The sequence below is a fragment of the Heterocephalus glaber genome, unplaced genomic scaffold (genome assembly GCF_053883595.1).
Source record: "Heterocephalus glaber isolate CG9 unplaced genomic scaffold, H.glaber_assembly_v1.0 deba00001481, whole genome shotgun sequence".
NCBI lineage: Eukaryota > Metazoa > Chordata > Mammalia > Rodentia > Bathyergidae > Heterocephalus > Heterocephalus glaber.
Window position 1 is genome coordinate 28523319 of NW_028258317.1, and position 1153433 is coordinate 29676751.

The following is a 1153433-nucleotide window of genomic DNA, read 5'->3' on the forward strand; positions in this document are numbered from 1 at the left end:
GTTTTAGTTACGAAAAGTAAATGAGTTCTGGATTTCACATATACTATATTGTGACTACAGCTAGAAATATTGCTTTGTATACTTGAAATTCATTAAGACAGTAGATCTAAAGTGTTTCCATCAATCAATCAATCAATCAAAATACAAAAAAATGGTAACTGTGTAAGGTGATGAATATGGTAGTTAACTTGGTTGCAGTGATTTCATCACATATCAAAGCATGGAAGTTATATATCCTCCCTCCCCCCCAGGCAGGTCCTTTATTTCATTCCCTTTCTCCTCCCTTTCCGCCAGTCCTGTGAATGGCTCAAGCTTCACCTGGTCCTAATTCCATGCTGAGGGCCACCTGGGGCAGGTCCCAGTCACAGACTGGCAAACTCCAGGTGGCCTCCCTGGGACTCCACGGCCTCACTGTGAGCCAGGGGCACTGAGGAAATGGATTGTTTCTAGCCACTACCTCAAAGATCAGACCTGCCTGGTTCACAGGTCAAGGAAATGTTCTCAAGTACATGGAAAGTGTTTACCATTTTCCTACAGTTCTTCAGGGCGTGGCGGTTTTTTTCACCACCTGTAAAACTCCTTTCTTGTTCACATTATCTTTCTTGATTGTTAATTATTGTAAAAATGAAAAACAAAGATGTGGGTCGATCATGTACATTAGCCAAGTTTGTACATAAAAACATGCTGGAGTTTCTTCTGCAATCCACAGTAACCGCTCAAAGGACCAAGTTAGAAGAGGGGAGTATGGAACACTAGACTTGCTCCCAGACAGCCTACTGGGACGATACGATACCACTTTCCTGTCTCAGAATTTTCCCCTGCCCACTGTTTAACAATGGCAAATAGAAGAATTCTGATAGTTATCATACATAGCATACTCAGTCTGCTGTGGCTCCCAACCCACCCAACTTCTGAGTAACCGGGTTTTTCCGAGTTTTATTTTCCTTTCATGTAAATTTAGTAGGGAAAAAAAACCTTAAAAACTCAGGTTGTAGCCAGGGACCCCATAAAGAATGGCAATTTGCCAGGACTATAATGTGTTTTCAGTCCTACTGGCCATTTTCCAGTAAATGCTGACTGAAAAATATCCTCTACCCCGATCTGCAGCATAACCTCGCTCTTTTGGGGACGCACTGTTGTAAATTAGACCTTGGCGACAGCCGCCCCGAGGAAAAGGCCAGCGGCGGCTCCTACAGCTCGTCGTCGTGACTCTTGGTGAGATCCTAGCAGTAGCTGGGTGGCCTGGCTCCTCACAAACATGTTCCAGTTGTCCAAGATTTCTTCCTTGGTGATCTTCTCATCCTCGTTCCTGTCTGACTCATACACCAGGTGCCGGGCCTTAGCCTGCGTGTGGTCGTAGTCCTGCGGGAAGATCCAGTGCTCAATCTCTTCCCGGTCCAGCTTCCCATCCTTGTGCAGGTCTCAGAAGTCACTGAACTGCTCTCGCTCGACAAGACCCAGTCTGGCTCGGGCCCGCCGTCCTTGTGGGAAAACATGTCCGCAATGTACTACTCATCCTAGTCCACAAAGCCGTGTCTGTCCTTATCGACGTCCTCCAGCGTTTCCAAAACCACGATCTCCTTCATGTGTTCGAACTCCTCTCGGGTAGCGGCCTTGAACCCTCTCTTTGTCCGGGGAGGCATCCTTTTGAAGGTAAGAAGATCGGCGCTGTCCTGGAACTCTGCGGGGTTCCCCAGGTAGTAGCCTTAGGTGGCTTGTTTGTACTCCTCCCAGGAGATCCTGTTGTCTTTGTCTCTGTCGTAGTCCTTCCAGACCTTGGCAACATTATCATAGATGTATCTTTTCTGCACCCGTTTGATCCAAACTTTGAGCTCCTCGGTGGTGACGAAGTCATCCCCATCACTGTCCATTCGGTCCACGGTCTTCCCCAGCCAGCCGGGTCCTGCTCTCCTCCAGGCTGAGCTGGTCTAAGCCGCGCACATCCTCGCGGTCCAGGAAGGCCTCGTGGTCGTACTGGAAACTGCCGTTGCCCCGGCACCCAGCTCTGAGTGGGGGCACAGCGCCAGAGCCAGCCGGAGTCCCGCGTGCCCACTGGCCAGGAAGTTATATATCTTAGGCATACACAATTTCTATTTTTCAATTATACCTTAATAAAAATGTTTAAAAGGTATGAAATTTGGGTATATGAATATGCATACATATATAATTTATACATATGCATTAATGAAGCATTAATAGACCCAAATACATTTGGAAATAGAACAAATGATAAAGCATTAAAAATAAACAAGAAAAAGGTTTCTTTATTCAGTAAATAGTGTGGAAATTAAAAACTGGTAAATACAACTGTGAATCTTTGTTGAATACTTCCTACTGAAATGAATTCCAAATGGGATCAAAAATGTGAAAAAAGAGGAGCTATGAAAGATCTGAGTGGGAAAAGTATGACTTTTAAAAATAGATACATAGAAATATGTACATTAACTACATAAATTCAAATTTTGTACTAACAATAAATAGCAGAGACCGCATCAAAAAGAAGCAAATTCAGGAAAAATATTTATTTACTAGTAATATTACAGACAATTAATTGACTTCTTTAATATATAAATATTCCTATTATTAGGGCTGGGGATTTAGCTCAGTGGTTTTGCTGCCTGCCACGCAAGCGCAAGGACCTGAGTTCAATCCCCGGTACCAAAAGAAAAAAAAAATTACCATTATTTATTTTTTAAAAAAATAAAGAAATAGACACTTCAAAAATATGCAGACACTTCACAAAAAAGGAAAACCAAATGATCTTTAAATTAAGGAACTATTTTACTCTTATAATAAATGCAAATTATAATGACAATTTTTTTTATTTATCAGGAAATTTGATTACCTATTTTATTGCATTGTCCTACATAACAGAAAATAGGCATTCTCATCATTTTTGGTAGGAGTGTAAATTTATATATGCTATCACAATGTTGAAAGTAAATCATTTTATCCAGGAATTCCATTTCTAGGCATTTTTCCCACAAATATTCTTGAACAAATGAAAAATGACACATGTAGAAGGAAATATGGAATTGTTTATAATAGCAAAATATGGAAAAAAAATCTTAAGTGTCTATCAATAAGCAATCAACTAAATAAATATTACAGGATTTAAAATTAAGATTTCCACCAAGACATATGTGAAGTTCCAAAGGCAAATGATGTATGTGGAATTTAAAAAACGTATTGTAGAAATCACTATATCTAACTTAAAACTGTAATACATCAAAGAACATAATTAGCAGAGTGAAAAAGCATCCTACAGGATGGGAGAAAGTATTTGAAAACCATGTATCAGATAAGGGGTCAATCTCTAGAATATATATATATAATTCCTACAACAGAAAAGCAAATAATCTCATTTAAAAATGAGCAAAGAACTTGAATAGATCATTTTTAACTAGATAGATCACTTGTAACAAAACCAATTAGTTTATTTCTAGAATCTGTGCTTCAAAATGCTGACCTACACTACTTCCTCATTACCTACTGAGAGCCAATTTGAGGATGAATGGATGTTTTAGCTCGATCAACTATAAAAACAACTCAGAGTATGGAAGGAGCAGGAGATTTTTCTAAACCAATTTCCTTGGAGAGAAATGCTACGCTGATGAGAAGCAAGAAGAATAATGTTCCTTCTTTTGGTCTAAGGAAGAAGCATAGGAAAATGTAAAACTTAAGGGGGCTATCTTTGACTACTGTGAATAACCTACTTACATTTGTGAAGGCAATTTTGTATGAACTTGTTTTCATTTCTCTTAGATATATTAATAGCAGTAGAAAATGGATTAGTAGTTGTGTAGGGCCAAGGGCTGGGGTGAGAGAAAGGGATGTGATTGCTAATGTGTATTTTTATCAAGTGATTAAAATATTCTAAAATTCTGTTAGCCAACATTCTCAGAATACATTAAAAGCCATTCAATTATATAATTTCAGTAGATGAATTCTATGATATATGAATTATATCCCATTGAGGCAGTTATTAAAAATTTTAAGATCTCCCAAACATACTAATTAAGGTAAACAATAGTTTAATGCAGGATTATGAAAATAAAAAACAACCCATGTTGAGAAACAACCGATGTTGAGCAAAAAACCAAAAATATAAATAAAGACAGCTATTGTTGTTTGTTTGCCTTATGGCCTTTCCTTATTGTGCCATGGAAGAATCATTTCGATATAGCCTGGTTTTGTGTGTTGTTCCTACCGGGCATGTGTATTGAAGGTGACAAAGACATATGAACAGATTAGACAGCAGTGTAGCTTTACATACAGTCATTTAGTATGTGTATGTTTTGGAGTGAGGAGAGTTTTCAACTTTTTTCCACTTGGTTCAAAATGTGGAAGAATATTTTGATAAGTGCATGTAGGAGTGAGCAGTTTTCCTTTTGCCTCACTGAGATGCAAATTGGTTGAGCAAGGTACTGGGAAAGAGCTTTTGTTGGGACCAAAAGAGAGCTTCAGATTTGTTCTCGGCAGAGGACCAGCTACCTAAGAGCTGAGAAGTTCAGAGGGCAGAAAGAGGCTAACAAACCACTTGATAGTGAAGCCAAAAGAGTTCTGTGGTGAGAGTGGCTCATAGTTCATACTGTCCATGTGTGTGTTTGGGGGGGTGGGGGGAGAGAGAGAGAGAGAGAGAGAGAGAGAGAGAGAGAGAGAATACCTCCCAAAACTATTTACTACTATTATTACCACCAAGGAGGGGATCTATGTGGATGGTAGACAGAAATGTTACTTTTCACCGTAGACATATTTGTATCTTTTGGGTTTTATACTGTGTATTGTCCATTCAAAAATAATACAGTAAGTTAATTTTTCAAAATGAGCTCAGATTTACATACAAAAATGACTCAAAAATCACATATACAGGGCTGAGGATTTAGCTCAGTGGTTCTGCTGCCTGCCTCATAAGTGCAAGGACCCAAGTTTGATCCCTGGTACCAAAAAAAAATCAAATATACAAGGAAAGGAACACAGATCAAGGTTGTCTAGGAATCTAGAGATGGCAGGATGAATTTCCCAACATCATCAACTTTCAACTCAACTCCCATCCAAGCTTTACTGTTGGTGTCTTTGAATCAGTTTTCTTGACCTGATTGGGTGCTGAAGGAAAAGGGGGAAATAAAAAGAAAAATATAAGGTACATGGATGTAGGAGACATAAATATTATATTTATAATGTTAAGAGGGTAAGCTGGTAACAACTCAGAGTAAAATCAAAATTGGCTCCCAATTAAAACCCAGATTAGACAGACTCACCTACAGGTCAGAGACAATATCATCATGAGAGAAGCCACTCTGCCTCCTGGGGCACTAAGAGAGTTAAGGAATCAAGTATTAGTGGATCTCTTTCAATGATGTAATAGGGTTCCCCAAAGAATATATTGTTTCTTTTTGTTCATTTGTTTGTTTGTTTGGTTTGGTTTAGGATTTTTTAGGAATCAATCTAAGCACTTATGGAGACTGAGAAGTACTATGATCTCCCATCGGTAAGCTAACTACCAGAGAAAGCCAAGGGTATATCTCGATTTGAGTCCAAAGGCCTGAGAACCAGAAAAGCCAATGGTCCCAATCCAAGGGCAGGAAAAAACCAACATTCCAACCTAAACAGGCAGAGAGTGAAATTCCCTTCCTCTCCCTTTCAGTTGTACTCAGACTTTAATGGATTGGATGATGCCCACTCACAAGGAGGAGAGTAATTTGCCTTAATCAGTCTATTGATTCAATTTTTTTCTTTTTTTCCTTTTTTTTTAGTGTGTGTGTGTATATGTGTCTGTGTGACACAAGGGACTGAATCCGGGACCTTCATACTGAGCCAGCTCTTTATTATTTTTTATTTTGAGATAAGGTCTTGCTAAGTCACTAAATTGCCCAGACTGGGCTTGAATTTGCAATCCTCCTGCCTCAGAGTTCTTCGATTATGGGACTGTGCCACCATGCCTCGCAAGTCTATTGATTGAGATGCTAATCTTATCTATAAACATTTTCACAGGGACACTCAAAAATAATTTTCAGTCAAATATCTGGGTATTCTGTGAGCCAGTCAAGTTGACACATGAAATTAACCATCATATGTAGGAAAGGTATCATCAAGAGTGGGAAACTTTGCCTTTTCTTTCTTCTGACCAATGTGTAATGGAAATGGTCACCAAGGAGAAGGAAGTGAAACAAAGAAAGTAAAAAACCATGTGGGTTCTTTCTTTGAGGGAAAATGAGGTCTATACTCAGTACTAAAAGACCCACTCTAATTCCAAGTATATCCTCAGTGGAAGTGAGCTGTAATACCACTGTCCAGATAGGTATTCCGAACTCTGATTAAAAAATAAAAAACATAACAAAGCAAAACGCTTTGACAGAATGGGCAGAGTGATAGCAAAGCCCAAATGATCATACGATTTTGTACATTCTTTTTTCCCCCACTTTACCTTCATGGTCCAGGAAAATAAAGTTAAAACACCTAATTCCCAACCCTCAAACTCTAGTTGGAGGAATCAAAGTGTTTAAGATGACAGGGTGTCAAAATATTTCTTTCTTTTCAAGAAAATAAATGCAGGTCTTAGCAGATCCTCAAGCATAAGCAAGACAGAAAGAAATAACATGACAACTAAGCAAACAAATTAGGAAGGAAAAATATTGAAAAAAAAAAAGCTTTGAACCAATCTTAGAAAAAACACACTATAAAAAATACTACAACAAACTGAATTTCTCTGCAAGTGTTTTAATTTTTAACTTAATAAAACAATAAATTTTAACTTAATAAAACAAGAATTCACAGATGAGTTAAAACATTGAAGAATAGGAACAGGAGATGTGGGTTCAATTTCTGGCACTGCCAAAACAAAAACAAAACAAACGAAACCTGAGAGAATGGAGAAAAAAGGGATTATAAGCCCAAGGAAATAAGAATGGACAGAATACAGTGTCATTAGAGAACTGATGATAAACGTCAGATGCAAGAAAGATCTGAGATAATCAGAGCAAATGCAAGTGAAAAAATAAGAAATTACACAACCAAAAATTCAGGGAACTTGTGAACTGACAAATTTAGTGCAATATAGCAATGTCTCTTAGGTAGATAACACACAGAAACACAGCAATGTATGCAAATATGTATATATATTTTGAAATAAAAAATTTTCTCTGAAATTAATTGAAAGTTTAATCTGCAGATTGAAAAGTAACATATATTCCAAAGTAATTTTATTACAGTCTCTATGCTCTGACATAAACCCTTTGTTAATCTATTTTGCAGTAATGGAGGTTACTGAAAATGAGATATATTGAAGGAAAAGAAATAAAATCCAACATTGTAAACCTCCAAAATATACAAAGTATTCTTGTATATAAGGTATACAATTACAATAATAGACGACGTAGATATCTTCAATCATGAAAGAAGCCTGAAAAATACACACCTGTGCACTCTTCTTCACTAAAACCAAATCAGACTAAAAGAGACAGACATTACATACTTGAAAATAAAAGTCAGCCACTTAAGACATGACTGAAGAAGAAAGAGAGGGGAATGCATGAAATATCTTAAGTGAATAGTAAATCAATTTTAAATATGTCTATTAATTAAGAAACAATATAAATGTATAAACTTTAGCAATATAAAAATAATACCATAAGTAACAAAATCAAGAGATGGGAGAATGGAAAAGGAGGAGGCTTATGTTGATCATTCAGAGCAGAGAAACAATTGAGGTCATCTACAATTGAATTACATGGATCCTAAAATGATTTTAAGTTTTTAGTAATATTTTCTTAATTTTAGAGAGGTCTATTAAGAAATAATATTTCCTGCTCTGAATATAATACTTATTTGAAGTTTAGCAATCCATTCAAAATCATTTCAGCTTCGTTTGGCTTCTTACTTCAATACTTATTTATAAAAAGAACATATATGTTAATAATGGTAAAAAGGGACTCAGGGTGATTGTTTTTTAAAACATCTTTTTACTTTTCTGCATGACTTGAACTCATAATGAGCAAGTGTTATATTTGTAAAATCAATAAAGTAATTTTTCTTTCAAAAATGAACAGGAAAGATAAAAACAGGGAGACATTTAATTTTTTGACAAACTGATTTTGAGCTTAATAAATGCTGTGTTGTAATTTAATTATTTCTCAGACTTAAAATTTTCTCTGCACTTGGATAGATCTCATCTCCAAATTTCAGATAAGCACTTCCATTTGAAAATCCTTTGATTCTGTAAACAGAATTTAGCATGCAGAATAAGTCCTAGTATTTAAATTACTTACTTGGCTGCTAAATCAACAGCATAGATGAGATCCAAGATTGGAGCCAGAGGAAATGGATGAAGGTTTAAGACTGAGAATTACTACATTATTATAAGAATACAAAAAGAAAAAATCCTACTTTTACTTTTATAAAGCCATTGTTCATTCTGCTTCTCTAATTATATCTTCACCCATTTCATTTCAGTTGATGCCCATTTTTTTGTGGGGGCTAAGGAGGCTGATTTTTCATAAATGTTTTCTTCATACACACAGGTGTGATGCTTCCAGGTGAAAACCAATACTTAGAGAACATGAACTATAGAACCACGTGTGCTTTTTAAAAATACATTCATACAGGCTATTGAATAGCACTTCTCTCTTCAATCTTGGAATTTTCAGCACATTACATGGATTCCCTAAGGGTAAAGATCCTGGCATATTTAAGTTCATATTTTGTCTTTAAGAATCTTAAGAAAAAAAAGAATCTTATGGAAGAAATGTCTTTATAGCTATCCACTTACCATGTGACTTTGTTTCCTTGCTATGTAGATGTGGTAGATAGAATAATGCCCCATGCAAAAATGTTCACATCTGAATCCCCAGAATCTGTAAATATGAGGTGTGATCAAAAAATACCTCTGGGTGTGGTGGTACATGCCTGTAATCCCAGCACTTGGGAGTCTGAGGCAGGAAGATTGCTGTGAGTTTGAGGGCCTTGGAGGTAGTCAACCATGGACTGAATTCTTTGAAACCATGAGCCAAAGTAAGTTTCCTGTCATTTAAGTTGTGGATGTTAATTACTTTGTCCTATCAATGAAAAGTGAGTTATATAATGCAAATCATTGTATACTTATTATTTATTTGTTTTATTTATTTATTTTGGGTACTGGGAATCAAACTCAGAACCTTGTACTTGCAAGGCAGGCACAGTGCCACTAAGCTAAATCCCCAGCCCATATACTTTTTTTTTTTTGGTACTGGGAATCGAACTCAGGTCCTTGCCCTTGCAGGGCAAGCATCAGAACCACTGAGCTAAATCCCCAGCCCCCATATACTTTTTATTGTTGAAACATACTTCTGAGTCCCATACTCACTACAGCCTTTATTTATTGGGTTATACTGGATGAGAATAAAACTGAACCAGACAAACTCATTGAGGCAGTATAACACAGTGTGGTAGTATTTCTTAATCTTTATTGTTGCTGCCATAAACCCATCAGTAACAGTAGTTTTCTATACCAAGTGTTCTCATTTGGAAACTTGTGGAAAGGATGTGTCACACCATGAAGAAATGATTTTTAAAAAGCCCTTTAGGATGATTCTGTTATATACTGCCTCCTGCCAATACTGCACCACCAGATGAAATCCACTTGGTTGAAAATCACTGGTAGTTTCACCAGGGAGTCAGAAAACTAGGATTTGAGACCTGGATCCATGACTAATTTTATTTAGGCTTTCTGGGATAATTCATGACGCATGTGCAGCAGAATCACCTATTATGTATTTTTATAAATGAAAATTCTGCTACCCAGGTCAAAATGCTCTGAAGTTGTTCTTCAGGGTCTCTGTTTTTGCAATCAAAGGTGAGTATTTGGCACTATAAAGATTGAAAACAGGGCCGGAAGTTTAGCTCAGTGGTGCCAGTGTCTGCCTGGCAAGCGCAAGGTCCTAAGTTCGATCCCAGGTTCCGCCCACCCCCCTGCAAAAAAGATGGAAAACTTTATGTTGTAAATGGCTTTAGCCAAGTTGTCATATTTCTTTGGTTCCTTTACATAAATATAAGAGGTTGTGCTGGAAGGTATTTAGAGACCTTCCAGTTTCTGCTGCATGGCAAAGTGGAAAGATAGGGACTTTAGAACCAAAAAGATATAGGTTACATTATGAACTCCAGCTCTTACTATGTGGCATGGAGTGAATAACTCAACTTCTATTATTCTCAAATTCTTCATCTGTAAGTGGAAATAAAACTTTAAAAATAGCAGTGGTGTATACAGATTGCTTGATAGTTTTTAAAAATGATCTTTTAAAATTTGTCATAACAAATATTATTACCTTGCAAGTAATGGGATGACATAATATTATTAAAGTGTTGTTAGGCTTTTGTTTTTTGGTTAGGCTTTTTAAAAATTGTTTTTAAGTTTTTAATTTTATTATTTATTTTATTTATATATTAATTGGTACATTTTAGGTATACAATACATTTACATTTATCATTGGGTGTTTCTACCTGAACATGATGTATCTTAGTTCTTATTTTTTCCCCCATTACCTGTGTGCCCTTCACCCCCTCCACCCTTCCCTATTTACACAGACTTAGATTCCATTTTTTTTTTCTTTCTCATAATTTTTTTCCTTTGTAGGTGATTTGTTTCTTTTCTCTAACTGCCTGTAGAATTTTGTTCTTCTGTTGAATATCTGGGATCTTGACTATTATATATCTAGGTGTAGATTTTTTTTTTATCATGGCTGGGTGGAGTTCTATATGCCTCACTTATCTGTGTGTCCAATTCTCCACCTCTGTCTGGGAAGTTTTCTACTATTACTTCTGTGAACAGTTTTTTTTATGTCTATTGTACTTTCTGTTTTTTGCGTGGACTCCTATCAGTCTTATGTTATTCTTCTTTGCATCATCTAGCAGCTGTTGGATTGATTTCTCATGGTCCCTTACTATCTTTAAGAAATCTCTGTTTTCATGGTCCTTAACCGTGATCCTGTCTTCTATATATGATATTCTGTCTTCAGATTCTCTTAGTCTGCTGTGCATGCTTTCAATGGAGTTTTTAATCTCCTGAATATCTGTTTGAATCTGTTTCATGGATTCCATTTATTTCTTATGTTGGGCGATCATGGTTTCCATTTCTTTCTTATGCTGGGCATTCCTGGCTTCCAGCATGTTTCTGATCTCATCTATTTTCTTATCTGTTTCTGCTCTAGAACCTCTAATCATGTCTTTCACTCTACTCACCATCTTTGTATTTATCTGGGAGATTATTTCTGCTTTGAATTTTTCTAGAGCCTCATGCATCTGCTTTGTTACTTCCTGTGCCATCAGTTCAGGGTGTCCAGGTGGTTGATTATCAGACTTTTCCATCTCATTTTCCCCAGAATTTCCTTTTTGTGGCATGGAACCTTGTGTTTGTGCCTTGCTTAAATGTCTTCTCATTTTTGTTTTTGGTACTGTCCTTGGTTTAATTCCTGGGTTGATATTTCAAAATTGCTTAATGCAGGCATCTTTGTTGCTTGTGTTTAAAACCCTTGTGGAATGATTCCTTTTCAGAAGTGTCTTCCAGATATGGCTTGTGTTTAGGTTTTGAGGCTCTAATGACTCTGAGGCTATTTTATTTTCCTAATACTAGGAAGGAAAACTGATTAGATCAATCACAACATGTTAGGCCAAATGATACAATCAGCAATACCATAGCACGAAGCGCAGCTTTGAAAATGACAATTTGTGGTAGTTATTAATCTATGACATTTAACTATGTGAAGTATAATCCCCTGTGCCTCTGTAGTGTGGGACCAGGTAGCAGAAGAGCTGGAAGGCTGGGGGGGGGGGGTGGAACTGGGCCTTAAACGGAGCGCTGGATGGAGGCGGGGCTCCAAGCCACTCCTGGAACCTCACCGTGGCATGGCCAGGAACCTGGACACAGCCGAGGAGCTTCACACTGCTTGGCTGACCCGCAGAGAGGAGCACCTAGGCTTTTTTTATTCATTAAGTTTATTGGTACATTTTAGGTATACAATATGATGACATTTATCATTGGGATATATCATTTACGTGATATATCTTGGTTCTTATTTTTTTCCCCATTCCCCTGCCTTCCCTTCATCCCCTCTACCCCTCCCTTTTTACAAAGACTTTGTTTCTGTGTTTTCCTTTTCTCATATTTATTCCTTTCCCTTCTTTTCTTTCCCCTACCCCTCCCACTTACCCTCCCCTTTGGACCTTTTCTTCCTATTTAACATTATCTACTACACATTTTGATTCTTATTTACACTTTCAGTTTCTTACACCAGAGAAACTATTCAGTATTTACACATTTGTGTCCTATTTATTTCACTTGAGAGTATGGCCTCAATGTGCATCCATTTAGCTATAAATGTCTCTAGTTTCTTGTTCTTTATGGTGGAGTAGTACTACATTTTATAAAAAAAAAAACCCCAAAAAACAAAAAACACATCTTCTTTATCCAGTCTCCAACTGGTGGACAATTGGGCTGTTTCCAAGTGTAGCTATTACAAACTGTGCCTCTATGAACATGGGGGCACATATATCACTGTGGTATGATTCTTTTAATTCTTTTAGAAAGATTCATAGCAGGGGAATAGCTGGGTCAAATGGGACCTCTAATTCTAGTTCTTTGAGGTATCTCCATACTGATTTCCACAGTGCTTGCACCAGTCTACCCTCCCACCAACAGAGGAGAAGAGTTCCTTTTTCCCCACATCCCCACCAGCATTTGTTTTTGGTTGATTTCTTGATAGCAGCTACTCTTATAACTGTAACCATTGTAAAGGTTCTTGAACATTGGAATATCTATCTATTCTACACATTGGGGTAGGGCATATTAATCATAAAATCTGAATAATAAACCACACTAAACTCAATGGCTTAAATCAGTAAGCACTTGCAATTGCTCATGGAACTACGGGTCAGCGCAGCAAGTTCTGCTTCTGGCTGGCCTTATGGGTGCGTTAGCAGTAGGGCCCCTGGAAGGCTCTCATGATCTTAGCTACACTCTTTCTTGTCAATGAATGGGCTGGCTGTGAGCTGGTTGGCATGCCTCAGCTGGAACCTGTGGACTCTCCTACACCCAATCTCTCATGTTTTACTCAGCTACTCTAGGACCATTTGCGTTGTTGTTTGTGATTTTTTTTGGTACCAGAGATCAAACTCGGTACCTTGCTCTTTCGAGGCAGGCGCCAGAACCACTGAGATAAATTCCTGGGCCTAGGACCATTTGCATAGTGGCACCAGTGTACTAAGGGAGAAGAAAGGCATAGGACTCAATGTTTGGAACAGGCATGTTGTTACTACTGCCACATTCTGCTAGTCAAAGCCTTTTACAAGACAAGCACAGATTTCGAGAGTGGGAATGGAGACTCTTTCTCTTGATAAGAGAAAAAGCAAAGAAAGGACATACTCCTTTGCTTAAATTTAGAGAACTGTTTTTCAAATTCTTGCAGGCATCACAGTTTCCTAGAAAGTTTCTTAAAGCATAAGATGTTGGGTCAACCTGAATGTCTAATTTAGTAAGTCTAGGTTAAGGCCCAATAATTTGCATTTTTAACAATTTCCCAGGTCATAATAGTACTGACTTTGCATCACACTTTGAAAACCATTGGTCTACAATGGAGCCTTCTTTATGTAAGAAAAAATAAAATAGGGCCGGGGATTTAGCTCAGTGGTTTTGCCACCTGCTGCACAAGCGCAAGGACCCAAGTTTGATCCCTGGTACCAGAAACAAATAAATAAATAAAAATAAAAAATAAAATAAAATTTAATGTATATGTGTAATCTTACTTTCAAGTAAACTCTATTTCTTGCATAGTATAATATATATTGTTCATGATATATTAATTTATCTCCTAAAAATATGAAATTTTAAAAATATAAATACTTTTTAGAATACTTTGACTTTCCTGAAAAAATGTCTTTTTTGATCCTATCTTTAAACACATACTAAACTCTAATCCATCAAAAACCATTGAAAGATTTTATCTCATCTCTTCCTTTGTGTGGCCCTTCTACATTCTATTCCACTCCATATGAAATACAATTAGGTCAATGAGAACACTTTTACATTTTGTTAAAATTAACAACAAACAATCAAATAATTGAAAAGATACATTCCTATTCCACTTATTGTATAAATAAAGTGAGAGACTCAGAGGAGATGTATAACTTGCATGCAACCTCCAATTTTTATTTAATCACTTTTGTTTGATATGTTATGAACATATATGATTTAAATCAATAGTCATCTACTTTATACTTTCATCTCCAAGTAATAAAATACCTCTGGAGATCTTTTGTAAACTCCAAGTTAATTGTGATTTCCTGATTCTTAGAAAAATGCATCCAGTTTTCTATTCTTTTTTTTTTTTTTTTTTTTTGGTACCTGGGATTGAAATTGAACTCGGGTCCTTGCACAGTTTTCTATTCTTTATTAATAGGGAAGACAGAAGTAATTACTAAGTTCTTGCCTATTTTTTTAGAAGGTCTCCCTGGAAAGATAGCCATTAGTTACATTATACTGTGGAAAATGAGTCTTAGGCTAAGAAATTTACCTGTAATCACACACTGGATCCAGGACTGGTTTGTCCAGGACCAAATTTCTTTCTTGTACATCAAACAAAATAAATATCCAAGTCAATTCATGTTAATGAACCACAATTATCTCATAATTAGCTGGATTATTTTTAGAGTTGCAGTTCTTGGTGGTAATGCTTATAAACAGTAAAATATTCTTTATATTTTAAGTATTTCTCTTTTTTTTTCAAGCAAATGCTCTTTTTTTGTTAAATTCTTTTATCGGCACATTTTAGGTATACAACACAATTACATTTCTCATTGGGAATTGTACCTTTACATAATGCATCTTGGTTCTTATTATTTTAAGTATTTCAAAGATCTTACTATCAGGCTATCCTGGTAATATTGTAAATAATCTTGTTGATTACCTAGTATATGCAAAACATATACAAAAACCCCTTATTTATCATCCTATTTAATATTCATAACAATTCTAAGACATGTACTATTTTTGTCTTCACAGATTTTAAAAAAACAGGCTCACATGATTAAATAACCACTCAAGTTACACAGCTAGTAAGTAGTAAGGTTGGAGCTCAAATGAAATTCTGTTTGATTTAAAATCTTACCATCTTATCTGTGGCACTTCCTGTCTTGCTACTTGTACTTTTTAAAAATCAACTATTGCAATGTGATAGTACTACAAAAATGGCTTTGAATCAAACACTGAGCCTATTTCAGAATAAGAAATTTATGCCAGAATGTAAGGGGAAAGGTGAAAAGGAAACATCTGGTTAACTCAAATTTTAACAGAAAAGTAACTATGAGACTGACGTGTTTAGCTAACACGTGTGACCAAGTGTGTGGGCCACCAAAACAGTCACCTTTAGAAGACATATGCTTATCTGAAAAATGCCATCAATGTTGTAACACATTTTCAGATTAGTCATAAGTCTGATTATTCTGAATACATATATAATTGGGGTTGCCGGTTTTTTGGTTTTTTCTTTTTAGTGGAAGAAACTTACCCTTAAAGAAAACTTACCCTATGTTATCTATGTTATCTAGTTTTTAAATGAAAATCTTAGATTTGTCTTTGAACAGGTTTTTAGATATTTATATTTTCTAAATCAAATCCAATTTTCAGAGAATACATTTATTAACCTTGCTATATTGCTGCCATTCCTTGTAGCTGTGATTCAAATTGTGAACATAATTCTCCCCACCCCGTGAAGTGCTGGGGATAAACTCAGGGCCTGGCACGTGCTGGTCCAGTGCTCTACCATGAGCTACTCCTCCAGCCCCCTGAATGTAATTCCTAAAAGGGATAGCAGTTAAAATTGTTTGGAGTTATGGCAGGGTCATCAACTAAATAAATATTTGTAGTCTTCCAAGGTGTTATGGTTTCTAGCTAGCTGTCCTTCCAAAGCCTCATACACTCAGAGGTGGGACTTTTGGAAGGTAATTGAATTATGGGGGGTTATAGCTGACTTGCTATTAAGAGATGGGATATGGTCAGAAGAAGTGGGTCACTGGAAGGGGGTGACCAGAGCCTGTCTGTCTCTGTCTGTCTCTGTCTGTCTCTCTCTCTCTCTCTGCTTCCCTCCACCATGCCAGGAGCTATTCTTCCTCTGCCATCCCAGCCTCTGTTGGAGCCAGCTGACTATGCACTGAAACCTCCACAAAGTGTGAGCCAAATAAACATATCCTTTAAGTTGTGGGTGTTGGCTGTTGTGTCTCTGGGTTGAGAAAGTAACTAAGACACAGGATGAATATTCATCCCACTATATTTATTTGAAAATGAAGGCAAAAAGAAATTTTATAATGAAAGGAAAGGGGAAAGATATTTGGACTCCAATATTAGGATTTTTTTTTGGACTATTATGGGATTTATTTTAAAAACTCAATTATGGGACTTCCTTTAAGAAAAAAAGTGATAAAATTCAGTATTGTTTAGGGCTGGAATCTCAAAAACTTTTACCTGGAATCAGCTACCATTCAGAGTCATATAAATAATCAAGGAAGATGTCATTTACAAGCAGAAAAACTGTAATAGTAGCAGATATGTCAATTAAGAAAGCTTCAAACTACAGAATATTTAGTTAAATATTAAGTAAAGACAGCTTTTCATATACAACAAGAAGTCTAAGGGTATTTAGTCCCAGGCTAATAGAATGGCTCAAAAATACCATCAGGAACTTAGATTCTTCCTATCTTTCCTTACCTTCTTTTGGAGATTGACCTTCAATTTTTACAAATTGCTTCATGATTGCAAGACAGTTGCTCTGCTTCTAGACATCACATAACATTCCAGGTAGGAGGAAGGAAGTAGGTCAAAAGGGCAAGAGGTGGTAGCAGCTGTGTCTAGTCCTCTTTCATCAGAAAAACAAAAGTATTTCCAGAAGACTCAGCAAATACATATTTGCCAGAACTGTGTCTAACAGCCACTAGTAGCCGGGTGGGGAGGCGGGGTATACACACCTTGGGGGATTAAATGTTCAGTTTTTTAGTCTCTAAATCAAAGTAAGTCAAGGAGGAAGGAGGTTGAGAATTCATGTTGAGTGAGCCAAATTACAATGTCTATCTCAATAGCATCGACATTTTACTAAGCAATGTGTTTTCACACTTTGTATCATTAAATCATCACAACTGTGGAAACTGTTCTTTGTTTTAATTTTACTAACAAGGTAAGTATAATCTAGAGTGGTTAAGAAAATTGTCTAAGTGGCCAAGTTTATAAGCATTGGAACCAATTTCTATATGGCTCTAGAAATGCTGCTAACATGGGTAAAGAACTTGTAAACTAGGCATGATGGCACATCCCTGTAATCCCAGCATTGAGGGAGGCTGGGGTAGGAGAATGACAAATTGAGTCCTGCCTGGGCAATGTACAAGACCCTGTCTCAAAATAAAAAAATTAAATGGTGTGAGGATATAGTTAAGTTCAGTGCTGGCGCTCCCCTGAGTTTGATCTCCAGTACCCCTCTTCAAGTAAGAAATCACAACAGTATGCAAACAGCTTTCCCAAAGACTGAGTATTCAACTTGCTCTTAAAAGGCAGTATACAGGGGAATCTTTAAAACTCTTATTGAATTCTTATATACTCTTTTTCTTATAAGCAGTAGATTTTGTTGAGAAATTTCTCAAAGGAGAAACAAGGTCTCTTGGGATTAACCATTGTCTTCCATTAGTCACTGAAGGGCTCACATGACTCCCAATATTCACCCACTAGTGGAAGATTTATACATGATGAATTATTTAATACATACCTAGTGTATATGTTGTCCAGACTTGGTTTGCTTTTATCAATTATAATGTAGTCCTCAATGTATGCCAAAGAAACTGTTTTGCCCTCTCTTTTCCCCTATCATACATACACCAGGACCTGAATCAGGTCTATAATCATGTTAACAAAAAACAGAAAATAAAACAAATTCCCTTGTTGAAGTAGTAAATGTCCTCTTTTGAAAGTTGTACTATCATATAAGTTTTTATGGAATGAGGTACAAACTTTTGGTAGGATTTTTGCAGGGTAGAAGTTTGTTGTTGTTTTTTTTTAATCTATAGTTTTTCTTTGGACTCAAAATAGCTTTACCTCCTAGAAATTTTTCAATTTACATTTAAGTGTATGATTCTTGCAAATTCAGTGCAAGTGTGCTCACACTAGGCTCAAGTTCTCCTTATTAATGCCGAGTGAGTTGATATGGCTTAATAATCTCCAACTGTGTTATGTTCCCCTATATTTCACAAGGTTAATACACTTAATGTGTATACTTACTGGAACTGTTTTTATCACATCTTAAAAATTTTTGTTTGTTAAAAGACCTGATTTCTAAATTCACTGTTCATTTCTTTAGTCTGTTTTTCCAAGTGTCAAGGAAAATGCCTTTCTTCCATTACTTAGCATTCCCCATCCTTCCATTTTTTCCTCTCCTAATAATCAAAGTTCTAGGTTGAAGGAGTAGAAAGGTATATCAGACAAAAATAAAGTTAGTAAAATATTTGCCAAGATGTCATCAAAATCATTGAAAAGTCAATTGCAAAATGAACAAACTAAACACTTGCCAAGGTAGCAATGAACTATTTTTTCCAAAAAAAAAGTCCTTGTAATTTTGTGTCAGGAGAATGTGTTCAGAGAAAAATATTTAGTACTTTGTCCAATTAGGTCTTGAATAATATGGCCTTCTCTAATAACAAAACTTTATTGTTTATTATTATGCTTACAATTAATAACATACTACAAAATCCATCCCCTAGCTCCACTCCCAACTATTCACTACTGTGAATTATCAGTAAAATAATATGAGGAAAACTTTGGAAAGAAGTTTTCCAAGGCCTTAAAAATAGCAATTTACATAGGAACAATTATTTTTCCTAATTATGTATAATTCTTATTCATTAAAGTATATCTCTAAGGATTTCTAGGAAAGATTTATTAAATTGGTGTTACTGTTAATCAATAAATTAGTTGATTAATTTACATCTCTGAATAATTTCAACTCATCTCCTGTTCCCCTCCTGCACTCTTGCCTTTATACTCAATTCTAGGAAAAGAAGTCTAGCACTACCTTCAAAGCAAAGAATTGGGAAAAGTGAAAAGTAATTGGTTGTGGAGTCTTCAAGGCTTAGGACCTGAAGGAACCACAAAAGGTTAAAACCATATTCTTCCTTCCCTTTGCTGAAAGTCTTGGCCAAATTCTTTCCTTTCCGTCTATTAAAAGTGGTTGTTTATTAGAACCAGTGAAGGGCTGCTGATTCTTTTACCTTCCTGGTGGACCAGAGGCTCTCTGAGGAGTGGCATAAAATCTTTAGTGCTTTCCCAAGGCCTAGAATAGGCTGCACAACTGATATACACAAAATTTAAATGATTAATAAATAGCTGACATAAAAAGGGAGAGATGCCTCATTAGACATAAATGCCCTGCTTTTTTCTCTCTGCTTCTTGCTTTCTCTCAGCTGTTATAAGGTATCAGTGATAAAAAAAAAAATAGAAGCCAGTTACATAGTGTCAAGAGAAATGGTGCTCCTTAAACTCTTATAAAAATAAATAAATATCTAAATGGAAGGAAGTGGGAGGGGTAGGGGAAAGGAAAGAAGGGAATGGAATTAATATGAGAAAATGGAAAAATAGGAACAAAATCTTTGTAAATAGGGAGGAATGAAGGGGTTGAAGGGCTGGGCAAGGGTGAAAAATGAGAACCAAGAGAGACTATGTAAAGGTGCAAATTTCCAATGATGAATGTCATTATATGTATACCTAAAATGTACCATTGATTAGAATGAATAATTGATAATGCAAAATAGGAAGAAAAGGTCCAAAGGGGTAGGGGTAGTGGGAGGGGCAGGGGAAAGGAAAGAAGGGAAAGGAGAAATGATGAGAAAGGGAAAAAATGGAAATAAAGTCTTTGTAAATAGGGAAGGGTGGAGGGGGTGAAGGGAGGGCTAGGAATGGGGACAAAATAAGAACCAAGATGCATCATGTAAAGGTACAAGTTCCCAATGAGAAATGTAATTGTGTTGTAAACCTAAAATGTACCAATAAAAGAATTTAAGAAAAAAAATATCTAAACGGTTCTGGAGAAATTGCTCGGGATGTTTGGAAGGTGCTGTGTAGCCACACCAAGGCGTACAACAACATTTAAGTTGGAAAGTTGAGTGTAAAATAACTGGCTGTCCACGTAGGGGAATAAAGTCTCCTGTAGGGGTTCGCTGTAAATGACAAACCGGTGTCTCGGAACTGGGTTCTTAGGACCATTAACAAGACTGAAGCGGGTGGTGGGTGAGGGCGTGGCTAGAATGTTTTCTAGGAGTGAGGAAGTGGGGAAGCAGCAAAGCAAAGGTCCAAGACGCCTCATAAAGGAGGCGAGGCAAGAGACCTTTTAAATGTTTTCTGCCTTCCGGTGGCAGACAGGCTAGTCTGGGCGAGATTCAGAGCGGAGGGATTCCGGGAGCTGGTGCCAGGAGCGGCGCGGGACGGGGGCGCACAGCGAAAGCAGTCTGGCAAGTAGCGTCTTCCGGGCGTACCTGGAGGGGCGGTGCGGGGCTCTGAAGCCAGTCCGGCCGTCGGTCGGAGAGGAGGAGATAGCTCTCGTCTGGTCTGACCGTATCGCGTTGGAGGAGGCACCTCGCTCCCGAATCCTGCCAGCCCTGTTGGGCAGGGCTGACTTTCAGTCTGGGTGCAGGCTTCCTAGCCGCAGGCTGCGTGCGGTCAGGGTCCAGGGCACCGTCCTGCAGTTTCCGCCCGAGCTGTTTTAGCCCCCTCCGACCGTCCTGGTGCCCTTCCAGCAGGGTCCGGGCCCTCCGCCGAGCGCCGCGCGCGCAGGCAAGCGCTGCCTGAGCCGCCCGGGCGCGCAGAGTTGGAGGTGCGCATTAGGGACGATTGCAAACTCCTGGCCAGTGACCGTCCCGCTCACCCTTCTCTCACACGCACCCCGCTTTCCTCGTCCCGCCGACCCCACTCTTCAATTTTAGATTCTTCTTTTTTAAGAGTTTGGATAAATCTGCTGTCCGTAATCTGTTCCGTTGGAAATGATCCGATGGTTTTTCTACTTATTTGGAAGCTGACTGCAGAGAATGCCAGTGGGGGGTGGGGGAAGAGGGAGGAGTGTGTGTGTGTAAGGGGGGAGGGGGCTTCCCTCTCCTGGAGGACAGACCCAATGATACATACTGTCATTAACTGTTTTGACCCACCCAGACCCCACCCTTTGGTTGCATCCATCACAGTCATTACAAAGGGGCAGCGCTGTCACACTGCGTGCCCTGTTCCGGGGCTCCCGGGCTGGCTTAATGAGGTGCACCCAGCCGGGGCTATTGTGCGGCGCGAAGGAGGCAGGGACGAGACTGCCGCGGTCGCAGCAGCGATTCGCACAGTCCGGGCTGCTGCAGCCCCGCAGCAGCCGCTAAGCCCAAACCTCCAGTGGATGGGTGCCTCTGCAAGTGTCTTCCTGGAGGAGCCCACGGGCAGAGGAAGACTGTGGCAGGGCTGTGAACTTAGATGGGCTTTCTTCTCCGGCAGCTGAGCTGGCTGGAGGCAGTGCAGTCACTCCGGTAAAACGCGGGGGTGCTGGGGGCGGGGGCGGCAGTGGTGCTTTAAAGCCCTTCCACGGTCAGAAGGCGGCTTGGATCAATTTCCCCTCCAACCACTCAACTCTCGCTTTTACCTTTTGTTTTGTTCGCTTGGCTTTTTCCTCCCCCTCCCCCTCCCTGGTTTGGTGTGAACCTTGCCGCTCGCTTTGGGGTTTGTGCATTTAAATGTAATTCTGATTGGTGAATGTTCTCTCCTTTTTGTTGTGATTACTAGAGACACTTTAGTCCTGCCTTCCCAGTTCTGCGCCCTGCACAAGCAGTTTTGAAAAATTAAGTGTAAAAAGCATGACAAAGCAATATGAGGTTGCAGTGGTAAGTGAACTTTTAAACCACAAATTACCATTTCTTCTCATATGCTCGGTCTGTGGGTGGGTTAAGGGGATTCTTCACACTAAAAGGTTGGAGGCTGGGCGGAGGGGACGATTACACGAACAGTTCTTCTGATTTTGTTTTTCTCTCTACTGTCGTGCTTAGGCAAGTTCTGTGCTTATCTATGTGATATTATTGGGATGGTAATGGGCTTGATGCATTTAAAGTGGGTGAGACCTGGCAGTTCGCAGGAGAGAGGTGTAGGGGAGGGAGTCCAGATAACTAGGTTATTGTCTGGTTTCCAAAGAACAGTGCAGCTCGGACTTCTGAACTTGGAACAGTAGCTGGGTCGTTCCTGAGCAAAGGAACAATGGGGTCACCCTCAGCCAGTACAGCCATTTCTGTGCCCTCACCTGCACTGTTAACCTGCCACCTTCTGCTTCATACTTCAAGTAGCAACTTCAGAAGCCTTTCATTCTTACACAAATGTTAAATGCTGATTTATGACCAAATAATACATTTGGAAGATTATAGTCCTAAAGGGTTTGAAGAATTGCATATTATCCTCATTACCACTATTTTCTCTCCTCCATCCTTTTTTAAAGTGTATAGATTCGTTTAAGAGTCTTCCTTCAGCAGCCTTTTGAACTTCCTTTTATTTGTTTTGCTTAAAAATTTATTTTTTATTTTTTATTTTTTATTTTTTTGGTACCGGGGATCAAACTTCCATCCTTTTATTTGTTTTAAAATAGGAGATATATTTCTGGGAAGGATTACTGAGTTTTGCTCCTTTACCCCATTCATTTCCTAAAGACAGCTATCCAGTATAGTATTTCTTGCAAAGTTACGGGATTCAAAGTTTAGTGAAAGACTTAACTTTTGCTCTGGACTTTCCTGAATTGTTTGGCTAAATTTATACTTTTAAAAAAACCCAAAAAACTAGTGGTATTCAGTAGTCCTAAAACTTTTTTTCTTTTTGTGACTCTGGTTGCTTTTTAACTCATCCAGAGCTGTTGCTATGGAGATGACTGAGATGCCCTATATTGTTATGGACCTGCACATTCTTTGATGAAAAGAGCACATCTAAGTTTTCAAATTTGAATGATGGGAAGGAAACAGAAATGCCCCCTGAAAGGAGTTTGTTCTTGTTTTGTTGAGCCCATTCTTACAATGTCTATGCATGTAGATATGACTGCATGTGCCTACATTTCTAAAGACCTATTCTGGAATATTTTTGAGCAATTATAAACTTCCTATGGTCAGAGGAAACACAAAAAAATTAGACTGTACAGTATTGCAATAAAGATTAATGTATTTTATTTGGCATCTATTTTAATATCTGATTTTAGTTGACTTTTTGTCTATTTTACATGAAGTTATTGCCACTCAAGAAATATCATAGCAACTAATCACAGGAAAGTGATACCTTAAAAAGTCAGCTTCCCAAGTCATCGGTATTGCTCTTAGTCTAGCTATTTGCAGTTATCATCCTTAACAATGTTTTCAGTTTCAGAGCTTCAAAAACAAATGAACAACTAAATTATTAATCTGTTGGTACAAAAGGAATCAGTTCAGCAAAATTTGTGGAAAAAAAAATCTCAGAAAATTTTGGATTAGAATATAATATTGTATATATTTTTAGTAGTAAGTTTCACTAGGGTGGTTTTCTTAGGTGCTGATATTAGATCACAGATAGTCAACAATGATCTTAATTGTATAATTCACTTTGGACCGTACTACCAAACAATCATAGCTATTCAATTTTATAATTAATCTTGAACTACATTAGCACTATCTGGAGGCTTTAAATAAAAATCTTAAACTATGTTTATATGCATAGCATTAAAGGAAGAACTTATTTATACTGCCGGTATAGATAATTAAAAGTAAATACATGCTTTATATATGTAAAATTAGATTACTTCAACATTTTGAGAAAAATCTTTACTCAGAGTTAAGTCATACTCAATATCAAATAAGCACTCAACTTTACTATAGTTTCCACCTACACATTATAAATACTGTTTCAATTGAAGGCACTCATAAAAAGTTGTTATTTAAAATAAGTTGGGTAATTGAAAATTATCTCCTAAATAATAATAATGTATGTAGTTTAATTTCTTTTATATTCCTGATGCTTTCCCTTACTAATATTATAATTATTTGCCAATTTTCAGGTTACTAAATCTATTCTTTTCTGGAAAATATAAATATTTTGAATTTATCTTTTCATGCAGAAAATATATCTATTTGTGTCTTATTGGCACATTAGAAATACTGTGACCATGTCCTGACGTGTTCACTGACTCTCAGCCCATTAGAATAAACATTACAAATAGCAGCAAGATTGTAATGTTCATAAGAACAAAATTCTAAGTGTTCAACAAGATTCTAAGTTTTCGATAAAGTGGTATTCTCACAGAAATATTTATTGCTTCCTATAATACTGACTTGCTTTTAGTGAATAGACAGTCGTACATAAAGGAGAAAAGTAGGTGAGATGTCCTTATTAGGGCTGGGGTGCAGTCACAGTATCTAATATTACACTGTAGGCTTGACCACATCTAGGGCATAAGATGTACCCAACAGCAAAGAAGCAAAAAGGAATGGCTGCAGTAATACTGTGATTTAAAAAATGTAAAAATAACCTTCATTTATTACTTTAATTAAAGTAACTTTCATTTATTACTCATTATTAAATAACTTTCATTTATTACTTTAGTGTTAAATTTCATGTGTATACATCATCTAAAATAGCTAAGAAGTTAACTTTAGTAGATAACATTTGTTGTCTACCTGACAAGCTCTAGTCATGTAGGTAGTGCTGTATTTATGTTATCCCAGTTAATCTTCAAAACACTGTAGGCAGCAGGTTTATTTTGCCTACAAACTAAGTAGCTAAGGTTGCATAGCTCATAAACCATTAAGAGAGGATTTGAGTCAAAGTCTGACTACAAAGTTGGATCTTAAACACATTGAGAATCAAATAATAGAAAAATGAGAATTTACTAGATTTTTTAAAACTTCCCACATAAAACCCACATAATTTCCACAAATTCTAATTACTTATTAATGATACAACATTCTTAAAAGGAAAAAAACCTCACTGAAATATTCCTAACTACAGCCTCAAATTGAGTTTGGGTTCTTTACCTAGGTTGGCTGATGGTTTTTCTTTTAGGACATTTACTTATGGAGAAGTGTGTTTCTTTATTACCCCTGGAAAAAAGAAAAAAAAAAAGGAGTGCAAGATTAACTCAATTGTAATGATAAAAGTATTTCTAAATACCAAGAATGCCTACTTAATAAAAGGAAATCTAAAATTTAAAGACAAACTCAGGTTTCCTTAAAATTGACTTAAACTCAAATAAGCAAATTGATTTTATTTTACCAGTTTAATGGGATTTAATTTTCATTTTAAAAACTTCAAAATGTTGATTATGCTAAAATTTCCTAATAATTGTATGATTATATAAGTAGTAATCATTTCATATTTTTGCCATAATACTTATTTTCTAAGTTAGAGTTTACTTTGATATAACCAATTAGCCTCTACTCTGATCATTCAGTGATTAAGGGGTCTCTCCATTTTTTAAACGCCCTCATTTGGTAAACTAAAAGAAACATAAAGATAAAAAGTGATTGAGAAAAAGTTTCAATGCAGCCCCGTTATATAATTCCTTTTTAAACATTAAAAATGATAGACTTTAAATACTAGACTGTTCCTTTACAATGCTCTACTGCTTTTTTTTTTTTTTTTCTTTAGTAAAACCTAACCTGACCTGACAGATTGGGATAATCTGTACTTGCTCCCGTTTGTTTTATTTATTAGTTTAGATTCAAAAAAGTGGAGATGTTAAGATTTTATCAAGATAGTTCAGTCAAGTTCCCTCAAGTACCAAAGAAAAAAAATGTTTAAGGGCATCATTTACATTCCAGAGAAAACTGCTCAATATTTCACTGTGACCTGAGGAAAAATGAAAGCACTCAGAATAACTCTACCTGCACTTTATGCAATAAATGGTCTCCTAAATTATTTTGTGTAAATTTTTAAAATTTGAGTTACTTTTTTAAAAAAATGCAGAAAGCTTATGTATTAAAGGAGCATTTGAATTAATAATCTTATATGAAGAATTTTTTTAAATTGGTTCATCCATTTTGTTTTAGATTTTTATAAAATGAAATCACCCAGAGCTACCGTATTAAAGCCACATTACTGTGAGAGTGCTAATAGATTCTTTTATAATAAAATATTTTATTTCAATAATTTAAAATGTACGTTTACATTATTGTTTACCCATCACTATCATTCATTGCCAGAACTTTTTTATCTTCCCAGCACAAAGTGTTAAAATGTCTAAGGTAAAGACTCAAATCTACCCATGCTCATCTATATGCTGAGACCCCCACCAGGCAAGGTGGGGCCTCTTTCATGACATTCAAATGTGCTCAAAATTCCCGTCCCCTTTAACTAGAAAGACAGTTCGGACAAGAAAGGAAAACTTCCTTCAAGGTCAAAAAATATTGCTAATTTGAAATGAAGATATATTAAAGATTGTAAACACCGATAATTCCATTGTAAATATTTATAGGGTACAAATTGGGGAGTCCAGTAAAGAAAAGCAGGGGTTTTTCCCCTAAAATCTCTGATTGTGCATAGTTTTAGTACTAATGTTTCAGTAATTGACCTTATTTACTGTATGCTTGATATAATTACATTTATAGCCAATGATGAAAATAGAAAAAATTTTTTGGAGATTTTGGTAACATCTTGGAGCTATTTGTATGCTACAGATATAATAGATTCTTTTAATGTCAGGTAATTTGGAACTTTTATAAGCCATGATATAAAGGGGAATATAGTGAAGCTTGCGTGTTAAGTCCCACAGTGACTCACATACAACTCAATTTCACTTTGACCTTGGAACCCATTCCTTGAAAGACACCAAAAGTTTCACTTCCAAGAGAATAATTTTAAGCCAGGCATGGTGGCACATGCCTGTAATCTCAGCACTCAGGAGGCTGAGGCATTGTGGTAGCTGAAGACCAGCCTCTACTACACAGTGAGAACCTGTCTCAACCATCTCTCCCAAAAAGAAAGAGACTAATTTTAGTTGCTGGCTCATTATAAATAAAATTCAGGCTCAATTTTTGATCATAGTTGATGGAATGTTTATATAATTTTCTGTTTTATCTTTATTTGGATATTTATGCTATATGACTATGTACTAAAATCAAATGACTATCCAGATAATTTTTCTAATTCAAATTTATTAAAAAATGCACAAATTTGTCTATATAGATAATAAATACATATTTATTATTGATATACCAATTACACCAATATGAAACAAAGGAGGAAGGTTATTAAAGCAGTTTTTCTTAAACTTTTAAGAATATGTCGGGTGTGGTGGTGTATGCCTGTATTCCTAGCACTTGGGAGGCTGAGGCAGGAGGATCACCAAGAGTTCAAGGCCAGCCTGAACTACATAGTGAGACCCTGTCTCAAAAAACAAAACAAAAATTTATGGAATAATTAATGCACAAAATTGAACTGTAGCTAGTAAGAATTTTAACTACATTTATTATTATTTAAAAATACAGGTATGTTTTAAGATAGGTCAGTGCAGTCTATTTTCTACTTTCCCATTATTTTCTTATAACTTCATACAAAATTATCATATCACTTGAAAAATTAATAGGAAAAATATGGACTATGTTTAAAGTAGGGGAAAAAATCCCCACAAAAATGACCTTAAGAAAGTCCTACTTAGGTTCTGAAATCCTTCAAGCTATGTACCTCAATTTTCCCTATAAATGCTTTTAAATATGTAATCATTTTGTGTTCAGAGTAAAGTTATATGTTATGGACTTTCAAAATATAGGGCCAGGGATTTAGCTCAGAGGTTCTGGTGCCTGCCTCGCAAGCTCAGTGACCTGAGTTTGATCCCTCCTGGTACCCCCCCCAAATATATATATAATATAAATAATATAAATATATATAAAATATAAATATATAAATATAAATATATTTTATAATATAAATAATATAAATATATATATAATTACCACTATTTTTTGTTAACTATAACGAGAGCTAAGAAACCCAGACTTGAATTTCTAATGTTTCAGGGCTTAATCTATCACCATTGCAACTGATAGTATAGCAGAGATAGTATTGAATGTATGTTTGATTTTTACCATGGATACCATAACATTTTGATGTGCCTTGGAATATAAATGACTGATATACTTCACTCTGCAAACATTATTGTGTACTTCTCAGGTTAGGTACAGTGGTATAAACCTGGGAATGCTCTGCTGGAAAAGAAACGGTCTGTGTATGAGATAGACGTGTATATGCAGTAAGGCCATTGGTATCAGAAGTATGCACAAAGTGCTGTAATGAACACAAAGTGAGCTATCACCAGTATGCCTGCAGTTGGCATTAGTATGGTATGACATTTGGGAAGGCCTCTTAGTGGAGGCGAGGTTTTGTTTGCATGCTGACTTTTTGTCGTTGTTGTTGCTTGTTTGTTTTCCACTTTGAAAAATATAGTAGTGGATCTTCAAACAACATACAGAAAAAAATATGAAGTATATGTTTACCTCATCTTTACATATTGGTATGTACTTATGATGAGAGGGAACAAGATTTCCACATAGGATGCTAAGTTTTCAAAGATTCATTAATGGAATTTTTCAGATATACTGCTTTTAACAAATGTGCACAGCTGGGAAAGCCTTTAATGTATTGATCATTTTAGTGTTTTGTTGCTTGTAACATAATGGATAAAAGGAAAGGCTCCATTTTAATTCTTCTATGCTCAAAAAAATACCTTGCAAACTGTGCAAGGCACACAAAAGAAAAGGTAATTAAATAACGTAAATGGCTGAGAAAGATTGCCTGTGAACCTAGCTAAAATGAGGAAGGGGTTGTAATAAAGAAGTTGAGAAGTAATGATATGAAAATATTTTAAAATAGGAAAGAGTTCTGCTTACAACAGAGTATCAGCTTAAGCTATCTAACTTTCCTCTGTATTGCTTTCACGTTTGCAAAGGAGAAAGGATGTACTGTTGATCTGAATTCCTTATTTATCATTAATTTTCAACATTGATCAAACTAAAACCACCACGTTTTTCTTCTTAAGCTCCCAAATGTACATAGTTTCACTTTGAAAACCCTTCACTTCAAAGTGATCAGAACTTTGTGTGAACTGCATTATGCGTTTCACTCTCTGATAGCTTGGCAATACAGTTTAGCTGGTTCCCACTGGGATTCTCTCCTGGCAACAATTTTTCATTTCCCTGTGCTCATTTTTAGGAAAATCCTCTCAGTATTGTTCTATGTATTATTTTATAGGAAGGAAATATGTAAAATACTCTTGAACTCATTTTACTTGTGAGTTTGAATAGCATTCAGATTAGAATGATTTCCCCAGAATTTTGTAGGCTTGCCCAATCCAGCTGTATATTTTATATGCTAATGTAAATTCTATTTTTGTTCCCCTTGGGGGTTTAAGTGATTATAATTGTTGCTCTTCAAAAGCCAAACAGATGATGATTGCTGCTTCAGGAGTATACCAAAAGAAACTGGCTTTCATTAAACCTGCTCATCCACTTCATAATTATCTCCATTTTATCTAGCTAAGAAGCAGGAAAAAATGGCAAAGTACAGTTCATTGAAGCCAGTTCAGTTATTTAAACATAGCTTTATTGGACTAGCAGGAGGTGTTAAAGTAGGGGGAATGTTTTCAGTCTAACTTTGATATGTAGCCAGTGGCCCAACTCAAGAGTTAGTTGAGCATCAAATGTCAGGCCACAGGGAATAGAGAAGAGAGCTATTTTGTGCTATTCTGAGAGGAAGTCCTCTAGTGGATTCAATAAATAGTAATGCAGTGACAACTATTCTGAAATATTCTTTTTGCTTGTTCTTCTTCATATAAGTTCAAAATTGAGTTATCTATTTACTATCCACTAAGAAAGACTCAGAAATGCACTCTAAATGAAAAGGAAATTACCTATAGAATATGTAAAAAGGGATATTGATAAATTCTAAAAGGATGCCAAATCCTGAGCCTAACATCAGGAGTCCTTCAAGGGATCCCTATGATCATATGAGCCTTGCGATCTCACTATGTGTCAGAAAGCGGGTTATCAGGGTAGTTGGTTTTCAAGAGGGAGAGAATCTCCCCTATTTGAGTAACATAGTGGGTATTAAGTTATCTGTTCCCCAGTCCTAGGATGGGTTGCACTGGAATATGTTTCTGACCACATATATTGCTGGCTATCCTCTCACCCAGGGTAACAGAAAAGTGTCAGTCAACAGCTGTTCAAGCTTCCAGCTGTGAGAAAATAATTCTCTGCTAGTTAAATAAAAACTCTGAAAGGGCTCTCTCCTCCCTAAAGTTTCAAAGAACCGTGTTTTAGAAACCAACTGTATAAAGCTAGGCTTAGATAAAACATTATATTCACAAACAAATAGAAAAAAAAGGTTTCATTTTTACTGTAGATTTTTATTTTCATGTTTCATGGTAGTCTGGCAAGTTTCAGACAACTTCACTTGAGTTTTAACATAGGGTTATCTTATGAATGGATTTAAAAACTTTTGGAGAAACGTATTGAAAAAAGGCTTATGCAACTAAAAAGTTGTATACACTAAAACAAAAAAATCCTTTCAATTCTTATGCTACCAAAATAAAAATATTTCCACTGTTCATAGGTGAACTTTTAGTTTAGCTTTACGATGGCTCCATGATGAAAAGCAAATGCTATCATTCATTTTGTATACAGAAATATATAAATTAAAAAGCAGTTTGAAAACTAGAATCTAGGCGTATTATCAACCTCTTTCATCAATATCTTGACCTACCAACAGCTTGCTAATACATGATGTTGAATTATATCTAGTCTGCAGTCATTTCTAAACCTGGAAGGTAAAATGTCCCCAGGGAATAATTACTTTCCCCCTGAGGTAATCTTTACAATTTGCACTCTTTTAGGTAATCTATGTGTTTGCATTCTTAAATCCAGGAGGAGGGTGTGACCTAGTCTCTAGAAACTCTAAATTAAAAATTAAAAGTTCTGTCTGGTGGTATGCATCAGAATTCCTTTGTACAGTTGTTCCAGAGTGTACATCACTCTGATTTCCCACTGACAGATCCTATAAAAGCCAGAAGTCTGAGAATATACCAGCTACACCTAGACCTGCTGAAAATTATTTGATTCATTTTCTTACTTCCTGATCACCTTTTCTTTATACGTCTAGAACCTTTCTTTTATTCACCTGAACCTGCACCACCCCCCTTACTGACATTACCAAAACCTAAGGTCTACTAGGAGACACTTCTTTCCCAGAAAGACAGGTTGTTAATTTAATAAATACATTTCTACTAATGGAAAATATTAAGAAGAATCTGCTTATAGTTAATTATAAGTGCCTAGGGAAAATATCCATAACTTGTAGGGTGGTCATTTCAGGCCAATATATATATTTCTGGTAGTTGCTTTTCTTTTTTTTCTTTTTTTGGTACCAGGGATCAAACCCCAGTCCTTGCGCTTGCACAGCAGGTGGTAAAACCACTGAGCTAAATCCCCGGCCCTTTGGCAGTTGCTTTTCTCAACTGGGTGGTACCCCTGATCTCTATCATTGAGAAGACTCCTTAGTTATCTTGAAGTAGGACAATTCAAAATTAACTCAAAAAAATAGAACTCAGAAAAAAAATTGATTTGATAGCATTGGCTTATCTGCCATGTTATTAAATAGAAGTAAAAGACACAAATGTAGCAAACACTAAAATACATCTTTGCCAGTAGAATGACTGTAATTTCCCAGGGTTATCTCACATATTCATTCTTTCATTTTACTAACAAGAAATGGTGGAAAATCATGCTTATTCTATGACCTCACAGACCTAGAAATGTAAATAAAATCTTAAGATGGTCCAGTTAAAATTCAACCTCACACAAAGTATAAATTTTTACAAATTTTTAAAGTACAAATTTGGGAATTACTCAAATTAATATGCTCAACAGACTGCAAAGCCAAAATAGTTCAAGCCAATTTAACTCCACATTAACTGAGCAACTGAAAAAACCTGTACTGTTATTGAAAAATCCTTACTGTTTTTTGCTCTAAAACAGTGTTTCTTCAGAATCATCTATGGAGCTTTTTATAAAAACATGTGCTTAGATTTCACCTCAGAATTAATGAGTGGAGTCTCCCAGGGGAGAGACCAGGCACCTGTACTTAAAAAGAAAAAAAACTTTCACAGGTAGGTAGAGGCATTAACACACGGCCAATGTGTGAGAACCACTGAACTTTACCCAGTTCTGTCATTCATCGAAGATTTACTCTGTGGCTGGCATTCTCCTAAGCACTTAAAAAAATATATATATTTGCTTAATGCTCATAGTATCACTAAAAGGTAGTTATTTTTCTTAATACTTATTTACCAGTGAGAAAGCTGAGGCTTAGAAAGTTTGCACAAATGCCTGAAGTCATTTTCCAAAGACATGGGAGAGGCAGAACCAGAATTCAGGACTGTTGCAATACTTTTAACTGTGACAACCCTGAACTTGAGAAACCTTTTTAATGTACAAATTGAAAATGTATAGCTGTATTTTATAGCTGTAATTTCCTACCTAGAAGCTTCAATTTCGCTCCTTTGATTACCCTAAGAATATCCAGCGCGTGCAGGAATTGTTTCATTTTATAGCCTTAAAAGAGAGCCAATGTATTCATGCGAAAGGAGACATGGTCTAATAGGTAAAAGATACTTTAATATTATAAGCAAAATATTTTCCTTTCTTTGTGTAAAGGTCACTTTCTACCTCAGTTCTTAATTCACAAACTCAAGAATCAACAGCAACTTTATTGCAAAAATTATTCAGATTTGAAACTGTTGAAAGTGCATGATTTTCTTTTCAGGTCAGTTTCTTATAAAAATATTAACAATTGTCTTAAATCATTGCTGATAAATGCAGTTTCCAGAGTGGATTATACAATTTCAGAATTTGTTCTTTCTGATTTAGAGCTGACACCAATATTTAGAATAGTGATGACTCACGTCTAGAACTGGAATTTGTTTTTCATGGATTTATACATTTTTCCCCTTGAATTGCACCAAAAATGGTTTTTTAATTGGCTTTAACTCATGCCCAATAAATTGGAAGGAAATTGATGACTGCAGTCAGGTTTGGTTTAAAATTATTCAAGACTGCACCATGAGTCAAATGAATGCGTAAGTGAAGGCAGCAACATTTTATGTTCTCTGTTCATGACAAATAAGGTTCTTTTCAAAATGTTCATAATTTATATCTTAAAAATAACATACGTGTTCTTCATAAAGCTTAAAAGTAGTAACGGCATGTAAAAACATGCCATATTTTTAAAGTTTCTCTTAACTTGCTATTGTTTCTTAGTACCTTCTTTTCCCGTGCTACAATACCACAAATTTAATCATATTATTTCTTTATGATAAATAATTCCTGTATATAGCTCTTGTTAAACCCCTGGTTGTGAGATTAACAATATTTCTAAAAAGTAAAATAAAGTAAGTGAGAATGTTCAGAGACTGTACTATCCTATGGAGTTGAGTGAGCCAGTATCCCGTTCTCTGAAGAGGGACTTTAAAGACAAAAGTTAAGCAATATAAAAATTGAATCAAGTCATGTGTCTGTTTAGAGCAGTGATATAGCAATTCACTAAATGGTACCTGTCAGGAAGCCAGCTTTTGTTCAATCTCATTGTAATTATTTACTATATTATGATTTCATTTTTATATGCCATAGAAATATAAGCAAATCACGTAAGGACTGCTTGTTGGGAAGGAAGGTTCATTTTATGAGCTTCTTAAGCAACCCTGTGAAAGAATAACAGGAAAAGAAATGATTAATTAAATGAAAAAAAGAACATCCTTTAGTCATAATGTAGATAGGCAGTAAATGAAGAAAATGGTTGATATTCTTGTATACCATAAATGTTAGGCAATTGTAATTGGACAGGATAATTATATCTGATGTTGTAGTCTAAGAAACAGGTAGAGCAATTTCTGAGATTTTTATCATAGTGCTTTCCCATGATTATTTTTCATATGTATTAAATCTCAAGGTTCATTTTTGAAAGTAAATATTATTTTGTTTATAAACTATGAAGCTGCAGGGTAGTTTGTGTGGCCTCTCTCTGAATCTAAGTAATCTTTTAGGAGGTCACTGGTCCTTAGCACCCAGGATCTAGCAATTGCTCCTACCTGGTGGCTGTAAGGGCCTGAAGCTTGAGCAGCAGATGTTTTTCTTGTCAAAACACAAAACAGTTTTTCAGATTTATATGAAAAAGAGTGCATGTTAAGAATTTTTATAGACTCAATCATGCAGAAAATGTGGAGAAAAAATGTAAATCTAACACCTATTACCTAAAAATAGTCACTGTTTAATGTTCTAGTGAACATCCTTTTTATGAAGTTTAATAATCAATAATATTTCATGAAAATTTTTAAATTTTTAGTGGATATTTATACAATAAATATATACTATTCTTTTTCTTTCTTTGTTTCTATTTTGGTACTGGGGATCAAACTCAGGACCTTGTGCTTGCAAGGCAGGCAGCAGAACCACTGAGCTAAATCCCCGGCCCTGCACTATTCTTTTTAATGGCATTATAACTGTTTATCCTATGGTTATGGAGCAGACCTCTTAAAATATATAAAAACGAATTAAATTTTCTCAAACCCCCAAACAGTATTACCTGGATGTTACAACATCTTAGGAATCTTATATTTCTAAAAATCCTAGTGCATTTGATCTGAATCACATTAAAGAAGCAGCTGTCAGTCTTATATCTCTTTCACTTGTCAGTGTTAGCATGGCAAAACACAAGAATATGGATTATTTCTGACAAAAAGTTGTATCTGTTCACATTAATTGTAATACCTATTTTCCTTATGTTTTTCTCTTTCAAGTGTCATGACATCTGTAATTTCTGCTGTTTATCTTTAAAGTTATTGATACATATAAAGAAATACTTAGCAGTATCTAATAAACAGTAGTTAAGGACTTAGGCCCTAGAAACAGACTACTTAGAGTCAAATCCCAGATGTTAATTTCTAGCTCTGTGATTGTGAACAAATTACTTAACTTCCTCAGTTTCTTCATCTGTAAAATGATGAGTGTTGTTAAAATCGAATGCATATTATCACTATTACTATGAATCCAGTGTTCTCCTGGGAATTATGAGACTTAGAGTGACTTGCTGAAGGGAATCAGCTAAGTAGTAGGAGAAATCATTATTGTCTAAGCCTAGGAATCTGCTTAATGCCATCATTTGTCCTTTCACAGCAGTGTTTTTAAAGTTCTCCTTAGGCACAAAGTTGGCTTAGAGGCATCCAGAACTAAGCCTGGCACAAGCCTGATGGAGTCTGGTCCCCCATTTCTCTCCTTCTCAACCCTCTTGGGCTTGTTGGTGCAAGGGTACTATTTGTTCAGAATTTTCTTTCTCAGTTTCTGGTAAATATATTTTCACCATCAAAACACTTTCATTATTATTAGTGTCTTGAACCTCCCTCTATACCTGTCAGTCTTTCCCTGATCTCAGTTATTCTCAGCCCCTGCTACCTCATTCCAAGGGCTCTTGCATTTTAAAGTCTAAAACTGCACATCCAATCTACAGCCTGTAGGCTATTTACTTCCTTTTTTAATGTTATAATAAACATTAAGAAATTAAAAAGTTTTGCTACATATATATATAAACTATATTATATATTTTATATTTGACCCAAGACAATTTCTATTCCTATACTTCTGAGTCTCTTCCTGCATGGCACTTCAGGAAGTCAGAGTTCTCAATGGGTATAACATAGCTGGTAGTTTCATGTCTGTACTTCTCTCTGCTGACTTTCAAAACCAGCATGATATAACTCAGCCATACTCAACCAACCTCCTCCACAGCAGTTACCCTGGTCTTTTCCACCAAAGTCCTGCAATTTTTAGCTCTAACCTGCCCTTCTTTCCTTCTGAACATATTTCCTCCTCTCCCGTGGATGAGATTTGTATAAATATTCTTTAAATTGAGGACTGAACACTGTAATATACATTAATAATTTTTTTAATAGAGACTTTAAAGAAAGCTCAAATTTTCATGTATCCTAATATGAAGACATGCCTCTTTTAGTATTTATTTTACTTCTAGGATATATCAGTATTCTAGAAAACATTAGTGCTCCATGAGTTAAATAATGAGCACTGACATGAAAGAAAGACTTTTCTTTTTATTGTCTACACAAGGAATCTAGAAATATCAGCAAGAGAAAAAAATTTCACAGTAAATTGTGTCAAAATAATTAAAGGAAATGTCTGTTACTCAAACAGCTTAAACAGTCTGTAACACCATTCATTTATGTTGCAACTTCCAACTCATGTTTACAAAAACTGACATTTCAAACATCCATATTCTCCAATTTCTTATGCCAGAATGACAGTGACCAAAGGAATACAATAACATTTTAGTATCCTCAGCCTCAAAATGTACATACATATGCTTGAACAGATAGATTTTCCAGTTAGTCATACCACTATGAAGAGTTAAGAGGAATTGCTGTGAAATGGCAATAAGCTAGAGCACTGGATATTCTGTGTGTATAAATATGTGTTTCTATGTGGTGCTAATTACACTTTGTCATATAACTCTGGCAGTCACATGACTGGGCTTGACCTTGAGTGCATAAATCTGATCAAATTATAAATCATTTCAGGATACAGACAGATGCCTATCGAAGCTTTAAAAAAATTGTCTCTTTTCCATTGTAACAACGAAGTAAAACCTGAAAATGTTTGATTCTTTTTTTAAAATTTTTATTTTATTGATACATTTTAGGTATACAATATAATGACATTCATCATTAGAAATTTGCACCTTTACATAATCTCTCTTGGTTCTTATTTTTTCCCCCTTCCCCTTCCCTCCCTTCAACCCCTCCATCCCTCCCTATTTACATAGAGTTTGTTTCCATTTTTTCATTTTCTCATATTAATTAAGATTCATTTTTTTAATCAGGCTATTAAATTTTGTTTTCTTTTATTTCACTTATTCACTGAAAATATACATCTGTAGCTGCATGTATAGCAATCCATAGCAAAGAAAGCCCACAGGGAAACTGCAAAACTATAAACCATAAGCAAATTTTAGTATTCTTTTTATATGCTATGTTTTACAGTATCAAGTGGACATTGGTGCTCCATTTTGTTTTATTCTAAACTAACAGAAAACTATTATGAAAGCCCTTTGTGTAGTCTATCTTTATATTCCTTTGGGTGTTTACTTTGATAGATTTTTCAAGCATAGACAACCTAAGAAACAGAAAACTAGAGCAGAAAGTTCTGGTAGCCTATGGAAATGGAATAAATATAAAAGTCTATAAAAATATATGTGGAAAGAGGAATGAGTCTAGGGAGAGGTGAGAGACAAGAACATTGGAACTGATTTCTTTCAGTGCTATAAAGGACAAATAAATTTTAAAACCTTGATTTAGAATTAACACAGAATGGCAAATAAGAATAGATAATGTATATATAAATATATATATAACTGAATATATATATTGAATAAGTGTCTCAACATGAAATAAAAATACTTTAATTTGATTAGACTGCAATGGTATATACTTGATTAAACTTGATTTCATCAAATAATTAACTGAATTATAAGCTACACTTAATGCCAAACACTAAAATTTAAGCCTAACTAAAGTAACAATAGCCGTAATTAATGCCAAAGAGAGTAACATTGCAGAAAGACTGACATTCAGGAAACCTATTTCTTTTAACCTTAGAAATGTTACCTAAATTCCAAATGCCTCTGCTATACCCCTAAAAATAAGAAATAATTTATGTCCTTCCTTACCTCCTGGGGTTACAATGATAAATATGTAAAAGTGCATTGAGCTTTTTGTGATAAAAAGCACTATAAAAATCTAAGGTGTTTTTATTATATCAGTCAAGTGGGATCTCAGACTCAGTTCCTTTTTGAAGACCCACAACTTTTTATGGGTGAATCATGAAATTGTATTGGGAAATATATTGAAGTCACATAACAGGGCAGGCAGACAGAAGATTTTATGCCTTCTGGGGCCTTTTAAACTTGGTTACAATTAGGAATATGGGAAGATATTTATAATAGAATATATCCACTAGGAGATTAATGAGAGCAAATGAAAATATTTAAGAGACAGTATGCAAAGGCAGAAATTTGAGTGTTGGCTTCATCAAATAAATGTGCTAAGTTACCATTTTTGTCTCCATAACTGTAGTCATCATGAATTGACTACTTCCTCTATACTAGGAAGTTTGATTATTTTATATTGATGATTACATTTAACCTCCTAGTGGTCTTAAATTGATCGTCATTATTTTATGTATCAGGAACTAAGGCTTAAAAAAGAATAACTTGTCTAAGGCGTCACTTTGGTGAAAGGAAGGTCCAAATGCTGAAGTCAAGGCCTGACCTCTTAACAGGCTGCAAAGCTCCTAGAATGATGACTTTACCATTTTTATTTAAAGGTGTAATTACTTGACAAGGTATACTTAAAAATCTTTTTAAAGAGATAGTGTAGAAAATTTTAGGATAAATTCTAACAACCACAAAATCCAGACACTTTGTGAAGATGTTTTATGTAACATTCACTGAGCTATTTAAATATCCTAAATTTTCCTTTTATTAAGACTTTCTAAAATGTAATGTGATTTCTATTAAACATTTATTGCCCCTAATCTAATTCTGTTATTTTGGCACATGGTAGGCACTCAAAAGACATTGAATCAAAATGGAGCTTTTTATTAATGATCAGGAATAAATATTTAGAGATGGGAACTGATTATCACTCATTTGCTCCTTATCTGATGATAAATGTTGTATCTGGACAGACACAATTAATTGTATCATATTTTTGGTGAGTGAATTATGATCAGTTATAAACAAAATATTACAGCTTTTGAATATTTCAAAAGCATCCAATAGTTTTGCCTTTATATATCACAGAAACTCTTTGCTTTAAGTGTATACTGTCCCATTTCCTACAAGAATTAATAATAGAAAATCTTTAAAAAACTTTTAATATTTTGGATACTTTATTATTTTTCATCATTTATAATGAATTGCCGTACCTTTAGAAACCATATATAGCATTTATTTGTGACAAATATTAGGTGATTTTTTTATTTTCCCAAATGATAGATATTTTATTGACTTTTTTCATGTGATCAAAATATGAGAGGATATTTCCATATACGCTTTTCTTTTTCTTTTAAAGTTTTTATTTTTATTTTTTAATTTTTTTGGTACTGGGGATTGAACTCGGTCCTTGCACATGCTCAGCAGGTAGTGAAACCACTGAGCTAAATCCCCGGCCCTAAAGTTTTGATTAATATACATTTGCAGTACATGATGTTTACATTCATCTTAGGGAATACGTACATGTTTTAATTCTTTTTAATTACCCCTCTCCTCCCCTCCCTCATCCCTCTCTCAGGGGTGGTTTTTATTTTAATTTCATGCTAAACCATTTTTCTATTCAATAATTTAAAAAACAAAGTTATCTTTTAGTTTTGCAATACTGTAACAATTTAAATCTATGGAATATTTCTTCTAATTTTTTCAAAATTAGAGGCATTTTTTAGTTTTTATGCAAATTCACATCTTTAAGTCATACCTACATAAACAAAAAATAATTTCAGCTCTCCATTGTATAATTATTTTCAATTTGATTAAGAAAAAACCAGAGCTTTAGAGATCATTAAAGCTGGTAATTCAAATTTGTTTGAGTCCTTGTAACAAGCAGAAAAATATCTTGTTTATCTGAATGTCAAAGACAATGTAATAGTGCCTAAAAGGCTGGAATTTATTAAAGGAATATTTCTTAAAATGCCTTTATAGTAACCATTATTTAAACAAATATGACATTATGGAAAATGATAGTTTGGAAAGGAAAAGTTAGCTTAAAAAGCCATAAATTAAAGGATACACATAATACTTATTCATACATACACACCTGAATTTAAAAGAGAAACAAAACACCTGTCCTTTATGTTATATGCTATAAAGCATTTTCACATGTGCTTCAACAGAAATGTGAGATTCCACAACTTATAACATGCTTATTTGCTTACCATTCTATGAGTAACAGGATAACCTCAAAGTTTAGAAGAGTTTTTTAAAAATTAATTTTATTGGTACATTTTAGGTATACAATATAATGACATTCATCATTGCAAATTTGTACCTTTACATAATCACTCTTGGTTCTTATTTTTTTCCCATTCCCCTGCCCTCCCTCAACCCCTCCATTCCTATTTACAAAGACTTTGTTTCCATTTTTTCCTTTTCTCATGTTAATTCCATTTCCTTCTTTCCTTTCTCCTATCCCTCCCACTTCCCCTCCCCCTTCCCCTTTGCCCCTTTTAGAAGAGTTATTTTTATTTGTTTGTTTGTTTGTTTTTTTGTACCGGAGATCGAACTCGGGACCTTGAGCTTGTGAGGCAGGCAGTGGAACCACTGAGCTAAATCCCCAGCTAGAAGAGTTATTTTTAATGTATCAGAATAGTTAATAATTACTGAAACAATTCAAAATTTTTTCCCAAAACTTTTCATAACAAATATGTTTAATTGCTCTTTATCCCAAAATGATCTTTTCAGCACTTTTTCCCACAAATGTATGTTTAATTTTTCTCACTCCAAAGTGAGTTAAGCAGCTTTTATATTGTTAATTATGTGTACTCTGACAGTGATGTAAGTTTGGGTTTACACAAAGTAAAAATTGATTTTCTAAAGCTGTATTAACTATGTATTGTCAGCTAAATTGTCTTTTTATAAATGTTCCTAAGACAAAAGATAAATGCCATTGTGGAAAATGTAATGCATCCTCTCATACTTATATATATTGCAAATGGACACCAATGTACTTGGAATCAATCCACTTAAGACACAAAGAACAAAGTACAATAGTAGGTCTTTTGGGAATCAAGACAACAAGATCTGTGGCTATATGGTGATCATTATACATATTACATTTGGAGAGTAAAATTCAAAAGATGTAATATTTCAGACCTCATATTTATTAAAGTAGTCAGAGGAGTGTAGACATAAAATGTGTTATATAAACCAGGTGATATCAAAATACATACCTGGAACTTTTTGAGTTTCCTAGATTACCCTGTTGTGCTGACCTGGGTAAAGAGGGGGAGGAGTTGAAATAATTTTATTCCTGGAAGTAGATAAGAAGATTCTTTTCTGTAATTGATGACTTTTTAGGCAATTCTAAAAATTATTATGAATCTCTGCTGAGGCCCCATCATTTCAACAAAAAAGCCAGCTTAACTCAAGGTTTTACTAACCCCTGTATCGTGCTGATCTGCTTTTCTTACAAGGAAAGGAGAACATTAGTCCATTTGGGATCCACTTTCTCTGCCCTTTCTGTTATAAAGGTAGAATTCTCTTATGTTTGATTGGTTTAAATTGTCCCTTAATCTCTGTCACATTTAACTTCACTCAACTTTATACTTTTGAAATTGTTTATAGGCGCTATGGACGGGAATAGTGACCAAACACTGTGTTCCTTTCCCACTCCTCACAGTTCCTCTCTCCGAATAATTTTTAAGCCAGTGGGCCTTCTCACTGCCTCCTACCCCCATAGAAACAACAACAAACAACAACAAAAACCAATATCCCATTCCAGGCGCCCCCTCTCTGCCTGCCGAAGGCATTTTAATGACAGTTTACTTTAGCGGTCTATCAGCAGGCTGCTGCTTCTGCCACCTGAATTTCAATTTCTTAATTTACAGCCTAGATAAAACAGAATGGAGCAGGATCTGGGCTGCTCTCTACATTGGGTTGGCCTTATCAAGCGTGAAGTTTGGCGCATTGCAAACCTATTCAAGTGATTATCTGTTGAGGACCTCTCGAGTCATCTCCATCTCTGCAGCGGGCTGATAAGACAGCTGTTTCTCTAGCCGCTGCGTCTCCCTGGGCCTCAGTCTTCTTCTGATACAAACTCTGCCTTTGTCACCGTGCCCTGGTGCCGCCACTTGCTCTGTGGGGCAAGGGTTTGATCTGAACACACGTAGGGGGAAAGTGTGAGTGTACGAGAGCCCAGAGGAGGGAGGACAGAAGAGGAGAGGGCCGGGAGAACAAGGGGGTGGGGAGAGAGAGTTAGAGACCAGGGCGTGGGGGGCAGGGCGTCGTGCTGAGTGCAGTTGATAGCTCTGATTGACTGGGTGCTCAGCCCGGCTTTATTATTTCAAATTAGACGTGCATCGCACACGAGTGGAAACATAAATCTTCAATATAGGAAAGAGCCTCCGAGCATCGGAAGCAGAAAAACCGTTTCTTCCCAGGACCCGGTAAAGGGGCCAGTGAAAAGACTGATTGCTACCAGCTGAGACAGATGGTTTCCTTTAACTTTGGAAACTGCTATTTTTAATTACTTGTATTAATTTTGCATGAGGTGTATCGGCTGCAGGAGGAAGCTTAGAGAAGGCTGTTAGCATCCCTGAGAAAAACGAACACAAGGCTCCCATTTGCCCTTTCTCACCTCCAGTTTTTGTTAGCTCCCCTGGTTGCCTGGAAGCCCCTTTGCAGGATAGCAGAGACGTGAATTTATCCCCCCCAAAGTTGCTACTGAGTAAAAGAGGAGGAAAATCTGTGGACATTTGTGGGACCGTTTAGGTAAACGATCGTTGATCTAAAGCTGCAAATGTTTTTTGAGACATCTTGAGGGCACGTGCAAGAGATTTTGGTCTGAATATGAGCAGGAAATCATCTGCAGGAGAATGAGTCTCATACAAATATTGCCTAGAATTTTAAAAGAGAGGGTGTATGTGTATCTGTAGGGGTGGGGACAAGGTAGGCTGGTTTCCTAAAATTTATTGCGATACAAATTACATTTATTTAGTTTTAAAACAATGAAATAATTCACATGTCTTTCAGTGCGGACAGTAACGTCAGCATTTAAGAGGATTTCTCCTTGAATGTGCCTTTTAACTTTACAGTGTTTCCTGTGGAACAGGAGCTTAAAAATACAATGTAAAAAGAAAGTAAGGGATGTTTGTGATCCTGCTCCTTGCCGCCCCTGGCATTGTTCTTAATGGAAGTGTTTGCAGTATAAACGGTCTTTGCAAAATAGTCAGGGAAGTTACTCACCTTCGGATAAAAGACTTTGCCCCTTTGCCAGGAGAGAAAGGAGCCCAGAGAAGAATTAGAGGGAGAGAGTACGGGTGAGCGGCTAGGTGTTTTTGCAGCCATTCTCACTGGGGATTTTAAGGATGATACACTCTGGAATAGGTTTACCAGAGTTTTCTGAGATTTCCTGGATTTGTAATTATTTTATGGACACTTTGATGAAAGGCGTGCTCATATAGGCAAGGGAAGTATGTGCAAAGGAGAAGAACAGTAGAATGTGCCCTGTGAATTCGGGGCTCTAACTCTCCTGGCGCTTTGTCACAGTGGGCAAGTCCTAACAAAAGAGAATACAATTCAAAATAAACGTCTTTCTATGGAGTAGGACAGTCTCTTCCTCAAAGTCCGTGGAATGAAACGTTCCTAAGAAGGGCAGTTTCCGTGTCTCTCAGAGAGGGACAGAAAACCCTGCACTAGGGTTTGCAAATCTTCTCTTCTGAGTTTGCTGTTCTCTGTCCATGGTGCTAAATCCTGCTCATTCTCATGCCCTGTTATCTAAACACATATTGGTGTCAATTTTCTCCAGAATTTTTTGTTTTGTTAAACTGTGGAAGAAAAATTGATACTACCTTTAGAAGAATAAACAGAAGAGTAACTATCAGGTTATGTAATATCTGTATTTCTCATAGAGACTTTATTACATTTTCGACATTATCAAAACAATCCCTCTTCCCCAACAAAGTAACACAAAACAGCATTTTAATTTATCTGAGAAGGTATATTGCTTGGGATTTTCACCCTAAGCCAAACATTGTAAACTCATTCACATAGCTTAAATGTTTTGCTTACTTTTAAAAAAGTTACAAGTAGTTTATAGAGCCCCTTATTATAAAATACTAACATCACTCTCTCTCCAACCCTAGGGATGACTAGTGTAAGGAGGGGTTATTTATCCTAAACACCACTGTCCACAATAACTTTAAGTGTTCTGGTGAGTGGCTGTTTTGTTTTTTTTAAATAAAAATCTTCCTTAAAATAATCAACTAAATTCATTATCTTTTCAACTTTGAGAACCATTCTTTTTGCAATTTTATTCACATTTGGACACCAAACTTTATCTCCAAGCTTTTAGCAGCTCTCTCATTCTCTCACCTTTCTGCTGCAACTGAATATGCTGAGGACTTTGAGAATATGTCAGAGCTAATATGACTTAATTAGGACTCAAAAATCTTTTAAATGCTTTTCTAATACAAGGTCAGATGCTATGGATAATTCTTTTACCTAACTATGAATAATACATTTTTGCTTAATATAGAGTGATATCTTTGCACAGAGCCTTCATTAATTGCAAGAAGTACAGTATATGTGAATGTTTTAGACTATGACACATGAACTTCAAAGTGAAATCAACATCCAGCTACCATTTGTGTTAAAGTGATTGTAGCCAACTTTTATTTTTAAAAGTTGGAAAAGTACATGTTGCTAATGGTACACTTATACACTTAAAAGTTTTAAAAACATGTTTTATTTAGGAAGTAAACTAGTATTTTAGGAATTTCAATTTCTTAAAGAATATAAATCCATTTACCTACAGAGAAAGTACAATATGTTAAAGATGAAAATATTTTGGAAAATATTTGCTGCTCTGCCCAAACTGAAAAAGAGGATATATATGAAATAGATAGAATTTATTATTTTGTACTTGAATGAACAAGTTTGTCATTTTCCATGTAATATCCTAATATGACAAACATGTTAAGATTTTCATTACTGCATACCATCTCCAGCTTTCTACAATTCCTGTCCTTTTGGAAAATATACCATTGTAATCTACACATCTTTATTATGGATATTATTATATGCATCAGAAAGTAAAACAAAGTATTTGTTAGAAGGCACTTATATAATAGTAAAGATTTTCTTCTGAGTGGTGAGAAAATTACACGAACACACACAGCTAATGCAGTATCAACTTAAGAGTGTGATAACAGGGAAAAAAGACAATTTATTTTATAGATAAGTCTGATTAAACCAAAAAGTATTGTATTTTAACCTAAATCGTATTTATTTAAGAGGGTATTTTTTTTTTTGTACTGAGCTGAGGGGTAAAGGTAGGGTTTGAAGGTTGACAACAAATCCAGTCTTCTGTTATTCATGTGTCTGTTGTATATAGAATGCAGTCTTTTTCCTCCCCCAGTCTCTTAACACTATTTCTTCATTTTCTTTTCTTTTTGCCCTGAATTTCATCTAAGTCTAGGGAATAGAGTTAAGATGAAATTAAGATCCTAGGGGCTGTTGTTATTAAAAAAAAAAAGTGGGGGTGGGTGCTAAGGAATGATAATTGTAAATGCTAATTATAAGATAATGTATAGATTCGGGCCTTCTTTCCCAACCCCTTGATATTGTCATGCAAAGTAATAGAACTCAGACATTGTTATACAGGCTATAAAAGAGATAAACAGTTTCTCTGTTCTTTACCATTATTCAAGTATCCACACTCAAGGACAGAGTCAAGGAACACTGAGTAACTTGACTCTTCACTTCCAAGTCATTTTACTCTTGGACTATCTTTTTCCTTCCCCTCTCTATAACACCTACACCTTCCTGCAATCTTTACTTGCTACCTGAGCCTTCTTTCTCAAATATTCTCAAAGGCAGCAACCAATAGTAAATAAACAGGTAAAGGATTTTTTTCCCCCCAGAAAAGCATGTGGCTCTAGAGAAGACATAGTACACTGTATAAGAAATGTTAACTACTGTGTAGGAAGTTGGTGCTATTTTTCAAGATGGGAAAAAGAAATTCTGGCTGGAGAAGAACATAACATCAAGTGAATATTGTCTCTATGTAAACATCAAGAAAATTCCAAGGACTTCACTTGCACTTAGAGGAAGAAATAAATATGAGAAAAACTGTATGACAGCCTCCTGAATATTAATAAAATATGGGGTTGTAATTAAGTAATCTTCATTTGTAAAGCAGAAACATTGATAGCACTTGGTCTTTTGGTTAAACTTTTTATATTCTAAGAAAAATCCCTGGTAAAGGTTAAACTATGTTTACTGTCAGCAATACATGTGTGGTTCAAGAACTGTACTGCCAGCAAATGCAAGAGTGGCTTGTTCTGATTTTATATACAGTTGCTCTATTTTTGAGAGTCATCATCTCACCCCTCCAAGTGAAGGACCTTCTCTCTTACTCCAGTACCTGTCCAGGACAGGATGTTTCTCCTATCCTTTTCTATTCTGACATGAAGTGAAAGCTAATTTAAACCGTGCAGCTTTATTTGAAAACATTTCTGACTTCATCCTTACTCTAAAAAGATGTTTAATAAAAAACAACAACAAAAAAATATTTTTTAAAAACCCCAAGAGATCTGCAATATGCATATATTAAAAGAGACAATTGCCTAATATACAGAATACTGGAACACAACTCGAAAAAGGCATGCGGGCAAGTAATGGACGTACATTCATCCTTTTCACTCAGATCAAAGAGAGGGAAGTTCTCAATGATTCATACATACCGGACAGAGTTTAATGTTATAAAGAAACAAGCCAAAGAAGCAGCAGTAATGGAAATGAATCTTTCGGAAGCAGAAAGATTTGAGAGGATAGCATATCATGCCATATCACAAACTCTGATAGTACAGTGCCAACCCTCCTCCCACGTTGCTCTCTCCCCATCTCTTTTTGCTTCTTGCATTTCCTTTCGCCGCCTGTGTTGTGTGTACCTCCCCGCACAACTTACCTTGAAAAGGGACTCCATTGAGCCCTCGAGAGTGACACAAGTTCCTAGCCAATCGTATCACAAAGCCTCTCCTGGGCGATGTCAATGGAAGCGTCTAGACCAATCAGCAACCTGGAGCAATGAGCAAGTTGCGTTGTGGCAAGACTCAGCGTATACTTCCGCGCGTGCTGGCCAGGATAGGAGCTTGGCAGAGCAGCTGCACACACGGCAGTGCGGAGGCAGAGAAGGGGTTGGTGATACGGTGCTATAAATCTGTGGTCCAGTCCACCTCCCTTTTAAGACGTCTTCCCCCCCCCCCCATTTCTGTTCTCACTTAGAGATGCAGCAGCTTACTCCTGTAGCGACCTACTAAAAAGCAACAAGGAGAAAGACGTCGTCTTTTTGAAAAAAACGTTCTTTCTTCTCTTTCTTTGTTCCTTGGTTTGTTTTCCTTGCCCCTTTTTGTTTAGTTGAACGGCAATAGGAGGGTAATCTCTCCGTCTTTTTAAACTCTCTTTTTTTAAGTTTCCCCTCCCCTTTCATTTTTTTTCCCAAAGATTTCTTTTAGCGTTGGACTTTGGGGTCGAAAGCATTTCTTTTTATTTGCTTCTTTTAAGCCGAGCACAGTTTAGGTTTCGTGCTGTCTTAAGAGAACTATCCAGCAGCTTCTTGCTCATCCTTATTGGGAGAACTGCACCGTTACTTTAAAAACACACATACACAAAAACCTTAAGGGAGAAAGGTAAGTTTCGGTTTGGTTTCTTTAATCATTAGTTGCAGCGATGTGCTGGCAAACCCAGAAAACCTGTAATTGAGCGGAATACAGAATATGAGTTAATTGCACATGTTTGCCTCATTTCAAACCTACTGCTCTGTTTTTTCTTCTTTTTCTTCTAGACAGCTAGACTAAAAGACGCATGCTTAACGTACTGAATATTCGAAAATGTCAGTGGTGGAAACTTAAGTGATAAATGTGGCCAGGGTAGAGCAGGGGTACAACGGGAGGCTAGATGTTGAATGAGCTTCAGGAATGAGGTTGGAAGTTCATTTCGTGGGAAGAGAGGGGTAACTTGGGTGTTGGGGGGATGCATGCCTCTACTTTCGTAAAGGAACCAGAGGACCGGAGAGGCTTTAGTATCATTAAGGGGAATCAGAAGCCTGGGCTTGCAGATTAGACCAACAAAACCTCCCGGCTTAATTGCATTAACCAGATAGCATGTGCTGGGGAGATGGGATTGCCAGATGGAATTTAGATGCTGCACCAGGCAGCGAGTTGTAGTTGACGGAAAAAAGTACTTGCCGTCTGAGAGCTGGGGCTGGGCTGGGGCTGGGGTGGTTAGAAGCTGTCAAAACTCATCCTTGCCAGGTATGCGGGCTCTAATTCACGGACACCAGTTACCGCAATTCAGTTTTAAAAGAAGATAGCCAATTTGGGGCCGAACCCTTAAGCCTGTACCGGATATGAGATTCCCTTTGTTCAGAAAAGCGTAAATAAGCTCGTTGGAGCTGTGTCTGTGAAGTGGCAGCTGCCTGGGAGCCTCGCAACGCTGGGCGCTGGGCGCTGGGACGTGGATTCCAAGCCCTGTCCTTGGTCCTACACGGCTGAGTTCGCCTTCGGGGAGTGGGGAACCCCCTCGCAGCTGCGAGGCTGCTCCGGCACTCCGGGAGCCAAGCCGGCCGCGCCGCCCTCGCCCGCCCCCCTTACCGCTCCCCTTCCTCGAATAGCTATTGTTAAATAGACGCTGGGAGCCAGATGGTTGGGGACGAGAAGCTGGGCAGACAGGCACACGCTTCATTTTAACTTTTGTGATTTCTCAGGGTTTGGGAGAAACTAGCTGGCTTTCTACTGCAAAAGAGCGAATCCAGGGTAGACTTGGGGAAGGAGCAGGGTGTTCACAGAATGGAGAGGGCAGGAGTGGTGATGGTGGAACGAGGTGTTGGCTTTGCCTGAGAGAAGTTTTAATTATTGGCACGAAGGGGTGTGGGTGAGTGTGTGCGCGAGAGCGCCCGGGTGGTGCTTGAGAGGCAGAGGTTGGGGAGAAGGTACAAAGCCGGCTGCAGTGGTTAATTTCTCGGCTCATCACCCCACCCATCGTATGGGTTCGAAAAGCCAGCGCACTGCCAGTCTGTCTCGGACTCTGTCAAGGGCGACGGGGGCCAGGGATGGCAAGGTGGCAGTGCCCACCATGGGCGCTCCGCGGCGGGCGGACAGGACCTCGCGTGGCCATTGTTGCTTAATTTATGCCCAGCGCGTTGCTACGTACCCACCTATTTCACGTCTGTAAAGAATTAATCGGAGAGCTATAGAACTGTGGCAAATTGGGGGTTGGAGGATACGTTCCCCATTTTCCATTTTCAAGTACCGTTTAACAACTGATGTGGAGACTGGGTATTTTCTCTCGTAATTACCAGCTGCAGGTCTGGTTGTATTGTGGCGAGGGTGAGAGGATATAGTCAACCATTTAGTATTTCTTTAACACTGCTGGACGGGGTGGATGTCTCTGTACTTCGTCCCCGAAATGCACAGATTCTCTCCCCTCCCCCGCTCATGTACCAACAGTCCCGTTGGTTAAGATTCTAAACCCTCAGCCCTTCTCCACACCCCTATCTATACCCATCCTCAGGGTGGTGTGGATGGGAGACGAATGTATTTTATATCCTAGGCCTACACTACTAACTGCAACCTATACGAAGTAGGTTTGAAATATATTTAAAGAAGTACAAAATACACAATAGTAATTGGAAGAAATAATTTTCCTAATTGAAAATCAGTTCTGAAAGGTCAGGAAAAGGTGCTTGTGTTTTGGGGAACAGAAGGACAGGAAATCTATTTGAGCCTGTTAGTCTTCCTTGTAAAATGGCTTCTTAAGTGGGACATCGAAGAAATTTGTTAGAATTTGAGCAAGTGCTCAAAAAAGAAAAAATTTGTTTCAAAGTCGCCTTTTAGGAGATTACATTAAAAAAAACCACTGCCCTTAGTTATTCCTGTCATTGTGTAAACGTATCACAGCAGCAGGTCTTATGTCTTCCCCTTTCCCTTTTTAAACAAGTGCACAGGCATCTAGCTTTATAAATCTAACCAGTTCTGGAGTTCTTCACGCAATGCAAGATCGTAGACAGAAGAGGTTTAGTTGACTTGGGGAACTCACCCTCCCCTAACTTCTAGAAGACAGCTTCAGGAAGTAAGTAGGATGTAGAACATTCTAAGAGTTTTAGGTTTGGAGTGGCAAATTAGATAGGCCTATATTTTCGCCTGACATTTGGAAACTGGCATTCCTTGCAGTCTCACCTGCCTGGGATGGGAATATTATAATTAACTCTTTAGAAGGAGGTCAAAAAGGTGCAGGCGCTTCCAGTGGTTTTCTCAGGAACCCGTACAATGTCAATTAAGGTCATTTAATTGTAAATCTGATTTGGGATGGCACAGAAATGCTGGCATAAAACCAGTTAGCTACTTCTGGTGTTCCCAGTGTGGTCCTCAAAATTGAGGGATGGCCTGTCTTCATTTCGACCATGGTTGAGTCCTCTACTTTAGTATGCCTGGTTTGACTTCGCTCTAGAGGGTAAATTTGCCTCCCCCACTTCCGCCCTAGGTTAGAGGAGTCCTCCTCCCTTCTCCCATGAATGCCCCGCCCGTCGCATGGGGGCGGGGAGCGCTGGGCGCCCTTAGCGGACCTTGCTGCATCAAACCCGCAGCATGCCCTTGAAGCTGTAACCTCGGTCACGTTCTTGTGGCGACTCAGTCGACCACTGCTCAGTTCCGTTCTCTTACCTCCTCCAATTTCAGGTAGGTATGACAGGTGATATTTTATGTGTAGTTTTTAGGGGGAAAGGTTAAAACGGAAGCCTTTGCAATGAAAAAAAAACCAAACTCAATATGACAGGTGCTCTCGCAATTAAGTGGCCAAGCAGGTGTAAAAACGTGCTCTCTCCGCGTGGCTCGGGGGGTCGGTTTTGACTCTGTTACGGGTCTGGGTCGAGGACGGGCACAGGTTTTTCTAAGGAAAAGGGATTGAGCTGGGCGAGGGGGCAGGCCGAGGCTGGGCAGCCGTGGGACGTCCCCTCGGTGAAGAGTTGGCCTTTTCGGGGCTTGCGTGGGGGGCACTGGAAGGAAGGATGCGGCTAGCGGCAGGCGCTTGCACAGTCCAGCGCAGAACTACCTACTTTGCCTTTGAAGCAGGGTATAGCACCCGGCACAGGTACTCCAGGCTTATTTAAGAGTTAGATTCTATCTAGAGAGAAGCAGGGAGGGGCAGTGGGGTACTAAGTCTAGTTTTCCGTGTAGTGACAGGACCTGTTTTGGTTGTGAAGGGGAAAAAAAGACCTTTTCAAGTCTACTTGCAATATATATGTATAAATGTGTGTGCATATACCGATGATACACATACGTATATCAAAATAACCCCTGTGCGAGCTGCTCTGACTCCCCTTGAGCGCCAGAAGCCCTTGGGTTTGCAAACTTGCACCTGGAATCCTCCGCCACAGGGCGCATGACTCTCTCCCTAGGGTCCAAGGAAACCTGGGAGAGGAGTCTGGTGGGAATCGGAAGCCGGAGGGACGGAGCCCAACAGCCGCAGCCCGTGTCTCCCGCAGGTCAAGGGAGACCAGCCCGTGGGCCGGCCGGTCAGGGCACGCGCCGGCGGCGGCCACAGCGCAGTGAACTCGCCGCCGGCCCCGCCTCCTGGCGCTCTTCCAGGCAAGCCCCTCCTCCTCGCCCGGCTACAAACGGCGGACCGTGGTGCCCGGCGTCACTGAGGTAGGGGCCGGCTGGTCGAGGCGGGCGGTCTGAGGCGCGGCGCGGGTGGGGCGGGGTTCCGCCGGGTTCCAGGGTGCCTTCCCGCCACCGCCTCTCCGTGGAGCCCGCCCGCCGGGAGCGACTCCAACTCCTCCGCGGCTGTGCTGTCCGCCCGCGGCACGAGCCCTAAGCTGCAGCTCCGAGTCGCAGCAGGCAAGTGCAGGGGGCGTGGGGGGGTGGGCGGGTCGGCAGCCTCGCCCTGCCCTGGTTCTCTGGGCGCTGAGGGTAGGAGCTGTGCACACCACCGCCGCCAAGCCTGGCAGGGCACGGCCGGAGGCAAAAACCGTGGTCCACGCTTAGGGCGCGGATGCTGGTGGGGGCGTAGGAGGTTGTGCCTGTGAAGTTCCTGGAGCGCGGCCCCTGGCGGCGGGGGTGCAGGGAATTGGGCGCTTGGGGGGGTGGCACCGCCCCTCCCGTGAGTACAGGCCGGTCGCGGGTGGCGAGAGCGGAGCCGCCGGCGGCGCCAGGCAGCGTGCACGGGCGTAGACGTGCCCGGTGCCCCGCGTGTAGTACGAGGAGGAAACTGCGCCGAGACGCAGGTGAGTGTGTTGGAGGGGCTGTGGGGGAGGGGGCTGTGCGAGCGAAAGGGCAGATTCCTGTGGAGGACTGGAGCCCGCCTCGTGGGAGGACCGTGCCCTGCGTCCCCGACGTCCTCCTGCCGCACGCGCCGAGCTGTGGTAGCTGGTGTGTGCCACTTGGTACGGCGGCGCCTCGCCCGGCGTGGGGAGCTCCAGGGGCGTCTGGAAACGTACGGCGGCCGCAGGCTGTGGAGGCGGCGTGAGGCCGTGGGCGCGAGGCAGGAGCAATGGTGACTCCCCTTGCGTGGATTAGGTGAGGTCGGGCGCAGCCGTGGGAGGTCGCTTCCTGGTCCACACAGGAGCCAGCGAGCGCTGCGCGGGAAGCGCTGAAGCTGCCCGACTGGGCGGTCTCTGGGATTTAGGTCGCTCGAAGTGGTTGCTGCGTGCGGTTCCTTCTCTAGCTCGGTGGAGAGGGCCGGCCAGCTGCAGCCGGTGCGTAACTAACATTTGTGCGTGCACGGGTGAGATTGAAGAGCCGGTTGCACCAGCTATCCTCAGTTCACCGGCGGGGCGCCCCTCCAGCGGCCGTGACAGTGACCAGTAATCGGTCTTCACACGGAAAAGTCTACTTGATATCCTTGAGGGCTAGAGCACCATGACTTTAGGTGTGAGCTGCCGCAAGTCTGGAGTTGTAACTGTCCAGATGGTCATTTAAAATTGTGTGTATATTCAAAGACCATTTTTATGATAATTTCATCTTCTGCCTTCTCTGTACATTTTCTGAAAATGTGGGAAAAGGAGGAATTGCTACTAGTGATTTACTGTTCTTTATTTCTTTACCCAAAGAATGGTGCTTAGTAATGAATGCCAAGATGCAATAGTGTACCTCCCGCAAGGAAAAAAGCTTTGTAAAACTTAATATTCTTGTGATTCTGCCTACCTTTTAATAACTTTGTCTTAATAAACACGTAGCTCGGCCTCAAAACTTAGAGCAAATAAGTTTATTTAAACTCCCTCAAATACTAGTGGGGGTGGATGGATAATTTCCTCTTCCCCCTGAGCAATATTGAAATACTGTTTAGGTGCCATTGAAAACAGTTCTCTCAAGAATCAGTTTTCCAGACTCTTTGGAGTTTCACATTTGTGCTGGGTTGGCTTCTGGCGGAAGCTGGCTCAGAGTCTCCATTTTGGTGAGCAAGTGGAAAAGCCCTCCGAATCTCCTGTCTCCTCTGGCCCACTGGGTATGGAAAATGGTGACTGTTTTGCTGGGTGGACCGGAATGTTGCTGCATTTATTTTCAGACTATTTATAGGAGCGTTGTAGTAATGTTAATTTTACATTGCTCAGGTCGAGTGGAGGGTACATTTTCAGGCTAAATTCTCTTAGAAATGGGAGAAAGTGAGAGAAGAAAACACGTGGAAGATAATGCTGGAGCGGGGTAGAAAAATTAGATTATGAAAAAACACAGTACATCCAAGAAAAGTATTTGTGTTTGTATGATTAAAACAGACCCCTTCTTGCCTATCTGGGTAACTTTGTGCGTCCACCTTTTTGGGGATAAGGTTTTTTACCCTTCTGAGAGTTTTTCTTTTACTCTTTGAGCCTTTTCTTCTCCCTATCTCTCTAGGTGTTTACTCCACCATGTAGCTGTGGTTTTAGGAAGTCAAGTCAGCTACTTCAGCTGTATACACTCTTTTCCTACCATTCAAGAGATTGGTGGTTTTAGGATACGATCTTTGTGTGGAACATGTACCTAGAGCCAGTCAGTGTTTGCCAGCCTACCTCTTAATTCATCACATTGTTTTTCTAGGCCCAAGGTGTGTTAGTTAATTGAAGTTCTTTTTGGTTTTGGATTTTTGGTGGTTGGTTGTAGTTAATGCTTCTTTAACAGAGAAACAAGATCTTGTCCTTGTTTTTCTGCTTTTAGTTAAGACCCAACTCCCTAGTAAGTGAAGGAAGAACAGTGCTGTAAGTGGTTTTTCTGCTGTCCAATTCCTTGAACCACCCTTTTGGTTCTTTGTACACAGACAGATGTTCCTGGATGAATCCTTGTAACCACCTACCTTCAGCTATTCCAGCCTTTGGAACTTTTCTTGTGACCATGAATATAATTTTTAAAAAACGTTTTCTCTTCTAGAAGCAAGTCTCAACTTCTACAGGACAGGACAGAGCCATCCAGAATACCCTGACTTCTAAGCCAGGATCAACTCTTTTCTTTGCTGAAAAAATTATTTTTTAATGTGTGATGCTTTTCAGGTATTAGTATGACACAGTTACCACAGTAGTAAATTATTCTTTATGTTTTTTTCTCCCAACATAACTGAATATTCCAGAATACCCCATTTGTCTTTTTGAGCTCTTGTCTGCATGGGTAGGGCCAGTTCTTTTCTCTTATTTGAAGTCTTACTCATTACCTTATTGCTGCCTTTATCATCCACTGTGTTTGAAAGTGAGAGAGTCTAGAGAGCTTTGGTACTTAACATGGTCAGGTTATTTTTTGGCAGCTTTATGGGGAGGTATAAGTGCGATGTGATTGGGCCTGGACGGTGTGCCACCCTGTGGAAAACCTGTCCATAGCAGTTCTTCCCAGCTCTTTGTTTCCTTGGCTACTCAACTGGACAGGCCCAATATCATAGTAAACTATCACATTTCAGTCTTTTTTTTCTAAAAGTAATTTTAGTGTGAGTACTTGGTTAGAGGAAGGGGTGCTTTATCGGCTTGTGAGCTGTACAGTTGTATCCCTCAGCCCTACCAGTTTAATTCTTAAGAATTTGCATTTTTATTTTCCACAGGGACCCAAGATTATGCAGTGTATCCTGGTTAGGTGCTTTGTTGATATAATATAGAAATGTTTGTAGGCTTTGTGCCCTGGTGATGCCACACCCAGCTCTATGGAGGACATAAAATACATGGAATGTTCACTTGCTTTGGCTGGTTTTCTTTTACCGTTGTGGAAGTTTTCACTGGTCTGGTTACTTGCAGAACACACATATTGCAGTTTAATGCCAGATCAGCCATATCTTGTGTTTCTAATTTAGGAAGAACATTTATCATGTATTTATTTTGTTTGCAGTACTAGCAGGTTTACAGTACTAATTTATTATTCTGTTTGGATTTCAAGTAATTTAAATCTATACTACAGACAGTATATTTGCTTTAAGACTTTTGTGTATTAAAAATACATGTTTTATCTTAGTTGAAGTGGTAACTTTTGGAGTCTGAACCTAAAGTAGAAATTAGTATAGTAACATCTTAGGATTTAAGGGGTATTTAGAAAAAATTTCGTTAACAAGAAATTAAGAGATTTGACTTTTAGCTTTTATCATGTAAATTATAAATTTCATTTTACCAAGGTAACTAGGAGAATTTTATGGGAAGATGATTTCCTGTGTCTCCAGCCTTGTATTCAGCGGTATAAAACAAAAGGTGACTATTGTGTGAGCAATACTGAACTAGGTATATTCTTGTATGCATCCTCCCCTTCAATACTAGTGTTAGTTTTTGGAGATTGATCTTTATTAAAATGTCTATTTTTGGAAAGGGTATTGTTTTCTCTTGGATATGAATTAGTCTTTGAATACATCAATTTTTTTCATATGCTTATCCACATGTTTCCTTCTGAATATTGCTGAAGAGTTTTATGAGATGACATGCTGTTTTATCTTGTAAGAAATCTTCATGCAAAGAAGGATAGGGCTTTGGAAATAGCAAAGGTAAAACAACCAAGGAAATCATAAGAATAGGTGATGTGGGGTTAAAAAACTAAATTGTTTTTTAGGTTGTCTTATTAGGAAGTTGTGTGTTTTTTTTTTTAAAAAAAACTTGCTGTTTCTTATTATACATCTATATTACTGATTTCTATTATGTCACTTTGCAGCTGAAAATAAAAACATAAGATTTCACACACCCACTTTCCCACTTTTAACAATTTCTTTTAAATGTCATTCTTTTCTCACTAGATTTATTTGTGGTGAAACGTCTTTTTTTTTTTTTTTCCACATTGCAGGTTTTGTTTTAGTACCAGGTACATTTTGTTAAGGTACTTATATATTACTTTTCCCTTGCATATTTGTAATAGATTAATACTAGGCTGTTTTCTTTGATCTAAAAAGTTTGTGTTATAAGAAGGAAATTTATATTCTGAATGATTAGCTTTTCTTCAGAATTTTGTTGTTTTGGCCTGTTCGTTATTTCAGCAATTTTAAATACTACCTTAGTGGAATGTGACAAAAGTTTTATTTTCATAAATATCAAATGAGTAAACCATTCAAGTGGGATTTAACTTTATTTCATTTTGCTTTTTGTTAGTAGTAGTCAAACTTATTCAACTACTTCACTTCAGTGGATACTTTCTTGACTAATTTTACCTCTTGAGTAGACTAGAGGGTGAGAACTGTTTTGGAATTCTTAGCTTTCCTTTATCACCTTATTGTGAAGTCACTGTAAACTGAAATTTGTCAATATTGAGAGATCTGAGTATCTTTGAGTATTTGAAGAAAGCTGTAGGCCTTTTCTCCCTAGAGAAGTACACATTTACAGAAATTTCCACAGATTTGTATTGCCTTATCTGGAGTAAAGATTCAATTGAGGTTCTACTCTATTTGTACAGGACTTTAGGAATCAGGAGTCCTCCTATACTGTTGGGAGCCAAGCACAGACATTGATGGGTTCTTGTCTGCTATTGAGTTAGCACTGTGGGCCTTCAGTTTTATTAGAAGGATGACTCTGAGCTTGCCTCTCTGCACTTTGTTTTAGAATCCATCCTGTTTTTTGTAAGCAAATATTACACGTGTAAGGTCTTCTTTTTTTTTTTTTTTTTTGGTACTGGGGATCAAACTCAGGTCCTTGTACTTGTGAGGCAGGTGGCGATACCACTGAGCTAAATTCCCGGCCCAAAACAATTCTATTTTCTTTTTTTTTTTTTTTTTTTTTTTTTTTTTGGTACTGGGGATCGAACTCATGACCTTGCACTTTCAAGGCAGGCACGGTGCCACTGAGCTAAATCCCCGGCCTGTAAGGTCTTCTTATGAGCACAGTGCTGCCAGTTTATCTGCTGAGTTGTCTTGCCTCAATAGATTTTGTCATTTAAGTTGAAATCCTTAATTTAGCAGAGACAGGTGGAAAATATTAGGCTGGAAATCTCAAGTTTCTCTTGTCTGGTTTTGGCTCAGTTAACTCCATTCTTGATTTCTTTTTTTTTTTGTATTAAGATCTCACTTTCTCCATTTCACAGACCAAACTAAAGATTAGCATGTGGAAGTACAGGACTTTTGGACAGTGTTTACTGAATTGGAAAGATAGTAATAAGTGATTCTTGTAGATTAGGTTTATACATTTTTGGCTTTCAACGTATTATTAGAAACTTTTTTTTTTTTTTTTTTTGGTGCTGCAGATAGAGTGTATACACTGCCACCAAGCTATAACTGCAGCCCTATAATATACCATCATATGTTTATTTTTGCCATATGTTGATTTCTTGTTTAAGGAAAAACTACAGGAGATTTTGAGAGTTGTGACTTTGAACATTTCAGTATAGAAATAGATATTTATATTTCTGATGGAAATTGGAAAGTTTAAAATGTATTTTCTTTGAAAATATAAATAATGCTAGAAGATAAGATGTGAATGTGAGATTGTGAGAATTTAGCCAGCTAACATCCAGAAATATGAATTTCTTAATTTAAATTTTTCATATTTTTTCAGTGAGAAATCACATTGTAAAATTTAGGCATTTACATATATAAAATAATCATTTCATATTTTCTTGATTTGAATTTTATTTCATTTCTTATCATGGGTCTATTCTTAAATGTAACAAGTTGGAGTTTTCATAGAAATACATTTTCCCTCTGCTTGTTTCATTTCCTTCTTACCACCCCAAGTAAAAAGTCATTGGTAGATGCCCTGCCGAGTAAGTTATTGGAAATTGGTCACTTGTTCAGTTTTTAAAGGAAAATAACATCTTTTTATTCCTTAGGCATCATTTGTGTATATCAGAAGTACGAGAGATATTTCTCAAAGCAAATAAATCACAGTGTCTTTGGAATTAAATTCAGTGAATTGGGTAAGATGGGAAAAATATTCCTGGAGTTGATCGCACTTGATCTTGCTTCCTCTGAGCTGTTTTTCAAAATAGAAAAAGTGAGATTTTTTAATTTTGCTGCTGCTGCTGCTTTACAGGTATTGCCTCTGGTGAAATGGGGGGGGGTGGTCACCTACCTTTATTGCACAGCTATTCAGAATGTGTTAAATATATAATGTTTGTTACAGAGTGAACAAGCTTTTATAACCTGTTCCCAGGTAAGGTCTGTTTCTGTATGAGTTTATTCAACACCTTTTTCTCCTGCCTAGGTGCTGCTTACTGATTGCAGACTTACTTGGTTTAAACCCTTTGGGATAGGTTTTGGCCTGTGACTGTGAATGACTCACAGACTTTTCCCAAGCACCTGGTCATCAGTGCTTTTTTTTTTTTCATTTGCTAATGCAAGGAGCTTGAATGCCCCACATCCTTTCTCTCCGTCGTGTGACTCCTCTGTACTAGCCTCTGTCCCTATTTATGCTTCTGAGCCCTAGTCTTGGTAATTCCTGATCAGGTACAACTTACTCCCTTTCTTTTCTTTTCCTGCCAAAACTTTTGCACTGTCTCTGATGCATTTTGCTACATTTTACTCACTGAAAAAGAATATCTTTTGTGACAAAGTAAGGCCCTGCTATTGGAGAAATGAGTACCAATGGACAAGTCATTTGTGCTACAGGTACCAAGTGGTGGCTCAGGGGTGGCATATAACCTGGAGCTATTTTTGTTTTTCTGGTACTGGGGTTCGAACTCAAGACCTTGCCCTTGCAAGGGAGGTGCAGTGCCACTGAGCTAAATCCCCAGCCCTGGAGCTATTTAATTTGGCCTGAATTGTATTTTAAAAAGTTGTGAATTACCAGTTTAGGGTTGGGAGATATAAAAATTCAGAGCCATATTTTTTGCCTCTTGAAAAATTGTAGGGAATGAGCAATGGTGAGCCCATGTTCATCAGATACCCTGTTAAGAGGAGATGCGTTTAAATCACTACCTGGTCTTCGTAAATGTTTGAATTTGTGACTCTGCTGCTACAGTTTTTAAAGCAGTAGTTCTAAAGATTTTATATTTTGATTTTTCTTTGTGTTTGCAAATAATGTTTGAATTTAGATTGTTCATTCTGAATTTAGATCTTATAGTCTCCTCTATTTCGATGAGGGAAGACTTGTCTTGGACCTCTCCTTTAACCTGATTGCAAAATAGTTTTTCTTTTATCAGACGTGCTTCTCTTACCCTTTTCCTCCTTCCTCCTGGGATTTCAGACCTGTCCCTGTTGAGAGTGGAGATTTCTCCCTGCCAGTTGCCTGCTTCTGTTTGTTCACATGTTTTGGGGTCATCAGAAGCTTCTTGGTTTTGTGAAAACTAATACGATGTTATGAGCTGTTTAATAGAGGCTTGAAGTCCACCTGCCAACCTCATTACTGATGGGTCAGCTTAGAAAATAATTCTTTCCTCAGATGGCTGTAAAAAAAGAGCTGCTAGGACAGCATACCAGATGTGAGGTTTGTGTGTGTGTTCCTCTCCATTTGTCCTTTATTCTTTTTAGTCTTCAGCCTTTTCTGCCCCTCTCTAGAAATAGCAGGGCAGCTTTGCAAAGCTTTCTCCCATGTGTGCAGTAGAGCAAGCTGATGTGCCAGCAGAAGTATAAAGGGGTTCCACATGTCTTGTTTGGACCAATGCTGTAATTTTATTTTACAATAAGGAAGGTGGATATTATTAATCTACTCCTGAGCATAATAGCATGATTTGAATAGCAGAGAGCAACTTTGGTGTGTGTTAATGTCTAGTGAGCTGAATACAGATGAATGCTAAGTAGGTAGAAAATGTCAGTGTAGAGCCTTCCTTTTGGTGACTTTAAGCACTTACATTTCTAGTTAACTTTTTGTTCCGCCTGGCAAACAGATATGAAGATCTTTTTTTATCAACCCAGCATTAATGTAGCTTCTGAGAACGAACAATGCCCGTAAAGCCTTGCTCTCCTGGCAGCCACTTGAGTTAGGCCAGTTATAATGATGAATCAGAATGTGTCCCTGTATTGAACATCTTAGCAAAACCCTCCAGAATAATAGGAGCTTAATGCTGGCAGTTTTAAAAATTGGCAGTCTATAGAACAACTACTTTTTCATTTTGAGGGTGAGTAGAAGTATATGTTTACTTTAAGAATCAGTTTTGAGTTAGGCGTGGTAGTGCATGCCTGTAATCCCAGCACTTAGGGAGGCTGAGGCAGGAGAATGTTTGAGCCCCAGTATGGACAATTTAGTGAGGCACTGTCTCAAAATAAAAAAATAAAAAAGGGCTTTGAAGTAGCTCAGTGTGAAGGCTCTGGGTTCAATCCCAGGACTTAAGGAAAACTAGTTTTGAAAACTTTTTAAAATTGGTGTACATAAAAACATTCTGAACTTGTTTTTTTTTTGTTTATGGTACCGAGGATGGAACTCAGGACCTTGTGCTTGCCAGGCAGGCGTGGTTCCACTGAGCTAAATCCCTGGCCCTCTGAACTTGTTTTTGAGCAGCACTTAAAAATTCTTGGTACTAAGCATCTTCTGTAATTACCTGATTCTTTTAGATGAATATATTGCTTATTTTTGATGCTCTTTGTGGCATGTTGGTTAAGAAGCCTCCAGGGCGTATTAATTATTAGGTATAGGTGGGGAATTGACTGTTGGTTAAAAAAATCAAGCCTGTTTTATCTCCCTAAAGATTGGGGACCAATCTTATGAAGCTTTTACTGTGCAATAAAAATGACTGATGTCTTTCATTTGGTTTTTAACTTTGGAGTTTAGACCATTTCCAAATTCATTTAAAGAAAAACTTCATGTTTTTGTGTTGTCATTATGTCTAGAAACCAGGAAGTTTGTGTAATCATTATTGTTTCATCACACTTTAATAAATACTTGATACTGAGAAAGGTTTGGAGAAGTTGATAGGGTGTCCTCTTCAGATGGTATTCCTTGCTGTCTGCTTAAGGTGAGGAGGGAGAAAATGGTAATTAAAAAAATCATAATCCAGACCCCCCTAGAATTAAATAGCAGAAACTGAGTGCTTGAGGAATTGAGAGAAGGGTCATATCTTTGTATTCTGGCTATCAGGAAATAGGTTAGGTTGTTGCATACTGACTTTTTTGGTTAGTGTTTTCTATGTATTCATTTGCTTTGTTTTTGTGTCCCATTTTTTCCTCTTCTTCTATGTTATTTTTGCTCCTTTTGAGTCTGTTTTGCGGTATGAATAGCTGTTTTCTGGTTTGTCAAGAACCCTGTCACAGGTAAAAAATATTCATGGAAAACCTGCCAAGTTTTAAGTTGTGCAGGAGAGAAATGATTCTGTGACTGTCTTAATTCTGCCATTGTGCCAGAGGAACACACCCAAGCCGTGTGTTTGTGTGTGTGTGTGTGTGTGTGTGTGTGTGAAACTACGTGAAGCCCAGCCTTGCCTGCAAAGTATTATTCTCTCAACAATATTATGTGCCAGCAACTTCCTCTGGGGATGACATTTACTTTTCAAAACACCTAAGAAGTCATAATGGTTGTACTTCTTTGACTGTTTTCCCCATAGAAGTGTGGTTGCAGGAGCAAGAGTGAAGTAACGGATCAGAAGCTGGGCTTTTCAGGGGATGGAGACACACTTCCTTCAGTCTTTCTCACATCTTTAGGCCATCTCCTTCAGGAGCAGGTGTTCTTAGGGCAGCTGTCTAGCTTTTTCATGTCAGTTTTTGGTGGTCTGTTTATCTGTCTCTGTGTGTGTGTGTGTTTGTGTGTGAGTGTGTCTGTCTTTCTCTCTCTCTCGCTCTCTTTCTTTCTCTGTTTTGGAAGTGGTTGAAAAGCTTGTGTGGTTTGCTTTGTCTTGTTTGCTGGAGAGGCTTCTTGCCTCAGTTGGAACTGGCTGACTGCAAAGTAATTTGTATTCTTCTTAATTTTCTTTGCACTCCTTAGTTTGGGTAATCTTTAAACATTGTTTTGTGTCCAGTGCGGGGGAAAGTGTTTGATTTCATAATGAATAATAATTTATGATCTAAACAAGAAGAGTGAAGAGCTCTCTTCTGGTTTTCCTTTTATACAATGTCTATCGTAACTTCTGAATTACTGCCTTGTAAGACTATGCAGAGTAAGAAATCGTATTGGTCAGTCAAGTTGGTTGTGTGTTGGAATGGGGCAGCAGAGAGCCTTCTGTTTTTAGTTGCTGAATGACTTGACTATTAGGAAGACAGAAGAACATTACATGGAATCAGCAGTAGAAAGTGGTGAGCCACTCAAAACCATGCATCCAGGAGATGGCGCATTTCCTCTATTACAGTACTGTCACAGTGATGTGGAGCCCTCTACAGCAGCCTGGCATAATCTTTTTATAGCTGAGGAGAATGAGGCTCAGAGGTCAGGTGGTTTACCTAAGAATATAACCACTTAGTAGGGAGACAGGACTCAAGTCTGACTCCCAGTTTTGTACCTTTTCCCGTGGACTCCAAAGAGATCTTTATCCTTCTGGCAGTTCTAATGACTGAGGTTTAAGGTTGCTCAGACCAGAGAGGAAAGTCCAGGAGGCAGCTCAGCTTTGTTTAGAGAATGTCTTTCTTCTGTTAGAGGTGCTTGGTGATAAAATAGGTGATCTCAGCAACAACTGTGTCTCATCTTCATCTTGTTTGGCTCCTCAGTGATAAGGCTGTTGTGCCAGGTTATTTATTTATGTTTTTAAAGGGCTTCAGTCTGATTACTGCATCATTTCTTGGAGAATGACTACCACTTGTTCTCAGGACCAGAATTCTATACATGGATTATTTTAGGGCTGTGACTAGGTGACTTCTGGAAGCAATTCCATCCAGGCTGGTATCTTCCTGATGCCAGCTGGCAGCTTTGACTTGCAGGATTACTTTTTGGAACCATATGAAGTATGGATTGGTTATTTTCTGTAAGTGAGGGAATGTCTTTAGACGTTTTTTTTAGAACACTGTTAAAATCAAGAAAAAAGATTGAAATACTCTGTGTTCTATTCCTGCAAGTGACATTCAGATAACCCTAGTTCATTGTAGTAGAAAATCTTATGTTAAGGGCTATTCTTTTAAACTTGTTAGGTGTTTGAAACAGATGTGATCCAAATCTGATGGGCTTTTAGAAGTGTCACTGTTGCTGTTGTGAGGGAAAAAAGAAAACCAAGTTAGGTGTTCAGTAGGCTATACAGTGTTCAAACTTGTACAACAAAATACACATTAGAGACTGCTTTTGATTCACCTTTGTTTAATTATCAGATTCAACCTTATAACAGTGAAATCAACTTTGTCAGAAAAATTGGTGGTAAATAGGAAATAATATGGATTCAAGATGATCTCTTTTTTCTTCCTTAGAAAGGCACAGCTGCTTTTTTCATTACATTTATCTTTTATGCTTATTATGGTTGTAGTAGAAATTCAAAAAATACTTATTTAATTCACATGAACTGAGTTTGGAATACAGATAGTATTATGGAGAAAGAGATAATATAGTACTAGAGAGTCATATTGATAGTTTTATTTGCATCTGTTAAGCAAACCATGAATAATAACATGATCTTATTAAACTTTCATTCACTACAGGTTCCATGAAACTGCTTAAGGAGACTGAAATAAAATAAGACAGCACTCAAAACTTAATAAGTCCTTGGATCTCTTTTATTTTTCTGAATTGTTTAGTGCTTTAACTAATACTTTATTTCCTCATGTTTTGGATATGCAATTTTCACATTTTTGAATCTTATAAGTATATCCACTTAATGTGGTTTTATGTCTCCCAAAACTGTGAGGTTGGCCATATACTTTTCAATCCATGATGTCTTAAAATTGAGAAACTGAAGTAGTTGGATGTCAACAGTCTTTGATTTATAATCTCCTCTCTTTTATTATTTATTAACTCCTTCTAGAGTATAAATGCTATCCTAGTGCTTTGTGAAGCTGATGTAAACCTAGGAAACTAAGGTCATCAGATTTTCTTTACATATTTCAAGCACGTGCCCTTGGTATAAAATTGGCTCAACAGGTTATATATTAATAGCAGAATAGACTGGCAGGTGGGATCCTGCCAAGGGTGTTCCACACTGTTTAGTTATAACTCAGGACATCATAAGGTGAAGCAGAAGGTAGTTGTTGAGAACTTAAAGTAGAAGAGCATTTTACATCATTCCATTTTATAAGATATTACAGTTTTAAACTTTGACCTAAGGAATATGTACCATTTTCTTTAATTTCTCAGTGCGGGTTTTTAAAAATGAAACTTACACTACTGTAATGGTCGAGATCTAAAATGTTCTCCAAAAGGCTCATTGTGTTGAAGGGTTGGTTGCCAGTTAATGGGCTTTTGGGAAGTGATTGATCATGAGGGCACTAACATCATCAGTGGGTAATCCATTGATGAGTTCATAGCTGAATGGGCTGTTAGGAGGTGGGGCCTACTTGAAGGAAGTGGGTTATGGCGTTGAGTGTCCTTGGGGACAGTATCTTTTTTTGGGCTGCAGTATCTTGTCCCAGGCCCCTTTCTCCCTCACTCTCCCACTCACTCTCCCGCTCTTTGGAACCAACCTACCATGGACTGCCTCTGAAGCCATGATCCAAAATAAATTATTCTTCTTTCAAATTGTTTTGTCACAGTTATGGAAAGCTAGCACAACTACCAAAGATTTTTCTGAGTAAAATGTTTCCTTGTTCCCTAAACAGTTTACACACACAAAGAAATCTAAGGACTTCTTATTAAATTTTGAGTGTTGTCTTGTTTTTACTTCAGTCCCCTTAAACAGTTTCATGGAACTTTGTCCATAAAGAATTTTTCTTTATGGTTGGACTATTAGTCTACTCCATCACCACAACAAAATATCTGACAACATTAATTTATAAAGGGAAACGTTTTATTTTGGCTTGTGTGTTTGGAAGTTGCATTTCATAACTAAGTTGTTTTTAGGCCTCTGATGAGGCAGCACATCATGGTGTGAAGTGTGTGGAGAAACGAACTACTTAACCCCATTACTGAAAAGCAAAGAGGAAGAGAGCAAGGTCCTCCTAAAGGTTCCAGGGCCTCCCACTAGTGCCAGCCTGGGAACCAAATGTTTCACACGTGGACCTTTGGAGGACACTTATCCAAACTATGGCAGCTCTCTGTCTCCCCCATTACCTGGGCTCATTTCCTGTTTGTCTTGTTTCAAGGAAAGGCAAATTTGCTGACATTTTATTAAATAGCTTATGAATATTTGAAAATGTTCATGATGCCTTTTTGGCAAATCTACACATTCTGTTGGTAGAATCTTTAAACTTTTAATCTTTTCTCTAGACCTCTATCTTCCTAGAGTTAAAATTTTATGATTTTTATTATGTCCTACTTCCTTACCTTAAAGATATTTTGCTTTCCTTTTGATTGTTCAGTCATTCATGTTTTTAATCATTGATCCAATCTTTTTTATTCTGCAGTAGTTTAAAAACAATTATTTTCCCACATTATATATATAGATTTCTCAGTTTTTTTGTGCAAAAGTTTATTTACTTGTAAATATTTACGTTTATACTGTATGCCATACATATTGAAGAGATTAGTGAATGCAATATAGTTAGTATCTTCTGACATGAAATTTAGAATTTATTGGAAAAGACACATGTTAAAGTTCTACAAATTATTATAAATTTTAAGATTTGTGCTTTGAAGGTAAAGAGCCTGTGGGACTTCTAACCTGGTGGGGGAGATGGTTATGGAAGGTCATTTGTTGACCTTATCTTTCCCCCCAGCTTCCCTTACTCTTTTATATAAAGGCATACTTTAATTTTTTTTTTTTTTGTATCGAGGATCGAACTCCAGTCCTTGCGCTTGCGAGGCAGGCGGCGGAACCACTGAGCTAAATCCCTGGCCCAGCATACTTTAATTTTATAGGTTTGGGATATTAGTATACACAGAACTGCTGTTCTTGATAGATTCATGGTTAACTCTGATAGTCTGTGCCACCTAGATTTTTAATCCACCATCAGTCTGGACTTTCTTTTTAATAGCTGCAAAATAAATTTTAATGTTCTTTTAAGGACAACATAATAAGGCAGGTTTTACTTTAGAAACTATATAGTGAATGCCAAGTCGAGCAGTAAGATCTGTGTTGCCTGCATTTTGTATTCTCATTACTGATGGCTTTGAAATTGTGCTATGTCTGATTTTAAAATAAAATTTATCAATAGGTTTTTTTAATAATACTTTTTCAGTGTGTGTTGATCAAGTCAGTAAGAATGTAAGAATATCTATTGGGCTCTTTGCTTAAAGAACTTCACCAGTGCATCCAAAGTTGTATTTTTATCATTATTAAATTATTTGTTTAGTTTACAAGTAACTTTTTATATAACCATTCTTTTTGCCAGATCTTGGCAACCCATACCATTCCTTTATAATACCCTGTTCCTTCTAGTATTCATTTAAAGTAAAAGAGCATACCATAATAATTTAGAATTGAAACATTTGTTGGTGTGGAACAGGCATAGGCAGTTTTCTTTATAGAAACCTTGAAAGGCATTAAGAGTATAGAAGAGTACTTTTTCTTTCCTTTTTCAGTGCCAAGGATTGAACCCGTGCCTCACACGTCTTACCACTGAACTATACTCTCAGCCCTACTTTTTTTCTTAAGATGACCTGAAAGGCTTTTGTGTAGTTCTAAACCCTAAAGATTTCATATGTTTGTAAGATTGGTGATGGGTGCCTGGGATTTAGCTCAGTGGCGCCATGCCTGCCTCCCAAGCACAAGGTCCTGAGTTCGATCCCTGGTGAGGGGTGGGGTGGGGGAGAAGAAAGAAAAAATAAAAAAGATGGGTAGAGTGTGGGAAATTAATCAGAAAAGGCAAGGGAGTACCTCATAGATCATCAGAACTAAATAGTTTGTGAAGGTATACCATGATATTTTAAAGTAGTATTTTTCTGACTTGCCTTGTTATCATTAACCTTCCTTATATAGAGTCTTAGTTTCCTCAAAGGAGTGGACTCTGGTGCCTAAAATGGTTTTCTTTTTTTTTAAAGGTTTTCTTTTGTTTTTACTACTATGCGGTGTTTTTGAAGTAACCAATATTTTGAGTCCTTTTTTGTTTATACTGACTATTTGAATATAAATTTTTTTTCCAGTTGGGTCTTATTTCATCACTGTTTTTAGATTCCAGGCTTTTTTTTTTCTTTTTTTCTCAGGTGTGCAGAAAGGCATATTTGATGGAATTTGGAGAGAAGTAAAGGCAGTTTTAGTTCAGGAGCTGACTTCTCATGTTAGTTCTGCCATGGATACAGAGATGACAGGGAACTGGCAAGAGAAGAGGGTGCTTGAGTTCTAGGTTCTCATCACCTTGGGTGAGTGTGTTCTTAATCACCCTTTAAAATTTTTTTTTTAATCTACATTGGAAGTCCCTTGATGGAGTCATTCTGTCTTGCAGATTTGTGTCTTGAACACAGTAGATCCTATTTCTTTATTAGGTTCTGTTTCTTAAAGATTAAAGTTATAGGGGTCGGGGATTTAGCTCAGTGGTTCCGCTGCCTGCCTCGCAAGTGCAAGGACTGGAGTTTGATCCCCCGTACCAAAAAAAAAAAAAAAAAAAAAAAAGATTAAAGTTATAAAATCAGATACACTGAAGGTGGTAAATAATGTATGCAGTATTTTTAAACTGGCATATTTAGCTTTGTATTTTGGTTATTATGAAGTTGGCATTATAACCTACATATTTGAGCAATTATTAGTGTTAATAAAAATTCTTAATATTTCAACTTACTAAGCATTTCTGTGTTTTTATGGATATCATTTATTACTATGTAATAGCAACTAAGTGCTGGATGCTTAGGTAAGTTAGTATTTTAAGGTGATTTTTGTATTAATAGCAATGTTTCTTTCCGTCCATTCCTAGGAATAATTGACTTTATATATTTGTAGTATCCTTGCTGGTTACCAGTTTGACTAGGCTGAAACTATGCTTTTACATGTATTTATGACCCATTTATGTAGCTTCAAAAAATACCAGCTGCTTCAGGGTTGGATTGATGTGGCTGTGTTTGCCAGGAATAAGGAAGTAGGCTCCCGGGGTGACCACAGGGCCAGTCATTTAGTAGCCTTGTTAAACTTCCTCCGGCCATTAGAAGAATGGCTAATTTCTGCCCAGCATTGCACCTGTTTGGAAGCAGAGAGAGAAGTCCAGGTCTAAGGTAAATGCTCTGATCATGGACTGCTAACCTTGAGGGTTATTGGGGTGAGTATCTTTGTGGTGTATACTTTGGCACTTGCACATGTGTGCTCACACTCACAATCCAGGGAGTAGCAACAGCAGCTCCATCTGGTATGTTGTAGGCCTGCCTTGACATAGAACTGTTGGTTCTAAAGCTTATTCTAAAGCTGCAATATGTTAAATGGGCAGCCCTTTATTGAATGCCTTTGGATGTTGGCAGTTTATCAGCAGCAGGGTTGTGATCCTGTCACTTCTTGTTAATAAGACTTTTATTTAGCTTAACAAATCATATCTTCTGTTTACATCCACTCTCTCAAATGGTAAACTTGAAAGGGATGTGTGCGACTTTTTATTAATTAGTAGCTATCAGGGTGCTTTGGACCTTGCTTGATATAGCCATTTAGCTACTTGTATATATCTTCTTCTCAGATGTTATCTTAAACTAGGACAACCCCCAAATGATTATAGTCCTTTTTTTCTCCCCAGTTGTGAAAATTTATTTATATTTTTGGTCCCGGGGATTGAACCCACCCAGTGTCTTCACACTAAGCTACATCAACAGCCTTTAAATCAAAAAAAGTATTTTTTTGATAAGGTCTTGCTAAATTGCTAAGTGGTCTAGGCTGGGCTTGAGCTTGTGATCCTTCTGCCTTGGCCTCTCAGTGCTGAAATTAAAGGCATGTGCTACCATGCTTGGCTTTGAAATGGTTTTTTATCTTTCCTATTAGGTGGTCATTTTCTCCAGGCTCAGTTTCGTTTCTATTTTCAAATTCCTAGCAGGGGTTTTATCAGAACATTTACTGTCCCATCGCAGCAATTTGACTTTCCCAGCATTTGTTTCTGAAAATAGCACACAAGCATGAGCACTTCATCTTCATATTTAAAGTACATTTTCCTTTCCTTTTCTTGTCTTTTTTCTTTTTTTAAAAAAGACGAGTCCTCATTATACTGCCTGGGCTGGCCTTACAAGTAATTGGAATTACAGATGGGTACAATCCTGCCTGGCTGCATTTCTCTTCTGTGCTCTTCTGTTAGGTCTTTCTATGTAGTCCAGACTGGCTTTAAACTTACTATGTATCCCAGGCTGACCCTGCAACTCACAGTGATCCTCCTGCTTCAGCACTCCTGCATGCTGGTATTTCAGGTGTACACCACCATGCTCGGCTAGGTTTTTTACATATAGCAAATTCACGGATATCAGAGAATGTTAGAGCTGGAAGGACCCTTAGCTCAGTATTGACCAACACTCATATTTTACACATTCAGAGCTGATGCTAAAGATGTTTTGTTGTTTAATAAATTTGGAATAGTGATGGTGATTGGTGACTGTAGTAGACCCATGGCTGATTCCTGACTTGTTCCTTCTCTTAACTTCCTTTTCATAAACTGCTGTACTTCCTTTTTAAAAATACAAGTGATGCTCTGGTGGGATTATAAATTGATAGTCTTTAAAGAGTTTTGTTTTTTAATAGCAGCTAGCATAATTAAAAATGTATCAGAATTGACTGAATAGCAATTTCTGTCTTTAAATTTATATTTTTACTTTTCAGTATGAAATATATATTGTGGTTTTTGAAATAACAAAAACCTGAATGTTAATCAGTAGAAGATTGGTTGAATTAATTAGGGTATGTCTCTGTTATATAGTCATCTATAAAGAAAGACTTCTGTTTGTACTGATATTAAAATGTAAAAAGCAAGAGGCAAAAATCATTGAAAAGATTCAGCTCTATAAGTATTAAAGCATTTACTTTTCTTTACCCGTGTGAATATTTGCATCAAATATGTTTTTTTTAATTTGCAAAAATACTATTAAAATGGAATGAGTACTTGAAAAGATGATCTTCCTTGTATTTTTCAGAGCATTTAAATAGATTTTTTGATATTTCCTATGTGAACTGTTCATTAGCATTCAGAGCCTGTGTTGAGTTGAACATTGCTCCAGGTCTGTGGGAGTTCAGAAGTGACAGGATGTGGATGCTACTACCCTCAAGTGGGTTAAGGCCTGTAAACAGCACATAGGCAGGAAAAGCGAGGAGTGATTATGGAGAGGGTTTGGTGAAAGGGGCTACAATAGTTAGGGAAACATTTTGTAAATGAGGTAGATGTGAGGTTTTATGTAAGTGAGGGAGACCTTTTTCTAAGAGCAGAGGATTAACTGATGTACTTTGAAAGGCGTTTAAAATTTTTTATTTTAGTGTTTCAAGAAAGTAAATGGGGCTGTTGTCAACTTTAAATTATCCTTGAATGAGAAGGAAGGGGCTGAGGTGGATCAGTTTCCAAAGGTCACTTTGGCTGTTTCAGCAAGCCTCTTTGTTCATGCCAGTGAGTAGAGCTGTTCTTGGGGTCTGCCATCTCCCGATGTGAAGCGGGGAGGGAAGTGCTTAGGCCCCTCGGTGAGTCTACAGCCTGGTTACAGTACCTACTAGTGTTAAGCTGGGAGTGAGGATAGGAGCTCTTCTATTATAGAACTTGATAGTTGGCTGCCTGGGGTTAAGAATTCTTGAGTTCTTATTCCATTCCTCTTGGCTAATAATAGTCACCCTTCTACTTTCTTGTCATCCTTTTTAGTTTTCACTTATTAGAGAGAACATACAATGTTTGTCTTTCTGAGTCTGGCTTATTTTGCTCAATATGAGGGCTTCAGATCCATCCTTTTTTGTGGCAAGTGACAAAATTTTGTTCTTTCTTGCTAGAATAAGGGGAGGGGTGTAAGGGCAGTTAATATGAATATAAATATGAACAAAATAATATTTTATACACTGAAGCATCTCCCACCCTTCACCCCTGCCCAGTGTGTAACTAGGAGGGAGGTCAGGGCAGAGTGTGTGTGTGTAAATGTGTGTGTGTGTATAAATGTGTGTGTATAAATGATCAAAATATGTTACATGTACAAATCTCCCAAAATGAAACCCATTAATCTGTATAACTAATAAAAAGGAAAAAAATTGAGTCTTTACTCATATTATTCAGCCTCTCCAAGCTCTGAATGGTCTGATCTACCAAATGGGAAAAATGATGATACCTAATCTGTGAAAGATTGGGGTGGATGCTTTATAGCGAAGCTCTCAAAAGCAGTACCTACTTTTCCTCAATCCTGAATTGGAAATCTTTGAAAGAATGACGATAAATTGTATAAATGAAATTATTTTAGGAAAAATTATTGGACTTTAAAGGCTTTGTTTCTGTAATATGTAGAACCTTTCAAACATCACCTAATGAAACTTTCAGTCTCTGTACATACAGAGTCCTTGGATAACTTGAGTTTTTTTTTTTTTTTTTTTTTTTGTAGTTGGGGGGCTTGAACTTGGGACCTTGCGCTTGCGAGGCAGGCAACTTGAGTTTTTAAAAGTGAGGACTTGGTTTAGATTTGCTGGGGAGACCTCTCCAGCTTTGAGGAGAGGAAGAAAAGAATGAAGAAACTAAAGGGTTTAGATTTCTCTTTTCAGTGATAAATAGAGCACTTTCAGGGTTTCTAATTCTTAATAGATCTTTTGCCCAACTGTGTCTCTCTCTTGGTGTATTAGGCCTGTAAAGAATCTTAGTCTAGCCGGAAGGGACTTGGGTGTGGTAAGGCAATTAGATGCTCTCAATAGAAGATACACTAATTAGTGATCTGCATCTCTTTCAAACAAGGGTGTTGGCTGCTGGGAGTAGCAGGAGTTACTATTGAGGATCAGTGACTAAGAATTAATCTTATTTAGCTGCAAATGGAGATAGATATTGTAATTAGATGTGAGAGAGACAGCTTCACTTAAAAATGTAGGCTGTGAAAATTATGCCACTTTTTCCCACCCATAATGTGGGGTGGTGTTTGAGTACAAAACCTTGTTTTGTACAGAATGACGCTTCAATTTTAGCCCTAGTTTGACTCAGTGTGTTAGGAGAGTATTGTTCTCAGGTTCTCTTTTTTTCTCTTGTAAAATGTGGTGGGAAACTAGATAATGTATAGGGTCACTTTAAAGATCTGATTTGCTGATGTTAGAGCCAGAGGAAGGGTTGGTGCTGCTACTCATGTCTTTATTTTCTTGTTTAGAAGTTGTAGGTCAAAAATCCCACGTTGTGTTTTGTTTTTTGGTAGGTAATTATTTGGAGATGGAGGTGAAAAATAAAATTTAAAAAAAGTGCTGTGAGAGCACATTGGGTTTTGTTAGGCTCTTCATCTCTGATTATGCTTGTCATAATTGGGTAATAATTAGTATTTAGGAAAGCCATTATGATAAGGGATTTAATAGTCTTCCTGCCTTCATTTTACATGACCACCTCCTGGGAGGAAATTTTGTGCACCTATCAAGGAAGAAAATGATCAAGATTTGGATTTAAGAACCTAATTGTTAAATCTTGATTAAATGATGTCTATTAGGTTGTAATTATATCTATCTATAAAAAATGTGTGATAGCAGATTTGATTGCCTGGCTTCCTAAAGCAGTCTTTTACAGTAATGAATTTTAATTATATGTGTGCCTGGGAGCTATTTTAAGCCATTAAGAGAGGAAAAATGGACAAGGCTTATTGCAAAAAGTGTTCATCTAAGTATATGACTTTTAGCCTGTGGGTTTGGAAGGATTAGGAACAAAACAGTATGACTGCCCCTTTCCCCCCTTTCCCACACAAGTATTCCCATACAAAAATTCCTGAATCAACATTCCTTAGTTTTCTATGAAATACCATAGTAACATATCATGTGTCAAAGGTTGTGGTGCATAGATGTGGTTGTGTCAGAATTATTTGAACCTTTTTGCTTGTGCAGACACTGCCCTAAGCATGCTACGTGCATTTACTCATTTTAGTTCTCATAGAACTTGAGATGTAGGTGGAATCTTTTTCCCCATTAAGTGGCCCAAAGACAGAGCTAGAATTAAAACTCCCGAAGGCTGTGCATCTAAAGTGCGTGACTTTGATGATGATTCTAGAATTTTCTGTCAAGATAATAGACATAGATCATGAATCTGTTAGAGTACTGTTTTTGGTGTTGTAACTTTTTTAGCATTGCCTTTATGAACTGTCTCTTCACATAAGAAAAATTGCAGGATTTGTCGAATTTGAGTTAGAATCTTGTAAGAAACACAAAAAAGGCAACTTTGGCTCTTGTCACCCCTGTCTGAAACCTTCAATGGCTTTTTGTTGCCTGTAGAACAAATATTTCAAGCACTCTCAGGCGTTCAAAGTTCCCCATTTTTTGCCAAATGCATTATTTATTTTATGAAGTAGCCAAGTAAATGATCATTTAATATGCCCAGTGAATTCTTATGCCGTGCCTTTTATTCACACATGTATATGGCTGTCTACACACGATGCCTCTGCATTTTATTAGTTTTGTTATTTTCAAACCCTCTGACATTGACCTCCTGCACTGTCATTTTCAGTTTTAAGTTTCTAATACTTGGCATCCAAGGATCGTTTAAGTGTGTGTTTTATATGATTTACCATATAAAATGAAGATGACTTAGACATTTCCTCACTTAGTTTGTGCTTACATATACACTGCTCCTGTGATCTGTTAAGGACTTACTCTGTGAGTTTGCGTTTATTTCAGGGTTGCTTATGTTTTGGGAGTTTTAGAGAATAGTTTTCCCATGGTAGTGCTTGAAGTTGGCAGTTTTTGGAAAAGGTTTGGATTTTGAGCTTATGTAAAAGGTAGATTTCATTCTGGATTTCGGTTAATTTTTGTCTCTAAATCCTATTGTTAGAAGCTAGCTGGGCAAATGGTACAGATCAGGAAGCATAAAGGTCAGGTTAATTTAGCTTGTGTCTTCTTAGCTAAATTGACCATCAAGTAATGCTTGTGAGTTGGACTCTACATCAACTGGCTTTGTACTCCATTGTGCCTGGCCTCATTTTTTATAATTAACTCAAATTCACCCATACTATTTGCCATGAGGAAAATGGACATGAAGTGAGTGGGTAAACAAGCCCAAATTCATTTTCTTTATTATATTACACAATAACAATTTTGGGTTAGTAGGGTAACCTATACAAAGGACATAGAGAAGTGCAATTGTTCCCAGAATAACTTTTGTATGGAATGTGTATTTGGTAATACTAGTGTCTGAGCTTCCTATAAGGTTGGTAACTTTGGATATTTTAAAGTCATTGTCCTAGTGAGACAAATCACACATCTTTGGACCACAGTGACTAAGTAGCAGAATTATAATCTGGCAATTTTGAGGGTTTACCATTAGAGTGTGAAGCTGTTTTTGCCTTTTGGCAGTATTTTGCTTTCATCAAGATGATCTCAGCTTTCATTAAGTTTTCATCTAATTGAAAAGATTGATTTTTGAGTAGGTGAGAATCCTTTTATGTAATGTCTCAAAGGACAGAGTATGGGTCAAATTACTCTTCAAATGGATGGTAATTGTGAGCAAGAGGCTTTTAAAATGGAGATAGCACCTTACCCAGAGCTTATTGGAACTAAGAGCTTTTATATGTAATAAGCTCCCACGTTTGTAAATAAAAAGAACTGTAATAGCTCAATGAAAGCCCAGAGACCAGAATTGACCCATAGTTTTGCTTTAACATCCATCATCATTCTAACACTTAATATTTTACGGTAGACCTATAAAGTTCATCATTTGATATTTAGCTTTTGGGTTAATCCTTCCATGGATCACTGAAGTATTGTACTCTAAATTTTTGTCTTATAAAGTTAAGACTCAATAGAAAGTCCAGGAACTAAAATAGGTACATGGTCTTTGTATATTCCAAAGTCTGGTGGGGGAGAAATATTGAGATCAAAAAAGTAATTTAGGGGTCCACTTAAACATTTTTTTCCAGTTTATAAGGAGGTGGTAGTGTCATAGAGTAGGCTGTAAAGAGGAGTCAATATTAAAAATGATCATTAAGCTCTTGGACATATTTTTCTAGTAACACTAAACAGAAGTAAATCAGCTTTCTGGGAGAAAATACCTTGCCCTTAAATGTCTTGTTTTTAATCTCAGCTTTGTAATGAATAAAGGGATATTGTTTCTTAAATATGTGGAGTCCTGAGATGTTAAAATTTCAACCTCTACTCCCCCCAGTACTGGGAGTTGAGCCTGAGCTTTTATACTGAGCTACATCTCCAGTCTGTGTTTTAAATTTTAAGACAGGGTCTTGCTAAGTTGCCCAGGGTGGTTTCAAACTTCCAGTCCTTCTGCCTCAGCCTCCCAGAGTGTTGGGTTATAGGAATGAGCCGCCGTCCTGGCTGAGTCTCACTTACTTAAGGGTCATTTTATTTTATTTTATTATTATTTTTTTGGTACCGGGGGTTGAACTCAAGGACCTTGCACTTTCAGGGCAGGTGGCAGCACCGCTAAGCTAACTCCCTGGCCCTAAGGGTCATTTTATATATTGATGAGTGTAGGCATATTATTTTTCAAGACTTAAAATGCTGTCTTCGCAGTTTCTTTTTAGTCGCTGGTAAAATCTTGGACTCTTAGAGACTCTTTATGTAAAGTATGAACACACTACTCATTTAATCATGATGAGCCTATAACTTTTATGGTCTTTGAAGGTAGGGCTTGTTTTCAAAAGTTGTCATCTTTGGAAATATTAGTTTTCTGTTAAAATTTAAAGAACATTAATTTTGTTTTGCTCTTGTAGTTTCTTTTGATACTTAATTTTTAGGGCACATATGTAGGTGTTTTCTTTGTATGTTTAAGATAAAATGAGGAAAATTCAGGCCAGGAGAAGTGTTATTTTTTTTTACCTTTTGTTGAATTTTATTTTTCTAGGAGCTATGTGTATATCACATATATAGCCTTCTGGTCATTGAAATGATAGAGGATGAAAATGTTAATGTCTACTTTGACATGTTTTATCTGCATTACATTCGTCAGAAAATTTTCCCAGGCTTTAGAGGGCAAGTGGTTGGTGTAGTGGCTCTGGAAAAATTAGGTTACATTTAACCACATGAATTTTCAAATTATTTTCTTAAGCACTAGGGATTGCTTATATAAGCTTTGTGGGATTTTAATAATTAGTTTGTTTGACTAATGTGGTTATTTGTAGTGAAAATGGTTGATATTTTAGAATTCTGAAACTTTAGGGATTTAAAAAACTGAAACATACCTTAAATAGCCTTGAATTTGAGTTAAGGGATTATTTATCCAGTATGGATTAGAATAAATCTTTTTTACCCCTTTAAAAAATTGTCCTCAGAAGCTTTTAAGAACTTTGGCAGGATAACTTGCCTTTGCTCCTGCAAGAGGCTTGCTGTACATGTGTTAACAGTCAGTCTGTCAGATGAAGTGGGTGGTTCTTTTCTTTTCTTGATGGGAAGCTAATGGCCCAGCCCTCTTGGGCACTCCGTGTTCCAGGAAACAGTCACTGAATGTTATGCTATTATTTTGCACCTGCTTCTGGGATCTGATTGTAGGTCTGCTTGGTATTATTTCCCTGCCCTGTCACACCTGAGAAGGAGAAAGAGAACCTCCTTAGGCATCTTGAGTCTTCTTGGGTGCTAGTGACTGACCTTGGAGATCTCTGGGAACAATTAATTGCAGTGATGTAGATCATTTTGATTTGGTTAGAGTGATAGAAGAGCTAAGGCTCTTCTAGAATTTAAATTTCTGCCTTGGTTGGGTCTCTACAACCAAGGTGTAGTATTGGTGGGGTCTTAACAGGTGTCTGTTTTATACAGTCCATGCTAAGTCACCTGGGAAAGAGCTTCTGGAGGACTATTTTTAAAAATTTTTAATTATTATTTTATTTTATGAGTACATGTGTATAGTACATAATATTTACATTCCTTGTGGGAAGTTGGTAATGTACATATCTCAATTCTTTTTTTAATCCCCTTTCCATCTCCTCCCTCTACCCATCCCTTAATCCCCCGCCCCCTTTGTACATGTTTGCAGTACATAATGTTTATATTCCTTGTGTGGAGTTGGTACATGTACGTAACACATCCCAATTCCTTTTTTTCATCCCTTATGCCTTCCCTCCTTTTCTCCTTCCTCTTCATCTCTTGATCTCCTTCCCCACTGAGAACAGTCTATCTCCCTACTTCATATTATCTCCCTACTTCATATTGTTCTTTGTTTTCACTCTGGGTTTCTCATAGAAACAGCATGATATTTAAGGTTGTGTGTCTGATTTATTTAATTTAACATTGAGTTGAAGACCTCATATTACAAAGATACATGAAGGACTGTTTTTAAAGGGCTAAGCAAAGTTTATTACCATGGAAAGCATAGGTATGAATTGGAACTAGTATGTAGAAGATACCAAGTAGAGAAAATAGCAGTTATAAAAGTATAGAAGTGGAAGTCTAATGAATGGGACAGAGGCTCTTTGGGGCATATAAAATCAAGAGCTAGTTATTCAGTTTGTTGGAAATCTTGATATATTTCAGGGTTATGCCATCCACATGATGGAAATCAGTAAGGATCCACTGCAGATTATAAAACTCAGTTATATTCTCATAGTGTTGAAGAGGGTTGTATGATGATGTTTGGAGAATTGATAGGGGAAGGGACATTTGAAAATGGGGAAAATCTGAGAGACTCCTTAGGAGGTTTGGTTGCTAGGATTTTAAATGTGGTGACTTTGGAAAGACAGATAGGGTTTGAGAACAAAACTGGTTAAACTTGGAGATCAAATCTCAAGGATACCCCTCATAGCCCCTAAACTTTATGTGGTACTTAGGATGAGATTCAGGGGATGATCGAGAGCCTCTGAAAACCTTTTGAATTTCATTTGTGTCGCATCTCCCCCATATCCTGTTCATATAGAGCTGAAATTTTCCTGTGTTGTGAAAATTAAACACCCTTGGCTCTGTTTTCACATGCCTATTTTCAAAGACCAGCCAAAGTCTCATGAGTTTTCTCTTCCCTCCTTTCATCCATAGTCTGGACACGTTTCACAGTTCATAGGCATATTATAAAATTTGTGATTTTTCTAAATCCTAAAATATTACTTGTATCATTTCTCTCAGTAGATGGTACCATCTTTGAGATCTTGTGTTAGCACCTGACAGGATATTTGGTCGTCCCAGAAGCCTATTTGTGTGGCAGAGCAGCATGTTAGGAATCTTATGTCACAGCTATTTGTGATTGTGTAATGCTCTCCAGTAACTTCTCTCTTTTACAGTACCATTTAGAAAGAGTAGGTAATCACAGAGGATTTTCTAAATTAGTGCTACAGTAAGAATAAAAGGAAGGGAATAGGAAAATGCAGAAGATACTTGTAGAATGGCTATGGATCATTTGACCTGGGCAGGGTTTTTTGCATGAGAAGTTGGGAGGAAAAAATGTTAGGACAAGGAGGTTAGAAAATTGAAAAGGCTCTTGAATGCAGGTCTCTGTGTGTACTCTGAGTGGGCTTTAAGCAGGTGATGGCATGACATGTTCTGGGAGAAGTTGAAGCTAGTTAATATGTAAAGACTGGCATGAAAGAGTAGGTGGTGGGCAAACAGATTTGAAGCAGTGTACGTTGTGATAAGGGTCTGCCTGGTGTCTTGCGAGTTGGAGGATGAGGGGTCGATATTGGTAGCAGTGGAAGGATTAACAGTTGTGGATACCTAACAGTTGGATTCCAAAGCAAGGAGGTATGGTTCTGTGGGTATTACCCTTTTCAGATCCCAAACATCTTCAAAGATTGGGAGGGATCAGTAGGAAGAAAAAAAGCAACTGAGAAAAGAATTGCCTTGGGGGTTGTATTAGTCAACTTGGGCTGTCATAGTAGAATACCAAAGGCTGGGTAGCTTAAAAAACTAAAAATTCACTTTCTCTTAGTTCTGAAGGTTGGAAGTCCAAGATAAGATGCTGCAGGGTTGTTTTCTAGGGAGAGCTCTCTTTTTGGCTCAGAGTGCTGCCTTCTCACTGTTTCTTCGTATGGCCTTTTCTGTGTATGTGTGTGTGTTTGTGGGTGGGTGGTTGGGTGCGTGTGTAGAAAGACAAATCTCCATTCTCTCTTATATGGACACTAGTCCTTTTGGATGAGGGCCTTGTCTTATCATCTCATTTAATCGTAATTATTTCCTTAAAGTCCTTATCTCCAGTATATAGTCTCATTGAGGATTAGGGTTTCAGCACACGAATTTTGGAGGTATAATTCAGTCCATAACAGTAGTAAAGGTATTTAATTTCTCTGGAGATGAGCAGAAATGAGTCTCTTTTCCTACAATTTCTAATCTACAGTTTTTCTTTTTCAGTATAGAAGGGAAATGCTTTCTGATCTTTCCAATTAGTCGAGGCTTCCTGTCCCACCCTGGTGATTCCATTTCCAACTTGCACATTTTTCCCTTTCACCCTATATAGCAGTTTCTGCCCAACTCTGCCATTTAGATTTGGATTTTGATGGTTGATACATAATTGATTTCTTCTCTAACCTCTTCAATTTTATAGTCTGACCTCATGTTACAAAGCGCTTTTAAAGGCACTGTGTTTAAGCTTTAAAAGCCACTTAAATAGGACACAGAGTTAAAAAGCCCAGAGAGTCTTAGCAGTGTTTTCACTGAATATCTGCTGACATTGTAGCTCTTCTGAGACCTTTAGGTCCCTATTATCCGAGAACATTAGGAGGTCAAGTGTTCATCATGGAACTTGTGTTGGAAATGCTAAGAAATATGAGACTTGGGGTGTTTTGTTTATTTGTGTATTTGTTTTGTGTACTTACCCAAGCATACACACAGCAAATCACAGCTTCTTAAATGAGGTTCTAGTTTTCAGACCACAGTAAAGGTAAAATTAGCAGCCGAACTCTCATATGTAAAACATAAAACCAAAGCTCTGGGAAGAATGGATAATACCCAGTTCCATTAGCTAGTCAGTTTATAGTTACTGGCTTCAACTTAGTTAACTCTTGTTTTTCTATCTCTTTAGGTTTATAGGTATTTTTGAGATGAGATGAAAGATTCCAGTTCCTTCAGTGAGGTTTTTAGTGTGGGCTCACTTTGTTTGAAAATGAATTCCCAGAGCAGCCAGTGTGCCTGTGATTAATCTTAAGTAGAAAACCGAGTCCAAAGCCAAAAACATATTTTTATTTTACCTGCGCAGATACAGAATGGGAATAAAGGATGTGTGGGTCTCTGAGAATGTGGATTCAAATGGTTTGGTGAAAATATCCACTGTCTTTTTATTTAGTCAGGTGTTTCAGTATATTTTTGTGCCCTCACATTTTTTCAGCCACAAACGTTTATTTCAAGAATCCCTCTCTGACCTCTCGCTGGTATTCATTATACCTGTTAGATCTATTTTGTTTCCAGTACAAAACAAGTGAGCAGCAATAGGGTCTATCACTTTTTTAGAGCATTTTTTTCCAGCCAAAAAATGGTTGAGGAGAAAATTTCTTGCCTGCTGCAAAGCTTTTTAAAATTCTTAACAGCAGCTGCTATTTTGTGTGTGTCATAATGGATCATCCACGAATTATAGCTGGTTTCCCTTTGAAAACTTTGGTTTCAGGTATTAGAAATGAATTGATTACTCTAGAAACATAGATCCTCTGACCTTTAAGTGTAGAGTCTATACATTCAAAAGATGGTTAAAGAAACTCGATGTTCAAATATCTTTTTTAAAAATTTATAAGTGATATTTAGTAAAGGCTTTAATGATTTAAGAAGTTAACACTTTTTACAATGAGAGTCTATCCCTCCTCCCTCTTTCAGAATGTTTTATTTCCTTTTTTGAGAGGAATGAGAGAGAGCTATAATAGTCAACAGTTCACGTTTCCATTGTAATGATTACAGTGACAGGGAATAGATATAACAAATTATTTAGGAAGCAGTTTCTTACCATTTAGATTGTGGATCTCAAAATCACTTAGCTAAGGGATTACCTGTTGAGTGTATGAAAGTCATCTTAAGACAGAATAAGATTTGTGAAAATGAAAGTTGAATAGAAAATTCTGTAGGTTACCAAGCTTTATCATTTGATAGGTGTCAGGTTTTAAGTTTAGAGGATTGGGCTGGGGATTTAGCTCAGTAGTTTCGCCGCCTGCTGTGTAAGCGCAAGGACCCGAGTTTGATCCCCGGTACCAAAAAAAAAAAAAAAAAAAAATTTAGAGGGTTACTTTGAATAATAATTGAAAGTTTAACCAAATCCTAGTACCAAATTTAACTGTCTCCTAAATACTTGCCTCCAAGAATTCAGTTGAGGATATGCAATCATTTATTGTCTATGAATTATATAAGTGTTAATATACCACTTAATATATAAAGTAACTATTAAAAGCTGGATGGCTTTCCCTAGTCTCCGATTATTGGACACTTGTCTGTTCTTGCCAGCAGACCATGTACTTGCCTTATTGAAGGTCTTTTACAGTGGCTCTCAGTCTTGGCTGTACATTAGAATCAAAACAAAAAAAAAACCTATTAGGAAAAGAAGCTTCCGAAGGTAACTATAGCATCAAAACTTTGAATAGCGGGGCCAGGGATTTAGCTCAGTGGTTTTGCCGCCTGCTGTGCAAGCACAAGGACCCAAGTTCGATCCCCGGTATCAAAAAAAACAAAAAAACCCCTTTGAATAGCAAATAAACTGGGTCATGTGTGTATCCTTTTGAAATTTCAGTGGCGTAGATTTTTAAAAGGCCTTATTTTCTTCTCACTAAAGTCTCAGTGACTAAAACAACTGAGCTTTTTGCTAATACGTTTATTTGCACATATATGTCTGATAGGCTTCTAATCTTATTTTCTCTTCCTTGGTAAAATTAGAGTGAGTTACATTTTTACCTTGAAGTTTAATTTTTTTTTCCTCCAAGCTGCTTATAGCTTCAGGGTGACTTTCTGAGTGATACATTCTACTTCCAGTGATAAAGTATAGATTAATACCAGTTGAACTGTGTACCTGTCTTTGTATTTTTAAAAAGTGAATTTTGAGCCAGGGATTTAGCTCAGCGGTGCTGCTCCCTGCCTCAAAAGCACAAGGTCCTGAGTTCAATCCCCAGGACCAAAAAAAAAAAAAAAAGACTAAAAAGTGTGAGTTTTTATTGAACTAAAATTTTTAGGAGTAAAAGATTCTTTCCCTCTAAACTCTCATTGTTATTCTTCTGATAGGTCAGTAATCACCTTTAGGTTTTCAGCTCTGCAACTCAGAGTCTGCGTGTATTCCTAAATATGTCTTATGAATCTCAGTGTGAAGTAAGTATCCATCTGAATTTCTTTACTGTAAGTTTTCTAATAGTTTGAACTATACAATATGTCTCAGCATAAATTAGATTTTTACTGCTTGCATTATTTTGATAAAATGAGGTATGAATATTTTAATTTTCTTGTAGTTATTCTTGACTTTCTTGGTATATAATTTTGATTTTGAACTATTTTTTCTGTTACTTTTTTAAAACAATGCACATAATTTGGGCTTTCATGGCAGCTCTTTTGGAAGGTGACTTTTCTTCAGTAACAGAGATGAATGCTCCCGTACAGACACAAATGTTTCTGATGTCCTTGGAAAGATTTAGAAATCTCTCAAGTTCAGCCAGATTGAGACAATCAGTGTCCAAAATAGAGTGTAGCATCAGTGAAGACCAGCCGAGCTGTTTTTCCAGTAGATCAGTCAGCATTCTGGGTAATCCCATCTCTTCAAGGGTGACCTCATCTGGTGACTGCCAAGGACATAAAAGTGTAGAATTTCTACGTATGTCACCATCTCTTCTTTGGTACTATAAATTAAGTGAGAACATTGAGATAAATCTCCTTGGAGTGAGATCCAGTGTATCTCCTTCTGGAAGAATTTCATAAATAGATCAACTATTTTCTCTAGTTTTGATCTGTTATACTGCTCAGGCTGGAGCTGGTCACACACTTCTGAAAGATTGACTCAGACTGTGGGTAGCTGGTAATTAATTGGCAGAATAGGTCCAATTTTCTGTTTTGCAGCTGATTAATACATGGAGTGGGGGTTTGGATTAATGGAATGTGATGCAATAAAGGTTGAGTTATACAGTGGCTCCTGGTTGAAGGGGGCTTTCCCCTTGTCTGCTCCCTCCCCGCCCCCATTGTCCTTTAAAAAATATAATGCAAGGTTTGGAAAATAGAGGATTAAAAAATAATGTTTAATTTTAATGATACTTGATTTTTAAGGGTGGCTGTAATAATTAAAAATCTGTAAGTTCTTTTTTTATGTCCCAGGACACAAAACTCATGAAAAATTTCAACTGACGGTATACTTTGGTCTGTGCCTAGATCCATTTATTTCATGGCTGTTCAGTTATATGAACACAACTACATAACTTCTGCCCTCAGTGTCTTCCTTGATAAACACTTATTTTCATTTTCTTAGTTTGATGAACAGTGCTCTTATGAACTCCCTGTGAGTGGCTCTCCACACTTCCCCTATTCCTCTAACAGTTCCTGGATGTTTGTATCAAGCTAAGTGCAGTAGGAAATAAAAGTGTGTGGCCAATGGTGGTGAGGGGCTAATGGGTTTGCTAGCTTGGGGTTTTGGCAAGGAAGGGTGTTTAAAATAATTTGGCACATTTTCTATTATCACAGTCATTTCTTAGATGGTTACAAATCCACAGTGGGATGTATATAATTTCAAAAGAGAAATTGAAAACATTTCACTTTATGAAAAACTTACTAGAGTTCTGTTTATCCTGAACTGGCAGTATTTTTTTTCTACAAAGTCCAATGAAGTGCACTTAACTATGCTCATTTTACCTGTAGATAATGTTTCTTGTACACTGCCGATTCACTGAGTTGTCATTTTTTCCAAGTGAATTTCTTGATTAAAAAACTATTTGGCAGTGTGATATAATGGGACTTACAGACTGGGGATCCACCTTTGCCCCCTTCTGGATGAGTGGCACTGGGCCAGTATCTGGGCTTCATTTCCTTCATTTGAAAAAAAGCAGTGGTTGATAATGGAAGGTATTCAGGATCTCTGGCTTCTAAAGTTTTCATAGTTGTAAAATTCTGCCTATGGAGCTTCCATGCCACTGCATGTGGCTGTGTCCCTAGGAAGAGATTCCTCAGGACTCCGGCTATGTCATAGCTTTTCCTCCTACCCACCCAATAGCTAGCATGTGGTGTGGCACCATCTTCTGGCCTCTAAAGACCAAATGCATTCAGATACATTTCTTAGCATTAGTTCTCTGCAAACGTCACTCTTCTAGAAAGGTTTGCTTTGATCACTCTTTCCTTTTTATTCCCGTAGCATCCTATTTTTCTTTATGGCATATGGAATGCAGTGTTAGACATTAGTCTTTTCCTTTGTCTTATTTAATATCTGTCCCTCCCAGTAAGTTCTCTGCATGTTTTTTGTTTGTGCTGTGTACTCTACCCAGCAGTGTCGGATACATAGTAGCCATTTATTAAATGTTTGAGTCCCTGTGTGCCTTAATCCCTTATTGAAATTGGACAACAGATAGCCTAATACACATGCCCTTTGTTTGTTCTGAGCCTTCCTTTTCCTCTTTTGACATCCAGATATTATAATCCCTCTTTCTCACACATACCAGATTGTGTTCTGTGTTGTGGTTCTGCATGTGTTCTGTTCTTTCCTAGACAGTAAGTGGGAACTGCTTATCTGAGTCATCCAGAGTATCCAGTGCTGTGCCCCGCATATTATGGGAGTTACATGAGGATGAATGCAGGTGTCTTTGTCTTTCAAGTGTGTTGATATTTGAGGCAAATCTGTTTTTTTCCTGTTATGACTAAAGCCTTATTTGGAAGTTCTATCTCTAAGGATCCTTGGCTTGTTTATTCAGTAGCAAACCTTGTTTTCAGGTTAATACAGTATTTGGCCCTTCTGTAGTTGTCCAGAGCTGTTCTGGCTTTTCATACTTTCTGAAGTTAGGTGTTTCTTCAGTGTAACATCTTTGGTCTTGCTTTCAGTTATTCCATTTAAGTGGTTCCCAGATTGTGAGCTGAGATCTTGCTGTTTTCCATTTTTGGCACTTGTTTACAGGCTAGTTTCTCGTTGGCTATTTCTATTTTGGGAACTGACGTGTAAGAGATGAGGCAAGGATAATTTTGCCCAACAAGTCATCTGGAAGTTGAACAACTTTACCACTCCAGAGAGTAACAGGTGATTGATTACTTTTTTACAAGTATTGCAGTAAATTCTTGGTATTTCCTGCCCTTTTAAGGTGTGTGTTGGATGCCTAGAAAATAAGTTAGGTAATCTCTGTAGCCAAATATTTATAATTTAGTATCTTGGGATATCTGGGGACAGCTGAGCTGTCTAATGGGAGAGGGGATTGTCTAGGAAGAGTGAGAAAAAACTATATAAATGAGGGAAATTATTAAGATTAAAAATTGGTCAGTGGTCACTGAGCTACTAAGAAATGGTTGAGGACTGGCAGCCATTGTCTTTGGATTTCATGAAAGCTTGTGTTTCTTTCTGGCCCATTTCCATGTCTTTGTTAGTTATCTGGTAATATGGGACCTAAGAGGGGCTGGGGATCTAGCTCAGTGGTTCCACCACCTGCCTCTCAAGCGGAAGGACCCAAGTTCGATCCCCGGTACCAAAAAAATAAATAAAAATATGGGACCTAAGAAAGAGATATAGTATTCAGTTCTCTGAGGCCACTTCAAAGCCTGACAGTGATGTGAAAGCTCAAGCTCCAGATTTCCCACATGCTATATATATTGAGGCTTATCCATTCTTGGCTTTTATTTATTTGAAAATCTTAACTTTTTTGAAGAAACAGTCTGTGTTTTATTTTATTTTTTGTTTATATTTGTGCTGGGGATTGGAGCTAAGGCCTTGCACATGCTAAGTGCTCCCATTGAGCTATACATCCTCAGCCCAAACCTTGCATTTAATAGAAATTGATGCAATTAGTTCTAATGTTTAAATACAGAAAATAGTAGCTGTAGGGAGCTCTAGTTTAGTATACATAATTTTCATTTGAGTTTAGACTGATTCATTGCAGTTAATTCTGTAAACCGTGGCACTTAATGATATCCATAGTTGTGGATGTGAGCTAACAGCTGTATCATATCTGTTGTTCACATAGTCTAGATTTAACTCTTACAAGGGCACACAGTAAACTGATCAGACATATCATGGGGAAATGAATATACAAAGACTCATAGGGGGTTAATACTTAAAATATTTTCTAATTGGAGGTATTTGATACATGAAAAGTCAAAAGTTTATTAGTAGAAATTTGTCTTCAAGGGATGATGGCAGTCAGCTGTTAAGGGAGAGCTACAGCACTTACTAGTGTCTAAATTTAAGTAAAATTTGAGAACTTCAAAATCTGTTCTCTACTGTGTAACTAAATTGTTTTAAAATCATACACTAGATTAGTAAACAAGTGTAAGACGACTTTTGCAGTGTACTGTTCAGTTCCAGATACTGGTCTCTTCTCAGTTCATATTTTGTAATATGGCTCTGAAAGTCTTGGTTAAGTGTGGAGTTTTGCAAAATAGGTTATATGCTTTGCACATTTAGGAGCCATGCTTTACCTCATGACAGAAATTGGACTGGAATTTCAAGAGACTTTATTGGGAGGAGGGAAGAAATTACCACAGATCCTGAGGGGGGAAAGAGGCAATAGCATTAAAATAATACTCTGCAATCTTAAAAATTTGCAGTTGATAGAGAATAATTTAATGTGCCCTATAAAATCTTCAATTTTGGAGTTCAAGTTTTTTATTTTTTGCCGTGGCTTTTTAGTTAAGGAAAAGAGACAAAAAGTAGTTTTATCTTGGTTTTTGCCTGAAATTACTTAAATTTTTAACCCTAAAAGTTCAAGGGATTCTTGGAGGACTGTCATTATTCACTGTGTGGTGGTTTCTTCTCTTCATTCCTACCTCTTGTAGAAAACTCCAATTTCTAGAGAATAGGAAGGAATGGAGAGTCACCTGAGGATTTTAACCAAGTTGTAATTGCTCTGATTTTGCCATGGACTTAGAGATAGTCTAATAGTAGTACTTTGAAAAATTAATACAGGTAATAAAATAGCAGTTTTGGGGGTATGGAAGAATGCATAAGATTGTGTTTCTAAGGAAACCAGCTCCTTTTAGTGTGTTGTCTTTCCCCCTCCGCTCCCCAAACTGTCCATTTACCTTTTTACAGTATAAAGCAGCCAGTCTTTAGTGGGGCTTTGCTTTCTACCTCTCCTGCCTTCAAAGAATTTCTGCAAGTCCTGGAACCTTGTTTTAGTTCCACCACCTACCTGCCCCCTTTGCTGGTTTGAGACCGACCAGTTTTCACGGGAATCTATCTAGGTACATTGAAGGCACCAGAGCAAGTATGAAGTAAGATGTCTTTACACCTCTGTTCTCTCCTTGCTTACCGTAACTCAGCTCCCCTCCAGAATATAATTTGTGGTAGCTTTTATCTTAATGTGGAAGTTTGTTTAATGTTAATTCAAGGGCTTCTGATGTGTGCAAGGTGATTTTTGTCTTTGTGTGTGTGTGCTGCTTTCTCTCTTCCCCCATCCTGGGGACAGAGCACTTAATGTGTCCTTTCTTCTCTTTCTGGTATTAAAGTATCTAAGTCTGAATTAACTTTTTCTTCAGCTCCCAGAAGGGACAGGATATACTTAATTTTTTATTTATTTTATTTTATTTTGGGGGGGGACAAGATGACTTTCTGCTTTAAATCCAGGGAAATGCAATATAGACATACCAAAATGGATCCTATTTTAGAGTTATTTGAATGTTATATTAGTAACATAGCCTTGATTTTTTTTGACCTTATTTGTTGTTATGTTTATTTAGTAACATTTTCATAGAACACTAGGTCTAAAATTAAAGATCCTCAATTTACAAGACCAGAATTGTCTGAATGTTCTGGTGCAGTGAAAGTTTTCTTTAATCTCAATTTACCACTTTGCTTCTACCTCAGTAATTTCCTTCCCCCTTACCTTTCTTCCTCTTCTTGCAGTGGAGAATGAAGAATTTTTGTGTCTTGAATTCCAAGGTCTCCAGTCCCTAGGTTTTAGTATGAATCCTGGGTGCCAGCTTGATAAAAGATGGCTTTAAAAAGCATGTGTGGGTGGGGGCAGAGAGTATAGACGATATTTCTACACCATTGTCTTTCCCCAGTAGTGATTCTCAATCAGAGGTTAGCAATCAAAATCAAGTTAAGGAACTCTTTTTAAAATATCTAAGACTGAGTACACTTGAGTGGATCTCCACACCCTTTACAGAAAAAGAGTGAAAAGTTTGGGTTTGGGGGCATAGGTCCCTTTAGAAAATTGGTTTGAAGGTCCTTTGTCCAAATCACCTGAGATTAAAGTAGTAGATGATGGTGAATTTTTTTCCTTTTAGGCTGATCTGCCAGAGATTACAGTCATAATGGGTCTAAACTAGGTAGTGGGTACTTTCTGAAAGTCTTGTCAGTGGCAAAAGACTTCATTTACTGCCAAGTAGTTTGTATGTTAAATCTTAGAAACTTGCACTTTCCATAGGTAAAATTGTAGCAGGAAATGGGTATTCAGAAACTTTAAACCAGAAAAACTTTAGCCTGCACTTAGTAATTTCAGACTTTTGTAGTGAGGCATCTAGTTTAATGTTAAATGTATTGTGAGTACTATGCATAATCTGTTATTCTCTAGCATTTTAAACATTGGGAAGCAAAATGCTTTATTTATTATTTTTACTCCCATACTTCTCCAAACTCAGATACTTAAGTTAAGGTGGTAGTTTCCATAGCAGCAGTGACTTTCCCCCTTTATCTTTCTCTTTGATAGTGTGAAATATTTAGCATAGGTCTGCCAGAGAGATTATTATTCCTGGTTACAGATTCTTCAAGGTTTCCATGCATGCCTTTGACTTCTTGGAGCAAGGTTGTTCAGGACAGGCTCCATGAAAGGTAGAATGTGTTTTGTATACCTTTGTTTTCTCACCGGTTAGCGTAGTGGCTTGGCATGTCCAGTGAATTAGGGAGGTTACTTTCTGACCTTGGGTAGTTTCTTCCCTACTCTTCTTCTCAATGATAGTTTGCACAGTAGATCTTGTCTGGGCTGGAGAAGATGAATGTTAACTTCAGTTGTGGTACTGGTTTCATATATTGTTAATGAGATTTGCCTAAACTAATGTGATGAGAATAGACTGTGCCTGTCCGTTTGCCATTTGTTACTAAGGCTTACTTTGTTTTAAGAAAGGCTTGTCTGTAGAATTTTTAAAAAATGCTTACTCAGTTTAAAGCTTGTTTAAAGCTTGAGTTTATACTCTAAGAATTAGTAACTGTATCTGGACAGGGTGTATGTATATGTTACTAGTGGATCATGAATGCCTGCTATAATCAGTGTTCTTCTTTATATACAACCTGAGATGACTTTGACTCCTTCAGGCACATAAGGCTATAATGAAGTCTCTCCAAAAGTCTGCCTGGAAGCCAGGTGTGGTGGTGCATGCCTATAATCCTAGCCTTTGGGAGCCTGTGGCAGGAGGATTGCTGCAAGTTTGAGCCAGCCTGAACTACAGAGTGAGACCCTGACTCCAGAAAAATAAGTCTGCTTGGGAAGGAATGTAAGCGAGAAGTTTTTCACTTGCCATCTTGAATTGTGTGTAAGGGCCATCATCTTCTTTCTTTTTGCCTCTGTATATTTATTACCAAGGAGACAAAGGTAAGTAAGACTCTTGAGGTAGGAGTGGGATTATAGCAGCACAGAGGAGTTGTATGGCTAAGCTCACAGGAGGCTTGCTAGAGGCACTGTGCCCTACCCTTTTCCTGTGCTGAGGATGTTTCTTTTAGTTGGGGGAGGAAAGGTAGTGAGGCTTTTGCAGATTGAGAAAAGAGAGAAAAAGAGGTTGAGTAACAGTGGGAAGCAGCCCGGGGGTGGGAGGAACTATAGGAGTTTGTTAGATCTTATTGTGTGCCAGGGGAGCAGTGGGCATGTGGATGGAGAGATAAGTAGGAACGAGGTCAAGTTAGATGTCTCACAAGGGAGCTGAGATGTCGCTTTGTAGGCAGTGTGGAGTCAGCAAAAGCCTTACAAAGAGAGATGGTTGTGGGTTGCTGATTGTTTTTGGGTAGATCACAGTGCCATGAATGGAAGGTAGACTGGAGAAAGGGCAAGCCTCGAGGCAGAGAGAATAGCTAGAAGTCTCTGGATGGAAGCCCTGCAATGCCCATGTACTGAAATCCACATTTGTAAATTGAAGATAATGTGAAAAGCTCATAGTGTGCACAAGAGGATTAAATGAGATTTTATTTGTAAAATCTCTAGCTTGAGGCCTGGCATAGAATAAGGAATCCATAAATGCTAGTTTATTTTTCTTTTCCTACCTTCTTTTAGTCACAGGAATCATTGCATTCTATTGCAGAAGGTAGTCTCGTTGTCTGAACTTCATTTTTGTAGCAAAAAAAAAATACTCAAATCTGTGGAGAATTTCAGACAACATCTTACTATTCTTTTGATTAACCATAATCTTCAAACCATGGTCACTGCAGGCTTAGAAAAGTAATGTTTAAATTCAGGTTGTTTTGAAAATCACAATGGCAGAAAGATGGTAGAAGACCATGTATGTACTATATTTAGATCACTGCCTTGATCCATGAATTATAAACACTAGGATACCATGTAATAGATCTCATAATGTGCATGTTATCAATCTAGATACTAGACTATAATCATGGATGAGACCCCTATATCACCTCTTTGTATTGTAAATAATCCAAATGTAAGTTGAAGATACTTGGATCACCTCAGAGTTCTAATTAGCATTTACATGTTAAAATTCCAAGAGGTTGAGCAGCTGAGGATGAGAAGACAGAGCTGGGGAGGATGGAAAGCACCAGTACTTTTTTGAGGGGAGGGTCATGTAAGTTTAAAAGTAAGATACATTAAAATAGACAGGCCTGTAATTCAAATGTGAAACACTTAAAACTATTGGCACCCTGCATATTTAAATATGGTCTTTGGTGGGCTGAGGTTAAACATTGTAGCAATTTCAGTAAAAATTCCTATCTTTCCTGGTCAGCATTTGTGACTGGGTGTTAAATATAGTTTAATGCAGCATCTGCTTCAGAGGCCCAGGACAGGAGACGATAGTCATGGTGAGGAGAAGTCTGCATATTGTACTTTCTGTTCAGTGTTCCTTTTTCATATTAAGAAGCTCCCAGCAGAATCCTGCAACCTTGTTGCGCATTTAGACGTTGGGGAATGGGAAAGGGACTCAAACCTTGACCTCTGAAAGACAGATGAACATGTTTTCTATGGTAGCATTTCAAAGAGGCATCTTCCTTTGTTTAATAATGATAATAGTGCCTAATATTCACTTAGCACTTTAGAGCTATATAGTGCTTTGATGTATTATCTGTCAAAATGTATGTATATACCGAAAGCTTTGAAAGAGAGCCTAACCCCTTTATCCTTTCTCCCCCTTCCCAGAGTTAAAATAATTCAAAGGCCAAATGTGTTTGCAGCTTGAATTGTAAGAAAAATTTCTAAGTAAAAATGTGGCCTCTGATTATATCTGTACCCCTTCCCCTCTTCATCCTGTGGGAGTTGGGTACTACTTCTCAGCAACACTTGGAAATATGCATGTCCATACTTTTGCTGCATAATTCACCTCTAACTCTTAGGAACGTTTCTTCACTTCAGTGATATTAAGATAACATGTGAAGTAGGAAGTCTGAAATAGAAGTAAGTTGAGGTGCTTTGCTGTGTTAGGTGGTCAGGATTCATTGACTAGGAACCTAAGCATTTCGATCCATGTTCCTTTTACAGAAAGATCTGGGGACTAGGGTGGGAATATGTGCCTGCATGAATGTAGGAAGTGGACAAGACCTGAGGCTTCTTAGGGGGCTTTGCTTATTTTTTAGTTAATAGCACTAACTTCTTTTTTAAGCATTATCTCTTTTACATTCTGAGGCAGCAGATTAACCAAAAATTTCCGTGTGATACTCTCATTCAACAGTCTCCTCCCCTTTTTGGAACCACTATAAGTAAAACAACACTTCAATTGAATGCAAATTCTTGTCTCTTTTCCTTGAAATACAGTAAATAACCAGAAGTTTAATTAACATAAAAAGTTACTTACATATACAGGCATTTTTCCTAGCTAGAATATAGTTTTTAAAGAAATCTCTTTTGGGGAAGAAGAGCTGGACCCAAACTAAAGGAAATAAAGTTGCTTTCTTGGTGTGAATCTTTTTTTTTTTTTTTAAAGATGCCCCAGCTTTCCTTACCAAATAATTCCTGGTCATGTGCCTAAATCTAACATATACATCTCTTGCATCTAGGAATTTATACACATCAACTCAAAATGAAAATATTTCATGGGCAAATACAAGTAAGATGATCCACATTTCCAAGAAGAAGGAAGCTGGCATTCTATATTGATTAAGGATTACAGTGGATGGAGGGAGAGTACATTGATGTCTTTGTGCTCCACCTTGCATTTTTCCTGGGGGTAACTTTTCAGTTCTTCAAAGTCCTAAGAAATATTTGTAACTATCTTTCTTTTTTTTTTTTTTTTTTTTTTTGTACCGGGGATTGAACACGGGTCCTTGTACTTTAAACTATCATTCATTATTCTTTTTTTTGGTACCAGGGATCAAACTTGGGACCTTGGGCTTGCAAGACAGGCACCAGAACTTGGCCCTTGTATCTTTCATTCAGGGTTTATGAAGGAACTACATATACCTTGTTGACATTTTAGATGCTTTTATTTTGTTACAGGCTGCTTGGGGTTAAACACTAAGTATAGCATTTGATTTTCTTTATAACTCACGCTAAATGACAGCAAAGAAAACTTTAGTCTAAGTTCCCAGATGGAGGATTATGGCCCTTTGTAACATTTTTTGACTTAACAAATGGTATTTGTGTCCATAAACCTTCTTTGTCTTTTATATTCCCTTTAAAATGAGGCATTCTTGTGTTGGAGCTTAAATATGACAGTATTTTAGTGTCTCTATTCTACAGTGGGAATGTGTTTTCAATCCACCTAGTGAAAACACTCAGGTACTGGGATTAATTTAAGGATTTCCAATCAGCCTTTTACAACTTGTACTACATTGAGGGTGTTCTGATAGCAGTGACTTTTGTAGATGAATGTGAAGTTAATCCACTTTCTATATTTATTACTATGTTAACTATCATAATTTTACAGTCTATATTTATCTGCCTATAGTAAGCAAAAACTCAGATACAAAAACTGAAGGAGGGGAAGAAGTAGTTGATTTTATTCTTATTGTGCTCATATCCCTTTCTACATTTTATAGCCAAATCATGGCATGAAAATTAATTAGGCCCACGGAGGTTAGAATGATTGATCACCAGAAGGTAACAGTTTAGGATATTTTTACCTATAACCAAGACTGTGTTAACCCGTGGCTTAACCTGTATTACTCCAGAAGTGTATAAATGACCCTGTTGAAAAGTACAGATTTAAGTCTGGGTGTGGTGGTGCATGCGTATAACCCCAGCACTCGGGAGGCTGAGGTAGGAAGATCACGACAAGTTTGAGTCCTGCCTGGGCTCCATAGTGAGTTCAAGGCCAGCCTGAACTACGTAGTGAGACCCTGTCTCAAGAAAAAAAGAAAGAAAGAAAGGTATTGATTTGAAAGTTAACTTCACAAAATGTAATTTATTTTTATTTCCTTTGTCCACTTAATTTTTAGACTTTGGAGGGGAAGGTTTGAAAAATTTCCTTATTTTGAATTCTGAGTGGTTTAAGGGAGCTGTCATGAATCAATTTCTGACATACTGTGTTTAGTAGTTGCACCTTTTAAGTTACTGATTTTTTTTTTGGTACCAGGGATTGAACTCAGGACCTTGTGCATGCAAGGCAGGCGTGATGCTGCTGAAGTTGCTGATTTTTTATTTTACATTTGCTGTTAAATGAATTGGCTGCTGAATCCTTTTGTAAAGAATCCATGCATACAGTGAATAATTTGATATGCTATTTATAAACTGAGGTTTTTGTACATTGAGTTTCCTTAGAGAGTATTTTCCACTTCTTTTAAGACAGATCTCTATAGAAGTTCTTCCTTTCCTTTTGATCTTTTATCCTTAGTTCCTAGCATATAATAAGTGTTTTCGTGGCTTGCTTGAATGTAAGCAGTTGGACTCTAAACCAGTCTCTTGATGATGGATTTAAACAGTTTACTGATATAATTAAAGCACAGTAAATCACTAATGTATTTCCTTCTGAGCATATCCAGAATCTGACAATTTTTCCCCTGACATCACCTTAGGGCAAACTCACTGTCATTCTACCTCTGGATTACTGCAGTTGCTGCTTGACTAGTCCAGCTTCTTCCAAACTTACTGAGTCCTCCTGCACACCCATGCACAACTTATTTTCATGGTAGCTGCATGCTACTCTTTTGCTCAAAATCTTTCTATGATTTCCTTTCTTCTTTTGGTAGCCTTCAAGGACCTATGTGGTTTGACCTCATTCCTCTTTGACTCGTCTTCTCCTACTCTCCTGTACCTCCATGCCATTCTACACAGCTGACCAGCTTTTCCTTGGCTGGTCTCTCTGCCTGGAGTGTTCCTTTTCTATATATCCCCATAAAGCTGTATTCATATCCTATTATACCTGTAATTAATTACTGTAAACTTAGTGGCGTAACACAAATTTTTTATCTTAGAGTTGTGAAGGTCAGGATTCTATCCAAAGTGGGTCTCAGTGGACTAAGATGAAGATGTTGGTTGGCAGAGCTGCATTCCTTCTGAAGGCTCTAGGGAAGAATGTTTCCTTGCCTTTTCTGGCAGTTAGAGTCTGCCTCTCTTCCTTGGCTGGTGGCCCCTTTCAAAGTCTTTCCATGCTGCATTACTCTGATGTTGACTTTCCTGTCTCTGTGTTTACTCATAAGGACCCATGTAGAACCTTGGTATTATCCAGGATGCTCTTCTTTTTTCAAGATCAGCTGAGTAGCAGTCTTAAGTTCACTTTCAACCTTAATTCCCTCTTGCCATGTAGCATAACATATTCACAGACTTTGCTGAGTAGTATATGAACATGGAGTGGGTGGAAGGTGGACATTCAACCTTTCACAACAACCAGCTCACATCTCTTTTAGACCTTGGCTCAAAGCTTACCTTCTCAGTAAGTTATTTTTAATACCTGAAATTACCTATTCCCCATCTCTGCATTCTCAGCTTCCTTTCTTCTTCTCTACATTTTCATTTATTCTGCAGCACACTTATTTTTGGCTAGTATATTATTTCCTTATGTATGTTCATGCTTGGTCTGCAACACACATCTTTGATTTCAGATGTACATTCTGGGGTGCTTTCTTCTTCATTGCCATGCCTAAGACTCTTCAAGCACCTAAGATTGTTTAGCTGATGAGAGTTGCATGGCTGTCTTAGTTACTCTTCTCATTGATGAGACAAAATACCCAACAACCAAAGTTAAAGGAAGAAAAATTTATTTGGCTTAAAGTTTGTAGAGTTCATAATTGGCTAGCTCCAAGGCAGGGTGGCTTGGCAGAGGAGAAGCAGTTTATGGTGGCCAGACAGTAGCAAAGCAAATAAGGGAACCTTAATAGCGTCTTTCTGCCCCTTTTATTTATCCAGACTGTTGGGATTAGGGTGGTGCCAAACCAATCAGTGTACTGGTTTAGTAACCACACACCCTTAATCCCAGTATCACACACTTTAGATTCAGTCACCTCTGAAAAAGCCACCTATGACCACATGAGACTTTGGGGAAACGTCTAGACCCAAACCATAACACATGCCAATAATTGTGGAATGAGTGAGCAAGCTATGAAGCATAGGCCACTTTTTTTCCCACCAAATCTTTACTTTCTCATTGCTCAACATGGGTGACTGTAATAGACCTATAGTAAAAGGAAGGACTTGGGACCCTGGACTCATCATCTTAACTCTGTGGCCTCAAAGCTTTTAATCTTGGCAGCTCTGGAACTACAAACCCTCAGAAAGCCTGGTGTCAGAGAGATTATGTACTTTGTAGGAGCCATAAAGGCCAAGAAACAGTGCTTACTGCCAAAGAACGTTTTTCCTGTGTTCTCCAGCTGCTGAGCTGTTCAGTGTGCTGCTGTTCAGTGTGCTGTCTCTGGCAGCTCTTGGATTCTTGTTAGCCCTATGGCCAAAAATCTGAGTTTTAAGTTGAATCCATTGAGCAGATGAGACAATTAAAATGGTGTGAGTAGGCTGGGAATGTAGGCTGGGATTGAGGGATTGTAGTATTGAGAAAAATCTCATGAAGTTTAAAGCCACAAATTATTTTAGGAATCACAAAGCAAAGAGGTTTAAAGAAAGCAAACTAATGGCTCAGCCTTGCAGCCGACACATTAGCCCTATAATTGCAGTGCTTGGTTGATGGTTTTCTTCCCTGATTCAGTAAAGCCATAGATGTATTATGAATATACCATTTTAGTGATTAGAATGGAAAAGGTATATTTGCTGTAGGAACTGTGCCTCCTAAACAGAGGACACTGTTTGCTGCTTACCCAGCTCTCATATATAAAGTATGTTACACATTCCAGTTGTTACTCAGTGTGCCTTAGTTCCCTACCTTGAGTTCCTCAAAGGAAGATGTTTCTTACTGAAGATGTGGGTGGTTTGGTTTCTGCTAGGTTTAGCTTTTTCTGTTGTTTTGTGTTTTGAGACAGGGTCTTGCTATGTAATTCAGGCTAGCCTTGAACTAACTATGTAGCCCAGGGAGGCCTGGAACTTGAGGCAGTCCTGCTTCAATCAGACTCCTGAGTGCTGAGATTACATGTGTGCACCACCATGCCCAGCCTAGGCTTAGCTTTTAAATTTTAGAGACACATGTATTCTCTTTACCTCGTAACTTGGCCTTTTGAGAGAGACTAATGTAGTCAGAATGTGCTAGACTCATTCTGCCCTGGTGCTGTGCTACTTTGAGGTATTTAATTAAGAACCTTCTAATTGCAGGTAAATCTGGAGGCCAAGGTAATTTTATCCAAATTGGACCATTCTAGTCTGAGAGAAATCCTTGTCCTTGCCTCTAGTCATTCTTTTCACTGACATTATTTGTTTGCCTTGATTTTTCTTTCTTTCTTTTTTTTTTTTTTGGTACCAGGGATTGAACTTGGGTCCTTCTGCTTGCAAGGCAGGCGGTGGAACCACTGAGCTAAATCCCCGGCCCTATTGCCTTGATTTTTCTAATCAGTATTCAACTATGTGTGAGATCCATAATTTAAGCATGATGGGCTTCTAAAACACCTTTGTGTCAAAATTTAGTTTTTGCATTTACCTTTACTTCTGTCATTTCCTAAAGTCATACCCAGTCTCACAGATCATACATCCATAACCTTGCTGGCCAGTGGCTTGGGACAGACTTATGCCATGTTTTTGGGTTTGTCTTGGTTTCCATATTTTCATAGTTGGCAAGTTGATGTGAGAGATTTTTGAAATAAAAGTACATGCCTGGTCACTTGAAAGATAAGGGGTTTCTTTTGTGGTACCATATAACAGAAATTTGGCTTTCAATGGGAGAGGGTGGCTGACGCAGTGTGCCAAAAATGGAAAATATGCTTTGGTATCTTTAGTCTGAAATACTTGAGTTTGGATAGAAAAGCTACCTTTAGGGAGGTGGTTTGCTCTTTCATTCTGCAGTTATTGAAGAAGTGTTCTTGTTCTTAGCTTATACAAATCTATGAAATAAGGAAGGGGGGTGGGTCTGGGTATGGATTTTGTGTGCAGGTGGAATTGTAAGAACAAAGTGTAAGGCACTGGACTATGTGTGGGATAAGGAGATGCTCAGACTTTTGGGGGGCACCTCACAGGCCTGGTAAAAAGCATTTGTGGAAGATCTCAAATGTTTACACTGTTTATACTGAGTGGTTTGCACTTAATTTGATGGGCAATAGGAAGCTGTGGATGAATGATTTAGGAAAGTCTTTCTGCAAATACAGTTTGTTAGTGTGGATTAGGTTGAGGAGGGACTTTTAGGAAACAGTAATTTGGTGGACAGGGCAAGGGAAGAACCCAGATCAGGACAGTAACCATAGGAGTAGAGTGGTGGGGTTGACTGAATCAGCCTCACCAGGGGCTGTGAAGTGGCCATTGCAGCAGTCTTGCTGTGTTTTTTTGGCGGTGGGGGGGGGGGTACCGGGATCTAACTTGGGCCCTTGAGCTTTCGCAGCAGGTGGCAAAACCACTGAGCTAAATCCCCAGCCCTATATTAGAGTTTCCAGTTCTGCTGAGAGAAAGTTTTGATAACCAGAACTTGGGACCACGTACAGTAACAGCCAACTTTTTTTTTTTTGGTATTGGGGATCGAACTTAGGACCTTATGTTTGCAAGGCAGGTGGTGGCACCACTGGGCTAAATCCCCAGCCCTCAGCAGTCTTGCTGTGACTTCAACCCATGAGGTCTGATTCCCCAAATCAGGAGATTTCTAGGTTGTAGAAACATTTTTTCCTAAAGACATTAAATTAATTTAATGAGAATTCTTGGAATATATTTAAGATGTTTTTGATTAGCAGTCTGTCTTGTAGATGGCTGTCTGTAAGAGATTTGACAAAAGTGAAGAGCTAATTATTGTAGTTTGTAGAATTTTTTTTCTTAACTAGGAAGATGGGAAAAGAGACTTTTTATGTTCTCTTATATGAGTAAGAAACTGTTGGACCATTTTGACTTCTTAAATGTTCCTAGATATGAGAAATAAATAGCTTGGTTATATAATTCCACCATTGTGAGAAATGATTGATATTAAAGTATGAAGAGGGTCATTTAAATTAATAAAATTCAATTTAAAAATCCTTTATGGCCTTTTGGAGGTAAACTTTGTGACTGTGAAAAGATAGAGGCCACCTTCCTCTCCTCTTGTAATTAAAATCCATGCTCCTCCCCACTCAACTAACATCTCTTTATTATCTCTTGGAGCCCAGTAAAGATGTGGAATATTCTAGATTGATCTATGCTAAAGTGCCTTATTACGTGGCAAATGAACAAGAGGAAAAGCAGTCTGAGTTGGCACAATTGATGTCTAAATTAAGAGAGAATATTATATTGATACATTATTTTTTGAGCCTTAAAATTAATGGCTCTGGTTCCCTTGAATATGGCTTTTTTTTTCCTTCCAGAGAGTTTTAGAGCCAGTGGAATCTATAAATAGTGCACAGCCTGGTTGTCTGTGGTAGATTGAGTAGAGCAGAATCACCTGTCCTTAAGTGAAGGGGAAGTAGCTCTACATTTTTAGTAACTGAATTGTTGGCCAGCATAAAGGTAAGGGCTATGTGAGCAACTTATTTATAACTTCCCATTAAAGGTATGTGTCTGCCTCAAGCAGAAGAGACTGTCTGGGGTGCCTGAAATGTAAAAGTGCAGTAGCATCATTTTCCATACACAGCCTTCCCAGCTGGTTGGTTCAGTAAAGTGATTGTTCACTTCCCTGGGGCTTTCAGAAAGAGAGTGTCAGTAGATTAGCTCATTAGTGTCCACTTCCTATAGAATAGAAGGCACTGAGGCCATTACAGTATATTTGAATCTATGGTTTTATATAATAAGGAATGTTTAGATATTAACTCCTGAGAGTATTCTGGGCATAAATTTAAGCATGGTTTAAGCCTGTTGGGTGTGGCCCTCCTGTCCTACTCATGTAGTCTACCCACAAGTGGGTCTTGTTAAAACATTTCCTGGAAGCTGGGCATGGGGGCCAATGCCTGTAATTCTAGAACTTGGGAGGCTGAGGCAGGAGAATTGCTAAGACTTTGAAGCCAACCTGGGCTACATAGTAAGTTGAAAGCCAACCTAAAGTACATAGTGAGATCCTATCCCAAAAACAACAATAACAAAATTTTTTTTGTGGATATAAAGCATTTTCCCTTTTCACAGGTTCAGTTTACCTGTAAATAGTTTATCTGAAAAGTGAAGAACATAGGGTCAGGCTGAATTCTTTGGCTACAGTGGGAGAAGGGAAGAAGAGTAAAACATTTTCATGGCATCCTATAAAGAGTATGTTAGACCCTTTTGGTAGATGCCAGAAAATGGAATCTGTTGTTCATGTCATTAGTATCATCCCAAGTGTCCTGAGTAAACCACTTAGCTAGGTTTAACTTTAAGGATGAAATTTTTAAATTCCAAAGTGTAGGAGAGATTTTAGGCCCTCTTTTGTTACTCATAGTTTACAGAGGCCACGTTTTCTGATTATTATGTTGACCATTTAAAGCATCTGCATATATGGCTAGAAAATAAACTTTGGCTTTTGTGCCAATATCATGGCTCTGTTTAGTAGTTGGGCAAGTTGTAATAAGTGGTAAATGGCCCATTAACCATATTGGAGGCCTCATAGCAACACTAATTTCAAATCGTGCTGGGTTTACAATTTACATATTAAAAATGCTCACTTGATTTTGTTCACTGACAAAGCTGATATCCTATACAAGCATTACTCCAAACAATGCTATTTATTGGTCCAGTTATTTCAATTGAAAAATGCTGGTTTACTGCCTCTTAGTATATGTGAACAGCTCTCGGTGAAACTGTTAGCAAATACTTTGACTATAGTGGCAGAATAACCTCACAGGGTTTTGATTCACTTTTAATTTTAAGTCCCAGGATTAAGGATCATTTGTAGTATAATGTAACAGTGTGGGCAAATACAGCTTCTCTTAATGCCCTTTTGATATTTTGGGGAAAGAGTGCTTTTATGCAAAGCAGTCGCTTAGGAATTGCATGACCGCTTTTTCTCACTATGAAATTTCATTCACATTTTCTCCCTTCTCCTACATTCTTAAGAGAAAGGGCAGCATGTGGTATTTTGCTTCGTTTTATTTTATTTTCAAGATGTGGTTCAAGGTAGTTCTTCAGGATAGATGCCATGATAACTAGTTAGTATTCTTTTAAAATCAGGCTCTTAATTAAAAATGCTTAAACATTTGTGCAGGAAAACTACATGTTAAAATGAATTTGGAAAGATTAGATTGGAATTGCCTCAAATTCAATTAAGCCACACTGCATGGACGTGCTGGGAATATCAATACAATCACTGTAAATTTTGTACGAACTGATTTGTTGCATTATCTTGCTCATCTAACGTACGGTACTTTTTGTGTCCATATTGCAGACGGCAACTCCAAACTAACATGGCAGTCAGACTGTGTGATGTGGCTTCTCTGCTTAGAAGTGGTTCGTGGGCAGCAGAGCCTTGGACCGGGGTCTGTGGGATTTTTCTTAAATTCTGTAGGCTACTTTTTTTTAGCATGTCGCAGGGGTGCGGAGGCCATACCAAACACTTGAACCTTTCATTTGGCATACTAAGTATTCTTATATTTAACCTATTACGGTATGGCCATCATTAGGACTTAAAAGCACATTGCAATTTCAACTAGTGGTATTCGTAGATTAGAACCATGCTGTTGTATGTAATGTTTTATAATCTAAATCAGGATTTAGTGCAGACTCAAAAGATGAGCTTATTTAAAAAACAAAACAAAAAAAGTTTTGGTATGGTCTGAATACTAAGTTACCGTAATTCTTTACATTCTGTTTACTATGTATTTTTTTGGTTACTATATTTTGAAGTTATTTACAATTCCTGATGCTTAAAAAAAAAGTTGAAATTGTAAATCTGGCTGAAAATTATTTGCCCAGTAACTGTTGAAAGACTTTGCATTCTGTGAACAGTTGTGTTGAGCCTATCAATGGAATATGCATTATTTGTAAAATATAGCACATTAGTATCATTTTATTCTGAGCAGATGGTCCTATAGCTGAGAGAGATGCTGTAATTTTCAGCGCACACAGCCTACTGCAGCTGTTCACTTGAATGTTGGCTTAGGAGCTCATTCTTGCCACCTGAACACGGAAATAAATGTGCAATTAAGTGAGAAGTGTTTGTTGTCCTTGGTAAATCCTGCTAATTTCAGTCAATGAACACTTTATATTTCAAATGCCATCCAGTGAGCTTTAGTCCGAATCTCACACTTGGGGTTTTCCTAGTTTCCACACATACCCTAACTCTTGAGTAGTGATTTGTTTTAATTGGCCTTGGGCTCTTTTCATATTATAGCTCATTGTTTTCATAACTGCTGGGCAAAGGTTAACCCCATACAAATTTTGCTATGGAAAAAGCAATCCACAACTAACTTTCTACAGACTGAAAAAGTTATGCTTTGTTAGGAAATCTGAAACCTCCCTTTTCAATTTCAGATCGATTTTGTTAATCATAATAAAACCCATATCTTGAATTATTTGATTTTTTAAATACAGATTTTCCAGAGATTTATTTCCTTTTACCTGGAATGTATTCCCTGAGAATACTTACCTGGGAAAAGTAGTTTGCAGTTTGGGAAATAAATACCTATTTCTTTGAAAAGAAATAAAGTCATAGACGGGTTCCAGGTTGGTCAGTATTTCCAAGCTACTGTGGATTAGTCTGTTTTTGTTTTTCTTTTTGTTTTTTAAATCCTGATAGCACTCGTTCTTGTCCATTCCAACAGTGGACAAGTCTTAGTCCTTTGCTGCCGCCTTTTTATGAACATTGCTTGGCAGTAGGGATTTCTTATCTGCTGATGTCCCTTTTTATTTTTCTTAGGCAATTTTTTAAAGGCATTTTTCTCTCTTTCCTTATAACATCTTTCCCTGTACTTTGCTTTTTTTTTCCCTTTGCCTCCAATTCTTTGCCTTTTCTATGTTAAACTTCCCTAAAACTAGCATTCCATCAATTTAGAGTTGTCAGTTTTGAGCAGTAATTCTTTGTGGAAATGAGAGGTGTATTGGATGAAATATGAAGGATAATTCTTTCAATCATGCTTGGATTTTTGGATTCCCCCACAGTCTTGGGAAAAAATAGCTAGCTATTGGAAAATGCTTTTGAAAAATTTGGGGCTGTGGTTTGTGACTCTTTTGTTCAAAGAGCATAAGATTGGTTTTTAGGAAACTATCCAAAATTGCTTACTAAGTGATTTTTATAGAGTAGCTTGAACAATTTGAGGCCATTTTTCCTCAACTCTGCTATTTATCTGGTATTTGGAGTTTGTAGGCACCTTACTACTTGCATTTCCAACAGGCTAATGTGCTCAAATGAAAATTCCTTGGGCTGGTCTGTTTGCAAAAGTTGATATATTTACATTATTGTTTTGGTGGACTGAATATGTTTTTTTCCCCTTAAAATCAGAGCCAGGGAAAAATATACTGAATTGTTTGGGAATTTCATTTTGATGCTGTAGATCTTTTGTCTTGTTGTAATCTTTACTGCCAAGGTTGACAAGAATGGCCTATCAGATTCTACAAGGTAGACAAAGTCTTCATAGTTTCACTCCCAAGTTATCCTACAAATCTTTTCACTTCATAACATATAACATCTATTTTTCTTACTTCTTACCAATGGTGGATGTATAAGATATAGTCAACCAAAAACATTTTCAATATGTAACCAAAACAGTACATGTTGACAAATTTATATTTTTTAAAGTACTCTTGCTTCTTGATTTTAAGTTAATGGATGCCTGTCAGTTTTAGAATATTGAATCTCTTAGGCTAAATGAAAATTCTCTTCAGAGTTGGTAGGTGACTTTTTGGTTTGTTTTGGCAGCATGTTAAGCATTTTTATTTTCTAATATGATTTTTAGTCAGGCCTTAAGTATTTGCTCTTTGGTACTAAATTTCCTTGTCTGTGGACCCTGCAGGTGAGTGAGGATATGTGAGTAGACCCAGAAAATGATTTGAGAAAAATGTTTTAGGGTTTAAATTGTGTTTGTGCATGCATAGAATATGTATGTGAAAGTATAATAGTAATTTAAAGTTGAATAGTTTAATAAAAATTTGCATAGGTGTTGCGCTTCTTTTTGAAGCTTTGTTATAATTTCAGCAGAATGACATATTTAGTGACAAGTGTTTAAACTCTTGGATGGACTCTAATAGGTTGTGAAATATGAATTCTGACATTTCTTATTTTCTCTGTTTTTAGCAGGTAATTGCTGCCATGGAAACACAACTGTCTAATGGACCAACTTGCAATAACACAGCCAATGGTCCAACCACCATAAACAACAATTGCTCCTCACCAGTTGACTCTGGGAATACAGAGGACAGCAAGACCAACCTAATAGTCAACTACCTTCCTCAGAACATGACACAGGAGGAACTAAAGAGTCTTTTTGGGAGCATTGGTGAGATAGAGTCCTGTAAACTTGTAAGAGACAAGATTACAGGTATGTAGTTTTATGTAGATGACTCATATTTAAAGATATGGTTATATTTTCATATAAGATGATGTTTTAAGTATGAGAAAATAGTTTACTACTTGTAAAGCATTCATTGCTGCAGTTTCATACATCTAAATTTTTTGTTACTATTATTAGCAGAATATAACTCAGTTTTGAGAGTCTTAAGTTTTCCTTTGAAAGCATAAAATATTTGGGGACTATATATTGTAAGTACACTTCACTCTGAGCTGGATAACATCTTTGGAGAATGAGTATCTGAGGTAGCAAGTGTCGTGATAACCTTTCATGTTTAGTTCTTGTGAGCTTGCATAATTGTACATTTGAGTAGTGAACTATAAGGAGAATATTGTATTTGGGAGGCAGGTACCCTTTTAAAGGCTCTTTCCCTCAAATCACTAGTCTTTCTTTTTATACATAATAAAGAGAATGAGTATCCCTCTTATAAAAATAAGAATGAAATGATGATCAGTTTGCCCTTGGTGATCATATAATTTGAATATTTGGTAGTTGAAAATCTCCTTAATAGTTTTTAAAAATTTGACTAAATTTTTAGAGTAAGTCAAAATCTAATTGAGGATCATATTCTTAGGATAGAAGGGTTAACATTTCCTACAAGAATTTTTAAAGTAAAATGTGTAAAGCTAAATGTACACAGATCCCATGGATATTTCATTTCATTGTTAATTTTGAGAGGTGGTTTATAGTCAGTTGCTTTCCTTAGATTATTAACCAGAAATACTAAATATTTGAAATGAGTTAAAGATCCTTAAAAAACAATGTGAATAGCTGGGGATTTAGCTCAATGGTTCCAGTGCCTGCCTCACAAGTGCAAGGTCCCGAGTTCGATCCCCGGTACCAAAAAAAAAAAAAAAAAAAAACAACGTGAAGAATGGGACCAGGAGCCTGAACTCTTTAACTAGCATGTGACTGTTGAACTAGTCAGCTCTTGGCTTCTGGTTTCCCTTAGTAAAATGAGGTACGATGCAAAAGAGAGCATCATTTTGGAGATCAGTCATACTGGGGATCAATTCTAAGGTCGAGTTGGATTTCTCCTGAGATACTTCTAGCTGTTTTTATAATCAAGGCCCCAGGGCTCATTCTCTCCAAGCTCTCCAAGTAAGTTCATAGAGCCAGCACCTTGGGCTTGGCCTGTCTTATTTCCATAAACTACAGATTTTAATCACTGAGAGAATTCTTTGAAATCAAATAAAAACTCACTGTCATGTATCCATACTGATAATTATATTTTAGGTAATTATGTTGTTTTAGTGTTCACCATGATAGCAGGAAGGTACTTATGTTGAACACTGAATCAGACGAATGAGATTTTTCATTTTCTTTTCTAAAATGAAGGTGAGCAGCATTTGTGAAATTTGTAAAGAAACAGCCTTTGAAGATTTGGAAAAGGTAGAGAACAAAAGGCACTTATGTCTCCATCCTGATACTGGATTTTATCTTTTAATTTTTTTTTTAGCAGAACATGTGAATTTTGTACCCTCTTTTTATAAATGATAAAGCATGATGGCATGAAGGCTGTGACATAAATGATGTGATTTCTGGTTTGATTGCTTAATAGTCATCCCATTAAAGGATAAAGATACTCGAATAGCACATAAAAATCACATTCCTTTTTTTATGATATTGGGAATGGTAAATGAAAATATTAAATTGTGCATGTTTGGGCAGTTGCCATGGTAAATCCCTCATAGATTTACAACTCGTACCTGTGGCCAGACTTGTATTATCTTTCTCTTCTATAAACCTTTTACTGGTACTTATGTGGAATGATGGGATACATTTGAGTTCTGCGTCTTCACACCCTTTGTTTTTCTGGCTTTTGTGTGGTAATACTAGTATGTAATAGAAACAAATAGGTCTCCTGAGATGAACATATGCTGGAAAAACTGCATTAGTATTTGTCCGTTTTTTCCACACACACACACACACACCGCCCCCATCTCCACCTCATGTTTTTCAGTCAGGGGGCTGTAATGAAGATTTACACTATGATACAGTTTATGTTAAAATATCCAGTAAGCAAGTAGAATATCCAGGAAATTCCACGATGGGCATCAGAGTTAAAAGATGTTTTCTGAGCTTTGTGAAATCGTCATGATCATTCCTTATAATAGGTGCCCCATTGACAGATAAGTTTGAGAAATGCTACATTCTATAGTTCTCTATTTAAGATTCACACACCAGATCATCTATCTGCATATTAAGAACTATGAAAAATTCTGCAGTAAAGCAAACTTAATTAACAGTTTCCCAGTCTTTTTTGATCATAGAATCCCTTTGGAGGCATATCTCCCTGACACTGGATCACTACTGTGAACTGATAAAAACTCTTGAAATCAGTTTGATCCCCAGTACCAAAAAAAAAAAGCTCTTGAAATCACTTACCTGGTTGTCAGTGTAATTTGAAATTGTTCCTTAACCTGATCAGATCAATAAAATATGAGCATGTTCATAAAAAGAATGTCATGATAAATATAAATTAAAAGATGAATAGGCAAATCTGAATACTGTGCTCCTCTGCTTATAAACTGGTTTTGATTTGGACCATGGAAATCATATTTGTAATAAGTTAAAATGGCTTTCAGAAGCATCTAACTCATTTAGCCACAAGCATAAATTGCCTTAAGACATTTTAAATTGTGATTGTCTTAGTAAATATTTTAATTGAACAGACTGAGTCCTAAGTGGTTGTACTTTGTAAAGTAGGCATATCTCTTTAAGATATATTAACCCAGCTCTAGACAGGATTTGGACTATGACCCATAGAGTTCAACGAAAGCCATATTGTGCATTTTCTCAGTCCATAATTTAGAGGTAGGTCAGAATTTTTTGTCCCCGTCTAATTATCTGATTCGGGAGTGATTGGGCCAGAATTTTGTGGTCTGATTTTGTAGGAACATGGGCAGTAATTGGGTTTTAGAGAAACTGGAGTAAATCTTCAGGAAGATTTGAAATCCTTCCTGTTTACTTTTCTTAAATTTTATTGATTAAGTAGAAAATGATATCTCAAGTACAAACATATCTACTTGGGACACGACGTGCCTCTTTCCTAAGTCCTAGAAGAGAGCATAGATAATTTTTAGACTGTTAGTGTTAGCACATTAATGTCACTATTCTTGGTTGCTTTTTATATTTTTTTTTATTTTGGTACTGGGGATCGAACTCAGGACCTTGCACATGTAAAGCAGGCTGTGGAACCACTGAGCCAAATCCCTGGATCCAATGTCACTATTTTGATAGAATGAGGAGTGGAGAGGTATGTTAGGAAATGCCTTTAGAAGCATATACAGTAACCTTTTTTTCTAGCCTACATTCTATTTGTTGTTTTTCTCTTTGGGCTTGTGCTCAGCTTTATGCTTTAGGCTATTTTCTGTCTTTAAGCATCCATCATGTGAAGCCACTGCTGTTTGCACAGTGTAGCTGACATTGGTCCATCTCTTTGAGTTCTCAAATGCACTTCAGAGTTGTTGACCCTACTGCTGCATTCTAGAATAGTGATATCGATTTTTTGATATAAGGAATGAATAGTAGAACATTAGAGCCAGAAAAGCCCTAGAGGTAACCTTATCCAAACCCTTCCCCTTCTAACAAACAAGTGATTGGAGGGCCAGGCTTGTGAAATGACTAGTCCAAAGCCACACAGCTCTTAAGTATGGAACAGTGACCAGAATTCTGATTTTCTGATTCTTTGGGTTTTTTTTGGTACCGGGGATTGAACTCTGGACCTTGTGCTTGTGAGGCAGGCGCTGGACCCACTGAGCTAAATCCCCAGCCCTGGTTTTCTGATTCTTTACCTGGATGTTTGCTCTTTACTTCTTGTTGGTGGCAAGACCTCACTCTGAACATTGAGCTCAAAACAGGAATTTATAGTCAGACATAGAAGTACTTCAGGGCTGCCATGGGGACATCTTTTGGTGAGTGTCTTTGTTTGAAGGGGAGCGGATGATTTTTGAGGTCAAGGACTGGAGGATACATAAAATGAATACAAGCATCCATGCTTCTCTAGAAACATAATCTGTGCTTGTGAACTTGGTTATTTTAGCCCAGTGATTTGCAAATCTGGCAGCACATCTTTACCTAAGGTAGTTAAAAAGCAAACAAACCCCCCAAAACAGATCCTAGACACCTTGAGAAGAATCTGTTAGCTCCACAGATGACTTTGAAGCCCCTGCAGTTTTTCTGAATCACTCTTGAAGTGTGGCCACAAGGGTACCTAAGTTGGAATCACTTATAAAGATGGTTGCCAGAAATGGGCCTGTCCAGACCTACTAAATGAGAATCTTTGTGAGTTTCAGTGTTCTAGATTCCTGGGAGTAGCCCATACCTTTTTTTTTTTGTAGTACCCAGGATCGAACCCAGGACCTTGTGCTTGCGAGGCAGGCACAGAGCCAGTGAGCTAAATCCCCGGCCTTACCCATACTTTTTTGGAATGATTTTGAGGGAGATGAAGCCCGAGACTTCCAGGTGTAGATGTTTTGATTTTGGGTGGATGGGAGAGGTGCTGTAGCTGCAGTGTCTTATGTCTGTAGCAAGCCTGAGTTTCAAGATCTGTCTCCTCCTAAGCATTGGTCCCTGATAAGTTAATTTCTGGGGATCAAGACCAGAAATGTTGAGTTTAAAAGTCAACTAGTCTGTGTCTTTACTGACCTCCTGACCTGTCCCTGAGAGGATGTGTGTCTGTGTAATTAGTTTATCAAAACTGCAGGATAGATTTTTCTGTCATGACTGTTTTTCCTTTCTTCTAAAAGAAAGACTAGAGAATTATTTAATGACCTTGGGCAATGAGTGTTACTTGTTTTATCTTGGTGTGAGGTTTCACTCTTACTCTCTGAATTGTTTGAGGTGAGTCCTGTGTTGACCTTGTTAGCTATCAGCTAGAAGCTTTCATACGAAAGGAAAAACAAAAACCAAAGCAGACTAAATATACAAAATATAAACTCCAGGGTCCCTGAGGAGGCTTCACAGATATTGATTCCCTGTGAGCAAGGTAGTGCTTTGCATGGTAACCAAGGCTTCCTTGTTTTTTGCTCTTCAGGGGTAGTGTAGTGAAAATCTTTCTTTATATGAAGGGGGTTAGCTTCCTGGGAATTTTAAGCTAGTTTTGATCCTTATTGATTCTGTTTGAATATTATGAATTGTAAACATTTTAATGGTTCAAGATTCTCCCCTCTTTTTTTTTTTTTGGTACCCGGGATCGAACACAGGACCTTGTGCTTTCGAGGCGGGCGGTGGAACCACTGAGCTAAATCCCCGGCCCTCTCCCCTCTTTTTTAAACAAATAACAGTTTTAACTCCTTAGGATTGAAGTACATAAATGGTATTTTATTAGTCTAATGGATGCCTTCAAATTTAATAGTATTCATTTGTTGTGATGAAGTCAGTCATAGTGAACACAGGCTGTTTTGATGAACATTAATTTTAAAATACTCTTCTGTATGTCAGTCACAATCTGAAGCCAACCTGTTAGGCATCCATAGTATCAAGAGATCAAGAATTCTGAGTCTTGCAGACAAGTAGTTGAAAACAGCAGGGTGGTTGGGTGAGTGGGCAAATGGATGGGTGGTAACTTAATAAACCCTTTACTTTGCAGACTCTGTGTGCTATCTAATCAGAAAGATGGTAGAAAGCTGTGTATGTTCAGAAGTTTGTAGGAAATATAAATTGGCTGCTCAGAGTTAAATGCTTTGGTCCTCTCTTGAGTAAGATAGGTTTGAATTTATATTTAGATTTTAGTGGCTAAAGTGAAATTTGTGTGGAGTTTATGGAACCCCTAATGCAAGTTTGAAATATCTATGAGAGATATGAAGTGCCAGAGAAACTTTGTGTTATCAGTATATCTTTGGCTAATTATTTTTCCATTGCACCATTTTCTAAAGGTCATAGTTAATCATTTAAAAATTTGATGCTACCACCTGTAGAAGCTTTTCATAAAATTGTGTAAAAAGACTTGAATTCTTCTAGGTTCTTTTTTAAAAATTTGAACTGAATATTTTAATAGAACAATTTCAGTGTCAGTGTCAATTAGTTTAGATAGAATATTCCAGGATAATTAAACTAGAAATTTATAAAATTTAAGAAATCAAATATAGTTTTTTACCATTTTCAAAGAGGGAAAACTTCCTCTATTCTGTTAGGTGTTAAGTATCTAAGGACCTGAAAATTAAACAAAAGGCCAATTAGTTGGAGAAAAGCACAATATTTATTAATATGTCACATGCTGTGGAGTTCACAGAAATGAAACTCACAGAAGTAAAATTGAGAGCTTATATAACATTTTAACAAAGGAAAATTTTGGACTTTGAAGAACAAGTTAAGGGAAGTGCTCAGGAAATATATGGAGAAAACTAATGAAAGAGATATTTTAGCAAGGTTTATTTATGCAGATTCATAGTCTGTACCTTATCTCTAATGATAAGTCATTCTCCCCTTATTGGTCAGGAAGGGGAGACCCCTTCACATGAGGAATTTATGCTCTCTTTTTGGACAAAAAAAGGGAAAGCAGAGAACTTTTCTTGTATCTCATCATTCTCATTTGACTTCAGTTTAAAATAATATACCAAAGTGAAATGTATGAAAGGAGCATATTCTGGACCACTTCGCCAAGAAATTAACTCCCAATTAGCTAATTTACACAGAGCAGCCACACTTTTATTGATGATAATGAAACTTTAGGGCTAGTTCTTAGGAGTAGAATACATTTATTGTGAGGATACAGAAAAGTTTGAAATACAGCCATTCTTGATTAATTGGTAGATCATCTGACTTTAATTTTCTTCATTTCTTAATGTTCATATTTCTGTTTATATAATTTATTCCTTTGAAAGAAAGTATAAAATGAAATATGTGCAACTTCCAGGACCAGGCTATGGAGCTTTCCAAGAACTTTTAGGGAGTATTATTTATTGAGAAAATGAGATTGAGTTCATGAAGTAACTGAGGATTGACAGTTTTGACTTTGTGTTTTCTTGGCTGTTATCTTCTAGAGTAAGACTTCTAGAATGATAGTTGTCTTATTAATAGTTTAGGAATATAATCTTTAGTTTAACTTTATTACTTTGTAATTTGATAGAAAGCACAAATTTTATTAATGTGTTTTAACTTACAAAAAATAAAAACAGTTGTCTTGCAAGGATTTTTAAGTAGGGCATGAGTGCATATGTTTCCTATTAAAGACCTTTGGAGTTTGTTTTTGGTGTGGGGAGTAGTCTTTGCTTACTTTTGCTTCAGAAGACTGAGTGGAGAATTAAACTCATTCTCAGTTTTTTAAGTGGATGTCAAAGTAATGATGGAAAATGTAGATGAGAAAGATTTGAACTGAAATGAGAAAAAATAAAAGAACAGCTAAATTTTAATACGGAACTCCTAAATTATTTTTTTGTAATCTGTGGAATGTTAGTCCTTATTTTTCCTCAGGTATGAAATTGAGTTATCCTCATTCCCCCACTTTCATAATGTGCGCTACAAAATCAAACAGTTTTATTCTTTAGCTACTTTATTTTTTCACTGTCTTAGCACTAGTCTTTTTAAAAAAATTTTCTGTGTAGATTCTGAATAAAGTGAACCATTTTTGTTTAGTACCTGTTGGAACAAAGCTGTGCTTTAGGATTTGGCAGATTCTTTTGGACTTGTTTTAAGCCAATTGACTTTCATTTGAGTACACTGCTGCTACTGAATTTTGAGAGCTGTGGAAACCCTCAAAGCATACCTTTCCAACTAAAAAGATCAACTTTTTACTTGTAAGCATCATTTGATTTGTCAGGTATACACAGTGGTTTAATTGGCATGTTTTACTCTTTAAAGTTTTAAAATGTCACTATTTCGATACCATTGAACACCCTTTTTATTGGGAATTGTATCTATAATCAGATATTTTTTGAAAGACTCTAAGCAGCAGAATAGCATTTGGTAGCTCTATCAAGCATCATGTAGAAACAGATCCTCAGACTGACTTTTTTTTCTCAAATTTCTTATGCATCATCTTTTGTTACCAATTAAGGGGTGATAATTCGGTATCATTCCAACTTAAAACAAGATTCCCAGGATGCTTATGCATCCTTTAAGGAAAGAAAAATATAATGTGGCAGTATTTAATTTAAGCTGTATTTGAGTTCTTTATTGTCACAAGAATGGTCATGATGGAGTGCTATTATTTATCTACTATTATCACCCTTCTGTATGCTAGGGTTGTTTCTAGTGAGATTAACATTGAAACAAAATGTCTAGTGCCTGATGAGTACTAGTTTTAGCATAGGAAAAGTAATTATTATACTTGGGTCAAAATCCGGCATTGCCACTTACTGGTACTTGTTTTGTGGTCTTTGTTCAAACTGTTTGACTCTGGACTTCACTTTCTTCCATGAAGTACTGAATACACAGTGTTGACTCCTCTCCTAGTCTATTCTTTACTAGTTAATATTTGTGAAGTCTTGTGACAGTTACAGCTTTTTCTTTTCCTTAGGTAAATCAGCATTTGGTGAAACATCTCCAAGTAAATATATTGTCTAGAATTCTTATTTTCTCATGTGATGAGGGGAGAATGTAAAGCTAATCTTCTGTCCTTTACTAGGCGATTTGACCACCATGGTTGGTTTTGTAGGGGTGGGACAAAGCAAAAATAGGAAGTAAAAGTCAAAACTTGGGAGTCCAGAAAGATAATTGAGGGTGTTACACTAGCCTGTGTGAACTTTTTGGTCTATGTGATATTGTGTACGTGTTTTTCAGAATGAATTTGCTTGACTTAAAACATGAAGGCATTCTTAGCTGAGCTTCCCCCGTGGGGTATTATTGGCCTTGGAAGTTCAGCAAGTTGTTAAATTTAGCTGTGAAGTATTGACTAGATAAAACACTAACTGTGGTTTATGTGTGCTTTTATTGACATCTTCGTTAAAATGAATATCCCTTTAATATAAATTGAAAATACTGTTGCTAAATATTCCAGTTCATCAATTAAGATGTTCAAGTAGAAGAATACAGAGAATGCTGTGTGTGGATGTTAAGGAGCCCATTATTCTGCAGTGTTAGCAGATCAGAGGACTTAGGAAAAACTGTTCTTTTTTTCCTTTTGATATACTCATTGAAAACATTTAAAGCACTGCTTCATTTAGTAATCACAGATTTTACAGATTTCAGTTTATGTGGGGGTGGGGGGCCATTTCCATGAGGGCATGGTTAACTTAGCAGATGCAGTTTTACATCTTGTTTTCCTTTTTTGTTAAATCCTTATGCATATTGTGAATTAGGATTTATTTTTAGCTCTTAATGAGTTCTTTTCTCAGCATTGTGCTTTTTGTTGGAACTCTGTTTTCTACATAATGCTTTGCTTTTGAAGAGTGTATATAGCTTACAAGTCCTGTATCCACTCTCTACCTTCAGTTCAACTAAAATTTACATTTCTTGATGTGAGTGATAGACTTGATTATTTATTACCTTGAATAGATAGATGGCAGTGATGCCCTTGATCCTTTATGCTCTCTTTGGTCATGAACTTTATCCCGAGAAAGTCAAATCCTCCTTTTAAATTAAAATTTAAGGGAGTTCTAGATGCATGTAAATAGGTAATCCAAAATTGTTGCTTTATTTTCATGGCCATTGGAGCCTGAGGGAACTGCTTTATTTTCTCACATTTTGATACTTTAAATCTAGTCTTATGGAGTTGGTCATTGACACTGTAGTCTCCAGGGTACTGTCTTCTGAATCATTTTTTCTGTGATACTAGTTCATGAAAGCTTTTTTTACATCGCTAAAATGAATTGTAGTTTCCTCTTAGTTCACTTTAAAAGACACCTAAATAGGCTGATTACGGTGTTTCAGATTAGTTGACATCTCTTCATACATTAAAAAAGGAATGCTCATACATGATGTCTCACATCTCTAAAATTCTGTAACTTTTCTTTGGTGAACCTAAGTACTAGCTTAGTTCTCCTTAAGCACAGTGCCAGGTGATTCTGCCCTCTATGGCACAGACAGCAAATACCTTCTTGGGCAGAATGACTTGGAATCAAGTATCTTTTTTTTTTTTTTTTTTTTTGGTACTGGGGATCAAACTCGGGTCCTTGTACTTGCTGGGCAGGCGGCGGCACCACTGAGCTAAATCCCTGTCCCGGAATCAAACATTTTAACTTGTTGCCCACAGCTTGAACCTCCGATGGTACGCATACACAACTGTCCTATTGAGAGGCTTGTACCACTGGTGGTAGAAATGAATCTAATCATCGTTATCAGTCTCTTTACTAGTAAAACTAATAAAAAATTATAAATGGATGAAATCTAGTTAGGCACTTGAATTACTGCCTGAATATAAATATTAATTCTATTCATACCAATTAAAAAGCATTACAATAATATATACATTTGTTTATTTCATTAAAAGAAATTTTTATATTCATGAATAGCTTATCAGTAATTCTCTAAATTTTAACATGGATATCTTACAAGTAACCCATTGCTGGTATACATACTATGCATTTAGAACTACTGTATCACACAAATGGGCTGTATTACAATTTTTTTTTTTACCATTTTAATGTTTTCCTTAAGGAACTGTAATATGATGTCTGGTCTGCTAAATCAATGCCTTTCCTTGCATTATTGTACTCAAAGACCCCCTGAGAAGTGGCACAAGCTGCCCGATAGGACAGTCATACACGGTACACTGGTGGTTCAGGCCAGTGGGAACGTTTGAATTCAAAACAGGGACCACCCACCAGTCAGACAGGAATTATAGCCCCATCATGAATGTGTTAAAATCTCAAGATATTAACTAGGCTTTTTCTTACTCTCTTGTGTTCTTAGTATTTCTAGGCCTTTATTTCAAGGGTAAGTCCCTTCATTCATGTTATAATAACATTAAAATATAAAATTAGCAATATCGATTTGTGTTTTATATCAGTTCATTTCTTTTAAGTGCTGGAAATCAGATACCTTGGCAAAAAAGGCATTGTAATATTGAAAGTACTATATGCCCCAATTTAATATTGTAGAACACTGAAAGTTGGAGTTGATGTGCTGTTTAAAAGCAGATATTTGATATTTTAGTTCTCTGAATGTTTATGGAAAACTCTGTTTGGACATAGCTGTCAGTCTAAGGGGTATGTCTAATGTTCCTTCCTGGCTTCTAGAACCAGAACATTCTAATGAGTATCTCATTTTCTTTATTGAGGAGTAAGATACTAAGGAGAATCTAAGTTTTGGGCATACAACTCCTAGGTAGTTTTAGATACTCACTGGTGTAGGCATCAAAAAAATAGAAGTGAGGCTTAGTTACGCTCCAGGTTGTATCAAAGCAGGTGTCAGGCCAAGTTCTGTCACACACACAGACACTTAGCAAGCTGGCCCCAAGCTATCCATAAACAGCTGTTTTGCAAGCTTGATAAAGTCCCAGTTATCTGTTCTTTTTTAGGTGCTTATCCCAGTTATCTGTTCTTTTTAAGGTACCTTAGATATTCACCTGAGGCTGACAACATCCTAAAGTTGGGATTGTATGTCCTGTGTTTGTATCATGCAAAAAAGAAATTGCTTTAAATAAAGGCTGGAACCTACTTCTATTTAATATTTAGGGATTCTAATCCATAAGGATAGAACTTTTTTGAATTAAACCATCTCAGATTCTTGTGCCCTATGTATACAAGGATGAGTAGTATCTGTAATTTAGCCCATCTACATGTCTTGAATATATTTAGTTTTACCAATAAGACCCCATTTCTGACACTGATTATACTAATTAACAGAACAAAACTCATTTTGACATCAAACTTAGAATCATGGAATAGTTAATTTCATGTCAAAATTAGCAGAGAATTGGTCGTTGATTTAGATGTGGATAGTAGATAGGCTTTTCCTAGTCACTTTTAGGTTTCAGTCCTTGTTTTATACTAGTAACAATGAGTGATCAAAATACACAGTGAATGCTTCAGTTGTTTATTACAGTAACATTATTTATTACATTGGTATTAATTCCCCTCAAAGTATTGCCCCTCAATTTAAACACACTTATCCCATTGTTTTTTGCCATTAAGAAACATTTCTAGAAGTCTTCTTTTATGTCTTTATGAGGTAAGATTAAAAATACATTGAATGTGGTTGCTACTAAGTGCCATCCAGTGGAGGGTCAGGCTCTTGAAAACATTATGGTATGTCTTCATCCACCTTATTCACCGAATCTGGCACTCACTGTTCAATTTCTTGATCTTCCTGAAGTCAAAATGACTGTGATAGGTAAATGTTTTAAATCCACTGAGAACATTGAGGCTGCCATAATTATCCAACTAAAGATGTTCATGAAAGAAGACTTTCAGAACTGCTTCAGAAAGTGGCAAGAATGGTGGGATAAGTGTGTTCAAAGTGAGGGAGAGTATTTTGAAGGAGAGTAATGGCAATGTGCCTTTTTGTAATATATTTTAAAAAATTTAAGCATTCACCATATTTGTTTTAGTTACAACCTGTATCTGCTCCTGGATTGTGCATTAATGATAGTGTGGTAGATGATCAGCCCTAGAATTAAGGCTTATATACTATGGGCTTTAAACCAAGGTCTACACCCATACCAAATTAAGGCTTATATAACATTACACTGAGTCATAACAAATTCTTAAATTTTTTATTGTGATAAAGTACACATAACATTAGATTTATCATCTAGAACACACAGTTCGGTGGCAGCAAGTACATTTACATTTGTGCAGCCATCACCATTACTGGTTTTCAGACCCTTTCATCATTTCAGACTCTACCTGTTAAACAATAATGCCCTACTTCCTACACCCCTCCTTTGGGCAACCTTTCTACTTTCTATAAATGTACTTTTTCTAGGTATCTCATAAAAGTGAATTCCTACAACATTTGGCATACTAAAGTATTTTAAAAATAAACTATAGTGATTGTTTCAAAATGTATTAAAATTTTCCTTTGAGCTGTAGCATCTTCTGTGTATTTTATTTTCCTTCATCTCCACATGACTATAGGAACCAACCCTTCCCATGGAATAAATAGCTTCTTTGTCTTCAAACTTAGTTATTGCTACTTTGCCCATAGAACATACCTCGTTAAAATACCAAGTTTGTGTGATATTATATTAGATTGCTGACTACTTGCCAGGGACTCTGTCTTGCCACTCTGCAGTTCTTCAGCAGTTTCAGGCTTATTTAATTCTTTTGGAAGTTGCCCCCAGTCTCTCACCAGTTGACCCTAATGGCAGCTTACCTGGAGGAAGAGGCAGTGGCTTGCACACACGAGATTCAGGAGAACCCAAGTAGTTTTGCTTGCCAAGAGTCTCTCCTGCCTTCATTTTTTTTTTTTTTCTACTTCCGTTTTTTGGAGTGTTAGAGCATTCGGGAGTGTATGGAGTCTCAGGACACTGCAATATCCCCCAGACTTCCTTCTCTTTATGTTGCTTGAGCCCTATCTCTGCTGAGAACTTGATAAAAAATCCTAGCAGAAAGTCATTCCTCAGGAGGAGGAGCTAAAGAGGGAAAGGTAGGAATTCCTTCCTGTAGTTTCAGTTCTCATTTTACCCTGTTTTTCTATTTTGCTTCCACTCATTTCTCAAAAAAAAAAAAAAAAAAAATCCCACGAAAATAGCAGTCAATCAACCGAACCAACCCACAGAGTGGAGCCATTTCTTTTTATACACCACAGGAATAATTACTGTAGTTAAAGAAAAATTAAGTGTTTTCCTCAAGTAACTTTGGAAGGCAAATGCTGATATATGTTGAATTTAGATACAGGTGGTCTGCAGCCTGTTTCTGCCTTTACATCACTTCATATTGAGTTACTGAACAGAGCAGTCTTCATTTTAAATTTTAGGTCTTATATCTTGGCTTTCTGCCTTCTCTGTGGCATCAGCTAAATGCCTGGTGCCTGTAGGTGCATCTTTGCACTCTTAGTGACTATTATTTTCAAATGTTGGCTGTTGACACCTGTAAAGCAGTTGCATGTGTTGGGGCTTAACACAAAGCCTCCCCTGGATTGTATGAACTTAAAAACAATATAAAAGGGTACTGCTCCTCATGATCTTTTAAGAAATTAATTGTTTCAGTGTTGAGGGTTGAACTCAGGGCATTTCATGTGCTGAACATATGCTAAGCAATGCTCTACCATGTTGCTACACTCCTATGGTTAAGTTCTTAATTCAAGTTTATTATTGTAGACTTATTTTTTTTCCCACTGCTTACTTTCCCTTGTATCTATGAGAAGCCTCTTTCTTTATTTTGGTACCGGGAAATCGAACTTGGGACCTTATGCTTGCAAGGCAGGTGCCGGAACCACTGAGCTAAATCCCCGGCCGAGTAGCCTCTTAATGGGATGAGGAAGAGGATCTGCCCGTGAAACTCTAAGGTCTTGTCTGGTAACAGTAGTAAAGATGACTCGAGCTTACTCTGTTGCTTGGCAGCCTGTGTCTTAAGATTTTTGGGTGTGCTGGAGCCTATCAGCCACTGTTTCATTCCTGATGTCAAGTGGCTGAGACCATCAACAACAGTGATGTCCTGAGACAGAGCAAGTGTTTTTGAATGTTTCACCTCTATCTTTCAGTCTTCGTACAGAAACATTTGGTGATTTCCATTGCGTGTTGTGATGAAAGCCACTTTATCTGGTAGAAAAACAGGCTTACCCGTGAATGACCGCTACATTTATTGCTTCTGCCTAGTCATCATTTTATTAGTCCTTTGATGCCTAGCCACATGGGGACTAGGAGGTATTAAATTTGTGTTTCATATATTCAGTGGTATATATCATTATCCATTTTTCAAGTCTTCACTTCTCTTTGAAGAGATTTAAGTAAGTTGTGTTCTGTTTTTATTTACAGTATATTTATTCCTAACAAGTCAGTGATACCAAATCATAAGTGTGATTTTTTTTTTTTTTGTGCAAATGAATACAGTCAGCTGTACGTTCTTACCTTGCAAGCTGTGAAGATATTTGTATAAGTTTAAAGGAGTAGAATGAGATATCTATTTGGGTAGCTATAAGTGAAAATATGGTCGCTGGTAGGATAAGGGACAATATCACCAGGGTTTAGAAGACGATGCCGAAAATCTTTGCAGAAAATCTTAATTAGGTAATAGATTTTTATATTCACAAAACAAACTTCTTTTGGAAAATGTAAAAATGTTCCATAGCTCCTGGTCATTTAATTTGTGGTTTTAAAGAAATTTTTCATTTTCTTGTTTCCTTTCCTTTCTTTCTCTCTTTCTTTTTTTTTTCTTTAGTACCAGTGATCAAATTCAGGATTTTGCACTTGCAAGGCAGGCACGGTGCTACTGAGCTAAATCCCTGGCCAACTTTCTTCTTCTTTATGCTAGATGAAAGTGACAATGCAAATGAAGGAACAAGTTAGCTATGGTAGGGACCAATGGGATCAAGAGTCCTGGTAGATCCGTCAAGACTAGGAAGCCATTATGTCTTAGTGGTAAGATTTAAAATTTGACTAAGGGCAAGTAATTTGATAAAATTTGATATTTGAACTAGTTATATTGTAATTAACTTTTAGGGTTCCCTTCCATATATTCAGCCCAAAGTCTCGAGAAATGCCAAGAAAGAGAAGTTGTTCTGGGTTAATTTCCATTTTGTAATAGTATAAGGAATGACATTAAAATCATTTAGTAGCATGGAACAGTTAATTGAATCTAATATTTTTAATATAATTTTTCATATTATGGAGACTAGAGAAAAAAATTTTCCTTCTCCCTTTCAAAACAGTGCTGTTGATAGGCAGTCAATCTTTGAATCTTCACAGATCTTGGAGGTATCTAAAGTTTTAAAAATTTAATTAAATTAATTAATGTAGTTTTGGTATTGGGGGTTGAACCCAGGACCTTGCCCTTGCGAGGCAGGTGGTGGCACTATTGAGCTAAATCCTTGGCCCTTAAAGTTTTTTTTAATACATGTGTTAATCACAGTTATAGATGTAAGAGCATCTAAGCTCTGCTTCTTTTTTAGTATTGGATGTAACTTGGGGGGTGGGTATAGAGACTATAGGATAAAAAAAACCCTCCGGTATAATACATTGGGCTTTTGTGTTAAGATCCATTTCAGTGTTGTTAAGATTTGGGTCTAGATGTCCCCCCAAAGCCTCATGTAGTCATAGGCTTGATCTAGAGTGTATGAAGCTGGAATTGATTCATGATGCAATGCTAGGCTCAAGGGCACTAGGATTAAGGGTGTGAGTGCTACCTGGCCTGAGTAGTTTGAATAAGATGAAAGGGGCAGGGAGACACTGTTAACTCTCTTGTTACCTTTGGTGCCTTGTGTGTGACATGTTGTTTCTGCCCTGCCCTGCCTGTTTGTTGTCCCTGCCTTGAAATTGGCTGATTATGGACTGAAATCTCTACGAACTGTATGTAAGCCAAGTAAAACCCTTCCCCTTTAACTTCGGGTGTCTAGTATTTTGTCTCAGCAATGAGAGAAAAGTAACTAACACAAGTGAGTGTGATATATTTATTGTCTTACTAGAAAATATCTTGCTTGAAGAAAATAAGTTTAGTACAGTAATCTAAATATAAATGCATATTTTAATAGTGTCAGTGAGGGGAATATAGAATAAATACTTTCTAGGTTGTATTATATTTGGGAATAGGACTTGACTAGTAAGGAATCTGGTGGCATACCTAAGATATTTCAAGTTTTTCCCCATATAAGGAAAATCATTTTACAATATGTATTTGGTTCTCTTTTCCTTTATAAATAGCAAGGAAGAAATTGTCAGCAGCAAAATAGGAAACCTCTTGACACGAAAGGCTGTTGAATACAGGAATGAACTGAAAGACCAGTATTTAAGAAAGAAAACTTCATTTCTCTGAGTAGTATACTTGTAATTGAGTACCTAGCATTCTGTATAACATTGTAGAGTGTAGAAAGCTCTGTAACAAGACTGACTGTAACATAGGTCTGAATTTATGTATGAAACTTGGTAAGGGTAAGGCTGATGATCATAGAATCAAAGGGACAAGTATTAGAGAGCACCTTTAGCCTAGCTTTTTTATTCCCCCTTACAGATGAGATGTGATTTAACAGACCTGTTAACAGGTCTGAAGATCATAAGGCTATTCATTTAGCAGGAAACCTTAAACTTCTAGCTCTGTTTTCTTTTATGGGAGTACTCTCTGGTAGCAGAATGTACTCTTCTGATTCACCTGTCTTTGCCCTAATCTTGAAATGTGTTTGCAGAGTTGCCATGTAATGTAGCTCAAGTAGCTGAGAAGCTAGCTCTGTGTATAGAAGTTGCATCCCATGTCAGATAATTCTTAATATTATTTAATGTGGTGCCAGAAAAGCACAGCACCTTCCCCAAGAGAATAAACACTGTAAATAACTTGAGTAGCACCAAATGGAAGAAAGCATTTTTTCATTAAATATTTCATGTTTTCTGATGAATTAAAATTGAGTTGTTTGTGGATAAGACCTTTTTTATCCTCCACCATATCATAGATTCCTGGGTACATGTGGGAGGATGAAATGGTAGTAAGTTAAAATGATTATTTTTCTGTTTAGGTTCTTCCTGTTTCATGAAAAAGATGTATCCAGAAGTAAGTAGCAGCAGTGCTTGGGTGCACTAAGTTTCTAGGCATGGGATTTAAATACTTCACTGTTAATGTATTTTTTTTGAAGCAAAACATTTGATACATTTTAGATATACATAATGACAACATTCATCATAAGGAATTTGTACCTATACATGATATAGCTTGCTGCTGCTTTTTTTCCCATTTCCCTCCCCTCCCTTTGACCTCTTTTTCCCTCCTTATTTACAGAAGCTTTATTTCCATTGTTTGCTTCTATTCTCTTTTTTTGTCCCTTCTTTCCTTCCCCCCTACCCACTTCCTTGTTCTCCTTCTCATCTGAACATTTTCTTCCCATTTCCCAATATCTGTTATACAGTTTGGTTCTTATCTCCACTTTGAGTTTCTCACACCAGAGAAACAATGTAGTTTTTAAACGTGTGTCCCCAATTTATCTCACTTAAGAATATAGTCTCAAGGTGCATCCATTTAGCTAGAAATGTCTCAAGCTTATACTTCTTTATGGCAGAGTAGTACTCTATTGTATATATAAAAAAAACTCCTACATTTTCTTTATCCATTCATTGGTTAATGGGCCTTTGGGCTGTTTCCAAGATTTGGCTATTACAAACTGTACTGCCATAAACATGGGTGTGCATATATTACTGTGGTATGATGCTTTTAATTCTTTGAAGAAGATACTAAGAAGAATAGCTGGGTTAAATGGAACCTCTAATTTTAGTTTTTTGAGGAATGTCCACACGGAATTCAACAGTGCTTGCACCAGTTTGCACTCCCAACAACAGTGGAGCAGGGTTTCTTTTTCCCCACAGCCCCTCCCAACGTTTGTTACTGGTCAATTTCTTGGTAACAGCCATTCTTTCTGGAGTGAGATGAAGTCTCAGTGTTGTATTAATTTGCATTTCTCGAATGACCAGTGATGTTGAACATTTTTTCATATATTTATTTGCCATTTCTTCTGTTTCATCTGAGAAGTGTCTATTCATTACAGATTCCCATTTTTGGATTGAGTCTTTAAATTTGGGGGGGGGTCTGATTTTTTTGGGAGTCTTCATATTATTCTAGATATTATCCTGTGAGGAATAGCTGGTAAAGATTTTTTTTCAACTGTGGGTTGTCTCTTCACTTTGTAGTGTATTTTGCTGTGTAAAAGCTTTTTAATAAGATGATCCCATAGTTGATTCTTAGTGATATTTCCTGTTTGATCAGGATTTTGTTCATGAAGTGTTTGCCTACACCAGTGTCTTCAAGAGTTCAGCCTATTCTAACTTCTAGCAGATTTTGTTGTTTCTGTTTTAATATTTAGATCTTTGATCCATTTCCATTTTAGTTTAGTGCATGGTGAAAAATATGGGTCTAGTTTAATCTTTGGCATATAGAAAGCCAGTTTTTTCAGCACCATTTATTAAAGTGCCTATCTTTCTTCCAGTGAAGATATTTGGCTCTTTTGTCAAAGATAAGGTGGCTGAGTGTGTTTTGAGTTGTTTTTACATCTTCTAATCTGTTTCATTGATCCTTGGGTCTGTCTTTTTGCCAGTACTATGCTGTTTTTATCACAATAGCTTTGTAGTATAAATGCAAGTCAGGGATTGTAATGCCCCCTGCCTTACCTTTGTTGCCCAGAATTGCTTTTGCTATTCTAGGTATTTTCTGGTTCCAGATGAATTTTAGGATGGTTTTCTTTAATTCTGTGAGATATGCTATTGGTATTTTCATTGGAATTGCATTAAATCTGTGTAACAGATTTGGACATATGGCAATTGACACTATATTCATTCTTCCTACCCAAGAAAAAGGGATATTTTTTTCCATTTTCTGATGTCCTCTTCAGTCTCCTTTTTCAGAGTACCGTAGTTTTCCACGTAAAGATTTTTCCTTTCCTTGGTTATATTGATTCCTAGGTATTTCATTTTTTTGGATGCCATTGTGAAAGGAGTTGTTTACCTCATTTCTCTCTCAGTGAGTTTGTTATTTGTGTACAGGAATGCTATTGATTTTTGAGTGTTGATTTTGTATCCATCTATGCTACTGAATTTGGTTATTAAATCTAGAAGTCTTTTGGTGGAGTTTTTGGGGTCTTCTATATAGAGTATCATGTCATCTGCAAATAATGATAATTTAACTTCTTCCTTTCTTATCCTTATTCCTTTTATTTCTTTTTCTTGTCTAATTGCTTTGGCTAATGTTTCCAGAACTGTTCTGAATAAGAGTGGTGACAATAGACCTTTTTGTCTTATTCCCGATTTTAGAGAGAAAGCTTTCAGTTTTTGACCATTTAGTATGATGTTGGGTGTTGGTTTGCCATAGATGGCTTTTATCAGATTGAGATAAAGTCCTTCTATACCAAATTTCTGTAAGGTTTTTTTTTTTTTTTTTCAATCATGAATGGGTATTGAACCTTGTCAAATGTTTTTTCTGCATCTATGGTGAGGATCATATATTTTTTGTCCTTGGCTCTGTTAATATAGTGTATTACATTTATTGATTTGCATATGTTGAACCATCCCTGTATCTCTGGGATGAATCCAACTTGGTCATGGTGTATAACCTTCTTGATGATCTTCTGCATTCTGTTTGCAGGTATCTTACTGAGGATTTTTGCATCTTTGTTCATTGGGGAGATTGGCCAGTAGTTCTCCTTTTTGGTTGGGTCTTTCTCTGGTTTTGGAATCAGGGTAATACTTGCTTCCAGGAATGATTTTAGGATTATTGCTCCCTTTTAAGTTTCATTGAAGAGTTTGAAGAGTAGATCTTCTCTAAATTTGTTGTAGAATTCAGTAGTGAATCCATCAGGGCTTGGGCTTTTTTTTCTTAGTAGGTTTTTAAATTATATCTCCAGTTTCACTGACTGATTGGTATATTTAGAATTTTTATATCTTTTTGATTCAGCTTTGGTAATTCATACATATCTAGAAATCTATCCACTTCTGTGTTTTCCATCTTATTAGAATACAGATTGTCAAGGCAGATATTGATGATCTTCTGGATTTCTGCAGAATCTGTTGTGATTTCACCCTTTTCATTCCTAATTGCATGGATTTGAGTCTTTTCTTTCCTTTTTTTGATAAGGTTGCCTAAGGATTTGTCACTTTATTTAATCTTTCAAAGAACCAACTCTTTGATTCATTGATTCTTTGTATTATTTTCTTAGAGTCTATTGCATTAATTTCTGCTCTGATCTTTTCCTCCCTTGTTTGAGCTTTGCCTTGACTTCCTCTTCTTATTCTAGAAGCTTGAGGTTCAACATTAGATTGTTTATTTGAGCTTGCTCTGTTTTTGTGACATGGAAATTCACCACTATAAATTTCCCTTGTGGCACTACTTTCATTGCATCCCATAGTTCTGGTATGTTGTATTGGTGTTATCATTTAATTGTAGAAACTTTCTAATTTCTTTAATTTCATCTGTGACCCATTGGTTGTTCAGGAGAGTATTACTTAATTTTTATGTGTCTATGAAGTTCTTGTGGTTTCTTTTGCCATTGATTTCCAATTTCATTGCATTATAAGATGTAATATTATTATTTGATAATATGCATGGGATAATTTCAATTCTTTTACATGTTCTTAACCATGTTTTATGAGCTAGTATGTCATCTGTTTTGTAGAACGTCACACATGCAGCTGCGAAGAATGTGTATTCTCATATTGTTGGGTGAAACACTCTGTAGACATCTGAGTTTGTTCAAAAGTTTGGTTCAGTTCTGATATTTGTTGATTTTTTTGTGTAGTTGATAATGTCTATTTGTCACAGTGGGGTATTGAGTCCCCCATTACAATTGCATTAGTGGTTATCTGAGTTTTCATGTCCATTAATATTTGTTTTATAAAGTTGAGTGTACTGATATTTGGTGCCTATACCTTTGTCTCTTTTAATCTTGGCTTGAAATCCACTTTTTCTGCAAAGAGAATAGCTATCCCTGCTTTTTTCTGGGTTCCTGTAGCGTGGAGTATGTTTTCCATCCTTTGACTTTCAGTCTGTCAGTTTCTTTTTGAATTAAATGTGTATGTAGCATATTGTTGGAACTTGCTTCTTGATCCATTCTGGCAGTTTCTTTTAATTGGTGAATTGAGACCATTTGCATTGATGGTTATAATGGGTGTGTATTGACTTAATCCTTGTCAAGTTATTTTCCTGTTGTTATTCATCCCCCCCACCCCTCGCCGTTTAATTGCTTGCCTTGCCTTATGGATTTGTTCTGTTTGGGTTCATGGTGTTTCAGTCCTTGTTACGTTTTTCTAGAATGTCCTTCAGAATATTTTTGAATGATGGTTTTGTGGTCATGAATTTCTTTAGGTGCTCTTTGTCATGAAGTGTCTTATTTCTGCATTAATTTTAGAAAGATAGTTTTGCAAGGTATATTAATCTGGGTTGGCGGTTGTTTTCTTCTTTTTCTTGTACCGGGGATTGAACTCGGGTCCTTCTGCTTGTGAGGCAGGTGCCGGAACCACTGAGCTACATCCCCGGCAGAGGTTGTTTTCTTTTATGGGCTGAAATACTTCACTTTAAGCTCTTCATGACTTCAGGGTTTGTGTTGAGAAGTCTGCTATGATTCTGATGGGCTTTCTTTTATAAGTGATTTGTTTCTTTTCTCTAGCAGCTTTTAATATTTTGTTCCTGCATTGAATTTCTGGAATTTTGACTATTACATGCTTTGGTGTAGATTGTTTTGATTATGGCTAATTGGAGTTCTATATGCCTCTCACTTATCTATATGTCAAATTCTTTTTCCCTGGTTTGGAAGTTTTCTGCCATTATGTCTGTAAGTAGGTTTTTTATGTCATTTGTACCATCTCCTGCCTTTTTTTTTTTTTTTTTGGTACCGGGGATCAAACTCGGGTCCTTGCGCTTGCGAAGCAGGCGGTGGAACCACTGAGCCAGATCCCCGGCCCTGAAGGTCTAAATTGTCTTTATTTATTTATTTATTTTTGGTGCTCCTGCTTTTTCATTGAATCTGATCAATCTTATGTTTTTCTTTGTACCGTCTACCAGCTGTTGGATTGATTTTTTTCCTGGTCCCTCATTATTCTTAATAAATTTTTCTTTTCATAATTGCTAACTGCAATCCTATGTTCTGTATCTGATATTCTGTCCTCACATTGGATTATTCTGCTGCATATATTTTGAATGGAATTTTTAATCTCCTGGATGTCTGTTTGAATCTGATTCATGGATTTCATTTCTTTCCTATGTTGGGCATTCATGGTTTCCGTATTTCCTAATCTCTATTTCTTTTTTAATCTGTATCTGCTCTAGAGTCCCTAATAATGCCTTTCATTATGGTCACCATCTCTGTAGTTAACTGAGAAATTATTTCTTATTTGAATTTTTTCTAGAGACTTATTCATCTTTGTTACTTCCAGTTTTACCAGTTCAGAGAGTCCACGTGGGTGGGTTTCAGATTGTTCCACCTCATTGCTCCCTGGGTTTGACTTTTTGACTGGAAGTTTGGGAATGCATCTTCCATAAGTGTCTTCTTATTTTCTATATATTTTTTTCAGTTTAATTCCTAGGTTCTTGCTTGTAAACTGCAGAAGGCAAGTAGCTTTATTGCTAGTTTTTAGAACACTTAGGAAATTACTATTTCTCAGAGATGTCTTTCATGTGTAGCTGGCTTTTGGGTTTTGAGTTTGTTGCAATATTCTACCTCTTTAGGGCCGGGGATTTAGCTCAGTGGTTCTGGCACCTGCCGCTCAAATGCAGGGTCCCAAGTTTGATCCTCGGTACCAAAAAAAAAAAAAACCACCAAAAAACGATTCTACCTCTTCAATTTATTGGGAATAAGAAGTTACTGCTAATAGCCCCTGCTTCTTTGGCACTGCCCCATGGTACTTTTCATGACCCTGAGACAATCTCAGTCTTGGCATACCACGAAGAACAACTGATTAGAACAGTTATGTTACCTTAGCTAAAGTAGTACCATCAGCAATAACAGTAACCTCGAACATGGCCCAGAAAATGTCAAACTGTGATAACTATTAATTTGCCCCTTTTACCCATATGAACTATATTTTTGGTCATGTAACAAAATCTAAAACAAACCAGAAAATTATATACAGTAAATATAGCCTCAATATGGCGATTTTACTCTCAAAGGAGAAAAAATAAGAGAAATAGAAAAAGAAGAAGACATTAGAAGCAAGGCTGAAGGACACAGGAAGATTACACAAACTTTGGGAAACTGTTGAAGACCAAAGAGAAAGAGAGGAAGAAATAAAAACAGCAAAACAACAAAAAAGCAGAAACAGTATAAAAACATATAAAAACAAGAACAAACAATTGAGAAAAAAGAAAACAAAACAGGAAGAGGGAACAACAGAAGAAAATTTTTTTAAATGTGTACTTCAAAGAGTGTTTCTGTTGTCACTGATAGACAGATTGGGCACACAGAGAGCCCAGATCTATGTTGATTACTACCAACAAGCCAGCTGCAGATTTATGTTAGGGTAGTGGATAATCCCAGCAAGCCCGCACCTTTTGTTTGGAAGCTCAGTCTGGTTTCTGGCTTTGAAGCCGAACCTGATTTGTTCAGCCTGCAACACTCTGTGTGCTTCCTGTCAGCTTGAACTTGGCTCCTTGACCTCCTGCTGACTTGAATTGGACTATGCCTTACCCTGATGGTGTCAGCCTGCAGCTGCTCTGAGTTCCGAGCTCAGTCGGCCCCTCTCCAAGATGGCTACTAGCTAATCTCCCTCTCCTGGGGGATACCTGAACCCAAATAACTCACCAGCCACTGCAGTCTGCTGTGTTCACTATTCTGTTCCACTGCTGTGTTTCTCTGTGGAGACCTCTGGGGACATCGGTAGTCACTGTTGTCTGCAGCTTCGAGCCTCCCTTCAGGGCTGAGGGAGAAAGTGCCGCTTGCCACCTCTTTCTTCTTTGTTGAAGTCTCTTCCTTGCTCTTCCTGTGGGCTTTAGTTCTCACTTCAGATCCTTGCTGGGTCCCAGGGACCCACTTCCATCCTTCTCTTCCTTATGTTGCTATATTCCATTGTTTGAAATAAAGCAAACCTGGGAGAGGCTGTTCCTCTGCTGTTCACCACTCGGCCGTCTTTCCAGAAGTCTCCTAGTGTATTTCTTGGTTAGTGGTAAAAAACAAATCTGTGTGCTTCTCTAGGTCAGTGTTGATGGTGAACTTACTGCAATGCTGATGTTGACCATGCTATATTACTTCAGTGTTCTAATGAATCATTGTGCAAGCAAAGTCTTTTCTGAGCATTTGTTTCTTCATCAAAATGTCTATGTGAATGTTACATTTGGAGTATTACAATAGCTCATCTTTCCAACTTTTAAGCCAGGTGAGTTTGGAAAAGATGCTTATGTGTGATATGGATGTGGCAGTCGTAGGAGCTGCAGCATTTTGTATTTCTGTGTAGAAGCCATCTGTTGACCAGTGGACAAATTGCCCCACGGTCTCAGAGTGGTTTTCTGTAACATGATCTGGCCCTTGGCAAAAATAAAATGGATGCTTATTTCCATCATGGTATCTCATTGACTTAATTTGTAGCCATAGTTCCCATTGGACCCATAGCCCTTACAACTTGTACCATGAACAAGTTGTGTTCCATTGGGATTCTGTCAGTTGTGTTCCATTGAGATTCTTTCTGCCTGTTGCTCCAGAGAGAGAGATTGTGATCTTTTAATCTATGTTTGAAGTATTTAAATAGGTTTTCTTTATAGTTAGCATTTTACTTCAGCCTACCCAAACACAATCGATCTTTTTAGGGGTTTCTCCTAGGTATATAAAAATCAATGCTTTGTGTGGCTATTTTAAATTTAGGGGAAAGAAAAAATTGTTTCTCATACCCTCTTGAAAAATGAAAACTGTCTTTTTTCATTAAATTTACACTAAGCAAAATGTCCTATATAATGGGAAAGAAAATCAGTTATTTATACCTAAATCTTTGTGTCAAATGGGAACAGTGGATGTCCTTTGGAAATTTACTTCCTTTATCTTTGCTAAAAATACCATTAACTTAATTCTGCTCTTTTTGAAATAAAAGAAACTAAAGTTGACACTTGTCCCCAGATAGAAGCCTTGTATCCACTTTGTAGCAGTTACTTTAAGGTGAAATGATATGTTTTTACTTAATGGAAACTTCTGATCATGTGACACTATGCACCTTTCCCTCTGTAATTACTCAGCATCCTTCCCTTTCTTAGTTTTTTTGCTTTAACTTGATGTCATCATATTGTACATGATGGACTTAAGTATGTCTGAGCATTTAGAAATCTTGTATAATCTTGTGATGTCCACACAAAAAATCAAAATAAAGCTTATCACACATAGTAGTTTACTGCCCATTTACACATTAATAACACTTCCTGTCCACTTGATAGAACCTTGATGGTGGATGAGGGCAGGGAGCATTCAGGTCCATATGCTTTTACAGTTAAATAAAGCAGATCTCAGAAAATTATAAGCCTTCCCTGGGTCTTTTATCTTCAGCTTTACTTTTTAGAGGTGTGTGGGTGGTTATCTGTACCTGTTAGGTGTATAATTAATGAATATGCGTAAGGCTGGAGTACTGTCTCTGGATATTAACTGTAGTTCAAAAGTATCTTACCTTCTTTTTACTCTTACAAACATAAGAAGTTATCATGCCAGTGAAGTACAGATCCTCCTGAGGACAAGGAGTTCCCTTAGATTTTGATCCTGGTCCTTATTCTGGGAAGTCCATTGAAGGAAAAAATACTTGGTCCAGAAGTTCAGTTTTGGAGGATGTGGGGGCTTGTGTTATTTGAGCCAGTTTTGCTCATTATGAGCTTGGTGTGTATTTGACAGAGAACTGTAGCTTGAGCATGTGCTGTGGAGTGAAAGACCTGGGCTGGAATTTTCTGGAAGAGAGCTTGGCCCCTTTAGATTAGGGCAATGTGTAGAGATTTCTGAAAGAGATTGTAGGTTTTTATCCTCTAATCTTTTTTTTTTTCTTAGTTCCCTTTGATTTTAGATCTGCACCTCTTTAGTGATTGATCTAGGTCACCAGAATTAGTGTCCTTAGGGTCTTTCTTTTGTCTCTCTCTTTTCTCACTCCCTTACTGCTTGGTGCATTCTATAGGCTGACCACTATAAACCTTCAGATGTGTGGCTCTGCTCTCAGAATGGGGTGTGTTACGGTTTAGAATACCCTAAGGGAATATTCTAGATCTGGTCAAGGGCAGAACTTTTGGAAGGTGATTGGATTATGAAGGCACTCGGACTCTTCATGGATTCATCCACTAATGAGTACAGTAGCTGAGTATGCTGTTAGGAGGTAGGGACTAGTTAGTTGCAGGTCACATGATCTTGGAAGAGTTTATCTCTCTCTGTTGCTTCTCTTTTCAGTCCCTGTTGCTCCTCTTTTCACTCTCTGCTTTTTGGCTGCCGTGATGTGAGCAGCTTTTCTCCTCTAGACTTTTCTACCATGCTGTTTCTGCCTTGGGGCTGGCTAACCATCAAGGATTGAGACCTCTGAAACTGTGAGCCAAAATAAACCTCTCCTCCTTTAAGTTGTGAGTGTTGGATGTTGTGTCCCAGTGCTGAAGAAAGTGACTAAAACAGAAGTCAGCTTGCTTTCTTCACCAAAGATTGCTTATTGTTCAGTGTGCCATTGGTCTGTCCGTCTCCTTTGATACTGCTCCACAAATTTCCTTCTTCTCTCCTGTCCATTTCCTCAACTTCTCTGTGAAGAAAAGCCTGAATTTCATCTCCTTTGTTGTGACACACTAAAGACTTGTGTTTTAATTTGATTATGCTTAAGTATAAAACTTCAGTGATTAACTTTACTTTGTTTCAAGTTCAGTAGGTGCCTTGTTTACCTTGTGCCTTGTCTACCTTGTTTACTGTGGGGCTTTACATTTTGCTCCTCTTAGAGGGCAGAGGCCATGGAGTATTGATCTCACTTCCTTTTCTACAGCTAGGAAGCCTCACTGTGTATATGAAAGCACTTTAATGCAATCTGCTGAGGAGAGAAGTGTTTTGTGTGGGCGACAGTTTTGGCAGTAGCAAACATGTTTGGCTTTAGCCATAAGAATTGCTTTCAGAGTCTCTGGAAAAGGAGTATGTAAATCAAGGGCCATTTTAAATGAATCTAGTTATAATGCAGATAGCACTCATCTATCTGTTTTGTAATGATGGATTTGTTTTGAAGGTTTAGTGGTTTGTGCACCTGCAGGATGCTATTTTCTGGGTTTTTTTTTATACTTGGTCTTTTGGATGGATTAAGAAAGAAATGTGAAGTTTCAGTCAGTTGAGTGCATAACTAAGAACAAAAAATAAAATGCAGGTATAGTTGGAGATAAGTATTCTAGTTGGAAAGTTTTTATCTTTGGATGCACAGGATTCTGCCTCAAATAATTTACAAGCTTGGCCAAAGATAATGAAGCATACATCTGAAAGACGAAGTTTGGAGAGGTTAGTTCTGAGTTTGAAACTTTAGTGCCATTTGTTAGGTAGATGTGTGCCTTCCAGCAAGTTCATTGGCACCTCAGAACCTCCAGATTTATATCTGTAAAATGGGTACAGATGGAGCTTTCTTGGGAGAATTAAATATGATGAAGCAAACAGTATATAATGATCTTAATTTGCTTGATAGCAGTCTTAGATAGTATAATTATTTGCTTCTAGGCAGGTAGAGAGTAGCATTTATAGGACTTTGACAATGGGCTTTTCTCCACAAACTTTATGTTCTTTTCACATTGTAAAATTGGAGCTGGAGAACCTTTAACTTTTGGATGAGAAAGAGGTATTAACAAAAGGTAAGTGTTAAAGATGAAAATTATCTCTAACAGTAATATTTTATCATGTGACTCTAGTGGGGTTTGTATAATCTAATGTTTCCATTCTTTGGGATAAGATAGACCTCTTATAGGGTTTGCAAGATTCTTTGACATAAACTTTTTTCTTACAATATCTCAATAAAAAATTATCTCTTGCAGAGAAAAAGAAAAACATTAAGAACACTATACTGCTTCTTGATGGACTGTTTACTGGTGTGTGTGTGCGTGCGCGTGTGTGTACATGTGTGGACTCATTTGAAGATTGACACCAGCTGGTAGTGCAAGCAACAGCAGATGCCCTTTTGAACTACCACAGTTAATTGGTTTTCCTTCTTAATCACAATACTGTTTTGAGGAACACAGTCCTTTGCTTTCGTCCTAAATGATATTTACTAAAGTAAAGCAGATAACAAAAGCCCCTGTGTGTTTGTGTGTGTGTGTGGATCTGCAATGAGTTAATTCTAGTTAACAAAGAAATGAGAATATTGTAGTGGATTCAAATCTTTAACTGAAATTAGATTGTGCATTAGCTCAGAATTGTTAATGCCCTTTCTTTGAACTGTAGGGTCTGTCTTTCTGGCTACCTTCCAGCTTTTTGGCTTTTGCTCACATCAGTGTGGCAGCCCCAACTGTTTGAAGTTGTAGAACTGCTGATCTGTCTTTATGAACAACTGCCTAAATCAATAAGTAATGAGAACTGCCTTCCGTTTTCATTATAGTGCTGAGATGCTATGCCCTATCACTCTGTTTCAAGGTATAGAATCTGTTCCAAATTAGGGTCTGATCCTAAGATGTGTGTTCTAGAGGAATTGGCTTACTTCTCACTTCAGATAGAGGTAATTTTTCTTTATCTCCTTGGTCTTAGGTGTAAGACATCCTAGTACCCAGTACAGTACTTTGAGAATTCAGAGAATTTAATATGCTCTTTCTCGTCTCTGTAGTCTAAAACTGAATTGTGTAGGAGTTCTTAATGTTGTCTGGAAATGTGATGTATTAAGAACTCACATTTTCGCCAAGTTAAGCAAGGTCATGTTGCATTGCCAGCAAGTTCATAATTCCTGGGAGTAGAACTATAGGAAAACAGAGCTTTACCAGTTGCATAATCAGGGAGCAGATATGGCCATTAAAATTAACTTGAAAGGAAATGCCCTGGTGTGGAGGACATTAACTGTTCCCTTCAGAAATAGGTTGCTTAGGTAATATTTACCAAGTGATCATTATTTACAACCTTGATTTCAGCAGAAAAGTTGCAATTTAAATTTCTCTGTATTATCTCCATATATCTGGAGTTCTGAAAACTTTAAAAGTATTAGGTTCTTTTAATCTTAGGCTAGCTTTATTAACATTTGTGTGGAAGGACGAATCTTTGTATGAACCATCTGTTTTCTGTATTACATGAGCATCTAGGTTGAATTCTTTATCCTTGTGATAATCCTTGGTAATTACCTTTGGGGAGTTGGTCAGAAATGCTCTGAGCTTTCAGAGAACCTGGCTTGGACAATAGTAATAGGATCTCATCAGTTCTCTACCTCACCATTTGAACTTACTCATTGGAGGGCATCAAGGAGGAACTGTTTATTGTGACCTGAGTTGAGTGTTTACATGGAAGGACCTGCTGCATCTGGCATGGTGCATTTGAGAGGGCTTGGGTAAATCAAGAATTAAAATTTGGAGAGAAGCATGATTACAGAGGATTGCATTCCTCCGTTCTTCTGAGATGCTCTCAGATCTTTCCCCTGCTGTGCTATATCCATATGGTTTTGCTGTATTAGATCTTAGATACTGTATTAAGAAAGCTCCTTGGTGAAGCCTGGAGCACACTGCTCTGGCACCAGAGTTCCAGTGCACAGCCTGTCTGAACAGACATACAGAATGGGTGCCCAAGAACAGAAAGTCCATCTGAAGAAGACAACACATTTGCAACTTTATTGTGTGTTTGGGGAAGGAGAGTAGGGTGTTACAATGAAGAAAATGGATCTTTATTAAAAACAAAAATTTTTGATCCTTAGAAATAAAAACTTAGTTCACTAAATCAAATTATTTGATGCTCCCTCCCTTTTTTGTTAATGTATTCAGTGTTACACAGGGGCTGTGTTTGGAGACAGCAAATCTTTTCATTTTTTTTTTCCAAGTGTTACATCATTGGACTTCAGATTGCAAGAATCTTGCTTGAGAGGAGGACCATAGGTGACCTGCTTCTGTTAACTGTGAGGTTTAAAAAGGATTCATGCTGCTCTTATTTTTTATTTCATAAAACATTACTACTGCTCTAAATGAAATAATAGATACACATCAATCAGTGTAGTCACCTTTTATTGTTGATTCACCTACCAGGTTTTTACAGAATTCACTCTGTATTTTATTTGACTTTTACATGAATAGTCTCGGCAGACTTAATTATATTAGTGAAAAAGCACTTTCAACAAAATTATATGCTGACATTCCATAATTCATACTTACAGATTTGTGAAAGAGATTTATGTAAATCTATCAAATTACTCTAGATGACATTTTTAAAATTGAGATTTCATTTTAATGATATTTATAGAAAAATTTTATATGAAAATTTTTACATGAATAATTTTTTTAAAAAGCTCATATCACTCTGTTAGACTCAGACAGAATATTGTAATAATTGAGCATCTTGTCTCCACATGTTCTATAATCTATCTGGTATAATGTAGAGACATGGGGAGCATGTTCATAAGGGCAACTCTTTCCTGAACTGGAAGCTCCTAGAAGGCGGATGTTACTCTTTCTTCCTTTGTTCGTCATTTGTTCGTTCGATCACTGGACATTTACTTAAAATATGTTCTGGACCTTTCTTGTCAGAAACTAAAATCATCTTAGTGGGATGGGGGTCATCCAGATTGACTGCCTACATATAGAAGGATAAAGATATAATATAAAGGGCTGTGGGAGGACTAGCAAGGAGCTTTAAACAGTGTGCATTGGGAGTGGAGGAAGCCTAGAGGACATGTGTGAGTTGGCCAGTTCTGAACATATGTTCCAGGGACTGGGAAATGAAGGTGCATTGGAGGGTATACGTGTAGAAGTAGTGGAAACTGAGCTAGAATGGAATTAAGCAAGAAGCTAGCGTTGACCTTGGAAACCAGAGCATGGACAGATTACTCCCATAGCACTGTAGGAGGAGACTGGTTTTGGAGTTACCAGGTGTCCAGGGAAGGGGTGATTGATTGGTTTGGTTAGAATAGTGTATCAGTAATCCAAGTGAGAGTAATACATGAGAATTGATGCTAATGGCAGAGGAGAGGCAGATTAAACTGATTGAACTCGCAGAATTAGTACCTGTCTAGTAGAACTTGAGCTGAAATCTACTTGCATGTCTTAATGGTTAGTCTATGAGCTACTCCTTCAAGTGTTGGAGTAAATGTTACATTGGGATGAAGGCCACTCTGACCATTATATTTAAACAGCTACTCTGTACTTCCCTCTACTCCCACTGTCATCCCCTGCTTCTTACTTCTCCTTAGTCCTTATTTTCTTGTGTTACACTACAGGATTTGTTGATTGTCTCCCTCTCTCAGAATATAAGCTTTATGAAGAGGAACTTATTTTGTCTTTTTTTTTTTGCACCCCGAGGGCCTAGCAAATAGTTGCCTTTCCATAATCATGCTTATTATAGGTGAGAAATATGTAGGATGACTCTTTTTTAGCCATTACTTCACATTGCGAGGTTCTCATTTAATATAGGTTGGATAAAATTAAATTAATGTGCCAGGTTTATAATAAAAAATTATGGCAGTTTGTTGCCTTTAGTGTTAGACCTGAGGGAGTAATTTGATATTCTGAACATTGGTAGTGATTTGAAATAGAAAAGACTAAATAAAGTGACCTTCGAATGAAACAGGTCCAGGAGATTGTGTATTTTTAATTAAAATATGCAATTAAATTTTTAATTAAAGTATGCTATTAAAAGCAATGTAGGTGGCAAGGGAATGGCTGATGCTTTGAATTTCGCACAGTTTGGGATTAATTGGCATTTACTGTGTTTCCCACAGTAGCACTTTTTCACTAAACGGGTTCTCCTCCTGCTTTTGCTTTTCTTGCTCTGACCCCTATGCAGCTCTCAATGGTCCTTGGTCCCATTCAGAGCCTATGGAATGTTTCAGCTCTGTGGTATACATCACTTGACCATGGTTCTAAGTAGCTTTTTTATAACTATACTCCTTGTCCCAGGGACATTTTATAAAGTATTTTTCTGTCTGATGTGAAAAAGGGCTCCTTCTTTGTGGCAGATATGTTAGATTAAATAGAAGAATGCAAAACAAAAGGCATCTACACATAATATATACAGAATATGTGTGCTGAAGTATAGTATTAACCTGAAGACACTGGTACCAGTGTGAAAGTAAGAGGTTGTATAACTGTTCAGATAGCTTCCTCCTTAAAGAAATTCCAGAGTCCCTGCCATAACTGTTAATCCCAAGACTTAATGATTCCAAATACTTAAAAGCATGTGCCTACAGTTAGTTTGTGAGGATAGCTGGAGACAAGTGGTATGGATTCTGTTCTTTGATACTCAGTTACCAGGGATAATTTTCTGACTTCTAATGATAAGATTTATTTTTCTGAATGGCTTTTTTATTGAAGAGCCTTAGATTTGTCATTTTGGTCAGTATTTTCTTTTAATCATTTGGTGTCCATAATGATTATACTTGGAATTTAAATGTAGAGCTTTATAAAATTTTTAAAGAAGTGATTCTTGATTTGGGGATTATCAATTTGCTCATTCTAAATTCACAGTGGCTTGAAACATAGATTTGGATGATATGGATAAATGATGCTTGGTTTCCAAGCCTTCCCTGGTGACTCATGATGGTGAATAACTGATGAATTAGAAGAGTGTGAAAAATGGATCCTGGCTAAGCATTTTTTTTTTGGTATTTGACTTGCAGCTGCTTTTATTTTAAAAAAATATGCACTCATTTATAACCACAAATATGTGCCATATAAAGTGCAATTTATTTTGCTGAAAGAATGAATAACAACATAGAAATTCATAGTGCAACTGATACTTCCAGAAAATGTATAGAAACTTGAAATAGTGGGCAACCAAGAAATACTTTTTGTGATAAAACTGTCAGAAAAGACCTGTTGACATTACATATTTCAGGCATATTGAAAATAATTAGAGAAGAGCACAGCATTCAGAGTCTAGGATTCAAGGCCTGATTTCACTACTTCATAACTTTGTTTTTGGTTTATAGAAGCTGATTGGTGTGATCAAGCTTCAGGTATTCATTTCTACCTTTAGGAGAAGAATCTGATTGTCAAACATGATTAATGTGAGGTTACAACTAAATAGTAAATTACTGTGAAGCTGAAAGGTGAGAAAGGGGAGGGTACTGTCTTATTTCTCACCTTGCACTTGCGAGGCAGGCGGCAGCACCACTGCGCTAAATCCCTGGCCCAATAAACCTCTTCTTAAAGTTGTAGGTGTCAGGCATTTTGTCCTAGCAATGAGAAAATGATTTGGACAGATTTTGGCACTAGGAGTGAGGCTATTGCTGTGACACCTGACCATGTGGTTAAGATGCCTTTAGGGTTGGTTTGGAGGAGTTTGAAAACCTTTAGTGATGCTGGCTAGAGGAGCCTTACAATACTGTCAGCAGAGCAAGTAGAGATTGGTGGGAGATCCTGGTTGATGCTCAGAACACCATAATGCTAATAGGAATGTAGACAGTAAAGTCCAAGCTTAGGTTTCAGCTGGGAGCAAAGACTACATTAACAGCTAGACTAATGGGCATGTGTTTTACATCCTGTCAAAAAATTTGTCTTCAGTTTGCCTATCCTCTAAGACTTTGTGGGAGGCTAAGCTGAAAGGCAGTGGACTAACCCAGCAGAGGAAATTTCATAACAGCCCAACCCTCAGGCTTTGGTATGGATACAGTAGGCTTCTTTTATCCAGATCTACAGTGACAACCAGGAACAAAAAGATGTGAAAAATTTGCAATTTCAGCCTGCAAAGTTGGGGCCATGAAGAGTGTGGCTGCTGAAAAGATAGGCACTAAAAAGAAGCCAAGTACTTTGCATCATCATTACAAAAGATGACTTCTTAGCATAAGCAAGACCTCACCCTTTATAGGCTCCAGGGTTTAAAACTGTAAAGCTTTAATATGAGTAGAGTCCCTGGTTCCCCTTCTGAAGAAGGGCCAGAGAAGGACCACCTAGGGAATTGGTTCCTCATGATTCTTTTCACAGTAATCAGCCATTCAGGAACTCAGAGGCCTCTACAGACATGATCCAAGAAGCCCTGGCTACTGCTTGAGCTAGCATCAGACCTTGGTATTCTACAAGTGGTGTTGGTTTTAGAAACATGAAGAATGCACAGTTATAGAGTCATACAAACTTCCTCCCAGATTTCAGAAAAAGGCCTAGGAGGCCAGGCAGTGTGCCTCTGAGAGGGTGATGCATGAAGCTGTGAGAGTGAAGAACTCAGGAACTTGGAGATGCCAGGAATCTGGATTGTCTGCTGAGGAAATAGATCAATTCACTGATGAGTATAGCACCCCCATAATCTAATCACCTTCCAAACAAATGCAACTTTAGGGGGACATTTTAGATATAAACCATAATAATATTCCATCCCAGCCCCTAAAAGTTTCATGTCCATTTCATCTCACTGTACAAAAGTAAGAGTCACCAAAATCTTAATGATTCCCTCATTGCTGAAGAGTCCAACTCCAAAGTCTCCTTTGAGACTCAGACAGAGAGAAGAGCCAGCCCAAAAGAGAGACCATATTGGCTGCATCCAGCAAGGCTGTAGGAGTTGGGACACTAAAGCCTTTAAGAGTGTTAATATCTTGCCAAAACTTTTCCCATGTGCTAGACATGGAACTACAAGATTTAATGTTTGCCTTTCTGAGGTTCAGTCTTGCTTCAGTCCCATTCCTTTCTGTCCCCCCTATTTTTTCCTTTTTGGATGAGAATGTTTACTCAGTGCCATTGTATGCTAGCAGTATTTAGCATCCCTTTTGGTTTCTGCAGTGGCTCACAGCTAAAAGTTTGCTTTGAGTCTCAAAGGAGACTTTGGAGTTGGACTCTTCGGCGGTGTAGGAACCATTAAGATTTTGGTGACTCTTGTATAGCGAGATGAAATGAACATGAAACTTTCAGGGGCTGGGGTGGAATATTATGGCTTATATCTAAAATGTCCCCCTAAAGTTGCATTTGTTTGGAAGGTGATTGGATTATGGGGGTGAGTTCAATAGCTGAATGTGCTATTAGGTGGTGGGGCCTGGTTAGAGGAGGGTTCTTGGGGGTGTGACCTGGAGGCGTGTGTCTTGTCCCCAGCTCTTCTGTGTGCTTCCAAGCTTCCTCCACTAGGCTTTGTTGAGCTATTCCTCTATGGACTGAATCCTTGGAAAAAGCTCTAGCCAAAATTAACCTTTCCTCCTTTAAGTTGAGGGTGTCAAGGGTTTTGTTCCAGTGATGGGAAAGTGACTAAGACAGTGTTCACCTGATTTAATTTTAAATGAATACACTGAAACTCCTTGACATGTATTAGACATTTTTCTTCATGTTATCTTTTGATTAGTGTGATCCTCTTCCATCAATAATGAGTGTTGTTACTGACCCAGCAACCTTGCTAGGTAGCAATTACTATCCTTATTTTAGAGTTGAGGAAGCTGTGGTTCAAAAAGTTTAAGTTATTTCTTCAGAGTGACATAATTGTTAAGTGCCAGACCCAGGACTGGAACTCATGTATGCTTTGTCTCCAAAGCCCGTTTCTTTCTATCATATGCTGGTTCCTTGAATAGACTTTGTTAGGTTCTGCCAATTTGAATTTTGCTCATTGACAGTTGAACTTCAACACATTTCATAAAAGGGCATTCTGTGTACAGTAGACACATGATAAAAGTTTGTTGAATTGGTAAAAAGCTGAATGGTTGAAAACAATGGTTTGACACACAACGTTTTTATAGAACTGTGAATAAAATAAAGCCTCTGAATTTTCATGTGGGGACAACAAAATGAGCTCAATTAATTTGTAGCTCTCTTTCCACAGTCTTTTGTTATGTGTGCTTGTGTGCCTGTGTGTGAACCCAGGGTCTTGCACCTTCTAGGCAATCTCTCTACCACTGAGATATACTCAGCTTTCCTTAGTCTTTTTAGAAAAATAAAAAAATAGGTTTTGATAAGAGGGCATATGTTAGCAATCATTATCTCAAATCCTGATCAAGGTTCTCAAAGTATTACTATTTATCATGCTTATTAGGTACTATATTTAGCCTTCATTTGAGTGCTATCAAGGAGCCATGCATGAAGATAACCAGAGTGGCTGTCCTAAGTATTCAGAATCACTTGGACCAAAGCTCCCCCATCAAGGACAAAACCCTCACTTCCTATAAACCTGGTATAAATATGTTATTTATATACCATTTGCATTTTTCAGGATATTGTCAATTCTCTAACCTTTTCTTATGCCAATTGTTATCTGTATAATGTTTTTTGTCTTTTCACACTGAGAAACTTAGTTTACAAGTTCAGATCTTTGGTAGTAGTTATTTTACTTATGAGTGTTTGATTGATTGCAGGTGCCTGATAACATCTCATTTTCTGGGAGTGGGGACATCATTGAGCCAGAAGCTCAGATGATGGGGAAAACAAAAATAAAGATTTGTTTTGAAGTAATTCTTTCTCAAAACATTCATGTCACCTCTGCCTCTCTCCCTCTTCTTTTTCCCTTCCCTCTTCCCCCTCCCTCTCTCCCCTTTTCCTGTTCTTTCCCCCTTCCCTTTTTTGTACTGGGGGTTGAACTAAGGCCTTCACACTGGTCTATATTTGCCTGCCTTCTGTCCTTTCTCTGTCTCTCTCTCTCTCTCTCTCTCTCTCTCTCTCTCTCTCTCTCTCTCTCTCTCTCTGTCTGTCTCTGTCCCTTAAGCCATCTCAGCAGCTGAGCAGAGATTTGCACATTGTTCTTGAAGCCGGATGTGGCTTTACTGCTGACATACTGTGACTCAGGCAGGCCATGTGTGGTAGAACACTTCGAGGATGTATGTTTTCGTAAACAGCACTGCTTACTGAGTTCTAATGGATGCTTAAATTTGCAAATGTAGTAGAAAGGAGATGAAAAAGAGACTATTGTGTATTTCTGGAAGAATTAATGAATTTCTATTGAGAGAAAATGTGCTGATGTTATTGACAATCCTCTATGCCAAAATGAAAGTCTATCTCTGTCAGTTGTATAGAACCTAATGTATGCCTTTTTCCCCTTCCCTTTCATAGGGCAGAGCTTGGGATATGGCTTTGTGAACTACATTGACCCCAAGGATGCAGAGAAAGCTATCAACACACTGAATGGATTGAGACTTCAAACCAAAACAATAAAAGTATGTTCAAAGATTTTAAAACATCTGTTTGTAGAACAAAAGTTTAAAAAATTAAGATTTATTTATAGTTTTTTCTTTCTTCATCTGGGTCCATATAAATACTCCTATGAAGATTCAGTGCAATGTTTTTGTATTTGTTGCACAATGGGGGAAAATTATTCATGATTACTGTGTGTAGTCTTGTATTAACAAAGTGACAGAACAGCAATGTCTTAGACAAGTACTTTATGAAGCCTTTGAGTTAACATCTCCTTACCTTATAGAGAATTATTTGCTGTATAATTTTAGGGATCCTTAGACTTGTCCTGAGCACAGAGATTGTGGACTTGTTCTAAAAAGGGAAAAATAGCAAATATATGATTTTTTGCAAGCTAGTGTAGTCTCTGTTACAATTTCTCGTCTCTGCCCTCACAGTGTGAAAGTGAATGTAGCAACTACATAAATGAATGTATGTTAGTGTGAGCTAATAAAACTATTTATGGATGCTAAAATATGAATTTTGTATAATATTTGTGTTTTTAAAATTTTATGAAAACTTTCTGCTTTTTTGTATTCTTGAAATTCTTATGTGGCTTCTCTCTGGATAAGAAATTGATCCAGATCACAGCATAGATTTCTTTTCCTTTAGAAAATAAGAGGGATGTTGCCTTAAGCAAACTGTTAGTACCTGTACCATCATTTTACTCTCTCTTGCTCAGTGCAGACATTTGCTAATCAATCATTGTACTCTTTCTCATTGAGTCTAGATGTGGCTCCGAAATATTTTTCAAGACAGTGTTCCAGACAACTTCTATCAATTGACTTAACTTGGAACCTGTTTTCTGCCGGTGATTTAAGAAACTAGCTTAGAGTATAGCCTGTAGTGGTGAGGGGAAGTTAGTTAAGGCCAACTGTGGTGTCCATCTTGCTTAGAGACTTGTCTAGAAGATTTCTGCTCATTTTTTCATGTATCTGGAAATGCAGTGTCATCTTTGTGTTTAAAAATTACTTCTCTTGGAATTGTCAGTTAAGGTGATTTGTTGCCCTGGGTAGTTTTGACATCTTATTCTTTATATTTATTGGCCCATAAGAAACATTCCTGTCAGGTCTAATTCATCTAGAGGAAACTGTCTGTGGTGGCTCCCGAATGTACTTTGATATAAGATGTCCAGGATCTGTGGATGTTTATCAATCAAGAAAATGTCCAATGAAAAGACAGATCTTTCAATCCAAAAATGAATTGGTTACTATGTTATCAGAATGAGGAAAAATTAGATTCTAATTCAGTCTAAAATGATAAAGATAAGTTTGTTTTGACCATTTTTTCAATTTGAATTACTTTTTTCTCATGGTACACACATCTCTCCATACTTTGTGTTGAGATTAATCTTTTTACAGTATTGTTAATAACAGTTAAACAGCCTTAGGAAAAACATCCAATGTCCAGTTACCTTTCGGCTGTTTTATATGTTCTTTGTCCTACCAGATAGTTGTAGCAACCCCCCCCCCCCCCGCCCCCGGCCAATTTAAATTAGCAGCAATCCTGGAAATCTCAGCTGTATCTTAGTTCTGACATCCTGAGTTATGGTTAAGAAGAAAATGGTTGAGATGGCTTATCCCAGGAAATACACTTATCTCTGTTCTAGAATTAATCCTCATCTTACTTTGTTCTTAGTGAATCAGTTCTTTTTCTGTGTATCTTGTCTGTTCTAAGATTAAAAAAAAAAAAAAATAGAAGTGCAGAGGAAACAACAGATCAGCACTGGAGGAATGTCCATAGCCTTCAAGGAGACCATTGATGATAACTGTTTTCTTATTCTCCATGATCCAGCCTGCTCTGTTCAGGGCTGAGCTTCTTGGGGTGAATACATGGAAGAAAAGGACAGTAGTACTTTGTGGTTTTCATACTGTGACATTTGCTACTTCTCCTCTGATTGTCTGAAGTGTGAATGGGGGTGATGGGTAAGCAGCAGGCTTTTTCCCCCGCCCCCATTTGGTTCCTTCAAAAATATCAGATAACAGCTGGTATCCTCAGTTTGGCCCAGATGTCTTTGAAAGGAATTTTTCAAAAGTGTATTGAACCATTTTTGCCTGCTTTTTCTGTGTTTTTATTTTCAGTTAGACAGGTTTCCTGTTCTTAATGCAAGGTCCTCAGCCAGGTTTTTCTAGTGTTCATTGCTTTTAAATACCGTTGGAATCTGTGTTTAAATCTTTCTATTCCTTAGAATGCTTGGTCTCCTTTTTCTTCTTCCAGTTCATCCTGATGTTGACCGTCAGGCTAATCTTAGAAGACACTCCTTTCCTCTTGTTACTTCTCACTCAGAATTTTATCGTTTTACCATATCATTTGGCTCAGCTTTGGAGGCTTAACACCAGTGCTATTGCTGTTCTCCACTGTAGTCAGTCTGGTTCTTCACTTGGGAGCAGATCTTGTTCCAGTTCTCTGTGCATATATATGCTTTCGTGACTCACACTTTTTGGTGCACACTTTTCCACTCAGTTTAATTGTAACCATTTCATCTTTTGGAGCTCATACCTTGAGCAGCTGGCTTGCTGGTTATTCCAGCTCGTGTTGGATTCTCTTTTATTTAAAGTCTCTGTTCTTTACCCTTGAAGATCCACAGAAGTATTTGGGTCAATGGGACCCAGACATAATTTAGCCTTAAGTACTATTCTCTGTCCCCAAAGATGGAGCTGGTGGGGTCATACCTGGTAGTCATTCCTTATCTTCTTACACCTATACAAAACTCTTGCTATGAAACCATGCTTAACTTTAGAAAGCTACAGACTTGTTAGTATGTACTTTATATACAAGTATACAAATGTTTATGTCTTCCCAAACCACCTAAAGTCAGACCAATAAAAACCCTATTATTGGAATATTGTAACAGTGAATCACATGCTGTGATTTATTTAGCAGTTTCTCTTCAGGTTTCCTAATTAACGTTAGACCAATAGGACATTTTTTGTAATGGTATGTTGAATAAATGATACATATTTGGTATTTTTTGCAGACCGTGAGGCAGAAATCCTTCAGGGAGTGTGAGATTCTAAAGCAATTGTCCCAGACTTAGTTCTTAGTTGCATCATAATCACAAAGGGAATAAGTTAGAAATACACATTCTAGGGCTCACTTCATGTCCATTAGATCAGTGTGTCCAGGTAAGATTCAGAAATCTGAATCTAATAACCTTCCCAGATGGTTTGTGACAAGTCTAAGACTTAGCACTTAGAAGCCACTAAAATATACCTTTTTGGGTGGGTGGGTTCTTACTTGATAATTTGTACATAGAGCTCAGTTTGTCTTCTAGCCTTTACCTTGATAAATTTATTCTGTTAGCTGAAACATGGTTCTTTCTTTTTTGGATGATAGATTAGCATTTGGTGTTTAATGTGATTCAGAAGTATAGTTTACAAATTAGAAAAATGTGTGACGTTCACTTCATGTTAGGATAGTACTACTTATACCATTTATTTACTGTATTTTGAGAGTACCACTCATAGATTAAAACTTTAACATAGTTACTGTTGTTTCCTAAGGGTCATTTCTTTTCTGTTGGGAGATGTTCAACATCTTTTCTTGTTAGTGACATCACAGCCAGGCTTTATCTGCATGGGAGGCAGCTCTGTGAGTCAAATCTTGCTCACATTGTCCCTGCACTGACATGGCCAAAACAAAAAAAAAAGGAAAAGAAAGGAAGAGAAAAGAAAAAAGTATTAATTTAGGGAGGGTAATGAAAAGGTGTAATATGTACAGTTCAGTCACCCAGAGCATCCCACTCCCCCAAAAAAGTTCTCTAGCAGTATCAAAAATTGTATGCTGGTGGTGGAGGGTGTGTCTTATCAGTGGTTATACTATTGTTAGTCTTCATACTCTTTCTCTACTCATTTTGTTTTTAGGGACCCTTGGATATTGATAATATCTAAACAGTATGTAAAACATTTATGGTTTAAAACAGCGCTTTTGTCTTTTTGTCTCGGTTAATGGTGTCAAATTTAAATTTGTGGTTAGAAGTAAAGCATTGCTTTTACAATAAAATCATTCATTTCCAAAAGTATGTGTAAACTTTCCCTCCATCAGTACTCTAGATGGGTGATTATAACTTAGAAGTGAAATGGATGCCTGACTCTTGCCCTCTCTCAACTTCTCCCTCTTCTAGAACTTGCCTGGGAAGCTTTATTTTTCCTGAATATGAAGCTGTTTTATGAGGAAAATAGCTTTTATTTCACAGAATAGAAGTTTTGGGGGCTGGGAGTATAGCAGCAGAGCAGTTGGCTAGCACTGATGAGACTCTAGGTTTGATCATACTACAAAAACCAAAACCAAACAAAAACTCTTCAAGGAATAAAACTTTACTGAACCTAGAAATCAGACTGTTCTGCTTGTCAAAAGAAAACCCTGTATGGAAGTACTAATAGAAAAACTGCTTAAGTTTGATTTTTTTTTTTTAAGAGTAGGAAAAATTTATTGAGAAAAAGCAACCTTCGATCTAAGAGACAGAAGGGGGACTGGAAAGTGGGTTTCCCGCCCAACCCACTTTTCAAAGATGTTTTATACACCAAAGCCATGTGGTGAGGTGGGTACAAAGTGGGACAAAACTATAAGACCCAATGGAAATTTACAAGGTGGGCATGAGGTGGGGCAAAAGCATGACCAATAAGATTACAAGTACAGTCACCCGGGTAAAATTGATAAAATGAGGGTCAAATGGGGGAGCAAGTTACATAGCAAGCATACAAAGATTTTCAGTAAGGGTGAGTCAGGGATATTTCCTGGAGAGCCTGGGTTAAGACCTTGGCCTTGGATAAGACCCAAGTGATTTATACCTGTTTAGAATATCAATCACTGCTATTCATCCTACATGGATGTGCTAATTTCTCTCCTTTTACAATCCTGGCCTTGAGTGAATGTGTCTTCACTCTCCTCCATGTTGGCTCCTTGTGTGCTGGCCCTGTCTAACTGCCTACAAGATACCTAATTAACTTACCTATCTGCAATATTCCCCCCGCTGAAGAAGTACCCCTAACTGCTATGAGGGGGCAAAGGGCGAAGACCATTCTGGCTACTTCCAGCTGAAAAGGGTCCTAGTTGTGTTCAGCAGTCAGTTACTCTACAGAGTCTATCTAAAGGCCTTCCATAGGTGGCAGGCATTGTCATCTTGGTAGTTGTGTAGCTTTGAGTCTGGAAGAGACAAAGCAAACGAAACAGTTAAGAATACATGGGGCAAATTATAAGGTCAGCAGGATTGCTATGAATATAGCCAACAAGGATTTCCACTGGGAGGAACTAGTAATAACTTCCCACAGAGGTTAAGGAGAAGGTCCAGGGGACTTCAGAATCCAAATAGAAGTAATTTAGCAGTTATGAGCTGTTTACAAGGTCGATGTGGTGGATCCCAGTAAAAGAATTCTAGCACATTTGTCATTGGTTCCATTTGTAGGACTGCTTGGAGTTTGGCAGTCTTTAGGCAAGAATAAACAAAACTCTTTAAGAAATTACAGCATGAAAAATCTAAGCATGATTACACTAGAATGGAAGGGTAGGTTGGGGAGAAAGTCACACTTAGAAATAAATTGAAATAGTGATTGTAACCTGCCGGCTCTTAGATTCCTTCATTGATAGAGGTTATCCATAAGTCTCATACTTTAAGAGACAGTTTGAAGAATAAATCTCGCTTAAGAAATTTAAAACTAGCTGAGCTCCTACAGATTTTATCATAGTTTTCTCCTAATGATCCATAACTGTGGTCAGCTACTGGTGTAGCTAGAAACTGCCAGAAGGGATCAGCAATTGGAGCCCCCCCCCCTTTAAAATTAATTTTATCTGTACATTTTAGGTATACAATACAATGACATTCATCAGTGGAAATTTGCACCTTAACATAATCTCTCTTGGTTCTTATTTTTTCCCCATTCCCCTGCCCTCCCTTCAACCCCTCCATCCCTCCCTACTTACAAAGACTTTGTTTCCATTTTTTCATTTTCTCATATTAATTCCATCCCCTTCTTTCCTTTCCCCTACCCCTCCAACTTCCCCTTCCCCTTTGTCCCTTTTCTTCCCATTTCACATTATCTGTTATACCTTTTAGTCCTTATTTACACTTTCAGTTTCTCACAATAGAGAAACTATTTGATACTTACACATGTGTATCCTATTTCACTTAAGAGTATCGATTGCCTCAATGTGCATCCATTTAGCTATAAATGTCTCTAATTTCTCAGTTTTTATGGCTGAGTAGTACTCCATTTTGTCAAAAAATCACATTTTCTTTATCCAGTCTCCAGTTGATGGGCAATTGAGCTGCTTCCAAGTTTTAGCTATTACATTGTGCTATTGTGAACATCGCTACACATATATAACTGTGGTATGATTCTCTTAATTCTTTGGGGAAGATCCCCAGCAGGGGAATAGCTGGGTCAAATGGGACTTCCAGTCCTAGTTCTTTGAGGTATCTCCATACTGATTTCCACAGTGGTTGCACCAGGCTATGCTTCCACCAGCATTGGAGCAGTGTTCCTCTTTCCCCACAGGCCCGCCACCATTTATTTTTTGGTTGATTTCACGATAGCAGCCATTCTATTTTTTTTTGGTACCAGGGATCGAACTCAGGACCTTGTGCTTGTGAGGCAGGCGATGGAACCACTGAGCTAAATCCCCGGCCCTAGCAACCATTCTTTATGGGGTGAGGTGGAATCTCAGCTTTGTTTTTATTTGCATCTTTGGAATGACCAGTGATGTTGAACAGTTTTTCATATGTTTATTTGCTATTTCTATTTCTACTTCTTTGTCTGAGAAATGTCTGTTCATTTCAGATGCCCATTTTTGGATTGGGTCTTTAAATGTGGAAGGTCTGATTTTTTAAAGTTCTTTAAAGACGCTAGATAGTAGACCTTTGTCTGAGGAACAGCAGGTGAAAATTTTTTCCTACATTGTGGGTTGTCTTTTCACACTGTTCATGGTTTCTCTTGCTGTGCAGAAGCTCTTTAATAAGAAGAGATCCCACTTGTTGATTGTTTGTGCTAGTTCACTGGCACCTGAGGTTTTGTTCATAAAATCTTTTCCTACACCAGTGTCTTAAAGAGTTGTACCTAACCTCTGTTCCAGCTGGTTCAGAGTTTCTGTTTTAATATTTAATCTTTAATCCATTTCTAGTTTAGTTTAGTTCATGGTGAGAGATACAGGTGTATTTTAATCTTTGGCAAATTGAAATCCAATTTTTCCAGTACCATTTATTAAAGAGGCTATCTGTCCTCCAGTGAGGGTACTTGGCTCCTTTGTCAGAGATGAGGTGGCTGAATGTGTCTTGAGTTGTTTCTGCATCTTGTAATCTGTTCCACTGGTCCGCAGGTCTGTTTCTTCGCCAGTACCATGCTGTTTTTATCACAGTATCTTTATAGTATAGTTTCAAGTTGAGGATTGTGATGCCCCCTGCCATGTCTCTGTTGCCTAGGATTGCCTTTGCTATTCTAGGTCTCTTCTTGTTCCAAATGAATTTTTGGAATGTTTTTTCAAGGTCTGTGAAGTATGCTGCTGGGATTTCAATTGGGATTGCATTGAATCTATATAGCAGTTTTGGAAGTATGGCCATTTTCACTATGTTGATTCTTCTTACCCAGAAGCAAGGGATGTCTTTCCATTCTCTGATATCATCTTCAATCACTCTTTTCAGAGTGCTGTAGTTTTTAGAGGAGAGATACTTGATTTCTTTTGTTAGGTTGATTCCTAGGTTTTTAAGTTTTTTTGGATGCTGTTGTGAAGGGAATTGTTTGCCCTATATCAGTCTGTTGTTTCTGTAGAGGAAAGCTATTGATTTTTGTGTGTTGACCTTGTATCCAGCTACTTTACTGAATTTGGTTGTTAAGTCTAGAAGACTTTTGGTGGAGTTCTTGGAGTCTTCTATATAGCGTATCATATCATCTGCAAATAATGACAATTTGACTTCTTCATTTCTTATCTTTATTCCTTTTATTTCTTTCACTTGTCTTATTGCTGTGGCTAATGTTTCCAGGACTATATTGAACAGGAGTGGTGATAGTGGACATCCTTGTCTTGTTCCTGATTTTAGTGTGAAGCATTTCAGTTTTTGACTACTTAGTATGGTATTGGCTATTGGTTTTTCATATATGGCTTTTTTCAGATTGAGGTAGAGACTGTCTATTCCAATTTTTTTGTAGGGTTTTGATCATAAATGCATGTTGGATTTTGTCAAATGCTTTTTCTGCATCTGTTGAGATGATCATATGGTTTTTGTCCTTGGCTCTATTGATACAGTGTATTACATTGATTGATTTGCATACGTTGAACTATCCCTGCATCCCTGGGATGAATCCCACTTGGTCAGGGTTATGATCTTCTTGATGATCTTCTGCATTCTATTTGCCAGTATCTTATTAATGATTTTTGCATCTATGTTCATTAGTGAGAGTGGCCTATATTCTCTTTTTCGTTGGATCTTTCTCTGCTTTGGGGATCTAGGTGATGCTTGGTTCCATGAATGAATTCAGGAGTATTGCTTCCCTTTCAATTTCATTGAAGAGTTTAAACAGTAGTGGCAGTAGTTCCTCTCTAAATGTCTTGTAGATTTCAGCGGTGAAGCCATCAGGACCCGGACTTTTCTTGGTCAATTTTTAATTATGTTTTCAACTTCATTGATTGATTTTGGGTTGTTTAGAATTTTTAGGTCTTCTTCATTCAACTTTGGTAATTCACATGTATCTAGGAATCTGTCCATTTCTTCTGTGTTTTCCATCTTATTGGCGTATAGGTTCTTGAAGTAGGTATTGCCGATCCTGTGGAGTTCTGCTGAGTCCATTGTTATTTCATCCTTTTCATTCCTAATTGCATGGATTTGGGCCTTTTCTTTCCTTTTTCTGATAAGGTTGGCTAAGGGTTTGTCAATTTTGTTTATCCTTTTGAGGAACCAACTCTTGGCTTCATTGATTTTTTTTGTATTGTTCTCTTAGTCTCCATTGCATTGATTTCTCCTCTGATCTTTATAAATTCCTCCCTTGTCTGAGCTTTAGGTTTGTCCTGCTATTCTCTTTCTAGAAGCTTGAGGTTTAGTATCAGGTTGTTTAATTGGGCTCGCTCTGTTTTCCTAATATGAGTATTCACTGCTATGAATTTCCCTCATAAGACTGTTTTCATTGTGTCCCATAGATTCCGATATGTTGTATTTTCATTGTCATTTAATTGTAGGAGTGTCAGATTTCTTCTTTAATTTCTTCCTTGACCCATTGGTTATTCAGAAATGTGTTGTTCCATTCCCATGCTTATGAAATTCTTGTGATTTCTTTTGCTATTGATCTCCAATTTCATCTCACTGTGGTCTGATAATATATAGGGGATAAGTTCAATTCCTTTGCACTTAAACATGTTCTGTGAGTATGTGGTCTGTTTTGGAGAATGACCCATGGGCAACTGAAAAGAATGTGTATTCTGATTTTGTGGTGTGGAACACTGTGTATCTGTTAAGTTCATTTGTTCAAGTGTTTGATTGAGTTAGCTTTTTTTTTTTTGCTTGTTTTTTTCTAATTGATCTATTTGTGACAGTGGGGTATTGAGGTCCCCCACTACTATTGTATTAGTGCTTATTTGATTTTTCATGTCCATTAGTATTTGTTTTATGTAGTCGGGTGGACTACTGTTTGGTGCATATATGTTTATGATTGTCTTCTCCTCCTGGTGGATTGTTACCTTTACAAGGTTGTAGTGTCTTTCTTTGTGTCTGTTAATCAATGTTGCTTTGAAATCCACTTAATCTACAAAGAGCATAGCTATTCCTGCTGTTTTTCAGGTTCCTATTCCATGGAGTATTGTTTTCCACTCTTTAACTTGCAGTGTATGAGTTTCTTTTTGAGTTAAGTGTGTTTCTTTTATGCAGCATATTGTTGGATCTTGCTTTTTTTTTTTTTTGGTACCAGGGATTGAACTCGGGACCTTGTGCTTGTGAGGCAGGTGGCAAAAATCACTGAGCTAAATCCCCAGCCCTGGATCTTGCTCCTTGACCCATTCTGCCAGTCTGTTTCTTTTGATTGGTGAATTGAGACCATCAACATTGATGGTTATAACTGATATGTATTGACTTCTCATTGTCATGACTTTTTCTTTCTGGTGGATTCTCCCCCTTTGCATTTAATCTCTTGTTGTGACAGATGGATTCATTCTGCTGGGCTTCAGTTGTGATCCTCATTGTGTATTCCTAGGATATTGTCTAAAATTTTTTAGAGTGTCAGTTTTGTATTCATGAATTTCCTAAGGTGCTCTTTGTCATGAAAGTATCTTATTTCTTCATCAATTTTGAAAGATAGTTTTGCAGGGTACATCAGTCTGGGTTCGAGGCTGTTTTCTTTTAGGGCTTGAATTATGACACTCCAAGCTCTTATTTTTTTTTTCTTAAATTCTTTTATTAGTATATTTTAGCTAAACAATACATTTACCTTTATCATTGGGTGTCTGTACCTGTACATGATGCTTTTCTTGCCTTGAGGATTTGCAACGAGAAGTCTGCTGTGATTCTGATGGGCTTTCCTTTGTATGTGATTTGTTTCTTTTCTCTCACTGCTTGTGGAAGTTTGTCCTGTGGAGTTTCTGGAATCTTAACTATTATATGCTTATGTGTAGATTTTTTTTGATCAAGGCTAGTTGGAGCCCTATGTGCCTCACTTATCTTTATGTCAAGTTCTTTTCCCCTGCTTGGCAAGTGTTCTGCCCTCACTTCTGTGAATAGTTTTTTTTGTGTCATGTGCACTCTTTGCTGTTTCTTCATTGACTCAGATCAGTCTCATTTTATTCCTCTTTGCATAGTTTAGCAGCTGCTGCATTGATTTCTTGTGGTCCCTTAGTATTTTAAAAAAATTTTCTTGGTCACTAATTGCAATCTTATCTTCTGTATCTGAAATTCTGTCCTCATATTTTCTCATTCTACTGCAGAAACTTTCAATGGAATTTTTAATCTCCTGGAAATCTGTTTGCATGTGTTGTATGGATTCCATGTGTTTCCTATGTCGGGATTCCATCATGTTCCTAAGCTCCTCTATTTTTTTTATCTTTTTCCCCTCTAGACTTATTAATTGTATCTTGCACTATGGGCACACTCTCTGCTGTTATCTGAGAAATTATTTCTGATTTCATTTTTTCCAGATCCTCTTTTGTTGCCAGTTCTAGGAGTCCAGGTGGTTGAGTAGCAGATTATTCCATGTCATTTCACTGTGGCGTTGCTATAGGTGATCTAGGGGTCTGGTTTTGAGACTTATGTGTCTTCTCATTTCATTGGGGGGAGGGATGTGTGCTGCTGGCACCTGCGTAGCTCACCTCTTCTGCTCACAGGGGGTGGTATGGTGCCCTGGATGTTCACCTCCTCTGTGCTGGGGGCAGCTCTGCTCCTAGGCCCTGGGGGCAGTCAGAGCCCTTTTTTATATATAGCTTATTACTATGGTATTATTTTATAACTCTTTTGGTTTTTCTTTTTTGCTGGGTGTTTAAGACCAAATTACAGTGAGATTTGTGTCAATCATTATGAACGTCTTGCTAGGTATTAGGGTCAATTAAGTCTCTTCAGGCATTATTTTGGAACCATGCATAGAGCCTCTGCACTCGTCTGTCAGTGTCAGCCATCAGCATGGGTCATGGCCTTGCTTGATCATGTTGCTTTCAGTGAAAGCAGGGGAGTTTTTTTCTTCTTTGTGACCCTCCTTTGGCATAGGGTACGTTTGTCCTCTGGTGCCCTGCAATATCCCTGCTCAGTAGGTTGAGTGACTTACCAAAGATGTAGAATACTGTAGGAAAGGTTCCTTTGCGTCCTGGATCTTTGTTGACCTTGAGGGGCCAGAGCCAAAATATTGGCTGTCGTCATAGCCCAGTTACCTTTCTAGTTTTGGTCTCCAAACTTTAGTTGTTGAACGCTCAGAAGAGTGGATCAGTGACATAAGTATCTCACTAGGAGCAGTGAGCTTAACTATTATAATAGTTAAGACATCAAGCACTTTTGAAGCATAAAGCACAGTTAGAGGGCTGTTATTTTTTACCAACCATGCAGTAGTCAAATCCTTGCAGAATGTTAACAGACAACAGTTATATATTATAGAGAAACTTAAGATCTAGAGCTGCACATAGTATTTTAGCATGACAATCTTAATGACATTTTTGGGGTAATATTTACATGTCCATTTTAGTATGGAATAGTCTTAGACACCTCCGTCTGATCACAAGACATTAGATGACATAAAGAAAACTCTTAAAGTTGTTATCTTTTAGTAGGATGCCATCTAAAGAGAGCATACATATTGGCCTATAAATGTACCTTAGGAGTTCAAAATGTCTAGCCTCTAATTTTAGTGTGACATTGTTTAGACTGTTTGGTGACTGAGTATCCCTAAGTGTGGTGACACATATAACATACATCACGTAAGTTTTTAAAACTATTATTTGACTGGTTATCTCAAGTTGGCTTGACATGTACCTCTTATCACAAGTAGCTGGAGTGCAAGAGAAAGGCAGATACCTGAGACAAAAAAGACCATTACCATAAACAATATCCTACATTTGTATTCCCAGAAAGCATGAATGTATATACCATGAAATAGCAATGAGTATCAGTTACTTGAAACCCTTTATCTCTTAATTTTGTTTCCCCTACCAAGAGCATTTAACAAAACCTTATTGTTTTCCCACAGAAAACTTAGCCATTTGACCATGACCAATGTATACATATCATAATATGTTTAGCAGTGTATTTTCCATGAGGCTATGGAAATTATTGGGGTTCCCTTTGTGAACAAAGGCTGGAATAAAATTTTTTTCCAAGCAGCTGCTCCTTTATTTACCAAGGGGAATCTTGTCCAGTAGTTTTTCTAAGCCCAAGAATCTGTGTTATTTTAAGAAGTCTTTAGATGACCTGTGAGACCCAGATCATAACAATTAGCACATTATTATGACCAATGAAAGATTCCCAAGTTATACATAGACAGCAATATGTACTGTATTTGTAAAACCAGTTGACATTATTTGGATAATCTGGCAACCTGAGGGAAGCATGTCTTTAGTGACATTTATCTATAGTTACAGGCAAACATCTTAAATAATCCAAAATACCAAAAGAAAAAAGTTCAACCAAAACAGCTGTACGTGTTTTAACAAATTGAACAGATAGACACACACATAAGACAACTTGTTTATAAACAAGAGTGAACTCAGATGTATTTGGCCAAGTTGAATTATAATAACCCTTTTATAATTTTAGGTTTGTAACTATAAAAAGACTAGTTAGAACTTTGTAGTTCAATTAACAGAGATCTCTTGTAATAAGAATCAAAAGGAATAAAAATCTTCTACACCTGTGAAAGCCAAAACAGTTTTATGATGGGTCCTAAGCTGACAGTTTTTCTGACTGGAATACCCAGCTACACAGGCTTCTCATGGTTGCTTTGATAGCCACAGTTGTTTGACAGCCACATGTAATTGTTCATCTAAAGGGACAGACCATCAAAGGTAATTTTAATTATCTCCAGTGGAGGTCTGCTCAGGCCAGATTTGCACGTAGAAGAGACTAGGTGACACTCTTTGGAGCTAAGTATGAATTTCAAACAGTGAGGGAAGAAGGCCTGCCAAGGCTCCAACCTGCTGTGCTGCAGATGTCTACCTATGACAGTTTTTCCCATTTTGAAAAAAAAAAAAAAAGGAAAAGAAGGCATCCCCGTCTATCCCCTTGTTCTGTGCCCAATCTAAGGTGTCCCTTAGACTTTATCTTATCCAGTGCCAGTGGTAGCAGACTAGAGGTGCGAGGAAGTGGCCAGAGCCAGGTTAGCTCTTCTTACCATTCTCTAATTTTGCCCAAGGGCTGAAAGACAGATAAATGTGAACTAAACCTTTTACATTTATCTTTTGAGAGTTTCAGGATTAAACCTAGACCAGTTTTCTATGTGGCACAGAGATAAATGAAGGTCAGCTGTACTGTGGAAGGATTCCAAGGAGGGGAAACTCACCATTCTGGAAGGTTTGTCTTAAAATCCAGCAGCCACAGAAGAGGGGAAGTGCCTTGAATCAAACTGCATTATTTCTCAGAGGCAGGGCAGTGGAGAAGGGACAGAAGAGTGCCTTTAAGTATGGCACAAGAACTTAATCTTAACCATCTCAGGTGTAGAAGGACAATTAAGATCAGGAGCTTTTCCAGAATGGATCTGCAATCCTTAGCAAAACATGTCTCTAGAGACAAAAACCATGATTGATTCCAACTGAATTGCCAAGCAGAAAATGAAACCAATAATCAAAGAACCTGAATGGTTGCTTTTTGCCTCTTGAAAGAGAATGAAAGTGTTCTGACTATATTGTTTAGGGCTTACCCTTGTAATGAATTACTCTGAATCTATAATATCTAATTTATGATTTAAATACCCTGCAGGCTGTTGAGCAGGTCCCTGATCTTGTTGAAGCACTCCCAAAGCAATGTCTCACCTTTTATTAACACACAAAGTGAAATGGTGTCCTGTGGCAGGCACTTAGGGTGCTTGTTTGAGCTTCTGGAATGCAGTCTGGGAATAACGTTCCCAGGTGTCTGTCTCTTGGGTTTTTCTATATGCTAATAGTGTGGTCACACAATCTCACTATATCCTGCCTGTAATTTCAAGGAATGTCCTTAGCTGATTTAGAGGCTTGGGCTATGGAAAGGAAAGAATTGGTTTAATTCTTTCTTCCTGCAGTCTTTGGGTTCCCTTAGATATACTAAGGCCTAAATAATTTACTTCAAGGCTGAAAAGTTGTGCCTTAGATCTAGAAACATTATAACCCCTGTCTGTTAGAAAATTCAGCAGAGCAGATGTCTTGGCTAGAAAGCTCTTCTGAGGGTGCACATAATAGCATACCATTTATACATTGCAAGACTGACTTGGAAAAAACTGTAGTATTTCCTTCTATCAAATCAGGATACAGGGATGTTCTCAGCTTTTTCCTGGTAAAATAGTTGACACTTTAAAATAATTTGAAGAACTTCCTTCCTTCCTTCCTTCCTTCCTTCCTTCCTTCCTTCCTTCCTTTCTTTCTTTCTTTCTTTCTTTCTTTCTTTCTTTCTTTCTTTCTTTCCTTTCTTCTTTCTTTCGTTTTTGGACTTAGTTCTTATTAGATCTTCAAGAACACATACCTGAAAATGCCCTCTATTTTCATCTCCTATCTGATTGGCAGGCCAGTGGGGACCTTGTATAGGAACTGCTTGTGTTCAAGTAGGAACCAATTATTCCCGTGAGTGTCTTTTGAGCTTCCAAAATTAAGATAATATTTGTCTGTATGTGTAGTAGTGGCTTGTAATACTACTTGTCTCTCATTAGAAATCAGTGTTTGAGGGCCAGGGATTTAGCTCAGTGGTTTCGCTGCCTACTGCGCAAGTGCAAGGACCCATGTTCAATCCCCAGTACCAAAAAAACCCCAACAACAACATAATACTTTCCTCTGTGTACTTGGCACACCATGCGCATAGAGAAATACTAAATTGCTCCTTAATACATTCCAAAGGAGTACCAAATTCAGATATGGAGCTCCTAATCTGAAACAAGAGAAACAAATATGGCGTCCCATAAGTCTCTGCTTGATTTCTGTGCCCCCTAGGGTGTCCCCAGGGCTTCCTTCAAGGTTTATACCACTCCAGGGTAGGTAGCTACCACCTGGAGAGAGAACCAGAAAATACAACCAGACTGGACTATCTACCCTTTCCCAGCTTCCTCAGGTACCTCATATCCTTACTCCAGCAGGGACTCCCAAAGCGTAAGTTACAGTGGACTTCAGCCATAACAATCATGTTTAGAGAAGGAGGTATTGGTAGCAAACCAAGAGATTTAAATTACTGCTTTTTAGTTCCTTGAAAGAGAGGAAAATAGGTGAACCATCAAATTAGGACACTTTCCTTGCAAAAGAGATAATCTCCAGAGATGGTAAGTCAGAGATTCTGCCCTGGGCTCTAGAGCAGAGAAAGCTCTGAGAAATTTCTGTTGACTATCCAGTCATTTGGGCAACTTTTATTAGCAAGACAAGGCTACTGCTTTAAGGTTCATTTAAAATTCACTAAGTATTTGAAACTCATAGCGCCCCCCCCCAGTCCTCAATCTACATAGTAAAGGCACTCTTATCAACTTCCTGTGAGCCCCTGAAGGAAGAGAAAGGATGACCAAAATAGTCCCATATTCTAGTTAGCAAGTAAAAACACAAATGCAAGCTACTGATTGTTATTTTCCCTAGTACAAGACAAAACAGTGGTTGCTAGTTGCCTCAGTCTGACTTTTTGGAAGGAGTGGTCTGACTAGAAGGGGATTCTCAAATGAACTCCCAACAAGTTGGAGAAAAGTTTAAGGGAAGTTTCTAACTCACTAGCAGAGAGAAAAAGTCCAAATAAAGCTCACACAGGTTAAACATCCAAAAATCATCATATAGCGTTTTATAAGTCCACAGTCAATGTTCCAAAGTCCATAACCTATCAGAAAAGGCATTTTTCTCCCATACACACATAAATGATGAAGACCATGCCTAGCAGGGAGAAAAGGTTCAGGTAGTTTTTACTCTATCATAGGTTTGGTTTTTTTTATTTGTCTAGAGGTCTGTCTTACTTAGTAGTAGAGAAAGCAGTCCAAACCTGTAGCTCAGCTCTTAAGGGAGGCTTAAGAAAGGGCTCTGATAGCATCCTTTCAGATCACTCTGAGACAGAGGATATCTGATGATCATTGGCAAGAGTTTTCCTTTCACCTCACTGAGGAGTCCAGATAGGGACAAGGTGTGGAGATTTTCCACTGATTACCTGGACACTCTGTCGGGAACTAGTTTCTTCTGAGGGACCTTTGGGTGTCTGCCAGAGAGTAGTCCTGGCCGTGACTCCTCAGTTGTCACCTGTTTCCCGTAGTTCCACCCAATCAGAGATCTGTCTCCGAAAGGAACCCAATTGCCTATCTGGTCAGTGTGCCACCCATTGGCATCAGTGGAAATGGGGATTCACCAGAGGGCAACTGGAGAAACCTGTCCTCTGCTTTGAGAGTGGCAGCTGCCCTAAAGGGAATTACTAGCTGCCAGAGTAACCACTGTTTGGCATTTTATAAGGGACAGATAAAAGCCTGAACTTTCTTTATCTGAGGAGATTTTATAAGAGACCCATTTTACAACATTTTTAAGGACATAAGTCCAAATGCAACATATACAAAACAAGAATAAAATGTAATTTTAACAAAAGACAATATATAAGAAAAACAAGAAATTTGCAGACATTTAAAACACAATTTAAAATTAAGACACTTTTGAAACAAAAGCCAAAACAAAGGTCAGAATTTATGAAACAGAAACCAGAGTCTATGAAACAAATAGCCAGAGCCTGTGAAACAAAAGTTACAATCTATGAAGCAAAAAGACCAAAGTTAGAACCTTTGAAAGAAAACTCTTACCCCTGACCAGTAATCTTGGTGGAAAACCTCCAAAATGATATCGGGGGAAGATATGTAAATTCCAAACCTACTAGGTATCCGAAATGCGAGTTTGTGTTCTCTAAAATCGAAGAATGAATTCTAGGAACAACAGCGATTAAGAGTAGAACAAATTTATTGAGAGAAAGAAAGCTTCTTTGTGTGTGCAGTACACACAGTTTACCATCATCTTTTTTTTTTTGGTTCCGGGGATCGAACTTGGGTCCTTGTGCTTGTGTAGCAGGTGGGAAACCACTGAGCTAAATCCCCCGCCCTAAGAGCAACAGAAGGGGGACTGGAAAGTGGGTTGCCCCAGTTTGATTTTGATTAAATAGATTTAAAAAAAAAAATCATTCAGGTATAGACCAGGCTAAAAATTACCTAGAAATTACTATTATTATTATACCATAATATGAAATTCCTTTATTAAAATAATTAAACTACCACTTAAGCACATAGGGAAAATTGCATTACAAAAATTGGAATATTAAAAATTAAGTTATACGTGTTCCTTTAAAGTGTTCAGTTTTAAAGCAGTTAAGTAAAGCTAATAAACCATTTTTTATTAAATTTATACCTTTATACTTTTTTTTTTTTTTTTGCATTTTTCTTTGTTTTTTCAAGACAGGGTCTCTCTATGTAGTTCGGGTTAGCCTTGAATTCACTGTGTAGCCCAGCCTGGCCTTGAACTTGCAGTGGTCTCTGCCTCAGCCTCACCTTTATACTGTTTTCTATCTTCCCTACCCTCTTCTCAATTAATTAATATCACACTCTTCTGCTTAGCTTGAAGTAGGCCCTTAATAATACAGAACTGCATTTCTTGAAATCTTACTCTCCCAAAGTTACCTCATGTGATTTAACTGGCTGTGTGATCTTGGACAAAAATATCAACCATTTAACTTATCATTTGTATCTGTAAAACAAATTACAGGTTGAGTATCCCTCATCAGATCATCAGAAACCTAAAGTTCTACAATATCTGAAATTTTTGAATTGCCATGATTCCACAAATGGAAGATTTCACATCATAAAACTTTGTGCACAAATTATTAGAAATATTGTTTTAAGATCACCTTTAGGCTATGTGTACAGTTAAAACATAAATGAATTTTGTATTTAGAATTGGGTTTTATACCCAAGATATCTCATTATGTGTACAGAAATAATTCCACAATCTGGAAAATATTTGAGAACCAAAGCACACCTAGACACAAATATTTTGGGTACTACATAGTTAACCTGTAATTAATGTACTCAAATTATTTATACTAATAATTTATACTCATAATGTTTATAATCTGCATCTGTGGAGGGTTTTATCATGGTCTGTGCCAAACTGCATATTAAGAAAAGATGTAACTTTTTTTTTTAAAGACCTAGTATTTATCTTGACCTGTTTAGTGTGAAATGAAGCATCTTATCCTGAGGAGGTGATAGTTTTAACTTTCCCCTGCCATCACTGTTGAAAGTATACTAGCTGTCATAATATTTGTGCTGGGAAACTTTTCTAGCTCAACCTCCTTTTGTTATAGGATTATTAAGTTGGGATTTGATTTCATTTATCATTGCAAATTGTTCTATGAAACTTAATTGTATTAGGAAGTACTAGACATTGTGTAAATCAGTTCCCACTGTGGGGAAGGAGAGGTTTGTGGAAGCTGGTGTGTATGTAAAATGGTGCTAAAGTTTGCCTCCTGGAAAGCACTCTGCTAAAATATCTGCGATGCCATTCTGAGAGCTTTGAGACAGTTGCCATGATGTTGAGAGTTAGTATGTGTAGGACATGGATATCTGAAAACAGTTGCTAGGGGAACTGCATAGAGTTTGCTAAAGTAGAAAGAATGAGAGGTCCATGTGGAAATGAGCCTGAGAACAAGGAGAATGAAGAGTTAGTGTGCCATGCAAAGACTTGATTTTATTCTTTAGGTGGATGAGATCCTCTAGATCTTTGGGCAGAGCAGTGACAGAATTGGACTGAATATTCATTAAGAAAGGAAATCGTTTCAAAACTTGTCTATAGACCATCATTTACCTTTACATTGAGTAGATCTGGGAAATTTGAAATAGTTTGAAGGACAGCTTTCAAATTTACGAACCATTTAGGAGATACTAGTCTAGTGTTAGCCTAATTGGCCAGTTCTCTGTGGAGGGATGAAAGGGGAGGGGAGAGAACATAAATGAAAAGATAAATACCAGAAGTAGGGTTAAGAATGGGCACATTGAATAAAATCATTGCTTTGGGTTTTAAAAAATATATAGACTAGGTGCATATTTTCCTAACTTCATTTTTAACCCATGGTCTGCAATATTCTACACTTGATCTTAGTCAAAAGGCCGAGAAGTAATGGTCTGCAGTATTCTTTTTTTGGTACCGGGGATCGAACTCGGGTCCTTGCCCTTGCACAGCAGGCGACAAAACCACTGAGCTAAATCCCTGACCCTGGTCTGCGGTATTCTAGAGCCATGTTTTGTGTTTCAACAGACAAGGGGCAATCAAAAAATGCAGTCTTTAAATTTTAAAAGTTTATTACAGTAAAAAACACATTGCCATTAATCCCCCTCAACATAACCCCACTTTCATCAAACGTCCCATTATTCTTGCCACTTTGTGAAGCAGTTCTGGAAGTCTTCTTCCAAGAGTATCTTTATGAAGAATGATGAAAAATAAAAATACCATGAAAGCCGCTGCAGAGTGCCATCCAGCAGAAAGGCAGGCTTGTAAAAACAGTAGTGTATCCTCATCCACCCTATTCACTGTATCTGGCACTGTGTTACATCTGGCTCTTCCTAAAGTCAAAATGACCGTGAAAGGTAAAGTTTTGAATTAATTGAGAACATGCAGGCAGTCATGTCTGAACAATTAAAAGCACTCAAGAGAGAAGGCTTCCAGAACTGCTAATGAGAAAGTGGCAAAATGGTGGGATAAATGTGTTATAAGTAGGGGGTGGGTATTTTTGAGAGGGATTAATAACATGTCTATTACTGTAATAATTTTAAAAAAATTTAATCACTCAGTATTTTATTATACTTTGTGTATTGGTAAATTTAGTTATCAGAAACTCTTCAGAAATTTTATAGAGTCCAGTTTATATAATTCTTTTTTTTTTTTTTTTTGGTTCCGGGGATCGAACTCGGGTCCTTGCGCTTGCAAGGCAGGCTGCAGAACCACTGAGCTAAATCCCCGGCCCCTAGTTTATATAATTCTTATTTGAGGTGAAAAATAACAGATGACTTTCAGATTGACATATTTATGTAACGCTCTTTATGTGTGTCATAGAACTGTTAATTACCAACTTTGATTGTTTTCATACACAAATCCCAGAGATTTCTTCCTGACCTAGTGTGGTATAGGTATAGTCTGGGGCCAGGGGTGTTCAGACTTGTTTGTCCTAACTTCAGACTTGTTATATTCTTTCCCAATACTTCCAGCATGAGAGTTAGACAGGTATTTGGGAATGTCCAAAGATAATAGCTTGTCATTCTTTGAACAGATATTGCTTGACATATCTTTCCACAGTTGCTAGAGCAAAGGCCAAGGCCACAAAGACGGTTTAAAATTTGCTGCTTTTATTTGGGGAGGGGGATGTCTTTGAAACTTAAATCATTTATAAATTACCAGAATTTTGAGTCATTTTACCATGACCTTTATAAACAGCTTAAAAGGAGAAAACTACTTGTAAGCCTTGAATGTTAGGTATAAAATTAGTTTTCTAATAATAATGAGGATAAAAAAGAGACATGACCACAACATATGTTTGTGTCTTGGTAGAAGACACTAAAAGTAGTAGAACCATGTGTTCAGATCCATTTGGGTTTGGGTTCCAAGCTAGGAATGAGAGAGAGTAAATTGAAACTCATGGCCAGAAAACCTTTCTACCCGGACAGTACCCTTCCTCCACCTATCATATATGTCCTATAAATGTACATCTACAGAGCTGTTTTTTTGGTACTGGGGATTGAACTCAGGTCCTTGTGCTTGCGGGGCAGGTGGCGCAACCACTGAGCTAAATCCTCAGCCCTACAGAGCTGTTCTTTGTAAGGGACTGCTAGGAGTTGTTTGCTTTACTTTTCTACTGCTGCACGGGGGGGGGGGGAGGTGGGGGTAGGGTTTTTGTTTCATTTTTGACCCAGAAAGTTGATGTTTCGTTAATTTGCCTTCAGTCTCTGTTATTGTAGCTGGCTTGAGAGAGGTAAGATGAATGTTCTGACTTCCCAAGAAGGAGGCTTTAGTTCCTTATTGTAACTACTTTCACAGTAGTGCCATAGGGCTTTTATCTTTTTGTTTGTTTAGACTCATGCACTAGCCAACAGTAGTGTCATATAGGCAAATACTTTGACTAATGAGATGAAGTGCAGGTTAAGGGACTTGTTCAAAACGATGTGGCTAATAGCACTTCTGGCTCTGTGATGGCTAGCACTCTGATGCTGTGGTGCTTTTGTTTTTTTCTCACTTCCTGTTATTGATTTTATATATATATGGTGCCTAGAACTAGGCTGTACATTCCACTGTATATAAACTGAGTGTTCTCTTGTGGGCTTTAATTTACACCTTTTTAGTGTCTTGAAACTCTGAACCAGAACTGTTAGGGACAAGGAAGTGGAAGTGTCTGTATTAAGGTGGAAGTGTATTAAGTATATTTTAGGTTGAGCACTTGAGACAGCCAGACTTTCAGTTTGAGAAGAAAACTGGTATCTGGAGGCCAGGTTTAGGTGATAGGTGGGTTAAATATTAATTAAATCATTTCAATTGGAATAGAACACTGAAAGAATTATTATAGCAACTTCCTAAATTTATTTTATAGACAACTCATTCTTTAAGAATACCTTTCTTGAGAGTCTTTAATGCTAGTTTAAAACTGACAGAAAAGTTCATTAACATTGGCTAAATTTGTAGTGAGTCTTTAGAAGGTGGTTTGTTTTCTTTTACTCTCAACTCTGCCAGATTTTCCTAACATTGCCATTAGCCTTAATTGTCAGCCACAAGTACTACATCAGAATTATTTGTGGAGGTTTTATTTCCAGAAGTTTCTTGGCATGCTGCTTTTAGTCAAGCAGAGAGGGCTGTATTTGGGAACAAGGCAGGAAATCTAGAACTGACCTGCCTCCTTCCCATTCTGTGAAGGGCTGCTTTGAATGTGTCCAACAGTGTTCAGAGTTCTGGATTTGTCTTCTGTTCTTGCCTTCTCATGTATTGAATATTGGAGATACCAGTGTACACATTTAATTTGAATGTGTCCAACAGTGTTCAGAGTTCTGGATTTGTCTTCTGTTCTTGCCTTCTCATGTATTGAATATTTGGAGATACCAGTGTACACATTTAATTTGAATGTGTTTTGCTTTCACTTGTTACTCTTGACATTCAGAGGCAGAAAACTTACAAGTGTTGGCTTATTATTTATGGAAGGCAAAGATCAGAAATATTTAGTTGTTTCTGGGCCTTGTGTTTCTGTGTTAAAGTTGTACTTTAGAAATGTAGTTGGGGAGGAATTAATAAAAAGCTAACAGTCACAATAAAGAAATCAGTTATAATGTTCACTTCTTTAATTTTATTGGGTATTTTAACATTTTGTCTTATGGAGAAGTGGATTTTGGAGTAAATTTTTTTTGGCCTTACTAATTTGCTCTGTTTTTTTGGTCATTAGTGTAAGGAAGGCTGCTTCCCCAACAGGAATGAGAAGTCTAATCCTTCCTGCTTAGATAATGGGGTTGCTAGGAATGGTCCTTACGTGAGCCACAGGAAGGAAAAGGAAAAACAACATTCTCATCATCCTGGATCTGATAATGGAGAAAAAAAATTTAGTTTCTGCTGCTTATTTTAGCCAGATGACCCCATTCAGCTTCATAGATTCCTAGAAAGAGTTGAGATGGCTTCATCTGTATAGAATCAGCCTTTTTATAGAGCACTGGTCAGGATAATGGACTCTCCAGTCTAGAGGCACTAGAGTCAAGCAGTCTGAGTTTTTGAAAATAAGTTTCATGGCCTTTGTTTTTTTTCTATGTTTTTGCATTTGTTGGTGATTTATATTTCTCTAAAAATGCTTTCAAGCAATAAGGGAATTTGTCTAATTCAGAAACATTTGATGGCAAAGAGGAAGGCTTGGTGATTTTTATGAGTTCTCCAGACAACTCTAACAAACCCCACAGCTTGAACATTACCTATTTTAAATCTTACATGAGGGACTCCCAGAACTTTTAAGTTCATCAGATTCTCTGGGTGCAGTGGTTGATAATGCATACGTCTAGGTCCCACCCAAGACTTAAAAAGCTGATCATCTGAAGAGTGAGGCCAACTAAGTTGTATTTTAACAGCTACCATATCTAATTCTTAAACAAGTGGTAACTTGACTTGAGAACTACTCTTTAGTGTACCTTAATGATTTGCACTTGGCTAAACTCTGGTGCTAAATTTTAAAAAAAGCTATATGTAACAATTTTCATTTGTGGGTTGCAACAAAATGTCTTGAATGATTAAGAAAAATGTATTTTAAATGAATATAATGCTGGATTTACCTAAGAAATAATATATTTTTTCCCATTTTACAAACAGCTTGCTCATTTTCAGAGCATTCATAGATCATTAAGTACAATTACATTAACACAATTTGTTTGCACATTATTTGGGGAATTTGCAGTATAGTTGTTTAGGATCCACCCATTTAAAATGGGTGTTTCATAGTATAGAGATTGGGAAATGAGTTATGTGGTCCAAGATGTTTGTGATTCTTTAGATTATAAAAGTTGCTTTTATAATTCAGTAAAAAAGTTTTCTTGTTTATAGGCTTCCATACCACACCTGTCTCTCACCCTAGGTTAGTATCTGGATATTTGAGCTTTCTAGCCAGAGCATGGATAAATGGGATTTGCTATTTATTACCATAAGAACCCACGGCATACTATAATTATTTTTTAAGAATACATTTGCTGTATATAGCCTAAATTTAGAAACCTTTTGACCTGTGCACTGAATTTTGCAACATGAAACAGTGCATACCCTTACCAAAACGCTTTTTTCCTGCTCAGATTTGAAAAGTGGATTAATGTGAAACTGTCATAATCGAGGATTTATTGTAGTTATGTGGTGTTTTGTTTGTTTTGTTTTTGTATTCTCCATTAACTGATGTCTTGGGAGAATTGTGAAATGCATTGTCTGCAAACTCCTCTGACCCACAATCAAGTAGACTGAAGGTAAGGGGTAAAAACACCCCTCTCACCAATGTTCTGTGTTCTTCGAGTATTAAAGCACATTCATCCACCAAGTGTTAAAGGGGATACTATTTTTAGGTTTTGTTACAGCCAGTGAGTGTTATTGCTGCTATCAGACTCAAGGAAAGGGCCTGGTGCCAGATCATTCAGTGTAATTAAATACTACTACAGTTCAGATTCTCAAGGTAAAGTGAGTTCTGCAGATCTGAAGCAGGAGATCACTTTATCTTGGAACAAAGACAAAGGTGGTTGTCTCCTTCATCACTGTCCTACTTTAGATTTCTGTGGGAGTTCTGTAAATGCCAATGATATGGTCTCTTTTTTGTGTACTGTAAAGATAGTCACGTTTTTCTTAAAAACCCTCTTTAAATTCTTCACAAGTGTCACACAAAGGGTTGTAGGAATACAGTAATTATTTTTTTGCTAAAGCTGTTTGGGGGAATATATAGCTCAGGTGTCTAATAGATACTTGGAGAATGAAGGATTGTCTTTGAATGAAACTATTAGTCTTGCAAATCACTTTATTTAAAAAAAGTCTTCCCTGTGGTTATTCTCTAACATCTAATCATGCTGAGAGAGAAATATCTTGGTAGATTTAAATTCATAAAACACTCAGTAATGTTTCAGGGCTTATCCCCTATTGAATAAATTTTTTATAGTTGTATAATTTATGTTGTGTACAAAATACGTGTAGGTAGAACTTCCTTTGGAACTGTGGAGAAGACTTACAATATTTCTGTTATCTCTTCCCCCTTTTACCGTATATGTAGGTAGATATGTACAGCACACACATTTCCCTCTTGGTCCAAAGGGAGAGAGCTAAATGACATAGGAAATTCAAAATGTTTCCTATTGCAGCCTTCCCTTTTAAACTGGGATATATTTCCTATTGATTGAGGCTTACTAAAGACCAGCTACCCTTGAAATGATTAGTTGATTTCCATTTATGTATGTGGATATGTGTGCATATATGTATATATTAGATCCCTGACAACTGAGTCAAACCAGGCCCCAAACATGAAGTTTTGCGTATTATATCATTGACTTGTAATATAGATGTGAATTGCAGATTTTTAAATGTAAAACATATTTGAAGGGCAATAAATTCTTCCTTCATTTAAAAGAGGAAGATTATTTGTTAGAAAGTTTTCTTTAGATGTTTGCAGAATAATTTTTTAAGGAACATTGAAGGGTTGGTAAAAGTGAATTCATATTCAAAAGTCCATCTCCTTAATGCTTTATTATATGGAACCATAAGAAGACTGATAGTTTCCAAGTTCCTAGGGAAGGTTGCTAACTTTAAAAGTTATTCATGTCCATCATACATGTACCATTTTTCTCTCCTTCCCATCTCCCTCACCCTGCAAAGGGCAAGGATAAACAAATGTAAAATTACAAAAGAGAAAGGTATTTAACTGCAAGTCATTTTTTTTTGAGTACATAATTACGGCTATGCAGTCTTGGACAGGGAATATCTGTGCATTGTTTAATAAAAGCTTAATTCTCCCAAGTATTTGAGTGCCTAGTGTGTAGCAGTCAGCTTTGCTTAATGTAGGAACAAACTGTGAAGAAGACTCAGTAGTCTTGTCCTTGATGTCATTGTGCAGTAAGGAATTATTCACAGTAAGATAGGTGTGTACAAAGTACAGTAAAAATGGGTGTGTCACTGGCTGTCTGGAGGCTCTTGTGATAATTTGAGTTGATAGGGTTTTATAAAACATTTTATCAGGCAAAGAAAGGAAACTATTACAAATGGAGGAATGTCTCATCCAAATACATACAATTTTATTTATTTATTTATTTATTTTTTGGTTCTGGGGATCGAACTCGGGTCCTTGTGCTTGCAAGGCAGGCAGCGGAACCGCTGAGCTAAATCCCTGGCCCCAATACATACAGATCTTTATGTGATGTACCTTTTGGAAGAAAATTACATCTGAAAACTATACATATTCCATAAAATAATAACCTTCTACGAAAATTATCAGTGAAAAATTTGATTAAACCTAAGATGGACCCCCTTGTTCTTACATTTATCCCCTGGTAGGGAAGATCTAATTTATTGAGGAATTGCAAGAATAGATCTTGCGCAGATTAATTCATTTCCTCATAAAAAATACTTGCTTTGTTCTGCAAAGCAGAACCATGGTGACCTCTGGGACTCATTTTAGCTATTTACAAATGGTACCAAGATGAAGTTTCCCTGTGCAGTATTTATTGCACACACAGAGCGGATCATTATATTTTCATTAGTGTATATGTAAGTAGGTCAGAGAAGACTTGGCTATCTGAACTAATGTTGTGGTGAAGCAGTTTTTCTTCTGTTGTAGAACAAAAGGAAACTTACTATAGATGGTATTTCACTGAGCTTTTTACTGCTACACTGATTTTGACCATTCTCCTCACCTAGGTTATGATGGGCAAAGTGTTGATATGCTCTTCTTTCTTACATGTCTGTCAGAAGACTCCTCCTTGCCTTTTGACTGTCATTCCTCTGACATCTAAGGATTCTATAATCTGCCTCCAACTCACCATTCTAGTATTGACAGTGTCCTATAGAAATCTTTACTCGGCTCAGTTGGACTCTTCATCTTTCAATACACAGGTCTAATTCCTACCTACATGTCCTGCATCATTCTCTGCCTACACTGCCCTGCATGTACCCTGTAATTCTTTATGAGGTTTTATTTGGCCATAAAAACACTGATTCTTCACTGCACATTACCTTTCTCTCCTTTTTAGTGGTATGATGTCTGAGGGAAAAAGAATCCCTGTCTCCAGAGTACCCTACAGAATGCTTATGTTTTTATTTTTAACTAAGACATGAGGCGCTTTCTATATATCGCTTAACAATTGGAGACTTGCTGTATGTGCTCAAAGATAGAAAAAGTCACAACTTAAAGTACAATTAAAAGTGAAACTTTCTGGAGATTTTTGTTTTGTTTTTAATCATCTTTAACTTTATTTTTAACATTTTTCCCCATTAAGTTTATTGGTATATTTTAGGGATAAAATACAGTTACACACATCATTGGGATCTTGTACCATTACGTGAGTATCTTGGTTCTTATTTTTTTCCCCTTCCCCTTCCTCTGCCCTCCCTTCACCCCCTCCACCCTTCCCTATTTGCAAAGACTTTGTTTCCAGTTTTTTCCTTTTCTCATATTTTTTCTTTTCCCTTCTTTCCTTTCCCATACCCCTCCCACTTCCCCTGCTCCTTTAGACCTTTACTTCCTATTACACAATAATAATTATACATTTTTAAAATTACAATATCAAGATCTAGAATTTAAAAGGATATAGAAAGCATACTACAAAAATCTGTTTTGAAATAAATTTGAAGAAATAAAAAGAAGTACCTTGGAAGACAAATTAATGAAACTAACTCTGGAGGAATATAAAATTTGAATAAACACCTATTAGAGAAAGTGTATTCCTAGTTTGAAAACCTACCTATATGACAACAACAGGCTCATATACATTTTAACTGATAAATTATATCAAACATTTAAAGCAGAAAAAAAAGGGAACACTTCTCCCCTCATTTTAGGAACTCAACATTGTGCTAATCCTAAAACCGGATAAAGATAATAGAAGAAAAAAGTATGAATATAGATAGAAATTTGTTTAACAAAACAAACTATTGGAAGTCCGATCTGGCAGTATGTAGAAAGTGGTTTTATTATAGGGATGGCAGTGTTGGTTCAGCAATGGAAGAACCACCCCCAGAAGTCATCATTTTAACAGAGGAAAGGAAAAAGCCATATGATCCTGTCACTAGTTGGAGAAAAAGTATTGGACTAAATTCTACAGCTGTTCATCGTAAAAGCTATCAGAAGACTAGAAGCAGAACAGAAGGTTCTCAACACATTAAAGACATGTACTCCATACTTCAGGTCTATGTATACTTGCTATAAGTGAAGAATTGGATATTGAAATTTAAAAGTTATATAGGAGTACAAAGGACCTAGAAAAGTAAAAAGAAAAAGAAAAAAGAACAGTGTTGGATGACTTTAGTACCTAATTTTAAGACTTCCTCTAAAGCTACAGTAATCAAGGCAGTGTTGGTGTAAGGAAAGGCATATAGATCATTGGAATAAAACAGAGAATCTACAAATAGAACCATACATATATGGTCCACTGAACTTTGAAAGATTATTTAACGTTAACATTTTATAGAGTATAAACTCAATTCAAGAGCCGAGGAAAAGAGTGTTTTCAGCAAATGGCACTAGAACACCTGGTATCTGTATATAAAAAATTAACCTCAACCCTGTATTTCCATACACAAAAATAACTTGAGAGGATCTATGAACCTAAGTATGAAAGACTAAAACTATGAAACTTTAAAAAGAAATTATAAGGGAAAATGTTTATGAATTTAGGGTAGGCAAGAACTTCCTAGGTTACAAAAAACATGATGTTTAAAAGAAAAAAATTGATAAATGAGATTCCATCAAAATTTAGAACTTTAAATGACATCGTTAAAATGAAAAGTTGTTCTTAAACAGACCATATTTCCAATGCATATAACCTATGACCAGAATATATAAAGAACTCTTAGAGCTCATTAATAGACAACCCAATTAAAAAGTAGACACAAGAAGATGATAAATAGCCAGTACAGCACCAGGAAAGGTGTGCAACACTAGAATCAGAAAAATACTAATCAGTACAACAACAAGAATGAATTATATACTCATTAGGGAGATGAAGTTAAAAGTTTTAAAAGCCTTGTCATGACTTTTTCTTTTTGATGGATTCTCTCCCTTTGGGTTTAATTTGTCACACCCAGTGGATTCATTCTGCTTCCTGGGGTTGTGATCCTCATTGTCTTTTCCTAGTATACAGTCTAAAATTTTTTGGAGTGCTGGTTTGGTATCCATGAAGTTCCTGAGGTTCTCTTTATCATGAAAGTATCTTATTTCTCCATCAATTTTGAAAGATAGTTTTGCAGGGTTCATCAATCTGGGTTGGAGGCTGTTTTCCTTTAGGGCTTGAAATACATCACTCCAAGCTCTTCTTGTCTTGAAGGTTTGCATTGAGAAGTCTGCTGTGATTCTGATGGGCTTTCCTTTGTATGTGATTTGTTTCTTTTCTCTCACTGCTTGTAGAATTTTGTTCTTCTGTTGGGTTTCTGGAATCTTAACAATTATATGCCTATGTGTAGATTTTTTTTTTGATCAAGGCTGGTTGGAGTCCTATATGCCTCATTTTTCTGTTTGTCAAGTTCTTTTCCCCTGCTTGGGAAGTTTTCTGCCATCACTTCTCTGAACAGTTTTTTTATGTCCTTTGCACTCTCTCCTGTTTCTTCACTGACTCCAATCAGTCTTATATTATTCTTCTTTGCATCGTCTAGCAGCTGCTGGATTGTGTTCTCGTGGTCCCTTACAGTTTTAAAGCAATTTTTCTTTTCCTGGTCACTAATTGCAATCTTATTTTCTATATCTGAAATTCTGTCCTCACATGCAATCATTCTCCTGTGTAGACTTTCAGTGGAGTTTTTCATGTCCTGGAAATGTGTCTGCTTTATGGATTCCATTTGTTTCCTATTTTGGGATTCCATCATGTTCCTCAGATCCTCTATTTTTTTATCTGTGTCCTCTCTAGATTTCTTAATCATGTCTTGCACTATGGGCAAACTCTTTGCTGTTATCTGAGAAATTATTTCTGATTTCATTTTTTCCAGATCCTCTTTTGTTGCCAGTTCAGGGAGTCCAGGTGTTTGAGTATCAGATTGTTCTATCTCGTTTCCCTTTGGGGTTGCTGTAGGTGATGTGGAAGTCTGTTTTTGAGGCTTGTTTACATATCTTCTCATTTCCATGGGTGTGGGGTTGTGCTGCTGGCACCCCTGCAGCTCACCTCCTCTGCACTAGCAGTGGTGGAATGGCAGTGGGGAGCCTCCTCCTGAGTGCTGGGATTGTCTCACCTCCTCTGGCCTAGGAGTGGTGGGATGGTGGTGGGGAGCCTCCTCCTGGGCACTGGGATTGGCTCACCTCCTCTGCCTTAGGAGTAGCCATCTTTAACTTTGGATGGATGGTTCAAATGCCACTTCCTGGTAGGCATTTCTGTACTTTGAAGATAGGGTCAAATGAAGAATGTATAAAAGATATATCTTTTTTTCCTTTTCTACAAAAGATGACTTAACTAAAGCTAAGTTTTTTTCTTTCTAAACCAAAACCTCAGTATTCAGTTTTAATTGCACTGTTGGCACTTTCTGATAAGTGAGTAGGTTTTGGGTTGTAGTTTGGGCACTCGTCCGTAAAAGATTCACCATCACTGCCCTAGGATGTTCTGTTCACCAGAACTGGCTTGATGAGAACCATTCTCTTTTTGCACACATTACCAACTGGTACTAGTTGACTGTTATTTTTAAACAGCTCTTTATTTATTTAAATAAATATTTAAACAGCTGTTTATTTTATAAACAGTATTTATTTATACTAGCCAGTGTGTTCTTTGACTATCTCAGCATTTTATTCTATTGACAATAGCTTAGACATATCAGATATTCAGATACTACACAAATTATATCAAGTAATTTTTGGAAATTACATTGCAACAGTGATCTTGATAGTTTGGCTTCTGTTGGAGGTATGCTCTGGTCAAGTTTCAGGATCACAGAAGAACCCTTAAGAACCCATTACTGGAAAATGGCTCTCCAAGAATAGGATGAGTACATTTCTTTTTCTATGAAACAGCAAAACCGGTACTGTTTCCAAGGAAGCATAAAAAACCAAGTTGTTTGGGCAGATATCACAACTTGTAATCATCTTGACTGATAGGTACTTCAGAAATAACTCCTGCACAAGGGCAGAAAATATATCCACTTACCAAGTGTTGAAGTACCTATTTGGTGGGTGAGACTATAAATAGGCATACATTTAAGAATTAGTTTCTACTGTCTAGAAGCTTAAAACCTAAGATTGTTCTTTACGTCTCTTCATAGTATATTCACTGAAAGCATCTAAAGTGAAATTATACACTATTACCTGCCAGGGAAGCCAACCCACTCTTATTTTTGTCTATTGGAAAATCATACTGAATCATTAGGTAGCTGGTTATGGGCCTTGTAACCCATCCTATGTGCAGTAAAATACACATCATTCTAATAGGGAAATGATCATTATTCCATGAAGTCTGTTATTTCTGGAGAAATTAAGTTAGGCTTTTCTGTTAGCCCACTTAAACATGTTGCATATTGACTTTGCTTAACATAAGACAGACTCTGTCCTTATTCCCAAACCAAGCTCTTCCACACACTCACCTGCCATCACCTTACAAAATGCCCAAATATTCAAGAATTGATTTCAATAATAATTGGTATGGACATGGAAGATGCCTATTTGTGTTCTCTCCAAGTTGCATTTAAAGAATATATTTCCATATCCTCCCCCATTTGTTTTTGCCAAAATGAGACATCCTTGTTAAGCCAACTGCCTACTACTGCCAAGGACAAACAAGTACAAAAGGGCAGAAATGTTTTACCAGCTATTATACTTTCATAAAAATAAAGATATCTTTCAGGAAAGCTTATTTGAGTCCTCATTTAACTGATACACATGGATGAAATGTTTGGGTAGCATATAAACCCTGCTCAGTGTAGTTTTTTAGAGGCTGAGTTTAAGACATGCAAAAGGAAATCTCTTGTCACATCTGCATGTTTTGATTATTGTTTAATATAAATCTTAAACCAATGTACTTTTGTTTTTCCGTGGCTAGTCAGTAATTTTAGTATTTAAATGTCATATAATCAGTTGTTATTGGGACATTACTTATCTTACCTTCATCCTTAAATTGAAGCTGAGATCATTTTGAATGGCCTGGACTTTACTTAATGGTGTTGCACTGAAACTTAAAAATGATGTGAATTTGAGACATCTCCCTAGTGTAAATAACCAGTTGCTATCTTTCTCTCTCTCTCTTTTTTTTTTTTTTTAAAAGATATGTAACTTTTTTAAAAGGCAGAAACACTCAATATAAAAAATTATAACTATTACAGGTACATTTTAATTGATGTAAAACACTAGTAAGATTTTTAGTTTCTCTCTCTAGTTATTCTGCTTGCTAACTTCCCAATATTGGATTTTTCTCAAACATTTCTCCAGTAAATCCAACATTATTGATAGAAGACACATGAACTGTTTTAACTGAATCACTCATTTTAATATACTTCTGTTTCCTTATTCATAATATAAGAAAATGTTTCATTTAGCAAAGCTACGCTTTGTACCTTCTTGCAGTGTGTCTTCCAGCATCTCCTTAGAAATATCTGCTCATTCTCCCAGTAACTCATTTTGCTTGTTAATGGTTATTTCAAAGGTTGTGTTTCAGTGACTGGTATAATAGAGAATATGTTGACAAGAGTCCATACTCCTGACTCCTACACCCAGCTCTTTTTCTCTGTCTCTGGACAAGTCACTTTGCCTTTTCGTGCCTCTGTATTCCTCTTTTAAAAATATGTATAAAGAAATTGAATGAAGACCTTCCCTACTCAGCTGTGTATTATTCCTTTTTTTACCTGCTGAAGTACCTGGAATTGAACCCAGGGCTCTCTGCATGCTAGGCAAGTGCTCTACCATTGAGCTGCATCCACAGCCCTTTTTATTTTTAGACAAGGTCTCACAAAGCTGCCTGAGCTGGCCTCCAACTTGTTAGCCTCCTACCTCAGCCTCCTGAGAATTTGTGATTACTGGTGTTCAACACCATACCTAGATAACAGCACATTATCTTATTGAAGATTGTGTTTACTCTAGGGACTTGAGTCCCCAATTTGATAGATGAAACTTCATATTTAAAATGTTCAATAGAATTTTCAGTTTATTTTGAGCACAAAGTGGAATCACCTATAATTTTTGTATTATGTAGCAGATTGTGGCTTCTCTTCACTTTCAACCAAGAGAACTCTTTGTGACTGTATATCATCTTTATTTACAGTAAGTATGTGGCGGGAACCAACTTGTACAAAGTACATTGATAACAAAATTTATTTCAAGGAGTTAAGCCAGTCATACACAGGATAAGAAGAACACAACCTGGGTTAGTCAGTACTTCAGAAAACAATGCATATAATGTAGTGTGGATACAGAGAAAAGGTACTTAAGTCAGACTGCAGTGGACGGGAGTGGTGAGTATGGACTTTAGGGTCTAGGTGATGTCCACGTAAAGTCTAAAATAACTGAAATTTATGAGTAGAAGTAGAACCTTATATAACATGGGGAAGTGAGAGAACATGAAGCCTTGGGAAAACTACTGAAGGTTATATGTTCTCACATGGAAAAGGTAGACAGTGCCTTGAGCATAAATGACTCAGAAATTTAATCTTAAATCATTGGGGAGTCCTTGAGGGATTTTGAGTGGAGAGTAACACTATAAAATGTCTCTGAACTTCTCGTTTGAGTTAAAGCAATCATAATTTAGTCTTAAAACATACCACAAATCCAGTCTGAGTAAAACTTTCGTGATTCCATATGTACTTTCCATTGATAGAGCATTTCAAATTCTGTATCTTAGAATATCAGAGATAACTGCACTAATCTGTAATGTGATTTATAAGCCTTCCTTTTAGATGTGGTTATGTCTTTTACCTCTAACACCTTTGCTGAAGGTAAACTTTAATTTCTTAACTTGCTCTCAGGCCTAGTAAGTTCACTTGTAACCATTGTGAAAAATGCACCTCATTATTGCAAACTTAATCTTGGACTGTGGCATACATATGCCCTGAAGTGTGTTTGAGATCTGTTCTTGATAGGATTTTGCATTTAGAAGCAGCTCAAAGTGCATTTCTTCCTTTCAGATGAATTTTAATGTCTGTGACCCAGATTGTGCTTTACTAGTGAGTTCTTCTGGAAGGTCCAGTGCAGTTAGCTGTCTGTGTAGTTGTGATGCTGTCCCAAGAACTTTGCTACTCCCTACTGGAGCTACAGCTAACTTTTATTTAGTAATAATATCATATTTAGTTAGCCTCATCAAGACTCCATGTTTTATATGAACAGCAGTTAACTTGGCATTTAAATGGCACAACTATGACCTTGTTCACTTAGCTGGAGAGATTGAAGCTTTTCAAAAAAGTCTAAAGTGAGTAGTAAATTTTCAAATTTAATATTTATCATCCTGGGTAATTGATAAGTGATAAAAGTTTTCAATGGTGATCTTGTCAGTGGGTGACCTTTCAAAAGTTCGTTTAAAAAAGAGGAAATTGCTTTATTCTTTCATGAATCTCATCATTTTAATCTGTTAATGTCCACTGTCACTGATCTTTCCTTTGATGAATCAGAGAAATGAAAATAGTTGTGTTTTTGGACAAAAGCGTTTATGATGGACTTCTGTGGAAAGTAATGTGTTGGAGTATTAAACTTTACATTTAATAAAGTACTAGTTCTTATTCATAGGTGTTTTCATTCTTTTTAATTCTGTGTTTTGATTAACTTTTGTTTTGATAGCCCACTCTTAGTATATGTGTTATTCATCTTTGCATGTTTAATATATGTAATTCGTTTTAGCTGCTGCTGAAGAAATGAATTTTTAATTACAAGGAATATAGTGTGTTTCAAACTCTTCCATTTTTGAGACCCCATTACTTTGACAAATATATTTTTATCTCTATTTTGTCCAGTCTAATATCATTTGTGAAGAACAATTTGAGGAGCTGTTGGCTAGAGTATTTATTTGCCTGTTATTTCTAACTGCTTCCCATTCTCTTCCTTCTAACTAATATCAGTATTACTTGTCTTAATTTATTAGATCATTCATAGGGTTATGAGAACTTCCAGAGTAAACCTGAGTTTTAAATTGCTATCTTTGGAGTAGAGTGGTGTTCAGTTTTGTACTCTCTGTATCATCTTTAAATACTTAAATTATAGACTCCCTGGCTGCCTCTTAAATTAGATCTTTCACTTAGTAGTTTTGACATTTCATAACTTTGCTCCTAAGGCATTAAATATTCACCTGTTTAAATGGCATTGAAAATTTAAAATGCAAACCCATGTATTAATTCAGTGAATACAGATTGAAGAACAACTTGCACTTGGTGAAGGAAGACACTACTTTGACCCCATGAGGATGCTGAAAGTTGATTGTCTTGAATGAAGTATTTCTAATACTTCATAAGAGCAAACTCTCTCTTTGGTCTTTTCCAAGGGAATTTAGTCCTGGGAACCACAAAAGTAATAATCACTTTGAAACTGAACATATCCCCTAGGTGGTTCTCTAAGTGGGTATTAAAACAAGGCACCCGTACAAACTCCAAATCCATAGAAAAATCAGAACAGGGAAAGGTTGCTGATTTATTAGATGCAAAATTTGTCCTGATAATTGATTTACATCTCCAAAGTTTAAATCTTTATCCCATTGCAAATATTTTTCTTACTTTGGTCTAAAAAACCTTTTCTATTTATAATCCTTTGAGATAGAAAAAGAAATGTTCTCCTTTTCCTGGAAGAGAGGATGTTGATCACAGGGATGTCCTTGAAAGAGCAGAGGAGTGGAAGCTGCATGAATTCTAAGAAACAAAGGTATGGGCTGGGGATTTAGCTCAGTGGTTCTGGTGCCTGCCTCGCAAGCGCAAGCGCAAGGACTCGAGTTTGATCCCTGGTACCAAAAAATATCCCCCAAACAAATTAGCATACATACTAAGAAACAAAGGTGTAGGTGTGGGACCTGGCAGACTAGTCTGGGAGGAGGGGCAGGGTTGGTGCCCTTCCTTACACCTCCTTGGAGTGGTTAGGGAGTGAGATTGCTTATTTCTAAGAATTAGTCCATAATAAAACTGATTTTAATTAGGATATGCAATTTCTGCAGTTAGTTTCAGTTAGTGCCTACTCTTCTGATGAAAAGTTATTATCAGAAATGCTAGTGGAAAGTGAAATAAAATAAATTCAGACTTTAGTTTTCAGTGATATCCATTTTCTACTTTCTACAATCAGTTTCTGTGTGTGTGTGTGTGTGTATATTTTCCATACTTAGAAGTGAACTGATAAGGTAGTTAACATAGTGTGGTACTGTGGAAAGAAAACTGAACCTAGGAGACAATGGATATAGAGCCAGGAAGATCACAGCTTGAATCCAGAATTCAGCTCTACTTGTGTATAACCATAGGGATGTGATTTACCTTATCTTTGCCTATTTTCCTAGCCATAAATTATTTCATGTAAATCCTACCCACTGCACAAGGTTGTTGTAAAGCATAGATAGATATTGTTATTTGTCAATTCTTTGTCAATGTTAAAGCCTCCATTCGGTATTACATAGTTTTGTTAACCATCATGAGTTTATACATGAGTTTATGTACAGTCTGGCCATCTCCATCATGCCTGTGTAATGGAAATCAGATCTTTGAAAAGTTACTGAGAAATGCCATGTGGAGGTTTGTCTTGGAGCCTTTTTAATCTTGCTGGGATTTAAGCATTGTGAAATGAGAACTGGATATTGGTTGGGTGGGGCATAACTGATCCAAGTATATTTGCAAAGCTTTTATGTAATCACTAAATACAAACTTTTTCCTAAATATGTTTTGGCATAACTTTTAATACAGTCTACCCACAGTAATCTGAAATGCACAAAGCAGTGAATGTCACTACATGAGTAAATTATTCTGGAACACTGCAGTGGACTCAGGTTACTCTAAGCTATTAATTAATGGTTTTCTACCATTTTTTTTGTAGGAAAAAATTTTTAGCAGCTGTACCTCAGACAAAGGGCTACTATCTAGAATATATAAAGAACTGAAAAAAATCAGACCCCCCCAAATTTAAAGACCCAATTCAAAAATGGGTATCTGAAATGAACAGACATTTCTCAAAGAAGTAAAAGCAAATAAACATGAAAAAATGTTCAACATCACTGGTCATTCGAGAGATGCAGATAAAAACAACACTGAAATTCCACCTCACCCCAGAAAGAATGGCTGCTATCAAGAAATCAACCAATAACAAGTGCTGGTGGGGGTGTGGAGAGAAAGGAACCCTTCTCCATTGTTGGTGGGAGTGCAGACTGGTGCAACCGCTGTGGAAATCAGTATGGAGATACCTCAGAGAACTAGGACTTAGAGGTCCCATTTGACTCAGCTATTCCCTTGCTGGGTATCTTCCCCAAAGAATTAAAAGAATCATACCACAGCGATATATGTGCACCCATGTTTATAGCAGCACAGTTCGTAATAGCTAAAGCTTAGAAACAGCCCAAGTGCCCATCAACTGGAGACTGGATAAAGAAGATGTGGTTTTTAAAAAATAAAATGGAGTACTACTCAGCCATAAAGAATGACAAACAGAGACATCTATAGCTAAATGGATGCATATTGAGGCCATCCTCTTAAGTGAAATAAATAGGACCCACACGTGTAAATACCAAATAGTTTCTCTAGTTCGAGAAACTGAAAGTGTAAATAAGGATTAAAATGATTAAAATGAATAATTGATAATTTGAAAGAGGAAGAAAAGATCCAAAGGGGTAGGGGAAGTGGGAGGGGAAGGGGAAAGGAAAGAAGGGAAAGGAAAAATTATGAGAAAAGAAAAAAAATGGAAATAAAGTCTTTGTAAATAGGGAAGGGTGGAGGGGCGAAGGGAGGACGGGGAATGGGGAAAACATAAGAACTAAGATTCATCATGTACAGGTACAAGTACCCAAGGATAAATTTAAACGTATTGTATACCTAAAATGTACCAACAAAAGAATTTAAGCAAAAAAATAATAAAGGTATTACTGGTTTGGTATTTACCTACACATTCAGAAGCATGTAGAGATAAATAATGTTTATAATGCTGTTTCCTAAATTTTTAGACTCTGTGTTAAGCATTTCATGTGTGTTATGATTTATATCTAGATGTCTGTCAGGAGCCTCATTTCTTATAGGTGGGGATTTGGGGAGATGATTGGATTGTAGGGGTTTATAGCTGACTTGCTGTTAGGATGTAGGGTTTGGTCAAAAGTGGTAGGTCACTGGGGCATGGCCTGGAAGGGTTTATCTCCCCCCGCTGGTGCCTCCTTTGACATTATCTCTAGTTCCTAGATACCATGATGTGAATAGCCATGCCCCTCTGCCGTGCCCGACTACCTCGGAGCCACCAGACTATGGACTGAAACCTCTACAAACTGAGCCAAAATCTTTCTTCCTTTAAGTTGTGGGTGTTGGATATTGTGTCTTAATAATGAGGAAAGTGACTAAGACAATATGGATTAGATATTATTTTATAATTCCTAAAAACCATATAAAGAAGATACTATTATGTGGCATAATAGGCTTAAGCAACTTTTGTCCCAAGTTCACAGAGCCCGTAAGAATTGAAGCTACTTTTGAGCTCAGGCCCTCTGACTGGAAAGCCACCATCTAAACCACTGTTACATGGCCTCATGCTATGCTTGAGCATGGGGTAGTAGAGTCTGCCTTCCAGCCTCTGCTACCTGCTTTACCAGTCACTGGAAGTTAGCCTCCTTTGAGAATGTATCGATGTTGTCCAGTAGCCTTCTTTCTGTAGCCACAGAAAGTGATTCTTCACACTGGGGATACTTGAATCACATGATCTGGAGCAGCGGGACAGCTGGCTCACCGAGATTGACCTGCTAAAAAAGGAAAGCCATGGAGTTTCAGATACAGAAGTGAGTCCCAAATGGTGGGGGTTTTAGCTTCCTTAAATAATTGAGAATTGTAGATTAGAAAAGAAATTGAGTATTCATTTATTCAGATCATTGAATCCCTATATAATTCAGTGGCTCTGTGGTTTAACTGGTTGTAGCAGTCTCAAAATTCAATCCCATTTAAATTATTTTGGTCATGTGAGAGTTTTCTTTATTTCTTCTTTTGCACCTGTATTTCCCAGTCAGCATTATTCTTCAGTGCCTATGGGTAGAGAAAAACAGAATTGTATAAGAATAGTTATTTATCTTCTCCACTCTTCCAAATTTCTTCTTTCTGTAAGACAGGGCAGTGCCAATGTGAATTTGTAGCAACAGTTGCATTTTCACTTTCTTTTTTTTTTTTTTGGTACCGGGGATGGAACTCGGTCCTTGTGCTTGTGCAGCAGGCGGCAAAACCACTGAGCTAAATCCCCAGCACTAATTTTCACTTTCTAATAAACTAGTTGAATACCAGGTAGGAGGATTGAATGTAAACACTGGTGAGGCAGGAGTGAAAGATAATAAGAACTCTATATAGTAGTACAAAACCTGGCTTTTTTGAGAGAGTTAAAATAATGCAGGAACAGAGTTGTGGGCAGAAGAATTTAGACCAAGGAAAAAATACTTAGTGTTCCATGTTAAAAGTTTGCTCTGTGGGGCCGGGGGATTTAGCTTGGTGGTTCCAGCGCCTGCCATGCAAGCACAGGGTCCGGAGTTCAATCCCCGGTACCCCCCCCCAAAATGTTTCCTCTATGTTAGTGTTGGTTGGAAAAGATAGTTTCTTGGCTAATAAACTAGATTAAAGGTGAATACTAGTGGATAAACAGCAGTCAGAAGTAATCACATCACAGTACCCTAGCAAATCAGTTCTAGACTTAGACTCATTAGCCTTCTTATGAATGATGGGGGAAATGGACTGTATTGTAGAATTTCTTTTCTTTCAGCTGGCTAGTCCAGAAGAGCTCATAGTTTTAAAAAATACTGTAGTCAGGAATAGCTCATGAGATTCACAGCTGTCTAAATATTGGCTGAGATAGATTATGGGCAAAGGAGGTATTGATTACAATTTGGTCTAGAGATCTAGATAACCTGTTGAATTGTTCTTTAAGTACTGTGGTCCAGTAAGCTGTTATGGACCTTCAGGATCAACAAGGTATTGGGTAGGCTTTACTGATGAAGTACTTTAGCATCTGTCACTTGCTGGGCTTTGACTAGATGTTTGGGAAACATGAATACTGCTTGTTATAACAAATACAGACTCACTGTCTGCAATCTTTATAGAATTTTGGATACTACAGTTCAAAGATAGGAAATTTTTGAGATTTGTAGAGAAGAAGAAAATGGATAAAGGAGAATGGGGGTATACTCATATATATAAACTTAAGGAAATTTATGAGAGAAAGTTATTTTGCCATAAAGTAAAAGGGCATACTTAACTGATAAAGGGTGAATAGTTAGAAATATGGCACCAGTATTGCTGGAGATGGGAAAGGCTGGAAAACAAGGCGTAAAAATGTGTCCAGTGAATTTAGCTTAAGCTTGGAATGATTGTTCCCCAGGGTTGGCTGCATTAAGGACAGCCTATCACTCTGAGTGGTACTGTGCTGTATGCACAGCTGGTCTGTTTGAGAATTTATAAACCCTCCAGGATCGAATGCCCCTTTCCTCTCCACCCAGAAGAATGGCATTTCACATTCATCTAGAACTTCCCGAGAAATGAGTAAAGCATTTAATACCAGACTACACTGGTATCAGTGTTTGTTAAAGTCTCCTTATGAAAAAGTTACTGAGATAGTCTTTCAGTTTCTGAGAGGACGTGATTTGAGTGTGCATGTGTACTTAATTGTATTCCCCTTTTCCAGGTTTCCTATGCTCGCCCAAGTTCAGCTTCTATCAGAGATGCAAACTTATATGTCAGTGGGCTTCCAAAGACAATGACCCAGAAGGAGTTGGAACAGCTGTTTTCACAATATGGACGCATTATTACTTCTCGTATTCTTGTTGACCAGGTTACTGGTAAGTAGGCAATGGTTCTGGACAGTGCTCATTTTGACTGGCAGATTGTGAAATATTCTGTCTTCCCATACTGCAGTCTTGCCTCTGTAACACATCAAAGTATATGTTGGCCAGAAAATGGGATTTTCTGCTGAAATTGTTTATAAATTTGCATAGACAAAAGTAAATTGTGGAGTGTAGTGAGCAAACTTGAGTCATTTCCAACCTGAAGGTGCAGGTTTGAAGCCTGTTTCATGGCTTATAATAAATTTATAGGTGCAGTAATCTTCATTTTCAAGTCTTTGTGTGAAAAAAACCCATCTTCTTTATAAAGTACTAATAAACAATCTTATTTTTGTAAAAAGCAAAATTTAATGCATCAGTATACAACTAGTTCTTCAAGGGAGGATTACACTATATCCACACTGGTACTTGCTGCTGAAGTTGTTTTCCAGGTCCATGCTGTGCTGTTTAGGCATATGTAAAAGTACAAAATTTTTTAAATGTTAAAAATTTATTTTAGGGCCAGGGATTTAGCTCAGTGGTTCTGCCGCCTGCCTTGTAAGCGCAAGGACCCGAGTTCGATCCCCAGTACCAAAAAAACCCAATTATTTTATGTCTAACATAACTTTTAACCAAATTAACAGAAAGAATACAATATTTATTAAAATATTTTTTGTGTGTGGGAGCACTTCCGCCAAAGCTTTCAGTTAAAGGAAAACTGGCAATATAGATTTGACAATGGATTTTAAAAACACGGTACAGATACATTTTTATGTTGTAAAAGTGATACTCTTTTAGAAACATTTTAAAAATAGAAAAACATGGTAAGGAGGTAGAAAAATCACCTGTAGTGTCATATTCCCAAGCAGCCACATTGAGATCATATAGATTGCACTATGTGAATTTTTTTAAAAAAGAAAACAGATTAACCCTAGAATAACATTAGACCAAGTTTTTAATTTTCAGATGTAGATTAATTTAGTTGATCTGAATTTGATCAGAGTTTTCCTCTGTGTGTTATTGATTAACTTCATAGAAAGTACCACCCTTCGAGTTCTAGGAAGAGAGGTATCTGCCACTATATACGTGCCTGGAAGAGTGGCCTATAGATTTTGCTGTCATGAGAAAAGTTAGTTAAATAAGAGTACATAAAATATGGTTTTAGCTACATTATTTCATAATCTTCCTTGTACATCTATTACACTTTGTTAGATGACAGAGGCTAACAGGATTAAATAGAAACCCAAGGGTAACAATCTAGACAAAATTTGTTCAAATCAACAGAAATGCTTTTATTTTATTGATATCATTCAACTTTTAAATCTGTGTATTCTTAGAACTTGGTGAATTGAGAGTAGACTTCATCTGTGTTACAGAAAGGCCATCTCTTCTCTTAACTGGCAGTTTGTCCTGAGCGTGTGGGATCACAGGTGGACTTAGCTCACCACCTTGTGGTTTAGTCAGTGATTCTCAAGTATGGTCCTGCACCTGCAGTGTGAGCATCCGTTTGGAACCTTGCTAGACTTGCATATTCTTGGAGCCCACCCAAAACCTGCACAATAAATTTCTGAGAGGGGCCATTTTTTACTTTCAGGTTATTCTGATGCACACTCAAGTTTTAGGATTACTCTTTTGGGTGACTCAGCCTGTGTAGAGGCCATTTCATCACAAATCTAATGCTTCCCTAGTGGAACAGCTAAGTCTTAGGCATTATAAGTTTTTAATGGGAGCTAATAGATAAATGAGTGGATATACTTACTATCATTTCATCTTAATACTTTTGGCTTTCAAGGAAAGCTTACTCCTTTACCTGAAATGAAAATATGAAACCCTGCAATATTGTTTATTCATCCATCATGTGGTAATGTGCAGTGGATTTAGCGTAAATACGAAAGGTAAAGTAACAGGGACTATCTGAGATTAAGCACATATGGAAAATGCTTTATCTACTTCAGAAAAATCTGAGCCATTGACCTTATATAGTATCAATTATAAGGCAAATAGACCTTTCGTTTTAAAGTTCGTCTAAATCATGATTATCTAGTGCCTTTTCTCAGTAATTCCTCCTTTTCTTCATTGAAATACTCTAAATCATCTATACTGTTCTACCTACTGGTCTCACATTGGTGCTTTTAATATCTGTTTGCTTGGCGAGGAAGCATTTCCTTGCAACTGTGTATCTTATGGTGACCAGCTATGGCCATACTACACTTAGCCTGTTCATGCTAATTAAATAGAATGAACTGTGTTTTCTATTGCTTTTTCTCATAAGTAGAAAGGTTTTTGTCCATCCCTATGCTTTGCTATTCTTGTCTTTTAAAGTGGGGAGAATATAGACATGGAATGACCTTCTGTACTTTTTTTTTTTTTTTTGGTACCAGGGATCGAACTTGAGTCCTTGCCCTTGTGCAGCAGGCGGCTAAGCCACTGAGCTAAATCCCTGGCTCCTATGGCCTTCTATACTTATGAGCAATGCTGCAGAGGCCAGAAAGCTTTGATGCTGTATTTTTTTACTTATTTCTGAAATCTAGGTCTTTTACCTCTTTATCTTCATATAATATTCTCTAATATAAAGTATAGTTTGTTAGAAGCATGGGGGAGCTGCAGAGATCCAGAAAAGACGCTTCAGGCATTCTTTCTTAAAAGACCTATACTGTATATTATTAAGCTGTATATATTATTTAAAATTTTTGCTGAAATATATCTTTCTACCACAGTGCATATATTTTAGCATCTTTTAAAAAGCTTTTTAAGCAAATCTCTGTTTCTGTTCTTATTATAAGGAGAGGAGCTACTGTGCCCCTCTTTTCTAGGATGCTTGTCCAACAGCACAATTTAAAAAATGGAATTCAGGTGTGCTGTTGTTATTGTTAGAGAGTGTATGGGAGGGAGAGAGAAAGGAAATATGGAAAAAACATGGACATAAAAAGTTGTACTTTCTTGGCTTTTTGGAAGGCATGTGGTAATGAGTGGCCAGATTGTATAGGTGATTTCATGCATTTAAAAATGCAAAATTCTGATTCTAGGCTGAATTGGTAAGGTAAAACTTTCCTCCTAATATGATTTTTGTGGCAAATGCTGTATGTGGGTAAAAAGATGTTCCTGAGAAGGAAAAATTAATTTATCCTTTCTTCTCTCCTTCCCCTCCCTTTCCACTCCCTTTCCCAAATCTTTACTCAAACCTACCATAGGCATATCAAGGGGTGTAGGGTTTATTCGATTTGACAAGCGGATTGAGGCAGAAGAAGCTATCAAAGGCTTAAATGGCCAGAAACCTCCTGGTGCCACAGAGCCAATCACTGTAAAGTTTGCTAATAATCCAAGCCAAAAAACCAATCAGGCCATCCTTTCCCAGCTGTACCAGTCTCCAAACAGAAGGTATCCAGGACCGCTAGCTCAGCAGGCACAGCGTTTTAGGTAAGTCTGGTCCAGTTCTTGTGCCCAACTACTAAACTGAAAGAGAATGCTGAGGTTTACTGTCCAGTACTTTTATCAAAAGGATCTCTGGCTTGCTTTTGGCATTATTGTTGTTTTCTTTCTTTTTTATGGGCACAGAGAAAAAAATCTTTATATATATATATATTTATCTCCATTAAAGATATATAACCTTTGTGAATACAATAATTTTCTACAAATAGATTCCTCCCTCCCTTTGTTGTTTCTTATAGTTTAGCAGTTGGCAAACATTCTCCGTAAAGGATCATACAGTAATAAATATTTTAGGCTTTATGGGTAATGGTGTGTGCATCTGGGTCCTTTTTAACAAGTCTTTAAAAATATAAAAGCCATTTTTAGCTCTTGGGTCATACAGCAGCTGGTGGCAGTGTTGATTTGGCCTGTATGTGGTAATTTACTGTCCTCTGCATAGTCTGTAGAATGACTGTGAGATTAGCACAAAGAACACACTCTATATTATTTTTTTAAAATTTGGTGTAATCTTTATTTCCATAAGCAATTGCACATATGAATCATCTCCCTTTACAGTAACATCAGTGACCCCAGCTCCTAGAAATAAGCATTAACATTTACCAGACACTGTATTACCCCTACTTTCTGAATATATATTAACTAGTGAAAGAGTGAATATCCATTCAGATACATAAATAAATGCCTAAGTAGATAATTGATAGAAAAAATAATTTTATAAAAATAATCCTTCATGTTATTTTATAATTAAAAGTATTACACTTGCTTTAAGACAGATCAAGAAATACTGAATTTCAATTGTTTTTATAACAAAGACATTAATATAAATTCCTTCTACATAAATTTTTAAAAATTTTTGAAAAGCATGAGGAAAGTTGGAGTCATTTTAAAATGATTTGTTTTAACTTTAGAGATTTTTATCATTTATACCCTATTGTATTATTGACAGGTATACAGATTACAACTTTTTAAGTTTTAGTCTAATCTTGGAGTAACAACCAAATCAGGAGTCATAGAAAACACCCCTAACCTGCATGTGAGAATATTGACTTTAAGAAGTTAAACAGAACTCCAAAAGTTTTTGGTTTCGTAAACAAGTCATTCAGTTTTTTTTTCAAGACACTTAAAAATGTCCTTTTTTTGACATTATACTGCCACTATAATGTTATCTAACCCCTACACTCATTTTTCTTTTTATTACAAGTGTGTATCAACTTTATTTCTTTCCTTCCTGAGATAGAACAATTACTGAAATAATAATCATGAATTTAACCTAAAAAGATGGAAGAATTCTGTTTTCTAGATTAAATCATGCGCATTTTTTCATTGGGTTATTAAGATGCTAAAGAGAGTGGCGATAAATCATTCAGAATGTCTCCTGTTGTGCTCGCTTCGGCAGCACATGTACAGAATGTCTCCTGTAAAAACTACTCAAGTGTTCTACTTCAGATATGAGAAAGAAACTTGTCATAAACACCATGTTGAATTTCTACTTAAGTTGCCTTTTGCCCTAAGAAAAGAGATGCTACCTTTGAACAGGGTAACTGTGTCACCAGTTGATTGAGATTTGCTGCTGTAACTTTGTGGAAAAAACACCTTAGTAAAATAGAAATGTGTGTTACCATCGACTTTGGTGGATAGTAGTGGCAGTTGGACCAGAGGAGAGATGCATGGGTCTGCTTGATGCTTGCCATTGTGGAGAAAGAAACCTTATGTTGCTTCTACCCTAGCCTGTAGGTTTCCCCTGTGGTATCTTTCATATATATCTACACACACACACACACACACACACACACACACACACTCCACCAAAAATGTGTGCACACTTCAGGAAAAGAAAAACTTGTATAAATATTTTAATACAAAATTTATTGAGATATCATAAGAGATTAATACAAGTTACCTTTGACCTCTACAGTTACATGAGGTACTCAAAGTAGTGGCCATTATCTTCCAGACATTTATTAGTATGGTGAACCTCTGCTTGGGTAATCTTGGTCTTTGAGATTGCTGCACATGCATCTTCAATCTCTCCTCTAAGGTCCACCAGTGTAGTGGGTTTTCTGTGATATATGACATCCTCTAGGGTCCCCCATATGAAAGTAATACCATCTGTTGGAAAAACTCATACTATTTTTCTTTTCTTGAAATATATATATATGTATATATATATATATATATATATGTATGTATGTATTTGGTGAACTCTATATATAGGACAGACAGGCTCAAGGTAATTTTATAGGTGTTTTCTAAGCAGCCTATCTAGTTAACTCAGTTTTCTGTTACTAGAAAATTATTAGTTTAAATTCTTAGTAAGTTTTTGTTTTTCCAAGTTAGGCTGCGTTTTTATCTTATGGTAGTTATTATGTAAAGCAGCATTTGGTAGAATCAGGATTGAATTTTGACGAAGATCAAGCTAGAGGGCTCCAAAGACAGAATTCAGGCAAATGCCTGATTATTAAAATGTCAGGGCCTGTAGGTGACTCCTGCAGGTTTGGTGATGACTGCAGTTATCATCTCAGTCCATTAGCTCCTCTTCTCAGAGGCCCTGCAGTTTTTATTTCTGATGGGATAAAGCCTTCAAAGGCGATTCTGCCCATTGTGAGTTTTTAACTACTAAAAGTTTTATCAATAAGAAGAAACTTAGAAATTTTTCTGTGACTTTTAAAGAAATTTTGAAAGATGAAAATAAGTGGTATCAGTTGTAAGGGAAATCTAGATATAGAGAATGGGGATGATGATTGTTCTCCCTTCAGGTTGCTGACTGTTTTCAGCTTTGCCCAAGTTCTGTTCTTCCCTTAGGCTCTATCCAGATAGCTACATATGAACTAGTCAGTGTGCTCAGTGGAGGTGTTTGATATAGATTGGGTGTTGGAAAACTGATTTCTTTATTCCTAGAGTTCACCTTTAATCTGATGTATGATTGGTGCTTTTCTTTAAATTTTTTTTTTTTTTTTGGGGTACCAGGGATTGAACTTGGGTCCTTGCACTTGCGAGGCAGGTGGCGGAAGCACCAAGCTAAATCCTTGGCCCTCTTTAAATATTTTTTAACTTGGCTGTCATTACCTGGAATAAAGATGGAACCACCTTTCAATTTACAAAGACCCTCGAATTAAGGAGGAGTGTTTTGTTATTTTGCTCTTTTTCTGTAGTTCAGGTCTATTTCCCTGCACAAATATTTCATTCCTAGTATTTGTGTTTTATTTAATTTTCTTTAAAATTAAAAAAAAATTTTTTTCCTGGTACTGGGGATTGAACTCAGGACCTTACGGTTGCAAGGCAGGTGTGGTGCCACTGAGCTAAATCCCTGGCCCCTAGTATTTGTGCTGTATTTAATGCTCTTAGTTTTGAGTTTGTCACCTTCCAGCACGCATTTAGAAAATTCCTGTGTATTTTTATGTTGTTATAATACCTTGGGAGTTCAGATCAGAGAATCCAAGTTTAAGTATTGGAATAATAGTCAATTTTAATATTTATGAAGTATCTTCATATCTTTTAAAGTTAAAAAATAAAATTCATATAATAAGAATTATATTTAAAAGTGAACTTGTAAGATTTATGGTTCACTCAGCTTGTATTAGTAATCAGATAATTATTTTAACATGAGCACTGTTGATCTGATAGTTCTTAATTGACTCCGGTTTTCAAAGTAAGAATCTTTTTTGTTATTTGGGTGGATAGTGTAATTCAGGGCCATTTAGTGTATTCTTGGGATATGATATCTGGATTAAACTTTAGGCCATAAATTTTCATATTCTTTTGGAGCAGGTTTAATTTTACTGAATGTTATCTAGTCGAATGGCCTGTGTGCCTGCTTTTAGGAACCTTTATGCATTTTTAAAGGGCTGTTTAAATCAGCAGTTGTTTCATTTAAGGCGTATTGATGGTTGTGTTATCACAGTTTTCTTTTGGAATAAACCGATATCAGGCTTTTTGAATAATTTTCCTCATTCTTAGAAGACAGATGATACTGTTTAATTGGTTAAGGAGGAAGTTGATCTTGTTTAACTTCAAAGCAAGTGTTGGTCAGTGACTTGGAGAGGTTTTGGTAATTATTTGTAGGAGTCAGTTTTATTCTTTCTCATTAGTAGACTTTCCATGTATTTTTATTTCTGACTTTAATTTCTCATTTCCCCTGTACTTGAATGTGCCCCACCATAGTCAGTTAAACTTTTTGAAAATTAGGCAAGTACCTTGTTTTTATTCTTTATAGACACATAGCTTTCGAACAGGGATGATTACCTAATGTAGGGTTTTGTGCAAAATATTGCCTGGTAAATCATGTGAAGTGTATTCCTGTTAATAGAAATACATTTGTACAATACCTCCAGTGTGTATTTTTATAACTTATGCATACATATGGGCTAAAGTCTGTATAATAATCAAGCATAGAAAATGAGATTGAATAAAGATACACAATATATCAGATGTATTCCTAATTATCATACCAACTGTCTTTAGATTTCATTTATCTAATATTTTAGTAAATAATATACCTTTAAAGCAAGATGAGTAATATGTTGATAATTTTGAATTTCCTGATTTCACATGAGACATTCTGCGTTATCTTGTGCTTGACCTCGTATAGTGGCTTGTACCTAGGAGGAGGAGAAATGATTAGCTCTCTTGAGTTTTCTTTACTGTCATCCTCAACTTGATGTTCCCCTCACTGGAATCCTTTTAAAGCTACTTTTTTTTAAACATGAAGATTATTTTAGTTAGAGCTAGTTTGTCCAGTTTAATCCTGCAAATCCCCTTAACTTGTTACATGTGAAGTGGATTGTGTCCAGGCTAAAGAACAGGTGAGAGTGCTCTTTATCACCTCTGAGGATTGCTCAGTCTTTCTTTGGGAAGCATGTGATGCATAGAGACTGATTGCAGAGCCGAGATCCCCGGGGCCTGAAGCTCAGCATAGTAACAAACTATCTCTGCTAGGTGGTTATTTTTAAATAGTGTATGTATGTGTGTTATATATATATATATATATATATATATATATTTTTTTTTTTTTTTATGCACTGTTTAATACTTAGCATAGTATAGTCGATCATCATACACTTCCACTCCCAGGCACTCCCCCTCCCTGGTCATTCTGGAGGCTAATACTTTGGTCTTCACTTAAAAATTGACTTGCGGGCCGGGATTTAACTCAGTGGTTCCGCCGCCTGCCTCACAAGCGGAAAGAACCAAGTTCGATCCCTGGTACAAAAAAAAAAAATTGACTTGCATTTTAAAATGACCATATATAAAAGATGTCCTTGAGCTATGGACAGATCCAGCAAGGACATACAATTGCAGTGGTCCTTATGTCCAAGGTATTATAACTTTTTCTCTTATAACTGCCTAGTTTATAGTTTTCTGACTGCTAATAGACTTGGTCTGCACAATACCCATGCACGTGAAGACCCACCGCTTTCTTTGAGCTCCCTGGGTAAATGTGGATATGCAGCACTGAGAGAGCAAAGGAAACTTGGCTCAGCTCCAAGTAGACAAGAGTTTGAGCATTGTGGCCCATGTGTTCTGGATCCTGTATTCCTTCTTACTCTTCCTGGTGATAGGGGCAGAAGGACAGAAGAGGGTAGATGACTTGCTTTAAATTCCAGAGGACTTAAAAGGGAGGCAAGTGAAGAATTCAATGAATTCACTGAAGATGATAGTATCGTACAGAATTTCAAAGGTAGGGAAAATATGAGACCCTTTGGGAGGGTCCTCAGAGAGCCTAGTGTAAATATCTCAAAATCTATCCTGCAGCTTTCAAGGATGAGTTGGAGCTGGGGAATTGAGACATCTGTCCCTCAGTTCTGGGGCACGTTTGGTTTCTACTCTGCTATAAAAAATATTGATATCTTTGTTAATGAAATTTTTTCACTGGATTTTTGGTTGTATTCCTAAAGTATTTGGTTGGAAAGCACAAGAGTCTACCTGGACACAGTTGATGTAGGTAGTGTAACTTTATTTTGAGTGAATTGATAAGTGCCTCTGAATTCTGGTCTTTCAGCACTTTGGACAGAGATAGTAATATGCTGTTTTGTTCTACATTTATCATATGCCAAATGATCCATTCTGTATTGATCATTTCAGCAATTTGATGAAATTTTCTGTTTCAGATAACTTACTGATTAGTGATACTAATTTGTGTTCATCTTTTGGGGTTATTTGTGACTTTTATTCTTGAAGGTAAAGGGATAACACCTCTTGTCACCTCTGCACAACATGAAACCCTCCCACATACGTACTCTTCACACATGTGCCACTGTATCACTTGCATGTGTGAACAGGCTTGCCTACTTCTCCTAGTAGTTTTCATTATATAATTAAATAGTTGATGATATCTTGATAAACTCTTACCTTTATTCAGTCACAAGATATTTGTTATAAAACTGTAATGACTCAAGTCTGTGCTCTGTGCTTAGTGGTACATGAAAGGCAGACAGACAGACACACACACACGGAGCCTTTGTCACTTTGTCACTGTGATTTGTTGTTTCCTTTCACTTTGCATTCAGTACTTTATTTTTCATTTTTATAATTTCCCAGTGCAGACTGGGGGTAGGGATGCGCAAAGAACATTCTTCCAATTTTGAAAGACCAGAAGAGATGTTTGGCTTTTATAAAACTAGAAGAAATTACTTTTCATGTGTGTTCCAAGTTGTGCCACAGGTTAGACAACAAGGTTGGTAGTTTTTTCAGACTTACCTTTAACGGGTGTTAAAAGGACCCTTCTGCCCACCCTGGCTACATTTGGAGAGTACTGAGTATTGTGACAGATGAGGGTGTGGTTCTATGATTATGTATTAGAACACATCTGCCTTCTATAATTAGAAGAAATATAATCTATTGATAAACTCTAGAAACATGGGATCTCTTAGGTATCTTTTTGAAACTAATAAAACAGAATCGAATGCTATAAAACCAATCTCATTTATGTAATTGGGAAAGGATGGACTTAGCCCAGTCACCTTCTATTAAAATTTTTAAGGAACATTCAAGTTGATATATTTCTTGCCTAATTTCTTGAAACTGAGTAGGGCTACACGTCCCATAACAGTGTAAATACAGCAGCAGCCTCAGAATCTGAGGTCCCAGCATTGTTACAGTGGGTCTTTTTTCTTACCTTTTCTGGACCTTAGTATATCCGAGAAAGGAGAGGGTTAGCCAAGTTGTCTATAAGATTCTACCTTAGTATATCCGAGAAAGGAGAGGGTTAGCCAAGTTGTCTATAAGATTCTTTGTCTATACAGTAACTCTGATTCCTTGATAATTGGGAAATAATGGGAAATGTAAAAAATTCAGTAAGCTGCAGCCTGAATATTAATGCCATCATTTTTACTAGCCCTGTGTGCCTTGGACCCACTAGAGTTTTAAAAATTAAAAATTGTAATTTTATAATAGTATAAAGTACCTCTCAGTACAGGTGGAGCGCTTAGAATTTGCCTGGCGAGAACCAATGTTAATAATTCCAGAACCCCCATGTTTCCTGTCTGAGTAGTTTCCTCAGATAATCACTACCACTGTTTCCCCTGCACTGGCTTTGTGGAGGGGAACACACACTTTATCTAGTGGGATAGCTAGTGTCTTATGGCAGTGGGTACCCATTCTCTCAGGAATGTGAAAAGACTGTTTTGAGATTTCACATATAAATACTGTGCAAATATCCCCTCAGAAGGTGGCAGTAATGAGCCCAGCTTTCTTGAACATCAAGGGGAAAAATTAAAAACTGAAGCTTGCTAAATGTGTGTTTTGCAGGTTGGACAATCTGCTCAATATGGCTTATGGAGTAAAGAGGTAATGATAGAGGTTCATGATACTCATAATTCCTTCCCACGAACGATTAGTTTCTTTGATTTGGGGAGTGATATTTCCACCCTCATAAGTTTGTGTTGGGTTTTATTTTGCATGTACAACCTAATGAAAAGTTGTCTGTTGAAGCACGGATGGTTTATGGGATATTTTTATACTACTGGATGCCACCTGGTTGTTTAAAAACCCATGATTATTATTTTTTCATATTGCATTGCGACGTTATAGCATGATTTTATGTATGTGTTGGTTTTTCTACACCCAGTCCTGCTTAATTCATGAAGCCAGTTTTAAGTATATATGCCATTGTAGCTAATATTATTCAGTGCAGCAAATAATGACCATTTAATAACTTACTAATACCTTAGTAGTATAGCATGTTACTGCAAGCCACACATAGACCTTGGTTGAAACATCAAATAGTTGTATCTGTTGAGGGAGACAAATTGCTGAAATTCTTGGGAATGCAAAGGGGAAAAGAAGTAAGTCCATTGCTGTAACCAACTTCTGTTTCTGTTTTGTGTATGTGTGTGTGTGTGTGTGTGTGTGTTTCCTATTTTGTTTAGTAGGTTTTCTCCAATGACCATTGATGGAATGACCAGTTTGGCTGGAATTAATATCCCTGGGCACCCTGGAACAGGGTGGTGCATATTTGTGTACAACCTGGCTCCTGATGCTGATGAAAGTATCCTGTGGCAAATGTTTGGGCCTTTTGGAGCTGTCACCAACGTGAAGGTCATCCGTGACTTTAACACCAATAAGTGCAAAGGTTTTGGATTTGTGACTATGACAAACTATGATGAGGCTGCCATGGCAATAGCTAGCCTCAATGGATACCGTCTAGGAGACAGAGTACTGCAGGTCTCCTTTAAGACAAATAAAACGCACAAAGCCTAATGAGCTCTTGTCCTCAGTCCATTTATATATGAAAACTATACAACAAAGGCAAGTTAAGAGAAACTTTATACATTAGTAAATGTCTTTGTAAGTCAGTGTTGAGATGGGGATAAAATGACTACTTAGCATCCTAAGAAATATGTGAGATTTTTTATTGCTAGTATTTGAATTAAAACTTCTTAAATATCTTTTATGTTTGAATATGGACAAGAGGTACAGGGTTTTTACCTGTCACATTGCATTCTATTGCCTTCTTTGAAGAAGGTGGAACTTTTAAAGTGTTTCAGCTAAGGGAAGACATTTCTTTTCTTTTTACATAACTGCCTTGAACCTGTGAGTAAATATTGAGGCTTTGTGTTGTATTTCTTCAGTTGGTTGTGTCTTTTTTCCCCCCTTTTTTTCCTTTTTTCTGGTTAGCTTTGTGTTTGGTTTACATTTAAAGCATTGCTGTTATGTCTAAGAAAAGTATTTTGGAAGTTTACATTTTTATTTATGAAGTTAAAAACAGTATTTATTTTGTAATTATGATTTGGGTTGGGGAAGGGGGGGCTACATTATAAACGCTTATTGTAAGAATACTGGAGAACTTTTCGTAAAGCAGTACCTTGCCAAAGAGATAAGAGCCTCTTTGATGTGGGTTTAAAAAAAGCATCTATTTTTATAAAAAAGAAAATTTGGAGAAACTTTTTACTGGTCCTGGAACAAATATTTTGACTTGAATACTTTGAGAAATCTCTTCATATGACACCTAGTGAGCTTTTAAAATTTACCAGGAAATTTGCAGTGGTTGGAAAATTTAGAAGGATTTATGATGTAGAAAATACTTTTGAGATCTTTGTATGAAAGGAATTGAATCAATGAGAGAAACACTGCTGGTTTCGTTTTTGTAATCACCAGTGGAGTGTGTGATCATCCTGGTTATTATGTGATAGGTGGCTCACATTGATTTGTGATTTTGAAACAAATAAAAAAATTTACAAAAGAAAATATAAGAGCAGGCAAGAAATTTAAATTACCAAGAGATGGGGGAAAAATCTGTTCTTCCTAAAGAAATCCCTTCAGATAGAGCTCATGGTGTTTAGTGATGTACTTGCAGTATTGTTTGAAGACTTGTTTTGTCTTGAAAAAAAAAAGATGTTGCACATGATTTGTACTGCAGCAAATCAGCAAAAGTGATCTGAGTTTGGATATATTTGAAGGTATTTTGAAAGTTATGTTTAAGGCTAACACCTGAGCTTTGTGTAATGTAAATAAGACCTTGTGTTTATGAACCTTTCAGCTAATTTGATTTTTTTTCCCTTACATGCCAAGTGATGTTCAGGTTTTGAATGTTTTTGTATCAGTTTTTTCCTTTGTAAATGGCATTAACATTGTTACTTGAGGTCTTGCTTAATCACTTTTGTTGTCCTGAGGACTTGAATTTACAGTGCATCAGATTCGTTGCTAATTTTGTCTGTAGATAGTCTAGCTTCAGCTGTTTATGGTGATGCTACATTTTCATTTATAAATATGTTTGTGGTAAAAAAGAAAATGAGTATAACCATAGGTTTTGAACAAATTTCCTTACATTTTTCATACAAAAATCATAAATATCTGTATGCTATTGAAATTTAACTTTGTATGATGCTTAAACCACTATTTGGGGAAATAATAAAATAAGTCTTTACCATGTATGAAAGAAATTTTAAAAATACAAAATATTTTCTGATTAGCATCTAGCTTATAATAAATTTTCAAAAAAGCTGAAGGTAAAAATTGCCTTCACCAGGATGCACTGAGAACTATATAGTTACGTCCTGCTTTTTGTATAAACTGAGATGCTCACATGCTTCCCCTTAGAACAGGCAATGTGCTATGCATAACATAGTTGTACATTATCTTTGCAGTTGCTTTGAGTTTTATTTTTTATTATTTAAAATTGTAGTTAAAAATTTTCAGTATAGTACAGTACATATACTGTGAGGCGCGTGCTAAAGTGAATAAGCGAGTTTTCATGCTGACCCACTCAATGCTATTCAGAAATCAATTGGCTTAGCACTTTCTCATATCCTTAGGTGCATTTAGATTGTCAGAGTTAATCTTCTGCGTTTCAAGAAAAATAAAAAATAAAATACATGTATATACTTAAAAAAAAAATAAGGTTTCCCTCACGGGAAAACAGCAGCTACATGCTTCTTTCCTATACTACTGTAGCAAACCGAGGCATTGATGAGAGGGCATGCAAATTGTGCTTCACTTTGCAGTGTTTATCAGAGCACTTAATAAAATGTAAGGCTGGTATTTATTTGAAGTTGTACAGTATGACTTAATTCACATCTGTTGGAATAGAAAATATATTCTGTTGAGTATTTAAGAGGCTGTACATGTTTTCTTTTGTGTTTGGATTCTTTGTACTTTTTCATGTTCAGTACATCAATAAACAAAGTTGAAGGGAAAGAACAGTGTGGTGAGTAGGTCTTTATACACATTTGGGGGGGGCCGGTTCTTATGCTCAGTGCAATGAACAAACTTACTCCCTTGAGTTAAAAGTGGTTCCCTCAGAGCTTTAGTTGAAAGCAGTGTTGTCTAAAGAATTCCAAAAGGCAAGTTAATTGAAGTAGAATGTGGAAAAAAAATTCTTGACTGAATGACACCTTCTGATTAGTTAGCTTTCAAATTTTATTAGGTGAATAATTCTTACAGGAGCATGTACTTTAATCTGCACATTGTAAAGTCTGGAAAATCAGATGCTGATAGCATTCTGTAGCTCTCATTTAACCTTTAGCCTTTTGTACTATGGAACTTGACCTCACTGATGTACTTGAACTAACAAAAAACAACAGAAGGAGGATGACTTACTCTGCTTCTACGGGTGAGATTTAATTCACCCATGGGATTAAGTGTTAGTGTGTGAAATTTATTTTTGTTGCACAGTGCTATATTGTCCAGAAATTCTTCTCTCAAATCAGAAATTTGGTTTCTTTTAGGTTAGGGGTGATGTGTATAGCATGTATGTACAAATCATGAACAGTGCCAGAACATACATGTTCAGTTTTTGCAACCCACCCTCAACAGATCTGTGGGTGGAAAAAAAAAGATTTCTTGGTATTCTTTTATGTAAGAATTTCACTTCTTTAAAACTTAAGACAATTGAATATAATAAGTACTTTTAAAAAATATACTAAATGGCTTCTTTTAATTTGATTATGTCTACTTTTTTTGTAAAAGCCATTCTAAAAATAATTGTCCTGAATTCACAACTTAGTAGTTAGGAATGTGTCTGAGTGACAAGACACTTCCTTTTCATTCAACATGCAATTAATCTCAAATCTCCATACTCCCCTTTTTATTACATGAATTTAATACTCTAATTTTGTGATGTTGGAACATCCTCCCCTCACCTCTCTCCTCTTGCCTACTCTGTCAGTATTTTGACTGGTTAGAGTGCCAGTAGTTCTTTTATATTTCAGCATGTAGTGGAAAAATTCTTAGTAAATGAAGTTTGTTAAACTTCTACTGGTACAGAGGTACCTCAGTTCATGAACTCAATTCTCTCCACAATTCTGATTGCAAACCAAACTGGACAAGAATCAAATCAATTTTCCCTGTAAGGTCAACAGTGAACCTAATCGTTGAATTTGATTTGATTCTTGTCCAATTTGGTTTGCAGCCAAAGTTGTGGAAAGAATCAAGTTCTTGAACCCCAAGGTATCACTGTGTATTTGAGTAGAAATTACATTATTCCCTCTTTGGAATCTTGTCTCATGCATGATTGCAAATCATCTGAATGGTATTGCACTTCACTGCTAGAGTGACTCACATAAATTATTAATCTTAATATCCTTTTACATTATTTTAATCTGATTTGAAGAATGTTAGCAATTTAATCTTCCCTTTTTGAAAGAATAGATTGCAATATTTTTACCATTTTTTAAGGCATGAAAAATTATGGTGGAAACTTGGAACTACTGCTCATGGAGTTACTCAGAAAAAAGAAAGTACACATACTTTAACGATAAATATGTCGAAATTTTAATATTTGGGTCTTTTAATGTAATTCCAGAGCAATGTGCATATACCTTTTATTGAGTAGAAAGAAAAAAAGAAAGAAGCAGTAGTTTTGCTCCTGTACGCCTTTATTTCCATATTGGAATCTTGAACAGTGGGAGATAAGAGAAATACTGATAAAATCATAAGTTTATTTGGATGATCAGCATTTATACTCTGTCATGGCAGAGAATGGCTAAGCTTTTTCTACCTGTATTGTGCTTTACATTGGTCCTCTAAAAATTCTCAGATAGGTTTATTTCCCTTTATATTAGAAGGATTAAGCATCTACAGCACTAACATAGGCAGTCTGTCAACATAGGATGAATTTTACAGAAATTAACCTCTCCAGAATTCTCGTTTATAGAAATCAGCAGGAATTTTTGGTTGGTCAACAAAGGATTATTGGTTATCTGCCTACTTTTCTGTATCTGAGGCTATAAAAATGAGCAGATGTCACTCCTAGCTTTTGGAAATCATCAGTTAGAAGGGAAAGGACAGATGAACCATCAGGCCATAGCTGCAATGTCATCAATGCTGTGAGAGCCCAGAAGCAGTCATCAAGGTGATTGCTATAATTTTGCTGAACCAGTGACATCTCATAGACATAAAAGTCTTTTGCCCTTACAGAGTCTTCTTTTCTTGGATTAATTATGAACTAATTTGTGAAATTCCTAATATATTATTGCTGTTTAGTTAATCCTCAGGTACTCTCATATTTAAGATATCCAAAGTTTTTTCTGAAATAAAATAAAAGTTATTAATACGTAATAACTGTATCTGAATAGTTGAGTCAACTAAGGCATTTGGCTGGATCTTCTTGCTGTATCTAAGTGTGTCATATGAGGATTGACCATTTGGAAAGGTAATTGGTAAAATATCCTGACTTTTAAAAGGATGCTTGACTGTTTTTACTCAACTTTGAATTAAGAGACACTACAGTTTAGGGCCTCAAATTCAGTGTTAACATTACTTTTGGTTTAAAAATGTAGGTTAGAACTAAATTGACACTAACTCTCAGAAACATTCATGGCTGTTACTTTTTCAAATAAATACAACAACCTTCTAGGCATAAATGCAAGAAAATATTTTATGGTCATAAATGTGTAGAAGACATGTCTATACTGTCATGGACCCTGTCATTTCCAATACAGAAGATTACTTACTCTACATTTGCAAATAACTACATTAGAAGGAAAGATGGATGTTTTGAACAGAATACATATTGATTTTCAAAAAAAGGAAGAAAAATTTGGCTCTTAATGTGTGTGGCGGGAATTTGGGAGTGAGGGTGAGAATGCCAAGCCACACAGAAGTGGTGGTAATTGAGCTGGTTATTAAGAGTAGATGGGATTTTAAAGAAATTAGAGGTGAAGATACAAGATCAGTTTCCAGTGATCAAAGAGAGGTAAGCCTATTTTGGGGCAATTCATAAATTTTTAAGTCATGTTCAATGTAGACCAATATATTCCATAAACATTTTTGGGAACATGACTAGTTAAAACTTAGAGTAGACATTTTAGTCTGTAATAAAATACAAAGTACATAAACATCAGAACTTTGTTCTCTTCCCCATTTCTACTGTAACACAAAGTATTTGGCATGATAAAGATTGTATGATTTGGGCCGGGAATTTAGCTCAGTGGTGTCGCCACCTGTCTCGCAAGCGCAAGGACCCGAGTTTGATCCCAGGTACCAAAAAAAAAAAAAAAAAAAAAAAAAAGATTGTATGATTTGGGGAGTTGAATAGAGCTCAGTAGCAAAAATGTTGCCTTCAAAAAAAATGTTGCTGCCTTTTAAAAAGACATTTATTTGGAACATAATGCAAAAAGTCCATGCAAAAAGACCAGACAAAACAAAAATCTTCTTGATAATGCAACATTGCACTGGTCTGTTACTCAAATTATATACTAGTGATGATGAACCTTTTAGAGTTTTCAGTGATAACAAATAGCACCCTGTGGCACTCATGCCATAGATTTGCCACCACCACTATATACCTTTCAAACTGAGTTAAGTTAATGAAGTGCTCCTCTCTTACTCAACACTTTTACTATCTCCGTATTACCTGGTACATTCTTCTCTTGGATATACTGTATACGCTATATTTTTTCTTACCCATATCACTCAAGCATCACTTTCGTCAAAGGTGAGGGGAAAATTATAAAATCTAAATATTTCTCAGCTATATCTCCAAGATAAGGTTTTTGTTTGACAAGTTTTTTAAAAAATTCTTTTTGTTATTTGGAAGTTTGTGTAATAGCCATACCTTCCCTCTCAATAAAGAACCACATAAAATAAAGACTTTTTGAATAGCTCTTCAGTAGGAAGAGCTTGCTCATTTATTTTGTAGGGCCCTTGGACCTACAGGTTGTTGGCATCTACAGGCTATCTTTAATACTGATTTGCCTGGTATATTCCTCTTGACAGTCATTTTTGCAGCGTTGCCTATGTGTTTCAGGAGCAACCAGCCCATCTGTTGACCTCCTTGCAGGTGAGATGAAACCAGCAGCTACCTTCAAGGTGACTCAGCTTTTGGAGTGAAGCACAATTGACAAGGTAGCTTTGTTATTTGTATCACAGGCTTTTCATTGCCAGGGTGGTAAGGATGAAGCAACTGGCTGTGTGAGTGGGGAAGGAAGGTCATGATCCATAAATGTAGGTGCTCAGGCATCTGACAGGTACAGAGATTTATTTCTTGGATCCTGCAGTAAAACACCATGGGGCAGACTGTTGGAAGTTTACCCTCACACTTTTTCATGTATGTTTTAGATCTTCTCCAGTCGCAGAAATTAGGTTTTGCAAACTTGTCGGTAGTAATAATTATAAGACATACTGCAGATGTTCACACCAAAAATTCTTTAGTTATTATCAGAAAGGGTAACGTTTTGTACTTCCCATTTTTTTTACATTATGGTCTCCTGTCTTGACAGGAACTGTATCTTGACTCACCTATGCCCAGCCCCAGCAGCTGTCTATAAAACACAGGGTGAGAAGTTCTGTTTTAAATACATTCTTTATTATTTACTTTATTCAGAATTCCGATTCTTTCATTAAGTGTATATTAAGTACCTTCTCTCTACCAGTCACTGTGCTGTTTTCTATGCTGAAGACTTAATTTCTGTCTGTTTTTCTTTTGGTACCAGGGATCGACCTCAGGACCTGCGAGGCAGGCGGCAGAACCACTAAGCTAAATCCCTGGCCCTCATTCTTTTTTTCTTGAGATGGAAGATACTTCACAGTTCTTATTCAGCACTTTATTTTACAGCTGTATAAGCCAGGCCCAGGAATGTTAAGATTCTCCATCATTCTTTTGCTAACGTGAGACCTGGCACTTGAACCTAGCTCTCTTCACTGTTGGAACCCTGCCCTTTATTATTACTGAAGTACTAAAACATATGCTGAATTAACCTTCATAAGCTGTTTCCTTTCATGGAGTCTAATTTCTGAAATCCTGTGGGAGTTATGTATGTGATCTAGAAGTTGAATTTAGGCAAATGCACATAGTTTATTTTATTGTGGTGCAATTAATATCATGTATGTTCTTGTGAATAATTTCAGTCAATATAGTGTAGTCACTAGAAATTATAGAAAATACAAGTCAGTCTTCTGAAGAAGAGATTTTTGAATATATTTTGCCTTTGTCACTTTTTAAAGTTGGAATTCTGTGTGTAGTCTCTTCTATATACAATGCTGGGAACTGAACCTAGGGCCTTGTGCATTCTCGGCAAGCACTCTACTACTCAGCTATATCCATACCCTTTTTATAAACAATCAGATTCAGTATTTTGGTCTTTTATTTCCTTGATATGGGTATTTTTCCCATTTTTGATTTTGTGGAAAAAATTTTAAAGTCATAAAATAATACATTCTGAATTTCAGCTTAAGGCATGTCAGATAAAAGCTGTTTAGTTTTTATTGTGTTGATTATTGCTCACATTCTGTCAGGAAGGAATAAAAATCAGGAGTTCTGCATGGTTTCCTAATACAGCTTCATTCCTTGTGGGTTTATTTAAAGACTGCAGAAAAATTACAAGTCCAGAATCTGGAATGATCTCTCTAAACTTCTGTTTGGGATGGTGATGCTTGAATGACTGCTTTCCACTCTCCTAAGTAGGCAGTTTGATTGCAAGTTTCATCTGTACAGCAGAACCTTGGATGGGACAGAGGATATACAAAGCTACTTTTTCTCCTTTTGGACAGAGGACATGTAGATGTCCTACAGCACAAGTAAGTTAACTGCTTCTTTCTTTTCTTAGCAAATGAAAATACTCCCTTCCTTAGTGGGGATGATGAGAAGGAAAGGACAATGCTGAACCCAATTGTGGGTGAGTAATTTTTCCTCCTCCTTCCTTGGGTCTCTGATTGCAGTGATCTTTCTGCCAAGGCTCTGGGTAAATACTGGTTCCTTATTGCATGTGCTCAGAGAAGTAGCTAATAGTAGAAGAACACTTTTAAAAGGATTGAGGAGAATGAAAGACACTTGTTAGAATGCACCTGGATCCTGCCATGACATCACAAGCAGACCATAAATGGCTCTCCAGAAAGCATGACAGCCTTTTTTTTTACCTCTTTCTTAACAATGAGACGTAGATTGGGCTTGTTCTCTATTCAGGCATCCTTATGAGTAAATGTCTATTTTTGTGATAGAGCTGCACTTTAAAAATAGCTCCAATCAGTGCAACTCTTTCCCCCCATATGTTAAAAAGTTATACATGAGTTAAAATATCTCAGATTGCTTAAATTCTTCCAGAGGCAAGGCACATTCCTTTTTCCTTTGGTGAGGGGTTAGGTGGGTGGAGGGGTAGATTAAATAAAAAAATAAAAGCTTACTTTTGAGCCTCCTCTACCCTATGCTTGTTCTTTGAAACTTTTACCAGTAGCAAGGCTTTTAAACAAAGATTTGAAATTTCTGACTGTTAAAAAAATTCATTAATATTTGGCAGGTATAGTCATCTTCCTGGAGTGATTGTTTATTTTTGTTGCTGAGAGCAATTAGCTAGAACAGTCACAGTTGCAGCTGTTAGATACTATAAGCTCTGATGGAGATCACAAAAGGCCTTATGCACATTCAGGCCTTATGGATTGTTTTGAATGGGTGGTTCTTCTGCAGTCTACTGTGTTAGCAAATTGGATTGGACCATCCTGAGCCAAATCAAGTGTACAATGGGGTCATCAGCACGCTGTGTTGATCAGAGTCACTTAAACACCTTGCTGCTTTGTGGAAGCCAGGATGGCTGAGGCTGTTGTGTGCAGAAAGAATATGTACCATTCCTTTCTGTCTGAATCCTCCCCATGCAAACCTGGATGTGATTCATCCCGAAACAGTATGCTGTTTTCTCAGAAATTTTTCCTTTTGTGTTTACTTCTTGTTTGCTGCTCTTGACTTGTTGGGGCTTTTGTGAGATAATCTGCATGTACAAGTATGAGAAAGAGAATCATAGATACAATCTGGTGCCCATTGATTTATGCCTTTTTCTAGAGTAGCTTCTTAGATAATCTTGGCTCCAGTTTAATGCCTGATACTTCAGAAACAGCAGCTCAAATGAAGGGATTGTTTCACTATTTTATAACATCTGTACTTTTGTTTTTGAGAAACGAGTGTGTATCACCCTGTACCTGTGTAATAATCATTCTGCTTTAGAATTCACAGTATGCTTTTACATACATTTCTCATTTGACACTGATAGTAAAGTGGGAGGCAAGGAATTGAGTGTGTAGTCCCCATTTCATGGAAGAGTAGACAGACTCAGAGTTGGTGACTAGCCAGCCACCTGCTTACTTTTCTGTACCATATCCATTTACTTTGTGCAAATAAGAAAATGCATAATTTATGTATTTTACTGCAAGCTGAAGTAGGTTGATAAACTTTAAAGGCTGTAGAGGTTGCTCTCAGGTGCAAGACTAGTTTATATCAGCTTATTGGTAGACTAGAATCAGAGTATGTTGCCTCTTTTGGCAGGGGACTAATTTAATAATCTTGAAGGGTTTTGGTAATTGTATTACAAGTGGTAATCCAAGGTGTACCTTGGAAGTTTTTTCCTGGTAGCCAGCAGAAATTGATTAGAAATAATTACATTTTGATGAGATTTTAGGCACTTCTATGAAGATATTTTTGGAGCAGCCTTTCAAATTGCAATTGATTGACCAGCTGGCAATCTCTTTGATCAGCCAACTTGGATCTATTAGTAAGTGGAATAGTTCTTCCTTAATCACAACCCGTCCAGTAATACAATGGGGAAAGTATGAAGACTAGCAAATGAAAAATTTGTCTAGTAGTTTTAATGAAGTTTTTCTGTAAATATTTTCTCTTTGGATCAATGCATTTTTAAATGATGTTGTAGTGCCCTGTGGTATTCATGTTTTGAATTGACCCCATAAAAGTTTCAGCAAGGGCTAGGCATGTAGCTTAGTGGTAGAATACATACCTGGCATGTGTAAGGCTCTGGGTTTAGTTGCTAGCATCCCACCCACCCCAAAGTTTAAACAAAATGCAATGTTTTCTTTCCTTCTGAAGAGGATTAAATGATTGTAATAGGAACTGTTAGTGGATTTCTTATTTCTTCAAACTCTTTGAGACAAGTTCTTATGTTTTAATTGCTTTAAAACCAACATTTACTAGGCCACTAAAGACATTAGACGTCAAGTATGTCTGTTAGACAAAGATTTTTTAAGGCTCAGACTTGATTATACATGCATTTGAGAGCAGTATGATAACATCATTTTGGATAAATTAGTTAAGAGCTGAACAGAAATGTGGATAAGTAAGATGAGAAGAATGAGGAACCATGGGCAGGGATGAATTGGTGGTCCAGCTGTCTGAATGAGAGGGTAAGGGAACCTCTGGGTGGTGCTGAGTCAGGAGGAACTCTGGGAGAAAGATTTCTGAATGGAATTTTTAGGCAATGGTTTAAGTTTTAGAGACTAGATAGCTATATAACAGACCCTCCTCTTTGTGTATGCTTTCCAAGACCCTTATTGGGTACCTGAAACCACAGATAATAATAAACTTCTCAACTTGGAATGGGGTTATGTCCTAACAGACCCATTGTGAGTTGAAAATATTGTTAAGTTTAAAAAATGCATTAAATACATTTTACTCATGGAGCATCATAGCTTCACAACAAAATACACTGTACTATTGAGTGCCAATTTTTGCCCTCATGAGTTTGTGCTTGACTGCGAGCTGTGGCTCACTGCTGCTACCCAGCATTGCTGGAGAGTATCATATCGCATATTGCTAGTCCAGGAAAAAAATCAAATTTTAAAGTTCTATTTCTAATGCAATATATTACATTCGCATCATTGTTAAGTCATAAAATCATAAATGAAACCATTAAATCAGAAGCTGTATTCTGGCTTTTTCTGTATATGCATAACTGATTAGGCTTATAAATTAGTCACAGTTTAAAGATTAACAAAAACAATGACATAGAACAATTAAAACAACATACTGAATAAAAATTATATGAATTTGATCTGTCTCAAAAAACTTGTACTCATCCTTCTTGTTGATCAAGCTGACTGAAACCATAGAAAGCAAAACCCCAGATAAGTGGGCAGCACTGTATCAGGACTCAGCTGAACCATCTCTAAAACAAACATTGAAATACTTATAAAACAGTTCGTCACCCACAGTGGTTTTCAAACTTAGGTATGATGGTACTCACTTTGGAGCTTATTAATGACATGCTTCAGACTCACCTGTGGATTCCGATTCATTGCTCTACAGTGAAGCCAGGCTTCATTATAGAGGGGGCTTTTTAGCTCAAGCAGACACACTGATTTAGTAGCTAGACCTAGCTGAAGAGGGTATAGGAAATCTGAGGGGTCTTTACCCTGCTGGTTCCTTTTCTTTTTTGGTTGTGTTCTCCTCAGGTTTCCTCAGGTTTCCTGTGTTCTCCTCAGGTGGTTGCTTTTTCCTACCCCAGTCTTCACCTAGAAAGCTCACATTTCTCAGAATGTTTTGGGTCTGGCACAGTGCTAAGCATTTTGTATGTAGTGTCTCATTTAACATTATGGGAGAGGTACTCTATAAAAACCTCTGTTTCATAGAGGAAAAATGAGACTGTAAGAGGTTAAAAAACTTCTCCAGGACACACACGCACACACACACACACACACACATCACACACACACAGATATATGGCTTATAAATTGGTCCAACTAGAGCTGCGACTCATTGTATGACTTCAGAGCCTGCAGTGTAACCAACACAGTATATGGCAATGGTTAATAGTGGGCAGCCATGATAGAAATCTAAGACTTTTACCCTTAAATGAAGTAGTCTGGTTTTACTGCTGAAAATACATCTTTTGGAAGAGACTAGCTGAGATTTTTTTTTTCTTTTTTGGTGGGAAGAGGGTGTGTCTGTAATACACAGATATGTTCATGTTTTAGCTTTCTAGACTGGGAAATTTCTTTGAGTAGGCTTTTAGCAATTCATCTTGGTGTTTCTTCTGTATCTCCTACAGTGCCTGTGTGTTGTGAGTGCCCAGAATAGTTAGGTATTTTTACAAAGGAGGGATGATGTCTGAGGAGCTACTACTCGCTCAAAATTAGGGTGTGAGGCTTGGCACATCCTAGAATTTATTTTCTGTATCAGAAAGCTGGTGCTGATCATATTCTTATGTATTAATACATTTTCTATTACTAATAGCACAACACCATAGACTGGTTAAGTAATAAAAAAAGAGGTTTATTTTGGTTCACAGTTGTACTCCAAGATCCAGGGGCCACTTCTGGTGATGGCCTTCTTGCTGGCAGAGTCCTAAGGAAGAGGCTCAGGATATCATGTAGCAAGAGAAGGGGACTCTCTCTGTGTGTGTGTGTGTGTGTGTGTGTGTGTGTGTGTGTGAGAGAGAGAGAGAGAGAGAGAGAAAGAGAAAAGAGAGAGACCTCTGTCCCTCTTCTTATAAAGCAACCAAAATGAGTCATGGGATTCTATCTTAATGACTTTATCTAATCCTAATCATCTTCTAAAGATCCCTGTTTCCACCCTCTTATACATCACAATATGTTAATACAAGTGTAATTTTAACCCACAATACCTTTTAGAACACAAAGCCATATCTAAACTCTTGGATTGTGTTTCTTTGACATTTCAGGTTTCTTACTTATTTTGAGTGTGTCTTAAATTATAAGACAGTGCTTCTAGGAGCAGTGTGGAAAGGGAACTACTGGGTTCCAGGAGAAAGTGCATGTCTTCATGCCTGTTGAATTTCACTACACTTTTTGCTTTTATAACAGTGTTCTAGCATGAATATTTCTCAGTTTCAGGGATATGGGCAGTTATAATTTCTTTTCTCTTGGACTTAAACTTATCCTGTGTCTGAAGTGTGTGTGTGTTTGTGTGTCTGTGGTATATGTATATCAGTGAGAATGAAATAGAAATGTGTTTGATTCTATTTCTCAGGGGTCCCAAGTAAGTGGTATTTGGTATACATTTGTAAGTGTTAGACTTTACAGCTCTTCGTTTTTTGACACAAATATTATGGTAATAGGCAGAAAGTAATCCTGCCTGAGTTTTCTTCTTGGTAACTCAGAATTTATAGCTTGGCTTGGGCCATTTCTTGGACAAACTCAAGTCCTAAGAACAAAGGATGTTAATTGTTCTGTACAGTTCTAGGTTGTATTTGGGCAGAAAATAGTGATTCACTGTTTTCATCATTTAAAACTATATTGTCTTGGCTTTCTTTTGTTGGATTTCAACCATGATAGTATCACTAGGCTGGGCATTTCGCCTCTGTTATTGCTAATTTTCATGGTTATTTTGAAAGGGACATGTTAAACCTATTTTACAGATAAGAAAACCTCAGGTTTAGGAAACAAAGCAATTGCTGATGGAATGTAAATATTTTAATTTCTTTCATCTTCGGTAATTAAGATGGAAAGAAGAGTTCTTTGTTTCCAGGAGGGTGAATGATAAATGCTACATTTGGAAACTGAAGCATTGTCAGGGGACCAAATCCCAAGTAATTCCCATATTTTGTGCTTGTACCTCCAAGACATCAGAAAACTTGTAGCCTTCACTGGAATAGAATTCAGATTAAAGTCTTCATTTCACTGTCTTTAGAAACAAGAAAGCATTTGTTCTTTTGGTGGCCAAGCTTTCTGTGTAGAAAGTTCTTATTTTAATAGTACTTGTAGTGGTTTCTGTTTCCTGTCGATTATGCATATTATTGTAGTCATAGGAGTATATAAGCCTGTGGGTTTGTTGGTACAAATGCCTGCCTTTGGCAAATGAGAAATTCAGATGAAGGAGAAGCAGTTGACTTGCTGTGTGATTAGATCTCCAGATATCAGGCTATGATTTTAGAAACTGAGCAGTGCCATGTGAAATGATGTCTAGAAGTATTCAAATACTTCCTAGTAGCACTCACTTTCTAAATTGATTGCATAAACATGAAATGTGTAAGCTTTTTTAAAGAAAATGCACAGTATTTCTGGTAGTGGGCTGATTACTTATCCTCATTGTCAAAGGGGCTTTAACATCACATAATGTTGGTTCCCAAATTGGATTGCTAGTACACAGTGTAAGAGGTCTGGACACTGTTCTCTAAGATCCTGTCAAGTATGGTCTATGGGACCAGCTGTATATCACCTAGGGGTTTGTTAGAAATGCAAATTGATTTTTACCTTTATTCTCAACCTCCTGAACTATAATATACATTTCAGCAGAATTCCAAGGTGACCCATATCCACATTAAAGTTTGAGAATAAGTGCTCTAAGGCAGTGTTGCTCAAACTTGAGTGTGCTTAAGACTGACCCCAAGTCTTGTTAAAATGAAGGCTTCTGTGCCAGGAAATTGATTGAGTAAGCCTAGAGGACATGCAGAGTTATACTTTTCCTGGACATCTTGCAGCATTGGTTGGATGGCCCCTTGGGGCTATGATATTTTAGATAATATTTGGATGGTTGCCTCCAGGAGGTTAAGATCCTATACACTCAATTCTGGGTATTATTACCCAAGACTGAAGGTGGACTTCACAGTAATTCCACATTTATTTATTGAAAAGTTACCCCACAGAGTGCTAAGGTTGATAGAGAACTCTTTTGTAGTCAGTAGAAGTGAAGATATATATATATATATATATATATATATATATATATATATGTATATCTATATGTATATCTATATATATCTATATAAAGGTAAATAGAACAGGGGAATCATATCCAAACATTTTCCAGTAAACCATTGAATGGATTGGCAGATGCTTTGCCCTCTTCATCCATTAAAAAAGAAAACAATTGCACATCTCAGCTTTTCTAAGACTCCACTTCCTTTGAAGAACTCTGATTAAGTTCTTATTCCTTTTGTTGCCAAGTAGTATGCAGCAAACACATACCAGAACTCAGTAGCTGAAATAGCCATCCGGTTTTTCCCTTTTTAAGTGGATTTAGAGCAATTCTTGGGCAGCCCAGGCTTGGCTGCCTACTACTTTGCCTTCAGGCACTTTTTATGTGCTTATCCATAGCAAGCATAGGTGCCCTTGAGGCTCGAAAACAGTCTGTTGATCAATGTGGTCAGGAAGAACAGACTGCTACCCTTAGAAGACTGCTAAATCCGTGAGGATGTGAGTATTGGATGGGTTTTAATAGGTATGTTTGTATTCTTGTCAAAACGAAAACTCTTTGAGTTGAAATGTATTAATGTTTTGTGTCATGAAATTTTTAAACAGCAGTGGCACTGGAAAATTCACACATACTGCAAAGGTAAATTTCTTCTGCAGGATTTTCCCCCATAACATTTAACTATTATTTATCTTCTATGTTGGAATTAAGTGTTTAGTCTTAAAGAAAATAAGGAAAGATTCTTCACTACTTGTAGTGGATGGGATATTTAGCAAACTCTGTTTTTTTGTTTGCAGGTAAAGTTTGAGTATGTGAGATTTTTGCTCATTTGCTCTTAATTTTCAGCTAACTCCTTTAGTGATAAAAAGTAACTCATAGGTATAGAAACTTCTGTAACAGGTGTTAGGATTTTAAAACCTTTACTCATTATAAATTTATTTTGTTTCAGCTTATGCAGCTGTGCTTTTAGAGTAAGAGTTGAAAAAATTGCAAGGATATTTTCTGAAAAATGTGTCCTAAGAAAATCTGGGTTTTATGTTCCTTTTAGGGGTGGCATGTATATGTGAGTACTGTATTATGTAACAATACTATTCCAAAAAGCTGTAAGATAATTCTGGAGGTTTTATTTGAAGACCATGTAATTCAAAGAAAACCCATGTTTCACTGAGCATCCACTGCTAGGCTCGTCAGGTGTGGCAGCTGGCAGTTTCAGAAAATGAGTTATATTCTGTTTTCTTAGTTGAGGAAATAGAGGTACTAATTCTCAAGATTTATTTGCACAACTGAGATTTAAATTTGGGATTTGAACATAGGCTCTGTAACTCATTCTCAACATTCATTCTGTTCCTTGAAAGCTGGATGAAATAGATTTGAGTCTATGGGGGTGTTTAAGATGGAAATACTCAGGGTTTTCAAGTTTGGAATACATATTTTAATTTGATGGTTAGAATCTTGTGAAATAGGCAGGGTAGGTGCTAATACAGTCATTTATAGATGAGATGGAGCTTGAGCAAGTAAGAAACTGAAACTCAGAGGTTGAAGAATTTGCTGGCTACAACCAGGCCAAAGAGTCTGGGGTCACACTGGCTCCTCTTGGTCCTCTTCACTGCAGGCCTGATGTACTTTTTTTTGCCTAACTTACTGATTTGTTAAAAGTGCATTTAAGAGAGACTGAAGAGGTTGTGAAGCAGAGTATCTCAGGGTTATAACATTTCATAAAAAGACTTAACAAAGAATACCTTTATTTCCATACCTGTCTGATCACCCCTCCCCCCAATCCTTTGTCTTGGTTCTGATTTTTTCCCAATTTCCCTGCCCACCCTTCAACCCCTCCATCCCTCCCTATTTACAAAGACTTTGTTTCCATTTTTTCATTTTCTCATACTAATTCCATTCCTCTCTTTCCTTTCCCCTACCCTTCCCACTTCCGCTTTCCCTTTGCCCTTTTTTTTTTCCTATTTCACATTATCTATTATAACTTTTAATCTTTATTTACACTTTCAGTTTCTCACACTACAGGAACTTTTTGGTATTTACACGTGTGTCCTATTATTTCACTTAAGAGTATGGCCTCAATGTGCATCCAATTAGCTATAAATGTCTCTAATTTCTCATTTTTTATGGCTGAGTAGTACTCCGTTAAACAAAAACATTTTCTTTATCCAGTCTCCAATTGATGAGCAATTGGGCTGCTTCCAAGTTTTAGCTATTACAAATTGTGCTGCTATGAACATGGGTGCACATTTATCACTGTGGTATGATTCTTTTAATTCTTTGGGGAAGATCCCCAGCAGGGGAATAGATGGGTCAAATGGGACTTCCAGCCCTAGTTCTTTGAGTTATCTCCATACTGATTTCCACAGTGCTTGCACCAGTCTACTTTCCCACCAGTAGTGGAGCAGTGTTCCTCTTTCCCCACAGCCCCGCCAGCATTTGTTATTGGTTGATTTCATGACAGCAGCCATTCTTTCTGGAGTGAGGTGGAATCTCAGCTTTGTTTTCATTTGCATGGCTGGAATGACCAATGATGCTGAACAGTTTTTCATGTTTATTTGCTATTCCTACTTCTTTGTCTGAGAAATGTTTGTTCATTTCAGATGCCCATGTTTGGATTGGGTCTTTAAATGTGGGAGGTCTGATTTTTTTAAGTTCTTTAAAGATGCTAGATAGTAGACCTTTGTCTGAGGAACAGCAGGTGAAAATTTTTTCCGATATTGTGGGTTATCTCTTCACACTGCTGGTGGTTTCTCTTGCTGTGCAGAAGCTTTTTAATAGGAAGAGATCCCTCTTGTTGATTGATTGTGCTAGTTCAGGGGCAGCTGAGGTTGTTTTCATAAAATCTTTTCCTACACCAGTGTCTTAAAGAGTTCTACCTAACCTCTGTTCCAGCCAGTTCAACATTTCTGTTTTAATATTTAGATCTTTAATCCATTTTGATTTTAGTTTAATGCATGGTGAGAGATATAGGTCTATTTTAATCTTTGGCAAGTTGAAACCTAATTTTTGCAGCACCATTTATTAAAGAGGCTATCTTTCCTCCAGTGAGGGTATTTGGCTCCTTTGTCGAAGATGAGGTTGCTGAGTGTGTCTGGCATTGTTTCTGCATCTTGTAATCTGTTCCACTGGTGCTCAGGTCTGTTTCTTTGCCAGTACCATGCTGTTTTTATCACAGTAGCTTTGTAGTAGAGTTTCAAGTTGGGGATTGTGATACCCCCTGCCATGTCTCTGTTGCCTAGAATTGCTTTTGCTATTCTAGCTTTCTTCTTGTTCCAAATGAATATTTGGATTGTTTTCTCAAGGTCCGTGAAGTATGGTGCTGGGATTTCAATTGGGATTGCATTGAATCTATATAGCAGTTTTGGAAGTATGGCCATTTTCACTGTGTTGATTCTTCTTACCCAGGAGCAAGGGATGTCTTTCCATCTTCTGATAGCCTCTTCAGTCTCTCTTTTCAGGGTGCTATAGTTATCACAGAAGAGGTCTTTGATTTCTTTTGTTAGGTTGATTCCTAGGTATTTGAGTTTTTTTGGATGCTATTGTGAAAGGAATTATTTGCCCTATTTTTCTCTCAGTGAGTCTGTTGTTCGTGTGGAGGAAAGCTGTTGATTTTTGTGTGTTGACCTTGTAACCAGCTACTTTTCTGAATTTGGTTAAGTCTAGAAGACTTTTGGTGGAGTTCTTGGTCTTCTATATAGAGTAACATTTCATCTGAAAATAATGATAATTCGACTTCTTCATTTCCTATGTTTATTCCTTTTATATCCTTCTCTTGTCTAATTGCTGTGGCCAATGTTTCCAAAAGTATACTGAACAGGAGTGGTGGTAGTGGACATCCTTGTCTTGTTCCTGATTTTAGTGTGAAGGATTTTGGCTTTTGACCATTTAGTATGGTATTGGCTGTTGGTTTTTCATAGATGGCTTTTATCAGATTGAGGTAGAGACTGTCTATTCCAATTTTTTTGCAGAGTTTTTATCATAAATGCATGTTGGATTTTGTTAAATGCTTTTGCTGCACCTATTGAGGTGATCATATGGTTTTTGTCCTTGGCTCTATTGATATAATGTATTCCATTTTTTGATTTGCATATGTTGAACCATCCCTGCGTCCCTGGGATGAATCCCACTTGGTCAGGGTGTATGATCTTCTTGATGATCTTCTGCATTCTATTTGCCAGTATCTTATTAAGGAATTTTGCATCTATGTTCATTAGTGAGATTGCCTATAGTTCTCTCTTTCGGTTGGGTCTTTGTCTGCTTTGGGGATCAAGGTGATGCTTGCTTGAAGGAATGAATTTGGGAGTATTGCTTCCCTTTCAATTTCGTTGAAGAGTTTAAGCAGTAGTGGCAGTAGTTCCTCTATAAATGTCTTGTAGAATTTGGCAGTGAAGCCATCAGGACCTGGGCTTTTCTTAGTTGATAAATTTTTAATTACATTTTAAATTTCATTGATTGATATTGGGTATTTTACAATTTTTGGATCTTCTTTGTTCAACTTTGGTAATTCATAGTTATCTAGAAGTCTGTCCATTTCTTCTGTGTTTTCCATCTTACTGGGATATAGGTTCTCGAAGTAGGTATTGCTGATCCTCTGGATTTCTGCTGGGTCCAGTGTAATTTCATCCTTTTCATTCCTAATTGCATGGATCTGGGCCTTTTCTTTCCTTTTTCTGATAAGTTTGGCTAAGGGTTTGTCAATTTTGTTGATTCTTTCGAAGAACCAACTCTTGGCTTCATTGATTTTTTGTATTGTTCTCTTAGTCTCCATTGCATTAATTTCTGCTCTGATTTTTATAATTTCCTCCCTTGTATGAGCTTTGGGTTTTTCTTGCTCTTCTTTTTCTAGAAGCTTCAGGTTCAGCATCAGGTTGTTTAATTGAGCTCACTGTTTTCCTAATAAGAGTATTCACTGCTATGGATTTCCCTCATAACACTCCTTTCATTGTGTCCCATAGATTCTTATATGTTGTATTGTCATTGTCATTTAATTGAAGGAACTGTCTGATTTCTTTTTTAATTTCCTTTGTGACTCATTGGTTATTCAGAAGTATGTTGTTCAATTTCCATGTTTATGAAATTCTTGTGATTTCTTTTGCTATTGATCTCCAATTTCATCACACTGTGGTCTGATAATATACAGGGAATAACTTCAGTTCCTTTGCACTTACTTAAACATGTTCTATGAGGGAGTATGTGCTCTGTTTTGGAGAATGACCCATGTGCATCTGAAAAGAATGTGTCTTCTGATTTTGTGGGGTGGAACACTCTGTAACATCTGTTAAGTTCATTGTTCAAGAGTTTGATTGAGTTCTAGTATTTTGTTGCTTATGTTTTGTCTAGTTAATCTATTTGTGACAGTGGGGTATTGAGTTCCCCTACTACTGTCATATTAGTGCTTATTTGATTTTTTATGTCCGTTAGTATTTGTTTTATGTAGTTGGGCACACTAATGGTTGGTGCATATGTGTTTATGATTGTCATCTCTTCCTCTTGGATTGTTCCCTTTACAAGGATGTAGTGTCCTTCTTTGTCTCTCTTAATCATTGTTGGTTTGAAATTAATTTGATGTGCAAAGAGGTTAGCTACTCCTGCATTTTTGCGGGTTCCTGTCACATGGAGTATTGTTTCCTACCCTTTAACTTTCAGTGTATGAGTTTCTTTTTGAGTTAAGTGTGTTTCTTGTATGAAGCATATTGTTGGATCTTCTTTTTTTCTCTTTTGTTACTGAGGATCAAACTTGGGATCTTGTACTTGGAAGGCATGTGGCAGAACCACTGAGCTGAAGCCCCAGCCCTGGATCTTGCTTCTTGACACATTCTACCAGTCCATTTCTTTTGATTGGTGAATTGAGACTGTTAACATTGATGGTTATAACTGATATGTATTGACTTATCATTGTCATGACTTTTTTCTTTTTGTTGGATACTCCCCCTTTGCATTTAATTTCTTGTTGTGCCCATTGGATTCATTCTGCAGGGCTTCCTGGGGTTGTGATCCTCGTTTTCTTTTCCTAGGATATTGTCTAAAATTTTTTGGAGTGCTGGTTTGGTATTCATGAAGTTCCTAAGGTTCTCTTTGTCATGAAAGTATCTTATTTCTCTATCAATTTTGAAAGATAGTTTTGCAGGGTATATCAATCTGGCTTGGCGGCTGTTTTCCTTTAGAGCTTGAAATATGACACTCCAAGCTCTTCTTGCCTTGAGGGTTTGTGATGAGAAGTCTGCTGTGATTCTGATGGGCTTCCCTGTGTGTGTGAGTTGTTTCTTTTCTCTAATTGCTTGTAGAATTTTGTTCTTTTGTCAGGTTTTTGGAATCTTAAGTATTATATGCCTATGTGTAGATTTTTTTTGATCAAGGCTATTTGGAGTCCTATATGCCTCACTTAGCTGTATGTGAAGTTCTTTTCCCTGCTTGGAAAGTTTTCTGCCATCACTTCTGTGGACAGTTTTGTTTTATTTTATGTCATTTGAACTCTCTCACATTTTTTCATCGACTCTGATCAGTCTTATGTTACTCTTTTATGCATCATCTAGCAACTTCTGGATCGATTTCTCATGGTCTCTTACTATTTTAAAGAAATTTTTCTTTTCCTGGTCCCTAATTGCAATCCTATCTTCTAGATCTGAAATTCTGTCCTCACATTGGCTTCTTCTGCTGCGTAAGCTTTCAATGGAGTTTTTAATCTCCTGGAAATCTGTTTGTATCTGTTTTATGGATTCCATTTGTTTCCTATATTGGGATTCCATCATGTTCCTCAGCTTCTCTAGTTTTTTATCTGTGTCCTCTCTAGACTTAGTAATCATGTCTTGCACTATGGGCACAGCCTCTCTTGTTATCCAAAAAATTATTTCTGATTTCATTTTTTCCAGATCCTCTTTTGTTGACAGTTCAGGGAGTCCAGGTAGTTGAGTATCAGATTGTTCCATGTTGTTTCCCTTTGGGGTTGCTTTAGGTGATCTGGGAGTCTAGTTTTGAGACTTGTTTATGTGTCTTCTCATTTCAGTAGCTGGAGGGGAGGAGGTGATGTGTGCTGCTGGCACCTGTGTGGCTCACCTCCTCAGCACTGGGGGTGGCGGTATGGCATCCAAGAATGCCCCTCCCCAGCACTGAATGTGGCTCTGCTCCTCAGCACTAGGGGCAGTGGTATGGCGGCCTGGAAGGCTGTTGCTCAGTGCTGGGGACGGCACTGCTTCTTGGTGCTCGGGGTGGTTGTATGGCGGCTTGAAAGACTCCTCTGTCCCTAATCTTTTGTAAACTGACCAGGAGAAGCTGTATGATTCTGAGAACTGCATGGAGGAAATGTGTTAATGTTGGGTTCTAATCCAGTAATATTCTGTATTCATGACTTCAAAGTTTAATTTTCTTAGAAAAAAATTTTTTTCAATGCACTGCTCTTTAAAAAATTATGTATAGTATTTGTTCCAGTGAGTGGATCGTGCCCACTGTAAACGTTTGTTGATCTTTTGGCTTATGTTGTAGCTTAATATTTACATCATTAAGTTTTGTCTGCATTAATAGGTTTTGCTTACCACAAGAACATTTCTAGCCTCTTTGCCCTAAATATCTTTGACATTTGAAGGTTGTGTCACTGTGGACACTTGCGGTTTGATTATGATTCTTGCAGGGTGGGTTCCTTCTCCAGGGTGACTTTCATTTTGTTGTGACCTATCATACCTTCATATCTGGCTCTGTTTAGTCATGTGTGTGTATCTGTTCCACCCATGCATGGGAAGTGACTTGTCAGCCCTGTCCTGAGAGGCTGCTTGAGAGGGTTGGCAGTCTGACTTGGTCCTGCTGTGAATCTCTCAGGCTAGTGAGGGGCAACAGATGGTTGGGCTAAACTCAGTAAGCCCTTTATGTGGAGATGAAAAATGACCCTGGCTTCTGGTAAGTGGAAATAAGCTCCTGTGCACCTTTTAATCTGGTAAACAGGACTTTGAAACAAACACAGAATAGAGGAGGAGGAAACCCTTTCCTAAGGCAGTAGTCTGTCATTATTAGTATTTTTTGCAATTTTTAGTAAAAAAGGTCTTCCATTTGTGTTCATCTTTGTAGTCACTACACAGAGACTGCTGAGACTGAGAAATAATCCTGTGTACCGTTTGGGATGAAAATAATCTCTGTAAATGCCAGCAGTGCAAGGCAGGGCACCATTAAGATGCAGAATTTCCCTCAATCTTGCAAGAGCACCATGGAGCCCATGTAGTGAAAGCCCCTTTTACCTTGTCTGCCTCTCCTATAAGTCCTGCTGAAGTCTGGGCTTTCTGAAGTCCTTGTGCCCAGGCTATTGTATCTGGCCTGCGCTAATTGGAGCATTGGTATTGATTCAAGGACAGCCAGTGTGTAGGCTATCCAGTGGGTGACTTGGCCAGTTATAGAGAGTGGGAGCAAGTTATTGAAAGGCAAAGTAAATAAGCAGAATAGCTGTGTCTTGGTAATTGTGGCATACAACAACTAAGATCCATGAATCTGTGCTACCTGAAATCTAGTTGTTTTGCCCTATATGTTGTCTCCTGAAGCATTTTTTTTGGCTTGCAAAATCCATGTTTTTCATGTCAATCATTATAAGTGCAGTTAGTCTCCAGAGTAACCAGTTTGATTTTAGTACCAGCTCTACCTGTTCCTAGCTGAGGAGTTGTTTGATAAGGTCCTTAATCTTTATAAGCACTTATTTCATTCACTTATGAAATGAGACAAGTACTCTTCTAAGAATGTAGAAAGTTTTATAAATAACAGGTGAAACCTTTATCATAATGCCTGGCACATGGTACCTGCTCAAAAGATGTTAACTGTTACTGTTTCTATTGTTGCCAATATTACTCAGAGCATACTAATGAACAGACTTCTGTTTGTTGAGAGAACATAAAATCCAAGGACTATCATTGTCCAGTCCTAACCACTGGCATGATTATAGTGACACCTTTAAACAGTGATATTAAGTGATACAAAACTTTCCTTTACTTTTCCCACCCTTGGAACTCTGACGGACTACAGACCTGAGGCTGATTTCATCTACTCTTTCCACAAAAGGAACCTCCAAATCCTGTAGGCAATTACTAATATTTGCCATACCAGTATAAAATCATACAGTATGTTCCCTAAGTTCATGGACACTTTAAATGTCTTTTTGTCAGTTATTTATATAAACAAAAAAGGAGTTTAATGACATCCCTATGAAGTTTCTCAAATGGCTGTGGTTGTTCACTGAAATACACAAGTCTTTTTAGTGTACCTTTTTTTCTTTGATGACTGAGATTGTCAGGGTTCTCTCCTGTAGAGAACAGGACCAGGAGAAGGCAAACAGAGATGGTCTTTTATCTCTGGACTGCTCACCTTGGCTCAGTGCCCTACTGCTTGTGTACAAGGAAGAGAAGTAAGAAGTAATTATTAAAGAGAACTTCCCTACTGTCTGTGCTGTGAGCTCCTTCACAGCCAACTTTTTAAACAAGTGTCTTAATATTTCAGCAGATGGTGCTAAGGTTTGATAAAGCAGCCTACAGTATTCCCAGTTCATTCCCATATTTCTGAGTTCCTTGTAATTAGCTCACCAACATGGGTAAAACTAAGCTCTTATGTAACCTAAACTCACAGATCTTGGAAAAGGAGAAACATCTGGTGAGAGAAAAGTGCATAGCTTTGTTTTGCTTTCAGGGAGCCACCCCAGAGGTGAGTTTTATGAGATTAACAGCAGCTAGAAGTCATTGCAGTGGTGTTTTGTCACCTACCCAGTTGCTTCCAGATACAGTTGAGGTATTAGTTTTCATTTATAAAGCCCTTTGTCATTTTTGCCCTGAGTCTGGTTTCTCATGAAAATCAACTATTTGTCCTTGATTTATGATTTGTTCATTATCCTTTTTCCTGTATTGTACATATGTCTAGGAATCTCATGTAGAAAGTGTTACACTTTTAGAAACATAGTTAGACCTTGTAAGCAAATAAATAGTACATTCTTAAAAAGTGGCTGCAGACAGGCAGGTCTGTGCACGCCCTACCGAGGTCCTGAGTCACATGGAAGACACCTAATCACCCCGCTGCAGACAGGCAGGTCTGCCCATGCCCTACCTAGGGCCTGAGTTGCACAGAACACGCCGAATCAGCCTGCTGCAGACAGGCAGGTCTGTGCACACCCTACCGAAGTGCTGGGTCGCTTGGAAGACTACAAATCACCCCTCTACAGACAGGCAGGTCTGCCCACACCCTACCGAGGTCCTGAGTTGCATGGAAGACACCGAATCACCCCGTTGCAGACAGGCAGCCACCTCATTCCACACAACAAAGACGCAGAGGACACCAGACCACCAGACCAAGGTACTGAGTCCCAGTGTTCCCGGTCCAGAGGTAGGGGCTTCTGAGCTGTCGTCCCACTGATCCTGGTCCAGAGGAAGGGGCTTCCCAGTCACCATCCCTTCTGCTGCTCCCAGCCTAGAGGAAAGGGCTTTTGGGCCACCTTCTTTCCCACTGCTCCTGGCCCAGAGGAAGGGGCTTCCAGGCCACCATCCCTCCCAACACTCCCGGCCCAGAGGGAGGGGCTTCTGAGCCACCATCCCACTGCTCCTGGTCCAGAAGAAGGGGTTTCCTGGCCACCATCCCTACCGCTGCTCCTGACCCCTGTCCCACCTCACCCAGCTCAGAGGAGGTAATCTGTGCAGGTGCTAACAGCCCCCCGCCCCAGTCGAAATGAGAAAACATGTAAATAAGTCTCAAAACCAGACTTCCAGATCACCTACAGCAACCCCAAAGGGAAATGAGATGGAACACTCTGATACTCAACCACCTGGACCCACTGAACTGCTAACAAAAGGGGATCTGGAAAAAATGAAATCAGAAATAATTTCTCAGATAACAGGAGAAATTGTGCCCCTAGTGCAAGACATGATTAATAAATCTAGAGAGGAGCTCAGGAACATGATGGAATCCCAACATAAGAAACAAATGGAATCCCTAAAACAGATGCAAATAGATTTCCAGGACGTGAAAAACTCCACTGAAAGTCTACACAGCAGAATGAGCCAATGTGAGGACAGAATTTCAGATCTAGAAGATAAGATTGCAATTAGTGACCAGGAAAAGAAAAATTGCTTCAGAATTATAAGGGAACATGAGAAATCAATACAGCAGCTGCTAGATAATGCAAAAAAGAATAAGATAAGACTGATTGGGCTCAATGAAGAAACAGGAGAGAGTGCAGATGACATAAAAAATCTCTTCACAGAAATAATGGCAGAAAACTTCCCAAGCAGGGGAAAAGAGCTTGACATATAGATAAGTGAGGCATATAGGACTCCAAATAGCCTTGATCAAAAAAAATCTACACATAGGCATATAATTGTTAAGATTCCAGAAACACAACAGAAGAACAAATTTCTACAAGCAGTCAGAGAAAAGAAACAAATCACATACAAAGGAAAGCCTATCAGAATCACAGCAGACTTCTCAACACAAACCATCAAGGCAAGAAGAGCTTGGAGTGACATATTCCAAGCCCTAAAAGAAAACAGCCTCCGACCCAGATTGATGTACCCTGCAAAACTATCTTTCAAAATTGATGGAGAAATAAGATACTTTCATGACAAAGAGCACCTTAGGAACTTCGTGAATACCAAACCAGCACTCCAAAGAATTTGACACAATATCCTAGGAACAGACATTGAGGATCACAACCCCAGGAAGCAAAGCAGAATGAACCCATCTGGCATGACAAGAAATTAAATGTAAAGGGGGAGAACGCAACAAAAAGAAAAAGTCATGGCAATGACAAGTCAATACATTTCAGTTATAACCATCATTGTTTATGGTCTCAATTCACCAATCAAAAGAAATAGACTGGCAGAATGGGTCAAGAAACAAAATCCAACAATATGCTGCATACACGAAACACACTTAATTCAAAAGGAAACTCATAGACTGAAAGTTAAAGGGTGGAAAACAATACTCCATGCGACAGGAACCCGAAAAAAAGCAGCAGTAGCTATCCTCTTGGCCGATCAAGTAGATTTCAAACCAACACTGATTAAGAGAGACGAAGAAGGACACTACATCCTTGTAAAGGGAACAATCCAAGAGGAAGAGATGACAATCATAAATATCTATGCACCAAACAGTAGTGCGCCCAACTATATCAAACAAATACTAACAGACATGAAAAGTCATATATGCACTAATACAGTTGTAGTGGGGGACCTCAACACCCCACTGTCACAAATAGATAGATCAACTAGACTAAAAATAAGTAATGAAATACTAGAACTCAATTGAACTCTTGAACAAATGAACTTCACAGATATTTACAGAGTCTTCCACCCCACAAAATCAGAATACACATTCTTCTCAGCTGCACATGGGACATTCTCAAAAATAGACCACATACTCACACATAGAACATGTTTAAGTAAGTGCAAAGGGATTGAAGTTATCCCCTGTATATTATCAGACCATAGTGCGGTGAAAGTGGAGATCCATAGCAAAAGAAACTCAAAAAATTTCATAAACACGTGGAAATTGAACAACACACTTCTGAATAACCGATGGATCACAGAGGATATTAAAGAAGAAATCAGACAGTTCCTTCAATTAAATGACAATGACAATACAACATTTCGGAATCTATGGGACACAATGAAAGCAGTCTTTTGAGGGAAATTCATAGCAGTGAGTACGCATATTAGGAAAACAGAACGAGCCCAATTAAACAACCTCATGCTGAACCTGAAGCTTCTAGAAAAAGAAGAGCAGGACAACCCCAAAGCTCATACAAGGGAGGAAATTATAAAGATCAGAGGAGAAATCAATGCAATGGAGACTAAGAGAATGTTAAAAAAAAAATCAATGACGCCAAGAGTTGCTACTTCGAAAGAATCAACAAAATTGACAAACCTTTAGCCAAACTTATCAGAAAAAGGAAAGAAAAGGCCCAAATCCATTCAATTAGGAATGAAAAGGGTGAAATGACAACAGACCCAGCAGAAATCCAGAGGATCATCAATACCTACTTCCAGAACCTATACGCCACTAAGATGGACAACACAGAAGAAATGGACAGATTCCTAGATACATATGAATTACCAAAGTTGAACGAAGAAGACCTAAAAATTCTGAACAACCCAACATCAACCAATGAAATTGAAAAGGTAATTAAAAACTTATCAACTAAGAAAAGCCCGGGCCCTGATGGCTTCACTGCTGAATTCTACAAGACATTTAGAGAGGAACTGCTGCCACTACTGTTTAAACTCTTCAATAAAATTGAAAGGGAAGCAATACTCCCAAATTCATTCCTGGAAGCAAGCATCACCTTGATCCCCAAAGCAGAGAAAGACCCAACTGAAAAAGAGAACTATAGGCCAATCTCACTAATGAACATAGATGCAAAAATCCTTCATAAGATACTGGCAAATAGAATGCAGAAGATCATCAAGAAGATCATACACCCTGATCAAGTGGGATTCATCCCAGGGATGCAGGGATGGTTCAATATACGAAAATCAATTAATGTAATACACTGTATCAATAGAGCCAAGGACAAAAACCATATGATTATCTCCATAGACACAGAAAAAGCATTTGACAAAATCCAACATGCATTTATGATAAAAATCCTACAAAAAATTGGAATAAATGGTCTCTTCCTCAAACTGATAAAAGCCATCTATGAAAAACCAACAGCCAATACCATACTAAATGGTCAAAAACTGAAATCCTTCACACTCAAATCAGGAACAAGACAAGGATGTCCACTATCACCACTCTTGTTCAATATAGTTCTGGAAACATTAGCCACGGCAATTAGACAAGAGAAAGAAGTAAAAGGAATAAAGATAGAAACTGAAGAAGTCAAATTGTCATTATTTGCAGATGACATGATATTCTATGTAGAAGACCCCAAGAACTCCACCAAAAGTCTTTTAGCCTTAATAACCCAATTCAGTCAAGTATCTGGTTACAAGGTCAACACACAAAAATCAATAGCTTTCCTCTACACCAATGACAGACTCACTGAGAGAGAAATAGGGCAAATAATTCCTTTCACAGTAGGATCCAAAAAACTGAAATACCTAGGAATCATCCTAACGAAAGAAATCAAAGACCTCTTCTCTGAAAACTATGGCACTCTGAAAAGAGAGATTGAAGATGATATCAGACAATGGACAGACATCCCCTGCTCCTGGGTAGGAAGGATTAATATAGTGAAAATGGCCATACTTCCAAAACTGCTATATAGATTTAATGCAATTGCAATTGAGATCCCAGCAGCATACTTCATAGACCTTGAGAAAACAATCCAAAAATTCATTTGGAACAAGAAGAGACCCAGAATAGCACAAGCAATTCTAGGTAACAGAGATATGGCAGGGGGTATCACAATCCCCAACTTGAAACTCTACTACAAAGCTACTGTGATAAAAACAGCATGGTACTGGCAAGAAACAGACTTGAGGACCAGTGGAACAGATGAGAAGATGCAGAAACAACGCCAGACACACTCAGCCATCTCATCTTCGACAAAGGAGCCAAACACCCTCACTGGAGGAAAGATAGCCTCTTTAATAAATGGTGCTGGAAAAATTGGTCTTCAACTTGCCAAAGATTAAAACTAGACCTGTATCTCTCACCATGCACTAAACTAAAATCAAAATGGATTAAAGATCTAAATATTAAAATAGAAACTCTGAACCAGTTGGAACAGAGGTTAGGTAGAACCCTTGAAGACATCGGTGTAGGAAAAGATTTTATGAACAAAACCTCAGTTGCCCGTGAAGTAGCACAAACAATCAACAAGTGGCATCTCTTCTTATTAAAAGGCTTCTAAACAGCAAGAGAAACCACCAGCAGTTTGAAGCGACAACCCACAGTGTTGGAAAACATCTTCACCTGCTCTTCCTCAGACAAAGGTCTAGTATCTCGAATCTATAAAGAACTTAAAAAGATCAGACCTCCCAAATTTAAAGACCCGATCCAAAACTGGGCAACTGAAATGAACAGACATTTCTGAGACAAAGAAGTAGAAATAGCAAATAAATACATGAAAAAATGTTCAACATCACTGGTCATTCGAGAGATGCAAAGGAAAACAATGCTGAGATTCCACTTCACTTCAGAAAGAATGTCTGCTATCATGAAATCAACCAATAACAAATGCTGGTGGGGCTGTGTGGAAAGAGGAACCCTGTTCCACTGCTGGTGGGAGTGTAGACTGGTGCAAGCACTGTGGAAATCAGTATGGAGATACCTCAAAGAACTAGGACTGGAAGTCCCATTTGACCCTGCTATTCCACTGCTGGGGATCTTCCCCAAAGAATTAAAAGAATCCACAGTGATATATGTGCAGCCATGTTCATAGCAGCGCCATTTGTAATAGCTAAAACTTGGAAACAGCCCAAATGCCCATCAACTGGAGACTGGATAAAGAAAATGTGGTTTGTTTTTTTTTATAAAATGGAGTACTACTCAGCCATAAAAAATGAGAAATTAGAGACCTTTATAGCTAAGTGGATGCACATTGAGGAGATACTCTTAAGTGAAATAAATAGGACGCACATGAATAAATACCGAATAGTTTCTCTGGTGTGAGAAACTGAAAGTGTAAATAAGAACTAAATGTATAATAGGTAATGTGAAATAGGAAGAAAAGTGGCAAAGGGGAAGGAAGTGGGAGGGCTAGGGGAAAGGATAGAAGGGAATGGGATTAATATGAGAAAATGGAAAAATAGGAACAAAATCTTTGTAAATAGGGAGGACTGGAGGGGTTGAAGGGAGGGCTGGGCAAGGGTGAAAAATAAGAACCAAGAGAGACTATGTAAAGGTGCAGATTTCCAATGATAAATGTCATTATATTGTATACCTAAAATGCACCAATGATTAGAATGAATAATGGATAATGTAAAATAGGAAGAAAAGGTCCAAAGGGGTAGGGGTAGTGGAAGGGGCAGGGGCAAGGAAAGAAGGGAAAGGAAAAATGATGAGAAATGGAAAAAATGGAAACAAAGCCTTTGTAAATAGGGAAGGTTGGAGGGTGTGAAGGGAGGGCTAGGAATGGGGAAAAAATAAGAACCAAGATGCATTATGTAAAGGTACAATTCCCAATGAGAAATGTAATTGTGTTGTATACCTGCAATGTACCAATAAAAGAATTTAATACAAAAAAAAAGTTATAAGGTGAAATTTAAACTAAGTGCTTTACCACGTTAGGATCAGTGATACTATGTTCCTAACATTGTGGCTTTTTATACTTTCTTTGTATAAGGAATTCTTTCTTCCGTGGCTCACTGAATAATCCTGGGTGTATAACTGTCTCCTGATTGATGTGTGTGACATAGCATCATTTGCAGAGATTTTTAGTTTTTTAAGGTGACCTTTTCTTCAACCTTGATGTTGAAAATGGTTTAAGTACTATTGATGGCCTTTTTAGGCTCACAAGAGACCCCATGCAAGGTTTTGGGAACAAAAACAATTATTAGGTGGGAATTGTAGTATCATTAATGATAGGAAGAGTGCCTGTAGACTGTGCACCATGTTTTCTGATGAGAATTTTCCTTTGGATCCAAATATATGACTCAGAGAAAGTAAGGAAAATTTTTTCCCCAGTGATTTTTTTTCTCCCTAATTCACCATTGTGTCTGCTTCTAATAGCAAATATTTTCTTAGCAGACTTTTGTTCAGTTATTTTTTTTATGTATATATTTTAAGACTTTCTGTAAATCAGGAAACTTGTTATATGACTTGTATATAGTTCTATTCAATCCCCACAATGATACAAGTAGCCAAGTTACTATTTTGTTTAATAGACAAGGGCCCTGAGATTACACAGGGAGTAATGGTAGAACTGGGATTTAACCCCAAATTTCTCAGATTCAGAAGGCTGTTTGCTGAAATTAAATGAAAACAATCTGTCAGCAATTGTTTCCCTTAACATCTCTGCTTCCAGTTACCTAACTTTCCCTCTTGTCTCATCTTAATTTTATCCCTTTCCTACTTACGAACCAACATTCTGTGCAATGGAGTATTAGGAATAGAATAGGGAAAAACATCAGATTTGAGTTCTAATTAACTTTGCTAATTTATCAATGATTGCCAGAGAAGTACCCTTTAGAATTAACAAGGTCAGGGGATAAAAAATGAGTTAGTGTGGTTAATGAGGAGGAGAAGTGCTGCTGTTAGCAGATCAAGAAGTAAATACTACACCTCCTACTTTGTGTATGTGAAAGACTATCAGAGTTTTACTTCCTTCATCTCAGGGAATATTTACTGTCAGGAGAGTGAACATATTTTTTGAAATCAGGTCCCTATATGAGGAGTTGTCCTTGTCTTTATCCTTATAATCATATGCTAGCCTTATAATCATTGGAGACTTTCTCTTTCATGGGCAGAGTTGGGATGCTTTCTTGACATTTTGACAAAGATTAGATACTTGAGGTTCTAGGTTTGGAACCTAACATTTCCTTCCTGAATGTTAAACAAATTCAAATAGCAAAGGTACTTACTCCTAAGGAATCCTCTTTGGCCAGATGGATCAGGGATATATTTCCAAAATTAGTGCTGCACAGAAAATTCTTTCTGATGGACTAATTCTTCCTCTCTCTGAGGACCATCTGTCTCATGGGCAGAAGAAAAATGGGCATCTGTTCAGATTTGCAGGGTTGCCACCTGGACTTGTTCCTATAGTGTTTCCAAGCAGAGGATTGGGATGTCTGTTGGCCAACCCAAAGACATAAGTGCTGGGGTCCTCAACGAGGAATTTTAGAATCGAGAGAAAAATAATTTTTACCCAGAACCCGCTTTTGTATAGCCATGCAAATTCACCATTCTAGTTGAGGGGTTGATAAACTATATCTGTAAAGAGGTAATACTTAGGCTTTCTGGCTGTATGATTGCTACCACAATTATTCATCTCTTCCATGTAGCACAGAAGCAGCCACAGATAGTGTAAACTAGTGATTGTGGCTATATTGCATTCAGACTTTATTTACAAAATGGTGGCCACAAGGATTTGGTCTTCAGGTTGTAGTTTGCAGACCTTTCTTCTAGACCATAAGAATTCAGTATATTTGGGAGATTTCCTCATTTAAGGACCTATATTTGTGCAGCGTAATTGGCAACAGTGATGTTGTGAAATTTGTATCTTTTGGTTTTGTAGATTTGGTTTAAAGTAGTTTTGTCTTCTTCTGCAGTGTTCACTGTTACTCCCAGATCTGGTTATTTGGAAGTAATCTTTTCATCAACACAAGAGCACATGGAAAAACTGTCATGCTTATGTTGGGCTCCCAGTGGAACACCAGGTGCCTTTGAGTGTCAGAACATGTCCATTTAGTTGAGCTGCTTTAAAACTGCATGCGTCTAGCTTGGTGCTAGGACTTCGTTAGTATACTGAATAAAGTTAATCATGTTGAATAGACTATTCTTTTACTTCTAGGCTTTGCGTCTGTGTGGGTTGGAGTTCTTCCTCATGAAACTAACAATTTCCTTGTGATACTGTGGGTGGTTCAGCACATTACAATCAGTGATGGATTCAGGCCCAGTACCTTTGTTCCCTTCTCCATTCTGGCTCTGAAAGGATACATTGAGGAGATAAAGCTGCAGATGTGAGCCACCAAAATAAACACATTTATGACAGAACTGATGCTTCCTGTTTCTTGGTTGGGCTTAAATTCTTTACATCCAGACTGATGGTTAAAAATCTAGGCAAGTGAATTAGAAATTGTATACAAGCTGGAATGTGAATACCAGTCAGATGTTTCTGTATTATTTTGCATCATTTCCTGTCCCTTTATTTTCCATGGGAAGGGGGTGGTAATTGTGCCCATCTGAAAGTTCTGCTTTTACTGCCCAATTTAAAGAATCAGTGCCTTGTTAAACTTTTCCAGTATTTGCCTTTTTATTTTTAATCAGGAATATGCTGCAGGGAGACACACTAACCTTTTTTACTAGGCTATTGAAGGACAATATTAGCACTTCTGCATTGGCTTTGAGGCATAATTTTTTGATCAGTGTGTCAAACATTAGGCAACTACTTGTGCTTCACTTAAGTAGCTCAGTGTTGGAGATATATGGTAACTTCAAATCCCAGCAGTGCCTTATGCACTTGAGAACTTGTTTGGATAGGAGAATTCAATGTTAGACAACAGAGAAGAATGAAGAATAGAGAAAGAACTGTGGTGAGATAAACAGGTGTGAATACTGACTTGTTTTCCATCTTATTCCTACTCTGGTGATCTGTAAGCCTCTGGAATTTATGTGGTAGTATCATGAAAAATACTAGGTGAAGTAATTGCCTGTAATCATCTAATTTGTATATTATATTGACTCACTGTCTTTTCATATTGATAGATATTTGTGAAGTCCTTGAAAGGACGAGTAGCAAAGGTTGCTAAGAGCAGAGGAAGTAAAAGGAAGAGAGTAGAGATAATTATGGGAATATACAGGTTTATTTTAATATTTTTCAGAATTGGAAGAACCTTTCTCATAATTTTCAGAATTGCAGGAAACATTATGAAAAATGAGTAAATAATTACATATACGAGTAAATACAGTAGTATTGGGTTAATAAATTAGTTCATTTTTTCATATATTGCAAGGATTTAATAATGAGATCATCAACTTCCTTAAGAGAATGAGCAAGAAAGATAAGCAGAAAGGAGTTTGCAGTATGGGATGGTAGGACACATGTATTAGGGAGCTGTGAATGAACAAAGAAAGGAGAAGCACCTAGCTTAGATCTGAGGAGAGAGACCAGTCTTCTGCCAGAAGTAACATAGAAAGTGAAACTCAGAAAGATGAGAGAAGAGATATAGCTGTGTACAGTTGAGAAGCAGGAGAGGCATGGCATCTGCAGAGTGGAGCTATGCAAAAGTCAGGAAGTAAGAAAGAAACTTTCCAGTAGTTCCTTTTAAATAGAATATATGGACAAGAGAGAGAAGAGTGAGAGACAAGGCTTACATATATGAACAGAGGGCTAGATCTTGATAGGCCTTGTACACCAAGTTAAAAAGATGAGATTTTCTCTCCCTACCCCCTTTCTAGGGACAGTGGAAGAGTTTTAAGCCAGAGAGTAGTATGGTTAATTTGAATATTTTGGAGGGGGATTAGATTACAGATTGGGGAAAAAGATCTAGAAGATCAGTTAAATGATTGCTGTTAAGCAAATGGGAAATGATGGTGTCCCATTCTAACATTTGTCCAATTAGCAACCAGTGGCTGTGGAATCTTAAAAAGCCTTATTTGAAATCAGCAAGGAAAGGAGACAAGTTTGAGATGGTGGTGAAATTTCTGACCTGGTTTCATTACATGTTTAGTTGCGTTTTTTTTTTTTTTAATTGCAACTATTTTATTTTACAAATACCTTACAAATGATTTTTTATTATAAATTATTTTTGATATATTTAAGTAATAATGTACTTATATATAAAAACTTATCATCACACATTCTAATTGGCTATGGGCCACTTTGTTGGCTTAGCATATAATCCCCTTCTTCCTACTGCTGAAATCTGGGTTACAAGAATCTGCCTATCTTGCTGCTGTCCAAGAGACACATTTTGGTAATCCCAAATTTGTTGGCTTTTTTGGTTTTGTTTTGAGAAGGGTCTCATTTTGTAGTTCAGGCTGGGCTTGAACTCACTAGGTAGCTCAGGCTATCCTTGAACTTGCAGAGATCCTCCTGCCTCAGCCTCCCAAGTGCTAGGATTACAGGCATGCACCACCATGCCTGGCTGTCTGCTTTCTTTGGTCTCTCAGTACCCTACCTTTGGTGGCTGGTTCTCACACACGGGGTCTTCTCAAAACAGTTTTTTTGGGGGGGTTGGTTTTAAGGGAATAAATGTACTTTGATTCCTTTTTAGTGATTTTCTTAAGAATATGCTTTGATGACAGTAGAAAATAAATATTTCAAACAAGCAAAATAAAAACTTAATGCCAACTTCAAAGTTGAAGGAACCTGGACAACTTTAACTATTGAACAAGATTAGGGAGTTAGGTAAGGGTAGGGGCACTTGGGGATTTCTCAAGCTCTGTGTAACCAGACAGAAAATGGAAGCTCTCAGCTACAGATTGCGTGATGGCAAACACTCTCATGTTTATGCTATAAGCACTGCACATGGGCATGTCACACACACAATGTCACAGTGTCACGACTCTTCTGTGCCAACACATGGTGAGCTCCCAATAGCCGTCACGATTTATCGGAGCATAGCTATTCCTGTCTTATGTTTTAGGCAAATAACTGTGGTACAGCAATATAAATATTGATTTTCTAGATTTTGTAACTGCTAAAGTTTTCAGGACTACATTAGATGCTAATGATAAGCCTATACAGGCCAATTTTAAAGTGCGTATTAGAGGATAATAAATCCTGCAGAAGCTTCAGTCTCTTTAACATCATACAGCTTCACAAATTTATAAACATTAAATTAATAGGAAACAATATTAAAAAATTCTCTAAGAAGCATTTAGTTTCTTATAGGCTTCTTCAATGAACACTGACATGTTCTTTATCTGGGATGAATTATGAAGAACATCCAAGTCTTTTAGAAGAACATTCTGGTTTCGAATTAGCATCAAAACTTCTTTCTGCAGTGTGGGTGCTTTCAGACTGTGCCGAGAAAGCTCTGGGAGAGAAAGTATGTTACATCTATCCAGCTAAAGCATCTCTTTTGCCTTTTCCTCCTCTTCCTCTATCTCATGTGTCAGAATTTCAATTTTGTTTTTTAGACTCTGACTATTCCCAGTCACTGACTCCGTAGCCTGTACCATTTTATCTATTTCTTCCTACAATAATGCCAGACCTTCTTCATTATCTCTGTCTTGTGCTCTTTTCATTTTCAGTCGACTTGTCACATTAGTTAAATATTTCAGCTTTGGGGGAGGGGCTTTCAGGATTTCCCACAGTTGTAGCAACCTTTTCTTCAGGCAGTTGAGATGATACTGAATTTGTTCTTTTTCTTTAATTTTATTACTCAAAATTGCTATTATTACTGTTTCCATCATAGTTTGCAAATGCTCCCTCACACTCTTTGAAAGAGGTTGCCAGGTTTTTCTCTTGTTAGATGCTATCTTTATCTGCTTTAGATTAATATGATTTGTTTGTCCTGCAGAAGACATGTGCTTTGGATTTTTACTTCTTTTTATCGTGCTTCTTCTAACCTCTTTCTCTGACAACTCCACTTCATCATCAATGTTTCTTTTTGAATTTTTTTTTAATTGTTGAGACTTTTTCTTGGAAGCATGTGCTTTACCAGGCATCTTGATCTAAATAGTCCAATTATGACGCTTTAAAGAGAAAAACTCGACTGATTCTTCTTTTTTTTTTTTTGGTACCGGGGATCGAACTCAGGTCCTTGAGCTTGCGCAGCAGGCGGCGAAACCACTGGGCTAAATCCCCAGCCCTCGACTGATTCTTCTTGAATGTGTCTGAAAACCACACTAAGGATCTCGCACCCAAACAACCAAAACGCCACAGGGACCAGAAGTAGGCGGGAAGAAAGCGGAAACCCTTCTAGTTGCATGTTTTTTTGAGATGTGTAATACTGAGAGAGACGAGGTTGGGGCAGATGAATTGATGGTATATCATCAGAACCATTTTAGCTGTTTGGGAAGAGGACCAAGTTGAATTCATCTAAGGTGGGATGTACATAAAGAGGTAGAGCAAGTGATGATATTTGGGGTCAAGTTTGCAGATAAGAAACTGTGAAATAGTTTGATCAGTATTTGAAGAATTCAAGAGAGATGGAAGAGGACTAAGTGACTTCTTCCAATAGAGCAAAAGAAAAGAAGAGAAAATACTTTGTGGAAATGGAAGGGTGAGGCTTATAAGAAAACAAGGGTATATTTTGGTATTTGGTAGTGATAGGGAAAAGTTGAATATAATTTCAAAGCATTTCTCCCGTGCACACATGGCCCCATCCTTCTTAGACTTAACTTTTATACGTGTTTACACATAGCCAACCTGAACAGTGTGTAGTTTTACTCAGCTCTCACTTGAGTTTCATTTTTTGTGTTTTTACTCCACATTTTTCCTTTATCTTAAATGCCCTTTTTCACTTAACCAAATCCTTGAAGAGAGAGTAGGATTTCACTAAGAAAAGGGAACCTTTTCATCTACCCAAGCTTCCCTTCAAATGCTGCCTTTTGCTTCTGTCACTGTAGGTCTAAAATCTGTGCAAGACCTGCACCACAGTGAGCAGTTCACACATCTGGCTCCACTGAGCTAAACTCATTGACAGTGTATGTCTTGATTAATTCCTGTCTGTTTGCCTCCACTCTCCCTAGTAGTTTCTCAGCAAAACTGCACAGATTGGAGCCAGCCTCAGATTGATTGGATCTGTACCACATTACCTATTGGTTTTATTAACTAGAACAACTTAGTTTATGTCCTTGAGCCTCAACTTTCTCATTTGTAAAATAAGCATAAAACTTACCTTAATGGTTTGTTATGAGTGGTAAGTTAAATCATGCAGCACATATTCAGTACTTAGTGTGACAGCTGACATTATGGAGAGCTAAAGCAGTGTAAATATTTGGTCATGAGAAGCCCTTCACATAATGATTTCTTATAAATTAGAGAGGACTCCTATACCAATGACTATCCCAGAGTGTATGATTGAGAGGTTGTTCAAAGGATAGATTCTAAAGCATTTTCTCTACTTTTGAGCCACCAGATAACCTGAAACTTAACAACAGGAGCCTTATGGAAAAGTGGACCACTCTAAATCCACCCATGTTTGACTTGGTGTTAGTTAAGACGTGTAAAAAACCTTTTTCCTCCCTTTTTAATCTCCTAAGTTTTAGACTGACTCTTGTCCCTAGATCTCAGAAAACCATCTGGTTGCCTATCACAGAGCACCTTGATTTCACCCATCTCACTTAGTGTCTGAGAGGGAGAGGTGCCCTAGATAAGTAATACGCCAAAAGTATCAAATGTGATGACAACAGAGTTTGTCTGTATTTGTTTCTTTTTATAAACCATTTATTATTACTTATATTCATACAAAGCTATGCTGACTCCTATGGTTTCTTAAATTTTTGTGTTTTTTAAAGTTTTTCTTTAGACAAGATTATTGTCATTCTGTAGACTTTTATGTTTCTCCTATGTATTTCACTAGAAAAGGTAGATTTTCCCCTACTTGAGTAGCTAATAGACTAGCCATTTTAGAGTCCACGTTATATTACCCCCCTTCCTTTTGCCCACCCATTACATAGGGCCATTTCATTGATGACCTGAATCTATGGTCCTTGTTTTCCTCTGTATTTCCCTCCCTCCATCTTCTCCTTCTCTTCCCTCCCTCCCTTTCTTCTGTCAGGATTGAATCCATGGAATCATGCACATTAGGCACTGAGCTACATTCCCAGGGATTTTTATTTTCTATTTTGGAAAGATCTTGCTAAATTTCCCAGGCTGGCCTTAAACTTGGAATCCTCTTGTGACAGCCTCTCTAGTAGCTGGGATTACAGGTGTGTCCCACCTCACCTAGATCCCTATGGATTTTTTTCCTTAAATGTGGCTCATTCTGTAGATAGTTGAAAGTTTTGCATTTAACACAATCATCTTGAAGTAAAATCTGTTTGTGATTTTAATCCTCACAGGCAGTTTTCCCATTACAATAGAGCTTTCACAGTTGAATACCACTGATCTCTTGTATGCTTGAAAATGGTGATTAAAATCACCCCTTTTTTAAGCAGTACCCACTGCTGCTCGTCACAGAGAATAATAAAGTACCATACATAGAAATATTAAGATACCACTTAGAGTATTAGAATTTTAACTACTTCATGTGGCTGAGGCACAGGGGCCTTTTCAGCTCCAGTGCTAGTTATCTCAAAATTGGTAATGCAGCCCAGTTTAACTCTGTGCTCTCCTGGGGCCTAGGCTGCCTCCTACAGTACAGTGTGAAACTTAACTGTAATTTGTTGTGACTGATCCCTTACACAAGTGTTAACAGTGGCTACTTGCCATGGGTAGAAGAGTGAGAGTAAGTGTTGTTTATCCAGACGAGAAGTGATACCAAAATGAGACCGGAGGTGTGATTCTAATTTGCACCTCCGTTTCATTTGCCCGGGGAAACTGCATTTCTTTGTCATTATTTCTGAATATATATATGGTGACAGGGGAAGGTTTACCAGATCCACTGCTAACAGATGTGGCAGTCACACTTCTCTGTAGCCGCTTGTTTTGTTCATTCATGCTTTCATCAAATCACCTTGTGCTTTGAAGGAAAGGTCTTTACCAGAATTGCCTGAGATGGTGGCCAAATAGGAAATATGAGTGATAATGCCAAAGAGCATTTTGAAACGTGTTCATTGTCCTATATCTTCTCTTTTGTAATGACTGCACTTTACATTGCACTGTATAAAAATATCTTTATGATAGAAAGGTAGGAAGATGTGTATTTTTGTGTGGATAGAGGAGGGAGAGACAAGAAAGATGATGAATTATTTTTGATAATTTGTTTGGCCTATTTCAGGAATTCTAAAATTTTATTCTGTGAAACAATTGTCCTACAAAATGTTACACTTTGTGAAAAAAGAATTCAATAGGAAAAAGCTTTAAGAGATTCACAATACATATCAAAATATTAAAGGTGCAGAGAAATTCTGCAGAAAAACAACCCATTTAACTTTTGTTGAACTCTTATTTCCTGTACTTATTTGCTCCTAGAAAACTTTTCTCTTCTACTTAATGTATTTCACTTTCAGAAATACCAACCTTTTCTGATTGTTGGGATAGGCATTTCTAGTTGCATCCATCATCCTTTGGGGTCCTACATTCTTGGAAAGACTGAGTCTATTCATGTGCCTAGGCGAGCAAGGTATGACAGTTTTCAGTAAGAATAACATAACGGGCCAGGGATTTAGCTCAGTGGTTCGAGCATCTGCCTCGCAAGCACAAGATCCCAAGTTCGATCCCCGGTACCCAAAAAAGAAAAAAAGAGAAGAATACACATAAGGTGGCTAGTATTTTTACTGTTGCAATTGACTTTAAACAGCTCTGTCCTTAAAAAAAAAGTGTAAGTTCAGAGAAGAAAATATAGTTGGAATCAAACTGAGACCATTGTGTTTTTCAGGCATGCAATTGAGAAAGGGAAGTCCTACTAGAAACCTTATCTTAGCAGCTGTGGGAGTCTTCACTAGTCAAATGCTAAGGAATGCTTTTACCCCAATAGCCTTACTTATTAGTAAGCTATGTTGGAGGTTTGCAGGCAAATTGAGACATTTCTTCATTTCTAGCACTTACTATGTGTTGTAGAAATAAAGCTTTAGGAATTGGATGATCGATGGATGCCCTCTTTCCTTCTGTGACTTTAAGCCGTATCTCACAAATGAGTACTTTGAGTCAAATACAGAAATATTGTATAAAAACTACAGTGCAAAACACAGGAGTGGAAATGTATTTGTAATGAATCAAAGGTTGCACCAGCTTTGCCAGCCAGCTCTTGGTCACTGTAAAGCATGACCCATGTAATTGATTGTCCTTTTGCTATAAGACAGACCTGTCACCCCAGTGCTGTGTCAGGTTGCTGAAAAATAGCCTGCTTAGTGACATCTGGAGCTAGGAAAGAATGCCTGCATTTTCACTCTGGTTGTAGTTTTGAAGTTTACACCTCAAGGTGCTGCTTTATGAAGAGCCTTATATTCAAAGGAAAAAATGTCCAGATGTAAGTCAGTTTTAAATCAAGGATCTTTTTCAAGTGATCTTACGAAAGCATCACCACTGATCTTCTTCCTGTTTGCCCCTATGAATAAAAAGTTAGGTATCTCTATAAATAAATGTCTTTTGTTTTCCCAAAATTTACTCCCTTGCATCATGAAATTCATGGTGGCGATTCATACTGCAGAAGTGACAGGAATAAGCCTGTCTTAGTAGAGCATGAACAAAGAGTCTTCTGATTTGGCTAGAAAAATTGTTGCATGAGAAATAAGCACAATTCACACTTGAATCTCATTTGGTGTATTTAAGAACTAGATAAGCAGAATACTATCCTATAGCCTAGAAATGGTTTTAGAGCCTGTGATTTTCTCTTGAGACAAATCAGTTGAAGCTAAGGAAGATTTCCCAGAACCCAGTTCCCCAACTTGCTCTCAGGTTTCAGATAAGCTGTGCCTGGCCTCATTTGGGGACTTTGAGGTATAGGGAGACAAACTCACATAAGTAGTGTTGACAGGTTATTTTATCTTCAATTAAATTGTAGCATGTACTGAGACAAGATCGCTCTACCTAAATTAAAGATGTTGTTCTTATTGCAGTTTGTAAAGCAAGAGAGAGGTTCAGAGAATGAGTTAAACCACAACAGTGAGAAGCTCATCCATTTTACTGCAGAAAAATCGTTGAATCCTATCCATCCTACTTTCACTTTGCCTCTTGTGCTGCATGGAAGTTTAAGCCCTCTTCATAGGCAAGTGTAAGGAATACAAAGCAGGGAGTATCTGTGCACTCTGCCAAAGGCAGCCATAAATAATAGAGAAAAACTGATTTTTACACTGAAAAGGGACATTAAGCTGGTAAGCTCTCAAATCCTACTTTTCTAAGCAAAGACTCATTAATTTCATCCCACCACTGATCCACCATTATTACTAGGATCTTTCTGGTTTAGGAGAAGCCACTGAATTAATGAAGTGGTAGAATGTACATGTAGATAAATTCCAAAAACAATTAAGCACCTATCATGTGCCTGGGAATTGGAGGTACCCAGAACTCTGAGGTATAAATCAGCTGGTAGAGGAAGAGGGTCCCTACCATGAATTATTTGGTGTAGTGACTGAACTCTAGTCTGAATCACCAGTGTGAACCCAGTTATGTAGGGTGATGTAACCCTTGCAAGAATGTTCCTGCATTTCAATAATGGGTTGAGAGAGTAAGAACAAAATGAAGAAGGCAGAGGACTTCACACATAGTGAGTGGAACAGGGGAATAAGCATCACCTTGGGGGGATGTTTATCACCACTAGGATCAAATTCATATAGAGAGCATTTTCTAAGAAAGCATTATGGAACACACAAGGAAGAGGGCAGAGAATATAAACTCTGAGCCATCCACTTATTCCATTGTTTTAAAGGTATATGTAGAGACAGACTCTGTGTTAGAACTCAGGATCATAAAGAGTAGCATGTATGTGGTGGCTACCCTAATGAAGCTTTCTTCCCATTGGGAAAGACGGGCATGAATACAAAAATAGAATAATTATAGATTTGATAAGTGTTCTGAAGATAACAACACAAGGGCAGAGGTGAGAGGAAGCCATTTCTAAAAGAATATTAGGAAAGGAGAGATTTAAGCTGACTCTTGATTGAGAAGGTAAAGAGTAGTATGCATGAAAAAGAAAACATGCTAAAGCCCTAATATAAAAGAGTGTACTGTGTTAGCACAAGTGAGTGAAAACCAGTGTGACAGTTCATGCTTGTATAAATCAGGGTTCTCCAGAGAAACAAAACCCATAGGGGATGTGTGTGTGTGTGTGTGTGTGTGTGTGTGTGTGTGTGTGTGTGTGTGTGTGTGTAAGCAGATCTGCTGTAAGGAATGGGTTCCTGGTTACGGAAGCATGAAAGTCCCAAGATTTGCAAGGTGAGTCAACAAGCTGGAGACCCAGGAGAGCCGATGGTATAAGTGAGAGCTGTTAGTCTAGTTCCTGTCCAAAGGCCACAGGCTTAAGTCTTAGGAAAAATTTATGTTTCTGTTTGAGTCTGAAGGCAGGAAAAGTTGAAGCTCAGAGGCAGTTAGGCAGGAGTAGTCCCTCCTTAGTGAAGGGTAAGTCTTGATGTTCTATTCAGGGCTGCAGCTGATCAAATGAGGCCCATACATATAAGGGAGGGTGTGATGATTAGTTTTATGTATCAGTTTGACTGGCCCATTGGATGATGCCACATTATGTGTTTAAATATTAATCACTGGGCATATCTGTGAGAGTGTTTGTGGAAAAGATGAACATCTTGAGTGGTGAACTAAGAAAGCAGAGTGCCCTTTCCAGTGTGGCTAGGCATTATCTGACCTGTTAATTGCCTGAATAAAATAAAATGGCAGAAGATTTCAGTTCCTCTTCCTCTGCCTGACCACTTGAGCTAAGACATCAGTCTTTTCCTGCCCTTGGAGTGGGATTTGTCTCATAGATGCTCTTGGTTGTCAGGCCTTCAGACTCAGATTGTGGTATACCACCAACTTTTGTGGATCTCCCTGCTTGTGGACAGGTAGTTGTGGGACTTGTCAGCCTGTGTAGACATATGAGCCAATTCCTTCTAAAAAAAATCTCAGTATGGATAGAGATAAATTTCCATCATTATGTTTCTGTTTCTTTGGGGAATTCTGACTCACATACAGGATAGTACTTCCTTTACTCAGTCTACCAATTCAAATGTTAATCTCATCCAGAGTAATCCTCACAGACTGAAAATAATGTTTGGCTAGAATAATATGAGCATCCTTTAGACCCATCAGGTTGACACACAAAATGAGCCATCATCCAAAGTCAAAGACAAGGAGAGGAGCACAATTAAATTAGAGAGAGAGAGAAAGAACGTTGCAAGTCATAGTGAGAGACCTGGAGTTTAAGTATGTTGGGGGTGACTGAATGAGTTTAAACAAGGAGGTACTTGACCACACTTCTTCTGAAGCTCATCATTTTTTGTACTGGATGGAGACTGCTTTGAAAAGGAGAGTTATACAAGATGAAGTGGAGGCTGTGGGGGAGAAGATGAGAGCAGAGACAAAGAAAGTGGAAACAAGTGGATCCATGGGAATATTTTGGAAATTGGGTGGGTTTGGGATGGGAACAGAGTAAGTAAAGTAGGACCAATCTTATGAAGAAAGGCTCTACTCTGCATTTTCCATGGTAGGGTGCTGAATTTGGCAGTTATCTCACTTGGTCAGGAATTGGCAAACCATATCCTGCTTGCTTTTGTAGGGCCTGTGATCTAAGAATCATTTTATGTTTTTGAATGATTGATAAAAAAATCATAAAAATAAATTTTAAGTCCTGGAAGGAAGCTCTCCCGCCGCCATCCCAGGCTCCTAGGGCAGAGAAGCTGAGCCGGTCCCAGCACCCGGAAGGAAGCTCCCTGCTGCCGTCCCAGGCTCCTAGGGCAGAGAAGGTGAGCCGTGTGGGCACCAGAGGCACCCCCCCCGACACCGTGGAAATAAGACACATAAACAAGCTTCAAAAACAGACTTCCAGATCACCTACAGCAACCCCAAAGGGAAATGAGATGGAACAATCTGATACTCAACCACCTGAACTCTCTGAACTGGCAACAAAAGAGGATCTCGGAAAAATGAAATCAGAAATAATTACTCAGATAACAGCAAAGATTTTGCTCATGGTGCAAGACATGATTAATAAATCTAGAGAGGACACAGATAAAAAAATAGAGGATCTGAGGAACATGATGGAATCCCAAAATAGGAAACAAGTGGAATCCATAAAACAGATGCAAACAGATTTCCAGGACATTAAAAATTCCATTGAAAGTCTACGCAGCAGAATGATTGCATGTGAGGATAGAATTTCAGATCTAGAAGATAAGATTGCAATTAGTGACCAGGAAAAGAAAAATTGTTTTAAAACTGTAAGGGACCACAAGAAAGCAATCCAGTAGCTGCTAGATGATGCAAAGAAGAATAACATAAAACTGATTGGAGTCAGTGAAGAAACAGGAGACAATGCAGATGACATAAAAAAACTGTTCAGAGAAGTGATGGCAGAAAACTGCCCAAGGAGGGGAAAAGAACTTGACTTACAGATAAGTGAGGCATATAGGACTCCAGCTAGCCTTAATCAAAAAAAAAAATCTACACATAGGCATATAACAGTTAGAATTCCAGAAATCTAACAGGAGAACAAAATTCTACAAGCAGTGAGAGAGAAAAAATCACATACAAAGGAAAGCCCATCAGAATCACAGCAGACTTCTCAATGCAAACCCTCAAGGCAAGAAGAGCTTGGAGTGATGTATTTCAAGCCCTAAAGGAAAACAGCCTCCAACCCAGATTGATATACCCTGCAAAACTATCTTTCAAAATTGATGGAGAAATAAGATACTTTCATGATAAAGAGCACCTCAGGAACTTCATGAATACCAAACCAGCACTCCAAAAAATTTTAGACAATACCCTAGGAAAAGACAATGAGGATCACAACCCCAGGAAACCCAGCAGAATGAATCCATTGGGCATGACAAACTAAACGCAAAGGGGGAGAGTGCAACAAAAAGAAAAAGTCATGATAAGGCTTTTAAAACTTTTAACTTCATCTCCCTAATGAGTGTATAATTCAGTCTTATTATTGTACTGATTAGTAGTTTTCTGATTCTAGAGTTGCACACCATTCCTTGTGCTATACTGGCTATTTATCATCTGCTTATGTCTACATTTTAATTGAGTTGTCTATTAATGAGCTCTAAGAATTCTTTATATATTCTGGTCATAGGTTATATGCATTGGAAATATGGTCTGTTTAAGGACTACTTTTCATTTAAAGTTCTAAATTTTGATGGAATCTCATTTATCAAATTTTTTCTTTTATACATCATGTCTTGTATACACTGGGTAGTTCTTGCCTACCCTGAATTCATAAATATTTTCCCTTATAATTTCTTCTTAAAGTTTTCTACTTTTAGGCTTTCTTATTTAGGTTCATAGATCCCTTCAAGTTATTTTCATGTATGGAAAAAAAGGGTTGAGGTTAATTTTTTATATACGGATACCAGGTGTTCTAGTGCCATTTGCTGAAAACACTGTCTCTTCTTCGGCTCTTGAATTGAGTTTATATTCTATAAAATGCTAATGTTAAATAATCTTTCAAAACTCAGTGTACCATATATGTGTGGTTCTATTTCTAGATTCTCTGTTTTATTCAAATGACCTATATGTCTTTCCTTACACCAACACTGCCTTGATTACTGTAGCTTTAGAAAAAGTCTTAAAATTAGGTACTAAACGTCTTTCAACACTGTTTTTGTTTTTGTTTTTAACTTTTCTAGGTCCTTTGTACTCCTTCATAACTTATAAATTTCAATATCCAATTCTTCATTTATAGCAAGTATACACAGACCTGAATTTTTGTATATACCTTGTGTTTTCTAATCCTGCTAAATTCAAGTAGAAGTTCTAGGGGCTCCTAGAGATTTCTTAGTATTTTCTCTGTAGATGATCATTTCATCTACATAAAAAGATTTTGCTTCTGCCATGCCAATCCTATCCTAGTTGTGTCATTTTATTGCCAGACTATTTTGGGGGGGCCTAGGTTTCAAAGTTTAATGGACAGATAAAGAGTAAGCATATCTGCCCTTGTTCCCCACCTTAAGGAGAAAGCATTGTATCTTCTCCATTCATCTAAGGCATTCTCACTGGAAGTATGGAGTACATGTCTTTAATCTGTTGAGAAGGTTCTGTTCTACTTCTAGTCTCCTGATAGCTTTTACCATGAACAGCTGTAGGATTTAGTCCAATACTTTTTCTCCAACTAGTGACAGGATCATATGGCTTTTTCCTTTCCTCTGTTAAAATGATGACTTTTGGGGGTGGATCTTCCAATGCTGAACCAACACTGCCATCCCTATAACAAAACCACTTTCTACATCCTGCCAGATCTGATTTCTAATAGTTTGTTTTGTTAAACAAATTTCTATCTATGTTCTTACTTTTTTCTTCTATTATCTTTATCCAGTTTTAGGATTAGCACAATGTTGAGTTCCTAAAATGAGGGGAGAAGTGTTCCTTCTTTTTTCTGCTTTAATTGTTTGATATAATTTATCAGTTAAAATGTTTATAAGCCTGTTGTTGTCATATGGGTAGATTTTCAAGCTAGGAATATACTTTCTTTAATAGGTGCTATTCAAATTTTACATTTCCTCCAGAGTTACTTTCATTAATTTGTCTTCCAAGTTATTTCTTAGAAGTTGTCAAATTTATTTCAAAAAAGATTTTTGTAATATGTTTTCTATATCCTTTTAAATTCTGTAAAATCTGTGGTAATGACTCCTAGATCTTAATATTGTAATTTTAAAAATGTATAACTGATATTGTGTAACAGGAAGAAAAGGTCTAAAAGAGCAGGGGAATTGGGAGGGGTAGGGGAAAGGAAAAAAGGGAAAAGAAAAAATATGAGAAAAGGAAAAAAATGGAAACAAAGTGTTTGCAAATAGGGAAGGGTGGAGGGAGTGAATGGAGGTCAGGGGAAGGGAAAAAAAATAAGAACCAAGATACTCACGTAATGGTACAAGATCCCAATGATGAATGTAACTATTTTATACCTAAAATGTACCAATAAACTTAATGGGGTAATAAATAAATAAATTTTTAAAAAGAGGAATGCTTTGTGACCCACAAAAATTATATGAAATTCAAATTTCAGTGTTCTGAAATAGTTTTATGGGAACACAGCCACAGTCGTTCGTTTATATATTTTCTATAACTGTGTTTTCCCTAGAATGACAGAGTTGAGTAGTTGCAACAGAAACCATATGGCTCACAAAAACCTAAAATACCTACTATCCAGCTCTTTACAGAAAAGGTTTGCTAGCCCCTGTGCTAGTTTATTCAGCAGACTCTGGAAAAACATGTTAATGTTTATATGTCCTGCTTCTCTAACCCCTAGTACCTTTTGGCAGGGGCATTGTCAAATAGTTGTGAATTTCTCTGTCTTTTCTGTCTGTAGACAGAAAGGTGCCCCCATTTTAAAGTAGCATTTTATTCACCAGCATTAGAATCATGACCTATTCCAACAGCCAGTTAAGGCACTTTATGGATTTGAAGAGATCTTGGAGGTGATTAGTGATGATCATGAGCAAATCATCCACTATGCTGTGGTTTTGTCATGTTCCTCGTGTCCTGGAAGGGGCCAGCTTGGCAGCATTGGAGGGGTACCAGACTAGACAGCTTTGGTTTCATGAGGGGGAAGAGCAAACCGTCAGAGAGAAAAAAAGATGTGCTGTTAGTACCTCAGAGCCAGACCTTTTCTTCTCCACATTTAGAATCTCCAGGGATTGTGTCAGCGAGATTCAGCTCTTCTGGCCCTGAGAAGTGAAGATCTGTGCCAGGTTTCAGGCTTTGGGCTTCCTTGCAGGGCTGGAGGTCATTTTCTTGATCACCTCTTGAAGTAACCAGGTTGTTTTTTTTTTTTTCTTTACAAATATAAGCTCAACAGGGCCAGGGCCAGGGATTTAGCTCAGTGGTTCCTCCACCTGCCTCGAAAGTGCAAGGTCCTGAGTTCAATCCCCAGTACCAATATATATATATATATGCTTAACAGCAGGGATAGGAGCAGAGTTGCTCAGCCTGCTTTCCAGATGCAAACAGAGCCACTCCTAAGTCCTTTGAGTCACTGCACCTGTGTAGTAAATATTCTCTAATAAGTGTATATTTGGCACTTTTTTCATTGGGGGAAATATACCTGCATGTTTTTGGTTGAGTCATAATTTCCTAAAATTTACATTGTTTGGAATCCACTTTACTAGAATATATTTATACAAACATGAACATTACCTCATAATCTAAATCACAGAAAGATAGGATGGCTGTAGGGCTGGGAGTTCACTACCTCCCACCTTTTTTTTTTTTTTTTTCCCGGTATTAGGTTTGGAACTCAGGGCCTCCACACTGAGCTATGTACCCAGCCCTTTCTTAATTTCTTATTTTGAGACAAAGTCTTGCTAAATTGCCCAGACTGAGTTGAAACTTGGAATCCTCCTGCCTTTGCTTCCCAAAGTGCTGGAATTACAGGTGTGCACCACCTCACCCAGCTTATTTTTACTAAAATTTGGAAAGGATAAGGGGCATGTGCAGGACTACACCATGGTTGGTGAGGAGGTAAAATTGAGGCACAAAGTCGTTCCTGGAAACCACCCACTGCTGTCAGAAGCTACATGTACCTGACTACTTGCACACAGTCATCTATGAGTGCTTTCCCAGGCTTTGTGCTACTACACCTTTCCTGTTTCACCTTGAGTTACGTGAGAGGATTCTTGCTATCAGAGGACTGGTGTTACAGCTTTTGATGGATGAGTGGGTGTAAGGAAGACCCAGGCTTAACATGTGCAGCCAGAAATAGGAGGTTTCCCAGGGCAGCTCTCAGCCTTGTTGCACACACATTCTCTCTTGGGCTTGGGAAGTTTCTAGGGCAGCAGCACATTTGCAGTAAAGAGTATTTAATGTTCAGTTCTCATCTTTATTTACTTCTTGTTTCCATTTTCTTGACCTGATGTTCCATTTTGCTTTTGCTTGTATCTCATAGAGAAACCTGAATAGAATACTGAGCAGGAAGCATTCTTTAAAAATGAAGGAAAAAATTCTACTGTTCCAGCATTATTTTTTCATGCTATGCTAATCATTTCTGAATACATTGTACAGATGGTAGGTTGTATTTTTGTGAAGGTTTTTTTTCAAGTCAAGTTCATAGACATGATCTTGAATTTGTAATGCTGTATTCCTAAGTGTCTTTTTGGCTGTCAAAATAGTACCATCTTTTAAAAGTACAATGTAGACACTGTGGGTTAGGCTGATTATTTCTGCTTGCTTTCTTTATTAAAAAATTACAAAAGTGTACAAAAGTAATATTCCAAAAGTATTACAAAAGTAATATTTTGTTATAGAAAACTGGAAGAAAGAAAAGTAAGAGAGATCCTCAAAAACAACCTTTTCTTATTCTGACCCTCTCCCTTTAGCCATGACAGTAAGCAGCATGATATAAATTCATTTGGTTTCATCTTAAACTGTCTATATGTCAGATGTGTATGAGGCAAAATATCTGTCTTGGAGAAAATTAATAGAGGGCTTACTGGTGTGGAATATGCTTATAGAGTAAAGGATCATGCATCTTGGAAATACTCAGTTCTGGGTTTTAATTCCAGAATTAAGTTATAGTATTTTGGAAAGTTACTTGCCTGTGTTTTCACTGTAAGTAGGAGAGTGGTTTCCTTCAGAGGTTACATAAAGAGCCTCAGGTAGGTCCTGGCTGGGAGCTAGGTCCCTTGTGATGGCAGATGCCAATGATGGGTTTTATATCCTGAACGCCTTTGTGTAGAGTCCAGGCTCAGTGACAGACTTGTGAAAGGCCACATAGTAAATGTTTTGGGGTTTATGGAGCAAGAGTCAAAATTAAGGTTAAGATAGGTACTTACATAATCACTTAAAATGTGGCCCTTTAAGAATGTGAAAAGAAAACATTCTTATGGCACAGGTGATACAAAACAGGTAGTGAACCAGATTTGGGCAACTTGTATTGTAAGATACCTTCATATATTATTGGTAATCCTCACAACCTCATGAGGTAGTCACTCTTCTAATAAATGATGGGCCCCAGATCCAAACTGAGGAAGCCAGAGCCTAAAGCTCCTGCAGTCCACACCTGCAGTCTGCGTCACTCCACTCTCCTGTGTGAAAGTTGGTCTGAATTTTCTCTCATTCTGCACTGTGATTTCTCCCTCTACAGCTGCTCCCTGCCCTTTATCTCTGCCTTACACTGAACCAGCAAGCCCTCTTCTTTCTCATTTGCTCATATCTCTTTGTTGAATGCCCTTCCCTTGGTTGCTTGGCTGACTCCTTATCCTTAAGCTTTCTGTCCAAATTTTACCTTGTTGTCCTTCTCCTAGAGGTGTCCTGTATTATTACTCTATTTTCCACATTCTTCCTCTCCTTCCTTCCCTTCCCTTTGAAGAATTTGTTACATCTCATAGTGGTACTGTGTCATCTCTTTGTTTATATGTTTATCTCCTGCCGCCCAGTGAAATATATACTCCTCAAGGGTGAGATCAAGACCTTGTCCTTTTTATTAAGGCATTCCCAAGTCTAGAAAAGTATGTGGAACATAATGAGTGCCTGTGAAATATTTGATAAATATCTTAATATTCTTGCTTGTCTCTTATTTTTCAGAGATCAGCTTAATTTGTCAGTATGGACTTGCCTGATCCCAAATCTAAGTAGGTCTCTTATAGCACTCTATTTCTTTCCTGTGGCTGTAAGAGCCTGCTATTATTTGGAAAGCACAGCACCTGAGGAAGAGAGTTAGTGTCTCACCTGTGGAGAGAGGTTTGAGTCATGAGCCTCAGGAACTCAAAGCAGCTGGGATTCCTCATCTACAGTGAGAAATGGAATGTCACGTAGGGATAGACATGCCTAACAAAGTCATTATGTCACTCCAGTTATTTTAGGAGCTGAGGGTTGTGCTTCTCAAACCTATGTGCTTAAGCGACCTCTGGGATCTTGTGTTATTGTGATTAAATAATCTGAGGGCAACACCAACATTCTGAATTTTTGACCTACTTTTAGGCGCTACTAAAAGCCACTGATCAACAGACCAACTGCACTTTTAATAACAGTGGTCCAGGTCAGCATTTCTCAACTGTGGCATGTTGACCTTGTAGGCTGAATTATTCTTTGTTGTCTGGGGTTGTCATGGGCTTTATAGGGTGTCTAGCACTATCCCTGGCTGTTACCTACTTGATCCCACTAGCACTCTCAAAGTCATTACAACTAGAACTGTCTTTAGACATCACCACGTGTCCCTTGGGGAGGCAGGGGTGAACATAATCTCCACTTAAGAGCCCTTGGCCTAGCTGCTTCTCTGCCCTTAGTTTCCTTTTCAGCCCTTTGCAATCTTTGAGCCAATATATATCCCCTTTGTCTTATAGTTGGATATTTGTGAACTTAAGTCCTACAGCTCACATGTATGTAAGCATATAGATATTTGTGCGCTTTTATATATGTTGCTTGTGTACGTCACTGCGCTCTGTAAATGTACCTTCTGTATATTTATTTTAGTGCTGTGTTTTAGTACTTACTCTTAGTCCTGTCTGTGGGAGGTAGTAGATAAATGCTGGCTGAATGAGTTCTATATAGGCTTTTTCTTTCCCTTTTGAGCTCTGTTTTATTTTTTAAAACATGTTTTGTTGAAGTGTAATATATATAGTCCCAAAGGCACACATAAGAGTAGAACTTGATGAATTTTTACACTTTGGACATTCCTATTATAGGACCCCAGATCAGTCTTTTCAATAATGAAAAGGAATCCATGTTCACTGGTGAAAATTTAAAAGTACAGAGAAACAAAAGAAAAAAAATACCCTTTTTTAATGCATACATTTATTAACATTTTGACACATATATTTTCATTCTTTTCCATGCCTATATTTGGACATTAATTTATTTTTAAAACTGAAACATGAGATTCATTGTGTTGTGACTAGCTTTTCTCACTCACTACCACACTGTTAACATATTTCCCTGTGACTACTCGGACACCTAATTCAGTATTCTAAGGACAATATGCCATCCACACTATGAGTATGTATGTACCATAATTTATACAAGTCATCATTTTTCTTGATCATTTCTTAGAAAATTGATATGATTTATATTTTTTACTCTTACACTCAGCATTTAATGTTTTAATGATTTTTTATCATTGTAATTACTGAATTACATAAAAGCAAACTAATACTAAAAAAAAAAAAAGCAAACTAATACTACCTCCAGTGGTTGCTAGAATCATCTTCTAATCTTTTAAAAATAAAGTGGAGCTACATAATATTTGATATGGCACTTTTAATAATAAAAAGTAAAACCCTCAGCTTTTGCTGATGTACAGAATTCTCCACAATTATTCAGGTGTTCTAGGGTATTTGCACTCAATAAAGAAAGAAAATTTAGTTTGAACTTCAGGCAAGTAGGGAATCTTACTACGCAACAGAGCAAAGTATCTCTCTTCCACCACTGTGCAGATGTTGGCAGCCTGGACAGGAAACCAGAACAGAGAGTGGGCAGAGCCCCTGCACTGTAACTTAACAGAGACAGGGATAGATAGGGAGAAAGGGAGTTAACATGTCCTCTTGATAAAAGAGTATGAACCAAAAGATTGAAGAGTACACGTCCCTTAACCAAACCTCACAGTACCTCTCCTCAAAGTATGTGCCAATAACACTTTCTTGGATGTATAAGAATATTGACATTAGTTGACAGGGCCTTTAAAGCAAAGATAGTAGGTGTGTTCTTATAACGTGAGTTTCCTCAAAACAAGAAAAGCACTTGTTGGATGACTAAATCATGTATTCTACATTAGGAGTCAACAAATTTTTTCTATGTGGAAAGGGCCTGATAGGCTTTTACAAGCAGGTAGTCTCTGTTGCAACTGCTCAGCTCTGTTGCAGTGCTAAAACTGATGTGGATAATACATAAACAAATGGTCATGTTCCCAGAAAAAGTCATTTACCATAGCAGCAGTATCTGGACTGTACACCCTTGTATACTGAGGCCTACTGCATTATTAATTAAAACGTCTTATATTTAAAAATGTGAATATGCATGATCATTACATAGTTCAAAGAATACAATGTGATAACGCTTAGCTGTTCCTCCCCAGTGATCTGGTGTGGATGTATCAATCTCATAGCTGGGGTAGTCTCCCCTTGGCCAGTCTGGTTGTTCTTTGGTTCTCTGTTGATGGTCCTGTGTGTTCTGCGTTGCTTCTCTTCTTTCCTGCAAGTCTGTTCTGGAATCACTTTTACTACATGGGTTTCTCAACCTCTTCTAATGAAATCAATCAAAACTTTAATTACAAAGTTTTTTGCATTGCTCACCAGTGGTTTGAATCTAGTTTGTTATTCAGAATATGGTATGTGACTACATGATTGTTGGCCAGCTGCTGTCTCTGTTAAGTTACACTGCAGGGACTCTGCCCACTCTCTGTTCTGTTTTCCTGTCCAGGCTGCCAACATCTGCACAGTGGTGGAAGAGAGATACTTTGCTCTGTTGTGTAGTAAGATTCCCTACTTGCCTGAAGTTCAAACTAAATTTTCTTTCTTTATTGAGTGCAAATACTCTAGAACACCTGAATAATTGTGGAGAATTCTGTACATCAGCAAAAGCTGAAGGTTTTACTTTTTATTATTAAAAGTGCCATATCAAATATTATGTAGCTCCACTTAGAGGTGGGTTTTTTTTCCTTCTTTTTTGGTGCTTATTTGTTCAGTTTTTGAAGGATTCAGAGATCAAAAGTAGTTTTCTATAAGGTTGTCAGAAGTATTCCTGGACCAGGGTTCTGCAGCTAGGATCAGCTAGATTTATATGGCAATAATAACACTTTCCAGATCTTTTTGCCTTAAAATAGCCAAACTTTATTTCTTTCTCATTCATCTGGCTCAGTTGAGGGCTCTGCCTACATTGTCTTCATACTATGATCTGTCTAACTGAATAGTCTAGGGTGCTGTCTAGGGTGCTTCTAGGCACTTCTTTCCTTAAATTAATGAATTACCAATGAATGTTCTTATGGTCTTTTTTCCTCCTTTCTAATTAACAATTTAAAAATCACTAGCTGACTTCAAGACTTACTGTAAGGCTCCAGTAATTAAATGTATTATTGGTGAAAGACTTAGATCAGTAGAACAGAATAGAGAGCCCAGAAGTGGACTCACACAAATACTGTCAACTGGTCTTTAACAAAAGGGCAAATGCAGTCCAATGGAGAAACCATAGTCTTCTTAAAAAATGGTTCTGGAACACCTGGATAATATACTATGTGCAAAAAACATGAATTTAAACATAGACTTTATATCTTTCACAAAAATTAGTTCAAGACAAATCATGGTTTTAAATGTAAATGGTAAACTGTAAAACTCCTGGAAAGTAACCAAGGGAAATATCTAAGTAACCTTGGTTTGATTATGACTTTTTAGATACAATGCCAAAAACATGATCCATGAAAGGAGCCAACCTTAAAGAAAAACTTTAGCTATGCAAAGGTACTATTAGAGAGTGAAAAGACAAGTCACAGTCTAAGAGAAAGTCTTTGCATAATGAACTATTGTCCAAGATATACAAGAACTCAATAAATTTAGCAATATGAAAACAACCAGTTAACAAATAAACAAAAAGCTAAATAGACACTTCACCTAGGAATGTATATGGATGGGAAATAAGCATATGAAAAGATGCTCAACTTCAAATGTCATTAAGAAATTGGAAACTAAAACCACAGTGAGATACCGAAACACATGTATTAGAATTGCTAATACCCCCCAAAAATTGATAGTATTAAATGCTGATGAGAGATTGTGGAACAGCAGAAACTCATTTATTGATGGTGGGAATGCAAAATGATATAGCCAATGTGGAAGGCAATGTAGCAGTTTTTACAAAAATCACCATGGTTATACCATATAATCCAGCAGTCAGGTTTTTAGTTATGTATTTATAGTACTTTATGCATAATTGGCAAACATTAGAAGCAGTCAAGATCCTGTTCAGTAGTCAAATGGATAAGCAAACTGTTTACATTCATACAGTGGGATATTATTCAGTGATAAAAGGAATAAGCCACCTAGGCATGAAAGGACATAGAGGAATTTGAGTGCATATTACCAAGTGAAAGACGCTGAAAAGGCTGCACCATGTATATGCTAGGAAAGGCAAAACTATAGAGGTAGTGTAAAGATCAGTGGTTGTCAGATGTTCAGAAGGAGAATGATACAGAGGATAAGCTAGTGGGGCATGGGGTTTATGGACTGAAATTATTTGGTGATACTATAAGGGTGAACACTTGACATTATACATTTGTCAAAACCTACGGCACATACAACTCAGAGTGATTCCTAATGTCAACTGTTGACTTTAGTTAACAATGGTGGTTCTGAAATCTGGCAAACATACCACATTCATGTAAAATGTTAATAATAGGGGAAATTATATGTAGAGCAGGAAAAAAGGAAGGTATATGGGAACCTTTTGCACTTTTTTTCTGTGACCTAAAAATGCTCTAAAGTCTATTAATTTTTTAAAAATTAGATGTTTACCTTTTCTGTATAATTTTACTTCCATACAATTTAAGTTTTCAAGGTAAGCTTTTGAGAGACATTCCTATGAGAAAAGTGCTGTGCCTTTAGAATAGTAGCCAGTATGACATCTTTCTTTGCCTCTTAGACTTTTCACTTTTGAGAAGGTTCACATGGGTATGATTGTTTGATAGACAAAGCTCTAGATAGATGGAATGTTACTTTGTATTTATTTTCTCTCCCCTCCCCCGTGTGTGTGGCACATATGTGTGTGCATGTGTGTACTCTATCCTTTAATATGAATGTAGAAGGAGATGTGGAAATTCTCTGTCATAAGTGTACAATAGAAAATATATAAAAATAATAGAACTTTTAGATTTATAAAGGAGTCATTTGCCTAAATGAATATATGCCTTTAGGAAAATATTTCCTTGGGTACATTTTCAAAAGTCACTTGTAGAACCTTTGATTGGTGATGCAAGAATTCCAGTAGCTGGTAAGCCTGATTTATTTCCTTCCATAAGTACCCCATCCCCTGGAGGAAAAAACCTGTCTTCTAACTAAGGTGTGGATGCTTTCCCCAAATCACAGTTTTGACTCTGGACCTGCCATTAAAACCTCCAGTGACTTTTCACTGTCTTACAGTGAAGTCCAGTGTCCTCAGCAATGTTATCCACATGATTAGGCACTAGTGCTGATATATGACTGCATCACAGAGAATCCTGAGCCTGTGGTTACCACCTCCTTCCTGTATTTGTGGTCTCATCACTTTCTTGCTTGTTCCCATCCCTGCAAGGCCCACATTCTCTGGCATCATACAGTTTTTTTGCCCACGGTCTGTCTGCTGTTTGAGAATGCTGCCATTCCCACAGCATCACTTGTTGTTACTGTTTCCACAAAAACTTCGAGACCCTGCACACATTTCATTCATAATATGGGGCCATGCATCATTAGGTCTTTGTCTCCTTGTCCTGTTTCCTTAGCTTGATGAGTTTACTTTGTTTTCAGTTTTGTCCTTGACTTCTGGCACATGTGTTTTTGTTTCCACTGAATTAACTATAAGCAAATAAAGCTTGACTATTGCATTAGTAAAGCTTGTGTTTGTTATTGCAAGAAATAAATGCCAGTAGTTTATTAGTATCTTTCTAGACTCCTTGCCTTTTGTGAGCCCACCAGCCTTCTTTAACACTTGGCCCCCAAGGATGGTGCTGAGGGGAAGGAAGTGTGGAAGTTTGTTTTGGGGAGTCTGATGGCCAGGCCTGAGAGCAATGTGCACCATTATACCTTCTTTTGATTGGCCAGGTCTCAGTTTTACTTTCAACTGTAACTGTAGATGAGGTTGGGAAATCCAGTCCAGCTGTATTCCCATGAAGGATATGAAATGAGTTGTGCAACAGCTGTCAAGTCTATGCTGTAATCTACTTTCAGATTTAAATTTGCGTTACTTTCCTTTGAGGTTGTAACCCACTTTATGTGGAGTGTGGTGTGGAAGTGAAGTGGTAGGAAAAGGGGAGTAAGTCCCTCTGAAGAAAAGTGAGTTGTTTAGATTCTGTCTGTGCTCTAGTGTGCTCTAGTGTCTGTGCTCTAGTGTTCATATATACATACATGTAATTCTTTTCATATTTGTTGCACATTTTCAGCACTGTATCATTTTGTAAAGCGAGATTTTCTAAAATTTTCTACCTGAAAAACTATACCATGCCTAATAGTACTTCTTGTACAAAGAACTTCTACTTTTATCACCGTGATAGTAACAATGTCTTATTCAACTAACTGATACATAAATTACTTTTTTTCTTTTGAGGACTAAGTCATTCTTGTAAATGTGGCATGTGTCTTACTATCACTAATGTTAAAAGGAAATGGTTTTCTAGAATTCAGTATAGGAAGAGAATTAGAATTCAATGTGATAAATCATTGAACTTGCTGTTGAAGGGCCTAAATATAAATTAAACCTTTAAAAGCAATAACCTCTTTTCAATTTTGGTACTCCCAGGAGATAATGGAACTTAGAAGTGGAATGAATTTGATTTACAAGTACAGCAATTCTTCAGTCGCTGATGTTTTCCACATACATGTTTTGTTCTTCCAAAGTTTAATCAATAACTAAGGTAAGTGAACTGTCTCTCATTTGTTTCCCATTGAAAACATTCTCTGGTTTCTAGATTTGTAGTGCTTTTTGTTTGACATAGGCACTGTAGGTATATAAATAATACAATTCTTTCAGGTATGTTTAAATAATTTCCTGACCAAAGAGTTAATTTTAAACATAAACTAAAAATCTTAGGAAACATGTATTTAATAACAAATAGACCTTACCTAAGTTTTCCCATGACTGAGCTCATGCCTTTGAGTTAAGAGTTAACACTGTCCAATAGCGTGTGACCCAAGGGCACTACACCCAGAGCTTGTACGCCAGTGCCCTGCTCATCCTTGCACCAGGGCCAAGGGACAGTCGCCAAAGGTGGGATTGTCTTCAGGAACTGGTAAGCTGGGTCTGTCTCGTGGATTATTGAGGCTACTTCATGCCTTGCTCTAGGATATTGCATTAGTTTTCATTCTGCTTTTGCAAAGAACCACAAATTTGGTGGCTTAAAAACAACCAAAAAAATTACTTTTATAGTTATAAAGGCCAGAATTCTGAAATCTGTTCCATGGAAATATAACCAAAGTATGAACAGAGCCCTTCTCCCCTCTGGAACCTCTAAGGGAGTATTCATTCCCTGCTTCTTCAGTTGTCCTGGCTCCTGACATTCCTTGGCTGTGACCATGTCCTGCAATCTGCCTCTGTGATCTTCACCAGTGTCACATCTCCTTTATTCTGTCTTGTAAGAATGTGGGGTTGAATTTAAAGTCCTCACAGATGATCTGAGATAATCTCAAGATCTCGAAATTGATCTTATCTGCAAAATCTCACTGTACCATGAAAAGTAACAATATTCACAGGGTATAGTGATTAGGATGTGCTATCTTGTGTGTTTGTGGTGGGCATTATTCCCCTTAGTCATTAGAAGCCATTCCAGAAGTAATTTCTCTGTTATAGAAGTATTATAGAAGTAACTGTAATATATTATATTATAGGAGTAACTATAATGCTATTTATTTTCCTAGTTGAGTTCTAGTTAGCCAAAATATAGATGTCTGGTGCTTTGCAGCATATCTCTTGTGAAAGTGTACATTTCCCTTTCTTAAGAAAGAAAATTTGTAAACTATGACAGAGACAACAAAGGCAAGTTTAACACTTTTGCCCATTTTCTAAGTTTTTGTTTTAATATTTGATTAGGTTTTCTATATTCTCCTTTGGGTTATGAAGATGAAATGATGATGCTATATTTACATTATAAAAGGTCCCCTGAAAAGAAAGAACATTAAACTGCCTTTTAAAAGAATATTTATATTTACTTTCTGATTAGAAAAATATAGTACTTTTTAGGAAATTTATAAAAACCAGAACAGCATGAAGAAGAAAAAAATCCTTTGTAAGCTGAAAATCTATAAATAACTTCAATTGATATTTTAGTTTCTTTTGTTATATTACATTAGTTTTCTCCCTAGAGTATTTGGCAGTTGTTATAACATTTGTCCACACTATTATTAAGGAAATGGATGTTTTATAATGTTGGAAAAACTAAAGAAACAGAGCTATTTCTAAGGCTTACACTCTGCTTTTTTTCCCTCAGTTAAAAACTCAGCCTTACTGACTTGAATTTGATTCGGGTACAAAAAGAGACTTAATATTTACAAGCATCCACTTAAACAGAAGTCCATCAGTTGTTAGTGTCCATTCTCCCTGAGTACATCTTTAAGCCATTTTCTAGCATGTTTAGATAGAACACCAATCCTAAGAGATGTTCTGAGGAGAAACAAAAGTCAATCATGAGCAAATAAGTTTGGAATTAGTGAGTACTTTATGCTCATGTGCATGCATGAACACATTTTAACAGTCACAGTGTATATATTAGCATTTTAAAATATCAGACTTAGAGCTTGGTAAACCCAGAGCTCCCCTCATCTGATTAACTTTTTTCTTAACACCTATTACAGAGAACTTTGCGGAGCATAATTTGCAAACACAGTAGTAATGAACTTAGAAAAAAGATGTTACAAATATTTTTGGTGTATCAGTTTGGTAAAAAAAGATACGTATATGTATATGTGTATGTATATGATTATATGTATATGTGTGTATCTATATCTATATAGTTACTATTGTCTCCTTTGCCAAAATGAGTTTTTCAAAAGAGGATCATTTGATCCTAGTATCGCAAAAGCCTTATTAAAGATTTCCTGCATTCTCTTATATTAAATGGCTTTTCTCTACCCTTTGGGGAATTAGGAATTAAAATCTAAGAATAGTATCAAGCAGAGTGAAAGTTCAAGGGAAGAGTGAAAGGGATGTGTATTTTATTTTTTTAAATGTAGTGTGAAAGCCTCCCAACCTCTCCCACCAAGTGTCATTTTGGCCCAGAGCTGAATTAGTTCTCATCTGATTAAATCAGAACCAAATTCTGCTGTTTCCTAACTGCTGTGAAATGCAGATTTTTAAAAATGTGTCAAAAAAGCAAGAATGTAATCCTAGTAGGAAACATCTCTTTTAAAAGAGAATAATTAGCATTTCATTTATATCATTATTTTACAACTTTTCAACATAATGAAATTATTCATTGTGTTTATATGACATCTAACTATTAAATGCCTGGTCAGAATAGTGGCATAATTTTGAAATTCAGATTTCTACATTTATATTTATGGAGATGGGAGAAAGACTAAGGTTGGATGGAGAACCATAGTAACTTCTAGTGTTTGTCTCTGTCAGATGAGGATGGTGATCTCAGGACCATAAATTAAACTTTTGATTTTTATATTTAGGGCATTGAGAAGGGGCCTAGGTAACATAAACAAATGGCTAATTCAGAAATTGCTGATTTGAATTTAAGAAGCAACCATTCTGCATATTCACTTCATACAAGCACATTCTCAGATATTTAGATGACAAAAATCTGGTTTCTCTGCTTGATTAAAAATGTAAAGGCCTGTAAAAGAGAGTAGAAGAGGCCATTATAATTGAAAATTCTTTGCTACTTCTCTTAGCTAATTTATCTGCAGCACTACCGTATTGAGCAGTGGCTCTTAGAGGAATTCCAGGACGTCAGCATCACCCTATGTGATGGTTTACTTTAGGTGTCAAATTGGCACGGTTGTGGTGCCCAGATGTTTGTCAAACACCAGTCTAGACCTTGCTGTGAAGGTGCTTTTTAGAGTAACAGTTAAATCAGTAGACTTTGAGTAAAGCAGTTTATTCTCTATTTTCTGGGGGCTTCATCTAATCAGTTGAAAGCTGTAGGAAAAAAAATTGATTGAGGTCTCAGAAAAAGAGAGGATTTCTGTTCCACACTACTTGCAGATGCAAGACTACAACACTGACTCCTGCTAGAATGTCTTGCCTGCTGGCCTGCCCTACACACTGTAGATGCGCCAGGCCTACAGTCACGGGAGTCAGTTCCTTAGAATTAGTCAAGGTCAATCTTAATCTCCCTCTCTCCTTTCATTTCCCTCGCTCCTTCCTTTTTTCCACCTTCTCCTTTTTTCTTCTCTCCCCTTTTCTGTCTATACACATGACATCGATTCTGTTTTTGGAGAACCCTGTCCTGGGTGCTTGTTAGAAATGCACATTCTTGGCCCCGACTCCAGACCTGTTGAGGGTGGAACCTAGTGATCTGCTTTTAACAAGCCCTCCAGTGATGCTCAGGACCCCCTGGCTTGAGAGCTACTGCAGGTAAATGGAAGAAGGAAGTTAAAAGAAATTGAAGTTCAGAAAGATTAACATGACCAAAATGATCCAGTCTGTTGGTTCAATCTTTTTTTTTTTTTTTTTGGACCAGGGATCGAACTCAGGACCTTGTGCTTTCGAGGCAGGTGACAGAACCACTGAGCTAAATCCCCAGCCCAGTTGGTTCAATCTTGATGCTTTCAAAAAGATAGAGTAATATTCATGAGTATCTTGGTAATCATTGATTCTGCTTTTGTACCTCACTGTTGTGATGCCTCCTTTTCTTAAGGGAAAAAAAACCATGAAAGGAATAAACTGTGTGTGTGTGTATATATATGTTTGTGTTTTAGTACTGGAGATTGAACCCAGGTCCTTTGCCCTAAGCTGTCTGTATCCCCAGACCTATTTACAGTAGTTCCTTAGTTTACAAACTTAATTTGTTGCACAATTCTGGAAGAGATGGCCATGTTCATGCAGGAAAGATGGCCTGCAGTTGTGTTTGTGATCCCATGCAGAGTTCACAAAAACAAAATTTTGCCAAGCGCTTCTGTTTGTGAATCAAACTGTTCAAAAACAAAAGTGTTCGCCATCCAAGTTACCACTGTATTTTAAAATTTTGAGACAGGCTGGGCTTGAACTTGGGATCCTCCTACCTCAGTCTCCCAGAGTTCTGAAATTATAATATGAGCATGTGCCACCATGCCCAGCTTAGTTCCAAATTTTTGTACTACCAGGTTTCTTTTTCATGTTATCTAATGAAAGGTTTTATTGACTTATTTCAAACTAATAGTTATCTTGCCAAAATTGTAGCTCAATGCTCCTGATTGTCATGGCATTGCTAGTGTTTCTGGGCTGGGATAATGTATCCTAGGCCAAAGTGGAGACTCTTGATGTTTTGGGGTTTTTTTATTAAATTATTTTATTGGTACATTGTAGGTATACAACACAATTACATTTCTCATTGGGAATTGTACCTTCACATAATGCATCTTGGTTCTTATTTTTTCCCCATTCCTAGCTCTCCCTTCACCCCCTCCACCCTTCCCTATTTACAAAGACTTTATTTCCATTTTTTCCATTTCTCATCATTTTTCCTTTCCCTTCTTTCCTTTCTCCTGCCCCTCCCACTACCCCTACCCCTTTGAACCTTTTCTTCCTATTTTACATTATCGATTATTCATCCTAATCAATGGTACATTTTAGGTATACATATAATGACATTCATCATTGGAAATTTGCACCTTTGCATAGTCTCTCTTGGTTCTTATTTTTCACCCTTGCCCAGCCCTCCCTTCAACCCCTCCATTCCTCCCTATTTACAAAGATTTTGTTCCTATTTTTCCATTTTCTCATATTAATCCCATTCCCTTGTATCCTTTCCCCTAGCCCTCCCACTTCCTTCCCCTTTGCCCCTTTTCTTCCTATTTCACATTACCTATTATACATTGAGTCCTTATTTACACTTTCAGTTTCTCACACCAGAGAAACTATTCGGTATTTATTCATGTGTGTCCTATTTATTTCACTTAAGAGTATCACCTCAATGTGCATCCACTTAGCTATAAATGTCTCTAATTTCTCATTTTTTATGGCTGAGTAGTACTCCATTTTATAAAAAAACCCCACATTTTCTTTATCCAGTCTCCATTTGATGGACATTTGGGCTGTTTCCAAGTTTTAGCTATTACAAACTGTGCTGCTATGAACATGGGCACACACATATCACTGTGGTATGATTCTTTTAATTCTTTGGGGAAGATCCCCAGCAGTGGAATAGCAGGGTCAAATGGGACTTCCAGTCCTAGTTCTTTGAGGTATCTCCATACTGATTTCCACGGTGCTTGCACCAGTCTACACTCCCACCAGCAGTGGAGCAGGGTTCCTCTTTCCCCACAGCCCCGCCAGCATTTGTTATTGGTTGATTTCATGATAGCAGCCATTCTTTCTGGAGTGAAGTGGCATCTCAGTGTTGTTTTCATTTGCATCTCTCGAATGACCAGTGATGTTGAACATTTTTTCATGTATTTATTTGCTATTTCTACTTCTTTGTCTGAGAAATGTCTGTTCATTTCAGATGCCCATTTTTGGACTGGGTCTTTAAATGTGGGAGGACGGATCTTTTTAAGTTCTTTATAGATTTGAGATAGTAGACCTTTGTCTGAGGAAGAGCAGGTGAAGATTTTTCCCCACATTGTGGGTTGTCTCTTCACACTGCTGGTGGTTTCTCTTGCTGTTTAGAAGCCTTTTAATAAGAAGAGATGCCACTTGTTGATTGTTTGTGCTACTTCACGGGCAACTGAGGTTTTGTTCATAAAATCTTTTCCTACACCGATGTCTTCAAGGGTTCTACCTAACCTCTGTTCCAACTGGTTCAGAATTTCTATTTTAATATTTAGATCTTTAATCCATTTTGATTTTAGTTTAGTGCATGGTGAGAGATACAGGTCTAGTTTTAATCTTTGGCAAGTTGAAGACCAATTTTTCCAGCACCATTTATTAAAGAGGCTATCTTTCCTCCAGTGAGGGTGTTTGGCTCCTTTGTCGAAGATGAGATGGCTGAGTGTGTCTGGCGTTGTTTCTGCATCTTCTCATCTGTTCCACTGGTCCTCAAGTCTGTTTCTTTGCCAGTACCATGCTGTTTTTATCACAGTAGCTTTGTAGTAGAGTTTCAAGTTGGGGATTGTGATACCCCCTGCCATATCTCTGTTACCTAGAATTGCTTTTGCTATTCTGGGTCTCTTCTTGTTCCAAATGAATTTTTGGATTGTTTTCTCAAGGTCTGTGAAGTGTGCTGCTGGGATCTCAATTGGAATTGCATTGAATCTATATAGCAGTTTTGGAAGTATGGCCATTTTCACTCTATTAATCCTTCCTACCCAGGAGCAGGGGATGTCTGTCCATTTTCTGATATCATCTTCAATCTCTCTTTTCAGAGTGCCATAGTTTTCAGAGAAGAGGTCTTTGATTTCTTTTGTTAGGACGATTCCGAGGTATTTCCATTTTTTGGATGGTATTGTGAAAAGAATTATTTGCCCTATTTCTCTCTCAGTGAGTCTGTCATTTGTGTAGAGGAAAGCTATTGATTTTTGTGTGTTGGCCTTGTAACCAGCTACTTGACTGAATTGGGTTATTAAGTCTAGAAGACTTTTGATGGAGTTCTTGGGGTCTTCCATATAGAGTATCAATGTCATCTGCAAATAATGACAATTTGACTTCTTCATTTCCTATCTTTATTCCTTTTATTTCTTTCTCTTGTCTAATTGCCGTGGCTAATGTTTCCTGAACTATATTGAACAAGAGTGGTGATAGTGGACATCCTTGTCTTGTTCCTGATTTTAATATGAAGGATTTCAGTTTTTGACCATTTAGTATGATATTGGCTGTTGGTTTTTCATAGATGGCTTCTATCAGTTTGAGGTAGACACCATCTATTCCAAGTTTTTATAGGGTTTTAATCATAAATGCATGTTGGATTTTGTCAAATGCTTTTTCTGTGTCTTTGGAGATAATGATACGGTTTTTGTCCATGGCTCTATTGATATAGTGTATTACATTGATTGATTTGCATATGTTGAACCATTCCTGCATCCCTGGGATGAATCCCACTTGATCAGGGTGTATGATCTTCTTGATGATCTTCTGCATTCTGTTTGCCAGTATCTTATGAAGGATTTTTGCATCTATGTTCATTAGTGAGATTGGCCTATAGTTCCCTTTTTCAGTTGGGTCTTTCTCTGCTTTGGGGATCAAGGTGATGCTTGCTTCCAGGAATGAATTTGGGAGTATTGCTTCCCTTTCAATTTCATTGAAGAGTTGAAACAGTAGTGGCAGCAGTTCCTCTCTAAATGTCTTGTAGAATTCAGCAGTGAAGCCATCATGGCCTGGGCTTTTCTTAGTTGATAAGTTTTTAATTACCTTTTCAATTTCATTGGTTGATATTGGGTTGTTCAGAATTTTTAAGTCTTCTTCGTTCAACTTTGGTAATTCATCTGTATCTAGGAATCTGTCCATTTCTTCTGTGTTGTCCATCTTAGTGGCATATAGGTTCTGGAAGTAGGTATTGATAATCCTCTGGATTTCTGCTGGGTCTCTTGTAATTTCACCCTTTTCATTCCTAATTGCATAGATTTGGGCCTTTTCCTTCCTTTTTCTGACAAGGTTGGCTAAAGATTTGTCAATTTTGTTGATTCTTTCGAAGAACCAACGCTGGGCCTCATTGATTTTTTGTATCATTCTCTTAGTCTCCATTGAATTCATTTCTCCTCCCATCTTTGTAATTTCCTCCCTTGTGTGAGCTTTGAGGTTGTCCTGTTCTTCCTTTTCTAGAAGCTTGAGGTTGAGCATGAGTTTGTTTAATTGGACTTGTTCTGTTTTCCTAATATGCGTATTCACTGCTATGAATTTCCCTCGAAAGACTGCTTTCATTGTGTCCCATAGATTCAGATATGTTGTACTGGCATTGTCATTTAATTGAAGGAACTGTCTGATTTCTTCTTTAATTTCCTCTGTGACCCATTGGTTATTCAGAAGTGTGTTGTTCAATTTCCATGTGTTTATGAAATTTTTCCAGTTTCTTTTGCTATTGATCTCCAATTTCATTGCCCTATGGTCTGATAATATACAGGGGATAACTTGAATTCCTTTGCACTTACTTAAACATGTTCTATGTGTGAGTATGTGGTCTATTTTTGAGAATGTCCCATGTGCAGCTGAGAAGAATGTGTATTCTGATTTTGTGGGGTGGAAGACTGTAAATACCTGTGAAGTTCATTTGTTCAAGAGTTCAATTGAGTTCTAGTATTTTGTTACTTATTTTTAGTCTAGTTGATCTATCTATTTGTGACAGTGGGGTGTTGAGGTCCCCCACTACAACTGTATTAGTGCATATATGACTTTTCATGTCTGTTAGTATTTGTTTGATATAGTTGGGTGCACTAGTGTTTGGTGCATAGATATTTATCATTGTCATCTCTTCCTCTTGGATTGTTCCCTTTACAAGGATGTAGTGTCCTTCTTCGTCTGTCTTAATCAGTGTTGGTTTGAAATCTACTTAATCTGCCAAGAGGATAGCTACTCCTGCTTTTTTTCGGGTTCCTGTCACATGGAGTATTGTTTTCTACCCTTTAACTTTCAGTCTATGAGTTTCCTTTTGAATTAAGTGTGTTTCTTGTATGCAGCATATTGTTGGATTTTGCTTCTTGACCCATTCTGCCAGTCTATTTCTTTTGATTGGTGAATTGAGACCATTAACATTGATGGTTATAACTGAAATGTATTGATTTGTCATTGCCATGACTTTTTCTTTTTGTTGGGTTCTCCCCTTTTACATTTAATTTCTTGTCATGCCAGATGGGTTCATTCTGCTTTGCTTCCTGGGGTTGTGATCCTCAATGTCTGTTCCTAGGATATTGTGTCAAATTCTTTGGAGTGCTGGTTTGGTATTCACGAAGTTTCGAAGGTGCTCTTTGTCATGAAAGTATCTTATTTCTCCATCCATTTTGAAAGATAGTTTTGCAGGTACATCAATCTGGGTTGGAGGCTGTTTTCTTTTAGGGCTTGGAATATGTCACTCCAAGCGCTTCTTGCCTTGATAGTTTGTGTTGAGAAGTCTGCTGTGATTCTGATGGGCTTTCCTTTTTATGTGATTTGTTTCTTTTCTCTGACTGCTTGGAGAACTTTGTTCTTCTGTTGTGTTTCTGGAATCTTAACAATTATATGCCTATGTGTAGATTTTTTTTGATCAAGGCTATTTGGAGTCCTATATCCCTCACTTATCTATATGTCAAGCTCTTTTCCCCTGTTTTGGGAAGTTTTCAGCCATTATTTCTGTGAAGAGATTTTTTATGTCATCTGCACTCTCTCCTGTTTCTTCATTGAGCCCAGTCAGTCTTATGTTATTCTTCTTTGCATCATCTAGCAGCTGCTGGATTTATTTCTCATGTTCTCTTATAATTTTGAAGCAATTTTTCTTTTCCTGGTCACTAATTGCAATCTTATCTTCTAGATCTGAAATTCTGTCCTCAAGTTGGCTCATTCTGCTGTGTAGACTTTCAGTGGAGTTTTTCATGTCCTGGAAATCTATTTGCATCTGTTTTATGGATTCCATTTGTTTCTTATGTTGGGATTCCATCATGTTCCTGAGCTCCTCTCTAGATTTATTAATCATGTCTTGCACTAGGGGCACAATTTCTCCTGTTATCTGAGAAATGATTTCTGCTTTCATTTTTTCCAGATCCCCTTTTGTCGCCAGTTCAGTGGGTCCACGTGGTTGAGTATCAGAGTGTTCCATCTCATTTCCCTTTGGGGTTACTGTAGGTGATCTGGAAGTCTGGTTTTGAGACTTATTTATGTGTTTTCTCATTTCGACTGGGGTAGGGGGCTGTTAGCGCCTGCACGGATTACCTCCTCTGAGCTGGGAGAGGTGGGACAGGGGAGAGGTGGGACAGGGGCTAGGTGCAGCGGTAGGGATGGTGACCCAAAAGCCCTTTCCTGTGGGCTGGGAGCAGGGTGAGGGATCGTGGCCGGGAAGCCCCTTCCTCTGGACCAGGAGCAGTGGGATGGTGGCTCAGAAGCCCCTCCCTCTGCGCCGAGAGCGGTGGGAGGGATGGTGACCAGGAAGCCCCTTCCTCTGGACCAGGAACAGTGGGACAGTGGCTCAGAAGCCCCTACCTCTGGGCTGGGAGCAGCGGGACTCAGTACCTTGGTCTGGTGGTCTGGTGTCCTCTGTGTCTTTGTAGTGTGGAACCAGGTGGCTGCCTGTCTGCAGCGTGGTGATGTGGGGTGATTCGGCATGTTCTGTGCAACTCTCTTGATGTTTTGATTAGCCTGTAAGCCTGATGTAGATATCCATTAAACATTTTGAATAGTGAAAATAGCTAAGCACTTTAACTCTGCATTACAGTTTTCCAAAGCATCTGGAGACCCTTTGTTAGATATCTTTGTACTGAAGGACGTTTTCAAGTATAGCTGTTAAGTGTTTCAACTAGGATGTGTTGAAAAGGTGTAAGACAGTTGCCACAAAGACATGCCTAGATCTCAGTAGTGCATCTGGGATTCTGATTCATTTTAGTCACTAAAACGGATGTTCTGATTTGAGTGGGTCACTTCTCCAAGTAATGAATTAGAGATCAGGGTCTGGCCTTCCTGGGACCCTTGTCACTGTGACCTCTAAGGTTGTCATGAAAGAGGAAGGCACTGGGGCTTTTTTAATGGCCAGACTGAGAAATGTACTTAGCATTTCCATCCGCATTCTGTTGGCTAGAAGTCACTGAGCCACACCTAACTGCAAGGGACCTTAGGCTGTCATTATGTGCCCACAAAGGAGAAGAAATGAGTTTGATGATTTGCTAGTGGACTTGGAGCTCATGTGCCCCAGTGGTTTAGACTGTGCTTCTGCCCATGATGGATTGATGGCCTCTCCTGATAACCAGAGTGTGGGGTCGAAAGAGATGTGTTCATTATTGAGACCACCTGACTTTCTGAATCCTTACTACGGATAGAACCACAGATGGGAACAGATAGAGCCACAGAAATGACGAATTGTGCTAGCTCTTGCTCACAGCTTCAGCAAGGATCTTATGTTACACGTAGGTTGTAAAGTAGTTCTGCCTTATTTACATCCTATTAGTAGTACTCATTGCACAGTATCTGCCATCATTTTCTTCTCCCACATCATGTGCAACTATACCTTTTCTTCCCTTTTTAAATTTACTACCTATTTAGTTGCCTATGGGCAGCCTAGTCCTGCCATCATGCCAAGAATACTGTCCCTCAGGCTTTCTGGAGGGGCTGGAGTGATACTATATTCTGGGCACCAGTAAGGAGAATACCTGTTGTCTTGGGTATCTGTTGCTATGGAACAGATTTTTCCATAAAATCACAGTTTATTTTTTCCACAAGTCTTTGGGTTGATTGGACTCATCTGGGCAGTTATTTTATCCCATGTACTATTGGCTGGATCATGCAGGTGGCTGATTTGGCTGGAAACTGGGCTGGAGCAGTTAAGTGTCACATGGCCACTTATCTCCCAGGGCCTTTCTCTCCGTGTGGCCTCTTATCCTACAGTAGACTATCCTGGACTTCCCTGGCTCTTAGGGGTGGAAGCTGATAAAGCAGCAGCTTGCCAGGTCTCATATAGTCTTGGTAGTCCCAGAACAGTACTTCCGTTGCATGTGCATTGGTTAGAGCAAATCACAAAGCCAGCCCAGATTCTAAGAGAAAGGAAATAGCTCTTTTGTGCTCAGGGATGGAAGTAGTTTTTGGTGGCCATATTTGGAGATTATTAGCATCTCTTCTCACTCAGTCACCTGAATCTTTATGTTTGTCATTTGGTCACCTGAGGCACCGTGGAATGTTTCCTTCATTCCACCAACGCTATAATCTTCCTCTGGGAATCTATGAGGGATGCACAGGGAATTCTGAACAAGGTAGTATGGCTGGTGCTGAGGGTTTCTTTTAGGAAGGCAGTGAGTTTGAAGAATTAAGCAGTAACCTTAATTCTAGGCTAAAAGACCAGGGAGCCTTGAACCATTGGAGGTAAATAGCAAAGCAGTCCTTAAGGAAGACAAGTCTCACAATGGTGTAAAAAGAGGATTGATTGGTGACTATAATGAATAATACTGTGCATTTCTTACTTACTGAAAGAGTGGGTTTTAAATATTTTCACCACAAAGAAAAATAAGTATGTGAGGTGATAGTTCTATTAATTGGCTTGATCTAATCATTTTCAGAATGCTAAACATATATTAAAACATTATTTTATAGCCCATGTAATATAATACAAATAATAGCTATACATATAAAATAAAGAATTGTCAAAAATAAAATTTATATTTGAAGGGTAGTATCATTGGCTATGACCAGCCTAGACAGACATGAAATGAACAAACCTGGATTACAGGGAAGGATGGTTGGGGCTACAAAACAGAGAGGCACAGTACTTAGAAGGTGAGGGGCAAGAAAGGAGGAAGGGAAGACTAGTACCATGAACTAGAGGAGGTTTATAATATGTTAGCACACAGATTTGAGCTAATCTTGAAACTGTAGAAACAGATGCAGGTGGGGCCAGGGATTTAGCTCAGTGGTTTGGCCACCTGCTGTGCAAGCGCAAGGACCGGAGTTCAATCCCCAGTACCAAAAAAAAAAAAAAAAAAAGAAATAGATCCAGGTAATTGAAGGGCTGTCACATTTATACTTTTTTGGGGGGGAGGTAAGTTTGCCACATCAGTTAGCTAGCATATGTAATGCTATGGAAGCAAACAGCCCCCAAATGTCAGTGGCTTCTGACAACCCAAGATTGATTACAGGTCAGCTCAGATCTTCATATCTTCTCCCTTTTTCTATCTAGGGTGACGTTGCCAATCCTATTTATAACATATCTGTCTCAGTGGGGAGAAAAAGAAAAATTGATAGAAGCACAGGTTAGCTCTCAAAAGTTTCTTCTGGGAATCACACCTTCCACTCACATTTTATTTTTATTAGTCAGAGGACATCACCCAGTTAAGCCTGATGTCTGTGGCTGGAGGAGGGCAAGTATTGCACCCTTCCCATAGGATGAGTCAGCAGGAGAGGCTCTATAGAAATGGGCAGCAGATAGTTTTGAATAAATAATAGTCAGCCACACTTGCATTTTTCTCTATTTTTATTATGCAGATAATGACACAACGTCATAGAAAATACTGAAAAGCATATGGCAAACATCTCTAATCACTGCAAAATTTCTCTCCCTAGAAATAACTGCTGCTGGTAGTATTTTGTTATAAATATCCTCAGAAATTTTTCTCTAGGAAATTTTTATAATGGAAGCAAATCAAGTACTGTTTTGTAATTAGGTACTAACTTAGTGATACACATGAATATGCATGCATGTCACTGAATATATATCCACATCCTAACTTATAAATGGCCCTCTAGAATTCTACCATATGCATACACCATTTAATTGAACAGTTGGGTATGTTCAGTTTGACTCTTTAATAAAGTGTCATCTTAATCTTACATCTATTTTGCACACTTATCAGTCTATTTCTCTGGATAAATTTCTACCAATTAAAAGGAATACTTTTTTTAGAGTCCTTTTGGATTCATCATTGACAAACTTTATAGCTTATTTTTAAGGCCTACTCTTTCTTTTCCCTCTCCTAAAATGGAGTAGTGTTACCATAGCAATAGAAAAAAAAATCAGTACTTTCATGGAAGTGCCTAATTTGTCTTTGTCTTCATTTTAACTCAGAAAGTTACACTTGGTGCCAAGGTTGGCACATAAATACTGTGTGGAGTGTCTCTTGAGTTAGGAGGTCGGTGTACTCTGACAGGTGACCTCCACCATCCCTGGTTACCCTGTTTCACAAATTGGCTCCCCTGTTGTTTGCTGGGAAATGCTTTGTCAGGCACAGTCAGTCCAGGAAGTCACACTGTATAAGAAGAGTCAGCACCTGTTAGGCCTTTGATTTGGAAAATAATCCTTCATAAGCAAGGCAGCTTAAGGATCATTTAAAAAATTATGGTGGATTTATTTGTGATCTCACATAACTCTCAAGGTGGTTAGAAAGTATGGTACAAGTTGTCATCTGCATTTTCTTGAGAAGGAAACTTAAGGCATGAAGATATGGCTCATTTAGCATTTCCTCTTTAGCCCACATTCTGGGGAAGGTCTACTATTTTGAAAACTAAATCTTAAATCTGAATAAGAAACTGGTAGTAAATTAAAACATAATTAAAGACACCTTGAAGGTGTCTGTATGAGAAACTCGTGGGTAAAGACAGAACACTGTTCTAGGGGAGTGGGAGGCAGAGATGAGCAGCAGAAAAGCATTTTTGTCATCCAGCTGCAGAGATCAGGCTGGGGAACCCTGCTGCTTCACTTCTCTGAGTCTTAATGGTGATACCCAAAGTGCCAAGTTGCCGATTCTGTATGGCAGAATTACATTCATGATGTAAAGGGCTGTTTCACATGGTACCTGGAGCAAGAGCCATTATGTAGCATTCTTGCTTGCTTTTCTTCTTAAAGAAGGCAGGGGAGCAAATAGATAAGAAGAGTTGGGCTTCAATTGTGGTTGTGCTGCTTTCTAGCAGTGTGGCTTAAGCTTTTACTGCTAAAGCTTTCTTATTTGCTAAATGAAGTATAATAGTAATATCTACCTTATAAGATATTTATAAGATTAAAATACATAGAACACATAGCATGATCCCTGCTTAGCACATAAGGAGAGATTAATAAACAGTGGCTATTTTTATAATATGTAATAAAATTAGGTTATGATTTTTTTTTCAAAAACCAGTAGTATAAGAGGTAGGATTTATGTCTATGGTTAAGGACAGTTCTACAGCCTTCATTATTATGCACATGGAAATGGCTTTCACCTTAAATGTTTCTGGTCTTTTTGCTTTGTGTACTTTAAAGAGTCAAACTCCACAGTATTTTAGTGTCTAAGTATAGTAAAATTTATTTCTTCACTTATCAGTTAAATGTGGATGTTGCCAGACAGAGTATAATACTGTATTTCAGAGTCCAAGCTTTTTCTGTTTTATGGCTCCACCACCTCTTAAGACCCCAAATTTTATTGCTGCTTGCTGTGAAGGGAAAAGCATAAAGGAGCATTATGAAAGAGTTTTCTGTGGGCCTGGCCTAGAAGTGCCGCTTATCCTTCCTGCTAGTCTTATTCCGTAGATGAGAACTGATTTATTACCACACCTGGCTGTGTGTAATAGACATGAAAATAGAACTTGTGGCTGAGCAGTCACTTCCCAGAAACACATATATATTCTGGAAAGAGGGCTTGGATTTTGGAGAATAGCTGAAACAACTCTGTAATTGTTTCTAGTTCCAAGGCATAGTCAAGAGGTTTGGATGTTGTCTGTCACTATCATTGTTAAAGGGTAGTGATGAGATTCAGTTACCGAGGAGACAGAATGTGAGTGAAGAATGATTTGAGGATTTTAACCAGTGAATCTAAGGAGGCTGACAATAATGCCATTATGGGAAATTGGGCCGTCGGGCAGGACCCATATGTTTTAGAAAACGAGCAATAAAGAATGTTTGGGGCAGAAGGAATTAGAACAACTATTAGAAATACCATGAAAATCTTCCTCAGATACTTAGAAGAACAGACCTAGCACTTCAGGGCTATCTCCCAAGGAGGATAGTTTTATCTATGTTTGAATTTGACTGTGTATATTCTAGGCATTTTGCTCAACCCAAACTGGGGGAAGAAGTAAGTTTTTTTTGGCGGGGGACATATTTTTTAGCATGTGCATTTTCAAGAAGAGTATGGCTAGCATACCTTGAGCCTGGGGATACCATCATGTAATTGATGACGTGTGCTGTTGCTGCCCAGGGAGAGCAAGACACTCTTGAATACAAAAAAGCTTAAAGAATGCAGATAAACTCTGGGCAGATGAGCCATCAAGTTGTCCATGTCACAACATCATAGATCTGGTATTTGCACACTTTTTATGTTTTGCTTTAATTTTGCTCCATATAGAACAGGATGACTGACTGCTTTTACATAAACACAGAGTTTATCAACTCTATGCCTCAGGAGGAATTTTTTAAAAATCCTTCAATTATGTAAATAAACGTTTATTATCCCCAGTGTCCTTCATAGTTTCCTATGCCGATACCTCATTTAATAATTCAGCTAGAGGGAGGGAGATGTCCTCTAATCTAATTTTTCCTCCTTGCTACTCTCTGAATTTAATTCAGTATGTTTTTGGTTCTAAGTGTCTTGAGTTTCCTGTCCTCAAAAATTTTCGTCAGTGTAAACCCAGGCCATCTTCACCTTCACAAAATTCTTTATACATGTAGTAATCACTCACCTTAATAATTCAGTAGGTTTTACGCTGTACAAAAACTTACTCAGTGGAAACCAAGGAATTTTCCAGATTTTAGGTGGAAGAAAGAAGGTACAGATTGATCTACACTATTGCACTCCTTTCCTGTCATGATAACATTACAGCCATTTATTCATTCATTTGTTAAACTTACACGGCACATTTATTTGCCAGGCAGTGAACTTGGTGTGAGGGATGCAGAGATTTTGTAAACATGGCCCAATACCCTCTGGGAGCTTGTGGTGTATAATAAAAGGAGAGAGCAGTCAACCTTCCAATATGCATAGCCAAGTGGTAAGGAGCTGTGACAGGAATTAGTGTAGGGTACAGGGGTCCCCACAATAGGATTGGTTCATTCTGCCTGAAGAGTTGGAGAAGGGATCAGAAAAAAATCTTTCCATCAGAAAAGCTTGTGAGCAGACAGTATATTGGTGTTCAGCAGTCAGGCATATTTCAACTGAAGAATTACTGTCAGAAGTTCATGTAGCTCTGAAATTATTTGGTAGATGTTGGAAGGCAAGCAGTTCGAGTAGCTAGAGCATGGGGTAAGTGGGGGCTTAGAGATGCAGCTGGATGTGTAAGGAGAACCCCTTCTCCACACTGAGAAGTTTGGGCAACGGGAACTGCTGGTGGGTATTAAGCTAGTGAATGAAATGCTGAGGGTTGCATTTTAGAAAGATCACTGGCAGAGGACAGAGAATGAACTTAGAAATTCATGTTATGTTTTACTTTTGGACTGCAGAGGTTGGAACATTTATTTTCATGAGTTTGAAGTTTTATCAAACATCTTTTGAGGATCACTTTGACTTAAATCTAGAAGTGCATTTATGAGAAAGTACAGAGCAGACATGAATTCCTTTGCTCAGCAGCTCTGCGTTAAACATTGACCTAAAGGAAATTGAGATCACCGGCCGTTTTCATCCCTGGGCACTTACACCCACCTGTGAAAGGTCATTGGCAAAACTGCACTGAAAATGGCCCTCAGGTTTTTCTTTGACCTTATACTGTCAAGTGATGGATCGTAAATGAGAAAATATAGTGCTGGCCCAAGAAAGGAGTTTGGCTTTTTATTTTCAGAGAAACTTGAGCAAGGTGTTTAATCTTTCTGAGTTGTTTCCTCATCTGTAAAGGTGGAATGATGCTGCCTGGCCTACAGGGTTATAATCAGTTCTGCTGTAATGATTATTTTGAAATCACAAATTTCTTCCAATATTATTGACATATTAGGGAAAAGCATGATCATCACATGAATGTTACATTTACTTATGTGAGATTTTAGTCCCCAAGATACATTAGGTGAAATACAGTACACTGCATCCAGCTAAACAGCACTGCATATGAATACACAAAACACATACCGACCTAAAAAAATCTGCCAGCTACCTCGGTTCTCAACATGTCATGAGCCACACAGCCCCACATCTAGTATTACAACTGTCCTTCCAGTTTTGGGTGACCTTCCTTCCATCATTTCACAGTAAGTAACTCACAGTCTAACTGGTCTGACATTTGCTTTCACAAGCAAAGCGCAGGACTTTGTCAAGATAAAGTTCTATACATATTTACCGAAGGGTTTATGTGTTTCTTAATCATTTAATAGTGTGACATTGTGCTGCTATGCTTCGAAGTTTGCTCTTTGTCACTGACAGAAGTCAGAGCTATATCCCTAGCCCAAATTTTCCCATAAACGCTGTGGCTTTTTTGTGGGATTTTGGATAGCACAGTGATTGGTATGAATGTCTATGTTTCATGATAGCAGAAATGACTGTTCTTTAAAAGTTAGGATGCATGTGGTTAAGTCCTTAGGGCAGGATTCATTATAGACATTAATACAGCCTGATTTTCTTCATTTGTGAAGCTGTTCAATAGGGACCAGATCAAATGCGGAAAGTCTTCAATTGATATGGTTATGGGTCAGCCTTCCTCTTCAGGCAAAGGGACAGATGATGAGTGAAGAGCTCCTGCACCTGCCCTTCTGCTGCATTTACCATTGTGCTCAGATGTGCTGTCTGCTAGTTAGTACTTAAGCTTTGCCTTCAACTTCAAAAGCCCCCTTCTCCACTCAGCTTTTATGTTTGGTCTGGGAGTCCTTGAATCTGGTTGCCAATTAGAGTCTACCTAGGTGGGCACAAGAGGGAGACCAGGAGGCTGAAGATGGAAGAAGAGCTTGCTCCCTCCTATGTGTTTGCTGTTCCTTTTTTACCCTGATAGTGGTAGTTAGTTAGTTTCCATCTCCTGCTTTGTTCGTTTGTCTGTCTGTTTTTATTTGTTTTGGCACACACAGTACAGTCTGGGTAGGACTCACTCAGCTGAGCAGAGTGCCTCTCTAGGCATCTGTATTCTAATTACTTCATTTCTTCCTTGGGCATATTGTTGGTTCCTTTGATTTTTGTTTTCTGCATTGCTTCAGTGTCCCCTATTTATTTTTTCAGTTCTACAGCACCTATGTGATTTCTCATGTCAGATTCTCTCTGGTAAAGTATGTGGTGTGGTTTGTGTTTTCCCTCATAATCAAGACTGATACAAGATGAAAGATTTACTAATTACAGTGTAACTGATGGAGGTAGCATAAGAACAGTGTCAATACATCTCAGATTTGATAGACCCGACAAAAGCAAAAGCTCAGAGGTGCCCTGACTAGGATGAAGGAAGAGTGCCATTGAGGTGAAGACCTTGGGTCTTAAGAGTCAGCTTTGCTGTTTACTGGTTTCTTCAACAGTATATTCAACCTCTAAACCTGAATTTCTTCACCTGGAAAAGCAAGATAAGTTAGGGGTCAGGACTAAATGAGGCAATGCTTATAAAGAGTTTAGCAACGACCAACACATGGATACACTGAGTTAAGAATTTTCCATTTTGATGCTGATGCTGATGCATGTGGAGTCACCTTAGGGAATATCTTTTAGGATATAACTGTGGCTACAGTTACTCAAAGCTTTTTGTTTTGAAAGGCATCAAAACAAGCATTTCTTAGCTCATATTTTCACATTCCCTGTCTTTCTACCCATAGGAATCTTGGTGATTGAAAAAGAGTGACTCACCTTTTTAAAGTTCATTTCAAGCAGAAAACTTTCTTTGATGACTTAGATTTAGAATGGCCTATCGCTTTGCAGGGGAGTTGTAGGTCATCTGTTGAGGAGGCTGGTGACTGTGTCCCAGAGCTTTCCTTGAAGGCATGATGCAGGAGTGTTGAAGATGTCATGAATTCTCATTCCAAAGAAATTTCTCACTTCCACCTCCCCACACTCAAAAAGGAAAACCCTCCAAAGTCAGTGTGGGCCCTCCGTTTGAATGATGAGTAGGAATTTTGTTCTATAACATTCTGATGCATGAATGTCACACTTGACCATTATTCGAAACTGAAATTAAATGTGAATCTAAGCCCCTACTAGCCAAAGCGGAGAGTTGCCCAACACGATCTTACTATCTAGCATTTTACAGGAGGCTCAGAGGCCTTACGTAATTTTGATATTTGCAAATATGTTCTTTGTTCATATATACACTGGTTGCCATTGAAAGACTGATTATTTAAATAATGTCAATATAGTCCCTTTACTAGCCAAGTAGAGGACAGCAATCATTCATCAAGACTCTAATCTGGAGGAGTCAGTTTACCCTTTCCAGGTACCTTGGAGTCTTATTTGAAAAACTCATTTGGGCACACTGTTTGCTTTCTCATTTTGGAGGAAGGCTAACCCTCCTTCCCCAAGTCAAGCTGTTTGTTTTCTTTCAACACTATCCTGGGTAGGAGTAAGAACACAGGAACCCCACCCTCTTCCATTGTTCCCTACTGCCTCTTTCAACCCCCCAAGTAAGGCCCCAGATCTCAGATGAGAAAGAATAGAAAAAATACTGTTCATGATTTTGGTTCTTACAGCTGTAAGTAGAATACAAATTATCTCAATAGGTATGCTAGAAACCATGATCAAGTCTTTGCATTCATCAACTCTAAACCTTGGCAATTCTGCATGGCATTGGGCCTGCTTAAGAGATGTGGAAACTGAGGTTCCAAGAACATGCAGGACATGTCTCAGGACATGAGCTGGTAAATTACAGAGCTCAGATTAGAGGATCATGTTGAATGTGTGTGGCTTTACTCCATGTTTCTTTATAGGACACTGGAAAGATATTGATTGACTCAAAATGAGAGAGAAAAGGCACTTGGTTATCCATTTGATAAAGAACTTTGTATCGCAGAGTTATATTTGAGAGTGTTGATAAGAAAGTGTTCAGCTTAACTATTTTTGCATTTTGTCTTTAAAGAGAAGAATAAGGTGAACATAAATATAGATGATGGCCAAATACATATTATGAAGTGAGAAGAGGTCACTTACAGGAAGTCTGCTCCTTGCATTAATGTGAAAACAGCAAGCTTTTAATTTATGGTCTAGCTTTGTGTGTTTGCAAGTATTTTGATACACTGGTACTTTCAATTGTTGGCCTAGGGCTATTTAATCTAAGATCATTTGTTTTAAGGATGTGAGAGGCATTACTCTGGCCCCTTTTTCCTGTGCACACATTCCCACATGGTGGTTTAAGGACTATTTATTTATTTATTTATTTATTTTATTTACTTTGTTCCTTGCTTCAAGAGCAGCTGGCAGAGAAACATGATCTTACAGTTAGGAAGTAAATGTACATTTTTTTTAATTAAATTCTTTTATTGGTACATTGTAGGTATACAACACAATTACATCTCTCATTGGGAATTGTACCTTTACATAATGCATCTTGGTTCTTATTTTTTCCCCATTCCTAGCTCTCCCTTCACCCCCTCCACCTTTCCCTATTTACAAAGACTTTATTTCCATTTTTTCCATTTCTCATCATTTTTCCTTTCCCTTCTTTCCTTTCCCCTGCCCCTCCCACTACCCCTACCCCTTTGGACCTTTTCTTCCTATTTTGCATTATCGATTATTCATCCTAATCAATGGTACATTTTAGGTATACAATATAATGACATTCATCATTGGAAATTTGCACCTTTACATAGTCTCTCTTGGTTCTTATTTTTCACCCTTGCCCAGCCCTCCCTTCAACCCCTCCATTCCTCCCTATTTACAAAGATTTTGTTCCTATTTTTCCATTTTCTCATATTAATCCCATTCCCTTGTATCCTTTCCCCTAGCCCTCCCACTTCCTTCCCCTTTGCCCCTTTTCTTCCTATTTCACATTACCTATTATACATTTAGTCCTTATTTATACTTTCAAAATGTACATTTTTTTAAATGAAATAAAAGTTGACATTACCAAAACATCCCAGGCCTGTCATTCTGTTACTTTAATGAGTTGTCTTGATCCATTTTAAGTTCATCCAGACAGCACATTTATTGAAAGCTTACCATGTATGAGACACTATTCTAAATGTTCCAAATGTATCACTGAATATAACAAAGATTTCTGCCTTTATGGATCTTATAGTCTCTGGAGGGAAATCAGACCATGAACTTTAGATATAATATATACAGCCATGCATCATTTAACAATGGGGATACATTTTGAGAAATTCATTGTTAAGCAGTTTCATCATTGTGTAATCAGCATAGTGTACTTAGACAAAATAGATAAGCAGTATCTTCAAAAGTATGTTCTTCTCCAAACAGTACTTCCCCCATTTCACTGGAGAAGGCATCTTGTAAGAAGAGCTAGATCATTCATGATTTCCTGTAGTACACTGGAAGGATGCTTATTAATACATTTGAAAGCCCTGGGGTTCTTACTATGCCAAATCACAAAGGATTTCTCAGTTTTCAGCCTCCAAGCAAGAATGTTATCTTGTCCTTAGAAGCCTTGCAATTTGCCATCATTTGGCCTCCTTATGAAGATTTGCTTTGGTAACTAGTTTCCTTCATAATCAGCTTATCTAAAGTTTCCAAAAATTCTTCAGCTGCCTTCATGTCAGACCCCATAGACTTACTGCTCACTCTCATATGTAATAAAGGCAAATTATTAAATTGTTGAAGGCACAAGAACTAGCACTAAATTCAGCATCGTAGTCAGTGATAGTCTTTTCTTTCAGCATTGCAAACAAACTTTTTGCTTTGGCCATAACCATGGTGTAGAGAAGGCTACACTTCAATCCAGGTCAGTAGAAGTTTCAATTCAGGGTCATTTGAAGTTTCTTCAGACCTGATATAGGTCCTTCCCAATTTTTGCAAGTCTCACTGGCTTCAGTGAAGCAGATCCTTAATCAAGTGCTGTTACTTTCTTCTTCAGTATTGTAACCATGCCTGACTGGTGAGCAAATACACTCACTGATTTTCTGCCTTCGTGGTCCTTAATCACTTTTAATTTTGATTCCAAGTCATTCATTCAAACATGACTTCTTAATGGCAATATTAGCAGTAAGTTTTGATTGTTTAAGGGCCACAATGAACAAAACAACATGAGGTTAGATCAGGCACAGGATGCAATGATGCAATCAAGACATACAGTAAATATGAAATGTCCAAGGCTGCTGCTGTCCTACTGTGGCATATGATTTTAGTAAATTTTTTTACAAGTAGAAGGCAAATATATTCTAAAATAGCATAGTAAATACATAAAATAGTAACATAGTTGCTTGTTATCATTATTGTGCACTGCATATAATTGTATGTGCTATTTTTTTTTCCTGTGGTGCTAGGGCTTGAACCTAGGGCTGGCACATGTAGACATGTACTCTGACCCTGAGCCATACCCCCAGGCTGTCTGTTAAACTTTTATATGAGGGGCAACTCCACAAGCTCAAGTAATGCATTGGGCTATATTATAACAAAATCTACCAAGATACTGGGAAAAAAATTCTTCTGCTCCATCATAATTTTATGGGATTATCATCACATGCACAGGATGTCACTGACCAAGAGGTTATTATCAGTGCATATATATTTATACATATGGAGAAGTAAAAAGTTCTGTAGAAGAAAAAAAGAGCATAAGGGACATCAGGAATTGGGATAATGAATGTCATATTAAATACAGTAACTAAAGGGGTTAAATTTACATGCACTTATATTTGATATTGCTGAAAGTTTGAATAGAACTCAATAAACAGTTTCCAGATTGTATTTAAGGCCAGGCATAGTTGGTTGGAGGCAAATCTGATCTTAAATTCTATATTGGATAAGGAAAGCTGATTTGGCAATGGAGTGGTAGTTTCATTGTTTTAAGTTGAAGATATGGCTGTCATCTGTCTGTGATGCTGCATGGAGATTAACTGGTGTGGTTTCTTCACAGATAAGTCTAGGAATATATATTAATTTTTGTAATATATTGTGATTTATTCAGCTTCTGATTTAATATATTCAATTAATTCAAAAGAATTGGAATAAATTTGCTGATATGCTGGCTATATGATATGCAGCACATCTACAAGTTAATTGTTCTTCATAAATTATTGGCTGTTTATTTTTATTATTTCTCAGATTTTCTAAAGGCAGTTTTTCAAGAGACTGTCACATACTCTGTTTTTTTAAGAGTTACTGGAAAAAATCTATTAAATTAATTTTTGGCCGGTTTTAGGTAAGCACCTGTGGGATTATGTTTGCAAATTTAATTTGAAATCAATTTCTTTACTTTCCCCTCACCTGCATTGCTAAAGGGACCCATTTTCAACAACCTTTGAAAAATCTGCCAATCAGTATTCAACTAGTGTTAGAATTCATTCATCAAATATATGTTTGGAGCATTTTATTCATTTCACCAGAGATTATTTTTGCACTGGAAAATTGTATTCAACTGTTTGGCAGTCATCAACAGATACAAATCAAAGTAAAGTCCCATTATAGCAATACCATTTCAAAGAAGGAAAGAAACACAACTGTTTAACACAACTGCTAATTTTTTCATATTTTAAAAAATGGAAACGGGAAGTATTTGTTTTGACTGTGAAAAAATCTCTCAAATAATATAGTCCATGAAATACCTTAGAAAGTTGATATCTAATTTTTCATTCATGTATAAATTTTAACTGTATATATGGAAAGGAAGACAAGAAGTAACTCTGATCTGTGCTCCATACTTTGGCTCAAAACGAACCCTCTATCTCCCTCAGACCCAGTATATCTTCAGCAGCATACCACACTTGTACAAAAGACTCCTGCTGTGGGACACAGTTTATGTTCACAGCCACTGTGCAGTCACTAAAAGGGGATGGAGAAGAAGGAGCTGAGTAAGGGACGAGAAACTGTTGTAGTGCTGGGTACTGATGGCAGCAATGATATGGTTGACATGGAGTTGACTCTTCTTCCAGCTGCATGTAAAGCACATTGTGGCACCGCCATGAGTAATCCACATTGAATTCTTTGAGGTGAGTAGCTAATGCTATCTTCATTTTACGGGTACGGATACTGAGAGACAGGAAGTCTAATTGCCCAGAGAATACTAGTTTTATCTAGTTTGGCTGGGTTTCGAAGTGGTACATTTCTTTTTTCACAGGATGAAGTCAGTTCAAGTGAATTCAAGAGTATAGATTGTGTGTCTTTCTCCTTGCTTTGTCCAGGAAATGCTCACTGTGACCTTAGGGGGAATTTTTTTAAAACACCCTTATTCTGTCACTCTTCTTTTGTGTGATACTTGACATTGTCTGACATTATGTGTCTGTCTATGTGTTTGTTTAGAATTTCTTTAATGGTGGCAGAAATTTTAATTTGCTGTGATCCCCAGCACCTCATGCAGTACCTGGTCTGCAGTGAGCATTAAATACTTGCGAAATGAGTACATGAATTCACACTAATCCACTCCCAGTCTGTGTAAGCCTCTTCAGTGGTGGAGGATCTGAGCATGCAGGGGCAGCTGCCCTGCCTGACCAGGATGGAGCGCTGTCCATCCATTGCCCATTGACCGCCTACTTTAGAGAAAGGGGCCTTGCGACTGGGAAGCCCTTGTGATTCTTATATGATTTCTTTTTCCTAACTCCTTTTGACCACTATGAAATTCAGCTGGGATGTCCTTGTGTAATGAAATTGTTCTTACAGTCCCTGAAATGCTGAGGAAAGTTAGGTTAAAGAATCTCATTTTATCTATAAAATTTACCAGGAGAGTCAGATTTCTCAGTCCTAATAGTTGTGAAGAAAGTGATCTGAGAATCAAAGCAAATTTATTTCAATAAAAGACATCAAATATATTTTAATAAATAAGACTGACCATAGGGATCCAATGCAAACTATTTGGTAGTGCCACACACCTTATAAATCCTTTAAAAGAAAACCAAAATAATAAAGTAAAGTCCCTTGTTTTCTCTCTTTGTTGCCTATTTTGAACCTAGTTTTAAGTTTGCTTTGAGAGAAGAGGAGAAAGCAGAAAATATTTGTATCCTAGACTACCAATGGTATGCCTTTTACGGCCCTTTTGGATTAAAAAGTAGCATAGTTCAGGTACTTTAGGTTTAGTGTTGTCTCTACTTTATCATACTTTCTGCTACTGAGATGATCTTTAAACTTTTGCCTTAAATTTTTGATCAGATGATAGAAACCAGTGGTCTCTTAGCTGCAACTGGTTCCCAGGTATATTTTGTTTGACCTAGATGAGTTTTACATTCATTGCCAACATCTCAAAATTGGAGCGTTTCACATTAAAATATATATTTCCACTATTTGTGAAATATTTGGCCACACCAGACCTGTGTCCTGGCTGGAGCTGAATTGTGGTTGCAGTTGAGGTAGGGCTGGGACTCTCCAGTTTGTCCCCATCCTGTTTTCTAGCAGTGTTGCCTTGCTTTCTTTAAACACCCGTCTGGCACCTACAGAACAGAGACAATAATGAGTCAAGAGAAGGCTTAGAGAAAGTGAAATCTTGATCTTCATCTCATGCCTTTGCTGTGCTATAACTTTCTTTGGGTCTATGTTTTTGTTTATTTTTGTAAATAAAAATGCCCAGGTTTCACCAGAGCAGCCAGATTGATCTGATGCTCTCCAGAAAGGCTCAAAGAACCAATTTGGGAGGATTGGCCTATTTCTATACTACTTCTACTGAGATAGGAATATTTGATTCAGTGTCTGTGAGATCAAAGAAGATAGACTATTGCCTTCTCCTCCTTCCCGAGCTTTTCCCAACAGGACGAGACTCAGTGGCAACTCTTAGTAGACCTTCATCATGCTGCGCTAATAACTAGAGCCAGCACCAGCTATCATGGCTGTACAGAGGGGTAAGCACCTAGAAAGTCCTCTTTCTGCCCTCTCACTCTTTTTGATTTTCAGCACGCAGAAGCCTCTTGCAGCCCATTTTAGTTGGATTTTTATGTGACCCAGTGGATAGAAACCTTAATGTCAGTGCCATTAAATCTGTACCTATAAAAAAACCCTGGAAATGCTAAGTCCTGGTAGGAAGCATGCTTCAATACTGATAAAGAGTACAGTGAGCTAAAAACAAAAGTGACTTCAGAAAGGAGGAAGAATGAGAGCACTGCTGCTCTGGCTCACTTGTAATATGCAGGGAGTCTCAACAATTAATCTTCCATGTTAAGTGTGTTCATAACTATCTTTATAAGATAGTTTCTCTTTTTAAAAAGTAGTTCACTGGTTGAAAGAGACATGACTGTTCCTTTGCAAAGATCAAAGAAAAAGATGCTCGGATGATTAGTAATTGTGAATGTGAAAAAAGCACATGAGAAAGGGGTAGGAGGTAATTGCTTTCTTCTAAAAATATTTGTTTGTAATGCCATAGAGATCATGCTGTATATCCACCCTGCCACAGAATTTGTAGAACCTGGGTAAGGAAAAACTTATGTCAATTTCTCATGGGCTCTACAGAGATAATTTTGTTGGCTATGTTCAGATCAGATCTGAGCCTTCCAAGGGAATTGTAGACTTGGAAAACTTTTACGTATTAGAAATGTGTTTTGTTAACTATTAACTTGAAAATATGATTCTCCTTTGTATCCAACCATCTCTTACTTCTCTTTAAAACTTATTCAAGAAACTGTTAGTGCTCTCATCTGTTCCCTTATCTGAGCCAGGTATGCCTTCTTTTTGCTCCTGTCTTATGATCAGTATCCTGTTTCTGTCAGATTCCAGGCAGTGTCTCTTTGAAAGAAGTGTCTGTTTCACCTTTTCATCTTTAGTACCTAGCATGTAATAGGAGCTCAGTGTATGATATTGAATGAGTAAATGATGATTGGATGAAGAGATAAATAAATGGGTTTTTAGTGATTGCTGACTTAGCATCATTTCTGGATTTTATATATGATCAGACTAAAATGTATCTCCTGTAGTTTCTTGTTATTTTCCTTTCATTTTGTGGATTTCCATATCCTGACTTCAGGATCTAGTATACAGTATGTTTTAGTTTAACACAAATATGAAGCATTTGTTTCTAATTGCTAATTGGAATGTTATGAAAAATTTGCAGTGTTGAGAGAAGGGACCTGAACCTGAGCAGTGAGGGTAAAGTGGTAACATTTACTAAGGTATTGACAAGTTTGGCTACCACAGCACTGAAGATCCTGATAGATTTTACTTCCTGGCCACTTTTGTAAGACAATGCATGGTAATTTGCCAGCTTCTGTATGCATCAGCAATATTAAGGTGGAGGGCACTAAAACACCTCCAACTCTAGATCCTTCAGTTTAATCTTACCTTATGGACATCTTTTTTTTTTTTTTTCTGCATTGCTTAAATTCCAATTTGAATGACTTTGGAAGAGGCGTCCACTTTCCAGAGCTGCACTGTTACAGGAGATACCCAATCCCTGGAATCATTACTCCTTCCATTTTCACTGTCTCCTTTACATTGTACCCTCACTTGCTCTGCCACCCTAGTTCAAGGATGTACCCAAGGTCACTGAAATTCAAGCCTCTGACCTTTCAGTTCACTACAACCCCATAATTTTTTTCAGCACTGTGGTGATTCCTATCTTGCAGTAAAGACATTTTTCAAAAACATAATATAAAACAAGAGCTTTGGAATGAAAAAGTCTGAAAAGCAAAAAGATTATCGTAAGGCAAACATTTATTGAACTGAAACTTTAAAAGAAAGCATGTTGCTTTTGTTGATGCCCTCACAAATCAGAGTTTTGTTTTCTGTGTTACTCTAAAAACGAGGCAATGAGAACCAAGCCTTAAATGTGTTCAATGCAGGAGCCCTGACTCAGGGTGCTCCACAGATGAAATAATTTCAAAATGCATTCATTGTATCTCCAAAAATACTCCAGAAGGTAAAACCATGTTAGAGGTTTGCCTTTGGCTTTTAGCACAAAGAGGACAAAGAGTAAAATAGTAATAACTTCTTCCTTTTAAATTTATGCCTCAACAAGAAATCTAAACTCAGCAGAATCAAAATTGGTAGATAAAATGTAGCTCTAAAAAGTAAAATATCATGGCATAGAATCATTTCTACTTAGTAAATATTTGTGGCATAAAGTATATGGATGGGAGAACTATTGAAGCTAATTGAAAACCACATAATCCACTGTGAAATATGGCCATTAATTCATTCACAGAATGTGGTTCTTCCTCTTGCTGTTTAGTAGTCCTTAATTACCCCAGACAAGAGGACCACTGGAAGTCATGATTTCCAAACAAGTTGTTTCTATATTATATTCAGTAGCTCACCCAAAAAACCCATCAATCAAAAGAACAAAAACCCCAGAACTTCTTAAAAGTTCTTATCTTGAAAGTACATTATGTCTTCAGTAAAGATAGAGGTTGAAATTATCTTTCATCGCATAAAATCCCTTTAGCTACTTGGACAACCCATCATGAAAATTTTCTTCATGTTCAAAGCTGAACAAAACTATTAACCCTGTAGGTCAGTTTTTCACTATATCCTACCTCTGACATGCATTTTAAAGAAAATTAGGACAGGCTACAAAAATGTTTTTAAAGAGCATTAATTTTCATTGAATTGCTTTTATTCTTATGAGCTCTCTGTATTAGTTATTTTGAAGACCAGAACTCTGAACCAAGTTTCTGAAATTTACTCTGCAATATGTTGTCTTGGTAAGCTGTATTTTCAGGGTCATATTAAGAAAGGATCTTGAAGATTCATCTAGTCCCTGTTTTTTTTTAAATTTGATATGTTTGTGAATATCAGAGAAATACAAAATCGTGGACATCAAAGATCAGAGGGTTTATGTTTTTATGGAGAAGCTCTATAACTTTTACCAAATTCTTTAAAGTATTGATGATTCCTAAAAAGAAAAATCACTAAATAGAACATTCCTCCTGTGGTTTTGAGTTTTTCTGAAATCTGTACAGTAAGAGCCTTTGGATTTCCAATCTCACAGTATGTGTATCTCACAGATGGCCAAGGCAGATTCCTACCAGGAGCAGATTAGCAGAGATAACCTGGAGAATCTTTCCACATGGAACTGTCAGGAGGACTGTCTTGGACATCATGAGCAAATATCAAGAGATCTGAAGTATCAAGAGACTATTTGGGTAATACTGTTTTAATGTCCATAGGAGTGGTTGGGGTAGAAGTAGGAAACTCAGGAAAAAAGCAGTATTCTGCTATTGTACTGGTGGTCTAGATTTAAAAGGAGATACTTATATATCTTTAGAGCCAAAGAAATCCATCACTCAATCAAGTGGTATAACCTCTCAAGTGGCAATGATAGACACTATTCTAATTCTTAAAATACTTTATAAATTTGGTAATGATGTGAATAAAATCTCAGGAACTGGTTTATGTGACCACCTACTTTACTGTGAAGTCCTTCATATAAACTATAAATAGAGCTCAGGATCTTCCAGTAGTTTTACTAACAAAAATCTAACAAGTATCCTAGTCAGAATCAACAGTGTTGTTAGCTGAAAAAGTGATAATCTTCTCTTTTAACAAGGAAAGTATTGAAGAAGTATAGAAGAGAATTAAAACTAACACAAAATGCTTTTGTGTTAAAAAGGCATCTGTTTATCTGGTAAAGTTTTTGTAATGTTTAAGAGAATTTGATCTGCTAAACATATCAGTCTCATGATTCCAGTGTAAAATGCATAATTGACTAATTGATTTAAACTTGTGCTTTTAGGTTGAAATATTACTAAATTGATTTACAATGTTAGAATATTTAAAATAATTTGATTCATCATATTTATAAATTTAATTCATTTGATTTGAGATTTATTGAATTACTCAGGAAGGCTTTAAGTCAGACAATTGAACCACTTAAAGGAAATCAAATATATTAAATTTATAAATGAATTTTAAAATGTTTGAAGAGGTGTAATTAACTGTTTATAAATGGAGCTAAATATTTCTCTAAGTACCCTTAAAAGCAATTCCTAAAATTGACTGGATTATAAACAGAATTGAATTCATAAGCTGAAATTCTGATTTCCTAAGCTTCTGATGCTTAGGAAAAACCAGGCTTTAAAATTTTTAACCTGAAGAAGTCAAATATTAATATTTAAAACCAAAATACTATCCGACTGATCTTTTCTGAGTACAGAGGTCACCCTCAAGGACTCAGGAAGCCTCATATGTAACACACACTTTTTGTTTTAAACATGATTGTTCTTCACCTCTCCACAGAGTGTGTTCCTTCTTAATACCCTGAGAACCGGCAGCAGTACTCAGCAGTACTCTAACTGAAACAACTTGCCTTTGTCCATTTTTCATAGACATATTTTTGCTACAAAAGGAAAATTCAGTGCAGGTGTGATGTTTGGGGAACAATAAACAGTGCTCAGGATTTTGGCAACCTAAATAATGCATACTGTTACTAGGTGGTTATCCTAGTACATAAAAATCCATGATTTTTTTTTTCCCCACAGATGTCAGAGTTTAATGTGAAATCTCATGAAAAATATGGGCCAGGAGGTGTGTCAGATCCATATCTGAGACTGAATTTGACTTCAGGTCACTTGTTTTACAACTCTAGTAAGTAAGAAAGTGCTCTCAGAACTGGTACAGCCCAGATGTCCTGTTCCCTTTTCAACCTTTGTCCCAGAGAGATATAGAACTTGTCAACTTTTCGTTCCCCTAAAAATCACCTCATATTAGATCATTAGTGGACAATGTATTTTTCACTAAAGATTTTGAAGAATAGAGGAAGAAAATGGTTATGTATATGTTCATCCCTCATTAAAAAAGAAAGTATATTTAAAATTCTCGATTATATTTTTCTTTTCTCTAGTCTTCTCTACACGGCTACTCTGGAGATGGAAGCATGCTTCATACCATGTCAGAGCTCCTAAGCTTCCCTCCCCGATTCTCTTAGTGTACTTCAGATTCCACTTCCCTTTAAGCTGAACAATCCAGCTTCATTTCACAGCTAAACATTCTGGGTGTTGTGTGGTGGTGCTGATGCTGCTGAGGGTGTGTAAGTAACTCTTGAGTTATGTTTAAAACTGGGTATAAATGCCAGTATCTAAATGTTGGACACTTAAAGTCCATGCTTTTTAGTTCACTGTTAAATCCACCTGGAGATGCTGGCACTTAAGTCCTTTTTGACCTTGTAGCAGCAGCTGCCATTTCTGCCATGCCTGTAATCCCTAGCCTAGATCTTTGCCATTTGAGTCCTTGCTGGACCTGACTTCCAGAGGACCAATGTAGGCTTCTTTTTTCAAAGTGCTTTGCTGGAGCCACCCAGCCCATAGCCCACAGTCACTACCCCGCCCAGGCCCACAGCAGATTGGCAGCGCTGGACATTTAAGGCCCTTCTTCCATCCCAGTAACCCACAGAGGGTGCCAATATTTGCCTATACCAGCCTCTTCTGTCTCGGCTGGAGTAAGTTTGAGATGTGTTTCTGTGCTGCTTCCAAAAATTCCTCAGTGAATTTAAGCTGCAGTTGCCCATCATGGTAATTTGATAATGAACATTTTTTTCTCTTTCCCTATCTCATGTTTTTACTGAAATTGCCCCAAAACACCTCCCACTTGCATTCTAATATCTATCTTTAAATATATTTCTGGGGAAACCTAAAGTATAAAACATTTTTCAAACCAAATGCCATTTTAATGAAATTAATTAGGCATAGAATTTAGTTAGCCCTCAGCAATCTTAAGGGAAAGCAAGCATTTCCTACATAACCCTATTCAATCTGGGACTCCGGCACAGCACTTCTCTTACTCACCTGAAGAAAAATGTGCTTTCACGGTAGACTCTGGACTTAGTAATGATTGCCTAGGCTTTTAGACCAGGACATTCTTCCGTGAAATTTTGATTCAACAATTAGAATTTTAAGAAATCATACTGACCTCTAACTGTTTTCTGACAAAACCATATCCCAGGTATGCCATTCCAGCTTAAGGTAGAAAATAATGATGAAGTGGTTGAGGAAAGGGTTTTCTCTTTAGGCTGTTCCCCAGTTAGCTTTATACAGTCCAAACTGTGGCTACGCTAATGGTTTCTGCTCGACTCTGTTGGGAAGCCAAGTACACTCTTGGGCCTAATGGATGCATACAAAGTAGTTCATTATTTCTCCTCTAAAGGTTTTCTGTCTGCCTCTAAATCACCTTATTTGGTGACTCAACATCCTCAGGAAGTTTGCTTCTGGGAAGACATTTAAAATTTCTAACCACTGACCTGACCAGGGAGTGGCTTACTCACCCAAAGGATGCAATCTATTCATGCTGACATAGGCTTTCTAATGCAAACATTATAAAGTATTCATAAGCCTCCCCTTTGCCTTAAAATAGAACCCATTGCTCCATTTGGGGAAGGTATTAGAGCTTTAAATGCCTCCGAAATGAATCTGCTCACTTCTAGGATCTAATTGTTCTCTCTCTTCCTTTGAGGGTGACTCTGGGTTGCTCTGCTTTTCTTAGCCATCTGTCCTTTTGCATTTGCTCTTGCCTCATCTCACTGTCTCACTTTTCCTTCAGCCTTGTTTACAGTTCTTTTTCTGGAGGGGTGGTTGTGGAATTGACTTCCCAGGAAAAAGAATTAAATATTCATGAGAAAGATAGTGTGGGCTTGTGGGATCTGGAAGAAGGCAAACTGAATATATAGTAAATGAAAAAATTTAAACATGTTAATTTTAATGCTTTAACAAGCACTGGCATGTCTGTAGCCTCTCACAAGATGTAGTCTTCTTAAAGCTGGATAGCCTGGGTTATACTTATTTTAGGCATGCATGATTTTTCTCCATCATTAAATTAGAATATGATTACCTCCCACAGACAAAATAGCACCTTTGAGTACTAAGTAATATAATTTATTTCATAAATAGGATCAAAACACTTTTATTAGATGCTAGTGACTAGGGGAGAAACGGTATTTTATTAATATTTTAGTATTGACTCTATTTTATTACATTTAATCAGAATGGGATTTTGACAGCAGCCCAGAGATGTACTCTAAACTTTTATCTGTGCTTCAGGTATGTTGTTCGAAAAATGCTTTTTTTTGTTTTTCTTTTAACCTAGAAACTGGAGTATTTGCAACGGATTATTTCAAAAGCCACTGGGGCTGCATATTTAGTTTGCGTGGGATCTGGGCTCCTAGTGGTTTCTTTCTCTAGAACGGCTTAAATGAAGAAACCCATGAAGGTCCTACTGTACAAAGTCCAGGACAAGGATACTTGAAGACACAAACATGCTTCCTCTTTCTCTTCTTTTTTTTCTCTTTCTGATTTTAACAAATACTTATTTAATACTTGGGAATATAGCAATCAGTAAAACAAAATGCTTCCTCTTGTGGATCTGGAGGTTAGGAAGAGATAGGCAAGAAAACTAAAAGCACAGGTTCTGTATCAGGGCCTGAGACCCTCATCTAGCACAAGATTTCAGATGGCTGTTCTGGGCAGGTGCTGTGTTGTGACCACCTGCACTTGGAGCCTCTATGGAGCTGGACAGTCATGCTCAGATGTTTTTGAATTTTTTTCTGGAAATGATAAAAAGAGGATAATAATTCATTTCTAGCTGAGACATAAAAAGAATTGCTGTGAGATTTAGAAGAGACATTAAAAGTTATTTAAAGAGCTGCCTCTGCCGCTTACTGGCAAGGTGAATTGGGTCAGATTATTTGGTGTCTGTGTCTCAATGTGTTCTACTGTAAAATAGCAATAGCACCTGCCCTGTCAAGTTACTGTAAGGATTAAATGAGTTAATATTTACAAACACAAAGACTGCTCCTGCAATGCAGTGACCTGTAGATGTTAGTAATTTGGTCAGCTATCCTACCCAAGCTTGACGTTTTCGCCCCTGTTGGATTGGTTGGCTAGCTGCTGCTTAAACGACTTTATGTGATGGGAACCCTTTACCTTTTGAAGGGCTCTTTTGAACTTTGACTCTTGCTTTCCATGCTCTGCCCTTTGTCAGATGGAGCTGAAATCTCACTCTCTTGTGGGCTTCTACCCTGAGTATGGTCTTTCACTTTGGGATCATTTCAGAGCAATGCTGGTCCTTCTTCCGCATGATACTTCCAGATATTTGAAAAAGTAACATGTACCACTGGAGAGAACTTTTCACTAGACTAAATATCCCAGGCCCTACCGTTTTCTCTCAAAAGACATGGTTTCCATGTTAGCTCTAGTCTCATCCTAGGTTATTAAAAGGATCCCACATCAGCTCCTCCTTCATGTAATGTGGCACAGAGTCTCCCAAACTTCCCCAGTGCCCCCTTTTGATCCATTTTCTCCATATGTACTGCAGGATGAAATACCTAAGATGTGAATAAATAGCCTACTGGGTATTAGCCTTGGAATATACAACTAACAAGACAGAGAAGATCCCGGTCTTGTGGAACTTACATGCTAGTGGTGAAGATAAACCATCCTTAAATGAAGGAATATAATGATTTCGGATTATACTCTCAGAGTATGTGTGCAGAGGTCTCTTGGAGGTGATAACTGAGATGAGATCTCAAGTTTGAAAAGGAACCAACTCTGCATATCTGGGAAGGAGTGTTCCAGCTTGAGGGAAGATCATGTGCAAATAGCTTAAAGTTAGAGCACGTTTAGCTGTGAGATCAAATAGCAGAAGGAAAGCTCATGTTGCATGAGCAGAGAGAGTAGGGAGAGTGGTCTAAGATGAGGGTGTGGGTGCCTGCTCATATAGTACCCTAGTAATAGCTCTCCTCTCTTGTCTTTGGAAAGGTCAGAGATTTGCAGGAATAAAAGGGACAAACATTCCAGTCTTCTTTCTTGAAATTACCCATACTCAACCCACATGCTTAAAAAAATATCCCAAAGGTAGCTATTGCAAAAAATTTTTTCTACCTGGATTGTTTTCTCAGACTGTATTTTCTTGTACCTCTGTTCCAAATGTATAGTATTTTCTCCATCTGGAGTTCTCTCTTCCATCTTGTGAATTGCTATGTGTATTTACAAAATGCAACTTCAGGTCATCAACACCTCTGAGAGGCCTTCCTTGCCCTTTGGTCCCAGACCTCAGTAGGTAGCGGAGCTCTCTGCTCTACCAGCACCTGTTCACATTTCTAGATTAAGCACTTATCACTTTCTTGAAACTGATTATTTAGTTTCCTTTCCTCCTCAGTTATCCTTGTGCTGCTTATGAAAAGAAAGTTCATCTCGTGCAACTTTCTAACTCTAAAGTTAAGCGATGTACTTGAAACTTACCCCCCAGAAAACTTTTGCTCAATGATTGAATAATGAACTTTGACTGAAAGATTCCATCCAGGATTTATCTCATTTACTATTTCCCAAAGGGCTTTTTATTGTTAATTTGATGGGTAATTTATCATGTTGAGATATCCATTGCATTGCACTGCATTGCTTAGCATCCCCGTGTCCCTACTAAATCCTTGGATTTATTTCCAGATACCTCCTAGGAGTTGTAGTGTTTCCAGTCAAGAGCAACTACTGGGCCATTCACTCATCTATTGTTGTGAAAATGTTTAGTTGTTATGATGTGCCAAGTCCCGTAACTAATCCACGTATTGTGTAACACTGGAGCAGGGATTCACTACTTCTTAGTATTGGCCATAGCATCTTGGGTCATCTTTGTAGGACAGTTCTTCGTTATATCAAAATATGTCTGTATAACATCTAAACATTGATTTTGCTGGTATTGTTTAGTGCCAGATAGAAGATACCCAATCTTTTTCTTTTGTGATAGCTTTCCAACTACTTGAAGACAGTTTTATTGCCCTCTTTGCACCTACAATTTTTTCTTTCTCTATGTGAAACGTTGCTGTTTTTTTTTTTTTAACACTGTTTCTTGTTATGTGAATTTGACTGATCTCAGCTCTTTATTGTGGGGAAGGATATATCATAATGCATTCACTTTGACTGTCACATTACAATATTTTTACTCTACTTTTGTGTTTGGCATTTTCCCCATTGTTTACAACTTAAGCAGCAATAAAAGTTGCAAGGATATATGTGGATAAATGCATCAGTTTACATAGATGTTTAGCTGTAATAAAGTCATATTTATGAAATGATTGCCTCTTTCTAGGCTTCTATCATGTAGCAAAATGTTTAATACCCATTGTATATGTAATGTTTTATTGAAAAACACAGGTAGGTAAAGAGAAGTATGAAACATCTTTATGGTCAAAGAGCTAATGAACCTAGCGAAACAGTTTGAAATGTAAAAAAGTTCAAGTCAGTTGTGTACTAGTAAAAATGCTAACAACTGGCTCTCCGGAATGAGGGCAAATCTTGATTTGCAGCATTTGCTGATTTCTATGGTACAAACTCTTCTATCATGATTGCCAACCCTAACATGATGTTACTAAACACCAGGTTAAAAGAAATGCTCATTATTGCTGTATTTTATAGTATTTGTTCTGTATACATAGCAGATATAAATAACCTCAGGGGCATAGGTAATAGTAAAGTGTCATACAAATAACTAGATGTATTGTGTTTTGAGTATTACCCTTCTTTTAAAAATACTTAAATAATTTTATGTAATAATATTATTTATAAGTATATTTATTAATTTATAATAATTCCACTTCTCAAAATTCTTGAAAATTTAATAATTGACTCTGAGAAACTGATATGAACTTGCTCTAGCTTAACTGGAAACACAATCATGACAAAATATAATACAGTTATTGGACAGGTGTTCATAGTGTATTGTTTGGAAATCCAAAGAAGAGACAAATCATTATGTACTGAGGTAATCAAGGAAGATTTTCTTGGATAAGGTGATAGGACTTGGAGAATGTTCAAGATTTGAATTCAGGAAGAGAAGAACCATTCTGGCTCCGTAGTAGAGATGAAATTAAAAACAACTTATTAGTGGCAGTAATACAACAAATATTTCTTGAGTGCTTCCTCTGTTCTAGGCATTGTACTAAGGACTTTATAGTTTAATTAAATGTCCTAAAAACCCAAGAAGTAGATGCTATTATTAGCCTCCCTTTAAAGCTGAGGAATCCAAGACTTCAGTTGAGCAAATTGAGCAAAGCCAATTAATAAATATTTTGGAGTTTTTTTATCCTCATCTTTTAAAAGATTATCCTCAGATAAATTTAGTAAAGCATCTAGGTTATCAAATTCTGTATTAATACAACAACATTCATAATTATAGAAATCAACTAATAGGTTTCAAACACTTTTAGCACTTAAACATTTCCATCAGTATTACAATGATGGACAAGCTACCAAATAATGCTTTCCCATGGATATTACCAGGTCTTTTTGGAATGGAGAAAGGAAATAATAGCAAATGAAAAAGAAACATGATGATTGGCTTAATGAAAATTGGAATTTTTTGGTCACAAAATTGAAAATTTAGAGATAGGTTTACCTTCAGGAACATCTGAACTTGAGGCTCAGTATATTGTGTCATGTCTCTTCTGTGTTGGCCCATTTGGGACAGGCTTTCATATGGTAGAAGCCAGATGTCTGTCTATCATTCCTTGCTTACATTCTCACCACTTTTGGAGTCAGGCGCTTTTTCAATAGCCTGGGGAAAAGTTCTAGCCCAAGACATCTAGGTCAAATCTGTTGGCCCAGGATGAGCTAGACTTAAACCCTCACTCCAGCTAGAAGGATCCCTTTTCTAGTCGACTCACGTGACCTTCCTGCCACCGAGCCACCCCTCCCCACCCAGTGCAGGAGCTGGTGGAGTGAAGTCGTGGAAATGTGGGTATATCATGTATATGCAGGAAGTGAAATAAAGGACAGAGGAAGGGCCTTTCACAAAGGAAAAGATGGCAGAGTGAACATAGAAATCAAAGAAAGAGAAACTACCATAAAGACTAATGTAGAACATAAAAGAAAAGTTTTATCTGAATCTGTTTTAATTATATCACTTACAGAATATACCTGTGATATTGATAGATAGACTCTTCCTGTGTGAATTCACATATTCAACTGTTTAACACCTACTGTCTTCTAGGCACTGTGAAAGTTCACGTTCACATTCTCATTTTTTGTCTTTATATTTAAGGCACAATTTAATTACAGTAAACCACATATTTACAGTGCGTAATTCAGATTTAAAATATGTATTTTCCTGTGAAATACTATATCTAGAAAAAACATTTTCATCACCCGTCAGAAGATTTATAGTGCCTGTTTGTAATCTATTCTTCCCTCCACTCCTCCCAGGCAACCTCTCTGATCTGCTTTCTGGCCATATAAATTATCGCTTTGCATTTCCTAGAATTTTATATAAATGGAAGCATACGGTATGTACTTTTTTGATGTACCTTCTTCCATCTAGTGTAGTGATTTTGAGATTCATCTGTGTTGCATTTGCCAGATACCTTTTTGTGGCCATAAGGTATTCCATTGAAAGGATATTTTGCAGTTTATTCTTCCTTCATTTTACTGTGATTTGGGTTGCTTCTAGTTTAGCTATTCAATATTTTTCTGCCTTTAGCTTTCCTGTAGAATTCTTTGCAGAAACATGATGTAGGTGTTTTTGTGTAAACGTGTATTTGTTGCTCTTCTCTAATACCTAGGAATAGAACACAAGTTATACGGCAAATGTATATTTAACTTTGTCACAAACTGCCAAATTGTTTACCCAAGTGGCTGTACCATTTTACATTCCTAATCTAGTTTCTTCACATACTTGCCAATACTCGATAGGATCCAATTTTTCCTTCTATCATCTTAATGTGTGTGTATAGTAGTATCTTAGGTTTAACTTGGCCTCCCTGATGACTACTAACACATTTTTATTGTGACATTATTTCTCACTTGGAGATGGTTTCATTTTTTTTTTGGATAAAATATACTTATATATAACTATAGATTAAACTTCCTATAATTCCTACCCAAAAGGTGCTCTGGGATAATGACGATTTAGTCATGCAGTGTCTCTCTTGACTGATTATATCAGTTGAATTTTCTGTAATGACTCTTTTACCTCTCAAAATTATTTACTTTGTGAAATCACATTGCTTGAAACCAATGTAGTTTAAAATAATATAATTTATCTTGTAACTGTCCAGTATTTTTTTAATGTGACTAAAACTTTACACATAAAAATTTTCAGGACATCTTTAGAAGTAGTTAAGACAAAAATCTTGAATGTCTTCTTTCTGAAAAATTCTAGACTTAGCTGGAAATAAAGTAACATAAGGGAGAGAAAATTTGCATTACTGTCAAATTGTGCAATTATTCTTTCTAGAATTTCTCATATCCATGCATCAGTAATATTAAGTATTGTTACAAGGTTGGATTTTTTTTAGAAATAACCACTTGTTTACTGCTTCAGTTCTGATGCTGCATTTCATTTTCTGGTACATATACATACATACAAAGCTTTAATTTGAAGGAGGAAATAGGAATAACCTTTTTTTTTTTCTGGCTCCTACATTCCTGGCATGCAGGTCAGTGACCTGCCCTTTTAAATGGGGTCCTTAGATTTTTGAGGAAATTATCACACAGCATTTTATCCTGAAATCTATCTGCTAACCTTGAAAATCAGTCCTAGTTCTGTTGTAGCTGTCCAAATTGTAGAATGGAAGAGGAAGAGAAGGGTAAGTAGAGGAAACCTTTCAAAAAGACTTAAGGGCAATACTGGCAGCACATTTTAAAGAACTCTATCCAAGTTACAATACTCACTTCTAACACATATTAAGTGTTTGATGTGTGGCAAATATGGCGCTCAGTTATGTACTGCCATCTTCTGACATAATGAAGGTAAGTGCCAATATCCCCACATTTGAGGATATAAAAACTGAGGTTTGGTGAATTTAAATAATTTGCTGATGTTCATTGTGTATGAGTTGGCAGAGGCTGCATTTGGAAGTGGTCTTGTGTGTTCTAGAACATTGCTTTTAATCAAGACACTGTACTGACTTGACTAGGACAGAAAATTTATTAACTTATCAAAAAAGATGGAAGAAGAACAATTTTTATAGCTTTGGAAACTTTTTGCCATTCATGCCTCTAAAAAGCTTGTTTTATGCTAGATGAATGACAAGGATTTAACTATAAAAATGTGCAAAGTACTTGTGTCATACCTGGGTTGTTCAACTAATGATGAAAACAGACTGGCTACCCTGAAATATTCCTAGAAAGAAACATCATCTTATAACAGAATTAGGCAAGCATACGCCTTAACAAATTCTCTAATACTTTTTCTTCTTTTTCAACTCCTATCTTCCCTCCTGATGAAACTGATAGATCTAAGTTTTGGCAACAACCTTAAATGTCATTCTATCAAGACTTGACGTGGTTAATCTTATGTGTTGATTAGGCCATAGGGTGCCCAGATAGTTGATCAAACATTATTCTAGGTGTATCAGTCACCTTTCCATTACTATAACAAAATATCTAAGATAATCAATGTTTGAGGAGGAAAGGTTTGATTTGGCTCTTGGTTTCAGAGATTTTATTCTATAGTTGCTGGGCCCCACTGCTTTTGGGCCTGGGGTAAGCATGTCTTGACTGAGAGCATGTGATAAAACAAAGCAGCTCACCTCAAGGTGGCTAAGAAGTAGGAAAAAGAAACAGCAAGAGGCTAGAGCCCCAAAATCCCCTTTCAGTGCATACCCCCATAACCTAAAATGTTCCACCTATGAAAGACTTCCGTGGCACCAAGCTGAGGACCAACCCTCACACGTAAGTCTTTGGGGGACATTCCAGATCTAAACTATATCCCTGGGTGTGCCTATGAAGGTGTTTCTGGGTGAGATTAATGCTTGAATCATCAGACTGAACAAAGCAGACTGCCTTCCCTCTGTGGGTGGCCTAAATAGAACAAGGGTCTTAACCCTCCCCCAAACAATAGAACATTCCTCCTACCTGACTGTCTTAGAATGAGGACATTGCTTTTTGCTCTGCCTTGAGGGTCAAACTGAAACATCAGTTCTTCCTGGGTCTCGAGCCTGCTAGCTCTCAGGCTACAGCTTCACCATCAGCCTTCCTCATCCTTAGGCCCCTGAACTTAGAGGAACATGAGGTTGGTGCTGGTCTACCAAGAGCAATGCTTCAGCCTTCCTTTGGTCACCAGTTTCAGGCTTCTATCCCCTTTCATCCTTTAATCTCTGAGGTTTAAAGAGTCTGGAACATGAGTGAGTTTTCCTCATGAGGTGAGTGTTCTTGGGGCTGAGCAATGTCTCTGGGCCTACCTAGGCTTCTCTCCTCCTGGGTGGTCATCAGATATGCTGGCTGCTGTCCATTTCACTAAAGTGGGCAGCAGGCATCACTCTGAGGCACAGGCTGTGTATAGACCTTGTTCCAGAGGTACGTGGACCATCTTCAGAGTTGAACTTGGTTCCTGCCTAAAGGGTTCTGTTATCCTGGGCTTCACAAACTCTGAGTTCAAAAGGGCTATATGTGAATCTAGACTCTGCCGCAAAGCAGGATTGGGTTTCCTAGTGTGGTGGCTGATTTTTTCCTCATCCCTTTTCATCACCTGTATAGTCTAGGCTCTAGAATCCCAAATGCAAAAAATTCGCTCTGCTTTTCCATTTTTCTCTGCTTTCTGCTTGTCCCTGAGGCAATGAACACAGGAATCTTGACTGCTGCCATGGAAAAAGGGGCTAAGGGAAAGACAATCTTGGAGGTGGGCAGAGGCAGTCAATTTATTATTTCAAAAATAGTATCATTACATTTGCGTGAAGATTTCCAGAAATAGAGAAATAACTGGCTCCTTTTCCTCTTCCTAACCCAGGGAAGACCTCTTCAATTTTTGGACAGTGCTGTTACCATGAACTCAGTTTCTGCAGATTAAAAATCTCATTTATTCTTCTATTATTCATCTATTCATTATGTTCTAGCATTCATTTAAGTCTTTCTTGGCTCCATCTTTGGATGTGCTCTTTTGAAGTGTGTGGCTGAGTCTGGCCACTTGTGATCTGACCCAGGGCACTTGCATATTTCAAATGGTCTGTGTTTTAGTGATTAAAAAAAACCTTCAACTCTTGGCATGCAAGTGTGCATGCTACACATGCATACACACATACACATGCACATACACACAGATCCTTTCTGTAAGTTTCAGGTTTAGTCAAGGAGATAGAAATGTAGCAGAAACCATATGGCTACCCAGAGCAAAAGCAGATACAGAAAATCCTCCTGCAGTTTCCGTGAGCCCCCAGAGCCTCTGACGGGTGAAGTGGGGGGAAGCATAGAGCTAACAGTAACATCTATTTATGGTAAGATCTTACAGGAGCCAAGAAGGATAGAATAGTTCTGGGCCAAAATTGAGTCTTTTGGTGCCATCCTGAATTTCTATACATACTCAATAAAACTTCTGTGCTTGAATCTGCCCTTTAAAAGGACATTTGCAAAATGTAGGCTCTGCTGATTGTTGAATCAAGCTCACGTTGAGCATTCCATCCTCACCTGGGAAAAAGCCAGGCATTTCTGAGCTCTCACAACCCTCAACTCTCCAGCATCCCAGAAAGCCCATTCATTCACAGCACTATCACGTACACTATTGCTCTTTAATGGTGGCTTCACATGGCTATGGAGAGGTTTGCTGTATGCAGTGTGTAGTGTCTTAGTAGACCTGGCTTGGCCAGACTGTGCAGCATTTGAAGCTTCTGTTATATTTTCCCTGCCCTCTTATCCCTTAATGCTCAGGGTTTAAGACTATAAAAATTCTGATTAAAATTTTTCCAGGGGATCGTAGACCTGGGCATATCACCTGAAAGAAAGAAAAGTAGATCCATCCAATTTGAAATAGATTCATGAGAGCCTGAACTTACAAAAGGACAAATAGAACTCTCACTCACAACTTCCATAGCTGCCAGCTTAGGAAGCTACATCGAAGCCTCTGCAGCATCGGCCTCTGTTCTGAGGATTCGGTCAGTGACTGCCTGCTCCCTTAATTTTTACCCCCTCTTGCAACTTAAGATCAAACAGAGAAAGGCAAAAGAATTTCTTAGACCACTCTCTTAAGATTCTGTGCTTCACCTTAAACCTATCTGTGGCTTCCCCATGCCAATTACCTCCAATCAAAGTATATCTGAAACCCTCCCTTTCTTTATTATAAAGTTTTCTCTTTATCTGGCTTGGGATTTCTGAAAAATGCAAGTGATAGTGATAGATTCCTTGTTATAGTGAACTGCAAATAAAAAACATGTCTCTTCTCATTCAGGCAGTCGGCCTTTACTTACATTCCATCATTTAATCCTCATAACTTTAGTATGAGTAAAACACTATGATTATTATCGCTTCTCGGCCTTTTGGCTAAGATCAAGTGTAACACTATGATTATCTTCATTGTTCTGATGAAGCATAGAAGAGACAAGGTATCTGTAGAGAATTATACCCTTGCTAAGTGATAGGCCAGAATTTGAATCTAGTTTTATTGGCCTCATGTACTCATGCCTTTAAACTGGTGCATCCTGCTGTCCCACTGAAAGCCATGCACTCATGTTCACTGTAGGACTGATGGGAGCTGAAATTTGATAGAAAATCATGTTTTTAAAAATACACATCGTCTTTAGGTTCTCAGACCAGAGATCGTTAGCCTTCCAGAGAGTGCCAGAGATGGGCACTCCCGTTCCATGATATAGACATGTAAAAGTGTCGGTCAACTGGCTTCATATTTCACAAGGCTCTTGTACGTAGGTGAGGCCATCTGACTGTTTCTGGCTGATGGTATATGAGCCTAAGTGATATGTTACTTTGGAAGAAGTGGCTAAATTTTTGGTATGCCAGTCCCACATTCTTTTATCCTTCAATGAAAATAGTGAAATGTCATGTTGCAGATATAAGCAACAAAAGTTGGAAAGAACCTGCATCCCTGGGTTTGTACCTAAATGAGAGCCATGTAGGAGAGGAGCCAGACCAGGAATATTCTCATTGAATTTGGCATAAATGAGAAAGAAGTAAATGTTTATTATGTTAAATCATTGAGGTTTGGAGGTTATTTTGGCAGGTAGCCTACCCTAATGTACTTGCCTTATAGGATACTTTGAGGGGGAGGATAAGACTCCCCAAATCATTTTTTAGTAACAATTATATTTCATCTGGGCAGCTAGTATATACATGCTGATGTTTCCTTAATAATGCTTGTAGCATTTTTAGCATGTAGAGCTAAAATGCAGGAACAGTAGACTATTGTACCAGGAGTTGACATTGAATGCAATTGATTGTAGCCACACTGGGAATAGGACAGACAAGGTAAATAAATTATGAATTCCAGGAGAAAAGAGCTTGCAGTAGCTGCTGTTTCATTTCCCTCTTAACCCCCTGTGACTGTAAACATGCTTACAGATATATTTTATTAATCATGGTTTTGATGTATTTGGATTTTGCAAGCGGCTATTGTAGCAAAGGGATTTCTGGACACCCCTCAAGCTAATCAGATTAGGGACATGAATGCTGCAGTGAAAAACTAGTGTATGTATGAAAAGACAAATGGAAAAGCTCTCCCTTACCAGCACTTATAACTAGCTGTTTGTTTAAAATAACAGCTTTAGACCTCTTTCCAACTGTGCCGTCTTCACTTCTGTCTACAAATGATGGACTTTAGACTGAAAATTACCTGAGAGACACTTAACAAATGGATATCTTTCAAGGGACATCATCAGAATAAAACACTTCAAAAAACACTTTATACTACTTAAAGAAAGAGTATTGATATGATATACTGAAAGAGCCACAACTACCAGAACTTGAAAAGACCTGTTCATTTTATGAAGAAGGCAAAGCATGCGTATCATTAACATTTCATCATTTTCAGTCTCCAGAGGTAAAGATAGGCTTTGTGCGAATGCCGAAGTTACCCACAACAAAATGGTGTGTGCACACACACATGCAGCTTATTTCTATCTTACTTGATTGGATGGTGGTAACTCAGTCTCAAACCTCAATTCAAGGACAACTTGTAGTGATGTTTGACTCATTTGTGTGTTACCCTAGACTCCAGGATATTTAATGAGATCACTAGTCATTCTGTTAGTCTACCCCTAGACAGTAACTCTGCTATCTAAATACATTTTATTTTTGTAACTACTTTTTGCCCTGTATTCTTTATCACTGGTATGTTTTATTTATCACACTGTCTGGCACATAGAACACATTATTTGTAGAATATACATAAATGTTAGCAAGGTGACTGGACATAGCAAGATTGGAGTACTCCTAAGAAGGGACTTGGTATAAATTGTGAAGATTGGTGTTGTAGCTGAGCTTGATTGTGTCACCTTGAGTAGCTTGGGAGCCATTAGGGGAACTGGTGGAGCACACTTCTTAGGGTATTTGGTGGATCATGGAGACATGACTGTGGGTACTCATCTCTTATCCTTTTCTCTCTAGCACTATCTACCCCAACTCCTGCTTCCCAGTCTCCATGAGCCAAGTAGCTTTGTTTTACCATGTCCTTCTACCATGATGTTTTTGCCTTAGAGCCAGCCTACCATGGAATGAATCTTCTGAAAATATGAGTCAAATGAAACTTTTCCTCCTTTAAGTTGTGGCAAGTTTTGTGTCACAGCGATAGAAAAGCTGACGAATACTATAAGTTCGAATATGCAAAAAAAAAAAAAAAGTTTTCCAGATGGAGAATGGAACACAGCATGAACTAAAAGCAGGTATGAGGAATGAATTTAGTGTGTTTTTGAAGACAGTAGTCAGGGAACAATGTAGAAATATGATAGTTGGGTTTCATGGCTTTAGAATATCAAGTATAAATACAACTAGGGGAAATTCTTCATTGAAAGGATAGCCTTTAATAAGGCAAACTCAAAAGTTGTGGGAAAATACCTTTTATAGGCTAACTTTTTAAAGCTACATGTTTTGGTTCCTATTGTCCTGTATGATTCATCTGTTTCAAGCTCTCTTTAAGATTATATAAAACAAGTATATAACAGCATTTATTTGTTTCTTGGCCTGCTAGGGACTGAATGTTTGTATCCCCTCAAAATTCATAGTTCAAGCTTAAATTATCCAGGTGGTACTATTTGGAAGTGGGACCTAAGGGAGGTAATTAGGTCATGAAGGCAGAAACTTCATGAATGGGATTAATGTCCTTAAAAGGGAAGGAGGCCAGGTTGCATGGATACACACTTGGATATTCTTCACACACACATGCACACACACACGTGTGCACGCACCATGTGAAGAAACAGAAAGAGGCCATCTGTAAACCAGGAAGAAGACCCTTACCAAGAACCTGAACATGCTGGTACCTTGATCTAGGACTTCTAGAGTCCTATTAGAAGTAAATTTATTATTTAGGCCGCCTGGTATATAGTATTCTGTCATAGCAGCCAAACTGACTAGTTATTGGCTAAAACCAAAAGACAGAGGTTCGTTTGTCACTCAGCCATTGCACTGTCCTGTTTCTGGTCCCAGGATGGAAGACATTTATGTTCAAGAAATACTTCCTGGGGTGGATGTGGTTATGGCAGACATAGTGTTAGTGTTTCATTGTGTACCAAAGATCATTTCTTAGATTCCTGTGTGTCCCATTTTGGGTTGGATATCATTCTGATGGGGCAGCTATAAAGCCAGCTACAGAACTCCAATCTGTTTGGGAACTCAGATAAGATTTTGTATGGTCCAATCTGCTTGCCTTCCACCAATTCCTGATAGTTAAAAAAGAACAAGCTTCTGATTGGTTACTCTCCTGTGTAACTCTTACATGTGAATTAGGAGTCTTATCTTTCTACTCTGTTTTCTCCTTATATATAAAACAAGAGGAGTAGGTGGGCTAACTACCTTTAAATCAATTACCTTGGCTTACTTAGGGAGACTGAACAAATCAGAACATTCTTGTCCCTCAGATTTATTTTTCAGTAACAATAATAACAATGATTACTAATGTATATTTAGTCATTACTAAGGGCTTAGAGCCACACTGAATGTTTTGCCTATTAGTAGTTCTCTAGAGAAATGGAATCTGCAGCCTTGTTCATTGTGTCTCTTTATCTATTTATGAGAAAATTTGCTATAGAAGTGAGTCTTGATATGGTTCACATGATGATGGAGGCCAAGAATTCCCAGTCTTCCTTCTATAGGCTGAATAACTAGGAAAGCCAGTGGTGTAATTCTCCAGGCCAAAGACCTGAGAACATGGAGTGCTAGTGTCCTCAGGCAGGAGAAGACACATATTCCAGCTCAGAGAAAGAAGTGTCTCTTTTCATCTACCTTTTCTGTTTAGGCCCTCAATAGATTGGATGATGCTTACCCATACTGGGTAGGGTAGGTACTTTTAACTAAGTCCACACATGCAAATGCTAATCTCTTCTAGAAACACCCTCAGAGACAAATTCTGAAAAAAAAAATTTACAGCCATTTGGGCATCTCTTTCCTACTCAAGCTGACACATAAAATTAATCATCACACTTATTTAATTTACTCTCCAAGAACTAAGTATTCTAATAACCCCCATTCTTCTTAATAGGAGATGGTGCATTGACAATTTAAGGTACTTCTCCAATGGCATATGGTAACAGTTATCTGAGAACTCATGATATGTTTTGGTCCTATTTTGGTCCAAAATATAGTCAGTATAGAATGTTAGCCTTTGTCTTTATTTTTAAAGGAAATGGTTTCCATACTTAGGCTGACATCTTAATGTTTCTTTGTTGGATCTCCAGGTTTTGACAATCACAAACGTAACTCCCTAAGTGATCCTTTACAATGATTATTCAGGTAGACTTAGGAACACTACAAGAATGCAGTGATCTCAGTACTTCTTGGATGGCCTGGGCTCAAATCCTAGTGTACTGTTTACTAATGATGTGACTTAAATCTGTTTTCTGATCTGTAGAAGTTGGGCTAATACTTACTTCCCAAGGGGTGTGAGGTTTAATTAAGATCCTACATGTAAGCTACATAGTACATAGCACCTAGTACACAAAAGAGCTCTGTAGATGCTATTAGTAATTTCTTCCAAAGTATACAGTGCTTGGATTCATAATGGTAAAACAATAGTCTTAGTTCAAGAATACATTGGTATGGGTGTTAATCATGATATGACAACTTGACAAAATTAAATGCCTGGGGGATTAGTAACACTTTTGTTTGGGTGGGTCATGGAGGTGTGCCCTTGCGATCTATATCTGGTCTCTTGAACCTTTCTTTTGCACTGTTTCCATGCCTGTTTCTCAGCCACCATGAGCTGAGCAGATTTACTCTGCCATACCCTCCACCATGATGTTCTTAACTTGGAGCAGCTGATCATGGACTGAAACCTCTGAAACTGTGAGCCAAATAAACCATTTTGTCCTTTAAATTGTCATATGTTTGGCCCCCAAAATGGGATAGCTGACCAATACAATGCCTCACCATTTTTTTCTTTACAGAGCATGGTAGAACATTTGATAAGGCGCAAGAACTCCATTGAGGGGGTTAGCATATCTAGCTCAGCACTGCCCAGTTGAACTTTCTGTGATGATAGAAGTGTTTTTTGTATCCCTTCTGTCCAACCAGAAATCACTGTTCACTTCTGGCTCTTGAGCATTTGAAGTGTGACTAGAGTGACAGAGGGACGGAATTTGTAATATTTTGTAACTTTAGTTTAGATTTAAATAGCCACACATGACTCATGGCTGCCATTTTGGATAAAGCATCTCTAGATTAGTGGTCTCCCACCTCCTGAAAGGAAGTAGCCGTGCCCTCACTGGGATTTCAGCACTCTGATACCTGCGTCAGACTTGCAGCTTGTAGAACTTTAAGATAATACATTTGTTGTGAGGCACTAAGTTTGTGGTAACTTGTTATGGCAGAAGTAAAAAAAAAGTAATACAGTTGTGAACCTCAAATGGCATCCTTAAAGGCACTTCTGGCAAACATTTCAGGCTAAATGTTACCAACAGATACTATTTTTTGTTTTGAAAATTTATCAGTTTTCTGATTATCCAAGGAGTGAATGCAATTATACAAAATTTAGAGAAAGCGCAGTACACTGTAAAGAGGGGAAAAAGCTCTTTCTAAAGGCAGATAATAATATTTGGATATATTCTCTTCTAATTTTGTACTCATATTTTCATAAGGAGATGATGAGGTAGGAATTATTGAGTGATTGTTATGTTCCCAGCCTTGTTCTAAGCACTTTACAAGTAGTACTCATTTAATTCTTACAATCTATGAGTTGACAACTTTTGACTTCACAGAAAAAGAAATTAAGGCAAAAATATATATCATGTGCTTATCTGATTAGACATGGCAGAGCAAGTCATCATCCCAGTTACATTTCAGAGCAAAATTTAATCCAGTGCTATACTGCCTAATTCTGAATCTTGATTATTTTCAGTCATTCCTTTAAAATTTTCTCATGTTCTTAATAACTCCTAATTGCTGTTTCCAGATTGCATAGGTGGAATAAATATCACCTTTTAGAGGGGCCAAATCTATGCCAAAATATTTAATCTCCTCTGTCGTCAAAAAGAAATATGCTGGAAATGAAAATCCTTTAGCTTAAAGATGAAATTACACAATGCTATTTTATTAATAGAGATAGGGCAGGTGGAATAAATCAAAAAAGTTTGTAATGCTATTTATTTGGAAGTTAAAATTTTCCTATAAGGTAATATAATGTATCACATTATATATTATTGGGATTTCACTAGCCTCTACCTTCTCACATATCTATCTTTCCTATAATATAATGGAACTACTAAATGCTATTAGTGTGTTGAAGTTAATCCCAAGAGCTTACGTATAATGGAAAGAAAATGTCTCACAGAGAGTAAAACTTTAAAATTAATGTAAGATTTATCAGAGCAGAAATATGCAGTTACCTTTAAGACACAATATAAGTTCTGAGCCTATAAGATGTTACATAAAGAGAGTAGCCAGAAAATCCTTAACCGTAGAACTGAGAAATGAGCCCTTCCTTAGACACCCCTTGCCAGGGTGCAGTATGACACTGCATGGTAGAGGAGCTTTATCCAGTGACCTCTGAGGGTCTGCTTTCTTTGGAGGACTGACTTATCAGGTCACTTTAGGTGATGTAGCTAATGTCATTTAACACTTATTTTATTTACATACTCACTTAACAACTTCTGGTCAGAATTTGGCTTCTTACATGGTTCTACCTATAGGGAAATATATTTCTGGTTATGCTACCACAAGTATTATAGCTCGGTCACAATTTATTTATTATGTAAATTAAAAGACAGGTGTTAGATTTCTGTAGGCAACTCCTGAATTTGAGTAATTCAAACTTGTCCCTGAGAGATGAGCCCATTCTTGGGAAGCTGACAGAATCAGATCTCAGGAAGAGCCTGTGAGGCCAGGTGGCCTGGGTCTTCTCTTTGCTCTGTGTCCTCCAGCTTATCATCTGCCAGGCTTAGCCTTTTATCTTATTTAGGCAATTTCAGTATATATTTTTAATAGAGGAATAGAGTTGCAACCATAGTAATTACTAAAAAGGGGATGGTAAGGTCAGAAAAGAACAGTTTAATTAGAGAAAGATGTAAATGCTGCTGCTCATAATGATGAATAATATTAATTGGGGACTTAAAAATGTATCAAGCATTGTGTTAAATATTAACATCATCATTATGAGCAGTTACCTAACTTACCAGTTAGGAAATTGAGGGATCTAAAGGTCACGTAACTTACCCATGGTCAGACATTGGTAAATACAGAGCCAAGATTACAGTTTAGATAGCAAAAATCTTCATCCCGTTGACTACAGCATTCCAATGAAGGCTGGAAGAACTCTGAGAGACACATTCTGGGGGATGTACATTTCAGTTTCAGGAGCTGATTTCTCTAGTTCATGATTAATTTTCTTCTATTTGATCCAGGTGTATCATTATCTCTTCCTACTGACTAGTCAGGATTAGTTTCCAGTCTTGACTTACTACCCAAGTAGGAGGGCAGAATCTTAAGAAAGGTAACAGGTATTGGATGGGGCTTTGGCAGAATGATGAGAAAGAGGTCAGAGATAATATGTCTGTATGGAAAACTGGCCAGATTTAAAAAATGAAATAAGATATGAATGCTGACTGAAGGAAAGAAGGAAGGCAGACTTGATGCCTAACCATAACATTTTTGAGAGAGAGAAAGAGTGGATCACATACTGATGACTATAAGGACCTTCATTTTTGTCTGGAAAGTGCCAGAGGCAGTAGAAGCTTGCTAAGCTGGATGTCAGTCTGTGTGTTCTTAGTTTGTCACAGGAAGTCCTTGCTATTGACTTTGAGCTCTGGAAATGTTTTATTGCTTTTAAAAACTACCAGCTATCTTCTTTTAAGGGGAAAATAACAGATGGTCATGATGGAATTGAGCTTTTTATCCGAATCTTCAAAACCTTTTTGTGTACAATTTATGAGGTTCACTTCTTTGCAAATTCAGTGCTTTCTTGTAGCTTTTCCTTTTGAGATGAGCCTCAAGAGTCTCATTTTAGTTGGGCATTGCCTATTAGTGGCAAAACTCGTTTCTTATTTAATCAGTTTCTCCAAAGGAATAAGGCTGGGTCCAGATAGGTCCTATTTATGAGCAGGAAAAGATTTTGGCAGTCTAAAAATAACACGTGAAATCTGCCAGTCTGCCAGCTGGGTCTCCCTTTTGTATTCATCTCATATTTTTATGCATTTTGCTCATGGAGTTCAATATAATAGGTCAGTTCCTATAAACATGGAAGAAATTTGACTGGGCCGAGTGTTTATAGCTATAGTGCCAAGACTGCTACAAAGTTGTGGAGAGGCTGACTCGGACTTGGCCATGTGGATTGAGGGAAAGGCTGAGGAGACCCCAATTGCTGACCTTGTTGAGATCAGAATGTATACTGGATTGTTGTACACACTCTGTTGAATGGAAAAAGGAAAAACTACAGTAGTCCACAATTCTACTTTTTATGGCTTTAGTTATCTGTTATCAACTGTGATCCAAAAATACTAAATGGCAACCTGGGGATGTAGCTCAGTGGTAAAGCACTTGCCTAGGATGTGTTTGGCCCTTCATTTTGTCCCCCATATTGAACAACAACAACAATAGCAACAACAAAGGTAAGTCCAAAATATAAATGGTAAACTTCAGAAGTAAGCAATGGATAAGTTTTAAATTTCATACCATTCTGAGTATCATGATGAACTCTAACATTGTTCTGTCTTTCCTGGGATGTGAATCATCCCTTTGTTGACCATTCTGTATACACTACCTGCCTGTTAATCACTTGGTACCTTTCTTGTTATCAGACTCTCTCAGTATTACAGTGCTTATGTTCACCTAACCCTTACATAGTAGCCTAACTTCATCACAAGGCCCATATCATTCACTTCCTTTCATTTCACCATGTGGGCATTATATCACCTCACATCATCACAAAAAGAAGGGTACCATAAGATATTTTGAGAATGAGAGAAAGGGAGAGGTGAAAAGACACACACAAGATACCACATTTACAAATGTTTACTATAATATTTTGTTATAATTGATCTATTTTATTATTATTGCTATTCTTATTATGCCTAATTAGTAAACTGAACTTTTTCATAGGTATGAATGTATAGATTAAAAAAAACAGTATATACAGAGCTTGGTACTTTGCATGGTTTCAAGCCTCACTCGGGGTGTTGGACTATATCTTCTGTGGATAATGAGAGGCTGCTGTATGAATAGAATAGTACTGCCTGTAAGAAAACCCAGTGGTGGGTTTTTCATAATTACCAAAAACCTGCAAATGGTTGGATGCAAACTCGGATCTGAAAAAAATCAAACCCAAATTGACTTTGCATACTTAGGCATATTCATAGCTTATTTAGTTTTATATGCTTGTTTCCCCAAGTTATTTCTTTTTTTAATAAATTTAATTTTATTACATTCCCCCCTCCCCTTACATCCTTCCTCTCCCTATGTACAAAAGCTTTGTTTCCATTTCTTCCTTCTATTTTCACTTTTTTTGTTCCCTTCCTTTCTTTCCCCAAGTTATTTTGTATCATACTATTCTCATTTATTATTCAAATTCCCGGCTCTACCAGAGATACTCTTAGCTAGCTTTTGTGCAGTCTCTGAATTTTACCTAGACTTCAGGATGGCAGCCATAGTTTAGTGGCTAAAAAAATACAGGAGTTAAGAGTCTTTAAGTCTGCCTCTCATAAGCTGCTTGACATTGGAATAGTTTCTTTAAGACCTTCAGTTTCTTCAACTGAAAAAGGATATAATAATTATGGGGGGGTGGTGGCAGAACAGTGAGTGCCACCATCAGGGTTTTCCCAGGATAAAGTGCCTGATACGTGGAAATCATCAACCTGAAGCCCCCCCCAAAAAAGGGTGCAGAGAGCACTCAAGAACATCAAGGGAACACACAGAGGAGAAGAAGAAAATAGGACCCATTACTACAAAAGAATTAGATTAATCATGCAGAATAAAGACACTCCAGCAAATTGGCAGTATACCTGCCCCGGCAGAGATCTTAGAAAACAACTCGGCCGCTCACTGAGAAACAGTCCCGGACCTGAAACAGGAGAGGCCTGTATAGCCAGAGGCAGCAGTGAAAATATCAGACAGTGTTCCCCCACAAAGGTCCACCCCAGAGGAAAAGGAAATTGGTAAATGAAGTTCCCACCATCAGCAATCAGGTCGGGGTCACCATTTGGGGCAGCGGCGCAAACTTGAACTCTCATAGCCCAAAGGTGCTGCATACCTCCAGGGGCACTCTGAGGCCCAGAGAGAAAAAGTCCCAGACACAGTGGACTGGGACTATTGGCAGCTGGTCAGTAGACTGAGGGAATTTAAGTGGAAAAGTAGAAACCCTGTACAGCCTAAGTGACATCCAGGTCACACCCGCAATTTGGGCAGAGGTGCCCCCCCCTTCCCTTCTCTCAGGGCAGCAGCCACAATGGACTGCTGACAGCTGGTCAACAGATCAGGGAAATTTATGTTGTGAAGTAGAGAACAGGTCCAGCCAAACTCTGTTCCCAGGTTCACCCAAGGCCTTGACTGCAAAAGGCTGGAGACACCCACTCTGCTCTGAGACCAGATACGGGGGATGGACTAGGGGCCTTGGCTGGCGACGGGAAAGGAACACACACACACACACACACACACACACACACACACACACTGGAACAGTGGACACATGCAAAAGGCAGCACAGTGGCAGAGAGAGCTGTGCAGACAGGATCACAGAGGGGAGACTAGGGCAAGAGACATAGGGAAGACTGCTGACAGAGGAAGGGCCCCATATCACAACCCCAGAAGTGAGAAAGTTGAAGCCCATGGGAAGAGCTAAGAGAGATATGCAGTGAAGACACAGCGAACTACAGCAGTCGGTGAGTTGGTGGGATCAACACCTCCTACTGGAACCTGGACTTGGGGAATGGCGGCTGGAACCTGCTGTAGAACTGTGAAGAGTTCAAACCAACAGGAGACCAGAGAGGTCTTGCAGCCAGAAACCAGCTTGAATCTCAGTGGACTGCAGCAAGCTCGCTGAGATTATCTGACCTGGATCTGTGGGCTGCTGCCTACGTAGTGTACCAGTGACAGTAAAGACACATTTTAAAGAGGACCCCCCCTTTTTTTCTTCCTTTCTCTTTTTCCTTCTCTCTTCATTTTTCTCCTTTCTTGTTCCTGTTACTGTCTTATTTTTTCTCTTCTTTATTCTTCTTTTTCTCTTTCTCTCGACTGTTCTTATTCTTACAGGAGAGTGAATACAGTTTCTAGTTTTTCTGTTGCTGTTAGTTTGTTCTGTTTTGTATTTGTTCCTTCCATCTCATTTTTCCTCCTGTCTTTATGTTTCCCAAGGTTTGCGTGATCTTCCTGTGTGCTCTAGCCCTATTTCTAATCTCTCCCTCTCCTTTTATCTCTCTGTCCACACCAACTCCTTCTTCTTTTTTTTTTTTTTTTTTTTTTTTTTGGCTTATTCAAAACACTCATTTACTTAACTGGGAGTGGTCAGAGCAGGAAAGGCAGTAATTGCACTATGTTTGAAATACATGTGGTCTTCTACCCATGAGCTCCATTACATCAAAAGAATGAAGTGGGCTTAACATTTCACTTAAGATAATTCAGCATTAACAGTTTTTACAGAAACAAATACCTTAGAACCAAATCAAACTCCCTTAATAAATTACAATCATGCTAATGAAAACTGCTTCTTGGAGGGTTATGGCCAAAATCCAAACTGTAGGACAATCTTCCGAAAAACTGGAATGTAGAATGTTGGGTTCAATTTAGATATCATCAATGTCTTCATCATCATCCCCGATGTCATCAAACTGAATTTCATCATCATCTCCAGGACCAAATGTATCAGTTTCATTGATCTTAGCATGCTCAGGAAGCTTGCCATATGCTTTTAGACTTCTTGCTTCATCTCCATTGTATTTTAGAATCACATCAGCTTTGTTATCCAGGTAGTCTCAGAGACCAACCAATATGATGTCTTATCCAAACCTTTTTTCTCAACTTCCCTCTGATGTGACATAATCTCTTCACACCATCAAAACACATAGCTTCTAATCGTCCATTATCTTGATTACCTGGGGATATTCTGGCCCATCCTCTTTGAACACCAGTTCTCTTTTTTCAGATTCATTCTCATTCTTACCTGTGTCTGTTTTTACCTCCTTTGCCTTTATTCTTGGGCATGGCGGTTACTACGGCCGCGCGTCTTCTCTGACTTCTTCCCGGGTGGCTCTGCGTCCGCGACTCCTCTGAGGGAGGGGACGGGGGCTGAGAAGAAGCGCATGGGACTAAGCGTGCACTGGAGGCCTAGTAGCGAGTAGCGTGCGCGGCACAGTCTCGCGGCCTGGCTCTACCGAGAACCGCCTGCGCCCACGCTCAGCAGCAGCAAATCCCCCCCCCCCCCCGCCCAAGTCTTCCTGGAGGATGAGGCCACTATATTGAAGGGCTTGTTTACTGTAAACATATTTCTAGTTGGTCCATAATTTCGATATGTGGCCACAGGTCTAGCGGTTAAAGGTGTTAAAATAGTGGCTGCCACAATTTGTCATTTTCTGGGCTGTATTTGATGCTGTTGTTGGTGCTGATTGTATTATTTTGGCCGAGGTGATATGCTTGTTCTGGTCAAGTGTCTTTCCTGATGTGCCAGGACTGAGATTGTTTTGGAATCACAACAGACTCAAGGCCCAAGGGCCAACTATACCTGGAGGACAATCCAGGAAGTAGCCATTCCCTAATTGTTCTAAATACTAGCAAGAAAGATATTTGCAATAAGCATTCTACAGGCAGCAACCCAGGAATTAAAAACATCAACAACGGCAACAAAATGGAAATGAGAAGATACCTAAACAAGATGCAAACCCAGATTCCAGATCACCATAGAGAAACCTAGGGGGAAATGAGATGGGACAATGCAAAACTCAACCATGTGGACTCCTTGAACTGGCAATGAAAGAGGATCTGGAAAAAATGAAATCAGAAATAATTTCTCAGTTAACAACAGAGATGGTGACCATAGTGAAAAACATGATTAATAACTCTGGAAGAGACACAGATTTAAAAAGAGAGGAGCTCAGGAACATGATGGAATACATGAAGGCCCAGCATAAGAAAGAAATGGAATCCATAAAACAGATTCAAACAGACATCCAGGAGATTAAAAACTCAATTGAAAGTATACAGAAATTATAAAACTTCTCCACAGCAAGAGAAAGCACCAATAGAGTGAAGAGACAACCCATAATGTGGGAAAAAGTTTTCACCAGCTGTTCTTTAGACAAAGGACTACTGTCTAGAAAATATAAAGATCTTTAGAAAATCCTCCAGATTTAAAGACCCAATCCAAAATGGGCATCTGAAATGAACAAACACTTCTCAGACAAAGAAGTAGAATCAGCAAATAAACATGAAAAAATGTTCACCATTACTGGTCATTCGAGAGATGCAGATGAAAACAATGCTGAGATTTCACCTCACCCCAGAAAGAATGGCTGCTATCAAGAAATCAGCCAATACCAAATGCTGGCGGAGGTGTGGGGAGAAAAGAACCCTCCTTCACTTGTGGTGAGAGGGTAGATTGGTGCAACCACTGTGGAAATCAATGTGGAGATTCCTCAAAGAACTAAGATTAGAGGGCCCATTTGACCTAGCTATTCCCCTGCTGGGTATCTTCCAAAAAGATTTAAAAGCATCATACCACAGTGATATATATGTACCCATGTTTATAGTGGCACAGTTTGTAAGAGCTAAATCATGGAAGCAGCCCAGCCCATCAACTGGATAAAGAGGACTTTTAAAACTAAAATGGCATAATTCTCAGCCCTGAAGAATGAGAAACTAGAGACATTTATAGCTAAATGGATGCACATTGAGACGATACTCTTCAGTGAAGTAAAGAGGACACACATATGTAAATACCAAATAGTTTCTCTGGTTTGAAAAACTGCAAGTGTAAATAAGGACCAAAATGTATAATAGATAATGTAAAATAGGAAGAAATGTCCAAAAGGGAAAGGGAAGTAGGGAGAGGGGTGGGAGAAAGGAAAGAAAGGAAGGAAAATATATGAGAAAAGAAGGAAAAAATGGAAACAGTTTTTATAAATGGGGGGGATGGAAGGGAAAGAAGTGGAATGGGGAGAAATCAAGAACCAAGACACATCTTGTACAGGTGCAAATTCCCAATGATGAATATGATCATAATGTATACCTAAAATGTACCAATAAACTTAATGGAATAAAAAAAGTTAAACATAAATTTGCCATACATTCTAGCAAACCATACCTTCGTATCTGCTGAGGATAAATGAAAGAATATATCCATGATAAAAACTGCACACAGATACTCATTTTATTATTACTCATAATAGCTCAGAAGTGCATGATTATATTTTTATAAATGTTAAGCAAATGCAAATCTGTAGACCCATTACTGGTTGCTTGAGGCATGAGGCATGAGATGGCGCCAGGGATTAACAGCTAATAGGCATAAAAGTATTATTTAAGGGATAAAGATGTTCTAAAATTAGGTTATAATACTGGTTGTACAACTTAATAAAATCACTAAAAGTCAAAATAATTACAGGGTTGTTATGGGGATGAAATTATGTAAGATTAAACACAAATATAACATTGTATTATATATGTATAAAATGCAAGTATATAACATATATGCACAATAAACAGTAGTTGTATCATTGTTCAGTTGTAAGCTTTGCTCCTATGTTTTCTTTGTGAATGAAGAAATGCTGGCCCTAATGATGAGTATGACCTGCAAGGTCCCAAAATAAAGAAGCCTATTAAAAGTCTTACATGCTGAATATTCTTGAGCTTATTTGATCACCAATTTTTTTTTCACTAATACCTGTTTACATATTATGAGTCCCCTACTCTGCAAACATTCCTGCTGATCATGTAGATATAGTCATGATCTTTAATTTAGTAATGTGTATTTTAGTCCTTGTTCTACACTTACTGGCTCCATGACTGGGACTTAGTGCTGAATCTGGTTATCTGCTAGTATTAGTTAAAACACGGGTCAGATATAATCATTTCCAAGACCATCAATCTACAGAAAGAGTAAGAAACTTTTCCGCTATGTCCTAATAATCAGTGCCACACAGAGCTATGCTGGAGCCTGAAGTAAAAGAAAGTCTGTTATCCTGGTGTTATCTTCATTTCAAATGAAGTTTTTCACTTGCTTCATCCTAATCCTGACTCTGCTCATAATTCTGAGCATGTAACTCTGATAGTATGGTAATATATTTATGTCTCCACAGATAAACCAGGAGCTTCTGGTAGGTCAACACCAGGCCTTATTAATCTTTCTGTGTGTGATACATAGCTCAGTATGGGCACAAAGTTGGTTTTAGCAAGTGTATGTCCAATGGGAGTGCTGTTTTCTCATATAGCCACTCTTCCACCTCACATTCCTGCTTATCCATCATCACAGAAGCTTGTTCTGTAGAGGCTTCCCCTGAACACCATCTGGTATTTATCCCTTATGCTTAATTTTTTTCCTAGCATTTACCAGAGTCTGACATACTTGATGTTTTTTGTACCATGTTTACCTTCACTTAAACCTTGATGGAACGTGTTCTTGACCTGATTTTTTTTTTCATTTCTGCATTCCCAGGGTCTAGTACAGTGCCTAGATACTCAATAAATATTGATTGAATAAATAAATTATTGGATGAAGGAAAAATGGATGTATGGGCAGCTTTTTCCTTCATGATTTCATCTGACAAATGAGAATAATGCCATTTACCTTATGTGCTGTTGGACTTAAGAATGTTTATGTGGAAGTACTTAGAATAATGCTTTGCCTATTGATAATATTCAATAAAGGTATGTCAGATAAACCTGATTCTAGCTGAATATGAGTAAAAGATTATAATTTTATGAGTTTTGGGCGGAATAATAGTAACTTCTGTGTCAGACATTCCTAACACTGTGAAGAGAATGCTAGACACCATGGTTTCAAGTATTGAGTGATATTTTTATATTAATGAAGTAACAGGCACGCTCCTTTTTTATAGAGTATATATTTAATCAGAAAAAAGTTAATGTTTTTTAACCTTAAATGTAGTAGTACAGTATCAAGGGAAGATTATGGGTATTATATCTTAGTGTCCAGGCTTGAATTCTGGCTTTTCCTTTATTAATTTTGAATTTTAGCTATGACTCTTTTTAACCCTTTGCTTCTGAAGAACATTGTAAATATCTATATCTCAGATTCAATATAAGAATTTCATGAGATCATTTTATAAAATATAAAAATGCTAATTGCTTTTTTCTTTTTTCTATCACTGTTACTACTACCACTACCTCCACTGCTACCAACATGTGACATGTCCTACAAGTTTCTAAGCCAAGCTGTAAGGAAAAAATGATACCCAGTATTTATTTCTCTCATAAACTTGTAGCAGATCTTGAAATCCAAAGGGAAGCTGGAACCAGGACAAATTGAATTAACTGATCATATCCACTGGCAGAATCCAGATGCTGCTCTTCTTACCAGTAAACTGTCATTTGAATCCTGTACTTCTGATCTCCATGTCCCCTTAGGATTCTCCTGCTATCTAAGGGAGGCTCCAACACAGTCTGACAAATCTTTAAGATAGCATCCCTTAGCTAACAAGCATGTGGTTGTCTTGCATGTGAAGAATTACAAATGACCCACATGTCTGATCTGTTGATGCTCCATTTTTCTTTTTCCTGTCAGTTTGTCTTTCAGAAGCTAAGCAAGCAGCTTCACATACATCTTTCCTACTGAGCTGAAACTATGTCAAGAAAGGGTCTGGAGATGTGACCTCAGTCTCCTTCAAAGTGGGAAGTCAGTAAGACTATGAGATCTTTGACAGTCCTGGGAGCTGTTCTTAAAAGGGAGTCATGAATCTGAGGTTATTTAAAGATTACACTGCTAAAAAGGTGTATTTGTTTATGCTGTTTTCCTGAGGACTTAAAAAGAGCTAGCAGCTTCCCTAGGGTACTCTTTATCAATCACTTCCATTCCCTTCCTTTTACTACTTCTCCATTTCTTTTTTGAGAGATCACAGCAAAATGTGTGTGTGTGTGTGTGTGTGTGAAACACTAAAAAGAAAATAGTCCCTTTAAGATAGAAAGGAAATACCTTCTTAAAAGAAGCTGAGATAGCAGATTTCATTAGAGCTGTGCTGTAATGGAATTGAAGGGAACTTTATCATTAAGATATGTTTGCAAAAGGTAAGAAGAAAGTGATTTTAATTATTGGATATTTCTAAATATAACCACCTACTCCACTCCTCCCCAACCAAGTAATGCAGATCTGTAGTTTCAGGAAAAATCATATAATATAGAAGGGGGATGAGAGATATCCACACTGACCATGACTTCATAAAACACTCTTAAATTAAGGAAGAGACAGACCTAGAATTTTCTACTTGTGTAGTGAAATACTATTTTCAAATATGATAAATATGCTTCTTTACACTATGTTTTCTGCTAAGTTTATAACAATTCCCTTTGGGGAAGTATGTAGTGAAATTTTTATTTTTCTTTGCTTGTGTTATAACTTATACATTGAAAGACAGAATAGACAATGTTCAGTTTTTGAGATTCAGAATTAACTTTTTGAAACCAGAAGCATAGACAAACCTCCAGAAAGTTGAAGGATTCTGCTTCTTAAGTATGCCAATTTTCAGAAAGTTAGACCCAGGAGGTAGGAAGTCTTACGGAGAAGCTACTGTGGCGCCAGCATGGCTTATGCTAGGAGGTTAGAATGACTGGAGGAGATACCCAGAAAAATGTAGGAGCATCAGAGTGCTCCATACCACAATATGTAGTGCAAAGCGGCAGAATATTGCTGCTTGAAGCTGGCGACACTTCACATTTGGAGCAGGGACAATGATGTTAGGCACCAGATGGGAACATGCGTGTCTTAGCAGATGGATTGCCATAGCATGATCCTGGTTTATTAAACCTCTCCTCACAAAGAAGGTCTTGTCACATGGATTTGTGACAATTAATATATTGAGTAACTGATGGAAGATATTAGGTAAGTTAATACAGAGGAACCTTGAATGCCTTGCATGAGATTTTGACTTGGTCCATTTGGCAACTCAGAATGATTGCAGTTTTTCTGGAAGCTGAATGATAAGGCAAAAAAAAAATTGTTTAAATTGAAAGAATGCAGAAGATACTAGAAAGAACAAAGATAATTACATTTCTAGGGTAAGTCTGGGTCTTCTTCAACTTCCAGTCCTCCGTAGGACAAAGTTTGGCACACAATTTATGAAGCATGCAAGTACTCAGTTAACACTCAGTGAATGAGAAAAAGAATAATTCTGTCTCTGTTGTACCCTCATTGAAATCTAAAAGAACTCTAGGAATTTAGAGCAAAGATTAAAATTAGACCTATATCTCTCACCATGCAGTAAACTAAAATGAAAATGGATTAAAGATGTAAATATTAAAATAGAAACACTGAACCAGCTGGAAGAGAGTTTAGGTAGAACTTTTGATGATATTGTGTAGGAAAACATTTTATGAACAAAACCTCACTTGCCTGTGAACTAGCACAAACAATCAACAAGAGGGATCTCTTCTTATTAAAAAGCTTCTGCACAGCAAGAGAAACCACCAGCAGTGTGAAGAGACAACATACGATGTGGGAAAAAATTTTCACCTGCTGTCCCTCAGACAAAAGTCTACTATCTTGAATCTATAAAGAACTTTAAAAAAAAATCAGACCTCCGAAATTTAAAGACCCAGTCCAAAAATGGGCATCTGGAATGAATAGACATTTATCAGACAAAGAAGTAGAAATAGCAAATGAACATATCAAAAACTGTTCAACATCACTGATCATTGGAGAGATGCAAATGAAAACAATGCTGAGATTCCACCTCACCCAGAAAGAATGATTGCTATCATGAAATCAACCAATAACAAATGCTGGTGGGGCTGTGGGGAAAGAGGAACCCTGCTCCACTGCTGGTGGGAGTGTAGACTGGTACAACCACTGTGGAAATCAGTATAAAGATACCTCAAAGAACTAGGACTGGAAGTCCCATTTGACCCCGCTATTCCACTGCTGGGGATCTTCCCCAAAGAATTAAAAGTATCATACCACAGTGATATATGTGCACCCATGTTCATAGCAGCACAATTTGTAATAGCTAAAACTTGGAAGCAGCCCAGTTGCTCATCAACTGGAGACTGGATAAAGAAAATGTGTGTGTGTGTTTTTTTATAAGATGCGGTACTACTCAGCCAAAAAAAATGAGAAAATGAGAGATTAGAGGCAGTTATACTTAAATGGGTGCACATTGAAGCAATACTCTTAAATGAAATAAATAAGACATACATGTATAAATACCATATAGTTTCTCTGGTGGGAGAAACAAAATGTAAATAAGGACTAAAAGGTATAATAGATAATGTGAAATAGGAATAAAAAGGACAAAGGGGGTGGGGAAGGTGAAGTGGGAGGGGTAGGGGAAAGGAAAAGGAATGGAATTAATATGAGAAAGTGAAAAAATGGAAACAAAGTCTTTGTAAATAGGGAGGGATGAAGGGGTTGAAGGGAGGGCAGGGGAATGGGGAAAAAATAAGAATGAAGAGAGATTATGTAAAGGTGCAAATTTCCAATGATGAATGTCATTATATTGTATTCCTAAAATGTACCAATAGAATTAATTTTAAAAAAGAAAAGAAAATTGGAATAGATGGCCTTTATCTCAACCGGATAAAGGTTATCTATGAAAAACCAACAGCTAACATCATATTAAATGGTCAAAAACTGAAAACCTTCACACTAAAATCAGGAATAAGAAAAGGATGTCCACTATCACCACTCCTGTTCAACATAGTTCTGAAAACATTAGCCACAGCTATTAGACAAGAGAAAGAAATAAAAAGAATAAAGATAGGAAAGGAAGAAATTAAACTGTCATTATTTGCTGATGATATGATACTCTACATAGAAGAACCAAAAAACTCCTCCAAAAGAATTCCAGACTTAATTGACAGATTCAGTAGAGTAGCTGGATACAAGGTCAGTACTCCAAAATCAATAGCCTTCTTGTACACAAATAACAGATTCACTGAGAGAGAAATTATGGAAACAATTCCTTTTGTAATAGCATCCAAAAAAATGAAATATCTAGGAATCTGTCTAATGAAGGAAGCAAAAGATCTCTACATTGAAAACTACAGCACTCTAAAAAAAGAGATCAAAGAGGATATAAGAAAATGGAAAGACATCCCCTGTTCTTGGGTAGGAAGAACCGATATAGTGAAAATGGCCATACTTCCAAAACTCCTATACAGATTCAATGCAATCCCCATTGAAATCCCAACAGTATATTTCACAGAACTAGAGAAAACAATCCAAAAATTCATTTGGAACCAGAAGAGACCTAGAATAGCAAAAGCAATTCTAGGCAACAGAGTCATGGCAGGGGATATCACAGTCCCCAATTTGAAACTATACTACAAAACCACTGTGATAAAAACAGCATGGCACTGGCGAAGAAACAGACCCCAGGATCAGTGGAATAAATTAGAAGATGCAGAAACAACTCCACACATACTCAGCTACCTCATCTTTGACAAAGGAGCCAACCATTCTGACTGGAGGAAAGGTAGCCTGTAATAAATGGTGTTGCAAAAACTGAATTTCAACTTGCCAAAGATTAAAACTAGACCCCTATCTTTCACCATGCACTAAACTAAAATACAAGTGGATTAAAGATCTAAATATTGGCTGGGGATTTACCTCAGTGATTTCACCAACTACTGCACAAGCACAAGGACCCAATTTCGATCCCTGGTACCAAAAAGAAAAAAGAAAAAAGAAAAAAAGAAAGAAAGAAAGAAAAAGAAAGAAAGAAAGAAATCTAAATATTAAGACAGAAACACGAAATTTGCTGGAAGATAAGTTAGGTAGAACTCTTGAAGACATTGGCATAGGAAAAGACTTTATGAACAAATCCTCAGTAGAATGGAAACTAGCACAAAGAATCAACAACTGGGATCTCATCTTTTTTCAGTTTTCTTTTTTTTGCCATTAAGTTTATTGATATATTTTAGATATAAAATAGTTACATTCATCATTAGGATCTTGTACCTTTACATGATGTATCTTGGTTCTTATTTTTTTTCCCTTCCCCTGCCCTCCCTTCACCCCCTCCACCCTTCTCTATTTACAAAGACTTTATTTCCATTTTTTCCCTTTTCTCATATTTTTTTCTTTTCCCTTCTTTCTTTTCCCCTACCCCTCCCACTTCCCCTACTCCTTTAGACCTTTTCTTCCTATTACACAATATCAATTATACGTTTTTAAAATTACAATAGCAAAATTTAGAGGACATTACCACAGATTTTACAGAATTTAAAAGGATATAGAAAGCATATTATAAAAATCCTTTTTGAAATAAATTTGACAAGTTCTAAGAAGTACCTTGGAAGACAATGAAACTGACTCTGGAGGAAATATAAAATTTGAATAGGACCTATTAAAGAAAGTATATTCCTAGGTTGAAAACTTACCCATATGAAAACAAGAGGCTCATATGTATGTTAACTGATGAATTATATCAAACATTTAAAGCAGAAAAAAGAAGAAACACTTCTCCCCTCATTTTAGGAAATCAACATTGTGCTAATCCTAAAACTGGATAAAGGTAATAGAAGAAAAAAGTATGAACATAGATAAAAATTTGTTTAACAAAACAAACTATTAGAAATCAGATCTAGCAGGATGTAGAAAGTGGTTTTATTATAGGGATGGCAGTGTTGGTTCAGCAATGGAAGATCCACCCCCAAAAGTCATCATTTTAACAGAGGAAAGGAAAAAGCCATGTGATCCTGTCAGTAGTTGGAGAAAAAGTATTGGACTAAATTCTACAGCTGTTCATGGTAAAAACTATCAGGAGACTAGAAGTAGAACAGAACCTTCTCAACAGATAAGACATGTACTCCATACTTTAGCAAAAACACCATATATGAATGGAGAAGATACAATGCTTTCTCCATAAGGTGGGGAACAAGGGCAGATATGTCTACTCTTCATCTGTCCATTAAACTTTCAAAATAGGCCCAAACCAAAATAGTCTGGCAATAAAAAGAAACAATTAGCATAGGATTGTCAAGGTATAAGTAAAATCTTTATATGTAGGTGAAAAGATCATCTACAGAGAAAATACTAAGAAATCTCTAGGAGCCCCTTGAACTTGTATTTAAGTCAAGCAGGATTAGAAAACACAAGGTATATATAAAAATTCAGGTCTATGTATACTTGCTATAAATGAAGAATTGGATATTGAAATTTAAAAGTTATATAGGAATACAAAGAACCTAGAAAAGTAAAAAGAAAAGGAATGTTGGAAAACATTTATTACCTAACATTTTTTTGGTACTGGGGATCAAACTTAGGATCTTGTGCTTGTGAAGCAGGTGGTGGAACCACTGAGCCAAATCCCCGGCCCTTATTTCCTAATTTCAAGACTTCCTCTAAAGCTACAGTAATCAAGGCAGTGTTGGCATAAGGAAGCACATATAGATCATTGGAATAAAACACATATATGGTCCACTGAGTTTTGAAAGATTATTTAACATTAACATTTTATAGAACATAAACTCAACTCAAGAGCAGAGGAAAAGATAGTGTTTTCAGCAAATGGTACTAGAACACCTGTTCTCTGTATGTAAAAAATTAACCTCTACCCTTTATTTCCATACATAAAGATAACTTGAAAGGATCTATGAACCTAAATATGAAAGGCTTAAACTATAAAACTTTAAGGAGAAATTGTAAGGGAAAATGTTCATGAATTTAGGATACAAATTTCCTAGATACAAGAATTTCCTAGGATACAAAAAACATGATGTTTAAAAGAAAAATATTGATAAATGAGATCCCATCAAAATTTAGAACTTTAAATGACATCATTAAAAAAATGAAAAGTACTCCTTAAACAGACCATATTTATAATACATATAACCTATGGCCAGAATATATAAAGAACTCTTACAGCTTGTTAATAGACAACCCAATTAAAAAGTAGACACAAGAAGATGATAAATAGCCAGTACAGCACAAGGAAAGTTGTGCGACACTAGAATCAGAAAAATACTAATCAGTACAATAACAAGATCATATTATACACTCATTAGGGAGATGAAGTTAAAAGTTTTGAATACTGCTAATGTGAATGTAAAATGATGAAACCATTTTGGAAAACAATATAGAAATTGCTTGTATTACTGTTAAGAACCAACACTTCTGTTCTTAAGTTTTTACTTAAGAGGAATGAAAACATATGTTCACAATAGATTTGTACATACAAGTTGACTATCCCTTATCTGAAATTCTTGGGACCAGAAGTGTTTCAGATTTTGGTTTGAAATCTACTTGATCTGCAAAGAGGATAGCTACTCCTGCTTTTTTTCGGGTTCCTGCCACATGGAGTATTGTTTTTCCACCCTTAACTTTCAGTCTATGAGTTTCTTTTTGAATTAAGTGTGTTTCTTGTATGCAGCATATTGTTGGATCTTGCTTCTTGACCCATTCTGCCAGTCTATTTCTTTTGAATGGTGACTTGAGACCATTAACATTGATGGTTATAACTGACATGTATCAACTTATCATTGTCATGACTTTTTCTTTTTGTTGGATTCTCCCTCTTTGCATTTAATTTCTTGTCGTGCCCACCAGATTCATTCTGCTGGCCTTCCTGGGGTTGTGATCCTCATTGTCTTTTCCTAGGATATTGTCTAAAATTTTTTGGAGTGCTGGTTTGGTATTCATGAAGTTCCTAATGTGCTCTTTGTCATGAAAGTGTCTTATTTCTCCATCAATTTTGAAAGATAGTTTTGCAGGGTACATCAATCTGGGTTGGAGGCTGTTTTCCTTTAGGGCTTGAAATACCTCACTCCAAGCTCTTCTTCCCTTGAGGGTTTGCATTGAGAAGTCTGCTTTGATTCTGATGGATTTTCCTTTGTATGTAATTTGTTTCTTTTCTCTAACTGCTTGTTGAATTTTGTTCTTCTGTTGAATTTCTGGAATCCTAACTATTATATGCCTATGTGTAGATTTTTTTTTGATCAAGGCTATTTGGAGTCCTATATGCCTCACTTATCTTTATGTCAAGTTCTTTTCCCCTGATTGGGAAGTTTTCTGCCATCACTTCTGTGAACAATTTTTTTATGTCACCTGCAGTCTCTCCTGTTTCTTCATTGACTCCAGTCATTCTTATGTTATTCTTCTTTGCATCATCTAGCAGCTACTAGTTCGATTTCTCTTGGTTCCTTGGAATTTTAAAGCAATTTTTCTTTTCCTGGTCACTAATTGCAATCTTATCTTCTAGATCTGAAATTCTGTCCTCACATTGGCTCATTCTGCTGTATAAGCTTTCAATGGAGTTTTTAATCTCCTGGAAATATGTTTGTATCTGTTTTATGGATTCCATTTGTTTCCTATGTTGGGATTCCATCATGTTCCTCAGCTCTTGTATTTTTTTAATCTCTGTCCTCTCTAGATTTATTAATCATGTCTTGCACTATGGCCACAATCTGCTATTATCTGATAAATTATTTCTGATTTCATTTTTTCCAGATCCTCTTTTGTTGCCAGTTCAGGGAGTCCAGGTGGTTGAGTATCAGAGTGTTCCATCTTGTTTCCCTTTGGGGTTGCTGTAGGTGATCTGGAAGTCTGGTTTTGAGGCTTGTTTACATGTTTTCTCATTTCAAAGGGGTTGGGGAGTGCTGCTGGCGTCCGTGCAGCTCACCTCCTCAGCGCTGGGAGTGGTGCTATGGTGCCCCAGGATACTCCTCCTGGGTGCTGGGATTGGCTCACCTCCTCTGTACTTGGAGCATTGCTATCTGGGATCTCATCTTTTTAAAGATCTTTTGCACTTCAAGAGAAACCACCAACAGAGCTAAGAGACAACCTATAATGTGGGAAAAAAATTTTACCAGCTGTTCCTCAGACAACGGTCTACTATGTAGAATATATAAATAATTTAAAAAAATCAAACCCCCAAATAAAGACCCAATTAAAAAGTGGGCATCTGAAATGAACAGACATTTCTCAGACAAAGAAATAAAAGCAGCAAATAAACATATGAAAAAAATGTTCAGCATCACTGGTCATTCAATAGATGTAGATGAAAACAATGCTGAGATTCCATCTCATCCCAGAAAGAATGGCTGCTATCAGGAAGTCAACAAATAACAAATGCAGGAGGGGTTGTGGGGAGAAAGGAACCCTTCTTCATTGTTGGTATGAGTGCAGACTGGTGCAACCAGTGTGGAAATCAATATGGAGATACCTCAAAGAACTAGGATTAGAAATCCCATTTGACCCAGATATTCCTCTGCTGGGTATCTTCCCAAAAGAATTAAAAGAATCATACCACAGTGATATATGCTCACCCATGTTTATAGTGGCACAGTTTGTAATAGCTAAAACTTGGAAACAGCCCAAATGCCCATCAACTGGAGACTAGATAAAGAAGATGTGGTTTTTTTAAATAAAATTGTGTACTACTCAGCCATAAAGAATGAGAAACTAGAGACATTTATAGCTAAATGGATGCACATTGAGGCCATACACTTAAGTGAAATAAACAGGACAAATGTGTAAATACCAAATAGTTTCTCTGGTGTGAAAAACTAAAAGTACAAATAAGGATTGAAATGTATAATTGATAATTGAAATAGGAAGAAAAGATCTAAAGGGGTAGGGGAAGTGGGAAGGGTAGGGGAAAGGAAAGAAGGGAATGGAATTAACATAAGAAAATGAAAAAATGAAAACAAAGTCTTTGTAAATAGGGAGTGGTGGAGGGGCTGAGGGAAGGGCAGGGGAATGGGGAACAAATAACAATCATGTAAAGTTACAGGATCCCAATGATGAATGTAACTGTATTGTATACCTAAAATGTATCAATAAACTTAATCAAAAAATGAATAGCAAAAAAAAAAAAAGGAATTTAGGGCAGATATGAGGAAGGTCTTCTTGAGTGGGAAATTATTACTTTGTAAAACAGAAACTGAAAAGAAATGTATACCATTTTGGGAAGACTATGGCTTAGATTTGTTCTAGCCTAAACATCAAAAGTAATTTTGCTGATTTTTCAACACTAAGGTATATATGTGTATATGTACCTGTGTGCCTGTGTGTGTGTGTGTGTGTATGTGTGTGTGTATGACTGCTATAGCTTGTGTATGATTTGATTGTGCCCCATGGTTGTATGGGTGGAGCCTCTAATGGGGACCTACCCATGCATGATAGCACATACCTATAATCCCAGCACTCAGGGGAGGCTGAAACAGGAGGACTGCTGTGAATATGAGGCCAGACTGGGCTACATAGTGAGGTCAAGGCTAGCTGAACTATGTAGACCCTGTCTGAAAAAAAAAAGAGGGGACTTAGTGATAAGTCATTAGGTTTTGGGGTGCTGCCTACAAAAGGGATTGCTGCTGATCTCACAGAGTGAGTTAGTTCCCACAGAGTGAGTTGTTATAAAAGAACAAGAATGTCCACTCCTTGTTATCTGGCTTATATCAAGAAAAAATGTGGAGAAGTGATCTGTTTCCTTGGAAAGGGGAAGTCAGTAAGATGATCAGATCTTGGTCAATAGTCCAAGGAGCTGTTCTTGAAAGTAAGACATGAATCTTTAAGGATATATAAAGATCATACTGCTAAAAAGATGTTTTATGTATATTATTTTCCTTGCCATAGGGTCACTGTCATATGCACTTCTGCTACTATGATGCCATCCACCATGAGGTCTTCAAAAGAATCCAACGAATACCAGCATCATTCCCTTGAATCTCCAAACCTGTGAGCTAAATAAATCTCTTTTTCATTACAAATTACCCAGTCTCAGGTATTTTATTATAGCAATAGGAATTGGATTGGTACAATGACTTGGTCAAGTGTTTATGCAGAGTTGCTATAAAACAACTTGCATGAAGATATGAAGAAAATTTAAATGCATATTGGTAGGTTAAAAAAAAGCCAGTTTAAAAAGGGTAGAAACTATATTTTTCCAACCTTATGACACTCTCAAAAAGGCAAACTATGGAGATAGCAAAAAACATCAGGAGTTGACAGGGAGTGGGAAAAGAGAAGGACAAATGGGTGAAGCACTAGGAGTTTTAGAGCAGTAAAATTATCCTGTACCATTTACTGAGTGGTGGATACCACTAGTGGTGGATGCATATCCTTATATATTTGTCAACACCCACAGAACTGTATACCACCAAGAATGAACTCTATGATTTTTCACTATGGACTTCAGTAAATAATACTATGTCTGTTGATTCATATGTTAGTCACCTTCCCATCACTACAGCAAGTATCTGAGATAAATCAAATTACAAAATGATAAGATTTATTTTGGCTCACAGAGTCCAAGATTTCACTCTGATATGATCAGTTGGCCCTGTGGTAAGGCAGTACCTTGTGGTGGGGAGTATGTGATAGAGCAGAGCCACTCAGCTCATGGCCAATGATGATGATGGAGCTGGGGACCCAACATCTTATTCATACAACTCCAGTGACCAGAAGACCTGCTCTAAAATTAGCCTATTAATTAAAACTCTATAAAATCATCTAGACACAGAGGAATGAAGATTCTCTTAATTTGGTTGATGGTCTTTACTTTACCAGCATATTAGTGAGAACAGGTGCAATTCCCTTTCTTTACTAGTTAGGAATTATTAAGAGGAATTGGGAAAGGAACTATTATTCTTCTCTGTCACACAAAAATAAAAGTGAATTATAGTAGGCAGTTCTTTTCTGCCTACTTTGAACTGGAAGATACAGAAGAAAAAAGACCCTTCTTTGACTTTTCTCCCTGGCAATTGATGGCTTAGTTCTTGGCAGTTAAAGCAACAGACGTGTGAGTAGGCATATGGAAATCAAAGGGCAGAATGCAGTTGAATTGAGTTCTCATTCAACATTTTAACAAAAGCAAGGCCCAGAATTCAAAAGGAAGTGGGAAATCTCATTCCCATACCTTAGATTGTACCTACTTCTCCAGCATTTCCCTGGGATCAGCCTTATTCTTTCAGCGCATAGTGGATCTCTTGATGCTGCCCTAGCCTGCTTATGATGCCAAGTGGTATTTCCAGTTTGAATTTCATTGTTATCCAGCTATTAGAACAGACCTAGCCTTCTGTTGATTTTTTGAAACTTTGTTGGAAATTGAGCAGATGGATTTGAATTCCTAATTTTCTTTAAAAATGTGCCAAGCACTTGTTCCTTTGTTCCTTATTTTTCTCTTGACCAATTCCATGTGGATTTTTATTTTTCCTCTTTAAAGGTTTTTCACTGATTAGTCTTATCTTTCTATGTTCTAGGCATATCATCAGAGGTTAAGTTCTCTAGGATTAACTCCCCTTTTGTTTTGATACATTATTCTAGTTTCATACCTGTGGTATGCAAATCGCTGAAGTAATTAAAAATCATGTTAAAAAGCTAAAACATAATTCACATTTGTGATTGTTTAAGAAAGACTGGGAAGGCATATTTGCCCATTGTTGTATTGAGTACCAACTATGAACCAGATACTTTGCAAAATGTTAGGATAAATTATCTTTTTAAACTTAATCTTACTGAATGACCCCTACAAAGTAGGCTAATAGTCTTGTTTTACATCATTGAGTAGGGAGACTACCAGAAATGGATGTGATAGAGCCAGGAGGCAAATTCACATTTATCTTGTGCTATAATCTCCTTTGCTTTTAATTGAAAGAGCATTGGCTTTCTATTCTGAAAGGTTTAAGGTTCGTGTAGAAAAAGGAACATTTGGGACTATTGCTTAAACTTTAGTTTGTCTGTAAAGCAGGGATGATTTTAATTTACTTTCAGTATTGATCTCAGAATTAAAAGAAATAAAGATAAAGTCCTTGCACAAGGCATATGTTTGAGTAATATCAGTTATTTTTTATATTAAAGCTATTATTTAAATTGATGATATAATTCATCTTGGGACAGAAAAGTATTGAATTCAGACACAGATTACCATGTGTTATTTGATTGCTGTCCTTTACTGTCTTAGTCCATTTTTTGCTTCTGTAACATAATACCTGAGATTGGGAAATTTATGAAGGACAAAAATTTATTTCCTCATAGATCTGAAGGCTTGGGAGTCCAAAGTGAAAGTCCTAGAAAGTTCAGTTTTTTTGGTAAGGGCTGCTCTTTGCTTCCAAGATGATGCCTTGATGCTACGACCTCTAGAGAGGAGAAATGTGTCCTCACATGGAGAATAGAGAAGAGCAAACTTTCTCCATCAAGCCCTGTTGTAAGGAGGGAGGAACCTTCCTGGCCTATCACCTCTTGATAAAAGATAACAGTTCTTAATACAATCCCATTGACAATACCAGAATTTTGGAGGAGACATACTCAAACCATAGAATTTACCATGCTATTATGAGTCTTGGGCCTGAAGCCAAATCTTGAATTGTTGAAAATGTAGTCCTCTGCTGATATCTGAAATCTCATTTCCTAACCTTGTGGCCAAAAAGTTATTTGGGGGTCTTATTGTTTTGCCCTCTTTTCTTAGAAGCTGTGTTTTCTGGTCAGTTGCTTCCTATACAATTTAATGCCAGACTTTCTTCTTCTGTAAGCATACCTGTCTGAAAGCTTCCCACTAGACTGAAGTGATCTATTTTCAATCCTTAGTGAGTCTCTCTTTGGATTAAAGGTCAGACGTCCACATCTGCAGTCCTTGCCTTCCTTCTGCAGCTGCCTGTGCAAATAGCAGTGTTACATTGACTTGTTTTGCTGTCTCCCTCCAGCTTCTCTTGCTTCTATTCAGATATTAAGGTCTTTTATTGGCTAGGTGCTTACTTGCTTTTGTCCCTGTTTTTGGGGATTTGAAATGCAGGATTTCCAGACACAAAATTATCTAAATGAAACAAAAATAATGGACAACACAAATGAGCAGCCAGTGACTTTCTCTCCATTGCCCAAGGCATGTACGATATTTTAAATTAAACAGATCTGGAATTCTTTTTGTTCCTGTAATGTATTTTCTTTGCTTTCTCAACCTTGGAAAGTCTGTCGTGTTTCTAGGAAACAGAATCCAAAATCCAACTCAGTCTATAATGACTTAATGGTACTGGGGGAGGCAGGAGGAGTGAATGATAGTAGTTTCCTAAATCTTGGTACTTTATTTTTTTTTCAGGTCAATGTAGATAGAAGAAATATTGAAATGGCTCAAATGTATCACATGAAACTTGTATGGTACTGGATATCATTAAAAAAATAAAATTGTCCAGGAAGCTGCAGGTGGGAGGATCATTTAGAGCATTAAAAACAAGTACAAGGATGCTGTATAACCCAATGGGAGACCAATTTCTACTTCTGATTCAACCATGAAGTTCTGCTTCCCATATAAGAGCTGCTAGATGAAGACCTCTCTCCCAGCAACCTCCATAACCCAAAGGACACTGAGCACCAGCGAATGCTTCCATGGGGAGAAAATAGAAGGCGTTTTTGCAGATTTTATTGATGGAAGGCAAAGGCTCCTTGTGAAATAATTAATTTGTGTTGCTGATTTAAAACCTGAACTTTGATCATGGGCAGAAAAATAGTGTTGCAATTCATCCACACTAAATCCTAGTGTGCTCTCTGGTAGGAAAAAATAGAGTAGGAGTAGAAAAGACCATTGGACATCCAAACTGCACCAAGCAGATAATCATTTTTAGGTATATTGGGCTAAGGATTCAACACCTTCTTACTAAGGGGTTAAAAGTTGACACCAGAATGGTGCTGTATGGAAATTGAAGTGTTTTGTATGTCAGTCATACTTAAACTAACTATAATGAACTGCAAATAAAAATTCCCAAGTGAATGTACTCTTTTGAGTTTTGTGAGAGGTAGCTCTTTGGAGTGGGCGTTCAACCTGCCCATTACAGTCAAAGGAACACAGGGGGCAATGCTACATAGTGGCAGTGCTAATAGATTGGCTTCTCTTACTGTGCTCACTGTTACAATAGCACTGTGAAGAATATGAAAGGTGAATCTCTCCCATCAATGAATGTGTCCAGGAGAAGTCAGGATACATTATATGTAATACACAAAATTAGTTTATTTATATTTTATTATCAAGGTAATTCAGGTACATGGTAAAAACAAGACAAACATTAAAATAACAAAACAGCCCATAATTTTAAAAACAGTTCCCTGACCTGCTACTCCCTACTTCCAGTCTCACTGTTCAGACTCAACCTATTTAACTGCTTTCTCATTGACCACTAAGTCTCAGGCTTTGAATTCTTTCTTTTATCTCATCACCAAGCATTTACTGAACATCTCACTCTGAATAATTAAAACTTTGTGCCCAGCATGTATAACACTTCCATATTCCCTTCCACATCAGCTCCTTTTCCTCTTTTCTTTGTTTTCCTTGGTTCTGTCATTGTTTAAATTGACTGTATTTAAATCCTCATTGTCTCTCTTAATTTTAACCGCTGATTTCCTTCAAATCCAGTGAGTACTAGGTTCTATCAATTTTCTACCAATTTCATGTCCCTAGTGTTCACTCCATGTTTACATTCCTAGTATTCCAACCAGGATAGGGCCCATTTGTGTCTTATCTGTATTGAGACAATAGATATCTTCTGATGTCTCCTCATATCTATCAGTTTCACAGTTATACAAGACTGCAATAGGTGGGACCATACTATCCCTTGCTGTGAACCCTTCAGTTGTTTCATGCTATTATGGAATAAAGGCCTAATGCTTTTGGCTGGCTTGGCCATTCAAGGTCATCTACACCGACTTTCTCAAAACTGTCTTCCACTATTTCCTTTCACACAATCTATACTTGGACAATATTAGATTGCTACATTTTTTCCTAACTCAACTTTCTTTATTTCTTTGCCTGATTCTTATTTTGAGCTCTTCTCATCTTTCATTCAAGACTCAGTTGAATTGCTGTCTATGCCACAAAGCCTTTCCTGTGTAACAATGCTTCCCTCCTTGTCACCCCACTTTCCTCCCCTCTGGGGTAAAATAATTTTTGCCTATTTATTCCATAATATATATAACATTTTGCCTTCTACCACTAAAATGCTATTCCAGGGTATCTTAGCCTATTTATGCTGTTATAATACCACAGACTAACATAAACTATAAATTATTGTTCATAGTTCTTGATGCTGGAAAGTCCAAGGTGAAGGTGCTAGCAGGTTCAGTGTCTAGTAAGGGCTGCTCTTGCTTCTGGGACGGCATCTTGATGCTGCCTACTTTGGAAAGAATGAATGCTGTGTCCTTACATGGCAAAAGAAATGGGAAGGCCAACCTTGACTGCTCAAGCCACTTTATAAGGAGAGTTTCCATGACCTAAGTACCTCTTACTACTATTGTAATGGGAGTTAAGTTTTATCATGATTTTGGAGAGTACACCAACAATCAGACCATACCAAGGATAACACAGTAGTTTAATTTTATTTTTCTGTCCTTTTCTTGTTGCTGTTAGGATTTGTCTATTTTTTTTTTTTGCTTAAATTCTTTTATTGGTACATTTTAGGTATACAATACGTTTATATTTATCATTGGGTGCTTGTACCTGTACATGATGTATCTTGGTTCTTATTTTTTCCCCATTACCTGTGCGCCCTTCACCCCCTCCAACCTTCCCTACTTACATAAACTTTGTTTCCATTTTTTTTCTTTTCTCATAATTTTTCTTTTCCCTTCTTTCCTTTCCCCTTCCCCTTCCACTTCCCCTACCCCTTTGGACTGGATTTGTCTATTTAACATGATAGAAAGGGTATTTTAGTAAGAAACACATGCCTTTTGATGTCAGAATCCTGAGTCAAAGCTGGATTCCTATTCATTTTCTCAACCAAGGGAACCTGTTGAGCTTCTATGTAATGAGATAATGATATTTGTACCTCAATTGTCTGAGAATGTGTGAGTTCATATCTCACATGGAAAACTCTGCAAATTGCAGTTCTATAATTTCTTTTTTTTCTTATAGAATTAATAGTTACCATCTTTCAAAACACTCTCCAGCACCCTATAAGATGGATGTAACTCACTGATTCCATTTTAGAGGGGCCTGTGAGAAAAGGAAAAATTGAGATTTACCTGTATCTAAATAGATATCTTCTGTTTTGGTCTACAGCCATACTACTCTGAACATGCCCAGTCTCATCTGAAAGGATTCAGACTTCAGAGAAAGAAGTTTTCCCTGTAACTTTTATCAAATATGCTCAGCTGTTTTAAAACCATTGAGGAAGGTCCAGAAATCCATAACTACCTTGGTGTCCCTTTCTCAGTCAGGTCCCTGGCTCATTTAGCCAGGAAAGTATGACAGATCTTCTCTTCTCTAGGGAAAGGGTCTGAGAAGGTCTTCATTCAATTTATATGTCTCCCTGCATATTACAGGGTGCTTTATGCTGCAGCAGGTGAACTATACTAACAGAAAGATGAGGAGTAGACTTTGGAGCCCTAGGTTAGAATTACTATGCTTTTATTGAGCCCAAAGCTACTTATTTTATAATATAAAAAATGGGATAATACTTTGCATAATTATTAGATTAACATGTTCCTGCTGGCTTAAATCACCAGTGGTACACACATGACTGTCCCATCAGGTGATGTGTACCATTGGTGGCAGGAGTGGTGCAGTCGTGCATGGGAACTAGCGATGCATGTACCGTCAGTAGTTCAAGCTGCCTGACAGAATTATGAATTATAGTCCAGTCATGAACATGTTAAATTATGTCCTGTATTCAGGGCTTTTAGTTCTAGTACTATAGTTTTGTGACTCTTCGAGTTCCCTCTTTCTCTTATTCCTTTCTGTCTCCCACCCCTTATCCCCAACACCGGGTTTGTTCTCTAGTCCTGGGTCAAGACAGGCTTCCTTTAAGGTGACTCTTGATCATAGTAGGGTTATATTCTTGACCTGTCCCCAAGTCCCCCAAATCTCTAGGGGTTGCCACTCTAAATATAGCTTTTGGATGAACAAGGAAATCAACCAGTCAGCAGCTCCTAGTGGCTTTACAAAAGCAATTATTGGCAGGGAGCCCACAGTTAGAGAATGTGGAGACAAGAACAGTACTCAAAGCTAGTGCAGAGTTGGTTCTTTCTGCCCATTGCTACTGCCACTACATATGTGGGCACAATTGAGGATTAACTCTTCCCTTCTTTCTGTGGCATAGCCATAGTCTAAGCATGAAAAAGCTGAAATTCAGTTCTTTCTAGATCATATATTTTCTCATACTTAAAAAAGTGCCACATGAAGCTCATCATATGCACAATATCTTTGTTTATCATCCCCAATTAGAATATTGCTTGCAGGTCTTTCAGATTGTTTTCTAGGCTGACCTTGGGTATATCCACTTATATAAGTGAATTTTATATACATCACTACCAAACCAAGACTTAGACAGGCCTTGTGAAAAACCACACACTCAGTTTTAGTAGACACTTGCTTTGTTGTTGTTCTGCTTACTTTTAGGGGTGCTTACTGCTTCATTGTGGTCTCAAAACATTTAGCTTTATTGTAGCCAATTGCACAGACCTAAAATATCAGATCATATTTGGTCTGCTTTAGTGTCTAATTCATTGGTTTGCCTTTGACAGAAAAGGGGAAGTGTCTGTTCCCTCACCCAGATGGTTAGTGGCAGTTTATATAGGTCATCAGCCTTCTGTATCAGTGTCTGGCTTGGGCATCTCAGAGTAATACCTGCTTTCTGAGCACCAACAGCTATAGAGGCACAGTATCAGGAAAGAGAAATCTCTACATGACTCTTATGGAAAGATGTAAACTGAAGTCACATCTCCAAAGATCATTGAGTGCTTTTTTTCTTCACTGAGTAAGATTGAAGTTTGATTTCAGATATCAGCTGATTCCTCTTAAGGAAGGTTGAGGAACAGGGGATTATTCTGAGACTGAGATGGCTCAGTGGGTTGGATATACAGCTGAATAGTCAGCTGCCTTGTTCCAGGAGTGGAGACAAGAAGAGGGATCCACAAAGGGCATTTGTAGTTGAAAATCCTAGCTGTTTAATGGGCACACATCGAGGGCCAGGCCCTAGGGAAGTGTTTTATGTGCATTTTCCTATATTGACCCTTAAATCTCTGAGGTAAGCATTATTTTTTATTTTATAGGTGAATAAATTGAATTTTTGAGAACCTAAGTCACTTGACCAAGGTCATCCAGCAAAAAATTTAAGGCTCCACTAAAGTCATAGTATAGTTTTTTTGGGTTTTTTTGGTACCGGGGATCGAACTCGGGTCCTTGCACTTGCAAGGCAGGTGCCAGAACCACTGAGCTAAATCCCCAGCCCTATAGTATAGTTTTTATTAAAAGGACTATTTTTACTCAGTTATAAATTCTTCCCCTGAAAGTACCCTCATTCCTGATCTGTCTGAAATCTAGATTTACCTCAAGAAGGGCTTCTTTTAAGTGCGTGCTTAAGTGTGGTCACACCCCTTGGTGACTTGCTTAAGTGTGGTCTGCTGGCCCCTTCATTACCCCACATCACTATGTACTTCATCCTCCTTCACACTGTAGCAATTACCTATTTGTCTGATGATCTCTTTAGGCTGTGAATGACTAAGGATGAGGTGGGAATTGGCCCTGTTCATCTGTCAGTCCTAACACTGGTACAAGATCTATAATGGAGTAGCTCCTCGATAAAAGTTTGTTGATACAAAATCAAAGTACTTAGAGAACCAGCCCACAAAGTCTTATATGATGAATAAACTCCAGATTACTTAAATACAGATGAGGCAATAGGAAGGTAGCATAGCATATTAGGAAACAAATCTCTCTGACATTATGGAACTGCACAGTCCTTCAGATGTCTGTACAGAAAGATCATTGAGTATTTTTAATGGACTTTTATGGAAATGTGTGAACACAAAGTTTGCATTGTGTCCTTCATTCTCTGACACTTTTTCTAGGGGAATATTGGTATAAAGCATCCATCTAGTTATCTAATCAGTAGGTATTGTATTCTGGGCTTGAGAGAGATAATCAGGAAGTATGTAAGAATCTTGGGCCTCCTTAAGATGCCTGTGAGAGTGTGTTATTTCAAACACTATCTCAAAATGACTAAAATTATTCATATCAGACATAAAAGGACCTGAACAAAAAATGTCCTATGGCTTTGTAAAACTGTTCTTGGCTTGAGCTCTCAAATATCACCATAAACCTTGCCAGATTCTGGAGGGACTCATGCAGAGTTTCAGTTCAACCATTTGTCATTTGAGTATCTGTATACTGTCTGTCACCTTGGTTTTAGAAATATACCTGGCAACCTCAGGAAACCACTTATGGTGATAGAATGTGACTTTATTCTTATTATTTTTGCCCAGGTATCCACCACTGTGTCACTAAAACAGATGTAGACACTATTCCACATTTTGGCACAGGTTGTTGACAAATATCTCCTTGCAGAACGATGGCTTATAATGTTTCATTATCACCAAGGGCTTCAGGATTTGACGTGTGGTCCTGTTAACAGAAAGTTTAGGAGCAAGATCAACTAACTTGTTCAAAAGCCAGAGGAGGAACTGCTTATTTCTCATAATAGTCTAATGATCTGTATTCAGAAATGTACCATGCAAAATAAAGAAACTTTAGTGTTAATTCTTTTGTCGGCAGAGTCATTTTCTCACCTTCTATTCTCTTCACAAATGCATATTGATTGAAGAAGTCTCTAGCTGTGGAAGAGACTGTTGGACTCATGTTATTCTACTTTCTGGCTTCATAGCGGGGCTGGAGACAGCTTTTCTTAAGGTACTACCATAAACATTTCCTGCCGTTCCATGCATTTTTACTCATCCCAGCTGACTGTCATAAAGGTGCCACCTTGTCTTTTATTGTTTATGTCTTATCCTCACAGCACCTATTATAACATTTCAAATAGGGAGAAACGCTCAATAAATGTTGACTGAATGATCAAGATATTTGGAAATAAAGTTTGAGTAGTGTCAATATGACCTTTGTCCTCTGGTGAGTAACTGGCAGAATTTTAACTATTGTTTCTCCAGATGCTGTAGTTTTCTTGCTTTGTTTTGCTCTGCCTTGCCTTCCATTCCCTCCCCTTCCTTTGTTTTCCCTACCCCTCTCTCTTCTTGACCTTCCTTTTCCTTCCCTCCCTTTCCTTTCTTTTTTAATAAAATATATCTTAATCCATCCTGACAGATTTGGGGGGATTCAAAAGTTGAGGGTTTAGTGTAGCAAAATGCAAGGAAAGGAGACAGGTTCCATGTGGTTTGCTTTTCAACTTGTGAATCTCAGTTTTGTCATTTGTAAAATGGGGGTATGATATCTGCTCTGTGGAGCTGGTTTGAAGGATGAAAGGTTTGAAAAGTGCCTGCCATTATTGGTAATTGGTATTGTAGGAACACAATAAATGGCATAAATTTTTTTGTGGCTGAAAACTTGGAATGGAAATTTATAAGGACTTTTGTTAGTAAACTGAAGTCTGTGTTCAATCGTGTCCATCACTCTTAGAAAATGGAGCAGGGTATCACAAAAAGGCTCCATTTTCTGTCCCAAGAATATCTTCTATAGTATCTTTTCAGGGACAAGAACAGATCCACACAAAGCATGCTATACTTTTGGGTATAAAAGCTACTCAGACTGTTACTAATCAGCTATTTTCCTCCAATATTCATCACCAAGTATTTTAAATATTGCTTTGTATATGATAAACCTGTTTCTTTCTGCTCTTTGAATGAATGTGTTTACAATGTGTAAACCCCTCATAGTGAGTGTGTGTGGGTGGATTGATAGGTGGATGATAAATGTGAAGGCTACTGTGAAATGTTAGTTGGATCCTTAATCCACAGTTAGTAGACTGATGGAAAATAAAGGCCTTACCTATTTGACATGCTTTCACCAAGAAGGATAAATATGACAATGAAAGTGCAGAGCACGATTATTCAGAACAAGAAAAACACATTTCTCAAGCCTCATTTTCTTGATTACCAGTTTTCAGATTTATGTGACTTTGACACAAGATATTTCTACTTGGTGCACATCTTAAAATATCTCATACTAATATAGTCTTCCATTCAAGCTTTTTATAAGAATTATTTGCTCATCATAAGGAAGTTTGTTGTAATAGAAGACATCTTGGTCCATTTTTGGCTTCTATAACAAAATATCATAGAGGGGCTAATTTACAATGAACAGAAATTTACTTTGCCCATAGTTCTGGAGCCTGGGAATTCCAAGGTCAAGGAGGTAGTCTCTGATGAGGACCTTCATTCTGGGTCAGCCCAAGGCAAGATAGAAAGCTGGAAAGCATAGGAGAGAGAGAAACAAGAGACAGAGACAGACTGTGTTCATTTTTACCATGAACCCATCCCTGCAATAAGTTCTGGTGACCTAGTCACCTCTTTAAGGTCCTACCTAACATGAGAAACAATAGCAGAAAAATACAGAATTCAGTGATAGGCAGACCTGAATTAGAAATACGGCTCTACCATTGCTAACAATGTGATGTTATTGTATAGTAAAAAATACTTAGTCTTTTCCCTGGTTGCTGGCATAGGACTCTTAAAATCCTTATAATTTACTGTCTTTTGTGTACTAAGGAGGTGGCACAGCAGAGAGGGGAGGCCCTAGATAGTCATGTGTTTAGAAGGTCAGGACTTTTAACTCCATAAAATTGACTTTCAGAGAGGAGAGAGGGGCTGGACATTGACTTCGATCACCAGTGATTTTATCAACGATGCCTACTTAGTAAAACCTTCACATAAACACCTACATGACAATGTTAGGGAAGCTTCTGAGTTAGTGAACACACTAATGTGCTAGAAGTCGCTGTGCCTGGAGAAGGCCTGGTAGCTCTAGGCCACCCTGTGCCCCTCCCCATTTTGGCCTATTCATTGGTCCCGCTTGGCTGTCCCTTAGTGGTGTCCTTTAAATCAAATATTTTCCTGAATTATTCTAGGGAATTATCAAATTTGAAGCAAGAATCATGGGGCCCAGTGAATTTGTAGTAAGCTGGGGAATGTGGGTAACCTGAACACTCCATTTGTAGGTGGCATCTGTAGAGGGGACAGTCTTGTGGGGCTGAACCTTTGACATATGGGGTCAGTACTCCGGGTAGTTAGTGTCAGAACTGAGTTGAATTGTTAGACACCCAGTTGATGTTGGTGATTTGGAAAAACAACATGTGTTTTATATCAGAAACAGCAATACAGATCTAAAGCAAATTCATTTAGTACAATGAACTTGGGCTTGAAATCTCTTTTTAAAAGTATATAGGCTTCGATCCCTGTACCAAAAGTAAATAAATAAATAAATAAATAAATAAATAAATAAATAAAGTGTATGGGGGAAAGCCAGGCATGGTGGCACATATCTGTAATCCCAGCACTTGGGAGGCTGAAGCAGAAGCATCACCACAAGTTCAAGGTCAACCTGGGCTACATAGTGAGTTCAAGCCCAGTTTGAATTACATAGCAATACCTGTCTCAATAAAAAAAAAAGTTTGGGGGAGGCATGAGTAAACTTCATGGGGTGTATAGAGGAAATAAATGTGGATAGAAGAAATAAACAAAATAATATATGTAAATCTCTTAGGGCAGTATTTGTTATTTAGTAACTGTACCTGTCAGTGCCCTGCCTTAATTTTTCCACCCAGTTTTAAAGGCATTCCAGTCATCTATGGGATAGTATTTGGGAAGCCTGGCCAGTAAATGGCTCATGATAACTCCAGAGTATCCAGTGAAGATACAGAAAATCAAGTCCTGAGAACTCGGCACAAAATGGAGAAATACGAAAAGTTATCTTTTTGAGTACATTGATAGTTGAACAAGAGATTCATCTAAATGTTTATCAGTAGCTTGATAACCAGGAAAGAAAGCTATCATAGCATATTATCTGGAGTTGATGAACTTTTTGCCTACTGATTTGTTTGAAGTTATACAGAGCTAGTCTAGTAAATATATTGAAAAGAGAATTTATGTGTTTGATCACTGAGGATCTCATTCTCAGGCCAGAGCTTTGGACCCAAACCAAAAAAAGTGAAATTTCCCAGCAATAAATTGAATTCCTAATATTTGAACCAAGGGTGATTGTGGCTACTCTACGATAGTCAGAGCCTACCAAAATATTATGTCATTGCAGGATCTAAAAATTAGAGATTCTTTAGGGAAGATTGCCCAGAAAACAGCAGTCGGTTGAAGGAGGGGTGAAGAGGGAGCTTTGTAAGCTATGGTTAACTAAGAACAATTTCGAGACCTGAACTTTTGCTAAGAACACAGGTTTGTTATCTTTGTTGATTTCTCTAAAGAGCTGTTATGTACAAGGAGAGACAAGCTAATTCTGGTCACTCTTGAAAACAATATTAGAAACAATGGTTTTACACTGAGAAATGAAATTCAGCTCAAATTGTGAAAGACTTTTCTGATAATTAGAGAAATTTAAAAGTTGAATGAACTACTTCATAGAGTAGGGATCTCCTCATTGCTGGAAATTGGAAGCAGAGGCTGTATGATATGATGAAAAAGAAGCTAAACAGAGTCTCTTCCAATTCCTGCTCTCTAAATTCTCTAGATTATCTAAAATACTGAACTACATTAAAATAAAAAGGTGTTTTAAAGTCATCTAGCTTTAGCAAATCATATTTATTTGTTTCTATCCTATATTAGGTCCCCTTCAAAAAATAAGAAACTTTGACATATTTTTGGAATGCATCACTCAAAACTCATGCATTTTCAATTTTCTTTATTTAACTCTCTCTTGAACTACTCATTACTTCCAATTTACCACATCATCCTTTCTGCTAGCAGGTGTCATTGAGTGATCATACCTAAATAACTCAGCCTGGTCTTCTCTTGATTATGATATTATGCTGTTTTCAATTTATACTTCTCTTATCATTTAGACTTAAAGAAGTGAGAAGGGAGCATTTGTTGAGGCAGACACTGGTAGTTTCCTATTCACTTCTCCCTTATTTATTGCTAGCTAATGGAATCCATATTTTATGCCAGGCTCCAGCAAAAATAAGTTTGTTACTAGACTCCCTTGCAGCTAGAGGAAGTCTTGTCCTAATGAGATTTTTACTGCTAATTAGATTTTACTGTAATTCTGCAGAGGTATCTTGAAGGCCTATTCTTATCTTAGTCATAGATTAGTGGCTGGAACTAATACACCCATCTTCAGACCATAAAAAAGAAGGCTGAGAGAATTTTGGACACACCAACTCTGATGTTGAGCCCTTAAACAAATATCAATACTGATCTTCCTCTGGATGTCTTGCTATATAAAAACAATAAACATCTATTTATTTGTTAAAATAGCTGCATTTGGATTTTCTGCTACTTGCAATTAAAAATATTGCTAATTAATAATTTACCCATGGACTTTATTCAGTAGTCGACAAATACTAATATGGCTTGGGCCATGTGTCTCAAGGGATCCTACTTACTGCAGACAAAGGAGATTGAGACATGTGCCTTTGCTTCAGAGAGATTTCTTCTTCAACCTTAAGGTTTAGGTGTATTAGGCAGCACCCTAATATGAATACTGAGTGTTCTGCTTCTTCTTTTCCTTCCTGTTGATAGGGAGTAGAGCTGTTGGATGGATCCACTAGAATGACTGAAGGACAGCAGTGCTTTAGACAGAGGCTTGGATCAACTCAGCACCTGAACTCAGCAATCACTGTGTGTTCCTCTGAGTACTGAACTAAGGCTTTGGTGGTCTCTGGGCTTGCTGATTTAGCTGTTGAGAAGCAAGAAGTATAGACATTATTTTCACTGTTTTGATTAGAATGTTAAATGGCATTAACTTTCTGAGTACTTTATTTAGCTTTGTTTGTTTAAAAGGTACATTACCAATGTAAACTGTTTGTAAGATATTTAGAGATTTCTATTTAAAAATCACATGAATACTGTTTGTAAGATGTGCTTTTGAAATGACAATTTATTCCCAAATACCTTTATGATAACGTATGAATATCTTCAGGGAGGATGATATGTATAGTCTTTTCAAAACTAAATATAAACTATTTAAAAATAACCTCTGTAAAATAAAATCTTTAAATAGAAAAAAAGTCCCCAAAAGGAATTATACCAAATGTTCATCTAATGCCATTGAATGTTGGGATTTTATGTGATCAAGAAAATCTCTCTACTTTTATGACTTTATTCCAGTTTTATTATAAATAGGAAGCATTATTTTTATACTCTAAAAAGAACAAGTGTAAAGAATTATGTACCGAGTCATGACAAATGAACTGACATAGAAACAGCAGAACCATTTTAATGTGTTTATATAAATAGATCTGTATAATTATCATTAAGCATCATAAGCACATACTGCTTAAAAAGAACAGTTCTGTTTACTCAAACTGAAGTTGGATTTTATTACAATATACAACTCAGTAAGTTAGGTTATATTCTAACAAATAGAATGTGGTAATGGTGGCATTACCGACATTATATTTAATATATCCATGTCTTATGTATCTGTGCATTAATACCTATCTATATGAAAAGCAGACAGTGTTACATATCTAATGTTCTTTGGTATCATAGCCTAAAAATGCTAGTATCTTGTTCCTGGGACCTTGAAAAGGGACAAGGGCCAATATTGTCCCTTATCCTTTCATGTGATAGATTCCAGAATCTTCCATTGAGTAATCCTTTTACTTGAATGGAAGACAATGAATTCTTCAATAAAACCACTATAAGATGACCATGCAATTGTATATTTTAGATTTTGAAATCTAAACTTTAAATTTAAACCATGAAGGCATAAAAGCCTGGCATTTTATTCAATTATCTACATGACAGTCATACTCTTATTTGAGGTACAAAAATGATTAAGTGATAGGTCCTGCATTACCAGCATTTAGTGCTGGGGGTTGGGGTATGTGGAAGAAAAACAGGACAAGTTGGCTCATGGGAAACCAACAGAGGAAAAGGAACTGTGTTAAAACTGAAGGTGTCCAATGGGTGGCAGCTGTGGCAGGACAGAGTCCTTGGTGACTTTCACTTAAGAAGGTTGGGGGCCAGGGATTTAACTCAGTGGCACTGCGCCTGCCTCCCAAGTACAAGGACCTGAGTTCCATCCCTGGTACCAAAAAAAAAGGAGAAGGTTGGGAGCAGAAGCCAGGAGTGGAGGAAAGGTGAGGTAAGGAGGGCAAACACTGGATATATGTAGTCTTCTCCCTTCAAGGTGAATAGGACTGACTGTTGATTCCCAATTATTACCCATTTTACTATAGCATGCTGAGAATTTTACAAATGCAAAATTTCATCAGTATCAAAAGTTCAGTGATAGCCATTTTATATCCTTCAGCAAGAGCATCATTTCCATGTGCCAAGTCCTACTTCACAGGCCACTGTTTGGCACAAACAGGCTTAGTAGAAACAGGGACTTGACTTTTATGTATATATGTGCATGGTCACCTGCCCTGACTCCAATCAGAATTTTATTTTCTCTAAAAATGAGGTCATGTATCACAGATGTCTCCACTGTCCCTGCTAGTATAAATACTGTATGTACTTTCCAACTGCGTTTTTTTCTGTCTTCTCCCTTGGAAAGTATAGCTAACTGGCCAAAGGTAAGCTCTCTGAAGCTTTGCGGCTAGCTGCTTTTAACAAGCCATGCCTTCCATTGCTATCCAAAACATCCATCCTCTCTTAAAAGCCCAAATTCCTTTAGTCCCTTTGAATTGTTTACTGCTGCTTTTCCAAAATATTTACTGTATTGTTCTCCTTGTTTGGCACTCATTGTGTTTCAAAAAACATTCCTGAACTTTTTAATGAAATGCTCTTCAGCCAGAGTTTAAAACCTTTATCTTCCTCAGGATACCTTTTCCCCAGATTTTTCTTCAGGGAAGGCTGGTCTTCCCCTAAATCCTATGTTTCATGGAACTTGAAAGGAGGCTTGTCATGCTCTTGACTTTCCAGAAAATGTCCAGGTCATTATTCATCCTTGAAAGCATATCTTCCTCTGAGAATAAGGCCTCCTACCTCTGTCGTTTCAAGCCTTCTCCTCACTGTTGTCCACTGCCTTGCCCCTCTTTTTCCACTGAAATTTTGGCATGTGAGTGCAGCTCCTGTTTTGTGCTAACTCTCTGAGTAATGAGTGTGTCCCTAGCTACTGAATAAGCCTGAAGTATGAAAGCGAATGCTTTAGTTGGCCACTTAGGCATTTACAGTCCCATTTTGAGAAGGACTACCAGGAGTAAAGCCAATTCTAGACAAGAAACTGTGTACTGATTGACAGATCCCAGGATACTTTCTAGAACAGCTCTGGGGCTCCGGGGAAACAGGAGACTTTTAAAACAACTGCAGAGCTCCTGGAATAGGATCTTAAGTTCCTGGACCACAAACAGAAAAAGAAGCTGTTTGTTTCAGGTTGCCCCCAGGCTCAGGCGGAACACATACAGTGTGACAGCGGGTTTTAACAAGAACAAGAATATTCCAGCTAATGAGGAATAGTTTGAGTGCAAGTAAAAAACAAAAAAAAACCTTTCGGTAATAATAATATTATCAATAAAGAAAAACGAGAGTTTCAGGAAGCTTTGATAACAAAGTACAAATATGTTACACAGTTTTTAGTGAAAGGAACTCAAAATAGTTTTTTCCCTAGTTTGGACTGCTAGCAAGTCTGCCTATTCTTTCCCATCTGAGCTTTATATGTGTTAGTGAGATTTGACCCGTGAGAGAAGATCTTTGCTTTTCATTCCTGCCAGTTGCAGGAGTTCCTTGCTGAGCAGTGCCTTTGCCTTATCCCTTTATTGGCTGACCAAAGAGATATGTCCTGGGGGTGAAGGAGAGAATCAGCTTATTCAGATACCAGAATATTTCTGGGTCCATTGAATGGAAAGGCCAGTCTAAGAGTCTGCCATGGGACCTTCCCTATCTCTACTTTTATTATCCAACAATCACACTGGGATGCCAGGATGAAGGTATGGTGTAGTAACAAATAGGCAGAATATTTTTGTGCCTGAATATGGAATTTATCTCTGGTGCATATAATAATTCCAAAGAGAAAGTGGCTCTTTAAAACATCCTAAGCAGATCACTAAAATCTTGGATCTCTGAATTCTGATGTTATTGTTTATATCTAGAAGACTCCCCCCCGCCCCGAAAAGTTGGTGTTTGGGAGGTGATTGGATCAAGTGGCTAGTCCATCAGTGCATCTGTAGCTACATGTGCTGTTAAGAGGTGGAGCCTGGTTGAAAGAGGAGGGTCTCTGAGGGATAGCCTCAAAGGGTATATCTCCCTCCCTGTCTCCTCCTTTTGAGCTCTGCTTCCTGTCTGCCATAACCTGAGCGGCTTTTCCGCATCATGGCCCTCTGCCTTGCTGTTTCTTCTTTAGTGCCAGCAGATCATCAACTGAAATGTGAGCCAAACCTTTCGTCCTTTAAGTTGTGGATGTCAGGTATCATGACTCAGTGATGAAAGTGATTGATACATGACCTCACCTCTGATTCAATTCATAACTTTTATAACTATTTAAAAGAAAGAAACTTAGGGATAGTCCCATAGCCACACACCTCCATTTTGTATATGAGTACAGTAAAGCCCTGAGAGCACAGCAGTTTACTCAAGACAACACAGCTATGCTCTTTTCTCATCTTCATAGTTGCAGCATTTTCTCTTCCAAAAACAAACTCAAATTTCCTAATATTCATCCCACTTATGTGGTAAAAAGTTTTTCTTCCTACTAAAACCCATAAAGTTTTTATTGACTCATTTTTCTAAGAAGTCAAGACACCTTACAGTCTTTATTTCTCATTTCACATTGTTTTTATTAAATAAGGGACATGGGTTCCTGAGGGCACTTAATACTCAGGTGTCATATAACTTGCTTAAAATAAAAAGAAATTGAGAAGAAGAGCTAAAAGTGACAAGAATCCAAATCTCTATTTAACAGAAGTGACATTCCAGAGTATACCCAGCAAGCAGAAGGCTGCAGATATGAGGAATCACTGTTACTAATCGTTCTGAACATTTGACTGAATGGAAACTTGAATCCTTTTTTTCCTTACCATCATCTTCCTGCTTCCAGGTCACATTATAACAAGGACTTAAAGGTTGGGCCATGGATGTCCAGTGGGTAGCTGAAAGTAGGAAAAAACTTGGCATCTCAGCCTTCATTTTATGTCTGTCTCTTTATTACCTTAAAACTTTGGGCTAGATCTCTGCTCAGTTCTGCATGTGGGCATTGTTAATCACTCAAGGGATTTCTGCCTAAAAACTGGTAATACAAGGATTATTTGTCCTAAATTTACCTTAACCTGTCTCATCCCCCTGCAAGACTAAGTATACCAAAATAAGGATAACTATGGTATTTTCAGGATTTGCAGTGAAATTGAGTTGTTGGTTTATAGCACATTCTGTTCCAGACCCTCTGGAGAAGCACCTAGAATTCTCCAGTCAGTGCCCTCAATCTACAGTCACCTTGGATTTCAAACCCTTGCAGACAGCCACCCATGATATTACCCCTTAGTCAGGAGCAATTATGTCATGCCAGAACTGAGGCTGTGCCCCAAAGCAGGAACAGTCATCTCATGGGAAAGGATTGTCCTCTCGAGCCATGTAGACTTTCCAGAACCATCTTTCATAACCAATCCTGAGACAATGATCAGCCAGGCCATAGTTTCAGCTCCCTGCAGCTGTGCAAACCCTTAACTCTTGTCTTTCCTCCCTTTTCTGTGAAACCTCAAAGTTTCTGTTGGCTTCTCCAAGACACATCTGTTCATCTCCTTGGTTAACGTTTTGGGATGGGGAACAAGCCTAATCTGTTGGGACTAGAAGAGCCAGGGCCTTTAACCTACAACTCCAAGTAACAGAATCGAGGCTAAACTGTTTCACACATTCTTCATTTTCATGATTTCACCTTTCTGACTCAACACTTCTACTTATCATCTTGTATTACCTAAACAAACAAACAAACAAACAAACAAAAAAGACCAATATTTTCTTGTATTCTGCATTCCACTGAACAGAAAGCAGGGTACACCATAAACCATTTGGTCTTCCCCTGCACTTGACCAGAGGGGAAGAATGTAGGTTACCTTCTCAGAGGCTGACCAATGGTTTGTTTGTATTTTTCTTGACTGTTCCTTGGCCATCTGTATTTCTTATCTTTTTCATTAACTTCATATCTCTGCATTTGATCCTACAAGCCAGTACTTTGCTCTCTTCATTTTATGATTCTTCTTAACATCTTCCTCTTGGACTGAAGGCATAGTGTCCTGGAAATAAAAACAGTAGGACAGAGGTAATAAGCATCAGTGGTAGGACCTAAAAGAATTTTTAGTCTTAAGTAGAGAAAACTTTACAAACCTTGCAAAGAAGAAAAAATAATTCTAGAATGTGGTAGCTGCCATGATGGAGGCTCCTGGAACTGAAGCACTGAGATAGTCTTAGTGGTGGATAGTCCTTCATTTTTTACTTATATTCTAATTTCCTCTAGCATACAAGTTTCAAAGGACAAAAAATTACAAAAATTTAATTTCAAAATCTTGTTTGGATTTTTTTAGTTCTAAAGTCGAGCTACACTTCATTTCATAAAATAGAATGAGTGTTCTATTGAATTGAGCACAGGAGGTTTTATGGACAGAAAAGGGCTGAAGAAACCAGAGACAACAACAGAAAAATACAAAAATCAATTGGCTACTTCAGAATTCCCTTGTAAAGCAGGGGCAGGCAATAGAAATATAACTGATTAGTTAACATGAGGTTACTTCAGGTTACCTTTGTGTGTGTTAGGATTAAGCAGAGGAAACTTCATTATCATGTCAATTGAAACTGGCCTGTTTGGGAAATTTGGCTGTTATCTCTATGATCCTGATTTCTTGGAAGGTCAGATGAACAGTTTAATTTCAGGTTGGTGATGTGGAACTTTATAGTGTGAGTGACTTCATTTTGATTTTTAGCCCTGCCTGTTGGGGCCCAGAGCAGGAGCTTAGTTCAAAACAATGGCTTCCTGTAATTTTAACACAAGTCAGAGTAATAATATACTGGTGTAGTTTCTTTTGAGAAAGCAGTTTTGGTTTTCTCTCTACCTTATTCTTATATGAAAAGGTCATTTCCTACCACTGGAGGTAAGAATGTTTAAGTGGTTTCTTTTATTTATTTTCTGCGCTGCATCTATGATCTTTCCAAATGATTTGTGAAAAGTAAAACATTATTAACATTATGGGGTTGAGAATTTCTTTCTTTTTAAAATAATTTTTTGAGTAGCAATGACTTCTAGTAGTGTGACTTTGGGTGGGTAATTACGGTAGAATACTGTAGACTTTTCTTTTTCCTTTCCCTGTAGGGTGATTGATTTTAACCTTTCTCTTCTGCCAAACCTTTGTTCCGTGCATGACATTTTAACCCCCACCACTTTCTATGTTCTATTTTGCCAAAGAAAATTGCGTTTTCTATTTCTGGACAAAGCATGTTGTTTGTGTCAGTCAATTTAACACAATATACCAGTTCTTATTTGTGCAGAGGAAGCACTAATAAGATTCCAGTAGGAGATGGGTCTTGAGCCCATGACCAGCCCTCCCATTGGACCTGAAGATGGAAACCACAGTAATCCATTACCGACAATGCTACTTAATAGTGATGCAGCACATTTTTGTCTCAGAGACTTTCAGGTAATATGGAGTCTCATTTCCTGCTCTATACAGTCATTCCTGCAAATGGTACATGGAATAGAAAAGAAAAAGTTTTGTGGCATACTAGAAAGGCAGACACTCTACTCTGCCATCTACCAGCTCTGGAACATCCTTATTACATATCCTTTCTAAACCTATGATTCTTCATCTGAAAAAGGGAAAACATATAGTTGGTGGGAGTGACTCCATTTTGAATTGGGGCCCAGTGCAGGAGCTTAGTTCAAAACAATGGACTCCTGAAGCATTGGTGGGAGAATGGAGTAAGCAAATTAACACAAAGCTTCTTATGTGAGAGTCACTCAATAACCTATGAGAATGAACATCTTGCATTTTGATGAGGTAAGATTTCTCATTGTGAGATGTCTTTTGGTTAAAAACAAGGTTATAGGCCTCCCACATTTTCTTCCTTAGAGTACATCAACTATTGGAAAACTTTAAAATGTTTGCTGTCACTGCCATTTATGCCTTAATTCATCAGGTAACCATTTAATGAATGCCTACTAGATACCAGGCACTGTTCTGGATGCCTAAGACCAGAAGAAAAAGCACAGTAAAGAGGCAGTAGGAGGAGATGGAAGAACACAGGCACAGCATAGGTGGATGTGACTTCCCATTTTCGCTCTGTGGATTTTGGGCAGGTTACTTAACTCCTGTGAGCCTTGTTTCTAGATCTCTGAAATATGGATAATAATGTATGTCCTACAAAACTGATTACTTATATATGTAAAGCAGTTATATTCTAAATATAACTGAGATATTATTCAAAATATTTACTAATGCTATGGTTAATAAATCAGAAAGAACCAGGTTTAAAAAACCAATATATTAGTGCTTATTAGCTTATTGGTAGAATATCAGCCCTGTCTGTAACAGGGGTTAGAACATAGAAAGGAGGAGCCCAGGTTTTAGTTTGAAGGATGGGAGTTGTATAGCTTATATATTTTTGTTTTCTGTACCTTATAACATATTGACATCTTAAAAACTTTTCTGGCTGGGCACAGACTGTCCCTCTTAGTGCTAGCCAATCCTTAGAAATAGCATAGGGCCTAGCTTGGAACATGTCTTTGATATGAAAACTAACCAGTCCAAAACCAGACCTCCTCTATCTGGCCCATATACCCCACAAGGCAATATTCCTCTTCCTTAATCATCTCAGGGCCAGGTACTAGGCAACCAGAGCTACTCAATAGCCAAAAACTCACTGAAACATTCCAAACTGGAAATGTAGGTAGGGGATTATGTTTGAAGGGCCTTCAAAGTCATGCTATTAGTGGTGAGTGGAAATGGGAAAGAGGTAGATATAGTATGGAGGATGGTCAGAAGGATATAGTTGCAATGGCCAGCAGATACATGAAGGGTTGAGCTGTAGAGGAGTGTCTAGCTGGCAATAAGAACACAATTCAGGGAATAAACAGATGGAACTATGTTAAGGATTGTTAATGGTTGGATACAGAGGTGAAGGAAGGAAGCAGTTATAGATGACTCCTGAGTCTTTAGCTTGGGTGACAGATACACATAGGGATCTCAGAAGAGACCGCCACTTTTGGGCAAAGTTCTTTTTTACAGGCCTTGTGTACCCAAGTCATTCCCCTGCCTACCAGGTCAAGTAAGGCTTTTTTTTTTGTCTCACAGCTGTAAATATTTCATGCCAGTGGCCACATTTCTGTTTTATTTTGGGAATGGCACTTTAACTGGGTTTTCAGCTTAAACGACTCAGGAAAGGAAAGGGCCATTTTTGTCCTCAGGGATGTGTTTGGTGCTGAAGATGGCAGACAGTTTGGTGTGGGTGAGGACAGATAGCGCCTGAGGTCTTGCAGCTTAGATGTAACATCTTGTTGTCTAGGATAACACTGCCAAAGGTGTGTGGGAGTATCTTTGAAAAAACAAAACAGAAAAAGCATGACCAGCAATCTGATCTAGCTAGGTGTCTATAAAAATCATTATTTTATTTATTGCCTTAACTCTTGCAGAGGTCCCTTACTGGCCTCAGAGGTGGCTGCTGTGTTCAAAGGCAGCTAGCTACCTCATTGCTCTCCGGGGTGGTTGGCTAACCTAGCAGTTGATTTTTTTTTTTAAGCACTGTCTTGTTTTTCCAATTCATTTAAATTTTTTCTTCTGTACTTGTTCTCCTTACCATCCTTGGCAGTAGTCAGTCATCACATGCTCCCAGGGCTGTGGAGCACAGTAAGGCCCTGTCCTTATGCTCTAGCAGCCATCATTTCAGAACCAAGGAGTCCATGTATCATGCTCTCTCCTCACTGCTGCACTAGCACTGAAATAATTTCAACATGAAGACAGATTCATAGGAGAATTCTTTTTAGATCATAGTCAGTGCCTATCCAACTTTTTGATTCCAAGGAAGTTTGCAACAGTCTAGAAGTTTCATGACAACATCCATTTCTGTTGTCTTTCTAAAGCTGCTAAGAGGCAGGCTCTTTATACACATCATAACACTTGCTACTACTATGCAGCTACCATGGGCTACGCTTATTGAGCTCTTACATGTGTCAGGCACTACTTTAAGCAGCACTTTATGTAGATAATCCAAACTCTTTTTCACACCCCATGAGGTAGGGCCAGTGATTCCTCCCTTCCTCAGATGAGGAAAGTGGGGCTTAGAGAGGCAAAGTCACTTGTTCAGGTTCTCTCTGCTCTGAGTGGGAGGCCAGGGGTCCTACAAGACACTGCAGAGTTTGTACTCCAAAGCAGCATATTGTATAACCATGCAAGCTGTGAAATATAATCACTTTTAAATAAGATGAAGTACTGGCAGTATAGCTTAATAAGCTATTTGCCTGGCATGTGTGAGGCTCTGGGTTTAATCCTGAGCACTGCAAATAAAAAAAAAAAAAAAAAAAAATATATATATATATATATATATATATATATATACGTAAATAAGATGAAACTGACAGTTAGAAAGGCTTAGAATCTAGAACCCAATTCTCTGATTTTAAAAACCATGTTCTTCTCCCAGGTCACCAGGTGTTTCTAGTTGTACCTTGTGGCCAAGGCACTACTTTGTAGAAACTGTTTAATAATGGGAAACTGACCTTGAATCCTGGAATTCTTAGAGTAAGCTGATGGAATCAATATTGGTTTACAGTGTGGTAGTGCTTCTGATCTAATGCCTGATATGCCATTCTTTCTCACTCTTCATTTTAAAAAGTACATTAAATGAGGCTATTTGCATCATAAATTATTAGCTATTAAAAATCTTCACTAAGTCAGCCTGGGCTTCCAGCATTGCTGACTTTTCACTGTAGACCAAGCTCTATGCCATTAAGGCTGTTAGGTAGGAAGATTTCTACCTTTTTCTTTGAAGTTTATAGTCTTCAGAGAAATACAGGATAGCTATTTATTTTTGTATTTATGAAAATCATATATACATACAGAGTGGTTAAAACATAAAAACAACATATGGTTTAGGAGAATTTCCGTAAGTGCTGCAGGCATCTCCAGATACAGAAATAGTGTGGCTGCTAATAATGTGGCTTCCTCAGCAAACAAAGATCACATGCTCAGTCACTTGCAAAATACGGAGGTAAGGGGCTCGTAGGGATTGGTGCCACTTTTATACTAATGCACTAATGTTCTATCTTTTTCATGACATTTTAAAGGAGTTTGATCAAGCACAAAGAGACAGCATAGGACAGAGCAAAACTCAGTTGTAGGATCCACTCTGTCTTTCCAGGCTGAAACCAACTCCAAACACTGACTTGTATCATACAGTAAATTTGACACACTTGGCAGTTTATTGAGGCTCCAGCTACTGAATTAAAGATATTTAGAAGACAGCATAGTACTAGATCCTAATTAATGAGCCTCATAATCACCCTTGTTAAGAGGGGATAAAGAATTAAAAGAAAATAAAGAAGAAAAAAGATAAAGAAGATGGACTTACTCGTTATCAGATTCCACCTACATGCCAGTGTTGGGGTTTCATACCATCTTCACAGCAAGCACAGGGAATGGATACTATTCTTAATTCTGTGTTGTAGGGAAGGAAACTGAGGGCTCAGAGATTAAAGGAGTTACCTAATGTCATGCAGCTGATAAGTATTATACTCACAGCCTATACTGAGTTCTTTCTGATGCAATGATAATTTAGACTTTTCCTTAGGAAATCTTTTCTGAAAGATCCCAACCCACTGACAAGGGATATTTGTAGTCTATGGGCACATCCTGAAGTGATATTTGCCAGAACTGTGAAAACCAAAGGTGAGCAATGTGACCAGAGCACATCTGAGGCCTGAGCACTGTTTTCTCTCCTTCCAGGCTGTTAGACAATAAGAATAGTCCTCACTGTATACACCATGCTTCATTTGCTCTTTGTACCACAATACAGTTTCCGTGCCTATAGTGCAGAAAGGAATTAATTTACCCAATATTATCTAATTTTTGGCATGTACTGAATGCAGCCAGAGAGACTAAGCCAGGATCCTTTCAAGGACTTATGCCTGTGTATGTGCAGAGGGATGTGCAGTTGCCATAGCAGCAGTCAATCTGCTAAATAATTGGTAACATAAACTGATTCAAAAGCAAAGACTGATTTGGGTCAAGGAATTGCACTCTATAAAGAACAACTTCTCAGAGACTTCTGAGGATTTTTTTTTTTTTTAGCTTTTATAGATGGCCCTAGAAATATCTAGTGAGTGGCTGCTCAGTTGCAAGAGGGTGTGTGTGCCTCGAGAGAGCAGCTTACTGTTCCCAGGAAGTTAGGATAGAGAATTCTGTGGAACATGCCATGAAATTGCTCTCCCACTTCATGTCAATTCCCAGAGGTGCAAGAAGGACCAGTAGCAAAAGTAATAATGTCCAACTGAATTCTTACCGTGGGATACCTCTCAGTGTTTCACATGTATTTGGTCAATAGTCTTGCAAAATGGGACTTATCATCACCCTTCAACAGATGTGGACACTGATTTAGCACGCCCAGAGCTAAAGGACCAGCCAGGAATCGATTCAGGATTCAGACTCAAGATGGCTTGGTGTGAAAGCTGTGCCCTCTCCATCCTCCCGTTTTGCTTCTCTTCCTTGAACTTTCTCCAAAAAGAAAGGATAGTCCTGCTTAGCTCTGATTCTGCTTTCTGCAGTGTGAATGGTACTAATTATTTTTAATTCAACATAAAATCTAAGACTCAGGCCAAGAGGACTTGGCACAGCTACAAGTAGCACTGACTAGTTTGGGTGATTCAGAGTGTTGATAAAAAGGCTATCTTTTTCTTTTCCTCAGGTTTGTAAAACAGTATTAGGTATTCCTGTTGTTTCCAATTTAATCTAGCCTCACTGTTGGGTAAGCCTGTGCCAAGGAGAAAGCACTTTTTAACTATAAGGGATGGTATGTTATAAAGTCAACAAAGCACTGACTTGATAGTCTATGTTGAGTTATGGATTTTGCTAATTTCTACCCTGTGATCTTGGGAAATTTTTTGCAATATTTTTAGCCTCATTCCCAACTCTTTAAAATGGACATGATGAGAATGTGGATATCAATTCTCAGTTGACTAAAATTCTTTTGGGAATGAGACAGAGGTAAAAACTGCCTTAGGCTTCAGGATTAAAGGCTCCTGTAAGGTTCTCTTGCAACTAGGAATATATTCTCTCACCCACACACCTGATTTTTAATTATATTTTTCTTTTTTCTTTTTGGCTCAGTGGCTCTGCATTAAATATTTGTAGAATGAATGAAGTCTAGGAAACCATTCAGTAGAGTGCCTGTCACATGGTTGTGGTTTAATAAATATTAGTTTTCTGTTTAAACAAAGCCTAACATTTATTAGAGAATTCTTCATCTTTGATCTAGTTTTTCATCACTAGTTTGATTTGAGACTTCAGAAGGACTTGAGGCCTGGGCACCTGGAGAAAGGAGATTTGGACTTTGGATGTGCCTTTGTGTGTTCTGTCACCTCTTTCTGATTCTCTAGCAGAAAGTTAAGAGGTAAGGCAAGCGTGGCTGACTGAGGTCCTGGAAGCCTCACCTTCCCGAGGCCCACAGCTAGAGAGCCTGGGTCAAGACCCCTGGAAATGAACTTCATCCAATGTGCAATTCGACGCAGCTGTGCCAGCTGAAATGCACTTCTAGGAGCTGAGTAGGTGAGTTCATTTAGAGAATCCTATTGTTTTTCACTCTCTCAGCTAAAAGGATAGCAATTTCTAGTGAAAATGTAGCCTCCAAGACAGCCCTTTTCACATGGACTGTCAGTGGGTTATGAATATTACCTGCGCAGGGCTAGCTTGCATTTTGTGCTTTTAACGTGAAGGTAAAAAGTTTGCCTGTCCCTTCTCATCATTCTCCTCTGATGGTATTTTTGCATTGACCTGTAACCCCTCTACTGGGATTCTGTGTGGCATTTCTGTAGAGTGAGGCTTCAAAATAAGTGCTCAGTTTTCTTCCTGTGTGTGAACATTGATTTTTTTTTCTTTTAACCTAGAATGCAAATGGAACCTGTGCCTGCTATCTGAATATCTCTAATTAGACTACCTGCACAAATCTACCTATTGACTTTAATAGATTGAATTCAAGTCTGCAACAGTGTTGGAGGGAAATTGGATTGCCTGGCCTCGCAAGTTACCATCAGTACTTGTTTTGAATGCAGATAGATTTCCCAAATTCAAGATAACAATGGTAAACGAGAGTTTCTGAGGCCCTGGAGGCAGAGTGTAATCATCACACAGGTAAATTATCCCTGCCGTGAGAAAATTGAAGCAGTAAATGAAACATTAGTCCACTTCACTAGGAGGTCATGTATGTTACCGTGCCACAACAACCAGCTTCTTTGATTGTAGTTAGAATTGAGGCTGTCATTCATGCCTTCACTTTTTTGTTCTTTTTATATTCTGCTGAGCTTTGTTTTACTTCAGCTTCTTTGCTTTCTACCAATTAAACCCAAAATTGGCAGTGAAGATAAAATACAAATGAAAGAGAGGGTGAAAATAGACAAAGGCAATGGAGAATAAGGTTGAAGAAATGTTCCTTTCTTCCTTCCTTTCCTGGCAGCTGGGCTGAGCCAAGGAGATACTGAGCTTATATGACAAGGAACCAATAACTCACCTGGTTTGAATCCCTGAGTAGTCCTCAAAAAACTGTAGGGACAATGTTGGCTCTTTGAGCCTATCTTCTCCCCATCTTACCTGGCTGCTCAAACTCCAGAACACACCTGGGCTCTTCCACATACAAAAATATTGGATGACGTCAAGGTTTACTAGATGCAGAACTTATTGTTCTGAGTGTTTTAAATGAGGTAATTCATGATTTTAAAAAAACCAACCTGTCACCTCCATTTACAAATAAGAAAGCTGAACCAAGAGAGAAGTGTAATACTTCATGATGGTGACATGAGTGGTGAGAAGAGGATGCAAACCTAGGCATTCTGACTTGTGAGCATTCTTACATTGTTTCCTAATTAAAACACATTCTTTGTTCAACTGTAGGAAACCTGGAAAATATTAAAAAGCATGCGGAAGAAAATATGAACACCCACTCTACCATGACAATACCACAAGTGCTGTGTTTTATTGCATTTCCTTCCTATTATAGCTTGTGTTTAGATGTCTCCCCAAAGCCTCAAGAGGTCTTGGGTGGGACTTTTTCAAAGGTGGCTGAATCTAGAGTGTGTGATTGATTCTTGGTGCAGTGCTCAGCCAGAGGGCACTAGGATTAAAGGTGTGGGTGTTCCTTGCCCTAAGAAGTCTGAATAAGATGAAAGGGGCAGAAAGACTCTGTTAAGGTCTCTTGTTGCTTTTGCTGTCTTCCCTGCTATGAACTGTTGCCCCTCCCTTGCTTCCTTGTTGCTTTTGTTCCCTTCTGGCCGCCACGAACTGTTTCTTCTCTGCAAATCTTGTCTGCCACACCACCCTGCCTTGGAGCCAGCTGATTAGGACTGAAACCTCTACAAACTGTGAGCTAAATAAACCTTTCCCCCCTAACTTTGAGTGTCCAGTATTTTGTCTTAACAATGTGAGAAAAGTAACTAAGAGACTTCCATTGTTTGAAATAAATATTCTTTAAAATATATATTGTTGAAATCATACTTTAGATAGAGTATCTTTCTCTTTTTCTGTCAAAATTTTAAGTGCCCATTCTCCCCTGTGGTTATAAGACCTTCCTTTGCATGATGTGAAATAATTAACTATCTCTCTATTGTTGGACATGTAGGATATTTCTGGTATATACATTTTAACAGTAGAATAAAGGACTGTTTTGTTTAAGGGAATACATGAATTTTTTTAATGTGTAAAGTTGGGAAAGACGGCATTTTGGGGGACAAGAAATCCTTTGATATAGATTTACTTTCTTTTTTTTTTAGATTGTCATTTTTATTTGTATACATTCTCTAAGGCTTGTATTACTCATGGCTGCTTTCTTTTGACATCTGTACTTACAGAGAAGTGCAATTCTGTTTTAAGACTGACTGGCTGACTATAAAGCTTATCTTATTCAAGAATTGCAGTGGGCTTCTTTTTTTTTTTTGGTACCAGGGATTGAACTCAGGTCTTTGCACTTAAGGGGCAGGCAGCAGAACCACTGAGCTAAATCCCTGGCCAGCAGTGATCTTCTTTTGATGGCATGTATTTTGGGTTTTCTGGAAAATTGTTTTCACTTTATACTTTATAGGAAGAGACTTGTATTATTTGTATTCTATTCTTTCTTTTTCTTTTTCTTTTTGAACCAGGATCTCACTGGCCTGGAATCTGTGATCCTTCTGTCTCAGCCTCTCTAGTAGCTGGGATCACAGGGGTGTGCCACCATACCAGGCTAAAAGCCTTGTTTTCAATGCAATCATGCATCTGTTGTTTCATACCTTTTTGTGTGGGATATTTAATGGGCCAAAGGAGTAAAGAGCTTGGTCAAATGTAGTTCTTGCCATTAAAGATCTATGAGTTGGGCCAAGGATAAGAATGAAGGCAATTATGATTTTCATGAAAAGTGCTGTGGTATATATGGGTATGAAGGGTTCTGGAAACCCAGCTTAATTATCATGTTTTCTAGGTAAAATAGGTCTCAGCAAAAGCTATGGATAAATGAAATATTGGTTAAGCTTAGTGTGGAAGGCTAAGTAGGTGTTGTAGAGGCAGGTAATGTTGGGGAAGGGCACCTCCAGAAGGAAGCATTTCACACAAAGGCTCAGAGGTGGGGTTGGTTCAGGAAACACATGCAGTGCAAGAGGCCCCAAGTAGAGGCAGCATCATGGTTGAAGGTGAAGTGAAAGAGGTGGCAGGAATGACATTATGGAGAGTAGTTGTCAACTCTAGAGGTTTCTAACTTTATTCTGTCAGTGCTGGTGCATGTGCAAGGCATTGTAGCAAAGGGCCATGACCTCATCTATCAGGACCTCACAAGTTTGGGAGGGACATCTTAGGTACCAGGTGGGCTACCTTTTATTCACCTTTCCTTCTATCCGTGCTTTATAACTTAGTTTCCTCTTCAATGATCTGGTCACTGGGAAGTTGTTTAAATGCCTTTACGATATCTGAGTATAAAGTGTCTCAACTATCAGTGTCTAGTGGAGCCATATCCATTTGCTGCCTTCCACTGTAGTTGAATGGAAATCAGAGCTGGTGGGGTGGGGGTGCTTCCTGCAGTCATCCATGTCTGGACCCCTAGGACGTCTGTTCTTATTTCATTGGCCAGAACTCAGTCTCAAGTCCACACATCACCCAGAAGAGGCTGGGAATATGGGTAGGGAAGGTATCCCTTCAAGAAAAGGCAATAGGATTTGGTGAGCACACAGCTGCAGTGTATGTAGTATGATAAAAAACTATAATGACTGTTTAAATTTTTAAAATGTATTACAATAAAAGGCACATTACTGTTAACCCCTCTCAAAATACTCCTCCTCTCTTTGAACACACTTATCCTTTTTTCTTGACACTTTCTGAAGCAGTTCTGGAAGCCTTCATTTGTGATTTCAGTTGTGCTGTCCTGGCTACCTCAGTGTTCTGAATCAGTTCCAAACCTCTACATCTCATGGTCATTTTGAATGTGGAGAAAAAGCCAGAAGTCACATGGTGCCAGATTCAGTGATAAGGTGGATGAGGACACATGATAATGTTTTTACTTGAGAGAAATTGTCATGTTTTGAATTAGTTTGGGACAGCAAGGCAGCCACAAAAATATGACTTCAGACACAAAAGAGGACTTTGTGTCAGTACCACTTCAGAAAGTGGGAAGATCAACGGGTGTATTCAAAGTGAGGGGGGAGTATTTTGAGAGAGATTAATGGCAATGTGACTTTCAGTATAATAAATTTTGTAAAACTTAAGCATTCACAAACTTTTTGATCACATCTTGTATGTGCACATGACTTCACTATAGTTGTACTTTTAAAGGCAGGATCACCAAAACTACAAGTCAGGCTTTCCAGGTATGGGTACAGACTATTCTCACAACTATTTAATCACTTATGAAATTCACCTGATCCATTTTGGGTTTTTTATTCTGGCTTATTTTCCAAGATTTTCTATTTCTGCCCCTTACTCAGAATTTATTTTCTCTCTTTATCCCCATTTGGAAAAGGCTCTTATAAAGTAAAAATGTTTACACCTTCTCCTTTAACTCTGATGTTGAAATGATGATTGTGAATCAACCTGCAAATTGTAAATACAAAATTGAATATTCTATCAAAATCAATTTCACTACTAATTTAGTGGCACCTTAAGTAGAAGGTTAATCATAAGCCTGTGCGGTGGGCTAGTGGTGCAAGCACGTAGTCCCAGCCACTTGGAAGGCTGAAGTGGCAGGAGCACAAGTTCAAGGCCAGTCTGGACAACACAGCCAGACCCTATCTCAGGGAGGGGAAAAAAGCCCAGTCAAGGGTAAAAAAAGGGGGTGGGGGAGGGTGTTTAGACTATGTTTATAGTAGAAAAAGCTGGTAAAAATTGTTTTTAGTTTGATGGGACTTATCTGTGTAAAAGTGTGACTATTGTGTCTTTTCTGTAATCTCCATATATAATATTTGTTGTTTTTACCCTGCTCCTCTGCACTAATCAGTATGTCATATAAGTCATGTATTTTGTTTTATTCTGTCACCTCCACACCTGCCTTACTTAATTCTGTGCAATCAGGAATATGTTATGGGGAACATAATTAGCACTGCCAACAGACCAGTGATGAAACTGCATCTCTGTGTGGAAGCAGAAAGAGATACTGTTGAGTTAGGAAATCAATTTTAATTTCAAATTACACTGGAGCTATTGTAAATACAAAGGGTAGGGGTTGTTGAAATACAAAATATAATTTCATAATATCATCTTTCTATGAACATGCCTTTTTGGTTTTTTTCCTTCATCCCTTCTGCCCTCAACTCCCCTACCCCTCTCCCTGGTCCATTAGTCTAGGAGAGTCTGAATAAGAAACAAGGCATAGTGCAGCCACTATGCCACCACTATAATGTCTCCAATAGAACAGCAGGTTTTTCATTCCTGTTTGCCCCTCAGAGCAACCCAGGGGACAGTGCTTGAAGGAGGCTAGGTTGCAAGAGCTCCTCCAGCCAGTTGCCTGAGCACATTCCCTACCTAGCCTTGACTGCTCTGCATCGTGTCATAGTACTCTTAAAGTTACCCATCCATAAATTATTCTAGTCCTGATACTTCACACAATTCCAGGCATATGGTTGTCACTCACTAAGTGTCTGTTTGAATGAATGAAAGAATGCATATATAAGCACTTGGGTTTCTGCACTGATTCCTAGCTCCATGCTTGTGGGCAATGTATTCATCATCTAATTGTTATAGCTACAAAATAAAGATGGTAGTCCTAATTATAGGGTCAGTCTGAGGAAGTGAGACAATGTATACACAGCCTCTAGGAGAATTCCTACTGCGTGGATTCAAATGAAAGGATAGTTCTGTAGTCTATGGAGAGCCAGTGCGGATTTGGAGCAGAGGAGTGACAGAGTGAACATTGTGCCTTAGGAAAGATGAATCTGGGGGCATGGTGCAGAAATGAGAAAGAGAAGGAAAATCTGCTGCGGCATCCTAGGTATGAAGTGGTAAGGTCTGTACTAGCATCTTGGTTAGAGAATATAGCCCCAGATGCCATCTCCAGGTGGGTGGTTCACTTTGTTGAGCTAGTTAAGTGCCACATGAAAGCAACAGAACCTCACTGAGCCCCCTAGCTAACTGTTGGCCTTTTTGCCAGTAGGTACTGGCTGGTTTAGTCAGGCTCATAAGTGAGGAATGGTGACTCATTTAAACCTATCATAAAGAAGGTTTATTTTAAGGACATCCTTTAGTTCAATGCAATTGAAATAGAAAAGCCAAGACAGTTGCTTTCTTCCTCTTGACACCACTTCACAGGCATGGCATGTTTCTCTGTTTCTCTGTATACTTATGCTTTTATTTTTTGCTGATGACTTACTAAATTCTTCTAGTCTAAATCCCACTGGGTAGCTATCTGTCTAAGTTATCATCACTACATTTAGAGTGTACCTTGTGCTAGACCAGTTCATGTGTCCTCAGTCTGGCTGGGAGCACACTTGGGGCCTCTTTTTCTCCCTTGCAAAGACCATAGGAATAGACTAAAAGGGAGCATTGGAACAATAATAGCATGACTTATGTGCCCAGGACAGAGCAGTTGAGAGGGAAATACCTAATTGTAGTGCTGTTAGAAAAGTGGGTCCTATCTGTTGGCATAAATATATGCCTGCTGAGATGGGAGGGAACTACTGACATAAGCAAGAAAAAAAAATATGGTTTTAGGAACACCTGAAAAAAAGGCAAAGAGGAGGTCATTCGGTAGTGTGCTCCATAAATAATGAGCTTAATAACTGTGTAATAATTTTTCTGTTTTTTGTGTTCAAGCACCATAGTAGGTGCTGAAGATACAGTGGTGGGCATGATCGAGTCCCTGTCCCTATGTAACTTACTTTCTCTTGACAGGAGCCAATGAAAAGGAAAGCAAATATATGATGTAACATCAAGTGGGGAGAGGTCTTATTTTGAAGATAAACATAGTAGCATGAGGGGCCAAAAGATATGGTGGGTCTCCCAACCCACTCTTCTTCCATGTGGACACAAAGACATATTTCTTAGTATAGTTCCTTGTAGTTTGGCTCAGTGGCCATTTGATCAAGTTGTGGCCAAAGCAATGTAATAAGAAGTGATGTATACCACTTCTAACTATGGCCTGTAAGACATCCTTTTGTGGTCCTCCATGTTCTTTTCCATTTTGTCTGACTTTGAGGGAGACAGTTTCTGAGCAAACTTGGGCCACTGTGTGAAAATTAGTGGAACCATAGGATTCTTGAATCACTGCACAGCACTTCCCAGCTCAGAATGTTTCCAATCTGTGGTTATGTCAGTGAGAGATGAATTTTAATTGTGTCAAGCCAGAGTTTCTCAATGTGGGGTCCCTGGGCCAGCAACATCAGCATTGCCTGGGGTCTTGGTCCATTTGTGCTACTGAAACAAGTTACCTGAGACTGATGATTTATAAATAATAGAAATTTACTTACCATTCTAGAGGCTTGGAAGTCCTCTAGAAGGTGACAACAGATTCAGTATTCAATGAGGTCTACTTTTTGTTTGTAAAATGGTGCCTTAAACACTGTCCTCACATGGGAAAGGGGACAGATGGTCAAAGCGGCTTAGCTGATTCTCTGCAGCCCTTTTATAAGGGCTTATAAGCACTTATCACCTCCTAAAAGTCCCACTTCTTAATACAGTTGCATTGGGAATTTAGTTTTAACTTGATACTACCTGGGGACATGTTACAGATGAACATGATGGGCACTACTCCAGGTGTGCTGATCAGAAACATGGAAGGGTGGAGGCTAACAGACTGGGTTTTAACAAGCTCTCCAGACAGGGAGGATACATGCTAGAATTTAGGACTGTTTAAAATCACTGAGATGGTGGGGCTTATCTATTACAGCAGCTAGCATTGTCTTAATCAATATAGAACAATTTGAATTGGAGTTGTGCTCACAGCCTTCTGAGGCATGACATTTAATTAACAAAGAGGGAGAGGGCCATCACATGATGGAGAAGAACATCATTTTACACACTGGGAACCAATGCCAAGGAATAAGTCCAGTGTTTTTGCAGAAAAATCAAGTGGCCAATGTGGGATTTTTTTTTTTTTTTTGGTACTGGGGATGGAACTTGGGACCTTAAGCTTGCAAGGCAGGCAGTAGAACCACTGAGATAAATCCCCTGCCCTCAGAGTGGGAAGTTTTGAAGGAAAGGAGAGAGGATGAGATTGGAGAGGAAAGTCAGAGCCATATCATGCAGGTCTAAGAGGCCATAAATATGGCTCCTCTGCTCTTCTAAGTGCCATGTTATATATTCATTCTGGAACCCTTAAAAATTATTTTATGTGGTGAAATTTATACAGTATAAATGTTACTAGTTAAACCATTTTAAGTGTACAATTCAGTGGCATTAAGTACATTCACAGTGTTGTGAAACCATCACCACTATTCCTAGAACTTTTTCACCATCCCAAACAAACTCTGTACCCACTGAACAATAACTCCTCATCCTCTATTGCATCCTGTTCCTTGGTAACCTGTATCACTTCAAAGGCATGGTATGCCTATTTACTATCTGTCTCTGAATTTTCCTGTTATGGGTATCTCCCATAAGTAGAATCATATAGTATGTAGGCAAATATCTCAAGCTTATTAATGTAGTGTAACATTTTCAAGGCTCATCCATTTTGTAACATGTGTCAGAGTTTCCCTCTTTTTTAAGGCTGAATAATATTCCATTGTATTCATATGCTACATTTTGTTTATGCAGTCATATATTGATGGAAATGGGTTGTTTCCACTTTGGGCTATTGTGAATAATGCTCAGTGATCGCTAGTGTGCAGAGATGAGTATGTGTGAGTCTCTGCATTCAAACTTCTTCAGTGTCCTAGTGCTGTCTACTGAAAATGAGATATCTAGGTTCTGATCTGATCAAGGCATTCATTCTAGTGAGGGAAGATGTAGATAAAAATCAGTTGTAAAATATTGGAGCAGAAGAAGCACGCTTATATGGAGCACTGAAGAGGACCCCTGGATGTGGTGTCAGGGAATGTCAGGGAAGGTTTCCTGCAAGGGTTGTGCCAAACTCATGCTTTAAGAAGAAGATGGTCAGGAGCAGAGCATGCAGGGCATTTTAGGTAGAGAGTAAAAGCACTGTGAGTATGGAGAAGTTGAGGCTGTCCAGGAGGGTGAAGCATGGAGGGTAAAGTGGGAGAAGGTGCAAAGATGAGCCTAGAGAGATGAGCAGAGGATCTGGCAGGAGATGTTAAGGAGCCTGACATGAATCCCTTAGGGCAGTGATTCTTAATCTTGACTGCACTAGAGAATTGCTCAGCAGCTCTCAAAACATCAACGCCAAGCCAAAGTTCCACCCCCATACACTCTGGTTTAATTGGTCTGGGTTGGGCCAGGACATTGGCATTTTTGAAATTTCCCCAGGTAAATCCAGTGCACAGCCAGGGTTGAAAAGCACTGCCTCAGGCAATGGGGAAGCTTTGGGAGGATTTTAAGTGAAGAAAAACAAGATCAGACTCTTCTTAACCAAAGTGAATTTTATACTTAAGGGGGCCTCCTTTGGGAGGGAGGCCCTTGCCTGTTCTCTGAGACTCATTTTGTTCCACTATAAAATGAAGATACTACCTGCATAGCTCAAGGGCTGTATAAGGATTGTATTAAGGAGCGCTGCATTTTGTCCCAAGATGGTGAGTGCACTTTTTAGGCCAAGGTGACAGTACTGAGGACCCCTGGACAGGGCTCTTTATTCATAGGATCCTGGGGCCTGTGGGGATAGTAATAGAGTGCATGATCCTTTCACCTGAGAAAGACAAAAGACAGCCTTCCATTTGTGTGGCTAAGTACCCCTGGCATAGAGCTATCTGGGGTGTCCAAGCTTTGCTGGCCTTGGCCCTCAGATGGGATGCTTTAGACTCTTATTCCCTTAATGGGAGATTTCCTGACGAGCAGGATGAATTTACAGTGTATTTGATTGGAATGAAAAGTAAAAGCTGATGCAGCTGTGTGTGATACCAATGAGCGAGAGCAAGGCAGCACCTGCCTGCTGACTTCATCCCAGGCTCCATGCTGTGGCAGCAGTTGTGTGTTGTTTGCTTGTTTCCATGTCTATCTAGAGCAAAAATCCTGTAGCAGAGCCATGCCCCCTTCGTAACCTTTCCCAGGAGGAAGGTACCACTGCATTCACACAATAAAGAATAAGTAACCTGATTCTGATTTGCATCTGTTCTTGGGGAACAACTGTCCTTATTTTCTAGGGGGAGAGGTCTTCTTTATCTTCAGGGCTTGAACTTTGAGGTCTTGAATCATGCCCTTAGTCATTCTGTGCTTTTGGCAGATTGGGTGGTCAAAAAATGTGTATTCCATGGAGTACAAATCTGGTGGAATTGATTGCTAGGAAGTAGGGGAATGATGATGACTGGAGTGGCCTTAGGACTTAGAAACTGGGAGCCAGGGGTGAGGGTCTCTGTGTATCTCTTTTCTCCTACCAATTAACATAAAGTTCTGGCAACTTTCCTGTGTTTATATTTATGATTATTATATATTAAAGTTTTCCTGGAATAGTAAAATTCGAAGTTTCTCCTGCCCCACTGACTGGAGGGAGCTGAACTTGACATGAGGATACTGGGAGACAGAGGCACCTAGATCACCCATGTGTTTGAGGGCTACCTCAAGGCCTTGCATATCTGTTATACTTTGCATACTGGGCTTGCACAAAATCTAAATTATTGGATTGATTTATGTATACTTCTTGTCTCAGTTAATTTTTCTCGTTGCTCAGACAAAATGCCTGACACCCAAAGTTAAACTAGGAAAGGTTTATTTAGCTCAGTTTGTAGAGATTTTAGTCCATAATCTGCTGACTCCAAGGCAGGGTAGCGTGGCAGAGGGGCATCACAGAGGAGAAAGAGTTCATAGTAGAGAGAAGGCAGCAAGAATGGCCAAGTAGTAAGCTACAAGCAGCAAAAATGATAATAGTAGCCCTCTTTCTGTCCCTTATATTTTATCCAGGTAGGGCAGGTAGCACTCACATCTAGGGGGAGGCATCCTTAATCCTAGCATTACACCATGAATCAATCCTAGCATCACATCCTCAATCCCAGCAACACACAGTCTAGATCCACCCACGTCTGATTTGGGGGAACATCTAGATACTAGCTATAACAACACCTCTGCTCTCTTCCATTCATGTGGATAATTAAGTAGTTGATTTCAGATTTTGCAGTCTGAAATCCAGTGGCCTAAATATTAAAGGATGTAATATTTCTCTTTAGATAGGAAGATTTACTGTGTAGATATATTTTTAGGCTTTGTACTCTCCTTTCCCAATAAGCTGGTTCTCCGTTATTTTAAAATAGCATCACAGGGTTAATAGAATATTCAGGGCAAGCATTTCAGTCTGTAGCTGTCTATGGGTCTGTCCTGGAGCCGTGGCCCAACAGGGGACCCTATGATTCCTAACTGCAGTAACAGGGCCTGGCCATGCATGCATGCTCAGATGATAGACCATCTGTGCCCTGCCTAGTGCCAACTCGTAAAGTATCTCACTTGACAAATTTAAGGAGAGGCTTCCTAGATTCTTATGAATGTAGAAACCAGCCCCTATTAAGCTAGAATGAGGAACTAAGAAGAAGGACCCTATTGAAAATATGCCAGTCAGGTTTTATATATTACCTTTTTAGCCCTCACTAACCTTGTAAATCAAGAATTTTTATCCATTTTTACAATGGATAAAATCAAATCCTCAATGGCTAAACAACATACTCAAGATCACACTGCTAGACTAGGTGGCAGCAGAATTGGAACACTGGTCTGATGTACTGGGCTTTACACCTGGGTATCTCAATGCTCAGCTACTGACATTTGAGTAATTCTTTATGATGGGGGACTGCTGTGTGTATTGTAGAATGTTTAGCCGTGTCCCTGGCTTCTATTCTAATTCCCGGTAGCATCCCCACCTCCAGTTCAAAATAATAACCAAAAATGTCTTCAGACTTAGTCAGTTTTCCCTTGGTGGTCAAATCACCCCATTCCCAGTTGATTAGTACTGCCCTGTGTTAATACAGATATTTTCCTCATTCAGTTCTCACAACCACACAATACACTAGGTACTATGATTGTTCCTATTTTACAGATTGAAAAATAGAATCTAAAGAAATTGTGAGTTGACCAAAGTTTCAGAGCCTGAAAGTAGCTCTAGTTTTTCCCCAGGTGGAACTAGTGAAGGTGATAAGAAGCTGAGCCACCTAGGGCTTGATACCACATGGATAACAACAGCAAAGTCTATTATTTTGCTACTTTACAAGGCATTTGAGGCCTGTTAAAAATTCAGATTCTTGACAGATTCAAATTCATTCCATCTTCAGTGGGCTCAGGAGTGTGTATTATAAACACACCCACACTATCTGGGGAGGAGGAATCCAGGGACCCTAAGTTGAGAAACACTGAACATTGTACCTTGCTGAATTGGAAGTGACTCCAAAACAAAATTTTAGGAAAAAGAATGGAGATGATGAGTGGAAAATGAGGAGGTTTAGGGTCAAACTGACAAACTTCATGCAGAACTGTTTAATTACCAAGGAAGGTGTTGAAGTTGTTTTGTGCCAAGCATGGATGGGGGAATCTTTTCCTGGCCCTTGGGATATGTCCAGTGCCTTCAAATCATTACCCATCTCTGGCTCAGGTTTAATCCCCAGGCTGAGTGCATTGCTTTGCCTGGTTTGGAAGCTTGGTGCATCCTGAGGTTCTAAAAATGGTTACAGTGAAACAAAAACAGCTGTGTCAATTTCCAATTTCCGCTCTATTCAGATTCACACTCTGCCTCCTCTCCTCTCTCAGAGGCCCCGGGACCCAGGCGCACCCACACATGGGCACACACGTGCAGCTTCTCTACCTCCTTTCCTTTCTCAGGCACTGGAGCCCAGGGAGGGTCATGCACAAGCATGCAGAGCGCGCGTGCATGCGCACGCGCGCTCGCACACACACACACACACACGCACACGGCCACCTTTCACTCACTTAAGTTCATTTCTCCACAGAAGAGGAATGTTTCTAGTTTTCCAAAAAGGAATCGCAAACAAGAGAAACCACAAGAGCCCAGACTACAATAAAATGTTACAATATGCTTTCAAGCTGGAACGACTAAAAAGCTGGGAAGAGAAAGCGACAGTATAATGTCTATTTTTATCTTTAGCTATAATCTACCCACTTGTAGTTTCATAGCTGTCAGGAGGCAGAAAAGGACATGTAATCAGCCTCCCGTTCTTTCTCTGCTCGTGTCTACCACCCGTGTGACACGGATGTGGGTGTGTGTGCACATACACAGATATTTTAACACAACTGTCAGAGGGTTCCATTAAACTCACAGTTCAAGACTGACAATTTTAGAATTTATCTTTTTGTCCTTTATTTCTTAGCCAAACGCAGAGGGTGAAAAACAGGCAATTAAAACCCATTGTCTGTGTGCTGAGGGCTCATAGTTACTACTGGATGACCAGAAGGACCGTCCATGCACCTGTTAGTCTTTTTCAGGATGTGCTCACTATCCACTGACTTGAAGATTTCCCATCTCCCTTGGAGGAAGCAAAGACGGACTAATAGAAATAATATAGCCTTGGATCAAGAGACCTGAGCATATTGCCTCATTCTTCCATGTACAAGCTCCATGACTTGTTAGTTGCTTGATCTCTCTGGATCTCAGAGTTCTCATGTTTAGAGAGAGAACCACCCATATTTGATGAGAATTCAAGACAATATAGATAAACACCAAATGTTATCACATAGTAGAAGCTAAAGAAATATTACCTATTAATAGTATTTTTTTATATTGCTGTTTTATTGGTATTATTTTATTTTTATTGTCAGGAGTAGTAATGGAAGCGGCAGAGGACTGTTTGGGGTTTCATTTCTACATATATATTCTGTATTTTTTGTTATTTTTTAATTAGTCTTCTATTGTTTGTTGGCATAGGGTATTGTATGAGGTTATTAGATGATCATCACAGAGAGGACAGAGAAGTGATCTCATAGTGGTAAGACTTTGAGAAAGTCTATGAGTCCTTACCTTCTTCCTTAATTTCCTGGCAAGTAAAGGACCTAAAATCTCAATGGAGAAGTTCAATTCCTTCCAAGCTGCTTCTATCAGAAGCTTGCTTTACACAGGCTGCAGTGGCAGCTGTGTGTGTGTGAGGGGAGGCCCCAGTAATAAATTTGGTGTCATTCTTCAGAAAGCTCAGGCACTCGGAGTTGCACAGACCTCAATTCAGGTGCCACCCCTGCCTCTTTTTTTCAGCTGTGTGAACTCATGTACATTATGACCCTTTCAATGATTCACATTTTTTCATCTGTAAAATAATATATCTATGGGGATATGGTGAGGTCCAAAGGAGGTTCAAAGTGTGAAAACCTTTTATAAACTGGAGGGTGCCGAATAACATTGGCCTGCTATGTTATCTATCGTAAAAGAGAGAAGAGGGATAAGCTCGTCTTTCCAAGTCCTGAAGTCTCCAGAAACATATTGGTTTCTTTGGGCCTCAAACTGATTTTTTTCATATTTGAAGTAACCTTATTTTTGAGTGTAGGTTTCCCTCTGTGCTTTCCTCCCAGCCCACGTGCAGACCCAGAGCCACACAGTCATTTCTTTGTCTGCAAGCTCATTAATGCAGCAAAGACTTCAACTGAAGAGCAGCTGTTTGGTGGTGTCTGGCTCACTGAGAGGGACACACAGGTACTGCTGCTGCGGTTAAGCATTCACAGGATGACAGATTGCCTCAATGAAGTGTCCATGTGCTGCTCCATTTTGATGCCTCAGGTCGAGAAAAAAAAAAGCCTGGACCCACCAAAAAGCTTTCACAGATTGGAAAGTGCACAGTTTGGGGTGTTTAGCACTTCAGCACATGCTCTGTGACTGTGCATTCAAGGCAACATGTCAGAAGAAATTAGTTTGCAGCAGGCCACATATGTCAGCCAGCCGGTGAAGCATTTGCCTGACACCCAGGCTAAGGACTTAGAAGAAAAGGCTACTCACCTTAAAGGCCCCTCAAGGTTAGCACATTTGTGAGATTTTCCAGAATTACATACTCAGGTCAAATATTGCTGGGGAGAAGTGTGAGCTTGAGGAAGGAAGAAGCAGCCAGGCAATGCTAAGGAAAAAAAGTAGAACCTCCTGTCATTACTTTGCATCGGGGCGGGGGGGGGGGGATCTTCATTGAACACACTGGCACATAATATAACAACCCTGCCAAGTAGACACTATTAATATCTGCATTTTCAGATGGAAGATGGAAGTGAGGAAAGGTCATATGGCTTGAAATTCATCTAACCATGGAGTCCCCAAAAGACTTCTGGGAATCTGAAGCATACCCACCCTTCCTGCTCTCACTGGCATGTACATGGGAGGCAGGGAGACTGTCTGTGAACAAACCTCCCAGCCTTGTCCATAAACCTCTGAGCTCTTCCAAAAAAGGAAAATCTGGCAGGCATCATCCTACAACCCAGGTACATGTCTGATTCCCACTGGGAATTTCTTTCTAAGTTGGTGGCACCTTCTTTCAAGACAATCAATAAAGGTGAATTATCACCCCCAGCAGGGGACTGAATGATGAGGAGTGTGCTGCTGAAGTGTAGGCAGGAGATAAGCTGAAGTTAAGGGCAACGGTGGTAGAGGCAGGGCAGACATGAGAGAACTGAAAAAACACAGTGACCAATTTGACAAAACAAGAGAGGGAGAGTTATTTCCAGTTTGGGAAGCTGTCCATGCTAATATGTTTCCTAGCTAAGTAGAGGAGGAGGAGGAGGGCGGGGAGAGGAGGAGGAATAATTTTCTTAGAAGAGAGGGAAGGTCAGTTGGGAAGGAAGGGCAGAATATATTTCCTTCAGGACATTTGGCATGCTGCTCCAGTCAGGAGGTAAGTGCAGAGCTTTGAGTTGGAAGTGGCTGGTGAACATACCCAGACCAATGAGAGGAAACCCAATAGGAGGAGTGAAAAAAAACGTGGAAAGGACAGTGAAGCTTCATGGTATTAAAAGGTGTGCAAGGAAGGGGAGGGATACCAGTGACCTTTAAGCATCCCTTCTGTTCAAGCACATCCTTCAGATAATCAGATTTAAGTTGACTACACATTTATGGAAAGAAGGAGGACAGCAGCAGGTTGTATGGGCCAATCAACCCATCCAGTCATGGTGCTGTGAAAATTATCCAAGCAGGCTAAACATACCACATATTCGAAGACCTGTTATGCACACAGCTACACAAAGTGTGCCCCTCAGCCACACGTGATTTGGTCTGGCTTTGCTGAGCTCTACTTTTAAGAGTAAATTTGGGAGGGAAAAATTCAAGTAAATATTCCACCATTCTTTGCTTACTAATGAGACCTCTATTCTTTGGGCAACCTTTAAAAATTTTGTTACATTCATAACTGAATCCTTTTTAAAATAAGGTGGATGGATCCCTTGCATCATAACAAACATAACAAACGGTGGAGCACTGAGCTGAGATGTCTCAGTGCTAGACCAGAGCGGCAAGCCTTTCAAGATTTGCAGGGAGAAAATTTGGCATCTTAAAAGGGATAATTTTCTCTCAGAATTCATTCTTTGACTTTGGTGCTTACTACTGCTTGTCTGATAGCAAATGCTAGCAGTTGACTAAAGAAATGGAAAAGCAGCAGATGACTATTAATGAGAAAATTCTAAAACAGTTAATCATGCTTAGTTTGACAGCTTTGTGGACATGTCAACTCCCAATTCAGCATATAGAAAATTTCTCCTAGTGAAATTGTGTTTTATGTGATGGAGTCCACAATGCTAATATTTTAAGATGTTTTGCAGTACATAATATTTTTTCAGTTTTCATTTTTTATTAGTACATGTTTGCATTATATAATGATTACATTTCTTGTGTGGAGTTGGTACATGTACAAAACACCTCTCAATTCTTATTTCATCCTCTTTCCTTTCCCTTCCTCCCACCTTCCTTCATCTCTTAATCCCTTCTCATTTGTAAAGGATCTCTCTACTTCCTATTATCTATCTTTTATTGGATTCATCTTGAGACCATAATGTTAAGTGAAATAAACCAGACACACAAGCTTAACCAAGTTTATTGTATGAGAAACTCAAAATATGGAGAACATGGTCCAGTATTTTGCAAAGAGCATCACTTCTTCCAGGTTCCCTGTCTCTCTTGTAAGTTTGAGAACCATTTTTAAGGATCAGTTCAAGTATATCCCTTAGAAATTCCCAAAAGAAGATCTAGTCTCTTAGCCATCAATACCTTAGAATATTCTTGACTAGTTTTTAATAGTGTCTGGATGAAGATGTGGCTCCTTCAAGATATTCAGAAGTGGCGGTTCATGTTCACTTACTGATTTAGCATACATGGCCTCCTCTATATTGTTCTCAGTAATCTGTTGTCAGAAATATTTGACAGCTTAAAAATCACCTCCATCTGTATCTAAGGTCTTGCAGAGGAGAGATGGATAAGAAAATTTCACAGAATCCTTTTTGCCATGTGATTCCAAGTTAGAGTCTGCCAATGCAAGCCACTCTTAGGATTTAGAAGGTGAATAGAAAAAAGAGACCATTATACTTCAGAGGGAGTTTAGGCAGATCTGTGGACAGATGGCAGCTTGGGGCAAGCTTCTGTGAATTACCTGCTTTGTGCTGCAGGCGGTGGGGATAGTCAGTGTGGCTTTTCTGAATCTTTGACTGGATGTTGCCAACTGAGATAAGTGGCAAGAGCTTCCTGGAGGTTCTCTGACATTTGTAGCAGCTTCTTGTGAACCATCTGTACTACTGCTTCAGGCAAAGATCTTTAGCAAAGAGTCACCTGGTCTTTGCTGCCCCAACCCTTCCAACAACTGTTCAAGTCTCCATTTCCCTATGTTCAAACCCTTCATGCTTGGAATACTTAGACTTTGGAGGTTTCAGGAACTAGGGTCTGAAGTTAGTCCTATCAGCCATTTTGACTGTCACCAACCTTCACAGCCCCAGAGGAGGATAATCATGAGATGGGTAGAACTGATTCTTCAACCAGACTAATAATCCCCTTTGATGACACCATTTTTACGGGAGGATAATCTTTCTCTATCATAAGGGACTTGAGAAGACACCACTCTGTCAGATTTGATATCTGTGGACTTATCTCACCCTCCTTGAACCTGTTTGGATTTTCAGCATTACCAGCACTTGGGAAAAAATTCCTCTTGCCCCTTTTATTCTCCCAAAACTGTCATATTTAATGTAAAACCTGTCTGGTATCATTGCAACATTTCTTTCAAGACTATCCAGGTTAAATATCCTAGGCATGAGGAAATCAAACTTTTCCCTAGGAATATACTCTTGCCCATTATCTGTGTTAATTATTGTACTTAAAACCGATTAGGGAAGGGTGCTGAAAGCAGCAATGTAACAGACATCTATTACTTCCTCCAAGTTCGCTCAACGTGCACTTCATTGTATAAAAATATTTTCATTTTAGCTGTTTCACAGAGAAAAAGCAGCATAGAAGTTCAAACAACCTAAAATTTAAAATATGTATGGAAGTAGAGTGGGGGTGGTGGTTAGTTATGCAGCTTGAATGTTAATGGACATAGGTTCAGGGATCCAGCTGGTCTGTCTCCACCACTGATGAATCTGCTGAGTGGACCACAGAATCTTCCAGATCAGCAGCAGGATGGAGCTGCTGCTAGCATTTGCCACCAGGTTTTATGCTCTGTGGCTCACCCCTCCTGATCTATATACTCTTCTTAATATGCTGAAAAATAATACTGTTATTTTCAAGGCATGTTATAGGAAGCATATCCTGGGTTGATATTACACTGTTGTGTCACCTCTCTGATATGACCTGCTGATATGACTGCTGTGTCATCTCTATGAATATATCAGTTTTTAAAATAATGAAAAACTTTCCTACTAGTGGATAGTCACTATTTTGAGTCTTCTCATGACCCACCCCCCCATCCTATCACTGTTCTAACATTTCAATAATCAAGGGGTTCATTATATAGGATCCAGCAGAGTAGATTCCATGACTGCTCAGTCTCCTTGGCTGATACCTGGTCCATTCTAGCTACTACATGTTATTAATATCATGGCAGAGTACATTTGTCAAACAGCTGAAATCTCGGAGAGAAGGATCCTGTTTCTATTTCACTGTCTCTTCTTCCCATCATTGAACAGCCTATTTAGAATATTTGTGAGTTTAATGTCATCATATCTAATTGTGGTTTAAAACAACTGTAGACTGCACAAGTGAGGGCCCTAACAGCCTGATTAGATACACCCTGGGTGGGGGAACAGGAGTGAAGCTTTACCAAAGAGGGCCTTGAATGTGATCTATTGTAGGGAGCTAATCTGTAGGGATAGACCTTTTCTGTTGGTCAGTTGACACACTCAGACATGGCATGAGAAACAGCGTTGGCTAGGAATGCAAAGACCTAGTAATGCTCACTCCAGAGCAGGAGAAGGAAGGGGCTTAGGTGGCCCCTAAAGGTAGTCTAGATGCATGTGTAATTCACCTCAAGGTGGCTTTGTAAAGTGTGATGAAAGAACAGTCTTTATGGTCTGAACTCTGATTTGGCCACATCAGTATCTATGACTGTGGGTCCTTTTATCTCATTAAGTCTTAGTATATACTTATTTATAAATGGAAATAATTTATATGGTAGTTATGGAGATCAAATGAGGTAATTCAGGTATGTAAACCAGGTAGTACTAAATGATAACTGAAACCAAAACCCCAAATCAGGCAACCTGCTTTTTATATTTCTTATTTTTGGCAACGTGATGAAAAGGCTGAGAAGGTTCTTGTGGCTAGTGGTGCTCTACATTGTGGGTATTTCCCTGTTGGTCTCTGGGATGGTTCTCTGTTATTGTTTAGCACAATGACTGAGGCATCTTCATTAGTTATGATGGCTGTGTCCTCTAGAGAAGGAAATTCAGTCCAGGGCTTTCCTTCATTACTTCTGGGGAGAGGTGGCCCAGGAGAATGGACTTCAAACCCTGTGTCCTGTCAACCTTGAGAAACCATCTCCCTGAAAATCTTTCTAGGCCTCCTTAGTTTCCCTAAAGCAACTGAATTTCACCATCTCTGTGGAGACACAGAAAGCAAGTACAAGTTTATCAAGGTGCCAATCTGTGTAAGCTCTTCCTTCCTCCCATGATGATCCCACCCTATCCCACATGCTGTGTTCCATGGCTTCTTGTGGAAACCAGGAGCCATTTCTGACAAGGGTAGAGATGCCTTTTTGAAAATAAGGTGCAGCATGGGGTCTTCTCAGTGCCTCTTAAGCAATAAAACTTATTTCCTGCTTTGATGTTTGGAATACATGATTACTATCTTTAAAGTCAGGTGACAAATACTAGTAATCTCAAATATCAGCACAGATTGATTAGTAGAGGCTACTGCTGTACCATTCTGTACCAGGATTTGAAGGCTATAATTAAAGCCTTAGCTGATAAGTGATGTTTGAAATGGGGAGAAGGGATGGTAGCAGTGTGCCTATAATGCAATTGCTGATCCTATTTTAAAGTTGTTTTTTTCCCAAATTATAAAGAGCAAAATAAAAGATAGATAATAGGAAGTAGAGAGATCTTTCTCAAATGAAAAGAGGTTCAGGAGATGGAGGGAGAAGGGGCTGAAGGGGAGAGAAAGGGGTTGAAAAAGGAATTAAGATATGTTATGTATGTGTACCAACTCCACACAAGGAATGTATACCATTATGTACTGCGAACACATACTAATGAAGCAAAAAAAGTGGTTTCTTGGATTCCCGTTTATATAACATTTTTAAAAGATACAACCTGGCAGATTGGCTGGATTAGAGGAGCTCTTCTTAAAAAAAAATATTAAGCTCCTCTGATTTACCAGGAGATAATAGTGAATCTTGAACCAATAAATATTACTGCTACAATCTTTGCTTTCAAGGCTTCCACAGTTTGGGGAACAAGGCTAGGAGAAACATGAAACGAAAATTCTAGTAATTGAAGAGTGAACAATGAAACAGTAAAGCATTTATGACCAGAGAATAGTCCATGAGATGAAAAGATCAATGCCAGACAGATGGGGGGGGATCAAATGATACTTCTCACTTTAAATTTGCCACCAACCTTAGACACCAGTCTCTCTGGGCTGATGTTGACTTCATCGTGCTGACAGAAGCATCATTAGCAAGCACTGGGCTGCCAATATGGTTGAAAAACTAAAACAAATTTAACAACATCCTGAGCTGGAGGAAATCTTAACTGAGAACTACAAGGAATAGCTGCCTTGGCACAAGCTGTGTGGAATCTTAAAAGGGAGCAGGTTTTGAGGCCAAGATTTATGTTCAACAGCTAATGCTTTAGAGACAGAGTTATATGCAGAAAAGCTGACTCTGTGTTTGTCCCTTAATGATGCAAATAAGAGTTGCACCTATACCCCATGTCTTACTTACTTTTTAGACCCAGACACAGTGTGAAAGGCAAGTACAAGGCTATCTAAAGACCTGAAGGTCTGTCTGTCTGTCTGCTCACCCATTGCAGAACTGAACAGGAAAGATACAGTCTATAGAAGTCAGTGACCACATCATCCCTAACTACAGGAGTTGGTTAGCTGTACATGTCAATAGTCCTAATGAGTAAGGAGTAATTTGTTAAATAACCGAATGAGCATGCCAGTTAGAAGCTGCTGGATGAGAAAGCAGCATCAATTAGAGACAAAGGAAATCACTTGCTTTTCTCCGCAGGAGTGGGCCCTTGGAGGCTCCTTACTAGCTGGTCCAGAAAAAAAGCAGAGAAAACAGAGAGAAGTGTGGGAAGGCACAGGCAACTCAGCCTCCTCAAAGTTTGAGGGGTGATAAAGGAACAAACCCTATTTGCTCACACTGACAAAAACACACAGGACCAGAGTGGAGAATGGAAAGAAAGCCCCGCAGTCCCCAGGGGACTTGACAGAGCGCATCTGACAGCCAGACTGAGTGACCAGCCTGACCATCTGCTCCCACACGTCTCTCCCCAACAATGGGGGCTTCTGCAGACCTTCTGCCCCTCCCCCTCCCCCACCCGTAGCATGAATTTAAATGAGGCACATAACTGGGAGGCAGCAGCTCCTGTTGTGATCTCTCACAGTGAGAGATCCAAGCCAGCACCCGAACAGGAGGCCCGAGGGGAGAGGTTAAAATCTCAGCTGCCTGGAGAGATGATTATGGAGCCACTCCCAAATTAAGCTGCTTCACTGCTGGTACTTGGGCATGTGTTGGGATAATTGTGCTTGAATACTTAATGCTTGATTGACTTGGCTGTTTTGTGTTTGACCATATTTTGAAATTCGATCTCACTGTTGGGGTAGGCAATTAGCATAGAGCCCACGGGGTTGGAAAGAGTGAAACTGAATTGCTTCTATGGTGATTTCTGCTTCTTTCCTAGATTCAGCACAGAAAGCTGAGTGTTCAACTGGGGTTTATTTGCCTATATTTGGATCATCTGGAATTTTGATCTTAAAGAGGAAGTCTCTTAAAAAAAAAAAGAGGAAGTCTCTTAATCCTGATTTTCAGTGTGGCTGCCAACTTTGATCTTTGTGCCTTTGGTCACAGCTGAGTTTTGTTTCCATTCCAGGTGACCTTTATTCTGGTTCAATAGTGGAAGAATAGAATAGGAGAGGAGGGGTCAGGGCACAGAAAAGGAAAATTAATGCCCAACATCAGAAAGGCTAGGACAGAATGAGGATGATACGTTATGACACAGAATCTGTAATTTCAAGATGACAGTCAGTTGAGTGGCTTTGGTGCCCTGTTGTGTTCAGTTCTCTGTGGGTATGTCTTAATCATCTTTGCATGCCTAGCACTTAGCGCAATGCCTGGCTTTTGTAAGCATTTAGTATTCATATTTGTTGCATGAGCATATTAGAACTAGCGCAATTTCTAGGAAAGAAGAGAAGGGCAACAGCAAATTTTTAAAAATCTGTTTAATTTCATTTTTAAATGCTGAGCTTGAGCTCTACTTTATTCTTGGAATTAAGCCTTCCCAGTTAAGAATGACAAAAGGCATACAACAGATCGCAGAGTCAAGGTCACTTTGGGCGTATTTGAAACTTCAGACTCCAAAATAAAGGAAGGCCAGGTTTCTACTCATTTAATTTCATCGAAAGCAGCACCAGCTGGCACCAGCTTAGTTAAAAAAAAGAGGAAGGTTGACTGTGGAATATCTAGATGACTTAATATACACCACTAATTCTATAAATGAAAGGGCCCATTTCATAAATGAAGGTGTCACAACCCATTTGAGTTTTACAAGAAAAGTAATGGCCAAGGGTTAATTAAATATATTGTAAAATTTAAGTGATGGGCCTCATGAAACAACTCCAGGAAAAGTAAAGTATGATAGAGATCTAAGACTAACTTGATAATATGCATGCAGTAGCAATGTGTATTGTTTTGATCTCTTAGGACTAAATCTTATTAAAGTGAAAATGTTCTCCGATTTTGGCACAATAGTGTTAAATTCAGCATACCTATGAAATACAAAACTGATTTATTTGTAAATAAATCATTAAAATCCCTCAGACAAAGCAAAACTCCTACATTGTTGTTGTTCTTGTTTTAAATTATAAATGATTCTTATATTTGCATTTGTTTTGTTATCTGTTAAGGACATTTTCCTGTGCTGGTCGTTTAATCAACTCTTTAAAAAATAATTGTCCATATGTTTATGTTTTTTGTTTCCTTATCTGTAAAATGGCAATTTTAATAGTTCTAGAACTATTGTAAAGATTAAATAATTTGTGTAAGATGCTTATAATGGTACCTGGTATAGAGTATTTGTATATACATTTGCAATTGTTATTTAACATGAGCATCTTGTTTTTGAGGATATAGTCTCCTTTCTATCTCTTTTTTATTTAAGTATATATGACTCTGCTTTATAGTACTGTAGAATTCTCTACAGATAGTGTAGATTTATTATAGTAAATACTTTTATAAGATCACATATTGAAGCATAATTCCCAGTCACTGCCCTAAATTTGAAATCCTAATATACAATTTAGCTTGAATTCTTAGCAGCTGGGGAGCTTTGGTTACATATTAACAAGGCTAGGTATTTTAGTGTATCAAGTAAAGCTGAATAAAATAGTGAACAAGCAAGTACATGTGAATGTTTTTATTTTCAGTGATTAACCTCTTTGAGCCACGAGATTCTTTGTATTATAGTGGAGTAATAATCCCTACTACACAAAGTTGATGAGATTAAATAAAATAATATATGTAAAGTACTGAGTATAGTGTTCATGTAGACAGGACTTTATAAATGATAGCCGTTATATTATTAGTATTAGTATTAGGGTTATCATGACCATAACCTTAGGACCCAGAAACTAGCCCCTTTCCTTATTCCTCATGTAGAAATGGCATTTGCAGGAGACACTCATGGGGGACAATTTGGCATGTAAGAGGGAATGCTGCAGTCTGTTACGAAGAAGCCGGAGGTCATGGATTGACTCTTGAAATGAATCACAGATTCCAGTCTCTCTTGGAAGGGTCTGTGTAGCTGAACTGAAAGCTCTTATCTGACCAAAGATGGCCTTGTTCTTAAAGAATGAGGCTGACTTTGCTGGAACAAAGTGTTGGTCTCTTCCTTTTAGGTCATCTCCCTGTCCCCAGTAATCACCACCATCATCATTCTAAAAGCACCATGTTCTGACTTCCTTATATGTAAAAGGACTTAATTTTCATTAAATTTAATTGCCATACACAATATGATATGCATGCCAGATATTATCCCAATTTACCAATTATATAAAAGTTACATAGCTCCTAAGTAGCAGAGCCAACCAAGTCTCTGTTAAACATGTGTTTTTACCCTGTGCTTTGGCACATTTTGCCACCTTAGCTGTATCTCAAATTCTAACCTTATCAAAGATCACTAAAAACAGTTATAAAAGAACATTTTTGAGGACAAGTTTTTATTTTAACTTGAGTTGTATTTCTCTTCCTCCCTAAGGAGTACAAAATTATAAGAATCCACACATATACACACTTGTGAAACTATAGTGCGAGTCACTACTCTGAGTGATGTTACATATAGTTTGGCTGCAAGAAAATTAAACTCTATTTCAGGAAATAAGACCAGTACAATTTTTAGTATAAAAGCAGATGCCAAAAAAAGAGTAAAGCAAATTAGAAAAATATCTACCAACCTCAGATAGTAAATATGTATAATATTTAGATGAATATTTTAATGAGGTTGAGATGAGCTCAAGGTCTGGCACACAGTAAGATAGTAATGGAATAAAATTAGACTTCAGACTTCAGACATTCACTCCAGTATGTTTTCCTCTTACCTCTGCAGTCTCCAGGTGCAGAGATAGTAGGACAGAGAATGCCTTTTTAAACAAATGTGATATATGAGGAGGAAAGCATTTCACAGGGACAGTATTGACTGGAGGGTTTCTAATTTTGAAGCACTTTTGGGGGTTACCCACATCCTTGGATCCAAGGTCATGTGCACAAACCACATATTTGGCTCCAGGCTTCCTCTTGGACTTGAACATATACTTCACTGGCCTGTTGCAAGGACCACGCATTCCAGGTAACTCTCTCTGCAGAGACAACTTGAGGTGCAGGCAAAAGTTGTATATGGTAATATCTCACTTCCTTTCTCATAGTTTGTAACTCCTTTTAGTAGCTTCCTGTAAGTCCTTAAAATCCCATTTGTGTTTTTTATTACTGAGCATTTTTTTTCTGATATGGGAACTAATTTGTATAAAATTCTACTAATTTCTACAAAAGGTTATCTGCTAATAGTAAGTGCTTATATGCATATAGCTCATTATATTGTATAAACCATCCAAATATGCACTGTTTTTTTTTCCCTTAACTCTGCCAGGTGGACCAGATAGGTGGACCACTTATCTAAGTTTAGATAATAAGTAGTAGAACAGAATCAGAGAGACTGAAAGATTTTGCCAAAGTTGCACTGGACAGGGCAGTGAATGAGCAGTGAAGTCTGGTTCAGACAGTTTCCTGAGTCCTAACAAGGCTCTCATCATTGAGATTTACTTCCTCATGGAATGTTCTCAGTTCAAGAGAAAATGCCTAAAAATTGAAAAGTGTTTAATGCACAAGGTTCTGTGTAATTTTAGGCTTTATGGCAGGGATTAGGCATAGGTACACTTTTGGATACCTCTTGGTTCTTACCATTCAAACCCAAAATTCAATGAAGAGAGATCATTGGAAACATTTCTCTCTACAAAGTTTTATCCCTCAGCAAATATTTGACAATTTTTTTCTGTAAAAAAGGAATTACAGTTTTCTTGGTGTCAAGAGTAAACAAAAGACAATGTTATGTTCACAATATTTATTTCTTACAGTTACTCTGTCCTAAAGATTTTTATTAATGGTTTTAAAATTTTGAGACAGATGTTAAGCAAATGAATACATGGTATGAAATTTATGGGAAATGGATAAGGCACTAACAGGAAACATGATATTAATTTCTGGTCACATGTTGGGCGTCAAGTTGACTGGGTTCCTTAGAAGATCCAATTATATAATAATTTCTCAGGTTCTTTGGATAATAAGGGTTAGTACTATAAATCTTTTCAGGTGGATAAATTACTCTTACTGTTATGAAATAAGCAACTTCTGTACCTTAAGGAAGAAAAATGCCGTAATCACAATTGCCAGATATATAAATTTAGCAACGTAAGTGATTGTATTGTTGGTGATTGTTTTTACTTTTTGTTTCAAGAGAATTAGCAATTGCTCATGGAAGCATTTTTATGATGGTTGCTTTAGAATCCTCATCAAGATCTGATTAATCTTGAAATTGGTAGCTGTGGAATTGTCTTGTCATATAAGTTTTAATTTTCCTGTGTTTTGGTATGTTGATTTTCTGTTGTATCCTGGATATTATGTTGTGAGACTCTGGGTGCTATCTTCTTTTTCGTAGCAGGTAGTCCCTATGTTGGCATTTAGCTTGAGGGCCAGATAGGTGATTTGTCTGTCTTTCCAATGGGCTCCTCCAATTCCAGAAGCCTCTGACTGCCTCACTGCAGGAAATCCAGCCTGTGCCCTCCAGCCCTACTGCTACACTCCAAGGAGCAGGAGTGTAGGATCAGCTCAAGACTTCTGCAGTGTGGGGCAGAAGGTGAGCTCTCTGCTGGGCACCATACACTGAAGGGAAGGAAGTCCTGAGTTCCAGTGAACTCAGCTTCATACCTCCTCTTGCCAGTGAATGGGTATGGAGGTGCAGCTCCTCACTCCGCTCCACTGGCACAGGGGTGAGGAAAGTGAAGTGCTGACCAGATACAACCCATAGTGTGTTTCGCTTCATTGCTACCTAGTAGAGGTAGGAGGCTCTGCTTTCCTTGGACCTTGCTAACACCTGGGTAGGGAATTTGAGCTTTACTGATTGCTTCTCTGGGGAGAAGAGACATGTGTGGTGGTCTGGAGTGGAAGATCAGTTCCCTACTAAGCCCAACTAAAGCCACAGAGTAAGAGGAAGACATATTTGCTTTGCAGTTTGGCTGGAGTAGAGTGACATTGCCAAAAAATGTTTCTGTTAATAACTCACCCGTGACTGTTAATCTATATCCTTCCTCAAGTCTTGACATTCCTAGGGTGTCTTCTCACTGAAGTCACTGAGTGACTGAAAATTTTCTTCTCCTAATACCCATTTATAATATTTTTGCCTGCTTTCCTCCATTTTATGTGTGTATGTGTATTTTGCATTGTGGTCATACTATACAAGTTTATTTTGTACTTCTAAATGCATCTTTTCTTCCTGCCCCCTACTCCAAACTTCAAAATTTTGCCTATAATTCCTTACTTGAAGGTAGATAACAAAAAAATCAATAGTATTTATTCAATCATCAAGTAATTCTAAACATTACCCAATATTTTGCACCAATCTGTCCATCTCTTCTGGAATTGTAATTTTGGCTTAATGGTTTTGGATGGAGTGTTCCTTGAGTCAGAATTTGTTATGGTTTGTGTCTAGATGTGTCTCTCCCCCCACCCCAAAGACTCATGCGGTCATAGGGCTTTTTCAGAGGTAGCTGACTGGGATTAAGGGAAAGTGATTACTAAATCAGTACACTGATTGGTCTGTCACTCCCCTAATCCCAGGAGTATGGATAAGATAAAAGGGACAGAAAGATGCTGCTAAGGTCCCTTGTTGCTTTTCTACCTTCAGTAGGCCATGAACAGTTGCCGCTCTGCCATGCCACCCTGCCTTGGAGTCAGTCAATTATGGTGAAACCTCTACAAACTGTGAACTAAATAAACCTTTCCTCCCTTTAACTTTGGGTGTCAGGTAGTATTTTTTTCTCAGCCGTGAGAAAAGTAACTAAGATGGAATTCTTATTATTTAACTTTATACCTATAGCATTTAGGTCACTACTTGGCACTTTAAAGTTTTTCATATAATACTTGTTGAATAAAATGTCTATATAAGCACATTTTTACCCTTGCCTCTGATTGGGATCCGATTATTGTATATCCTGATTAGCAGCTTGTTATTATATTTGACAGTGAAAAGTATGGGTTACCTGATGATAAATCATCCACTGAATTACTTTGAGTAGTCCAGTGCTTCAGTTATATATTAATGTGTAATAAACCACCTCAAAACTTAGTTGCTTAAACCAATATTTTTGCAATTTGGATAAAGGTTCATAGACAGCTGATTTCCTTTTCCTATCAGCTGGAGTATTTTGACTGGGGCTAAGGAGTCCACTTGCAAGATGGGTCGCTCACATAACTGGCAAGTTGGTGCTGGAAATTGGCTGAAACTATCAGGTAGATGTCTTGATTTTTCTCCACAGAAGCCTCTCCACATGGCTTCTTGGGCTTCCTTATAATGTGGTGGCTAGATTTCAAAATGTGGAAGCTGATAGACTTTAATTCCTGGCTTGGAAAATTCATGATATTTCTCTGTGAGTTTTCTGTTGATCAAATCAGTCTCAGATCTAGCACAAGTTCAAAGACAGGGAATGTGAGTGCCTTCTTTTTATCAGCAGAGCCACTTGTACATTTGGGGAGGCCAAAATTATTTGGTACTATTCTAAAAGATCAGACACCACAGTACTTTTAACTTGCTCCCTTCAATTTCTTTATCTGTGAATGTGAAGTAGGAATAGAGAAACGATAGTTATACATCATAGAACTGCTGTGAAAATTATGAGAAAATATATGTAATAAGTTTAGAATGCATTAGAGTTTATATCTAGATGTCCTCCCAAAGTTTCAGGTGCTCATAGATAGGGGTCTGGGGAGGTGATTAGATCATGGTGTCATGATAATCATCAGTAGACTCCACTGATTAATTAATAGCTAAATACGATGTTGGGAGGTGAAGCCTGGTCAAAGGAGGTGGGTTACTGTATCTCCCTCCCTCTCTGCTCCTTTCTTTCTCCCGTTCCTTCTTGCCATGCCATTAGCCTCCTCTCCTTTACCATGTGCTTCTGCCCTGCTTCCTTGCCTTGGGGCCAACAGACTATGGAATGAAATTTCTACAAACTATGAGCCAAAACAAACCTTTCCTCCTTTAATTTGCAGGTGCCAGGTATTGTGTCTCAGCAAAAAGAAAGTAACTATGACAGAATATTTTCTGGCATATAATAAGTAGTCAATACATTTAGTTAATTTTTATCGATATGGTTTTAAGAATGGCTGCAAAAAACTAAATCAGAGAAGAGCACACCTTTTTGTTGGTAAAGCTCATTTAGACAACTTTATTGGATATTATTCCTTTTGACAGTTTTAATTAATGTGTTCTCTTTGATTTGTTTCTTAAAAACTGATAAGACTTTTGTTTTGTTTTTGTTTCTAGGGGTAGCCACCAAATGAAAAAAATAACCTTCAGTTGTATTGTGTATGACTTGGTATTGCTGTAGGAATTCCTTTTCTTTACATGTTCTCTTGTAAGTATATTACAGGGTTACTTTTTTCTTTTCTTCTTGATATCACTATCTAGCCCCTCCACATTGCACCTGGAAAACACAGTCCTCTAAAGAGATATAATGGGGGATATTGGAATGAAGTGACTTTGGAAGCTGTTCTTGGTTCTGTCTTCAGGAGTACTCACGTGCAGAATCAGCCCTGTAGGAAAATTTAGGTCAGTAGAGGTCATCAGCCAGATTAATCCAAGAAATAGCCAGTAAGACCAGGTAAATTCCATGTCAAATAATCTCTACACTTCTTGTTTCCACATCAGAGGTAAGGAACAGTGCCGAACAGTATTCCATTAAAATTGTGCTAATTCATTATTTTTAGCAGTGGAAATGTTAGCCAGTTCAAACTTTCATTAACTAGTTTATGGTATCTTTGTAACTACCTTGATTTTGTATAAAAAGAGCTATCAAGTTCATGCCATGTTTTTCTCATAGCATAGCTAATTTCTATTCTTTTCTTTTGATTCTGTGTCCATACCTGTAATTTCTCCAAGTGATTACAGCCACAAGTTGTTCTTTCTACAGCTGACATTTTCTTCTACAATTATTCATCTCTTTAGTTCTTTTAACAGCCACATTTATTAATGATCATTTACCATGCAGTAATAAACTCTGTGTCATTTAGCCCTTCCGAAATTTTCTAATCTTGATTACAGTGTAACACGTGGCCTGATTAATTGCTCATCATTGCTGTTTTCAGCTTCTGCACGCACTAGTTAAGGTTATTTCTTCCCTTTTTGTCTTTACTACACCCAGAAGATTTCCATTTTTCAACAATCTTATTAGTTCCCAATTTCTCTCACTTTCTTTTTGCATTCCCTGATAGCATAGACAGTATGCTGAATCCTTATAAATATCTACCCTTTATTCTTGTTTCACTTTAGCTCAGTGTATCTTATATTTTATTGCACCTCAGAAGCACTTAGAGGGCTCATTAAAACACAGATTTCAGAGTCCCACTTCCAGAGCTTCTGATTCAATAAGCCTGGGTGTGGCCAGAGAACTTACATTCTAACATGTTCCCAAGGAGCTCCTGCTGCTGCTCAGGTCCAGGCTGTGAGAACCAAAGGCATCAGCAGATTGCCATAGTGATTTAAAGCCCTAGGTTCATTTGATAAGGTTCAGATCCATATCTTCCCCTTACCTTTCCAGCCATGTGACCTAGGGAAAGTTACTTAACCTCTCTAAACTGCATTTTCACATTTGTAAAATGGGAAGTTCAATTTTCCTGACTTATAAGAAATAAAGGAGGGCCAGGGATTTAGCTTAGTGGTTTTGCCGCCTGCTGCGCAAGCACAAGGACTGGAGTTCGATCCCCGGTACCAATAAAAAAAAAGACAAAAAAAGACATAAAGGAGTTGCTCTGTGTAAAGCACTCAGTACAGTGGCAATATGTAAATGCTCAGTAAATATTAGCTTTTGGTATTTTCCATAAGATGGGAAGAGTTAATATTAAAGCTCAGTTACCAAAACTAAGAAGTTTACCTCCTTTAGAAAATTGGCCAATTTGCCTGGAATTTACTTTTTGATATTGTTGAGATAAAAGTGTTTTTTCTCCCATTTTGTCTTTTTAAGGTTGACCATGTAGACAGAAAGATCCTTTGAAAAAATCGTGAGATTTGGAATGAGGAAAATGCCTCAGTTCCAGTCTCAACTCTGCTATTACTAGCTTTGTGACTCATAGCGATTTTCTGCATCTCTCTGATCCAAGTTTCCTGTAAATATCTTCTAAAGTGGTGATATAAATGGTGAGTGCTGTTATATGGATCAAATGAGCTAAACTATTTGAAAGGTTTATTTTTTCACTTTAATGTTCTATAAAAGTGTAATTATTACTGTTATTTTTATTGACAATAAGTATCTGGAGCAATTTTTATTGTACTTATTTATTGCCGTTATGAAGAGTCATGAATCTGTGGATTGACAATTATGCAACAAACCTTCTTTTAGAATTATTTTGAGGAGCTAGTGAGTAACTAGAAATTGCTAGATACTTGCTTAGATATTTGGACATACTATTTTGTATTAGTAATCTAGGTAGATCTCTTTCTTATTAATGAAAATAATAGTTCATCTTTCATATGCTTTAGCTGGAAGGAATTACACTTAAATGACCATATCTTACAATAATTCTGAGAGAAAGAGAAAGAAAGAAAGAGAGATTATATCTAATAACATTTGTACCACACTTAAGAAAGCTTTGTTATCATGGTATGAGTTGTTCAATTTTGTCAGTCGACTTTAGGCAAAAATTACAGCCTTATTTTCAGTTGATACTACAGGATTCTTTCAGAAGAGAAAAATTTTAAATTTGATCAAATTTTTAAAATACTACATTAAGTATTATGTTTGGCACCCTGGGATATGTCAAAATGAAGTACACATTTAGTACTTTAAATGGGTTTTCCTCTAGCAGATGTTAGAACAACATACAAAAATCACTACATATGTCACAAAGAAGGTTGAGTCAGAGGTTGAGAGTGTTTAAAGGAGATAGAGATTACATCTGGCTAGGGGATCAGCACCCTCTCATTTTTAGGCCATGTGCTGAGCCATATTAAGCCACTCTATCCTAGTATCACAGGGACCCTGGAAAGGACTTGGCAAGCCGAATTTATTGACCTTCACAGAGGATTATATTTAAACCATCTTAGACAGATGAGAATCTATCTGCCATTGAGGGGAAGAAATCCTTTCCTTGAAGAGATTCTGTGACTTCTCTAACTCATTTCAGTATTTAACAGCCTTTGCTTGCTGCTGAGAAACTTGCTTCACCTCACACCTTTCCTCCACTTGCCGAACACTTAACTTGCCTCTTTGATTGGGGCAATCAGCATTTTATCTTTGGGCACCCCAAGATCATTGCTTCATTAGTTAATCTGCCAATTAAACAAAGAGTTCTGGGAGTCAGGATATAATACTGATTAAGAACATCAAGAGTTGAGTCTTGGTTCCTTTTCTTCCTCATTGTATCACTTTGGACAAAGTTACTTAAAACCTCTGAGTCTCAATTTTTATGGATATAATAACATATCTGGCTCTTAAGGCTGTGGTGAAATCAAATAAAAACGATGTGTGTTTTAGGATGAACTACATATAATTACCAGTATCTGACCCTTTTGAACAATAAACACAGAAGGTTTATGTATTTCAGCTGGTAAATGGCTTAGAAAAGTCTCCAGAATTTACCAAAGATTCAACATTAATAGCCACTATTATCAACAAAAGAAAAGTATTACTGTTATTATAGACATTATCACGGTCTGTAATATCTCAGTGCTGGCGGATATTCTTGTGAGCAAACCATTATAAAATGATGAAAAGATTACTTTATAGAGCTCTGCATGTGCTGCATTCCACATAAATGAGTGAAAGAAAGAGCATCCGGGTTGGGGACCTGTAGAGGTGAGGGAAGACTCCAGAGAGGTGGCAGCATTTGAATTGGGCCTTGTACAGTGAGTTGGAGATTTCTGGGTAGACAATGAACCAATGAAGGAATACTAAGCAGAGCAAGGAGCTTGTGACTAGAGCTATGTAAAAGTGGGAGGGAATGTGGGGGATTTGTGACCCTGCAGAGATTCTGTGTGACAAAAAGATGTAATAGGACTGTGGGAATCAAAGGAACTGGATGAAAAGAAAAATAACTTTTTACTGGGGAAGTGCCATGATTGGTTTTTTCAAGTTTAAAGGTTGCTCTGGAGGCTTTGTTGAGAATGACTGGCCTGGAGAAAGTATAGAAGCAGAGATGCACGCAAGAAGGCTATTGCAGCAGAGAAGCTAAGAAACAGTGTTGGCTGAACATAGAGCAGCAGCTATGTGCTGGAGATGAGTAGACAAAAATGATCTCTTTCCAAGGTATGTATCACAGGTCCTAGTGGTAGGTGGGCTACTGCAGGAGGATTAAATGTTAGTTGACTCCTGGGCGTTTGGCTCAAGTCCTGAGATATAAAAAATAAGAGGAGCAGAAGGGGGAGAATGGGGATACAAAAAGTGGTGGGAGATGGCTGAGAAGAGAATGAGTATAATTTTGGGAATGCTGCATTCAAGATGTGTGGGAAATTTCCACATTCTCTGACTTACAGCCTGATACCTCTGCTCTGACTGGAGAAGGAGGTGCTTTTTTCTTTTGAGAATCCTTGGGGTCGATGGGATCCTTACCCAGGCATTCTGAGAGGCCAAATTACATTTTGCTTTCCTAATTTCACTGATGTCTTACCTCCCCAAGGGTATTGGTCAGGTATCTATACTGAGGTAATTGTTAGTGAGTAAAAAATAGGAGCCAGTGTTAATGGAGTGCTTACTATGTTTTAGGCATTATTCCAAAAGCTTTCTGTCAAAATCTTATTTAATTTTAGTAAAAAGTGTATGAGATAGGTAGTGCTATTAACACTATTTTATAACCAAGGTAATTGAAGCTCAGAAAGGTTAGCTAAAATGTCCAAGGTCATCTAATTATCAAATGGAGGAACCAGGATGCAAACTGAGGTCGAGAGCTTTGGGAATGAGCTTCTAAGCATTATGTTGGGAAATGTAATTTGGCCTTGGCTAGAGACCACTGCCTATTGGAATACTTTATAGTAGGGTTTTATTCTTCTTAAAAGCAATTTTGTTTGGTACACATTAAGATCTGGAATGTCCCCTAAAGGGTTATGTATTAAAGGCTTGGTCTTCAGTACAACAGCATTCAGAAGTGGGGCTTTTAGAAGATGACTGGGTCCTGAAGGTGCTAAATTTATCAGTGGATCAATCCATTGATGGATTCATAATTTGATGGCATTATTGGGAAGTGATAAAAACATAGGCCTTGAGCTCTACTTGAAGGGATGGTCTTGGGAACTATATCTTGTCCCCAGCTACTTCCTCTCTGGTTCTCCCTTTCTGTGCTTGGTGGCTGCCATGAAATGAACAGCTTTCCTCGAACATGCCCTTCTGCTATTACTTTTCTGCCTTGCCACAGGCCTAAAAGCAATGGAACCAGCCAATAATGGACTGGACCTCTGAAACAGTGAGCCAAAATAAACCTTTCCTCCTTTAAATTGTTTATCATGGGTGTTTTGTCACAGTCATAGACAGCTGATTACCAAAGTATATATTCTTTTGGATAGTACTCTGATGTTTGCAAATACAAAATGGTAATCTGTGGATTAAATATTTTTCTATTTAATCCACATTCTCCAATCGGGAGAATTCTAAATTATTGTTTTAGATAATCTTATTGAGTTTGGTTACTTTTCTTTAATTCTTTTATTGGTACATTTTAGGTATACAACACAATTACATTTCTCATTGGGAATTGTACCTTTAGATGATGCATCTTGGTTCTTATTTTTCCCCCATTCCTAGCCCTCCCTTCGCCCCCTCCACCCTTCCCTATTTACAGACTTTGTTTCCATTTTTTCCATTTCTCAGCATTTTTCCTTTCCCTTCTTTCCTTTCCCCTGCCCCCCTACTACCCCTACTCCTTTGGACCTTTTCTTCCAATTTTGCATTATTGATTATTCATTCTAATCATTGGTACATTTTAGGTATACAATATAATGACATTCATCATTGGAAATTTGCACCTTTACATAATCTCCCTTGGTTCTTATTTTTCACCCTTGCCAAGCCCTCCCTTCAACCCCTCCATTCCTCCCTATTTACAAAGATTTTGTTCCTATTTTTCCATTTTCTCATATTAATTCTATACCCTTTTTTCCTTTCCCCTAGCCCTCCCACTTCCTTCCCCTTTGCCCCTTTTCTTCCCATTTTACATTACCTATTATATACTTTATTCCTTATTTACACTTTCAGTTTCTCACACCAGAGAAACTATTTGGTATCTATACATGTGTGTCCTATTTATTTCACTTAAGAGTATCTACTCAATGTGCATCCATTTAGCTATAAATGTCGCTAATTTCTCATTTTTTATGGCTGAGTAGTACTCCATTTTAGAAAAAAATCACATTTTCTTTATCCAGTCTCCAGTTGATGGGCATTTGGGCTGTTTCCAAGTTTTAGCTATCACAAACTGTGCTGCTATGAACATGGGTGCACATATATCACTGTGGTATGATACTTTTAATTCTTTGAGGAAGATCCCCAGCAGTGGAATAGTGGGGTCAAATGGGACTTCCAATCCTAGTTCTTTGAGGTATCTCCATACTGATTTCCGCGGTGCTTGCACCAGTCTACACTCCCACCAGCAGTGGAGCAGGGTTCCTCTTTCCCCACAGCCCCACCAGCGTTTGTTATTGGTTGATTTCATGATAGCAGCCATTCTTTCTGGAGTGAGGTGGAATCTCAGCATTGTTTTCATTTGCATCTCTCGAATGACCAGTGATGTTGAACATTTTATCATGTATTTATTTGCTATTTCTACTTTCTTGTCTGAGAAATGTCTGTTCATTTCAGATGCCCATTTTTGGATTGGGTCTTCAAATTTGGGAGGTCTGATCTTTTTAAGTTCTTTATAGATTCGAGATAGTAGACCTTTGTCTGAGGAAGAGCAGGTGAAGATTTTTTTCCCACATTGTGGGTTGTCTCTTCACACTGCTGGTGGCTTCTCTTGCTGTGCAGAAGCTTTTTAATAAGAAGAGATCCCACTTGTTGATTGTTTGTGCTAGTTCATGGGCAACTGAGGTTTTGTTCATAAAATCTTTTCCTAAACCGACATCTTCAAGGGTTCTACCTAACCTCTGTTCCAACTGGTTCAGAATTTCTATTTTAATATTTAGATCTTTAATCCATTTTGATTTTAGTTTAGTGCGTGGTGAGAGATATAGGTCCAGTTTTAATCTTTGGCAAGTTGAAGTCCAATTTTTCCAGCACCATTTATTAAAGAGGCTATCTTTCCTCCAGTGAGGGTGTTTGGCTCCTTTGTCGAAGATGAGATGGTTGAGTGTGTCTGGTGTTGTTTCTGCATCTTCTAATCTGTTCCACTGGTGCTCAGGTCTGTTTCTTTGCCAGTGCAATGCTGTTTTTATCACAGTAGCTTTGTAGTATAGTTGCAGGTTGGGGATTGTGATACTCCCTGCCATATCTCTGTTACCTAGAATTGCTTTTGCTATTCTGGGTCTCTTCTTGTTCCAAATGAATTTTTGGATTGTTTTCTCAAGGTCTGTGAAGTATGCTGCTGGGATCTCAATTGGAATTGCATTGAATCTATATAGCAGTTTTGGAAGTATGGCCATTTTCACTATATTAATCCTTCCTACCCAGGAGCAGGGGATGTCTGTCCATTTTCTGATATCATCTTGAATCTCTCTTTTCAGAGTGCTGTAGTTTTCAGAGAAGAGGTCTTTGATTTCTTTTGTTAGGTTGATTCCTAGGTATTTCAGTTTTTGGATGCTATTGTGAAAGGAATTATTTGCCCTATTTCTCTCTCAGTGAGTCTGTCATTCATGTAGAGGAAAACTATTTTTGTGTGTTGACTTTGTAACCAGCTACTTGACTGAATTTGGTTATTAAGTCTAGAAGACTTTTGGTGGAGTTCTTAGGGTCTTCTATATACAGTACCATGTCATCTGCAAATAATGATAATTTGACTTCTTCCTTTCCTATCTTTCTTCCTTTTATTTCTTTCTCTTGTCTAATTGCTTTGGCTAATGTTTCCAAAACTATATTGAACAACAGTGGTAATAGTGGACATCCTTGTCTTGTTCCTGATTTTAGTGTGAAGGATTTCAGTTTTTGACCATTTAGTATGATATTGGCTGTTGGTTTTTCATAGATGGCTTCTATCAGTTTGAGGTAGAGACCATCTATTCCAATTTTTTGTAGGGTTTTTATCATAAATGCAGGTTGGATTTTGTCAAATGCTTTTTCTGTGTCTATGGAGATAATCATATGGTTTTTGTCCTTGACTCTATTGATATAGTGTATTACATTGATTGATTTGCATATGTTGAACCATCCCTGCATCCCTGGGATGAATCCCTCTTGATCAGGGCGTATGATCTTCTTGATGATCTTCTGCATTCTGTTTGCCAGTATCTTAATAAGGATTTTTGCATCTGTGTTCATTAGTGAGATTGACCTATAGTTCTCCTTTTCAGTTGGGTCTTTCTCTGCTTTGGGGATCAAGGTGATGCTTGCTTCCAGGAGTGAATTTGGGAGTATTGCTTCCCTTTCAATTTCATTGAAGAGTTGAAACAGTAGTGGCAGCAGTTCCTCTCTAAATGTCTTGTAGAATTCAGCAGTGAAGCCATTAGGACTCGGGCTTTTCTTAGTTGTTAAATTTTTAATTGTTTTCAATTTCATTGGTTAATATTGGGTTGTTTAGAATTTTTAGGTCTTCTTCATTTAGCTTTGGTAATTCATATGTATTTAAGGAATTTGTCCATTTCTTCTGTGTTTTCTATCTTATTGGCATATAGGTTCTGGAAGTAGGTATTGATGATCCTCTGGATTTCTGCTGAGTCTGTTGTAATTTCACCCTTTTCCTTCCTAATTACATGGATTTTGGCCTTTTCTTTCCTTTTTCTGATAAGGTTGGCTAAGGGTTTGTCAATTTTGTTGATTCTTTCGAAGAACCAACTCTTGGCTTCATTGATTTTTTGTATCGTTCTCTTAGTCTCCATTGCATTGATTTCTCCTCTGATCTTTATAATTTCCTCTCTTGTATGAGCTTTGGGTTTGTCCTGCTCTTCTTTTTCTAGAAGCTTCAGGTTCAGCATGAGGTTGTTTAATTGGGCTCATTCTGTTTTCCTAATATGATTATTCACTGCTATGAATTTCCCTCATAAGACTGCTTTCATTGTGTCCCATAGATTCCAATATGTTGTATTGGCATTGTCATTTAATTGAAGGAACTGTCTGATTTCTTCTTTAATTTCCTCTATGACCCATTTGTTATTCAGAAGTGCATTATTCAATTTCCACGTGTTTATGAAATTTTTCCAGTTTCTTTTGCTATGAATCTCCAATTTCATTGCACTCTGGGTCAGGAGCGGTGGGATGTTTTCCGGCCCAGATGCCCCTTCCTCTGGATCAGGAGCAGTGGGACAGCTGCTCAGAAGCTCCTACCTCTCGGCCAGGAGTGGCGGGATGGATGGCAGTCCAAAAGCCCTTTCCTCTGGGCTGGGAGGAGTGGGAGGGATGGTGGCCGGGCAGCCCCTTCCTCTGGACCAGGAGCAGTGGAATGGTAGCTCAGTAGCCCTACCTCTGGGCAGGCTTTCTTTAAATGCTGAGAATTTGTTTAGCTCCAGTACAGTGGTCTGCTGGTCCAGTGTCCTCTGCAACTTTGTAGTGTGGAGGCAGGTGGCTGTGAGTTTGGTTTTGATTTCTACTTTGGGACCTCTCCTTAGGAAGAGTCAGAGGTGAGTTATAATAACACTTGCTAGTGAAAGTTAAATTTATTATTTTAAATTTTAGAAGAAATGGAGATTTTTTTCAAATTTTATTTATTTTGCTAAGTCACCTACATGAGGTGCTGGTAGCTGGTACAGTATTTTCTTATAATTCTTCCATTCAGTCTTCCTGAGACTCATCAGTGAGATAATTCTTACATCATAGGTGGACTCCTACAATGCTGTACTTGGTCTCAGTATAAGTAGATCCTCTGCTTTTGGTGGCCATCCAGTAAGATTGGTGGAAAAACTAAGATAAAATTCTCTTTACACATTTTTTCCCCCTATTTTTAAAGTAAACTGGGCTTTGTTCCTCCCTTTATTTAATTTTACTCATGGAGAAGAACTACAGAGTGTTGGCATTAAGAACCCTTTAGAAGACAAAGCAGTTGATTATTCTTATCATGAAAGTAGGTGCTCACATTGGTGCAGTAAAAAGCACTGCACAGACATAGCTCATTGGAAGAATTGTGCTCTCGAGGACAGATATCTTCAAACCATCTTTGACTCCCCAGAGCAGAGAGGCAACCAAGTACCATGCCCAGGACTGGGAAAACATGTTGAACTATAGGCAGAAAGATCTCACGTGAAATTATAAGTGGCCTTCAGTGGTGCCCATCAGGAAAGCCTTACAATGATTCACTTTCCTTCCTAATGATGGCACTGCTGTCATCAGGAAAGCATAGTTCTCTCCCTAGGTTGGGTATTAACTGAAAATTTGAATGAACATAATCATTTTACCTACTTGTTCTAGTCTCTACCCTCAGACCTGGAGAATTCCTATATGGCTTTCCATACCTAAACAATATCAAAGATACTAGCAAGCATTTATGTATTATATGATATGTTGCTGGTAGTGTAGGGTGTAGAGAATAGGGAAGTGGGAATATCTGCTTCAGGTGTAGGCAATAAAGGTCTGCATCATTCATAGAGAATTCAAAATAATGATAAAACCCAAAAGGAGATTTGCTTTTCCTGACCACCACACATTGTAATTCTACGTAGTACCAGTGAAGAAAATACTCCTCCTCATTGGGACAGCCTTCATCCCTGGAGCTGTGTTTTGCCCTTGATGCCACCATACATTCCCACCACCTTCCTAAGCATTCACATATATTCACATAATTTATCCCAATTTATGGCTAAGGGACTTGAAGCACAGAGTTTTTTTGCTAAGTCAGGCAGCTTAATCATATCACTTTGTGGGTAAGTCATGTGATCAGAGACTCAGTCTGGGGAGTATTGTACCAGTTCACCTATCTAACCACTGAATATCTAGTGCACATATAAATATACCTTCATGAAGACACCCCGACCTACTTACCCAGCACAAAATGGCTTCTTATATGTGTTCTACAATATTCTGTACATATTTCTATCCCAGGACTCACTGGGCTGCACGCCAGTAAACTAAGAACATTGGTTGGTCAGTAATGCCAAATGAATGAGTGAATTTATCCTTTGGTTAAAAAAATACATACTGGAGGGATTGTGTATATTATTTCAGGTTGGTGGAATCCTCTGGATATTTTTTTGGAAATCAAGGATAGTCAATATTTCTGAATCTGTTACTAGATATCAACAAGATATAGAATCAAGCACTCCCAGTCCTTCGCCTCCCAGTCTGTAAGGAGAAAGAACTATATAGAGAATTTTTTAATAGTAGCATCATTTCTTCAAACTGAACTCAGTGGATTTATTTTTTTCATTTTCATTGCTAACAAAAATATTTGTAGGAAAAACCCTTTTGGTTTAAGTATAACATAATGCAGATGCACACAAATTACAATGCTATAAATTGTTACAAGATGAACTTATGCATGTGACACTATTTGGATCAAGAAACAAAATATTACCAGCCCCTTGGTAACTCCCCTCCTATCCACATATGAAGTTTTGACTTCTAATATCATAGAACTAATTTTCTAATAAATGGAAAAATTTAGGAGGTTATTTAAATAAGTCTTCTTTTATTTAACGTTATGCTTGTTAGATTATCCATAATACAGTGATATAGTATGATGTAGCTGTATTATAGTTTATTCATTTTCATTGCTGTATTATATTTCACTGCATAAGTACAGCACAATTTATTTATGTATTCTACTACTTGTAAATATTTTGGATAAATACAAAGAAATCCATACCTACTGAATTTTAAACTGTCAAAAAGGTCAGACATATCTATTCAAGTTATACTAAGGACACTTATCTTTTCATTCCTTTTTGGGAATAAGTCCTTCCTTATTCCGATTGACAACTTCTAACATACCCTGAGTTGCCTTCTAATAACCATCACTGAGTGGCCAGGGATGGACACTTTCATGGTCCAGGTCAACCATAGTTCCTGTCCTATTCCTAAGACCAAGAGAAATCACAACCACATCCTTCTTCCAAGACTTTTGGCCTTGGGTCAGAGAGAGAAATTGATCATAAGGGAAGTTAGGCAACTGTCCGGAGACATGTTACCCATAATGAGTTATTTTGCAGTAAGAGAAAATAAAATTCAGGAATGATTAGAGACAGCATGGGTAGATGGATCCTCATTGATATACCTGGTTTCATCCATTTCTACAGCCCTGCCACACCTCCCCTTTGCTGTAGTTAGCTATTGGATCCATATAATTTCTCCTTGGTTTAAGGTAGTTCAGGTTGATATCCTTATACAACAAAAGAAATCTCACTAGTGCAGATGTGTTACACAGACCAAAATATGTGAAATCAATGCAGGCAGAGGGGCTCTGTCTCATTGCCTGATCTCTAACTGGAATGATGTCTAAGATCCAGATGTAATTTTTAAGAAATGTTGAGGATAGTAGTTTTTGTCAGCATAAACCAAGAAAGATTATTCGAATCTGGAGAAAGATTTCATCAGTAGCCCAGCCCTCTAAACTCTTGCCAGTATTGTTTTCAGGGTTACCTCTCATTCTTTCTAAACAATGACTATGTACTCCTGAGCCTTGCTCATAGGGTGTTGGTAGTGAGAGAGGTAAACCCTGCATATATGACTCCAAATGCATGTGCCTAGCACATAGAAGCAAGTCAAAACATTTACTTTGTGATTGCTACCAAATTCAGCACTTACTATTTCGCTCCAAGTTCTTTCCTTAGTCATGGGTGATTACTTAACACTTAACTATCAATAGCTACTCCAAAATATCTTAATTCTTCTGAAATCCACTTCTTAGTGATAAATGACTCCCCAATCTATTTTTAATTAGCAACATAAGAGTTTACTTTCTCTTTTCCAACACTTTTCCACCTTCATGTTTACTGTCCCATCCAGCTCAAAGGAGTGTCCTCATTTTTCTCTGAAGCTGGAGCCCATCTGAGATACTGTTGTTTTTTTTATTCCCCCATTCTGGCATCTTTAAACTGACCCTCAGTGTAGACTTCCAAACTATGAGTTTGTCTTTCACCTTTTAGCAAGATCTTGGTGTTTCTTTTTAGCTACCTTCTCATTTCTTTTCCTTCATTTACATATTTCTTGGATAAGGAGCTCAACAGTACATTGATTACCTGTTTTGAAACCTTGAAAAACTTTGCACTCATTTCCAAGGTAAGTCATTCTACCTTTTTGCTCAATCTCTGTCTCAAACCCTGGATTTTCTTCTTGCTCCCTAACTCTGCATTGTGCATATCTCTGAAAGTCCTATCTGGGTTCTGAGCTCTTTCTTTTTATATAAATATTCTGCCTGATTCCACGACAGTGTCTGTAAAAGTGACTCTGGCATCCGTGCTCTTTTCTTTCTCTTACTCCCATGCCAATCCATAATTTATATTAGCTATGCCATTACAGATCTTGTAGGAAAATGTGGTGTCTTCCTTTCCTCATGTTTTCCCTCCTTAGTGGATCTGTATCTTCTCTCTCCTAAAGATATTTATAGTTGTATCTATTTTCAGAACCAAGATAACTGATCAACATGAATTCCAAGAATGAACAAGTCTTCCCATCGCTCACTCTGCCAGATTTGTTCATGTCCCACAGGCTCTTTATAATTTCTCACTTGAAAGATTCTCCCAAATGGGTAGGATTTTCTAAAATCAGAATTTTACAAAATCAAAATACTGTAAGCACATTGAACAACCATCATTCTCAGCTAGGAAAACAGAGAAGGTTCCCAAAGCATGATTTTTGGTACTCAGAGAAGTTGACTACTTATTTTTCTACATTAAAAGGAGCCTGGGAACAAGGTTTTCTGGTCTTCTTAAACACTGCACTAACTCAGAGCTTTGCATATAGTAAGAATTTAAAAAAATTGAATGATAAGTGGTAAGAGGGCTATATAATCAATTCAATAATATATATTATTTATAAAAACTTAATAATTTTAAACTTTATAAAATTCCAATAGTAAAGCTGTGAGGTAGATAGAACATGTTATTTGTGTTATTTTCTCCTGAGAAATATGAGTGACAGAGATTTTGTAGATTGCTAAAGTAGCACAGCTATTTGTCTATGTGCTAAACTCAGAAATCTACCTGTTTCTGTAAACCAGTATCTGTATACTGAGTAATGCTTTCTTTTGAAGGTCAACACATCATTTTGAAAAAAAATGGTACTTACAATCAAAATCTTCAAATGTGAATTTTCTCCCTTAGAATATTCCACTTGTCAGTTATTTCTTCATGAAATTCATTCTTTTATTTATGACAGGAAAATAATTTACTTAAATTTAAATATTTTAGTTGCTATTATTTTACAATGTTACCTCTTTCATGGAAATTGTAGATCTGGAAGGGATCTTAGAGGTTGTCTAGAGTGGCTTCTCTCTCTGTGAAATCCTGACAATATTGCAAGTGTAAGAACAAGTATCTGTCCTATAAATACCTGTGTCAAAATACGCTTTTCTGAGACGGGCTTTGGCTACTGACTTGCTAGCTTCTGTAATACTGGCAGGCACAGTGACACCCTTACATTTTTGTAAAGCTTTATAAGTCCACCAGCTCTCTATCCTTTTCCCTGGAGACCGAGGCAGTTTTGTGCAGGGGATTCTCATAACATTTAATCTTCAGAAAACCCTGATCTGGTAGATATTAGGACCAATTTTCATGTTAAGGGAACAGCCTGATGTTACACAACTTGACCAACATGTAGTCAAAATAAATGACAGAACTGAGATTTGAACCTCAGTCTATCAGACACCAAACCTGTATTTGCTGTTAATGTAACACTATTCAGCAGCATCCCTGGTTGAGGAGATAAGAAATTCACTATTTGTAACCTACTATCGATTAGCTTAAATTGTTGCAAAGCAATTTCAGATACTCAGCCAAAACCTTCTTTTATTTCTATATAAAAGTGCCCTGTGGGAGTTGTGCAGAATGCCCACTTCCCCCCCCCCCCGACAATCACTGGTGAATACTTGAATAAAGCTTTCAAATATGGAGGTAAGGGATAGATTCATAAAGAGGTGGGACCTAAAGAAGAACATTATAGGTAATCAAATGTGATAATAACAATGATTAACTGAGTGATCATTATGTCTCCTGTATTGTACTTGTCACTTTTTTTTTGGTACCGGGGATCGAACTCAGGAACTTGTGCTTGCGAGGCGGGTGGCAGAACTACTAAACTAACTCCGCGGTCCTGTACTTGTCACCTTCTATGCATTATTTAAAGTGCTGCTCATGACAATTGTGCAGTAGGTGGACTGTATTCTCACTTAATAGATATAAAGACAGACTCAAGAGATGTAAAATAATCCAGTTCACAGAGGTATTAAGGAACAGAGATTTGAAACCAGACTTATGTTACTCCAGAAGTTTTCTGCACTGGTCTAGGCTTGTATCTTGGCTACATAAATTGTTATAAATATAATGTAACATGTATACTTCAGATTTAGTAGAGCACAAGTTTCAAAAAGTCTTTAGTATGTATCAGTCCTTATCTTAAACATGCTCTGCTGAATTACTCTATTTTTGTCTTCTATTAACACTTTAAGAAGATCTCACAGCTTTTTGAGCCTTTTTAATTATAATAAAGCCAAGACAGTGGAGTCTAAAATTCCAATGTCATTTCTTTTTGTCTCTTGAGCTCAGACCCAACAATCTTGGGCAAAATGACCTTTGGTGAAAGAGAGTATGGTCTTCTCATTTACTTTTTTTTTTTGTCTTACCTCCTTTTCACAGCTCTTGAGGCAGGGAGGAGAGGAATGGTTAGAGTCAAGTGACTCTTAACTGATGCTGTCAAAATTCTCTGACTGCTGCTACTTCTCCAGGTAGCTCCAGTTGGCTACTGATACATTCTGTTAGACAGGCATTTATTATTGGGCCATTTATTGTTGAGCATTTAAAGAATTAAATGAGAATTGGGAAGTTATCTTAAGGTTTGGGTGCTATCAAAGATGACCTTGATGGAACTGGGCAAGCTGAAAGAGAGGGAGCTGGTTTAGGCTAGGCATCATCTAATGGACTTGATGAAAACTTCTACACAGCAACCAATATAGAAATACAGTTAGATTTTGCTTTATGGATGGAATTGATATGTTCCAGCTGTTGATTCTAAAATGAACCTAGATTTCCTTGTTAATATTATGATAACATCAAGGATGTATCCCCACAATGAAATGAGAAAATTCTCAATAGACTCAATTTAAAAATTTTGGTTAAGATGTAGCTGAAATGGTGGTCAGCTACATATACCTGGTGAGATTTATTGTCCCACTTAGTGGTTCACTTCTTTGCTGTTTTTTTTTTTTTCCCTCTTTGGTCTCCTGTCAGCTATCAGACACACTTCTGGTCCCTTTGGGATAGAATATAAGTGCAATATGTATTATTGGAGAAATGACTGCAGAACTCCTAAGACATTAGGAGTTTCCTGGATGGCTGAGATTTCACATTTGCATTCAGGTTTTACACATTTCATCCACTAGCATTTCTCACCTTTGTAACATTTGTAAAAATAAGACAACTTTAAAAAAAGTAAGATGACTTAGAGCATCCATGAGGGATAACTGTGATCTGTATCTCTTTACTTCTATATGAACAAAAAAATCCTTCAACAATCATCTATAGGCACAGTATCTTATATTTCATAAGATTGTTGGTTCTATAAATTTGACATTCTCTATGTTTGTGTGGGTATAATATCTACTGGTGTGTTCATTATCAAAGAACTCTCTTTTGAACTAGTTATTAGGAAACCTAGTTGGGCAAATGGTGAGATAGGCCACTGACTCCATCTGCTGAATGACTTGATCTCGGGCACAATGGGAAATTGTTGAGATTGAGGAAGGGATTATACACAAAAGGCAGCAGAAGATTGAAAAAGCTAGGAAAATCTTGGGAAAGGGAAGAAGTATAAGGAGGGAGAGAAGGGCTACTGGCAAAGATGAAATTACTTTAGAAATGCTTCTTCACTGGTTTCTGTGTGGGAAGTCTATAATACCAATCCCAGTGAAAAGACTGGGTCAATAGAATCACCTCCTGAACTCTCAATTTATAGTACCAACACTTTCTCTAACTTTGTTATATCTGAAAAAAGGAGTCATGTTGATACAAAACACTATTACATCTCTTCTTGAAAAGAAGAAAAAGATTTTCTCAAATGCTTCCCTTCTCATTTATTGTCACTACCACTTTTCTTCACTGGACTACTCTCATTCTCAGCCCATGTAGGAAATCAGAAAATAATTTAAAATTAAATGATGTGGCTCAGAGCTTAAAGCACTTAAAAAACAGGGGAAAGAAAAGCATCGCATTTGACAGTGCTGGGTGTAAATGTTTGGATGTTCATCAAGGAGGCTCAGCAAGCTGTTGGCCAGGGGGCTTTTGGTACTTTGCATGACCACTGAGGACCACAAAGCATACTTCTTCATGCATGCTAATGTCTGAGCTCATGAAAACCTAGGAAAGTGAGTTTAGAAAGAATAGAAAGAGGTATGGGTACAGTCGATGTGTTAGGGATACCAGGCTGAATCCTTGACTTAACAATTACTATCTTCAGATATAATGCTTCTAAACATTTCTTTTTTGTACCTACAAAAATTTCTTCATAGAATGTCTATAAGAAATAAATCAAATTGCATATGTGTATTCACACACACATATGTACACATATATTCCTACATATAAATTAAATACATACATACATATATGTATAAAACACACACACATCACACATATACTTCTTAGCCAGCTTGAGAATTGGGATATTAAAGATTTCTTACAAATAACAATAATTGTAATTATTCTTATTATAGTGTATAAATATGGGTGTATAGCTTACATTAAATTTGGTTCTACTTGTTCATTTGCGATAATGTGCAAATCACTAAAAAGGGCTCTTTCATTTATCATCTATCTTCCACTTGTCTTCAAGGTTCTTTGACTGTTACATATAAAAAAGACCATAGTATGAGAGTCTCACATATCAGAATTCAAACTTATAGCCTGCTACTTAGGAGCCATAGGACCTGGGGCAAGTACCACTCTGGGTCTGAAAGTCAACATCTGGATAATGATATTATTTCTTATTTTGTAGGGTGGCTGTGAAATTTAATGAGGTGAAAAGTTTGTAACTGTGCCATTAGTCACAGATGGCTAATCCTTTTATTCAAAGGCTAGATAATGAATATTTTAGGCTTTGTAGGTCTAACTATTCAGGTTGGCCACTGCAGGGAGAAAGCAGACAGATGATACATAATGAGCATGACTATGTTCTAGTAAAACTTTATTTAAAAGACAATTTGGTAAGTTTGAGCTCAGAATCTGCAGTTTGCAAATCCCCAAACTTAACCATATTAGTTTCATCTTCATTTCTCCAGTTTGTCTTCCCTGCAATTAAGGTTTTTCATATGTATAATAAAGGAAACAATACTGGCTGAAGTTTATGTATTGAACACTTGTTGTGTACCAAGGACTCTTTCAAGTGCATTGAACAACAAAATGAATGTGATTTTTTACCTTTAAGGGGCTGAAAGGGTAACAGAAAGCAGCTAACTTATCTAACCTTGATCTTCTTACCTGCAAAATTACTTAATATATTTACCTATTTCTTAGAGTTATTATGATAATAAAATAATGTACCATATTTAAGTGCAAATACAGTTCCAGCCACAATGTAGAAGTGGTTATTGGACCTTCTTTTTTGCTATAAAGAACTGTAGAACTGGACAAAATATACAAAGAACCTCTTTTCAGACATTTGACAACAGATAGCTTAGGGTTGTGATGCTTAGGATAAAGAAACACCATATTTAACACTGGCTTCCTGCCTAGGACCACTATCCATGTATAAAAATCAACTCAAAATGGATTAAGACTTACATGTAAGACCCCAAATGGTAAAACTATCCAAAGAAATCATAAAGAAATAGCTTCTCGACATTGGTCTGGGCAGTGATTTTTTTGGATATGAAAACAAAACCCCAGGAAACAAAAACAAAGATAGATATGTGGGATTACTTCAAACTTAAAAGTTTTTGCACAATGAAAGAACAATCAATAGAGTGAAAAGGCAACTCATGGAATAGAAAAATTTGCAAACTGTACATCTGAATATATATATATTCTATTAGTTCTCTTTCTATATATATTCTATTAGTTTTGTAGTTTCAGGTCTTCCAAGGCCCTCAATTCATTTTGAGTTGATTTTTGGAGAGAGGTGGGGGTTTAGTTTCATTCTTATGTACATGGTTATCCAATCTTCTGAGCACCATTAATTGAACAGATTGTTCTCCAATGTGTGTTTTTAGTGTTCAACATGCTTCTAAGTAATCCATACCTTACATAAAACTACAAAAATTATTAGAAAATAATTTTCCAAATGATAATAAAGCAGAAAGCATCACAGCTTATAGGTTACACAAAAAATATTATTTAGGTGGAAATTTATAATGAAAAATGTTAAAGAAAGAACTGTTTAAAATCAGCCATCTGTGGTTGCATCTTAAAAAGATAGCAAAAGCAGAGCAAATTATACCCAAAGTAAATAGAAGGAATGAAATAAAGACTGAAAAAAAAAAATGAGACAAAGTAAATAGTAGAAAAATCAGTAAAAGAAAAATTGATTTTCTGAGCAGATAGATAAAAACTGAGAACTGGGTTTTTTCAACTGGGATTCTTCTAGATATTTAAAATGTAAAGAGATATATTTAGATTTTTGTCTATTTTTTCTATGTAAGTAGAAAGTTACATATAATAGAATGCTTTTTAGATCCATAAAAAGTTTATTTCATTTTACACAATGTATACCTTTCAGAATTGAGACTTCATTCTTTCATAGAACCCCAGTTAAATAGAGTTGCCCTAGATATACTGATACATGTTTGAAAACAGAAAATACAAATTACCAATGTAATACATGCAGAAGGGGCCATCATTGCAGATGATGAGCACATGAAGAATACTATGAACAACTTTTGTGTCAAAAATTCAACAACTTCTTCTGAATAACAGTTAACTATTAAAGAAATGGAATTTATAATTTAAAATCTTCCCATAATGAAATTTCTGACCTAGGTTGTTTAACTGAAAAGTTTTAGTTCCATTGTTCTTTCTCTTTCTTTGCTTCTTTCTTTGTATCTTAGTCGTTCTCTCTCTCTCTCCTTTTCTTTTTCTTTTCTTTTCTTTTCACAGTATTAGAGATTGAAATCAGGGTATTCACACTGAACTATGTTCCCAGCCCATTTTTTATTTTTCATTTTGAGATAAGGTCTTGCTAAGTTATTAAGTTGTCCAGACTGTGCTTAATCTTGTGATCCTCCTGCCTTAGTCTCCCGGAGGGCTGGGATTATAGGTGTGCACCACTACACTCAACTTGTCCTACTTTTAAGAAAGAAACAGTGACCATTTTACACAAACTTTTTCAGAAAAAGGAGAAAGAAATGGTTCTGAACTTTATGAAGCTAACATAACCTTTATGCCAGCTCAGTATCACTCATAGTTATTGAAATGGTGCAGAAATCTTGACAAATATTAGAAATTGAATCTAAAAATGTATAACTAAATAGCATATCATGACAAAGTGGAATTTATCTTACAAATGAATGCAAGATTGTTTCAGCATTTGAAAGTCAACTCATATACCATATAACAGATTAAGAAGAAAAGCTGTATGATCATCTCATATATACACAGAAAAAATAAAATTCAATACCCGTTTATGATAAAAAGTCAGCAAAATAGCTGCAGTGGGGGAGCTATTTCATTTTGATAAAAAACAGTAGCTAACATTTAATATTGAAAAATAGATTGTTTTATCTATGATCAGAACAGATCTAAGCCTACTCATTGTACTGAATGTTGTGGCTTGCACAATAAATTACAGCAAGCAAAGAGAAAAAAAGGCAATATAAATGTATACACAGAAAGTGTATGTGATTTACCCAAAATAATCCTGGGAACAACACTTGAATTTAGCAGTGACACCGAATTTAGGGGGAACATACAAACATCAATTTCATTTCTATGTGTATTAGCTTTCTGTTACTGGAACAAAATATCTGTCATACATAGCTTAAAAGTGGAAGGATTTTTTTTGTTCATGATTTCCGAGGTCTCAGTCCATGGTTGGCTGCCTCTAAAGTAGAAACATCCGAGTGGAGAGGCATAACAGGAGAAAAGCTAATCAATTCATGATGGCTAGAGAAGGGTGGAGGGAGAGGGAGAGAGAGAGGGAGAGGGAGAGAGAGAGAGGGAGGGAGAGAGAGGGAGAGAGGGAGAGAGAGAGAGAGAGAGAGAGAGAGAGAGGATTAATCTATTGATAAGTTTAGTCCTCCATATCCAAAGCCCCACTTTTGAACATATATGTCTTTTGAGGACATTCTTGGCCCAACTGTAACAAAACTATGCAATAACAGCACATAACTGGAAAACCAAATTGAAAAAAAGCATTTATAATAACACTTAAGCATTAGATAATTAAAAATAAATTTTAAAATGTATAAGAATTTCTCAGAGATAAGTACAAATTTTGCTGAGCAAAATTATAGAAAATCTACATAAGTGAAGAAATATACCATATTCAGAATACATTATGTTAAAATGTCAGTTCTACATAATTCTCTATATTTTCAATGCAATATCACTGTCCAAAGCAGCATTTTGTTTTGTTTTGTTTTTAATTCTAAAATTTGGAGGGTTGGAGGTGTAGCTCAGTGGTTGTATGCTAAAACGTGCGTGCTCAAGGCCCTGGGTTCAATAACACCACAAATGGCCACACAAAATTATTTGGAAATGCAAATGGTCAAAGTAATATTGAATAGGAGAAACAAAATTCTCAAACCAGTAGTCAAAACAGCGTGATATGACCTAATGTTAGGTCTATTAAGTTCAATGGAAGAGAATAATGTTCAGAAATAAAGCAATAGTTATATAGTTAATGTGATTTTTGCCAAAGTGGCCATTTCTTTTCAGGAAATGCTGCAGAATCACTGGATACTCATAGTCAGATAAAAACTAGGCCAAAACAAAACAACCCTCAGCCTTTACTTTGCACCTCATTCAAAATTTATTTCATGATGGGTCATGGATTTAACATAAAAGCTAAAAATATAAAGTTTCTAGAAAGATCACAAATAGCTTTATAACCCTGAGGCAGGTGAAGGATTTTTAGAAAATTCTGGTCATAAGGGAAAAAATTATACATTTTTTGAAAATGAATAGCCCAGTATAAGACCAAATATTCACAATACAATCTGTGACAAAGGCCTTGTATGCAAAGTATATAAAGACTATTTTAATAATAAAAAGACATCTCAATGGCAAATGAAACAGTTCACAAAGGGAAATATATAAATGGTCAGTTAGGCGATGGAAATATTGCACAAAGTTACTACTCAGGGAAATTCAAAGTAATATAAAAATGAGCTATTGTCATGCATCTAGAATGGCTTAAATTTAAAATGTCTGACAATATTAAATGTTGGGTCAGGATGTGGAACAGATAGAGGTCTTATAAGTTGCTGGTAGTATATGAAATGTTACGATCAATCTGGATAGTGGCAATTTCTTCTGAGTTAAAACATAGAACTGCTTTATAACCATTAATTCCACTCCCACATATTTACTCAAGATAAATGAAAACATATATCCATCCAAAAATGTTCATAGCAATTCAGTTAATAATAGTTGAAACTGAAACAAGTTAAGTGACCACCAGGAAAATAAATTGGGTGATATTCATAAAATGGGACTATGCTCAGCAACTAAAAGGAAGGGCTGGATTTGGGTACTGCTAAGGTAGAATCAGCATTAGTTTTTAACTGATTTGAAGGGTAGTGTAGAGAAAGAGAGGATGTGTAGATCACTTTTAGATGATTAACATAGTTATCTAAGAAAATGATTGAAAAATAAAACTCCAAAATAAATATCTGGAAGAAAGAAAAGGCTTATGTGTTTAAGTTATCATTCTCTAAGATCTACTTAATAAAAATTAGAGCGTTTCAATGTGAAACAGAGATATTTTGCTTGTTAATTTAGATTTGCAAGTACCTGGAGTACACTTGGTCCCATTTCAACCTTTTTGGATCTCTTTTCTGGGTGGAATTTTTTCTGTCTTTAAGGAGCTTTTGAAGATATGGTGAGAATGATTCCGGAGAAGGTTCTTGAGAGATTGCTTACCACACTTTATTTAATCTTCCCTGTTCTCCTCATTCAGTACATGTAGCTCAGGTGTCTGTGGCCATGAATGGGATGGGTGCCTGCTACCCTTCTCTTCATTGTATTTCTGCTAAAAGAACGTAGGCTGAGGTACATTGTTGAGTGTTCCAGGGTGGTGGTGTGATAGCATAGGAGAAGCATCACATAGTGCTATATATCAGGACTCTGAGCAATTAGTCATTTACTTTCTGTGATATGGTTATTTTTCTGATTGAACTGGTTGGTAAATTCTTTTAGGCAGAGGACTGCCTTACCTTTTGCTTATCTTTCCTCTCTGAAGTTACCATGAGGCAAAGTATTTGTTCAATGAATAGATGCTGAAAGAAGTTACAAATTTGCTTCTCCAGAAATTTTATTATCACTCCTCTTCCTCTGAGATATAAAGTTTTGTTATCAAAAAGAACAACACAAGTAAAAACAATCACGCAATGGATTTCAAAGAACCTTTCCTCCCAAGAAAAAAAGGAAAATAATACAAGGCCAATATACAAACCCAATATAAAAATAAGAAAGATCCTTGACTTAAAATGAATAATTGATAATTTGAAATAGGAAAAGCTCCAAAGGGGTAGGGGTGGTGGGAGGGGAAGGGGAAAGGAAAGAAGGGAAAGGAAAAATTATGAGAAAAGAAAAAATAATGGAAATGAAATCTATGTAAATAGGGAAGGGTGGAGGGGGTGAAGGATACACAGGTAATGGGGAAAAAATAAGAACCAAGATACATCATGTACAGGTACAAGCACCCAATGATAAATGTAAATGTATTGTATACCTAAAATGTACCAATAAAAGAACTTAAAGGGGTGGGGAAGAACAGATTAGAAGAAAAAGGAGAGGGAAATCAGATATTCAAGCTTTCTGAAATCAGAAAGAAAAAATCAGAAGAGACAGATCAAAGAATCCAAAGTCCATTAAGGGAAACAAGTAGAAAGTAGAGGGACTAGGAGGGTAGGCCTGCAAAATACAGAAGCATTTTGATTTAATCATAGAAATAAAGGAAGATTGCACAAAAACACAGGAAGGCTACATGAAATCTTCCCCGTGTCACTCAGGAGGGAAGCTGAGATTGACACTCAATTTGATCTCACTCTCCACTCCATGATCAGCTCTCTAGATTATGCACTTCTTGATATTTACCCATCAACTTGATATCGACCTTGGGTTATATAGGATACCATTACTGCCCACGAAGAAGCCATGCTATGAGAACTCAGCCACCTTGCATTTTTCTGGTTACTGTATTATCCTTTTCAAACTCTTTTTTTTTTTGGTACCGGGGATCGAACTCAGGTCCTTGCACTTGCACAGCAGGCGGTGAAACCACTGAGCTAAATCCCCAGTCCCCTTTTCAAACTCTTTAAACCTGGCCATGGACCACTTCTGCATCACTCACTGTTCTTGTGCTTCATTAAATATGTTGTAGAAATTCTGAATGTTTACTTCCAACTACAAGGATTAGTCAGAGATATGTTATTTTGAGTAAACAAGAATAAATACAAGAAAGAAAAGGGAAATAATTATTATTTTAAGGTACAGAGTATATGGTTATGTTCGTTGAATATTATTTGGCATTAGAAGTCAAGTTCTCAAAGTCAATACTATAGTCCAAGATGCAAGTTTCTTATGTTTCAAATGTCACCTTCTACAAAATCAAATAAGGTGTAACAGTTAAGCTGGATTGTCGACTTTATTGTCTTGGAAGCTGCCCAGGGGGTTACTGAAGCACACTTCTGGGTGTATCTGGGTGGGAGATGTGATCTTGGGTACTATGTATGGTCCCTGGCCCCTTCCTTTCTGGCACTGTTGCTGTGCTCTGCTTCCTGGCTGCTCTGAACTAGGCATCTTTGCTCCACCATACCCTTTTGCCATAGTGTCTGTGCCTTAGAGCCAGCTGAACATAGACTGAGTCTCCTGTAACTGTGAGCCAAATTAAACTTCTTTAAGTTCTGGAAGTCAGATATCATGTCCCAGTGATGGGAAACCCGAGTAAGTAATACAGGAGGTTAGCATTTTTTAAAAAAACACAAACATTGAAGAGAGTTGGTCATTGAGGAATGAAAGATGATATATTGACAGGAAATGGCATCAAAATGATATTTTTGTGTATTGTATATAAAACATGTATATACTTTAACCAAAAAAAAAGGCAATGATTCCTGGACAAGTCACTGAAGGTTTGTTTCCTTAGTAAACAAAATTTTGTATGAGGAAATATAGAACCGATGAAAAGCGGTTTTATAATATGGGAGTTTAGCTGATTTTTTCCTATTTGCTTTTGTAGCCAATTACCACAAATATAGTACTTTAAAGACCACAGATTTATTATCTTACAATTCTACAGGTCAAAAGTCCAACATGGGTCCTATTGTACTAAAACCAAGGTGCCAGCAGGACCCTATTCCTCTCTGGAAGCTGTAGAGGAGAACCCATTCCTTTGCTTTTGCCATCCTGTGGAGGCTGCCCACAGCCCTGGGCCATGACCTCCATTCCTCCATCTTCAAACCCAGCAATGGTGGATTAAGTCCTTCTCACATCTCATCATTCTGATGACCTAATCTGTCTTCCCCCACTTCTTTTAAGGACCTTTGTTATTATTCTGGACTCAACTGGATAATTTCCCTAAGTTAAGGATAGCTGATTTGCAACATGGGGACATATTTTGGATTCTACTATTTTACCTACCACAGGTGGCTTCCAATTTCTACCTCTAATGCAGGATGCTACATGATGGAATTCCATACTGAACTTGCACAATCTCTATTAGATTTGCCTTAAAAATACAGATGTGCAGGATTTAGCCCAAGTACAGAATTGATCCTGCTACTCAATAGGAAGATATTTGAGGCTTATAAAAATACGGAAAGTAGAAGTTGCCTTTCTTTGGTCTTATATATACCACAACTAAGTGAGAAAACTTGATTATCACTCCCAAATGACTTCTAATAAATCATTTTATAATTATGGTCATAGTTTGTATAAGTAAAGGCCAGCTCAGCTTTTGTTAACACTGCCTGTCATACTTCATTAACATTGTAGTTGCTTTTAAGTGATGCATGATGCTTTCTTGCATTTTAACTAGATTCTTTCCTTCTATGGGCAGGTGAATATAATAGAGTGTTGAAAAAATGTTGTCATGGTCTGGTTTTGAGGTTCTGGGTATAAGTAAGACAGTTCTACTTAATAAATGATTAACTCCACAACTCCATCACTTCCTTTATATGTTCTCACATTCTGGGATCACCATGCACCAGCCCTAATTATCTAGGAGCCACCATTCATACAACTAACTCCTATGTGTAGGGGCTCACAGAATTACTCAAATTAGCCATCCCATGGAGTGTCCAGGAAAACTAGCTAATCATACTCCATTTGCCATACATTGGCTTCCCCCCCACCAGCTCCAATTATATTACAGTGTTTCTGTATACAACCTTGTGTATGGGGTAGCATTCTCTCATTTGGAGCTGTAAGTAATAAGGAGTTCTATCTTATCTGTCTGATTCTGTGGGTTGTGTCTCACTATCAAAACAATGTTAAATCTTGTAAAATAGTGAACCCTTTCTATCATCCATGGCCTCTAGGCCATACACATTTATTTTATTTTAACTAAGGGCCAGCTAGACGATAGAAGTGAATGCTGCTCCCCTTGTACCTGAATATGCAAGATAGGTTCAAGCTAGTTTTCCCTTATCTCAGTATTTTTTCTTTTCTTTTATTATTTTCTGCTGAAATTAGTAGCCAATCCAACCCAGGTACCCAGAAATCTATGTAAATATGAATTTTAGGACTGAGACATTTCATTTGGGTTTATATGGATTTAATATGGTACAGTGCTGATTGGATATACTTTTTAAACAAGATGACCCATTAAAGATACTGACCAGTTACCAACAGTTTTTTTCAAGTTGGCTTTGATTCATGAACTATTAAGGAGAAGAAAAAACAGCCTGTTGTAGTTACCATTGTGGACCAGCTGTATAATAAAAGAAATTCAAACAACAGTTTACCAAATATTCCATCTGTAAAAAGAGTATTTTTTTTCTATCAGAGGCAGCAGGTATAGCATTTGTTTGAATGAATGACCAAGTTCTTATTTTTCATTTGTAGGGGAGCCAAAGCCATTTTAGGATAGTGAGAGACATGTCGCAGGTTGATCTGAAGCATGTCTCTGGTGGACAGGGAACTGTATGATTCACACTTAAAGTTCTCTGTTGTTAGAAAGGGATGGACTGCTTTGACTTCAGGGGTACTGGAGGTATTAGGAGCTGCCTGGCATTTGACTGTGTTTTTCAAGACGAATATGTATGTGTGACTGCCTAGGGAAAAACCAAGCACAACAGAACCTGAAGCAAATAACACTGGGTGATATATTGCCCCTTACCATCAGTCATATCATATACAGTGTAAACAGAGTGAAGCAATTTGCTACTTTACTAGGTTCCATTATGTATATGTGTTTATTTAATCAGAACTAAATGATATTACATGAAGTTCCCCTTGCCCTCCTGAGGAATCCAGATTCAACACTTTCAGCACTGTTCAGTGCTGGAGAGCGAAGAAAGTGTAACCATAGTGATGGAATGGAAATGATTTTCTTTGTTCAGAGGCTTCAATATCCAACAGACATTACAGTTTTCAAGGTCAAAAATATATTAGGATGAGATAAAAATTAAAGAAAAATGTGCTGGCTTAGCTACAAAAGCTAATTTCATTTATGCATTATAAATTATGTTAAAATGACTAAAATGAGATTTCTCAGCAAGAACTAAATGTGTGGTTTCACAAAACTAATTTCCAAAGATGAACATGATTACAGAATTTAGCTTTAAAAGCTTTTCAGGCCATCAGAGAAAACAGCGAAGCTATCAATTATCAGACTTTAGTGGTGCCTCTGTCAGAAAAATAATGGTATTTTTAGCATTCTGCTCAGCATTTACTAAATTAAGAATGTCTACAAACAAATCGATTAATTGGGACATTATTTAATTAAGTAAAACATGTGATCTGCCAAAGAACCTTAAGCAGACGATTATAACAAACATCCCAGTAGCCTTCCTCTTCTATTGTAGGAAATAGCACACCATGCAATAAAACAAAGATGGAAGCTATGGAAAAATGAAATGTTGATCAAACAAACACAGCCTCATGCTTTTTTGATGCATGCTGCATATTTATGTAATTTTAAAAAGTGCTTGTTTTGAAAATCTATGATTTCCTGGGAGAAGGTCAATGCTGTCTGTCAGTCATCTCTCCCTGTCAGGTGGGGATGTGCCATTGTTTTCTTGTAACAATGCTATATAACAAAAAGAATCTGAATTCTCATACATGGTACACTCAAGGCTCTGGACACCAAAAATTTACTGGATTCCTGATATTTGTTTCCATTTCAGTGGAAAGCTAAACAGTTTAAATTCAGTGAAGGTTTATTTTAGACTTACTCATCTTCAAACAAACCATCTCATTCAACCTTTAGCAGTCTTGTGAGATAGGTATGATGATCCCAGTTTTGTAAGTGGGAGACTGAAATTCAAGGAGGCTAAGCATATTTTCTGTATTCACATACCTGGTAAATTGCAGAGCTGGTATTTAAACCCCATAGTATATGACACTAAGGCTGGAACACTTCACATTATTCTGTAAAATCTATTTTCCAGGGAAGCCAGTGTGGATAAACCTCAATGTCAACAGGGCAGTGCCAATGAAATGACTACCTTTTTGGCTAAGAGTGTCACTGAAAAGACATTGTCTCCAAAGGTGACTGTGATTTGGTTAGAGAGGGAATAGAAACTATCATAAAATACTCCTTGGGTAGGACAAAGTGTCTAATTCTCTGGTGCCACTAAGGCTTCATGCAAAAGCAAAATCTGCCTTTTCACTCACAAATAACACAGAACAGATTTCCATCCTTATTTGAAGTAATAGCAAGTGTGAACCACAGGTAGGTTAAATGAAGTGGGAAGGAAAGTAAGTGAGATGGTGCCAGGAGTAATAGCAATTTCTGAGCTTATTAGAAACTTCAAGGTCAAATTCCTTCCTTTTGTGTGATAAATACTTTTTACATATATCAGAATGATGAGCTTGTGTACTGAGGAACATCTCATTTGCTATATGAAACATCCTTAAAAATCATTTTTAGAATTCATTTGATTTGAGCAATTATTATTGGTCCTACCCAGTTGACTCTAGTCCTGCAGACCAAGAAAGTCTTTGAATCCTTTGTTCTTTTTTTGTTCTCTTTTCTCTTCTCAGATCCAGGTGGATCCCTGATGTGATTAGGCATTTGAGGTTCTTACCTGCTGGGTTTATCTTTCTGAAAATTTCTCAAACAAAGCATGACTAAGTCGGAAAGTCATCGACACTTGATTATCTGAGAACAAAGTTCTTTCAAATTCTCACCTTGTTTAAATATTAATTTTCAACTCAAAGTTTTGTTACTTGTTATTCTTCACATTTTTATTACTGAGAGGTTCAAATTTTAATGAAATGCCATGTGGTAAAATTGAAATGTTTCCACTTAATTCTAAAAATATATGAAAAAAGAACCTTTCTATGTTCATCATCAAACTGAAGAGAAACATCTTATTGCTCAATCCGTTGCTGATAACCAAAGTAGGATGCTGTATGTACTGGCTGAAGAGATGGCAGGGATTCAGATGGACTCTGCTCTGCCTGAGATTGACAGCATGTGAGCAAAAGGCTTTGCTATAATTAGAGCAATTTTGTATGCAATGGGGAAAAACAACCCCTTAAATATCAGTGTGGGATTCAGCAGTAAAATATGTCTAGACATGTGAAACCTTCCATACTGAAAGGAGTTATTGAAAAGTGATTCATTTTTACATCCTCCACCTGCTGCCTGATTCTTCTTGATATTGATTTGTGAGAGAAAGAACTTTTTCCAAATCATAGTACTGAGATGTGTTGCTAATAAGATATATAGTTTTTAGCATTAAGTCTTTATTGAGCATCAATCCTGTACTAGTTGCTACTTAGAAAAATCAGTATGTTTAATAATTCAAATTGCAAAAAATTCTTTTGTTATTTATATTATTAGAAATTTAGGATCAACTAAACACTGAGCCAGAAAGTATGACTGAAAATATGCCTGTTAATGGAAGGTTATATATTGATTTTTAATAAAAGTTTGTTGTTTTTCTGTTTTTATCTCATTAATTTGAAGACTTTAGAGATGGCTTTTTAGCCATTCTTCAGTATTAGCTGCTGTTTTACCTATTAATTAACAGAATACCTAAACAGTATCTCAAACAAACAGGAGTTTATTTTTCTCACTGTGACTTTTAATGCTGATACATCAACTTCATTGGATTAAGAAGCACCTAACAGATTAGTTGAGCATGCTCCTGGGTGTTTCTCCATGGATCATGCAGCTGTGACCTTGAGTACTATATAGGGTTCCTTACCTGTTCCTTTTGGGTACTGTTCCCCCACTCTGCTTCCAGGCTGCCATTAGCTAAGAGATTTGCTCTGTCACATCCTTCGGCCATGATGTTTCTGCCTTGGAGCCTGCTGACCATGGATTGAAGTCATTTTAAACTTCTCCTTTAAATTGTGGGTGATGGATATAGTGTCCAGCAACCAGAAAGCCGACTAATACACTCACAAAGAAATGAGTATGAATGTAGGTGCTTACTATTGTTTGAAAAGCTCAAAGATGTCAGAAGCAGCTTCCACACAATTTTTTATTTTAGCTTTCCTTCTGGTCATAGGCAGTTGCTGCTGTTCCAAGTACACTATTATGTCTATATTAAGTAAGACAAGACATAGTAACACATATAGTGTTAGAGATGTATGCTCCTTTTATTAAAACAAAGTTTTCCATGTCCTCCAACAAATTCCTCCTTATAAATCATTAGCCAGAGCTCAGATATCTGGTCTTTCCTAGCTTCAGGAGAATCTGTAACAAGGAGTTTGGGAATAAATATTAGGCTAAATATCTATTTAACAGTGCTTAATACCTCTTGCAAACAAATTGGCATCTTTTATTTCTTTTTTCTTTTTTGGTACCAGGGATTGAACTCAGGGCCTTTGCTTGCAAGGCAGGTGTCGAAATCACTGAGCTAAATCCCTGGCCCCCAAATAGACATCTTAATGACTAGAATTGGTATTGTGACCAAGTGAAATCAGATTTATTATAAAGAAAAAAATACAGTTAACATCAAATGACCTGGGTTTAAATCCCAAGTATGTAAGCTGGGTGTGGTGGCCCACTCCTATAATCCCAGCACTTGGGAAGAAGTAAGGCAGGAAGATCACTGGGAGTTCGAGGCCACCCTGGGCTACATAGTGAGTTCAAGGCCAGCCTGAACAATATAGTGCGATCCTGTCTCTAAATAAATAAGTAAATAAATACTCAGAACTGTATAGTTCTGTGTTGTGATCTTGTCAGACTCTTACTTGTAGAAGCTTAAATTTCTTCTTTCCTGAGTGGAGATAAGAATTCTTTTTCAAATAGCTGCAATGAGGATTAAATTAGGTAAAGTGTATTTGAATGCCAAGTATGAATTTGAATATACAGAAATTCACTATATAATTCATTTTTTTCATTTAAATATTCAGTTCATCAAGATGAACTTTATTTAGGAGCAACAGTTGAGAAGAGGTCAGCTCTGGTTAGGTTTGCAGCCATGATGCTAAGGGTTCAGTCCTTGCTTGTCACAGGATCATGTTCCTGAGGGTATATGTGGTTGTTCCATCCTGCAGATGTGATGGGGTAGGAGACAGAGGCAGGAAGGAAATTAACTCTCTTTGACCATGTCCTGTGTGCCTCTCTTATCCTCCTATTATTTTTACTTGATGAAGTAGGGATTCCTGTTTGTCTCTGTTAAACCAGACTCTTAAACTATAATCAGAATTGATCTCTCACATTCCTAAGTTGCATGTATTATATATTCTTTTCTTCTTATTCACTCTTTTATTTTCCTGAGAACCCATCACAAGTTCCTGGGAGCTGGGCAGAAAGAGAGTTTTGTTAATGGCTCAAGGTTACAGAGCAAATCTTTCATTTCTTTCAGCCTACATGTAATATTTCACGAGTTGGGTGGCACCTAATAACATTGTTCCCAAGAGGATATTTCTTTGTCTAGAACTCCACCTATATCTACCTGGAGAAAAAGGACAGATACTTCTTATTACTATTAGAGTCTGAACCCAAGAAACTATTGTCCACCTCTTTAAGTATATCTCTGCTCTGAGGTTCATTGTGCTCTCTGCTGCTGCTTTGTCCAGGTGTGCCCAACATATCCTACCAAATTTGCTATGGGTTCTTCTTCAGAATTTGATCTGGGAACCCTGCCACATCCAGATTATATAACACTGTGTCATATGCACTGTTTTCTAAATATGAACTTGTGAAGATATGAACATAAATATCTTCTGAATTGATAAAAATTTATCTATTTTTCTTTGTTATTCCCTGTATCCTTCAGTTTTCCCTTCCTTTACCTTTATCTGTCTCCTTTTTCTTTTTCTCATATCTGGGTGATTTGTGGCCTTTAAATTATAACTGCATCATTTAGAAGGGGGGCCTTTTGAGAGATGGGTAGCAATCTGTGGGCAGCATACTGATGTATTGCTAATTCAGAGTTCAGCACTCCTGGAGGTTGGACTCAAACTAGTTAGTGAATCCTTGCCGGAGTAAATACATGCCATTGTAAATAGATGGAAATAGATGTGAGTAGGGCTAAGAACTAATTCCAGACTTTCCTCTAGAGGGAGCTGATGGTCAGATGAGAGAAGACCACAGTGAGACTGGTCAAAAACTAGTGAGGAAGATTTGATGTAGGCAGCATCATAAGACTGAGTGGGCTGAGCAATAAATTCTGAGCTTGTGAACTTAAAAGACATCAGAAAACTTTCAGTGTAATAAGAGAGAAACAACTATTAACATCATTTTACTGTGGTTTTCTCATGCTATAGAAAATGCTATAACACCAACATCTTGATTTTAGCCCTGGTAAAAATTTAAAGATTTTTATAAATTTGTAACCATACATTTGTCTCCCATTAAATAGTTGCTGAGTTCACATTCTGTGCCTAATCTTCTGCCAGGTACTGGGGATGAAGAATTAAAAAGTCATTGTTCCTAATTTCAAGGAACTCACAATCTAGAAGAGAAAACACATACAGAAGCAGCCAGCTACAATTTGGTTCAAAAATGGCAACTTAAAGATATGTATCCTAAGTGATAATAAAAAATAAAGCTTGTGGGGATTAGCATGAGGGATTGAAATGCATCTATGGTTGAAGTATCTGTATGTCAGGAAATAGAGAGCAGACTGAGAAGGAAGAAAATGGGCCAGTATAAAAGCCCTTGAATTAAAGGTTCCCCATCACCTACAATCTAAGCTCTTTACTCTTAGATGGAAGGCTCACCTTTTCCATTGCCGGTTCTTGATTTCCATTCATGGTTTCCAGAACATGTACTGTTTTTTTATATTTTCAGTTCATTGTATATGAAGATTCTGTCACTTGGTATCCACTCTTTTATTCTGCTCTCATTATCTACTTGGAATAAGCACATGCTTGAGTAATTCCCTCATGAAAATGCTCCTTATTTCCTTCGTTGCCCTTTTTTATCCTTCATCCCACCATTTACCTTCCTCAATAATAGGCAGCATTTACCACACTGGTCATAATTTTTTCCAAAAGACAATCCTTTTACCTTTCTCTAGTTCTAGAATTCTTCCTCTTTGGATACAATCCACATTCTCCACCAGGACCCATGAAGGGCACACTCTCTAACCTCTTTTCAGTGTCTGTCACTATTACTTCCTTACCCTTTCTTGGTCATTTTTATGCTCCAACAACACTCTTCTTTACAGTTCCTCAAACACACCATGATTTCTTTGCTAAAACATACTTCTCTAGGATTTTAGATTGACTGTATCCTCCTTTGTTCTTTATTGGATGTCAACTCAATTACTACCTACTGAGAAATGGCTTCCCTTTTCACCCCGTCTACAGTGGCAAATCTATTCACATTTTCCATTGTATCACTCTCTTCCTTTTTCTCACAGCACCTTTCTGAATTTATCTTGTTCATTTATATGTTTACTGTTGGTGTCCATATCATGATTAACAAGTAAATTCTATGAGACACGCGCTTTGACAGTCTTACTCACTATCCTATTTTCAGAATCTAGAGTCATGCCTGGTAAGTAATGGGTGCTTTAAAAATATTTGTTAAATTTACAAAGTTAATCACCTTATTTTTTCATTGGTGCGCATGTTTCTTGGAAGGAGTCATCAGTTTTTGTCCACTATACATACTTGAGATTGTCCCTAACACATAGTAGATGCTCTGTATTTATTGAATGAGTAAATAGGGGTCCACAGAGTTTTTGCAGATGACTCTAGGGCTGAAGCTAAGGTGTTAAAACTGTAGTTCTTTTTGGAATGTGAACTGGATGCTGAGCTAGGATGGTTTCAGAGTGATAGCTGCTCCAACTGGAGCATGACCTCTGATCTGAGATTGTGACTCTGCTGCTTATGTTGACAGAATAGTCTTTCCAGGTCTAGGCACAAGAACTATCTTTACAAAGTCAAATGGCCAAAGGAGAGGACAGCCACCACACAACCCTGTTATTTCCTACAGTTGTAGTTTCTACAGTGATTATAGTCTATACAGACAGAAAAATGTAGTAGTCTCTAAAAATCAAATTTGGAAGACTTCATGTTTATTATTTTGAAAAGTAGTACTCACAAATTTGGATTGAATGTAAGTCAGTCATGACAAAATTCAAGTAGATCAATAAAACATGCCTGCATACCTGCCAAAAGTTGTTCACTTAGATGTCCTTAAAAAAGTGAATATTTCATCTCTCCTAATAGAAGATATATTTCTTCCTTTTCAAAAATAAATTTCTAATATGAAAAATGTTTTACCCTTTCTGACAACTTCATCCCTGTCTACATTGACATTTTAAGATGCAGTTGTCTGAGGAAAAAGTTACAATGTGTAGTAAAAATAGAAGTTTGAAAGATGAAAGATATTCTTTGCCATACACCCAGTCAATGTCCAAATGGAGTGTTCATCTGTTTAGTAATAATACAGAAATATTCCCCTTTTTTATATATGAAATACTCTAACAGAAGTTTAAAGAAAAATAAAAATCATCCTTAGGCTCAGATTCCTTAGAAACCTTCAGCTACAAGAATAAAATTACTAACAATGAAAAAGTCTCTTCAAAATAGATTTGCTCAAAAAGATTCTCAGTATAGGGATTTGATTTTTAACAGAAATCATAATCTGTGTGCCAAGTGATGTTGAAAAGGTGTAATTTAATTATATTGGCATAAAATAACTGCATTCATTGGTGATGAAAAGAAGAGTGATTTAACATCAGATTTCCTGGTAGAGGAAGCCTGTTTAGCTTTCATTTCTACAAAAGGCCCATAAATGTGAATGGTGAGGAGGTCATGTTCTTTTAAAAACACAGCCAGGACCTGAAACTTTCACTTGAAGAGAAAGTAGTAAAACTTCTTAGAAGTTAATCACACATTTTGATCTCTAAGGATCCATGCCATATTTTGAAATATTTGAAAAATCTGAATGCATCAATGTATCTGGACTCTAATTTATTCAAAACATTGTTTTGAGTCATTTTAAAGATAAGAATATGGAATCCTTACTTTCAAGAAGTTTATAATCTGTTGATTCAGATTGGATACTTTCACATAGTGTTCAGTATTCTGTCCAGAGAGTGGGTCAGCCATAAAATAATAGAGAAATCCAGAAAGGGTGGCTGGTATTTCTAGGTCTTGTGCTGAGTTAGATTTATATATATTACCAGTTGGAGTAAAAACAAAAAATGGAAAGAAGGAACACATTTCAACCTTTTGAATAAAGATCTACCACTGACCTATACCACTAGCCCAGTGATTTGAAATATCTAATATTTCAACATAGAAACTGCTTGAGGATATTAAAACTGATTTTTTTCTCATAAGAAATTTGTATAGTCTGACAATAATGATGTTAAAAGAAACATTCTGGAAAGCAGCCTGTCCCGCTCTCTGTGTTCCTATGACTTCTAGTACTTCTGTATTCACGTATAATGACACACAGGTAGGTAGCTCCATTATTGGAACACAAACTGTATAAGGACTTGTTTGTTTTGTTCTAATGGAGTATTTGTTAGAGTAAGTGATGTGTTCACTGAATTGAAGAACAAACGAACAAGTTCTTTTATCTTTGACTGTGACATGCTTGGCTTATACTATTTGGTAGCTCTAACTAGGTTGGCTTCTCTTTGCTTTTTCAAATATGTCAATCTCTTTCCTGCCTCAGGCTTTTACAAACACCTTGCTTCTTCTAGGAAAACTCTTCTTTATCCCCTTTGCTAGTGTGTCCTCTGGTACTACTGCCTCCTCAGAGAGGATGTTTCTGGCCACTCTGTCTAAAGCAGGTTGCCTTTGCTATGAGCTCACCTTCTTGTTTTTTCCTATTATGGCATGTCATGTTTGATTATTATTTATTCTCTCTCCACCATATTGTAATCTTCATGATGACAAGCATATTTCTTATTGTCCATGCCTATAACTTTTGTGGCTAGCACAATTCTGGATGCACAGAAGACCCAAAAGAATATGTAATGCTCATATATAGGACACATTCATTAGTACATTTACTCACAGGCCTGTTTGGAATAAGAAAGAGACTGGGAGGGAGTAGTTTGCAATTTCTGTTTTTTTGTGTGCACAGGTTGTAACTCCACATCCTTTTATTTTCACTGACCTGGTGATTTGGCACTTGGATATAGTTTTGTTTATGAGAGCACAGAGGAAGACATAGTTCTTCAGGACAAGATATCTTGCTTGGGAAGGTGAAGTATGTGGGAAACTAGAAAACACCTATGCTGATGACTTCTCATGGCTTACTATTTTCATTTCCTCAGTCATCCAGTTTCTCCCTTTCCTTCTCTCTCTTTCTCATCTTTTTTTATTTCCCAGGTATTTCTTAATAGGAAAATGCTAAAATCTCCTATATTAGACACATTTCCCTAAAAATTCTATTTGCCAGACATTATTTCCCCTACTTATTCAGGACAGTTGTGTAAGAACAACTCGGCTCCACTTGAGTCTCCAGCTTCACCCATATGAAGGAAATACCAAGAGCATCCCTGCTATGAAAGTTGAATGGCTTCTAGATGCTTTATTTCCAATGGCCATCTTAGAGATATCATCTTTTAAATCAGAGTACTGCCTCTAATGATAACTGTAACAGCATTAAAATCTAGATGGTTACATAACCTGAATTTCCCACCAAACTCATAATGACAGCAACGGATGTTCTGACTCAGTGCCTTCACCAGTATCACTGGTACCTCAACCTAAGCCTCTTCATGATGTACTTAAGGGAATTACTGAGAGGTCTCATTTGCTCTTGATTGACTATGACAATCCTTTGCTTCAACCTTGGATCTGTAGTCGTATTTTTTTTTTTCTGCCAATACAAGCAGTTTCTATTTAGTGATATCTCTCTCGACATTACCCACCCAGGAATTTTCAGCATCTGCACTTGCTTCTTCTCCAGAATACTCTATGTCTGTGCTATGGCAGGAAAAGTCCCTACCTACTCTAATGTGTTACTGAAATGCAGCCCTGAATTGTGCTCTCAGATTCTTAAAACAAATCAAGTACTCTTTCAGTCTTCCAGTTACACCCTAGGGCCCTGCCACAGATTTCCTTTGGGCTGGTCTAAAATCTTTGCTGTTCTGAAGATGGTTTGTGGGCCATTAGTATGGGTATCATCTGATTTTTTGGTAATACTGTATTACACTACTTATTAGAAATGCAGATTCTCAGGCTCTGCACCAGTGCTATTCAATCAGAATCTACATTTAACACAATTCCTAGGTGATGTGCAGCACACTAAAGTCAAAGATTGTGAGATCAACTTCTCTTAGTTTCTGTCTGATTGTCACATAATTCCTTGCCCAGCATCACTTTTTTTTTTTTTTTTTTTTTTTTTTGCCTTCATGCAATGGGATAATTGAATTTCTGAATGTCTTAAATGTCTCAGATTTCTAGAAAGCAATAAACTTTCTATAAAGTCTGCTTCATGGGCTTTCTGGACCCAAAACCTTGCTCAAACATGCACTAGAATTTTTGTTGCCCTTTCATTGGAGCCCAAGTCACATAAATTATATTCAAAAAAGGAACTCACAGGGATGCCGATTAAAATGCATGCTGTAAATTTCCATTGTGCTTTTCTCTGTTCAGAGCATTTTAATTTGCTATACACATTGTGATCCCTAAGCACTCAGTGAAGTGGATAGAACTGGTATTGTTATATCCATTTGGCAGGTGAAGAACTGAGGCTCAATGACCTGATGCTGTTTCCGAGACAGCATCCATAGTATATCTTTTGACTTCAGCTCTCCTTTTGCTACACAAACCAAATCAAGTAAAAAATAAACATAGACAAGTGTGAATGCAATTGTGACAAAACATGGATGTTGTTTTGAGGATATTTTCATCATCAGAGTGGTTTAATATATGCTTTATGGCCCCAAGAACATGTCTTCATGCCTGCAGGCTTTTAGTGCTAAACTGTTTTTATTAAACAGAAAAAATTAACTGAGGAAAATATTTCAAATGAGATATGCTGCTAGAAAACAGCTAAAAGCAATATTGCCAACATTTTGACAGGCTTACTTGGGTTAAAGCAGTCACTATATATTTCTATTGTCTTTGAAAATGTTAGAGGAATGCTAACTTTGCGTTTGCATCTCTTCAATTTATGAACTCAAATGAATTTTAGTTCAAATGATATTGGTTTGGAATGAAATGTTTTATGCCATCTTTGGAATAAATCCTCAGATATATCCCTAAGATTGCTATACTCTTCAACAATGAGGCAAACTGCTGATCAGAAAGCAAAACATTATTTTAAATTTCTCTCTGGAAAACAATATATGATGAATTGTGTTTATTTATAAAATTCTACCTTGCTTTTCACTCTTCAAAGAGAAACTGATTTGGCATCTTTGGAGATGGTTGCTTTTGGTGTCAACTGTAATAAGTCTCTTCCCATTGGTGGGAAGGGGTACCTGGCCGCTTAGGAGCACCCAGAGAGTCTCTTGGCTGAGGAAAAGTAGGAGTCAAAGATAAGTGGAACACTAGCTCAGCTGGGAGATGCTTTTACTGAGTTTCTCTCCTCTGGATACTCTGGCATGATTAGCTACAGTTTTTCTATTCTCTGGCCACATCTAACTGCCTTTTTTTTTTTTTTTTTGGTACTGGGGATCAAACTCAGGTCTAGCTGCCTTTTACCACCAGTAAATTTTTGCTTTCTTTTATATTTCTCATTGCCTCAGCTTCTATTTGTGTCATTTTTCCAGGTCCTCTCAGTAGCATTGCTATTTGGTCCTTAGACTTCCCAGAACTAGTGAAGCTTTTCTTTCATTTATATTGTGCCTACTAATTTTCTTCTTTCCTCTTCTATTGCTCATATTCTTTCTCCTCCTGTTCCTCTTTCTCTTTTTCCTTTCTTTATAATAACCCTTTTTCTTTCCTTTTAATTGCTCTGCACTTAACTCTTTTAGGTGAAGATCAATCTTTTCTAGTGAAATTTTAGGTGTCTTCATGTTATTAAGAATGTGAAACAACCACTGTGCAGACATATCACTTATACAACAGAGCACAGCAGTTATTTTCATGACGTCTCAAAAGTGGATACTTTCTGTCTGTAGCCTGTGTTTTCACTTAGACCAGTCTGTGTACTTAACCTCTCCTGGTGCTCAGCACCCAATGATAGAGATGTGCAGTTGTCTCAGCTCTGTTTATAACAAGAATCCTGCATTTTTCATCTTTTACCACATTTTTTTTTTGCTGTGATTGCACAGTTACTTAAGTTTTATAACTTTCCCTCCTTATTTTTGACTTTATCCTCACCATGTGTATCTGTTAGGTGTTTTTTATTTCTGTGATCTGGGGTAATTTGAAAATTAAAACAAAGTCAACCCTTGGGATTCAATTTTGGGGCTGACTGTTAGGGTGGGTCTCCACATGTTCTCTACCACTAGCTTTGAGAAATGCTTAATTGACAAACCCAAAGTTTAAATTTCTATTTCACAATTAAGCAGCACCAACCATCCCTATCCAATAATCCCTCGACTGGTTGATGCAATTCCACTGGTGGAATTGCCCCAGATACAATGCATCTGATTTCCTTATAAATTCTCCACCACTTTCATATTCTTATTATTCAAATTTTTTGGCATTTGTGTATGCAAGGAAGGTAACAGACAAGTGTAGCTTATTTTCTGCAATAAGTATATTCCTGAAAGTGTGTTGTGAAAACAGAAAGCATCTACATGAATTGCTAAAATATCTTAGGCAATCCTTTATTTAAAGAAACCTCAGGATAAAAGTTAAAAAAAGAAAAATCCTATGTTCTCTATCAGTGAAGACAGGCTGACTCCTGTGGCAATAACCAGTAACTCCTCAGTCATAATAGAATTGTATTTGTTCCTTGTGTATCCAAAGTAGGTAGGTAGGGAAGCTCAAAAGAGTTGATGGAGGCTCCATCTTCACACATGTTTCTAAGATCATTGCAGTAGGAAGAAGAGAATTCAGGAAGATCTTAGTATCATTAAGAATTACAATTGTGTTAATTAAGAATTAAATACCTAGCTAAGAATTAGAATTAAGTAATTAAGAAGTATCTTGCATCATTGAGAATTAAGTGTTCTGGCTTAAAATGATGGTCCAATGGTCAGAATTTCTGCCATTGCCCTATCCAAACCAAAAAAGTGCTAAGAAGTTCAGTCTTCTGTATGAGTAGAAGGAAATGAGAACTAGTTATTTTCGAGCAACACTAATGAGTGTTAAAAACTGCCCTTGTGGTTACCAACCATTTGTTCCTTTTTGCTTCACCCAGGTAAATTACCCTCCCTCCCTTTCCCTCTTCAAGAGAGACAACCTATAATGAAGCATCAAACACACTGTCCACCATCTCTGGTAGTCTTCTATCAGGAGTGGTACAAAATAGTTGCTGTAGGTCCTGATGCAACTGCTTCTGACTAAGACTATAACTTAAAAGACAAGCTATCAGCCTCCTTTCCTGCCTACTCACACCTAATATATGGTGGGGACATCAGGCCTGGGTAATCTCATAAGCATGCTTGTTTGGAAAATGTCTGGCCCACACCATACTGTAGACTCCAGGTAAGGTTGTTTCAAGATAATTTCCACAGTCAAATGTTATTGAAGCCTCCTGTTCTGAGAGGACCCTGAGTAGGAGAGCCACCTCAGTTCATGGAATCTATGGTCCTGGACTCTGTCCTCAGGAGAGTCTTCCAGTGTTTGGTTCTCATTGGCTGTTTACCTCCAGTGGGGGTTAGACAGACTTCTCAGGGTATGGCCTATCCAATGATGTAGAAGCTGCAGTGTTATTTTAAGTTCTGAATTATCACATTCTCTTTTAGTTCAGGCCTATTCTTTTGGCAATATATTTCTCTCAAATGTTTCACTGGACTTCTTTCTTTGGCATCTGTCCACTTCATGTACCAAAAACATGTAACAGTTTCTTTGTGGATACAGTACTCACATTTACTAAGTGTATTTTCTTCTTCACTTCCATACCTTATTCTTTTTACCTCACTCTCAGGATTCTGTTGTGGTTGTTTTCTATCAGGTGTCCAGAATCACACTTTTCTCATATTTTCCTTATAAAATTTTGTCCATTTAAAGATTTTTGTAAGTATACCCCCCACTCTGTGTGTGTGTGTGTGTGTGTGTGTGTGTGTTAGGCAGAATTGTTAATGTTTACTCAATGATGTCCACATCCTAATCTCCAGACTTGTGAATATACCATGTTCTGTGCTCAAGAGGAATTAAAATGGCACATGAAATTAAGTTTGCCAATCAGCTGACCTTGAAAATAAGAGATTATCCTAAATTATCCAGATGACCGCAATGTATCACAAGGGTTCTTCAACAGAAAATGGAAAGATAATCAGTGTCAGAGGGAAGCAATAGGAGAAAACTTCCACCAGCTGTGTCTGGCTTTAAAGCCAGAAAGGGTCTGTGAGCTAAAACATGGGTTACCTCTAGAAATGTGAAAAGACAAGAAAAGGGATCACCTCTGAGCTTCAATATAGGAACACACACTCACAAGACCTTGTTTAGCACAGAGAGACCCGTTTAGCCCGTAACAGTCAGGACTACAAATTTGCATTAAAGAAGTTTGTAGTCATTTGTTATAGAAGCAATAGGAAAGTGACACACCTCTTAAATTTGTTCAGAGCTTTTAAAGCTAGGTGTAATCACCATCTTCTAAGTTTAATATTAGCTACAAGGCTGTTTTAAGCAGTCTTTAGTATTTGAAAAACATTTCTCAATTGTACACTAACTGTTCAAGTATAAGAAGTAGTCACTTATAACTTTACCAGCTCCTGAATTTGTAAACTTTCCTTTCTTTTTATTTCAGCTTGCTAACCAATAAATTCTTTCTTCTGTCTTTGTCAAATAGAGCCAGAAAAAGCCAACACATGTTACTAACATTTTTTTGACTTATTGCCTGAGTTCGCCAAGTTTATTAGGCATATGGTACTCCTTCCGAATTATTGTACATAACCATTGTACCAAACAGTCTGCCATTGCAAAACGTGTTCCTTACAGCAGTTTCTAATTAATGCTACATTTTTGCTATGGTAGAAGTCCACTTCTGCTGGTTAGGATATTTATCAGTGTACTCAAAATGAGAGAGATTATGCTGTGGAACATGGAATTCTACAAGCTTGTGCTAGTAAGAAAGGTTATTTCTTGTTCATACTGTGTCCATCATGGGTACCTGCTCTTCCCTGTTCTAGCTCAACAACCTAATGTGGTAGATTAGCCACAGTCTCAAACATTGTCAATCTCTATGTCATAGGGAAAGACAGCATATGGCTAGTAATACACTAGTTCTTAAGCTTTCACTAGTAAGTGACACATCTATGTCCACTTATATTTCTTTGGCCAAATCAAGTACATGGATGTATCAAATTCTAAAGAGTAGAGAAGTAAATCTTACCATATGCCTGTGAAGAACAGCAATATTTGGCATGCAGCAATAAGATTCTAACACTCTATAGTTCTTGTAAATTGTGTTTTATTATGGTAGACTACAAATGGATTTAGAAATGGGTATACACTATGAAAAAAGATGGCTGTGGTACAAATATTTTTTTCCATATCTGCAATAAAATTGTAAATGAGAGACACATGTAGGTCATAATCAGCTGCTTACTCTGGTTTCATATTTTAAAAGATTGTGAGTATGCAAGCATTGCAAAGTAAAAAATACTTTAAAAATTGACATAATACTCAATTCAGCACTTAGCTGTATATCCAGAAAGAAGTCCAAAATGCCAACAAAGATTACTATATTAAAATATGTAACTCAATGTTATTCATGATGGGAAATTTGCAACATGTCATATACCTTTAAATAGGTGAAGCATGATACTTTCATTCACCAAAACATTATGTGGTAATTATTAAATGCCAGAAATGGCTCCCAACATGACATTAATTTAAGAATATAATATTGCATATATTTTGAACTTCAACTTTTGTGGATCTGTGCAGTAAGAATGACTGAGAGAAAAAATTTGAATGCTAATAGTAGCTATATATGAGTGATGGAGTTATGATTGGTCCTGTTTTTTATTTTCCAAATTTTCGACAGTGAGCATATTTTACACTTATTTCCAAAACAGTAAATATAATAATTAATAACATTTCTTTCTAAAAAGGCTTTAGAGTACCTTCTACCAATCCTGTCAACATAACTATTAAAGTGGAAACATAACATTAAAACCATACTTGGAAGGCAAGATTCTAATGATGTTCCTGCAATATTCCATTACCTGGATAGGCAATTAAACATTAATTTAGGTACTGTTTTAAGATAGGTTTGAAGGTGAAATTACTGAAAGCATACTGTATTTTCTTAGATGGGCCCAATGTAGTCATAAGAGACCATAAACACAGGAGAGAAAGGCAAAAGGGTCAATTAGAGAGAATAGCAAGAGAGAAGAGGCAGAAGAAAAAGTCAGTGATATTCAAAGCCTGAAACTGCTCCAGAACATTGTCAATAGCTTTGAAGATGGAGAAAGGGGAACATCAATAAAGAAATTCAGGTAACCACAAAGAATGGCTGTGTCAAGAAATCAACCAATAACAAATGCTGGCGGGGGTATGGAGAGAAAGGAACCCTTCTCCATTGTTGGTGGGAGTGCAGACTGGTGCAACCACTGTGGAAGTCAGTATGGAGATACCTCAAAGAACTAGGGCTAGAGGTCCCATTTGACCCAGGTATTCCCCTGCTGGAGATCTTCCCCAAAGAATTAAAAGAATTGTACCACAGCAATATATGTGCACCTATGTTTATAGCGGCACAGTTTGTAATAGCTAAAACTTAGAAACAGCCCAAGTGCCCATCAACTGGAAACTGGATAAAGAAGATGTGGTTTTTTTTTATAAAATGGAGTACTACTCAGCCATAAAGAATGAGAAACTAGAGACATTTATAGCTAAATGGATGCATATTGAGGCCATACTCTTAAGTGAAATAAATATGACACACATGTGTAAATATCGAGTAGTTTCTCTAGTGTGAGAAACTGAGAGTGTAAATAAGGATAAAAATGATTAAAACGAATAATTGATAATTTGAAATAGGAAAAGGTCCAAAGGTGTAGGGGTGGCGGGAGGGGAAGGGGAAAGGGAAGAAGGGAAAGGAAAAATTATGAGAAAGAAAAAAAAGGAAACAAAGTCTATGTAAATAGGGAAGGGTGGAGGGGGTGAAGGGTGCACAGGTAATGGGGGAAAAATAAGAACTAAGATACACCATGTACAGGTACAAGCACCCAACGATAAATGTAAATGTATTGTATACCTAAAATGTACCAATAAAGATATAAATACTGAAAAAAAAAAGGAAATGCAGGTAGGTTCTGGTGGCTGAGTTCTTCAATTACATGGAACTAATTTTCCAACAACCTAAATGACATTCTTTGCCAGAGCCTCCAGTAAGAAACGTAGCCCTGCAGACTCTTTGATTTTAGACTTGTATTTGATTTCTGACACAGGGAATCCAAGAAAATAAACATGTGTTACAGCAGCAGCAGAAAACATATACACCATCAAATGGAAATGAAGAAAAACATACTAATTTCAAGGGCTAATACAGTTACTTTGATTGAAGATTAAATATAACTGAACTTCTTGGTAGTCAATGTGGAAATAGAAAGGGTGGATGGCAATTTTATTTACTGAATGAAAACTCAAAACCTTTCTATGAACATTGGTTTAATGGGCACTTGCAATAACCTTCTCATAGACCTCCTTGCCTTCTGTTATAGACCAGTCCAAGTTTAATCTTTAGGTTTATTGCATGGCAAGTTTTCAACAATTAAATTGCATTGTGTCATTTTCCTGCTTATTATGCTTTAGTTTCTCTATATAAATATAGAGAGAGAACATAAATGAAGTTAGTGTGGGTGAATTACATCTTAGAGGGGTAGGGAAGGATTTTCCAAGCACAAAAGGAATGGTGAAAAATAAAAAGAAAAATATCAATTGACTTAACTCCGCAAACATTAAATACTTTGTGAATACCAACTTAGCAATAATAAAATGCAATGTCAAACAACAAATTGTTTTGAGAATGGTGCTACAAATGAGAAACTGGATTAATATCCTTATGTGTATTCAAATAGAAAAATAAACAAATCAGAGAAGAAATAAGTCTAAATAAAATTATTATGAAAATATTCTTGACAGCTTTTGAACTAAGCAGAAAAACTATGGTATAGGCAAGAACATCTGAGAATTACAATATCAAACTCAACAGGAAAAAATTAGGAATGAAAAATTTACAAAAGCTTTAATGCTAAACAAACCCCCCAATACACATATTTTTAAAGTGAAATTCTATTTTATGTTTATTTTCAGTTAAAGAATTCTCAGGTGAAAATATTTAATAGAAGTCTCAGATGAAAAGAAAAATTGGGTTATCTCATAGATTTTAAAGTATAAATTATGAAGCACAATTTAGATATATTTCTAAGTTACTATAAAATTCTATGTAGATATACCTGATGTAGGAAAAGCCCAAATCATCCCCTAGGGTGATCTTGGGTCCACTGACCTAAGGCTCAGCAGAAACGAAGAGAATCCATATAACTAGGAGGCAATATTTAGTTGAAAGTCCATGTTCTTGGTTGTTCCTCCCTGTTCACTTGCTAGAGTTGAATTACCCTGGGCAAGTGATTTAGTATTTGCAAGCCTCATGGTTTTTGTTTTTTTGGTTTTTTTTTTTTCCTATTTGAAAAACAGGCAAATGTGATTGAAAGAATCAAAATATAGGGCCGGGAATTTAGCTCAGTCGTGCTGCTGCCTGCCTCACAAGCCCAAGGTCCTGAGTTTGATTCCTGGTACCAAAAAAAAAAAAAAAGAATCAAAATATATAATTCATGCAGAATGCTTAGCATGGTTCTTGACATTTAGGGATTATTAATAAATATTTGTTGTCATTTATTAAGAAAGTTGATCAGGCAATATAACATGGTCCTATTTTATGAAAAGTTATTCAAAGAAGACAATGTGAAACTAGTCAACAGACTTTGACTCTGTGAGACTTCATTTGGCTGAGTCATTACTTTTGAAATCAATCTTTAGTTTCTTTTCCTTTAAAATGTTGATACTGAGGCAGGTCTGTGCACTCCCTACTGAGGTCCCAAGTTGCTCAGAACACACTGAATCACCCCGCTGCAGACAGGCAGGTCGGCCCATGCCGTACCAAGGTCCTCAGTCACGCGGAACATGCTGAATCAGCCCACTGCAGACAGGCAGGTCTGTGCATGCCCTACCGAGGTCCTGAGTCATGCAGAAGACCCTGAATCAGCCCGGTGCAGACAGACAGGTCTGCCCACACCCTACCGAGGTCCCCAGTTGCAGGGAACACACCAAATCAGCGCCCCAGCAACAATCCACTGGACCACCCCCATGCTCCTCTGTACAGCCACCTGGTTCCACACTACAAAGACACAGTGGACACCAGACCACCAGATCAAGGTACTGAGTCCCACTGCTCCTGGCCCAGAGGTAGGGGCTTCTGAGCCACCATCCCACTGCTCCTGGTCCAGAGGAAGGGGCTCCCCGGCCACCATCCCTCCCACTGCTCCCAGCCTACAGAAAAGGGCTTTTGGGCCACCATCCCTACCGCTGCTCCCGGCCCCTGTTCCACCTCTCCCAGCTCAGAGGAGGTAATCTGTGTAGGAGCTAACAGCCCCCCACCCCAGTCGAAATGAGAAAACAAGTAAATAAGTCTCAATACCAGACTTCCAGATCACCTACAGCAACCCCAAAGAGAAATGAGATGGAACACTCTGATACTCAACCACCTGGACCCACTCAACTGGCAACAAAAGGGGATCTGGAAAAAATGAAATCAGAAATAATTTCTCAGATAACAGGAGAAACTGTGCCCCTAGTGCAAGACATGATTAATAAATCTAGAGAGGAGCTCAGGAACATGAAGGAATCCCAACATAGGAAACAAATGGAATCCATAAAACAGATGCAAATAGATTTCCAGGACATGAAAAACTCCACTGAAAGTCTACACTGCAGAATGAGCCAATGTGAGGAAAGAATTTCAGATATAGAAGATAAGATTGCAATTGATGACCAGGAAAAGAAAAATTGCTTCAAAATTCTAAGGGAACATGAGAAATCAATCCAGCAGCTGCTAGATGATGCAAAGAAGAATAACATAAGACTGATTGGAGTCAATGAAGAAACAGGAGAGAGTGCAGATGACATAAAAAAATCTCTTCACAGAAATAATGTCAGAAAACTTCCCAAGCAGGGGAAAAGAGCTTGACATACAGATAAGTGAGGCATATAGAACTCCAAATAGCCTTGATCACAAAACATCTACACATAGGCATATAATTGTTAAGATTCCAGAAACTCAACAGAAGAACAAAGTTCTCCAAGCAGTTAGAGAAAAGAAACAAATCACATACAAAGGAAAGCCCATCAGAATCACAGCAGACTTCTCAACACAAACTATCAAGGCAAGAAGAGCTTGGAGTGACATATTCCAAGCCCTAAAAGAAAACAGCCTCCAACCCAGACTGATGTACCCTGCAAAACTGTCTTTCAAAATTGATGGAGAAATGAGATGCTTTCATGACAAAGAGCACCTTAGGAACTTTGTGAATACAAAACCAGCACTCCAAAGAATTTGACACAATATCCTAGGAACAGACATAGATGATCACAACCCTGGGAAGCAAAGCAGAATGAACCCATCTGGCATGACAAGAAATTCAATGCAAAAGGGGAGAACTCAACAAAAAGAAGAAGTCATGGCAATGACAAGTCAATACGTTTCAGTTATAACCATCATCGTTAATGGTCTCAATTCACCAATCAAAAGAAATAGACTGGCAGAATGGGTCAAGAAGCAAAATCCAACAATATGCTGCATACAAGAAACACACTTCATTCAAAAGGAAACTCATAGACTGAAAGTTAAAGGGTGGAAAACAATACTCCATGTGGCAGGAACCCAGAAAAAAGCAGGAGTAGCTATCCTCTTGGCAGATCAAGTAGATTTCAAACCAACACTGATTAAGAGAGATGAAGAAGGACACTACATCCTTGTAAAGGGAAGAATACAAGAGGAAGAGATGACAATCATAAATATCTATGCACCAAAGACTAGTGCGCCCAACTATATCAAACAAATACTAACAGACATGAAAAGTCATTTATGCACTAATACAATTGTAGTGGGGGACCTTAACACCCCACTGTCATAAATAGATATATCAACTAGACTAAAAATAAGTAATGAAATACTAGAACTCAATCAAACTCTTGAACAAATGAACTTAACAGATGTTTACAGAGTCTTCCACCCCACAAAATCAGAATACACATTCTTCTCAGCTGCACAAGGGTCATTCTCAAAAATAGACCACATACTCACACATAGAACATGTTTAAGTAAGTTCAAAGAAATTGAAGTTATCCCCTGTATATTATCAGACCATAGGGTGATGAAAGTGGAGATCCACAGCAAAAGAAACTCAAAAAGTTTCATAAACACGTGGAAATTGAACAACACACTTCTGAATAACCAATGGGTCACAGAGGAAATTAAAGAAGAAATCAGACAGCTCCTTCAATTAAATGACAATGCCAATACAACATATCGGAATCTATGGGACACAATGAAAGCAGTCTTACAAGGGAAATTCATAGCAGTGAATAATCATGTTAGGAAAACAGAATGAGCCCAATTAAACAACCTGATGCTGCACCTCAAGCTTCTAGAAAAAGAAGAGTACGACAACCTCAAAGCTCATACAAGGGAGGAAATTATAAAGATCAGAGGAGAAATGAATTTAATGGAGACTAAGAGAATGATACAAAAAAATCAATGAAACCAAGAGTTAGTTCTTTGAAAGAATCAACAAAATTGACAACCCTTAGCCAACTTTATCAGAAAAAGGAAAGAAAAGGCCCAAATCCATGCAATTAGGAATGAAAAGGGTGAAATTACAACAGACCCAGCAGAAATCCAGAGGATCATCAATATCTACTTCCAGAACCTATATGCCAATAAGATGGACAACACAGAAGAAATGGACAGATTCCATGATACATATGAATTACCGAAGTTGAACGAAGAAGACCTAAAAATTCTGAACAATCCAAAATCAACCAATGAAATTGAAAATGTAATTAAAAACTTATCAACTAAGTAAAGCCCGGGCCCTGATGGCTTCACTGCTGAATTCTACAAGACATTTAGAGAGGAACTGCTGCCACTACTGTTTCAACTCTTCAATGAAACTGAAAGGGAAGCAATACTCCCAAATTCATTCCTGGAAGCAAGCATCACCTTGATCCCCAAAGCAGAGAAAGACCCAACTGAAAAAGGGAACTATAGGCCAATCTCACTAATGAACATAGATGCAAAAATCCTTAATAAGATAATGGCAAACAGAATGCAGAAGATCATCAAGAAGATCATACACCCTGATCAAGTGGGATTCATCCCAGGGATGCAGGGATGGTCCAATATGCGAAAATCAATCAATGTAATACACTATATCAACAGAGCCAAGGACAAAAACCATATGATTATCTCCATAGACACAGAAAAAGCATTTGACAAAATCTAACATGCATTTATGATAAAAACCCTACAAAAAATTGGAATAGATGGTCTCTACCTCAAACTGATAGAAGCCATCTATGAAAAACCAACAGCCAATACCATACTAAATGGTCAAAAACTGAAATCCTTCACACTAAAATCAGGAACAAGACAAGGATGTCCACTATCACCACTCTTGTTCAATATAGTTCAGGAAACATTAGCCATGGCAATTAGACAAGAGAAAGAAATAAAAGGAATAAAGATAGGAAATGAAGAAGTCAAATTGTCATTATTTGCAGATGACATGATACTCTATATGGAAGACCCCAAGAACTCCATCAAAAGTCTTCTAGACTTCATAACCCAATTCAGTCAAGTAGCTGGTTACAAAGTCAACACACAAAAATCAATAGCTTTCCTCTATACCAATGACAGACTCACTGAGAGAGAAATAGGGCAAATAATTCCTTTCACAGTAGCATCCAAAAAACTGAAATACCTCGGAATCATCCTAACAAAAGAAATCAAAGACCTCTTCTCTGAAAACTATGGCACTCTGAAAAGAGAGATTGAACAAGATATTAGATAATGGACAGCCATCCCCTGCTCCTGGGTAGGAAGGATTAATATAGTGAAAATGGCCATACTTCCAAAACTTCTATATAGATTTAATGCAATTCCAATTGAGATCCCAGCAGCATGCTTCATGGACCTTGAGAAAACTATCCAAAAATTCATTTGGAACAAGAAGAGACCCAGAATAGCAAAAGCAATTCTAGGTAACAGAGACATGGCAGGGGGTATCACAATCCCCAACCTGCAACTCTACTACAAAGCTACTGTGATAAAAACAGCATGGCACTGGCAAAGAAACAGACCTGAAGACCAGTGGAACAGATGAGAAGATGCAGAAACAACACCAGACACACTCAACCATCTCATCTTCGACAAAGGAGCCAAACACCCTCACTGGAGGAAAGATAGCCTCTTTAATAAATGGTGCTGGAAAAATTGGACTTCAACTTGCCAAAGATTAAAACTGGACCTATATCTTTCACCATGCACTAAACTAAAATCAAAATAGATTAAAGATCTAAATATTAAAATAGAAATTCTGAACCAGTTGGAACAGAGGTTAGGTAGAACCCTTGAAGATATCAGTGTAGGAAAAGATTTTATGAACAAAACCTCAGTTGCCCATGAACTAACACAAACAATCAACAAATGGGATCTCTTCTTATTAAAAAGCTTCTGCACAGCAAGAGAAACCACCAGCAGTGTGAAGAGACAACCCACAATGTGGGAAAAAATCTTCACCTGCTCTTCCTCAGACAAAGGTCTACTATCTCTAACCTATAAAGAACTTAAAAAGATCAGACCTCCCACATTTAAAGACCCAATCCAAAAATGGGCATCTGAAATGAACAGACATTTCTCAGACAAAGAAGTAGAAATAACAAATAAATACATGAAAAAATGTTCAACATCACTGGTCATTCGAGAGATGCAGATGAAAACAATGCTGAGATTCCACCTCACTCCAGAAAGAATGGGTGCTATCATGAAATCAACCAATAACAAATGCTGGCAGGGCTGTGGGGAAAGAGGAACCCTGCTCCACTGCTGGTGGGAGTGTAGACTGGTGCAAGCACTGTGGAAATCAGTATGGAGATACCTCAAAGAACTAGGACTGGAAGTCCCATTTGACCCTGCTATCCCACTGCTGGGGATCTTCCCCAAAGAATTAAAAGTATCATACCACAGTGATATATGTGCGCCCATGTTCATAGCAGCACAGTTTGTGATTGCTAAAACTTGGAAACAGCCCAAATGTCCATCAACTGGAGACTGGATAAAGAAAATGTGTTTTTTTTTATATAAAATGGAGTACTACTCAGCCATCAAAAATGAGAAATTAGAGACATTTATAGCTAAGTGGATGCACATTGAGGTGATACTCTTAAATGAAATAAATGGGACACATATGTATAAATACTGAATGATTTCTCTGTTGTGAGAAACTGAAAGTGTAAATAAGGACTAAATGTGTAATAGATAATGTGAAATAGGAAGAAAAGGAGCAAAGGGGAAGGAACTGCTAGGGCTAGGGGAAAGGATAGAAGGGAATGGGATTAATAAGAGAAAATGGAAAAATAGGGACAAAATCTTTGTAAATAGGGAAGAATGGAGGGGTTGAAGGGAGGGCTGGGCAAGGGTGAAAAATAAGAACCAAGAGAGACTATGTAAAGGTGCAAATGTCCAATGATGAATGTCATTGTATTGTATACCTAAAATTTACCAATGATTAGAATGAATAATTGATAATGTAAAATAGGAAGAAAAGGTCCAAAGGGGTAGGGGTAGTGGGAGGGGCAGGGGAAAGGAAAGAAGGGAAAGGAAAAATGATGAGAAATGGAAAAAATGGGAATAAAATCATTGTAAATAGGGAAGGGTGGAGGGGGTGAAGGGAGGGCTAGGAATGGGGAAAAAATAAGAACCAAGATGCATTATGTGAAGGTACAATTCCCAATGAGAAATGTAATTGTGTTGTATACCTACAGTGTACCAATAAAAGAATTTAATAAAAAAATAATAAAATAAAATAAAATGTTGTTACCACCTGTCTTGCTTCCCTTGTAGTGCATGCATTTTGCAAAGAGTAAAAAAGTGTCTAAAGTGTACGCCTAATATGCCACTGCCTTTCCTTCCTTCCTCCCTCCCTCCCTCTCTTCCTTCCTTCTTTCTTTCTTTCTTTCTTTCTTTCTTTCTTTCTTTCTTTCTTTCTTTCTTTCTTTCTTTTCTTTCTTCTTCCTCCTCCTTCTCCCCCCCCTCCTCCCCCTCCCCCTCCTCCTTCTCCTTCTCCTCCTCCTTCTTCTCCCTGCCCTTCCCTCTTGTTTTGTGTTACAGGCAGTAATTCCTACCCTATGAAGGAAACTCACATAGGGATCTCATAAAACATTCCTCCATCATTTCCATAGTGTGTGGTCTAGCTCAAGGTCTAGCAAGGTTTAGGAAGTGATAAAAGATAGACTCCCTGACCTCAAGCAGAAAGGCTGATCTTCTACCATTGTCACTGACTAGTTACAGAAGGAAGAGATTTGGCTTGGAAGAGAATGGACCAAAAGGTTTTGCAATAGAACATGTAGGAAGAATGAGAGCCTGCAGTAGAATGATGACGAAAGAAAAGGAGATGAGGCACATGGTTGAGGCCATTGTGTCAGTCTGAACAGGGTTTTAAAAAAAATTTTAATAAATTTTATTTTATTTTATCCCTTACCCCCATGTACAAGAGCATTGATGAGGTTTTGCTCACAAAACCATGGCCAGTTTTGGTCCTGGAGTTCAGTTTATGTTCATCCTATGACTTCTCACCTTTAAATTCTTGGGCAGAGATGATTGATAATCATAATAACAGTGATGACACTACATAATGTTTATGGATTTCCTATTATGTGTCATTTATAATTACTACTTTACTTATATTAATTCCTCCAAGCAATATGATTAAGTATGTGCTACAGTTACTTCTATTTTTCAGATAAATAATTGAAGCAGAGAAATGTTAAATATTCTACCCAAGAATACACAACTAGTAAGTAGTAAATTTGAGACTCAAATCCCAGGCAATCTGGGCTCTAAGGTGCATTTTCTTAACCAATGTTCCATAGTGCTAGCTATGATGATGGCATTAAGAACAAATACTGTGAGCTTCCTCTGTGATACCCTGTGTTGGAGGCTGTGTCTGCATTCTCCTCTTGATTGGTCAAGGGATAGCAGCTCAATCACATGAGCTTGTTCAGCAGACCTCCACACATATTAAAGCATTAAACCAGGCCAGTGCTCCTGACTGCAGCTGCGATTCCTCTGTGAGTGTGGTCCACATTCAGGGCATGGAGCATTCAGGGGTGGAAATGGGTCTTGCAGAAAAACAAATCCTTATTCCCCGAAGCTTTGTCTGATGCCAAGAGCCCTTCAGGTCTCATGCATTTGTTATTTGCTAGGGAACTTTCTAATACCTAGAATTGTGACATTCTTAAATCAAGGACCATACCCTTATGCCTATGTAGAAAGGGGACCTGCTCACTTGGTATAAATAACTGGTCCTTTTAAGAAGAACCATAGCAAGAAAAAAAATTACTATTATCTTAGCCAAGAAGTGCCTGGCAACTTGTAAGAGGGTCAACAAGTTTATGCCATCATAATGCTTTTCTTTATTCATCTGCTCCAAATAGCTCAGCCCCACTCCCATCTAGGCACAAGCTCCAAGTCTTTTTATATCTATATATTTGGTTGTCTGCATATTTGAATTGCATTAATGATATAAAATTCAAATGAACAAACCCAATAAAGTGAAGTCTTTCTAAACTGGGCTGAGAAGTGTTTTAAAAAGAGAAAATAAATGGATTTGTTTTGTTTTTCAGTTGTTGTTAATACATTATACACTCAGCCTGGAATATTTAGCTTTGCAGGGAGCATAGACTTTGATTAAAGAAAAATGTATGCTTTTCTGAATCTTAAAGGAAAACAAGTTAAATTTGGTAAATGCAGACACTCTTATGAAAGAGGAACAAAGAAAACAGAAATCAAATGAGAAAATAGCCCCAGATATTATCATATGAAGAAATAAAAAAGAAGTATTTCTGCTTCCAACTTTTCTTGAAAAGTTTTGGAGTTAAGAGCAAATGAAAAATCCTTTGCTCATTGATATGATTTGACTACATTTTCAGATGTAAAACAAAGAAAATCCTTGAGAGTAGGGAAGATACTGGCAAATGGAGAGCGTTTCCAGGCAACATTTTCTATTTTAAAGAAAAAAATCAGGCTAGAAAAGAAGTATATAAGCATGGATCAATAGTTCTGTTTACCTTGTGTGAAAGATCACAGCGATCTACCATATCCAATTCATTTTCTACATAAAATCCACTATGGCTGCCAAGGCTGAAACAACTGCAGGTAACCTTACACAGAGTGACTTTTTGGAGGAAGAAAAGGCAAAAAGCTTCTTGAACTCTGAAAAACATACCTAATCTTGTCCTCTTGAAATAGGACGTGAAGATTATTGCACAGCTGCAACAAAAGTGTCTCTTGATTTCACTCAAATATAAGAAATGTAGAAATTAAGCTAAAAGATTAGATGGCCTAATAAAACAATTGATAAACACAAACCAATGGGGATATATACAAAGGAGAAGAGACTGTAACAACCCTAGAAGATTGTTTAATATAATGTCAAAAGCTACTAATATAAAAGACTCCAATTTACTCCTGTCTCCAGATGCTGAAAAAGCTTTTGACAGCTAATTGGAAGCTTTTATTTTTGACATTGAAAAGCATGGGCTTGCCACAAGAATTCATTTCATGGGCAGAAACATTATCTGATCATCCAAAGGCCAAAATTAAGGCTAATGTGTATAATTGGAGACCATTTCTTTTCTTTTTTTTCCTTTTCTTTTCTCTTTTTCTTTTTTTCTTTTTTTTTTGACAAGGAAGCAGCCACAGGCTGTCCATGGTTTTCTCTATTATTTGGTCCATCAATAGAATCTCTGGCAGGCAAAATGAAAGAATAAAAATGGGGTACTTAAGGCCCACAATTTTATTATGAGTAGATAATGTGGCTCATTTCTGGATTGCATGTAAACTTGTGAAATCCACTTTTGGGAAGTCAAGTGCAAGGTGAATCTTCTCTCCTAGTAGAGGGGCTGTTTGGTTTAGTTCAAGAGATACTTTCCCCTTAGGATTAAATTCTTTATTGCTTAATAAAAATGTGTTTCAGGTAGTGCCTTCTTTGTCCCTGGGAATAGTATCATATCCCAGTTTCAGCTTCCTTCTTCTCTTCTTGGCCTTTTCCCCCCATAGTGATCACTATGGAACCGAAGAGCAGAATTTGCAGTAAGAACCTTGCACTGTTACTTTCTCTAGTTTTCTTTTTCCTTTCAAGTCAAATATATGAATAGCTCAAATTATCTTGTGGATAAATAGGTAATGGAGAATAATGGGTTCTTATATATAAACATAAAATACATAACACATCGTAAAAAAGGTATGGTTGGGAATTGCTATGAAGCTAGTTTCACTTCCTAACTATGAATGTGTGAGGCATGATACATTGTACAGTTTTTATCCTGTTTCAACTCTTAGATTTTTAAAAAATGTGTGAGTGATGCTAGAAATTGAATCCAAGACTACATGTGATAGGCAAGCACTCTACCACTGAACTACTTCCCTAGCCCTTCTCTTTATCTTTATTAAACAGGTTTATTTAGCTGTAATTTACATATGATATAACTCATCCATTTAGAGTGTGGAATCATGTATATGATTTGTATCTGACTTCTTTCATTTAATATAATGCTTTCAAGATTCTTTCATGTTGTAATATAAGTTGTAACTTCATTTCTCTTTATAAATGTATAGTGTCTCATTGTGTATGTATATCTAATTTTATTTAACCATTTATCAATGGATGGACACTTGAGTTTTTTCCACCTTTGGCGATTCTGAATATTGTTGCTATAAGCATTCATGTACAGGTATTTATATGATTATTTCTAGTTTTCTTAAGTAGAGATGCTGGGTGGTGGTGCACCCAGAGTAATTCCAGCAATCTGGGAGGCTCAGTCAGGAGGATTGCAAGTTTGATCTCAGCACAGCAAAACCCTGTCTCAAACAGAAAAGAACAGAAGGATGGGGATGAAGCTCAGTGTTAAGAAACTGGGTTTAATCCCCACTACTGTAAAAAAAAAAATCTATACATAGGAGTAGAATTCTTTGGTCAGACGGTAACTATATTTAACATTTTGAAGATGGCCAGACTGTTCTCCAAACTGGCTGCATCATTTTGCATTCTCACAAGCAGTGTACGAGGACTACAATTTCTCCAGATCCTCATCAATACTTGCTATTATCTGTAATTTTTATTATAGCCATCCTAGTGGGTATGAAGGGGCATCTTGTGGTTTTCATTAACATTTACATCATGGACATGAAGTCAAACATCTTTTCATGTGCTTATTGGTTATCTGTATTTTTTTGAGAAATGTTTATTCAGAACTTCGCTTATTTTTAAAATTCAATTATTTATCTCATTATTGTTTTAAGATTTTTGTATACTCTAGATATAAGCCTTTTATTATATATTTGATTTGCCCATATTTCCCCTCACTCTATGGGTTTCTTCACTTTGATAACCTAATTCAAACCACTAAAGTTTTAAATTTGATGGTCAGTCTGCCTATGTTCCAGAAGATGATAACATGACTGAATTTGAACAAATGTAGGCTTTTGAACATGAATAAATGAATAAGTCTAGAATGTTGTACCTGAAAAAAAAAAAAAAAGAAACCACTGCCTAAGCTAAGGTCATGGTGATTTACACCTATGCTGTCTTCTAAGAGTTTTGAACAGAAATACAACTGCTTTTTGTATATTGATTTTTATTTTACAACCTTGTTGAAGTCTTCCATTAGTTCTCAAAGTATTTAGTACAGCTTTTTTAACATTTTTATATGTAAGATCAAATAATATTAGAGCTGCTGCTTTTTGTGTATCTGGATATCTTTTTTATCTTCCATTTTTCTTGCCTAATGGTTCTAGCTAAAACATCCAGTACAATGTTAAAGGGAAGTGGTGAGAACAAATTTTCCTGGTTTTTTCTTTGCTCTTAGAAGGAAAGCATTAATTTGTAAAGTATGACATGGGAGTTTTGATAGGTGTCTTTTATTATATTGAGGAAGTTCTCTTTTATTATTTGTTTATGGGGTCTATTTAGCATTAAGAAAAGGCGATGGATTTTGGCAAAAGCTTTTTTTGTGTTAACTTAGATAATTATGGAGATTTTGTCCTTTGTTTTATTGGTTCTATTTTTGATTGTTAAAGCAACTTCTCACTCCTGGAATTAATGACACTTGGTCATGATTCATAATCCTTTTTATGTATTGATACATCAGTTTGTGAGTATTTTGAAGATTTTTGCACCTATCCTCATACGATTTATTAGTCTGTAGTTTTTTAATCTTTTGACATCTTTGGTTTTGAAATTAAGATAATACTGTCCTTTTAGAATGAGTTGGGAAGTATTTTCTTTTTCTATGTTTTGAAAATATGTATGAGGAACTGACATTAACTCTTCTTTAAAAGATTGATAGACTGAATTGGTGTCCATAGATATATTTAGATTTTTAAATTTCTTCCTGAGGCCATTTCTATTGATTATGTCTTTCTAGAAATTTTTCTATATCCAGATTATCTACATTTTTGGCATATTGTTGTTCATAGTACTCCTATATAATCCATTTTATTTCTGTCAGGTCAATAGTGATGTCTTCACTTTTAGTCCTGATTTTACTAATTTGAATATTCTTTTGGTCAGTCAAAATTTATCAACTTTGCTGATCTTTTTGATCTTTTCAAATGAAACACTTTTAGTTTGGTTGATTTCTCTATTTTTCATTAATTTACACTCTAATTTTTATTATTTCCTTTGTTCTGCTTGCCTTATGTTTATTTTCTTTTCTTTTTCTGGTGTCCTAAGTTGGAAGGTTAATACATTCATTTGCAGTGTTTCTTCATTTTTTAATATAAACATTTACAGTTGTAAATTTCCTTTGAAATATTGCTTTAGCAGCATCACCTAAGTTTTAGTATGTTGCATTTTCATTTTTATGCATTGCAAGCTCTTCTCTCATTTTTTGGAATTCCTTTTTTACATATTATTTAAGTTTATTTCTATGATTTCCATATATTTAAAAATTTCTCAAATTTCTTTCTCTATTATATTAATATGATTATTTACCATATATAGTTTATTTTGTTTGCTTCTGTGGATTTGAGTTATCATCTGTGTCATTTCTTTTCTCCAATATAAATTCATTCCCATGTACCTCCTTTGTGCTGTTGTGGTGAAATAGATTACATTTCTTCTGTTGTAGTCTCGAGAATATATTATATACATATTATTTTATAAAATTTCCCAAAGAGAAAGGAGAATAACAATTTACACTGTCCTTTGTAATTACACAATAACCTTTACCAATGCTGTATGTGCTCAGTTTGCTGTGTAGGGTGGCTTGTTTCCATCCTGAAGGAATTAATTTCTTAATTATTTTTTTGTAAGTGGGCCTGGTAGCAACACATTTTCTGTTTTTATGTGTCTAGAATGTCTTTATTTTCATTTTTGAAACACAGTTTTGCTAGATATAAGATTTTTGCTTTAGAGTTTTTGTCATCCTACAACTCTGGCTTCCATTGTTTCTGATAAGTCAGCTAGTGATCTTATTTGGGTTGCCTTAGAACCAATGAGCCCTTTTTTTTTTCAGCTGATTTATTGTTTGTCTTTGAAACTTTTGCTATGAGGTATCTGGTGTTAATATCTTCATTTTTATTCATTGAGCTTCTTGGATATGTAACTTAATGTTTTTCATCAAATATAGGAAGCCATTATTTCTTCTAAAAAGCCATTATTTCTTTAAATATTTTTATGCTTTTCTTTTCTGTGGATATTTCCATTTCACCTCTTCTGTTTGTATGCTTAATACTGTTAAGCACCATTTATCTTCAAATCTGTCTATTCATTCTTTTTTCTCTGTTCTTTGGCTTGTATAGTATCTATCAGTTTACCTTCAAGTTCATTTATTCTTTTTCTGCTAGTTCAAATCTACTAAAGAGTTCCTCTTTTAACTTTTTTACTTTTGTATTTGCCCACTTCTCACTGCTGAGACACAATACCCAACACCCACAACTTAAAGAAGGAGAGATTTAATTTGGCTCATGGTTTAGAACATTTAGTCCATGGTAATCTGGCTCCAAGACAGAAACATCAAGGTGGAAGGGTGTGGTGTAGAAGACTTTTAGTTGATGGGAACTAGGAAGCAGACCAGGAAACAGTGCCAGACAGAATTACATAGTGCCCAAGTTCATGCCTCCATGACCCACCTAGACACAACCAAAGGGTGCTTTACTAATCTGCTGGCATTTCTTAATCCAATCAAGTTGACAAATCATGCTTATTGATAACAACCTTTAAAAATTTTTGACTCCAGATGTACTTTTGGTTCTTTCTTATACTTTATATATTTATTGATACTCTGTATTTTATATGGCATATAGCATTGATGTTATATTTTTTGTACTTTCTTTGTTTCTTTTAAGCATAGAGCAACAATGGCTGTCTTGAAATAGCACATAAAGTTTACATCTTAGTACTCTCATAGACAACTTTTGTTGCCTTTGTTTCATTCTCTGATTATTGGTCACTTTTTTATGACTCACTTTATTTTGTTAAATATTCATTTAACATGTTTATTTTGTTAAACTGGAGAATTTTGGGCAGTATAGTAACTCTAGATATTGATAACCTTCTTCTTCTGGGGCTTGTTATTATTGTTGCTTTCTTGTTTATTTGTTGGTGACTTGGTTGGACTATTTCAATGAAATCTATTTTCCATATAGAATGAAGCCTCTGATGTCATGCTCTAGAGGGTGCAACCTGTCATGTCCACCATCAGTTTGAGAAGATAGTAGTTTTCTGCAGGATTCTCTTTTGAATATCTGTTTCACTTCTCTTTCTGCTTATCTATCTCTTTGTGTTTGTGTCATACAAAGGTATTAGGCTCTACAAAATGCCCTGAGGCATAAGTTGCTGCATATTCTGACATACTTAAAGTAAGATACTTTTTAGAACTAGTTTTGGAGGATAGTTTTTAGGTATGTCCTGATTCTAAGAGGGCTCTATGTAGCTGTCTTTTTCCTTCATTCACTCTCATACAGTCTAACTTGCCAAAAGTTTTACCTCTTGCTCACATGGAAGTACCAATCTCTTTGGAATTACTTCCCACCAATATTTCCCTATTAATTATTTAGTTAGTTTTTACGGTCCTCTTATGCTTAAACTTCCCCATACCGTATTCCAAAGAAAGACAGTTCCTCTGAGAAGTGTTTCAGAGATCTCTGTTTTTATGGCCTGCCTCTCTCTGAACAACATCTCTGGGCTACTGATTTAATGGGTGGCCTAAATCTGTAGGAGTGATACCCCTGTCTTATAAAAATGACTGAGGTGATGGCCTCTGGTATTCTTGCCTTCCTCTCCATATGTAAACTCTCTGGTTTACAGTTGACTTGGAATGAGGAGCTGAGATTCCTTATTCTCAGCCTGCCATATTTGGAATATAGCCTCAGCTCTATGAGCCCCTCTCTTTCCAGTTGTATTCAACTAGAAATTAGTCTCTGCAACACAAAGCTGGGGGACATGAGAAATACTGGTGTCCTGTGTCTGTAGGGCAGCTAGCCTAGCACTTGACTAACTAGTTGGTGGATGGAAAGGGACCCTGGGCCATACCCATCCAAAATGGAAGCTCCACCATATTAAGCTAGGGGTGGAGTTTAGGGAGGGAGTGGGTTTTGGCTGAAGTATCAACAGCCTCTCATTGTTCTCATTTAGCTGGTCATTTTGTGTAAATATTTCTTCATTTGTGTATGTTCTTCAGACAATTTCTAGAGGCTCTAAATGCTTGCTATTTTTTAAAAATAAAAATTGCTCTTTTTAAAAAATAAAACATTGTTTTTCTGGGAGAGCAGGGAAACAGTGCTCCTCATCCCATCACTTCCTCGCTGTTCTCTCTTCTCATTCTTTCTTCACTAGTTCCTTGTTTTTGACTCTGGGATTGATCACTGCTCTATATTAGGATTCCTGGAACCTCAGTGGAAGTTCCTTAAGCTTTTCATGTTAGAATTCTCCTAGTTTTTATCAAGGGTATTCCTTATTAATTGATTGCTTTTGGCTTGGTCCTACCAACAGACTGGGAAAAATGTTTAAGGCTCTTTCATAACCTCAGAAATGTTTCTATTCTTATGCTTGTCCTCGATGCCCTTTCCTTAGTTTAAGATGATGATATGCTGCCTTTGCTATGAATAGTTTTTTGAATGTGTTCATGGGCAGATCATTTGAAACATTTTTTTTAGAATAAAAACCACATCTTTATTGTATTCTAAATTCAAATTACTTCCACAGTAGGCAAACACATGCATATTACCTTCCTGACTGCAGTAATTTGGGGGCTATTTCTGATTAACTATTACATACTCAATGCTATTCAGCTTAAGACCTTCCTTCTCTATTCTGTACTCCGTGTGTGTCTGGGTTGGTATTCAAGGATTATCTTTTAGGAACACCATATACAATCACATGTCTGTTTATTTTTAAATTTGTGACAAAATGTCATAAATTAGAACTGTAAAATATACTCCTATATCTAGCTACAAATATAAGAAAATTAATCTGAAATACAATCATTAATAAAACAAGTAGAATGATGTACCAACTGTTGAGGATAAGAACTTTGGTTTATTTATCTTCTGCCTACTATAGGGTCCAATAATTGTATCTAATAATTGTTAATAGAATGCTTTATTTGATTGAGATTCTTCATGTAATAAATCAAGCAAAGTTTGGCAAAATATTATGACTTAATGGTTTTTACTACTGGTCACTTGGATTCTACTTAATATGAGGGAAGACTAACTTTTTCTCTGAGTATAACTTAAACTTTTAAATTGTATTAATATGTCTAGGTTCAACACAACTGGCTTGGGTCCTGTTTTCTCTCTTTCTCTTCTCATGTATTTTTCCTTCAATTTTATTCAAAAATGTTTAGAAAAGAGGGATAAAGAAAAAGGCAAAATATACATAACTAGCAAAAAATCAAGATCCCCAAACAAGCCAATGCTAGAATCCATAAAATTTACCTCTGAGATCATGTTGGTCTAATGCAACCTTCAAGACGTTAATTTCTGATCTAAAAAAGTGGGTTCATGAAACAGAAATGTTTCAGCAAAAGTACCAAAAATGTTTTGAATGTAAAGATGCTAAATATTTCTACTGACCAGAAAACTGGGTGCTTTTTTTTTTTTTCCCCCATTAACTTTATTGGTACATTTTAGGTATAAAATACAGTTACATTCATCATTGGGATCTTGTACCATTACATGAGTCTCTTGGTTCTTATTTTTTTTCCCCTTCCCTCGCCTTCCCTTCACCCCCTCCACCCTTCCCTATTTGCAAAGACCTTGTTTCCATTTTTTTCCTCTTCTCATATTTTTTCCTTTCCCTTTTTTCCCTTCCCCTACCCCTCCCAATTCCCCTGCTCTTTTGGACCTTTTCTTCCTGTTACACAATATCAGTTATACATTTTTAAAATTACAATATTAAGATCTAGGAGACAATACCACAGATTTTACAGAATTTAAAAGGATATAGAAAGCATATTACAAAAATCTTTTTTGAAATAAATTTGACAACTTCTAAGAAGTAACTTAGAAGACAAATTAATGAAACTAGCTCTGCAGGAAATATAAAATTTGAATAGCACCTGTTAAAGAAAGTATATTCCTCGCTTGAAAACCTACCTATATGACAACAGCAGGCTCATAAACATTTTAACTGATAAATTATATCAAACATTTAAAGCAGAAAAAAGAAGGAACACTTCTCCCCTCATTTTAGGAACTCAACATTGTGCTAATCCTAAAACTGGATAAAGATAATAGAAGAAAAAAGTATGAACATAGATAGAAATTTGTTTAACAAAACAAACTCTTAGAAGTCAGATCTGGCAGGATGTAGAAAGTTTTATTATAGGGATGGTAGTGTTGGTTCAGAAGACCCACCCCCAAAAGTCATCATTTTAACAGAGGAAAGGAGAAAGCCATATGATCCTGTCACTAGTTGGAGAAAGAGTATTGGACTAAATTCCACAGCTGTTCATGGTAAAAGCTATCAGGAGATTAGAAGTAGAACAGAACCTTCTCAACAGATCAAAGACATGTACTCCATACTTCCAACAAAAACTCCTTCTATGAATGGAGATGATACAATGCTTTCTCCCTAAAGTGGGGAACAAGGCCATATATGCCTACTCTTCATCTGTCCATTAGACTTTGAAACATAGGTCTAAACCAAAATAGTCTGGCAATAAAATGATACAACTAGGATAGGATTGGCACAGCAGAAGCAAAATCTTTATATGTAGATGAAATGATCATCTACAGAGAAAATACTAAGAAATCTCTAGGAGCCCCTAGAACTTGTACTTGAATTTAGCAGGATTAGAAAAAACACAAGGTATATGTAAAAATTCAGGTCTGTGTATACTTGCTATAAATGAAGAACTGGATATTGAAATTTAAAAGTTATGTAGGAGTACAAAGGACCCAGAAAAGCCAAAAACAAAAACAAAAACAGCATTGGAAGACGTTTAGCACCCAATTTTAAGACTTCTTCTAAAGCTACAGTAATCAAGGCAGTGTTGGTGTAAGGAAAGACATATAGATCATTGGAATATAACAGAGAATCTAGAAATAGAACCACACATATATGGTCCACTGAGTTTTGAAAGATTATTTAACATTAACATTTTATAGAATATAAACTTGACTCAAGAGCTGAGGAAGAGATAGTGTCTTCAGCAAATGGCACTAGAATACCTGGTATCCATATATAAAAAATTAACCTCAATCCTTTTTTTCCATACATGAAAATAACTTGAAGGGATCTATGAACCTAAGTAAGAAAGCCTAAAAGTAGAAAACTTTAAGAAGAAATTATAAGGGAAAATATTTATGAATTCAGGGTAGGCAAGAACTACCTAGGATACAAAAAACATGATGTATAAAAGAAAAAAATTGATAAATGAGATTCCATCAAAATTTAGAACTTTAAATGACATCATTAAAATGAAAAGTAGTTCTTAAACAGACCATATTTACAATGCATATAACCTATGAGGAGAATATATAAAGAATTCTTAGAGCTAATTAATAGACAAACCAATTAAAATGTAGACATAAGAAGATGATAAATAGCCAGTATAGCACAAGGAATGGTGTGCAACTCTAGAATCAGAAAAATACTAATCAGTAAAATAATAAGATTGAATTATACACTCATTAGGGAGATGAAGCCAAAAGTTTTAAAAGCCTTTTCATGACTTTTTCTTTTTGTTGGATTCTCCCCCTTTGCATTTAATTTGTCATGTTCAATGGATTCATTCTGCTGGGTTTCCTGGGGTTGTGATCCTCATTGTCTTTTCCTAGGGTATTGTCTAAAATTTTTTGGAGTGCCGGTTTGGTATTCATGAAGTTCCTGAGGTGCTCTTTATCATGAAAGTATCTTATTTCTCCATCAATCTTGAAAGATAGTTTTGCAGGGTACATCAATCTGGATTGGAGGCTGTTTTCCTTTAGGGCTTGAAATACATCACTCCAAGCTCTTCTTGCCTTGAGGGTTTGCATTGAGAAGTCTGCTGTGATTCTGATGGGCTTTCCTTTGTATGTGATTTGTTTCTTTTCTCTCACTGCTTGTAGAATTTTATTCTTCTGTTGGATTTCTGGAATCCGAACTGTTATATGCCTATGTGTAGATTTTTTTTGATTAAGGCTAGCTGGAGTCCTATATGGCTCACTTATCTGTATGTCAAGTTCTTTTCCCCTCCTTGGGCAGTTTTCTGCCATCACTTCTATGAAGAGTTTTTTTATGTCTCTGCACTCTCTCCTGTTTCTTCATTGACTCCAATCAGTCTTATGTTATTCTTCTTTGCATCGTCTAGCAGCTGCTGGATTGATTTCTCGTGTTCCTTTACAATTTTAAAGTAATTTTTCTTTTCCTCCTCACTAATTGCAATCTTATCTTCTATATGTGAAATTCTATCCTCCCATTGGTTCATTCTGCTGTGCAGACTTTCGATAGAGTTTGTAATCTCTTGGAGATCTGTTTGTATCTGTTTTATGGATTCCATTTGTTTCCTATGTTGGGATTCCATCATATTCCTCAGATCCTCTATTTTTTTTATCTGTGTCCTCTCTAGATTTATTAATCATGTCTTGCACCATGAGCAAAATCTTTGCTGTTATCTGAGTAATTATTTCTGATTTTATTTTTCCGAGATCCTCTTTTGTTGCCAGTTCAGAGAGTCCAGGTGGTTGAGTATCAGAGTGTTCCATCTCGTTTCCCTTTGGGGTTGCTGTAGGTTATCTGGAAGTCTGTTTGTGAGGCTTGTTTATGTGTCTTCTCATTTCCACAGCGCGGGGGGGGGTGTGCTTCTGGAGCCCATGCAGCTCACCTTCTCTGCCCTAAGAGCTTGGGATGGCAGTGGGGAAGCTTCATTTCGGGTGCTGGGACCGGCTCAGCTTCTCTGCCCTAAGAGCTTGGGATGGCAGTGGGGGAGCTTCCTTCTGGGTGCTGGCACCAGCTCAGCTTCTCTGTCCTAGGAGCTTAGGATGGAGGTGGGGAGCTTCCTTCCGGGTGCTGGGACCGGCTCAAAAATTGGGCTTTTAAGGAAGCTTTGTCTGTTTTTAAAGTAGCTGGAATACCCTCTAAACTGCATTTTTATGAACAACTGACATAAAATATCTGGGCAGGAAGTTGGGGAATGACAAGATGTCCTGTGAAATTTAGTGTCTTTTTGTATGGTGCTATTTGTTGGGTTGAAAAGAAAGATTTTGTTACCAGGGATACTGAAAATTATGACTTTCAGTGTACCCTATTCATCTAGAGAATCAGAGTATGAGACAATGAAAGCAGTGGATTTTCTTTACATTAGTGAAGGCAGAGATTTACTATAGGAGAGTCAAATAGCACCTGGAGATGATGCATAGAGCAGGCCACACAAACCTTTACTTCATTGGAGATAAGAATATCATTAAAACAGTTGGACAGGTATTAGGATGATAGGCCATCCACACAGCTACATTCTTATTAAAAGTCTCTTATTTGAAAATGAGGAGAAAGGGAACAAAGTTCATGAAATGGAATTTACACATTTCTTTATTACAAGTGTAATATGTCTTTATTCATAGTGCTCACCTATTTTCTAATTTTTGGTCAGTAATCTGATTATCCTGGTTTTAGTAGTTTTGTCCTAATGTTTCTTAAGTTGAATCTTAATAAAGTATAAGAGCATATGGCCTTTGAGAAAAGTGCCAAAAAGCACTAAGAAGACAATACGTTTTGCATATTGACACAGATATAAACCATTTTTGGTGTTCTTCTATTGTTTCTTTACATTCTAATTTTCACCGCACTATTAGTTCTTTTCAACCTGAAGAACTTCACATTTCTGTTAGTGCTTGTATACTGGCATTCTCATCTTTTTTTCTTTCAACTGAGAAAGCCTGTTTCTTTTTCATTTTTGAAGAATATTTTTACTGGATAAAGAATCATGAGTTGACAGAGATGTCATTCCATGATCTTTTTCTTACATTGTTCCTGGTGAGAGGTCAATATTCTATATACTATATGCTATGGTCATTACATTCTCAATTATATTTTCTATCATCTGGTTGCTTTTAAAATATTCTATCTTTGTTTTTCAGTTACTTTAAAAACATTATTTAAGTGTGGATTTTTGTGTATTTATTTGGGATGTGGTTGCAATACCTGAAGTTCTTATGATATTAAATTTTCTAACAAATTTGGAAAATTATCTGTCACTATACCATTTCATCAATATTTACTCTGTTCTTCTTTTTTCAGTGATTCTAATTAAATGAATGTTAGACTATTTAATATTGTCTCATACATCACTGATCAACAGTAACTATTTAGGCTTTTAAAGTATTTTTTTCCTCATCTTACAATTTATTCTGGATTGTTTCTATCAATGTGTGTTTAAGTTCCTGTTCCTTTTAAAAATAATGTTTCTTTTGTTTTAAAATCTATTGTATTTTTAAATTTAAGTATTTTTCAAAACTATGTATTCTATTTAGTTCACTTAGATTCCTTATATGTTCATCCATTCCTATATATATTTCACTAAATCTTTGAATATATCATTTTAAAAATTTGGTCTGCTAATACTATTTTTGGGGTCATGTATAAGTTCTTTTATGTTGATATCTTAAATACGGAATTTGACACATTTTCTTGCATATTTACTCATCTTTGAACAAACAATGTCATATCTGGAACTCTCAAGATTAAGGAATCCCACTATTTTGTTTTCAACAGAAGTAGGATGCTGGTGTCTTTAGGTGGAGGTGAAGAGGTAAATGGCTCAATCTGTGCAAATTTGATCTGCAACTCTGTAATCATTTTAAGATGGTTGAACTGTTCTGATTAGCCCAGCCCTCAGCTGATGATCATCTCCACCCATGTGGTACCATTGTGGTGGTGTCATCATTGTGACTGCCACTGCTGTTGCTGCTGTCCTTACGCAACAGTTTTAGAAACTGTCCATTGATATTCAGCCTTAACAGAAAAAATAATCAATTTATACACACTCATATTTTCTAGCCTTCTATTACTTCCTAAATCTGGATAGCTAAGTCAACATTGTAATGTTCCCACCTCTAATTTTCATCATTTAAAATGAAATATATAAGCTTCCATCAACTTCACCCCTCCTCCTGCTTCCCCTATAACAATATTAAATCTCTTTCCCCTAACTCCTTTCCCTGACTCCCTTCATGTTTCAAAAACCAATAACTGTCTCTATATTTTTATATTATCACTGTTTATATAATTTAAATGCTATTATTTAAGTATAATTATATTTTAATGCTTTCTATAGACGTTGATCCTAAAGGTTGAAAATCAAATGAGCTGTATTTATATTTTTATAATTACTGAATATGATTTACCAGAGACATATTTTATAAGGATTATTCTCCTCTTTCCTCCCTTCCTTTTTTCCTTCCTCTTTCTTCCTTCTTTGTTTGTTTGTTTCTTTCTTTCTCTTTCTTTCTTTCTTTCTTTCCCTCCCTCTCTCCCTCCCTCCTTTCCTTCCTTCCTTCTTTCCTTCCTTCCTCCCTTTCTCCCTTTTCCTTCTCTTCCCTTCCTTTCCCCTTCCCTCCTCTTTCTCTCTCCTCCCCTCCCCTCTCCTTTTCTTTCTTTCTGTCCCTCTCTCTCTCCTTTTTTTCTTTTGAACCACATGCTATTTAAAAGACAATATTCTTAGCCTTCTTTATTATGCTTCTAAAACTTATAATCATACCACATTTCAGTTTACTTTGTGTTTGGATGGGATCTCACTGCTGAAGTGTGTGTGTGTGTGTGTGTGTGCATTCATGTTTGTGTGTGTGTATATCTTTAAAATTTCCTATTAAGTTTATTATTCTTGAGAGAACACTATGAACTTTTAAAATAATATTCCTAAAAATTTCTGCTTCTATACATTTAACTTATCAATTAAAACTAATTTCACAAGACTATTTAATTTGAAGCCCTCTCACCTTCTAATGCAGGAAAATTTTCCCTGTGCTTGCTGTGTACCTGCCTCATTGCCCTCTCAGCCCATAACCTTACGCCTACACTGCCTTGTATCCCATGTACTTCTACTTGATTTCTCTTTTTTACACTACATCTTATATAATGTTCACAGAAATGTTTCATGCCACTGGAGAACTGTGCTTGAGAAAACATTTATTTTACTCTCATGCTCAGTTGTATGATTGGCTTTGTATGGTATTTTAAGTTTTTAATACTTTTCTTTCATAACACAGGTTTTCTGATTTGTTCTTTATCAACATCCATTGGTGTTATTATAAAAGTATGGTCTTCTCTTTGTGTTTAATTTAAAAAGGTCTATTATATCCTAAGGGATTATAACAGTCTATATTTAGTTTAAATGTTTTATAGTTTTCTTGATGTTTCTATTTATAATTTTTGAAATCATCCATTGTGAATACTATAAAATAGAAATCTAGCCTTACCTCCATATAGAAAAATACATTGTTCTATAAATTTTATAAAATATCATTTCTCCCCTTGTTTGAATGCTGAATTTATCATATTAAAAATTTAGACTATATTATTTTAAATGTGTTTTTCTATACAGTCATACATTTGTTTTATGATCTTTACCAATTTTTAATTTATAACCCAAATAGCAATGTACTAATCGACATAGTTACATTTTATATCTTGATATTTGGCAAGAAAACATCCATCGTTTTGAAAATTTCTTGACTATTTTTGAAAATATAATTTTAAAATAGACATAATTACCTGAAAAATTCTGTTGAAATACTTATTATAATTCCAATAAAGTTATAGTTTAATTTATGAAAAGTTGACAACTCTATATAGTATTGCTTCCTACTCAGGAATGTGAACTCCCAGTATTGAAGTTTTTTTATATCCCTCAATATAATTCTATTTTTCCATGAAGAACTTAAATGCTTTAAGTTTAAAAATTCTTCATTTTTATACTTTTTGTTTTAGTCTTTTTTCTAATTTATATTTTAATAAATTTTGAAGAACATTCATTACTTTTGAAGAATAAGATAAAATACCCCTTGGGGGCAGGGCACATAACATATGTGTTATTTACCCCAAGCTACCAAAATTTTTCAATGGCATGGTCTATCTCTTTTGTTTAAAGTTTGTTCCTCTGGATTGTACTTACTATTACATGTAGAAAGTCTTTGTAATCCAATAAATTTTGAAATTGTGTTGTAAAATGAAGTCAAACACAATTTTTTTTTAAAAAAGGGAAGATATGTTGAAATCTGTAATATACAAATTTAACATATGAAGAATGCAGAATCTGGCCTTTCAGGAATTTCTCTTATCCAATGTATCAGTCTTCTCTATTGTTCAGAGGACTTTTTATGTTGTCAGTGTTACATGTGCCTAATTGAGTAGTTTACCTCAAAAGTACTATTTAATACAGACTTGTGTGAGTATGTCTTTCTAGGGAGCTGTGTACTTGTCTTAGGAAACCAAGTAAGCCAAAAAATTAGTCTATTCTGTTCTGCTGTATAGAATATTAGATTAGGTGAGGAGAATAAAAACTGGTAATAGTCACCTTAAAGAATGAATGTAGTGGGTCAGGGATTTAGCTCAGTGGCACAGGGCCTGCCTGGCAAACATGAGGTCCTGAGTTTGATCCCCAAAGAATGAATGTGGCTCTCAAGGAATTTCTAATATACTAAGACTTGTACCAAGTATCTTTATTTTGACTCAAAGGACTAGTAAGACCATTGATAGCAGTATTTCTTCTTATCAGATGAAGAAAGAGAAACACAAATGGTTCAGTGGTGAGTCTAAGATAATGCATAGTGGAATGCCAGTTGGGAACAGAACAAATTTATTTGACTGTCATTCCACCATATTACTTAAATGACCTGACTTCCTCTTGCAAAGTAGGTATAAATAAGAGAGTAATAGGAGCTGGAAAAAGGAAAAGTGAGTAGGAGCTAAGCATTTTGGAATATCAAAATAATTTAATTGGATCCCAAATGAATTAAGATGTGTAGGAGTCCAAATTATACCCTAAATACTAAACCTGCATAAAGCTAATTTTAAAATAATTTAAATGAACTAAATAGAATGACTGCCTCATGCTAATTGGAAAAATATAAAAATTACAATGAATGTGCTGAATAGAATTTCATCCATATCAAACTACAATTATCAAACTTATATTTCAACAAGGTGAGAAAGTTTGGAATCTAAGTCTGAAAAAAATAAGTTATCTAAACCTACTTTGAAATACATTATAGATATTACTAAACATACAGTAAATCTGTTGGTTTGGTTGTTTTTACTGCCAACATATTTCAGCAAGAGACACAAGCTTTTGCCAACCAATGGGTGTGTGCACATGAAACTGCCCCTTAGAGAAGCCTACAAAATTGCAGGTTAGCACCTTCTGCTTATTAAATATAATTGCAGAGGGAGAAAGTCCAGCTCTTTTGCTTTCCTCCATTTTGCTGCTTCTCTCCCAACTTTTATGACTCTCTCTCTTTTGTCCTCCAGGAACCCAATGAGCAATTATTTTGCTTTGACAACCCACAGCCACCAACTCCTATGTTCTTTTGTCCTTTGTGATCCAATATTAAGCTTTTCCTCTTGGAGGCAGCTAGTACTAGGAATGAAATCTTGAGTAAGTCGCTATGTAGCTACAGATTATCAATAGTAACTTTAGGATTTTCATAAGTGAATGACACATGGAATATTATCCTATTAATGACATTAATTAATATTAATGTCCACATATGGCCACAACCTTTATGCAGAGTGTGTCTGTATAATTCCAGTTGGCCCTGTCTCTTGTATGCATCCATACCTTTTATCAAGTGATGCCCTGTGCTGCCTTGGGATTCTGCAGTGAGTTCCCACCACCAAGAATACCCTCAGTAGAGATATCCCTCAACTTGGGTGACTCAGCTTCCAGAATAGTGAGCTGAATGAGCCTTTATTGTGTACAAATTACCCCATCAGTGGTATTCAGTAACATGGATTAAGACTGGTTAATATATTTCTGAGTAGAACAAAGCAGCTGGCTACTTGTCTGACTCTTGATTCGGAACAGACTACCTTGTCTCCTTCTTTAACAATTGAATGGTACCTAGGAATTTTCTTCCTTCTGTTTTTTTTTTTTTTTTTTTTGCTTCAAATTCAAAGTCCATTGGATATACTTACTGAAAGAAAGATTGGAAAGTGAGATTTAAAGCAATGGTCTACTTCCATTCCTTTCCTTGGGCAAATGGAGGGTGAGTGGGTACACTAACCAATGGAAAATATAAGAACATTTTGTGGCCCTAGCTCTTGAAAGTATAGATATTTGGTATTCCTGCTTCAGAGTCAACATTGGTTCCTAACTAAGGAATCTGGCAGAGTATCCTCCTTCTCTGCCCAGTTCCTTTCCTTTCTTTCCTTAGTGGGCTCCACGTATGATTTGGTTGGTTTTAAAAGCAACATTATTTATAATCATTTATGCTAACTGCCTGACTTTTATACCCAATGAACTTATGACACTATGATAATTATTTATATCGTTAAGTATAAGTTGGATAAACTTTGTTATAAATTATATGTGATAATAGTGCTGAACTTTATTTAAATGAAGTTAATGATGTTTCTCATTTGACTTTAATTTTTAAAATTTGAGGAAATTTGAGAAGTTGCTACTAATTTAAATTGTTGCAATGAATCAGAGTCAGTTATTACTAAATTAATGAATTTATTCATTCACTCAAATAGCATTTATTCAGTGCCTGGCACTTTTAGGAGACAGAAGTGAAAGCCACGGCTTCCCCTTTAAGAACAAACAGTCTAGGATGGAGAACAAATAAACCAACATCTATTACACAGTGTAATGGGTTACTAGATAAGGATTCTGAGGGGGCTCTTATCCATATTGAGAGGTAGGACTGAACAAGGTCAGGGAGCCTTCCTGAAGTACATGACACTGGAGCTGAATCTCACGTGCTGAGTTAACCATGTAGAAAAATGGAGAGAGATCCAGGCAAAGAAGAGTCAATAAGGGCATAGAAGCAATAAAAGACAAGGCCCAGTTAGAGAACTCCATGAGGGTCAATGTGATGACAGATCAGTATGTGTCAGTGAGAGTGGGGAAGAGGATGTTAGAGAGACAGACTGGAGGCAGATCACTGAGGCCGTTGGATGTCTCAGCCTCAGTAGGAGAGAACAGTCCATGGAACAAGCATTTCTCTTTCTTGGCCAGATATCAGTCAGTTATTTAATGGTTTCTATTCCAATTGTATTTGCTGAGCTCTCATTACATGCTTAGAATTTTCCTATTCCCTATGATGAAAATATTTTCCACAAGGAGGTTTCAAATGAAGTTATTATATGAGGTTGGTTTTTTGATGCATAAATGTAAAATTTAGGACACTATAACTAATAAACTATAAACATACTCTTCTTCCTTACATGTTCTATATTGTAAAGCAAAGTCTATCTATCCATATATCTATCAACTGAAATATATCCAAGATCTTCATTGAAATTGGTCAATGTCTTTTCAATATGGAACAGCTGTGAAGTGTTCAGTTCTTGCAGTTTTTTTTTCAGTTAATTTGCCAAAACATAGACTTCAAAATATAAAAGAAAAACAGGAGACTTTAAATCACACTGATATACGAGGTATGGGGTCTTCAAGATGGACTGAGGTATATACACAGATTGTGAAGAAATGGCCTTCTAATGCTGCCTTGTGCAGGGAGGAGGCAGTACTCCTTCCTTCATAGGTGTCTGCCCCTCCTCCTGCTGTCTCGGCTCTGCTTTGATGTTGGTAGCAGAGCAATCTAGCAATGGTGCCAGTGGACATCAGAGAGCTAGGAACTGTTTTGCTGTCCTAAAGGGATAGGGAAGTCTCATCCTTGCTGTGAACCTTCCAATATAAACTAGTCTATGATACTGTTGGACAGTTTTTTTTTTTTTGAAAACTACTCTGCGACAGATACTTTACATATGCCTTTTCAGAACTTTTAAACAACATTGTATGAACCATAATTTGCAGGCTAGGGAACCAAGGCCATGAGAAGCTAAGGAATGGTCTGCCTTGTTCTGAAGCTATTGCTCCTCCTCCATGACCCACACTCATAGGGAAAGTTGATCTGTACTGGTCGAGTGGGGCATTCTTTGCTGAACTAATGGCTTTGTGGGTTTTCCTCCTTTAAGTATGCATTTTTTGAGATATAATTCACATAATTTAATGTTAATCCTTTAAAAATGTAAGTTCAGTGGTTTTGGTGTAGTTACAAGATTTCTAACCATTAGTACTATGTAATCGCCCCTCCAAAGAAGCTTTATTTCTATAGGTAGTCATTCCCAAATCCCTGCATCCCTGCTGGAAGCCTCTAATTTGTTTCCTGTCTCCATGGATTTATTTATTCCTTGCATTTCATATACATTTCACATGTGGCTTTTTGTGTCTTCTTAGCCTCCTGATTTCATGTTGTAGCATGGTCCAGTATTTCATTCATTTCTATGGCTAAATAATATTTCCTCTTATGCATATACCACATTTGTGTTTATTGATTCATTAGTCAATGGATATTTGGGTTTCCCTTTTTAAAAAATTTTTTTTTTTACTATTTTCAATAATGTTGCTATGGCTTTATGAATTTAGGCTACCCCAGGAACCTGTTATCATAAGATGCACTATTGTATCATGGTTACCTACTACTTTGTCATTTTTTCTTGCTATTCTGTAAACTCTATAAGTGCAAGAAGCACACTTGAATTATTATCCATTATGCCAAGCACAGTGCGTTTATGTAAGAAACACATGAATGAATAAATTAAAGGAGGCAGTTCTATAGCTCTAGGTGAGAACTTTGAACTGCTCATCTAGTGTGCCTTGTGTCAGTTCACTGAGGGCCATAGCCCTTACTGTTAAGAGTGTGTCTGAGGGTGAGAATTCTGCTCTAGATTTTCCTGACAGTTTTGACTGTTGGGAGAATGAAGGTTACATTGATATAACAGCCTCATAATTTGTTTGGTTGAGTCAAATGTTATCACCTATCAACAAAAGTCAGAGGAATGCTAGATCTGTTTTGACAGTTTATGCTGGAAGCATTTGAAACTTCTATTAGTAAGAGAAGTAGACCACGATCCCAAGTTTGTCTGTTGTCTTGCCAGCTAAATTTTCCTGGCCAGGCATGTGTCACTGCCTCAGTGGGTTTTACTATTGAGGACCTTGGAAAAATCCATCAGTTAAATTTACCCCCCCCCCAACTTTCCCTTCCTTGCTTATCTCTGTCTTGAGTTTAGTGCAAAATTCTGCCTCATTTCCAATTCTCTCTCTCAAAGATATGAGGACATAATCAGGACAAAAATTATTGTGTTTATTTGTTGTTCCAAGTAAAGCTCTGGATGTTGGGGCCTGCTTTCCTTACAGGACAACCTTGCTCACTTGCATCGATCTGCTTCTTTTCTGGAGTTCAGCATAACACTTGAGGAATGCTGGGTACTGGGGAGACCTATAGTGGTTACCCTGCATGTGGAAACTGCTCTGGCAGCCTTTGCTCCCTCTCCTCCCTTGCATCTGCCTACTCCTTACCCTAGTGAGAATGATGGAAGGGAGAAGAGAACTGCCAGATTTCCTGTATGCATGTCTGTGGGAGGGCGATGAAGAGGGCTGGTAGCCATGAACTAAATGGGCTCCATTCCATCTATCTTTTCTGATTAAAATGAAGCAGGTTCAGGCTGCTGTCTGGGAGCTGTGGTGGGAATCAAAGCTCAGAGATAATTCCTGGAACATCTATTCTAGACTTTGCACCCATTTCTACCCTTGAAGTAATTCATAGACTGAGGAGATTATGAAGTCTAGAAGTATTTGTAGTGTATGCTTGACATTTAGATGATACTCTCCATTTGCTATTATACAAAAATCAAGTAAATTATTGTGAAAATATAATAAAGGTATCCTTAAAAGTTTAGAGCATTTTTGGTGTGGCATCCCTTGAGTTGATTTTTTTTTTAATAGTACTGAGGATTGAACCCAGGAAATTTGCTCTAAGCTATGTCCCTAGTTGTTTTTAAAATTTTTAAAATTTTGGTAGGGGTCTCACTAAGTCATTAAGTCACTCAGGTTGGGGTCCAACTTGTGATTCTCCTACCTCAGCCTCCCAGAGTGGTAGGATTACAGGAGTGCACCACCATGACCAGTTAGCTCAGCATTGATTTCAATTTTTGTGTTCTTATTTGTTATTTGTTATTTATTGCTGTTGATATCTCCCAGGTGGGGGAAAATGGGTTTAACTTCAAAGTAGTTGTCATAAAAGACTGTAATGTACAGATTCAGTGAATATATTAATTCATTTAAATTTCTATCTCCAATTATTGCAACCAATTCCAGGTCTTAAGGAAAAGTTCTATGAAGGTCCTCTTTCACACAAATCCTTGCTATTCCAATCCAATGTAGGGAAGAATTGTTAAGAATCAAGGTGGCAATAACTGGGATAATAAAATTTCTTTTAGATCTGCACATCCATGTCAAAATTTCATCAACCCTGGGCCGGGGATTTAGCTCAGTGGTTCCGGTGCCTGCCTCACAAGCGCAAGGTCCTGAGTTCGATTCCTGATAACAACAACAACAACAAAAAAACCAAACAAAAAAAAATTTCATCAACCCAATCCCCCCTATTACACCAGTATCCTGGCAGAATTCATCAGTTCTGGGAACAAATAAAAATCTTCATAGTCTCCAACCTTAAACTCTGCTCAGCCATAGGTAATATTAATGGCTGTACCCTTTTGCAGCTAATTTCATAATCATGTTGTTGCTGGACACATGAGGGTCACTGCTCTATCTGTTGGTGTGGATGATTTTTGGTGCTTTTTGACCAGTTTAAGAGCTGCTGAAGCAACGAAAGTTGTACAATAAAAATTTTCTGTTTTTACTTTCTCCATCATTATTCAGAAGGCTTATGTTACAACTTTTTTTTTTTTTTTAAATTAAGCTTTCAAGCTAGTTTCCCACTTTCTTGAGAAATTTGAAATAAAGTCCCCAGGGATGTATGGGAGGATATTTAGAAGCATTCCATGTTGCTGTGAAAGTAAACTTCTTTACAGATCAGGACCACAGGACAGATACCAGCCACTTTAGCTTTTCAGAAGTCAGCATGAAATCCCTCATCTTTTAAAAATAACTTCATTTTTCATCCTTAGAAATATTGTGTAGAACTATTCATCCTAGGGGGAGGGGTACATCAGGTTATTATAAATAAGACTGTTGTAGTTTTACTTGGAATATTAGTAAGGATAACCTAATATGCTATGGTAATAAACAACCAAAAATTCAATGGCTTAAGACAAATAGTTGTTTCTTGTTAATGATACATGACCAAAAATATTTGCATCATAGTTAGTTAGGAGCTCAGATTGATAGACGCTTCATTGTTTTTTGATTCTTCCATCTCCCCATGAGTTTGTTGTACTAGTAGGAGAGATCAGGAGAACACAGCTTTCAAATGCTTCCATGTCAAAGCTATATGTGGTATTTCTGTTTACTTTTGCCGGCCAAAGTGAGTCACATGGCCTCTTCTTTCAATGAGGAGAGGACCAGGAATCTTGGTAAATTCTGGAAGTGAGGGGATAGCAGCTTAGCTATCAAGTTGGTTGGAAAGAAGTCTGAGTGGGTAGGATGAGATCCAGGGTAAGCCTAGAATTCCCGTGATTGATTTTCTGCTTCTCCATTTATTGTTTCTATCAAAGGAGCCTAAGAAAACAAATCAATAAACAGGCAAATTCTATAACAAATACTTTTGACCTAGTAAAGTGGTTTAGATATTCACGCTTTAGTAAGAGCATGGAATGCCACAGGAGTTGCTGGACTTGTAGAGTTAGCTGGTGAGGCCACTGGACCCTACCTTTTAGTTTCTGCTACCACTTGGAGATACCTGGAGGGAGTGAGAATCATGAAACACGCCTGAAATCCTGCTGGTTCCACTGCCTGGCTCCACTGCACCATCCACCTGTGGGATGGACAGCACTCTGTGGGTTTGAAGTGACAGCTAGTGAACTTGAAGAAGTCTAAAGAAGACTGTCCACAGCCACTTAGTAAGTTCATCTTGCTTTGGGCAAAATCAACAAATAAAAAAAAGGTAACTTTTTTAAATGATATAGAATTTTCAAAAATTTTCATATATTTCTCTAGGCACTTTTATCATCATACCTGATCTCAATCAGTTCTTAGGAAAATATAACAATTTTCCCTCCTTGCTTGCACTATTTATTCTCTTGGCATTTCCATTGTTTAGCATTCTAAATTTTTTACTTATTTTAATTGTGTCTTATCTACTAGAATTCAACCTCAGTGAGAACATTTTTGCTCAACTGTTATATTCTCAGAACTAGGGACAGTGCCTGGCATAGGTTAATCTCTTCTCACATACTTAGAAAATAAATGAATTGGTAATACAGATGTTTTCTTACTATATTCTTCTTAGTTAAAATTTTATTAATTATTGGAAATCACTTTCTGCTTAGCTTCATTCATGACTCAGTATTCTTTGAGAAGTTCTACATTTCAGGCATTGGATACCTCTATGAGGGAGACTCTGGGTCTGGGTGGAGAGAGATGGCCATCAAACAGAATACACAAATTATATAATACTGTGCAAAGTGACAAATGCTATGAATAAAGAAGCCTAGAGTATAGGAAGGAAATTGGAAGTACAGGTGTTGGGGAGGAGCAAAAGCATTAGCTGAGGGGTCAGAAAAAGCATCATTGACTACACTGAGGTTTAAATAGAAGTCAAAGGAGTAGATCCAGTGATTTGGTGGGGTGAAATGAGAAGGGAGAGAATTCCAGGAAAAGGTGAAGACTGGGGCTGAGGAGAAAATAGGCCAGTGTGGCTGATGGTGAGAGAACAAGGGGAAAGTAGAGCAGATAGGGTAAGATTAAGGTCTTCTGTCGCTTCGAGAATGGAATAAAAAGGGATGCCTTTCCAGGATTCTGAATAGAGAAATAATATAACTTAGCATTGAAAATACCACTCTAGGGGCAATGTCAAGTATGGACTCTAAACTGGGTGTGGTGGTGCATGCCTGTAATTTCAGGACTTGGGAGGCTGGGGCAGAAGGATCGCCCTGATTTTGAGGTCAGCCTGGGCTACATAGACTCACTATGAATTTTCAAGACCAGCCTAAATTATATAATGAGACCCTGTTTTTTTAAAAAAGACAAAACAACAACAAAGACAACAATAAAATCCAAAAGTATTGGATTACCTTCCATATTGGGAAGATGTGGTCTGCATTACTTATTCATTAAACAAATAAGTAAGCACAATAAAGTGGATCTTGAACCAGCAAATACATAAATATCCCCACTGTGTCCCTAAATGTGTAATAAGCAAGTGTAATAAATATTTTAAATATAATTTTAGCATATGAGGGAAAATTTGATAGGGATATTACAGTATATTGCTAATTCTTAACCCTATTGGCAAAACTTATGACCCATAAGATCCACATATACAATATTTAGTACACAGAAATCTGATAATTGGTTAAAATTAAGTGACTTTCAAGTTAAACCCTCAAGTCTAAGTCTATATTTCTAGCTTTTCTTTTGCCTACATGTTCTTAGTATTGGGTTTCTGATGTCCTTTATTCTTCGGAGTGGGTTGGGGTTGAAAGCACTATATTTAAGAGACAGTTAAGAAATATATTAGGAAAGAATGAAGCAGTTAAAACTTTTACTTTCAGAGATATTCTAAGTGCTAATACTAGATTTAATCTTTTAGGTTTAATTTCTTTTCAGGTCTGGTAGTTAGTAAATCTCACAGGTCTGTGTAATACAGTAATACCTCAGTTCATGAACACTTGTGTTTGCAAACAATTTGGTTTGCAAACAAAAGTGTTTGGCAAAATTTTGCTTCCTTTTGCAAACTGCACATCAGGTTATGGAGTTTCCACAACCATAGCCATCTTCCCCAAGCAAACACAAATGCAGCCATCTTCCCCAAAGTCATAAACCAAATTAGGTTTGTAAACTGAGCTACCACTGTACTTTGATTGTATAAAACTCTTCTGTTACTTTATAGCCTGCAACAGTGTGTATGTCTGTCTTTTAAACCATTGCAATAACTTTGGTGAAATATTAACATATTAGTAAATCAAGAAGAATAGACTCTAGAGTGAGAAGGTTGGAGACCAGTTTGTGGTGAGGGTATAATTGAGTGTAAGCTACAGATGACGGAGGTTCATATAGAGATGATGGAAATGGAAGTGGTCCAGTTCTATAAATGTGCCAATTGGTGTCTGAAGGCTGCTTTGGCCTTGTCTAGTAGTAGGAACACACTTCAGCACACTGCCTGCTTTCCATGCCAGCTCTTCTAGATGCTCTGTCCTGTGCTCTTCTGAGAAATCCTTCCCTCTCTTCTTGTCCTGTCCCCTTGCGCCTCCTGCCTGAACCAAACAGCAACAGTTACTTAGCAAAGGACTAGGGTTTGAAATTTGTATCTTCAGCCTTTGCTACCTGAATTGTTTGAAATAAACACTTTTTCCTTTCTTTTCTAATCTCTTTAACAAGTTTCTAAGTCATAGAGTACATTATTTTCTGTCATGATTAATGTTATTTACATAAATTTATAACTTTTTAAAACTACATAGGCCCTCTTCCTGGTGTGCTAAAGCAGGGGTTGCAAGATTTCTCTGTAGAGTCAGAAAGAAATACTTTTGGGTTGTGACTCATAGTCTCTGTTCACCTCTTTACTGAAACAGCAGTGGAGTGGTAGCCAAGAGTAAAGGAAAGGGCATGGTGGTGTTCCTGTGAAGGGCGTTCGAATCTAGTCCTCAGTTTCCTGACTATTGTTCTAAACATATCACTATGTCTCTTATTATTTCTACCCTGAGCTATGAAGATTTCATATTGTTTTAATAATTCTTTTTGCTATTGAAGATACCACCTCTGCTTTTTTTCCTCCTACCAAACCAAAACCTCAACACAGTTAATGAATTGCAATGTGGTCCTTTCTAAATCACAAATTCAAAATGTTTTTAAAATTTTCTTATGATTATAACTTCTTGGTCCCCCTTCAACTATGATTTCATTAATTCAGCATGCACTTATTGTAATTGTTCTAGATACTAAACACTGTGCTCAACACTGAGGTCCATGTGACCAGGTATCCATTGTGAAGAAAGGATTTGAGCAGGGGTGGTTGTTTTAGAGAGAGGTAGGAGATAAAGTCATCAGGACTTGGTACTGGGTGACAATGGGCACAAGGGAGAAGAGCTCAAGGACAACTCTTGCTTTGGACTTGACAGTGGCTGCACTGTTTTAATCTTTTGATGAGGAATGCTAGAAGAGGAAAGATTGGTGGAATTTATAGTTTGATGCTGTATGAATGGATTTTGAACTTCTTTGGGGTCTTCTCTTCTAGGAGGCAGCTTTTGCTTACATACCTATGTTGTTGTTTCTTCCTTGTCTACTTTAAACATTTTTTATGAATGCCAACGTGTGTGTATACAATTTGACATTATATATGTAATAAAACGTACACAATTTGAGCTACTCCTCATGAGACTGTCACAGTAAGCTATCATAATCTTGACCCGCTCACTTCACATGGAAATTCTGGTAAGAGGTAGGATAGCTATTCCTACACCAATTCATGCAGAAAGAAAGAAGTAAGCCATCAAACATTGAGAATTTAGATATTAAATATTACTTTAGATATTAAACATTTTCATTATTACAATTAATCTATGCTGTAGGTACCAATGTTACTTCTATTATGCTGATACATAAAGGGAGGCATAATAGAAAGGTTAATTAATTTGCTGACCCTCCAAGCCTAGGATTTGAACCCAGCCAGCATTTTCTTGTTTTTGTTTTTTTTTTTTTGGTACTAGGGATTGAAGTTGGGACCTTGTGCTTGCAAGGCAGGCGCCGGGACCACTGAGCTAATCCTGGGCCCTAACCAGCATTTTCTTATTCCTGAGTTGTACTGATAGGTTTGTAAACAACTTGATTGTAATTTCTCAAGTTAAATGACACTTCATCAGGGAGATCTTCCCAAAACACTCACTGGAATCCTTACAAAGTGTAGCTTAGATGTCCCCTCCTGTGAACACCACAAATTTCATGTTTCTTTTCTCATAACACTTGCTGTATCCCTTTTAATAAAATATGTTACATGATGGCAAAGATTTATTTTATCTTATCTTCATTTTCTATGATAATGTCAAGCACAACCAGTGCTCAGTACATCTTTTCTGAATTAAGAATTAATCACCTCTGTTTAAGGACTGTTAAACTGATGTCTTATTTTACCTTCTTTTCTGGGGTTACTTTGCTATAGTAATTTTGATTCTTGACTAAAATGAATGCAAACCAAGCCAAGAAAAAATAAGACACAATAAAATAACAAAACATTCAGTAATAAAGCTCAAGTTCATGGAAATATGCTAGAGAACTGTTTTGGGATAGTTAGTCCTTTATCTAAAGAAAATGAGCTCCTGGGCAGAGGAATGTAAATGAGAGAAAGTTTCAGGACTCAACTTCTGGGATTGCCTGAGGCTGAGCTCCTTGAGGAAGAGAGGCATTTGACAATTAGATTTCAAGACTCTTCCAGTGCTTTTAAACTGATGATTTCAAATAAGAACCAAGAGAGATTATGTAAAGGTGCGGATTTCCAATGATGAATGTCTTTATATTGTATACCTAAAATGTACCAATGATTAGAATGAATAATTGATAATGCAAAATAGGAAGAAAAGGTCCAAAGGGGTAGGGGTAGTGGGAGGGGCAGGGCAAAGGAAAGAAGGGAAAGGAAAAATGATGAGAAATGGAAAAAATGGAAATAAAGTCTTTGTAAATAGGGAAGGGTGGAGGGGGTGAAGGGAGGGCTAGGAATGGGGAAAAAAAACAAAAAACCCCTGATGATTTCAAATACCCATCTACTGTGGCCCATTTACTGTATTATATACTTAGATTGATTGATCATAAAATGTTGTGGCTATAGATTTTTGGGGAAGTTGAGAGCCACAGGTATCAGGTGATTTCCCCACTGACACACAGCTGCTACATGGTGTGCCTAAGTGCCTCAGACTTCAAGAGACCAGCTTAAATTAATCTCAATTGTGATAGGTAAAATAAAGTTCTACTTTATCATTTATCTTTAGCATTTTATTTTCTGTTTAATAGCTCAGACACTAACAGGTGTTTGAAGGGATCCTTCAGTACCCAAAAAGTACATTTAAGTTTAACAAAATTTCCTCCTCTTTTCTCTATTGTGTATTTTTTTCTGTGTTTGCTATGATTTATGAAGCTCCTTAGAACTCATAGCTTTGAGTTGGAGCTTAGGTTTTACTCTGGCATTAACATGTCTACTGTGGAAGTCAACTGGCAGTCTAGAGAATTTTAAGATCAACTCAAATTCTGTTCCAAGAATTGTGGAGGTCTGAAGTTTTCTCCCCAATTTTCCATATTCACTCTGTTTATGCTTTGATTTTCACATTAAATCTTCATTTCCTGACATGACTGCATATATGTCCTCCTTCTAACCCTTATGCCACCTGAAGAGGAATCATTCATAGCAGTTGCCAATATAAGGCTGGTGCACATGGCACAGCTTTCTTTGAGCATGTCTGTGGTAGGGAATATCATGCAGTGCACTGCTGACCTCTAGCCATCTGTGCTGTCAACACCAGAGATGTCTCCTCCAGGTTCACTTCAGCTTTTTACCATCTTAGGTTTTCTTTTTAGCTCTTCTGGTCCCATTCTTTTTATTCCTTGTAACTCACAAGATCAAAACCAAAAGTTAATGCTTCTAGTTTTCTTATGGAGAACACTTTATCTCTAATACCTTCAGAGATCTCACTTTCTGTTATAATCAGGTATTTTTCTGAAACAAAGAATATTGATTTCAGCCAATACTAGAATAAAGTTTCTTTTTAAAATCTCATTATCTGTATTATTTAACATGAAATAATCTTTTATGTTTTTAGTAGGATAGACCAGTAATTAAGTGACTTAACTAAATTTACACAGTTGTGGAATTGAGACACCACAGGAACTGTTGTGCCCAGATTGTGAAGTCCCAAAGACCACCAGGAGGCCGTTCCCGATGTAAGCACATGAGGGTCGTTTATTCAAGCTTAAGCAGGGACTCTCAATTGTCACTGACACAGCGGATCGAGATTGAGAGCCCTGAGTCCCAAACTAGCAGGGTTTTTATTGAGAATACAACAAGCTTTGGTTATTAGTAGCCAGGTGATTGGTTAATACTTAATACATATGAAGTGTAGGGTTTTGGTTGGCTAGGCTTTGGGGGTCGAAGGGGATTACGTATTGGTTTTTGTAAGGGAGAAAGGTGCAAAGATTAACGGCCGATTGTCACATACTGATCGTTAGCAGACCCACTGACTAATGGCCGCATCTATCTTGTGTGGATAGTTAGCTCATTAACTGCTTATCTTATAGATAGTGTGCCTGGAACGCTCTTTCCCCGGGTACACAGGTGGTTGGGTAATAAACTCAGGAATTTCAAGTGGTGAATTCCTAGTTTAAGCACAAATTTGAGAGAACAAAGGAGACGGCTCCAAAATGGAGTCATTTTGGTCCCACAGAACTCAGACCCATATTCTTTTTTAGTTAGGAGTAGGTGCTATATGCTATGAAGGCCAAGTTTTGCAAATCTTACTTGTAGAACACAATCTGGCTAATACCATAAGGGGGGAAATGATGGGATTTGAAACTGTGCTGCTGAGGATGGTGTAGGTATAGTGAATAACTACTAGATCCTTCTCAGCTAGTGTTGGGAGATGGGATTCACTCCTAAACATGCTTTCTTGTGCAATAGTTTCTTTTTTTTGGCAAAACTGAATGAAATCACTTCCTATTTCACATTATCTATTATACATTTTGATCCCTATTTACACTTTCAGCTTCTTACACCAGAGAGACAATGTGATATTTACCCATGTGTGTCCTATTTATTTAACTTAAGAATAGAGCTTCAAGGTACATCCATTTAGCTTTAAATGAAAAAAATTATTCAAAAGGAAGGGGAGCTAGGGAAGGGAGAGGGGGAAAGGAAGGAAGGAAAAAAATGAGAAAAGAAGGAAAAATGGAGATGAGCCTTTTGTAAATAGGGGAAGAGGGGTTGAAGGGAGGGGAGGGGAATAGGAAAAAAAGGAGGACTCAAGATACATCATGCACAGGTACAAATTCCCTATGATGAATGTGATCATTATGTGTATCTAAATCATACCAGTAAAATTTTTAAAAAAGTTAAGCCTGACCAAACAAAACAAAACAAAACAAAAACCCCATACAACTGAGTGAAACCAAACAGAAATGTTGAGCTGCTTTAAATAAACTTTATGAAGAAATGGCTTCATTGGAAACAAATGACAACTATTCATTAACATAGAGTTTTGTAGAGCTGTACTAATTATTAGAATAACATCAATACTAGATAAACTGTATAAAAAAGAAAAAGTGGTTTGTAATTCTAGTGTTCAAATATTGCTCTTTCAGATTTTCTTTTGGACATTGTTACTGTATATACTATAATATATAGTTGACTCTTTGTATCAGTGTGTTCCACATCTGTATATTCAATTAACTACTAATCAAAAATATTTGGAGGGACAATGTACTATTTCTCTTAGACAGAAGCTTTCTTTCTTTCAATAAATTTTTCCTACTCTTAACCTCCATTGTTCCTAGAATTCATTCTTTGATTTTAGAGAATACAAACTCAAAATCATCTTATGTTGAGATTTTCTTTACACTAAGAAGTAATTCTTGCTTGTGTTAAATGCAAATGTGGGCCATAAAAAAGAGACACCTCACCATTAAGGCATTCAGTACCTCTAGACCTGAGGCTACTCCTCCTCCTAACCACCAGGTGCTGAGGGTGGAGTTTCTAGGCCACCCATAATTAAAACCTTCATGAGGTTATATCCATACTTAGCTAAGTTGTTCAGGTCCCTCAAAGACAACATCCCTTGCAGGAAGTAAATGCCAAATATGGGACTACCTCTGTTCATGTGTCTTTTTCTCTCAGTGACTTAAAACAGATCAAATGAAACCTAAGAAGGTTTTCAGATGACCCTGATATGTACATTGAGGTCTTTAGAGGTCTTTGAGGTCTTTACTCAGACCTGGGGACTAAATTAGAAAGGTGTAATGTTACTCTTAAATCAAACATTGATTTAATGTCTCTAATGAGGGACAAGTAGTATTTACAAGCTGCTACTACATATAGAGACAAATATCTTAATTTTGGAAGCTCAAAAGACAGGCAGCCAGGGGAACAACTTGTTCCTATTGAAACACAAGCAGTTCTTATGCAAGACCCCCACTGGCCTGCAAATCAGATAGGAGATTAAAATAGAAGACATATTCAGGCATGTATTCTTGATCTAAGAAAGATGAGAACTAAGCCCTTCAATTATTCTAAATTGTCAACTATCTATCAGGAAAAAAGATGAGGACATCCCTAGATTCTGATTTGATAGAACAAAATACTTTAGCTTTTTTGAAGTCAGTCTTGCAATATGTAGATGGTATGCTGTTATTTGCCCCCCTGAAGAGCTTTCTAGTCAAGACGTCTGTTCCCTGCTGAATTTTCTAACAGACAGGGGCTATAATGTTCCTAGATCTAAGGCACAACTTTGCAGCCTTGAGGTAAAATATTTAGGCCTTTTTATATCTAAGGGAACCCAAAGACTGGGGGAAGAAAGAATTAAACCAATTCTTTCCTTTCCACAGCCCAAGACTCTAAAACAGCTAAGGACATTCTTAGAAACTATAGGCTTGTGTGGCCCTTAGATAGCAGGATATAGTGAGATTGCGTGACCCCACTATTAGCTTATAGAGAAACCCAAGAGACACACCCATATTTTAACCTGGGAACCTTATTCCCAGACTGCCTTCCAGAAACTCAAACAAACACTTCTAAATGCCTGCTTATGGGATACTGTCTCAGTTTGTATGTTAATAATAAGTGAGACATGGCCTTAGGAGTGTTTCTACAAGATTGGGGACCTGCTCAACAGCCTGTAGGGTATTTAAATAATAAATTAGATATTATAGATTCAGAGTATTTCATTAAAAGGGTAAGTCCTAAACAATATAGTTAGAACACTTTCATTCTCTTTCAAGAAGCAAAAAGCAGTTATTCAGGTTCTTTGATTATTGGTTTGATTTTCTGCTTGGCAATGCAGTTGGAGTCAATCATAGCTTTTTCCTCTAGAGACATGTTTTGCTAAGGATTACAGATCCACCCTGGAAACACTCCTGATCTTAATTGTCTTTCTATAGCTGACATGGTTAAGATTTAGTCCTTGTGCCATACTTAAAGGCACTATTCTGTTCCTTCTCCACTGCCCTGCCCCTGAGAAATAATGCAGTTCTCAACAGTGTTTAGTTCAAGGCACTTCCCTCCTCTGTGGCTGCTGGATTTCAAGACAAAGCTTCCAGAATGGTAAGTTTCCGCTCCCTGGAACCCTTCCAGAGTAAAGCTGACCTTCACTTACCACTGGGCCATATAGAAAACTGGCCTAGGTTTAATCCTAAAACTCTCAGAAAATAAATGTGAAAGTTTTAGTCCAAATTTATCTGTCTTTCAGCCCTCAGGCAAAATTAGGGAATGGTAAGAACAGCTAACCTGGCTGTGGCCACTTCCTTGCACCTCTAGTCTGCTACCACTGGCACTGGACAAGATAAAGTCTAAGGGACACCTTAGATTGGGCACAGAACAAGGTGGATAGATGGGGATGCCTTCTTGTTCTTTTTTTTTTTTTTCAAAATGGAAAATTGTCATAGGTAGACATCTTCAGCACAGTAGGTTGGATTCTTGGCAGGCCTTCTTCCTTCACTATTTGGAATTCATATTTAGCTCCAAAGAGTGTCACCTAGGCTCCTTATACACCCAGACTTGGCCTGAGTGCACCCCCCTGGAGATAGATAAAATTACTTTTAAGTCTGCCCTTTTAGAGGCAACAGTTACATGTGGCTATCAAACAACTGTGGCTATCAGCAACCATGAGAAGCCTGTGTAGCTGGTTATTGCAATCAGATAAACTGCCAGAATAAGGCTTGTTTAAAAATGGTCTTTTCTTTCACAAGTGCAAAAGATTTTTATTTCTTCTGATTATTATTAGAAGAGATCCCTGTTAATTGACCTAAAATAGTTCTAACTAGTCTTTTTTATTGTTACAAAACTAAAAATTATAAAAGGGTTATTATAATTCAACTTGGCCAAATACATCTGAGTGCACTCTGGTTTATAAACAAGTTGTCTTATGTGTGTGTTTGTCTGTCGGTTCAATTTGTTACAACACATACAGCTGTTTTGTTTGAGCTCAACAACTTTTTCTTTTGGGATTTTTGGTTTTTCAAGATGTTTGCCTGTAATGCAAGTTGGCTTATAGATAAATATAATTAAAGACATGCTTCCTCCAGGTTGCCAGATGATCCAAATAATATTAACTGGCTTTACAAATACAATGCCTATTGTTGTCTGTATATATTAATTTAGGAATCATTCATTGGTCAAGAATGTGTTAATTGTTATGATCTGGCTGTCATAGATCATCCCAAAATTTGTTAAGATAATTAAAGATCCTTGAGCTTAGGAAAACTACTGGACAGGACTCCCCTTGGTAAATAAAGGAGCAGCTGCCTGGAAAAATTTATTCCAGCCTTTGTTCACAAAGGGGACCCCAATAATTTCCATAGCCTGATGAGAAATACATTCCTATATTATTATTGTGATGTATATATACATTGGTCATGATCAAATGGCTAAGTTTTCTGTGGGAAAACAAGGTTTTATTTTAAATGCCCTTGGTACAAAACAAAATTAAGAGACAAAGGGTTTCATGTAACTGATACTCATTGTTATTTCTAGGTTATTGTTTATGGTAATGATCTTTTTTGACTCAGGTGTCTGCCTTTCTCTTGCATTTCAGCTACTTGTAATAAGAGGTACATGTCAAGCCAGCATGAGATAAACAGTCAAATAATAGTTTTCTTAAAAACTTATGTGATGTATATGTTACGTGTCACCACACTTAGGGATGCTCAGATGCCAAACAATGTCACACACTAAAATTAGAGGCTAGACATTATGAACTTCTAAGGTACATTTATAGGCCAATATGTATGTTAAATAAGAATTTTCTTTGTTATTTAATGTCTTGTGATAAGATGGAGGTGATTGACTAAGACTATTCCATATTAAGATGGACATGTAAGTGTTACAAAGAAAATGCCATGATTGTCATGCTAAAATACTATGTGTGGCTCTTGATCTTAAGTTTCTCTATATAATGTATAACTGTTATCTGTTAACATTTTGCATGGATTCAACTACTAAAACAGCCATGGTAAGAAATAACAACCTCTCTGTTAACTGTGCTTTATACTTCAAAAGTGCTTTAATGTCCAGACCAAATTATAGTAGTTAAGCTCACTGCTCCTATTAGAACACTAATGTCACTGATCTCTTCTGGGTGTTCAACAGCTAAAGTTTGGAGACCAAAACTAGAAAGGTAACTGGGGTAAGAGGACAGCCAATATTTTGGCCCAGCCCCTCAAGGTCAACAAAGAATCCAGGAATGAGGGTACCTTTTTAACAGGATCCTACATCTTTGGTAAGTCATCAAACCTCCTGAGCAAGGAGATTGCTGGACACCAGAGGACAAATTTACTGTGTTCCAAAGGAGGGTCACCAAGAGGGAAAAGTCTCCCATGCTTTCACTGAAAACAACATAGTCAAGCAAGGCTGTGACCCATCCTGACAGCTGACACTAACAGGGGAGAAGAGAGGCTCTATGCATGGTTCCAAAGTAATGCCAGAGGAGACTTAACTGACCTTGATAGACAGCAAGAGGTTCAAATTAATTGCAACAGGTTTCACTTTAAGTTGGTCTTAAACATCCAGCAGAAAAAAAAGCCCAGAAGAGGTATAAAAATAATGCCATAGTAATAAAGCTAGATATAAAAGGGGCTCAAATTGCTAATCCCTTCTGGTAGTTTCTAGCTATACCAGTAGCTGACCATGGTTATGGATTATTAGGAAAAACTATGGTAGAATCTATAAGAGCTCTACTAGAGTTTTAAATTCCTTAGCTAAATTTGTCCTTCAAATTGCCTGTGTCTTAAAGCTAAGGCTGGAGAGACTTATGACAAAATATCAGACTTATAGATAAGCTCTATCAATAAAAGAATCTAAGAGCCAGCAGCTTACAATCACTTTCAGTTCCTAAATGTGACTCTCCTCTTCTATTCTAGTGCTCATGCTTAGATTATATAGGCTCTAATTTCTTAAAAATTTTGTTTATTCTTGCTTAGAGGTTACCATACTCCAAGCACTCATACAAATGGAACCAATGATGAATGTGGTAGACTTCTTTTACCAGGATCCACCAGATTGACCTTGTAAACAGCTCATAACTGCTAAACTATACAATATGACTTCTATGTTGGATTCTGAAATCCCCTGGACCTTCTCCACATCCTCTTTGTGGGAGGCTATTACTAGTTCCTCCTGGTAGAAACGCTTATTGGCTATATTCCTAGCAATCCTGCTGACCTTGTAATTTGGCCCATGTATTCTTAACTGTTTCTTTGGCTTTGTCTCCTCCAGACTCAAAGCCAGATGGCTACCAAGATGACAATGCCTGGCACCTATCAAAGGCCTTTAGATAGAGCCTTTGTAGAGTAACTCTGACTGCTGATCACAACTATGACCCTATTTAGCTGGAAGTAGCCAGAATGGTCTTCACCCTTTGCCCCCTCACAGCAGTTAGGGGTACTTCTTCAGAGGCAGGAATATCACAGATAGGTAAGTTAATTAGATATGTTGTAGGCAGTTAGACAGGGTCAGCCAATGAGGAGCCAGCATGGAGGACAATGAAGACACATTCATTGAAGGCCAGTATTATAAAAGGAAACTACCACACCCATGTAGGATAAATAGCAGTGACTGATATTCTAAATAAGTATCAATCACCTGGGTGGGGGACCAAGATCTTCCAAGAAAGATCCCTGACCCACTCCTTACCACAGAAAAACCTTGCTCATTGCTTGTATGCGTGTTACATGACTTGTTTCCCCATTTAATCATTATTACCTAAGCAACTATACTTGTCATAATCTTATTGGTTGTTCATAGTTTTGTCCACCTTGTGATTTCTCATTGGATCAATATTTACCTGAGTCACTCTACTTGTAATCTTACTAGTTGACTGTAGTTTTGTTCCACCTTGAACCCAACTCACCTCTTGGTTTTGTACCATAAAAAAACCTTTGAGAAGTTGGGTGAGTGGGCAACCCATTTTCCAGTCCCTCTTCTGTCCGTTTAGACAGAAGCTATCTGTTAGATATTTCAGAGCCCCCACAGAGCAAGCCCCCTCTTCTCCTTTCCCTTTGCCCCACTCCAGCCACAAGGAACAGGGAACTTCTGCCTAGCTAAGGCATGACCTCCCTTTGTTAGTGACTTTCTGCCTAGTTACGGTCTTTCTGCCCCACCGGTTCCTTAGTCAGATATTCCAGTGAGATAGGAGCTTCCCAAAAGCAGTTACTCCACCCCCACCCCCATCAAAACTTATTGTTACATACCCCAGCCCCAATCACCCACCCCCACCAATGGGCTAGTGCTCTCCCATCTGCCAGATCCCTATATAAGCTTCCAGCTCAGCCCATACAGTTGCTGGTCTCCATTCTGTGAGTCAGCCCAGCAGGCTGCAGACTGCTGCCCCAGTAAAGCTTGCTTGAACGTCCATGTGTGCCCCCCTTCTTTGGCGAGACTTTCACTGTCTTTCTCTCAATAAATTCTTCCTACTCTTAAAAAAATATTTGGAAAAAATTACATCTTTACTTAACATGTACGGAAGTTTTTTGTCACTCCTTTAACAATACATTACAACAGTGATTTACATAGCATTTACATTGTATTAGGTATAAGTAATCCAGAGATGATTTAAAGTGTACGTGAGGATGGGTATAGGCTATATGCAAATATGATGTCGCTTTATATAAGGGACTTGAAGATCTGTGAATTTTGATATTTTGGAACCCATCCTCACAGATACCAAGAGGTGATTATATTTCTAATTTTGTATCTTAATTTATTTTACAAGCATTTTCTATGTTCCACAGAGTTTTCAAGTCAGTTATAAAACACAGTAGTTGACCATTCTTCCTGGCTTACATTAAGGCTGTTTATACTTTTTCAATATTAGAATAATTAAGATATGAATATTATATGTCAAATAGATAAAGTATGTTTGTTTAAACATAAATCCCCAGAGAGAGAGCTACTGACATATAGCCTCACACTGATATTTAATGCCTTGGTTCTTAAGGAAACAGTATAAATATACTTTTGTCAAATAGGATGTCACATTTTTAAAAATTGCTAATATAGTAAGTGAAAAGCAGGTAACTGGCATTTCTAAATGGCTCTTCACTAATTACTGGTTAGCGATACTTTGTGTTTGTTTGCTATTTGTACTGTTTTTCTTATGAATTTCATATTTATAGCCCTAACACATTTATTTATTGTCATCTTATTTTTTTACCTATTTATGGTTCTCAAAGGGCTTTTTTAGAATTTTAAGCATGATTAAGCTAAGTAATACTTTGAACAAACTATTTTTGATAAAGGTTCTTTGCTGCTAAAAGCAAGTGGGTGTGGAATTCCATTTCATTCTAGCATGTGCTGACCTCTCCAGCAAATTTCAGAGCTGTCTCTGGGCTTCATGTCAGTGTGACCAAGAAATGAATGAAAGCACAGCCAGACCAGTCCCTGTCAGAGCTGTAACCTTCACTCTGATTTTCTGTTTTTCCTAAGGTTGACCTCAATCTATATTCCACATTCCAGAGCAAAGTGCATCATTGGATTTATTTCCTTCTTGCTTTGTCAAAGCAGATTAATGCACATTGAATTTAAGGCCCATCCAAGAATACAAGGTAAAAATGGCCAAATTCATGTTGGCATCTCCAGCTCATTGGCCAGTGATTCCATTATACCCTCAGAAGCCTCTGGAGTTTCCAGGTAACCATATATTGTGGGCCTTTCAAAGGCTTCTCTCTTTTTTTTCCCATTAAGTTTATTGGTACATTTTAGGTATACAATACAGTTACATTCATCACTGGGAGCTTGTACCTTTACATGATATATCTTGGTTCTTATTTTTTCCCCGTTCCCCTGCCCTCCCTTCAACTTCTCCACCACTCCCTATTTATAAAGACTTTGTTTCCATTTTTTCCTTTTCTCCTATTTTTCCTTTCCTTCTTTCCTTTCCCCAAGCCCTCCCACTTTCCATACCCCTTTAGAACTTTTCTTCCTATTTCACATTATCAAGTATACATTTTGATCCTTATTTATACTTTTAGTTTCTCACACTAGAGAAACTGTTCAGTGCTTATACGTGTGTCCTATTTATTTCACTTAAGAGTATGGCCTCAATGTGCATCCATTTAGCTATAAATGTCTCGAGTTTTTGGTTCTTTATGACTGAGTAGTACTCCAATTTATAAAATACCCCACATCTTCATCTAGTCTTCAGTTAATGGGCAATGGGGCTGTTTCCAAGTTTTAGCTATTACAAATTGTGCCTCTATAAACATGGGTGCACGTATATCACTGTGGTATAATTCTTTTAATTCTTTTGGGTAGATACCCAGCAGAGGAATAGCTGGGTCTAATGGGACTTCCAGTCCTAGTTTTTTGAGTTATCTCCATATTGATTTTCACAGTGGTTGCACCAGTCTGCACTCCCATCAAAAATGGAGAAGGGTTCCTTTCTTCCCACACCCCCTGCCTATTATTGTTTGATTTCTTGATAGCAGCTATTCTTTCTGGGGTGAAGTGGAATCTCAGTGTTGTTTTCATCTGTGTCTCACTCGAATGACCAGTGATGTTGAACATTTTTTCATATGTTTATTTGCTGCACTTACTTCTTTGTCTGAGAAATGTGTTTTCATTTCAGTTGCCCATTTTCAAATTGGGTCTTTAAATTTGGGGGGTCTGATTTTTTTAAGTTCTTTGTATATTCTTGATAGTAGTCCTTTGTCTGAGGAGCAGCTGGTAAAACATTTTTCCCACACTGTAGGTTGTCCATTAGCTCTGTTGATGGTTTCTCTTGTAGTGCAGAAGCTTTTTAATAAGATGAGATACCAGTTGTTGGTTCTTTGTGCTAGTTCCCCTGCTACTGAGGTTTTGTTCATAAAGTCTTTTCCTATGCCCAGGTCTTCGAGAGTTCTACCTAACTTATCTTCCAGAAAGTTAAATGTTTCTGTTTTAATATTTAGATCTTTAATCCACTTCAATTTTAGTTTAGCGCATAATGAAAGATACAGGTCTGGTTTTAATCTTTGGCAGGTTGAAATCCAGTTTTTCCATCACCATTTATTAACGAGGCGAGGCTATCTTTCCTGACCCAGACAAACAAATGCATTGCTGTTTGAATAAAGAGGAATTAGTTGCTGATTGTGGCTGAGAAATACGGGAAGACTTCAGATAGGATTATATTGAGTTGAATTGAAAAGATTCAAAAAAAAAAAAAAAAAAAAGAGGCTATCTTTCCTCCAGTGTGAATTTTTGGCTCCTTTGTCAAAGATGAGGTAGCTGAATATGTCTGGAGTTGTTTCCATATCTGCTAATCTATTCCACTGATCCTGGGGTCTGTTTCTTTGCCAGTACCATGGTGTTTTTATCACAGTGGCTTTGTAGTATAATTTCAAATTGGGGATTGTGATACTTCCCATCATGTCTCTGTTGCCTAGAAATGCTTTTGCTATTCTAGGTCTGTTCTGGTTACAAATGAATTTTTGGATTGTTTTCTCTAGTTCTGTGAAATATACTGTTGGGATTTCAATCAGGATTGCATTGAATCTATATAGCAGTTTTTGAAGTATGGCCATTTTTAGTATATTTGTTCTTCCTACCCAGGAATAACGGATGTCTTTCCATTTTCTTATAACTCTTTCAATCTCTTTTGTCAGAGTGCTGTAGTTTTCAATGTAGAGGTCTTTTCTTCCTTCATTAGATTAATCCTAGATATTTCATTTTTTGGGATGCTATTGTGAAAGCAATTATTTCCCTAATTTCTCTCTCAGTGAGTCTGTTATTTGTGTATAAGAAAGCTATTGATTTTTGAGTGTTGACCTTGTATTCAGCTACTCTACTGTATCTGTCAAAGAAGTGTAGAAGTCTTTTGGTGGAGTTTTGTGGGTTTTCTATGTAGAGTATCATGTTGTCAGCAAATAATGACAGTTTAACTTCTTCCTTTCCCATTTTAATTGCTTTTATTTCTTTCTCTTGTCTAATTGCTCTGGCTAATGTTTCCAGAACTATATCAAACAGGAGTGGTGATAATGGACATCCTTATCTTGTTCCTGATTTTAGTGTGAAGGTTTTCAGTTTTGACCATTTAGTATGATGTTGGCTATTGGTTTTTCATAGGTAGCTTTTATCAGGTTGAGATAAAGACCATGTATTCCAATTTTCTGTAGGGTTTTTAATCATGAATGGATGTTGGATTTTGTCAAATGCTTTTTCTGCATCTATTGAGGTGATCATATGGTTTTTGTCCTTGGCTCTGCTAATATGGTGTATTACATTTATTGATTTAAGAATGTTGAACCAATGCATCCCTGGGATAAACCTGACTTGGTCAGGGTGTATGATCCTCTTGATCTATATTCTGTTTGCCAATATCTTATTGAGGATTTTTGCATCTATGTTCATTAGGGAGATTGGCCTGTGGTTCTCTTTTTTGGTTGGGTCTTTCCCTGGTTTTGGAATCAAAGTAACACTTGCTTCCAGGAATGAATTTGGAAATATTGGTTCCCTTTCAATTTCATTGAAGAGTTTAAAGAGTAGTGGCAATAGTTCTTCTCTAAATGTCTTGCAGAATTCAGCACTGAAGCCATCAGGACCTGGGTTTTTCTTTGTTGGTAAATTTTTAATTACGTTTTCAATTTCACTGATTGTAATTGGAGTGTTTAGAATTTTTGTATCTTCTTTGCTCAACTTTGGTGATTTATATGTATCTAAGAATCTGTTCATTTCTTCTTTGTTTTCCACTTTATTAGAGTACGGGTTCTCAAAGTAGGTATTGATGATCCTCTGGATTTCTGCTGGGTCTATTGTGACTTCCCCTTTTTCATTCCTAATTGCATAGATTTGAGCCTTTTCTTTCCTTTTTTTTGATAAGGTTGGCTGAGGGTTTATCAATTTTATTTATTCTTTCAAAAAACCAACTCTTCAATTCATTGATTTTTTGGTATCATTTTATTAATCTCTATTACATTAATTTCTGCTTTGATCTTTATAATTTTCTCCCTCATTCGAGCTTTGGGTTTGTCTTGGTCTTCTTTTTTTAGGAGCTTCAGGTTCAACATTAGGATGTTTACTTGAGCTCGCTCTTTTTTCCTAGTTTGAGCATTCACTGCTATGAGTTTCCCTCACAGAACTGCTTTCATTGTGTCCCACAGATTCCTGTATGTTGTATTGGCATTATCCTTTAATTGTAGAAACACTCTAGTTTCTTCTTTAATTTCCTCTGTGACCCATCTTTTGATCAGGAGAGTGTTATTCAATTTCCATGTATTTGTGGAGTTCTTGCCATTTCTTACGCTATTGATCTCCAATTTAATTGCACTATAGTCTGATAATATACAGGGGATAACTTCAATTCCTTTGCATTTACTTAAACATGTTCTATGAGCTAACATGTGGTCTATTTCAGAGACTGACCCATGGGTGTACAGCCGAATCAAAGGCTTGTCTTGATCATCAACACTGTCAATTATCTCATTTCCTCTGAATTCTGCTGTCTGCCAGTTCTTCACTGCAGAATTGTTCAGTTAATGTTTCACCTATGTTAGTTTACCTATTTTCAAAGAAATGCATAAACCAAATAGTTGGATATATTTTGTTCTCTTCTTTAGGCATATACTGAATGATGGTATGATTATGTATAATTTCTTTCTTTCCTCCAATGGGCTATAAATTCTGTAAAATAGAAATTGTGCCTAATTAATTTTTAAATTTCTCCACAATTAATCAAAGCATTTCCCTCATATAGTGAGTGCTCAGTGTTATTTAAGTGAAAAATGTGACTGGTAGTAATGGCTAGAATTCCAAGCAAAGGAAGGTATTTTTTCCTTGCATAGTGTTTAATATAGCTGTCTGAAAAACAGTGCTTACAGGAACAGCAAACATTGGTTAAGATAGTTCCTGAAGAAAAGCTAAAGTTAAGTTTTAGCTGTTTGGTGATATAGCAATATTCTAAAAGTCAATATTATACTTGGATTCTGTAGGAGACAAAATTGCCTGTCAATATGAGAAGGAAAGGAGGAATACTTATCCAATTAGTGAGATGTTACTGCTTAGAAAGCCACTTAGTAAAATGTTTTGCTTCACATCAGTTGGTGTTACCTGGATAATCAATGATGCTATAAAAATAACACAGGTGTTTTGGTTTGCTCTTTAAGCTCCTGGCTCTTGTGAAGAACTATCAAGCCACGCATTGGCTCTAGGGAAAGATACCATTTGACTTATATTTTTGTATCTAGATATGTTTGTACAGGAAATTTGATTTAAGAATTGAACCTCATCTACAATTGCCAATATGCCTTGATTTTTCTACAATAAGCATAACTATTTCAGTCTTTATTCTGAAAAATCTTAGTTTTTTAATCAGTAGAGGATTTAACAGTAAGGATGTATACTTTCTATGTTAGCATATTTCAAAGAAACACTCTAGACATATCCCTATTTTATATTGTTTAATAGAGCACATGATAAATAATTCAGTTATTTTCTCTAGTTTTTCACACCCAAACAATGTTTTTCAATACATTTAGAATAACAGGTATTAACACCACTGCAAGCAGTAATATAAAGATTAAGGGGACTTCATCCCTATTTAAATTCAGGCAATACTTTTCATAGTATAAACCAGTCTATGAAAAGCTGTGTAATAGATAGAGGTCGTGGTAAGGGATGTTTTTTAGCAGATAAACAGACATAGGCCAGAGATCCTGCTCTTAGCCAGATGAGCCCATGACATTGCTTTTCAGGAAAACTTCAGGTTTCACTTTATTTTTTAATCATTTGAATCCATTTAAAGATGGAGCTAATATTTAGAGCAATGGACATTATTGATTTTTCACATCAGTGAAAATAGAAGGTGCATTTTTCTCCTCAGTCTCTTCAAAACCCAGAAAACTATTATGTTCATTATTTGTTATTGGTGCTTTTCACTTGTCACTATTGTCTAAAATATCATTTCTAAGTCCTACATCACCAGCACAGTGCACCTCAGGTAACCATTTGTAAATTTGACCTCACCAGTGATCTATTTCATTTTTGTGGTCTAAAACAACCACTTCTAGGTTTGAAATACCATGGAAGAAATTGGTTTCTTGGTGTAGTGTCTGTAATCCTAGCACTCAGGAGTCTGAGGAAGGAGAATCCCTGCAAGTTCAAGGCCAACCTGAACTATACTACATAGTGAAAGCTTGTCAATAAATAAATAAATAAATAAATTAGTGGTAGGTGTCACCACACCTGTAATCTCAGCACTCTGGGAGGCTGGGTAAGGAAGATCACAAGTATGAACCCACTCTGGAAACTTAATGACTTAAGGAGACCCTGTTGCAACATGAAAAATAAGGGCTGGGGATGTAGCTCAATGTGAAGGTCCTAGGTTCAATCCCCAGTACCACAGAAACAAACAAACAAAAAACCCAAAATAATAAAGAATAAAAGATAAAATTAAAAAAACTGGAAATTTCCAGGGGTGTTGACACAAGCCTGTGATCCTAGCACTCAGGAGACTGAGGCAGAAAGATTATCTTGAGTTCAGGGCCAGCCTGAACTATATAATGAGACCCTGTTTAAAAACTAAACCACTTCTCAAAATTAGCAATCATAAAATTAAAATCTCTTCTGCTTTTCAAAATCTGGACTCTACTGTTTGTCCTCTTTTTTCAATTCCTCTTTTGCTCCTCTTCTTCTTATATTGGTATCCATAAAGCTTAAAGGAATACACCCTTTGGCAGAAAAAAGGATATGATAACAGAATGTAAATGAAAATATATTAAGGAAACAAGGGCAGTTGGACATTTAAGTCTATCTAAATGTGAAAGAACCTTGATTTGGTTTGGGAGTCTTGTGCTCTGTAAAGTTACTATAAGATGCAGTTTGAATATTGTAAGCCAGGCATAATTAACACATCACAGGTGGCAGTGATTGTGTTAGGAAGGAGTGTATGAACTTATTCCAACCAGTGATATGTGAGATTACTGGTGGCTGGTAAAAAATGTTGTCTCTGATAAATAGAGGTACATAGATCGAGATACCTGTTTTTCTCCTGGGCATGGTTATGTCTCTGTAGGATGCTCCAAACTATGGTAGACACCTTGCCAACGGGTGTGGGGGAGATAGCTGGGGAGAAGGTGGGAGACATATTGAATTGGGAGGAGGAGGGAGAGAGGACAGCCTTGTCCTCGAGACTTATATGGGATAGTAAATATCCTTACATTTGGCCATTTGAGTTAGAGATTTCATAATTTGGAGCCAATACTATCATAACTGATAAAGTTTGATTTGCTGGAGTCAGGAGGAAGATACTGTTTTATTGATAGTTTTCTTTTCATACTGCTGTGTTTCTTAAAATTCTCCCAATAGACTCTTCTATGAGTTAAGGCACTGAGGCCTCTGTTAATCATAAATCTGCTTTCAGAGGGTGTATGTAACACATTTGCATTTTATCTCAATATTTAATCAAATTCTCATTTGTCACCAACTTCCTGAGAAAGTAGCAAATCAAACAGCAAGATTTGATGATGAGAAAGGAGCCAGGAAAGACTGAAGAATGAAACCATGCCAGAAAGAGCAGTTTGAAAGATTGGGTTTCAAAATGGGTGAGCTGTGAGCAGCTCAGCTCAGTGCAAACAGTGGTGTGGCACTGAGCAGAGGTTGGACTGCTAGGATGGGACCAGGATAAGCCAGAGAGAAGAGCATGGCCTATTTCAACTGTGAGTTTACAATCCAGGACTGCCAAAAATGGCATCGTTCTCAGTTGGGATACAGTACACTGCAGGGTTTCCCATTTAAACCTGCAGAATGTGTTGTTTTCTGCATCTTCTACTTTTTGATGCTGCATCAAGTTTTGTCTGTTATGTTTTTCTTGGTTGGCTAAAAGTGACTCAGATTCTGCGACATGATGGGATTCAATCATAGGGCAAAATATTTATTCCTAACAAGTAGGCGGTGGGTCTACTGACTTTGGCATATATAATTTGATTTCGGTTTGATGAGATGTATTGATTTCAAGTCCTGAAAAGAATATTCTCTTATTTCCCTTCTCCTTCTCCCTCCAACAACTGACCATCCTCTAACACAAAAGTTAGATTATTTTCTTTGTGCATGTCAGAGTAATAGGAAAGTTTTGTTCTTCTCTTGGTGGGCACAGAGTGGAAAAAAACCCAGTACAAAAATAGAGTCTGTGTAAAGAGAGGGAGAGCTGTATTTTGTAGAAGCCAAGGACAGAGGCAGTTTCTGCAGTCATACTAGATCTCATTTTCTAAACAGAAACTTCCCAAGTTTCCACGTTAGTCTGAAGCTGATGTACTCCCCCCAGGTGCTGCCCACACGAGCAGAGCATATGGTTCTGCTAATGTGCAATAAAACTTGAGAGAAACCATTCAAGCCTGCTCTCTTCTGGGAACAGAGCATCTTTCCAATCAATTCCCCCGTGATCTACCCATGTCCTCTCGGCACCTCCCTTCCAGGCCTTGCCAACCACTAGCTCATGGTGGCATTTCATCTCTGCCTATTTGCTCCTAAGAGGCTAATCTCATGAATTCCATTTGCTACTTTTAGAAAGGGGAGGGGGAGGAGGTAAATCAAGAGATGAAGTTGTTTTGGAGATCACCTTAGGCAATTTCAATAATAAATGACTATGGGGCTGAGTTTCGCATACTAATTATAAATGAGGACTTCAGTGGATGGGCTCTTCTACAAAGTGCTTGGAGTTATGGTGTGCTCATAGCTTGGTACTATTTCGAAAATATGCCTCAGCTTTATTATGCAGCCCATGGAGTGACCAGTATAATTAAGTTGCCAAACAGCTCTTTCCCCTCTTTCTTTATCATCCTCTCTTTTCAATTACTGCAAAATTTCTGAAAACTTCAGGGCAACACCTTCAATTTCCTACTTGATCCAGGCAAATGGGGCCACGGTAAACAGATGGTGCTGCCACTGCAATCCTGCAGACAAGCTGCCTCAGATGCTGCTGTAGTAGAAGAGGGAAGGGAATGAATTGTTGTGTTCTGGGGTCCATGCTGTAAATATCTGTGCTCCACAAGGAAGTATCACTATGGTAGTCTTTTGGTCAGAGCAATGGGATCACTGAGCTCTGTGAGCTGGTGCCTAGAATAAGAGGCGATTTACAAGGGCATCAGCAGTGGGATTTAAAATCTTAATAAATAATTACCCATTTATTAAGGTGAAAATTAGTTAATCTGGCACTCTATGAGCTTGAACTCTCAAGTAGCAATTTTACCCAATTACAGTAAAATACAATTAGTGCCCATAATGAGGGCCCTGAGTCCCTGCAATTATTGGAATGCCTTCTGAATCCTCCAAGAGGGATGCCACTGTTATCAGCACAGCTAATGTTTTGTTTGTTGTGCTTTCCGTTTTTTAGAAGTATGGGACTCTGCCCCTGGCTTGGTAATTCAGTCATATGGAACTCAAGATTATACCCTTTATCAGGATGTGGTTATAAATACTACCTGCACAAAGCATCCTGTTTGATGAGAGTCACAGAAGAAATTGTTTTAGGTATTAAAAACAAGCAAGATCTATCTTCCCCATTATCAGGTGTTGACTGGCTTGTGTGATCTGTTACACTTCCTGCTTTGCTTTGGCGTCTAGGGAGCTAATTGTCTGCAGGCTACAGTATTATTGATGCTAATCTTGTCCTCAATTTTTTTTTTCCTTCACCTATGTTTTTTCTGATAGTTCTTGTTTTCTCAATGATTTATTTCATCTTTTTTTTTTTTTTTGGTGCATGTTTTGGTTAATTGTCTTACCTTGCCCATGGGATAATTGAAAATATAAATACCACGTTATTTCCCTTGGCCATGTCAGATAGCAGGAATCTTGCTTTACTTGAGTAATTGTAGGGATGACTGGTAGGTTGTGCCTGATATATGCCTCATGTTTTTGTAAGTTTTCTCTACTTTTGTTTACAGAACATGCTCTGTAGAGGAATTAGCCTGTGCTATTATTGGCTACTAATATTATGAGTCATACTCTTTTGGTGTTAGCTTAACCAATGTTACATATGTCTGGATTGTGACTTAGGCTGCTTTCCATCTGCAGCATGGGCAGTGTGAATCAGAAAGCCACAATATCAAAAGAAATCTTATCTCATCAGAGTTTGTATCCTGGGGTGATCTTACTGTATGATTGTGTACTGGAGTTCTTTCTCCATTGTGTAGGAGTGAGCTAGCCAGGTCTTTCCTTCTACCTCTCCTACTATGTGCTATGGTTCTTTTCAGACAGCTGGCTATCATTATTACTGCTACTAGATAAGTCATATGGAGTAATTACTGAATGCAGCTCAAGTATTGAATAGGCCTAGGTTTGAATCATGAGCCTAACTCTCTTAGTTAAAAAGTATATGAATAAGACTCATTACTTAGATTCTTGAAGCTTCAGTTTCTCCATCTGTAAAATGGAGAGATAGTAGTATCCTTCTAGAGGGCACAGTAGAGAGCTGTTCTCAAGAAATATTTATTGTCCTGATGACAAATTATTTTAATAACAAAGGAGAATGAGAGGGAATTCTAGTCAAACTTATGTTTTCCTATTGAATATGGACATTAAAGACAGTTTTGGAACCATGCCTATTTTTTGCCCTATCTCTGATTTTTATTGCATAGATTACTGAGGAATGGGTATGCATTCTAGTTGAATTTATGACCTGGGGAGCTGACTTGAAGTTTCAGTTTTGTCTCTTAACACCCTTATGCCTCAATTTCTTGATCAATAAAGTGAGATTGTTATCCTTATCTATTAGGAAGATTATGACATGTAACTTATAAGAATATAAGTATGGATAATGTAATAACCCAGAGATATTTAACAGTCTCTTCTGTGCTACTTATGGAGCTACTAGTACATAGCAAACACGTAATAAACATAAGGGACATAATATAACTTTGTGTATTCATAAAGCATCTTAAAGGTTCTAAATATATTTTTTAAAAATTGTCATTAGAAAAGTATAACATAAAATATGCCAGCTTAACAATTATATGCACATAAATTTGAAACTAATCACCAGAACTTTTTCATTTTGCAAAACCAAAATTCTGGATCCATTAAACAATAGTTTCCCATTTCCTTGTCCCCCAAGTTCCTGGCAACCACCAACATGCCTTCTATTTCTATGATGCCTCATATAATTGGATTCATACAATATTTGACTTTTGTCTCTTGCTTATTATGAAGAGCATAATGTTCTCAAGGTTCACTTATGTGGTAATATGTATCATATTTTTCTTCTTGTCTGAATAATACCATTATATGGGCATACCATATTTAGTTCCTTTTGTTCGCTGGTTAATGGACATTTGGGTTATTTCCACTTCTTGGTAAAATAACAAATACTGTTGGTATGAACATGGATGTGTGAATATTTCTTTAAGATCTTGCTTTGAATTATTTTGGGTATATATACCCTGAAGTAGAATTGCTGAATCATATGGTAATTTAAAAAATTTTTTTAGTTACTGTCATGTCTCAATGCATTTTATAAGAACATTTTGCTATTTTGTGAATGAAACATCACCTAATTTTAAACAATCAATGTCTGCTGAATCAAATTTTATGAGAAAAATGAAATGGAACTGTTAGTACCTTTGTGCAATTTTACTAATAGATGTACATACAATTTTTCTAGATTTATATTTCTAAAATACACGAAAATTATTTAAAAGTCATGAATGGACACATGACACCACGATACTGAAAGGTTCATACTCAGTTTTTCTATGACTTCTTTGTTACTTAATATAGACTATTATATGGCTTTAAGTCATAGCAAGTTGATTTCAATATACAGAGTATGATACATTGTAAAGCATTGTAAGATACTACATAAAGAATAGAATAAATTATGCAGCTACTTAAACCTTGAATGTTCTGCCTTGGTCACAGTCTCATTATCTACTTTTAATGGAGCATTATACAGTATCAGTATTCATTTTTCAAGTCTGTATCCTTCCTGCAAAACGTGTTTACATAAAAGGCTGAGGAGGAATCATTTTTTCTGTTTAACTGATGATGAATAAGTGGGTCATATGCTTTCAGTGGTGTGTTTTGGGTCGAGAGAGAGAGTGCAACGTGAGAATAACAGGAGTGTTAGAGTGAAAGCTGGGGCCATCCCATTTCCCATGTCTCCCAGAAACAGTAATCCCAACTCCATTAGTACAGAATGAGAGGCCATTTGGGTAAATATAGTCACATAAATATATCATTAGGCAGTTTTGTAAAATGCACATTATTTACTCAAGTAAATATGTAATTAGAACATTTTTTAAAACACAGATTATCAACCAAAGAGACTCAAACTGTTCCTTTGGAGCATTTAAGCCTATTGGGTAAAACTGTAATTAGGCCATTAATTAAAACCAAATCATATTATTTATTAAAAGGTACTTTGCTGATCTGATAAGCATTTTTTCTTGCTCTTTTAAGGCATTTTAATAATTTATTATTGTGAGCCCCTTGGCTATCACTCGCCCTTCATTCACTCCTTTCTGATTTTCTTCTTGTTTCATTTTATGATGATGGTTATAGATTTAGATTTCCCTGTGGAGAATATGTACAAAAATGCCTGATCTAGCATTGCCACCCTCTTTTCCTACACAGTTCTTTAAAGATATGAAGATAAAACAACCAGCTTACTATATTTTAACTATATCCTCTTTGAATATTCTTTTTAGGGGTAGTGGATTTAAAAGTTTTCCTTGTATTTTTCCTCATTGTTACACATGGACTTGATATGAAAAAAATTGCTTTCAAGTTCTAATGTACTGAGGTTGTGTGACCCTTAGCAAATGGATTTATTTTGAACGAAGTCAGATTCCCTCCTTAAACCATGTTTTAACTAGAGAATATATATTTGTATACTGTTTAATTTGATCCAGGCTTTTGTTTGTAGTTCTGAAAAGGTGCCACATATTGGATTCAAACCTAGAACAGTCTGGTTTGGTTAGATCAGTATTCACTTATATTCTTTGAGAGATCATATGTCCCAAAAGATTTTAATAGTTGGAATGTATGAATGGGTTACCTCTTTTTGGTTTACCTTGCCCCAACCCAATCTCTCCATTGTACGAGGTGTGGTAAAAAATACAGTGAATATTTAAATTTAAAAACTTATTGCAGCAAAAGACATACTGCCACAAATCCTGCTCAAAATACTTCCCCTTGCTTAAAACACATTCTTGCCATTTTTTGAAGCAGTCCCTAAAGTTCTTTTCTGTGAGCATCATGGCTACCTCTCTTGATTCAAAACATTTACCATTCATGGTAATTTTGACTTTGGGGAAGAGATAGAAGTCACATGGTGCCAGGTCCAGTGAGTAAGATGGATAAGAATACACTGTAATGTTTTGATGAGCTTGCCTTTCTGTTGGATACAGAAAGCTGGAGCATTCACTGCAATTTTTAAAAATAATGCCTCATAAAGATACATGAAAGAGGATCTCCATAACTGCTTCAGAAAGTGGCAAGAACTATGAGATAAGTGTCATCATAGTAAGGAGGAGTGTTTTGAGGGACATTAATGACAATTCATTTTTTACTGTAATATTTTAAAAAATTTAGCCATTCACTACATATTTTGATTGTATCATGTAACTAATATTTCCCCCCTAAAATTGATGCAATGTGATCAATTAGTTTCTTGGAAACTTAAGAGTCCTTTTTTGCCTCAGGGTTTTTGCTTTTCTGAACCCTTTCTTCAGAACCGTGCCTGTCTCTTGGCTCTTTTGCCTTGGCAACTCAGAATGACTCACTGCTATTTGGAATTGAGAACATAAATGGGTGAGGCAGACTGTCTAGATTTAAGTTACCCTCCTGTTCTAATTAGCTGAGTGATCTTGGCAAGTCACAAACGCTTCTTGCTCCCCAGTTTCCTTTATTTACCTCCCTCATGGATTAGGATCAGTGTGAATTTACTATGTACTAAGAACTTGCATAGTGGTCATTATTGTTTAGGTCTTTGTTTCTGGGAAGCTTTCGTTAACCCCGAACATCTAAGTTTTCCGCAAAGCCTTTCCTGTTTTAATCCCAGAACATTACATTGCAGTTGCATATTGATGACTTTGTTTTTACACTAGAGTGAATGAACAAAGAGATGAAATCCATCTTCTATCCCAGCACCTAGGATGGTACTGGTAAAATAATGCCTAGATCTGGAAGGACCAACATAATTCAAGGCACCATGTTAGGCACTAAAGATTCTCTAGTGAACAAGAAATAGACTGCTTTTTCTTAAGTATCTTACAATCTAGTGGAGAAGATATCGAGCCAATCACTGTCTAAAAACTATAAAAATCATAAAACTAGTGATACAAAGGATAGGTGTGCAGTTTCATGACAGCCTAAAATTAGGAACATTTGATCTCATTTGAGAATTAAAGTGGATAGTTTTGAAGAAGTGATCCTTGGCTGAAATTTGAAGGAGGAGAAGTTACTAAATAGAAGAGGAGGAGAGAGAAACATATTTCAGGTAGAGCAAATAGCTTGGCCAATATTCTAGGCATGAGCCTAACTCATGTGATGGATTTGAAAAGGCATGGATCTTGGAGATTTTGAGTAAAAGAGAAATGCTAATTGAAACTGGAGAGATAGAGGCCACATATAGAAGGCACTAGAGGCCATCTTAAGAGATTGTATCATGAGATAAATAGGAAATCATTTTAAAACTATATTTTAAGTAGAGAAAAGATGATCATATGGGTACTTAAAAATAGCACTGATTTTGAGTATATTGAATGTGTCTCTAAGGTAGAGAATAGATTGGATAAGGGTGGATGTTAAAAATATCAGTTTGTATGTTGTAGGGAAAAGTCTGAAAAAAGATAGTGTTGTTGGGATGGGAAAAAAAGAAATAGACTTGAGGAACATTTAGCTGCAACAGGATTTGATGATGTTTGGTATGGGTGATCTTATGGGGGCAGGAATCACAAGGTGGTGCCTAGGTTCTGGTAAGCAAATTAATGGCTATTTCCATTGCTTTCTGAGAGTACACTACAGGAAGAGGACAATGTTTCAAAGGAAAACAATGAACTTCATTTTATATGCAAGATAGAATGGATTAGGAGGGATTGTTGATATGATTTTATATAGGAAATTGGGTAAGTGGCTTTGGAGCTTAGAGATAAAGTCTGGGATATTGATATAAATATGGGTATCATCTGCAGATAGGTAGATTTTAGCTACATATGTAGATGCAGTAACCTAAGGAGAGACTCTTGAGGAAGGACCTGGAGCTGCTATGGACTCTCAAAATGGTTAACTGGCAGGTGATTGATGAGCTGGTAAAGGCATAACCAATAATTAGAAGGAAGAAACCCAAAAGAATTATATTGCAGAATCCATGTGAAGATCATGTTTCAAAAGGAGGTTGAGGTTTCCTGTCTTAGAGCTGCTAAGAAATCTTTTAGATTTAGTGACACAAAGATTATTGCTGACCTTAGCAAGAATGAAGTGATTATTGAATTAATTTATGGAATAAATTTAGTATAATCTAGATAATTAAAGAGAAAAAGTTTCTTATATAAGTATTTTCTCAGAACCTATAATGTAGTATGTATTGTGATGCTCATAAAGTGGAATAGTAACATAGACTATTTTCTAATTTTCTCTCCTTATGTCACTGGACAGGGTCCAAGGAAATGCCCAAAGCAGAGATGGGGAACCTTGACCCACTCTACTCACAGGACAAGTTTCAGGTTTGCTGACTTCCATCACAGAAAACCAATTTTCATGACATGTCAATATGAAGTAAAATGGGATTTATTAAGCAGGATTTTAAATGTACACAAAGAAATAGAGTTCAGCCCTCAAGAGGGGAAGAGGCATTTTGTGCCCTTGAGCCGGGCATATTTATGGGGACTTGGAGGTATCCCTAAAATATGGGTTATTTAGGATATAAGTTCTAGTGTCTGTCTGGTTTGGCTCATTTGGTGGGCTATATTAAAATATAAACCATTTACATGTGTTTTAAACTAAGATATATTGTTCTCTTAATAGCAAGATTTTTGATGATGGAGGATGCAATGAGGGTATACAATTTACAGGTGAAATTCAATGGCCAGTTTACAGGCATGTTATCTTTAGGACTCTTAGGAATTTTTCCTGGAAGAGAGAAAAAGCTTGAATAACATTTGTGCCCTGAAGCTGCATTTTTCTTAAAAAGTACAATTTTAATATTGCAATTGTCTTATCTCCTTTCTATCTATCCTTATTTTTTGTATTGTACCTCACTTGGTTTGGAGTCATTCTTTTTCTGGTATATCTTATAGGCCAAAGTGTTTTGTGGAATCACACTTTGAGAATTATTGAGTTAAATGTATTACTTAGGCAATAATAGTTGGTTCCATCAAGTTTCTCATTTCACTGGGAGCTCTTCCAACCTACTTTCCTTATTTAGTGTTAGACTAGAGTTTCAGCATCATGTGGTAGTTAAGAGGCAGGTCTCTGAAATTAGACTTCTAAATTGTAAATTCTTCTGTGTGATGTTGAGTGAGTTAAAGCTTTCTGTTCCTTAGTTTCCTCATTATAAAATGCAGATTGGTGGTACTTATACTAGTAGGAGATTTAAATATGTTAGTGCATATAAAGTACTTAGTAGAATGCCTGGCACTTTAATAGCAGAGGTGATGATGATGATTAGAACCTCAGGAAGGGACATTAGCTCTTTTTACTGTAACAAGGAATGAAATAATGAGTTTCTGTCAGGATACTATACCGAGGAGAAGAAAATGCTTTTTGTTGGGGTCTACTTGGTAGCAAAAATAAAGATGGTACAAATTTGAGAACATGCTCTATGTTCTCTCTGTTTCAAATTCTGCTCTTTAAAACAATTGTTTATTGACTAGTCCTCTGAGTAGTTTAGAGTCAACCAGATTTTGGATAGGGGCATTTATTCAGATACATATCAGGGCTAAGCACCTTAAATTTTACAGAAAGAGCTGGCTCTATCTTTCATTCATTTGATAAAGGGAACCTATAGCTTTATCATCACTCATGCATAATCCTTATTTTTGCCAAAAAGCAATATTAATTTTTGCTCATTTGTTATCAAAGTCTTTTGTTTATTTTTACAAAGAAAGCTACAGGTATGGAGAATCAGATAAAAGGTATAGTATTCAATCTGATGTTTCCTCTAAGTTCTTTTCAATTTACCCTTAGAGATGGGCAATAAGACAGGTAGGTTTATAAACCATTAGTGTGACCTTGTAGAATGACTTCTCAACCGCTCTGTGTGAGTCCTCAGTGTGCCTCTAGGCCTGCATGCAAAAGGAACTCTGTCATGGTCACTCTGAATTTCCCATGGCAAAATTTTATCTCAGGCTTCTGTGACTTTTCATAAACTACTGATATGCTGTTATTGGCAAATGTACTGATTTTGGACTAATAATGCTTCTGTTTTGTTCTGGATGGTTGCTAATATATCCAGGATGGAACTTGAAGCTTATGCTATGTGTTGGATGTGTTCTTAGCCTTTTTCTCTGCTTCCTGTTCTGTGCTCTGGGGTCTTACTGTATGGGCAGTGTCAAGGGAAATTTCTGTCCTGGGGCTTTCATTATATCTGACCCGTGAGAGGTACCAGGAAGGGATCCAAGGGCAAAAAGAGAGTGAGACTAGGTACTTTAACTCTCTGCAGGTTGGGACATTGAAGGTTAGTTACTTCCCTTCATAAGCCTGCAGCTCTTTACATCAGGTGGCCCACTGAATAGAGTTCTTTCTCTGGGTACCACTAACAACTTCCTTATCTTTCCCTTTAGATTAGGAGTAGTAAAAACTCCTAGAGAAGTTTTGTTCTGTTATTTTCTTAGAGGCATCACACTACCCAGCTGTTTTTCCTATTTCTTAAACCCTCCCAGTACCTTTGCAAATAGTCCCTTTATTAAACTCTCCTTAATGGTTTCAGTTTGCTATCAGATTCCTGCTGAGACTCTGACCACTATACTCTAGCAACTGTGCTGGGCACTCATCACCTATTATTTTTCTTCTGTTCTGTTTATAGTATTATCTCTTATTCATTCATACTGTAAATATATCTGTTTTATAAAGCACCTCAACCTCCTTTTTCAGAGTCAAGGTGTATATAAGCAATAGAATCCACAGAAGAAATATGTCAGGTGCTCTGTCTTAGTGCTTGGGGAGATCACAGTCTATGAGACAGACATCCACAGACGTAAGCAATTACAATGCATTTTGATGAGTTATAAAGATGGGAAAGACAAAATTTCATTGGGTCCTGAGTGATAAAGTTTCTGATTATGCTTGGAAATGGAGGGGTGGTGGGAGGTCAGAGGGACTGGAGTGGAAGAGCACTTAGCTGGTTACAAAAAGTGAGGCAATTAAAGACAAATGAAGAGAATGTCACAGGCATTTTATGTAGATGGTTAGTCATTCATCTCCCTGAAATATCCATGTTCTTGCTTGGAATATTGGAGTTCCCATTCATTTTCTAAAGCTTTACTTATTTATTATTTAAAAATCTTATAATTTTCAAGTCTTGATTTAGGAAGAAAAAACCTTGAAAGATGCAAAATACTTTGTTATTCTCTAAAGATTTATGTTTAACTCAAATGTGACTAATGAGCCTTGCAAGATATGCATAATTCCTTTCCCCTTTCATGTACTACAAGGCTTACATAAATCACAAATCTACTTCTTCAAAGGTTTTTTTCTTTTCTTTTCTTTTTTTTTTTTTTTACAAGATAGATTATTACTGAGAATATGAGCAGTAGGTAAGTCTTGTACAAGATGTAAAAAAAAATATACTTCAGTTTTAATAAGAGGTGAAAATTGTAATAATCCTTCAGAAGGAAACTGTGATTTACTATCTGATCTTAGAATAGGCCTAAGGATAGTCTACAAAGAGCCTGCAGACAAACACAATGCATCCTGCTATCTGTACTAGAGATGGCTATTTATTATCTGTCACATATGTTTTAAAAAGATTTGTGATCAAAATCTCAGAATTGTTTAATTTTGGATTAATCAGAAGATGAAACACGGGCTCTCAGTCATTCATCAGCCTTCAAAATGAGTTCCGACCTAGTCTGCTAAACTTAAAAATAAAACTGAATGCAAAACTTCCCTGCTGTGTGGAAAGGTTTGGCTAGCAGGCCTCCTGGACTTCTTTGTCTGTTGGGTTTTTAATGAGAACCAAAGTCTAGGTTCTGGAACATTGTGAATTTTGATTACAGTGGGGTTTCTGGCTGCCTGGAACAAGAGAACTGTCTGAAGCCTTGTGAGCTCATCAGCCAGATTCTAGATGAAAGGCTTTGGAGAGGCTTCTCAAATCCTGCTCAACTCTTGGTTTTACTTCAGACTTAAACTCTAAACCCACAGAGGTTCAATAAGCACAAAATCCTGGCCAGTCATTGGCATTGTAAAATGCCAATTCTGCTTTTAGCAAACAATTATAAGGCATAATTGCTAGTAGAGGAAATCAATTGACCTTCATAGATTTTTAATTGCCCATTTTATTTTCCTTTCTCATAAGTATCAAAAAGTTGTCACTAGATTTAGTGTGATATTGTGCTTCTGTTAAAGTTCTGGCATAGTGAAAGTGAGGAGAAGCCTCAGTGGTTTCCAAAGCTCATGTCTGCTGCAACCTCAGGGGAAAGTCTGCTGGAGAGCAGAAGTCAGCAGGTGCTCAGTTTCTTGGCTTCTCTCCAGAGACTTCTGCAGAACAGTTAGTGGCTTGATGGGTAGTTTGTATTTATGGAGAGATGCCAAGACATAAGGATCATCCATGCAGTCATCACTGAGTACCTGGGCTCTAAGAACACTGTAATTAATTTTACAGATACTTACCTGGTTTAAATTACATAACCCTGGGTCAAAGTGAACAACTAGACGTTATTGTTGAGATCATGCGCATCAGGACATTGTAATGGGGCACTGGCTCACAAACTCTTTAGTATTCCAACATATGTAGTGAGTCAAAGGTTTTATGGGCTACCTAGCTGTTTTATTCTGCTTAATAAGGTGAAGAGATGAGGTATTGTTATAATTTAGATCTAAAATGTCTCCTGAGAGTCTCATGTTTGGAGGTCAGGCCTGGTTAGAAGAGATGGGTCACTGGGGCATGACTTTCAAACTTATATTCTCATTCTAATTCCTCTCTTCTCTCTGCTTCCTGGCTGCCACAATGTGAGCAGCTTTGCACTGTCAGGCCCTTTCACCATCCTGCCTCTGCCTTGGAGCCAGCTGATGATGGACTGAACCTACTGAAGATATAAGCCAAAATAAATTTCTCCTCCTTTAAGTTGCAGGCTTTGGATATTATGTCCTGGAAAGCTGACTAATACATGCATGTTGGCTGAAGTGGGGGAGGGAGGTTGTAGACATCTTCATTATAAAGTGAATTCTGTAATATTAGATAGGGTAATTTTAATTGATAGCTAGCTCTTATTGAAACAAAACAGCCATTTTTCTTCTTTGTTCTTCAAACATTCATTGAACCCTTAAGCTCTGTGCTAGGATTCGAAAAAAAAAAGTTAGCTGTTGTTCTTATAGAAAAATCCTGGTAGAAGTGAGCATAAAGTGTTATGGGAATTCACATAAGGAGCATCTAACTACGGCCAGAGGGAGCAAAGATTTCCTTAAGGGAAAAATATTTGAGTCAAACCTTGAAAAACAAATGGGCTGTCAAAAAGGCTCAACAACATTTTAAGGAAGAAGTAAGGAACAGTACAAATGGGTGGAAGACAAGAAAGAACATAACACACTTGTAGAGCAAATATTCTCAAGTAAACACCACTGATGCTAAAACGTCACACCTGTGTATGCATTTTACCCAGGTCTACAAATTCAGTAAATAAGCCTCTTTGTTGGGCTAACATAAAATGATGGAGTCTGTATGTTCAAATATATTTCAAGTACAAGAGACAAATCACTATCTTCTGTTAATAGAACCTGTTATTTTTGTTTGAAAAATTATCCTTGGTCCATTTTCTTCCATGTGGTTGAATGGCATTGTCTGTGGCTTCATGTCTGACCCGTAGGAACCTGGTATCCATATGAACTACCTGGTATCCTGGGAGCTCCGAATAATCAAGGCATGGAAGATTAACAGCTGGTGTGTGTGTATTTGTGTGTATTTGTATGAGGCTAGAGGAGTACACAGAAGCCAGAGTACAATGATCTGGTAGGCTGTGGTCACAAGTATGAACATTATCTGGGTCAACTGGTGCATTTTAAATAGAGGAATGATAGTTCAACTAGACTTCTAGATAAATATTCAGAGGTGATGGGGAGCCCATTAAGTATAACAAGTCATTCTAGTTAGACAGGTGAAAGTGAAGAAAGCTTAAATAGTAGAAAAAAATGAAAGAAAAGACCATGGACTTGGAAGACATAAGTTGATAGAAAATAAAACTCTGTTCTGGGTTGTAGAATTTGAAAATCCTGTTGAATATCTAAGTAGAGATGTTTACTCAGCCACTGGATATTAACATAAATGGTTAAGCTAAAGGAAATGAGCTGAAAGTATAAATTCCAAAGTTGTCAGTAATGATATCAATGTTAGTGATGGGAATACACTGGATTAGAGAAGGGTTTGTGTTATCAGTTGGTATCCTATAAAATAAAGTCATTGCTAAGTCATGGTGGAGGTCCCATGATAGTTTCAATTATTTCGTTAAGTCAGGTGATATAAAAGACATCCTGGCTGGACTTTAACTTTTGCAACTACTCTTCATAAGCCATTGTTTTTGTTTTTGTTGTTTGTTGTAGTTCTTTCCTTTCTCCTTCTCCTCCTCTTCTCTCTCCTTCTCTTTCTCCTTCTTCCTTTTTGCAATGGTGTGTAGCTTCTGACAATCTGACAATTTTAGTTTACTCAGCTCAGAAATGTGAACATTCTACTTACCAATTAAAGTAAATTTTCTTCGTGAACTTTTATATATTTTTTTACAATAAATTCAATTCCTGTCAACATAACAAACTGCACAAAAAAGTGACTTTGGCTAAATATTTCCAATAGTAATAGATGTAGAGAAAAGAGAGACAAGATAAGCTTCTTGTAGATTCTTTTTGACTCATGTTATTTCTTTCCAACACGGACTGCTCCATTGTTCCTAAGTGTCAATGCTCACAAATTAGGATATAGAGGTGAATTTTTCTCACAGATATGTTTTATTTAGTGTGCATTTTGTGGTTTTAAAAAATTGACATAGTTGTAGCATTGAAAAATCATTTTGTATAAAGTTCTAGTTGTCCACTTTCTTAAAAAATTAGAATATTTTGAACATCAAGTTCATGTTTTTTCACAGTGATATCATTTGGAACTGGACAGAGTCTACACACTTAAAAACATTTGGTCTCTAGTTTGCCCCAGTTCTTCCTATTCCCTATTTTCCCATCATATATATATATATATCTTGACTTAGCTCTATGCGTTTGATTATGGACCTGGATTGATTATAAGAAACTTTCCAAAGAACAAAAAAACATGTAAAAGATTTAAAAACAAAGTATGTAAACATTGAGGTGGGGTTTGTTTTCATAATTTACCCTGTTTTTTTTCTTTTCAAAGGACTGAGTTTACTAATTTAAAATGTATTTAAAACACTATAAAGATGCTTATTGTCAAATGTGGTACAGTTCAGTTTTATCTATAGCTTCTGGAGATGAATCTGCTCTCTAGAAAAGTACTCACCAAAATAATGTTACTATGGAACTTTGTTTTTCAAATTGCCATCTAAAGATTACATTTTTTCCCCAGGAAATTCACAAGGACCTTGAGGGCTCAAAAGCTTTTAAAAATTTTATTAATGTATATTAATTGTATAGAATAATTGGCTTAATTGTGGAATTTCCATACATGCATATAACATACTTTGATCATATTCATCCCCTTCCCAATTACCCTCCTTATCCTTTTCTTTCTCTCTTTGGTCCCTTCCCTCTTCTTTAGTAGTCCCCCTTATATTTTCATGTCGTCTTGTCCTTCCCAGATTCCACATATGAAAGAAAGTATGTGATCCTTATCTTCCCAAGTCTGGCTTATTTTGCTTAACATGATGCTCTCTAGCTTTATGCATTTTCCTACAAATGACTTGATTTCATTCTTTATGGCTAAACACTCCATTGTGAACATATATCACACTTTCTTTATCCAGTCAGCAGTAGATGGGTACCTAAGCTATTTCTATAATTTAGTTATTCTGAATTGAGCCACAATAAACACAGGTGTGCAGGTATCTCTATAATATACTGACTTTAATTCCTTTGGGAATATGATGAGTGGTATAGCTACATCAAATGGTAGCTTTATTTTTGGTTTTTTGGAAGATTTATACTGATTTCCATATCGCTATATTAATTTAAATACTCACCAACAGTGTATAAGAATTCCTTTTGCCTCACAACTATATCAACATTTATTTATGCATGTGAGTGTGCATGTGTGTTCTAGCCATTGAAAGCTTCCTTAATTTTCAAAATTGGTATGAAAGTATTGTGGCCAGTTTGGATGGCAACATTTTAAAACCTTAAATTGACTTTTAAGATTTCTTTTCTCTCTCTCTCTTTTTCTTTTTTGCTTTGCTGCAACTTTTTTTTTATTCATTAAGTTTATTGATACATTTTAGGTATACAATATGTGACATTCATCATTGGGAATTTGTACCTTTACATGATATATCTTGGTTCTTATTTATTCACCATTTTTCATGTTCTCTTGTTGTTTTTAATGTATTCCTCATTAATTGATCTCAGATGACAGCCTGTCTTCTAGTTCTGACAGTCTGTCTTCATACTGGTTACTTGTGTAACCCATACTTTCAATAGAATTTTTAATCTCCTGAATTTAGTTTGTATCTTTTCATGGAATTTGATTCCTTTCTTTGTTGGACATTCATATTTTTCAATGGTTTGTTTAGCTCAACTGGCTTTTTATTAGTGTCTTCTGTAGACTTGCTGATCATTTTGTTTATTAGAATCATTATCTATTTAGTTATATCTTATTTGAATTCACCAAGCACCTTATTGATCTTTTTTGTTATCTCCTCTGTTATCCTTTAAAATAATTTGGCTGCATGGCTCTTAATTTTCTCCTTTTTCATACTCTCTAGTTTGGCTTTGGGAGAGTTGTGAGATATTAGAGGCATTTTATTGCCTTGTCTTCTCATGTTTCTATTTTTGTTTGTTTTCTCTGCTGAGGCTTGTGAGTTGATTGTAGTGGAAGACTGTTGGTAGCATAGAGATTTCTTTAATTAGTGTTTGCTTTTCAGTGTTGCCAACTATAGGTCTTTGCCTTTGTCCCAGGATCCCCCTACCTTCATTTATTTGTGAGGGGAGGCAGCAGTTTATTTGACTCATTACCCAGTTCTCTGGAAACAGGCCACCATATTGTTAATATAACAATAGCAATCCACATATTGTCATATAGAGAAAATCAATTGATAGCAACAACTATGTAACCTTAGCTATAGTAATGAATTAAGCAGCAACAATAGCATCATAGACAAACTGGATATTGACATACTCTAAGAACCAATAATGTACCACCTTTGACTGTAGAAAAAGAGATCTATGATTATAGTACTAAGACAAACCAAATATTGACCTGCAGTAAATATCTAGTAAATGGAATAAATTTTATCTCCACTAACAATAGATGAGTATTTAATAGAGACAACATATAATTAACTTACTGTATATAGATTCATAAAGCTTAATGTTTATGCTATTAAGGATAGAGGGTATGGGGAATGAGAGCATGAAATAAGTAAAATTTGAAAAATTAAGAGAGTATGAGTAGGAGGTGATGAAAGTGAAATAAAGGGTCCTATTAAGGAGTAAAAGGAAATGAATAGTATTAGTTCAAAGGAACAGAAAAGGGCAAATAAGAAAATGGAGAAACAAACAAAAAAAGAAAGCAACATAAGAGGAAAAAAGTTTAAAAAATGAGAGAGAGAGAGAGAGTGAGCAAAAGTAAAATAGAGGGAAAAATCCAAATATCACAAAAAACCAATAAATGAGTCAAAAAAAATCCCTCTGTATTTCAAAATGAGTAGTTTCCTTCCAGGACCTACAGTCTTGGAATCCAGCAAGTCAGGGTTCTCTCTGGTAGCTTTACAGCTTGTGGGTTTATGTGATGCCCCCACCTTTCTCCAGAGCCTCTCTGTCTATAACCCCAGATTGTGGCAACTGTCAAAGCAGAGGTGCTTCCCTGCTAACACTGGTAAACAGAGAAGCAATGAGACTATCAGTCTCTGCTGAATGTAGGCAATAGGATTGGGGCTCCACTAGACTGCTAGTCTCAATGCCATCAACTTCAGATCCAGCCACCTCTGAAAGCCACACCTGCTGGGCCTGGCCTCCCTTCATGGAGAGAGGGGTCCAAGTACTTGGTGGCCTGAACTTGAACTTTTCAGGGGATCTATGTCTAGCCCTCACCCTCTGCATCCATCTCCCATGGCTGTCTATCACCCAGTCTCTGTGGTAGGGTATCACTGAAAAACCCATGTGAAACTCTTTTGTAGTTGTACTGTGGCTCAGTCCCACATAATCAACCTGTTCCCAAAATAGAGCCTGATTAAACTCTCTCTGGCAATATGGTGGGTGCTGGACTGGATTTCTTCCCCAACTCTATCCAGCTGAGACAAAGTCACTCTGGGGGTAGAAACCCATGCTTTATTTTTTATTTTTATTTTTGCAGTTTACAACAGTTGTAGGCTTTTTGTGGAGCTGGCATTGCTGGCCCATCTGTTATATCTTCGTGAAGCTGTGGACTCTTTGGGGCTAACCTTCTTTCCTAGGGCTTTAGCCTTGTCCACAATCAGGTGAGTCCATTGGTCTTCACTCTCTGGGAAACCAAAATGCAGGGCTGGCTAGGAGCTGACAACTTGACATGGCCAGGATGTGGAATTCCCAGCACAGAGCTGGCTGAGGGCAGCCTACTTTCTTAATCCACTATAAACTTTATTTTGAGAAGTAGGTAATGTTCAGAAACTTAAGGCCCTTGCTCAATGTTACAATGACAGTATTACGGTCCAGGGTCTTTGATGAGAAGGGTAGGGTTTTTGCCATGGGGAAGCATCAAATGTAGAGCCTAAGAAGGAAAGGAAAGAAAATAAGTCTTGTAGAAGAGAAAATATTAATTATATTAGTTGTCACCAGTTCAGAGAGTCTGGGTGGTTGAGTATCAGATTGTTCCATCTTGTTTCCCTTTGGGGTTGCTGTAGGTGATACGGAAATCTGTTTTTGAGGCTTTTTTATGTGTCTTCTCATTTCCACGGTGGGGTGGGGCGGGTGATTCTGGCACCCCCGCGCAGCTCACCTTCTCTGCCCTAGAAGCGTGGAATGGGGGTAGGGGAGCTTCCTTCCGGGTGCTGGGACTGGCTCACCTTCTCTGCCATTAAATGTTTAAATCTTTGTAATTTCAATAATGCTTTTATTTCAAAGAACCAGTTTGTCTATTGCTGTAGTCAGCAATGAATACCCATACTTTTCTGCATTTTTCCCTATAGCAAACTTCTTTGAAATGCCTTGGTATTTAACTGAGAGTATTTTTACTTGGCTGTTTCACTTGCTGTTAATTCTTAAAGAGATATTATGGTAAAGGCTTATTAAAACTTAAATGTTTCTTTGCTTCAAGAAAGCTTCAACATTTCAAGGCTCAGTTTCATTTCAATAAATTTGGTCTCCTATTCTGACATCTAAAAATTCTACTAGTGTTTAGATAATTAACTTTTTATAAGATTGCTATTGTTCTCTGGATAGCATTTCTATGATTGATTGTCATATAGTTTCCCAAAGTTTAAGTTGATTTAATTTTGCTTGGGACTAAATAGAATACTTTTTTGAGGGAAGAAATTTCTAATTGTTGATAGGACAGTCAATTCTTATTCTTATTAATACTTATAATAAGATGATCAAAAAGTCTATGACTTTATTTTTTAAATACCAAAGCCAAGACTTTTAGAATGAGAATGAATTTGAACATGGGAAGGCCTCCAGTAGAGAAATAAAATATTTCATCAGTAGTCTATGAATGTCATACTCCTTTTTTAAAAAATTTATATATATATATATATTTATTGGTACATTTTAGGTATAAAATACATTTACATTTATCATTGGGTGTTTGTACCAGAACATGATGTATCTTAGTTTTTATTTTTTCTCCCATTACCTGTGCACCCTTTACCCCCTCCACCCCTTCCCTATTTACACAGAGTTTGATTCCATTTTTTTTTCTTTCTCATAATATTTCCTTTCCCTTCTTCCCTTTCCCTTTCCCCTCCCACCATCCTCTAACCCTTGGACCTTTTCTTATTTCGAATTATCAATTATTCATTTTAATCACTTTCATACTTATTTACACTTTCAATTTCTCATAGCAGAGAAACTATTCAGTATTTAAACGTGTGTGTCCTATTTTTTTCACTTAAGAGTATGGCCTCAATATATATCCATTTAGTTATAAATGTCTCTAGTTTCTCATTCTTTATGGCTGAGTAGTAGTCCATTTTATAGACAAACCACATCTTCTTTATCCAGTTTCCAGTTGATGGGCACTTGGGCTGTTTCCAAACTTTAGCTATTAAAACTGTGCTGCTATAAACATAGGTGCACATATATCGCTGTGGTATGATTCTTTTAATTCTTTGGGGAAGATACCCAGTAGGGGAATAGCTGGGTCAAATGGGACCTGTAGTCCTAGTTCTTTGAGGTATCTCCATACTGACTTCCACAGTGGTTGCACCAGTCTGCATTCCCACCAAAAATGGAGAAGGTCTCATTTCTCCCCACACTCCTGCCAGCATTTGTTATTGGTCGATTTCTCGAGAGCAGCCATTCTTTCTAGGGTGAGGTGGAATCTCAGTGTTGTTTTCATCTGCATCTCTCAAATGACCAGTGATGTTGAACATTTTTTCATATATTTATTGCTGCTTTTACTTCTTTGTCTGAGAAATGTCTGTTCATTTCAGATGCCCATTTTTGAATTGAGTCTTTGAATTTGGAGGGTCTAATTTTTTTAAGTTCTTTGTATGTTCTAGATAGTAGTCCTTTGTCTGAGGTACAGCTGCGAAAATTTTTTTCCCAGAGTGTAGGTTGTCTCTTAGCTCTGTTGGTGGTTTCTCTTGCAGTGCAGAAGCTTTTTAATAAGATGAGATCCCAGTTGTTGAGTCATTGTGCTAGTTTCCATGCTACTGAGGTTTTTGTTCATAAAGTCTTTTCCTATGCCAATGTCTTCAAGAGTTCTACCTGACTTATCTTCCAGCAAATTTAGTGTTTCTGTCTTAATATTTAGATCTTTATTCCACTTCAATCTTAGTTTAGTGCATGGTGAGAGGTATGGGTCTAGTTTTAATCTTTGGCAGTTTGAAATTCAGTTTTTTCAACACCATTTATTAAATAGGCTATCTTTCCTCCATTGAGGGTGGTTGGCTCCTTTGTCAAAGATGAGGTGGCTGAGTATGTCTGGAGTTGTTTCTGCATCTTCTAATCTATTCCACTAATCCTGGGTCTGTTTCTTTGCCAGTACCATGCTGTTTTTATCACAGTTGCTTTGTAGTATAGTTTCAAGTTGGGGATTGTGATACCCCCAGCCATGTCTCTGTTGCCTAGAATTACTTTTGCTATTCTAGGTTTCTTCTGCTTCCAAACAAATTTTTGGGTTATTTTCTCTTGTTTTGTGAAGTGTATTGTTGGAATTTCAATTGGCCTTGCATTGAATCTATATAGTAGTTTTGGAAGTATGGCCATTTTCACTATATTGATTCTTCCTACCCAGGAACAAGAGATAAATTTCCATTTTCTTATATCCTCTTTAATCTCCTTTTTCAGAGAGCTGTAGTTTTCAGTGTAGAGGTCTTTTGCTTCCTTTGTTAGGTTGAGTCCTAAATATTTCATTTTTTTAGATGCTATTGTAAAAGGAATTATTTCCCGAATTTCTCTCTCAATGGGTCTGCTATTTGTATATAAGAAGGCTATTGTTTTTTGAGTGTTGACCTTATATCCAGCTACTCTACTGAATCTGTCAGTTAGGTCTAGCAGACTTTTGACTGAGTTTTTTGGATCTTCTATGTAAAATATCATATCATCTGCAAATAATAACAGTTTCACTTCTTCCTTTCCTATCTTTATTCCTTTTATTTCTTTATCTTTTCTAATTGCTATGGCTAATGTTTCCAGAACAATATTGAACCGGAGTGGTGATAGTGGGTATCCTTGTCTTGTTCCTGATTTTAGTGTGAAAGTTTTCAGTTTTTGACCATTTAGTATGATGTTGGCTGTTGGTTTTTCATAGATAGCCTTAATCAGGTTGAGATAAAACTCTTGTATTCCAATTTTCTGTAGGGCTTTTATCATGAATGGGTGTCGGATTTTGTCAAATGATTTTTCTGCATCTATTGAGATGATCATGTGGTTTTTGTCCTTGACTCTGTTAATATAGTGTATTACATTTATTGATTTCTGTATGTTGAACCATCCTTGCATCCCTGGGATAAATCCGACTTGGTCAGGTTGTATGATCTTCTTGATGACCCTCTGTGTTCTGTTTGCCAGTATCTTGTTCAGGATATTTGCATCTATGTTCATTAGAGAGATTGGTCTGTAGTTCTCTTTTTGGGTTGGGTCTTTCCCTGGTTTTGGGATCAAAGTAACACTTGCTTCCAGGAATGAATTTGGAAGCCTTGTTTCCCTTTCAATTTCCTTGATGAGTTTAAAGAGTAATGGTGATAGTTTTTCTTTAAATGTCTTGTAGAATTCAGCAGTGAAGCCATCACAACCTATGTCGGTAAGTTTTTTATTACATTTTCAATTTCACTCATTGTTATTGGGGTGTTTAGAATTTCTATATCTTCTTCATTTAATTTTGGCAATTCGTATGTATCTAGGAATCTGTCCATTTCTTCTATGTTTTCCATTTTATTAGAGTACAGGTTCTCAAAGTAGGTATTGATGGTTCTCTGAATTTCTGCTGGATTTGTTGTGGTTTCACCTTTTTCATTCTTAATTGCAAGGATTTGTGCCTTTTCTTTCCTTTTTTTGATAAGGTTGGCTAAAGGTTTATCGATTTTATTTATTCTTTCAAAAAACCTACTCTTTGATTCATTGATTTTTTGTATCATTCTCTTAGTCTCCATTGCATTGATTTCTGCTCGAATCTTTATAATTTCCTTTCTTGTACAAGCTTTGGGTTTGTTATGCTTTTGTTTTTCTAGGAGCTTGAGGTTCTACATTAGGTTATTTAACTGAGTTCTCTCTGTTGTCCTAATATGGGCATTCACTGCTATGAATTTCCCTCATAGAACTGCTTTCATTGTGTCCCACAGATTCCTGTATGTTGTACTGGCATTATCATTTACTTGTACAAACTGTCTAATTTCTTGTTTAATTTCCTCTGTCACTCAGTGGGTGTTCAGGAGGGTGTTGTTGAATTTCCTTATATTTGTGGGAGTTTTGTGGTTTTTTTATGTTATTGATCTCCAATTGTATTGCACTATGGTCTGATAATATACAGGGGATAACTTCGATTCTTTTACATTTACTTAGATATGCCCTATGAGCTAGCATGTGATCTATTTTGGAGAATGACCCATGTGCAGCTGAAAAGAATGTGTTTCCTCATTTTGTAGGGTGGAACACTCTGTAAACATCTATTAAGTCCATTTGTTCAATAGCTTGGTTCAGTTCTATAATTTCATTGTTAATTTTTTTCTAGTTGATCCATCTATTTGTGATAGAGGGGTGTTGTGGTCTCCCACTACAATTGTATTAGTGTTTATTTGGATTTTCATGTCCATTAATATTTGTTTTGTGTAGTTGGGCACATTCACATTTGGTGCATATATATTTAGGATTGTCATCTCTTCCTCTTGGATTGTTTCTTTCACAAGGATGTAGTGACCATCTTTGTCTCTCTTAATTAGTTTTGGTTTGAAATCTACTTTTTCTGCAAATAAGATTGCTATGCCTGCTTTTTTCTGGGTTCCTGTCGCATGGAGAACTGTTTTCCATCCTTTTGCATTCAGTCTTTGGATTTCCTTTTGAGTTAGGTGTGTTTCTTGTATACAGCATATTGCTGGGTTTTGCTTCCTAATCCATTCTGCCAGTCTATTTCTTTTGATTGGTGAATTGAGGCCATTAACATTGATAGTTATAATTGACAGATATTGACTCATCCTTGTCATGATGTTTTACTCTTGTTGGCTCTTTTGTTTCTTATTTTCCCCCCTTTCACTTTAGTGTCTTACCTTGCGTGGTGCCTTCTCTCTGCTGGGCCTCATGGAGTTGTGACCTTCATTGTCTTTTTCTAGGATATTGATTAAAATTGTTTGGAGTGCCAGTGAAGTGCTCATGAAGTTTCTCAGGTGTTTTTTGTCATGAAAGTAATTTCCCCATTGATTTTGAAAGATAATTTTGCCAGATACAACAGTCTAGGTTGGAAGTTATTTTCTTTTAGGGCTTGAAATACTTCACCCCAGGCTCTCCTTGATTTGAGGGTTTGTGTTGTGAAATCTGCCATGATTCTGATGGGTTTTCCTTTGTAGGTGATTTGTTTCTTTTCTCTAACTGCCTGTAGAATTTTGTTCTTCTGTTGGGTTTCTGGGATCTTGACTATTATATGTCTAGGTGTAGATTTTTTTTTTTTGGTCATGACTGGCTGCAGTTTTATATGCCTCACTTATCTGTTTGTGCAAAATCCTCTACCTCTGTCTGGGAAGTTTTCTACTATTACTTCAGTGAACAGTTTCTTTATGTCAATTGTACTTTCTCCTGTTTTTTTCATGGACTCCTATGGGTCTTATGTTATTCTTCTTTGCATCATCTAGCAACTCTTGGATTGATTTCTCCTGGTCGTTTACTATCTTTAAAAAATCTCTGTTTTCATGGTCCCTAACCACAATTCTGTCTTCTACATGTGATATTCTGTCTTCAGATTCTCTTAGTCTGCTCTGCATGCTTTCAGTGGAGTTTTTAATGTCTTGAATATCTGTTTGAATCTGTTTCTTGGATTCCATTTCTTTCTTATGCTGGGCATTCATGGCTTCTAGCATGTTTCTGAGCTCATCTATTTTCTTATCTGTTTCTGCTCTAGAGCTTCTAATCATGTCTTTCATTCTGCTCACCATGTCTGTATTTATCTGGGAGATTATTTCTGCTTTGAATTTTTCTAGAGCCTCATGCATCTGCTTTGTTACTTCCTGTGCTATCAATTTGGGGTGTCCAAGTGGTTGCTTGTCAGACTCTTGCACCTCATTTTCCCCAGAATTTCCTTTTTGTGGCATGGAAGCCTGCATTTGTACCTTGCTTAAGTGTCTTCTCATTTTTGTTTTTGGTACTGTCCTTGGTTTAATTCCTGGGTTGATATTTCAAAATTGCTTAATGTAGGTATCTTTATTGCTTGTGTTTAGAACCCTTGTGGAATGATTGCTTTTCAGAGATGTCTTCCAGATATAGTTTGTGTTTGGCTATTTTATTTTCCTTATACCAGGTAGGAAAATGACTCCGAGGCTATTTTATTTTCCTTATACCAGGAATGAAAACTAATTAGATCAATCACAACATGTTAGGCCAAATGATACAATCAGCAATACCATAACATCAAGCACAGCTTAGAAAATGACAATTTGTGGTAGTTATTAATCTATCAATTTTAACTACGTGACTTAAATTAAAACCAAGGACCAACCTAACATAAATTTATAATGAATAAGCTCTTCAACATAGCATCTTTCCCCTTGGGGGGCAGTTAAAAGGAGTTGGGGAGGGAGGGACAGGTAGAAAGAACAGGTAAGATTAGCAGTGAGGCCTGGAGACACAGAAAAATCACGAAAACTCTAAGAAGTTGTTAAAGGCAAGAGAAAATGGCAGAATGAAAACAAAGATGTGAATAGAATCACCTAACAGCAACAGGGAGGCTAGATAACAAATTTACTTTCCTTTAAACCTAATGATAATCAAGAGAAGGAAAAAGAGAAGAAAAAAACAATAAGGGAGAAATCCGAATTCAGTGCAGAAAGGAACAAATGAGGAGATGGGGAGCAATGTGGGACAGCAAGAGAATGAGTGAGAGAGAGGGGAAAAAAGATAAAAGAAAGAAAAGAAAGAAAAGTAAAACTTTGAACAGTAGAGAGAAAGTAAAAATTAAGAACTGAAAATAGGCGAAAAAAATTTTTTTTTCTTTTTTTGCAAATAGCACTAGAAATTATGGGCCTCCTTCAGGGTGTCTCTGCTGTCACAACAGGCAACGTAGGAATCCATGTGCATATATGAGTCAATGAGTCTCAGCAAGCCAGCAGCAGACCAAGTACAGTGGTCTGATGTGACTTTATCGTAGAGATTCTCTTTACTTTTCCGCTGAGCTTCAGTTTTCATCAAGGAGCCTGAGACGCCCTCTTTCTGTTACTAACTTCTGCTCTATCTTGTGGCGCTCTGGACAAGGGTCTTTATAATCTCCTGTGCCTCTGTAGCGTGGGACCAGGTAGCAGAAAAGCCAGAAGGCAGAGGCCCCGGGGAAGGGCGGGGGGAGTTGGAATTTGAAAGGCGCCCGGGCGCAGGCTAAGCAGACCTCACCCTGGCGTGGGCGGGGCCCGGGACTCCCACGTAGCTTCAAACTGCTCCTCTCACCTAGCCGGTCCAGTTTAGAGAGCCGAATGTCATACTCCTTTATTTTTGGCATGTCTGGAATACTGAGTGGCCTTATTTCTTCGATAGCTTGCTTTGGGTTTAGTCATGTGACAGCAATACCTTTAAGTATGTGTTTATAAATTGGGTATGTTTTTCAGCAGATCATTTCCCTGAGAGAAGGACAAAGCACTGTAGCCGTTTTGGGTTTGATGTTTAGAAAAATGTACTCACTGCTAGAAGATAGAGAAAATAAAAACTTGGATGCTTTGGAGAAGCCAGGAGAGAGGAAAAGAGGAAACTGTAACTGCCAAAGAGAACAAAATATAACTAAAATTGATTGTCAGAATGTCTACATGCCATTTTGATCTTATTTACTTAATAAGTGTTTATATGTATAATTGCTTGCCCACGCTAAGCCACAAGAGCAAATAAGGTAGGCAATTTTACTCATATTCTATGTATTATACTTTGCTCTACTTTAATACATTGTTTGAACTTAATATCTCAGCAATGTGTCTGAATAAGTAATTCTAGATTTTTAGAATGGTTCTGAAGGAGAAAAGAATAATGGAGTAAGGAAATAGAAAATGAAGAGATTTTGCATGTGTTTAAATCTCATATAAAAGAGGCATCAACATGAAGATTCCAAAGTAAAATTAAGAGACTCCTGGGATTTATAACTAATAGTAACATGGGGCAGGTAAGAGCTAATATTTAGTGAACACCTTCCAAGTGCCAGGGACCATATTAAGCAGTGTGGACTTAGTGCAAGACAGACTTGGACCCTGTCCTCATATGAGTATGTTAGAAAAGTGAGACAATGGTTAAGTAATTAGAAATGTTTTTAAGATCCCAGAAGGAAAGTACAGAGTATAATAAAATATATTATGAATAAAGGCAAGTGTGATAGTTAATTTGGACTCTCAACTTGCCTGGATTAAGATGCCTACCAGATTAGTAAAGCATATTTTTGGGTGTGTCTGTATGAGTCATCTGGTAGACTGTATCTGGTCTCTAATACCTTCCTCTCTGGTACTTTTCTCCTGTACTGTGCTGCTTACTGACAACCATGAAAGGAAAAACATTTGCTCCTCCATACCATTTCACTATGATGTTTCTGCCTTGGGGCCAGCTGAAAATGAAATGAAACCTCTGAAACTATGAGCCAAATTAAACTTCTTTGCCTTTAAGTTGCAGGTGTTAGGCAATTAGAAAGCTGACAAATATGGTAATTTAATCTAGTGTAGGAAGACATCTGGGCAGTGACACTGAGAACTGATGAAAACTCAAAGTTGTGAAGAAGGGAATCTTCCAAGCAGACATAGCATTTACTTCCATGAAGGAGAAAAGTAATAACAAACATAAATGCAAATTGCAAAAAGCTAACAGCTACCATGACAAGACAAAGGAGAGGGGCTATTTTAATGCTATACAGTAGCTTTGCTCTTTATATTTAAATCTGTGATCATTATTTTTCCCATTAACTTTATTGGTACATTTTAGGTATACAATACAGTTACATTCATCATTGGGATCTTGTACCATTACATGAGTCTCTTGGTTCTTATTTTTTTTTCCCCTTCCCTTGCCCTCCCTTCACCCCCTCCATCCTTCCCTATTTGCAAAGACTTTGTTTCCACTTTTTCCTCTTCTCATATTTTTTTCTTTCCCTTTTTTCCCTTCCCCTACCTCTTCCAATTCCCCTGCTCTTTTAGACATTTTCTTCCTATTACACACTATCAGTTATACATTTTTAAAATTACAATATTAAGATCTAGGAGACAATACCACAGATTTTACAGAATTTAAAAGGATATAGAAAGCATATTACAAAAATCTTTTTTGAAATAAATTGGACAACTTCTAAGAAGTAAATTAGAAGACAAATTAATGGAACTAACTCTGGAGGAAATATAAAATTTGAATACCACCTATTAAAGAAAGAATATTCCTATATTGAAAACCTACCTATATGACAACAGCAGGCTCATAAACATTTTAAGTGATAAATAATATCAAACAATTAAAGCAGAAAAAAGAAGGAACACTTCTCCCCTCATTTTAGGAACTCAACATTGTGCTAATCCTAAAATTGGATAAAGATAATAGAAGAAAAAAGTATGAACATAGATAGAAATTTGTTTAACAAAACAAACTATTAGAAATCAGATCTGGCAGGATGTAGAAAGTGGTTTTGTTATAGGGATGGCAGTGTTGGTTCAGCATTGGAAGATCCACCCCCAAAAGGCATCATTTTAACAGAGGAAAGGAAAAAGCCGTATGATCCTGTCACTAGTTGGAGAAAAAGTATTGGACCAAATTCTACAGCTGTTCATGGTAAAAGCTATCAGGAGACTAGAAGTAGAATAGAAACTTCTCAACAAATTAAAGACATGTACTCCATACTTCCAGCGAGAATGCCTTGTATGAATGGAGAAGATACAATGCTTTCTCCTCAAGGTGGGGTACAAGGGCAGATATGCTTACTCTTTATCTGTCCATTAAACTTTGAAACATAGTCCCCATTAAAATAGTCAAGCAATAAAATGACACAACTAGGATAGGATTGGCACGGCAGAAGCAAAATCTTTATATGTAGATGAAATGATCATCTACAGAGAAAATACTAAGAAATCTCTAGGAGCCCCTAGAACTTGTACTTGAATTTAGCAGGATTAGAAAACACAAGGTATATATAAAAATTCAGGTCTGTGTATACTTGCTATAAATGAAGAACTGGATATTGAAATTTAAAAGTTATGTAGGAGTACAAAGGACCCAGAAAAGCCAAAAACAAAAACAAAAACAGTGTTGGAAGACGCTTAGTACCCAATTTTAAGACTTCTTCTAAAGCTACAGTAATCAAGGCAGTGTTGGTATAAGGAAAGACATATAGATCATTTGAATAAAACAGAGAATCTAAAAATAGAACCATACATATATGGTCCACTGAGCTTTGAAAGATTATTTAACATTAGCATTTTATAGAATATAAACTTGATTCAAGAGCCGAGGATGAGATAGTGTTTTCAGCAAATGGCACTAGAACACCTGGTATCCGTATATAAAAAATTAACCTCAACCCTTTATTTCCATACATGAAAATAACTTGAAGGGATCTATGAACCTAAATAAGAAAGCCTAAAAGTATAAAACTTTAAGAAGAAATTATAAGGGAAAATATTTATGAATTCAGGGTAGGCAAGAACTACCTAGGATACAAAAAACATGATGTATAAAAGAAAAAAATTGATAAATGAGATTCCGTCAAAATTTAGAACTTTAAATGACATCATTAAAATGAAAAGTAGTCCTTAAACAGACCATATTTCTAATGCATATAACCTATGAGCAGAATATATAAAGAATTCTTAGTGCTCATTAATAGACAACCCAATTAAAATGTAGACATAAGAAGATGATAAATAGCCAGTATAGCACAAGGAATGGTGTGCAACTCTAGAGTCAGAAAAACACTAATCAGTACAATAATAAGATTGAATTATACACTCATTAGGGAGATGAAGCCAAAAGTTTTAAAAGCCTTTTCATGACTTTTTCTTTTTGTTGGATTCTCCCCCTTTGTGTTTAATTTGTCACGCTCAATGGATTCATTCTTCTAGGTTTCCTGGGGTTGTGATCCTCATTGACTTTTCCTAGAGTATTGTCTAAAATTTTTTGGAGTGCAGGTTTGGTATTCATGAAGCTCTTGAGGTGCTCTTTATCATGAAAGTATCTTATTTCTCCATCAATCTTGAAAGATAGTTTTGCAGGGTACATCAATCTGGGTTGGAGGCTGTTTTCCTGTAGGGCTTGAAATACATCACTCCAAGCTCTTCTTGCCTTGAAGGTTTGCATTGAGAAGTCTGCTACGATTCTGATGGGCTTTCCTTTGTATGTGATTTGTTTCTTTTCTCTCACTGCTTGTAGAATTTTATTCTTCTGTTGGATTTCTGGAAGCCTAACTATTATATGCCTATGCGTAGATTTTTTTTTGATTAAGGCTAGCTGGAGTCCTATATGGCTCACTTATCTGTATGTCAAGTTCTTTTCCCCTCCTTGGGCAGTTTTCTGCCATCACTTCTATGAAGAGTTTTTTTATGTCATCTGCACTCTCTCCTGTTTCTTCATTGACTCCAATCAGTCTTATGTTATTCTTCTTTGCATCGTCTAGCAGCTGCTGGATTGATTTCTCATGTTCCTTTACAATTTTAAAGCAATTTTTCTTTTCCTCCTCACTAATTGCAACCTTATCTTCTATATGTGAAATTCTATCCTCCCATTGGTTCATTCTGCTGTGCAGACTTTCGATGGAGTTTTTAATCTCTTGGAGATCTGTTTGTATCTGTTTTATGGATTCCATTTGTTTCCTATGTTGAGATTCCATCATATTCCTCAGATCCTCTATTTTTTTAATCTGTGTCCTCTCTAGATTTATTAATCACGTCTTGCACCATGAGCAAAATCTTTGCTGTTATCTGAGTAATTATTTCTGATTTTATTTTTCTGAGATCCTCTTTTGTTGCCAGTTCAGAGAGTCCAGGTGGTTGAGTATCAGATTGTTCCATCTCATTTCCCTTTGGGGTTGCTGTAGATTATCTGGAAGTCTGTTTTTGAGGCTTGTTTATGTGTCTTCTCATTTCCATGCTGGGGGTGGGGTGGGGTGCTTCTGGCGCCTGTGTGGCTCACCTTCTCTGCCCTAGGAGCTTGGGATGGCAGCAGGGGAGCTTCCTTCTGGGTGCTGGGACTGACTCAGCTTCTCTCGAGAGGAGCTGTTTTTTTTTAAAGTGTTAGAGGAAGGTCTATTTGAGGAAGTGAAACTTCAGATGAGGTTTGCGAATAGAAGAAACAAGCCATGAAAAGAGCAAGAAATGGGGTTGTCCAAGTGGAGAAGATTGGACATGAGAAGCCATGAGAAGAAAAAGTCTTGGCATTGAAATAAAATAAGCCAGACTTCTGATGTCCTCTGTTAGGAGAGTGTAATGAGATATTATTCGACAGATAGGGAGGGGCTAGATTTAGCAGGTCTGGAAGACTGTATATGGTTTCTATAGAGAGTCATTGGGGTATTGTTGATGGACTTGATGGCCTGATAGTAAATCTGAAAAATGAGGAACTCATGACTATGAAAATTTAAACAAATTTCTAAACATCTTGCACACTGTAAATGGCAGAGCCACTTTTTTTGGCCTTGGTCTATTTAACTCCAAAGCTCATGCTCATTGGAAAGATATCTGTGAGTGAATCTCTTAGACCAGTGATGGCAAACCTTTCAGAAAGAGTGCCTAAACTGCAACCCAAACTTACTTATTTGTTGCAAGAGCTAACACTGCAATTAAGCCTGAATACTGAGGTTTTAGTTCAGAAAAAACAACTCATACATTAACATCGTTGTCTTTAAAGGAAAACAAATAATACACCATAGGTTTGCCATCACTGTCTTAGACTAATGATCAGTGAGGAAAAGCCCTGAGAGAAATTCAGTAAGAATTTTTGTGATTTTCAAAATCTCTCCTCCATAAAGAAGGGCCATGTAAATGGATATGCTCAGATGTTTTTGAATCCATTTTACTAAGATCAAATGCTAAAAGAAGAGTAATCTCTAAAACAAGTCCCCCACAAAGGTGGTATTACTAAATTTTCTTTATTCATTTAAATATGTAAAGGCAAAAAAGACATTTTTGAGACTGAGCAATGTTCTCATATTTTATAAATGCAAATGAAATTGGCTCTGCCCTCTTTTCTTATTTCTTCATCATCTATTTGTCACTTGTTTCCTGTTCTATTTGAATGTTGTATTTTGGCTTTGGGAGTCCTTTAAAATTATGTTGTATTCTTTATTAGCGGTGACAGTCAAATTGCTAGTGAGTAGACATCTGCTTCCCAATTCCCCATCTTTACTGGCACAAAAGGGAGTCCTCTACTGGGGACCTTGGAAGAATGACCCGTATAAAGTGGGGGCATGGCTAATGCATAGCTCATACGGATACTTTTTATCCCTGATCCCAAGATAGTTTCAACAGTTTTCCCAGCTGCCTTCTTAAAGAATCCTGATGGCCAAGACATTTCTAATGGCATTTTCCAGAGTCTTTGAAGGAAGAAAAATGGATTAAATCATTAGCTAGAAAAAATGGTTTGAACTGAAAGCATAGCCTAATCATTGTGGTGAACACCGTCTGTTCATTGGTGATCTGGGCAAGGGAAGGAGTCCTGGAGGCCTGACAGCTGGCTGGCATATTTCTGAATGAGTGAGGAAATTTTCCAGTTCATCTGTGGAGAATTTGGTTCAACATTACAGCATTAGGCCACCCATCTGCAGCTTGCAATTGGTACAGACAAGAGAATCACTATTACTTTGTGGAGACAAGCCACAAATCTGGGCTGAGGCAGACTGGCATGCTTACTTGGGGTTGGCAGTGAGGAGGTTTAGTCTATTGTTGCAAGCTTTCCTTGCCAAGGGAGAGTGAGAGTCTGCCCTCCTCACACACATTATCCTAAAATGGAGAGAATGTGTGGAATGAACCGAGAAACCCAGACTCCACAAGGCTGTTGTTTCACACTCCCTTGCCTGTTGTTTGTGCCCTTCCTAATGAGCTAGTGTCTTTTCCCTCTGAAGGCCATTTGTTATTCAAGTTGGATGGTTCTATTTTGATGCTGATATCAGTTTATGGGTTATTATATCCATTTGCAAATCATGACTCAAAAGAAGAAATTCTGGGATGCAAAACACTCCATATGCCCATAAATCACAAACTGAATAAAAGTTGGCAATGTGAAAGTGATTGTGTTGGGAGTTAGAAAGCTTCAGTCAGCCAACCTTTCATAAACTCTGAGGTTTTGTCCTCCAGTACTTGGGAGACTGCAAGGAAAATAAAGAATATAGGAATATAGAAGAGTATGCCTGGAAAGGAACTTAGAGGTAATGTAGTCCAAATAGCCATCTCAAGTACATGACTGAGTGCTTGTTTCAGCAGCACATTTACTGAAATCAAGTACTTGACTGATTCTTTGCCATTGGACTTATGCTGTATTTGTTCGTGTTTTAGACCTGCTATGTTGGTCCAAATAGAGTAAATAGACAATGGCCCTTACACTTTATAAAAACTTGGTGTAGCTGATTGGTTGATTCCAACATATACTATTACTAGTAATAATGAAAAAATATAGTGGTTGAAATTTATTGCACTCTTACCAATTGCTGGTTTCTTTAGAAGTGTTGTATCATTAATCCTCACAGAATTGTATGAAATAAATTTTGTCATTGTAATGGGACCCCCTTAAAATTTTATATCCCATCCCAAGTACCTCTACTCTTTGTCCTGATTCAGCTTGAAAGGAGCGAGACCTGTCACCTCACCTCCCACAGAAGAGAAGGGAGGGATTGACAGTAGGCAGATGTCTTTAACAGAGTTACTCTCCCCTTTGCTCCCCAGCCTTTTCCCTAGTCTTTAATCTTTTAACAACCAATCCCTTTCACATGATATTTTAATTTCTAAAGAGAAGCCTCTGTAACACTCCCTCCTCCTGTCAGCTCATATAAGTTGACTTATGAAAAAATAGTATAAAAAGAAAATGCAGATGTTGATGCCCAGGAGAGAGAGGTTCAGATCACTTTGGACTAGGAAGAAGAGGAGAACAAAACTACCTCTGGAGAGGAAGAGCTACCTAGTGCAGATCTCCTGCCCATTGTCTTAAGGTAGGATGGAAGAAATAAGGATTCGTAGGCAAGGAAAATTGTAATTTAAAAATTGTTCTTTTAAGAAAATTGAAGCTTTAGGACACAAAATTACCCAAGGTTACAGTGCCCTCCCCCTTTCTTTCACTAAAAATTCCTGAGTATTAAAGAAAATGAGTTGGTAAAATGGGCCAATCCTTGCCTTTCCCTGGTAGGATTGGCTGTTGACTTTCACCTGTGAAATGGATTCTTGCCTTTCAAGCATAAACTGAGCCCCAATTTGAGCTTTTAATAGACTACAAATTCACAGATTTTCATCCCGGGAACACATGAATCCCCCCAGGCCCAGACCATAGTACCCTTTTCCCTGGAGTAGCTATGCTGTGTTTTTTTCTGAGTGGGTACTTTTTTACCTCTGCCTAATAAATCTGTCTATACCTCTTGCTAATAAGTTCTGAGTTGCTTCTCTGTGATGTAAGACAGTGGGAGTGAGTTGAGATCTTTATGTCTCTTTTGGGGGAAACTCCTTAGGCCCCATCTAGCCCCTTTTTCAAATAAAAGCCCTTCAGGTCCCTGAGCCCCTTAAGACAGAAATTTGAGGTGACAAAGAAGTCCCTCTATCTTATTCAGGGCAGGCTTTGAATAACTCTTTCGTTTTACAAATTTGTATCTCAGTTTTCTGTTGAGCAATGAGAATTATAAAACTTAAAATCTGTTAATATCAATAATGGCCATAAAAGTATATGAAGGGTTTCAGGTTGACCTGGATTTAGTGACTTGTCTGAAAGCAGAGATAGCAGTGGACATAGCCAGGATTTTAGCCTAAAATGAAGATCCTCAGCTGTATATATGGGAAGGAAAAGTAGATGAAGAATCATAGAAATCGAAATATATGCCTTTTCCTAGCAGTTATCTAAGCTGTTTAAACTAGAAAAAACTCTGTTTCCCTCTGTGTCTCAATTTATTCATTTTAAGTGGCAAAAATAGTTGTCTTTCAGCACACAAGGCAAATGGGATAAATGTCTGATCTTTCATTTAGGCAACCAACATCAGTTGAGTACCTCCATGGTGTTCAGCATTTTGCTAGAGTAGTGTGAGAATAAGATATGGAGAAACCAAGGAGAGCTCAGCTTACTGAAGGAAGAAGCAAGCACATGATTCCCTTGTTATGAGATAATTCTGGTGGCATTCAGGGAAGGAGAAACAGGAGCACTGTCTGGGAAGACTGAAGATGACTTCATAGAAAAAAGGATGTCTGAGATATTTTCCACATGGAGAAGGTGGTTCATGTCTGGTAAAGAAAATATAATAAGAGATGAGGTGAACCTGGTATATTAGGGAAAAGATGACAATTTAAAAATATTTTCAAAATAAGCTTTTTATTTTAGGATAGTTTTAGATTTACAGAAAAACTGTGCACCTAGTACAGACAATTCTTTTTATGTTTTGTTTTGGTCTTTTTTGGTACCAGGGATTGAACTTGGGACCTTGCGCTTGCAAGGCAGGTGCCGGAACCACTGAGCTAAATCCCCGGCCCGACAATTCTTATATATATATACCCCACACTCAAATTCCAATGTCATGCATCAGCATAACACAATTGTCGTAAATTATTGAGGAAATATTTTAAACTAAAATCAAGCCTTTAGTATGGTTTCCATATTTCTACTTCAGGTCTTTTTTTCTGCTCCAGGATTCAGTGTAGGATACTATATTAGATGTACTCATAATGTCTCCTTAGTCTCCTTTTTGCTGTGACATTGTCTAAGATTTCCTTGTTTTTGATGACCTTAAAATTCTTCAAGATTATTATTAGTCAGGTATTTTAATAGTAACACTTAGTTGAGATTTGCCTGATATTTTTCTCTGAAGACTGGGTTTTGGAGGAATGATCACAGAGGTAGATTCTCATTTTCATCAATTTATGTCAAAGATTATATATATATATATATTATATATGTATATACACATAATGTATGTAATCACTGTTGATGTTAACCTTGATTACTTGTCTTAGTTTGGAATTTCTATTGACATAGCTGCAAAATTACTGAGTCTTTCATGAGCTCTGTCAAGTCTATTGATAATTCCATCAAATCCATACTTTATTTGTGTTAATTTTTTTATTTCTGGAATTTCCTTTTGCTTCTTTTTTGAAGTTTCCATTTTTCTGCTATTATTCATCATATTTCTTACATTATAGGGACATCTTTAGAATAGTAGCCATAGTTATTTTAAATTCTTTCTGATTATTCCAAAATCTGTGTCATCAAACTATGTCTCTCTTGTGTATCTTGTAAATTTTTGTTGAAAATAAGGTATATTTTACCAGTTAGTATGAATTGAGAAATGGGCTTTTGAGGTAAGAAGTTATGATATTCTGGCCAGGAGTTTGGACTGTGTTTAATGTTGCTGTAGTTGAAGGTATTAGAGGCTTCAGGGTTGTCTAGTATCTGTTTTTGTTTCCTACTTGGTGGGCTTCCTTAAGTAGTTCTCCTCAGAGTCAGGGTCTTGTTGGTCTTTCTGCTGCAGTGTATTGATATGATGAAACATGAAAGGTATGAGTAGGGTATAGGACGCAAGTTTAGAAAACAGGTATAGTTACATTTTGGTAAGGCTTTCTGTGCCATGCTACAAGCTTGATTTATATGCTATAGGTCAGAAATGTACAAACATAGAAGAATTTTAGCTAGGTAATGATACAACAAGTAGTATAACACTGGTGTCAAAGTAGGGGTTCATTCTTTGAGCACTGGAGGCACAGGTATGATTATACAATGGTGTCACATACACTTCTACCATTTAGATGTCATGAGTGCTTTTGGGTTATTGTGTAGTTGTTATCTCAGGGGGAATATTTCATTGTTTATTTGGACTAGAAAGAAAGCTTTTTGTCTTGACTTTTTCCATACTGCTTTTTCAATGAATTAGGCATAGCAAATCCTTAAATAGCAGTTGAATTGAGTGAACTGAATAGTTTAAGGATTTTAATGTAATTTCAGCCCAAGCTGTCTTCAGTAGGTATGTTGTTGGGAATATAGGCTAGAAGTGACTTAATGTTATTTTGTATAAACCCCTTAAATTCATCTTAATTTCACACTTTTGAGAGAAGAGAAAGAAAAAGAGATTGTCCCTTTTCTGTTGCTTCTCCAGGCATTATTGTATACAGAGTTACAAAGAGAATAATTCATAGCACCACATACATTTATATTATTGTGATCATTATATATCAACTTGACTGGATTAACAAATGCCTATCAGATTAGTAAAGCATAGCTCTGAATGTGTCTGTGGGATGACTGCCATGCAGACCAATAAAATGAGGGGGTGAAGACTCACCCTAACTAACCAATAAACTTGTAGCCTAGATGCCATAAAGGGAAAGTAGAAGGAAGTTGGGTGTGTTTTCAGGAAGCTCCATTCTTCTTGGAAGGGTGCTTTGCACGCCATTATCTTTGGACATCAATCTCCAGTTTCTTCAGCCTTCCAATGCAGACTCAATAAGATGATCTCCAGTGAGCTTCCAGGCCTTTAATCATGGACTGGTGCTGCATCCTTGATCCCTCTTGTTTTGTGGCTTCCATCATCTTGGACTGAGCAGCTGCTGGATCATCTGGCTCTCCAGCATGTAGACAACAATCATGGACTCTCCACCTCTGATTGTGTAAGCTATCAAATAAATCATATTGGTTCACAAACTGGATTCTTTCCATGATTCTGGTTGCAAACCAAGTTGGATGAGAACCAAATCAAATTCACTGGTTAGGTTCAATGTGGACTTTATGGGGAAATTTGATTCAGTTCTCATTCAGTTCGGCTTGTGACCAGAATTATGGAGAGAATCGAGTCCATGAACCAAGGTACCACATATATATGAACAAAGGCAGAGAGCCCACAATATCAATACCAGTATATATATATGTATATACACAATTTTTTACAGTAACATAAAATCCATACACATGAATCAACAGATATGTTATATTGGAATATTTTCTCAATAAAGATCAGTAAATCATTGTATCAAATTCTAGTGAACTTGATTCATCAAGTACTTATCAATGAGTCAGGCATGATGTTATAGATTGGCCTTTAATGGGACAAAATCTAGAGTATTGTGCAGGTATGCAAGCATGCAATTATTTATAATATCAGTCCAACTGGGATAAGTGATAACAAAACAAAATGATAAAAGTAATATAAATAACTTCCTTTGAATTTTTGCTATGTATGCTAAGCTGAAGCTACACTGTAGTGAAGTCTTAAGCTTTTATGCTGCCTTAGCATCCATTTAAAGTGTAAATGTAGCTGTCTCCTACCAGTAGTAGGGCTCATAACCTTTGGCAGTTTCCAGTTCTATACTTCCTCCCAGTGCCTCTATGTGGCAGAGCCAGGATCTGCCTTATATAACTTCTTCCTGATGACCACTCTGAGCTAGATACATACAGTCTGCTTGACTGGCCTGCTGACCCTCACACTTCACATGAACAGGTGCTGATACACCACAGTGATTACCTCTCAGTCAGAGTGACATTCTAGAACTCATGTCTCTCTCTTTGTATCTGTCTCCCTCTCTCTCCCTTCTCCCCAAGCTATATGACCTGTGTGTGTGTATGTGTGTGTGTGTGTGTGTATTTGTGTACGTGTGCGTATACAGCTTTTAGGATCTATAAGTAACAGAATCTTTATTTTCCATCTTGAACCTGTTCTAGTAATTGGAGGGATGTTTTTGATTTTAAAAGTTCTAGATTGAAATATATACTATGCTAAGCATTTTGTATATAATCACAGTTAATCTTCACAGAAACCTTAATATATTGATATTGTACTTATTTTATAGATGACCATTAGCAAATTTAAGTGTTTTGTCCAATGTCATGGTGAGCAGAGGAACCAGGATTGCAGATGAGATCTTTCTAAATCCAGTTACTCTCATCTGTTTCACTCTGAAGGGGTGATATGGGAACACAAAAGATATGATTAATTCTATCTGGATGAATAAAAAAAGTCTTCCCTGTGAAGGTGGCATTTAAACTAGATTTTTGACAGAAGAATTGCATACAGCTAGGCTAAAAACAAAGAAGGGAACATATAAAGTAGAAAAATCACGAAAATAAACAGGTATCCAAAGGCTAAAGACTGGAAAAATATGTGACATAGCAGGAGTGTGGGGATAGACATGGTATTTTTGGTAACACTACATGGGTCTAAAAATAAAGTAAGGTGAGTGGTGTGTACTACTACGCAAAGACATGAATTATTTAACATGAAGGGGTTTTGGAACATTGGAGTAAGTGACCTGATCAAATCTGAATTTTAGCAAGGTCATGCTGGAGACCTGTGGAAGATGAGGTATAGCAAAAGTGCTAGAAAAAAGATGTGTTACTGTAAAAGCTATTATGAAATATAAGAAAAAGTCTAAAGATCAAATTCTTAATTTTAAGTAAAAATATTTTAATATTTCTTTTATGAGAAATACTAAAACCTTCTGATTCTTCTGAGATGTACACTGATTTATAAATTTAAATGGTTTCAATGCCTGTGTTACAGTAACAGTTAATCCCAGTCTCAGTATCCTAAATTCTAGAAAGAAGTTCCTGTTTCTTCTGACAAAGTAAGAAAAGCAAAACAAAAATATTCAACGTCATTGTCCCCAGCAGATTGATATTCATTTATTGCTTGAAATAGTAATTATTAAATTGTTAATGTTCTAGAGCTTCCTACTTGAGAAAATATATTGAGCACATACTGGATTTCAAGCTCTATTCTAGGCACTACAAATAGAAAAGTGAACAATATTTGGACTGCTTGCAGACAATTTATAAGCTAAAAAATTTGGGGTGTAGTAAAAAAATATTACAACTTTGAGAAAAAGTGATACCAAAGTTTGAAAGCAATATGGGGCCTGAATTTTTCTGATGAAATTCTTTCCAGGGCTGATGTAATTCTGCATGCATATTGCACTTTTTCTCTACTCTTAAATGTCTGAATTAGTCTTCTTTCCTGTTTACCATTTCCTTCAGGTTTATCTCCAGATGTGGCAATGTGTTGGCTCATTACTTTGCCATGTGACTCAAAACTTACTCCTAATAACTTGATAGCAGCCATTCTTTCTGGGGCAAGGTGGAATCTCAGTATTGTTTTTATCTGCATCTCTTGAATGACCAGTGATGTTGAATATTTTTTCATATGTTTATTTGCTGCTTTTACTTCTTTGTCTGAGAAATGTCTGTTCATTTCAGATGCCCATTTTTGAATTGGGTCTTTGAATTTGAGGGGTCTGACTTTTTTCAGTTCTTTATATATTCTAGATAGTCCTTTGTCTGAGGTACAGCTGCTGAAAATGTTTTTCCCAGATTATAGGTTGTCTCTTGGCTCTGTTGGTGGTTTCTCTTGCAGTGCAGAAGCTTTTTAATAAGATGAGATCCCAGTTGTTGATTCTTTGTGCTAGTTCCCGTGCTACTGAGGTTTTGTTCGTAAAGTGTTTCTTTATGCCAATGTCTTTAAGAGTTCTACTTAATTTATCTTCCAGCAAGTTTAGTGTTTCTGTTTTAATATTTAGATGTTTAATGCACTTTGATCTTAGTTTAATGCACAGTGATAGATATGGGTCTAGTTTTAATCTTTGGCAGGTTGAAATCCAGTTTTTCCAACACCATTTATTAAAAAGGCTATCTTTCCTCCAATGAGGGTGGTTGGCTCCTTTGTCAAAGAGGAGGTGGCTGAGTATGTCTGGAGCTGTTTCTGCATCTTCTAATCTGTTCCACTGGTCCTCACGTCTGTTTCTTTGCCAGTACCATGCTGTTTTTATCACCGTAGCTTTGTAGTATAGTTTCAAGTTGGGGATTGTGATACCCCCAGCTATGTCTCTGTTGCCTAGAATTACTTTTGCTATTCTAGGTTTCTTCTGCTTCCAAACAAATTTTTGGATTATTTTCTCTTGTTCTGTGAAGTGTATTGTTGGAATTTCAATTGGCATTGCATTGAATCTATATAGTAGTTTTGGAGGTATGGCCATTTTCACTATATTTGTTCTTCCTACCCAGGAACAAGGGATGTCTTTCCATTTTCTTATGTCCTCTTTGATCTCTTTTTTCAGAGTGCTGTAGTTTTCAGTGTAGAGATCTTTTCCTTCCTTTGTTAGATTGATTCCTAGATATTGCATTTTTTGGATGCTATTGTAAAAGGAATTGTTTCCCTAATTCCTCTCTCAGTGAGTCTGCTATTTGTCTATAAGAAGGCTATTGTTTTTTGAGTGTTGACCTTATATCCAGTAACTCTACTGAATCTGTCAATTAGGTCTAGAAGTCTTTTGGCAGAGTTTTTGGGTCTTCTATGTAAAGTATCATATAATCAGCAAATAATGACATTTTAACTTCTTCCTTTCCTATCTTTACTTCTTTTATTTCTTTCTCTTGTCTAATTGCTGTGGCTAATGTTTCCAGAACTATATTGAACTGGAGTGGTGATAGTGGGCATCCTTGTCTTGTTCCTGACATTAGCATGAAAGTTTTCAGTTTTTGACTATTTGGTATGATGCCAGCTGTTGGTTTTGCATAGATGGCCTTAATCAGGTTGAAATAAAGACCTTCTATTCCTATTTTTTGTAGGATCTTTATCATGAATGGGTGATGGATTTTGTCAAATGCCTTTTGTGCCTCTATTGAGATGATCATGTGGTTTTTGTCCTTGACTCTGTTAATATAGTGTATTACATTTATTGATTTACATATGTTGAACCATCCTTACATCCCTGGGATAAATCCGGTTTGGTCAAGGTGTATGATCTTCTTGGTAACCCTCTGTATTCTGTTTGCCAGTATCTTGTTTAGGATTTTTACATCTATGTTCATTAGAGAGACTGGCCTGTAGTTCTCTTTTTGGGTTGGGTCTTTCCCTGGTTTTGGAATCGAAGTAACACTTTCTTCCAGAAATGAATTTGGAAGCCTTGTTTCCCTTTTAATTTTCTTGATGAGTTTAAAGAGCAATGGTGATAGTTCTTCTTTAAATGCCTTGTAGAATTCAGCAGTGAGGCCATCAGGACCTGGGTTTTCTTTGTTGGTAAATTTTTTATTACATTTTCAATTTCACTTATTGTAATTTGGGTGTTTAGAAATTCTGTATCTTCTTCATTTAACTTTGGCTGTTCATATGTATCCAGGAATCTGTCCATTTCTTCTGTGTTTTCCATTTTATGGCAGTTCAGATTCTCTAAGTATTGATGATCCCCTGGATTTCTGTTGGGTCTGTTGTGACTTACCTTTTTCATCTTTAGTTGCATGCATTTGAGCCTTTTCTTTCCTTTTTTTGATAAGGTTGGCTAAAGGTTTATAGATTTTATTTATTCTTTCAAAAAAACATCTCTTTGATTCATTGATTTTTTGTATCATTCTCTTAGTCGCTATTGCATCGATTTCTGCTTGGATCTTTATAATTTCCTCTCTTTTATGAGCTTTGGGTTTGTTATGCTTTTCTTTTTCTAGGAGCTTGAGGTTCTACATTAGGTTATTTAACTGAGTTCTCTCTGTTGTCCTAATATGGGCATTCACTGCTATGAATTTCCCTCATAGAACTGCTTTCATTGTGTCCCATAGATTCCTGCATGTTGTACTGGCATTACCATTTACTTGTAGAAGCCACCTAATTTCTTCTTTAATTTTCTCTGTGACCCATTGGTTGTTCAGGAGGGTGTTATTCAATTTCCATGTGTTTGTGGGTATTTTGCGCTTTCTTATGTTATTGATCTCCAATTTTATTGCGCTATGGTCTGATAATATACACGGGATAACTTCAATTCCTTTGCACTCACTTAAACATGTTCTATGTGTGAGTATGTGGTCTATTTTGGAGAATGACCCATGTGCAGCTGAGAAGAATGTGTATTCTGATTTTGTGGGGTGGAAGACTCTGTAAACATCTGTTAAGTTCATTTGTTCAAGAGTTCGATTGAGTTCATTACTTATTTTTTGAGTTTCATTACTTATTTTTAGTCTAGTTGATCTATCTATTTGTGAGAGTGGGGTGTTGAGGTCCCCCACTACAATTGTATTAGTGCGTATATGACTTTTCATGTCCGTTAGTATTTGTTTTATATAGTTGGGTGCACTAGTGTTTGGTGCATAGATATTTATGATTGTCATCTCTTCCTCTTGTATTCTTCCCTTTACAAGGATGTAGTGTCCTTCTTCATCTCTCTTAATCATTGTTGGTTTGAAATCTACTTGATCTGCCAAGAGGATAGCTACTCCTGCTTTTTTTCGGGTTCCTGTCACATGGAGTATTGTTTTCCACCCTTTAACTTTCAGTCTATGAGTTTCCTTTTGAATGAAGTGTGTTTCTTGTATGCAGCATATTGTTGGATTTTGCTTCTTGACCCATTCTGCCAGTCTATTTCTTTTGATTGGTGAATTGAGACCATTAACATTGATGGTTATAACTGAAACGTATTGACTTGTCATTGCCATGACTTTTTCTTTTTGTTGCAGTCTCCCCCTTTACATTTAATTTCTTGTCATGCCAGATGGGTTCATTCTGCTTTGCTTCCTGGGGTTGTGATCCTCAATGTCTGTTCCTAGGACATTGTGTCAAATTCTTTGGAGTGCTGGTTTGGTATTCACGAAGTTCCTAAGGTGCTCTTTGTCATGAAAGCATCTTATTTCTCCATCCATTTTGAAAGATAGTTTTGCAGGGTCCATCAATCTGGGTTGGAGGCTGTTTTCTTTTAGGGCTTGGAATATGTCACTCCAAGCTCTTCTTGCCTTGATAGTTTGTGTTGAGAAGTCTGCTGTGATTCTAATGGGCTTTCCTTTGTATGTGGTTTGTTTCTTTTCTCTAACTGCTTGTAGAACTTTGTTCTTCTGTTGAGTTTCTGGAATCTTAACAATTATATGCCTATGTGTAGATTTTTTTGATCAAGGCTATTTGGAGTCCTATATGCCTCACTTATCTGTATGTCAAGCTCTTTTCCCCTGCTTGGGAAGTTTTCTGACATTATTTCTGTGAAGAGACTTTTTATGTCATCTCCACTCTCTCCTGTTTCTTCATTGAGCCCAATCAGTCTTATGTTATTCTTCTTTGCATCATCTAGCAGCTGCTGGATTGATTTCTCATATTCCCTTATAATTTTGAAGCAATTTTTTTTTCCTGGTCACTAATTGCAATCTTATCTTCTATATCTGAAATTCTGTCCTCACATTGGCTCTTTCTGCCATGTAGACTTTTAATGGAGTTTTTCATGTCCTGGAAATCTATTTGCATCTGTTTTATGGATTCCATTTGTTTCTTATGTTGGGATTCTATCATGTTCCTCAGCTCCTCTCTAGATTTGTTAATCATGTCTTGCACTAGGGGCACAATTTCTCCTGTTATCTGAGAAATTATTTCTGATTTCGTTCTTTCCAGATCCCCTTTGGTTGCCAGTTCAGTGGGTCCAGGTGGTTGAGTATCAGAGTGTTCCATCTCATTTCCCTTTGGGGTTGCTGTAGGTTATCTGAAAGTCTGGTTTTGAGACTTATTTACATGTTTTCTCATTTCAACTGGGGTGGAGGGCTGTTAGCACCTGTAAGGGTTACCTCCTCTGAGCTTGGAGAGGTGGGACAGGGGCCGGGAGCAGTGGTAGGGATGGTGACCCAAAAACCCTTTCCTGTGGACTGGGAGCAGGGTGAGGGATGGTGGCCGGGAAGCCCCTTCCTCTGGACCAGGAGCAGTGGGATGGTGGCTCAGAAGCCCCTACCTCTGGGCCGGGAGCGGTGGGAGGGATGTGGCCGGGAAGCCCCTCCCTCTGGGCCAGGAGCAGTGGGACAGAAGGTGGCCCAAAAGCCCTTTCCTCTGGGCTGGGAGCAGCAGGAGGGATGGTGACTGGGAAGCTCCTTCCTCTGGACCAGGAGCAGTGGGACAGTGGCTCAGAAGCCCCTACCTCTGGGCCGGGAGCAGCGGGACTCATTACCTTGTCTGGTGGTCTGGTGTCCTCTGCATCTTTGTAGTGTGGAACCAGGTGGGTGCCTGAGTTTCTGGGATCTTGACTATTATTTGTCTAGGTGTAGATTTCTTTTGATCATGGCTAGTTGGAGTTCTATATGCCTCACTTATCTGTATCTGCAAAATCCTCTAACTCTGTCTGGGAAGTTTTCTACTATTACTTCTGTGAACAGTTTTTTTATGTCAATTGTATTGTCTCCTGTTTTTTTGTGGACTCCTATCAGTCTTATGTTATTCTTCTTTCCATCATCTAGCAGCTGCTGGATTGATTTCTCATGGTCTTTTGCATTTTGAAGAAATCTCTGTCCTTAACAGCAATCCTGTCTTCTATCCCTGATATTCTATCTTCAGATTCCCTTAATCTGTTATGTATGCTGTCAGTGGAGTTTTTAATCTCCTAAATATCTGTTTCAATGTGTTTCATGGATTCCATTTCCTTCTTATTTTGGGCGATCATGGTTTCCATTTCTTTCTTATGCTGGGCATTCATGTTTCTGAGCTCATCTATTTTTTTTTTTTTTAATCTGTGTCTGTTCTAGAGCCTCTAGTCATGCCTTTCACTCTGCTCCGTATCTCTGTAGTTATCTGTGAGATTATTTTTGCTTTGAATTTTTCTAGAGCCTCATTCATCTGTTTTGTTACTTCCTGTGCTATCAGTTCAGGGTGTCCAGGTGGTTGATTATAAGACTTTTCCACCTTGTTTCCCCAGAATTTGCCTTTTGTGGGGTGGAAGTATGAGTTTGTGCCTTGCTTAAATGTCTACTCATTTTTGTTTTTGGTATTGGCCCTTGTTTAATTCCTGGGTTGATACTTCGAAGTTGCTTATTGTAATATCTTTGTTGCTTGTAGTTAGAAGTTTCATGGAATGGTTGGTTCTCTGAGGTGTCTTCCAGATATAGCTGGTCTTTAGGTTTTGAGGCTCTAATGGATCTGAAGCTATCTCATTTTCATTATACCTGTCAGGAAAACTGATTAGATCAATCACAACACCTTAGCCCAAATGATACAATCAGCAACCCCATAGCATCTAGTGTATCTTAGAAAATGATAATTTGTGGTAGTTATTAATCTATCACCTTTAACTGTGTGAATTAAATCAAAATGGAGGACCAAACCAGCATATGTTTATAGTGAATAAACTCTTCAATATAGAAACTTTACTCTTCAGGATGGGGAGTTAGAAGGAGTTGGGTAGGGAGCAATAGGTAGGTAGAAGGATAGGGGAAGGTTAGCAATGATGCCAGAGGACACAAGCAAGAGAAGGAAAAAAAGAAGAAAAGAAAAATAAAGAGGAAATGTGAATTAGGGCCAGAACACGAACACAAAGTGAGATGAAGAACAATGTGAGACAGAAAGGGAGCAAGTGGGAGTGAGAAAGAAAAGAGAAAAGAAAGAAAAAAGAGAAAAAGATAAATTTAAAAAGAGTAGAAAGAGAAAGAAAAAAATTAAAATTTAAACTAAGAGGAAAAAAAGATACTACTAATAATTTTGAAAATAACAAATAAAAGATAAAAATGAGGGGCCTCCTTCAGGGTCTGTCTCTGCTATCTCAGTAGACAATGTGGGCAGCAGTGTACAGGTATAAGTCAATGAGTCTCAGAAAGCCAGTTGCAGACCCATGAAATTCAGGGAGATTTCTGGCTACAAGTCCCATATTGAGCTCCCTATTCTCCTGCAGGGTTGAACTCTGCAAGGCTCTACTGCAGGTTCTGGCTGCCCTTCCCCTGAAGATAGTCCAGTTTCTGATGGGAGGTGATGATCCCTCCAACTTACTAAGTACAGTGGTCTGGTGTGTCTTTATTGTAGAGTCTCTTCACTTTTCCAGCGGGCTTCAGTTTTCATTAGGGAGCCTGAGAGAGGCCCTCTCTCTGTTGTTCACTTCTGCAGCTCAGGACAATGGCCTTTTTGTCCCCTTGTGCCTCTGTAGTGTGGAACCAGGTAGCTGCACAGCAGGAAGCCAGAGGTGGGGGTCAGGGGATGGGGGGGTGTTTGTGTTGCAGGTGCTGCTCATCTAAGCTGCTCCAGTGGATGTGCTGAGGGGTCCTCACTATCTAGCTGGTTGCAGGTGGGTGGGGTGAAGCGGACAGAGCTGGGCTCCAGACAGCCAGGGACTTCTCAGCCTGGGAGCCTAAGATGCTCCAGTGGGCATGCTGAGTTTTCTTCATATTCTTATTGTTGTTTTCCTTAAACAATATTGGAGATCAGGATCCGAATCCTTAAAAGTTATACTATCCTTGCTAATCCTAATTTTTGTACATTTTTTGAAGAAAACTTGAATGATTTTGACTCCCTAAAATATAGCAATTCTTCAAATATACTTATAAAGTCCACTTTGTGGTAGGAGGAAGTTCAAACAATTATTTTATGTTTCATTCATGTCCTTGGTTGGAGTTCTTTTACAGAGGACAGGCATATTTTTTTTTTATTAGCAATTAAAAGAGAAAGAATCTTAAAGCACAGCCTAGAATTGCCATGAGAAGTTTGGATGAAATTCAGGCATTCAATTGTGTGTATCAGTGGAATGTATCACAGAACTGGTCTTAAGGGGCTTCTACATTTCTGCAGGGAGCACTGATGGAACTGGGCGGTGGACAAGAGTCTGAGGAAGAGGACAAGCTGGTTCTGTTAGTCAGGCATGTACAGATCCTTTGGCCAAGACCCCTTTAGTTGGCAATAGGTCTGCTTGGGATTGGCACAGTCTGTCACCAAGAGAAGGCAGACCATCATAGAGGAACCATCTGCTGTTTCCTCAGTAATGGCACTCGTTCAGTTTTTACCTTTAGAACCTGCTCCTCTTAATGAGATAAACAATATGTTTGAAGCACCAGAGATGCTGTGCAGCTTAGCAGAGAAATGATGTTGCAAAAAGTGTCATCCTGTGCAGCCATCTGCAGAGATCGCATTTGACCATCCTTGGGACTATTCCTTTTATCCCAGGGATTTGATTCCATCCACTGAAAATTTTCAGTTTTGTTTAAGATTGTGCTATGCACTGCCCTTTTTCTTAGATGGAAAAGGTGTTTTCTATTAGACAATGATATAGCAATAGTAGACTTCATTTTTTTATGGTCTTAGAAGACAGGCTTTAAATTTTTACCACTGAGTATGATGCTAGCTGAGGGTTGTGCTATGTAACTAACCTTTGTTGTATTGAAGTACACTCCTTCTGTACCTCATTTTTGAGAACTTTGAACATAAAATGTTGATTTTGTTAAATAATTTTTCTGAATCTATTGAGATGATCATATGATTTCTATTTTACATTCTGTTGATGTGATTTATCACATTTATTCATTTGCGTATGTTAAACAATCTTTCCATAATTATGGATAAATTCCATAAATCCTTTAAATGTACTGTTGAATTTGGTTTGCCCATATTTTGACTCTATGTTCATTAGGAATATTTGCATGTATTTTCTTTTCTTATACTGTCTTTATCTATCTAGTTTTGATATCAATGTCAAGTTGGTCTCATGATATGAACTTGGAAACTCTTCCACTTCTGATTTTTTTTTAAAAGAGAAGAATTGGTATTAATTCTTCTTTAAATATTTGTTAGAATTTATAAGCAAAACCATCTGGCCCTGGGTTTGCATTAAATGGAAAATATTTCATTACTGAGTTAGTCTCCTTATGTATTGGTGTGTTCTGGTTTTTCATTTCTTCAAAATTGAGACTTGGAAGTTTGTATTTTTCTCAGAATTTATTTGTTTCCCTTAGGTTATCTAATTGTTGGCATATAATTGTTCATAGTGATTTCTTATGATATATTGTATTTCTGTGGTAACAATTTTAGTGTTTGCCTTTTCATTTCTCATTTTATTTATTTGAAGGTTCTGTCTTTTTTCTTACTCTGGGCAAAAGTTTGTCAATGTTATCTTTTAAAAAATTGCCTTGGACATTTTTATTTTCATGGCTCTTTTCTATTTTTATTTTAGCCTCCATTTCAATTTTATTTGTTCTGATCTTTTCTATTTCCTTTCTTAACCAAACATGGAGGTTTTTCCTAGTTCCTTGGGGTATTATGCTATATTGTTTACATGAGATCTTGTTTTCTTCATACAGGATATTTTATTAGGTTTTTCATCATTGGGACACAATACTTGACACTCACAACCTAAAGGAGGAAAGGTTGAATTTAGGTCATGGTCTAAAGAGATTCACTGGATGGTTGGCAGGCTCCAAGGAAAAAAACCTCATGGCAGAGGAGTGGGGCAAAGTAAAGTTGCTTAGTTCATGGTGTTCAGAAAGCAGATCACAGTAGCAGCACCAGGGCAAGAGGCAAGTGACCAGATATAGTACCCAAAGCCACACCTTCATGACCCACCCAGTCATACACAGGAGTGCTTTGCTAATCTGCTAGACATTTTTTAATCTTATGAAGTTGACATATTAGTATTAATGGCCACAATCCACCCCTTGTCAACTTCACACTAAAAACATTTTAAACCAGTGGTGATTAACTTATGGTACCAGTGCCACAGCTGACCGTGTCATTGAAAGCTCTAAAAGGTCCACTATCATTGCCTTAAACCATTCTTAACTAAAGAAAATAGCAAAGTCCAACTCCAAATAAAGACCATACAAAATATATAATTCCACCTGACAAAATACAATTATCCTGCACACAACTGGAAATATAATAATCCCTTCATCAAAGTCTCAACAGTTCCAGCATGTTTTAAAAGTCCAAGTCCAGTTTGATGGGAAGCCAATTTACACTGAGTGTTATTATTGAAAGATATTTACTGAATCCTGTCATTGTATTATTTTTCCAGTGCTGATTTTTAAAATTCTTTCTTTTGTTTAACTATTCTCCCAGTTAGATGTACTATTTCCTTTAAACTCTTTTGTGATGTTGGACTTATTGCCTCTGCCTAGGCTTGCTTTGGGTACTTTCTGCAATTCTGTTTTTGTGATCTTAAATTTCTGTTGATTGCCTTTGTCATGGAAAGTTTTTATTTCTATGTCAATTATGATGGATAAATTTTCAGAGTATAGTTATCTGGCTGGGTGATTGTTTTCTCTTAGGGGTTGCAAAATTTTGCTCCAAGCTCTCCTGTCTTTTAGGGCTTGTATTGAGAAATCTGTTATTTGATAGACTTAACTTCATAAGTCGCTTAATGTTTTTCTCTAAGAGCTTTTAGTGCGGTGTTTTCTTTTATGCTGAATTTCTGAGATTTTGACTATGTTGTATCATGAAGAGGTTCTTTTCTAGTCACAGTTATTTGGGGTTCTATGTACCCCATTTATGTGGATACTAAATTCTTTCCCAGTTTTGGAAAATACTCTGCTATGATTTTGATGAACCACTTTTTATACTTTTGGTTTAAACTTTTCATACTTTTGGCTTAACCTTTTCATAACTCATATAATTCTTAGGTGGTATTTTGAGTCATCTAGCAGCTGTTGGATTCAGCTTCCATGTTGTCTTGTTTTAGGCTGTCACTGAATACATGATCTTCATTCACTTTGTCTTCAAGTTCTGACAGTCTCTCCTCAGATTTGTTATTTCTGTTATCCATACTTTCTATTGAATTTTTCATATTTGGAATTTATGCTTGTTTCCTTTTTGTAGTCTCTAATTCTTTACAAAAGCAGTCATTCATATCTTGCTCTGTCTTCCTTATTTCAATCAAATTTTTTGTTCATCTTTTGTAAGCCCATTGAATATTTAATTAAATCCTTTATCTGCTTATTTACATCCTCTTTAAACTCACTGAACATCTTATGGATTTGCTTATTTGTTTTTTCCTTTGATGTCTTCAAATATTGTAATCATTAATTTTGGAGTTGTTTGTCTGAAACTTCCTCTACTTAGTGCTTGTGAGATCAGCTTTTCAGGATGTTATAAGGTTTTGGGGGCATTTTCTTGCCTTTTTTTCTCATATATGTATTGTTTTTGTGCTGAGGGTTGAAGAACAGTTAAAATAGAAATACTCTGTGTCTACTGTGGAGATCTCTTTTGTCAGTACATATATCCTTGTGATATGACCTTGGCTTTGGTTATGTTCTGGCATTCATGAACCTATTCAACCTACTCAGTATAATATCAGTGCTGATCATTGTGTTGCAAGGAAAGAACAATTACTGGTTATATCAGCATCTAAGAATCAACCATTTATATATATAATACTTATATATATATTAAATTATATATAATTTAAACCTTGTTTTAACAATTTCACAATTTCATACTTCTTTTCATAACCCAGTAAGACATGACAAGTAGGCCATTGTGCGGGGAATGATGAAAGGAAGAAAAGAAGGAAAAGAAGAGAATAAGAAAGATGAAAAGGAGGAAAAAGAGATAACAAATTAAAGAAAAAAAGAGACAGGATTTGGTGATATTATTTTTATATCTGGAATGGATGAAGGAGTCAGGGGATTGAGAGGTTATTTGCAGGGGCAGAAAAAAGTAAGGAAAGAGGAGATTGGAGGAAGCAGCAACCAAGTTAGAATTGATATACTGATTGAAAGCTTACATTTTAAATCTTCCATACACAATTTTTGATGAGGATTAATCTGACATGACCATGACCATAAATGATACTAAATTACTAATTAATTCTTATTCCCTATTTCACATATATAGTGGACCCTTGAGTTATGACTGGCCTGACATATAAATAACTTGGATTACAACCAGAATTTTAGTTTTAGCTTATGACCAAAGTCTTGAGTTATGACCTGAATGTTGTCTTCCAGATGGTCTCAGATACAGATTTAACCCTTAAAGAGTTCTGGAAGGAACATTACAACACCCTTTTCTGTATGAGGTTAATTGAGAAATCCTGGGCCAATGTCTCTCTAAGGACACTGAAATCTGCCTGTATACAGGAGAGAGACTTTGAAGGCTGTGTAGAGGAGCCTGAGCCTTCAATTGACTTGAGTTACAACTAGCCCTTTCAAATGAATTGAGTTTGTAAGTCAAAGGTACACTATACAAACTCTCTCTCTCACTCTTGCCATATGTATACCTATACCTATATATTTATATATCTATATATATCTCTATCTATAACAGAAACACCAAGGATTCCTCTCAGTCCTTTTTATACTTTAGTCTGAATTCAATTTCTGTGCTCTTCTCCTCAGTTAAAAAACGAGAGACCCCTCTGTAGCAGTTGTAGAGGGAGTGAGCTCCAGTTTTCTGTGGTTGATACTGGAAAGTTGAATTTTTCAACTAGCACTTGAGCTGGTTCTCTTCCAATAATTTGTCCTCTTTACTACCAGTGAGTGAAGGGGCTTGGGATCCAGGTGGACTGCCAAGCCCACTTCTCATTCCCTCTATAGCCAGAACTTTGCTGGGATTCAGCTGTGCTTCTGTGAGTGTAACCAGCTGAAAGTTTTTGCCTCTGTCTTATGACTGAACACCTTTAATTGTATCAAAGTGGGGGCAGAAAGCATAGCATGATTAGTCAAGCACCCAGTCTTCTGCTGATCCCTGGAGCAGCTTCATCCGTCCCTTTCCCTCTATGATAATCTCATTTGTTTACAGTAGCTCTTTCAAAGCCTTTCTGGCTGTGTGTACCATACACTTTCTGGCCCTGCCACTCTGCTGTGGCTTTCTGCCCATGCCAAACTCTCTGCCCATGCCTCTCAGAGAATCTCCATCCAGCCCACAGAATCAATGGTACTTGGGGCTTGGTGGAAGAGGGTTTGGAATTCAGCAGCATTTGTGGACCAGTGAGAGGGAGCTAAAACAAATGCTGAACTCAGCAGCTTTTTGTAAGCAGTGCAATGGATTCTGCATGTGTATCAGGCTCTGAAGTGTTTGGAGATGGGTGGCAGGCTGGATACCACATGGACACAGAGCTCAGGGTGTCTGGGAGGATGATAGGAGAGTGGCCACAGTGGCACTGCCCTAGTGTTTTTTTCTCCATCCTTGGATCACACTTGTCATAGCCGCTGCATATCCTTGAGACTGACTGACTCACTGATCACTCAATACCTGGTTCCAGCTTCCTCACCAGGATCATGCCCTTGTTTCTTTTTGTCCTAGGGCTTGCCAATTTTAACCACTCACTACTCTCTGAGTGGTTCTCCTGCCCACGCCTTCCTTAATGCCCTAGTCTGAGGAAGCCCTTTCCTGTGAATATCTTACTTGATGGGCTCTGTCTCACAGAGAAGAGAGGTAGACCAGTGGACACTGGTTGGTGACTGGTAGGGTAGGCACAAATTGCAGCAGCCTAGCTTCCACTGCCATATTCAGCTTCTTCCATCAAGGACTTAGATCCTTTCCCAAGATGGTTTGTTTACTGGACCTGGCCTGTAAGGAGTGCTGGGATTCAGAGGTCACTGCTTCTTCCTGTATATGCCCTTATCATGGAATTCATCTGGTGGGCCTATCCTTCAAGTTGCCTTCCCATATTTGAGTTTTTGGTTTGCCACTATTCCCATCTCTGCGTACCTGAAGATCTTGGTGATCATCTTCTAAGAATCTTGTGAGCACTGCTACCTCTAGTCTGCCATGATGACTGTCTTTGGAGTTATATTCTTTGAGTTCTTTAGATGTTCTTAATATTAATCCTTTGTTGAAAAGTAGCTGCAAAGATTTTTCTCCCATTGTGTAGGCTGTCTTTTTACTCTACTAATTGTTTCCCTTGCTGTCCGGAAGCCTTTTAATTTGATGCAATGCAATTTGCAATTGTTTGTTTTATTTCTTGAGCTATTGTAATTCTATTCAGGAAGTTCTTGCCTGTGCCTGAATCTTGGAGTTCTCTCAATGGTTTCTCTTAGTAGCTTCAAAATTTTGGGTCTTATATTTAGGGGTTTAATCTATTTTGAATTGATTTTGTACTGGATGCGAGATGGAGATCTAGTTTCAGTGTTCTATATATGGATAATCAGTTTCTCAGGACCATTTTTTTTTAAAAAAGAGGTTATCATTTCTCCAGTGTATATTTTTGACCTCTTTGTCAAGAATCAGATGGTTGTAGCTCTAGTTTTTTTTTTTCTGTGTCCTCTATTCTATTACATGGTGTACAAGTCAGTGTTTATTTCAGTACCATGCTATGTCCTTAAACTCTGTGTGTATGAATTGAACTAATCTGGAATTGAGGATATAAAAAAAGACATTTGTGGTAAATATGTAAAGACTTTTTTCTTATCATTATTCCCTAAATAATACTGTATAACAACTATTTACTTAGCATTTACAGTGTATTACATTTTATAAGTAACCAAAATATCATAAAGTACACAAGAAGATTATGTAGGTTATATGATAATATGATGCCACTTTGTATGAAGGATTTGCATGTCCATAAATTTTGATATTTTCAAGATGCCTTGGAACCAATCCCTGTGTATACTGAAGAACTGTTATATTTACCTTTACTATTGACTTTATATGTTTTCCCGTTACTAATTAGCATCTTTTCTTTTCATCTCAAAAAACTCTTTAATATTTCTCTTAAGGCAGGTCTTGTGGTAGTAAACTTCCTTTACTTTTGTTTATCTGAGGAAATCTTTATCTCTCTATAATTTCTGGAGGGTAGCTTTGTGGAGTAAAGTATTCTTGAATCATAGCTATTCTTTCAGCATTTTGAATATATTATGTCCCTGTTTTCTGGCTTGCAATGTTTCTGCTGAGAAATACACTGATAGCTTTATGGAGGTCTCCTTGAATGTGAAATACCTTTTTTTACATTGCTGCTTTCTATGTTTTCCATGTTTTTAATTTTTTAGTTTCATTATTGTGTACCTTGCTAAAATCTTTTTTGGTCTAATCCTAACTGGAGATCTTTGAGCTTCTTGTATTTGGATATCTATTTTTCTCCCAGATTTGGGAAAATTTCACTATTGTATATTTAAATAACCTGGCTATTCATTTCTTTCTCTTTCTTTTCTTAGATTTTAGTGAGGAAAACCTTTATTGACAGTGTCACATAAAACCTATAGAGTTTTTCATTCCTTTTTATTTTCTTCCTCTGTTTGGATATTTTGAAATGTCCTGTCTGATTCATTCTTCTGATTCATCTGTATGATGTTGGCGCTTCCTAGTGAATTTTTCATTTGACTCATTGTACTCTATAGTTCAGTCCCAGAATTGTTTCTTTTCCTTGATTGAATTTATCACTTTGTTCTTATATTATTTTCATGGTATCGAGTTATCTACCTGTGCTCTCTTATAGCTAATTGGAGTTCCTTAAAACATTTATTTGGAATTATTTGTCACACAATTAGTAGATCTCCATTTTTAAGGTTTGATTACTAGGAAGTTATCATGTACATTTTGTGATGTAGTAAGTCATATTTCCTTTGTGGTACTAGGGATTGAACCCAGGGCTTTTGCACTGACTTATTTTTTATTTTGGAAGAAAGTCTCACTCAGTCACTAAGTTACCTAGTCTGGTCCCCAACTTGAGAGTCTTCTGCTTCTGCCTTCCTGAGTACTATATTGGGATTACAGGCATACACTCCCACATGTAGCAAATATTCCTTTGTATTTTAATGTTTTTTATTTTATTGCTTTGGTATATATACAGCGAGTAGAGCAGTCATCTCTGGAAAATTGGTATAGTTTTGATCTGAAATATCTTCCAAAAGCTGATGTGTTGATCCTAAGCGGATGCTGCTATTAGGGGACATCGAAACTTTAGAGAAGTGGGGCACAGTGGAAAGAAGTCAGGTCATTTGGGGTATGCCCTTAAAGTGCTATTTGGACACTAAAGCCTTCACATGCATACCCCTTTCCTTTTTGCTTGCTGTGCAGTTAGTAGCACCCTCAACTGTGTTCTTTCACCATGATTTACTGCCTTGGCACATTCCCCAAAACAATAAGGCCAAGCATCTGTGGATTGACAACTCTAAAACCATGAGCCAAAGCAAATATTTCCTCTTTTAAGTTGTTTATCTCTGGTATTTTATCATAGCAGTGGAAATCTGAGTATGTCCAAGACTTTATGGATCATTTGTTTTGGAGAAAAGTCTTCACTTATGGGTGGACTCTGGCTGACTGGGGACTGATGGATTCAGTGACAGTGAAGATGTGCTGGAGTCCTCAGAGATCTGTCAACTAGGTCAGTATTGGAAAAGACTGCAGTTGTTTTCAAGCAGCCATGACTGTGGTTTTCCACATGTGGTCTTTGGTCACAAAGGCTGTTGGAGACTTCTTGATTGCTCTGTGGGCCCAGTCATTGCAGAGATCCCTCTTGGGGTCAGTTTCAGCTTACAGATGGGCTTATGATAATGGTGGCACAAATATCTGATGCACCACACTTATAAAAGTGTCACAGAGCTGGATCTGGAGTGCAAGTGCACAAGGAGCTATCATAGTCCCATGATCTTGGGGTGGTGGTGGTACTGATACCCGGGGGCAATGCTGCAGCATTGGTAGCAGCTTGTGAGACAAGGGTGCTTGTGGAAGAGTTGAGGAACTGGAGTCTAAGACTCAGGTATGTGGAGAGGTACTTTTACACTGATGTTCAGAGTATGGTTATGCCCACTGCAGCAATGGTGTTCTCAGTGCAGGTGCACATGGGCTAATTCTCTGTGGTGGTGGCTCCAATGTCTGAGATGCATGTGCTGATGGACAAGTAGTGGATCTGGGACCTTGAGCATAGATAGGTTTGTAGAGACTGTAGCTCTGGGATCTGGAGTGGGTATAGAGTTAGAGGTGGTGATGTCTTTGTCTCAAGGAGGCACAAAAGTGGCTCCTTCTTGATAGAGCACACAGTAGCTTCTCTCTCTCTCTCTCTGGAGTCTGTCTTCAGATGACTTTTAGTTACTCTGGTCACTGGGGTTCATGCTAATGAGCACTAAGGGCACTGTCTCTGTGAAAGGTGTGGTGGTAATGGTTTGTAGCTGCCAAGGGGGAAGGTGAGGTCCTCAGCAGCAAAGTCTGTCAAGGTTCTCTGCAAAGCAGAACCCTGAGGACTACAGTGGCACCTGCTGTGAGGCTCATTCTGATAGGCCCTGCCCTTCATCTTTGTTCCTAGCTATCTTCAGGCATCTCAGGTCTGCTGATCTCCCCAGTCATCATTTCTCTGCAGTTGGTCCAATGTATTGTTGAGAGGTTCTTAATTGGACCCTTGAGCTCTCTACACCTCAAGGCAATTTTCCTTCATGGATAGGTGACTACTCACCCTTTGTGGGAGATTAAGGCTAGTATTTCCTACTTCATAATCTTCCTCTGTTTTCTTAAATATTAGTGTAGAATAATCTTGTCATTTTAAAAAATCTCACATGCCACTGACTTGTTGAAATTGGCTAAACTGTCCTGTAGAATCTTTCATATTCTAAATTTATTTCTTGAGGCATGATCTTAATGTTTCTCTTATGCTCGATGGTATTGAAATGTGCAGTTTAATATAGAAACCATTATATTCATAATAATTTTTTTCCTAAACCTTATAGATGGTATCGTGTATTTCAAATTCACATCTGGAGACATATTTTTTGGTTTTCTCATAGTAATGATAAATGATTACTGACCATTTTAACTTTTCTTCTAATAGTGTGAATGTCTGAAAAAAGTATTTTGTTAGATCTCAAAGGTGGTAAGTTTCTATCATTCCTCTTGTGTTTGTTAAATATAATTCTTCTTACATAGAAAAATTAACACTCTCTAGGGCAAAATAGTATGGTCTATGATAGAATTGATTTCCACCTTTTCTCAAAGAACTCTCCTCCCTTTTATTCAGGAATTAGAATTAAAGACTACCATCAAGATCTTAGGGGTGCTCACGGCTCCTGAACTGCCACTGCTTCTAGGCCTTTTCAGCAGATAGATAATGTGTATGTTTACAATGAGGTAGATTAAATAATTCTACGTTAGTATTTCCAATTTAGTATTTAAGATATAGGATTTTTACCTAGCTTCTTAGACTTCTATTTTTTTGGTACCGGGGATCGAACTCGAGTCCTTGCGCTTGTGCAGCGGGCGGCGGAACCACTGAGGTAAATCCCGGGCCTCTTAGACTTCTTTGTATCCTCCTCAAACTGAAAATCCTTGTTTGTCTTGACATTAAACACAATTACTCAGTTTGTCCTATAATATGTTTAAAAAATGGAAATGTAGTTTAATAGAAATGATAATATTAGTACTAAAATTAAGTCTGTATAACATAGTTTAATAAATTCATTTCTCTATGAATGAATGAGCTTCATACTTACATGCATATGTGTGTATATATATTTCATGCTGTCTTAATGATTTCCTGTGCTCTTTCTTTGTATCTGTTGCCAATTTTTGTATTTCACATTTGGTTTTCTCATTAGATGTGCTTTCATAGGTATATCAAAACTGTGGTAGAAGTTGCAAATATTTTTCTTAATTTATCAATTTTTACTTTGCATATAGTATTTTATAATATGAAATGTTTTAGTTTAATTTTTATGTAACAAAATTTATGAAGTTGTTGCTGTTGTTTCTAGATTTTGAGTCAAAAAAAATTTTCATTCCCCCCCTGGTGCATAGGGGAATTCATCCATATTTTTTCCTTACTGCTTATGAGGTTTCTTATTCTGAGCTACTTGATATTCACACAGGTGTATAGTGTGAAGAACAGATTCAAATTTATCTTTTTTTCCATATGGCTCTTCACTTGGGAAAATATTACAACAATCTATTTTAGACCTCCATTTTTGGATGGGATGGGCTAGCTTGTGTCTTGATGAGACAAAATAAGAAACATTAATATAAAATAATTATTACAATACAAAATCAATTGTTGGAGGACATTGTTGAATTATCATGTTCTCTAGGACCTGAGGGGCCCAGATACTAGATAGAAGGGAAATGAATTATAATGGACCACATATTTTCTGCTGTCCTTTTCCTCGAGGAATTTTCCCAGGACTAGGGCTGAGAGGCTAAGTGTAAAAGAGAATAAAAGACTGAGAAGACTTTAAGTGAAAAAATTAATGTTTTGACCAACATATACTTTCATGTATCCAACATTCAGAAAATATTAGAGTATTTCATCATTTGAGAAAATTTCTTTGTACATTTTTCCAGTCAATAATCTGCAGAAGAAACTATTTGAATTTCTTTCAACATAGATTATTTTTGCCTGTTTTTAAACTTTTTATAATGGTATCATATAGCATATACTCATTTATATATTTTATATATTGTTAGATAAAATATCTTGATATTCAACTTGTTTTTATCAGAATCTGCTTTGGCTGTAGACTGGCTAACTTACTTTAAGGAAAGCAGCCCTATCCTATTATGCAATTGGTTGGGTAAATGAATATGCACTGTATTCCTTTTCTACTTATTTCTTATCCTCTGAGGTTAGTCTTTTCCATTTTGGTATCTATAGGTGACTTTATTTATACTTATTTTCAGGTATCTATACTCTTTGTAGACAGAGATTATATGTTAACTATTATCTCTAATTTTAACACACTTTTTGTTACATAATTGGCAGTTGGTATACGAAAGACTTGACTAAAGATTCTGCTTTTAATGGACTTGTCATCAATCACTATGGTGCTACAATACTACAATTGTTTGCCTTTGTATCTAATCGTCTTCTTTACCTTTAAAAATCCCTGAAATTTGTTGTCTTGGTTTGATTTGCTACTTCTCTTCTCAACAACCTGGGTAACTGCAATCCAAGCAATGAGACAATTAAATAAAAATGTATACTACTTAGACTACTAGTTGGCACAAATTGTTTAATATAGTAGGAGGGAAGAAATAGGGGACTCAAGTCTAGTTGTTCTTGGGCTACTGTCTGACACCACAGAGGCCTTACTATATTTTAAAGCTGAGGCTGTCCAAATTATAAAATGAATTTTAGTTGCTTCCAAATTATACAGTACCAGGCTTTTTCTTTACTTGTGTTTTTAAGAAAAACATTCATGGTATTATACCACTGCTGTCTTTGTAAGTACCTTAGAAAAGGGACTATGCCTTGCAGTATGTTTGTCATTCTCTATAGACTGAGCTATAGTTTTATACACACTGGACTCTCAACCCTGTAGGGAAAGGGATGGTAATGAGTGCAGAACAGAATAACAAATGGACATAACCCTTGAGGAGCTTGATATCATACAGTGTCACATAAAAGTTTATCACAACTGTCACATTTGATAGAGCAAAAGGAACAAATAGATAAAAATCAAAGAGAACATCTAGATAAAAAGAGATGAAGTAACAGAAGAGAAACCTGATTACAAGAAAAGGCTGTAACTGTATTACCAAACTCAAGGGAAAGGTTTAGAAAAATATGATAGGCCCCACTTCCAGGGAACTCAGTTTTCTCAGCAAATGGATTCTGTAATTGGAATTTTTGTTTCTTCGTTTCCTCTGGGAGTGTGTGGATGAGAGTTAATTAATGTGGTAAAATTGTGCAGTATCTGCGAATATTGTAACTTGTTAAAAAGCCAAATTGCACTACATCTGTGCAATTTGAGTGATGATATGGGAAAGAGTAAAAAGACTCAAATCTGTTCTTACTGAAGTTTCAGGCTCCAGAGTTAAGATTATATAATTGCAGAAGGAATAAAATGAAGGAAGACAGATACTTCAGATTTATGACAAATGATTATAAGCTTATTTATATAGCTTTGTACATGGATCTTACCTGCCGGGTCATTGGGACTATTTTCAAATTTGCATATCCAAGATGAATTCCACCTTCTAAGTCTCTATTCTCTTCAACTTTTTCTTTTTCATTTTTTCCAGGAGTCCTTCCAGTAACTAATATTTAGTTACAAACCACCCCAAACTTAGCAGGGTAAAATAGTTGTTTTATAATGCCCACCAATTCTGTTGGTCAGAAATTCATACAACATACTGCAGGGATGGCTTATCTTCTTTCCACAGTCTCTGGCTTCATATAGCTGGGATGAGTGTAGCAGTGGGGACAGATGTCACCCAGGGGCTTCATTATTTGAATGCCTGTTACCTGGACTAGCATGGCTCAAAGCTAGGCTCAGAACTGTGGTTGGGTTCTGAGAGGGCACCTTCTCAAGTTAGACCGTTGAAAAAAATTTTTTTTTGCTACCGGGGATCGAACTCAGGACTTTGTACTTGTGAGGCAGGCGTGATGCCACTGAGCTCAATCCCTACCCCTGAAAAAAAATTTTTAATTCATTAAGTTTATCTGTACATTTTAGGTATACAATATGATGGCATTCATCATTGGGAATTTATACCTTTACATGATATATCTTGGTTCTTAACTTTTCCCCATTTCCCTGCCCTCCCTTCAACCCCTCCACCCCTCCTTATTTTCAAAGACCTTTGTTTCTGTTTTTTCCTTTTCTCATATTTTTTTCCTTTCCCTTCTTTCATTTCCCCTACCACCCCCCACTTCCCCTTCTCCTTCCCCTTTGGACCTTTTCTTCCTATTTCACATGACCTATTTTACATTTTGGTCCTCATTTAGACTTTCAGTTTCTCACACCAGAGAAACTATTTGGTACCTACACATATGTTTCCCATTTATTTCACTTAAGAGTATGGCCTCAATGTACATCCATTTAGCTATAAATGTCTCGAGTTTCTCATTCTTTATGGCTGTGTAGCACTCCATTTTATAAAAAAACCATTTTCTGGAAAGCATATGTGTATGTGTGTCTGCATGGGTGTGCATGAGGTGCCATCCATTAGTATGTTGATTGTACCTCATCATTCTGATCTTCCACGAGTATGCAGGATTATTATTGGATCATGGTTTGCCTATGCAAGGTGGAAAGATCTTGTTGCTTAATTAGATTCATAATCCTAAACTAATTAGCTTACTAATAAATACTTTTTGTCTCAGAGGGACTTGAACAAAGATTTCTAGAGAAGGAGAAAATTCTACATTGCTCAAAACAATTCATTTTGATAAAATGATAATTGTCTTTCAAGATAGTATTTAAAAATATTTTTCCAGGGGCTGGGGTAGTAAAAATGATGCCATGGGTATATGTACTAATTCCCCAAGATGAATGTAATCATGGATTCCAAACATATACTAAGAAAAATACTTTTCTGGAGCACTTTATGTCTATGTTCAAAGATACTCATGTATTCTGGACGAAATATGATTTGGATGTGCATGTGTAGCCTTCAAGAAGCTTAGAGACTTATGAGGACAGATGTAATGTAAGCAAGTGAACACAATAGAATTATAGAGGTCCTGGTAAAACTTGGCAAAGTATATTGGGAAGACAAAATAAGGACTACAGTTGCTGTAGATACAAGAAAGTCTTAAGTGAGGAAGTGACACAAAATATGACTTGAATATGAATGAATACATTTTCTGAGTGAAATAGGAAGAAAGAGAATTACACTTGTAGAAACAACATGTGCAAGGGAATAGGACTACTTGGGAACAGTAGTATCTTCCTGGAGATGGAATATATAGAGTAAGCAGGCTTAGGGAGTAGAAGCACCAAAGAAAGGAAAAGACCAGATGTAGAAAAGCTTGTGTGCGTGTATCAGTTTTAACTTTGTGTATTAAAGGAACTCAAAGAGAATTTAATCAACATCATATTGCAAGGCCAAAACTATATTTTACTAATGATCATTTTGGCTGCATTATGGAGAATACATTAGAAGTCTATTGAGAGGCAACTTCAGAGAAGTTCAGTCTACCAACATGTAATAAATACAATCTCCAAAAACTGAGTGTGGAAGGGTTATCTTTGGGAACATCTCCAATACTTTCCACCTTTGTGTGTGTGTGTTCACAGTGAAAATGCATGAGGCATGGTGCAGTACCAGTAGCTATTTCTGTCTACACCTAAGTCTAAAATTCATACCTTTAGGCTTACCTCTTGCTACACAAAGTAGACCAGTAGGATAACAAGGAGGACCAAGGAAAAGAAACAATTCCAAAAATGAAGCAAAGACTGGAGTAGTCAAACATGAATTATAAAAGCACACAAATCTCTAATTCTGAATTCCTACATGACAACAAAGGGCTAGAATATTTATGGACAAGAGATCACCAAAAGACTCTATGTGAAAAGAATTCAATAAATGTAATATGTTCAGAGGAAAATCCACAGCTAAGAAAGAAAAGCCCAGTATGAGATATCTGCTGAGGTAGGCCAATCTGACTTAATTGATGAAGTTTTAAGCAATAATCTGGAAAGACAGGGGAGTTAAGAAAAAATAGGTAATTAGAAATATATTATCCTTGGAAGCAGGAAATATTGCATTGACTTCTCCTTAATAAAATGTTAATGGGCTTCTCAGAAGAGTTGTTGGCTTAAAATTTGGGGACTTAGACTTTGTGAAGAAACCAAGGCTTTCACAAAATTATCAAACGATTGGCAAAGGAAAATGACTCAGGACTTAACTTTAAAGATGCTAATACTAGCCGTAAGAAAGACTTCAAGATAAATGAACTTAAAGACAATTTAATGAACATATGCCAATGAAATTAATAGAAAAATTATTGGTGTGTGTATTAATGAAAGTATATTTATAATTTTGTGGAAAATGAAGTTGAAAATAAGACACAAAGAAATCAGGGGCTTCGCTATGAATTAAGAAACTCCTCGAAATGTAGCTGAGTTGAATATTTAACCCAATTTATTATCTGTATAGTTAAATGAATCTCTAAAATTCTGAGATTAGGGCCAACAATTTTTTATATCTAGAAATTTGAATGTTTACATTTTTCAGAAGTGATATATTCTGTAATATAAGGTACCCTAACCAAATTTAATAGAGAATTATGAGTAAACTAGATTAATGCACAGACTTATCCTGAGCAATTTAGCTTCCGTGCAAACTGATATACTTATGTCAGCTGATCTGCTCAGCGTGGTACAGGAAAAGCTCTGTGGGCAGGCAACCTAGATTCAGAAGACTGGTTGACAAGCTTATCATAGGAAAAACTAGAATAAGTGGTATCACTTAAATAGCCGACATCTTACAAACTTTATAGCTTGAGTCTGTCAAGCAATACAAGCAGACCACAACACCAAACCAATCTTGTTGCCTCTTCACGGCATGTTCTTCTATGAATGAGGCTAACGACATATTTATAAATGTTTCCCTTTGGATTCTTTTGCTGCGCACTCCAAAAACCATTTCTCTTTCTAGTTTAGGCAAATGTTAGAAGAAAGGATGGAAGATCTAAGATATTTTAAAAATGAGTTTATTACAAACTAAAGAGAGCGAAGAAGTAGGTGTTACTTAGGTTTTGAGCTAAGTTAAGCTTGAAGGTTGAACAGATATTATAACATCACCAGTTGGAAAAGCATCAGGATTGCTAGAATAGCTTAGAGCTGAGGGAAATACCAGCTTACGGTGGCAGGTAGCTATGGTGTTAGTAGTTTTGACTCGAACCCATAGAGATGGATGGGAGAAAGTCTTTTTCCTTTGGAGAAAAAATGGGGAAACTTGAGTGTTAAAGAAAGATGAGAGGATGGTGTAAAAACCTGAGTCAGAAAGAAGAAAATACTTAGAGAAATTTTGGGTAAGAACCTGTGTGGTTTTGATTAAAGATGCTTTCAACTCTGAACAACCTAGACTATTTATAAAAGTTTTTTTCATTGCTAATAGTCCATTTGATCCACATCATGGAAGGACCATACTTGGTCAAGAGCTAGAAAATCAAAATTTAAACCTAGTAACCAAGATACTAAATATGAAGTTCACAGACAATCGTATGTGATGTTACCTGGTATATATATCCAAGGGTATATCTGAGTCACAACAAAATGGATTAAAGTGGTGGTACATCTTCTCAAGCTGGTCATACCCTAGGTCTGGCATATAATAGATGTGCAACAATTTTGAAAGAATGAATAAATGAATACTGGATGTTTCTGCACTGATGTAAGCTACATCATATTGTAGGAGCCTTCCTGTACTGCTATACATGGAAGAGAATATCAATTATCATACAAAGATGAAGTCATCATGACTATACGTCCACAAAATGAGTGAGAATATTTGACTTATATTCTCATTCAGAAGATGCTTTCTTTGTTAAAGGGATTTGAATTGAACATGACTTCTGTCAAAGGAATGAGGAACTCATGTCCAACACCAATTGCATGGGTCCCTCGGGTGTGGGAGATGAACTATGGTGCTAAGTAAACAGTGACATATTCTTCTGAGCATGTCAAGTGGACCAAAGTCTTGTTAGAAACAAAATTAATAAAACTAGTACTTAGATTTAACTCTGGGTTTTTATAAAGAGACTATAAATAAGTACTGAGATCAAAAGAACGCCAGCAAACCAACAACAAACATGTTTTTTTTTTTTTCCAGTTAAGAATGGCGTATATAAACAGCACATGTAGCCCACAAAGGAAAGTTAGGAATACATATTATAAGGAGAGGAAACCATGCTGGATGAGAACAACAATTTGACCCACTGGAAAATGTCTTCATTAGCCTCTTAGTGGAGAGGAACTGTATGTGTTTTCCACAACTGTCGCCATAATAATTGCATGTGAGTATGCTCAAGTTAATTATTCAATTAATTGTAGGTAGTTTTCATTCTAGAAATAAAGACATTTTCAATAAATTCCTCTAGAATTTTCATAAGTATTAGTTGAAAACAACAGCAACACACATAATAATAATCGGAAACTCTTAAGCATTGATTTAAATAGGATTGTGGATTAAGGAAATGACTAGAGACTGAAATCAAGGTTTTTGAATCTCAGTGGAAAAACCTGAGCCGGCCACAACAATTACAGAATGTTGTTTTTATTCAGCTTTTGTCCTCAGAGTGTTAGATTTTGTTTAAAAGATACAGTCATCAGAAGCAGCAATTGACCTACCCAAAATTGGGGACCTTTGAGGGTAGATGAAGGACTGACATGGGCTAGAGTTTAGGTCAAGACAGTGGATTGAAAGTTGAACCTGCCATTCTGGACATTATGGAAAAAGGTTGTATTGGCTTGCATGTGTTTCTAGGCCTTTGCCAAGAAACTAAAGGGTAAATTCAAGACCCAACCCTGAAACATGTATTTTGGATGTGACTTTAAATCTTCTTAGGTAGGAATATAGGGTTCCAGTTAGCTGTTGTGTCTGGCTGTCTTGGCTCCAGATTCAGTGTACCCAGAAGCCATTAAATGGCCATTGTCAATCAGCCCTAGGAAAAAGTGAAATCCAGATCTTATTTGGTGGACTTGAGATACGGACTCTGGTGCCAATTAAAAAATCTTCATATTTTACAAGTAAGCAGGAGTAGGAAGTCTTTGGCTTGATAGCAGATATGAGAATTCTATAAAAAGAGCAAAATGATTGCTTCTGATACAGTAGAGTAAGTGCTGGGAACTGATTCACTCATGCTATCAAGGGCTTAAAGCTTTGCTATTTATTATTAGCTATATGCTATAAAACCTTTTGTTTACAAATCATTTAAATTAGTTTTTCCTCCCAAGGGCAGCCAGTTAGCTCACAAACTAAGGAGGAAAGAACAGCTGAAACAGGTTAAAAGACTACACAGAGTTCTGTGGCAAAGCTGTGGGGGCAGAGCTGCAATGAAAACAGAAGTCCCAGGAGTCTTCTCTTAGCCCACTGAGTCACTGAGCTGTTCAGAGTCACCATGCTGCTCCTTCAACTAGGTTTGTGATTCTTAAAGCAACTCTCGCCTCAGGCAGTTTAGAGATGATCTATTCGATGTCCACAACTATAAATAATCTCTTAGCAAAATGTATTTGAGCTGCGGAGTAAGTAATAGAGTTAAAATGCCTTCATTTGACTCTTGAATCAGGTAAAAGTGATTTTTCTTAAACCTCCCATATACTCGGTGTACAGCTTCTCCAGAGGCCTGTCAAACCTCTAGAATGTTCCAGGAAAGATAGTTTGTATTTGATCTTTAAATATGCTTATTTCTGGCCTTGGCTGACTAGAATAATGGTCTGTGAAATGTAAGCATGAGACAGTGAATTAAGATAAATGTTCCACATTTGACTCCCACACTGACAGCTCACCTCCAAAAACCCATATGCTTTTTGACTTACTTTGTTTTCATTTTAATCAGTAAGGCTATTTAATAGCATAAGAAAAAGTTTTTATTCCTTTTAGGTATTACCAAAATTTGGAATATGAAGATATTTGGAGATTTTTAAATCATATAGTTGATAGGTTTTGAGATGGATTTTTTCTATGATATATGAAGATATTAAGGCTAATTTTGATTTTTATCTTTTGGTATATACCATTTTTACTGTTATCTTCTTGGACTGAAAGCATGTGCTTTCACCCACATTATATTTTAAAATCCTAACCCCAAATATGATGGTATTAGGAGGGTCTTCGGGAATAACTAGGTTATGAGCATGGATTAGTGCTCCTCAGTGGGATGAGTGCTCTTAGTGAAAGAAACCCTGGAGCGCTCTCATGCTCTTTCTCCCACGTGAAAGTGTAATGAGAAGTTGGCCTTCTGCAACTTTGTGGAGCGCCCTAGGAAAAAAATCTGTTTTTTTGAATTTTTGAAGCAAAACATTTATTGGTACATTTTAGATATACGTATGGTAACATTCATCATAGGGAATTTTTACCTGTACATGATATATCTTGCTTCTTCTTTTGTGTTTTATATGTTTAATGCAATCATAGTTATCTTTCTTTTTGCTTTACTTAGCTTCTCCTTCCTGGCTGCTGGAAACTTCCTTCCCCATATTAATATCTTACCTAGGAATATTTTTACTTACAGCCCCTTGCCTCAAATTCCAAAAACACTCTTTTCTTTTCTTTCACTTCTGTTAAAGTGCTCATTTTCTCTGGGGATTATCTCAAGAAGAGTTTAGGAGGGAGGTAATCTAAGATAGCAATGCACTCTCCATAAAGGACCTAATTGTTAAACTAATTCCCTTAGAGTTATTTACCTTTCAAAATGGGCTTGTTAACCCAAATGAATCTTTTTTGGTAGAACTTCACACCTGAGAAGAGGGAAAGCAACATACTCAAGGAGTGAGGAGAAAGGATTTTAGGGCAATAGAATTCCTATTCTAGCCCTAGCCTTGTAGTTTGTTATATGGATTTATAAATGAGACTAGATAACTGCAAATATTGATGAAATTGTTTCTAATTTTAGCAATACTCTCTTGTAGAATACTGGCCAATTTAAATAGGTAATTATTAGACAATACAGATAGAGCTTTAATAAAGGACATATGGTCCGTTGCATTTGTGTCTAACTTAGTCATAAAGTGGGAACTTAGGAACTCATAAATAGATTATTTGTTTTTTCTCTAACGAACTTTATGTTATCTGCCATGTTTGATATGGTACCACTTTCATGTTGCTTCATTTCACACAATAGATCACTGGTGAGTTAGAAGACACAGTAGAAATAACTTCTATTGTTTAGTAGTGGTTTTCTCTCCCTCTTCTACCAGTATGTGGCTGAGTTGTTGACATCTACTATTTGTGATTTAGATTCTAATAAGAATGGGATATAAAATAATACTAGGCTGCAGTTTTCTCACAATCGGGATTGGATGACAGGACATTTTCAAGGAAACTGGCTAAGAGCTGTCAACTATGGGGAGATGGAAAGACGACAAACTTCATTTCCTTTATATTTTTTTCCTAAGAACATGTAGGATTGGTCTTAGGTAAAATGGAAAACTTTGGATTTCTAGTACTAGGGTTTTAGTTCATTGTTCAACCTCTATTGAGTAGGTAGAAAAACTTAATAAAGAACAAGACCAATTTGGTTTTCAGGAACTTGAGAAAATTTATTATGTTTGTGAAGCCAACAAACCTCATGGGAGACAGGCAATAGGCTGATTTAAAATTGTTTTAAAGCAATGTATGTTGGATCTAGGACATCTATAGATTATATAAAACACCTCTCTCCTTTAAAATTAACTCCACTTAAGTAATTTGGCCTCAATCTACCAGTATTACTTGAAAGATTGTTATGTAGAGGAAAATATTTACAAGCGATATAAGAAGAGTCAATAACTTTGACCTTCAGTTGGAATATGTTTGTCTTAGGATATCTCTATCCACGTTCTCCTTATGGACTGTTTACATTTTAAAGTGTTCAGTTCTTTCTTATAAAGACTAGATTTCTAAAAGTATCGGGAGAAAGTATGTGGCTTGTATTCTTCCTTATGGATAACAATAATGGGTCATATAAACAAAAACTGATTAAACTTCAGTTATCTACTCTAGAAGGCAAAAGTCATGTAAGGAGATAAGGCAGAAAAGATTATTTCTAGTTGTCCACGTTTAATAGATGAAGAAATTTAAAGACTTAGAATTACTTAAGACCAGATGGTAGAGAATGCAATTATAAAGAAAACAAGGGGAATAATTGGTACATATTTGTCTTTAAACCCCAGCTGCTTCCAGGTAGTAGTCTAGTCCCTAAAATAACTGATGTCCAACATTTTTCTATGTACAGATGGTTCCAGGAAGGCCAGATTTACCTGAAAGAGAGTCACTTGTAGAACTTGGGATTCCTGAAAACGTATTTATGCTTAGTGATCACTGGAAAAATTTTGCAACGTTCTTAGCCAAAGCAGATAATACAAGTTACCTAATCACAATATTTCTTCCCCAGGGATTTGCTAGGTTATTCTCTGAGTTGTATGGCCTCTTAAGCAGGTCTAGAAACCGCTGATCTGGGATGGGGAGGGAGACAGAGTCTAGAATAAATAACATTTTCTTTCTTGCATTGTCTGATAATCATTGCAGATGTTGACTTTTACTTCTGGTTGATGAACAGATCTCCCACTACTGTCTCTGCTCACATATCATATATGCTATCATTCAACTCAAGGAAAAAATAGATTTTGATTATAATTGCATGTTACAAGCATTTTGATATCTCCTTTCTATTCCTAGACTAAAATTACTCGACTCAATAATACTTTACAACTTTTATCTTTCTTGATAGTACTTACACTCTTTCAAATTATATAGTTTATTCACCTACTTGTTTATGGCTTATATGCCCCAAAAGAACGTAGGTTATAAAAACGCAGAAACATGGCTGTCTTATTTGCTACCACATTCTGAGTATCTAGAACAGTTTTTGGTCCACGGGGGGGAACAAAAATTGGTCAGATCAAAGCTGTAAGAATTGTCCTTTGCTGAATGGATAAATCAAAATCCAAGGCCATTCTTTGTATCCTAATCTGACTTGATTTCCCAAGAGAATCAACACAGTTTGTCAACCTTTTCTAACGAAACAGAGTATGCCCTTGAGTTCCATGACAAGACCATTTTGGCCTTGGCTACTTTTAAGTCCCTTCTCCTAGCTTTGCTTCTATTGACCTTTAGATTTTGGAGCTCTCTAGGGCTCTGACCCAAATCCTCTTCTCTTTCTTTTGGTACCGGGGAAGGCAGGCAGCGAAACCACTGAGCTAAATCCCAGGCCCTCCTCTTCTCTTTCTTACATTACATCCTAGGTGAGATATCATGTATTTCCTTGGCTTTAATTATCCTTCATATGCAGGCCACTTTTGAATACATGAATTAATCCAGGAGATCTTCTGTGGAGTCCAGACTTAAATGTATAGCTGCCTGCTTGTTCTGCACTTGAATTTCTTACAGGTTTCTTAAAATTAACTTTTAAAAATTAAATTCTTAAACATTCATCCAGCCACCCCCAGTAACCAGTCAGCCAGCAAAATGAACAAACAAAACAATAATCAAATAAAACCTGTCCTTTTCCCATCTTAATCAGCTTCGTAAATGGTACCACCTCCCACTCAGTGGCTCAGAGCAGAAACCTAGGAGTCATTCTTGAGTCATGCTTTTTCTTAACTTCTAGAATTACTTTATCTGGATCTTCTTTTGTTTCTACCTCCAAAATATATCTGGGAATTTTTCTTAACTTTCTTAATTTAAGCTCTTAACTTACTGTACCTTACACTGGCATGTGAAGCCCTAAAAGATTTCATTCCAGCTCCTCTTTCAACTTCCTTCTTTACTTATCATCCTAAAACCATACTGACCCCTCTTTCCATTCTTTGTAATTGTTTAACTCTTTCCAGCATCAGAATTATTTTCACTTATGCTTTTTCTGTTCATGATTCAGCTGAATTCTTCTCATCCATTCAGGTCTCAACTAGGAGAATCTTCATATACTCCTTATACTAATGCTACATTCTTTATCTCTGGACTGTGTTCATGTGAAACTAAATTGTGGCAATCATCAGAACTATTCACTGCATATATTTTACTTTCTTCCATCTGAGCATGTTGAGCTGCATTTCTTCACCTTTTAGGATTTAGATGTGACCATGTGACTTGCTTTGCACAATGAAATATAAGCAGAAAAGCTACAAGCCACTTAAAAGCAGAAATTTTAAGTCTACAATGGGATTTGTTAGCAGTCAGTTCCCTCTTGTATGAAGCTTAGAAGAGGCACATGTTGCCCCTGTGTGACAAATATGTATAGACCTTCTTGAAGACCTGCTTCAGCAAGTTGCATAAGTGGGAAAGAAGCTTTGCTTGTGTGAAATCATTGAGATTTTGGGAGTGCTCATTACCACATTATAAGGTAGCCTATCTGGACCAATGCACATACTAGTTTGCTTGTTTTATTTCTGTATACTTCTCCTACCATATGATCAAATCTGTATGAGCAAGGAAACATGCTTATTTGACCCAAGAATACCTATTTACTAAATAATTAAGTGCATAACACAATTGATACTTTAAAATGATTTTGAGTGGATGAAAGTACAAATCAAATCAAATTAATTGGTAATGTATCTCAAATATGTCATCAATATTTTATGAAGTTATTAGAGATAGTAATGATAATATAGATTTATACAGTACTTCACAAAAATCTCATAAAATGTATTCACCCGTTAAAAAGTCTATAGTGCTTCTATATTTGGTATATGTGGTAAAGTCTAAAACGTACAATGTATAGATAAAAGCATAATGTTCACCTCAACTAATTGTTAAGGAGGCTGGACAGTATGGTGACAATAATTAATTGAAGGTAAATGCTATAAAATAGGTCTTATTATAGCTCCATGTTCCTCATATGGACCTTATGGTGTAGGACTCCTGCGGGTTATGTTCCTGACTTAAGAGTAAAAGGACATCACCTCTCTAAAAGGATTGTAACAGGGCTAGGCCTAAGAGTGAGTTGAAGATAGTGGTAGAAAAGGGAGTAACCCTAATGTTTTGTTTAGGTACCATAGATTTCATCAGACATCTAGGACTTAAAGAATTTTTGCAAAAGGCAGAGTTTAAGAAAAAAACTGGTATACAAGGACCTGGATTTGATCCCACCTCTACCTTCTCCCCTTGAAAGAACCCCTGAGAACCAAACAAAAATCACGTTATCATTAATGAGGTTCTTTAGCTAGCCTTATGCCAATTTCTTCCCAAAACAAAGAAAGCACTAAATCAGGTAACTCAGGCAAATAGACATGACAAATTCCATTTTTCCTATGAGAAAATTAAGATTCATAAATTATGTCAAATGAGTGATACAGCTGAAGATCAAACCCAGACTTTTGTGCAGCCTCATAGTCATTTAGTAGGAGAGTTGCTTATGAACTATTTAGCCTGTAACATACTACCTTCTTTAGTATTTTCCTTGGACAATAGTTCTAACTAAATCTGTGTGCCTGGAGGCCATTTTTTTGGCCAAAGGAAATCATGCTATCAGATTGTGTGTGTAATTCTCCGTTGCTTAAATTAATAATACTCCAATATAAATATAATTCCAAATATAACACTATTATTATGTAATGGCAATCTTGGAGTGCTTAGTGTAAAAGTCAGCAACCATAAATAGGGAGCTGACTTTCACAGTTACACTAGTTAGTGAGTAGGTCAACCCTAGCTATGTATTTGCTCCATTGGCCTTCTGTAGCACCTGCTCATGTCTGCCACCAGGAGGCAGCATATATATGGCAGTAGCCTTTAGCCTTTTTAATGACAAATGTACAAATTATTTCAGCTTCCTAGGGAAGACAGTGTTTTAGGAAGCTTGATGGCTGTAAACACATATAAAATAGGCCATAGAATTAATGCCTATTTAACGCAACATTGGCATTTTACATACTTTTTTCTACCCTAGTTTATGTTTTAGACATATTGGTTCAAATTTTGATGAAAAGACTCAGGAAAAAAGGCAGTGATAACAAAACTTGAGACAAGTTTTTGACTTGACTGAATTGTAGTTGATTAGTAGCACTCAGACTTGAACCCTAAAGATTTCCTCTCTGTCCTATACTGTCTTCTCATTTCTTCTGACAACGCTAGGTACCTTAACTGTTACTTCTGATTTAAAAATTAGTCTTTCTCACTAATAGTAATAAGTACTTACAAAAACACGGGAAGTGACTGAACTTGTTTTCTCATTTGGAAAAATAAAAGATGTAATGGTATCTGTTTCACAAAGGCAAAAGTAGAATGATAGATGTAAATGTGTTTTGTAAAACATAAAGGAGCCTATAGTTTCTATTTATATAGAAATGTGTTAAATATAGGCATAATGATGACTACTTCTCAAGCTCATACAAAATTTGAGAAAACTAATAAGATTATAACACTCCCCGGCTTATTCACAAATAATTGGTATGTAATGTGATACATAATTAATGATAACTCATTTGTTTTTATTTGTGCTCAGTTCATGGAGGCATTATCTTTTACTGTTGGATTAAAAATTGCTTTTGAAAATGATCAGACTGGGAAATAATCATTGATTTTATAGACCACATACCTAGGCACACAAATAATAGAATTCCTAGGATGTCATATTATCTCTGAGATACTGAACTTTTGTATCTCAAGATGTCATGAATTTACTGAAGGTAGTCTCAGCAGCTTCGGGATGGTAAGATAGAATTTAGAGTTGAGTTGGTTGTAAAATTACAAGACCAGCTGTTAATAATGATGGGATAGGGAGAGTTGTTAATGCTAAGAAAAACTGGCAAAGGAAACTTTAAAAATTCCAGTTTGTAAATGTGAAAGGATAAAATAGGTGGGATTTTAAGAAGCATTTATATTTTGTCTTCCATAAAAGAAGCTGTATTAAGGTTCTACTACAGTCCTCTGATTCCTAAGTATCACTATTTAATAAATAGTGCAATATTCTCTTTTTTTTTTTTTTTTTTTTTTTTTTTTTTTAAGGTAGGGTGCTCTGAAGCAGTAAGTTTATTAGTCAGTAGGCTTTTTCCTGTTTTTCTTTACTGCCATTTCCTGTTGGCGAAGGGTATCTTGTGCTGCTTGCTGCATTTTCTCCAGTTTTTCCAGAGTCATAGATTTTAAGGGTAAAAGTTTGGGTTTACACAGCACCATCGTGGTTACATCTTCCACAGACAATTGGCCTTGTTTTGGAAGAACCTCTCGGAACGTTGACTTCACATCTGCCATGTTGTCGATAGTCAGTTTTCCTGAAAGTTCTGCTCTCTTTTTTTTTTCCGAAGCTTTAGGCTTCCAATCTGGTATTATCAAGATGACTCAAAGTTCTTGACTCAAGCCTACAGAAAGAACGCAGAGGTGAGGGAATCATCTTTTTCTTTTATAGTTGGCGTGGAAAGATTCCTCAAGCTCTGGAATTCTCCAGAGGTCAGTGACCGGAGTACTGTGCTTAGTCGGGGCTTGCGAGGCGCGCTCAGAGCTCCATTTTGTAGGAGTTAGGGGATCCGCCCCTCCGGCCGCTCCAGCCCTGTCCGGCGGCTCCCGGCCCGCAGGCTCCAGCCCCAGTCAGGGCGCTCCTGGCCCCGCAGGCTGCTCTAGCCGGGCCAGGGAAACCCGCCAATAGTGCAATATTCTGTACCAGGACTACTTCTTCAAATAATTATAAAATACCATTAGTCATCTTTTCAAATCTATAGATTGAGTACTCAGCACATACACATATAATGGTAGTAACAATACATGATGTACAGTAAATACCAAATGATATGAATGATATGAGAAATGAATAGCTTGGAAGAAGAAATACTTGAATAGGGTGATATTTAAGCTAATAAAATTGGACAGAGTTTATTAGCTACCCATATGTATTTTAAACTCTTTTTTCTATTAGTTACCTTTCATTTTGAGTTGTAAGGATTCTTCATAAATTATAGACACAAGACATTTAACAGATAAATATTTACAAATATTTTCTACCAGTCCATTGGATTATTTTTAAATTTTCTTAACAGTTTCTCTTGAAACATAAAAGATTTAATTCTGATGGTGTTGAATTGATCACTTTTTTGGATCATTCTCTGGGTATTGTATTTCAGAACTCTTTGATTAGAATCAAGGACAAAAAGATTTTTCTCCTATGTATTCTTCTAAAAGCCTTATCATTTCAGCTGTTATATTTAGATATATTATCCATTTTGAGTTAATTTTATGGATAGTATGAGGTAAAGGTCTAAATTCATCTTTTTCCATGTGGCTATCCAATTATCTCAGCACCATTTGTTGAAAAGACTATTTTCCCCCCATGGAATTGCCTTGGCACCTCCCTTGAAGATCAATTAACCATAAATGTTAAGGATTTGCTTCTGGACTCCCAATTCTGTTTCTTTGATTTATATATCTTTTCTTTTTCCAGTTTTACATTATTTTGATTACTGTACAATTATAGTAAGGTTTGAATTAAAAGTATGAATCCTTCAACTTTGTTCTTTTTCAAAGTGATTTTAAAAACAGACTTTCAATTTCTGCAAAAATGTGGAAACTCACCCATTTTTATTTTGATAGTGATTACTTTGAACCTGTAGATTAATTTGAGGAGAATTGCTACCTTGACAATATTGCATACGAATATGTATTCCTTCTACATTTACTGACCTCTTTTCATTTGTCTCAGCAAAGTTTTATAGTTTTCACTGTGCAAGATTTGTACTCTTATTAAATGCAATCCTATTTTTTTCTTTTGCAGGGTTTTGCAAATTTTATTTCTTAATTTCTTAATTTTACATGTTAGTGGTTAATTACTGATATATAGAAACTTTATTGATATTTTTACATTTGTCTTATGTCATTTGACCTTGATGAATTTATTAATTCTAGTGTTTTCTTAAAAGAATGTGGATTTCTTAGTGTATTTCACATGCTGTGTCATATTGTTTACCAATATAATTTAATTTTTATTTTTTGGGGGTACTAGTGATTAAATCCAGGGTCTCCGCACTGAGATACATCTCCAGTGACTACTTAATTTTGATACAGAATCTTGCTAAGTCAATAAGTCACCCAGACTTAGTTTGTACTTGCAATCCTCTAGCCTCAGCCCCCCAGAGTGCTGGTATTACAGTCATGTGCCACCACGCCTGTCCTACAAGTATAGTTATTTTTTTGTACCGGGGGTTGAACTCTGGACCTTGTGCTTGTGAGGCAAGTTATAGTTTTAATTCCTCCTTTCCAACGTGAGTTCTTCTAATTTATTTATAGCTGCTCACTGTAAGTTTGAATAGAAATGATGAAAGCGAACATCTTTGCCTTGTGCCACTATGAAGGGAAAAAATTCTGTCTTTCATCATTAAGTATATTAGTTGTAGATTTTTCATAGGTATTCTTTATCAGTTTGTGGAAAGTCCTTTAAATTTTTAGTTTGTTTATAGATTTTGATCCTGATTGAGTATGATTTTTTCAAATAATTTTATGTCTATTGAGATGATTATGCATTTTTGTCTTTTATTCTTTTAATATAATAATTTAATTACTTAAGCAAGTTTTTACTTGTGGAATTAATCCTACATGGTTATATGATATAATTTTCTCATATGTTTGAAGATTTGTATTACTAATGCTTTGTTGAGAAATTATGCATCTATTTCAAAGGTAAGCAAACTGTTTCACAGTCAGATTATAACATTATTAAGTCATCCAATCCATGTACTTATATATTTTTGATTTATTTATATTTTTCCTGATTCTTTTTTTACTGTTTTCAAATTTTCCTTGTACAGATTATATAGGTATTTTGTTATATTTATATCAAAATACTTCATTATTTATAATAGTTATAAATAGCATTTTAAAAAAGACATTCACATGTTAATTGCTGGTATTTAGGGTTACAGGTGACTTTTGAACATTAGTCTTTTATCCTGAGGTCTTGATAAAATCATTTAGTAAATTCATTTCAAGAGTTTTTAGTAGATTCTTTGGGTTATTTACATCTCGATCAGGTCATGTTAGCATTTTACTTTCATTTTTGGAGGGCAGATTTGCTGGATTATTATTATTTTTTTTTTGGTACTGGGGATTGAACTCAGGACCTCGTACCTGCCAGGCAGGTGCTATGCTGCTGAGCTAAATCCTTGGCCCTGCTGGATATGTTCTTGGTTTACTTTTTTCCTCAGAATTTTGCATGTTATTCCAACTACTTTCCGAACTTCATCATTGTTGATGAAAAATTAGTTCTTGATTGTGGTAGTTTGTCCCTACAAGTGATGAGTTATTTCTTTCTTGCTGCTTTCAAGATGTTCTCATTGTCTTTGGCTTTCTACAGTTTAATTATGATGTTTCCAGTATGGACTGTTTTTTGGTCTATTTTATTTTGAGTTTTTTGAGCTGCTTGCAGGTCTAAATGTTTTTAGCAGATTTGGAAAGATTTTAGCTATTATTAAAATGTTTTTCCTATTATTTTCTCTTTATCTTCTGGGATTTCACTACACTTATATTTATTGTTTTGCCGAGGTCTCTGAGGTAACTTTTTTAAATTTCTTTTTTTCTGTTCAATTTTGTTTTTCTTTAGTTGGCCTATTCTTTCTTTTACCATCTCAAATCTGCTGTTGAATCTCCTTCTTGCACCAGTAAGATTTTCATTTCATCTCTAAATATTTTACTTCTATCTCTAAATGTTACCTCTAAGTTTTTTAAATCTCTAAATGTTTCACTTTATTATTCTAAATAATTTATATCCCTGATGATTGCTTCTATTTTTATGGATCACTATTGTCATCCTTTATTTTTAAAATGTGATTTTCACTAGTTCTTTGAACATATTTATAATATCTCCTTTGAAGTCATTATCTGTTAAACCCAACATTGGTATTCCCTCAGAGGCAGTTTTTTTATTCACTTGTCTTTTTCCTGAATATAATCATAACCCACATTTCTCTTATGATGTATAATTATTTTTTTGCTGAAAGCTGGACATTTTAGATAATGTAACAACACTTTCTTTAATTTTCCCAAGATTGTTTTTATTACTGCTTGCTTGTTACTGCCTTTCCTGTACTAATTCTGCATAAACACTCTCTTTTATGGTGTGTGGCCACTGATATTTCTGCTCAGATATTTAAAAAAATTATTGATTTTATTTTGAATCCTAGTGTCCTGGAGGAGGAGGGATGGTCATCTTTTGTGTCAGAGTAACTTAGTGGTCAGCCATTAATTGGTCAAATATTATACCTAAATATGTTGTCAGTGAGAGTCTGTCTTTTGCCTATGAGTTTATGCTTGGATTGGGGAAAGCACTCAAATTCAGCTAACTTAAAAACTTGACCTATCTTTTATCTTCTGCTCCCTTACGTCTCTTTTATGTATGCAGAAGGTGGGTCTCATGTCCACTCAGGCGTGTGTGGCTGGTCAGTTGCCCATCCACTATCTCCCAAATAAGGACTACTATGACTTTCTAATTCTGTGGATTTTCCTGTTAATAATCTGTACTCTGCTGATCTGTTGTGAGTCACAATCAGAATATAATTTCAGATCGGCTGTGACATGACTTTCCCTTCTAGTTGACAACTATGTCCAGAGGCATCTTGTTTTTCCACACTGTGCTTAAAATCAACTCAGCTCCCCCTGGCAGCAAAGCTACTGTTTTTCAGAGCTAAACCTATTCTGGTACAATAATGGTTGTAATGGAGCTAGGGAAGGGGATATTCAACAGCATCTGCAGGCAAAGATACCACAAAATCCCATTGTTTTTATCCAAGGCTCAGTAACCTTGGATTGAAAAAAAATTTGGAAAAAAAAATCTTTCTAATTTGTTGTCACACAACTGTGGTTGGTTTTCAAAATTATTGTCTTTGGATAATAGGAAACAGGGCTATGGAACATTTACAAATGGAAAAAGAACCAAGAGGTGGAAGGAGAGGGGAGGGTGGGAAGAAGAGAGAAAGAAAAAAAAATTAAGATGTGCTACATACAAATATTAACTTCCCATAAGGAAGGTAATCATTAGGCACTGCAAACATGTACTAGTAAAAATAGAAAAAGAAAAGAAAATTTTATCCAGTATTATCATTGCTTTTTGGTGTTTTGTCATTCTAGAAGCCCTGCCTGCCAACTAAACTGTTATGGCTGTGTCTAGATGTCCCCCCAAAGCCTTATGTGGTCATAGGTGGAGCTTTTTCAGAGGTAGCTGGATCTAGAGTGCTGGACTTGATTCATAGTGCAATGCTAGGATCAGTGGCACTAGGATTAAGGGTGTGAGTGTTACTCGCCCTAAGTAGCCTGGATAAGATTTAAGGGATAGAAAGAGCTGTGGTCATCCCTTGTTGCATGTTTACCTTCTGCTTGCTATCAACTATTTCTCTGCTGTGATGCCTGTCTACCTGCCCTCCTGCCTTGGAGCCAGCCAATTACGGACTGAAACCTCTACAAATTATGAGCTAATAAGAGCTTCCCCTTTTAACTTTTAATTTGGGTATTTTGTCTCAGTAACAAGAGAAAAGTAACTGAAATAAGCTTTTAAAGAAATTTAAATATGATAACACATTGTTTTTATTTATCCATATATTGTACCATTTTAGTACTGCTTATTCTTTGTGTAGATCTTGCTTTATATCCAGTATAAGATTCTTTTTACCTAAAAAACTTAACATTTCTCATAATACAAGTCTGATTGATGATGAATTCTCTCAGCTTTTGATTTTTGAAAAAGTCTTTAGTTGCTTATGTTTATAAAAGATGTTTTTGTTATTGCTGGTTATAGAATTCCAAGTTGACAGTTTTGTTTTTCTTTTCAGCAAGTTAAAATTGTTACTCTGTTGTCTTAAGATTTTTGGGTTCCTGACAGGAGATCAGAGGACATTCATATCTATTTTCTCCTAGGTGTTGTGTTCTTTTTTACTCTGGTTGATTTTAATCCTTTAAATTCTCGTTGATTTTCGATTATTTAATTGTGACATACCTTTCTGTAGTTTCGTCTGTGGTTGTCCTTTTTGGTGTTTGTGGAGCTTCTTTGATCTATAGGTTTACATTTTTTATCACATATGCTCAATAGTTCAATTTTTTTTTCTGTATGCCCACACCTCTTCTCTGACAATCCAATTGTACATTAAATCATTTGATATTGCCCTACATGTTACTGAATCTCCTCTCTTCATCCTTGTCTTCTCTCCAGTTATGTTTGGATATTGTTTATTATTGTCTTCAAGTTAACTAATCTATTTAATTAACTAATCTAATTAAATCTACTTAGTTGGGATGTTGTATTTAATTTGTTAGTAGTATATCTAGGACTTTTTTCAAACAAATTTCAACTTGGAAGTACTTGTTTTAGAAAATACTTTCCATTTCTCTTTTCATCATCTTAATAGTACAACCTTATCCTATTGAGCATATTTACAATAGCTTTTTGAAAGCCCCTGTCTACTAATTCCCATAATCTCTGTCATTTTTCAATCCATTTCTATTGACAGTTTTTCTCTTGGTAATAAATCTTGTTTACCTACTGTGCCCCCAAATTTTTAAACGGATACTTGAAATAATAAATTCTACCTTACTACATAGTAATTTTTATGTTATGCATTGTTGATCTTTGTTCTGGCCAGTCACTAATTTACTTTTATTTGTTTTATTTTGTTAAGGCTTATAGTTTGTCTTTTTATGGTACATATAGAGTAGACATTAGTCTAGCGTTAGTTATGCCTACTATTAAGACTTCACCCTTCTGAAATCTTTACTGAAAGTTCCTTGTACTTATTGGGATCTTCCCTTTCTGATTGTTGAAAATCTGGTCCTGTGTGAGCTCTTGAAATTACTTGACTTATAGCCTCTTAATTATTATTCTTTTTTTCAGCAGTTGTTATTTTTCCCTGCCTCATGAAACTTTGTCCTAAGCAATCACAGTCAAGGTGATCCCTCTGTAGATTTGTAGAGCCCTATTTTCACATATCTTGCTTCTGTGTGTTACTTTGTCCTGTAATGTTTAGCCCCATTCCCCTACTTGAATTTGAAACTCCATTTTTTTCCATAGGGTATGTTGGTTTCAGTCTTCCAGACTCTGGGTTCCCTCACCTAGAACCATAGTTCAGGATTGCTCCTAACCTAAAAGCTAGGATTGTCATTGGCATGACCTCATTGTTTTTTCCTCTGTCCAATGTTCATAGTCCTGTGACTATTGTCCAATGTATGTAGGATTGCTAAATTTAACAAATACAAAAAAAAAAGACATCTTGGACTGTGGGTATAGCTCAGTTGTACAGTGATAAAGTGCTTACTTGCTTACTATGCAAGGGACCTGGGTTTGATCCAGAGCACTGAAAATAAAAGTTGGAGTGTGTGTGCGTGTGTGTGTATGCATGTTTGACCCATTTTAGATAGAGAATATTTTTTAGTATCAGCATGTATCAAATATTTCATAGTACAAACACATTCTGAAATTGTCTGAAATTCAAATTTAACTCAGCATTCTGTATTTCATCCGGCAACACTAAAAGTATCAAAACCAGTGGTTTCATATAGTTTCTAGTTGCTTTCTATGGAGGACATTCCTGTAGCAGTTACCTGTTAAAAAGTAGAAGCAGATGTCCTGATGTTATTTTTTAATAAATGTTGTACATTGTGAATCTCACATTTTGATTTTCTTGACTTTGCTGTCTTCTTTAAATTTATTTATCTAGCTACGTAACTTATAGTTTAGCTGGATTGTTTTGAAGCTTGTTTTTTAAAATCTTTTTCTGGGTGTTTCTAGAGTAGTCTGAATTCCAGTGTTAGTTTTATTCACTATTAGCGTGTGACCCTTCTGAAATTACTGCTGAATGTCATAATTTTTAACAAATGGCTAGTAAAAGCACTAATATTTCCCAGTCCTAGAAATTATTGTCCCAACCCTGGGAAGTCTGGAAATTGTTGAGCTCATCTCTGGTAATTGTTCTTTTCTGGCCTCAAAGAGGTTCACCTCATGGGGATTTAGAGACAGAGGGAGGGAAGTGAAATTAAAAAAGATCAAGATGTGTTATACACATGTATCTTCATCTAGAGATGAATGTAAACTTCGTGTAATGCAAACATGCACTAATAAAATAAAAAATACACAGACTGGGGTTCCAGCCAAAGGATCCTCTGAAGGTATAAGGAGCTCTTTATCTGTACAGCTCCCTTCTCTGATAATTTTACCTGCATATTCTAGCTACCTCTGATTTCCTAAACTCCAATGTCTGTATTTTGAACTCAGCAGGGCCACAGTGCCCTGCTCAGAATTTTGCTTCCTGGACTGTAGTATAGAAAGGGCCTCCAGGTATAATGCAGATATGACCATAGGTCTCCCTTTTTCTGTTCTTTCTCTCAGGCACCACAGTCTTCTACTTTCCATTGTCCAATTCTATATTTGTTTTCTAGTTTTAGGGTTTTTTATGGTGAGAAGTCTTATCTAGTACAGTCTATACTTTATCATGACCCTAAGTATGACATTTTATATCTTTGATAAGTGAGCTACATAAGGTTCTTCAGCGTCTTTATAGATTGGGCATTTCGGTGAATAGTGGCCTTGTGCTTATGTTGGTAATTTCATTTGGTTTCTCAGTTGAAAGTGAAGTCAGCAAGAACACCATTCTAATGTACTGCAGCATATTATCCTCTGGGATGTATGCTTAAGGCATGTTAAGATGATAACTCCCCAGGACCCAGCACCATGCCAGAACAGAGCAGATGTATAACAACTTTTTAATGAACTGAAAAATAAGTTAATAAATGGCTGTGTATATGGATGGGAACTGGCTATTGGTTTCTGATTTGCTGGCCGTATAATTTGGATATTACCTTGTGGGCAGTGAAAATTAGTGTAAATAGGAACAAGATCCATTCAGTGTAGGGCTCATTAAAACTATGATTTGGAAGAAAATTTAAAGAAGGCTATACTAGTGTGATGTGTTCAATGTAAGAAAAACAGAGGGCTGGCATATAAAATAAATGCCAATGAAAAATAATTAACAAATTATACATTCTAATTAAAACCAGGCATAGAATGAATCTTAGTTCTGAACCAGCTGAAGAGGATTACAGGGCTTGAATGTCAGTCCTGTCACATGATAAGATCCAAAGCTAGTCTGGCTGGTATTTGTTTGTTATATTTGGGAAATATTCAAAGATTCTGTGAGAACTAGTGTTGTAAGATCTTTAAGATTCCTTCCATTTCAAATATTCATTCATTCATTCAACCAATCGTTTGTGACTGAACATTTCCTATGCTCCAGAACCTGGTTTAAGACACATAAAAGATGGAAACATTCTACTTTGTCTTAAAGGAAATAATATTATTAGAGGAAAATAGATATGTAAAAACTAATTGGACTGTAGTAAGAAAATTTTTGGGTAAAGTTTTCTGTTTTCCTTTTGAAGATCATTGCTGGGCATGATGGGGGACAGGGCCAATGGTTTAACTAGGTTTATGCAATTTCAGAATTGAAACTGCAGTGCGGTATATGGATTAGACTTCCCCTATGGTAGCACCTTTAAGAAGTCAGCAGAAAAAGGGCAAATCTGAGCTGAAGCGTAGTGAATATATATTTCTACATACTGAGATCTGCACTGCCCTTTTGCTAGGGGGAAAAAGGCCTAAGTGACACCAATTATCATATATTTAGCATTAATCTGTATAAAATCGGTTTTCTTAAAAATTGATTAGATTAGTTCCTTTGGCATGAAAACAAGTAGCGTCATTTGAAAAATGCCTTATTATTATTATTATTAAAGTTTGACTTGTAGCTGTAGATAGTTGTAGGGCTATGGTATATTCCATTAGGTATAAATGGGGTTTGGCCCACTCTATGTAGGCAAGAGAAAAGTTCGCAGAAGAATATAGAAGAATATTATCTTATTTTCTGTGAGGATTATTTTTCTGAGATACTAATTAATAGGGTAACCTTTGCATTCATTAATGAAAACAAGGGAATTTTCTTTATGGTAAGAAGTCTCTTTATTTCTTCTGTGAAATTTATTTATATTTTTTGTTAGAAATTAAATACTAATTATTACAAGACTGGGAAACAGAGAACCGTGAAAAGGATATTCATCTTTCTGTTATAAATAATAATTATTTAATATATACACTGTTGCATTCTTTTTCAATTCATATTTGTGTATTTGTTTAGTATTAATGGCATTTACAAATCTGTATCTTTTTTAACATGATTGCAGTGTACAAATATGTATTTTTTAATCTTACTCATTTTTACATTTATAATAGTAAGAACATAGTAGATACAGCATGTCTTTCACACTTTTCATTATTAAATCACTTAGCAGGAGAAGGAAAGGGGACAAACAACTGAAATAAACTTTATATTTGGTATGTTATGTTCATCTTTAACTCATCTACTTTCATAACAAACATATATGGGAAAATGTCATCTCTACTTTTAGAATAAAGAAATGAAATCTTAGTAAAGTGCTTGCCTGAGTTTAAAAGTCACCTTGTAAATGTCCACTTGATTTTGGAACTCAGGACTCTACAATCCCTAAGGGTGTGTTCTTAGAGATCTCAACAGAAGCAAGAGAAAGACAAAGAATGAAAAGACTCAAGATTGAACTCATGGCTGGCAGCGGGGTGAGGGCATAGAGGCAATGAGTTCTTTTCCACAGAACAAAAGTTTCCTAAGTTTAATTTTAATTTATTATTATAGAAAATGCAATTGATAAAGGACAGATAAGAAGTTCAAATTCTAGTCCCATTATTAATTTTCTTTAGCTAAGCCAACCTACAGTCACTTGAATAACATTTTTACACTATCTTTAGAACCTGATTATTTTAACAAGTAGTGTCCAAATGCCCTATTATTTTAAAGAAAAGTTTCTTATGTGTCTAATTAGGTTTCATTTTAAAAATCTATGTCATTTTAAGGGCCTGTGAAGGTTTCTGTCTACTATCTGTGAAAATGAAAATGTTTTATTGTATTTAGGCTGATTCTGCTTGGGCATAGTCACCAGAGAGGCAGTGCGGGTTTGGGAGCTTAATGCTGGGTAGTGAAGGTGCTAGTTTGAGAATCTGAATTGGGAATATGCTACTTTTTAAAAAAATGTATAATTGGGGAATTCACTAATCCACCTGTGTATAATTTAGGAGTTTCAGTGAGAAATATGGTAAAGAACTGCAGCTTTTCTAGAGAAGTCCTTACTTTGCATTTCTGTATACAGAATAGCCTTGAATAGCCCATTGTCAAGCCAAAATAACCAAATATAAACATCCAAAATCCAACTCATGATTGCCTTTGCCTAACAATTGCTTTATTTTTGCTTTTTTATATCCCAACATATCTGCTATTTACTAGTGAGCATGTATTCCTTTAGGGAAACTGAAGTTCTTTATCTCTTTCTTTTATTTCCCTCTACTAACCACTTCCAAAATTCAATATGTTTTCTTCAAATTCTTCCTCAGCTTTATTCCTTCTTCTTTATTCCCAAGAGTCATATTCAAACTATTATTATTTTTTGTTTTTTAAATGGCAATTACTTCCTAACTTCAGTGGCTCCAAAGTTTCTCTTTCCTTTCATTGTATAAAATTATGTCTAAGTAATCTTCAGTCACCATTTTTATCATATTGCCAATCTGTTGAAGTCTCGGTAGTTAATCATTCTTAGCCTGTGTACTCCCATACAGTTGAGTCAGTAGTTTGAGTATCTGGGGCTGTGTCTGTTACATTGCAGAATGTGGCTTTTTATTTAGTGAATAAGAAGTGAATGTTCACTAAATCAATGGAGGTAAGGGGTGGAGAATTGGTAAACATGTATGAATTTTTCTGTTGCTTTAAAATTTCAGATAATAACTGAAAGGCAAGGATACATCTCCAGTCTACAAGAGAGCACTGAGCTGAAGTGAGCTATCATTTGTCCAAGACAGAGCTTTTTCCTCAGGGGTGATTTGTTCTCATATAGAATATTTGACAATGTTTCTGATTGTTGGACCTCAGGAGGAAGGGATGTTACTGTTATCTAATGTGTAGAAGGCAGAGTTGTTGCCAAACATCTTAGCAACTTCTAGTCAGGCCCATCAATATAACAAAGTCTTATTCAAAGTATGGTTGAGTACTGTTTTCTAGGACTTAATAAGAAGAATTTTAATTATTTTTCCATCCATTATTCAACCTATACTATATAGACAGAAGATACAGAAAATATGAAAATCAAGAAAATATTCATAAGACTAAGAAGCCAGAGGATAAAGGGTGATTTCTTTTTTTTTAAATCTTCACTTCTTACCTTAAAACCAAAAAATCTATCAGGGATTTGAAATGATTGCCAGTTGAGAAAACAGCATCTCACATTCAACCTGGATGTCTGCTCAGCTGCAGAGACTCATTCGTTTATTTTGCTTTGAATCTGGAGCAGGGAGAAGAGAAGAAATTCTTCGAAGTGCCTCATATGCATTCTGAGGGAATTAGAGGGTACATGAATCAAGGGACAGGTACTTGGCTCCTACATGGAGAATCTAAGGATAGAAACCTGAGTGGAGTGGTCTGTGACAGGAGAACAAGAGAGGAGGGAGATAAGAAACAGATGGAACATTTGAATTTTGTTTTGAGAGAATGTGTGAGTTTCCTGTGGGATAACTGAGCAACCAAAAGGTACCTGGAACAATGCCTATGAAGATACCTTGCTCAGGCAAGGGGTCACCAGCAGTGTGAAGTTATAGGAGTACCTGCTGGTAGTAGAAAGTAAATAGTGGGATGTTGTAAGAGGTCAGATGTATGTTGTTTTGTTTGCATGAGGAAGTTTTATAGTAAGGCTATCACTGTACAACCCATGAAAGAGCTGCATATATGCTCTATAGAGAGTGAGCATGTGCCACACTGAGCAAACGAACAGGCAGGTTACAACAGGACTTTTGTCCTTGTCTCCCATGCCATGCTTTCTTCTGAGAGCCAGTACAATGAAGAGGAACAAGCAGCAAGAGAGTAAATGAAGGAGAAAATCAAAGATGGGGAGAAAAGTAAAAGAAAGGAACAGTAGAAGTCTATCTTCCTCTAGAAGTTTCTGAAACTGGCTCATATACAAATTGATGTGAGGGGAGACTGTTTGAATTGGATAGGAAATAGCAGTTTTGGTCTAGACTTGATGATATAATTTCTGAAAGTAAATTCTCAGTTACAAAATGTGATTCTTTTCTCATAAAGGAAAATAACCAGAAACCTGAAGGAATCACTCAATATGTTGCCAAGGATCAGAAAGGAGATCCAGCAAAGTATATTTGAAGAAACTAATTGGAAGAAAAAGTGTTTTTAGCTTGTTTCACAGAGTTCAGACAGTTAAAAATCAGTTATATTAGCTTTTGCAAAGCACACATGTCAGTGTCATGTAAGGTGAATATTTACATGTAAATAATTACTTCGTCTTTCTAATAATACCAAAGATAATGCTTATTTCCATTTAAAGATGAAGAAAATATTCATAAATGTTAAGAGTAACATGATAAAAGAAGTGGTAAATTCTTTCTAGTTTCTTGTGTTTTGAATATTTTCTTAAATAGTTAATGATTCTATTAATTTATATTAATTATCTGAATAACAGTGAAGGGAACTTTGGAAATATTAATAAATTATTTTCCTGTATAGAAATTAACATGGTTAAATGCAAGGTAATGATGTTTTTTCTGCTTTTGATTCATAGCTACATGTAGCATCGTGATCTCCTGTGATATTGCTCTATTTTAACAGATTTATACTTTTTTACTCTACGCATCAACATTGTAATCAGTCAAATCATCTTATCCTTTAGTGCTAGAAATGTCTCCATTTTGCAGTATTAAATGCACTGACAATTGAATAAGAGAAATCTTTTCTGAGTTTCACTGAAAGCACTGCATGTGTTGAGAGCTCATTCACAAATATAATACTAGCATTTACTAACTGGTGTTCACTTCTCTAACCCAAGTTAGATGTGCAAACATGTGACGTGGCTGGAGCGGTGCTAAAATGCAGCAACCCAAGAATTAGTTTCTATTATATCTTGCTGTTATTTTCATTGTTTTGATCTTAAAACTCCTTCCTATAGAGCCTCAACTCCAGGTGTGAGAAAAATCATTTTTCTCCTTTCTTTGTCTTTTACAAATGATAACAAAGTGGTCATTAAAGAAGCAACCCTGTATCTAAGGAAATGGTAAAATGGATGATGGCCCTCATTATGCTAGGTTCTCTAGTCTGAATAGAATTTTTTCTCAAAAGATTAATGGTAATATCATCATTTATAACTGGTCATCTCCCTAGGAAAAATTAGTACTTATAAAGTATGCACAACTCTAGATTCTTTTTTCCTCTTATTTATTTTAATTTATAAGTAAAGATTACTTTTATAGTGTACAATATAATTATATATATACATATATACACACACATAATGATATAGCTAGTTATTTAACCTGTAAATTACCTCATGTGTCAATTTTTTTGTGTGCTGAGAATACATAATGTATTGCTATTAATTGAAGTCATCACTATGTACAATGGATCTCTTGAACTATTTTCTTCTGTCTACATAAAATTTTGTGTTGTTTGAGACATCTGTCCAATTTCTCGTACTGAACACTCTGATAACCACTTTACTCTCTATGAGCTTAACTTTTTTTCTCTCCTTATATCAGTGATATCTTTTGCTATGCCTGAGTTATTTTCACTTAAAGTCTTTCCAAGCTTTATCCATAGTGTTGCATGATAGGATTTCCTTCTTTTTAAGGTAGAATAGTTTTCTTTGGTGTTTATATATCACATTCATTATCCATTCATTTAGGTTGATTCTAGTATAAGACTATTGTGAATAATGTTACAATGAACATGAGAATGCAGATGTCTCTTTGGCAAACTGGTTTCAATTCCTTTAGATAGACACTGCAGTTACTTTGGATATATACAGTAGGATCACTGGATTATATGCAATTCTCTTTAGGTTTTTTTGTTTGTTTATTTTCTGAGATGCATCTATATTGCTTTCCATAGTGGCTGTATCAGTCTACAATCCTACCAACTGCTTATGTGTTTCCTTTGTCCACATCCTCATCAATATTTACTGTCTTTAATCTTTTTGCAATAGCCATTTTAACAGGTGTGATGATATCTCATTGTGGTTTTAATATCCCTGAGGATTTGTGAAGTTAAGCATATTTTTACACATCTGTTGGACATTTGTATGTCTTTTGAGAAATTTCCATTTGGATCCTTGGGCTATTTTTAATCAGGTCATTTATTTTATTACTTTTGAATTTTTTCATATATTTTGGATAGTAAATCATTTATAATCTGTATGATTTGCAAATATACTATCCCATTATCATTTTAATCTGTTTATTGTTTCTTTTGTTGTATGGAAACTTTTTTAGTTTGATGATGTTTTAGTTACTTTTTCATTGCTGGGACAAAATATCTGATACCCACAAGTTAAAAGAGGAAAGTTTTATTGTAGTTCACAGTTTGTAGACGATTCAGTTCATAATCAGCTAGCTCCAAGGCAGGGTGCCATGGCAGAAGAGAAACAGTCCATGGCAGGTTAGACAGAAAAAAGCAGCAAGCCTCCCTTTCCTATTTTAGGTCAGTCAGCCACACCCAGAACTTTAATAACCCAATCAGTGGACCAATCTCATTATCACACACATGACCCAGTATCCCACACCCATGATCCTGTCACTCCCAAAAGCCACACCTGGGAGTGCATGAGGCAATGAAGAACATTTTAGATATAAACTATTATAGATGTTATGCTATTTTTGTATTTTTAATTTTGTTGCCTTTGCTTTTAGGGTCACATCCCAAAAAGTCATTGCCCAGACCAATGTCATGGAAATTTTCCTTTGTTTTCTTCTAGTGGTTTTAAAGTTTAAGCAAACTTCTACACCTTAAATGAAGCTTCATCAGGCCCCTGTGCTGTTGGGTGTTTTATTTTCACTCCACATTTAGCATCTTGAGTATTAGATTCTGTGAAACTGATAACCTCCATTTTAAGAATAAGATTTACTAATTTTGCTGATCAGGAAATAAATCTTATGGCATGGTCATTACATTTCTCATTCCTTGATTTTTCTCTCATTAATTTACTCCTTCATTTGTTCACTTATTTATTTCCTTATATCTGTACTTGAGTTCAGTCATTCATTTTGATAATTCTTTATTGAATTTGTATAATGAGTCTATACCTATATAAGGAAAAACTTAGAAGACACAGAGTATATCATTTAATCAAAAATATTGCTGAGAATTCATGCCTCATTATATTAGTCAATGCTTACTAGAGAAACAGATTTAATGCAAGATAAACAAATATATAATAATTTACAAGATTAGCTTAAAATAGCCACCAAGAGAGTCAGGTGTGAAAGAGTGCAAAAGAGCTGTCTGTGCACTGGAGATCTGAAGGATCCAGTTGAAGGCCTAGAGCTCATGGTAGTGTCCCATGCAGGTCCATATAAAGAGGCCAAAGGATCTGAGATGTAAGGCTGAAGTCTACAGTAATAGAGGAGACAATGTCCAAGGTGAGGATGAAAACTGGAGCTTTTGTGAAGAAACAGAAGTGAGCCTTTCTTCTTCATTTCCCATTTTTTCTATTCAGGCAACAAGCCTATTGGTTGATGCTACTTACACCCAGGGTGGGTCTTCTAACTTCAGGAAATCCTTTCAGCCACACAGAGAATTATGCTGATCCAATTTAGTTGGATGTATCTTATTGAAGTTGACAACATCAGTTAACTATCACAATCCCCCTCTTGTCAACTTGACAAGCAGACACATTTCCTTTAACCATACTTAGTCTCCAGATTCAAAAACAAGTTCATTATTATGTCTAACATATTACAACTATATTATATACAAAAAGATACACACTAGAATAGAAGAGAAGTTTTCTTTGAGTGATACTTACTCCTAACATATCGAAACTTGAACATTATAACATAGATTTAACAATATTTAAAAACCAATATTAAGGACTTCTGGGAAGATGGCAGGATGGTGAGCAGCAGAGAAACAGCCTCTCCAATATTTAGAATCAAGATGCTGGAATATATCAATGTGTAGAAGAGAAGGAGGAGGGAAGTGGGTCCCTGGGACCCAGCAAGGATCTGAAGTGAGAATTAGAGCCTATGTGGGGAGTGAAGAGAGGGAGGTGGCAAGCACACTTTTTCCCTGAGCACTGGCTCATGGTACGGGATGGGTGGCTCAAACCTGCAGAGGCATGGTAACTACTGCTGCCCCAAAGATCTCCACTGAGAAGCACACCAATGGCATGGAGCAGTGGATGCTGCAGATTGCAGTGGCTCATGAGCTATTTAGTTTCAGAGGCCTCCTAGGAGAGGGTAATTGGCTAGTAGCCATTTTAGAAAGGGGCCAAAGGAAGTCAGAACTCAGAGCAGCTGTGAGTTGGCTCCATCTAACAGCTCCAAGTGTCAAGGTGAGGCATATGCGAGTTCAAGCCAGCAAGAGGTCAGGGAACTGAGTTCAAACTGACAGAGAGCTGAATTCAAGCTGGCAGGAGTCACTTGGTGTATTTTAGTCTGAAATACTCAAGTTCCAGTCTCACAACCAGAAACCAGAAGAAGCCCAAACTTCAGTGGAACTAAAGGCCAGGTATGCTAGGATTATCTACCACCATCACCATAATTCTACTGCTGGCTTGCTGGGATCAATAAACATGGATCTGTGGTCTGTTTGACCCCTCTATCAATAGTGATAGCAGAGACCTTCTCTGAAGTGGACATTTGTTTCCTGCTTTTCTTCCTTTCTTTGCTGTTTTACTTTTTTCTAATTTTCTTGATTGTTCTTGTTTTTAAATGAGTGGGAACATTGTCTTGAGGGATTTTTTATTTGTTTTGTTTTACTCTTGTTTCTATTTCTTCATTTTCCCTCCTGTCTTCTTTACCAGTTCCCAAAGCTTGTGTCATCTTCCTTTGTCCTCTAGCCTTGCTTCAGATCCCTTTCTCTTCTATTTCTCTATTTTTTTTTGCCTAACCACTTTTAAATTTTCTCCCCCAAGGGTAAAATAACCATATTGAGGGTATATTTACTATACTCAATTTTCTAATTCATTTTACATTTGCTCATATAACTACAAATCCTGTTCATACAGTTAAAGGTGACAAATAAATAGTTACCACAGTTTGTCATTTTCTAGGGTATGTTTGATGCTGTTGTTACTGACTGTACTACTTTAACCAAAGTAACATTGTTCTTATCAGTTGTTCCTCCTTGTATGCCAAGACTGAAATTGACTGAGAGTCATAAACAATACTATAAACCAATGCCAAAGAACCAGATGTTAGGCCAAATAGGCAGGAATTTCTCATCCCCAATAAATTGAAGAGGTAAGATCTTGCAAAGGACTCAAGACCCCAAGCCAACTACATTTGGAAGACATCTCTGAGAAGTAGTCATGCCCTAAGGGTTCTTGATACTAGCAATAAAGATACCTACCATAAACAATTACAAGCATCAATGGAGGAAGTAAACTAAAAAAAAAGAAATGAGAAGATACAGAAGCAAGATGCAGCCACAGACTTCCAGCTTGCCCAAGGCAAACCCAGGGGGCAATGAGGTGGAACAATTTGAAAGCTATCCACCTGGACTCCCTGAAGTGGTAGCAGTGGAAGTAACAAAGCAAATGAATGAGGCTCTAGAAAAAAATCAAATAAAAAGTAATTTCACAGGTAGCTTCAGAGATGATGACTATAACAAAGGCCATGTTTAGATATCTTCTAGAGAAGATACAGATGAAAAAAAGAGGAGCTTAGGAAGATGATGGAATGCCCAAGAAACTGATTCAATCAATTAAAATTCCATTGAAAGTATACAGAGCAGAATGAAGCAATGTGAGGACAGAATATTGGATCTAGAAGACAAGACTGTGGTTAGAAATTATGAAAGTAATGATTTCTTAAAAATAGCAAGGGATATGAAAAATCAATCCATCAGCTGGTAGATAATGCAAAGAATAAGAACATAAGATTGATCAGAGTCAATGAAAAAGCAGGAGATAGTTCAAATGATATAAAAACCTTTTCACAGAAATAAAAGCAGAAAACTTCCCAAGTTTGGAAAAATAAGTTACATACAAATAAATGAATATAGAACTCCACTTAGCCCTGATAAAAAAAGTCTATACCAAGGCATATAATAGTCAAGATTCTAGAAATTCAATACAAGAACAGAATATTAAAAGCTGTTAGAGAAAGAAAACAAATCACCTATAAAGAAAAGCCCATCAGAATCACAAAGGTCCAAAGGGGAAGGGGAAGTGGAAGGGGTGGGGGAAAGGAAAGAAGGGAATGAAATTAATATGAGAAAAGGAAAAAATGGAAACAAAGTCTTTGTAAGAGAGGGGTGGAGGGGTTAAAGGGAGGGCAGGGAGATGGAGAAAAAACAAGAACCAAGATGGATTATGTAAAGGTACAAATCTCCAATGATGAATGTCATTATATTGTATACCTAAAATGTACCAATAAAAAAAAAAAAGAATCACAGCAGACTTCTCAACACAAACCCTCAAGTCAAGGAGAGCTTGGAGTGAAGTATTTCAAGCCCTAAAAGAAAACAACATCCAACCCAGATTGATGTAACCCTCAAAACTATCTTTCAAAATTGATGAAAATATTAGAGACAGTGGACTCTTGAGTTACGACCAGCCTGACATATGAGCAACTTGGGTTACAACCAGAATTTTAGTTTTAACTTACAATCAAAGTCTTGAATTACAGTCTACATGCTGGCCACTTGTGCTTCCAGATGGTCTTAGATACAGATTTAACCTTTTAAAAGTTCTGGAAGGGACATTACAAGATCCTTTCCTGTGTGGGGTTAATTGAAAAATCCTGGGCCAATGTCTCTCTAAGGACACTTGATATATGCCTGTATTCAGGAGAGAAACTTAGAAGGCTGTATAGAGGAGTCTGAGGCTTCAATTGATCAATTTGAGTTACAATCAGCCCTCCCAAATGAATTGAGTTCATTAAGTCAAGGGTCCACTGTACTTGCATGAAGAGAACACCTGAAGAAACTCATGACCACTAAACCAGCACTCCAAAATGTTCTGAAGGACATTCTAGAAAAAGATAACAAAGACTACCACTCCATGAACCCCAACAGAATGAATTGAAAGGCCAGGGAAGCAACTCAACAGAGGGGAAAGAAAGGGAACCAACAATAGAAAAACAACATCACAAGGATAAGTCAATACATATAAGTTATAATCATCAATTTAAATGATCTCATTTCACCAATCAGAAGAAACAGAATGGCAGATTGGATCAAGAAACAAGATCCAACAGTATGCTGCAAACAAGAAACACATTTAACTCAAAAAGAAATTCATAAATTGAAAGTCAAAGGATGGAAAACAATACTCCATGTGACAGGAACCCAGAAAAAAGCAGGGGTAGCTTTTCTATTTGCAGACAAAGTGGAATTCAAGCCAAGACTGATCAAGAGAGACAAAGAAGGTCATTACATCCTTATCAAGGGAATAATCCAAGAGGAAGATAAAACAATCATAAATATTTATGCACCAAATACCAACACATTAAACTATATAAGGCAAATATTAATGAACATGAAAAATAAGGACTTCAATACCCCACTGTCACAATTAGATCAAATAGATAAAAAGTGTACAAATATCAGAACTGAATCAGATTTTAAAACAAAAGGACTTAGTAGATGTCTATACAGTGTTTCACCCCATAACATTAGAACACACGTTCTTCTCAACTGCACATGGTACGTTCTCCAAAAATATATCACATACTAGCTCATAGAACATGCTTAAGTAAATGCAAAGGAATTGAAATTCTCCCATGTGTGTTATCATAAGTCCAGTGAAATTGGAAATCAATGGCAAAAGAAACCACAAAACTTCATAAACACTTGAAATTAAATAAACCCTCCTGAACAACCAATGGGTCACAGATGAAATTAAAGAAGAAATCAGACAGTTTCTACAATAAAATGATAATACCAACCCAACATACCAGAATTTATGGAACATAAGAAAAGCAATCCTATAGGGGATATTTATGGCAGTACATTCCCACATTAGAAAAACAGAATGAGCGCAAATAAATAACCTAATATAGAACCTCAGGCTTCTGGAAGAAGAGCAAGTCAAGCCCAAAGCTCAAAAGAGGGAGGAAATTAGAAGGATCAGAGCAGAAAAAATGCAAAAGAGACTAAGAAAACTATATAGTGACCAATGAATTGAAGAGTAGGTTCTTTGAAAGATTAAATAAAACTGACAAATCTTTAGCCAATTTTATCAAACAAGGAAAGAAAAAAACTCAAATTCATGCAATTAGGAATGAAAAGGATGAAATCCCAAGGAATCTTGCAGAAATCCAGAAGATCATTAACACCTCCCTTGAGAACCCATATTCCAATAAGATGGAAAACACAGAAGAAATGGACAGATTCCTAGGTAAATATGAATTACCAAAGCTGAATCAAGAAGATACAAAGATTCTAAATAACCCAATATTAGTCAATTAAATTGAAGCTATAATTAAAAACCTACCAAAAAAGAAAAATACAGGTCCTGATGGATTCACTGCTTAATTCTACAAGAAATTTAGGGAAATCTAATGCACTACTCCTCAAACTCAATGATATTGGAAAGGGAAGCTATATTCCCAAACTCATCCTGGAAGAAAGCATTACCCTGATAACAAAAACATAGAAAGATCCAAAAAAAAGGAGAGCTACAGGCCAATCCCCCTAATCAACATAGACACAAAAAATCCTCAATAAGATACTGGCAAACAGAATTCAGCAAATCATCAATAAGATTATATACCATAACCAAGTAGGATTTGTCCTAGGGATGCAAGGTTGGTTCAACATATCCAAATCAATAAATGTTATACACAATATTAATACAGCAAAGGACAAAAGCACATAATCATCTCAATAGATGCAGAAAAAGCATTTGACAAAGTCCAACTTTCATGCATGACAAAAATCCTACAGAAAATTGGAGTAGATGGTCTTTATCTCAATCTAATAAAAGCCATCTATGACAAACAAACAGCCAACATCATACTAAATGGTCAAAAACTGTAAGCTTTCACTCTAAATTCAGGAACAAGTCAAAGATATCCATTATCATTACTTTATTCAATAAAGTTCTGCAAACATTAGCCAGAGCAATTAGACAAGAGAAAGAAATAAAAGGATTAAGAATATGAAAGGAAGAAATTCAATTCATTATTTGTGGATGACATGATATTCTACATAGAAGACCCCAAAAATTCCACCAAAAAGACTTCTAGATTTAATAACCAAATTCAGTAGCATAGCTGGATACAAAGTCAACACTCAAAAATCAATAGCATTTCTATATACAAATAAACTCAATGAGAAAAAAATTAGGGAAATCATACCTTTCACAATAGCATCCCAAAAGAGAGAAATATTTAGGAATTAACCTAATGAGGAAAGTAAAAGACCTTTACATTGAAAACTATAGTACTCTGAAAAAGGAAACTGAAGAAGATAACAAAGTGGAAAGATATCTCTCTATCTATTATTCTTGGTTAAGAAGATCCACTATAGTGAAAATGGCATTACTCCAAATATTGTTATACAGATGTAATGCAATCACAATCAAAGTACCCTTAGCATATCTCACACAATTAGACAAAACAATCCTAAAATTCATTTGGAACAAGAAGGGACCTAGAATATCATAAGCAATTTTGGGGCTAAAAGCAAGGCAGGGAGCATCACAATCCCTGATTTGAAATTATACTGTAGAGCTACTGTGATAAAAACTGCATGTTATTGGCAAAACAAACAAAAAACACCCCCAAACAGACCCAAGGATCAATGGAACAGATTAGAAGATATAGAAACAACTCCAAACACACTCAGACATCTTATCTATGACAAAGGGGCCAAACACCTTCATGGGAAGAAAGCTAACCTCTTTCATAAATGGTGCTGGAAAAACTCACTTTCCACTTGCTGAAAACTAAAACTAGACTGATGTTTCTCACCATGTACTAAACTAAAATTGGAATGGATCAAAGACCTAAATATTACAACAGAAACCGTAAATCTGTTGGAATGTAGAATATGTAGAACTCCTGAAGACATAGGTGCAGACAAAGACTTTAAGAACAAAACTCCAATCGCACAGGAAATATCAGGAGTCAACAGTTGGGATCTCATCTTATTAAAAAGCTTTTTCACAGTAAAAGAACCCACAACAGAATAAAAAGACAACCCACAGAGTGGGAAATTTTTTTTGCCACCTGCTTCTCTAGAATATATAAAACATTCAAACCTCCAAATTTAAATACCAAATCCAAAAATGGTCATTTGAAATGGACAATTTTCAGATGAAGAAGTAGGAACAGCAAATAAACATGAAAAATTGTTCAATATCACCAGTGTTCAAGAGATGCAAATTAAAACAATACTGAGATTCCATCTCCAGGAAGAATGGCTGTTATGAAGAAATCAGCCTAACATATGCTGGCGGGGCTATGTAGAAAAAGGAACCCTTCTCCACTGTTGGTGGGAGTATTGACTGGTGCAGCCACTGTGGAAATCAATGTGGAAAATCCTCAAAAAATTAAAACTAGAGGTTCCATTTGATCCCACTATTCTCCTTCTTGGTACCTTCCTGAAAGAATTAAAAGCATCATACCGTAATGCAAGCCATGTTTATAGCATCACAGTTTGTAATAGTGAAATTTTAGAAGCAACTCAAAATGGATAAAGAAAATGTGTTTTTTTTAATATGGTGGAGTACTACTCTGCCATAAATAAGGATAAACTTGAGTCATTTCTAGGTAAATGGATGCACCTTGAGATGATACTTCCAAGTGAAGTAAACACATGTTCAAATATCACATAGTTTCTCTAGTGTGAGAAACTGAAAGTGTAAAAACTAGAATGTATAATAGATATTGTGGAAGAGGAAGAAAATGTTCAAATGGTGAGGGGAAATAGGAAGGGGAGTGGAAAAGGACAGAAGGGAAAAGGAAAAGAAAATAATAGAAGGAAAAAAAAGAAACAAAACTTTTGTAAATAAGGAGGGAAAAAGGGAGTGTAGGGAGGTGAGGGAAAAGGAAAAATAATCAAGATATATCATGTACAGGTACAAATTCCATATGATGAGTGTTATATCAAAAATGTACCAATAAAATTAATTTTAAAAAATAATATTAAATATATCAACATTATATTATATAGGGTGCATATTAGGAGAAAACTATTACAATTATAACCCTCATTTTTGTAATGATCATGGGGTCATAGCTTGTATTTAGAACTACCTTCTTCTAGTATCCATCTCTATTCCCCTTCTCCTTCAGCAAGCATCTCAGCAGGTCTTGGTTCTTTCCCTGGTGGGATGACCCATATCCTGAAGGTTCTGGGCCATTTGTCATTGCCTGGATTGTGTTGTTGTAGTTTTCCATTTACCTTAATAACAGGACATGGTAATACCAGGAGGCTCCCTAAGGTATCTTCTGCACTCCAAGTATATTCTTCCTTTCATCTTTTGTGGCATAATGATCCAATTTTCCCCTGATAATCTGAGTTAGTCACCCTAGCCAATATCATAATTTTCCTTTTAGCTTGTTTACTCAAAAAAGTAAGAAGACAAAAATGACCAGAGGGAAGTCTTAGCTTCCAGTTCAATGGAATCATTGTTTTGCTTAGGTACAAGTCTTCCCCAATCTGGAACTAAGATCTAGACCAGCAGAAGGTTGTGGGAACAGGAAGAAAAATTTTGCTGGTGGATCACTAGTGGTGAGTGGTACTTCCTACTTCCACCCCTTGATTCCTAGACCCATGAATCCTGGCTGTAAGAGTCAGAGTAACATATAGAGGATGCTGATGTAAAGCATGTACAGCCTTTTGAAGAACCTTACCCCAGCCCTGCAAGCTATTGTGACCTTTGTGGCATGGAAACTGTGTTTTCAAAAGGCCATTCCACATTTCTATCAATCCAGCTGTTTCTGAACGGTGAGGACCAATGAATAGAAGTAGAACCAATGAATTCCATAAGCATAAGCCCATTGATTCACTTCTTTGGTTGCAAAATGGGCTCCTTGGTCAGAGGTAATGCTTTGTGGAATTCCATGACAGTGAATAAGGTATTCTATAAGTTCATGGATAGCAGTTTGAGCAGAAGGATTAAATTCAGGGAAGGTAAATCCATATCTAGAATAAGTGTCTATGCCAGTAAGAACAAAGTATTGTCCTATCCATGATGGGAGTGGTCCAATATAATCATCCTCTCACAAGGTGATAGGTTAATCACCCTGGGGAATGATTCCATTTTGGTAACTCAGGGTTGGTCTCTGCTGCTGGCATATTGCACATTCAGCTGTAGCTGTAGCCAGATCAACTTTGGTGAGTGAGAGTTCATGTTGCTAACCCTGTGCATAGCCTCCATCCCTGCCACCAAGGCCACTCTGTTCATGAGCCCAATGGGCAATGACAGGGGTGGCTGAAGAAAGAAGTTGATCATTATCTACAGAATGGGTCATCCTATCCATTTGATTGTTAAAGTTCTTTACTGCTGAGTTCACTTTTTGGTGAGTGTTTACATGGGATATGATATTTTTACATCTCTTGCCTATATGGAGAGGCCTGTCTACTTACTTCTTCCCTAAATATATTTGTCATCAATTTTATAGTCATGTTCCTTCCAAGTTCCTGACCATCTGGCCAGACCATTTGCTATAGCTGGTGAATCACTATAGTCACACATCTGGGCTTTTTTTCTTCTAGGCAAAATATAACACCAGATGCACTATCTGAAGTTGTGCCCACTGTGAAGATTTCCCTTCACCACTGTCCTTCAGGGATGTCCTGAAATGGGGCCATAATGCTGTAGCTGTCCACTTGTGAATGATGCCTGCATAATTTGCAGAGCCATCCATAAACCATACCCCAGTCTTCTCTTCTTCTGACAGCTGATCATGTGATACATCCCATGAGGCCATAGGTGCATGCTGGGAGACAGAAGGCAATATAGCAGGAGTAGAAGCCATGGGCACCTGGGCAACTCCTTCATGTAATGTACTATGCCCTCTGAACCTGCTCCGGCTTGATCACATATATACCATTTCCATTTAATGATAGACTGTTGGTGTAAACATCCAACTTTGTGAGTTGGTGAATGAGATAATACCCAGCTCTTGATGAGCAGTTCAGGTTGCATGGTCAAGTGTTCAGTTTCTACTAAGGCTCAGTAGCATGCCTAACAGTGTTTTCAAAGGTAGAATAGTTGTCTGCAGGTGATGGAAGAGGCTTGATCCAAAATCCTAAAGGTCTCCACTGCAGTTCACTGATAGGCGATTGTTGGAGACTCCAAATGGCATCTGTACCTGCCACTGATATTTGAAGTAACATTGGATCTTCTGGGTCATATGGCCCCAGTTGCAAAGCAGCATGCACAGCAGCCTGGGCCTATTGCAGAATCTTTCTTTTTCTGGGCTCCAATCCAGCAGCTTTCTGAGTCTAAATAAGTGGGCTTGAGTAAAACATCTAAGTGCAGAATGTGTTGTCTCCAAATAGATCCACCAGGCGTTGTGCCTCTTTTTTGGTTGTAGGGGGAGCCAAATGCAACAACTTATCTTTCACCTTAGAAAAGATATCTCTACATACCCTGCACCATTAGAGTCTTAAAGATTACACTGAGGCAGTGGGACCTTGAATTTTAGTTGGATTTATTTACCATGCTCTGACTTGCAAATGATTTACTAACAAATCCAGAGTGGTTGCTACTTCCTGCTCACTTGGTACAATCAGCATAATATCATCAATGTAATGGACCAGTGTGATACCTTGTGGAAGAGAAAGGTGATCAAGATCCCTATTAACTAAGTTGTGACACAGGGCTAGAGAGTTTATATAACCTGGAGATAGGGCAATGAAGGTATATTGCTGGCCTTGCCAACTGAAAGAAAATTGTTTCTGATTGGCATTATGGGTAGGTATGGAGAAGAAGGCATTTTCAAAATGAATAGCTACATACCAAGTACCAGGAGATATGTTAATTCTGCTCAAGCAAAAACACTATATCTAGTACAGAAGCTGCAACTGAAGTCACTACTTGATCCAACTGTCAGTCTCCAAGACCTACTTGTCTTCTGCATGGGCCAAATAGAATTAAATGGAAATATGGTGGGAACCCCACCCCTATACCCTTCAAGTCCTTGATAGTGGCACTAATCTCTGCAATCCTTCCAGGAATGTGATATTGGTTTACTGTTTTACCAGGCAAAAGCAACTGTATTCTTCCATTTGGCATTTCCAACCATAAATAGCCCTCACAGTACAGGCTAAAAAACCAATGTGAAGATTCTGCCAAGTACTAAGTATATCTATCACAATTATGCATTCTGGAACTGGGGAAATGACAAGATAAATTTAAGGACATACTGGACCCACAGTGGGTTGGACCTTTGCTAAAGCTCCATTGATTCCCTGACCTCTATAAGCCCCTGTTCTACTGGTGGGCCACAGTGATCTTTTGGATCCCCTGGAATCAGTGTTAGTTCAGAACCAGTGTCCAGTAGTCCCCAGAATGTTGATCATCATCCCACCCCAATATACAGTTACCTTGGTAAAAGGCTTAAGGTCCTTTTTGGGAAGGATAGGAGAAAGATTGACTCTATACATTTTTGGTGGTGCACCAGGGTCCTTCCTCAAGGGTACCTGGCTTCCCCTTCATTCAAAGGGTTCCAGGTCTGTAAACTGGCTCATATGTGCGAACTGATTGAGGGGTTCTGATTCTCCATTACTGTGATTTAAAGTAGATTTCTGTTCATTTGATCTTAGATTGTTTTGACTATATAAATCTAGTAAAAATTCTGTAGGCTTTTTGTCTATTTCACTTTTGGGAACACTGTGGCTAATCAGCCAATGCCATAGATCTACACAGGCGAGACTATTTTAATCATTGTTCTGCTTCTACTGTCCATTATGGTAAATGTGCGCACCTTGCCTTTGGCCATTAAGTGTTGCCACTTGACTCTTGTCCCTTAAGTTTCCCAACTGAATAACCATGGTCTCTACTATAAGGTCTGGTATACAGAGAAGAGAAATGACAGGGCTCTTCAGGGATGCCAGTCCTCCCCTCATAAATCTGTTTCTCAAGGTGTTAGTGAAGGGTACATTTTCTGGATCATCCCAGTGTGGAAGATTAGGTTTAACATGAAAAATCCATTCCAGCATTCCAATTTCTCTGAGCTGTTGAATCCCTTCATCAACAGTAAACCATCAGGCATCTCTAGCTCATTCACAGTGGGCCATCTTTTGATCCATACTTCTGTCAACCAACCATATAAATTATCAACACCTTTTATCTCTAGGAGCTACAACCTCAAATTCAGAATCTCTACTTAATGGGTCCATATAAACAAACAGCCTGATCCAGATATATGCCTTTGCCACCATTATCTCTCACCCTTAAAATCCATTCCCGCCCTTGCTCACCAGGCCTCTGCCTGTAAGAGTTCAAAAAGGGAAGAAGTTCTTTGAGAGAATCCAGACCTCCTCATCAGGCACACTATGTACTATACCCTTAGGCACCTTATGTGATTTGAGCCTGGTGATAGGCCTGGAAGCAAAAGTGGCTGGTGAGAGAGGGTCCTGTGGAGGGTCAGCATTACTCTGCTTGGTTGGATCATCCCAAACATCTCTATCCAGATTTGTGGGATCCCATTCTTTTGTGGTCAGTGCCCTCACCTTTATTTACTTTAGATACCGTTTGAGGCTGAGCATTAAACTTACACAACATTTCAGCCAAATGAATTATGAAGGCTTGTGTTTGAAGAGGAGATTCTCTTACAGGACATATTTAGAAACTTTTAGATTATTTATGTCTACAGCTGAGAATTTGAATCTGTGAGCTCCTTATTTTTCTTATTAATTTGTCCTCACAGTTAGAAAGTTTTAGATTTCTTATGGATGTTTTGAGCTTATTGTTTTCCTTCACTAGCTTGCCCAGAGATTCTAAGAGCAACCAGCGAGCATTGTTGTATTTCCAACTCTGCCAAAAATATTCAAAAGTAGCATATATGGAGTTACTAAATTCCTTATATCTCACAAGTGGTGATTCAGGATAATCAAATGGATCTACATTGAGTGTTAAAACAATTCACACCAAGGACTGTCAGTATTCCTTACCTTATCAGGAGAGACTATGGCATCCTTAGGTCTCATCAAATTAGAAAGCCAACTTCAGGAATAACCAAAGCCATGAAAGAATTTCATTTTTACAGGTTTGTTTTTCTAGAGCCACTCCTGGTACCAAAATTTGTATCAGTAAATGCTTACTAGAGAAACAGGTTTAATGCAAGTTATACAAATTTATAAAAATATACGAAATTGGTTTACAGTGCCCATGCACATAGTCAGGTATGGAAGATTGTGAAAGGGCTGTCTGTGTGCTGGAGATCTGAGGGATCTAGTTGAAGGCCTGGAGCTCACTGTAGTATTCTGTGCAAGTCTGTATCAGGAGGCCAAAGGGTCTGCAATGAAAGTCCAAGAGTCTGTGCTGAAAGCCAGGAGACAATGCCCAAGTTGAAGGTGAAGACTAGAGCTCTCCCCAAAAAACAACAAAACCAAACCAAACCAGAAAACCCAGGAGTGAGCTGTTATGGCTTGTGTTTAGATGTCCCCCATAAACCTCATGCTTTTTCAGAGGTGGCTGAATCGCAAGTGTATGGTTCATGGTGGGGCTAGGCCTGAGGGCTCTAGGATTAAGGGCATGAGTGCTACTTGCCCTAAGTAGTCTGAGTAAGATAAAAGGTGCAGAAGGACTCTGTTAAGGTCCTTGTTGTTTTTGCTGTCCTCCACCACCATGAACTGTTGCCCTTCTGCCACCTGCCTTGGAGCCAGCCAATTGTGAACTGAAGCCTCTATGAACAGTAAGCCAAATAAACCTTTCCCCCTTTAACTTTGGGTGTTGGGTATTTTGTCTCAGCAAGAGAGAAAAGTAACTAAGACATGAGCTTGCCTTCTTCATTTCCTTTTCATTCCATTCAGGTGACAAGCTTATTGGTTGGTGCCACTCACACTGAAGGTGGGTCTTCTGTTTTCAGCAAATCCCTTCAGCCACACCTGGAACTATGCTGATCTAATAGTTTAATTGGGTGTTTCTTACTCAAGTTGACACAATTAGTTATTTATCACACTCACAATGTCAAGGAGTTCAAAATTTCTGTAACTTCTTAACTTGTAACTTCCTTTTTTGCTCCCTGAATTGTAGATCAGTGGGGAATAATATCACCTGTTTTGCTATAGAGATAGATTCTGGGTATAGCTTTGATCTTTCTAAATTTAATCAATCACCAAGTCCCATTGATTCTGTGAGCTAATGTCTTGAGAAACCATATCCTTTCTCTCATCACTACTGTCTATTGCACAGGTTTTTACAGAGCTGCTTAACTGGACATTTTGGCATCAGTATTTCTCACTTCTCATTTTTTTTCCAAAGAGTAACATTTAGAAAATAATCAGCTGAGAGTGTTAATCTCTTGCTGAACAACTTTTCAAAAGTTATTTATTACCCTGATATACAGGCTTAAATCCATAACAGGTATGTAAGTCCCTTTCCGACATGGTTCAGTTTTTGCTACAGACTCCTACCTCAGCACTCTCATCATCTGCTGTGTCACAGGCTAGAAAATGACTTACTCAAAAGCAAAGGGCCAACCATTTGCTCTTCTTTCTTCTCAGATCTCTCCTTCTGTTTTCTTGCAATGGCCTTCCTCCTTTTCAATTTTGCCTGGTTAGTTTCTAATCAACTCTAGTTTTCAAGTAGACATTAACCACACCCATGGACTGAGTTTGGCTTCTGGTTCCAAGTCTCTATAGCACTGTACTTTTTCTGACTTATTACTTACCACATACCCCAAATTCTAGACCGTCAGCTCCAATACGCAGGGCACACTATTTCATTAAAAAATTGAAATTCTAGTGTTGGCACATAGTAGGTACTCAATAATACTTGGTAATTTAAGACTTTTTTTTTTCTGAACCTAATTTTGTGGATTTCATCCTAGGTGAAGTTTAGATATTGGTTGATAAATGTATATACAATATGTCATGTATACACACACATATGAGTTTCTCCCTAATTATTGCATTTTATATACCATGTCTAGGGAACTTAGGAAGAGTGGTGTGCAAGCCAAAGAACTGGATTGGCAAATAATCCTTTATTTCATTAGGGTGTTAATCCTACATGCCTGTGGTGATAAACTCCAGAAAATCTGGATAATCTTATATAGTATTTAGAGAGTGTTGGAAACAGCCACAAAACATAACAAACTGCCAAATACCATTATCATTTAGAAAATGTTGCAGCTCCTTCCATATTATATTAGGCTATCCCTCCATCACTAAATCTTGCCAAGCTTTTTTCCCATTTTCCTATTATTTATTTTGCTTCCTTTTTATGTTCTTATGGTATCTATTTACCTTCTACCAATTTTCCTTTTTCCTCTTATTTCTTTTTCTCTTTTATTTATATTTTGACATCTTTCCTTTTAGCTTCAATTTTTGCCTCTAAGACCTTTGTTATTCTCTTTGACATTAATCTTCTGTCCTTTTATCTACCTCACTGCTTTATGCTTTGCATTTCCTTTTTTAAATGAGGTGTTTTTGCCCTTCTTCTTTCTCTTCCTTTAAATTATCTTCTCTTTTCTTCCACCCTCTACCCCAAGTGGAGTACTGTGGACACATGTGTATATGGAGGGGGAGTTGCTTAATGACCAAGTGGTCTCTCATACAGCCCTGTTTAATCTAAATCAGTATCCACATGACTCACAGACAAGGAAAGTAGTTGAAATTCCACAGATAAGCAAATCATTCCTGGCAGTTTCAAAATGAAAGCAACTGCACTGCCAAAAGTCTTCTGTTTACCACACAAAACAAATGTTGTTACTATTTCAATTCCAAAAAAGCATCTTAAAAGCATCCTTTCACAAGAGCATTGTTCTAGCCTTTATGTCTAATTAGATGTAAAGAAAATCTTTTGTTATTTTTGTTACACAATTTAGGCTTGGCAAATAACCAGAGATAAATAATAGTTTACCCCTGCTGGGTTCTGTAGCAGAGCTCTTCTGAATAAAATAATGCATGTGTGTAGTACAAATCCTGTGAAAGGCTTTTCTTTTTATACTTATTTTTTTTTAATCTTTGTCTTGATTTCTTTCACCTCACAATAATCCTCCCCTTCTTTTCTTTTTATTCAGGACCTATGAAGCATGGTTTCCATAAATATTTTTGGGAAAACAGCCTAATTTTTTCTCTGCTCCACATTTTGTATGTCTCCAATTAGAACCTGTCAGGAGTCTATTGGCTTCTTTAGCTGTAACTAAACTATTCTGTTGGAACTGAATGGGACGAGGGTGGTATGTAAAGGTGTGAGATAGGAAACTGGTTGGCTTATACAGTATTGGCCAAATAAGATACACTGGTGGATTTTTTTTCCCCTTTCCATCAGCACAATTTCTCCTAACTCCCTAAGCTAAAAATCCTCTGTCCAGATTCCTCTACTCAGTGTGCTGTTTATTTATTTTGCTTAAAGGTTTAATTTTGTTGTTGACACAAGCAACAACTCTGTCTGCTCCAAACAGTGAATATCTTTGGTTTTCTACCTACTTGTGTTTGTTGCTTCTCTGATATTTAAGCAGGGAGAGGTTGGCTAGTGCATGGCAAGCACCCAAAACCCTGGGACAGATACAACCCACAGCTGAGGCAAGGAGTATATTTTATATTAGCACATACATAAAAGTCAAGAGGTCTGGGCTTTTGTTCTGACTTGATCACTCACTTCCATTTGGCCTTGAACAAATCCCTTGACTAATCTGTGTCTTTAAGCCTTTATCTGCTTTAAATAATTGATATTCTCATTATGAAATCAAATCAGGTGCTATGCCTGATACATTTGAAAAGAAAATTTAAGGACATTTTTAACATAACTTAAATTTTGTGCTTCCACAAAGACAAAATTTTATATATTATTTGGCTCTTTGACAATTGCAAAATAAGTTAATTTCCACTGTAATTTCCCTTTTGAGAAAGAAGTGAATTTTCGTATACCATGCTCCATGCTAGATCCTCATCATTTTTTTCAGTATGCACTGTCTTCTCAGAGTAACAGATGAAGTAGATTCTATTCTGCCTTTTCTTTAGATGTAGAAGTGGAGGATACAATAAATTTTGGAATTGGTTCATGAATTCACAAGTAAATGCCAGACCTAGAACTGTATTCCAGGGTTGTTTGGGTCCAAGGTCAATGCTTTTTCTATTCACTGACATTTACTTATTCATGTCTTAGTTCACTTGGTGTTGCTGTAACAAAATACCATGGATTAGTAACTTTTAAAAAACAGACTTTTTTTCCCCTCACATTTCTGGAGTATGGGAAGTCCAAGTTCAAGATACTTACAGATTTTGTATCTGGTTACGGCACATTCTCTGCTTCCAAGTGGCATCTTCATCCAAGGAGAGGAGCATTGTTCCACACATGAAGGGAGAGTAGAAGGGAGCAAACCCATTTCTGTCAGCCAGGGCTCTCATGATCTAAACACCTTCCAGTAGGCCCTACCTCTCAACATTGTTTCAGTGAAGATTAATTTTCCAACACATGAGTTTTGAGATGACAAAAACTTTCAAACTGTAGGACTGATTGTACACAATTTCCTGTTCACCTGCTAATTTTTTATCTCCACTATCTTGCTGCTGTGTTTAATAAATAAGATTAAACAATAAAAATAAATTTATTCAGCCATAAACATCTTATTTTTCTAATATCCTTTTAAAATTTTATTTCTTTTTCCTTAGTACACGAGCAAGCTGCCTATCAATTCGGTGAAATAGTAAAGATGATGCTAGAGCCTGTATGCTAATCCCATATTGCCTAATTATAAGATATGTTGTTACTTTTGAAAGCCTGAATATATTTGGTAATATTTACTCAACAAAGTACAATAGCCTTGGCAATTTACTTGTTCAAGTAAATAATAATTTAATTAAAGAACTTAATCAAAATTGGAAAATTCAAATCTATCTTAATTGAATCTCATTTTATAAACATATTTTGCAGTACCTTGGCAAGTAAAGGTAAAAACAATGTGTAAATTGAATATTACTTAGAGTGTGCTAGGTTGTGTAAGAAATAATGTGAAAATTAGAGAGCACAACAAAGTCTCTGAAAGCTGTTTATCATTTTTATACATTCATATTTCAGGTTTGGTGAGGGATTCTCAAAGTTATCCTCATTTTGTGTCTGATAGAATTATGTCTCTAAATTGATGAAGTTAAATTCCTATAAATAAATGCCTTTTAATGTGATTTCTTTTTCTTTCCTGTGGGTATTTAAACAGGGTAGCAATGACTATGTCTAACTTGCTTTAATTTTTAGGGGAAGGATTTTTGTTGTGTTTACAATCTGCATTCTCACTGGTTCTAGATGCAAAGCTATAGTGGCTTGCTGATAATAATAAAAGATGTAGTAGTGTAACAACAGCTCCAACAACAGTAGTTTAAGAAACTGTAAGAATAGTAGCTGTGGCAGCTATAATAGCACTATCAATAATAGCATAGAAGCCAACACCAGATGGGACCACTGTACAATACTTTCTCTCATTTCACATTATTATTGTTTTAGACTGACAGGTAAAATTGTATTATTTATTTTGTACAAGCTGATTTAAAAATATATATGTAATTAACATGTAATTAACTTAGGCATTTCCTCACATGGTTATCATTTTTGTAATAAGAATACTTAAAATCCACTCCAGGCCCAGCAAGACAAGCACAGCACGATCTCTCTTATACATGGGATCTAATCGAATATCCCCTTTATTGAAATTTATACATAGGGATGGATCTCTTTTAGCAATATCTGTAGCCTTCTATTCTTTGTTCATCAACAGAGAAATGTTCTGAATCAAGCTAGAGCAATTAAGTGCTCTCTATTAAGCATTGGGAATTTGGAATGGAAAAATAGAACAAATTTTGAATAGTGTTCCTTTCATACTGTGATGCTAAATCCCTGCAGCTATGACCCCTGAGTGATTGTGTGTCTAAAGCATTGATTCTCAAATTCGTCCATCAAGTATTATTTAAATTTTCTGCCCTTCATTTTATGTTTTTTGAGTTTTCCTAACCACTCATTTATTTACAAAAAAACTTAAATACCACAATAATAATTATAATAGCGGTATTTATTGAGCACTTAGTATTGGCTTACCTCAATTGTGTATCACATAGTCTTCACAATAATCGTATAGAGTGGACATTGCTATTATTCTTATTTATCAGATTATAATACTGAAGTTGGTGGAGATTAAAAATTTAATTAAGATAAAACTTGCAATAAGGATTAAGCCAAACCCGAATTTCTGATCTTATTGCTGATGATCTTAGCAAATATGTTAGATTCATTTAAAGCAGTTTACACCAGCTAATGTATAGCAAATGTTGCCAGTAGAAACAAAGAGAGAATGTAAAGGAATTGTTGTTGGTTAGAAAAGAATGGGTAAGGATGGAGGTGGGGAAGATTTAATAAGTCTTTTAGAATGTTTAGAAACATGATGGAATGGTAAATTTATATTAGCTTTTGGGAAAAATTTCTTGACCTAAGGTTTGTAGCCAGGGGAATAAGTTACTGAAGGGATAGTAAAATTAAAAGCTATAATAAAATACTAAATGATTATTCATATGGCGCAGTTTATGTAGAATTTAATGTGAAAGTAGGGAATTGGAATTAAATTCAGCCTTGAAAAACACTGTGGACACATGCAAGAATAAAATTTTAGTAGCTAATAAAGTTTTTTTTCTCCTCATAAGGATATGCACAGCTTGTAATATTACAAATATTAAAATTATTTATTTAATTTTAAGCATCAAAGATTAGAAGTAGTAGCTGATTAAAAAGACTGGGAGTAAATGAAATTATATATTCCTTTACAAATATGTGAATTAACATAGAGTCATACTAGTTATTACTATTTGAGAAATAATGGAAGCATCCCTAAATAGCATATCAAAAGATCTTTTTCAATTTTTCAAATGGGGTTATATAGATTCTTAGAACTGTGAGTAACCTTGATCTCATTTCTTCTTAATATTGTATTGAACAAAATCTGGAAAATACCATGATCATCCCTAGAAACCAGCACAGGTTCAATTAAAAAAAAGTATTTTACTTTCATTTCTTGTTTGAACACTTGCTAAATTTATAGCAGAAGCCCAGTGATAGAGGGGATAATGATTATAGCAATAAAAGGATGGGATGGGGAAAGTATGGCTCATCTTAAGAACGTTTGAAGGGAAGTCTTTAATGATTTCCACATGAAGTTGTGCTGCTATCATTTTCAGTCCAAAATTTATGTTATCAAGTGCTATTATGATTTGAAATGCAGGTAAGTACCTGACTTATGAATGAGTTCTATTCCAGGAGAATTGTTCATAAGTTGGATTCATTCATAAGCCAAGAGTGAGTCATATACAGTATACCTGTGAAAGTTTGCAAGTCGAATATTCATAAGTCAGACTTACTGTGCTAGTTTTAACAAATATTAAATATTAACACTTACACTATTTTGTCTCTTGACTCTCTTTTAACATAAACTTTGTAACATGAAATATACATTTAGATAAGCATCCAAATGACAAATATATAACTCAGTGATTTCTTTAAAAGTGAATCCATCTTTGTATTCTGCAACCACATCAAAAAAGAGAACATTACCATAGCCTCAAAAGTCTCATGTGCTCTACCTTTGCTATCAGTCTAGGCCCCCAAGAAGTATCCTGGCTTCTAATAACTTAAATGAGTTTTGCATGTTTCTCAAGTTTATGTTAATAAAGTCACGTAGTTTGTATTGTTTTCTACATGGCTGACTTTGCTCGGCATTATGTTTGTGAGCGTCACCCACATGTCATATGAAGCAAGTTTGTTCATGTTCAGGGCTCCATGAGGCTGGTGTAGTGGTATCAAAGACCCAGGATTAGCAGATTGCAGCTACAGTTTGGGACCCAGCTGATGAGGCTCAGAACAAGCATGGTTCTACTTCTAAGAGAGATCATACACTTCAGCAGCTCTGAAGAGTGCTTCACTGTATGAACGTTGCCATAGTATTTTAAATACATTCTGCTCTTGCTGGACATTTAGGTTATTTCTAGTTTAGAAATTTTATAAATAGTGCTACTATGAACATCCAGTATCATACATTATGTGAACTTAATCATATATGTAAGTCTGTAGTTTATATGCCATGGAATACACTGCACTATCATAAGATTTACATATTTTTGGCTTTAGTAGAAAAACTTTCAGTGTAGTTTTTACCATTTACCCTCCCACCAGAAGTGTATGAGAGATCCAGTGGACCAACAATTTGAACATTTGGTAATCTTTTAATTTAATTCATTCTGAGGTTTTGTCATAGCATTGATTGTGGTGTTATTTTCTATTTTAAAAATTAAGATGTAACCTAAATATCACAAATCTCCTAAGATGTGTTCTGTGTTTTTTACATATTAATATTATTACGTAGCTCTTGTCATGTTCTAATTCAAGAACATTTTAACCACTCCCAAAAGAAACCTGCTACCTATTAGCAATCATTCCCTATTTTCCTGTACCTGTAGACTTTATTTTTTTTTATTAAATTCTTTTATTGGTACATTGTAGGTATACAACACAATTACATTTCTCATTGAGAATTGTACCTTTATACAACGCATCTTGGTTCTTATTTTTTCCCCATTCCTAGCCCTCCCTTCACCCACTCCACCCTTCCTTATTTACAAAGACTTTATTTCAATTTTTTCCATTTCTCATCATTTTTCCTTTCCCCTGCCCCTCCCACTACCCCTACCCCTTTGGACCTTTTCTTCCTATTTTACATTATTGATTATTCATTCTAATCATTGGTACATTTTAGGCATACAATATAATGACGTTCATCATTGGAAATTTGTACCTTTACATAGTCTCTCTTGGTTCTTATTTTTCACCCTTGCTCAGCCCTCCCTTCAACCCCTCCATTCCTCCCTATTTACAAAGATTTTGTTCCTATGTTTCCATTTTCTCATATTAATCTCATTCCCTTCTATCCTTTCCCCTAGCCCACCCACTTCCTTCCCCTTTGCCCCTTTTCTTCCTATTTCACATTACCTATTATACATTTAGTCCTTATTTACACTTTCAGTTTCTCACACCAGAGAAACTATTTGGTATTTACACATGTGTGTCCTATTTATTTCACTTAAGAGTATGGCCTCAATGTGCATCCATTTAGCTATAAATGTCTCTAATTTCTCACTTTTTATGGCTGAGTAGTACTCCATTTTATAAAAAAACCCACATTTTCTTTATCCAGTCTCCAGTTGATGGGCATTTGGGCTGTTTCCAAGTTTTAGCTATCACAAACTGTGCTGCTATGAACATGGGTGCACATATATCACTGTGGTATGATTCTTTTTAATTCTTTGGGGAAGATCCCCAGCAGTGGAATAGCAGGGTCAAATGGGACTTCCAGTCCTAGTTCTTTGAGGTATCTCCATACTGACTTTCACAGTGCTTGCACCAGTCTACACTCCCACCAGCAGTGGAGCAGGGTTCCTCTTTCCCCACAGCCCCGCCAGCATTTGTTATTGGTTGATTTCATGATAGCAGCCATTCTTTCTGGAGTGAAGTGGAATCTCAGGGTTGTTTTCATTTGCATCTCTCGAATGACCAGTGATGTTGAACGTTTTTTCATGTATTTCTTTGCTATTTCTACTTCTTTGTCTGAGAAATGTCTGTTCATTTCAGATGCCCATTTTTGGATTGGGTCTTTAAATTTTGGAGGTCTGATCTTTTTTCAGTTCTTTATAGATTCGAGATAGTAGACCTTTGTCTGTGGAAGAGCAGGTGAAGATATTTTCCCACATTGTGGGTTGTCTCTTCACACTGCTGGTGGTTTCTCTTGCTGTGCAGAAGCCTTTAATAAGAAGAGATCCCACTTGTTGATTGTTTGTGCTAGTTCAAGGGCAGCTGAGGTTTTGTTCATAAAATCGTTTCCTACACTGATATCTTCAAGGGTTCTACCTAACCTCTGTTCTAACTGGTTCAGAGTTTCTATTTTAATATTTAGATTTTAATCCATTTAGATTTTAATTAGGTGCATGGTGAGAGATATAGGTCTAGTTTTAATCTTTGGCAAGTTGAAGTCCAATTTTTCCAGCACCATTTATTAAAGAGGCTATCTTTCCTCCAGTGAGGGTGTTTGGCTCCTTTATTGAAGATGAGATGGCTGAGTGTGTCTGGCATTGTTTCTACATCTTCTAATCTGTTCCACTGGTCCTCAGGTCTGTTTCTTTGCCAGTACCATGCTGTTTTTTTTTTTTTTTTATCACAGTAGCTTTGTAGTATAGTTTCAAGTTGGGGATTGTGATACCCCCTGCCATGTCTCTGTTACCTAGAATTGCTTTTGCTATTCTGGGTCTCTTCTTGTTCCAAATGAATTTTTGGATTGTTTTCTCCAGGTCCATGAAGTATGCTGCTGGGATCTCAATTGGAATTGCATTAAATCTATATAGCAGTTTTGGAAGCATGGCCATTTTCACTATATTAATCCTTTCTACCCAGGAGCAGGGGATGTCTGTCCATTTTCTGATATCATCTTCAATTTCCCTTTCCAGAGTGCCATAGTTTTCAGAGAAGAGGTCTTTGATTTCTTTCATTAGGATGATTCCTAGGTGTTTCAGTTTTTTGGATCCTATTGTGAAAGGAATTATTTGCCCTATTTCTCTCTCAGTGAGTCTGTCATTGGTGTAGAGGAAAGCTATTGATTTTTGTGTGTTGACTTTGTAACCAGCTACTTGACTGAATTGGGCTATTAAGTCTAGAAGACTTTTGATGAAGTTCTTGGGGTCTTCCATATAGAGTATCATGTCATCTGCAAATAATGACAATTTGAATTCTTCATTTCCTATCTTTATTCCTTTTATTTCTTTCTCTTGTCTAATTGCCATGGCTAATGTTTCCAGAGCTATATTGAACAAGAGTGGTGATAGTGGCCATCCTTGTCTTGTTCCTGATTTTAGTGTGAAGGATTTCAGTGTTTGACCATTTAGTGTGATATTGGCTGTTAGTTTTTCATAGATGGCTTCTATCAGTTTGAGGTAGAGGCCATTTATTCCAATTTTTTGTAGGGTTTTTAACATAAATGCATGTTGGATTTTGTCAAATGCTTTTTCTGCATCTATGGAGATAATCATATGGTTTTTGTCCTTGGCTCTATTGATATAGTGTGTTACATTAATTGATTTTCGTATATTGAACCATCCCTGCATCCCTGGGATGAATCCCACTTGATCAGGGTGTATGATCTTCTTGATGATCTTCTGCATTCTATTTGCCAGTATCTTATTAAGGATTTTTGCATCTATGTTCATTAGCGAGATTGGCCTATAGTTGTCTTTTTCAGTTGGGTCTTTCTCTGCTTTGGGGATCAAGGTGATGCTTGCTTCCAGGAATGAATTTGGGAGTATTGCTTCCCTTTCAATTTCATTGAAGAGTTTAAACAGTAGTGGCAGTAGTTCCTCCCTCAATGTCTTGTAGAATTCAGCAGTGAAGCCATCAAGGCCTGGGCTTTTCTTAGTTGATAAGTTTTTAATTACATTTTCAATTTCATTGGTTGATATTGGGTTGCTCATAATTTTTAGGTCTTCTTTGCTCAACTTTGATAATTCATATGTATCTAGGAATCTGTCCATTTCTTCTGTGTTGTCCATCTTATTGGTGTATAGGTTCTGGAAGTAGGTATTGATGATCCTCTGGATTTCTGCTGGGTCTGTTGCAATTTCACCCTTTTCATTCCTAATTGCATGGATTTAGGCCTTTTCTTTCCTTTTTCTGATAAGGTTGGCTAAGGGTTTGTCAATTTTGTTGATTCTTTCATAGAACCAACACTTGGCTTCATTGATTTTTTTTTTATCATTCTCTTAGTCTCCATTGCATTGATTTCTCCTCTGATCTTTATAATTTCCTCCCTTGTATGAGCTCTGGGGTTGTCCTGTTCTTCTTTTTCTAGAAGCTTGAGGTGCAGCATCAGGTTAATTGGGCTTGTTCTGTTTTCCTAATATGATTATTCACTGCTATGAATTTCCCTTGTAAGACTGCTTTTATTGTGTCCCATAGATTCTGATATGTTTTATTGTCATTGTCATTTAATTGAAGGAATTGTCTGATTTCTTCTTTAATTTCCTCTCTGACCCATTGGTTATTCAGAAGTGTGTTGTTCAATTTCCACGTGTTTATGAAATTTTTCGAGTTTCTTTTGCTATGGATCTCCAATTTCATTGCACTATAGTCTGATAATATGCAGGGAATAACATCAATTCCTTTGCACTTACTTAAACATGTTCTATGTGTAATATGTGGTCTATTTTTGAGAATGACCCATGTGCAGCTGAGAAGAATGTGTATTCTGATTTTGTGGGGTGGAAGACTCTGTAAACATCTGTTAAGTTCATTTGTTCAAGAGTTCAATTGAGTTCTAGTATTTCATTACTTATTTTTAGTCTAGTTGATCTATCTATTTGTGACAGTGGGGTGTTGAGGTCCCCCACTGTAATTGTATTAGTGCATATATAACTTTTCATGTCCGTTAGTATTTGTTTTATATAGTTGGGTGCACTAGTGTTTGGTGCATAGATATTTATGATTGTCATCTCTTCTTCTGGATTGTTCCCTTTACAAGGATGTAGTGTCCTTCATCTCTCTTAATCAGTGTTGGTTTGAAATCTACTTGATCTGCCAAGAGGATAGCTACTCCTGCTTTGTTTGGGGTTCCTGTCACATGGAGTATTGTTTTCCACCCTTTAACTTTCAGTCTATGAGTTTCCTTTTGAATGAAGTGTGTTTCTTGTGTGCAGCATATTGTTGGATTTTGCTTCTTGACCCATTCTGCCAGTCTATTTCTTTTGATTGGTGAATTGAGACCATTAACATTGATGGTTATAACTGATACATATTGAGTTATCATTATCATGACTTTTTCTTTTTGTTGGATTCTCCCACTTTACATTTAATTTCTTGTCATGCCAGATGGGTTTATTCTGCTTTGCTTTCTGGGGCTGTGATCCTCAATGTCTGTTTCTAGGATACTGTGTAAAATTCTTTGAAGTGCTGGTTTGGTATACATGAAGTTCCTAAGGTGCTCCTTGTGTAGACTTTAGACATTGTGTCTTAGTGATGAGAAACCTGATTAGTACTGTAGTGTTAGGTTTACTTGTTTTTTTTTCTTGTTTAGTTTGGTCCTTGTGTTGATATCTGTTAATCTGGTGGAATAGCTCCTTCTTCCAATTTTATGAAGTTTGTATCATAGGGAAAGGCTTTTATCTTCAGGTAAATATGATGGTATCAGTTGGGCAGAGAACATTTGCTGTGTTTCTAGTTAGGTGCAGTTGCATAGCCTCTATTGCAGCTATCTCAGTTGTGATTAACAGTAATGATAACTATGGATGCTTCATTAATCTAGGCTACTGTAGTCTCTGGTAGTGGTGGTGGCAGGGTAAGATTTTAGAGGTTTTAGTGGGAAGAACTTTAGAGGTCCTCAAGTACTGGGGATTGAACTCAGGACCTTGTGCTTTCAAGGCAGGCATGGTGCCACTGAGCTAAATTCCTGCCCCTAAGTTGTCATTTTTGCTACAGTGTAGAGACTTAATTTAGGGGTTACCTTTACTGTTTTATCTGATATAGCCCACAGGTAGTCATGGTGCTGTGTTCTAGGCAACAAGTGCCTGGAGTGGGTGTGGAGCTGGGCTCCTGGATTCAGTGCCTTATTCAACTATGACAGTAACTGTGATGTGGGTGCAATTTGTTCTTCACGGCACAAGTGGGTACCGCTGTCTCACCAAGCTGAAGACTGTGACTCTGAGGCACTTTCTAGTGGCTCAGGCCCAGAGTCCAGGGATGTAGCTTTAACTTTGATCTTTGTGCTCCGAACATAGCTCCAGAGTGGCTCTAGGGAGGAAGGACTGCACTGGAGTCTTGGACTCCAGGGAGCAGCTAATAGTGCACAGTGGTAACTTGAGCAAACAAAAGAGAAGGAATCACATCACTGTGACTATGGACCCCGAAAATGTGGGACACACAAATGGCTCAGGCTCTATGAGGCTAGGTATAGCAGTACTAAAGACCTAGGATTAATGGGTTGCAGCTGTAGTTTGGGATCCGCAGAATGGAATCAGTGCTTCAGCAGCTCACACTCTAGACTAGCTCACAAGGAAGCAGGTTGCTGAAGATATTCTTCCCAGGGGCAAAATGGCACAGCTCAGCAAAGGATCTGCTTCCTTTGGGGATATGGTACCACATCAGCTCAGGCACTGGGTGTACAGCTGCTCTGCTCTTTTGGTATCCAGGTCTTCAAGAGACCAGGTGCAATGTGGTTTTAGACATTATTATCACAACTGCTTCCCTGGGCTGGAGCTCCGATTCCTTGATGGCAAGGCACTGGGTTTCAGAACTACTATTTAAAAGGCCATTTTCTCTCTCCTGCACCTTAGCATCACCTTTGTTATGAATAGGAATATAATATATGTATTCATCTATACCACATTTTCTGTCTTATGTTTGGGTCTGCTATCCATTGCTCTATTCCATTGATGGAGAACCTTTCAGAGATGAGTGCCCAAACTTCAACCTAAAACCCACTTATTTATCACAAAGTGCCAACACTGGAAATAAATCTGAATACTATGTTTTAGTTTAGAAAAAGCAACTGATACATTAACATTTTTTGTCGTAAAAGAAAAATAACATGCATGCTATAGTTTCACTGACATTGTAGTATATTCTATTCTAGCGGCGTATTTTAAAATCTCCTTTTGGCAAAACTGCCCACTGTCAAACTTGCTATCTCTTCATAATAAACTTTGAGAGATAAGTTTTAAAACTTTACATTTTTCAACATTATCTGGGTTATTCTTGGCTGTTTTCCACAAAAGTTTTTGAGTAAACTTATATTGACAAGTTTATTCTACAATAAAAATCTTTCTGATTGGGATTGAATTGGATCTAATAGTCAACTCATTTATTTTTTCATGTTTCTAAAATACTGTGCTTTCTAATCCATGGGCAGCTATTACTTCCACTTTTCTAGATACTCTTTCACTTTTCTTAATTATATTTTAACTTTTTGCTGCTGTGAGCTTCTGCATCTTTCATTGGCTCTATGCCTATCTAATTTATTTGGTACTATGTGTTGAAAAATGTTTGAAAATTTTCATATTTTTATTGTTGCTAGAATAAATTATAGTTGATTTTATATGTTGATACTTTATCCATTAAATTTGCTAATTTCAATAATAGGTTCTAATAGTTCAAGATTTGTTTTAGATTTTTCTGAGAATTTGTAATTTGTGAGGAATGACAGCTTTTTTCATTATTTCTAATTTTTTTATTACTGCTCTGGTTAGAATGTCAAGTTCAATACTGAATAAGAATTATTATAGGGACATTTTTCTTTTTGCTTCTGGAAAGTGTTCGATAGTTTATTATTAAATGCAATGTTGCTATATGTTATTTTTAGGTTCTCTTTGTCAAATTCAGGATATTTTCTTCTGTTCCTAATTTAATAAAAGTTTTTAATCACAAACAGCTGTGAAATTTCATCAGCTGTTCTTTCTATATGTTAATTTAATCATTCTTTTTGCTTTTTTTCTGTTAATGTGGTGAATTATATTGAGTTTTTTGTAGTGTTAAAACATTTTTGCATTTCTGGAATAAATCATAATTGACCACAATGTCTTGTATTTTTTTATGTCATTAAATTCTAATTTCTAATATTTTATTTTTAATATCTATAATTCTAAAGGAGATTAGTCCACATACATAAGCCATATCTAAGGCATCTGGACTAGGATTTCTCTTCTTTGTGAAAATATTTTTATGAATAAATTTACCTTCCTCAGGATAGGATTACTCGAATTTTTTGCTTTCTTTTTTATTAATTTATTAGTGGATTTATTTCATCTGTACTGTCAAATTTATGGACATAGATATGCTTAACAATATTTATTAACAATATTTTTTATAGTTTTCATAGTGAGGTCAACTTTTACATTCATGATTTAGACAGGCATTTTTTTTCTCTTTTTTCTCCTTGATTAGCTTAATAACTTTCTCATTTATTTCATTTCATTTTATTTTTTTTGATACCGGGGATCAAACTCGGGTCCTTGCGCTTGAGCAGTGGGCAGCAAAACCATTAAGCTACATCGCCGGCCCTTTCTCATTTATTTCAAAAACACAACTTTTGCCTTTGTTGATTTTGCTTTTTTGTTTTCTATATCATTAATTTTGATATTCTTTATTATTACATTTATTGTTCATAATTTGGATTTGTTTAGACAATTTTTTTCTAACCTTCTCGACATGGTAGCTTAATTGATTTTCCATGTTTTCTTTTTTTGAATATATGCATTTAGAAACTCATCAATTTATTTTTTAGGTACGTTTTACAAGTTTTGTTATGTTCATATTTTCAGCTCAAAATACTTTCTAATTTCCATTTTTGGTTTTGTCTTATTTTGGCCTGAGTCAGTGAATTGTTTGGGATATTTTGATTTACTTTTTGTTATTGTTTTCCACCTTTCTTCAACAATGATTAGAGAATAGGTCATGAATGATTTCAGTCCTTTGAAATTTACTGAGATTTGCTTTATCATACATAATAGGATTGATTTCACAAATTATTTTATGGACATTTGACAAAAACATATATGTGTTTCTTGTTATTGGATCCAAGTTTTATAGGTTGGATTTGTTAATTGTGTTATTTAGTTTTTGTATTGTTTTACTGATGTTTTTGACTACTCATTCTATCAACTATCAAGAGAAGTGCATTAAAGTATCCCGTTTATCAATTCATATATTTCACTTTTGAGTTCTTTTAATATTACCTATATATATAATTGAAAGTTTTGTTATTTTATACACACAAATTTAGGATTATTTTATGGTCCTAGTCTTCTATATCTCTTTATCCTTCAGAGATGTCTCCCTTTACCATATTCATTGTCTCAAATGCATTTGTTGTATACTGCTATTAGTATAGAAACTTATTTTTTTCCTTAAATTCTTTTATTGGTACACTTTAGATAAACAATACATTTACATTTATCATTGGGTGCTTGTACTTGTGCATGATGTATCTCAGTTCTTATTTTTTTCCCCATTACCTGTGTGACCTTCACCCCCTCTACCCTTCCCTATTTACATAGACTTTGTTTCCATTTTTTTTCTTTTCTCACAATTTTTCCTTTCCCTCCTTTCCTTTCCCCTTTACCTCCCACCACCCCTACCCCTTTGTACCTTTTCTTCCTATTTCAAAGTATCAATTATTCGTTATTAATCCTTTTAATCCCTATTTACACTTTCAGTTTCTCACACTAGACAAACTATTCGGTATTTACACGTGTGCCCTATTTATTTCACTTATAAGTATGGCCTCAATATATATCCATTTAGCTATAAATGCCTCTAGTTTCTCATTCTTTATGGAGGAGTAGTACTCCATTTTATAAAAAAAAATCTTCTTTATCCAGTTTCCAGTTGATGGGCACTTGGGGTGTTTCCAAGCTTTAGCTGTTACAAATTGTGCTGCTATAAACATGGGTGCACATATATCGCTGTGGCATGATTCTTTTAATTCTTTTGGAAAGATCCCCAGCAGGGGACTAGCTGGGTCAAATGGGACCTCTAGTCTTAGTTCTTTGCGGTATCTCCATACTGACTTCCACAGTGGTTGCACCAGTCTGCACTCCCACCAAAAATGGAGAAGGTCTCCTTTCTCCCCACACTCCTGCCAGCATTTGTTATTGGTTGATTTCTTGAGAGCAGCCATTCTTTCTAGGGTGAGGTGGAATCTCAGTGTTGTTTTCATCTGTATTTCTCAAATGACCAGTGATGTTGAACATTTTTTTTTGTATATTTATTTGCTGCTTTTACTTCTTTGTCTGAGAAATATCTGTTCATTTCAGATGCCCATTTTTGAATTGGGACTTTGAATTTGGGGGGTCTGATTTTTTTCATTTCTTTATATATTCTAGATAGTAGTCCTTTGTCTAAGGTACAGCTCCTAAAATTTTTTTCCCAGAGTGTAGGTTGTCTCTTAGCTCTGTTGGTGGTTTCTCTTGCAGTGCAGAAGCTTTTTAATAAGATGAGATCCCAGTTGTTGAGTCATTGCGCTAGTTTCCGTGCTACTGAGGTTTTTGTTCATAAAGTCTTTTCCTATGCCAATGTCTTCAAGAGTTCTACCTGACTTATCTTCCAGCAAATTTAGTGTTTCTGTCTTAATATTTAAATCTTTAATCCACTTCAATCTTAGTTTAGTGCATGGTGATAGATATGGGTCTAGTTTTAATCTTTGGCAGGTTGAAATCCAGTTTTTCCAAAACCTTTATTAAAGAGGCTATCTTTCCTCCAGTGAGGGTGTTTGGCTCCTTTGTTGAAGATGAGGTGGCTGAGTGTGTCTGGAGTACTTTCTGCATCTTCTAATCAGTTCCACTGGTCCTCCAGTCTGTTTCTTTGCCAGTACCATGCCATTTTTAATCACAGTAGCTTTGTAGTATAGTTTCAATTTGGGGATTGTGATACCCCCAGACATGTCTCTGTTGCCTAGAATTGCTTTTGCCATTCTAGGTCTGTTCTGGTTCCAAATGAATTTTTGGATTGTTTTCTCTAGTTCTGTGAAGTATATCGTTGGAATTTCAATCAGCATTGCATTAAATCTATATAGTAGTTTTGGAAGTATGGTCATTTTCACTATATTGGTTCTTCCTACCCAGGAACAAGGGATGTCTTTCTATTTTCTTATATCCTACTCGAGCTCCTTTTTTAGAGTGCTGTAATTTTCAGTGTAGAGGTCTTTTGCTTCCTTTGTTAGATTGATTCCTAGACATTTCATTGTTTTGGATGGTATTGTAAAAGGAATTGTTTCTCTAATTTCTCTCTCAGTGAGTCTGCTATTTGTGTATAAGAAGGCTATTGTTTTTTGAGTGTTGACCTTGTATCCAGCTGCTCTACTGAATCTGTCAATTAAGTCCAGAAGTCTTTTGGCAGAGTTTTTTGGGTCTTCTATGTAAAGTATCATATCATCTTCAAATAATGACAGTTTAACTTCTTCCTTTCCTATCTTTACTTCTTTTATTTCTTTCTCTTGTCTAATTGCTGTGGCTAATGTTTCCAGAACTATATCAAACAGGAGTGGTGATAGTGGGCATCCTTGTCTTGTTCCTGATTTTAATGTGAAAGTTTTAAGTTTTTGACCATTTAGGATGATGTTGGCTGTTGGTTTTTCATTGATAGCCTTAATCAGGTTGAGATAAAGACCTTCTTTTCCAATTTTCTGTAGGATTTTTATCATGAATGGGTGATGAATTTTGTCAAATGCCTCTTCTGCATCTATTGAGATGATCATATGGTTTTTGTCCTTGGCTCTGTTAATATAGTGTATTACATTTATTGATTTATGAATGTTGAACCATCCTTGCATCCCTGGGATAAATCTGACTTGGTCAGGGTGTATGATCTTCTTGATGACCCTCTGTATTCTGTTTGCCAGTATCTTGTTGAAGATTTTTGCATCTATGTTCATTAGGGAGATTGGCCTGTAGTTCTCTTTTTGGGTTGGGTCTTTCCCTGGTTTTGGAATCAAAGTAACACTTGCTTCCAGGAATGAATTTGGAAGTATTGGTTCCCTTTCAGCTTCCTTGATGAGTTTAAAGAGTAATGGTGATAGTTGATTAAATGTCTTTTAGAATTCAGCAGTGAAGCCATCAGGACCTGGGTTTTTCTTTGTTGGTAAATTTTTTTATTACATTTTCAATTTTATTCATTGTAATTGGGGTGTTTAGAATTTCTGTATCTTCATTTAACTTTGACAATTCATACGTTTCTAGGAATCTGTCCATTTCTTCTGTGTTTTCCATTTTATTAGAGTATAGGTTCTCAAAGTAGGTATTAATGAGCCTCTGGATTTCTGCTGTGTCTGTTGTGACTTCACCTTTTTCATTCTTAATTTCATGGATTAGAGCCTTTTCTTTCCTTTTTTTGATAAAGTTGGCTAACAGCTTATCGATTTTATTTTTTCTTTCAAAAAACCAACTCTTTGATTCATTAATTTTTTGTATCATTCTCTTAGTCTCCATTGCATTGATTTCTGCTTTGATCCCTATAATTTATTCTCTTTTATGAGCTTTGGGTTTGTTATCCTCTTCTTTTTCTTGGTGCCTGAGGTTCTGCATTAGGTTATTTATCTTAGTTCTCTCTGTTTTCCTAATATGGGCATTCACTGCTATGAATTTCCCACGTAGAACTGCTTTCATTGTGTCCCATAGATTCCTATATGTTGTACTGGCATTATCATTTACTTGTAGAAACTGTCTAATTTCCTCTTTAATTTCCTTTGTGACCCATTGGTTGTTCAGGCAGGTGTTACTCAATTTCTATGTGTTTGCGGGAGTTTTCCAGTTTCTTATGTTATTGATCTCCAATTTTATTGCGCTATGGTCTGATAATATTCAGGGGTAACTTCAATTCTTTTACATTTACTTAGACATGTCCTATTAGCTAGCATGTGGTCTATTTTGGAGAATGTCCCGTGTGCAGCTGCAAAGAATGTGTACTCTGATTTTGTAGGGTGGAACAGTCTGTAAACATCTATTAAGCCCATTTGTTCAACAGTTTGGTTTATTTCTAGAATCTCATTGTTAATTTTTTGTTTAGATGATCTATCTATTTGTGATAGTGGGGTATTGAGGTCCCCCACTACAATTGTGTTACTGTTTATTTGGTTTTTCATGTCCATTAATATTTGTTTTATATAGTTGAGGGCATTCGTATTTGGTGCATATATATTTAGGATTGTCCAATTTTCCACCTCTGTCTGGGAAGTTTTCTACTATTACTTCTGTGAACAGTTTTTTTATGTCAATTGTACTTTCTCCTGTTATTTTGTGGACTCCTATCAGTCTTATGTTATTCTTCTTTGCATCATCAAGCAGCTGCTGGATTGATTTCTCATGGTCCCTTACTATTTTTAAGAAATCTCTGTTTTCATGGTCCTTAACCATGATTCTATTTTCTATATCTGATATTCTATCTTCAGTTTCTCTTAATCTGCTCTGCATGCTTTCAGTGGAGTTTTTAATCTCCTGAATATCTGTTTTAGTCTGTTTCATGGATTCCATTTACTGTTTATGTTGGGCGATCATGGTTTCCCTGTCTTTCTCATGCTGGGCATTCATGGCTTCCAGCGTGTTTCTGAGCTCATCTATTTTTTTTAATCTTTGTTCTAGAGTTTCTAATCATGCCTTTCACTCTGCTCACCATCTCTGTAGTTATCTGGGAGATTATTTCTGCTTTGAATTTTTCTAGAGGCTCATTCATCTGTTTTGTTACTTCCTGTGGTATCAGTTCAGGGTGTCCAGGTGGTTGATTGTTGTATTTTTCCACCTGGTTTCCCCCCAATTTTTCTTTTGTAGGGTGGAAGTCTGAGTTTGTGCTTTATTGAAATGTCTTCTCAGTTTTGTTTTTGGCATTGTCCTTGGTTTAGTTCCTGGGTTGATACTTTGAAGTTGCTTATTGTAAGTATCTTTGTTGATGTATTTAGATCCCTTATGGAATGATTGCTTCTGGAAGTATCTTCCACATATATCTGGTCTTTAGGTTTTGAGTCTCTAATTGCTCTGAGGCTATCTCATTTTCATTATACTAGGAAGGACAACTGATTAGATCAATCACAACACTTTAGCCCAAGTGATACAATCAGCAACACTATAGCATTAAGTACCTCTTAGAAAACTTAATGACTTCACTGCCACCTATCCCTCTGTGCTGACATTATTATTTTGGGCTTATTCAGATAAGAAATATTAAAACGCTACTGAAATGGTATGAAAACACACCGCAAGGGCACTTGGGTCGCACATTGGCTCCATTTCCCACAGTGTTCCAAATGACTCAAGGAAGTCTACCTTTATTATTTCTTTTGCCATGTGTCTGCTGAGCACACATTTCCCCAACTTTTGTTTATTGTGCTCTGTTTGGAGCATGTGTCTCATCATAAGAATGAGGTTATACTACTAATCCTCTCTCTTTGTCTTCCTTAGACTACTGGTTGTGGTATAAATTTGCCTCCAGAAATCTCAAAAATGGGTTAGAATTAAATCTTATCAAAACTTCACTATACTTAGGGATGAAATTTACTCCTTCAATTATTACAAAAGTCCCAGGCATGTAGTCCAGTGTAGTTTAACATAGGTTTTGTTATGCTTATAATGCCATCAGATTATATCAGTGATTTAATTAGGGCTAACAATTAAGAGTGGCTGAAAGTTTTATATAAATTCAGCCTTAGTATACATTTTCCAAAGAAGGGCCGGGGATGTGGCTCAGTGGCACTGCACCTGCCTGGTAAGTGCAAGGTCCTGAGTTCAATTCCCAGTATTGCAAAAAACAAAACAAAACAAAACAAAACAAAACAAAACAAAAAACAGAACCACAAAACAAATTTTCCAGAGAAAAACAGTAAGTTGCATGTTTAAGTCCTTACAAATTATAGTTCAAAAATCTTTAAAGTATAAAATTAGATTTTCTTTAAAATTGTTTTAAAACCAGCTTTTTTTCTGTTTTATCTTAGCAGGAGGGAATTCGGAACAGTGTATGGAATGTTCGGTAGGTCTGACATCACCAATTGGAAGCTAGACACTCAACTGTTCTTGAGGTTTTGATCCCCTTGTTTGTAGATCATGCTGATTTACATTCTCATTGAGAACAAACATGGAATAAAAAGCCGTTTTCTCCAATACTTAAAAAGACAAAAAATATTTTCTCTATAATTAAATTCTTCCCTCAGCTTGGCTGCTTAGATAAAAGGTGCACATTTATATTTCAAGGTCAGTTGCTAGAGACCATACAGTAACGTCTTAGCACCTTGAATTTCCTAATCACCCACCACACTATAAATAACCTCAGTATACAAATACTAGCCATATTTAGCTGTTGCCTACTCTAAACCTAAGTCCTGTGGAACTAAGATTAATGAATTCTAAGTGTTTATGTGCTCTCCAAATACATTAATTGCCCCCTGCCCCGCCACCAGGTCCCAAACCAAATTGGAGTTTGAGGCATGAATTACACTCATTATTTCTTTACTACCGAATTGACAACAGTGATAAAAACATCACAGTTCATTACAATAGAATTGTTTGGGGAACATGGTTAGAAAATTACTGTGAAAATGCTATTTTTATTCTCTTTTTTCTACCCTGCTTATTGGTCTACTTCTTGAAACAGGGTACTCAGAAAATATTGATTTATCTAGATCATTGTTTCTTCTTGGTATTGGGCAGAAAGAAGAGAGATTTATTCCCCACTGGTTGGGATCTATTAATCTGTTATTATTACAGAAACTGGAGCAATGACTTTCACTCATGAACTTGGCAACTCACATCCTCTGGGGATGCATAATTAAGAAATGGGCAAGAGGCCAGTGGCATTACAGTGGTGGTGAACCTATGGCACATGTGCTGCAGCCGCTGTTTATTACTGAAAGCTCTAAAAGGTTTGCCATCACAGCTCCAGGAAATCGCTCCACACAGAAGCTTGGGAAAAAAGAAGTAGCAGTTAACTCTCAGGATTAAATTAAAAATATTAATAATAACTCCACAAATTCACCAATAGTCAAAACATTTATATTTGGAAAATGCATCAGTATCTTATAAAAATGTTCACTGTAATTCATAATTTCAGAACAGCTATTGTTCATACCTCTTAGGAAGAGGTAGAATGCTCCCTAGCATGCAGATAGTATTTTAAGGAAGTGGTTAAAGGAACTGAGGAGGAGAGAAACTGGAGTTGTTTGTGGTAGAGAATAACAGGATGAGGAAAAAAAATCTCTATACAATAATGGCTCTTTTCATGAACTCCCCGAGCTGTCATATGAAAGAGGCACTTAATTTATTCTGTGTAACTAGACAAAGAATTAGGAATTAGGGCAACATAATAGAAGATTCAGGGAAGTATACTAAAATTAACTATTGAATTTTTTATTGTTTAAATCTCTATTGATAGAAATGGAAAGGCACACCCCAAAATACTCATCTTGTATCATTTGATGTGTGTGGGCAAAAGCTAGGTAAATCTGTAAAGTTAGAGAAGAAGATAGGCTTTCAGTTGCATCACTTACAGGTCCTATGACTTCTGACCATGTCAGGAGTGTGTCATAGTAACTCGAGTATTTGCATGGCCTATAGGATACTGTCATAGAGCAACTCATCTGGGTATCAATAGCCTTTCTCTTTATTTACTCACTGGGGCTAATTTTGCTCTTGATCTTGAATGATAATTTGGCCAACATCAAGATTTCTCTGTTCACTCTTAGGAATTACAAAGATGTGCAGTAACTTTAAGTTGAAGAACAAAGTCTTAATTCCCTAAAAAAAATTTGCTTCCATGTTATAAACTCCAAATATAATGCAAGGTTTAGTCATTCTAATTTTCCCATCACTTAAGTCTATTATAAGTGGGGAAACCTGCTCGTGGAGAAAGATGCCAGCTGTTTCCTTTGCTTCACTTTCACCTGTCATTCCTTACCTCATAAATCATGATTTCTGACTTCTTTGGGATGAAATATGGGAAAAGAATTAGCTAAAGAGAGCAGATAGAGTTGTGGCCCTCCAGTGTGGGACTTTTTAGATTAGGCTTATCCCACAGGCACATTCTTATTTTGTGTGATTCTCATTTGGAGTACTCTTTTGAGGATAATAAAATCATCTTCAGTTTATTTTGTAGTCCTTCCTTATCCTCTGGTATCCCTCTTTTGACATCTGTTTTACCCTTTAGGTTCCCCATGAGTAGTACCATATATAATAACTCCACCACCAGATTTCTCTCTGATAGGCTTTTAGACCATATATGACCTTCAAGAAACATTAATGGATCCTCTGTCTCAATAAATTCTGAGAGTGCAGTTACTTATAAGCCACAGTTCTCTAGCTTGGTATTATGAATTCATTAGGCTAGCCCCCCATGAATAGCTCAAAGGGCTCCAAAAGTATAGGAAGCTCTCTATCTAGGCAATAGGCCCTGATCCACTGAAGGTTGGTGGTGACCAGAATTACATACTTTCTAAAAGGAGCATCATATATAGTTCTTTGGCTAATGCCACTCTTGTCCATTTCACATCTATAATGGAAGTAAAAGATCTCATATATCAAGAGTTCTCTACACATTTTTCACATGCTTAATTTCAAAAGTCTTATAAAGCAACACCATATCATGAATGTCTTTGGTATATAATATTGTCACAGGGTCAAAGCCAAAAATTTAATACTATGTAGTATAATTGACTGGAGAACATTTATTGAACCTTGGACAAGTAGAGTTATCCTTGGGTTGAAGTGATTCCTATTACTAAAAAACAAAGATTACTTTATATTACTAGAGGTAATTGACCTTCAAATGAATGGTGAGAGCAATCTAGACAAATGGTATCCCTCCTTCACAGCAAAAAATTTCAGCTTCCTAATAGATTGCACATTAGTAGCCCCCCAAATGTCTTAAATCTAGCCTGTTCAAAAAAATGATGTGGTTCAATCTTTCTTACCCTCAGGAAGGATGTTTCTTTTCCTGGAATATTTGTCTTAATTAATAGCATCAAAAACTACTCTAATTCCTAAACTAGAAAATTTATTGTGATGGTTTTAAATTCTTAGAACAGAGATGGGAAGCCATAGGAGAAAATTCATTGGTTTAAGATGTAGTCCTACGGATGTATTGGTGGCGATTCTCTTAATGTCAATCCCAGATGAAGAACATAGAATTGCATTGGAGTTTCCAGTTGCCAGGTAACCAGCTTTTACAGGATAATCAGCATTGTTTTTTACAGACCTAAGTCAGCAGCCAGTAGGGGGCAAAATGGTCTCCTTTATGTTATTGAAATTTTTTATCTCAACATTTCTTCTAAATGTATGACATGCAAATATATGTGTATGCAATGTGCTGGAGCAAAGTACATCAAAAAATTCTACCCAGCTACATATGCATTTCCCATTCTATGGAGAATGAAGCAGGAGAATAACATTTTCATTTTTATGAAGCCATGTGTAGGGTCAGTGGACTAATAAATGAAATCTGAATTATTCATCAGTCTGTATGTCATTCTGATATCTAAAAATCAATGCTGATGGAGTACTAGATGTGTTTCAATTCTTACCAAACCAATATAACTGTCTCCTTTTCCTTTGATTTTTAACCATTTACTTTCATTTGAGATTTTGGATTCTGGGTAAGTTTCCATACATTGCCCTAACAACCATAGCACACATTAATAATTTATGGGCCTGAAGTGAAGGAACATTCACATACAGTATAATCTCACAGAAGAAAAAAACCCTCAGATTTTTCATTCATGTTTGTGAACTTAGGCAGAAACCAACTTATAAATTTTCTACATTCTGAGAATTTCTCTGAATTTTTGGAATCGAGCAGGATGAGTAGAATTTTATTATACTTTTTAACAAACAGCTATATTTATTTAGTGCCTATTTCTTATTTTTAATACTAATCTACACAGAGAAAATGGAATTCATTCTGAGAGGTAAATTATTGATGAAAATTTTCCATTTTCTCTGGTTTTTCCTTCTCTCTTCACCCCTATAGATATATGTCTCCTGTATTTTTCTTTGGACTTTTTGAAATTGCCTGTAATAAATACTCAAGATTTGCTTAGCAATTCTTTTTTTCTCATATTGCACTAGGGCATACCAAATTAAAAAGAATATTGATAGCAGTGGGAAGATTTATTCTTGAGCAACCAAAATATTAGTATACCTGTTAACTTCATTTTTGAAAGATACTTTCAAAGATAGCTGCAAAAGAAAACTTCTAATTTAGTGAAATACTGAGTACAGAAGTAAGATAGAGATCCCTTATGTTATAGACTGGAATTAACTTCACAATACCTCATATTAGCAATGATAATCAACTTTTATTTGGTGTATACTATGTATTTCAAGTATTTTACTTTTATATTTAATTTTCACAATTAATGAGATAAGATCTATAACATCTCTCTTACATGTGAGAAGTCAGAGACACAGAGATGTTAAATAATTTGCCAAGGAGGTGCTAGATTTCAACTCTGCAGAGATTTCATTAAATGGCTCTTCAGGCCTGAGCATGGCAGTGCCCTGTGAATAACAGAGTGATAAAGAATCATTTCCTGTTTTTGGTACGGGGGATCGGATCGAACTTGGGTCCTTGCACTTGTGCAGCAGGCGACAAAACCACTGAGCTAAATCCCGGCCCCTACAAAAAACAAAAAACAAACAACAAGAATCATTTCCTTTCCATTTAAATAATGTTTAAATATGTATTTTGAGTGTCCTTCAGCACATAAATTAGAATACTTTCCAATTATGCTGCAATTTTTGTGTCTGAGGATGAGCAATGTGCACACAAATGGTACTTTGGTGTCATATTTGAAGACCCAAGATCTATGTTCACTGGAGACAGAACTTATGAGTTTATATTGTTTAAAAGTTCCAAAGAAGATTTGGATGCAGTTAGTTTTCAGAAAAGCCTATGAGAACAATAATTTTAGAGCAAATCTATGAAAAAATATGCCCATATCTACACAATAACACATAAGATTTGGCAAGGAACCAAATGGCACAGATGGATGTGGGTGGTAATTAGTTCAACTGAAGCTACCCTATAAAATGTTTCATCACACTGTTGGTTCCAAAGCAGTGTGTCTTGTCCCTGGAGAATAGCAGCATTGACTGCCAATTTTCTAGTAGCTGAGCTCAGTCACCAGGATGGTGTGCTGTTCACAATGGGCACTCGATTAATGGGAAAAATAAACACAAAGTTAGCACTCATCCCATGGAGGTGCTTTAGGTGCATTACCTCTCAAACCTCTCATCCTTCCTGAGTCAGACTACTGCTCATGTTCATTTTTCTCACTAGTGAAATGAATACAGCGATGTTAAGAGCAAGTAATAAATGAAAAAACCAGATAAATTTGACTACCTATAAGCTCTAAGAAAATGGCTCAACTGATAACTTGAAAGAAGCAATCACTATGTTTATTTATCCTCTGCCACACCAGAGATGAAAATGAGGCTTTACATTATTGCAGTTTTAAAACATGATGATCTTGATTTAAGGACTTCCCTTCCCAATAGGCTGGTTTTTTTCTTTTGCTTCCCTCTCCCTCCTTGCCTCTTCTTCCTTCCCTTTTCTCTATACATGTTTTCCTTATCCTTGTACCTTGTCCCTTCTTTCTTACTTACTTGTAAGTACATTAAAGCATACATTATTTAATAAATAGAAAGGCAATGAATTTTTTTAAATTTAATTTTATTGGTACATTTTGGGTATACAATATAATGACATTCATCATTGGAAATTTGTACCTTTACATAATCTCTCTTCTTATTATTTTTTCCCCATTCTTCTTTCCTCCCTTCAATCCCTCCATCCCTCCCTATTTACAAAGACTTTGTTTCGTTTTTTCCATTTTCTCATATTAATTCCATTCTCTTCTTTCCTTTCCCCCACTCCTCCCACTTCCCCTTCCCCTTTGCCCCTTTTCTTCCTATTTCAAGGCAATAAAGTTTTATCTGAATACTTTAACAAATATATTCAGAAATATTATTCTAATATAAATGTGGTAAGTTGAATACTATCATATTCTTTTCAATCACTTTTTGAGACAAATGTACATTTATTCAAGTAAAATTTTCCATATTTGGCTCCTGTGTACTTCCTCATGTGGTCCAAGGTTGGAGAAAGTATTTGGACTTGATAAATATTTCAACTTGCCCACAATCTCTTATGGGCTATCCACCTATTATATTTTTCATACTGTAAGGGAAATAATGACTGACAAGTAAAAGTTTTCTTTGCATTATAGGGAAATGATAAAATGTACTCTTGAGTTTCAATTAATTTGAGATTTCAAAAGCCATCTGAGGATAACATCCTGGAGCAACACTAGCCACACTCCACATGGTAATCACTAGGACTGTGGCACTTCCATGATCCTCCTGGGCAGAACTGTTGCTGTTGTCTTCATATCCTTCATATGGAAAGTTGTGGACTGGTGTGCAATAAGTGGCCTATGGCCAATGAAGGATATACAGTGGTACTTCGGTTCAGGAACATAATTTGTTCCACGATTCTGGGGAAGATGGTCATGTTTGTGTGCCTGTGAGGAAGATGGCTACTGTTGTGTTAGTTACCTGATAAGATTTTTGAATAAAAGCAAAATTTTACTGAATGCTTCTATTTGTGAACTGAATTGTTCATGAACAGCAGTGTTTGTGAAACAAGTATTATGGTATTTGCTAGAATAAATTAGTAAACTTACACACATTTCCAAGCAATCATATATGAATATTGTAATTATTCCTAAAATTTATTTTAGGAATAAAATTTATTTCTCACCATTTTTCATGTACCCTAGTGTATATAAAACTATAATCATACATGTCCCCATTTTAGGGGAAAAATCCAAGAAACTTTAAGCATTTATTTTAAATTATTACTATATTACACAACACTGAACACAAATTTTCTGATTAAACTTCAAATAAAAAAATTTAGAAACTAAGTAAAATTTAGAAACTAATTTAGAAAACTAAATAGAAATGAAAATGCTAAATCATAACATTTGAGATAATGTTTATTTAGTGTCACAGATTTATTTTCCTACACAACCAATATAACAAGGTTTAATTTATAATTAAAAATATATTATTGAGTTTTATGTTTTTTTGCTCCTTTAGTTCATTTGACTCCAAATGTGATTAACTATAATTTACATAATTGTCTGTATTGTAAGTACTTTTCTTTTTAATGATGGTATTTTAACCACTGTTAAATGATTGTAATGAATCTATCAATTTGATGGTGTATCACATAATGGAAAGTTCTTTTTATGTATATTTACTGATAACTTTTTTTTTCTTTTCTCAGTACCAGGGACTGAACTCAGAGCCTTGCACCTATTAGGTAAGTACTCTACCACTAAGCAACACCTCCAGACTTTTTATTTATATTTATTTTGAAACAAGGTCTCACTATGTTGTTCAAGCTAACCTTGAATGTGTGATTCTCCATCCACAGTCTCCTGAGTTGCTGGAATTATAACCATGTACCACTGTGTCCAGTTACTGATAACTTTAATTAATACCTATGATAGGAACTGTACATTTGGTGCACACCATATATGTAATACTACTGTGTGCTACATGAAAATAAAAAATTTGAAGTACTTCTTATCATTTGAATAACTACAAAATGTTTTTTATGCATACTATTTTTACATTAGTTTTTACCTGGCACAAACTCATTACTTAAAAAATCCATCTTTGTTCTTTAATGTGCCCTCCACAATTAAAATATTACATAGGTTTTTCTCTATTGCAACATTCTTATGATATCCAATATGTCTTATTTTACTGAAAGGTCTAAGAAACTAAATCCTTACTCTATGAAAAATATTTTTCTGTTGCAATTTTTTTTCCCCACTAACTTTATTGGTACACTTTAGGTATAAAATACAGTTACATTTATCATTGGGATCTTGTATCATTACATGAGTCTCTTGGTTCTTTTTTTTTCCCCTTCCCTTGCCCTCCCTTCACCCCCTCTGCCTTTCCTATTTGCAAAGACCTTGTTTCCATTTTTTTCCTCTTCTCATATTTTTTCCTTTCCCTTTTTTCCCTTCCCCTACCCCTCCCAATTCCCCTGCTCTTTTAGACCTTTTCTTCCTGTTACACAATATCAGTTATACATTTTTAAAATTACAATATTAAGATCTAGGAGACATTACCACAGATTTTACAGAACTTAAAAGGATATAGAAAGCATATTACAAAAATCTTTTTTGAAATAAATTTGACAACTTCTAAGAAGTAACATAGAAGACAAATTAATGAAACTAACTCTGGAGGAAATATAAAATTTGAATAGCACCTATTAAAGAAAGTATATTCCTAGCTTGAAAACCTACCTATATGACAACAGTAGGCTCATAAACATTTTAACTGATAAATTATATCAAACATTTAAAGCAGAAAAAAGAAGGAACATTTCTCCCCTCCTTTTAGGAACTCAACATTGTGCTAATCCTAAAACTGGATAAAGATAATAGAAGAAAAAAGTATGAACATAGATAGAAATTTGTTTAACAAAACAAACTCTTAGAAGTCAGATCTGGCAGGATGTAGAAAGTGGTTTTATTGTAGGGATGGCAGTGTTGGTTCAGCACTGGAAGATCCACCCCCAAAAGTAATCATTTTAACAGAGGAAAGGAGAAAGCCATATGATCCTGTCACTAGTTGGAGAAAGAGTATTGGACTAAATTCCACAGCTGTTCATGATAAAAGCTATCAGGAGATTAGAAGTAGAACAGAACCTTCTCAACAGATCAAAGACATGTACTCCATACTTCCAACAAAAACTCCTTCTATGAATGGAGATGATACAATGCTTTCTCCCTAAAGTGGGGAACAAGGGCATATATGCCTACTCTTCATCTGTCCATTAGACTTTGAAACATAGGTCTAAACCAAAATAGTCTGGCAGTAAAATGACAAAACTAGGATAGGATTGGCATGGCAGAAGCAAAATCTTTATATGTAGATGAAATGATCATCTACAGAGAAAATACTAAGAAATCTCTAGGAGCCCCTAGAACTTGTACTTGAATTTAGCAGGATTAGAAAACACAAGGTATATATAAAAATTCGAGTCTGTGTATACTTGCTATAAATGAAGAACTGGATATTGAAATTTAAAAGTTATGTAGGAGTACAAAGGACCAAGAAAAGCCAAAAACAAAAACAAAAACAGTGTTGGAAGACGTTTAGCACCCAATTTTAAGACTTCTTCTAAGGCTACAGTAATCAAGGCAGTGTTGGTATAAGGAAAGACATATAGATCATTTGAATAAAATAGAGAATCTAGAAATAGATCCACACATATATGGTACACTGAGTTTTGAAAGATTATTTAACATTAGCATTTTATAGAATATAAACTCGATTCAAGAGCTGAGGAAGAGATAGTGTCTTCAGCAAACGGCACTAGAACACCTGGTATCTGTATATAAAAAATTAACCTCAATCCTTTTTTTCCATACATGAAAATAACTTGAAGGGATCTATGAACCTAAATAAGAAAGCCTAAAAGTAGAAAACTTTAAGAAGAAATTATAAGGGGAAATATTTATGAATTCAGGGTAGGCAAGAACTACCTAGGATACAAAAAGCATGATGTATAAAAGAAAAAAATTGATAAATGAGATTCCATCAAAATTTAGAACTTTAAATGACATCATTAAAATGAAAAGTAGTTCTTAAACAGACCATATTTACAATGCATATAACCTATGAGGAGAATATATAAAGAATTCTTACAGCTCATTAATAGACAACCTAATTAAAATGTAGACATAAGAAGATGATAAATAGCCAGAATAGCACAAGGAATGGTGTGCAACTCTAGAATCAGAAAAATACTAATCAGTACAATAATAAGATTGAATTATACACTCATTAGGGAGATGAAGTTAAAAGTTTTAAAAGCCTTGTCATGACTTTTTCTTTTTGTTGGATTCTCCCCCTTTGCGATTAATTTGTCATGCCCAATGGATTCATTCTGCTGGGTTTCCTGGGGTGGTGATCCTCATTGTCTTTTCCTAGGGTATTGTCTAAAATTTTTTGGAGTGCTGGTTTGGTATTCATGAAGTTCCTGAGGTGCTCTTTATCATGAAAGTATCTTATTTCTCCACCAATTTTGAAAGATAGTTTTGCAGGGTACATCAATCTGGGTTGGAGGCTGTTTTCCTGTAGGGCTTGAAATACATCACTCCAAGCTCTTCTTGCCTTGAGGGTTTGCGTTGAGAAGTCTGCTGTGATTCTGATGGGCTTTCCTTTGTATGTGATTTGTTTCTTTTCTCTCACTGCTTGTAGAATTTTATTCTTCTGTTGGATTTCTGGAATCCTAACTATTATATGTCTATGTGTAGATTTTTTTTTTATTAAGGCTAGCTGGAGTCCTATATGCCTTACTTATCTGTATGTCAAGTTCTTTTCCGCCTCCTTGGGAAGTTTTCTGCCATTACTTCTGTGAAGAGTTTTTTTATGTCATCTGCACTCTCTCCTCTTTCTTCATTGACTCCCATCAGTCTTATGTTATTCTTCTTTGCATCGTCTAGCAGCTGCTGGATTGATTTCTCATGTTCCCTTACAATTTTAAAGTAATTTTTCTTTTCCTCCTCACTAATTGCAATCTTATCTTCTATATGTGAAATTCTATCCTCCCATTGGTTCATTCTGCTGTTCAGACTTTTGATGGAGTTTTTAATCTCTTGGAGATCTGTTTGTATCTGTTTTATGGATTCCATTTGTTTCCTATGTTGGGATTCCATCACGTTCCTCAGATCCTCTATTTTTTTAATCTGTGTCCTCTCTAGATTTATTAATCATGTCTTGCACCATGAGCAAAATCTTTGCTGTTATCTGAGTAATTATTTCTGATTTCATTTTTCTGAGATCCTCTTTTGTTGCCAGTTCAGAGAGTTCAGGTGGTTGAGTATCAGATTGTTCCATCTCGTTTCCCTTTGGGGTTGCTATAGGTGATCTGGAAGTCTGTTTTTGAGGCTTGTTTATGTGTCTTCTCATTTCCATGGGGGGGGTGCTTCTGGCGCTTACGTGGCTCACCTTCTCTGCCCTAGGAGCTTGGGATGGCAGCAGGGGAGTTTCCTTCTGGGTGCTGGGACTGGCTCACCTTCTTGGCCCTAGGAGCCTGGGATGGCAGTAGGGGAGCTTCCTTCTGCGTGCTGGGACCGGCTCAGCTTCTCTGCCCTAGGAGCCTGGGATGGAGGCAGGGAGCTTCCTTCCAGGTGCTGGGACTGGCTGAGCTTCTCTGCCCTAGGAGCCTGGGATAGAGGCAGGGAGCTTCCTTCTGGGTGCTGGGACTGGCTGAACTTCACTGCCCTAGGAGCCTGGGATGGAGGTGTGGAGATTCCCTCCGGGTGCTGGGACCGGCTCCTCTGTTGCAAATTAAAACAGCAAAAGAGAATTTTTCTCCTTAAATTCTTTTATTGGTACATTTTAGGTATACAATACATTTACATTTATCATTGGGTGCTTGTACCTGTACATGATGTATCTCAGTTCTTATTTTGTTCCCCATTACTTGTGTGTCCTTCACCCCCTCCACCCTTCCCTATTTACATAGACTGTGTTTCCATTTTTTTTCTTTTCTCACAATTTTTCCTTTCCCTCCTTTCCTTTCCCCTTTCCCTCCCACCACCTCTACCCCTTTGTACCTTTTCTTCCTATTTCAAAGTATCAATTATTCATTATTGATCCTTTTATTCCCTATTTACACTTTCAGTTTCTCACACTAGACAAACTATTCGGTATTTACACGTGTGCCCTATTTATTTCACTTATAAGTATGGCCTTAATATATATCCATGTAGCTATAAATGCCTCTAGTTTCTCATTCTTTATGGAGGAGTAGTACTCCATTTTATTAAAATCCACATCTTCTTTATCCAGTTTCCAGTTGATGGGCTCTTGGGGTGTTTCCAAGTTTTAGCTATTACAAATTGTGCTGCTATAAACATGGGTGCACATATATTGCTGTGGCATGATTCTTTTAATTCTTTTGGAAAGATCCCCAGCAGGGGACTAGCTGGGTCAAATGGGACCTCTAGTCTTAGTTCTTTGTGGTATCTCCATACTGACTTCCACAGTGGTTGCACCAGTCTGCACTCCCACCAAAAATGGAGAAGGTCTCCTTTCTCCCCACACTCCTGCCAGCATTTGTTATTGGTTGATTTCTTGAGAGCAGCATTCTTTCTAGGGTGAGGTGGAATCTCAGTGTTGTTTTCGTCTGCATCTCTCAAATGACCAGTGATGTTGAACATTTTTTCGTATATTTATTTGCTGCTTTTACTTCTTTGTCTGAGAAATGTCTGTTCATTTCAGATGCCCATTTTTGAATTGAGTCTTTGAATTTGGAGGGTCTAATTTTTTTAAGTTCTTTATATGTTCTAGATAGTAGTCCTTTGTCTGAGGTACAGCTGTGAAAATTTTTTTCCCAGAGTGTAGGTTGTCTCTTAGCTCTGTTGGTGGTTTCTCTTGCAGTGCAGAAGCTTTTTAATAAGATGAGATCCCAGTTGTTGAGTCATTGTGCTAGTTTCCGTGCTACTGAGGTTTTTGTTCATAAAGTCTTTTCCTATGCCAATGTCTTCAAGAGTTCTGCCTAACTTATCTTCCAGCAAATTTAGTGTTTCTGTCTTAATATTTAGATCTTTATTCCACCTCAATCTTAGTTTAGTGCATGGTGAGAGGTGTGGGTCTAGTTTTAATCTTTGGCAGATTGAAATTCAGGTTTTCCAACACCATTTGTTAAATAGGCTATCTTTCCTCCAATGAGGGTGTTTGGTTCCTCTGTCAAAGATGAGGTGGCTGAGTATGTCTGATGTTGACTATGCATCTTCTAATCTATTCCACTGATCCTTGGGTCTGTTTCTTTGCCAGTATCATGCTGTTGTTATCACAGCAGCTTTGCAGTATAGTTTCAAGTTGGGGATTATGATACCCCCAGACATGTCTCTGTTGCCTAGAATTGCTTTTGCCATTCTAGGTCTGTTCTGGTTCCAAATGAATTTTTGGATTGTTTTCTCTAGTTCTGTGAAGTATATTGTTGGAATTTCAGTCAGCATTGCATTAAACCTATATAGGAGTTTTGCAAGTGTGGCCATTTTTACTATATTGGTTCTTCCTACACAGGAACAAGGAATGTTTTTCTATTTTCTTATATCCTACTCCATCTCCTTTTTTAGAGTGCTATAGTTGTCAGTATAGAGGTCTTTTGCTTCCTCTGTTAGATTAGTTCCTGGATATTTCATTTTTTTGGATGGTATTGTAAAAGGAATTGTTTCTCTAATTTCTCTCTCAGTGAGTCTGCTATTTGTGTATAAGAAGGCTCTTGTTTTATGAGTGTTGACCTTATATCCAGCCATTCTACTGAATCTATTAATTAAGTCTAGAAGTCTTTTGGCAGAGTTTTTTGAGTCTTCTATGTAATTTATCATATAATCTTCAAATAATGACAGTTTAACTTCTTCCTTTCCTATCTTTATTCCTTTTATTTCTTTCTCTTTTCTGGTTGCTGTGGCTAATATTTCCAGAAATACATTGAACAGGAGTGGTGATAGTTGGCATCCTTGTCTTGTTTCTAATTTTAGCATGAAAGTTTTAAGTTTTTGACCATTTAGTATGATGTTTGCTGTTGTTTTTTCATTGGTAACCTTAACTAGGTTGAGATAAAGACCTTCTGGTCCAATTTTCTGTAAGGTTTTTATCATGAATGGGTGCTGGATTTTGTCAAATGCCTTTTCTGCATCTATTGAGATGATCATATGGTTTTTGTCCTTGGCTCTGTTAATATAGTGTATTACATTTATTGGTTTATGAGTGTTGAACATCCTTGCATCCCTGGGATAAATCCAACTTGGTCAGGGTGTATGATCTTCTTGATGACCCTCTGTATCCTGTTTGCCAGTATCTTGTTGTGGATTTTTGCATTTATGTTCATTAGGGAGATTGGCCTGTAGTTCTTTTTTTGGGTTGGGTCTTTCCCTGGTTTTGGAATCAAAGTAATACTTGCTTCCAGGAATGAATTTGGAAGTATTGCTTCCCTTTCAGCTTCCTTGATGAGTTTAAAGATTAATGGCAATTGTTCTTTAAATGTCTTGTAGAATTTAGCAGTGAAGCCATCAGGACCTGGGCTTTTCTTTGTTGGTAAATTTTTTATTATGTTTTCAATTTCATTCATTGTAATTGGGGTGTTTAGAATTTCTATATCTTCTTCATTTAACTTTGGCAATTTTTATGTATCTAGGAATCTGTCCATTTCTTCTGTGTTTTCCATTTTATTAGAGTACAGGTTCTCAAAGTAGGTATTGATGATCGTCTGGATTTCTGCTGGGCCTGTTGTGACTTCACCTTTTTCATTCTTAATTGCATGGATTGAGCCTTTTCTTTCCTTTTTTTGATAAGGTTGGCTAAAGGTGTATTGATTTTATTTATTCTTTTGAAAAACCAACTCTTTGATTCATTAATTTTTTATATCATTCTGTTAGTCTCCATTACATTGATTTCTGCTTTGATCCCTATGATTTCTTCTCTTTCATGGGGTTTGGGTTTGTTATGCTCTTTTTTTTCTTGGTGCCTGAGGTTCTACATTAGGTTATTTATCTTAGTTCTCTCTGTTTTCCTAATATGGGCATTCAGTGCTGTGAATTTCCCACATAGAACTGCTTTCATTGTGTCCCATAGATCCTATATGTTGTACTGGCATTATCATTTATTTGTAGAAACTGTGTAATTTCTTTTTTAATTTCCTCTGTGACCTATTGGTTGTTCAGGAGGGTGTTATTCAATTTCTATGTGTTTGTGGGTATTTTGCGGTTTGTTATGTTATTGATCTCCAATTTTATTGCACTATGGTGTGATAATATACAGGGGGTAATTTCATTTCTTTTACATTTACTTAGACATGTCTTATTAGCTAGCATGTGGTCTCTTTTGGAGAATGTCCCGTGTGTAGCTGCAAAGAATGTGTATTCTGATTTTGTGGGGTGGAACACTCTGTAAACATCTATTAAGTCCATTTGTTCAATAGCTTGGTTCAGTTCTAGAATCTCATTAATTTTTTGTTCAGATGATATGTCTGTTTGTGATAGTGGGGTATTTGGGTCCCCTACTACAAATGTATTAGTGCTTATTTGGTTTTTCATGTCCATTAATATTTGTTTTGTAAAGTTGTGGGCATTCACATTTGGTGCATATATATATTTAGGATTGTCATCTTTTCCTCTTGGATTGTTCCCTTCACGAGGATGTAGTGACTATCTTTGTGTATCTTAATTAGTTCTGCTTTGAAATCTACTTTGTTTGCAAATAAGATTGCTACCCCTGCTTTTTTCTGGGTTCCTCTGGCATGGAAAACTGTTTTCCATCCTTTTACTTTCAGTCTATGAATTTCTTTTGAGTTAGATCTGTTTTTGTATACAGCATATTGCTAGATTTGCTTCTTAATCCATTCTGTCAGTCTATGTCTTTTGATTGGTGAATTGAGGCCATTAACATTGATAGTTATAATTGAGAGATATTGACTTATCCTTGTCATGATGTTTTGTTGTTGTTGGCTCTTTTATTTCTTAATTTATTCCCCCCCCCCCGCTTTCCCTTTAGTTTCTTACCCTGCCTGGTGGCTTCCCTCTGTTGGGCCTCATGGAGTTGTGACCTTCATTGTCTTTTTCTAGGATATTGCTTAGAATTGTGTGCAGTTCTGGTTTGGTGTTCCTGAAATTTCTCAGGTGTTCTTTGTCTTGGAAGTGTCTAATTTCCTCATCGATTTTGAAAGTTAATTTTGCAGGATACAACAGTCTAGGTTGGAAGTTATTTTCTTTTAGGGCTTGAAATACTTCACACCAGGCTCTCCTTGATTTGAGGGTTTGTGTTGAGAAATCTGCTGTGATTCTGATGGACTTTCCTTTGTACGTGATTTGTGTCTTTTCTGTAACTGCCTGTAGGATTTTGTTCTTCTGTTGGGTTTCTGGGATCTTGACTGTTATATGTCTGGGGTAGATTTTTTTTTTTATAATGGCTAGTTGGAGTTCTATATGCCTCACTTATCTGTATGTCCAATTTCCCACCTCTGCCTGGGAATTTTTCTACTATTACTTCTGTGAAAAGTTTTTTTTTAATGTCAATTGTACTTTTTCCTGTTTTTTTGTGGACTCTTATCAGTCTTATGTTCATCTTCTTTGCATCAACTAGCAGCTGTTGAATTGATTTCTCATGGTCCCTTACTATTTTTAAGAAATCTCTGTTTTCATAGTCCTTAACCATGATTCTGTCTTCTATATCTGATATTCTATCTTCAGGTTCTCTTAATCTGCTGTGCATGCTTTCAATGGAGTTTTTAATCTCTTGAATACCTGTTTGAATCTGTTTCATGGATTCCATTTCTTTCTTATGTTGAATGATCATGGTTTCCATGTCTTTCTCATGCTGGGCATTCATGTCTTCCAGCATGTTTCTGAGTTCATCTATTTTTTTTTATCTGTTTCTATTCTAGAGCCTCTAGTCATGTCTTACACTCTGCTCACCATCTCTGTAGTTATCTGGGAGATTATTTCTGCTGTGAATTTTTCTAGAGCCTCATTCATCTGTTTTGTTACTTCCTGTGATATCAGTTCAGGGTGTCCAGGTTGTTGATTATCAGACTTTTGCACCTCATTTCCCCCAGAATTTGTCTTTTGTGGGGTGGAAGCCTGAGTTTATGCCTTGCTTAAATATCTTCTCATTTTTGTTTTTGGTACTGTTCCTGGTTTAGTTCCTGGGCTGATATTATGAAATTATTTATTGTAAGTATCTTTGTTGATCTATTTAAAACCCTTATGGAATGATTGCTTCTCAGAGGTGTCTACCAGATGTAGCTGGTCTTTAGGTTTGGAGTCTCTAATGACTCTGAGGCTATCTCATTTTCATTATACCAGGAAAGAAAACTGTTTAGATCAATCACGACACCTTAGTCCAAGTCATACAATCAGCCACACCACAGCATCAAATACCTCTTAAAGAATGACAATTTGTGTTAGTTATTAATCTATCACCTTTAAAAAATAAAGAGCCCCCCTTCAAGGTGTGTCTCTCCTGTCACAATAGACAATGTGGGCAGCCATGTGCAGTTATAAGTTAATGAGTCTCAGTAAGCTAGTCCCAGACCCATGAGATTCAGGCAGATTTCTGGTTGCAAGTCCCAAGTTGAGCTCCCTGTCCTCCTGCAGGGCTGCACTCTGCAAGTTTCTACTGAAGGTTTCAGCTGCTTTTCCCCTGAAGAAAGTCCAGTTTCTGATGGGAGCTGATAATCCCTCCAATTTACCAATCACGGTGGTCTGGTGTGCCTTTATTGCAGAGATTTCCTTCACTTTTCCAGTGGGCTTGTTTTCATCAGGGAGCTGAGACAGGCACTCTCTCTGTTTACTTCTGGAGCTCAGGACAATGGCTTTTGTCTCCCTGTGCCTCTGCAGTGTGTAACCAAGTAGCTGCACAGCCAAAAGCCCAGAGGCTGGGGGGGTGGGCAAGTATTGTTGGAGGCGCCCATTTGGCCCACCCATCAGGTGGTGGGCCTGCCTGGGGGTGGGGGTGGGGTAGGGGGTCCTCCTCACCCTGCCCTGGTGGTTGGTGGAAAGCTGGTGGAGCAAGTCGGAGCTTCATGCTGCCTGGACCCTCAACTTTCGCTCCTTGGTCATGCGGAGCTTGGGGATGGAGCAGGGGCTCCAAGCCACGCCGGGGTCCTCTGAATTTTTTTCTTATTGATTGATAAAAGAACAACATGAATATAAGTTTGTATTTAGAACAATGATCATTCTGACATTAGAAATATAAATTCAATAACAAGATAGCAAGGTAACACTTTGTTAAAAGATTGTCTGTAATATGCTAAAAACTAGTATAAAAAAACATTTTTGTTTTAGCTCTTCAAGACATCTGAGAATTTGTCTCTTTTTAAAAACTAGTTTGGTTTTGGCTTCTTTGACCACCTCATCTCTTTGTTTGCAGGTTTAGTCCCATTAAGTTATTTTAGATTAAGACCTAAATAAACTAATGTGTATATTTGTTCAATTCATTGCAGTCTTACAAATTCTTCAATAGCTCTCTTTTGCTTAAAACATAAATTCTAAATTCTTTGCATGTCTCACAAGACCATGCTTTGGCATTATCTATTTTTTTAACCCCATGTTCCATTCACTCCCTTTTAAAGATCTGTATGTCCTATTCCTAAAATGTGTGCTAATTTTTCACACTTCTTTTCAATGTACTCTTCCTTCTACTGTAAATGCCTCTTCTTCCTCCCACATTCACTTCCTGCTCTGCATCTTTGGAAAGCTTTCCTTTGAAATTCTTTTCTGTATTGTCTCTGAGAATTTTTTTCTGTATTTCCTTATGTGCCATCATGGAGTTGGGCTGTTTTTGTGCTCCTACCCTGACCTGAACATCCTAGCCTGCTAGCATGCACTGAAATGAACTGTGTTGTAATACTTTATGTCAGTGTCTTTCTGCAGAAACAGACAGTTACTATTTCACATTACCTATTATACATTTAGTCCTTATTTACACTTTCAGTTTCTCACACCAGAGAAACCATTCGGTATTTACACATGTGTGTCCTATTTATTTCACTTAAGAGTATCGCTTCATTGTGCATCCACTTAGCTATAAATGTCTCTAATTTCTCATTTTGTATGGCTGAGTAGTACTCCATTTTATAAAAAACCCCACATTTTCTTGATCCAGTCTCCAGTTGATGGGCATTTGGGCTGTTTCCAAGTTTTAGCTATTATCAACTGCGCTGCTATGAAAATGGGTGTACATATATCACTGTGGTATGATTCTTTTAATTCTTTGGGGAAGATCCCCAGCAGTGGAATAGCAGGGTCAAATGGGACTTCCAGTCCTAGTTCTTTGAGGTATCTCCATACTGATTTCCACAGGGCTTGCACCAGTCTACACTCCCACCAGCAGTGGAGCAGGGTTCCTCTTTCCCCACAGCCCCACCAGCATTTGTTATTGGTTGATTTCATGATAGCAGCCATTCTTTCTGGAGTGAAGTGGCATCTCAGCATTGTTTTCATTTGCATCTCTCGAATGACCAGTGATGTTGAACGTTTTTTCATGTATTTCTTTGCTATTTCTACTTCTTTGTGTGAGAAATGTCTGTTCATTTCAGATGCCCATTTTTGGATTGGGTCTTTAAATTTGAGAGGTCTGATCTTCTTAAGTTCTTTATAGATTCGAGATAGTAGACCTCTGTCTGAGGAAGAGCAGGTGAAGATATTTTCCCACATTGTGGGTTGTCTCTTCACACTGCTGGTGGTTTCTCTTGCTGTGCAGAAGCTTTTTAATAAGAAGAGATCCCATTTGTTGATTGTTTGTGCTAGTTCATGGGCAACTGAGGTTTTGTTCATAAAATGTTTTCCTACACCGATATCTTCAAGGGTTCTACCTAACCTCTGTTCCAACTGGTTCAGAATTTCTATTTGAATATTTAGATCTTTAATCCATTTTGATTTTAGTTTAGTGCATGGTGAGAGATATAGGTCTAGTTTTAATCTTTGGCAAGTTGAAGTCCAATTTTTCCAGCATCATTTATTAAAGAGGTTATCTTTCCTCCAGTGAGGGTGTTTGGCTCCTTTGTTAAAGATGAGATGGCTGAGTGTGTCTGGTGTTGTTTCTGCATCTTCTAATTTGTTCCACTGGTCCTCAAGTCTGTTTCTTTGTCAGTACCATGCTGTTTTTATCACAGTAGCTTTGTGAAATAGGAAGAAAAGGGGCAAAAGGGAAGGAAGTGGGAGGGCTAGGGGAAAGGATAGAAGGGAATAGGATTAATATGAGAAAATTGAAAAATAGGAACAAAATCTTTGTAAATAGGGAGGACTGGAGGGTTTGAAGGGAGGGCTGGGCAAGGGTGAAAAATAAGAACCAAGAGAGAGTATATAAAGGTGCAAATTTCCAATGATGAATGTCATTATATTGTATACCTAAAATGTACCAATGATTAGAATGAATAATCGATAATGTAAAATAGGAAGAAAAGGTCCAAAGGGGTAGGGGTAGTGGGAGGGGCAGGGGAAAGGAAAGAAGGGAAAGGAAAAATGATGAGAAATGGAAAAAATGGAAATAAAGTCTTTGTAAATAGGGAAGGGTGGAGGGGGTGAAGGGAGGCCTAGGAATGGGGAAAAAATAAGAACCAAGATGCATTATATAAAGGTACAATTCCCAATGAGAAATGTAATTGTGTTGCATACCTACAATGTACCAATAAAAGAATTTAATACAAAAAAAAAAAAGAAACAGACAGTTACTTTGTAGCTGGAGAATTTAATAATTTTTATTAGGTCAATGTTTCCAAACAAATATCCTCCTCTTCCTATCTACCAAATGAACTTCAATAAGGGATATTTGATAATTTTGTCCTTACATCTTAATAAATTTCCTTCCTTTGACTCACTTAATATTCCCATTTTGCCATGACCGATCAAATAAAGTGTCTATTAATAGTAGAGGGTTTGGATGTAAATATATTTAGACTCAAATGCATGGTGAACTATAATTCCCCATGAAATTTAAAAGTTGGTTACTCACACCTACATGCTGTTTAAGGTTATTTTAATGATTGAGATGATATAATAGATTATATTACATTAAATACAGTTAATTATAGTTGATAATAAATATATAATAAAATATTTATTTGTAAATTTAAAAATGAAAGAAAAAAAATCACTTAGTAAATCCCAATTTAAAACAGCAAGACCATCTTATCAAATGCTGTAGAAACACTTTTTATTCTTCTTTGGCATTTCTATCTTGCTGATGACAATTGAATAATCACACCATGGGTTTATGTTACTAAGTTTATGAAGTTTTTCCATTTTTTGGCATCCTTCTCTCCCTTGTGCCAAGCTTCCACTATTTTGGATTCCTCACATAGAATAATCTCTAGTAATAAAATTAACACGTAATTAATAACGCTAGTGTCTCTTGTCCTCTATCATGGGAATAAACTTAAGAAATCCTTCCTGACTTGTGCTATTAAATATGTTTTGTGCCTTTTTCTTTACCTGAATCTAAGGTACATTTAGAATGTATCCTGCATCCTGTAAAAAAAGTCCCCCCCCTTCTATCAAGAAGGTGTCATTTGGGATCTTGGATGAGCCATCTGTCATTGCTGAATGGCAAGATAATGGTCTTATGTTAGTAAAGAGAGAGACATAAATGATGTGTTGCAAAGTAATAACAGAAGATTGCTTAACAGGTAGGTGAAAATGGCACTAATACTTACAGAGGAAAATGCAATGTGACAGCAATCTGTTAGGACATAGTACTACTTATGGAATGCACAGATACTCTGGCAGTGAATGTGTTTTAATTCTCTATGAATACTGTATGTCTATGCATTTGTATGGGATTCATAAACATAGTATAATAATAGTCTCTGAGTGTTCTAGTCCAGAGTTGACGTGAATTATCCCATTTATTCCATATGAAAATTCTGGGGTATTGGTATCCATGGAAAAGGGATTTGAATGTGAGAGATGAAGGGGCATGTGCAGAGGTCATACGGGTAGATAATGATGGTAGATTTACCATACCCAGCTTTGTGTTTCTTATCTACTATATAATAAGCTACATTTACCATATAACAATCTGTTCTTCATACAAACACATTTGGAATACATAAACTTATAACTTTACTGAGTCGTAGTTTTCCAAATGTTAATGTAAAGCATCTTCTTTTTCCTCCCAGAAATATTTGCAATTTGATATTTCCAAATGACCAGGTTGCTTTGTTCCTTTGAAAGATTATTATTGGAATGCAAGACACAGCAATTTTCTATACCATGCCTTTAGATTTATAACATAATACTCGATGAGCTTAATGCTCTATAAATGATAAAAGCATTGTATTGCTTTATTAAGACATAATAGCATCTTTACATTTGTCCAAAGTAACTGTGCATTGATTTTTTTCATTTCTTTTCATGATATTTATTTTCTCTTTCAAATTTTATTTTTGTTATAATAGAAGTTGATAAATAACTTTCCATGTGTGTTATGTACAATATATTAAGCTACTCTTTTGGGACCTTATAAGAAGGGCTGGACTCAAGATTTATAGTCTGGTAAAATATACAGGTGCATAAACTATATAATACTAAGCCAGATGAAATAAGATTATTTACATTTTTCTTTTGCGACTCTACAAAATTAAAAACACTGCATTACAATTTACAGAAGAGCTATAAAGCAGTTGACCAATTTTATTCTGTAGATGAAAATTTAACAGTATATTATATTTGGACATAAGCAACACAAGTTCAAGGTTAGTATAAAGAATAAGTGTATTTAATATTGAAGTCATACTCAGTATGTCACATTTGTTCACATGAAATATAAGTCAACACTTCCCAAAATTTGGTAATTCTTTGGTGTTATTAGAAATATACTTATATAGTTTTTTCATACTTTATTCTTCCAGCTATTCATCATCTATCATCTATAGATTATTTTGAATATTATCTAGAAAGTGTAATGTACTTATGATATTCTCTCTGGTTCGGTTTTGATGGAAACAAAACATAAAAAGGAAACAAAATATTAACATTAAAATTTCTTTGTAAAATAATATTATCATATTTGGAGAAGGAAAATTTAAAGATCATGCATAAATGGGCATTACTTTATCAGTCTTCTTAAAATTGATAGCTAATTTTTACATGCTATTTGTATTCCATCATATAACGTTGGCTTCATTCAGCAAAGCTTTGTTAGGTATGAGATAACAAAGACACACAACTCAGTCAAAGCAGTTTTCTGTCCCTCAGGAATTCTTTGGCTATCATTAAACACAGACAAATAAATATGTGTGCAGTGGAATGAAGGTGACTATATGCGAAGAGAGATGGCTGTAATGGAAGTGGTGTACAAGGAGCTGGGGTGCTGTACAGAAAAAAGGGTCAATCAATTTGCAGATTGGTATGGAAGGTTGGGCTGAGGGCCAATGTAGATTTCTTTACTGGAACAAAATAGATAGATTTAAATTAAATTTTGAAAATTTATTTCAATGCCAGAAATAGAGAAAAGTGTTTTAGGCGTGGAAAGTAGGCACATCCACTTACATGGACATTGTGTTATAGGAGAAAAATCTGAATAGTTACATTTATTTTAATGAACTTTCTATGTGTTTGTGTGTTCAGACAATTTTTATTATGCTATATAAAACTTATCTGATTTTTCCCTATAATGTAAAAAAATCAAGGAGAAACACAATTCAGTAGGATTTATAACAATCTGTGGAAGAATTCTCACCAGGCTTTTTTTTTTTTAAATCAGAAGTGATGATAGGTGAGAAATAGGGAGGAACATTTTTCTCCATTACAGACAATCATGGTAATGCATCCCTTCAAAAACATTTGATTCCTTAATGTTCCACTCTTTGAAAAAATTCTGTGTATCTAGCAAGTCTAAGAAGTGTTTTTTAAAGAATCAAATGGATGTGTCTAAAGCCATAGCATTTTAATCCATATTTTTGTGGGATATGTTATGTCTCTTTTTGTTAGACAATAGAGCCAAATTCAATTCCTGGTTTTGCTATTTTGGTTAAATCATGAGCAAGTTGTTAAAGCTGGTGAGCCTCACTTTCTTCATATGTAAGTTAAAGGAATGATGTGTTTCTACAGATTTACTTTTAAGACAAAATGAGTTTTTACCATGCATTAGATAGATGATCAATACCTATTTCTTCTGAGAAATGAACTTTTTATTTCAAATAATTCATTTATGTATGTTCATTTAAGCAGATGTATAGGTGAAAGTAAGTAGGCTATAAAATGTCATGCATTCATAAAAATTTCACCTGGTGAGCCTTAAACACATTTATATCATGATATATGTTTTGCAGGTGATTAGTGGCAAAATTAATCTATGGGTAGTCTCTTTTCCAAAATTCAGGAATGTTGTCTCACCCTCACTGTACTCAGGATGGTGTTTGTATATCCGAAACACTTTTGATATTTTTTCCTCTAAAACTTGTGCTTGAATGCAGAAATATTATAGATTGGGCCTTTTTGTTTTTGAACAATGAGCCTTTTCATTTTATTTTTAATTTATTTAATTACTGCATAATAATATATTAACAATATATTGAGTTTCAGTGTGGTTTCTCATACATTTGTATATTTTTTAACATATCCATCCCTCTACTATCATCTCTTATATCTTTTTCTCTCCCTCTTATTTTCTTCCTTTTGTTAAATAATAGTCCCCTTCTACTTTCACATCATATTTGCCTTAAAACAACAACCTGACAATTAATTTTATATAACTGTAATATAGATACCTGTATTCAATGATCACACAATTCTAGTTGCAAAAATTTTGTAAACAGCATGTGTCATTCATATTAAAGACTGAATAAAATGCTGTGCTAAATAAACATCAGATCTCTGAGCCCATCATTCCTACTTAGCATTTGAGTGATCATAAGAGACTGTGTATTCAAATCTCCCTCTCTCTTTTTTTTTTGTACTGGGGATGGGACTCAGGAACTTGCCCTTGTGAGGCAAGTGGCAGAACCACTGAGCTAAATCCCCAGCCCTCAAATCTCTTGCTAGAGGTTAATTGATTGAGCTTCCAGCTACTACCTTTCTGGAACAGCTGACCACTGTATCACTTTAAGGCCATGTTTCCTGTGGGATGCTCTCAGCCAATGACTGAACAAGGTAAAGAAACTAAGGTGGGCCTATTCAGCAAGACAGTGGGATTGCTCTTGGAATGAGGATCTTTAGTTTGTGGACATCACATAATCTGGCAGAAAATTTCTTGCAACTCTCCTGTAGTACAAGAGTCTTTCTAAGTAATCCTTTTTCTCCACTCTCTTAATGTGAGTGTCAGAGCTGCATCGCAGTCTGGAATCATTCCCCACTTCTGCTCTCTTTTCTGAGAAACCTGTTGAAGTTCTAATCCCAATTTTGAGTATGGTGCTTGGTTGGCCATCTAACCTCTGTTAGCTTCACTGTCCTTATCAGTGGTTTGAACATACACCACCTCATCTACCTTCCTCACCAGCTTACTATCAAGACCAAACATTAGAATGTAGAATAAAAGCACTGAAAGTTAGACATCATTGTAAATTATTATAAATTACTTTCAAAACTTCTTTTCTCTATAAAAACTGTTTTTTCAGTTTCCTTTTTGCTTTCCTACAGCTAAGAATTGTTTCGATGTTAGTTATCACATGAAAATTTAGTCTCAATTCTTCTGTTTCTATGTCTTAAAATAAAGATATATTAGACCCAACTTTGAGATTCTGAGATTATATTCATGACAGAGAAAAATTCATCATAAGACAGGTATGTCTTGGAAGCCATACAAGGGGATTAACTACTGAAATTTCAAAATGACCTCCTTATAAATAAACCTTTCTGGAAGTTGTCTGGACAGTAGTAAGCCCGACAGTAGAGCAATTTTAAGCATTATAATAATTCAGGAGTACATTTGTTTTAGAAAAAATATGTAAGAGGTAGTGGAAGAGGAAATAGTCACTTCTTTGCATTCCTAATGATTTCATTAGATGGTATAAATTTCACAAATTAATCTGAGAAAACAATCTATTTTCCAGGATTTTTTTAAAGGCTGAAATGAGGCCAGGAGCAGAAAGACTAAGGTTGACTTTGAGAAGATCAGGGTAATTTAATTCTCATAGTGTTCTGTCTCACTGCGTAACCTGCATTAAATACCCCTATAATATACATATGTAGCATCACAGAAAATAAAATTGTGGCAAAACACCTGTGTTTATTCTAAGTGTTGCCCTTAATTTTATGTATAACCTTGGGTGAGTGACTTCATTTTAGATTTCTTTTTAGTTGAGTATATAACTTCCTAAATATGTGATAGTATTTTCTGTTTCACAGAGAGAGTATTATCTAATTATAAATTCATGACAGTAGTAGGAAAAAGCATTTTTTTCTTCATAGTCAACTGTCCTTAATTTTAGATTCTTCCAGTAAGTAGAAGGCTGAGAAAACCCACTAAAATTTCATTGATGCAGTTGGTGATCACAGAAGAAAGATCATGACACTGAGTTAAGCAGGTCCCGAGTCAAATACAAGTTTCACATTTTCTACTGATCTGGACTAGTTAAGACTTTCTTGAGGCTTTAGATAATATTACATCCCCTTTTAGGCTTGATATGAAGACCAAATGAGATAAATAAGATAATTCTGCAAAAACATTGGGTAATAACAAACACTGTTTTATTCTTTCCTATTTCATTAATCATCAATGAAGGTCTTTTTTGGATGCATGCTCATCTCCGTTCTTGTTCTATGGATGTTGGTATCACATTGAAAGAGGCCACAACATGTTTATATACTTGAAATATTACCTAAGAAGATTGAAATCATCTAGTGTCAAAACACCTTTTAAATCATTGGGAGTCTGAGTAGCTGGCATAACATTATGTTTAAGACACTGGCTGTTTTCTTTGAGGAGCCTGTTCCATGTCTCTGTTTTTCAATTTCATCATGAATAAAACATATAGTCATGATTTTATATAAATTTTAGAGAGTTGAATGATGTGATACACAGTAAATGCTGAATATAATATGAAGTAAAAAGTCAACAGTTACTAATTTTTTGTAAAATTATAATCTGGAAGAAGGTGAAATTTCTTATTAAGTTCAAATATAGTTCTGTAGATATGTGAAAGTATTTTAGAAAATTAGGAGAAAAATTGTTAAAATGAAGCAATCTCTTCAATTAAAAGACAAAGAAGTGTTGGGTAGGAATACTGATTGAAATGAAAATAACTGTTTCTTACTCCAAAATATATGACATTTGCAAGTTAATCCCAAGTAAGATTTGAATTAGCTAGTGACTTCAACACTTTATCTTCTATATAGACATCTTCTCAACTCTGGAAAGCAATATCAGACTGCTTACTTGACAAAGGCCATAGAAATCTAATAGGCTTCTCAAAGAATATGTCCTATGCTTGCCAATGGCTTTTCTTTCTCAGTGAAAATGTTCTAATTAACTATAATCTGTACTTCTCTTTTACTTGCATACTTTATTGATTACTTACTTCTCTTCACTAGATTAGTTCTGCTTTTCAAGAAGGAAGAGATTTTATCTGTTTTGTTTACTGCTTTAATACCAGTCTCCAAAACTTGTTCAACTCTGAGGAGGTTTTAGTGAATATTTATTGAATGAATAGATGAACCTGGAGTACATTTTATTTTCTCATAAAAACAATCTTTAAAAAAATCTTGCTGTAGCTCTTTCAGGGCAGAGAGAAATAATGTTTACTGAAAAATATGTGTGCCTATAAGTATAAGAGAAAAGGAATGGGGGCTGTCTGACCTAATGAAATAGCATGATTATCACATTTATTAGAGGATGGGTTCCAATTCTGTGATGAACAAAATGAGAAAAGATAGTTTAAATTAACCAGATGAGAGGAATCCCTTCGAGGGATATGGATAGACAACATGGGGTGTCTAAACACTGGAATCACTGAAAGTTTCTTTCCTCCAGGCCTAGAAGATGGGTTACACTTTCATTCATTTGATAGGTTTTTGGCAGGGTCCTGCCTGGAAGCAGGGTTACGTACTTGAATGCCACATGAGCTCACAAGCCTGAGGCTTCTTGCCCTGTAAGATGGTGAATTAGTACATCTCTTTGAACAAACTTGTTTGATAGTTTGTGAAAGAAAACAGGCTTAAATAGCAGTTTGGTAAAATCTGATGGCATGGAAAAATTTTATTTTTTAATAAATAATTCAGGACAATCTTCAAGTAGAAGATCAGTTATATTCACAGACTAATTGTTTGCCAAATATGATCTAAGAATGACCTGTTCTTTTCTACATCTCCCAGTTTAACCACTCAGTCATTTAAGTCTAAACATGTGTGATGATTTAAAGGAGCAATGACTGGAAGTGAAATATGGTTTCCAAAGGAAATGGGTATTTTTGCCATAATTGTGACACTTATGGTGACAGAGATTTAGGCATATATTTAACCTAGTTTGAATATGGATTTTACAAGGATTTGAATCAACTAAACTTTCAGAGAGAAAATTTGCAATCTGGGAACCTTCAAAGGAAGGAGTTGCTTCATAATCTCGGAAGCATTAAAGTCTCTTCTAGACTGGAGTTGCTGCTTAATCTGCTCATCCGATGTAGGTTTTATCTCTGAATTCAGGGTAAATTCCTCTCCAAATGATAGAGAGAAGGTTATTGTGATAATTTTTCCTTCTATGTTCTGGTTTCAAAACAGTTTTTAAGAGCATCTAAATCAATCTGGCCCAAGGGCCACATTGCATCTATAAATTGAGATGTCCTTGAGTGATCAGACCCAGGAATATTCTAAAAATGGTCTCCCATTTGAATTCTAATTTAGAGCACTGTTGTAGACACCAGCTTTGGGTGAGCCAGCTCAGCATGTGTCCCTACTATTTAATGTCAGCCTATGACTATTCTTAGCTTTGACACCTTCAAACAGTTTTACCAGAATGAACAGATTTCTCTATCCCATCACATTTTCTACCCATTGAGTTGCAGATGGAAGAGAATAAAAAGGATACATATATGAAAAGGAACTGGTACACGTTTCCTCCACCCTCACGAGCTAATCTCAGCAGCTGAGCTAGTGTTGGTTGCCTGTGAAAATAGGTTTTTATTTTTCACTTTTTTGCTATGCTGGGCTCTGAGAAGATGAAACATAGGAATGACAATGATGTATCTCTGCCAGCTTTGAGTTTTTAGCTATCCAAGTTGGCAGATAGTTAAAATTAAGGAAATACTTTCTGGATAGCAAGAAAGGACAACTATAAAGAGATCAAAGTATTGATTTTTTAGAGGTTAGGAAAATCCATTCTGATATAGGAGCTAATTAGTAGTATAGAATATGAGGATATTACCTGGATATTTTCTGAACTACATTCTAAGAAATACTGCTGTCCATGAAAATCTCAATGAATGAAAACAGAAAATTGAAGTGTTAATTTTCCATTTTTGTCATGTATAATTCTGGAAGCTCTAAGAAGCTATTTCATATGTTGGTTTCTCCTTCCTTCCTTCCTTCCTTCCTTCCTTCCTTCCTTCCTTCCTTCCTTCCTTCCTTCCTTCCTTTTTCCTTTCTCCCCTCCATCCTGGAATGGGTTGCTTATCAAGTTGAATGACCGAAACTTTGGTAAAATATCCAGATGATACTTAAATTGACAAATGTCACAGAGGGATTTCCTCCTTTTTTTTTTTCTTTTTTTGTGGTATTGGAGATTTAACCTAGGGCCTTCACAAAGAGTTACATCCCTAGCCCTCTTTTTAAAATTTTGAGACCCAGTTTCACTAAGTTACTAAGTTGCCAAACTGTGCTCATACTTGAGATTCTGTTGCTTCAGCTTCCTGTAGTGATGGGATCACAGGCGTATATCACCATATCTGCCTAGGATTTCCTCTTTACCCTCTCCTCCAATTGTTCTTCCACTCTATTTGTTATTTCATATCAGTTAGAAGTAGGACTTCCAACCCTTACTACACAGGGAAAAGTAGTGAAAGAGATTTTACAAAAAGAGAGAAAGAAAGGAAAAGTTGAAAGAAGAATTTGGACCGAGATAAAAAGTGCTATGGAAGTAATTTCTGGAAAGATTTTCACTTGCTGGGAACCAGAAAACAATTACCCCTCCACTACTGGAATGCCATTTCATTTAAAACACAGCTCATAAATCATAACATTGCCAGCTTCACCTACTACTGGAAAACATTTGAAGCCACAGAGATTACATTTTACAGAGTACTTATGTACTTAATATGTTGATATTTTCCCTTTTACTTGAATACTTGCCAAATCTGTGTAGCGTTAGTAATTTTTCATAGACTCTCAGCCCAGAGAGTAAAAGGACTAGTTCAAGATCATTTATATAGATAGTCAGTGGTGGAACCAGGGATATTGACTCCCGAGAAACCATTGCCATAGTGATGTTTGATCCAGTGACTCCTTTTGAAACATAATCATAGTCTTTACTGGGGTTTCCCTGCAGCCTTTGATGCCAGGTGTCCAGCAGTTATGAATAAAGAATGGTGAGTAGATGTCAGTTAAAACAACTTTGATTTGTATACTGACACCTGGCTTAGGGTTCTAATTCAGTCTTTGGATGTTCAGTTGACTAAGTTTTCAAATCACTCAGGGTTGATGTCTCTAAGACATGACAGCAAGGTTTAGAAAGTGTTGTTTTATTCTTAATAGAAAAAATTTGCATCTAATTCATTGATAACAATAGAAAATAGATAATATGAAATTTAGGGGAGACAAATATCTAGAAAACACAGATATAATTTAATTTAATTTATACAACTTCCAGATATATGTTGCATGAAAATGTAATAAGAAATAAGTCAGAAATCACATATAATGAATACCTCATGTATCGGAGAAGTAGAACTATCTTTTTATGTGGAAAAGATATGTTATTTCACTCACACCAAGTTGAATATTTTACTAGCACAGCCTTACAATCAGTTTTTATAACATTTGGACCATGTTGCATTTGTAAAATGTCACTACTAGTTTTGTGAAGATCTCACATAGAGAAGACTGAATTCTGTTTAAGTGCTCAAAACTTCCAGAGCCTTGTAGATAAATACCTTTGATTTTCCAGCCCATACAAATTTTTTAAAGGTTTACTTTTTTCACACATTATATCACCTAAAACTAGGCAGACAGAAAAAAGAAATTGAATTTAAAACATAAGAATATTCTTTTTTGGATTGGCCATGGATAAATTGTTAATCTGTGAAGCTGCCTGATAAGAAATATATTTCTTTAAATATGTTCATATAGAGTACATAGATGCAAAAGAAGAAAAAAGCCATGTAGTAGGAGAGCTTGATTACATTTTTTTGTTAACTATTTGAACCTTCATGTCATGGTTCAGCATATCTTATGAAGCATTTCCTAAACAAAATTTTAGGGGCCCAAGTTTTTCTCTATGATATGGTAAGATCTCATTACCTGGGCCTTTTCCTGATTCACATTGGTGATGATTGATAGAACTGGTGTTATCGTAAACAATTCTTTTTCTCATGAAGGAAATTATAAAGAAAATTAGAGAGTGGATGTTAAAGTTCTTAAATTGAAGCATATACCAAGGAGAAAAATATTGGAAGAAAATAAGTGACATGTGGACACTGGTTTGTTCATCTGGTGGAATTCCATGGAATTACTGACAATTTTCCAATTTTTACATAATGTATTTATATTGCTTCATAATGAAATATCCACTTAGCTAAGCAAAATGCCCACAACTTTTGAGTCTTTTAAAGTATTAGAATTTTGCAGTTATTTGTAAACCATTGAGATATACATTTGTTATGGTTTCTATCTAGATGTTCCCCAAAGCCTCATGTGTTCATAGGTGGGGCTTTTGGAATGTGATGGAATCATGGTGGCGTGATACTCATCACTTGGTTAGTTGCTGTGAGTTTATAGCTGACTTGCTGTCAGGAGGTGGGTTCTGGTCTGAAGAGTGGATGCCTGGGACAGGCCTGGAAGTGTTTGTCTTCTCCTTTCACTCTCTCTGCTCCCTGCCACCAGGCCCTGAGCAGCATCTCTTCCACTTCTCTTCCTGCATTGGAGCCAACTGACTGTGGTCTGAAACCTCCAAAAAACTGTGCCACAATAAAGTTGTCCTCAGGCCAGGGATTTAGCTCAGTGGTTTTGCAGCCTGCTGAGCAAGCGGAAGGACCCGAGTTTGATCCCCAGTACCAAAGGAAAAAAAAAAATAAATAAATAAAATAAAGTTGTCCTCACTGAAATTTCGATTGTTAAGTATTTTGTCCCAGCCATCAGGGAAGTGATTAAGACAGCATTAAAAATTATTTGATCAATCATAGCATTTTTTTCTTGCTCTAGTTATTTCATGTGAATGAAAATATTACATTATTTTTCTCCAAACCTATGATAAACACCCCTACTTTCCCTCAGATGATATAATCTTTTGAAGAATCCATGACAGAGCTAAATCCATATGAAACAAGTTTTAAGAAGCTGCTACTAATTTAACCAAAACTAGAATTCGTCATAAAGATGTAGAGATAGTATTTTAGATATGTGTTATCTCACAACTCTTATGAACATGGATTCTGTTAAATCACAGAAGAGATTTAGCACCATCTAAAACACAATCTACTATAAGTATGAATGTTCAAGTACATAGAGGAGTGCTAAGAACAAAGACATCCATGAATGAATATCTGATAGTGTGGTTTTGTGACTTTATTAAATCATCATGTTTCAATTCTTAGCTTCTTGTTTCTATAATTTCTTATGTATATATCTTTTTAAAACTGAAATATAGTTATATGTATATATGAGCCATCTCATATTATTTGGCACAAAGATATTTCTAACCAAATATTTAATTAGCTAACTTACTAATTAGACTTATTTATTAATAATTGAGATTTTGTCCTAAAGAATATTTTAATTTTTTGTGTGGTCTAACCTACCAAATTTTTCTTTTATTATTAAATATTTATTGTCATGCTTGGATAAGTATTCTTCACTTCAAATTTATAAAATGAGTGCTCTGAGCTAGGTGTAGTGGTGCAAATCTGTCATCCCAGCACTCAGGAGGCTGAGGTAGGAACATTGCTGTGAGTTCGAGTCTAGCCTAGGCTATATGGTGAGTTCAAGGCCACGCTGGACTACATGGTGAGAAATTGTCTCAAAAAAAAATGAGTGCTCTGTAGTTTTCTTTGTTACCTTATATATTTTACATTTAGAGTTTAAATTCATTTGGCATATTTTATAATATAGTTTAAAAACTGATATATTTTCTAGAAACTAGTATATACCTAGCAAATTTTCTTTTTATTATTTCTATAATTCTGTCTTGAAATTTTTGTTGTGCCATATGTTCATTTTCATTCCATTGCATTTTTTTCTAGTTTTCATTGTGATTTCTTCTTTGCCCACCAGTTGTTTAAAAATACATTTTAAAACTTTTAAACTGATGGTAATCCTCTATGTAACTTTTTGACAGAGTTATAGATTTGATTCCACTGTAGAGAGAATATAATCTATATGATTTTAGTTTTGAATATTACTAAAACTTGCTGTGTGATTTTGGTAAATGATACATGTATTTCACAGATTTAGATGTGTGTTATTTATATTAGGTTAATTTTTTAAATTAAATTGTTCAAATCTTTTGTGTCCTTACAGATTTTTTTATCTGCTTATGTTTGTGATTATGGATAAATATTTTTTAAATTTTTTCATTATGATTGTATATTTATATATTTCATGATTTTATGTATTTCTCTATTCAGTCTCACATTTATATATTATATATTTATTTTTGCTTAATATATTGCAAGACTATATTAAGTGTAAATAAGTGTAGAACTTTTATTATATTTTGGGCTTTCTATTTTATCACCAGTATTAACTTTGACTCTTGTACATAATGTGTATATTATATATTGTTATACATAATAAGATATATAAAATAATGCAAATTCGGACAAAATAATGTATAATTATATAATATATGTGTAAAATTATGTAACATGTAATCATAGCAGCTGTATTTCCTAACTACATTTTTGGCTCTGCAATATCTTTTAAAAGGTTAAAAATATATTTTTGTTCAAGTTGCGGATGATCACTTCATCTTACTTAGTTAACTTTTAGAGGAAATGGCCCATTTTTTATGTAAATCTTTTTCATTTTTTTAAAAAAGTTAAATCTACAATTTCCCAAGTAATAAAACAAGAATTTGAGGAAGCTCTCATGTTATTACTTATTTTTACATTTGGTGTTTGATGACTTTCTTTTTGTTTCTTTGCCTTTATCTTAGCTATAGTTATAGTTTTGTAACACATGTATCTAGGTGTTTGTTCACATTGACTTTGTGTGTCTTCTGCAGCATTTGAATTTACTTTTCCTCTTTCTTAAATACTTTTTCCAAGAATGTTTTATAAGTGAGTCCTTATGTGGTAAGGTTTTGAAACCTTATTTGACTGATAACTTTTTAATGAAATTTCCCTATTTGAGTGATAGTTTGGCAAGATATTAAGTTCTTGGTTGAAAATTCTTTATCTTCAATATTTTGAAAATATTACCCCATTGTATTCTTGTATTCAGTGTCATGATTCCCTTTATGGGCTCTGCTTATTCATTCTTTAAATTACTAAGAAAACTCCGAATTTTCTCTTTAATAGATATATATTTTCTATACTCTATGTGTGAGTTTTGTAAATACTCTGTGGACAAATTAAACCATTTTTTCCACTTTTATTTTGGGAAATTTATTACATTTTGAAATATATCCTTTTCTTCACCTTTAGATTCTTTCTGAAATGCTCATCTTCTGGATATTTGCATGTTTGATCTGTTGTTCTTATTGTTTAGTCTTATTTTTATGTCATGTATGTCTGTTTTTTGTGTGTGTGGACTCTTTCTTGGAGAATTTTATTTTTTCTGCAAATTTTTAACTTGTTCTTCATTTATGGCATTTGCTATTTATCCTATCTATGTAATGTTTATTTCAACATTTTTGCACATCCTGGCTCTTTCAAAATACATTTCTTTATTCTTTATACTTTCATAATTCTAGTATTTTCTTTTATAATTTTTAGTATACTCATCAAACCTGCTTTCAATTCTAATGCTCTTGTTCTAATTTAAGCATTTAATAGTTTAATGTACTTTATAGTTTTATTTTAAAATAACTGTTTCCTCAAATGTCTCAGCTTGTAGGTCTGTGAATCCATTTTCTCTTAGGTATGCTGTCCACTCTGGAAGACTTTGTGTATGTGGGAAGCTGGGGGCAGATTTACTAGCCTGATGAACTTGGGAGGTTGGGGAAAGGGTTGCCAAATAAACCTTAGGAGAAAACTTGGCTTTGGGAAACTGTATTCCTCATTCCTTACCTCACAGAAGCACTCCTTAGGTGAGGCTTTATTCATGGCCCTTGAGAAGTTGGAATTTTCAGCTCTGAAATTGAGAGAAGACAGAATACAGAAGCAACAGCCTTAGTCAGTCTCTCTTTCTCCAACTCTTCAGTAATAGTAGGCTTATATTTCTGAGAGTTTTCTCCTTTTGCCATTTGCACTATAGGTCTGGATTGCTGTTATAGAAACAAATACTACTTATCCTGAAGCAAAAGTCAAGGAGAAGCAAGAAAGAATTCCAATGACCTGAATTCTGTTTTCCTATGATAGCCATGGTGAGCTACCTTTGCCCAGCCCAGAGTTTCCACTTTAAATAAACCAGTTAGAATAACTATCTCATCCCCCTGTCTCTTTTATTATTTTCTTCTTAGATTGAGTTTTTCCTGTATAATTCTAACTTCTGCAACTTTTCATTTCACTCTTCTTTCTCCTTTATTTCTTCTACCATATGCACCATACCCCTTTTATTTCCTCATAAGTCCCTTTTACTTGGTCTTTTTGACTTTTTAAAAATCTCACTTTTATATCCCTGTCCTTTATTTTCCAATGATATCCATTCTTATGTGCCTGTTTCGATTTCCAATAACTGATACTTCTCTTGATTGATTTATTTGATCGAGGCTCCTCTTATCCTCTGTGCAGTTCTGTTTCTCATTTTTAAATTTTCTTTCCTTTCTTCCTTTTGTGAAGTTCTCCACTTCTCATTTATGCATTGCTATTTCTTCTTGACCTTCATTTAGTACATATTGATCCCAAATTTCTGACATATCTTTATCTTACATGGTTAATCAGTGTTTTGCATCAAACTTTTCTTGACAGGGTGCCTCATATATAATTGTAGTTTGCCATTGCATCTCTGGTGCTGTCATGCCTATGAAAATGTTTAATATATAGTAGTAGATAATTGGTACAGATTTGTTGAATAAACTACATTATGGTTTGGGTCTGGATGTCCCCCCAATGCCTCATGTCATAGGCTTGATCTAGAGTGTATGAAGGTGGAATTAATTCATGAAACAAAGCTAGGCTCAAGGGCAGTAGTATTAAGGGTGTGAGTGCTTCCTGCCCTAAGTAGTCTTAATAAGATAAAAGGGGCAGGGAGACAGTGGTAACGCCCCCTTGTTGCCTTTGCTGCCTTGTGTGCTTTATTTTGTTTCTCCTCTGCAATGCCTGTTTGCCATCCCTGCTTTGGAGCCAGCTGGTTATGAACTGAAACCTCTACAAACTGTAAGCTAAATAAACCCCTTTGCTTCCAGCTTTTGGTGTCGGGTATTTTGTCTCAGCAATGAGAGAAAAGTAACTAACACAAACTGTATCAAAAAGAATGAATGCAAAGAAGATATACACATATATAAAAGGAAGAAAGAAACAATGACCTTTTGAATAAATATTGTGCTAGTAATTATTTCTTTTGTGTTAGTGATTATTTCAAGTTTTATCTAGTTTTTAGACAATTTTACCTGTCTATAAATGCTCATAGTCAAATGATTTTGCATAGTGTCCATAAATAAATGAAAGTAACCTGCACTTTCAGGTTTCCAGAATATCTGAAATTCTTGTTCATAATCTTCTTTGTGATTTATTATGGTCATGAATTTTATGCTAAGAAAGACAAAAAAATGTATGCCACAGTAGATAAGACCTTTAGATGTGGTTAGGATATTTCTACCTACAAAAATAGCACAACATGCAGGCTAGAGGGAGAACTGATTCTTTTGCCTCCTAACTCTGCTATGCATTGACTGTCAGTTTTTCTTTTTTTTTCTTTAGTGCTTACGCTATTTAATGTATGATCTTTTGCAGACTGCCAGCTTGTTCTGTTCTCTGTGGAACAGTTGATCTTGAAAGATGTCATTTTTTCTCATATTCTGACTTGTTTTGTTACATCAACATTGATTTATTTTACACTTTTGACAATCTGAATTTTGAAAAAAGCCAAACTGATTACATCTCAGAAACTTCAAATTAACGAATTGTATTCTGTAAGCAGAGGGAAACCATAATATATATCTGCCTATTTTCTTTTCCCATTTCATCTTCTTTCCTTTTCTCTATGTTCCCTCCTCCTGCTTGAAGTATAAACAGGTACAAATATATTTCATCTACCTTAAATACAAATGTTCACAGAGATACACAATTAAATAGCTAATTATAATGCCTGCATCTAATAACTTCTCTTCATGTGAACTCCATTTCCATGTAAAGACTGTTGTGCTTCCTTTGAACTTAGTCATGATGGGTTAGGGCTGACAAAATTAGTCAGTGATCATTATGGTCTCTTCTCAAGTTTACTTGTAGTTTTAGGCCTATTTTTTGTAATTTGGATGTGTAAATTGATTCACATATTCTGTGTAACTTCATTTTTACAGTAAGGTAATCATTACTTAAAAGATACTTTTGAGAAACAGCAATGGACTAAATGTTTATAAAAAGTAGCCAAAAGTAAACAATAAGATCAATATTTAGTGTATAGAATCTCAGTCAGAAAATTTGCACTTGGTTCAATTTCTGCTGCTAAGTTTACTTGGGATAAATGCTTTTATTTATTTATTTATTTATTGGGATAAATGTTTTTATTTAAAAATTTAAGATAAATTTTTTATTTTGTTTTGTTTTTAAAAATTCTTACTGTGGAATAAAAACACTTCAGGATTATGGTGAATGTTATTTATATTCACATATATATTCACCTCTCTCTCTCTCTCTCTCTCTCTCTATATATATATATTTGCATAAGAACCCACAGTATTTGGTAATTTCAATTATTTTTGTTGTTTTGACAGTTTGTCATTATTAAATAGTTGGCTTTTAGTACTTACTGAATGTTAAATAAGTATGAGCATTAGCCTGAATCCAAGCTCCTGTTCATTGAAGAAAAATATTTGAGAATTCAATGTCAAATTACATGTTTTTCCAGTTATAATAATCATTTTTAGCAAGGTGCACAATAATTTTCATGAAAAAGCATACTAGATGAGAATTCAACCTGCTTACAGAAGATTAAAGCAAAAATATTATTATCCATACATGATTTACTTTGAAATGTATTTCATGTAATTTTTAAATTAATTTCATTAAAAGTATCCATAGAGAAAAGCAGAAATATGGAAAATATGTTATAGGGGGAAGATGTTTTTTATTATTTTATCTTTGCTTCATATTTTCTTTCTATTTCTCATTTTTCTAAATTAAAGAAAGTTCGGAATTTTGAGTTATCTATTTTGACAATTATATTACTGATTAATAAAGCTCTGACTAAATTCTACATTTTATCACTTTACCATTGAAGACAGATGAGATTACCAAAACATTTTTTATTGAGTAGTTGAAATACAGCTCAATTTTTTAAAAATTACAGCAATAGCTTATTTTTTACAAAGTTATTTTTCAGAATATTTGAACTCACTGATTTTTGGAAAAGTATGGCCCCTTTGAGTCTACTATTTATCATTTGTTGACCTATTCATTTCCTCAGTTTTCTAGATAAGCTAAATTACTAGATTCTACCCCATATAAAGAAATAAAGCACTTAAATTTCTGTGGATATGCTTCCTTTCAATCTCTGTTGAAAATACATACCTTCTAGAGCTTGAAATTAGACTGTTTTTTCTTTGTTTGTAGATATAAATAAGACTAATTATAAAATAATTTCATTTTGTAGTTTCAAAATTGGGAGTAAGCTATTGATTTTTTTGTAGTCTGCTTTATTCTGCCAACCATATGTCATAGATATCTTTGAAAGTCATTACATATTCTGTTAAGACACTATTATTAATGGCTTCAATAGTAGCCCTTTGTATGACTGTGCCATAATTCATTTAACCAATACAAGTGGTGCATTCTTGATGTAATAATGTTGGAAATATTGTAAATGGAGTCATTTGGAATAATTTATTCACATTTGTATTTCCTCTGAGTTTCTCAACTTGATTTATTTGCAGCCCTGAGAAATGGAACACATTATGCTTTGGTCTGAGTTTACCAAGCATAAACTTATATTGAAGCTGAAAATAATGTGTATGTGTGTTCTAGTATATGAATATGTATATAATGAGTCTGGGGAAAGGATATAATTTAGGAGTAATTTGTGACCATATCAGAGTACATAAAGACAAGAGCCACTGCTAGTTCTCTGTAATATTCTAATTACATCAGAGTTTCAAGTTGAAAATTTGCAGTGAAATAGCAAAACTGTTTGCCTATGGCTTTTTATTATAAGAAATTTTAGATAGGAAACAGAAAAAAATGGAATTCTGAGTTAGAGTGAACTTTTTGTAAATTGTTTTATTATATGTAAAAAGAAGTTATATTCAGCCCCCAAATCATTTTGCTGTACTAAAAAAATGAGAACCATGCCTGCTCACCTCTATTTTAAATGCATAGATCTAGCACTTGCTTACCTCTGGAGGCTGTTAACAACCAGAAGCACAATCTCTATACAGTGAATGCTATAGATTCCACAGTTCTTTTCTATGGCATTTTCATCACATTTTATCTTTGGCATTGAATATTATCACAAATGAAAGGAAAAATTTTCAGGTTTTTCCTTTCTTCTTCTTTTTACAGCAACTTCAAAAAATCAGAGAGAAAAATTTAGTTTGTTCTCAGGTACAATGATATCCAAGAGTGCACAACTTTTCTCTGCTAATCACCCTTTTCTTTGTCTGAATGTTCCTGGCTAACATTCCCAGCAAAGAGCCTCTACTTGCTCATCATTCTCTAAGCTCTGAGCAACAATCAGTGTGTACTCATGTGACAAAGCCCTGGCCTTTCCTATCAATTCTCTTGACAAGAATGTTGACAAGTCTTGTTTGTTCTTTTCTAAGCTGATGAATTTATTTCAGGAGGTTAGTACTTATATTTCACATCTGTCTGTGATGTAATGGCAAGCCTTGAGGCCCTGCATTTTCTTTGGTCCAGGAGCCTTTGCAGTGATTATGTGAGATGCGCTTTGACGACTACAGGCATAGAGTACACATTATCCAAGCAGTACAGAAAGACCCTTTTATGGGAGGTGAAAGTGGTCTGAGTATGCATGACAACATTTGCTCCCTAACTTTTATTGACTTTTTTTTTTTGAGAAGATAACCATGGGAGAAGGAGAAGGAAGCTGATTTTTTTTTTTTTTTTAGAATGTCAATGGAGAGATGGCTACTGCCACTGCTGTTCCCAGTGGACAGATGGCTACCACATTGCTAAATGTATCACAGCTCTCTAGCTTCTCATGGACTAAAAATGTTGAAAGCTCTCAAAGCACTGTTAGAAATTGCAGCCTCCAGTGGTGGTAATTTGACTGGTTCAATCACAAAGCATTTATTCAGTGATGCCCATACACCTAAACTATCCTAGGTGATTAAGATTCTATGTTCATTGGTCTTTACCTTCCTGATGTCTCTCAAGAGGCGAAAGGCAAAGTACCAGAGAACTTAGTGTAAAGTGGTGAACACTATAATGTGAGAGTAAGTAGAGGCGAGGTACTTAATTCATTTGGAAACTAAAGAAAGGGTTTATAAGGGATATGATAATATAGACTTTACTGCTTCTGTGATTTTTCACTTGAATGTAAGAATCAATTTTCCCATTCTAGTGTGGCTATATTGAATTTTAAGTGTTCATACCTAAAGATAGCATATGTGATGAAAAAGAACCTATATCTGGGCAACAGACATGGATGGCTGAGAGGCAGTTTATGTTATTTAGAGCACAGAATTTACTTTCAGAACTTCCTGGCCCTTTCTCTATCATATGAGCTTCATGGCCTGGGGTAACTTAACTACCCTCTCTGATCCTCATTTTCTTCATCTATTAGCTGGATATAATGCCAATTAATAAATAAATTAATTTCCTTAGAGAGTGTGTTGTGGAAATTCCTGTCATACCTTTATTTTCTACTTGTGAAGGCAAAAGTTACCTTTTGAGTCAGGTGAGTGAGATAGACAGGGCCCAAGTTCTGCATTAGAATGTATTTTTTTGTATCTTATGTTCATTCTTCTCTCTACAACACACCCATTTAATAATCTTTTCTGTGTCTCAGATTTCCGCTTACTTTCTAATGCCATGTTCAAAGAATAATGCTAATACTTCTCTTTGTTAACCAGCATCTGAGTACTGATTATAGGAGGCACATCAGGTATCAGGAACAATAGTATGACTAGCAATGACACTGCATATTTTAATCAGAAATTTATTGTAGGTAATATCTACAGTATAATCTCGGATAAAGGAATGAGGACTCCAACCATCAAATTTTCAGAACTTAACCATTTTTAAGGGCTTGCTAGTACAATGGAAGATGAGAATGAAATTTCAGAAGAATGATGATATTAAAGCCCAAGTCAGATGGATGTAGTTAGAATTCTATCTCTACTGCATACTTACCCTGTCTCTTTGGAGAAACACAAATATTTTTTTGCTTAATAATATGTGACATTGAGAGTTTTATTTTGGATTTCAGTAACATATTAAAAGTACATGTATTTGGTGGTTTTAAGATTATTTTTGTCCTAATGGTATTTAATCAAGTTTCTGTCCCTATGTTGCAAAGTGGCCTTTGTCTCATCACTCACTACCTTGCCTCTCAGATTTCCCATAAAGGTCCTTTCCAACTTGCATTTTATGTTGGATTCCTGAATAATGGGTTAAGGCATTTGTAGTAGCATTGATTACATGGTAATTAATTCTATTTAGAGTCTAATGTGTATATTTATACAAATTAAATGCTCACCAGGGTAGCTCTGTTTCAAGTGAAAGAAAACAAACACATAATGCCAATCTTTCTCTTTATTCCAACTTACTGCCAGTCCCTGCCCTAGATTTTTGATCTTGCTATTTGTATCTGAAGTAATAGTGGCTAAAGATCACAGTTCAGTTTTAAATGCCTTTCTAATGTGTTAACAAGACATATTCATTGATTTTCACTGTCCTTTCTGTGCACTTTAAAAATTCATTATGGAGATATTTATTTGGTGTTTATTTCAGTCTACCTGTGCCATCTCATTTTCTCCTCACCTTTAATAGGGGCTGGGAAAGGATATAAGGGATTGTGTGTGATGGCTTTCAGCACTAATCTAAAACTTCATAAATTTTGTTAAAATGTTTTCTGCCTAATAAATGAATTTCCCAATATTCTCCCAAAAGTAAAAAATAATAAAAAGAAAAGAGAGAAGCAAGAAGACAGTGGAGAGAATGCAAAAGTAAACCTTTATTCCTTGATTATTCCTTGATTGATTATGAATGAGACCATTTGATTTCTTTATCTGCAATTTAAAATAAATATAATATTTTTCAGATCCCTTTAGTTCTATTATATCTTCTTGCTTTTTTCCCAGTAAATATGTCTAGTACTTTATAAATAAATGCATATGCCTTTAGATCCTAAGACATTGTCCAAAGTGCATGTAGGCTAATCTAGGAGGTAGATTTTAGGGTAAATTTTTGTCATTGCACTTTGACTTTCTCCTACATCTTGCTTCAATTTGGGATGTTGAAGCAGTTATTATTTTTTTGACCACCACCAACTACATGTAAGTTTGACATCCAGTTTTTGAGATAGGAAGCAAATTGGAAATGTAAGTATTGCCTGGAACTTCAAGGTTCTATTGTATTATTTAAAAAGTATAATGTTTTAAAATGAAGAATAGAATCAGGCAGTATGAAGCAAACACATCAACCTTATTGCCATTACTTTTAAACTAGTTTATATATGATTGACATTCAAAAAGTTGTACATAGTTAATGTGTACAACTTGAAGTTGGGATGAGTATTCATCCTTAAAACTTTCACCACAATCTATGCTATCTACCTAGCCACCCCCTATAGAAGTTTCCACTTGCCCTCTTGATTTATCATTTTTTCTTATAAAAACTATTTAAAACATGTGTTCCTAACAAATTTTTATATATACTTAACTACAGCTACTATTACAGCTTTCTAGTTTTCATTCAATTCTTAACTTGTGTAACCAAAACTAATATTAGCCCCTCTCAGCCCTTAGGAAACACCATCCCTTTCTGATTTTGAGTGTCTTTTAAATTCTTCATTTAAATGGTAATAATATTAGTCCTTTTATGTGGCTTAGCATAATATTCTCCAGGTTTATTTGTGTTGTTGCAAATGGCAGGATTTACTTCTATTTCACAATGAATATTTCATTATAAGTATATACTACATTTACTTCATTCATCTATCAGTGAGCATTTTCCCAGTGGGATTTTTTGCAGGCACAGGGAAAACTTAAAACTCATATAGAAACACAAAACAACCTCAAGTAGTCAAAGTAATTTTGAGCAAGAAGAAGAAAGTTTAAGGTATCACATTTCCTGATTTCAAAATATATTGCAATGCTACTTTACTCAACATTATATATATATAGACTGATGGAACAGAATAGAGAGCCAAGAAGTAAACTCATACATATGTATTCAGCTAATCTGCAACAGAGGGCCAAGAATCCACAATGGGAAAAGGATACTCATCAGTAAATTGCACTGAGAAACCTGGTTATACACATGAGAAGAATGAAACTACCCTGTCTTACACCATGCTCAAAAATAAACTAAAAATTGATTAAAGACTAAAATGTTAAATTTGAAACAACAAAACATTAGAGACTTCTTGACTTTGACCTTTGCAATGATTTCTTGAATATTACAACAGCATACAGGCAAGAAAAGCAAAAATAGACAAGTGGGATTACAGCAAATTAAAATCTGCCCAGCAAAGGAACAGTAAAAAAAATAGAAAGCCAATCTCTAGAATAAGATAGAATATTTGTAAGCTATACCTACAATAATGCTTTAATATCCAAAATGTATAAGGAACTCATATAACTCAATAGCAAAACAAACATCCTGTTTAAAACAAGCAAAGGATCTGAATAGCCCTTTTCCAAAGAGACAAAAATTGCTGATATGTGTATGAAAAGGTACTCAACATGAATAGTCATCAGGGAAATGGAAATCAAAGCCACAATAAGATATCACCTCATACATGATAGGGTAAATAGTATAAAAAACTAAGAAAGTGAACAATGTTGGTAAAGATCTATAAAGATGGAAAATTTATAACTGTTCAGCCACTACAGAAAACAGTAAGTAGTCTGCTCAAAAAATTAAAAATAGAACTATTGTGTGATTTAGTAATATCTGTCTGGATATATAGAGCCTCCCAAATGCATACATCAGGAAAAAAATTAGTATAAATATTTTAATACCAAATTTATTGACACATCATGAAATTAATACAAGTTACCATTGACCTCTAAAATTACAAGAGGTGCTCAGAGTGGTAGCGATTAGCTTTCAGACATTTAGTATGGTGAACTACTAAAATGTGTATACATTTTTTTGGTGGACTCTTTATATCCAAAGGAATTGAAATCAAGATTTCAAAGAAATATCTGTATTCTTACGTTCATTGCAGCATTATTCAAAATAGCCAAGCCATATAACCCCAAAACTTTAGAATCATATTGATCTGTGTTTAAATTCTTGTTCTTGGATTTCTTTGTTTGGTTTGAGCATGTCATACGTTCTCTAAACTTCTGTTTCCATTTTTTGTAATGAGAATCAAAAGATATTTCCACAGTGGCCTATTTTAAGGGTTACAAGCAATGCTTTTAAATTTCCTAGCATTGCTGGACACAGTGTAAGCACCCAACACTTGCATATTAATTATCTAGAAAGCACAACTGCTATTATGTAATTTGATCACAATTGGTAAAAATATACAAATACAAAGAATTGGTCATAATTAGTAATAATGTCTAAAAATATAGCACCCTCTGAAGCTTGAATGCCCCCTCTGGATATATTAGTACTAAGTGTCCTACTCATTCAATACATCCTAGTCTTTAAATGCACCAATTCAGTTATGCTAGTGGCCATTAAAATAAACATTAATTTCTTTTATTTACCAAGTGATAAAGTATCTCTTCTTCACCATACCACATATCCAATAACATTGGCAATGACTACTGATATCAATCTTTCCATATCAAGGAAAGATTTTCAGAGTGTTATGGTTTGGATATGGTTTGAATGTGTCCCCCAGGCATTCGTGTGTTGGAAGTTTGGTCCTCAGTGTATCAGTATTTGGAAGTGGTGGAATCTTTAAGAGGTGGGGATTGGTCTGAGGTAATTAGGTCATTGGTGATGCTATCCTTGGAAAGAATTAACTTAGTTGTTCTGTGCTGTGGTCTGAATATGGTTTGCTGGAGTTTAATTTCTTCTGTGAGGTATTAAGAGAGGAGAAACTTAATCCAACTATGGTGTTTGAAGGTCAGGCCATTGGAAAGTGACTAGAATTCAATAAGATCATCAGAGTGGAATCCCTAGGACTGAATAATACTGACTTTGCTAGAGGAGACAGAGAGACTAGAGAATTCATGCATACCCTGTGTCTTGTCATGTACAACCCTATGATGCCTAGCGACTCTGCCAGCAAGAAGTGTCATTTGATATGGTCCCTTGAACTTGGACCAAAACTATTAGCCAAAACATAACTCCTTTCTTTATAACCTAACTAGCCTGTGTTATTATCTTATTAAAAACAACAGAAAATGGACTAAGATACCATGGTACAGCATAGTAAGACATTATGAACTTGTAGATTTTCTGTAGACCTTATGGTGTCTCCCACTCACAGATTAAAATCTAAACACTGGTATAGCCACATGGTTTTACGTGTTCTGCTTGTTACCTATTACTACATGGGAAGAGGCTCCAGGATTGAACAACAGTAGATTTTATTCCTCTAATGTGTTTTTTTGTAATTGATTTTGGTTGTGAAACATGACAATTTTCTATTTGCTGTCCCCATTCTCCCACCAAGGAGCCTACAGCACAATCAAAAATGTTAGGGGAGCTGATTCCCATGAACATCTCGTTATTAAGATCTTGGCCCCTGAATTCTTCTTGGTTTCTTGTCTCCTTCGTGCATGTGCTCCTGCCACAATGTCATTTGCCATGCTGTGTCTCACCAGACTTTCATCCTCCAAAACTATAAGCTACACAATCTTCTTTTTATTATGTGAAGTCTAGCCTAAGATATTTTGTTATAACAATAGAAAACAGACTAATAGAAAGTGAAGAAGTGTTTTAATCCAAAATTTCTTGAAGAAAGAAAGACTGAAGTATACATTTGGTTCATCTCTGATCACTTCAGGTATTACTAAGAACTTTTAAAGATATTCTTGGAAAAGGTAAAAAATTTGGAAAATAAAACAACAATTATACTTTGTGTTAGAGATGGTGTATCTGCTTTCCTCTTTGCCTCTGTCTTTTCCATCTGTTTATGAAAAATTGTCAAAGTCTATATGTTCTCATTTATTTGAGGTTTTAGTGATGGCATGATTATGAATGTGTCAGAGTTCTTACCCTGAAGAAGGTCTTCATATTTTTCTAGAAACAAGTTATCAGATTTCTATATTCTAATATGGTAACTATTAGATAGCAGTAGGTTCAGTGTTTTAAGGAAGTATACAGGTAAAATGCCCAATTCATGTGGTTATATCTGTATACTTTGCAATCTGACTTTACAGGTTTCTCTAATAAAGGGTCAATGTATATTGAATGTATTACCTCTTGGAGTTGGCCATGTGAGTTCCTTTTAATAACAAAAGGGTAAAGATGCATTAAGAGGCCTAGTATGCTTCTGTTTGCTGATCGTGCCTCTCCCAGCCCATGAATAATACATATCCTAGTTACTTTGTTGCTCAAAAGAGTAGTATGAGATACATGAGCAAGTTTAACTAAAATCAGGAGATCTACATAACTGAGGCCAAGCTAGATCAGTCAACACCTATTTGACCCACAGATGCACGAGCTAAGTGAATGCTTATTGTTGTATGCTACTAAGATCTTATTGCTGTTTTTATTTAGTTTTATTATATCAGTAGTTAATTGAGAAAATCAATGAATTAAAGAAAAATACACAGGTCAGAAAGATGCTGTAGATAAAAGAAAAGATAAGGAACATAAGACTGAAGAATGTTTACACTCATATTACAAAGGAGGATTGACGGGCCATGAACCCAGTTGAAGTTTGACCAAATAGTTCATGTAATGCAATAAGTTGAGTTGTACAAATGTTGTCAATAAGGCCCTTTTATATGCAGTGTGATCAAACAATATGGTGGATATTTAAATTTTAAAATATTTATGACAGTAAAATTACACATTGCCATTAATCCCTTTCAAATTACTCCCCCTCCTTGCTTTGAACACACTTACCCCATTATTCTTGCCACTTTCAGAAGCAGTTTTAGTGTCTTTTTTTTTTTGTATTAAATTCTTTTATTGGTACATTGTAGGTATACAACACAATTACATTTCTCATTGGGAATTGCACCTTTACATAATGCATCTTGGTTCTTATTTTTTCCCCATTCCTAGCCCTCCCTTCATGCCCTCCACCCTTCCCTATTTACAAAGACTTTATTTCCATTTTTTCCATTTCTCATCATTTTCCCTTTCCCCTGCCCATCCCACTACCCCTACCCCTTTGGACCTTTCCTTCCTATTTTACATTACCAATTATTCATTCTAATCATTGGTACATTTTAGGTATACAATATAATAACATTCATCATTGGAAATTTGCACCTTTACATATTCTCTCTTGGTTCTTATTTTTTCACCCTTGCCCAGCCCTCCCTTCAACCCCTCCAGTCCTTCCTATTTACAAAGATTTTGTTCCTATTTTTCCATTTTCTCATATTAATCCCATTCCCTTTTTCTTTTCCCCTAGCCCTCCCACTTCCTTCCCCTTTGCCTCTTTTCTTCCTATTTCACATTACCTATTATACATTTAGTCCTTATTTACACTTTCAATTTCTCACACCAGAGAAACTATTTGGTATTTACACATATGTGTCCTATTTATTTCACTTAAGAGTATGGCCTCAATGTGCATCCACTTAGCTATAAATGTCTCTAATTTCTCATTTTTTATGGCTGAGTAGTACTCCATTTTATAAAAAACCCCACATTTTCTTGATCCAGTCTCCAGTTGATGGGCATTTGGGCTGTTTCCAAGTTTTAGCTATTACAAACTGTGCTGCTATGAACATGGGTGCACATATATCACTGTAGTATGATTCTTTTAATTCTTTGGGGAAGATCCCCAGCAGTGGAATAGCAGGGTCAAATGGGACTTCCAGTCCTAGTTCTTTGAGGTATCTCCATACTGATTTCCACAGGGCTTGCACCAGTCTACACTCCCACCAGCAGTGGAGCAGGGTTCCTCTTTCCCCACAGCCCCACCAGCATTTGTTATTGGTTGATTTCATGATAGCAGCCATTCTTTCTGGAGTGAAGTGGCATCTCAGCATTGTTTTCATTTGCATCTCTCGAATGACCAGTGATGTTGAACGTTTTTTCATGTATTTCTTTGCTATTTCTACTTCTTTGTGTGAGAAATGTCTGTTCATTTCAGATGCCCATTTTTGGATTGGGTCTTTAAATTTGAGAGGTCTGATCTTCTTAAGTTCTTTATAGATTCGAGATAGTAGACCTCTGTCTGAGGAAGAGCAGGTGAAGATATTTTCCCACATTGTGGGTTGTCTCTTCACACTGCTGGTGGTTTCTCTTGCTGTGCAGAAGCTTTTTAATAAGAAGAGATCCCATTTGTTGATTGTTTGTGCTAGTTCATGGGCAACTGAGGTTTTGTTCATAAAATGTTTTCCTACACCGATATCTTCAAGGGTTCTACCTAACCTCTGTTCCAACTGGTTCAGAATTTCTATTTGAATATTTAGATCTTTAATCCATTTTGATTTTAGTTTAGTGCATGGTGAGAGATATAGGTCTAGTTTTAATCTTTGGCAAGTTGAAGTCCAATTTTTCCAGCATCATTTATTAAAGAGGCTATCTTTCCTCCAGTGAGGGTGTTTGGCTCCTTTGTCAAAGATGAGATGGCTGAGTGTGTCTGGCATTGTTTCTGCATCTTCTAATCTGTTCCACTGGTCCTCAAGTCTGTTTCTTTGCCAGTATCATGCTGTTTTTATCACAGTAGCTTTGTAGTATAGTTGCAGGTTGGGGATTGTGATACCCCCTGCCATGTCTCTGTTACCTAGAATTGCTTTTGCTATTCTGGGTCTCTTCTTGCTCCAAATGAATTTTTGGATTGTTTTCTCGAGGTCTATGAAGTATGCTGCTGGGATCTCAATTGGAATTGCATTAAATCTATAGAGCAGTTTTGGAAGTACGGCCATTTTCACTATATTAATCCTTCCTACCCAGGAGCAGGGGATGTCTGTCCATTTTCTGATATCATCTCCAATCTCTCTTTTCAGAATGCCATAGTTTTCAGAGAAGAGGTCTTTGATTTCTTTCGTTAGGATGATTCCTAGGTGTTTCAGTTTTGTGGATGCTATTGTGAAAGGAATTATTTGCCCTATTTCTCTCTCAGTGAGTCTGTCATTTGTGTAGAGGAAAGCTATTGATTTTTGTGTGTTGACCTTGTAACCAGCTACTTGACTGAATTTGGTTATTAAGTCTAGAAGACTTTTGGTGGAGTTCTTGGGGTCTTCTATACAGAGTATCATGTCATCTGCAAATAATGACAATTTGACTTCTTCATTTCCTATCTTTATTCCTTTTATTTCTTTCTCTTGTCTAATTGCTGTGGCTAATGTTTCCAGAACTATATTGAACAAGAGTGGTGATAGTGGACATCCTTGTCTTGTTCCTGATTTTAGTGTGAAGGATTTCAGTTTTTGACCATTTAGTATGATATTGGCTGTTGGTGTTTCATAGATGGCTTCTATCAGTTTGAGGTAGAGACCATCTATTCCAATTTTTTGTAGAGTTTTTATCATAAATGCATGTTGGATTTTCTCAAATGCTTTTTCTGCATCTATGGAGATAATCATATGGTTTTTGTCCTTGGCTCTGTTGATATAGGGTGTTACAGTAATTGATTTTCGTATAGTGAACCATCCCTGCATCCCTGGGATGAATCTTACTTGATCAGGGTGTATGATCTTCTTGATGATCTTCTGCATTCTGTTTGCCAGTATCTTTTTAAGGATTTTTGCATCTATGTTCATTAGTGAGATTGGCCTATAGTTGTCTTTTTCAGTTGGGTCTTTCTCTGCTTTGGGGATCAAGGTGATGCTTGCTTCCAGGAATGAATTTGGGAGTATTGCTTCCCTTTCAATTTCATTGAAGAGTTTAAACAGTAGTGGCAGAAGTTCGTCTCTAAATGTCTTGTAGAATTCAGCAGCGAAGCCATCAGGGCCCGGGCTTTTCTTAGTTGAGAAGTTTTTAATTACATTTTCAATTTCATTGGTTGATATTGGATTGTTCAGAATTTTTAGGTCTTCTTTGTTCAACTTTGGTAATTCATATGTATCTGGGAATCTGTCCATTTCTTCTGTGTTGTCCATCTTATTGGCGTATAGGTTCTGGAAGTAGGTATTGATGATCCTCTGGATTTCTGCTGGGTCTGTTGTAATTTCACCCTTTTCATTCCTAATTTCATGGATTTAGGCCTTTTCTTTCCTTTTTCTGACAAGGTTGGCTAAATGTTTGTCAATTTTGTTGATTCTTTCGAAGTAGCAACTCTTGGCATCATTGATTTTTTTTTTAACATTCTCTTAGTCTCTATTGCATTGATTTCTCCTCTGATCTTTATAATTTCCTCCCTTGTATGAGCTTTGAGGTTGTCCTGCTCTTCTTTTTCTAGAAGCTTGAGGTTCAGCATCAGGTTGTTTAATTGGGATCGTTCTGTTTTCCTAATATGTGTATTCACTGCTATAAATTTCCCTTGTAAGACAGCCTTCATTGTGTCCCATAGATTCTGATATGTCGTATTGTCATTGTCATTTAATTGAAGGAACTGTCTGATTTCTTCTTTAATTTCCTCTCTGACCCATTGGTTATTCAGCAGTGTGTTGTTCAATTTCCACATGTTTATGAAATGTTTTGAGTTTCTTTTGCTATGGATCTCCAATTTCATTGCACTATGGTCTGATAATATACAGGGGATAACTTCAATTCCTTTGCACTTACTTAAACATGTTCTGTGTGTGAGTACGTGGTCTATTTTTGAGAATGACCCATGTGCAGCTGAGAAGAATGTGTATTCTGATTTTGTGGGGTGGAAGAGTCTGTAAACATCTGTTAAGTTCATTTGTTCAAGAGTTCGATTGAGTTCTAGTATTTCATTACTTATTTTTAGTCTAGTTGATCTATCTATTTGTGACAGTGGGGTGTTGAGGTCCCCCACTACAATTGTATTAGTGCATATATGACTTTTCATGTCTGTTAGTATTTGTTTTATATAGTTGGGTGCACTAGTGTTTGGTGCATAGATATTTATGATTGTCATCTCTTCCTCTTGGATTCTTCCCTTTACGAGGATGTAATGTCCTTCTTCATCTCTCTTAATCAGTGTTGGTTTGAAATCTACTTGATCTGCCAAGAGGATAGCTACTCCTGCTTTTTTTTGGGTTCCTGTCACATGGAATATTGTTTTCCACCCTTTAACTTTCAGTCTATGAGTTTCCTTTTGATTTAAGTGTGTTTCTTGTATGCAGCATATTGTTGGATTTTACTTCTTGACCCATTCTGCCAGTCTGTTTCTTTTGATTGGTGAAATGAGACCATTAACATTGATGGTTATAACTGAAACATGTTAACTTGTCATTGCCATGACTTTTTCTTTTTGTTGCGTTCTCCCCCTTTACATTTAATTTCTTGTCATGCCAGATGGGTACGTTCTGCTTTGCTTCCTGGGGTTGTGATCCTCAATGTCTGTTCCTAGGATATTGTGTCAAATTCTTTGGAGTGCTTGTTTGGTATTCATGAAGTTCCTAAAGTGCTCTTTGTCATGAAAGCATCTTATTTCTCCATCCATTTTGAAAGATGGTTTTGCAGGGTACATCAATCTGGGTTGGAGGCTGTTTTCTTTTAGGGCTTGGAATATGTCACTCCAAGCTCTTCTTGCCTTGATGGTTTGTGTTGAGAAGTCTGCTGTGATTCTGATGGGCTTTCCTTTGTATGTGATTTGTTTCTTTTCTCTGACTGCTTGGAGAACTTTGTTCTTCTGTTGTGTTTTTGGAATCTTAGCAATTATATGCCTATGTGTAGATTTTTTTTGATCAAGGCTATTTGGAGTCCTATATGCCTCACTTATCTGTATGTCAAGCTCTTTTCCCCTGCTTGGGAAGTTTTCTGCCATTATTTCTGTGAAGAGATTTTTTACATCATCTCCACTCTCTCCTGTTTCTTCATTGAGCCCAATCAGTCTTATGTTATTCTTTTTTGCATAATCTAGCAGCTGCTCGATTGATTTCTCATGTTCCCTTATAATTTTGAAGCAATTTTTCTTTTACTGGTCACTAATTGCAATGTTATCTTCTATATCTGAAATTCTGTCCTCACATTGGCTCATTCTGCAGTGTAGACTTTCAATGGAGTTTTTCTTCTTCTGGAAATCTATTTGCATCTGTTTTATGGATTCCATTTGTTCCTTATGTTGGGATTCCATCATGTTCCTGAGCTCTTCTCTAGATTTATTAATCATGTCTTGCACTAGGGGCACAATTTCTCCTGTTATCTGAGAAATTATTTCTGATTTCATTTTTTCCAGATCCCCTTTGGTTGCCAGTTCAGTGGGTCCAGATAGTTGAGTATCAGAGTGTTCCATCTCATTTCCCTTTGGGGTTGCTGTTGGTGATCTGGCAGTCTGGTTTTGAGACTTATTTATGTGTTTTCTCATTTCGACTGGGGCAGGGGGCTGTTAGCTCGTGCTCGGATTACCTCCTCTGAGCTGGGTGAGGTGGGACAGGGGCCGTGAGCAGCAGTAGGGATGGTGACCCAAAAGCCCTTTCCTGTGGGTTGGGAGCCGCGGGAGGGATGGTGGCCGGGAAACCCCTTCCTCTGAACCAGGAGCAGTGGGATGGTGGATCAGAAGCCCCTTCCTCTGGGCCAGGAGCAGTGGGACAGAAGGTGGCCCAAAAGCCCTTTCCTCTGGGCTGGGAGCAGCGGGAGGGATGGTGACCGGGAAGCCCCTTCATCTGGACCAGGAGCAGTGGGACAATGGCTCAGAAGCCCCTACTTCTGGGCCGGGAACAGTGGGACTCAGTACCTTGGTCTGGTGGTCTGGTGTCCTCTGCGTCTTTGTATTGTGGAATCAGGTGGCTGCCTGTCTGCAGTGGGGTGATTCGGTGTCTCCTGCATGACTCAGGACCTAGGCAGGGCGTGCCAGACCTGCCTGTCTGCAGCGGGCTGATTTGGCATGTGTTCTGTGCGACTGGGTACCTCGGTAGGGTGTAGGCAGACCTGCCTGTCTGCAGGGAAGTGATTCAGCATCTTCCCCGTGACTCAGGACCTCAGTAGGGCGTGCACAGACCTGCCTGTCTGCAGAGGGCTGATTCGGAGTGTGTTCCGCGCGACTGAGGACCTCGGTGAGGTGTGGGCAGACTTGCCTGTCTGCAGCGGGCAGTTTTAGAGTCTTTAGTTGCACTGTTGTGGCTGCCTTGATGTCCTGAATTGATTAAAAACATTTACCTTTTATTGTGGTTTTGACTTTGGGAAAAGCCAGAAGTTACGTGGTACCAGATCTAGTAATGAGAAGGATGAAGACACACTGTAATGTTTTTATTTGACAGCAATTACTGTACACGTAAGGATCTTTTTGGTTTATGTCTTGTACTCTGAGTAACTCCTTTGAAGATAATGAAACACAGTGTAATAACTATTGTTACTCTTTTATTTCTTAGTTGTGAAATTTTGTTTTATTTTTCCATAAAATGAAAAAAGAAATTGCTGTAAATGTTTGATCAGTGAAGCCTGATCAAAAATTATGATGAATATTTAAATTAATTTTTTATTACAACAAATGACATTGCCAATAGTCCTCCTCAAAATCCTCTTCTGAACTTTATCTATTTATCCATTCTATTGTCTGGAGATCTACAGAACAGTCTACCTTAAACGAAGGAGGAACTCACATGAGATTGGTTATATTTGTCAACACTTCAGATTGTAATGAACCAATGAGCTTGTAGATTTTTTTGTAGACCTCATGGTGTTTCCCACTCACAGATTAGTAAATACCGAATAGTTTCTCTAGTGTGAGAAACTGAAAATGTCAATAAGGATTAAAATGATTAAAATGAATAATTGATAATTTGAAATAGGAAGAAACTTTCCAAAGGGGTAGGGGAAGTGGGAGGGGAAGGGGAAAGGAAAGAAGGGAAAGGAAAAATTATGAGAAAAGAAAAAAATGGAAACAAAGTCTATGTAAATAGGGTAGGGTAGAAGGGGTGAAGGGTGCACAGGTAATGAGGAAAAAATAAGAACCAAGATACATCATGTACAGGTACAAGTACTTAATGATAAATGTAAACATATTGGATACCTAAAATGTACCAATAAAAGAATTTAAGCAAAAAAAAAAAAAAAAAAAGATCTAGATGTTGGTATATCCACATTGCCTCACCTCTTCTACTTGTTGCCTAGTAGGCAACAATCCTGGAGAGGCTCCAGGATTGGACAGCAGTAGATTTTATTCCCCTGGTGTGTTTTTTTGTAATTGGTTTTGGTTGTGAAACATGACAATTTTTTATTTGCTGTCCCCATTCTCTCACTGAGGAACCTACAGCACAACTGAAAGTGTTAGGGGAGTTGGAATATGTAGTCAAGACAGTATGTTTTTCAAATTATTGAAAGGAAATGTCAAATGTCATTTTTTGCTCAAAAATATTCTTACTTTTCTCTGAATTCTTCTACATTTTACATATTTCTTCTTTATGGAATTTCTCACCCTGGGTGTTTTGTACCCTCCCTCTACTTACAGACTGCTGACTCCTAGAAAGCAAAGATGGTGCCTTGTTCACTGGATATGGTCTGCTTCATCCTGCATGGTGTTTGGTGTGTGTTCAATTAATATTGTAACTGAGTGTTATCTACTTGTCACTCTATCTAACCTTCAGTGGAACTACGTGTGACAAAAATAAACTTTTTATTTCCTATTTAAGTTGGAAGCATTGTTTCCTACCACTTGTGAGAACTTTTTCTGGGAAGAGCAATATATCTAAAAGTACAGTTTTGGTTGTGACTCAATTTGGGCTCCTTCCCTGCTTATAGATTCAATTCAAATTCATTCTATATACTATTTCTTTAAAAATTGGACTTGATTTAACACATTTTATAGTCAGAGAGGCAAAAACTGCAATTTCTCATCACAGAGGAAAACACAAACCACTGAATTCTTGATAATTTGCCCCATGCAAAGAAGATTCCTGTTATGGAAACCAAGAACTTAAGTGTGAAAAATCTAACATTTAATTTCTTAAAGGAAGGCTATACTTGTTATTGCTGGCAAAGTTATACAGACATGAAGAGTTGTGACATGTTGCATCAAAATGTATATTAACGCCCTTTTATATCCATACACAAAAGCATCTAAATGAAGCCATTCATTTGCAAAGAGAGAATCCTGACAAATATTATGCTTCTATTATTTCTGCATTGAAATTAAGAAAAATTTGCCTTAATTTCTAACACATTTTCAATACATTTTGATAGCTTTAGAAAAATAATTTTACTGTAAAATCTAAATCAATGATTCTAAAAATTTCTGGAACATAAGTTTTAAGTGGAATCCTTATTAAAAATGCAAATTCCACATTGCAGCTATTCAGTATCTGCCCAGGAAATGACACTTTTTAACAACCACTGCAGGTGATTCTGCTCTAGGGTATTATAGGTTGTCCATGAGCCACACGTTGGATAGAATATATTTTCTGTAATGAGTGGAAATAAATTTAAAATCACTAAATCTGAAAAAAATTGTCCTTTATTGAATATCTGATCACTTTCTAGTTATTGTAGTGGCTACTACTTAATTATTACTACTTATTCCCTGAAATTGGAATACAAGTACAGCCTTCCAGAAGTCTTTCTTATTTCCTTAGAAATGCATGAAAATGGCAAGTGGATTCCTATATTTGATCTCCCATTCAGTCATTTACTATAGCTTTGATCAGATCAGTTTACTTTAATTTATTTTAAATACACTCTAGGTTAAAAATGTATTTTAGTCAAAATTTACTTCGAAACAGATTCAATAGCATTCTCATCAATTATTATTTATTTTATTCGGTTCAATATTTCATTTTGTGTACCAAAGATTAGAGACCACATTATATTTTACCTAACAATTTGATTCATTTCCAATTTTTGCACCTTTTCTTCACCTGTCCTTCTTAAAAAAAAGCCCCAATAGAATATATTGACTTTTAATTTCCTGCTTTCAGTTCAATTTTTTGAAAGTTTATTACCTTGGGCCATTAGTTGTTATTTCTCAATGTTAAAATTAAGTTCGGTTATTAACATGAGAAACTCATAAATTTGTGGGAAAGACAGAATGTAACTTTGTATCTAAAATATAATTTAGAATAAAATATAATTCTAATTTATAATTAAATTTGACTGTATTATAATCAAATATAGATGTGCAAGTATATGAGGCAGTAGAGGGCAACTTTAATTTATTTCAAACACTCTGCTCTATTTGTTATTGATGACATCATTTAACCTCTCTGATTTGTAGTCATCTGTAATTTAGGAATAGTAATATCTACCCCATCATATTTTTGTGAAGATAAAATAAAGACATTTTTATAAAGCAAAAAAAAAATAAGTTCCTTACCATAAAATTTTCTTTTTGTGGCACATTGGCTTCAAGGCTAAAACTCAGAACATGAGATCTTGGATTAATTTATTATTTTTGGAATGAAATGTGTATAAACAAAATCAATAACTACTTGCCAAGGAAGTGTGAAAGAAAAATGTTTTTCTTAAAAACTAAATTCACAACCATCTAAAATTTAACCAAAGCTGGAAGAAATATTCTTTGAGCACCTAGTATGTGACAAATCCTGTGATAAATATAAATCACGTCAGGTCAAATGGTTCACTGTTTTTAGTAACAAAGGACACTAATTTTGACTATAGGTTTTTTTTCAATGCTTGATTCTTTTTTAAACCAGTTTATTTAATACAAGCCACAACAAAATTTATTTAATATGATCTCATTTATGTAAAAAATTCATGTATGTTTAAGCATACCTCAATCATATATGTCTTATGTATCATTCAACACATATTTTGGCAGTTATATTATGGGGCATGTTAGTAGAGACATGAAATGAATGCCTGGAAAAAATGAAATATCAACTTATCCAATAAAAATGTTAAATCCATCATATGTGAATAGTGTTACTTTCACTGATATATTCCAAACAGTGGGTAAGTTTCACTCCATTTAGTGGGACAGAAGATATGGACAAGTAGCAGTACTAAAATGCATAAGTACCAGTTTAATAATACAAAGAAGGTAGCTTAAAAGAGTGTATAGTTGCCATATAAGAGTAAAGAAAAGTATATAGAAATTTAGAGGGAGAGCTTTCAATGGTGATAAGTGAAGGCTTTTAGTTGGGTTTTGATATATGGATGGGAGATGAATAAATATAAAGGACCAAGAAAAGTCTTCAATATAAATTGAATGATGAGGTCATAGGGGCCAATACCAGATAGCACACAAACTGTAACTGTAATTTCTCTTTCTTTCTTTCTTTCTTTCTTTCTTTCTTTCTTTCTTTCTTTCTTTCTTTCTCTTTCTTTCTTTCTTTTCTTTCTTTCTTTCTTTTTACTTTTTAACACTTACTACATAGTCATCTATGAAATACTTGTTGAAAATCTATATTTCTAGGTCACACTGCAAACATAGTGAGTGAAACTTTCTGGAGTTTGGACATGTTAATTGGATTCCTAGTGATCTTATAAACACTTAATCTTGAGAAACTCCAATCTCCTAATGTTTTTATGAATGATAAAATTTAACAATCATTAGGTTGAATGATTCCATTAAATGGATATAGTTTCTTAATGAATAATATGACTTTATTTAAAGCTTATTCATATTTCAACTTCCCAATAGTCTCTCCAATTTTGTCACACTTCTTTGGATAAGAGTTCTCTAGTTTCTGTTGAGAGGCCAAATGCTGTCTGACTAGCATTCTGTATGTGTGCAAGATGATAGTGCGGGCGGGGAATTTCAAGCTATTCTGTATCCAGCATTGTCACTAATTATATTGATTTCCTCTCCAAGGCTCCTGATTACCCTACAACTCTGCTGATTACATGGTTAGCTCTTCTCTAGGACTTGGATGGAAATGGTGGTTTTTGTCTTCGATGAAGCCTTCTTGTGTGCAAATTATGAGATTTGCTTTCCCTGTCCAAGCATCTCTTTGAAAATGATCCCATCTGCAATTTATTCTCTGGAAGTTTTAAAAATCTCTATCTGTTACAGTCCTCACTTCCCATACTGTTACCATTATACATTCCTGTGTGTACATCTGAACTCTAACGTAAGTGGGATTTTAACTGTGAGGGTACACAAATGTATGCACTCAATTCATTTAAAATCTGAAAAAATCAGATGTTATTTTAAACAATTCAAACTTTTAATAATTTGAAAGATGTCAAATGAAATCTCATTGTTGATTAAATTCACATGACTTTGATTAGTAGTGAGGCGGAACATTTTTTAATAATTTAGTCTGCCCGTGAATGTATTAGACTTTGTGAGAAGAGGCAGATTAGCTTCATGGCTGACTCAGGCAAAGCAGCTGTTCACAGCTGCACAAAAATAACCTTTACTTGAGGATTTCTATTCATACCAAACCATCCTGTAAATAGGAAAAAACAGGAGGTTTTTTCCCCCAAATTTACTTAATGTTCCCTTCTTCCCTTCTAAGAATTTTTAGCTAGTATTAATATTCTGTGGAGATACAAAGGAAGCGTCATGTCAGTCTAAACTTGGTGTATAATCAAAAATTCTGAATTAGTTGCACCTGAATCAATAGACATTTAATAAATGACTGCAAGAAATTATATTTTTCCTATGTATTAATCTTGTTTTTGTCATGAAAATGTTAAAAGTGAATGTTCTCAATGAGAGTAAATGGCAATTACATCTGTCCAAGATAAAAGGACCAAAAGCTTCTTATCATTCTTAAAGCCTTTCCCCAATACTTCCCACCGATCCATCAGACAGTTCCATCAAATTATATCCACAAAACCATCCTTATCACTTTTCCATTTATTCTTCTCTCTTCTGAGCCTTATCATCTCTAATCCAGATTAAGAGTTGTTGCCTTATAATTAGACTTCTTGTTTCCACATGATTCTCCAGCTAGTAGCCAGAGTGAATCTTGTAAAACATAAGTCAAATCATACCACTCCTATTTTAAAATACTGCAGTGCTTCCCATTCCATTTTTACAGGGGCCTACAAGATCCCGTAGACTCTGATACTCATCCCCGCTCTGTCTTCCTCTCCTGCTCTTCAGTTGTTACTCCCTCAGACTCCTTTTAACACTTTGCTGTACCTCCAATATGCCAGGAATGTTCCTTCCTCTTACAGAAATTTGGCACTGGCTGTTTCCTTTATCCTCTTGTCACTTTCATGTCCTTGCCCAACAGTAGTCTTCTGAAGGAGGCCAGACCATACTACTTGCTAAAATGGAGCTCCCTAAGCCCTTCTGCATCATGTCCCATCCTTAACTCTTTTCTTTCCCTCACCTCTGCTTTGGTACTTTATCATCTTAAAACAAGAACAGGGATTTTTGAATATTTTGCTCACAAAGATCTCCTCTACTTTCTAACAAAGTGTCTTACAGGTAAGTGTTCTATGAATATTTGTGGAATGAATTTGAGATCAAACCATTTGCTGAATATCTCATAATATCTCTAAATATCTTTGCAGATAGATGCATATAAAAGATTTTTATTTCATGCACATAAAATAAATGTACTATTATCACGGATTTCATCAGAATGTTTACTATTTGACCCTTGTTTTATAACATTGCGGTATTCTTTTTGATGAAAATGCTAAGAAATAGTAGCATTTCATGAGATTTTGGTACTTTTGCCAGAATTATAAAATTTCATTTCATAATAGTATTTTTGAGTAATTCCATACATGGAATTAAATTTATCCTTACATAAGCAAAATGCCATTTGTGAAGACTTGGAAAAATGAAAAGACTTTCATGAACCACATGTAATATAATTTGAGGTACATAATTCAGAAAGAGCAATACTGTTACTTTTGATCAAAAGAAAAATCTTTTATCTTTCCACACATATAATTTGATTCAAATGACAAGGCATGCTCGCTTCAGCAGCACATATACTGAAATTGATTCAAACAACAAGGCTATGTAAAAATACAAAGAAGTGAGAATATATGTTTAATATTTGGGTAGACAGTTTCTTTGGAGATAGAATTATATTCAGTTATCACATATATTTAATTTTTATTCAAATAGACTATGTGGCAATTAAGCATTTGATTTTTCAAGCCTCAAACTGTAGTTTTGTTAAAATACTATGTGTATGTATGTGTGTACAAGTGTGCATTTTGTAAGTGTGTTCATTCCCTGTTTATATAAATTCTCTTATGATATGCATCAAAAGCCATTTCAATCAATAAATAGGGTAAGTCTTCTACAGTAGCAGACCATCTCTTCCACAGAACATGTAAATGACAGTGATGGCATTTTAAAACTTGATAAGGTCACATCTGTCAGAATAGATTGTTGCTTTCTGCCAGTTTTCAGTACATTCTCTCTTTCTCCCCATTTTTTTCTCTCCATAATTTTATCCCTAGTATAACCCTACCTGACTATGTCATACTTTTATCCAAAGCCTAATAAACATAATTTAGTTTAAAAGATTAGGAAGAATGAGTAACATTAAAAAATGTATACACTTAAAGATATCTTTGTTAAAATATTATGTTTGCCAGACGCAAGACTTCTTTACTTACTAAGCTTCAGAAAGAATATTTAGAACATACAGATGTTAGAAAATGATTAGACTTTCCCAAGCAATATTCCTTGTGATAGGCAGCTGCAAGACATCACAAGGGACTGAGAAACACATCTTTGTTCAGTGTGAAAAGGTCTTTCGTGGCCATAATACAGTCTGGGTGTCATGCTTAAGAGATGCCATAGAGATTAGTTTTTTATTCTGTGCTTCCACTGAAAACTTCCATTTTCAGTTTAAAAATCTTGCCGGGGAAAATGAATATGGCTGAATCAAGGGATTGGTTCTGCCATTCATGCACTATGGGCTTGCATTCAGAACTTAAAAAGGGAGGAACAAATAGGAAGGGGATGGTTGAGTGTGATTCTCTTTGACAGAGCAGGCAACCATTTAACTCTAGGTTATGGCTTGTGGTGCCTTAGTCAGAGAAGTGAGGAAATGCTAGTAGATTCTGAAGGCATTTTTTTTCCTTCCATTTTTGTGCTGATACTAGTATCATCATGTATTTTATTTTCCATCATATATTGTGTTTTGCTTCCTTTCAACTTCTTTTTCTGATACTACTATGTCCCTTGAGCTTTCTATACCTCTCTTTTATCATATGCACAATCACACTTTCTAAATCTTCTACTCACCATCCTTTTCTATTCTTAACATAGTCTTTTTCTAGTTTTCTGTTCAACCTCTGTTTTTTGTTATTCACTGCAATGGCTTGGGATAATAATTGATAGCTCTCTCTCTCCCATTACTCATATCCAATTATTTGTTGTGTCTAGTACAGTTTCTCTATAGTGAGTCTCACTTCTATTCTTTCCTGGACCTTCCTTGTAGCTGTTTCAATTTATATTTTTATTACCATTTGCTAGGAATAATGCAATAGCTTTTTGGATGGTCTTTCTGCTTTTTTTTTTTTTTTTGCCCAAAACAGACTAAAACTGACATATATATATATACATATATATTTATTATTGAACTGGTTACTTGACCTTCAGCTTTGATTCTGCCTCTTTACAAACAACTGCCTTAAGGCATACATAAGATTCTGTTTTGTGTTAGAAGCCCTTCATCTATTGCACAAATCCTCTACTAAGATGACATTTTGATGTCATGGATTATATATTCTCAACTGTTATTTTTTCCATTTTAGCACTTAGGAATATGTCTTGCACTAAGAGAGAGAGAGCTTGATACATTTTTGTTTTAATTAAACTGCCCTGATTTAGTCCTCTACTCACAGTGTTGAGTCCAATAAACTTTACCTGGCTTCAGGAGATTCCTAGTGGCTGTCATTAAACCTGAGGAGTATTCTAAGACCAAGGTGATGGAGTGGTTTGGCCTCTTCCCAATTACTGAACTTTGTTCAAAACTGGTGCAACTCTAAAGTTCTGTCACTAGTACTCAGAACCATACAGTTGCTAAGAAGGTATGACTATGCAGGTATTCCCTTTGCTGAATATTATTGCTAGGCAGTTTTAGCCACTATGAGACTTTAAATTCAACTGCAGATTGGATCATTCTTCAAAGTTTCTCATCTAGCTCCTGAGAGATGAGGAGAATAAGTGTAAGAATTTTGTGCCATTGATTGACTTTCATAACCACAATGGGGTTTAGTAATAAATATTAAAAACACAAAGTTTGTGCCTTCCTCTAAAATTGAAATTTTTGTTGTCATTGTTCTGGGTAATTTATGTTCCACTATGTGTCCTATTTTTTTTTTTTTGAAACTGGGGATTGAACTCAGGACCTTGGGCTTGCCAGGTGGGTGTAGTGCCACTGAGCTAAATCTCCTGCCCACTATGTGTCCTATTTTTAAAACTTTCTTAATATGACTGCATATCAAGTGACATTTGACCTTCTAAGTAGTACCATATCATTATCAACATATATAGATCAGAAGCATGTATATATCATTAAATATAGGAAAAATGGCACAGTAATGAAAGGGAATTAGGGCATAAACATTTCAGTAAGAGTGAAATGTCACAAATTGGACTAACAATGAGTGAATGAAAAACTAAGAACTGTAGTGTTTAAAAATGAAAAAGAAAACAAAGGACAATTTATTTTTCTCACATTTAACTAATTAATTGTCAATCATATCTTATTACACTTAAATCTTATATCAGAACTTTGTATAACAAGACATTTGATTGACAAGGCAGTTTTTTACACATGGATGCGATGTTATACTCATGTATAACTAGGTATTTGATTGACAGGTGAAAAATATCAATACATCTTTATATTTCTATCTAAGAGTTAATACAACCTAACAGCAAAAATGAAATGCAGCCAACAAGTATTTAATATATTTCTTTTGGGTAATACATAATTATCATGAAATTAATTTAATTTTAGGATTGATCTTAGATCATTTGCTATACCATATATTAGAAATGTATTTGACCATTGAAATATATACTTCAAACCATGATTACAATCTCATTCCTAGACATATTGTAGAATTACATTATAACATAATTTGTTATATAGATTTAGGCATAACAAAAATAAAATGCTGTTCTAAAGACAGCATCAGTTAAATATTAGAGCATGAGTATCAGAGTGAGATATCCCATGATCATGTTATTCAAGGTTGCCATCAGATTTCTTTGTGGTTATACTTTAAAAAAGTATATTTTAAATATTATTTGCTAAATAAATCATATAAGCTATGCTGGAGTAAAAATCAAAATCTGTTCCAATTTCATTTAAATATACATGTTTTCAAATTATTTAAAACAGCAAAGAGTACTTAAAGAATGTCAGTAAATACTATACCCAAATCATATGCCCTGGTTAATAAATGTTGACAAAATTGAACATGTTTCTTTAGCATTGGACTTTTCATAGTTCTTGAAATGCTACAAACTATGAACTGTGAATACCAAATTAAGAGAAATATTATCCTGTTCCTCATACCTTTTTTTTTCTTAAATTCTTTTATTGGTACATTTTAGGTATACAATACCTTTACGTTTATCATTGGGTGCTTGTACCTGTACATGATGTATCTTGGTTCTTATCCTCATACCTTTTTAAAATTAAGTTTATTGGTACATTTTAGGTATCCATTATGATCACATTCATCATTGGGAATTTGAACCTGTACATGATATATCTTAGTTCTTATTTTTTTCCCATTCCCCTTCCCTTCCTTCAACCACTCCACCCATCCCTGTTTACACAAGCTTTGTTTCCTTTTTTCTTCCTTTTTTCTTTTCCTTCTTTCCTCACCCACCCCAGTTTCCCTTTGAACATTTTCTTCCTATTTCATAGTATCTATTATACATTTTGGTCCATATTTACACTTTCAGTTTCTCACACCAGAGAAATAGTTTGGTATTTACACATGTGTGCTTTATTTATTTCACTTAAGAGTATGGACTTAAGGTGCTTTCATTTAGCTATAAATGACTCTAGTTTATCTTTCTTTATGGCTAATTAGTACTCATTTTATAAAAAAACCCCACATCTTTATTCAATTGCCAGTTGATGGGCATTTGGGCTGCTTCCAAGATTTGGCTATTACAAACTGTGCTGCTATAAACATGGGTGTGCATATATTGCTGTGGTATGATGCTTTTAATTCTTTTGGAATATACCCAGAAAGGGAATAGCTGGGTCAAATAGAACCTCTAATCCTAGTTTTTTGAGTAATCATCTCACTGATTTCCACAGTGTTTGCACTAGTCTACACACTCCCACCAAGTGGAGAAGGGTTCTTTCTTTTCCCACAGCCCCACCAAAATTTGTTATTGGTTGATTTCTTGGGAGTAGCAATTCTTTCTGGAGTGAGATGGCATCTCAATGTTGTTTTCACCTGCATCTCTCGAATGACTAGTGATGTTGAACATTTTTTCATATGTTTATTTGCTGCTTCTACTTCTTCATCTGAGAAATGTCTATTCATTTCATATGACTCATACCTCTTTGAACCAGACTCTTTTCGAGGGAACCATTAATGGGAGCAGAGGTATTTTAGGAAGTACTATTATGAGCATTTCCCTCTTTGTTATAATAAGTATATGAGAATTGGCTAATTCTATGACTATTACTCTGTATAAAAGCAGTAGAGTTTGGCAAAATGCAATCAATTTCTTAAAACATTTTTTGTCAGGATTTGAAATCAATGAAGAATAATTATTGATGATAGTAAAATATTTGCAATGTTTAGATATGGAAACTAAGGAAAGTTTAAAAAATTTGGGCTTATTAATAATCTTCAGCATGAAATAGTATGCAGTCTTTAAAATCATGATGGTAGAATTATATTTATTGACATGAAAAGGTGGTTCCAATATACCATTAAGTACCACAAGAAAGCTACAAAATAGGGTCCAAAAATGATTAATATTTTGTAAAAACATATGTGAATATAGACAACTGTGAAAATATACATCAAATGATCATAGTGTTTTTTCTGAGTACAAAGGTTTTAATTGATTTTAAATTTCTCTTTTATGTCAGTATTTTATAATTCAGCTGAAATAAATTTATACCATCAAAAAATGAAGAATTGTAAATTTGTAAATAAAGATAACATTTCCCTGAACTCTGAGGCTCCTGAGGAAGGGCAACTCAACTGGGGATGGAAAATTTCTAGTTTCTTTTTCTTACAGTGTTTACCAAGGCTTACCTGATGAGTAGAAAGTGCCCCAAAGACCCACACAAGGCTAGACCAAATTGGCTTATCTAGATCATAATCTTCCTAATATAAAATAAATTTTAAAATGTTTATTGACTATGAAATGTTTCTAAATATTTAAAATAGACCATGAAATACTGATTATGTCTGGCAAGTCATGGTTCCTGGCTTTCTTTATCTCTGATAAGTCTGCGACTTAGGAAATGCATGGAGAATAGATTAAAAAAAAATTGTGGGCTACTAGTTGGAGTAAGTCCATTAGAAAAATTTAACCTACATGCAAGGTTATGCTAGGTAATTAGTTTTCAAGAAATTGACGTTAGATATTTACAACTCTTAGTAATATTATATTTTGAATCACTGGTACATTTATTTTATTTTTATTTTTAATATTATTTTATTGGTATATTTTACGTATACAATATAATGACATTCATTATTGGAAATTTGCACCTTTACATAGTCTCTCTTGGTTCTTATTTTTCCCCCTTCCCCTCCCCTCCCTTCAACCCCTCCATCCCTCCCTAGTTACAAAGACTTTGTTTCCGTTTTTTCATTTTCTCATATTAATTCAATTCCCTTCTTTTTTTCCCCTACCCTTCCACTTCCCCATCCCCTTTGCACCTTTTCTTCCTATTTTACATTATCTATTATACCTTTTAGTCCTTATTTACACTTTCAGTTTCTCACATTAGAGAAATTATTCAGTATTTACGGATGTGTGTCCTGTTTATTTCACTTAAGAGTATGGCCTCAATGTGCATCCATTTAGCTATAAATGTCTCTAATTTCTCATTTTTGATGGCTGAGTAGTACTCCATTTTATTAAAAAAACCCACATTTTCTTTTTACAGTGTCCAGTTGATGGGCATTTGGGTTGATTCCAAGTTTTAGCTATTACAAATTGTGCTTCTATGAATGAATATGGGTACATATATATATTTGTGGTATGATTCTTTTAATTCTTTGGGGAAGATACCCAGCAGAGGAAGAGCTGGGTCAAATGGGACTTCCAGTACTAGTTCTTTGAGGTATCTCCATACTGATTTCCACAGTGGTTGCACCAGTTTACACTCCCAGCAGCAGTGCAGCAGTGTTCCTCTTTCCCCACAGCCCCGCCAGCATTTGTTATTGGTTGATTTCATGATAGCAGCCATTCTTTCTGGAGTTAGGTGGAATCTCAGCATTGTTTTCATTTGCATCTCTCTAATGACCAGTGATGTTGAACGTTTCTTCATATGTTTATTTGCTATTTCTACTTCTTTATCTGAGAAAGGTTTGTTCATTTCAGATGGCCATTTTCGGATTGGGTCTTTAAATTTGGGAGGGCTGATCTTTTTAAGTTCTTTATAGATTCGAGATAGTAGGCCTTTGTCTGAGGAACAGCAGGTGAAGATTTTTTCTCACATTGTGGGTTGTCTCTTCACACTGTTGGTGGTTTCTCTTGCTGTGCAGAAGCTTTTTAATAAGAAGAGATCCCACTTGTTGGTTGTCTGTGCTAGTTCACAGGCAACTGAGGTTTTGTTCATAAAATCTTTTCCTACACCAATGTTTTCAAGATTTCTACTTAACCTCTGTTCCAGCCAATTCAGCGTTTCTGTTTAAATATTTAGATCTTTAATCCATTTTGATTTTAGCTTTGTGCATGGTGAGAGATACAGATCTAGTTTTAATATTTGGCAAGTTGAAACCCAATTTTTCCAGCACCATTTATTAAAGAGGCTATCTTTCCTCCAGTGAGGGTGTTTGGCTCCTTTGTTGAAGATGAGTTAGCTGAGTGTGTCTGGAGTCCTTTCGACATCTTCTAGTCTGTTCCACTGGTCCTCAGGTCTGTTTCTTTGCCAGTACCATGCTGTTTTTAGTAGCTTTGTAGTAGAGTTGCAAGTTGGGGATTGTGATACCTCCTGCTGTGTCTCTGTTACCTAGAATTGATTTTACTATTTTCTCTTCTTCTTCCAAATGAATTTTTGTATTGTTTTCTCAAGGTCCATGAAATATGCTCCTGGGATTTCAATTGGGTTTGCATTAAATCTATGTAGAAGTTGGGCTGGGGATTTAGCTCAGTGGTTTCGACACCTGCTGCGCAAGCGCAAGGACCCCAGTTCGATCCCCGGTACCAAAAAAAAAAAAAAAAAAAAAAAATCTATATAGAAGTTTTGGAAGTATGGCCATTTTCACTATATTGATCCTTCCTACCCAAGAGCAAGGGATATCTTTCTATTTTCTGATATCCTCTGCAATCTCCTTTTTAAGAGTGCTATAGTTTTCAGAGTAGAGAATTCTGTTGTTAGGTTGATTCCTTGGTATTTCAATTTTTTCTAAGCTATTATGAAAGGAATTGATTGCCCCATTTATCTTTCAGTGAGTCTGTTTTTTGTGTAGAGAAAAGCTATTGATTTTTGTGTGTTGACCTTGTATCCAGCTACTTTACTGAATTTGGTTATTAAGTCTAGAAGACTTTTAGTGGAGTTCTTAGGGTCTTCTATATAGAGTATCGTGTCATCTGGAAATAATGACAGTTTGACTTCTTCATTTCCTATCTTCCTTTTGTTTATTTCTCTTGTCTAATTGCTATGGCTAATGTTTCCAAGAATATATTAAACAGGAGTGGTGATAGTGGATATCCTTGCCTTGTTCCTGATTTTAGTGTGAAGGATTTCAGTTTGTGACCATTTAGTATGATATTGGCTGTTGGTTTTCATAGATGGCTTTTATCAGATTCAGGTAGAGTCCATGTGTTCCAATTTTTGTAGGGTTTTTATCATAAATGTGTTGGATTTTTTTCAAATGCTTTTTCTGCATCTATTGAAATGATCATATGATTTTATCGTTGGTTCTATTGATATAGTGTATTACATTGATTTGCATATGTTGAACCATCCCTGCATCCATGGGATAAATCCCACTTGGTCAGGGTGTATGATCTTCTTGATGATCTTCTGCATTCTATTTGCCAGTATATTATTAAGGATTTTTGCATCTATGTTCACTAGTGAGACTGGCCTATATAGTTCTCTTTTTCGGTTGAGTCTTTCTCTGCTTTGGGGATCAAGGTGATGGTTGCTTCCAGGAATGAATTTGGGAGTATTGCTTCCCTTTCGATTTCACTGAAGAGTTTAAACAGTAGTGGTAGTAGTTCCTCTCTAAATGTCTTGTGGAATTCAGCAGTGAAACCATCAGGACCCATTGCCTTCTGTTTTTGAATGACTTTTTCACAAGATATAGAATTCCAAGTTTACAGTTTTATTTTCTCTTTTTATTTCCTTGACCCTGTGAAGATTATGTGCTATTATTTTCTTTTTTCTTTTTATTTTCCCACTGGAATGTGGTCAGCTGTCAGTTTTATTGATGGTCTTGTGAAGGAAATAAGGCTGCCCTTTTCATCTCCAGGAGCATTAAAAGGAGTATTCCTCCTTGATTTCCAATAGTTTTTCTTTTACAGAAGTATTTTTGTTTATGTAACTATATATTTGTGGCATGAGTTTTCTCTGTCTCTGAATGTCTTTTTTAGTTTGGGAAAATCCTCTGCCATTATCTCTTTAATTATTTATTTTGCCACCATATTTATTTATATTACTGCATAACACATACAACAAACAGGGACTTAAAACAAATCATCTTACAGTTTCTGAAGGTCAGAAGTCTAGGTACAAAAAAATTGCATTCTATTCTCAGAGATTCGTAAATGTGAAATTGTGATCTTGGTTGGGGCTCTTATCTCATTGGAGACTTGGGGTGTTCCAGGCTTATTGGTTCTATGGCTTTAAAAGTACAATTTTCTGTTTTCTTAACTGTTAACTCAGGACTTTTTGAGGCCAACAGAATATCTCTACTTTGAATTTTTCTGACTCTGAAATTCTCAACCAATTAGTCAGGCTCAGCAATGATAGTTTCCTTTTTGATTAGTTTTAGCTTGAAAATAGCTTCTGCCATATAACATAATCATGACAGTGATATCCCTAAACAATAATACATCCCTCTCACACAGAGGAGGGCCCTACACAGACTATGTAACCAAGCGGTGCCAGACTTTTGGGGGACATTTTAGAATTGTGTCTACCAGAGTCATATTTTCTCTACTATTATTCTGGGTCTCTAATAACAAGTTTCTTAGACTTTTTCATTATTTCCCTGAGAACTTTTATTCTCCTGTTGTATTGATCATACCTTTATTTTTCCCCTTTCAATTTATTACCTCTTTAGCTCTGTCTAATATGCTATTCAAGTGAGCAATTGAGATTTCAATTTCATTTTTGAACAGTTTATAAAAATGTTATTAAAAACTTTACAAAATTCACTTTTCATAGTTGGAATTTCTACTTGATCTTTTCTAGTTCTCGATACTTTGCTAATTTCTTGCTTCTGACAGTTAATTTCTAAATATCTTAATCGCAATTATTATGAATTTGATGTACAAATACTCCTATAATGGAATACCTATAAGTTTAAAAAGTACATTTTATTTTTTAGAGCAGTTTTAGATTTACAACAAAATTAAGCAAAAATTACAGATATTTGTCACATATGACTGGTACTGGAATATTCACAACCTCTCTCACTATCAAACATTTTATACCAGAGTGTTATGTTTACTACAATCAATGAACCTGCACTGACACTCACATTCAAAGTCTTGGGTTCCTTCTGCCTTGACCTCACTGAGTGGTTGGATTAGAGGTGTGTGCCATCATGCCCAGCTGATTGCTCATTTCTTTAGTGCTAAATAATTTTCCATCGTCTGAATGTACCATTCGTCATTCCTTTCACTTAAAGTAAACACAGTTGTTTGCCTAGTGCAATGCTGCAGACCTTTAGCCATGAGAGAAATGACTCAGTTATTGTTTTACTTTGGAGCCTTGTTTAAAAAGGCAGGTGCGGGAGAGTTCTGTGGCAGTTTTTGTACCATAGTAAATTTCCTAAATTTGAAACATAATCTTCCCACTTCATTATTTAACTGCAACCATAACACCTTATTATAATCAGGATTAATTTACTTATACAGATAGCAGCTTTTTTCTTTAACTGCTGCTTTGCTGACATGGGGATCCCCACATGACCAGGTGATATTTACAGTTTTAGAATGTTCATTCTATTCCTGATAGGACTCCCTTGGCAACAAGGACTTCTAATGTAGAAGAGCTTAATTTGGGCATAGGAAGCATATTCCCCTTAGAGTCTCTGAAATTTATGGTAAGAGATACACTCCTATTTGCAATCCTTTGTTCTCAATTTTCAGAAATTCAGCAGATACAATTACTGTTAAGTTAAGGCATGTGATGCATCTCGAAGGATGATATATAAACCATACAAGGTGTTGTGCCCAAACTAATCCCTTAACCATAATAAGTATTTCTACTGTCCCCAAACTCTTGGTAAATCATGCAGTAGTGTAGTAAAAAAATTCATGGTCTAGATCTGGCTCCTCTTGATCTTGAGAGCCATAAACAAAACCAAATCAAACAAAACAAAAAGAAATAAAATGAAACAAAATGAAACAAAGCACAAATTATCTGCCCCACACATATTTAACATACAGTAGTGAGATGAGTGGAGAAGAGAACCATAAAATATCTCCATTGGAAAAGAGAAAAATAGGAATACAAATAACTAGTTTGTGGTATTTATCTGAGCAAAATTTGTCAAGACCTTTTCCTTATGATATAGGAAATGTTGTTGGTTTAGCCTCTGGTTCTATACTCTTGGAAGAGTCTTCCAAATTTTTTATTGGTCTTATCTTTTACTTCTGAAGCCATTTCCTTTTTTAATGTCCTCCTTGGCATTTTCTCAAGAGAGCATTATAGAATATACTCTTTGGATGTATAGGTAGCTTTGTCAGCCTGCTTTTTGACTAAAAAATTATGGATTGAAAAATCTTAAAATTTCAAACAGTCTCAGGCATATTTAGTACATGTTGGCAGTGTTTTTATAAATAAAGGTGTCAAGAATTTTGTAGATATTTTAATGTGAGTCACACTGACTTGCATAATTCTGTTTGGGGACATGTATCTCATTATAGATTCAACTAGATACATGTGAGGGACATTAGGATTTTGTAGGACCATGCCCTAAATCATTGTAGGATTTTTTTGTCTGTCTTAAAGAATCAATAAGGCTCCAACCTAGTTATATAATAAGTACTAACAAATGGTCCTACATCTACACTTTGCTCTTGTTTTTACTTTAACTATGTGTCTAGTTTTAAATCCCTAGACTTGGTGAGGTTGTGTTATCAAGGATATATCCTAATGTTTGGTCAAACCTAATTATATTTAAAATACAGACAATCATCAATGTTTGACATATGACTTTTTGACTTTATAATGATATAAAAGGAATAGCCATTTAGTAGAAAGCATACCACAACAATGTATTATATATTTTGAAACAACTGTAAAAGTACAGAAGTTTCCAACACACAGAAATGATTAAGTTTTGATGAGATGCAAATACTAATTACTCTGATTTGATCACTATACATTGTATGTATTTATTGTATTATCATCCTGTACCCACGAAAGATGTGTAAATATATCTCAATAAAAATGAAGACACAGAAATTTTTAAAATATGTGAATTTTGGTCTTTCCCCAGGCTAGCAATATGTAATGTGATGCTTTCTTGTGACACTGGGCAGTGGCAGCTGTCCACATTTCCCACTCAGCATTCACTGATGCTGGATACTTTTCATCCTCTATGTTCAATCTTGTTCCACAGAGAAGAGCATCATTGATCTTCTTAGTGGTACTAGTGGCATACTGCTCATTGTTATAGTGAAGGGAATATTTTATGCACCTTCCAAGGAATATCGTCGACTGATATTTCTATTAGTATTATAGTAAATATATTTTAATATGTTTGATCTCTGAATCTTTCTAACCATTTTGGTATATTCTGCAAAGGCAGTTTTGCTTGCTCAACTATTAGCCTTTTATTTCCCTCAAGTCTAGGGAATCATATTATTTGCATATTATGACCAGCTTCAAAGTGTCTATGCTTCAAAGTGTCATTAATTTCTGAGTCCTGGAAGAGAGCTTTCATATCAACACACTTTTCCAATTCAGCTTAATATTGTGTCTCCACTGCTCCATTGTTCTTAAAATCCATTCTCAAGTTTGTTTCCCAAGTGCCTGATAAATATCCCCTCCTGTTGTTCTTTTGGTAATATTTTTCTCCCATAATAGATACAATACTGAGGGAGGGGACAATTGGACTGTGATGCAACTTAAATACAGTCATTGGCCTGAGTCTTGAAGAAATGAGAGAAAAAGAGAAAGATCTCGAATAGAGTAAGGATTGAGTTGTTTGGCACTTTCTTCAGGTGAGGCTTTTGCATGATCCTTGCACAAGTGAAGGTCATCTAGAAAAGAGAACTAGGTAGTAGGCCACTTCTACTGGCTTCAAGGATGCACGAGGAGCTGGGATTTCTGGGTTCCTAAGGCTTTCCTCCTGGGGGATCCTATTCCTAGCCTCAGAGTACAACTTCTTCCCTATGAGGATCCCACTTCTAGTACAGAAATTTGTTGATGTTGTCATTTCAGTCTGCTTTATATTGTGCTTGAATTAATGGATCGTGTCATGAGTCACTTGCTTTCTTCTTTTAGCACCTTTGATTAACTTAATCACAACTAGTCAACTTTATAAACATTATAATTACAGTTGACTGTATATTGCAGGTGGTGGCATTATTTCATGGGCAAGTACATTCTTTTTACTTCCCATCCCAATTTGACAGGTGAGAGTCTCAGTAACAATTTTGCCGTAACAATACAAGGCTATCACTACCCTCACTTACCACCAAGATTTGGGGCCTTGTTGCTAACTGGAGAATGATCAAATTCTAAAATGCCATCCAGAGGTTCTGGTTCCAAGAGCTACTTATATCTTTGGTTAGACTTATCCCAAACTCATGTCCTGAGACAATGTTTTTAGTGCATATGGCCTTTTTTTGGATATGATTCCAGGAAACTTCTGTATAGTATGGAGAAATGGAAAGGAAGGGGAAGACAGCAAGTAAATGGTGCATAACAGTGAAAATTTCCACAATAGACAAATGCTGCTAAATTGCACTTGGAAAATCTAGTGCTCTTGTAAAACAAAAACTAAAACCAAAAACATAGTCCTCAGATTCATGCCAGTCCAGGGGTGACAAAGTTATGGTATTTATCAGGCACCCCCAAAGAAGCCCTGGACACTTAGGTATGCAACACAGAATGAAGACAAAGATGAATAGTAGAAGAAATGAGCGCTGGGAGGTCAGAGCTTCTAGTGAGCAGAGACCCTGAACCTCCGGACTTTACAATATTTATTGAGCACAAAGCAGCAGGGGGAGCATATGGTCAGACATGTGGGGCGATGATCAGAGGTGCTGATGTGAGCGAGGCCTAGCAACAACTGAACAAAGCATTCTTGCAAGAAGTGAATCTTAAGTTAATGGGAACTTGTTCTTTCCCTTAGATTAGATCCCCTTAGACTCCCTTTCCCTTAGATTTTTAGAGTATGAGCAAGAATCATGGGGTCTTCAGCTGTAGATGCTATCAGCTAATACAGATGCCACTGTGCCACTGACCTGGGTTAGTCTCAGCCATGGCCAGTGGCACTTAGTGTTCTCTTTCTGCATGCCAGCTGTAGCCATTAAGCTGTGCAATTAAGCTGTAGACCCGCTCTGAATTATAAGTATAAGCCAGTTTGATATAATCAAAGCCTGCTCAACACCGTCCTAAGGTGGTCTCCTTCAGTATTTACATAACAACGCCGTCTGTTATTGGTGGAGGGAAACAAGCTGCGTATTTGTGAACTTCGGCATGCCTGAATATAGTTAGCTCTAGTCCTAGAGAGCTTTTTTTTTTTTTTGTGGAAGAATTAGTTTATTTTGTGTGTACTTCTCTCATCTCCAAGTGATACACACAAAATACAGGTGAAGAAAAACTGAGTAAAAGAATTCAAAATAGAAAAATGTAAAAGCAGAGTATAAAAATTATCGGAGAAGAAAATCTGTATGCAATTGTGATAGGGGGATGTAAAGCTGAAAAAGAAGGAGCCATGGTGTTTTGAGACATCATAGAAGGGGAAACTGACACAGGGACAGAAGAATAATGAGTGTGGTAGCTATTTTTATTGCAAGTTTATTGTATCAACAAAAAGGCAAATCACAATTTTTAGATCACTGCTGGTCAAGAACATCCAAATTGTTATAGGACTTAAGTATTAAGTGACCACTTGTCAGTCACTAATAGCTCTTAAAGCTTCATGAAGTCTCCAGTGCAACATAGTATAATAGATGTCCTTATTTGAAAAAAATTCGGTCTGGAAAGAGGTTGATTAATTGAGGAGGGGTTGGGGGGAGATTCTTTTAAAGAAGAAATCATTTAAAGTGATAAACACATTAAACATTTTATTTTAACTTAAACTGTAATTTTTTTTTTTAGTTCTTTTATTGGTATATTTTAGGTATACAATTCATTTACATTTATCATTGGGTGTTTGTACCTGTACATGATGTATCTTGGTTCTTATTTTCTTTTTGCCCATTACCTGTGCACCCTTCACCCCCTCCGCCCTTCCTTATTTGCATGTATTTCATTTACATTTTTTTTCTTTTCTCATAGTTTTTCCTTTCCCTCTTTTCCCTTCCCCTTCCCCTCCCTTCACTCCTTCATCTTTGGACCTTTTTTCCTATTTCAAATTATCAATTATTCATTTTGATCATTTTAACCCTTGTTTACACTATCAGTTTCTCACACTAGTGAAACTATTTGGTATTTACGCATGTGTGTTCTATTTATTTCACTTAAGAGTATGCATCCATTTAGCTATAAATGACTCCAGTTTTTTGTTCTTTATGGCTGAGTAGTACTCCATTTTATAAAAAACCCACATTTTCTTTATCCAGTTTCCAGCTGATGGGCACTTGGGCTGCTTCCAAGCTTTAGTTATTACAAACTGTGCCGCTATAAACATGGGTGCACATATATCACTGTGGTATGATTCTTTTAATTCTTTTGGGGAGTTACCCAGCAGGGGAATAGCTGGGTCAAATGGGACCTCTAGTCCTAGTTCTCTGAGGTATCTCTATACTGACTTCCACAGTGGTTGCACCAGTTTGCACTCCCACCAACAATGGAGAAGAGTTCCTTTCTTCCTACAACTCCTCCAGCATTTGTTATTTTTTGATTTCTTGTTAGCAGCCATTCTTTCTGGGGTGAGGTGGAATCTCAGTGTTGTTTTCATCTGCATCTCTCAAATGACGAGTAATGTTGAACATTTTTTCATATATTTGTTTGCTGCTTTTACTTTCTTGTCTGAGAAATGTCTGTTCATGTCACATGCCCATTTTTGAATTGGGTCTTTGAATTTGGGGGGTCTGATTTTTTTCAATTCCTTATATATTCTAGATAGTAGTCCTTTGTCTGAGGTACAGCTGCTAAAAAGTTTTACCCATATTGTAGGTTGTCTGTTAGCTCTGTTGGTGATTTCTTTTGCAGTGCAGAAGCATTTTAATAAGATGAGATCCAAGTTGTTGATTCTTTGTGCTAGTTCCTGTGCTGCTGAGGTTTTGTTCATGAAGTCTTTTCCTATGCCAGTGTTTTCAAGAATTCTACCTAACTTATCTTCCAGCAAGTTTAGTGTTTCTGTCTTAATATTTATATCTTTAATCCACTTCAATCTTAGTTTAGTGCATGGTGATAGGTATGGGTCTAGTTTTAATCTTTGGCAGGTTGAAATCCAGTTTTTCCAACACCATTTATTAAATAGGCTATCTTTCCTCCAATGATGTTGGTTGGCTCCTTTGTCAAAGATGAGGTGGCTGAGCATGTCTGGAGTTATTTCTGCATCTTCTAATCTATTCCACTGATCCTCAGGTCTGTTCCTTTGCCAGTACCATGCTGATTTTATCACAGTAGCTTTGTAGTATAGTTTCAAGTTAGGGATTGTGATACCCCCAGCCTTATCTCTGTTGCTTAGAATTGCTTTAGCTATTCTAGGTCTCTTATGGTTCCAAATGAATTTTTGGATTGTTTTCTCTAGTTCTGTGAAGTATATTGTTGGAATTTCAATTGGCATTGCATTGAATCTATATAGTAGTTTTGGAAGTATGGCCATTTTCACTATATTGGTTCTTCCTACCCAGGAGCAAGGGATGTCTTTCCATTTTCTTGTATCCTCTTTGATCTCTTTTTTCAGAGTGCTGTAGTTTTCAGTGTAGAGGTCTTTTGCTTCCTTTGTTAGATTGATGCTATTTTTTTTTTTTTGGATGCTCTTGTAAAAGGAATTGTTTCCCTAATTTCTCTCTCAGTGAGTCTGTTATTTGTGTACAAGAAGGCTATTGTTTTTTGAGTGCTGACCTTATATCCCGCTACTCTACTGAATCTGTCCATTAATTCTAGAAGTCTTTTGGTGGAGTTTTTTTGGGTCTTCTACGTAAAGTATCATATTGTCAGCAAATAATGACAGTTTAACTTCTTTTCCTGTCTTTATTCCTTTTATTTCTTTCTCTTTTCTAATTGGTGTGGCTCATGTTTCCAGAACTATATTGAACAGGATTGGTAATAATGGGCATCCTTGTCTTGTTCCTGATTTTAGTGTGAAAGTTTTTGATTTTTGACCATTTAGTATGATGTTGGCTGTTGGTTTTTCATAGATAGCCTTAATCAGGTTAAGATAAAGACCTTCTATTCCAATTTTCTGTAGGGTTTTTATCATGAATGGGTGCTGGATTTCGTCAAATGCTTTTTCTGCAACTATTGAGATGATCATATGTTTTTGTCCTTGACTCTGTTAATATGGTGTATTACATTTATTGATTTATGAATGTTAAACCATCCTTGCATCCCTGGGATAAATCCAACTTGGTAAGGGTGTATGATCTTTTCGATGACCCTCTGTATTCTGTTTGCCAGTATCTTGTTGAAGATTTTTGCATCTATGTTCATTAGGGAGATTGGCCTGTAGTTCTCTTTTTGGGTTGGGTCTTTCCCTGGTTTTGGAATCAAAGTAACACTTGCTTCCAGGAATGAATTTGGAAGTATTGGTTCCCTTTCAGCTTCCTTGATGAGTTTAAAGAGTAATGGTGATAGTTGATTAAATGTCTTTTAGAATTCAGCAGTGAAGCCATCAGGACCTGGGTTTTTCTTTGTTGGTAAATTTTTTTATTACATTTTCAATTTTATTCATTGTAATTGGGGTGTTTAGAATTTCTGTATCTTCTTCATTTAACTTTGGCAATTCATACGTTTCTAGGAATCTGTCCATTTCTTCTGTGTTTTCCATTTTATTAGAGTATAGGTTCTCAAAGTAGGTATTAAATGAGCCTCTGGATTTCTGCTGTGTCTGTTGTGACTTCACCTTTTTCATTCTTAATTTCATGAATTTGAGCCTTTACTTTCCTTTTTTTGATAAAGTTGGCTAACAGCTTATCGATTTTATTTATTCTTCCAAAAAACCAACTCTTTGATTCTTGATTTTTTGAATTTTTCTCTTGGTCTCCATTGCATTGATTTCTGCCCTAATCTTTATAATTTCCTCTCTTTTATGAGCTTTGGATTTGTTATACTCTTCTTTTTCTAGGAGCTTGAGATTCTGCATTATGTTATTTATCTGAGTTTTCTCTGTTTTTCTAATATGGGCATTCACTGCTATGAATTTCTCACTTATAACTGCTTTCAATGTGTCCCATAGATTCCTGTATGTTATGCTGACATTTTCATTTACTTGTAGAAACTGTTTAATTTCTTCTTTAATTACTTCTGTGACCCATTGGTTGTTCAAGAGGGTGTTATTCAGTTTCTATGTGTTTGTTGGGGTTTTGCAGTTTCTTATGTTATTGATCTCCAATTTTATTGCACTATGGTCTGATAATATACAGGGGGTAACTTCAATTCTTTTACATTTACTTAGATATGTCCTATGAGCTAGTATGTTCTCTATTCTGGAGAATGACCTGTGTGGAGCCGAAAAGAATGTGTATTCCAATTTTGTGGGGTGGAACACTCTGTAAACATCTATTAAGTCCATTTGTTCTGTAGTTTGGTTCAGTTCTAGAATTTCCTTGTTAACTTTTTGTCTAGATGATCTGTCTATTTGTGATAGTGGGGTATTGAGGTCCCCCACCACAGCTGTGTTAGTGTGTATTTGGTTTTTCATGTCTATTAATATTTGTTTTGTATATTTGGGGACATTTGTATTTGGTACATATATATTTAGGATTGTCATCTCTTCCTCTTGGATTGTTCCCTTCACAAGGATGTAATGACCATCTTTGTCTCTCTTAATTAGTTTTGGTTTGAAATCTACTTTGTCTGCAAATAAGATTGCTACCCCTGCTTTCTTCTGGGTCCCTGTGGCGTGGACAACAGTTTTCCATCCTTTTACTTTCAGTCTATGAGTTTCTTTTTGAGTTAGTTGTGTTTCTTGTATACGGCATATTGTTGCCTTTTCCTTTTTAATCCATTCTGCCAGTCTATTTCTTTTGATTGGTGAATTGAGGCCATTAACATTGATGGTTATAATTGATAGATATTGATTTATCCTTGTCATGATGTTTTACTTGTGTTGGCTCTTTTATTTCTTATTTTTTTCCCCTTTTCCCTTTAGTGTCTTGCCTTGCTTGGTGGCTTCCCTCTGTTGGACCTCATGGAGTTGTGACCTTCACTGCATTTTTCTAGGATATTGTTTAAAATTGCTTATAGTGCTGATTTGGTGTTCATGAAATTTCTCAGGTGTTCTTTGTCATGGAAGTATCTAATTTCCCCATCGATTTTGAAAGATAATTTTGCAGGATACAACAGTCTAGGTTGGGAGTTATTTTCTTTTAGGGCTTGAAATACTTCACACCAGGCTCTCCTTGATTTGAGGGTTTGTGTTGAGAAGTCTGCTGTGATTCTCATGGGCTTTCCTTTGTAGGTGATTTGTTTCTTTTCTCTAACTGCTTGTAGGATTTTGTTTTTCTGCTGGGTTTCTGAGATCTTGACTCTTATATGTCTAGATGTAGATTTTTTTGATCATGGCTAGTTGGAGTTTTATATGCCTCACTTATCTGTATGTCCAATTCTCTACTTCAGTCTGGGAAGTTTTCCACTATTACTTCTGTGAACAGTTTTTTTATGTCAATTGTGCTTTCTCCTGTTTTTTCGTGGACTCCTATCAGTCTTATGTTATTCTTCTTTGCATTGTCTAGCAGTTGTTGGATTGATTTCTCATGGTCCCTTACTATTTTTAAGAAATCTCTATTTTCATGGACTGTAACCACGATCTTGTCTTCTATATCTGATATTCTATCTTCAGATTCCCTTAATCTGCTGTGGATACTTTCAGTGGAGTTTTTGATCTCCTGAATATCTGTTTGAATCTGTTTCATGGATTCCATCTCTTTCTTATGTTGGGTGATCATGGTTTCCATTTCTTTCTTATGCTGGGTATTCATGGCTTCCAGCATGTTTCTGAGCTCATCTATTTTTTTTATCTGTTTCTGTTCTAGATCCTCTAATCATGTCTTTCACTCTGCTCACCATTTCTGTATTTATCTGGGAGATTATTTCTGCTTTGAATTTTTCTAGAGCCTCATTCATCTGTTTTGTTACTTCCTGTGCTATCCATTCAGGGTGTCCAGGTAGTTGGTTATGGGACTTTTCCATCTCATTTCCCCCAGGATTTACCCTTGGTGGGGTGGAAGTCTGAGCTTGTGCCTTGCTTAAATGTCTTCTCATTTTTGTTTTTGGTACTGTCCTTGGTTTAACTCCTGGATTGATAGTTTGAAATTGCTTATTGTAAGTATCTTTGTTGATTGTAATTAGAACCCTTATGGAATGATTGCTTCTCAGAGGTGTCTTCCAGATATAGCTGGTCTTTAAGTTTTGAGTCTCTAATGACTCTAAGGCTATCTCCTTTTCCTTATACTAGGAAGGTTCATTGACTAGATCAATACCAACACCTTAGCCCAAGTGATACAATCAGCAACACCACTGCATCAAGTACATCTTTGAAAATGATGTTTTGTGGTAGTTATTAATCTATCACCTTTAGCTGTGTGAATTAAATCAAGATCGAGGACCAACCCAACATATAGTGAGTAAACTCTTCAATATAACAACTTTACCCCTTGGGATGGGGAGTTAAAAAGGGTTGGGGAGGGAGGGATAGATGGGAAGAAGGATAGGGGAAGGTTAGCAGTGTGGTCAGAGGACCCAGGTGAGAAGGAAAAAGAGAATAATAGGAAAATAAAGAAGAACTCTGAATGAGGACCAAAACAGGGACAAAAAGGGAAGATGAACAATGTGGGAGAGCAAGAGAGTGAGTGTAAGAGAGAGAAAAAGGAAAGAGAAAAGAAAGAAGAAAAGAAAAGAAAAAAAAGGAGAGAAAAATATTTGCAAAGAGTAGGGAAAAAAATTAAAGATAAGAGGAGCAAAAGAAAAGAAAAGAGAAAAAAACGAACTAATAAAACTAATTTTGGGAATAAAAAATATCCATGAAGATGAAGGGCCTCTTTCAGGGTATATCTCTATTGTTACAATAGACAACGTGGGTAGCAGTGTGCAGCTGTAAGTCAATGAGTCTCAGCAAGCTAGTCACAGACCCGTGAGATTCAGGCAGATTTTTGGCTGTAAGTCCCAAGTTGAGCTCCCTGTCAGTCCCAAGTTGAGCTCCCTGTCCTGTGGGGTTGAACTCTGCAGAGTTGTATTGCAGGTTCCAGCTGCCCTTCCCCTGAAGATAGACCCAGTCCTGATGGGAGGTGAAGATGACTCCAACTTACCCAGTACAGTGGTCTGGTGGTCCAGTGTCCTCTGCGTCTTTGTAGTGTGGAACCAAGTGGCTGTACAGAGGAGCGGGGTGGGGGAGTGTCCAGTGGATTGCTGCCGGGGCGCGGGCTGATTTGGCACGTTCCACACGACTCGTGATGTTGCTATGGCGTCTGCAGACCTGCCTGTCTGCAGCAGGCTGATTCGGTGCATTCTGCATGACTTGCAATGTTGCTATTGTGACAGCAGACCTGCCTGTCTGCAGTGGGCTGATTCCTAGTCCTAGAGAGCCTTTAAACAAAAAGATGTTAATGCTGGCTGTTAGAAGTTGGGTGGCCTAAACTGAAATATAACATCTACATATGAGCAGGACACTGATATATTCTGCTATCTCTCATGCTAACATGGTACTCTAAGTCACATCACCTCTCACTGGATTCCTGCAATTTCCCCTATCTGCTGTGTTAGTGTAATGGTTTGAATGTATCCCCTCCAAAATTTAGGTGTTGAACTGTAGTGGCTAATGTGGTAGTATTAAGAAGTGGAGATTTTAAGAGTTGACTAGATCATGAAGGCTCCTCCCCTCATGAGTTGGAGTAAAATAAGCTCTATTCAGCATTTGGCTACATTACTTGCTTCTAACTGCTGCCTTCTAAGGACAGGATTCATCCCCTGCGGAGGGTGTAGCAATAAGGAAGCATCTTGGAAGAGCAGTCCTCACAACTGAACATGCTAACACCTTGCTTGGTCTTTCCAGCCTTCAGAACTGTGAGAAATAAATTTCATGTATAAATTACTCAGTCTCAAGTATTTTGTTATAGCAGCACATCATTCCCACATTTATATACTTTAGAAATGAACTTAGAACAACATCCTGACAAAACATGTCAGATTGTGTCTTCTGCTCAGAAACCTCTGTTGGCTCCCCAATTTACACAGGGTAAAAGCAAAGTTCTTGTTATGGGATTAGAGATAAGATCTGTCCCAATCTCTGCCTTTCTTGTCTGTTTTCTCTCCCCTATTTGATCCATGGAACTTGTCTCTTCACTGTTTTAGACATAAAAATGTCAGGTACTGCCATAAATCTTTCCAATAATTATCTCCTCTGACTGGAACACCCTTTCCTGAGACAGATTGGACTTCATCCTCAGCTCTATCTTGATCTTGACTTTTATATAGCCTCCTTTCAAGTCCTCTATCTCACGTCATCCTCCAATCTTCATTCTCTTCCCTACTTGACTTTTCTCCCTTAATCCTACTGCTAATCAACATCCTACCTGTTTTTAAGTTTTGTATGTTATCTATCTACCTTCTAGAATGTAAGGTGGACCACGACAGTTTTTGTTTGCTGTATTTACCTCTGGTACATGCAAGTTATTCAATAAGTATATGTTGGATAATTGAAAGAAGCAATTTTATAAATTAGTTACTGAAAATGACCCAGAACCTGCCTTTTAATTTCTTATGAGACAAGGTAGCAGATAATTTTTTTAGGAAATTCAAAAGTCTAATTTAATAAAAGTATGCTTTTCTTTTAGCATAGATACAGAAATATCTTCAAAGTCATAATATGGTCAAATTTGTAACATTAATCTCTATATTGTTCAGTTAGTTTGTTATAGTACATGATGTGATATTTGTCAGTAATTAACATACATTTTCATGCCAGACTATTTTTAAGACTTCAATACACTATGGCTCAAAAGGCTTATAAACTATTTTATAAACTAAATAGAATAATTTGAGGATTATATGATTTATATGTCTATTGCTTATTTTTAAAGATCCTTGGTTATAACTACATCTAATTTTTTATTTTCAAATACCATATTTTCTATTTTATAATTACTTTTGACATTTTGTTAAGCTCCTGAATTGAACACCAAAATTTACTATTGCTTTGTTTACTCATTTTATTTATTAGTGTTTTTTTATTTTATTCCACATATCTCTCGTTCTTTTTCCTATAACTTATCTTTTGTCATTTTTTTTCAACAATGCTTAGCTGATATAAAAGGCAAAGAATTTATAAATACATAAAGTAAAAGATAAAATTTGTTCTTATTTTTACTTCACAACAATGATTAACCTCATAGTGTACATGCTTAAGTATTTACTACTTTACATAAGATTTTTCTCTAGACATGAAAATATATATTAGTATTATTTTATATTTTCAAATAGTTTTAGGTATTTTGACTGACAAAGTACTATTTTATATATTCATTCATTTTAGTGGTAAATACTTCTATGAGATCTTCACTCTTGACAAATTTTTAAGTGCATAAAATAGCACTATTAACTATAGGCACATTATTGCACAGCAGATCTCTAGAATTTATTCATTCTTTATGGCTGAAACTTTAACACCAAATGATTTAAAAGTCATAATAAATACTATATGGAAGAGCTCAAAATTCCTTTTATTTTGGATTACTCTTATCAATTTTGGACACTACTATAAATTTTAGAGATAGTTGTTTATATTTGTTAATTTTTTTCATGGTGTTATTCTCCTTATGTTTGTATATGTTTGAAAACTAATATACTATAAGAAAGACTGATGAATACAGTAATAGTCATATGTTTTAAGTTAAGATACACTTTTAATGTTTAACAAATGAAGAGAAATTCTAGATAGTCATGTATGACCTTTCCAACTCCCTGTGCTTTTGGTGTATTGGCTGTATTGGTTATGAATTTTGAATACCAGAACATTAAGCTATGACTATATTAATCATCAGGGATAAATCCTAAATACTAATGGATATGCTAATGAACATTGTAGTAACTGAAAAAATAGATTGTTCTATAGTGTTTGAAGTTTAACAACTATGAAAAATCATGAAGACTGAAGAGAGACAGCTGGAATAAAATATAAAGAAATCCTATCCTTTCTTATTATAAGTGTCTTTATTAGTGAAGAGAAATAATTTACAAATAGAATAGCAATGAGCAAGTATCTCATCTTTTCTTTCATAAAGGTAAATGTCATAAGAGATCAACTCTCTGCTTCTATTTATATATACAATGTATAATTTTTCCTACTCTAATATTTGGGACTGAAATTACTTTAGAGAGTAGTTTGAGAAAATTGAAAGTGTTTTGGAACATGTAAGAATATAAAGTTCAGACTGCAGTGAAACCTTTAATAACTTGTGAATTATGTCATGTGTGAAATAACAATAGATGACAAATTCAACTATGAGCAGAATAAAAGTATCCTGAAAAAAAGAAGAATCTCTAAAATTTCTCTCTAAAATTGTGAACGAATTTAGATTTTGGACTTTTTTTTGCATAGTTTTGATGTACCATAAATTAATACATAGATACAATACATCCTTCATGGGCAGTATTATGTTAGGAAGCAATTAAGTTTGCTTTTATTTAGACTTTCTTTTCACCAAAGGCCTGATTACCACGGACATCCATTGATTAGATTTTCTTATAATTTCTTATTAGCAATCCATCTTGTATTATTGCTAATATTGCTCATTTGATATTGAATTGTTTCCTCTTAATGACTAGTAAACATCTCATACTTGAAATCTCCATGATATATTTCTTGTTTTCCATTAATCCATCTGTCCATATTTTGTGCATCATGGTAAATGATGTCATTGTTTATTCCGATGCATAGGCAAAAATTCTGAGAGCCATTTTTGTGCCCTCCCATTTTTCACTCCAAATAATGAATAAAATATACAAATATTTGAAATAAAATATATAAACATCTTCCCATTTCTACCAAAACCATCTATTACTGTCCTAATTCAAGTCAGCATCATCTTTGTCCTGGACAACAGGAACAACTTTCTAACTTGTTTTTCATATTATATTTTGCCGATTTTCAATCCATTTTCCACACATAACTAGACTGATGTTTTAAAATAACAATCAGATTATGTCACTCTTTCTATTTCATTTAAGAACATCCAAAGACCCTCATAGCACTATATCACACAAACCTTGACATTCCTTTCCACATCAGCCTGTCACCCTTTCATCTTTGTGTACTGGACTTCAGTCATTCTGTTCTTTCTAATATTTCTAGGATATATAAACTCTTTCCAATTTTGAGCCTTTGAAATTCCTAATTTCTCTGCACAAAACATTCTTATCTTAGTGCTGATTGTGACAGACTCCTTACTCTTTTGATCTTAGCTCTAATATCATTGTATCAGAATAATTTCTGATCATCTAATTTATTAAATTTTCTGTTTGCTTCAAATTACTTCAATACTTGAAATCTCTGTTTCTGCTTATAAATTGTTCATTTAACTTCATCAGTGTGAACAAAGAACTTTATCCATGGAATTCAAGCATGGAAAAGTGCTTGGTACAAGGTAAGCTTTGAAAGTACTTATGAAGTAATTAACAATATGTATGATAACAACTCAAATAATGCTAGCTTTTTAAAAAAAAATGTGAACCCAGAAACTAATATTCCATGATTTAGTTCTCTACCTACACAACAAAATGTTAATAGCAGATGGTTTGTTGCCTCTTGTATTGTCACTATATTCTTGTATTTTTGCTTTTCAGCTTTCATGATAAATATTCATTTTAAATGGGGTCAACCTGGAAAAGTATCATTGTGTAAAGAATCTGGCAAAGCAGTCTGAATCAGCATGCAAGTTACCTGTTTCTAGAGCCTTGAGCAAATCTAGATCTGCAAGTGCTATTGTATTGTACATGGTGATGATAGTAGATTGATGGATATGAAATTCTTCAGGAATGATTCACCATTTGTATTTATTGGGCAAAGTTCTTTTTTTTGTAAGTGTGTTGCAAAAATTTTCACATAATGTTTTGTTGGAAATTCCTGGAGAAATTAGGTTATTTAATACGTAAATTCCCCATACATCACTCCTCCCACTTTCTATAGAAAGTTAAATATTTACATAGAAAAATAATTTCTTATTTGTCTTTTTCTTGCCAAAGAGGAGTTAAAATGATATATAGGAACATATTTATTACAATAACATTAATAATGAAAGAATTAAGGAAAAACTATCATAAATCAATCCATTAACATAAATTAAACTTTTAGCCTATTACTTGCCTCAGAGGTTCCTGGGTATTGGAGTAAATGGCAAACATTAATTATATTATTATTATTATTATTATTATTATTATTATTATCAGAAATAGTCTTATTTAAGAGAGAAAAAAAATTTGTCACATGGGTCTTTACATAAATTTTGCTTGAGCTTATAGGTCAATGGATTGTAAATGGGCAAAATATAATGTGAACAACAAGTCAGAAACAATAGTCCTGTGGAAGTGAATTGTGTAGCATCTCTCATCCTCCTAAACAATAATTGAAGCTGAAAACTTAAAATTGATGCAAGTTTCACTAAAACTCTTTCTTTGAAAGACTAAATGACTGTAGGATAAATACATATGAGACATTTTAGGATTGAATACACAGTCTACTCATTGAACAATCTATCTTACTCAGTCTAAACTCTGCTAAACTTGTAATCCTGAGACATACTTGTTGCCAGTGTCTCCAACTGGATGGATCAACTGAGAAAGGAAACATAAAATAGTGTATTTAATTGCCATCTGTGGAGTACGAAACATTGGCCAGCGTCACTACCCTAAGGAAACAGGAATACAGTACCTCTGGGCAACTTTCTTCTCAGAGTTGTGTATTCCAGATTGACATTTCAGAACTTCTTTTGTGAAGGGTATTAGTCATAAGAATAACAGCATATACTAACATATAATATATAGCTATTAAATTTAATGTTAATGTGATAAATAAAATATTTATGATAATGTCATTATTCACTCATTAAAAACATACATTGTTGTCAGTTGCTTTTCTTAAGTCAATGAATAGCTCCCTCCCCAACTCCTCTGAGATCTGATTTCATCTTAGTCTTTGCTATATTTAATGTCACTGAGGAAACAGAAGAGAAGATAAAATGACTAGGAAAGAAATCTCTTTATTTATTATAACTAGTAACTGTACCACTACCCCAAAATACTTGAACCTGTTACTAGTAATAGGAAAAAAGGATTAATTAGAGAATAAAAATGAAAAGATTTAAAGGTGATTAATTTTTAATCTAAGATGAACAGAAGATAAGCCCTTTATTTTTGTGCCCCTTTCTTACTTATATCAGGTAATTTATGTAATACAAGTGGACAATAGCTTGGTGATGAATCAGAAAATATTATAGATTTTTTTTCCTCTTTTCTTTTCTAGACATTTCCCTTCTCCTTTATTTTTTCTTTCCCTTTCTTCCCTCCTCTGTTGTTTATGAGAAAACATAATAAAACCCCAAATAGCTGATATTGACAAATTTATTTTTAAATAATATATTCCAACATTATGTCATTATTTTAATCATAACATTATGCTTTGTATTGTGTTTTTGTATGTGTTCTGATGCCAAATTCTGACTACTTTTTAAGGAAAAAGTTATGTCTTCATTATTAAATAAAAAAGAACTTCCTCTCTATTTCCTTTGGCAGAATTGCCTATATACAGGTTTGTGAGTCTTAACAACCAAGCAATTCAAATAGAAATTAAAGATCAAAGATGCTAAAACAAGACACTATTTTATACTACCTAAAATCATTTGGTAAATGAGAGCTCTTTACAATTCCATCATACCTTATAACTGAATTCAGTGGGTCTTTTACATTTTGTTTTTAGAAATGTTACCTTTTGTGTTGAATATAAATTAAACTTTTTATTTTTAAATTTTTATTAGTACATGTTTGCAGTACATGATTAAATTCATTGTGAGGAGTTGCTACATACATATAAAACATCTTAATTCTTCTTAAATCCTCTTCCCCTCCTCTCCTTGTTCTCTCTCTCCATTTCTCGGTCCCCTTTTCATTTTCAAAAGATCTATCTTCCTGTTTCCTATTATCTATCTTTTATTTTCACTTTAATTTATTTATATTTTGGATTTCTCATATAAGAGAAACCATGCAATATTTAAACTTTCAAAAGTCATATATATATTAATTCTTTGCTAAGAAGTTGTCATCTCTTTCCTCTTTTAGATATTATCGTACATTCTAACTCCTTAAAATATCATTTCATTGTTTGTAAGTCTGTGTTCAGTCAGCCAGTTAGACTGTACTCATCTATTTGCTATACCCAGAAAATAGAATATCTTGGTGAAAATTTAGGTTAGAAGCAATCCAATTGTATCATGTAATACAGTAAAAATTTAAAATTATATAGCAGAATTTAACATTATGTTTGTTAAACATTTATCACAAACCTAAATGAACTTGATTCCTTTACGAATCTTAATCAGAGTCATCTTATGTTTTCAGCCTTATTTATTTTTCCCTTACCAAAAAAATGACCCTTTTTATTCTTTCTCCCCAAAACCAGAAGAGTTTACAGTATGTGGTCCGACTCATGGATTCTATTATATAGTCTTATAATTAATTTCTGAAATCTAAAACTTCCCCCATTCCTCCCAGTAGCTGCCCATGGAGTCTCAAAGAATAGCCCTAAAGATTTACATTATTTAGAAAACAGAAAATTCACCCATAACTCCAAACAAACTTATGTAATGATATTTATTTTTGCATATTCTCTACTTGTCCTTTTTCATATGAATCTAACATGTCATCATTTTTCTCATTCTTCATTTTTATTTGTCAATATTTAATAAGGACTGTGCTATTATAATTAAAATAAACATTTAAAAATTTTAATGACTAGCTTTGACTTAGCAATATCTAATAAGGATTTGCCCTAAACTTTACAATGTTCAATATAGTGAATGTGTCATAATTTAAGGAGCCACTTCCTTGATGCTAATCATTTAGGTTTCTTCTGGCTTTTTCCATTGTAAGTTATGCTTTGGTGAATGAATAGCTTTTGATATCTGTTAGAGACAGGCAGACACAGTCAGACAGAGAGAATGACAATGCAGTAAAGTGGTTATTTTAGAATAATAGGTGAAGGGTGCACAGAAATTCTTTGAAATACTTATGCAACTCTAACTCTGAAATGATTTTAGAATCATTAAAAATAATACTTTAAGATGATGGGCTTATGGATCAAATGTTACATTTTTTTAAACTTTCTTTTTACATTATCTTTTTTTAGAACAACAAGTGTTACAGCATTATATGAGTATTTGTTTCATTGCTCAATTGTCAAGTGATCTATGTATTCATGCAGAGGAAAGATTTTTTACTTTTCACTGAATCAGGTTCTGAACTGGAGATGGAAAACTATGAAAATGCAAATAATAAGAAATAAGGAAGAATGGGAAGAGATACTGCATTTAGAGAAATATCCATGCCAATATTTTTTAATCACTATTTTTGGAAGTATTGACACAACAGAACAAGAGTGGAAATAATGATAAATATTTTTCTTGTTGGGTTAGTTTCTGTCATCTAGCCTCTGAAAGGGAACCTCATTATTGTTAGTAAGATTTCTGATATGGTAATATGTAAAGTCATCGAATCAAATATTTTAAAGCTTGATGAAAACAGAGAAATCCCAACCCAAATCCTCAAAATTTTACAAATAAAAATATGAAAACTCAAGAACAAAAGGCATAGTTAAGTTTAGGACACTAAACAGCAGTAGAACTATTTCTAAAACAAGGTTCTCTTTATTCATATTCCTAGTCAAAACACCATAATTTAAATCTGTACAGTGAACATACTTCCCACCATTTTCACGTAAGACTGATTTCCAGTTACTTGGAAGTTTTGTTTTCTGTAGTTCGAAGATTTTAAGTCAGTGGACTACTCAAATTATTCAAAGTTCTTAAAAAATGTTTTCACAGGCCAGAGTATACACTGAAAAAATTATTCTGAAGAATACTAGAGTTCATTTCTGAAATATTTACAATAGAAGATCTTGATTACAGATTCCCTGCTTATTTTACAGCAAATACCTATTGACTGCCTATTAAATGTCACTGGATCTTTCTTTTCAAAGCTGGGGATTGGAACCATAACACATTAAACAAGTCAAAATCTAGCTCTATGACCTTATATTTAATTGATGAACTTACGATCAAGTGAATATAAGCCTAACATAAACTAGACATGAATATATGTAGTCATAGAATAAATTCTTAGGAAAGATTCTGACATTAACTTTTTAAATTACTAATTTAATAGATATCTCAAAGAATTGTCCCCCAAATCAGGCCTTATGGCACAGGCCTGTAATCCCAACACTATAGAAGGCTGAGGAAAGGGGGTTGCAAGTTTAAGCCTAGGTTGGGCAATTTAGCACCTTTGTGAAAATCTGTCTCAAAAGTAAAAATAAATAAATAAATAAACAAACAAATAAATAAATAAATAAAATATGGGCTGGCGGTGCATTTCAGTATGAAGGGTCAATTTGTAGTAAAAAAAAAAGTTTCTCCAAACATCTATTTAGGTACTGACCAACAATATAAAATATGCTACTTTTCCCACATACTTCTGATATCATATTGCTGAACCTTATCTTCCTTGCATTTGAAAATGGTCTTCTAGCTATGCTTATTATTTATTTATTTATTTAATTATAAATTATAAAGAGAAATGTCTCTCACTTGATATCTGAAGATCTCTAGATTTGCTACTTTCTGAATAGTTGAGCAGATTCCAAATAAAAAGCAGTGTTTTTTTGCTTATGAGTTTGGAGACTGTCTTTCCACTTATTTTAGCAAAGGAAACATTGTCAAATTAAACAGAATACGAAGTTGTTCCATGTTAAGAATTTCTTTCCTCTGACATTTCTTCCCTCTGACAAAAATCCTTATTTTGGATATGTGGATATTTCCATTGACTTTGGTTTCATAGAAGTGTGTGGGTGTTTTCCTTCCATGAATACGAATGAGTTAGGTTCATTTAAAAGTATTGAAAGAAAGACAGTGTCTTCCATACACAATACCAATCTTTTAATTTTCTTGCTGTCTTATGCTGAGGCAATGCACAGAGGCTACAGAACAATGTATTAAACTTATTCCCTCAGGATTTCCTTGAGGTGATTATTTTCTGAAAGCATTGTATTCCTCTTGGCACAAAACTTATTTAGGGGAGAGGGGTTTAGAATTCTTTTGAATTAGATTGTTGTTTCACTTTTGCAAAACTTGAAGTCTCCTCTTATAAGCAATGATATCTGTTTTAGTTTTGGCATGTTATTTTGGTGGCAGACAGATAGTTATCTTGTGAATAAACTAAAAAAGTACAGGATATAGATGTTGTAAGGGTTAAATGGCAAATTTTTTAGTGGAAAAATAATAACAATATAAGAGATTATCACATCACCTTGGAAGATAAATATTTATGTCTAAATTGTACTGATTAGATTTCTGGATTTTATGAATTAACATGAAAAATAAATCCATTATTTGTTGGTTTTGGATGCCACCTGTACAATAAAGGTTGCTTTTCAATAAAATTTAATGGAGTTCATCTTAAAATTCAGTGACAGGAACTATAAAATTAAAGTTTGTATTTTGACTGACAGCTAGAAATCAAACTTGAAAACCTCACTGTAGCACATAAGTACCCTGCTTTGATATATTGAAATACCATAGGATGGTGTAGTAGGATTTTGTTGTAATATTAATGATAGTAGAGGAAGTTTAAGTGATTTTGAGGGTTTTTTTGGTAATTTGCTGATTCATATTTACCTAATTAATATTTTTATATTTTTTATTTTCTGTGAGGCAAAAATCTCAAATTCCACATTTACCAAATGATATTGGAGAAAGAGCATACAAGGCATGGTGCTAAGCTTCTTAACTCATTTTGTAGATGAGGAAGAGATAGACCACAGAGAGTACAGGAAACTAACAATGACACAGTAAATGTTGCACTCAAAGGGTTGCCCTCTTTGCATTGTGTTACTTCTATTTGGAGAATATTTGTTTTCATTACGTGGGCAAGGGGAAGGGGAAGAGGAGAAACTACTAGCTATTTGAACAGATGAATTCTCATATCTAAACTTCATGACTATCTTTTAGGAACCACTGTTTTGAACTGGGGCAGAGACTCACAATCATTTGTTCTTTTATTTGTCCTCTGTGTAGCTCAGGGCAAATGATATTCTTGTAATTTTTCACAAAGTGTTAACATTTATTGAGGCTCTTCTACCTAAAAGTCATGTTTTTGATTACCACATTTTAACTATTATTTCAAATCTGTGGTGTAGAGATGGAGAAATTGAGGCTTGCTAACTGGCTCAAAGGTAACAAATGGTCTAAGAGCAGCTCTGAAGTTCAGAGCTTCTTTTCATGACCATGGTTCTTGCAAGGTGACTGACAACATGACCATTTTGTCCCATAGAGACAAACATTATAAAAGTTAACGGTTATTTTGTTTGCCCCAAGTCCAATAAACAAGATTTTTTAGTTCTTGCCCCCAATCTAGAAAACAATAATGTTTTAACTTATTTTTTTTATTTTTGAAGACATTTTAACTTGAGTTCTCAAATTGAAAAAAATGTAATTTTTTCTGGTACCTTAAGATCTTAGGAAATGCAGAAGTGGTGATCTTACGACTCTGCCTTTCGCCACCAGAGTGGACCTACTTTTCAAAACCAAAATATCACTTTTTACCAGTGGGAAATTTGGGGAAACATTTTAGGTAACAGAATAGTCCATTTTGACACATGTCACCATTATTTCATTTCAAATATGCCTCAGGTCAAACACCATTCTTGGATCACTATTTTTCAAATAAAAGCCCTTTGTAGAATACCTAAAGTGGAATTTGATGTCATGTTTCCCTAAAACCAATACCGAGGACACATTACATTCTCCATAGAATACATACTCAGGAGTTGAAATGGGCTGAATCATGTATAAGATTGTACATTAACCTTATTATTTAAAAAATTACCAAGATATATGGTCAAAGGAATTTAAAATTTTCAGGTGATTAAAGATTAAACTCAGTTTATAGTTTTAAGAATGTAAAAGAAGGATATTGGGAGATTTATTTTTCATGATCTTTCCATCTACATTTAAATAGTGAATTAAACAAGCTAATTGCAGTATGGTAAGCCATGGAAAAAAGAACCATGAAGTTTCTGTCACTAAGTACTTAATATTTGCAATAAATGCAGCTTTCTCTGTATTGCTTGGGTCTATTTCTTTCAACAATAATTAATTTCTTTGCATTTATTTGGCTACATGAGGTACTTCCATTTATTTTGAAAGTGTGCTTTACGGCACTTGTTACAAATAGTGTCTAAGATGGTTATTATGATTCATAAACAACTTTCTACCATGATTTACAAATTTTAAACACTCCATATTGTTTTCTGAAAATAGAAGATGTTGTGCAGGGAGAAATAGAAACTAGAAAATAGTAATGAAGAGATGTCAATTCAACATATTGTATGTAATTTTTAAGAAATACTTTTTAGTATTAAGTTATCTCTTACATCCCACATAGCCAATTAGAAAATTCTGTTTCTCTTCTTACTTACAAAAGAAAGAGATAGGTACTTTAGTGGACACTTAACGTGACTTCCTTTTTATTAAACAATACTAAACTGTAGGTATTGTTATCTTCAATTTAACAATGAGCAAACCTAGGATCATTGAAGTTCAGTAACTTGGTCAAGGTTATAAATATAATAAATACCAGAATTAGAATCCCAAAATACTAAATAAATGTTTGATGAAATAAATGGACAAACAAAAATATTGGGTTGGCTTGTACAAAGTCCAAATACAACAGGCAAGTTTATACTATGGAATGGTAGTACAATTTATACTTTAAGGATCATCATTCAGTGTAGGAATATGCAAACTAAGAGAGGGTTATACAGATGACTCTGAAGGCTCATTTTCACACCTGCTTATGAGAGTTTCATCAAGACTTGTTTCACATGGTTTGGGTTAGTTTAGTGGCAGATACCAGGGGCTTAAATTCTGAAGATCCTTCCCCAGCACCCACTTTTAACCCTCACTATTTTTGTTCTTGACCAGAGAGTTGCCATTGTTCCCTAATTGCAGAGGTTCTACATGCCTCCTGGTTTTCATGTATAGGTACAGTTTTCAGAGGGCAGGGGCACTCTCAGTGGAAAAGCATCCAGCCCAGGTATCCTCAATTTAGCACAGATATCTGTGGAATAATGAAAGATTGAAGGGATCAAATGTGCTCGGCTAGTTTGCTGCTTGTCAATTTTTTTACCCAATAATTGTTTTGTAATATTTACCCTATGTAGCATGTATGTCAGTTCTCTCTGCGCAATGTAGAGCATAAAACAAAGCTTATAGTGCTTACATTTTTAATTTTGTATGAGTTCACATAGGGTGAGAATTCTTTGAAGCTGAACTGTTTAAAGCATATTCTGGTATCAACCATTTTCATCTTAGCATTTTATTTTCTGCTGCCTTGCACCTGATAATCCCTCAAATGTGAACATAGGCTACTCTAGGATCAGCTTCATCAAAATTGAGCTAAAACGCAAAAGAAAATGTTATGTACTGGGATAATTCAGTGTGAATCTTCTCTGTCATAAAGAAACACATTTAGGTACATATAGAGTATGCTGCATGGAAAGGAAAATAGGCCATTTCACATCAGTATCTTTCTCTCTTTTCCTTTCCTCACTCTTACATCTTTCTCTCTTCCTTTTCTTCAAATAGCTTTTCTCTCTCCATGACTCTTCTTTCTCCAATGAATATGCTGGTGAAAAAGTACAAATCTCCAATAAAAATTATTTCCTACAATCAATACTGTATCAGCTTCATGTTACCATATCCTATGTTATGATAAAATGTATTACTTATTTATAAATTCATTTAACTTTCCTTTTTGACTATATTACTTTTATCTCATGAGACAAATACTAAATTTTCTGGAAAATTCAGTATTTGAGGATCATCTATAATTCCATGCTGATTTAAAGGAGAAATAGAAAATACACAATTCATAATAGGAGGAAAATCTATCTTTCACTTTACTTCAGAGGGATCCCAAGTGATTTTTTCAATGTCCAGTACTGTACTAGAGAAAATGATAATTAATTAATTAAATATTTAATTTGAAACAATCTGGTACACTCATTTTAGTACTATTTTTTTATTATGTTGAAACCATCAAATTTCTAGTATTTATTATCAATATTATTTGTTATAATAAGTTAAACATTAGTTTTAAAGTTTAATGATTTAAGGTCTGGAGAGGAACAAAAACCTCTTATCCTGTTAGGGAAAGTGGAACTTGAAACTTATTCTTAAATGAAATCTTGTAACATTTACTAAATCTGAAGTACATATAATAAAATACTAAAAGATGTAAGTGTATACTGTATACCTTTCTTCCTGACAAAAATAATCACAAGTTGCAGCAATTGAGGCACTTGTTCAGTGTATTATGTATGAACATGCATATGCTGCAATCATAGAGATGTGTGTATGTCCATTTGAATAAAACCTTTTAAAATCATGATTATGTGAAAAGCATGGTGTGGAAGAGTGACTATTGTATGATCATTTATGTTTTTAAATGGATATATTTATGCAGTTAAATGCATAGAAATCATTTGTGGACTTACAGATAAGTAACTATTAAGAGTGGCTTCTAGCTGGGCATGGCGGTGTATGCCTGTAATCCCAGCACTTGGGAGACTGAGGCAGGAGAATCACCACAAGTTCAAGGCCAGCTTGGACTACATAGTGAGTTCAAGGCCAGCTTGAACTACATAGTAAGACTGTCTCAAAAAAACAAAAAATAAAATAAAATAGTGGCTTCTTTGTGGAGAGGGGCTCAGTGGTAGAGGGTTATGAAGGCTTCAACTTCATATTATATGCTTCTGTAAGCATTTATGAAATCTAATCATGTGTATGTATACTTTCATTATTTTTAAATATCAAGAGGCTAGTGAAACAGATCATTTGAGTATTAAAATATGCTATTAAATGTAATTTGGAAAATACTGACTTGTGGCTGACTCTAGTAAAACACTGTAATATAAACCAAGGACTTACTTATATATTTTCTATGCAAAGAAATTTTCAGTTTAAATTATATGATCAGAATTCCCAGAGCAAGCTTTGTGATGACTATATAGAACTGCTTATGCAGAATTCAGAAAAACTGCTTGCTGATAGGTAAGAAGGGATAATTAGTAATATGCATTTGTTCAGGCCATAGCAGCCAGTGCAATTTAATCAGAATGGCATGGGCAATGACAAGAAGAAATACTCTTGGGTTCTCCAGGACATAGACTCTCTTTCTCCTTCTCCCTCTAGGGCTGTTAGAAGAGCCCATGGACCTTTGCCCACCCAAGGTATTCAATGGTCCCTTGGTGATGTGGCGATGTCTGCTCTCCCTCTTTCAATGTCCTGTTGTTCTACAGGGTGGATGTGTGGATCCACTCTCACTGCACTGTAGGCCCTGGCCCTGACTCAAGTGACCACACCAGCTGTCATCTACTTCCAACACCTATACCAGAGATGTAGTAGTTGGATTCTCAGGGTCCCCAAAGAAGTAGGAAGACACATTCTTTCTTATCTGTTTTGATCCTTCTTTTTAGGTATGGACCAAAGTTCAGAAGATAATTGTGGTGGAATATAGTATCACTTTTGTTATTTCCTTTTTCTCTCTCTACACAAAAACCAAACTTGTGTGCCATGAAAATCTACTCTTAGGTGAATTCTACCACTTTGAGAGGTCAGAGGTAAACTTGAACCATTGGCCTGCCAGGTTTGGAGTTCAGGTATCAGCCTTAATATGTCTCTTAAGAGGTTTATTGTACTTTTCTAAAAATAAAATGGCAGCCATTCTGTCTATAGACACAATGAAGCATGCCGTCAATTAATAGAGTTTCAGTGACTACCTAGATGCTGATATTTCCAAATATTATAACTGTTTTCTGAGATTCAAAGCAGAAAGCCCCTAATATGGACAACATGTAGTCATCCTACATATTTAAGCTTGGAATCATTATATTTACTTAATATAACTATTAATTACTATTACTATAGCTATTATTAAATGTACAAGATTTTGGTGGCATAGATTTGGATTCTGACTTTTAAATTTACTAATTTCATGATCTAGTGAAAATGTACAGTATCTTTGAAACTCACTTCTGTCATATCCAAGAGTTGGTGTGAAAAATATTAATAACAATAAAAACTGTGAAATTTTTAACACTGTATTTGGCACATAAAAATTCTTTTAAATTTTGAAACTTGGATGTTTCTTATTCTTTCACAAACCCCTTAATAGTATCACTGTACACCAGTCATAGATAGAAATAATTATTTAAATTGTCTGGTATTTGATAATCATATAAGTAAAATAATCATAATAATAACCTTATAATACTTTAATGTAAATTATGTATAATTAATTACTTAATACTTTTATGATTAATGGTTTTATTACACTTTAATTACAATAAAACTATATAATATATACAATTAACATATGGGTCTTTTCTATAATATTACTATTATTGAATATATTATCATTATTGGTCTTTTCTATTACTCATCTTTATCTTTTTTCATATCTGTACCCTGTATTCCTCTAAAACTGAGGTCTTACTTCATGCCTAAATTGCTTGTCTCTCTGTTCTTATAATAATCGCATGCCTTTTATTTCTAGTTTTGTACTCCCCAAACTATTCTCCTTAACGCAAGTGATAACCTTTCTAAACTGCAAATGTTTTCTTATTTCTCTTTAATTTACTACTATTCTGATGATTTTTAATTTTTCCCAGGGTAAGTTCCATGCCTCCAAGGAAAGCACATAAGATTTCTGAGTTCATCTTTTTTTCTCCATCTTACTGTATCTTGTAATTTCTGACCCACTTATATCAAGCCTTTAGTTAATTTCGTAAGTGAACCATGCTCTTTCACATATATATATATCCTTTTGCTAAAGCTGACATTTGTGCCTGAAGCAACTTTGTTACCTAGGTAGTTTTTTAGATCATTGAAGCCTTGTGCATAAGTGTATGATCAGGCGAGTAAATCCTGTTACAGGATGGTGTGATCACTAAGTGAATCGTGTAGGAGGAGCTTGTAGAGATCCTATAAAATATTGTGATACTGAATGTATAGTGATCACTGCCAACTTTTTAGTGCTATTTTGACTCTTAAATTTTAATATTTCTAAGTGAATCCTACTAACATGAGGTCTAAGAAAGATAAACTTTTATTTTTTTTTGGTACCGGGGATCGAACTTGGGACCTTGAGCTTGCAAGACAGGCGGTGAAACCACTGAGCTAAATCCCTGGCCCAAAGATAAACCTTTTTGATAACACTCATTTGTAATCCTGAATTTCACTTATTTCTTTATAGATGTGTTCTGCCTTTACTAGATTAAAAACTGAGAACCAGTGCTGTGCCTATTTTCCTCATTATCCCTAGACTTGAGCTTGTACACAAAAGTTTTCAACTTTTGTATTGTTTTGTTTTGTTTGAGACAGGGTCTCCCTCTGTAGTTCAGCCTGGCCTTGAACTCAGGCAATCCTGCCTCAGTCTCCCAAGTGCTGGGATTACAGGCGTGCACCACCATGCCAGGCTCAACATTTTTTTTATTAGCACCTTTAGTTATACAAAATATTGAGCTTCATCGCCACATTTTCTTATATGAATAGAATACACTTTGATTATATCTATCTCTTCCATCACTCTCTCATGCCCTCCTCTCCTCCCTTCCCCTGGTTCTCCTGTATTTTTCTAGAAATCCCCTTTCACTTTCATCTCATCTCTTTATCACTGTTAGTTATCTTTCAAAGAACAAAATTTTAAATTATTTTTTGTATTACTCATCTTTTTAAATAATTTCATTTCTTTTAATTTCTTTGAGTTTACTTTGCCTTTGTTTTTCTAGCTTACTTAGAATCATTGGCATTTTATTTTAGACCACTTTTCTCTTGATTTTAATGCACTTAAATTTCCCTCTGAGCACTACTTTAGAAGCATCCAACAAATTTTGATATGTTATATTTTCATTGTCATTGTATTTATTTCAAGGTTTCTTCTTTGACCTGGCAGGTAATTTAGAAATATATTATTTAGTTTTCAATTTTCTTAGATACATTATTTTTTCGGGGTTTTTATTTATGGCATTGTGATCAGAGAACATCCTCTGCATTTCTGTCTTTTAAAATTTATGTATAATTATTTTAATTGCTTAGCACATTCTTCATTATGGTAGATATACAATTCCTTGAAAAGAAATGTATATTATATTGATGTTAAGTGTAGTGTTCTGGGGTTACAAATTAGGTCAAAGTCGTCGAGGTGCGATCTTAAACACGTATCTGTATTTGTCATATCAATTGCCGAGAGAAAGATTACTATTACTTTAAAAATTGATTTTCCTTTCATGTAATTAAAGAGTTGGACTGGAAAATACATAAAGATATTAGTCATTTTGTTGAGCTAAAAGTTTTAGAGTACTGAGGGTGTAGCTCATTAGTAGTGAGTGTCTTCAGCACATGCAAAGCCCTGGGTTTGGTCCCTAGCACCACTCACACACATAAATCAGGGATATATGACTTAAATTATAGACATTTAAGGGTTGTATTTCTCTGTAATTATATATTCTTCCTAGTATGTTAAGCATTTTTAAAAGTGTATTTACTTTTTTTATAGTATCAGTTTTCCCAGGGAGAAATAAAAACTTTGTAAACTGAAAAGTATGTTTTTATTTTTAGTCTGTAATTCTAAAGATATCGCCAAAAAAATTGTGACTCAGATAAAAGAAACATACATTATGTTGATAGTAATAATAGTTAATACCCTGAAAATTCAATATATAAATATCTTATTTTTAAATGAAAAGATGAGTTTATTGTTAAAATATGTACATATTGGCAGTACATAATGAATCATTCATCATGGGGGTGGTACATGTATATAACACAATCTTAAAAAATACCTTTAAAATATTTTAAAGAATACATCATTTGTCCAAAGAGCTTGTATGAAAAATTCTAATAATTATAGTTTAAAATATTAGCTACTCTGTCACTAGCAAAAATTTGGCAAAAGAAAAGTAAGTACTGTAGTAAATTCTCTGACCATCTCAGTTGGGTACTTTATGATTTTTTTCATATCATTTATAATTTTAATTTTTTATAGTTGCACTATTTTTCCCACTCTTATTCTTCCAAATTTCATCAATAAATATCTTTTTTTTGTTTTTGTGCTCATATTGCATATATTAAGTACTCGATACCATAAACTTTTTCCCTACAACTTGCCACATAGTTTCATCTTCTCAGATACGAGTGCACTTAGCTTGAAGTGTGGTTATTGAATCTGTGTATTCCTGTGCCTATAATACCTATTCCAGAAAGGACCACGGAGTTGTTCTTTCACTAGGACAGTTCATAATTCGATATTTAATTTAAGAATAGTCTCCTTTATTAGATTGACTGCTAGTCATGGATATTACCAAGGACAAGGAATGATGCTAAAGCAACCAGATGACCACTTTCTGTAAGGTTGAAATAGAAATCTAGGGAGAATGGTCCAATCTGAGGAAAGAAAGAAGTGGAAAGGATGAACATCATCAAAGTAAACTAGAGTTGCTGGTCCCCAGAGTTTCCTTGATTCTCGATTAATATTGATTACACAAAATTTATAGGGACACTGTGATGTTCAAAGGACAGTTGTAGGTTTCGAGACTATGATAATAATAGTGATAACATTCCTATTCTAGTTTCAGTTCCTTTCCAAATACAAATGTATACTGACTTTTTATAGACTGAATTTTCTTTATTGAAAGTCAACAGAACTTAACAAATATATTTGAGAAATGATAATTCTGTAGTAGATGTTTTGTAATAGTGTATAGAATAATTTTTATCAGGCATTTTCTGAGTGAATTTAAGAGATATGGGGAAAAAGACAAAATATATTTTATATTTTGGTTGTTGTTTTTTGAAAAATTTCTTATACTAAGTTTCCCTAAACCTAGGGCAATATCTGTTTTGGATGACTCCATGTAATGGTTTCACAGGGATATAAAATCAGAAAACAGAGCTTCTAAAAGTAGTTGACCAAAAATCAAGGAGTCTACAGAGAACTGAAGAAATCAGCTTCATTAAAGTTTATGAAGACATACACTTATGGCAAATAATTTTAAGTCAGTTTAATAATTATGTTTTTAATAATTTAAACAAGCTATGTTCTTTCTTTGTCCAAATTTCCACATAATGAAATTTTGTTTTGTTTATTAAGTTGTTCATGATTTACAATACTACTTCCAAAATCTTGCCTTGAAAGACAAATTTAAGACATTTGTAGGAAAATGGATACACTCTGTAAACATAATGCTAAGTGATATAAATCAGACACACAAGTTTAAATATTGTATGATTTCTTTCATTTGAGTTATCCATAGTACAAATAAAGTGCATAGTAGAAGACTGATTAAAAGAAACTGGTAGATAGACCTTTTGCAAATAGGAAGAGGATCAAAGGGTCAAGGGTAAGGGGAGGGGAGAAAAGAAAGGGAATATATAAAGATTCAAAATGTGCCATGTAAATGTACCAACTACTCAAAATCAAGGCAATCATGTCATAAACATGAACTAAAAAAAATGATGATAATAATGAAAATGAGAAAAGGGATCTAGAGGCAGACAGAGGGAGGTGGATGGGAAGGTGAAGAAGAATAAAAAGAATAAAGATATGTTAAAAGTACATGTGCTCAGATGAATGTAAAAATCATGTCCTGGAAACATGTACTAATAAAAGGAAACATCTTGCCTCTGTATGCAGTCTATAAACTCTGAAAAACAGCTTAGCACAGCCAGAGACTCTAACACTCCAAGGTTAAGAGAAGTCAGAAGTAAAAATGGCCATAATGCAGATATATAATCCCGAAGGGGGAAAGTATTGTGATATCATGCAAAATAGTGATATTTTCTATTCTCTTATGAGACAAGCATGGCTCCACTGAGCTAAATCCTGGGCCCCAATATTTTCTATTCTCTAGAGAGGTAATGGTGCAATATTTATATTTATTAATGTCTAAAATTTTAAATTTTAGGGTGGAGTTAATTGATAATTTTAATATTTTACTAATGGGTTTTATTGAACAACAAATAATAGCTTCACTTTATAATGCCAAATACATTTTTAAGTGTTTTACACATTACTTCATTTATCATCTAAACAACTTTTATCAACCCCACTTTACAGGTAAGCGGACTAAAGATTGAAGAACTTCCATAACCTGCCAGATCAAAAGCAGAACTGAAATTCAAAACAGGAAATCTTACTGGGATACCACACTGTCAGCCACTTTGCTATACTCACTGTTATTCCTTCGTGTTTTCTGATAATGACCCCAGTGCTGACTACTGTTTTGGAGCCTGCCATAAACTGGCTGGTTTCTCAAGGTTGCCTAGTATCTATGACCACTGTGATCAGAGAGAAGTATTTGCATTCCAGAAAATGTGATTCTTTAAGCAATTGCCATGGTTTTAGTCTTATTTACCTTAGGAGGAATAGAAGAATACATTTTGTTTTTTAAAATTTTTGTCTCTAAAATAAGAGTATTTATACTGAAAAGTTTATAAATTTAATTTTATGAAATCCAACATCAGTCGGAAGCCAAAATTTCCTTTACTGTTTCAGAGTGTGATGTATAGACATAAGATAAGTTCTATTTTCCAGTTAATTGGAATGACATTTTCCCACTTCTGTATCTTTTGCTTGTTATGTATTTGATAAACAAAATTTTATTGATATGTATTTGATATATAAAATTGCACATATTTCAAATGTACAATTTGATATGCTTGACATATGTATACCATTACCATTGCCATAGTCAACACAATGAATGTACCTCATTACTTACAAAATTTCTCTGTGACCCTTTGTAAATCCTCCCTCTGACACTTCTCTATCACCCCTCCCCAGGAAACTTCTTATCTGTTTCGTATTGCTATAGCACATTTTCATTTTTTAATTTATGTATTTATTGGTGCATTTTAGGTATACAATACATTTACATTCATCATTGGGTGTTTCTACCTGAACATGATGTATCTTAGTTCTTATTTTTTCCCCCATTACCTATGCGCCCTTCACCCCCACCACCCTTCCCTATTTACATAGATTTTGTTTCCATTTTTTTTTCTTTCTCATAATTTTTCCTTTCCCTTCTTCCCTTTCCCCTTCCCCTCCCACCACCCCTGCATCTTTGGACCCTTTCCTATTTCAAATTATCAATTATTCATTTTAATCATTTTCAGCCTTATTTACACTTTCCGTTTCTAACACTAGAGATACTATTCGGTATTTACACATGTGTGTCCTATTTATTTCACTTATAAGCATGGCCTCAATATGTATCCATTTAGCTATAAATGACTTTAGTTTCTCATTCTTTATGGCTGAGTAGTACTCCATTTTATATAAAAAAAACACATCTTCTTTATCCAATTTCCAGTTGATGGGCACTTGGGGTATTTCCAAACTTTAGCTATTACAAACTGTGCCATTGGGCCGGGGATTTAGCTCAGTGGTTTCGCCGCCTGCTGTGCAAGCACAAGGACCTGAGTTCGATCCCCCGGTACCAAAAAACCCAAAAAAACCCAACAAAATACCCCCACCAAACTGTGCCGCTATAAACATAGTTGCAAATATATCACTGTGGTATGATTCTTTTAATTCTTTGGGGAAGATATCCAGTAGGGGAATAGCTGAGTCAAATGGGACCTGTAGTCCTAGTTCTTTGAGGTATCTCCATACGGATTTCCGCAGTGGTTGCACCAGTCTACACACCCACCAAGAATGGAGAAGGGTTCCTTTCTCTCCACACCCTAGCCAGCATTTTTTATTGGTTGATTTCTCGAGAGCAGCCATTCTTTGTGGGGTGAGGTGAAATCTCACTGTTGTTTTCATCTGCATCTCTCAAATGACCAGTGATGTTGAACATTTTTTCACATATTTATTTGCTGTTTTTACTTCTTTGTCTGAGAAATGTCTGTGCATTTTGGATGCCCATTTTTGAATTGGGTCTTTGAATTTGGGGGGTCTAATTTTTTTCAATTCTTTATATATTCTAGATAGTAGACTTTTGTCTGAGTTACAGATGCTAAAAATTTCTTCCCACATTGTAGGTTGTCTCTTAGCTCAGTTGGTAGTTTCACTTGCAGTGCAGAAGCTTTTTAATAAGATGAGATACTAGTTGTTGATTCTTTTTTTTAAATTAAATTCTTTTATTGGTACATTGTAGGTATACAACACTATTACAGTTCTCATTGGGAATTGTACCTTTACATAATGCATCTTGGTTCTTATTTTTTTCCCCATTCCCAGCCCTCCCTTCACGCCCTCCACCCTTCCCTACTTACAAAGATTTTATTTCCATTTTTTCCATTTTTCATCATTTTTCCTTTCCCTTCTTTCCTTTCCTCTGCCCCTCCCACTACCCCTACCCCTTTGGACCTTTTCTTCCTATTTTACATTATCGATTATTCATTCTAATCATTGGTACATTTTAGGCATACAATATAATAACATTCATCATTGGAAATTTGCAACTTTACATAGTCTCTCTTGGTTCTTATTTTTCACCCTTGCCCAGCCCTCCCTTTAACCCCTCCATTCCTCCCTATTTACAAAGATTTTGTTCCTGTTTTTCCATTTTCTCATATTAATCCCATTCCCTTCTATCCTTTCCACTAGCCCTCCCACTTCCTTTCCCTTTTCCCCTTTTCTTCCTATTTCACATTACCTATTATACATTTAGTCCTTATTTACACTTTCAGTTTCTCACACCAGAGAAACTATTCAGTATTTATAAACGTGTGTCCTATTTATTTCACTTAAGAGTATCGCCTCAATGTGCATCCACTTAGCTATAAATGTCTCTAATTTCTCATTTTTTATGGCTGAGTAGTTCTCCATTTTATTTAAAAAACCACATTTTCTTGATCCAGTCTCCAGTTGATGGGCATTTGGGCTGTTTCCAAGTTTTAGCTATCACAAACTGTGCTGCTATGAACATGGGTGCACATATATCACTGTGGTATGATTCTTTTAATTCTTTGGGGAAGATCCCCAGCAGTGGAATAGCGGGGTCAAATGGGACTTCCAGTCAGTCCTAGTTCTTTGAGGTATCTCCATACTGATTTCCACAGTGCTTGCACCAGTCTACACTCCCACCAGCAGTGGAGCAGGGTTCCTCTTTCCCCACAGCCCTGCCAGCATTTGTTATTGGTTGATTTCATGATAGCAGCCATTCTTTCTGGAGTGAAGTGGAATCTCAGCATTGTTTTCATTTGCATCTCTCAAATGACCAGTGAAGTTGAACATTTTTTCATGTATTTCTTTGCTATTTCTACTTCTTTGTCTGAGAAATGTCTGTTCATTTCAGATGCCCATTTCTGGACTGGGTCTTTAAATTTGAGAGGTCTGATCTTCTTAAGTTCTTTATAGATTCGAGATAGTAGACCTCTGTCTGAGGAAGAGCAGGTGAAGATATTTTCCCACATTGTGGGTTGTCTCTTCACACTGCTGGTGGTTTCTCTTGCTGTGCAGAAGCTTTTCAATAAGAAGAGATCCCACTTGTTGATTGTTTGTGCTAGTTCATGGGCAACTGAGGTTTTGTTCATAAAATCTTTTCCTACACACCGATGTCTTCAAGGGTTCTACCTAACCTCTGTTCCAACTGGTTCAGAGTTTCTATTTTAATATTTAGATCTTTAATCCATTTTGATTTTAGTTTAGTGCATGGTGAGAGATACAGGTCTAGTTTTAATCTTTGGCAAGTTGAAGCCCAATTTTTCCAACACCATTTATTAAAGAGGCTATCTTTCCTCCAGTGAGGGTGTTTGCCTCCTTAATCGAACATGAGATGGCTGAGTGTGTCTGGTGTTGTTTCTGCATCTTCTAATCTGTTCCACTGGTCCTCAAGTCTGTTTCTTTGCCAGTACCATGCTGTTTTTATCACAGTAGCTTTGTAGTAGGGTTGCAGGTTGGGGATTGTGATACCCCCTGCCATGTCTCTGTTGCCTAGAATTGCTTTTGCTATTCTGGGTCTCTTCTTGTTCCAAATGAATTTTTGGATGGTTTTCTCCAGGTCCATGAAGTATGCTGCTGGGATCTCAATTGGAATTGCATTAAATCTATAGAGCAGTTTTGGAAGTATGGCCATTTTCACTCTATTAATCCTTCCTACCCAGGAGCAGGGGATGTCTGTCCATTTTCTGATATCATCTTCAATCTCTCTTTTCAGAATGCCATAGTTTTCAGAGAAGAAGTCTTTGATTTCTTTCTTTAGGTTGATTCCTAGGTATTTCAGTTTTGTGGATGCTATTGTGAAAGGAATTATTTGGCCTATTTCTCTCTAAGTGAGTCTGTCATTTGTGTAGAGGAAAGCTATTGATTTTTGTGTGTTGACATTGTAATCAGCTACTTGACTGAATTTGGTTATTAAGTCTAGAAGACTTTTGGTGGAGTTCTTGGGGTCTTCTATATAGAGTATCATGTCATCTGCAAATAATGACCATTTGACTTCTTCATTACCTATCTTTATTCCTTTTATTTCTTTCTCTTGTCTAATTGCCATGGATAATGTTTCCAGAACTATATTGAACAAGAGTGGTAATAGTGGACATCCTTGTCTTGTTCCTGATTTTAGTGTGAAGGATTTCAGTTTTTGACCATTTAGTATGATATTGGCTGTTGGTGTTTCATAGATGGCTTCTATCAGTTTGAGGTAGAGACCATCTATTCCATTTTTTGTAGGGTTTTTATCACAAACGCATGTTGGATTTTGTCAAATGCTTTTTCTGTGCCTATGGAGATAATCATATGGTTTTTGTCCTTGGCTCTATTGATATAGTGTATTACATTAATTGATTTTCATATATTGAACCATCCCTGCATCCCTGGGATGAATCCCACTTGATCAGGGTGTATGATCTTCTTGATGATCTTCTGCATTCTGTTTGCCATTATCTTATTAAGGATTTTTGCATCTATGTTCATTAGTGAGATTGGCCTATAGTTGTCTTTTTCAGTTGGGTCTTTCTCTGCTTTGGGGATCAAGGTGATGCTTGCTTCCATGAATGAATTTGGGAGTATTGCTTCCCTTTCAATTTCATTGAAGAGTTGAAACAGTAGTGGCAGCAGTTCCTCTCTAAATGTCTTGTAGAATTCAGCAGTGAAGTCATCAGAGCCCAGGCTTTTCTTAGTTGAGAAGTTTTTAATTACATTTTCAATTTCATTCATTGTCATTGAGTTGTTTAGAATTTTGAGTTCTTCTTTGCTCAACTTTGGTGATTCATATGTATCTAGGAATCTGTCCATTTCTTCTGTGTTGTCCATCTTATTGGCATATAGGTTCTGGAAGTAGGTATTGATGATCATCTGGATTTCTGCTGGGTCTATTGTAATTCCACCCTTTTCATTCCTAATTGCATGGATTTGGGCCTTTTCTTTCCTTTTTCTGACAAGGTTGGCTAAGGGTTTGTCAATTTTGTTGATTCTTTCAAAGAACCAACTCTTGGCTTCATTGAATTTTTTGTATCGTTCTCTTAGTCTCCATTGCATTGATTTCTCCTCTGATCTTTATAATTTCCTCCCTTGTATGAGCTTTGGGTTTGTACTGCTCTCCTTTTTCTAGAAGCTTGAGGTTCAGCATCAGGTTGTTTAATTGGGCTCATTCTGTTTTCCTAATATGTATATTCACTGCTATGAATTTCCCTCATAAGAATGCTCTCATTATTTCCAATAGATTCCAATATGTTGTATTGTCATTGTCATTTAATTGAAGGAACTGTCTGATTTCTTCTTTAATTTCCTCTATGACCTATTGGTTATTCGGAAGTGTGTTGTTCAATTTCCATTTTTTATGAAAATTTTGCAGTTTCTCTTGCTATGGATCTCCAATTTCCTTGCACTATGGTCTGATAATATACAGAGGATATCTTTTATTCCTTTGCACTTACTTAAACATGTTCTATGTGTGAGTATGTGGCCTATTTTGGAGAACAACCTGTGTGCAGCTGAGAAGAATGTGTATTCTGATTTGTGGGGTGGAAGACTCTGTAAACATCAGTTGAGTTCATTTGTTCAAGAGTTCAATTGAGTTCTAGTATTTCATTACTTATTTGGTCTAATTGATCTATCTATTTGTGACAGTATGGTATTGAGGTCCCCCACTACAATTGTATCAGTGCATATATGACTTTTCATGTCCATTAGTATTTGTTTTAAATAGTTGGGTGCACTAGTGTTTGGTGCATAGATATTAATGATTGTCATCTCTTCCTGTTGGATTCTTCCCTTTACAAGGATGTAGTGTCCTTCTTTGTCTCTCTTAATCAGTGTTGGTTTGAAATCTACTTGATCTGCAAAGAGGATAGCTACTCTTGCTTTTTTTCGGGTTCCTTTCACATGGAGTATTGTTTTCCACCCTTTAACTTTCAGTCTATGAGTTTCCTTTTGAATGAAGTGTGTTTCTTGTATGCAGCATATTGTTGGATTTTGCTTCTTGACCCATTCTGCCCATCTATTTCTTTTAATTGTGAATTGAGACCATTAACATTGACGGTTATAACTGAAACGTATTGACTTGTCATTGCCATGACTTTTTCTTTTTGTTGGGTTCTCCTCTTTACATTTAATTTCTTGCCTTGCCAGATGGGTTCATTCTGCTTTGCTTCCTGGGGTTGTGATCCTCAATGTCTGTTCCTAGGATATTGTGTCAAATTCTTTGGACTGCTAGTTTGGTATTCACTAAGTTCCTAAGGTGCTCTTTGTCATGAAAGTATCTTATTTCTCCATCCATTTTGAAAGATAGTTTTGCAGGGTACATCAATCTGGGTTGGAGGCTGTTTTCTTTTAGGGCTTGGAATATGTCACTCCAAGCTCTTCTTGCCTTGATAGTTTGTGTTGAGAAGTCTGCTGTGATTCTAATGGGTTTTCCTTTGTATGTGGTTTGTTTCTTTTCTCTAACTGCTTTTAGAAATTTGTTCTTCTGTTGAGTTTTTGGAATGTTAACACTTATATGCCTGTGTTTAGATTTTTTTTGAACAAGGTTATTTGGAGTCCTATATGCCCCACTTATCTGTATGTCAAGCTCTTTTCCCCTGCTTGGGAAGTTTTCTGTCATTATTTCTGTGAAGAGATTTTTTTATGTCATCTCCACTTTCTCCTGTTTCTTCATTGAGCCCAATCAGTCTTATGTTATTCTTCTTTGCATTATGTAGCAGCTACTGGATTGATTTCTCATGTTCCCTTATAATTCTGAAGCAATTTTTCTTTTCCTGGTCACTAATTGCAATGTTATCTTCTATATCTGAAATTCTGTCCTCACATTGGCTCATTCTGCAGTGTAGACTTTCAATGGAGTTTTTCATCTTCTGGAAATCTATTTGCATCTGTTTTATGGATTCCATTTGCTTCCTATGTTGGGATTCCATCATGTTCCTGAGCTCCTCTCTAGATTTATTAATCTTGTCTTGCACTAGGGGCACAATTTCTCCTGTTATCTGAGAAATTATTTCTGATTTCATTTTTTCCAGATCCCCTTTTGTTGCCAGTTCCGTGGGTCCAGGTGGTTGAGTATCAGTGTGTTCCATCTCATTTCCCTTTGGCGTTCCTCTAGGTGATCTGGAAGTCTGGTTTTGAGACTTATTTACATTTTTTCTCATTTCGACTGGGGGGGGGCGCTATTAGTGCCTGCACAGATTACCTCCTCTGAGCTGGGTGAGGTGGGACAGGGGCCGGGAGCAGTGGTAGGGATGGTGGCCCAAAAGCTCTTTCCTGTGCACTGGGAGCTGCGGGAGGGATGGTGGCCGGGAAGCCCCTTCCTGTGGACCAGGAGCAGTGGGAAGGTGGCTCAGAATCCCCTCCATCTGGGCTGGGAGCGGTGGGAGGGATAGTGGCCCAGAAGCTCCTTCCTCTGGGCCAGGAGCAGTGGAAGGGTGGCTCAGAAGCCCCTACCTCTGGGCCGGGAGCAGTGGGACTCAGTCCCATGGTCTGGTGGTCTGGTGTCCTCTGTGTCTTTGTTACTGTGGAACTGTTTGCAGTGGGGTGATTTGGCATCTTCCACGTGACTCGGGATCTCGGTGAGTTGTTGATTCTTTGTGTTAGCTCCTGTGCTACTGAATAGTTGTTCATAAAGTCTTTTCCTATGCCAATATCATTGAGAGTTCTACCTAGCTTAACTTCCAGCAAGTTTACTGTTTCTGTCTTAATATTTAGCTCTTTAATCCACTTTGATCTTAGTTTAGTGCACAGTGATAGGTGTGGGTCTAGTTTTAATCTTTGGCAGTTTGAAATCCAGTTTTCCCAACACCATTTATTGAACAGGCTATCTTTTCTCCAATGAGGGTGGTTGTCTTCTTTGTCAAAGATGAGGTGGCTGAGTTTGTCTGGAGTTGTTTCTGCATCTTCTAATCAATTCCACTGATCCTCAGGTCTGTTTCTTTGCCAGTACCATGCTGTTTTTATCACAGTAGCTTTGTAGTATAGTTTCAAGTTGGGGATTGTGATACCCCCAGCCATGTCTCTGTTGCCTAGAATTGTTTTTGCTATTCTAGGTTTCTTCTGTTTGGAAATGAATTTTTCTATTGTTTTCTCTATTTCTTTGAAGTATATTGTTGGAATTTCAATCAGTATTGCATTAAATCTAAATAGTAGTTTTGAGAATATGCCCATTTTCACTATATTGATTCTTCCTACCCAGGAACAAGGGATATCTTTCCATTTTCTTATATCCTCTTCGATCTCCTTTTTCAGGGTGCTGTAGTTTTCAGTGTAGAGGTATTTTGCATCCTTGGTTAGGTTAATTTCTAGATATTTCATTTTTTTAGATGCTATCGTAAAAGGAATTATTTCCCAAATTTCTCTCTCAATGGGTCTGCTATTTGCATATAAGAAGGCTATTGTTTTTTGAGTGTTGACCTTATATCCAGCTACTCTACTGAATCTATCAATTAGGTCTAGAAGACTTTTGACCAAGTCTTTTAGGTCTTCTATGTAAAGTATCATATTATTAGCACATAATGACAGTTTCACTTCTTCCCTTCCTATCTTTATTCCTTTTATTTCTTTCTCTTTTCTAATTGCTATGGCTAGTGTTTCCAGAACAATATTGAACAGGAGTGGTGATAGTGGGGTTCCTTGTCTTATTCCTGAATTTATCATGAAATTTTTCAGTTGTTGACAATTTATCATGATGTTGGCTGTTGGTTTTTCATAGACAGTGTTAATCAGGTTGAGATAAAGGCTTTCTATTCCTAGTTTTGTAGTGTTTTTATCATAAATGGTTGATGGATTTTGTCAAATGCTTTTTCTGCATCTATTGAGATGACCATATGGTTTTTGTCCTTGACTCTGTTAATATAGTGTAGTACATTTATTGATTTACAGATGTTGAATCATCCTTGCATCCCTGGGATAAATCCAACTTGGTCAGGATGTATGATCTTCTTGATGACCCTCTGTATTCTGTTTGCCAGTATCTTGTTGAGGATTTTTGCATCTATGTTCATTAGGGAGATTGGCCTGTAGTTCTCTTTTTGGGTTGGGTCTTTCCCTGGTTTTGGAATCAAAGTAACACTTGCTTCCAGGAAAGAATTTGGAAGCCTTGCTTCCCTTTCAATTTCCTTGATGAGTCTAAAGAGTAATGGTGATCGTTCCTCTTTAAACATCTTCTAGAATTCATCAGTGAAGACATCAGGACCTGGGCTTTTCTTTGTTGACAAATTTTTTATTACATTTTCAATTTCACTCATTGTTATTGGGGTGTTTATAATTTCTATACCTTCTTCATTTAACTTTGGCAATTCATATGTATCTAGGAATCTTTCCATTTCTTCTGTGTTTTCCATTTTATTAGAATGCAGGTTCTCCAAGTAGGTATTGATGATCCTCTGAATTTCTGCTGGATCTGTTGTGACTTCACCTTTTTCATTCTTAATTGCATGTATTTGTGCCTTTTCTTTCCTTTTTTTGATAAGGTTGGCTAAAGGTTTATTGATTTTATTTATTCTTTCAAAAAACCAGCTCTTTGACTCACTGATTTTTTTGTATCATTCTCTTAGTCTCCATTGCATTGATTTCTGCCCATATCTTTATAATTTCCTTTCTTGTATGAGCTTTGAGTTTGTTATGCTCTTCTTTTTCTAGGAGCTTGAGGTTTTGCATTAGATTATTTAACTGAGTTCTCTCTGTTGTCCTAATATGGGCATTCACTGCTATGAATTTCCTGCGTAGAACTGCTTACATTGTGTCCCACAGATTCCTGTATGTTGTACTGGCATTATCATTTACTTGTACAAACTGTCTAATTTCTTCTTTAATTTCCTCTGTCACCCATTGGGTGTTCAGGAGGGTGTTATACAATTTCCATGTGTTTGTGGGTGTTTTGTGGTTTCTTATGTTATTGATCTCCAATTTTATTGCACTATGGCCTGATAATATACAGGGGATAACTTCAATTCTTTTATGTTTATTTAGATTTGTCCTATGAGCTAACAGGTGGTTTATTTTGGAGAATGACCCGTGTGCAGCTGAAAAGAATGTGTATTCTGATTTTGTGGGGTGGAACACTCTGTAAACATCTCTTAAGTCCATTTGTTCAATAGCTTGGTTCAGTTCTAGAATTTCATTGTTAATTTTTTTCCTAGATGATCTGTCTATTTGTGATAGAGGTGTGTTGAGGTCCCCCACTACAATTATGTTATTGTTTATTTGGTTTTTCATGTCTATTAATATTTGTTTTGTTTAGTTGGGGGCATTTGTATTTGGTGCATAAATATTTAGGACTGTCATCTCTTCCTCTTGGATTGTTCCCTTCACAAGAATGTAAGGACCATGTTTGTCTCTCTTAATTAGTTTTGGTTTGAAATCTACTTTGTCTGCAAATAAGATTGCTACCCCTGCTTTTTTCTGGGTTCCTGTCACATGGAAAACTGTTTTCTATCCTTTTTCTTTCAGTCTATGAATTTCTTTTTGAGTTAGATGTGTTTCTTGAATATAGCATATTGCTGGGTTTTGCTTCTTAATCCATTCTGTCAGTCTGTTTCTTTTTATTGGTGAATTGAGGCCATTAACATTGATACTTATAATTGAGAGATACCCCCCTTTCCCTTTAGTGCCTTACCTTGCATGCTGTCTTCACTCTGTTGGCCCTTATGGAGTTATGACCTTCAATTGTCTTTTTCCAAGATATTGCCTAAAATTGTTTGGAGTGCTGGTTTGGACTTCATGAAATTTCTCAGGTGTTCTTTGTAGTGAAAGTATCCAATTTCTTCATCAATTTTGAAAGATAATTTTGCCGGATACAACAGTCTAGGTTGGAAGTTATTTTCTTTTAGGGCTTGAAATACTTCACTCCAGGCTCTCCTTGATTTGAGAGTTTGTGTTGAGAAATCTGCTGTGATTCTTGAAGGACCCTTGTTAGCAAGACAGACTTCATATTGCTGCTTGACCTACCTGCCTGCCCTTTAGATGAACTCAGAAGGAGGAGGCTTAGAAACCTCCTCCCCTTACAGAGTCTCTTAGAAACAACAATTAATCAACTATAGTTTTCCAAATGTTCTAACAGCAGGATGTTCCGCTTCTGTACCTTTTGCTTGCTTTGCTAGTTCTATCCCATTGGGGGGGCCTAGAAATTGTTGGCCTCAAAGGTGTATAAAACATGTTTGTCAACCCCTAGTCGAGGCTCGAGTCCGATGCTCGGCTTGGGTCCCGGCCGGTAATAAACTCCTGTGTGGATTTAATATTGGTCTCTGGTTGGTTCTTTCTTGCTGGGTGCAACAATTCTGATGGGCTTTCCTATGTAGGTGATTTGTTTCTTTTCTCTAGCTGCTTGTAGAATTTTGTTCTTCTGTTGAATTTCTGGATTTTGACTATTATATATCTAGGTGCAGATTTTTTTTGATCGTAGCTGGTTATATGCCTCACTTATCTGTGTGTTTAATTCTCCACCTCTGTCTAGGAAGTTTTCTACTATTAGTTCTGTGAACGGTTTTTTTTTTTATGTCAATTGTACTTTCTCCTGTTTTTTCGTGAACTCCTATCAGTCTTATATTATTCTTCTTTGCATCATCTAGCAGCTGTTGGATTGATTTCTCATTGTCCCTTACTATCTTTAAGAAATCTCTGTTTTCATGGTCCTTAACCACAATCCTGTCTTCTATATCTGATAGTCTGTCTTCAGATTCTCTTAGTCTGCTCTGCATGCTTTCAGTGAAGTTTTTAATCTCCTGAATATCTGTTTGAATGTGTTTCATGTATTCCATTTCTTTCTTATGTTAGGTGATCATGTTTTCCATTTCTTTCTTATGCTGGGCATTCATGGCTTCCAGCATGTTTCTGATCTCATCTGTTTTCTTATTTGTTTCTGCTCTGGAGCCTCTAATCATGTCTTCACTCTGCTCACCATCTCTGTAGTTATCTGAGAGATTATTTCTGCTTTGAATTTTTCTACAGCCTCATGCATCTGCTTTGTTACTTTCTGTGCTATCAGCTCAGGGTGTCCAGGTTGTTGATCATCAGACCATTCCACCTCAGTTCCCCCAGAATTTCCTTTTTGTGGCATGGAAGCCTGCATTTGTGCCTTGCTTAAATGTCTTCTCATTTTGTTTTTGGTACTGTCCTTGGTTTAATTCCTGGGTTGATATTTCAAAATTGCTTAATGCAGATATCTTTGTTGCTTGTGTTTAAAACCCTTGTGGAATGATTGCTTTTCAGAGGTGTCTTCCAGATATGGCTTGTGTTTAGGTTTTGAGGCTCTAATGACTCTGAGGCTATTTTATTTTCCTTATACCAGGAAGGAAAACTGATTAGATCAATCACAACATGTTAGGCCAAATGATACAATCAGCAATACCATAGCATGAAGTGCAGCTTTGAAAATAACAATTTGTGGTAGTTATTAATCTATGACATTTAACTATGTGAAGTATAATCCCCTGTGCCTCTGTAGTGTGGGACCAGGTAGCAGAAGAGCTGGAAGGTGGGGGGTGGGGGAGTGGAACTGGGCCTTGCAGGCACCCGCATGGCTAAGTGGAGTACTGGATGAAGGCGGGGCTCCAAGCCGCTCCTGGGACCTCACTGTGGTGTGGCCAGGAACCAGGACCTTTTGAATTCTTTATATATTCTCGGTAGTAGACCTTTGTCTGAGGCACAGGTGCTAAAAATTTCTTCCCACATTGTAGGTTGTCTCTTAGCTCTGTTGGTAGTTTCTCTTGCAATGCAGAAGCTTTTTAATAAGATGAGATCCCAGTTGTTGATTCTTTGTGCTAGTTCCTGTGCTACTGAAGATTTGTTCATAAAGTCTTTTCCTATGTCAATGTCATCAAGAGTTCTACCTAACTTATCTTCCAGCAAGTTTACTGTTTCAGTCTTAATATTTAGATCTTTAATCTGCTTCGATCTTAGTTTAGTGTGCAGTGATAGGTGTGGGTCTAGTTTTAATCTTTGGCAGGTTGAAATCCAGTTTTTCCAACACCATTTATTAAATAGGCTATCTTTCTTCCAATGAGGGTGGTTGGCTCCTTTGTCAAAAATGACGAGGCTGAGTATGTCTGGAGTTGTTTCTGCATCTTCTAATCTATTCCACTGATCTTTGGGTCTGTTTCTTTGCCAGTACCATGCTGTTTTTATCACAGTAGCTTTGTAGTATAGTTTCAAGTTGGGGATTGTGATACCCCCAGCCATGTCTCTGTTGCCTAGAATTTTTTTTGCTATTCTAGGTATTTTCTGGTTCCAAATGAATTTTGGATTTTTTCTCCAGTTCTGTGAAGTATATTGTTGGAATTTCAATTGGCATTGCATTAAATCTATGTAGCAGTTTTGGAAGTATGGACATTTTCACTATATTGATTCTTCCTACCCAGGAACAAGGGATATCTTTCCATTTTCTTATGTCCTCTTCGATCTCCTTCTTCAGAGTGCTATAGTTTTTAGTGTAGAGGTCTTTTGCTTCCTTTGTTAGGTTAATTCCTAGATATTTCATTTTTTTAGATGCTATTGTAAAAGGAATTATTTCCCAAATTTCTCTCTCAGTGAGTCTGCTATTTGTGTATAAGAAGGCTATTGTTTTTTGAGAGTTGACCTTATATCCAGCTACTCTCCTGAATCTGTCATTTAGATCTAGAAGACTTTTGACCAAGTTTTTTGGATCTTGTATGTAAAGTATCATATCTTCAGCAAATAATGACAGTTTCATTTCTTCCTTTCCTGTCTTTATTCCTTTTATTTCTTTCTCTTTTCTAATTGCTATGGCTAATGTTTCTAGAACAATATTGATCAGGAGTGGTGATAGTGGGCACATTTTCATTTTGTATCAGTTCATTTAAATGGAATCATATAATAATGGAGCTTTTTTAGTTGGGGTATTTGTATGCAATGTAATAATTATGAGATTCAAAATGTTGCTGCATGTCTCAATAAACCTTTCCTTTTTACTCTCTGAGTTGTGATGCATTGTATGGATATATCAGAGTGTGTTTAATCCTTTATTATCGATTTATCCCCTGTGAGTATTGATTTTTTTCCAGCCATTGGCTATTGCAAATGTAATTGCTATGAATATTTCTTTTATGTGGAGAGATAATTATATCTTAGATTACTATGTAGACATCAATGACTGGATCATATGTTAGGCACATATTTAATTCTTTAAGAATTTCAACCTATTTTCCAATGTGGTTGTATCATTTCATTCACAAGTGAGTGAGAATTCCAGTTCCTTCAAATCCTCTCTAACACTTCATCTACTCAGTCTTTAGTCTTCTAAGTGTATAGTGGTTCTTCCTGGTGATTCCGTATATAAGTGTAAGTAAAAGAGAACAGTTTTTTCTGAATAACTAATAGATTTCCACTGAACTCAGGATTTGAAAACAAAATTAGAGAAACTAAATTACAAAAGATAGATGAAGACTATTTATACATTTCAGAAGTCTTTTTTTCCTCTTGAACCAATTATATAGGGAGAAGTGGAATGATTGTTTTAAAAGTAATATTTGAAGATACATTGGATTTGGATGACATATTCATTTGGAATCCAAGTTTTGTAATGGATCAAATAATTGACTTTACTATATTTTCTAGCAAACAAAGCACCAAGCCAAACCAAAGCAAAAACCGTGGTACATAAAAATTTATTAAATTGTCCAGAGTTTTATAGAATTAATAAAAGTCTTACTGAATTAGTAAATGAATGTGTTTCACAACTTCTAAGCCAGTGTCATGCTGCTTCTCAAATATAGATGTATTGTATGCATTAGTTTAGATTTATATGTAGTTAGGAATACATAGTAACAAGATACCTCTTGTTTAAGAAATGATGGAAAATGCTTATGCTGTACATAAATGGTAGAGGGACCAAATTGCCCCCTTGGTGCATCTTCCAAGATGTGGAAAAACTCATTTGAACTTGTAATATACATTTATATCTTTAGGGCAAATCTTCTTTATCTTTGATATAAATTAAAGCCTCCATGAAAAACACTTCAGAAGAATTATAAAAAATATGATACTAAATTATACAGGAAGAAAAGATAGGGAAAAAAACAGTGTTAAGATGAATAAGAGTTGCAGAAATTCTGTGCAGAGTTAGGTTCAAGGTGAAACTAATTAATAATAATTGAAGTTACTTTTATGTCTACAAAAGTACAGAAATGGGAGCTAGGGAGCTTGTTCTAAATGAATGAGTGGAAAAAAATAAATCATAAGGGCAAGAAGTAGAACAATCTATCACTCACTAGATGTCAAAAGACAGGAGGGAGATAGTAAAAAAGAATCTGGGAAAAAAAGAAAATATAAAACTTTTAATGTCACAGGCAAAGAGTTTGAAGATTAGTTTAAAGGAAAACCTTTGAAGGCTAAACAAACAAAATGCAAAGTCATCAAAATAGAAATAAAGTACATATGTTTAAAAAATAAGAAAACAGTAGAGAAGCGAATTATTCACGAACCATTTGCCTTTCAATGTTTTAATTAAAGAGGGTTTGCATTTGCTTAATGTAGAAAATTTATGAAATTTATTTTAGAAGATCTGCCAGTCAGATTCTTCTGACACCCAGAATTTAAAGGATGTGAGGTTTAATTTGGCTCACAATTTCTGGGAATTTAGTTTATTGTCTCTGACTCTAAGGCTGAGGAACATCTTGGAGGAAGGGTGTGACTCAGCAAAGATGATAAATTCATGGTGGCCAGAAAGCAGAGTAGGGGAATAGCACCAGAGAAGAAGGGACTGGGAACTAAATACGTATAGTGCCTGAGGTCACACCTAAACACACCCAGAATTGTGCTGTCAATCCCCTTCCCAATCAAGCTGATCTAATTAAGCTTAATGGTCATAGAAGACATATGATTATAAGCACAACTGGGGAAAGGATACAATAATTTTTATAATATTTTATCCTTTTCAAAGTAGTAGAGAAACTGTCACTAAATGATAATTTATTGATTTTTAAAAAAAATAATGGACCAAATTTTATGACAAGAAAAAAAAAACAACAAATGTTCTACATGTCAAAAAGACCAAGTGTAGGGCTGGGGATTTAGCTTTGTGGTGCAGCACCTTACTTGCAAACACAAGGTTCTGAGTTTGATCCCTGGTATGAAAAAGAAAAAAAAAGACCAAGTGTAGATATTTAGGTTAGTGAAAAACATCTTAATAGCACTATGTACGGAAAGGCTATTACTGTTGGAATGAGTAGCTTTAAGAGATAGTAACTCATGTCATGGAATGGATCATTTTTATAATCACTACTGTCTCTAGTCCAATTCAAATTAATAGGAAGGAGGAGAGTTGAAAATAATTATTGTCTTTCCCATATCATTGCTCTTTCAGGATTCCTATTTGAATGAGAATTTATCTTCTATAATGGTTAGTTTAGATTCAAGCTGGATCATGCTTCTTAGAGTGGCATGGATGTTTTTTCTAATATAAGTCCAAATACTGCCATAAAAGTTCACATTTATCATTATATCACAGGAAGATTCAATATTAGCCACTACCTTAGCTATACTGGCATAGCTATTAATTCAGTCCTTCAAATTGTCGAGAATGTTGATAGTGTGTTCAGCTTTGATGCATTGTGGCTCTCCCTATGCAGACCAGAGCTGAGTGTGCTGCTGATTGGTGCTGGTCCATCTCCATCACAAAGCACAGATTCTTTCATTCTCTTTTGACTTTGCCTCTCATCCTTGTAATTAAGACTCCTTTGATTTTGTTTGGCAACTCACCATTTACAGGAAAGGAGGGCAAGCCCAGAAAACTGGCGCTTTCACAATTTCATGGGGTCCATGATTAAACCCTGTTTAATTCTGAGAATCTTAATCAAGGTAATTATCTGACTGAGGGTGTCTGCATCTGTGCTCACTCCTCTGTGGTTTTCTCCAACAGCTGGAAGGTGCTTTGAATGTGGCAACTCTCCACAATAGGCCCACTGTGGAGGAGCAATGTGCACATTGTGGCTGTGTTGAACATAGTCCTGAGTGTATGGCAATATTGATTTGTTTTTGAAACCTTCCAAATATATACAAAGCAGCCCACTTACTTGGTGCCAAATGAATAGCTTAGCTAATTTGCAATAATGCTGAGTTCAACCTTTTAATATATTTCTCCATAACTCTCATAATTCTCACACCAAAGTGTACTAATTATTTACTAACATACTTCACTACTTTCCCTAAAATACCCAGGAAATTCAACCAAGAGAAAGGCCAGAGGTCCTACTCAATTCAGCCATCAGTCTTTTTATGCCATTTCAGGTTTACTAGATGATAAATATTTTAATTTTGCTAATGAGCCAACATTGGCAGATAATACAATTAAGAATAATTAGAACATTAGAAAATGTTGGACCATGAAAAATAAAAAGTTCTATTGGTTAAAATAGTTTTGAGAACTAGTATTATGTATAACTACTGCCCTTAGCATTTTGTTGCACTGCGTTGTTTTGTCCAAGAAGGTTCATCTGGGGTTAGGAATATATAGATTTTCTTAAAAATAGTCCAGACTTTTTGATTTATACCTCATGAATGAATGGATCAGAGCTATGATATATCTTCTTTTTTTCATTTCTTTCCATCAAGGCCTATAGTTAGTGAGTGGAAGAAAGATGAGAATTTGCGAGTCATAGCATTTCAGAACAGGACGGCCTTGGAGAGCCTCCAATCTGGGTTTCATACCCTCTGCTTTTTTTGTTTTTTAACTTGCTAAAAATCTTTCATAATAATATAAAATCTTGTGAACAATTATAGAAATTTCTTCTTAATTTTAATCATTTTGTATGTTTTATAAAGACATTGTAAATTGAATATTTTATAACTGCAATATTTAATACTGTAAAGGTAATATAGTAACCAATCATATTTTATAGTATAAAATTATATTTAGTTATCCATTTTTTAATTTACATTGAATAAATATGTAAAAAACACTATTTTGATCATAAAATTATTTAAATATATACTATAATTTTTATTATGGATTAAATATTTTTACAAAATTGATTTTAAAAACTGTTGAATTTCTACTATATTGAACTAACAAAATCAACCTTTTAAAAATATAACTTCCATATATATGTGAGGTATTTTATATGTAAAATGAAGAATAAGAATTAATTATTCCTTAGTCTTTCATAATCGTGTCAGATTAACTCCAACCAAAAATTGTTTATAAAGGATTCTATCATAGGCTCTCATCAGTGTATTAATTGGTTCCAACCTTTTTATGATTTCCTTAAATCACCAATTACATTTCCTTTCCTCTACTTCATTTTCCTACCCTCCTAAAAGTAACCTCTCAGTACTCCACTTCTCTTCCCCTTCCTGCATTCTACATTTAAAAAAAAAACACTAAAGTGCTATTTATTTTCTTTCCTTTGTTGTTGTCACTTTTTTCTTTCCTTATTTATGAAATATTGTCTTTCTTTTTACATTTTCTTTCCCTTATCGTCTGCATTCTAACCTACTTACTATCAGTAGTATTTCATTGTCTTCCTGAGTTTATGAAAAAAATTGTAAAATTTTAAAAATAAGTTTTAAATTATGACTGATATATCTATTATTGATTCTGTAATAGCTGATATAACTCTTCTCTCTTCAATGCAGTGAACAGGACTGATCCTAACGTGTGGAAAAGGTTGACTAGGTATATGAACATGAAAATATAACTAACACCAAGTTAATATCACAGGAGACATGCAATAACAAGTTCTCTACAGTAGTAAATGAGTTTTCTACCCTAATTGATGTTAAAACTTCAGCACAAAAATAATATTAGTGCACTTAATTTCAAAAGACAAGAACTCATGGATGTAAAAGGTCCAAAAGACACCAATATAATCATATTGAGAGACTTCAATACCCTACTCTCACAAATAGATCAAGCAGAAAAAATCAATAGAGATATTACACTTGAACCACACCATTGAACAAATGGACTTAACTGATATTTACAGAAGGTTTCTCCAGCAGTAGAATATGCATTTTTCTTAGAAGTACATGAAACTTGTTTTAAAATAGACTATATTTTAGGCCACAAAGCATGCCTAAATAAGTACAAAAGAATTGAAATAATCTCCTGCATACCATTGGATTATAGTGGAATGAAACTAGAAGTCAACAGCAAAAGAAACTACAGAAATGATACAAACAGATGGAGATTAAATAATGAATTCTTGAATAATTAATGGTCACCGAAGAAATCACGGAAGAAATTTAAAAATTTCCAATATCAAATGACAATGGCAGCACAGCATAACAAAATTTATGCGACAAACTGAAAGCAGTTATAAGATGGAAATTTATAGCTGTGAATGCCTACATTTGAAAAATAGAGCAATCTCAAATAAATAACCTAACAATGCATCTCAAGGTTCTAGCAAACCAGAAGCAATCCAAATTCAAAACTTGAAAAAGAAAAGAAATGAAATTGTAAAGGTCAGAGTAGATATTCATGACATTTAACCTAAAAAAGTACAAAGGATTAATGAATCAAAAAATTAGTTTGTTGAAAAGATAAATAAGGTTAATAAACTCTTTGCCAAACTTACCAAAAGAAGGAAAGATAGCCATGCAATTAGAAATGAAAAAGGTGAAATCATAACTGATACTGCCAAATGCAGAGGATTAAAAGAAACTATTTCAAAAATTTATATTCCAAGAAACTGTGGAATCTAAGAGAAATATATTCTTAGACACGTATGAATTATCAAAAATGAATCAAGAAACTATTAAACTCAATATACCAATGGCATAAAAGCAAATTGAGGCAGTAATAAAAAACTCTATCAATTAAGAAAAGTCTAGGATCTTATGAATTCATTGCTCAATTTTACCAAAACTTCATGGAAGAACTAATGCTAGTGCTCCCCAAACTCTTCCCACAAAATTGAAAGGGAAGAAACACTGCCAAACTCATTCCTTGAAGCTACTAGCATTATCTTGATAGCAAAACCACACAGGAAAAAGAAAAGAAAAGAAAAGAAAACTACAGGCCAGTTTTCTTAATGAATATAGATGCAAAAATCCTCAATGAAATCCTGGGAAACAGAATGCAATAAAACATTTTAAAAAATGCATCAGGACCAAGTCAGTTTAATGTCAGGGATGCAAAGATGGCATATATATATAAATATAATATAATATATATAATATTATATATATTATATATAATATTATATATATAATATATATATTATAAATAAATGTAATATAACACACAAACAAAAGTAAGGATAAAAATCACACTATCATCTCATTAGATGCATAAATAGCCTTTGACAAAATCCAACATCTATTCATGATAAAAAAAAAGCCCTGATGAAAATAAATATAGAACAACTTATCACCAATGGATAAAAGCTTTATGTCATCACTACTGCCAACATCATACTAAACGAAGAAAAACTGAAAGCATTCTAAAACCAGGAACAAGACAAGGTTGTCCACTCTCAACATTCTTGTTCATATAGTTCTTAAAACTGTGCCAGAGCAATCAGGCAAGAAATAAAGGGAATTTGAATAGGAAATGAAGAAGTCAAACTATTCTTTTTTGCTGATGTCATGATCCTTTACCTAGAAGGCCCAACAAACCCCTTCAGAAGACTCTTTGAACTAATCACAAAATTTAGCAAAGTAGCAAGATATAAAATCAGGATACAAAAATCAATACTATTCCTGTACAGCAATTATGAACCCACCGAAAAAGAAAGAAAAGAATCCAGTTCACACTTGCATTTTAATTAAATGCCTAGGAATTACCCTAAGTGAAAGTCCTCTCTGATGAAAATTACGAAACTCTAACAAAAGAGATTGAAGAGGACATTAAAAAATGGAAATACATCTTGTGTTCCGGGATAGGCAGAATGATTATTTTAAAAATGGCCACATTACCAAAAATGATATATAGATTTAATGCAATTCCAATCAAAATACCAACAACATTTTTCACAGAAGTAGAAAAAAAATTTTAAAATTAATATGGAGTCAGAAGAGACTCAGAATAGCCAAAGTAATCTTGAGCTAAAAAAGCAACACATTATAATCCTGGATTTCAAGACATTCTACAAAGCTACAGTAATAAAATCATCGCAGGACTGGCACAAAAATATACATGTTGACCGATGGAATCAAACTGAGGATGCAGCAACAGGCTCATGCACCTTCAGAAGTCTGATTTTGACTAAGGGGCCAAAAATATGTGCTGCAGAAAAGATAACCTCTTCAACAAATGGTGCTAGGAAAACTGTTTATGCATGTGAACATCTCTCTATATTAAAAAAACACAACATGGAGCCGGGGATTTAGCTCAGCAAGCACAAGGCCCAGAGTTTGATCCCCGGTGCCAAAAAACCCCACAACAGATCAAAGTCCTTGATATAAAACCAGAAACACAGAGTCTGCTATAACATAAAATAAGTAAAACTCTTGAAGACATATGCACAGGCAAGGACTTTCTGAAAGGAGAGCCACTGGTCAGAGAAAAAATACCAAACATCAATACATGGGATTATATCAAATTAAAAAGCTTCTGGACAGCTAAAGAAAAAACCAATGGAGTGAAGAGACAATCTACAGAATAGGAAAAAGATTTTGCCAGCTATTCTTCAGATAGAAGACTAATATCTAGAATATATAAAGAACTCAAAAAATTAGACCCCCCCCAAAATAAAAGGCCCCATCATAAAATTGGCAGTTGAAATGTATACACACTTCTTACAGAAGAAGTACAAATGGCCAATAAGTCCATGAAAAAATAATTAGTATATTTGGCCAAAGAAATATAAATCAAAACAACCCTGAGATTGCATATTACTCTAGTAAGAATAACTATTATCGAGGATTCAAAACATAATAAATACAAATAAGGTTGTAGGGAAAAAAGGACCTCTCTACATTGTTAGTACAAACTAGTACAACCAATATGAAAATCAATATGAAGATTCCTCAGAAAACTTAAGATAGAAATTCCATTTGACCCAGAGCTACCTTGTTTGAATATCTTCCTAAAGAGCAAAGGTCATGAGATTACAGTGATGTATGCATACCCATGGTTTTATCAGCACTATTCACAATAGTTAATTATAGAAGTGGCCTCTATGCCTATCAACAGATGAATGAATAAATAAAATGTGGTGCATATAAACAATGGAGTACTACTTGGCCATAAAGATGTATAAACAAGTTATTTGTAGAAAAATAGATGGATTTTAGAGACCATAATGCTGAGTGAAATAAATTAGATACAAACTTTAATTATTTTATGGTTTCTCTTACATAAGAAATCCCAAATATAAATAGTTTAAACAGCAAAATAAAAGAGGTAACTCAAAACAGGAAGGTTACTTTGTGGAGGTCAGAAAGGGATCTGGAGAAGGGAGCATGGAGTCGGGCAAGAAAAGTAAAAATGATCAAAATACAGTATGTACATGTATCAAATCCCAAGGCAAATATAATGATCACGTATCACAAGCATAAGCATATAGATATAGATATATATCTTCCATACGTTATCATAGATAATGAAATAATAGAAACCACCCCAGGCTCTATTAGTATTTTTCCTCTAAAAACATGTTGCCAATGTGAATCATTTTGAATTCTAATTTTTATTTTATTACAAATGTATGCATTTCTTACAAATAAAAAGTTCAAGAGGATAGAAATGTTGCTATATTTTGGTGAAATATGAAGATTGTCTTAGTGTGCTATACATGAGTTTGCAGTAGCACTTCTTTCTAATTTTTCACTAACTGGTGTTATACCAGATGTCCTCATTTTAATGGTTATACATTTTCAGTTTAAAAATATGTGGAGCTGAGTGTTGTGCACACCTGTAATCTCAGCATTTGGGAAACTGAGGCAGGAGGATCACTGAGAGTTTGAGGACAGCTTGGGCTACATAGTGAGTTCAAGGCCAGCCTAACTACATAGCAAGCCCTTGTCTCAAAAAAATAAATAAAAATATATGACTATAAACTAAGATTTCGGAATTAAGTTAACAGATTTTAAAAAATTTGAAAAGTATGAGACATCCATGGAATTCTTGCAAAATTCTTTTTTGCAATTCATTTTTTGGTCACCTTTCCCTCCCCTCTCCCCTATTCCCTTCATCTCTTGGTCTCTTTCCCATTTGAAAAAGATCTTCTTACTTCCTATTGTCTTTTATTTTGCTCTTTATATTTTAGGTTTCTCATATAAGAGAAACCATATAATATTTAACATAATGAGTCTGGTACATTTCACTTAATATTATGGTTTCAAGGTACATTCATTTACCTCTGAATGACTCAAACTTATCTTTCTTTATGATAGAGTTCTACTCTAAAGTATATAAATTCCACATTTTCTTTATCCATTCATCTATTGAAGGGCTTATAGGCCATTTCCAAGATTTAGCTATTGTGAACAGTGCTGCTATAAATGTGGTTGTGCATGTACCACTATAATATGATGGCTAACACTTTTGGAAAGATACCAAGAAGGTGAATAGCTGGGGGAACAGGAAACTCTTTTTTTTTTTTTTTTTTAAATTCTTTTATTGGTACATTGTAGGTATACAACACTATTACATTTCTCATTGGGAATTGTACCTTTACATAATGCATCTTGGTTCTTATTTTTTCCCCATTGCTAGCCCTCCCTTCAGGCCCTCCACCCTTCCCTATTTACAAAGACTTTATTTCCATTTTTTCCATTTCTCATCATTTTTTCCTTTCCCCTCTTTCCTTTCCCCTGCCCCTCCCACTACCCCTACCCCTTTGGACCTTTCCTTCCTATTTTACATTACCGATTATTCATTCTAATCATTGGTACATTTTAGGTATACAATAGAATAACATTCATCATTGGACATTTGCACCTTTACATAGTCTCTCTTGGTTCTTATTTTTCACCCTTGCCCAGCCCTCCCTTCAACCCCTCCATTCCTCCCTATTTACAAAGATTTTGTTCCTATGTTACCATTTTCTCATATTAATCCCATTCCCTTCTATCCTTTCCCCTAGCCCTCCCACTTCCTTCCCCTTTGCCCCTTTTCTTCCTATTTCACATTACCTATTATACATTTAGTCCTTGTTTACACTTTCAGTTTCTCACACCAAAGAAACTATTCGGTATTTATACATGTGTGTCCTATTTATTTCACTTAAGAGTATCATCTCAATGTACATCCACTTAGCTATACATGTCTCTAATTTCTCATTTTTTATGGCTGAGTAGTACTCCATTTTATTAAAAAAACCACATTTTCTTTATCCAGTCTCCAGTTGATGGGCATTTGGGCTGTTTCCAAGTTTTAGCTATCACAAACTGTGCTGCTATGAACATGGGTGCACATATATCACTGTGGTATGATTCTTTTAATTCTTTGGGGAAGATCCCCAGCAGTGGAATAGCGGGGTCAAATGGGACTTCCAGCCCTAGTTCTTTGAGGTATCTCCATACTGATTTCCACAGTGGTTGCACCAGTCTACACTCCCACCAGCAGTGGAGCAGGGTTCCTCTTTCCCCACAGCCCTGCCAGCATTTGTTATTGGTTGATTTCATGATAGCAGCCATTCTTTCTGGAGTGAAGTGGAATCTCAGCATTGTTTTCATTTGCATCTCTGGAATGACCAGTGATGTTGAACATTTTTTCATGTATTTCTTTGCTATTTCTACTTCTTTGTGTGAGAAATGTCTGTTCATTTCAGATGCCCATTTTCGGATTGGGTCTTTAAATTTGGGAGGTCTGATCTTTTTAAGTTCTTTATAGATTCGAGATAGTAGACCTTTCTCTGAGGAAGAGCAGGTGAAGAATTTTTCCCACATTGTGGGTTGTCTCTTCACACTGCTGGTGGTTTCTCTTGCTGTGCAGAAGCTTTTTAATAAGAAGAGATCCCATTTGTTGATTGTTTGTGCTAGTTCATGGGCAACTGAGGTTTTGTTCATAAAATCTTTTCCTACACACCGATGTCTTCAAGGGTTCTACCTAACCTCTGTTCCAACTGGTTCAGAGTTTCTATTTTAATATTTAGGTCTTTAATCCATTTTGATTTTAGTTTAGTGCATGGTGAGAGATACAGGTCTAGTTTTAGTCTTTGGCAAGTTGAGGCCCAATTTTTCCAGCACCATTTATTAAAGAGGCTATCTTTCCTCCAGTGAGGGTGTTTGCCTCCTTAATCGAACATGAGATAGCTGAGTGTGTCTGGCGTTGTTTCTGCATCTTCTAATCTGTTCCACTGGTCCTCAAGTCTGTTTCTTTGCCAGTACCATGCTGTTTTTATCACAGTAGCTTTGTGGTATAGTTGCAGGTTGGGGATTGTGATACCCTCTGCCATGTCTCTGTTACCTAGAATTGCTTTTGCTATTCTCAGTTTCTTCTTGTTCCAAATGAATTTTTGGATTGTTTTCTTGAGGTCCATGAAGTATGCTGCTGGGATCTCAATTGGAATTGCATTAAATCTATATAGCAGTTTTGGAAGTATGGCCATTTTCACTCTATTAATCCTTCCTACCCAGGAGCAGGGGATGTCTGTCCATCTTCTGATATCATCTTCAATCTCCCTTTTCAGAGTGCCATAGTTTTCAGAGAAGAGGTCTGATTTCTTTTGTTAGAATGATTTCTAGGTATTTCAGTTTTGTGGATGCTATTGTGAAAGGAATTATTTGCCCTATTTCTCTCTCAGTGAGTCTGTCATTGGTGTAGAGGAAAGCTATTGATTTTTGTGTGTTGACCTTGTAACCAGCTACTTGACTGAATTTGGTTATTAAGTCTAGAAGACTTTTGGTGGAGTTCTTGGGGTCTTCTATATAGAGTATCATGTCATCTGCAAATAATGACAATCTGACTTCTTCATTTTCTATCTTTATTCCTTTTATTTCTTTCTCTTGTCTAATTGCTGTGGCTAATGTTTCCAGAACTATATTGAACAAGAGTGGTGATAGTGGACATCCTTGTCTTGTTCCTGATTTGAGTGTGAAGGATTTCAGTTTGACCATTTAGTATGATATTGGCTGTTGGTTTTTCATAGATGGCTTCTATCAGTTTGAGATAGAGGCCATCTATTCCAATATTTTGTAGGGTTTTTATCATAAATGCAGGTTGGATTTTCTCAAATGCTTTTTCTGTGTCTATGGAGGTATTCATGTGGTTTTTGTCCTTGGTTCTATTGATATAGTGTATTACATTGATTGATTTTCATATATTGAACCATCCCTGCATCCCTGAGATGAATCCCACTTGATCAGGGTGTATGATCTTCTTGATGATCTTCTGCATTCTGTTTGCCAGTATCTTGTTAAGGATTTTTGCATCTATGTTCATTAGTGAGATTGGCCTATAGTTGTCTTTTTCAGTTGGGTCTTTCTCTGCTTTGGGGATCAAGGTGATGCTTGCTTCCATGAATGAATTTGGGAGTATTGCTTCCCTTTCAATTTCATTGAAGAGTTGAAACAGTAGTGGCAGCAGTTCTTCTCTAAATGTCTTGTAGAATTTACCAGTGAAGCCATCAGGGCCCGGGCTTTTCTTAGTTGAGAAGTTTTTAATTACATTTTCAATTTCATTGGTTGATATTGGGTTGTTCAAAATTTTTAGGTCTTTTTCATTCAACTTTGGTAATTCATATGTATCTAGGAATCTGTCCATTTCTTCTGTGTTGTCCATCTTATTGGCATATAGGTTCTGGAAGTAGGTATTGATGATCATCTGGATTTCTGCTGGGTCTGTTGTAATTTCACCCTTTTCATTCCTAATTGCATGGATTTGGGCCTTTTCTTTCCTTTTTCTGACAAGGTTGGCTAAATGTTTGTCAATTTTGTTGATTCTTTCAAAGAACCAACTCTTGGCTTCATTGGTTTTTTGTATCATTCTCTTAGTCTCCATTGCATTGATTTCTCCTCTGATCTTTATAATTTCCTCCCTGTATGAGCTTTGGGGTTGTCCTGCTCTTCTTTTTCTAGAAGCTTGAGGTTCAGCATCAGGTTGTTTAATTGAGCTTGTTCTGTTTTCCTAATATGTGTATTCAATGCTATGAATTTCCCTCATAAGACTGCTTTCATTGTGTCCCATAGATTCCAATATGTTTTATTGTCATTGTCACTTAATTGAAGGAATTGTCTGATTTCTTCTTTAATTTCCTCTCTGACCCATTGGTTATTCAGCAGTGTGTTGTTCAATTTCCACATGTTTATGAAATGTTTTGAGTTTCTTTTGCTATGGATCTCCAATTTCATTGCACTATGGTCTGATAATATACAGGGGATAACTTCAATTCCTTTGCACTTACTTAAACATGTTCTATCTGTGAGTAGGTGGTCTATTTTTGAGAATGACTCATGTGCAGCTGAGAAGAATGTGTATTCTGATTTTGTGGGGTGGAAGACTCTGTAAACATCTGTTAAGTTCATTTGTTCAAGAGTTCGATTGAGTTCTAGTATTTCATTCCTTATTTTTAGTCTAGTTGATCTATCTATTTGTGACAGTGGGGTGTTGAGGTCCCCCACTACAATTGTATTAGTGCATATATGACTTTTCATGTCTGTTAGTATTTGTTTGATATAGTTGGGTGCACTAGTGTTTGGTGCATAGATATTTATGATTGTCATCTCTTCCTCTTGGATTCTTCCCTTTACAAGGACCTTTACAAGGTCCTTCTTTTTCTCTCTTAATCAGTGTTGGTTTGAAATCTACTTGATCTGCCAGGAGGATAGCTACTCCTACTTTGTTTGGGGTTCCTGTCACATGGAGTTTTGTTTTCCACCCTTTAACTTTCAGTCTATGAGTTTTCTTTTGAATGAAGTGTGTTTCTTGTATGCAGCATATTGTTGGATTTTGCTTCTTGACCCATTCTGCCAGTCTATTTCTTTTGATTGGTGAATTGAGGCCATTAACATTGATGGTTATAACTGAAACGTATTGACTTGTCATTGCCATGACTTTTTCTTTTTGTTGGGCTCTCCCCTTTTACATTTAATTTCTTGTCATGCCAGATTTGTTCATTCTGCTTTGCTTCCTGGGGTTGTGATCCTCAATGTCTGTTCCTAGGATATTGTGTCAAATTCTTTGGAGTGCTGGTTTGTTATTCACGAAGTTCCTGTGGTGCTCTTTGTCATGAAAATATCTTATTTCTCCATCCATTTTGGAAGATAGTTTTGCAGGGTACATCAGTCTGAGTTGGAGGCTGTTTTCTTTTAGGGCTTGGAATATGTAACTCCAAGCTCTTCTTGCCTTGATGGTTTGTATTGAGAAGTCTGCTGTGATTCTGATGGGCTTTCCTTTGTATGTGATTTGTTTCTTTTCTCTGACTGCTTGTAGAACTTTGTTCTTCTGTTGTGTTTCTGGAATCTTAGCAATTATATGCCTATGTGTGGTTTTTTTTTGATCAAGGTTATTTGGAGTCCTATATGCCCCATTTATCTGTATGTCAAGCTCTTTTCCCCTGCTTGGGAAGTTGTCTGCCATTATTTCTGTGAAGAGATTTTTTTACATCATCTCCACTCTCTCCTGTTTCTTCACTGAGCCCAGTCAGTCTTATGTTATTCTTCTTTGCATCATCTAGCAGCTGCTGGATTGATTTCTCATGTTCCCTTATAATTTTGAAGCAATTTTTCTTTTCCTGGTCACTAATTGCAATGTTATCTTCTATATCTGAAATTCTGTCCTCACATTGGCTCATTCTACTGTGTAGACTTTTAATGGAGTTTTTCATGTCCTGGAAATCTATTTGCATCTGTTTTACTGATTCCATTTGTTTCTTATGTTGGGATTCCATCATGTTCCTGAGCTCTTCTCTAGATTTATTAATCATGTCTTGCACTAGGGGCACAATCTTTGCTGTTATCTGAGAAATTATTTCTGATTTCATTTTTTCCAGATCCCCTTTGGTTGCCAGTTCCGTGGGTCCAGGTGGTTCAGTATCAGAGTATTCCATCTCATTTCCCTTTGGGGTTGCTGTAGGTGCTCTGGGAGTCTGGTTTTCAGACTTATTTATGTGTTTTCTCATTTTGACTAGGGCGGGGGTCTGTTAGCACCTGCACAGATTACCTCCTCTGAGCTGGGTGAGGTGGGACAGGGGCGGGGAGCAGCAGTAGGGATGGTGACCCAAAAGCCCTTTCCTGTGCGCTGGGAGCTGCGGGGGGGATGGTGGCCTGGAAACCCCTTCCTCTGGACCAGGAGCAGTGGGATGGTGGCTCAGAAGCCCCTCCTTCTGAACTGGGAGTGGTGGGAGGGATGGTGGCCTGGAAGCCCCTTCCTCTGGGCCAGGAGCAGTGGGACAGAAGGTGGCCCAAAAGCCCTTTCCTCTGCGGGAGGGATGGTGACCGGGAAGCCCCTTTCTCTGGACCAGGATCAGTGGGACGACAGCTCAGAATCCTCTACCTCTGTGCCGGGAACAGTGGGACTCTGTACCTTGGTCTGGTGGTCTGGTGTCCTCTGTGTCTTTGTAGTGTGGAACCAGGTGGCTGTTTGTCTGCAGTGGGGTGATTCGGTGTCTTCCGCATGACTTAGGACCTCGGTAGGGCGTTCACAGACCTGCCTGTCTGCAGCGGGCTGATTCGGTGTGTTCTGTGTGAGTCAGGACCTCGGTAGGGCATGGGCAGACCTGCCTGTCTGCAGCGGGGTGATTTGATGTCTTCCGCGCAACTCGGAAACTCTTGATGTTAATGTTTTATTTCAAGTATTTTAAAACAAAACTTGAAACAAACATTATAAACTCTTTATTGAAATTTTGTTATTTGTGCAGTTTCCAAAATACTTTTTTAAACTTGTTTTACTTTGAAAAATCTACCAACATTGCTTTCTATCATTACTGGCAATAGGACATTGGTTATGTTAAGTGGCCCTGTGCTTTGATGTATTGCTCTGCTTTATAACATTTTCATAAAAATTAAATGTGACACTACTTGGAAGTGATAGTGTGTGGCCCAATTATCAAATGAAAGTATTCCTTATTTTGCTATCTCCTTTGCCAACTGTGTTTACAATGTCTTCCAAATCTCTACAGATTCTTTACTGTGTTAGCTCCTTCCTCTGGTTTTTCATCTGTATTACTGTGTTATAGCCCTTCCCTGAGAGGTGCTAATTCTCCTCTCCTCCGTTCCCAAAAAAGTGGCGATCTCTTTTCTCTCAGCACTCTAATGGGGACTTTAAGACTCACTTTCTCCATACATAGTACTATATGAGCAATACTTTGAAGGTCAGTATTTTCTTTTTTATATAATAGAAAGGAAATTATAATTCAAAAGTTGATTTTTTTGTGTTCCAAATCAAGAGTTTTTCAGGTATCTGATTATTTAATTTGATTTTTTTTTCCTTTTCCACTACAGGGTGTGTTGGTAATATTTGGGGAATTGAACAGGAAAATGTAAGTAAAGTGTGCTTAGTTAGCAAGTCAATGTAATATCAAGATTATTTTTTTGTCTATTAAAAAGGCGCACTTTACATGATTGTGTAAAAATAATAAACTAGGTCATTCTATTCAATATACATTTTATCATAACTATATTTAATAATATATAAAACAAAAGCCTATTCATAAAACAGATTACTATAAAGAAATACTCTGCTGTATTTTGGTAGTGGTCTGGGAGGCTATAATTTCCTTCTCTGATGTTTTAGGATTTTCAAATTTTCTACAATCAAGTGTGCACTTCTTGTATATAAAAATCTTGTGAATATCTAAAATAAGAAAATGGGTAGCATATTCTATTATAGCATATGTATTTAAATCCATATATACACAAGAATATATACACAAGATATAGACAAGATACCACTCACGGAAAATAGTGGGGAGCTTAGTAGATTGAATATAGATGAACTTGGGTTCCAATGTCAGTATCTTTTGCTAGAGGCACGCCACAAATTCATGAGGCATGCAATGATGATCCTTAGAACAAATAATCAAGGTTATTTTACCAAACAGCTATCTTACAAACACCTCCAGGATGCCTTTGAAGGTTGGGGGATGTTGATCAAAGTGAAGTCTCTTGTGAAACTTCAGAGAAATTTCAGCAGGACATTAAAATAAAACAAGGAAACTGACATCAACTTAACTGCCCACCCTGGTGTAGTTTGTCCTATTGGCACCAGCCTCTAATATTCCCCAGGCACAAGAATTTAGATGATCATGCATTGCTATTGCTGTAGTTAAAACTGCAGAATATTTTAGTGAGACTCCATGTTTCACAAATGCTTAGTATGGAAAGCATCACATTTAGTATGATTAACTTCTCTTTCATGGGGCAAAATAGAACCTGCTTCTCCTAAATGACTGCATTTGAAACTTTACCTTTACCCAAGGAAGGCTAAACAGTAACCTATAGAAAATTTTTCTCTGTGTAAACTTTCCATACAGGAATTAACAAGAAACCTTGTATTGCCTGTCTCCTATGTTGGCCCCACCCTAGAAGAAAAACATCATTCTGTGCAATAGGTAGGACTCAGCTAGGCAGAAAAATATTGATTTTGGAAGACAAACTTAAACTTCCCTATTGAAGAGTTAGTAAGGGAAAAAACTGTTTTCCTACCCACCCTATACTGAAATACTTAAAATATTAAGACATTCTATAAACAGAAACTAGAGGCATTATGAAATTTAATCCAAATCATGACATTTCTAAATAGCCAAGAACATGGAATGTATTTGAAGAACAATAAAAATTTTAATGAGTTATTTCAAGACCCATATAACAAAATATTTAGTTTCAAAGTTATAATTTCTGTCACCTCTTCCCTGGACAAAAGAATGAACTTGAAGTGTTCAATAGAAGAGTAAAACAGTCGCTAAATACAGGAGAAACAGTGCACCTATGTGAACTCTTTTTGTCTCTCTCTGCTTGTCTTTCTCTCTCACACAACTATACCTGAATATTTATGAGAGTCAGAGAGCTCTCTGATCTATATTTCTCTCTTTCCTTTTCTTTCCTTTTTATTCTTCAATGTACGAGAACTGAATCAGAAAACTGAGCTTTCAGAAGTTGCTTTTCTCTATAATCCTTATGGGAGTTTAGACATTATCTTAACTATTGATAAGGTAACCCAAACTTTACACCCTTATGAGAATATAAGAGAACAATTGTGACTTAAAGTTATATAGAATTGTCCATGTAATTTAGTGAAATACTAAGTCAGTGGAGGGAATGAAGTTGCACAAATTATAAGTTCTCAAAACCTGGTTTTCTTTTTTTAATAAATCACATTAAAGGTTGCATTTTCTTTAGTGTTCGTGTCTGCAACCTCTACATATTTGTATTTTCTGGTCATGATTGTAAAATCCAAGGCACTTCTTGATTTCACCTCAATATATTTTCAAACATCACAGCTCTTTATGCTTTCAACTCTGTTCTCTCACTTTCTTGCTTCTCTCTCTTTGCCTGTTATTCACTGAAATTCAATGGAATAGAATTGAATGGAATGCTAGTTTCATTTCTGTCTACAGGAATTAGAAGAATTTCCAGAGTCCCAGTGAAAAGTATATAATGTGAAGCTTTTTCAATCTGTCTTGCTAATGAAATTTGATCATGCCATTATTATGTTATTTAGTGCACACAATATCTTTCCAATATTGAGTTTAATATATAACTAAACTATAAACTTTTTGAGAATCAAACTATTAGTAGTATAGCTGTTAAAAGAATTGGTCTTGTATTCACATGAACCAGAGATGATACATAGGGTTTGCAATATATAGACTTTATGCACTTGGACCAAAATTCTTGATTTTTCTGAACCTATTTCCTAACTTGTACCACAGGTGTATAATTCACATGGTTATGATGAAGGTTTAAAATTATGATGAGTTTAAAGTACTTAGTTCAATGTCTTGCAGATAGAAAACATTTAAATATAATATTATTATTTATTGGATTCCAAAATGCCTAGCATATGGTTATACTCATACTGAATCCTCAAAATCTATTAATTATTGAATAAACGAATGAAAAAATAATTTTGTTTGAAAAGTCAGTTAGATTCCTTACTCTATTTAAAAAAAAAAAGTAAGGTCTAAGGAAATGTAACTGAAAGGTTAGTTTTGTGTGTAACATATAAGTCTGCTGAAGCATTCACAAACCAACTGGGGAGCAGTGTAATTGGTGACCTGGGTAAATTTTCTCCTGAAGGCAGTTCCCTGGAAGAACAAGAAAATCCAAAGATATGCAAAGGGTATCATCCAGCTGAGCCAAGCTTATTAGTGCTCTCATTGACTCTATCAGGAGGCCCACCTGCTAAAGCTCTGTGTGGGAACCCTCAGGGGCCCAGATGTCCTCGGATGCACAATAACAGCCAGTGCACAGAGCACAAACCAGGTCATCTTTCCGGGTGTGTCACTTGTTCAACCACTCTGACCTCATTTGGGATGTGAAACCATATGAAAAAAAGAAAAATTTTGGATTTTTTTTTTTGCTTAAATTCTTTTATTGGTACATTTTAGGTATACAATACATTCACATTTACCATTGGGTACTTGTACCTGTACATGATGTATCTTGGTTTTTATTTTTTATTATTTTTAAAAAAATTCTATTTTATTGGTACAATTTAGGTATACAATATAATGACATTCATTATTGGAAATTTGCACCTTTCCATAATCTCTCTTGGTTCTTATTTTTCCCCCTTCCCCTGCCCTCCCTTCAACCCCTCCATCCCTCCCTATTTACAGACTTTGTTTCCATTTTTTCATTTTCCCATATTAATTCCATTCCCTTCTTTCCTTTCCCCTACCCCTCCCACTTCCCCTTCCCCTTTGCCCCTTTTCTTCCTATTTCACATTATCTATTATACCTTTCAGTCCTTATTTACACTTTCAGTTTCTCACACTAGAGAAACTATTTGGTATTTACTCATGTGTGTCCTATTTATTTCACTTAAGAGTATCGCCTCAATGTGCATCCATTTAGCTATAAATGTCTCTAATTTCTCAATTTTCATGGCTGAGTAGTACTCCATTTTATTTAAAAACCACATTTTCTTTATTCAGTCTCCAGTTAATGGGCATTTGGGCTGCTTCCAAGTTTTCGCTATTACACTGTATCAATAGAGCAAAGGTTCTTATTTTTTCCCCATTCCCTGTACTCCCTTCACCCCCTCCACCCTTCCCTATTTAAGAAAAGGTCCAAAGGGGTAGGGAAAGTGGGAGGGGAAGGAGAAAGGAAATTTTGGATTTCTTAATGAAGGAAAATGTTGTGTTTATGCTTCATGGCATAGAAATATATACTTAAAATAATTCAATAATATTTTAAAGATTATAAATAAATCAGAACAGAATATCTCAACCAAAAGTAAAGTGACTTGTCCACAGAAAAAGGAAAATATTCTTGTTTATTTTTTTTTAACCTTAACTCAAAGTATTCATAGATTTTATGAGTATAAGTAAAGTAGGTACTTGTGGTATTTCTTGAGCTGGACACAGTGCTCCACTGTTAAAATAGGGTAAGAGAGATTTTGCTTGCTATAGTGAAGAAAAATAATGTTATTATCATAAATTGAAATGAAAATATTAACTGGGAACCTGAGTTGAGATTTAGAAAAGATTATTTGAATCACAATTTCATACCCTGAAAGTCAAAAATCTTACCCAACATTTCTGAGACCACCTAGGATTATAATTTTCTAGTTACTTCTATTTTGGGGCTTTTGCTCTCTCCAAACCCCAGTGAAAACATTAAATATTTATTCTTATGTAGAACTCTGCCCTGCCACTGACTTTTATAAGATTTTTGTGATTTTTAGGAGAGTTTTTTTTATTTTTGTTTGTTTTGTGTTGGGGATCCAACCTAGGTCTGTGTGCATGCTAAGCAAGTGCTCTACCTCTTAGTCACATCCTCAGCCCAGCTCTACCATTGATTTAGGGGAGGATCATTAGGGGGGAATAATATGCATTGCTCTGCAAATTAATATAACATTTCATATTAAACACTCTTCTTAAGGAAAAATTCTTTCAACTACACTTTGTCCCTGAAAGCAGAGCTGTTACTTTATCATCTTCCAGGTTTTTGCCCTATCTCTGATTTCTTTTCTTTCTACATCATTCTCCCTCTCCCCCATTTCTTTTTTGTTTTTCCTAGAACAACCAAAAAGCAAGCACCTAAAAATTTTATCAAAGTCAACATTGTGTGCTGATTGAAGCTTATTCTATAAATTGATCCAAATCTCAGCTTTGCCACTTTCAGTGGTGACCATGGGTAAGCCACTTAATCTCTCCATACCTCAATTTCATTATCTGTAAAATAAAAGAGAATAAAAATTCATGCTTCATAAAGTAGTTATGATTATTAAGCAATAATTGACACAGAGTAAGCAACAAAAATGATGTCTTTTATTGTTTTGTTTCTTGGACTCACTCACTACTTTATTTCATCTCCCAAAACTTATCTAGATAGTTTCCAACAAACCAAATTTTTCTTCCTAAAAGGAATGCTAGTGCCAGATGTTAAGGGAATACATATGAGTTTCATATTACTAGAAATGTTTGCCCTAGAAATTATTTGTAAAATATTGTTACCAAGTGAGAAGATGTTGCAATGAAAAAGAAACATATTTACAGGTAAACTGGGAGCCAACCTACACATTATTAAAATTTAAATCTATGGAACACAGGTTAATGATGGACTTAATGATGATTAGAAGATGAATATCGTGTAGTTTTTTTAAAAGTTTATTAAAGGAGTAATCTTTTTAAGTTTAAGGACAATATCAGAAAAAAATAATCTCTGTCAGATTGTTGTTCATAAACGTTAATACCTAAAACAAGTTTTTCTTTTTGTGATGCTGAAATAAAATTGTTTATAACTTTAGCAATGTATGGAGCAATGAACAAGACTTACAGACTTAGAACTTACTTCTGCTTTAGTATGTTTCCTGATAGGAAATGACAAGCAGAACTATTTTAGCGTCTTCTCCTGGTTAAAGGGAACTGTTATTCAAAGAGTACAAAGTGGCATTTATAAGATAAACAAATTCTAGTGACCTAATGTACAAAATGGTAATCATAGCTAATCATACTATATACTGGAAATTTACTACTAGAATAAATCATTATAACTAATAATAATGTATTAGATACTTGAAATTCACTGTTAGAATAAATCTTAAGTATATAAATATGTTAATTAGCTTGGCTGTGAAAATAATTTCATTATATATACTTCAAAACAACATTATACATACACACATATATAATTTTATCAATTATACCTTAATACAGCTGAAAAAAACTTAAAAAGAAAAAAGTAATTTTACAGGAATTCTCTTAGTGAGTCAACTGTTGACTAAAGTAAATAAATTTCCACCAAATTTAACATGTACATCACAGGTAGCCTGAGTGATTTGATATCAATTTCTTTAAAATGCTGCTATGTCTTCTTTATTTATCTGTATCATTTCTAGCAGTTTATGTACTATCAGGTTGTATAACAGGACTGTGAAAGGAGTCATTTTACCAAAGTTCTATAGATGCTGGTTTAAATCCAGATAGACAGTAATGAGTGTTTTGTTAGATCCATGACGGTCCATTAGGGGCTAATGTAGCACCTGAGTTTACAATAGCCAAAGATATAGAGAGATTTTTTATATATAAAATGATGAAACAAGAATATACCAGAAATAGGATTTTCAAAATTTTCCTTATGAGGTTCTAGCTTTGAATAAAAAAGTACAGGAGTCATTATTTATTTTAAAAATAAAAATGTAGCCAAATAAGCAATTTGGAATATATGAATGCTAAGAATTTTATTAAGCACTAAAGTAATAAATGTATGTTATGATTTGGATATGAAGTAAACCTTAAATGCTTATGTGCTGAAGGGTTGTCCCCAGTGCAGCAGTGTTCAGAAGTGGAGCTTTCAGGAAGTGATTGGGACATGAGGGCTCTGATCTCATCAATGGATTTAGAAGGTAATGGAAACTGTGGGAGGAAATCTTGGAGGAAGTAGTCCCTGGGACATGCTCTGGAAAGGTATATCTTGTCTCCTTCCCCTTTCTGTCCTCTTTCTCTAGTTCTTGGCCACCATAAAGTGAGTAAATTTCGCTGACATGCCCTTCTGCTATGAAGTTTCTGTTTTGCCGTGGGCCAAAAAGCAATGGAGTCAACTGACGATGAACTGAAACCTCTAAAACCATGAGTCAAAATAAATATTTTCTCCTTTGAGTCTCTCAGGTATTTTGTCAGAGTAATAGAAAACTAACACAATGCATATATTTATAAATATCCTTAATTCACTTGTAATAAAATAGGATAGATTAGCAACAGGGCATCATACATACCACAGAAACCAGCTCTTGGGAGGCTGACACAGGATTGCTGAGAATTTGAGGCCAGTGTGGAACACATAGCATGCTCAAGGCCAGGCTGAACTACATAGCAATACCCTGTCTCAAAAAAAAAAAATTAAACTAATATAAACTAAACTAAATGAAATAGTATAGATTATTGATCTCAAATTTAAAAGCTAAACCAATATATTCACATAACGTTTCATGTTTAAATTTGGTTGCAAATTTGATCCCTCACAAATCTGAAATAGTAATCATTTGAAATATTGCTGATTTAGATTTTTTGGGGGATATAATCTTAAAATATTTTCAGTCATCCTTAAGATAAAATATTCAGAAACAGTCTCTCATAGCTTTTTCAGAAATGGGAGGTAATAAAAGAATAGGATACACAATGAGGAAGAAAATTTTGAAAGAAAAAGATATCCTCCTTTATTGATACTTAACTTTAAAATATTTTACAAATATATGTGGTTACAGTAGGCTTACATGTCCAGAGACTATGGACGGTATTATTTCATGGAAAAATATTTTAAATGCCTGATTTGTATTCCAGTTATGTTCTCCCCCCCCCATTAAGTTTATTGGTACATTTTAGGTATAAAATACAGTTACACTCATCATTGGGATCTTGTACCATTACATGAGTCTCTTGGTTCTTATTTTTTCCCCTTCCTCTGCCCTCCCTTCATGCCCTCCACCCTTTCCTATTTGCAAAGACTTGTTTCCATTTTTTTCTTTTCTCATATTTTTTCTTTTCCCTTCTTTCCTTTCCCCTACCCCTCCTACTTCCCCTGCTCCATTAGACCTTTACTTCCTATTTCACAATCTCAATTATACATTTTTTAAATTACAATATCAAGATCTAGGAGACATTACCACAGATTTTATAGAGTTTAAAAGGATATAGGAAACATATTACAAAAATCTGTTTTGAAATAAATTTGACAACTTCTAAGAAGTACCTTGGAAAACAAATTAACAAAACTAACTCTGGAGGAAATATAAAATTTGAACAGCAACTATTAAAGAAAGTATATTCCTAGCTTGAAAACCTACCTATATGACAAAAGATTCACATACATTTTAACCAATAAATTATATCAAACATTTAAAGCAGAACAAAAAGGAACACTTCTCCCCTCACTTTAGGAATCAACACTGTGCTAATCCTAAAGCTGGATAAAGATAATAGAAGAAAAAATATGAACATAGATAGAAATTTGTTTAACAAAACAAACTATTGGAAGTCAGATCTGGCAGGATGTAGAAAGTGGTTTGGTTATAGGGATGGCAGTGTTGGTTCAGCATTGGAAGATCCACCCCCAGAAGTCATCATTTTAACAGAGGAAAGGAAAAAGCCATATGATCCTGTCACTAGTTGGAGAAAAAATATGAGACTAAATTCTACAGCTGTTCATGGTAAAAGCTATCAGGAGACTAGAAGTAGAACAGAACCTTCTCAATAGATTAAAGAGATGTACTCCATACTTCCAGCAAAAATGCCTTATATGAATGGAGAAGATAAAATGCTTTCTCCCTAAGGTGGGGAACAAGGACAGATATGCCTACTCTTCATCTGTCCATTAAACTTTGAAATATAGGCCTAAACCAAAATAGTCTGGCAATGAAATGACACAATTAGGATAGGATTGGCAAGGTAGAAGCAAAATCTTTATATGTAGATGAAATGATCATCTACAGAGAAAATACTAAGAAATCTTTAGGAGTCCCTAGAACTTGTATTTGAATTTATCAGGAGTAGAAAACACAAGGTATATATAAAAATTCAGGTCTACATGTACTTGCTATAAATGAAGAACTGGATATTGAAATTTAAAAGTTAAGTAGGAGTACAAAGGACCTAGAAAAGTAAAAAGAAAAAGAAAGAAAAACAGTGTTGGAAGACGTCTAGTACCTAATTTTTAGACTTCCTCTAAAGCTACAGTAATCAAGGCAGTGTTGGTGTAAGGAAAGACATATAGATCATTGGAATAAAACAGAGAATCTAGAAATAGAACCACACATATATGGTCCACTGAGTTTTGAAAGATTATTTAGCATTAACATTTATAGAATATAAACTCAATTCAAGAGCTGAGGAAAAGATAGTATTTTCAGCAAATGGCACTAGAACACCTGGTATCCATATAAAAAAAATTAACCTCAACCCTTTATTTACATACATTAAAAATAACTTGAAAGGCTCTATGAACCTAAATATGAAAGACTAAAACTATAAAACTTTAAGAAGAAATTGTAAGGAAAAATGTTTATTAATTTAGGGTAGGCAAGAACTTCCCAGGATATGAAAAACATGATATACAAAAGAAAAAATGATAAATGAGATTCCATCAAAATTTAGAACTTTAAATGACATCATTAAAATGAAAAGTAGTCCTTGAACAGACCATATTTACAATGCATATAACCTATGAGCAGAATATATAAAGAATTCTTAGAGCTCATTAATAGACAACCCAATTAAAAAGTAGACATAAGAAGATGATAAATAGCCAGTACAGCACCGGGAAAGGTGTGCAACACTAGAATCAGAAAAATACTAATCAGTACAATAACAAGATTGAATTATACAGTCATTAAGGAGATGAAGTTAAAAGTTTTAAAAGCCTTGTCATGACTTTTTCTTTTTGTTGGATTCTCCCCCTTTGCGTTTAATTTGTCATGCCCAATGGATTCATTCTGCTGGGCTTCCTGGGGTTGCGATCCTCATTGTCTTTTCCTAGGACATTGTCTAAAATTTTTTGGAGTGCTGGTTTGGTATCCATGGAGTTCCTAAGGTTCTCTTTATCATGAAAGTATCTTATTTCTCCATCCATTTTGAAAGATAGTTTTGCAGGGTACATCAATCTGGCTTGGAGGCTCTTTTCCTTTAGGGCTTGAAATGCATAACTCCAAGCTTGCCTTGAGGGTTTGCATTAAGTCTGCTGTGATTCTGATGGACTTTCCTTTGTATGTGATTTGTTTTTTTTCTCTAACTGCTTGTAGAATTTTGTTCTTCTTTTGGGTTTCTGGAATCCTAATAATTATATGCCTATGTGTAGAATTCTTTTGATCAAGGCTATTTGGAGTCCTATATGCCTCACTTATCTATATATGAAGTTGTTTTCCCCTGCTTGGGAAGTTTTCTGCCATCTCTTCTCTGAACAGTTTTTTTTATGTCCTTTGTGCTCTTTCCTCTTTCTTCACCGACTCCAATCAGTCTTATGTTATTCTTCTTTGCATCATCTAGCAGCTGCTGGATTGATTTCTTGTGTTCTCTTACAATTTTAAAGCAATTTTTCTTTTCCTGGTCACTAACTGCAATCTTATCTTCTATATCTGAAATTCTGTCCTCATATTGGCTCATTCTGCTGCGTAGACTTTCACTGGAGTTTTTAATCTCCTGGAAATCTGTTTGCATCTGTTTTATGGATTCCATTTGTTTCCTATGTTGGGATTCCATCATGTTCCTCCACTCCTGTATTTTTTTATCTGTGTCCTCTCTAGATTTATCAATCATGTCTTGCACTATGGGCACAATCTTTGCTGTTATCTGAGAAATTATTTCTGATTTCATTTTTTCCAAATCCTTTTTTGTTGCCAGTTCAGGGAGTCCAGGTGGTTGAGTATCAGACTGTTCCATCTCATTTCCCTTTGGGGTTGCTGTAGGTGATCTAGAAGTCTGTTTTGGGGGCTTGTTTATGTGTCTTCTCATTTCCATGTGGCGGGGGGTGCTGCTGGCACCTGCAGGGCTCACCTCCTCTGACCTAGGGGTGATGGAATGGCAGCAGGGGAGCCTCCTCCTGGGCACTGGGATTGGCTTACCTCCTCTGCCCTGGGAATGGTGGAATTACAGCATGTGAGCTTCCTCCTGGGTGCTGGGATTGGCTCATCTCTTCTGCCCTAGGAGTGGTGGAATGGCAGTGGGGAGCCTCTTCCTGGATGCTGGGATTGGCTCACCTCCTCTGGCCTAGGAGCAGTGGAATGGCAGTGGGGGAGCCTCCTCCTGGGTGCTGGGATTGGCTCACCTCCTCTGCCCTAGGAGCAGTGGAATGGAGGCAGGAAGCCTCCTCTCCAGTTATATTCTTTATAAGCTTACTTTGACTAATCATATAACTAAAGTAGGCAATGTTGCTAACATAATACATTTGTCATTATTAATAATACTCTTATTATATGTAAACAACAATTATGAGCATCCATGTAGGAAATACCTATTTCTTCACCTTACATATTAAAATATAATTTAAAGTCAATTTCCTTCCAGTTTGCTAAAAAATTAACATATTTTAAGCTGCATTTTGCAAATCAAAAAGTCTTTCTCTATTTTAATCAAATTATGTTTTTATATAAAAGGAAAATAAGATAACTTTGATAACAAAGTAGACATATTTTCAATGAAACTTAATTATATTTGACTTTTTTCAGATAATTTTCTTTATCAGTAAATGCAATGCATAATGTTTACATTCCTTGTGGTGAATTGTTACATGTACATAATACATTTTAACTACTTTTTGCATCCCCTTTCCCTTCCCCCTTTCCCACCTCCATTCATCTCTTGATCCTCTTTCTTTTCTTTTTTCTCTTTTGAATATATTTGCAGTACATAATGTTCACATTCCTTGTGTGGAGTTGGTACATGTACATAACACATCTTAATTCCTTTTTTCATCACCTTTCTATCCCCTCTCTCTCACCTCCTCCCATCTCTTAATCCACTTCCCATTTGAGAAAGATCTATCTCCCTACTTCCTATTGTCTATCTTTTATTTTGCTCTTTATTTATATTGTGATATTTAAGCTTGCATGTCTGATGTATTTCACTTAACATTATGATCTTAGATCCATCCATCTTCCTGCCAGTGACTCAAGTTTATCCTTTATGGCAGAGTAGTAGCAAGTTGTGTGTAAATACCACATTTTCTTTCATTGACTCATCTGATGACAGACATACAAGCCACTACCAAGATTTAGTTATTATGTTTGTACTGCTATAAACATGGGTACACATGTTTCATTGGAATATGAAAGTCATTAATTCTTTAAAGAAGATCCCTAGAAGAATACCTGGGTCAAGTGAAATTTCTAGTTTTAGTTGTTTGAGGAATTGCCATACTGATTTCCATAATGGCCATACTAGTTTACATTCTCACCAACAATGTAAAAGAATTCCTTTTCACCCACAGCCTCACCAGGATTTGCTATTTGATTTCCTGATGATGGCCATTCATTCTGGGGTAAGATGAAATCTCAGTGTTGATTCAATTTACATTTCTATAATGTCAAGTGATGTTGACCAATTTTTCCATGTACTTATTGGCCATTTGTATTTCTTCTCTGAGAAGTGTCTATTCATTTTGATTGGCCATTTTTTGACTGGGTCTTTCATTTGAGGGGGCTAATTTTTTTGAGTATTTTATATATTCTATATTGGTCCTCTCTCCAAGGGATAGATGGCAAAAAATTTTTTTTTCTCAATTCTGTAGTTGTCTTTTCACTTTGTTGATTATTTCTTTTAATGTGCAGAAGCTTTTGATTTGATATGATCCTATTTGTTAGTTCTTGGTACTATTTTCTGTTCACCCTGGATTCTGTTTAGAAAGTCCTTGCCTAAGGCTATGACTTCAAAATTTTACCTATTTTGTCTACCATCAGGTTAAGTGTTCCTGTTCTAATGTTTAGATCTTTGACCCAGTTTGCTTTTCGTTTAGAATATGGTGAAAGAGATGGGTCTAGATTCAACCTTCTGCATGTAGATAGCCATTTTTCCAACACAATCTATTAAAGAGGTTTTTTGGTCCAACGTATATTTTGGGCTTCTTTGTCAAAGATCAAATAGTTAATTGTGATTGGGATTGGTTCTGCATCCTTTATTCTGCTCTACTAATCCTCATTGTTTTTGTTCCAGTATCATGCTGTTTTTGTCAAAGTGGCTTTCTAATGCAATTTAAAATCTAAGGTTGTGATGCCTCCTACTTTGCCTTGTTTTACTCAAGATGGCATTTGCTATTCTGGGTCTCTGCTGCTTTCTATGTGAATTTTAAAATTGTTTTCTTTAATTCTATGAAGAATGCTCTTGGACTTTTAATTGGAATTGCAAGAAATCTGCACATCAATTTGGAAGTATGGTCATTTAGAGGACATTTTGGCTCTGCCTACCTAGGAACAGGAGATGTATTTCCATTTTTAAAAATTAACTTTATTGCTACATTTTAGGCATACAATATAATGACATTCATCATTGGAAATTTGCACCTGTACATAATTTCTCTTGGTTCTTATGTTTTCCCCATTCCCTGCTCTCCCTTCAATCCCTCCATCCCTCCTTATTTACAAAGATTTGTTTCCATTTTTTCATTTTCTCATATTAATCCTATTCCCTTCTTTCCTTTCCCCTACCCCTCCCATTTCCCATTCCACTTTGCATCTTTTCTTCCTATTTCACATTATCTATTATACCTTTTAGTCCTTATTTATACTTTCAGTTTCTCACACTAGAGAAACTATTCAGTATTTACACATCTATGTCCTATTTATTTCACTTAAAAGTATTGCCTCAATGTGCATCCATTTAGCTATAAAGGTCTCTAATTTCTGAATTTTTATGGCTGAGTAGTACTCCATTTTATTAAAAAAACACATTTTCTTTATACAGTCTCCAGTTGATGGACAATTGGGCTGCTTTCAAGTTTTAGCTATTACAAACTGCTGCTATGAACATGGGTGCACATATACCACTGCAGTATGATTCTTTTAATTCTTTGGGGGAAGATACACAGCAGAGGAATAGCTGGGTCAAATGGAACTTCCAGTCCTAGTTCTTTGCAGTATCTCCATACTAATTTCCACAATGGTTGCACCAGTCAACACTCCCACCAGCAGTGCAGCAGGGTTCCTCTTTCCCCACAGCCCTGCCAGCATTTGCTATTGTTTGATTTCATGATAGCAGCCATTCTTTCTGGGGTAAGGTTGAATCTCAGCATTGTTTTCACTTGCATCTCTCTAATGACCAGCAATGTTGAACGTTTTTTCAAATTTATTTGCTATCTCTCCTTCTTTGGATGAGAAATGTCTGTTCATTTCAAATGCCCATTTTTGAATTGGGCCTTTAAATTTGGGAGGTCCAATTTTTTAAAGTTCTTTATAGATTCTAGATAGTAGACCTTTGTCTGAGGAACAGCAGGTGAAAATTTTTTCCCACATTCTGGGTTGTCTCTTCACACTGTTGATGGTTTCTCTTGCTGTGCAGAAGCTTTTTAATAAGAAGAGATCCCACTTGTTGATTGTTTGTGCTAGTTCATGGGCAACTGAGGTTTTGTTCATAAAATCTTTTCCTACACCAATGTCTTCAAGAGTTCTACCTAACCTATGTTCCAGCCAATTCAGCGTTTCTGTTTTAGTATTTAGATCTTTAATCCATTTTGATTTTAGTTTAGTGCATGGTGAGAGATATAGGCCTAGTTTTCATCTTTGGCAAGTTGAAGTCCAATTTTTCCAGCACCATTTATTAAAGAGGCTATCTTTCCTCCAGTGAGGGTGTTTGGCTCCTTTATCGAAGATGAGATGGCTGAGTGTGTCTGGCGTTGTTTCTGCATCTTCTAATCTGTTCCACTGGTCCTCAAGTCTGTTTCTTTGCCAGTACCATGCTGTTTTTGTCACAGTGGCTTTGTAGTATAGTGGCAAGTAGGGGGTTGTGATTCCCCCTGCCAAGTCTCTATTTCCTAGAATTGCTTTTGCTATTCTAGGTCTCTTCTTGTTCCAAATGAATTTTTGGATTGTTTTCTCCAGGTCTGTGAAGTATGCTGCTGGAGTTTCAATTGGCATTGCATTGAATCTATATAGCAGTTTTGGAAGCATGGGCATTTTCACTATGTTGATTCTTCCTACCCAGGAGCAAGGGATGTCTTTCCATTTTCTGATATCATCTTCAGTCTCTCTTTTCAGAGTGCTATAGTTTTCAGAGAAGAGGTCTTTGATTTCTTTTGTTAGGTTGATTCCTAGGTATTTCAGTTTTTTGCATGCTATTGTGAAAGGAATTATTTGCCCTATTTCTCTATCTGCGAGTCTGTTGTTTCTGTAGAGGAAAGCTATTGATTTTTGTGTGTTGACCTTGTATCCAAGGACTCTACTGAATTTCATTATTAAGTCTAGAAGACTTTTGGTGGAGTTCTTTGAGGTCTTCTATATAGAGTATCATGTCATCTGCAAATAATTTCACTTATTCATTTCCTATATTTATTTCATTTATATCTTTCTCTTGTCTAATTGCTGTGGCTAATGTTTCCAAGAATATATTGAACAGGATTGGTGACAGTGGACATCCTTGTCTTGTTCTTGCTTTTAGTGAGAAGGATTTCAGTTTTTGACAATTTAGTATGATACTGACTGTTTTTCATAGATGACTTTTATCAGATTGAGGTAGAGACCATCTATTCCAATTTTTTGTAGGGTTTTTATCATAAATGCGTGTTGGATTTTGTCAAATGCTTTTGCTGCACCTATTGAGATGATCATATGGCTTTTGTCCTTGCCTCTATTGATAAAGTGTATTACATTGATTGATTTGCATATGTTGAACCATCCCTGCATCCCTCAGATGAATCCCATTTGGTCAGGGTGTATGATCTTCTTGATAATGTCTTGTAGATTTCAGCAGTGATGCCATCAGTACCCAGGCTTTTCTTAGTTGGTGAGTTTTTAACAATGTTTTCAAGTTAATTAATTGATATTGGGTTTTTTAGAATTTTTAGGTCTTCTTCTTTCAACTTTGTTAATTCATATATATCAAGGAATCTGTCCATTTCTTCTGTGTTTTCCATCTTATTGGAATATAGCTTCTTGAAGTATACACTGATGATCCTCTGGATTTCTACTAGGTCTGTTGTAATTTCATCTTTTTCATTCCTAGTTGCATGCATTTGGGCCTTTTTTTCCTTTTTCTGATAAGGTTTGCTAAGGGTTTGTCAATTTGGTTAATTCTTTCAAAGAACCAACTCTTGGCTTGATGAATTTTTTGTATCATTCTCTTAGTCTCCATTGCATTGATTTCTGCTCTAATTTTCATAATTTCCTACCTTGTTTGAGCTTTGGGTTTGTCCTGCTCTTCTTTTTCTAGAAGCTTGAGGTTCAGCATCAGGTTGTTTAATTGGGCTCGCTCTGTTTTCCTCATATGAATATTCACTGCTATGAATTTCCCTCGTAAGACTGCTTTCATTGTGTCCCATAGATACCGATATGTTATATTGTTGTTGTCATTTAATTGTAGGAAGTGTCTGATTTCTTCTTTAATCTCTTCTGTGACCCACTGAAGTCAGTTGTTCAATTTCTACGTGTTTATGAAATTCTTGTGATTTCTTTTGTTATGGATCTCCACTTTCGTCGCACTATGGTCCGATAATATAGAGGGAGTAACTTCAATTCTTTTGCACTTACTTAAATATGTTCTATGAGCAAGTAGGTGGTCTATTTTGGAGAAAAACCCATGTGCAGCTGAAAAGAATGTGTATTCTGATTTTGTGCAGTGGAACACTCTGTAACATCTGTTATGTTCATTTTTTCAAGAGTTTGATAGAGTTATAGTATTTCTTTGCTTATTTTTTGTGTAGTTGATCTATTTGTGAGAGTGGGGTATGGAGTTGCCTCACTACTATTGTATTAGTGTTTATATGATTTTTCATGTGTATTAGTATTTGTTTTATATAGTTGGGTGCACTAGTGTCTGGTGCATATATGATTGTCATCTCTTCCTCTTGGATTGTTCTATTTACAAGGATGTAATGTCCTTTTTTGTCTCTCTTAATCAATGTTGATTTGAAATCCACTTGATCTGCAAAGAGGATAGCTACTCCTGCTTTTTTTGGGGGGGGGGGTCCCTGTTGCATGGAGTATTGTTTTCCACCCTTTAACTTTCAGTCTATGGGTTTCTTTTTGAATTAAGTGTGTTTCTTGTATGCAACATATTGTTGGATTTTGCTTCTTGACCCATTCTGCCAGTCTATTTCTTTTGATTGGTGAATTGAGACCATTAACATTGGTGGGCAGCACTCTGCCCACAGACTAGTGCTCAGGAATGCCTGTATTTCTATTTTCTGTTGTCCTCCTTGATTTCCTTCTTTTATCTTTCTTTTTTTTTCCTACCTGGAATTGAACTCAGGACCTTATACTTGCAAGGCAAACATGGTGTCACTGAGCTACATCCCTAGCCCCTCCTTGATTTCCTTTTGTAGAGTGATGTAATTTCCATCATAGAGGTCTTTCAGTTCCTTAGGTTAATACCTAAATATTTAATTTTTTGATGTTATGCATGCATGTTTATGTTTTCCTAATTTCTTTTTCAATGTGTTCATTATGAGTATATAGGAATGCTATTGATTTTATATGTTTACTTTGTATCTTGATACATTGCAGAATTTGGTTATTAATTCTAATAACCAAATTTAGTTGATAAATTCTTCTGGTGGAATTTTTGAGTCTTGTAAGTAATTGATCATGTTATCTGCAAATAATGTTACCTTTTATTTCTTTCACTTGCCTGATTGCTCTGGCTAATGTTTCTAGTAATGTGTTGAACAGGAGTGGTGATAGTGTATGTTCTTGTCTTATTCCTGATTTTAGAAGAAAAGTTTCAGCTTTCTATCCATTTTATATGATGTTGGCAGCAGGTGTTCATAAATAGTTTTCATCAGATTGAGAAAAGCCCCTCCTATAACTATTTTCTTCAGTATTTTTATCATGAAAGAATGATGGGTTTTGTCAAAGCCTTTTTCTTCATCTATTGAGATGGTCATGTTTTTTATTCTGCTTCTCTTTATGTATTACATTTATTTATTTGTGTATCTTGAATCATCCTTGCATCTCTGGAATGAAGCCTGCTTTGTCATGATGCATGATCTTTTTGATGATTTTTTTTTTTTTTGCATTCTGTTTGCCAGTATCCTTTTTTTTTTTTCCGTTAAGTTTATTAGTACATTTTAGATATACAATACAGTTACATTCATCTTTGACATCTTGTACCTTTATATGATGTATCTTGGTTCTTAGTTTTTCTCCTTTCCCCTGCCCTCCCTTCACCCCCCACCCTTCCCTATTTACAAAGACTTTGTTTCCATTTTTTTCCTTTTCTCATATTTTTTCTTTTCCCTTCTTTCCTTTCCCCAACCCCTCCCACTTCCCCTACCCTTTAGACCTTTTCTTCCTATTTCACAATATCAATTATCCATTTTGATCCTTATTTACACTTTTAGTTTTTCACACCAGAGAAATGATTCGGTATTTGCCTGTGTGTCCTATTTATTTCACTTAAGAGTATGGCCTCAATGTGCATCCACTTAGCTATAAATGTCTCTAGTTCCTTGTTCTTTATGCCTGAGTAGTACTCCATTTTATTAAAAAAAAGCCCCACATCTTCTTTATCCAGTTTCCAGTTGATGGGCACTTGGGCTGTTTCCAAGTTTTAGGTATTACAAACTGTAATAAACATGGTTGAGCATATATCACTGTGGTATGATTCTTTTAATTCTTTTGGGAAGATACCTAGCAGAGGAATAGCTCCAGACATACCCAGCTACATGTTTGCCAGTATCTTGTTGAAGATTTTTGCATCTATATTAATTAAAGACTTTATAATATAAAAGAATTAGAGTTATAGTTCTCATTTTTGGCTGGATCCATTTCTTGTCTTGGAATCATGATTATGTAAGCTTCCAGTAATTACTCTGGAAGTACTCTTTATCTTTCAATTTCATTAAAACTTGAGGAGTATCGGTGTCCATTAAAAATCTTGAAGAGTATTGGTATTCATTAAAAAGCTTGAGGATTGCTGAGGAGCTCCTTGAAGTTTTTGAAGAATTCAGCAGCAAACCCATACCGACCTGAGTTTTTTTGTCAGCAGTTTTTTTCCTTTTTTTTTTCGGTACCGGGGCTTGAACTCAGGTCCAGTAGTTTTTTAATTACTGCTTCATGTTCGTTGCTTGTTATTAGATTGTTCAAGATTTTGGAGTGTTGGTTTCCTTTTGGCATTTCATATATATCTAGGAATTTATTTTTTCTGAATTTTCAGGTTTGTGTAGTACTTTCAAGAATTTTTTAGATTTTGGCAGTGTCATTGTGACTTCATCTTTTTCCTCTCTAATTTCATTGATGTGTGTCTTTCCTTTTTTTTGCTGAGATCGGCTAGGGTTTTTTTTTTGTTGTTGTTGTTCATTTTTCAAAGAACCAGTTCTTCAATTCATTGAATTTTTTGGTCTCCATTTTATTAGTTTCTACTCTGATATTTATAATTTCCTTTCTTGTGTAAAATCTGGACTTAGGTTGTTCTTATTTTTCTAGGACTTTCAGGTGCATAACTAGATTATTTATTGGGCTCACTGTGTTTTTGAGATGCGGACATTCACAGCTGTAAACTTCCTTCATTGGACTGCTTTCATTTTTCCCCCCATAAGTTCTGGTGTGTTGTAGTGGCATTATCATTTAATTGTAGGAACTGGCTTATTTCTTCTTGATTTTTTTCTGTGACTCATTGATTATTCAACCATGTGTGGTTTAATTTCCATATTTCTCATAGTTTCTGTGGTTTCTTTTGCCATTGATTTCTAGTTTCACTGCACTGTGATCTAATAATGTGCATGGAAAAAATTTGATTCTTTTGTATTTCATTGGGCATGTGCTATTACCTACTATGTAGTCTATATTGGATAAAGTATCATGTGCAGCCAAAAATAATGTGTATTCTGTAGTTGGGTGGAAAATTATTTATTAAATTTATTTGCTCAGAGATTTGGTTTAACTCTGATATTTCTTTGTTGATTTTTTCTTTTAGTTGATATATTTGTGATAGTGGGGTAATAAGGTGCTCCACATAATTGTATTGGTGTTATCTGATCTTTTATATCCAATAAGGTTTGTTGTATGAAATTGGGTGTACCAGAGTTTGCTGTGTATATGTTTGCAATTGTGATCTTTTTTTGAATAGTTCTGTTAACCAATATGGCGTGTCCATATTTGCCTCTTTTGATCAAGGTTCTATATGCCTCATTTATCTGTATGTTAAATTCTTTTTCCTCATTTAGAAAGTTTTATCATATTACTTCCATAAAAATGTTTTTAAGAATGCCATTTTTATTATCTTCTGATTTTTCATTAATTCCAGTTACTCTTATATTAACATTTATTGAGTCACCTACCAGCTGTCGGTTCCATTTTTCATGTTCCCTTTTTGTTTTTAAGGATCTCTCATTAATTGATCACTGGCCACATCTCTGCCCTCTAGATCTGATATTCTGTCCTCACATTGTTTGCTTTTGTTGCCCACGTTTGAATTGTATTGTTAATCTCTTTAATTTTTATTTGGACTTTTTCATATACTCCACTTTTTGGTCTGCTACGCACTCATATTTTGAATCTGTTTCTTTACTTCCACTAAATCTTTATTAGTGTCTTTTCCAGGCTTGCTGATCATTTGTTTCATTAGTATCATTATCTGTTTAGTTATGTGTGCTTCAAATCCATGAAGCACCATATTGAACTGTTTCTGCTATGTGGCTTATGATTTCCTCTCCCTTTATTGGCTTTGGGGGAGTTAGGAGTTTTTGGATGCATTTTGTACCCTTCTCTTCTCATATTTCTAATTTTTGGTGTGTTTTCTGGGCTGGTGTTTGCTGGTTGATTATAGTAGGTACCTTTGTTGCAGAGATGTCCTCTAGGCATGGCTGACTATTGACTTTTGGTTCTGTCCCAGGATCAAAAAGCCTTGGTTTATTTAGGAGAGGAGGTTGCAGCTTCTTTGTCCCAGTGGTAAATTCTGTGTGAATAGATTCCAGTGTTATTTTTGACTCCCAGGCAATCCAGATATTGGCATACAGAGAAACCAACTGACAGCAGCAACTATGTTACCTTGGCTATAATAGTAAAGCAAGTGATAAAAATATCATCAAATATAAGTTGGATATGAGTGAACCATAAGAACCACTCATGAACTACTGTTAACCAAAGCCAAGAGATTTATGATTATAGTATAGATGCTTAAGATTTAATGCAGGATTGACCTATAGTAAATCAGATCAGCGGCTTCTGCTGGGTGTGGGAAATGCTATGGGGGACCACTGTACTAAGTGCCATGTCCTTTAGATTAACCTGCTGTGAAGGTTACACCCACCAAATCTAGACTCCTTCCACAGAATACAGGCCCTGTGACCTTTCTTGCCTGAGTTTGAGCATCTCAAAATTCTTATCTAGCTCTCACTTTCTCCAAGCCTGTCTCCCAAGGCTATCTCTTACCCAGTCTCTGCAGTAAAGTAGGGTAAACTTCAGTTTCTGGGGTGCAACTCTTCTCTGGGATATTGGTCTTATCTTTCACCAGGCCAGTCCTTCGGCTGTATCTCTGCTGCCCTGTTCTGAGAACCAATGTGCAGAGCCAGCTGGTTATTGGTAGTTTTGTAGCTCTCCTTCCCAAGTGGGGCACACAAGGTGGCCAGGTGTGGGGCTGGCAGGTGGCTCTGCTCTCCTCTCCTGTGCAGGGCACATAAAGTGGCTGACAGCAGAGGGGAGGTGGAGTGGTTCTCCTCTTCTCCCATGCTGAGCATATGAGGTGGGTGAGCAGGCAGGACTGTTCTCTTCCTCTCCTGTGCAGTATATGTGAGGTAGCTTGTGGCCTCAACTTGTGATTTTTTAATCTATGAATTTCTTTTTGTGTTAGACTTGTTTCTTGTGAACAACATATGTTTCTTGATCCATTTTTCCAATCTATGTCTTTTGATAGGTAAATCAAGACCCTTCATATTGAGAGTTATTACTAATAGGTATTAACTTATTCCTTTCATTTTCCTATTGTTGATTGCCTATCTTTCTCTTCTACTTAACTGTTCACCCTATATTAACTGGTGTATTCATTTTATTAGAACTTTGTCATTGTTAGCTTCAATGTCTTCTTGTATTATATCCTTGAGAATCTTTTGGAGTGCTGGTTTGATAGTTGTGAATATGTTTAGGTGCTCTTTATCATGAAAGTATCTTATTTCTCCACTAGTTTTGAAAAATAGTTTTGCAGTCTATATTAGCCTGGGTTGGAAATTGTTTTCTTTTATTGTTTCAAATACTTCACTCCAAGGTCTCCTGGCCTTCAAGGTTTGTATTGAGTATTTGGCTGTAATTCTAATAGATTTTTCTTTAGAAGTGATTCATTGCCTTTCTATAACAGTTTTTTATATTTAATTTAATTTTTAAACTTGTACATGTTTGCAAAACATACAGTTTACAATAACCTTGAGGAATAGTTTTGTGTATGTAATACAGCTTGAGTCTTTTTTAAATCCCCTTTCCTCCCAACTCTTTCTCTTCTCCCCTAAATTCTCTTTCTCCATTTTCATTCATGTTGATATTTTTAATCTTGTCTCATGTTCATAATATGTTTACATTCATTGAGGTAATTAAGTTCCTGCACACGGCATATCTTTAATCTACTTATTTCTCCTTTCTCTGTCCCTCTTTTCTCACCCTTGGTCTCCAGAACCCCTTTCCATTTGCAAGAAATCTATCCTCTTGTCTCCTTCTATTCATCCTTTATTGTGCTGTAACAGCTTTTAAGAGTCTGCTATTGTATTAGACTTCTGGGATTCTGACTATGATGTGTCATGGAGAAGTTGTTTTGTGATTATGGCTATTTGGAATTCTATATGTCTCACTTGTATGTTAATTCTTTTTTTCTTTAGAGAAAATTTTTTTGCTATTATTTCAGAAAACAGTTTTCTTATGTCATTTGTGCTCTTTTCTGATTTTTCAGTAAGTCTAATTTATTTGTCTTTTTTGCATCATATAGGAGCTGCTTGCATCCATTTTCACATTCTCTTATTGTTCTTAATCACTCATTAAATGGTCACTGACAACAACTCTGTCTTCTAGTTCTGACACTTTGTTTTTACATTGGTTACTTCTGCTGCCCATACTTTCCGTAGATTTTTTAATCGCCTAAATTTCTTTTTGGAGTCTTTTTATGCATGCTAATGTTTTCTATGCTGGTCATTCACATTGTACATCATGTTTTTTAGCTTTTTATTTGTGCCTTCTCTAGATTTGCTGATCATTTTGCTGATTTAGCCTGATATCTTTTAACTTATTCCTTTTGTAAGCTGCCAAGTGTCATATTGATCTGTTTTTTAAAATATCTCCTGATATCCATTTGAACAATTTGGATGAGTGGTTTTTGGTTTTCTCCCCTTTGATGGCCCATGTATCAGCTCTAGGGGAATTGGTCATTTATGAAGGGATTTTGTTGATCTGTTTTTCTCAAGTTTTTATTTTTCAGTTTGTTTGTGTTGAGGCTTATAGGTTTATTGGTGTGGAAAGATTTGTTTCTATTACAAGAGACTGTTATGGCTTATGTTTAGATGTCCCCCAAAGCCTCATGGGGTCATAGCTAGGGCTTTTTCATAAGTGGCTGCATCTAGATTGTGTGACACTGGAATTGATTCTTGGTGCAATGCTTGGCTCAATAGCACTAGGTTAAAGGGTGTGAGTGCTACTCACCCTAAGTAGTCTGGATCATATAAAAGGGGCAGAAAGATACTGTTAAGGTCCCTTGTTGCTTTTGCTACCTTCTGCCCATCATGAACTGTTTCTCCTCTGCCACCCTGCCCTAGAGCCAGCTGATTATGGATAAAACCTCTACAAACTCTAAGAAAAATAAACCTTTCCTCTGTTAACTTGTGAGTATTGGGTTTTTTGACTCAGCAATGAGATAAGTAACTAAGACAGAGAACTTTTTATTTAATGTGTACTTTTCAGTGTTTTATTCTAGGCATGGGTAACTATTGCCTTTGCTTTTTTTCCAGGTTCCAACAACCTCTGTTTACTTGAGATTGGAGGTTTAGCATATTTGGCCCAGTACCTAGTTTTCTAGGAATGGGGTATAGTATTGTTAATGGGCTATAGTTATTATGGACACTAAGACAAACCAAATATTGACCTATAGTAAATATCTGCTAAATGGAACAACTTTGACTCTACTAATAGTAGAATGGTGTTCAACATCAGTAGCATAAAGTTGACTAGCTATGAAGAGATTCATAAAGGTCTGTAGTAGCAGTAACAAAAATAGAAAGGTGGGGAACTGAGGAATGAAAAAAGCAAAATGGAAAAACTTAATCAATGGGATTTGAGAAGGAGGACAGAAAAGTGAGATAGGAGTTTGTATTCAGGACTGAAAGGAAATTAAATGATAGACAGCAGTCATGGGAATGACTGAATGAGAAAAAGAAGAAAAACCAAGCAGAAAGCAGAAATAGAAAATAAGAGGAATAAGGAAGATAAAAAATGTTGAAAGGCTAAAAGAGAAAAGGAGAAAAAAGAAACTAAAAGAGGGGGGAAAAAAGGGCTAACCCCACCCAAAACCCAATGAAGATAAAAAAGTAATTCAAAATAGAAAAAAATTGATAAAAGTTTCACTCAAAGAAAAAATTCCTGTGTTATTGAATGAGTGGCTTTTTCTCAAAATTTGAAATCCATCTAGTTGTGACTTTTCTATGCCTAGCTTTAGGGATTATGTGTTTTTTTAGTGCTCTCCCTGTATCCATAGCACCTCTGTCCACTTCACCCCCCAGAATGTGGCTACCCTCCAAGCCAAGGTGTATCCTTGTTCTCCTTGGTAGACTGGGAATGAGATCAACCCTCTGGTTTCTGCTAAATGTAGACCACAGAATATGTGTTGGAGTGGGCTGTAAGACTTAATATTTGCAATCATGGAGTCAAGTTTCTTCCTTCTCTCTCTGGATGTTGTCCTTATCAACTATCAGTTTGGTTGGTTATTTTACACTTATGCTGCCCTATGCTATGGGGAAGCAAAATGTAGACTCAGCTTTGAGTTAAGGGTGGTTGTACCCTTAAATCAGGTTGGCACCATGTGGGCCGCAAGTGCCTGCTTCCTCGTATGGTGGAGGGGCTCCGGTCATCTGGCTCAGATTTGCTTGCTCTGTGGGAGAGGCTAAATTTGGATTTGACACACAAAACAGAAATTGGAAATCTACTGAAGATATGTGTTTTCTCATTAGAGGTAGCATTTCCTTGAAAAATTATTTGAATGTTCACTGAAAACTAAAACTTTTTGGAAGATATCAGTCATTATTTTGAACAATGTACTTCAAATTTTAGTTAATAAATACTGAATCTTCAGTATGAAAGATCTTTAAATTGGTTCTTTGTTATTTTGATGCAGTCCCAGTGGTGTTTAATCAATTTTCTTGATTTCTGTGACAAGATTTCCTGCCCTGGAAATCATTGCCTAGACCCAGTCTCTTCTGCCCCTTTATTTACCTTGCATCCTTTAAATGATGAATAGTTTTGAGACCATAAATCTGACTTGGGATTCCTTTGAACAATGTTTTTGTTAAATACTCATTTAAATGTTCAATGGGAAAATTTTGGTTCAATATATAATTATTTAGAATGGTTACCAATATGATTTTCATTCTTCACATCCGAAATGACTATTGCTATTTCTTTAAAATTCCAATTTTATAAGGAAAAATCCCCAAGTATTTATATTGTCTTGTCCTGACAGTTACTTGTTTATAAGCAATTTAGAATTTTTAAAAAGATTTATCAATTGTTTATATTCTTTTGAAAAATTGTGTCTTAGTAGTATACTTAGTTTGTGTGCTGTATTCTTCATATTCCAACAGTAGCATACCTTGTCTCTCGTAAATGTTTCAAACTTAGGTCTTACATGTTGGATGAGCATCTTTCTTTCTAAGTTTCATGTTTTTCTGAGATTTATCTACTATACAAATATTTATTGAATACCTGTCCTGCACCTAAATATTTTTTGAGTATGTACTAGGTGCTGGTGATATAGAGATGAATGAAAAAAAAAACTGTTCCTGCTCTCATTAGGATAGAATTCTAATGGGAATATCAAAACTTTTATTCCCCTTGAATCTGTTTGTATGTATAATTTTAAAAATAAAGGAGAAAAAATATTTCAGTTTGGTTACTGTTGTATCATCTTTATTTCAAAATACCTTATACTTATCATAATATAATGTGATTTAAGATGCTTAATATTTTTCAAAGGCTTACAACTAGTTAAAATTAAAATATTAGAATTTCACACTTTTTAGTGAAATATTGCTTCCTATTTTGAAAAAGAATAATAGTTGTAGCTGTTACATAAATATTATTAAATAATTGTTATGGTAACACAAGAATAACAATGAATATTTCTATTTATTGTATGTGTGTATGCATGCTATTCCATTTTGTATAATATTTAATGTATTGTGACTATGGTTGAGCATGTTATATTAGCTAGTGCTGGCACAATGACAACATATGATAAAATAACATTTATTATTACAAAAAAGTTTGGAATACTTAGCTAAAATTTAAGAATGCATTATTAGGTTAATACGATCATTATAGTGTGTGTGTGTGTGTGTGTGTGTGTGGTACTGGAGATTGAATACAAGGCTTTACATGTATTAAGCTAGCACTCTACCACCAAGTTATATCCCCAAACTTGGGAAGTCATGATCTTTAATACTCTATTGTATTATTTCTAAAATTATATTTAGAATTGTCAAAAATCACATATATATAATATATAGTCATAAAGCATTCATATTATTTGTAATTTAAGAATATTAAATGGTATTTTGGAAGTTATGAATAGTTTTATGAAAATCTATATTTTATTTAGAAAATAATACATACATCATTGGATAGGTACAAACCTCTAATGAAATCATGCAATTTATTACAATATTTCAGATTATTGCATGAGAGGAATTTGACTAAATATGCTTTCATAATAAATGGATTAATAGGAGATTTTTGTTTTTTAAAATGAAAAGCATGTAACTGTTGTAGAGAGACCTGGAGTAGAAAGAATGCCAAGAAGTTTTGCAAAAAATTGCTTATACATTCCTCATCAGCTGGCTACCCAATATTAGAGTGGTATGTGTGTAAAAGCATCATTTGCTCTTTACATGAGTTTTAAACTATATAAATTAGCAGGGAATGGTATCATTAGATGATAGAAGCAAGGTGGAAATTGAAAAACTGATCCCCAGTATATAGGTAGTAGCAGATCATTTCTTTGGCTCTTCTATTTAATTTCATAACTTGCAAGTTGAGTGTATGCTTGAGGCAAAACATCTTCAAGTCCTCCTATAACTGATGGAAAATCCTAAATATGACCCATTGTCATATAAAATATACCAGGATATAAACTAAAGTGACAGAATGGGATTATCTTAAATATTGAGTTTGGACTATTTTCTGTACAGTCATCAATTAAGATCTAGTCATATGTGTGACTGGACAAATCCATTCTTTATAGTAAAAGATAAGTGATGATTTCTTCCCCAAATCTTCAGCTAAAGAAAAAACGTGTTTTTAAAAGGTATTTTCTATTTTTTTCATTTAGTTTATTGGTACATACAATAAGTACAGATACATTTATTATTGGGATCTTGTACATTTATATGACATATCTTGGTTCTTATTTATTCCCATTTCCCTGCCCTCTCCTCACCCACTCCACCTTTCCCTATTTACAAAGACTTTATTTCCATTTTTTCCTTTTCACATATTTTTTCTTTTCCCTTCTTTCCTTTCTCCTACCCCTCCCACTTCCTCTACTCCTTTAGACCTAAAAGGTATTTTCTTAATGCTGTGTAGCTGGCTTATGGATTTTTATGGTACAACATCATTTTCAATGCTATAGCTCCTCCCCATCTATCAAAAGCACAGCTTTGGTATATTAAAAAATGTGTATAAAATGTCACTTATTTTTTAAAGTTCCCCCAAACTATAAAGGTTTACACCATCTAATATATAAAGGAGACAAGAAAGTGTCAAATGGAAAACAAAAATAAAGCAAAAGTACTGTATTAACTATTTTTACAATACCTTAGTTACTGAGGTTTTTACCAAAACCTCAGCACATAACACTAATTGGCAAAGTCTGAATTATCACCAGAGGAAAGGAGTGAAGAAAGGAATTGGAGCCCTGGATTACAATTAGGAAAATATTGCAATTTCCCTGGCAAATGATGACAAGGAACAGAAAAATAGCAGTAGTATTGTGAATAGAAAGAAAGGAACATGTTAGCACAAGTAGTTTAGACATAGCTGTTGCTATGTCTGTAGGCTCATACTAATTATAAAAATAGTAAATACTTCTATATCTTTTAGAAAATAGCTATGGCTTTAAATCCCTGTATTTTGTACTCAGCCTATTCCCTAAAAACTCTACATCCTTCTATGAATTAAAGGTAACCTTTAGCAAGGAGAATCCTCAGTTGTGGTCTAGCACCCTGGCTGACATCACCTTTGTTGTATTGTTGCCTGTCAGTCACACAGTTAAATATTTAATATCACTTCTGTGTTGAAAAAACAAAAGTAATAGGATGTGATAGCAAATTTTTGAAAGAACTGATGAGAAAAATAAGACAATATGTTTCCCACACTTTGAGCAAAAGAGTAGATTTTGCTCAAAAGGGGAATATAAAAGAAGCACTAGTTTTGAGGGATTGGATGGAAGGAGATTTATTTCACATTTGGGTATGATAAATTTGAACTACCCATGGTGATGATATAAGCAGGTGTGAGTATAGACATATTCGATTCAGAAGAGGTATGGGACTAGAATAATGTATTTGGATATCAACAATGTATAGGTCATTTTTATAGTTATGAGTGGGATGAAGTAGACTAAGTTGAGATCTTAATTACACAATGCATATTGTATCAAAAATTATAATATACTCTCGGTATATATTTGTATTATAAATATATAATTATATAAAATACATAATTATATATATAAAGAAGAAAGGTGAGTGAAGGAAAATGATTATACAATATAGATTGCTTTAAAGTAATGTTTCTTGGTGAATATGTAGCTATCATAACGTGCTTTCGATCTGACTTTTAGTGTCTTTATAATTTTGCACATATGGACAGATCAGTTTGTCTTTACCCAACTCAATTCTCAATAAAGGCAATGAAACTTTGTTCTTTACATTAATGGTTAAAAATATCCACTAGAAACTGAATGTTCACTATGTGTCAGAGATTGTGTTAAGTTTAATACCCATATTAAACTTCTGAAGTAATTGCTGTTGTCTTTATTTACATTCTAAAGGGAGATAGAGCAAGATGGATGGTAGGTAAGATTCTCTGGGAATCTCTCCTAATAGATACACCAACTTGAGCTAAAGAAGCCAGGTGAGAAGTCATAAAAATGTATTTCAGTGTAAAGGAAAGATGCATGGAAGAAGGCAGGAAGAAAGGAGTTGCACATACCATCTCTCCTCTAACTCCAAACAACATAGAATAAAGAAAGAATCCTCCTTATTTGGAAAAGGGATATTAAATTTAGGCCTTACACTTGAAACCTAATTCCAAGCCCACTATAATGAAACAGAGTAACTGGGTAGAGTTCCAGAGCCCTTATCCCAGGGCCAGTATCTTCAGACTCAGCTGCTATTGCTGCATTAGCCAGATCACCAAGGAACTGCTTCCACTACCTTTCCTTCTTCTACCTTAGGCAACAGAAGGTTTTTCTTCTCAGAGTCAAGCAGAATTCTGCAATATATACACCATAGCCTCATGACAGTGGATTAGACATCTGGGTGTATTCTAGACCCAGGAAGAAATTTGGGGGAATGAACTACACTTTTTAGTTACTTTTTCTGTTCCTTGTGAAACTAGGGATTTACAACAAATCTGGGCTTGAATTACCCTTTAGTTTTAAAACAATGACAGCATACTAATAACAGACTTGTGGCAAACCTGGACTCAGGGCTGCACCTAGTGTATAAATAGTGCATGACTACATGTTCAGAGACAATAAACAGTCTACTTATTTTTGAAAAGACATGAACAAACAAATCCAGTTCTTAAAACTGGAATAATATAGAATGATTTAATGAGAAGATGATGTCATAGTCAAAGAAGCGTCAAAATTCCAGAAAAACATCTCTAACAGTCTAAACAATCACAATAAGGTATCTGAAACTGATGAGATAGTATCCAGATGGGAGAACTTTCAGAGAAATTAAATTGGCTATTTTAAGATAACTAAGCAGCTTCATGCAAACACAGAGAAACTACTTAACACTATAATAGAATACATTAACAGAAACCTGGGATAAATTTTAAAAATCAAACATATTGATGATCTGAGAAACAGAAGAAAAGAATTCAAACAGAAGAAAGAATTAATGAGCTTAATTAATTAATGAAGACAGGCTATTTGAAAATACACAATTGGGGCAGAAAACTGAAGAAAGCTTACTATAGTAGTAAAAGAGCAAATTGAATTAAAAGACTGAAATCATACCAACTATGTTTTATGACACAAATGCAATGAAACTAAAAATAAATAATAAGAAAAACTTGGAAACTCCATAAATAAGTGTAATTAAACAAACTTACTTTTGAACATCTTCCTTGATCAAGAAAGAACTTAATAGTTTTCTTGGAACAGATGACAATGGAGCCATTTCAATACCTATGAGATACTGGAAAAGCAATACTAAGCCAAAATTTACAGCAATCAGTGCCTACATCAAAACAGCTGAAAGAATTCAAATAAACAACCTATTGCTGCTGCATTAATCAAAGAACTAGGAAAAACAAGAAAAAATTTAGAAATAATAAAGATCAAAATAGAAATAATGAAGATCAGCGAAGAAATAAATGAAGTAGAGACAACTCAATTTGATTTATAAAATGATCTAGTTTTTCAAAAAGATAAAACAGAAAACTCCTAAGTAGACTAAGAAACAGAGAGACAGAGATGGAAGACTCAAAAGCAGAGGTAAAATGGAAAACATTACCACTGACATCACAAAAGTACAAAAAGGTCGTAAGACATTATTGTGAACAACTATGTCCAACAAATTTGATGACTTAGGAGAAACGCACAGATTTCCTGGACATATACACCTTACCAAGATCTAATAATGAAGAACAACCTGAAAAGCCCAATAATATGTAATGAGATTGAATCAGTAATAGAAATATCTCATCAAAGAAATGCCCTGGACTCAATGATTTCACTTCTAAATTCTACAAAACATTTAAGGAAGAAATGCTACTAACTTTTCTTAAGCCATTTCAAAAGCTAAAGAAGAAATGCTTCCCAAAACATTCCATAGGGCCAAACCCTAATGTTCAAACAAGACCAAAACACAAAAAAGAAGAAAACTATAGGCTAATATCTTTGATAAACATAGATGCAAAAATCCTCAAGAGAATTCTAGCCAACTGAATTCAACAGCACATTAGAAATAGTAATGATGATTAAATGGGATGCACCCCTGGAATGCAACGGTGGCTCAACATATTTAAATCAATAAATATGGTACAATATATCAACACAAAAGACCATAGGATTATCTCAGTAGTGCATAAAATGTGTTTGATACAATTTAGTATCTTTTTAGGGTAAAAATGTCAAACAAATTAGATATTGAAGGAATGTACCTCGGCATAATAAAGACCACGTGTAAATCAATAATTACTATACTGAATGGAGGGGAAACTGAAAGCTTTCTTTTTAAGATCTAGAATATTTCAAGGATACCCACTTTTACCATTTTCATTCAATATACTGTTAGGAGTTCTAGCCAGAGCAATCAAGCATGAGAAAGAAATAAATGGCTTTCAAATTGGAAAAAAAAAGAAATCAAATTTTTATAAATATTTTCCGATGGCAATCATATAAAAATCTATGAAAAGACTATTACAATTAACTAATTGATACAAACTTGCAGAATAGAAAATCAAAATATAAAAGTCAGTAGAATTGTTGTATATCAAGTTAGTGATTTATTTGAAATAGACATCAAGAAAGAAACTCCACCTACAACTGCTACAAAACATACATAAGAATACATTTAATCAAAGCAATGAAAGATCTCTACAATGAAACATAAAAAAGCACTGAAGATAGAAAATGTACAAGATACACAAAAAGGGAGAGACATCCCAAGTTCATGGACTAAAAGAACATAAATGCACTCATACTTGCCTCTTGTTCTCCTTTAGTTTCAATTTGGATGGAATGATGAGATGTCTTTTTCCATCTTTTCATGTCTGTTTCTTTACAGGTGAAGTGATTTTTCTATTTGTTTTGTTGTTGTTGTTTGTTTGTTTGTTTTTCTGTTTGGGGCAGGTTCTCACTATGGCCTTGAACTCACAGCAATCCTCCTGTCCCTGCCTCCTGAGTGCTGGGATTATGAGCATGACCCCAGACTGTGATTTTCTTATAGACAGTACATAGTTATGTATTGCTTGCTTGTTTTTATTTTATCTATTCAACAATTCTGTTTTTTAATTGGAAGATTTAATTCTTTAACATTTAAGAAAATTATTGAACATTCAGAATTTACCACTGCCATTTGTTTTCTGCTTATTTATAAATTTTTTGCTGTTTTTTTCTTTTTTGATACCAGGGATTGAACTCCGGTCCTTGCGCTTGCGCAGCAGGCAGCGAAACCACTGAGCTAAATCCCTGGCCCTGTTTTTTTCTTCTTTTATCACTGTGATTAACAGATTTTTCTCTAGTGGTGTATTTTGATTCCTTATCTTTTATCTTTTGTGTATCATTTAAAGGTTATTTTTTGTAGTTGCCATGAGGATTGCAGTAAATATATTATAGTTATAACAGGCAATTTGAAGCTGATAATAACTTAACTTTGACTGAATAAACATCTCTACACTTTTAGCCCATGATACCCTCTTGCATTTAAAATATTTGAAGTTACAATTGTATTTTTTATTGTATTTATTTTTTAACCTTTGTGCTAAAAATACAAGGTATTTAGGCATCACTACTATATCAGGACATTCTGAATTTGAATGTACAGTTACTTTTGCCAGTATGTTTTTTACCCTTTCCGATTTTTTGTGTTATATTTCAACATGACAAATTCACATTAACATTTCCATTATGACAGATATGGTGATGATGAACTTCCTTACATTTTGTGTGTCTGAGAAAGGCTTTATCTCTCCGTTTCTGAAGAATAGATTTGCTAAATACAGTAATTTTGGTTAGAAGTTCATTTTCTTCAGTAGTTTGAATATAGCATACCACTCTCTCATGGCTTGAAATGTCTGCTGTTAATTGTATTAAAACTTGCTTTTATTTTATTTTCTTCTTTTCTCTTGTTATTATCAGGATCCTGTCTTTGTTCATGATTTTGACATTTTGATTGTAATACATTTTGGAGTGATCTTGTTTGAATTGAATTGTGTTTAGAGACCTATAACCTTCCTGTAACTGGATAATTGTACCTTTCTCTAAATTTGAAAGTTTCCAATTATTTCTTAAATAAGCTTCCTATGCTATTTTCTTTATCTGCTACTACAAACTTATATGCTTTAAATATTTTCTCTTTCAATGCTATTTCACAAATCCCATAAACTTTCATTTTTAGAAAAATGTTTTCTTTTCTTAATAATTTTAAATAGGTTGTCTTTGATTTTATAAATTCTACTTCATTATTTCTGCTACTGATGGTCTACAATGCATTCTTCATTTCATTCATGATATTTTTCCACTCCAGTGTTTCTTTAAATATTTTCTCTTTCAATGCTATTTCACAAATCCCATAAACTTTCTTTTTTAGAAAAATGTTTTCTTCTCTTAATAATTTTAAATAGGTTGTCTTTGATTTTATAAATTCTACTTCATTATTTCTGCTACTGATGGTCTATAATGCATTCTTCATTTCATTCATGATATTTTTCCACTCCTGTGTTTCTATTTGATTGCTTAAAATATAATTTCAATCCCTGTTAAATTTCTCATGTTGTTTATATAGTTTCTCTCATTTTATCGAATTGTTTCTTTATATTTTATGTAAATGCACTGAGCACCTTAAAAATATTTAGAATCCTTTGTCAAGTAGTTTGCACATCTTTATTTTGTTGGAATATTTACTGGAAGAGTTTTGTATACTTTTAGTATTATTGTGTCTCCTTATTTTTCATGTTTTTTCTTCCCTAATGTTGTTGTCTATCCATATGATGAAGTACAGAATTATTCTAGGTTTTGGAGGTGGCTTCTTCAGGAAAAGCCTGTCCAAAAATTCAGACAGAGAGGGAGAGGGAGACAAAATGGAAGAAGGGTGAGCATCAGCAACTCAGCTTCTCCAAGACAAAATGTCTAGAGTATGGAAAACAGTAACTTGGAGAGGAATCAAAGTGAAAGGAGGTTACCTGGAAATCAGGAGAGAAGTGACAAAACAGAAAGAAAGGATTAAATGATGCAGAAGACATAGAACACATTGCAAAGAAGAGAGGCAATCCTCTGCAAACTGCACATAGCTCAGAGAGGCTGGCCAGCCACCATTCTGGAGATATAGTGAAACTAACAACTTTCCACTTACAGAGAACTGCACTGGGACTGAGAGAACCAGCAGCAGTTGGAATCTGTCAGGAAAATGTGGGATACTCCTTCCAGGGTGGCCTTTCATAGTTAACAGTTAGTGAGTGACTTCAGTCCAGTATGTGCTACAATAATCACAGAATGAGGGCTGGTGGGGATGCCACTGAGGGAAGGGCTCAGTGTTCAAACCTGGGTCCCAGAGCAGCCTCTTGGTTTCAAGTCACACGCCACATGGTCAAGTTTCCAGACAGGATGGGAGAAGAACAGCTATAGGAGGCAGCCAGTGGTCAGAAAGCAGGCTAGAAGGAGTCTCATTGAGGTGCTGGAGCTGGTGAACATGAACTCAGATCCTGCAGCCAGAGACCAGGTTCAGCATGAAACTGGAAGGTCACTTTGGTGTCTTATTCCAATTCCAACTATATGCAAATGTCTGCATCCAGCATGGTTCTGAGGACTGATTGTTACCTTAGACATCTAGTATGAACAGAAAGAGACATGTTTTGGCTTTTGCTCTTCTCCTTATTCCTAGCCTGTGGAAAAGAGCCACATGTCCAAAATAATAGAAAACTAACTTTCTTTTTTTCTTTCTTTTTCTTTCTTTCTTTCTTTCTTTCTTTCTTTCTTTCTTTCTTTCTTTCTTTCTTTCTTCTTTCTTTTTTCTTTCTTTCTTTCTTCTTTCTTCTTTCTTTCTTTTCTTTCTTTCATTCATTCTTGTTGTTTTCCTCTTTCTGTTCATTTTCTACCCATTTTTGTTGCATTATTTTTCCGTTTTTTCTTTTATGACTGTGTGTGTGTGCTTCTCTTCCTCTTGGCATTTTCTTCCAATACAATTTATAGAGTGTAAGGGAATTCTCCCATGTTTCTTTTTATTCCATCTACTTTTTTTCTGCATTCTTTTACCTGACATCTTTCTACTGTTTCTTATCTTGTCTTTCTTTTCTCCTTTTAATTTGTCTTCCTTTAACTTTTTCTCTAATATTTATATTAGCCCTAGAATCTTTTATACCCTCATTTTCACTACTCATTTTGTACCCAGTTTTCCCTGTTATCCCCATCTAAATATATAATATACCTTTAGTACCATTAGGATCATTTGCTCCCTTCCTTCCTATTTCTTCCTCTGCATACTAAATAGAACGAGACTTTTAAAAAACATTTTGTCACCCTACCCTCTGGCATTAGCTGGTTTTCAACCCTTGGGCTTTAAAAAATTGATTCTCTAAAATTACTGTCAGAAGGCCAGGAATTTAGCTCAGTGGCACTGCGCCTGAGACACTGCAAGGTCCTGAGTTTGATCCCCAGTATCCTCCCCCCCAAAATTACTGTTGAATGACTTTTTTAACCATTAAAAGAGATATAGCCCTCACATTTAGTGAATAGTAGCTTTGGATCAATGCTTGGGTTGTTATGATGCTAACACTATAACCATGGATTTCTTCTCTAGGCCTAAGGGAGATACAAAATTATGTCTCATGATATGTTATTTCTCAACTTGCCCTGATAGATACCTCTGTAACAATTAGCTTGATACTACTGTAGCCAATTTAATTGCATAGGATATGCTTCACTCATGGGACGATTTCATGCCAGTGAATCTGTCTGCCAATTCTACCATTACACCTAAGAAGAGGGACAGCAAGAGTTCTCAGTCCAAGAACTTGGACTAAATCAGACTTTGTGAGAAAGTCTGCAACCTGAAAAAGTCCTTAATCTGGATTAGTTTCAGTATTGCAGTACAAGGATCAGGAGAGTGATTGGAGTGTGAACGCTCATACCATCTGACAATGAAGCAACAAGTGAATTGCATATGCACCATCTCATTGGAATATTTAACCTGTGTTCCTATTGGATATCTTAAAGTTTTGAGTTTTTTAAAATTAATTTTATTGGTATGTTTTAGATATACATAATAATCGCATTCATCATAGGGAATTTGTACCTGTACATAATATATCTTGATTCTTCTTTTTTCCCCAATCTCCTCCCCTCCCTTCAAACCCTCTTCTCCCCCTTATTTACAAAAGCTTTGTTTCCATTTTTCCATCTATTCTTTATTTTCTTTACCTTTCCTTTCCCACTCACACCTTCCTTGTTCCCCTTACCATTTGAATATTTTCTTCCCATTACTCAATATCTATTATATATTTTGGTCCTTATTTACAGTTTTGGTTTGTCACACCGGAGAAACAATGTGATATTTAAATGAGTGTCTGATTTATTTCAATTAAGAGTATGGTCCCGAGGTGCATCCATTTACATAGAAATGTCTTAGATTTAACCTTCTTTATGAAGGAGTAGTACTCCATTATACTAAAAAAAAAACCCTGCATTTTCTTTATCTGTTCATCAGTTGATGACCATTTCAGGTGTTTCCAAGATGTAGCTCTTACAAACTGCTGCTATGAACATGGGCATGCATATATCCTTGTTGTTTGATGCTTTTTATTCTTTGAGGAAGATACCAAGAAGGGGAGTAGCAGGGTCAAATAGAACTTCTAGTTTTAGTTTTTGGAGGAATCTCCACACTGATTTCCCCATTGGTTGAACAAATCTACACTCCCACCAACAGTGGAGAAGTATTTCTTTTTCCTCACTGCCCCACTAGCATTTGTTATTCATTAATTTCTTGATAATAGCCATTGTTTTTGGAGATAAAATCTTAGTCTTCTTTTAATTTATATCGCATAAATGATCAGTGGTGTTGAACATTTTTTCATACATGTATTTGCAATTTTTACTTCTTTGCCTGAGAAGTGTTTATTTATTTCAGATGCCCATTTTTGGACTGGCTATTTAAATTTGGAGGATCTGAATTTTTTTAGTTCTTTGTATATTCTAGATATTACTCCTTTGTCTGAGGAACAGCTGGAAAAATTTTTTTTCCCACACTGTAGGTTGTCTCTTCACTTTGTTGGTTTCTTTTGCTGTACAAAAGCTTTTTAATAAGATGAGATCCCAGCTGTTTATTCTTTGTAATATTTCCTGTGCTATCAGAGTTGTGTTCATAAAGTCTTTGCCTACACCTATGTTTTCAGAAGTTCTACTTATTCTATATTCCAACATATTTAGTGTTTCTGTGTTAATATTTAGATATTTGATCCATTTCAATTTTAATTTAGTGGATAGTGAAAGACATGGGTCTTTGGCATACAGAAAGCCAATTTTTCCAGCACCATTTATTAAAGGGTCTATCTTTCTTCCAGTTAAGGTATTTGGCTCTTTTATAAAATGTAAGGTGGCTGAGTGTGTTTGAAGTTGTTTCTGCATCTTCTAATCTGTTTCATTGATCCTTGGGTTCTTTTGTGGGGTGGGCAAGTACCATGCTGTTTTAATCACAGTAGCTTTGTAGTATAATTTCAATTCAGGGATTATGATGCCCTTTGCCTTGCCTTTGTTGATCAAACTTGTTTTTGTTTTTTTAGGTCTCTTCTGGTTCCAAATGAATTTTAGAATGGTTTTCTTATTCTGTTAGATATGCTGTTGGTATTTTGATTGGGATTGCATTAAATTTGTATAATAATTTTGGAAGTATGGCCATTTTCACTATATTTGTTCTTCCTCCCTAAGAACAAGGGATACCTTTCCATTGTCTGATTTTCCATTTTCCTCTTCAATCTCTTTTTTTTCAGAGTATTATAGTTTTCAATGTAAAGATCTTTTAGTTACTTTGTTAGATTGATTCCTAAGTATTTCAAGTTTTTTGCTCCTATTGTGAAAGGTATGGTTTTTGTAATTTTTCTTTTAGTGAATTTGTTATTTGTGTACAGGGATAATATTGATTATTTGAGTAATGACTTTGTATGCAGCTATACTGCTTAATTTGGCTATTAAATATAGAAGTTGTTTCCTTGAGTTTTGAGAGGCTTCTATGTAGAGTATCATGTCATCCACAAAAAATGATAATTTAATTTTTTCCTCCCCTATCCTTATTCCTTTTATTTTTTTTCTCTTGTCTAGTTGCTCTGGATAATTTTTCCAGAATTATATTGAACAGCAGGGATGAGAGTGGGCATCCTTTTTTTTTAATTCCTAATTTTTGAGTGAAAGCTTTTAGTTTTTGACCATTTAGTATGTTTTGGGTTGTTGGCTTGTCACAGATGGCTTTTATCAGATTGGGATAAAGGATATATATTCCATTTTTTTGTAGGTTTTTTTTTTTTTATCATGAATGGGTGTTTACTCTGTCACATGCTTTTTCTACATCTATTGAGATGATCATGTGGTTTTTGTCTTTGGTTGTGTTAATATGATATATTACATTTATTGATTTGCATAAGATGAACTACCCCTGCATCCCTGGGATGAATTTTACTTGCCATGGTGTATAATCTTCTTGATGATTTGCTGCATTCTTTTTGCAAGTATCTTTTCAGGATTTTTGCATCTATTTCATTAGGGGATTGGCCTGTAGCTCTCTGTTTTAGTTAGATCCTTCTCTGGTTTTGGTATTATGGCAGTGCTTGCTTCTGGGAATGAGTTTGGGAGTATTGCTTCCCTTTCAATTTCATTAAAGAGTTTGAAGAGTAGTGGCATTAGATCTTCTCTAAATTTCTTGTAGAATTCAGCAATGAATCCATCGTGACTTGGGCTTTTCTTTGCTGGTAGGTTTTTAATTATATCTTCAATTTCATTGACTAATACTGGTTTATTTAGAATTTTTTATATTTTTTATTCAGTTTTGGTAATTCATATGTGTCTAGGAATCTGTCCATTTCTTCTGTTTTTTAAATCTTATTCGAATAAAAGTTCTAGAAGTGTGTATTGATGATCTTCTGGATTTCTGCAGGATCTGTTGTCATTTTACCCTTTTCATTCTTAATTGGATGGATTTGAGTCTTTTCTCTTTTTTTATAAGGTTGTCTTAGGGTTTATCCATTTTATTTAATCTCTCAAAGAACTAACTATTCTATTCATTGATTCTTTGTATTGTTTTCTTAGTCTCAATTGCATTTATTTCTGCTCCAATCTTTATAATTTCCTCCCTCATATGAGCTTGCGGCATGACTTGCTCTCTTTCTCTAGGAGCTTATGTTGTTTATTTCAGCTTTTTCTATTTTTCTGATGTGTGAACTCACCACTATAAATTCCTCTTGTAGGACTCCTTTCATTGCACCCTGTACGTTTTGGTATGTTGTATTGTTGTATTTAATTATAGAAATTATTTATCTGTGACCCATTGATCAGAAAGATGCTATTAAATTTCCATGTGTTTCTGTACTTTTGGTGTTTTTTGCCAGTGATTTCCAATTTCATTGCACTATGATCTGATAACATGCATGGGATAATTTCAGTTCCTTTACATTTACTTAAGCATGTTTTATGAACTAATATGTAGTCAACTTGGAGAATATCCTGTGCACAACTGAGAAAAGTGTATTCTGATGTTGTGGGTTGGAAAGCTGTGTAGAAAATGACTAAGTTGATTTGTTCACATGTTTGGTTCCGTTCTGATATTTCTTTATTGATTATTTGCCTAGTGGATCTGTCTATTTGTGACAGTGGTATATTGAGGTGCCCCATTACAATTGTATTAGTGCATATCTGATTTTTCATGCCTATTAATATTTGTTTTATATAGTTGGGAATGCACATGCATATACATGCATATATAGTGCATATATATTTATGATTGTTATCTCTTCCTCTTGGAGTGTTTTCTTAACAAGTGTGTAGTGACCTTTATCTCTTCATCAGTCTTGGCTTGAAATTCACTTTGTCTGCAAATAAAATACCTATTACTGCTTTTTTCCAGGTTTCTGTCACATGAAGTATTGCTTATCCTTTGATTTTCATTCTGTGAATTTCTTTGTGAGAAAAATGTGTTTCTAGTATGCAGCATATTGTTAGATCTCTTTCTTGATCCATTCTGCCAATCTGTTTATTTGATTGGTGAATTGAAACCATCTACATTGATCGTTATACCTCATGTGTATTGACTTATCCTTGTCTTCTTATTTTCCTATTGTTGGATCCCTTTCTTTCCCCATTTAATTGCTTGCTTTCCCTGGTGGATTCTTTCTATTGGTGTTCATGGAATTATTTTCTTCCTTATCTCTTTCTAAAAAATCCTTCTGGACATTTTGGAGTGCTGGTTTGGTGGTCATGAATTTCTTCAAGTGTTTTTTACATGTAAGTATCTTATTTCTCAATTAATTTTGAAATAAAATTTTGCAGGTTACATCAATCAGGGTTGGAGGTTTTTTTTTTTTTTTTTAGGACTTCAAATACTGCACTCAAAGCTCCTTTGACTTAAGGGGTTGTGTTGAGAAGTCTGTTGTAATTCTGGTGGGCTTCCTTTATAAGAGATTTTTGTCTTTTCTCTAACACCTTTTAATATTCTGTTCTTGTGTTGAATTTCTGGAATCTTGACTATTATATGCCTTGGTGTGGTTTTTTTTTTTTTTTTTTTTTTGTTATAGCTATTTGGAGTTCTATTTGCCTCCAGATATTTGACACACCTATATGTCAAATTCTTTTTCCATGATGGGGAAGTTTTCTCCCATTCTTCTGTGAACAGTTTTATTTTTTATATTGTTTCCTGTATCTCTTGAGTTTTTGTTGACTTTGATCCATCTTATCTTATTCTTCTTTTCATTATCTAGCAGCTGTTGGACTGATTTTTTCATCATTCCTTGCTATTTTTAAGAAATTTTTCTTTTTATGATAGCTAACCACAAAGCTGTCTTGTACATCTGATATTCTATCCTTATATTGGTTCATTCTGCTACATATACTTTCAATAGAATTTTTAATCTCCTGGATATTTGTTTGAATCTGTTTCATGCATTCCATTACTTTCCTACTTTGGTGTTCATGGGGTCCACCATTTTCCTAAGCTCCTCTACTTTATTTTTATTTATGTTTACTCTAGATTTATTAACCTTGTCCTCCATTATAGTTATAATGTCTGTAGTTATCTCAGAAATTATTTCTGATCTGATTTTTCCTACAGCCTCATTCATTTGTTTTGTTACTTCCATTCTTACCATTTCAGAAAATACAGGTTGATGGCTTCTGATTTCTTTCACCTCACTAACTCCTTGAATTGTCCTGGGTAGGCTGGAGGTTTGGGGTTGCATCTTGCTTCTGCATCTTTTGATTTTCTATTTTAAAAAATCTGTTTTCTGTGTTGATGCTTGTAAATTGCTATTGGTAGGTAGCTTTATCACTGGTATTGAGACATCCCTAGGAAATAACTATTCCTCTAAGATGTCTTCTAGGTGTAGCTGAATCTTGGCTTCTGAGTCTATCCCAAGAGCCTACCTCCCCAATTTATTAGGGATGAGAAGTTGCAATCTATTTGGACCAGCACCCAGTTCTTTGGTACTGGACTATGGTAGTGTTCATTACCCAAACAATCTTGATGTTGGCATACAAGGAACAGCTGATCATTACAGGTATGACACCCTGGGTAAAGTAGTACAATTAACAATAACAACCACATCAAGCACAGCCTAGAAACTGACAAACTATAGAAACTATTAATTTTTCATCTTTCACCATAAGAATGATCTGTAATTACATAACAGAATCCAACACAAACCAGGAACTTGTATACTGTGAATTTCTCCTTAGTAGAGCAATTTTATCCTTGGGGAGGGGGACTTAAGAGGGATAAGAGGAAAAAATAGAAACATAAATGAAGAGAAAGATATTAAAAGCAAGGCTGAAGAACAAAGGAAGATCACCCAAGCTTTGAGAAACTGTTGAAGACAGGAAACAAAGAAAGAAGGAGAAAGCAAAAGAAGATCAAAGCCAACCAGAAAAACCAAAAACAATGTTCACTCTCATGAAAAAAACATAAAGAAAATCATAGAAGACAATTGAGAAAAGACAAAAAAAGAAAAGAAATGAACAAAACAAGCAACAAAGATTAAAAACCTAAACAACTACCCCCAAAAGAGGGCAATTTCTCTGACCACAACCTGCACCTGTCCTCTGGTGTCCACAGTCCTATGGTAGTGTCTAAATCAGAGCTCAAATCTGTGCTGGGTAACCCCCAACAAGTCTGCAGTAGGATTAGAGCTGGGTAGAGGGCAATCCCAACAAGCTTCTAATAGGGTCAGGCTGGGGCACCAACTCTGCTCTTTCAACTCAACAGACTTTCAGGCTGATCTTGGCCTGCAGCTGTGGGGGCTGGGACCTGTGTCTTCAGCCAGCAACACTGGATGTCCCTCATTGGCCCACCCATGTCTCCTTATCCTGTATGCCTCTGTGGCTGTAGCTCACCCAGTTCCTATGGGATTTCAACACTGGGAGCCCCAAGATGAAGATAGCTCATGGCTGCTCTGAGTCCCACATTTAGTTGGCCCCTCCTGGCCCTTGCTTAGCCTCCTCTGTTCCACTCCATTGGCACATCTCTCTCCTCTCTCACATGGCTGGGCAGGGGTGGGGAGTGCTTCCTCCCTCTGTGCTGTGGACTACCTCACATTCTCTGCAGTCCCCCTCTTTGTTATCTCTTCTGGTTCCAATTATCCACTGCAGCAAACAGTATTTACTGCTCTGCTCCACTGGTGTGTTTCTGCCTGGACACCTCTGGGCTTGCTAACTCTTGATGTGTCTTTGTAGGTTCAATGCTACTCTCTCACACTGAGTTGGGTGCTGGAGTCCAATATTGAAGACTCTCAACTCAGACAGAAGTCATTTGCCATCACTTCACTGTCTGAGCACAAACTGGTGGATCATCAGGAAGGAAGTGGCTTCCTAGTCACTCACACCTTGTTTGTGGTGGCAAAATATGCTGTCAGGCTGCAAGGTGCTCTGTTGGGAGGAGAGCAAAAAAGATGAGTGGCCATATACCCAGAGACTATTTGTGTGACTTGACTATGCCATGATATTAGAGTTCCATCAGCTATTTGGGAATTTCCCAGAATGGCTGTTTCTCTGCTGGGTGCAGGTGGTGGTCCCACCAGCAGCCCTGCAGGAGTTTTACAAACACCTATGCATATGTTGTGTTTGCTTTATAAGTCTCTAATTTCAAATTGATTTTTGGGATCAGGGTGTATGTCCCTCCCCTTCTTCCAATTACCTGTGCTTTTAGTTGATTTTCTCTGTGTCTTTACAAAGTTACTCATCCTCTATTAATCCATGTTAAATCCCCCCATTTGTTTCTTGATTTATTTAGTAATGTGGTAGTATGTTATTTTATTTTTTGTATTTGTTAGGTTGTTATTTTGTTTATTTTTTCTTACATTTGCTCTGACTTACTAGGTTTCTTGTTTCCCTCCTTCATCTCAGCTCTCAGTTCTATCAATTTTCTTCACCTCAAACTCCAAAGGAATACTTTTATAATATTTCTTTACTTTTTTCCAAATATATAAACTCCTCTTTTTAAGTTTTTAATTTTCCATACTTAGCTCCCCTATAGTCACTCCTATTTTCTCTGGTATTAACCCTTGATCCTCCCCCTCTTAAGCCTTTGGCTCTTCCATATCTTACCTAGACTTGTGTCCTCCCTATCAGCAGGTTCTGACAACCACATAGCTCTCCTCAATGACAAAATAAACCTCCTTCCTTCCATGTCTCACCTTTGCCCCCACAAATATTCTCTGAAAACTTTCAATACTAATCCTTCAACTAAACTAAAAGTACTGCAATAGAATTGGAACCCACATGGGGCTTTTCTTCTCACCTATTCTTACCCTCTGTCAAACCTCCCTTTCAGTATTTTATACTCCTTATCTAACCACTATCCATTCTCCTCCCTCCAGTTCACCTACCTCAGTATATAACAATAACAAATAATAAACAATCATAATGTGCATAGAGGATAGAAAGGGGTAGAAGTGTAACTGCAAGGACTATAATATAACAGTGTTGTATGATTGAATATGTTGATGTTATTATAACCAGAAGTAATTCTTTCAGCAAAGCATAAGGACAGAGTCCAAATCACTTAAAATTAAAAAAAAAAAACCTAACACTGGATATATAGCTGAAAATTATTCATGGGGAGGCAACATTCTATTAAAAAATGCCCTATAAGACACAAACTCTCCTCACTCCTCTAGTCCTTAACCCACATTACCCCTCTAAAAAAGGAGGGGGGAGGATATATAATCTATATCAATATATAGGTACATATCTATCTATATCTAACTATGTATCTCTATCTATCTATCTATCTATCTATCTATCTATCTATCAACAGAAGACCCTTGAAGTCTTCCAACTCTTCCAAGGTGAAGCAAGGGGTTACAAAGGGTGAGGAAAGCAAACACCAGGAAGTGAAATGTTATGAAAAGTTTATAAAAGGGATGAAGAAACTAGACAAATTCAAAGAGGAAATGAACCAAAAATTCACAGGAATTTCACTCAATATGCCCATGTTACATTTTGGGGAACTATGTTCACGGTGAATTTCAAGGAAAATTTCAGTGAATTATGATGAAGAACTCAAAGACATCCAAAGGAAAACAAGAGAACAGGAGATGATTACCTATCCAGTAGTTACTAGATGATGATAAGAAGATCAATCTAAGACCAATTGGAATTAGAGAAAACTAAATGAAAATTAGAGAAAACTAGAAGATAAAAGATAACACAAAGATATTTGCTAACATGTTTTTAGAAATCACAGGAGAAAATTTCCCAAATACAAGAAAAGAGTTTGAAAAACAAGTTAGTGGTGCTTACAGAACACCAAAATGACAAAAAAGAAGCTCACTAAGGCATATCCTTATTAGTTACCAGATATCCAGAAAAAAATCAGAATTTTTAAAGCAGTAAGAAAAAACCCCCCATAATATCACATATGAAGATAAACCAGTAAGAGTCAGAGCAGAGTTCTCAACACAAACCCCAAAGGCCAGAAGAGCTTGGAGTGAAGTATTTCATGCCCTAAAAGCAAATAACTTTCAACACAGATTAATTATTCAGCAAAGTTATCCTTCAAAATAGATGGAGAAATAAGATTTTTCCATGAAAAACACCAGATCAAAAGATATATGAGCACTAAACCAGCACTAAAAAAATACTTGAGTATTCTCCACTGAAATAACAAAACTGACTCAGCTAAAAACACAGAGGAAATAAAAAATCCAAGTAAGATCTATAGATAAAGAGCAACAAAGAAATATCAGGAAAAGAAAAGCAAACATTCAACAACAGATAAAAAAGGCAATGATATTCAAAAATCAGCACTTCTCAGTAATATCTCTCAATGTTAACAGGCTCAACTCTCTGACTAAAAGACACAGATTGGCAGAGTAGATTAATGAACAAAATCTAACAGTTTGTTACATTTAATAAACTCATCTAATCCAAAAAGATATTCATAGAATAAAAATTAAAGTGTGGAAAACAAAATTTCATCCACTGAGACCCCCCCAAACAAGAAGGGGTAGCAATTTTAATATCAGGCATGGTAAACTTTAAGATAAAACTGATTAGAAGAGATAGACAAGGTGACTACATACTAATTAAGGGAATAATCCAACAAGAAGAGATAATATTGATAAACATATATGCACTGAATACTGGAACACTTATTTTCATCTAACAAATCAAGAGCTCGTTCTTCAGAAGAATAAATAAAATAGTTAAGTCCTTAGTCAGCCTTACCAAGAGAAAGAGAGAAAGACCCACATCATGCAATTAGAAATGAAAATGGTGAAATAACATTTCTGTTGAAATCCAGAGGATAGTGCTACTTAGAAAAATTGTATTCCAACAAATTAGCAAATTTTGAAGAAATGGACAGATTCTTTTTTTAAAGAAGAAAGGAAAATTTATTTAAGTAAACATAATGAATATATAAAGATAAAATCAACCTTAGTAATAATCAGATAAGTGCAAATAAAAGTAACGATGAGATACACTGTGTGTTCATTATGTTAATAAAAATTGGAATTATATCATGTTATAGCAGTCGCAAGAAGACAGAAATCTGCACATGTTACTGTTGGATGTAATCAGTGATATTCATTTTGGAGACAAAACCTATCAAAAGGTAAATGAGTATGTATATCTTGTAGTCCAAAAAATTCTGGAGAAGCTTTCACTCAGGTAAACAAATAAACACATTTTATTCATGCTTAAGCTTTATATAATAATGCTGATCAATCATATCAATTCTCAAAATTTCTCATTTGAATAAATTTCTTCTTGTTGTTGAAACAATAATAATAAACTATTGGAAATAATTTAGCTATCAATAAGCAAAGACTAGATAATGTAGGTGGGCACTAAAAAGGATAAGTCAACATAGTTATAAAAAAGTAAAAATCTATTTTAACATGAGTACAGTCACAAAAATAGGAAATGCAATGCAATTTATGTAGAATCTGATATTTATAGGATGATTATATAATTCATATCTATATATAAATATGTGCATTACAAGAAACAATACTGTATATTTATAACATCACACATTTAAGGAAACAAATTTGTAGAAATTGACTTAGCCAAAAGCAAATTAACCATAACAGAGAGAGGAATGTAAGACAACAAGATCAAAAGTTGAGATGAAAGTTTTTTTAAAAAACTCAAAAATCTGCCATATGTTGTCTAATAATGTACTGAGAAATATATCTCAATTTATATCCGTGTATTTGAAAACTTTCTTTTCGTGTTATTTCACTCAATATGAACAGAAATATGAGTTAAACAAATACTCTCATAAGTAGATAATAATTTTCAGGGCATAAACTCTAATCTTTAAAAATCTACTTTTATTTTTTAGAACATATATGTAATAAACTCACCAATTCCCAACCCTATAATTCCCAAGCCTATAATAACATATAGGAGCAATCCTTATTGAGATGACTAGCAGATGCACCTTAGCCTTAGCCCTTTATTTAGCTTGTAATATATTGCTCTTTTATTCATTCAACAGATGTTTACTGAGCTCTAATTACCAAAAATGTATCCCAATCCTTTACTAAATCACATTTCAGGAATATGGACAGATTCTTGACACATACGAATTACCAAAACTCACCAAAAAAGACAAAACTATGCTTACCACCCCAATAACAAGGAATGCAATTGACACAGTAATAATGTGCCAACTAATAAAAGCCCAAGGCCTAGTGAATTCACTGCTGAATTCTACAAAACCTTTACGGATGGTATATCATCAATATTTCTCAAGCTCTTCAAAAAATTTTGAAAGGGCTAGAGTGCTCTCAAACTCACTTATGGAAGCCAGTATCACTCTGATCCCCAAACCAGACAAAGACTTAACTAAAATAAAAGTCTATAAGTCAATCTCCTTAATAAACATATATGCAAAAATCCTCAAAAAAATATTAGCAAATAGCATGCAGCACATCAAAAAAAATCATAAACAGTGATCATGTAGGTTTCATCCCAAAGATGCAAGGATAGTTCAACATACATGAATCAATAAATATAATACATCACATAAACAGAAGAAAGATACAAAACCACATGATCATATCAATAGATGCAGAAGAGGCTTTCAATAAAATCCAACACCCCTGCATGATAAAAACCCTGAAGTAAACAGGTATAGAAGGACCATGCTTGGATGTGATGAAAGCTGTTTATGACAAACCAACAGCCCTCATCATTGCTAAATGGGGAAAAATGAAAAGCATTCTTCTAAAATCAAGAATAAGACAGGGATGTCCACTATCACCACTTTATTTAACATAGTCCTTGAAATATTAGCCGGAACAATCAGGCAAGAGAAAGAAATAAAAAGGATACATATAGAGAAGGAAGAACTCAAATTATCATTTGCAGATGACATGATACTCTACATAGAAAATCCAAAGAACTGCATGAAAAAAATCTTAGAATTAATAACCAACTTCAGCAACATAGCAGGATACAACACCAACACACAAAAATTATTACCATTTGTGTATACCAACAATGAACAGAATGAGAAGGAAGTTATGAGAATAATACTATTAATAGTAGTTTCAAGAAGAATTAAAGACTTAGCTATTAACCTAACCAAGAAAAGTGAAGAGAAAACTACAGTACTCTGAAAAAGGAGATTGAAGCGGATATCAGAAAATGGAAAGATGCCCTCTGCTTCTGGGTAGGCAGAGCCAATATTGTTAAAATGATTATACCCCCAAAATTGTTATACAGATCAATTCAGTACCAATCAAAATACTAACAGGATTTCATATGGAACTCAGAATAGCAAAAGCCATTTTGGGCAATAAAAACAAAGCAGGAGGCCTTGTAATACCGGACCTCAAGCTATATTACAAAACAATAGTAATCAAATGACATGGTATTGGAACAGAAACAGACATGTGATTCAGTAGAATACAATAGAGGACACAGCAATGTCCCCAGACACATTCAACTATTTGATCTTTGACAAAGTGGACAAAAGCATGTATTTGAGGAAAGATAGCCTATTCAACAAGTGGTGCTTTCAAAACTGGTTATCTGCGTGTAGAAGATTGAAACTGGACCCTTATCGCTCATATCCTAAATTAAAGTCAAAATAGACCAATTGATGTAAACTTTAAAACAGAAAGATTAAGCCTAATGGGAGATGAAATAGGTGAAACATTTAAGGGCATAGGTGTAGGGAAGGATTTTCTGGAAAAAAAAACTCAATTGCACAAGAAATAACAGAAAGAATCAACAAATGGGTTTATATCAGACTAAAAATCTTCCGTATATCAAAATAATCAATTAGTACAATGAAGCAACAACCTACAGAATGGGAAAAGAATTTTGCCAGCTATGCTTCAGACAGATGATTAATATGTAGAATATATAAATAACTGAAAACAATTAAAGCATGTAAAATTAAAGACCCAGTCAAGAAATGAGCAAGAGAAATGAGCAAGCATTCCACAGAGGAAGACAAACAGGTGAAAAAGTGTTCAACATCCTTGAACATTAGAGATATGCAAATTAAAACAATCCTGATTCCATCTCACTCCAGAAAAAATGGCAATCACTAGGAAATCAAAGAATAACAAATGCTATTGTGGCTGTGGTGAAAAAAGAACCCTCCTACCTTGTTGGGAATGTAAACAGTACAATCATTATGGAAATCAGTATGGAGATTTCTCAAAGAACTGAAATTAGAAATTCCATTTGACCCAGCTATCCCCCTTCTAGGTATCTTCCCCAAAGAGCTTAACTACTACAGCAATACATGCATACCAATGTTTATAACAGCACAATTCATAATAAGTAAATCCTAGAAGCAGCCTGTATACCCATTGGCAGACAGTTGGATAAAGAAACTATGATATCTATAAATAATGGAGTACTACTTGGCTATAAAAAATGACAAATTTGAGATATTGGCAGGAAATAGATGCACCTGGAAAATATAATATTGAGTGAAATAAACCAGACACACAAGGTTAAATATCATATGATATCTCTCATTTGAGTGAGGCAAAGTACAAAGAAAATAATAAAAGATGGATAGAAGGGGACAAGAGGATGGATCTCTTGCAATAAGGAATGTGTCTAAGAGAACAAGGTGAATGAGGAGGGAAAGGGGAAATAAGTAGAATAAAGATATGCCCTGTACAAGTACTTAGCAATCTCAGTGAATATAATCATTATATGCCATAACATACAGTAAGATTAATCATATCAACAAGAATGAAAATCAGAATGAGGAATTAGAGGAGAGAGACAGGGGAGAGGAAAGGGGAAGGAGATTTTAAAAAAGGAGCAGCTGTAGTATGTGCACTCCCCAAGATGATTGTAAACCGCATGTACTGCAAACATGTGCTAATAAAATTAAAAAAGGAAAAAAAATAAATTCAGATACACTGGCCTTGGGTTAACAGGTGGGTAGAATAGCAGGGCTTACTTGGCACTGGTGTGAGCCTTGAGCCTGAGTTTACCTGAAGGCCAGTTACTCTGATGGACCTAAAACAACTGTGATGGGCTTCGAACATGGGTGCCTATGATGTATCTGTGTTTTGGGTTCATGTAGCTTGGCCTGGAGCTTGTGTTTACTGATGCAAGCCTGAAAGCTGAATGTGCATGAAATCTAGGAGCATGGGTCTCTAGGGCCTGGTTCAGGCTGGAGTCTACTGGAGTAGGCCTGACCCTGTGTCTGCTGGAATCTGAACAATGAGTCTGCTGTAAAGACTCTAGATTTGCTGAAGGGTGGGGCTTTGTGGATTGATCTGGAAAGTCCTGGAACCAGTGTTTTTACGTCCCTTCCAGTGTTTGAAACCTGGGGTACCAATCTGGTGTTGAGGCTGAAAACTAGGGTGGTCAAAGTAGGCTTGGGGCTTGGTAGGCTTGTATTCTTTATCTACAGTTTGCCTGGAAACTAAGTTCATGGTTGTTAGCCAGATAACCATGGTTGTGGATGAATCTTAGTGATACCAAGGCCTGAAACCTAGAACTACAGGATCCTGCTTTGTGCTGTTGTGAGTTTGGAGGACAGCCTATAGGTAACCAAGAACCTGAGACCACTGGGCTTGGCACAGTAGTGGGCAGTGCTGAAGTCTTGGTCTTCAGATGCTGTCCTGATGACTGGAGATGTGGAGAACAGCTCAGGGCTAGGGACTGACCAGAGCTTGGAGTTGCTGAGTTCAAACTGGCCATTGTGTCCAGTCAGAGTCTGAGGTCTGTGGGGATTACCAGGTGCCAAAGGCATTTCATAGTTTGGACTCATTCTGGTTGTGCTGGTGTTAAGGTAGCCTGAAGACTTGGGGTGTTGGACCTTATTGGTGATAGAGCGGTGCTGAAGCCTCAGTCCAAAGGAAATGCCTGGGAGGTTCTGGTTATGGGGGCCTGAGTGTCTTTGGTTGTTGCATGGAGAGCCTGGTTTTGGGGTCCCCAGGCAATGTCAAGTACTCACATGCCCTTCCTTTCCCTACTCAGAGTGTCTCCACAATTTGGGAAAGGAGTGACTTTGGTAGGTAATGGGCCGGGATCCTCCATACCCTCTTCCATTTATCTTTTCTTATTCTTGTCCTACACTGAAGTGCTGTGATTTCCCACTTGATTTCCTTAGCCCTTGTGAGGGTACACAGTACCTTAGTGTGCAGATAAGTGGTTTGAATTGATGTTTTCAGTGTCTTATGGGTATTGATAATAGGTCCCCAAAATTGTATTCCTCATTAAAAACACCTTCCCTACAGTTTTCCTCTTTTCCAACTTAGTTATTTTTTATCTTTTATTAATTTGATTTCCTTTACATTTTTCTCATGATTTTTGTTCTGTATTAAACACTCAAATTATTTTTTCTTTTTTCCTTTCAAAATTAAGTATTCTTAAAATATATGTATAACATATAAACACATATATTTATATATTTATATATATGTGTTTATATGCCTGTTTGTGTGTGGCTAAGATTTATCATAAACGACTATAGTCTTCTCGTTCTCTTTCTCATCACTAATAATTGATGCTATTCTCACATTTAGGTATTTTTTGTGTGTTTAGTTGACCAGTTTTAACTGATATGATTTGTTATCTTAAACATGACAGGTTATTGATACCATATTATGACAAATTAAAATTCAGTCACTACAACCTCTCTCTGTCTCTCCCCCCCCCCACACACAAATTCAGGTATGAACACACACTACAACACACATCTTTCCTACAGATGTCCCAAAGAAACAACATGTAAAATTGTGATTGAATCAAAATTTATCACAGTTATTACTATGATCACATAAATATAATCAAAAATTAAGTGATATAATAGACTATGAATACATTTCTTTCTTGAAAAGCTTTTTCTACAAGTTAAAATGATCTTATTTTTACTTTTGGGAAAGTTTTCATGAATATATTAAAAAATATAGCTGGGTGCGGTGGTGCATGCCTGTAATCCTAGGACTCTGAAGGCCAAGTCAGGAGGTTTGTCAAAATGAGCATGCCTGGAAAATTTAGCAACACATTGTCTCAAAATAAAAAGAGCTAAGTATGTGTCTTTGTGTAAAAGCAGTGAGTTGAGTCCCCAGGACCATAAAGTAAATAACCAACTAACACTACCACCACCACCACAAAAACCCAAAACACTTTATCAGTAAACTATAGTTTTCATATTCTTTCCAAGGATTTCCTTCCAGAGTCTTCTATATTTCTGCCCCGAACTCGATTAGTGGATTGATAGGCTTTGTGAATTCATCCTAATTTCTTTCCATCAATATTTTAGGTACTTTGTCTTTTTTTGTTGTTGTTGATTGCTGTGATTATGCATCCCCTTTCTTTCTTTTCCAAGGTTTAGTCACTTGATTGAACCCATGTTGCATTAGTTAATAAAAAGGGGTAAATGGAGGCAAATTTTGATTTATTGCTTATCTTCATTCAACCTTTAATTGGTTTGGTTATATAGAAAATACAGTGCTATGTTACAAATATTTTCCTAAATGATATTGGAATCTTATATACCAGTATTTTCTGGCTCCTAGTACTGTTTTTGAAAAATCAAGAGTAGTTTGCTTATCTTTGTATTTCATTTATTATTTCCCCTATGCTGGAAATTTTAGGAGCTTTACTTTATCCATACTGAGGCAGGAGACTAGGGTGTGGCAAACCAGATTAGGGTGTGGCAAGAGGACATGATCTGTCAATTAGTGAGATTCAAAACACATGTGCAGAACAGCTTTTGACCTCTCCTCTGATACCAATCAGACAAGAAAAGCAGGGATTTGATAGGATGGCCTAGATCTGACATCAGGATGGGGATATAAAAGATGGCAGCCATTGGTCTGGGGGCCATTGGCCCGGGCACTGCCTTCTTTCTTTCATTGGCCTACTTTGCGTGTAGAGCATATTATCTTTTCTCACACTCAATTTTCACAGCACTTCATTTTAGAGCACTTCTCCCTTCTTTTACCTCTAATAAATGTAAAATACTTTGCTACTTTGTTTCCTGTTCAATTCTTTGTTCAAGGCAATAAGAGCTAAAAAAGCACCCATGGGAAGAGTACAGCACCCCAGTACCTTGTAAAAATACTGCTATGAAAATTTACATTACTATATATTGTTCTGGGTTTTTATCCATTCATTATGCTGGCACTTGACAGGCCCTGCAAATCTAGGAATGTATGTCATTCAATTATGAAGGAAAATCTTATTTTATTTCTAATACTTTTCTCCCACCCACTTTGTCTGTATTGTCTCTTTTATAGAGCATAGATAGTGTTAAACTTCCTAGATTGGTCCTTATTTTAAACTTTTTCATATTTCTTCTTTGTGAATTTTGGGTCCATTTTTTTTTCTGGGATTGCTTTAATTTCATTTTTTAAAAATTCTGTAGATAATGTGTTGTTTCTATTATATTCTAACATCAAAAAACTATTTTTCTCTGAAGTTTTCTTTCTTTTTAAAATAGCATGTTGTTCTTTTTCTCTATCTCTGAGAATATTAAAGATTTTGATACAATCACTTTTATTTTCTCTTCTCTATTTTCCCTGAGTGTTTTGGAGAAGAGACATTTGGCCTTTAGCTTTCATTTTTTGAGAGTTTTTTTAATGTCTTGTGATGGTTGGCTGTTTAAAATAATTTAGTAAATATTTTATCAATAAAATATAAATAATGCTTTGCTTTTTAAGAAAAATAATGAAGCAATTGTTCATCAATAAAATATAAAATGTGAACTGGAAACCCTGAGCATTTTGTGGTGTAGGTGATCAATAAAATCTGTTACTGGATAGTCAGGCAGGGACATGGCTTTCTTTTTAGGCTGTTCACAAATGACTGAGTCTTGTTCCTGAATCTGCCAGTTTCTTTGGAAAGAAAACTACATTCTTCTGTCTCCCTCGAAGAAGGGTATTAGCCTGTCTGCCAGTCTGAGCTAAGCTGGGACGAGAAAGTAGAATGACGATGGCATGTTTCATCAGTAAGTACATAGTTTCAATGTCTTCCTGTTTTCAGTGTAGTGCTTCATTCCAGCCTTCTGCTGTGGCTGATTCCCTTTGCCTCATTCTTCAGCAAATTAATTTTGGAAGTATTGGAGAGTAAGAGACCTGGTAGAGACACAGGAAGTACACATTATCTTATGTCCTTGGCACAGACTATGGGCTGTGTACTGTGTACAGCTCTTTTAACTTTGCAGTTCTCTGAAGTTTCAAGCCCCCATTAAACCACCCAAATTAGTATATTAACTCTTGCTCATGAATGTTCAGTGGGCCTTATATATTCTATGCTGGTAAAACTTGTTCTTTTGGAAAGAGAAAAGACCCGAGTTTGCACCACCAAAGAACATTACCCTCTAAGAGCATTATCTGCTCATGGTAAAGGTCAATGCTTTGAACTACTTTTGCTAACAGATTGAGACCAGAAAAAGTATTTCAAAAGTAAATAAATTAATTTTGCCTTTTAAAATAAAAAGTATAAGAATAAGGATTAAATATCAGCTGGCAGGAGATAATCAGCTATAGGTAAAGGGGATCAAACAACAATCACAATCCTATCTATCAAGTCAGCTTATTTATTTACTTAGATTTTAAAATTAATTTATTTTATAGTGTCAAAAATTTTGCTCAAAGCTAGTTTAATTCTGAGTTTTACTGATTTTTTTGTGCATTTTTGGCTCAGGTAGGCATTTTTGTTATACTGGCTTTAAAACTTCTATAGATTAGAGATGTTGTAATTATGTTTATCAAACAAGCATAATGAACCTTGGGGCTCATTTCCAAATGTGAAATGATCGAATGTGTTGACTTAACTAGGAAGATAGGCTTATAATTTACTTATATATGTATTTTTCTTTAATTTATCAGCAAGTTTTCATTGAAAGACTGTTTTTCTAAATGTAGTATTACATTAGCTATATATCCAATATACATACCATATATACTGTCTTTGAGCAAGTGGAATCTCTGTAGAATCTACATAAATAAGGTATGGGCTGGTATAAAAAGATGGCCTTTGAGCTGAATGTAAGAGGAATGGCTAGCAAATTAGAGGCTAGGTTGGGATATTCCTCATACTTTTTCAGTGATTCACAGGGACTCAGAAGATCCAATATATAGTTGTGCTAATGGTTAAGATTTTTTTTTTTTTTTGCAATGAAAGCAAAATAAGGAAAAAGCACATGGGGTAAAGTCTGGAGGAAACCAGATTCAACATTCCAAGAATGTTTGCTGTACTGAATTTCTCTAGCATTGTAAGTATGACATCATAATGTAAAATGTTGTCCATCAGAGAAAGTCAGTAGATACTTAATGCGCAAGATTTTTATTGGGGGCTGGTCATGTTGGCATACTCTGAGCAGAAAACTTAGACACAATACTTCCAGAAAAAAAAAATCAGGCTTCCAGCATAAGCTACTTGTTTCCACAGTTTGGGCACTGTGAGCCAATGTAATCAATTAGCAAATGGTGACAATTCTAAAATCCAAATGTCTTGATGCTAGTCAAGGACTGACCTTGCAAGCAGCTTTTTGTAAGGATAGCAGCCTGATCCTTACCTTGATAATTCTTTTCTCTACATAGGCAACATAAAGAAAGTAAATTTTATTGAATGCTCAGGATCCAGGAAGATCTGATGTTTAAATTCAATTCTGAAGACAGAAAAAAATCTAAGTTCCCAGTTCAAAGATAGCCAGGCAGAAGGAATTTTCTCTTACTTAGGAAAGGTCAATCTTTTTGTTTTATTCAGGGTTTCAATTAATTAATGAGGCCCACTCATATCAGGCAGAGAAATATACTTTATGCAGTCTACAAATTTAAATGTTAATCTCACCAAGAAACAGCCTCACAAAAACACCAGGCCAAATATCTGGGTGTCACATATCCCAGTCAAATGGACATATAAAATTAACCATAAAGTAGTTTCATATTTCTTGGTTAACTGGATACATTTGATAGATGGTAGAGAAGTGCACACAGGTATGAATGTGTTTGATCTGATAAATTTTCTTCCTAGAGCCCCATCTGTTCATGGCACAGGAAATTGTAGTGAGAATCAATTGTTTTTGTCAGCACAGCTCCCCTAGCTTTCTTCTAATCGTCACACAGTCTCATTGCACTTTCTCCCAGACAGCATCTTTTAAGGAACTTTTTCTTTCCATCTTTTGCAGTTTTAGGAGGTGCTGACAATGATAATACATCACCTCCATGGCACAGAGTTGAGCATGTGCTCAAGCAAAGCCAATCTGCATCTATGTGTGTCCTCTGCAGTTATCTGGAAATGAAGTGGGTTAGGAGGAGACATTTTCCCTCTGAGGGGGAGATGTAAAGATGTGAGCTGAGAAGCTGCTTATGTACCATATATAGGACTGAAAGAAAGCAACTAGTAGGGTAAAAGAGAGGCAAGAAATACTGTGCTTTTTTGGTATCATCCATGCTTTGTGTAGCCCCCTCCATTTTTGTGAGTTTTAAAAAATGAGCTACTTCAGGTTGAGTTGTTGCCCCTACAAAGTACAATATCTCTGACCACAGAGAAGGTCTGTTTTACCTAAAGGGAATTCTGGAGAAGAAGGAAATGAAACTTGAAGTTCAAGTTCTCTCAGTGAGGTCACAGAAAATGTTCTTCTGGGAATAAATATTCCTATTTAGACAAAGTTTATTTAATAACCAAGAATGAATAATGATGCTTCTTTCACACATTTAAGGCCCAGATTGATTTGAGGTGGAGAGGATGAAGACAAGCCAAGAAGAGGGCAGGAGCAGGCATACCCTCAACTACGTCAGACAAATATCCTTCAGTTTGGAGGACTAGATGAGAACTTCAGGCAGGCCAGAAATAGTACTGGTTTTGTGGAGAGGGTCAGGTAGAAGTCTGCCTCAGACCAGCTTTTACCTTGAAGTGGGTTTGAGATCTAGATTTTCCCATGAGAAGTCTATATCTTTGGCAGAAGCTTCTGAGCACGTGCTTTAAGAATTGTGAATTGTTCTCAAACTAGATGAATGCTAATATCATTTTTCTGTTACTCATATCTTTTTAATATTTATCTCTACTTGCTTATTGTTTGTTGTAGAATGCTAATTACTAAGAAATAATGTATTTGAAAAACATAATTACACAGATAAAAGTATGGTAAATATTTTCTTTTAGAAATAATTAAAATATAATTTTATATATTTTTTCCAGATGATCTGAAAGAGAATTTTGCATAACATTCTTTTGTAAATAATATGAAGAAATGACCCTGCTTTGTTTCATAACTATAAAGATGGAACATATCACATGATGTGACTATTAATCAGAATGTCAACTTGACTAGCATAACACATGTCTAGAAAATTAGTAAAGCACACTTCTGAGTGTGTCTGGGTGGGTCATGGATATCCAGCACTAACCCATCCTCTCTGGTGTTGTACTCCTGTGCTCTGCTTCTTGGTCTCTGTGAAGTGAGGAGTTTCCTCCACTGTGCCCTCTCCCCTGGGGTCTTTCCCTCAAATCCAGTCAACCATGAACTGAAAACTCTGAAATCACAGCCAAATTAAACCTCTCCTCTTTTAAACTGTAGGTGTTAGGTATTGTGTTCCCGTTAAGAATAGCTGAGCAGTACAATGGCCATGTGTATCCACCTTCTGGGAAAATATTGAGATAACAATTTGCTGACAATACTTGTTTGTATCAAAGTGAATACTAATTTTTTTTCCTTAAAAACAGATCTGATAAATGTAAATTGTGAAAGACTCTTAGGCATATATCAAATTTTATTGAAATAAATAATGAGAGGTTTAATTTCTCTTAAAAATCGACAATCATGTCATTTCAAACAGATTAAATATAAGCTTAATTATTAAGAAGTTATAGTGAAATACATCCAGTTCCATATATTTTTGTGTAGAACTACAGTTTTGCCATGTGAATGTGTTTTTTCCTTTGAATAGTAAAGCTAAGATGGAAACTCATAATATCATTGGAATGGTTTGGATAGTTTTCCATTCATAAAATCAAAATTTAAGTGGTTATGCTGAATTCTAAAACTGCTTTCAGTAAATAAATTTTATTATAACTAGGTTATTTGGCTTTTGTTTTTATTTTGTCATATGTTAGTTGTTTTTATTCCCAATTTCCTAATCCAAATTACTCTCTTTTCTGTTAGTTACCATTATCTCTGGGCATAATGAACCAGAATCTGCCAATTTTTTCTGACTTATAAATAATTCACAGAAATGCATGTGTGTCAAATCACAGACATAATGCAATGAGATTATGTGCTATAAAGGTTTGCTTCTAAACTCCTTTTCCCTTCATATCATCCTGAATGCTGCTTTGTGGCTGTACCTTTTGCTAAGTAACTTGGAGAACTGCTTTCCTTTTCAATGATGTTCAGGAAAGCAATTTCCTCTCTAATGTGCAACTGCAAAGTAGCTGGAGCTGGTTGCTGTGGGATGTTTGTGTGTTTGCATGGTGCACATTTTTCCCCTGACGACTGGTGTCATATTGACTCACTTTGATAGTCAAAATAAGTCTTTTAAAATATTTCTCTATGCACTCCAGAATAATCCAAACCTAAAACAATCAGGATGACTTTGTTTGCCTCTTTCAGCAACAGCAACATCAAGAGAGGAACAACATTTCCAGCTTAAAGAATGATTACCATTGCTCAAGATATGAGAACTTGACAGTAGGAAGCTTGGCTTTTATAAAAACAATTGTCTCTGGAGGGCTTAGAGTTGCTCAGAAAGAGTTAGCCTGGGGAATCGGGAAGATGCTATCAATGGCCTAGACTCAAGGTACCATTTTACAAAGAGCTTCTTTTTCTCTTTTTTTCCTACTCTCTCCACCCCCGCCAATGTTGGCAGAAATTCTTGCAAAGTTATAGAATGAAGGTGAACGGGACAAAATTAGTAGATTCCTGTGAGTCATGACAGTTTCAACACAACCTCTAGCTGTTCTTCATGTTAAATTATAGTGTGGGGTATTTTAGTATGTATCGGAATGATTAACTACAGGGGAGGCTCACCTCCAAAGGTGGTACTTTATGTCATTGTGTAACATAAATTGAGAGAGAAATAGAGACAGAGTAGGGGGCCAAATGATGTGAATTTATAGCATTTTCATCTTATTATCTTAACGGATGATACAGGTCTCATACTTACTAACTTCAAGTCTTCCTTTTAAGAAAAATTATCTGTAATAAGTCCTGTGCTGCACAATGCCGGTGCTCAAATGGCCCAAGAGACCTTTCTTAAAAACCTGATATTAGCTGCGGAAGTCCTGACATGGCATTTAAAACAACAAAAAGAAGTGTCTTTCCAGAAAGAAATACCAATGGAACCTCTTAGAATCACTGTAGTTTAAGAAGGAGAGATAAACTGAACCTGTATTACCCTCACTTCTTGAAACAGAGCTGCATTCAGACAGAAAGGCCTATTTTTGCTTGAGTAGTCTTACAGCAGAGTAAGATGATTTTGCAACTGCAATAGCTAACAATTATTGAGCTCTTACTGCGTGCCAGATGCTATGTTAACTGTTTATATTAATACATAATAGACTTGCATGCACTCTGAGTTAAACATGTGCATATTGTATCCGTTGTATAGATGGGGAAACTGAAGCATAGAGAGATTAACTTTTTTGCCTAAGGCCACATTGTCAGTCAGTGGTGGGACTGTGTATGTTTTATTCCTCTCTCATTGGGAAAAAGAAAAAGAGCAAGTGCTAGTCTGACCTTGGAAATGTGAAAGCATGGATGTAAGTGGGAGGTGGAATTCTGTGGTTTATCTTGCTGCATTTAGAGTCCTAACTGAAATGGGGCCTGCTTTTCTGAGGCAAGCTCAGCCAGAATCAAATATCATTTTTGCTTGGCTGCAGATTAGAAATTCGAATGCATTTGTTTCTGTTTGCACTCTTTTCCAGCTGAAAACCTCTCTTGTTAGCTGTCAACAATGTCACTTCCACATTTTCATGTGATGGGTTTCTACTGCTGCTTATTTTGAAACAGAGGTGATAATTAATCTTCCCACATTCAAGCACTGCAAACATATTTCAATTTCAAATGAGATAAGACCCAAGCTGAAACACCCACACTTATATTTTAGATAGCTTTGTACTATGCATTGTAACTGGCCTGAATTTTCTCTGTGGCAGTCCATTACTAATGATGAGTGTGGAAGTATTATTTCTAGTAGGCAGAACAGCAGAATAGGGCACAGACATAGTGGCAGGTTCTCTGAGATAGGAAGTTACGGAAGAAAGGAAATGGGAATCAGGATAATGATAGTTGTTTTTGCTGACCCATACACTTCTGCTTCACCATGTGTTTTTCAATAGCAGTAATTTTTTTTTTTTTTTTTTTTTTTGGTACTGGGGATTAAACTCAGGACCTTGCGCTTGTGAGGCAGGCAGCAGCGCAACTGAGCTAAATCCCCCAGCCCTAGCAGTATAATTTTTAAACAACCCACAACACCAGTTAAACAGAACTCTTTCTGTTTTTCTTGTCACTGATTTTGAAGTTTGGGTCTGATTAAAGTACATTAGAATCAGAATTATAATATATATGTAGATCAGATAATTTTTATTCACATGTTCATATTTGGATAGTGATTTCTGAACTATGATTTTAGTAAACATTATTTACTAATATCATTTGCTTTGTGTCACTAATTAGGATAGTTTCCATATTAAGCCACAACAATAGATAATAAGAAATCTTTAAAAAGTTACAGTTTCACATCTTACATATTCTCTATATTTTTATTATAATGGTTCATCTTTTTTTTCATGGCATTTCCTTCGAAGAAATTACAAATCTTTTTTAAAACCCTAAAGAAGGTTAGCATTATTATAGATATTCTTAAAAAGACCAGCCCAAGGGGTTTTGCAGTGCATAACACACATTTCTTCACAGATACCTTTTAAACCCACTTATGTTTTACAGGACAACTGAGAAAAATTTATTGCTCTTTCTTGTAGTTCTTTTTGTTTTCTAATCTCTGTGTGCCTGCTGGCTGGAAGTGGCTTCCAAGATACCTGCAACTACTTACAAGTTATACAGGTTGATTATTAATGTTTCAGGGCCCAGTAACTTCATATTGCATGTACCAGGAAGTGTATCATTTTTTAAGCCTCTACATGTTAGTTTTACTAGAAATCCTTCAGATTTTCCGGTAAATAATTTTTTGATAATTTTACAGATATAGGCACAGACATAAATAATTATTTTACTATTGAATTAGGTTCTTAATTTTATTTAAAAGGAAATTTTAAAAAGTTCCACTTGGGAGAGTTCTTCTTTTGAAGTATGTACTGACATAGACTTTCTTTCCACACTTAGGGAATAGTCTAACAAAAAGCAGTGATGTGATTGGACAGTAAATAAGAAAACAATTGATTTGGGAAAAGATAAATAGTAAAATTTGGGACACACAATTTGAGGCACTAGATTTTGATCTTGGAAGACTTTCTCGATATAAATTAGAGAATTTGCAGTTGAATCTCAAAAACTAATTAAAAACTTGAAATGTTAATTTAAAAGTCTTTAATCTATAAGAGGTGACCTTTAAGGGTTAAGAATAACAGCTAACACACGTGGTGCATGTCTTGAATGCCAAGCAGTATCCTAAACATTTTATATGAGCTAACTCATTCAATCCATGCAACTACCCTGGAAGGTAGGTATTATTGTACCTCTTTTGAAGATGAAGGAAAAAAAATAAAAGGTTAAGTAAATTCCATAAAATTATTCAGCTAAGCAGTTTTACAGCCAATTTCTTCAAACCTAGGCAATCTATTCATATGGCCCAAATTTATTAAATAACTGAATACAAAAATGCATGAATAAATGAATGAATGAACATATTAATCAATGAATAGACCAGATTCAAATTAGGTCTCAGTTAAATGGTGTGGCCCAACTCACGTCTTTCTTTGATTTGGCATCTTTTTTTTCACTATCTGTAAGATAAAGGAGATATTTAAGATTAGTTTTAAGCTTCTCCAGTCAATGCATCCATGATTGTACAGTTCCCATCTTCTTTAGCCTGCTCCCATTCCCTGCAGCTCATTTTATTTCAGGAATGAGAATTTATTTTTTATTTCAACAAAATCTAAGAATCTGAAGGGTAAATCAAGATATTAAGATGTCTAGATGTGATTTTAGTAGGCTGTCATTGGCTAAGTGCACCTGAATTACCCCACACTTCAGAAAGAGCTTTCTCCTGACATGATCCACTTTCTTCCAGTACAGTTTAGTCCAGCTCAATTCTTGGAATTGTGACTCCTCTTCAGAGATTATTCACCATTTGTTCACAAACGTATTTCTACAGTATAATTTTATTTTTGAAGCAGATTTTTTGTCAGAGGAAAAATCTACCAATTGAAGTTACCTCAGTGCTTCTAAGCTGCAAGATTCCACTACCTGACTTGTTAAACTCCATAAGTAAACAAAATTAGGAAGCTTTATTTCTAGGGTCATGTCTACTGGCTGCCAAAAAAAATCACCATTTTTTCTCCAGGTTCTATAGGTTACTATAACATCCATGGCTGACAGGTTTTCTTAACAAATATATACTCAGAAAAAAACCTACTTTAATTTCCAGTACTTTCTGGATACTGTCTAAAAATCCCTTTTCTCATTCTGCTTTTAAGATTGAATAAAATTGCATCAGAGAAGGAACAGAAAGAGAGGGAGCTAATAGAGGAACTATTCTGTACAAAATATATTTTTCAGTAATTATTTTCTGCATATGAATGGCAGAGAGGGATAATGACAGATGGTCTCTCCATCCTCCTTGTGAAGAACAGAAGAAAGTAAATTGTTGAGATCTTCTGGATCTGGACATCTCCCTTCCATTTGGGTAATGTATCAGCATTTCTGCAGGATATCTTTAAAAAAATTTATTGGTTACCTAAAGACAAAATAGAAAAGTGTGTATTGGGGGTTAAATCAATGAGATTCTTCATCCAGTTAGATATTTTTTTCTTGAAGTTAAACATTTTTTATCCCAAAGAATGCCTTTGAATATATTAAATGACTCTAATTAAAAAACAAGGTATAAACAAAAAAATGGAATGATTAATGTCATTCTGTATCATGCGCCTTAAATTTTATTGATTTATGTTAGTTGTTAAAATTTGAATAAAGATCTAGAGAATATGTTGTAATTATCTCCCCAAATAAACAGAAAATTGTTCAGTGGAATAGAATGTTGCTTTATTACACTGAAATGCTTAGTATATAATATGAACGATTTTCACCAAACTTTTCATATGAGCATCCTGTAAAAAATGTGGAGTTGGGTTTGTCATATTTCATCCTTCATCAGAAACTATTTTAAGAACAATACCCTGACATTTGTCTATGGCATTAAGAAAATCATCATATTCAACACACCACTTCATAAGACTTTCAGAATTTCCAAAATGTGTCTATTTATTGATGTCTGTGTAATAAGAGAATGAGAGAAATGCAACAAAGGACAGAGAGAAAGGAAAAGAACAGACAATTCGATTTTTGACTCCAATTCTTATGAGGCCATTAAGGGAATTGGTTATGTTTATTTGTAAAAGTCAGAAAAACAACATGATTCAATAGCTTAACCTTTTTCACTAAAATAGAATGTTTTTCTCCATATTTCTGCTCATCTTCAACCAGAGAAAATTAATCTGAATGTCAAAATACAATAAAATATCTTACACTAAAATAGCATTTCTTATCGATAACATATCTTCAAAGATATAGTCTAAGAGGTATTTTATTTCTATTACATGCTCCTCAGAAACAGTTATCTAATGATCAGATACCTCATTTGGGCATTTTCTGTTTTTCTATAAACAAAATTAGAAAATGAAAAATAGGATGTGAAAGGAGGTTATTATGGGAACAAAGGAAAAGAACATTAGCAAAATAGAAAGGAAAGGTTTAAATCAATTAGTGAAGTGATACAAATTATTTATACTTTCAGAAATGCCTCAATTTATGTAACATTCAGGTTTGAACTCTATTATAACTAGTAAATAACTTTGCATCAGAGGCAAAGCACCTAAAAACTAAGGATATTTTCTTTCACGCATAGTTACTCACGTGCTATCACTTGCTACTGTAAATTCCTCAGGGTAACACCTGTAAGAGTCTAAAAGGCACAATCTTTCTCCATAGGCACCCACAAAGAGTATAAATTACATTTTATAAATAAAAAGGAATAATTTTATTCATTTCTACGTGCCTGTGAATTTGTGTTACATAAGAATTTCTGGAAAGATACAATATTACTATATGTATAATGAGGAATAATATTTTAGTACTATTAATTATTGAGTTTTAAGTGATTATGAAAATTATTCAGGGGGAATGGTGACCACCAGAGACTATTGCTTTTGATATTTCTAGAGCATTTGAACTATCAATTTTGGATCAATTATGAAACCTTTTCAAAATATTAGTATATAGACAAGATAGAAATACACTGGTGAGATGGAATCAGGTACCACAGTTCTTTACCTTGATATCAGTTCGTGTACTAATTTTATACTAGATTTCAAAAGATCATTCCGAACCTCTTAATTTATGATATTTGTTTACAAAAACATAGGAAAACAATCAATGTCTCAAACACCATCTGGCTGTATTTTCCCTGAAGGGCTTTGCATATTTTCAGTGAGAAACAAGTTTAAATGTCTTGTAATTTTCACCAAAATGTTTCATAATTTCGCAGCAGCCCTGCTAATGAAGTACAGTATGAGCCCTTATTATAAACCAAAATGATTGCAAATAGCAGACCGTGCTTCCTACTATTGTGAAAAAAGTGAGAACTTCTGGGGAGCAGAAGAGTTGTTTCCTGCTTTGGTCAAAGAAAGCTGAAAGGAAATTTCATTTTGAAAAAGAGAATGAGGAAAGTTGATATGTGTATCCATCTCAAAGTTAAAATAATTCAGAAACTTGGAGAAATGAATCTAAGAGAACATTTAATATTAGCTGTGAACACTGAGATCTAGCCCTGATTTTGGAGATAGATACCAGATAATTTCTTCATATGTGGTGTAAGAACATCACTGTGAAAATCAACATTTAGATACCTGAAAGAAAGGAATACTGAAGATTGCAAAATTGGATCTGAAATTAATTTCCTGGTTTGCCACAGTCATAAATCTGAGCTTTAACAACAGGGAAACATATGAGGCTTATTAAGGCTGGACTGAAGGCATCAATATTAATTGAAAGTTCCTCTGACCAAGTAGAAACACAAATACAAGGGCACTATAGTTATGGCAGCTAGCAACTGATTTATTGACTTACTCTGCACCTAACACTGAGCTAATCTCCCATAGTACCAAATTGTCAGGACTCTCCCTTAGAGTATTGCTATATTCACTATACAAAAAAAAAAATAATCTGAGGTTCAGAGAATGAGTTATTTGTTTTGAGCAACTATTATCATTTGTCTCTATATGTCCCTCCAAAGCCTCATGCGGTCATAGGTGGGGCTTTTTCCAAGGTGGCTAGATCTAGAGTGTGTGATGCTATGGTGCAATGCTAGGATCAAGGGCACTAGCATTAAGGGTGTGAGTACTACCCTCCCTAAGTAGCTTGGATAAGGTATACAGGATAGAAAAAGCTATGGTTCTTTCTTGCTTGTTTTGTTACCTTTTGCCCTCCATGAACTGTTTCTCCTCTGAGATGCTTGTCTCCCATGTCACCCTACCTTGGAGTCAGCCAATGATGGACTGAAACTTCTAAAAACTGTGAGTTAGATAAACCTTTCCCCCCAACCTTATGTGTTGGATATTTTATCTCAGCAACAAGAGAAAAGTAACTAAGGCAGCAACTGTGTGAAAGAGTGAAAACAAACTATCTAATGCATCTCATGTTCATCATACACCCCTGCCCACCTAATCATCAGACCAAATGGGTGTTTGATGTTAATTACTCAGAGTGAAATGGAATATCTGTACTAGGGAGAGGGGAATATTTTAGGTCTTACTGGTTTGGAGTTATTTATTTTAATAATTATATATATTTTTAGCACAAGTTATACAAGCATTCTAGGATACTATAATGTTGTATCCAGCTGTAATTATTTTTAGGAAAAAAGAGAAAAGATTGGGTCATTGTAATCCAGTTTATGTAGAACACATTAATTACAGTGTGGCACTGAGGATGACCATTAATGTTTCAAGCATTCATTAGTTAAATGTCTTTCTGAGGATGATGATTTAGTGATCTCTCTCTCTCTCTCTCTCTCCTATAAGCTTTCATTTTATGAATTTTCAGGCCCTTCAATATGTCCTTTTCAGAATTAAATTAAAGTTGCCTTTAGAAATAGTCAAATGCAGCAAAATTTATGAAATAATATGTGAAGAGCTGAAATTTGATAAAAGCTTATTTAATCCAAACAGCTTATAAAGTTTTTTTGTGTATGTACCAATAAAAAAAGAAACAATTATTAATTATCCATAAAATATTATGAGTAATGTATGACATATAAAAATAGAAAACTCTATGGAATGCAATAATTGTGATTTTACTTTTCTAGCCAGTGGGATCTCTTTTCAGCCCTCCACCTCCCTAAATTTACTCATGCTCCAATTTGGAGACCACACCTCTTATGTGCTTTGTAATTAGGGGTGGAAGATACTAATATGTCTTAGTAACCAGAATGTGTCAAATAACTTCATTACTTTATCATGAAAAACTTCAACAAACTTATTGTCAAATCTTTCTGTTACAAAAAGTCAGAATTAAAAGGTTTCTAAATACCTTTATTATTATTATTATTATTATTATTTCAAATATTCTGGGTTTTCATAGATGGTAGGTTAGGAGTGGGAATTATCCTCCAAACTGAATCAAGGAAGATATCACAGTTGAAGTTGCAAATCTATATCACAGTGGTACCTTGGTTCATAAATGATTTTGTTTGTAAACATTTTGTTTTGCAAACAGAAGCATTTGGCAAAATTTTGTTTTTGTTTAAGAACCCTGCATCAGGTGATGAACACAACTGTGGCCTTTTTTCCCACACAAACAGAAACATGACTATCTTTTCCAAAATTGTGGGATAAATTAAGTTTGTGAACTTGCCTGGGATACTAGAATTTGCATCACTTTGAAGGGAAACAAAGTAGCAAGGGTAAGACACTTGGAAAATTATAGAGAATATATATGCAATGAAATCATGAAATGGAACAGCTGGAAACAGCAAATAGACCATCTATATCTAGCTTCAAAAAGAAGAAACTTCTGTCTAAAATGTGGTAAAACTTGCCAGTCATGTTTCAGTTAAATTAGTAATTTAATAACTGTATTAGTTTCTTTTCTCTTGTTGCTAAGACAAAATACCTGACACCCAAATTAAAGGAAGAAAGGTTTATTTGGCTTATAGTTCGTAGAGGTTACAGTCCATAATCATCTGGCTCCAAGGCAGAGTGGCACATGGCCGAGGGACATTGCAGAGGAGAAAGAGTTCATGGTGCCCACACAGTAGCAAAAGCAACAAGGGACCTTAACAGCATCTTTCTGCCTCTTTTATCTTAGTCAGACTTCTCTGGGCGAGTAGCACTCATGCTCTTAATCCTAGTGCCCTTGGGCCTAGCCCCACCAAGACTCAATCACACACTCTAGATTCAGCCACCTCCAAAATAGCCTATTACCACATGAGGTGTTGGGGTGACATCTAGACACAAACCATAACAATAACAAATGAAACAATCATAGAAAAAAGTATCACTATTACTTTCAAAGAATTTCTGATCATTACTTCTATATATGGAAACATGTTGCTTCCATAACTATGAAAAATGAATAACAATGTGAAACATATGTCAATATAGACATACTGATATTTTATATTGTTATTAAATCAAAGTAATTTAAATATTCCCAGTGATTGTGATTTTATAACATATGCAAAATTTTTCTTAGAGTTCTAAATGGAAAATAATTCTCAGAGCTAAATGATTTACTTTTTATGGGAAAAATTTCATATATATAAAATTTTGTTCTGTTTAAATCTGGTCTAAACATTGCTTGTGCCATTCTACAGAATCATTTCAAACTCTAAATAAAAGATTAAGTATGTACCAGCTGCAGATTGAAGTACTAAAAGAATCAAAAGCCCCCAAAATGAAAAAATTGGTTTGAAATGAATATACAAAGTCATCCTCACCATAAATAAAAAAAGACAGTAAGTAAGCAGTAAGAGACAGAGAGTTCAATTGTAATTATGTTGAGGGAAATTAAATCTCCTTCAGTCTTTTACTAATGCAAACTTCACTTTCCACATTCTTGAACCTAGCTTGTTAGTAGTGATGGGAATGAAAATAATGGTATTCTATCTAAGAAATGAAATTCAATAAATATGGTGTCTAAAAGAATAAATCTGGTCCTATTATTAATGAAGATGAGCATAAAATACAATCTAAAAAAGGATATTTTTATATTTGTGAAATATACATGAACCCCTGGGTTTAAGTTGATTTGTCTCCCTCTTTTTGCATACAACCTTTTGACAATACTTATAGAGTCACCAGTGTGGGTTTATGTGTCCATATCCTGTATTAGCGTATGAACCTTTGAAAGACAGAGCTATTAGTTATTGTATCTGCAGTACACCTCAGAGATGGATACACAGGAAATTGAGGATGTGGCATCAGTGTTGGGGAAAAAAGGTCAACAATCTTTTGCAACCAAAACTTATATATATATATGTTTTTTCAAGGCATTAAATGGATTTCCCCCCAAATAGTCTGAAGAACTAAGAACTTATAACTACAATGTGGCTTCAATCCTCTGAATCCAACTTTTGTATCAATTCACTTAAATCTTATAAATACAGGACTTAATTTTTTTTTTTTGCCCTCGGAAAAGAGAGGCTGAGTTGAACATCTGTAATCATACAAGGTGTCCTTGAACTAGGCCAATGTTTTTAGTGATTTAATATAGTTAGATTGCTTCTATCATCCAAAGGCATTTTGTTTGAATACAGAGATCTGAGAAGAGATTGAGTAAACAAAGGTTTACAGAAGTCACTCAAGTTCATGTTAAATATGGTTGACCCATATAAGAGTACGAAAGAAATAAACAAGTAAAATGAACTTCTAGCCTAACATATGGTCAAAACTCTCAGTTTAGATGACAAAGAGCAAATTGAAATGGTTAAAGGGACTTGGGCCACAATGTCTCAAACTGAAGAACTATGCAAGGTTGGAAAGTTCCTTCTTATGAAGTGACAAAATACTAAAGCCAGTTATAAGGTAAGTATGCCTACATATTTGGGTATATTATAGTAATACAAAAAAGTCGCTCCACCAAAACAAAATATAAAATGTTGTGAAAATGAAATTGAATTTTTAATCTCCAGGAAATGGTGAATTATTATATGCTGTGTGTGTGTGTGTGTGTGTGTGTAAGAGCTGACTTACATTTAGATGTTCATAATGTCTCTGGTTTCTATAATATTTCTTCATAAAATGTTTTTATTGTGAAGAATTAAAATCTTTACAGCTCATAGAAGGAGTGATCATGTATAGTCAATGTAAATTTTAAAATTTATGACTGTAAAAGATACATTTCCAGGGTGGGGATGTAGCTCAACAGTGCCTGGCAAGTGTGAGGCCCTGAGTTTGATTCCCAGTACCCCCCCAAAAAGATGCATTTCTATTAATCCCCCTCTAAATACTCCTTCTTGCACTGAACACACTTTCCCCATCATTCTTGCCACTTTCTGAAGCAGTTCTAGAAATCCTCTCTCATGAGCATCTTTAATTGTGCTGTTGTGGCTGCCCTGAGGTCCTAGATTAATTGAAAATGGTCATTTTAACTTTGGGGAAGAGCCAGAAGTTACTTGTAGCCAGATCCAGTGAATAAGGTGGGTGGTTGCTGAAGAGATTAGAACCATTAAAAAGAAACCAAGCACTTTGTACCTGGACAATAGGAGGTACGACTTGAGGGCCATCTCGGGAATTGGCCAGATCCCACTCACAGTTGGCCCCAATGGTGTAAAAATATAAACACCTTCAAAAGACTTTGATTTGATAAAAAGGCCCCGGGGTGCCCTGCTCATTCAGGACCACCTAGGAAAGTGTTTCATCCAGTTCAACCATCCCTACACTGCACTTAGAAGCTACTACAACCATGGTCTGAGGGAAACCAGCTGCTACTGAAGCTGCTGGCACCCCTTGATGATGCTGGTGTTACATGGAAGCAGAATGTAAGAGCTATGGGCTCATGAAGGTTTCCACTCAGATTTCAAAGGAAAGCCTGGGAAGCAAGAAAAAACAAAAACCATGTAATGGGGTCAGATTTCCTGCTGAGAGCCCCAGACAGGATGTGTCTGTGATAGTGAACTCAGTGCTGAAATGGAGACTCTAGGAAGCTGGAGATGCCACAAACATTAAATGTCTGGAGAGGAAAGCTGTAGGCTGTAAGTAGAGCCACCTGAGAAAGAGGCCATATGGGCTGTGATTGGAAAGACAATAGATGTGGGGCTGTCCAGGTTCTTCAGAGCTCACTTCTTTCTAGTATAGACCCCAGATGCTGAACATAGAGCTACCAGACTTAGTGAATCCCTGTTGGATTTCAGTTTTGCTTTGGTCTAATTCCTTTCTATCTCCTTATTCCTCCCTTTGGAATGGGAGTATTTACCCTGTGCCTTTGTGTTTTGAAAGTACTGGATTTTTGAGCAATGCTGGGATTGTTAAGAAATTAGTGCATTTTAAGTTTTAAGCAGACTAGCTCTATCATGTTAGGTATAATTATGAACATGTGATTGTTGTAGTCAGGGTTTGCAAGGGAATAGATTTAACATAGGACACATAATTTATAGGATTATTTTGTAATATTCATCCAAAAAGTCAAATGCAGAAGAGGGCAAGAGATCTGTTCATGTGTGAGAGACCCAAGGAATTCAGCTGAGGCCCTGGATCTCACAGCAGTGTCCTGCAGGAGTTCAGCCAGAGGCCTAAAGCCCACAACAATGTCTCATGCAAGTCCATATCAAGGTTCTGTACTGGGAAAGGCCCAAAGGCCAGTCATGGAATCTACAAAATCTGCACCGGCAGGATGAAGGATTTGTTCCAGAAGGCTGAGAGATCTGTACTGGAGCCAGGAATCATACTCAAAGTGAACACCAAAGCTCCCCCAAAGAGAACAGCAGCCATCCCCAACAGCAAGGACTCAAGCTCCTCTGACAACAAGAAAAGCCAAGCTCATATCAGGAAAACCAGCCTTGGCAGCCTTCTCCACGAAAATCAACAGCATGCAATCTTCCCCTCCAGTTCTCCTCTTATGCCTTGGCAACAATCTTCAAGTGGGTCTTCCAAGCCTACAACTATGCTAACTCCGTTCAGCTGGGTGTTCCCACTTAAACTGACCATTAATCAATCCATCACATTGTCTTTATTTGGAGATTAAATATAGTTTAAAGAGATGTGTTTGGGTGACAGGTTTACAAAGGGTAGAATGTGACAGCTGGTCTTGATTTCAATCTGAATGGATTAAAAAAAACCCTGGAAAGATGTTTGGATTGTGAGTACACTAACCTCACCAATAGGTTAACTTTTTAGGGAGTTCATAACTGCATAGGCTTTTAGGAAATAAGGCCAAGTTAGAGGGGATGGTTCAAGGAGATGTAACCTGGGTGACTATATCCAGTCCCTGTCCCATCCTTCTGCAGTGTGCTTCATGGATGACATGAACTGAGCAACTTTCCTCCATCAGGCCCTTCTGCCATGATGTCTCTGCCTTGGATCCACTTGACCATGAATCGAAACCTCTAACCCAATATGCCAAATTAAACTTCTCCTCTTTTAAATTGTTGGTGTTGGGCATTTTGTCCCAGCAACAGAAAGCTGAAAAATACAACATTGTTAGTCTGTGTACTGACTTAACAGTGGACCTCTGTTGCTGACAACAGGAGAACTCTTCAAATGGCATCTCAAAAAATGAGAATCAGACCCTGAAAGGCAAAAGGTCAAAGAGAGAGAGATGAGGGAAAGAGAAACCTGAAGCCATAATGGAAACTGTAGTCTTTTTATAACTTTTCTCAAAAAATTACATCTCATCATTTCTGTGGTATCCATTAGAAATTGAGTCCCTCACTATAGCTCACAGCCAAAGGGATGAGAATTAAACTCTATTTAAAGAGCTGAATATCAAACAAAGCATGGACATATCTTTAAAATTATCACATTGACTATTTGAAGAAACCTGAGTAATTGTCTTAAAGAGTAGCCTAAACAGTGAGTGTCAAAATTTCACAGAACATCACTTGTGGTAACTATGATAATAAAGAAAAAGAACAAGAGAATGATACCATCATGTTAGGACATCAAAAATAACAACAACAGCAACAAACAACAAAAAACAAAACAGAGAAAAATAAACTGAAAAAATCCAAAAGCACAAAACCAATGCACAAATGTTTCCTGTTCCCATTTCATGTGGATGCCTTAGTTATTGCTAATTTGGTTAATTATGGTTAAGCTCAATTCAATTTCTGCCACTTCCCAAATAAGATTTAAGTTAAGGTATTGAACTTCCCTTGCTCTCTAATAGCACTCAATCCTATGAAAATTCCCATTCTTTGAAATTTTCCCCAGATATGTGGCACAGGCCAAAATCTTATAATAAGCAATTCCTAACATCTTCTTCTGGAGACATCCCATGGTTTCTCCTGGTGTGAGAACTTTCTTGCTGCAGCAAATAACAAACCTAATCTTGTTTGGCTACAGGTATTTTTGATTATCTTTAGCTGGTGGTCATCAAGGGAAACTTTCAATTTCTTTGCATATTTTTTATTTTTAGAATATGTTTGAGTGAAAATTTTGTTATTAGTAAACTGCACCTTATTGATTAAATTATCTTTTATACACTTACCTTTTTTCATTATTGTTTATCTTTCTTGAAGAGGTAGTGCTGTGTCAAAGTTTTTTGTTATTAGTGAATTTCTATCTACATATACATATATATACATATATCTACATATATATGTATATATATGTGTATATATATATACACATATCTACATGTGCATAGTTTTGTATGACCTTAAGTATCTTCTTGATGAAATTTGGTGCTGTGTTGATTGATGCGTGGACATTCATGATTGCTCTATTTTTGTCATGAACTGGAGACTTGGTGTGATGAAACATTGTCCTTTGTCTGCTTAATACTTTTTGTTTAATTGTTTAACATTGTCAGATAGAGACATTAGAACCTCTCTGCTTACTTTGCTAGCTTTTTCCAAACAATTCCTTTGCTCATCTCTTAAATTTCACTTTTCATGTTTGGTTTGTTACTTATATTTAGTGTGGATTTTTTAGAAAATATTTTAATATTTCTTTGTTATATTTATTTGTTAAGACACCTGATTGATATATATATATATATATATATACATATATATAATATATAGTCTCTCAGATAGTTTATGTTAAAATTATTAAATGCATTATGTTATATTTCTTTCTTTCTTTCACATAGTGATTTACTTTCTTTTTTATTTCCATTTTATGTTTTGTGTCTACAAACTTTATATTTCTGTTCAAATGTTAATTTTCTTAGTGGCAACTTTATACAATAAATATAATCTTCTCTTTTTGTCTACTTAGCCTTTTATTTTTTGTGGATAGAGTGTCCTAGCTGTGCTTAATCAGCCATTCCTGTTCCTGCCCTTTGCCATGTAATTTTTCAGAAAGTTCACAATTTTTGTGTCCTTGTGTTTTCCTCCCAAATTGGACTTTGAATTTGACTACATGGGTTAATTTGAGCAATAGAATGAGAATGAGATTAAAAACAATAACGTAACATTTTACTCCTGAGTTTCAAGAGGCCTAGTGTGTTTCCCTAGTGGGCTCTATTGCTCTTCTTCTCTTACTATGAGAAGAGTATGCATGGGTAGCCAGGAAGCTCCAGAATGACAATGAGAGACAGAGACTCGCGGTAAAGCCTAAGTGCCTCAGCAGAGCCCCTCTTAGTTTAGCTTTCCCCAGCCAACACACAGATAGGTGAACTAGACAAGCTAAGAGTGGTAGCTTTGATCAGTACAATTTATCCCAGTTCATGAGGTTATGATTTTTATTTGAAACTACTAAGGTTTGATGTACTATCATGTAGCTAAATGATACGATTTTAAAGTTTTAAATGATACTCTTAATTAGCACCTATCTGACAATTAATGAGCTTATTCTACTTTCCCATTCTCTTTCCTTCCAGCTTCCATTTTAAAATTTGCATAATTTCCGTATTATTATTTATGAAGTATGGTCTAAATATATAGTGATTTGCAAATTTAAAACAATTATTACAGAAAAAGACACTTTGCCATTAAACCCTCACAAAATACTCTTCCTTCCTTTGAACACATTTACCACATTATTCTTGCCACTTGCTAAAGCAGTTCTGAAAGTCCTCTTTTCTGAGCATCATTATGAGGTGTAATACAAAATACAGTGAATGGTGCTGCCAAGTACCATACAATGGAAAGGCAGGCTTATAAAAACATGCTGCCTGCATCCACCTTATTCACAGAATCTGGTACTGTGGAACTTTTGATAGTTCCTCAACATCAAAATGACCATGAAAAGTAAACAGTTTTAATTGATTCAGGACATTGTAGACAGCTATAACAGTACAAGTAAAGACATGAAAAAGAACTGCCAGAACTGCTTTAGAAAGTGAAAGAAGGATGGGACTAGTATGTTTGAAGCTAGGGGGAATATATTGAGGAAGATGAATGAAATGTATCTTTCACTATGATAAATATTTTTAATTTGAATATTCATTATGTATTCTGTTCATATCTACTACATATGTAAATCTTATATTACAGAGCTTGCTTTAATCTTAGAGTAATTATTAAATATTTATTGTACTTACCATCAGTCATTTTACTATAGTTTCTCTCCATTTTATCTTGGTTGGATGAAAGGGTCCCTCACGAAGCTCTGGAAGAGGTCCAAAGGCAATGTTTCCTGAGTTTTTCATGTTAAAACTATGTATTTATAGCTTTTGTATACACAGGTATATATCAACTCTTTCCCTAATTCATACATTCTTTTATTTACTTTACAGTTTTGCTCCACATTTCCCTGCATTTTTGTAGTATTTTTCAAGAATATATGGAAGGATTAAAGTATAGGTAGCTGTTTTTCACCCTGTACAGATTTGGAACCCTCACACTCATTTTTCACAAAACTCTTTCCTAGATAATTTTAGAATGGTCTAGAGATAGTTTTTGTTCCTGATGTCAGTAAACTACAAAATATCACTATGCCTAATACATTCATCAATTTATATTTGAAAACATTTTAAATATGATCTAAATACCACTTTTGCCTTTTAAAAACATGGTATTTTCTAGTTACCATCAGATTATAAATTTTTAAAGGTATATTCTATGTGTCAATTGTGTTTTAATTTAAAGAGTGAATCGTTATTTGTACAGGGATGAAGAAAATGATGATAATTCCTTTCAAAAACCAAAACATTCTGCCAAGTAATATTCTGTGAGATAAAACAAATAATATGGTAAAATTATTCTCACAGAACTATTTTGAAAACCTAAGTCTGCTAGTGACTGAAATTTTGAATGATTGCAGACTTCTGCTTTCTATGTTCAGTGTCTTAGAGCTTCTTTGATAGTAAAAGCAATTTAAAGTTGTTAGATGCCCAAGGAAACACATATATTTTAATTATTTGTACCAGTTTTCATATAGTTAATCTTTACTTATAGACATAAATTTGATCTTTGTTTCTCACATCGACTAATAGCAATATTGAAGAAGTTTGGTAGGTTTTCCAAGAGTAGTATTTTTATTACTATCATTTTTTTTTGTGATCATGGTAATTGAGATGGAAACTAAAAGAAGTGAAAAGTCATGAGGGTTCCTATAAGTTTTGTAGTGATAATACACTGAGATGTCTTGAAGAGTTCTGTGATGCTGGCATGTCACACAATATGCCTTCCATCAAGGTGCTAATTTCCTTGCCTTGAGTTAAAAAGAAAAAAAGAATAAATAAAAGTAACATTCTCTTACCTCCAACTGTTAGCCTATCAAAGGAAGCAAAATGAAAGGATGAAATAAAGTACCTTATATAAGGAGAAAACCACACCGAGTGAAAATGAGATGAAAAATTATATGGCAACTTGGAAACAAGGGCAAAAAAGATGACAGCTAAAATTCATATGAGCTTTTGGAGTCCCTGTCCATATACCATAAGTTACTATTGAGGCTGGAGGAATATTTTACTCAATCACCAGCCTCAGTACCATCAAAAGATAGATACGTTAACATCAAACTCCTAGCATGCAACAACACCTAACAATAGGGTTCAATACATTTATTTTCCACTGTAGTATTCCAGAAAATTAATAGTAAGCCCAGGGAATGAAACTAACTTCTCCAGTAATATTTTATAAAACATATGCTAAAATACAAACTTGAGAATAATAAAAAAGTATTCAATTAATTTGATTATTAAAAAATACCATATCAACTTAAAGAAATAGAATAAATATACTATATCAATATAGAATTAATTCAAATGATTAGTGATAATCATCAGATTTCTAAAATCCCAGCCATATTACTTTTTGAAAAAAGACTTACTCATCCTTCTTCATATTTATTCATTTTTGTATTGTTCAATAGTACATAGTAACAGTTAAGCAGATTTGCTTCCTGTACTCATTGAGTGGAAAATTTATAGAAAATGAAGAAAATATAGAAACCAACAGTATCTCCATATAAGGATAGTAGAGTAAGTAAAGGAATATCATTGTAAAAATCTTATTACATTCACCAAAGAAAACTTTAGGATTGCCCAGAATTTTTATTCCCCATTGCTTAGTTGTAGCAAAATATTTTTATTATGGTGCAATTGAAAGGGCACAAATTTTGAAACCAAATAGATATGCATTCAAATGATGACTCTGCTCTATTTACTAGCTACTTTTTAATATGGTTGTTCTGTTAGACTGAGCCATACTTCCCCCACTGTATACAATTTGGTAAAATGTTTTTATTAGTAGATGACTGTTTGGACTCATTGTGCTAATACATGTAAAAAGCCTAGTAGAACAACTGATTCTTAGTTAATTCCTTATTGTTAGCTCCCTTTCCTTTGTTGCTAAAGGCAAATTTTTATGATAATCTAGCAAAAGAAAGTATATCATGCTCTATTTATCCCAAACAACTTATATCATTCATGAAAATAGCATGCTCCCATGCTAAGTATTACATATTTTAAGTACTAGAGCACACATGGGTTCAATTCCCATTACCCACCCCTCACCTTGATATTATGTTTTTATTCCTTATCATTAAGGATTGAACCCAGGAAGCACTGAGCTACATCCCCAGGCCCTCTTTATTATTATTATTATTTCTTTTTACACAGGGTCTCACTTAGTTGCCTAGTTTGGCCTTGAATTTGCAATCTTCCTAACTCAGCCTCTGAGTAGCTGGGATTACAGGCATATCTGGCTAATGTTGACAGAGAAAATCTCCCAACTTTGGAAATTTTTGTATCTGAATAGGTCTTAGATTGGCTTGAAAGAGTTCCCAATAGCCTTTTTTGATGCAATTAGGTTATCATAAAATTTTGATTCCCTGAATTTATTTCTTTTAAGTAGCATAGGTGTTTATACTCTTTTGACACAAGAAAGCTGAACATAGGGTTATGTGACACATAGGAAGAGCCAAATGTCTTTATATTCTACTTGGCAATACTGTAAATATTGAAATGTGAAAAGTTCACACGTGGTATAAGCTGAAAACCATAAAATAGATATTCCAAAAGGAACCTGAAAGGATTTCTACTTTGCTTTTCTTGAGAAATGTGCAGTTTATTATGTTTGTAGATTGTTTTGGAGATGAAAAGGGATAGAATTGGAAAAAGAATAGAGATTATATATGACATAGACAGGGATGGTATCTTTTCCCATGATTTATTTTATTATAAGGTAGGACTATGGGACAGCAAATCATACCAGTATTACGGGCATATTCACAAATATCATTCCTCTCTCTCTCTCTCCCTCTTTCTCTCTCTCTCTCTCTTCTGTGATTGATTCCAAGGTCTTGCCTATGCTAGGTAAGCATACTCTCACTGACCTATATGCCTAGGCCTCAGTCTCCTTTTAAATATCATTTTTATTTCATTGAGAGTGAGAAAGTCACGCAAATAAGTTAGGAAACAGATAATGCAGCTTTTTAAAGAAGCTATCACTACAAGTAAATAAACAACCATATTCATGACAATGTTTCCACATGAGATGCTTTATATTTTTCTAGCTCTGCAATAGAAATTTCAGGTGTATTATTACAAAATTATATTGATAAAGCCACACAGTCAAAGAAAATTGTTGGAATAATAAAGTGTTGCAACCTTGATTGTTGGCTTGAATTTAGTAATATAGCTCCTCAATTGGCCTCTAATTTGGAGCTAATCAGGGTTAATTTTATATTCAACCTGACTAGTGCACAGTGCCCAGGTACTTGGTTCAACTCTAGTCTAGATGTCCCTGGGAAGGTATTTTTTGTAGATAGCATTAATATTTAAATCTGTAGATGTGGGCTAGAAATCAGCTCAGTGGTAGAGTGCTTGTCTAGTTTGTAGGAGGCTCTGGATTCAATCCCTAGCACCACACCCAAAAACAAAATTTTAAAAATAAGTAAAAAATTAAAATAAATAAATAAATATACCTGAAGTAAAGCAGATCATCCTCCCTAATGTGGTCCAGTCTTTGGAAGATCTTACAAGAAGACTGTTGTTCCAAGGGAAAGAAGAGATTCTTCCTCCGGTCTGGCTTCAGACTCAAGTTATGGTCTCTCTGTCTCTGTCTGACTCTCTCTGTCTCAGTCTCTCTGTCTCTGTTTCTTTTACATGTACACAATATAGTTTCTGATTCTCTGGAGAATGTTGACTAATATAAGGCTCTGTAAGGAATCTAATTTGAATCCACACAAGTTTTGAAGTCTATTAAATAAATAAATAAATTGCAGTTCCAATCACTTATCACCCTTCGCATATAGAGGAATAGCCCTAGTGTTAGGTTTACAATGATTTTTCTCTTCTTCTCCCTTCTTTTATCAATAATTTCTGTTTCCAAAATGACTGATCATATTTTTAGCCTAAAATCCACCTTCATTCTTTGATGGTTAATCTTAATTAGCAACTTGATTAGATGAAGAGAATCCTGGAGAGGTGATTGGTTCATGGGTGCACTAACCAATGATGTTCAGAGATGTTGTGGCGTTGGAATCTGGCACCTATTTATGAGGCATGTGTCTTTGGATGGTGTGTCTCTTGTTGGCTCTCTTCTCCTGTGCTCTATTACCAGGCCACTAGGAAGTGAGCAACTTTGCTTCACCACACCCTACTGCCATGATGCTCGCACCTTAGAAGCCAAGAACCATACTAAACTTGAAATTGTGGATGTTGGGTATTTTGTGCCAGTGATGAGAAAGCTAGCCAGTATCTCTGAACCCTGTCCTAATCCCCAGCTTGCCTCACCTTCTTGCTGGTTTGGCTGTTTTCTTCTTTTGTACTACTGAAGTATCTTGTCACCATCACCTTTATGCCCATGATTCAGAATGGCATTAAACCTTTGAAAATTACTTCACAACGTTTGTCTGTCATTGGGTTTTGGATAGGAATATTTCCATTGGATTTATTGCTTCACTGTCCTTCAGAATTCTTCCTTCCTTGAGTTCTCTGGGAATTTTGACTGTGAGGTCATTTTTAGAAGAAGTTTATTTTGTAGGGATTTCTTATATCTTGTAATTTAAAGTATTCTTGTAAGGCATTTTCAAAGGTTTCCCTTTCAAATGCAAAGTGTCTTTAGTAATTCCAGATGTAATTTTTTCCTTAAATTTTATCCTGAGATGAATGGTATGAATTCATGTCTCACACTGAGGTATAGTTTTTGGCATTTTGTTTTTTCTCAGATAACCCTATTTCTAGCTCTCTGTGTGTGAATTAGCCAGTTTCTCTTACAACATTTTAATTCTAAGTGCAGAAAGATTATAAGCAGATGTACAAGTCTACACATTGCCTTCTGATAAAGGACATTTGAGAAATAAACTCACTATGTAGATACCTGTGGTAACAGCTCTTTGGGCAGAAGGAATTGCCTATATAAAGACCAGAGGTGGTAATATGTTTGGGGTGTTGAAGGAACAAAAAGGCAGTTACTGGGCCTAGAACAGAGTGACAATGAATGTATTAAGATGATATCAGAGAAGTATTGGGCCCAGTTATACGGAGTCTTGTATGCTTGACCAAGAGTGCAAGCAGAGTGAGAAGATGGTAGTCTTGAGGAGGCGGTAGGAAAGGGAATGCCAAGATATTTTCAGATATTAAATATATTGTGAAGTTAAAATTTGCTGTTGGGCTAATTATGACTTTAGAAAGAAAATGGGTTTAAAATCATTTAGGAGTTTTTTTTAGCTATGTGATTTTGAGCTGGCACCTATTCTATTTTATAGTAGCCACAAGTTACATATAGCTATTTACATTAAAATGAAAACTGAAATTAAATTAAAACTTAAAAGTTCAGTTTATCATTAGTACTAGTCATACTTTAAGTTATCAGTAGCCACTTTTTATGGCTTGTGTTTATATATCCTCCTGAAGCCTCATGCGGTCATAGGGGGGCCTTTTTCAAAAGTGGCTGGATCTAGACTATGTGATGCTGGAACTGATTCATGGCACAATGGTAGGGTCAAGGTCACTAGGATTAAGGGTGAGAGTGTTACTCATCCTAAGAATCCTGGAAAAGCTATAAGGGATAGAAAGAGCTGTGGTTATTCCTTGTTTGCTTTGCTACCTTCTGCCCACAATGAACTGTTTCTCCTCTGCTGTACCTGTCTGCATGCCACCCTGCCTTGGAGTCTCATTATAGACTGAAAGCACTACAAACTGTCAGCTAAATAAACTTTTCCTCTTTTAACTTTGGGTTTTGGGTATTTTATCTCAGCAATAAGAAAAATAACTAAGATACCACTCATATAGAGTAGTACCATTATTCACAAAGCTCTAGTGAAATATGCTTGTATACTAACTTTATAAAGGCTTTTCTAGATTTAAAAAACTTAATTATTTAGTAACAAAGGTAGAATCATAATGGCTTTATTTCATTGTTGTTTGTCAGTCAACTTATTTTCCCCTATATGCAGACTCATTTATAATAGGTAGTCAGTAAATGATTACTGAGTTGAAGTAAATGGAGCTCAGTGCAGAAATCCATTAGAATTATCTCAGTAATCTGAAGGCCAATAACAAGAATAAGAAAAAGAGGGGAGGATGTAAAAATCAAAAAGAATAGTTAAAGTTTTCTTGAGGAACAGAAGCAATGTATTTATGAAAAGGAATGTGTTAGGCTTGTAAGATTAGATGTGAGATAGTCTACTGTATGGTTGTCTGTATGTTGGAAAGTCAGCAGATCCAGCAACTGCTCAGTCCAACAATCTGGAAGCTTCACAATAAGAGGGATCAAGGATACAGTGCCAGTCTGAGACTGAAGGCCTGGAAGGTCCCTGGAAAGTGGCTGGTGTAAGTTTATGTTGAAAGGTCAAAGAATCTAGAGCCCGATGTCCACAAGTGATGCCAGTAGCAAAAGACACATCCATTCATAAAGAATGGAGTATTTCAAATACCTTCCAACTTCTTCCTTCATCCAGTTTTCATTCCAGTGGGTCTGCAAGCCTATTGATTGGTACCACACATAATTCAGACTGGTCTCCCTTGCTCAGTTTGCTGGTCTAAGACAACTCTGAAAACACCCTGCAGACACACCTGTCTCCAACAGTCAAAGTTTAGAAAATCAATTAGCTGTAAGAAGTTGAGCAACTAAAGAGCAACTGGAAGTTCATAACTATTGCAGAAAGAAAGAAAATGGTCCCGAAGAAGGAATAGTAGTGGACAAGGTAGGAATATATAGCTATGTGTATCCCTGAAAATAACACTGAGCTGGAAAAGAATCAACCTTGAATATTAGAGATCAAAAATGCCAGCCCCAATCAGCCTATGCTAGCTTTACCTGCCTTACAGAGTAGCCATTAAGCAAGAGAATAGTGATGGCAAGTAAGCCTGGGATAGGCTGGTTGGGGCTGGAGTTTTTGATCTCTAGTTTTCAAGGCTAATTCTTTTCCAGCTAGGTTTTATTTTCAAGGAAAGAGGCAATGTAGGCATGTACTTTGCTAAAATCGTGACCCTAGGTCCACTGCTCTGAAATAATTCACAAAGAATAAAGATGAGAGATTAAAGCAATTTGTTGATTTTTATGGAGATCATCACAATTTCTGGAATCATTTTTACCCTAGTTTAGTTAGAATTTAAAAATCTATAGAAAGAAAACGTTGAGGTCAGCTAGTAGACCCCACTTCATTTAACAAAGCAGTACTTCAGGCCCTAGCAGTGACAGTTGTACTAATGTTTGCTATTATTAGCAAATAATTACCATTTTTCTACACTCTTCTCATTGCTCCTGTTTAGTTATACCATTAGCTACCATATTAAATAACACATCTATGACACATCATGATCCTGCTTTAAAAAATAATGCTCTTTTAAAAACCCTTATGATCAATAATCTATGTTAAAACTACAAATAAATGGACTTAATTTAGTCCAGGAAATCTCTCTATATACAATAAAAAAACCCTAAAGGATGGGAGAAACCTTAGCAAAATCTTTTGCAAATCTCTCATTTTACATGTGGGCAGATTAACACACTGGAAGTGAAATATTTTATCAAAGTTATATACCTAGTTTATGGTTAAGAAAAGCCAACAGCAAAGTTTTCAATAGCAAACTACTCAAATAATTTGTTACAAAACCATTACACTTAAGAGTTTATAGACATTATTATCATCACACCATTGTATTATTATTACATTATTATTGTATTATTATTCTTGAGCACTTACTATGTATTGGTGTTGCTCCTTTTAAAGTTTTACATTTTCAGTGAGTTTGAGACCACTCTTTGAATTACTGTCTTATGTTTTAGTGCATTTCATTCTCATAAGAGTGCTCTGAGATAAATTCTGTCATGACATCTTTATTAAAGGTGAGGAAACTGAGGCACTGGGGTAGATATTGAATTTTAAGATGTCCTCTTCTTCATATTTTTGTGCATATTTTTTGTAACTTTATAATTTCCTTTTTTTGTCAAAGTGTTTATGATTTCCATAATAATACATAGCTTGTCTGTTTCTTGAGCAGAATGACACTTCTTCAGGCTCAAGCACCTTATAAACTGTTGGCTGGCACTTTTATCTAAAGGAATAATTATCACATCCCATAGTAAGGTTTACAATACTTTTTTTGGTGTTAGAGATTGAACTCAGGGCCTTGCATATGCTCAGCATGAGCCCTAATACTAATCTACACTCTGGCCCTGATAATATAATTTTTTTGGGGGGTACCGGGGATTGAACTCAGAACATCGTGCTTGTGAGGGAAGCAGTGTAACCACCACTGAGCTAAAACCCTGGCCCAAGTATAATATAATTTTTGTCAAGCAAATGTTGTAATATAATAAATGAACCCACTCATTAGCTGAGTAGATGGAGACAATGCCCTGGAGTTGTGCATTGAAGGATGTGTTTAGGGGGCTAAGTGGGAAGATGTAGTCCAGGCCCCAGAATTACAGAGATGTGACCTAAATAAGCGAAGCTGGCCAAGGTGAGCATTACAAAATGTTTGGTGAAAGATACCTGGAAACAACTATTAGTGCTTAAATATTTTTCTTCTTTAAATTGCCATGTTTTCAATTATTTGTGTGTCCTTAAAAACACATAAGAATATTTATACATTGAATAAGTATTTGCTGAACTAAATTGAAAACTGATAGATTAATATGATGTGACAGTGTTTGCATTCCCCCCTAAAATATACACAAGGTCGTGTGTGGGAATATTTCAATCTAGCAAAGAAGTGAAAGCCTTGGAATCCTTAAAGTAGCTTATGCATGGTAGCAGTAAATTATGCATCTCCACTTGGCATCTATTCATTAAATAATTCATTTAGTTTAAATTTTGTCTAATTATCTTTCCCCAATAATTCATAAAATCTTCTGATAGTCAATAAAATGAAATGCACCAAATTCATTTCTTGTTCTATTCTGTCCTCCTTTTTTTTCCTTTGCAACTCCAAGAAATCATAATAGGAGGGGTTTGAGATATACTAAAGATGTTATTAATTTATTCTGTGTTATATAATAATGTCAGAATAGCTAGAACATTTTAAATGGGTGAAATATATGATTCATATATTTAAGAGCCCTGGGAAGTTTTGAACAGAGCTCTAGTTTTTTTTCAAAGAATATAGCTTGCTTCTTTCATATCTTTGCCATCTGCTCCTTAATCTTTTCTACTGGTAGTGCTACAGTGATTGAAGAAAACACTTTCTTATGAGATGAAATAGGGTCCTATCGTAGTCTACTTTTATTGTCTTGATAGTGCAATTCTAGAATATGCCATAAGATTTTGGTCTTCATTTTCTTTGAAGGAAGCCAGGCTCGACAAATTGGCAGTCAAGTAGTATTCAAAGGAGCTACTTCTTGTGCCTTAAAACAAATGAGAATATAGGACCTAAATGGAAAATATTTAAAAATGGGGAATTCTCTGTCCTTTACTCAGCTTCTGGCACAGAGTCATAATACTAATAATCAAATTAAATTAATAGATAAATGTGTCTGAAATCACAGCTTTCGCAACAACTACAGCTTACCTAGGCATCTTATTAAATCTTTTACTGCTAATGCTTCTATCACATTTTCTGCAATAATGTACCCATTGTTTTGGTAAGAGTCTCAAAATACTATGGATGTGCATTAGTCAGCTATCACTGTGAACAAAGATATCTTCTTTACTTTTAAAGGTTTAGAGTATTATTTCCTAACCTGTATTTTGAAGAATAGAAACCAGTATAGCCAAATATGACCTATGTGGAGATACACTGTCTTCATTGTCTTATTGTTCAGCTACAGTTTAGAGGAGGCTGGAGCAGCAAAGAACCATCTTCCTGTTCTTCCTCATTTGGTGACTTGGGCAGAATGTGGTACAAGACCCTGGGCCAAGCAGAGTCACTTCCTTTGCACTCTAAACTCCATTTCAACATCTCCTTTGGAAAACACAACTCATGTCACCATAAGAATTAATCTTTATTAATTTTTTTCTACATTTTTTGCTTTGTGTTTGGTTTTTGCAGATTTTTTCTAAAATTTGTTTAGTTTTAACTTCTGTAATTCTTAGATCCTTAAAATATCTTTATACATTATGAATCCCTGAGACCCGACTCTTCTGTGCAGTTTCTCCCTCCAACCCATCACCCCCTTAAACTTGGAGCATTTTACTTATTAAATTAAATAAGTGAAAGGCCACTAGCCTCAGACTGTCTTTGCTACCTAACAAACTGGAACCTAACAGTAACACAAGCAGGCCAATTTAGTAATACATATTTTTAAACAGGTCACAAACAGCTAACCAATCAGAGCATGTCCAAATATGGCAGTACCAGACTATAGCCAATCAGGAAATTTCTGGCTTTTGCTTCTATATTATAAAAACACCCTGCTCACACTACTGGGTGGAGCTCTCCAAATCTTTCTGGTTCCAAGTGCTGCCTGATTGATATGATTGTTCTATGCTCAAATAAATTCAGTTAAATTTAATTTACCTAAATTTTTGTTTTAATCTATCACATCAGAGAATTGTTTTGCAGAAGAGTAGGTTTGGGAAGTAGCATAGGAATTCCCACAGTCCTCCACTGATTGATTTCTCAACATGAACTCAACTAAATATTTTTTGAGTATGTTACATGTCATTGTATCACCTGTTAGGAAATAAATCTCTAATTTCTTTTTGCCCTGTAAAGACAATTATATTTATTTCTTTTAGAAGTGGCAAGACAAACTTCCTTATTATTCCATTCCCTTGTGTACAGCATGAATTTTTTTGCTTAAATTCTTTCATTGGTACATTTTAGGTATACAATACATTTACATTTATCATTGGGTGCTTGTACCTGTACATGATGTATCTTAGTTCTTATTTTTTCCGCATTTCCCTGCCCTCCCTTCACCCCCTCCACTCTTCCCTATTTACAAAGGCTTTGTTTCTATTTTTTCCTTTTCTCATAATTTTTCCTTTTCCTTCTTTCCTTTCCCCTTCCCCTCCCACTTCCTCTACCCCTTCAAACATTTTCTTCCTATTTCAAATTATCAATTATTTATTTTAATCATGTTAATGCTTATTTACACTTTCAGTTTCTCACACTGTACAGCATGAATTTACATGCTCCACAGATGCTTCCTGACACTCCTAGCATCTCTCAATCACTTTGCCAACCCCAGGTTAGCTCTATGTATTATTCAAGATTCTCCAGAGAAATAAGCAGTAAAATATTTAGGTAGATATATAGGTAGAGAGGGAGATGATAGATAGACAGACAGATAGATAGATAGATAGATAGATGAAAATTGAGTGTTGTAGGAATTGGTTCATGCAATTATGGAAGGTAAGATCTGCCATCTATCATCTGCAAGCTGAAAACCTAGGAAAGATGGTTGTATAATTCAGTTCAGGTTCAAAAGCCTGAGGATCAGAGGGACAATAGTGTAAGTCCAAATCTGAGTTTGAAAAGCCAAGAAGCAGGAGATCTGATATCCAAAGGCAGGGAAATATGGCTGTCTCAGGTCAAGCAGAGGGACAAATTTATTCTTCTTGTGCATTTTTTCTATTCAAGCCCTCAGTTTATTAGATGGTATTCATTCATATAAATGAAGGGGATCTTTTCTACTTAATCCACCAATTGAAATACTGACCTTTTCTGGAAATATTTTCATGACACACCCAGGTATAATGTCATGCCATCTATCTGGGAACCCCTTAGCCTAGCTAAACTGACACATAAAATTTACTCGCACAACCAGAAATATCGAAGCAGATCAGTTTATTAACTCAGATATTCAAAATAGAGGTCATTGAAGCTTTTTTTCAATATCCATTTTTTGTTCTCAAGAGATTCTAAAAATCATATGCATATTAATTAAAAAAGGAAAGAATGTTCATCATAATTTTCAGGTTAATTGCCTTCCAGTTAATTACATAATAATGATAATAGCATCTACCATTTATTTGAGAGATTACTATATTCTAGGCAGTTTGCCTAGTTTTCACATGGACTATCATTTTTTTAAAATACACTTTGGTTTTAGAATAGTGATTTACAGAAAGATTGTGAGGACAGCACAGAGGGTGCACATATATATCTTTTCCAATTTCTCCTGTTAGTAGTATCTTATATTACGGTGGTATATTTGTATGTATGTGTATATATATATATATATATATATATATATATATATATATATTCACTAAAGTCCATACTTTGTTCCTTCTTTAGTTTTTATCTAGTGAGCTATTTGGGGTATTACAGAATCACATTACATTTAATAGTCTCTTCTTAAGCTTCTCTTGGATGTAACAATGTCATTAATTTTTTTTTTAGATCTCCTGACAGTTTTGAGTTGCACTCATCAGGAATTTTGTAAAATATTCATTCACTGGGGTTTCTCTGCCATTTTCCCTCACAATTAGACAGTACTACATGTTTTGGGAGGAGAAGAACAGAGATAAAATGCTGTTTTTCACCAAATTACATAAACTGTACATATACTCAACATAGTTTATCACTGTTCATGTTGATTTTGATTACAGAGGTACAGTACGCACCACTCCTCTATAATTTCCATAATGAATCATTGGATCACTATTTTATTCATTTGAAGGACATACCTATTTTACATGAGCAGACAACAAAAAACATCACAGAACATGATCACAGTCACTGGCTAATCTGTGCAGACCCTTCATTCTACCGCTAAATTAAATTCTTAAGAAGTAAGACCAGAGTCACTAGTTCAGGTAAATAGTTGGCCTGGGGAAGTGTAGGTACTTAAAATTTAGAGAAGTTTTTCACTATCTGGGGTACAGTTTCCTCCTATAATGAGGAGAAGATAAGGCAAATACACAAAACTGGGTATATGGAGTCCAATATAATATTAGACCAAAAAGGTAAGTTGGCAGAGTATCAGTTCTCAGTGAGAACACCCTATTTGGTTACAGGAATGTTAACAGAGACAAGGTCATAATTCTGAATTCTCTGTGTTTTATTTACACTGAATCTGGAGAAAAATCATCACCAATGAGTATTCCTTGAAGACTTGGTATATATTAGGCCCTTTTACATAGATAATTTCCTTTAATACTCACAATAAGGCTATGAAATAATAGAATCTCTATTCAGTAACTACAATAACTGAAAGTCAGGAGTTTAAGTGACTTGGCCAGGTTCAGTCAGCAACTACGTGATGAGCAGTCCATTAAAATAGACCCCAGGGACTTCAGCTTTTCATGGCAATGGCACAGGCTGTACAGACATGAAAATATTCAGAATTATTTGTTAAATGGGCTAATTGAATGGACAGCCAGTTGAAGACATAGTAGCAAGGTAAGCAACAGAGTCTCTAAATCCAAATTCAGCCAGCATGCAGCTAAGGGAGGCTTGTATACTATCTTCTTTGTGCCTTTCTTTGTTCTAAGTTTTAATGTTGATAATGCTGGATAAAATAAACTATTTTATCCTTGAAAATATCCCTACTAAATTATGATTTTAGAGATTTCTAATCCTTTATGAAGAAATACATTTTGTGGGCATTGGATTAATTTTCTCTAATTGTGATTTCCATGTTTGGACATGCTCCAGCCCTATGATTAATGAAAGTCTACTAAAAAGCTTCAGCTAGAGAAAATAATAAAATAAATTAGAGCAAGCATTATGAAGGAACAAATTAATGAAACTATTATGGGAAGTATAAGTTCCCCAAATGGAGACTTGTATTTTTGCAAAGAGGCATCAAGTATTTTAATCGCATGTACTGAAATATCCAAGAACCTTTAAGAGGAGTGTTTAAGCAAGTTTATATATTGTTTTCTAAAGAATTTTGGAATATCCTAAATCAGCAGCTTTAAGTGTGCAGGGGTGCCATTCACACAAACACCATTGTTATTGAAGAAATGATAATGCCAGTTTTATCTCATCAAGGAATTTGTTTGGCAATCTGAGCTATTTGAATTTTCAAAAATTCCTGTTTTGGTCCTGGATCAGATATACCTCTCTATTTCCTCTAAATGAGTCAGAAGCTTTGAATTCATTTCTTTGTATTCTAACCTAGAGCTCTGTAAGAGAGTAGAACTGTAGTCATTTCCCTTCCACTGTTCCGAATATGAGTAAATTGAATTCCTAGACCCCCACTGTTGCACACTTCTGTGGCCTTGCCCCTTAGAAACAGCACTCAGAAGCTCTTGTTTTGGAGACCATTCTTCCTGCATTTGGATTCTGGTACAGCAGGAGACAGAAGAAGCAATTTTCAGATTCCATGGTGGGCTGGATTAAGTTACTCCACAGGCCATTTATCTCACAGACCTACTAGAGTGGATTAAGTGTTTTGCTTCCTCTTTACATTTGAATATTTATTTTCATAAGAGAAAGAAAATGTTAATGTGGACCTAGTAGAGGAGAAAATGACAAACAAACAAACAAACTAAGTTAGGACAGAGGCATCCTTGGTACTTCCTCTTAGTGCAAGACAGCTAGGACTAGATGGATTTGAAGATGAAAAGGTTAAGGCAGGCCAGGATTTATTAATTATTAATATATAATCTACCAAAGATCAAGAGTAATCATCAGGTGTTTTGTTTTTCATTCCTTTCCTAAGTTTGATGGCCTAGATTATTGCCATTTAAAATTTTTTTTAAAAACCCTAAAATATTTACGTGTATATTTGGAAGGAAAAAATAGTTTGGGGTTAAAAATAAATGGATTGCTATTCCTCAACCAGGTGAATCATAGCTTGTGTTTCAATGCTATGAATCTTTATTTTTCTGTAGTAAATTGGGATAATAACTGTCACAACGAACTTTCATAGATAATAATGTAAGACTTTTTTGAGTAGTCACTAAATGCCTTGGACTTTGTCAAACCATCCTTAAACAGCACTGTGAGGATTGTTATGTTATATTAAAGATAAACAAATTGAAGGTAAGTAGCATAAACTCTGGTTTTGTTTACTGTTTAATCCAGGTATTCAGTTACAACTTTGTGTTTCTACTTCTACAGAGAATGAAAATAAAACCTTAGAAACCATGATATTAGTATCCTTTTTTAGCACTTTTAAGATTATACAGTGACATGGGGGTGGAACAATAGAGGAAAGTGAATGAAGGAATTGAAATTTCTAGATTTTTCCATCATGTTTTTTAAGGCCAAGGAAAAGCAATAGAAATGAGGTCATAATTTATAGAGAAATGAATCTCAAATGTCAATAAAACACTCTCTTTGTTGCCCTCATAGTTTTCTAAGGTCACTGAGTCTAGAGAAAAGTGGAAGCATATTATAAATAGAAACTAATAGAACAGACAGAAAAAAGAGGTTGGATTTTTGAAAGAAAAACATTGATGAAATAATTGAATATGCTGGAAAGTATTTATGTTGTTCTACAGAAGGTCAACCAACCCATTAAAAGATTATCCCATGTGGACTCCTCCCATTGTAGCACAGTTTGTAGCCCATTATGTTTCAAAAATGAACCTGACAGGGTAATTTAGATGTAACCTTCCTTCAACCCCATTGATGGAGCAAAGATACTAAGTCTAAATTTTGGACCAAGGAAAGAAGAGTTTCCAAGGTTACCTAAATAGATAAGGATATTTACACCCCCTGAAAACTGTGTTCACTCTTGTCTCTTATACCAGCCCTTACCCACAGAGTATTATTTCAAAAACTACATTACTTCTTTTCAGGCTCCCCTGAACAGTTTACAAAGGTCAAGAATGCACAGCTAATTAGTGAAGTGTGAAATAAACACTCTTCAAGGTCCCTTAGCCTTATGATGGAAGTAAACTGCCAGCTGGATTAGTGTGGCACTGATGTAACTTAAGCGGAGAATCTTAGAGAACCATGTGTCCTAGGTTTTGGTCAGCAACATAGGAAGTACTAAATAAATTGCATCTTAAGCCATCTGCAGATTAGACCATTAGTTAAATAGGCAGCAAGTGGGCAGAGATACTGACTCTGCATATTTAATGATTTTTACTTTACTACTAAATACTTTAAATCTTCTTCCCTTTCTTTAAATTCTCGTAATTGAGTTGAATTTAGATGACAGGAAAGTACTATTTTGTTAACTCAATGCTTCTTCCCAATGTTTTTAAAGTCATATCACACACAAGTATTGAATGTCAAAAATAGTACTTGTTTGAGAAGTCACTCATGAAGCAAGTTGGCCTGCTGGTGAAAGAGTTCCTTATCTACAAGATGAAATGTGCAAAATATGTGAAGATTTGTGTGGCAGTGAGTACACATCAATGACCCTGCCCTGCTTCTTTCTGTCCTCTAAATCTGAATCCAAATGCCCACACCTTGGGCTCAATGTTTCTTTGAATTGAAATATCACTTTCACTAGTAAACTCTTATCTGCCTTGTTTGATGGAAGATAGTTCACTTTCTGTAGTGAGGTGCTGACAAAGGGTTATGCTTGTCTACGCCTAAGGCCCAAGGAGTGCTGAACTTTGTTTACTCTGCCTGATTCTTTCGAGAACTGTAAGCTGTTCATTGTTGCACTTCCCAAGAATTGTTAGATGAGGCTTCTTGAAATAGGTGTTTATCTAGTGAAGGTTTCAGTCTACCCCAGGCCACAGCTGGATGCTCAATCTCAGTGTCATGTGCCCCACCTTTAACACATTTGCTGAGCACTAACATGAGCACAGATCAGAATCATCAAACATATTTGCATCCTGCTAAATGCCACCTTAATGCTGGCATGACAATGGAGAATTAGAAAGTAAAAGCAGCTATATGTTCCGCCCCACAAATGGCACCTTGTACTAAATGTTCTATGTGGATCAAGAACAATGATAGCATCAAAGCCATAGAACTTGAAACTGGCTGAAGAGAAGGAATATTTCATGAATAGCTTCTCTTATATTATAGTAGGCAGTATGTCACCAGAACCTGACAAGGTTAGGAATAATCTCATAACTTACACACCAGGAGAACTCACAGAAGCATTATGAGGTTAAGAGTTCATTGAAACAGAGGAATAGTTTCACTTCCAGTGACCTGAGGGTTATAAATCACTACAGAAGGTAACAGATTATTTTCTAGATTCTATCAGTGCACTCAGGTAATAATTATTGGCAATATTTTCCCCAATTATGGAAAATTGAGTAAACTAAAATTAAGATGAATAAAATATCACTCATTATCTGATCACCCCAAAGCAGTGATCATAAATATATTGAGCATACATTTCTAAGTATTTTTCTATAAATATGTATTTATTTAAAATGAGTATATATTCTGAAAAGTCTATTGTTTTACACAATATTGTAAATTTTTTATTGTTACAATACACATTGTGAATGTTTTCTTCCTTATTACTTTTATAGTAAGAGGGCATCACCAAATGAAAGCCTGAATTGTGTCCTCCTCAAATACATATGTTGAAACTTTAAGTTTTAATGTGACAGTGTGTAGAAATGATGGCATTATTAGGAGGTAATTAAGTATATGAGAGATTATAAAGGTTGGAGCCTAATCTGACAAGGGTATGGGTTTATAAGGAGAGGGGGAGAGAGGGAGAGAGGGAGAGAGGGAGGGAGGGAGAAAGGGAGAGAGAGAGAGAGAGAGAGATTGATTTCTCTTCTTTGGAATATAGCATTTGAAGAAGGCACAGGGGCACAGGTCTGGAAGCCTGGAAGAGAGCCTTCACCAGAACTGATCTGAACCTTTTTTCTTCCTAAGCTCAGAAAAAATATATCTCTCTTTTTAAGTTTATATATGGCCTCTAGTTAATCTTTGATCACTTCCTACCATTTGTTTCCTTTGTTTCCCTCCAGACCTGACTGCCACACTAGTATTGCATGTATTCTGTTCTCAAAGAGAGGAACTTTCCAAACTGTCTGAGGTGAAGAAAGGGCAATGTTAGTACTTCTGTGAAAACGGCTTGTGTTCATCCATTTCTAGATGTGGTATGGACATTTGATAGAACACCTAAATGTAAGCATGAATGACTTATTTATTTATTTATTTATTTATTTATTTATGTTTTATATCAGGGATCGAACTCAGGACCTTGTGCTTGAGAGGTAGGCAGCGGAACCACTGAGCTAAATCCTCAGCCCAAGAATGAGACATAAGTCACCGATGGTCAGTGCCCTTTGCTTTCCATAGCATACCAGGCAGATAAAAAGATACTTTAAAGAAGATTTTTATTTTTTAATAATAACCATAGTTTTTAGTTGAAGTATAGAGAACTGATAAAAATTGTTATAAAACATGGGGGAAAGGAAATGAGCAAAACTTCCATTGGGAAATCACATTTGCAGGAAACAAATGGAAGTTATCTACAAAACTTAATGCTTGTAAATGGTGTGCTACAGAGCCAAGAGTAACATTGAAATATTTTATTTATTTACCATTTGGTTATTAACGGACTACTTTCCTATTTGCATTTCAAATATTAATATGAGTTTGCTTTTCTCAACTGAGATCAGACGGCATTGAAGGGGAGCAATTTCAAAAATGTGCTGAGAAAATAGGCAAGAAAAAATCATACTGTTTACAAATACATCCCAGAACAAGGTACAAAGTAGAATTTTTCCTTAAAGAATTTCCAGTAGACTCTGTTCCAAATGACAGTGTGCACATCGTGCTTATGCTGTAAAAAAATATGGGAGAGAGTGACTGTTGAAAGGAGCAAAGAAAGAAAAATTAACTGCATACCAGTCATGTTGCTTATGCGGAGTTCTTATTCAAGAAGTGGAGCCCATGAAGGGGATATGAAACCAGTCTGCAATCTTCAAAACTCAGATGAAGGAAACAGAAGCCCAAGGTGTTATACAAGATTTCCAGGGTGTTATACAAGGTCACACAAACAGTAACAGATCCAGACCAGGATTCAACTCTCCAGAGGCCTAAATTCTGTTTTTTTCTCTCCATTCTACACAGTGACAACTATAACAATCCATACTTGCAGTTGTGACAGTTTTCATTTGGAAGATTTCAAGTGTATATTTTCCCAAACCTTTCATAAAAACACAAAGAAAATCTAAAAATAAAACTGACATTATTTTGTACTCCTACTTCCCCTTCCTTCTCTTTCCCTTTTGTCTCAATTTTTTTACACTAGGGACATTTATAGAAAATGCTACTTTCTGTGGAAAGGTATAATACCACCAAATCCCTGAGTGAATATTAGTTTAAATTCTTCATCAATTAATTTAGTTTCCTAAGAACTCCAGAAGGAATACAAATACCACCTGTACTTAAAATTGATTTTTTTCTCCTGCAGTGTCTTGGCAGTGAGGGGGAAGTTGAAAGAGTGGGTCTATTTGGTAAAACTCTTTGCCCTTTCTTTTTGCAATTGTTGTCTTTTTTGTAAATGTCAAGCCCAAATTATAGGTGAGTACTGGCAGAGTTGCAGAGACTATCTGAGACCCATTACAGCCGCTGGCATTTGTGCTGCTAAATTTGTAATGAGTTGCAGGTGTTTGTGATTGAATTTTGTGTTGCCTTTGTGATTGGCTCACTGCTTCACAGTACATTAAGGTTAAGGTTATGTTTGTTTGTGTGTGTGTGTGTGTGTGTGTTAAATTGTTAAATTGTGGCAGTGCAAAAACACCAGTTACAAGGATAGATGGTAGTAAGTTTCAACATAGAATGGTTTATATATTTCAAATCAGTGTCAATTTTCACACTTCTCCTTTTAGGTACTATCTTAAATACAAGGGTAACAATTTGACATATTTCACTGAAGATCAATGTTGGAAGATATTATTTATACCAGTGCTGGTGAACCTATGGCACATGTGCTGCAACAGGCTGTTTGTATCATTGAAAGCTCTAAAAGATTTGCCATCACTGACTTAGACCATTTTCTCTCCTAGCTGTTATCAACTCTGGATGGATGAGAATTATCCAAGATCTTTTTTTTTTTTTTAAGTTAATTTCTATTGCCTCTTTTCCTTTCTCCAAGATTCAAACTCAGTAAGTGTGATGAAAATAAAGTCCTAGTTAATTGCTAAAGGAGAGTTTCATGGACAGCTCATTGAAAAGCACAATATTGGGTTAACTTCCTTTGTTTTATAGGTGATGGATGAAGAACAAAGATCATAGAGATCTATTTATGTTCCCTAATGATTTCATGGAAGAGACAAGCTTACTTGGTTAGCCTTATTTCTCATTTTAATGTTACTTTTTTCTTACTTTAAATTGTTTACAAGCTTTGTTGAGAGCTGTATAGTTTAGCTAATTATGTTAGATTGATAGAAAGGTAAAAAACACTAGACTTGGTCAATCAGCACCCTATAAATAATCAGAAATAAAGTTTATACATAGCTTATATGTCGTTATAGGTATGTGTATATAATTTATAAGGAACATAAAGTCATCATGGAGAACATTTTATAGATGGTTTGATTTAGAAAAGATGTCAAATGTCATATGCTTTTATGAATATGAAGACTAGCGATTTTGTGTATCTAAATATCTTTCAGGATCTTACCTATTCTGTGGATAAAGACTAATAATAATCACTCTAACAACTACCTCTTGAACATTCTCAATGCTCTTTGATGAGCATTTTACATGCATTATTTCACTTTATTCTCACAACAACTTCATAACGTTGGTACTAATATTTATTTATGTCTTATTATTGTAGGTTAGAAAATTGAGATTTGAAGAGTTCAAGAGCTTGTCCAAAGTCAAGAGATAGAGAGATGTATATCTAGGATTTAAGCTTAAGAATTCTGACCCTGAGTCAGGACCCTTAAGAATCAGTGACCAGATATTTACTTGCTATGGATATGTAGAAACTCCACTGCAGTACAGATCTATAGACAGTTTATTACCAGGAAGTTCTGCTTGATAAAATAAAAGTAAGTAAGTATTTATTGTATTTGCTTCATCTAATTGAGTACTGCATTTGTAGAACATGTGAGTGAGAATATGAGTGCCTTTATGTCAACAAATTCCTGCTGTTTAGTAAGCTGAAGCTATGAGTACAAATCAAGCCTGAATGAGTCAACTTATATGTGCATATGTATGCATGAATTTTCCATATCCATACTATGTGCATAAATTCAACAGAAATATTAACAATAAAAACAACAGCCACATGGTAAAATTCAAATTTTTGCTGCATTTTCTTAACCCGTATTTTGATTTGTCCATGCTTTATTTTGAATTTTAATTGTGCCAAGAGCCTTCCTAGCTTATTTAAAACTTTTGCTTTATCATATATATATATATATATATATATGAATGAAAATGTCCACATACAATATATGAACCCATCATGGTTCTGTCAGGAGACAAATGCTCACCTGAGAAAAATTAAGTTAAAGTTAATTCACTAAATAACTACTTACACAAGTATGAATAATTTGGCTTCTAGTTACTAACAATAGTGGGAAGATTTTACCACCTCTGAAAAGGAAAGAAGAAGGAATGTCATTACCAGGGCCTGATAAATGCTGAGGCCCAGAGGGGAAATGCAGCTGTCAAGCAGAAGTTATTGCTATAGTCAGCTGGTGAAGAAACCACAGTCTGATGGAAAAAGAATAGGGAAAGAAGAGGAGCTTTTGCATTTTTGGATCTCAAAGAGAAGCATAAGGGAAAAATAGGCCTAAGTGAGACAGGTTAAGTAAGCTGGATATGGACCAGAACTGGGTGTGTTAGGGGAGAGAATGGATTTGGAGTGCAGCATATGGCATAAAATTATATTTTATGCCATTTTATCAATGATAATGCATTTTAGTAATTATGTGTATTTCAAATACGTGGAAAATGGCTAGCGGAACAAAATGAATAACTAAGTTCACTTAGAAATGGACGGAGTTATAATTATGATGAAGTCATTGACCCACAAGGACAATGGTCCAAACTCCATCCTTTAATATTTTTATTTAATTACTATCAAAACAAATACTTATTACATCAGCCAGTGAAAAAATTTTACTTAACAAGAGATTCAAAGAGGAGGTTCTCATTAAAATTGTAAGCTGGAAAATAAGAAGTCAGAAAATAAAACCAATAAATAGAAAAGACAATTTCAGATAGCAAGAGGTGCAGTGAATATTGCACAATGACTGAGAGGGGCAGTCTACTGCTTAAATTGAGGGTGAGGAAAGGATTTTTGGGGTAGATAATATTTAAGCAGGGACCTATAGGATATGAAGAAGGTCTGATGAGTGAAAATCTGGCAGAAAAGTGCTCCAGGCAGAAGGAACAGCAACTCAAATGCCTACAACAGAAATAAGCTCAAAGTTATTATTTGTAGACCAGCAACAACAATGGCAAAATCATGAGTAAGGTGAAGAGTAACATAGGAGTGGGAAGGGATAGACAATGTAGGGCCTCATTATGAATTTGGATTGCATTCAAAAAACAATGCGATTCCTTTGGAGGATTTTGAGCAGAAGAATAATGCCATTTGACATATTTTTAAGAGGTCTCTTAGGTTGCTGCACTGAGAATAGGTTATCAGTGAGCAAGTGGATAGACACTGAGATCATAGCAGTAGAGATGATAATGAGTGAATAGGTTCAAGGTGTGTTTTTGAGTTTAACATTCTGACATAGGTAGGAAAAGAAAGGAGAAAAATGAGTGAAAATAATCACTATGGTTTTGGATGGAATAACTGGTTAATGGTAATGTCATGTATTGAGTTGAGGCAGGTTGAGTTGGTTGTGAATTAGAAAATATAGAATTCTTATTTGTGCATTTGATGTTTGAACTGCTTACTAGAAAGCAATGTGGATATTTTATGTACTTCAAGAGGTCCAAGCTAGAGATTAAATCTAGAGTCAGTGGCTTACTGATGGAATTGAAAGTCATGGGGCTGTACTGAATCATCTAAATAGTGTAGACCAAGATGAGAAGACTGAAAATGATACTCATAGATAGCAGCCAGTTCGTTGCCTTAACTCAAACTGATGGAAAGATTTTTTCCTGCTAATGGATTTAACTAAATTAGTGATTTAGTTTTTGGCATTAGAAGTCTTTTGCAAGTAAATCTTATGAAGAAAATCTCAATGTAAAATGTCTGGATACATAAAGTTGGGTGATAGGTACATGTGAGTTTATTATAGTGTTTTTATTACTTTTTAATATGCTAAAATGTTTATTAAAATGATTAAAAGAGGTTAAGACTAGAACTGCCTTGATTGCAAAATGATGGAGAATCCCAGGCCTGTCACTTCATCTCAACTGTTCTATAGACTTTCCAGAATTCTTCAGAATAAGCTTTAAAATTCCAGATATTGATGAATACTTTAAAACCTGGATGATGTGCCAATTACTTATAAAGATAACTGTTATTCATGCTTATGACCATCTTATATGATGGTTGCTCTTAACATCCCCATTTTATAAATGGAACAACTGTAGTAGGTGGGTCATAAAACAGGCTCAAGTTTAAGTACCTGGTAACCAGAGGAGCTGGGATTCAAGTTCATCTGCCTGAATTCCAATTAATAGCTACACTAACAACAGGAATTGATGCTCAAATTAAATTCAATAACACAAAACCCCACAAATTTAATCAGTCCCTTATTTACGATGAGAATTTTCAAGTAAAGAAAGTTGTTAAATCCTGTCTGTTCATTTTTCTACCTTATAGACTTTCCCATGTTATGTTTCCCAGATCCACAAAGTTTTACTCTTTCTGTTCTTATTTGCAAAATATTAGTTCTGAAAACAAATTTCAAATAGATTAACAGTGACTGGCATTTACTCCTAACCTCGTGACAGCAGAACATCAAAGTTCAAAAAATGATTAATTAATTCAGGAATGCACAAACCATGTATAGTAACACCAATTCAAAGGCATTTGTAACAGGTTGATTTTTCTTGACTAGACTATTATCACTTTATTTTAACTGAGATTTCTGTTCAAATGATGGAAAACTTTGATCCTGATATTCTTTTGGAGATCAAAGTTTTACATGTAACACTATGCTTTACAAGATCACAATGCAATGCATGTTGTTTGAAAGTATTAAGCTAACACAAAAGAATAATTTGCTTTCATGTTGGAAAATGCAACCTCCAACACTGTTGTGAGCAGTGGGAAAAGAGTGAATCTGCTATCCAACAAACCTGAATCTTTTTTTTTGGTTTTGTGTTTTAGTTGTTTGCTCCTAGATTTTAATAGACAAATTTGCTTTTTTTGTGTGTAAATTGTGTATTTCATTGTTTTCCCTAGATTTAGGGCAGGTTGTTAAAGCCATTTCTAGAGTCATTTTTTTGTAGATGTGTGCAGTAGATATTGCTTAAATTCCTGTTAGGAGTTGGTGTATGTACATAGCGCACCCCAGTTCTCATTTTTCGTCCCTTATCTATTTCCTCCCTTCATTTCCAAACATTTCTTGATCCCTTTCCCCTTTTAGAATCATCTATCTCCCCAGTTCCTATTATCTTTTATTTTACTCTTTATTTTTACCCTGGATTTCTTACATAAGAGAAACCATGTGATGTTTAAGCATGTGTGTCTGTTATACTTTCTAATGTTGACTGCTAAATGATACAGAATATATACATTATTGTCTTTTTAACATAGGCTCAATTCATGTGTAATGCTTCCAATTAAGTACTATAAACATACTGTCACTTCTAACCTCAGTTACAGTCAGCAGAATGACTTTTTAAAATTATGTTGATCACAGAAAAACTTTAATTCTTCAGTTGTGAATGAGAAAGAGAGCCCTTCTTATTTAACATAATTGTATTATGATTATTTCAATGTTGATGAAATAAAATTACATATAAAATGACTTCTTCCTAGTATAAATGACCTTATGCACCCCACTTTTCTTTCTTCCTTCCTCTCCCTTTCTCTTCCCCACTTGTTCCTTTCCCATGCCTGTCTCCTATGTCCCTCATCTGTATCTTTTCCTCCTTCATCCCTTTCCCATGTCTTCTCCCTCTGTTGTGGTGTAAACTATTGGAGAAGGATAGGTATAATAAGTCATAGTAATGACTCAAAATTATTCAAAGATAAAAGCATGTTTTTATTATTAATTTTGAATCTTCTATGATTTTTAATATGACCTGGTTATACAACTGTTATTTAGTAGGCCTATGGTTGTTAAAGTGTCACCATAAATTAAATGCAAGCAATGTTATGGTTTTGGAGCTTACACTTTTGGAGGTAAACTGAACCAAGACAGGACACTGGAAATTTTATCCCTTCCAACTCAGTGGTCTAAACTAAAATCAATTAGAACCAGAAAAAATATCAAGTTATCAAACACAAGGTAAGTTATATCTTTATCCAAAAATCTTTTGAGAAGTTTTTCTTGAGAAATAGAGAAAATAGTATCCAAAATCCACAGAAATTTTTGTATAGCTTAGTGAAGATCTTTTCCATGCTTCAAGGACATAGTCAAATGGTGAAAGGCAAGTCCTCTAAATCCAGGAAAATTTAGCTAATCTTTCTCAGCTTAGATTTATATAGAGAATTAATCACTCTTAACTTATTAGAAGTAGTTTGGAAATCATTGCATGAAAGGTGATTGAAAAAAAAAGAACATCAATTCCCAGAGCAGAACTTTTCTGTCATATTTAAAGCACATAGCCTAGCCTGGAGGATTTAAAAACTGAAATTTAGAGGAGTTCCCCACAGAATTAGAAAAACACCATCACTGAAAGTCAGTCAAAGACTGTAGAAAAGAAAGTAAATGGCAGTTACTCCAAGTAAGCTTCCCCACAACCAAAATCCATTCTATTAGAATTAAACTCTGGAAGTATCTCATAAAGTTTCAACAAACATGTAGATTTAAAAAAACAGGATTTAGAGTCCATGGGTTAGTATGAGAAGTGCTATCCTTAGAATATTAAGACTTTAATCCAGGAATTTGACATATTATTTATTTATTATTTATTTATTAGTTCTTTATTTTTATCATCATCAAATGCTTTATAGTTTTCTTCATGTATATTTTACACTCATTCTGTTAGATTTGTTTTATGGTATTTGATAATTTTTTAGCATATAGTAAAATACGTGACAAAATTTGTATTCTAACTTTTTGTATAAAACTAAATTGTGTTGAACAAACTTACTAAACTTTCTAATTCATTTAAAATGTTTTAATAAAAATTTTTATAAAAATTTTAATTTTTATATTTTATTTTTTAATTTTATTTTTAATTTTCAATAAAATTTTTTTAATAAAAATTTTTCTAATTCATTTAAAATTCTTTTCACGGGGCCGGGGATGTAGCTCAGTGGTGCCTTGCCCACCTGGAAAGAGCAAGGTCCTGAGTTCAATCCTCATCACTGCCAAAAAAAATAAAAGTTTTTGTGGATTCTTTCGAATTTTCTAAACTTATATATGTTATTTGCAAATATGGAGAGTTTCTTTTATCCTTTTTCTAATCATTATATGCTAGTTTGCTTGTTTGTTTGTTGCCATACTGTAGTACTGGTGATATGGAAAAGTTTTAGATAACTTCATAGATTGAATATTAAAGTAATTGTAGAAGCAAAATAAGTAATGTGTTCTTTCAAGATTTGTTTTTCCCATAACTCCTTGTTTAAGGTGACCATTATCTGACTCTACCTGGTAAAGTACCTGGTAGAATACCTGGTAACTTCATTAACCTAACAAAGTTACCATGGGAGGGTGAATTTACAATGTATATGTGCTTATCTTGTGTCTGTGACTTGTAAATAGGAACTGGAATAGTATTTACAGATCAAAGACCACTAGGGATGAGATAATGGCTAAAAAGGATATAAAAAGGGAGATGCTGAACAAAGGGTTGGATACTGACCGGACTGGTTTCTGGTGTTCCCGGCCCCTCATGAGGAGAAATTTTATTATTTTGTCCGAATTCTGTGTCTCCGTGTATTTCTTTCCGAGATTTCTGTAACACTGGGAGCTCAAATTCAGTACTGAAAGAAATGTTGGTCCTGAGCACCTTGCTTTGTTCCCTATTTGAAAGAGAAAGCATGCAATGTTTTCCAGTTGGGCGCAACATATATATTATAGATTTTTGGTAGATTTTTGTAACAGCTGGTTTTGCTTAAGGATGGAGATATTTACTGAGAAATACATCATTAGACAATTTCAGTACTTAAGCAATCTGGACAACATAGTCTACAATATACCTAGACTATATGATAAGATTATTGATCCTATGCTAAAATGTGTATATCATCTTGGTGTCCTGAATACTGTAGGAACTATAGCACAATTATGAGGATTAAGCTTCACTGCTAACTTGACTGACTTGAAAATTCCATACGGGATTAGTAAAGTGTGTGTGTGTCTGTGTGGGTCATAGAAGTATGACCTTGGGGAGTCTTTCCAGTTCTTAGACATTTCACTTTCATGTTCTTCCATAGCTGTGGTTCCTGGCTGTCACAAAGTGGGTAGCTTTAGTCCATCACACTCCTATTCCTCCATGTTGTTTCTCCTTGGAGCTACCTGTCCTGGGCTGAATCTTTTCAAATGAGACAAATTCAATCTTTCTCCCTTTAAGCTGTGAGTGTTGACTATTGTGACTCAGTGAAGAAAAGTTCACCAATACAGAAAACTGACACAAGAAAACTGGAATCATTGCTATAACTATACCTGACTATGGAGTTGAGAAGTCTTTAGAACTGATTTTCTGAAGCTTGGAAATGTGAGGTGGAGATGTGAGGAGATGTGAAGTACAGAAGCCCTAGAATTCTGTAAACAGAACTTGATGGGTGATTCTGGTCAGAGCTCAGAAGAACAGAGTGCTCATAGGAATTTTCACAGTAAAGGCCATCCTTATAGGCTTTAGTTGGAAATACAGAAACCATTGGGAAGTAGACTAGAGGGTATACAAGTTACATTTTGGCGAAACATTTGTCTACATTGTGTCCATGTCTTAAGACTCTGAGAGAGGTTAGTTTAAGGGCAGTGGACTCCTTGATCTGGCAAAAGAAATTTCAAGTCAGCCCAGCATTAAGGCTGTGGCATGAGTACTGCTTGCTGCATTTAGCCAGATTTATGAAGAGTATCAGGAGCAAAAAGCAGAGCAGAAATATTTGAAAAACTTAAATTTCAGCATGAAAGGGACCTCATGTAAATTTGGAGTCATAGAAAATGTGGCTGCTGAGAAGACCAGAGCCATTAAAATGACACAAAGTGCTTTGTAGAGGGATAAGAAGAAAGATGTTTTTAACGTATCTCAGGAACCAGTAAGACCGCCCCCCCCGCCAACACAGGCTTATAGGTGCAAAAGTATAAAACTTTCATTTGAGAAGGAAAACCCCTGGAACCCTGATCAAAAAGGGTCATCTAAAGAATTAATTCTCCAGGATTCATTTAGCATGATTAGCCATCAAGGAACTCAGAGGCCACTGCATCCATGGTCTAAGGGGGATTACCTACTACTTGAGCTGGCAACACCCTTGGCAACATCCACATTATACAGGTTTTATAGGAATGCAGAATACAGGAACTGTGGGGTCAGGGAGGCTTCCACACAGATTTCAAAGGAAGGCCTGGGAGACCAGGCAAAGAGCTGTTCAGAGGGCAGTGCATGAAGATGTATGAAGGCAAAGGTGCAGTAGAGACTCAAGGAATTTGAATATGTCAGGAATATGGTATATTTGCTGAGCAAAGTATAGATTTAGAGCAGAGCCAGCCCAGGAGAGAGGCCATGTGGGATGCAATGAGCAAAGCCATAGAAGTGGGGCCACCTAAGCCATGTAAAACTCACATCTCAGCACCATGTGCCCCAGAGGCTGGTTATAGAACTGCAGGACCTAATATTTTCTTGTTGGTCATGCTTTGTTCCTATTCTTTTCCATTTCCTTATTCTTTCCCTTTGGAATGGGAATGTTTACCATGTACCATTGTGTCTTGGGATTATGTAACTTGTTTTTTTGTTTTGACAGAGTTTCATAGCTGGGCTTCCCTTGAATCTCAGAATATTTTGACTTGCATTTTTGTGCAATGCTGGAACTGTTGAGACTCTAGGAAATGGATTATTGCAGCTTTGGGTATATGCAGATAATTGTATCATGTCAAGTAGAATTATGAAATTTTTGTTTTCTTTTTTTTAAAGAATTTTATTGGTACATTTTAGGTATACAATATGACATTCATCATTGGAAATTTGCACCTTTACATAATCTCTCTTGGCTAATATTTTTCCTCATTCCCCTCCCCTCCAACTCCTCCATCCCTCCCTACTTACAAAGACTTTGTTTCCATTGTTTTATTTTCTCATATTAATTCCATTCCCTTCTTTCCCTTCCCCTACCCCTCCTACTTCCCCTTCCCCTTTGCCCCTTTTCTACCTATTTCACATTATCTATTATACCTTTTAGTCCTTATTTACACTTTCAATTTCTCACACTAGAGAAACTATTCGGTATTTAAACATGTGTGTCCTATTTATTTCACTTAAGAGTATCACCTCAATATGTATCCATATAGCTATAAATGTCTCTAATTTCTCATTTTTTATGACTGAGTAGTACTCGATTTAATTTTTGATTTTCTTAATTTGGAGATTAATTGTGGTTTAAGGATACATGTTTGTATGTCAAATTGACAAGAAATGGAATATCATGGTTAAGCTTAATTTCCAACTCAGTTGAATTAAGAGCCACCAAAGCAGACTAGTAAAACAGGTATTGCTGTATTTAGAATTAATTTTGTAAGAAATTGGCAGCATGAAGTTCTGTGGCTTCATGCTTTTATATGTTAATAGTTTCCTTCTGTAAATGACTACTGATATATTCTGTCTCAGTTTAAAAACAGAATTTGGCATCATATATGAGTACATGTAACTTTTGCTCAGGGGCTCCCTTATAGGGGGCAGTTGAAGAGGATGTGTGTGTGTGTGTGTGTGTGTGTGTGTGTGTGTGTGTGTGTGTATGGGGCACAGTATCTGGTACCTCATCCCTTCCTTTCTGCTAATGTTTTCCTGCTGTGATTCCCAACTGTCATGAAATGAACAGCTTTATTTCACCACACTTTTATGTCCTGATGTTCATGCCTTGGAGGTAGCTGACCATGGACTAAACCCTCCAAATCCATGAAACAAATTAAATTGCTCTTTCTTTAAGTTGTGAATGTTGAGTGTGCCAGTGATGAAAAGGTGAGTAATGAAAAAGTACATGTGTATCTAAACATTTCTGTTATGTTTTAGATTTAAAATGTCCCCCTGAAGTCTCATGCAGCAAATTACTGAATCGTGGGAGCAATATATTCATCCATGGATTAATCCATTGATGAGTTTCTCACCAGATGTGCTGTTAGGAGATAGGGTCTGGTTGGAAGAGATGGGTCACTGGACTGTGGCTTTGGAGGATATATCTCTCTGGATCTTCTTGCTTTTTCTGCTATGTCCTTCCAGCATGCCCTCTCTACCTGATAGCCAGCTTAGTAGAGACTGAACCCTCTGAAATGATGAATTAAATAGATTTCTTCTCTTTTAAGGTGCAGGTATTAGGTATTCTGTCTCAGAACCAGGAAAGCTGACTAATGCAACATCTAAGTATAGAAAAGATACCACAAAAATACAATACAAAAGATAAAATATGGTACACTTTTATAAGGCACTTAATATAAATAGATTTTACATAAAAGGAAGTTGCCCTAGAAGGGTCAATGAGTAAGTCATGAGTGAATGTGGATGTGTAACTTTTCTAGAAAAGTATGGAAAATTAAATTATACATTTAATAGTCAATATGTATTTTTTTTTGCTAGAACAAAAGTTCAAGAAGCAAAGGAATAGAAAGCAAAGCCAGTAAATTGGGACCAAGCTATGTAATTGAACCATGACAAACCCTGCAATGTATACTTTTCTAGTACAAGTAATGAAATATATTACCTATCCTTCTAAAGTCTGTACTGTCTGGAATCTATCTACTGCACAAAGATGAGTTGTTGAATTGGGCTTTCTTTATTACATGGATTCTAGGTCACTGCCCTCATTTTAATTTCTCAAAATGTTTTGCCCCTTCAAAGTATCTTCATGACTTTGCACATGCTGTTCCCTTTGACAAATCCTACTGTCACCATTTTTAAAAACAAAATAAGTTAGTTTTTCAAATATCAGCTAAATTCTCACCTTGCAAAAAATAATTTTTAATTCTTTCCTTTAATACCTCAGAAAATAACACTATGCCCTCTAGCATCAGCCCACAACTCTGTCTAATAGTATTTATCACAGCAGTAACAGAACAATTGACTCTATATTAGTTGCTTAAAGTGTCTTTCCCTGACTGAAACATGGAAGCTTTACCAGGACAGGAAATGAGATTGTTTATGAATAGAGATTATAAAGAAATTTGAATTTTAAATTTAAAGGATTTTTTTTGGAAAAATTAAACTAAATCAAAGATATATTGAAAACTAAGATAGTGAAGGTAATCCACCTCCTACTTATTTATTCTATATTAAATTTTAAGGTAATTGATGGGCAATATTTACATTAAATTTTAATTTTAAATCTGAAAGTCCTTTACAAATATGTTGTAACTTTGTTCAGTAATAGACACTGGAATGAGATTTAGAAAATATGAGTTCAAGTTCTTATTAGTTGGATGACTTACCATTTCTATGCACTTCTATTATTGTTAAGATGTGAGGTTTGAATAAAATCATGTATATAAATAGTTTTGCTTTTTAAAAATTACATACATGCATGTATTTAACTAATTGCTGTTATCTCATGTATCTGGGGGAGTCATTATATTAATAACTAGCTGGAATGTTGTTATCTGAAATTTCCACAAGCATTTCTAATTGGCACACACCCCTTGAAAAGGGTTAATAGTTAATTGCCCTTTTTATTATCATATTTAGTATATTCTTAATTCTTACTTAAAAATGTCTTCTTCTACCTGACACTTTCCAAAAAAGAATGCTACCATATTACTATTTTTGTTTAGTTGGTTGTTTTCAGAGCCTTGAGCATATTTCCCCTTCTTTTGAATGCAAATCAGATCATCCCTACACTTCCTTATACCAGGGTGCTCTTTTTACATCAGCAGGTACTATTGGGATAACTACTCTGCATCCAGACTATACCTCTGGGAAAGACACTGGTCTTTAAATGGATCCTGTTAAAGGTGTGTGCTGAATTAGGTGTATAATATTATTTTCAGCTCTTTTTTCTAGTTATTTGCATAAGATAAGGCATTTGTCTGTACCCATCAGCAATGACCAGAAGGAAAAAGATACATTTTTGCTTATCACTAGAGTTCTTTCAATGAGATGTCAATCAAAGTCTATTAGTCCAGTTATTACCACATTAATATTGAAATAAGTACTAAGCTTTACAAAATAATAAAGCCAAGCTAGAAAAGCATCAGCAAATCACTAATTTTAATCTTAGTCAGATTATACTCACTTTGACCAAACCAAACCAAAGAAAAAGAAAAAGAAAAAAAAAATACCTTCACAATGAAAAACAAAGCTGTTACTTTTCAGGTCTTTGCAGTAAAAGATCAAGGAAGCAAGGAGTGGCAACTATTCTTAAGTGCTATGTTAGTGTTGGTATTTTGCAAATATGGAGCATTTATTGTTTGATTTTACCTTCCTTACAACCCAAGTTTGTCAGAAACCCTGCAGCATATTCTCAGGGAAAAAGAAAAAAAAACTTAGACATTTCAACCATCTGCCAGATATACCTATCAAATTATTCATTTCTCAGGCTGCTTAAGGTTATTTAAATTCATAGCTTTTCAAACTACTGACAAGGTTTGCACACTGTGAAGAAAATGAATATTGTTAAGGGTTAAATGGACAGCTTCACACTTTAAATGCATTATAAATTCACCCCAGGCATTCTCCTACTGATTTTCCTTTTTATTATTTTATTTTTACAATCAGAGACTCTTCATAATTGTGAACCATGCTGACAATCTGCATAACAATGGAAAGATTAAAAAAAAACTGACCCAGGTATAGGACAATAGCTGCATTATACCTCCAAGGAAACAAGCTTTCAAATAAATTTTGGATATACAAACAGTGCTTTCAGGAGCAAAGATATGCACTTGAATCCACAGTTTGCCTTACTGTGCATATATTCCCTACTCTGTGCAATTTGCATGTCTTGACAGGAAAACTGGCAAGATCACCTTTGGAAGTGGTCATCATTAAAATGCAGGCTGTCTATCAAGAGAAATTGTCTCCCAGAAATCAATACCTTAAAATCCCTTGTGGCTAACTGTTCTGCCAGGCTCTTTCAAATTTTTATAATGCTGAAGATAGTGTAGAGAAAGTAGAAGTTCCCTTTCTTTGATTTCTTTTTATCACATTCTGTCAGTCCTCCATCAAGTTTCATAACTCAAAGACACACATTTACCACCAGATGTAGTTCAAAGGGATATTGACTTTTGATTTACAAAACACTTTAGATTTACCCTGTGCTTTTCCAGGAGATTTCCCCCTTTTCATATATCACAAGAGTAGTACAAACAAGACCTGCACTATCTAGTACATGATTTAAGACAATACTGGACCTTGCACCCCCTGGTGGTCAAGAGGTCATATTTCATAATCCTTATGCAAAACTGGTTAAGTGAGAGATGAAGAGTATTTCAGTAAATTTTGATGCAAAGTGGCAACCATGAAGTTAGATGTCTGACAAATATTGTATGTTTGGGAATAATGATACTTAGACCAAAAAAATCTAGGTTTTTGTGTCCCTGAAATAAAACCATGCTCTTTGTTAGATACACTAGACAAAAAGGTATTCTAATCCTGCCTCAGCAGAAATAAATTTAGGCAAATTATTTAATTTTTGTAGGCCTTAATTTTTTCACCTGTAAAATAGAACTTCTAATTATATCTATGTCATAGTGTTCTTGGAAACAACAATGGGTTAGCTGTATGATTTTGAAGTGCTGAAAAAATGATTATTGAAAATGGGGATTGTAATATGATAGCTGATATGATGATATTCACTATATCAGCATAAATGATATAATAATATCTGATTGCCATATGTGATCACTGTGAACAGTTATGTATAAAATGCAGATAGACTTTTATTTTATGAATTTTCAATATTGTTTGTAGGTAGTCTTCAAGTTAAGATATATAGAAAGCAGAAATTTTTTAAGATTTTGTTTTTTCCATTGAAACAAAATTATAATTATGAAGAGCCATTTATGTGAGCTCACACGTCTGAAGCTAAAGTATTGTCCCTTTGCACTGAAAACAACAAAAAATTGTGTATTTATAATAGCACCTATGAAATCTAAATCTACAAATTTCATATAAAATAGTGTTATATTAGATATTGTTGTTTGAATAAAATTTGATTACTTAGAAGATGATAAACAGATCCCAAAAAAGACTCTGGTAGAGATTGATGATATTTAGCCATTTGTAGAGACTGTGGAATTTAGAGGCTGCAGAACACACAACTCTGTTATCTGATATTACACCTTTAAATTCTGATTCCATAACTTGAAAGAGCTTGTGCCATAGAATTCTAAATCTCTCTGTGCCTCAGTTTCTACTTGTGCACTAGAGAGATATAAGTAGCTTCCATCTCAAAATTTTTTTGAGGATGACATGAACTTATATGTATAATTGTATGTAAGGTAACTCACAGCCAACAAGAACAACTATATTAATGACAGACAAACTGTACATATTTCCTTCATATGCCTTGCATGCTTTGCATGGTGGATATTTGGTGACATATTTAAAACAACAAATAGTGAAAGTTGAGTATTATTAAGATATTTAATTCTGAAGTTCTCTATAAAATCATCTTCAGGATAATGAAGAGAGAATTAATAGATTTTCCTCTTTTACTCTTGAGCCTTTACAATAACTTTTGAGTAAAGCAATAAGGATACAGTCAGAAACAATATTTACTAAATTAGGAATCTAAATCAGCATTTCTTAATCATGAATCAGTTGGTACACAGAAATGGATTATTGAAGAAGATAGTAGAATTTCCTTCTTTGAAGAAACTTAAAAATGAGACTGTTAAAAGTAAGGAGGCTGCAGTTGAAGTTGATTGTATGTGAAGGCTCAGGGAGTAAAGATTAGGCTGTCCTACCTTGCCTCATACAAATCATCTCAGAAACACAGAACAGGCTAAAAAGATTTAGACCCTTGAACTACTGTGGCTAAATTCAAGGTCAGATACTTGGGACACAGATCTCTGTGCTGTGTCTGAAAACTGGAAGTCAAAAGACCATCAAGATAGCATGGTAGAACTATGAAGTGGGGATCTTTGGCATAACTGGTGACATGATTATAAGCTGGAAAAAGAACAGTGCTTCTGTTGTACTTTATTTTCTTCCATGTTTATCCTCTCAAAACTGTAAACAGCTTATAAAAATACACTCAATTCAGTAAAATGGAAACAAAAATAAGTGAGTCTTTCTAGACTTTGGAAAGAAACTTGGTAGAAGAATCAGAGCTGAAATTACTGCAAACAAATATTGATTGCAAGGTCCTACATAATTGATAGAGGTGGAGACTGAATTTTTCTAACAGTTATCAAAAGGTGGTAAACAATTACATAATACTGAGTGTCCAAAAATTAAAAACAAACAGGCCATTAAATAAAAAATAATGAATTTCAGATAAAATATAATGATCCCTCTTCTAGGTTCAAAGAAAATGTCTCCCTATGGATCTTAGTAAGGAGCTCACTGTACAAAGTAGTGAGAAATAAGAAGCCTTCCAGTGTATATACAAATGGACTTCACACACTTGGCTCTTACAATGTCTGCCTGTGTGGGCTAATAGTATAATAATAAAATATTCCTTCCAGCATAAATAATTCAGTGGTTGACAAAACAAACCAGTGTCATATGGAAAAATAATGAAAATATAAGAGAAGTTTGGGCTGTCACTAAGTACTAATGTTTGTATTTGGATGTGAACCAGAGGCCACAATGGCTCTCCTTGATGGAGGACTATCATGAACAAGGCAGAGGTACAATCTAAGTGTATTAAGGAATTAGTTAGATGATAAAAATGGTGTCTAAAAAGATAAAAATAAGACAAAGATCTAGTTAATTTAAACTAGAGGACAAAACGAAGTTGGTGTCTCAGTCACATTGCTTAAATCCAGTCATACACCTGAGGGGACATGGTCAGAAACAAGATCATGTGGATGTGTAGATTATATTGCAAAGAAGGATCTACTGGTATTAAATTCATTCCAATTAAAGTAAGGGTAAGGCTGGAATAAATATACAGGTTGAGTAGTACTAGCTGGAAGAAGTAATGACATATTACTGTAAGGTATTATAAGATTACTTGTTCTGCTTTTCTCTCAAAACAAATAAAAAATCTCAGCAGATTCAGATGGTGAATATTGTAAATGGATATGAACACATTAAAATGTTTCAGAAGGCAATTTGAAGTTTTCCCTTTGCCATTAACGTGTTTTGACTACTTGTTTTGAATTTCCAACAACTTTAATACAACTTCAAGAAGTGACAATATTTCAGAAACCCTGTAACTTTCTCATATTTTTATTTTTATGATTTCAAGTTCACCTATACAACCTCTTTGTGTTTTTCTTTCTCTACCTCATTGCTTCACTTTCCTACTATCACTGGTCTATAAATTATTACTTTTTAAAACTTTGGCCATATTATTCTTGATAATAATATTTATTTAAGTCAGATAAAAATTTCTTTTTTCCTACCACTTCCATATATTCATTTTTAATATTTTAATTATGTAGATGCTTCAGTGTATTTTTGACAGTTTGTGCAGATATTAAGTAATATAGCCCAATAGGTACAAGAGTAAAGGAAAATTATTTTTATCTAACAGACTGAAAAACTATTTATCTCTTCTGAGGACTGATTTAACAAAAACAAAATGGAAAAGCTCAAACATTTATTTTGAAAATGTTGTCATTATATAGGGAACACCAGTAGCAAGGGAAATCATTTTGTGTTTTAGAAAACAATTCTCTGCTACTACTTTCTCTTCTTTGTGCAAGGAAAAATTCCCCTGAAGGTATACATATGAGGGTAAAGTTCAATAAAATTTGGAGTTGCCTGACTTGGTGTCAGATTGAAACTTTAGATTTCTAAATAAAATTGACAAAGTCATTTATAGAAACTTCACATTTTTATCCTTGGGACTAATAGCAGCAGGGAATAGAAGCATCCAGTCAGCAAAATAGAAAGAAAAGTCCCCTGATTCTTTGTGATTTTTAAATGAAAATAATGGAAGATGAAAGCAAATCTTAACTTAGTCTTGTTTGTGATGCCAAATAATTATGCTTCAGAAGATAAAAATATCATTGAAGAAAAAATTTAAAAATTCTGGAGGCTTAACTATGCTGATGCAGGCTTGACTAGATTGATTAATGGTTTAGAAAATATCTATCAGCCATCTAAAAACGATTTGAGACGGGGTTATATATTTTAAATGGCAATTCATTAATTCATTTATACAACATTTTTTGAAATGGCATTATTTTCTTCAAGAAAGGTACAGATGCTCCTTATAATGGGAATATATTTTGATTAATTCATCACAAGTTGAAATATGATAAGTTGAAAATGAATTTATTACAGCCAACATACTGGACAAGCTAGACGAGCAACCAGTACTTTAGAACTGTGGTTGTTTTTTCTTTGTGATTGTGAGGATGACTGAGAGCTGTGGCTGACTGCTGCTGCCCAGCATTGCGAGAGTATAGAATGAATGGCTTTTATACTGAGAAAATATCAAAATTCAAAATTTGAAGGTGAATTTTTACTGAATACACAATGACTTTAACACCAACATAAAGTTGATAAATTTTAAGTCAAATAATCATAAGTCAAGAACAATCTATCCTCTGGAAGATGTGTTATCTATTTTGTCTATGAATAAAAGATAACATATTCATACTTTTGCATCCTAAATACGTACCATATGGCTTGCCATAGAATATGCACACAAATGTTGTTGAATTTAATGAAAAACAACTTAGTCTGATAAGAGGTGGGAATTAGTTATATGTTAAGAAAAACATGTAGTAATATACATGAAATACGATGGGGACTACCGAGAAAGTTGTTTAGGGACACCAAAGAAAGCAGCCTGGGTGCATGATAGTTGATGAGTCTTACAGTAGGAAGAAGTATATATTCATGAGGTAAGGAAAGGAAATACAGCCCTTCAGTGGCCGTGATATGCAAGTCACTTTTACTGAAAGCTCATTTTGCATTGTATGCATGACCTACTTTGAAAAGTTAGAAGACTATCTTCTAGAGTAAAATGAAATAAAGTTATAGTCTTACCATATATATTTTTTTGGTACCAGGGATCAAACTCGGGTCCTTGTGCTTGCAAGGCAGGTGGCAGAAACACTGAACTAAATCCCTGGCCCAACTTACCATATTCGATACAAAGTAAAAGATGCTCAGAAAGAGTAAATGGGTTTAACAAGAAATACAATATTCAAAGTAGCAGGAAAAATACCAAATGAGCTGGTAAGTACTAAAAAAAAAAATTAAGTTATAAATCTAAGATTAATTGGAAAAAATAATAAAATAAAAAACTATTCTTGAAGGCATTCTATCAAATTAATTTATAAGCTTTAAACATGTTTAACCCAGCCACTCTGCTATTATGGATTTAATTTGAAAATATAACCCAAGTGTGCACAAAAGGTTTATGTAACATCATCAATACAGATTACTTTTAAAAAGCACACAAAGATCTAACAGTAACAGTGATCAAGAGTTTATAATACTTCCTCTAAAGTAAAATTATCCAACAATTAAACTTTTGTATTTTTCCAAAATATATTAATATAAAAATTGCTCAAAATATAATTTTAATCCAATTCAGAAACCTACACAACAGCATGATGAGATCAAAGTATGGAAAGAAAGGAGATTTATTGCTATTCAGTCAAGATAAGATGATCTTGGTTTTGGATTGGCAATCAAATGGAAGTGTGGCATAAGTGAGCTATGATGAAAATATATGATGAATGTTTCAATTAAAAATTATTACAGTAAAAGACACATTCCCATTAATCTCCCACAAAATATCAACTTGCTTTGAATCCAGTTATCTCATCATTCCTGCCACTTTCTGCAGTAGTTCTGTAAATCTTTGGTGATTTTCTTCATAAGCATTCTCACTGAATTCTCACTGCTGCCAAATGCCATACAAGGAAAAGGCAGGGTTGTAAAAACATTGTGGAGTGTTCTCATCTACCTTACTCACTGGATCTAGAACTTTGCAATTTCTGGCTTTTCCCAAAGTCAAAATGACCATGAAAGGTAAATGTTTGAATCAATGCAGAACATTTAGGTCAGAATAGCTCAACTAAAGATATTTACAAAAGAGGACACCAGAACTGCTCCAGAAAGTGACAAGAATAATGAGAAAAGTGTATCAGAAGTGTGGGGGATTATTTAGAGGAGACAAATGACAATGTATCTTTTACTGTAATAATTTTTTAAAAAAATTTATTTTATTGGTACATTTTAGGTATACAATATAATGACATTCATCACTGGAAATTTGCACCTTTGCATAGTCTCTTTTGGTTCTTATTTTTTCACCCTTCCCCTGCCCTCCCTTCAACACCTCCATCCCTCCCTATTTACAAAGGGGGATTGTTTCCATTTTTTCAATTTCTCATATTAATTCCATTCCCTTCTTTCCTTTCCCTTACCCATCCCATTTCCACCTCCCCTTTGTCCCTTTTCTTCCTATTTCACATTATCTAATATACCTTTTAGTCCTTATTTGCATTTTTAGTTTCTCACACTGGAGAAACTATTCGGTATCTACACGTGTGTCCTATTTATTTCACTTAAGAGTATTGCCTCAATGTGCATCCATTTACCTATAAATGTCTCCAATTTCTCATTTTTTATGGCTGTGTAGTACTCCATTTTATAAAAAAAAACAACACATTTTCTTTATCCAGTCTCCAGTCAATGAGCTTTTGGGCTGTTTCCAAGTTTTAGCTATTATAAACTGCACTGCTATGAACATGGGTACACATATATCACTGTGGTACGATTCTTTCAATTTTTGGGGGAAGATCCCCAGCAGGAGAATAGCTGGGTCAAATGGGACTTCCAGTCCTAGTTCTTTGAGGTATCTCCATACTGATTTCCACAGTGGTTGCACCAGTCTACACTCCCACCAGCAGTGGAGCAGGGTTCCTCTTTCCCCACAGCCCCGCCAGCATTTGTTATTGGTTGATTTCATGATAGCAGCCATGCTTTCTGGGGTGAGATGTAAACTCAGCATTGTTTTCATTTGCATCTCTCAAAAGATCAGTGATGTTGAACATTTTTTCATGTTTATTTTGTATTTCTACTTCTTCATCTGAGAAATGTCTGTTCATTTCAGATGCCCATTTTTGGATTGGGTCTTTAAATTTGGGAGGTCTGTTTTCTTTTAAGTTCTTTATAGATTTGAGATAATAGACCTTTGTCTGAGGAACAGAAAGTGAAAATTTTTCCCACATTGTGGGTTATCTCTTCACTATGTTGGTGGTTTCTCTTGATGTGCAGAAGAATTTTAGTAAGAAGAGATCCCACTTGTTGATTGTTTGTACTAGTTCCCGGGCAACTGATGTTTTGTTTATAAAATCTTTTCCTATACCAATGTCTTCAAGAATTCTACCTAACCTCTGTTATAGCTGGTTCAGTGTTGCTGTTTTCATGTTTAGATATTGAATCCATTTCAATTTTAGTTTAGTGCATGGTGAGTGATATAGGTCTAGTTTTAATCTTTGGCAAGTTGAAACCCAATTTTTCCAGCACCATTTACTAAAGAGGCTATCTTTCCTCCTTTACCGAAGATGAGATGGCTGAGTGTGTTTAGCGTTCTTTCTGCATCTTCTAATCTGTTCCACTGGTCCTCAGGTCTGTTTCTTTGCTAGTACCATGCTGTTTTATCACAGTAGCTTTGTAGTATAGTTTGAAGTTACAGATTGTGATACCTTTGCCATGTCTCTGTTACCTAGAATTGCTTTTACAATTCTGGGTCTCTTCTTGTTCCAACTGAATTTTTGGATTGTTTTCTCAAGGTCCATGAAGTATGGTGCTGGGATCTCAATTGGAATTGCATTGAATCTATATAGCAGTTTTGGAAATGTGGCCATTTTCACTATGTTGATTCTTCCTACCCAGGAGCAGGGGATATCTTTCCATTTTCTGCTATCATCTTCAATTGCTCTTTTCAGAGTGCTATAGGTTTCTGAGAAGAGGTCTTTGATTTATTTTGTTAGGTTGATTCCTAGGTATTTCAGTTTCTTGGATGCTATTGTGAAAGGAATTTTTTGCCCTATTTCTCTCTCAGTGAGTCTGCTGTTCGTGTAAAGAAAAGCTATTGATTTTTGTGTGTTGACCTTGTATCCTGCTACTTGACTGAATTTGTTTATTAAGTCTAGAAGACTTTTGGTGGAGTTCTTGGGGTCTTCCATATAGAGTATCATGTCATCGGCAAATAATGACCATTTGACTTCTTCATTTTCTATCTTTATTTCTTTTGTTTCTTTCTCTTGTCTAATTGTTGTGGCTAATGTTTCCAGAACTATATTGAACAGGAGTGGTGATAGTGGACATCCTTGTCTTGTTCCTGATTTTATTGTGTGAGATTTCAGTTTTTGACTATTTAGTATGATATTGGCTGTTGGTTTTTCATAGATGGCTTTTATCAGTTTGAGGTAGAGGCCATCTATTCCAAGTTTTTGTAGGGTTTTTATCATAAATGCATGATGGATTTTTGTCAAATGCTTTCTCTACATCTATTGAGATGATCACACGGTTTTTGTCCTTGGCTCTGTTAAGATAGTGTATTTCATTTATTGATTTGCATATGTTGAACCATCCCTGCATTCCTGGGATGAATCCCACTTGATCAGGGTGCATGATCTTCTTGATGATCTTCTGCATTCTATTTGCCAGTATCTTATTAAGGATTTTTGCATCTATGTTTATTAATGAGATTGGCCTATAGTTCTCCTTTTCTCTGCTTTGGTGATCAAGGTGATGCTTGCTTCCAGGAATGAATATAGGAGTATGGCTTCCCTTTCTATTTCATTGCAGAATTTAAACAGTAGTAGAAGCAGTTCCTCTCTAAATGCCTTGTAGAATTCAGTGGTGAAGCCATCAGTACTTGGGCTTTTCTTAGTAGTTAAGTTTTTAATTACATGTTCAATGTCATTGTTTGATATTGGTTTGTTTAGAATTTTTAGGTCTTCTTTGTTCAACTTTGGTAATTCATACATATGTAGGAATCTGTCCATTTCTTCTTTGTTTTCCATCTTATTGAAATATAAGTTCTCAAAGTAGGTATTGATGATTCTCTGGATTTCTGCTGGATCCATTGTAATTTCATCCTTTTCATTCCTGATTGCATGGATTTGGGCCTTTTCTTTCCTTTTTCTGATAAGGTTAGCTAAGGGTTTGTCAATTTGATTAATTCTTTCAAAGAACATACTCTTGGCTTCATTGATTTTCTTGTATCATTCTCTTAGTCTCCATTGCATTGATTTCTGCTCTGATCTTTATAATTTCCTCCCTTGTATGAGCTTTGAGTTTTTCTTGTTCTTCTTTTTCTAGAAGCTTGAGGTTCAGCATCAGGTTGTTTATTTTGGCTTGCTCTGTTTTCCTAATATGAGTATTCACTGCTATAAATTTCCCTTGTAAGACTGCTTTCGTTGTGTCCCATTGATTCTGATATGTTCTTTGTCATTGTCATTGAATTGTATGCAGTGTCTGTTTTCTTCCTTAATTTCTTCTGTGACCCATTGGTTATTCAGAAGTATGTTGTTCAATTTCCATGTGTTTATGAAATTTTTATGGTTTATTTTGCTATTGATTTCCAATTTCATCACACTATGGTGTGATAATATACAGGGATAATTTCAATTCTTTTGCACTTACTTAAATATGTCCTATGAGCGAGTATGTGGTGTATTTTGGAGAACGACCCTTGTGCAGCTGAAAAAAATGTGTATTTTGATTTTGTGGGGTGGAACATTCTGTAAACGTCTATTAAGTTCATTTGTTCTAGAGTTTGATTGAATTCTAGTATTTTGTTGCTTATTTTTTGTCTAGTTGATCTATCTATTTGTGACAGTGGGGTATTGAGTTTCCCCACTACAATTGTATTAATGCATATATGACTTTTCATGTCCGTTAGTATTTGTTTTATATAGTTGGGCACACTAGTGTTCGGTGCATAGATATTTATATACTTGATCTTAGCCAAAAGGCCGAGAAGCAATGGTGCATAGATAGTTATGATTGTCATCTCTTCCTGTTGGATTGTTCCCTTTACAAGGATGTAGTGTCCTTCTTTGTCTCTCTTAATCATTGTTGGTTTGAAATCCTCTTGATCTGCAAGGAGGATAGCTACTCCTGCTTTTTTTCAGGTTCCTGCTGCATGGAGTATTGTTTTCCACTCTTTAACTTTCAGTCCATAAGTTTCTTTTCAATTAAGTGTGTTTCTTGTATGCAGCATATTGTTGGATCTTGCTTCTTGACCCATTCTTCCAGTCTATTTCTTTTGATTGGTGAGTTGAGACCATTAACACTGATGGTTATAACTGATACATATTGACTTATCATTGTCATGATTTTTTCTTTTTGTTGGATTCTCCCCATTTGCTTTAATATCTTGTCATGCCCAATGGATTCATTTTGCTGGGCTTCCTGGGGTTGTGATACTCATAGTCTTTTCCTAGGATACTGTCTAAAATTTTTTGGAGTGCTGGTTTCATATTCATGAAGTTTCTAAGGTGTTCTTTTTCATGAAAGTATCTTATTTCTTCATCAATTTTGAAAGATATTTTTGCAGTGTACATCAATCTTGTTGGAAGCTGTTTTCCTTTAGGGCTTGGATTATGTCACTCTAAACTCTTCTTGCCTTGAGGGTGTGCATTAAGAAGTCTGCTGTGATTCTGATGGGCCTTCCTTTGCATGTGATTTGTTTCTTTTCTCTCACTGCTTGTAGAACTTTGTTCTTCTATTGGGCTTCTGGAATCTTAACAATTTTATGCCTATGTGTTGATTTTTTTTATCAAGGCTAGTTGGAGTCCTATATGCCTTACTTACCTGTATGTCAAGTTCTTTCCCCCTGCTTGGAACATTTTCTCTCATTACTACTGTGCACAGTTTTTTGTCATCTACATTCTCTCCTGTTTCTTTGTTTACTCCAATCAGTCTCATGTTATTCTTCTTTGCATCATAAACAGGTGCTAGATTGATTTATCATGTTCCCTTACAATTTTAATGAAATTTTTATTTTCCTTTTCACTGATTGGAATTTTATCTTCTATGTCTGAAATTCTGTCCTTATATTGGTTAGTTCTGTTGTTTAGACTTTCAGTGGAGTTTTTAATCTCCTGGAAATCTGTTTGCATCTGTTTTATGGATTCCATTTGTTTCCTATATTGGGATTACATCATGTTCCTCAGCTCCTCTCTAGACTTATTGATCATATCTTGCACTATGGGCACAATCTCTGCTTATATATGAGAAATTATTTCTGATTTCATTTTTTCCATATCATCTTTTGTTGGCATATCAGAGAGTAAAGGTGGTTGAGTATCAGTGTTCCATCTCGTTTCCCTTTGGGGTTGCTGTAGTTGATCTGGAAGTATTGTTTTGAGGCTTATTTACATGTGTTCTCATTTTGATGGGGGGTGGGGTGCTGCTGGCACCCCAGCAGCTCACCTCCTCTGCACTGGGAGTGGCCTGGAAGCCTACTCTGCACTGGGAGCTGTTCCATGTTGACCCGGAAGCCTCCTCCTCTGCATTGGGAGCAGTAGCACACGGACCCGGAAGCCTCCTCTGCACTCAAAGTGGTGGTATGTCGACCCAGAAGCCACCTCCTCTGTTGTAATACATTTTTAATGTTAACATTCATCATGTATTTTGATCTCACTTTGTGCTATACAATACTGTGCCTGTAATCAACAACAATGCACATTGAAACAAAGGATATAAAGCAGATGATTCAGTAGACCTCTGTATCCCAAAGTCAATGATTCTTTTTTATCCAACAGGATATTTTCAGGGGTCCATTCAAAAAGTGGAGTTTATTTTTCTTTACTTTGAATCTATGCTGCACCTTTAACTGCTTAATGGTGTGCCATGAATCCAAGCATTATGAAGGCCTAACAACATATCCTACTTCCTTCTCAGGATGCAACTGGTAAGAAGCTGTGGGGACAGGAATAGGTGCATATGGTAAATACAGGTCTGAGATGAGAACCCTAGCTGAGCTTCCAAGGCACATCAGTATCAGCCATGTGAGTGCCATTCCTCCAGCCTCAGTGCAGACATTCCAACTGATGCCACATGAAATTAAGAATAGCTTTTCTCTGACTCCATCCAGAAAGCAAATAAATAGTGCTGATTTAGACCATTAAATTTTATTACAGAGCAATAGACAACCAAAGCAAAAAACAATTCCATAGTGGAGCTCAGATTCAAATACTTCTTGATGTGACTTCTGAATGTCACATCCACTTTGCACATGAGATCTGCATAGTCACAAGTTTCAAGACAGGCTGAATCAAGACTTCTGTGGACCCCTTAAAGGATATTAACAGGTCTGGAGTGTCATCAGGTTTATGCTTTATAATTTCTTAGCTATTTGGCAGTACCGATACATAACTTTCATTTTTCAGTCTAATCAGACCTTATAAATATCATTGCTCAATAAAATTGTGTGCAATAATTTTCAGGTACTTGATGGTGTACATAGTGCTTTGGTGAGATTCTCACTTTTTTGGGATCTCATTCTACTTTGATAAGTTTACTGAATGTTCATTAAAGGGAGGAAAAGAAAGAATAAACCCTCAAGTAATTTGAGGTAAAGAAAGGCCACATACTTGTTATCTTTTTTTTTCCTACTGATGAAACTATATCTATATTGAAAATGACTAGATGGCTGTATTTCAAATATGTATGTGTAAATATTTTATTTATATTTCTCTATATTTTCCATTACTTTAAAATAATATAATAAAAACTAGGGTCATTAGTATAATGCAACAGGAGCCAATTCTTAGTCTCTTTTAGACTTTTATTGAGTGATCTCCCCAAAATTTAAAGCCAGAGTTTCTTTTCTGGAGTGCATACAATCTTTCTTCTTATCTTATATTTCTAAACTGATTGCTATCCCATTGGCAAATGATATTGGGCTCTTGTTCTTCCCTGTCTTTTACTCCTTTCTACATATGTTGAACGAGTTACTAAACAGTAGGCTAGAGAAATGTGTGAGTAATGTTTCACACAGATTTTCTACCTCATGTCTCTTAAGACTGGTAGGAAAACAAGAAGCATTTTTCTGTAATTCTCCCTGATGTAAGATTGCCAGAGTAAGGCCATTATGTGGAAAGGCTTGTGGTGATCCAGTTTGCCTATCACTGAGGATATTTACGAGGTTAAATGTGGCACTGTACCTAAGTGACATTTTTCAACATAAACTTTAGCTAATGTGATTGTATGTTTTGTTGCTCATATTGGTAATTTTGAGAGTAAAAAAGAATATCAAATAGAATAAATAAATACTAATTGATCTATCACCCTAAATTATGACTGTTCCTGGCAAAGATGGCAATCCTAGCTTTAACACCAATAAAACTGAGATACTGGGTTTTGTTTGATTGGCTCTTTTCATTTATTTATTCATTTGAGTCAATCTTTGTGTTGGAAAGAGCAGTTTTATTTTGGACCCCTTTAAACCTCAACACTGATAATTTCTTAAAGTTTTCTAGTTTACAGATAAACATATACTAAAAATAAATTGCCTATACTAGTCAGTGTGAAAAAATAAATCTGGAAGATTCTATATAAAGCTGTCAATATTTTCTTGAAGAGTAAGATTTTAAGCTAATTTCAATATACCATTATATGTATGTATATACAGGCATGTATATATGCTATCTGTATGCTATGTGTATGTATATACATATATGTACCCACATATATGTTTGAAGTTAATTTTTGTTTTGGAATTTAAAAAATGTCTTTGATAATTAAGGACAAATTTTAAAAACTCTGAAGTGCATATTATTTACTAAGCTCTAAATTATCTCATTTAAAATTACTAATTGTTATTAGTAATTTTATCAGGTAGATCTTCTTTCTCTATTTTATTAATGAGGATACTAGAACTCAAAGATATTCTGCCCAAGTAATGGTGAAACCCACATTTAAACTTAGTTCTATTTGGATCCATGGTCCATATGGTTAATCATGCTGTTATACTACCTTACTGTTCAGCTCAGGATGGCTGATAATTAAGTTGGGAATTGATGGCTCATTTCTCATTTTATTCTATATTATACGACTGGTTCATGTGTGAAGATAAGTGCACCTGAGCTCAGTTTTCAGATCAGCAGTGAGCATTAATTTCTAATTAGCAAGAATATCTAGTATCACATATTTACAGTCATAGAACCATTTCTTCATATCTAACAGCCACACTTATGTCTCTGTGGAAATTTTGTCACTCACTTTGGATGTCTTGCCTTCTATACAGTCCTCATATGATTGATTTCTTATATATAGAATTCTATACACTTAGACATCTCTCAATTTTGTAAAACACCGCAGAATTTCTGGTAGTTTTGTTTTATTTCATAGCTGATTATGGAATCAAACAAATATGCAGAAGCACATGAATGTGAGATTAAGGACAATGTATTCTATTCAATTGTGTGTACTGACAATGGAAATTGAATTTCACACTGGATCTTGTTTTCTACCTAATAGCTCACTTCTCTTTTTAAGCATTTACTTATGCTGAGAAATCAGCTGTGAATGAATTAGACTTAGAGGCTAGAAAGAAAGTCTGTGAAAATGAATGTGTGGACTTTTATCTACATCATATACATTCTTCATACAACGCTAAACATGTCTTTCCTTTCAAAACTAATTATTATGTGCTTTACTGAAAAAATTAATCCTACAAAAATATGTATATATTTTTAAATATCATTAGATTTTCTGGCATTAGAATATTATGTTGACACTTGATACAAGACTTTGATTTACTCTAAAGAGATGGTGTGTGATGATCAACTTTGTAATAAAGTGGTAAAAATAAAAGAAAACAATTAGCAGGAATGAGGCTAACTGAATGCAATGTCTCAGTGACACAAATGCCACCTATTGCAGCTTTTAGTAGTTTATTTACTAAAATTTTTAATCAATCTATACTTTAATTTTTCTGATTATAAAAACAATAATAAAATATTCAACCACAGGAAAACTTTCAAGAAAATATAATTGTTTTGAAAGATTTGATGGTCATATGTAGCATAAATATTCCAGAATATGTTCATCATAGCATAATTTTAGAAAGGGGAATAATAAAATAGTCAACTCAATATTTTAACCTCTTTCATTAATTTATTTAGTACATATTTTATATGTATGCCAGTTACTGTATTTTTTAAATGTACAGAAAACTACATTTTATAAATTAACATAAAATAGGCAAAACCAAACATTTCCACTAGAGATTGTAACTAACACTTGGAGATATTACTTTTCAGTAAGTGGCAATTGATTTTATTAAAGAGACTTTCAGTGCATACCCTATTATATACTATCATGGAAGTCAGAGTACAGATAAATAAATTTACTTCTTATCCACAGGCGTTTATCTTGTTGAGGATGAAAGTATCAACTTCTTATGAAAAAATGGGGGTATTTATGCATTAAAACTGCTTAGGTTTTTCAGAGTCAAAAAACCCCTGCACTCCCCATCTCTTCTAATTTCTAAAATCATAAGGAATCTTGACCACAGTTTGTATAGAGTTTTACTTATGTGCAATTGTTATGAAGAAAGAAACTAAGCTGCATGTTTTCAATATAAAACATCATACATTAAGATAGTAATGGTTCACCTGTATTGTCAAATATCTGATGTTTTACAAATATTTTGTTGTTATCAGTGAGGGTGTGTGTGGTCTTCAATAAGTAGTCAAAAAATTTCTGTAACTTTTACTCAGATCACATTGGTGTTTACTGTTTAGTTTGATTTTTTTGTAAATATGAGGAAAAAATGAATGGATTCTCTTTCCCAGAGCACTATAGTTTTAGATCTCAACTTTTATAAAGAACCTTGACATAAAAATTATATTGATAATTCATGGACTACATTAATGACTGAGTTAAAACTTTAACAAGTTGGTGTTACAAAACTGTCAGGAATGTAACAGCCCTGCCTTCTTTAATTTCAGCTGCTTTTGATGAAGCGTGGGGAAATGCCTTATTGGTGTGTAGTGTTACCAATTATCTGACAGAACCAGAGTGTATTTCTAGCTAATCAAAAATAAGAGTGCAGAATTAAATCTCCTGTGTGAAACTCATCATTTACATATTTATGATTCAAAAATGATAATAAGGCTAATGAGAAATTCACATACTGCCTTTAAAAGTCAAGCCAATCTCACAGTTAATTTCTAACAGATAAAGCTTATGATACATGATTGTTGAAAGATAGCATCAGTTGATGACAATTTAGTTTAATTAAGCATTACAACTATTTGTGTGGACTTATCCATACCTCATATAGGAGGCTTTGTTTTTTAAACTATCACATTTTGGATTAAGGGCGAGACATAAGTTTAATGGAAATTGGTATAACACAAATTTATGAATACATAATGGAATGAAGAGATTGGTGATAATATATAAATATATTCACACACTTAACTCCTCTTTAAAGCTCTTAAAAGCTCAGGGTTGTGTGTTGCATACATGTTTCTTGTGGAGGTACTATCTTGCATACTATGATTATACTCATTAAGTGGCACAGTCTACAGAATCAAGGTATTGAACATATTCATTTCTGCAGCATCATCAACTAAAGAGATGATATACTCAGATTCCCACTTCTACTCTAAAAAATGACTCATACATCTCATCAGTTTGCTGATGCTAGCAGATGACCCTTTCTGTGTTTAATGTGATTATTTTTGTGTTTAAAAAAGTAAATAAAGGGTCCAAAATAGTAATACATTGTGTTAGTCAGGATGTTGCTTATAACAAGACTTTGCCATATGGGGAGAAAAACAAAACTTTTGAATAAAAATAGACTGTTGTATAAATGTGTGAAGAATTTATATTAAAATTATATTTTAAATATACATTATAACATATATATTGAGTGTAATAACATCCAAACCAGTAAATAAATGAAAAACACAAATTGTGGAAAAATCATATTAATTTAACAGTAGCAGAAGAAAAGAAAGAAAATGGATAAATATAAAAGGCAGAAAAAAAGAGTGGAAAAAGTTACACTATCTCACCACAGCAAATATAAATGGACTATATATACCTCCTAAAGGACAAAGACTTTGTTGATTGAAAAAAATTAACTACCTATTATCTGCTTTTAAAAGATACTTCACAAAGAAAACCACATTGAAATGTCCTCAGTAAATACCCAAAAGATATACTGAGCATTGATTGTTCAGAACAATGCTATTACATCGGTATATCAGACAAAATTAAAATTAAGACAAAGGTATTAACATAGATAAATAGATCTATATCATGATATTAAAAAGAAAATTTACCTAGTATATTATGAAGTTTTATGAACATAACAGCATATTCAAGAGATAAATAAGGTAAAAATTGGAAGCACTGAAATTTCATCAGACAGTGGTGAAAAATGTCCTAAGATATATTTATATAAAATATACTATAACTTTAAGAAATAATTAGTCACAAAACACATTTTTAACCATAAGACAAATATTAGAAAACAATATACAAAGTGTAGTTTTAAAAAGTAGAATGTACTTCAGAACTTTAAAACGCATTCAGAATTAACCTAGTTTCTTTGAAACTTTTTGTTTGTTCTATTAATTTCTATTAATTTTAAAAACTAAATGCAGTATTTGCTACTCATTCTTTTCAATTTCGTCTTATTAAACACTTGTCTTGCTCTTTGTTTCAACTTGACAAGATCATTTTGGATTTTAACTTTAAAAACATTATAATTTTTATTCTTCAATGATCTGTGTCAGTTTTTCTTATAAAATTTCTTCTACACATTCATTTATTAAAATGGTGAATCTGATGGTATAATATATTACTGGATAACAGAGATCTGTGTTTAAAAACATCTATATAAAATAGCAGTAATGCAGCTTATAAACCTATGCTTATGTATGCAGACAACTCTTTTTTTTTTAATTCATAGTTTGAGAATAACTGACATTAAAAAAGGAAAGAGATTTTGCTACAGGCTTAAGGGAGCAACAAAGATATATTAGAAATTACAGTAAATAAAACTTTATTACATAAATTATAAAAATATAACTTATTTTTGAAGCACACAGATATTTCTTTGGTTACATAAGAAATAACATAGAAAAATACAAAATTTCTCACAACACTGACTTCCAGTCTTTTATCTTCTTAATCACAGAATAAACACCAACCACAAACTTCACTTATAAGGAGTGTTCTTGGATAGTTAGATCTATTAGTGAAAACCAATAAAGACGCCTTGATGTTTTATCCTACACAAAAATTTATGGCAGATCTTTTCAATCTGTACACTTCATCAAAACAGCTGTATCTCGAGGGAATAATATAAAATTAATAATTATACTAAAAGAGTTCCATTTCATATGGTCATGGGGGAGGTGTGTTCCAGAAATATGGTGTACTGTTTCCTATAGCCTTTAATTTATGATAATATTCCATATCAGACCTCGGATTAGGCATTGAAAGGTAGTGCACCAATCCTTACTGGAGTAAAGTGCTGGAGAGTGAATTAGAGGAAGACCTAGCTGGGACTCAGTTATTTTTCATCTACAAAATGATGTGGTTTGACTATGTTAGGCATATGTTTTCCTATTGTAATTGTAATATTTTTCTAGGCTGTGACCTTCTCCTTTCACAATCCTATCTGTTCAAAGCTTGAGTTTCTATAAAACTTAGAAAAATATTATTCTTAAAATATTCTCACTTATCTAAAAAGGAAAATTTTTCTTTCTTTTCCTTTTTTCCTTTCCTTCCTTCCTTTCTTTCTTCCTCCTATCTTCATTCCTTCCTTCTTGCCCCTCTCTCTGTCTGTCTCTAATACCTCTTATTGGAAATACCTCTTCAGTTTGTACGTTAAACTAATGTTCTGCCTGTAGTTGGGTTAGGTTTCCCTTTTCATTGGTGTCTTTATTGTGTATTTTGTTTTTCTGTAGTTATTTGTTATCTCACTGCCTTTTTAATTCTTTTGATATAACATTAATTCTCCCCAGTCCTCAGTCCCGGGGAAACAGTTCTCTTTACTGCCCAATTCTTTATCATGTAGAATATTTTCTACTATTTCCCTAAGCCTGTTAAAAGTAAGTCTTCAAATTCCAAGATTACTCAATGCAATCTTCTATGTAACTTTAATCTTCTCTAGGCATATAATTAGCTATACTGTTTTGCTGACTCTACAAAGCTGTTTATAATCCCTTCTCTTAAATGTGCATTTCCAGAGTGAAGTCATTAACTTTCCTCCCGAATGCCTGCATTAACAACTTTCATTGATACATACAAAGGGCAGAAACTATCTGACATTAAGTATTCAAAGCCTTTACTAGATTAAGGTACAGGCCTGTGATGTCATGGAATTTAACCTTCTGGTCATTTATTCTTTTTTTTTCCCATTAAGTTTATTGGCACATTTTAGGTATACAATATAGTTGCATTCATCATTGAGATCTTGTACTTTTACATGATATATCTTGGTTCTTATTTTTCCCCCATTCCCCTGCCCTACCTTCACCCCCTCCACCCTTTAATATTTAAAAGACTTTGTTTCCATTTTTTCCTTTTCTCATATTTTTTTCTTTTTTCTTCTTTCCTTTCCCCTACCCCTCCCACTTGCCCTACTCCTTTAGGCCTTTTCTTCCTATTTCATAAATATGTTATGGAATGATAAGAAAGACAACCAAGTCAAAGAAAGTCAACTTGAATCGCACTGAAAACATCAAATCAGCCCACTGCAGACAGGCAGGTTGGTCTGAGGACATGGTCCCGAGGTTGTCAGTCACGCTGAAAACACCGAATCAGCCCATGCCCCGGCAGCAATCCACTGGACACCCCCCCCACACACCTCCCCCCACACACCTCCCCCCTCCCGCTTCTTTGGCCTCTTCTCTGTACAGCCACCTGGTTCCACACTACAAAGACGCAGAGGACACTGGATCACCAGACCAATGTACTGGAGCTAATCAAGTTCTCAGCATTTAAAGAATTCCTGCCCAGAGGTAGGGGCCTCTGAGAGGCTGTGCCATTGCTCTTGATCTAGAGGAAGGGGCTTACAGGCTGCCAACCATCCTGCTGCTCCTAGCCCAGAGGAAGGGGCGTTTGGGCCACTATCCCTATAACCGCTCTCAGCCTCTGGACCACCTCTCCCAGCTCAGAGGACATGAGCCATGTGGGCGCCAACAGCACCCCCGTCCCCCAAGTTGAAATGAGAAAACATATAAATAAGTCTGAAAACCAGACTTCCAGATGACCTACAGCAACTCCAAAGGGAAATGAGATGGAACACTCTGATACTCAACCACCTGGACCCACTGAACTAGCAACAAAAGGGAATCTGGAAAAAATGAAATCAGAAATAATTTCTTAGATAACAGGAGAAATTGTGCTCCTAGTGCAAGACATGATTAATAAATCTAGATAGGAGCTGAGGAACATGAGGGAATCCCAACATAAGAAACAAATGGAATCCATAAAACAGATGCAAATAGATTTTCAGGAGATGAAACACTCCACTGAAAGTCTACACAGCAGAATGAGCCAATGTGAGGACAGAATTTCAGATATAGAAGATAAGATTGCAATTAATGACCAGGAAAAGAAAAATTGTTTCAAAATTATAAGGGAACATGAGAAATCAATCCAGCAGCTGCTAGTCAATGAAAAGAAGAGTCACATAAGACTGATCAGAGTCAATGAAGAAACAGGAGAGAGTACAGATGACATAAAAAATCTCTCCACAGAAGTAATGGCAGAAAACTTTCCAAGCAGGGGAAAAGAACTTGACATTCAGATAAGTGAGGCATATAGGACTCCAAATAGCCTTGATCAAAAAAAATCTACACATAGGCATATAATTGTTAAGATTCCAGAAACTCAACAGAAGAACAAAGTTCTACAAGCAGTTAGAGAAAAGAAACAAGTCACATACAAAGGAAAGCCCATCAGAATCACAGCAGGCTTCTCAACACAAACCATCAAGGCAAGGAGAGCTTGGAGTGACATATTCCAAGCCCTAAAAGTAAACAACCTCCAACCCAGATTGATGTACCCTGCAAAACTATCTTTCAGAATTGATGGAGAAATAAGATACTTTCATGACAAAGAGCACCTTAGGAACTTCATGAATACCAAACCAGCAATTCAAAGAATTTTACACAATATCCTAGGAACAGACATGGAGGATCACAACCCCAGGAAGCACAGCAGAATTAATCCATCTGGCATGATAAGAAATTAAATGTAAAGGGGGAGAACCCAACAAAAAGAAAAGTCATGGCAATGATAAGTCAATACATTTTAGTTATAACCAACAACATGAAAGGTCTCAGTTCACCAATCAAAAGAAACAGACTGGCAGAATGAGTCAAGAAGCAAAATCCAACAATATGCTGCATAAAAGAAACACACTTAAATCAAAAGGAAACTCATAGACTGAAAGTTAAAGGGTGGAAAGCAACACTCCATGTGACAGGAATCCCAAAAAAAGCAGGAGTAGCTATCCTCTTGGCAGATCAAGTAGATTTCAAACCAACACTGATTAAAAGAGACGAGAACAGTAAATCCTTGTAAAGGGAAGAATCCAAGAAGAAGAGATAAAAATCATTAATATCTATGCACCAAACACTAGTGCACCCAACTATATAAAACAAATACTAACGGACATGAAAAGTCATATATGCACTAATACAATTGTAGTGGGGGACCTCAACACCCCACTGTCACAAATAGATAGATCAACTAGACTAAAAATAAGTAATGAAATACTAGAACTCAATTGAACTCTTGAACAAATGAATTTAACAGATGTTTACGGACTGTTCAACCCCACAAAATCAGAATACACATTCTTCTCAGCTGCACATGGGTCATTCTCCAAAATAGACCACATACTCACACATAGAACATGTTTAAGTAAGTGCAAAGGAATTGAACTTATCCCCTGTATATTATCAGACCATAGTGCAATGAAATTGGAGATCCATAGCAAAAGAAACTCGAAAAATTTCATAAACATGTGGAAATTGAACAACACCCTTCTGAATAACCAATGGGTCACAAAGGAAATTAAAGAAGAAATCAGACAGTTCCTTCAATTAAATGACAATGACAATACAACATATCAGGATCTATGGGACACAGTGAAAGCAGTCTTACAAGCAAAACTCATAGCAGTGAATACTCATATTAGGAAAACAGAATGAGCCCAATTAAACAACCTGATGCTGAACCTCAAGCTTCTAGAAAAAGAAGAGCAGGACAACCCCAAAGCTCATATAAGGGAGGAAATTATAAAGATCAGAGGAGAAATCAATGCAGTGAAGAATAAGAGAATGATACAAAAAAATCAATGAAGCCAAGAGTTGGTTCTTCAAAAGAATCAACAAAATTGAAAAACCCTTAGCCATCCTTATCAGAAAAAGGAAAGAAAAGGCCCAAATCCATGCAATTAGGAATGTAAAGCTTGAAATTGCAACAGACCCAGCAGAAATCCAGAGGATCATCAATACCTACTTCCAGAACCTATACACCAATAAGATGGAAAACACAGAAGAAATGGACAGATTCCTAGATACATGTGAATTACCAAAGTTGAATGAAGAAAACCTAAAAATTCTAAACAACCCAATATCAAAAAGTGAAATTGAAAACATAATTAAAAATTTAACTAAGAAAAGCTCGGGACTTGATGGCTTCACTACTGAGTTCTACAAGACATTTAGAGAGGAACTGCTGCCACTACTGTTTAAATTCTTCAATGAAATTGAAAGGGAAGCAATACTCCTGAATTCATTCCTGGAAGCAAGCATCACCTTGATCCCTAAGGCAGAGAAAGACCCAAGTGAAAAGGAGAACTATAGGCCAATCTCACTAATGAACATAGATGCAAAAATCCTTAATAAGATAATGGCAAATAGAATGCAGAAGATCATCAAGAAGACCATACACCCTGATCAAGTGGGATTCAACACAGGGATGAAGGGATGGTTCAACATATGCAAATCAATCAATGTAATACACTATATCAATAGAACCAAGGACAAAAACCATATGATTATCTCCATAGATGCAGAAATAGCATTTGACAAAATCCAACATGCATTTATAATAAAAACCCTACAAAAATTGGAATAGATGAACTCTACCTCAAACTGATAAAAGCCATATAGGAAAAACCAACAGCCAATATCATACCAAATAGTCAAAAACTGAAATCCTTCACACTCAAATCAGGAACAAGACAAGGATGTCCACTATCACCACTCTTGTTCAATATAGTTTTGGAAACACTAGCCACGGGAATTAGACAAGAGAAAGAAATAAAAGGAATAAAGATAGGAAATGAAGAAGTCAAATTGTCATTATTTGCCGATGACATGATACTCTATATGGAAGACCCCCAAGAACTCCACCAAAAGTCTTCTAGACTTAATAACCAAATTCAGTAAAGTAGCTGGATACAAGGTCAACACATAAAAATCAATAGTTTTCCTTTACACAAATGACAGACTCACTGAGAGAGAAATAGGGCAAATAATTCCTTTCATAATAGCATCCAAAAAACTGAAATACCTAGGAATCATCCTAACAAAAGAAATCAAAGACCTCTTCTCTGAAAACTGTAGCACGCTGAAAAGAGAGATTGAAGATGATATCAGAAAATGGAAAGACATCCCCTGCTCCTGGGTAGGAAGGATTAATAGAGTGAAAATGGCCATACTTCCAAAACTGCTATATAGATTTAATGCAATTCCAATTGAGATCCCAGCAGCATACTTCATAGACCTTGAGAAAATAATCCAAAAATTCATTTGGAGCGAGAAGAGACCCAGAATAGCAAAAGCAATTCTAGGTTAACAGACACATGGCAGGGGGTATCACAATCCCCAACCTGCAACTCTACTACAAAGCTACTGTGATAAAAACAGCATGGTGCTGGCAAAGAAACAGACCTAAGGACCAGTGGAACAGATTAGAAGATGCAGAAACAACGCCAGACACACTCCGCCATCTTACCTTCAATAAAGGAGCCAAACACCCTCCCTGGAGGAAAGATAGCCTCTTTAATAAATGGTGCTGGAAAATTTGGGCTTCAACTTGCCAAAGATTAAAACTAGACATATATCTCTCACCATGCACTAAATTAAATTCAAAATAGATTAAAGATCTAAATATTAAAATAGAAACTCTGAACCAGTTGGAACAGAGGTTAGGTAGAACTCTTGAAGACATCGGTGTAGGAAAAGATTTTATGAACAAAACCTCAGTTGCCCAGGAACTAGTACAAACAATCAACAAGTGGGATCTCTTCTTATTAAAAAGCTTTTGCACAGCAAGAGAAACCACCAGAAGTGTGAAGAGACAATCCACAATGTGGGAAAAAATCTTCACCTGCTCTTCCTCAGACAAAGGTCTACTATCTCAAATCTATAAAGAACTTAAAAAGATCAGACCTCCCAAATTTAAAGACCCAATTTGAAAATGAGCATCTGAAATGAACAGACATTTCTCAGACAAAAAGGTAGAAATAGCAAATAAATACATGAAAAAATGTTCAACATCCTGGTCATTTGAGAGATGCAAATGAAAACAACACTGAGATTCCACTTCACTTGAGAAAGATTGGCTGCTATCATGAAATCAACCAACAACAAATGCTGGCAGCACTGTGGTAGGAGTGCTGGTAGGAGTGTAGACTGATACAACCACTGTGGAAATCAGTATGGAGATACCTCAAAGAACTAGGACTGGAAGTCCCATTTGACCTCTCTATTCCACTGCTGGGGATCTTCCCCAAAGAATTAAAAGAATCATACCTCAGTGATATATGTGCGCCCATGTTCATAGCAGCACAGTTTGTAATAGTTATAACTTGGAAACAGCCCAAATGCCCATCAACTGGAGACTGGATAAAGAAAATGTGTTTTTTAAAAAATAAAATGGAGTTCTACTCAGCCATAAAAAATGAGAAATTGAAGACATTTATAGCTAAATGGATGCACATTGAGGCAATACTCTTAAGTGAAATAAATAGGACACACATGTATAAATACCGAATAGTTTATCTGGTGTGAGAAACTGAATGTGGAAATGGGGACTAAAACATATGATAGGTTATGTGAAATAGGATTTAAAATGGCAAAGGGGAATGATGTGGGAGGGGTAGGGGAAAGCAAAGAAGGGTATGGAATTAATATGAGAAAATGGAAAAATAGGAACAAAATCTTTGTAAGTAGGGAAGAATTGAGGGGTTGAAAGGAGGAATGGGCAAGGGTGAAAGATGGGAACCAAGAGAGATTATGTACAGGTGCAAATTTCCAATGATGAATGTCATTATATTGTATACCTAAAATGTACCAATGATTAGAATGAATAATTGATAATGCAAAATAGGAAGAAAAGTTCCAAAGGGGTAGGGGTAGTGGGAGGGGCAGGGGAAAGGAAAGAAGGAAAAGGAAAAATGATGAGAAATGAAAAAAATGGAAATAAAGTCTTTGTAAATAGGGAAGGATGAAGGGGGTGAATGGAGGGCTAGGAATGGGGAAAAAATAAGAACCAAGATGCATCATGTAAAGGTACAAGTTCCCAATGAGAAATGTAATAGTGTTGTATACCCAAAATATACCAATAAAAGAATAAAAAAAAAGTCAACTTGTCATTTGGGACATATGAAGATTTTAATAGATTCTGTCAGAACAAATTAAGTAGTAGCAGCTAGTTTTGATTTGCTATTGAAATTTATACATTTCCTAGAAGAGTACTGACAATATAACCCAATATTCAAGGATAAGTTCATGCAGTACAAGGGGAAAAGAATATCAAGAAGTAATATGGAAAAATGAGTATGTTATACTTTATCAGAAAGTTGCTGATATGTTTTGCATATAAAGAATATTTAGAGAAGTATTATATAAGGAAGTTAAAATGGCATTCTGGTAAACATTATCATAAATCTAGCTTTAAACATTTTTTGTTAATGTCATAATGAAAGACAAATGGTTCAATGGTTCACTTGAGGAAAGTAGCACAATTTTATTTGTGTTCTGGCATAATTATGAAGATAATAATTTGGAGGAAAAGAGACTGTGTTAAAAACCAGTAAGGCAGAGTGGCTGAAAACAGGAGAAAAGAATACAGTAGGAGTTGACAACCACCTTACTTGGAGGTGAAAAGAGATAGTGAGAAGAATAAAAGCTATGTCTTACACATTAGTAAATGGTGATGTCAACATAATTTGAAAATAGGAAAGAAGTGTAAGCTTCATCAGGAGAGATGATTTCAGTTTTAGAAATCTGAATTTAAGATAGAAAAATAAAAATTTTAAGTTTAGAAGTTGCTTAAAGATATGAGACTAGAAAGATGATAGAAACAAATACAGTCTGTATTAATGATGCTGTGCCCATAAAATGAAGGATAGTTTCTTGAGTGATACAGATTATGGATATAGAGTTTAGATGTCTTTATTATTACTAAAATCACTACATCATTTGTTTCTTAATACCAAGGACAACTATATTTGTAAATGTAGTGACTGTGTATTCATTTAACTCCTAAAATTTAAATTTCTTCTTTAGGATTTGTATTATGAAATTGTCCTCAGCACATTGTAATAACACTTGTACACAGTTGCTTTTAATTATACAACTTAAATTAATGGAAGAGTTTAATTAATGGAGTGGATGAGGATAAATTGTACATTAAAACTATCATACAAAATATCAAACAAAGGTATTTGTCTTGGTCTATTTTGTGCTGCTACCACAGAAAACTGTCATACTAAGATTGATTAATTTGTGAAGGACAGAAGTTTATTTCTCATCATTTTGAAAAGTGGGATGCTCAAGATCAAGAATACATCTGGTTTGGTGTCTAATTGGAGTCCACTCTCTATTTCAGTGATAGTGCCTTATATTATGTATCCTACAGAGAGGAAGAACTCATTTGGTCACATGGCAGAAAAGCAGAAGAAACAGAACCCACCTTTTAAAAAATACAAGATTAATATATTTGTTAGAGCAGAGACCTCACAACCTAGAATTCCTCCAAGAGATTTAGTTCCCAACACTAAATTTTGGAAGACAAAAGGATTCAACCCATAGCAATATTCTTTGTTACTCTTTATATTTTAACCAAGAAAGTCTATCTTTAGAAATTTTGATTAGATTTAACTCAAACTTCTTAATGGAAGTATCTATTATTTCTTCAAATATCTATATACTTATTAAGTTTTTAGACATGCAGGGTATTTTCTTTTTCCAGGATAACTCTACTATAAATCCCTGTGTAGCTCTTCTTTCTACCTCTATGATTCCTCTTGAACCAGTACATATCCTATTTTCCACATTTCTTCATTAATTTTGGTCCTAGTTTTTTCCCTTCGATATAGGAGTAACAGTGTAAGACACGGAATGATGTAACTAATGACTAATGGTTTGACATAGCATAAATGATATCAAATTTCTAGATATGTAGTATGTTAATATTATTAATATCATTAATTCACATTCTTTAAAATTCTTTTTCTATTCTTTTCCTCAGAAGCTTCACAGGAGTTATTCCTACTTACAAAGCCTTGGCCAACAAGCACATTTAGTTTCCCTTCCATCATCCCTTTTTTCAAGCCACAACAACTCAGCCAAAATCAAATTCATCATATTTCTCATTACAAGAAATTTATATTTTTCTAGATACATAATTTGTCTCTGCTCCGACTTCCCAGGATATACCTAGATAGCTTCAAGTATATACAAAATATGTATAATAAAGTATACATAATAAATATGTATAATAAAGTAAACAAGACAAATTTTCTCTCTAAGAAAAATTCTGGGATGAATTCTTAAAATAACATTTTCCCTCATAGTTTTAATATTATAAATTATCACTCTCATTAAGTGGGAAATTATCATGAATACATTTTTCCTTACTCTATGAAATTCTATTAGGTGTCCCTCTCCCTAAATATACTCAAAGCTAAAAATACACATGGTGTACTTCCATGATTGCTACTTTACTTTGAGGGAATAAGGTGTATTGCAAAAAAATATGCTTATGTAATTGACTATAAATATAAAAGTGCTTACATGGTTTCAAGAACAAATTCTATTTCTTAAGATCATGATAAAACATAAAATATTTTGGGGTTGTAGCACAGGTGCTTATTTGAGGGAATAATACAAAAAGAGAAAATAATCTCTAAAAAAGCAAATCCAGAAACAGAGTACATGTGAAAAATGGGAAAAGAAGAAAAAAATGTCCTGAAGACAGGATCATCTTCTCTAAAACCAGTGTTACTATTGCACACAGGAAATACTGGCTTTTCTTATGTCCTGACTCAGTTACTATCTCAGCTGAAAGAGATGGAGACATCTTGGATAAATAAGCTTTATCAGAAGAGAGCATGTTATCTGTTGAAGAATTCTGTTAGTCAATGAAGGAGAAAAATGATGAGACTAAAAGCTCTAGGTGAAACATACTACATACCTACAGTGACAGTTTTCTAAAAAGAACAAAGAGCCCAGTCTCAAAGAGAGGATAGAAACAATTGAATAAACTTTGGAAATGTAAAAGATAAAGACTTACATACCTATGGAGAGTCTCACAGAACAATTTTCCAGTTGGGCCTGGTGGCACAGGCCTCAAACCCCAGCACTGTGGGAGGCTCAGGCAAGAGGATCTCACGTTCAAACTCACTCTGTCAATTCAGTTACTCACCCAGACTCTGTTTCAAAAAATTAAAAATATCTAGGTCAATGGAAGTACTTGAGTTCAAACCTCAGTACTGGAAAATGAAAACAAAACAACTTACAGTATCCTCAAAGGAGCTATCCATGGAACTGACTACTCTAATTCAAATTGCTTAGGAATAGAGGAGTCCTTATTTTTTACAGAAAAACCATTTATGTTAGTGTTTATTATACATGGACTTGATAAATGACATCTAGATTTCTTAAAATTTATTTAAAATGATGCAATAATATTTTGACCTTCTTTTTGTCTGGTGTATATGTAGCTTATTAATACTAATAACTTTGTAAAAATAAGATTATCAATAACTAAGTTAATATTTAGTTTATATGCCTTGCCACAGTGTTTCCACCAAGATTCGAATACAGGACTATACCTAAATTCCTTGCTTTCTCTTAGATAATTGTACTATGTTTAGTCTTGGTAAAAGTAGAAGGCTCAAATATAAGAAAAATGCATTAATTTGGCCCATAATCTTAATGTAAATTGAACTGTTTTGTTGGGTAATACTCAAATTTTCTGCAACATTATAAGGACTGGAGAACTCGTTGGTGCTTAAGAGTTTGAGGTTGTGTATGTATAATAGAGTTATAACTTTGACTGGGATTTCTTATGTTTAGGGTCACATTGAAATCTGTTTTGTTTTTTTCTATGTACAGGAAAGTGTTCCATGAAGAATTAAGTAAAAGAGACACTTTGAGGAGTATATTAAACGGCATATGAGAATTAAACTCCACAGATTTGATGTCAGTATCAAACAGGTTTGTAGAGAAAATTTGTGTGATAGTTTACTTAGTCACTAATGACTTGCTTATTCTCAACTGGGGGATATTTTAATGAAATTTCAACTATGAACCATACTCGATACCTACAATAAGTGGCTAAAGAAATGATTCATAGATAGATCTCTTGAATACATAAAAATTACCCAACAAACTTCATATGTAATTCCCATGGGCGATTTTGCATTTCATGATGGCAATATTCATTGTGACTAACATTAATATAATTTGTATTATTGTATTAAATTTAATATCAAATTATGAACAGCATAGCCTGAGTTACATATATTTTATTGGCTTTATATTTTTACAACATATTAATGTTAACAACTAAAAGTGTATCATAAAGATAGGCTATTATTTGTTAGCTTACTTTGTAGTTTACATGATAGAAACTATCTAAATATTTCTTTAAACAATTCTTGAAAAAAAAACTATATTAATCTGCTTCACCAGAGATACAGTAAATATGAAAAAGAAAATCCTTTTAGATTACAATGTGTATTCATGTACTTGGAGAGTTACTGAAAATGATGCATGACAAAAATTCTTAAATAAGAACTTTGAGGTTTTAAAAATAATTTCTTGCTGGTGTTTACCACCTAAAACTATGTTAATTAGTACTGTAAATAAATATTTAAAATAATATGTCAAAATTAACCATTCTAGAATAACAATAATTCTTTTATTTTATTGTTGATCTTTTTATTAAATTCAAGCCATAATAAAGTGGAAAGGGTATGTTTGATATTCTATAAAGAGGTATTATGTTCTTTTCCCCTGAGACAAATTAACTCAAAATATTATTTTTCTCTATAAACTTTAATGATATGCTAATAAGTAGCAAAATTACTAAAATAAGCCATTAAATTTATTATCTTTTTTATTCATTCACCAAGGAAAAGTTAAGCAGAGAATTAGGTCCAGAAGTTTGCATAGAAGTGCCATTGAATACTTGGCTACATAGAAGTCTGTGCATATAGAAGGTAAAATCCAACTGTGGTCTATAAGAATAATTTATAAAGAAAGAACAATTAATGAGGCTGCTACATGGAAAATAATTCCCATAGCAAACACAGAGCCAGCAATCATTTATGTTGCTCCAAGCCTGAAAAACCTCGCTAATTACACGGAAAATTAAGTAGAAGTTGTAGAAGATCATATAAAGAAGTGGGTATGAATCAGCTCTAAGGTAAAGGCTAAATTTGATCTCTCCAAAAATGATCATAAAAAGAAATAAAAAAGAATCCCATTAATCAGCAAGCTATGTAACTGCCTGCCAGAAAAGAGCCAACGCATTAAAAGAGATTCAGTAAAATGCTATACATAGTAAGACAACCTTCACAAGGTCTAGTATCCAATTAAAAACTACTATATACATATATAACAATAACTAGGTAAAAGAAAATGAATAAACAAAAACAGATAATGAAATTATTGGCCAAACATTAAAGTAGTCCTAGTAAGAATACTCTATACATGTTCAGTTATTTGAAGGATAGCATGAACATGAAGACAGAAATGAAAGACATTAAAAATAATCAGATGGGGCATCTAGAGATGAACATAATAATATATGAAATGAAAAGCAGACTACATACTATCTTAAAGAAAATGTTTTACACTAGTACTTGAAGAAATAATGGCTAAAATATACAAAACTTATTTTTAACAACAAAAATCTAAGAAAATGAGTGAAACTCAAAGTGTAGAAAAAAATCTATCAAGATGTATAATAATTGAGTGCTTGAAAAGCATTTATGAGAAAAAAACATGAAGTGTAGTTTGAGGAAAAAAGATGCATTATGTAGAGAAGAATGAAAAAAGAATGGCGTCAGATGTCTCTTCAAACACAATGCAAGCAAGAAATCAATGGAGTGACACTACTAAGGCACTAAAATAAATAAATAAACAAATCTTTCAGCCTGGGAATCTATACCTAGAAAATATATCTGCAAAAGTTAGACAAATGAAAACAAAGTAAGCATTAATTTTAAGAGATAGAAATTAAAAGAATCCATAAATAACACATGTATCCTATAAAAATATTGAAAAGATTCTTCAGGCCAAAGGAAAGTACAAAACCATACAGAAAGCTATATCAAAACAACATAGATTTTGTAAGATGACTAGAAGTGGTAAATATGTAGCCATATAAAAATAATTTTATGATTTTAAATTTCTGAAAGATAATTGAATCTCTAATGTACACAGAAGTAAAATGCATGACAGTAATATAAAAAAAGAGAAAAGTTGAAAGTAACCTGTTACAAAGATATACTAGTATAATAAACTATAACTTAAAAACATAATATAAATCTAGAACAACAATTTAAAAACAAACAAAAAGTACTGCCATAGAAGTAATAATGGCAATAAAATGAAATTTAAAATGCTCCATTTATTCATAAGAAGAAAGAAACATGGGAAAAATAGAAATGAAAAACATGGTTTAAATAGAAAATGGACAATAAGATGTACTTTGTAAATAAAATGCATCAAAAATTACATTAAATAGGGACGGGGATTTAGCTCAGTGGTTCTGGCACCTGCTTTGCAAGTGTAAGGTTCCAAATTCAATCTCCAGTACCCCCCCCAAAATTACATTAAATATAAATGGCCTTAAAATCCTACTTGAAAAGTAGAGATTTTGAGATTGATAGGTGAAGTTCAGCTCTATTCTTTTACAAAGAAACATACTTTAAATATGCAGACACGAATTAAAAGTAAAATAAATCAAAATAATGGTGTTCAAAGCGAAATTAAAAGAATCCTAGAATAGATCAAAATATCAAAGTAAATTGTGAATATTAAAGAGTCATTCTATAAAGAAGTTAATTCACCTGAAAGCTATAAAACTTCTAAAGGTACTTACATCTTAGTCAAAATATATGATGCAAAATCTGACAAAATGGACAAGAAAAATAGTCAAAATAGCCACATAAAATTCTTCTCTTAGTAACTGATAGAAACAAAATGAAATGGAGTAAAAGAACTTACCCTTATGAATTAACATGATGTAGTCGATGTTTGTATAACTAGTCTCAGCCATCCTTTCGTTCATCCTTTTTGTGGGTCTAAAACAGTCATTCAGGGCAGTAACTGTGTTTCAGTATGTTTCCAAGTAATATACTGAAATCATTCAGAGTATGTGTTCTCACACAAAATATTTAATTCTCACAAGAGAATTAAATTCAAAATCAGTAAGAGAAAGATATTTTGAAATTCTCAAATATTTGGAATTAAAGTGCACGCTTTTTAATAACCCATGAATCAATGAAGACACAAAGAGAATAATAAAAATATGTACTCTTCATAGATACATGTAGCTTAAGAAGTGGTTGAAGGAAAATCTGTAGCATTTAAAGCTTAAAATAAAAGAATGATCTAAATGTCACTTATCTAAACTTCTACCTTAAATAAATTTTTAAAAGGATATGTTAAAACACAAAATAGTCAAAATTAAGAACTAAAATGAAGAGCAGAAATGAAGTAGAAAACATAATTTGATAGGAAAAAAACAAGCTGACTCTTGGATAAAGCTTTCTCCTTTGTTATTCTTGTATACTATAGTAATATAACTTGAATTTCTAGTTAGTTTTTACTAGAAATCAACATAATTAATATTTTGTATTTATATAATAGAAATATTGTTTTTATTTATGGAATAGAAATTTCATGACCACATGCTGCTGTTCTAGTTAACAGCATGTATTTATTGAGCATTTGTATAATACAAATGATGCTCATTGAATCTTTAAAATACCCTTCGAGGTAGTTGTTTTCATTATTCTGTTTTTTAAACAAAGATCCTGAAACTGAGAGAACTGAAATAATTGCATGATAAATATTAGCAATCAAATCTTGTGGAGTCAGGGCCTGAATCTTTATCCAGCAGGCTAAATTGCCATCACATCTAGGGGGACGCCCATATATGGGTACTTTTAGCTGGCTTCAAACATGTAGAAAGAAGTTAAAATCAGACTATATTCGTGGAAATTGGTCACATTCAAGAAGTATTCACAGAATGTCTGATGTATTCCATACATTGTTCTAGATCTGATGACTGAGAAATAAATCATCCATCTGGGCACAGAATAAATGATAAATGCTCAATATGCATATACATAAAACCTTTGAATTTTTAATAAGACAAGCCTCAGATGATAATAAATGATAAATCTGTGACTTTAGAAACGTTTTTCAGATTTTCTACCAGTTTTTAATCTTTTCAGAAGTGATAATTTTAATAGTGATTTTTTATTCTATTTTATTCTATATTTGTGACAAATAGAATTTAATATCAGTATGCAATGTTCCTTCAACTATACATAGTCCATAGTAAAAATCTAATGAAGCCTAGTTACTATTATTATTTTATTTGTAAATAAAACTAGAAGTTCATATTTGAATTCAATAGCATGCGAAAGTGTGATGTCACTTTTCCTAGTTCCTGAGTTTTTGTTGGTCCATTTTCAGTTTGTGACTTATTTGATAGATGATATAAATATACCTATAGTAGACATTGTTTCATTGCTTATTTTCACCTAGTTCTTAAAAGTTCAACCAAAAAAAGGTGAAAAGAAGGAAAAATGTAAACAAAGCTTTTGTAAATAAGGGGAAGAAGGGATCAAGGGAAGGTAGGGGATTAGGGAAAAAACAGTAATCAAGATATATCGTGTAGGGCTGGGGATTTAGCTCAGTGGTTCTGCTGCCTGCTTTGCAAATGCAAGGTCCTGAGTTCGATTCCCGGTACCAAAAAAAAAAAAGATATATCATGCACAGGTACAAATTTCCTATGATAATGTGATCATTATGTATATTTAAATTGTACCAATAAATAAATAAAGCTTCAATTATAGTTGTAATTATTACTTACTTATAGGTATACTTACTAAAGGATTCTTCTCTTTCTTCTGGTTCTCATTCATAGAGATACCTCACCAAAATCAGAGGTTAAGAGCATGCTTGAGGATGCAAGTCAAATGAAACATATTTCAAAGTCAGTGTCTCAGATACCTGTGTAAACAGCTCCTAGGGCATATATTAACATATTCCTGACTCACTTCAAACTAACTGAATCAAACTATTTGCCATTGCCAAGGAACCTGTAGTTGACAAACCTACCACAATTATACTAGAATTAGAGAGGCACTAGTCTTGACTGAGAAGCTGGTCTAAGGGCGCAGTACCCATTGATGTCAAATACAGCTCCTTCATTCCCAACTCTCCCTGTGTCATGCTTTTTAGATCTTGCTTCTTGGAAGTGCTTTCTTTGCTTTCTCTTTGAATATTTAAATCATCCACGATATACTCCACTCACTGCAGAATGTTTATCCAGTCAGATGGCTATTATCCCTATCCAGAAATAAAGAATATTGTTATTTTGTATCCATTTATTTTTTAAAAGATAAAGGTGTGAGGGTGTCGACAAGGTTTGAAGGGAAGTCTAATTCTCCTAAGTGAAGAACTCAAAATTTCTTATCACCCTGACCCTCTATTCCAAAAGAACTTTTCTTTGTGATATTTCACAAGCATGACAGAGAGCCATGAGATCTCAGATTTGCTTTGAACAGGAAGCTTTTCCTACAGCTCTAATTAAAAGGAAGTTTCAAACCTACAAATTAACAGTTTTAATATGCTGTTCCTGGTGATTAACTGCTTCATTTTAACAGGCATTCACTGTTAACACTGCAACTGTTAATTTTAATGACTTGATTTTTAAATTCTAAGAAGAGTAAAACTGCTTCAAAATTATTCTTACTTTTGTTTTATAGCCATTGGCCTAATCACCTTTATTTAGAAAATCTTGAATAACATTATTCCTCTCTCAAGAATTTTATCTCTTTTACTTACAATAGACTCTGGCTAACAATTTTGTACCTTTTCTCCTTTATTTTTAGACTCTGCCTCAATCACTATCATGGCATGTTACTATGCCTCTGGAGGCTGGGTGCTGAGCAAAACTTAATGAAAATATTTTTTGTTTAGTCAAACATTTTCATGGTTGTAGTTTTTAAAAATACATTTAGAAAATTGAGCCACAAGATAACTATTTTGCAATAGCAGATTTAAGAAAATACTGGGGACCCCTGAACCCCTGAACATTACAGGAAACCTCTGGAGTAGGCTCCAGTCTCCTGCCCAGGGTATAACACAGGCCTGAGGAAAAAAAAGACAGAACTAAAGACAGACCAATGCCCAGGCAACCTACAAAGGCACTGGCCAGTCCAAGCCACTGATTTTTATTGGTAATTAATTGGGGTAAAGGTAAGCTATGTGCAAGGGCAGAACTATGTGCGAGGATGTGCAGTCCTGTGGTTTCTATGGAAATTAATGTAAACAACTTATAAAGGAAAAGACAAAGCATTCTCGAATTGGGAATAGAAAAGACAAATTAAAACATTGTCCTTCTAGTAAGAAAGTTTTAATTGTGGGAATGGATTTTGGGTGTGAGTTACTCTCACCTCGACACATAGGCTTGGCTAACTCATTCTATAGACAGGCCAGTTGTAGGGTTGACTCTTCACAGCCTACACTGCTTACAGCCTGCTTTGAGCATAATCAATATTGTAGTCTTTCACAAGAAAATATGGGAAATGAAATCTCTTGAATTTAAAGTAAACATATATGGCCATACAAAGAAGTTGACTCCAACTTTTAAAGTTTTACTTGTTCATTTATATCCCTAGAGGACACAGAGCTCTTGATTATCAAGGATAATATAAAATCCATAGATAATCACCAAAATTCCTTTTAGCTTTTAGTTTTAAGGCTTTCTTTAAAGAAATCTTTCTTTAAAGCTGCTAATAAGTATCAGAGGGGTTGATTTAAAATGCATTCAGATAGTTGTAACTTACAGTATATTAAATGTCACTTTCTTGAATCCATTTTCTCTCATTTTAATCTATCATTTTTGACCCATTCCTATGCATTTCCTATTGGAATCCAATTTCATTCACTTCTAGTATATCCTTTTTCTATTTACTTCTTAGGTATATATGTATATTTAAGTGAGCAAATATACATATATACACATATGAAAATACATGTTTACAAGTGTCTCATTTTTCTGTAAAAGGGTTCTAAGTTGCCCAGAACTTGAGATCTTCCTGTCTCAGAAACCCACAGTGCTGATTACAATTGTTCACCACTATGCCTGGCTTGTTACCTTCTTAGGATAACACCAGTTTTAAGATTTAGAGCCCATGCTAACCCACGATGACCTCATCTGAACTCATGATGTCTGCAAAGACAGTATTTCCAAGAGAGGGAATTTCCAAGGACTGTTAACTGTGACCCAAAGCCTCTAGCCATCCCCTGATGTGCCATTACCTGGATTCTGGGAAAGGTGGAGCCCCACAGTACTGAGACCCCACAAGGAGAGAAGTCCTTCCCTGGGAATGGAACTGTCCCTCAGCCCTAAGGATTTCAGAACTATGACAGCTGGACCGAGGTCATGACAAAGCGGACCCCAGTCCCCAGCTGATCCTTAAAAGCTGGCCTCCACTTTTGTGGGTGGGCCACAAGGAATGCCTCTAGCTAGCTGGGTCCCTTTCTTATCTTTCCCCTAACTTTCCAATTCAAGCTTCTTCTGTAAAAACAAAAAATGTTTATACATAATACTATTTTTAAATATATAGATACATTTTGTATACTATGTATACTCATATATTTTCTTAATTCTTTCTTATAGAAAAAGTAAAGCTATATTCTTTCACTGTTACAATTCCCACTAAGAATACATAATTTAAAAAACTTCCTCAATGAGTTCATATAATTTTATATAGCTGTAATGTACCGTTGTGTGCACCATAGTTTTATTCCATCACTTTCTAAGAAGAGCTGTTTATTGTATTTTCATTGTGTGGCAATTATAACAATGCTGCAATAAATAGCTCTGTGTGTGTGTGTATGTGGTGTGTGTGTGTGTCTGTATCCATTTTGTTTGAAGTATATCTTCAGGGTACATTCCAAGTATTTAGAATGTGGGATCATAAAGTACATATGTGAGCTTCTGTCTTTCTATAGCTCCTCCAAAAGAAAATTCTTTTGTAGTGAATTTGTCAGAATGTTTTTCATGCATTTTAATTCTTGCCAGTGTGATAGCTTAGAAATGATAGATTGTTTTATAGTTTAAAAATTATAATTGAGATTAACATTTTTCATATGGTTATTTTTATATATATGAACAATTAATTTTTTTTGAGTTGGTGGTTCATGTCTTTTTTTATGTTGAATAGGTCTGTATTTAACTGCATGTGTAAGTATTCTTCATATAGCAATGACACTAGCTCTTTATATGTGGTATATAGTGCCAAAACTTTCTTGTAGTCTTTCAATTGGTTTTTGGGGTTTTTTGAATGTTTTGCTGAGATTCTCTTAAAATAATTTCATATCCAAATTTAGCAGACCATTAATTTATTGCATCTGGGTTTTGAGTCATAATTTGAAAACTATCCCCACACCTATGTTATCAAAGAGAATTCCCCTGTGTTTTCTTGTATTTGTGTATGGTTTCCTTATTGTTATTATTTTAAATTTGGATCTCTGATTCATTTATAGTTTATTTTTGTGCATAATGTGAGGTGTGAATCAAATTTTATTTTTTTTCTTATGATAACCATTTCCTTTGGTGCTATTTTTTTAAAATTCCATGTTTTCCCAATACTTTGAGATGCTACCTTTAATTTTTAAAAATGTATATCTATTGAAGTTTATTTTTGACTTTTATTTGGTTCCACTCAGTCTTTATATATTTATACACAAATAAAATACTACTTAAATTAGTAAAGTTATATAATATGTTTTATTTTTTAAAGGGTTAATTTCTCGTCATAGCATTTTCCTTTCAGTGTTCTCATGACATTTTTTTCCTGTACTAGAGATTGAACTCAGGTTCCTTGGACTTAGTTACATTCCTAGTCCTTTTCATTTATTAATTTACTTTTTAGACTTTAAACTGAGGATTTGCTAAATCACTATGTTGCCTGGGTTGTGCTTGAACTTGAAATCCTCCTGTCTCAGACTCCCAGAGTGCTGGGATTACAGCATGGGCCACAATGCCTGGCTATTTTCAAATGTTACTTTCTCTATATCAATTTTAGTAGTAATCTCCTTATTATACTTAATAAATGAAACTTTTTCTTTGAATTGAATTGAATTTATAAATTAAAAGTGACTTCGTATTTGTTACCTTTATGTCTTTCAATTATGTTTTACATTTTTTCATAATTTTTTGCACTCTGAGGTTAAATTTATCCAAAACTAACAATTTTGGGTGGCTTTATAACTGAATTTTTGTGCCCAATTGATTAATGTTTATATTTGACAGGTATTATTTTCTGGTTGTTAATTTTATATACAGCCTTATGATTTTTTTGTTCTCTAATTTTCTTTTTCCTTTTTTTTTTTAAACAGAGACTCACTATGTAACCCAAGCCATCTTATTGCGTCAGCCTCCCAAGTGCTGGGATTACAGGTTTGTGCCACCATGCCCAGTGCCGCCCCATGATATATACACAATACATTCTTATACTATTTGTGTTAGCTTTATTATTTATTCCCCGGGGTTTTCCATACATACTATCATTGAACCTTCAAACTGAGATAGTGTTACCTTTGGACAAATTGAAGTTAGAGAAAAAGAAAAACAACAGAACTATCAAGAGATAAATTGTCTTAGAAAATGAAAGCTTTTATCTTGAAACAGTACTGAATTTTCAAATTGTGTAACACCACTACAATGAATGAAATTTCAGAATGCAAGAATTAAAAAATTCTTAACGAGAGAGAGAGAGACTCACAGAGACAGGAGGGAGAGAGATGGAGAGGGAGATGGAGAGGGAGAGGGAGAGGGAGAGGGAGAGGGAGAGAGAGTAAATTCAACGATTCTTTTATATGGTTTTGATTTTGAGGGAGGGAGATGAGTTTACATGCAGTTTTGGTGCTCTTGTGATCCCTTTGCCTAGAAAGGTTTTCATTCCCAGATATTTTTCCTTGTTTACAGTCCCATGAAGATCCTCAAAATACCTAATGTTGGATATAACATTTGTTACTTTTGCTCCTAGAATAAGAACTTGAAGGCATGAATGTGTCTTGGGTATAATCCACACTAACAGGTTATAGCTTCAAGCCATTAGCATACATACATATGTGTATGTTGCATTGTGCTGGAATGAAGATTTAAATTTGAGCTTTTGCTCAAATTCCTGTTAGTTATTTTTATGAATATCAGAATAATAATGCCCTTTCTACCTTACTTCATAGAGCTCTCAAATAAGTCAAAAGTAATCTATATAAAAATTCTGTTATCAAAATAATATGCCATACACAAATTTATCTTTAAAATAATCTTCCATTAAAAGATTCAGTCCACAATAAACAAGACAGGGGACTTCCCTTTCCAAATCACCTACATCCCAAATTTCTTTCAAAACAAAATTTATATGTACATATCTGATGCTTATTGGGAAATTGCCTCAGTAACCATGCTGATTGTTTTTTCATTTAACATTTCTTTTTATTCTAGTAATGATTTTTGTGAAGTTTGGCTATGGTTGGTACTTTTTTACAGATGCTATGTAGTATCTGGAGGTATTTTACTTGCTTGTCCTTGATAGGCTAATAGTCTTCATTATTCCAAATTATAATCCATTAAAAAATGAAGAAAATGGCACATTTTGTTAAGATGAGTCAATTCTAATATGAGGAATGATTTTGTTGGTAGTCAATTCAGAAACCATAAATATCCTGAGATTTTTTTTATAAAAGATTAATACAGCTTTAGTTTTCAAAAGATCTTAGCGTTGTCATTGATTAGGTGTATCAAATAGATTTTTGGCAGCCTGGTTGTTTTTTTCCTCCCTTGGTAGCTAATCTGTTATATTTTAGTATAGTTTCTATTTTTGATGGTTAAATTTATGCAGCCCATGTTCACTGTTATTTTGGAAAGTGAATTCTCATATTTATTTCATTTATTAGTACATGTTTGCAATACATGATTGCATTCACTATGGGGAGTCACTACATGTACCTAATGCATCTTAATTCATCGCCCCACTCCTCTCGGCTTTTAACTTATTTATACTTTGGGTACTCATATAAGAGAAATCATGTGATAGTTAAGCTTGTGTGTCTGATTTATTTCATTTAACATTATGGTCTCAAGGTGCATCCATCTTCCTAATGCTCACTTGTTTTATTGGCAGTTTTTACGTAATACTATTGACATGCATGTGATCTAACAAATTAGCAATCCATACTGTGGGCTATTTATCAGTTAAAATGAATTCATAGTCTAATGTGTAAACTGAAATGCAATTTCTATAGAAAATATTATGCTATTTTTAAAAATTCAAAACATTGACCCTCTTTCTTCCTTCCCAGGGCCTCTCAAATCCTACTCTGCAAGTGCTCCACCACCCCCAGACTCAAGATTTGTTTGTTTGTTTGATTGATTGATTTATTTCACAAATGTCTGATCTGTGCTAGAAATTAAAGTTCAGTGGAGAAGGAGTCACGGGAAAATGAAAGGAATGCAATAGGAATAATTTTTACAATAAGAGACTTTTTTGTATCAGATAAGTATAGAAAATGCCTCTGCTTACCTTATTTTATTAATTTCAAATAGTAATTGTTCTCCTTCCCAGAAAAATTGAAGTCCTTTATCCCTAGCATATTCCAACAAAAGTATCAAACACAAAGATGAACTTGCATTGGCAATGTCATAATATAAAAATATCATGGATATTATATATATATTATTAAGAACTTGCTACTTGATTTAGGACAGTTGGGGTCAGATTAAATGATGTAATTTAGTGTTGACTCAGCTCTCATAACTTAGAGAGTAGGTCAATATTTCTATCAGAAAACCTGCCTGAGAAGCTACATTGTTCACTACAGTATGTCCAGTGTCTAGAACATTACCTGGAAAACAGTAGTAATCTAATTAATTACTTACTTTACTGTGCTACTGAATGAAACAACAAAGACTAAATGAAGTGCATGGGTAACAAGTCAAAACATGAGCAGAATTTACTGCTTATCCTGAAACCTGGAGTATCCATAACTAGAGTTCTGATTTATGTAGAGTAAGCATTATTTCCTTTGAAGCTGCCTTTTCAATGAGAGTTAACACCACCTCCTGTGATCTATACATAGGTTCCAAGAATAAGTATATCAGATCAAAGTCCATGGGTTGCAGAATTCCCATTCAAATGCAGCTTCTGGACTCTGAATTGCTACATAGTGATGTTTTCCAGTGGGACATAGTGGTCTCTTAATGGTCCAGGAGCTCCTCTCCTGCTAGAAGCAAGAATGCTGGAGAGAATGCCAGTCTCTGGTGCTGTGGAGTGCAGCACAGATTTCAGACCATACTGAAAACTAGACATGGAAAGCTAGTCACTGACACAGCAGTATCAGCAAACAGATGCCAGAAATCATAGAGAAGTGATTTCCCTTTCAGGATGGCTACTGCTCTCAGTTAATAGTATTTCAGCCCACCAAGACTGTGGGATTCCTGACATGATAATACAATAATGGACTTCTTTTGTCAAACATCTGCCTAGGATACACTTATTTTTAATGCAAGATTAAGAGACATGAAACATATTCTCTCAACAAATGGAAAATTAAAAAAGATAACAGTTATCTTTCACAGGTAGAGAAAGACTATTATATATGATGACATGAATCACAGGTAAATTTTAATAACACAAGATCTTCACTTTTAAGGAAATGAAGGACTTGAATAAGGCTTGACAAATAAGATAGATATTCAAACAGTATAACCAGTGTGAAAAGGGGAAAGTCATATCTATTTATTTTGTGTGTATACACACACACACACACACACACACATATACTTAAAGCAGAATTGTTTAAGAAAACTTTTTTCCACTTCATCTTTGTAAGTACTTAAGTATTTTTCCTTCAGATATAAACAGTTTATTGGTAAATTTGTAGAGCAAAGACCATTTTATTTTGGTATGAGACCAAAACTATAGACAATTTTTGGTGTCTGGGAGTCTATGTCTTGAGTAAAAGCAATTTAAAATTCAGAATCTAGTTAACTACTTTCAGGAATTCACTAGACAACATTATTTCACATGTCTGATAAAATATGAAACAAAGTAATTTTAAATCATAAGTGTTACACTGACAAAATAACTGATTCGGCTTCATAAATCTATTAGTAAATCATGGACCCATTGTTTCAGCTATCAGTCCTTCAAATTATGAGACATTTAATAGGTGAACATTTTAGTGCAGATCAAACTAAATAACCAGGGGCTTTGGAAGTACAAAGCCTGTTGGAAAACTTTATTTTACATCATGTAATTGGACACTTTTCAATGTGATAAATTTCTTTGCTATGGAAATAGGTTTTTTTCTAAGGACATGAAGGAAAATTCATATAAAGCTGGAGGTACTATGAAGGTTAATAAACATACTGAAAAGTTTAAATATGCTATTTCTTGTGTCAATTTTTATGTTGTTTTCATTTATCATCCAAATTCATCACTCTGACAAGGGTGAAATAACTCTTCTTTATCATTGTCTTTCCAATTCCAAGCTATATATATGTGTATATATATATATATATATATATATATATATACACATATATATATATATATATATGTATCAGGAAAAATCAGTCACTTTCAACCATCTATGTTCTTTAAAAAAAAGCTTCTTTCATAATGAGGTTGACATTTCCAATATAGATTTTGTAGCTACTGTGTAGTCACTGTGACCTTTTACTCTAGGTACTAATTTTTTTAAATTTATACACAATACTTGAAATTAACAAATAAGACTTTTGTTAAATAATTCTTTACACAGATTTTATGGCGAAGCAATACTTGTTTTTGATACTTAAAAGTAAATGCTATTTAGCTATGTGCATACCTTCATTCCTACATAGCTACATTAGTATGTATACATGGCTATATCTCTTTCAAATAGATCCCCCGAAATGACCAAATCTTTCTATTTAAATAATTCAGTATATCTATGACATTCAGGAAATAAGAGTTATCTTGATATTGTTTTTTAAAACTTTCAAACTCAGTGACCCTTACCAATTCTTCTTAAACTGCAAAAGGAAATCAGCCAGAAAATATGAGTAAAACTATAAGCACTAAAATGTGATTGTTTATTTTATGAAGAAATTATATTTTTCTGAGGCTTTTTTCTACAACTGCCCAGCTTTTCTTATGAAATAATACAAGTATTCAGTTTTCATAGTCAAAACAAAGGATCAAGAAAGCCACATCATGGAGGTCAAATTCAAAGTAACATCTGTAACTAACTTTGAAGCCTTTTAAAAGTGATTGAGGAAAATACAAGCAAGAAAATTGGGAGTACCAAGAGGTAATGATGCATTGAATCTGATTTTAAACAAAGAAGCACAGGTATAATTATCTGAGAAGGAAACATCTGACTAAAGAAGGAGATAAAGGAATGAGCCATGGGAGGAGACAAGTTCAGGCATGAGACCACAAAAATATCAAAAGCTTTCCAGGGATCAAGAACAGAAGGTCAAATGTCCTGAAAGTCAAGGAATAAAAAGTGTTTAAAGGTAGATGATTAATTTGTAGTGTGAAACACTGCTGATAAGCAGGATAATTGAATGAGAACTAATCACCTAATCATGAGATTCACAGTATGGAGTTCATTAGTTACCTTTGAGAAAAACAAATTTATTTGAAATGTACAGAAAAAAACCCCTAGGGTTAAGAATAGGTTGGAGGAGAGAAATTAAGAGACAGTAAACACAATTTTCTTAGACGTTTTGGTATACAGAGGAACAGAAGTATGAAAATCACAAAAGAGGAAAATAGAGGAATCTGTTTAATGAGATAAATGGTCTACATGTTGATGGGAAATTTAATGATATAGAAAAGGCATAGGAAAATTCCTGGTGTGATATCCCTGAATAGGAAGAGGATTCACTGGACAAGGGGAAGGGCTTGGCCTAGAGACGAACACTGACAATTCTGAGAGGAGAGGAAAAGAAAATAGGTGTAAAAACTGCTACGTGAACGGTCATTTTGGTGGGCAATTCTGGAAGTACTTCTGTGGTTATTGGTCTTGATTCACTTTCTAAAAAAGTAAACAGTCTCAAGAGAAAAGAAAAAGCAAGATGGCTTCAAAAGTGGGAATGGTAGAAGGGTTCTCTAAGCTTGGATTACAATATATGCCAAAGGGTTGTCTAATCAGGTATTAGATACATCATTACTTTCTAGACTCTACTACTGCTATTTCACTGTAATTATTTTCCAGCCCTTTGAGTTTCTATTATATGTACAACATTGAATAATGTCTGATAAGACTCATAATGACATCTAATTTAGTTATATTGAATCAAGTGGTTTATCATATTAAATGAATATAATTCTAAATATATAACTAAATATCGGTTTTATATATTTAGCAGATTATTTATGTAAATGAATTGACCAATCAAAAATATTGTTGCAGGACTATCTTCTGAATTTTATTTTTAAAGATACATTTTTAATAATAATAATTTTAACAATTATTAACAGATGATTATCAATATAAGAAAATGGGGCCTTATTTTAACAACTTCTTTAATTTTTCATCATACCTGAAGTATCTTTGCCATCTTCTTGCTAATCAGCTGTGGAAATACAGAAGAAATATGCTGGATACATTTCCAGTATTTGCAAATAATTTGCAAATGCAGCCCCCAAAATTTCTAACAATATCCTCAGGTGTGTTCTTCTCATTAGTTTGATTCCTATCAAGTTGGCATTTTTACTGATTTTAATTAATGTTATAAAGTTGGAACACTCCACCCCTATAGTTCTATGATTACCTCTGAATGAATGGAACTTAAATGAAATTGTTTGTTTAAGCCCTTAACTACACAGAACACCTCTTAAGTAGATGAACTTTCAACTAAAATGTGGTAATGTACTACAGAGATTACTTTTAGGTCTCTTTCCTTCTCATTAAAAATTAATGATATCTTATTTTTTATTCATTAAGTTTATTGGTACATTTTATTGGTATAATATGATGACATTCATCATTGAGAATTTGTACCTTAGGGGAACAATATCTTATTTCTATAATACTTTTATGCTTTGAGTTTTAAAATGGTCAAAGAAATCTGTATTGATGAATGTAATATCAATATTCAATGAATTTCTCTAGCAATCAACAGTATTTGGCACTCATTCCTTCTTCTCAAACCCCTTTTCATTTGCTTTCTGTAAGATGTGGTTTTTCATATTCTCTTTTCAGTCTGCTTTACTGATATGTCTTCTTTTCCCTGAATTCTTAGCATCAAATCCTTAGAGCTCAGGCTGTGGATCTTTCTTCATTTCATCTTTCTTTATTTGCCCTCACTTCTTTGATGAGGTTTCACCTCATCTCATGGGTTTAAATATGAACTAAGCACATATTTAATACATTTTGACAAACATACAATGAAAACAGAATATTTTGTGATTCCCCAAGCCTTCTTTGTGCTCTCTTTCAGTCTATTCTCATCTGTCACATAGGTAACCACTATCTTGCTTCTATCACCTTAGATTACTGTTGCCTATGTTTGAACCTCATGTAAGTGGAATTGCACTGTATACCTATATTTTTTATCTGGTTCATTCTGGGTAACATGATGTTTCTGAGGTTCATCTATGTTTTGAGTATAAGTAACTCATTTTCTTTTTTTTGGTTTGGAGTGTTTTATTCTATGAATATGCCACAATCTGTTTATCCATTCTTCTGTTAGTGGATATTTAAATTGTTTCCATTTCTGAATTACTATTAATAAGGAGCTGAAAATATTTTTGTATAGTTATTTTTTGGAAATGTATTTTCAGTTTTCCTACAGTAAAATTGCAACCATAGGGCTGGCTATGTGTTCAACTTTAAGAGACTGCATACAATTTGCCACCTAGAAGATATCAGTTTATGTATCTATGATTATTGCATAAGAGTTCTGGCTACTCCACATTCTCACCACTTAGTATTCTCAGTATTTTGAATTTTGGCTATGGTAGTGAGTGTATAGTAACACATATTTTCATTTTAACTTCACTATCTGATGTATAATTCTGTTAAGTGTTAATTTCTTGTGTTCTTGGCACCTTAACATCCATGTATCTTCTTTTGTGGAAGATTTATTCAAATTTTTGCCCGTTTTTACAGTTACATAGGTCTTTTTATTATATTAAAATATGATTTTTACATTTTGGATAAGTCCTTTATCAGCAGCATGTATAGCTAGTATTTTTCTCCAAGTTTGTGACTACAGTTTTCACTTTAACGGTGTAGTTAAATTTTTATGGCATCTTATTTATCATTTTTTAAACAATTATTGCTTTGTCTTAGTAAAAAAAAAACCTTTGACTTTCCAAAATTAATGAAGATATTGTCCTGACCTTTCTTCCTGAAGCTTTATAATTTTAGCTTTGTCTAACATGTCTCTTGAATTAATTGTGTATATGCTATGATTTATGGATTAATGATTGTTTTCCATTAACATTCAGTAAGTATGCTTCTAATAAGTCTGTGTTAGTCACCTTTCTGTTGTAAGGATGACATATCTGACATGCTTAACTTAAAGGTGGAAAGTTTAAATTTGGCTAATGGATTCAGAAATAGGAGTCCACGGTCAATTGGCTCCATGGCAGAAACATCATGGTAAAGAATATGGGGGAGTACTGTATGCCTTATGATATTTAGGAAGCAAATACAGTAGCATACTTCCAACTAGGCCCATCTCACAGACCATTTCACTATGAATTTATTAATGGATTAATTCATTTCAATGCATTCAATGGTATGCATTATTAATCTATCAATGGATTAATAAGATTCATGTCCCTATGATCTCATCACCTTCCAAAAGACCCATCCATCTCTAAACACATGAGAATTTTGGGTGACATTTTTGATTGAAGCCATAACAAATATTTGACATTTTCCACTGAATTATATTAGCTTTTTATCACAATTCAAATGATGTTGTATCTGTCTCTCTATGTCTGGACTCCATTCTGTTCCAGTGATGTACTCTCTATCCTATGTTAATATGACTCTGCTTTATGGATTTACAATAAAATGGAAATCCATTAGTGTGAATCATCTACATTTTCCCAGACCAATTTTGTTCCGATGTTACAGTTAATTTATAGATTATTACCTCCTAAGACACTGTTGTTAATTTGGGATTGATACTACATTAGTTTGGGAAGAACTGACATCCTAACAATTTTGAATTTTTAAATATTTAAATAATGTATATTTTCACGTTTGTTTAAATCTTTTCAAGTTTCTAACACTGATTTATTTTTCTTATTGTCAAATCATGTAAATAATGTTGAGACTTGTTTCTGAGTATTAAATATTTTCAACGCTATTATAAGTAGTATTTAATATTTTTGTTTGACACTACCTTCTAGAAATATATTTTTTGAGGAAAGTGAGCCAAATTTTTATATGTTTATTTTTGGATTTGAAGTACTCATTGATGACATGGTTGGCCTATGATTCCTTGCCATAATTCTTAGCTACTACTCAACTACAATTAACCAATATATAGGGTTTTCTATCTTGGTTAATTTTAAGAGGCCTACCCAGTCCCATAGTTTCTTTTTGTTGTTAACATTATCTTGGATTTATTTGGTGCTCAGCTCGAAGGGACATCACCAATTGAACATTCATAGGCACATCACAATTGGAGAAAAGACACAAAGATAGATGGTGCAAAATTCATTTTAAAATCCAGATGGTCTTGCACCACATATCAGCTTAATGTTCTATTTGTTTAACATAATTCTTGATTTTCTGACTACTAAATGAAATGAAGCTTTCCCTTTATCACCCGGGCAATGTGAAACTGATAGCCTTACAACCTACAGGTTTGTCAGACTGTTATATTTTAACCATGAAAAGTGTGAAGTGGTATCCAACATACATTTATTTTATATGAATATATTATATCATACTATGTTGCTTATTTCACTTATTACTTGTAGTACATATATATTTTTAGAATTGTTAGGGCTTTCTGTACAAATTACACTGTTGCATATGAATGACACTATTTTAATTCTTCCTTTTCAATAAGTATCCCTTTTATTTCATTTTCTTACTTATTGCACTGACTAGACCCTCAAGTATGATGCTGATTAGAAATAATGAGATTAGATATACTTGCCTTGTTCCTGAAAGAGATAAAATTTCAATATTACACCCTTAAGTATGATGCTATGGCTATGTTTTCCATAGAAAAATTCCCTTCTATATACGAAAATTAATTATGCCATTTCTGCATTATTTTATGCATTTATTATCCTTATTTTTAATGTTAAATCAGGCTTTCATTCCTAGGGTAAGCTCATGTAGTCATTATGTCATATTATTACATTTCTTCCTTCTTTTAGCTAATACATTATTTAGATTTGTTATATCCATGTATATGAAGGATCTTGATCTCTAATTTTCATCTTTGCCAAATTTTGGGTTCATGTTTGTGTAGTTTAATAAAAAAAGGTTGGGAAATACTCTCTGCCTTTACAGTTTTAAATAATCTTTGTGAGACTGGTACTATTGTTTAGAAGTTTGGTACAATTCAACAAAGAAATGACTATGGTCTTGGAATGTGTTTGTTAGATTGTTTTAAACAATAAAAAATTCAATTTTAATATAAATATGAAAGTATTTGTATTTCTACTGATTTTTATTTTTCCTCTTCAGGCCTTAGCCATTGTCTAAGGTTTAAGATTCCTCAACTGGCTTGTTGATAGAAAAGAAAAGGGAAAAGGAAAGAGAAAGAATGAAGACAATTGTCTTGTTTAGGAGCAAATATTCTGTAATCCTTTGACCTTGAATCTGTACTGTTTACCAGCAACTAGCAATGATTTTTTTGGAGAACCACTTTTTAAATCCAGAGAAGTGTGTAATTACCCTACAATGGATAAACATATGGCAATATATGGTTACTTTATAATAATAAGTAATTTTAATAACTGGAATGTCATAGTATTTTTGTTTTTGGTTAGTCAGACCATAAAGAAGACTAGCTGATATATTTGCCCTTTGGTTTTTGTTTCTTTTGTTTTTTGTTTTATTTTTTTGATGGTACCTGGGATCGATCTCAGGACCTTACGCTTGCCAGGCAGTTGTGGCGCCACTGAGCTAAATCCCCAGCCCATGCCTTTTGTAAAGAAGACACTCAAAAGAGCTATAGAAGTAAAAAATTAAAAAATAAAAATAAGACTCTGGTAGATATTTTAGCATTTATCTAGGACTTACTTTTTAAAATTCAGCATATTTAAACAATGAACCCAGGAAAAAGGCAATCAAACTGGAAGTTTAGGTCATAATAATTGAAGAACTTCATTGAAAATCATCAAACAATGCTGACCCACATGATGTGCTATGTTTCTTCCTCTTGGGTCTCATCCAAAGCTGGCAGTGCAATTTTTCTCTTGCAAGGTTGACCCACTTGTGCACAGTACCGGTACTTATTTCAGTCTACATTCAGTATTTTAAGACTTCACAAGTTTTACATAGTGTTGTGTAAGACAATCATTACAGAGGTACAAACATGTATAAACTATTTATGAGAAGTCAAATAGCTTTATGATAAATTATCTGGGTTGGAAACCTGCACTTAAGAATGTCTGGAGCATCTGTCAGTTGGAGACTCTGGCCATTTACTTTCCTGCGATGGGCTACTAAGCTAGGAAAATACTATATACCATTTTGGTTTCTCACATAAAACTGGCAAAATTTTTCTTATAGTGAGTAGGTCATTTATTTTTAAATGGGGCAGAACAGTTGTAAAAGGAAAACTAATAAGTGAGAGTAAAGGAATTAAAACTTCCAAAAGCATAAAACTTAAATTACAATTGGGAAAGTAAGTGTTCCAGAAGTCTATGTTTGGAAATGAAAAAAAAAAAAATTTCCGCAGTACCATATCATTTTTAAAATCAATGAAATACTCTTTAGTTCAACAGATTGACATGAATATTGAAAAAGATTTATTTTTTAGTTATTCAATATCATTTTATGTACAAGAATTATAAGCATTACACAAAAAATAGATCCATAGAGATACAATCTACTTTAAAAAGATACGATAAATAGTGAAGTAACAAAGTATTAAATCAAAGAATGCTTGACTGATCATTGGTAATTGAATTTAAGGTCAATAATTTCATTATTTTTAATGTTTTACTGTTAAGAAAACCTTTGCTAAATATTCTACAACATACCAGATTAGGGAAGTATTATTCTTATGGTGGTATTTGAGAAAAAATTATGGATACTGAAATATTTTACTCAAACGTTTGAAAAACAAAAATGAATATAAAAATTTAGTAGGTAAATTAGTTAAGGGTAAATCAATAAAAGAAAAAAAAAACATGCTTAAGACTCCTATTCTTGACAGGTAGGGAAAGTAAATAATGATTAATCCTTCAATTGAATAAAATCTATTTCTTGGAGAGACTTTTAAGGAGATAAGAATGTGTACTTTATTATTCATCATTCCACAAAATTATTACTTTTGAGTAAAATAGTGATTATATGTACAAATAAAAATATGTAGGATATATAAAATACAAAAATTAACAAAATAATTTCAATAAGATATACCAAGCAAAAACAAGTATTTGTATTGGAACCATAGAGGTATTTGTGTTATTTCCTAGGATAATAATAATTATTGAATTATTAATTAAGTTGAAGTTAGAAAATTAAATAATTTTATCACTGAATCTTTAAAGTTTTTAAGAAATGTATAATTTCTATGATATACATTTCACTCCATACATTAAAAGTGGAACATTTCCTTCAAAGTAGTATTGTTGTGAAATTAAACTTTAAAAAAAATTATATATATTTGCAAATTTAAATCAATTAATCCCATTTATTTTATAAAATATATTATGTGAATACATAAAATAAGAAATAAATTAAGGTCATAATATTTCATAATTGAGTATATTTTAATGTATATGAACAATGTTTTATCAAAAAATGTAATAAAATAACTTTTGTTTTTGGTACCCAGGATTAAACTCAAGACCTTGTGCTTGCAAGGCAGGTACCGGCACCACTAAGCTAAATCCCCTAATAACTCATATATTTATAGTCCAAAATAGAAATAATATTAGTGATCTCTATAGAGTCTGAACAAACTTCTTGATCAAGAAACAAAGTAGAAAGTAATAAAGGAAATAAATTTTCATCAAACCAGGAGTAGAAATATCATAAGCAAATAGAGTATGTTCTTCTAAAAAAGATTCAACTTGGTACTTGATAATAATTTAGTAGAGTTCTTCCTATTGGAGCAGAGATCTAAAAAAAAACCCCTGTTACTATAGCTACTGCAGAAAAATGTATATTTTTGTATGCTTTCCAAAAAAGATATATCATCAGTACACAGAGAATATAATTGTTTACTTAGAAAATTCAAGAAGAGTAATTAAAAATAATTTAGATACTAATGTAGAGTTAAGAAAGAGACATAATACACAAGTCAAAACAGCAGAAAAGAAAATGCTGAAAAATATTTTATAGATAGATATTAATTACTTTATACAACTGTAATGATTTAAAGATTAGAGCACAGATGCAAGGATAGGCATATGCATCAGTGAAACAGGAAATTCTTGTTACATCAAAATGTAATATATGTTAAAGATAGTATTTCAGGGGCTGGGGATTTAGCTCAGTGGTTTCGCCACCTGCTGCGCAAGTGCAAGGACCCGAATTCGATCCCCGATACCATAGAAAAAAAAAAAAAAAAAGATAGTATTTCAAGTAAATAAGAAAGCCAGGAGTAGCTTTTCAATCAGTAGTTGGGAAAATAAAATTAATTGTTTGGTAAAATAAAGTGATGTTCTCATAATATATATTAGTCAGCTTCATGATAATAAAATACTGAGGCAATTAATTCATGAAGAGAAAATATTTATTTAACTTTTGGTTCTGGAGATTCCACTCCAAGTTTGGGTGGCCTCATTGCTTTGAACTTTTGATGAGGGTGCTGGATGGCAGTGATATGGAGCGTGTGGTAGTTTAAACCACTCACATCACAATCCAGGAAACAGAGAAAGACTGAGAGCCTGGGGTCCCACAATCCCTTTTAATGGCAAACCGTCAGTGACCTAAATACCTCCCATAAGGCCCCATCCCTTAAAAGTCGATACCACTTCCCAGTAGCATCATTCTGGAAACCAAACCTATATAATAATAAAACACATGGACCTGTGAGGGACACTCATCCAAACCACAGCATCATGAAATGCATTTTCTAGGTTGACCTTTACTTAATGTAGGGATATAAGCAATTAACCCATTAAATATTCAGAATAAATAGGAATTTTATTTATTTAATATCAAAGTAGTAAAAAGCTTTCTGAACAAAAAATGGAAAGAAATTATAAATAAAAGATTTCATAGATTTGAATACACATTATTTTAAAAAGTATTCAAAATACTAAAATCAATTAAATAAGATTGAAAAGTTGTTTTCACATATTTACAGTTAATAGTGTTATAAAATAATGCCAAGGATATGTTTACTTATTTGCAAAATAAAAATGACAAATTATACTTTAAGTAAATATACATTGAAGTATGTTTTATCATTCACCTGTCAAATTGACAAACATAAAATGTAGTAAAAACTAATGTTTTCAAGATGTGTGAAACCATTGTTTATATCTTGTTTGATCTGAAGGTCTTTGTTGGTTAATTTTTACATTTATCATTTGTACTGTTTTCATAAATCTTATTTCTAAAATAGAGAGTAATATCCTCATTTTAGATAAAGGGTAACTGAGGTTGGTAGAGGTTAAATGAGAACCTCATAGTCACACAGCAAGTTATGGTACAAAATTAGGGCCCATAGCTTACTTCAAAGTCCTTATTTTTGTCCATGGCTTCCCCGACTCCATACTGATTCTTTTAAAGAATGTGCAAGGAAGGCAGTGATAGAAGTAGAATCTTCTGATCTGAACTGCTACTGTAAACTCTTTCACTATTTTTGGTTCTAAAATCCTTAGAATAATTAAACTAAGAAAAGTGAATTTATAATATAGAAAAGCCATTAAGGAGGCCATCAGCCGATCAGAAATATAAGGAATATCTGTAATTTATGATTATTAATCTGACTTAATTGGAATCCTGAGAAACTAAAGGACATTTGACAGGATAGAAATGAAAATTAGAATTAAAATAAAATAAAATAGGTCAGTCTTCTCAGAAGAAAAACAGATATCCTCATGTTTAGGAGTAGCAGTGTATGTGAGAAGCAACAGAAGCCATACAAAATCATCAGTTAAAGGACCACACATTTAAAATGAGTTTACTTGTATTTTGATGTGAATGCATACAACATGGTTTTTCAAACAAAGGAGAGGACAATGGCCCAGATCAATTTCCAAGTATCTGTAAGAGCAGAGAGGTATTAGGTATTGAGTTAAATGATGGCCACCATAAAAGACTGCAAGCATCTTCATGTGCAAAACCAGCTAATCTGATAGTCTGAAAACTGTTCTTTTGGCTCCTAACTTTGCAACCATAAAAACAAGGGCCAGGATATCGGCAACAGATGTTAACTTTCACAGAGACTAAATCAGGGAATTTCATATGAGTTTATGAGAATATATTCAGGCTACTGATACTGAACCTTACTAACCTTTACTTTTAACATGGAAATGCAACAAAAAAATCACTAAATATTCATGGAATTCAGCACCATTGGTGAGAACTCAATAATCGCAAAAGAGAAAAATTATTGTAGATACTAAGTGAGTATGTCAAAAACTTTTAAAATGTGTAATTCAAACCCATTGAGATTGTTGAGGTCATCTCATACTGTAGTAGTTGCTGTTATGAAACAATTTAGAGAACTTTAAAAAATAGTGGGGCAATTTTAAGTGCAAACAGACAACAAACAAACTTGCATAGGTTGAATATTAAGATAGACAGCTGAAGAATGAGTCTTTGACTAGATATGCGGTATCAAAAGATTATGTCACAATGCAATGTGGAATGAGAATAATGAGAAAATTATGATAGTACAAGTATTGGGATAAACTGTCCAAACAGGAGTTGTAGGAAAAGTGAATAAAGGAAATTGAGAAGAAAAAATACAAAAATAATTTTTTTTCAGCTGAAGCTTGTCTTGAAAAAAAAAAGAACATTAAATACTGAGGATGGTAGTGAAGTTAGCAAGCTGAGCTATTGAACTCATAAAAAAGGAAAACCAGTGTTGAGCAAAGAAATCAGCAAAATGTATAGTTAAATATATATTTAAAGCTTGAAAGCATGGTTAATAACCTTAAGATAATCAATAACATTTATATCTTTGAAAGTAGAAGCACACTGAAAATATAATAAAAACCAGAATTTGAAACTCCAGAAGATTTCAACAAAATATGGGATATTGGAAGAAGGAAAAAGTGACAGCTTGGAAAAAATATTTTTATTTGGAAAGAAATATAGTTGCTGATTGATTTTCATGTTGATAAAAATCTGTTTAAATATTAAATAAATGTTTAATATAAATGTTACATAAATAATGATGGAGTAACCATATTAGCACCATTAGGAATTGGTGCTATTCTCCAGAATTTTTTTTTCATGAGACGGAAATAGCTCTGTCATTTGGATTTTCTTATTGATATATGCAGCTGAAAGAAATTCTGATTGATACAACTTCTTTCTGGATGGAAAAAAACCAAGTTTACCATGTCTTTTTCTTCTTTATATCATTTGTAATTTTATGCAAAAACTTCTATGTATTTTTTTTTAGCAAAAACTGAAATGTAACAATAAGTCATCTTTTTGTATAACTCATTCTTATGGAATATATTTTACTTACTAAAATTCATCCTTTAGGCCAGGTGTGGTGGAGCACCCCTGTAATTCCTGCACTCAGGCAGCCTAGGCAGAAGGATCTCTGAGTTCAAGGCCAGCCTGAACTGCATAGCAAGACCTAGTCTCAAAATAAATAAATAAAATAAAATGCATCCTTTAGTAATATTTAAATGTTTATTGTCTTTGCACTTCTGAAGATTTGCATTTTCTTTCTTACATTAGTAATAAGCTTAGGTACTATTAAATCTATGAAGGTATAAATGTTCCACTTCAAATTTTTTAGGATAGTACTTTGAACAATGTTCTACTATTTTTCTACAGTCAATGTAAACAAATAAGAAAGCTATATTAATCTTATTCCTGTTATTTAAAATAATATGATATTTTCCATTAGAGAGCTTCAATACTATTTCACTTTTACTCTGGGATTCTGAATTTTTTTTTCATGATTTTTGTAAGGATGTGACTCTTGGTCATTTATCATGCTTAGGAAATGGTGAGCCCTTCAATTTGAGGATTATGTCTTTTAAACAATGGTCTTCTTTCCTTTGAGGGATTTGCTTTGTGAAATAGCAGTAACTGTTGGGTAATCTTGATTGCCAAATTGATTGGCTTGAGAGACACTTAGGAGAGGAGACTAGTAAAATAAACTTCTGAGTGTGTTTTGGTGGACTATGATGTGCAACCATGGGGAATAAATCTGGTTCCTGACCTATTTCTCTCTGGCTCTTTCCCTGCTCTCTGTTTCCCAGGTGCCATAGGTTGAGCAGCTTCCTTCCAATGTGCTTTTCTGCCATGATGTTTCTGCTTTGGTGCCAGTGACCATGGAATGAAACACTCCAAACCATGTGACATTCATAGTAACCATTTCCTCCTTTAAGTTTTTAATGTCATGCATTTTTTCCCAGCAATGGGAAAGCTGACTCATATAATAACCAATCTGAAGTGGAAAGGAATCACCTGTAGTTTCAGTAACTAGGTATGAGTCATAATACCTCCATTTGAAAGATACTTAAGGTTGACTTTAACTTTTGTCTCTAAAGTACTTGAGCTGATATGGTGAGGTAGCACAAATGATTTGAACTTAGAAATTCTGCATAAAATATTATTTTCAGAAGAAATAACTTCCTTAATAGGAAGGAAAATTTCAAGTGTTAGAAAAAAAGTGTAAAACAATGCTCACTCAGAAAATGAAAAATTGGTAATATTAATGAAAATTTCAAGTGTTAGAAAAAAGTGTAAAACAATGCTTGTTCAGAAAATGAAAATTGGTAATGTTAATGAAAATTGGAGCTAAATAACTCCAATATCTATGAATAAGAATTACAAATATTTCATTTCCCTTCTCAAGAATTAACAAAAATATTATTATGTTTTTAGGCCACAAAAATCCCCTGTGAAGAACTAAGTAGAACCTATCAATATGAAGAAGGATATAGGTTTAGAAAGTAAAATGAGTTTAGACTTATTGACTCTTCCATACTTAAGGCAAAAAAAGCAAATGCTTTTGAAGCCATTTTCAATTCCAGGGCAATATCAATTGTATTAAAAGAAAAAGAAAAATGACCTCAAAATAGATTGTCTTCCATCTGAAAGCATAACTATAATTAGAATTCATTTGTTTAATTTGATGATTATATGAGAACATTTCACTACAAATTTTTGAAATATAGGGGCTAGCCACTTGTAAAATAGCACAAAATTGCATTTTGTATGAAAACTTTAAGTCCTTTGAAATTTGAACTATAGTCATTTATTCTAACAGATAGTTTTATTCATTGACAAGTATATCTAGGAAGTCTACAAGGTCAGTGAAGGTCAAGTCAGTTGCTTCCTGCAGTTTAAGATTATTTGGTTTTAGTTCATTTCCACTAAGATAGCACAAGCCTAATTCTGATGTACTAATGGCAACCTCTTATACTATCATTTATTGGGCTCTTATTGTGTGGTAGTAATTGTGTAAGGCATTATTGGAGTCAGTAATGACTAAGTCATGGATCCTATCTTAAAGGATTTTATTAAATTTTGGCAGAAGTCTTGATATTTTCAATCAGGCTGCCTATGGAGAATGCTTTCTTACTGCCAGTCCTTTCTAAATGATCCCCTTATATGCTCTATTCTCCTTGTATACTACAACTTGTCCACATTTGTGTCTGTGTCCATGTCCGTTCTCCAGGATTTATGAAGAAAAAAACATGAAATATAGAATTAAAATTATGTATGTTTTCATAGAAATTGGATTTTTTTATGTAAAAGAAAAATACCATTTCAGTGACTGAGTGTATTGTAGTAAAAGTAGGATTATGAAAAGAATTTTCACTTCTACATTTACCAAATTACTCATCATAATGCATTTAAAATCAGATGATTCATTTTTGCATGGAAAGCAGAAACAGCAGGAGGTTAGAAAAGTCTGTGCAGATGTATCTGTAAGAAAATGCCTTCAACATCCCTTGGGTTATGAACAACCCTCACTACTCCTGTTCCAAAATATCTTTCCCACTTGATAATAACAATGAAGGATGACAAAATGATGTTATAAGAAGTAGATAAAAAGAGAAATGGGAATATTATTGAATAAAATAACAAGTCATATATAATGAGAAAATAAAGTTTCATTATACATAAAATTATAATAATGTAAATGTGACTGAGAGTCTAAATTGAGAAAGAAGATAAAATGATCAAAATAACATAAGTAAAACATATAAAATGGGTTTTGGTAGAGTAGGTAGCTATCTCTATATGTCCTAGAACTGGGAGAATGGTGGATGAGTTGAGGAAAGAAATCCCAAAAACAGTGGTCTAAGGTTTCTGAGCTTATGTATCACCATTTCTTTTTTTTTTTAATTCCCAATTACCTTTATTGGTACATTTTCGGTATAAAATACAGTTACATTCATCATTGGGTTCTTTTACCATTACATGAGTCTCTTGGTTCTTATTTTTTTTTCCCTTCCCCTACCCCTCCCAATTCCCCTGCTCTTTTAGACCTTTTCTTCCTGTTACACAATATCAGTTATACATTTTTTAATTTACAAAATTAAGATCTAGGAGACAGTACCACAGATTTTACAGAATTTAAAAGGATATAGAAAGCATATTACAAAAATCTTTTTTGAAATAAATTTGACAACTTCTAAGAAGTTCCTTGGAAGACAAATTAATGAAACTAACTCTGGAGGAAATATAAAATTTGAATACCACCTATTAAAGAAAGTATATTCCTAGCTTGAAAACCTACCTATATGACAACAGCAGGCTCATAAACATTTTAACTGATAAATTATATCAAACAAAGCAGAAAAAAGAAGGAACACTTCTCTCCTCATTTTAGGAACTCAACATTGTGCTAATCCTAAAACTGGATAAAGATAATAGAAGAAAAAAGTATGAACATAGATAGAAATTTGTTTAACAAAACAAACTATTAGAAGTCAGATCTGGCAGGATGTAGAAAGTGGTTTTGTTATAGGGATGGCAATGTTGGTTCAGCATTGGAAGATCCACCCCCAAAAGTCATCATTTTAACAGAGGAAAGGCAAAAGCCATATGATCGTGTCAGTAGTTGGAGAAAAAGTATTGGATTAAATTCTACAGCTGTTCATGGTAAAAGCTATCAGCAGACTAGAAGTAGTACAGAACCTTCTCAATAGATTAAAGAGATGTACTCCATACTTCCAGCGAGAACACCTTATATGAATGGAGAAGACACAATGCTTTCTCCTTAAAGTGGGGAACAAGGGCAGATATGCTTACTCTTTATCTGTCCATTAAACTTTGAAACCTAGTCCCCACCAAAATAGTTGGGCAACAAAATAACAAAACTAGGATAGGATTGGCATGGCAGAAGTGAAATCTTTATATGTAGATGAAATGATCATCTACAGAGAAAATACTAAGAAATCTCTAAGAGCCCCTAGAACTTGTACTTGAATTTAGCAGGATTAGAAAACACAAGGTATATATAAAAATTCAGGTCTGTGTATACTTGCTATAAATGAAGAATTGGATATTGAAATTTAAAAGTTATGTAGGAGTACAAAGGACCTAGAAAAGCTAAAAACAAAAACAAAATCAGTTTAGTACCTAATTTTAAGACTTGTTCTAAAGCTACAGTAATCAAGGCAGTGTTGGTGTAAGGAAAGACATATAGATCATTTGAATAAAACAGAGAATCTAGAAATAGAACCACACATATATGGTCCACTGAGTTTTGAAAGATTATTTAACATTAGTGTTTTATAGAATACAAACTCAATTCAAGAGCCAAGGAAGAGATAGGGTTTTCAGCAAACGGTACTAGAACACCTGGTATCTGTATATAAAAAATTAACCTCTACCCTTTATTTCCATACATGAAAATAACTTGAAGGGATCTATGAACCTAAATAAGAAAGCCTAAAAGTATAAAACTTTAAGAAGAAATTATAAGGGAAAATATTTATGAATTCAGGGTAGGAAAGAACTACCTAGGATACAAAAAACATGATGTATAAAAGAAAAAAATTGATAAATGAGATTCCATCAAAATTTAGAACTTTAAATGACATCATTAAAAAGAAAAGTAGTCCTTAAACAGACCATATTTACACTGCATATAACCTATGAACAGAATATATAAAGAATTCTTAGAGCTCATTAATAGACAACCCAATTAAAATGTAGACATAAGAAGATGATAAATAGCCAGTATAGCACAAGGAATGGTGTGCAACTCTAGAATCAGAAAAATACTAATCAGTACAATAACAAGATTGAATTATACACTCATTAGGGAGATGAAGTTAAAATTTTTAAAAGCCTTGTCATGACTTTTTCTTTTTATTGGATTCTCTCCCCTTTTGCGATTAATTTGTCATGCCCAGTGGATTCATTCTGCTGGGTTTCCTGGGGTTTTGATCCTCACTGTCTTTTCCTAGGGTATTGTCTAAAATTTTTTGGAGTGCTGGTTTGGTATTTATGAAGCTCCTGAGGTGCTCTTTATTATGAAAGTTATAGTATTTCTCCAACAATTTTGAAAGATAGTTTTGCAGGGTACATCAATCTGGGTTGGAGGCTGTTTTCTTTTAGGGCTTGAAATACATCACTCCAAGCTCTTCTTGCCTTGAGGGTTTGCATTGAGAAGTCTGCTGTGATTCTGATGGTCTTTCCTTTGTATGTGATTTGTTTCTTTTCTCTCACTGCTTGTAGAATTTTGTTCTTCTGTTGGATTTCTGGAATCCTAACTATTATATGCCTATGTGTAGATTTTGTTTGATTAAGGCTATTTGGAGTCCTATATGCCTCACTTATCTGTATGTCAAGTTCTTTTCCCCTCCTTGGGAAGTTTTCTGCCATCACTTCTGTGAAGAGTTTTTTTTATGTCATCTTCACTCTCTCCTCTTTCTTCATTGACTCCAATCAGTCTTATGTTATTCTTCTTTGCATCGTCTAGCAGCTGCTGGATTGATTTCTAGTGTTCCCTTACAATTTTAAAGCAATTTTTCTTTTCCTCCTCACTAATTGCAATCTTATCTTCTATATGTGAAATTCTATCCTGCCATTGGTTCATTCTGCTGCACTGACTTTCGATGGAGTTTTTAATCTCTTGGAAATCTGTTTGTATCTGTTTTATGGATTCCATTTGTTTCCTATGTTGAGATTCCATCATGTTCCTCAGATCCTCTATTTTTTTTTATCTGTGTCCTCTCTAGATTTATTAATCATGTCTTGCACCATGAGCAAAATCTTTGCTGTTATCTGGGTAATTATTTCTGATTTCATTTTTCCCAGATCCTCTTTTGTTGCCAGTTCAGAGAGTCAAGGTGGTTAAATATCAGAGTGTTCCATCTTGTTTCCCTTTGGGGTTTCTGTAGGTGATCTGGAAGTCTGTCTTTGAGGCTTGTTTATGTGTCTTCTCATTTCCACGCTTGGGGGGAGGGGTTGCTTCTGATGCCCACGTGGCTCACCTTCTCTGCCCTAGGAGCTTGGGATGGCAGCGGGGGCATTTCCTTCCGGGTGCTAGGACCAGCTCAGCTTCTCTGCCCTAGAAGCCTGGGATGGAGGCTGTATCATCATTTCTTGAGAAGGGCATATTGAGCCCCTTTCAAGTTCTACACTTACACATCTTATGCTTTTCCAGCCCACAACAAGCACCTAGTTGGCTCCAGGCCTCAGGTTGACCCATGGTGACCCTGCATTTACATTGTGGTTTTGAGGGCCCAGGGGTTTTGGACACCATGTTAAGTTCAAAAACTCCCTGTTCCAACATGAGGGAGCAGCCTCACAGTTGATTGGAAAGAAGCCCCTTCAGTTACTACCCTTGGCCTCTCCCCAGATTTTAGGAAATGAAAAGTACAACTAATCCTTGACCTCACCACAGTTGCCCTCTCTGGGCTTCCAGCCCTTCCTTCTTGAGAGTGTACTTTATTACTTAAGGTGGTCACCTCTGGTTCTGCCCACTCAAAACTCTCTCAACTCTCCCATGTATACTATCCTTACTAAAAAAAATGCCAGCCTTGTTCAGAGTGTACTTTGCTCATCCCTGAGTAAATATACTTGCTTATTAAAAAATAACAAACAAACAAATAAACATTGACTTTATAACTCCAAATCCTATCTGTGGGCCTCTTATGAATCTTCTCCAGGATGATATTAGAGCTGAAACCACCACACAAGGCAGAGCATCACTCAGCCTAGGCTGACCCCTTATTTCCTCTAACAAACATCAAGATAAAAGACAAAATAAAAATAAATGAGCAAAAAGAAAAAAAACGCAACAGAAATAATTTTTTTTAAAGTAATGCAACTACATCAGCTAACCAAGCAAACTTAAAGAGAATGGAGGCCAATTGGCTGAATACAAAATCAAAACTTGGTGTTTATGGAGTTACTGGTGAAAATCAGTTGTGTAATTGTCTTCTAAAACCTGATAGGCTAAGATAAGTTTTATCTGAGAAGAATCTAACAATGGAAATCAAGTCATTTAAGCTTATTTTTTCTTTCTCAATATTATTAAGTATTTCAGAGAAATAAAACAGTTTTTTTAGAATTATAAAAGTCAGTTTTTAAAATGTTATATAACACTGCAAACAACTGTATACCAGATCTTGCCATTATCCATTATTTTTACTTTTTTTTTTTGGTACCAGGGATCCAACTCTGGTCCCTCCACTTGCCAGGCAGGCAGTGAACCACTATGGTAAATCCCTGGCCCAATTTTTACATTTTTAAAGAAGACATAAAATGCATTTAAGCTAAAGGTCTGCCTAAGAGAACTCCCCTGCCACCTTCATACTATACAAATAACCACTATTTGAAGGTGGCTATATATTTCATTAAAATGTGTGTTTTCCCTTTTACTAAAGTTAAACATATATTTACAACATGTAATGTTGGGTTGTATTGTAGTTTAACAAAATGTGCATAATTATTACTGTATGCTATTCATTTCTTTGTAACTTAACACTAAGTTTTAAGATTTGCTGCTTATAAACACAGAATACATTCATTTTAACTGGAGTCTTCTATTTTGATCTTTGAATATATTGTTTTACCCATTTCACTACTTATGATGCTCATCTAGATTATCCAAACCATAGATAAAAAGCAAAATAAAAATAAATGAACAAAAAAGAAAAAAACAGGAAAATACATACATATTCATACACATAGATGGATACATACACATATGTAAAAATAATGCAATTCAATTTTTACTTTTCTGTATTTACTCCTGCTTATGACATTATTTTGATCCATAGTCATAAATGGAATTTCTGAATTAGAAAGGATTTGATGTGGTCAAATTTTTCATATAACATTGTTACCAACTTAAATTTTTCTATTAAATACAGTGTAAATGTTTGTAGTTCTTCATCTCCTCATTAACATTTATTATTACTAGTTTTGTATTTACATCAATCAACTAGACATGCAATAGTACATTATTGTTTGTAATGGCTTTTCACTAGATATGATGAGATTCAGCATTTTTATTACGTTTACGATAATTTAGAATTTGTTCTCTGTGAATGAAGTGTTCAAACTTTTCTGCAATTTTACGACTTGGGTTTCTTGTCTTACTGATTTGAAATAATTTAAATATTGTATGACTATTAATATTTTGTCAGTATTGTTATGAATATCTTATGCCTAGAAATGTTACCAGTATTTATATTGTTTGTGAATACAATATATATATGTTATTTTATACATACCAATATTTTATGACAAAATCTCATAAGAAAACAATAATATTAAATAAACTATATATTGTTCTCTTCAAATTTATAATAGCTAGAAACAGTGTACATGACCATCAAGAGATTGATACAGAAAATGTGGTATTTATACACAACGGAATACTACTCTGCTATAAAGAAAGATAAATTGGAGGCATCATAGATAAATGGATGCAACTTGAGAACTTAAGTGAAGTAAGTCAGACACACAATCTCAAATATCACACGGCTTCTCTTATATGAGAAAATATATCTGTATCTATATCTATAAAGAGTAAAATAGAAGAGAAATAAATAGGAAGTAGGGAGAAGTTCAAATACTTCTCCAAATTACAAATTATGTTGTTTAAAGAATATTTTAATATACATACTAATGTGTTTCATTTATAAGGCTAGTTTCTTTGTTTATTTATTTATTTATTTTTATTAAATTCTTTTATTGGTGCATTGTAGGTATACAACACAATTACATTTCTCATTGGGAATTGTACCTTTACATGATGCATTTTGGTTCTTATTTTTTCCCCATTCCTAGCCCTCCCTTCACCCCCTCCACCCTTCCCTGTTTACAAAGACTTTATTTCCATTTGTTCCATTTCTCATCATTTATCCTTTCCCTTCTTTCCTTTCCCATGCCCCTCCCACTACCCCTACCACTTTGGACCTTTTCTTCCTATTTTGCATTATCGATTATTCATTCTAATCATTGGTACATTTTAGGTATACAAATAATGACATTCATCATTGGAAATTTGCACCTTTACATAGTCTCTCTTAGTTCTTATTTCTCACCCTTGCCCAGCCCTCCCTTCAACCTCTCCATTCCTCCATATTTACAAAGATTTTGTTCCTATTTTTCCATTTTCTCAGATTAATTCCATTCCCTTCTATTCTTTCCCCTAGCCCTCCCACTTCCTTCCCCTTTGCCCCTTTTCTTCATTTTTCACATAACCTATTATATATTTAGTCTTATTTACACTTTCAGTTTCTCACACCAGAGAAACTATTCGGTATTTATTCATGTGTGTCCTATTTATTTCACTTAAGAGTATTGCCTCAATGTGCATCCACTTAGCTATAAATGTTTCTAATTTCTCATTTTTTATGGCTGAGTAGTACCTCATTTTATAAAAAAAACCCCACATTTTCTTTATCCAGTCTCCAGTTGATGGGCATTTGGGCTGTTTCCAAGTTTTAGCTATTACAAACTGTGCTGCTATGAACATGGGTACCCATATATCACTGTGGTATGATTCTTTTAATTTTGGGGGAAGAACCCCAGCAGTGGAATAGCGGGGTCAAATGGGACTTCCAGTCCTAGTTCTTTGAGGTATCTCCATATTGATTTCCACAGTGGTTGCACCAGTCTACACTCCCACCAGCAGTGGAGCAGGGTTCCTCTTTCCCCACAGCCCAGCCAGCATTTGTTATTGGTGGATTTCATGATAGCAGCCATTCTTTGTGGAGTGAAGTGGAATCTCAGCGTTGTTTTCATTTGCATCTCTCCAATGACCAGTGATGTTGAACATTTTTTCATGTATTTATTTGCTATTTCTACTTCTTTGTCTGAGAAATGTCTGTTCATTTCAGATGCCCATTTTCGGATTGGGTCTTTAAATTTGGGAGGTCTGATCTTTTTAAGTTCTTTATAGATTCGAGATAGTAGACCTTTGTCTGAGGAAGAGCAGGTGAAGATTTTTCCCCACATTGTGGGTTGTCTCTTCACACTGCTGGTGGTTTCTCTTGCTGTGCAGAAGCCTTTTAATAAGAAGAGATCCCACTTGTTGATTGTTTGTGCTAGTTCACAGGCAACTGAGGTTTTGTTCATAAAATCTTTTCCTACACCGATGTCTTCAAGGGTTCAACCTAACCTCTGATAAAACTGCTTCAGAGTTTCTACTTTAATATTTAGATCTTTAATCCATTTTGATTTTAGTTTAGTGCATGGTGAGAGATATAGGTTTAGTGTTAATCTTTGGCAAGTTGAAACCCAATTTTTCCAGTACCATTTATTACAGAGGCTATCTTTCCTCCAGTGAAGGTGTTTGGCTCCTTTATCAAAGATGAGATGGCTGAGTATGTCTAGCATTGTTTCTGCATCTTCTAATCTGTTCCACTGGTCCTCAGGTCTCTTTCTTTGCCAGGACCATGCTGTTTTTATCACAGTAGCTTTGAAGTAGAGTTGCAGGTTGGGGATTGTGATACTCCCTGCCATGTCTCTGTTACCTAGAATTACTTTTGCTATTCTGGGTCTCTTCTTATTCCAAATGAATTTTTGGATTGTTTTCTCAAGGTTCATGAAGTATGCCATTGGGATCTCAACCGGAATTGCATTGAATCTATATAGCAGTTTTGGAAGTATGGCCATTTTCACTATATTAATCCTTCCTACCCAAGATCAGGGGATGTCTGTCCATTTTCTGATATCATCTTCAATCTCTCTTTTCAGAATACCATAGTTTTTAGAGAAGAAGTCTTTGATTTCTTTCTTTAGGATGATTCCTAGGTATTTCAGTATTTTGAGTGCTATTGTGAAAGGAATTATGTGCCCTGTTTCTCTCTCAGTGAGTCTGTCATTGGTGTAGAGGGAAGCTATTGACTTTTGTGTGTTGACCTTGTAACCAGCTACTTGACTGAATTGGGTTATTAAGTCTAGAAGACTTTTGGTGGAGTTCTTGGGGCCTTCTATATAGAGTATCATGTCATCTGCAAATAATGACAATTTGACTTCTTCATTTCCTATCTTTATTCCTTTTATTTCTTTCTCTTGTCTAATTGCAGTGGCTAATGTTTCCAGAACTATATTGAACAAGAGTGGTGATAGTGGACATCCTTGTCTTGTTCCTGATTTGAGTGTGAAGGATTTCAGTTTGACCATTTAGTATGATAGTGGCTGTTGGTTTTTCATAAATGGCTTTTATCAGTTTGAGGTAGAGACCATCTATTCCAATTTTTGTAGGGTTTTATTATAAATGCATGTTGGATTTTGTCAAATGCTTTTTCTGCATCTATGGAGATAATCCTATGGTTTTTGTCCTTGGCTCTATTGATATAGTGTGTTACATTGATTTTCGTATATTGAACCATCCCTGCATCCCTGGGATGAATCCCACTTGATCAGGGTGTATGATCTTCTTGATGATCTTCTGCATTCTGTTTGCCAGTATCTTATGAAGGATTTTTGCATCTATGTTCATTAGTGAGATTGGCCTATAGTTCTCTTTTTCAGTTGGGTCTGTCTCTGCTTTGGGGATCAATGTGATGCTTGCTTCCAGGAATGAATTTGGGAGTATTGTTTCCCTTTCAATTTTATTGATGAGTTTAAACAGTAGTGGCAGCAGTTCCTCTCTAAATGTCTTGTAGAATTCAGCAGTGAAGCCATCAGGGCCCGAGATTTTCTTAGGTGATAAGTTTTTAATTACATTTTCAATTTCATTGGTTGATATTGGATTGTTCAGAATTTTTAGGTCTTCTTCGTTCAACTTTGGTAATTCATATGTATCTAGGAATCTGTCCATTTCTTCTGTGTTGTCCATCTCATTAGTGTATAGGTTCTGGAAGTAGGTATTGATGATCCTCTGGATTTCTGTTGGGTCTGTTGTAATTTCACCCTTTTCATTCCTAATTGCATGGATTTGGGCCTTTTCTTTCCTTTTTCTAACAAGGTTGACTAAGGGCTTATCAATTTTGTTGATTCTTTCCAAGAACCAACTCTTGGCTTCATTGATTGTTTTGTATCATTCTCTTAGTCTCCATTGCATTGATTTTTTTCTCTGATCTTTATAATTTCCTCCCTTGTATGAGCTCTGAGGTTGTCCTGTTCTTCTTTTTCTAGAAGCTTGAGGTTCAGTATCAGGTTGTTTAATTGGGCTTGTTCTGTTTTCCTAACATGAGTATTCACTGCTATGAATTTCCCTCGTAAGACTGCTTTCATTGTGTCCCATAGATTCCGATATGTTGTATTGTCATTGTCATTTAATTGAAGGAACTGTCTGATTTCTTCTTCAATTTACTCTGTGACCCATTGGTTATTCAGAAGTGGGTTGTTCAATTTCCCCATTTTTATGAAAGTTTTTGAGTTTCTTTGGTTATGGATCTCCAATTTCATTGCACTATGGTCTGATAATATACAGGGGATAACTTCAATTCCTTTGCACTTACTTAAACATGTTCTATGTGTGCTTATATGGTCTATTTTTGAGAATGACCCATATGCAGCTGAGAAGAATGTGTATTCTGATTTTGTGGGGTGGAAGACTCTGTAAACATCTGTTAAGTTCACTTGTTCAAGAGTTCGATTGAATTCGAGTATTTCATTATTTAGTTTTTGTCTAGTTGATCTATCTATTTGTGACAGTGGGGTGTTGAGGTCCCCCACTACAATTGTATTAGTGCATGTATGACTTTTCATGATAGGTAGTATTCATTTTATATAGTTGGGTGCACTAGTGTTTGTTGCATAGATATTTATGATTGTCATCTCTTCCTCTTGGATTCTTCCCTTTACAAGGATGTAGTGTCTTTCTTCATCTCTCTTAATCAGTGTTGGTTTGAAATCTACTTGATCTGCTAAAAGAATAGCTAATCCTGCTTTTTTTCGGGTTCCTGTCACATGGAGTATTGTTTTCCACCCTTTAACTTTCAGTCTATGAGTTTCCTTTTGAATTAAGTGTGTTTCTTGTATGCAGCATATTGTTGGATTTTGCTTCTTGACCCATTCTGCCAGTCTATTTCTTTTGATTGGTGAATTGAGACCATTAACATTGACAGTTATAACTGAAATGTATTGAGTTGTCATTGCCATGACTTTTTCTTTTTGTTGAGTCCTCTCCCATTACGTTTAATTTCCTGTCATGCCAGATGGGTTCATTCTGCTTTGCTTCCTGGGGTTGTGATCTTCAATGTCTGTTCCTAGGATATTCTGTAAAATTTTTTGGAGTGCTCGTTTGATATTCACAAAGTTCCTAAGGTGCTCTTTGTCATGAAAGTATCTTATTTCTCCATCAATTTTGAAAGATAGTTTTGCAGGGTACATCAATCTGGGTTGGAGGCTGTTTTCTTTTAGGGCTTGGAATATGTCACTGCAAGCTCTTCTTGCCTTGATGGTTTGTGTTGAGAAGTCTGCTGTGATTCTGATGGGCTTTCCTTTGTATGTGATTTGTTTCTTTTCTCTAACTGCTTGTAGAACTTTGTTCTTCTTTTGAGTTTCTGGAGCCTTAACTATTATATGCCTATGTGTAGATTTTTTTTTGATCAAGGCTATTTAGAGTCCTATATGCCTCACTTATCTGTATGTCAAGCTCTTTTCCCCTGTTTGTGAAGTTTTCTGCCATTATTTCTGTGAAGAAACTTTTTATGTCATCTGCACTCTCTCCCTGTTTCTTCATTGAATCTAATCAGTCTTATGTTATTCTTCTTTGCAATTGTCTGGCAGCTTCTGGATTGATTTCTTATGTTCCCTTATAATTTTGAAGCAATTTTTCTTTTCCTGGTCATTAATTGCAATCTTATCTTCTATATCTGAAATTCTGTCCTCACTTTGGCTCATTCTGCTGTGTAGACTTTCAGTGGAGTTTTTCATCTCCTGGAAATCTATTTGCATCTGTTTTATGGATTCCATTTGTTTCCTATGTTGGGATTCCATCATGTTCCTGAGCTCTTCTCTAGATTTATTAATTATGTCTTGCACTAGGGGCACAATTTCTCCTGTTATCTGAGAAATTATTTCTGATTTCATTTTTTCCAGATCCCCTTTTGTTGCCAGTTGAGTGGGTCCAGGTGGTTGAGTATCAGAGTGTTCCATCTCATTTCCCTTTGTGGTTGCTGTAGGTGATCTGGAAGTCTGGTTTTGAGACTTATTTATGTGTTTTCTCATTTCAACTGGAAGTGGGACTGTTGGTGCCTGCATGGATTATCTCCTCTGAGCTGGGAGAGGTGGGACAGGGGCCAGGAGCAGCAGTAGGAATGGTGGCCCCAAAGCCCTTTCCTGTGGGCTGGGAGCAGTGGGAGGGATGGTGGCCAGGAAGCCCCTTCCTCTGGTCCAGGAGCAGTGGGATGGTAGCTCAGCAGCCCCTACCTCTGGGTCAGTAGCGGTGGGGCAGAAGGTGGCCCAAAAGCTCTATCCTCTGGGCTGAGAGCAGCGGGAGTGATGGTGGCTGGGAAGCTCCTTCCGCTAGACCAGGAGCAGTGGGATAGCGGCTCAGAAGCCCCTACCTCTGGGCTGGGAGCAGCGGGACTCAGTACCGTGGTCTGGTGGTCCGGTTTCCTCTGTGTCTTTGTAGTGTGGATCCAGGTGGCTGTACAGAGGAGCGGAGGTGGGAGTCCAGTGGGTTGTTGCCATGGCGCGGGCTGATTCTGCGTGTTCCACGTGACTGGGTACCTCGGTAGGGTGTGCACAGACCTGCCTGTCTGCAGTGGGCTGATTCGCTGTGTTCCCTGTCTTTGTTTATTGAAAAGAAAGTTTTATATTATTATAGGTGTCTTTTTTGTAATAATCTTTTTGGTTTATGTCTGGTACTCTATTTCTGGTACCTATATTTTAAGATGTAAGGTATTGTTAATAGTCTACTGTTATATCCTCTCATAGCTTTAAAGCTTCAGCTTAATATTTATATTTCTATTGCAAATACAATTGTTTTACCTATATTCACATAAAAATGCACTCATTTTCCATTTGGAAATCCATTTATTTAAGCATTATTGGATAGCTAACTTTTTTCACTGAGATTCTTATTTATAAACATATGCTGGAAGCATACATTTCTGAAAGTAATATAATAGCCCAAGTTTTACTTTACTAGCTTTTCCATAGTATGTTTTTTCCCATGTCTTTGAAGTTAGTAGTGTGCAGATTATTTACCTCTGATGTGATAGTCCATATGTTTGAATTCAAAGCTACCACCTTGCTATGTTTTCTATCTGTCTCTTTTTTTCTTTCATTATCCTAATTTTAGTTTCTGCTTTTTAGAACAGCTCCATCTGTGGAATTTATTTTCAGTGCTGTCCTCCAAATTCTACCTATCTACAACCTGACCCACAATCTCAGATGCATCCTTCAAGGAGACCAGCATGCTCTGTGTTTGCCCTTCCTTTTTGCATGTCCTAAAATTGTCCTCAGGCCTTAAGCAGGTAGAGTTAGTTTGTTAGTTTCTCTTCTTTTTCTTTGAGATTACTCAACAGCATGTTTACTTACCATATGACTGGAAGTATTTTTTTTTTTTGGTACCAGTATATTTTAATTGTGTCATGTGTTTTCTTGTGTGACTGCTTTATATAATTGAATATTTTGTACTCTAGTTTTTTCATATATTGCTAATTAAGGCAAGAGAGTAAATCTGTCCCTGTTATTTCATCATGATGGAAAAACAGGAATTCAGGTTCATTCATTTAATTTTGTATCTCTTTTTCAATGAATTGTAGGATAACAGTATCTACATAGAATTCCAACCAATGTATGTATTTCAAGTATCTTTCTTAGCTCTGATTTGCCTTTTCATTATTCAGTTAACTTATTGGCTTGTTGTTATTGCATTGTGTTTGAATCTTTCCTTTACCAATAATCATAAAGATCTCTTCTGGTTTCCTTTGAAATACTTCCTCGTTTTACATTTCATTCATTTATGTATATAATTTATTATGGATACATTTAAATTTTGCATATTTTGAAGCATTTTTTTCCTGAAGTTTATATCAAACTAATCTAACATAATTTACTGAAAAGATTCTATTTTCCTCTGAATTGCAGTAACAAATTTGCCATACAGACGTGACTGGTGATACCTATTTTTATTCCCCCTTATTGATTTGTTTGTCTATGCTCATACTAAAAGTCATTATTTAAAATAAGATAAGTATTTGATCTAATAATGTAGATTCTTTTAAATTTGTTACTTTAAAAAATGTATTATCTATTCAGGATTTGTTAATTTCTAAATTCATTTTAAAATCACCTTGATACATACACATGCCTACAATGCATCCATAGATAAATTTACAAGGATTGGCTCCTCAAAAATATCAATTCACCAAAATGTAAACCAGATATTTATCCATTTATTTGAGTCTTTTAAAAATGTAGCTTAGCAGTAATTTTTAGATTAGTTTTTCTATCTCTCATAAATTGGTAATTATATTTAAAAGCTTGATTATATTTGGGTTAATTTTTAAAACTAATTTTAGGAGTAACTTTTCTCTTCTAAAATTGCAAAAGTAGCATGTATTTGCCATTGACCATTAAATATGAGGAAAGCAGAGGGATTTTGGAAGATCACATACCAGTGCTCCAGATGATCAACTCTTTTGTACAAATCCCTAGTGTCTCCTCCATACACACTTAGGCTCAGATCTTCGTTTTCTGTTGTGACCTGACTAGAATTATGTTAGTGACATTACCTTGACATTAGCTTTTGTCATTTAAAAATGAAACATGAGTGTTTCAGTAAATCAGTAAATTAGATTATTCTCTTATTTCTTGTTCTTCAGTAAATTTTCCTTCATTGAGAAGGTTGCATCATGTATTTTTTCTTACTCAAAGACATATTTCCAATTCAAATCTCAGCACACGCATAAGATAAATCTTTCTGTATCACTGATGGACATAATAACCACGTTTTTGTGATGTCTATGACATCAGAACACAATTCCTATATTGTCATAAAGAGCTGATTTTCACAACTTCTGTTTAAACTTTATGTAATTATTTGATTTGATTTAAGTAGTCTGAAACACCACTGAAACCTCAACTATTTTATTTCACTGCTCATTTGCATTTGTGTTTCAACACAGATATTTTAATATATTTCCATTTGACTCTGAAGCAACTTAATGGCTCCAATCATAACCTTAAATAATTATTTTTACTAATTTGAGTAAACAAGGGCTTTCACTGCATAGTACTTATCACTAAGACTGTGGTTGTTCTTCATTAATCTCTTTATACCCTGATTGAATTCTGTATTTTCTTTTTTTCTTTTTATTATAGCCATCACTCTTCCAGCTGAATATGTTTTTGTTAATTTAAAATCATGAAAATATTTTCATTTGTGGGCTACCCAGATAAAGCAGATACTATTTTACTTTTTGTGTCAAAAAGGATGTATGACCCCAGTGGTTTATTTTAATTACCATGAAATTAATGAACTTAGAAGATAATTTTGCTCTCAAGTTCCAAAAATCTAAGTCATAATTTAAAAATAAGAATCAAAATAAAAGAAAAGATAAGTTAATATTTGTAAATTAGAAAATTTTATTTTTAAAGTGCAGAAAGCATTTGTAAAGAGGTACTACATAATAAAACATATTTTTTTATTTTACAGAAAAAGAAATTAATTTTCAAAACCAAATAATAAGAGAATAACAAAAGTTATTATACTCCGTACTGTTTTTTAAAAAAAGCATTGCTAGGGCTGGGGATTTAGCTCAGTGGTTCTGCTGCCTGCCTCACAAGTGCAAGGTCCCAAGTTCGATCCCTGGTACCAAAAAAAAAAGCATTGCTATAACTTGGCCAATTTTGCAATGAAATAAAAGATTATGCTATAAAATGCCATGTAGTAATAAATATCAAATTTTCATTAATTGATTACTAGTTAATAATAGTGACAATAATTAATTAACTATTATTAATTAAATGATATAATCTTTATAAATAACTATCCATATGTACTCAGAACCTCCAAACTGTTTATTATATGTTTATAGTAGGTTACAATGGTGTTGAACAGTGTGATCCAATTTTAATGTTGATAAATCAAACAGGAAATTCATAATACTTTCTTCAATTACTTATTGAAAAATAGTTAAATTTCTCTTTTTCTTTGGTATATGAAAGATGAGACTACAATAGAGGGACATGAAGTTCTCACAGTAAAAACTATAGAATTAAACCTTGTATTCATGGGCCAGGGATTCATTTTCTTCAGTTTAAAACATGGTGTACCCACATTTTAGGCTTTTATAATGATGAGGAACCTAAAATTGGAAATCTCTGAAGAATTCCCAGAAACAGTGTCATAAAGGGAACACGTTTTCAATTTGGGTCAAGCAGCAGACTACTCGGTAAGGAACAGCTTTGCTATCAAACCTTCAGGTTCCCTGGATGCCGAAAGGCAATGGCAGCCACACTTTCTCTTCTTTTTTTATGGTTTAAAATGTGTATCGGAAATTTCTCTTTGGAAATGGGACATAGGTGGGTGGGGGAAAATTTGCATAATCACATCTATAGAAATGTTTATACATGATTTACATATATAATTGTAGATTGGTACTTCTCATTTAATAAACTGGGCTAATATTAAAATGCAGATTTCCACAAGATCATCTGAGGTCAAACTTTAGATTCTTTTTTTTTAAAAAGCTTCCAGGGTATACAGATGCTATAAATGCTATGGTCCACAAATATCATTTTTCACAGGAAGAATCTTGAGTGAGTTTAGCAGGTGGTATAACAATCATAAATTGAAAAATTGAAAACAAAAGATAAACTAAAGTTGCCAAATTAAATTTTCCTTTCCTAGTCTAATACTATTTGGGCAGAATATAGCAAATATAAAAGGGAAAATAAAAAAGTAGACATAAAAGCATTTCTCCAACTAGAATTATATTATGATTCTGCATAACAAGAATTACTCAACCAAAGAATCTTGCCCTTGACACATTGTTCCTAATTATTGTATTAATCAAAGGAGTGACTAACTGCTTGCCAGAAAATATTGCTTCCTTATAAAACCCTCTTAAGGTAATTATCTTGCAATGTAGTAAACTCAGTCTTTCAATAGGGGATAGAGCATTAATGATCAAAAAGGGAATAACTCCAAAATTTATTTTCAGAATTCTTTTACTGCTTTCTCCGGTTGTGGTTAGCAAACAGATGCAAAATATCATCAAAAAAATTGTATGTGAACCAAAAATTTTAGAGAATAAATTCAGTACAAACCCAAGGAATTAATTATGGCATTGGATTGTTGAACATTAAATTTTATCTGACTATTGATACCTCTGATATTTTTGGAAGTGTCCTAGAAAATTAACTATTCAATATATAATTTAATCTATAAGACCAGATAAAGTGTACATCAGGAAATATAGCAGACAAATTCATAAATTCTGTTTATATTTCCAATCATAAACACATTTTTATTTAATAGGTTCTGTATATATATGCTATTCATATATATAACAGTATATATATGCATATAGTTTATGTGCATTGCATAGTTAGTAATAATCTATGAAACAGTTCTTGAATTTCACAAGTAGGTTTGAATTTCAAAAGTTGCATTTCACATTAAGGAATCAAGATTGTCACCACTTTCATATGTTAACACCTGTGATTAAGGCATAAGGCTGATAAACGAGAATTTATCACTTTGCACATAAACACATAAACAGAAGGATAAGTCACAAATTTGTCAATTGTCCTCCTCTGCTGATATAGTACACATTTTTCATAATATATGTATATTAGGCATTGAAAATGCTTTTTCTTCCTGCATAGCAAATCTTAGAATATTAAAATGCTAGCATCCATGGTCAATTCCAAAAGGAGAAAGTGAGGTTGATATTTAGGATAGCATTATTTCTTTAATTTCTCTTTATTGTATCATAGTGGAGACTGAAAACTTGATATTCAAGTTAGACAAGTTAATTTGATTGTTCTGAATCAAAAGAAGCAGCACAAGTGTGTGCACACACAAATACATGTATGTATATATATTTTAGAATGGATGAAGTTCTGATATACATTGAAATTCAGATGTAGTGTCTATTCTTTCCTTTCACAGAAAATGTAAGTTCTATTTTCTTTTTACCCAAATTAATATTGTTATATTACTATTGTTTTTTCATTTTTTATGAGATCCTAAGTAAACTTATAAATAACGAAATCTTTATAGGATTTTCCCACATCTAGCATCATACTCAATGATGAAAACTTGGAAGTTCTCTTGCTACTTACATTCAACAATGTACTGGAATCCCTAGCCAAAGTAATTAGTAATTAGGAAAAAAAGATAAATAGCATCAAAGTGGAAGGAAAGAAGTAAAATTCTGTTCACAGACTACACAATGTTGGATAAAGAAAATTCCTAAAAATCTAAAAGAACAAGCAAACTCTTAAGTGGTACTAAATGAATTCAACAAAGTTGTATAATACAAAATAAACAATCAGTTGTATTTATATACACTAACAATGAACAATATAAAAAGAAATGTAAAAACCAGTTATTTTTACAATAGCACCAAAAGAAGTCTTTAGGATAAACTCAAAAGAATGCAGCATTATTGAAAAAAAATGGGATAGATACAAATAAATAGAATGTCATCCTGTGTTTATGTATTAGAAAATTTAATATTGTTAAAATTAATCATATTAAACATACTACTCAAATTAATCTATAGATTTCAGTATAATCCCAGTCAAAATCTCATGTAATTTTTGCAGTTATGAAAAAAAAGATATCATAAAATTCACAAGAAATTTCAAAGGATCTCCAATATTCAAGAAAGTTTTGACAAAGAAAATTAAAAAATGAAGTCTTATATTTCCTGATTTCAAAACATATTACAAAGCTATAGTAATTGAATGAATATCATGATGGCATAAAAACATATATAAAAACCAATGCAATAGATTAGAGAGCTCAGAAATAAATTCTTTCATATATGGTCAAATGGCCTTTGAAAAATGTAACAAGGCTGCACAATGGCTAAAGGACAATCTCTTCAGCAAGTAGTACTGGGAAAACTGATTATCCATAGGCAAACAAATAAAGTTGGCCATTTCACAATATGTGAAATTAACTCAAACTGGACTAAAGACCTATGTGGTGTGATCAAAATATGTGGTGAATATTTAAATTAAAACAATTTGTTACAGTAAAAGACACATTGCCAGTTATCTCCCCTCAACATATTCTCTCTCTCTTTTAACACACTTATCCCCTCATTCTTGCCATATTCTGAAGCAGTTCTGTAAGTCCTCTTTTCTGAGTGTCTTCAGTTGTACTATCATGTCCTGAATTGATTCAGAAGTTTATTTTTTATGGTCATTTTGACTTTGGGAAAAAGTCAGAAGCTGTACAGTACTAGACCTGGGTGAATAAGGACACTCCTCAATACGTTTCTAGCCTGCCTTTCCATTGGATGGTAGTTACCACAGCATTCACTGTAGTTTTTTTTTTTTTTTTTTTTTGGTACCGGGGATCGAACTTGGGTCCTTGCGCTTGCTCAGCTGGCAGCGAAACCACTGAGCTAACTCCCTGGCCTTTCACTGTAGTTTTGACCATACCTTGTAGACACGAAAGGAGACTTCCAGAACTGCTTCAGAAAGTGGCAAAAAGTACTGCATAAGTGTGTTTGAAGAGAGGGAGAATATTCTGAGAAGGATTAATGGCAATACATCTTTTACTCTAATAAATATTTTTTAGCAGATCTCTTATTTTTTTATTTTTAGCATTTTCTGTCTTTAATTCTATTCTCATTATTTAATTAATTTAGTTTTAAAAGACAGCATTTACAAGATCAGCCTACAAGGAGCAGAGCTTGGATGCAGCAGGTGCAGGCCTCCTGCAGTTTAGCCTTCTTTTCCCAATCCATGATCCAAAGGGCTTTGGACTAGAATTTCTTTACTCCGTGACTTTTGTGAGCAAGGAACAAAAATGTACTCAGGCTAGTTTCATCACAAATGAGCAATTCACTTGGGTCAATATTGAGATATGTCCCAGAACCAGGAAGGCTGTGGAGGGTCCACAGGGTAGGACCAGAAATCAAGATCTGTGAGAAATTCTTGCAGCTGCACTCTTCCTATCACTTTTTCTTTTTTCCTTATCTCTGAACAGCCCTTCATTCATCCCACTCTGTCAGTAGGCCAGCTTTTTCTGCCTTTCTGTGCATTAGGCTCCTCATCCAGTCCCCTGGACCAATGATCATTATCTCAAAAAAAAAAAAAAATCCCCCAAAACTTCAAATACTCAGAACAGAAACCCTTTGGTACTCATGCCAATTGAAGAATTTCTTTTGTCTGGATCAAGTGACTTCTTTTACTCTATCACTTGAAGTCAGTGGAATGGGTAGGGTCACATGATATCAGCATGACTTTAGGGACCTATATCTGTCTATATGGAATAGTTCTCAGAGAAAGGGGATTTAACTTTGGCATGGTGGTGCATGCCTATAATCCCAGCACTTGAGAGGCTGAGGCAGGAGGATTGCCATGAGTTTGAGGCCAGCTTGGACTATCTAGTGAGTTTAAGGCCAGCCTGAACTACATAGTGAGACCCTGTCTTCAAACAAACAAACAGAACAGACAAGGAGAAAAGGAGAGAGAGAGAGAGAGAGAGAGAGAGAGAGAGAGAGAGAGAGAGAGAGAGAGAGAGAGAGAGAGAGACAAAAGGGATTTAATGAGGCAGAATCTTCTAGTTATCCACTACATTCCAATGGCTTAATTTTCATTTGTCTGTTTCAACTCCTAACAGTGGTGGCAAACCTTTGGCACTCATACCACAGAAGGCTGTTTGTTATCCCTGAAAGCTCTAAAATGTTTGCCATTATTGCCTAGGAAAAATAAAGAGAGGAGAAAGGCAGCAAGAAAGTTCTGGCTCATCCACTGAAATTCATGGCCTGAAGCAATCAAACACTCACAAGTACTTATTACACAAAATAAAGAGGTGGCAGTGTAAGAGAGGAAAAGTAGGTATAAAAGTGGATGAAAGTATTTGATTTCACATTTACTTTCCAAAGTGTTTTAAGATTATTGTTCCTCTCATTGGGAAATGATTCCAAAGTGACCACTGTATTTAATAAATATTTTTAATTTAAACACCCATCATATATTTTGATCACATCTCATAATTGTAGGACCAGAAACTCTGGAAAAACCCAGAAGAAAACAAAGAAAAAATGCTTTATGACATTTTTGACAATGACCTTTTGGATGTGATATCACATACACAAGTAATAGAAACAAAATTACTAATAAAACTGCATCAAACTTTTAAATTCTGCACAAGGGAAACAATAGAATGGAAAAAAAGCCCTGAAAATGGAAGAAAACATTTACAAATTATTCATTAGGTAAGGAGTTAACATTCATAATATATAAAGAATTCTTCCAACTCAACAAGAGCAAAATAATCTACTTGAAAAATAGGCTATGGGAGGCTGAGGAAGGAGGATCAGAAGTTGGAGGCCAGCCTGAGAGACTTAATGAGACTCTGTCTCAAAAATAAGAAGAGAATGTTGTTCAATGAGAGTGTGTTGGGTTCAATCCTCACTACTGCAAAAAAAGAAAGGAAGGAAAAAAGAACAAAGGGCTTGAAGTAGACATTTGCCAAAGAAAATATATAAATGACCAACACGTATGTGATTAGGAACACGTTAGGATTTCTAACACAAAAAGTGTTAGGAAACTTCAAACCAAAGCCAAAATAAGACATCTGATATCTATTAGGATGGCCATTAATAAAAACAATGAGAGGGCTGGGGATTTAGCTCAGTGGTTCCACCACCTGCCTTGCAAGCCGCAAGGTACCGAGTTCAATTCCCGGTACCAAAGAGAGAGAGAGAGAGAGAGAAATCAGTGTTAGCAAGGATGTAGAGGTATTGGAAGCCATTTATGTACTTGGTTAAATTGTCAAACACTGTTGGTAATGGAAAACATTGTGAAGGTTCTTGAAAAGATTAAGGATACAATGACCATATAATCCCATCAATCTCCCATATCCCAAAGTATTGAAACCTGGATAAGTGATATTTGCACATCTATGTTCATTGCAGCATTATCCACAATAGCCAAGAGGTAAAAACAACCTAAATGTTCATTGATGGATGAATACATTTAAAAAATTTTGATAACTGTATGTAAGAGAATACTATCCAGCCTTAAAAAGAAGGAAAGTTTGTCAGACACTACAACATGAATGCATCTTAAAGGTATTATACTGAGTGGAATAGGCCAGACACAAAAAACTAAAACGCTTTATAATTCATGTATAGGATATGTAATCTAGTTAAACTTTTGGAAACAGAAGAGAATGGTGGTTACTAGGGTGCTAAGAAGAAATGGAAAAGGAAGAGTTTCAATTTAGTGAGATGAAGTTCTACAGATCTGTTGCACAAGTTAACTCCATTTACTATCCATCTACAAAATAATTAAGATGACATATTTTATGTGTTTAAAATTTTTTACAATTTTTAAAAAATAAAAAATAATCCTTTATTGACGTATACACATCTAGACATCAGTCTGACTTATTGGGGAAAATGAAGGAAATAGCTTCTGAGGCTGGGGGTGTTTCTTAGTGGCAGAACACTTGCCTAGCATATGTGAGGTCTGGAGTAAAACTCCAGCACCACACGCACACACACACACACACACACACACACAATCACTCTCTATGAAGTGCATATTATCTCAAAATTAAAAGAATAATCCCCTTATTTTTACACTTATATTCTGCAATTAATGAATATAATGAAAAAATATCGAATGTGATATGAGAGTAGTAGAACTCCAAAGAAAGCCAAATTAAAGGTCATACAGCCTAAAAGTACTAAATTAAATATAGCACATGTCATTATAACTGTGTGTATACTTAAAGAGCTTTTTTTTCCCTGCTGATGATTTTTCACTTAGGTTAGCTCCACACAGATTTTTGAAAGATACAAAAAATTGAATTATTCACGATCTCCTAAAATGATGTGAGGATACAGAACGATTTAAAAAGGGATATAGATGATGAGTATATAAAAATCACTAGATTTAAATATATAGCACACTTGAATTTTAAGTAACAAGATGTTATACTCATTAAAATTATTTAAGACTCCAGTGATAATTGATGAGCCTTTAATGTTCTGTTTCATCAAAGTTAGGAAGATAATATAGAAAATAAATGATAAATTCTACTGGTTTAATTCATACCTGTTTGACTTCTGTTTTTTGTTAATATAAACAATTTGGGGGGTTATTTGATGACTAGCTATAGAAATTAACTGGTAAGGGGTATAATTGTTTTCTTAGGAATAACAAAACTATAATTTCTTTGACATCAAAACATTCTAAAAATTAATGTTAGAGTTGATAAAAGCATGATTAAACAAGTCTATTTTCTCAATTTGATGAATATTATTTAATTAAAGGTACTATATAATAGTCCAACATATGTTTTTGACATTAAAAAGTTTTACTTTATGATATTATTATTTTTCATGCTTTTAAAGTGGAGTGGATTCAAATTCTGTGAAATATTTATTTTGTAATTATTAAATGATTGTCTAATGTTTTTTGCACAGTGGTGTGGCTATTTATTTGCAAAAATACCTTGTCTATTCCTTTGCTAAGGGATAAATTAGCCTATGTAAAAATTCTCTCCACTAAGTATCAATTTATTTCTTTTCTATTAATTTTCTTGATATGAAATTATGCAATATGCAGTCTTGTGTTGGACTTCTTTTACTTAACATTATTTTAAAAGTTCATTCACAGTACAGTATGACTCAGTACTTCAGTCTTTTTTAATATAGAATAGTGTTGCATTGAATGAACACATCACATGTATTTATCATTCATTATTTGATGAACACTGAGTTAGTCCTTGTTTTTGTTTGTTTGTTTTTTGGTGCTGGGGATCAAACTTGGGAGCTTGCACTTTCGAGGCAGGCAGCTGCTCCACTGAGCTAAATCCCTAGTCCTAGTCCTTGTTTTGACTATTAAGGATTAAAACTTCTATGAACATTTATTTATGTACAAGTCTTTGTGTGGGAATAGTTTTTTATTTCTCATAGGTCATACAGGGAAAACATGCTTTTAGCATTTTAAGAAACTGCCAAATGGCTTTCCAAGGTGGCTGTTCAAAGATACTCTTAAGTGTTTGTCTAATAAGTTCAGCATCTGGGTCATATTGCATTTTTTATCTATAGAATCTCATTCCATTGAGATCTGATACCTTTTTCCTGACCCTCTATATGTCACATAATTTGGGATTTTTATCCTAGATAAAAATGATTTAACTTTATGTTACAGAAAATTTCAGTTCTGTTATATATCTCCAAAGAACCTATGATATTTTTTCTTTTAGTAATTATATGAATTATGCTCAAAAGGCAGACTATTACATCTGTGGTGGTCAGAGGCTCGTTTTCAGTTCAATAAAGTTTACTGGTGAGTTATTTTCAATTTCCTCTGAAATCACAGAAAAACAAATTTGGTTGTTAAAGATGGTAAAAGGAGTGATTTTAGGACTATGTAAGAAGGATAAACAAGGAGGGTATTACAGTAAGAGACAAAACGGAGAGAGAAGATTAAAGAAAGTAAGGTTGTATTTTATCTTTATGATATTAAACATTTTGTGATCTTCTAAAAAGTATTTCCACAACAACTAAATGGGGCTGAGGCTTCTTTTTTATTTTTAATGATGCAATTATTTTCACTAAGGTAAAACTGCCTTAGTTACTTTTTTGTGACCCTGTCAGAAGGAATGGATACAGAGAGAGGCCAGAGCTCGTCTTCACAATTACTGTCATTTTGTTCCCATTATTTTCCTTTCTTTCCCTCTGCCCCAATCTCCTTCCTTTAAGGACATTAGCACTCACACTTTGGATACTATTTCTGAAAAATTCAAAATCTCTGGAATTAAGATAGATATGATGATGATGGCTACGATTAAATACTTCAGGACAGTTTGATCAAACTCATGGTACTCATAATTACAAACTAACAACAAAGCAAGCAGAGATTAGAATAAATCTGAATATATTAATAACTACTAAACCTTTTTATTGTTAATATAATTTATTAAGTATAGTAAAAGTTATGCACTGAATTATATCAAGTAAACTTTACATTTAAAATGTTATAATAGTAAATTATATAATCAGATTGTTACACATTTTTAAATTGTTTTGGTTCCTGTGGAATTTATTAATACTGTTATTCCTATTGATGTTGTTATCATTTTTTGTCCATTACTCTTAGTATCCATTTCGACCCAGCTCTGGCTTTTTCATTATTACATACTTCCCAAGAGGGTATGTCTTAATGATAGACTATAATGACTCTTGGAACATTTCACTAGTGCTAGGACCTCACATTCTTTCTCTTAGTTTTTTAATCTCTATTAATAGTCTATTTCTACCTGTGTGAATGGATTTTATACCTATCAATATGCTTCCCTATATATGCATCTTCCTGTTATTGTTTTTCAAACAAAAATTTTGCTGTACTATTTTAAATTAGCCTTGATTTTGGCTTCCTTACCTGCTTTTGATTCAAAGCATTTTTTTAGAATTTAACTATTTCCTAGTCCCTCAAGAATTTCTCAACTTTACATTTCTCTTACTTTGCATTCACTACTGATAAAATTCAGTACATTACTGCTTCGCAAGCGCAAGGTCCTGAGTTCCTTCCCTGGTACCAAAAACTTCAGTACATTAAGTGCTTACTATATGACCAGTAGTGAGATTAATGTTAGATAAACTGAAAAGTTCAATAGTATTGTGCTGAAGGGTCCTGCATTAAAAACTCCCTTGTTCCAACAAGTTGTATTTGGAAACAGATTTCATCATTTTACTAGTTGCCAAGTATCTTATGCTTCTACCTACCAACAAACCAGTTTTTCTTTACTATATGCTAGCAATAGTTGTCTTCAGTGTCAATCACCCTACCCTGAATCACTAAATACATGGTATTGTTATTACTATAATTATTGCTATTATTGCTATTGTATGTCATTTCTGAATACAGAGGAGAAATTCTGAAGAAGGAATATTTTGAAAAGAATGATACTGACACTTTCACTAAAAGGAAATGGATTATGCTAAATGTGAGTCAGAAAATTTGAGTCACAAAAAAGGAACAAATTGTGTGTACCTTGTTAGAATTTTCTTGCTGGTAATTATAGTATCATTCCCCTTCCTAGATGGCTCAGAATCATAAGATTTATAAGAGGAACTGGTAACAAACCTCTAGCATATATATTCCTTTCCAAGTTGGTGCCTTGTACTAATGATGACCAGGTAAATTGAAACACATAAGGATATATGACAGGGAGTCAAGCACAAAAGCTGACCCCAGACCTTTGAAATTTTTAGTCAAGCTCTGTGTACACTCAAAACTGCACTAACTGAAGGGAATTTCCTCTGAGGTGGTAACATTTTTCCATTTGACAAAGTGCACACTCACTAGGAATGCCACTTTGAATTAAGACCTTCATACTTGATGATATGAAGATGACAGCAAGACCATGAGAGTGAGGAGAGAGGGAGAAGAGAGAGAGAGAGAGAGAGAGAGAGAGAGAGAGAGAGAGAGAGAGAGAGAGAGAGAGAGAGATTAACTTCTAGATGTTTTTAGGAGCATTTTATGGCTTACCCGAAACTAATTATAATATGATTTCAAATGTGTTAAGTTAACATTTCATGAAGTCCTTTTCATATGCCAGCTTTAGCAGGTCTTATTTTTACTTCCTGCATATTTTCAGGCAGAAAGATAAGTAGTTCATATTGCTTCTTTTCTTTTTATAACTTTTAAAATATGTGTGCACTCAAACATTATTTAACTGTATCTATATCTCTTCACTCTCTATACTTAGATATTTTTTTAAAATTTTTGCTTTATTGGTACCACTTAGGTATACAATATAATGACATTCATCATTGGAAATTTGCATCTTTACATAATCTCTTTTGTTTCTTATTTTTTCCACTTCCCCTGCCCTCCCTTCAACCCCTCCACCCCTCTAAGCTCAGATATTTTAATTGATCATTTCCAATATATTTAAAATACAAATAGCATATGAAGAGTGTCAATCTTCACATTGAATTTATAAATAAGTCTGGTCACAGACAAATAATTTCACACATTGCCCAGCATAAACATCAATTTAAAATATGAAGCTCATAAATAAAATGAAAACTGTTACCCAGCAGATCTAAAAACAGTTATTATGTCAAAGTTAATCTTTGTACCAGCTCATGGTCTCTGTGCACACTGCTTTCATATGAACCCCTGAATATCAAGGGTCCTACATAATAAATATTACTATGGTGCTTCATTTGCAAACAAACTGGGGCATGTTAGAAGACTTTGTATTGGTCTTGCTTATTTCTCAATGAAAATCCACCATCTCATGTCACTTTGACATTCTTTGCAAATATAAAATTATCTTCTTTTCCACAAGGTTAAATTCAATTCAGGTAAATGATAATGCTTACCTCACAGATTTGCTGTAAGAGTAAAATAAATTAATATATGTTAAGCACTTAGGATAATATGTAATTTAACTGTTTGTGATTACTTTCTATTATTACAGTTATTTCTGTTTCTCTGATTTCTCTTTTAACAATTTACTCTAAGTGTATGGTGAATTTTAAGATTTTTCTCTTGATTATTTGTAATGTATCTTTTATTGAAATTTCCATGTGCCATATACTAGGAATTTTGCAAAGTTTTTTATCTGTGTTTTCTTCATTGTCATGTCAAATAGGTTTTTAATTTTTATTTTATCCAGAAGGAAATTTTGAAACTTAGAGATATTAAATAACTTGTCTGAAGTCACATAATTAGTAAGTTGCAGAGTTACAACTCAAATCAAGTTCTAGGGATGTCATGAATTGGATTCTAGATTCAATGTTTTTTATTGTATCATCAGTCAGTATGTACGTGTGTGTGGGGGTGCATATGCAAGTAGGTGTGTATCTTTTGAGTCTATTTGCTGTTTCATTGCCCTAGATTTCTCCAGAGTTTGTTTTACTATCCAATGATGGTTGTATATATTCTATAAACAAAAAACTTCTATCCGTTTTTATTTCATGAGCACAATGCTCTTTTTTCTTTGCAGAGTAGATGGCAGTTACTTTCTAAAATCTTCCTTTTTCACCGCTGATATTTCTGCTGTCTTTGTATTTTCATATTGTGTAAATTTTTTATTATTAATGCCAGATTTTGTTCTCTTGCTCATTAAAGCTTTTTGGGGAAATATGCTCTCTGGAACAAGGCATTATAATCCTGTTATGGTCATACTTCATGTCAATGCTTATGCTGGGTGAAAGCATTGGGCCACTGGAGATATATTTGAGGGCAGAAGTAAAGATTAATTCTACAATTAGTAGGGAAGGTTGAAGGTAGGAGCAGCCCCCTTACTCACAACTGATGATGATCCAATATTCAACTCTATCCAGCCAGGCAATGATTATCATACCATGTTGTCCCATTTGGAGCTGAAGAGTATGACACAGAAGAGTCCCTAGGGTCTTCAGAGTTAATTTTCAAGAGTTTTCTTGAAGATTTAAAATGAGAGCAGAGTGTTCTGCTGGAAATACTATGGCCTAGGTCACATGTTGTGTTATTAGGACAAGTGCTACAACCAAGGTTTACCTAAGCTTTGCGTTCAGACAGTAGACGAAATAATGTTCAACATATATTGGGCAAATATTCAATAAAATCTGATAACCATACTAACTTTTTGTATACAAGCATGTTCTGAAAAAAACTGTACTTGTTTTGCCAGTGTCTTTTTTGATGATCTATTAATTTGGTAATCTTTTTATATCCCTGTAAGCCAATCCTGTGCTCCACAATTCTTTTTCTTTGGACTTCATGTTTGAGATCTATTTTAATTGAAATCCAATATTATAACATTATTTTTCTAGAATTTTCAATTCCTTTTGTTTTAATGATTTATAGAATTACATCAAATAGATAAATTTCTCCAGAGTTTCTATCATTTTTGTCAAAATAGATAGGCTTTGTTAGTATTGCATTCTTCCTCTCTAAATTTATGGGAGTGGGAGGGTGTCAGGGTAAAATTAATTTTAAAGCAGTCCTCCCTTGCCTTGCTTTCCCTCCCCTCCCCTCCCCTCCTCTTTCCTGTCCTCTCCTGTCTTTCTATTGCCTCTCCTCTCCACTCTTCCCTGCTCTTCTTGTTCTTCTCTTTCAATGGACTTTGACTTGATCACATTATTATAACATTTGGGAAAGCACACAAATATTTATGAATATCACTAAACAAAATGGGTGATTCAGTCTTTGAAATTAGTCATATATCTTTTGTCCTTTTAAATAAATGGGATTAAATGACATAATCTGATCTATATCTGAACAATGAATCAGAGCTCTATGGTTATTATGAAATAATACCTTAAAAGTCATGTCGACCCCAGGACTGCATCCGCAGACCTGCCTGTCTGCAGTGGGCTGATTTGGTGTTTTCCGCATGACTCTGTTTTCCACGTGACTCAATCTGTTGTATATTAAGATAAATAACATTTGTAAGAAATTTAATTTTTTCTAAACATCATGTAAAGAATAACATTGTTTTACATTTTATTAAGATCTATAAAGCATAAACTGTAGCTAAATTATTCATGTCTATTTCTATCTTGTCTTGTATTATTTTAGTTGAAGTATATTTAAAAAATCTAGTTTCTCTCTACATATATATATAATATACATATAAAAATCTAGTTTCTCTCTCTACATATATATATGTACTTGGAAATTGGAGGGTTATTCTAATAATATTTTCAGATAATTGAGTCAATTCCTCCACTTTAGTCTTTCATTGAAATTTATTAGTAGTAGTTTTTCAAAGGTGGTGTAATGGTAATATGGAATCTGAATGTCAATTAACATTTTGTGCTCTTAAAATTCATGAGAAAGCAATAGTCTAATGGATAATGTCTTTATTAGTAGTAAAATAAATTTTACCTCAGAAATTGCTTCAAAATATCTTGAGAAACACTCCATAGAAAATAAGACATAAATCAATATATCCATCAAAGTGATTGAGACTACAGACTTAGATATTAGAAAAAGTCCTAGATCCTCCACTTAAATGCTATATTGCTAATATACCTTACAAATCCTCTCTGGGGAAACATACCTTACAAAATCCCATCTAAAATAGTGATAATACGAATAATAGTATCAATTTCAAAAAGGTTTTATGATATTCAAATGATGAGACATTACATATAAAATAGTAGTCAAAGTGCTCATCTGATTGTAAGTTTGATAACACCTATTAAATGACACCTATTACTGTAATTTTGAAATTTTTAATATCTGTCAGGAATCAAAAATTAGTAAATGATGAAAATTTAATAAGAATGAAAATTAAAGAAAAAATATATATCTATGATATGTAGTTTGAGAAAAGATTTCCAACTTCTTTCTTGCCTAAAATCTCTAAGCTCCAGGGCACTTGGGGGTAATAAAATGCTCAGAGTATCCATCTGGCCCAGAGTACAATTCAATTATCACAATAAAAAAGAATAGTAGGATAAAAATCTTAGTGTACTTGCAAAAGAATGTCACTTCAAACAGAAATAAAACAAAATATTTTTATGTTGTCATAAGAGGAACTGAATCAAGAGAATGAAAAAAAAATCAGCTGAACTGATTGCAATTGAACTGAGTTGGACAGTGTTTGCCTGGTTTGATAAAAACATTTTTTATCCTTTCATTACCACATGCACTGAATAGTCCCATGTGATTAACAAAATCATCTTGAAACACTGGAATGTGTTGGCCACAGATGAAAAATTAAATGGCATTTTTAAATTCCCACCCCTCATCTCATTTAAAAGAGAACGTTCTTGCACTTGGATTCCAGTCCTTCTAATCAGGCAGCACATTTCCTATCACATTCAACACCTGGCTGACTCCTGTGTGCCAACTGTGCCCAGTGTAATGATAAGTCTGGAAGTAATTATTTCTATCACTCACAGAAGGGCAGAGGCTATGAAATTCATCACATGCTTACCTTTTATACAGACTTCATTTTTTCTTTTAAATACCTGTGTGGGTTGGCCTGCGTAGTATCACCTGAGTCTCTAAAAGAGAACTTCTAAATAAAATGAGATTGAGATGAAGAGTGTCAGATAAGAAAAATACTCTCACCTTCAACCTCTCCTGCAAAGCAAATGTTCACATCTACCATTGATATTGGCATTTATTCTAATTAAATGAGGTGAAGGGCAATTGTATATGTAGTAATAGTCTTTCATTTCCTGTGCTTTGAAAGTGACATTTTTCTAAGGAAAAAAACCTGCTCTATTACAGAAGCTACTCATGATGCTTATTTTCATTAGAATTTATGTATTTTGGGGTTGAGTATGAATTATCTCTATATACACTGTAACAGATAATAGACAATTTGATATAGATATATATTTGGAATCAACATAATTGTACCAACTTAAATCTTCCATGTTGACTTTACAATGCTCAAATGTCTTTCCTTTTGCTAAATCTTTTGTGTTACAAATATTGATTAAGTCATCTCTTCCAAGACCCATGTTTGTTTATATTAGAATGTCTTTAGTGCCTTCTAGCATTCAATCAGTGCAAGAGAATATAGTGTATCATATTTAGCAGACTTAGCTCTCAAAAGAAATTATTAGTGAATAATTCCTGAGTACATTTTAAAAGAAATCTTTTTCTCAGTAATACCATTTTCTATTCTTGGAATATACAACTGAATATTTTTTAAATACAGATGCAAAAAGAAGGAAAGATGTCCTAAATTAAGTACATTCATGTGATCTGGACTTTTTTAAACATCTGGTTCTTCCCTGTTTTCATATTTTGTTGTTATATTTTAATTGGAGCTTTGCATAATTTAAGTGAGATGGATAATCAATACAAAGATCAATTCAGCTCTAAATCCATGCATCAAATCACTAAGGTTTTTCCTGGCAAAATGCTTTAGAAAACTAGTTTAGTGCCTTTGATTAAGATAGCTATTCAAATACTCTTTAATGATAGACAGGAAAATATAAGTATATAATATATTAGCAAAATCAGAGGAAGGAAAAGCCTGCTGTTATATAAAGTGAAAAAGCAATAATTTTACATAGTAATATTAAATTTTTGGTCACCAATAAATTAGAATTTCAATAAGAGAACACTAGTATCTTGTATACTCTGACCATATCCTATTTCTGACCTGGTATTCTCTGGATACTTCAGCTTCATATCCACTCAACCTAAAAGCACTCTCCTCTTGATTCAGTTTTGAAGAGGGAATGCAGCTTCCTGTTTGACATACAATAGGGATGCTCTGCATTAACTACCTACGGAAAATCCATTTGGACATTAGTCATTTTCTCCAACCATTAGAACTCTATATTCAGGAATAAGAGAAGGAATTCCATAGAAATAAACAGCATTAATTGGCTTTCATTTCAGGAGTCATATCTCAGCAGATCAGAGATATGGGCCTACCATTCAATTCACTACTTCATTTCACATGAAAATTAAAAAAAAAATATGTAATAAAATTTCATGTTGCTTTCTCTAATATCATAGTACAGAAGGATAATTTGTTTACTGATATTCTAATATTACTTGATTTGGGCTGAAAATACAAGCTATAAATAAAATTTAGTACCTATTGAAATGTATTTAATGATTACTCAATGATCTCCAGGTGCCATGAGTGGAATAAGGTGAGAGGAAAGTGGGTGTTGATATAAAAGAGCAAGTGGAAAATATTTACGTGTTGGAAGTACTGTTACTTTGACTAAGTTGGTGGAAATACTAACCTGCAGATGTTTTGATAAAATTACATGGAATCATGCATACACAATTATGTAGGTCAATTACCTGGTAGTGATATTGTATTTTAGTTCTGCAAGATATTATCACTGAAGAAAACTAGAAAAAGAGTACATAGAATATCTCTGCATTATTTATTTCAACTGCATAGGAACCTTTTATTATCTCAAAATAAAACCATTAAAATTATAGCAATATTCTCATTTCTGGGTGAGAGTAAAACAAGCCTCTGTCTAAAACAACATAAAGCATGAACAAAATCAGAAATCTGCTTAGAGCCTATGGAGAATTGACACTGCATAAAAACTCCTGACCATCAAATTGGAGGGAGACAAGCAGGTACAGAGAATCACATTCTATTGGGGTAAAGTTTAGCAACTGTAAGCACTGTGGAGCTAGTACGGGGTGATGAAAATATACACTATGCTTAACAGTTCTCTGGAGTGGACAAGCTGAGAGCTGAACAACATGATCCAATTAGAGAAGGCCCTCCAACTTTCCTAATGTTTATCTCCAAGAGACCTATAGGCTTTACCCAGTGAAAATCATGAAAACTCCACTTATAGTTTCAGCAAGAGGAAAAGAAAGGTCTTTATTTTTAAATATATCCAGAATGTCCTGTTTTCTTTTACAAAATATGCCACAAAAGAAGCTATTTTATCAGACCTCAACTGATTGGTTATTTATCACAACCTAACCAATAATCCATGTGACGGGAAATACACATTAGCTTACTCTAGTCTTCCACAGGAGGAATGGAAAACATCCAACTCCAACTGCTTTTTGTCCCACCTAAGGGGAAAAATAAATCAAAATTGAGAGGCACTTGTGAAGATCATGGGCCAAGGACATAGAGTCACAAAAGAATGACACCTAATCAAACCAGGTGTGGTGGTGCACCCCTAAATTCACAGAACTCTAGGAGACTGAGGAAAGAGAATCACAAGTTTAAGCCCAGCCTGTACAACTCAGCTACTTAGCAAGATGACCCTGTTTCAAAAGGAAGGAAGGAAGGAAGGAAGGAAGGAAGGAAGGAAGGAAGGAAGGAAGGAAGGAAGGGAGGGAGGGAGGGAGGGAGGGAGGGAGGGAGAGGGAGGGATAACAAGGAGTAATATGCAGGGAAGTGAAATAGAAGAAGAAAAATGAAAAACTGAAAATCTCAGACTCATTTAAAAGTCTTTAAGGAAACCTGTGGACAAGGGAGAGAGAACAAGGACACCAAAAGAAATTTCAACTTCTAATATCAAAGCTACAGCATAGAGTAAGCACAATATAAATCCTAGCTAGGCAAATCTGAAACTTTACATTAAAGACCTATAGAAATTTCCATAATGAATATACAAAGAGAAAAAAGGATAAAAAGATTTACAAAAATCTAAGAATGTGGGAAAAACACAGAATGTGCAATATATTTGTAATGAGAACAGCAGATAATTTACTGAAATGAATTGAAGGAACGACAGGGGAATGGGGAAAAAAATAAGAGCAAAGATACATCATGTAAAGGTACAAGTTCCCAATGATGAATGTAAATGTATTGTATACCTAAAATGTACCAATAAAATAATTTAAGAGAAAAAAAAAGAAAAAAATCTCAAAACTCACAGGAAAAACACACCTAACAATGGGAGAGCAAAGATAATAACTACATATGATTTATCAGAAAACCATTCAAATAAAGAGATGGGGAAGTATTTATAGTATTGAAGAAAGTCAAAATAAGGAAAAAAATTACCAATATAGAATTTTTTTACAGTGAAAGCACTTTTCAAAAGTAAAAAAGCAATAAAATCTTTCTAAAAAAATATCAATTGAGGGAATCTCTTGCTAGTAAATCTACCATGAAAGAAATGTTAAAATTCTTCAGGGAGACAAAAAATGGTACAAGAAACTAGAACCTATGAATAAAGTGAAGCACATTAGAGAAGAAACAAGTGAGGACAGAATAGTCTTATATTGTTTTCTAAATTAATCTAACAGGTAGCTGTTGTTCAAAATAATAATAGTGCCAATATACTCATTGATTATAGCTTATGGAAGGAAGAATTTAAGAATACTCTATTATAAGGTACTGATACTATCTGTGAAGTAATATATAGTAATCACTTTAAATGTTAATTATTGGTTACCAAAGTCAGTGGTGGAAAACAGCAACAAATATTGTAGATGTCAATCCAAATATGCCAATAACTCCTTTAAATATTAATAATTGAGCACCAATTAAAAGACAAAGATAGAGTAGATCAAGAAGTAAGAACCAGTAACGTTGTTTATGAGAAACTTACATTAAATATAAAGATACAGAAAATAATGGGTAGAAGAGATGTATCATGACAAAACTAATCAAAAGAAATCTGGATTAGTACAATAATTTCAGAAAAGGTAATCTTCAGAGCAAGGAAAGCTATCATTATATAGAGGGGCCATCTTTATAATGATAAAGAACCCAATTTTCTATGAAAGCACAGCAATCCCTGATACACATGAACCTAACACCAAAGTATGTAAATACATGAGGTAAAAGCTGGTATAACTACAATGAAAAACATACAAGTTCATTATTATATTAGAGACTTTAAGACCCTTATATTAGTAACTGATGGATGTAGCAAGCATAAAATCAGTAAATATCTAGATAAATCAACCATTGTATCAAGTGGACCTAATTGACATTTACAGAATACCTGAACTGAAAAAACACATTACACATTCCTTTCAATCTCATTTGGAACATTTACCAAATAGAGTATTGTCTAGGTCATTAAATACAATATAACAAATTTAAAGATTAGAAATCATATGAAATGTGTTCTCATATTAAACTAGGAAATACTACCAGAGAGATGGCTAGAAAACTACAATATTTGGAGGTTAATAATACTTCTGAATAACATATTCATGAAAAGAAATTTAAAAGTATGGTAGAATAGATGAAAATCCAACTTATCAAAATTTATGTGGTACAGCAAAAATGGTTCTTACAGGCAAATTTATGAATAAAGATCTAATATCACTATTATTTCACTCAGTAAACTAGAAAAAGTAGAGAAAATTAAAACAAAGTAGAAGAAAAGAGATAATAAAAAGGCAGAAAGCAATGAAAGTGAAAACAGGAAGTCAGAAAAGAAATATGAGTAATAATTGGTTGAAAATAATTTTAAAATATGTTGAGAGAGAGAGAGAGAGAGAGAGAGAGAAACACAGACATAACAACAGAAACAATAAAGAGGGGAAGAGAAGATAAAAAGTACCAATATCAAAGTATCAATGAATGAGCAGGCATCACTATTGATTTCATGAAAATTAATAAGGTAATAAGGGGATATTATAAACAATTCTATACCACAGACTCGATAACCCAATGGAATGGATTTATTCCTTGAAAGACAATCTATCAAAACACAAAATGAGAGGTACATAATCTTAACATTCTTCTATAAATCAAATAACTTGAATTAATAATTAACAACTCTCCAAATCTTTTCAAAACCACAGGGACACATGAATTTACTGGTTAATTCTACTACACTGTAGGGAAAAACTTATGCTAATTCTGTACAATCCAATAATAGAAGCAGAGAGTGACTTCATTCTATGAGTTCAATGTATTTTCTTTTTTTAAATGAATTTTATTGGTACATTTTAGGTATACAATATAATGACATTCATCATCGGAAATTTGCACCTTTACATAATCTCTCTTGGTTCTTATTTTTTCACCATTCCCCTGCCCTCCATTCAACCCCTCCAACCCTCCCTGTTTACAAAGACTTTGTTTCCAGTTTTCCTTTTTCTCAAATTAATTACATTCTCTTCATTCATTTCCCCTACCCCTCCTACTTCCCCTTCCCCTTTGCCCCTTTTCTTCCTATTTCACATTATCTAATACACCATTTTGTCCTATTTACACTTGCAGTTTCTCACACTAGAGAAACTATTTGGTATTTACACGTGTGTCCTATTTATTACACTTAAGAGTATTGCCTCAATGTGCATCCATTTATCTATAAATGTCTCTCAGTTTCTTGTTCTTTATGGCTGAGTAGTACTCCATTTTATAAAAAAAAAATCACATCTTTTTATTCAGTCTTCAGTTGATGGGAAATTGGGCTGCTTCCAAATTTTAGCTATCACAGATTGTGCTGCTACGAACATGGGTGCACATATATTCCTGTGGTATGATTCTTTCAATTCTTTTGGGAAAATACACAGCAGGGGAATATCTGGGTCAAATGAAACTTCCAGTCCTAGTTCCTTGAGGTATCTCCATAATGATTTCCAAAGTCTACATTCCCACCAGCAGTGGAGTAGGGTTCCTCTTTCCCCACAGCCCAGCTAGCATTTATTATTGGTTGATTTCATGATAGCAGCCATTCTTTCTGGGGTGAGGTGGCATCTCAGCATTGTATTTGTTTGCATCTCTTGAATGACTAGTAATGTTGAACATTTTTTCATATGTTTATTTGCTATTTCTATTTCTTCGAGAAATGTCTTCATTTCAGATGCCCATTTTTGGATTGGGTCTTTAAATTTGGGAGGTCTGATTTTTTTTTTTAAGTTCTGTATAAATTCTAGATAGTAGACCTTTGTCTGAGGGACAGCAGGTGAAAATTTTTTCCCGCATTGTAGATTGTCTCCTCACACTGTTGGTGGTTTCTCTTGCTGTGCTTTTGAATAAGAAGAATGAGAAGAGATCCCACTTGTTAACTGTTTGTGCTAGTTCATGGGCAACTAAGGTTTTGTTCATAAAATCTTCTCCTACACCAATGTCTTCAGAGTTCTACCTAATCTCTGTTCAAGCAGGTTCAGCATTTCTGTCTTAATATTTAAATCTTTAATCCATTTTGATTTTGGTTTAGTTCATGGTGATAGATACAGGTCTAGTTTTAAGCTTTGGCAAGTTGAAACTCAATTTTTCCAGTACCATTTATTAAAGAGGCTATCTTTCCTCCAGTGAGGGCATTTGGCTCCTTTGTCAAAGATGAGGAGGCTGAGTGTGACTGGAGTTCTTTCTGCATCTTCTAATCTGTTCCACTTGTCCTCAGTTCTGTTTCTTTGCTAGTACCATGCTGTTTTTATCACAGTAGATCTGTAGCATAGTTTGAAGTTCAGGGTTGTGATACCCCCTGCCATGTCTCTGTTGCCTAGAATTGCTTTGGGTATTCTAGATCTCTTCTTGGTCCAATTGAATTTTTGGATTGTTTTCTCATGGTCCATGAAGCATGCTGCTGGGATTTCAATTGGGATTGCATTGAATCTATATAGCAATTTTGGAAGTATGACCATTTTCACTATGTTGATTCTTCCTTCCCAGGAGCAAGGGCTGTCTTTCCATTTTCTGATATAATTTTCAATCTCTCTTTTCAGAGTGCTATAGTTTTCAGAGAAGAGGTCTTTGATTTCTTTTGTTAGGTTGATTCCTAGGTATTTCAGTTTTTTGGATGCTATTGTGAAAGGAATTGTTTGCCCTATTTCCATCTCAGTGAGTCTGTTGTTCGTGTAGAGGAAAGCTATTGATTTTTGTGTGTTGACCTTGTAACCAGCTACTCTACTGAATTTGGTTATTAAGTCTAGAAGACTTTTGATGGAGTTCTTGGAGTCTTCTATATTCAGTATCATGTCATCTGCAAATAATGACAATCTAACTTCTTCATTACCTATCTTTATTCCTTTTATTTCTTTCTCTTGTCTAATTGCTGTGGCTAATGCTTCCAAAACTATATTGTAGAGCAGTGGTGATAGTGGACATCCTTGTCTTGTTCCTGAGTTTAGTGTGAAGGATTTCAGTTTTTGACCATTTAGTATGATATTGGCTGTTAGTTTTTCATAGATGTCCTTTATCAGATTGAGGTAGAGACCATCTATTCCAATATTTTGTAGGGGTTTATCACAAATGAGTGTTGGATTTTGTGAAATGCTTTTTCTGCGTTTATTGAAATGATCATATGGTTTTTGTCCTTGGCTCTATTAAGATAGTTTATTACATTTATTGATTTATGTATGTTGAACCATCCCTGCATCCCTGGGATGAATCTCACTTGGTCATAGTGTATGATCTTCTTCTCTTTTTTTTCTTTAGTTATTTTTTTTTTGTACCAGGGATCAAACTCTTGTCCTTGTGCTTGTGAGGCAGGCAGTGGAACCACTGAGCTAAATCCCAGCCCATGATCTTCTTGATGATCTTCTGTTTTCTATTTGCCCATATCTTATTAAGGATTTTTGCATCCGTGTTCATTAGTGAGATTGGCCTATAGTTGTCTTTTTCAGTTGGGTCTTTCTCTGCTTTGGGGATCAAGGTTATGCTTGCTTCTAGGAATGAATTCAGGAGCATTGCTTCACTTTCAATTTTATTGAAGAGTTTAAACAGTAGTGGCTGTAATTCCTCTCTCAATGTCTTTCAGATTTCAGAGTGAAGCCATCATACCTGGGCTTTTCTTAGTTTGTAAGTTTTTTATTACTTTTTCAATTTCATCCATTGATACTGGATTGTTCAGAACTTTTAGGTCTTCTTCATTCAACCTTGGTAATTCATATGTATCTAGGAATCTGTCCATTTCTTCTGTGTTTTTGATCTTATTGTTGTAAAGGTTCTGGAAGTAGGTGTTGATGATCCTCTGGATTTCAGCTGGATCCATTGTAATTTCATCCTTTTCATTCCTAATTGCATGGATTTGGGCCTTTTCTTTCCTTTTTCTGATAAGGTTGGCTAAGTGTCTATCAATTTCATTTATTCTTTCAAAGAAGAAACTCTTGTCGTCATTGATTTTTTTGTGTCATTCTCTTACTCTCCATTGCATTAATTTCTGCTCTGATCTTTATAATTTCCTCCCTTGTATGTGCTTTGGGTTTGTCCTGCTCTTCTTTTTCTAAAAATATGAGGTTCAGCATCGGGTTGTTTAATTGAGCTCACTCTGTTTTCCTAATATGAGTATTCACTGCTATGAATTTCCCTCATATGACTGCTTTCATTGTATCCCATAGATTCCAGTATGTTTTATTGTCATTGGCATTTAATTGTAAGAACTGTCTGATTTTTTAATTTCGTCTGTGACCCATTGGTTATTCAGAAGTGTGTTGTCCAAATTCCATGTGTTTATGAAAATCTTGTGATTTCTTTTGCTATTCATCTCCAATTTCATCACACTATGATCTGATAATATATAGGGGATAACTTTAGTTCCTTTGCACTTACCTAAATATGTTCTCTGAGCGAGTATGTGGTCTATTTTGGAGACTGACCCGTGTGCAGCTGAAAAGAATGTGTATTCTGATTTTGTGGGATGGAACACTCTGTAAACACGTTAAATTCATTTGTTCAAGAGTTCTATTGAGCTCTAGCATTTCATTACTTATTTTTGTCTAATTGATCTATCTATTTGTGACGGTATGGTATTGAGGTCCCCCACTACAATTGTATTAGTGCATATATGACTTTTTATGTCCATTAGTATTTGTTTTATATAGTTGGGCACACTAGTGTTTGGTGCATAGATATTTATGATTGTCATCTCTTCCTGTTGGATTGTACCCTTTACAAGGATGTAGTGTCTTTCTTTGTCTCTCTTACATGTTAGTTTTAAATCCACTTGATCTGCAAAGAGGATAGCTACTCCTGCTTTTGTTTTTGGTTCCTTTCACATGGAGTATTGCTTTCCACCCTTTAACTTTCAGTCTATGAGTTTCTTTTTGTATTATGTTTGTCCACCCTTTAACTTTCAGTCTATGAGTTTCTTTTTGTATTATGTGTGTTTCTTTTATGCAGCATATTGTTGGATCTTGCTTTATGTCCCTTTCTACCCATCTGTTTCTTTTTCTTTATCTTTTTCTTTTTTTTTTTTTTTTTTTGGTACCAGGGATCAATCTTGGGACCCTGCGCTTGTGTGGCAAGCGCTGGAACCATGGAGCCAAATCCCCAAGCCCTGCAATGTATTTGTTTTGATTGGTGAATTGGGCCATTAACATTGATATTTATAACTGCTACATATTGACTTCTCATTACCATGACTTTTTCTGTTTTTTGGATTCTCCACCTTTGCTTTAAATTCTTGTCATTCCCAATGGATTCATTCTGCTTGGCTTCCTGTGGTTGTGATCCTCATTTTCTTTTCCTAGTCTAAATTTTTTTCATGTGCTGGTTTGGTATTCATGACATTCCTAAGGTTTTCTTTATCATGAAAGTATCTTATTTCTCCATCAGTTTTGAAAGATAGTTTTGCAGGCTACATCAATCTGGGTTGGAGGCTGTTTTTCTTTAGGGCTTGAAATACATCACTACAAGCTCTTCTTGCCCTGAGGGTTTGTGTTGAGAAGTCTGCTGTGATTCTGATGGGCTTTCCTTTGTATGTTATTTGTTTCTTTTCTCTAACTACTTGTTGAATTTTGTTTTTCTGTTGGTTGTCTGGAATCTTAACTATTATATGCCTGTTTGTAGATTTTTTTTTGATCAAGGCTATTTGGAGTCCTATATGCCTCACTTATCTGTATGTCAAGTTCTTTTCCCCTCCTTGGGAAGTTTTCTGCCATCGCTTCTCTGAACAGACTTTTTGTTGTCTGCACTCTCTCCTACTTCTTTATTAACTCCTATCAGTCTTATGTTATTTTTTTTTTTTGCATTATCTAGCAGCTGCTTGATTGATTTCTCATGGTCCCTTACTATTTTAAAGAAACTTTTCTTTTCTTGATCACTAATTGCAATCCTGTCTTCTATATCTGTAATTCTGTCCTCACATTAGTTCATTCTTCTGTGTAAACTTTCAATGGTGCTTTTAATTTCCTAGAAATCAGTTTGCATCTATTTTGTGGATTCCGTTTGTTTCCTATTTTGGGATTCCATCATGTTCCTCAGCTCCTCTATTTTTTTTTTTTTAATCTATGTCCTCTCTAGATTTGTTAATCATGTCTTGCACTATGAGCACAAAGTCTGCTGTTATCTGATAAATTATTTTTGATTTCATTTTTTCTAGATCTTCTTTTGCTGCTAGTGCATGGAGTCTACTTGGTTGATTATCAGACTGTTCCATCACATTTCCCTTTGGAGTTGCTTTAGGTGATCCGGAAGTCTGGTTTTGAGATTTGTTTATGTGTCTTTTCATTTCAAGGAGTGGAGGCTGTGCTGCTGGTGCCTGCTCGACTCTGCTCCTTGGCACTGGTGGCAGTGGTCTGGCTGCCCAGAAGGCTTCTCCTCAGCACTGGAGGTGGCCCTAAGTTCAATGTATTTTCATACTCAAACCAAAAACATTAAAAGAAAAAAAAACTTACAGACCAGCATTTCTCCTAAAGTAGATGGAATAATCCTCAATGAAGCATCAAAAAATTGAGTTCACAAAAATATGAAAAGAATTATTTACCATGACCAAGTCAGATTTATTCAAAGTAACCAAAGCAGATTCAATATAGAGAAATAATTAATACATATCAATAGACAAAAAAGTAAATTCATATGAACATATTAATAGATGAAGAACAAGCATTTGGCAAAATTTAACACCATTTATTATTTTAAAATTTTGTATACTATATCTAGAGGGGAATGTCATCAATTCATAACAGAAATATGCACACAATATTTGAAGCTGAGAAATTAAGTACTTTTCCACTAAAATTGAAAGCAAAGCAAGAATGTCCTCTTTTCTCCCTTTCAACTTCATAGTAGAAGGCCTAAGTAGTGAGTTAAGACAAAAGAGAAATAGTGGAATATATTTGGAAAAGAAGCAATAAAACTGTCTTTAAGTAATTAATGTTGAAAATCTCAAAAATTTTGCAATGATAAAATTTCCTGAAACTAGTAATTGATTAAAACAGGCTTTCAGAATTCAGGATTAATTTTTGGTTCAATTGAAATGTATTTGCAGTAAGGTTTGTATTGATAATATTTACTTTCAGGAATTTCTATTCTTTTTTACTCAGTTATTACATTTTGGAAGAAAAGAGAAAGAATATGCCTTATTTTTTTCACACCATCAAAGCTTGAATAAAGTCTGTGTACTCATAAGTTGTAGATTATTGGTTGGCCAGCTGTTCCTTGCATGTGGGTAGTGAATAATGACTCCCTGGATTCCATTAACCTAACACAAAATTACACAGTATTAGTTTTTTGGCTGCTGAGACCCAATATTGGACACCCCAAATTAAAAGATGAGAGGTTTGGTTTGGTTCATGTTTTCAGGGGATTCAGTCCAGCATCTGTTGGCTCCAAGAAATAAACATTATGGCAGAAAGGTATAGTGGAACAAAAATGCTTGACTCATGGTGTCAGGGAAGCAGAAAAAGGGAACAGTCTCAGAGAGGAAGGGGTATATATAGCACCCAAAGTCAGGTCACCTTGACCCACCCAGTGAAACCAAGATGTGTGTTCCACCAATCCCCCATGATTCTCAAGCCAGTCAAGTTAACACAGTCAAGCCAAACAGACACATGCCCCCCCCATATACTCACAAACAAGAAAATGGAAAACACGACATCAAATCAACATGACACCAACCTACATTGTCAAATCTGTCCTCAACCTAATGGAATAAAACATAACCAAATCTTTGAGTCAGTCTCTCTCTCTCTCTTTCTCTCTCTCTCCCTCTCTGTTTCTCTTTCTCTTTCTCTCCTTCTCTCTCAAAAAAAATCTTTCTTTGAAAATAGTACATATTCTCAATTTGGAAAACTATAGGACTGACATCATAGATATCATGGTCCATTAAAAGCATATAAAATAACATGTATCTCAATAATTCTCATGATTTTATTTCAGAAATGATTGAATATTTTATATATTTAAGAGTATTCTAGGCTCTGAAATATGCTTTTCTTTAAAAATTTCATGAAGTTCTGTAAACATACTTTGAGCAACTTTGTGATCACTCAAGAAAATATCAGTTTCTGTCTATGAACAGGGAAGATATTGATCAAAACTATAATAAGCTATGGTTTTTTGAGATTATGAGATGTTCTAGGGACAGATAAAGGTACTATGCCTAAAATTTTACTGTATTATCTTGTGTAATTTTACTTTTACCAGCCAAGTATTTGGCTTGGTTATCTATTATTTATATATAAACTAAGAAATACAAATTTCTTATATACTCTTGGTGTTTTTGCAGTACAAAGCATGCCATATTATTTTAAAGAGGAAAATTTAAGAAATGCATGGGCATGTTTTCATCGTAAATAAGAAAATATAGCTAAATAGAGGTTAATTTATTGGTCATATTTCTTGAAAAAAATTGAAGCCCTAAAAATTATTCTAACATCTCATATTCTGTGATATATAATTTGCTTCCAAGAAGAAACCTACAGAATATGTTTTATTTATGTGTTAATGGTTTTTTTGTCTCAAAGGAAGAATTAGCAGCTGAAAGTACAGTAGATATTATAATAGGGTGGCTAATGCTGTTACCATGGTAGTTAGAAGCATGCTCCACAGCTTCACTGCCAAGTGAATCAACAAGGAACAATACATATTGCATCTCTCAGGTATTAACATGCTAATATCTGGAATGGATATATAAATGTAACACAAAATGTGCCCAAAACAAAGAAAATGCTGTGAATCACACTTAATATATAACAATATCATAACCAGGGAACAGTGTGTTTTTAAAAGTTACTTCAGTGAGCCGCTCCTACTTTCATCAGTTTTACTCACCCAATCTCAGCTGGCATTAGAATCCCTTTTCTCTTCCTAGTCAAAATGTTTTATATATTTTTTGTCATTTTATGAATTTCCTGCTTTGGGAATAATTTTACTGTCACTTCATAAAGAACTTTGAAATGTCATGAAACTTTGGGAAAGTATAGTACTATTAATTAAAATTTAACCAGAACTACCTTTGACAGCATCATGTGAATGTGCAATTTCTTCATATAACATATGTGAAGGCCAGGAAAAAAATTCTATAAAATGAAGAGTTTTAATAACAAATACATATGCTATATAGCACATACTTATATATGTCATAGTGGCAACTTCTATTACATAGAAGTATATTAGAAAATTAAATGCACAGGGACATGAAACCAATAGGAAGTTCAGACTGTCATTTTTCACGTTAACAGAATATTTGGTCAGCTTTATCCAGCAAAATCTCTGATGTATAAAACAACATTCCTAACAGATCTGTCACCCTCTGTCCTTCCTTTTTACTTTGCATATATATCTCACAAATCTCTCAAGGGCTTACCTTCCCATTTAGCCCTTCATGAAATCCCAAGCTGCTTATTCATCTGGAGCCTTCGTGCACAACTGTGAATGTAGTATCTTTCATCTCACCTGATAATTACAGCTTCCCCAAATCCCAAGCAACTGTTAGAAGAGTTGAGGAATGCTATGTAAGAGAGAAAGGATGTTCTGCTCTCCAGAGAGCCCACTGAAAGAGAAATCAATCACATGAATTAAGAGCTTTTGATGAATAAATAATTCACACACTAAATTAATTAACCAATTTCCCAGTCAGGATGATAGCATTTTAGAGTTAGGTAGGATTACATCAATTGAAATGTAATCATTTGGCTTGCTTCACATAATTTTCAAACACAAAATGACTTTGCCAAGTTGAAGGCTACCATTTAAGAGAATATAATAGCCAAAATCAGGTGGTTGAGCACTTGTTTTCCAAACAGTAAAACAAGTATTCATAAACCCTCTGACCACTATATTTTGTAGTTGACATTTACATAAATGGATTGCAGTGTAGTTGTTGAACATATACTGGGATGATTCCATAATCCTGTTTTAATTAGATGGATGTTTGCGAGCATACAAAAATCACAAGCTGCACTCCCTGTGGTGATGCCATACTGGCAAGGAATCAATCACCACAGCTCTGGTTGCCATAGAAACTGATAGCTCCTGCACCACCGTCTAAGTGGCAAATGATTGGTGGTGTACTCATAACACGGGGAGAGCAATGAGTTTTTCTATCCTGTCCAGCAGCTGTGCCAGAGAGTTAATTAAAAGCAGAGAACATGAAATAAATCTAAATCTGTGAAGAAATGAAATGTACAGTACAAATTGAATTCCCATGTCGGACAGAAATTAATATGCAGTGCAAACCACAGAGCTGCCTGAACAAGCAGCAGCTGGGAATCTTGGGAAATGTTGCCTTTGAGGCGGTTAGAGCTGAAATGTGGAGAGCGCACCTCCTTATCTTATTACCTAAACAAGTACTTTGTTCAGCATTTGTGTTGACTGATGCATGCAAATTGCAGCCTCAAATGTTAAGAGTTCCTATTTCTAAGCAGGAAGGACAAAGCTTAACTAAGATTTAATTAACAAACTGTTAGCAACTGCAGTTTATCAGCTGTGAACACAATGCAAGTAAATGTTTCTACTTCTGTACTAGAACTCAACAGACAACCTCTATGAAAGTCAACGTGTTTTTATTGATAAGCCACAAATTCTGAATTCATATTTCAAATATTGAAAGCTGAGGAGGAAATACCTGAAATGCTTTCTCAAGAAATAAGGGAAGCTCAACATAAAAATAAATACTTTTTTTCTTTCCACAGAATGAGCTACAACAGATCAGGCATGAAATACTAAACTAGAGCAAGGAAGTTTTTCTCAGTCCACTTACATCCTATGATTTCAGTTTTATCATTGAAAATATTTGAACAATCTGTTCTCTATGCAAAACCAACAACTTCCATTGGACCAGTAGAACAACCCAGGGGCTACAACTATGTATCTTTGCAGCTGCCAGATATACATGAGTTTTAGGAATCGGAAGCAAGAAAAAAATCTCAGATTATGCAATTCATACCCCATCTTGTCCAAATAATCAGTCCAAATAGGGCAAAATTAGGTTTTTAAAGAGTAAGCATGGCTGATTAATAAAGAGCCAAAAATTCTGACAAAACTTAGAGTTGGTGTCATAATAACATGTTCATATCCACTTAATGCCCATCTAATGACTGTTAGAATTTTCCCCATATCAATATACATTTTCATCTGACTAGCCCTCTTTACCTGATGCCAATTGAGTTACTTCCCTAGGGAGAATTTGTACATCCCTGCTAACCCCCTTTTAAAGTACATTTTCCAGTGTGATAAAACAATAAGAAAGCAAGCACCATGTTTCCATATACAGTATGTGTTTATGATAACATATCTTTAGGAATTCAATTTTTATTCATTTATTAAGATCGCTTTCATTTGAAAATATCACTTTGGCTGTCCATGATATATAGGGTGAAATCCTGAAGTATCTCTTTCAAGGAGAGTTCTGCACACTTTGCAGATGATGAAAAGTTCCAATGACTGGAAGAATTAATGTCACTGTAAGAGAAAGTTTAAATTTGACATAAGGTAGAAAGGATGAATAAAAATGTTGTAGAAGTCAAGGAAAGATGGATTTCCAATTTTATTCTAACTGCACTATTTTACACTTTAAATACACGAGGGATTACTATCTCATTGTTAGTAGGAAAACCATCTTATGTCTTCATGAAAGTGACTATCTGAATGCATGAAGATAATAAGTTTTAAAAAATACATAAAGTAGTTAGAAATATTGAAATATATCATATGATATAAAGTAAAAGATTTGTACAGTTGATGTATACACCTAAGAATTAACATGAAGCGATATATAGAAAAAATGGAAAGCTCAGTATTTCATAAATTTTCTAATGCCTTTCAAAAATATCACTTTAAATTCAGAAACACAAGAGGTTCTATACTGTTAGAACCTATTATCTCTGGTATTAGTGTCATATTCTGGGATATTGTGGATCATGAAATATTAATAACTATAGTTAATAACACTGTGGATAAAATCTTGAATACCTATCATTCATTTCCATTCTCATTATCTTGACTTATGTCTCTACCCTCTTTAATTTTAGTTCTTATTATTGTTTCCTTTACGATCCTTCCTGGAGCAGCATTTTCATCTTGTGTGTGAGTGTGTTGGGTGAGGCGGATTGGGACGGATATGTATAGTTTGATCTTTTATTTTTCTTTACCCACTTATACATTTGAGAACCAGGGGTCCGAAAGAGTAATTCTCAAACCTGATTATTTATGGAAAGCAGTGGGCAGGGCACAGGGGCTGATACCTAAGGACTTACTACAAATCATGATCTTAGGATTCTGTTTAGCACCTGAACATTCAAAACCCTAATAACTTTCACAAGTGAAACAAAAGTATAGACTCCCTTTTTTAAAAGTAGAAATTTAGGGGGCCGGGGATTTAGCTCAGTGGTGCTGCTGCCTGCCTCACAAGCGCAAGGACCAGAGTTCTATCCCTGGTACCAAAAAAGAAAAAAGCAGAAATTTAGCTCCAACAAATTCCGACATCTATTGATCTTTTGACCATTTTTACTGATGACCATATCACCAGGTGAGAATTATGGTGAGGTGGTACAATTGTATAAGCAACGCTGATCTTGTCTCATTCAACATTGGTCAATTATTTTCTTTTATCCATTTTTGTGTTACTGTCTTTATGAGAATACCAATAACAAAAGAACTTTCCTTAGAAAGATACATATAAACACATGATATATGCAAGAATTTCAGGATTTTTCCTGACTCCCAAGAATATCCTTGATAAAATAATCGTCCTTTTTTACACAATTGGCTACATTATTTAGCCTTCTCAAAATTTCTTCTGACTTGTACTTTTGCAATTTGTTCTTGGTTAAATGTTAGCTGAAATTATTATCCTTATCATAATTATTACTTACTGTAAAAATGTCTGGTATGATGACCTATATCTTTCGATCTAATTATTAGAACCTTTTTCCTTAAAAATAAAGCATATGCATTTATGAAAGATGTTGAAATGCAACTTTTATTCTCAGTTTAGTGAGTCCATAAGACGATGTATTTTGTATACTAAATTGAAGTACAAGACCATTAGGAATGACTTACAAATAAGTTTTTAGAAAATGTGTTCTGTAACCCTTAACACTTGCATCACATCAGTGATATCAAGAAGTTAGGAAGTTAGGTGTGAAGAGATGATTTTTTGGAGAGAGTTGGTTGTGTGAGACCCCCATCTGATAAATGCACTTCTTTCATCTTGATTCAAAAGAGGAACACTTTAAAGAGACCTATGGGAGAAATTAATATGTATGCCTTGAAACATGGAGGCAAAAGTCAAGTGGAATTTTACCTAATTGATGAAGTCTCAAACAGAAGAGACTAGAAGGCCAGTCATTATGATGTAGAATGGCCAGATGTTCACAGATCAAGGTGTACATTAAGGTAGACTATGGACCAGATTTAGACCACATACAAGAGAGAGTGTTTATGGTTAATTAAGGTTAATTAGAGGTTAATTAAGAAGATCACCTGGAAGGAAAAACTACCTTCAATATTTCACAAATGCAATAGCAAATATATTACACATAGTTTAGCTGGTCTTTCCCCAGTGGTGGAAGGTTCTGAGGAGTTCTAAAATGCTCACATGAAATTGTGTCATTTCAAAACATTTATGAGACTCAGAGAGTGGGTGTCATGAAATTTCAGTTTCAGTCCAGTAAGAAACTCTTCATCTTTTCTCTTGTATACCTATTTCACCTGATTTTAGAATTAGACCTTAATTCTAATAATAAAAGATCCAACAATGCCATATGTTTTGAAGAGTTAGTTAGGAATTAAGTACCAAATTCTTAAAACAGACTATGTTACATTTTCTTATTGGATGCCTTCTGAATGTTAAAAAGGGTACAAGTGAATTTATCACTTTTGATATTCTTTTAGTCCATTGCTAGAAATTAGGAGCATATAGGAGCCCAATGCTGGACTCCTAACACTTTGGGAAGCCTGTAGTTTGCCTTTCTTATCTTCCAAACTCAGTTTCTTTCAGCATCATGAAAAATCTTACAGACACAATTTTGAATGCCTTAGACTAGATATTCAAGTTTTGTAGTCACTGTCATAGGGAGCTGATTCTTGGTCACCCTCCATGCCAAAGGGTGTACACATCAATGGAGTAGCCTTTCCTCAGAAGGGCAAGCCCCAGAGAAGAGCACTCTATAGACCATATTCCAACCACACTTGGGGGAGAGGACAGTTAGTTCTGAAAATGTATTTCTCCCTTGTTTGAGCGATTTCTTCTCCTATGAGAGAGCAAATCTAGAAGATGGCCAATATGAAGCTTTCTAAGAAGCACAGCAAAAACAGCAGCAGCTCTCATACCCGGGTCTAAGGGAGTCACATGGTCTGGAAGAATCAATGGATATTCTCAGCATGCTTAAAAAAAGGAGAGGGGCTGGGGATTTAGCTCAGTGGTTTCGCTGCCTGCTGCACAAGCACAAGGACCTGAGTTTGATCCCTGGTACCAAAAAAAAAAAAAAAAATGGGGGGGGGACTGATTAAGAGCACAAGGTGAAAAAAGACAGCAAGAGCCAACTATGCGTACCCTCCTTCTCACTGCACAGGGATGGCCTAAAGCTCTTACAAATTCATGAGGGGCATAGCTATAACTTCAAGAAAGTTTCACATGTTTGTTCCTTTAGACATTGAAATTATTAAGTTGTACATTTACATTAGTGACTGGAGAATTTTTACCACCTGTTAGTGTTCTAAAATTAATAAAACTCACCCCAAATTCTATTTGGGGGAAGAGAAAGATCTTGCCCCACAGAAAAATAAAACACATGTTTTTAAGCAAACCTACACATTTTTCTAAAAAATATATAAATTACACCTTTGCTCCTATAAGCAATAAATTTTTTACCCAATCATGCCACTTGATTTTGTTGCTTAGAATCTCAGAGCCAAATATACGTACTAGTTACTTGATATATGAGATCTTATGGATTACCTTCCTACCTATAACCTTTGTCTCTGGTATTATCTCATATTTCCATTTGTATTATCCTAATTCTAAAGTAGGTAATTCTTTTATTTTATGATAGTTAATGCATTTTCATAAACCAACCAAAATATTTTGGTTGATCTTGATATACATTTTTGAGATACCTAGAACATACTGATAGGAAAGAAGAGAAAAGACCAAAATATACTAAAACTAGGAGTATTTGAAAGGCACTGTAACTATTTAAAGAATTATAGAACACTTGGGGGTTATTTTGCTTCTGGTACTATCTAAAGAAACCTCTTTTCTCTAGTAATATGGATGTAGTAGGTAAAATACAAATTATGGTCAGTATGCCAGTGTCATTGTTACTTTTCTCATTGTGGAGACAAAGTGCCCATCACCCACAAGTTAAGGGAGAAAAAGTTAATTTAGTTCACAGTTTGTAGAGGTTTCAGTCCATAATTAGCTGGCTCCAAGGCAAGGTGGCATCACAGGGGAGAAACAGTTTATGGTGGGCAGAAGGAAGCAAAGCAACAAGGGATGACCACAGCTCTTTCTATCTCTTGTATCTTATCCAGGGCTCTTAGGGCAGGTAACACTTACACCCTTAACCCTAGTGCCTATGATCCTAGCAAGCACACACTCTAGATAAATCCCAGTGTCACACACTCTAGATCCAGCCACTTTTGAAAAAGCCCCCTATATGACTACATGAGGCTTTTGGGGAACATCTAGACTCAAGCTATAACCTTCTGCCCCCAGACACCCAAAGATTCATGCACATCCTTTTATGCAAAAGGTATTTAATCCTTCTCAAACAGTTGCCAAAGTCCTAGCAGTTTCAGCATTGCTGTAAAGTCCAAGTCCAAAGTCTCCTCTGAGATTTAAGGCAATTTCTTAGCTACAAATGAAAAGAATAAAAATAAAGTACAAATGAAAAGAAAGGTAAATATTTTCAGCATTCAATGGCACAAGATAGACATTTCCATTCCAACAGTTACAAACAGGGGGATAGCACGGAATCAGATCAAAACAAAACCAAAATCTAGCAGGCAAACATTGAATCACACAGTTGCACTTCCAGCATCCCCAGCAATCTCTGGCAAGTTGTGAACTCCAAAGGGCTTAGGTGGCTCTACCCCTAGTGCACTTCTGGTGGCTGTAGCTCCCATGGCTTCTTTCTTTGGCTGGCTTTGCTCACTCCTTGTAACTTTTCTTGGATGATCTACATTCCTGGCCTTTCCAACCTTCTAGGGTCTCCACTGCATCTTTGGCTTCACACTCAAAATTTTATACATTGTCCTCTCAGGGCACATGGACTGGCCCCCCAGGCAGTCTTCTGAAATCTGGGTGGAAGCCTTCCTGACCCCACAACTCTTGCATTCTTTCTGTGACTAAAGTCAGCACCATGTGGATGATGCCAAGGTCTGCCACCCATTGGAGCAGTAGCCAGGCTTTCTTCTCTCTTGACTGTAGGGATCAAGCACCTATGAATCAAATTCTGAGGAACAACTTCCCAAGGCCACTACCATTCTGGAACATAGTGCTCTGAGGCTTTCTTCTCAAAGCAAAATTTTTCACTTTTTCGATTTTGAAGCTGCAAAGACTGGAGTCCTGCTGTTTCATGTGATGTCCTCAAGCCATCTTTTCTATTCTTCTGTTCCTTCTCAGTCATCAAGATCTCCTATGCTCTTTGTAGTTGATAGCTTTATGAGTGCTTCCTTTCTGGCCAAACTCACAATGTTTTAAAACATTCTGCTGGCCTCTTTGCTCTTGATTCTTAGCATAGATCTTGCTGAAATGCCCCAACAGCCTGCCATGCCACAGCTTCAACATGAGACTGCCTTGAAATTTCTTCTGCAAGATATTTTAGTTCAGTGCACTTAATCTCAGTCTCAGGCAAAGTCTCTGGGCACGAGCAAAATGCGGACAAACTTTTTGCCAAAGTATAACACACATTGTCTAGAGTCCAACAGCCAATGCAATCTTTCTTCCCAGCAGAAACCTCCTAAGCCTGTTCTTTACTGGTAGGATTTCTATCAGCTTTCTGGTTTTCTGAACTCTGACCAGAATCTTCCATCAGGTACAGCCTAAAGCAGTATAGCTCTACTTTTTCAGCTGGTATTTCTGAACCTTTCTAAACTCTTCCCACAAGCCAGACTCAAAGGTTCCTGAACCACATGGTCAGGTATAGTCACAGTAATGACCCCATTTCTCTGATACCAAATTCTGTCTTAGCTGCTTTTCTTGTTGCTGAGACAAAATGCCCAAAACCAAATATTAAGGGAGGACATGTTTATTTAGCTCACAGTTTGTAGAGTTTCAGTCCATAATCAGCTGGCTCCAAGGCAAGGTGGCATTGCAGAGGAGAAACAGTTTATAATGGGAAGAAGGTAACAAAGCAGCAAAAGATAACCACAGCTCTTTCTATTCCTTATATCTTATCCAGACTACTTAGAAGAGTAACATTCACATCCTTAATCTAGTGCCCTTCATCCTAGCATTGCACCATGAATCAATCCCAGTGTCACACACTCTAGATTTAGCCACCTTCAAAAAAGCCCCACCGATGACTGCATGAGGCTTTTGGGGGACATCTAGACACAGCCATAGCAGCCAGTCTATTTATTCATTTAACAAATATCTGTTGAGTGCTTATTTTGTGTCTGTCACTGTGTGTGTAAACAAAAATAGACTTGGTTTCTCTACCACTGAGGGAAAAGGAAAGCAGCAATGGCACTTCACAGCCTTGGGCATGCACATGCATAAGGCCCCATGCTCAGAAAAACTGCATTTCTTTAATGCTTTGATGATGTCATCTTGAAATTCTTAGCTATTTCTGAACAAAGATATTCTACAAATTCCATTTTGTATTTTGTCCCAAAACTTACATAGATAGCCCTGGATAGTAGGCTGCATATTGAAATCTTTTGTCCATCTACAGACTTCCCCAAACACTCTCGTGTTTCATCTCAATCTGATATCCAACATTTTGTGCCTGTGAATATATATTAGATTTCTTTGTTAAGACATGATGCTGGTCTATTTTTTTGTCCTTTGCAGAAATAAAAAAAAGAACAGTTTGAAAATGCACACAAATCATCTCCTATGTCAGCAAGACTCCAGAGTGACTTATTTAAATGATTAGTTTATAATATGCATCTGTTGGAGGAGTATAAGTTCTGTGGGAAAAAGAATTGTGCAAATTGAAGAAATTATGAAGTCTGTTTGTAGTAATCTACAGAGATGGTATTGTGTACTGTTCTTGGTATCCTTTTTTTAAAACTTTTGATCAGTATTTCTCTCTAGTTACATTCTTGAGCACAGAAAATTGAAACCTCAGGGGATGTGAAATTCTCCTTTACATTTCTCTGCCATTCAGTTTTAACTAACACATCCTGGGCACACTTAAAACTTTTAGTCTTGTTAGTTTACCCCTGTATTCATTCTTTGCTTGTAGTGTCAGACATTTATCCTTATACTGTCAGTACTTACTGCAACAGGGTCAGTAATCTGAAAATTGTTTACTGAGAAACTGAAATGCCATCAATGTTCAGGCACACACACACATACACACACACACACACACACACACACATATATATATATTCCTTTTTATAATTAGGAATTACTTATTTCATCTCACTCTGTAAGCATGTATAAAATTCAGAACGCTGTACATATTTGATTGATTCCTGAGAGATTCTGTTTGATATCTTTGCAATGAATATTTTCTTGGAAATGCAATTTTGGTGAACCAGGGCCCTTTATTTACTTGAGGAACTGCACCCTACTATGGGGTTTGGCATCCATTTTGGACATGATTTGTTACAACACAATAAGGAGCTTATATAAAACTTAGATCAATCACAGTCCCAGGGTAATTTCTCTGAAGACATAGCTGAGATGGAGTCTTGAGTGCACATTTAGAAGGTATCAGCACTTCTGAAGGGCATGAGGCAGGAGCAGGGTTGGGGAGAAAGAACTCCATCTACAATGCAGGCTTCATGAAGCCTTGACTCAACTAACAGAGAACTTAGAAGAACAACTTGAATGTAGTTGAAATAGCTATCTACACCTTTTGTTCCATCACTGAGGGCAGGCTGCCTTGGGGACCACTGGACTTGAGCAAAGACGTCTTTGTAAGTGAGTCTGTAGTAAAGAGTCAAGTAACTGAAGGCTACCTCCTGACTCCTCTTCTTGTTTTTGGGAAGCAAGTTATTTCTTTAGATGAGATTTGGGCAGCTAATCTCCTTGTTTATCACAGATTTTCATTATAATACCTCCTGATCTAACTTCCTAGATTACACATTCAAAATAATTAAATTCTGAAAAATAAAAAAAAATTGAATGTGTATAGTGAAGTTAGACATTCAAAACAGGACCTCCCCTCATAAAAATTAGAGTAGCGATTATGTTCTATGAAGCACTGTGAAAAAGTTTCACATGTTTTCCACCCTAATTATCTGCCTTTTAAGCATTACATTGTCTATTTATGAACAGTCTGTAAATCTAATATATGATGTCATTAGCAATGTCATGATAATGACATTGCAATGTTCTTATGATTTTGGGCCTGAGTAGTTTCTTTTTTTTTTTTTATTAAACTTTTTATTGGTACACTATAGGTATACAACACAATTACATTTCTCACTGGGAATTGTACCTTTACATAATGCATCTTGGTTCTTATGTTTTTCCCCAGTCTTAGCCCTCCATTCACACCCTGCACCCTTCCCTATTTACAAAGACTTTATTTCCATTTTTTCCATTTCTCAGCATTTTTCATTTCCCTTTTTTCCTTTCCCCTGTCCATCCCACTACCCCTACCCCTTTGGACCTTTTCTTCCTATTTTGCATTATCGATTATTCATTCTAATCATTGGTACATTTTAGGTATACAATATAATGACATTCATCACTGGAAATTTCCACCTTTACATAATCTCTCTTGGTTCTCATTTCTCACGCTTGCACAGCCCTCTCTTCAAGCCCTCCATTTCTCCCTATTTACAAAGATTTTGTTCCTATTTTTCCATTTTCTCATATTAATCCCATTCACTTCTATCCTTTCCCCTAGCCCTCCCACTTCCTTCCCCTTTGCCACTTTTCTTCCTATTTCACATTACCTATTATACATTTTAGTCCTTATTCACACTTTCAGGTTCACACACCAGAGAAATTATTCGGTATTTACACATATGTGTCCTATTTATTTCAATTAAGAGTATCACCTCAATGTGCATCCACTTAGCTATAAATGTCTCTAATTTCTCATTTTAAATGGCTGAGTAGTACTCCATTTTATAAAAAAAAACCCCACATTTTCTTTATCCAGTCTCCAGTTGATGGGCATTTGGGCTGTTTCCAAGTTTTAGCTATTACAAACTGTGCTGCTATGAACATGGGTGCACAAATATCATTGTGGTATGATTCTTTTAATTCTTTGGGGAAGATCCCCAGCAGTGGAATACCAGGGTCAAATGGGACTTCCAGTCCTAGTTCTTTGAGGTATCTCCATACTGATTTCCACAGTGCTTGCACCAGTCTACACTCCCACCAGCAGTGGAGCAGGGTTCCTTGTTCCTCACAGCCCAGCCAGCATTTGTTATTGGTTGATCTCATGATAGCAGCCATTCTTTCTGGAGTGAAGTGGAATCTCAGCATTGTTTTCATTTGCATCTCTTGAATGACCAGTGATGTTGAAAATTTTTTCATGTATTTATTTACTATTTCTACTTCTTTGTCTGAGAAATGTCTGTCCATTTCAGATGACCATTTTGGGATTGGTTCTTTAAATTTGGGAGGTCTGATCTTTTTAAGTTCTTTATAAATTCTAGATAGTAGGCCTTTGTCTGAGGAAGAGCAGGTGAAGATTTTTTCCCACATTGTGGGTTGTCTCTTCACACTGCTGGTGGTTTCTCTTGCTGTGCAGAAGCCTTTTAATAAGAAGAGATCCCACTTGTTGAATGTTTGTGCTAGTTCACAGGCAACTGAGGTTTTGTTCATAAAATCTTTTCCTACACCAATGTCTTCAAGGGTTCAACCTAACCTCTGTTAAAACTGCTTCAGAGTTTCTATTTTAATATTTAGATCTTTAATCCGTTTTGATTTTAGTTTAGTGCATGGTGAGAGATACAGGTCAATTTTTAATCTTTAGCAAGTTGAAGCCCAATATTTCCAGCACCATTTATTAAAGAAGCTATCTTTCCTCCAGTGAGGGTGTTTGGCTCCTTTATCAAAGATGAGATGGCTGAGCGTGTCTGACATTGTTTCTGCATCTTCTAATCTGTTCCACTGGTCCTCAAGTCTGTTTCTTTGCCAGTACCATGCTGTTTTTATCACAGTAGCTTTGTAGTAGAGTTGCAGGTTGGGGATTGTGATATCCCTGCCACGTCTCTGTTAACCTAGAATTGCTTTTGCTATTCTGGGTCTCTTCTCGTTCCAAATGAATTTTTGGATTGTTTTCTCAAGGTCCATAAAGTATGCTGCTGGGATCTCAATTGGAATTGCATTAAATCTATATAGCAGTTTTGTAAGTATGACCATTTTCACTATATTCATCTTTCCTACCCAGGAGCAGGGGATGTCTGTCCATTTTCTGATATCATCTTCAATCTATTTTCACAGTGCCATAGTTTTCAGAGAAGAGGTCTTTGATTTCTTTCTTTAGGATGATTCCTAGGTATTTCAGTTTTTTGGATGCTATTGTGAATGGAATTATTTGCCCTATTTCTCTCTCAGTGAGTCTGTCATCGGTGTAGAGGAAAGCTATTGATTTTTGTGTGTTGACCTTGTAACCAGCTACTTGACTGAATTTGGTTATTAAGTCTAGAAGACTTTTGGTGGAGTTCTTGGGATCTTCTATATAGAGTATCATGTCATCTACAAATAATGACAATTTGACTTCTTCATTTCCTATCTTTATTCCTTTTATTTCTTTCTCTTGTCTAATTGCCATGGCTAATGTTTCCAGAACTATATTGAACAAGAGTGGTGATAGTGGACATCCTTGTCTTGGTCCTGATTTTAGTGTGAAGGATTTTAGCTTTTGACCATTTAGTATGATATTGGCTGTTGGTTTTTCATAGATGGCTTCTATCAGTTTGAGGTAGAGACCATCTATTCCAATTTTTTGTAGGGTTTTTATTATAAATTCATGTTGTATTTTGTCAAATGCTTTTTCTGTGTCTCTGGAGATAATCATATGGTTTTTGTCCTTGGCTCTATTGATATAGTGTATTACATTAATTGATTTTCATATATTGAACCATCCCTGCATCCCTGGGATGAATCCCACTTGATCAGGGTGTATGATCTTCTTGATGATCTTCTGCATTCTGTTTGCCAGTATCTTATTAAGGATTTTTGCATCTATGTTCATTAGTGAGATTGGCCTATAGTTCTCTTTTTCAGTTGGGTCTTTCTCTGCTTTGGGGATCAAGGTGATGTTTACTTCCAGGAATGAATTTGGGAGTATTGCTTCCCTTTCAATTTCATTGAAGAGTTTAAACAGTAGTGGCAGCAGTTCCTCTCTAAATGTCTTGTAGAATTCAGCAGTGAAGCCATCACGGACAGGACTTTTCTTAGTTGATAAGTTTTTAGTTGCATTTTCAATTTCATTGGTTGATATTGGGTTGTTCAGAATTTTTAGGTCTTCTTCGTTCATCTTTGGTAATTCATATGTATCTAGGAATCTGTCCATTTCTTCTGTGTTTTCCATTTTATTGGCGTATAGGTTCTGGAAGTAGGTATTGATGATCCTCTGGATTTCTGCTGGTTCTGTTGTCATTTCACCCTTTTCATTCCTAATTGCATGGGTTTGGGCCTTTTCTTTCCTTTTTCTGACAAGATTGGCTGAAGGTTTGTCCATTTTGTTGATTCTTTCGAAGAACCAACTCTTGGCTTCATTCATTTTTTGTATCGTTCTCTTAGTCTCCACTGCATTGATTTCTCCTCTGATCTTTATAATTTCCTCCCTTGTATGAGCTTTGGGGTTGTCCTACTCTTTTTCTAGAAGCTTCAGGTTCAGTATCAGGTTGTTTAATTGGGCTCATTCTGTTTTCCTAATATGCATATTCACTGCTATGAATTTCCCTCATAAGACTGCTTTCATTGTGGCCCATATATTCTGATATGTTGTATTGTCATTGTCATTTAATTGAAGGAACTGTCTGATTTCTTCTTTAATTTCCTCTGTAATCCATTGGTTATTCAGAAGTGTGTTGTTCAATTTTCACGTGTTTATGAAATTTTTTGAGTTTCTTTTGGTATAGATCTCCAATTTCATGGCACTATGGTCTGGTAATAGGAGGGGGATAACTTCAATTCCTTTGCACTTACTTAAACATGTTATATGTGTGAGTATGTGGTCTATTTTGGAGAATGATCCATGTGCAGCTGAGAAGAACATGTATTCTGATTTTGTGGAGTGTAAGACTCTGTAAACATCTGTTAAGTTCATTTGTTCAAGAGTTCGATTGAGTTCTAGTATTTCAGTACTTATTTTTAGTCTAGTTGATCAATCTATTTGTGACAGTGGGGTGTTGAGGTTCCCTCACCACAACTGTATTAGGACATATATGACATTTCATGTCCTTTAGTATTTGTTTTATATAGTTGGGTGCACTAGTGTTCAGTGCATAGATATTTATGATTGTCATCTCTTCCTCTTGGATTCTTTCCTTTACAAGGATGTAGTGTCCTTCATCTCTCTTAATCATTGTTGGTTTTCAATCTACTTGATCTGCAAAGAGGATAGCTGCACCTGCTTTTTTTCGGGTTCCTGTCACATGGAGTATTGTTTTCCACCCTTTAACTTTCAGTCTATGAGTTTTCTTTTGAATGAAGTGTGTTTCTTGTATGCAGCATATTGTTGGATTTTGCTTCTTGACCCATTCTGCCAGTCTATTTCTTTTGATTGGTGAATTGAGACCATTAACATTGATGGTTATAACTGAAACATATTGACTTGTCAATGCCATGACTTTTTCTTTTTGTTGGGTTCTCCCCTTTACATTTAATTTCTTGTCATGCCAGTTGGGCTCACCCTGCTTTGCTTCCTGGGGTTGTGATCCTCAATGTCTGTTCCTAGGATATTGTGGAAAATTCTTTGGAGTGCTGGTTTGATATTCAGGAAGTTCCTAAGGTGCTCTTTGTCATGAAAGTATCTTATTTCTCCATCAGTTTTGAAAGATAGTTTTGCAGGGTACATCAATCTGGGTTGGAGGCTGTTTTCTTTTAGGGCTTGGAATATGTCACTGCAAGCTCTTCTTGCCTTGATGGTTTGTGTTGAGAAGTCTGCTGTGATTCTGATGGGCTTTCCTTTGTATGTGATTTGTTTCTTTTCTCTAACTGCTTGTAGAACTTTGTTCTTCTTTTGATTTTCTGGAATCTTAACAATTATATACCTATGTGTAGTTTTTTTTAATTAAGGCTATTTGGAGTCCTATATGCCTCACTTATCTGTATGTGAAGTTCTTTCCCCCTGCTTGGGAAGTTTTCTGACATTATTTCTGTGAAGAGATTTTTTATGTCATCTGCACTCTCTCCTGTTTCTTCATTGACTCTGATCAGTCTTATGTTATTCTTTTTTGCATCATCTAGCAGCTACTTGATTGATTTCTCATGTTCCCTTATAATTTTGAAGCAATTTTTCTTTTCCTGATCACTAATTGCAATCTTATCTTCTATATCTGAAATTCTGTCCTCACATTGGCCCATTCTGCTGTGCAGACTTTCAAGTTTCATGTCCTGGAAATCTATTTGCATCTGTTTTATGGATTCCATTTGTTTCCTATGTTGGGATTCCATCATGTTCCTGTGCTCCTCTCCAGATTTATTAATCATGTCTTGCACTAGGGGCACAATTTCTCCTGTTATCTGAGAAATTATTTCTGATTTCATTTTTCCAGATTCCCTTCTGTTGCCAGTTGAGTGGGTCCAGGTGGTTGAGTATCAGAGTGTTGCATCTCATTTCCCTTTGGGGTTGCTGTAGGTGATTTGGAAGCCTGGTTTTGAGACTTATTTACATGTTTTCTCATTTTGACTGGGGCGGGCGGCTGTTAGCACCTGAACAGATTACCTCCTCTGAGCTTGGAGAGGTGGGACAGGGGCTGAGAGCAGCGGTAGGGATGGTGACCCAAAAGCCCTTTCCTGTGGGCTGGGAGCAGTGGGAGGGATAGTGGCTGGGAAGCCCCTTCCTCTGGACCAGAAGCAGTGGGATGTTGGCTCAGCAGCCCCTACCTCTGGGCTGGGAGCGGTGGGAGGGATGGTGGCCCAAAAGCCCTTTCCTCTGGGCTGGGAGCAGTGGGAGTTAAGGTGACTGGGAAGCCCCTTCCTCTGGACCAGGAGTAGTGGGATGGCAGCTCAGAAGCCCCTCCCTCTGGGCCAGGAGCAGTGGGACAGATGATGGCCCAAAAGCCCTTTCCTCTGAGCTGGGAGTAATGGGAGGGATGTCGACCAGGAAGCCCCTTCCTTTGGACCAGGAGCAGTGGGAGGGCAGCTCAGAAGCCTCTACCTCTGGGCCCAGAGCAGCAGGACTCAGTACCTTGGTCTGGTGGTCTGGTGTCCTCTGCATCTTTGTAGTGTGGAACCAGGTGGCTGCCTGTCTGCAGCGGGGTGATTTGGCCTCTTCCATGGGACTTGGGCCTGAGTAGTTTCTAATAAACCTAATAGACACTGAATTCTAGTTTTTGCTTCAAAATAGAATTGTTACTGGATTTGTTGCTACATTGAGTTAATATTTGATCTTCAATTCTAATATTTCATCATTGATTTTATTATTGTTTCTATTCTACTCTATCTTCATGGTCTCCAAAGGGCATTATACTTACATTGATTATACTTAGCTTTTTAACAATTAAAACACAGAAATGGTACTACAGATAAAACTAAAAATTTTAAATTACCATCCCTGAAATCCTTAAATTTTATAGTTCTCAACAAAAAGGCATCAAAAAATGGAACTAATACAGAGTAACACACATAAAAAAGTCCTCTACACGTATAAGGGGATATTTACCTTATGCTAAGTATGATTTATCAATGATAATGATGATGATAACAATAATGGTAGCACCAAGTCTCTCATTAGTTCAATCTTTTCTGAGGACAGTAGACATTAGACTCTGATAAATGGGAATCATTTTCAAGGCCTAGAGAAATAAGACAATGAGATATGTAAAAAGATATTTTATCTAAGAATTCCAAAGAAAATAAAACAAGATTCACACAAAATTTAAGTAGACCATTATATATAGGGTTGATAATTTTCAATAATTAAAACAATAGAATTAAATGATATTTGGGAAGTGTTTCATAAGGTAGAATGAGGTGCAACCATTAAAAGTAATGTGTAAAAAGGTTATCATACTTTTGAGATGACTTATGATGCAGTCAATGAAAAGCAATCTGGTTACAAACTTTTTAACTATATAAATTCAATATACACATCTCTCACTTTCTCAACATAACCAGAAGGGAATATACCAAAAAGATTAGTGACTACATTTTGTTCCTTTTTGCTAAACTGTCTTTTAAAGTAATGATGCTCTGATTGTTTAATAATCAAGGGAAAAAAGTTTTTGTGTAAATAAATTACTTCTATATTTTGCTCCCTTCCCTGGTGGCAAAACTAGAACTCATAATTTGTGAAAAAAATATGTTTAGGGATAAAACACTATGTACTAGTTGCTATTTTCCATTTCCTGTGTTTCCTAAAAAACATTACTGATTTAGACATGTCTTCCTTTAGAAATTATGTAATATAGCTTACTTTAAAAACTGAAGGAAGACTAAGGTAAAAATCAAATGATATAGAGCAAATGGAAAAAAGTCAAGGAATAATGGAGAGAGGAAAATAAAAATCCCCAAAGAAAACCTTACTAGATAAATTGCAGCTGTTGAACAAAAAGGCCAGTGTAAGCCTTCTGATAGCTTATGGAAAAAAGGCCCACATTATTCTAAGTAATCATTGGGTAAGAATTAGCTTATAAGGAAGGACTGAACATAAAGCTTGAACTTTTTTTTTTGAAGCTTGAACTTTTTCTCACACACACATCCATGTATGTAACAAAACTTCATTGATCATATCTGCATATAAAAACTTAAACTCATAGGTTAGGCAGAAGGAAGAAAAGGATTGGGATTGTAATTGCAAGGGAAGGGAAGGTTGCTATGGATGATAGAAAAATCTAGGGCTACAATCCTCATCAACTTTGCTTTTGAGGTGCTGGCCTTTATTGCTAATGAGGTGCATCTTCAAAAGATTTCTGTTGTAAGATTTTTGAATTCTGTTTGATATACATCCCTAGATTATGAGGCTAATTTTGATAACATATTTAGTTATTATTACAACTACCTGTGTCATGTCTGTCTTACTTATTTTTCAATTTTCTTCCCTCTTTCACACAATCTAAACTCTATCAAATTAAGTTACATATATCAAGAGTATAGAATGAGTCTTTGTTCCTCAGTAAATGCTTGATACGTATTTTTAGATATTGATGAATTTATTAAATACATGACTACCATCTTCTCTTGCAGGCTCAGGATTCAGCACGATCCTTTCATTTATAGTTATAGCCACTGTTATCTTTAATAATACCCATTTCCCTAATCATAGTTAGTTTTGGATACTAATGTGCCCAGGGCTTTTGAAATTATTTTGTATTGGATGATCAAATTTATAATTTCTATATCTCACCAATATATCTATTCATGCACATTTTCAAAGGGCTTTGTATATTTTTTAAGAAATCCTCCCTGGCAAAATCTTTAGTTTTCATTATAATTTTGAGATTGAATTCTCCTTCAGTCCCCATGGTCTCAATATATCTATCTAAATGTTATACATATTTTGGGATGTTAGCATAAAATGTAAAGATAACATACCTCAGTACACATTCATAGTTTTCCAGCATTTTCTGAGCATAGATGTTCTTCATCAAAAGAACTTCCAAGGGCTGGGGATTTAGCTCAGTGATGCTGCTGCCTGCCTCACAAGGACAAAGTCCTGAGTTTGATCCTCAGTACCAAAAAAAAACAAAACAAAAAAACCCCCACAAAAAACAACAAAAAAACCCAAACACAAACTTCCAAGGAAAACTCCTGTCTACAGCCATAAGAGCTTTGTCATTGAAAAGGTTCAAGAAAAACAATGGCCTCTCATCTCTCAATCTTATTTCCTTTCTTTCTTCTTTTTTTCCTCACACCACGCAGGTCTCGATGTATCTCCTGTGAAGTCCATGATTTCTGAGAGTACGTAATATAGAAGTTTTGATTGTTTCTATGAGGTGTGTCTTTCTATACAAAGGTTTCATCAATATTTTCTGGCATCATTACTATTGTTAAACCTGTCCCATGAAAACACAGCCTGTTTTGATTTCACTACTACTGCATCTAGAAATGTGTGAAAACTAATTTAATATTTTAAAGAAAAGGAGTTTAATTCTGCACACATTAAGCAACTGGGTGGTGATTCATGGACTCAGAGTTTTCATCTTGTCCTTTTGCTGATGTGTTTGATATTGTGGAAATTACCACTTCTCTTTGCGTTGCCTGACTCAACAAAGTAGCACGTGATTATGCTGACTCATTATTCTCATAGAGTGTTTATTCTCTAGCACTGATAATATATTAGTCTAGTTAAGTAACCAGTGAGAAATACTATAAAGAATAGATAAAAGTAGTGACATCTATAGCTAAATAATAATTTGAAGGAAACATAGACTTCAGAGCTTCATTCATGTAATAAGAAAAATGGCTAATTTAGGTAATATTTGATAATGAAAATAAAACTAATGTTCAATGAAAAGGCACAAAGTAACTTTAAATAGTTTTAATTCTATCAATGAGAGAGAGAGAGAGAGACAGAGAGTGAGAGAGAGAAAGAGGGATGGGGAAGCAGATGTGAATGTTAATTGGAAAAAAAATCTTTCAGGTTCTGCCTATGGGCATTGAAGCTAATAGAAAAAAGCCTACCATTTTAAATCTGATTAAGATGCTGCTTTTTACATAGTTCTTTTCCCTTTTCTGTGGGGAATATGTTCCAAGAGTCCAAGTGGATGCATGAAACCCTATATACTACTGAATCATATACATATCTACAATAAAGTTTAATTTATGAATTAGGCACAGAAGAGATTAACAACAGTGAGACTAACAATATGGAATAATTATAATAAAGTTTTGCAACAAAACTTCTAGGATCACTACTCTTGTACCTAGGCCAATGTCAAGTAAAATAAGGGTTACTTGGACATAAGCACAGAGATAACAAAAACACTTTGATATAATAATGGCTGTTCTGATATCTGATACAGCTATTAGGTGAACTATGGAAGGTAGCATATACAATGGGTGATCAAAAAGTACAGTGAATGTTAAAATTTTAAAAAAATTATTAGAGTAAAAGACATGTTCCCATTAACCTGCCTCAGAATTCTTCCCCTTGCTTTAAGCACACCTATCCCATCATTTTTGCCACTTCCTGAAGAATTGGGGAAGTCTTCTTTCATGAATGTCTTCATAAGTTGTGATAAAAATATGGTGGATGGTGTTGCTAAGTGCCTTCCAGTGGCAAGGCAAGCTCAGAAAAACGTGTGTGTCCTCATTCACCTTATTCACCAGGTCTAGCCTTGTGAAACTGGCTCTTTCCCAAAGTCAACATGACCATGAAAGGTAAAGCTTACGAATCAGTTCAGGACATCAAGGCAGCCATGACAGTTCAACTAAAGACATGAAAGAGAACTTCCAGAACTGCTTTAGAGTGACAAGAACAATGGGATAAGTATTTTGAAGGGGGATATTTTGAGAGGAATTAATGATAATGTGTCTTTTATTTTTTAATTTAAACATGTACTTATAGTGTTTATTTCTCAAGTGTTCCACTTAATGTTTTTGGTCTATAGTTGAATGTTCTTAAGTTAAAATGCATTTAAGGAGATTACTATACTAGTAAATTGAGTCTCTTCATTCTCTGCTTGAGACATAACTGTACAAAAAATGAGAAAAAAATTTTAAATAAAGATAGAAAGAAAAAGACAAAAAGAAGAGGAAAAGAAATGAAAAAGCAAAATTTAGGAGTCAACATGGCTATTTATTCATTATTCTTAATGCAATCACATTTCATGCCTTGAGCAACAATTCTCAGTCATGTTCTCAGTCATGCATAGAACAATATTAGATTACAGCAAATTTCTCAAAGAAGAACTTGAACTTCATGGAAGGTTACTACTTTTACTTTAGAATGTTTTTCTTATAGTTCAAACACTTTGCATTTCTATCAGTTCTCCCTCTGAGTAGCTCAAATCATTTCACCAAACAATCTTGCCAGATGAAGTAAGTCAGTCATCTTTGGAAAATTCATTAAATTGGAGGCCACTATGGAACCATTTGTTCAGCTGAAGTATATTTACACAGGCTGTAGGAGTTAATGTGCTTATTAAAGCATTCACAAAGTAGTTTATTTGCTCAGAAAAATCTCTCCCCAACTCATTAAAAAAAGCAAGTATATGAAAAAGACTTGAATATGGATCCACTGGATGAATTACAGATTATTCAAGGTGACATATTATTACATTAAAAACTAGGTCTGAAAATATATTGATTTAAACAGAAGATGCTGAAAGCACAAGAGCTAGACTGAAGTCTTGACATAAGTGAACTTCAGTCTATGTGTTGACTATTATATGCAAGGACACATGGGGACATAATATGGACATAAAGGGGACCAAGACAGAGTACTTACCTTGAAATATTTAACAAGGAAATAGGAAAAATGTTTTAACTTTTGGTGAGAAGGTCATTTTTTTTTCTCCATGAAATGTAGAAAATAATGTATTACACAAGTTACTATAGTTGGATAACAAAGAATGTAGTTACCAGCTAGAATCAGATAGATAGTTCTGAACTTTAATCCAGATCTCATATGTATTTCAATTCAGTAGGGACCATAGACAATTATATAACTCAACTAAGCGTGTGTTTTCTTGTCTTTAAACTAGTTATAGACTTAGTTACTTGAAATGGTTATTGTGTAAATTTAATGTGGTAATATACAAAGTGCTTAACACTATTCCTGATACACATAAAAAGCTATCTAATCATTTACAGAAAAGTACATGTAGATATGCATTGATTTTATATATACTTATATATACATGTATGATTATAATATATACATATATATTTATGTAATATATATTTTAATCTGTAAATCCTGATGAACTACTATTTCTACTCTAGCCCTTGACAAGCTATCAGTGGAAATTATGTGACCATATTTATAACAAACAATGAAAAATAAAAATGCAATACCAAATTAAACATTCATAGTATGGACAATAGAGCTATGCTACTTAGTGAATATCAGTTAATTCAGTTACATACTTCAATTACTTCTAAAGCCTTATAAATCAGGATGGACAGCAAAAAATCACCTACATTTCTATATAAATGCTCATGCACAAAGCTTTAATCTTTAATAAGATGAGACAATTGTATTACCCTAGACAATAATAGAACTATTTGTTTATTGGGTAAATAATGACAACTATGAAATAGAAATATTTCTTATGGTAAATAAATCCTATTTGTCCTCCAGTGATCCCTAATTTCCCAGTTCCTGGTGTTCACATCTTTATCTAATTTCTTTCCCTTGACTGTGAGTAGTAATTATGTCTTGTTTTTCTGGTTTAGAAAATATAGCAAAGGTGAAATCATTTTGGAGGTATAATTAAATTAGTAATTTTGAATTAATCACAAGGGAGATTATCTTTGGTAGGTATGAATTAATCCATTGAGAGTTCTCAAGACTAGGCTCCCACTGAAGTCAGACACTCTGCATTGCTGGTCATGAAGAAATATGCTGCCAGGCTGTGAGGGGGCTTATGAACAGGGCCATGTGACGCATATAGGCAGCCTCTAGGAGTTGACATCAGTCTTGGCTAACAACTAGAAATAAAAGGATGGGTACCTTTAGTCTTACAACCACAGAAGATGAATTCTGGCAACTGCTGAAAGGGTTGGAACAGACCTTTCCCCAGTTGAGCCTCTGATGACACTACAATTCCAGCAGCACATAGGCTTCAGCACAGCAAGACTCTGAGGCAAAGTATCGAGCTAAGCTGCACATGGACTTCTGAACTACAGAAATGGTGAGATAATCACTGCATGTCATTTTAAGCCACTAAGTTTGGATCTTTTGTTATACAGCATAGAAAGCAAATGCACTTCTTTTAACAGAAACTCTTTAATTTAAGTATAGAAAGGTTAAACTGAACAATAATAAATGATGGTTTTCCTTTATGTACTATAAATATTTACTTCTTGTTGAAGATGAGAATTATTCCAGTATGAGACAGAAGATAAACTGAGATGTGAATCACTTCTCAGAAATCTCCCAGACAGAAAAATGACCCAATTGAGATAAGTATAGGAAATAGTCAAGTGTTTCATATGTATTGTGCCCAATTACTATATCACTGGAAAAAGTTGCCACTAGTTTTTTAACAAGTGTCTTACTGGTTAGTTTAAAATTTTATTAATTATTCCCCTAGGAATAAATAAAAAGAAGAACACAATTCTGCAAAAGACAGACTTAAGTGCAGCTGAAAAGGTATGTTAGGAAATACATTCATGAGCAATGCTAAAAAAAAAAATGTGAGCATTTTGTATAGGTAATTGGAGTGACAGGAATGATACTGAGTGCTTTAGGGGCATCATAGCCTTGTATTGTCTGATACAAATGCAATGGAAATTGGTACAGTGGACAGGAACCAAAATGATTTCATGTAGGTCTTTGGGAATAACTAAAGAGGCATAGTCAGAGTGTCAGATGACTCTAAGGGCTTAACTCCCAGAGCATCACATTGAAACATTTTTAAATCTGGAGGACATAAAGAAATGTGCTGCTCTTCTTTCAGTTGATATGTGAAAAAATACATTTGTATAAAATCTAGACCTATGATAGATTAGAGTTGAAAGAGAATTAACAGCTCCCCAGTATAATTCATTCTATTGCAAGTGAGAAGACCAAGAAAAAGAGCTGGAAAATGATTTCTCTTTTGTTATTCAGCAGATTATTATTAGAGCTAGGAATGAAATTAAATATCCAAAATTATCAACTTCATATTTTGTGGCACTTTGTTTAAATCTTATTCAACACATGTGAAATGGTAAACGTGAATACTAGGTAAATAGATAAGTATATATTCTTAGATTCCAAAAGGTACTTTAAACATGATCTAGTTTAGTAGATCGAGAAAACTGAAAGCCCAAGGGATTGTACAACACAGACCCTATCTATAGACATAAAACAGAGTTATATACAGAATGAGTCAGGTGGGATTTGGGCTGTTGTTTCATTTTTTTACTCATCTGTTCTTTTCCAGTATTTTCCTCTTACAAACCTGCACAGTAATTCATATATGAAGGCTTATTTGGGATACCTCTGATTTCTCCTGCTCCTATGGCACTATGTCATCCTCTAGCCCATCTTCTAACCAGATCCTTCTGAAACTTTTGTCAATTCATTGCTTTCTAAGAATTACTATTACACTTCTCAGAAATAGATGCATTTTAAAAGCAATCATGAAGTTGCCATGCCTCAACTTCCTGAAATAATTTCCATCATTAGACATTAGACAAGGAAAGTGTTTCTGGAAAATGTATTAGAGGCTTTTGGACAACACTATAAAACCACTTATCAAATTAAATAGATCTAGTTGCTATGAAAATATAAACCAGAAGTAAAGTGAATAGATGGGAACAAAACCCTTTTTAAAAATCAAATCCCTTGTAAGTTTTAGAAGTAACTGATTTTTAGACCTATTTTCAATGTAGAACCTGAATTGAATCAAAAGTGTCTATCCTGGCAATGGAAAATCACAGGGTAAATGTTGTTTAAACTGTTTTGTTGGTCCCCCACTATTTTTAACGATATTTTTTCCTTACCTGAACAACCCAGAGGCTGAGCAAATGCAGCTCAAATCCTGTGGTTCTTTTTAAACTCAGCTCGATTCTCACCTCTCTCACTCTGCTTCATCCCACCCCCCACTTCGTTGCCATGTTCAACAACACTTCAAAGGTGTGGTTGGCTTCATTTCTATGCTTAGATTCTGTTTAAAGAAAAAGTTAAATTGGAATCAGTTTATCACCCTTGGCTAGGATTTTTTTAAAAAATTAAAACTGAAAAGGACCTCCCAAGCACATCTAAAATGAGTGCTTCAGCTGGGTACTTGATCTTCAAAGGAAGCTACAGACCTGGATAAAGCTCAACGTCACAGCTAGCATTGCATCTTGAGCCTTCAAACTCACAACTTCAGGAGTCTGGATACTCAGGGCATTTCGATATTTTTATTTTATTTTTCTTTAATATGAAAGAAGTTAGTGTAGTACACTTTATATATTTTTTCTTTATATGATAATGTTTTCTTAAAGCTGGAGAAAAATGAGAGAAATAAGTGCTGGACGATGTATAATACAGAAGAAAAACCTAAAATTAATCTCTCCAATGTATTTAAAATAAAGTCAGCAGAGTTGTAACTGAGGGGTTAAACCCTATCAAATAATTTTAAGGGGTAAAGAAAGTACAAACCACCCAGAGTTCCTTCACCTAAGGGCCCATGTAATGGGAGATGCAGTCAGTGGAAAGCAGAACCATTGTCTTGAAAAATGTAAGTCCTTTTTCATCTTTTTACTTTTACTGCTGGTTTCAATCTCTTTATATAATATACCTTATATTTAACTAAACTTTTATGTGCTCTATAATCAGTAGGTTGAATACAGTATTATAGCCTCTGGGAGGTCTATGACACATGTAAGGGACTTTTCACTTGGGGCAAAGGTTGAGTGATGGACAAATATTCTCCATAGCATAAGAAAGGAAAACTACAAGCTAATATGGTAGAATGAACAAAGGCAAGATGGGATGAAATAGATGTCATGTTTGAAGCACTACATGCATTTCAGAAGAGCTGCTTTGCAGGATGGAGGTAGATGTGACACAACAAGAGCTAGCAGAAGGATGTTGCCACTCAGTTTAGATTGGCTGACTGTGAGGAGTGACTGCAAGAGAGGGAACCATATGGAAGAGAGTGACTCATGGATCTGAGGGATGTTTGGGATAATAAAAGATCAGAAGGAAAAACGACTAGGAATAAACCAGGAGAGACTTGAAAGTAAATAAATTTGAAGGCATAAGGCAAATATAATAATAATGGAAAGTGGTATTATATTTAAGGATATGAGAAAATGTTTAGTACTAAATTGCCAGTATTTTCTATTTCAGGAAATGAATCCTGAAAATGTAGAAATTGAACTAGTGTTAATCTGTTTGGAGCCTCACACATGGAAGATGGAAAAGTTCCTCAAATGTGCATTTGCTAGACTAGTGGTTCAGTGGAAAGTCCATGACTTGAGGCCTGAAGATACACTTGATTGCTCCTCTGTTCCTCTTGTCTGAGAGACCTTAAGAAATTACTTAATCTCTGCAAGCGGTAGTTTTCACATATGCAAACTGAGTACTGCTTACCCTGTAGAAAATTGTGGTTTTTAATTAAATTTGTGTAAAACATCTGACACAATTCATGGCAGTAATTAAGTAGATAATAAATGATAATTTTTCTTCCTTGTAGCAAATCTACTTGATATATGTTTGCATTCTAGAGAATTTTAAAAAGTTTTTAATGAAACAAGATTCAACATGATGGGCAGAAATATAAGAACACTCCCCCCCAAAAATAGCCAAGGACTGAATCAGGGGTAAGGACAATTATACTTGAGCATAGCAGAATATAGCAACATTAATCTCTAAGATATGTGAGAAAGACATGAGTAAAGAAGCTGTTTCCTTGATAATTAGGGCCTATAGTAGTTCTATGCTATTATCTAAAAATGCTTATATTGGGTTATCCTATTTTTATATGGTACAAGTTCATTAAAAAATTCTTGTTTAACCCAGTTATAAATAATTTAAGCATTGACTTCAATCACCAAGATATCTTTTGTAAAATATTTTGCAGAGCTTAACCTATAAATTAATTCATAAAATAATTTTATTTTAATATCATTCAATTAAATATATACAATTTAATTTGTGTTTCTATTGTGTGTAAAATGGCATGTGAAGTACTGTGGATAAGGATGCAAAAGATATATCCCATTCCCTTAAAGATTTCACATTTTGGTAACCCACTCCTATTCATGTGAATTTTTCTCATCATGAACCCATGGGATATAATAACTTTTTCATTGTGGGTCATATCAGGGCAAGCATGAGGTTAACAAAGTTGGAAAAATGTCCTACTATTTTACATCATTTTTCCAAAACAGTCTTTGTCTTTTCTTACTAGAAGTTTATCTTATCTTATAATGAATATAAATATCAAAAATAAGATATAATGTTAATTTGCAGAATCAATTACTTATTTTCAGTGTAAGATACTATTTTACCAGGCCATAAACAGATTAGTAGCAAGATAAACTTGTTCCAACAATGTAACATAGTCTTCAAAAGCAAACAGTATTTTTTTGCTCTACTTTCTCAAGAAATCTACCCTTCCCAAGGTAGCTTGAAAAACTTTTTTCAGTAATCCTTCTCCAAGGCTAATAGCTAGAGTGATAAACTGCTCTCATATATCTAAATGTGTATTTCTTCTCTTGGTAAGCATATTTGACTTCTTTTTACTCTCTCACTGTCCATATTCAAATCAACTTCTAATGATGCCAATTTCTAAATGATTATTAAATTTACATGCCTTCTGTCTGTACTCTTTCTGAATTTCCATCAATCATCAGTTCTTTACCAAGCAAACCAAATTTTTCTCCCACTATTCTACTCTATTTACAGAGTGATCATTCAGACAAGAAACCTGTCATAGAGCTCATTTTCTAAATGGCTTTGTTGGAAGCTTATTACCCACAAGATAAAATCCAAATTTCTTTGTTTCAATAACATGTCTTCTATAGACAAACCCAAGGCTGTATATCTGTCATTTCTTCACTGCCACTTCCTGCTTCACAGTTGAGCTACAACAATGAAAAACTGCATGGCCCCTTGCCATTATACTCTACTCTATTTGGGCTCACCCTAAACATTGTGCTTGAAATACCCTCTTCCTATCTCTTCTTCACTTGACTATCTCTTATTCACATGTCAAGAATGAATTCATGTGACATTTCTTCCAGGAAGCATTTTGTGATAACCTTTCTTCATACAGGGTCAAGTCTTGTACTCTGAGCTCAGATAATTCTCAGCACATACTTATAAAAATAAATATCACTGAAGTTACCTATATAGACTCTGATTTCCTTGAAGAGGGAACATATGTCCTTAGTCTTTGTGTTATTGTCTTTAATTATGTCTGAAACACAATCATCAATAAAAACATACCAATTTTTCATTTTTATTAAAAATATGTGTACTATATTTTCTTGTGAATGCTATTCCTTTCTACTCAGGCTTCTGAGATAAATTTGACAATTCTAACTGGTACATATGATACTGGGTATTATCTTTTCAAGCTGCTTAGACGTGGCCATTTTTAAGTATTGTATATTTATTTTGTCCTTAATTACTTATATACTATTTTAGGGAACTTAATTCCTAGGTTATCAGGTTTCTTTGGTAGCTTGTGTAAAGAAGCTTGACAAAAGCCTTTTAGAATTTAAGTTAGTTACAGACCCTGTCATAATTATAAGCATGTTATGCATTGCATTAATTCATTCATGGAATCTTAACAATATGGAAAAAAAATAAAACTTGCTTTTGGAATAAATACTCTAATGTGAACTTACTAATTTTATCTCCATTATCTGGCCCCTAATGGCTAAAATCTTTGTTTCTAAATCATAAAGAACCTCTTACGAGCTGGTTTGGAAATGATTTATTTCTCTTGAAATTGTTGCTGAACATGAACTTAAGTGCAAAAGCATATGAATAAATTCATAGTATAAAAGTATCTTAATTTCAACTATATATCAGCTTTCTTAGCTCAGTGTAGTCTATCTCAATTACTTCTCTTCATAGCAGACCTTTTGTGGAGTATAGAAAGGAAGAAAATGGCAATAAATACTGTTTAATAGTTTTTAGTTAGGAAACAAAATGATTTTGATCATCTAAAGTAAGCTTCATTTGAAATGGAATAGTCTGGCTTCTCCTACAACTTAATCAAAATATATTAAAGTAACTGATATAGCTTGTTAAGTATCATGGGAAATTCCTTGAGTAAGAAAATAAATAAATGGACTTTTTAAAGAGTGGGCAGAGAGAAGTAGAGAGAGAAAGATTAGAAAATTATACTAGTACTGCTTTCTAACACACAGAGTGAAAGCATGCTTGAAAGTATTCTTGTTTTACCAATAATTCTTCTCGGAAGAAGTATAAATATATTATGACTCCTATCATTTAGATGGCTTGAATTTTTTTAAATATCTACTATACCTGTAGCAAAAATTGTCCTTTCAAATGGCTGCAGACAACAGAAATAGTATTTGCACATCAATTCTTCTGGAAATAGTAATAAATTTTTTCAACTTAAAGTTGATTTGTTTGGCCTCAGTTTTAATCCAATCTTTCTCACAAGACAAAAATTTTAACAATATTCTGCTAAATGGAAACAAAGCTTTTGTACATAGGCATAGGGAGGTGAGGGTGCTTGGGGTGAGTAAAGTAAAATTTATAAAAACTTTTGCTAGCAATTTAGCATTTTGCAGGAATTTACATTCTCAGAGAGGTAATAATCTGATCAAAGAGAATGCTTCCTTGTTAGATTCTCAGAGAAATGGAATTTAAAACCATTGCAAAGCAGGCAAAATGGAGAAGAAAATGTAGTTGCTCATTAAATTCTAAAGGAGACAATGATTTTATCTCTAATCCTGTGGCCTTCATCTGCAGACCTCATTATAATACACTGAAGGAAAAACATCTCCCTGGCCTTAAAACATTGCACATTTCAAAAATAACCTCAATGAAGAGAAAGAGACAACCAGGTAAATGTGAGCAACATATAAGATTCAAACAATAGAAATTTTGAGAGAAATTAAGAGTTTTAGTCATGTTGTGTATTGGAGGAACAAATTTGTTTTTGAGAAACATATAATTCATATAGAATTTTGATAGATAGAAGAACTAGAATAACCCCTTCTGATGACAATGACAGCCATTAGTTGGCTCCCTTCATTGAAGCTCTGAGGTTTGAATTTGACATGCCCTGTTGCACTGCTGCATAGTTAAGGGACACTAATGTTTCTTTAGGTAACACTGACAGCATGATGGGAAAACTCAGAAGATAATAGCTGGCCCATTATAGTATTTATTATAACTTGCCATACATTGCAATTCAGTAGGTTTATGCATCTGAAATCAAGCAAATGGCCTGAGATCTCCAAAGGATTCCTAAAACCAAGCAGATAAAAAACAGGTTTGCTTTTATGCACATTGACATTTATTAAAGAACAAAATTCAGGCTAACCTACAGTTTTCATGTCCATAGGTTTAAGAGATATGCATTATGCTGTTGAAAAATCTTTGCCATTTATTACAGAAAAACTTGGCTTTATATTAAAAATTTAGAAAACAGTAATCCTCTTTAGTTCACTAATCATTTGTAGTTGGTATTAACTTTTTAAAAGTAGTTTGTGAGATACAGCATATATATGAAAAATTATGAAAAAGAAGGGAATTTTCTATTCTTAGTTAACTGAGAAATATTCAGTCTTGATTTTCAGATGTATTTGTGTGATATGCTGATAGCACCTGAAAGTGAATGTCTGCATCACTACAGTCCTCACTGACAAAACCCTTAGGGCAATGGAAGAGTGAAATTCTCCCTGAGGGCAGGACTTTGAGCAATATATCTGAGTATTTTTGCCTAGAAAGTCAGATGGCCAGATGCAGAGGTTTTTACTGATTTGTGAGATATGGCTAATGATTCTGCACTTGATCTTAGCCAAAAGGCTGAGAAGCGATGGCTAATGTTTCTGAATGGTCAGGGACATATAAGGAACACAACTAAGAAGGTATATGGATAAACTTCATTAAAAAAGCATAGAATATGAAGCTATTTACATCATATGTAAATTTCACCAAAGCATTCTTCCATGGAGGGTCATTTTAATAATCAAGATGAATCACTCTGCATGTGTCAGTCACTGCCTTCCCTTGACTCTGCTGTCTTCATCAACTAGCTTCTGAAACAAATGGCCACTAACATTCTCAAACTCTACTATTTCTAAGAGGTATTTGTCATCTATCCAATGGCAGGTTAAGTTGAACTACTTCTATGATGAGAAACACTGTTCTTTAGTTTTACTGGACTTAAACATATATTCTGGATGTAGATTTGCCTTCCCAACACTTGTATCATCCATGGAATTGCAAAAGTCCTATATACCATTATAGGTTTACCCAGAAGCATCACTCAGACTAATAATTTAACTTTACAGAAAATTTCTGGGTGATGTTCCCTATCACCCAGAAGCAACTGAAATTGTGTTTGAAGACTCAGATACAGTGATAACTAGTTGGTAAAATCCTGCCATCCTTGGGTAATGTTTCCAGGATATAATGTATGTTCTAAATTGGACTCCAGTATATAATACTATTTCTCCAGTAGTTAGTATTATGGATCTTCAAAACAAGGAGTGAAAATAAAATGAATCCTCCCTTTATAGTTTTCTATAAGAATTTTTTTTTTCCTTCTAAGTATTTTTGGCTCTGCTGGTTTAGAAATCCTACTTGCAAAAAGTAAGACCAGGGGATACATAATGACTCTATTAAACTAAAGTTCAAATTTTTAGAGTCTTTCCAATTTATTATAGCATACATCCTGACTTTGCCTTTTACTGCATCTCCAGATAACCCAAGGTCATTAGAACTCCCTATTTCCATTTAACTTTCCCTAAGTCTATTGTATTATCACAATACATTATTATCCATAAATATTAAATCCAAAAGAAAATTTTATCTTATAACTGTTATTTAATTATATTTTCTAATATATTTAATTTAATGAATATTTAATTTTAATTTCATCAATTATTTTGTATCTCTGAATTTTGTTTAAGTGTCTTTTCCTTCATGTATCATTTAGATTAGATTGATAGGTAAGAAAAATCTACCAATTCTTACTTATATGAATATGTCTTATCTTACTTTCCCTATGGAAATACTATTTTAAAAAAAACTGGAATATAATAGTTATTATTTTCCTTCAACTCCTTAAAGATATTGTCTGTCGTTTTCTGGCTTCATGTTTCTTCCTCCCCTCCTTCGTTTCCTCCCTCTCTCTTTACCCTTCTTTCTTTTCTTCCTTTCCTTTTTTTTTTTTTGCTTTGCTTTTTTTTTTGTGTGTGTTGGAAATTGAACCCAGAGTCTTTGCATTGATCTATATTCCCAGGCCTTTTTATGTTTTAGTTTGAGACAGGGTCTCCTTAAGTCATCCAGTTCTCCAGGTAAACTTAAACTTGCGATCCTCTTATCTCAGCTTCCCAGAGTGCTGAGATTATGGATGTATGCCACTATGCCCAGCTGGTTTACTATTTTGTATTGAGAAGTAGCCTATCAATTTGAATGTCTCTCCAAGGGGAGATTACCTGTCTTTTTCAAATTTGATTTTAACATCTTATTGTAATTTTTAACTATTTATTTGAAATATTTGTAAAGTCAATATTAAATTGCAAAAAATATTACAGTGTGGTGCTATCTACATATATACCCTATTAAGGTTTATATTTTATTGGAAGGTGATGAAATTATGGGGATGATATGTCTGACTTACTGTTAGGAGATAAGTTCTGGTAGGAAGAGGTGGGTCTCCTGTACATATAGTATCTCCCTTCCCTGTTCTTTCCCCCCTTTCCTCTCTGCTTCCTGGAAGCTAGCACAGCAGTGGCTTTCCTATGTCCAGGCCCTTCTATCATGCTGCCAACCATTCATGCACTGAAACTTCTAAAAACATAAGCCAAAATAAACCTCTCCTTCTTAAAGTTGCAGATGTTGGGTATTTTGGCCCAGGAATGGGGAAAGTGACAAGATACCTATGAATCTATTTCTTTGTACATTTAGTTTCCTCCAAGAGTTATATAATAATACTTTAATAATAAACCTTATTGTGTTTAACATGTCAAACTGAAGTATAGATTTATTTTTTAAATTGCAAAATAGTACAAAATATAGTTTCCCAAGTGTTAATGTATTAATAAATTATAGCACAATATCAAGTCCAGAAAATTAATACTGATAGAATTTTATGAGTTAATTACAGATGTTATTTACATTATAGTTTATATCCACTATATCCTTTGTCTGGATCAGGATCCAATTCAGATTTGCATAATACATTTAATTGTCATGCACAAGGATTCCTCTGATTTGGTCCAGTACTTGCCTATATTGCTTTTTATGACATTAATATGTTTGAAAAAATACAAAACACTTTTTATGTCAAATGTATTTCAATTTGTATAATGTTTTCTCATGATTTCTTGAGATTATTCATTTTTACCAATGTGCTTCCCATATCAAGAGGACAATATGCCTACTTTTCTTTTTCTTGAATTTAATTTTGCTTAATATTTAATGTAAATAAGGTGATATGTGCCATCTTTTTCACCTGTAAGATTAATATTTTACCTTATGTAATTAATAAATAATTTTGACTAATATCTTGAAACTATAGGACTCTCTTTTCTCATAATTTTGCCCAGTAATTTTAACATCTTACAATTATTCTTGCTTATAAAGTATTATGACAAAAGAGAACAAAATGTGATGGGCAGACAACCCCCCTCATCACAAGATTGATTAAAATATTTGGATTTTGCTACATTGGATTATGAAATTAATCACCATTTAATCAGTAATCTCATAATATGTTCTGATACTTCAAGTGGATTAAAAACCTGTTCTCTATAAATACAATGAATGAAACCTTGAAAGGAGTTTGGTAGTATAAAACAACTATTCTTAAAATTCTTTTTTTTGTTGTTAAATTCTTTTATTAGTACATTGTAGGTATACAACATGATTACATTTCTCATTGGGAATTGGACATTTACATAATGCATCTTGGTTCTTATTTTTTCCCCATTCCTAGCCCTCCCTTCACCCCCTCCACCCTTCCCTATTTACAAAGACTTTATTTACATTTCTCCCATTTCTCATCATTTTTCCTTTCCTTTCTTTCCTTTCCCCTGCCCCTCCCAATACCCCTACACCTTTGGACCTTTTCTTTCTATTTTGCATTATCCATTATTGTTTATAATCATTGGTACTACATTTTAGGTATACAATATAATGACATTCATCATTGGAAATTTGCACCTTTACATAATATCGCTTGGTTCTTCACCCTTGCCCAGCCATCCCTTCAACCCCTCCATTCTTCCCTATTTAAAAAGATTTTGTTCCTATTTACAAAGATTTTGTTCCTATTTTTCCATTTTCTCATATTAATCCCATTCCCTTCTATCCTTTCCCTGATCCCTCGCACTTCCTTCCTCTTTGACCCTTTTGTTCCTATTTCACATTACCTATTATACATTTTAGCCCTTATTTACACTTTTAGTTTCTCACACAGGGAAACTATTTGGTATTTATACATGTGTGTCCTATTTATTTCACTTAAGAGTATCTACTCAATGTGCACCCACTTAGCTATAAATGTCTCTAATTTCTCATTTTTATGGCTGAGTAGTACTCCATTTTATTAAAAAACCACATTTTCTTGATCCAGTCTCCAGTCAATGGGCATTTGGGCTGTTTCCAAGTTTTAGCTATCACAAACTGTGCTGCTATGAACATGGGTGCACATATATCACTGTGGTATGATACCTTTAATTCTTTGGGGAAGATCCCCAGCAGTAGAATAGCAGAGTAAAATGGGATTTCCAGTCCTAGTTCTTTGAGGTATCTCCATACTGATTACCACAGTGGTTGCACCAGTCTACACTCCCACCAGCAGTGGAGCAGGGTTCCTCCTTCCCCACAGCCCCACCAGCATTTGTTATTGGTGGATTTCATGATAGGAGCCATTCTTTCTGGAGTGAGGTGGAATCTCAGTGTTGTTTTCATTTGCATCTCTCAAATGACCAGTGATGCTGAACATTTTTTCAGGTATTTATTTGCTATTTCTACTTCTTTGTCTGAGAAGTGTCTGTTCATTTCAGATGCTCATTTTTGGATTGGGTCTTTAAATTTGGGAAGTCTGATCTTTTTAAGTTCTTTATAGATTGGAGATAGTAGACCTTTGTCTGAGGAAAAGCAGGTGAAGAATTTTTCCCATATTGTGGGTTGTCTCTTCACACAGCTGGTGGTTTCTTTTGCTGTGCAGAAGCTTTTTAATAAGAAGAGATCCCACTTGTTGAATGTTTGTGCTACTTCACGGGAAATTGAGGTTTTGTTCATAAAATCTTTTCTTACACCGATGTCTTCAAGGGTTCTACCTAACCTCTGTTCCAACTGGTTCAGAGTTTCTATTTTAATATTTAGATCTTTAATCCATTTTGATTTTAGTTTAGTGCATGGCAAGAGCTATAGGTCTAGTTTTAATCTTTGGCAAGTTGAAGCCTAATTTTTCTAGCACCATTTATTAAAGAGGCTATCTTTCCTCCAGTGAGGGTGTTTGGCTCCTTTGTCGAAGATGAGATGGTTGAGTGTGTCTGGTGTTGTTTCTGCATCTTCTAATCTGTTCCACTGGTCCTCAAGTCTGTTTCTTTGCCAGTACCATGCTGTTTTGATCACAGTAGCTTTGTAGTATAGTTGCAGGTTGGGGATTGTGATACTCCCTGCCATGCCTCTGTTACCTAGAATTGCTTTTGCTATTCTTGGTCTCTTCTCGTTCCAAATGAATATTTGGATTGTTTTCTATAGGTCCATAAAGTATGCTGCTGGGATCTCAATTGGAATTGTATTAAGTCTATATAGCAGTTTTGGAAGTATGGCCATTTTCACTCTATTAATCCTTCCTACCCAGGAGCAGGGGATGTCTGTCTTCTGATATCATCTTCAAATTGTCTTTTCACAGTGCTATAGTTTTCAGAGAAGAGGTCTTTGATTTCTTTCATTAGGTTGATTCCTAGATATTTCAGTTTTTTGGACGCTATTGTGAAAGGAATTGTTTGCCCTATTTCTCTCTCAGTGAGTCTAATGTTCCTGTACAGGAAAGCTACTGATTTTTCTGTGTTGACCTTGTATCCACCTACATTACTGAATTTGGTTGTTAAATCTAGAAGACTTTTGGTGGAGTTCTTGGGGGTCTTCCATATAGAGTATCATATCATCTGCAAATAATGACAATTGGACTTCTTCATTTCCTATCTTTATTCCTTTTATTTCTTTCTCCTTTCTAATTGCTGTGGGTAATGTTTCTAAAACTATATTGAACATGAGTGGTGACAGTGAACATCCTTGTCTCATTCTTGATTTTAGTGTTAAGGATTTCAATTTTTGATGATTTATTATGATATTGGCTGCTGGTTTTTCATAGATGCCTTTTATCTGATTGACCTAGAGACCATCTATTCCAATTTTTTGTTGGGGTTTTTTCATAAATTTGTGCTGGATTTTGCCAAATGCTTTTTCTGCATCTATGGAGATGATCATACGGTTTTTGTCCTTGGCTCTATTGATATAATGTATTACATTGATTGATTTGCATATATTGAAACATCCCTGCATCCCTGGGATGAATCCCACTTGATCAAGGTGTATGATCTTTTTGATGAACTTCTACATTCGATTTGCCAGTATCTTATTAAGGACTTTTGCATCTATGTTCATAAGTGAGATTGGCCTATAGTTCTCTGTTTCAGTTGGGTCTTTCTTAGCTTTGGGGATCAGGGTGATGCTTGCTTCCAGGAATGAATTTGGGAGTATTGCTTCCCTTTCAATTTCATTGAAGAGTTTACACAGTAGTGGCAGTAGTTCTTGTCTAAATGTCTTGTAGAATTCAGCAGTGAAGCCATCAGGGCCCGGGCTTTTCTTAGTTGGTAAGTTTTCAATTACATTTTCAATTTCATTGGTTGATATTGGATTGTTTAGAATTTTTATGTCTTCTTCGTTCAACTTTGGTAATTCATATGTATCTAGGAATTTGTTCATTTCTTCTGTGTTTTCCATTTTATTGGCGTATAGGTTCTGGAAGTAGGTATTGATGATCCTCTGGATTTCTGCTGGGTCTGTTGTAATTTCACCCTTTTCATTCCTAATTGCATGGATTTGGGCCTTTTCTTTCCTTTTTCTGATAAGGTTGGCTAACAGTTTGTCAATTTTGTTGATTCTTTCGAAGAACCAACTCTTGGCTTCATTGATTTTTTGTATCATTCTCTTAGTCTCCATTGCATTGATTTCTCCTCTGATCTTTATAATTTCCTCCCTTGTATGAGCTTTGGGGTTGTCCTACTCTTCTTTTTCTAGAAGCTTGAGGTTCAGCATCAGGTTGTTTAATTGGGCTTGTTCTGTTTTCCTAATATGAATATTCACTGCTATGAATTTCCCTCATAAGACTGCCTTCATTGTGGCCCATATATTCTGATATGTTGTATTGTCATTGTCATTTAATTGAAGGAACTGTCTGATTTCCTCTTTAATTTCCTCTGTGACCCATTGGTTATTCAGAAGTGTGTTGTTCAATTTTGATGTGTTTATGAAATTTTTGCAGTTTCTTTTGCTATTTATCTCCAATTTCATAGCCCTATGGTCTGATAATATACAGGGGATAATTTCAATTCTTTTGCACTTACCTACAAATGTTCTATGGGCGAGTATGTGGTCTATTTTGGAGAATGATCCATGTGCAGCTGAAAAGAATGTGTATTCTGACTTTGTGGGGTGGAACACTCTGTAAACATCTGTTAAGTTCATTTGTTCAAGAGTTTGCTTGAGTTCTAGTATTTCATTGTTTGTTTTTTGTGTAGTTGATGTATTTGTGACAATGGGGTATTAAGGTACCTCACTACTATTGTATTAGTGCTTATTTGATATTTCATGTCTGTTAGTATTAGTTTTATATTGTTGGGCACAGTAGTGTTTGGTGCATAGATATTTATGATTGTCAACTCTTCCTCTTGGATCATTCCTTTTACAAGGTTGTAGTGTCCTTCTTTGTCTCTCCTAATCAGTGTTGGTTTGAAATCCACTTGATCTGCAAAGAGGACAGCTACTTCTGCTTTTTGGGGGGGATTACTGTCACATGGAGTATTGTTTTCCATGCTTTAACTTTCAGTATGAGTTTCTTTTTGAATGAAGTATGTTTCTTGTATGGAGGATATTGTTGGATCTTGCTTCTTGATCCATTCTGCCAGTCTATTTCTTTTGATTGGTGAATTGAGACCATTAACATTGATGGTTATAAGTGATACATATTGACTTTTCCTTGTCATGACTTTTTCTTTTTGTTGGATTCTCCCTCTTTGCATTTAATTTCTTTTCATGCCAAATGGATTCATTCTGCTGGGCTTCCTGGGGTTGTGATGCTCATTGTCTTTTCCGAGAATTTTGTGTAAAATTTTTTGGAGTTCTGGTTTTGTATTTGTTAAGGTCCTAAGGAGCTTTTTAGGGTTTGGGGATTTAGCTCAGTGGTTCTGCCACCCATCTCATAAGCACAAGGACCCATGTTTGATCCCTGGTACCAAAAAAAAAAGTTAAACAAAGAAACAAACCTAAGGTGCTCTTTGTCATGAAAGTATCTTATTTCACTATCAATTTTGAAAGATAGTTTTGTAGGGTACATCAATCTGGGTTGGATGCTGCTGTCCTTTGGGGCTTGGAATACATCATTCCAACCTCTTCTTGCCTTGAGGGTTTGCATTGAGAAGTCTGCTGTGATTCTGATGGGCTTTCCTTTGTATGTGGTGTTTTTCTTTGCTCTAGCTGCTTATAGAAGTTTGTTCTTCTGTTGGGTTTCTGGAATCTTAACTATTATATGCCTTTGTGTACTTTTTTTTTATCAAGGCTAGTTGGCATCCTATATGCCTCATTTATCTGTATGTCAAGTTCTTTTCCCCTGCCTTTGAAGTTTTCTGCCATTACTTCTGTGAACAGTTTTTTTATGTCATCTGCACTCTCTCCTGTTTCTTCATTGACTCCAATTAGTCTTATGTTATTCTTCTTTGCATTGTCTAGCAGCTGCTGGATTGATTTCTTATGGTCCCTTACAATTTTAAAACCATTTTTATTTCCTGGTCACTGATTGCAATCTTATCTTCTATATCTGAAATTCTGTCCTCACATTGGCTCATTCTGCTGTGTCTACTTTCAGGGGAATTTTTAATCTCCTGGAAATCTGTTTGCATCTGTTTTATGGATTCCATTTGTTTCCTATGTTGGGATTCCATCATGTTCCTCAGGTCCTCTATTTTTTTTAATCTATGTCCTCTCTAGACTTATTAATCATGTCTTGCACTATGGGCACAATCTGTGCTGTTATGTGACAAATTATTTCTAATTTCATTTTTTCCAGATCCTCTTTTTTTGCTAGTTCAGGGAGTCCAGGTGGTTCAGTATCAGAGTGTTCCGTCTCATTTCCCTTTGAGGTTGCTGTAGGTGATCTGGAAATCTGGTTCTGAGGCTTGTGTAAGTGTCTTCTCATTTCAATGGGTGGGGATGTGATGCCACTGGTGCCCATGTGACTCCCCTCTTCTGTGCTCAGAGCCTTGATAGTTTGCCCCAAAAGCATCCTACTCTGCACTGGGAACTGTGGGATGTCAACCCAGAAACCTCTCCCTCTGCACTGGGGCCTGTGGCACATCAATCTGGAAGCCTCCTCCTCTGCACTGGGAGCTGTGGCAAGTCAATCCAGAAGCCTCCTCTGTGCTGGGAGCTGTGGCACATCAATCTGGAAGCCTACTCATCTGCACTGGGAGCTGTGACATGTCGATCCAGTCTCCTCCTTCTCTTCACTGGGAGCTGTGGCACCTTGACCCAGAAGCCTCCTCTGTGCTGGGAGCAGTGGTAGATTAGCCCAGAAGCCTCCTACTCTGCACTGGGAGCTGTGGCAAGTCGATCTGGAAGCCTCTTCTGCACTGGGAGCTGTGGCATAGCAACCCAGAAGCCTCCTCTGTACTGGGAGTGGTGGTAGGTTGGCCTGGAAGCCTCCTACTCTGCACTGGGAGCTGTGGCATGATGACCCAGAAGCCTCCTCCTCTGCACTGAGAGCTGTGCATGATGACACAAAAGCCTCTTACTCTGCACTGGGAGCTGTAGCACTTCAATCTGGAAGCCTCCTCTGTACTGGGAGGGGTGGTAAGTTGGCCCCACTTCCAATTTTAGAGAAGATTGCTTATGCAGCAAGTATTTCTTTCCCACCTTTGTTGAGCTGGGAAATCCAAAGTAAGATGCCTGTAGATTGAAGGTCTGGTCAGGTCTCTTTTCCAGGTTGGCTGATCACAGCTTCTTTTGTTTTCTCATGTAGTGGGCTGGTAATGTATCACTTTGACTGCATTGAAATGATTGTTCTACTCAGTTGTCCCTCTTGGTATACCAAGACTGAGATTGCCTAATGCCCATTACAGACTCAAAACCCAGAGCCCAACTAAACCTGGAAGACAATCCAAGAAGAAGCCATTCCCTAAGAGATCTAAATACTATCAATAAAGGTACTTACTATAAGCAATTTACAACCAGCAACCCAAGAATTAAATCAAAAGCATCAATAACAACAATGAAAATAGTAATGAAAAGACACCTAAACAAGATTTAAAACCAGACTTCCAGGTCACCAAAGGAAACTTCAAGGGGCAAAGAGATTGAATAATCTGAAACTCAATGACCTGGACATCCTGAACTGGCAACGAAAGATCTGGAGAAAAAAATTAAATCAGAAATAATTTCTCAGATGGTGACCATAATGAAAGACATGATTAATAACTCTAGAGCAGACACAGACAAAAAAAATAGAGGCGCTGAAGAAAATTATGGAAACCATGAATACCCAACATAAGAGAATTAGAAAGCATAAAACACATCCAAGCAGATATCTAAGAAATTAAAAATCCATTCAAAGTTTCTGCAGCAGAATAAGTCAATGTGAGGATAGAATTTCAGATACAGAAGATGGGATTGTGGTTAATGAACATGAAAACAAAGATTTCTTAAAAATAGCAAGAGACAATGAGAAATCAATCCAATAGCTACTAGACGATGCAAAAAAGAATAACTTATGATTGATTGGCATCAGTGAAGGAGTAGGAGATAGCCAAAAGACATAAATGAACTTTTCACAGAGTTAATCACAAAAAACTTTCAAAACAGGGAAAAAGAAATTGACATAAAAATAAGCGAGGCATATAGGATTCCAACTACCCACAATAAAATATATCTGCACCTAGGCATATAGTAGTCAGGTTTTCAGAAATCCAACACAAGAATAAAATATTAAAAGTCATTAGAGAAAAGAAACAAATCACATACAAAAGAAAGCCCATCAGAATCAGCAGACTTCTCAACACAAACTCTCAAGTCAAGGAAAGCCTGGATTGAAGTATTTCAAGATGTAAAAGAAAAAACCTCCCACACAAATTGATGTATCCTGCAGATCTATCTTTCAAAATTGATGGAGAAATAAGATATTTTCACAACAAAGAAAAACTTGGAAACTTCATGAATAAAAAACCACCACTCCAAAAACTTCTAAACAATATCCTAGGAAATGACAATGAGGATAACAACTTCATGAAGCCCAATAGAATGAATCCATGAGGCAAGGCAAGAAATTAAATGCAAAGGGAGGGGAAAAAACATCCAACAACAGGAAAAGATCACAACAAGGATAGATCAGTACATATCAGTTATAACCATCAATGTTAATGGTCTCATTTCATCAATCAAAAGAAACAGATGGGCAGAATGGATCAATAAGCAAGATCCAGCAATATGCTGCATGCAAAGAAACACACAATTCAAGAGGAAATTTATAGATTGACAGTCAAAGGATGGAAAACAATACGCCATGCAAAAAGAACCCAAAAGAAAGCAGAGGTAGCTTCCTCTTTCCAGATCAAACTAGTGAAGAAGTTAAATTGTCACTAATTAGGAGAGACAAAGAAGGCCATTATATCCTTATAAAGGGAAAAATCCAAGAGGAAAAGATGACAATCATAAATACATATGCACCAAATACTAATGCACCCAACTATATAAAACAAATGTTAATGGACATGAAAAATCAAATAAGCACTAATACAATAGCAGTGGGGGACCTCCATAACCCACTATCACAAATAGACAGATCTGCTAGACAAAAAATAAACACTGAAACACTAGAACTAAACCAAATTCTTGAACAAATGGACTTAATAGATGTCTATAGTGATCCACCCCACACAATATGAGTACACATTTTTCTCAGCTGTACACAGATCAATCTCCAAATAGACCACATGCTAGCTCATAGAACATGCCTAAGAAAATGCAAAAGAATTGAGTTATCCCCTGTGTACTATCAGACCATAGTGCAATTAAGTTGGAGATCAATAGCAAAAGAAACCATAAGAATTGAATAAAAATGGGGAAATTGAATTACACCTTCCTGAACAATCAATGGGTCATAGAAGAAATAAAGAAGAAATTAAACAGTTTCTGCAATTAAATGACAATGCCAATACAACATACTGGAATTTGTGGAACACAATGAAAACAGTCATACAAGGGAAATTTAGAGCAGTGAATTCTCATGTTACAAAAACAGAGTGAGTTCAAATAAGCAACCTAATTCTGAACCTCAAGCTTCTAGAAAAAGAAGAGCAAGACAAACTCAAAGTTCATACAAGGGAGAAAATTATAAAGATCAGAGCAGAAATCAATGCAATGGTAACTAGAGAACTATACAAAAAATCATGAGATCAAACAGTTGGTTCTTTGAAAGAATAAATAAAATTGACAAACTCTTACTCAACCTAATCAAAAAAGGAAAGAAACACCTCAAATCTATGCAATTAGGAATGAAAAGCATGAAATTCCAATGGACAGAGCAGAAATCCAGAGAGTCATCAATATCTACTTTGCAAACCTGTACTCCAACAAGATGAAAATGGATTACCAAAGTTGAACCAAGAAGATTCAAAAGTTCTAAACAAGCCAATATCAATCAATTAAATTGATTATGTAATTAAAAACCTATCAACAAAGAAAAGCCTGAGTCCTGATGGCTTCACTGCTGAATTCTACAAAAAAATTAGAGAAGATCTAATGTCACTAATGCTCAAGCCCTTGAATGAAATTGAAAGGAAAGCAACACTCCTGAATTCATTCCTGGAAGCAAGCATCACCTTAATCCCCAAAGCAAAGAAAGACCCAAAGGAAAAAGAGAACTATAGGTCAATCTCACCAATAAACATAGATATAAAAATCTTCAAAAAGATGCTGGCAAACAGAATGCAGAAGATCATCAAGAAGATCATACACCCTGACCAAGTAGGATTCATCCTAGGGATGCAAGGATGGTTCAACATATGCGAATCAATAAATGTAATACACTATATTAATAAACCCAAGGATGAAAACCAAATGATCATCTCAATAGATGCAGAGAAAACATTCCACAAAATCCAACACACATTCACAATAAAAAGCCTACAGAAAATTGGAATACATGGTCTCTATCTCAACCTGACAAAAAGCATCTATAAAACACCAACAGCCAACATCATACTAAATGGTCAAAAACTGAAATCTTTCTTTCATGCTAAAATCAGGAACAAGACAAGGATGTCCACTATCACCACTCCTCTTCAATATAATTTTGGAAATATTAGCCACATCAGTTAGACAGAAATATAAATAAAAGGAATAAAGATAGGAAATGAAGAAGTTAAATTGTCATTATTTGCAAATGATATGAAACTATGTAGAAGAAGCCAAGAACTCCACCAAAAGTCTTCTAGATTTAATAACCAAATTCAGTAGAGTAGCTGGATACAATGTCAATGCACAAAAATCAATAGCTTTTCTGTACACGAACAACAGACTCACTGAAAGAACTGGAGAGACAGCTCCTTTCACAATAGCATCCCAAAAAATGAAATACCTAGGAAAAAACCTAACAAAATAAATCAAAGCCCTCCACTCTGAAAACTATAAAACTGAAAAGAGAATGAAAAGAACATCAGAAAATGGAAAGAAATCCCTTGCTCCTGGGTAGGAAGAACCAATACAGTGAAAATGGCTATACTTCTAAAACTACTATATAGATTCAATGCAATCCCAATTGAAACCTCAGCAGCATACTTCACAGACCTTGAGAAAACAGCCCAAAAATTCACTGGAACAAGAAGACATCTAGAATAGCAACAGCAATTCTAGGCAACAAAGACAAGGCAGGAGGAATCACAATCGCCAGCCTGAAACTGTACTTTAAAGATACTGTGATAAAAACAGAATGATACTGGCAAAGAAACAGACCAGAGGATAAATGGAGTAGATTAGTAGGTGGAGAAACCACTACAGATGCACTTAGTCACCTCACCTTTGACAAAGGAGCCAAACACCCTCACTGGAGGAAAGAAAGCCTCTTTAATAAAGGTTGCTGGAACAAGTGGGCTTCAACTTGCCAAAGATTAAAACTAGACCCATATCTCTCACCATGTACTGAACTAACATAGAAATGGATCAAAGATCTAAGCATTAAAGCAGAAACACTAAACATGCTAGAAGATAAGTCAGGGAGAACTTTTTTTTTTGAGAACTCTTGAAGATATTGGTGTAGGAAAAGACTTCATGAACAAAACCTCAGTTGCACATGAACTAGAGCAAAGAATCAGCTACTGGGATCTCATTTTATTAAAAAGCTGCAGAGCAACAGAGACCACCAACAGAGTTAACAGACAACCCACAAAGTGGGGAAAAATTTTACCAGCTGTTCCTCAGACAAAGGTGTACTATCTAAGGCTGAGGATTTAACTCAGTAGCTCAGTGCCTGCCTGGCAAATGTGAGGTCCTGAGTTTGATCCACAGTACCAAACAAACAAACAAACAAACACAAAAGGTCTACTATCTAGAATATACAAAGAACTTAAAAATAAATCAGATCTCCCAAATTTAAAGATCAAATCCAAAAAGAGGCATCTGGAATGAACAGACATTTCTCAGACAAAAACGTAGAAACAGAAAATAAACATATGAAAAAATGTTCAACATCACTGGTCATCCAAGAGATGCAAATTAAAACAACACTGACATTTCACCTCACCCCGGAAAGTATGGCTGCTATCAAGAAATCAACCAATAACAAATGCTGGCAGGGCTGTGGGGAAAAAGCAACCCTTCTCCACTCTTGGTGGGAGTGTAGACTGGTATAACCACTGTGGAAATCAGTATGGCTATATCTCAAAAAACTAGGATTAGAAGTCCCGTTTGACCCCGATATTCCCCTGCTGGGTATTGTCTCAAAAGAATTAAAAGCATCATACCATAGTGATACATGCACACCCATGTTTATAGTGGCAGTTTGTAATAGCTAAATCTTGGAAACAGCCCAAATGCCCATCAACTGGTGACTGGATAAAGAAGATGTATTGTTGTTGTTGTTGTTGTTGTTGTTGTTTTTATAAAATGGAGTACTACTCAGCCATAAAGAATGGTAAACAGAGGCATTTATAGCTAAGTGGATGCATAGTGAAGCCATGCTCTTAAGTGAAATAAATAGGACACATATGTGTAAATACCAAATTGTCTCTCTGGTGTAAGAAACTGAGAGTGTAAATGAGGGCCAAAATGTATAACAGATAATGTGAAATAAGAAGCAAAGATTCAAAGGGGAAGTGGAAGTGGGGGTATGATGGAAAAAAAGAAGGGAAAGAAAAAATATGAGAAAAGAAGAATAAAACAGAAAGAAAGCTTTTGCGAATACGGGGGGGTAGAGAGATGGAAGGGAGGGAAGGAAAATGGGAAAAAACAAGAACTAAGATATATCATGTACAGGTACAAATTCTCAATGATGAATGTGACCATAATATATACCTAAAATGTATCAACAGTTAATTTTTAAAATTAATTATCTAATTAATTAAACTTTGAATATTATACTATAAAACATTAACAGTAGTAAAAAATATAACCTTTGGGAAAAATAGAAAAAAACTGTTGATCTTCACAAACTACACAATTTTCTCCTTAGAAATTTTAATGGTAAATCATTAAAGCCCACAGGGAGAGTGGCTAAATATAAATACCAATATAAGCACCATTTTAAATATATGAGAATTTTTAAATTCATCAATTAATAATCCAGTTTCACATAGAGTAGTATTATTTTTTTAAAATGCTAGTGCCCCTAAATTATTCTTAAAATGGTATTATTGCTCACAAAAATATTAACATTACTTTCCATGACTCTTGAAAATTAAATTACAAAATTCACATGAAAATATAACTGCAAAAATGATTACATTCTGAAAAAGAGCAAAGAAATTGTCCTTGTCTTAGTAAACATTAAAATACATTATAAAGTGCATATCTAAAATTTAACTATTTATTTCTTCCCACTCTGTCTTCTGCTTCAAGACCGCCCTAGGTTCAATTCCCAGCACCACACACACCAAAAAATAAAATAAAATTTTAAAAAAAGATTGCCCTTCACTATTGTCAACATTTTAGTAACCAACATCACCATTCACCCAGGAGATTAATCAAATATTTTTGAAGCCATTCACATCTATCTGTTAGCAAAATCTGTCATTCTTAACTATGACTATATTATGACTCTTTAAAAATATTTTGAGACAGGGTCTCACTACATAGTTCAGACTGGCCTTGAAATCAATATATAGCCCAGGCTGGCCTTGAACTTGCGGCAGTCCTCCTGCCTCAGTCTCCCAAGTGCTGGGATTACAGGTGTACCCCACTACACCCAGCTATATTATGACTTAAAAGACTGACATCACTGCTACATCTTCTACCATAATATAACATATATTGCTTTTAGTCTCCTACCTTGCCTAGATAAACTCCAAGTTCATCTCTCTATTTCCAGTCTTCACATATCTGTGAGAATTAACTTTATTTTGTTAGATTATATTCCCTCTCTACTCAAAATGCTTTCATCATGTTCAGAGCACTTAGAATAACATCAAAGTCATTAACATGATCAAAAAGTAGTTCATAATCTGATTTTGGACTCTCCAATTTCATCTGCTATAATCTACTTCTTAATCATTTAGGTCTAGCTATCTTGTCTCCTTTCTACATCTTAAAAATCCCAAATACTGATCTTCCTCACAGAATGTCTTTTCAACATGTATTTACCACATACCTTTCCCTCACTTCATATCATTCCATTTATAAATATCAGTTCTACTTCTCTTAACACTATATGTGAAATTGAACACCTTCCACAATTCTTTTTTTTCTTTATTTCTCACAACTTCTCAATCACTAACATATGGGAATTTATGTATAGATTCTACAGCTTCCTCACTCTGTGGAAAGGGTGCATAATAACTTGAAGGAATGAGTTTTATGCTGATTCCTAAAGTATTTACAAGAGAACAAATCCTCATCACCTATAGGTTTGTAACAGATCATTTGTCTACCTTCTTTTTCATTTTTCTATTTGCTATTAGTGATTCTTTCATCTCCTAAATAAACTATGAACACTGACCTCTTGTATAAAGGTCTGAGTAATCTAAAACTAAGGTAGACATAACATCAAAGGAATTTTTTTAAATTGTGTGTTCCTGAGAGGATCAATGAACTAATATATGACTTGAAAGACTGATGAAAAAAGATAGAAAACATTTATCCCAGAAGATATTTATTAAAATAGACTATTTCTATCAATATTATAAATATTAAAAAGATAATGCAATAAATGAGAAACTATGATAGTAAATTTCTCACCTGTCTTACTTACATTTGTCATTGCTGAAACAAAATACCAGACATCTAAAGATAAAGGAGGAAAGATTAATTTCAGTTCATAGTTTTTACAGGTTTCAGTCCATAGTCAGCTGGCTCCAAGGCAGGATGGCACATGGCAGAGGGGCTTTGAAAGGAGAAATAGTCCATGGAAATCAGGCAGGGGACAATGAAGCAGCAAGCAGAGCAGCAACCTTGCTTCCCTCTCTCCCTTTATACTCCATCCAGGCTATAAACCTATAGATTGGTGCCACCCACACCCAGGGAGTAGCTTCCATTATCTACACCCAGAACTATGCTAAACCCATTTAATTATCAGACACCCTTAATCCTAGTATCACACACCCTGCATCCAGCGAGGTCTAAAAAGCATCACCTATGCACACATGAGGCTTTGGGGGACATCTAGAAACAAGCCATAATGTCACCATAGATGAAGTGAATAATTTCCTAGAAAAGCAAACAATATTAATGCAAGAACAAACAGGACTTTGAATAGTTCTACATATGTTAAAATGATTGACTCTATAGAAAACACATTTTCTGAAAAAAATGTAGGCATGAACAGCTTTACCAATAAATCTTACATTTAATTTTTAAAAACTGTAACTTTCATAAAATACTGAAATAATGCCTTTCTAATGCATAATCTTGACACAAAACCCCAGTAGAGTCCTGTTCAGAAGGAAAATCCCTGATAAATCACCCTCCTAAATATAGGGCAAAATTTATCCTACAAAAATACTAAATACCTATATTAGTTAACAGAATCCAGTGATATTAAAAAGCACAGTATTTCACAATTAAATTGGATTTTCTCCAGTAATGTAAGGTAAGTTTAATATTTAAAAATCAATGAGTATAAAACCCACATTAAGAATATAAGGAGGAAACTAATTATTGTAAATGGAAGCAGAAGAGCAGTGGTTTGGTTCCAGGATATGGCATAGTCATGTGCATTCACTATTAATCAGGATATGAGACACTTTCACCAGTGCTCCAAAGACTGCTAAATTGTAAAACGGCCTCCCGAATAGACCATATAATTTGAAGCTCTGCTTCAAATATATTTGTAAACTTGAACAAGTTGCTTTTTTTATTTGTTTCTTATTTCCCCACACTGTAAAACTGCAATCTATAAAATTTGCCTTGCCTTGGGGAACTCACCACAAAACATAATTATAAGGCTCTCAATTTTATTTTTTTAAAGTGTTTATATTTTAAAATACTGTATATATCTGCATATAAATTGAGTAATGACTTAAAGTTTAATAAGGTATTTATTACATGCATGGAGAGTAATAATTCCAAATACAAAATACTATGTGGAAAAGAACTATATGTAAAAATATGATGGTTCATTTCTGAAATTACTATGAGTGCTGAAGATTTCTACCAAAATATTAAATTCAGTAAATAAAACTCACCTAGACTAGTGTCTTAAATTTCTTTCTTTGTGAACTGGATGAAATCTAGAGAAAACCAATTGAAAATGAATCAGTGTAAATTCCATGTATTTTACAAAATCTGATATGCTTCACTTTGTGTTCAAAATAATAAATTCTAGGGTTATCATGGTGTTTGAAAATACCATATAACCTAAACAATTGGACTCTTTCTAGATATAGTCTACTGAGAGGAAAAGACTTAAGTACTTTTTTTCTTTTAAAACATATGTAACATAAATCTCATAATTATTAAATCTGTAATTATTATTTTAAATATTTTCAATTCATGGTGTTGTGAGTAAAACAAAGAGCATGAATATAAGCACAATGCCCTCCACCTTGCACTGTTCCTTCTTGGTCTTTCACAGTATCCAAGAAATAATTCAAGAATCTTCCCTTGAACCTGGAGGAATTTTGTAGACAAAGTGGATTGTACTTTTGCTGTCACTGCTTTTAACTCTCAATTTAGTATGGCATAATATCAATGCATGATATTGAATGAATAAGTCAAGCATAAATTCTTTTTTTTTAATACTCCATGAAAATGTTCTTTCTTTCTTTTCCAATGCAGCAGAACTAGTACTGTGATTTTCTTAGAATTCAGATCTCCAGATGTTTAGAACCATGTTCCGTTAAAAATCTCTGCATTCTCTCCTAACAAGAAGAGTTGCAGAAGCAAAAAGCAGAGCACTAGAAAACCGTTTTTCTTTTGGTTTTGGAATGCATACCATTGAGAAAATTTAAAGAAATTTAAAAATCTTGATAAATTGTATTTAAGTAATCAATCTTACAAGTTGTTTGGATAATTCAAGTACAGGAATGATTAAGTGTATGAACTTGAGCTGAGGTTATCATAGTTATTTCAACTGTAGACTGTTTTAAAGGTAGGTGGAAACATAGTTGTGTAGTTGCAATGACAAGGATAATTTTGAGCATGGTAAGTCAAACAAGAGTGAAGTGTGCATGTAGAAATCATTAAGAATCAAGTTGGGAAGATAATTAGATCATTTTTGAATGTTAATGTAGAAAATGACAAAACTATTACAAAATTTGAGCACAAAAATGATGCATATCAAGCTGAGTGGAATAACATTAATCTGGAGAGTGTAGAATTCACAGAGTACAAAGAGACAGAGCACGATAAAGTACATTTCATTTAAACTATAAGGAGAGAGTGAATTTATTCAGGTTATGGGTAATACAATAAGAAAAAATAAATAATAGATAAAGCAAGAAAATTTGGCTAATTATAGGCAATGAGGTATAAAGAAAATAGATGTAGTATCTACTTAACTATATGTGTAGTGAAATAACTAGGTAACAGCATTGTAAAATACTCTTTAATGTGTTAATACATAATTTGACTAAGCTTTATATTTGGGCATGATTTAGTATCTAATCTCCTCTGTTTGTTATTCAGGGGATTCAGTCATTTCCGTTTTTCCTTTGGAGCTTTTCGGTAAAAGTATATCTTTCTTTGTTTCATTATTAAAGTTTCCGGATATGCTGTAAACTCAAAACATTAGCTGTAGTTCTTACCTTTATCTATTGCAATCTTTTTCTTAGCTAATTGCTATGAAAAAGAAAATTTGGGGAAAAAGGAAAGCCTTGACAGTTTCCTGACCTTTGGAATTGTTCAACCTAGGAAATTATTTCTGGTCTTCTTCTCATTTGTGACCTACTTTGGAAGTAATTCCTAAAATATTTTTTTTCCATTTTGAGTTCTGCATACCATTTCATTTCCTACCTTCTCATGTGCTAGGCAAAGCATCCTCTGCTCTTAAAAACACTTTTAACACCAGTATTCTGTACAAAGATGTTGTATGTATTTGTAGCATGCTGCATATACCAATAAAAAGGCCTAGTAAATCTGTGTGGAAGAGACTTTGCCCCTCTAGTCTACCTAAAATGCGCACCAGAAAAGCGGCATAAGTTCACCAGCTGCATCCACAATATCAGCAATTCATTCTCTTCTGTTCTTTTTCTCTACTGTCTCAAGAGAAAGAAAGCAGAAGTAAAAAAATAAAAAAAGATAAAAAGTAAGGAAAGAGAAAGGAGAGAGACAGAGAGGTTCCATTGCTGAACACATACTGAGCAATGAGGACTTCTAGGGAAGGTGAGTGGGGAGGCAGCCTGAGCTCTGCTCACCCCTACTTAGTACTCTTAGTTTTCAGTCTTTGCCAAGGACATAATACTTTAGTGACACAGTAGTTCCCCTTATCTTTGTTTTACTTTCCATGGTTTCAGTTATTCACCATCAACCTTAGTCAGAAAATATTAAACTGAAAATTCCAGAAACATGCAAATCATAAATTCTGAATAATTTTTACAGTATATAGCTATACTTGTTTTATTTTATGATTAGTTGTGGTTGCTAATCTTTATTATTACTAATTTTACATTAAAGTTTATCACAAATATGTATGTATAGAAAAAAACATAGTACAGTGGTACCTCGGTTCATGAATGCTCTTGTTTTCAAACAATTTGGTTCACAAACAGAAGCATTTGGAAAAATTTTGTTTTTGTTTGTGAACTCTGCATCGGGATGAACACAGCCACAGCCATCTTTCCCACAGGAACATGAATATGGCTATCTTTTCCAGAATAGTGGAATGGATTAAATTTGTGAACCAAGGTACCACTGCATATAAAGAGTTGGTGGAATCTGTGGTTTTAAGCATCCACTGGGACTTTCCAAGACTACTTATCTATTCCATGATAAAATAAACTTTGCTAAATTGTAGCTAGAAAGTACTCCCTGCCCTTATCCACTACTGTATTTGCTAAATTTAAGAGTAAGGGTTTTTGTAAATGCTACATACAGGCTAAGAAAATTTCTATAAAACATTTTCATTAGTTCTCAGTTAATACGTTGGTGAAGACCTAACTGAAGCAAAAGCCTTTATGGCCCCATTGAGATCTTCTCTGTTTTGTATCATTTACCTAGCTATGGGTTGTTCCTTTAATCTGTGGCACATAATGTACCATGACACAACTTCATGTATGGTCAAATAACCATCTCTGTGTCTCATAACATTTTCACTTATTTTTAATTTGAATTCTTACTTTCTGGTTGCAATTTAGCAAAGTTTATTCTATATATAAAACATTCCCACCAAATATATCTTGAGAATTTTGACTTTTTCTATTGCAACTTTCTATTGGACAGATTTTCACAAGTGTATGGAAACTTGTCTTCTTTCTGACTGCGTTGCCTTGGTCACTTGCTTATAATTCAAGAGCTATTTTATTTTGGCCTCCACTGTATTTTACTTTTCCGTACAATAGTAGTGAATTTTTAGCAACATGTTTGGCTTTCTTTTTTTTAATATATACATTTATTGGTACATTTTAGGTATAAAATACATTTACATTTATCATTAGGTATTTGTACCAGAATGTGATGGATCTTAGTTCTTATTTTTTCTTCCATTACCTGTGCACCCTTCACCCCCTATCTGGCTTTCTTGTGATTAAAAAAATCAATATGCAAACAAGTAGTCTGCTCAACTTGTATCAGGCCATAAAAGTTGTTATTTTTGCTGGAGAATGACCTTTTTGGCAAGTATATTTTTTTCTTGGATATGGCCTGAAATGACTCTACTAGCTAATTACACCCAAAGTTAATTTTTTTTCAAAACAAAATCACAATTCTACTAATGATTGCATAATCATTAATAGATCAAATTTACACTAAGGGTATGATGATATTTTTAATGTGAATGGTCTCTTAAATAGCCATGGTTGGTCAGTTTGGTATTTACAGTCTGTGGCATTTCCAGAGAGACAAACCTTGTTTACCTACTGTCTGACAGTGTGGTTTCTTCCAATGAGGTAAACACCTTCTGTGGTTCAGCAGGAAGCACAGACCATACTTAGTGCCTAAGCAACTGCTATTAGATGATCATTGATTATGCTTTTAAATTTTTCAAGGTCAAAGAAATGTCTCGCTAGGATTATGCAGCAGAGAGAAAACTATATCCTTAGCAGAAAGGTCTTTTAATGCCTTCTTTTGCTTTGGCAGTGATGTACTACTATATGCTACAGGTTTACTATGTCTCCTTAGAAGGTCGTATATTTTCTTTTATGCTCAACTGAGTAGAGCTAAAATCAATTTTTAAATCACATTGCCATATTATCCATCTCCACCATTCATGTGTATTTGTTATTTTTTTAAAAAGCCTTTGAGTTATACGATTTGGGAAGGAAGGAGAGGTACAACATACTTAATTCCCCTGAAGTGTTAGGTTATATATTAAATTAAATCATATGTGCAAAAACTCTGTTCTGTGGAGAGAAAGACCTATTTTATATTTGTGGTATAAGTAAAAAAAAGTGAAAATAAAAATAGAATAAAGATATAAAATATCAATGGACAAATTAACTCTATAGAAACTACCAGTTTTTCTATTTTAATCCAAACACTGAAATAAATGACCTAAAATTATTTGGGACCTATAAAATAAGGACAGAATACAATTAGGATAATATCTGCTATGGATGCTATTGTTATTTAAAATTTCCTGGTTTATATAGTATTATATGTCCATTTGAAAAGTTGCTATGATTTACAGGGAGTTTGCCTCCCAAGAGTTCATGTGGTGAAGCTCTGGTTCTTAGTAGGGTGATATTGGGAGATGCTAGGAACTTCAAGGGGTGGACCTACTGCAAGTTATTTGAATCACTGGGAGCACTGCTCTTAGAAGGCATAAAAGCTGGTCTTACAGAGTGAGTTCTTGCAAGGGTGAGTTGTAAACAAGCAAGTCTAATATCTCAGGCAATCTGTCTCACCATGGAATCTTCTGGTTTTTTATACAGCCAGTTTCCTTTCTGTTCCTCTGTTATGTTGTAATGCAGGGACCCTTAACATAGGCCAAACACACAAGGTCCTCAAAATGGTGAGCTAAATAAATGTCTTTTCTTATAAAGTTTCCAGTCTCAGGTATTTTTTTGTATGAACACAAACTAAACTAATACCAAAGTGTACTCAGTGGAACAAACTGGGTGGACAGAACATAGAACTTTACTATTTTTGTAAATACAAGTGAATCTTCACTGTGTTCAAAATTAAAAATTAAAAAATAAGAATCACATTTGTAGACATCAAAAGATAAAATATGATATAAATCATGTCATGGATTTTTCCCATTAAAGTTAAGCATTCTGTGTTCTGAAAAGTTTCTTAGTTTCTACTTTTTCCAATAAATGAAACCATTTTTAAGTAGTTGATAAACTAGCAGATATTTAATATAAATTGGTCATGATGATAATTAAATAAGATAAGATCATATTCTTAACAAAAAAAGGCGTAAAATAAGTTTCTTTTGAATAAACTAGTGAAAGCAAGTATATGATTTTCACAATCCCTGAAACAATGAGGAAAACAATGTATAAATTGATACTTGTGAATATCATAATGAGAAGGATGACAGAAATCAGAACCTAGTGTGGAATAGTCTGTTCCACTAAATGTTGGACAAGAATTTGTTTATAAAATGTTTCAGATGAGCATGTTTAGAAACATTATTATTACTGTGCCTTCAATTTTTTATTACCATTATGTCTAAGCTATCAAACAAGAAAAAAATAAATATTATATATTAAATTTACAGAGATAGAAGAAATATGACAATGTGAACCTAAAGAAAGCAAAATAAATGAACCTGTAAAGAAAGTAAAAACTAAATTAATAAATTTCAATGCACAAATAGTATAATTAATAATTAAAACTAAGAACTTATTCTTGAAGTAAATACCCAGTTAACTGACTAAATAACTAGAAGAAAGCACCTGTTTTAGCATTTACACATGATGATTATAAAGATTATTTGGACATATCTGAAAACAGGCAGAAAAACTCTTAAGCAAGGATGTCAAGTTTGAAAGCTGGTACCAAAAAAAAGAAAAGAAAAGAAAAGCAAGGATGAGAATTTTCTGAGTCATAAAATGATATAAATGAAATATTACAGTGGTCATGTTTTTAATGTTTGTTAAAAGCATTTCAGTTGAATGGAATAGAGAAGAGAATGAGATAATTTTTAAGAAGATATTTGATATATGACTTTTAAATTTGTGTTGAAAAATTGGTTTACTAAATATATACATATGTGCAAAGTACAGATATATTAAATACATGCACATACATTTACTAAATATACATATAATTATATATCTATAGACAGATAGAGAATCTTTTCCCTTGGGTCAATTGATTAGCCATATGAGAAAACATAAATTTCATCTATACCTCACTCTGTAAGCCAAAGATATCCCATATACAGCCAAAATTTAAATGTAAAAGAGTAAAACCATAAAAGTAGTAAAAGTAAAAACCAGTTTGATATTCTTAGATTGAAATATTTGATGCCATAAACAAACAATAGAACAAAACTGACCTTGTAAACTGTAAATACCTCTGTGTAGAAAAATTGTTTAAAAATAAAATCAAAAGGCAAAAACCAAAGTAGGGAGATTATTTCCCGTGCATTTCACAGACATATGGCTCATATTCGAGGGGAACGAGCAAAGCTTTTCATGATCTGATCCAGAGCTTTCTTGGCAACGTCAATTTTTAACACACTTGCTCTTCTCTGTTCCTCTCTTCTCACTACTCCTTGTTGGCCTTAAACATTCCAAATACCCACCCATCTTCCAGTAGCTGACATCCACAAAGCATGTACCGTGTTTCTCTTAGTTCTGCTCGCTCGCACCCACCTCTAGTGCATTCCTGATCATGGTAGTCACATTAGCGCCCTTACCACTCTTTTTTTTTTTTTTACAGCATTATTAATAACATGTTGTGATATTTCATTTTTAAACTTATTTTCAATCTTTCCAACTAGTCTAAAATTTCTTATGAATAGCAACAACATGCTTTTATTAATCATAGCAGAAAATAAAATTTTGATGGAATACAATTTTGTAAGATGTGGGGAAACAAAAATTCTTTAGAGAGTGATGTAAAGTAATTATCTAAATTCATTCTACATTTCACTGAGGATTTATAGATCTAATATTTCACCCAACTGATATACTTATATGTATATTTGTTGAATTTAATACCATTAGCAATAATAATAAAAATAAAAATGCCCATTTTAAGCATACTGAACAAATTGCCAGGCATCAAAAATAGTATATCAAACACTATTTATGAAGAATGGATTCATAATTCTGTAATGAAAAGAAACAAAGATGAAGCAAGAAAAGCAAATTAGCAATCTAATTTATGTAATTTGCTTTCATTTATGTAATTCACAGAGGCAAAAACTTGAAGTTGCTATTTTCTACATTGCAGGGAGTATGTAGAACAAGATGTGTAAGATAAAAGTTAGACCCAATTTCAATACACTCTTTTGTGCTATTTTAATACAACTCAAGCAACTACATTGAAAAAGAGATGGAGAGAGGGTGGAGGTAAATGTTCATCTTGGGTAGCAATGATGAATAGGTAGAAGTCTGACTATCAAGAACAAAAGAGGGCATGATAAGATGTCTGTTAACATAGAGTAATATGGAACCATGACCAGATTGAAAATTTGGGGGAAGTTAGTTGAGTTTAAAACCAGTTTCTCTAACTCTCCTCAGTCTCAAAACTATTATCTGAAGGGATTGACAGTAAGATTTGAAAAATTTTGTAACAGAACCAATTTACCAAAATTTATGTAGACATGCTATGTTAATTATATTATATTATATTGTCTGTCGCTATCATATCTAAATTAGAAAGGAGATTGTTTAAGTAAAATTTTAAAAACATAAAACAAATTATATCTCCAAATTACAGATACATTAAAAATTAAATGAATTATATAACCCTTTCAATTGTAAACTTTCTTTCTGGAGCACCTACATGGTGTACACTTACTCAATATATTTATTCATTTCTGTGTTTAGTTTCATACTTTAAGATTTACTTAAATTGGATTTTAGAGGGAACTCCTGGGACTAAGATGCAGTCTTCTATTTTTCTCATTTGGTTTGCAAATATTGTAAGCATAAATGGGAAAATGTATACCATCAGAGTAGTTTTAAAGCTCAAAATTTTATAAAGCATTTCACGATAGTTTATAGGGACAATTCTAACTAACATTTTGTTTTGGCAAATCCTAATTGTTTCCCTTAATTAAATTTTTAAAAATAGCAGATAAAGCTTTAAAGAAAACCACTAGATTTCCCATATTGAAGTAATTTATTCTGCTATTCCATTTTATTATGCTATATGAATTTATTAACTATTGAATTAAGGTGATGCTAGAAGGTATTTCTCCCATAATATTACTACATCAAAGACATTTTAAAATGTCTTTGATGTTCATACTCTTTCCATTTCTACTAGTTATTCTCCTAAAGTTACACTTTGGCTTATTAAAATACCTTCTAATGGTAGTCCTGCTTCTGACATAATTAAGTTTACTAATGCTTGATTTCATTCTTGTGTTAAATCATCTTAAATGATTACCCACTGTTCAAAGGATAGACTCTCAAATTATTTGTCTGTTACTGAAAGCCATTAAGATTGTGAGTGTTGTAATATTACCAGATTACCCTATACACAGATAATTAGGAGAAAATGGTCTCAATTTGTGAGATCTAAGGCCTAGGACAAGGTCTCTTTTTTGGCAGTTGGTCAAAAGCTAAAGGAATTGAACTATAAGCCAGCATATAAGAAATTCAGACCACAGTGCCAAAGCTGATTTTCACCCTGTCTATGAAAAATCAACAGATACCAAGCCAGGGATCAAAGTGGAGGCATGCAGAGAACAGAAGAACAATTCACGCAAACGGTTTATCCTGAAACAGCAGTATTAAAGAAGGAGAAAGTTTTTAATGCATTAATGGTATTTTTCCAATAGATAGAGAATCACAATGGGAAACTGAGAACTCTTAGCAGATGACCAGAAACTGCTTATCTGTAGTGGTGCAGTTGCTTTTGTGAATAGGAACAGAGACTAGACTTGCGTTTTTGAGAAAAAGAGTAACTATGAGCAACACTTGTTTGCTCTTTGAACTCTTCTTTGCCCGAGGTTCAGTTTGTTCCCTTGGCTGAACAGTTTCCTCCAGTGTGTGCTGTTTGGCTGGATGGGTTACTCATGCTTTTGAGGACATTCTTTGTGGACTGATCCACTTAATACTTAAGTGATTTATTTTTGTTATTTTAATCACTTTAGCTATCTTATACTGCAATCTACTCTAGATAATGAGAAATGAAAATATTTGCAAACTATCTCTGGTTCATTCATTCAACAAAAGAATGTGAAGTGTCAATTTTTCTTCTAGTTCATGATAATAAAATCTTAAAATAGAAAAAAGAGAAAAATAGTTTAGCAATATTTACTTCACCCGCTCTTACTATGAAGTAAGGTATTTTCTATCCTTAGGTTTAAAGTCTCTGTGTTTTAAAATTATTTTCAATGTGTACCTAATAGATTGGGAAATATTTTCACTATGATTTATACTTTTACAATTATAATTTACTAAAACTACAACCTAACTATTTCATTATACTGGATTATTTCATTTCTGTCTACTGAACATTAATGCTGCTTTTAACACCACCGGTTTTTATATCTGTATAATGAGCTTCTTTGTTTTACTACACAAAATTGCCCTTTTATTGATGATCTGATAGAATCCTACAATGAAGATCATTAAAATAAAATTAGGTTTTGTGAGTCAACACTCATGTTTTGATTTCTTTAGTGATTTCGTTATCTCCCTTTTGGGATGCAGGTGGTTTTGTGGATAATGAGTTGGGTTGATTCACAAGCCTTAGAGCGCCTCACCTATTACACATTCACAAAGCAATAATATCAAGGTACATTTTAATGACATTCTCTCATAGATGGAAAATTTAATATAAGAATAAATTAATCAATAAATTCTGATTTATAAAATAAAATAAAATCAGAAAAGATGTATAGGGAAAATACATGCAGAAAGAGAAATGGGAGGCTGGGGATTTAGCTCAGTGGTTCCGGCGCCTGCCTCACAAGCACAAGGACCCGAGTTCGATCTCCGGTATCAAAAAAAAAACAAAAAAAGAGAAATGGGAGCTGCATAGAACTATATATCAAAACAAAAAGTTTAAAACTTTTAAGGAGCATTGAAAGCCTTTGGAATGTTTTGAATTAGAAAAGATTTTAAGTGAGGATAAAAGAGCAGAGCAACATTATTTTACATATTGTCTCTCTTCCTTCTACTTCTAACAACAAAAATAGACTGTTTGCATAAGGCAGGCAGATTCTTTCCACCATATTATTAAACAGCTAAATATTTAGATTTCATGGCCAGTCAGAATCATTTTCCAAAATGTTCCTATTAAACTTGTTCCTGATCAATTGATTGGACCCACTTTTTGCATTCTTATCCTACATTACTCTTCTGATACAAGACCTTGAAAGTTGAAGTACAGGAAAAGGATTGGATTTGGACTGGTAAAAGAACAAGTTATAGTTTGTGCATGGAAAGAAGCATATGAATTATGTTTAGATTATGAAAAATCTTCCTTTAAGAATAATGAAATGCCGGAATATTATAAATAATTCACTTGTTTCTATTTTCTTTGAAAAAAGTATGAAAAATGCTCGCATCTATAATAAAGTGGCTGTGCAGATTTACGAGGGTGGCAAAACTTGGGGAAACATCAAAGTCAAGGTGATTAGGGGAGAAGACAACCAAGGAAAAATAAACATTTTTATTTTTACCAAGAACCCATCTGAAATCTGTAATGACATCTACACGGTGACACTAAATCCGGGTGTGAGTTTTCCAAAGCAGTGTTTTAGAATGGGGAAAATAAAGGCAGAGGAATGAAGAAATATGAGAACTGATGTTGTTGAAGATAATCTGAGTGAAATGATTGAAAATTGGATGAAGAGGAAGATATAGAGAGGAATTAGAGTGGCAAGTGTAGGTGGAGAGCAGAAGTATGGCAGTGCCATTGTAGGAAAATGTGCAATCAAGATGAGATCTCTGAAAATTCCTCAGTGAGTGCAATGAAAAAGTTGGCAAAGTCTGGACATGGTCAGCACTTGGGAGGCTGAGACAGGGGATCCCTGTGTGTTCGAGACCAGCCTGGGTTATATAGTGAGTTCAAGACCAGCTTGGACCACATAGCAAAACCCTGTCTTAAAAACAAAAAAACAAAAGCAAACAAAAACAAAAAAACTAACAAAAACAGGAAAAAAAAATTACCAGAATCTAATGATTTCAGAACTCTGCAAACTAACCCAAATCATCTAGTAACTCAGGCAGTAATCATTCAATAAAAGTGGCTGAGTTGTAGTAAGAGCTGCCAGCTTTTGTGGCGGGTTTTCTTTCACTATATCCATCACTTCCTCTCTCACTCCAAAATAGTCTTGAAAAATACCAAACCTCATTTGGAGTTAAAACCAGCAACAGGGCAACCAGTTGTGTGGGCAGAAGAAGGCTAGAACCCTTCAATGACTCATTCTCAAAAAACTATCAATATCTGATTTATCTGTGATTCTCCAGAAGCTTCACTTGCTGAGCTATTCATACTGACACTATTTAGATCCCTGCTAATGAACAGCCTTTCTCTTCTAAGGCCAGAAGTATATCTATCAAACAACTGTGTAAATTTGAGGTTTCCTGAAGCAGTTGAGGCATTGGATACAGTTCTAGAAAATAACAGTATACACAAGAGGCATAAAAGGAAAAGCTAGAAATAAGTTGTTCAAACAGCTTTGAAATATCACTGGGAATTTAGAAGGCCACATACATGCATAAAGCTCATAGGACTGGAAGTGTTCACTTTCTCTTTTGAAAGACAAAAGAAGGCCCACACTCTCATCTCTAGCTGAACTCATGGCTGTGTGCAATCAGAAAGTGAAACCAAATGCAGACTGGACAAATACCCAGCTGAGTGTTAAAAGTATGCCCCAAAATATACACAGAGCCCTTCAGTAAAGACTGATGTATTTTCATAAAAAATCAATTGTAACATACACAATAAGGTTCTATTTCTGGACTGTATCATGCTGTTACGTATGAATATATAAATATGACTTCTTAATTCTTAGCATTTTCACTATTTGAACATAGCCTAGAAACCAAGGATTAAGTATGCATCTAAAAAAACTTAGCCATAGGATGATGAGGGGTAGTGTTTATCTGTACTCCTATTTCTGAGATATTTTTCTTAAATAAAGATCTCTCCTAACATATAGAGCTACAGTTATAGATTAGCATGGATTGGTTGTATTGATCAGATTAATTATTATGATATCACACAGTGCTCAAATTGTGATACTAAAAACTATAAAGACTGATTTCTGAGTTCCATTTCATCTCTATCTCAGGTTATCAGGGAGAATCTGCTCACCACAGTAACTCAAGGTTTAGTCTAAGGAAGAGGCCATCATCTTGAATATTGCTGGTTTTACTAAATGTAATGGAAACTCTGGACAGTTTCACGCTATTACATCGTTATACTGAACTCATGAGCTAAAATCAGGTCGCCAGGAAGTTCAGTTATCCACGTTTGTCACATGGATAAAAATCAAGTTATCGGTGAAGATAATTAATAAATGTACCTTACAGATGCCTGATGTGTAGGCTATAGGGGTAGAGATGGACACAAAAGAAGGAACCAGACGTTATCATTAGGTCTAATGGTGTTTAGTTCTGAATTAATATGTCATTCTCTTTTCCATCCCCATCCTCCTACCCAGCTATTCACACACATACTTCATGCAAGCTCAGTATTCTTATCAAATTATATATATTTTTAGAGGAAAACATCAGCTCCAATCTAACCTAGGATTTATTTGTGTTTTTAGATCAGCCAAAGTTTTTAGCTATATTGTCAGTAAACAGTGTGGTTATGAGTTCCTCCTTGATTTGTCTTATAGGTAATATCTATAGGAACTTCATTTGTCTAACAGGCTAAATCATGACTGGTTCCAACCCAAATTTTCTTTGAATAAAAAAATCTAAGCGTAGGGAAGGGAGGAGAAAGTAGCTTCATTAGACTGAATTAAATAATAAAATTAGAATGCTGCTATGTATGTACTATCTTTCATCTCACTCAATGCTTCAAACTTCCATGGGATGTTAACTAGCCTCATCAGGGTGCAGGCAGCCCTCTGCTGAGGTTGTATATGTTTCAGACAACTCTTACTTACTTCATTTTGTTTCAGTTATATAAAAACTTTAGAAAAGACAGAAGGAATTTCTTGCCTGGCTAGGATCCTGAATGCACAAAGGGCCAGGACCCAATTACTAACACACTTTGGGGACACATAACAATGGACTGGTCACTATCTCAGAAGCACACATGTGCCTCTGGGTCTGAAACATTACCCTTAGTAACAAAGACAATTTTTTCCAAGCATCTTTTATGAAACAGCTATTGCAGGCAAAATTGGTCCTACTTAATTAACTTTTTACTTCCAACCCTCAGGCAGGCGCAGTAGAAAATAATGAAAAATCACCACAAAACACTTGGTGACCACCTACTGATTTTCTTTTTGCAATATTTCTAAATGTTTTGTTTCTATGCAAAATCACTTTTCCCTTAGCATTTTGGTTATCAAAGAAATTCAATTCTATTGAGATAAAGGAAAATAGTAGAAAAGTGTTATATTGTTTGCTTCTTCATTGAATTGTTTATTTATATTTATTTTATGCTTTCCATTACTCTAATTCTATTTGGTTCAGTTGCATTTGCTTCCTATTTTTTAAAAACACTGAATTTTCTCCACCCCCTCAATTTCAATATATTTATCTCTTCTCTCCAAATAGCCATATTGTATCATTAATGTAAGGCAGCAGAGTGGAGAAAGTTGATGATTCCAGCTTTCCTCTTATATCAGAATGCACTTGTATTCAATTTATTTATATTTGCTCATTTTTCATATTATTCAGTGGAATTTGAACAGAATGCTACCATTTAATGAGCTTAAAACAGTGATTTTATAAACATATGCATTACAGTAATACAGAGTGCTAAGATATCATGACAATAATGGTATATCAAGGCATATCATTCCTAGTGTTTTTTTGTTAATTATACTAATATGTTGATAATGGTAAAAAAAACCCTAACAAAGTTCTTTTTTGTAGATACGCCTTTTCTCACTGCTACAGAAATTCTGATGAATAATAACAAGAGGAGTTAATCAACACTTCAAAGAAATGAAAGCAGTTAACTTTCTGTTGCTTCCATTCATTATTTTGAATTTGTAGTATTAATAAAATTTAAAATTCCACAATAGTATTTTCACAAAAACATAATGAATAAATACTCCTTATAGATTATGATTTATGATGGTACCTAGAACTGGTATCAAAAAATCTCAAAAACAAAATACTTCATTTCTTGCCATAATCAAAAGCAAAAGTGATGTCAAAGTAAACCAGCTTTTGAATGTAAGGGACTTGCTATGAATGTCCTCTGTGTATGCAAGAAGCAAGTTGTTTTAGATAAGTGTACACAATGTTCCCTATGATAGTGGTATGATTTGAGGTAAGAAAAGTGGACATACAGAAACTTATCAAAAAATTTAGGTAAGACTAATATTGTTAATTGCAGAATGTGAATACAACTCTCAGAATTAAGGTCAGAGGAGGACATATCAATAGTTTTTGGGGAAATTCTGCATATGAGGATGCTATTACTCATGTAGACACTAATGCAATTGTGATACTTAATCATGATATTAAAGAACATATGCTCTTATTGATTATCTGAAAATGATCATGCTATTTCATGTGTCCATGACTTTTTATAATCTATCCATCAAGCTATGTTCTCTGTTCATTTATCCTCATAGGGAATCTGTATCCAACCTTGGAAATTAGTTCAAATACTAATCCTTCTTCACAAGTTCTCTGAGCCCAGTGAGAATTGATCTCTTCTTTGTGCTAACACTGAAGAAGACTTAATTGTTTACAAGACTAGCTGTTTAAACAGTGAGCTTCTACTTGAGGCCATAAGAAGTTTCTCTATGTTCTTTATATAGCTATCAGCAATAACTGTCTTCTTTCATTACTTTTGATTTTAAGATGCCAAAAGCAAGTTTCTGCATATAGTTTTGGCAGGAAGACATATATCCAGGCCATTTAACACACCTTGGAACAGGAGGATTGGTGATGGAGTAGCACACATAAAGTTAATGAAAGGTGGTGGTGAGGAGAAAAAGAAATGAATAACTGTAGGTGCTTAGTGATACATAGGAGAAAATTAAGACAGTAAGTTAAGGAGACAGGAGGACTTTGTTAAAATTTTGTATAGAGAAGAGAAAGCATTACAGTTTTGAAAGACCAAAGAGAAATATTGTTTGGACCACTACTCAGTCTTATTTTTATCCTAAAGCTGAGATGGCTGAAAAAATTGGACAATCTCCCTCAGTGATTTTTTTAGTAGACTTTCTCCTACTATACTATACTGCTACTCTGCTCTGCACTACTCTGAGGCTATCATTACTGACTTGTATCTCTGTCTAATAAACTCTGAATTTCTTGAGATCACAAGCCTGTCTTGTTGCTTAAAATCAGAACCCTGGCTTTTTTATTTCTATTTCTGTTTCCTTATCAGACATCAACATTTACATGAATAAACAGAATTTTGATGACTTTAGAGAAATATTTTCAATCATACTGAAAAAAAGTATTACTTAAAAGTGACTTGATAGACAGGAATATCTACATAAAACATTTAATGCCAGAAAATACTATTGCTTTATGTGAACAGTAACCAATAGTACTGCAATAACCTGAGAAAAATAAAAAATAAAAAATAAATGACTACAAAAGTTCTAGAACTATTTTAAAAAATGTTTCTAAAAACTCTTCTTCAGGAAGTAAAATAGGAAGCAAAAAAAAGCTCTATTTTCAAATATTCATTGACAAATTAATAGTAAAATATGTAAATAAATTATAACAAAAGGAAAACCTGGTCAATCACTGTACATTATCTCAATAAAATATTCATACAGACATTAATATTATAATTATAAAGATGATGCAGACACATTGAAATGAGCTATTATAAAATTTAAAAGAAAAAAGTGAACATGTAATTATAAATGCTATATGATTATAATTATGTTAAATATATGTAGTTGAAGAAAAGGATAGGATAAAATATTTTATAGGAAGTGTTTTATGCTAGGATTATAGATGACTTTAATTTTTTAAAGTATTATTAATGTCACAGTATTTAAAATAAAGAAGAAGAGACATAAAACTTGGAGCTTTTTTACACTTGGTCTTAGCCAAAAGGCTGAAAAGAGGTTCTTGAAGCTTTTTTAATCTTTAGATTTAAGAAGAAGAGTTAAAAGGAAAAAATGCTGTTCACAACAAAGAAGAGCATAAATATAATTTATATTCAAACTTCTTTAAATATTTTCTGGCACCAGTAGCATAATTTGAGCATATCTATTTTTTTCTAAATCAACCCTTTCATAAGGAAACACAAACTTATTTTTTTATTATCATGCTGGCCAAAAGTCCAATTCAGCACTCACTGGCAGGGCTTCATTCTTTTTTCTAAAGGTTCAAGGCAAGAATCAATTTTACTGAATTTTTCAGTTCCTAGAAGACACCCACATTTCTTGTCCTGAGGTCTCCTGTCTTTATCTTCAAAGCCATCTCTTTTCATTCACCCATTGTCGCATCTCTTTCTGACCACAGCCAGGAAGTGTTCTCTACATTTATTCTTTTTGAGACATGGTCTCACCATGTAGTTCAGGCTGGCCTTGAACTCACTATGTAGTCCAGGCTGGGCTTGAACTCAAGGCAGTCTTCCTGCCTCAGCCTTCTAAAGGCTGGGATTACAGGCATGAGCCAACAAGATAGGGAAGTTCTCCACTTTTAAGGGATCATATACTGGTAATTAGATTTTGATCACTGAGATGATCCAGAATGACTTTCCATTTCAAAGTCCTTACCTTAGTCATACCTTCAAAATCCATTTTGCCAGGTAGGGTAATATGTATACAGGTTTGGGAATAATGATGTGGACATCTTCAGTGAGGAGGCATTATTCTGCTTTTCACATTCACTACCTCATACATATCTAAGGAAGTACTCACTTACCTGAAATAATTTGAACTCTATTTCTTAATTATTATTAATTATTTGTATGGAAAAACATTTTTCTGTACCCTGCCAAACTGTCTGCCCATTATAAAGAACTTAGTTGTCACTCTTCAATAGAAATTAATAAATCTGTCTTATTTTCTCTTATTTCATGAATATTTAACCTAAATGCTATTAGGTGAAATATAGACAAGGTAGGAGTGCATGCTGTAAGGGAGATGGGGCAGTGGCCAGTGTGGTGGGATACAGAGGTTATATGTCCATTTTACAAAAGACAGAGTTGGGGGAGCAGCTGTCTACCATGGGAAGTTGAACTGAGGGTGTGATGTGAAGGTCATATACAGTTTGGTAAAATATTTTAAAAGCCTGAGTAGACAATACTATTCTTGTGACCAATCTCTGAATAGTCATACTCAGAAAATATGAGGGGGGCATCATGTAAGGAGTATGAAGAAATTCCAGCAGCTTGGTGTGAAGTATCAGAAACCCAAATGAGAGAGGATGCCTCTTGTGAAATGGTCATGGGCAATCATGTTGCTACTGCCTAAGCACAGTAGAGATGGCATCCACATGGGGTAGTGTATTGGGGGGCACACAGCAAGAGCATCCACCTAGGGAGGGGAGGAGAAGGAAAGAATTGATTACACACAGCGGCGATTCATTAAATAAGGACTATGAAAGCCAGGTTTCTTGTGGTTGGATAAAGGAGTTAATATGAAGGGAAACATGAACAAAATTTCTAGCATTGCTATTGGATTGGATTTGGAGGTATTTGTACAGACACAAAACTTTTAATGGTATAGAAAAATGTGTATGTGTCTATGTATGTGTGTGCTTGCTTGCTCCATTCATTGGAAAGGCTTCGGAGAGCAAACACACTCAAGGTAATGAGAATATGTAGTCCCAGATTATGCTTTCTAAATTCCATTTTTCACTGAAAATAAATATAGCTGCTTGGATTAATGGATAATTTTAGGATAAAGGAAAGGAAGATGTAAAGTGAACCACAAACATCATATTCCACTTGATAATGTGCAAGTTCTCAAATAATTTTGGAGATATATCAAAAGTGCAAACACTCTCAAAAGCCCAGTTTGAATGGACTCTCATTAACCAGATAAATAATCTCTGTGTTTGAAGAAATAATCATATTAACAGATTTTAAATAGAATTAAACAGATTTGAAATCAATTTGTCACTATATATTTATATATTTAAAAATTCTGTCAGTGCAATAAAAGAAATTATGAAATAAGAAGAAAATTAAATTCATCAGAATAATATTACATTGATCAAGAATATACAATATATGATTAATTTGGTGAAAAACAGTGCTTGCATAGCCTAAATGTATCTTTCCATGTTGTACTCCTTGATTTCAATTGGGAAGAAGTAACTTCACTGTGGTGAAAACTACCAGACAACACTTTAATCAAATGTTCAAAATTAACATCACCAAAATGGAGCAAATCAAATCATTTACCACCTGATAAGATGTAATCACACAGGGTTAGTTCTGCGATATTGCTTCCAAAGCCACTTAATCAGAGAAAACATCAGATAAACCCAAATGGAAAGACATTTTCTAAATAACTGACTTAAATCTTCAAAAGTGTCAAGGGCATGAGAGGAAAGACAAGACAGAGAAAGGAGGTTAAAGGAGATTAAAGATACAAGCATTTTAAATGCAGCAAATGATTTTAAGTTTAGAGCTGACTTTATGAGCATTTGTACTATTTGAGGACACAGGGCTCTGTACTTGGAAAGGGTCAATGCTTGGTTTAATGTTCTGATTTTTTTCATTCTTATTAATTTTTGGACAAGTCCGCATTTATTTTGTACTGTACCCTGGGTATTGTACCTGGTTCTTTTCAGATTTCATTCTTTTTCTAAAAACCAGAAATTATTGAGACAATTGACAAGATTTAGATGGGATGTGCAATTTAAATTGTAGTAATACAATATACTTTCCTGATTTTGATGGTTATATTGAGATTTTTATAAGAAAATGTCTTTGTAGAATACACACACTAAAGAGATTGGATATTAGGTAAAATACAAATAACTTTCAAATGATTTAGAGAAAATATTTTTGTACTGTAATTGTTACTTTTTACATTTAAAATTATCTCAAAAGAAAAAAATTATCCAAACCTCTGTAGAGTTGAGAATTGATGGATTAAGATAACATGTGTGGATGGATTTCTAGGCCACTATGCTGAATGAATAAAGGACAACCTCTGAAGATGATACACTCTACATAACATTTACAAAACATTCTCTAAGTCACAAAATCAGATTGTTGGTGGCAGAGGACCAGAGTTAAGAGAGAGTGATAATTAAGAGGTAATAGGGAATTACTTTGTGTTGAAGGAACAATTCTAGATGATCCAGAATTTTCACATAGGGAGGATTTAAGACAAAAATATTGTTGGAAGATTTGCAGAAAGTTGAGCAAGACTGAGGCCTGTGTTGGAATTGCATTGACTTAGGCTATTTGATCAGTGAGTGACCACCTGTCAGGCACTATTGGAAGGGAAATAGAAAAGAAGGAAGATTCAAGCCTCTGGAGCCATTTCAGAGTCTCTATTTATTCAAAAATTTTTAAAAAGCTAAGTATGGGTAAAAATTACCAGTTGTTTCTATAGGGAAAATATTTTGTTTATATTATGTAATACTTAACTTTTACATGAATTATGACAATTTTTTTTGCATAAAGATTCTGAAGACCTCTTTTTTGTCTAGTGAAGCAATATAGAAAATCATTGAAAAAGATGTATATATACTAATTGTCCACATAACTGCTGAGCTTACAAATCAGTAATTCAATGCAAATTAAATACCGATAGAAAAGCTAATTAAGCAAGTAATTCTGTTGCTATGGTAACTATCAGGCAAAACTATGTGATCTGTTCAAAATAGTTTTTTGTTTGTTCCTGGAACAAAAGATGGAAAATTTTAAAATGTATATGTAAGCTTTAGTGGAAGGTATTAGGCCACTTACAGTAGAGGAGCTAGGTTTTTTTTTTTGTTTTTGGCTGTAATCAGAATACTGTACTGAAGCTCAAATGGAAGTTAATTTACCCACATTAAATCTCAGCCTGGATATAATATTTTAAGTGTTAGTAGAAATACAAACTAGTCTTCAGATTAAAAACTTGAGAATCCAGCTTGGACCCACAGGCCCAGCCAAAGGCCTGCCTGGAAAAGAGCTGCACAGGCCCACAAGCAACAGCCAGAGGCCCACTCTGATTCCATCAGTAAATGCCTGCAGACCCCAGCCAGAAGCCCCCTCAGACACCAGCTACTTGAGTGCACAACCCCCTGCCAAAGGCCCTCCCAGGCAACAGCTACACAGTGGGGAAGGCCCCACCCAGAGACATCCCTAGATACCATCCCAAGTGTGCACAGGCCCCAGCCAGAACCTGGCCTGGACAATAGAGCAGCTTAGGGATCCAGAAGGCCACCATTCTGAACCCAGGAAGTGGTGCAGGGGTGAACAGCACAGAAAAGGCCTCTAGGTGGCTTGCTGAGAATTGAAGACCGCTGGATGAGCAAAAAGTCATGACAAGGATAAGTCATATAACATATCAGTTAAAAGCATCAATGATAATGGTCTCAATTCACCAATCAAAAGAAATAGAGTGGCAGAATGGGTCCAGAAGCAAGATCCAACAATATGCTGCATACAAGAAACACAAAAAAAATTTAAAAAAACAAAACAATTCTTGGGAATCATACCAGGCTTCTCCTTTCCATAGGTCCTTTGCTCAGAGGTATACTTTAAACCTTTATCTGCTAGATAAATTAAGACAGATTAAAGTTCCATTCAGTTGGGTCAATAAAGGCTTTGGAATACACTGCAATTTAAGTGGTGGTTTATGACAACCTGGAGCCTGGAGTTTATTCCATACTGCAAAAGGAAAAAGGAAAAAGCCATAACAATTTTTCTTAGATAGAGAGATAAACATTAAGTAGTTTTTAAATTTAATTTTATTGGTACATTTTAGGTGTTCAATATAATGACATTCATCATTAGAAATTTATCTTGGTTGTTATTTTTACCCCATTCCCCTGTGCTCCCTTCAACCCCTCTACCCCCATTTACAAAGACTTGTTTCCATTTTTTCATTTTCTCATATTAATCCCATTCCCTTCATTCATTTCCTAAACCCCACCCACTTCTCCTTCCCCTTTGGACATTTTTTTCCTATTTCACATTATCTATTATGCCTTTTAATATTCATTTACACTTTCAGTTTCTCACACCAGAGAAACTATTTGGTATTTACAAATGAGTGTCCTATTTATTTCACTTAAGAGTATCACTTCAACGTGCATAGATTTAGCTATGAATGTCTCTAATTTCTCATTCTTTATGGCTGAGTAGTACTCCATTTTATAGAAAAACCACATTTTCTTTATCTAGTCTCCACTTGATGGGCAATTTGGCTGTTTCCAAGTTTTAGATATTACAAACTGTGCTGCTATGAACATGGGTGCACATATATTTCTGTGGTATGATTCTTTTAATTCTTTTGGGAAGATACCCAGCAGGAGAATAGTGGGGTTAAATGGGACTTCTAATCCTAGTTCTTTGCGGTATCTCCATACTGATTTCCACAGTGGTTGCACTACTCTACACTCCCACAAACAGCGGAGCAGTGATCCTTTTCCCCCACAACCCTGCCAGAATTTGTTATTGGTTGAATTCATGACAGCAGCCATTCTTTCTGGAGTGAGTTGGAATCACAGCCTTGTGTACATTTGCATCTCTCCAATGACCAGTGATGTTGAACATTTCTTCATATGTTTATTTTATATTTCTACTTCTTTGAGAAATGTCTGTTCATTTCAGAAGCCCATTTTTGGGTTGGATCTTTAAATTCGGGAGGTCTGATTTTTTGAAGTTCTTTATATATTCTACATAGTAGACCTTTGTCCATGGAACAGCTGGTAAAAAAATTTTCCCACATTGTGGGTAGTCTCTTCACACCGTTGGAGGTTTCTCTTGCTGTGCAGAAGCTTTTTAATAAGAAGAGATCAATTGTTAATTCTTTGTGCTGGTTCACGTGTGACTGAGGTTTCGTTAATGAAATCATGTCCTTTGCCAATGTCTTCAAAACTTCTACCTAACCACTCTTCCAACCAGTTTAGTGTTTCTGCTTTAATGTTTAGATCTTTAATCCATTTCAATTTTAGTTTAGTGCATGGCAAGAGATATAGATCTGGTTTTAATCTTTGGCAAGTTGAAACCCACTTCTTCCAGCAACCTTCATTAAAGAGCCTATCTTTCTTCCAGTGGGGGTGTTTGGCTCCATTATCAAAGATGGATGGATGAGTGTGTCTGGAGTTGTTTCTGCATCTTCTAATCTGTTCCACTGATCCTTGGGTCTGTATCTTTGCCAGTACATGCTGTTTTTATCACAGTAGCTTTTTAGTATAATTTCAAGTTAGGGATTGTGATGCCTCCTGTCTTGTCTTTGTTGCCTAGAATTGTTTTTGCTATTCTAGATCTCTTCTTGTTCCAAATGAATTTTTGGATTGTTTTCTCAAAGTGAAGAATACTGGGAATTCAGCATACTGTGAAGTATGCTGCTAGGATTTCAATTGGGATTGCACTGAATCTGTACAGTAGTTTTGGAAGTATGGCCATTTTCACTGTATTGGTTCTTCCTACCCAAGAGCAAGGGATTTCTTTCCATTTTCTGATATCCTCTTAAATCTCTTTTTTCAGAGTGTTATAGTTTTCAGAGTGGAGGTCTTTGATTTATTTTCTTAGGTTTATTCCTAGGTATTTCATTTTTTTGAATCCTATTGTGAAAGGAGTTTTTTCTCCAGTTCTACTTTCAGAGAGTCTGTTGTTCATGTAGAGGAAAGCTATTGATTTTTGTGAGTTGCCCTTGCATCCAGCTACTCTACTGAATTTGGTTTTTAAGTCTAGAAGACTTTTGGTGGAGTTCTTGGCTTCTTCTATATAGTTTCATGTCATCTCCAAATAATGACAATTTAACGTCTTCATTTCCTATCTTTATTCCTTTTATTTATTTCTCTTGACTAATTGTTGTGGCTAATATTTCCAAAAATATATTGAAGAGGAGTGGTGATAGTGGACATCCTTGTCTTGTTCCTGATTTTAGCATGAAAGAAAGATTTTAGGTTTTGACCATTTAGTATGATATTAGCTGTTGGGTTTTTGTACAAGCCTTTTTTCAGGTTGCGATAGACTGTCTATTCCAATGTTTTGTAGGGTTTTTATCATGAATGTGTGTTGGATTTTGTTGAATGCTTTTTCTGCATCCATTGAGATGATCATATGGTTTTTGTCCTTGGCTTTATTAATATAGTGTAGTACATTTATTGATTTGCATATGTTGATCCATCCCTGGGATGAATCTCATTTGTTCAGGGTGTATGATCGTCTTGATGATCTTCTGCATTCTGTTTGTCAATATCTTACTGAAGATTTTTGCATCTACATTCATTTGTCAGACTGACCTATAGTTCTCTTCTCCAGTTGGGTCTTTCTCTGCTTTTAAATCAAGGTAATGCTTGCTTCCAGGAATGAATTTGGGAGTATTGCTTCCCTTTCAATTTCATTGAAGAGTTTAAACAGTAGTAGGAATAGTTCTTCTCTAAACTTTTTATAGAATTCAGAAGTGAAGCCATGAGGGCCCAGGCTCTTCTTCTTTAGTAAGTCTTTAATTATGTTTTCAATTCTGTTGATTGATAATGAGTTGTTCAGAATTTTTATATCTTCTTGGTTCAAATTTGGTAATTCATATGTATCTGGAAATTTGTCCATTTCTTCTGTCTTTTCCATCTTATTGGCATATAGGTTCTCGAATTAAGTTTGGATGATTCTCTGGTTTTCTCCTGGGTCTGTTGCATTTTCATCCTTTTCATTCCTAATTGCATGCATTTGGATTTTTTCTTTCCTTTTTTTGATAAGTTTGGCTAAAGGTTTGTCAATTTTGTTAATGCTTCTGAAGAACCAACTCTTGGCTTCATTGATTTTTTTTGTATCATTCTCTTACTCTCTATAGCATTGATTTCTGCTCTGATCTTTGTAATTTTCTCCCTTGTATGAGCTTTATGTTTGTCTTGCTTTTCTTTTTCTAGAAGCTTGAGGTTTACCATTAGCTTGTTTATTTGATCTTGCTCTGTTTTCCTAATATGAGTATTCACTGCTATGTATTTCCCTCTTAGGACTGCTTTCATTATGTACCATAAATTCCAGTATGTTGTCTTGGCATTGTCATGTAATTTTAGAAACTGTCTAACTTCTACTTTAATTTCCTCTTTGTCCCATTGGTTATTCAGAAGTGTGTTACTCAATTTCCATATGCTTATGAAATTCTTGCAATTTCTTTTGCTATTGAGCTCCAATTTCATCGCACCATGGTGTGATAATGTACAAGGGATAACTTCAATTCCATTGCCCTTACTTAAACATGTTCTATGAGCAAGTATGTGGTCTCTTTTGTTGAACAACCTGTGTGCACCTGAAAAGACTGTGTATTCTGATTTTGTAGGGTGGAATACTCTGTAAACATTTGTTAAGTTCATTTGTTCAAGAGTTTGAATGAGTTCTAGTATTTTGTTGTTTATTATTTTGTCCAGTACATCTATCTGTGACAATGAGGTATTGAGTTCCCTCACTACTACTGTATTAGTGCTTTTTATTATTTGATCTTTCATGTTCGTTAGTATTTGTTTTCTATAGTTGTATGCACCTGTATCGGGTGCATATATATTTATGATTGTCATCTCTTCCTTTTGGATTTTTCCCTTTACAAGGTTGTAGTGTCCTTAGTCTCTCTCAATTAGTGTTGGTTTGAAATCTATTTGATGTGTAAAGAGGATAGCTACCCCTACTTTTCTTCTTGTTCCTGCCACATGGAGTAGTTTTCCAGCCTTTAACTTTCAGTCTATGAGTTTCTTTTTAAATTAATTGTATTTCTTGTATGTAGCATATTTTTGGTTCTTGCTTCTTGACCCATTCTGCCAGTCTATTTCTTTTGATTGGTGAATTAAGTCCATTAACATTGATGGTTATAACGGATATGTATTGTCTTATCCTTGTGATGACTTTTTCTTTTTGTTGGAATCTCCCCCTTTGCTTTTAATTTCTTGCCGTGCCTGATAGATTCATTCTGCTGGGCTTCCTGGGGTTGTGGTCCTCAATGTCTTTTCCTAGGATATTGTTTAAAAATTTTTTGGAGAGCTGCTTTGGTATTCATGAAGTTCCTCAGGTGCTCTTTGTCATGAAAGTATCTTATTTCTCCATCAATTTTGAAAGATAGTTTTGCAGGGTACTTCAATCTGGGTTGGAAGTTGTTTTCCTTTAGAGCTTGAAATATATCACTCTTATAGAAAGAACATTCCCTGTGTGTTATGCAGTGAGACGATGTTAAGATTATATAATAAGGGGCTGGGGATTTAGCTCAGTGGTGCTGCCATCTGCCTCACAAGCACAAGGTCCTGAGTTTGATCCCTGTACCAAAAAAAAAAAAGATTATATAATAAGTGCCAGTAAAATAACTTACTTTGAAAGAAGTTGAGAAGTCTGCTGTGATCCTGATGGGCTTTCCTTTGTATGTGGTTTGTTTCTTTTCTCTAACTGCTCATAGAATTTTGTTCTTCTGTTGGGTTTCTAGAATCTTAACTATTATATGTCTAGATGTAGATCTTTTTTTATCATGGCTAGTTGGAGTCTTATATGTCTCACTTGTCTGTATGTCAATTCTTTTCCCCTCCTTGTGAAGTTTTCTGCCATTATTTCTGTGAACATATTTTTTATGTTGTTAACACTCTCTCCTGTTTCTTCATTGACTCTGATCAGTCTTGTGCTATTCTTCCTTGCATCATCTAGCAGCTATTTTATTAATTTCTCAGGTCCCTTACTATTTTTAAGAAATTTTTCTTTTCCTTGTCACTAATTGCAATCCTGTCTTCTATATCTAAAATTCTATTTTCACATTGGCTCATTCTTCTGTGTAACTTTCAATGTAGTTTGTAATCTCCTGGATATCTGTTTGTATTTGTTTTATGAATTCCATTTGTTCCCTATGCTGAGTTTTCATCATGTTCTTCAGCTCCTCTATTTTTTTTAATCTGTGTCTAGTCTAGATTTATTAATATTGTCTTGCACTATGGAAACAATCTCTGTTGTTATCTGAGAAACTATTTCTGATTTCCTTTTTTCCAGATCCTCTTTTGCTGCCAGGTAAGGGCATCCAGGTGGTTGAGTATCAGGTTGTTCCATCTCTTGCCCTTTGGGTTTGCCTTAGGTGATCTGGAAGTCTGGTTTTGAGACTTGTTTATGTGTCTTTTCATTTCAACAGATGCAGCCTGCCGTGCCTTGGTTGAGGTGACTTTTGCCTCCCCAGTGGTCTTCAATTCTCAGCAAGCCACTGAGAAGAGGTCTTTTCTCTGTTGCTCACTACTGCCCTAATCCTGGGTTCAGAATGCTGGCCTTTTGGATCCCTACACTGCCCTACTGTTGGTGTGGCCTTCTGGTTGGGCCCTGTGCACACTTGGAATGGTATTTGAGAATGCTTCTGGCTGGCACCTGCCCCTCTGTGTAGCTGTTGTCTGGGAGGGCCTTTGGCTGGAGGCTGTGCCCCCATGTTGCTGGTGTCTGTGTGGGATTCTGGCTGGGGTCTGCAAGCACTTACCAATGGTATCTAGGCAGGCCTCTGGATATTGCTTGCCTTCCTGGGTAGCTCTTTTCCAGGTAGATCTTTGGTTGGGGCCTGTGGGCCCAAGCTGCCAGTGTCTGGATGGGGCTGTGGCTGGGATCTGCACATACCCATGAAGCTCTGGTCCACATTGGCTTCTCACTGGGATCTGTGCTCACTTACTGATGTAATTTGGGTGGACCATGTAGTTTTTAAATGCAGTTGAGCTTAGTGGGTAACAGTATCTGCATTAATTCAGTTTTCTGTAATTCTGTAATTATTTAAATTGCTTTTCCCCCAATCTGCAGTCCTCAATATTCAGCCTAAAGTAATTCACCTGAGTACAGTGGTAGCTTAGTATAGGAACTTACTTTGTCTTGTGATTTTTGGGAAGATGGCTGCATTTGTGTTCATGTGGGGAAAATGGCTGTGGTCATGTTGGTCACCAATGTAGAGTTTGCAAATGGAAGCAAAATTTTGCCCAGTGCTTTTGTTTGTAAAGTGAATTGTTTTTAAACAGAAGTGTTCCTGAACTGAGGAATTACTTTGCTTTTTAAATCATAGACTGTTGAGTTCTATATCCAAAGATAACAACTATCTATCAATACTTTAGTGATTTTTTTCTAATCTTTTTATTTATAATTGTTATATGGGTAGGATGATGAATAGAAAAATTAAATTCCATATTTTCTATATCATTATTAAAATATTTACTTAAAACTCAATAATTTTTAAAGCATCATCATTAGTAGCTACAAGAACATTCATCACAGGGATTAAAATATAAAATGAATTATCTTCTTGTGTCTGATAATTTTAAAATGATCAAGTCTTTTAAATAAATGATATTCACTTCCTAGCACATACTACGTCTCTTAACACCCCAGCCGTGATGATCTCTACAGATCTATCACTGACACAGTCAACTACACTTTTATCCCACCAAGAAGAATAACGAACTATGAATGTGCTTCAAACTTGGTGATGCTGGCCTTTAATACCACAAGGCCCTTAGTGTGGACACTCAATCTGTTAAAAAGTGCTTAAAAATGTAAGTTTCATTCCAAGTCCAAATTTCTCTCTTTTTCATTGATATTTTATATTATATTTAGATAGATCATTTCTCGTAGTTTGCTATTATCATTAATTCCACAGAGAATGTCTTACTTGTTGGACACTTTGGATCATTTTTTATACAAATTCCTAGAAATGATATCACATGGGTAAGACTTGAAATATGTTGACAAGCTAAAGCAGCATTTTTATGGCTTGTCACACCCACAAATCTTTTATCATTTTAAACATTCTCCTTGGGGTTACTATCCTCAAACATTTCAACTGCTGTCATATATCAATGGTTTTCACAGCTAAACTTTATATAAGCCTCTCCTCATCCTCACAACTATACTTCTGACTTTATTTGGAAAGGATCAATAGAACATGATTTTTAAGATTTTTCTTAAAATTTCATTCTCTAGTAGAAATTGAAAAAAATTCTTAGAATTATATAAATTACAACTTCTATAACAAATACTTAAATAAATTGTACATGCATAAATAAATGGCTGTCATCTATACCATGATAATGACCCAGGATTGACCACAAATATCTTAACATTCCCCTTCCATAGGGATGCATTTCTTCCTCATTAGATAGTACTTGAGAGTGCATATAATTTTTTACCAGGGCTGCAAAAACCTCAGGTGTTTAGTGGAAGGGTTTTTGGAAGTGATCAGAACATGAGGGCTCTAATTTAATCACTGGGTTAGTCCACTGTTGAAATCATAGTCTGATGGCATTATTGGGAAATGATGAAAGTTTAGGAGGAGGGGCCTGCTTAAAGGGAACATTTTATGAAGGCATAATCATGAGGCCTTTCTGTTGTTCCTTGTCCCTTCCTCACTGGCTCTTTCCCTTTTTCTCTGTTTCATTGTTGCTGTGAAGTGGGCATTTTTCCTCTGCATGCCCTTTTGCCATGATGTTTCTGCCTGGATACAAGCCTAGAGGCAACATACCCAAGTGAGCATGGACTGAAATCTGAAATTGTGAGCAACCCCACCCCGCTTTTTCCTTTTAAGTTTTTTTATGTCAACTATTTGGTCAAAGTAACATAACCTGACTCACTCAGGGCCTATGATCTCTTCATTTTACTGTCACTGATTTGTTGAAGAAGATAAGATTATATCTATTTTCATGTGATCCAAGTAAATTTTTACTATCATCCTTTGGAAAGAGAAACTGAAGACAACATAAATTATTTGTCTTGATAATATCAGTGTTTTGGCAGTGAAGGGGATAACTCAAGAAATAGCTTCTGCAAAAACTTGCAGATGGTCAATATGGGGCAGAGTATCCTTGGATGAAAGGAGATGGAGCAAATGTGAGAATAAGCATTTAAACTATTCAGATCCTCAATAGAAAATTGAAATGAAACTTCCAGTGATTGTGCTGGGGAGTTGGGGATGGAGAAAAGTAGATTAAAGTCAAAACATTTTAGTTACCACTTGGCTTCTCACAGATCATTATTAGTCTTCCCCAAATCAGTGCCAGGGAAGTAATTGAAATTACTCTCCTTCAGCCACTGTTAAGTCTACTTATTTATTTTAATTTTCAGGAAAATATATTTTATTACATATTCATATGCATGGTTGTTTCTAGTACAAAATTTGGGATACATAGAATATTCTATTGATATCTGTTGAAGTATTCTGTTCCCTCTACAGTGTCTCATGAAAATAGGACATTTATTTGATCTGTTATATACTCAGTCACTAAAAAAATGCTCCACACATGGTTGTTGTTCAACAAACTTGTAGAATGTGTGCATGGATTAATGCATTATACCATTAAATGGCTCATGCCATGTAGAATGAATTGAGATGTAACCAGGAAAGGACATTAAGACAGGTCAGCAGATACTGCAAGGCAAAACAGCTCAGCAGAACTGCTGAACCTCAATGGGGTAAACAGAGAAATTCTATTAACTACACATAGAGTAATATTTTGATTTATTTAAAGAGAAAGGATTATAATTGATACTGCAACCACATTGTAAATTATTTATGGTTCAGGGTACATATCTATGTTTCAGCTGATGGTTTAATAAACCATAGAGTTCATTTTAGAGTGTAAGTTCAAGTATTCTCAGTTACTCCTCACTTACTTTTAAAAAATATTATGACCCTTGAGGAATTGTTTGAAAAAGATAAATTGCTCAGACTGATCCAAATTAAAATCAAGATTTTTGAGGTTTGGATGAATGATTTTCACTATAAAATAGAGTCTTGTTAAAAAAAATGCAGCCTAATAAAATTTTTTCCTTCTAACTAGACCACATTTTATGAGGATAAGGTCCACCCAAAATAGCAAAAAAGATATTAGATACCTGTATCAAACTTATCTCTTCTTTTCTGAAATACACTTTATTTTTACCCCCAGTACCACACTTTGCCACAAGTCATTAAATGATTAAGTACATGCAAGATTTAGTCAAATACTGACTTACATTTTCTTTGCTCATAATTTATATACTAAAACCAGGATCTTAGAATCTACTTCAAGTTCTGCCACTAACAATGTGACTTCTGTTAAATTTCTTGAAATCCCTGGACTGACATAGCTAAAAATTCATAGGAAAACTGTTAAGACCCCACCAATTCCAAAAGCCTCATAATATACAATTAAAATATTTTGTAGTAAACTGTGAGTAAACCCTAACTCAACTTTTTGTTTGCTTTTAAAATAAAAGCTGATAAATTTTAACATATCTTCCCAAATTATGTCTAATATTTTGTAAGATGTTCTGCTGGCATTGTGGCCTTATGCACTTATACCCACAAATTATCAGCGCATGAGCAAGGCAGCTAGTGTTTGTTACCTGCCCTGAAATCTGTGAGATTCAAGATCTTTTACCTCAGGTCACATCACTAATCATTGCTGCCTGGAAGACATGATGCCTTAGAGTCTCAGGTGGGATACACTGTATTTGTTCAGTAATAAAGAAATATGTTATATCACCTTTTTATTGGCTACAGCATTTTCTTGGGAACCAACCTTTAAATAAATAAAGAAATAGACAAAGGATTTGATTATCTCTATAACTGTTATAGCAAATTAGAAGAGCATAAGCTAAGTAGTACAGTTTGTATCACTACTCAGTCATTTAATAACTCAATGCAATGGAAAATGTATATAAATGTCTTGTAACTTTAGCTTTGTCTATTTATGTTAACAGTAATACTCAGGGTCCATGTCAAAGAATAAGTTATTTGCCATAGGCTCTAAAAATAAAAAAAAGTTTAAAACAATGACAAATCTGAGATCAACCATAAAGTAAAAATTATAAAGAATTAAAAATATGAGACAGAAATGAGTGTGGGATAGAGTTCCTGGTAAGGCTCCTGGAGCAAGTAGTAGACATCAGAAGTTCAATCATTGATGGGTAAGGGGGATTGAAATCACCTTGTGAAACATGGAAACCACAGACGTGCTTCTTTCCTTTGCATTCTGGAGTTATCAGGAACAAATCTACATTATATCCTGGTTATATGACCAGATCTTCTATAACTCCAGTATTCTTATAGTGAGTAACTCCAAAAGGCTAGGGGAAAGTTAGTAAGGAACTACGCTACCAGATTATCCTCATAGGGAGAAAAGGAAACAGTAAATGGGCCAATAAACAAAAATTTAAGTCATGTGAAGTAAACTAATTCCAGGAAGGCAATAATAAAATCAATAACTAGAGCAATATTTTGTATATGGTTGTAGGACAAATATCTAAGCAAGAGAAACTATAAAATAAACAAAAGTGTTAAATAAAATAGAATGCACATACAAACAAGTATGAGAAATTCTTGCAATAAAGATTATATTTAGTGAAATAAAAGCAATAGACGAAATATTTTTAATAGAGTAGAGATGAACAGCAAATTAAGGAATTGGAAAAGTATATGGAAGGACTTAACAGAGAATTCAGAGGAAAAGGTAAAAGAATAAAATAAGATGAAACAGTACTTAGGAGACATGAAATATAGATAAAAATTCTTTAGCGTTCATCTTATGAAGGAATTTTCTAACTACTGCTGAGCCATAGCCATCTTACTGCCTGGTTGTGTAAATAAAATTTTGTTTGAACAACGCCTACCCATTTATATATACTGTATTGCTACTATTGTGGTACAATCGAGTGCAATTAAATAGTTGGGGGAGAGACTATATGCATTGCAAAGTCTGAAAATGTTTTACTTTGATCCTCTACAGAAAATGTTTGCTGACTGCTGATCTTGTAGATATTAGAAGATAGTATAAAAGATGACACTAGAATGAATGGTAAACAGGAAATAGTTGAATCAAAAGAAGGTTGAAAATTTACAATTTGAGAAGCGGATGAGTCTTCATACTGAAAATACATTGTGAGTGGTAAGCAGGATAAATAAAATAAATATATATTCAGATACATTGTAAGAGCTTCAAGGTTACATAAAATATCTCAAAAGCTACCAGCACAGAAAGATAGATGACACACAAAACCCTGGGATGATAGTGCACCTCTTAACTTCTCACTGTTGAGGCCAACAGAAAATGCGTAATATTTTTTAAACACTATGTAAAAATAACTATTTACCTAAAATTCGTGACAGTCAAATAAGCCTTGAAAAGTGGAGGTTGAATAGTCATTTCCAGACATATAAATCCTAGTAAATTTTACTTCCTAGTGAAATTCACAAGGAAATTAATAGATTCATTTCTTTAAGGAGAAAAGACAAAGTAGGAATGTGTGAGAAAAGTTATAATAGTGACCAGAAAAATGAGTTAGGCTATTCTGCTATGATTTAGATCTTAAATGTTCCCTCAAATGCCCATATACTAATGGCTGGATGACCAGACTATGGTGCTATTTGAAGGTGGTCAAATCTTTAGGAGGTGAGGTTTAGTGGAAAAAAGTTAGATCACTGGGGATATTCTCTCAAAGGGGATATTAAGACACTCCCTCTCCTCACCTCCTTTTCTTCCTGGCTGTCAGAAGATGAACAGTGTTCTACAGTTTTCTCCCTGCCATGATATTGTGCCCAGAACAATAGAGCTAAAAAGCCATGTACTTAAACCTTTGAAACTGTGACTCAAAATAAATCCTCCTTTTAAGGTGATTATCTCAGGTAACTCGTCTCACCAATAGGAAGCTGACTAGAACATATTTACTACAAACAAGTGATAAAAAGTCTGCATAAGAGGAATGAAATTAAAATGAAATAATTATAGCAAGATTGTGGTAGTTCAAATAATGAATGCATAGATTCTGAGAATATCTGTGAAATGGTTAACAGATTAGAAATACAGCCAATTGTAGATTGTTATTTCAAAATTTTAGCCCACTGTATATCTTTGAATATAAGGATAGTACTGAGCTATAAATCTATTAATAGCCTTCAAATCAGTGGAAGGATATTAGAGGATATAGAAAAGTTTATTCAAAAGGATGAAACGGTGAGAAAATGTAAGGAAAATAATTTTAAAATAAAAAACAATAAATAAGTTATTACAATGATCCACAATAAATATACAAAGACTAATTCTACATTATAAAAGTCAGAAGCTGTCAAATGATACTAATATTCATCCTGACATTGTTGTAATGAGCAAGTCTAATCCTAAAAAGTGTTCAAATAATGCCTGGTACATAGTGGGTATTCAGTAAATGGTAGAAATTATCGTTGTTTTTCTTGTTGCTGGTATTACAATTTATAACGGCATAGTGAGAAAGAAATAAGGATGAGAAACAGTAATAAATAAAAGAGCCATTTGTAAAAATCCTCAGCTGAACATTACCTAGGGCTTCAGAAAATCAGTGATATATGTATGTTGTCAATGGCCAATTGAAATGTGTTTCTGGTGACTGTGACCACAACAGGCATCAGCTGTCATCATCACTGACACTTTTAGCAGAGGTGCCAAGGATTGAAGCAGATTGGAAGATTTAAGTGGGTTGGCTTTTAAAAGCACTGTTCACTGAAGGATTATGGCAAGGTCAAGGGTAAAAAGCTAGTACTTGACAGTTACAAGCAGTGAACACTGAGGCAATACCTAATGGCCTGGGTGATACCTTAAAAAAATCCAGTGAGAATGGCAAGCTGGGAACTTGGAAGCACAGAGAGCCTGCCAATAAAATTAAAGGCACTCATTTATCTAAAAACAGCCCTCAGGTACCAAAGACTTACCTTACCTTTAAGACCATTCTAATACTTGTCTTTTAGATGGAAAGACTTCTTTTATAAATGTTGAGGAAACTGCCAATTGTGCAAGCCAATCAAAGCTCCAAGCAAAAATGTTTTTATCTCATCACCTTGGAAAAGTAAATATGTAAAAATCTTCTACAAGACAAGATGGAAAGATAAATATGGACTATTGCAGTATAATCTGTGGAATTTATTAGGCTCAAAGATATAAGGAATAAGTAATTTCTTTATCATTGCTTTATCAATCTCACTATTCAGAAAGAAAGCACAGGGTTTGTTTGGAGGTGGTAGTAGTGATACGTATGTGTCTATGCATATGTTTGTGAATGTTTATGTATGTTTGCACCTAATTCCTCTGCTTTATCAGGCAGAACCTATCTAGATTAGATCAGTGGTACTACAGTGTTATTCTTTTTCCTTTAAAAAAATCTCCAAATTCTCCTAAACTGTCTAGATTGTATTTATTTGCATACATAGCAAGTGTCCAACACCTCAGCCTCTCCTCAAACTGGACCCTCTCTTTGCTGTCTGGGCCACCTGCTGTAGTAATTGCTGGCATGGGCAGCCTTTTATTTATTAGGAGGAAACCTGGGATTGTGCCCACTGAATGGAAAAGGTAAGAAATGTAATAAGATAGGGAAGGATTAGAATTCTCCAAGCACCCTGGAGTAAGGCATTTGGAGAAACATTGTCCTCAAATTATTTTAGGCATCAATCTAATTATAAAGGAATTGAGGACCTAGGCAAGCAGTGTGTTGCCTTCTCAAAGCCAGTAGGAGCCTTTGGGAACCAACAGCCCTGTGTGGTCCCGAGGCTTAAAAAGGAGAATAAAAAACACAAGTGCAGGAATCTGTGGAAAGAATGAGTTTTAGTACTTTGCCTTTGAACACTTAAAATAAGGACAAGGACTCAGATGGCAACCTGCTTAACTACTTCTGCGTACCTAGTCCCTTAATTAGGCACCTCACTCCATAGAGAAAAGATAGCACAACAGGGCTGCTTCATGTTTATGTACTCTGCTCAATCCCCTTTTGGTCATAAAAGATGTTTTTAATACTAAAACAGATTTTTATCTTTTTCTTAACCTTGGCTCTACAGTATACTGGGTTTCTGCAGTGGTACTCATTTCACTAGAGCCATCATATCTCACTGGCCAGACAACTCTTTGCACTGGACATACCAGGGCTAAAAATAATTGAGATTTTCTACTTGGGCCACAGCCTTATAAAAACTGACAGCCAATGATTAAACACACTCAAATGAATGCAGCTAAGCAGAGAGGGATATATATATCCATAAGCATGAAAATGGAAGGGAGGTTTTTCCATTCAAATTAAAAAGTCCAAGTGACAAAGCCCCTTAAAATCTATGAAAATAAGGGATGACAAAAAAATCTTTCTCACCTTGTAATAAGAACAACATTCTCAGTCTGGTTTTAGGTAAGAAAAGGAAGGAATTGAACTTATTTCAATGCATGTTTGTTCTGATATGGACTATCTTGACATATACTTGACAACTCTGGCTATCTTTGGCTATGGGTCATGTTCTTATCTTAATCCTTTATGTCATTCAGTGTTCTATAAGAAAAAACACTCATAATTTCAGATTGCACTAGAGAATATCAAGCCTCTAATATATATACAATGCAATATTTCCCTCTTCGACTTTTGCAGATTTCATCACTTTTTAGAACTGACAGTATCTTGCAGACAGTAGCAAAGAGATTGAGACCAATGATCATAAAGGATGAATTTTGCCTGTTTTAAGTTATCCATATACTTTAAAAGTACTCTCCTTTCATATAGGTGTTAGACATATTACCATGAAAAAACCAGACAGCTACAAACAGCAGTTAAACCTCAACTAATTCTCCTTATAAAAGGTAAATTATAATGACAGAAAACTGAAAGGGATTAAGAACAACAAGAAACATATTGTACCTCTATGTGTTGCAGAATCTTATTCATGAAAAGTCAGGGGTTTCCAAGCTTTTAGAGGAAGCATTGTGTAATCCACTTCAGGCATTAATAGCAGAGGATAAAACCATCTTTCACAACAAACTTCATGGATATTTTAAATTAATGTTTTTTAAATGCCTTGAATGTTTTCAAGTATTACATAGTGATTAGATGTTGTGATTATGTGTTTAAGAAGGCTATATTTATATCTGTATATCTGGTATTGCAAGCTGGGAGCAACAATAAATTGACCCAGGTGGGAAGGAAGTAATGAGATGAAAATAAACAGCTCCAAAGGGAGAGAGGAAATATAACAGCAAACTAGTCCAATGGGAGTTCCCACAAAGGGCTTGACTGACTATGGTAGAAGGCAAAGGCTATCATCTGTTTTCTGCTTTCCCTTTGAACTGATTTCAAGAAAGTTATCTTTTTATATGTGTATTCATTTATAGACGGATCTGACCAAGTTTCTAAGAAAGAAAAAGAGGGCAAATTCTTCTCTGGTTCTGATAGTGTCTCACTGACCTTTCAGCCATCCCATAACTGCATTGATCTGTTGTGATTTCATGCTATCAAATTGTGCCTAACTCAATTCACGTAAACTGACTTTACAAAGGCTAATTTATAGGGGTAGCTGAATAGGAATTAAGAGCACAAATTTGGAAGCAAACTTTTGGCTTGAATTCTAATTCTGATAATTATTAGCTACGTGACACTGAACCAATTTAATTAACTTCCTTTGTCTTCAGTTTTGTTGCTTGTTTTGAAAGGATTATACTATACCATGTTACTTTTTTTTTTAATACTGGCGATTGAACCCAGAGCTTTTGCACTGAGCCAAATCATCAGGCCTTAAAAAAAAATTTTATGTTGAGACAGGGTTTTGCTAAATTGCTAAATTGTCCAGATTGGGCTCAAACTCATGATATTCTTACTTTCAGCCTCCCAGAGTGCTGGGATTACAGGTGTATGCTACCACATCCACATCCACAGTTTTACTTTTTCTCATGCACAGTTACTCAAGGTTGATTATGACCTGAAAATATTAAATGAAAAATTCTAGAAGTAAGCAATTCATAAATTCTAAATTACATTCTTGAGTAGTATGATAAAATTTCCTGCCATCCTGTTTTGCTTCACTAAGTGCATGAGTCATCCCTTTGTTCAGTGTATCCACTATATATATATACACACATATATATGTATATATATACACATATATGTGTATATATATATATTATCTCCCCATTAACCACTGAGTTGTCATCTTGATTATGAATTAGATTGACTGTTGAGATATTGCAGTGCTTATGTTTAAGTCACCATTCCTTTCCTTTATAATGGCTTCTGTGAGAAATAATGGCTTTGTCTTTTCTGTCAAAATACAGACCAAAGGAACTACATTTTGGGTTTAAATGACCTAGCTATCTAGTCACTCTCCACTCCAACCAGCCGTCCACCCACCTCACCCCTGTTATATCCTGAGCTCTAAGAAATGATGACTGTGTACCTTTTCCAGGAACAGAGCCAGTTTCTAACGTAAAGAACCAAGAACTGTCCATTCCAAACTGCACATCCCTCACTCTAGCCATCCTCTCCCTCATGATAAGGACAAACATCCTCCCTCTAACTTACTCAGCACACACCAAGCCTACCACCACCACCACCACCACCACCACCACCACCATCACTCAAGTTATTAAACCAAGATAGATGACTTCAGCCAACAAATTTTAAGGTCAGCTGCTTCTCCTGCACTAAAGATAAAAGAGGCTGTCCTGTGAGCCAGGTACCTTATACTTGCCCCCTTCTGCAGAAGTAAAATACCTTGTCAAGATTTCTTGATGTCTAAGGGTTTTATTATCTGCACTGATGTTTTGAGTTTGGGGGCTTATTTCCAACACCCAAAGTGCAAGAATAGTGGTGTTCCACTTAAGATAAAACAAGGAGAATCCATAAAGTGCTTTCTTTAAGTAGAAAGGTAAAAAGTTTTCTAGTTAAAAAGGAAAAAATGTCATGTAAGAGAAACCAAACCAGATGATCATCCTGATGTATCCACAAGGTCAATAGTAACTTAACTTTGTCACAAACGCCACATCACTCACCTCACTTCAGCACTGTATCATCTTATATCATCAGCAAAAGAAAGATGAATAAAATACAAGATATTTGGAGACACGTTTGCATAACATTATAATTGCTCTATTTTATTTTTGTTGTTAGTCTCTTTATAGACTTTGTCATAGATATGTACGTATAGGAAAAAGCATAGTATACATAAAGATTCACTACTATCTGCAATTTTAAGTATCCATTGAGAGACCTTGCAGTAGAAACTCCAAGATGGTGATGGTTGTGGAAGGTTTCCCATAATTGTAACTACTTTAGAATTGTGATGATTAAATGATAATCTGTAAAATTAGCACACTAATTTTGTGTACCTACTAGAATTTTTTTCTTCAAATGATTCAGTAGACTGTATTTCTAATTGGCTAGTGGGATATATTCTAGAATCTATGAAGGAAGCAAGATAGTCAGTGGAAAACAAAAGAAACTTGGAAGCGAAGTTATGAGTTTTTAGGCTACAGAGATGATTTTTCTTAACTCTACACTCTACCAAGTTTGTCCTGAATATTTCTTACGTCCCAATGTCATGAAAAATATTAATTTCTGCAAATGCTGTTAGGGATAGCATATACACTACCTGTACATAACAGAAGATAAATAAGAATTCTGTATATTTATATGAAACTGTATTTCAATTTTAAATGATACATTAGCATGTACATATTTATATTAAAACCAAGTATGGGAATATTTTGACAGCAAGCTTGAATTTGACATTAGAAATTAACCTGTATCCAAAAATGTGATATAGGAAGTTAAGGAGATAGGATAGTCATTGTTTACACTGGAAATCTGCTTATTGTGAGATTTTTAAAAGCTCAATGTAACTGAAACCAAGACCTAAATAGTTTTCCTGAGAAAAGGAGATGGATATATACATGAGAGTTTAATATCTCATGAGGAAAAACAGGAGGAATAATTATAAATAATAAGATAACCAATTAAAGCAACCAACTAGATACTGTATGTGCTGGTGCTTATATTGAAAATTGACTTAAAAACCACATCAAAAGAAGCACAACTAAGAGAGTAAGAAGTAGAATTCTGAGAGTAGGCAAAGAAAATAGGAGATTGCAAGAGTAAACATGATTAGAGCACTCATAATAATCCATGCTCACTCCCAACATTTTCAGGCATTCTTTTTTTTTTTTTTTTGGTACCAGGGATCTAATGTACTTGCTGGCCCTAGGTCTTCTTAACATCAACAATCTTCAACCTTGCCCACCATCAATCCTGTAGCCTTCAAATAGAATTTGCTATGGTGTAGATTGCCAGTGGAGCCTACAGTTAACATGGTAAAAGTAAATATAAATGATACAGGCAAAATAAATTTTTGACATTATATTTACAAAGACAGTATATGACTAGTATTGGATTAGGTCTTGAATTTTTTTTTCAAAATCCAAAACGTAAATTCAAAATTCAGAAAATTGGTTTACAGAATATGTTTATTTCTTGTGTTTGTACTTAGACCCACTCCTCATCCTTACAGTGGCTGTTTTGTATTGTAAAGACTGGTATTTCTCATGCTCCTCCTTTTGTTCTCTGGTTTCCAGATAAATTTGCCCAGTAGGACATACTGGGAAAGTTTAGAAGACAAATGGAGGTAGGAATTCAAGGACTCTCTCTCTCTCTCTCTCCCTCTGTCTTTCTCTCCCTCTCTCTCTTTCTCTCTCTGTTTCCTTCTTTTCCTCTCTTCTTTTCTAACCTCTCCTCCCCTTACTCTCTCAGTGGTGAATCTAGTGACATCTATACCTCTTCAGTGATTCCAGCTGTCTTCAGAGAGTCTGTCCTTCATTTGTTTTTAATCTTTGCCTATATTTTGCATTTTAAAAATGGATCTTTCTCTTCTTTTAATTTCTATTTATTCTTTGTTTTTTCTTGGAAGACTCAGATAAAATATTACCTATCCTTTGAAGCTTTAAGTCTAACAGATAGAAATTTCTTCTTCCTCTGTAACCGGACTGGAAGCTAATATTTAAATTCATTGTGAAAAATACAGACTGAAAGAAGAAATGGAAATCTCTAACGACATTGTGGAGTAGAAAGGTGAAACTAATTTCTTTGTTTTTTAATTAATTGCATGGTGGTATATGAGGAAAAAGTCACAACTGTCTGATTTAGTGATAAATGGCCTGTTACATGATTTAAAGTTATTAGAGTTAATGTTCAGCTTGAAATATAAATTTTAGGTGTGATTTTATGTTCACAGAAAATAGTATTTTAGCTGAGATTGCAGTATTGGATACTCTTTTTAGCTAAATAACAAGAAGCAATAGACTTTCACTTTTATATTAAAAAAGCTTTATGTGCATGCATGTGAGTGTGTGTATGTGCACATGCACATGTGTTTGTGTGTGTGTGGTCCCTGAGATTGAGGAATCGCAATGTTAAGTGTATAAAATATGCTTGATGGAATGGGTTTTCTATATGAATAAATATTGTTTGATTAAATCTTTTTTTGCTTACAGGATACAATATTGTGTCTGACAAAATAAAATTTCATCCACATCCCAAACAGTAGCATAATGTGGATTTCCCCAGCTACTTTTACACATGAAATCATATATGCTGTAATTAATAAAAATACAGGTTATTTCAGGAATAATTCTCTAATGTTTTTTAGAAGTTTTGATGACGTATCAACTTTTTGCAATTAGAGAAGTTGCTGATGGAAACCAAGAAGGCTATTTATGATATTCTTTCAGATGAAATAGTGACCATAGAAAATTAAAGGATGCTCAGATCTGTGTACTACATTGTAATTTGGCACATCCATGAGACATTAAGAAATAAAGTGGATGATTTTCCCTAAGAAAAGATTCACGAAGAAAGTTGCCATTAATGTCAATCTGGGTCTAGTAATAGAAAAAAAGGCATATGAACACATTTTAGAAAGCTAAGAAATATAAAAAATAAGCAAACAAAGCCAGAAATTGTAACAGAGCTACAGAATAAAGTTGAATATTGTGTTTTCACCATATTTAATTATCCTCAGGGATATATGGACTTTCTGGGAGCCTTGCTTTATTTTAAAATTAGGTTTACTGAGGCACAATTTCAGAGTAAAAATTAATTTTAAAATATATTATTTATTTTTAAATGACATAGCGATCACATATATTTTGGGATACAGTATGGCATTTTAATACAGGTATACAACATGAAATGATCAGGTCAGGTTAGTAAGCATATTTATCACCTTAAACACCTATCGTTTCTTTGTGTTAGGATCATTCCAACTCTACTAGCTACTTTAATCTTTTGTGTTCATTTTGAATAATTTGGACACATGCTTTCTATTGCTTAACTGGCACAAAAAAGAAGATATGATTTTCACAACATTCCGAAAGATTCCACTGAAGTCATTCTTTTTAAAAAGTGTTATAAACATAATTACAGAGTATGCCACTTTCTCTGTTGGAGTTTTTACACTTACACGATGCACTTGAAGGTCACAATGTTAGTACATGTATTAGAAGTTCATTGTCTTTTATTGCCACATTGAGCTGTATTCCATTGTATGGATGTGCCACAATATTCATATTGGATTTATCCATTCACCAGTTTATAGATGATTGTATTGTTATCATTCCCAGGCAATTATAAAGACACCACACACATTTACATGAAAGATTTTTTTGACACATGCTTTTATTTCTTTTGAGTAAATACTTAGGTATTGGATTATTGTTTCATATTATAAGCATATGTTTTCCTCTAAAAGAAACTATGAAGCTGTTTTCCAAAAGTGGTGGTACCATTTTTGTATAACCACAAAATATGTATATGTGTTTCAGCTGCTTCACATCCTCATTATCACTTGTTATATTTAGGTACTATTATTATTAATGTTGTTACTTGAGGCATTCATTGGGAATGTATTGTTGAATGTATTGTTATGGTATTATGATTGTTTTCACTTCCCTAATGATCTTATGATAAACACTGGGTTATGTAATTGTTTATTTTTGTGAATTGTTTATTTGTGTGAATTGTTTATTTGCAGCATATGTTTACCCATAACTATATTGTCTTGTGTGTTTGTCTTCTTATTACTGAAATTAAATAGTTCTTTATGTATTCTGTATACTGATACTTCACCAATTATTTATTTTATAAGCATTTGTCTACCTTTGTAGTTTGTGCCTTTCTCTCTCTCTCTCCCTCTCTCTCTTTTTTGTACTGGGGCTTGAACTCAGGATCTCACAGTTGCCAGGCAGATGCTGTGCAACTGAGCTAAATCCCTGCCCCAGTTTGTGCCTTTCTTAAGAGTTTCTTTCAAATATCTGAGTTTTAATTTTTTTTAATTTTGTTGGCTTTTTATTGCCCCATTTTTGTTGTAAAATGTTACAGTTGTGGTTTCTTTTATATATATATATATATATATATATATATATATATATATTTATTTATTTATTTATTGGTACATTTTAGGTATAAAATACATTTACATTTATCATTGGGTGTTTGTACCAGAACATGATGTATCTTAGTTCTTATTTTTTCTCCCATTACCTGTGCACCCTTCACCCCCTCCACCCTTCCCTATTTACAAAGAGTTTGATTCCATTTTTTTTTCTTTCTCATAATTTTTCCTTTCCCTTCTTCCCTTTCCACATCCCCTCCTGCCATCCTCAAACCCTTGGACCTTTTCCTATTTCAACTTATCAATTATTCATTTTAAACATTTTCAATCTTATTTACACTTTCAATTTCTCACACTAGAGAAACTATTTGATATTTACACGTGTGTCCTATTTATTTTACTTAAGAGTATGGCCTCAATATGCATCCATTTATCTATAAATGTCTCTAGTTTCTTATTCTTTATGGCTGAGTAGTAGTCCATTTTATAAAAAAACCACATCTTCTTTATCCAGTTTCCAGTGGATGGGCACTTGGGCTGTTTCCAAGGTTTTGCTATGACAAACTGTGCAGCTATAAACATAAGTGCACATATATTGCTGTGGTATGATTCTTTTAATTCTTTGGGGAAGATTCCCAGTAGGGGTATAGCTGGGTCAAATGAGACCTCTAGTCCTAGTTCTTTGAGGTATCTCCATATTGATTTCCACAGTGGTTCCACCAATCTACATTCCCACCAACAATGGAGAAGGGTTCCTTTCTCTCCACACCCCCAACAGCATTTGTTATTGGTTGATTTCTTGATAGCAGCCATTCTTTGTGGGGTGAGGTGGAATCTCAGTGTTGTTTTCATCTACATCTCTCAAATGACCAGTGATGTTGAATATTTTTTCATATATTTATTTGCTGCTTTTACTTCTTTGTTTGAGAAATGTCTGTTCATTTCAGATGCCCATTTTTGAATTGGGTCTTTGAATTTGAGGGGTCTGATTTTTTTTCAGTTCTTTTATATTCTCGATAGTAGACCTTTGTCTGAGGTAAGGTTGCTAAAAATGTCTTCCCACATTGTAGGTTGTCTCTTAGCTCTGTTGGTAGTTTCCCTTGCAGTGCAGAAGCTTTTTAATAGGATGAGATGCCAGTTGTTGATTCTTTGTGCTAGCTCCCATGCTACTGAAGATTTGTTCATAAAGTCTTTTCCTATGCCAATGTCTTTGAGAGTTCTACCTAATTTATCTTCCAGCAAGTTTAGTGTTTCTGTCTTAATATTTAGATATTTAATGCACTTCGATCTTAGTTTAGTGTGTGATGATAGGTGTGGGTCTAGTTTTAGTCTTTGGCAGGTTGAAATCAAGTTTTTCCAACACCATTTATTAAATAGGCTATCTTTCCTCCAATGAGGGTGGTTGGCTCCTTTGTCAAAGATGAGGTGGCTGAGTATGTCTGGAGTTGTTTCTGCATCTTCTAATCTATTCCACTGATCTTTAAGTCTGTTTCTTTTCCAGTACCATGCTGTTTTTATCACAGTAGCTTTGTAGTATAGTTTCAACTTGGAGATTGTGATACCCCCAGCCATGCCTCTGTTGCCTAGAATTGCTTTTGCTATTCTGGTTTCTTCTACTTCCAAATGAATTTTTGGATTGTTTTCTCTAGGTCTGTGAAGTATATTGTTGGCATTTTGTTCAGCATTGCATTGAATCTATATAGTAGTTTTGGAAGTGTGGCCATTTTCATTATATTGTTCTTCCTACCCAAGAACAAGGGATATCTTTTCATTTTCTTATATCCTCTTTGATCTCCTGTTTCAGAGAACTGTAGTTTTCAGTGTAGAGTTCTTTTGCTTCCTTTGTTAGGTTGATTCCTAGATATTTCATTTTTTTAGATATTGTTGTAAAAGGAATTGTTTCCTGAATTTCTCTCTCAATGGGTCTGCTATTTGCATATAAGAAGGCTATTGTTTTTTCAGTGTTGACTTTGTACCCAGCCACTCTACTGAATCTGTCAATTAGGTCTAGAAGACTTTTGACTGAGTTTTTTGGGTCTTCTATGTAAAGTATCATATCATCAGCAAATAATGAGAGTTTAACTTCTTCCTTTCCTATCTTTATTCCTTTTATTTCTTTCTATTTTCTAATTGCTATGGCTAATGTTTCCAAAACAATATTAAACAGGAGTGGTGATAGTGGGCATCCTTGTCTTGTTCCTGATTTTAGTGTGAAAGTTTTCAGTTTTTGACCATTTAGTATGATGTTGGCTGTTGGTTTTACATAGATAGCCTTGATCAGGTTAAGATAAAGACCTTCTATTCCAATTTTCTGTAGCATTTTTATCATGAATGGGTGCTGGATTTTGTCAAATGCTTTTTCTGCATCTATTGAGATGATCATGTGGTTTTTGTCCTTGACTCTGTTAATATAGTGTATTACATTTATTGATTTACAGATGTTGAACCATCCTTGCATCCCTGGTATAAATCTGACTTGGTCAGGGTGTATGATCTTCTTGATGACACTCTGTATTTGTTTGCCAGTATCTTGTTAAGGATTTTTGCATCTATGTTCATTAGGGAGACTGGTCTGTAGTTTTGTTTTTGGGTTGGGTCTTTCCCTGATTTGGGGATCAAAGTAACACTTGCTTCCAGGAATGAATTTGGAAGCCTTGCTTCCCTTTCAATTTCCTTGATGAGTTTAAAGAGTAATGGCCATAGTTCTTCTTTAATTGTCTTGTAGAATTCAGCAGTGAAGCCATCAGGACCAGGGCTTTTCTTTGTTGGTAAGTTTTTTATTACATTTTCAATTTCACTCATTGTTACTGGTGTGTTTAGAATTTCTATATCTTCTTCATTTAATTTTGGCAATTCTTATATATCTAGGAATCTGTCCATTTCTTCTGTATTTTCCATTTTGCTAGAGTACAGGTTCTCAAAGTAGGTATTGATGATTCTCTGGATTTCTGCTGGATTTGTTTTGGCTTCACCTTTTTCATTCTTAATTGCATGGATTTGAGCCTTTTCTTTCCTTTTTTTTGATAGGATTAGCTAAAGGTTTATCAATTTTATTTACTCTATCAAAAAACCAACTCTTTGATTCATTGATTTTTTTGTATCATTGTCTTAGTCTCCATTGCATTGATTTCTGCTCGGATCTTTATAATTTCATTTCTTGTATGAGCTTTGGGTTTGTTATGCTCTTCTTTTTCTAGGAGCTTGAGGTTCTCCATTAGGTTATTTGTCTGAGTTCTCTCTGTTGTCCTGATATGGATATTTCCTGCTCTGAATTTCCCACATAGAACTTCTTTCATTGTGTCCCACAGATTCCTGTATGTTGTACTGGCATTATCTTTTACTTGTAGAAACGGTTTAATTTCTTTAATTTCCTCTGTCACCCATTGGTTGTTCAGGAGTGTGTTGTTCAATTTCCATGTGTTTGTGGGAGTTTTGTGGTTTCTTATGTTATTCATCTCCAATTGTATTGCACTATGATCTGATAATATACAGGGGATAATTTTGATTCTTTTACATTTACTTAGATATGTCCTATGAGCTAGCGTGTGATCTATTTTGGAGAATGACTCGTGTGCTTCTGAAAAGAATGTGTATTCTGATTTTGTGGGGTGCAACACTCTGTAAACATCTCTTAAGTCCATTTGTTCAATAGCTTGGTTCAGTTCTAGAATTTCATTGTTAATTTTTTTTCTAGTTGATCAGAGAGGCGTTGACGTCCCCCACTACAATTGTATTAATGCTTATTTGGTTTTTCATGTCCATTAGTATTTGTTTTTTATAATTTGGTGCATTCATATTTGGTGTATATATATTTAGGATTGTCATCTCTTCCTCTTGGATTGTTCCCTTCACAAGGATGTAGTGACCATTTTGTCTCTCTTAAATAGTTTTGGTTTGAAATCTACTTTGTCTGCAAATAAAATTACCATGTCTGCTTTTTTCTGGATTCCTGTCACATTGGGAACTGTTTTCCATCCTTTTACTTTCAGTCTATGGATTTCCTTTTGTGTTAGGTGTGTTTCTTGTATACAGCATATTACTGGGTTTTGCTTCTTAATCCATTCTGTCAGTCTTATTTCTTTGATTAGTGAATTGAGGCCATTAACATTGATAGTTATAATTGAGAGATATTGACTCATCTTTGTCATGATGTTTTACTGTTGTTGGCTCTTTTATTTCTTATTTTCCCCCCTTTTGCTTTAGCGTCTTGCCTTGTGTGGTGCCTTCTCTCCACTAGGCCTCATGGAGTTGTGACCTTCATTGTCTTTCTCTAGGCTATTGCTTAAAATTAAAAGCTTCAAGCTGCTTCCTGAGTTTTAATTTTGGTGAAGTCCAATGTATATTTTTTCTGTTATGTTTCCTGCTTTTTGTATTGCATTTTAAAATAATCTTTCCCAATCTAATATGACAAAAATTCTTTATACTTTCTTCTAGAAGCTTTATAGAGCTTTAGATTTTTGCATTTAGGTCAATCATCTATTTGAATTATTTTTGTATATGATGCAAGGTAACTTGTTTTATAACTGAAGCATGAGAAATTAGGCCTATCCCACTGACAGAAATTTAAATTTATCTTTTTCCTCATTTTTTTATTCTTACTTATTTTATTCAAGCAAAAATTTTTCAGGTAAAAAATATGAACTATGTGTCAATGAATCTAATGTATAATTTGAGTGGTTTTTTTTTTTTCTGTTTTGGTACCGGGGATCAAACTCAGGCCCTTCCGCTTTTGAGGTAGGCGCCGGAACCACTGAGTTAAATCCCCACTCTGCATTGGTTTTGATATACTCTATTTTATTGGTGGCAGGAATTTCAAATAACTGTTCTCTCTATTGGATTTTTTTCAAAATTCCTCTTAAGTACCAAATGTTAAAGCCTACAGATTTTTTTTTTTTCCGGGTGCATCAGTAAGAGCATATGAATTAAATTATTTGCAAATTCTTTTAAGGGCACTGTAACTATTACATATTTTTAGAGAATTTTTTATCCATTTTTCTGATTTCAAAAGTAATTCATGTTAATTTTAGAATTTTTTGAAAATGAAGTATTTAAATACCTATTATCCAGTAGTCATTTTTATTTGTGCTTTTCAAATATTTTCCTAAACATATATACCAATATGTGTATTTCTCATAGTAGAATATGATTATATTTGTTAAATAAAAGTAAACATGTATCTATAACTTATATTTGGTATTACTATATTATATTGTTTTATAATGCTTATTTATAATTTACAGACTTTTTAGTCATTAGCAATCTTGTAAAATTAAAAAAATTTCTTGAAAAATTAAAAAAAATATAAGCCAACAAAAATCAGACTCCAAATGATTCTCTGGACTCTGCAAATTGGAGAGATAGGTGTGCTAAGTTTATTCATTCATTTTTTTGTACATATTCTGTAAAGACATACAAACATCTGATAGTACATAGGAATGTGCTGGGTGCTGGAAATTCAGAGAACAAAGACCACCTGGATAATTTAGAGGGCTCATTCTCTAGACTAGGATGAAGTGCAGTGAGAGAGATAAGACAGTAATCATAGAATTAAACAGGATGTGAATCTCTGCTCATTTGTGTCATGAATATCAGCCCTCCTTTAACATTGTCCAAGTTCTAACAGAAAGTCACACACATATATGTGGGATTTATCTAGTAAGGCTATTGAGTTTTAAAAATTTAGGTGAAAGTTATTACAAAAGGCAAATAAAATTAGAACTATCTAGCAATGTAAGAGATAACTATTTAAAGAGTTCATTGTCATCAAAAGTAAGTTGACCCTGTGGCAGCAACATAGTCAGGGAAAGTCCTGAATCAGAGCCTTATATTAGTCAGGGTTCTCCAGAGGAGCAGAATTATTAAGACCAAAAGACATTATTATAAGAGTTTAGCTCATATGCTTATGAATAGTGTGAAGTCCCATGATCTGCCAAGTACAAAATAGAGACACAAGCAAGGCAGTGGTGTAGTTGATAGCTCCAAAACCCAGAGTGCCAATGGTATAAAATCTGGTCCAGGTCTAAAGGGATGAGAACCAGAAACATAGAAAGCAGAAGATTCAGGTCCTAGCTCAAGTGATCAGTCAGGCTGAGAGTCCTGAATCTTCCTTTTCTCCATCTTTTTAATCATTCAGGCCCTCAGTTGATAGGATGATGCTTCTCACATTGCGAGGGCAGTTGGATTTATTCATTATACCAAATCAAATGCTAATTTCTTCCAGAAACACTCCCACAGACACATCCACACTGATCTAGACAAATGGGCATTTCCCAATCAAATTGTCACATAAAATTAACTATCGTAAGCCCTAAACCACCAAATCCTCAACTCACCTCAATTTTTACTCAGTCCAATGCTGCTTGATTTTTTTCACACTTCTGATAGTGTTTTCATCAGAGTGGAATTCTAGATTCCAAATGGAATGAGTGATCAATCTTTATTCTGACCCTCACTTGACCTGGCATACCTCTTGATTTGAAAACAAAAACAAAAACAAAAAATAAGAAAAACGAAATAAAAACCCCATCCTGTATTACACGTCCTCAAATTCCAAACATTTTCCCAACTCTGTCAACTCCACATTTTGTTTTGTTTCGTCCTCTTTTTAAAGAGGAACAATTTAGGGCCAGTGATATATCTTACTGGTTCCACCACCTGGCTTGCAAGTTCAAGATCACGAGTTTGATCCCCAGTATCAAAAAAAAAAAGAGGAATAATTTAAGCAAATGTGTATGTATACCTAAGCATGTGAGATACCTGCACACATCCACACTGAGTAAAGCTCAGGACTGACTTGCAATCAGAAAACTGAGAAAGAAAAATTTCAGGAAAAAAAGATATTTTGCACTTTATAGTTGAAAATGGGTTACTTGTTTCTCACATGGTACATCATGATCTTTTCATGTCTTAAGGTCTCTGAAAAGTGGAAATTAAACTTGCTTCTTTCAATATTTTATCCTCTCCATTTTTTCATCTGGAAAGCTTTAGCAGAAATTAATCCATTTCAGTCATTATACTGATGGTTTCTAGAGTGCATAATTATAATACAACTATAGTTCTGTTGAGCTGATCTTTAAAATCTATCCTACCTACTTTAGAATAGAATAAAAATAAAATACTTATATATTAGTCACATCTTTCTCAGTGTTTGCCTTGTCTAGTTTCTCTGCCTTATCTACATTCATAATATGTCCCTAACAATCAAAGCACAGTTCCCCAAACGTGTCCTGCTGTTCTCACCTCCAGCTCCATCCTCTGTAAATGTTCTCTCTACCTTGAATGTACTTACTCTATTTTTTATCCTTTAAATGTGTTCAATCTCTTGATTTTGAGATCCCTTAATTTTATTTATTTCACAAGTGCAAAACACAGCTTTTGGAATTAGTTAAGTATTCACTTTTGCATGGCTTCATTCTGCTTCTTTTTTTTTCTTTTCCTTTTTCACTACTGGGGATTGAATCCAGGGCTTTTGCACTGAACTACATCTCCAGCCACTTTTTTTTTTTGTTTTTATTTTGAGATATGTCTCAGTAAGTCACTAAATTTCCCAGACTGAGTTGGAATTTTCTAACCTCCTACTTCAGTCTCCCAGAGTTCTGGCCCAACTGCTTAACATATTTTTGCTTCTTCTAGAATAATTATTCTTTTCTCTTTCCTTCCACAAATACCAGATTTCTTCACAATCTGAAGGGTCTCCCTGCACATTCCTGATTTTTCCCACATTATCTTCACTTAGTTCCATGCATAAATCTAACTTTGGTTAAATGTTTGTAAGAGGACTCAAACAAACACAGTTGTTTACCTAAACCATCCCATTCAACCTGCCAGTCTAGCTAATCAGTCCTTATTTTAATATTTGAGTGCTACTCAATGCACGACGTGCTTCATGTGTGTGAGATACGTGCAGTTACACAGGACATTATGCTTGGAAAAGTCCATGATTGATTTAGTGATCTTTCATGGCCATCTTGAAATTCTAATCTTTTCTAAATAAGAAAATCTATATTTGCATTTTAAACTGAGTTCTCAAACAATGTAGGTAGTCTTGGGTCAATTTCTGAATATATATATATATATATATATATATATATTCCTTTCTCATGAATTACTTATTCCTTTGAATCTTTGTTTCATGTTAGTTTCCAATACTGATGCTTTTTTTGTTATAGCTATGTCCTTCTTTGTAGCTATACTTTAATTTTAGTGGAGGCATATGTGCACATTTTATTTTCTATGTAGCACTAAGTTAGACATTAGCAGGCCAGGAAACAAGCAGCTGGGGGTTACATGAAAAGCAAAGATGACATGATTTTTTTCTTAACCATTAGTCATATAAAAACTTATGGCTTCAAGCTGTACTCCAAGAGAATGTAACCACCTTTGACCACACTGATAAGGTCCAGATCCCATACAAAGTATAGACCATGACAAGGGGTTGGAAAAAGCCTCGTTTCAAAAACAAATGAAACAGATTTACCTAAAAAGTAAATGATGCTCCTTGAAGACTCATTTAATCTATAAAAGTAGCCTGAGTCTTAATTTAGAGCAATCATCGTCTTGCCTTTGCCCACCTTCACAATTGAAGGTGTATTTTCTGTATATATTGCTCTAAAAGTCCACCACTTTGAAGTAAACTGTGTCTGTTCTCTGTGTGACTATGTATCTTGTCTAAATTCTTTCATCAAAGACACAAGAATTGAGGAGAATTGCCAGCTCATTATGGTGTTAGGTCCTGGATTCCCAGTGACATAATCAGAAAGTGAAATCTGAGATCACATTTGAGTGTACTCGTTATTACACACAGATTGCCCAATAACTATGCAAAAATATCTGTATGTATCTTTTACTAAATTAAAGTCCTTTTTAAGTGGAAAGAGAAGAAACAACTTTAATAGTGACAAGTTTAAATATGTTAATAAAATAAAATATTTTAATACTCTATAACTCATCGAAGTAGTTGGGAAAAATTGAATTTTCCAAATTAAAAAAAAATTTGTGTGTGTGATTTAAATACTCATTTCAGCTTTTAAAAAAGATACTTAATATAAATTGGAAGTAAGTGAACGTTATTCATCTCCTCTCTAGAAAAGTTTACCATGTCAGTGAGGAAATAAAACAAAAATCCCAGTAAACCTATAGATGTATTTTTACTCACCTTTCCTATTGCTAAGATGCAATACCTTACACTCACAGGTTAAAGGAAAAAGTTTATCTCATGGTTTTAGGAGATTCGGTCTATGGTTGGCTGGCTCCAAGGTGGAAACCTTGTGGCAGAAGAACACAGCAGGGTAAATCTGTTTAGATCACAGAGACGAGAAATCAGAGCAGAGAAACAGTGCCAGAAAAGAACAAGCAAGGGACCATACATAGTACCCAAGGCAATGCCTCCATGACCCACCTAGACATGCACAGGAGTTAGGCTTATTAACCTACTAGGCACTTCTTAATTCACTGAAGTTGAAATATCAGGATTCATGGACACAATAGACTATGGATTGCACTAATCACTGTCATGTATAATGTCATGTATTCTTTATGTGTTTTATAAATATTTTATTATTATTAATCACTTACAGAAATGAATAATGAGATAGAGAGCTTAAACAATTAGCAAGTAGAGTTGCAGGACTGAGAACCAGGTCTAGGGTCTTAACCAGAATATTTTTATCTCTGATATAATGGCTACCTGATATTCATTTAGAAAAGGAACAGCTTTCTTCCCAAAACTGTCTTTTTCCATGCATAACACGGAAAAACATCTTGAAGCTGCTGCTTATTGGAATTCACATGTGTGAGGAAAATGAGACAACCTTAAATAAGAAATTTTAAAGAATGACATTAATTAATTGGACAAGAGATATTTTCTACTTTCACATCATCAAAAGCACTACATTTTCCTCCATGCTCCAAATTGCTTGAGAGACTTATCTACTGAAGACAGACTTAATCTGAACAAACGGCTATACCCCTGAGAGCTTCCAAAGCTGATATGCAAAGATGGCTGGAATTCAAAGTAGTCAATATAGAATGTGCTACAGGAAGCTTTCAAAGTACAAATTAGCCCATTTATTACGTCTTAGATAACCAAAGTAGCATGTTTTGCCTTGTACAACATTTCTCATGTTTTCCATAAACCATGTTTTAGCATCCTTTTGGAGGATTAAACTAAAAGTCATTTCTAGTGCTAACAAACATTTTGGTTGAGTGGTATAACTCATGGCTCCTATAACACAGTTATCTAAAATTGTCAGAATGTGCACATTTTTGAAAACACAAAATTGACTTATACAGATTGTGATTTCTTCTTTTAAATGTGCTGCAGTTGGCATAGACACAGTGAAATCTCTGCAAGGGTGTTTCAAGTGTCTTGGTTGTTTTTACATACATGAATTGAATCTTTTCTTTGTACAATAGGAGAAAATAGTAGCTCATCTTTTCCTTCTTTCTTTGTTTTTTATTTTTTGATAATATAATATCTTTTTTTAAAATACACTTAAGTAATACCTATCTGGGGGTGTAGGTTGATTCTATCTTGGAAGAAATTGGATACTTTCCAATCACTTTCAAGATAGACTCTAAGATACTTTTTCTAAGCATATATCACCTTATATGTGGAATATGGAATCAACTTTTTCATGTCCAATATTAGCTATATCAAATGGTTCAGCTCATTAGTAATTAAGGTACACCTGAATAACATCATCCATGAACTGAGTAGATTCCTGAACTGGTCTTGGTATCAAAGATGTAGGACACCAAATTTCTGAGATAAACTATTTGCAGATGTGAGTCCAAGAAGTCAGTTTTTACCTGGGTCTGTGCCTTTGGTGATTTTTTTCTGTCAGTGGTCCCTAATTCTTAATTTATTTTTAGTTCCTTCCCTGAATGTTCTTCCTTTATTAGAAATTATACTTTATATTACATTTTAGGCATTTTTTAAAGTAATTCAGAGGGGTCACAGAACATTCTTTTGGCAAAACTGATGAAGATGTTTTTAAAAGTTAGTGAACAAATTTTATGAAAGCCTTTTGAACCACAAACTGGATTCAAAATGTAGCTTGATATTTTTCATTGAGAGTTCTGTTATACATCATATAAGAAGTATTAATGTGGTTGCACCAGGAATTTATTTAATACATTTTAAAGAATAAGTTTTCTATTTTTCTATAATGTAACATTTTCTTTTCTGGAATGCAGTCATCATCAAAATATGATCTCTGAAATAAAATCCCTGATAGGAAATCTTTACTTAAATCAGATAATTTTCCTAAAGTTATCAAACCTTCTTAATAATGAAGATGGAAAAATTAAAAAGCCTTCTATATATCACCTCCCTAACTTTAAATTTTCCTTTTCCTAACAACTTCCATAATCAATTTTTAAATTTTTTTTAAAAGGCATTTTTTCTTTCACCTAGTTTCACCTTATTTGAGCATATTTTTTATTCTCTCATATTATTTATATTTTGTCTTTTTCACCTGACTTTTCCCCCTTTCTACTCTTACCCCACTCTTTCTACTTCCTGCTGGCTATACTTCGTTAGTCTTCTTCCTTTTCATTTTAATGATGTCTCTATCAATTATTGTTCACTAGAAGAACGGATTTAGTATAAGGTAGGCTTATAGGTAGGCTTACAGAGCTGGCCTGTAGGCAAGTGTGGAAGAATGCAAAAGGGCCATCTGAGCACTGGAGATCTTAAGGATCAAATCAAAATTCAAAGGCCTGGAGCTCACTACAAAGTTTTATGTGGATCTGTGTCATGAAGCTGAGGAGTCTGTACTGCAAGGCTGAATAGTCTGTGCTGGAAGTTTAGAGAAGGACATCCATAGGTGAATGAGTGGTGCTCCTTCCAAGAAATAGAAGTGAGACTTTCCTCTTTTCCTTTTCAGTCCATCCGAGCTAGAAGCCTATCGGCTGGTGCCACCCATACCAAAGGCAAATCCCCTCTTCAGTAAGTCCATCGTTCAACCACACTCAGAATGGTGCATTTCTTACTCAGGTTGCACCAGGCTTAACTATCACAGTCTCACACAAAATGTAATAAGTGTTGAGAAAAATTCAAAAACATGTTTCATAAAATTTCTGGACTAGAAGAATGCTAACAATATGTGGTATATCTTTAAAAGTCTTTTTTGGCTTTTCTTATTTTTGCTTGTGGTATAAAATGAGGAACACTCAAATTCTCTGAAATGTATTTTAGAAAAAAAACTAATCTAACTTCAATAGACAAAATTTTGTTCCAGTTTACTCTTCAAAAGTTTTATCAAAGTGAGTTTCAATAACACAAGACTGATTTTACCCCAAACACATTATGATAAGTTTGTGTAAAGTGATCTGAGTGCAAGTTTGAGCCTATCCCTTTCCAGTCAATGAGTTCCTTTAGTGGGGTGGTATAGACCTGCAACTTTGTTTTTGAGTATTAAATGTGACAAATACGTTTTCACAATATCACAATTTCTGTTTTCCTCTCCCACATGTAATGAACTCCTTTGTGTGAGTGCTACTATTAAGATTCTCATAATTAAGGAAAGATAAGGGTTATTTACTAATTAATTTACTTATTTGCGTTCTGAGTTGCATAAATTTGATATCTCCATTACAGGCATAAATTATTTATTTGGATATTGTTTTAACAGTCATTTTATATTTGTCTTTCTCATTTTCTTTAAGTAGAAAGTTGGAGTTGAGAGGGCTTGACCATTATGATTCATAAATGGAGAGAGGGGGTCAGAGTAGTTACAGTCATAGCTAGTGATTGACAGGTTAAATCTCAAACCATGATCACTTGGCTTCTGTGTTAACTTCTGCCTCTAATGTATAGTATGCAATTGTTAGCTTCTGTCTTGAGGATACAGTGAATAATTACTAAATTTGTAATAATGTTTATGATAGTGCATGGTAAATGGTACAGCTTCATGGCTGTCAGCATAGCAAAATAGCTAAAAGCATGAACTTTAGATTCAGTTTATGAATGTGCAAGCCCTAACTCTGACACTTATCAGTTGCTAAGCTTGAGTAATTAATTAAAGCTTTTATGTTCCTAGATCTATCATTTGTAGAATGGGTATAATTATAGTCACTACCTTACTGGTTATGAGGACTAAGTTATGAATTGTATGCAAGTTGCTTAACCTAAGACTTAGCACTTAGTAATTGCTTTACATATTTGCTATTAACATTATTTTATTTGTATGAACTAGAATAAAAGGAAATTCATGTTCAGTAATAGAAGTATATCACATAGAATATATAATTAGATATTATCTCATTTTTATTCATTTTTCACAACACTAGATATACTTTAGCTACCCTTACAGATGAAGAATTTGGTTCTCAAAAGGTAAAACAAAACAAAACAAACTCATTTGAATTTATTAAACTAATACATGTTAGAAAAAGACATAAATGCCAATCTGTCCTCATAGTTCATGTGTTTTTCCCAGGGTCACTTGCAGATTGTATACTGAGGGTGTAAATCAGTGATGGAGTACTTGGCTAGCATGGGTTTGATCCTCAGCACTATAAAGAAGGAAAAAAGAAAGAAAGAGGAAATATCTGCTATTTTACCTTCAATGTGAATGAACTTGGTATCAAGGGAGAATACCTATGAGTCCTAGTACTAATGTCCTAAACAGGACCCAGGGCTCCTAAATCAGGGTTCAACGCTTACATGAAACCAGGCTATAACTTAAATAAGTGTTTCTTTTAAAATGGACTATAATATCACATTATTGTCACTGCTTTATATGTTAAAACTTATGTAGAGAACAAGAACAGAAACTTTAAATAAAATATGAGGCGTTTGTTCCTTGTATCCAAAAATTCTAATAAAATGACAGCAAGACTGATATAAAACTCATGATGCTAACAAATTACAGTGTGTTTGCAAAAATGACCTGTTCTTTCTTACTTATTTTTGGCGTTTTGGTACTTTCATGTCAAAAATAACATTGTGGTAGGTATAGACAGCATAGTACAACAAACAATATTGGAATAACAAATTGATATAACTCATCCCAGAGATGCTAGGAGAGCAATTAGAGGACTCACATATTTTTTTTAAATGAAGTACAAAAAGGCCAACCAAGGTTTTATTTCATTAAATGCTTTATGCTTTATGTTCTTTTTAGGGTGAGGATTCAAATCTTTATTATTAGAAAAACAGACATTTCAATTCTATTCTTAAATCCTAGTAAATAGACTTTATTTAGGTTCTCAAGAATCACATAAACACTCAGATAATATTAGCCTGAATAGCATGACTAGAGGAATGTCAATTGGTATTCTGAGCTGTACTCAAGGATTCTTCCACATGTATGGTTTTTACCATTTATGGATATTCAATTCACTGTTACTCTTCATGAGTGGTGCTTATCTCATGAATATGCTTCTTATTTATGATAAAATTCTGCATACAGATCAGAACAGAGAGCCTCTTGTCATTTAAAAAAAACAGAATGGTCATAGATTAAACCAGAATTCAAAGATTGAAAAGAGCAAATATCTTACATGCATAAGTGAAGAGCATAGCATTTGTTAGGCATATTAATACTTTCAAAATAACAAAGACAAGATTCTACAATTCCAAACTCTAAGATTTGTTTAGTCAGGTTCATACATACTCACTGTTTACAAGAATATAAATGTTTTCTTAGACAAAATCACATAATCACGTAAGTAGAATTGATGGATAAACATTACCTGGTGTTTTGATGTTGAAATAAAAAGTGTTAGATGTTGTGAGTAAATACTAATGTGAGGTTCCTCTCTTCTTCTTGAGAATCTACATATTCTATGGGAAAATAAAGCACATGTATTTTATTAAAAGTAGGATCTAGTGAAAACAAGGACAGCTGCCAGCTTATAATATTGCTTGTCCTATTGTTAGATCCCTAGCCCCTAGGGAAAAAGATCCTTTAAAGAAATGTTTTGGGACTTAGGGTTAGACAGACTCCAAAACGCTGAGCTTAACACTTTCAAACAATGAGAGACCATGCAGTGTTTGGTGAAAAAGTTTTCCTTTGGGTAAGATGGAATATTAGTTTCCCAGTGTTGCTGTAAACAAATAGTATAGATTTAGTCATTTCAAATAACACAAATTTATAATATTACAGTTCTGTAAGTGAGAAGTCTAAAACAGGTCTTATAGGTTGTAACTGGGGTGTTGACAGGACCAGTTTCTTCTGAGCACTAAGGTAGAATCCACTTTATTGTCTTTCCCAATTTCTAGACTGCTTGTGTCTGTAGCTTGAGGCTCTTCTTCATTTTCAAGCTCAGTACTCCAACTTTTACTTCATTCATCAGTGCTTCTTTCTGACTTAGACCTTTTGTTCTCCCTCTTACAAGGTCCTTTCTGATGATATTGGTCTTACATGGAAAATTCAGAAAAATCTCATCTGAAGATCTCTAATTTAATTATATCTGTCAAGTCCTTTTACCAAATAAGGTAATATATTCATAGGTTCCAGGTGTTAGGGCAGAGACATTTTTGGAGCCATTTTCCTGTTACTCAGAGGAGCAGGAAGTTGTGCATTTTAAGGCACAGTTATGTCAATAACAGGTATTTTTAATAGCCAATATGTGTCCATTAAATTGCTATTAAAATTGCAGAGATCCAATTCCTATTTTTAAGGAAATTTCAGTAATTGTAGCTTTTAAAAACCATTTAACTATGCCTGTCATGTAAAATAAATTTTACTTTTTTAATATAGTATGTATTATTTCTTTTTTCGGTACTGGGGATCGAACTCAGGACCTTTTCCTTTTGAGGCAGGCGGCGGCACCACTGAGCTAAATCCCTGGCCCATAGTACGTATTATTTTAATGTATATGTTCACATATGCATCCTACATTTGTGTGTGTGTCTGAAACAAAATTTCATATGACAATTCTGAGCCTGGTAATATTGTAGCATTGTCATTGTCTTTATATTTAAAGGAAAAATGTAATCATCACAATGTGCTAATGTACTTTTATTGATAAAATAGGTCATTAAGTGTATAAAATATTTACTATTTTTATTGGTAAAGCGGACATACACACATATAATAATATAACCAATTATTAATGGTACTAGATAGAAGAATATAAGAATTATGCTTGAGTTATCCCTTCATGGAAACCTCAGAGGAGATATGTTTATGTTGAACCTTGGAAATTTAGTGAGCATTTGCACTCAGAACCAATGAGTAGAGTAGTCTTACCCAAAGTGGAAACTTCAGAGCTGAGGTCAAAATGTCTAAAAACGGTACACGTGGATGCTTGTCAAGAACAGAGGTGGGCAAGTAAGCTACAGAAAATAAGCAATTACCAGATCTGTTTGAAGGCTTTCATTCATTCATCCTCTGCCTGCTGTGAAGTCCAGTGGGCTCTAGATGGAGAATAAATGGTTATTTAAAAAGCCATAGGTTTGCTCACCTGGAGGTTATATTCTAACATTTAACTTATTCTCTAAACAATGACCAAAAAAGTGCAAACTGTATCATATCAGCAAGTGTCAATTCAGTGAAAAATTTATGCAGAGGAGGAACATGATAAGATTTATGTTTTGATAAGATCATTATATTTGAGAATGGATTTAATATGTACAGGTGAAGCCTTTGTATCTAGTAAGAAATAAAGCCAAGGTAGTATTGATGGTGTGGTTCTTAGGCAGGATAGATTTTTGAAATGTGAATAAGATCAAATTTACAGAATCTAGAGCTTAGATATGAATGGTGTGAGTAAAGGAAAATGGAGGATGCTGTTTTTCTAATTTGAGCAAGTAGATAAATGGAAATATTACTCTGTGAGGAAGAACATACAAAAAAGGCAATTTTAGGAGAATAAATTTAAGCTATTAATGAAAAATCATGTAGAGAATATGTAGGTCTGAGTCACGTGAGAGCAATTGGTGCTCAATTTTTGTATTATTGGAATATAGGTGGCGTTTTAACCCATTAAATTAAGATAACTTCCTCAGGAAACATATGAAAGAAGAAAGGGAAGTTTTCTATATCATTTAAAGGATGATCAGAATGGGATTCCACTGACAATTTTATAATGATAGTAGAATAATAATATATATATTTGTGTGATGAGAAAAAGAGCATTGAGATTGTACAGCCTAGTTGAAACCATATCCAAACAATCATATAAGAAGAATGAATATAATCCTATTTGGTAATTGAGGTATCCCTAGTAGCATTAGTTGAATGATGTTGTAGAATGGAGAGGATGGTTGACAGATTGTAGTCAGCCTAGGAATAAAACAGGCAAGGGCATACAGATGCTAATGACAGCCTAGGACTGTACTACTAAACTTGATTTTGAAAGAATGATAATAGCTAAATGCCATGAAAAAGGCATGGTATAGAAGTTTCCATATTTTTAAAGGAAACAACTTATAAACATTTTGTATTTGGGAAGAAACATGCGAGGATCTGATTAGAAGTTTCAATATTGTGGGTAAACAGGTACAATAAGACCAAGAAGGGAAAACAGTTGTGGCCTAAATGGTCCCTTTCATAGTGAATGCTAATTTTACAGAAAAAATAATACATCATTAATGACTCAAAATTTTTCAACTCAGTCCAATTGATTTTTCACAGTAGAAATCAAGAGCTTTCCATGTTAAATTTTGATTCTCTTCTTTTTCTGTTTAATTGCCAATGGCAATTAACATACACAGGCCAGTGATACTCTTGACTCCCCTGGTAATTAACACAGCAGGAAATGCATTCTGGGGCGGCAGACACTTTCAAGAAGAGTGGGTGGAAACTTAATAGGAGACTAAGAGGGAGTAAGCAAGTTAGGAATTCCACACTGTATCTAGCCCTCACATCATTAAAACCTCAAAGGTATTTTTAAAAGCCCAACAACATAGAGATAAATTTGGATTTTTTCTTCAGCTTCATTAGGGGCCGGGGTTTTTGTTTTGTCTGACAGTGGTGTTTAGACAAACTTTCTAAAACTGTCTGGAATCCATCCTAATTTCTAGATTGTATAACTTTTCATGGCATTGTTTAAGCAATAATGATACTCAGATTTGGTATGTTCTTTGTATTAAGTCAGTTTGAAAGCACTGGTGGTCTCAGGTAAGGCCAGGGGTCTTTAATGAAACCTGAGGTTAATGGACAGAAAATGCCTCACTGGAAGGTCACTAGTGTGATTATAAATCGTAACAATATAAATAGAAAAGCAAAATGTTCAAAAGTTACCACTAGAAGATAAAGTTGCCACGTATATTCTACACTCTTATATACAAACACCAAGACCAGTAACAAAAGGAAAAAAATCTTCAATTTTTACAATTCTATTTAGGATTGTAATTATTACCCTGTGGAAACAAATATTGATCTATTGACTCTGAAACAAGTAATATTCCACTATGTTAAAGTAAAAAGAATCTTTGACTTCAAAGGAGCATATGGAAGTTATTCATTTCCAGTTTCTACCACAATGATAATTGGTTGAACTACTTTAATATTTTACGTTTAAGGCATCTAAAGAAAACAAAATGAACAATATAAATAAGTGTGGCTTCAGAACTCAGTTTTTATTGAGACTGAGGCATATCGAATTTTGGAATTCCTACAAAAGAACAACAAATAAATACACGAAAGAAAGAGAAAGAAAATATAACCAAATTACTAATTATAAAATATTGACTTATTTAACACAAGGAGAAATATGATAGGGTAGCTATTTTTTTTTCAAATTAACTTTGTTGGTACATTTTAGGTGTACATTATGATCACATTCATCATTGGGAATTTGTACCTGTACATGATATATTTTAGTTCTTGTTTTTTCCAAATCCCCTTCCCTCCCTTCCATCCCTCCACCACTCCCTATTTACAAAAGCTTTGTTTGTTTTTTTCTTCTTTTCTCATATTTTTTTCTTTCCCTTCTTTCCTCCCCCCATACTTTCTCTACCCCTTTGAATCTTTGCTTTCTATTTCATATTACCTATTATACATTTTGGTCCTCATTTACACTTTCAGCTTCAGCTTCAGACCAGAGAGACAATTTGGTGTTTACACATGTTTATCCTATTTATTTCACTTAAGAGTATGGCCTCAATATGCATCCATTTAGTTATGAATGTGTCTAGTTTATCATTCTTTATGGCTAAGTAGTACTCCATTTTATAAAACACATCTTTTAAAATTAATTTTATTGGTACATTTAAGGTATACAATATAATGACATTCATCATTGGAAATTTGCTCCTTTACATAATCCATCTTGGTTCCTATTTTTTCTCCCTTCCCCTGCCCTCCCTTCCACCCCTTTACCCCTTGCTAGCTATAAAGACTTTGTTTCTATTTTTTCTTTTTCACATATTAATTCAGTTCACTTCTTTCTTTACCCCTATCACTCCTACTTCCCCTTCCCCTTGCCCCCCTTTCTTCCGATTTCACATTATCTATTATACCTTTTAGTCCTTATTTACACTTTCAGTTTCTCACACTAGAGAAACTATTCGGTATTTACACGTGTATCCTATTTATTCACTTAAGATTATCACCTCAATGTGCATCCATTTAGCTATAAATGTCTCTAGTTTCTCGTTCTTTATGGCTGAGTAGTACTCCATTTTATTTAAAAAACCACGTTTTCTTTATTCAGTCTCCAGTTGAAGGGAAATTGGGTTGTTTCCAAGTTTTATCTATCACAAATTGTGCTGCTATGAACATGGGTGCACATATTTCACTGTGGTATGATTCCTTTAATTCTTTGGGGAAGATACTCAACAGTGGAATAGCTGGCTCAAGTGGGACTTCTAATCCTAGTTCTTTGAGGTATCTCCATACTGATTTCCACAGTGCTTGCACCAGTCTACACTCCCACCAGCAATGGAGTAGTGTTCCTCTTTCCTCACAGCCATGCCAGCATTTCTTATTGGTTGATTTCATGATAGCAGCCATTCTTTCTGGAGTGAAGTGAAATCTCAGTGCTGTTTTCATTTGCATCTCTCGAATAACCAGTGATGTTGAACATTTTTTCATGTATTTATTTGCTATTTCTACTTCTTTGTCTGAGAAATGTCTGTTCATTTCAGATGCCCATTTTTGAATTGAGTCTTTAAGTTTGATTTTTTAAGTTCTTTATAGATTCTAGATAGTAGACTTTTGTCTGAGGGACAGCAGGTGAAAATTTTTTCCCACATTGTGGGTTGTCTCTTTACTCTGTTGGTTTCTCTTGCTGTGCAGAAGCTTTTTAGTAAGAAGAGATCCCACTTGTTGATTGTTTGTGCTAGTTCACGGGAAATTGAGGTTTTGTTTATAAAATCTTTTCCTACACCAATGACTTCAACAGTTCTATCTAACCTCTGTTCCAGTTGGTTCAGCATTTCCCTTTTAATATTTAGATCTTTAATCCATTTTGATTTTAGTTTAGTGCATGGTGAAAGATACAGGTCTAGTTTTAATCTTTGGCAAGTTGAAACCCAATTTTTTGAAGCACTATTTATTAAAGAGGCTATTTTTCCTCCATTGAGGGTGTTTGGCTCCTTTGTTGAAGATGAGGTGGCTGAGTGTGTCTGTAGTTGTTCCTGCATCTTCTAATCTGTTCCACTGGTCCTCAAGTCTGAAAACACATTTTCTTTATCCAAGCACCAGTTGATGGGCGCTTGGGTTGTTTCCAAGATTTAGCTATTACAAACTGTACCGCTATAGACATGGGTGTGCATACATCACTGTGGTATGATGCTTTTAATTCTTTTGAGAAGATACTCAGCAGAGGGATATCTGGGTCAAATGGGGCTTCTAATCCTAGTTTTTTGAGGTATCTCCATACTGATTTCCACAGTGGTTGGACCAGTCTACACTCCCACCAACAGTGGAGAAGGATTCCTTTTTCCCCACAGCTCCACCAGCATTTTTTATTGGTTGATTTTTTGATAATAGCCATTCTTTTTCAAGTGAGGTGGAATCTCAGCATTATTTTTATTTGTATCTCGAATGACCAGTGTGTTGAACATTTTTTCAGTGTTTATTTGCTCTTTCTACTTCTTCATCTGAGAAATGTTTATTCATTTCAGATGCTCATTTTTGGGTTGGGTCTTTAAATTTTAGGGGTTTGATTTTTTAAAGTTCTTTATATATTCTAGGTAGTACACCTTTGTCTGAGAAACAGGTGGTAAATATTTTTTCCCATATCATAGGTTCTCTCTTCAATGCCAATACAACATACCAGAATTTATGGCACACAATGAAAGCAGTCCTACAAGGGAAATTCATAGCAGTGAATAGCCATATTAGGAAAATACAGCAAATTCAAATAAACAATGTAGTGGTGAACCTCAGGCTTCTAGAAAAAGAAGAGCAAGACAAACCCAAAGCTCATACAAGGGAGGAAATTATAAAGATCAGAGCAGAAATCAATGCAGTGGAGACTAAGAGAACAATATAAAAAATCACCAAATCAAAGAGTTGGTTCTTCAGAAGAATAAATAAAATTGATAAACCCTTAGCCAATGTTTATCAAAAAAAGGGAAAAAGGGCTCAAATCCATGCAATTAGGAATGAAAAAGGTGAAATTACAATGGAGTGAGCAGAAATCCAGAGGATCATCAATACCTACTTGAAGAACCTATACTCCAATAAGATTGAAAACACAGACGAGATGGACACATTCCTAGATACATATGAATTACCAAAGTTGAACCAAGGAATAGCTATCTTACTGGTAACAAAATTTCTTACATTTGCAAAGTTCACAACAACACTAGGACAATAATCACATATTGCATAAATCTTTCCTGATATACAAGTTGAAAGACCTGTTAGGCTAGATTCACTTCAAAGTAAATTATCTGACTTGTCAAGAACTAGAAGTTTAGACAAAGAAAGAGGACAGAATATTATCTAGCACAACATTTACATTGTAAATGAAGAAATTGAAAGTCAAAATGCTAAGGGCAGGTGCCCCTAGCAACCAGAGTCCCCTGACTCACTCCTTTCTGTACCCAAGTTCTCTAACTATTATTGGCTTCTTACAAGGAGGAGGATTGGCTGAAACTTAACTGATATTTTTGGGAAAGTTTGGACTAGTGTAGTGGGATAAACCTAAAGGTAGTGTATTTAGGCAAATCATCCTGAATCAAAAAGAAATCAATTAATTGAAAAATAGGGTTTGTGGTAGAATTCATAAACACCTAAAACTAGACACCCTTCTTCTCTCTTTCATATGTAGTAAATGAACTAAAGTTATCGTATCACTGCTAAAATAGACATACATCTCTCAGTTCCCTCTTACCACTGGGTATTGTTCTCTTTGCTGGGGCTTACTGCCAAAGATAAAATACAGAATTTCTCTTAACTTCAGTGCATTGTTGCACAACGATGTGACCAGTTGCTTAAAAAGACAGAACAAGGGCATTTACATCAAATATTTAAAAACTCTCTAATCTTTATTTTAAACCTCTAATCAATAGATGTTTTCTTTGGCCATACTAGTAAGTGATTTGAACCTACTAGTAATTGATTGGAATCTTAGGATGTAATGAGTAATCATATGAGTAATGTCTCAGTGAAGACATATTACAAATGCAGGAGTAAAAATTGACCTGTGCTATGACAAATAATTTAGTAAATCTTACCTTAGTAATCTTTTGAAGATTTTGGCTTTAATTTTTAGATGAACCCATTGATCTCATTATAATTTATTAGTAAAGAGAATGAGTTGGAAATACACTGTTTCCAAATAACATTATGAAATCATCCTTTTTCCAACCAACCATTCAAGTATAAAAGATATATTCACTTGTGTTACCACTTCATTAATTTTCATAAATATTTTATTATTTTTTCATATACACTGATTTCAATGTGTTTATATGTATGTATACACATATGTATTTGCATATACATAAACATACATATATAAGAGATGCTAGACACACATTTACTGACACAATGTATTGATTTTCACTTCTTGGTCAAACTTGAATTTGTTTGAACAGCATTTCTAGTTTGAATACATTTTGATATTGACCTCAAGGGAAGAAAGTCGATAACTGCATAATATCCCTCCATCCAAAGAAACCAAATATTCAGACTTCTGTCACAGCACATCATCAGATTTGCATGAGTGCCCATGAGATTGGCAGCTTGGCAGGGCTTGTCTAAAGGGAAAAGAGTTATACAGACTTATGAAAAATGTCAGGACAAAATAAGAATTTACAAATGAAAGTTGATTCTCAGGTGTCTAGGTAGATCTAATGACTAAAGAAAAAGAACTGCAATTTTCAAGAAAGGATATCCACAATATCAAATTTCTACTCTTTTCTCTTCTTCAGCCTAGTTCTGATGTTTTGGAACCTGGACAATTTTTTAATGTGACTTTTCCTGAGACCAGATTTTAGAGAACTTATTACCATGTTATCTTCTCAGTTTTACATTCCAATCTAATTTATTATCTATTTTACTAACTTTTTTCAGATATGAGGTAACAACCACCAAACTCAGATCAAAAGGAATATATTTTTCCCACAAGTTCATCAGATTTAAAAGTCAAATCTTGTGCAAAATAGTTCCTTGGAACATGATGTTCTTTACTTATTTTGGATTAGTGTAAAAACTAGAACTGGCTCCTGGTGATATGAGACAGTTACTTTTGATCACTGTTTCCTTACAAAGCAATGACATTTTCTAAAGTTCTAACACGAAGGACACTGACCTGTGACTTGTAGGTTCCATCTGAGAAAGCACATTATAAGACATCAATAGAAGTAAACACACTCACAGGCTCATTGGGGAGTTAATGTGAAGGAAAATGCAGTTCTTTGATACCCTTAAGGACCTGGATTTACAACTAGCTGAGCTCATTGCTCTATGGAGGCTAAGGTCAGTCCCTGTCTGTTTTCTACACATTGACAGCCACACCACTATTCAGCATAATTGACAAGTCACTTCTCTAAGGGGAATGTACACTAAAATAATTTTCTCTGAATTTTCAAAAAGCAATACCCAAACACACAATTCTTACTGTTTTGGGGTACTGACTATATAATTAAGTCTCTAAATTTTATTTCAAGCTTGTCTTGGCTTCTGAAACTTTTCCACAGAATGCAAAATAATACTTAGGCAAGTTTCTGGTATTACATCTTGTGACTTGTGACTACTCAGAAACACTTGAATACTTTGTTTTTGGGGTTGCTAAAGAGGTGATTTCAAATGTAGGGAGAACAAGTCATAAAAAAAATTTTAGTTTGGGAATAAGTTATCAAAAATTGGTAAGAAATAATTATATAATTTGTATAATGCTAAGAGAAAACAGTCCTTGAAAGTTATATCTCTAAAACTATAGGTTGCAATATAAAATATATATTCAGTCTGGAATAATCTAGATGTCTAATTTTAGATTCTGATGATCAACAAGGCTACCTTTCCATAGTAGCAACTGCATAAATTATGTATTTCTAAGTATAATCTTTTACTGAACAACTTTTGGGGAGAGGGTGTACATTACTCATAGTATGAAGTACTTCATTGTGGGGGGCTTTCTTTAATGACAATTTGTTACTGATAATATTTCATCACTTGTCCTATATTCTTATAAAAGTTTTATTATTTCCATCAATCATTTCTTTAAGCCTTCTCCCACTGCCAATTTCTCAAGCTTCATTCCATCTTGTAGTCAAAAAATACAATACACAGAATAACGTCAATAAAGTCCAGTCATGAGGGAAAGGGAGGGAAAAGGATATAAAAAAGAATTAAAATGTGTCATGTACATATACCACATACAATGAACATAATCATTGTATTGAAAATATGTATAGTACTAATTAAAAAGGAAAGAGAAGTCATATAGGAGGCTTCTTGTGATTTTTCAAGACATCACGTGTTATCTCATTCATGCATACTTTAGCACATGGTTTATCAAATTTGACAGTATAGATGTTCTGTGCTAATTCTTGTTATGGGGAACTGTTCTTTGCATTGTAGGTTTACAGCCTGCCTGGTGTACATATACCAGATGCAGACATTCTCCCTCCCCAAAGCCCCATTGTGACAAACAGAAATGTCTCAGATAATTTATAAATGTTCCCTTGGGAAGTGATTTTTCCCACTGGAAGCTCACTAGCTTAGTATATATTCTTCTTTGGGATAGAGATGATTGCCACTGGCCTTGACCAGCTACATATTACTGTCCATATATATTGATATTATCTTGAAGCATCATCTCTGCTTCACTGAATAACCCAAGAAGAGGTAGGGCTTTTATTCTCTTTTCATTGGGAGTAATCCATAGCCTTTACAATTGTTAGCATAATACACTGTATTTTGCATCTCCTAAAATAATAAGACTTGAGTGAAAAATTAAGAATAGTTATAGTGACTTTTCCTTGATATATCCTCAGTTTCTATCTCTAGTCTTAGTAAAGAATAGATAATTAGTAAATGTTTATGGAAAAAATGATGAAATAAATGACTAAATGAATAAGGTTGGCTAGAAATTTTTAAAAAGAAAACTCATACATATATTTTTACCTTTACATAAAACATTTAGGTGGAAAAAATATTTCTCAAAGTGATTTTTCCAAACATTCTACACAAAGGGAGTTTTGAGGTCATTAAGGAAGAGTTTAAGTGTAAAGGTATGAAAAGTAATTAGAATTTTTATAAATTCTATTTGATGACATTATCACTTACGCAAAAGACTCTGGTAACTCACATTAGCCTATAGATACTACCTTCATTCCCCAATGTTAAAATGCAAATTAATATTTGTTAGTGATGATGATGAAATGCAAATTTTTGAACAGAAATAATTTTCTTGTTATTTTCACATAGACATTGATCAACTGCTTTGAGATACAATTTTCTCTTTGGAATCATAGCATTGCAGTACTTTTGTAGCAAATACAATCTGGTATATCAGTATGGGAGACTAAATAATGATAGGCCACTACTAAGAAAAATCCATGGCTGAATCCCTGGAATCTGTGACCATGTTAACTTATATGGCAAATGCAACTTTGTAGATTTATTAATTTAAGGAACTTACAAGATTTTTCTGGATTATTCAAGTGGTTTCAATATAAAAACAGCAAGTCATAAAATGGAGACAAAGACATATGATAATGGAAGCAGAGATAGCTGAAAATGCTGTGATCTGGCTTTGAAGATAAAGGGAGGTTCCTTGGCATAAAGATGCTATGATCTGTAGAAGCTAGAAAAGATAGAAAAACAAGCCTGCTGACAATGTGATTTTCACCCAGTGAAACTGATTTGAGATTTCTGACCTCTGAAGCTGTAAGATAATAAATCTGTGTTGCTTTAAACCACTAAACTATAGTAATCTGATTCAGTGTCAATAGGAAACTAATGCAATCATCACAAGGAGAGCCCTATTGACTTACTCTTGGTAAAAATTTTGTACTGAATGTGTAGCTTTATATTTATATATCATTCTTCCACTTTTCAAAGGTGAACTTTGTTTAGGGTTATGTACCATTTTTTGAACATGCCAAATGTATCAATTTATTCTGGAGGTGAAGCAACCTTGGGTAGATGCCAGTGCTCAGTTTTTATGGCAATGCTGTAGTGAACAATCTTACTTGTGTATCTTGATGCAGAAAAGTGTCCATCTGTGCCCATTTGCTGGAAGTATAAAAATTCCATGGTAAGTACTCCTATCCAGAAGATCACATATTTTTATTTAATGTATTGACTAATTTGGTCTTTTGTATTCCTATTGATATTTTATGTGGTATCTCAATGTGCTTATATACTGAAATGAAGAGAAATGGTATCTTTATATTATGGAGTATTTGGATTTTCTTTACTGTATCTAATAAGCTTTGATAATTTTCTATAAACTTTACTTTTGAACTTTTAAGTTTACTCTTAGGAACTATTTGCTCAGTAGTTAAATAATATAGTTCTTCCTTTGTTCCTAGCTTATAGGAATGAATGGAATTTGAATCAAGTAACTTATAATAAGTCTGTTGTAAATTGTACTAATTTATTAATAATTTAGGAGTTTCTATATATACCAGCTTGCATCCTATCATATCTTTTCTTCTTATTTCTTGTTCTTGACTTAACCTGGCTGCAAATGGAAATGATGATAACAAGAAGATTCATCTTGTTCCTGATGTCAATGGGAAATCTTTGAATGCTTCCATTTATATGTTGTAATATCGTATTGATTTTATTTTATTGTGAATATTTTAAAAGTAAAACAAAGAGAATTTTATGGCAAATTTGATGTACCACTGGGTGAAAGAAATTGTAAATTATCACTCTTTAAATTGGTAGAAATACAGTTATCAGAAGATTGCATAATGGTATAAATTCAAGAGTTTAATGTTGGACATGTTAAGATATAGGTTAGATACACAAGTAGTTCTTATTAGAAATGAAAATGGATATTGTATTAATCTGGAGTTCCCCCCAAATGGATTCAATGTGATATATATATGTAGATATATGACAAGGATAATTATGATATTTGATAATGCAATCATAAAGGCCAAGTGGTCCTATGAAGGGTCCTGGAAGCTAAGGAACCAGAAAGATGGTGATGTAATTTAATCTGAGAGAATGCTTGAGAAGCTAGGGGAGCCAACAGTGTAACTCCTAGTCTAAAGTCAGAAGCCTGAGAAACAGGAGAGGGTGGAAGGCTGGGTGGGGGCACAGGGTACTAGTGTAAGTCCTGAAATACTGAAACACAAAGTCCTCAAAGCTAGGAGCCTTAATGTCTGAGGGCAGAAAAAAATGAATGTCCTAGATCAGAGACAGAGAGAGGGAGAGGGAGAGGGAGAGGGAGAGGGAGAGGGAGAGGGGGAGAGAGAGGGAGAGAGAGAGAGAGAGAGAGAGAGAGAGAGAGAGAGGATTTGCCCTTTGTCTTTTTGTACTATCCTCAAAAAATTGGACGATCATTTCTCATATTGGCGAGACTGGTCATCTTTAATCAGTCTAATGATTCTTATGCCAATATCTTCCCAAAACACCCTTGAACACACACCCTAAAATAATGTTTACTCAATTACCTGAGCATCCTTTAGTCCAGCTAAGGTGACACATAAAATAAGCCATCACAACTCCACACCTTCTCAATTTTAAACCTGTATATGTCCTCTTTACCATACTTAATCTTCAAATAAACACAATAACAAGCTCCTAACACCACCTAACATGGTATAACTATGCACTAAGCAAATTACTTTTCTTGATGTCCTATAATTTAAACACTATGACATAAAGATAGCAGCACTCAAATACTGACATAAATCAATTCATCTAATGTTATATATTATTGGAATAATATAAGAGAGAAAACAAAGATTCATTTTATATAAGTATATATACAAAACAAATATATTCAGAACAAAATATGGAGGAAATACTCATGACAATTACAGTCTTCATTCCTATAACCTGTCCTGTGTTTGTACCTGATGTATATAACTATCTTCTTATATTATTCATTCTGTATTACTTTGTTTTCATTCCTGAAAAGTTTGGCTTATATGTAATCCTGCCTGGATTGGGCTGTTATAATTTTCTGTCTATTTTAATCACAGGAGATGGCAATACTAAGATACACTCTAAGAATTTACTGACACCAGCCCTGAAAAATAAAACCACCTATTTGGCACTATAATTGAGTCTTCAAAAGGTGATTGCATACTATATTAAATGAGTTGCTTTGGAATGGTGAAAAACATGGTAAGATGCATGAATTCCATGAGTGTATGTACACAGCTATACTTGTTTGTGAAGGCAGATACTTGGCAATAAAAACTGCTTTGCTGAAATATACCATTCAGTAATTTCATGGAGTTTTGGCAGAAAGACTGGTGTGCAGATAAGGAAAATCTATATCCAGAGTATATCTATTCCAGTAAGAAAAATTGCCACTTTGCCATGATGGAAGTGGACTGATGTCATCAACCTGTCACTAGATACCTAATTGATCACCCTGGGAACAGTACCACTTATATCTTCAAGCCACATATATCTTCAAATCTTTTTCCTAGTTTGTAATATCTATCCACATACATTTTCCTTCAATTTATTCATCATAAATTTTACCATCATGTTTCTCCCAAGCTCCTGATCAGCCAAACCATTAGCAATAGACCATGAATCACTATAGATTCTCAAATAGACCCATTTTTTTGGCCAATGTGCATGACTAGACATACTACCTAACATTATACCTATGGGGAAGATTTCTCTCCATCATTGTCCTTCAGGAATGGCTCAAAGAAGGATAGTAGTGCTATAACTGCCCATTTGGGAGGTGGGGCTGGTATATTTTGGAGAACCATCAGTAAACAGGCCTAAAACCATCTTTTCCTCTGTCAGCTGATTAGGTGGTCTCATTATGAAGTAAAATAGGTATAGTCTGAGAGAGGAGGCAGTGTAGCAGAAGTGAGGACCATGGACATTTCAATATCATTTTTATGTAACATTCTGTGACTTTAGGTCCTGCTAGGATCCAATTTTCCACTCACCCCCCCCCCACCTCTGTCTCTTTTGTACACCCTCATTTTCTCTTCATGAGGGAGGGATTTATGGATGTCGAATATTCTGGCTTACTGGATCAGATAACACCCAGTCCATGATAGTTAGCTCAGGTTGCATGATAACTTTGCAGCCCAAGGTCAAGCACTCAGTCTTTTTATTGCTCAGGAGCAGGCCAAGAGCTATCTCTCATGAAAAGAGTTGTTGTCTGCAGATGATATCAAGGCCTTGGTCCATTCATTTGAAGGTCTGCACTATGATTCAATGATAAGAGCGTGGCAAAGTCTCAAACTAGCAATCAGCATTCTTGTCTGCCACAGACATTTCAAGCACCAAGTGGCAGACAAAGTTACACGACCAAATTCTCTCTTATTTTGGGCTAAACTCAGACCTAACAGTTTTTCAGTCAATGCAGGAAATGAGCTGGAGTAATAATATCCAAATGAAAAATATATTCGTTTTTAAATCCAGGAAGACTTTCTAGTCATTGTGTTTCTTTCTTTGTTATAGAAGGAAACAGATACAATAATTCTTTTTCTTGCACTTTATTAAATTCTTTTATTAGTTTATTGTAGGTATACAACACAATTACATTTCTCATTGGGAATTGTACCTTTACATAATGCATCTTGGTTTTCCCTATTCCTAGCCCTCCCTTCACCCTCTCCACCCTTCACTATTTACAAAGACTTTATTTCCAGTTTTTCCATTTCTCATCATTTTTCCTTTCCCTTCTTTCCTTTCCCCTGCCCCTCCCACTACCCTTACCCCTTTGGATCTTTTCTTCCCATTTTGCATTATCAATTATTCATTTTAATCATTGGTACATTTTAGGTATACAATATAATGACATTCATCATTGGAAATTTGCACCTTTACATAATCTCTCTTGGTTCTTATTTTTCACCCTTGCCCAGCCCTCCCTTCAACCCCTCCATTCCTCCCAATTTACAAAGATTTTGTTCCTATGTTTCCATTTTCTCATATTTATTCCATTCCCTTCTATCCTTTCCCCTAGCCCTCCCACTTCCTTCCCCTTTGCTCCTTTTCTTCCTATTTCACATTACCTATTATACATTTTAGTCCTTATTTACACTTTCAGTTTCTCACAACAGAGAAACTATTTGGTACTTATACGTGTGTGTCCTATTTATTTCACTTAAGAGTATCGCCTCAATGTGCATCCATTTAGCTATAAATGTCTCTAATTTCTCATTTTTTATGGCTGAGTACTACTCCATTTTATTAAAAAACCACATTTTCTTTATCCAGACTCCAGTTGATGGGCATTTGGGCTGTTTCCAAGTTTTAGCTATCACAAACTGTGCTGCTATGAACATGGGCTAATGTGGTATGATTCTTTTAATTCTTTGGGGAAGATCTCCAGCAGTGGAATAGCGGGGTCAAATGGGACTTCCAGTCCTCGTTCTTTGAGGTATCTCCATACTGATTTCCACAGTGGTTGTACCAGTCTACACTCCCACCAGCAGTGGAGCAGGGTTCCTCTTTGCCCACAGCCCCACCAGCATTTGTTATTGGTTGATTTCATGAAAGCAGCCATTCTCTCTGGAGTGAAGTGGAATCTCAGTGTTGTTTTCATTTGCATCTCTCAAATGACCAGTGATGTTGAACATTTTTTCATGTATTTATTTGTTATTTCTACTTCTTTGTCTGAGAAATGTCTGTTCATTTCAGTTGCCCATTTTCAGATTGGGTCTTTAAATTTGGGAGGTCTGACCTTTTTAAGTAAGTGCAAAGGAATTGAAGTTATCCCCTGTATATTATCAGACCATAGGGTGATGAAATTGGAGATCCACAGCAAAAGAAACTGGAAAAATTTCATAAACACCTGAAAATTGAACAATACACTTCTGAATAACCAATGGGTCACAGAGGAAATTAAAGAAGAAATCAGACAGTTCCTTCAATTAAATGACAATGACAATACAACACATCAGAATCTATGGGACACAATGAAAACAGTCTTATGAGGGAAATTCATAGCAGTGAATATACATATTAGGAAAACAGAATGAGCCCAATTATACAACCTGATGCTGCACTTCAAGCTTCTAGAAAAAGAAGAACAGGACAACCCCAGAGCTCATACAAGGGAGGAAATTATAAAGATCAGAGGAGAAATCAATGCAGTGGAGACTAAGAGAATGATACAAAAAACCAATGAAGCCAAGAGTTGGTTCTTCCAAAGAATCAACAAAATTGAAAAACCCTTAGCCAACCATGTCAGAAAAAGGAAAGAAAAGGCCAAAATCCATGCAATTAGGAATGAAAAGGGTGAAATTACAACAGACCCAGCAGAAATCCAGAGGATCATCAATACCTACTTCCAGAACCTATACACCAATAAGATGGACAACACAGAAGAAATGGACAGATTCCTAGATACATATGAATTACCAAAGTTGAACAAAGAAGACCTAAAAATTCTGAACAACCCAATATCAACCAATGAAATTGAAAATGTAATCAAAAACTTCTCAACTAAGAAAAGCCCAGGCCCTGATGGCTTCACTGCTGAATTCTACAAGACATTTAGAGACGAACTGCTGCCACTACTGTTTAAACTCCAGTGAAATTGAAAGGGAAGCAATACCCCCAAATTCATTCCTGGAAGCAAGCATCACCTTGATCTCCAAAACAGAAAAAGACTCAACCGAAAAGGAGAACTATAGGCCAATCTCACTAATGAACATAGATGCAAAAATCCTTAATAAGATAATGGCAAACAGAATGCAGAAGATATCAAGAAGATCATACACCCTGATCAAGTGGGATTCATCCCAGGGATGCAGGGATGGTTCAGTATACGCAAATCAATCAATGTAATACACTATATCAATAGAGCCAAGGACAAAAACCACATGATTATCTCCATAGACCCAGAAAAAGCATTTGACAAAGTCCAACATGCATTTATCCTACAAAAAACTGGAATAGATGGTCTCCACCTCAAACTGATAGAAGCCATCTATGAAAAACCAACAGCCAATATCATACTAAATGGTCACAAACTGAAATCCTTCACACTAAAATCAGGAACAAGACAAGGCTGTCCACTAACACCACTCTTGTTCAATATAGTTCTGGAAACATTAGCCACAGCAAGTGGACAAGAGAAAGAAATAAAAGGAATAAAGATAGGAAATGAGGAAGTCAAATTGTCATTATATGCAGATGACATGATACTCTATATACAATAACTTATTCTTAACTGAATTTTTCAAAAAATGTTCAAAAAGTGTCATATACAAAGTTACTTAGTTCCTTGCTTCTAATAAGTGGCTCATTGAGTATCCAATGCAGACATTTTGTGTATCCATATAAACAGTTTGATGGACAGGGTACGAATTTCTTCTCTACTACTAGAAATAGAGTCATTAGAATTTTTAATCTAATCATATTAGAAAGCCAGTTCAAGTAACTCCAAAGTTAATCGAGAAAACTCATCTTTAAATTTTGTTCCTCTGTAACTTTTCTTGCCCCCAAAATGACATATAAAACTTGATTTTAGAAGAAACAAACCAGTATAAGTGAATGAAGTGAATCATCAATATCTATGAGCTACTTAATTCCTGAAAATGAAATGCTGCAGCATAAAAGGTAGATTGAGACAAAGATGAAGGAAGCTTGCTCTGAGGCCTCCTCTTTTAAGCATTTGAAGTGATGAAGAGAACAATAGCTGGGGCAATGTTCCCAGAAAGATAAGAAAAAAGCCAGAAGAATTAAACACCATTGAAACCCAGGGCAGAAAATATTTCATGAAGAAGAGAATTGGGTAAATTTTCAACTATTAACATACAAAAACTGATTTAATACAAGTGGTTACCTCTGCACCATAGCTTACCTGTAAGTTTGTTTTAAACTAAACTCAGAAAGAGGATTTTGAGGGGAAAACTATGTCCATTAAAAAGTTGATCAGTGCTATACTACTGGTATCCAAAAGAGGGGATTATATATATTTTTTTCTATTTTCAAGGTAAGGTAATACACACAGAGAAAAACACATGTTGTTCCAGATGCTTCTCAACAAAGGAGAAATCTGAAGAAGTTATCAAAAAACCTGAACTGACTTGCTCACTTGCAAACTCAGATTAAGTCAGACACTTCTGATCTTCAATGAGACAAATATAAAAAACATCATTAAACAGTCAATTCCAAAACCCTACATATAACCAGGCACTTAGCTGGCTTTTAATGAATGAAGGTTTCCCAGTAGGAAGAGAATCACATGGAAACTGATTGGAACATGATAATTATCATTTCAAAGAGATCAGACATGGTCAGGAGCACTCCAGATCCATCTAAAGCTATCCTTTTCTAAACTTCAGACATCTAATTATCACTTTCATTATTCTTATTTTATCTACATATGTCCTATACTTGTAGTACCTTATTATGCTTAAATAGTTCTTTTTTTCTTAAATCTATTCCAAAAGGAAACTTCTATCACTATTGCAAATAGAAAATATCATCTGCCATTAAAGGAAAGCAAATGCAAGAGTACATAAAATTGATATAAAAATGTTAAATTTAAAGCTGATGCTATTGCTTGCTAAATGTTTTGAATCTATAGCCCATAAAAGGGAAATTACTAAGAGTTAGAGAAGAGTTAAAGATATTAGTTTCTATACGGTGTACTTACAGAACTATAAAGGAATGATTGAAAAAGGAGCTCGAATTATAACTTTTCATACATAGGATGTTTTACTCAGAGCAGCATCTTAGTCCATTAACAAAAGAATAAGTCATACCTCTTATTTTTCCACTAGAAATGTAATTGCGGTTGGATATGAATTTTAGTCTCTAGGATGTGAAACAAATATCACTATCCATTTTATGAAACCACAATAATAAGAATTTTTATCTGAAAGGAGAATTTGAAGTACAAATTTTATTAGTACCTATTAGTAATACAGAGAATATGAGATTCACATATTTTGATTATTTGCACTCCACTAGCCATCCCCCATCCCCTTCCACATCTCCAAAAGTTTATTTCTAGTTTCCTGTTAGAAGGTGAGACATTTTTAACTCTCCTCTTTTCACAAAAGGGTTACTTTATGCAATGTTATTGTCAGATGTTTTTGAAAAGGATTTTTTTCCATTAACTTTATTGGTACATTTTAGGAGTACAGTACAGTTACATTCATCATTGGGATCTTGTACCTTTACATGATGTATCTTGGTTCTTATTCTTTCCCCTTTCCCCTGCCCTCCCTTCACCCCTCCACCCTTCCCTATTTTCAAAAACTTTATTTCCATTTTTTCCTTTTCTCACATTTTTTCTTTTCCCTTGTTTTATTTCCCCTACCCCTACCTCTCCCACTTCCCCTACTCCTTTGGACCTGAAAAGGACTTTTAAAGTTTACATTTATGTAAATAATTTAAGAATAGTTTTATAGCTAAGAAAGGAGTACAGAAATCAAAATAACTTCACTTTTGAGATGAGGAAACAATCTGTGTAGATATTGGTAGTTACCTGAGAATGAAGGAGCTACACAGCATTATTCTGCAAGGCTGTCCAGTTACCATTTCCTAAGACTCTACTTTATAATATTTATTTGTTTTGTCTATCACAATCCCTTAGAAAAATCTGTTAGGAGCTTTAATTTCTCCTTTGAGGGTTGGTTAGAGGATTATACACCTGCATTATTTATAGGGAGATTTCACTAGTGGGAAAATTTAAAAGATAGGGACAATGGCCTGTAATCACATCAGAATATGGAAAGCAGATGAAGTGACAATAGGGAGAACAGAGGAAGATGTTCCTGAAAATGCAAATACTGTGTCATGTTTTCACACACACACACACACACACATTCTCTTTCACACCCAGGTTCATTGCTTCACAAACTTATTTTCTAGGTGTGTTTGTATTGCTAGCTGCACAGACAAGGTAAAAAATATTCTAAATAAGAGTCATCCTTTCACATAACGTATGTATTGAGAGCTTATTATGTTCTAAACTCTCTGGAGACTACATTTCAGTGATCAAACCAGAAAAGTCAGTAGTAAATCAATGTTGTCCACTAATTTCACCATTTGGTGAGCCAAGAGGGAATTGTAAAAGCCTGATCACCACTTACAGTGTCAGTAAATGAACTGGTGCAGGCTCCATTTGCCAGTGATGCTTATAAGACAAGGAACTGCAACAGCATAACGTGGTACCAGAAAAATTCCATTTGGTTAAAGTCCCACAGCAGTCATGTCTTATGTACTACATTTTTTTCAGTTTGTTTTGCCTTAACCTTATGCCCAATTGAGAAACAGCTTTTACTAAGATGTAGCTGCATTAGCCATGATGATTTCGGCCTCAATCTATTCCAGTAAATCTTTCAAATTTCTCATGTAGTAAATGCAGCTAAAACTAAGTAAACAAAACAATGCCCATGAGAATTGTTTTGTAACTTTAAGCATAAAATGTCTCTTTTGAAGCCTGACCTATTTTTACAAGGGCAGGAATATGTAGACTTCATATTTAATCTGGCAAACAAGCTCCACAGTCCTCTGCTGGAGAGAATCCACATTTTACTATTGATGGAACTTTGCAGTGAAATGCAATCTCTTGGATCACTGCTCTGCCTGCATACTATTTGTGTTTTATTTATAGTTGCACTATCTATTCAAAATGAATAGTTTTGCTCCAGAGAAAAGGTAATAAAAAATGGAAGGATCCCATAGTCTTCTTACATCACGTAAATTCTGTTTCTCTTCAGTTTTTTGTTTGTTTGTTTTTCTTGTACCAATAATTGAACTTAGGACATTGCACTTACCAGGCAGGCAGGGCAACGCTGAGCTACATCTCAGGCCCTCTCTTCAGTTTTAATTAAAAACTAATTCATTCATATAGAATTCTTAAAGTTTTGAAAAGATTCCTTCCTGAGGAAAATAACACAGAACCTCTCAATTTTACTTACAAGTGGTATAAAAATGTTTCATATACAAAATGAGTTCTCTAATCATAAATACTGTAGATAAATCAACTTTTTATATAGGTTCAGTGTTATATCAGGTCCTCCAGTCATTGTATGTGTTTTCATTACAAACTATTTAATGTTGGCAAATGAGAAAGTTGAATAAGATGAACACTGCTGTCTCATTGTACCTTTTTCTATCAATTAAAAATCATTATCTTTTAATTAGTAATAATTTTTGATAGCAGTCAACAAGTTACTAATATTTATTAAGGACTCACTTTTGCTATACTGGCTGATTTAGAGGAGGATATAGTTATTCCTGTTCTCATGTTGTGGATGCAAAAAATTCTGTTTTATTACTTATTGATAAAGACTTTATATATTCAAAGATTCCCAAATACATGTTGTAAATATATGTTATATTTTTATATTAATTACATACTTGCATATGTAATATATTATTATACCACTATCATGTATTTAATAAATATATATAAAAGATATTAATCATGGTTTTTGTTGGTTGCCATATTAATCAGTTCTTTTTTTATTACATTTTTAAATTTATCACATCTTAAACAATAGAGACATTTAATGTTTATTATCAGATTAAATAATACATTTTATAATTTTATTATCTTTATAATAAAGAGTATAATTTACTCATAAAAGTGGTTAATTTATTTTAATTTAACATATACTTACAGATTACCTCACTCCTGTGCAAATGTGGGAAAATTTCAAGTGGGAGAATGATAATTGCAGTTGGTATTTCTTGATTTTGTCTTTTTCAAGTCCAAAGTAGCAAATGTTACACTGCCATTGCACATGGCAATGCATGAAGCCTCCTGGTTTTCTTCTGGAACTTTGTCATAAATCCCTTTCTTTGACTTGTGCAATAGTCATCTGACAGAAAACTTCTGACTAGAATGAGGGTTGGCACTGTTTAAAGATTTTTTATTAGCACATTTTCAGTCCACAGTGTTTACCTCCTGTGTGTAAAGTTGGCACATGTATATAACACATCTTAGTTCCTTTTCTCATCCCCTTTCCCTCCCCCTTCTCTCCATCTCTTGATCCTCTTCCCATTTTAGAAAGATCTATTGCCCTATTTCCTATTATCTGTCTTCTTTTGATTCTTTATTTATAATATGTGTTTCTCATATAAGAGAAACCAAGTGATATTTAAGCTAGTGATTCTGAATTATAATCTCAAGGTGCATCCATTAGAGTTAGTACTTTGTAACTTCCAGAACTTTGGTTATTCTCTTCCAGAAACAGTTTAGTCCCCTGAAATTTCTGACAGCCTGTATTCTCTTTTCCACAGATGTGCTTCTACTGTTCCGCTTAATAAATATGTAACCTTTTTAAAGCCTTAGCCTCGTCATTTCCTTTTACACCTTTGTCTCTCTTCCTAAGACTGCTCATTCCTTTCCAGAGTGTGAATCACATTTGTCTTCCTATTTCTGTGGTTCCAGGCATCTATAGTACACTACATAAAACTATCCATTTAAATCTTTTACCCTGAAATGCCATGGGAATCTAAAATAAACATATGCAAAATGTACACTTCTCTTCTGCAACTCTGTTCAACCTCTATCCACTTGACAGGCCAATAGGTAAGCCCATTAGTTTCCTTGGTCCCTTTCAAAATCTATTCATTCAGCAATGTCAGATGCCAGTTCTGAACATTTGACTATAAGGGTAGAGAATAAGATGAACCTTTGTTATTGCTTCATATCCCAGTGGTAGGGAACTCTGGAAATGAAGAAGACAGAAGAAAAGAATGCTTGCACAAACCCTATTGTAGTTAAAAAAAAAAAAAAAGCAAACAAAAAGAACGTGTTCAGTTTTTTGAGACCTGCAGCTTGTAATTATAGGACCATCTTTCTGAGAAAGACTTTAGAATTATAAATATAAAAGTAGATACAAATAAAATATTTACTGAATTAAGAAAGAAATTATACAAATTGAGAAACAAAACAAATGTCACAGAACTTAGAAAATGCTATTTTGAAATATTTATATTAAAAATGTAATTTATGGAAACCAAATATGCAAATTTTAGTATAATGTTTGGTGGTTTTTGACAAATGTATGAACTTAAATAACCACCAATCCAATTATGATAAAGATCTCTAGCAGCCAAGGATGTTCCCTTATGCCTCAATCTCTACTCCTAAAGGCAATATCTATTCTGAATTTTATGATTATAGATTTCTTTTGCCTGATCTTAACCTTGACAAAAGTATTACCTATATTTATGTTTTTATGACTACATTGTATTCCATTTTATTCGTTACTAATCTATTAAGGAACATTTGGATTGTGTCCAATTTGAGGTATTGTCAGTTAAGTTGCTGTATACATTCATGAACTTATCTACAAGTTTTTGCTTAACATTGGAAAATATTTAGGAGAAAAAGTGATAGGTTGTGATCCTGTTATTTTTCATTGTGCAAAACTCTGTCAAAATAGTCATGCCATTTTACATTCCAGCAGAGATTTAGGAATTACAGTTTTATGAAATTCTTATATTTCTGGTAGATGAGAATAGTAATAGTTAATTTTATTTCTAATTTAAAATTCACTGACACTTGTTAATATAGCTAATTAGTTTATAAAATGATGCTATATATTAATAGATGTTAGGAAATGCAGACCATTTTTATTTTGATAAATCAAATTGGAAATTTTCTTTCAGTTGTTATTGTCATTTTATGCTGTTAAATAAATCTTTCCTTCCACTGAGATTGGTTATTCATTCTCACACTGTAATAATATTTGAATTGTTTGTATATTTAGGGAATATATGAATGGAATCATTATGAATATTAATACATGGTTGTGAATATTCTCTTATTTCTTTAAGTCCATAATAAACATGATTATACATTTGTAGTGATTAAATCCTTAGAAAGGAAACTACATTTCATCAATTACTTCTTTTGTGAAATATTTATTATGTCTCTTTTTAAATTGAGCTTCATATCATATGATTTAATTTCTTTCTGAAATATACACATTGGGAATATGTTCCCTGAGTCTATGGCCTGATGTTTTTTTCACTTTTGTAGTCCTTTTGGTGACCAAAGTATTTAATTTTAATGAAGATCAATTTGCCAATTTTTATATTTATGGCAGTTTCTTGTGAAATTTTCCCTACAAGATTAAGAAGATATAATGCTGTTTTCTCAAAAGCCAAAAGCATTTAGAGTTTTTGTTCACAATCTAGCCCAGATGTTTGTGTATGATGTGAGGTCATTGTCAAGTTTTTTTTCTTATATGACTATCTATTGGCTCAGGCAGAGTTTGTTGATAAAATATTCCCATTCCCTCTTGAAATATCTCTAAGTATTTGTTAAAAATTAATTTTCTATATAGTTGGACAGTTTTTTCTGGACTCTGTTCTGCCTTTTTGCTCTACTAATCTATTAGCCAATATACCTTTAATTTATTTACAGTAAGTATATAATAAAGGTTTTCTTTGCTTGTTTTTCAGTAACAACTTTAAATTTATTAATAAAAACAAGCCAAATTAAGAAAACTTTGCAAAAAATTCTAGAGAATAATTCTATCGTGCAAAATTGCTGTCCTTATTAGAAAAGATGCACCAAAGAAACATTAAAATATATAAATATGCACATTTTCTTGTCTGCCACTCCCAGCTCAGAGGAAGGGGCTTCTGGGCCACCATCCATTCTACCACTCCCAGCCCAGAGGAAGGAGCTTCTGAGCCATTGTTCCACCACTCCCAGCTCAGAGGAGGTGAGCTGTGCAGGCACCAACAGCAGGCCCCTCTCCCAGGGTTGAAATGAGAAGCCACATAAACAAGTCTCAAAACCAGACTTCCAGATCACCTACAGCAACCACAAAGGGAAATGAGATAGAACACTCTGATACTCAACCACTTGGACTCCCAATTAACTGGCAACAAAAGAGGATCTGGAAAAAATGAAATCAGAAATATTTTCTCAGATAACAGCAGAAATTGTGCTTGTAGTGCAAGACATGGTTAATAAATCTAGAGAGGAGCTGAGGAACATGATGGAATCCCAACATAGGAAACAAATGGAATCCATAAAACAGATGCAAATAGATTTCCAGGAGATGAAAAACTTCATGGAAAGTCCACACAGCAGAATGAGCCAATGTAAGGACAGAATTTCAGATATAAAAGATAAGATTGCAATCCAGGAAAAGAAAAATTGCTCCAAAATAATAAGGGACCAGGAGAAACCAATCCAGCAGCTGCTAGACGATGCAAAGAAGAATAACATAAGATGGATTGGAGTCAAAGAAGAAACAAGAGAGAGTGAAGATGATATAAAACCCTGTTTACAGAAATAATAGCAGAAAACTTCCCAAGCAGGGGAAAAGAACTTGACATTAAGTGAGGCATATAGGACTACAAATAGCCTTAATCAAAAAAAATCTACAAATAGGCACATAATTGTTCAGATTCCAAAAACTCAACAGAACAACAAAGTTCTACAAGTAGTTAGAGAAAAGAAACAAATCACATATAAAGGAAAGCCCATCAGAATCACAGCAGACTTCTCAACACAAACCATCAAGGCAAGAAGAGCTTGGAGTGATGTATTACAAGTACTAAAGGAAAAGAGCCTCCATCCCAGATTGATGTACCTTGCAAAACTATCTTTCAACATTGATGGAGAAATAAGATACTGTCATGAAAAAGAGCACCTTAGGAACTTTATGAATGCCAAACCAGCACTCAAAAAAATTTTGGACAATATCCTAGGAACATAAAACGAGGATCACAACCCCAGGAGGTAAAGCAGAATGAACACATTGGGTAGGACAAGAAATTAAATGTAAAGGGGGAGAATCCAACAAAAAGAAAAAGTCATGGCAATGATAAGTCAATACATATCAGTTATAACCATCAATGTTAATGGTCTCAATTCACCAATCAAAACAAATAGACTGACAGAATGGGTCAAGAGGCAAAATCCAACAATATGCTGCATACAAGAAACACACTTAATTCAAAAGGAAACTCATAGACTGAAAGTTAAAGGGTGGAAAACAATACTCCATGCGACAGGAACCCGAAAAAAAGCAAGAGTAGCTATCCTCTTTGCAGATCAAGTAGATTTCAAACCAACACGGATTAAGAGAGACAAAGAAGGACACTACATCCTTGTAAAGGGAAGAATCCAACAGGAAGAGTTGACAATCATTAATATCTATGCACCAAACACTAGTGCACCCAACTATTTAAAACAAATACTAATGGACATGAAAAGTCATATATGCACTGATACAATTGTAGTGGGGGACCTCAATACCATACTGTCACAAATAGATAGATCAATTAGACCAAATAAGTAATGAAATACTAGAACTCAATTGAACTCTTGAACAAATGAACTCAACTGATGTTTACAGAGTCTTCCACCCCACAAATCAGAATACACATTCTTCTCAGCTGCACACAGGTTGTTCTCCAAAATAGGCCACATACTCACACATAGAACATGTTTAAGTAAGTGCAAAGGAATCAAAGATATCCTCTGTATATTATCAGACCATAGTGCAAGGAAATTGGAGATCCATAGCAAGAGAAACTGCAAAATTTTCATAAAAAATGGAAATTGAACAACACACTTCCGAATAACCAATAGGTCATAGAGGAAATTAAAGAAGAAATCAGACAGTTCCTTCAATTAAATGACAATGACAATACAACATATTGGAATCTATTGGAAATAATGAGAGCATTCTTATGAGGGAAATTCATAGCAGTGAATATACATATTAGGAAAACAGAATGAGCCCAATTAAACAACCTGATGCTGATCCTCAAGCTTCTAGAAAAAGGAGAGCAGTACAAACCCAAAGCTCATACAAGGGAGGAAATTACAAAGATCAGAGGAGAAATCAATGCAATCGAGACTAAGAGAACAATAAAAAAAATCAATGAAGCCAAGAGTTGGTTCTTCGAAAGAATCAACAAAATTGAAAAACCCCTAGACAACCTTATCAGAAAAAGGAAAGAAAAGGCCCAAATCCATCCAATTAGGAATGAAAAGGGTGAAATTACAACAGACCCAGCAGAAATCCAGAGGACCATGAATACCTACTTCCAGAACCTATACGCCAATAAGATGAACAATACAGAAAAAATGGGCAGATTCCTAGATACATATGAATTACCAAAGTTGAACGAAGAAGACCTAAAAATTCTAAACAACCCAATATCCACCAATGAAATTGAAAATGTAATTAAGAACTTATCAACTAAGAAAAGCCCGGGTCCTGATGGCTTCTCTGCTGAATTCTACAAGGCATTTAGAGAGGAACTACTGCCACTCCTGTATAAACTCTTCAGTGAAATTGAAAGTAAAGCAATACTCCCAAATTCATTCCTGGAAGCAAGCATCACCTTGATCCCCAAAGCAGAGAAAGACCCAACCGAAAAGAAAAACTATAGGGCAATCAATCTCACTAGTGAACATGGATGCAAAAATCCTTAGTAAGATACTGGCAAATAGAATGCAGAAGATCATCAAAAAGATCATACACCCTGATCAAGTGGGACTCATCCCAGGGATGCAGGGATGGTTCAACATACACAAATCAATACATGTAATACAGTATATCAATAGAGCCAAGGACAAAAACCATATGATTATCTCCACAGACTCAGAAAAAGCATTTGACAAAATCCAACACTCATTTATGATAAACACCCTCCAAAAAAGTGGAATACATGAACTCTACCTCAATCTGATAAAACCATCTATGAAAACCAACAGCCAATATCATACTAAATGGTCAAAAACTGAAATCCTTCACAGTGAAATCAGGCATAAGACAAGGATGTCCACTATCACCACTCCTGTTCAATATAGTCTTGGAAACATTAGGCATGGCAATTAGACAAGAGAAAGAAATAAAAGGATTAAAGATAGGAAATAAAGAAGTCCAATTGCCAATATTTGCAGATGACATGATACTCTCTATAGAAGACCCCAAGAACTCCACCGAAAGTCTTCTAGACTTAACCAAATTCAGTAGAGTAGCTGGGTATGAGGTCAACACACAAAAATCAATAGCTTTCCTCCACATGAACAACTGAGACAGAAATAGGGCAAATAATTCCTTTCACAATAGCATCCAAAAAGCTGAAATACTTAGGCATCAATGTAACAAAAGAAATTAAAGACCTCTTCTCTGAAAACTATAGCACTCTGAAAAGAGTGATTGAAGACAATATCAGACAATGGAAAGTCATCCCTTGCTACTGGGTAGGAAGAATCAACATAGTGAAAAGGGTCATACTTCGAAAACTGCTGTATAAATTCAATGAAATCCCAATTGAAATCTCAGCAGCATACTTCATGGGCCTTGAGAAAACAATCCAAAAATTCATCCGGAATAAGAAGAGAACTCGAATAGCAAAAGCGATTCTAGTTAACAGACACATGGCAGGGGATATGACAACCCCCAACTTGAAACCATCCTACAAAGCTACTGTGATAAAAAAAAAAAGAACAGCATGGTACTGGCAAGGAAACAGCCCTTAGGACTAGTGGAACAGATTAGAAGATGCAGAAAAAACTCCAGACACACTCAGCTACTTCATCTTTGAGAAAAGAGCCAAACACCCTCACTGGAGGAAAGATAGCTTCTTTAATAAATGGTGCTGGAAAAATTGGGTTTCAACTTGCCAAAGATTAAAACTAGACCTATATCTCTCACCATGCACTAAACTAAAATCAAAATGGATTAAAGATCTAAATATTAAAATAGAAACTCTGAACTGGCTGGAACAGAGGTTAGGTAGAACTCTTGAAGACATCGGTGTAGGAAAAGATTCTATGAACAAAACCTCAGCTGCCCGTGAACTACCACAAACAATCAACAAGTGGGATCTCTTCTTATTAAAAAGCTTCTGCACAGTAAGAGAAATCACCAGCAGTGTGAAGAGACAACCCACAAGGTGGGAAAAAATCTTCACCTGCTTTTCCTCAGACAAAGGTCTACTATCTCAAATCTATAAAGAACTTAAAAAGATCAGACCTCCCAAATTTAAAGACCCAACCTGAAAATGGGCATCTGAAATGAACCAACATTTCTCAGACAAAGAAGTAGACATAGCAAATAAATACATGAAAAAATGTTCAACATCACTGGTCATTTGAGAGATGCAAAAGAAAACAGCATTGAGATTCCACCTCAGGCCAGAAAGAATAGTTGCTATCAAGAAATCAACCAATAACAAATGTTGGCGGGGCTGTGGGGAAAGAGGAACACTGCTGCACTGCTGCTGCGAATGTAGACTGGTACAACCACTGTGGAAATCAGTATGGAGATACCTCAAAGAACTAGGACTGGAAGTCCCATTTGACCCAGCTATTCCCCTCCTGGGTATTTCCCCAAAAGAATTAAAAGAATCATACCACAGTGATATATGTGCACCCATGTTCATAGCAGCACAATTTGTAATAACTAAAACTTGGAAACAGCCCAAATGCCCATCAAATGGAGACTGGATAAAGAAAATGTGGTTTTTTAATAAAATGGAGTACTACTCAGCCATTTAAAATGAGAAATTAGAGACATTTATAGCTAAGTGGATGCACATTGAGGTGATACTCTTAAGTGACATAAATAGGACACGCATGTATAAATACCAAGTAGTTTCTCTAGTGTGAGAAACTGAAAGTGTAAATAAGGACTAAAAGTTATAATAGATAATGTGAAATAGGAAGAAAAGGGGCAAAGGGGAAGGGGAAGTGGGAGGGGTAGGGGAAAGGAAAGAAGGGAATGGAATTGATATGAGAAAATGGAAAAATAGGAACAATATCTTTGTAAATAGGGAGGAATGGAGGGGTTGAAGGGAGGGCTGGGCAAGGGTGAAAAATAAGAACCAAGAGAGATTATGTAAAGGTGCAAATTTCCAATGATGAATGTCTTTATATTGTATACCTAAAATGTATCAGTGATTTGAATGAATAATTGATGATGCGAAATATGAAGAAAAATTCCAAAGGGGTAGGGCAATTGGGAGGGGCAGGGGAAAGGAAAGAAGGGAAAGGAAAAACGATGAGAAATGGAAAAAATGGAAACAGTCTTTATAAACAGGGATGGGTGGAAGGGGTGAAAGAGGGCAGGGAAATGGGGAAAAAATAAGAACCAAGATGCATCATGTAAAGGTACAAGTTCCCAATGAGAAATGTAAATGTGCTGTATACCTAAAATGTGCCAATAAAAGAATTTTTTTTAAATATGCATATTTTCTTATCATTTTTAATTCTTTCATAACTAATATAAAGTCTTCTGAATGACTTGTTTTATTTTATGTAGATACAGAATTTTTACAGATAATTTTATATTATTCTTTACTCAATCATTTTGTACTGAGAAATTACCGAACCGTGATCCAGAGTGGTTCATTCTCACATACAACGTATGTGTGATCCTGTTTCTCAACTTGCTGCTAGCTTTTAGTTTTGTCACTATTTTTTCAATCCATTATGAGTATGTGATAATATCTCATTGTGGTTTTAATTTACATTTCTTTAAATGGCTAATGAAGTTAAAAAGACTTTACATTTTCCTATAAATAACCTTTTTGATGAAAAATAACTGCTTTCTGAACATATCTTTTGTTCATTCTCTAATTAGATTATTTGATTTTTTATTGTTGTAGTTTTAGAGTTCTTTATATTGTAACTCCAGTCCTTTTTCAGATATGTGCTTTGCAGATGTTTTCTTTCAGATTGTAGCTTATCTTTTACCATCTTTACATTGTGTTTTCAGAGCAAAATTTTTAATTTTGATGGGGTCCAATTTATCATTTCTTCTTTTAATGAACATTGCATATGTTGTCAAGTTTAGGAACTTTGACTAGCCTTAGATCCTGAATTTTTTAATATTTCTAAAATTTTTACAGGTTTACATTGAAGTTTATGATCATTTTGTGTTAAAATCTTGGGATGGTTTGGGTTCATTTTTTAAAGAATTGTTTTGTATGGATTTTCAATTGCTTTATTTCTTAAAATGGTGATCCTTTTATTAAATTGCTTTTGATCTTTATAAAAATCAGTAGGGAATATTTGAGTGAATTGTCTGCTCAACCCCACTGACACCTGTTAGGAGGCACAAGTGGATTAATGATTAGCCATACTTATGTGTCTTCTTCCTACTATGTAAGAGTAGCTTCTGTGCTCATTTTGAACCCTGCTGACATTGCCCTGGTAGAGTAATCACAGCAGTGACTGCTTCTGCAGGTCAGGAAACAAATCTGCTCCCTATATGCTCAGCTCTACCCCAATTGGGAAATGAGAGTGCCACCTTCAGCTTTCATGGAGTAGGGCACATGGCTAGGGTGTTATATCTGTGTGTCATTCACCCCACTGAAACCATGACATATAGGCAATTTTTCTATGTGTGTTTGGGTAAACTAGGATAGGTCTTACCCAACAATTTTCTGTTCTTTTAGGCTGCCTTTTATTCCACTCTTTTCTTGATCCATAGGTTAGGAGGAAAAGGCTTTTGATGGAATTGTTTTGTTATTGTTGTTGTTGTTGTTTATTTGTTTTTTATCTGTGCCTATTGTTTTTTGTGCTGGACTTTTTTCCAGTGCTCTGTGTGAAATAAATGGAATAAAGAAACCCAGGGAATTCACTGGCATGTTGTTAGTCCAGTCTTGAATATTCAATCTGTGTTAAATTTTCCTTATGTAATTAAAATCTTATATGATTATATTTCTCTTTACAGAAAAACATATTTTAAAACATTTAAAAGAAAAATACTTTGTTCAATCATTTAATTATTAACTTATGCTCAGAAAATAATAACTAATTTTATAAGCTTATCATAATTTCTACCTTGAATATATTCTATGTATGATAAATTTACTTGTGATTATAAGACTCCAAGTATTGAGTCTATAAGCACATTTATTGCACATGTAGAACTTCTATTATAACTATATGATTCTATTACAGACATCTAAGTTAGTTAGAAAATATTATAAGGTAGCTGGTTAGGGTTAAGCCCTGAGCACAGAAAATAATTGAGGCACAGTCACTGAAGGTTAACATTAAAAAGAGAGAAGGTACTACACCCATATAAGTACCCTAGGGATAAATAGCAGTGACTGATATTCTAAATAGACATCAATCACTTAATTGGGGACCAAAACATCCCTAGCTAGCCCATTACTTTCAGGAAATCCATGCACCTTGCTATGTGACTAGCTTCCTCATTTGATCTCCATTTAATCAATATTACCTGGGCAACTATACTGGTAATCTTATTGGTTGATCATGTTTTTGTCTCACCTCATGCCCACCTTGTGATTTTCTATTGGATCTTATAGTTTTGTCCCTCTTTGTACCTGCCTCATCTTGTGGCTTTGCCCCAGAAAACACCTCTGAGAATTAGAGTGGGTGTCCTACCCACTTTCCAGGTGTCCCCTCCTGTCCCTCTCAGACAAGAGCTGTCTTTACCTCAATAAATATTCCTTACTCTTAACCTTCATTGTTCCTAGAATTCATTCTTTTATTTTGGAGAACATGAACTTGCATTTCAGATATCTAGCAGATTGGAAGTTATAATATTTCCCTTGTTTGGATTATTTTTGCTTATTTGGATTACTTGGTACTCTGTATCAATTCCAGTGACACGTGCAAATATCTTTGGAAATATGAAATTTGTATCATCTGATTGTTTCACAATCCAAGACAAAAATCACATAACTAAAAGTCACAGATTTCATTTAAACATATGTTTTTATATTTTAAATTATTTCTTGTTCCTTATTTTACTTAAAATGCGTCAGGAAACAATCTTATGCATACAAATGATAATAGCAGATCAGATTTTTAATGTAAGCATTTTTCAATAAGTAGAGTCATTTATCCTCTTTAAAATTTACATTTATATCAAATTAGTATTTTGAAGTTTTCTGATCTTTTTAGTGTACTTTTACTGCAGTATTTTTCTTCCTGTAAGATTGACTATATATGCATCTATTATATAAATGTTTTTCCACTAGCTGTTGTTCTATTTATAGTACATCACAACAAAAATTAGCAATTCTTAAAATAATTTTTAACATTTGCAATCTCAATGATACATTTGCAATGATGCTATTATGTAAGACAATAAAAATAGCTACATTAGTACATTATAAATGGTTTCAAACTCCCTCCAAGGAACATTTATAATTTAAGTAATCTCCCAGGTCACATTCTAGATCCCAGACTGGTTTCTTATTCATTCCTTATTTTTAATTGAAGGTTACAGGAGTTAACCTTATTAGAACTAGCTTCCTTCCTCCTGGAGACTATTAAAAACAGATCCTTTCTATTATAAGGTGTTATAACTAATTACCAATGAAAATTAGGGGGTAACGAAGATCAACAAAGAATAACATTCTAGAATCTTAGATAGGCCCCCACTTTGTTGTTGCTGTTGTTTCTTCAGTATTCTCGTCTTTGAAAAAGCACAGGAATCACTGATATCTTTCTTCTGTATTCTATTATTATGAACAAAATTTACTTCTCTTCCTCACATAAGCCCTACGATAATTTTAATCTTCCTTTGCTGTAACAAAATCAAAAGCTACTGAATAAATCTACTGATGTGATCCTTTCATTGATCCTACCTAGAATTTCAGAAGTGTTTTATTAGTCCAAATTTACTCTTTATTAATCAAAACAATAGAAAACAAATAGACATTTTAAGAAATTAAACAATTAAAAATCTACAGGCAAAAAGAAACACCCTGAATCTCCATCTAAATTTTTGACATTAACTCAAAATTGATATTAGACTTAAATATAAAACTATAAAATTTTTAGAAAAAAACTTTTTAAAATATTTGTGAGCTAATTCTGCCCAAAAGTTTTCTAAACTTGGTAATAAGAACAAAGATTTTTTAAAAAGGGAAAAATATATAATCTCATCAAAAATGAAAAACATTCTCTCTAGAAAACCTTGTGACACATATGATAAGACAAGTTAGAGAATGGAAGGAAATATTTGTGCACTACATCCTTAAAAAGAATGATATCTAAAATATATAAAAGACCTTGAAAACTCAACAGTGAAAACAATACTATTAGAAAATTTTTAAAGGCAAGAAAAATACACTCAGAAAACAGACATATAAAATAATAATCAGCAGCATTAGCTATTAGAGAAGTACAAACTAAAACCACAATTGTACATCACTATATCCATATAAAAAGAGCTAAAATTTAAAAAACTGATAACATCATATGCTTGTAAAATGTGGAAAATTGGCTTGGTCATACATAGCTGATGAAATTGTAAATGGTGCAGCTACAGTGGTAAAAAAGACTGCCAGCTTCTTACAAAACTAAACATTTGCATGTAAGTCAGTAATTGAATGTGTGAGCATTTATCCCAGATAAATCAACTTATGTTCACACAAATATGTCATACATAAATTTTATTTGTACTAGCCAAATACTGGAGACAAGTCAGATATCCTTCATGGAATGAATGGTTCAACAAAATGTACTGTATCTGCGCCATGGAAGACAATCAGAAATAAAGCAACAACAACAAAATACTAATCATAACTGGGGTGGGCATGGTGGTACATACCTCTAATCCCAGCACACAGTACAGTAAGACAGGAGGATCATGAGTTTGAGAACAGCCTCTTGGATTCCTGGATTACATAGTGAAAATTTGTCTCAAAAACAAAAAAGAACAAAACAAAAAAATAAAACACAACACAAGGAAACAAAACAGTAATCTTACTTTCTACAACGTATCAGTTACAGTGATGTAAGTAGGTCCTAGGTATCTAAGGAAAAAAATTTCAAAATATACTTCACGGAAGTGTTAACATCTAAAATGAGTATTATGAGATAGCATCATATTTATCTGTCAAACAAAAGATTAAAGGACATCTCTTCTGAAGGGAGGAGTGGGAGTAATACAGTAGCAACTAAAATATACTTTGACTCTAAGCTATCATGCCCAGTGGACTCAATGTGAAATAGTTTAGAAAAGATACTAAACAAAGAACAGCAAAACCAGCAAGTCATATTAAGCAGCAACAGACACCAAATATTCACTGATCACATTATAATATTCAAAACATCCAATTTCAACAACAGTAAAAAAAGAAAATTGACCTTTCATTGGAAAAACTTACATGAGTGGAATGTTTACCCAACCAAGTCTAGCCATTGGATTTACAAGACAAAAGACTTTAAATCAACTTTCTTAACTATAGTCAAAGAGTTAAAGAATGGACAAAAGATTAATGGAAACCAGGTACAAGGTGTCCCATAAACACAGAGAATATCAGTGAAAAGAAAGACATTTTTCAAATGAATGAAGTAGAATTCTGGAGCTGAATGGTGTAATAAAAATAAAGAAAAATTAGAAAATGAAAAGCATATTTGAACTTGTGAAAGAAACAATTGGAAAACTTGAGGCTATGTCAAGTAAAATTAACATTTTTAAGGAGAGTGAAAATTGTGAAGAAAATTTAAAATGTTTGAGAGGACAAAGGGACACCATCCAGTGTAAGAACATATGCATAATATAAATTCAAGAGTGAAAGCAGGGAGAGAAAGAGGACAAAACAATCATATTTGAAGATATAATAGGCATAAACACTCCAAATTTGATCAAAGACATGAGTTTATACTTCTGAGAATCTTGAGGAATTTAAAACATAATAAAGTCAAAGAAACTCTAAGATATAATCAAATTGTCAAGTCCAAAGACAGAATCTTGAAAGCAACAAGACAGAAACAGATTATTACATACAAAGGAAACTCAGAACAATATTAGCTCATTTTTCTTCAGAAATCATGAAGGCCAAAAGCAATATGCAATATTTAAAGTGCTAATAGAACAAAAAATATCAACTAATAGTAATACATGGGGTAAAGCTAGCTCTCAAAAATAAAAGAGAAATTTAAAAATTTCCAAACAATAATAATAACTTCCTAATAAACTAGGGAGTCTGTCATTAGTAGAAAGGAAAGCTTAAGAGAATCCTTCAGGTTGAAATAAAAAGACATTAGAAATTGTAACTTAAATCTATATGAAGTGGTAATGGTAAATGTAGTTATATAAGTAAATATATAAGCCAGCATTATTACATAATCTGCAGTTTTCACTTTATATTATAAATCATTAAAAAGATAAATAATAAAGTAATAAATATAATGTATGTTATAGACATAAAATGTATAAAGATGCCAAGTATCAACATATGACAATACAGCAAAAGGCGGGGCAAGATGCAATGGGTAGGAGTTTTCCTATGCTAGTGAAACTGAAGTAGATTTAAATCAGCTAAAGTACAAGGTCCAATATGAGTGAAACTTGAAAACATGCTAATTGAAAAAAGCTAAACAAATGGTATTATATTGTCTGAATCCATTAATAAGAAATGTCTAGATTTAGTAAATCCATAGAAACCAACACAAATACTAATATAAGGGAAATATATGATTATTTCATCTAAAATTAAGAGCTCATTTTTCAAAATAAGACAATATCAAGGAATGAAAATGCAAACCATAGAGAGAGATGTTCTTAACACATACAATGAAAGCAATCCAATGTCAGACTAAAATAAATAAATTATAGCAAACACAAAAGAGAACCATTGAAAAAAAAATGAATAACAGAATGACCTGACATTCCATAAAAGAAGACTCCAAATGAACGATAAATATAACAAGAAGTATTCAGCTGCATTAATAATAAGAAAAATCAAAATTATACTTTCAGTAAGATCCACAAGTGAAGCAATTTATGAACTGATGCCAAAGATATAAATCTTCCTAATTTTATGCCTTTCACTTGATATAAATTTTAGAAACTTGTTATTATATAGTTAATGACTCAGCAGTTATATTCTCAGGTAGTTGGATGTGCACCAGGATCCTTATACACAGTTTTTTTAGCAGCACTCATAGGAATATCTTAAACCTGGAAGCAATACAAATATTCATCAACAATGTAAGAGATAAACAAACAGCTATATTTTGACATAGAAGGACTTTGCAACAATAAAAATGAGCTTATATTTAGTAGCAATGGATAGATCTTACCAACATATAATTGAATAGTAAAGTACAAGCACATAAAATAGTATATGGCAATGATTTGATTTTTAAAACAGTCAAAATGAGCCAAATATAATTTAGTTTTTGTCTTTCTGAAATGAAAAATAATTATATATTTGACAGTTTGAAGGATGAAAAATGTTATTGTTTATGGTTTTAATTTGTATTTATCTTATGAATCACATAGCTTTCCTTCTCATTTATTTGACAGTCATTTGTGTTTAGTTTTGTCTGGATAAAATCTTCAGAAATTCTAACCATTTAACTTGTATTGTCAACCATTTTCTCACTGATTTGCAGAAAACTTTTGATTTAGCTCTAAATATGCTCTCTGAGTTTGTCATTTGTTTACTTGACATTAATTGTAGTGATTTTTCCATGTAAAATGTGGTGTATGCTTCACTATATTGAGAACCACAAATAAAATATTATAACAGCAATTTTTAAAATTGCATTGAAAACATCATGCAAGTTAAAGCAAATCATGAACCAGGAAAACTGTTTGCAGTATAGGTAGTGAGAATATTAAGTTTTATATATACTGCTTTTTCCATCATAATAATATAAAATTAATACTCAGGGTATATGGGTTGTGTAGTACTTAATAATCTGAGCATCAAGACCACTTTGTTGGTGAAATTTGTGGGGTTTTTCTATTTTTCTAATTTTATTTAGAATGACATTTCTCATATATAACTCAACAAATGCTATTAAAAGTAAAAATAATATCTTAGATGGTCTCCAAAGCAATCTTTCTATCAGTTATAGATAAAGAGATGGATTGGATAAATACAGACTGCAAAACAGCAAGGCTTCCATTTATTTGCCTAATATTACTGTATTAGGTATATCCTCAGGCCACAACATCCTGGGGTACAATTTAGCTAGAAGATAATAATAAGCCCTTACATTTGGTAGTGCCTAGGAAACCCAACTTTTCTTAAAGGTTTATATACTTTTTCATTTGCAGGTCATTGAGTGGTGCTCATATACACCTATAATATTGAGTTGAGCAGGTAGGAGCAGTTGCCCAACAAAGTGTCACATAATGCTCTCCCACTTTTATGTAAAATGCTTGTCTGAACCTTATGTCTTCAACTGCAGAATGCTCCATTCGTCACACTAAGAGCTGTTTCTGCATCTTGATAATGACTTTTAAAATATTAGATAGATAGATGTTATTTACAATATAAACTATATAATAAATGTAAAACTTAAAATATTTTAAACTAACAATGTGATGATGAACATCCAAATAAGTGCAACAGAAATTTTAAAAAGTATTACATTTCTTTTACACAGAAAATGCATCTTATGGATCTTCATACCCCTACTTTAGGGGGAAAATTATTTTGTCAGTGTTAATAATCATTTATTTTCTCTTCTGCATAGTTTTGACATCTTCACTTGAACTTCCAAGCATCCAGAACTATTGTTTATAAACCACACAGTTTATTGCACTTCTTGTATCCATTCTGATCTGAGACATATAATTGGGAATGAGAAGTAGAGATCCAGCCTCAATAAAAACCTACGCTTGTGGGAGCAGCTTTGGCACTAAGTAATGGGTAAAGGCCTACGAAATTTCAATCCGCACACTAGCAAATCCTCACATTACTGTGAATGGACTACAAAGGGAAATTTGAGTGTGCAGGCAAGGAGAAATAAGGATTATAAGGAGATCTTCAATCTGGTTAGACAATAATGAAGTGTCATGAATAGAACATTGGTAGAAATATGGAGAGTAAGGGCCAATTGATGAAGTCACAGAATGAAATGAGGAATGTGTAATTGGAACCTTGTTTTTGTTTTAAAGTAGCAAAGAACTTGTCTGAATTGTGTTCAGGCCCTAGTGTTTTGAGGGAGGTAAAACTTTTAAGCAATGAAATTGGCTGCATAGCTAAAGCTATTTCTAAGCCAAGGGGTGGAAGTGAGCATTGCTTCCTTTTGACTGTTTATAGGAAAACAGGACAATAACGAAATGACTTGACAGAATTGTGAATAAAAATAAAGTAAAACTTAAACTATTAAAAAATTCTCAGTATTCATATAGGGAAAAAAGGCTGTTTGAGATAGACTATTAGGATGTACTCAATTTGATAAACAAATTGATACAGATTGGTCATGTCAACAGAAGCTAGAGAGTACTCGTTGAGATATTAATCAGCCACATAAATTGAAGCTAAGATCTATTGTCTAAGGCATGAAAGGATGACCAAAAGGCATTTTGGAGTTCATCAGATGTGTTCCTCAACACACAAGTGTGTCCACCTTACACACACTGGAGGAGAGAGTAATTTCAAAGAAGGGGCCACTAGGTATTAGACCAAGGTACATGCTACCTCTCATATTTGTAGGCTATCTCAGGTGGGGCTAGGTGCTGTGGGGTAGTAGCTCTCTCCAACTAAATTGCAAAGGATGCCACAGAATGCTGCGATGTCCAAGCAAACCTGCTACAAGACCAGCATACTGGAAAGTCCCCATTAGAGCAATCCTCAGCAGAATATGGGGGCAGAATTACCCATCCTTAACAATCTAGTAGAGTCACCAATACTATCTTCCAGTCTACCTAAGACAGCTGTAGGCATATGACTCCAATTGTGAGAATTGTGGAGTGACCTGGGTCAGAGACAGTTGAGGAAGCATGATTCTTTTCCCAATGTGTTTAAAGGCGCCACAACCCCTCCCCTCAGTGGGTGTGGAGGACAGTATTGAGACAAAGATTATTCTTGAGCTTTCATGTTTTGGATTTGTCACACTTTTATTTTATTTTCTATCTCTCCCCTTGCAATGAAAAAGCCTGTCTTGTGCTTGTCCCATCAATGCACTTTGGAAGTGGATAGGATGTTTGATTTCACAGGAAGAAAGCTGGAGAGCAATTTTCCTTAGGTGAATTGTACCTTAAGCCTTACCCATATCTGAGTTAGATGGTTTTTAGATGAGCCTTCAAACTTCAAACTTTTAAACTTATGTTGGAAAGGTTAAGCTGTGGAGCTATTAGGATAGAAGTAGTATATTTTGCAGGAGAGGACATGAATTTTGATGGGACAAGGGTAAAATTCTATAGTTTGAATCCCCCCCCAACCAATTCATATGTTGAAATTCTAATGCCTAAGGTGATAACATTAGGAGATAAGGCTTTACAGAACTGAGTAAGACATGAAGGCAGAGCAATCATGAATGGGATTAGTGCCTTTTTAAAAAGTCCTGCAGGAGCTCCTCTGCCCCTTCCACTATATGAGGGAGGATGCTATGTGAAAACACTGTCTTTAAAGAATCACACCAAAAATCAAATCTGCCAGTGCTTTGATTCTGTACTTCCCAGCCTCCTGGAAAGATAAAATTAAATTTCTTTTGTTTATTAGCAAACCGGTTTTTGCTGCAGAACTTGAATGAATGATGACAGTGTCACATGAGATATGAAAAATATTGACAATGATTTTATCTCAGAATATCTTTCTAGGGAAACATAAGTTATCTTTTGTGCAACTAGTTACCCTAAAAATGAAGTCTAAAATAGCAATCATTTATTTGCTCGTTATTCTACTTTGACTGGACAGAGTCCATCTGGGACAGTTTAATTATTTTCCTATGTGTTGTGTCTGCCTCACCTGACCACATTTTAGGTCTTCTTCTCACACACCTACCTCCTTAACTGGGTCTCCCAAAATGTTAGACTCTTGCCTTTTGCTGTTTGATGTCTAGGACCTCCTAATAGAGTATCATTCAACATTCACATTTCTTTCTTCATATGGATTCTAGTGGTTTCCAACAATACACAAACAGATTTTTGTGTCTGAGACCTAAGCCAAGAACTGGCATAACTTCAGTTCAACTACATGTGTTGTTTAGAGCAAGTGACAAAATACAAGAATAGATTCAAAGGAAGGGGAAATAGACTGACTTTTCTGATGGAAACATCCTAACCAAAGGAGCTGGGGGGAGGACAAAAATGTGAAGGGAAACTGAAACATGTATCATGCTACAGTTCATGCTACAGTGATATGTTGGAAACCCATCACAGAAAAACTACTTTTATATTTTTGACATTTTTTCCTTATGGTGAAGGAAGATGTTTTAAGTAATTTCAGCCAATGACATGAAATATTTTCAGTTTCTATGTTTTATCTGCTGAACTAACACTTGGTTCTTTTTTTGTTAAATTATGCTTCTTTCTTTAAAACCTCTTGTCAAAGATGGTAGCAAAGAGACAGCACTGATTTCTCCTCATCCAAGCCAATCTTTTGTAGTGCTATGTAGTGGGAATATGCTTGGCCTTTGATAGACTAAGTTAAAAAAAAATAGGTAAGAAGTATGGAACTGAAAACATTCATTCAAAGTAAATAAATGAAATCTGGACCTGAAAAAATATGCAGAGAACTAAATTTAATTAAAATCATTTAAATTTTTGAACAATTTGGACAAGATTTTTAAGTTAAAATTTGATCATAGTTATTTGTTGTTATTTTTCAGTAGAATCCTAAGACATAAAATGAAGAAAAGTCACTCAATATAATTATGATGTTCTTCAGTATCCTCAAAAGTATAGAGCCCAGAGCTGCAACACCTACTTATTTAGGTTGAAATATTGCGTACAAAGACGTTGATGTATTTCAATTATTCCAGAGGTGAGCTTCTCAACCAGAACTAAATATAAAACCTCTGGAAATATGCCCATCCATACAAAAGGCAGAAATATTGGCATATAGAAGATAAAATTTGCAAGATGGCACAATGCCTAGAGAAAAGTAGAAAATCTGGGCATGTCACCATCTCCACTGCTGACTTTCTGCATAACCTTGAAGCTTATCATTTAACTCTTTCCAAACCTTATTTCTCCCAGCTTTGTAATATCACCCTTAAGAAATAAATACATTTTATTTTATTCATCTACATCTACATCTACAATATATATAGAATATCTTTGTAATGATACACAAGTACATGACTGCTTCTAAAGAAGACTTCCTTGTTAATGAGTAACACGAATGTAAAAGTGACATATTTTTCATTGTATGTTCTTTCTTTGGTTCCTTTTGCCTTTTGTAACCTGTGCATGGGGGCCAGGGATTTAGCTCAGTGGTTCCAGCTCCTGCCTTGCAAGTGCAAAGTCCTGAGTTCAATCCCCGGTACCAAACATATAAATATAACCTGTTCATGAGAGATAGGGCGGGGGGAGAAGAAAAAGAAGGGAGAGAAGAAGGCAGGAATGAAGGGAGGAAGGTATGAGGAGGGAAAGACATTTTTCATCCATTTACATTAGTAGCTAATCTTAGCATTTATAAGTTATATCTTTAAACTTTTATTAAATATATGTTTGCTATACATAGGGATTACATTCATTGTGGAAAACTGGTACCTGCACATAACACATCTCAATTCTTTTTTAAGCCTCTGACATTGATTTTACTCACATATTTTGAAAAATAAGATATTTATATTATGATAGCTTATGCTTAGTATCTTTTGATGTCACATCCTTCATATTTCATTTTTAATAGTGTGTCGCTTGTTTTATCAGTGTATTTTTTATTCTGGTTCCAATCATCCATTCTTAATCCAAGAAACGGGTAGGCAGGTAGGTACACAGTAGCCTATGAAATGATCAGTATGAAATAAAGAGAGACAACCTTTGTCTATTACCTATTAATTCAGAGGCATCTTTTATATGTTGATGCAGTGTATAGAGATTCCTTGTAATTCACAAGCTTGGGTAGGGAATTAGACATGCATCATTTCTTATGCTCTCAACTTTATCACATCACTCCACATTTGAGTAAAAGTTAACTCATTATTTTGATGATAGAAAGAACAGATGAGTGGACAGACAGGATATGGAAAAGGAAGACAGGACTAAATACAGTAGATGAATCAACAAATGCCACGTGTGTTTTATATTTAGTTGTGAGTGGCTGGATAGTGATGCCTACAGCAATCAGAAACATCAGAGATATCTTATCAAGTACTGTTCAACCTTTCTATAAATTCACCTAGTCATGAGCCATGTGATGGTTGCTGGGAAGGAAATATAGCAAGAAAAGAAGTTTTGGAGGGGGTCAAGAATTTTAATATACGCCAGCCACTACACTTCAAAGATGAGTACAAGTTTGAAAGGTTGATCCACTGAGGTTCACATGTTGCTGTGAGATACAAGCTCAGCCAACCTCAATCTTTTGAAGAGGAAGCAATAGGGGGGCAAATCAAGAAACACATCAAAGTGCCTTTCCTGCATTGCCAGGGAAAGGTGAAACTGCAAGTGGCTCTGTTAATAGTGCTCTGTGCACCAAGGACACAGCCAGTGGATTGCTGCAACACAAAGGGCTCTTCTCATTAATTTTCTGCTTCTCGTTCTGAAACTTCCCAGTAGGCAACAGAGTTCTGTCAATGAGTTTGCACCCTCGTCTCTTAACTGAGAACTGCTGGCTGTGCAGTGACTGTCCAGTGTTGACACTTTGCTAGAAGGAAACATATTGTCAATTTTAGGAACTTCCTTAAAAATTTGTCAAAATGCTTTATATAATCTTGGCATCTCATATCCTGAGAAATAATCCAAACTCCTCCTCTAACTAAATACAAATTATTGTAATGAAATCAGTATCATTATTCCTAGGTTTTTAGTTGTGTAGAGCATATTTGAAAGTGATTTAAATATGGCATCCAGTATTGTAGCCATGTTAGAAGACTTGAAATGTTAGCACTCAATAAAGCTTCATGTGAGCTAAAGAGTGGACCTTTCCTTAAAGTCCACTATGTCTTTTAAACTCTAATAATCATTGTTGGTACATTACCGAATAAACATGAACATAATTTCTATCTCTGAAGAACTTGGAGAAATTCTGATAAGGTGGGGACTTCACCTTAGACATTCGTACAGAAGATTGCTTGTATTTTCCAACTGTTACAAAAGTTTCAGCATCATCTTCCTGATCTCTGTATCTACTTTATTATTCAAGACATTTACTCACCATCTCCTCCTTTCAGATTTCTTAAATATTTGTGATCATGTTATACCATTAGCATCAAAGAGAAAATTATGAAGTCCTCATTGTTTATAAGGAGAAATTTAAATGTTTTATTTTGTGTAAAAATCCAATGGGACTATGGCTTTTGAACTTTCGCTTTCTTCTTGTATACTTCATCAACAATGGCATATTTTCTTTCCTGTATTCTTACTTGTTTGTTAGTGCTGAATCTTCTTCTGGAATGATTTTCCCATGTTTGACAACTGAGCATAAACCTTAATCAATCGTCAGGTCCTGTTTCAATATTCTCTGTTGTTCATAACTTTCTAATATTTCCTTTACTCCTCACCTTAAAGTATTTGCTTCTGCAAGTGTATGCCCACTTTATGTTAAAAGATAAAGTGACATCCGTGTTCTTTAGTTATTTATTTTTCTGCAGTCTTAACCACTCCCCACTGAGCACCTTCTCATCACAATCAGAATTGTTCACTCATGTGTATAAACCTGAAATATATTGATTAATTAAATATATTTATGTTTTATTGACTGTAACTCTGCTTTTCAAAATCAGACTAGGTAATTTTTAATTAAAATTAAAGTTTACTTATATCAGCAAAGGCTACATAGAGTGAACTAGAATCAATCAATATATTTAAGAAGCTGTTGTATGAAAGTGAGCAGTCAAGTGCTGAAAGTTTGTTTTTGAAAGGTTTGAACTATTCCTTCTCTACTTCAAAAATAGATGAATATATAAAAATGAAACAATTTCTCAGTCTCTCCTGAAGGGCAAAGCAGGCTGGCTTGGAGTAGACATCAGGAGCTTTCTGGCTCATTCACTACCATGGCATCGTAGCAAAAGTGGATGATTAGAGTATGGATTCATCAGTTTATCTGCTTTGTTTATTCTTTGTAATTTTCTTTAACATAACCAAATATTTTGTTGCCCTCTAAATATCTTTCCTTTATAAATAAATAATATAACATTTCTTTCTCCAGTTTTTCAATAAAAATTCAACCTAACACTGGTTTCCTCTATTATCCCTGTAACTATGATTATGGGAATACTTTTAGTGCTCTTCAGCTCACTTTGGCCCTGTTTTGCTGACTTCTCAGACTTCTAGAAGATATTTTCCAAGTTCCATTTCAGTTTAAGGCTGTAAACCATGATGCAGTTTCCACTGAGCATCTGCTATGGGAGCAGAGTTTTTGTGTTCTTAGACTTCTGAAACCTACCTTCCACCCAGAATATAATATATACATAATTACTTTTAAACAGGAAAACTTGTTGAAATGTGATAATCCACATTCAATTGCCAATAACCTATCTTGATATAAGAGCAGCCTATACTTTTAAAAGATAAAAGGTTTTGACACTCTATAAAAATTATTAAACATTTTAAACTTCTATGTAAAACATAGTTGAGTATGCTGGTTTTCTTTCTCTATGTAGACAGTTCATAAATACTTTCCAAACTGATGCAAATTCTTTACTGTTTTGATATTAAAGAGTTAAAAATGATTATTTTTTAATATTATCCACATTAAGTTCTGTAATATTACTGCAGTTAGTCTGTAATTGAATATACTACATTATTCATTGTCAAAAATTTACATTGTTTATCACTTAGATTTAATCTTCAGTGATTTAAAAATTTGTAACAGAAAGAAAGTAATTTCTTCAGAAATTTTAGCACTGCCTGAGCACATGAGAAAAAGTAATAGTTTATTTCACATAAAGCTCTTATTACACTACACTAGCTAAAAATACTAGGAAATGTTTGAAGACGTAGTTGGGGGACAAAAAGTAAGGATCCATATTATGCTTAATTCTCAGTATTCCCTTTCCATGTCCTCTTAGTAGATTTTCTGTGTTTTATTTCTATCCATGACATATCGATTTTGATGGATGTCAATGAGATGATGTTTTCCAGACAATCATATACATTTTTGAGGGAAATGTTAGCAAAATGCCAACCCACACTTTTAAAAAATACATTCTTTGTAGATTAGGTCACCCATTTTCCATAGTATTTTGATGGTAACTATGACTACATTGTATGAGCTGGATTGTCCAATATCTGTTCATCTCATTTCATTCTATTCCTACCTTACCCCAAGGAGATCCCATTTTACTATTACAGTTATTACTATTACTATTTAAAAAGCCATTTTACTATTACAGTCAAAATGACAAAATAGTATAGTCATGAAGATTACAAAATAAAGGGCAATCTTCAAATCTCTATATTTCAGGGATTATTTAAAGGGTAATAAAAGCTCACGGCTTTCAGAAATAATATAAAAATAATAACATAAGAAGGAAGAAGCAAAAAAAGAGTATCTAAATTTTGAATAAGTTGATACATTCAAAGTATGCCCAAAATAAAGTAAAAAAGAAACCAATCAGAAAATAAAACAAAATTAAACTAAACTAGTATCTTTTTGAGCAGATAACACTTCTTTTACTGCCTATCAACATGTTGCAAAGGAATCAAACAACTTTCTAAAAAATAATAAAAATGGTAAAAATAATGAAAAAAAGTAAATTTCAAACAAACAACCATAATACAAATCCCATGTCACAGAAAATGTTCCTCAAGAAAAGATATAATTTTTAGACATAATAAAGATTTTGGAATAGAGGCCAGTAGCAAAGTGTGGCCTCTCTGGCACCAAGCAGTGAGACACCTGGAAGATAGTAATTTGGCAAAAAGAAAGAAAAATGTGAATTTCTAGGATTAAGGTGGGTGTTGATGGGATAAGTAGAAACTTTGGAGAAGCTGGACAGATGGAAAACAGCTCAGAGACAGAAAGGAGGCAGTCTGAACAGTGAATCACAGCTTGTCTCCAGGGATGTAGAGTAAGCCTATAGGGTTAAGAAGGATAGAGAACTGTGATGGCAACAATGCTGACTCCAAGAGGAGCCCACAGTTTAACAAACAGCAAATGGATTGTAGTTACTCTGAAAGTGACTCCTTCTGCAACGCAGGCTGGAGTTGGAGAGGAAGTCCAGTGCAGCACCTGCCATATCTGAGAGAGTTCAATCAGAGGCTGTTTTGGGAAGGAGTTAATATGTGGACTGAGCCACAGAACAATTGTATAACAGGTATGCTCCAAAGATTCTGGTGTCATCCTATTGTAGGACTGGATGGGAGATGGTCACAGAAGACAGTTATGAAGGGAAAACACGCTGGACATAGATCCCCTGAGTTTAATCCTGCCTAGAATGGCTGCTGGGGCTCTACTCTCCATAGTGAGAAGTCAGGTCTCGCATTTGTACCTTTCAGAGGCTGCTGGGTTTGAAAGTGCTGGCATTAACTCCAGCGATCTGCTTGAACCCTATGTCTGCTGCTTGTATCAGGCATAGAGACCAGTTGTATGTTTGCTTTGCCCATTCACAAACATGAACAAGGATATGCCTCAGCTTGGACAAGTTACCACATCCCAGAGTGTATAGGCAGAGGGGCCTCTGTAGCAGGAGGTGCATCTCACAAACCCACAGAGTTTAAGCAGAGAAAACCAGGACTTGGGGTGCACAGAAGGATACCAGAAGTGGTAGTGGAGTGACTTCACCTTAAGGAAGACACCATTGACCATCTATGCCCATTAGAAAAGGCAGAGCAGAATCTAATATCCACACACAATTGTGAGTGCAGAAACAAAATATATCTTAACAGTGACTCAATACCCTTCCACTATATCTTCTGGATTCCAAGGCTGCAGACCATGGAAAGAAAAAGACTCATTCAAAAACAGAGGAATTATTTTGGACTCATTTTTCCCCAGTGGTTCTTTGGGATTTTTAGGGGGTTTTCCCTTTATTTCTTTTTTTTTTACTTTCTTCTCTTTATCTTTATTTTGTTCTATTGTTTTATTTTTTCCTGCTTTTCTTATTTATCATTTTTTGCTACTTTTAACTAATTCTATGAATTTCCTTTCACTCTCTAATAGGATCCTTTATCTCCATTATGCTTTATTAATCTTTATTAATTGACAGCTACTACTCTACAATTCTTTTCTTTTGCTTGTTTCTTTTGTAGTTGCATTCAATAGATATTTGGTTGCCGTATCTCAATACTTGGTTTGTTTCAGTGTTTATGCTATAACTATAGATATCTTCTCTGATTAAGTGTAGTACATTATTGGTTCTTATGGTATGCCAGTATCTAGTTTGTCTTTGATATTATTTTTGCTGATTTTGTTGCTACTGCGAGCATGGCATAGTCATTGCTATTAATTGGTTTTCTCTGTATGCCATTACTTACTGTTTTTTGTGTCAAAAACAGTACTGTGATCCATTTCTGGATCACATTCCCCTCCCAAATTAAAGAAGGCGGTTGCATATTAAGACAGAGGCAAAGGTAGCCATGATCAGAGTGCATAACTGAAAAGCAGACAGTAACTAAAGAGGTCTCCATACTAGTAACAAAGTATTTCCAATACAATTGACCCAAAGCCTCACTGCATGCATGAGTGCACACACACACACACACACACACACACACACACACACACAAAATGAGAAGACAAGGCAACAAAATGCCTCAAAAAACTCCTCACTCCTTCAAAGCTGATCAAAGGAGAATTAATGGGAAGAAAATCAAAAGCTACACAGATGAATTAGTTGAAATAATAAAAGAGTATTTTAAAAAAAGATTAATAAAGTGCTTGACAAGCTCACAAAAATATAACTGGACAAATAATAGACTTAATAAACAAAATGATCAATGATTTTATAGAAGGAACTAATTATAAGCTAGCAGAGATAAAATAATACAAAACAGGAATGACCAATTTAGCAAAAAATTGGAATCCATGAACTACCAAAAAAATCAAGAAGATTAAAATTCTATTGAAAGTATGGGCAACAGAAGTGATCAATGTGAAAATAAAGTATCATAACTGGAATATAAGCTTGACTCTGATGACAATTTACTCAGAGATACCTTGAAGACAACAAGAGAACATTAATAATGGATCCAAGAACTGCAACATGTGCAAAAAAAATAAGATGAATTGGAATTAGTAAAAAAATAGGAAAACAGCAAAAATGACACAAAATCTTGTTTACAGAAATAATAGCAAAAATATTTGCAAATATGGGAAAAACTCAATATATAGTTAAGTGAGGCACATAGAATTCCAAATAGCCAAATCATAAAAGATCTTCTCCATGACACACTGTGATCAAAATTCCAGAAGTCCAACACAAGGACAGAATCTTAAAAGTTGTTAGAGAAAAGCAAAAATCACCTATATAAGTAAGCCCATTAGAGTTACAGAAGACTTCTCAACACAAACCTTAAAATCCAAGACAGCATGGAATGAAATGTTTCAAGCCCTAAAAGCAAAAAACTTTCAACCCAGATTTATATATCTTGCAAAACTATCTTTCAAAATTGATGGATAAATAAGGTCTTTCCATGGCAAAGAGAACCTTAAGAAGTTTGTGATGAGCAAACCAGCACTTCAAATAATTATCAGACAACCTAGAAAAAGACAATGGGACCAACAATGGCAAAAAGTCTAATAGAATAAATACACTCTACCAGGTGAATAGTTAGTCAAACAAAAGAAAAAAGAAATTAGCAACAGGAAAATAATGCAATGACAGGAAATAATAACTTTCAGTGATAACTCTCAATAGGAATGGTCTCAATTTCCCAGTCAAAAGAACACAGATTGCCAGAATGAATCAAAAAACAAAATCTTTGTAAAAGAAATATATTTAATCCAAAAAGATATTCATAAACTAAAAATTAAAGTGTGGAGAACAATATTCCATGCAATGGGAATCTGGAACTAAGCAGAGATATTTATCCCATTTTCAGACAAAGTGGAGTTCACACCAAAATTGATCAGATGAGACAAAGAATGTCACCCTACATATTGGTTAAAGGAAACATTTATCAGCAAGAAATAACAATTATAACCATATATGCAACAAACACTAGCACTTCCAACTTCATAAAACAAACAGTATTGAACATAAACAATCAGATACATGTCAACACAATGAAAGTGGGAGACAGCAATACTCCTCCATCACAAAAAGACAAAATATTAACAAAGAAATATTAGAGCTGAATGGCATCTTCAAGCAAATGGGGTTAATAGGTACCTACAGAATGTTCTATCCAACAACTGTACATATATATGTATAGAAGAATACTTATTCTTCTCAGCAGTATATGGAACTTTCTCTAAAATAGACCACATACTGGCTGATAAATTACACTTAATTAAATGCAAAAGAATCAGAATTGTCCCACACATATTATCATATCATAGTGCAATAAAATTAGCAATCAGTGGCAGACAAAAACTACGAAATTATGCAAACACATAAAAATTGAATAATATACTCTTGAATAATCAATGTGTCACTAAAAATATGAAGGAAGAAATTAGACAGATCCTAGAATCAAATGATAATACCAGTACAATATATCAGAACTTATGGGACACAATGAAAGCAGTCCTGATGGGAATTTAATATCTGTGAATGTCAAAATCAGAAAAACAGACCAAATCCAAATAAATAACTTAGTGATATTACATAAATTAATAGAAAAACAAGAACAATCCATATTCAAAGCTGGTACATAGAAGGAAATTACAAAGATCAGAGCAGAAATTAATGGAATTGAGACTAAAATAATACCAAAACATCAATGAATTAAAGTTCTGTTTACATGAAGGGGAAGGGGAAGTGGGAGGGGTAGGGCAAAGGAAAAAAGAGAAAGGAAAAATATGAGAAAAGGAAACAAAGGAAACAAAGTCTTTGTAAATAGAGAGGGGTTGAAAGGAGGGCAGGGGAATAGGGAAAAAATAATAACCAAAATACATCATGTAAAGGTACAAGTTTCCCATGATGAATGTAACTGTATTGCATACCTAAAATGTACCAATAAGCTTAATGAAAAAAAAAAAGATACATCATATAAAGGTACAAATTTCCAATGATGAATGTCATCATATTGTATACCTAAAATGTACCAATAAACAATGAATTAAAAAAATCTGGTTCTTCTAAAGAACAAACAAAATAGACAAATCTTTAAATACTCTTACTAAAAAAAAGGAAGAAAAGACCCCAAATAAATGCAATTAAAATAAGAAGGAGAAATTACAACAGACACCACTAAAATACAGAAAATTATTTGTACTTAGTTTTAAAACTAGTACTCCAATAAATTAGAGAATCTAGAAAAAAATGGATAGATTCCTAGATAAATATGAATTACCAAAATGGAACCAAGAAGACCTAATCAGTGAGGTAGTGAAATTAAAGCAGTAAAAAAAAAAAAAAAAACTACCAATTTAGAAAAGAGCAGGACTCAATGAACTCATTGCCAATTTCTACAAGAACTTTCCTCTAGATCTAATGCCAATACTTCTCCAAGTTTTGAATGAAATTGAAAGGGAAGGAATACTCTTAGAGTCATTCCTTGAAGCTACCATTACCCTTATTTCAAAAAAGACATCTACTAAACTGAAAAAGAGGATGATAGGCCAATGTATTTAATGAACATAGATGTAAAGATCCTCAAAACAAAATACTGTCAAACACAATGCACAAAATCATTAGAAAGATCATATATTATGACTAAGTAGTTTTCTTCCCAGTATTACAAGGAGGGCTTACCATATGGGGTCAATAAATGTAATCCATCACATAAACAGAACCAAGAACAAAAATTAGATTACATGTCAATGGACACACAGGAAAAAGCCTTTGACATAACCCAATATCCATTCATGACAAAAAAAAAAAAACTTTGAAGAAAATAGATTTAGAAAAACTTAGCTCCATCTGAAAAAGTCATTTACGACAAACATCACCAACATTATAGTAAATGAGAGAAAAGCTGAAAGTTTTCCCTCTAAAATTAGGAAGAAGACAAGTATTCCACTATCACTTCTCCTGATTGATAAAGTACTCAAAACATTAGTTAGAACAATCAAGAAAAAGAAACAAATAAAATCGATACATAAGAATTGAAGAAGTCAGGAAATTTTTTTTTTTTTTGTACTAGGGATGGAACTTGGGACCTTGCACTTGCTAGATAGGGGGCTGAACCACTAAGCTAAATCCCTAGCCCCAAAGAAGTCAAATAATTTTTTTCACGGATGGCATCACATTCTACTTAGAATGCCCAAAAATGCCCATTGAGAGACTCCTAGAATTAATAACTAAGTTCAATATTGTTGCAGGATACAAAATCAATACACATTGTTCCTGTACACAGATAATAAACCCATTGAGAAAGAAATTAGGAAAACAATACCACTTATAATACCATCAGTAAAAATTAAATACTTAAGAATTGACATAACAAGGAAGAGAAAGACTTTTGTAGCAAAATTATAGTCATCTGAAAAAGGATATTGAAGAAAGGATATCCTGTTCCTGGATAGCAGGACAAATATAGTCAAAATGGACATATTTACAAAATGGTATAGAGATATAACACAATCCCAGGAAAAATAACAACAGCGTTCCTCACAAGACTAGAGAAAACAATTCTAAATTCATATGGAGCCATAAGAGACATAGAATAGAAGAGCAATTTTAGGCAACATGAGTAAGGCAAGAGGAATTACAATGCCAGACTTCAAGTTACACTACAAAGCTGTAGTGATTAAAAAAAAAAAAAGCATAGTATTGACAATAATAGACTTATGGATTAATAGGACAGAATAGAGGATGCAGAAACAACCCCAGGCAATTCAGTCATCTAACCTTTGACAAAGGGACCAAAAACTTACACTACTGGAAAGATAGCCTCTTTAACAAATGGTGCTGGGAAAATTGGCTATAAATATACAGAAGATTGAATCTAGGCCCATATTTCCAACTATACACTAACCTAAAATAAAAATGGATCTAAATGTTAAAACAGAAAAACTTAAGCTAATAGAAGATAAAAAAGGTAAAACTCTTGAAGACATAGGGGCTAGTATGAACTTTCTCAACAGAACCCTAATTGCACAAGAAATAAATTAAGAATTGCCAAATGGGAGATATCAAATTAAAAAGCATCTGCACAGTAAAAGAAACTACCAATAGAATGAAAAGACAATATATAGAATGGAAAGCAAGTTTTGCCAGCTGTTCCTTGGAAAAGGACTAATATCTTTTCTAGACTATATAAAGAAATTTTAAAAATATAACCCTCAAATAAAAGACCAAATTAAAGAACAGCAACTTAAATGAATAGAAACTTCTTAGGAAAAGAATTACAAATGACCAATAAATGCACGAAAAAGTGTTCAGCCCTGACCATTAGAAAATTCAACTTACAACAACAGTGAGATTCCATCTTACTCCAGAAAGAGTTGTTATCATCAGGAAATCAAATAATAACAAATGGTGGTGAGGCTGTGGGGAAAAAATACTCTTCTATATTGTTAGTGGGAATGTAAGTAGTAAAACCATCGGGGAAATCATTATAGAGAGTCCTCAAAGTTCTAAAACTAGAAATCCCTTTTGATTCAGCTATTTTACTTCTAATTATCTTCCCAAAAGTGTTAAAGACATTATATTATAGTGATACATGCATACTCTGGTTTAGTGCAGCACAACTCATGATAGCTAAATCTTGGAAGTGGCCCATATAGGTCCATTAACAGATGAATGGGTAAATAAAACATGGAAGTTATACACAGTTTAGCACTATTCTACTGTAAAGGATAAATTTGAATCATGTTTAGGAAAATGGATACACCCTGAAATAAATCATATGCACAATATCACATGGCTTACTCTTACATAAAAAACTCAAAATATTAAGAAGTTATAGAGCAAAATAAATATAATAAGAAATAGGAATAAACGTATTTTACCAAAGAGAATCAAGAGAATGAAGGAGGGGGAGCAACAGAAGGGGAAGAGCATTAAAAAAGAAATAAGATGTATTATGTACATGTACCAACTCCCTGCAATGAACATAATCATTATGTGTTGCAAACATGTGTTAATAAAATAATAAAAAGGAAAGATGTAACTTTTATATAATGTTCCTTGTACATCTCTTATTACAATTTAAACATAAAATGTACAGATAAAATAAGAGCAGGTTTAATAATCATTCTTACAGCAGATTTAACTACTGCCCATCCTTAATGAGCTTATGTCTGCATTTACAACCTTGGACACAAAAGACCACTAAATAATTTAGTGCCCTTAAAAGATTATTTAGAAGTCTACTGGATAAAATCCTTTATCTTTTAGTTTCTAGTGATCATGATTTAGGGTTAGCTTCCGGATTGTTTTTATCTCTATATATGTTCTACATATCTCTGATAAAAATAAATATGACTGTTCAGGATGGCGGAATTATGGTACATGTGACTTGTCTTACTTTTCTGAAAAGCTCTGAAAAGATAAAGCTGGAAGAAAGATTTATAGAGGAAAAAAGAGAGGAGAAAGTAAAAAATAACAGTAGGGCAAAAAGGAGGTAGAAAAGAAGGAAAAATGGAGAAAGAAAATACATCCATAGATCTATGGCCAGAATTAGCAAATAAAATTACAAATTTCTAGTTATATTTGATTTTTATACAAGCAGCAAATGAGTTTTGCATATGTGTGTCTTAAACATTTCATGGAGCAACACTACTTAGACAAGAAATGGAACAATGAGAAGCAGCTAAATTTGCTAACACCATGCTCCTGCTGGCTGCTGTTTCATGGAAATAGGAAGTATTAAGGATTTTATTGCCATGGGGGAAAAGTGAATAAAAGTTTTAAGTAAAAATAAGGTAAAATTTATTTGATGTGGAGAGAATAAAACAGAATTAAAAGTAATAAACCAAAAATATACCTATTATAAGCCACCACCCCCAGTGCAGAGGAGGTGAACCTTCCGAGCTCCCTTACCACTGCCCCAAGTGCCTAGGAGGTGAGCCACACTGGTGCCAGCAGCGCACATCCTCACCCCAACACCCCTCCATTGAAATACGAAGACACATAAACAAGTCTCAGAAACAGACGTCCATATCACATCACAACCCCAAAGGGAAAGGAGATGGAACAATCTGATACTCAACAACCTAACTCCCTGAACTGGCAATGAAAGAGGATTTGGAAAAAATGAAATCAGAAATAATTTCTCAGATATTGGCAGAGGTGGTGTCCACAGTGCAAAACATGATTAATAAATCGAAAGAGGTCACAGGTAAAAAAAATAGAGGACCTGAGGAACATGATGGAATCCCAACATAGGAAACAAATGGAATCCATAAAACAGATGCAAACAGATGTCCAGGAGATTAAAAACTCCATTAAAAGTTTACACAGCAGAATTAGCCAATGTGAGGACAGAATTTTAGATATAGAAGATAAGATTGAAATTAGTGACCAGGAAAAGAAAAATTTCTTTAAAACAGTAAGGAAGCACAAGAAATCAATCCAGTAGCTGCTAGACAATGCAAAGAAGAAGAACATAAGACTGATCAGAGTCAATGAAGAAACAGGAGAGAGTGCAGATGACGTTAAAATAACTGTTGACAGAAGTGACGGCAGAAAACTTCCCAAGCAGGGAAAAAGTACTTGACATACAGGTAAGTGAGGCATATAGGACTCCAATTACACTTGATCAAAAAAATCTACACATAGGCATATAATAGTTAAGATTCCAGAAACCCAACAGAAGAACAAAATTCTACAAGCAGTCAGAGAAAAGAAAAACTCACATACAAAGGAAAGCCCATCAGAATCACAGCAGACTTCTCAACGCAAACCCTCAAGGCAAGAAGAGCTTGGAGTGATGTATTAAAAGCCCTAAAGGAAAACAGCCTCCAACCCACATTGATGTACCCTGCAAAACTATCTTATTTGGTAAGTTTTTAATTATGTTTTCAATTTCATTGATTGATATTGGGTCATTTAGAATTTTTAGGTCTTCTTCATTCAACTTTGGTAATTCATACATTTGTAGGAATCTGTCTATTTCTTCTGTGTTTTCCATCTCATTGGCTTATAGGTTCTTGAACATATTGATGATCCTCTGGATTACTGCTGGGTTCATTGTAATTTCTTCCTACATATGTAAGAATGACCAAAGTTGAACGAAGAAGACCTAAAAATTCTAAACGACCAAATATCGATCAATGAAACTGAAAACATAATTAAAAACTTACCAAATAAGAAAAGCCCAGGTCCAGATGGCTTCACCACGGAATTCTACAAGACATTTAGAGAGGAAATACTGCCACTACTGCTTAAACTCTTCAATAAAATTGATAGGGAGGCAATACTCCTGAATTCATTCCTGTAAGCAAGCATCACCTTGATCCACAAAGCAAAGAAAGACCGAACTGAAAAAGAGAATTATAGGCCAATCTCACTAATGAACATAGATGCAAAAATCCTTACTAAGATACTGGCAAATAGAATGGAAAAGATCATCAAGACCATACAACCTGATCAACTGGGATTCTTCCCAGGAATGCAGGAATGGTTCAGCACATGCAAATCAATCAATGTACTACACTATATTAATAAAGTCAAGGACAAAAACCATGAGATCATCTCAATAGATGCAGAAAAAGGATTTGACAAAATTCAACACACATTTATGATAAAAACCCTACAAAAAATTGAAAGAGATGGTCTCTACCTCAATCGGATAAAAGCCATCCATGAAAAACCAACAGTCAATATCATATTAAATGGTGAAAATCTGAAATATTTCACAATAAAATCAGGAGCAAGACAAGGATGCCCACTATCACCACTCCTGTTCAATGTAGTCTTGGAAACATTAGCCACAGCATTACAGAAGATAAAGAAATAAAAGGAATAAAGATAGGAAATAAAAAAGTAAAATTGTCATTATTTGCAGATGACATGATACTCTATATGGAAGACCCCAAGAACTCAACCAAAGGTCTTCTAGACATAATAACCAAATTAAGTAGTGTAGCTGGATACAAGCTCAGCACACAAAAATCAAAAGCCTTCCTTTACACAAACAACAGATTCACTGAGACAGAAATAGGGCAAATAATTCCTTTCACAACAGCATCCAAGAAAATGAAATACCTAGGAATCAACCTAAGAAAAGAAATCAAAGCCCACTTCTTTAAAAACTATAGCACTCTGAAAAGAAAGATTGAAGAGGATATCAAAAAATGGAAAGACATCCCTTGCTCCTGTGAAGAATCAACATAGTGAAAATGGCCATACTTCTCCCAAAACTGCTATATAGATTCAATGCAATCCCAATTGAAATCCCAGCAGCATACTTCATGGACCTTGAGAAAACCAAAAATTCATTTGGAACAAGAATAGACTCAGAATAGCAAAAGCAATTCTAGGCAACAGAGACATGGCAGGGGGTATCACAATCCCCAACCTGCAACTATACTGCAAAGCTACTGTGATAAAAACAGCATGGTACTGGCAAAGAAACAGACCTGAGGACAAGTGGAAAGGATTAGAAGATTCAGAAACAACTCCATACACACTCAGCTACTTCATCTTTGAGAAAGGAGCCAAACACCCTCGCTGGAGGAAATATAGCCTCTTTAATAAATGGTGCTGCAAAAATTGGCTTTCAACTTGCCAAAGACTAAAACTAGACCTATATCTCTCACCATGAACTAAACTAAAATCGCAATGGATTAAAGACATAAATATTAAAACAGATATGCTGAACCAGTTGGAACAGAGGTTAGGTAGAACTCTTGAAGACATTGGTGCAGGAAAATATTTTATGAACAAAACCTCAGTTGCCCATGAACAACCACAAACAATCAACAAGTGGGATCTCTTCTAATATAAAGCTTCTGCACAGCAAGAGAAATAACCAACAGTGTGAAAAGACAATCCACAATGTGGGAAAAAATTTTCACCTGTTGTTCCTCAGAAAAAGGTCTACTATCTAGAATCTATAAAGAACGTAAAAAATCAGACCTCCCAAATTTAAAGACCCAATCCACAAATGGGCATCTGAAATGAACAGACATTTCTCAGACAAAGAAGTATAAATAACAAATAAACATATGAAAAATTGTTCAACATCACAGGTCATTCGAGAGATGCAAATGCAAACAATGCTGAGATTTCATCTCACCCCAGAAAGAATGGCTGCTATCATGAAATCAACCAATAACAAATGCTGCCAGGGTTGTGGGGAAAGAAGAACAGTGCTCCACTGCTGGTGGGAGTGTAGATTTGTGCAGCCACTGTGGAAATCACTATGGCGGTACCTCAGAGAACAGGGATTAGAAGTCCCATTTTAGCCAGCTATTCCTCTGCTGTGGATTTTCCCCAAAGAATTAAAAGGATCATACCACAGTGATATATGTGTGCCCATGTTCATAGCAGCACAATTTGTAATAGCTAAAACTTGGAAGCTACCCAATTGCCCATCAACTGGAGACTGGATAAAGAAAATGTGGTTTTTAATAAAATGTAGTACTACTCAGCCCTTAAAAAATGAGAAATTAGAGACATTTATTGATAAATGGATGCACATTGAGGTGATACTCTTAAGTGAAATTAGTAGGACACACATATGTAAATACCTACTAGTTTCTCTAGTGTGAGAAATTGAAAGTGTAAATAAGCACTAAAAGGTATAGTAGATAATGTGAAATAGGAAGAAAAGGGTCAAAGGGAAACAGGAATTGAGAGGGGTGGAGGAAAGGAAAGAAGGGAATGGAATTAATATGAGAAAATGAAAAAAATTTAAGCAAAGTCTTTGTTAATAGGGAGGGATCAAGGAGTTGAAGGGAGGGTAGGGGAATGGGGAAAAAATAAAACCAAGAGAGATTATGTAGAGGTGCAGATTTCCAATGATGAATGTCATTACATTGTATACAGAAAATGTACCAGTAAAACTAATTAAAAAAAACAAACAAATGAGTGGAGATAATGTTAATAGACCCACAACATAAACAGTGGGCTTGTGATTTCTACAGAAATAAAAATAATTGAGTCTGATAATATAAAATATTCTAAATTATTTTGAAATAATTCTTTTTTAAATACATCTATGTGTTGAAAAGTCATATATGCACTAATACAATTGTAGTGGGGGACTTCAACACCCCACTGTCACAAATACATAGATCAACTAGACTAAAACTAAGTAATGAAACACTAGAACTCAGTTGAACTCTTGAACAAATGTACTTAACAGATGTTTACAGAGTCTTCCACCCCACAAAATCAGAATACACATTCTTCTCAGCTGCACATGGGTCATTCTCAAAAATAGACCACATACTCACACATAGAACATGTTTAAGTGCAAAGGAATTGAAGTTATCCCCTGTATATTATCAGACCATAGTGTGATGAAATTGGAGATCCATAGCAAAAGAAACTGGAAAAATTTCATAAACACATGGAAATTGAACAACACACTTCTGAATAACCAATGGGTCACAGAGGAAATTAAAGAGGAAATCAGACAGTTCCTTCAATTAAATGACAATGACAATACAACATATCAGAATCTGTGGGACACGATGAAAACAGTCTTAAGAGGGAAATTCATAGCAGTGAATATGCATATTAGGAAAACAGAACGAGCCCAATTAAACAACCTGATGTTGAACCTCAAGCTTCTAGAAAAAGAAGAACAGGAAAACCCCAAAGCTCATACAAGGGAGGATATTATAAAGATCAGAGGAGAAATCAATACAATGGACACTAAGAGAATGATACAAAAAATTAATGAAGCCAAGAGTTGGTTCTTTGAAAGAATCAACAAAATGGACAAACCTTTAGCCAACCTTGTCAGAAAAAGGAAAGAAAAGGCCCAAATCCATGCAATTAGGAATGAAAAGGGTGAAATTACAACAGACCCAGCAGAAATCCAGAGGATCATCAATACCTATTTCCAGAACCTATACGCCAATAAGATGGACAACACAGAAGAAATGGACAGATTCCTAGATACATATGAATTACCAAAGTTGAATGAAGAAGACCTAAAAATTCTGAACAACCCAATATAAACCAATGAAAGTGAAAATGTAATTAAAAATTTATCAACTAAGAAAAGCCCGGGCCCTGATGGCTTCACTGCTGAATTCTACAAGACATTTAGAGACGAACTGCTGCCACTACTGTTTAAACTCTTCAATGAAATTGAAAGGGAAGCAATACTCCCAAATTCATTCCTGGAAGCAAGCATCACCTTGATCCTCAAAGCAGAGAAAGACCCAACTGAAAAAGAGAACTATAGGCCAATCTCACTAATGAACATAGTTACAAAAATCCTTAATAAGATAATGGCAAACAGAATGCAGAAGATCATCAAGAAGATCATACACCCTGATCAAGTGGGATTCATCCCAGGGATGCAGGGATGGTTCAATATATGCAAATCAATCAATGTAATACACTATATCAATAGAGCCAAGGACAAAAACCATATGATTATCTCCATAGATGCAGAAAAAACATTTGACAAAATCCAACATGCATTTATGATAAAAGCCCTACAAAAAATTGGAATAGATGGTCTCTACCTCAAACTGATAGAAGCCATCTATGAAAAACCAACAGCAATATCATACTAAATGGAAAAAAACTGAAATCCTTCACATTAAAATCAGGAACAAGACAAGGATGTCCACTATCACCACTCTTGTTCAATATAGTTCTGGAAACATTAGCCACGGCAAATAGACAAGAGAAAGAAATAAAAGGAATAAAGATAGGAAATGAAGAAGTCAAATTATCATTATTTGCAGATGACATGATACTCTATATAGAAGACCCCAAGAACTCCACCAAAAATCTTCTAGACTTAATAACCCAATTCAGTCAAGTAGCTGGTTGCAAGGTCAACGCACAAAAATCAATAGCTTTCCTCTACACCAATGACAGACTCACTGAGAGAGAAATAGGGCAAATAATTCCATTCACAATAGCATCCAAAAAACTGAAATACCTAGGAATCATCCTAACGAAAGAAATCAAAGACCTCTTCTCTGAAAACTATGGCACTCTGAAAAGACAGATTGAAGATGATATCAGAAAATGCACAGACATCCCCTGGTCCTGGGTAGGAAGGATTAATATAGTGAAAATGGCCATACTTCCATAACTGCTATATAGATTTAATGCACTTCCAATTGGGATCCCAGCAGCATACTTCATAGACCTTGAGAAAACAATCCAAAAATTCATTTGGAACAAGAAGAGACCCAGAATAGCAAAAGCAATTCTAGGTAACAGAGACATGGCAGGGGGTATCACAATCCCCAACCTGCAACTATACTTCAAAGCTACTGTGATAAAAACATAATGGTCCTGGCAAAGAAACAGACTTGACGACCAGTGGAACAGATGAGAAGATGCAGAAACAACACCAGATACACTCAGCCATCTCATCTTTGATAAAGGAGCCAAACACCCTCACTGGAGGAAAGATAGCCTCTTTAATAAATGGTACTGGAAAAATTGGGCTTCAACTGCCAAAGATTAAAACTAGACCTATATCTCTCACCATGAACTAAACTAAAATCAAAATGGATTAAAGATCTAAATATTAAAATAGAAACTCTGAACCAGTTGGAACAGAGGTTAGGTAGAACCCTTGAAGACATCGGTGTAGGAAAAGATTCTATGAACAAAACCTCAGTTGCCTGTGAACTAGCACAAACAATCAACAAGTGAGATCTCTTCTTATTAAAAGGCTTCTGCACAGCAAGAGAAACCACCAGCAGTGTGAAGAGACAACCCACAATGAGAGAAGAAATTCTTCACCTGCTCTTCCTCAGACAAAGGTCTACTATCTCAAATCTATAAAGAACTTAAAAAGATCAGACTTCCCAAATTTAAAGACCCAATCCAAAAATGGGCACCTGAAATGAACAGACATTTCTCACACAAAGAAGTAGAAATAGCAAATAAATACAAGAAAAAATGTTTGATATCACTGGTCATTCGCGAGATGCAAATGAAAACAATGCTGAGATCCCACTTCACTCCAGAAAGAATGGCTGCTATCATGAAATCAACCAATAACAAATGCTGGTGGGGCTGTGGTGAAAGAGGAACCCTGCTCCACTGCTGGTGGGAGTGTAGACTGGTGCAAGCACTGTGGAAATCAGTATGGAGATACCTCAAAGAACTAGGACTGGAAGTCCCATTTGACCCCGCTATTCCACTGCTTGGGATCTTCCCCAAAGAATTAAAAGAATCATACCACAATGATATTTGTGCACCCATGTTCATAGCAGCACAGTTTGTAATAGCTAAAACTTGGAAACAACCCAAATGCCCATCAACTGGAGACTGGATCAAGAAAATGTGGTTTTTTAATAAAATGGAGTACTACTCAGCCATAAAAAATGAGAAATTAGAGACATTTATGGCTAAATGGATGCACATTGAGGCAATACTCTTAAGTGAAATAAATAGGACACACATGAATAAATTCCAAATAATTTCTCTGGTGTGAGAAACAGAAAGTATAAATAAGGACTAAATGTATAATAGGTCATGTGAAATAGGAAGAAAAGGAGCAAAGGGGAAGGAAGTGGGAGGGCTAGAGGTAAGGATAGAAGGGAATGGGATTAATATGAGAAAATGGAAAAATAGGAACAAAATCTTTGTAAATAGGGAGGAATGGAGGGGTTGAAGGGAGGGCTGGGCAAGGGTGAAAAATAAGAACCAAGAGAGACTATGTAAAGGTGCAAATTTCCAGTGATGAATGTCATTATATTGTATACCTAAAATGTACCAAAGATTAGAATGAATAATCAAAAATTTAAAATAGGAGGAAAAGGTACAAATGGGTAGGGATAGTGGGAGGGGCAGATGAAAGGAAAGAAGGGAAAGAAAAAATGATGAGATATGGAAAAAATGGAAAGCAAGTCTTTGTAAATAGGGAAGGGTGGAGGCTGTGAAGGGAGGGCTAGGAATGAGGAAGAAATAAGAATCAAGATACATTATGTAAAGGTACAATTCCCAATGAGAAATGTAATTGTGTTATATACCTACAATGTACCAATAAAAGAATTTAATAAAAATAAATAAATAAATAAATACATGTATGTGTGAATTCCATTAAAGAGGAGAAAAGTATTAAGAAAAAGTAAAAGTAAAACAAAAATAGACAAATAGATGTAAAATCGAATATTTTATTTTTTGTAGTGTTATTGATGTACAATCTAAAAATAAAAATTATGCATATTCAAGTTATACAATGTGATTCTTTAATGTATGTACACATTGTGGAATGATTACATTAAATTAATACATCCACTATTATACATATTTGCTTGCTTTGAATATTTGTGCTCATGTGCATGGCAAACATGCTGTAGATTTACTATCTTAACAAATTTCAAATAAACAGCACAAGATTATTACCTATATTTACAATGCAGTGGTTTAGATTTCCAGAATTTACTTATCCTGAAATTGCAAGATATTACCATTTGATGAACATATTTTTATTTCCACACCCACCAGCACCTGCAACCACACTATCCTCTTTTCCTTTTACAGATTTCACACATAAATGAGACCAAACGTTATTTGTGTGTGTATCTGGCATCTTTAGCTTAGTGCAATATTGTACAAATTCATTTATTGTGTCATAGAGGATAGAATTTTCTTCATAAAAGAGTCTGCCACTACTAACAGAGTAAATTATATTGTTTGAATGAATGAGTAATATGGCCTGTGAATATGTCTCAATAAAGCTGTTAACAAAATTAAAATTCTTTTGAAATATTAAAAAAATTATATTATGTTTATATGGAAACATATATAGACATTATATGAGTGTATATATTTATATATGTACATATATATAAAGAACACATTACTAATTAAAAGAATTCTGCAAATATGCCCAACAAACACATAAAGAGTTTTAAAATATCAAAGAACACTTATGAGTCACTTAGAAGGGCATTTAGGTTGTCAACTGACTTCTCAAAAACAATGAGAAAAGAGTGAAATTGTATCTTCAACGTTTTAAGAGAAAAACTGTCAACCTTGGTTTCTATACATATATCTATTTTTCTAAAGGAAAGATGTTGCAGAGAATGTTCTGATTACACTAAAATTTTGTTTCTTCTTTTCCTGGACACATAGATTATTTTCCCCTCACTTGAAATTGGATGGAATCATGTCTTAGTGCTGGACAATGCAATATAGGTACACCTTATGTATACTACTTCCTAGCCTAAAATTCAGGTGAATAATACTTTACTTTTCTTAACTTTCATATACTTTCATGAAATGAGGAACCTGGACATGTTGGTAGGTATCAGAGACATGGGATAAGATTCATGAGAAACTTCTATGGTATTAGCCATTGAAATTTGAAGTTCTGTTTGTTATAGAAGCAAAAAGAATAAAAGCATTTTAGAAAAAGAAAAGCTGAGCTTGTAGCCAAAAATCCACATTAAGAAAATTCTAAAGGATGTTCTTTATGAGAATACAAAATGTAGCAAGAGCAAGAATACATATATTTTCTTGCTCTTAGCCATACACACACACACACACACACACACACACACACACATCTGTATGGCAATTATACATTAAATAATACCTGATAAAAATGATAGACAATTAAATAGTGACTGATATTTCATATGTATAAAAGGGTGAAAATTAGAATATAATCTTTTGAAAATTTGTATTACTCAAAAGGAGAATAAAAATAATGTAATTATATGTTATTATTGTCTTAGTTTTCATGTAGCTGAGAAATGCCTGACAACCAAAGTTAAAGGGGAAAAAGGTTATTTTAAGCTCACACTTTGTAGAGCTTTTCAAGTGACTCCAAGGCAAGGCAAAATGGTAGAGGGAGGGGCATGGCAGAGGAGAAATAGTCTATGACAGGTCAGTCAGGAAGCAGCAGCAGTAAGCCATTTGGACTTTTAATCCATCCAGGATCCAAGCCTACTGTATGCTCTCATCCACACCCAGGGTAGGCCTTCCCATTATCCATATTTACGCACCCTAGATCCAGCCACCTCTGAAAATGTCCACTTATGAGTGCATGAAGTTTTGGGGAGACATCTACATACAAGCCATAACAGTTATATATGCATGATAAATTGTCTTTATTAGTAAGAAAAAAATAGTATAATACCTACGAATTCCAGACAAATAATAGGGAAAGTGGAAGAAAAAGAAAGAATTTAGAAATATAAGAGAGAAGGGAGGATAAAGGGAAGGTGGGCAGTCAGGAAGGAGAGAAAGAAGGAAGGAAAACAGGAGGGAATAAAGGAAGAAAGGAAAAAAGAAAGTAGGTAAGTGGAAAGAATGAAACAAAACCAAAACGTATTTGAATAGAAATGGAAAATAAAAACAAAATGACACAAAACATAATTAAAAGTCAATCATAAAATAGAAAATATGCTTTGGCAGACTGAAACCCAATTTTTCCCACACAATTTATTAAAGGGACTATATTTCCTCCAGTGAGGGTGTTTGGCTCCTTTGTCAAAGATGAGGTGAGTGAGTATGTCTGGAGTTGTTTCTACATCTTCTAATCTGTTCCACTGATCCTTGGGCCTATTTCTTTGTCAGTGCCATGCTGTTTTTATTACAGTAGCTTTGTAGTATAGTTTTAACTTGAGGATTGCAATACTTCCCTACCTTGTCTTTGTTGCCCAGAATTGCTTTTGCTATTTTAGGTCTCTTCTTATTGCAAATGAATGTTTGGATTATTTCTCAAGTTCTGTGAAGTATGCTGCTGGAATTTCAATGGGATTGCAGTTAATCTATAGAGCACTTTTGGAAGTATGATCAGCTATACTTTGGAAGCATGAACCAACCATATGGGTTCTTCCTACCCAGGAGCAAAGGATGTCTTTCATTTTCTGATATCCTCTTCAGTCTCTTCTTTCAGAGTGCTGTAGTTTTCAGAGTAGAGGTCTTTGATTTTTTTTCATTAGGTTGATTCCTAGGTATTTTGCAAAATATTAAAACTAGACCTATACCTCTCACCATGCACTAAACCAAAATAAAAATGGATTAAAGATCTAAATATCAAAGCAGAAACACTAAACCAGCTGGAAGAGAGGTTAGGTAGACCTCTTGAAGACATTAGCATAGGAAAAGATTTCATGAACAAAACCTCATTTGCATGTAAACTAGCACAAGCAATCAACAACTGGGATCTCATCTTATTAAAAAGCTTCTGCAGAGCAAGAGAAATCACCAACAGTGGGAAAAGTTAACCCACAACATGGGAGTGGGAAGAAATTTTCACCAGGTGTTTGTCAGACAATGATCTACTATCTAGGATACATAAAGAAGTTTTAAAAATCAGACCTCCAAAATTTAAAGACCCAATCCAAAAGTGGACATCTGAAATAAACAGGCATTTCACAGACAAAGAAGTGGAAATAGCAAACAAACATATGAAAAAATGTTCAACATCACTGGTCATTTGACAAATGCAAATGAAAACAATGCTGAGATTCCACCTCACCCCAGAAAGAAAGGCTGCTATCAAGAAATCAACCAAAACCAAATGCTGGCTGGGTTGAGGGGGGAAAAGGAATCCTTCTCCACTATTGGTGGGAGTCCAGACAGTGCAACCATTGTGGAAATCAGTATGGAGATACCTAAAAAAACTGGGATTAGAGGTCCCATTTGACCCAGCTATTCCTCTGCTGGGTATCTTCCCAAAAGAATAAAAGGCATTATACCACAGTGATATATGTGCACCCATGTTTATAGTGGCACAGTTTGCAATAGCTAAAACTTGGAAACAGCCCAATTGCCCATCAACTGTAGACTGGATAAAGAAGATGTGAGTTTAAAAAAAAAATAAAATGCACTACTTCTCAGCCATAAAGAATGAGAAACTAGAGACATTCATAGCTAAATAAATGCACATTGAGGCCATACTCTTAAATGAAATAAATAGGACACACATGTAAATACCAAATAGTTGCTCTGTTGTGAGAAACTGAAAGTGCAAATGAGGATCAAAATGTATAATAGATAATGGGAAATAGGAAAAAAGGCGCAAAGGGGAAGGGAAATGGGGGGTGGGGGAAAGGAAAGAAAGGAAAAGAATAAATATGAGAAAAGGAAAAAAAGAAAACAAGTCTTTGTAAATAGGGAGGGGTGGAGGGGTTGAAGGGAGGGCAGGGAAATGAGGAAAAATATAAGAACCAAAAGATATCATGTAAAAGTAGAAATTCCCAATGATGTATGTCATCATATTGTATACCTAGAATGTACCAATATACTTAGTGAATAAACAAAAGAAAAAATAGAAAATAAATAAACCCAAGGGTAACTATAAATACAATAAGGTAAACTGAGATATTTTTCAGATTGAATTTTTGAAATCCATGTATATGTTACATATGGAATGTGCATATAACAAAAATAATAAACTCCAAAGAGTGTGAATACATTGGAAAATACCATACAATATTTTACGGAAAAAGAACAGGCAAAAAAGCACTATGAAATATGACAACTTAACTAAAATCCACAGTGAATAATTTAGTACATGATTAGAACAGAATATGAAGAATCAATAGCTTCAGTGGAATAACAAATCTAAAATTAAAACCATTAATTTATGAAAAAATTTAATTTTGACAGAGCAGTCATTAGAGAATTTGGAAGAAAAATTTCACTCAATGGCCATGATGTAAACTCACATGTATGAATTTCTTACCTCATAACAAATACAAGTCCCTTTCTTTGTCAATTAAATATTTAAATGAAGCTGACATAAATATAAAAATTTTAGAAGTATATACATGTAGAAGTATTATATATATATATGTACATATGTATATACTGATAACCAGAAAATAAGGAAAAATTTATTAAGAAGAAAATAACAAATACATAAGTAGTTAACAAGTGCTTTTTCATTAATTTAAGTTCTCTTGAATAACTTTAATTAAAGTTTTCTTGACAAAGCAATTAAACAGCTCTTTTATATTTGTTCCAGGGTAAGTGTTGTGACTTGAAAATGTAAGTTTTTTAAAAAAATGTATAAATATATATTTTCTGTTGCTATCTAAGTTATAGTGGAAATTAGAAAATAAAATAAAATAAAATATAAAATAACCAAAAGAAACATAGAGTAGACAACAAGTAATTAGAAATAAAGGCACGTAACAATAGAGATTAAAAATAAAAAGCTAGTTCCTTGGGAAGAATTATGAAGTTGTTACACTACTAGACTAACTAGTTAAGATAAAAAGGTACAAATTTTAAATGTTAGCAATGATAAAAGGCTCAATATCATTAAGATATCAATTATCCCAAATTTCTATGTACCTTCAGTGCCCTCCCAAACAAACTCAGCAGGTTTTTGAAAATTAGAACTATGAAATAATTTTAAAATTTACACTAAAATAGAGAAAACCCATAAGCAGATAGAAACTGAAATGATGAAGTAAATAAAGATTCTAGAGTGGAAAATTATAACTAAAATTAAAAATATACCAGATTAAATCAAAAGAAGATTTAGCAATGACAGAAAATAGAATCAGCAAGCCTGAAAGTAGGTCAATGGAGATTACTCAATCTGAGAAATAAAAATATAAAATATGAAGAAAACTAAACATGCCCTCAGAGCCCTGTGTAACACTCTGAAGTGTAATACCATACTCATAACAGGAATACTGGAAGAAGACAGTAGAGAGAAAGATATAGTTTGGTAAGTAATCAAAACTTCCTGAATTTGAGGGAAAATATCATAAAAACTAATCTTGAAGTAGGATAAATTCAAGAGAAATACAGATACACACATTATGCTCAAGTTGATAAAAGATGAAAGCTAAGACAATATCTTGAGAGGATCAAAAGAAAATAACTCATCATCAAGAGACCATCAGTAAGAATAATAAGACATTTCTCATCAGAAACCATGGAAGTGAAAAGATAGTAGGATGATATTTCAACATGCTAAAAGAAACAGACTATCAGCCAAGAATTCATTTTGACAAAGCTTTCCTTTAGAAACAAATGAGAAATTAAGCCATTTTCAGGTATACAGAAACTGAGAAATTTGCCATTAGTGGACCTGCAATATTCCCCTACTAAGAACAAGACAAGGATCTCTACTTTTACCACTGCTATTCAAAGTCACATGCGGGTCTTATCTGAAGCTGTTAAAAATGTATCTAATTATATTGAGAGAGGAACAAACTATCTCTTCTTAAAGATGACATCATTCTATACACAGAAAATTCCAAACAATATATAAAAACTCCTAGAACCAATAAGCAAATTGAACTGTTAGAGGATACAAAATTAACATACAAAAGTTAGTTCTACTCTGTTGTAGTAGTGAACTTCCAGTATAGGAAATTTAAAAGCATAGTTCAATTCACAGTAAAGTAATATTCAGAAGAATAAAATACCTGTGAATACACTTACCCAAGGAGGTGAAAAATTTCTGCATTGGAAACTATAAAATACTGCTAAAAATATGTAAGACCTAATTAAGTGGAAATATACACCACAAGCATGCAATGGAAAACTTAATATGTTTTAAAATTATAATATTCCCTAAAGGGATCTACTGATTCAGTGTAATCCCCATCAAAATTAAAATGACCTATTTTTGCAGTAATGGAAAATATGATCCTCCCATTTCTATAGAATTTTATAGGTCTCTGAGCAGACAAAAATATTGAAAAAGATTTTTAAAAAGCTAGCATCTGATGCTTTCTCATTTTAAAACTTATTATGAAGCTACACCAATCCAAATACTGTGATATGGGCCTAAGGACAGACATATCATCCAATGACATAGAACTAAGAAATGGGAAATAAATGCAAACATCAATGGACAATTGATATTCAGCAAAGTTGTCAATATCAGTTAATGGAGAACAAAATGCTCTTCAACAAATTATGATATGTAAGCACTGTCACTTTCTGCTGCTTCTACAAGAGTTTAAACATGAAACTGACTTAAGAGAAGCAAGCTGGTATTAATAGTGTGTTTGTTAAGCTTCAGTTTGTCTACTCTGGTTCCTTGAAATCACCGACACTGACAGGACTAAAGTTTGAAGGTTGTATTATAGTCACAGTAGCCCATATCACTTGGGATCATGACTGCAAGAAGCTAACATAACTAGATATCTGAAGAATTAAAATACTATAAAAATTATGATATATTCTTATGGGCTGAAATTCTAATGGAATAGATAGATCAATAATACAAAATAGCTATGGTAAACATATTTAGCTAGATAAAGAAGCGATTATTGTAAAGCAAGATTGAAATTGTAAAAATAAATCCTACTCAAAAGATTAAATGTGAAAAATTTTATTATAAAAATCAATATTTCGGAAATAAAATATATATGGGAAGAATAGCAGACCTCATGAATGTTTGGAATTAGCACAAGATATAAAATTGAAAAAATTTCCATAGGGGAACAGTAAATCATAAAAATAAACTAAAATATGACAATTAAAATATACAGATATCTTTAATTAAAATGCTTTTTTTTTTTCATTTTATATGTTCAGTTCAAAATAACATTTTCTCTGAGATTTTGATTCTTTTTATTAAAAGCTATGTTAATGTAATAAATTCAGAAAAATTTTATTAGCACTGGCAAATAATTTGAGATAATTTTTTCTAAATTATTTTTATTACTTATACCTATCTGGGACTTTATACCGTTTAATATTTTCCTCTCTTCATTCATTTACAAAAGAATCAAAAGAATCTTGATTTTCAGTTGGACACCTAGAAAGCTGTATCTCAGGAGGATGTGTGAATCCAATACTGACAACCAATTAGACACTGTAAAGAAAGACTACTGAGGAAACTTGGAAGTACTATGGCTGAAGAGATTGTAGTGCTAATATAATTATTTCAGTAGAAGGAAAAAGATCATAGATATAAAAACAAATTTGTACAAAGCCATAGAAACAATAAGAAAGCTATGAGATGTGATCAAAATACAGTGAATGTTTATGTTTAAAGAAATTCATTACAGTAAAAGACATAATGTCCTAATCTCCCTCAGTTTACTCTCTTGCTTCAAACACACATCTCCCATGTTTTCCCACTTTTGCAGTAGTTCTGCAAGTCCTCATTCAAGTGTGTTTTTAACTGTACTGTTGTGGCTGCCTTGATATCCTGAATTCAATTCAAAATATTTACTGTTCATGGTGAATGTGACCTTGGGGAAGAACCAGAAGTCTCAGGAAATCTCCATAGAAATTGCTTTATAAAGCAAAACCTGACATAAATGTAGATTGAATTTTTAGCCAGATGTTCCTAACCTATCAATAGAGATTTTGGACTATAGTTATTTTACCTCAAGTAAGGAATCAAATGTTTTGTCAGGCTTTGTTAACAAAACAAACAATCCAGTTGTATTAAAGGATTTAGAGTCTTAAAATCTATTATCCGTGAACAGGTAAGAAATTAAAAAATAAAAATAAGAATATAATAGCCCATAGATGCCAAATAATACTATCCCTATTACTGTACTAAGTAAGTCACAAGAAGATATTGAAAAAGTAGTTAAAAATTAGAGGCAGATTGATAGATTTTTGAAATTTTTTCATTTATATATGATATTTAAAACTGATTTTTTAAAACATTCAATTCAAGGATATTAGAGTCACAAATCTTTTCCATATTTCAAGCATATATACATAGAGAGATATGAAACACATACACTGTTTTATTGTTTATCCAAGAAATATATGTATGCTACTTTCATTAAAATGCTGTGTAATTTAACATTACTAAGTTCATTGTACTTTCTGCTCTTATGTTTTTTGTCTTTCAATAAAATTACAAAGATTAATCTACAAGAAATTTTGCTAGTATTATAATGAATTTTTCACTATTCAAAATGTGGAAACCACAATCTAAAATATGATGATGATCATATTAATGATAAATTGTTTTGTAATAGGTGATAATATGGATTTTATATTAATAGTCAATCCCTTAATGATTAAGCTTACAAAGCGCTTTTCCATATGCTCTCTCACTGAATTTCCAGCTAATCCAATAAATTACATTTTATTATATATAGATGTAGAAAATAATGCTCAGAGAGATTAAATGGCTTGTAAAAATATCACATAGCTTCTGATTGGAAGCCAGGTTTCAAAACTAGGCATTCACCCTACAAGTAGTTTGCTTATTTTATACTGTGTTTCTATAACAAATGGAGACATTAAAAAAGTTTTTAAATTCTATTTCTTGGGGGGAAGATTGACACTGTCATGCTGTCATTTTAACCCAGAAGTGGGGTTACAAATGGTAAGATTGGTTGGTAATGATAACATGTTCTGATCATTTTGTAATTTCAACAATCACCATTAGCTCTGGTTCTTTCTTGCTATTTTTCCACACTAAAATATCCTATACTCTTGCAATGCAGCAATATTTGAATGTAGAGAGAAAATGGATTTTTGTGTTTATGATTCACAATGCTCTGTACAAAAATAGCCTTAATGAAAGAGGATCAGAGTTTTTTACATCAATACAATAAAATAGAGCATTTATGCAAATATCCCCATTGAGTGCTTCCATTATCAGACTATTCTTCATTGATTCATGCAACAACAATATCAACTTGATACCATAATGACTCAAAAGAGAAGCTCTAAAGTATACTTTTCTTTGAACAAATAGAACTCAGTGACTAGCTTTGTTATAACAAGACCCTCCAGATATCTTACAACTGCCTCCATTCATAAAAATGAAGGTAAATTAGACTAGAGATGGAGAAGATACAAAGTGTACAAAGTGTTTTCTGTGGTCTCATTTCAGTACCCTGGTCAGCAGGATATGCACATGCAGTATCAGTTCCACAAGTGGCAAAAACAACTCATTTATTTTGGTAAGAAATGTTCCTGTCATTAGATTCATTTTAAGCCATTTATTGAGATGAAAGATACTATGGGCTATCAAGACCTCACCAGATATAGAAGATACTATGAATTACTATGATTTATTAAATCTTATAGCAAAATATGATAGAGCACACAAAGTTTTCAAAGATACTTAAGCAGCAGATATCAGTGACTGTTTCTCAAAGGAGGAAACAGTAAAAGGACAAACAGAGGAGATGTAATGAATTTGGAGGCTTTCAAATTAAAAGCGATCTTTATCTGTCATGTTCTGGAAACTGGACATATTCAGTGAATGTAGAGTAGACATACAGCCATGAGAAGATTCAAAGAAATCACCACTCATAAGATCACAGAGCTGAATGGTGGACTTTTTGGGAGAGGGTAGATCCAATGTTTGAGAATAGTCATTTGGATTCACTGTGGATAATACAGTACAGATAGAAGGGAATGGAAGCAGCCGGAATTAATCTAAATATTCCAATAATGCAAGAAAATCACAGTGTAGGCTTGAACTAAGGTAGTAGCCATGGGCCTGGGAATTCTGAAAGGAGGTTGAAATACCATGATCTATAACATAAAATTGCTCATGTGTTTGTGAAAGTGGCATTTGTAGATTTGAGTTTAAATAACTTTTCAGTTTTCTCATTCACTTATTTTGGTTGTGTGACAATACCTAGTAGGCAATATCATAAAGAGAACAAAGATTAACTTCAGATTTCCTTTTGTTTTCCAATTACCCAATTTTGTTTAGATTTGTGACCTATTCAGGTTCCCTCAGACTAATTCCATATATTTAAAAATCCCTCCCAGCACCTGAAAAGTAATCCTAGCTTGCCTGGTTTTTTTTATGTATCTTTTATGATGGAAACAATAATCAAGCTAAAGCAAACAGAATCACTTGTGTTACTAAGTTATGAAAACAGATTATTGTTAGATGTTTTCTCTGTTGGAGTATAACTGATGTACTGAATTTTGCCACCTCACTTTGTCCTTTGTTTCCATCTCTTTTTAGGGTTAAGATCAGCTATTTGCCTTTATTGTAAAAGTTCTTGTCTAACAGATTGCCTACAGTGTTCTCGATTCTTCACCTCAATTGGCTCCTATTTAGAGCACTTTGTGAAAGGAGCTGAATATGGAATCACAGTTTCTTTGGTTTCTATAGTAAGTACCATATATACTCAAGATAATTTCTCACTAAAAAACTTAGCCTGTTGCAGCATTACAACAACAAAGCCCCTTTGCTTTTTAAATTTCTAAATACTGTCAATATGCTTTGAGGGAAATAGGCTATGTTGTTATTACAAACATTTTTACCAGTCCCCCAGCAGGACCCAGCAGGACCCACTTACTTCCTCAATGAAAGTCAATCACAGGCAATTATGAAAAATTAAATGCTCCTCTTTCCCCACAGCCTGCCAGCATTTGTTATTGGTTGATTGCATGGTACCAGCCATTCTTTCTGGGGTGAGGTGGAATCTTAGCGTTGTTTTCATTTGCATCTCTCCAATGACCAGTGATATTGAACATTTTTTCATATGTTTATTTGCTATTTCTACTTCTTTATCTGAGAAATTTCTGTTTATTTCAGATGTCCATTTTTGGATTGGGTCTTTAAATTTGGGAGGTCTGATTTTTAAAATTTTTAATTTTAATTTTTGAAATTGGGAGGTCTCCACTGCTGATGGGAGTGTAGACTGGTGCAACCACTGTGTAAATCAGTCTGGAGATACCTCAAAGAACTAGGACTGGAAGTCTCATTTGACCCAGCCATTCCCCTGCTGTGTATCTTCCCCAAAGAATTAAAAGAATCATACCACAGTGATATATGTACACCCATGTTCATAGTAGCACAATTTGTAATAGCTAAAACTTGGAAGCAGCCCAATTGCCCATCAGCTAGAGAATGGATAAAGAGAATGTGGTTTTTTTAAAAAATGGAGTACTTCTCAGCCATCAAAAATGAGAAATTAGAGACATTTAAAGCTAAATGGATGCACGTTGAGGCAGTACTCTTAAGTGAAATAAATAGGACACACATGTGTAAATACCGAGTAGTTTCTCTAGTGTGAGAAACTGAAAGTGTAAGTAAGAACTAAAAGGTATAATGCATAATGTGAAATAGGAAGAAAAGGGGAAAGGGAAATTAAAGAAGAGAATGGAATTAATATGAGAAAATGAAAAAATGGAAATAAAGTCTTTGTAAATAGGGGGGGATGGAGGGGTTGAAGGGAGGGCAGAGTAAGGGCAAAAAATAAGAGCCAAGAGAGATTATGTAAAGGTGCAAATTTCCAATGATGAATGTCATTATATTGTTATACCTAAAATGTACCAATAAAATAAAAGTTTTTTAAAAAATTAAATGCTATCTTTAGATTCAGCTCAGTTTTTGGAGTAATACATACCTCAAACATGTTAATAAGGATACTCCTCTTATTCTTGAAGACAAAGTCCTCATGGTCTAATCATCTCTTAAAGGCTCCTCTTCTTCATACAGATGCACAGGCATTAAATTTCAACATGAAGTTTGGAGGAGATAAAAACATTCTGACTATAACATTTGAACTATGGGCCCACAAATTCTTGTCCTTCTCATATACAAAGCTCAAGTATCAACTAAAATATCTCAAGTCTTATCTAAATATCATCTAAATAAGAGATAGGTGGAACTCAAATAAGATATGTGATGATTCATCTTGAGGAAAATTCTTCTTCAAATTGTCAGCACATGAAATCAAACAAGTTAGGTGCTTCCAAAATATAATGGTGGGACAGGCATCGGATTTCTAGTCCAAAGGAAAATGTAGGAAAAGAGTAACCATTTACAAGTAAGCTCAAAGCAACAACATGGCAAAGATTAAATACTGAAGTTTGAGAATGATCGCCTTCAACTCTCTGACCTCACCTCCATGACATGGAAAACATGAGTCCCCTTCTATCTCTCCTTGGCTTTGCTGGGTACAGCCCATACAACAGTTCATATGGGTTAGAGTCATGTCCCTGTGGCTCTGTTTGTCTGGCACTGCATGCTAGTAGTTACACAATTATGAAGTCTCAGGGGTGGCCCCACACTAATAGCTCCACTGAGTACTCTTTGAAAATGTCATGGTTCCATTACTGTACCTTAGATTCTCTGTTCAGCTGTTCTGCCCTGTGGCACTTCTTTCCCTGGAGCCAGAAACCTCACAAGACATCCTTTGAAATCTAGGTGGAAGCAGTCATATTGTCATAGCTTGTGCACTTATAGAGTTAGCACCACGTGAATGCTGCCACAATTTATTCCTCATGCCCTCTTTATCAGTGGCCCAGCCCATAAATGGGTTCACTTGGGCCACAACTAGTTTTGCCAAGAAGCACTGGATCAAAACGTGTAAAGCAAAAACAGGGGAGCGCTGGACAGCAAGCCCCAAGTTCTCATGGGCACTCTGGGTCCCTCCTTTGAAACTATTCTGCTCTAAAGATTCTGGTAGTCTGGACCTTTGCAGGGAGTGACAACTTCAAAGATCTCTGAACTGCCTTTGGATCATTTTCCATTGTCCTGATGAATAGTATTTAATTTATTTCTATCCATACTAATCTCTTTATCAAACGTTCACTTGCCACACCATTATTGTTTCTCCCTAACATATTTTCCTATTACTTACAATCTAGTCAGGCCAAGAATATATCAAATCTTTAAGTTCTCCTTTCCTTTCTTTTTTTATTTTTTGGTGCTGGGGATCAAACTGGGGTCCTTCCACTTGCGATGCAGATGGCAGAACCACTGAGCTAAATCCCCGGCCCCTCCTTTCCTTTCTGATAAATTCCATCACTAAATGGTTCCCCTCTTCTGGCATATAAACAATCAGGAGCATTTTCATGAAATAGTTTTGTCAATCAAACATCCTAACTTACCATTCTCAAGTTTGGCCTTCAGTGAAGCATTTGAACACAAATACAGGTCAGGCAAAATCTTTGTCACCTTATAATATAAACGACCTTTCTTCTAGTTTCTTATTTCCAGACAGAACTTCAGAATTGCTTCTATTGTCCATATTTTCATCAATAATCTGATCATAATAGTATAAGTAATCTCTGAGAAGTTTCAGGATTTCCTCTTCTATGCCATTATTGGAATAGTTCTTTGTGGTCCATTACCCAGTTCCAAAATCTCTTCAAAACTTTTTATTTGTTATAGCAACACCTCACTTCTCAATACCTACTTCTGTTTGCACTGCCCTTAATCCCCTAGTAGTTTATAAATGGAAATTTATTTTTCATAGTTGGAAGGTTAAAAATCCAAGATCAAGGTACTGGGTGGTTCAGTGCCTAGTGAAGTCTGATGTCTGCTTCCAAGGTTGCTCCTTGTTGCGGTGTCCTTATATGGCGAAAAGAATGAATGCTATATTCTCATATGGCAAAAAGGCAAAGGGGGAAAAGAAGCTTAACTAACTCCCTTAAGCTCTTTCACAAAGGTGCTAATTCTACCCATGAGAGCAGAACACCTGTGACCTAATCACTTTCTAATGTTCCCACCTATTAATACTATTATGCTGGGGATTAAATTGCAGCCTTGTTGTTGACCTTTGGAGGGGGCACAAACATGTAGGTCATAAGCATCAAGAAATATAACTTATTTACTCTGCTTCTTTATATCTGTATAAGCTGCCTATTTTTCACGTCTAAGTAACCTTTTATCGAAAGCAGTGAACTGAATGTTAGATACGATAGCATCTGGTCCACTCAAAACTAATTAAGAAAACTGTTGATCACTTGTACTTCATTGAAAATATACATGATCCACTGGAATTTGTGCATTCCCTAGAGATCCAAGAAAGGCATGATGAATGTACTTAATAAAAGATAATTAAAGTGTAAGTGGCTGAAAAGAATCACCCATCTGATTTTGAAATAAAATGTATCAATTATTTGAAATGGTTTATAATTATTTAATTTAATTATAATTACCTCAATTCTAACTTTTATATTGACTCTGAATTCCTTACTTCTTATACCTTCCATTTTTTTCATTTAATTATTTAACCAAAGTAAATGTATGACATGTAACAAACTTTTGATTCTTATGTGTCAGGAACTATGTTAAGGTTTGGTAATAAGACACTGAGTACAGTAGATGCATTGTTCACCCTCACTGATGCTAGTATCTGGCTGAAGAGAAATAATAAAGAAGTGATGACGTAAAGAACTATATAATTGTTAAAAATGAAACTTCCTGGAGTCTTAGGACTATAAATGATGGAAATCAAATGTAAATTAAGACTGATGAATTGGACAATTTTGTTCATCAACATTGTGATAAGCACTGAAATATAATAGATCTTTGTCAAAATATTGGTATAACAGAGACTGGAATAATTAGGATACTGGATAGTAGATATTAGGTTAGAGATAATATATATCAGATAGGCAGTCATACAATGAATACCTCATTGAGATTGAGAGGAGTAAGATTCCGTTTGGGTATTTTGAATAAAGAACAAAATTTACTCATACGAAGATAGGAATAAATGATGTACTAGTCCTGAACAAAACTTAATGGGCAGCACAGAAGTGACAGGACACACCACCGGAAAGGTACCAGAGCCAAAAAGCACAAGAGTTTTGATATTTTTTTCCGGACTGGATGCCAGATATTTTTGGTTTTGCCACATAATTAGAGTTGTAACACGTGTTCCAATTCATAGGTCTCACAGAGAAACTTAGAGATGGAGTTTTTTACATTGATTCTGATTCCCTCCAATATTTAGCCTCATCAGACATTCATCTCGGTGTAGCAGAGATTTCTATTGCAAGGAGATACAAAGAATCTGTCAGTTCTTTCTCTTGAATGTAGCAGCTACTTACTGCCACCATGTGGAAGTCTTTAAGTCTAAATAACCATTAATATCCAAGAGGTTCTAACATGTAGCTTCTTATAGACCTACGATTAGAATGCTAATGTTTAGTCCAGGTGGATTTTCAATGAAGATCACCTATGTATTCTGTGAGTCTGAGACTTCTGCTATATCACATCATTTGCATATTAGGCTACTTCTAAATCTACATTCTATTGTGTTGTGTCTGTACTTAAGATTAAATTTGTTTGCTTATTTATTATTTGTCCTGTGTTCTTATCATTTTTATTTTAGCTTTTTTCTATATAATCTAACTTTCAATTAGCAACTTGCATCTCCATAGTCTATATTATTTTCAAGTAAAAACTGCTCTCTTGAAAATCTGTCTTACACTCTCCTCTAAAATGACTACCACTATTTTATTTCCTATAAATAGTAAAACATTTAATGACAAATATTAAATGGGAGAAATATACCAAAATCATCCTAATGTGCTCTATGACCAAAGATTTATTCATAGAGGACTCAGAGAGGACACAGGCAAAACGTTTGTTGTATTAAAAGTAATCAATCATAACTCTAACTTACTTACAAAGCTGATAGACAAAACTAAGGTCACTTAACACTCCAAGCTATAAATGTGTAGGGCCTATTTACTCTAGGACTTACATCTTATAAAATTACTTGTCTTGGAATATCTATATAACAATGCAAACAGGGGTGCACATTAGAATCACTGGGACCAATTTTAAAAGTATATCAGATGATATAGTCCCACCTCAGACTCACTTATTTCTTAATACTATCAAATTGATTATAATATGCAATCAGACAATCACTGCTGTGTACCAAGAATATTTAATTTAGGACATTGCACAACAGCAAATGGATTGAGAATAACTGGACAAGAAAAAGTGAATGATATTGCATAAAGGTTTATATTCGGTTAATGGATTCTGATAAATATAAGATGCAATAAAATACAAATTTCCTACTTTTCTTTTCAAGAAATTGGGAAAAACCCCTTATGAGAATTGATTTAGTTTTAATATATTCCAGGTCCAGGGATTTAGCTCAGTGGTTCCAGAGCCTGTATTGAAAGTGCAAGGTCCTGAGTTCAATCCCCGGTACCAAAAAAAAAAAAAATATATATATATATATATATATATATTCATATATAATCAGATAAATCTGGAATATGTTTTCCAGATTCTACTGTATCTGTTCATTGAGTTTCAGGTTTCTCCAGTATCATAGCAATTTTCAGTTGCAAAATTACTTCAGTATATCTATATCCCTCATTTCTATTTAAAATTAAATCCTTCTACAATAATTCTAAATTTTTATTTCAACTAACAGAAAATTTAGTTACTAATAAAGTCTACATTCTCCAAAATGTACTTCAAAAATATCACCTCATTTTTTTGCATAACAGGCATCTTTGAGCCTACTCTGTATATACACCCACACTCATTGCCCTTAGCCACACACTGAGGTTGGGACCTTACAATATTTCTCTCTTTTGAAAGAATCATAACTTCTAAAGCTCATGGTGAAAATGAAACTATTCCTTTATCCCACAGGCTGAAATATGGTTGCTATAATATTGTCTAACATAATTTTAAGTTGTTGCTACAGATCTGCATATTTTCACTAATCATATTATAGTCATTGGGATATGTTTGGAATGACCACTAGATTTTTCATTTCTAATTGAATATTAAGATCAAATAATTTATTTGCCTCTCCTCACATACTTTTCTAGTTGCATCTCCCTATTTCTCCCTCCTATGTATCTATTTCACTCTAGCTGAATTTGATATTTTCAAAAAGTTCTGGTAAATAATTCTAAAATGTTATGGGATTTCTCCTTGTGGTGACATAATGGACTTTATAGATTAATGAGACTTTGATTAATAAAAGAATGAATTCTGAGAACAGAATGCACCCTAGAGTAGGAAGTTGGTCGGAACAAGCAGAGTAGATCTTTTGTGATGAAACTCCATACCCTAAACTTCTCAAATCATTTATATTGTTCACCTTGCCATAACTCAAAGTTGGCTTCTCACATCTAAAATATATCATGTACTGGGAATCAGTACCACACAGTCCTGCTCATGAGGACATACACATAAAAAGCTAACTTTAAAAAATGGTGTGATATAGATATGGTTTATAGGAGTACATGTAAGCCATCTAGACTTAGAAAAGACTCATAGAAGAATACACATAACATCTGTCTTAAAAGACAAATAGAAACTGCTCTAATGAATCAATACAGCAAAAGCAGAGATACATAAGTCTGAAAACATGCACCATCAAGAGTTACAAGTACTCTGGCTTTTCTATAATGTAAAACCAAAGACAGAAATTTACTAGATATGCAGATGCAGAGAAGATTAAAACTCATGAGCCATGTTAAAAACCTTGAAATTTAATCTCTTGGCAAATTATCTTTCAAATCATGACTTGAGAAAACTTCTTCAAAGACATGAATTCAATAATGAGTTAATTTCTTGACCCACCCCTTATTCAAATAGAGCAGCTCAGTTTCTGCTTACTGGTATTCATTTATACTGACATCTAATATTTTACTTAATCAAAACCTGTTTAGGATAAAGCCAAACATTCATGCCTATGCTGTCAATAATAATGAGCCATATTTTCCTTTAAACAAGAAGATTATTGTGATCTGATTCAAACCTTAAGCAAATTTCTTTGGTAGTCTTTGTATATTTTGAATTCAAGGTCAAGATTGTGGTTTAGAGATTCTTTATCAGATGAGGCTTAGATAATTAAGCGATTTTTCTAAGAGGCTAAAACTGCAACAAAAAAGTTATTAATTTTCTATTTTATCACTTGATTACTTAGTTCATGCAATATCTCTTTCCCTTGAAAAAGAGCATTCCAACAGTAAAACCATAATCAAATAAACATGATTATACTTCTGATTTTATAATTCTCAAATTATCCAACACATCTTGACTGTCACTATATTAAATGTTGAACATTGATTCTTGTATTAACTATTATAGGGGCTTGATTACTGCCTGGTCCTGCTCAAAGGGCTTCACTAAACATGAGGTGTGGTGACCTAGGCAATAGGAAAATTGGGCTCCTGTCTCTAGCACCTACTACATCAGCCCTGTTTCTTCATCTGACTCTGGGTTACCACAACAGCAATAGAGATCAAGCCCTAATGCTTTTAAGGCTCCTGTGTCAGTTTTCTTTTTTCTCATGTCAGACTTGCTAATGTCATTTATCAAAACTATATCAAATAATCAAGCTCAAGTAGAGGAAGAGACGGGGTAAATATTCCGTATCTTCATAGGAAGAGCAACAAAGTTATGTCACAAAAGGGATGTGTTCAAAATTGGAAAGAATTTGTACCAATTTTCCTGCCATCTGCCATAGAGTGTTTTGCCCAAAGATATTATTTGAATTTTATTTCTTTTCAAAGACTAGTAGTCTTTTATTGTTTTCTAAAGAATTGTTTAGTACTCTTTTATTTGCATACAGTAATGTAGCATGGGAACAGTAATACTTAGAGATTATTTCTTTGAACTTGAAATGGCTTGCTTTCACTTCTTTATACTTTGCCCTTTCTATTCTGTGACTTCTACAGTGGCTGCCTTTAAATCTAGGATCATCTACTTATTCTTTTTTGAATTAAGTGGACTGTGTTTAGATTAAACCCACAATTTTAATGCCATCAAGCACTATGCTCAAAACAATTGAAATAGCAGCCCAAAATTATTTATTAGTATCAGTGACTTTATAATCATCATAATTCTTGAATATGTGCTTGTACCTTAACTAAGACCCCAAGAACTCCACCAAAAGTCTTCTAGACTTAATAACCAAATTCAGTCAAGTAGCTGGTTACAAGGTCAACACACAAAAATCAATAGCTTTCCTCTACACAAATGACAGACTCACTGAGAGAGAAATAGGGCAAATAATTCCTTTCACAATAGCATCCAAAAGAATCTCAACATTACACTCAAACATATTCTTTTAAGAAAACTCAAACTAGCCTCTTTCCTAGGATTTTTGGTAAGTCCTTTAGAATTGTCTTCAAATTACACTGCCTTCTAAATATATCTTCATCTAATTTCCTCCTGTTGCTCTCAGCCTTTGTCATGAATGTGTGCTTATGTTAAATCTTTAGTAACGCATTAACTGTTAAACCTAGCAAAATTTTTAAGTATAATATGATTCAAAGTTCTCAATTTTTTGACAAAATAATCAAATTGTGTTCACTGCTATAATCTGAAGCAGTATTTGATCATGGTGAGATAATGAGGACACTGGGATCAAAAGAAAAGTAACAATTTTTATTCAAAAAGTAACCCTTAGATTTTAAAAGGGTAGGGGGAAAGATTTGGCTTACAGTTTGCAGAGATTTCAGTTCATAATCAGCTGGCTCCAAGGCAGGGTGGCAGAGTGACAATAATAGTTAATGGCAGTGGAAGCAGCAATAGCAACAAGAGAGCTTATCAGTGTCTATTTGCTGCTTTTATCTTATTTTTACTGGGATTAGGGTGGTGCCAAACTAATCACTCACTTGTAGTGGTTTAGTAATCACATGCCCTTAGTCCTAGCATCACACAACTAGCATGGGGCTTTGGGGGGACATCTAGATCCAAACCATAACATATATGGTATATATTAGTCTCCCAGATAATCAATTGCATGTTTTATAATCTAGTTTCCCCTTAGAAGACACTTCTAAGGCATGATTATTCTGTTTGTAGATTGTAAAATTACTTCATGCTTATTATTTTAAAGCATGTATTCAATAAAATTAGAAATCTTGTAGCATTTTTTTAAACTCCTACATATTCATTGATATTGAAAGCATCTGAATTTGCTTAAGCATGACAATTCAAGTTTTATATATTTTAGGTAGTAATGCCCATGTCTGACAGTATACTTCAAAGTTTCTGTGGTCCACCTATTGCTCAAATCTTTATTGAAAATTTAATAATTGTGAGGAATTATGTTAAGACATGCAGGTAATCTACTTGTCTAATTTATGATTCAATGTTGGATCCAGCTATATCAAGTAAAAGGCAAAGGTTTGTCCAGTTAGTCTTGGAGCCCTGAAAAATTTTAACAAATTACATTTTAATGAAGTGAAAGGTTTCTTAGAGTTATGATGTAATGCATTCTTGCTGTACCCTGCCATTTGATTGCTCATTGCTCATTATCTCCTATGTAGCTTAATGTTTCCACCTTCTTTGATGGGCTCTATTTATGAAAAAAGATTTTAGAGCAAAATTCAGCAATTAAAATTGATAGTTTTGTTGAATGAATAATTAGAATTATATAGCTAAATATGCTTCTACTTTTTACTTCACTTTTGGGAAACAGAGCAAAATATGTGATTCTAGCATATGATTTATGTAAGTCCTTAGGGCCTGTTCCACTGTGTGTTGTTTGCCTTCCTTCAACACAGTATATATTTCCTAGGCTTTCCCCTCTCAAACTTAATATTCTAGTTTAAGCTTTAATCCCTGTAGGCCATTTCAAATATACTGTAGGATAAGTAGGATTGAATAAATGAATAGATGCAGTCATACATAAGGGCATACATTTTGAATAACTACTATAAGAATTTTCTTATGTCATTATAATGCTTTTTCACACAGGCTTCTGATATAGGTATTATTACTTTGGATAGGAAGTGAAACTAATTTTTAAATGAGTTAAATTGCTGCCTAAGTTTAGATAAAAATAAAAAATATTCAAACCCAACACTAAAACTCAGGTCTACTGATTACTGTTTTCTTTTATTATACCATAATATTAATAAAATTTCTGGTGAAATAAAGATAAAATCAGTTACTGAGGTTGAATGGTTTCAATAACATAAATACTCTGCAACATAGCAATTTGAATAGAAGGTCAGATCTGTGGGTTTCTGCTTTTTCTAAATAGAATTAAGATACATTTAAAAATTTGTGGAATAGGTTACTTAATATAAATTTTTCTCTTCAAGTTCCATAGCCACAATTGATTTTAGATATGTTTCTCCACATGCTAATGAAAAATATTTCCAGCAAAGTTCTACTCTTAAGAGGAAAGTGTATTGAATTATTTTGTGATCTAATTAATCCCAATATTTTAGAATGAAAACTATATGCTTTAAGTTGAGGAATCATTTTCTTGATGAATAATAATATTAATATTAATAATAATAATAATGATTTTGATGATGGTAATAGTAGTTACAGATAGGTTAAGTAGTACTTACTCCACCCAGACACTGTTATAAGAGGTTTGTATTTATTATTTTATTCTGAGTATATTCGATGCTCAAAAAGTTTAATTTGGCAAAATTCCATTTTTCAGTTATAGGAATTCTATTCTAACCCTAGCAACTTGACTTCCAAAGGTACACTACTCTTCTCCATGTTGCATTCTCACTCTTTGACAGCATTCCTTCTCTGGCTGTTTAAAAATGGCTGTGTCATGATTATTTATAAGAAAAAAAGTGTGTTCTCCCTCCATGACATGGGGACAACTTAAAATTTATCTGGTACTTTTAACCCAAAATTCTTCATATTTTTTGTTGTTTTATGGCATTGACTGAATCTGTACATTTTATGAAAATCTAGTGGTACCTGGAGAAAAGAACTTGGATGAAGATATGGAATTTAAGATACATGTATCTGTTTTCTTATATTATTATGTCTGTAAAAAGATATTTGATAGAACACAATGTATGATTTATTTTTCATTTAAAAGTAGTGACATGTGATGGTTAAGCTTAATTGTTATCTTGATTGCCTTGGAAGCCACCTACATGATTAGTAAACTACACTTTTGAGTATGTCTGTGTGAGTCATAGAGGTGTGGTCTTGGGATCTGTATTTGGTTCCCATTACACTTACACATTGTCTTTTTTTTGAACTACCATAGTTTATTGGTTTTCTTTTTCTCTATACATTGAGGTATAATTAAGAAAATTTGTATATATTTAAAGTGAACTAAGTGATGATCTCATACATGTATACATTGTGAAATGATTGCCGCAAATAGATGAACACATCTGTCACTTCAAAGAGTTAACCACTTTTTGTGAGTAATAAAAACAGTTAAAAATCGATGCTGTTAGGAGAAGTCTGTATGGACCAGAGCAACACGGCTGCAGGCACAACCAGCCATGGCTCCAACCTGGCCCCAGCCACTTGGGCTCATAAGCCCCACCCAAGACCTGCCAGGAAAAGAGCTGAACAGGTGCACAAGCAACAGGCAGAAGCCTGCCCTGATACTATTGGTAAGTGCACGCAGATAATAGCCAGAAGCTAGCCCAGGCACCAGTGACTGGGGTGCTCAGAGCTCACCCAAAGGCCCCCCCAAGACAACAGATACATAAGAGGGTAGGCCCTAGTCAAAGGCACACCTAGATACCATCCCAAGTGTGCACAGGCCCCAGCCAGAATCCTGCCCAGACAACAGGACAATGTGGGGATCCAGAAAGCCACCACTCTGAAAACAGAAATTGGTGTACTGGTGAGCAGCAGAGAAAAGGCTGCTCCATGGCTTGCTGAGAATTGAAGACCACTGGGTGAGCAAAAATTTGCCTTAAAAAAGGTGCAACAGGCTGCACCTGTTGAAATGAGAAGACACATAAACAAGTCTCAAAACCAGATTTCCAGTTCACCTAAGGCAAACCCAAAGTGCAACTAGATGGAAAAATCTGATACTCAATAAGCTGGACTCCCTGAACTGACAGCAAAAGAGGATCTGGAAAAAATGAAATCAGAAATAATTTCTCAGATAACAACAGAGATTGTGCCTGTAATGCTAGACATGAATAACAAATCTAGAGCAAACACAGATGAAAAACAGAGGAGCTGAGGAACATGATGGAATCCCAACATAGGAAACAAATGGAATCCATAAAACAGATGCAAACAGATTTCCAGGAGATTAAAAACTACATTAAAAGTTTACACAACAGTGGGCCAGGGATTTAGCTCAGTGGTTTTGAAGCCTGCCACACAACCACATGATCCCGAGTTCGATACCTGGTACCAAAAAAAGAAAAAAGTTTACACACCAGAATGAGCCAATGTGAGGACAGAATTTCAAATATAGAAGACAGGATTGCAATTAGTGACCAGGAAAAGAAAAATTTCTTAAAAGTAGTAAGGGACCATGAGAAATTAATACAGCAGATGATAGATGATGCAAAAAAGAGTAATGTAAGATTGATTGGAGTCAATGAATAAACAGTAGAGAGTGAAAATAATGTTAAAAAAAAAACTGTTCACAGAAGTAATGGCAGAGAGTTTCCAAAGAAGGGGAAAAGAACTTGACATACAGATAAGTGAGGCATATAGGACTCCAACTAGCCATGATCCAAAAATATCTACACCTAGGCATATAATGAGTAAGATTCCAGAAACTCAACAGAAGAAAAAAACCAATAAGCAGTTAGAGAAAAGAAATCACATACAAAGGAAAGCCCATCAAAGTCACAGCAGACATCTCAACACAAACCCTCAAGGCAAGAAGAGCTTGGTGTGCTGTTTTTCAAGCCCTAAAGGAAAACAACCTCCAACCCAGATTGATGTACCCTGCAAAACTATCTTTCAGAATTGATGGAGAAATAAGATACTTTCATGACAAAGAACACCTGAGGAAGTTCATGAATACCAAACCAGCACTCCAAAAAATTTTAAACAATATCCTAGGAAAAGACAATGAGGATCACAACCTCAGGAAGCCCAGCAGAATGAATCCATCTGGCATGACAAGAAATTAAATGCAAAGGGGGAGAATCCAACAAAAAGAAAAAGTCATGACAAGGATAAGTCAATACGTGTCAGTTATAACCGCCAATGTTAATGGTCTTAATTCCCCAATTAAAAGAAATAGACTGGCAGAATGGGTCAAGAACCAAGATCCAACAATATGCTACATACCAAAAACATACTTAATTCAAAAAGAAACTCATAAACTGAAAGTTAAAGGATGGAAAACAATACTCCATGTGACAGGAACACACACAAAAAAGCAGGAGTAGCTATTCTCTTTGCAGATTAAGTGGATTTCAGACCAACACCTATTAAGAGAGACAAAGAAGGACACTATATCCTTGTGAAGGGAAGAATCCAAGAGGAACAGATGACAATCATAAACATATATGCCCCAAAGATTACTGCGCCCAACTATATAAAACAAATATTAACAACATGAAAAATCAAGTAAGCACTAATACAATAGTAGTGGGGGACCTCAATACCACACCATCACAAACAGACAGATCAACTATACAGAAAATAAAAAAACAAAATACAAGAACTAAATCAAAGTCTTGAACAAGTGAACTTAACAGATGTTTACAGAGTCTTCCACCCCACAAAATCAGAACACACAGCCTTTTTGGCTGCACTTGGGTCATTCTCCAAAATAGACCACACACTTGCTCATAGAACATGTTTAAGTAAGTGCCAAAGAATTGAAGTTATCCCCTATATGTTATCAGACCATATTGTGATGAATTTGGAGATCAGCAAAAAAACTGCAAGAATTTCATTAACACATGGAAATTGAACAACACACTTCTGAGTAATCAATGGGTCACAGAAGAAATTAAAAAAGAAATCAGAGAGTTTCTGTAATTAAATGACAGTGTCAATACAATATATCAGGATGGAACACAATGAAAGCAGTGTTACTAGGGATATTCATAGCAGTAAATACTCATATTAGGAAAACAGAGCAAGCTTAAATAAACAACCTGATGCTTACTCTTAAATTTCAAGAAAAAGAAGAGCAAGACAAACCCAAAGCTCATATAAGGGAGGAAATTATAAAGATCAGAGGAGAAATCAATGCAATGGAGACTAAGAGAATGATACAAAAAAAAATCAGTGAAGCCAAGTGTTGATTCTTTGAAAGAATAAAATTGACAAACCCTTAGCCAAACTTATCAAAAAAAGGAAAGAAAATTCTCAAACCTAAGCAATTAGGAATGAAAGGGATGAAATTACAAGGAACCCAGCAGAATCCAGAGGATCATCAATACTTACTTTAAGAACCATACACCAATAAGATGGAAAACACAGAAGAAATGGACAGATTCCTACATATGTACAAATTACCAAAGTTGAATGGAGAAGACCTGAAAATTCTAAACAACTCACTATCAATCAACAAAATTGGAAATGTAGTAAAAAACCTTAATAACTAAGAAAAGCCCGGGCCCTGAGGGCTTCACTGCTGAATTCTACAAGATATTTAGAGAAGAACTATTGCCATTACTGTTTAAATTCTTCAATGAAAATGAAAGGGAAGCAATACTCCCAAATACATTCCTGGAAGTAAGCATCACCTTGGTTCTAAAAGCAGAGAAAGACCCTGCCAAAAAAGAGAACTATAGCAAAATCTCAGTAATGAACAAAAATCCTCAATAAGATACTGGAAAATAGAATCCAGAAGATCATCAAGAAGATCATACACCATGACCAAGTGTGATTCATCCCTTGGATCCATGGATGGTTCAACATATCCAAATCAATAAATGTAATACACTATATTAATAGAGCCAAGGACAAAAACCATATGGTCCACTCAATAGATGCAGCAAAAGTGTTTGACAAAATCCAACACTCATTCATGATAAAAAAAATACCTACAAATAATTGGAATAGAAGGATTCTACCTCAACCTGATGAAAGCCATCTATGAAAAACCAACAGCCAATATCATACTAAATGGTCAAAAACTGAAGTCCTTCACACAAAAATCAGGTACAAGACAATGATGTCCACTACCACTACTCCTGTTCAATATAGTTTTAGAAACATTACCCACAGCAGTTAGACAAGAGAAAGAAATAAAAGGAATAAAGATAGGAAATGAAGAAGTCAAGTTTTCATTATTTGCAGATGACATGATACTCTATATAGAAGACCCCAAGAACTCCACCAAAAGTCTTCTAGACTTAATAACCAAATTCAGTAGAGTAGCTGAATACAAGGTCAACACACAAAAATCAATAGCTTTCCTGTACAGGAACAATAGACTCACTGAGAGACAAATAGGGCAAATAATTCCTTTCACAATAGCATCCAAAAAACTGAAATACCTAGAATCAACCTAATGAAATAAATCAAAGGCCTCGACTCAGAAAACTATAGCACTGTGGAAAAAAAGAGATTGAAAAGGATATCAGAAAATGGAAAGACATCCCTTGCTACTGTGTAGGAAGAACCTGTGTAATGAAAATGTCCATACTTCCAGAACTACTATATAAATTCAGTGCAATCCCAGCAGCATACTTCATAGACCTTGAGAAACCAATCCAAAATATCATTTGGAATAAGAAGAGACCTAGAATAGCAAAAGCAATCCAAGGCAACAAAGACAAGGTAGGTAGCATCACAATTCCCAACGTGAAACTATACTGCAATGCTACTGTGATAAATATGGTACTGCCATGGAAACAGACTTGAGGAGCAGTGAAACAGATTAGAAGTCGCAGAAACAACACCAGACACACTCAGCCACTTCATCTTCGATAAAGGAGCCAAACATCCTCACTGGAGGAAAGATAGCCTCTTTAATAAATGGTGTTGGAAAAACTGGCTTTCAACTTGCCAAAAAGTAAAACTAGAACTATATCTGTCACCATGCACTAAACTAAAATCGATATGGATTGAAGATCTAAATATTAAAACAGAAACACTAAAACGGATGGAAGAGTGGTTAGGAAGAACTTTTTTTTTTTTATTAAATTACTTTATTGGTACATTGTAGGTATACAACACAATTACATTTCTCATTGGGAATTGTACCTTTACATAATGCATCTTGGTTCTTATTTTTTCCCCATTCCTAGCCCTCCCTAAACCCCCTCCACCGTTCCCTATTTACAAAGACTTTATTTTCATTTTTTCCATTTCTCAGCATTTTTACTTGCCCTTCTTTCCTTTCCCCTGCCCCTCCCACTACCCCTACCCCTTTGCACCTTTTCTTCCTATTTTACATTATCGATTATTCATTCTAATCATTGGTACATTTTAGGTATACAATATAATGACATTCATCATTGGAAATTTGCACCTTTACATAGTCTCTCTTGGTTCTTATTTTTCACCCTTGCCCAGCCCTCCTTTCAACCCCTCCAGTCTTCCCTATTTACAAAGATTTTGTTCCTATTTTTTCATTTTCTCATATTAATCCCATTCCCTTCTATCCTTTCCCCTAGCCCTCCCACTTCCTTCCCCTTTGCCCCGTTTATTCCTATTTCACATTACCTATCATACATTTAGTCCTTATTTACACTTTCAGTTTCTCACACCAGAGAAACTATTTGGTATTTATACATGTGTGTACAATTTAATTCACTTAAGACTATCACCTCAGTGTCCATCCACTTAGCTATAAATGTCTCTAATTTCTCATTTTTTATGGCTGAGTACTACTCTATTTTATTAAAAAACCACATTTTCTTTATCCAGTCTCCAGTTGATCGGCATTTGGGCTGCTTCCAAGTTTTAGCTATTACAAACTGTGCTGCTATGAACATGGGTGCACATATATCACTGTGGTATGATTCTTTTAATTATTTGGGGAAGATTCCCAGCAGTGGAATAACAGGGTCAAATGCGACTTTCATTCCTAGTTCTTTGAGGTATCTCCATACTGATTTCCACAGCAATTGCATCAGTCTACACTCCAACCAGCAGTGGAGCAGGGTTCCTCTTTCCCCACAGCTCCACCAGCATTTGTTTTGGTTGATTTCATGATAGCAGCCATTCTTTCTGGAGTGAAGTGAAATCTCAGTGTTGTTTTCATTAGCATCTCTTCAATAACCAGTGATATCAAACATTTTCTCATGCATTTAATTGCTATTTCTACTTCTTTGTCTGAGAAATGTCTGTTCATTTCAGATGCCCATTTTTGGATTGGGAGGTCTGATCTTTTTAAGTTCTTTATAGATTCGAGATAGTAGACATTTGTCCGAAGAAGAGCAGGTGAAGATTTTTTCCCACATTATGGATTGTCTCTTCACACTGCTGGTGGTTTCTCTTGCTGTACAGAAGCCTTTTAATAAGAAGAGATCTCACTTGTTGATTGTTTGTGCTAGTTCACAGGAAACTGAGGTTTTGTTCATAAAATCTTTTCCTACACTGATGTCTTCAAGGGTTCTACCTAACCTCTGTTCCAACTGGTTCAGAGTTTCTATTTTAATATTTAGATCTTTAATTCATTTTGATTTTACTTTAGTGCATACTGAGAGATACAGGTCTAGATTTAATCTTTGGCAAGTTGAAGACCAATTATTCCGGCACCATTTATTAAAGAGGCTATCTTTCCTCCAGGGAGGGTGTTTGGCTCCTTTATTGAAGATGAGATGGTCGAGTGTGCCTGGCGTTGTTTCTGCATCTTCTAATCTGTTCCACTGGTCCTCAAGTCTGTTTCTTTGCCAGTATCATGCTGTTTTTATCACAGTAGCTTTGTAGTAGGGTTGCAGGTTGGGGATTGTGTTACACCTGCCATGCCTCTGTTACCTAGAATTGCTTTTGCTATTCTGGGTCTCTTCTTGTTCCAAATCAATTTTTGTATTGTTTTCTCAAGGTCTATGAAGTATGCTGCTGGGATCTCAATTGGAATTGGATTAAATCTATATAGCAGTTTTGGAAGTATGGCCATTTTCACTATATTAATCCTTCCTACGCAGGAAGAGGGGATGTCTGTTCATTTTCTGATATCATCAACAATCTCTCTTTTCAGAGTGCCATGGTTTTCAGAGAAGAGGTCTTTGATTTCTTTCTTTAGGATGATTCCTAGGTATTTCAGTTTTTTGGATGCTATTGTGAATGGAATTATTTGCCCTATTTCTCTCTCAGTGAGTCTGTCATTGGTGTAGAGGAAAGCTATTGATTTTTGTGTGTTGACCTTGTAACCAGCAACTTGACTGAATTTGGTTATTAAATCTAGAAGACTTTTGGTGGAGTTCTTGGGGTCTTCTATATAGAGTATCATGTCATCTGCAAATAATGACAATTTGACTTCTTCATTTCCTATCTTTATTCCTTTTATTTCTTTCTCTTGTCTAATTGCTGGGGCTAATGTTTCCAGAACTATATTGAACAAGAGTGGTGATAGTGGACATCCTTGTCTTGTTCCTGACTTTAGTGTGAAAGATTTCAGTTTTTGACCATTTAGTATGATATTGGCTGTTGGTTTTTCATAGACAGCTTCTATCAGTTTGAGGTAGAGACCATCTATTCCAATTTTTGTAGGGTTTTTATCATAAGTGCATGTTGGATTTTGTCAAATGCTTTTTCTGTGCCTGTGGAGATAATCATATGGATTTTGTCCTTGGCTCTATTGATAAAGTGTATTACATTGATTGATTTGTGTATACTGAACCATCCCTGCATCCCTGGGATGAGTCCGACTTAATCAGGGTGTGTGATCTTCTGCATTCTGTTTGCCATTATCTTATTAAGGATTTTTGCATCTATGTTCATTAGTGAGATTGGTCTATAGTTCTCTTTTTCAGTTGGGTCTTTCTCTGCTTTGGGGATCAAGGTGATGTTTGCTTCCAGGAATGAATTTGAGAGTATTGCTTCCCTTTCAATTTCATTGAAGAGTTGAAACAGTAGTGCCAGCATTTCCTCTCTAAATGTCTTGTAGAATTCAGCAGTGAAGACATCAGGGCCAGGACTTTTCTTTGTTGATAAGGTTTTAATTGCATTTTCAATTTCATTGGTTGATATTGGGTTGTTCAGAATTTTTAGGTCTTCTTTGTTCAACTTTGGCAGTTCATGTGTATCTAGGAATCTGACCATTTCTTCTGTGTTGTCCATCTTATTGGCATATAGGCTCTGGAAGTAGGTATTGATGATCCTCTGGATTTCTGTTGGGTCTGTTGTAATTTCACCCTTTTCGTTCCTCATTGAATGGATTTGGGCCTTTTCTTTCCTTTTTCTGACAAGGTTGGCTAAAGGTTTGTCCATTTTGTTGATTCTTTCGAAGAACTAACTCTTGGCTTCATTCATTTTTTGTATCATCCTCTTAGTCTCCATTGCATTGATTTCTCCTCTGATCTTTATAACTTCCTCCCTTGTATGAGCTTTGGGGTTGTCCTGTTCTTCTTTTTCTGCAAGATTGAGGTTCAGTGTCAGGTTGTTTAATTGGACTCCTTCTGTTTTCCTAATATGTGTATTCACTGCTTTGAATTTCCCTCTTAACACTGTTTTCATTGTGTCCCATAGATTCCAATATGTTGTATTGTCATTGTCATTTATTTGAAGGAACTGTCTGATTTCTTCTTTAATTTCCTCTGTGACCCATTGGTTATTCAGAAGTGTGTTATTCAATTTCCACATGTTTATGAAATTTTTCCAGTTTCTTTTGCTATGGATCTCCAATTTCATCACACTATGGTCTGATAATATACAGGGGATGACTTCAATTCCTTTGCACTTACTTAAACATGTTCTATGTGTGAGTATGTGGTCTATTTTTGAGAATGACCTTTGTGCAGCTGAGAAGAATGTGTATTCTGATTTTGTGGGGTGGAAGACTCTGTAAACATCTGTTAAGTTCATTTGTTCAAGAGTTCAATTGAGTTCCAGTATTTCATTTCTTATTTTTAGTCTAGTTGATCTATCCATTTGTGACAGTGGAGTGTTGAGGTCCCCCACTACAATTGTATTAGTGCATATATGACTTTTCATGTCCGTTAGTATTTGTTTTATATAGTTGGGTGCACTAGTGTTT

At 35.7% G+C, this 1153433-nt stretch overlaps 2 protein-coding genes, 2 long non-coding RNA genes and 3 pseudogenes across 35 annotated transcripts; 3 read left to right on the forward strand and 4 right to left on the reverse strand.

The window, feature by feature from the left end:
* Positions 1-644: 644 nt before the first annotated feature.
* LOC101702813 (reticulocalbin-1 pseudogene) lies at positions 645-20357 on the reverse strand (annotated as a pseudogene).
* Elavl2 (ELAV like RNA binding protein 2) lies at positions 20290-196766 on the forward strand. 31 transcript variants are annotated; one of them, XM_087183835.1, is made up of 9 exons: positions 21317-21549; positions 21803-21900; positions 101182-101272; positions 104026-104269; positions 141826-141929; positions 183011-183164; positions 186338-186563; positions 194322-194360; positions 194945-196766. In XM_087183835.1, exons 3-9 carry the CDS (start codon positions 101201-101203, stop codon positions 195270-195272), a joined length of 1167 nt encoding a protein of 388 aa, XP_087039961.1. In that variant the 5' UTR covers positions 21317-21549; positions 21803-21900; positions 101182-101200; the 3' UTR covers positions 195273-196766. The 31 variants fall into 31 exon arrangements, with proteins under 31 accessions (XP_087039956.1, XP_087039958.1, XP_021108588.1 ...); XM_087183830.1 differs by lacking the exons at positions 21317-21549; positions 21803-21900 and adding an exon at positions 20290-20502 and having other exon boundaries at positions 101182-101297; positions 194942-196766; XM_087183832.1 differs by lacking the exons at positions 21317-21549; positions 21803-21900 and adding an exon at positions 20293-20502 and having other exon boundaries at positions 194942-196766.
* Positions 196767-231798: 35032 nt separating this feature from the next.
* Positions 231799-232651, reverse strand: LOC101703185 (centromere protein Q pseudogene; annotated as a pseudogene).
* A 17484-nt stretch (positions 232652-250135) lies between these two features.
* On the forward strand, positions 250136-329111 carry LOC147825876 (uncharacterized). 2 transcript variants are annotated; one of them, XR_015440048.1, is made up of 6 exons: positions 250136-254213; positions 278739-278993; positions 283923-284060; positions 285396-285501; positions 324985-325086; positions 328439-329111. It is a non-coding gene; the product is annotated as an uncharacterized LOC147825876 (long non-coding RNA). The 2 variants fall into 2 exon arrangements; XR_015440049.1 differs by lacking the exon at positions 250136-254213 and adding an exon at positions 254349-254588.
* Positions 309769-310463, reverse strand: LOC101702811 (eukaryotic translation initiation factor 1A, X-chromosomal-like; annotated as a pseudogene).
* A 53555-nt stretch (positions 329112-382666) lies between the features above and the next one.
* Positions 382667-892807, forward strand: LOC147825877 (uncharacterized). The gene is made up of 8 exons (XR_015440050.1): positions 382667-382752; positions 384358-384530; positions 386465-386637; positions 547907-548090; positions 615755-615790; positions 879258-879359; positions 888801-888861; positions 890769-892807. It is a non-coding gene; the product is annotated as an uncharacterized LOC147825877 (long non-coding RNA).
* Positions 556731-557159, reverse strand: LOC101702468 (BBSome-interacting protein 1-like). The gene has a single exon (XM_004838468.4). The coding sequence runs from the start codon at positions 556958-556960 to the stop codon at positions 556745-556747; it is 216 nt and encodes a 71-aa protein (XP_004838525.1). The 5' UTR covers positions 556961-557159; the 3' UTR covers positions 556731-556744.
* Positions 892808-1153433: the final 260626 nt, after the last annotated feature.

Bases quoted from the DNA above. Each gene is read 5' to 3' on its own strand.
- Elavl2 (XM_087183830.1), top strand. From the start codon at position 101,220: ATGTGGCTTCTCTGCTTAGAAGTGGTTCGTGGGCAGCAGAGCCTTGGA. The intron at 186,564-194,321 runs GTAAGTCTGGTC...TGTGTTTTGCAG, and splicing joins CAGCAGGCACAGCGTTTTAG to GTTGGACAATCTGCTCAATA. The intron at 194,361-194,941 runs GTAATGATAGAG...TATTTTGTTTAG, and splicing joins ATGGCTTATGGAGTAAAGAG to TAGGTTTTCTCCAATGACCA.
- LOC101702468 (XM_004838468.4), bottom strand. From the start codon at position 556,960: ATGGCAGATGTGAAGTCAACGTTCCGAGAGGTTCTTCCAAAACAAGGC.